General features: G+C 36.9%; 5 protein-coding genes, 2 non-coding genes and 1 pseudogene across 16 annotated transcripts; 5 read left to right on the plus strand and 3 right to left on the minus strand.

Moving 5' to 3' along the window:
* Positions 1 to 283: 283 nt before the first annotated feature.
* On the minus strand, positions 284 to 102,964 carry LMBRD1 (LMBR1 domain containing 1). The gene is made up of 16 exons (XM_045843262.1): positions 102,771 to 102,964; positions 96,212 to 96,388; positions 88,326 to 88,386; positions 68,953 to 69,050; positions 65,858 to 65,925; positions 59,632 to 59,720; positions 56,271 to 56,344; positions 44,681 to 44,806; positions 36,479 to 36,631; positions 28,499 to 28,563; positions 28,057 to 28,159; positions 27,418 to 27,522; positions 25,556 to 25,705; positions 21,671 to 21,749; positions 978 to 1,069; positions 284 to 842 (listed from the first exon to the last, which is right to left on the minus strand). The coding sequence occupies exons 1-16, from the start codon at positions 102,843 to 102,845 to the stop codon at positions 726 to 728; spliced, it is 1,632 nt and encodes a 543-aa protein (XP_045699218.1). The 5' UTR covers positions 102,846 to 102,964; the 3' UTR covers positions 284 to 725.
* Positions 102,965 to 155,483: 52,519 nt separating this feature from the next.
* Positions 155,484 to 155,650, minus strand: LOC123822287. Its single transcript, XR_006786259.1, has one exon. It is a non-coding gene; the product is annotated as a U1 spliceosomal RNA (small nuclear RNA).
* Positions 155,651 to 178,036: 22,386 nt separating this feature from the next.
* On the plus strand, positions 178,037 to 508,613 carry COL19A1 (collagen type XIX alpha 1 chain). The gene is made up of 51 exons (XM_045843183.1): positions 178,037 to 178,105; positions 194,494 to 194,620; positions 205,728 to 205,802; positions 207,625 to 207,724; positions 232,881 to 233,004; positions 234,225 to 234,500; positions 238,348 to 238,428; positions 242,155 to 242,280; positions 243,490 to 243,552; positions 276,855 to 276,899; positions 278,658 to 278,702; positions 323,159 to 323,212; positions 333,759 to 333,812; positions 335,421 to 335,456; positions 366,766 to 366,819; positions 401,092 to 401,145; positions 424,131 to 424,184; positions 433,561 to 433,605; positions 439,120 to 439,182; positions 444,314 to 444,349; positions 445,378 to 445,413; positions 445,506 to 445,559; positions 446,211 to 446,264; positions 447,615 to 447,668; positions 448,357 to 448,446; positions 449,277 to 449,321; positions 449,430 to 449,507; positions 451,763 to 451,798; positions 451,904 to 451,948; positions 452,045 to 452,098; positions 453,394 to 453,435; positions 457,318 to 457,422; positions 457,508 to 457,561; positions 457,817 to 457,870; positions 463,327 to 463,380; positions 464,769 to 464,822; positions 466,943 to 466,987; positions 468,999 to 469,049; positions 469,135 to 469,179; positions 469,636 to 469,662; positions 473,713 to 473,766; positions 477,371 to 477,415; positions 480,501 to 480,545; positions 480,638 to 480,700; positions 485,364 to 485,399; positions 485,534 to 485,578; positions 487,952 to 488,122; positions 489,823 to 489,889; positions 500,855 to 500,983; positions 507,887 to 507,964; positions 508,142 to 508,613. Exons 2-51 carry the CDS (start codon positions 194,530 to 194,532, stop codon positions 508,267 to 508,269), a joined length of 3,414 nt encoding a protein of 1,137 aa, XP_045699139.1. The 5' UTR covers positions 178,037 to 178,105; positions 194,494 to 194,529; the 3' UTR covers positions 508,270 to 508,613.
* On the plus strand, positions 214,394 to 215,797 carry LOC123821401 (annotated as a pseudogene).
* On the plus strand, positions 302,606 to 302,731 carry LOC123822330. The gene has a single exon (XR_006786298.1). It is a non-coding gene; the product is annotated as a small nucleolar RNA SNORA77 (small nucleolar RNA).
* An 8,090-nt stretch (positions 508,614 to 516,703) lies between the features above and the next one.
* On the minus strand, positions 516,704 to 699,982 carry COL9A1 (collagen type IX alpha 1 chain). The gene is made up of 39 exons (XM_045842871.1): positions 699,922 to 699,982; positions 699,466 to 699,601; positions 604,426 to 604,502; positions 603,161 to 603,238; positions 602,891 to 603,023; positions 596,708 to 597,104; positions 584,785 to 584,868; positions 583,978 to 583,998; positions 582,492 to 582,566; positions 582,096 to 582,131; positions 581,909 to 581,971; positions 575,541 to 575,594; positions 575,244 to 575,279; positions 573,345 to 573,368; positions 572,937 to 572,990; positions 571,606 to 571,659; positions 570,471 to 570,503; positions 569,688 to 569,744; positions 568,243 to 568,296; positions 564,193 to 564,246; positions 561,652 to 561,705; positions 558,228 to 558,281; positions 556,833 to 556,886; positions 556,634 to 556,687; positions 556,445 to 556,498; positions 555,949 to 556,002; positions 554,871 to 554,915; positions 553,768 to 553,821; positions 553,611 to 553,664; positions 545,704 to 545,757; positions 545,035 to 545,106; positions 544,480 to 544,515; positions 543,572 to 543,616; positions 542,184 to 542,216; positions 538,951 to 539,097; positions 538,670 to 538,724; positions 536,845 to 537,033; positions 527,928 to 528,005; positions 516,704 to 517,765 (listed from the first exon to the last, which is right to left on the minus strand). The coding sequence occupies exons 1-39, from the start codon at positions 699,980 to 699,982 to the stop codon at positions 517,581 to 517,583; spliced, it is 2,952 nt and encodes a 983-aa protein (XP_045698827.1). The 3' UTR covers positions 516,704 to 517,580.
* FAM135A (family with sequence similarity 135 member A) lies at positions 699,922 to 791,517 on the plus strand. 9 transcript variants are annotated; one of them, XM_045843041.1, is made up of 23 exons: positions 699,922 to 700,181; positions 707,177 to 707,266; positions 708,425 to 708,540; positions 713,244 to 713,323; positions 738,436 to 738,575; positions 738,681 to 738,751; positions 740,185 to 740,358; positions 745,500 to 745,626; positions 746,317 to 746,470; positions 750,373 to 750,450; positions 753,838 to 753,887; positions 756,373 to 756,528; positions 763,926 to 763,999; positions 765,303 to 765,457; positions 765,679 to 766,260; positions 767,194 to 768,028; positions 769,451 to 769,611; positions 771,871 to 771,962; positions 772,476 to 772,573; positions 774,723 to 774,874; positions 776,649 to 776,759; positions 786,679 to 786,792; positions 790,091 to 791,517. In XM_045843041.1, the coding sequence occupies exons 3-23, from the start codon at positions 708,464 to 708,466 to the stop codon at positions 790,294 to 790,296; spliced, it is 3,687 nt and encodes a 1,228-aa protein (XP_045698997.1). In that variant the 5' UTR covers positions 699,922 to 700,181; positions 707,177 to 707,266; positions 708,425 to 708,463; the 3' UTR covers positions 790,297 to 791,517. The 9 variants fall into 9 exon arrangements, with proteins under 9 accessions (XP_045698997.1, XP_045698989.1, XP_045698990.1 ...); XM_045843033.1 differs by having other exon boundaries at positions 765,679 to 768,028; XM_045843039.1 differs by lacking the exon at positions 765,679 to 766,260 and having other exon boundaries at positions 699,958 to 700,181; positions 766,261 to 768,028.
* A 5,280-nt stretch (positions 791,518 to 796,797) lies between these two features.
* Positions 796,798 to 816,108, plus strand: SDHAF4 (succinate dehydrogenase complex assembly factor 4). 2 transcript variants are annotated; one of them, XM_045843387.1, is made up of 3 exons: positions 796,798 to 796,932; positions 815,384 to 815,536; positions 815,683 to 816,108. In XM_045843387.1, the coding sequence occupies exons 1-3, from the start codon at positions 796,869 to 796,871 to the stop codon at positions 815,790 to 815,792; spliced, it is 327 nt and encodes a 108-aa protein (XP_045699343.1). In that variant the 5' UTR covers positions 796,798 to 796,868; the 3' UTR covers positions 815,793 to 816,108. The 2 variants fall into 2 exon arrangements, with proteins under 2 accessions (XP_045699343.1, XP_045699345.1); XM_045843389.1 differs by lacking the exon at positions 796,798 to 796,932 and adding an exon at positions 796,941 to 797,094.
* Positions 816,109 to 844,209: the final 28,101 nt, after the last annotated feature.

Consider the following 844,209-nt stretch of genomic DNA (forward strand, 5'->3'; position numbering starts at 1 on the left):
TTTTTTTTTTTTAGGATTAATTATTCCTGACAATACTCCCATTTATGCTGGGATACAAATTTTGAGGTTAGTTACCTATAACAATGTATATGCCTTATATATTGTAGAGGTAGTAAGAAAATATCTAATTGGTTAATAGCTTTATTGTTATTGATTAATAACAATAAAAATATTACACATCTTGGAATGTCATGGTCTTACAGAACCAAATAGCTAGAAATCTGTTCATAAAATCTATTTGAATGACACTAGTGTTTTAATGTGGAAAATAGAAAACAAGATGAATAGGAGAGAAACATTTATTTATCAGCTATACTGTGAATATTATTTTTAGACAATCAGATATAGACACTTTAAAATTCCACATTACTCAGAGATCCAAAGGCACAGACACAAGTGATTTATTGTTTTTAAAAAGTGACAAAAGGGAATATTAATTCTGAGAGATTTTTAATCAATTTAACACTATTATATACTAGAGAAAAAAAATTCCATAAACATTCCCTCACAAAGCTGGTAGTTTTATATTTACATAGTGCTTTACAGCAATTTTAAATGTTTATCTATAATACAATGTTACTTCAGAAAACATAAAAAATATAGTTTTTTAATAGTCATGCTCCCATTTTTGATGAAAGCTATTCAGTTCATCCTAATGTAGTTTAACACTTTAAAAATGCATGAGATATTACAGTCAGCTTTATAAATCTGCAAGACAGAGGCTGTCAGGCGGAACAGACAGAGGGCTCATCATCACTTATGTCCGAATCATCTTCATCAACTCCTTCAATCACTGATTTCTTCCCTTTACAACAGGATACAATTAATCCGATCAAGAAGACCTGTAAATTTAAATAAACTATACGTTATTTCCCAAATGTAAAGTCATTCAGAGAATACTGAATTTAAAATCCAATGGCATTACTATGCTACGAACAAGTTAAGGGTCAGATAATGCCTGGGATACCCATACTTACCCCAAGAAAGGCCCAGTTACCAAAATAGTAGGCAGCACTAAAGAACCAGAACTTGTGGAGGAATAGGTAGGTCCGGGTAACAGTACACTGATCTATAAAAGCAAATAAAAAACTATTGTGAAATAATTTCTCTTTTGAAAGGAACTATTAATACTATATCTGAAAAGTTATTAAAACTAATAACCAAGGTCAAACAGTCAGTAAATATTAGAGATGACACTGAAATCGAGGTCTATCTCCAAAGCCCCTTCTTTCAATCCCCTATTATAGTTTGAATTACCGACTAATACAGCATATTTTTAAAAACAGATGCCACCAATGTAATCCTGGCTCTTATGTATAAAAAAATTATATTGGTAGTTCAATTTATTTAAAATAGAAACAGCATTTTAACCAGGAGTGTCAGACATGTTCTAAAACAAAACAGGTAAAGTTTTCCTAATGAACATTAAAAGAAAAAGACTATCAGATGTGGTAGTAGTAAGCTGCACTTTCCCAATTTTTAGAGCAGCTCAAACCTGAAAAATTCTTTGAGCTTTTCTTTTTTCTCCTAAAAAAATACAAAAATTATTACATACTGAACTTTAAGTAACATTGTAGCTTGAATTAAAAATAAATCATATACTTTTGTCTCCCCCCCAAAAAAATGTACCTCTTAAAGGAAAAGTGGCAGACTGGTTATTTTGATATTCGTGTCAGATGCCATACTGGTTTTACCCGAAGACTTTGTTTCTACCAGGTTACAAAATCCTCTATGTGTCTTGACATATATCGAGCAAATGATGTCTAAGAAAATACTTGTTTATTAAAACCATTCATAAAGGTCTGGGTGGCACAATATAATGTAACTGACTTGAAATTATATATGCTGCATTGAATATAGGATTCCAACCTCACAAATTTCAAAGGGCCTTTATTAATTACAGAAGAAAATCCTTGCCCTGGCTGGTGTGGCTCAGTGGCCTGAGTGGTTCAGTGGCTTGTGAACCAAAGTCCTGGGTTCAATTCCTGGTCAGGGCATGTGCATGGGTTATAGGCTAGGTCCCCCACTGGGGATGTGGGAGAGGCAACTGATCTATGTTTCTCTCACATATCATTGATGTTTCTCTCCCTCTTTCTCTCTCCCTTCCCCCCTCTCTAAAAATAAATGAAATCTTTTTTTAAAAAGGAAAAAAAAGAGAAAATCCTTATCTTACAAAGTAATTTCTTTTCAGTCTATTAATTACAGAGGAGATTATGATTTCTGCATATTTTTATCCAAAATGCACAGTGGTAAAAAATTTTACATGCAATTAGGAGACCAACATCATATGCTATTGCTAAGAAAATACACTGTTGATTTCTAATTTTATAAACTCTCTTCTTAGTTTCAATAAATAAATACTATTTTCTCTTAAAATGTCAAATTGAAGGGAATTTTGTAGTCCAGTTCACTACACAAAGGATCTAATACACTTTATTTTTTGGCTGTCACATGGTTTTCTGAAAAGTAACATTTAGATTATATTCTCTCAAAATATAAGACCAGCTATGTAAAGCTTTAGATATTATGGAAATATTTAGATACTCTAAATCTTACCTATTCTAACTCCTTCCACTTTACTTCAATATTTACTTCTATTGCTCAATACTAAACTGTACAAAGCAGTTTAATAGAGAAGCAACTTCTTTTCATATGCAAGGACCATGGATCTAAAGCTAACCTATTGATACTTCAAGGGCCTCCTTCATATTCTTTGCTCTCTTTCTCAACAGAAAAATCTAGAATGAATATTCAGGCTCCCTAAGAAAAAACAAAAAGGCTTGATGTAGCAGTGGCTGAACAAATGTTTCCCTCCTCTCCTACAGTGAACAGCACCCAAGATTACACTGGGAGTTCAGTCAAGCAGCAGAGACTCCCAGACAGGACACTCGTTACTCATTTATCCTGCTCTCACTGCATGTTATTCTCACCTCCATTACAGATCTTTCTTCATAGCAATATGCCACTTCAAATAAGCACTTTTTCAATTAGATAAGCCTGTGTATTCCAAAGAACCTATCAGAGTGCCTGACACTCAATTATTATTGAAGCAAACCAAATTTCTAAAGAACAAACTGACAGTGACCAGAGGGGGTGGGTGGGGGAGAGCAGGGGATAATGGGGGAAAGAAGGGGAGGGGTCAGGTCAAAGAACATGTATAAAGGACTCATGGACAAGGACAACGGGGAAGGGTGAGAGGACTGAACGTGGCAGGTGGGCGTGGGTAAGGCAGGGGAGAATAATGGGGAAATAATGGGGACAACTGTAACTGAACAATAAAAAAATTCAAAAAGTTAAAATGAAAAAGAAATAAAAAGGGGTATTTTATTTAAAAATTATATTACTAAATAATATATTTTCCAATTCTTTTGACTAAAATCTGACAAGATTCCATGGGTGTCAAAATAAGACATTTGCATGTGTTTCAAAAATGAAAGTATAATCCTGGCTGGCATAGCTCAGCGGATTGAGTGCGGGCTTCGAACCAAAGTATAGCAGGTTCGATTCCCAGCCAGGGCACATGCCTGGGTTGCAGGCCATGGCCCCCAGCAACTGCACATTGATGTCTGTCTGTCTGTCTGTCTCTCTGTCTCTGTCTCTCTCTCTCTCTCTCTCTCTCTCTCTCTCTTTCCCCTCTCTCTTTCTGTCTCCCTTCCCTTTCTAAAAATAAATAAATAAATAAATAAATAAATAAAATGAAAGTATAAGATGTCCAGCATAGTGAAGTCTTTGACGAGCTCAGACTGTGACAGACTTGGTGTCAAATACCATTTGGCCACTTCTCTGGCCTGTGAGTGGGCACCAGAGTTTCTTACAGGGTCATTCTAAAGAACAAACGAGGTACAGGTGTCCTTTGGTAAACACAGAGGATTGGTTTCAAGACCCCTGCAGATACCAAAATCTGAGATGCTCAAGTCCCTTATATAAAATGACACAGTATTGCATATAACCTGCATTTGCATGTAGGCTACAGCAGGGTACACCTACACCTCACTTCAATCACATGGATTCTGCACAGTGCTCACCACATGGCAAATTCAGGTTTTGATTTCAGAACTTTCAATGGTATTTTTTTGAAAATATTTTTGATCTACAGATAGTTGAATCCATGAATATGAAAACACAAATAAAGCCAACTATATATCAAAACCCTCATGCAAAGTGACAGTTAAGATTAATTTTCTTCTTTATTTCTTTCAGGGTATAACTAACCCATGTTAAAGAACACAATTCTCAAGAGATCCTCAAATGTTAGCAAGAAGAACAACTAATCTGAAGATTTTAAAAGTGCACATCCAAGAACAGTATGAAAAATAATTACTTAGGCATTAGTATGATGACTATTTTGTACATGTTCATTATTTTTCTTTCTTTAAAATCAAAACAGATACAAATGAATTTATTGAAATTCAAATGTGTATAATTTAGTAACAGATAACCTGCTAAATAGTTATATACCTTTAAATAAAAATAACCAATGTGAATGTTTCAAAAATGAAGACAGACTGTGGCTTATAAAAAAATGCCCATTTACAATTATTTAAAAATCAAGAACAGTATCTCCCATTGTTTAGGCATGACATGAGCTCCACTATACAAGTATAAACTTGTTTGAAAAAAATCACTCACCCTTCTAAACACTGTTAACACTATAAACTTTAAAAGTAAAATTTTTATTACTCATTTTCATACTTAAAGATATTTGGGAAGTCAGAGCTTGACTAAATTCAAAATTTCAGGGCCAGATCAGGGATTACAAGTAAAGATGGAGCTGGCAGAGCAAGTAAATGTAAGTGATTTTTCCCAGAGGTCTAATAAGCCACTCAGTGACATTTTAAATTGCCTCAGACCCACTGATTCTTTTTCCACCACTCACACATACACACTCACACAAACCAAGTATTTTTTCTATCCCATTGTTTTTCTATCACATGTCCACCATTTTAACATAGATTTAATACAAGCCTTCTAAAATAAAAAGGTAAAATCATTGTTAGTGTTCTGCTTTACTGTTGAAAAAAATGACACTAGACCATAAATCCACACACCCAGTATGTATCAGTTTTTTACAGTTATCTTTATATGTACATATGTTTACATTTAGTGTCATGGCCATTGAAGAATTTTGGTTAATAAGTCCCACACATATATTTTATACTCTGGCAAAGATTCCACAGTGAAAAATGGAGGGGAGCTTCCTTCCTTACCATCTGCCATCTTCCAGCTGCTTACCTGAATCACATATATCTAGGAGGTGTTTCTACAGTTATCTACAAAAAGTTAAGTGAGTATTTTGAACTTTGACCTTCAAAATAAATTTAAGTTGCTGGATGTTTCATCTAGGGACTGTGTTCTAAAATCAGAAGTGCTCAGGAGACTTCTGACTGTTGCTCCACAAAACACATAAAAGTTCCAATTAAACTAAAGAGTACAGTTAACAATAGAAAAACTAAAAATAGGAGCTCAGATGAAAAATTTCTCTTCTAGTCACAAGATGGCCATACAAAATAAAAATAAAAAATTTAAAAGCCTAGAAAATGCATTGCGAGAACACGAATAAAATCAGACTTTTGAATCATGCTACTACTACACTTCCTCCATATCTTCTCACTTATCATCAAACTAGATATGTAACCAAGTGCAAATAAACCATTACTTTCAGGTAATAGCAGCATTTATAAATATACCTAATGAATGTTATATTACATAGTTCATTTTTCCTTTTAGACTACTAGTATGTCATTGTTGATGTATTCTGATTGCTACTAAGACAGCTTTAGTTATTAATTATGATAAATGCACCTTCTATTTTAAATATATTTGTTAAAAACAGCATTTTGTGGTGATTTAAGCTACAATTAAGTCATCATCATGTTATATCTTCACTTGAAATCAACTTAGAATTACACTCTATATCTGTGCTTTATTTATAAAATCAATCCTTATATTATATATGCATATACAGAGAGGCACTTGAGAAAACTCATGTGCAAATACATTTTAAAGCAAGTATTTTGTTTGACGAGTGACAAACTGGCAGGAGGCACTGGACTATTTAGAATGTCACTTCATTTCTCATGCTTGTCCATGATTATGCAAACTTTGGTTTCTGATCAGGGTCTTACTGCTATCGAATATTTATATTTAACCGTATACTGGCTAAAGAATTTGGATGATATTGTGACATGATTAGAAATTATTTATCAAATAATTTAAGAAAGGGAATTACATGAGTGGAATGTAGCTTGACAGTGAGAACTAAGTGTAAGAGGTTCACCAAATCAGAAGACACTCCAAATGAAAACACGAGCTGTCACAATAGAGAGGAAAGTTGGATCTAAGAGGTGTTTGGAAATGAAACCCTAATTAATCATAGGTTTTACTGTCAAATGAGTTTATAGCCTATGAAATATACATACATACAAAGATTTGAGAAACTAGCAATATACATCCAAATAAAAAAAGGGAGGGCAAATAAAAATTAAAATACATAATAAAATCAAAGTTATATATTTACCTTAACATTTAACAAATGGCATACAGCTAAATCAATGTTTTGCTAAAGCTTACTGCAGAAGCTGGGTAAAAAGAAAAGACTGTTGAACATCAAAAACCATAGAAATTCTAAAAGAAATAGTTTTATTATATAGGTAAAAATGAAAAATGTGTCTTTTATTTTACAGAAAAAACTAAATGGATTTTTTGGCCACCCAATATAAATATAAAAGTTGTATCAGGTCAATAAAAATAGCACTTGCCAGATTTTTTTGCACTAAAGAATGAGTTTTACAGTGATTATTTTTAAGAGCTAGCATAGTTTGTGTTTGGCTCTGAAAGTTAAATTTAAAGTGTTTCTAAAGTGCTGAAATATGTATTGCTTCTTTAAGAAAAAATACTCCTAGTTACATCTGTATTATAATTGGCCATCTAAAACTTAGAGAAGGGAGTTACAGAGGCAGGCACTAGCACCTCACCTATAGAAACAACCTCGAACTGTATCAGTGAACTCGAAATTAATGAGATTTATTATTTACTAGTCTAATTGCCCTAGGCCAGTCAAATATCAAACAATTATTTTCCGTTTATCTTTTTTTTTAATAAAATAACAGTAGTTTAAGGGGTTTGGTAGAGAATATTAAAATTAGAAACAGAAAACTGACATTTCATTCTTGAGTCTGCCACTTATGTACCATGAGATTCTGGGTGAGTCATTAACTTCTAAGTATTGAAGTCTTTGTAAGTGACATTGACATAGTATCTGCTTGTGGTAGATAGTGACAGGATAGACTGACCTTCTGAGAATTAAATTTAGAAAGAAATCTACATGTGATTAAAAAAATGAAAGGTAGATGTTTTTAAGAGTTAGTAACCTTAAGTAAGAACCTATAAATATGAGTAAGTGGCTGAGAAGTTTCACAAAATTACCTAGGGTGGCTTTGGAAAATCCAGAAAACTTGAAAACTTATACCTAATTAACTTCACTCTATTGTCTTAGTTGAACTTTTTGCAAAACAATCAAAATGTCAGCTAGCAAAGAACTTCAACACCAAGTAACTTTCTAGATCTCAAGGAAAAGCAGGAAAAATGGTGCTCTGATCAATACTCAGTTTTCTGGTCTGAATGGCAGCAGTGGACACAACACATCAGGCTGTTGCAGCTGGTGGTTCCAGCCAGTATCAGTGAGGCCCTTTTTCTGACTACGTCCCACCTAGAACCTATGGGACAATAAATTTGGCTTTCCATACGTATACTTTGATGACCGCTGCTTCACAACAGTTAAACTAACAGCACTGTGTAGAGTGGATTAGAGTGGAGCGCTAGTTGAAAGGTACAGCAATTCATGTGAGATGTAATTCAGATGAGACGTGTGGGTTGTTGTGGAAACAGACTCTGCATCCCTTAGACACTGCTGAGGTGTGGAGAAAGAGTGAATGAAGGTAACTGTGCTTTGAAGAATAGTGCAAGAAACAGTGAAGTCAGTAAGTATACTCCAAAGTCATTTTGTGCTGTCTTCCCCAAGAACTATGCATTTTAAACACTTTCATACGCACATTACCAAAATAAGGCAAGGCTCTGTATATTACTTTCATAAGATTGGGCTCATTTAGGGCTACCCCTAGATAGCTAACAGGCTAACATCTTTATTTTGCTTTAGTCCTTGACCATGAGGTAATGTCCTAACGCTACAAACCACATATTACAACTATGTACATGCTTTCAGCTAGAACAGAAACCTAATGAAAAAGTGTGCAATGACCAAAAATGGGACTGAGAAATTATTAGGTTATTTTACTAGTTCTCAATTTATGAAGGAATACCAAGAACAAAACAAGAACAGACTCAAAATTTTTAAAAAATAGAAAAGAAAGTATAACCTTATTAGCTGCAAATAGATTTTAAGGACAATTATTCTAGATAATATCAAAAGTAGAATGTAAAATATTAAGCAACATTTTCTAATTAAGACTCTAAAAAACACAGCATCTAAACTCTAAAAAACCAGGGCATCACCCTTGATCTCTCTCACGTCCTACCCTAAACTCCTCAGCATATCATACCAGCTCTACCTTCAAAATACACCCAGAATCTGATCACTGCTTGCCACTTTCACCACTACCATAAGCTCTCCCTGGATACTGCAAAAGCCTCTTGTCAACTTACTTTTGTCCTTGATTTACTATGATCTGTCTCAGGGGTTGGCAAGCTAAAACCCAAATGGGTAAATTTAGCCTAGCACTTGTTTTTCTAGGTTTTACTGGAACACAGCCACAGCCATCCATAATGTACTGTCTACAGCAGCTTTTGTGTTGCAATGACAAAGGGGAAATAAGGATATCAAAAATTATCACAATTCTAACAAAGCTGATTTATCCTCATCTTATAAACTAATCTAACTATCTTTAACTTTCCCATGTCCACCCCCAAATTTGCGGACTATAAAACAAAAGACCACACAGTACTTTTTAAAGGCTACTGCCCCATGTTCTTGAGTTTGAGGGGAAGAATGATGTACATTTTCTGAACTGGACCTTCTTGTTACAAAATTCTAGAAAGTTAAAATTATTAGCTTCACTTAATACAAGGTAGGAGGTATTAAATTAATAATCCACATTTAAACCTGTCTTTTAAACAAACGCAGAGTCAAGGACTGTTTTTATTTCAAATTACCTTTATGGACCATCTACTTGGGCACATAGGCACCACAGGAGATACAAACAAATACTGTATCACAAAGCACCGATGTACTTTTTAATCTCAATGCTTCAGGTTTAGTTTCTAATGAAACCCATTGACCACCTTCATTTTTAGCTTGTTAAAATTCGCTTTCATTAATATGAAGATTTCAGATAGTTGTTAGGGGTAGGGTTGGGGGGCTGAGTGGGGCAGTGGAGGGACTGAACAAAAAAGAAAAAAAAAACTCATGGACACGGACAATGGTGTGGTGATTGCCAGGGGAGGGGGAGAGGTGGCAGGAAGTAAAGGAGGGTATAGGGAGGATAACTGGTGACGGGCAGAGACTTGAGGGGGTGGTGAACACACAACAGTGTACAGTTGGTGTGTTGTGGAATTGTGCACCTGAGACCTGTATAATTTTGCTAACCAGTGTCACCCAGTAAATTCAATAAAAAGGGAAAAAATTAAAAAATAAAAATGTGTAACCGGAAAAAAAGAACATTTTATTTATAACTGTATAAATGAAAAATCAAATGTCAGCTATTATAGTAACTCCTTTAATAACACTGGTTTTAAATAGAAGTCTCTCCTACAAAACACATTTTTTCAACTTTTTTTTTTTTTTTACTTAGAGGTCAAAGCATGGGTTGGAGAGTAAAAAATTAACCTGAATGCATTGTTAGTGACAGTGTTAAGTGCTGGAGTAGTATTGCTTATTTACTTAGATTTCTAAATAAAATTTCCTTGAAACCTCAGAAGTTCAAGTAGAAATATTCCATATTCTAAGAAAAAGATGGTATCAAGAATTAAGAATTTAGTTTTTTCAAAGTCTCAGTAACTATCTGCCAATCCTACTTTCAACAAACTATAAGGAAAAAAGTCCTCTCTAAAATCAGTATCTGCCCTGGCTGGTGTGGCTCAGTGGACTGAGAACCAGCCTATGAACCAAAAGGTGGCAGGTTTGATTCACAGCCAATTGATGTATCTCTTGCACACTGCTGGTCTTCTCTCTCTTTCTCCCTTCTTTCCCCCTCTCTCTAAGAAGTAAATAAATAAAATCTTTTAAAAAATCAGTATCTATGTGGCAGATGAATGCCACTATCTTGTCTCATTGCTTTTAACCATAAAAAGGCCTAACAATGTTTTTTAACTATAAAAACTATTAACAATGAAAGAAATACAGTAAATATTTACTTATCTTTACTTGAAATTTCATTTTCCTGAGGTACAGCTAGACTTTTAGATGATTTATGCCACAAAAGCATAAAAAAGAATTAATAAATACATTCTTCCACCTCCTATATATGACATATATATTTTTTTATGTTAAAGCATATAAAGCTATATCCTTACATATATTGTATGTGGCATAATTTCAAGTATCCTCATCTATGGGTAATACATTCTTCCACCTCCTATATATGACATATAAATATTTTTATGTTAAAACATATAAAGCTATATCCTTACATATATTGTATGTGGCATAATTTCAAGTATCCTCATCTATGGGTAAACATCCAGTTGTTTCTTTTTGTTTGCTATTTCTGATCTGACCATGATGAGTCTTGGAAACTGGTTAGCTTTTAGAAAAACCAAGAAAGTATGAATACGATTTCAAGGTTTCCATCTAAGGAAATGTTTAAGACAGGGAAAAGGAACAGAACTTCTTCCACCCCCTGATATGAGGATAAATGGAAGAGGAAAGGAAAGTCCAATCTTGGTTTTGAGGGGTTGACAGGACATGCACTTCCACACAGCTAAACTAGTTGGCAGTTAGAAAATAAGACAGACATTTAAGATTCTGATACTTGATTAAAATATTGAATCCCCTCTTATTCGGCAGCACAGTTAGGCTTCTTCACTGTCAACTGTCAATTCTGCAAACCACCACTAGCAATCCTCACTGTTCTGGTGTAGCTAAGCTTATTTAGACGGCAATGAGGGAGTATAAGAAAGGGAAAGACAGGGAATAATTATAAGGCTTATAAGGTTGGAGTGGGCTGCGCCACTTTAATCAATATCTTACAAGGTGGGGAACTGGTTAGAATTGAACTAAATTTACAAGTTTTGGATTGATGGACACAATGTAATGAGATATCTTGAAACAAGTCTTACTGAGCAAGTAATCTTGATAAATAAACTATTTTTTTTTTTATTTCCTGGAGTAAGCAGATAAATGACTTTTGCTTGTTCTCAGTATTATTTAACCTATGGGCTGGGAAGTGAGTCTGTGTCCAGAACTGGTCAACATTAGCGACATCATTTTGGTGTCAGTTCCCCACCTTTTGTGGGATTAAAGCCCTTTAAAATTTACTGTTCGGTACTGGGGAATAGTTTAAGACTTTAGACAGTCTATTAGAAATTTTAAAATATGCTACTTGTCCATATGGAATGGACAACATGGTGGAGTTAACAGAGTAAATCTGGAAAATGACCAGAAAGAAGAAATCTAGGTTGCTGACACTACCACAAGAAACTACTTAGATCACAAAATTCACCTGTTTCAGCTCATAGTTTTCAAAGCAAAAGGTTCACATACAATAGAAAAAATGATCTATTGAAAAATACAGGTGAAGAATTTATATAAAAATCTTAAATTGTTTAAGAAAGATGGAGTATATCACCAAATACAGAACACCATTTTGCATTTAAATTGGTGGGTTATTTATTTTACAATATTTTTTAAATTCTTCAGTAAATTTTAAAATAGTATATGCCTTTAGAAAAGAGGTTTAATTGCTGAAATTTTTAATGTTCTTTGTGGATCTAAACTGTTCTGTATTCCTCAGAATGTAATGTGCCAAGTGTATGGTTCAGTGGAAACACAATTCTTGATTTGACTTAAACTTTTGTTAATCTCTTGTGCCCCAGGCCCTTGAAGTCTGCCCTGCTCATAGTCTGAGCTCCTTCCAGAACAACCCCTTCTGGCTGACCTCAGGGAAAAACATTCACTGATTATCTCACCCTGTAACTAACTGGTTCTTTCTGGCCTTGTTTTCTTCCTGGAGAAGAAAAGCCCCTTTCTGTCTCACCTTTGAAACGTTTGAAGATGTCATAGTCAGAGAGTTCTCCCTATTGCAATAGTCCCCCTTTTCCTATTGTAATAATATCTTTGAATAGTCTCTCCATTTTCATTTGCCAAACCGCAGCTCTTGAAATAGTTGATCATTCTTCCTTGCGCTTACAGGAAACTACATTAATCTATTTTTCCTCCTATCTCACTGGTTGTTCCTTCTTACTTCCCCTTTGCTAGTTGCTCTTCTTTTTAACCTCTTAACAATGAACAGTCACAGAACTTATTCTTGTACCTCTTCTTCACTTAAACTTATCTTGCTAATTTCTCACCTAATCTCACAGCTTTACTCCCCCATCTTCCCCTGACCAAGCCAGCATAAACTTCTCTGACCTCCACATCCAACCCAACTGCCGATATAAGATGTCCACCTGATATTTAATGAATGACTCAATCAAAAATATCCAAACCTAAACTCTGTTCTCCCTCAATGCATGAGTTAGGGAAAAAGATATGTAGAATTAAGAAAACATTCACTTTGCAAAAAGACTAAAGAGAACTTAGCCCAATAGCAAGTTTCTGAATGCACTTTAAAATGATCTCATACTAAAAATTACATTTATATGCAACTTAAAGTAATATCTATGTACTTTTAGTTTACAAGCCACTTAACATGTGGCATTCTTAAAATCTATTTAGAAAGCATGGTAAAAATCCCAGACAAAAACTACATGAAGATAAGGAATTTCCCTCATTGTTAAATCTTTTCACTTAATTCTCTACTACTACAGCCCATATTACCCTACTAAAACTTCGTCCTTCAGATATGTCCTCCCATTGTGTGGGTTGTCTTTTTATTTTGTTGATGTTTTCCTTTGCTGTGCAAAAAGATTTTAGTTTGATGTAGTCCCATTTGTTTATATTTTCTTTTGTTTCCCTTGCCTGGGGAGATATACCCCATAAAATATTGTTATAAGCAATGTCCAAGATTTTGCTGCTTATGTTTCCTTGTAGGATTTTTATGGCTTGGGGTCTAACATTTAAGTCTTTGATCCATTTTGAATTTATTATTGTGTGTGGTATAAGAAGGTGGTCTAGTTTTATTTTTTGCACATATATCTGTCCAATTTTTCCAATACCATTTATTGAATAAACTATCTTTAGCCCATTGTATGTGCTTGCTACCTCTATTGAATATTAATTGGCAATACATCTGATAAGACATTAATATCCTAAGTTTATAAAAATTTACAAAACAACACCAAAAAAAAAAAAAACAAACAACCCAATTAAAACTTGGGCAAAAGACCTGAATAGACACTTCTCCAAAGAGGACATACAGATGGCCAACAGACACTAATCATCAGAGAAATGCAAATTAAAACCACAATGAGTTATCACCTCACACCTGTCAGATTGGCTATCATCAATAAATCAATAAACAATAAGTGCTGGCAAGGAGAAAGAGAAACCGTTTTGCACTGTTGGTGGGAATGTGGATTGATGAAGGCACTGTGGAAGCAGTATGGAGATACCCCCCAAAATTAAAAATAGATCTGCCTTTTGACCCAGCAATCCCACTTCTGGGAATGTATTTGAACAAACCCAAAACACTAATTTGAAAGAACATAAGCACCCCAATGTTCATTGCAGCATTATTTACAATCACCAAGATCTAGAGGCAGCCCAAATGTCCATCAGTAGATGAGTGGATAAAACAGCTATGATACATTTACACAATGGAATACTGCTTGACTGTAAAAAAAGAAAATTTTATCCTTTGTGACAGTATGAATGGACCTGGAGAACATTATGCTAAGTGAAATCAGCCAGTCAGAGAAAGACAAATACCATATGATTTCACTCATATGTGGAATCTAATGAATAAACTGAACTAATGAGCAAAATAGAGACTCATAGATAGAGAGCAGGATGACAGCTGAGGGGTGAGGGGAGGTTAAGGATGGAAAGGATGAGCCAAAAGGAAAAAGGACTCATGGACAAGAACAATAGTGCGGTGATTGTCAGGGGAGGAGGGGAGTATAAGGGGACAAATGGTAATGGAGAAAAATACAATAAAATACAATTTTTTTAAAAAAGCTTCATTCTTAAAAGTTTAAGATTTGCTAGTTGCTAAATCTGTCCTTGAAGCTCTGATACTCCTGACCTTTGGACACACACGCTCTTGGACACTATAATGTTATAGCATTCTGGTTTCTCTCTTGCTTCCTAGACTCTCATGTTTCTCCAATAACCTTGTAGCTTCTAGTTTGCCTTTATATTATCAGTGAATTTCATTCCTTCATAGTTTGAAATGATTACTTCCTTTATATTAAAAAAGCGGTAATGCCATTTTATTTTTAAAATTTAAAGGACAGATGATGCAAACAAAACACTAAAATGTTAAATGTAGAAAAAAAGACACTCAGAATTAGGACACTTGCATTAAAGTCATCTCATACTATCTGTGAACTTTTAATTTCTGTGTTAGGATCTTAGTTTCTGCATCTGACAAAAGGGGGATTAACTATTCAGATGACCTTCTACAGGTTCTGTTTTCTTATTTTCACATTCTAGTTTATATTTTTAAAACTGTTTATAAATTACGTGTCTCTTTATGGCCTTTATTCCCATTTTTATAATTCTTATACAGAAAATGAAAGGGAAAAACATTCTCTATCTCTGACATAATATCTTAGATCAATGTTTTCAGAAGAATAGGTTCTAGAGGTTCTGTGGAAACAGGTCAACCTGTTTACTGCTGTCAAAGGTAAAACAGCTTGGCAAACAAGTTTTATTTATAGAGGAATGTATTTTGAATCATTCACAGGCTTGTTTATTCCAGAACTTAGTGTTCAACCATTTTCCAAGACACTGATGTGCATTTTACTTTATTAATTTTTCCTTAACATTAGTTATTTAAAATAATTATCACTTTTCCCCTTTGTACTTCCTATATATGATTATCTTGCACTAGCATTTTAGTTTTCAATCTGCTTAAATAATTCATGTACTTTAGCTTAACACATCAGTTTTTATTCAAGCATCATCTACTAACTTGAGTCATCTTAAAAAAACATTTGTCCTTGTAAAATTAGATCCTAAAGTTAAAATCTAAAGTTATATATCATTTGATTATTCTAAGTCTATCTATACATATGAACAAATATACTTCATCAGAATAACCTCCCCAAAATTAAGTTTGATATATACATATCATTTCATTCCCACTTTAATATACAAATAAGAAAACAAAAGTTTCTTATTAGGGTGATAACTGTTAAGTTATACAAATGTCTGGTCACCATGTTGTATGCCTAAAACTAATATAAATGGTAAGTCAATTATAACTGATAAATTCTAAAAATAAAAGCAATACAAGTTTACTTCAAGAAGAGTTAAAAGAAACAGAACAGGAGAAGACTTTGGATTCATGAATTTTAAAAAATGATCATTCAAAACATATTACCTTGCTTTGTCCCTCACTGTACTCCCCAAATATGTAATGCTCCCGCCACAGTTGGCTGTTACAATAACTTGCCAAATATATACATGTCTGTATGCCTGGTTAATGAAGGTTTTTTTCAGCTTAGAATATCCTCAGTGTTTTCAGTTTGTTTACTTAGATTTATTTTATGCTTCTGGGCTCAGTTAAAATGTTCTGGGCAGAATAAATCATTATCCCCTTTTTATTTCCTACAGTATTTCACTTATAATTTCAACACAGCTTGCTATTTACTTTTCCTGCTATTACCATTATTTATTTTCAGATCCAAATCCATTAAGCTGCATGCTTTCGGAAGGCAGGGGCTGTAAGTGTTGACACTTACACTTTCTCTGACACTTTCCCTCCAAAAATCCACCCCAGTACTTACAATGGCTGTTATGTTTCCCCATTAGGGAACAATGATCTTCCATCTTCCTATTTTGACTCAAATAATTATGCCTATTTATGTTACTTTTAATAACTCTGTTTTTTAAACTATTTTATTCCCATTAACACAGCAGATTAAGTAGCAATTAGAGAATATAAAACTAGAAATGCAAAGATCCTTTTGCTATAATGGCACATAAAATTTAAAATAATTTCTAATTTCCCCAGTTGACTCACTTTTTACATATATACTATGCATTACCTGTTAAAAGTAAATTAAGTATTCTCATTTTAAGAGAACTTTGTAAAGACAGTACAATAGGCATTCTTTATAAATTTGCTAAATTGTTCTATTCTTTAAGATGTTATTTTAAATACAAAGAACCTCAACTATTTTTAGGTGAATAATCCTCTTTTGAATGATAAACATTATACACTGAAAACTAGGGTTTCAGTAATCTTTTCCATATGTTTAATAAATGCCAGACAACACCAAGTATTTATATAAACATAATATTACTTAAAAATGTACTTAAAATTGATCAATATATGTAGTATTAGAAATCATGCTTTAATAGTTTTCAGAAATAATTTTAAGTATACCACTTAAACTATAAGTGAATTATAAGTAAATTATAATTTTTGTTTCTAAATCTAAAACTATTCTCCAAAATTATGTTATTTACAACAGACACACAACAAAGATGCCATCCAGTGCCACAGGTACTTATATTTATAGCGTCATCTACTCAAATCAAATGTTCCCACCAAAGTGTCACAAACAATAGTGTTGATTTTTATTCTCTGCATGCTGAGATTTTCTAGTTCATGTTTAAATAAATATTGTCACACGAGTCCATCACCACACATTCCACTCCATCTCCACCCATATATCAAATCTTGTACTTTAATTTGCTTCTTCATTTCTCTCCATCATTATTTTTATTTAAAGTATTCTCTTTAAAAATAATCTACCCTGCCACTCCAAATTCAATGATCATATTTCTATCATTCTCTTCCAACTATGCACAGGTAAAACTAAATCTGCAGATAAGACTGATAACAGAAAAAAGTTGAAAAATATAAATCAAATCCACAAACCTAAAGGGTATGTTTTTGTACTGCAAAGTAATATTTCAAAGGATAAGTCAACTGAAATGATTAAGTATTAAACAGTTCAAAGGAGGTCATTTTAAGCACTGTAAATTAGATTAGACTGAAAAAGAAAAATGCTGAGTGTGATTCATAAAAAAGTTATTGTCAAGTATCACTGGACTAAAGCTTATTGATCCGTAATACAAATTCACTCACCTAAAGGCATTTTTAAAGCCCATTTTACGTTAGGTGCAACATAATTCTGAAATCCTGATTTTTTGTTGTTGTTAAAGTTTCACTACTACTGCAAGAACTTAAACAGAATCTATTTTAGATCTTCAGGATCACTGTCCTCTTCAAAAATTACAAATCAACTCAACAGGAATTTTTTCATTCTACTTGCACTCAGTAAAAATGACAGCCCAAACATTTTAACGATGAACCCTATTTGTGAGGTACATGTATGCACATTTAAAAAAAAAAAAAAGTAAAAAATCAGGGACTAAAATCATTAAAAAGCAGAACTGGAAAGTCAAGTATATTTATACTAGAAATACTTTACTATTATTTCTTCAGGCAAAAAGAGGCATCCCTACCATATCTGTTTTTCCATATCTTGTCCTTTTCTCCCAGTTTCAGCCTTTGGACTCTGTGGTTGGTCACTTTATTCCCTACCTCTCACCTTGTCCTTTGCTTTCCATCCTACTTCAATCTTAAGTCACCTTCCTCAGACAACCTACGCACTGATGGAATATAATCATACAGATCTGCTCAACAAAAATATAAATTAATAATTTCATCTCTGTCCCTTGATATATTTATCTAGCTCTACTTTAGCTTCCTTTGGTCAGATCCCTCTTCCATTCACCTTCACAGTCTATCCAAAACTTTTGCTACTTTTTTCAATTTTTGTGCCCTCTACCCCTTCAGTTTTCAGCAGATGACATAAGCTTAACATTTCACAGAAAACTGAGGCAATCATACAGAAATGCCAACTTCTTGCCCACCCTCACTGAGTTCATTTCATTGCTTCCTTCCTTGCAATCTTGAAAAAGCATTCTTTTTTTCAAGTGTATTTTACTGCTCATGCTGTAACAGTTGTCCCAATTTTTTCTCTTTATTCCCCTCTGCCCTGTACCCCTGCTTCCACCAGCATTTCCCCACCTTAGTTTATGTCCATGGGTTATACATCTAAGTTCTTCGGTTCTCCATTTCTCATACTATTCTAAACCTCCCCCTATCTATTTTGTATCTACCAATTATGCTTCTTATTCTCTGTATCTTTTCTCCTATTCTCCCCCTATCCACCTCTCCACTGATAACCCTCCATGTGATCTCCATTTCTGTGATTCTGTTGCTGTTCTAGTTGTTTGCTTAGTTTGTTTTTGATTTTGATTTTGTTTTTTAGGTGTAGTTGTTGATAGCTGTGTTTGCTGCCATTTTGCTGTTCATATTTTTGATCATCTTCTTTTTCTTAGATAAGTCCCTTTAACATTTTATATAATAAGGGCTTGGTGATGATGAACTCTGCTAGCTTTACCTTGTCTAGAAGCACTTAATCTGCCCTTCCACTGTAAATGATAGCTTTGCTGAATAATCTAGGATGTAGCTCCTTGCCTTTAATGACTTTGAATACTTCTTTCCAGCCCCTTCTTGCCTGTAAGGTTTCTTTTGAGAAATCATATGATAGTCTTATGGGCACTCCTTTGTAGGTAACTGTCTCCTTCCTCTTGCTGCTTTTAAGATCCTCTCCTTATCTTTAATCTTGGCTGATGTCATTATGATGAGCCTTGGTGTGCTTCCTCTTGGATCCAACTTCTTTGAGACTCTCTGAGCATCCTGGACCTGCATGTCTAGTTCCTTTGCCAGACTGGGGAAGTTTTCCTTTATTATTTGTTCAAATAAGTTTTCAATTTTTTGCTCTTTCTCTTCTCCTTCTGGCACCCCTATGCTTTGGATATTGGAATGTTTAAAGTTGTCCCAGAGGTTCCTCAGCCTCTTCTCATTTTTTTGAATGCTTGTTTCTTCATTCTGTTCTGGTTAAATGTTTATTTCTTCCTTCTGTTCCAAATCCTTGATTTGAGTCCCAGTTTCATTCCCTTCACTGTTGTTTCCCTGTATGCTTTTCTTTATTTCACTTTGTAAAGCCTTAATTTCTTCCTTTATTTTGTGACCATACTCGATCATTCCTGTGAGCATCCGGATTACCAGTGTTTTGAACTCTGCATCTAATAGGTTGTCTATCACCTCGTCACTTAGTTCTTTTTCTGTAGTTTTGGTTTGCCCTTTCATTTGGGCCATATTTCTTTGTCTTGGTGCACCAGTCTGGATGAATGTTTCCTCTTTAACTCCTTCATTGCCAGATTTCCATACAGTTTGATTTCCTGGCAGTTCTGGTTGTTTTTTGTTTTTAAATTGGTTGTTATCCTTCTTTTGGTTGTGTAAAGAAGTGAAATGTATCTACCTACGCCTCCATCTTGGCCTTAACACCTCAGTCTGTGTTGATTTTCTTAATTATCATCTCCTCAAAAAATGAATTATATTGGCCCATCATTCATTCATCCTTTGATATATTTATGTGACTACTCCCACTCCATTAGTTTTATCCTGCCATCCCTAAGTCTCTCGTAATCTTAAAAAAAAAAAAGGCCTTCTATAGTTTCCATCCAATCCCTCTCAATCTCTAGAAAGAATTTCTATGAAGACTAATGTAAATAAACTCAGTCACTACTTTATATTCCTTTTTATTCAGTGCAATTAGTTTTTATCTCCATCATTAACATTTTTCGCACTTTTCTCTGTACCTTCTTTACCTGTTTTGCCCTTAGATTTTCCTCAGACTTCGAATCTTCATGCTCTTCTCACTATCTACCCTCAGAATTCCTTATATACACATCCAACTGCCTATATAAAATCTCCACCTGAATGTTCCCTATGGATCTCAAGTCACCTAATTATTTCTTACACTTTTCTCTGATCTTAGTATGAATTTTTATCTCAGCTTAGGGATACCAAAATTTATCAAACTATTCAGTAACAAGAGGGCCATTCTAGAACCTCCTATATCCCCTGTCACTACTCTAAGCAGTAAGAAATTACTTAAATTAACCCCATAAATTTCTTTCTTCACTTCACACCCTCATAACCACTGTTTACTTCAGGCTCTCAACATCTCTTTTGGGTTATTATAAATAACTGTCCCTGCAAATACCTCCCAGTTGATTTTTATGTTCTGGTCTCAATTCCTCAAATCCATTCTCTACATAACTGTTATAATTAAGTTACTGAAAATAAATCAAATCAGAACATCTACTTTATTATTTAAAACTATTGGCTCTTAAGTTACTTTCCAAGATCTTTTGCAATCTGACACCTAACTATGCAATCTCATTTCCTCCCTCTCTCCAACCCCCTACCCCCATAATGTAAAAAATGAAACAATATTGTCTTAAATTCTCTTAGATATATACCCATAGAGCTTAAGATCATTTGATCTGTGCATTTTGTTCCTCCACCTACAAGTCTTCTCTTGTTGCACATACCCGGTCAATTCTTTAACCCTGAAAGAATACAGGGGTTAAGAATAAAGATACAGCTCTGGTATCTCTTTTCCGAAGCCTTCTTTCTGACTACCATTCCACAGTGCTCTCCCTTCCAGGCAGAGTTCATTCTTTCTTCTTCTGGGCTATCCCTAAATTCTGTACCTATTCCTGTTACTCCATCATATTCTACAGTTGACCCTGCTAAAAAAAAAAAACTCAGAATTTATCTTTTTCATACTGACACCCATGAATGATTTATGAAGAAATATACTATATTTGACATATTACTTGACCCTGAAATAAAAGCATTTGAAAGGAGAGTAGGAGAAAACTTTGCAAATTTTGAAAGAATAAATACAGAATCTGTAATCAGGACAAAATATTATAATACTGAAAGAAAAAAATCACCTTAACATACAACATATTAGAGAAAAAAGTGATTCTCTAAAAACACACAGTTTAAGAGCACAGGATCACAGAGGTTTTTTCCAGAGTACACATGAGATACTTAGCAGAGTGTGTGGAGCACAATTATACATTTTTAAAACTTATTGTTGTTATTGCTAACATTATTAACTCAAGTAACTAGACTTAGATGAATTAAAAGTTGTTCTAGGTCACAGATCTTTGATCTTCGTCCTAAAAACTGTAGATTCTACCAAAACTTTTGAGTTTCTCAAGGAAAAAACCAATTAATTTAACAGTGACTTCTTGTACTAGTGAATGTGATAAGTAGTAACTACCTTCATTACTTCATAAGTAACTAATTTATAATGGCCTTTTCCCTAATTAAAATTATTATGTCACCAAGAAATTCTATTGAAGACACTTATCAATTTCTTTTTGCTAAGAGTTCCTTTGTCACATGTTAAAACAAATGCATCAAATGATTAATGGCAAAATGCAAGGCAATTCTTTTCTTACAGAGTAGTAATTTCTAAAACAGTTGGTAAGAGTTGCTTTATTTACCTTCAGGGGCATCTGCATCACATCTCTTTGGCACAGAAAGGGTTGAATTACCTTTATGGTCATTGTAAGTTATATTGGTCTGAAATATGAAAATATGGTTAAAATGTAATTATATTAAAATTATATTTTGATTCAAAAGTAATAACATTAACTTTATACTCTGTTTTCTATTAACTTACATCTAATATCCTAAAAGGTAAGTTTTAAGATAAGTTTAATGTGAGGACTTTTTTGCAACAGTCTTTAGGTCCTATGTTAAACAACAGAGCTTCTTCCCAGAGAAAGGGCCTATTTATTTTTCCACAGTGTAACAAGAAAAGAATATCTTTGTTTTATGCAAAAGCATGATCTTCATTTACAGAAAACTGTTTAAAAAGCATGCCCCAGAAAACTAGGTGCAGGGGATGAAGCAGGAAGAGAGTAAAAAGATCTAAGAAGGAAGATGGATTCAGGTGATCTAGCACTGTGGTTCCTGAGCGCAGGTCATTCCTATATCTCCATCATGATTGTTCTACCCACATTGTTACCTAACGTTTTTCAATCAACTTACTTTTCAATACTTAGCAATATTATGGGTGGTATTAATTGAAGATTTGATGTGCTAGTTAGATGTTTTTTCTTCCTAATTACATTTCAATACTTAGCAATATTATGGGTGGTATTAATTGAAGATTTGATATGCTAGTTACATGTTTTTTCTTCCTAATTACATGTCAAAGTAAAAAAGAATGGAGGAAGCAGCACAGGTTGAGTCAGATGTGGTCAAAATATTTTAAATTGTCAAAAACCCCAAACTAGCTACCCAATTACAACTAGGAATCTCAGCTGGTATCTGAAAGATCAGTATCAAGAAATCAGAGGTAAGAGAATACCCATCATGTTAAAAGAAAGCCCAGTTACCCACAAATGACATGTTTATAAAGCATCTCCTGTGAGATTAATGGTACTTATGAACATACATATTTTGCTCACCAAAACTTTTGGGGAACCACATTAATAAAATTCTTAAAATGTTATTTTAAAGGAAATGTTATAAGTTTTAATAAAGTGCTGAGATAATGCTTAGTAGCTTGGCACGATGGGATCTATTTAAAAATTATTTTAATAAAATTCAGTATGTTAGTTTTAAAAAGAATTGGTATGAAACAAATATAAGTATGTTCAAAAGTGGAATGAAAAAACAGCTTTGCCAAAATTAAATTTAATCTGATAAGCTAATATCTTATGCCAGCCTCCACAAATTAAAAACTGCTTTTAAATATCAGTATCTTTAAAATATCAAAATAGTGACGACTTCTGGTTAGGATGTCAGCATAGATAAGCATGGTTCACTTCCTACATAACCACATCAAAAAGACAACTAAAATATGGAACCACCATCACTCAGAACCATCAGAAATCATGTGAATGGAAGTCCAACAACAACAGAAGTAAAGAAACCACATCCATCCAGACTGGTAGGCGGGATGGAGATGCAGAATGGGCTGGTCCCACATCACAGGTGGTGGAAAGTATTTGGGAGGGATATTCGGAAGCGAGGAACCTTAGCCCCACACCAGGCCCCCTAGCCCAGGGTTCCAAGGCAGGAAGATAAGCCCCCACAGCTTCTGGCTGCAAAAAATCAGAAGGGATTGAGTTGGTAGAAGAAAGTACTAGAGTCCCAAACAGTTCCCCTTAGAGAACACACACACAGATTTATTCAGACTCAATCCCTCTGAGCTCTAGCAGCAGGGTAGCAGCTTGAAAGGCACCAGTGGTGTGCGTACAGGGAGGAAGTGAAGTGTCTGACATCAAGGTGAGAGCTGGGGGACAGCTTTCTCCCAGACAGAAGGTAGGCAGAGGGCAATGTTCCTTTTCTGAACACTCTCCCACAAAGCTATGGAGCCATAAGCTAGTGCAATTATCTGAGACTCCATCAACCTCGCTAACACTGTTTGCTCCACCTTAGAGATACTCAGAGACTTCCTCCTATCCAACTTACGGGGTCCATGCAAGCTACTTTTACATATGAATGGCTGGTCTTGGCTCATGGTTCACAACTTCCCAAATCCTCTCAAACAATTAAGAGCCGGCCTCAGTAAGCCCCCAGACCCCCTGCTTCTTGCTAAGTGGCCCCAGGCCTGGCACTAGCAGCAACCAGCCTAGGTTCACAGCTTGGCTTCACCTGGGAATCTCCAAGCCCAGCACAAGTAGCATCCATTTCAAACTGCTTTATAGGTGAGGCAGCGTGGTCTGAGAAAAACACAGGTGGTGGCTGACATTCGCCTCTATGACCTGGGAAACCCCAGAGCTTGAGCACGCAGTGGACAGCTACAGACCACACCAAAACACCTCTACCCTTCATCTGAACAGCTGATCCTCCACAGAGGACAGAGATTGATGTTCAGTGGTCACACCAGTCCTTGCAGCTGACTGGCCTAGGTAAATGCCTCCCATTGACCTGCCAATGGCAATGAAGACTCACTTACAGGAGGAAAGTGTACTCAGTCCAAACAGAAGGTGCACCTCAAGTACCCAGCTTGGGTGATAGAGGAGGCTGTGCCACTGGACCCCACAGGACACCTACTACATAAGCTATGCTACCAAGACAGGGAGTCATAGCAACTCTACCCAATACATACATACAAACACAGGGAGGCTGCCAAAAGGAAGAGACAAAGAAACATGGCCCAAATGAAAGAACAGATCAAAACTCCAGGAAAAGAACTAAACAAAATGGAGATAAGCAATCTATCAGTTGCAGAGTTCAAAACACCAGTTATAAGGATACCCAAGGAACTTAGTGAGGACCTCAACAGCATAAAAAAGATCTGAGTCAGAAAGGAAATCCAGGAAGTACAGAGAGTCACAAACAGGATGCAAAGAGGCCCACTCCAAGACACACCATAATTAAAATGCTAAAGGTTAAAGATAAAGACAGAACCTTGCCCTGGCTGGTATAGCTCAGAGGATTGAGCGCAGGCCTGCAAATCAAAGGGTTGCCAGTTTGATTCCTATTCAGGGCACATGCCTAGGTTGCAGGCCTTGTCCCCATGTAACCAGTATTACAGTAACACTAGTTATAGTGTTATAACTAGTGTGAGGCAACCACACATTGATGTTTCTCTCCTTTCTCCTTCCTTTCCCCTCTCTCTAAAAATAAATAAATAAAATCTTTAAAAAAAGAGATAGAGACAGAATCTTAAAAGTGGCAACAAAAAAGCAATTACCTACAGGGGACTTCACATAAGAATGTCCGCTGATTTCTCTAAAGAAACTTTGCAGGCTATTGGCAAGCAATATTCAAAGTCTTGAAAAGTGGGGACCTACAACCAAGATTGCTCTCCCTAGCAAAACTATCATTTAGAATCAAAGGACAGATAAAGAGCTTCGCAGAACAAGAAAAAGACTAATGGAGTTCATCATCACCAAACCATTATTACATGAAATATTAATGGGTCTTATCTAAGAAAAAGAAGATCAAAACTATGAACATAAAATGGCAATAAATACATATCTACTAACAACTGCATCTAAAAAACAAACTAAGCAAACAAGAAACATAGAGAGAGAGTCATGAATATGGAATGTTTTGACGGTTGCCAGATGGAAGTGGAGTGTGGGGGAATGGTGAAAAGCTAAGGGGATTAAGAAGTACAAATAAGTAGTTACAGAATAGCCATGGGGATGTAAAGCAGTCTAGGAAATGGAGTAGCCAAAGAACTTATGTATGACCCGTGGACATGAACAATGGTATGCATATTGCCTGAGGGAGTGGGGTGGTGCTGGGTGCAGGCGGGCAAAAGGAGAAAAACTGAGACAACTATTATAGTATAATCAATAAAATACAATTTAAAATTTAAAAGTACAATATAAAAATAATGAATTTTTAAGTTTTGCACTTACCTCTGTTAAGTAATTTTGGCTTCCATACATAACATACTGGGGAGCAAGACTATAAATCATGTAACTAGTGTGGAGGACAATAAGCAGAAGTATCATACAGAGAAATAAGAGTGCCTGGGGTCTGGTTCTACCTCTTCTGATTTTATATAGCTGGAAAGAAAGAAGACGGTAACAGCATGTCAGCAACATGTTTTCCTAGTAAGGCACACAGTCCTGCTCACGTGTGGGTAGTCAACAGAGTTCAATCAACCATGCCTTTCTTTGATTCAAAATAAACACTGAGAATTCTTAATCATTCCAAATAATTGTAAAAATAATAAAGACAATTTTCTCCATGTAAAGCATTTAGGTTTAAGTATGTTTATTTTATAACCATGGCAAAGCATCTATATCCAAAGGAACCTATAAATGATTTCTTAAAAACACAGAACCTAGAGAATATATCAGTATTTACATGGTCTGTTTCCAGACAAACATTCTAAATTTATTATGCAATAGCATCTATTAGAAGTTTATAGAGCTAAGGAGAATTTTGAACTACCTCTAACTCTATCTAAAGATTAGAAGAATTAGTTTAAACTATAAGTATTATTAATATATTTGTAATCTTATGTAATATTACTGTACAAGAACAGACATGTCACATGTTTATATATACTCATATCTATAAAATGCTCATAATGTTCCCATACTGCCATAAAATCTAGTTATGATAATCTGACTAAATATTTTCCTATGTACCTGTATTAGAGCAAAACTAAAGCATACAGTAACAAATACAAGGAACTGGGTAGCTTGCTTCATTTCAATGGCAGAGCATACTTTAACTTTAGCAACTAAGATATCACCTACCTGTTTTATGACTAGATTGCAGTACTATATAGAGTAACAGAATTCTAATTCTGGATGGGTTGATGATATGATCACCTAAAATTTTACATTTCCCAGCTTCCCTTGCACCTAGCAGTGGATAGCAGTGATAAAATATTAAATATCAAAAGAAAAGTTGAAATCCACTGGGGATTTCTCAGTAAGTCTTGCTTTATATATGTGTAACCCTTCCTCCCATCTACCTTTTCCTTTTGTAACATGGCCAGGATAAGTGAAGCTGCAGCTGCCAAATTACAGTAATAAGGGAGAAGCCACGAGGATTACAGAGATACTACTGGGCTTGACATTTTTGAGCTAATAAAACAATGTTAGATTTTTTTCTATAGCAAGAAGTCATTCATTAGTTCAAGCCACTATTTAAATGGTTTTTCTTTCACTCACAGCCAGAAGTAGTCTCCATTTGATACAGCTTCATTTTAAAATTTTTAATTTATCTCAAAATAAGCATAAGAAAATAACCCTTTCTCTAAACCATATAGTGATCTTTAACTCTTAGTAGGAAGGACCATCTTTCAAGCTAAAGTGTATCCATTTGTGCTTCACTATGTTTCCATGCAGCCAAGCCCTAAGAAAAATAATATAAATTCTAGACCAGAGTTTCTCAACCTTGGCACTACTGATATTATGGGCTGGATAAGACCTTATTGTCAGATGCCTCCCTGTGCACTGCAGGACATTTATCAGAAACCCTGGCCTCTTACCCACTAGGTGCCAATAGCACCCCCTAGCATTAGCAAGTGAAAATGTCTCCAAATATGGGCAAACATATCCAGGCAGGCAAAATCACTCCTGTTTAATACCAATGCTCTAGACAAAAGCACTTTTATGTCAGCATACAGTGAAAAAGCTAATTTACCATCACTTTTAGTATCAAGATATTTATAACTTCTATATTATAATTCCAAGATAATTTTCAACAATAAAATTATATATGAAATGATGAAAATAGCAATACTGTAATATATACTTACTCTAATCCAAAAGAACCATATGCCAATATTCCTAATCCCCGCCATTGAAGTAAAAATAAAGTACATAATAATAATTGTTATAAGAATATAATCAAGAGGAAAAACCTGGAAAAAAATAAAATTAAATTCAATACACAAACAGGGCTCTAGAAGTCATATAAAATTAACTAAAACTTCATTATTCATTGTTGGCAAATGTTTAATATATCAACCCTGATTCAGATCAGGCTACTATAAAAATACAAAAAAAGGATCCCCCCAAAATGATTACTAAACTATTTCCCAATTGTTTACTCCCATTATCCTAGAAAAATCCTGTAACAAATAAAGCTAAAAATTACATTTAAATATGCAGTAAAAAACTTCATCAAAAATTTAAACCAGGAAATTCTTAGAAAAGCTCACCTTAAGGTTTATATTGTATCGAGTTAAATTACATATAATTTAAGAGTTCAACTAAATATCTACATAGTAAGCCTTAAAGCAACATATCAATGTGGCAGTTACATATAAGTAAAAAGCCAAATCAGCAGAGGGCACAAGCATATATTGCCAGGTATTAATAGGTTTTTCAACATAATAATTTGAAAGTGTGTGAGAATGTTTGCTAGAGCACAAAATGACTTTTTTTTTACTTACTGTTTGTAGTAAAGGCAAAAGCATGTTCAGCGGATTACTCAGATTAGCTCCAAAAATTACAAAACCAGAATCAATTCCAGCCGAATGAAGAGCTTTATCCAAACTAAATAGAAAAAAAATTATAGAGGGATTTTATATATTATATGACCACACTTTCAATTAGTTTATAACTTAAGCATGCAAATTCAACTGAATCAAAGAAAACCTCAAATAACAAATTAAACATCACTTAAGTATCTTACAGATATTGTTCAATAAAGAATAAAGAAATACTATCTACTATTGAAACTTTTCAGTCATTCTTTGAGTTAATGCTGTAGAACACTTCAAGTAAAATAGCTCCTTAAGATGAATAGACTACACTAATGGAATTCAGCAAGGAAAATGTGTAATATCATAGGATTTATGTAAGTGCTTTACAAAATATGTCTAAAGTACTTACTTTGACAGGAAGAGAGAAATTACAAACAGCAATGCAACTAAGATGAAAAATATTCCCCAAATGATCTAAAAGAAAACATTAAAATATAGTTCTAAAAGTTGATATTAAAAGCATGAAATCATTATGTTCAATACAAATTGCTAGTATATGACCATGACATAACTAAAATGATCTAAGATACATTTAATTTAGTATATAATCTTAGGCATTTGTCATCTAAATTTTCATTATGAGATTCTTTGAGAACATACACAAAAACAGACAAAGCATTCTGAAGTCTTCATTTGTAAATAACCAAATGAGACACTTTGCTAGGTCAAATAAAAGGGTTACATTCAGTTATATTCATATGTAAGTTTCAAAATTAACTGAAAAGACTAATACGACTATATTAAGCCCTGGCTGGTGTGGCTCAGTGGATTGAGTGCCGGCCTGTGAACCACAGGGTCGCCAGTTCGATTCCCATTCTAGGGAACATGACTGGGTTGCAGGCCAGGTACCCAGTGTGGGGAGAGGGCACGAGAGGCAACCACACACTGTTGCTTCTCTCCCTCTCTTCTGCCCTTCTCCTCTCTAAAAATAATAAACAAAAAAAAATTTTTAAGACTATATTTAGACTAATATACATATACAAAAAAAAACCCCCAAGAAACTCATCAGGTTATATTAACTTGTTAAAATATGGAATTTGGAATATTTTCCCACAGTATATACACCTATATATGCCATATACATAATACATATTATATATACACCTATCTATACCATATATACTGTAAATGCTAATTAAATATATAAAATTATATCACAGCTCAGAAAAGACTATATAACTGATAATATTCCTGAAATAGAGTACTAGCATCACTAAAGATACTGTCATGTAAAACCATGTTTCTGTGGAGAAATGTGTTAAGTATTGTAATTGGTGAAACACATTTCCTTTTACTATATAAACTTCATATACTAGTGATATAGAAAACAGTCAAACTAATTATTAGAACTAGGTCCCTAAGAAATAAAATTTCATAATAAAAAAGTGGGTAAAAATCTGTTCCTGTAAACCCTACCCATTCTCCCCTGAAATTTCCTCTTCTCTCCCCTCTGGTCACTGTCAGTGTGTCCTCTATTTCAGTGACTTTGATTATACTTTGCTTGTTTCTTTGTTTTGTTGTTTAGGTTCCTGTTAAAGGTGAGATTATATGGTATTTGTCTTTCACTGCCTGGCTTATTTCACTTAGCATAATGCTTTCCAGCTCCATCCAAGCTGTTGCAAAGGGCAGGAGCTCCTTCTTTCTTTCTGCTGCATAGAATTCCATTGTGTAAATGTACCATAGTTTTTTGATCCATTCATTTACTGATGGGTATTTAGGTTGCTTCCAGCACCTAGCTATTGTAAATTGTGCTGCTATGAACATGGGAGTGCAAAGGTTCTTTATATTGGTGTTTAGAAGTGGGGAGGGTTGGGTGGGTGGGCTAGAATGGGAGTAAAAGGGAGAAAACTGTACTTGAACAAAGATTAAAAGAAAAACAAAAGAAAAAAGAAAAAAAGGACAAGAGTTGTTGGTGAAGATCAAGAAAAGGGAATCTTTGTACACTGTTGGTGGGAATGTAAAATGGTGCAGCCGCTGTGGAAAATAATATGAAAGTTCCTCAAAAAAATTAAAAGTATAGCTACCATATGAAAAAAAATGGGTAAAAATCTATGTTACTAATAACCAAGGCTCTTTTTTTCTTGACATGTTCCCAAGTTCCAGGGACAACTAAGCTAATTAGTCCACAAACCCAAGGCCATGATTACTAAGAAAATACGGGTGCTAGGTAAGCCTTATTCAGGCATGAGTTATACTGCTGTTGGTCATAAGTTCAATGTTGATGAATCAACCATATTATCTTAAATAAGTTGTTCTTCAACACAAACACACAAAAAACCTAACCCCAAAACCTTACCCCTAAAGGGTTAGGTATTGATCAGCCACTGATATCCAAGTTCCAGTGTCATCACTGGTATTTAACTAGATACTGATAAATAAAGATAGCAAAGGGAACTAGACAATGAACTTAATAAAATGGGAAGCAGGAGCCTGCTTGCTTAGCCAGGAATCTATAGCTTCACACCACAGGGGATCACAGCTTTGCTCTACCGAAGGAATTAACACTCCTTCCTTCCTATCCCTCCAATCCCAGATTGATGGTGGGCACAAGGGAAGGTGCTGGACCACACAGGCCTGTCAGTCTAATTAGAGGGTGGACCTATTAAAACCTGCAAAAGTTTGGAAAGTTGATTGGCCATTTTAAGAAAGCACCTGATCTGCCCTAAACCCAAGCTCCTAGTTATATTCCCAGAGGACTATTGCAACAAAGAATCAATCAATCAATCTCTCAATATCTCTCTCTCTTTCTCTCTCCCCACCGACCTGATGATGCACTAGCCTGTTTGTTTCTGCACTCTCTTGCCTGGAACCACACAACTATGTGGGTCTAATAGCTACCAGACCCATAGCAGGTGGTGTGGACTCATAAAGGACTAAGTGCTTGCTCTCTCTTTCTCTCTCTCTTTCTCTCTCTCTCTTTCAGGAACCTGCACTCACACAGTATACTCACCTGTTCTCTCCATGGCCATGTGGCTCTAGCAAACACGTGGCCCATGGCCATCCAACTCCACTTGTAGGCTCCAAGAGGGAGCCTGAAATGGACTGCAGCTGGAAACACATGCTAAGCTAGCCAGAAAAATAACCATCATACTCAATGAGAAAAAACTATAAGCATTTCCATTAAGATCAGGAAAAAGACAGGGATGTCCGCTTTTGCCTCTCTTGTCCAACACAGTACTCAAAGTCTTAGCCACAGCAATTAGACAATAAGTAATAAAAGGTATCTAAATTGGAAAGGAAGAAGTGAAACTGTCATTATGTGCAGATGACCTGATACTATACATAGAAAATAACAAAGATTTCACCAAGAAACTAATAGAACCGATAAATGACTTCAGTAAAGTAGCAGGATGCAAATTAATATCCAGAAATCAGTTGCATTTTTATATGCCAATAATGAACTAAAATTGAAATAAAGAAAAGAATCCCATTCACAATTGCTACAAAAAGAATAAAATACCTAGAAATAAACCTGATGCAGACTCTGACCAGCAGGGTCCATGTGTTGTGAATGTGACAAACAAATTCACACAGACTGCAGAAGTCCTGTGGAGAAAAAGGGACAGCATGGCCACTCTCTGAGTGAGAGAGAGCCCTGAACCCCCCTGGACAGGCTTTTATTGCTTTTCTGGGTACATTACATTGAGGATGGTCCTCATTTACTATGCACAGGTTAGCTTTAGGTGATTACCTTTTACAGATAACAAAGGAGATGATGTTGCTAAATACTTCAAAGAAAAGGATGTCTGCAAACACAAGGGGAAAAGTGGTTGAACTGGCTACACTCCATCCTTGGGAGATTTAGTGCAGACTTTAGGAAGTTACTTTAAAGATATGCAATAAACATTTGCTGCCTCAATTCAGGGTGAGGGAGTTTTAGCAAAAAGCAAGCCTCAAAGCAGCCTAGGTACAATGCAGGCCTGATTCCCCACAGGAAAACCGATCCATGGGCTCAGTTCCTGTGTGACGACTGGCTCCTGCCCGTTTTCTGAATCAGGGGCTGGGCTACATTTGTCATTGCCACGCAGACTGGTTTCCTATATAAACCTAACCAAGGATGTTAAAGACCTGTACTTGGAAACCTGTAAGACACTGAAGAAAGAAACTGAAGAAGATACAAATAAGTGGAAGCACATATCACGTTCATGGATAGGAAGAATTAATATCATTAAAATGTCCAATCTACAGATTCAACACAATTCCTATCGAGATACCAATGATGTATTTCACAGAACTAGAACAAATATTTCAGAAATTTACATGGAACCACAAAAGGTACCACATAGCAATAGCGATCTTGAGAAAGAAGACCGAAGTTGGAGGAATCATACTACCTAATCACACTATATTATAAGGCCATAGTAATCAAAACAGCATAATACTGATATAAAAAGACCCATAGATCAACAGAACAGAATATAGAGTCCAGAAATAAATGCATAACTTTGTAGTCAATTAATATTTGACAGAGGAAGCAAGCATATACGATAAATGGTGTTGAGAGAATTGGGCAGATGCATGCAGAAAAATGAAACTAGACCGTTTCTATGCTACACACAAGAATAAATTCAAAACGGATTAAAGACTTAAATGTTAGACCTAAAATAATAAAAATCCTAGAAGAAAACATGGCTGTATAATCTGACATTGCTCATAGCAATGTATCTCACTAATTGATTAGTGAATTACCATTTCACACCTGTCAGAATGGCTACCATCAATAAATCAACAAACAATAAATGCTGGCAAGGACATGGACAAAGGGGAACCCTTTTGCACTGTTGTGAATGCAGTCACTGTGGAAAGCACTATGGACATATCTCAAAAAATTAAAAATAGATCTGCCTTTGGACCCAGTAATCCCACTTCTGAGAATATATCCGAAGGAACCCAAAACACTAATTTGAAAGAATATAAGCACCCCTATGTTCATTGTAGTGTTATTTGCAATTGCCAAGATCTGGAAGCAGCCCAAGTGTCCACCAGCAGATAAGTGGATAAAACAACTATGGGATACTGACCCAATGGAATACTACTCAGCCATAAAAAAAAAAAACCAGAAAGAAAATTGTACCCTTTGTGACTGTACAGATAGATCTGGAGAAAATCATGCTAAGTGAAATAAGCCAGTCAGAGAAAGACAAATACCACATGATTTCACTCATATGTAGAATCTAATTAACAAACTGAACTAACAAGGAAAATGGGGACAGACTCATAGATAGCAGGATGACAGCTAGTGGGAGGGGTGGGTGAGGGAGTGGAGGGATTGAGCAAAAAGGAAAAAGGACTCATGCAAATGGACAACAGTGAGGTCATTGCTAGGGGAAGGGCGGTATACAGGGACTAAATGGTCATGGAAAAACATATAATGAAGATTAAATGTAAAAAAACAGAAAAAAGAAATACTTATAAATTTATCAAAATACTGTATTTGCAAGTCCACTTCACTTAACACTACAAGTGACTGCTGAGAGTAATTTAAGATAACATAAATAAGTGCAAAGATACGTTCATAGACCTGAAGATTCAATATTAAAATAAAAGGGTGAAGGGTGTACAGGAACAATTATAAAGGACATATGGACAACAACAAGAGAGGTGGAAATGGGAGAGGGAGGTGGGGAGGGCTGGAGTGGTGGGGAGGGGTGGGAGGGAAAGGCAGACAACTGCACTTGAACAATAAAAATAAGTAAATAAAATAAATAAATAAAATATCAATTCTCCCCAAGTTTACCTATCGATTCAAAGTAATCCCAATAAAAATTTCCATGAGTGCTTTGTGAAATTATGAGCTGACTCTAAAATTTATATAGAAATGCAAAGTTTCCAGCATAGCTAAAACAATTTTGAAAAAGGAAAATAAAACTGAAGAACTTACAAAACTGATTTCATGACTCCTTTGAAATCTCCAGTAATCAAGTTTTAATATAAGGATATACAGATCAACAAAACTGAAGACAAAGTCCAAAATTAGACCCTCACATATATATATATGATCAATTGATTTGACAAAATTGCCAAAGAAATTATATTGGCAAAGGATAGTCTTCAGAAAAAAAGTTGTCTGATACCACATGAAAAATAAAATAAGCCTTTACCCTTAGGTCATACCATCCAGTAAAATTAACTTAAAATGAACTACAAATCTAAACAGAAGATCTAAAAGTACAAAATTTCTAGAAGAAAACAGAGAAGAAAATGTTTGCTATAAAAGCTTTAAAAACATCTCTTTGACTGACAGTGTTAAGAAAACATAAAACCAAGTCATAAAGTGGGAAACAATATATATTTGTCTCCTACTCTGTATGAATATATATATTCAAAATACATATATTTGACAAAGTACTCGATCCAGATACATAAACAATTCTTGCAACCCATTCATAAAGTAAATTCCTAATTTTCAAAATGGCCAAAGAAGCATTTCAGAGAAGATATAGAAATAGCCAATAAGAATAGAAGATGATATTCAATATCAATAGTCATCAAGAAATGCAAATTACAACTATAATGAGATACTGTTACACACCCATTAGGAAAACTATTACAAATAATTACAATATAAAAGTTGATAAGGATGCAAAGAAAGTAGAAATCTTATATTGTTGTGGGCATGCAAAATGGTACAACCACTTTGGAAAATACTTTGGCAATCTCTTATAAACTTACACATATATTAAACATTAGACCTAGCCATTCTACTCCTAAGTATTTACCCAAGAAAAATATGAATGAAATGAAAACATTCTCTACACAAATATTTATGCACAAATGTTCACACTGGTATTATTCATAATAGTCTCAAACTGGAAACAAGTCAAATCCACTAACAGGTAAGTGGATAAACAAATTGTGACACAGACACGCACTGGAATGATACTCAGCAATAAAACCAGAATGAACAACTTCAAAAAAATGCAACAAAATGGATGAATTTCAAAACCACTGAACTGAGCCAAAGAAGCCAGACAAAGACTATACACTACCCAATAAGTTTTAAAAAGGTTATAATTCTATAATTCTATTTATACAAAATTATAGAATACATAAAACTAAAGTATAATGACAGAAGTGCATTAGTGGTTTTCTGCAGTCTGAGCTCAAGGAAGCGGGGGAGACAAAGTAACTTTCTGGGATATTGTGGATATTCTATACATACATACCTATATTTGGTAAAATCAATCTGCACACTTAATAAAGTTCATTTAAAAATCCATCTAAGCATATAATCAGTGAAATGAAGCAGAGAATGTTTAAAACAAGGTAGTTAATGTTATAGACTGGTTATAAATATTTATAAGAAGCTACAAACAATTTAGAATTAAGATAAGGTTGGGGAAGGTTTCTCATACCTTTGGTACTATGATGACAAATCACTTTGGGAAAAGAATTTAGCTAAGTTTTTTAAAAATTTATTCTAACAGAAGGTTAAAATATGATACATAGAACTGGTCATGGTATATTTTTGAAAAACTTCAAAAGAGGAGCTTTTTGGGGGGAACAGTCACTGCATTTCCTCGTTTCCTTTCTAATTATAAGAGGAAGACAATGCACCATAAAACTCAACCTGACTAATCTTTAATAGGGTTCTATAACACACTTTTTAAAAAAATTAGCCAAAGCCCATTTATTAGCTTCATTTTGCTTAACTTTACTCAAACCAGTCTATTCACTGCGCTTTCTGATCACAACTGCCATTGTAATTATTACGGTATAAGCAATTCTGGTGTTTGAAATGCCAGATACAGAGTGGGCACAGACAAAAGTTTATGGCCAGCAGCTCTAGTTACTTTTTAGACTCAGGGTCATATTATGATAAGCTCAATTCAATTGAGATACTTATGTTTAGAAACCACAGTCCCAAGAATTCAAGGCTAACAAATGATAGCTCCCCCACCCCCCCAAAAGGTAATAGTATTCCATCTCAAACAATACCTTTTACATAGCTTTAGCCACATATCATCTAACAGTAAAGCAGATTCTATTACATTTCTGTTAGGGCTCCTAAGTTTTATTATGAACCCCAGATCTCCTACTTACAGAAAAGTATGACTTGCAAAATATGCCAGCAGCATACTATATTACTTATCTACATTTTGATTTAAATCTCCTAACAACTCTGTCGCTATAACACTTGCATTACACATGAGTAAATGAAGTTCAGAATCATGTCAGAGCTGTGATTCAAAACTGGATTATCTGACTCCAAAATCCACATTCTTAAGTACCATGCTGTAACACCTCAAAAGGAGAACTCAACCTCTGTGAGATGTACTATATAAACTTGGAAGAAGAGTTACAGCATAATTTTTAAAACTCCATTTACCTTCAGGGGCCGCAGAGCACCACAAAATTTTGTCCACCAGCTGTTTTCAATGAATTCTAAGTGCCGCCCTCTCTTCCTAAGTGTTCGTAACCTTTCTTCAAGTTGTCTTAAGGTGCGTTTATCCCTTGCTGGCAAAGGTCGACCATCTTTGCTCTGCAAACAACAGAACAAAAATTAAAATTTTTACTATTAAAGTATAATAAAGTAGCCCATCACATTTAGCAGATCAAGCAATGAAAATTTTTTTATGTAACTCCTTGGGAACATTTAAAAATTGAAAATAATTGACAAATTTTTAAAAGGTTTTACTATTTTAATTCAAATTACAACTTTTTTTACTTTTTCTTTACTGCTATTCAAGTACAGTTGTCTCCATTTTGCCCCCACCACTCCCCACCAGCCCAGTCATCCCCACTTCCCACCCTTGATCCTACCCGCCTTTGGCTTTGTCCATGTGTCCTTTATAGATGTTCCCCAAAACCCTTCCCCATTTTCCCCCCATTACCCCTCCCACCTTCCCTCTGGTTACTGTCAGTTTGTTCTTAATGTCAGTGTCTCTGGAGAGCATCATACTACATAAAATAAGCCAGGTGGTGAAAGACAAATAACATATGATCTCACCTATAAGTGGACCTAATCAACAAAACAAGCAAGCAAGCAAAATATAACCAGAGACACTGAAATTAGTAACTGACAATTTTGAAGTGACAATACACATATCTGAACCAAGATCAGCATCAAAATGTGGGTGTATGTACATTTAATACTAAACTTCCTTTTGATCACTGTTTTCCAAATGTGTGATATAAAGTTATGTGGAAAGAGAGAAATACTTTTAAAAACATCTTTTTTTATGGGATATTTCATGTAGTGCATTCAATTACTCTTGCTTGCCTCCAAATTTTTCTATCCCTTAACACATGTGGCCCCACTCCTTCTCTTTCTTTGGTCAAGTGACTGTGTTGTAGTGTACCTAAACCAATGCTTCTCAGCCCCCTACTCAAATACCAGCAGAGACATGTAATACTTGTATGTGGTATGCAGAGGTTTTTACAATTGCTAAAAATTAGCACTTCCTTGTTCTCCAAGTACATTTGCAAATGAGTCATATTTTCTTTGGTCAACCTAAGCTAATTCCCATCTATTTCTCTGTGATACTTATTGTAAACATGAGCCTACCTTCCTCATAGTGTCTCACAAATAACACTTTCCACTAACTACCCTGCCCCTAAGTCTCCTTCAACTGGATACAACAATAAACAACAATAATAAGGCAACTGCCATATATAAAAAAGGTGAAATGTAAATTTGTTTGTTTTACTGGAAGGAACAAAAAATATTTATATCAGATTGCATTTGCAAAATGTAAAGAGATTAGATATGAGAATATTAATATCCTTATTAAGGTTAAATAGGTTCTCAGCAGATACATAACATATTGCTATCCAGCATATCCTAATGCAGCCTTCAACTAAAATCATAGATATAGTGAAGACAATACCTGAACATCCTTTAATAAAGAGGTTGACACAGTTATAATGATCTCCTGACACTGTGGCACTGCCATGCTCTTCTGGAACTGGCCATCCTCTTCCATATCTTACCTTACTGCTTTACAAGCTTTATCATGCATATCAATCACCTGACAAATTTGTTAAACACAGATTTCTAAACCTCATCCCGAAGAAAATATGATTTAGTAAGTCTCGGGTAGGGCCTAAATTTGCATTTCTACCAAATTTCCAGGAGATGCAGCTGCTACTGGTCCAGAGACCATACTTTGCACATACTAGACTATATTTAATCTTTACTCCTTTAAGTCAAGGGCATTAAGTATTATCAAATTGTATCCCCCAAAAAGGAACCTTTCAGAAAGGTAGTTTCTGAAGGACAGAGGGATAAAATAAAAACTTCCTTTTAGAAGACAGATCCAGGTAATAATACTTCAGTGGTATGGTATGAAAAGGGCTCAGTACTTTAGATCTCAACCATAATCTCCATTCTATTATCAAAAAAACACCACCAATAAGGTACTATTATTTCACTGCTGGCTTTCAATATGTCAGGAAGAAAAATTAGTAAACTGATTTAAAGGTCCAATATAAACCAACTCAAGTCATTTGCCTACTTAATGAATGCTTCAGTGGAGTGAAGGATGGATGCCCAGTTTGCTTTGGCAACTGACCAAAACAAATACAAGAACAATTTTGGTCGGAGAAACAAACACTAATACAGAAACCCAGCAGTTAACCAACTATCTAATTTGAAAAGAAAAAAAAAGTGGTTGTAAAGTATATAAATACATACCATTTGTTTAAAAAATAGTAAAGATTCCCTTTAATACTATCTCCAATTACCACTCTCCTTCCCTGTGGTTATCACTGTAAAGCACACTGATTAGTATCCTTCTAAACATTTTCTATGTATTTATATGCATGCATATATGAAATACACTTATAGTTCTGTTGTGAACAACAGCTAACAGCCCTGGCTGGTGTGGCTCAGTGGATTGAGTGCTGGCCTGCGAACCAAGGGGCTGCCCATTTGATTTCCAGTCAGGGCACATGCCTGGGTTGTGGGCCAGGCCCCCAGTGGGGGGCACATGAGAGGCAACCACACATTTGATGTTTCTCTCCCTCTTTCTCCCACCTCTTTCTTCTCTCTAAAATTAAATTAATAAAACCTTCAAAAAATAGCTAACATTTCTTGAGCATAATTCTTGTGCCTAAAACTGATCTGTTACATTTATTCTCCTTGAATTTTCAGAATATAAGTTTGGGGTGGATAAAAGTACTATAAAGATTAGATCAGAAAAATAAGGTTCACAGATATATACATAAGCTGCTGAGCCAAAACTTGAACTAAGATATCCTGATTTTATAAGACATATTCTTCAAGCTATATATAAATCTACCTCATTCCTTTTCATCACTGCATAGTATGTTATTATTAAAAGGTATGTGTTAGTGTGGATAAGCAATGTCACAACATTCAAGTTTTTTAAAAGCTTAACATTTTATATTCTCACAGTATACCATTCCCAAATTCTCATTAACACCTGACAAAGGTATACATTTAAGATTTCCAAAGGATAAAGTAAATGTACTGAGTTATTCTGTTTATCACATCTCTGATTACAAGGATGACCAGCATCCTGATTTTAGCACAGAAAGTCCCATGTTCTGGAAAACTGCTCAGGTCCTAATATCATATTGAATAAAAGTGGCAATAAAAAGCTTTCTGTTTTTCACCATTGAGTATGATGTTAGTTGTGGGTTTGTCATATATGGCCTTTATTATGTTGAGGTACTTTCCTTCTATATCCATTTTATTGAGGTTTTTATCACAAATGGATGTTGAATCTTATCAAATGCTTTCTCTGCATCTATGGAAACAAAATTTTATTTCTCACTTTGTTAATGTGGTATATTACACTGACTGACTTGCAGATGTTGAGCTATCCTTGCATCTCTAAAATAAATCCCTCTTGATCATGGTGTGTGATCTTTTTAATATATTGCTGTATTTGGTTTGCTAGTATTTTGCTGAGGATTTCTGCATCAATATTCAGCAGAGATACTGGCCGATAATTTTAATTTTTTGTGTTGTGCTTGTCTGGTTTTGGTGCAGGATAATATTGGTCTCATAAAATGAGTTAGGAAGTGTATCCTCCTCTTCGATCTTTAGGAAGACTGAGTAAAACAGTTATTAAATCTTTGAATGTTTGGTTGAATTCACCAATGAAGCTATCTAACCCTGAACTTTTTTTTTGAGAGGGAGAGGCAATTTTTGAATACTGTTTTGATCTCCTTACTAATGATCGGTCTATTCAGAATTTCTGTATTTTAATGACTCAGTCTAGGAAAGTTGTACATTTCTAAGAATTTATCCATTTCTTCTCGGCTGTCCAATTTAATGCTATATAGCCTTTCAAAGTATTATCCTATGGTCATTTGTATTTCTGTGGTATACATCTTAACTTCTCTTTCATTTCTGAGTTTATTTAGAATCTTCTTTTTTTCTTAGTGAGTCTATTTAGAGGTTTGTCAATTTTGTGCATCTTCTTAAAAAACCAGCTCTTAATTTCATTGTTTTTTTAAGCCTTTTTAAAATTTGTTTTCTATTGGGTTTATTGGGGTGACATTAATTAATAAAGTTATAAGGGTTTCAGGTATACAATTCTACAATACATTATCTGTATATTGTATTTGTTCACCACCCCAAGTCAAGTCTTCTTCTATCACCATTTATAACTCCCTATATCCTCTTCTACCTCCTCCTTTACGCCATTTCCTCTGGCAATCACCATACTGTTGTCTGTGTCCATGACTATTTGCTTGTTTTTTTCTTTGCTTTGCTTTTCTGCTCTTATTTTTATAATTTCCTTTCTTCTACTTGCTTTGGGCTTCATTTGTTCCCCTTTTTGTAGTTCCTTAAGGTCTAAAGTTTGAGATTTTTCTTATTTCTTGAGGTAGTGCCATTTGCTATAAACTCCCCTTTCAGTTCTGTTTTTGCTGCATCCCCAAGGTTTTGGTATGTCATGTTTTTGTATGTCTCCATGTATTTTTATTTCTTATTTGATCCAATAATGCTTAATCTCCATATATCTGTGATTTTTATAGCTTTCTTCTTGTAGCTGATTTAGAGTTTCATATTGTAGTGGTCCAAAAAGATAACTGAAACTTGTTTTATGTTCCAACATATACCCTTGAGAGTGTTCCATCTGAAGTTAAGAAGAATGTGTATTCTGTTGCTTTTGGATGGAATGTCCTGTACATATCTAATAAGTTCCTATGATCTATTGTGTCATTTAAGGCCTGTATTTCCTTGTTAACTTTTTGTCTATATGATCAATTCATTAGTGTAAGCAGGATGTTAAAGTCTTCTACTATTATCGTGTGGCTGTCAATTTCTCCATTTAGGTCCATTAATAATTGTTTTCTATATTTTGGTGCTCCTAAGTCAGGAGCAATATTAATGAATATTAGGTCTTCTTGAAGATTTGTCCTGCTGACTATTGCATACTGTCCATCTGTGTCTCTTGGTACCTTTTTTGGCTTTAAGTCTACTTTGTCTGAATAAGTATAGCAACACATGCTTTCTTTTGGATAGCATTTGCTTTAAGTATCGTCTTCTACTTCTTTGCTTTGAGTCTGTTTGTCTTTGGACCTGAGATGTGTCTCCTGATGGCAGCAAATAGGTAGGTCTTTTTCTGTAATCCACTCAGCTACTCCGTCACTTTTGATCGGTGAGATCAATCTGTTTACATTTACGGTAATTAGTGATATATAAGGACTTACTACTAATATATTATCTTTTGTTTTCTGATTGCTCTATATCTCCATTGTTACCTTTTATTTGTTTCTCTATTTTAGCTTAGTGGTTTTCTATAATGCTTTTCTCTGCCTCTTTTTTTATGTTTTGTCTTGTGATCTAGATTTTTGTTTTGTGGTTACCTTGAAATATATATAAAACATCACACAGATAAAATAGTCCTTTTTATTCTGATAACATCTTATCTTCACTTATCTACACAAATTCCATCCTTTTCCTCCTTCCCGTAAGTTTCTGTTGTCATAAATTCTTCTTTTTTGTTGTGTCTGTTACTAAATTGAAGTAGCTATAATTACTTTTAATGCTTTTCCCCCTTTTTAATCTTTATGCTGTAACTGTTTAAAACCCTACTCTGTAAGAGTTGCAATTTCCTGATTCTGTGTTTACTGCCTTACTCAAAGATTTGCGTATTTTTCACTCTTTCATTTCCAGCAGAAGAGTTCCTTTATATATTTCTTGGAAGGCAGGTTGTATGGTGGCAAACTCCCTCATTTTTCATTTGTCTGGAAAAGCCTCCATTTCTCCTTCATATCTGAAGGAGAGCTTTGCTGGATAGATTATTCTTGGCAGGCAACTTTTATCTTTCAATATTTTGAATATGGCATTCTACTCTCTCCTGGCCTATAGTATTTCTGCTGAGATATGTGATGATAGCCTAATTAATTTCCTTTGTAGGTTATTGTCTTATTCTCCTGGCTGCCTTTAGAATTTTTTTTTTTTAAATCATTGACTTCTGGCAGTTTTAGTATAATGGTGTCTTAAAGAAGTTTTCTTTCCATTGAGATAATCAGGTATTCTATTAGCTTCTTGTACTTGTTTAAGTTCAAGTCCAGATCCTTCCCCAGGTCTGGGAATTTCTCACCTATTTTTTTCTTTAAATTGGCTCTTTGTCCCCTTCTCCCTCTCTTTTCCTTCTGGGATACCATTATCTTTATGTTGCCCTTTCTAATGGAGTTGGATAGTGCTTGGAGACTTCCTATGTATTTATTTGTTTATTTATTTATTTTATTCCCTCTCCTCTTTCACTTGAATATTTTTTTATTTCTATCTTATAGCTAGTTAATTCTCTCTTCCATATTTTCTGCTCTATTTCCAATGCTTTCTAATGCATTATTCATCTCATTTATTCAGTTCTTCAGCTCCAGAATTTGTTCAGTTCTTTTTTTGTTAAAGTACTTCTGTTCATTAATTGTACTCCTGAGCTCACTAATCTGCCTGACTTTTCACTGATTTTCTTCATGACAGCTATTTTGTATTCTCAATCATTTAGATAACAATCTTCTGTGACTTTCACTTTGGTTTCTGAAGAATTGTCATTTTCTTTTTGTGGTACCAGGTCATCATGATTATTCATGGTGCTTGATAGATTGTTCCCCTGCCAGTGCAGGTGAGCTTCATTTACTTTAACAATTCCACAGATAGGTTATTTAGAGGCCTTTCTTTTGTTTTCTGGTAGGTAGCTATACAGAACAAAGTTCTAATTTCCCTTACCTGAGCTGGCTATAGTTATATCCAAGAGCCAGCAATTTCCACCTTCTACTATATATGCCAGAGGTGTTGCAGGTGCACTCAACACTGCTGCTTGTGCCTCTGGGGTGACTGGTACCTTGATGCTGTCACTATCACTGCAATCATGGGTTTTGCTTATAATCATGAGCATCACCAATGGAATCACCAAGATGGCATGTGACCATGATGTTCCAGTCTGGGTGTTGGGTACTGCCACCATGGTGAGGGGATAAGGTGGAGCAGGAGAGCCAGGGTTGCAAGCCCTACCACACTGCTGCCCAGTTCCCCATGGCTGCTGGCATCACTGTGGCGAGGAGGCTGAAGTCCTGTGCATTGCAGCCACTGCTGCTATCACACTCTCTGGTGGTTCCAGCACTGCCATAGCAGGGTAAGAGAGCCAAAGCCACACGTGCTAACGCAGCTTCTGCCTTTCTTTTCCTTCTCAGGGTCTGTGGTATGGGGCGAGAGCTGCGGGCTTAGCTGCCATGGCTAGGGAACCAAGGTCATAAGCACAATTCCTGCCATTTTCCTGGTTCCAACTTCCCTATGCATTCAATCCACCCACTTTCAGATGTACCGATGTGTGGATCTCTTAGGCACCCAATGTGTTGAGAAAAGGAATTTTTGTTGAGTTTTAGATGTCCCACTAGTTATGGCTTGGAGGGAAGAGGCAAAGCAAGCATTTCACTTTACCATGATACTGATAACACAATTTTCCTTTTTATGTGATCTTATTGTTTGGTTTCTGTATCAGGATTATGCTATTTAGTAGAATTATTTAGAATACTTTCCATTTTCCTTATGTTCTATAAAGACTTATCTGTTATTTCAAGGTGATAAAGGAAAAAACTTTTATTGTATATTTAGACACACATTTAATTGGCCATATATAATCCTATTTTGGTCAGTTATAATTTTTATCTTACTATTTTTATATTTTTATTGTATTTTTTCCATTACCATTTATTCCCTTTATACTCTTTCCCACCTCTACTCACACCCCTCTCCCTGCAAATATAATCTTTAGCTTATTCAACTAGTACATAAAACTTTAACTGACAATAAAATCTGATGTTACACATGAAATCAGCATGCTTGAGAATTAGCAAAGTTTTGGTCTAATGTAAGCAGAACTTTTGCTTTTTAGTTGTTAGAACACAGAAATTCTCAAACTGACAGTATCTTACATTTTATAGAAGACAAATTTTTAAAAATATGGGCATGGTCTTGAAGTGTATGTTGCAAAACAATTCAAACAATGTCAAAAATACGTGTTCCCCAATGTCTAAGTCACATTAGAAAGCAGATCAAAGATAAGGAAATCTTATACCTTCCTATTATAATAAAATACCAACTCACTTTTGATTTAATTGTTTGAATGTGTTGTTCCACTTCTTCAATGTCTTCAGTGTTTTCTAAACGTTCATAAGCAGCACTTCTAGTGCCTTTTATCAGATTTAAAGGTAATGCCGACATGCCATAGGCCTAAAAAAAATTAAAATATTATTTAGTAATATTTAATAATATTTAGTAATATTATTTTAAATATACTATACACAATTTTCACATTAAAATGTCATTAAAGTAATTAGAGAAACAGTAAGCAATTGTAAAGGGGTACAGTCACTGAAGAACACAGTATATGGGAGCGAGTCATGATTATATGGCTTCATCAATGCTCCTGTCTATTTCCCACTTACAGAGCTATAGCTGTAATACTAACAATTCTTGGGACAGGTACATTTATTCCTCAAAGGGCAAGTTGCACAGTTAATGTACATGTAATACTTTATCAAAGAGATCAATTATAAGTTCAGGCTAATCAGAGGTAAAAACAGTGTGAATTAGTAAAAACAATTCACAAAATTATTTTCTATGGGAAAAAGCAATGTTCTCCAAGCATATATAGTAAATCCGTAGTAAAATGTAAGGATTTTAATAAAAATGTTATTTCATTAGCATACCAATTATCTGTATACACAGCTGTATATATAACCTATTTAAGAGTTCTAAATATTTATAATCAATCTTTTTGCTAAATATTTTAAATATTCCTACAAGTAATTTTTACTATTATTCAGCACAAAGAACAAACATATTTATATTACCCAAATCTGTATTAGCCATTCCCAAATGATGAGTTTTTTATTGGACCAATTAAAAACAATGGCAATTGCCACGTGACCATTATTTAAATCATTATTGACCTTAAATCTCTGTAAGCAAAATTGACAACTATTGCCTACTGTTGCAGTGACAGGGTCTGGAGCAGATACAACATTATGTATTGAAATATCTTTCATTTCCTCTGGAGCACACAGCCAAACTACTTTAGCCAGTCTCCCTTGCTTGTTATTCTGTGTTGGATGGATTTGGGTCTCAAAATATACCAACCTGCGTACTCAATACTATTTCCTTAAATATCTGTTACTCTAGGCAATATTCACAATGTGGTCTTTACCTTTTTAATCTTTTATATTTGTTAGTTTTTATTAAAACCTTTTTCAGTTATACTTAACATGTAATATTATATTAGTTTCAGATATACAACATAGTAATTTGCATAGACATTTATGTAACTTACAAAGTGATCACTTCAGTAAGCTATACTCATCTGACACTATGCATAGTTATTACATTACTGATTATACTCCCCATGCTGTACCTTACATCCCTGTGACTGTTTTTATAGCTGGTAATTTATATATCTTAATCCCTCTCCCTTTTTACCAATCTCATCTGGCAATGATCAGTCTATACTCTGTATCTATGAGCTTGTTCTCTGTTTTGTTTGTTTATATTATTTTCTATATTCCACATGATAGTGAAATCATATGGTACTTGTCTTTCACTAACTTATTTCACTTGGCATAATACTCCCTAGATATATCAATGTTGTCTCAAATGGCAAATTTCATTTTTTATGGCTGAGTAATGTTCTGTTCTATATAAGTACCACATCTTGATGGACACTTACTGTATCCATACTTGCTTATTGAAAATAATGCTACTATCAACAGGAGTGCAAATGTCTTTTCAAATTAATGTTTTGGATTCTTTGGATAAACACCAAAAATTGGGATTGCTGGGTCCTATGATAATTCTATTTTTAATTTTTTGAGGAAAACCCCACACTGTTTCCATGGTGGCTGCATTCCCACCCAAAGTGCATGAAGATTCCCTTTTCTCTACAACCTCCCAGCACTTGTGTGCTGATTTATTGATGACAGCCATTCTGGCAGGTGTCAGGTGATACAACATCGTACTTTTAATTTGCATTTATTCCCTGAAGATCAGTGATGTTGAACATTTTTTCATATATCTATTGGCCATTTCTATGTTCTCTTTGGAGAAATGTCTATAGGAATGTGTGTGTGTGTGTGTGTGTGTGTGTGTGTGTGTGTGTGTGTGTGTGTGTGTGTTTTACATTGTAGGAGTTCTTTAAATATGTTAGATATTGACCCCTAATCAGATGCATCATTAGCAAATATCTCCTTCCATTCAGTATGTTGCCTTTTTGTTTTCTTATTGTTTCCTTCACTGTGCAAAAACTCTTTAGTTTGATGTAGTCCCAATTCTTTATTTTTTCTTTTTTTTCTCATGTCTGAGGAGCAAAGTAGCCATTAGTTAGAGCCCACTGTCAAATACAAGATCATCTAAATTCTGTTTCCATTTCTGTTTTTCTATTTCCAATTCTGTTTCCATTTTCTATACTGGTTTCCAAAGTGATCTGTCTCCAACACCCAAATCAGATTATGCCATTCCTTTAAATAACATCCTTTATAATTCCCCAGGACTAATAAGGGTAGTCTTCAGAGTGTGCTGAGCAGGTGTCTTTAGGGCCACTACAGAAGAGAGGAAGGCAAGCAGTGTGTGACACAGGGACCTGCTGCTCCTTTTCCAGAGCAAATCTACTTTGTTCATCTACATTTTTACATAACAGAATTTCATCTAAGATTGTTTGGAAAGCTATTTAGCATTGTTTTTCAGTGAAAGGTAAAATTACTGGTCTTGTGAATAGACCAATTATCTAATCCTGGCATACAAACCCCTACCTACCAACTGTATGTCATACTTCTGCAACTGTTTGCTGTTCTTAAAACACACCTATTTTATACAACTTCAGGCTTTATCCAGCATCCACATTTTAGTATTGTACATGCAGTGCCCTCATCTAAAATGCCTATCTTCTCAGCTTACTTCATTAGCAAATTTCAATGCCCTTCAGGCTCAGCTTAATTACACCACATCTGGAAGCCTTCCTTGACTTGTGTATGTGCCTTACTTATAAATCGATTACAATATACAACATTGTATATCAACATTATTGGTCCAGGTAATTGTTTTATCACTAGATCTACCAAACTTGGCCAATCAGAATCACTTGGAAAGATCTTTAAAATACAGATTCCTCAGCCACACTAGTAACAACTGCAGTAGACAATTTGGTATGTAAGTACTAGGTCTCAATTCTTTTTTCTCCTACCTTTATTCCAAGAACAAATATTTATTAAATTAAAAATAATTTCTCTGAGAAGATAATATTTAATCAAAACTCATTAAAAAGGATTTCTTTATTCATATGAACCTATTTCCTTACATGAAATTTATATATCAGAAAGCTGAACAGGAGACTTCCAGCCAAGATGGAGACGTAGGTAAATACACTTTACCTCCTTGCACAACCAAGGACAACCTGTTGTCTTTGAAGGACAACAACAAATTTAAAAACAAAAAATAACCAAAACTGCCAGAAAATAGAACTGGGTGGAAGTCGGAACCAAGCAGTTAAAGAAACATTCATTCAGACCAGTAGGAGGGATAGAGATGAGCAGCTGGGGTGAAGAGGATGAATGGCAAGGCAGCAGCTAGAGGACCAGTCAAGCAAGGTGGCAGTTGGCAGACTGGGTGGTCCCACGTTTGCATGAGGATATACCAGGAGGAATAAGTGGGGAGCAAGACAGTCCGCACAACCCAGGGTTCCAGTTCAGGAAAAGAAAGCCTCAAAACACCTAGCTATAAAAACCTGTGGGGGTTGCAGTGGGAAAAACTCTCAGCTTCACCGAGTTTGTTGGAGAGACCCACGGGGTCCTAGAACGTACACAAACCCACTTACCCAGGAACCCAATTTGCTTGATTATAGCGGCAGAAGTGACTGAAAGCCTGAAAGCCAGCTGCAAGTTGAAGAAGTGGCATTGTTCCCTCTTGGACCCCTCCCCCATATAACAGCACCACCATGCAGTGATGTGGGTTGCCCAGCCTGGCAAATACCTAAGGCTCCACCCCTTACTATGTACCAGATGAGCCATGACAAAAAAATATGGCCCAAATGAAATAACAGATAAAAGCTCCAAAAATTGAACTAAGTGATCAAGAGATAGCCAACCTATCAGATGCAGAATTCAAAACACTGGTAATCAGGATGCTCACAGAAATGGTTGAGTACGGTCACAAAATAGAGGAAAAAGTGAAGGCTATGAAAAGTGAAATAAAGAAACCACTTTATTTTTGTTCAGGGAACCAACAGTGAAGGGAAGGAAACCAGGACTCAAATCAATGATTTGGACCAGAAGGAAGAAATAAACATTCAACCAGAACAGAATGAAGAAACAAGAATTTTAAAAAATGAGGAGAGGCTTAGGAACCTCCAGGACATCTTTAAGCATTCTAACATCTCAATCATAGGGGTGCTAGAAGGAGAAAAGGAAGAGCAAGAACTTGAAAACTTATTTGGAAACATAATGAGGAGAACTTCCTCAATCTGGCAAAGGAAATACACTTCCAGGAAGTCCAGGAAGCTCAGACAGTCCCAAAGAAGTGGGACCCAAGGAAGCAAACACCAAGGCACATCATCATTACATTATCAAAGATTGAAGAGAAGAAAATCTTAAAAGCAGCAAGAGAAAAGGAGACAGTTGTCTGCAAAGGAGTTCCCATATGACTATCAGCTGATTTCTCAGAAGAAACCTTTACAGGCAAGAAAGGGCTAGAAAGAAGTATTCAAAGTCATGAAAGGCAAGGACGAATATCCAAGATTACTCTATCCAGCAAAGCTATCATTTAGAATGGAAGGGCAGATAAAGTGTTTCCCAGATAAGGTAAAGTTAAAGGAGTTCATCATCACCCAGTGCTTATTACATGAAATGTTAAAGGGACTTATCTAAGAAAAAGAAGAAGATCAAAACTATGAACAGTAAAATGACAATAAACTCACAACTATCAACAACTGAACCTAAAAAAAAACAGCCAACAACAACTAAGCAAAGAACTAGAACAGGAACAGAATCACAGAAATGGATACCATATAGAGGGTTATCAGCAGAGAGGGGGAGGGTGGCAGATGGGGGAAAAGGTACAGGGAATAAGAAGCATAATTGGCAGGTAAAAAATAGGGGGAAGTTAAGAATAGTACAGGAGATGGAGAAGCCAAATAACTTATATGTACAACCCATGAACAGGAACTAAGGGGGACATGGATGCTGGTGGGAGAGGGAGTGCACAGCAGAGAGGAATAAAAGGGAGAAAAAATGGGACAACTGTAATAGTATAATCAATAAAATCTATTTTTTAAAAAGAAAGCCGAACTGAATTCCTAAACAGCCCAATGTTAATAGCTCAAAATTAACTCAAAGACTTAATTTTACTTTTTTAAAGATTTTATTTATTTATTTTTAGAGAGGGGAAAAGGGGGAGAGAAAGAGAGAGAGACACACACATCAATGTGTGCTTGTCTCTTATGTGCCCCCTACGGGGGACCTGGCCTGCAAGCCAGGCATGTGCCAGGCTGGGAATTAAACTGGTGACCCTTTGGTTCATAGGCTGGCACTCAATCCACTGAACCACACCAGCCAGGGCTCAATGTAAAATATTTCAGAAAAGAAAAATATGTCCTTGATAATTAATACCTTCGGGTAACATGGGATCAGAATTCAGCACCTTTTTGTAAATTTTTAATTGTCTCAAGAGAGCAAGTGAAAGAAAGTAGACATTGTTTTGGTTCCCTAGCTTTTAGCTTGTTTTTGGATTTAATGTTTAAGTTTCAATAATTATCAGGAAACTTAACTATAATATTTAGATTACAATAAGCTTGATATAGCATATTATACAAAACATTTCATCTTCATTGATACAACTTCAAGATCTTGAAACAACAACCTTTTAAATTTAACCACAGAATTCTTTGGGAAAAAAATGTATGAAAATATCCTATTCAGAAAAAAACTTTTATTGCTTACTACTGCCCTCTAGTGAATTACTAGAAAATCAACAAGGCTGAAGAGATGATACTACTTAAAATGCTTTTAAGTTGCCCATAGTTGCCTTCATTTTGTTTTAACTTCCAAATATAAATCACCACCTGTATTTTAAAACCCAAGATATTTTGAAAGCATATATATATATAAACTACAAATATTTATAATACCTTCTTACACTGTCAAGTTTAAAACAGCACCTTTTCCCTACATATCTCTCCTCTAGAATGATGGTTTCCACCTATGTGCCTTGGATTATTGCAAAGAAGGAACACCAGGAAATGTCTTTAAACCAAATGTCTTATATGTCCTTATAACACCTATGATTCAAGTACATGTATGCCAATGACTAATGAAACAATTCATTTAACATGTACTCAATAAGATTTCCCTCACACATATTTACTGATTCTAAGACATGTATTTTCTCACATTTAACATCAGTGAAATTTGAATGCATCTTATAATCACTGGCTGGGCAGAAGTCATGACATAGTTGTTATTACCTGCACATTTACAAATTTCATCAGCTGGTTATAAAATAGTTACTTCTTTGGTTGAATTACATTCTTTTCTGGTAAAAGTACTGCCACTTAAAAAGATTTTTAAGATATTACTAGGGTTTGACATTGAAACAAAATGTTAATGTGTTGAGGAAAAATGAACAAAAGAGCAAATAATTAAGCAAATATTCACTGAACAATGAGTATAATTCTATGTTTTCTCACAAAGCAACAGTCAAGAATTTTATGAGCTTAAGAAAGGAAGGTACAGAAAATAGAAGCCATTTTGCTACTTAGGTAAATGCAAAAAGATAGCTTTTCACATTGCGAAATAAGAAACAACTACAAAACAACAATGAAAAAGCTTAAATTTATACAATGGATATGTTAGCAGCTTCAAAGAAAATCTCAGACACAAGAGCAGAGCTCACAAGAAAAGCTGTGTCATCACTTCTCTGGATAGCATAAAAGATAATCTTGTATAATAAATACATGAATAACTAATTCAAAAAAGTGATTCAGAAGCTTCACATTCTAGATGTCAAGATTTAGGAATACATTTCCAATATATTTCACTTATATTTTCCTTGTTTTATATGCAGAAGAGTGAAGTATTCATATAAGTCTAAAAACTCACTAAATATAAAACAAAAATTATAAATTAAAAAAAAGCATGGGCAGGGATCTTTTCTTTATAGTGATACATAAAACATAGATGCATCTTACAACCAGTATCACAGACTCAGTGAAACACAGTATCACCTGGAAGGCTGAGAAATTTGACTTTTAAAAGGGATTAGCGTCTTTAAAGATTACTGAGAACCACTGTTGTCTTTATTTCTATTTTTGAATCCTTAATGTATCACTTTTTCTTTAATCCACTAATTTACAGTTTATGTAAAATATATATAAACCTATACACACCAATAAAATTCATAAATATCCCAAACTACAGGTTCCTTTTTTTACTGATAAGTGTATGTAATAAAAAGTTCAGTAGTCACTGCTTCTATAAGTACCTCCTTTGGTCCACATATTGCATCTTTTCATAAAAATATCATTATTCAACATTTCTCCACCTGACTGCACCAAAAAATTTAAGTATCTACATAAATATCTGTACCTAACAGGGTTTTTTTAATTTAAAAAGTAGAAGATTCTCCTTCAATTTAAACTGAAAATAATAGGAGGGCTAATATGTTTGACATCATTGTTCTTTTAAAATTGTGTGGCCAATTATTTGGCTATTCCTTAAGACATGGTTCAGTGGATATAATCTTGGTAAAATTTAAATAATCAACTAGTTTATAAACTAAACAATACTTATCTAAGAAATTGATATTCAACTGGCATACAATACAAAAACATTTCTAGTTTCAATACTAATAGTTACAGATTCTATAACAGACATGATTTTACCTTTAATAATTAATTCTTTGTACTTAGGGTCAAAATATGTTAAATATTAACTTCCCACTTTGGGTCCCTTTATTAAAATGAATCCTCATCTACTTCCCATGAATATGTACCCTGTTCCATGATCCACCATGAAAAGTTCAATTCTCAAGCTTTCATTGTATATAACAAGTTAGGAAATAATAATTAGAACTATTAACCACTTATCTATCTATAATAAAACCATTTACCTATAAACAGTTGATTTTCAACTAGTTTTAAATAAAGTTTACATATTTTTAGCCAATTTTTACAGATGAAGGAGCTGGGGTTCAGATATTAGATTTTACATCAAGACACTCAGGACTAGGGTGCTCAGCTATACACGCCATGTTGCCCCCCTTAAACAGAGTCTCCTCTAGCCTACCCTTCTTCCTCTCTACACATGGGCCAGACTATGGGTTGGTAACAAAACATTCCTCCACTGAGTTCTGGGCATATCTTGCAGTGTTCTTTAAACAATGTTGATCTGTCTTTCCACACATACCCAAGTAACTACCATCCAACTGTGCATGCCTCTTTGACTTATCTTTTCCTAATAAACAGTTTCACTGATCTAGATACAACTGCTGTTAGCATCTGGTTTACTTTATCTGCAAGAGGAAAGAGGTGGGAACTTAACTTTGAACCATAGGGAAAGTGAATGAATATTCAACAATTTGAGCTCCTAGTGACTACTAAATGGACAACAGATTCCAAGACTTGGTGAACTGTTTAATTAAATCTTTACAACCTTATTAAATATTATTCTCATTGTAGCAATGAGTAAATTTAGATGGTAAAGTAGTTCAAAGGACCCATGGACTTAAGAGAGATCGACACTTAAATTTAAGCCTCTCCACTAAAAAGGATGTAATTTTATTCCTTATTAAATATATAACTCCTAGGTAGTTTGATCTTGATATGCTGTTACACTGGCCCCTCTCCCTTGGTTTTAGGTCGTAAGTGGCACCTCCCTACCTGGTTATCCCGTCCCCATCATAAGATTTTCTGATTGCTTTATCAATGTCCTTCAGCCCAGCCCTCTGCATTCTAGAAAAGTAAAGCTCTTCTAGGGATACCTTGACTAAGTATAATTATTTGGTTCAATTGATTATTTAAATGATAATTTTCACAGTTTCAATTAATATAAATTATGGTATTACTTTGAAATATACATATCTTTACAATGATAGTGTTCCTACAAGAAGATCTCTTCCAAAGATTTTTAATAATTTCACATTTTTCTCAATCCCACTTATCACCCACAGCTTATTTATTTAGAGCCACCAGAGTAATACTGTTAAAATGTTAGTCAGAGCCTATTGTTTTCCTATTGAACACCTTCCAATGGTTTCTAATCCCAGTCAAGATAAAATTCAAAATCCTATAAGGCTCTACATAACATGGCCTCTGGTTATTTCTCATCTAAACTTCAGTCATTCTTCCCCTTGGTAACTGAGCTCCAGCACATGGGCTCTGCCTCCTTGCTATTATCTGAATACAGCACACAAGAGCTCACCTCAGGATCCTGCACTCACTCTTCCCTCATAGCTAGCTCTTTCATTTTACTCAGCTATCTGTTCAAATGGTGGAAAAACCACTCCTGATCTTTACAGCAGAATCAGCCTCCACTATTGCCTATCCCCTAATGCTGCCTTATTTTTCTTCCTAGCATCTACCACTTCACTATAGGGAAGCAATTCTCCATGGGTCTCTTTTTTCTGCACATCTTACAAGTCAGACACTAACTGCCCATTTTTTTTTCCTGTAATATCTTTTCAAGGATGTTTGTACTGCAAATAGCCTTGAAAGACAAAGATAACATCTTCCTCAGGAGCAAAGAGCACGGGTGTTTACTGTCTATTATAAAAGATTCAGCATCCCTAAACTCAAAGTTCCTTTCTTCTGTGATTGAGAATCACATAAAGTGATTCTCAAATTTTAACTAAAAAAGCTTCATTTGGTGTTCTTCACATTGCCCCCTGGGAAAAGGGACAACATGAAGAAAATGCTTATCTTATGGCTCCTGCTGCTGTGATAAGTAATGCAAAGTTCTTTGTTTCTTACATCTTAGGCCAGCATCAATGAACCTGTAGCAGGCTACAAGTAGGGTAAAAACTCAGACCCTTCATACTTCTTGATATTGACCTTCCATATTGGTTTCCTCTTTTCCATTCTTTTTCCTCCTAATGTTTTATCAACTGCTATATATTCATTTCTCCTTTAGTTTTCAAAGCACTTTTACAAACAGTATCATCTGCCCTTCAAAATCCCTGAGAAGCATTTTCTATCCCCATTTAATAGGGAAGACACTGACCTAATAGGTTAAAAGACAAACCCCAAGTTCATCATAACAAATCTGTCACAGAATAGTAATTACAGTCCAGGTCTAACTTTTGATTTGTTATTAGCTGTTGATTGCTTCTTAAAAGACAAATAACTCAGGTGCTATACACATATTCTGTGACACAGGAGGGTAATTACCCAGATAACAGGTGGCAAATTCCTTGTATAATAATACATGGAAAAAAATAAAATTGACAATGAGTAACAAAACTGAGTGCCCAACTAAGCACCAGAAATATATTAAAATGCATGTATTTTAGATTTCATTATAAATTATGACACATGATTATGTAAAAAAAAACTAGATTCTATTATACTAGTAGCCCATTTCTTTTATGTGTAAAGGAAGATATATTAAAATAATATCAAAAAGGAGCCCTGACTGGTGTGGCTCAGTGGATTGAGCATAGGCCTACACACCAAAAGGTCACCAGTTCGATTCCTGGTCAGGGCACATGCCCGGGTTGTGAGCTAGGTCCCCTGTTGTGGATGTGAAAGAGGCAACTGATAGATATTTCTCTCCCTCTCTTTCTCTCTCCTTTCCCCTCTCTCTAAAAAAATAAAAATAAATAAAATATTTTTAAAAATATCAAAGAGGTTTTTATTAAAACCAGTATTTTCCATCTTTGCAAGAATCAAGAACATTCTAAACATAAAATCTATTATTCTGAAAAGACTCCAGATAATTTAAAGCTTCCTGCACAACTCTCTTTGGGAGCTAGGTAATGAAGCATTTATTACTGGCTTTTTCTCTATAATTTGAGCCAAAAATCTCAAAGAACAGTCTATATGCAAGTTTATCAGGCTATATAATTCTTACCTCTCCATTTCTAGGAAGATTGAAAAGAAATCAGTCTCCGAGAGTGTAAGATTGGATTCCAGAGAAATATCAAGCTATGTAAAATATCTGATTTTAAAAGCCTTATAACCCCCAAGTAGGATAAATCTACTGAACCAGTAACAGATAATGATCTACAGTTCAGAGTTCTAATATGCTTATAAACCACCGAATCTATTAGTGCATAGTATATAACCTTCAAGGTTCATGAGTTATAACATTTGTTTCTCAATATTAAATCTCACAAATACAGATAAAATGATTGTGACTTAGTAGGTAAAAATTAACCCTCTTCTTAAGTAAATGAGAAAAATAAAGAAGGAAGCACTAAAATATTAAAGAAAGAAACAGGAATTAAATTCAATACACAGTGGGGAAAAAGTAGGTTTACAGTTGTTTGTATGGAAAGTATAAAAATAAACAAATAACAATACAAGAATAAACTTCGTCTTATATACTGTCAACTATAAGCCTACTTTTGCCCCACTCTGTATATGACTAAGGTAAAAATAATTGCTTCATAAAGTGATTCTCAAATTTTAACTAAAAAATCACCATAATATAATACTTACTGTGTAAGTTATAGCTGCCAACATTCCAATCAAGGTCAGAGAACTAATGGAAAATGACAAGGCAGCTAAACCATCTGCAAAGGAAAAAAAAAAAAACACTTAAAAAAGTAGACATATACTCTTCAAATGTTTATATGTAACAAATCAGTATAAAAATGTTCAAAAGGTTACACATTTTGAAACAATAAACCCAGGCCCTGGCTGGTGTAGCTCAGTGGATTGAGCGCAGGCCTGTGAAACAAAGTATCATAGATCTGATTCCCAGTCAGGGCATGTGCCTGGGTTGCAGGCCATATTCCCAGTACGGGGTGTGCTAGAGGCAACGACACATTGATGTTTCACTCCTGCTCTTTCTTCCTCCGTTCCCCATCTCTCTAAAATAAATAAATAAAGTCTTTGAAAAAAAAAGAAATAATAAACCCAATATGTAGTCCTTCATCCTTGAACTGGTAAAAGGGAGAAAAGTATTTTTAAAGGGCTCTTCACAAACTGATTTATGAAAGATCTTTCAGACTAAGATTTTCTTTCCTTCACCTCTTAAAATTAAAGAGGAATATTACTCATTTTTGAGCCTAAAGTGAAATTAGCAAAATATTAGGTACTCAAAAGGTAGCAAAAAAATTTCAATTTTCTGGTCTCTTTCAATGGCAGACCATGAGAAATAACATTACAGAGGAAAGCCACTGACCCTGACCCCTCAATCTCGATCCTCCTAGTTTCTTTATTACGAATTGTCATATAAGTGTTTAATATATAGCTTAAAACTAAAATCTTAAAACGTTTATTTCACTTTTTAACTTGAAAGGAGATAACCTACCCACCTGGCAGGAAAAAACAAACAAACAAACAAACAAACAAACAAATAAACAGAAACTAGAAAAACAACACCAAAACAGAAAAACTATGTTAACAAGTTAGATTTCAGAAATCAAAAGCCAATGAATGAAGAGCAGGGGTGATACTTTCCAACAAATATACCAAATTATGCAATAAAATACTATGCAAATTTGAATGTTCTTAAATGGGAGTAATACTAATTTTTTGAACTGATCTAGTTAAAATGTAGGCTCTGTGGAACTAAATAAAAATCTGCCTACCCTAGTGAATCAATATGAACCATTTCATAAATAATACTATAAAATTAGAATAATCTACCTTCTTAAAACCCACATTTCAATTTGTATATAACATTTACAGAGAGCATATTAACACATTCACAAATGATGTGAGGCAAATTTTTAAGCCTTAATTTTTTTAAAACTATACATATTACATTTTATCAAATCAAAGACATTGATGCTATTATTTTCTTGATCCTACTAGGAATATGAACAGAAGGGATTCATGTGACTATGAGAGGTCTGGCATTTGGCTGATAGGAATTTTAAGATATTTACCATCACATATAAAATACATCCCCAAATGAAGGATATAAAAATGTGAAAAAAATGCATGTTAGACTTGATAAAATGGAGTTTTGTGATATCATATTCAGCCAATTTAAAGTTAATGTCACTAATAGTGGTAAGCAAAATATACTCTAGGATATGGTGTTAAGGTTTAATATTAAAAAATAATGTTAAGACTAAAGAGAATGATATTACAGAAATTATAATAATGTTACCTATATAATCAGTGACTCAAGTTATACTGATACTCAAAAACTAGGATAACTTATAGAAAAATATTTAGGGCAGAAGAGTAGAATAACTATTCAAGAGACCTGAAAGAGTTAACTTCAAGAAAAGAAGCAATTTCTCAGCAATAGGATCAGGTGCATAAATCCTGACAATTCGGGATTACTAGATGCCAGGCCTGTTATCCTTATTCTTGCTGGTATCAGCAAGATATTAATGGACCACAATTTACAAGATGAAATCTTAAGTGGAAAGCAAGACTATTAAGAAGTTGTACAACAAGGACTCCAAGACTTAATTTAGTCATTGTTTAATACTGTATCTACATAAAGAAAGAAATGCTGATTGAAGGATGTATGGTGCCTATAAGAAATAAAAAAGCAACAAAAATTCTCAGCTTGTTTAGAAAACAAATATTCTAGTTTTCTTTAAAAATAAGTTATGTTCAAATGCACATAAAATTCTGAGTAATAAGTACACACTCTTATTTGATATCAGTTTCTAATGCCAACTGTATTTTTCAATGGGTGAACAACTTCCTTAACCTAACCTCCCGAACCTATTTGGCTGTCCTCTAAAACCTCAGGTCATGTTGATTAAGTAAAGAAATCTTCAGCAGGCTGACCAGAGGGGAGAAGGGTGGGGATAACGAGGAAAAGGGTGAAGGGTTTACAAGGACAAGTATAAAGGACACATGGACCATAACATGGTGGGGTAGAAACAGGGGAGGGAGGTGGAGAGGACTGGAGTGATGGGGGGGAGGAAGAAAACTGTACTCGAACCATTTAAAAAAAAAAAGAAGAAACCTTCTAGAAAAGCAATTGCAAAATGTTTTGATGAGGTAAATCAATAAAATATTAATTCACAGGAAATTTCTGCCACTTATAAACAATTAATCATGATCAAATAGCAATATAGGGCTCTTCCACAGGGTTTATAAATATTTTAAAAAAACAATTATCTAGCACATTTCTTTAAAATATTCTTCTAACCCTGGCTGGTGTGGCTCAGTGGATTGAGCTTTGACCTGCATGCAAACCAGAAGGTCGCAAAGGTCACCAGTTCCACTCCTAGTCAGGGCACATGCCTGGGTGGTAGGCCAGGTCCCCAGTTGGGGGTGAGCAAGAGGGAACCAACTGATGTATCTCTCACACTTCGATGTTTCTCTCCCTCTCTTTCTCCCCTCCCCTATCTCTCAGAATAAATAAAGTATTTTTCCACATTATCCAAAACGAATTACAAACTGCAAAGTAATTATATCTTCACTGTTAAAATATTTTGAAGATATTTTATCAACAAAGTAAAATGAAGAAGTCAAGAGATTAGTTACGTAAGAGCTACATGACTAAAAGTGAATCCTAACAACATAAACTTCCTAATTTGTCTAGAGTACTTTTGACTACAAATTGAAAAAATTTTCTATTTTTATATATTTTTAAGAATTTATTTATTTTGTAGAGAGAGGAGAAAGGAGGGAGAAAGAAGGAGAGAAACATCAATCAGTTGCCTGTCACATGCCCCCAACTGGGGACCCACCACCCAGGCATGTGCCCTGACCATGAATCGAACCAGTGATCTTTTTGGTATGCAGGCCAGAGCTCAATCCACTAAATCACACCAGCCTGGGCTGAAAAATTCTTAACAAAGCAAAAATAGGCTACTCAAAAAGTCCCAAGGGTTGTAAAGTATGAATTATTATGGATTTCTTTTTAAAGAATACTTACGACTGCTTCCAAGTTCTTCAAACAAGAACTTCACTTTTTCCCACTCTGTGGAATTTTTGTTATTGGGAACATTCAATGGAACAAAAGCACTACAAAGGAAAAAATAGCTCTGTTTAATAGTTTTTAAAAAGATAAAAGATCAAATAAAAAGACATAGTCTGAAACTCAATTTTTAGTAATTTTGTTAAACAAACTTTCCCCCCAAAGGTATTAGCAAACCAAATCTGTACCACATAAAGAGGGTGTGAAAAGTTTCTTACCTATGTGTTTACTGTATCACAAATTTGTTTGAATAGTTTTATTACTGAATTCAGTATAGTATCCTTTGTAATACTATTTAATTTATTTTCCACACTCAAAAATATCCTGAGAAGGAGCCATAGACTAAAGGTGGTCAAAAAGCTCCTTGGCATTAAAAAGATCTCTGTATTAAATCAGGAAAACAGAATATAAATATATGTAATGAGTTCAATATATTTATATGCACAGAAAAGAATAGAAAGGAAATATATCAAAATAAACAGTAAATATCTCATTGTGAGATTAGGGATGATTTTTACTTTCTTCTTAGTATTTTTCTGTGTCTTGCAAGATTCTACCTAGTACACAAAATGAAAGTAGTTTCTATTTATTTTTCAATCCACCAGTGAAGGGGGACCATCGTAATAAAACAGATAGCTGGCTTCCTAGGATTGCTGTAGGAGCTTAGACTGGGCAAAAATGGAAGGGAAGGACAGAGGAAGATACTATTTTCTAGCTCAGAAACTAGAAGACAGTCAAGACATTAAGGTAAAGGGCTGAGTATCCCTTAGATTGTAAATGTAGACAGTCAAAAAGGAACATAAGAAGTAACTCTAATGCTACCTTTCTTCAACCTAATTTTAATTGTAAGCAAAGCAGTAAGGTCTATCCTCTTCTGTAAAGAGGAAATAATGAATTAAGTTCAACAATACCTTAATGGTTAAGGATTCTCACTATAATAAAATTTGTGTGGTAGAAAGGTATAGATATTTTCTTAATCATAGTCCTTCTTGAAAAAATGAATAGAGTATCTCAGCTTTCAAAAACACACGTTAGATCAAGATAAGAATTGGAGGCTTATAAAACTATAAATTGCTTTTATACTCCTGAAAATAGTAGAACTGAAAACTACTTAGTAAAAATATTTTACACCCAATCTGACTCAGTGAATAACCTTAATACAGATTATTTCTTCAGGAAGAGACAAAGGAAAGCCTAATAAATTTCAGTAGATATGAAAGTATAATAATTCAAGTATAATAGGATTTTCACCTCCTACACTCAGTCACCAAATCATATTTATCTTCCAAATAGCTTACCTGTCTCTTCCTCTCTGCTCTTTGCAACTACTTGAGTTGAGACCCTCATCACTCACTTGAACTAGTACAATGATTACCAAACTGATTAGGTAATGGTTACCTAAATGGTCTTCCTGTCTACCATTTATATTTCACTTCTCCAACTCAGCTCCCAAATGACCCTTTCAATGAATCATTCTTCATAGTGTCGTAACTCTTAAAACAAATTCATATGTATTTACTTTCATGATTCACACTTGAAAATACATACACATCTTCGTTGTCCTTCAACTGCCAAGCAGGATAAAAGTCAAAATTTCTTAAACATTACTATGTCATAGTCTGTCATTTGTCCACACAAATGCTTTAATTCTGCACATATTCAGCCTCTGTTACTGTATGTTATGGATTTAACTGGGTCCCTTACTAGCAGAATGCATATGCTGAAGCCCTAACCTCCAGATGGTAGTATCTGGATATAAGGCCTTTAAGGAGGAAAAGTTAAATGAGGTCATAGGGTAGGACCTCAGTCTAATGGAACTGGTGCTCTTATAAAAGAAGGAGATACCAGATGGCACTTCCTCTCCCCAAGTGGCAGCACAGAGAAAAGGTCATCTGAGGACACACTGAGAAGGTGGCTGTCCACCAGCCAGAAACCCAACTTGCCAGCACCTCTATCATGGACTTCTATCTAGTCTCTAGAACTGTGAGAAAATAAATGTCTGTTGTTTATGCCAGTTTAAGCGGACTAATACACTATACATGCTATTCATCTTTTTTCTTCTAGTCTGCTAACTCCCACTCCTTTTTTAATCCAAATATTACTTCCACTTAGGTCTTCCCTGATTCTGCAAGGCAGAATTCCTACTGCAAGAGTAGAAACTTACTACTCCACCATAAACACCTGGTATCTATCTCTTATTAGAGCACTTAAATATTGCAACTCAAGTTATGTGCGTCTCTACCCACCATGAACATGAAGGCCAGAGACCACAACCCTAAGACCTTGCCCAACACCCAATACACAAGTGCTCTAAAAATGTTAGCTGCACTAGTTAATTAAACCTAGAACACATTTGTGCCATTAAATTACCTTCTGTTTTAGCAAAACTATATCATTTAACAAAAACTAGGAATATGTCATCTTCAAGAAAATTACAGGAAATTTAGTCAATCACTTAACCTAAATGTTTACCTCTTTCAAATATTTACATATGTTAATGGGAAGAACACTATCCTGGATAACCAAAACACTATAATCTTCTATTCACAAACTTCAGACTGTGAAATAAATACAGGAATACACATATCCTCCCCCTGTGTCAGTGACGGAGCTGATGCCTCCACCTCAAATACCATTGAGAAAATAGAAGTCAATCAGAGAAGAATGCTCATTTGTACACAAAACCTATGACCTACCTGCACCTTTTTTCATTTTTATCCCTCTTATAACAATAGAGGAAATATCCTCCAACCTGAATCAAAGCCTTGCACCTACAAGGGTGCTTTGGATGCCATTCCTTCTGGCCTGTTACATACTGATAACCAACATTCTCACTTCAACTGCAAAAGGATCCTGGTAATGAGAAAGCCAGGAGGAGATACAGGGAGTAACATCTGGCAATCATTGTCCTATTTCTCATACTTTACAAAACATAAAACTTAGTGTAGATAGATATTGCTATTGGAAGAGCATAGACTAAAATTTGAGTTTCCTAATGCCTGGATCTGGAGACATACTCAGTATCTCTTCCTGAATGCCTATAAAACTTACCATGAACCAAACTAGGCTTTTGATATTCTCCACCAAACCTACTCCTCCTTCAGATTTGCCTATCTCAGGTGATGATGGCTTCGCCCTTCCTACATACTAAAGAATTTGGCCTAGCCTAAAAAGAGGCCTGAATTTTGCCTGTGGTTCTGAGAGTTAAACTGCACCATACCTGATAAGGAGTGTCTTCCTGTAGGGCACAGGCAGGTCACACCCAATCTTAGGTACTGGGACACAAAAACCAACCACGTGATTTAGGGTGGGAAGATTAGATCAAGTGGCATCAGCTGACCAGGAGGCTAAGATAACCATGCAGACAATCAATAAATCAGACATGCCTGCATAACAGCATCCTAATAAAAATTCTGAGCACCAAGGCTTGTGTGAGCTTCCCTGGTTGGCACTAGTAGGTGCATATTGTCACAGGTCGATGCCAGAAAGGTGGCATGTGCTAAGAATAAAAAAAGCTTTATATTTGGAATCCTCCCAGACTGTGTCCTATGCATTTCTTCTTTTAGTTGATTTTACCCAATATCCTTTTTATCTGTAACAAATAGTAACCATGAGTTTAATTGCCTCCAGTGAGTTCTCTGAATCCTTCTAGAGGATTATCAAACCTGAGGGTGGTTTTACAAACACCTCAAAATTGCAGTTGTTTATCAAAAGTAAGAAAAGTGTTCCTCAGTGTCCCAGGTTCGATTCCCAGCCAGGATATATGCTTGGGTTGCAGGCCATAACCCCCAGCAACTGCACATTGATGTTTCTCTCTCTATCTCTCTCCCTTCTCTCTCTAAAAATAAATAAATAAAATCTTAAAAAAAAAAAGTGTTCCTCAAACTTTGTAGTTTGGCTAGATCCATATACATTCCCAATTCCTCTTTCTCTCAGGCCTATCAGAAAATCTTGCCATCTCTCTCTCCAAATTACAGGCACAAACAAATTACTACTGCAACCATCATGGCTTGCCTAGGTTATCACAATAGCTTTCTAACAGATCTCCTGTTTCTACCCTTACCCCATAAAGACAAAATCTCAAAACACTACCCAGAGATCCTTTTAAAAGGTCAGATCATGTCACTCAATTACAAAAACCCCTCCAATAGCTTCCCAGCTCCTTCAGAAAAAATGTCAAAAGTCTTTACAACAGCCTCCAATGCCCTACTAAATTTGGCAGCTCTAGTAACCTCTGACCGTACCTTCAGCTACTCCATCATTCCACTCCAGCTACACTAGTTTCCTCACTTTGTTTTGAACATACCAGACACTGTCCTGCCTAAAAGCGTGTACCTTACTCTTTTCTCTGATTAGAATGCTCTTTCCCACACATATGTTCATGGTTCCCTCCCTTCCTTCAAGTGTCTTCTCAAATACCACCCTCTCAGCATTGTCTTCACTACAATTTCATACCCCAACACTATTTTTTGTTTATTTTCTTTCTCTGCCCCGCTAACTCTGTCCTGAAAGTATGTTCCATGGGAGGAGTTGTCTTTTCTGTTAACTGCTGTTTCACCAGCACCTTTTACAGTGTCTGAAACATAATAGGTACACAATAAATATACGGAAAATAAGTGAATGTTACAGTGCTCAAAATGTCTAGTCAAACTTTTGCTCCTTGTTATTAGTGTATTTGCAAGGAACCAAAAGGTGCTGTCTTCACTTTTAATATATTGTTTCTAAATAAATAAATATCATCTACAGAATCAGTTCAAACTTACTAGGATTGTGCAAAATGTAAATTTTGTAAATGAGAACTGAAGGGGATTTCCCATTAAAAAAAAGACCAGCAAATTTCAGAATAAACTTCAGTATTCCTTTTGTTTCAGACAGACATTCTGGTCATTGTAAAGATGTATGGTTTTATTAATGGTTTTTAGTCATGCTCTAAATCAGGAATCGGCAAACTACTGACTGTCTGTGTTTGCAAATAAAGCTTTATTGGAACTCAAGTCATGTCATTTTGTTTATTTATTGCCTGCAACTACTTTAGAGCTATGAGAGGAGAGTTGAGCAGTCGAGTAGCCACAGATAGCACATCAACCTCTAACCTAAAATACCTACTATCTACCCTTAAAGAAAAATTTGCTAATCTCTGTTCTAGATAATTTAGGTTTACAGACAAGCGATCTCCACATAACAAAACAAATGAACATAACTAGATTTAGTTTTCTTTAAAAGGCCAAAAATGACTTTTAAAAATATATTCGATAGCTAAAATAAGTGGCAAAACCACTAAAAAGTGTCCTTTCAAAAAGTACTTTTTCATGACACATGCAGACAGGCAAAGAACTGGAAATATGCCTTGAGTACAAGACACCAGCATTCTAAGAATTCCTAGAACTACAAAAAGTTACTGCCCAGTTTTATTCCCATCATGGATTGTATTCAATAAGTGAACATTTTCTTTTACTGAAACTTCTAAGACGAAATATTAAACAGAAACTTTAAAAAACTTATTAGCACCTCATGAATTTCCTAACATAAAAAAGAATCAAGACTTATTTTAAAAAGAATAAATGTCTTATATTAAAAAAGACATGTTTTCCAAAGAGAAAATTTTAAATGTACTAAAAATGTGCAAAACTTTATTAACATTAGAATGAAGTAAAGGAAAAAGAACTAAGGAAAAAACTCATTGAAAGGTTAATTCAACAATTTAAAAACTGATATGTCAAATCTAAAAAGATGCACAGACAAGCATTTTCATCAAAGTATTGTTTATAAAAATGGGACAATTGCAAGCATCATAAATGTGCAAGTAATCACCACTAAAAGATCAAATAAATTGTTATATCCTAAGGAAATGCAACACAGAAAAAACTGACAGATCTACATTATTCTGAAAAGATGCCTACCATATTTCAACAAGTAATTATCAAAAATTATATAAAATATAATCACATTTGTGTAAAATTACAACATGGAGGGTATATGTATGGGTGAGGGGCACTTGCATATACCTTGACACACAGAAAATGTCTAGATAAAACAATATGAGTAAAAAGGTTATTGTAGTTACTGCTTGGCAGTGCCATAAAAGGTGCTGTGTTCACTTTTTTACATTGTTATATTGTTTTTTTTCTTTTTTTTATTAAAATAATGCTATTTTTATGCTCAGGGGGAAAAAATCGACACTTACCCAATTAAAAGGAGGAGTGCACAAATCACAGCAAACCCCAATGTATATTTAAGTGCTGTCTTAATTTGCTAGATGGCAAGGGGAGAAAAGTACACCATTTAGTAAGATCTTTAACATATAATAGCATTGCTACAACATAACAGTATTTTCACATCAAGTGTATACTTATATTCCCTCTGTAAAGTTTCCCTTGTTAAAAAAATCTTAAATTTTAAAGAAAAATAATGCATATGCCACATCTTAAGTATCTTTGCAAACTACATTGGACTTAAAATCTTTTCAATGGGTAGACTTGTGAAAAGCAGTACACTTATAGCATAATTAATTCTCCAATAGACAGCTTTGTTAAAATTACTAGAATATTTAATAAAATATTCCCCCAAACAGGATGCAATCAGAATCCATAATATCCTCACCCTGTTTGGGAGAATAATATACATGTATGTATACATTATATTTAAAATGTGATCTATATATTTATTTAAATAAAGTATATTTTAAAACACAGAAATATATAAAACATATTATCATAGTGGGACTGTTCTAAAAACTTTACATATGTTAACTCATTTCATTCTCACAATAGCCCTGAAATAGATGTTCTCATCCCAAACTTAACTTAGAGAAGTTGAGGCCCAGAGAGGTTAAATAATTTGCTGTAAGTCACATTATCTGGTAAGTGATTAAACAAGAACCTGAAACCAAGAACTCATATCTTTAAAATCTGTGTTTTACTTTGTGCCCACAATGTAATGCAAATATAAAGAAAAACACAAGCTGAACATTCTAAATATGGAAGAAAAGTAATCTCAAAGAAGTTGTTAAATCAGTTACAAAAAACTATTTGTTTCTCAGCCTACTGAAGTCTCTAAAAATGACCTTTTAAAAGTTAAATTCATACCCTGGGTGGTGTGGCTCAATGGATTAAGCACCAGCCTACAAACAAAGAGTCACTGGTTAGATTCCCAGTCAGGGCACAAGCCTTGATGGCAGGCTGGGTCCACATTTGGGGGTGTGTGAGAGGTAACCACACATTGATGTTTCTCTCCTTCTCCTTCTCCCTCCCTTCCCCTCTCTCTAAAAATAAATAAAATCTTTAAAAAATTTTCTTTAAAAAAAAGTTAAATTCATAATTCATGTGATAAATTCTTGTTTGCAGAGGAGTTAAGATAGTCTTTAGGGAAAAAAATCATAAAGTAAAGGTAAGGAGGATCTTAAGATCAACTAAAGAGCTGGAGAAGATGCACTTTAGAAAAGTGAATTGAGAGAGTTTATATCTCATGAAGTTTAAACATTAAATGTGTATTCAGTAACTTCACATTACATGCACTGGGTTTTCAAATACAGAATTGAATGGTTATCTGCAAATAATAATTTTGACTTTCTTTATAAATATTTAAACATGTTATTTTTTTTCCTCAAACAAATTATGCTGATTACCACTCTGGGGATCATTTAAAATATTGTTGATGTACTTGCTCCTGATCTCAATGCAAATGCTTTAAGGTTTTAATAAACATGATTAAGCCTAATACTGTCCTTTGAGTCAATATATTTGTTTTTATACTTAAATACAAAACACAAACATGGCATAAGGCAAATTCCTCTAACTCAATAAAAAGACAAAACACATTTTATTCTTTTTATGCTGCTATTCTCCCTTAAATTGGAAAACAATGTTCAATTTTGGCAAATACCTTTCCACATACAATTTATTCTTTGATCTATTAAGTTACTATACATTAATAGATGTGCTTCTCAGCTGGTGCGGCTCAGTGGGTTGAGTGCCAGTCTACAAAACAAAGGGTTGCCAGTTCGATTCCCAGTTGGAGCACATGCCTGGGTTGAGGGCCAGGTCCCCAATAGGGGGCATGAGAGAGGCAACCACACATTGATGTTTCTCTCCCTCTCTTTTTCCCTCCCTTCCCCTCTCTAAAAATCAATAAATCAAATCTTAAAAAAAAAGAAAAATTAAACTTTAAAAAAATTATATAAATGTGCTAGTTCTAAACCACCCATGCAAACTAGAGATAGGTCCAACTAAGATATACTTTATTGATGTATTTTTAAAATACCCTTGCATTTGATTTGCTAATATTCAGTTAAGATGTTTATACCAATACTTGGTGATATTGGTCTGAAGTTTTGAACATGCAAATGTGCTATATTTATCAGGTTTTTGTTATCAGTGTTTTCCTGGATGAGTGAGAACAATCTGCAAGTGCTCCTTTATACCCTAGAAAAGGCAGCAGCGAACTCCATCTTGTGGGTCACATGTAGCCCACCTCCTATTTTACTGGATCACATCATGTTCATTAAGTACCATCTCTGGCCACTTTCACACTACAACAGCAGAGCTGTGTAATTGAGACAGATAATATATGGCCCTCAAAGACTGAAATACTACCTCACCTTTAACAGAAAAGTTTGCTGACCCCTGCTCTAGAACTGCTCCAAAACAATAATCACAAGTCACATGCATCTGTTAAGCACTCAAAATATGGCTAATTCAGCTGGCATGTGCTATAAGTGTAAAATACACTCTAAACTTAAAATAGTGTGAAAAAGAAATTTAATGTCTCATTAATAATATGTTTTGACTCTAAGTAAAATGATAATACTTAGAACGTATGACATTAAACAGAATGCATCATTAAAATAATTTCATGTTCCTGAGTACTTATTTTAATGTGGCTACTAGAACATTTAAAATTTCACATGTGGCTCAAAATATACTTCTATTATATTAGCCTTGACTGGTGTGGCTCGGTAGGTTGGGTGTCATCCTACAAATCAAAACATTGCTGTTTTGATTCCTAGTCAGAGCACATGCCTGGTTTTCGGGCCAGGTCCCCAGTTGAGGGCATGCAAGAGGCAAGAGATAGATGTTTCTTTCCCACGTCAATGTTTCTTTCTCCTGCTCCTCCCTTTCTCTGAAAATAAAATTTTAAAATATATGCGTGCGCATGTGTGTGTGTATATATATTTCTACTAGATAACATTGCTCTAGAATAAATGCAGTCACATTGATTTTTAAAAAAGGAGGAATAATCATTCCCTCCTCTAAAATGAGCACTCTAAATAATGATACTTACAGTACATTTACCAGTATCATCATCATCCTTTTCTTCATAATAGAAGTAGACAAAAGGGATCCAGAGGAACACACAGAATAATATAACAGAATATAAGGCTGTGGAAAGAAATAATAAACTGAGTTCAACTAAATACATATGAACTTAAAAACTATTTATATTTATATCTATACCTGTATCTATATCATATATTCACATAGCAAATTCACTCCCCCATCTGACCCCTATACACCTAACTCTATGTGTACATGTAATATTCAAAATACCCTTTTCTGACCACTGTCCCAAGAAATCAGTAACACTATTAGATAACAAAGCATAATTCAAGTAAACTATGGAGCAGTTTTTAACAATAATCATCACAATAATTCTGCCAATAATACTTGTGGCAGCTAACATCTGAGCTCTTACAATGTACTCAACAATACAGTGTTAAGTACTTCTTGTGAATCATCTCATTCAAATGAACTTAAACTTTCATATTCCTTCCAACTTAAAATCAAGTACAGCTGACACAACTGTTACAGTTGCCAGTCACTCAAGTTAAAGAAACAACTATAATTATACTGTTGTTTTAATAAAAGTAATTTCCCTAATCTAAATTTCAAATATGCAATGTTATGAAACTTATCTTACACAAGATAAGTTTATCTTACAAACCAAGATAGAGAAAAGTAAGTACAATAGAACAGTAAAATTAGATTCAAAGTTAACTAATATGGATTTACTATTTATCTCTTTTAAAGTGATGTTGAATTTGAGATACTTTCAACCAGCAGCAAATCAAAATATTTCTTTTAATTCATATGGAACTTAAAATTCGAACAGCCAAAGATAGACTATAATTAATAGCATAAACAACTTTTTGAGACTTAACAAACCTACCCAAGAAACCTGTTTTTCAAATCTTCTGTGTACTTAAATGTATCTGCTATACATAAGTTCATGGAAAACACAGCAACAATGTAATTATGTAAACCAAACACAGGGTGACAATCATTAAACTCCTTTGTAAAAGAAAGCATCTGTTACTAATGTATAATGAAACCTCAATTATTTATTCTCGTGAAAGGAATAACTGTATCAGTTATAGAATTTTTAAATATAATCTTAGTACTTACTAACACTGTACCTCATTTATCTGGAGGCCAGTTATAAAACAGCTCTCACTAAATCTAACATAGCTCAAAAACACAGAATGAACAAAGCCCTAAATAACCAACAGAAAGGTCAGAATTCATTTATACTAAGCAATCAGAAAATGACTGCCAGCATACTGAATTTTGCCACTACAGGTATTTAGTGAAATTTGTGCAATCTTTTAATGTTTTGAGAAACTAACATACAGTAAGGCATTAAGGGTAATGAATACTGTTGTTTCTACTATAGATCAGGGAGTAGTTAGTACTAACATTTCCATTACATATCTAAGACCCAATGGAAATAAACACATTCAAAAAAGTAAACAAAATAACTATTCTAAAAGCTTTAAAAAATTAAACATAAAAGAGACAGGACTATAAACTACCCTAAATGTCATACCACTATTATAACTAAAATAAACAAATAATTGGTTTATTTTAATATAAACCCTGAATTAGCATAACAGAGTTTGTGGGCTGATAACCACACGCCAGAAACTTTGATAAACAGATGCACTAAGGTTTGGGTTCAAGGTCAGTATGTCACTTGTCTCTACTACGTGGTGGATTTGGCATTTAGCTAGCCAAAGAGCCTAATGACTATTTTATAAACATTCCTATTATCCCTGAAATTATGTGACAAATGATCTTATAACTGTGTAAGTTACCATTGTATTTAATTAGCATAACAAGATATAAAATTCCTGTATGCAATAAAATACAAATAATTATTTTTAAAATGGGCAAAAGACAGATACTTCATTAGAGACGATAAACAAAATGGCCAAAAAGCATACTTTAGAAGGCGTTCATCATTGTTCACCATCAGGAAGATACAAACTAAACTTATAATGAGATAGCACAGACCCCAAGAATAACTAAAATTAACCTTATAATACCAGGAGTTAACAAAAATGTAGAAATGATATTCCCATACTTTGCTGTAGAGAGTACAAAATGGCACAACATTCTAGGAAACTGTTTAGTAGTTTCTTAGCAAGTTGAACATGTAATTACCATATGACCCAACAATTTTAATCCTCTAGTATTGAAGCGAAACAACATGTGCAGAGTATTTCTGCACAGAGAAGCTGCCTGAGCTGCAGATTCCAAGGCTTTTATTGGGCACTTGTAATACAGACACATCTGCCTGGTTGACAATCTATGATGACCAAAACTACAGATCTTGCCAAGAGGCAAAGCAAGTATTCACCATAAATCATGTTTTGCACAATCTAAACAACCTGGTACAGCATAGTTCACATTCAGTTGTACAAAACTACCTTATCAGTTAGAAACATAAGGAACAGCTCAAGGACTAGGTTCCCAGGAGTTAAGCAAGGGTTGTCTACACAAGCAGGCCTTCCTGAGGATATACAAAAGTAACACGTCCACTAGAATGTTCATAGCAGTATTATTCAGTGACAAAAGCTGGAAATGATCCAAATGTCCATCAACAGGTGAACTGATAAGCAGACTGACTGTTATTTTAATAACTATTACATAACAATAAAAAAGAAGTTATACATACATAAGACAAAGATGAATCTTATAGATCTTATACTGAATAAAACACCCTTAAACACCACAGTACGTTTTCTATTATTGAACTTAATGAAATTCTAAAACTGGCAAAACTAACCGATCATGACACAAGTCAAAAAAGTGGCTGGTGGGGGCAACAGCTGTCTGTAAAGAGCCATGAGCATGTACAGCAAGCATGTACATGCAATGCTTGTACAGCAATGCTCCCGTATGTGCTGGTAGAAATAGTCAGAAAAAGACAGTTTCTAGAAATCAGCATGTGGAAGAAGTGGGGAACACACTATGCTGAGTGACTCTCAGCAGTCTGGGATTCAGAGTAAGAGTAGAACAACTGCTCTAAATCTTTGCTTCCCTGACCACATTCTAAGCTATCTTCCAGATATCTGACTGTTCTTCCTCGGTGTCCTTTGTAAAGATTTCTGCCTTTAACCCACAAATGGTATACTATAAAGACAAAATTAAGTTAACATTTGTGTCTGTTTCACATCAGTTGGGCTTATATATCTGTAAATGGAAAAAGTGCTGCTACCACTTCCAAGAAACAGAGAAAATGTTTCAAGTTCTACTTCAAACTAATAGCTATTTTCAAGGGAAAATTATTCCTAACTCCAGGATATGAGTGATGACACATTCACATCCTCACATCTTTATAAAGTGTGCTTACTTTTAAATGTTTTTGTTAAAAGTCTACTAGTAAATAAAAGATAAAGAGACTATTTGGTTTAATTGTTTCACTGACATCAAAGTAATATGTTAAGAAAAAATTTTAAACCCTCATGACCACAGACATTGGCAAAAATTACACTCATGGGGGCATCTGAGATCTGGCTCCCAGAATATGTGGTTAGTTTGGTTTAAATAAGCCCCTTAAAAAATCCTCTAAAAATTAGACTCACAAAACAAGTTCTTTTTCAAAACAACTTATCGCCCTGGCTGGTGTGGTGGACAGAGTGCCTGCCTATGAACCGAAAGTTTGCTGGTCTGATTCCCAGTTAGGAGCACATGCCTGGGTTGTAGGCCAGATCCCCTACATGTGAGAGAGGGCCTGTGAGAGGCAACCAACAGTTGTGTCTCTCACACCACTCTTTCTCCCTCCCTTTCCTGCTCTCTAAAATTAAATAAAATCTTAAAAAAAACTTATCAAAAAACTTACATAAACAAGTGAACAGAGAACCATGGAAAAAAGAACATGGACAAAAACTGTAGCAAACAGTGTAACATAATATTATGATTTTTTAAATGTACACAAATCAAACAATCTAGCTTTTAAAAACTGTTTATAATTCACATGAAAACTAACTTGGATAAATTAAGCTTTAAACCTTTATACATTCTGTATTCCTCCCAACTACCAATGGAAACAGAAACAAAGAATAACTTCGTCAGACTTTTGTTCAAGATGGTAGCATAGGTAAACAAACTTCGCCTCCTCACACAACTACACAAAAATTACCACTAAAATATAGAACAACCATCACTCAGGACCGTCAGAAACCGAGCTGAATGAAAGACTGATGACTATGGAATTAAAGAAACCACATCCATCCAGACTGGTAGGAGGGACAGAGATGCAGAATGGGCTGGTCCCATGTCCACATGTAGTGAATAAAAATTCAGGAGAGGCATTTGGGGTTGAAGAGTCCCAGCCCCACACCAGGCCCTCAGCCCAGGGTCCCAGTGCCAGGAAGATATGTCCCCACAACTTCTGTCTGTAAAAACCAGTAGGGATTGAGTCAGCAGAAGAAAGTTCTAGAATCCCAAGCAGTTCCCCTTAAAGAACCCACATACAGACTTAGACTCAATCCATCTGAGCTCCTGCACCAGGGTAGCAACTTGAAAGGCACTAATGGCATACAGAGAGGAACTGAAGTATCTGGCATCAAGGCAGAGCTGGGGGGCAGCTTTCTCCCAGACAGAAAGGCAGGGATAGGCCAATGTCCCTTTTCTAAACCCTCCCCCAGAGAGCCACAGAGCCACAGTGCCACAGGCTACTGCCATATCTGAGATTCCATCAACCTTACTAACACAGTTTGCTCCTCCCTGGAGATACTCAGAGACTTCCTCCCACCCAACTTATGGGCCCACCAAAGCTGCTTTTATATATGAATGGCTGGTCTTGGTTCATGGTTCACAACTTCCTAAATCCTGTCAAACAAGCAACAGCCAGCCTCAGTGAGCCTACAGCCCTTCTACCTCTTGCTAAGTGGCCCCAGGCCTGGCACAAGCAGCAGCCAGCCCAGATTTACAGATTGGCTTTTCCTGGGAATCTTCAAGCCCAGCACAAGTAGCAGCCTTCTCAGATTGCTTTATACCTCAGGCAGGGTAATCCTGGGAAAACACAGGTGGAGGCTGACCTTGCCCTGTACCTCCCAAGAACCCCAGGACCTAACACAACCAGTGGACAGTTACAGAATGCTGGAGCACCACCACCCTGCACACCAACAGCTGATCTTCCATGGAGGGCAGAGGATGGTGGTCAATGGTCACAGCCAGTCCTTCCAGCTGACTGGCCTGGGTTAATTCCTCCCATTGACCAGCCAACAGCAACAAGGCTCAACTACAAAAGGATGGTGTCCTCAACCCATATGGAGTAAGCACCTCCCAGCTTGGGTGATAGAGAAGGCTGTGCCACTGGACGCTATAGGACACCTACTATGTTAGGCCACACTATCAAGACACAGAGTCATAGCAGCTCTACCCAACACATAGAAACAAACACAGGGAGGCTGCCAAAATGAGGAGACAAAGAAATATGGCAAATGAAAGAACAGATCAAATGAAAGAAAAAGATTAAACAAAATGGAGATAAGCAAGCTATCAGATGCAGAGTTCAAAACACTGGATGTAAGGATACTCAAGGAACTTGGTGAGGACCTCAACAGCATAAAAATAATCCAGTCAGAAACTAAGGATACTCTAATTGAAATAAAGAGCAATTTACAGGAAACAACAGTACACTGGATGCAGCTGAGACTCAAATCAATGATTTGGAACATAAGGAAGCAAAAAACAACCAATCAGAACAACAAGAAGAAAAAAGAATCCAAAAAAGTGAACATATGGTAAGGAGTCTTTGGGACAACTTCAAGCATTCCAACATTCACATCATAGGGGTACCAGAAGGAGAAGAGAAGGAACAAGAAATTGGATATATATTTTGAAAAAAATAACTTAAGAAAGCTTCCTTAATTTGGTGAAGGAAATAGACACTCTAGTCCATGAAGCACAGAGAGCCCCAAACAAGATGGATGCAAAGAGGCCCACTCCAAGACACATCATAATTAAAATGCCAAAGGTTAAAGATAAAGAGAGAATCTTAATAGCAGCAAGAGAAAAACAGTTAGTTACCTCCAGGGGAGTTCCCATAAGAATGTCAGCTGATTTCTCTAAAGAAATTTTGCAGGATGAAGGGACTGGCAAGAAATATTCAAGGTCATGAAAAGCAGGGAACTACAGGCAAGATTGCTCTACCCTGCAAAGCTATTATTTAGAATCGAAGGGCAGATATAGAACTTTACAGACGAGAAAAAAAACCAAAGGAGTTCAACATCACCAAACTATTATTATATGAAATGTTAAAGGGAATATTTTTAAAAAGATGATTAATACTATGAAAAATAAAATGAAAATAAATGCATATCTGTCAACAACTGAATCTAAAAAACAAACTAAGCAAACAATAATAACAGAGAGAAAAGCACTGATACAGGGAGCATTCTGATGTTTGCCAGATGGGAGAGGGGTGTACAGGAATGCGTGAACAGGTGAGGGGATTAAGAAATACAAATAGGTAGTTACAGAATAGCCATGGGGATATAAATTGCAATATAGAAAATGGAGTATCCAAATAACCTATACATATGACCTATGGACATGAACAATGGAGTGGGGACTGCTGGAGGGAGTGTGGATTGCTGGGTGAAGGGGGGTAAAGAAAGAAAAATTGGGAAAACTGTAATAGCATAATCAATAAATTATAAATTTTAAAAAAGAATAAGTCAATATTTATGATAGTATAATTAACTCTTAAAAGGCTTTTTGTTTTAGAGGGTCAGAGTATAAAGATATTTTGGGAACTGTAAAAGCCTTCTAAAATTATCCCATTTACTCAGCTGAAGAAATCTGGGTCAAGACTTCTAAAGTGCATATCCAATACCCATTTTCCTTTACTTGGCATTCCCCTTTTTGTCCTCCCCCCTCCTCTTGCTTCCTGACTGAAATGGATACATTATAAACTCGAACCTTTTTGGATTCTGTAGTGACCTTAAGGTGGAAATCACGTACTAAGGATAAAAAGCAGAGGCAGAATTAGGACCCTCATGATGCCAAGCGGCTGCCATACCAGCCCTGGACAGCCTATCTCTAGACTTATTTTGAGTGAGACTAAAAAACCACTATACTATTTAAGCCATGAATTGCCAATTTGTTTATAGCAGTCAGGTATATTTCCTGAAACACCCAAACATCCACTCCCGAGCTATCCTGAGCCCGTGGCGGTGCTGCCTGGGAGTAGTAAGTGTAATTAGATCTCAATTAACTTTTGCTAATGAACAGGGTAATCATGAGGTACAAAGAATCCCCTGGTTTCAACATATATTTCTCCTTGTCTCTACTATGTAGTATAGCAGCAACTCTACTTCCCTTAATAATCAGCATAAATCATTCCAGTCAATGTGGTAACTAGTACTGCCTATTCAGTCAATGGAAAAAAAGGAGGCAGAAATGGTCAGGTAGAAATACCTCCTCATTCATCCTTGCTGGAAGTACTCTCACAAAGCTATGAATTCTAAGCCAGCAGACTTCAGTAGCATGATAAGAAGCAAACGATTTGTGAGTAGTTTACTAGGAATAATATTACAAACTGCCAGGCTCACTTAGTTATCAGTAATATGCATAGATTATGAGAGGAAGAGAAGCATAAAGTGGTCACTGATCCACAGTATTCTCTAAAATATAGAAAGAGCACTTCTCAATTCATTGTATGAAGCTAGTAGACCCTTGACAGTCAAATCTGACAAGAGTAAGATAAAGGAAAATTAAGGAACAGTCTCACCTATGAATTCATATTTTAAAAAATCCAAAGCAAGACAGCAGTAAATCAAATCCAGCAAAATGTTTAAATACAAACCCATGCCCAAGGTGTGGCTTAGTTAGTTGGGCTTTGTCCTGAAAGGAAAAGGTCACCAGTTTGATTCCCAGTCAGAGCACATGCCTAGGTTTCAGGTTCAGTCCCCACTTGAGGTGTGTATGAGAGGCAGTCAATGAGGTGAGCCGTTTCTCTCTCACAATGTTTCTCTCCCTTTCTCCCTCCATTCCCCTCTCTTTAAAAACAAATAAATAACCAACCCACAATATCAATGACCAATCTGTGTATCCTAGGAATGCAAACTTTAAGAACTATCTATCCATGTAATACATCAGTTGAAAAAATAAACAAACAAACAAAACCTCACATAATTATCTCCCCTGATAAAATATATTGAACTCAACAAATATCTACTGAGTATGTTTAAGATATCATTCTAGGGGTCATGAATATGTAAGAATTGTTCACATATTCTGACTGCAAACCCTTTTTTTCTCTTTTAAAGCATTATTGAGATATAATTTATGTGATATACAAATTACCCACTTAAAGTATACAATGACATTGTTTTCAAAATTTTCAGAGTTGTATAACCATCAGCACAATCTAATTTTAGAACATTTTAGCCACTCTTCCTCTAAGTCCACTGGGCATCCTTATAACCAATGTTTTGAACTCTACTCTAGTAGATTGCTTGTCTCCATTTTGTTTAGTTCTTTTTCTGGGGTTTTGTTGTCTTTTCACTTGGGCCACGTTTCTTTTCCCCCTCATTTTGGCAGGCTCCCCATGTTTGTTCCTATGTATTAGGTAGAGCTGCTATGACACCCTGGCTTGGTAGAGTGGCCTAATGTAGCAGGTGTCCTGTAGGATCCAGTGGCACAGCCTCCTCTATCACCCAAGCTGGGAGGTGCTGATACTTAGTATCCAAGCTGGATACTCTAATTGCACCCACTGTGTGGGTCATGTACACTGTCCTCTTGTAGGTGAGGCTCGATTGCTGTTGGCAGGTGAATGGGAGGAATTTACCCAGGCCAGTCAGCTGTAAGGACTGGCTGTGACCAATGACCACCAACCTCTGACCACCATGGAGGATCAGCTGTGCAGGGGCCCATTCTATAGAGCAGTGCTTTCTTCAATAAGGATCTGGTGCCCACTGAGTTTTCCTCTTGAGTGTTGTCACTTGTTGAAAAGGTTCCCTGTGGTGCTCCAACACAGTCTATAGCTGTCCACTGGTTGTGTAGGTTTTGGGGCCTTTCGGGAGGTATAGGCCAAGGTCAGCCACCATCTGTGTTCTGTCTGGGGCCACACAGCATAAGATACAAAGCAGTCTGCAGTTGGCTGCTACTTGTGCTGGTCTTGGAAGTACCCAATCCACTGAGCCACAACAGCCAAGACTCCTTCCAGATGTTTATGTGCCAGACATGGGTGTGGAACCAGTCTGTTCCATATCTCTGCCCCTCCTATTATTCTCAAAGTGGTTTCTTTTTTAATTCTGTAGTTAGTTTCTTCTTTAATTCTGTAGTTGTAGGACTTTCATTCAGCTCGATTTCTGGCAGTTCTGAATAATGACTGTTTTGTAGTTTAGTTGTAATTTTGATGTGGTTGTACAACGAGGTGAGCTGTTTACCTATGCTGCCATCTTGACCAGAAGTCTCTAATATTCAATTTTTTAATTGTGTCTTTAAGAGACAATAATTTTAATTTTGATAAAGTAGAACTTATCAAGTTTTCTATTATCAATAATGCTTTTGATGTCGTATCTAATAACTCTTTTTCTGTGTCAGCATCAAGAAGGTATGTCTTTCAATTTCTTCTGCAAGTTTTATATTTTTATAGTTTAGATCTATAACTGATTTCTGAGTAAATTTTTTGTTTGATGTGAGGTAAGACTCAGTGTTGTTTTCATTATTGCTGCTGCAGCATGTGGTTATCCAACTTATTCACAATTTCTGATTAAAATGAACTGAATTAAATTGAATTGCCACAGCTGCTGAAAAATCAACTGACCATTAATGTAAGGATCTATTTTTGGTCTCTTAATTCTATGGCTCTTTATACCTATGTCCATTTATGATATTAGTGTGTTGTTTACTGTGTTGTATACTAAGTTTAAAATGCCAATTCTGTAATTTTCTAATGTTTTTTTTTTCAAAAATGCTTTTGGCTACTCTAGGTCCTTTGTATTTCTACATAAATTTTAGGATCTACCTGTGAATTTCTTAAAAATAAATAAATAGAAGACTGTGGGTCAATTTGATGGAAAATTGCTATAATTGCCATTTTTACATTATTATGTTTTCTAATCCATTAATATGAAATAAATCTTTACTTATTTAGATCTTCTTTAACTTTTATCAATAATGCTTTTTAGTTTTCAGGCTATAAGTCTTTTTCACTTCTTCTGTTAAATATAATCTCAGGTATTTTTTTTACTGTTCACACTCTGTGAATGGAACTGTTTTATTCATTGTATTTGAACTGTCAGTTTCTAATTTTCATACTGATCTTGCATCCTGTGTCCCTGCTAAATTTACTTATTGGTTCTTGTCTTTACATAATTCCTTGAGATTTTCTAACTATCAGATCTCATGTCAGCTGAGAAAATAAGAATCTTAACTTCCCCTCCAGTTTGCACACTTTTATTTTTTTTATTTTTAAGTATGTTTTATTGATTATGCTATTACAGTTGTCTTATTTTTCCCCTTTATTCCCCACTGCTCTGCACCCGCCTTCACACCCACATTCTTCCCCCCTTAGTTCATACCCATGGATAATACATATAAGTTCTTTGGCTTCTCCATTTCTTATAATATTCTTAACCTCCCCTTGTCTATTTTGTACCTACCATTTATGCTTCTTATTCCCTGTAACTTTTCCTCCATTCTCCCCCATCCCCGTACCTGCTGACTACCCATTTCTCTGTTTCTATGAAGCAATCTTCATTTCTGTGATTCTGCTCATGTTCTAGTTGTTTGCTTAGTTTGCTTTTGTTTTTTAGGTACAGTTGTTGATAGTTGTGAGTTTGTTGTCATTTTACTATTCATAGTTTTGATTGTCTTTCTTCTTAAATAAGTCCCTTTAACATTTCATATAATAAGGGCTTGGTGATTATGAACTCCTTTAACTTGACCTTATCTGGAAAGCACTTTATCTGCCCTTCCATCCTAAATGATTGCTTTGCTGGATAGAGCAATCTTGGATGTAGGTCCTTGTCTTTCACGACTTGGAATACTTCTTTCCAGCCCCTTCTTGCCTGAAAGGTTTCTTTTGAGAAATCAGGTGATAGTCATATGGGAACTCCTTTGTAGGCAACTGTCTCTTCTCTTGCTGCTTTTAAGATTGTCTCCTTATTTTTAATCTTGGGTAATGTAATGATGATGTGCTTTGGTGTTTCTTCATGGATCCAACTTGTTTGGGACTCTCTGAGTGTCCTAGACTTCCATGTCTAGTTCCTTTGCCAGATTGGGGAAGTTTTTCTGTATTAGTTGTTCAAATAAGTTTTTAATTTCTTGCTCTTCCTCTTCTCCTTCTGGTACCCCTATGAGTCAGATGTTAGAGTGCTTCAAGTTGTCCTGGAGGTTCCTAAGCCTCTCCTCATTTTTTTGAACTCTTGTTTCTTCATTCTGTTCCAGTTGAATGTTCATTTCTTCCTTCTGCTCCAAATCATTGATTTGAGTACCAGTTTTCTTCCTTGCACTGTTGGTTCCCTGTGCATTTCCCTTCATTTCACTTTGCATAGACTTCACTTTTTCCTCCATTTTGCGACCATATTCAACCATTTCTGTGAGCATCCTGATTACCAGTGTTTTGAACTCTGCATCTGATAGGTTGGTTATCTCCTCACCACTTAGTTCTCTTTTTGGAGTTTTGATCTGTTCTTTCACTAGGGGTATATATTTTTTTGTCTTGGCACACTTGTTATATTGTAAGGAGCAGAGCCTTAGATATTCCCCAGGAACCATCAACCCACCAACCCTGTGACACTGTCTGTGAGGGAAGTGTCAGAAAGGGAACAATGCTGCTTGCTCAGCCTTCAGCCAGCTTTCAATCACTTACCCCACTACCCACAAGCAAACTGGGCCCTTCTGGTGCTGATTCCCAGGTGTGAGGGTTTGTGTATGTTCTATGACCCTGTGGGTCTCTCCAGTAAACCCACCTTTGAGGATCGGATTCCTCCCACCACTGCAAGGTTTTTACCACCAGAGATTTTGAGGCTCTATTTCCCTGCCCTATAGTGCTGGAACACTGGGTTGCATAGTCTGTCTGACTCCCCAGTTGTTCTTATCAGTTATCCATGCACAAATGTGGCACCACTCTGTCTACCATCTGCCACCTCATATACCCAGTTATCCAGCCACCACCTTGCTTTATGTCCTCTCTGGCCCGGCTTCCCTTCTCCACCTCCCCTACCAGTCTGAATGAATGTTTCTTCTTTAACTTCTTGGTTGTTGGACTTTCACACAGTTCGATATTCTGATAGTTTTGGTTATTTTTTGTTTTTAAATTTGTTGCTGTCCTTCTTTTGGTTGTGCAAGGAGGCACAGTGTATCTACCTATATCTCCATCTTCCAATCCCTGAATGCCTTTATTTTTGGATTTACTGCACTATGTAAACCCCATTATGATCTTGAACACATTAGTGAAAAGACATTCTTGCTTTGTTCCTAATCTTAGAGAAGAAGTATTCTCTTTTACCACCAAACATGTTAGCAGTAGTTTATTCATAAATGAATGATCTTTCTCAGATAAAGGAAGTTTCCTCCTGTGACTAGACAATTGAGGGTTCTCTCAGTACTGGATCCTGAATTTTGCAAAAATAGATCATTTTTCATATCTATTGAGACAATCATGTGGTTTTTGTCTCTTATTCTATTAATATGGTATGTTACATGAGTGAATTTTTGGATAGTAAACCAACCTTGCATTCTGAAGACAAATCCCACTTTGTCATGGTATATAACATATAATGCTAAATTTAGTTTCCTAAAATTTTGTTAAGGATTTTGTATCTATGTTCATGAGGGTTATTTGCCCATAGTCTCCTTTTCTTGTGATATCTTTGCCTGATATTGGTGTGAGAGTAATAATAGCCTCCAGAATGAGTTGGGAAATGTGCCCTCATCCATTTGTACAGAATATGCATGTGTAAAGAGTTTATAAAGTATCAGTATAATTTGTTTAAATATATAATAGATTTCAACAGTGAAGAAATCTGAGTATGGAGTTTTCTTTGTGAGAAGATTTTAAATAGCTAATTAACTTTTTTTACTTGCTACAGGGCTATTTCTTCATGAGTCAGTTTTGGTAATTTACATCTTTCTAGGAATCTGTCTACTTCATTAAACTGTTTGATTTGTTGGTATAAAGTTCTTTGTAAAATTCCTTTATAATGCTTTTAATTTCTATAAAGTTGGTAGTAATGCCCCTTCTTTGATTCCTGATTTTATTAATTGGCATCTTCCCTCTCTCCTTCCTGGCTCCCCTTCTCCCTTTCCCTTCTCCCCACCCCTCTTTCCCCTCTCCTCTCTCTCTCTCCTCCCTCCTTCCCTTCTCTCTCTCTTCTCTTTTCCCTCCTCTTTGCCTCTTCTCCTCCCTTCCCCCCAATTCTTCTCCCTTTCTATCAAGCTAAAGTATTTACCAATTTTATTATTTTTCAAAGACCCTACTTTTCACTTAATTGACTTTTTCTATTGCTTTTGTTTATTTCATTGATATCTGCTCTAACCATTATTTTCTTTCTTCTGCTTGCTTAGAGTTCAGCTTCTTTTCTTTTTCTAGTTTCCTAATGTATAAGTTTACAAACTTGAGGCTTCTTTTCTAATAGAGAAATTTAAAGCTGTAAATTATCCTCTAAGCACTGCTTAACTGCATCTCATAAATTCTGAGGTACTGAATTCTAATTTTTCATCAGTTCAAAACATAGCCAAGTTGGGGAGGAGGGGTTTGAGGCAGGCATGGCAAGGAGAGAGGTAACAGACCTAGTCTAAAATACTACAGACTACCACTGTCCTCACCAGTTTTCAAGTATAAACACTTCTCAGATTGTTATATACCGCTGGTTGATTTGCAAACACTAAGCTGTTCTTTTATCAATTTTGTCATACTTTGGGGGAGAGGATCTACCAACCTTCTTCCTTGGCCAAGTATAAAATCACACCCCCAGATCATTCCATCTTAACAACACAGAAGTAGTACTCATAAGAAGAGACATGAGAGAACTTGCTTTCTCTCTTTCTGTTCTTTGCCACGTAAGGACAGAACAGGAAGGCAGCCATCTGCACACCAGGAAACAGGTCCCCAACAGATACTGGATACCCTTGATCTTAGACTCCCCAGCCTCCAAAACTAAAAGAAACTAAGACAATAGGGAGAAGTGGTCAGATTCAGGATAAACTTTGAAAATCAAACACAAGAAAATGTCCTGCCACATTTGATACAAAATGTGAATTAATAAAGACTCATGATGACTCCCAAGGTTTTTGGCCTGAGCAACTCCATCCTTCTAGTTGCTGTTCACTAAAACAAGTAACCGTACACAGTGTAACAGATTGAAGGTCAGCTGTTTTAGAAATGTTAGATATGTTAGATTTGAAATGTCTTTTACTTCTTGGTAGAAGTTGTCACTGACAACTGGGCACAGCAGTATGATATTCAAGAGAGGTCTGCACAAAGATTTGAATCTGGGAGTTTGGCATATAGATAGTACTTAGAATCAAGCAACAACATAATATCACCAAGGAATTAACTGAGATATCTCTATCTCTGATAGCTCCAAGGGTTGGATCCTGGGTCATACAGACATGAAAGAGGTCAGGAAGAAGAGAAGAACCAGCAAAGGCACTCAAAAAGCACAACCAGGAATGTAATAAAGAAAATCAAGGCCATCTATCTCTCTCTCCTGGAGTGTTAAGGAAGGTTTATGATATTCATCTGACAAATTAGTAGTTTGTTTAGAGATAGAATGTACAACACACACTAGTTCCAAGTTCAAGAAAGCACTTGTTTCCTTAATAGTTCCTCTTGGAAAGAGATTCTTGGGCCACTAAATCTCAAGGAGTCATTATCCAGAGAATCTCTTGAGCAAATCTAAGCAGAACCACTTAGAAAACTCTCCCTGTGGTTAAGAACATTCTTTTAAAAAGGGAGGAGGGGACCCTGGCTAGTGTGGCTCAGTGGACTAAAAAGGGAAGATGGGTGCAAAAGTTACTAAGATGATCACTCGGTAAATTATATAATGTTTAGGTATATACCTGAAACTAATATGTCAACTGTAACTGAAAAATAAAAAATGATTTATAAAAAAAGGGGGGAGGGCATAGAGAAAGTAGGATAGGACACAACTGTTAGCTCATCAAAAAGAACTTTACAGATCTTAATCAAAAAATAAGTCCCAAAATGGTACCAATCTATCTTGTCTATGAAACATATTAAAGATATTTCCAAGACAATAAAGGCTCAAAAAGATGTAAAGTTAATGGGATGCCTTCAATATTTGAATTTTCCCATATCATTGCACTGAAAAGATCTTTTTCTTTTACTCTTAGCTGATTTGAATTAAACAACAGCAGACAGCACCTATTTTGCACTATCCACACATCTCACATCTCACATGCTCAATACACTATGAAGTAGGTACTACTCTGTTGCTATTTCACAGAAGAAATCACAGAGAAATTAAATGACTTCAAGGTCCCATAGCAGTCTTCTCAAATTAAAGGGACTGTAAACCTTAAATTCAATAAAGACTTCTGGTACAGTTTTTGAGCAATTAACCAATAGGGAGTGGGGAGAAACTTAGGTGCTGAAAAAGTCTGGAATAGAAATAAATATGCATACACTTTGACACATAGTAATCTGGGACTGTTTGAATAAGTGCACCCATACAATGGAAATCAATGCAACAGACTTTTTTACTATACAAGATCCTCATAGCAGCAGTATTTGAAATAACCAAAAAGTAAACAACCTAACTGATCATCAATATTTGAGTGGATAAACAAACTCTGCTACTATTACAATGGACTATTATACAGCAGTGAGAGTCAACACAGCACTTTTACCTGCAACAATCCCAACGATTCTGATATAATGCTGAGTGCTATTTAAGCCAAACAGAAAACAATACATATTACATAATTCAACTTATATCTACTCAAGAAAACAGTAGTCCTAGAATTGGTGCCAAGAGCAGAAAACATGGCTAGGAGGTAGTGAAAGGCCAACTACAAAAGAGCTAAACACAATAGCCTTGAATAATTCCTGCTGGTGGTTTGGGCCCTCCTTATTTCTATAATCCCTGCATTCAAGCAAAATCAAAACAGAAGTTAGAAAAAATATTAGGTAAAAGAAAAATTCACTTAACAATTTAAAAAAAGTAGATAGTGAAAGAATTAAAACTAAAAATTTTAAGGTTTAAGAAAACATTAAAATAAAGTAAACATTTGTAATAAACTACAATAAATAAAAGGTAAGAATCTAAAGGTTAAAATAATTTTGAAACAAAAATAGAACTCAGATAAAATGTTAAACACATACATAGAAGAAAACACATTGCATAAGAGGCTCACACATAAGGTCAAAACAGAACCAAGAGGCCCTGGCTGGGTGGCTGGAGCATTGGTGGGAGCATTGCCTTATACACCAAAAGGCTGAGGGTTCAATCTTGGGTTGGGACACATACAGGAGGCAACCGATCAACATTTCTTTCTCACACTGATGTTTCTTTTTCTCTCACTTCCCCCTCACTCTCTCTAAGCACATCCTTGAGTGAGAACAAAAAAGTCAGAGAAACGCAGTTCTTTAAAAGATAATATCAGAGAAATTTGAAGACATAGATAAAAAATAAATATAAATATTCAAAAAGAAAAAAGGAATGAGTCCTTAGTGTTTCTGTGGTAGGCAAAACATCCTTAAACGAGGGAGTCTCCTTCTGAGAACAGGGTCCCCATGAGTATAGGACAAAGGTACAGAAACAAAAGACTTTACCCTCTCTTCCAACACAAACTTAGGAAACTATCTCCTTCAGAGGCACCTTCAGTAAAGTGAGGATTGTTAGCCAATCAACATCTGGGGAGTATCTAGTTGGTAGAAGCAGCTGTTTGCGTGATTTTTGCAAACTTTCCAGAAAAAAATCATCCAAGTCCATTAATGTAACAGAAGTTTCTCAAAAATATAGTTTCCACACCTTAGAATTAACAGAGATCCTTTCAGGTTATCACAACATGAAAATTATTTTCATAATAATAACATGTTTGCCTTTTCACTAGCAGCTGTTGTATTCTTTGCCACCAAGCACTCACCATTGGGAAGCACTTTTATTCAGAAGTCTCTTTAAGGCAATAGTAATTCTATTAGATGTCCACCCCTGAATACACAACTTTTCAATATTCTGTGTGAAGGGGAGTACACATAAAGTATACTTGTGAGAAGCACTTGTGTTGTTTCAGTGTGAGTTACACTAGTCACATTTTCCCAAAGAATACCATTTTTACTTGAAAAAAGAACTGACAGACATGCAACGGTTGTCCAGATTTGAAGGCAAGACTTGAAGGCAAGACTCGAAGGTAGACTTGTTAGGCAAACTTTCTAACAAATGAATAAAGTGATCCTGTCACTTCAAAGAAATTAGAGTATTTTTTTTGCCAGTGATAACACCTGAGCTTTCAAGAGAAAATTAGAATGTTTGAAAAACTTGAATCCACCACTTTGAGCTTTACATCTTTCAAATATAGAAACACTTCTTTAAACAACAAAAAAAAGAACAGTGGGGATATTAACAAAATGCAAGAGTAAATCAGAATCTCTCTGGATGTAGCATTAGTACTATTTAAAATGCCCCTAAATAATTTTTGAAATTGCCCTGGGGTTTAGTGCCACTAAGCATTCCTGTAGGTAACACCCCCATAGGTAACATCCCGTAGGTAAAAACTATTTATTAAAACACAATTCATTTAATGACAAGCAGCTCCAGCTTAGGAAATAATATCCACTTTAGACCATGCCACCCACTAATAAGGTGATCTTCTGGGGGGAGAGGGTTATAGGGGACTAAATAGTAATGGAAAAAATATACAATAAAATTAAAAAACAATAAGGTAATCTTTAATATCTCAAAATATCATTGAATTAAACCTGCCTTTGATCCCACGGTCATCAAGAAATCTTCTATTCATAATGTGGCTTTTCATGCAAGTTTCTTCTCTAGATCAGCGTCTCAACTATCCTATTCCAAGGTACTTCGATTTCCCACTACAACTCTCATTCTGCAGAGAATCAAACCCATATCCCTAAGTCATCTACTGTTTATAATGACTAACCTAGCTCCCATGCATTTAAAATGATACTAGGGACACAATATCCTTTAGGAGGATTGAAGAAAACACTCACTAAAATCATTTCCTTTAGGCTTAATTCTCTCCATGAAACCAACAGAAAAGGCTGCATGAATTAAAGGCTGCAGTTTACAAGTCTTTGTAAACTTGGTTATAATAGATCAATCCAGTAGCCTCTAGGTTCAATAAGATATGCTTTATGAACCTGGACTACACCAAGATAAAAGTTGGCTTATCTTGTCACGAGCATAAGAATACTTTAATGTCACATAGGAGGCAGCTCTGTCCCCAAAAATTGTTTCTGAAGATGCAATTTATATCCTTCCAAAAGATCTGTACTGAAAAGGTAACATTTCATTTAAAATAGCACCATTTCAAAAGTGTTAACATAATAGGTCAAATTTAAGTTTTATAATATGTATTTATTGTATTCAACAGAAATATAAATTCTTTATTAAAATAACATAAAAACATTTCCAAAATCTATATCAAAAGGAAAGAATTTCATGGGTTCTATAGATTTTACATCAAGAAAAAAAGGTAAAGGTTATAGCCAAAGCAGCTAAATTAAAACCCAATAAAACTTTTAAAAAATTATCCCATCAGTAGAAACTTCTGCAGTCATTTTTTAAGTTTCCAATTTAGTATTCTACTAAAATCTTATTCAACATCTTGATTTAGTGCTTAAAAAATAAAACAAGCATCCCTTTCCTAACTCATCATTTAAACATTTTTATAAAAATTCAAGTCTTATGTTTATTCAAAGAAAACATTTTAGAAACACTTAAATGGTTATTATAAAGCTTTAATAATGCAACATTGAGGAACAAAGAGGGAGGAAGTGAGGGAGAGCAGTACAAATCCACAATAATCCCCTGGATTAAATTTGCTAAATACAGAACAATAAAGTTGATGCTACGAACTCCTCAGAGAGAATACTTTCTAGTGCCAATATTTTTAAAAATTGCTAGGAATCTGAGAACCTTTAAATCGAGAGTACAGGTGGGAAACTCGTAATGGTAACAAAGGAAGAGATCTGAGATTTAAAGTAATTTGACCGAACTTCCACAATGAAGTGCTACAAATGACCCTGAATAAAGCAAAGTAGGTAAAGGAAGTTTCAGGATTATGAGAATGAATGCTACATTACGTATTCCTGGTGTTGAAGGGTAATCTCTATTGGAATATCAAAATTAAAAGTTTATATGTAGCTTTATTCTACATTTTAGTTAGAAGACCAGATAGGAAGTGAAACTGAAAGATACTTACTATAGTAGCCATATAATACAGTGTCCTCAATCTGTCTGCTGACATTAGCATTAGCCCAGTCCTAGGACAAAAAGTAAACAACAGAAATATTAACAAAGCACACATTTTTTCACAATTATAATTAAGTTTTAATATAACTCAGTATCACTTATATAAATGTATCAACTCAAACAGGTATGGTCTGTGTCTTCAAGAAGTAACACTCTAAGATAAGATAACATAGTTCTAGGGAAACAAATATAAACAGGAAGCACCTAACTCAGACTGAAGATCAGGGATGGCATCCCAAAATAACCCCAAACTGAGACCTGAAGGAAGAGAGGTCATTCTCAGGAACAAAGAAAACAAAACACTAGGAAGGAGGGAAGAAAGAAGAGAACATACAAGGAGAGTTTGAAGAAAACTGCAAAAAGGTAAACACGGATTCACCAGAGTTTTTGAAAAGGTAAGAAAGCAGGAAGAGTGAAAGAGGAGGGGATGGACACAGGTTTAAAGGACAAGTGAATCATGCTAAGCACTTTGGGTTTTCTCCTAAAGGTATGGGAAAATTGTGATGAATTTTTATGCAGAGTGACAAACATGATTTGTATTTTAGAAAGACAATATTTGAGCATAATACATATTTTTTAAAAATACCTAAAAGAATAGTCAATCTAAGCTTCTTTAAATTCATTCCATACAAATGTTTTTTAAATTAGTAATCTAAATTTAGTAGTTTAACTTAGAAAATTCATTCAAATTAATCTTTTCAAATAAAAAATCTGTACATTAATGAATCTGGATTGAGGTATGCAAGTCCTCTCATTGAATATCCTAAATTTTATGCATATAAAAAATTAAACCTGGAGAGTTTAAGTGACTGGTCATTGCTATTAAGTAGCAAGGCTCAAATTAGTACATGCAGCTCAGTTTTTTTCTTTATACTTTAAGAGGTGAAGTCAGTATCAACAAACATCCCCCTACAAGGACTCTTAAGGAAGGGTATCCATATTTAATTCTCCTAAAATAATTTAGGTTTCTTCTTTTCTTCTTCTTTTTTTTTTTTTTTTTGCTTTTTAACCTATGAATACTTCAACAAAGAACATCTGTGGATTTCTTACTGATAAACACCTAAAAAACCAAAAATGTAGAAAATCCAAATTTAGCACCACAAATGCAAAACCTTGACATACAATGCACAATAAAAATAGTACCTTTCCAATAGCAATTAACTGTAAAACAACTGCCTGGAGGAAAATGGTAAAATGTATTACTGTACAGTCATGAACATGGGATATCACATAAACATTGAAAACAATAAAATCTATAGAAAATGGTGTAGATGGACAGCCATGATGTTAGTGTGAGTGGGAGGAAACAAAAAGTTGCAACCAATAGTTTTAACACATGCAGTATTTGTCTAAAAAACGTACTGCAAGAAACACCCATATATGGAAAAATGGAAAGAAAGTGTAGGTAGTGCTTGCCACATTGGAATGGAAAAGTACTGGAGAGAATTCTATCCAATGATTGGAAATTTTTTCATCCATGATTCAAGTATCTAAATGAATATGTACATAAACAAAGCTTCAGCTCCTAACAGCTGTGTTTCTTTAGTGACTGTTTATATATCAAAAGAGATTTAAAGAGATTTCTGAAACTTGACGATTTTTTGAAACAAGATAATTACATCCCTATGCAAACTCCCTAGCAATTTCCAAGACAACTCCATGAGGTGTTAATGTACCCATTGAGAATCTGTTAAAAGTTAAATTTTGAAATTGAACAAGACCCTAACATCAGAAAAAAAATTAAATGTAGAGAGATTGAGTGTAATTTAAAGCCAAAGATTCATTCAAATTTAGTGTCTTTTACCCTGCAATGCTCTTTTGTTTATAAAAATCTTGTGCCAATAAGAGAATATTACTGTTACTATTTTAAAGCTAAAAATATGTGTAAAGTACACAACATCACTCAAGAACTTTTAGTGTATTTGACTTTTATACACTGTCTTGCCTCCAAGGTATCTGATGTACTGTCAAAAGAGCTTAGTTTATGAAACCTTCCTCCTTCTACATTTTGAGAACCACTATGCCCTTGATACTTTTATAAACTACTGCCTCCCAGAGTAGAGACCAAAAAGAACTTCAGAGTTGTTTAAGACCCAAAGGAATGTAGACAATTAAGAATTCATACTAAATAGAGATTAAAGAACATTCCAAAAGAAAGAAAAAGGGTATAAATTCCACAGAAAAAAAAATGATATAATGGGTCACATATATAAAATTCCCTTTCCCATTCTTCAGGTGATGTTCTGAAACACTCAGCTCAACTCAAAACTATTGTACATTTGACTCTCCTCAATTTTACCTGATAACCTCACCTCAGAAGTATTCTCACTCAGCCGTGATTTTGTCTGTCCCCCACGGAGCATCTGGCAAGGCTTGGAGACATGGGGTTGTGGGAGGTCAGTATGCTACTGGCATGTAGTGGATAGAAGCAAGAATCTGCTAAACACTTGGAACGCACAGAATAGTCCCCCACAACAAAGAATTAACCAGCACAAAATGTCAATGGTTAAAAACCACTGACTTAGAGATATCTAAAATAATATGACGTCAAAAGAAAAAAGCTTAGTCAACTTACTACCAAACCTAAAGTCTAGAATTCACCTGTACTCAAATGTTAGCTTTTCCTTCTGCTGGGTGCCCATACTATTTATAGCCAGTCCTTTCACTGTGAGACACCTTTGCCTTCTCAAGGACACTGCACCTGCAGTAATAACCTCTCTCTGCTCTCAAAAATTTCTCCAACTCTATTGAATACTTAAGTACACAAATTCTAGTAATTTCCATTAAACAACAAAGAGATCCACACTCAACTACCACAAATAAAAACACTTACTGACCCAACTCTCCACTCCACTAGGAGACAAAACTCATCAAAAAATTATCAGCATTCCCTATCACTAACTTCCTCACTCCCTGTCCACATTTAACCCACTCCAACCTGACCACCCCACTGCCTCACTGAAATTGCTCTTCCTGCTCTTTCGTTACCACTGACCAAAGCCAACAGTCACTTTTCTACCTCTCTTGCTTCACTTCTCAACACCATTGGAAAAAACTATCATTCTCTCATCATTCGAAAAAGCTATCAGGAGGGAAACACAACCTCCTCCTGACTGTCATATGCCTCCCTCCTCTGTTTATCTTCCTAATTATTAGACTACAGCCTTTCCCCTGCAGCTGGCCTGTACATAATGAGCACTCTGATCCATGGTCCAATACCTTCTCTGAGTGCTCAGTCTCCTCAGTTACTAGTCAGTCCATAGCTCTAAAGAACATCCATATGCTGATGACTTCCAAATACTTCTCTCCAACCCTAAAGTCTCCCTGAAGCTTCAACTCCCAACCTGACACCTCCACTTGAATGTATGTAACAGGAATTTTGAAGGTAACTTACCCAAAATACAACTCTTTTAATACATTCCTCAGTGGTCCATGTGTATATATAGGCTATTATTCCTCCTGGTTTCCCTATTTATTTTATTTTACTTTTTTATTTTTATTTTTTTAATCTTCACTCAAGGATATGTTTATTGATTTTAGGGAGAGAGGAAGGAGAAGAGAGAAAGAAATGCTGATGTTAGAGAGAAACATTGATTGGTTGCCTCCTGAATGTGCTCTGACCAAGGCTCAAAACTGCAACTTTAGTATGTGCCCTAACCGGAGATTGAACCTACAGGATAGGTGTGTGCCCTGACTGGGAACCGAACCCACTGCCTTTTGGTGTATGGGGTGATGCTCCAACCAACTGAGCCACCCAGCTAGGGCCTTATTTCTTTAAAGAGTACCAAAACCTAGGCATCAGTGCTTCAATTTTGTTTTTCCTTCACCCTCCATATCAAATCCATCAACAAATCCAAGCAGTTCTATCTCCAAAATATATACCAATTTTAATCATTTTTCTCTACTAGCACCACTGAAATCCAATTCACCTTCATCTTTTTTTTTCCTTCATTAATTTCACATTGCAGTTAGAAGAAAACCTAAATTCATTACGTGACTTAAAAATCATAAATACTCTGGTCCCCACCTTCCCATTGATCTCAGCTAGTACCAAAGCACAACCCCGAACATCACACTTTAGTCAAATAGGCCAAACACATCCCTGCCAAAAAGGTTCTATATCTGTTGATACCTTCTCCCTAAAGGCACTCACTCTAGCTCTTCACCTGCCTGGCTTCTCCTCATTTACATCTCCAGGAACCTCAGCAGTCTGGCCTACCTCAGCAATTTGGCCTTTGATCCTATCCAAATTACCCACAACTAATTATATTCTCGCATCAATCTACTATATTTCCTCATTGAATTTAGCACTATGTGGTTAGTTTGTTTTGCTGTTTGCTCTTGGTCTGATTTTATAGATAGTAAGCTCCATGAGAGCAGCAGCCTCATTTGTTTTCATTGTTATTCTCCAATATTCACATTTATCAGGTACATATTACATACTTAATAAATATTAAGTGAATGAATGTATTTAGATGCAATGAAAAGTAAAAAGTGCTCAGGATACAACTACCACCATTTGAGAGGAGGACTGAAGCACTAGGAAAGGGTGCAATCCAGATATTTACTAACAACAGGTCATGAAGAGATTAATCATTCGGGCAAGAGAGTAAGAAACGAACATTTTAGCTATAAAAACATTAAATGTTTTGATGCCATATTTTAACTACCAATTTTAATTTTACACACTGTATAAAATAAAATAAAGAATATTTGCCCTGACCAGTGTGTCTCAGTTCGCTGGGCATCATCTCACAAAGCAAAAGGTCACTGCTTCAATTCCCAGTCATGTTCAGTTCTGTTGGGGCACATGTGACAGGCCACCAATTGATGTTTCTCTACCTCTCTTTCTCTCTCCCTTCCCCTCTCTCTAAAAACAAATACATAAAATCTCTTTAAAAAAAATACAATAAAGAATATTTGTTCACATTACTGTCAATTTCTGATTTTTTGGTTAGTATACTTTGTGTATATCTAAAGTTATACACAAAGTTATCCAAAGTTATTGGCCAACTATGCAAGACACTGTAATACATACTTTAGAAGACTAGAGACTTCTAGTTTTTAAAGTTGGTTCTTTTCCATGAAGTTAATTACTTCACACACACACACACACACACACACACAGAAAAACTAGAAACAAAAAAATTATTTGGCTAAAATTATTCATAGTGCCATGTGTTGAAAAAAGTCAAAGGAAACAACTCAAACATTATTACAACACAGTCCTGCCAAAAGGAGGAGAGACAGCTAGAAAGGTAAGTACCTAACATAACAGAAAATACTGTGAACTGCCTACAGACAGAAAATCCTGGGCACCTTCTCTGTTCCTCGGCCAAATGTTAGCTATCACTGACATCTGGCTTTTCAAAATAATTATCCTTTATAAGCAAGTCCATAAACAGTTTGGAGGCTTCAATATTTGAGGTGGAAATGGAGAAAGAGAATACATACATCCATTTAGGGATAAAGACATGCACATTGTAAAAATTAGAATACAACATGATGCACCATGAAAAACAATGTCACGTACATTTACCCTAACTAGTAAGGGACAGATACATTAAAGCCATTATGGCATACTTTTACTCTAAACTTACAATTGTGGCATCAAAACTGAAGGACTAGCTCTCAAATACTTGCACTTGTCTTTCACTAAGCAACTCACATGAATTCATCAATAACCTTTCAGAGAAATACATTCTATAGTATATCAAGAAAAAGTTACTGAAAAGTCTTTTCAGTTCTACCTCTGAGAGTTAGCATAGGCCAGCTTCAAATGAAAACTTGTGAATTTCACTAACACCCCACTCCAAAAAAAAAAAAGGATGTTTTAAAATATCAAAAAGAAAGGTATTAAAGTATTGGGGTAAAAGGCATACATTATCTAAGCTCTCAGCTGGCTAAAAACAAACTAAATAGTAAATGACAACTAGTAAATGAAAAGTAGAAAAAAGAGAACATACAATTGCTGAATAAATAATCCCTTAATAATTAAAATGTTTTTATAAATGGAGAAAAAAACATTAACATGGAATTTTTCCCTTTTAAGTATTGCTGCCACATTTCTCTCTCTCTTTTTTTTATCCTCACCACAGGACATTTTTTCATTGCTTTTAGAGAGAGAGAAAAGGAGAGAGGAAGGGAAAAAAAGAAACACTGATGAGAGACGGAAGCATCGATTGGTTGCCTCTCATACCCCTGCCTAGACTGCAGATCTCAGGCATGCACCCTGACTAGGAACCAAACCCACAACCCTTCAGTTATGGGAGGCTCCAACCAACTGAGCCACACTAGCCAGGGCATTAGTGCCACATTTAGACTTAAAAAATATAAAATACCTGGCTGGTGTAGTTCAAGGGATTAAGTGCAGGCTGCAAACCAAAAGGTCACCAGTTTGATTCCCAGTTAGGGCACATGCCTGGGTTGCAGGCCAGGTCCCCCATGGGGGCCAAGTAAGAGGCAACCACACATTGATGTTTCTCTCCCTCCCTTCCCCTCTCTCTAAAAATAAATAAATAAAATCTTAAAAAAAAATTAAAAACTATATAAAATAAGAACTTTGACTACAGTTATGCATTTTCTTATCTTAGGGGACATTTAATAAAACAAGTGCTTTAAGTTTTTATAGGTAATACTTTTGCTTCTTTAAGGGACAATACTAAGGGACAAGGGACAATACTAAGCTGTAGATACAGATAAGGATCCTAGTGAGCAAAGAGCTCTGGAGCCAGACTGCAGAGCTTCAAATCCTAGCTGCAACACTTATAAGCTGTAGATAGGTAATTTCACCTCTCCAAACCTTGGTTTCTTGCCCATAAAAACATGGATAATACTATTTACCTCACAGGGTTGCTTGGGAGAGTAAAGGCAGTTAATATATGTAAACCATTTAGAACAGGATCTGACACACAGTAAATTACTCAACAGATATTTCTTTGTACAGTATTAGGTACATACTAAGTGCTCAATTAAATACTTGCCAAATGAAGACCTACAGAAAATAACTGTAATTTTCACAAAAATCAGAATATGTATAAACATAACCACAAAACAGTTTCAAATTATTTAAGCCCAGTTGGCTGAATTCAGGAACTTATTTTGGATCCATGCTTTACTGAGATAATTGAAATAATATTTCATTCAAATATTTAAGTACCTACATGTGTGTTAGACACTGGACATACAACAATAAATAAATCACAGTCCCACCTCATAGAATCTTATACTAATAAGAAACTTAAAGTAATTTACATAACTAAAAGGGGAACTAAGAAATCTTCCAGTCCAAAACTCTTCATTTAAAAAATGAGAACCCCCTCTGCCAAAAAAGGAGAACTTACAGTACAGAAAAGTTAATTGATTTGGCCAAAGACACATGCCAGACAGTCAAGAGCCAAGACTAAAACTCAGGCTTTGGCATTCACAGCCTAGAGGTCTTTTCAGTATACCATACTGACTCAAAGTATTCAATATGAAGTAAGGATTACAATGCTGATATGCCACTAACAAAAGCCCTTCAAATTATTAATTTAGTGCATTAATGCAAACCAAGTCAAATAAACTTCAAGCTATGAGAGGCACCGAAATAAAACCTCTTACAATTAATAAATTTTCAGGTTAACAAAAGGCATTCTTCACATTTGAAGGTTCTCAAATTCTTAGTTCTACGGCACTCGATAGTCTAATCTTCCATTTCAGTTGTCATATTCACAGCCCCACGCTGCATCTCCATTCTCATTTATTCCGAGACAGCCAGAAAGCACAATGTGCACTGTACTGCTATATGTAAACACTTCACTGCCAAGGATGTGAAAGGAATAAAATTGGAGTTACCTTAAATGTACCATTTTGATTTTTCATGTACGACACCAAAAATATATCCACTGGTAGAAGTGCTGATGTGATAAGTGCAATTGCCAGAGAAAAAATTGCTGTTATGGTGGAGACAACTTCACTTTCCCGATGACTTTGGTATTTACGAACATAGATCCAGCAGAATGCCAAAATAGCCTGAAACAGAACAAAAAGAAATGCTTTGTTATTGCCCTATGTATTCTCTAAAGCTGATTTTGAAAGTTGAGAGTTTGAAAGTTCCCAATGGGAGACTTTACATCAAATAAAGTCTCTTTGAGATGTGTGAAAAAGGTCCACCAGCCCTTATAAAATAAGATTGATAATTATCAAAGCCTACCTCATGAATGCAGAACCACCCCACTTATGTGCACACACACACACACAAACAAGTAAAAGTTAACAGTAACAGTACTCAGTTACTTATATCTTCACAGAACACAGTGCAACAATTAATGGTTTTACACAATGTCATAGTTATAACTAGCTTTGAATACTTTGTCCCTATAGAGCTCTCCAATCTCAAGGAGACATAACTAGATCTTCTGTCAAACTGAAGCATCATTGAATATAACTTGAATTGAAATTAACTTCTGTCCCATTATGACAGTTCAAGAGTCCCATTCAGCTGAAGACTAATTGCCAATAATCACTATGCAACTGAAACATTATAATTCAAACTTTAAAGGGCATTACATACAAAAAAAAAGTGCTCACTGAAAATAGATACATGTGCAATGCAAGGACCTTTCCGGTGTGGGGGAAAAAAACACTCAGAGAGGTGCTCTTAATAGTTACCAATGCCTTTCTACTAATTAACAGAGTATAGGAGGACTTCAGTCTCCCGATTCTCTAACTTCAGGTAACATCAGAATCACCTGGAATACTGACTAAAAGCACAGACTGCTGGGCTCTACCCTCAGATTTTCAGATTCAAGAGGTCTGAAGTAGAGCCAGAAAATCTACTTGTGTGACAACCTCCCAGGTGAGGCTGCTGCTCATCCAGGGATGACATTTTGAGAACCTCTACTCTACTTGGCAATAGGGGATTGCAGATAGATACTGATTCAGTGATTCTCAACCCTGGTTGTGTGATAGAATCACCTGGGCACTTTTTAAATACCTTTATGCTCTTGCCCCAGAACAATTCAATTAGAACGTGAGGATCCTCCAGGTTCTAAATGCTCGAGGATTCCAATCTGAGCCAAACTTGAAAACCACTCTTAAGAAAGTCTGTAAGAACTCTGGAACAAAGTCATTATTTTATCCTTTCACTCCTTTCAACAGATTCAACTCTTACTTCCTTTCTGAGTATCCCAGTTATCCCACCTAACTAGTTTCACAGCTTCCAAATTCTCCTACCCCGGGTCAAGATACAATACTTCCATCAAGGGAAAAATCCCCTTTGCTGCATTAGAGTTGACCCCTCTCTTCAATCTCCATCTCTTGACAAGCACTATCTGTTACCTGTTCCTATCACTTCTGCTTTTTCTACAATATCATAATGCACTATATAGTATGTCATCTTTTGAGTCTGGATTCTCTCACTAAGCATTATGCATGCAATTCCTAATATATTACATTATGCATGTAATTCTTAATATAAGTAATAAAATATTACTAACATTTCAGCTGGAGTCAGAACAGCAGAAAAAAATAAAGTGAGAAGGGAGACTTTAGAACCTGGATATTGGAAGGGAAAAAAATACCTAGGTTCAACTTGTGTTTTAACTATTTACTAATTTTTTAGGAGGGATTATTTTTTGTAAAATGTTATACATTAATATTTTAATGGTTTATTTTTAAACACATTCACACATGTCTAAAACATTTCTCAAGTTGTTTTGATTTTGTTTGTTTTTGAGTCATAGAAGCTAGGCCCCATCTTTCTATCCTTAGCAGCACCTAACACAAAATATTCAATAAAGTTTTGGTTGGTTTTCAAGCAGATCCATACTTTTACAAAATTTGAAGTGATAGTTATTACTGCAGAGGCCATAGTTTGTCAAAACCAGCTACATTTCAATTGAAAGAGAAACCCAGACGAAATGCTGAATATAGAAACCCAGAAGTTCCAGAACATTTTCCTCTCAGGATCCATTTACAATTTTAAAATTGGGAACCCCAAAGAGCTTTTTGTTTATGCAGGGCAGACCTCTCAGGAGTTACTATATTATAAAATAAACCAAAATAAAGCTAAAATAAACCATCTATAAAATAGGAATAAGAATACTTTCACAGCACGTTAAAAGAATTAAATGAGGTGTAAAGATTTTAGCACAGTTCCTGGCCATTGTAACTGGTTAACAAACAGCAACAATTACTTATTAAGTGTCACATAAAATAATGTCTTAGAGCAATTCATAAAAGAAGCTAACATATAATTTGCTAACAATTATAAGGAAAGGTTTAGAGCAGTCCCCAGTTCCTCCTAAGACATTCTGATTTAGATGGTCTGGGCTTTAGGATTTTTTAAAACTCCTAACGTGTTTTTAAAGAGTTTAAATGAGTAGTCAAGGTTGAAACCACTGGGGCAGAGGTGGGAATGAGAATATGTGTTTGTTACACTAACAAGCACACATCCTGCCTGGGATCTTGTTAAACTGCAGATTCGGATACAGTAGGACTGGGGTCTTATGTTTTATTTCTAACAAGTTCCCAAGTGATGCCCTCACTTTTGAATAACAAGAGTAAACCTGCTTTACAGAAATGGAGACTGTCTTGTATCATAATGTAAAATGTAATCTGAAAGGTGATCTAAGCCAAATTATTGAGGATCTTGGGGAGACAAGGTAGAGGGTTTAGATTTGACACAGCAAACACAGATAGATTATCAGCTTGGAGGAACCAGATCTAATAACTCCTTGTGTGGCTGAAGAAACTGAAGTCCATTCTGCTTGCCCAAGATTGCAAAGGTCATCAATCCAAGTGTTCTGATTCTTTAGTAGATGACTGGCAGCAGTTCTTGAGGTGTTAAGTTCCTAGACCCCTGGCAATTCCAAAACCCTGAGAATTTGCAATTTAAAAATAATTCTCCTAACAACACTAAAATGTCATTTGCTTTTTGTGCTATGTGGATATTTGCACTCATGGTGCATAAGCCATGGTGGATAAAACCATGAGTTCCTTGCAGAGTGCTAAGGAACTCTGCAAATTGATCATGAGTTCAGATAATGGCACCAAACTGTGCCAGTAGTTAAATTCTTCACCATCACACACTCACAGAAGAAAAACAAAGGCAACTAAATTTAAGACTATGCAAAACGAAGCAATAAAAACTAACTTTAAACTTCAACCCTTAAGTCTTTTTAATATTCTGTGGGGGGAAATGTGAAGTATGTATTTAAGTTCTGCTGTGAACCAAGGTGTAATTAATGGCTGTCTCCAGGAAAGGTGGGTACCTCAATACTAAAGAGCTGGAAGCCAAGCTTAGCACTCTGCAAGGAACATCATTTTTACTTGAAAACACAACTGACTAACTATGGTTATTCAAACATGGATATTTGGCAGATTTTGTGGAAATGAAGAAAGGGAACCTATCGCTTCAAGAAAAACAACTGACTGTCTTTATTGACAATGATAAAATTCAAGCTTTCGAATGAAAATTAGAATTTTGGAAAACTTATGACCAAAACTGAACTTGACTGTTTCTCAATACTTATTTCTGGGACTTCTTCTGACAATATTAATGAATGTGGAGTTTTGATATTATTGGATTGGCCAAAAGGTCCACTTAGTCTTTTCCATAAAAATAAAACACATTTTTCATTTTCAACAATAGCTTTACCGATTTGGATATTTTGAGTATGTCTGCTATCTCCCACTATTGGCTTCTAGTGGGCAGAGGCCAGGGGTGCTGCTAAACATCTTCCAATGCATAAGAGAGCCCCAAAACAAAGAATTATTTGGCCAAAATGTCAATAGTACCAAGAAATTTTGCAAACCACTTTTGACCCATTCAATGAGTCACACTACCTTCTCCATACACTGCACAGATCTTTTTTTGCATTTCAGTTGCATTTTTACCTTTCTTGAAATAATAAAGCATAATGAGCCAAAATTGTTGCGTATTTTCTTCCATCTTCAATATTAAAATGGCTACACAAAAATTCACCAATTTTTCTAAGTTTTTTAAATGTACACTGATATGACAACTGTCATAATATAATCTAACAAAATTGTTTTGAATTAAGTTAAAGACAATTAAGCACTACTAGAGCCATCATACAGGAAAAAAAGACTTTTTGGCCAACCAAATGTATAATGAAATATATCCATATTGGAACATTTGCATAACTTAATGAACCAGTGTTTTCTAAGTGACCAAATGCATCACGTTATAAAACCATGCACGATGAAAAAACCCATTCAATGTACAACATGGACCAATGGATCTTAATGAAACAAAATGAAAAGATCATCGATAGGATTTCAGATTCCATAATGCACCTAACTTTAAAAAGCTTCCATCGTTGAGTTTTGGTGTCGTATTAAAGAACAACATTCATAATTATCTAAAAAATACTCTTCTGCTTCCAACTACATTTCACTAAAACTGAATTTTCTTCATACAATTCAACTAAAATAACATATCTCAAAAGACTGAATGCAAAAGCAGACATGAAAATCCAGCTCCCAGAGACGGACTCAGATGAACAGCTAGCAATAGAGGGTGCAATTAAGGGGTGGAGGGATTGAGGAAAAAGGACTCACAGACATGGACAACAGTGTAGTGATTGCTGGGGGGAGGGGGGTTATAAGGGGACTAAATAGTAATGGGAAAACATATAATGAAGATTAAAAAATAAAACAAACAAGAATCCAGCTCTCTTCCAATAAGCCAAGAACTAAAGAGACCTACAGAAAATTAAACAATGGCCCCTATTACTAATTTTTTTCTACTTCCACATCTAGTTTAAAACTCAATTCGTGTCTCATTTTATTTTGTTTCTGCTGTAAAAATCACTAACTTAAATACCTTCGCATCTTCATCTATCCAAAGTGTACCTCAACTGCACTTTCTTCCAATATTGTTCTCTATTACTTGAAGTCCTATTTTATAAAATCATACTTTGATTTTCAGTACTTAAAGTACCTATTTCGAGAATTTTTGTTTTCCTATCTTCAGGTCCTCATAAAGATCACATTTTGTTTGTTTGCATCCTCCTATAACTTACCTCACAGCTGCTACATGTGAAATGTTTATTAACTGATAACTGCCAAGATATTCCCACTAGAATTTAATACTGGTTACATGCTTGGTTTTCTTCTTAAACAACTGAATATAGTGGTGTGGAAAAGCTAGTGAACTCTCCAAGTATAGGACTGGATGGGTTTTGGAGATCACAGCCGAGCTTTAAGGTTTCCATTTTGTCCACCAAAAGGAGTAAAGCATGTTCCGGTGTAAAGGCAGTATTATTTTCTGTAAAAGCAAATAGCGAGAGAAGCCTTAAGTTTTCACTTTTTTAATTTTTTTGATAGAGTTTCTGGTAGAGTTGCAGCATTTACTAGCAAAACATATTACACAGGTTGTAGACACTGTGTGGCATCTAAGAAGTAAAATTAAACAAGTCAATTTCCTGAAATGAAGTTCAAGATTTTTTTGGTTTTTTTTTTTATTTGTTTCATAAAGAGAAGTGTTTAAAACACTTTGGGACAGAAAGCGACAATAGGAACGAGTGAAGACAATGAGTAAACAGTGGGAATGAGGAAGGGTAGAAAGACAATTGAACTCCCAAATAAAATGGCCCTAGGGCTTTAATAATACAAGTAGAAAAGTAAACACTAGGTCATCTGGGCCATTAGGGTCTACGTTTTGCTCTTGGGATAAGCAGGAATAAGGTGGCTGGGAAAGAATGCAACTGAGGTCAGACAGGGGATAGTACACTGATACGGGCAGTAACAGAGGGCTACAGCTTGCCCCACACACTTCTACACCTATCAATAAACTGGAAATGAATGTGAAACCTAAAAGTCAGAAGGAACAACTCACATCACCAAGGCAGAAGCACGCAATGGGCTGAGAAAGTTGGAGACTGAATAACCCCAAGAGCAAAGAGAAGCTGAGAGGCCCCGTTCTGAGTTAAAAACGCTAACGCCCACAGGACTGGCAAAGATCAGGCACTGCTGCCCCACGAGCTTGTGCTCCCATCGTACACAGTTGCACAGGCCACTACACCCTTCTCGACCCCAAGGGTCTTCTCAATCCCCAAACTACACCTGCCGCCAGACCCAAGTCGAGGACGAGGGCAAGAGTTTCGAGAACGGAAACCTGCAATATTAGACATCATCAGGAAAAAGACAGCACAAGCTGCCGCAAATCAGTGCCGTGTTCCCTAGCCTCCAGCGCGGGCCCAGTCCCAAGCGCCCAGAGCCGCCCCCCTCCCAATGTACACACACACACACACACACACACAGTCTAAGCTAAAAGCGGGGCGGGGCGAGGAGGGTCTACCGCTCCAGGAGAGGCCAGCAGCAGGGCCGACCCCTCCCCCTCTCCGACCATTCTGAACACTGGGAAAACTCCAAGCGCCTCCCATACCAGTAATAAGAGGCCGAAAATGCACCAGCCGGTCACCAGCTCCGCCGAAGCCGCGCCAGCAGCGTCCGCCGCCATCTTCACTTCCGGCCCTGAAGCGGCCAGCCAAGGGGGTGGGGAAAGGGGAGGGGGAAAGGGAAAAGAGTGAGATGAACGCGGCGCCCGCACACCCTAAAGGTTAAAGGGACGGAGTGGGTGGAGCAAGTGGTTGCCAAGGAGACCCAGCCCAAGAGCGTCCCCTGGCGATTGGCTGGACTGGAGGCAAAGCAGCGAGGACCGCTCTGGGGCGGTGCGCGCCGGGGACGCTATGACGTCACCGCGCTGGCAGCTTTCGAAGTGATGCGATCCTCTAAGTGAGGATGTGTCTCAAAGCAACGCGCAACCTTTTGAAATACTATTTGATTCGGCCTAAGGCGATGGGCTGGAAAAGCCAGGAAACGGCACAAGGGTTGGACCAGATGTAGCTGGAGATCCAACTTTAGGTGTTTCCACTTCCTAGCAAAAGGAAGTTTGTTTCTAGTTGTCCAGGGCAGAATGGTATGATTAGCAGAACTCCTCACCAGGTTACAGGAATAGCTGACTCTGAAGAAAAAAATTATCATACCGACAACCCAATTGACTTTCTATTTTACTGGCATTGTCGCCTGGCCTGAAAAACTGCTTTGCTGGACGCTAAATTATCATGTGATGTTTTGGCCTTTCTAGAGCAATACATGTCTGTGAATTTCCATGGTGACTTCATACCCCAAAGGTATTTGAATTTGTAAACATATAATAAATTGCAGGTTCTTGTGCAATCAAAACAAATACATACTGTCATAGGTCCATAATGAAGCAGAAGGAAATAGTTCCTGGGATGGCACTCCTGAGTGGGTCCACTAGCGTGTGGATACATATTTAACCACTGAATTGAACAAACATAACTGTAATCAAAACACAACTTCATAAGTGAATCCCACCATCTCTTTACAATTTATTATGTGTTGATTAGTTATCCCCTACCTAGGATATATGTCAGGCTGGAATCCTGTAGTAGGGAAAGAGTGAAGCTGTCTCCCTGCTAGGACAAAATGAGGAGGAAAGAAAAAAATAGAGAAGACAGCTTTAACATGAATTGGTACCATCATACACTGGATCTGCAAATGTTTCAACCTGATTCTTCTGTGGAATATTCACTTCTCTGGAGACCTCCCTCCTGTAGTTGCCTTGAAGTGAAAGCAACTTCTCCTTAAAGTTGTCTTACCATTGTTTCACCAGCTGCAGAACATACTGTGGTACTTACTTCTGCCTCTTACCTCTCCCTAAAGTCTCCTGACCCTCTCCTGACCCTAGAGGCCCTCTTGGCTTGGAGAAGAAGTCTAACTTTAGGCCAGTTTTCCCCTGTTCCCCCACATGACCTAAATTCCTTCTATCATATATGATCATACATATAACCTTGCACCAACAACCTTGAGAGCACAGGCCAATCTCAGTGTTGCTGCATTCTCCAAGTTCTACCATCAAAGCAATCTGCCCTTCTTTAATATCCCTGAGGGAGTCAGCCTGCCCTTCACGGCTGGACATTGTTCTCTCGGCATGAGCTGGGCAGGAGCCCTCTGTACCTCTCAGTTGCAAGGACTGTATTTCAGATTCTTCAAGCAGTTCCTTTGAGGCCTCATGTCCTAAGGTTAGGGGTTAGATGGTAACATCCCACCCTAATCTCACCCCCTAAACACACATCACTCCTTGGGGTTAGAAGTAGGGGTCCACAGACCAGCAATAATTACCTGAAAGAAATCTCCAGTTTTTCTTCTACTCCAACCCATTTGTTGATATTTTATTTGGCTGAAGTGTCCAAGAGTTGTAGAATGAATTCCTCTGACATTCATTTTTAATTTTGCACATACAGAGAATTCATGATCGGGGGTGAAAGAAAGAATTAAAGATCATAATCTTTTACACATTTTGAATTTTATGTAAAATTGGAGCTTTTACCATGACTAAACTGAACCTTTTTAATATCTGATGTACTCTTTATTTAATTAAGACCATTGAATAAAGTGGGTTCATCCTTTTGCTGACTCTGAACACCTAAGCATTGGGGTAACATTGGGCAGTTGCTTGATTACCTGTTGAAATGCCTTACAAACCTGTGTTGCTGATGAAAGTCTAGTTACAAGGAAAGTAGGACTTCAAATCAGGAAAATTAAAAGAGAAAGTGAGGCAACTGGGCAAATACAGATGTGCATATCAATCATTTTTTCATTCTTCTACCTAGTCAGGGTGTATTATTCATTTATACAAAAAAAACAGCAAGGACTGAATAAATTCTCCTGAATGATATTCTTAAGTCTAAGAAGCTTCCGATTACTGAACAAAGTTACTTAAAAATAATAATAATCTTTATTGGTTATTTATGATGATAAAAGAAATAACATGCCTATTTATAAAATTTCCAAATATGAATAATTTAGACACCAAAATGGTCCTAATAAATTGACACAATTCTCCTTACCCTAAGAGCCTCAGGAGCCTCAAGGTTTTGGTGTGCACATTATAACGTATCCCATGAAGATGTAGAAAACCAATAAATAGTCCTTTCTTGCTCTACTGATGCTATAGACTGAATATTTGCATGTGCCCCCAACCATCAACAGCTTCATATATTAAATCCCAAAGCCTAAGGTGATGGTGCTTGAAGGTAGGATCTTTGGGAGATGCTTAGGTCATAAGGGTGGAACCCTCATGAGGGGTAGTGCCCTTATAGAAAAGACCCCGAAGAGCTCCCTAACCCTTTATCCTATGTGAATCTACAGTGAGAAGACAGCCAGCTACAAACCAAGAAGAGAGCCCTAATCAGACACCTAATCTGTCAACACCTTGATTTTGGACTCCATACCCTCCAGAACTTTGAGAAATAAATTTCTGTTGTTTATAAGCCAACCAGTTTTTGATATTTTTGTTGTAGCAGGCCAAACAGATTAAGACACCTGGAGTTACTATAGCCCCCCACTCAACAACTCATAGGAAGTTACCAAGATTTCTGTGGACTCTGTTCCATTTTAAGTTCAAAGAAGTTACCATGTATAGCCCATCACTCCCAAGAGCTTTAATAAGGAGACATTGCAGAAAATCTATCAAAACATAGATCCTTTGACTTTATTGAGATGGCCAGAAGCATTTGGAGGAAAGCAATGTTTGTAAGGGAGCAACTATCCTCCCCTCATTCCTCTGTGCCTCACATTTCAATAGTCCTCCCTAAGCCTATTGGGAAGAGCATATGCCGGAGAATCTCCCATAAGGTTAGAGGGTGTGACCTGAATTTTGGGAGAGGTTCAGCATTTTGCCATTTGTGGCTGAGGATGGTGGACTCAACAGAGGTACCTGGTGCTGAGTCTGCGTAAAGACCTGTTCTGATGAGCATCTTGGTACAGAAAGGGTATGGATTAACTCCTCCCCATCTTCCTCTTCTAGCCTATTAAATTCACCCTGAAAAACTTTGGTGGACTGCCCCTGAGAACCACCCTATCCAGGAGTTTGTGTTCTCATGGAGGGCTAAGGAGAAATCCAACAGCATCTACTGGAGGCAGCCTTCCTAAGAGTTTTCTTAGCCCAGACCAGGAACACATAGACATCAACGACCTACAGAAAGGTCACCTTGCCACCCAAATCAGAAAAAGATAAAACAAACAAACAAAAAAAAACACTACATGAACACAGATACCAAAATTCTCAACAGAGTTCAAGAATCAAGGACAGTCACTTCTCTTACCTCTAACCGCAGTTGCACTTAGGAGGTTACCCTCCATGAGCTTGGGGATGGGAATGGGGGAAGGAGGGGCAGCATTGAGAAGCATGAAGCCTGAGAATGCTTTCTCATTTCTCCATGCGAGGTGCTGTTGGAAAACCAAAGGTAGGGTTATGATGAAAGAACATATACTTGGAGGTAAATTTTTTAAAAATATTCTTGCATAAGAATTAGTAGGAATATCAAAAGGAAAATTGAAAGTTTTAATTAGTTAAGGGGAAAGAGCAGGCTGGAAGAAAAATTTCTGTCAATGGGACACAGAGGAGGTAAAGAGAATAAGTAAAGGAAATAGGACATAGAGGCCTAACTAGGGCTAGAAGGGAGGATGAGTCAGATAACACATAAGGGTCAGGACCTAGTGGAGGGGTCAGCAATCTAGAAGAACCCCATAGAAATGACTTCAGAACCTGGTTGCAGAAAACAGAGTTGAACTAACCACATAAAGGGAATTGGACTAGTTGATATGGCTTACATCCTGAAATTACATTTAGACCATAGGAAAGTATAGTTATACATTCAGATTAACTGTGTATATTACCAGTGGATATTAAACCAGTGGATATTAAATCAGATTAACCAGTGGATATTAAAATGTTATTTTTAAAAATAACCAATTTTTATACATAATTTTTCTTATTTTTTATCTGTTGAAATTTTAAAATATTAGACTGTCCATCCAAATGAAACACTTGAAAAACCTCAAAATTTTTCTTTCTGTCATTTTGTCTGTGCTTTTATTGCTAACGGATAATCCTCCTTTTGATTGACAAATTCTTTCTTTAGTTATTTTAATTCCTTCAGTCGGGTTACAGTTAAGCCTTGCTGACCTAAAATCCTAGTAACTTTGCACATGTCTATCCTGATCCATTATGAGTTGATTTAGAATTTAGCTCTCTGTTGTGCTCCCTGTATCACCTACACTTAATCTTCTGTCAAAAGGATTTAACAGTGATCCAGGATAAAAATTACTGTGGGCCAGCAGAGGTTTGAGCATGCTTTTTCCTCCTAATACTACATGATCTCCTTTCCCCCCAATCTTTCCACTGTATCCAACTGAACTGGTCATCACAGCTCTAAGAAGCTTCTTCTTTTCTTTGTGAAAGAACCTAAAATGTGTTTGTAAGGTAATTGGCACATATGGTTCAGAGGCGTATTTGGTTTTGCTAGAACATTTGCTCATTTGTATATAACTCGGTGGGGAGCCTGAGGGTTTTGTACAAGAGCCAATCCATGAACAATTAAATGTTTATGGTCTACATTTTTTGTTTGAAATCAAAATAGCTTTTGGGGGCCCCAATGTATAAGGTATATTTTAAAATGTAGTTTATCTATTTCACTGTATAGAAAATTGTGTGTTTTTGATTTGTGGGCACAGTGGCAACTTTCCAATTTCTCATCCTAAAATTAGATTGCATACAGTATCTTAATGTGAATTATGAAATTCACATTTCCATATTTCTACAATTATACACTTATAATGGATACTGTTCATATACTTTTCCTAATGGAACAACATTTCCACATGAACTGGTGATACATATTAGTTTTCTTAAGATTTTTCTTCTGGCTATGAAACAAATGATTTAGTCATAGTCTAGACATGTTAAAAATCTGTTAAGGCTTTTGGGTGTTTTTCATTGTGTCAATTTCTAAACTTGGTGTTTATGCACTTTTAAAGTATAAAAATTAAATTTGTTTATACAACTCAAACATAAAGTAATGTCAAATTCAGTTTATGATGCAAATAGAAATTACAATAAACACTTATTTTGAATGTATGATATTGAGAAATGATCCATAGCATGCTCAATAATTTTAACAAAGGATGTATTTTTTAAATTTGTAGCCTATGTTGTCTTTTTTTGTAACAATAGGGTTCCTTTCCTGACTTTAACATTTATTCTTTCTACTTCCCCCGCCCCCTGCAACATTTATTCTTTCTCATAGTGGTGTGCCATTTGCCTCATTTCTGGGCAGTTTCTCAGCTTATATTTGAAATCGAAGTACAGCTTTTAGTGTTCAATTCCCACATATTAATGAGTTCTTGGTCATAAGTTTGTAAAAACATTCGTCTCACTAGAATTTATGGGGATGAAGTAGCTCAGACATAGATAGCCAGACCTATAGCACAATGTGAAAAATTAAAAATTGATCTAAGCTTTTAAGCAAGTTATAGGCTAAAAAATCCTTGTTTTCATCTATTGCCAAATCTATACTGTGAATTTTTGTGTCATTTTTTGATGATATAAAGTAAGGAATTTTGAACATATCAAATTTCAATTTTTAATATTTTAATTAAAAATATGAAATCTAGTCACTGAGGTTTGGAAACAATTCCAGGACACTGTTACCTTGGGCTAGGTTTTTTTTTTTCTTTTTTTGAATATTTATGAGTTTATTTGAGTCAAACTGAAGACATATGCCAAGGAGCTAGATCGCAAATGCTCCCGGACTAGGTTTCAAAGGATGAAAAAGAGCTTATCAAGCACACTAGGATAAAAGTGAGCAAACATCACTCCATCACAGAAGCAGTATATATAAAGTCATACAGCATGAGATACTGTTACCGGTAGATACTGTTGGGAGTGCCCAGGAGTCTCTGCCCATTGGCCAAGGTGATGACAAGGGTAGGTTCTTACACTGAGCAAGCTAAAGGATAGCAGGATAATTGGATAGAGGAAAAAGTCACCCTCCTGCTTCCCAGTATCAGATTGGGGCTGGGAACAGGAAAAGGCAGGCACATGCACCATAGAAGTCAAAATGGCAGAGGGGGAAGTGCAGGACCAGAGAAGCCTGTCAGTCTAGCCTGGAGAAAGAAGGAATTGGTTGGGAGGTGGGCCCACCCAAAGCGCAGAAAAGTTTGGAAAGTTGATTGGTAATTTTGAGAAAGAATCTGACCTGTTCCACACCCAAGCTAATACAATGAAATCCCAGGGGAATAAAGAAATTCTCTCTCTGGTGCACTCGCCACATGGTTTAGCAGCCATGTGGCCCACAGGCTCCAGGAGGGAACATCTCTCTTACGCTCTCTTGCCTACTTGGTGATGTGCTAGCCCATGCTGTCATGCGCTCTCTTGCCCATGAGCATGAGACCAAGTGGCCCTGGCAGATGCATGGCCCGTGGTTATGTGGGCTCCACACACAGGCTCCAGGAGGAAGCCTGAGATGGACAGCAGCCAAGAACAAGCTAAGTACTAGGATGGGGACTACAGCTGCTAAGTAGCTACCTATAGGTTCCAAGAAAAATTGTACTTTAAATTGTTACAGAAACTCTGGACACTGGCTTTTATCTTGGTCATGCTGAGGATGGTTGGACTTTTTTCATGACTGAAAGAGCAGGATTCTGGCATTCTTCCATATTGTGCAGCACCTGAATAAAACTTTTTGTAGAGTAAATGGAGGCATTCTGGCTTCCTCACCCAGTTGTCTGGGTAACTAAGGGAAGCAGTTTTCCCATAAATTTAAATGGGCCTGATAAGCAGCATCCTCATAGCCTTGAGACTGGGTCCGATAAACTGTTCCCACAACATGAAGTGGTCTGGCATGTGCAGAATCATGCTGTTATATAATTTTCTGGCTGGAAGTCAGCTTTGTTTGCCTCCAGTACTTAAGGCAGTATGGGCTTCTTACTAGAGACATGCAGTTTCCAGCGTGTGTGGCTCACCCACCCATAAATAAAGGCATGTCAAGTATCCCCATGGCTCCGTGTTATTTTCTTCCGTCTCCCTGAATCTTGAGTGGACCAGCCAGGCTGAAACACACCTTTTCTTTTGTTCTAGCAACTGCCTCAGGGGTATGGCTTTTGTGGCAGCAGGCAGCAGAACCTCCTTTTTTTTTTGGTTCAGTTACAATACTATGTTCAGTATTGATTAAGTAGAGTGTGAGTGGGAGGAATTAGCCAATTAAGAGACTAGGTCATGAGTGGGTATATATCCCCATTACTGGGGCTTACATATAAGCCCCAGTAAGAAACTTGGACTTCATCCCGTAGGTGATGAGAACCAGTGAAATGTTCAAAGTAGGGGAGAGATATAAGACTTGCACTTAATAGTGGTTGGAAATGAGGTAAACTTGAAACAGGGATTATTTAAGGCAAAAGGCTGTTGCTCCAGTCAAAGCAAGGGATGACAAAAGTGAAACTGAGGCTATCAATATGAAAGAAGAAGATAAATTTATGAGCTATTAGTAAAGATTAATTTTCAAGACATGGTGTCTAAGTGTGGAAGGGAGATAGGCAAGTCTGAAATCCACACAGCAAACCAGCCAAAGAGCAGGCTGGCACTCAGGCAGGAGCTGACACTGACAGTCCACGGGAAGATTTTCTTTTTTCTCAATTCTGTTCTCAAGGCCTTTCAACTGATAGTATCAGACTTATCCAGATTACCTAAAATAACCTCCTTTACTTAATCAACTGATCCCAGATCCCAGATGTTAATCACATCTGCAAAATACCTTCACAGAAAACCTAGTTAGTGCTTGATTGAATAGTTAAGTACTCTAGCACAGCTATCTGATACATAAAAATGATGGTTACAGATTCTTTTTAGGATTCTGAATTAAGAGTTGTGGAGAGTGATACAGTTACTAATTCAGATAGGAAATACTTGAGGAAGAACAATCGAAATGAGGAATGACAGAGAAATCTATAGTATTTTGGATTCTAAGATGCATTTTTTTTTACATTTTAATATCTATGAAGTTAGGATGCATCTTATAATTGATGAGATCTTACCATTATAATTGGCATTTTTTTCTTAGTAGCTTTTAAAATGATGGTGTACCTTATCATCAACGATACCTTATACTAAAAAAACAGGTAGTAGGTTTGATTTGGTATTTTGAATTTGAGTGCTGAGAGACATTGGTAGCTCTAGTTTATAGAAGATATGTAGGAGACAATGAAACTCAGCTAAGAGGCTTTCCATGAAGAGAGGGCTTTGAGTCATCTATACTCAAGTAAAAGAGCAATGGAAATGGAGGAAGTCCCTCGAGAAAGCAGGTAGCATGAAAATATTCAGCTGAACAGAAACCTACAGAACACCAAACTTTAAAGGAGAATCAAATAAAAGGAAGACTCAGAAAAAAGAGAAAAGAAAATATCATAGAAGCAGAGGGAGGAGATAATTTTAAAAAGAAGTGAGTGATTATGCATGTTAAAAATAAGGAGACCAGTAAGTACCCACTGAGTATGGTAATATGCATGTCAGTAATGACTTCAGGAACAATTTCAGTGAGTGGGAAGGAAGAAGACAAGTGCATTGAATTAGGTAATAAAAGAGAATTAGGATGGCAGAGGATATAAATATGAACAGATTTTTAAGGAAGTTGACTAAATAGGGACAGAACAATGAATAAAACCAAATGGAGGAAATGAGGGCAGAGGTGGGTTTGTTAGATATGACTCACATCTGAACTTATTTCTAAGATAAATAGTAAAGTCACGGACCAGTTAACACATGAATCTAAGTTTGGTTATTAGATCTTTTTACTGGCAACCTGAACTTTGAAGAAATGAGATAATCAGGTTCAAGAGATAAGGTGAGTCAATCAGCCAGCATTCTGGAAGAAAAGAGAGATTACACCCAAAAGGGGCAATTCCAGAGAGTTAAAGGAATGGACTATTTATAAAGGTGTGAGTATGTTCAAGGGAAATGAATCCTAGGTTTGGCAACAACAGGAGGTCACAATGACAAGAAGTTCCTGGAATCTGGAAAGACCTATAAGCTTAGGAAAGAGCTACTTATCAACCATTGTCAAACCACAGTCCCCATGGAGAGAGCCATGGGAATAAACACACTGGCCTCTCTCCTTCCACCCTCTGTCTCCTCCAGTGCCTTCTTTTGGATAAACTTAACAGGAGGGCAAGGGAGTCTATTTGATGCAAAGTGTAATAATCAGCCTCCTAAGTTGCACAGCAGGGTGAAAAAGGGTGGAAAATGTATCTGGAGGATCAGATGAAAGATATTCAGCAGCAGAAAAAAGATTCATTAAAATGGGAGTAAGGTTTGGGACAATGGTACCCCTGGTGAAAAGAGAGGGCATTTCCCACAGTTTCTATTGTTCTTTCTAGTAGTGGTGGCAAAAAAATACTATTCTAACTTTTGCCTAGTTAATAAGAAACTGATATTTCTAAATAAGAAAAAGCCCAATATCCTTTTCTTAATTATATTCCATTGCTCATTTTATATTGTATATGATGAAAACAATCATAAATATTTGTGGTTTTAAAACAGATTCTAGTTCTCTGCAGAATAACTACACTACTCACATAATGTTTCATCTTTGTATCAGATTACAGCTTTCCATTAAGAGGATGCTTCTTCTTTCAAAATTTTAAATAAACCAATATTTTAACAAATAATTTTCAGTTAGATTTAACCCTGAAAAATAAAGTACACTGTTAAAACTTTCTATATGTCTTATAGATCAAGTGACTTGTGTATGGTGGATTACATATCTTTCTCACTTTTTAGCATCAATTGTAGATAATCTTTAAGTAACAGACAACTTGAGGATTGTATCAAGTAAAAAGTCAATGCTATTTCTACAAATATGGGACCTTAAGAAAAAGAACTTAGAATCAATAAATAAAAAATTCTGATTTTTAAAATTACTATTATCCATACATAAACATGTATTCACATTCACACTTTCTGGATTGATAGCTCACTCGCATTCTAAGAAGCCCTTTTATGTATTAAAGTGGAAGGTAACTTTGGTAATAAATTTGGTAGAAAATTTATCAAATTTTCTATCAAATGGAGAGAAAGTTTCTCAAAAAAGTTTCTTTTTATAACTTTTAACAAAGAAAAATACATGCTTTTTATTTTCTAAGCCATTATACCAATTAATATCTAGAACATTCTTAATTTTGAAGGGAATATGGACTTTTGTAGAAAATAAGAAATTTTCCTATTTCTGACGTCTCAATTCATTTTTTCTCAGGTTGGATTTGTTTTCTGATAAACATACACAAATTCAAGTTTTCACAGTATTTTTTTAAAAACTGTTCAGTCTTCACCTTATCTACCCAGGTCAACTACCCATTCACTATTATCTAATTATCCTGTACCCTATATTATTTGGGGGCTACTTGTAACCCAGTCTCAGACTCACATTCAAAGAAACTAGTTGGGTATACAAATATAATAGAAGCAAGGGAAATCTTTACTCAGTTTCTAGAGAAATCACCAAAGGATAATTAAACTTCTTCAGACTCCTCTTTAGACCTTACTCTCATTGTCTCTCACACGCCTGCAGGGGCAGATTTACAATGATGCTAATGAAGCCTAAATTTAAATGACCCACTTACACAAGCATTTCTTATGGTCCCTGAAAGAGGTCCTAGCACTGTGTTCATACAATCTTACAATTTTTGTAAAACTTTTGAAAGTAATGTATTTTAACTTTGATCATTTGATGACAATATCTCTTTCCAGTTAGCCTATCTCTCCATCATACTTCTCCTCACATCAGTGTGTTGGGGAGGGGAAATCTGTCTCTACCCTTCAATGTTCTCTGGTCTGGCTCACCAAAACTGTCAGGGAGGAAAAATTATCTTCTAACCTTCAAGTTCTTCTGCCTGTACTAATAAAGACATTAACAAGAGACAGATTAGCAGGAGAAAAACAAATTAAAGTTTAAATAACTTTTATAGCTCCTACATGCATGGGAGAGATCCAGAAACCCTGAGAAACTCACCACAATGGTGGAAGCCGTCACCTAAAATACCACCTTCAGCTACAGACAAAAGTCATTATGAAAGGTTAACAAGCACAGTAAACAAGGGTAAGATTGTTGTGCAGATTTAAATTCAGATCTTTTCCATTGGTAGTAAAAACAGGCTTTGTACACTAAAAGAGACACCCTTACAGATGGACATCTCCCTTACCAATGTAAATGTTCTTTACAAAGGGTAACTTCTACTTCTTCCAGGGCAGTCTGTTGTTTCTTAAAATTAGCCTAAAATAATATCCCAAAGAGGTCTTCTTAAAAACTTTTTCTGTTTTTTATCCTCAATGAAGGGTATTTTTTTCTTTACTTTTAGAGAAGGAGGAAGAGAGAGATAGAAACATCGATGTGAGAGAGAAGCATCAATTGGTTGCTTTACGTAAGCTCCCAGACAGGGTCAGTGCCTGGACTGGGGATCATATGTGAAAGGACAAAGCCAGTGCCATTGGCTATTGAGGCACCATTTGCTGAGCAGGCCTATCACCTTGTTAAACATGACTGCCATTTTACTCTTCTGAGCTTATGTCTCCAGAACTGGAAATTACTGGAAAGCAAGAAGAGAGCTAACAGATCCCTAAAACCACAGGCAGGAGATAACATTGGAATAAACTGCAGCACCTGTGACAGCGCTCCAATAACCCAAAGGCCACACAACAGTAACATCCGTTTTAATCCAATTATAACTCAATAAAAGCTCAAAGCCCCACCCCTCAATGCTGGTATCTCTCTCTACACCGTGCCCCTCTCCTTTCTTGAATAGTGAATAAACCCTTTACTCTCTACATTTTCTTACTTTATGAATTCTTTCACAGCCCACATCACCAACCACCCTAACAGTATGCATTTGAACTGGGGGTCACATGCGCTGCACGCAGACCAGGGGTCAAACCCACAAACCTAAGAATGTGTCTGACAGGAATCAAACCTGCAAACTTTTGTTACAGGATGATGCTTCAATCGATGCTCTGAGGCTCACTGGCCATGGCCCAATCTTCTGGGGGATAGCAAGCTCTACTCCACTTCAAGTATCTTCTGAGTCTCCACAAGCATTCTGAGGATCCAGCTCTGGGTAAGGAGGGTTAGTGTTCTATTTATTTTGGGGTTAGTGGAATAGATTTATGTGGCTCATAGTCACACTCATGCATAGTTAACTTATTGCTAGGCACCTAGGTGTAGGAATGAATTCCAGAAATACTTTTATTGCCCACTACTTTTATTACTGTATGAAAAGTTTTGTTCTTTTCTTGATTCCTGGCACAAAGCCACTAAGACCCTTATCATTTCCTGAGTATTAGGAGTGTCTTTTGTTATTCATAATGACCCCTTTTGATAACACCTAAGTTAAAGTTAATGCTGTAACTTAGGGCGGGGCCCCTAGAGAGCCTCACTTAAAAACAAAACAAAACAAAACAAAACAAAACAAAAAACCCCAGTAATTTAGAGTGTTGGGAATTTCAACCCTACTCACTGACCTCAAGAAGGTGGAGTGGGGGGTGATCTGGAGCTTAAGTTTTATAAAACTTTTGAACAAGATTTTAGGAGCTTCCAGGTTGGTGAGCACTTGGAGATGATGGAAAAGTGGTGGGCCCAGAGAGGGCATGAAAGTTTCATGAACCTCCCCGATACCATATGCTATGCTCCTCTTCCATTTGGCTGTTCCTGAGTCGTGTCTCTTATAATAAACAGGTAAACATAAATCAGGTGGCTTGAGGTGTTCTGTGAGCCATTCCAGCAAATTACCAAGGGACTTGTAGGAAACCCAGATTTAGAGCCAGTCTCTGAGAAGTATGGTGACCCAGTACTCGAGATTGGTGTTTCAAGGGAGGAAAACACTTTCCTCTTCCCTGAAGGTTCTTTGGTCTGGCATGATAATCTGTCAGTGTAAGAAATGTCCAAGCCCGTAGGGGATTTTAATAGGACTTTATTTGTGCCAAAACTGACAAAAATGGCCCAGAAGTGTTGGTAACAGAGAAAAGCACCAGGTGTTAGACTGGTAGAGTCAGACCAGACCTTGGTTCAGCAACCTTGGTACCTAGTTTTGGCTAAGAAAGAATTTAGAGTAAAGGCAAAAGCTATAAGAGAAAAAGTTTATTTAGAAAGTCACAGAGGTAGAAGAAGTGAGCTGTAGAAGAAATGGGCTCAGGAAACAAGTAACAGAGGCAAAAGAAGGGCCATTGGAGCTTAGGAGAAAGATGCAGGGAAGATACACCTGGTGAAAGAGGGCGGAAAAAGGCTCTGCTGTGCTCCATACAGACAGCCTCACATGGGTCCTCCATCCTGAGGGGTTTTAAGTGAAGATTTTAGGATAAGTCCCAGGGGAGGGTCTCAACAAAATATTCATCAACTTCCCAAATAAACAAAATATTCATCAACTTCCCAAATATATTCTTTCAGGGTCATGGTCTCCACTGATTGGTTAGCACCAGGGCAAGGATTCATTAGTCAATCAATTCAGCTGGTTCTGAGGTCAGCTGTGACATCACTTGTCTGGTTTTGCTGCTATACTGGGCCTAGAGCTGCAGCACAACCAAGGCCTAGACATCTTTGTAGATGTCTTTGATGTGGGTCAGAACCTCATTGTCTGGGAGCTTAATGCTTAAGGGCTGTTCTCCAGCCCCCTTCTTTGCTTCCTCTCTAAGAGGATATAACCCTCATGACTAGTAATGTTCCAGGGAAGGAAAGGTCAAGGGAGAGTCTGAAAGGCCTGACCAGTGAAACAAAAGGTCAGGGGTCTAAACTTCATGACAAGTGATATGCTAGGGGAGGAAAGGTTACCCTGGGCTTAAGGTCCTTGTTTTCCCTGTTTTACCTGTTGCTAGGCATCAGGGGCTTTCCACCCTGGTGACCTTTTGTATCTGGCTTATCATCCTTGCTCTGCTCATTTCTGCCTAACTGCCTACCATAGAAGCAAGATCTCAAATGCTCCAGAGAGCAACAGTTTTGCAGTTTCTCTTACGCATTTGGAATTTAGGAGGAAACTAAGGATAATTACATGAAGGTGGAACAAAGCAAGGCTGGAAATGGATTACAGGATAGTTAACAAGATTATATGCCTTCTTGAGGGTGGTTAACTTTATTTCAAAGATTTTTTTAACTTAAATACACAAAAACAATGGACAGGGCCTGCTTGACTAAAACTTTTTACTAAAAAAGTTAAATGCTGGGGTGTCACTACTCACTATGACCTGCCCAACTAGGAATTATGATCAGGTTACCCTGTGAGGTTATTTGTCATGGAATCCCCTTTTTGGTCCACAAATGAAGTAGACAGATTAACAAAAGAATGTGACCTAATTTAATTATACATGGTAGGACAAATGTAGGTTTATAGTTGTTCATATGGAAAATAATACCAGAATATTATATAATAGCTAATAAGTAAGAATATAAGAATGAATCATGAACCGTGTTTCGTGTACTCACAACTGTAAATCTACTTTGCTCCTCCCTGGATACATATGTAGGGAAAGCCCACACTTAATACATGAGAGTCAGAAGCCCCACATACAAGAGAGGTTCATAGACAAAAAGGGAACACGAGGTTCCCTATATGATCTTCTGAGCTAAGTATCGATCAACTTGGGGCTTCAGGGGAGAGGAAGGTCATTGCAGGACAATAAGAAGAGCAGATGTTCAGCAATTAGAAGTTTTCCCTGCCCTATAGATAGGTCAAAAAAAGTTACCTCTGATAAGTTCTTCATATGGGCAAGGCCTCAGTTCAAATTCTCTAATTAGTTCAAAGGATGGGAGAGTAGAAGCTTCTCTTGAGCCCACAGGGTCTCTTTTTCCTTTAGCTCAAAACAGTCTGCATGCTGCAGAGGTATCTTGGTTTGACTCATTCTGAACCCCTACAGTACCTGACGTGAAGGCAATCTTGTAGGACTAAGCCTGTGGGATCTGACACTAACTCCAGCTAGTGTCGGAAGGGAATTGAGTTGTTGGACACTTAGTTGTCAGAAGAACTGAAAAACTGATTGTTGGTGTGAGTGAATACCCCCAACTTAATGAGCGCTGTTGATGCAAGGAACAGCCTTATTTGAGCCAAAATGACTTTGTCCTGGAAGTAAGGTCTCAACTACTCTGGCAAATGTCAGTTTTGATATTCTTTTTATACCTTTGGAATTAAAGAGGAAACATAAGGAAAATTACATGAAGATGGGAAAAAACAGGAAGGGGAAATGTCTATGATTAGATTGCCAGATAGCTAATAAGAGAATGTGCTACCTTAAAGATGGTTCTGCCTCTGAGAGGTCTAGAAAAGAAGATTGCTGCTGGCTTTCCAAAGGTGTGTTAACCTAGATACACAAGAACAATAGACAGGGCTTTCTCAAGGCAAAGAGACACCCTACATAGCCCTGGGGCAGTCTGACTACCATGACCTGCCCAGTTAGGAATGTATGATGAAATCACTGTGTGAGGTTAATGTACTTTTCTCCACTGAACTTGTCATATTTACTACACACACCCCTTTTCGTTCACAGTAACATAATGCAAAAAACCAACATCGGTTCTGTACTATGGTAGCGGGAAAAAATGTCATAGCACCCAACATGAGAATTTGTGGGTGGTTGAGGAGAAGCAAGTTTTAAAAGTATGGAGCCAGAATCAAGTTTGGACACACTTTTGGGGGTAGTTTTAATGTCTGTGGTATTTGTCACTAGCTAAAATTTTTCTTTTCCCTTTTTCTCATTCTAAATGAAAACTTAGGTTTAAGTTTAACTTTGTATTCATAATTTGGTATTCTTCTTATTAAAGAAGGCCCCCTCCTTCAAAGTTAAAAGTTTCAGTCTCTTGGATCTGCTTTGCAGCTGAGAAAAAATTTCTTACCTGTCTTTCTCTTCCTTCTCTCTCTCTCTCTGCTTTTCAGAAAACTTTGCAGATTGACAGGCTGGCTTTTCCTGTTAAGCACCAGCCCCTCCTTAATAGTGCCCCTCTCTTACCTTTCCCATTTCCTTCTTTATTTTCAGGTACACTGCTCCCACCTCACAAAATTCCTGCTAAGTCAGTGTCTTTGGTTATATTTTGTTTATTTGTTTTGTTGTTTAGGTTCCTGTTAAAGGTGAAATCATATGGTATTTATCTTCACTGAAATAGAGAACAGTCTGGCAGTGACCAGAGGGGAGAGGGGAAGGAATTTCAGGGGAAAAGGGGAAGGATTTATAGAAAGAAGTATAAAGAACACATGGACAAAAACAAGGGGGACAGGTGGAAATGGGAGGGAGGTGGGGAGGACTTGGGGGAGAGTGGGCTGAGATGGGAGTAAAAGATAGAAAACTGTACTTGAACCACAATAAAATTTAAAAAAAAAGAAAAAAAATTCCTGCTAAGTATCTGAATTTGAGTCCCTCTGCTCCTGCTTTTGGTTGCTCTTCTCTTGAGAAGTATATTTTTGCTTTGGAATTAAATGTGAATAAAATTCTCCATCTTTTACACTATTATCCAGTGTTTCCTCAAACTTGAATAATGTATGGATGTATCTGTTTCTCTTTTTTTAATTTTATTTATTTATTTTCAGAGAGAGGGGAAGGAAAAGAAAATGAGAGGGAGAGAAACATCGTTGTGTGAGAGAAAAACAGTTGCCTCTCAACCAGGGACCCTGTAACCAGGGACCCCACCCACAACCTCGGCATGTGCCCTGACAGGGAATCAAACCAGCAACCTTTTGGTTCACAGGCCAATGCTCAATCTACTGACCCATGCCAGCCAAGGCATGAATCTTTTTCAAAGAAGGAAAACATCTTGGGGAAATCTAATGTCAACCTAAGTTATTTTCATGATGCTATTTGAAGAAGTAAAAATATAAAACTGTATAAATGACCCTGGTTGGGGAGCTCAGTTAGAGTATCATCCTGATGTGCCGAGGTTGTAAATTCAATCCCTGGTCAGGGGACTTACAAGAATCAACCAATGAATGCATAAATAAGTGGAACAACAAATACATATTTCTATGTCTCTCACTCTCTCTCCCTCCTTCTCTCTCTCTAAAATCAAATAAAAATAAAAATAGAAATAAAACTATCTATAAATATCTTGAACTTATAGACCTTATATCACATTAAAACAAATAAAAAATAAATTTCAAGTAAAATTTTTAAAAAGATAAAATCTATGTTAATAACATTATTGTACTATGAGGCATGATGGTGTTTTGCTGAAACAAAATCATCCAGTTCTGAGCTTAATGGTAAAGAGATGGCAGGCTTATGGCTGGTTGTGTAATTAATCTATTTTTGGATTTTTGATTTCAATAACACAAATCTAGAAAATGTCTGTCCCTGTAAGTGTGGTAGAAAATGGTATTAATAATGTCAAGTCTTTGTTTGCTAGTTAAGTTTAATCAGACTTTATGCTTACCTAAATCTCTGCTAGTAAGTAATCCTTTTGTGCCTACTTTAGTAGAGTCACTTGATAATTGTATGCATTTTCTTTTCCACTTGCAAATAATATGAATATCAGCACTATTGAAGTGTGCATCAAATGGTTTTATAATCCGATTCTAACTGAAATTGGCAATAAAACAGTTTATCATTGCATACTTCTGCTAATGAAGTATTACAAAGTGGAATGTGCACAGATAAGATTCTTTACATTATTTGTTCACACTGTGAATATAATAACAATTAATAAGAGGTTATTGTATCTGGTAAACCTGAATTGTCATATATCATGGAATCACTAGATTCTATCATCACATTTTTTTATCCTGACCAATAAACTACTTTCATACATTCAGTCTGATGTGTTATCTGGTCTTCACTGGGTGCAGACAGGACAGGAAATATAAAGTGCAAGATGGTATCCACTCATCAGGTGCTTCAAATTATTCAGATGATCCAATATTTGTAGAGATTAATTTTGTCAGATTTTTGTGAAATAAAAACACAATGAAAAAAATGGCTTAGAAAACTCTCAATCAATAATCATTATTTTACTTTATTAATAAAATAATTATAAAAACACTTATAAATTGACTACTCTTTGGCCAGTTGGTGACACTGAAGAAAAAGTGGGCAGCTGGTCTGCAGATCAGACAGAAGGAAATAAGGGGGGCAGGCTGAATAACATTGCCCAACGGTAATAATTGAGATAAACAGAAACGTAAATTCAGGAAGCTTTGAATGAAGAAAAAAAGAGAGTTTGCCAGTTAACAAATAGTAGGAGGAGAAAGGTACAGAGAGACTGTGGTCATCATCACCTGGTAATGAGAGTTACAAGGCAGAAGCAGTGAATTAGCAAAAAAACAGGAGAAGGGAGAAAGAAACAAGCTATGACTTAGAAAAGAAGTAAACGAAAATTTAATCAGCAGTGGCAGGATGGTAAATTAAGATAAAACAATTTCCGTAGTGAAGGAATTAATGATGGTATTGACTGGATCCTGAAAGACTTTCTATATTCCTGAAGTCCACAAAGCTCAGCGCTACCAATTCTTCCTGTAGGTTCTGATTTGGGGGCATTTACTGGATTCCCAGGAGGCCTGGGCACATGATCAAGATTTCTCCTTTTCTAATTTCCACTTGGAGCCTTTTAATAAACTCCATATGACACAAGACATTCTGAGGGAACTTCTGTCTTTGCAACAACAAACAGGGTCTGATTAACACAACCTTTTTATAATTGCACAACACTGTTCTCATTAGCTAGCATATGTTCTTACTATGCCATATTAAAATGGTCTATTTACTTATTGATTTCTTCCTCTTGAGTCTCTAAGCCTGGGGCTATGCTTGTCATCTATATCCTCAGGGTCGATGCATAGGAAGTTATCCAGAGATTCTTACCAAATGAGTGAATGAAACAGCCACTCTAAAAAACTGCAAACACTCACACTAGTCTTTGATCACCTCTGTGTATTGTACATTTCATTTGTTTAAAATATGGTTCCTGGTCTGGCAGAAACATTAGACATACACACATAAACAAACATACTTTAATAAGAGAGTTGCTGATGCTTTTGGCAACTTCGGAAAGTCAAGACGGAAAATCACTCTCAAGCAGATATTGGTCCATGAAGAATCACTGAGAATCTCCTTTACTTACATAGCATTAGGAACAGTAGACTTGCCAATGATGGGAACAAGAAAGGTGTAATAGAACCTTTTCATTTGATCAGTGCTGTTCTGGTCTAGAGGTCCTGACATGCATAAATTGAGTACTGGGGAGGAGAATCCAAGGCTTTCTGAAAGGAAAGGAAATTGATCCCCAAACCCTCTTGTCTGAGACATGACTGGGAAAATCAGCTGTGTAGACCACCACAGTGGTTTCCATTAAGTCTCAGGGTTCAAGAAAAAGCAAGGAACCTTTCAAATAAAATCATCTTGGGAAAATTTGGTCTCTAAAATATTACCCAAGTTGGTACCCAAGCTTTATTTGAAAATTCATGCTCACTAGGCCTGAAAGGGACCTCCTGACTCTGTTGTTAGCCTTCAGAGAATAAGGGCTGATCAAGGGAAAGTTCATTAAAAAGGTGGGCCACATAGGAGCACCACTGTATATAGCTGTGACCCAGCAAGAGCATTTCTGAGGCAACGAACGAGACCCTAGAACTAAAGCAGACCAGCCTCCAAAGGCAACCCTGCATGGCAGGAACAAGCAATGGAGTTGTGTCTGGTGGAAGCTCTCCGAGCCCAGCCTCTATGGTTAGAAGTAATAATGAACCTAATGAACCTCTCAGAACGAATCTGCCCCTGGGGTTACTGGATGATTGGTATGCTGTGTAGATGCGGAATGCCTGAACAGGGTGGGATTAAACTTCTTGCTAATAGATACATTGGAGATTTAAGAATTCATTTTAACAATAAAAAAACATAATATTATACCCCTATTTTGTAGAGCAGTATATTTAGATATATGTCTTTGTAGACTTTTTGCTTATTTATGAAAATAGTTGGTGTTTTCTTTTCCACATAGTCTCTTCTGCTTTTACTCTTTTCTTTCTGAAGAAATTTGTAAAAGGGACTAAACTCTCTTGCTTGTGATATGCTACCCAGCTTGTTACTCCCACATTTCCTGGGCCCAGGCCAGAGCCTGGCTGCCCATTTTCCACTGCACCCTCCTCCTGTCTCATGCCCATCTGCTCCAGCTTGCCTCTTCTAGGGGTACCCCAGCTGCCACCTTTTTATTCTCTGAGCCATATGCTATCTTCCAGGCACACTTGGCCTGACTTCCCTGCTTTATCCAGTGGCCGTAAAAGGACTGGTTAGAAGTCTCCATCCAAAATTACTACCTTTTATTCAGAGCTATGTCCATCTATTCCATTATTAATCCACCTCTGACCATGACACAAGCAATGCTTGCCTTCAAACATGTCTGAAGGTTAGGGCTCCACATCCTATACCCAGGTTTTCCTTAACAATACATCATAGATGTATTAATATTACAAGTTCTCTTCTGTAAACAAACCCATTTTCCTAAATGAAAAACATTTAACTGCTTTATGACAGCAGGGTCTTTTTACTCTTTATTCTTCATTATTGATATTATTGTTACCACATACTTCAGATATTGATTTCATTCATTTTGGTGATGGCTAGTTTCATGTTAATGCTGTACTCTGGATTGGCTGCAAATTTACAGGACCCAGGGGTGAAAAAACGAGGGACTAAAAGCAGGAAGAAAGAGCTACTTAAGTTACTAAAATATATAGCTTTTTTTGTTTCTTTCACTTGCCTCCTTTGTTCATACATAGGCTCTCTTTCCCCACGGAACTTCACTTACAAAATTTGAAAATAGTTTTTGAATTTAAATTCAAAGAAGTGAAATATAATTATAAAGAATTTTAAGACAATAACAGTAGAGAATTAAACCAAGCATGGGGTCCTTCTGAATATGGGCCTCATGTGATCATATTCCCATAAGCTGACCCTGACTACACCGTTTAGTGGCACCTATCCTTTTATTCTTCTGCTTTGCAGAAGTATTCATTTCCCAAACATTTACAAGTCTCTTTATATCAAACAGACTGATAGATAAAATATGTTGTCATGTGGAATGCTGTCCATCTAGATAACGAAGTAGGTAGCTCCATGAATGACTTCTCTGGGCCAGAAACGTTTGGGGATCATTCTCCTATATGCTATAGTCTGAAGGTTTGTGTCACCCTAAAATGCACATGTTGGGATCCTAATACACAAGGTAACATGTTGGGAATCACCCTGACTGGTATCAGAAGCTGTAACCCCCACCAAGGCTAAGGCTGAGGGAACGACCTTGGACCGTAAGCCACCAAGGTGACGAAAGCTTATCTCCCTGGCAGGAGTGCTGCTTCTGCTCCTTTTACATCACCCTGCCCGGCCCCCAATGCTTGGTCGGTTAGCCAATGACGGGTAAGATTCCCCAAAGGGGGGAACGACCAAGACAGGCACAATCACATGGGAGGTCCCCAAGGAAGGACTTTGGGGGCTACAGCAAAAGGGGGTGATAGACCCTCGCCCCTCAGGTTTGACATAGCCTGAGTCCTCATTGTCTGTGAGAAAATCTCCTAATCTCTTGGCTGCCTTACTTCCCTTGCTCCACCTAAGCCTGAAACAATGACGGAGGGTGGTGCAGCCCTGTGCTGGAAAGGGCAGGTTTCCCAGGTGATAAGGCCTAAGAAAGAACATGTAAAATCCTGTGAAACCTGCTTTGTTTAGAATGCTCTCAATGAAATGATAAGGGGCCACACAAGAAGTAAGTTTGTTTCTCAAAGTTTTACAGCCCTTTAGCTATCTGACCCTGACTCAAAATAGGCCCTCAGAGTTCTTTGTTATCTATTGTTTGATCCTTACTTCCTGGCAATGATTAATGAGCTTTACCTGAATTCCTGTGCAAACAAACCCAATTAAAGGCTCCTGGCCCTTCTCCTTTGAGAGATCAACTACCTTTCCTCCCCAAGCAGATCATGCCTTGGTAGACTTATTCTCATCCGTGGCAGTGGGGGCGGGGGGGGGGGGGGCTGTAGCCAGACCCTGCCCCACAGCAACAGTGTTAGGAGGTGAAGCCTTTCATGATTAGAAGGTGATCAGGTCATGATGGTGGAGCCCTCAGGGATGGGATAAGTCATTTTTTAAAAGAGACCGACTCCACACCCCTCTTCCCCCAAAAGATCTCCCAGAGACTCCAGCCCATTTCACCATGCGAGGGAACACCAAGGAATCTTCAGTGTAGAAGGGGACCCTCACCCACCCATGCTAGAACCCTGATATTGGACATCCAGACTCCAGAGCTTTGCAGTTCTGAAACAAATTATTTATTATTCATAAGCCACACCATCTGTGTTAATTTGTTATTGCAGCCCAAATGGACCAAGATGATGGCTCATCTTCACATCTCAGTGGTGGCTCCAGGAACAAAGAGCAAAAATGGTACAAGATTTCTCCCCTGTTACAGCAGCTACTAGCTCTCCATCACTTTCATGGGCAGTATTTCAACCACACATCTTACCTATTTTGCTGATTGTCTATCTACACAAGTGGCATGCAAACACAGGCACTATATGCATTCTATGTATATGCATGGTTGTACACGAAGAAAGCACCTCCACTTACAGGTCTACTTTTCCCCCAACCATGTATAGCCAGTCTTGGGTAAAAATTTGAATGTAATACACCAGAAAGAACACCAGCTGTAGAAACAAATAACATACAACCCACTCAGAATGGGCCCTTGCATAACAAACTAAAACCTCCTGAGGCTCAGTTTCCCATTTGTAATCTTGTATTGGGCTGACTAGTTAGACTGGAGTTATATCTCCTAGAATCCTCTAACCTTTATGGTTCCAGGTTAATGTCATCCACAAAAGATACTTTGCATACGATTTGGAAGGCATAAGTGAAATAGCAGCTATATTTGTTATACTCTGAAGTGCAGTGCAGGGCACTGCACCAAGCACTGTGGCATGAGGTGGCAATCTCCTTGAGAGTGTCCATGACCTTCTAGACACATACTGTTGGTATTCTATCTGGAGCATCTCAAGACTGCATATTGAATCTGAACTCATCATTTTTTCTCAGAAATCTACTCTTTGATTCTTGATTAGTTAGTGGTATTATTACTCACTTATTCACAAATAAGTAAATAACTATGGTAAATAACTTTGTATATGTTGTTATATGTTTGCAGAAGTTAACTAATCTTCACAATTAATTTAAAAATAGGACTTCCAGGGTCAAAAAATAAGTCCATATGCATTTTTCCTTAAATAATAATAAATTCCCCTCCAGAGGAAGTATACAATTTTTTACTCCTACCAGCAATAAATGAGAACTTCATTAAAACAATGAATAGTCGAGCTTCTGAATGTTTGCCAACTTGATAAATAAGAAATACTATAGTTTTTATTAACATTTGTTTTTTTTTGCATTTTTTATTGTTGTTTAAGTACAGTTGTCTCCATTTTCCTTTGCCCCGTCCACCCTCATCTCCTACCCTCAATCCTTTTGGCTTTGATATGACTGAGGTTGGGCCTTCCTTTCATGTTTAGAGCCATTTAATTTTTTTTCTGAGATCTCTTTGGCTTTTCTTTTGTTTGATAACTATTTTCTGTTGGGTTTGTTTGTTTGTTTCCCAATGTTATATGTCAATTGAGATATAATTGACATTTAACATTGTATTAGTGTCAAGGTACAACAGAATGATTTCATATGTCTATGTATTGTAAAATGATAACTGCAAAATTCAATGAACAACCATTGATTTTTAAGAGCTCTTTATTTATTTATGAAATTAACCAAACTGTAATATAGGTGTAATTATTTTCTCTCAGACTGTTATTCGTCTCTCAGACTGTTAAATAAATAAATAATTTTATTTATTGTGCTTTTTTTGCCAAGTATTTGAAATTTACAAAATTTTACGTATTTGAATCAATCAGTCCTTTTTTTAAAAGTCAGAATTAGGCTTTCTCCACACCCTGGTTATGAAATAATTAACCCATGTTTTCCTATAGCATTTGTATGGTTTTTTTGTGTTTTTTTTTTGTATTTAAATCTAAGATCTTTTTGTAGTTATTCTGGTGTAAGGTATGAAATATAAGTCTAATTTTATCAGTTGTTCCAGTATCATTTATTAAAATGATGATTGTTGTCTTTATGATTTGAGATGCCACCTTTTATTCTACCATTTTGTTGCATAGGTCTATCTCATTATATTAGAATCACACTGATTTTGTGGTATATTTTATTTATTTATTTATTCATTTATTCATTTATTCATTTATTTATTTAAATCCTTACCTGAGGATACATCTATTGATTCCATAGAAAGAGGAAAGGTGAGAGAGAGAGAGAGAAACATCAATGAGAGAGAAACACCTATTGACACCTATTGGTAGCCTCCCATGTGCACACTGACTTGGGGACTGAACCCACAACCTAGACATATACCTTGACTAGAATGGAACTGTGACTTTATGGTTTACAACATGACACTCCAACCACCTGAGTGTCACTGGTCAGCACTGTGGCATATTTTAATAACACATAATAGTAGTTTCTGTGTGTTAAGGGTTGAACTGTATCTCCCCAAAATTCATATATTAAAGTCCTAATCCCCAGGACCTCAGCATCTGATCTTGTTTAGAGATAGAGTCTTTATAGAGGTAACGAGCTAAAATGAAATCATCAGTGTAGATCCTTATCTAATATGACTGGTGTCTTTACAGAAACAGGAAATTTAGCCATGGAGGCACACATAGAGGGAAGACAATGTGAAGAGACAGAGGTATAGGACAGCCATCTAAAAACCAAGGTGCGAGGACTGGAACAAATTTTTCCCTCACAGCCCTCAGATAGAACCAACCCTGGAGACATCTTAATTTTAGACTTTTAGCCTCCAGAACTGTGAGGCTATAAATTTCTATTGTTTAAGCCAACTCAACTTGTGGTACTTTGTTATGGCAGTTTTAGCAAATTAATACAGCATTTACCTCCTTTTGCAGAATTATTCTAGATATTCTTACATGTTTCATTTTCTATATAAATTTTAAAGTTGATGACTTGAAAGTAACTTCAGAAAATAAAGTTTGTTGGTAATTACATAGATACATATTGCTATGTGTTCAAATTTCAAATCAACTATTTTACAAATGTTTAAAGTTTTTTTCATAGGGTTTTACATATTTCTTTTTTAATTTACTTCTAAATATTTATTATAATATATGTAATACAGTTAATAATATATTAATATATAGTATAAAAAGTAATTCCAACATATTTACTAAAAATAAACTTTATGAAGATAAATGTTCAACTCTAAACAAGATATTAAATATTATTTATACATACTTAAAAATAGAACTTAAAATTATAAAAAATTCTCAGAATCACAGTGATATAAATAGTATCTACAATATTCAATCTAAGAAATTGTTATAAAATGCAGGCAAAAAAAGTCAATAAGAATACAGAAGTTTGAAAGAATGTAATCAGCACACTTGACCTAATGGGACATAATAATCAACAAACAAAAAATACATGTCTTTCTAAATTCATAGGAAACATTCACCAAATTATCTCTTCTAAGAACTTCTACTTTTCTATTCATGTCAAGAATGCTCAGCTTTAATTCAATGAAAATACTTATAACTGCTACTGTAAAAGTTTTGCTTGATAGTTCCAATGTTTGGATCATCATGGAGTTTCCATTTGTTGATTGTCTTTTCCCTTGAAAATTTATCATATTTTTTGTATGTCAAATAATTTTGCATTATATCCTGGACATTTTAAACATTGTATTATGAAACTCTGAATCCTGTTAAAATCTTCTGGATAATGATAAGTTTTTGTTTTGTTTTCACAGGCAATCAAAGTTCTGACTCATCTTCTGCAACTGTGCCTGTTCAATATTAAAGGTTTTTGCTGTGCTTTTTGTGTCTGCTGTATGTCTGAACCAATCAAAGCTTAGTCTGGGACATGGATAGTGGTTCAACTCATAATTTGTTTCTCAAAGCCTTTGCTACTCTTCCTTGGATGTGTCTTATACATTCTCAGTTTGAGAGTGAGCCTGTAAATTCTGCCTGTTTGACTCTACTCTGGAATTTATCCCATATTCTCAGCTCCCAGAGATCCCTGCTCCCTCCTGTCAAAAAATTTGGATTCACTCAGAGTTTTGGTACCCCATGCTGTTATATAATAGTGTGTGACTAGAGTACACTCTGAGTGAAGTTTCAGGAGATTAAAAAGAGAAAAAATAACTGGTGTTTCTAACTCTCTTCTTTGTACAACAGGTGCCTTTTTGCCCTTCTAATTACTCTATCCATAATTCTCAGGGTTTTAGGAGCCTGCCATTACCACAGGAATATCACTCTACAGTGATATTAAGTTCATTATTGTAGATTCCACAGTAATGGCAATTCATTTCTGCAGATAGTGCTTGTTGTTCTCAGGAGGGGTACAGGGGAAAAAAGAAAAAAAAGAAGCAAGGAAGAGAAAGAAAGAAAACCAGGAGGCTGAACATCACTATTGTAGATATTCTTCATATCTTGACTTTCATCTCTGATCTGCTTCCAATTATTCACTTTTTGGAGTCCTCGGTAGTTTCTTTTTGTATTTTGTTTAATGTCTCTGATTTTAATCAGTGAGAGACATAAACGCAGTGGGCTTCTCCATCCTGGCTAGCACTGGAAATCTGGCGTGGGATTTGAAGCGGTGCTTCCCTGCCACTCTGTGGGGCAGAACTGCCACACTCCCAAGGACACTCTGGAAAACACAACCTGGAGCTGTTTGGAGCTGATGGGAGGTGGTAGATTAAATGAATCCCCAAGAGCCAGGGCCTTGACTGTTGACAGATAAAACCAAATCATCCTAAATGCTTATTTTTTCCCTGTTTGGTGGCTTATCAGACAGTAGGTTCTGCAGGCCAAAGTTAGTACAACTGAAAGGTTGATACCAGCCACTGGGGTCTAAATGTTGCCCTTCTCAATGAAGGTCATTGCTTAGACAGGAGATTCCACTGCTACATAGTCATACAGATGTCTCTGAGCCTCTATAAACCTGTACAACTTTGAGGAGAAGAGCCTCATCTGAACTATTAGGCCCAGAGCAACAAATGATGCCTGGCCTAAGCCACAGGATAATGATTGTTCAGTGGTTTGTGTGCTCTCCACTACTTCTTTGTCTGTAAGTTTTCCCCTAATAAACCCCATTTTATATCTGTATACGTGGCATAGGTGGTGTGTGTTTGTGACTCCTTTGCATAAACCGAACTGAAAAAATAGCAGTCTTTTCATCTTCTTTGATGAGCCCACATACTTCCTATTTCTAATATTATTTCTAAGACTTAATAAATTAAACTTCATAGTGCTATCAAGCTCCTTCTGAAGTCTAACCATCATTCTTTCTGCTACAACTAATTTAATTAATTCTTTTTGGATTTACCACAGTGGAAATTACTCATTATTAGAGAGTATATCTGCATATATCTGCATATACCCAGAAACAGTCAAATATTTTGACAACCTCCTAAACCACAGGCTAAATTTCAGACACATTTCTTAAAATGCGTAAATATAAAACATAGTCTCTCTTGGCATTTTTGCATTTCAGAACTCAATGTAATTATCGTATATATATTGATTTATTTTGAATACTGTTGACACTTGAAAAACAGGATTGAAGTGCACAGGTCTACTAATATGCAGATTTTTTAAAAAATAAATATCTGTGTAAAGGTACCACAGCATTTTTATCTACTCATCTGCTGCTTCCAAATCTTTGTTATTGTAAATACCACTGCCATGAACATAGAGGTGCATATATTTTTTGAATCAGTGTTCCAAGCTTCTTTGAATATATTCCCAGAAGTGGAATTGCTGGGTCATAAGGCAGTTCCATTTTTAATTTTTTGAGGTATTTCCATACTGCTTTCTACAGTGGCTGCACCAGCCTGCATTCCACCAACAGTAGATGATGGTTCCCCACATCCTCACCAACACTTGTTATTTCTTCATTTATTGATGACAGCCATTCTGTCATGGTGGTTTTAATTCGAGTTTCTCTGATGATTAGTGACATTGAGCATCTTTTCACATGTCTATTGGCTATCTGTATGTCCTCTTTGAAGATGTGTCTATTTAGGCCCTTTGCCCATTTTTTAAATTGAATTGTTTGTTTTTTTGGTGTTGAGTTGTTTGAGTTCTTTATAAATTTTGGATATTAACCCCTTAACAGCTGTATCATTAGCCAATATATTCTCTCATTTAGTGGTTTTCTTTTCATTGTGTCAATGGTTTCCTTTGCTATGCAAAAAATTTTTAGTCTGATGTAGTTCCATTTGTTTAATTTTTCTTTGTTTCCCTTGCCCAAGGAGACATACCAGAAAAAAAATATTGCTATGATAAATGTTTGAGGTTTTACTGCCTATGTTTTCTCCTAAAATTTTTAATGAGTATAACATTAAGTTTTTAATCCATTTTAAGTTTATTCTTGGGTATGGTGTAAGAAGGTGGTCTAATTTCACTTTTTTGCAAGTACTGTCCAATTTTCCCAATACCATTTATTGAATAGACTATCTTTACCTGATTGTATGTTCTTGCCTTTTTGTCAACTATTAATTGACTATAACAATATGGGTTTATTTCTTGGTGCTCTATTCTGTTCCGTTGATTTATATGTCTGTTTTTATGCCAGTATCATGCTATTTTAATTACCATGGGCTTATAGTATAGTTTGATATCAGGTAGTGTGATTCCTCCAAATTTGTTCTTCTTTCTCAAGATTGTTGTAGTTATTTGGGATCTTTCATGGTTTCATATAAATTTTTGAAATATTTTTTCTAGTTCTTTGAAATATACCATTGATATCTTGATAGGAATTGCATTGAATTTATAGGTTGCTTTGGGTAGTATGGATATTTTAATGAAACTAATTCTTTGTATCCATGAACATGATATATGCTTCCATTTATTTGTATCTTCTTCAATTTCTTTGTTCAGAATCTTATAATTTTCCAGAACAGATGTTTTACATCTTGGTTAAATTTATTCCAAGATTTGTTTATGCAATTGTGAATGGGATTGTTTTCTTAGTTCCCCTTTCTGATAGTTCATTATTAATATATACAAATGAAACTGATTTCTGAATATTTATCTTGTATCTTGCTACTTTACTGAATTTATTTATCAGTTTCAGTAGGGTTTTTTTGTCGAATCTTTAGAGTCCTCTATATACAATATCATGCCATCAGCAAACAATGACAGTTTAACTTCTCCCTTTTCAATTTGGATGCCTTCTATTTCTTCTTCTTGTCTGCTGTGGCTAGGACTCCCAGTATGATGTGGAATAAGAATGGTGAAAGTGGACACCCCTGTCTTGTTCCTGATCTTAGGGGAAGCACTTGTAGTTTTTGCCCACTGAATATGATGTGGGCTGTGAGTTTGTCATATATGGCCTCTACTATGTCCATTCTATTTTGCTGATAGTTTTTATCCTAAATAGGTGTTGGATTTTATCAAATGCTTTTTCTGTATCTATTGGTATGGCCATGTGATTTTTATCCTTCATTTTGTTTATGTGGTATATCATGTTTACTGATTTATAGGTGTTGTACCAACCTTGCATCTCCAGAATAAAGCCCACCTAATCATGGTGTAGGATCTATTTCATATATTGAATGATCCAGTTTGTTAATATTTTGTTAAAGATTTTAACATGTATGTTCATCAGGAATATTGGCTTATAATTTTCTTTCTTTGTGGTGCTTTTATCTGTGGTGCCTTAATTAGGATAATGCTGGTCTTGTAAAATGAGCTTTGGAGTCCTCCCTCCTCTTAGTTTTTTTAGAATAGTTTGAGAAGGATAGGTATTATTTTATTTTTTGTTGTTGTTTTGTTTTGTATTTTGGAAGTTCAGTAAAATTCAGCTGTGAAGCCATCTGGTCTAGGATTTGTTTGTTAGGAGTTTTTTGATTACTGCTTCAGTTTCATTAGTTGTAATTGGTCTATTCAGACAATGGAATACTACTCAGGGGTAAAAAAAGAAGGATATACTACATTTTTCAATGAATGGCATGGATGGACCTGGAAAGTATTATGCTAAGTAAAATAAGCCAGTCAGAGAAGGCCAAATACCATATGATTTCACTTATATGTAGAATCTAATGAACAAAATAAGCAAACAACATAGAAATAGACTCATAGATACAGAAAACAGACAGAGAGCTATTAGAGGGGAGGCATCTTGGGGGGCTGCACGAAAAAATATGAAGGGATTAAGCAAAAAAAAATCCTGGTAGACACAGACAATAGTATGGTGATTACCAGAGGGAAAGGGTAGTGAGGGGAAGTAGAAGAGTATAAAGGGGGCATAAATGGTGATGGAAGGAGACTTGACTTTGGGTGGTGAGCACATAATACACTATACAGATGACGTATTAGAGAATTTACACCTCAAACCTATATAATTTTGTTAACCAATGTCACTCCAATGAATTTGATACAAATTTTAAAAAATAAGTACCTGTATTGTTTTCGACCTTTCATTGGGAGGAGTTCGTAGATGCAGAGGACAAACTATATGCTCTGATATGCCATTTTATACAAAGGACTTGAGCATCTTCAGCTTTTAGAATCCATAGGGAGTCCTGAAACCAATCTCCCAGGGAACAACTTACATTTTGGGGGGGATCAAAAGTTATATGTAAATTTTTGACTCTGTGGAGTCAATGCCCGTAATCTGTTTCCCACCCATGTTCAAGGGTCAACTATGAAGCTTTTTTAAAAAATAAGATTGCATTGGAGTTTATTTATTATGCATATTGAGAAACCACTAATATCATAAACACACTGAACTATCAAAACACTTTTGAAGGGATTAACCAAAGAATATACATGCATAACCCACAGACAACAGTGTGGTGATGGCCAGTGGGAAGGGGTAGCAAGGGTTGGGGAGTGGGAAGGTGGGCAAAGAGAGGGAAAATGAGGACTCCTGTGATAATTTAAATAATAGAAATAAAGGTAAAATATCACCTTTTCTAATGGAATATTGATTTCCATGTCTCACATTTTATATTCTTTTTTGTTAATATAACAATGAATGTCATTAACACTGTAGTATTTAATTAATAAATATGAAATAAATTTTTAAAGGAAATCTCATATTTATTCTTAATATAAATCAAGTGCATATGCTTAAATTGTTATAGTCAAGGTAGGAAAACCAGGTTGCAAAAGCACAGTAAAAGTTGAAATATCTGTTTACCTCCTTTAAGTCAATTTAATTAATCAGTTATTCATTGACTACCACCCATGTTGCAAGCATGTTGCAAAGCAAAGCAAGCCATAGATAAGAAGAGATATAATTTGTATTCTTAAGGTCCTTATAGTGTAAAGGTGAAAAGACAAAGTATACAAATAAGAACATTGGGCAGATTGTGATAAGCACTAAAAGAAACATAAATATAAGAATCACAATTTAGAAGATAAACCTTACTTTAGGGATTATTTAGTTCACAACCATCTTTTTAATCATGAAGAAATTGTGACTTAGAGAAGTTGAGGAACTTGACTTTTGGTCTCCTCTTTCTTACTGACCAACTCTCTACTTGATGATCTTATCAAGAGAGTCATTTATTTATTGGGGACACCTACAATGACCCTGTCATGTGATATGTACTTCCCAAATAATGGGTTGGATTTGAGTAAGTACACATTGGAAGGAAGAGGGCATTCTAGAAAAGAGGAGGGAGCATGAACAAGTGAAAGGAGGCAAGAAAGCGGAGGACATGTTCGACAATCAGCAAATAGTCAATTTCATCTGAATTTTGGACAATGTTCCTAAAACTTTAAAGTGTATGTGAAGGTTTTTAAACCTGAAAATGGCAAGGCTAGAGATTTTGCTTCACTAGGTAGACTGGGTTCCAGACTTACACATTTTAATGAGTGATTCAGAGACCACCCTCACTTGTCTCTGGTATGAACGGTGGGAGCCAAAATCAGAAGCAGGAAAGTAACATGATTAGTCCTACACTTTAGGTAGAGAAGCAAGGTTTATTTTCCTTTTTATTTCTGAGACTTGAGAGTGGGAGAGTAGGTACTAATTTCTGGCAATGTTAGGTTGAATGCTCTCTCAACCTGCCCAGGCAATTCAAATTGGAGATTAAGAAAGAGGTAAGGGTTAAAAAGGAGAGTTGGAACTCAATTTCAGAGGAGAGGGTAGGCGACATGACTTTAGACAAGATTATCAAAGCAGAAGGTTGGTCAGTAGGAAAAAGGAGACCAAAAGACAGTTCCTCGGGGGCAGGCCCACTTTTTAAGAGATAGGGAAGAAATTAGTAACAAATGAGTAAATGGCAAAATAGTCATGGGGGCAAACAGAGAAGTGGAAACCTAAAAGAATAGCTGCACATTTAAAGCTGTGTTCATTCGGGAAGCCCAGTGTTGCAGAAAGTACAGATCAACGTGACTCACAGAGATCTGTAAACCTTCATGGCTTCATGAGGCCCCTCAGCAGGCACAAGCCTAGGACTTACACCTAAAATTAGCTAAATCTTTTACTGCACCATAGGTTCTCCAGTTCCACTCCAATTCGGGCTCCCACCCAACATTCCCTGATAGACAGGTAGGCTCTTAACAGAAAGACAAGCGGGAAATTTTTGGAGTTCCATTCAATATTTGTGACTTTTACTTGTCTGCAGGAACTATATCATTAACCACTAAGTTTCAGAATGCCCCATGCACCAAAGATTCTGCATTGCAAGTGTGCTACTCAAGATGAATGTCCACACATCAAAGCAAAAGAAGCAATCGGGTCACAAAAACCATCCACAGAAATAGCGAAAGCATCATTAAAGTTCATTCTTATCAGAACCTGTAAAAAGAGAAAGCAGATGTCCTCCAGGTGGTCCTGTTTTCAGAGGAGAAATTTCAGGATGTTGGAAAAAGTGTTATCTATTATAACACATCTAACAAAGAGAACACAGAGTGCCATGAAATGCAGGCCAAGGCAAGATAAAAATCTCAATTCCATTTAATACTCCCCCTATCAAAGTACACACACACACGCACACACACACACACACACACACACACACACACACTTTTAAATTCATTGCATTAACTGCCTCTTAGACCTCTCGGCTAAAGATATATTTCTATAAAAATTAAATAATATCCTTAATAATCAAGGACATTTATAGTCAGAAAAAAAATAGATTTCAATTTCATATCCAATGTGTAACATCTGTCCAAACAATTTACACTGTTAATACCTATAATAGCACTCAATTAACATTTCATTACCACCCTGACGGGGTGGTTCAGTGGGTTCAGCATCATCCCACAAACCAACAACTTCCTGGTTTGATTCCCGGCCAGGTGCCTGCCTGTGTTGTGGGCTACCATGTGTGAGAGGCAACCGATTGGCATTTCTCCCGCACATCGTTTCTCTCCTTCTCTTACTCCCTCTCTTCTCCTCTCTCTAAAAATAAACAAATAAGATAAGAAAACAATTTTCATTATCTTTTCTATGGGACTATTAAGAAAGGTTTGAATCAAATGTTCTGACTCAATTTAAAGTACACTACACATTTGGTTTTTGCTTTACTACCACCACACTAGAAACCCTATTTTTATAAAAAGGAAAGGATATTATTTGACACATCTTATCTAAAGGACTCCATTCATCTAGTATTTACTACATTATTTTACAAAAGTTGACAATTTCTCTATTTAAAAAAAAGATCTTATTTATTTATTTTCAGAGAATGGGAGAGAGAAAGAGAAGGTGAGAAACATCAATGTGTGGTCGCTTCTTGTGCACCCCCAACCGGGGACCTGGCTCACAACCCAGGCATGTGCCCTGACTGGGAATCAAACCGGTGCCCCTTTGCTTAGCAAGCTGGTGTTCAATCCACTGAGCAACACCAGCCAGGGCTCTACTTAATGATCCAAATGAATTTTTTCCAGGAAACAAGGTCTACCTCTGTTTGTTTTTTCTCAAAATTTATTTAAATGTTTTTTTCTTATTAAGACTTTTTTGGGGAGCAATTTTAGGTTCATGGCAAAATTGAGGGGAAGGTTACAGAGATTTTCTGTATATTCCCTGTTCCCATTCATAAATATTTTATCCCATTATCATCCTTCATCAGAGTGGGTACATTTGTTGCAATTAATTAACTTATGTTGACACATCATTATCACCCACAGTCCATAGTTTACATTAAGGTTCCCTCTCGGTATTATACATTCTGTGTGTTTGGGCAAATGTGTAACGACATGTACCTGTCATCATACCATACACAGTGTTGCTAAAAGTTCTTTGTGCTCCACCTATTTATCCTCCCCCCACTCCAACTCCTGATCTTTTTATTGTTTCCATAGTTTTGCCTTTGGAAGAATATCAGATAGTTGGAATCATACAGTGTGTAGCATTTTTAGATTGGCTTCTTTAACCCAACAATAGGCATTTAAGATTCTTCCATGCTTTTTTATGGTTTGAAAGCTCATTTCTTCTTTAGGATGGGATAATAGTCCATTGTCTATATGTACCATAGTTTATTTATTCACATTCTGAAAAACATCTTGGTTGCTTCCAAGTTTTGACAAATATGAATCAAGCTAGTTCTTGTGTGGACAAAAGTTTTCAGCTCTTTTGAGTAAATACCAAGAAGCACCATTCCTCGATAATATGGTAAGAGTATATTTAGTTTTGTAAGAAACTGCCAAAATGTCTTCCAAAGTGGCTGTACCATTTTGTATTCCCACCAGGAATGAATGAGAGTTCCAGTTGCTTTATATCCTTCTCAGCATTCTGTGTTGTCAGTGCTTTGGGGTTTAGCCATTCTAATAGTTATATAGTGGTATCTCATGGTTGTTTTAGTTAGCATTTCCCTGATGCATGTAATATAAAGCATATTTTTACATGTCTATTTGAAATTTGTATATCTTCTTTGGTGAGGTATCTGTTAAGGACTTTGGCCTATTAAATTTTTTTAAATTAGTTTTAAGAGTTCTTTGTATATTTTGGATAATAGCCCTTTATCAGGTGTATCTTTTAAAATATTTTCTCTCAATCTGTGGCTTGTCTTTTCATTCTCCTGATACCTCTATTTTTAATCTACCTTTTAATTTATCTCCTTTTCAGTGGGGCTACATTTGCTCATCCTTGCTCTTCTGCAGCACTCCCGCTTCTTCTGACTGCTAAAATATGATGACAACGTCTTCAAGATTTATTTCTGAGGTAGATTTTCAGTTTTTGTCTTATTTTGCTTTCTTCAATCACTTGATGCCATATTATTTTTAAAATCAATATCAAGGAGAGTCAGTTTTTACAGTTGAGGCAAGGAATTCCATTATTGAAGCATTTGGAACTAACCTTGTTTCTGATTTCACTGCCTTTACTGTCCTGAGGCTGCGGAGCTATCAGCTAGCTGTGGTAATGAAATCCTGTCTTCCAGACTCAGCTTCTCGTAGGTCTGGATTATCAGGCTGGGTTCCCACCTTATATCTATATGTCAATCCTTAGTTATCTTAGGTCCCTTATTATCAATTTGAGACATCAGCTTGAACCCAAGTCAGTGGATGAGGCTTCACTGACTCAGTTGATTCTCTAAGTCCTCCTTCCCTAGTAAATATCAAAGGGTGGAAATTTTGCTAACTTCTGAATTAGACAACTAACTAGATTCCCTTGCTATTTACCTTACATTTGAAATTAAATCATCTGTTGTCAATGCTTGCTTGAATCTTGCTTAAGACTACTTTGAACCCGCTTTGAACCCTTGCTCCTCTTATTGGGGCTAAACTTTGCAGCCAGGTCGGCCTCCTCCTGTCTTCAAATCATATGTACTTGTTTGAGCTTTCTCCTCACTCCTTATTCCTAACTTATCTATCCCACACTGCATTTCCTTTTTTTTCTTTTTTGTTTTTTTTTTGTACCACTCTGCATTTTCAAAGACTGAAACCTGTCTTAATACCTTAACTTAATGCCTAACTGACGACAAAATAGTCAAACCTGGATTCTCTAATGTCTTGTTCTTGAACAACTCGGTTTTCAACCAAGTTGTCCATGGAAAATAGGTCTCAGTTGTCTAACAAAACATAGGCCAACAACCCTTTCATGTTGATAGTTGTATGGTCAGTCACACGTCTCTTAGTCAATGAGCAAAGGAGATTCGGTTTTCCAACAAATTGCTTCTCAAACAGTTTTCCGGAATAAATTAAGTTTGAGAACCACAGTTCCACTGAATACCTATCTGGACCTGGATAATTGAACACATTTAAAGGTTAGATGTTTTCTTATTTCCTCACCTATGTTGGATTTAATTATTATTTAACGATGTTTGATTTTTTCCAGTATAAGGAAAAGTAATGCAAAATTCAAGTTGAATATTCTGTGGAAAGAGTTGACTTCAGTCAATATTAGTGCTCTATCAGGCACTTATTCCACTGTGAATTTTCCTGAAGGAAATCTATGTACAGGGAGCTAAGTCGGCCAAATGAATAAAACTGCTCCAAAATGTTGAGCAGAGCTATATTTGGCTATCTGCTTTGACCTCCTCATTCTCATTTGTATAAACTTTATGGTGTTATTAGAAATAGCCGTCTCTTCCCATAGTCCTTTAATTCTCCAGGCCCCTCAAGCTGCTCTGGGGGATTGGCCACTTAATTCCCCCAAACCTTATCTTCAATGGGTATTTCATCTCAAGTAACTGAGTAAGTAATTTGATGCTGTGAGACCCTAAACTTCTGTCACTTAAACTGGATTTTCACTGTTCTCAGTTCCAACCAGGCCCTCCTTTCCCATAATGAATTATGGTCTGCAACCATGCCTCTTCGTTTGCTCTATAATTTAGCAAATAAAACTAACTTCACTTGATTTAAGCAGAAAGTGGTTTTATTACACAGATACTGGGTAATTCACTCAATTTCTTCAAGGCTATAAAACAAAGAATAGTGATTAAATCACAGCACAGAAATAGTCTTGTAAAAATGCTACTGCCACCCGCATTATGCACTTAGCTGGGAAAGAGAGTATCTCATATTTTCAGCTTTCATAGTTGGAAAACTGTTCAGCCTCATGTGGTGGAAATTCCCCAAACATGGAAAAGGAATTCATATTTTGGACAGCCAAAAAGAATAAAAATGTTGACCACACTATCTTTAGTTACTGAGGCAGCTAGAAGAAGCTACAATTGGTTTACATTCTTTAATAGTGTACATTAGATCATATATTAATTTGAATAATTTATCTTATCCAATGATGAACAGAACACTTCATCTGTTGTATAAATTTATAACAGAACAAAATGAGAATATTTGGACTTTAATTAGTCCTAAAATAGAAGGAGTCAAAAATATTATAAAGACAATAAGGAAATTTTACAAATCTTTTTGTCGCAATTACATAAGCCCAAATTCTGGAACCCCTGAAACATGATTTCCATGAAAACTGACAATATGATATGAACTTGAGGGTTGGCACCTGAATAAAGGTGATAATTTAAGAAGTGGTTGGTCAGGAGGCATGGAACCAATTCATCATGGTATGGTAGATGCCAAGGAAACATAAAACAAAGAAGAATTAAATTTCACTTGATAGATTTGGCTTTTTCCATTAACCACAGTATTTTGGGTTTACTTTTCATGTTCCATGGAATTAATTTTCATGGAACATGGTTGCAAATATAACTATAATAGAAAAAGTGTTTGATTAAATACTACAGCTCTGTGTTATGCTGCCAATTCTAGGTAACGGAAAGAAATGGAAACCAATGGGAAACTGATACCGCAACCATGGGGCTGTCATATTTCTCAAGGTATGTGAGATGGCATATCTCATCCCTCTATGCCAACATTCTACCCATTTTATGAACCATAAGTTGCTGCACAGCCTGGGCAGCACATCTCTTATAGCTCTGGACTTTAGCCAAATCTGCCTTGTCTTCATTTCTTCCTCTTCCCACTGTCTGCTCACCCTCTGATGACACAACTAATTGACATTATTACTAACAGAAAGAATTGCTGTGCCAATAAAAATTTAGGATTAGAGAAAAACTCCTTTCAGCAATAACCAGGGACATGTTCCAACCTACAAAATACAAAGCAAGCCCTAGAGAGTAGACAGTGTGGCTCAGTTGGCTGGAGTGCTGTCCAGTAAATTGAAAGTTTTCAGGTTTGATTTCCAGACAGGACACATACCTGAGTTGCAGGTTCGGTCCCCAGGCCTGTAGAAGCAATCAGTGGAGTTTCTCACATTGATGTTTCTTTCTCTGCCCCCTTCCCTTTCTCTCTCTCTCTCAAATCAATAAGCATGCCCTAGGGTGAGGATAAAAAAAATTTTTTTAAGTACAAAGCAAAAACAAGTTCCCAGATCATAACACTTGTTTTAGGCATCTTCTCTTCAGATGTAATAAGCGTATTCATCACAGATCCTAAGAGAAATAACTTTAGGTAATTGATCCAAGTTCCATGTGTCTGTGCATTTGGTTCTCTATTGATGCAGCTCCTACTGTCCCATTGCCAATTGCTACAGTTAGTCCATAAAGATTCCAATTTATTTTCTAAATCCCTTGTAGAAGACTTATTTCTTTAATTTTTGTATTTCTATTGATTTTAACAAATACACTCTTGGAACACTCATTACACAGATGTACTACAGTTATTTTTTAATTTTCTACTTATGTGAGTAAAAACTTAAAATATTAATCTTTAAGCAACGATATAGTCAAAGACAGTTTGTGAATATACAAAAACATAAAATGAATGCAATTCTATTTGAGAAAAGAGTATTTACAAATCAAATTGTATTTTCAAAAGTAACTAACATATTGGATAATTTTTTACAAAATAAGATAAGATACATGTTTGTAAATTGGTAAACATGTAGTTTTAGTCCTTGCCATTTCAAGTATTTGCTTTGAGTACCATGGCTAATTTGAAAATAAAAACATAATTATATCAGTCAATTTCATTCTAATTTAATTTACAAACTTGATCATATCACTTTCTTTCTCTTACTAAAACTGAGAGGTTTGTCTAATCTAGAAAGCCAGGCAAGACTATTTTCCTCTTATCTGTCCTCCTGAAGTTGCTTACTGATTGATTTTTTTTTTACCCAAAATGGACTTAATAATACTTGCTTTGAATTAGAATCCTAAACAATATTTGGGATAAAATTGGAAACTTGATTTCCATGAAAACTGACAACATGATATGAACTTGAGGGTTGGCACCTGAATAAAGGTGATAATTTAAGAAATGGTTGGTCAGGAGGCATGGAACCAATTCATCCTGGTATGGTAGACACCAAGGCAGTAATGGGTGGTTTATTTTGCTTCTCTTATCGGGTTCAGTTTTATCTGACTACATTTCAGCTTTGGAGAAGCTTCAAAGCTGAACAATAGAACTTCACTTCTCCCAATATCCACTGAACCCTGGCTTCAGGTAGTTAAATATTTTTTTGAATTAGCAAACAAACATTTTTAACTACAGTAACAAAAAATTACACCCAAGAAGTTTAATTAATTATAGATAGAATAACTGAAGAATAAAAAGAAAAAAGGTTAAATCGATCACACACATAAAGCATATTGTTATGTCAGAAACATCCTCTTTTCTGTCTAAATTAGTGATTTATTAAATAGTGTTTTGAGATACCATATGTTATATAAATTCAAAGTATTATGATTTTGAAGCATTGGTGACTTGTCATAATTTTTTCCATGTGAAAATTTTTAGACATTTTTGTCAGACTACAGGTGATTATCTTTATTATAGCTAATGAATATTTTTAAAAGATATGTAGAAATATAACATGAATATCATAGTGAGTTGCCAGCACAAAAGGCATTTACTTAATACATGTTAACTAAATCAATCTTTATTCTCTTTGAAAAAAAACACTTCTTATAAAAACTTCATTCCATTTCTTTTAATTATTTCTAACTAGTTATATATGCACAATAAACCCAGCTGGAGGGATATTTAAGTTGACCGAAAGGGGTAGTATTTATTATTAGCTGAAAGATCTAATGTAATCTCTAAGCCAAGGAGAGGCGAAGACAGCAAGCACATTCTCTGATTTAAAATGATTTCAGAGAACGGTAACTTAATTTGTCATGCAAGATTAAAATGTACTTTTGAAATTAAGTGAATGTTAGGTGAAGTCTAGCTCTTTTTATAAAATACTGATTTTATTAAAGATTTGATTGTTTCTAAAATACATTTGACTTCATTACACACCAAGATTACACCTATTATAAATGCATGCGGCTGGTCCATGAGCTCTGGGAAAAGAAGTCATAATGGGAGCTGGGAGCTCCAACACTGCCTTAAATATGCATACATCTTTGATATTATGATCTGCTTTATGTTCATATTTGCCTATGGATTATTTATTTTTCATAAGAAACTCTAACATATCGAATGAACAGCAGCTGCTGAAAAGCATGCCTATTTTTCTGTGGGAATAAGAAATCAATGGCTGTAACTTAGAATTTTAATAATTAAAATTCTGAAAACACTAAGAAGTGTGTTTCTCTGTCCCCACCCCTCACAGATTTTATCTCGGATACCTTAGGGAATCAGAAGACCCTGTTGCAGTTCTAGTGGCCAAAACTAGATGGTGCTCTGTAGTCGTTGGTGCATCAGGTCCGTTCCCAGAGGTTTTGTGTAGTTGGAATGAAGGGCTTAATTAAAGCTGTATTTCATGATTCAATTAAGGATGAGTTTCATATTTGACCTTTCTCCTTTTAGTTTTTTTCTTTTCTTCTTCCATAGACTTTTTAAATAGGGATCAGGAGGCATACTTTTTTCCTTTATTGCCTTAGTTAGTCCTTGCCCTTATTCAATACCTGCAAGATTATCAGACTATGTTATACAGTGAAATTAAATCTTAAAGTAATATTTAAGGGGACTATGTGGTGTTACACAGCTACTCAGATGCTTTACTAGAGGTAACATTCTAGTCCTGCCCACCTTACCTAACAAGATGAGAAAGTATAGGTAGGCAGACTAAATTAACCTATGAGAAGGAGTTTGAAGAGTCAGAAATGAATCCTGGTAGTTGCTGTTCCTTGCATCATCATAGTAGTTTTGGCTCCCTTCCCTGATTAATCAATCTCATTGCCCTCTGTCTCCATTCTGAAGATCTGTTGATAGAAGAGCAAAAGGAAAAATCAGGAGGAAAAGTACTAGAAAAAGCTCACAGATAAGCATATTCCATGTGCCAGGCACTGATTTAAGCACTTGACACAAATTTACTTTTCTTTTTTGAAGTAATCAAAGTAGGTGTAAATGAGCGATCTCTCTTTTACATATAAGGAATCTAACACAGGTGAATAACTCCCCAAGGTCAGTAAGTGGCAATTTAAGGATTTGGCCACAACTCTATCTAGTTCTATAAACAATAGGGTTTTCTACAACTGTGATTAAGGCATTCAGAAAAACTAGTCATTGTCTCTCTCCTAGTGTCTGTCTACAGTGAGCTTGTCATATCATCTAGGTTTATACTGTACAATGCAAAATTATATGTATTATTTCATTTAATATATGCAATAGCCAACTCTGTTCCACAATGTATAGAAAGTGAAATTTCCAAGTTCATATCATTAGTCAGTGGAAACGCCAGGTAAGAATTTAAGTCCCTTGATAATAAATTTCTCTTTTAAGACAAAATTTAAGCACAGAAAAATAGTTAATTCTTATACACTTGCTGTTTATTTCTTATAATTGATACAAAGTATCTTGTTTCATAATTTTCTAGTCAATGAGTGATCAATAAGATGTGTTATGTCAATAATTTCTTAGGAATGCAAATAAAACTCAATTAAATTTTAACAACTGTCTACAATTCTGTTTATTTTATATATATATAAAATATGGTATGATATATATATACCATAAAGAATATAAGCAAATGGAAGACATGATTTCTTCTTTTGTGTTTTTAATAAATGACCGGGTAAGACATGTGTAAAGATTTATTCATTACACATTTATTTACTGATGACTATGTGCAAAATAAGCAGAGGCACTGCAGGGGATCAAAGGGTGACTGAGTCAGAGCTCCTGGCTGAAAGGACTGCAGAACAGGGACCTGCTCCAGCACTGCTGTACCCAGTCATGGATGCATTTGTCTGCACACAGTGCTAGGGAAATCACATGTATAAAAAATGCCGTTGGCCTCAGGAGAAGACTTTCACTTCCTGTCTGGTTTATAAGAAAACTGTATTTGCATAGGGACTCTTGAAATTGCCCCTTTACCATAGGTAAGACTGTGTTCCTTTCCTCCTCAACCTTTCACCCTCTTCTACATTGTTGGGAACTGCCCTGACTGGTATCAGAGGCTGAAACCCCCGCCTAAGCTAAAGCTAAGGGAACACCCTTGGAACCGTGAGCCAGCAAGGAGACAAAAGCTTATCTTCCTGGCAGGAATGCTGCTTCTGCTGCTTTATTCATGACTGAACCCCAAAAAGCTTGGTTGGTTAGCCAAAGATGGGTAAGATTCCCCACGGGGGGGAACGACCTAAGACAGGCACGATCACTTTGGGAGGCCCCCCCCAAAAGAAGGACTTGGGGGGCTGCAGCAAAAGGGGGTGATGGACCCTCGCTCCTCGGCTCTGACAAAGTCTGAGTTCTCAGCGTCTGGGAGAAAACTTCCTTGTCTCTCGGTTGCCTTAGTTCCCTTGCTCCACCTAAGCCTGAAACAATGACAGGGTGGTGCAGCTCGGTACTGAGAAGTGCGGATTCCCCAGGGTGATCAGGCCTAAGAAAGAATATGTAAATTACTGTGAAACCTTCTTTGTTTAGAATGCTCTCAGTTGAATGAGAAGGGTCTTAGGAGGAAGTTATTTTGTTCCTCAGTCTTACAGCTCTTTGACCCCCCAACTCAATAGACCAGCAGAGTTCTTTGTTTTCTATAGTTCCTTACTTCCCCCTAATGAGTACTGTACTTTACCTGAATTATTATGCAAAATGATCCCAATAAAAGCAGGTATGGACGGTAAATCAGCGCGCTCCCCACTGGGGGGGTGGCCATTCCGTCCCTACTTCCCCACAGAAACTAGTCTGTCTCTGTGCATGTGTCGTTTTTTCTCGCGTGTTTATCGTCGAGCCATCCACAGCATTCCGTGGTCACTGCTGGCCGGTGACCCACGCGCAACACTACATGGTTTTCCACAAATGTCATGTATTTGGAGACTAGACGAAACATTTGTCTTTCCCTGCCTGATTTATTTTACTTAGCATAATACCCTCTGTATCCATCATGTTGTTGCAAATCGAATATTTTATTCTTTTTTATTACAGTGTATTATGTGGAATCTAAAAACAGACCAAACAAAACAAAAACAGACTCAAAGAAACAGCAACCAAAAGGATGCTTTTACCAGAGGAGGTGGCAGGGGGGATAGGTAAAAAGGGGAAAAGAAATATAGTCAATAATATTTGTGATGAGTTTATAGATGATTCCTGACAGATAACTCCTAGAATTCATGGGGTGATCATGTTATAATGTATAAAAATATTGAATCCTATATTGGACACCTGAAACTAATATAGCTAATATAAGATTGTATACCAACTATACATTTAAAAAGTGTCATCAGCCCTGGCTAGTGTGGCTCAATGGATTGAGCACCAGACTGTGAACCAAAGAGTCACTGGTTCAGTTCCCCATCAGGGCACATGTCTGGGTTTCAGACCAGGTTCCCAGTAGGGGATGTGCAAGAGGCAACCACGGATTGATGTTTTTCTCCCTCTATTCCCATCTCTCTCTAAAAAAAAAATCAAATAAATCTTTAAAAATAAGTAAGTAAAAAATTAAAAAGTCATCAAAATGTAATCTAGTGTTGATTATGTTGCATAGCCAAAAGTTATTAGTTTCTGTACTGACTTTTGAATACTCTTCACTTTCTGAATCAAGATAATTCAGAACCTTAGTAGCAGACCTCTATGTGACCTCAGTTATGCCCAGTGACACCTTCTCTGATGGTTAATTATTAGAATGGCCAACCTCTCTTTCCACTATCTGAACTGGTCCCACTAAAATTAATTTTACAGTTGACATTTTGTAGTACTTCGCTAGCTTTTCACAACATTTGACTACAGTATTATCACATAACTGGGAATGATGCTCATACTGAAATGAAAAGCTGTTGTCAATGTGTAACTTTTGTCAGAGGTGTAACTTTTAATATTTTCATTTTCCATGGTAGGTGCAGCTTTGTGGGCCTGATAGATTAGGATCAGTTTTACACTCACTCATTGCCAGACCAATCTGAAATGTATCATGCTCCCAGAGCCAGAGTCAGTGAGCATGGAGTCTAGGCAGGTTAGCATCAGATATTTGTACCTTTGCTTTCCGACTCCAAAACTTCTCAACCACCGTGGGCAATTTTTAGTCCTTATAGATTACAAGGACCATACATATTTTAGGGCCATGACATATTTTATGTCATTAAACCTTTGTAATTTCTTTTAACCTCTGAAGTCTCCCTGAGGAAACCAAAGATCAGAAAAGTGAAGGGTTTTCCCCAAGGCACATAGCTAGTAAATCCTATGGAACTGAGATTCAAAATTAGATCTAACTCTAAATTGAATACAAATAGCTCATATTTATTTAACATCATTATGTACCAGGCATAGCTCTAAGTACTTTACATGTATTAACTAACTTAAACCTCACAACTCTTTGAGGGAGGTATTATTTTTGTCTTCATTTTACAGACACGTACACTGTGGCACAAAGAGGGTAAGTGACTCCTCAAACTCCTGAAGCTACTAAGTGGCCAACCTGGCTGCAAGCTTGGGCTGAACTCTCCTTTGTTGACTTTCTCTGCAAAGGATACAATGGGTTGGATAACCACTTTAGCATCTCACAGAGGCATTAGGATTTAATAAGATAAAATGTATCACAGCTCTTTGTAATTCGTGAGCAATCAAATTTGACCAGAATGGCAGAGGAGAAGTTGGGGTCAGAAATGAAATGCACATGTATTGTACTGGTGAGGCACATTCCAGCCAGGTAATGACAAGAGTAGAATCAGAATATGTGCCCATGGCAGCTTTTTCTTGACTTACCACCTTTCTCATCAAAATTTCCTCTAGATAGTTAAGGAATCAAGATCAGGAAGTTAAGTGCAGGAAATACAAATAATTATAGATCATGGGTCCAGTGCCTTGTAATTATTCATCTACTCTAATTCTGCTCCTTTGTTTTTAGATGATCACTTTCTCATCAAGACTGGCTTTACAAGTTGCCACTTGGAAATTCAAGAGGTTTTTAGTGAAACAAACAAAATTTCCACTCAGATTCCATAAATCTTAAAATTTCACCAAGAGATTCATTTTTCTCGTTATGTTAGATGTTTTTGGCATCATCTCCACTCGTGTGTTACAGTAACTGTGACAAGACTTTCACATCAAATATTTTAAGATGTCAAATTTGTTCTGATTAATTCCCATTTCGAATTTCTAGATTGGTACCACTGTGGAAAACTCATTTATTTTTGCCTCGGGTAAACAACTTATGCCCATTTACAACTCAAAGCTGCCTGTGGAATTGGTTGATTATCCAGCGAATCTGATCAATATAAACAACCAAAGTATATACTAAAGGCAGAAATAACTTTTAAAAATTAAACTTTTATTGCTCATTTATCTAGGTTATTGTGTCTCTTCAGCACTTAACTTTCTCTATGGAAGAGTTTAAGGGCTCTTAATAGATGACCTCAGAAAAGCATCCGTTTTCCTCATTGTATTCCTGGAATACTGCTAAGCTATGCTTTGTCTATATATAACCTGCCTACACAGATGTGACTTAGCTGCTGTGCTTTATGAACATAGTGCCTCTCAGCAGAGCCCACCAAGTCTCAGTCTAGGGAGACTCAATCTTATTCCACATTCACATCTGACTGCTTTTTCTTCTACTCTCTGCAGCTATTTGCTCTTAAATGCTTAGGATTTGGGTTCAAATGGTTTTTCCCACAGGAAATCTATATTTTGCTAATGTGTATTAATAAGGAATATCAGTTACTGAGACACTGAACACAGAGCATGCTCATATGGTGTATTTTCACTATAAAAAGTATCCTCCAAATGCATAGATAGTTTAGCAAAGTGGGTACAAGGAGGGAAAAGAAAAAGACCTTTAGAAATCTCAAAACAAGGAAAGTATAAATCATAGTAGATTTTCTTTGTAATCCCAGCATTATACCTACACAATAAAGATTTACGGTACTTGTAATTTTATTTTAGGCATTGCTAGTTCCGTTCTTAGCTGTATGAAGGTGTTATCATTTTTTTTTTCACTCTCACAAGACTATACAGTTTAGTATCTTCTAGCCGGTGAATTCCACTTTGTATTTTAAAAAGCAGGAAAGATTTTTAAAATTGGTTCATTTTATTTACCTTTAGGGGGTTTTAAAATCATGGTCATTTAATATTTATTTATTTTTCTTTATGGATTTATTTTTCTTTAATGAGATTTGTTTATTTCTTTGCCATGCAGAGTTTTTAGTTGGTGTTTTTGGTGTCATATCCAAAAAAAAATCATTGCCAAGACCAATGTCATAAAGCTTCATTCCTGTTTTCTTCTAGGAATTTTATGGTATCAGGTCTTATGTTTAAGTATTTTAATCCATTTTGAGTTAATTTTTGTGAGTGGTGTCAGATACAGGTCCAATTTTATTTTTCTGCGTGTGGTTACCCAGTTTTTCTGCCACCATTTGTTGAAGAGATTATCCTTTCCTCACTGAGTGTCCTTGGCTCCCTGGTCTAACATTAGTTGATCATATGATGGGGTTTATTTCTAGGCTCCTTGCTCTGTTCCCTTGCTCTATGTGTCTATTTTTATGCAATCATCAGACTTTTTTTATTACAATAGTTTTGTAATATAGTTTAAAATCAGGAAGTGTAATGTCTCTGGCTTTGTTTTTTCTCAAGATTGCTTTGGCTATTCAGGGTCATGGTTCCATATAAATTTTAAAATATTTTTATTTCTGTGAAAATGCCATTGTAATTTTTGTAGGAATTGCATTGACTCTATAGATAGATGGCTTTGGGTATATGGACATTTTAAATATATTAATTTTTCCAATTCATTAACATGGGGTATCTTTCTATTTGTGTCTTCAATTTCTTTCATCAAAGTCTTGTAGTTTTCAGTGTACCCATCTTTTATTTCCTTGGTTAAATTTCCTCTTACTCATTTTATTGTTTTTGATGCTATTCTGAAGTTCCCTTTATTTCTTTTCAGATATTTCACTGTTAATGTAGACAAACAAAATCGATTTCTGTATGTTGATTTTATATCCTGCAACATTATTGAATTCATTCATTAGTTTTAACAGTTTTTTTTACTTGCACATGACCTTTATTATTTCTTATCTGTCATAATCATTGTGATGGTACTTGTCTTTCCTTTCATACAGCCTATCTTTATGCAATTATTGCTATATGAATGCACATGTATTTTACAGGTGAAGAAATTGGGCCCAGAGGGATTAAGTAATAAATGTAAGTCATATAGCTAGTAAGTGGCAGATGTGGGATATGAAATCAAGTCAGTCCCGCTCTAGAGTTTGTCCGTATAGAATGTGCTTTATTACCTTTCAATATTCAAATGGATAACAATGATTTAAATAGCCTTTTAGATATCTAGCAGCACACATTTAGCTATTGAAATAGTCAATTTTGAAAAATGTTTTTCAGATTAATGGTTAGGTCATCTAACCATTGCAATATCTAATATGTAAAAAATGTTGTGGTTATAATCAGTTGCCAAAAGAATAAAGCATGACATTTCTTGTAAGGCCTGACCTTTAGCAATTTCCAGAGTCATCTGCACTGCTCCCTACACTTTGGTTGACATCAATTTGCTTACTAGCCCCTAAAATGACTGTGCACTTTGCTACTCCTCAGCCTTTGTTTATGCTGTAGTTTCAAGTCAGCTTAAAGTATTCTCTTCTGCTACCCAATGGAAGAATTGTTTCTTTATTCAGGACTCACAGTGTGCTAGTTAAAATGCATATCTTTCTGTTGTGAACCAAAAAGCCCTTGTTAGGTTTGTCTATTCCTTTGGAATCTAAATCTAAGTTCCCCGAGGAAAAAGTCAACCTTCATTCATCTCTGTATTCCCTTTGTGCCTGGTTCAGAACTGAGTAAATGCAATCTGAATGTGTATCACTGAAAGATATGGACAAAAAATTATCTGCCTATGGTCACTCAGCTATTTTGGTTTGAAGCTAAGACTCTCAACACCAGGCCTTGCAAATTCCCATCAGATCTAAGATCTTTCCACAAGATCATTTTGGTGATACTTGTGCTCTAAAACTTTCTACAGTGTTGCCACCTATTTTTACTAGCATATGAATTCTTTCCCATTTCTTTTCTGTGTTTGTATCTATTTTTTAAAGTATTTTATTTATTTACTTTTTGGAGAGAGGGGAGAGGAGGGACAAAGAAAGGGAGAGAAACAACAATGTGTGTGAGAGATACATCAATTGGTTGCCTCTCCCACACCCTGACTGGAGACTGGATCTGGCCAGGGCAACACAGGCCTGTGCCCTGACTGGGAATCAAACCGGCAGCTCTTTGGTTTGCAGGCTAGTGCTCAATCCACTGAACCACACCATCCAGGGCTATATCTATTTTTATCATGTAAGCAGGCTGTCATATCCAATCTGTTGTTAACATGTGGAAATTCTTCAGCTAATACTCTCAACTTCTTTAGTGAATTACATACATTTTAACCTGCTATTTACAGAATGACTTCCCCTCCAATCTCAGTTTTTTAATATGTCCAAAGCATCATAATTCTTATATACTCTTGATTTTGAGATCATGTGCTTTAAACTTCTCCATATACCTTAAAAGTTCATGTTTATCTTTGTCTTCTGTCTCACTCTTTTCTCAGTCAGTAGTTCTACTAACAGCATATCCTATTATGTTTTTTCCATTCTATTTAAGGACCAATGCTTAGAGGCATTGCCAAATTGTCATCTACTAATTAGTCCAAAACATTTCACTTCCTCTTACTGCTTTCATACATAAAAAGAAATATGACAAAAAAAATGGGCTAAGTAAGCTATTTCCAACAGGAATATCTGCTTAGATTTTTAGAGTTGAACCTAAAAAATGTTTTTTCACATTCTTTATCAGAGTCAATTTTTTCCTATATCTTTTTCTCTTCATTATACATATATTGTATGCCTTTCAATCTTGAAAGAAAATAAGCAATGATGTCTTAATTCTCTTGGTTAAATTTCTTCTCAGATTTAAAAAAAATCCTTTCTCTTATTTTTAATCATTTCTATATTTTTATCTGTGAGTAGCAGATGTGTGTAGGCTTAGTTATGCTAAAGCAAAGATTAGGTACCAAAATGTAATCATTCACCCTATGTTGACATGCTTACTTTAGGAAAGTAGATGATGATTATGTGCAAGGTTCATGTGTTAATAATTATCTACATTTAAATTTACGAAGTTTATATTACAAATAAAGGTATAGATTCAGCATGTATCAAACTTGTATAATTGAAATTAGCAATAAAAATTGAAAAGGAAACATGAAGTTAAAAAAGTTATAAAATAGGTGAGAAAAAAGTTAAAGTGCAGCATTTTTTTAGCCATTTACTTAATAAGCAGGTGTTGAATCTATTTTATCTGCAATCATGGTTGGGGGGATGGGCAGAAAAGGTGAAGGGATTAAGAAGTACAAATTGGTTGTTAAAGAATAGTCATGGGGATGTAAAGTACAGCATAGGGAATATAGTCAATAATAGTGTAATAACTACATATGGTATCAGATGGGTGAGAGATTTATCAGGATGATCATTTACTAAGTTACATAGTATCTGATCACTAGGGTATACAACTGAAACTAATATAATAATGTATGTCAATTGTAATTGAAAATAAAAAAATTAAAAGCATGTATATATATATATATATATCTGTATATCTATACATAGCTATATCTATATCTATATCTACATGATATAAAAACCTGAATGAAACCTTTCTTACCAGGCCTTACAAACATATTAAATTTATTATTGGCATCACATAGATGTGAAAAAATATATTATAGAGGATATTAATGGATTTTAAACAGAATAGAAAAGAGATGTTAAATTCAGGGAGTTTTATTTTCATATAGCTATAAAACATTACACTAGGGTATATGTTTTAGGATTGCTTGCCCTGGAGGTATCTGGCTATAGCCCTCTCAAGGATCTATAGAACTGTAGGGCTGTAAAACCTCGGATATTATCTGTCCAATGTCATCATTTTACAGTTTAGAGGACTGAGGTCCAGAGAGCTTAGGTGGCTTATCCAGTGTTGGTGACAGAGTTAAGAGTGAAAAGCTGGACTCTTTATTTTTTGGTCACCTTCCATGAAACTATTAATTCCTTTAAAATATTCAAATAGACCTGAGAATACAGAATTTTGAGAATGCAAAATAAATAAATTATGGTTTGCCCTGAAGGTGGTTTGTGTACAGCAAACTAACAAGGAATTGATAACATTACCGAAGTAATGTTCGGTAACATTCTAAATAAATGTTCTCTTATAATTTGAAAAGAATGTTGCAGAACAGTGTTTAACAGCTCCCCCCAAAAAGAAACCATAAAAATAAAAATGTATATTTTTATTATATTTTCTAAATATCTTTTTTCTTTTAAAGGAGGCTTAAATTTGAAATTTAATAGCACTAATTTTGCTGCTCCTGTAGAGTATAACTACTTGTAAGTCAGGAAGGGTTGTTTATATCAATTATTCACAACAAGAAAGTTCCAACTCTGACAGCCAATTTTTACTGAAGAAAGATATGAGGCTATTGTTTATCATACACTGCTGACTGAATTACATGAAATAAAAGGAAAACAGTATGTTGCTTTCTTGATGAATACAGACACTCATTATTTAGTACAAGTACATATATCATACTATTTCAAGTAATACATATAAAAGGCTGAATTTCAAACTCTATTTTTACAATGTTAGCTAGCTTTTTCATATTAAAATTCTGATGATAGTATACTCAGCCTCTATTTTATTAAAAGTTTTCTTTTGCTACTTTTAAAATATAAATAGTAATAAGGAGCTATGAAAACTATTTTTGTTCCTGACAAGATTACTCAGAATTGTTATGCACAAAGCAGACTTTGAAACAGGTCTAGCATGTTAATTTTCAAAACAGAGCGTACATGGTTTGATACATAATAACATAGTACAATTACATAGTGAAATGTGTTGAGGCTGCCAAAAGAATGTTGATACAATTAGACTATCTTCCCCTCCCCCCAAAAAAACCCCAAAGGTAGAAAACATGGTATATTTTAAAGATAATTATTTTGGAGATATCCAGAACCCTAACATTTTTCTTTCTTTTTAATTTAATTTATTTTGTTTTATTTTTGTATTGTTGTTCAAGTACAGTTGTCTCCATTTTCCCACCACCACTCCCCCACCCCTGCACCTTCCACTTTGAATCCTTCTTCCCTTTGGCTTTGTCCATGGGTCCTTTATACATGTTCCTTGACAACCTTCCCCTTTCCCCCATTATTTCCCTCCTCTCTATCCTTTGGTTACTGTCAGTTTGTTTTTTATTTCAGCGTCTCTGGTTATATTTTGCTTGCCTGTTTGTTTCGTTGATTACGTTCCACTTAGAGGTGAGATCATATGGTATTTGTCTTTCACCTCCTGGCTTATTTCACTTAACATATTGCTCTCCAGTTCCATCCATGCTGTTCTGACAGGTAGGAGCTCCTTTTTTGTTTTTGTTGGGTAGTATTCCACTGTGTAAATGTACCACAGTTTTTTTGATCCACTTATTTACTGATGGGCACTTAGGTTGCTTCTAGCATTGGGCTATTATAAACTGTGCTGCTATGAACATTGGGGCGCATAGGTTCTTTTGAGTTGGTGTTTCAGGATTCTTAGGGTATAATTCCAGCAGTGGAATTGCTGGATCAAAAGGCTGTTCTATTTTTAGTTTTTTGAGAAATTGCACACTATTTTCCACAGTGGCTGAACCAGTCTGCATTCCCATCAACAATATACTAGGGTTCCCTTTTCTCAACAATATACATCCTTGCCAGCACTTATTGTTTGTTGATTTGTTTATGATGGCCATTCTGACCGGTGTGAAGTGGTATCTCGTTGTCGTTTTAATTTGCATCTCTCTGATGGCTAGTGATGCTGAGCATCTTTTCATATGTCTCTGGGCCCTCTGTGTGTCCTCCTTGGAAAAGTGTTTGTTCAGGTCCTTTGCCCATTTTTTCCCTAGGGAAGAGTGCGAACACCGTCCCCCACTATCACAAATTATGCAGTCAAGTTTCCCACATTTGGGTAAATTGCAGGGGTCAGCACATCCAGAGTACAATGGATAAGCCTCACCCTGGGAAAACCACCTTCTTTGTGATCATGGTATCTCCCCTGCCAGGTAAGTATCCTTTGCCCATTTTTTAATTGGATTGTTTATCTTCCTGGAGTGGAGTCATGTGAGTTCTTTATATATTTTGGGGATCAAACCCTTGTCCGAGATGTCATTGGCAAATATATTTTCCCATATAGTTGGTTCCCTTTTCATTTTGCTGATGTTTTTTTCTTTTTTAAGTATATTTTATTGATTATGCCATTACAGTTGCTTATTTTTTTCTCCCTTTTATCCTTCCTCTGCTCTGTATCACTCACCCTCCAGCATCCCCTGCCCCTTAGTTCATGTCCATGGATCATACCTGTAAGTTGTTTGGCTTCTCTGTTTCCTGTACTATTCTAAACTTCCTCCTATTTTGTACCTACCACTTATGCTTCTTATTCCCTGTACCTTCCCCCCTCCACTCCTCCCTTCCCCACTGATAACCCTCCATGTGATCTCCATTGCTGTGATTCTGTTCCTGTTCTAGTTGTTTGCTTAGTTTTTGTTTTTTTTAGGTTGATAGTTATGAGTTTGTTGTCATTTTACTGTTCCTAGTTTTTTATCTTCTTTTTCTTAGATAAGTCCCTTTAACATTTCATATAGTGAGGGCTTGGTGATGAAGAACTCCTTTAATTTGACCTTATCTGGGAAGCACTTCATCTGCCCTTCCATTCTAAATGATAGCTTTGCTGGATAGAGTGATCTTGGATGTAGGTCCTTGCCTTTCATGACTTTGAATAATTCTTTCCAGCCCCTTCTTGCCTGCAAGATTTCTTTTGAGAAATCAGCTGATAGTCATATGGGAACTCCTTTGTAGGCAACTGTCTCCTTTCCTTTTGCTGCTTTTAAGATTTTCTCTTTATCTTTAATCTTGGATAACTTAATTATGATGTGCCTTGGTGTGTTCCTCTTTGGGTCCAACTTCTTTGGGACTCTCTGGGGTTCCTTGACTTCCTGGAAGCCTATTTCCTTCACCAGATTGGGGAAGTTTTCCTCCATTATTCAAATAAATTTTCAATTTTTTGCTCTTCTTCTTCTCTTTTTGGCACCCCTATGATTTGGATGTTGGAGCACTTAAAGTTGCCCCAAAAGTTCCTGAGCCTCTCCTCAATCAATTCCTTGAGCATCCTGATTACCAGTGTTTTGAGCTCTGCATTATATAGGTAGTCCATCTCTTCATCATTTAATTTTTTTCTGGATTTTCAATCTGTTCTTTCATTTGGGCCATATTTCTTTGTTTCGGTGCACCTGTTATGTTGTAACGGGGAGGAGCCTTAGGTATTCTTCAGAGCAGGGCAACCCTCTTTGCTGTGTTGTGGTGCTTTCTGTGGGGGAGGGGTCAGAGAGGGAACAATACCATTCACTTGCTCTGCTCCAGCCCCACTTTCCAACGAACTCTCCTGTGAGACTGGGAGTTTCTCCCGCCATCACAACCCCCACAGCATTTTACAGCTAGAGGTTTTGAGTCTTGAGTTTCCTGTTTAGCCAGCCTTGCCTCACTTGCATGATCTGCCCCCTGCCTTGCTACATGTCCTCTCTGCTCAGCTGCCCATCTTTGCCCCTTCTACCAGTCTCAATGAATGTTTCTTTAACTACTTGGTTGTCGCAGTTTCATGCCATTTGATTTTCTGGCACTTCTGGTTGTTTATTGTTTTTAAATTGGTTGTCATCCTTCTTTTGGTTCTGAAAGGAAGCAAAATGTTTCTACCTACTCCTCCCTCTTGGCCAGAACTCTGCTGATGTTTTCTTTTGCTGTGCAGAAGCTTTTTATTTTGAGGAAGTCCCATTTGTTTATTCTTTCCTTTGTGGCCCTTGCACTAAGGGACATATCAGTGAAAATATTGCTGCATGGAATATCTGAGATTTTCCTGCCTATGCTCTCCTCTAGGACTTTCATGGTGTCATGACTTACGTTTAAGTCTTTTATCCATCTTGAGTTTATTTTTGTGTATGGTGTAAAAGTTTCATGTTTTTGCATGTAGCTGTCCAGATCTCCCAACAACATTTGTTGAAGAGGCTATTTTTACTCCATTTTATGTTTCTGCCCCCTTTGTTGAATATTAATTAACCCTAGAGACATGGGTTTATTTGGGGGCTCTCTATTTTGTTCCATTGATCTATGTATCTGTTCTTATGCCAGTACCGGACTATTTTAATTACAGTGGTCTTGTAATATAGTTTGATGTCAGGTATTATGATCTCTCCTACTTTGTTCTTCTTTATCAAAATTGTTGAGGCTATTTGGGGTCATTTATGGTAGAACTCTGACACTTTTCTGGCAGTTATATCTATAATCTAGATGCACTACATGTCTTTATGATTATATTATTGAAAATGAAATCTTTACTTTTGCAGAATTTATAAAAACCCTCATCTAGTAAAAGACAATTTTTATAATGGCTAAAGGCTGTACCAGTTACTACAAGTTATTAACTCAGCTTATAATCTTCTAGGAATATATAAAAATGCTCTAAAATAAAATTTTAATCATTTGTAAAGAAATAATTACTAAAGGCTTTCAAGTCATCCATCAGCCTGCCATTATATATTTTATTTTATTTTTAACTTATTTTAGAGAGAGAGGATAAAGGAGAGAGGAAGAGACGGACAGAAACATTATTGTGAGAGAGAAACACTGATCAGTTGCCTCTCATACATCCCTGGCTGGGGACTGAACCCCCAATGCAGGCATATATGCCATCCCGGGAATGAAACCTGCGACCTTTTGCTTTGCAGGATGAAACTCAACCAATCAACTCACACTGACCAGAGCCTGACATCATATATTTTAAATGTAATTTACATTTTCCACCATATTTAAAATATTGTAGTTGATTATTCTTGCTAATGTTGGAATTTCCATCCTTAGACTTGCATTTATATTTGAAGTAGCAAAAAATTATTGTTTTTTGGCAATCGAGATGGTTGGCAGAGGTTAATATGTAATACTTGGTCAAATTGTTACTGCTTGCTTTTTTGTTTGTTTTTTTATTTGTTATATATACACAATCTGCAAGGCACTAATTTTTTTACCTTATTACTTTTTTAATTGTTGTTGAAGTACAATTTTCTACCTTATTACAATTAATATTTCTTGAGAGAGAATAAAGAGAAACTTCACTTTTTAAATGGATCAATGACAAACAAAATATTTCCTCATAAATCTGAACTTAGTCCTCTAGAAAGAATTTAAATGAGCTATAAGAAAAGCATAAACTTTAGGCAATGGTGTGCTATAAAGTAGAAACATTACAGTCTATATTATTCAGCAGTTTTTTGTTTACAAGTCATATAAATTTAAGGTCAAGTTGACTAAAATAAAATAGGAAATTCATTAACTAACATGGAGAACTCAAGAGTTAGGTCCTGCTTCAGGGACTGCTAAATTCAGATGCTCAGTAGAGTTCTCTTTCAGTTCTCAGCTCTAATTTTCTTTGTGCTTGTTGAATATTTCATGTGAATCATCTTAGGTGGCCTTTGGAAACTCTAGATTTACTCCTAACTATTCTCAATAGTTCCAATAAAATCACAACACTAAGTATCATTGGGTGACGAATCTTGCACATATCCTTGAAGCAGAGGAGGTGAAATGTGCTCATGGAGGAAGGACAGATCACATGCCCACTCCTGGATCAGAAAGCTATCATCAGCTCCAGCCAACCTGCATGGACTGAAAGTGGGAAAGCTGGTTCCTGAAAGGAGAACCAGATGATACTACCAGAGGAAAGATGCTGAACAGGAAAACAACAACAACAACAACAAATATCTACTTTATTCTCAAATGCAGATTATAGTAGTCTAATTATTGCAAGATAACTTCTACTGACTCAATATCTTTTCCACATAAAATACTTGATTTTAGTTTTAAATGACTAGCATTAAGAATGTAGACTTATCTTGATTTTTATGGTACCAGAATGGAAAGATAGAGTATTTGGAAGCAAGCTTACAAGGAACCATCTTTTGCCTCAGATCTACGTGAAGGAAAGCAGGGTTTTAATTACCCTCATTCATTATTTTAAAGCGTATTTTGTTCTATTATTCTAGTATTTCTATAGCACCCCTTTTATTACTTTGTCATTGCATATAAGTATAATACATTTTTAAGCTAAATTTCTGTTTTTCTTTTTTACATTATTGGTAAGCTGGGTTTTTTCTGCCAAAATGAAGTTCACATTATAGTTCCAGACAAAGAGACAGAGGAGGGAAGGTGTCTTCTTTGAAAGGAAGAAGTCATGCAATGGGAAGCCCGCCCCCTTTGTCCAGGGGGTTATGCAGGGAGTCAAAGGCAAGACAGGGATCTTCAGTAACAGGTTGGAGAGACATAGTCAGCTGGAAGAAGCCAATGGATCCTGACTAAGCTGAGATGGGATAGACAAGGGATTTATTAGCATCAGACACTAGCAGCAGGTGCAAATCAGTGATTCATCCAGTATGAATAATATGACAGTACTGGTTGTTTATAGCCAGTGTTGATATTCATAGATGCCCATGCTGTCTGGTTTTAAAAAAATTTTTACTATCACAACCAATAAATGACAACCAAATTTCAGCTGTTGGTTAATCAGTGCAAATCCAAAGATGAGCATGAGGCCAGCGTGCCCTCTCTTCCCTAGTGCCATGATGTGATTTACATTTTTCTCCCACACATCAAATGCCATCTTAAAGAGAAATAGAGGAAGGAGAATGAGAATGAGATAATATCGCAGGCTTACTTTAGAATTTTGCAAATAATCTGCACCAGTAATTGGATGGACTTGTATTTGAGACAGATTGGGCTACATTAAGTGTTTATTTCAGCCCTACTTCCTAGTGAGTCATGAAGAATTAGATCAGGTATAGAAAAATGAAGAAGCCTCATAACATGCACATCCAGCTTGTGGTGTATGTAACTTTGCAAGCCTGATACATATATAAATGAATTAGTTTTGAATGTAAATACATACTATTGCCACTAGCTAGGGGTCAGTTAATTTACCCATAGACATTTGCCTGGGATCTCTCTGTGATGTTAAAACATAAAATATAAGTAAGTATCATAATATAAAAATAATGTAACAAAAATATAAAATAAGAGTGGCCTTGAACCCTATAAGCACAACTATGACACAACTGGAGAACAACATTTTAACAATGAAAAGGAACACTAAAAATCACCTTTAGATCATTATCTAAAATAAGAAAAAGATGGAAATCTACTAGCTATAAGAGGGGTTAGTTGCCTTTTCTTCTAGGTAAATTTAGTAAAGATTATACTTTTTTTATAACTAGATTATCTAGTAATGGAAATAGTAGTACAGACTAAAGAAGAAAATAGGAAAAACTTTCAGCAAATATTGTATAACAAGTACAGATAATATCGTATTTGATAGTATAGTAATGCAATTGATATTAAATATCAATATCCAATATTGATAGATAATACTTAGGTCAAAAAACCCATGAAGATACATACTTACATAGAAAGGATATATACAGAAAATTTACAAAGGAGAAAAAACAAAAAGAAAACATGTGGAAGTGATTATTTTCAGTAATTAAAGATAAACCACATAAATGATTTATATACATAAAAAAAGACCCTTTCTCACTACTGAAATAGCGATAATGTAAACTTTTTAGTAATTTAGCAGTGTGTACCAAGTCATAAGAAGATAGAAATATGGGGACTGTAACTTAAGAAAGCAACCTCAAATATGGAAAATTCTAGATTCACAAATGTATTCATCATGATTTTTAGCAGTAAAAAAGAAGAGACCACCTAAACATTCCAAAGTAGGAGAATGAGTAACTACTCCTAATTATTGGCATATTATTCAGGCACTATAAATACAAGTTATTAGAACCAGGAAAAAATGGTTTTTCATACTTAAAGAAAAAAGAAGTGATTTTAAGATTTTTTAATGTCATTATTTATAATAAATATACATTAAAAATAGGATTATATCAGAATAGTGAAAGTATCAGGTATCATTTTTCTCTTTTCCAACTACTCATAAGGTACTTAGACATTTTTATTAGTGGCTAAAATAAAGAAAGCAAGTACAGTTCTGGGTGTGGAAATCCCCGGCTTCTCTTCTGGCCATGACATTAACTGTTAGTGACTGTGGGAACTGAAATGAATATTTTAGGGTGCTAGTTTTCTTTACTACAGGTATCAGTCTATGCAATCCATTCATTCAAGTCTTTCAAACTCTAAAATTATTTTATCTATGGTTTATAAATGAGGACCACAAGAGGGAGTTACTTTTGAGTTTATTTCAGAATACTGTTGCAAAGATGATACAGAAATGGAGCATAACTCTGTGGTGGGTGAGTTTATAAACAAGAACATAAATAATGCATTTTAACAAGTTCATTACATGCTTAAAATATTTTGTGAATTATGGAAAAGTTATAGTCAAAAGTAAGGGCCATTAAATAAAAGCAAAGGATTAAATAATACTCAACAACAATTTTAACAATATATCTTTTGTGCAAAGCATTGTGTAGTAAACATACAGAGAATCAAATTTGAAAGATAAAATTTAAAACAGAAAAGTTACGTTAAATACAAAGCAAAGTTCAGTCATTTTTTAAAATTAGAATAATTTTTGTGTGTTCTATTTAAAATGTTTGCTTATCATCAGGTAATGAATATATTTTGCTACATTATCTTTGAAAAGTTTATTTTTATGTCTACATTTAGATATATAATCCAGTTGGGAATGAAGTTTTTAAAAAGAATATGTTGTCATGTAGGATTTACCTCCTCACCATTTACTGAAAACATGTTTTGATTCGCTCCTTTTTCCAACGCCCCGCATGCCACTTTTGACATAAATCATACATATGTGGGTTTGTCTCTAGAGCCTCTGTTCTGGTCTACTTGCCTACCTTTATACTCATGCCACACAATCTTAATTACTGTAGTTTTATAATAAATCAATATTTAGAAGTGTAAGTCCAGCTTTCATTGTCTTCTTCATGATTACTTTGGTTCTTTGCATTTCTTTATATAATACATTTTGGAATCTGCTCATTGATTGATATACACTGAAAAAATAACCTTTGAGATTTTGATTGGGATAGCATAAAAATGGATTAATTTGTGAGAAACTGGTATCTTTACAAGCAAATTTATCAAGTCATACATGTATATCCACCATTTATTTAGGAACTTAAGATGACCTCTATACTTTTTATTTTTCTCTGTATAGAAGTTGTATGCTTTATCAAAATTATTCCTTTGTATTATATGTTTTTGTTGCTTTTGTAAATGTTTTTTTAAAGGAAAATTTAATTACATAATTATATGTTGCTAATATGGAAATACAAATAATGTTTATATAGTGATTGAATATTGCTGCATTCACTTATTAATTCTAGCATTCACTTAAAATTCTTTTGAATTTTATTCTAAAATTATTTTATTCTAAATTCTAAAATTTAGAATTTGGAATTTTATTCTAAAATTCTTTATTCTAAAATTCTTTTGAATTTTCTACTATTCCATTATCTATGAAAAATCAGAATTCTGTTTGTCTCTATCATTTATTCTTTTCTTGCCTCCTTTAGATTAATAAAGTATTTCTAAATTTTATTTCCTTTATGTTATTCCATTTATTAGATATTATTTTGCTATTCTTATATTGGATATCCTAAAGATTGCAACATGAATACTTAACCTATTAGGATCTCAAAAATTTAGTCATATTTTTACCTCTCAAACAATTCAAAAAACTTTCAATACTTTATTTATCCTTTCCTCCTTTTGATATGTATTTTTTTAACTCCAAAATACATTACATTTGATTTTTCAGTCAAAATCTATTTAGTTTTATCTACTTGTTTATATTTTTTATTTGTTTCCTTCTTTCCTGAGTTTTTATGCTGTTATCTAGGGTAATTTTCATTTTTGTCTGAAAAAACTTCCTTTAGTATTTTATGTTAGAATGTGTCGATGATGAAATCTCATTTTTGTTATTTAGATATGCTTTTATTTTCTCTTCAGTTTAAAAGATAATTTTGGGGGTTGGAATTTTAGATTGGCAGTTATTTTATTTTAAATACTTTTAAGGTTTTATTCCACTGCATCTGTCATGCATTATTTCTCTTAAGAAGTAAGGTACAAATCTTATATAGATCTTTTGAAATTGTCTTTTACCCCTCATGCTTTTTATTTTCTTCAGCTTTAGTATGGTGTTTATATATGTGGGGGTTTTTTGCATTTATCCTGTTTGGTTTTATGGCATTTCTTGAATCTCTATGTCTCTCATTAGTTTTGGAAAGAATATTGTCCATTATCTCTTTCAACATACTGCTGACCTAATCTCTATATCCTCTCCTTTACAGACTCTAGTTGTATATATGTTAGATACTTTGCTTTGTCCAGATGATTTTCTTGCTGTATTCTATTTGTTGGTCTTTATACATCTGTGGTTATTACTACTAACTTTTCTTTCAGTTTCACCAATCTTCTCTTCTACCGTACTGTGTCTACCGTACTGTACCGTACTGTTAAACTCATTTATTGAATTAACTTGAATTATTATGATGGGGTTTTCTTTACTTTTAGAATTTCCACTTTATTATTTTTCAATTATTATGATGGGGTTTTCTTTACTTTTAGAATTTCCACTTTATTATTTTTTCATATAGTTACGTTTGTTAAAAATTCTCCATTTTTTTCATCTAATATTTTGGACATGTTATCCTTAATTATTTTAAAGTGTATGTTGGTTAACTCCAATATCTGACCTCAATCCCACCTCTGACTCTAATGAGTGTTGGACAATATAAATTTCTATGTCACTGTTTCTCATCTACCAGATAAAGAGATCTGTTATTGTGATAAACAAAACTACTTTGTTTACGCTACTTGAAGCATCACCTTACAATATTGAGCTAAGCTTAGCCACAGACTTTTATTTAAAAGTAAGGGGTTTATATAGAATTATCTCTAGGTTCTTTTCTAATTCTACAAGATTAAGTCTATAGCTATTTTGGAATATCTTCAATGTTTGGCTCTGTGCTAGATACGGAGGGGATATTTTATCTAAATTTAGTATTCAAGGCAGTACTATTTAGACTGAAAGCTCATTGGCAATTTTCTATCTTTTTCACTGCTCTCTCTGTCCCCGAGTACAGTTCTAGGTGTAGGGCATGTGCTCAATAAGTACTGGCTGAATAAATAAATGAGTGATTTAGTTAATTGTATTAGAAACACAGATAAGTGATAGAATTTACAGTCTTTCTTTTGAAGGATTAATTTTAAAAGGTGACTGGCTGAACATAAAAAACTTAAAGAATAGGGAGGAGTTAAGAAATGATAATTATGCTTTATTAAGCAGTTACATAGTAGATACTTTTCTGAATGTTCCATCTATATTATATCAAGTAGTACTTACAGTTTCTCTGTGAAGTAAACATTTGGAGGGAGGTTAGGTTTTCTACCTGAAAGTGGTGAAGGTAGAATTCAAACTCAGGTCTATTCAGACCCCAAAGCTTTTAACTATTACTATACATTGCCTAAGGTTTTAATCATAAGACCAGAAAGAAAAGTCTTTTCATGGACAATTAAAAATCAATAAACCTATATATACATAAATATAGGTAGTAGATTCAGGTATAGAGTAATGTATGTAAAAGAGAGAAATATTTTTTGCTTTTGGAGTTTTTATGTTTTATCTTCTCCGGTGCTTTTTCCTTAACTCTGTAAGAAAATATCCAATATCTTCCTCACTAATCCATAACCCACCTGCCAATGAGTAGAGAATTTTTTTTAAAAACTTATACAATTTGAGATAGTTTCTTTACATGCTAAAAATAGATTTAGTTTCTTCACATGCTAGAAATAGATTTTTTGAAATATTGGCATACACATAACATATACATAGTTACATATGTATGCAGGAGAGAGAGAATATGTTTTCTCTCCACACAGCAGATTGGGCAGAAAAATCAAGTTCACTTGTCTAGTTACTAAGCATACAATAACTTCCAGAATTGGAAAAAATGTTCTTGGCTTTATTTTTTCACAAAAATCTCTTTGAATGATACTCCAGTGAGGGGCTGTTATATCGTTTGCCAAAAGATAAATTAAAAAAAATTCTTGGAAAGTGAAGTTATTTTAGAAATCTTATTTTATACACATAGCCTCAAGACGACACATTTTCATCACAAGGATGAGAAATAAGAAGCCCAGAAAAAGTTTAATAGAATAAATAGACTAAAATAGAATGGAGCCATTTCTTCTAAAATGCCCAATATTCTTCAAACAAACACCCCTTTTTCTTGCTGGTGCATCTTCAATAGCAGACTCCCCTGCAGCGGTCAGAGGCCGCCCCGTCTCCCAGGCCCCATCTCTCACTTCTCTCCCCTTGTTTGCCCCACTTCAGCCTCGCCGTCTTTCGTGGTGTTCACTGAATGCATGGATGCTTGAATACATTCCTCACTCAGGACTTCTGCACTAACTTTTCCTTCTGCCTGAAATGTGCTTCCCCCCCATGTCTCTCTATTTCATTCCCTTTCATTTTTCAGGTTTCTGTTCAAACGTTACCTTTCCCTTGAAGCCTCTGATCACTCCTTGTAAATGAGTAACCCGTGCCCTGCCTTACCCTCAGCATCTACCCTAGCAGTGTTTCCTTCTTTCCTTTATTTTCTTCTATTGCATGTGCCTCCTTCTGATATAGTATGTAATTATTTGTTTATTTCTGCAGTTACTATCCATCTCTTCCTTTGGGATACAAGCTTCCTGGGGGAAGAAAATTTATTTTGTTCACTTTTGTATCTCAATGACTACAGCAGAGCTTGCGACATGGTAGCACTCATTAAATATTTGTTGAATAAATGAATTTGGATAGGAAGCATTTTCAGGAGGTGTTTTGTCTTCTAAGCCATTAAAAGGTAATTATTCATAAAAATTAAATTTAATCTTCTAGTTGGAACATAGCAATGGCATGTTAAAAACTGCTATGCGTTCCTCTCTCCTAGAGAAATTCTTGTACATATCTGCAACTGGTTAAATTTCTATTGGTATCTCCATAAAAATGGAAATATTTGTAGCTACCTTCATCTCAATTAATTTTTCCATCATGATTCATGTATTTTAAGAGAAATGAAATCTTCTCTGTCTTGTTAATGGTTGTTCCCCTCCCCCCCAAAAAGTGAAAGGAACCAAATAAATACTTCTTAAATACGTGTATCTATATACACATATATTATGTATATATTCTTCTGTGCATAATGTGGTATGTCATTAGAACCTCTTTATTATTTGATGAAGAAAGATAGTTTCTCTTGTATCTTCAATAGATCCAAATGCTTCAACCTTGTAAATTACCAAGGTATTAACCAAAGTCAGCTACAACTTATAAATGCTCCTTTTTTATAAGAAGTCAATTTGGGCATGTGTTCTCCTCAGTATTCCATAGCATTTGATCTCTTTTGCTCATGCCATCCAGTTTTTTTTTATAGCACACAACCTATCTTCATGAGGGCTCCTTAAGCCCAACAATCCACTCAGCATGCTCTGAAGAACACGCACACACGCACAAACATTCACTAAAGTTCATTGTTTTGACATAACATGGGATTGAGGTTTTTATTTTCTTCACAAAAAGATATTTGTGATACTAATTAAGTCACTTACATGGATGGCAATATAACCCATAAAGAAACTGGACAATAGTATTAGGAACTATATTACCTTAAATACGCAACAGATGTTCAAACAGGAGACTCACTTTTACTTAGAGCACAAGTCACACTCTGGCAAAAGGCACTTAGAGAAACACGGTAGCTCCTGCAAGCATCCAGAGAGTTGTTTTAGACTGTGAGATGCATAGCACGGTAGCACAGGCACGGGGGAGTCTTAGGCCTTGTAGAGAAGGTGGCAAATTAACAATACTTGTATGAAAGTTTGCTATACAGCAGCAATGATCAAGGGCTTTCTTTTTTAAAAAAATTAATTAATGGATTTTTTGGGGCGGGGGGAGAGGAAGGTGAGAGAAAGAGAGAGAGACATCAGTTTGTTGTTTCACTTATATATGCATTCATTGGTTGATTCTTATATGTGCCCTGACTGGGGATGGAACCCACAACCTTGGCATAGACAACACTCTAACCAACTGAGCTACCTGGCCAGGGCCAGATCAGGGGCTTCCATTGCTCCATGATTACTTAGAGTCTAAAGTGATTCCTGAAAGAATTCTAAATATAAAGGTAACTACACTAGGCCCTTCCCTCTGTTGATATTTTTTTGGTTTATTGTGTGCTTTAAACCTAGGAAGATCATACTGAGCATCTCTAACACTGTGTTATTAAAATATTTATAGAGCCTCCTTTCACCCTTGAAAGTGCACCCATTTGTATATAAATTGTCAGATTACTTTGTTTATTTATTTACTCCCTTCTGTATACAATCAAATGAGAAGTTTCTTTGTCTCAGAGGCAGCAGCCATTCCAGATGGTTCTCTTTGCAGACCACATCCTTGGGAAGACATTCATATGAAAGACACAAGAAAGGCCTAAGAATTACTTCTGATCATTTAAAGAATACATCCTGCTGTTTGTAAATAATTTCAAAATTATGGTTCTGTGTGTATGTATATGATTTTGAAATATGAATATTTTTTACTTTAAATTCAGCCTTGTTTATATGAACACTAGTAGGACCCTAATATTTATTAATTAATTTTTAATTTTTTTATCCTCACCCAAGGACATATTTTTTTCATTGCTTTAGGGAGAGAGGAGGGGAGAAAAGAAGGGAGACAGAAACAATGAAGAGAGGAGCATCAATTGGTTGCTTCCTTTACAGCCCGGACCCAGGGTCTTGCAGGGGGTTGGGGGTGGGGTAGCACACACCTGCTCGCTAACTAGGGATCAAACCAAACTAGGTATGTGCCCTAGCAAGGAAGTGAACCTAAAACAACCTTTCAGGATGACACTCCAACCAAATGAGCCACACCAGCCAGGTGGACCCTAATATTTCAAAAATTACATAAATACCAGCTATATAAAAGGGTTATTATCTTCTTCTCTTTTCCCAGAGTAAATCCACAGCCTCCAAAACATTGAACGATTAATAAATAAAGGAAGAAATGTGCCCTGGCTGGCATAGCTCAGTGGATTGAGCGTGGGCTGCGAACCAAAGTGTCACAGGTTCGATTCCCAGCCAGGGTACATGCCTGGGTTGCAGGCCATAACCCCCAGCAACCGCACATTGACCTCTCTCTCTCTCCCTCCCCCCTTTCCTCTCTAAAAATAAATAAATAAAATCTTTTTTAAAAAAAGCCCTTTCCTTTAAAATAAATAAATAAATAAATAAATAAATAAATAAATAAATAAAGGAGGAAATGTTAGGAAATTGAGTCCTACTATTTTTTTTCCAGTAATTGCAACATAACCTCGTAGGGGTCCCTGTGGTTCACACAGAGCCAGAAGCCTAGAATGACTGAAGATGGTGTAATGAGTAGTGACACAGGCCTCAGCCACTCAACTTCCCTGCTTTGTCAGGGAATTGTGTGGTCTTTATATAACTTAGAAAAAAACAGGTTCAAGATTTATATCACTAGATTATTAAAAATAGTATTTTGTCATCTTATGCAAGGAGCTTAAGCCTAAAACAAACGTAAACATTAGATCAACATAGAATTTTTAGGCTTGATTTATTTCACCAAGTCCATAAAACACTCTAAAATATTGTGTTTAGTTATTCCTTTTCTTTCTGTATATCTGTAAGTGTCTCTGTGTTCATAATTATAATTATGATTCATGAAAAGCAAAGAAGTCCCTTACTTAAGTCCTTTCTCTGGAATTTTCTTCATCTTTCCCCACTGTCTCCTTCTCTCCTTTCCTCAGTTTATCCAAGGTGGCTGGACAGGAGTTATCCAGGACTATAGCAACTTCAGTTCAAGTCCAAGGACCCAAAAGAGCTGTTAATATCGTACCTCCTGTGGGAAAAACCTGGTTTCCTTTGCAGAATTTGTTGCTTCAGTCTGTTTAATCTTGGAGAAGCTCAAGTGATTCTAGGTCACCCCTTGAATCCCCTGTCCCTCTCACTTGCACAATGTGGTAGGGAATCCCTTGGGAGGGCCATACTCTTCCTTGGCACTCTGACACAAATTGCAAAATAGGAGCTTGTCTATCATTTATGTAGGAAGTTCTCCCTTTTCTCTAAAGATGAGCATTTGATGAGCACAAATCAACTTTTTAATTTAATTGATTAAAGTAAGCATAGAAACATGATTGGTCCAAAGGATTTTTAAGGTTTCTCACATACCTGAAATAGAGGCTTGTTCTGTGCCTCTGTTCCCCTTGGCTCCTACCTATAGCCCTTAAGTAGTCTTGTCAAATCCATCTCTAACATGTGTCTGGAATTTATTTACGCATTTCCTTTTACATTGGAGCCACCATCATCTCTGGCCTGGACACAGCAGCCTCAAAACTGGTCTCTGTATTTCTACTCTTGCTTTGCTACCACCTCATTTTCCATAGGAAAGCCAGAACAATCTTTGTAAAACAATAATCAGTTCATATTCCCCTGCTCAAAACCCTCCAATACTTTCCTGTTTTTATAGTATAAAATCTAAACTCTTTATGAGGATCTGAAAGACCCTGCAAGATCTAGACATGGGCAACATCATCTCTTACCACGTCCTCTTTTGTTCACCCCTTTCCAGGCATGAAGGACTTTCTCTGTTTATCACATGGGCGCAGCTCTGCCAGCCCGGAGCCTCTGCACTAACTGCTCTCTTCCTCTGATCTCTGCAGAGCAGACTCCTTCTTGGCACTCAGGTCGCAGCTCTAGTTTCACCACCTTAGAGAGCCTTCTATGGCTGTCCCACCTAAGGCTGTTCCTTGCACCCTCCCCCAGTAACCTTTTACCACCTCACCTCCACATTATTATATGTAGAGAAAACAGTTTTAAAAAATTGCTAAATTCCCAAAGGCCAAGTACAAACAGTGAAAAGTTCTGGTACCTTTGCTTCCCTGGCCCCTCATGGTTGAAGAAGGCTCAACTGGCTTGATAATCTTTGTCACCAGCAAAGCCATGAGCACCACAAAAGGAAGAGGGTTCTTTTGGAAGAGAGAAAATTGAAAAACTGTCAGAGTCCTCTTCACCCTATTGAGGTGCTGCAATTATGTCCTCTGAGATCTGGTGGGACTTTCTACAGACTCAGGACAAGACTCACTTCTCCCCTTGAGATTTCTGAGAGCAGGAAGCTTGCTGGATTCCTCTGCACTAGCAGGGTATTGTTTCAGCACAGTCCAGGGTTTCTATGAAGGAGAGGACAGGCACATACACATCTTAGTTCTCTCCACCCTTGGGAGAGAGAGAAGTGAAGGATTTCTTCAGTTTCTGTGGTCCCAGGTGAGAGTGGCTGGAATTACCTGAGGGACAGGACTTGTAGAGCTGCACAGGCAGTTTCTTAGTGGTAGTTCTAGATGCAACTGGTATCCAGAAGAGGATATGGGGCATACCATTGGTGGGGGCTGAATGAAGACACCTTTGTGCATCTGCCTAGCCATGGAAAATTATTGGTGGCCCTAATACTTCACCTTCTTATGTCTGTGCTCTTTGCAATGCTTTTGCAGCTTGTCCCATCATGGGATGGAACTTTACCCCTGATCTGGCCTTGTGACTTGTTTTGGCCAATAGAGTGTGGTAGAAGTGACTGTGTACCTGTTCTGAGCCTAAGCTCAAGAGGCCTTGCATACTTCTATTCTGTCTTCAATCCCTGTGATCTCTCGGTTCAGGCTAGCCTGTTGGAGGATGAGTTACCATGTGGAGGAGACATGATCTGTGGCAACTGAGCCACCTTATTACCTGCCAATCTTTTTTTGACCTGCCAGCTGATGCGAACACATGAGAGAACCCAGCTGACCCAGCCTATACCAGATGAACTTCAATGAGCAGGTTCGTGAGTAGCAATACATGGTTTTGTTTTTAGCTACTGAGGTTTGGGATAGGATATTATGCAGCAATAGCTAATGATACTTGGAGTAAGGAAACTGAACACTGCCTGAGAATACCATCTATGTCACTTACTCTGAGATTATTTTAATAGAAACCACCATAATTTGACTGACCTTGATGGAGAAAAGAGATTCTTCCTCCACTTCAGATGGCACCAGCCTCCTGATGTCACCAGCATCCCCAGGGCTCGAGCCAAAACTGAGCGATGGCACCACAGCGGAACCAGCTGAGCAGTGACCATAGCTAGCGTTAGGATTAGCATGAGAGTATGTGCCTGGCAACTAGTGCAAGCAAGTCTTCAGATAAAAGATAGTGGATTTTAAAATGGGTATCAAAATACTGAAAGCCATGATGGTTTTTTTTAATAAAAAATAAAGCACTGCTCTATACCAAAGAAGAAAAATAATATTTTGTAGTTTTTGGTTAACACCTGAAGTGCTTAAAAATAAGTACAGATTTATGAGCTATCATCATTTCCTTCACTAGCTATGTTTTATGACTTCTCATAATTACTTAAAAGGGGTTTTATAAACATAGAAGTTTACATTTAAGATGGGTAAAAAAGGGTTTATGGTAAAATAATTTGACAGCAAGAATGTCCTTGACTATCAGAAAATTGGTAAATCTGTCACATCTGAGAGAGAACAGAGTCTGGTCAGATTTATCTCACCTTGCCTTAGCTGAACAGTCAACTAAGTAAAGCACTTTACCTCATTTGCTAGCCTGGATTTTCTTTTTTTGAAGTCAGTACAGGCTAATGCATGTTGCAGTCAAACACTTGAATAATAAAATAATTTTTAGTTCAACTAATTTAGTTCATGATTTTTTCTTAATTAAAATTGATTCCTGTCTTAGAGACAGGTTCATCTCATATTTTTCTTTTTCACATATTTTTATCTTCTAAGGGTAATTATGCTCATTGCCACCTGTCTTTGGGGCTTGTGCTTTGCCTTGAGCACACACTTGGGCAGTCTATTAGGTGATGCAGGGTCGCAAACAGGTGCTTGCGGGGTGTTTGTTGAAAATGTGATTGTAGACGAGGTTCCAGAGCACAGTGACTGACAGCCTGGACTATGCAAGGAGGCAGACTCGGGAGAAAATCCTGGCTCTGCCAGGGTTTGCTTCAGAACCTTAGTGCTAAATAGGACAATAGAATTGTTGAAGGATTTTAAAAAGATAAAATATATAAAACACTGTACATAGTACATGGTGATTTTTAAAAATTATCCCATGAGAATCTTACAGAATAAGCTAAGAAATAAGCTAAGAAATCTTAGAATAAGCTAAGTAAGTTCTAACTTGAAGATAAATGCTCCAAAAAGAGGTTAAAGTGAAAAAATACATAATTTTATAAACATAATATACTAACCATTTATAATTTACCAATATTGAATTACACTTGTATTTTTCTTTTATGTTGGATTGGTTATTTAAAAGCATTTAGGAATTAGAACAAAGTTTAATTAGGTCATTTTTCCATGTTCTAATAATAGATTAAATAAAGTTGTGTTCTAGTTTTCAATAAAGAATATTGACCTTACGTTTGGAAAAGGAGAAGAGTACCTATGGGTGAGGGCATTTTCAAATAATAACAGTCTGTGTTGACATGTTGCTGTTCTCAGAGTCTTCTGTAGGTGAAAACAAGTTGTTCTGTGAATATTTTAGCAGCATAGAAATTCCTTTAGATATAATCCCAAAATGAAAAGACCATTTTCCCATACAAACTCTGAGATTTGGTCTATGCTTTGTCATGAGAAAATTGTGTGTCCTCAAGTACTTAACCTTTACAGGCCTCACATCAACCAATATTTAAAGATTATACTATGAAAAATTAATTTATTGTATTAGGTGCTTTGGGTGTTATTAAAAGCGAGAAGACACAATTCTAGTCCTGAAGGAGTTTACAGTCAAATCAGAGAGACAAATACCGAATGTATGTAAATCAGGTAGACTGTCCTTTAAAAAGTATAAATCGTGCTCTGCTTTTAAGAGGTGTGGGAGCGTTTGTTTGGTGGGAGGTGGCCACGGGAGAAATCCTTTTATAGATAACACCTAAAATAAGCCGTGAATGATTGGCAGAATTTTAATAGCCACTCCATGGTTCAAAAGAAGGCAGCGACATGAATGCGAGTGTGGAGAAAACATGGGACATGTTTATTCTGTGGTGACAAGGAGTTAATCTGATGTGGCATGATGATATACACTTAAGGTAAGTGAAGAGAATAAATTAAAGTTACACTGTTTGAGGCCTTGAATTCCAGAGAAAGGATTTAATTCAGTAGGAAATAAGATACTTCACGTTCCTTATCTGAATGAGGAAGTGGGCTGGTTCGCTGTTAATCGATTTGAACAGATAGTTAAAGTAGAAACAGTAAGCTCACCATTTAACAAATAAATATTTAGCTACATAGCCCTTCATGTATAGTTCTATGATATTTGTAAGTATATTTATGTGACTGACAAAAAAGTCTGTATTTTGTTCGCTGAAATTTTCTGACCCTGAGATTTCCACATGTGAACATAGTTTCCCCTCTCCTTTGAACTCTCAGTATTTTATATCTGATTTGCTTATTGCAGTTTGTATTTTCATTTCGTATTATCATTATATACATACACATATCTCCTTCTTTTTACCAAATGTTAATTCCAGGAGGTGGGGCCCATGTCCAACCTATCTTTATATACTCTACAGTGCTGTGCTTAAGAGGCATTCAACAATATGTGGTGAATGAGTGAACAGTCTATTATCTGCTTCCCTGTGAAATCTCTAAACTAAGGTGAATGTTTTAAGTTACATACTAATTTTTACCTAGAAGATTGCTCTGGAAATGATTGAAAAGAGTACTTGAAAGGCAGATTTCCTAGCTCTCTTAACACTGTTGCTTCATGAATTTGTCAGAGATACATGAAACTCCACACTTCTTCCTGTTGGTTATATTTTTATTCCAACAGTAGTACATGTTTGCTGAAGAAACATCATATATTACAGATAAGCAAGAGGAAGAAACCAAAATTTCCCATAATCTTAGCTCAGAAATAACAGTTACTATTTCAGGAGTTTATGAAGCTGATTCTATATGCATTTTTTTAAAAGCTTTTAATACACATAGCTAATTTAGAAAGACCGAAGATCCATTTAGAGATGCTGAGAATGCTCCTCATATATACCAATCACTAATATTAATCCTCGCACAATGGGCAGGAGAAAAATTGTTCCTTTATAAATGTGCTTTCCTTTGAACACTGATTAAGTTGAAGTTTTTCATATGTTTATTGTGTTTCCCTTGTGAATTGCCTCTTCACATTTTTGCTTGTTTTTCTATTGGGGTATTTCTCTTTCTTATTTTTAAAAATGATTTTTGAGAACTGGCTGTGCATTAATAAACATTTTCCCCAGTCAGGCCTTCTACACATCTCCTCTCAGAGGCACTGATCCCTCAGAGGGGGTCTAACAAACTGAGTGAAAGTCCCCTCTGGGACCAAGAGGTGATCCTGGGATCACCTCTTCCTCTCATTTCTGAGCTGAGTCAATGTCACAAGCTAGAATGTCTTCCAAGAATGGAAGCAAACATAACCGCCAGTGAAATATTATTTTCGCTATGAAGAGAATTATTTTCAGAAACCATGGTAAAAATAGCATTTAAATTTTAAAAACACCCCAAGTTACCTTTAATGATGACTAAAAATTTACAACTTATATGACAACATTGTGTTTACTCTCCAGAATATCATACGTAGTACTAGCTAGCCTAAAAAGAATAGAATGGGACATGCATGTTAGTGATGACAAGTCAGGTTTGGTAATTGCAGTTAACAGTAACGCCTGTTCATCCACTGCTGATGCAGTGAAGTACGTCCATGGGATATGTATGGAAGTCATGTATGGCTGTGCTGCATAAATTCTGTAAAGAATGAACACTTTTATGGTTTGGTAACTAAGAAATTAGCTGGGGGCAATGCTGAAATTCTTTCTTCTTGGAAAATGGAATCCATGAATGAGGAGAAAAGTGAAATAAATTACAAAATGGAAAAAAAAAAGCTACATGGCTGGGGATTACATAAGTACAAAAAAAGAAGAAAATGAGAAAAAAGGAAAGAGTTATAAAACAAAAGAATGAGAAATGAGGTTTAGAAAAATACATTCTTTAAATTTATTATTGGGTCATTATCAAAATCTGGTACAAGATCATAAGTCATTTCAATTATGTAAGTGGGGCATTACAAATATGGAACAGCTTTTTTAAATGCATTAAGTGAAATTTATCCCTCATTTACCTTACTGGCATAAATATAGTTAAGCATGTCTTTCATAGGTTATAAATGCTGAAAGCAGTTTGTTTTTGAAATTAAAAAAATATCTTTAAGTACATGCATGCATGAGAAGCCTCTCAAGCTGTTCACTAGGGTTCAAAGTCCTGTCAGATTCTTTCTCCCATTATTTTCAGATGTTTGTTCACCAGCGATAGCTTCCAAAGCCAGTGGAAAGACTGGTCACTTACAATTTTATTTGGGTTAAATAAAAGGCTCTTGGTTACAGACTCCATCTACTTGAAGTCCCTTTAAAATTCAGTGGAAAGGCTGCATAAAGGACCATAACCTTGGGGTATAATAGTTTGTGGTCATGAAACCAGCCCAGATTAGAACGCTTTCCTAAAAGAAAAATGCAGGAATACTTACTGATCTGGGGATGTTGGTGTATCTAGGAACAAAGTAAGCAACAGATAATAATTATTTTAAATTTTATTTATTCATTTCTCACTTTCTTCCAAAATCTTTGGTCCATGTTGTGAGTAGGAAGTCACAACTTAGGATACAAATAAAAATACAACAATGTTTGGCTAATTCAAAAACATCTTAAAGATTATAAAATTATTAAAATGTTCATGAAAATAATGCCTCAAATGTAAAGTTGGTTTACCTGCATTAAAACACAAACTAGAGACAAAATTTTGGACTTCCGGTGAGGTATTTACCTTACTTTAAATAGTACCAATTAAATGTGAATAAGGTGAATTTTGTAGGCTATTACAGAAATAAAGCCTGGATGCTCTTATTTCAATTTACTAACAATTAAAAGGTGAGGTACAATAGCTTAGACAGAAAAAAAATAAAGAGTGATAATACTTTTTAAAAAATTAGCAAAATGACCCGCAAAAGCACGCTGGAAGTTTGTGGATCGTGTTTTCGAATAGCCATTTGAGCAGCGTGACTCATGTGCTATCCTCCCTCCTTGGCCTCTTTCCACTGTCAACCAAAAATTAGTGACGAAAATCACATGAGAGGGAAACACATCAGGAGGTTTCAATTCCTGACATATAAACACGGCTTGCATCACTATGGATGCAAAGCTCTAAAACTACAGGTGTTTTGACAATGATGTAAGATAGGATTAAAGACCATGAGTGATTCTTTTAACAGTTTCATTTCAAGGAAGTGGAAGGTAGTTATCTCCTAAAAATTCTAATTTTTTGTGAGCCCGATTTTATTTCCTGATACCGGAGCCCTGGCATGTGAAGCGTATTTCTATGTTTTAACGTAACTTTTAAACCTAATGATTTTCACCATTATGGATCAATAATATAATTTATCCTATTTCCCCAACCGTGGCTATACTGAACTTAAAAATACTAAATCAATTAATCTGTTTTCTAATGACTGGGTTACATTTTGAAATTCTATATTGGTTTTATTTTCTTTCAAACATGTATATGTGTGTATGTATATACACACATACAATATATATACACCCACATATACTCTATGTATATACACATATGTATATACCTACCAATATACATATGTACTTGCTATATATGTGTGCATATATTTATTGAATACACTCTGTACATATATAAACCCCACACAGAAATTTATAGAAAAATGTAACCTTCACATGTTTAAAGCAATCCCAAAGAGTTCAAAACCCAGGATTTGAAACACCAAGCCACAGAAAGATATGATATTTAAAATCACAAAATCGTTTTGTGCACTGAGACAAACCAAGCCACACAAACCTGTACACAGGCGCATGACTGGAAGGCAGGCAGGCTCTCTTCATTAACTTTATATAAACTCCTGACATAAAAGTGAAAAATGAAGCATAAATGCTATCCTTTTTTAGCTCAACTGTTAAAAAGCCAATTATCTACCTGTGAATGTATGCCACATAGAATACTTTGAAGACATTTCGTAATCAGAAGTGAGAAACCCTGAGCACCTGGCATCCGACCATCATTCTATCTGTTGAAACTGCTAATAAAACATAAACCTGAAGGGCATTATTCCCAGCTCAAAGACGACATTGCTGTAATTAAAGAAAACCTGTGCATGAGTTGGTGGAGTCCTGTCTTGCGGAGTCCTCCGTTCTCGCCGAGTGGGAGGGTCACACTGGGAGAGACTAATAAGGGCAGAGATGCGTCCCCCTTCCCCACTCACAGGGAGCTTATTCGGGCCACTCCTCGGCGGTGCGGCAGCCGTGCTCGGACTCCACTGCGCCTCTGAGGGGGTCAAACACACGTTCAAGGTAAGCTGCGCAGCTTTGCGACCGGTCCTTTCACTCCATCTCTCGCACACATGCCGATTCTATGCCATCTGCTCATGTTTCTGGTCATTAGTGTGCATCTGCTTTTCAAGAAAATGTAAAAACTGTGCTACACATGTACATATATTTTGGTGAATAAATAATACACACCTGCAAATTACGCATTCGCATAGGTAGCTTTGTAATGGGACCAAAAACGTCTGGCACGATGTGGCCACTTTAATATGCTACATATAATGTAGTTCATATTCATACGTTCACATAATGCAGGCTATATATTTTATACTTTTGTTCTAGGTGGTTTTTCTGGCTCTGTGTGTTTTGTAAAGCGGAACTATGAACACTGCTGATGCGGGTGAAAACAGACATCATAACACAGAATAAAAATATCCATGGTGTCAGTTGCACAAAACAAAATGAAAATAAATATTCATGCCATTAGATATTAATTTTTAGTTTATGTCTAGAGATGTTACCCCGGGAAGCGAGGAGACAGATTCCGGTGCCTCGCTCTCCGGTCACTGTTACTTATTCGACCTGCGGGTATTTCTCCCGAGTGCCACTTCGCAGGGGGCGCGAGCTCGGGATGCCAGGATCCGGCCGCCCCCGGCCCCATCTGGTCCCGGCTCGTTCCGGTGCGTCCGGTCCTGAAACTAATTACCCTGTAGCACTCGCAGCGCGTCTGGACCGAGCACTGCCGCCATCCCAGCCGTCCCTGCAGACGCCACCACCGCTGCCGCTGCTGCGGGAATGTCCCGGTCCGGTGCTCCAAACACAGCCCCGCCGTCTTCGCGTGAGATCCCGCTGCTACCGCCGTCAGTGCGCCGGCGCCGCCGGGGCCGCGAGGAGGCAGGCGGAGCTGCGCAGCCCGGTTAGGTCGCTGCAGGGTCCCGGAGAAGTTTGTTGGCCCGGAGCCAAGCGTGCCACCGCCACCTCGCACGCTAGCTCCTCTGAGCAGGCGGGCGTGTAAGCAAAACCTGCCCCACAAAGGTTACTGGGGGCGGGAGGAAGCAGGGAGTCGGTGGGCAGGTGAGCTGGTGCACAGGCCAGGTTACGGAGCCTCAGAGAGACACCGATTTGTAAGAGGGTGGCTTGTAAGAGGGTGGCGAGGCTTTCAGAGCACAGAGCCAGCCTCCGGGGTCGGTGGGCTGGGAATCAAAAAGAGGAGAACCCAGAATTCGGAAAATGCGTAGAGTTTTAATTCAATCATAGAGGAATTGCAGCAGTGAGTGACCTTGAACCACAGTTGAAGTTGGGAAATGGGAGGGTAAAGGAAGTAATTGTGCTGCCTCCTTCTACCCCCCAGTTCCAAGACGCCTTGGTCCCACCTGCTTGGAGGACAAATCTGAGGAGAAATAAGATGGGAGGATGGTCGAGACGCTCAGCCGAAATTTATATTTGCCTGATAATGGAGGGCAGGAAATAAATAAAACCACTCCAACCCCCCTCCCCCGCCCCAACCACCACCCCCAAAAACAGAGACAGAGCGGCAATGGTGCTTCTCATTGTGTTCAAATCAAGCACTACAAGTTTCTCTGCTCAAATGCGTGGTCTTTCAGCATCCCCTGGCTGGTGCATGGAGAGAAAACTGTAGGACCCTCTCTAAGTAGAGATCTTTGATAGGTGCCTGTAAAGGAGGAGCTGAGATGCTCCAGTGTTCAGATGGTGCCAAAAGCACTCAAACACCTCTTTCTGAGAAGGGCTGGAAGGATATTTTGGGCTAGGAATATCTGTTAGAGTGGAAAAAAGGAAGGGTGATCCCTAGGGGTGGAATAATTTATTCTCTCCCCAGTGTATAAAAAATGGGGGAAGTAACTGGTAGGTGCTTCCAAGACATTTTGTCCAGGCTGATTTCTCAAACTGTTAAGAGATCTAAGTGGAGTTTCCAGTGAAAGGTGGGTGAAGGTGGGCAGTAGAGGAGGGAATTGAGCCTGAACCTGATATGAGACAGAGCAAAAAGGTGAAAGAAAATCAAATGGGATTATTATCACAGTTTGGACACTCTCTGTGAATCTGAATCTGAATCATCATACAAGGAAACCACCTAAAACAGATGGGAGCCCATGATATTCTCCAGAAATGGAAAATTTCCATCTACTTTCTTTTTCTAGTTTAATCTCTCCTGCTGCAATTTTAGTTTGTTCCCCCCACCCCCCAGCAGACAGCAATGCCCAGTGAGCACACAGAATGGATGGTTTTAGAAGCCAGAGAAGATATGGAAGTAGAAACTATAGTTGTATTGCTAATTGGTGTCATAAATACAAATTCAGGTGAAGAATGGGGAGAAAAACAGGAATAAAAACTAGCAGGGCTAGAGAGATGCTAATATATAACCTGAAGAGGATGCTGGAAAAAATAGAAAGAATGGGACTGGAGATGGATTATTTAAGGCAGACCTTGTTGAGGACATATCTTAAAGAGACAGAGAATAACAAGGCTTAACAGAAGAGAGCAAGAGGGAGGACATTCCAGCCAGAAGGAATGGCATGTGTGAAGGCTTAGAGGTGGGAGTGAGTCGTCATGTGTCTGGTAAGACAGAGAATCCAAGCTGGGGTGAAACCTGAGATGAAGAGAGCAGATAGCACCTGCCAAGGAGAGATTGGAAAGGAGAGGCTAAGAGGCAAGGGGCTCTTTAGGTTATTTTATAGGCATGTAGCAAAATAATCAGGCAGGGAAATGGCTTATTGGATTTTGAAATTGATAGAAAGATGGTGAATGCAAGAATGGAACCATGCATAATGTCTATGATCTCTATGAAAAATCAGAAATACTCATTAGATTATAAGATTATTAGACCAAAAAGCTAATAGAGCACTTCAAATGAAACAATTAGGAAAGGTTAATAAATTGGGAAAAACTGTACATATATATTAATTTAAAATTTAAAGTGGCACTGGATCATTGACATAAATATATCTGTGAAAACTGAGCTAAAGAATTGAAATCCCACCCGCCCCCCCCCCAAAATGTAGGTCAGTCATGATGGTTGAAATTGAGAGTTTCATATAGTTGATGGAGACAATTATAGTTCAAAGAAGCAAGTTAATAAAACAAATTGTTGAGGATAGAAAAAATAATTAAGCATGCTCAAGGAGAACCTGAAGTTAGAGATTCCTTGGGAAGTAGGCACTAGTTTTGAAGTAACAAGAGAGATAACATGGAACTTGGATAAAGAGTGATATAGTTGATCACTTTTAGAGGAGCAGAAACATTAAGAATCAGGGAATATGTTTTCTGTGAAGAAGAGACCAACTTTGATAATATTTTTTTGTCCCACAAAATAACTGAAATTATGTTCATTGAGCCTCCTCTTAGTAATGTTTTCTATATTTGTGTCTGCTTTTTCACTGCACCCATATCTTTCTATGAATGTTAAGTCCCTTTTTGGATATATAACTAAACAGTTCCAAACTTTCATTTGTTTAATTTTAGACCAAATGTATTGCCTTAGATTATATTGGTCTTACAAATTGATCAAATGAGTATCTACTAAATGCCAAGTTTAAACAAAATCCAATGGATAAGTTACATTTTTTTTCTCCAAGATAATCAATAATTATAAGAGACAGAATGCACACAACTTGTTATGATGCAATATAGACCATGCTGAAACAGGGTAGGGCACCAAGCTCTGCTGCATCTCAAGGCAGTGAGCAACAAACTTTATCTGTGATGGTTCTCACAGATTTCATAGGGGCTATGGCATTTGAACTGCATGTAGAAGGCAGAGTAAAATGTTCACCGGATGAAAAGATAGTTAAAGGGACATTCCAGCAGCCAAAACAGCATGTGCAGAAGCCTGACACGTTTTGGGAATTGTGAATAATTTGATAGAGTACAGTTCGTATGGAAGGAGGTAGCAGGGCCTGAGAGCGGACTGATAAGTTGAGACCCCACTGTCAAAGAACCTTGAATGCCCTTCTGAGGAGTGAGCAATGAAAAGCTACCAGGTGACCTGGGTAAAGCAGAACACTAAAGTGATTAGATCTTTGGTTTAGAAATGTAATTCTTGAGCAGTAGGAGATGGAATTAAGGGAAACAAGACAGGAAGACAGGAGTCTACTTAGCCTGTTGCACTTTCCAGATTAAAAATGATAGGGGCATGAACTAAGTATTAGTGAGGATGAGAAAATTGGTTTGGATTCCAAAGACATTTAAAAAGTAGATTTGATAAATTTTTTAAATTATATTTTATTGATATAATCTTTCCCCTTTTGTCCCCTTCCACACAGTGCCCCCATTTCCTCAGGCAATCCCCACACCATTGTTCATGTCCATGGGTCATGCGTATAAGTTCTTTGGCTACTCCATTTCTTATACTGTACTTTACATCCCCATGGCTATTCTGTAACTACCAATTTATCCCTTCACCTGTTCACCCATTCCCCCACAATCCCCTCCTTTGATTTTTGCATTGGTTTGGCAACAATCAAAACGCACTCCTTATCCATGATTCTGTCTCTATTCTTCTTGTTTGCTAAATTTGTTTTTTAGGTTAAATTGTAAATAGGTATGTATTTATTGCCATTTTATTGTTCATAGTTTTGATCTTTTTCTTAGATAAGATCTGTTAACATTTCATATAATAATGGTTTGTTGATGATGAACTCCTTTAGTTTTTTTCTCTTCTTTTTTCTTTTTTCTTTTTTCTCTTCTCTCTTCTCTGCCCTTTGATTATAAATGATATCTTTGCTGCATAGAGCAATCTTGACTATAGGTCCCCACTTTTCAAGAGTTTGAACATTTCTTGCCAATTCCTTCTAGGGTGCAAAATTTCTTTTGAGATATCAACCGACAGTCTTATGGGAACTCCCCTGTAGGTAACTGACTTGTTTTCTCTTGCTGCTTTTAAGATTCTCTCTTTATCTTTAACCTTTGGCATTTTAATTATGGTGTGTCTTAGTTTGTACCTGTTTGCATCCATCTTGTTTGGGAATCTGTGCTTCCTGGACTTGCATGTGTAGTTTCTTACCATATTAGGGAAATTTTCTTTCATTATTTTTTCAAATAGATTTTCAACTTCTTACTCTTTCTCTTCTGTTTCTTCCACCCCTAGAGACTGCTTATACTATCCTCATTTTTTTTTTTTGGATTCTTTTTTCTTCTTGTTTTTATGATTGGTTGTTTTTTGCTTTCTTATGTTCCAAATCATTGATTTGATTCTTGGCTTCATCCACTGTATTGTTGTTTCCCTGTAAATTGTTCTTTATTTCAATTAGTGTATTCTTTGTTTCTGACTGGATCTTTTTTATGCTTTTGAGGTCCTCACCAAGTTCCTTGAGCATCCTTACAACCAGTGTTTTGAACTCTGCATCTAACAGATTGCTTATATCCATTTTGTTTAGTTCTTTTTCCGGAGTTTTGATCTGTTTTTTCATTTGGGTCATGTTTTTTGTCTCCTCATTCTGGCCACCTCCCTGTGTTTGTTTCTAGGTATCAGGTAGAGCTACTATGACTCCATGTCTTGGTAGTTAGGCTTAAATGTAGTAGACGTCCTATTGGGTCCAGTGGCTCAGTCTTCCCTATCAGGGCACTCAAGGTATGTCATTTGTGTGGGCTGAGCATACCCTCCTCTTGTAGTTGAGGCTTGGTTTCTGTTGTCAGATCAATGGGAGGGATTGACTCAGGCCAGTCTGCTTCAAGGACTGACTGTGACCACTGACCACCAACCTCCACCCTCCATGGAGGATCAGTTGTGCAGGGGCAGGGTGGTGGTGCTCTGACATGGTCTATAGCTACACACTGGGTGTTCAGGCTTTGGGATTTCTTAGACGGTGCAGGTCAAGGTGAGCCCCCATCTGTGTTCTGCCTGGGGCCACCCTGCATGAGTTATGAAGCAATCGGAGATGGCTGATACTTGTGCTGGGCTTGGAGATTCCCGGGCAAACCCAGGCTGTGAATCTATACTGTCTACAACTACTGCTGGACCTGGCACCACTTAGCTGTTGCTTGTTTGATAGGATTTAGGAAGTTTTAAGCATAAGCCAAGACCAGCTGTTCATATTGAAAGGTCACAGTTAACTGGATGGGTTGACCTGTAAGCTGGGTGGGATAGAGTCTAAGGAGATAACCATGGTGGAGCAAACAGTGTTGGCCAGGTTGATGGAGTCTCAGATATGGTACCCACTTGCCAGCTCTGTGGCTCTGGCCTTGGAAAGGGCTCAGAAAAGGTACAATGGCCTCTGCCTGCCTTTCTGTCTTGGAGAAAGCTATCTCCCAGCTCTCGCCTTGATGTCAGACACTTCAGTTCCTCCCTGGAGGCCACTGGTGCCCTTCAAGCTGCTACCCCAGTGCTGGAGCTCAGAGGGAGTGAGTCTGAGTAAGTCTGTGTGTGGGTTCTTTAAAGGGAACTGCTTGGGATGACTCCAGAAATTTCTTCCACTGACTCAATCCCTGCTGGATTTTACAACCAGAAGTAATGTGGATTCAACTTCCTGGCATAGGATCCCTGGACTGGGGGGCCGGGTTTGGGGCTGGGACTCCTCACTCCTGAGATATCCCTCCAGAATTTTCATCCATCACACTTGGATGTAGGACCAACATGTTCTGCATCCCTGCCCTCCTACCAGTCTGGGTGGATGTGGTTTCTTTAATTCCATAGATGTCAGAGTTCCATTCAACTTGATTTCTGATGGCTCTCAATGATGGTTATTTTATATTTTAGTTGTAATTTTGATGCGTGATTTGATAAATTTTGATAGAAACTTGATATGGAGGGTAATGAATGGGTTGAAGATGATTTTGGAATTTCTAATATAGACCCTTAAGTTAGATAATGCCTGTAATTAAGCTATGAGGTCAAAAGTTATCTGTAGAATATAAAGAAGGCAGAAACCTTGTCTAAGCTTGTCTAAACCTTGTCTAAGACTTCACAAACCAACTTCAGTTTCATTACTACAGTCATTGAAAAAAATCATAAAATAATGCTACATCTAGTCCTAAACTCAGGATATTTTCCTATTATTGGCTTGGAGTTTTAATTCTGTAGTTATGACGTTGCAGTTGGTTTTCTCCAATAGTCTATAACTCTAGTATAGCTTTACAAAAGATAGTTCCTAAGGATTGGTAAAAGAACAGAAGTAATACACCTGTTGTTTTTGCTTGTTTACAAGATGTGTCACTTTATTAACAGTATGGCCAGATTTTCTTGGTGTTATGTATAGGCATACTGGAATGTAGTGAAGATGGTTTGATTTAAAAATTGATCTTCTACCCAGCCACATCGCATTTCTCTTTATAATCAATGCTCTGAAAACATGGGTTATTTCTGTCATTTAACAAATCAAGCCCACTTTTTTGAGAGTCAAAATTTTGTGTTGCTCATTTAACCATCTGTGTAAAGCAAGGCAGTATTCCCTTTCCATTTTTCCTCTCTTTTTCTTCTTTGTCTTTTTATGTTGTTTCTTTTTTGGTATTAGGTCTAATGCTCTGATCCTTTGTGTAATACCAAATTTCAAATATGCAGAATAAGCATTATTAAATGTTAGGTGGCACAGCGGTACAATTATTCATGCTCCTGGGCAGGTTTGGTTTGTTTTATTTTCAGATGGCTCCCAACCATCTCACCTGGCGAGCCCAGCATTCCATCATTCTATCTGCTTATTCTGCTTTTCTTTGCTTTCTAGCTTTTGTCTCTCAAAGATAATGTATGTGTATGTTTGTTTTTGGTGTTCCTGACCAAAGTGACACCAGGAATTTCCCCTAATTTTCTCACTGCTGGATCCCTAATGACTACTGTATCCCCAGTGGCACATAGTAGGAATCTAATTCTATCAATGGAATGAAAAACTAAGGTTTACCAATATCCCTTTCTGTCATTTTTGTGCTCTCTGTACACAAGCATAGATTAATAAGGGATTTTTAAAAACCTATGTCTTAATTCAAATATTGTTAGTTTTTATAGTTGCCTTATAGGATTTCAAGAGCTAGATTAAGGAAGTTTAAGGGATAGTGACTTTTTAAAATAATACCTTTAATTTAACCAGTGTCTGAAACTATTCTCTTTGGCAAAAGATGGTGAGAATTATGGGTTGGAGCAAGAGACAGGTGAGAGCCAGGTCTTTAGGCAGTTATTATTTCTTTGTTAACAGAGAAACAAGAAATTAGTTAGAGGCAGGGTTGTCTGGATGATTTTGTTTTATTTATTTATTTTTTGGTCTGGATGATTTTAGAGGTTCATAGGCTCTGGCAGTGTTGTCTACTCAAAACTGGCATTACTGAGTGAACTAACAATTATGACTTTCCTACTTGTAGCACTTGGAAGGAGCTCTTTGGGGTCTGGCTTGTATCCTTATAGAGATAGCTAATAATTTAAAGGGAAGTGTGTAGAATGTGATAGGTCTGTTCCACATCCTGATAGTAAACATGGTGTAACAGCAAAGGCTTTTCAGTCAAGCAGAACTGGACTTGAATCCCAGACTCTGGGATTTTTCTCTATAAGCTTTAATGTTTCCTATGTATAGAATAGGGACCTGATACCTGTCTGCAGTGCTACCCCTAGGCCCAGGCAAGAGGGTCCCTGCTTCCTTGGGCCCTCCTTTTTAGAAGATCCTGATACGTCCTTCTCTGGATGTGTACCTCCTCTCAGGGTAAGGAGTCCAGAGAGGTAAGGGAACCTGCCCACCCAAAGAACAAGCTTCTGGAACAGGCTCTGGCTATTCAAGATCCTGAGTGAATGACCTTTAGTCCTCTTGCAAGATCTGGAAGAACCCTTCCTTGGGGCCATCTTCCCAGGGGCAGACCAAACCACTAGGTGTGAACACCCCTAGACCCAAGGGGGTAATCAAGGAGTAGCTGTTTGCAGGTGTTGTGAACAGAGCTTAGAACCATATGTATGGTTGAGGCTTCTCATAGTGCATATGGATCCAGCAATGAGAATGGTCCAGGCTGAAGGCCAGTGTATCACTTACAGTCTGCTCTGTTCTGTTCTAAACTTGACTTTGGCTTTCAGATCTTTGTCAAGATATATTTGCCAAGATTAAAGGAAAAAAACCCTTTATATTTCTTACAAGTTTTTTGAAAGATTTTATTGATTCATTTTTAGAGAGAGGGGAAGGAAGGGAGAAACATCAATGTGTGGTTGTCTCTTGAGGACCCCCCACTGGGGGACCTGGCCCAGGCATGTGCCCTGACTGGGAATTGAACCAGCAACCCTTTGGTTCACAGGCCAGCACCCAATCCACTGAGCCACACCAGCCAGGGCTATTTCTTATAAGTTTTAATAGATTTATTTTTAACTTTTGAATATTTAGATGTAGGGCATGTGGATCTCTTGCCCTATACTCTGCTAATATGAGGGTCAGACATCTCTGCTTCTCATTTATTATGAGTATTAAAATAAAACACCATATATAAAAGAAATTCTTCTGTAGAAAATGACAGTAGGTATGACCAACATTCTTTATATCCTTCTTAAAATGTATCATGAGCCATCTTTGTACAGGTTTGGAAAAAATGTGATTTGAGGGCCTTAAGAGAGCTCAGCCTCCACATATATTATCCTAAGGTTCTACATTACTCACTCCATTGGGAAAACATTAAAGGTCTGTGTTAAAGTTTAAATCTTACCTGGGAAGAACAATACATTAAACTATGATAACATTGGTTTAGATTCATTTATAACATTATCTTGACAATCACTTTGTTGGGATCTGAGGGACAGGATAGAAAATAGGCAAGTTTTAATGAGGAAGGAGACTGTGGACAAAGCCCAGAACTGAGAAATCCAAGGAGGGCACCAGAGGTAGGCCCACAGCAGTGGGGAGTAGCCTGAGAACGCCAGGTGTCTGGGGAGAGTGACAAGGATCTGCAGGAGAGGTCCAGGAAGACCACAAGGAAAGTGTCATCCTTGGCAATTTTGCTGGGGTCACCCCTGCCAACAGCCTGCAGCAGAGATTAAAGATCTGGAAAAGCTGTTTTGCTTTTCTTTCTAATGTATACAGGATTAATTTTGAGAATTTGATAAAAGGTTTTTCAAATATTCCTAGCTGAGTGGAATGTGTCTCTATTTAATCAAGTTTGGAACCAAGAACATCCAATAGTAAACACATTTAGAAATGTACAAAAAGATATTCATTATAATAACCTTTGAAATATTAGATTTTGAAATGCCTTAAGAACTATAAAGTAAAGAATAAATTATTGTCACTATAGATGCAAAGAAAAGTTTAGTTCACTGTATTTCAAGACTTGAAAATTGGCAGTTTTTTACATTTTAAAATTCAGCTAATGATTATTAAAATTTTATTTTTAATTACAGTTTACATTCAATATTATTTTCTATTGTTTCAGTTCTACAGCTTAGTGGCAGGCAATCATATACTTCACAAAGTGTACCCAGGATATTTCAAGTATCTACCTGGCACTGTACATAGATAGTTATTATAATATTCTTTACTGTATTCTTTATGCTGCATTTTATATCCCCTGGACTATTTTGTAACTACCAATTTGTAGTTCTTAATCCCTTCACCTTGTTTTTGCAAATTTTTATTGAGTCCCTGCTTTTCCAGGCACTATGCCAAGTGATCAGGATACAGAGAGAGAACACACAAAGTCCTTGCCCTTAAGGAGCATGGGGTTGAGTAAGGGCAGTAAATATATCTACACATACAAAATATTCTGAGCTAGAGAATAATGGGGCCAGGTCATAGTCAGGTAAGGGCTTTCCACATAGTAACATTTAAACTCAAAGCCGTAGGAAGAGTGGGACCCAATGTGTTCCTAGATGAGGAAATAGCATGTGCAAAAGTTCCGAGGTTGGGAAGAGCTAGGGAATTTGAGGAATAGGACATTAGTGAAGAGAAATGTACTAAGTGAGACTGGAGAGGTAGTTAGGGGCCAGATTATTCATGGCTTCTAGGACATAGACAGGCTTTTAGGTTGCATAAAGTATATGCAAGTATACTTGGGATCTGAGGGACAGGTATAACAGGAAGTATAATGGGAAGTTTTGAAGTATAGCGGGAAACCATGAAAGGGTTTAAAGTAGGAAATGACATGATCCAACTTTGATTTTAAGAAAAGCTCTCTAGCCTTGGTCAGTGTGTTCAGTTGGTTGGCCAGTAGGTTCAGTTGGTGTATGGAGCGTCGTCCCATACACCAAAAGTTTGGGGGAGGGGTTTTGATTCCCAGTCAGGGCACATACCTAGTCTGAGGTTCAGTCTCCAGTTGGACATGTATGGGAGGAAATGAATCAATGTTTCTCTCTCACACCAATGTTTTTCATTCTCTCTTTCTCTCTCTAAAATTAATAAACACTTTTTTAAAGAAAAGAAAAGCTCTCTAGGGCTATATATAGAGTGAATTTGGTCAGAAGCAGATAACGGATGAGGGAAATTAGTTAAGGAAACTGCTGAGAAGTCTAGATAAGGACAGTCTGACCTAGGATGGTGGCAAAGGACTGGAGAGCAATGAATGGATTTGCAGTGTGTTCAGGGTAACATTGATATGACCTGTTGATAGTTTGGATGTGGGAGATGGTGGTACAAAAGACAGAAGATCAAGTGAATGCTTAGGTTTCTCGTTTGAGCATTTTGTTGGGTGCTAATTATTGAGACTGAGAAGGGCATGAGAGGAACAAGTTGTGACTGAGAATCAAGCATTTAATTTGTACAGTTATAGATGCCTGCATGACATCTAAGAGAGATTATTGAGTAGGCAGGTGGATGCATAGTTTAAAGTTCAGAGAAGAGGACTGGGCTGGAGATGTAAAGTTTAGATTCATCATCTGACAGATACTATTTAAAGCCCAGAGAATGGTGAGATCACCTAGGGAGACATTATAAAGAGATAGCAGAGGAGGGCCCAAGATTCCAGTGGTAAGAAATCAGGTAGGAAAGAAAAAATATCTGAGAAGGGAATCTAGAAGGAAATCTCAGGGAGTATGAGGCTGGAGAGGCCAATGAGAATGAGCATTTCAAGGAGGAGGGAGTGGCCAGCTGTTGGAAGTACTACCCACAGTTGAATTAGATGGGGAGAGAAAAAGATTCTTCGTTCAAGAGCTTGCTGACCTTGGCCTGATATATTTCAGTGGATTTGTGGAATAGCAATTCTTTAGTAACTATAACATTTAGTCAACTAACCATAACATCTTATTCTTCAAACCTATATGAGGTTGAAACTAAGCAAAGAAGATATTCATTCTCTCAGTGGCTGAAGGAAATAGTTGGGAGACCTCAAGATTGAATTCTTACACTCACAGCTATATAGCTTTCTGGTTCTTTGTTCCTGAAACAGGGGTCAAAGCTTCAGTGAACAAATTTTTAGGAGGCCTTGGCACTTCCTCATTGTCCAAATATCAATATTAATGTCAGGTTAAGGAGAGAAATGCAACTAAATTTTTACTAATTATTATTTATAAATATAGAGTGAACAATTATAATAGCAGATGTTCTTTTTTTGAACACATACCGTGTTCAAGGCCCCCTACCGTACTCTTTCCAGGTGTTAAATAATTTGTTGCCAGTATTACTCCTTGTTTTCACAGGAATAAATGAAGGCTGAGTGAAAATACATAGGTATCAGAGCTCAGACACGAAACCATGGTTTTAACTACTATATTATACTATGCTGCTAATTTATCAACTAATAAAACTCACTTTGGTTAAAAATGCAAATGATGAAGGATGTCTCTGAAAGTTAGATCAATATTTGTGAGTTTATTTCTTTGAAATAGAATTAATTGCTTTAGTAGTCACCAACTGGCTTGAAGTAATAGCTAGGAGACGTTTGCAAAGTCATACAAGGATTAGGACTATATCTAGATGAGAGATTTCAAAAAGAAATAAGGCATAAAACCAGCTGTTTGATATTTAGAACCACACATATGGTTTTAATATTAAAATTGCTGCTTCTAGCTGTTCACCCAGAAATACCTAAAATCTTGAATTAATTTTAAAATGCTGATTTTAGGGTGTTTGGTACATGTAGAATACCAAAGATGGTGACTTCAGTTGTCTTCTGAAGTGGGACTATTGATGACATTTAGGCACTGGTATGATGGCTGCTTTTATATTTAACTCTAGAATAAACTTTGAATGGTGGAAAATGTATAATATATTATTTGCATACTTAGAACTCAGAATAGCTATTCTAATAATACTGCATTTGTCAAGTGCACTGAGGGAGCCATGATATTTTTACTTGCAATTCACTTCAATTCTAGTTATTTTACCACAAAATAACTACCATTTTACCAATAACTACCATAACTACCAATTTTACCATAAAAATTAATTTAAGTAATGTTAAATTTTTTCATTTAAAGGATTCTCTTTACTAAATATATTATTGTAATATCTACAAAGGAGTAGTATGCATTCAGAAAGACAAACAGTTTGAGGAGGTAATATGTTAATGTTAAATATGATGTCAGTGGCAGGCTCAGATATGGTGGACATTACATATACCCATTTTACTCTTTAAATAGGAGGAAAATTACTTTTTATGTGTGCAGTAAATACTCCACTAGCAGTGATTATTCAATCCAGTAACAAAATAGTTAAGCATATAGAAAATGTAATGATATTAATTAAGCCAAAATATGTAAAACTATTATTCAGAAGAGAAAATAATAGTAAATAATAAAGTTATATTTTAGCCCTGGCTGGTGTGGCTCGGTGGATTGAGCACCAGCCTGGAACCAAAGGGCTGACAGTTTGGTCCCCGGTCAGGGTACATGCCTGGGTTGTGGACCAGGTCCTCAGTAGGGGGCGCACAAGAGGCAGGCACACATTGATGTTTCTCTCTTTCTCCCTTTCCTTCTGTCTAAAAATAAATAAATAAAATTTTTTAAAAACTTATATTTTAAAATATAAATAATCGTATATGACACCTAACAGACAATAAAAGAAAAAATAGATAATTTAGACTACATAAAAATAAAAAAATGTGCAGCAAAGGACACAATCAACAGAGTGAAAAGGCAACCTATACATGGAGGAAAATATTTGCAAGTCATATGTTTGATAAGGGGGTAATAACCAGAATATATAAAGAACTCCTAGCCCTGGCTGGCGTAGCTCAGTGGATTGAGTGCGGGCTGGGAACCAAAGTGTCCCAGGTTGGATTCCCAGCCAGGGTACATGCCTGGGTTGCAGGCCATAACCCCCAGCAACCTCACATTGATGTTTCTCTCTCTCTCTCTATCCCCCTCTCTTCCCTCTCTAAAAATAAATAAATAAAATCTTAAAAAAAAAAAAGAACTCCTATGACAACTAAAACCAAATTTAAAAATGGGCAAGATTTAAGTAGACATTTCTCCAAAGAAATATGGCTAATAAACAGGTGAAGGTACTCAACATCACTAATCCACAGGGAAATGAAAGTTAAAATCACAATGAAATAACCATCTCACACCCATCAGGAGGGCTGCTATTTTTTAAAAAATGAAAAATATGATGTAGAGAAATTGGAACTGTTTTGCATCATTGCTGGGAATGTAAAATGGTTCAGCTTCTATGGAAAACACTATGGTGGTTCCTCAGAAAATTAAAAATATAATTAAAATATGATCCAGCAATTTCATTTCTGGGTATGATCCAGAAATTTCATTTCAAAAGAATTGAAAACAGGGACTTGAACAGACATTTGTATGGTCATGTTAATAGCAGCATTATTCACAATAGCCAAAAGGTGGAAGCAACCCAAGTATCTATCAAAGGGTGAATGGATAAACAATATATGGTATAAACATACAGTGTAATGTTATTCAGTCTTAAGAAGGAATAAAATTCTGACACATGCTACAACATAGACAAACCTTGAGCACATGATGAAACAAAGTCACAAGAGGACAAATACTGTGTGTGTATAATGTCCAGAAAAGTCCAGCCATTGTTAATATAATGAGAACAGTTTGTGCAACATCAATGTAACCTGGTAGCCAAGGAGAGTGGATTGGAATGCACATACATGAACGATGATGACTTCACTCTACTAGTCAGTGGGGGTGGTAGATGCCATTGAGTGAGCATGTGTGCTGTGTGGCCATCACATTCAAAATGACTGAGTGAGTAGAGCATCAAATGTGCATAAAATTTTGTGTTAAGCTTGAACGTTCCTACATAGAAACTATTTAGATGATTCAGAAGGCAGCAGCTATGGGCCACTGGTGATTGGTAGCTTCATCATGGAATGCACCCACTCATGCATCATGTCTTATACAGAGGTTTTTTTTTTTTGTAAAACATCAAATCACCCAGGTGACTCAGCCCCTCTACAGCCCAAATTTGGCACCTTGTGTCTTTTGGCTTTTCCAAAAACTTAAATCATCTTTGGAAGGGAAGAGATTTCAGACTCTGAGATCCAGGAAAACATGATGGGGTGGCAGATGACGATTGGGAGAGCTGTGTGATGTCCCAAGTTGTCTACTTTGAAGATAACTGAGGCATCATTGTCCTATATACAATGTTTTGTTATATCTTGTATTTTCTTCAATAAATGTCCCTGTTTTTCATATTACATGGCTGGATACTTTCTCCTAGTAAAATACACCTAACAAAGTTAACTATTATATATTTCATTGGCATTAAATACTTTCACATGGTTGTTGCCAGAATTGCCACCATCCATAACTCTTCATTTTGCAAAATTGAAACTCCAACTCCCCATTTCCCCCTTGCCCTGCCCCTGGCAACCACAAATCTATTGTCTGTCTCTACAAATTTGACTATTCTGGGAACCTCTTATAAGTGAAATCATAACATGTATTCATATATATGTGTGTGTATAGATATATGTGTGTGTGTATATACCCACACACACAAATTATTATAATTGGTGTGGCTTTTAAAAATTTTAAAGAAGTGAAAATTTAAGTTATAAGAGACTGTATGGACATTGATAATTAGGAACTAATCTGAAAATACATTCAGAGTTCTTTCATCCATATTAAAGTATACATGTAATTGGATATAATCAATATTCAATTATAGTCAATATAGTCAATAGTCAGCCCTCTGTACATGAAGGTTTTATATCCAGATTCAATCAATTTTGGATTAAAAACATTCAGAAAAAATAATCCCTGAAATTTCCAAAAAGCAAAACTTAAATTTGCCACTTAATGAGCACTATGTTGAATCCACTCAAACCAAGTGATATGTAGGCATACCCTGCTGTAGCCTTTATGCAAATATAGACTATATAAAAATACTATGCCATTTTATATTAGGGACTTGAGCACCAAAAAATTTTAGTATCCTTGTGGGGTCCTGGAATCAATCCCCTGTTGATACCAAGGGGCAATTGTACATAATTATACACAGTGTAAAAATCTATTATGTTCTCTTTGGTGAGGAGGATTTTCTGGGTATATAATGAAAGGAATTATATAATGAGCTCAATTCAAATACTTGATTTTGTTGCAGATCTGCGGTCACTTGTTTGCATGGTTTCAAGGCACAATGAGTCACGCTGGCTCTTGGAAATGCTGGCTCTGGGTGGCGATGCTCCTGCTTCCTGCTTCCACTTCCGTGACAGTCAGGGACAAGCCAGGTATCCAGGCTACCTCTTTTTCTAGTTACCAAATGTTATTTATAGTCTTTAATTTACTTTTTAAAAATATGAAAATAAATCTTGTTGAAGTTGAAGAGGCCATAGATTAATTTTATTAAGACAAAATAAATAATAATTCATTGTTTCCCTCACTGACTTTCCTGTTAAACATTGAGAGTTTCTAAAATCACCTCATTTTTATGCATATGTTATATTAGTCTAAATGTCCTTTCCTTTCTCTCATTGGTATTTATAAATATAAATATATGTGTTCATCTCTGCGTGTGTTTATTTCTCCTTTTCCCCTTTAAGTTGTAAATTATTTAAATTATAAGTACAGAAACCCTTCACCAATTAGGATTAACTGGAGACGTATCTAATATTAATTAGGAAAAAGTGAAAAACAGAATAGAAGGTGTAAAAGGAATGTCATTTAATTATAATCAGTTTCGTGATGCCTCAGATGAGGTGAACAAAATATTTGAACTAAATAGATAATATTTATTTGCAATTGTTAGATTATCAATCTCATAAATATTTCCAAAGGGCTTGAAGGAAATTTGAAATATTTGCTTCCACCTCTACCTTTTATATGTGATTATGTGGCTAATTTGGAACTTTTCTTGAACACCGAGCATATGTAAGTTATTGATCTGATCTAGATGTACCTCATAATTGAAAAGTTGCCTTTTAATTTAAAGCTATGTACATTAAAGAAGCCTTTTAATAATCAAAAAGAAACATCAACTCCCCTATGCAAACAATCCCATATAATGTATTTTGATGACGATTACATGTGGTGATGTATTTTGAATCCAAGTCTCATTGTGTTTGTTCTTTTAAATATATTGCTTAATAATTTTTGCTAAACAGGTACAAATATACTGTAGTAGACTTGTGAGTTTGAAGCAAATATAAAATAAAAATAATCTCTTATAAAGCTGTAATAAATTTTAGTCTCTGGGAATATTATGCAAGTCTTTATGTTTTTTTTTTTACTAATTGACAGGAGGTACATTTTCTAAAATAATTCATATGAAAGTTTGTATATTCTACCACTGTACAAATGACAACGTGTGAGTCTCATATTTTTTGGGGGGGAAACTTTCATCAGTAAGAAAAAATCAGTAGTGACTCATGGGAGAAAGAAGTACATTGAGCAGGAGAGTTTATTCTGATAATGGTGCTGCTCTTCTGTATTTCTTTATGTCTCTTCCTTTTAAAAGATTTACTAGTTAATGCAAACTGTAACTTAATCCGAGGGCAGAGGACTTTTTTGGTTAGAAAGGAAAATGAGTATTAATTAAGAAAGACACAGTTTTTTGGCACGTGCTGGTGCATAATAAATGTTTTTGATGATGGCAATGACTTGAAGTATCTACATAAATGGTTTTCCAATTTTAGAGTGAGCAAGTATCATTGAGGGCATTGATTTGCAAGCCCCACTCTCAGAGACTCCCATCGTGCAGGAAGCCTGCGGTAGAGTCAGTAACTACACCTTTAACAAGCTCCCCAGGAAAATCTAGTGCAGCATGTCTGAGGAAACACTTAGAAACACCCACCTTTGACATAATTGACTTTTTTTCTCATTTGGTTTTTCTGCATCTTATGCTACCAGGTCCCTTTTATTTTGTTATTTTTATTTTTGCCTTTAGTGATTTTTTGTTTTTTGTGGTAAGAACACTTAACGTGTGGTCTACCCTCTAAACAGATTTCTAAGTGTATAACACAGGACTGTTGACTCTAGGCACAGTGTAGTTCAGCAGATCTGTGGAATTGAATCATCTTGCATAACTGCAGCTTCCCCAGCTTGGGATTCCCCTGAATGTTTTGCTTTTGCAGCTTTGGTATCTCAATGCTTCAGTCAGGCTGTATTGTATGTAGAACTACCAAAATGTAGATATGCTGGTCCGTGAATTTACCAAGCTAATCCTTGTGAGTAATTTTAATAAGGGTATGAATTCAAAATTAATCTGAACCCTAACAAGATTCACATAACATAAAGTACTAAAGGAAATTAAAAACAAAATGAAGAGTTGGTTTTTATCATGCCACTTGGTATAAGGTGCTTATGAAGTAAAGCATATTCCACATGCCATGGAAATTACTGAACTTCAGGTATCATTTGCACTCGTTAAAATGTCAGCACAGTACTGTCATAAGATGACCCGCTGGGCATGGACTGACGAGGCCACTCTTCTTGTGTCTTGTGTAGCTGATTCACAGGGCAGGTTCCCGTTTTAGTTTCCTCATGTGCAGACCTGTGCGTGTGGTCACTAACCATTTACCGGAGGGAAGTGATTACATCTAAAAATAAAATATAACCAATCTGAGGGAGAGGTTGGGTTTCAACTCTGGAGTCTGTGAAGTTGTCAACAGTCTACTATTAAACCTAAATATATGAAGGACACATTGAGTCATTTAATTGCTTTGCTTTATGGTATATTTAACAATTACCATACTTGGAATATTGTCCCAGTCGAGACAGAATCCAAGGGTAACAGGGTGAGATTCAATAACAACTTGAATTTTAATGTCAGGAGGCTGTTAAGAATTTATTTAATATTTTTTATCAATTGTACTACTATGTGGGGGTTATGAGATAAGGCATATTTGCATATTTTCATGCTGCAGATGAAGTTCTGTTTGAATGTGGAAGTTTCAACTTAGTTGTCAGAAGAGGGTAGGGAAGAGAATTGTATTAAAAGTTACATAGCATGTAGACTATCTCAAAACTTACCTTGAGTTTCTTCTTACTTTTAGAAGAAAGTTACTTAAAAACTTTCTTCTATGATAAAAACTTATGTATCAAATAATTCGAAGTTCCTCTTTTTTTTAAGACAAAATATAGAATTATCATCAAAAGTAATAAAAACCATAATAAGGAAAAGCAGCAAAAACCCCCATGATTAATAAAAAGAGATATACAGTTCTGTCCAGCATGGCTCAGTTGGTCTGAGCACTGTCCTGTAGCCAAAGGGTTGCGGGGTTGGGCCTGGTCCAGATGCATGTGATCCCGGGTCTGGGAGTATACCAGAGGCAACTGACCAATGTTTCTCTCTGACCCTTCCTCTCTATCTCTAAAATGCAATGAAAAATGTCCTCGGGTGAGGACAAATAAATAAATAAATTTAAAAGACATATGGTAGAATCCATTTAAATCATAATTTTTCTTTTACTTTTGGTAAAAGAAAAAGTTACCAAACTTTTCTAGACACTTCAAGTTAAGTGTCTAGATTGAATTGATTATAAACTTAGGCCCCAAACTATATACCTAAACCCTTTTAAACTAATTTTATATTAATTATAAGAAAAACCATTATTCTGAAATTTGGCTTTTACTAATTAGCAAACATTGCATTCTGACATTCAGAGGAGAAAGTATGCTGTCATATAGGGAACACTGTTTTATGTTTTCAAGAATTCCTCATGTTTAGTATGGTACCGTGAAAGCATGGTGCTACTGACCAATGTACTCTGTGACTTCTAAGTGGTGGAAAGCTTCCCAATTGTTTAATAAAGATATTGTTCCTGTCGCATTGGAGGAATAGCTTTAGATACAAAATAAGTAGTGAAGGTTCTGTGATCTTTTGTGATCGGTTAAAATATTTTTGTCCCCCTCCCCCTCTTTTTTCTTGTTTGGTCACTTTTCCATATTATTTTTGTTATATTTTGGTCCAATGTCCCTATTTTTGTTGACCAACGATTTTCTCCCAACCTAGTGTGCTCTGCAGCCCTTTATGAGACTTAATGTCAGAGTACGAAGTGAACAGGGGCCCTGAGGGCAACTAGCAAAAATAAAATGGAAAGGCCTGCTTCCCCCTCTGTCCGATAGGAATTCGGTTTTAGCCTTTTTTATTTTAAATGCAAATCCCCAAAGAGCTCTTATTTGTCATCCAATTATGAAAGAAAACAAACCACATCTATATCTGTGGTGAATTGCTACTCTTCATCTTCCCATCCTGAGGCAAACAAATGCCGTGCCATGAGTTTTGCCACTAAAGGTAAACAATTTTCCTTAATCCTTTTAATAGTTCCTTAATACTGTTAGGAGAAAAGACTGATAAATAGAGGAGCATCTATAAAACTACACAGATTTTAGTTTCACTGGTAACTAAATTAGCGTAAATAATATACTAATTCCATAGTATATTATTTATATTCCTGAGGATGTGAAGAAATGGGAAAAACAAAACAGGAAGAATGGACACGAGAGGAGAAATGTTGCAATTTCTCTGAAGATAGCACTTCCCTCTTCTCCTCTTAGGTCCCTGTGGCTTTCAGTGTGATTTATATGTTAATCGCTCCCAAATTTTCTTCACAGCCTGGACCTCTCTTCTGATTCCATATGTGTATCTCTAACTGCCTGTTCAATAACTTCATTTGAAATTTTTAATGACACCTCAAACTTAACATTTCTAACTCCCCCTCTGTCTCACCACAGATTAATTTACTCCTAGCTAAATCTGTTCTTCTAGTGGGATTCCATTCAGTAAACTAAACTTTTACCTAACTAAGCAAGCCAATTCTCCCTCTTCCCTACAGTCAATCCATTATAACATCCTATTGATTCTTGTGTCTCAATTCCTTCCCATTTCAATCTTCACTGTCACCTTCTTGATACGTACTCCCATCATTTCTGGCCTCACAGAGTCTGAGCACGCAAGTAAGGTTGCAATATAAAATACAAGACACCCAGTTAAATCTGAAGGTCAGGTGATAATAATTTTTTTTAGCACAAGGATGTTCCAAGTATTGTGTAGGATATACTTACACTAAAAATATTTTTGTTATTTACTTGATCTTTAAATTTAATTAGGTGTCCTGTATTTGTATTTGCTATATCTAGGAATCCTACATGAGGTGAGGGGAGGAGGTTGTTTTACCATATAGAGTGGTCAGGGAAAGCTGCCCTCATGTGTGTGGGACATGGAAGCAGACACATGAAGGCAGTGAGAGAGCAAGGCATGTGAATGCCTGGGAAGCCTCATGCCCCAGGGCCCTGAGGCAGGAGTGTGCTCAGCTTGTGAGAGAAAAATGCCAGGAGACTAGAATCAGGTAAGTGAGGAGGAGGAGCTGAGGGGGTCTGTGCTTTGTGTGTTGTCAAATCTGATTTGTAAGCCTGCAAGGCTAAAGGCTACATACACCTTGGACTCTGGAAAATTTGTCAAAGCAAGACATACTGCCCTGTGATACCTCTTGAGAGATGGTCATGCTTGCCTTCCAGGGCTGTTACCAGATATGTTGAATGGGTAGGTTTCGGAATTAATATCTTTCAGTAACGAATCTTCCCTAAAGACCTTTCAACAAGTCTTCTCCCAGTTATTTGAATGCTGCTACTCTGTATTATTCATAATATATAAATACTTATGTACAAACGTGTAGAAATACTTACAGTTTAGCAAAATTAAAAGATAAATTATATCTCCTCTAGACAAATTATATATTTTATTGCCTTGCAGTCAGTAAAGTGGCATGTGAATAGCTTAAGTAATACCAAGAACCCTTAACAAACTACAAAGAATGTAATGGAACATGTTTACATCTATTTTTAATGATGCCTCTAGTTTAATTTTCCTCTTTATAATGATCCCCACAACATCCCTGGCTTTTCCTAAGGCCAGAGGCCTCTGTGTCCACAGGGAGCGACTGGTCAATGTTCAGTATCAGCAACACTCACAGATCTTTTATGTATTAAATCAATTGAAAAAAATGAAAAATTAAAGAATGGATTTTAACTGGTCTGGGCTTTCTAGCTTTCTGAGAGGCAAAAAAGAGGAATTCAACATGCCTCCAGTAAATACTCTATTAAAGTGAAAACCTAGTTGAGTGGGTATAAAAAATACCAGAACAATAATAAGAAAAATATGTTGCAAAGATATGTGATCTAATCTCAGTTTATAATGCTTAGCAATACAATAGAAGGCTAGCCAGTAGGTGAGAACATAGTAGAAGGATTTAGAGATTAAGGGGAAAGTGATTTTTTTTTTTAAAGCACATGTTTCAAACTGAGATTAGGGGGAAAAAAGCATTTCTTCTCAAGAATGAGGAGAGTTTTATAGGTACTCTATCATTCTGTTTAGAATTTGGCTTTGATGTGCACTGTTCCACACAGAGAAAAAAAAGTTGGACTATAGGAAACTTTAGTTTTTCTTTTTATTTTTTATTAATTACATTTTTTAGTTGTTGTTCAAGTACAGTTATCTCCACTTTCCCCCCACCGCTATCCCCTTTCCACCCCAAGGGTGGGAAATGGGAATAGCCATCCCCATTTCCCACCCTTGATCCTACCCTCCTTGGCTTTGTCCATGAGTCCTTTATACATGTTCCTGAACTTGGCCTCTGCGTGGGTGACTGTGTGATGTGGGGGAAAGTCACATAACGTTTCTAATGATTTGTTCTTAGGTCCTCAGGATTCCGATTTTTGGAGGGAGAAAATGGTAAAAATCTTTTTAAAAATTTACCTATATTTATGGGTAATTAAATACAATCTACGTAATCTACCCAAATCTGATTCAGCTGCCTTCCTTTGTGTTTCCTCTGCCCCCTTTCATATCTTTTGACTCTACAGACTTCCCAGGGTCTTCAAGCACAGGGAGGAAGAAAGTGGGTCTGACAACTACTGACAACATTTTAGCATGAATTTATTAAAAACATTTGCATTTTCTTTTAAAAGATCTGTTGAATAAGGGTCCCTAAGTAATACATCTTTTTTTGTGGTGAAATTTTAGAAATGACTTTTGAAACAGTCCAGAGAGCCTTTGAAATGGCACAATGGCATTGATTCTCCTGTCTACCTGACAGGATGTTTGGACAGTGGTCTCATCGGTGGTTCTTTGAGGCACATGCACATTTACTGGAAAAGTGTGCTTTATTTCATATTAAAATGCATGTGTCAATATTAACACTTTCAACTTGTGATAGCCACTTCTACTACCTTGCCACTTTTATGAAATGGATCCCTAAAACTTATGCATTCAGATTAATACGCCTTTAATCTTACCGCCAAATATTTAACATTTAGTTATCATTTATTTTGTGTAGCATTGTACAATAAACCACATTCTAAAGGTATAAAGCTGTGTTTGGTTTTTATAAACTAATGATTTCAGTGGAGAAATACTCTCATAAGTATTGATAGAGATGTTGAATTTCATTCATTTCAAAGTGACAGGTTTATTACTTTGACATCATATATTCATTAAGTCTCTGAAAGAATTTAAATAAGACATATGCTGTTTCCAACTTGGCAACAGGCCAGTTTACTTTCCCTTCATTATCAAAAGGTCATAGTAGGTAGTCCATTTTTACTGTCTTGAGATTTGTTTTGCCAATCATCTATTGGGGCTTCCCTTGTTGTGAAGAATTTAAAGTTAATCTTATTTTATAGTCACATATTCGCTATAAAAATTTGGTCTGCATTTTTGTTTTTGTTTTGTTTTGCAAGAATCTCTTTCAGTTTAAAGTATTTTTCTCACAGACATGCTGTTTTCCTCATTTTGTTGAGGTATTACATACACCGAGATAAACAAGTCTCTCATGTAGACTACAATGAATTTTTATACATGTGTTTACACATCTCTGTAACTGCCAGTCAGGTAAAATTATAGAACATTTACAGAACCCAAAATTTGGCCCCCACTTGATGCCCCACTAAGGTACCAGTACACTGACATTGATTAGTTGTTTAATCTCTTGAACTTCATAAAAAGAGAATTTTGTAGTAAGTGGTCTTTTTTTGGACTGGCATTTCTTCTATTTAATGTTCTATCTTTGAGATTTATTCAGGTTGTTACATGTATCAGTAGTTCATTCTTTTTTATTGCTATGCAGTTTTTCATTGTATATATTCAAATTTATTTATTTTTTCTCTTGTCAGTGAACACTTGGGTTGTTCCCAGTTTTAGGCTATTATGAGTAATGCTGCAATGAATATTCTCTTTTAAAAGGGCCATTTACACCCATGTTTTTACTTATTTCTCTTGGGTCATTGAGTTTCTAGATCATAGGGTTCAGGTATATTTAGCTTTAATAAATGCTGCCAAACAGTTTTCTAAAGTGGTTGTACTATTTCCACTCCCACAAGCGATGCAGGAGAGTTCTCTTTGTTCTGCCCCTTCCTCAACACTTAGTGCTGTCTGGTCTTTAAGTTTTAGCTATTTAGTTGTATCTCAGTGTGGTTTTGCTTTGCATTTCCCTGACTACTAACGATGCTGAGCTCCCTCTAATATGCTTGTTGACAATTTGGATAGTCTGTTTTGTGAAGTGCTTAAGTGTTTTCTTTTTTGTTGTTGTTGCACATTTTCAAAATAGGGTTTCAGTCTTTTTCTTACCAATCAGTGAGGATTCTTTGTATATTCTGGATATACTTTATTGGATGTTGCAAGAGTATGATTCCTAGTTGTGGCTTGCCATTTTGCTCTTTTAATATTGTCTTTTGATTAATAAAGATTTTAATTTTAATGAAGTCCAGTTTATCAGTCTTTTATAATTGGTGCTTTCTGTGTCCCTTTTAAGAAATCTTTGCTACCCCAAGTTCATGAAGATTTTATGTTTTCCTTAATCCTTTATTGTTTTACCTTTCAAATTTAGGTCTAAGATCATGTCTAATCAATTTCTGTGCATGGCATGAGGTAAAGGTCAATGTTCAGTGTTTTTCTTTTTTTTTAAGATTTTATTTATTTTTAGAGAGAGGGGAAGGGAAGGAGAAAGAGAAGGAAAGAAACATCAGTGTGTGGTTGCCTCTCACATGCCTCCTACTGGGGACTTGGCCTGCAACCCAAGCTTGTTCTCTGAGTGGGAATCGAACCAGTGACCCTGTGGTTCACAGTCCGGCAGTCAATCCACTGAGTCACACCAGCCAGAGCAATTCAGTGTTTTTTCATATGGAGATCCAATTGAGCCAGAACCATTTATTGAAAAGATAATCCTTTTCCCATTGTATATTACTGGACTTTTTATGGCAAATAAATGTTGCATGGGTCTGTTTTTAGACTCTTTGTTTCATTGGTCTGTTTATCTATACGGGCACCAACAAACACAATATTATAAAAATTCCTGATATCTGACTGTGTAAGTTTTCTAGCTTATTTTTCTTGGATTTTGCCTTAGCTACTTTACTTTTTTAGTAGTTCTGTATAAATTTGAGAATCAGCTTCTCAGTTCACACACATGCACACACACCCACACCCTGTTGGGATTTTATTTGGTATTGCATTGAATATGGAAATAAGTTGACAATTGACATCTTAATACTGAATCTTCCAATCTAAATACTTGGTTAATCTCTTCAATTGTTTAGGGATTTAATGTCTCTCAACAACATTTTCTAGTTTTTGGTGCAGAGATCTTGATGAGATACTTGGTTTTTGTAAAAACTACTATAAATTCAGATTAAAAAACTGGTAATGTTTACAAAATGTCCAATTATACTATTGTATAGGACCTGTAGTTATGTTTAGATCTCTGAAGTAGGAATTTCCAATGTAGCTAAGTAATCTCCAAAATTATTCTGTGCTATAATTTTATTTATGTGTATTGAAGCTTCTGAGTAAGTGGTAGCACTATTTAGAATCTAATTTATTCTTTTGATTAAATACATTAAGATGATGCCCTGTCAGTGCCCCTGAACTCTGTGAGGCATTTGTTAAAGAAAGGGCTCAGGAGCTCTACAGTTGAACTGGTGAGTTAGGCATTTCCACATTCCACAGAGCAGGAGATCAAGTTTGTTTTAAGCGGTTTTATCTCCCTTCTGTATTAAAAACTTCTGGGTCATTAAACTCAAACATGAATTTTAGCTGTGAAGAATTAAGGTTAGGATTGCATGATGCCAAAATACTTACTAAATTTAGTTTAAGAAGATCTCTCTAATTGTACAGTTACCTTGGCATATTCTTAAAATTGGCTGCAATTTTGTCTGAATTATGAATTGACTATTACTTTCCCAGAGTTTAGCCTGACTTAGATTTAAATATAACCAGATAATAAAAAGTAAGTGTGTGCATGTACATTACTATATGAGTGTGTTGTGGTAGTATTGAATATGTAAATTTGCTTTCAATGGAGACAAACTATATCTTTTATTTCTTTGAATATAATTAAATGTATTTAATGTCTCAGCAACATTTTAGATTTAGACTTAGCAAAATTAAAGATTTCAATTTTAATGAAGTCCAATTTATCAATCTTTGCATTAGCTCTTAATTATAATACTTTCTTCATCTTTTTCTCATTTTTTTCACTATAGGCCACTTTCGTATATGAGAGGTCTTCACTTTTTAATTTTATTTTAACAACATCTATCTATGTTGCTGCCTTAGTTTAGGAATACCTTGTTGGTATTAGGTGGTGCCTTCAACATCGTTTATGTCACGCAGTTAGGAGGGTGGGAAATTCAAGATTCAGGGTGCTAGGGTGACAAAGTTCTGATGAGGGCACTTTTCCTGGTTCTCAACATGGCAGAGAGGGAGAAAGAGCTCCTGTCTGTCCATTCCCTTATAAATAAGGACACCAGTCCCATTATGGGGCCCTCACCCCTGTGACCTCGTCCAAAACTAATTACCCCCTAAGGCACCACCTCCAAATACCATCACATTATGCATTAAATCTTCAACATATGAATTTTGGAGGCAATTTAATCAGTTCATATCAGTTACCTTCTACTTTAAAGTTTAACGTCACCTGATACCAAAATCTGGATTAAAGTTATGTTGAAATATAGTAGTGGTTCACTTGTTTTAATATTGGAATATGCTTTGAATATGAGAATTTAATGATGATAAAGCTAACTAATTTTCTAATGTCAAGTATATAGCAACAATTGGAATGTTATAACAATAATAGTAAATAGTAATAATAGCTAACACTAACAAGAATTTACTGTATACCAGGTACTGTTCTGAGCACTTCACATGCATAAATAACTATATGTAATCTTTGCAAACACACTATTAGGTAGGTAATTTTCTTATCCTCATTTTACAGAATTTTAATAAAATTATTTAAGTTATTTCAATTTTTAAGTTTCTAATTATATTGTTTGCTTCAAATTTATTTGAAAAAATTGATAGGAAATGTAATGAAGTCCTCAATACTTTATTTTAAATAGAAAAACAATGTGCTATCCTGAGGACAGAGGGACATCAGTTTAGACAAGACAATAGAGATGAACTGGAAGTTTCAGGTAAGCATTATAATCCTTTACAAAGGAGCACTATATGTAAAATTATCACCAAACATGTAATATATTATGGGTAATTCCTTGACATTGTAATTTAAGATGATGACATCAATATAAAAGATTAAAAGCAAAGAATATGGATGATGTAGAAAATATGCTGAAAACAGAGTTTTTTGTTGTTTGAAGACCAACAACTCAACCTCTTGTAGAAAAAAATGTTATTTAAAATTATCAAAGTTTTATACATTGTAGGAATTTTGTAAAAAGAAAATTTATGAGAAAGACCTCACTACATTTCCCCACATCAATATATATATAGATGTATATATATATGTATATGTATATATGTATATATATGTATATATATGTATGGTGTATATGTATATATATTGATATATATATATATTGATATATAAATATTTAAATTATTTATTTATTTTTAGAGAGGGAAGGGAGGGAGAAGGAGAGAGAGAGATAGAGAGAGAGAGAGAGAAACATCAATGTGTGCGGTTGCTGGGGGCCATGGCCTGAAACCTAGGCATGTGCCCTGACTGGGAATCGAACCTGCGATGCCTGGTTCACAGCTCGAGCTCAATCCACTGAGCTACGCCAGCCAGGGCTATTTTTCTAAAGCATGATTTTTTTAAAGGCTGCTTAGATTTCAGTTGAATGGCAGTGATATTTTTTACTTAATGAAATTTTTGTCTTTAGTTACCAGAGCTGCTACAATGAAGTACTCTGATTATTTCCTTAGGATAATTCCCTAGGTCAAAGCAAATTAATATATAAGTCTTTTGAACATACGTTATCCTTCTACATCCTAAGAGGAGACAAATGAAATAGAGAAATCCTGCTGATCTAAAACAGTAGAACTTTAGTTGAAATAAATCAGTGCATAGATATGGACAACAAAAATTATTATTTTTTTTTTGAGTGAACAAATGTTTTATTGGCATGTTCATTGTTGTAAACAGCAACTGGCATGAAAGAGTTTTACCAAAGCCTTTTTATTGATTTTTATAAATCAGATGGCATTTTCAAAATTTATGTATCATTGTGTTCCCTGGATAATTGTATTTAGCAAAGCAAAAACTTGCTGACTCTAATACACTTTGCAATGAAATCATGTTGATTGTATCAGCCTGTGCTATGACCTGACTTACTATCAAGTTTATTCGACACAATGGTAAAAAGCTTCCCCAAAGTTAAACTATGTGAAAATACAAATCAACTCCAAAAATTGAAGTGGGACTTACAGGTATTCTATAAGATTCATACTTGAAGCATGTTTTCAAAAGTAATTACAAAAATACATAAAATTGAAGCCACTGAACAGAAAATCCTCATTAACAAGGGTGAATACAATCGTACGGAACTCAGCACTGAGGAATACATTTACATAGACTGCTGTACTTCTCAGTGTACAAAATGTACATCATGAATGATATGTGAAAAGAACAACATGGGAAATAGCTGAACTGAAATTAAGATAACGCAGTAGGATCAATTTTATTTATGTGCTGAAGGAAGGAGTGAAACACATTCTCTACATCTATAACTTGAGTACTATTGTAATTACAATATTCAGCAATTTGAGCTGCCATCAGCTGGGAGTGGTCTAAGGGAAACATTTTGATGTTCCAAAATAATGTTCTTTATACTTCACAAAAAAATGAAACAAAAAACCCCACAACCTCACAATTCTTTATTGGGGTACTGCTGGTTCTAAGAATGTTTCTCTTGAAAAAATCTTATTTAAATTTAATATCTTTGTGAGTTTACTAAATTTAATAAAATTGGTGGATTAAATTGTCACGTTTTACAGGGTTTGATCTAGGAGAGAGCTTTTCTTTGCGACGTGCATTTTGTGAAGGTGATAGAACCTGTTTCAGACTGGGAAGTGCACTTCTTATTAGAGATACTGTGTAAGTAAAATAATTTTTCTTTTTATTGTAATACCACATTAGCTATTTTCTAAGGAGAGTACAAATAATTTGTTAAAAAATAAAACATCTCAGTGCTGTCATACTCACTTGAATGGTGTGGTAAATGTGGTAAATTAAAAATATAAATTTGTTGTTTTCAATAATCTTTGCAATCTGGTCTTGTTCTGTGGTGCAAACAACATTTACATGTACAGACAGAGGCATAGTCTTTAGAAAATAGTAATTTTATTTTTTGGAGAAATATTTTTATTTAACATAGACATGACCAAAATTAGATTTTAAAATATAAATTTTAAAACACAGGTACAGGTGAGATCATATGGTATTTGTCTTTCACTGCCTGGCTTATTTTGCTTAGCATAATGCTGTCCAGCTCCATCCATGCTGTTGCAAAGCGTAAGAGCTCCTTCATTCTCTCTGCTGCATAGAATTCCATTGTGTAAATTTACCACAGTTTTTTGATCCATTCATTTACTGATGGGCGTCTAGGTTGCTTCCAGCACATAGCTATTGTAAATTGTGCTGCTATGAACATTGGGGTGCATAGGTTCTTTTTGGATTGTTGTTTCAGGGTTCTAAGGATATAGTCCCAGCAGTGGAATTGCAGGGTCAAAAGGCAGATCCATTTGTAGTTTTCTGAGGAAGTTCCATACTGCTTTCCATAGTGGTTGTACCAGTCTGCAGTCCCACCAACAGTGCACTAGGGTCCCCTTTTCTCCACAACCTCTCTAACACTTGTTGTTTGTTGCTTTGTTTATGATGGCCATTCTGACTGGTGTGAAGTGGTATCTTATTGTGGTTTTAATTTGCATCTCTCTGATGGCTAGCGATATTAACAGGAACCTAAAGAACAAAACTAAGAAACAAGCAAAATATAGTCAAAGACACTGAAATAGAGGACAGGCTGACAGTGACCAGAGGGGAGAGGGGAGGGAATTTCATGGGAGAATGGGAAGGGTTTACAGGAACAAATATAAAGGACACATGGACAAAAACTGGGGGCAGGTGGAAATGGGAGGGAGGTGGGGAGGGATGGGTGGGTGGGCTGGAATGGGAGTAAAGGACAGAAAGCTGTACTTGAACGATGATTAAAATAAAATAAAAAAAATAGGTACAATGTAGACTTAGAGACAAAAAACTTATATTTGTTATACTGATTTCTACATGCTTTATGCATGCAGATAAGTTTCATGATAAATTAAAATAAAAGAACATAGCCCTTAGGCATTCATTCTATATATTGTATAGAGTAAATAGTAAAGAAAAACTCTTTTTCAGTTTTATTTTGATCTTGATATTCATTTTATTTCAAAATGGTTTTACCAAAAATTTCCTTTGTTATCTTTATTATTATTTTTCTGTTGATAAATCTTGGATTTATAAAAAGACTCATTTGCCATTGAAATACTGACAATTGGTTCCAGCTATTCAAGGTAATAATTACTCATGTGGTTGGCTATATGTAACTGAGGGCGGATAAATAGTTACTCAGAAAGCTTAAGTCACCGGGCAGGCAAATATAGCATATATGGTCATGATATTTACAGCCTTTTGGGTCCAAGATGAACATTTTAGTGTATGAATACACCGCAATGAAAAAACATCAAAATTCTGTTTGGTTTAAAATGCAGCACAGCTGTTCTTGTGTGAAAGCTTATATGAACATTTCACTTCCTAGTGGATAGCTTAATATTTAAGTTACCAGAGGGGGTTGTTGAAGATCTCAGTATTTAAATTCTCAAAGGGAAATAGCATTAGTCATCTCATTGCCTATCCTCACATGCTCCATGTAGATCGTATTTCGAACTTACTTTTTCCTTGAGAAAGTTTCTTTTAGATCTTCTGTTTTGTGATACTTTCAATACTTTTAGTTTAATGATATGGTTCCTTACAAGTAAACTGCTTATTAATTGGTAAAAAAGAAGAGTGTAAAGGAAGAGAGTAATTTGATATTGGGAATATAATGGGTGACTGTCACATGGGGAACTTCAGCAAATGTAACCACAGACTTGTGCTGTTTCGTGGCGGGGGGGTGGGGGATGATTTTAGGTGGCTTCACGTGTAGGCATTAAACCCTCAGGACAAGACAGTTTCATGAGTCGGTATTCAGATGCAGTAAAATCAATATGTATCTCATATAGATAGATAGATAGATAGATTGATGATAGATAGATTCTGTCCAGAAGGTATCCAGCCATGTAATATGAAAAAGAGACATTTATTGAAGAAGATACAAGAAACATTGTATGCAAGACAATAATGCCTCAGTCCCCTTCAAAATAGGCACCTTGGGACCTCCCAATTGCAGTCTGTTACGCCATCATATTTTTCTGAATCTCATCGACGGTCTGAGATCTCTTCCCTTTCAAAAGTGATTTTAGTTTTGGGAAAAGCCAGAAATCACAGGGTGCCAAATCTGGGCTATAGCGGGGATGAGTCACCTGGGTGATTGGATGTTTTGCCAAAAGACTCTGCATGAGACGTGGTTCATGAGCAAATACGTTGTTGTGATGAAGCTGCCCATCACCAGTTGCCCATGGCTGTGGACTTCTGAATCATCTTAACAATTTCTGCAGAGGAATGTATAAACTCAGTGCAAAATTTGATGCAGATTCATTGCTCTACTAGCTCAGTCATTTTTAATACAACAGCCACACAGTACACATGCTCACTCAGTGGTGTCTACCACCCCCACTGACTAGTACAGTGAAGTCATCATTGCTCATGCATGCACATTCCAGTCCACTTTCCTTGGCTGTCAGGTTACATTGATATTGCACAAACCATTTTCATTATATTAACAATGATTGGACTTTTTCTGGACAGACCTTGTATATTAGTTTAGATGTTTCTTAACTATTAGTAGATAAATTTAGTAAATTAATTTACGAAAGTCAAATTCTTTTCCAAAAATTGAGGTTCTCTTTCCCACTGCGTTCTTGATGATTTAAACCCTGTAATTCTGGCTTGAGAATTAAAGGATTAAAGGATTAGAGTGAAAACCTTCTAAAATTCATCAGGCCTGTGCATAGGAAGACTTAGCTAATTTTAAGCATTATATTGGAAAACTTGGTGCCACATTTAGACAATGATATTCTCCTTTGAATAGGTGTGATAATAAATATTAGGTATAACATGACATTTACTTCCTGACTCCTGGCTCTGAATCACTGTGTTCCCCGGGTGATCAGTGTAAGTGAACTCTCTGACTCTGCACATTGGAACCCTGGTGCTTCCACTACAGGAAACTGGAGGGTATCTGGTTAAGCTGACTAACAAGTGTCAAGTAGTTTGTCACGTTTCCACTTAATTTCACTCATTGAGTCAAGTTTACTAGGATGCTTCTCTTACATGATGCCATTTTGATTTTTCTTTTCTTTTTTCAATTTTATTTGTTTATTTTCAGAGAGAGGGGAAAGGGGAGAGGAAGAGAGGGAGAGAAACATCGTTACCTTTCACATGCCCCAACTCAGGTCCTGGCCCACAACCCAGGCATGTACCCTGACAGGGAATCAAACTGGTAACCTTTTAGTTAGCAGGCCGGTGCTCACTCCATTGAGCCACATCAGCCAGGACACTATTTTGATTTTTCAATGAGACTGGAGTAAAGTTGCAGCTATTTATATATTTGTAAATAAGCTGCTTTGAAGAATTAGCATGGGAAGAGGCAGGTGCTATCTTGTATGAAAAATAGGGATTCTTTCTGTGTCTGAGCTTGTTTTTATTGTTCTGACATCTTCCAGGTGAATAGAGAGATCTAGTAAGTGTGTTGGTCAGATACCTACCTATTGGATAACACTTAGTACCTTAAGCCTGGCTTAATGTGCGGATCCCAAAGGCGCTCTTGCAAGGGCCTTCCAAATAAATGTTATCGTACACTTCAAAGTGACACGGGCTTCAGAGTGGCTGAAGGGCTTTATATGCTTGGCTTTATTTTAAATTCACGTCTATTTTTTCAGTATTCCTTGGAATAGCAAATGATATATATTAGGGCACTTTAAAGATTCTGCATGGCATGTTACCTAGTTTTCTAGCATTATCTTTTAAGGAAAGAGTTACTTGGCTTCCGTATCTACAAGTATCCCTTGTTATGTGAAAGAAATAATTCATTATTTCTATACATATTGAGAGAGAGTTATATCATAGGTTATCATATTCTGATTATCTTTAAATTGTGTTTTAGCAATTATCAGGGAAAAATGGTGAAGTTTCCAGAAAAAAATATACATAAAATGTGTATACTATGAAGCACATTGTTTTCTTAGTATATATAGTGCTTACAGTTCATTAGATGCTTCTATAGAAATGTGTGAATTTCTGATTTATTATTGAAATCAAGGATGGTAAAGAGCCTTATCTCTCAGGTTCTATGATTTATACCCAGTGGCTAACTGGAGTACAGTGCTGAGAAAGATTCTCAGCCCATTTTGTGTTCAGCAGATGAGAGTGCTGTGACCCATTAGCAAAAAGAGGGGAGAAGGGAATGCTCATATGCGTGTCAAGTCTATAGCATCTCTGATTTAGGATGATTCCTGTGATCTGGTGCTTTTGCAGCTGAAACGGTTCCTCAGAATGGGGAAAATGAGGCTAGATGTGAAAAAATAATCAATCTGCTACAAATAAATCTCCAGTGAAGAGGAAAGTTTCTCTTTGTCTTCCATTAAATTGGAGGTTGCTTTCTGGAAGCAGGAACTATTTAATTTCACAGCTTTACATGGGGAAAAAAGAGCTGGTAAAAGATAGCCTCATTTGCACTTTAAATTTTTTATAAACATAATAATCCTCAGCAATTAGGAAACCCTAAATTATGTATTTGGAAGATGTGTAGTGTTTTGAGGGAATTATTCAAGTTTTCTGGACCTTAACAATTCCCTTGGAAGCTCCCACACGTGGGGAAAACCGTTACGTGTACTGAAGTCTGACCGGTGCCTCGCCTTTGCTGCTGTTGGATGACCCACCCCAAGGGCATGTCTTTTCCACATGGACCTTTACATTACCTCCATATTTTTGTTATTATAAATAACACTTCAGCATACAGGAAAGTTGTTTCTCTGTGTGTGTAGGATTATTTCCATAAGATTTATTTTTTCAAGGTGAAATTTCTAGTTCACTTTTAGAGCTATTGATATGTGCTTCTAAGTATGTTGTATTATTGCTTTATCCATCTATTCTGCATATTACCCAATACCTTCATCAGCATTAGACATAAAATTTTATAATTTTATTAAGTTTTAAAAATTTATTAAGTTTTTAAAAGTAAAAAATTACCAATTGCAAGTAAAATCTGTAGCTTATTATGTACATATTAGGGGTTCCTGAAATGTTTCTCTTCTGCTGAAGGGTGAGTAAGAGATAGCTTTCTGTAAGTCACTGAAATAATGCAGTCTAGAATAAAGCTCACCTTTTTATTCAACAATCATTTATTGAACATCACTATGGACTGGGCACTTTACTGGGCACTGGGGTTACACTGGTAAAAGAATGTGTGTCTGGTCTTGCCTTTCTGGACCCTGCTGGAGAGATACACAGTTCAAGGAAAACCTATACTTTTCTTTTCCCTGGCTAAACAAAAAACCAGAAAGCATTGCTTTCTATCATTCAGGCATGGGCTACAGGACTCAATCCCACCCCTTCTCTCATAAAGGCTAAACTTTCATTAGCATCACACACAGGCTGATTTTTAAATTTCATTTTTTCCTCTTAAGGGTCAATTTTCTAACCAATGTTTCATGTCTCTTTTTATCTTGATGAGTCTGGGTAAAGTTTTGTCTGTCTTATCTTTTCAAAGAACCAGCTCTTGGATTCATTGATCTTTTGTATCATATTTTTAGACTCTATTTTGTTTATTTCTGCTCTGATCTTTATTATTTCCTTCTTTCTACTGACTTTGGGCTTTGTTTGTTATTCTTTTTCAAGTTCCTTTAAGTGTAAAGCTAGATTGTTTATTTGAGCTTTTTCTTATTTTTTGAGATCGGTCTGTAATGCTATGAATTTCCCTCTTAGGATTGCTTTCCCAGTACCCTACAGATTTTGGATTCTTGTGTTCTCATTTTCATTTATTTCAAGGTATCTTTTGATTTCTTCCTTGACCCTATTGTTGACCCATTCATCATTTAATAACATGCTATTTAGCCTCCATATCTGCATGTTTTCAGTGTACTTGTGAATGATTTCTAGTTTCATAGCATTATGGTCAGAGAAGATGCTTGGTGTGATTTCAGTCTTCTTAGATTTATTGAGACTTGTTTTGTGTCCTAACATGGGATCTATCCTGGAAAATATTCCATGTGCACTTGAAAACTATGTATATTTTGCTGCTTTGGCCGAAGATATCAGTTAAATTCATTTGGTCTAGTGTATCATTTATGGCCACTCTCCTTATTGATTTTCTGCCTAGAAGATCTCTCTGTTGAAGTAAATGGTATGTTAAAGCCCCTGAATATGTCTGTATTTCTGTCAGTCTCTCTCTTTATGTCCATGAAGAGTTGCTTTACATAGCAGACACCATTTCTGCTGTTTCTCAGTTGCACCAGCCTCGAAGTCTTGCTTATGTTCCACTTGTTTATGGCCTATAGGCTACTGTAGCACTGGGGTGTCAGTTATTCATGACCAGAATACTTCAGTTCTTCTCTGCCAGGATATATAATTGATTGGTGTTCAATATAATCCAAGAAAATGGAAACTGGACAGCCAGAGGAAACCTTCCCCAACACTGAAACCAGTGGAGAATTTGGTAAATGCCCTGCAGAAGACATGGAAGAGGAACAAACTTTTAAAAGATCTAGAAACACTGATGACATGGTTGAATTCCGCATTCTGCTTCAGAGCAAGAATGCTGGGGCAGTGATTGGAAAAGGAGGCCAGAACATTAAGGCTCTGTGTACAGACTACAGTGCCAGTGTTTCAGTCCCAGACAACAGTGGTCCCGAGCACATTTTGAGTATCAGTGCTGATTTTGAAACAATTGGAGAAATTCCGAAGGATATCATGCCTACCTTGGAGAGGGCCTGTGGTTGCCATCACCCACTGCAACCAGCCAGCTCCCACTCGAATGTGATGCTGTGGAATGCTTAAATTACCAGCACTATAACGGAAATGATTTTGACTGCGAATTGAGACTGTTGATTCATCAGGGTCTGGCAGGAGGAATTATTGGGGTCAAAGGGGCTAAAATCAAAGAACTTAGAGAGAACACTCAGACAACAATCAAGCTTTTCCAGGACTGCTGTCCTTATTCCACAGACAGAGTTGTGCTTATTGAAAGAAACCCTGATAGGGTTGTAGAGTGCATAAAGATCATCCTTCATCTCATATCAGAGTCTCCCATCAAAGGACGTGCACAGCCTTACAAACCCAATTTTCATGATGAAACCGATGATTATGGTGGCTTTACGATGATGTTTGATGACCACCATGGATGTCCTATGGGATTTCCCATGCAGAGAAGAGGTGGTTTTGACAGAATGTCTCCTGGTCAGGGTGGGCATTTGATGCCTCCATCTAGAAGAGATTATGGTGATATAAGCCCTTGGCAAGGAGCAATAAGCTCCTTGTCGAGGTGGCTGGGGTGAGAGCAGAGTGCAGAATCTTCCTCTTCCTCCACCACCTAGAGGAGGAGAGTTAATGGCCTATGACAGAGAGGAAGACCTGGAGACCATTATGATGGCATGGTTGGTTTCAGGGCTGATGAAACTTGGGACTCCAATAGATACATGGAGCCCTTCAGAATAGCAGATGGCTTAGGAATCACAGGGTGGCTCCAGATATAATTATATCTATGCAGGGGGTCATGGCTCATATGGTGATTTTAGTGGACCTATTATTACTACATAAGTAACTATTTCCAAAGATTTGGCTGGATCTATTATTGGCAAAGGTGGTCAGAGGATTAAACAAGTTTGTCATGAGTCAGGAGCTCCGATCAAAATTGATGAGCCTTTAGAAGGGTGTGAAGATCAGATCATTACCATTACAGGAACACAGGACCAGGTACAGAATGCACAGTATTTGCTGCAGAATGGTGTGAAGCAGTGTTCTGGAAAGTTTTGCTAAGACTGGTGAAGAACTGAAGGAGTACTGAATCTTTTTTTTAATCTGCTTCTGTTTAAAAAGCCAGCATTCCTCTGCTTCTTAGGTGTTCTGCATTTGAGGTGCAGTGAAATCTTTGTTGTTCGCCAGATGTAACATTTTAGTTCCTTACAAACAGGGTGGGGGGAGGGTGTGCAAAAACTCACATTGAAATTTTGAAACAGCAGCAGAGTGAGTGAATTTTAATTTTTGTTCATTGTTGGTGGTTAAAAAGGAAAATTGCTTTGTGGTCACCAGAACATTTGGGCGGGGGATGCGGTGGGACAGGGAGGAAAAGTAGCAGTAGTCCATATTTCCCTGGCATCTATTCAGAGCAGTGTGCAGAATGTACTGCTCTTTTGTTAAGAAATGTTTTATGATTTTTAAAATAAATTTAGTGAACCTAAAAAAAAAACATTGCTTTACCTATGTAGGTGCTCTTGTGTTGGAGGTGTAAATGTTTACTAGGATTATATCCTTTTGTTGGATTGTCCCTTTATCATTATGTAGTGACCTTCTATGTCTCTTACTATAGCCTTAGTTTTAAAGTCTTTTGTTGGAAATGATTACTGCTACTCCAGCTTTTCTTCCCTTTTCACTTGTATGAAATATCTTTTTCCATCATTACTTTTAGCCTGTGTGTATCTTTTGATCTGAGGTGGGTCTCTTGGAGGCAGCATATATATGGGTCTTGTTTTCTTATCCATTCAGCTACCCTATGTCTTTTGGTTGGAGCCTTTAAGGCATTTACATTTAAGGAGATTATTGATGGATATGTATGTAGTGCCATTTTATTGTTAGACTGATTTCCTCTTTTTTTTTCTTTCTCTTTTTCTTTTTAAAGCAAGCCCTTTAACATTTTTTGCAGTACTGGCTTGGTGTTAACAAACTCGTTTAGCTTTTTCTTGTCTGGGAAGCTTTTATTTCTCCTTCAATTTTAAATAATAGATTTGCTGGGGAAAGTACCCTGGGTTATAGGTCCTTGCTGTTCTTCATCTTGAATTTTTCATGTCGGTCTTTTCTGGGATGAAATGTTTCTGATGAGTACTCAGACAACAATCTAATTGGTGCTCCCTTGTAGGTAATTATCTGCTTTTCTTTTGAGGCGTTTAGGATTCTCTCCATGTCTTTAAGCCTTGTCATTTTAGTTATGATATGTCTTAGCATAGGCTTCTTTGTGTCCAACTTGTTTGGGACCCTCTGAGCTTCCTGGACTTGTGTGTCTCTTTTGTTCACCAGATTAAGGAAGGTTTGGGTCATTATTTCTTCAATAGATTCTCGATCCCTTGCTCACTCTCTTGTCCTCCTGGTATTCCCATGATGCACATGTTGTTCTGCTTCATGTTGTTCATAATGTTCCTTAAGCCCTCCTCATTTTTTAAAATTCGTTTTTCTTTTTGATGCTGTACCTGAGTGATTTTATCTACCTTGTCTTCCAAATCAAGGACTCAACCCTCTGCTTCATCTCACCTACAGTTTATCCCTTCCAGTGAATTATTTAGTTCAGATAATGCACTCTTTGTTTCTGACTGGTTCTTCTATGGTTTCTATGCCTTTTTTCATGCTTTTGAGTATCCTTACAATAATTACTCTAAGCTCTCCACCTGACAAATTGCTTGTCTCCATTTCATCTAGTTCTTCTTCAGGAGAATCCTCTTGTTCTTTCATTTGGGGTCTGTTACTTTGTCTTCCCATTTTGGTTGCTTCTTTGTATTTTCTGCTTTAGTTGTTAAGCTAATTAGCCATTAAACTGATCAGCTGTTAAACGTATCAAGCTGTACTCAGACACCTGGCTTAAGTTCTACAGGGTGGGGCAGAGTAATTCCTGTGGGTAGGGCTCTTGCTTCCCCTCATTTTGATGCCACATGGAGAGAAGTGCTCTGCTTGAGAAAGATACTGCTGCACTATGGGCAATGGCTCATCACAGGGAACCTGGCAGTTGTTCCTTCAGTTCTCTCCCCAGAGCTACCAACCCCAGACTCTCCTCAAGCATCTGTAGTCTGTTCTGCCCCCCCTTTGCTGGATCCCAGAGAAAGTGGCTGCAAATGAAATTTTGTGTGTTGGGCCTTTAAGAGACTCTCTGCATCTCCAACTATCTCTCCCTGGCAGACAGAACCCCTGCTGCTTTTCAGAGCTGGATGCTGTCTGGGTTCCTTTCCAGCTTTGTTGCCAAAGGCTGGGAAACGTAGCTTGGGGTTTAACCCCACACTTCTCAGAGGAACCCCAAGCTCCTGAAATATTCCTCCGGATCTTCAGCGGCCACCTGTGGGAGCTCAGCCAGCCCTCTTGCGTCTCCTCCACATTGTCTACCAGTCATGTTTTGGGGAAGTGGTTTCTTCTTTCTGTCCATGGTTATCAGGCTTCTCTCCAGCTAGTGTTCAGTTGTTTATCCAGGATGCTTTCTCTACAGTTTAGTCATAGTTCCAGATTGGTCCTGGGAGGAAATTAGTGTAGCTTCCATTTACTCTTCCACCATCTGGGATCCAAATTGACTTTAACAATTCCACTCACCAAGGCTCTGTCTATGTAAGTTGAAAGCAATCACAAGTTCAGTAAAAATTTTAAATAATATGGATACATGACATAGTAGTGCCTTGTAGAATTAACATCTGATTGGTGAATAGGAAATTGAATTGACCAGACGTTTTGTATCCAAGTTATTCCTTTTACTTAAACCATCTCAACTTCTGCTCTCTACCACAGAATTTCTCTGCTTCAGCTGTCCTCTCATAGGTGACCTTCCTGTTTTCAAAGGTTAACCACTTCACTTGTGCTTTTAATCTACTTCTGATTTACCCATGGTCTCCTTTGCTCTCCTGTTTTCAATGCCTCTTTCCACAGTATCCCAGCTCTAGTCTGCAGATATATACTTAACCCTTCCCTATTCTAAAAGCGTTTTCCCTTGACAGTCCCTTTTACTCCCAAACTTCCCAAAGGAATAATGTTACCTACCACTTTTACTTCCTCACACACACATCCCTTAACTTACTCATACCTAACTTCTTGAACACTGGAAGTTTCTCTTTCGAAGTTGCTATTGACCTCTGTCCTGTCTCCAAGGAAATGACCTAAGTGCTTTTGTGTACCCATTTCTCTCTGTCATATTCTGTCCATCGTGTCTGCCAATTGGAGTCCTACATATCCTAGAAAGTTTAGTACAAATCCTACCTTCTAAACACAACATTCGCTGATGTCCTCAGGCAAATTTCTTTCTTTTTTTGTGGACCAATACACTTTTAAAATGTAATACTGATCTCATTCTGGCTCAGATCATCTAAATATCTAATTAGGTCATAGATTCAAATATTATATTGACACCAGTGCCTAAATTGTTTTGCTTCCTCCTCTCTACCTATACAAATGTAGAATTCAGCTCCCTCCTAAGGGCTGCTCTTATTACTCCTGGGAGCCCCAAGAATGTTGCAAATGTGCTTATGTTCACAATCAAATATGCTTCTGTTCTTGGTTTCTAGTCTCCTTGTCAATGCATGTCACCCATGCCTTTGCTGTGAGGCCCCTCTACAGAAATGCTGCTCTATGCGACCCAGACAATTTACTTAAGCTGCCTGTCCTCACGCTCAGGTGCCAGAGTTGCCCATGGCTTATGTCTAAGTGGGTATGTGTGTATACTTTGGAGAGTGGCAGCATGGATTCAGTGACTCTCTAACTATCCCCTGGACCCTGGGGCAGTACTGCTTCGGGACAGAGCTTGATAGTGTAGTTAACAAATACAATTCAATCAACTCCCACCATTCCTTCCTCTGTGGGGCTCAGAAGCTCATAGACATGGATATTAGGCAATCCTCTCTATTATTTTCTCATTGCCTATTTCTCTTCTAATTTAACTGTTATAAGGATATAACATCTCCTTTGCTTACAAGAGCTATTTTGAAAAAGATATTTTATAGTGTACTGTCACTATCATTTTGAAGTTTAGCTTTGATACCAGTGAAAGAAGAACTTCTAACTAAGTGTGTCATTCAATTCTCAAATTATGTTGAGTACTCACTATGTGTGAGGCACTCAGGATTTAAGGATGAATAAAGACATGGTCCCTGCCAACAAGTAATTTCTGTGCGGGAGTACAAGTATGTCAACAATTAGCTATTATGGAATGTAGCAGCAATCTTTAGATAGTATGTATGATAGACTCTGGAAGAACAGATGAAGCCCATTCTGAAGGAATCAGGGAAAGCATCATAGTTCATGTGAAAAGTAGAGTCTTGAAGGATAAGTACAAATGTGCCAGATGAGCTAGGGGGCCAGTGTGTGGTAGTTAGAGGGAGCATCATGGTGGTTTTAAAGGTCAAGTTAATTTGAAGAATGGTAAGAATCCCAGGTGATCAGTGAACACAGGTAAGGAGAGTGTCTGGAAGGTGGAGGAAGCTGTAGGGCAGGGTGAGGTGCTTTTCTGAAAAGTCCTTATGTGCCAGGCTAAGGGGTTTGAACTTTATTCATATAGAAAAGTAAAATAAAATATGAAAAAATTTCTATAATCTGACAAGAAACCAGGTGTATCAAGGATACCTTACTAAAGTTGTTTTTAAAAAAGTAAAGGTGTGGAAGCCCTGGCTGGCGTATCTCAGTGGATTGAGCGCGGGCTGCGAACCAAAGTGTCGCAGTTTCGATTCCCAGCCAGGGTACATGCCTGGGTTGAAGGCCATAACCCCCAGCAACCATACATTGATGTTTCTCTCTCTCTCTCTCTCTCTCTTCCCCTCCTCCCTTCCCTCTCTAAAAATAAATAAATAAAATCTTTAAAAAACTAAAGGTGTGGGAGCAATAGCATTATATTCTAGAAAAAAGGCTGAGAACATACTTTTGGGAAAATCACAGCTTTCAATTCAGTTAAGTTGTACTCTCAGGCTGACCCTGAAGCAGTAGCCAAGCCCCCAGAGTCAGGAAGGACATTTCAGAGTTCACAGAACCTCTTAGGGGTGGGGTTGGGTTTGTCTCAGTAGTTACTATAATTACTGGGTAGAGGACACCTGAAAAAACTAGTGTTCGAGGTCTTTCTGATGAGCACCTTCTCTAGTCCACCCTCGGTTTGTATTATCTGAATGTCATCTAGTAGGCAAGGCTTGTTTTCAATAGGAAATCATATACAATGTCACAATGAACAAGTGCTAATCATAACAAGCACAAGATCGTGAGTCATCCAAGCTTTGTTTTCCCATTAACAACCCATTTGTCTGTATCCCCACAGCAAACACAAAAAGGCTAAGATTTCAGAGTCTCTGTGGCTGTGGAACTCAAACATCATCACCCAGCTTGCAGGGAAGGCATTTCAGACAAGCCCTCCAGGCCCTGCTAGCCAAATTGCTTGTAACGTGACAGGTGATGGTGGATGTCAGCTGGGAAAGAAATGACTTACTATAAACTCCAAACATCTCTCACTTCACTCTCAGGAAATGTAACTTGTATCTTATTTCTCCTCCTGGAAGATATTCAGCAAGTCAGAGGCCCCATTGATACGTGTAAATACGGAAGTTCTTTATAAACCCTGCCTCACACTTATTTAGAATAGAAGAATTAGCTTGGAAGCCAGTTCTTGATATTTAAAAATAGATTTTTCCCATTTAACCATTTCATTTTAAAAGCAAAAATAAATAAATAAAGGTTAGGCTTGCTAAATATGATCTGGAAAACTCAGTTTGGTCTACCAATATAACACTTTCAAAAAAAAGGGCTTTGCTTCAAGGCTTGTGCTATGAGCTAGCTGAAGAATTACCCCTGGAACCATTATAATTAGTAGGTAAACTATTTTTAAACAATTGACTCTCTAAATGTGTATCACACTCAATTCTTGGAACACCATTTACAAAACAAAATTTTTCTAGAATAATTGTGTCCTCTTGCTTTTCAGTTTATGAGCACAAATTGTCAAAGTTTGTTAATCTTTTTAAAATTTTTTTACACATTTCACTCATTGCAACACATTCCTTACTATTTAGCTAGAATGAAAAAATTATTTAAAAGAATAAAAAAGTATTTAAAAGAACAAAAAAGAGCAATTGACAGTCATGGGCTTTTCGTGTTATTATTCTTTAGTTTCATTTTATCCTTTTTTTTCCTGTACATGAGACAGATATGTTACTTGCCACATTACAATCTGTGCCTCTTTTAGAAATATGGAACAAATGCATCGAATTGAACTTGCTGTTTAATGAAATTACCAATTATTTAATATACTAAGAAATAAAGAAATTTATGATCTTCAAAATGGTCTTTATTTTTCTTGACAGCAAACCATTAAGGCCTAGTTATGGAGAATAAATGAGATCTACTCCTTGATTTCAACTCTCCATAAAACAATGTTTTAATAAATACTTGCATGTACTTTAAAAGGGTGAATGATTTTTTAACTTTTATGATTTTCCCTGGCTGTGCTATGCTTGCAGCACTCCCCATCTGGAAGGCAGTGTGAGAAAGCGGTTTATCCCCTAGGGCAGTCCTTATTGGTTTCTCATTAACAGGGACAGCCAGGGAGACCCATTATTTGTTCACTTGACATCCTTCTGTCCCGGAGAGACCAGACACTTCACCTTCATTAAGTTAACTTCGTGTATAGCTGTGTTAGGCATTGATTTTACACCTCAGGGGATGAGTGTAATGGAAGCTACACTGGTCCCTATACCAGGAAAATATTAATGTAGGGTCAGTGCTAATGGTTCTCCTTCCCATAATCATTTGAAATAGTCACATTTGTGATCATGATTTCCACATTTTAAGGAGTTACTTGTTTTTTTAGTTAGGTTACCATTCTATTGATGTTCTTCCTGATATATTGCTTCTCACCAGGAAGATGAACCCAGAGGCAATTTTTATCAGAATATTTCAACTTTTCTTCACGTGACATAGTTATTGGCATATTTACTGTGTTCATAATTCTCACTGCTTCCTGAAAACTGCGCTTAGTTTTTTAAAAATGCTTGGTGAAAAATCCTAATTTTCCTAAGAAATTATCTCTAAGGAATATATAGAAAATATTCTCAATTGTTTATCATCTACCTCCTGTGGCATGCATATCTTTCCTAAAACCTAACAGAGATATCCTTATTTTAAAGGTAATACTGTGTGGTTTGCGATACTTCCTGATCTGTGCTCAAAATATCATTAGGGGAAGGAACTGTAATAATTACTCCTCAGGGCTACTGGCCACCCAGGCTATGCAAATTTCGTGATGAGTACTTTGCTCAGAGCTCAAAATGTGATTTATTGTTGTTATTAATATTACAGTATGGTTGTAAACATTTTAATTATTTATCCATTTCTTGTATTGATAATTTTATATTTATTTACCTCCCCCTACCTCATCCAGCACTCAGAAGAAATTTATTTTTCTCCCTTGTAGTCCCAAACATTACTTTTAAGTCAGGTTGGTAACAGTGAGGGAAATTTTATTCCTAACACAGTGGATGCAAGCAACCTGATATACCAGAAAAAAATGACCTTGGAATTTAGAGTTCTGAGTGCAGGTCCCATCCTGACCTCTGTCTGGCAAAGTGATGGTGGGATAGGTTTTTTACTTCTGTGGCTTTAATTTCTCTTATATCAAGTGAGGTGGCCGATCTAAATCATTATTAAGGGTCCTTTCAGCCTTACGAGTGTAGAAATACAGGAAACTATTATGTGTGCTGTCATAATTGAAACATTTCCAAGGACAGGAAGACTCCTGCTGAAGCATGCTTTCAGTGAAATCTTCCTGGGTCAGGCGTTCCACTTTTCTAAAGCCTATAGAAATTTTCACTTTTCAAAAGTAAGAATACTGGTTGTGTTTGTTCCCGCACTTGTTTTGTATCTCAGCTTTTTTATTAAACTGCTGTAGAATCACATAGCGCTTGGTTTTCCCTTCTGTTGTTTTCCTGCTGAATGTGATATAACACAATCTCATGAGGCTTTAACTTTAAAGCATTATGCAAGTTAATATATTTTATACTGAATACAAATGTTTGGTACCTGCTATGACTGCTCATAGACATCATTATGGGTTACCCATGAGTGGAACACATTTTTATGAGTACTTCTTATATGACAGGTATTAGTCTAGATGCTTGGTTTAGGGCAACAAGTGTGGCAGAATCCCTGTTCTCATGGAAATCACATTCTAGTTGCTGGAGACAAGCAATACAGCATAAACCAGTACATTTTTAAAAATGTTGGGTAGTTTTGAGCCTATGAAGAAAATAAAACAAGGTGTTAGGTGGTGACTGAGGTGAGGACAACTATAGACCTTTTAAAGGAAGTGACATTAGAGCTGAGACCTGAGTAGTGAGGAGAAGCCATCTAAGTGAAGACTTCTGGGAACTGCTGTCCCAGGAGAGGAAACAGGAAATATAAAGGCCTAAGACCTCAGTGAGCGTGGTGTGTTCAAGGAACCAAATTCAGGTCATTGTAACTGAAGTGTGGGTGCTGCACCAAGACTGAAATAGGAGATGATGTGTCAGAGGAAGGCAGGAGTCAGAGCACATTAGGCTTTATGAGCCATGATCAAGGATGAGCATTTTATTATAGGACCCATGGGGACACTGTAGGAAAGTTAAGTAAGGGAGGGACCTTGTACACTCTACATTTTAAGAGCTCATTCTAGCTGCTGTGTGCAGACCAGACTTTAAGGGGGGGAAAATGATCAAGACACTGTAACAGGGGTCCCAGGAATGGTGGCACCTTGGATTAGGGAGTGATAGTAGAGCCGAAGAGAAGTGGGCAGAATCAGGGTCTATGCCGGTGGGCAAACAATAAGACCGGCCAGTGGATTGTGTGGTGTGGGGAATAATAACAGAAAGGTAAAAATCAAGAATGACTTCTGAGTATTTGGTTGGAGCACTTAGGTGAATGGCCATATCTTTTATTAAGATGTGGAATCCTCATAAAGGGATGTGTCTGGTAGGAAACAGTAAGTTCGATTTCAGTTGTTTAGAGATACCTTTATTATCCAAGTAGAGATGCTAAGCAGGGACTTAGATATATGAGTCCACAGCAGAGGTGAGGAAGATATTCAAGGTTTATCTTGGTCATATCTCTCCTTTGGCATTACCTCCTTTTTGTGGGAACTTTCCTCCCATAATTCCAGTGGCTTAAGGTGACACTTTTGCTACCCAGAGTTCATAACAGTGGCATCTCATCTTGGTTGGGTTAACTCAGGGTCGTTCCTGTTCTGGATTTATTCCTTTCTCCCTGTACATTCCCCATTTAACTTTCTTCCTTTATGACAATCCATGTAGATACCAGTTCTGTGCTTTCTAAGGTGAGAATTAATTATTAGACAATTTGTTAGTAACATGTGACTGGTTTCTAGGAACTATTTTAATGCTAGGTAACACAGCTCTTATTTTATAAACACAGGCATTTTCCAGAGAGGAAGAAAGCTCTAATAGTAGAGAATTAGATATGTGGCTTGTCAGTGAAAGTACTTCATAGTTAGGAACAATGTTGGTATCTCTAAGTTCATAATCACATATGCAAAAGATAGTGGATGTTGAGTCCTATTTAATAACAATTACACATACACAGAGTGTATGCTTCCTCCATATCATGCCAAGATCTTTCTTGTATTGGGTTGGCTAAAAAGTCCATTGTATTTTTTTCCATATGATGGCTCTAGTAGTCTTATTTATCTTTAATCTCATTCAAAACAATTTTGTTAGATTGTATTGTGACAGCTATCATATCAGCATATAATTTTAAAAAACTTATAAAAATTGGTGAATTTTTGTATAGCCATTTTAATATTGAAGAAAGAAGATATACACCACATTCAGCATATTATGCTTTGTTATTTCAAGAAAGGTAAAAATGCAACTGAAATGCAAAAACAGATTTGTGCAGTGTATGGAGAAGGTGCTGTGATTGATCAAACGTGTCACAAGTGGTTTGTGAAGTTTCTTGGTACCATTGACATTTTGGCCAAATAAGTATTTGCTGTGGGGCTGTCTTACACGTTGGAAGATGTTTAGCAGCACCACTGGCTTCTACCTACTAGAAGCCAATAGCAGGAGGTACCCAACATACTCAAAATATCCAAATCAATGAAGTTATTGGTGAAAATGAAAAGTGTGTGTTTTATGGAAAAATGTAATGGACTAGGACTAATCCTCTCAGGGGTACTGTAAAGAGGATTCCACAAGGGTTTGGTTTTGTTTTGTTTTGTTTTGTTTTGTTTTGTTTTGTTTTTTGGCACCTCTGGATAATTTGGACTGACTTTAGTTTGGCTCTCTAAGAGTTTATTTAGTCCCATTATAAAATTAATTTTAGATTAAACATTTTATTAATTTGGTATACATCTGCTCTAACATGTCCATTAATACTTAGGTGACTTTGATTAATGTTAAGAAAAATAGACAAAAGGAAAAAGAAGTTAATTACATAAACTTTGAGCTCTTTAAAAATAGATTAATATTAATTTACATGTATTAATTTTTCATTTACAGTGTATAAAATACAGGGAAAGTAGAAAAAATTCCATTGAGAATTTCTACATAAATATATATATGAATGAGTTTGGCAAGTACAGATCAACAATATTTTTGTTAATGGGAGTATCACTGAATAAGCAATGGATAGAATTTCTTATAGGAAATTACACTCCATTCAAAAATATTCAAGCATGGATATCTTAGACATAGCAAGCTGTCATTATATCTCTCTGGTAACAGACCAGTAATCCAGTATGGCCTTTTTTATAATAGAAACTTTGGCAAGACCCAGAGAAACTTTCTGTGTCACATTAAATGTTTGTGCTTGTGTGGTACAAACAAGAAACACAGTCTGTAAGAGCAGATATGTTTTGTAACATACTAGTTTTAGAATACAGAAATTTTTCTTCAAAAATTAGTCTTGGCAAACAAAATCATTTTTGGTCTTGAAAACAGATTATGATTTTCTAAAAGGGAAATATAGTAACCATAAAATTTTTATCCATTATAAATTTAGGCTAAGAAAATTAATTTTTCTTTAAACATTACTGTATTTATTTCAACATATTATTTTGAGACTATATTATATATTAACATTATTAATATTAATATGTTGCTTTATTTTTTGTCATAGAAGGAAGCTTTCATTGATATATTTGCATTTTTTAAATGAGATTTTAAATTATTGAAAAACAAATCTATTTAGTTTTATTTACATAATACTAAAGAATCATATCAAAACTATGTTGTCATTGTTTTTATTTGTTGGATCAGTGTTTCATTTAACATAGTTATAAAGTGCCCTGTTGGCATTGCACTTAGGTTTTGTGGTTGATGCAAAGATAGATTTAAGGCTGTTCTTGTCTTCCAAGAATTTGCAATCTCATGATGAGATGTGACAGGTGCCTTCACATATGTATACACACGTGCACACACACATATTTACATATACACACACATATATATTTACATATATAGTTATACACACACACACACACACACACACACACACACACACACACGAGTGTATGTGAAGAGTGCCCTTAAGGGAACTAATCCCATCATCAGGACCCCACCCTTGTGACCTCATGTGAACGAAACTATTTCCCAAAGGCCTCACCTCCCCATACTATATATTGGAGGTTGGGCTTCAACATAAGAATTTTGGAGAGACACAGGTCAGTCTACTAGAACTAATATCAGACAAAATAGGCTTTAAGAAAAAGTTTTTAGATGAGACAAGGAAAGCCATTTTGATAAAGATGAGAGTGTCAATCCATAAAGACTGTATAACAGTTATAAACATTTATGCACCCAACAACAAAGCCCCAAAATTTGTGAAGCAAAAACTGACAGAATTTAAGGGAGAAATAGATAATTCAGCAATGATAGTTGGAGACTTCAATACTCCATACTCAAAATTGAAAGAACATTAGACAGAAACTCAGTGAGGAAATAGATGACTTGAACATATATGTAAACCAGTTATATCTAAGAGACTATAGAACATTTCACTCAACAGCATCAGAGTACACATTGTTCTTAAGTGTACATAAACATTCTCTAGGATGGGACATGTGTTAAGTCTTAAAGCAAGTCTCAATAAATTTAAGAGGACTGCAACAATCTTGCTGTTAATACGGTTTTAAAACAGTCCCATTTCTAACACTAAGTTTTCCATTCACACCTTGAAATCTAATTTTGGCCTTGAACTATCTTCCCTACTCTCTTCAAATTTATATCACTTCCTTAGATTTTCTGTGGATGAGTTCCCTCTCCCAACCAATTTTAAGAAACAATTAGGGTAAGAACCTTCCTTTTTCCATCTTTGTAAGCCTCACAGTGCTATACATGGTGGGCATTGAGCAAACATTTTTGTAGTTCCCATCTTACCAACTACCAGTCTTTTGTTTTTGTTTGGTTTGCACAATGTTGGTCTGGACAGTGTTTATGAAAAATATGAATTAATTTCCAAAATTAAAACCCTGAACTTTTTAAATAAAAATGTGGGTATTTGGCAAGTCTTGGAAAATGGCATGATCTGGCAAAATGCACCCCACATTCCCACATGGTCACAGTTGGTTGGAGCTAAATCAAAGTTGGTCCCTGTAGGTGGATGTGGGGGGCGCTTAACCCACAGAGCCCCCCATCCGCTGAGGATGAGAATAAGTCTACCAAAACATGACCTGCTTGGGAAGGAAAGGTAGCCAATCTCTCAAAGGAGAAGGGTCTGGAGCCTTTTCCTCAAGGGGCTTTTATTGAATTTAATTTGCACAGGAATATAGGGTGTATATGTAAAGCCCATCAATCATTGTCAGGCAGTAATGATCAAACAATAGATAACTTTCAAAGAACTATGAGGGCTTATTTTGAGTCAGGATCAGATAGCTAGAGGGCCATAAAACTTTGGGGGGGGGGGAAACAAACTCATTTCATTTGCTTGGACCCTTATCATTTAAATTGAGGGTATTAGCAAAGCAGGTTTCACAGGATTTTATGCATTCTTTCTTAGGCCAGATCGCCCTCGGGAACCTGCCCTTTCCAACACAGGGTTGTACCCACCTCCCACAGTGTTTCAAGTTTAAGTAAGGCAGGGGAAGTAAGGGAGCCAAGAGATTAGGAGGCTTCTTGCAGACAGAATGAGAACTCAGGCTATGTCAAAGCTGAGGGGTGAGGGTCCATCATCCCCTTTTTCTGTAGCCCCCCAAGTCTTTTCCTGAGGGCCCCTTCATGACCATGCGTGTCTTAGGTCATCCCTCCCTTGAGGAATCTTACCTGTCATTGGCTAACCAGTTATCTGCCCGGGGCCAACCAGGGTGAAGTAAAGGGGGGCACAGACAGCACCCCTACAAGGCAGGTAAGCTGTGTCTCCTTAATGGCTTATGGTCCTGAGGTCTTTTTACTCAGCCTTAGCCACGAGGGGTTACAGTTTCTGAAAACAGGCAGGGCGATTCCCAACTGATGGACTAGGCTCTCAGTTTTTCTCAGCCAGCTCATGTGTTCTCTGCATGAGGACAAGTGACAGTGAATGTTATTAACTCATTTGCTGTATTTGTTTTTCCTATAGAATATTTAAGAGGAAAATGAGAATTGCTTGTACGCACATTTCTATACAAGCTGGAAAACTAAAGCTAGACTGAGAGGACCATGCTTTTTATTGTTTCAGTTTGTTTTTATGTTGTTGATACCTGAATTCAGTTCATTAATTGATTCCTTTACTATTTATTGAGTACCTACCTTGGGTAGCCACTGTTTTATATGCTGGGAACAAAGTTACCTAAGTATTAATGGGCATGTGAGAACAGATGTATACCAAATTAACAAAATGGTTAATCTAAAAATCAATTTTTAAATGGGACTAGATAAACTCTTAAGGAGCCAAACTAAAGTCATTCCAAATTATCTAAAGTTGCCAAAAAAAAAAAAGGTGCTACCTGTGGAATCCTCTTTACAGTACCCCTGAGAGGGCTAGTCCTTGTCTGTTGTATTTTTTTCTGTAAAAGACACATTTTTCATTTTCACCAGTAACTTTATTGATTTGGATATTTTGAGTGTGTCAGGTATTTCCTGCTATTGGCTTCTAGGTCTGCAGAAGCTGGTGAGTGAGGATGTGTGTGGGGGGTGTGGTAAATATGAGGCCCCCAGGTTAGTTCTCTTTCCTCATCCAATTAGATAGACAAGAGGTGAGAGGATTATTCTTGAGAGAACTGGAGCCCGTGAGATTCTAGGCTGGGACTAACAAGGACAGCAAGTGCAGGAAACAGGCATGGCACCAAAAACAGAGGAACGAATTAAAATCCTATACTGAACTGTGAGACCCCCTGTCCTACACACATCCCCTGCTTCCTGAATGTCTTCAGCCATGAATCCTCTTTACCTGTGGAGAAGAGGTAAATAGAAGGATTCTATTCTATTCTAAAGCAGGAAATACCAGGACTCTATGGAGAAATAATCTTCCTACATTCACATTTGAGGGACTCTCAATGAAGTCCACCAGTTGATCATGCTTTGCAGTGAAGCTAGTTCATTGATACTCTGTGCCAGTTTGCATAAACTTTGCAAAGCTTCACTCTTTCAGTCTTAAATATATGTGAACTACAATGAATCATGGAGAGGCCAAACTATTAAAACTAATAGGCAAAACTAACCTGCATGAAATGGAGACATTCAAGGATGCAGAAAAACAAAACAAAACAAAACAAAACAAAACAAAACAAATGGGACTACAAATGGCCCTGTCAGTCTAGCTTTATTATTTTTTATCTTGGATAGAAATATTCATATAAGAAATGTTCACTTCCTCTTAAGTCTTTTATAGGAAAAACAAAAAAGTTTTTGCATAGCAAAGGAAACTATAAACAAACTGAAAAAAAAACAGCCCACTGAATGGGAGAATGTATTTGCTGATACATATGAAAAGGGGTTAATATCCAAAATTTACAAAGAACTTATAAAACTCAACAACAAAGAAACAAAAAATCCAATTAAAATATAAATAAAGAACCTGAATAGACACTTCTCCAAAGAGGACATACCGATGGCTAATAGACATATGAAAAGATCCTCAATGTCACTAATCATCAGATAAATGCAAATTAAAAACACAATGAGATATCACTTTACACCTGTCAGAATGGTTGTCATCAATAAATCAACAAACAACCAGTGCTGGTGAGGATGTGGGGAAAGAAGAGCCCTTGTGCACTGATGGGGGGAATGCAGACTGGTACAGATACTGTGGAAAGAAGTATGGAGTTACCTCAGAAAATTAATAATGGAACTGCCTATGAACCAGAGATTCCATTTCTGGGAATTTATCTGAAGATGCTCTAAACATCAATTCAAAGGAATATATGCCCCCTGTGTTCATTGCAGTGTTATTTGCAATAGCCAGAATTTGGAAGCAGCCCAACCAAGTGCCCATTAGTAGATGAGTGGATAAAATAGCTATGGTACATTAACACAATGAAATACTACTTGGTCATAAAAAAGAAGAAAATTTTACCCTTTGCAATAGCACAGATGGACCTGGTGAACATTATGCTAAATACAAAAAGCCAGTCAGAGAAAGACAAATACCATATGATTCCACTCATATATGGAATCTAATGAACAAACTGAACTAATAAGCAAAATAGAGACAGACTCATAGACAGCAGGATGACAGTTCTGGGGGTGGGGAGTAGAGAGATTGAGCAAAAAAGAAAAATAAAGAGAAAGAACGCATAGACATGAACAACAGTGTGGTGGTTGCAGTGGGAGGAGGGTGGGTGGAGGCATAAGAGGGTAAAGGGGAATAAATGATGATGGGAAAAATAAAATAAAATAAAATAAAATCAACAATAGATGATATAAAAAACAAAGAATGAAAAGCCCACCAAATTGATAATGTCAGAGATTTAAAATATATTTATTCAGGATGGTTCTAAAAAAGAACAAAAGAGAATTTTATAAATAAAAATATGACAAAATTGATGTTGAATTGAGAAATATCCAAGAAAGTAGACTGAATAAGGAGATGGAAAAATATAAGAGAAAGAGTAAGGACACTAGGTCATAAATATAGAAGTTAAATAATTGTCTGAAAGAGGAGCTCCAGAAAGAGGGGATAAGAGAAAATGATATGGAGAAAATAATTTAAAAATCTTACATATTTTTTTTTAGTAATGCACAGCCCATATTGAAAGATGTGCTCAATAGAATGACTGGGAAAAAAGGCCCAGGAAATTTTAGAACACTTTAGATAAAGATTTTATCCTCAAAGCATAAAGGTGGGATAAAGGAGGCAGGAATCAGAAGCAAGGTGGAGACTTGTTCGTACTTTAGGTGGTGGTGGTTGGCAGATCTGTTCTGTGGGTGGAGGTTTCCTTTTTAAAAGGAGTTTTGATGAAACTCACTTATTAAAAGTTTCCACTTGGAAGTTTATGCTTGGCGTCGCCTCTCATCTATACTTTGTTCCACCTTTCAAAATCACAGGTGGCCCAAACGGCAAATGGCAGGCACCAAAGTCTGGTTGTGTTGTTTGTTTTTTTAATGAACAGCATTTCTTAAACAAGCACAGTGATGTCATTATAAAATTTAGTTCAATGTGGTGACTTTTCAGAAAAGATAAAGTTTAGAAGCTTGCTTTTATTTTGATGCAATGGAAAACAAATGGTTTGCTAATCAATTTCTCCATCCTGTAATAACGTAGATGCAATAATGTTGGTTGCCTCTCTTTTTAATGTGTCGGCTAGGAAGAAGAATAAAACTAGAGCATACATACACACGTGGGTATTTATTCCTTTGTAAATCTGTACTGTTTGCTGAAATGCAGAGAGTTATGCTGTTATCCTCTGTTGGAACACTGGTTGAGTGAGGCCATGTCATAACATAATACTGCAGCCTACTTGCTTGCTTTTATATATCCCAGGCTTTAACCACATTAGACCAGAAGATATAAAAAATGGGAAAGCACAAAAATTAAAATTACATAGGCAATGTAGGCATGATGCTTCCATACATCTGCTAGTGGATTACTATAAAAATGCATAATGAATCATAAATTTATGGAGAAAAAGACTGAGATATTATGTTACATAAAACTTTATAACTAGATTTTCTTTCCTTGCCTTCTTCAGTTTTCCCACAATACTTGTGTTTTTCTCCCACAGTAAGATATTTCCCAAAGGCCTTCCTGAGGAGTATGCCATAGCAGCCATGTTTCGTGTACGAAGAAACACCAAAAAGGAACGCTGGTTTCTGTGGCAAGTCTTAAACCAGCAGAATATGCCACAGGTGAGGAACCACAGAGTCGTGCTTAGGCTAGATGTATCTTAGAACTATGTGTACAAATTTGGGAGCACCCAAATAGTCTGTCTTTTAGAGGAATTGTCAACAGGGAAATTCAAGTATTCTCATTGTTAGGATGATCTTGCTGAAATCTGTAATAGGGAAGTCTGATAGGTGAGATAATATTAGTTTTCTTTTTTACTTCTAGATTCATATTTTGTGTAAAGTCACTCAAACTGCTCTTCCTTTACAACTGCTTCACTGACACTAAGTCCACTTCATGGATACTTGTGTTATCTGCGATTATTTCTGATGTTGTATGTTTCTTATTTTTAAAAGCTGTTCATTGTTGTCATCTGAAGTTCCTTAGTGAACTAACAGATATTGATTTTGATCCCCTCAATAAAAATTTATTGAATACATACTATATGCTGGTTAGTGACAGATTTATAAAGCATAATTCCTGTTCTCAGGAGCACAAGGCCTAAGGGGATGTCATCTAGGAAAACAACATACTAGAGCATAATCACAATGTGACAAGTGCAGTAGTAAGCTTGGAGCTGGGTGGGGAGTGGGAGGATGGGGAGAGCAAGGATCTAGGAATATTTGTCAAAGAGATGGTATTTGGGCAGAAAGGAGAGAGGGAGGGTACTCTGGTGAGGGGAGATGAACCTTACTTATTGGCACCATCCATTTGCGAGTACTTCTGTATACATTCATTGGAATGTTTTTCATTTCACTGATATTTTAATGTGTTAATACAGTCACAATTTTAGGATGGAAAGATGAACCAAACTGAAAGAGTGGGTCCTCTATGCAAATGCATTTTCTCTGCACCTTGCAAATCACCTAAAGTTAAAGAACTTGATCTCAATTTTCAAGCTAAGAGAAATGATCATATTCTTCTTCTTATACAATTAATAGCACTTAATTTTTTAATTACTCATACAGAAATATACACACATACACATGCATGCACATATATACTCTTAGATGATACTCTGAGGAGTATCTTACATTCACCAGAATACCACATACTGAAACCATTTTGTAGCTGGATATTTGCTGTTCTTCTACGTTAACCAACCTGGAGGACACAGATGTGATCTAAAACATTTCACTAAGTACTTTAATTGTAGTAATATGCATGCTGAATTTTGATTTGTGTGCTTCACTAATTTCAAACATTGATTTTAGAATTTTTAAAGCCAATTTGCATTTTGCAGGTTTCTATAGTAGTTGATGGTGGAAAGAAGGTGGTGGAATTTATGTTCCGTGCTGCTCAGGGAGAAGTGATGAACTACATTTTTAAAAATCGAGAACTCCGTTCTTTGTTCGATCGTCAGTGGCATAAACTGGGCATCGTTATACAACCCCGGGGCATTTCCCTATACATGGATTGCAACTTAATTGCAAGCCAGCACACTGATGAAAAGGATGCTGTGGACTGGCAAGGAAGGACTGTGATCACTGCACGAGCTTCTGACGGCAAGCCTGTGGATGTGAGTTGTGACATTGGTTGTGAAAAAGAACTAGTCAGATTTCTAAGTTAAAACAAAATGTCTTATTTAGAACTTCCTTTAATGACTATGTAATACATAGCCTTCTGCACACATTTTCCATCAGGTGTGCAAAAGTTAGCTATGTATTTCCACTTGTATTTTCACATATATTATCATCTATGTATTTTTACCCTTTTTTTTCCAGTCTGTGAATTTAAAAGAATTAGGCCATGCCTTTAAACATAAAGTTATTAAAATTAAATTATAGTAAAAGAGAAAATGTAGTAGAAAAAGGAAGTTTGATATTTAGGCACTAGAAAAAGATGAAACTTGGAATGGTTCCAGATGTTTTTATTCAAGAACAATAGGCTATTTATTCAGCCTCAGAATAGCAACTGCTTTGTACTGCAGACTACTTTTCATGAGCTTATAATGCTTTTTCAGGGTTCTAATGGACTAAAACATAGGCACTAATTGTATCAGTAGGTCATTTGGGTAAGAACAGTTGGTTAATAAAACCTTTTCAGATGAAAAGTTCCTTTAAAAATTAATTTGACATTCAGATGATAAAGATTTATAATTGATTTCCCTAGAGAAGAAGGTCCATAATCTTAAAAAGTGACGTATATCTAACGTTTATGACTGCACATTTTCTTGAAGGTAGAGTCATGGAAAATCATAGAATGATATAAAAATAGTCTGAATTCAGGTCGCCAGTAGGAATTGGCATTGCCCTTAAGCCAAGCACTTAACAGTTTAGTTTTTATTTCAGAAGTATAATTCTATACTGATATATATTTGGCCAGCTAATTTACACACACACACATTTTTCAATAAAATATTATTTTTAAACTGTCTTCTTAGAGACAGTGAACACATCAGTGAGAATGCCATGACTCGGGTTCAGTGATGATCAAAAAAATAAGCCAGAGCAGAAGCCAGTCCTAGAGACAGGACATCATGGCATCATGGAGAGCAAGCTAGCTTGGGGATCAGACAGATGTGGTTGTAAATCCTACCTCATCTACTTAACTGCTATGATCTGCTAATTTACTTGTTAGCTGTTAATATGTCTGAGTCTCAGTATCCTCCATTATAAAAGTGTTGATGGAATTACTTGTTATCTTAATGAATACATGCTGTAGTGCCTGGTATGTAGTCAGTTCTCCATAAATTTATTTCTTTATTCAGAGCCAGACATGGCATTCAACCCCAGCATAAGAAAGTAGGAAAAGGAAAATATACCTTCTATTCTGGCTCTTTGTTGAAGAGGAATGAAGGATTAAAGTCGATGTCAATAAATGGTGGCTGCCAATAAAAACAGTGTCAGTTGCACTAACAATAGTTCCAGATACACCTTTCAGAAAGATCTCTCCAAAGGCAAGGGAGGAAGTAGAAGCAAGTGACTGGATCAACAGAGATTTGACTCTCAGCAGCAGGTGAAGCATAAGGTAGATTGAAAGTCAGCTTCAGGGAATTCTACCAATAGTGTCAGGAAATGGCAGTAGTGCTACCTGCATGTGCTAGAGTTTGGGACTGGAATCTGGTGTTTATAGGACTAGTAAGAGCAAAGTGGGCTCTGGTTCCAGAGAAACAAGAAGAATCTAAGTGCACACTGAAATAAATTCATAATCTTTGGGGAGAAACAGCAACGGGAGAGGAACAAGTTATTCCAAGTGTAGAGTCTAGGCTCAGAGCTCACCCTCTGAAGGTTGAATGTCTGTCCTGTGTTTTAAACTCTCACCCAAAGGAAGAATTAAACCAGAACCTGAGGCTGAAGAATATCAGGTGTGTCCTTTTAAAAACACATGATGTAAACATTATAGTGCTATAGTAGTTTTATAGTTTAATATGGAATTAATTCATCTGAGAATAAAATTAAAGGCATATCAATGATGCAGCTTTTTTAGAAATAGTAATGGTTTAAATAGAATTAAATAAAATACATCATTTTTAAAATTTTTTAAAGATTCTTGATCCTACTAAAACTTTAAGTGGACTAATTTTGTATTATGTCCTTACAAGTTCTGTGATTCATAAGATCTTTGTAATATGAAAATGTTTTATTTATTCAGAATTTATGTTACTAAAAAATTCTAATGATTGGTTTTTACTTTAGATGTACTACCTACATGCTTCTATGAGAAAGAAATAGGTGATAAAACTGATAGAAAGTTTTTTTTAACAAACAAATTGTGTGTGACAGAGGTCAGTAAAAGACTTAGTTCTAAACATTCTCATTCTAAAACACTGTGTCAATGAATGACCAAAGTAATTAATGAATAACAGCATAATTAAACTAGGCTAATTGTAGTTTCAGTGTCATGGGTACTTGATTAGGTTCTAATCTGTCAAAAATTGATCAACTATCTCCAGTTAAGTAAAATAATTCATTTGAAGGGCTTAGCACAGTGCATGGTACATAATAGAATTTCACTATTTATTGACTATTTTGATGATGATGATAAATAAGATTTAGTTAAGAAGAAAATTAATTGTTATTTTCCTTCTTTATTCAACATAATAGGTATGTTACTGCCTGGTATTTCATAGACTGTGTAAGACAGTGTATTTAAAGTTTATAAATAAAAATTAATTTCAATAACCTTGCAAAAAGTTATAGAAAAGAAATTAAGTTTTATTTCATCTCAGAATTCTGCACTGGCTGCAAATCTTAGGCAGCTCATGAATTCACAAGACGTCCGAAGTTCTTAATGCTTTCTGTGAGATGAATTGATATTATTCATCTTAATGTAGAATAATTAGTTAGGCCTTTCTTTTCTTTCTTTCTTTTTTTTGGTGTTGGAGCAGGGATTTAAAACTAACTGCAGATATCAGCATCCTATTATCACAGGATTGTTACAATATTATAGTTGAGACATTCTGTAGAAAGTATTTATTGACCTGAAAGTAATGTATAATCTAGCTCTATTATTTTGGGAGACAGAGAAAGGGGTGGAGAGAGAAAGAGAGAGAAGAGTAAGGCAGGAAAGAGGAGGAGTGGAGGGATGAGGTTGTTCCTGACCTATTTTATGTGTGTAATAATGATATGATTAATTATTAATTAAATTTAAAAATTTTTAAATCACAAAGTAACTGAAAATAGCATATTTAAGCATCTAACATATTGAAATTTTATTAATAATCTGTACTATTTACTTGCTTTTATGTGATTGTTTGATCTTGCATTTAAAAGCATCCTCAAACTACTTTAATTTCATGTGCAAATGCCAAAAAAAAATGAATCTGCTGAGCAAATAGGAAAGTCAATTATTTTTGTAAAGATTGCCAGCCCTGCTCAAGACTATGCCAATATAATATAAAATCCATAGGTATTAGTCAGAATCCATGAAAAAAAGATAAAGACTGAATACCTTTTTTCCTTATTGGGAAGTGACCATCTTTTTTCATTTCTTAAGTAAGTCTGGAACTACACATAAAGCCTTTTCCATTGTGTTCTCAGACCTTTGACCTTACTTTGTTTTCCATGATTTTTTGCTTTGATATAGTTCTCATTTTGTGGGTTTATACTTTATTGTGATGAATAGCAATACCTCTGTTTAATTAAATACTTTTTTAAATGTTCAAAACAATTAGCCAAGGTGTGGAATTGCTTTCATTCTTTGATTTCCATTATATACAGATTCATCTCAGTAACCTGAGTCTATTTTTCAAATGGTACATAAAATTGTGATCCTAAATTAATAAAATCATTAAAAATACCTACCAGTATTTTATTTAATTTAGCTTCTTTTTTCTTACCAGGTAAATCACTGTAGTTCTTAAGTGCCTAAATGTGATTTTCTTAAAAAACTAATGATATATCTTATTACTAATTTTTTAATAGATTGAACTTCACCAACTTAAAATCTACTGTAATTCAAACTTCATAGCTAAAGAATCTTGTTGCGAAATATCAAATACTAAGGTAAGTTCATTTTCATGGTATGTGAAGAATGTAGAATGCCAGTTGTCTAGTCTAGAGTCCAAGTGTGGGGCAGCACTGAATATCTTCTGGCAATGACAGGTGAATAATTTTTTCCAAGTAAGAGACCTGTCTGAGAACTTTCCCATAGTTTCTGTTAACAATTTTAATCCCAGTGTTTCATCCTGAATTTTGGAAATGATATATCCTTACTTTGGATTCACCATAAGTAAAAGAGAATTTATGCCTTGCTCTCTAAACTATGCTTTAACAGCAGCATAATTCTCCAGTTACAAGGGTTTTAAATTTGTGATCATACCTTATTCTCACTCATTTCTCTCTGCTAGCATATCTCCCCTCCTGGGTAGTTTACCTCTTGGTGTGATAGATTTTTCATGTGCATCTTCCTTATTGCCATGGTCCACCTTTGCCTCACTCCTAGATTGCTGCATTAGTGTCTCAACTGCCTTCCCTGTCTCTAGCCCTTTTGCTTTCCGGCATAAGAAGAATAAGACTCTAAATCACTGCTTTCTATATTCATTTACTTTTTTCCACTAAACATTTATTATTGAAAAACATTGATCTTTTAGACATAGTGTTAAGGAACAAGGCTAGCAGACATGAATAAGGCACATTCCCTGCACTCTGTTCATCTTTCTCAAAGCCTTTGGTCATTCATTGTTGAAAACAAAATATAAATTCAGTTTTTTAGCCTCTCATTTTCAACATTCCCAAACTAATGGTACAACTATTACTTTCTTGTACCAATCTTCCATTCCAAAGGAAATTCTGAATTCAATAATTTCTACATCTCTCATTGTGATGGTCATTGTGCCATCTTATATTATTAGATATAATTGTAATTTATTCAATTGCATTTTAAACTCATCAAAGGGAGTTATACTTTCATACTATTTTTTAAAAAATTACTAGTGCTCTGTTTTAGGAGATATTCAAAACATTGTTTCATGCCTTGCTGACTTACAACTATGAAGGAGAGAGATGGGACAAAAAGGTGTTTGAGAGGGACAGATTCTGGGAAGTCTTAAAGGACATGTGAAAAGTAGAAGGTGAAAATATTTTTCTTTGTATCTCGAAACTTTCAGAAGTTCTACACTTACTATAAAAATTATGTGAAAATTTTTAGCAGTAGCTTAGTAATGTAAAAATATTTTTAACCTCCATTACTCGCTATGGGTAGTAAAATAATAATGTGACCAGCTGATTCAAAGCATAGCTAAGTCTTTCAAACTTTTTTGTTTTGCTTGTGTAACTTGGTTTTATGAAGCCTATTTCCAAGTCAGTTTATGGCTCTTATTCCAAGTAAAATAAAGGCAGCCAACTGTCTTTCTATAAATATCTAAAAAGATAATTTAGAATGCCAATCTACAGACTTGAAATACCTAGACTTCCTTGAGTCACACATTTAAATCTTGAAGATGATAATTCTCCAAAAGTTTTTTTTTTTCAATAATCATGCTTTTGTGATATAGGAGCTCTTAAAATAGTAATTTTCTGTGATTGAAAGTTAACATAATGATGTTATGATATATCCAACTAATATATTCTTGTCTAATAGTTACAACTCTTTGTTATCACGTAGTGGACATTTTCAACTCAAATTATGAGAAAACTGTTTAGGGAATTATAGGTGATGGATTTGATAGAGTGGCTTGATTATTAAAAGCAGTTGCATGACTTAACAAATTATGAAAAAAATTAATCATGTTTTAAAAAGACTAGGAGTTAGTTTTAAAGAGTAGAAAATAAGGCAGGAATTCATCTCTATGGAAACAATAACAAAAGACTGCTTATTTTTCTGCTAGCAATTATTTGGAGGGACAGCACCATTCTGTAAATGATTAACAGAAAATATAACATGTTGCATTTACAAATATGAGTGTATAGTTTGGAAGATTAATAATTATAAAAAGTCAGTAAAGTACATCTGCTATAATTCTGACATTAACTGCTGTTCTGGGTCTTTTGTTTTTAGTGTGCTAAATTCAGGAAATTTTAATGTGCTTGCTTAGAAATCTAATTTTGTCCTGGAATTTCAAATCAGACTTTTTTATTATTAATATTTTATAGCATATTTCAAAGGTGAAATTGATTCAAGATAATCTATAAACATATTTCTTTGGTTCTATTAATTTGATTTTCTGTTTCTGAAGCAGTCAGGTTTCATAAACTGCAGACATAGAATGAAGAACAAATATGAACAGAAGGAGGAAATCAGGAACATTTGCTGAAAATAAGTGAGAAATGTGATTAAAATTTTGAGGGCCAGTTAATTAAATATGTGTCAAATCAAAATCAGAGGTTTTACAAAGGAAGGAGTCCTTACTTGTACATTTTCTATTTCTTTTAAGCACTTTTTGGAGAGTGTGGACAGTTTTATAATAATTTATAGTCATTTAAGTTCCCAATTTAATATAGTGAATCAGTTACCCAGAGGAAAATTGTGAACTCTAACTGGATCTGATTGGGAACCTTTGAGGCAGAAACTGGCTGGAAAATTATATCAGATCATATGTGATAAATGGACTCTTTGAGTGATAATCATGTTTTATTCTAACGTGATTTTTAGACTTGTGAACTTGGAAACTTATTAAGATAACTAAATAGCTAATCATTAAATCTGGAAAGAGTCAATGTGATAGAACAAGTGGGGAGACAGGAAACGAGTCATAGTATTTCTGGGTGCTATTTTTCTTAGTTTTTATTCTTATAAGCAATAAAGTACTGTCCAGTTTTCAAAATAATTCAGTTTTGTTTTAAAAGTTATACACGTTTAGTATAAAAAACTTGGAGAATAAAGCAAAATTCAAGAAGAAACTAATATCAACCGTGATCTTATCAGAATAAAAAAAACATTGACAGTCTTACAATTTTATATCCTAACAATCTTTTTCCATGCATATTTAGTTTTTAGTATACAAAGCCACGTGTGAACTCCTTCCCCTAAACTTCAAATTCAGAGTTACAAACTGTGGTGAGGAGGAGCCTGGTAGAGGATGTTGAGAGGAAAGGGTGTGTTTATCTTCTTTAGACTCTCTTCTGGATTGATTTTTTTGAGACAAAAAAGTCCATTGCTTTGCAACCAAATTTGTCTTTATGTTGTCTCACATGTACTGAACCCACTGGATAAGTATAAAATTCACCACTTGTTTGTTACTGTGGATACTATTTTTATAACTTTAAAGGAAAATAGACTGGATTAAGATATACTTTAATTAAATATATAGCATCTTACAGTGTAAAAAGAATTTATTTTCTACTTTTACATGCTTTAACAATCATCTTGTTGAGTAAACTGTGTTTTAAAAGTTTGAATTACATTATTTTATTTTAAATTCTGTTCTCAAAACACATATACAGATGTTATTTGTATAAATTATTTTATTATGACAATGCAATTATTGTAAATGTTTGTTATTACTGTATTTGTCATAAAGTCACCTATAATAGCTTTGAAATGTCTCACCAAAACCAACATTTGAATGCATTTCTAGTGTGTTGTCAGTGTGATAAAACACATGGGAAGCTAGTGCTAGTGAAAAAGCAAAGGCATTATGAACTTTCACATACCAGTGTCAACTTTTGGTTAATTGGAAGGTAGTTCTAACAAGTAACCCCAGTCATTCCTACTTTGGTGGGAGCCAGTGTCTGGAATATCAGAATGCTTGGAATTCGGCCCATTTCCTAAAGCCTGTTTTTGGATTTTAGTGCCCAGAGCATGATGGCATTGGAAGTACTACATCATTATCAATACCCGCTCACACCAGTAGATTGTCTGCGTATCTGCCAGCAAAGCAGGAACTTAAAAACCAGTGCCAGTGCATTCCAAACAAGGTATGCTAGTATTAATCTATGCCCATTGAAAAGCCACCCCACACAGTGAGCCAGGATCCTTAAAAGTGGCCCTCTTGCACAGAATGTGTCTTGTCCTTTAGTGCTAGTTGAATCAAATGCCTAAACCACTCAGTCATGGGGGTGGATTAGGGAAGGGGGTTGGGAATAGGATTTCCTAGGTTTTTATCTGGATATTTCTGAGCCCATCAAATGCTAGTTGAATCAAATGCCTAAGCCACTCAGTCATGGGGGTGGATTAGGGAAGGGGGTTGGGAATAGGATTTCCTAGGTTTTTATCTGGATAGTTCTGAGCCCATCTGACCTTCTTTTCAGTGTGTGAATTGGAATGAATAGGAAGGTGAAGGGAGGAACAACCTCTACAACAGACAGGTGCTGAGCAGTTAACATATGACAAGAATATGCTCAAATGAGGGCATTCACAGTTGAAGAAAAACAGTGCCTGTTCTTCAACACTTATACAAAGCCACTACATAGTATTTCTTTGTTATGTGGAGACTGTATTTATCCAGTATCCCCACTTATGGCTATCCCTTGTGCCGTAAGTTGTATGGGAAGTACTCAAAGAATTTGTTTCACTTGCACCAGTATGGTGCCTGTGTCAGGAAGGCTGGGTTTATGGACCTACCTTAACTGCTGTTGTGGATGTTAGTGGCAGTCACAAGGCCTGAGCTAAAAGTAAGCTGAGTGATCTCTTGATGGCTTTCCTCTAAGCCCATAGCTGAGGGAAAAAAAGAGGAAAGGAAAAGTTGTCCTGGTACCTAGAGCAGGAAGTCCCCTAGCACTGTGACTTAATGCATGCCTTAAGCCTTAACACGTCTTGTTACTACTCCAGTCTTGGCTAGAGGAGTGGGGTTAGGGGTTGGGTGAAGTTTAGAGGAATCTTATATACATTTTCTCTAGTGACTAATGCTGTGTACTAAGCTCCACTGAAAAGCAAGTACAAGGTGCAGGGCCACCTAGAGGAGCAGCATGTGTCCCAGTCCATGAAAGGTCTCATGGAGCAGACGATGAGGGAGAGTAGTAAGCCTCATGAACAAGGCAAGAAGGACATGCTAGCGGAGGGGCCAGCATTAGCTCAGAGGGAAGCAAAGCTTTATCTTACTACTGTCAGCATAATATTTATAAACTACTTGTCTTTAGCTCAGTGAGACAGAATGTTTGGTAACACATGAATTCATTTTTGCTCAGGGAGAAGCAGGACCACCTGGAGCACCAGGCTCACTTGGTCAGAAAGGGGATAAAGGAGAACCGGTAAGACACCACCGAACACTGTTGGGATAGAAGTGGATTAAGTAAAAAATGACTTAAAAAGATGTCCATCTCATTTTTCTATGTCCCATACAAATGCATATTTTTGTTAAAGGCTATCAAGGGCTGTATTTAAATTTTGATCACTAATAACAGGAAGACTGCATCAGCATTCAAGGATGCTTTTGAGTTACTATTAGAAAGATGGACTAAAATTTTAGAAATTCTGGAAACTCAAATCTTTGTACCTATAAACAGTAAGCAAACTTGTGAAGCAAGGAAGTGTAGTTCTTTTTTTGAAATACTTAAATTTTTGCTTTTCCTATCTGCTGATGGATCCCCACTGAGTAGTCCTTCTTAATTTAATAAATTTATACTGCCTTCACGTATTTTTCTCACCTCTCCCAATCCCTGGCAACTACCAATCTGGACACTTGGGTAGTGAATGGACATGTGGGTTGTTTTCCTATCTTGGCTATTTTAAAAAAATGCAGCAATGAATATGAGGGTGCACATATCTTTTTGAGGTAGTGTTTTTATTTTCTTTGGATAAATACCCAGAAGTGATATTGCTGGATCATAAATAGTTCTATTTTTAATTATATGAGGAACTTCCATACTGTTTTTCATAGTTGCTGCACCAAATTACATTTCCACCAACAGCACAGGGTTTCCTTTACTCCACATCCTCACCAACACTTGTTACTGCCTGTCTCTTTCATAATAGCCATTCTAACAGGTGTGAGGCATTTATATCATTGTGATTGTAATTTGCATTTGTCTGATTATTAATGATATTGAAAATCTTTTTATGTACCTATTGACCACCTGTAGATCTTTTATGTCCCTCAGATATTCTGCCTATTTTTTAATCCAACTTTGTTTATTACTATTGAATTAAATGCAGGTTTGGGATATTAGCCTCTTATCAGATGTATTATTTACAGATAGTTTCTTCCATTCAGAAGATTGCCTTTTCATTTTGTTGATGGTTTCCATTGCTCTGCAGAAGCTTTTTAGTTTAATGTAGTTTAATAATGCAGTAGGGTTTTGATAGGGATTGTATTGAATCTGTAGATTACTTTGATTAGCATGGACTTTTAACAATATTGATTATTTCAATCCATGAGCATTGATTATCTTATCATTTATTTGTATCTTCAATTTCCTTCACTAATGTCTAACTTATTCCTAAGTATTTTATTCTTTTTGTGCAATTATAAATTGGATTATTTTCTTTATTTCTCATTCTGGTAGTTTATTTTTAGTGTATAGAAAAACAACAGATTTTGTGTATTGATTTTGTATACTGCGACTTTATTGAATTGGTTTATTAGTTTTAAAAGTTTCTTGATGGAGTCTTTAGGGCTTTCTGTATATAATATCCTGCTGTCTGCAAATAGTAATAGTTTTACTTCTTCCTTTCCCATTTGGATACCTTTTATTTCTTTTTCTTTCATAAACACTCTTGCTAGGACTTTCAATACTGTGTTGAAAATGGCAAGAGTGAACATTTTTGTCTGATTCCTGATCTTATAAGAAAGGCTTTCAGCTTTTTACTCTTGAGTTTGATATTAGTGGTGGGCTTGTGATATGTGGCCTTTATTATGTTGAGCTATGTTCTGTCTATACTAACTTTATTGAGAGTTTTTATCCTAAATGGATGTTGAATTTTGTCACTTTTCTGGAATCTATTGAGATGATCATGTGGTTTTTATGCTTCATTGTATTAATTAGAATATCACATGGAGTGATATGTGGTTGTTGAACCATCCTTGCGTCCCTGAAATAAATCCTACTTGATCATGATCTGTGATCCTTTTAATGTATTATTAAATTTGGTTTACCAATATTTTGTTGAGGATGTTTGCATTTGTGTTTATCAATATTGGTCTGTAATTTACTTTTACTGTGGTCTTCTTGTCTGGTTTTGGTATCAGTGTAAAGTTGGTCTCATAAAATAAGTTTGGGAAACTTTTCTCCCTTTGTTTCTGGAAGAGTTTGAGAAGGACTGGTATTATCTTCTTTGAGTGTCAGGTAGAATTCACCAGTGAAGCCATCTGGTCCTACGCTTTCATATGTTGGGAAATTCTTAACTACTGATTTAATCACCTTTGCTAGTAATCAGTCTGTTCAGATTTTCTATTTTATCATGATTCAGTACTGGTAGATTGTATATTTCTAGGAATTTATCCATTTCTTCTAGATTGTCCAATTTGTATAATTCTTCATAGTAATCTCTTACAATTCTTTATGTTTCTGTGGTATCAGTTGTAACATCTCTTTCATTTCTGATTTTATTTGAGTCCTCTCTCTTTTTCTTGGTGAGTCTAGCTGAATACTTGTCAGTTTTGTTTATCTTTTTAGAGAACTAGCTCTTAGTTTCCTTGATATTCCCCATTGCCTTTTAGTCTCTATTTCATTTATTCCTGCTCTGATCTTTGCTGTTTCCTTTCTTCTACTAACTTTGGACTTTCTTTGTTCTCCTTTTTCTAGTATTTTTTTTGGGGGGGTATAAAGTTAGATTATTTATTTGAGACTTCTCTTGTTTCCTGAGGTAGGCTATGGACTTCCTTCTTAGAACTGCTTTTGCTGCATCACACAAAGTTTGGTATGTTGTATTTTCATTTTTATTTGTCTCAAGGTTTTTTTTTTTTAATTTTTCCTTTGACCCATTGGCTGTTCAGTATTATGTTGTTTAATATCCCCGTATTTGTGAATTTTCCAGTTTTTTATGTAATTAATTTCTAGGCTCATACCACTATGGTTGGAAAAGATGCTTGATATGACTTCAGTCTTCTTAAATGTATTAAGACTTGTTTTGTGGCCTAATATATACTCTGTACTGGCAAATGTGCTCTTGAGAAGAATGTGTATTCTGTTGCTTTAATTTTTTTCTTTTTATGTATTTATTTTTTATTGTATTTTTTCCATTACCATTTAGTCCCCTTATATCCCCTCCCCCCCTGCAATCACCACACTGTTGTCCATGTCCATGAGTCCTTTTTCCTTTATCCTGTTGCTTTAGATTGAATGTCCTGATTAGGGTGTATGATCCTTTCAGTGTATTGTTAAATTTAGTTTGCTACTGTTTGATTAAGGATTTTTTATCTACATTCATCAGGGATATTGGCCCATAATTTTATTTTCTTGTTGCTTATTTTTCTTGCTTTCTAATGAATTCCCCACTGAAGATCCTTCCTTATCTCCCTACCCTTTATTGAAACAGCTTATCTGTGTTGAACACCTTCTCTGTGTAAGAGATATTGCTGGGTGTTATAGGGAACTGAAAGCATAGGACTCATTCTCTGTTTTCAAGGATTTTATATCTGGAAGGGGATGGAGGGACATTAGTAGGCCTGGTTGTTAGGTATAGGAGAGTTGCAGATGTCCTGAGAGAACAGTGTATGGAGACTGGGGAGAGTGGTATGGAGGAGGGAGAGAATAAGCTGGACCTCTAAGGATGTGATTCTAGGCAATATCCATGCTTAGGGATTTCCTTTTTCTTCTTCTCACTCCTCTCAGAACTTAACTGTTCTGTTTCCTAATTTTTAGTGTCATGTCTTTTGTTAGATAATGATATAAATTAATTTGTGCTGAAGTCAGGAGCTGGTTACAGTATTTTGCTGTGTATAACGTACACATTTTTGCCCAAAAATTTGAGGGAAAAATATGGATGCGTATTATACATGGGTAGTACCTGAAATACCTTGTACCTGTTTTTGTGTTTTGTAATTATTTGTTAAGCAAAATTCCTTGTACTATAGTGTGTTCAAAAATAAATGCTAAAATTCCTTTTGCTTTCAATATCATTATATAAAAATTTAAAATACAAGGGGAGGACCCCCCAAAGTGGAATCTATTTATAAAAAAATTGTATATTTATTTTTACATGTTTAACTTCAGTTACCTTCAGTGTACTCCCCATTTGATGCAATATACCTATTGAGATGTTTTTCCACTACTCAAAACAGTTTTTGGATGCATCAATTTTGATGCCTTTTAATGCTTCTACAATTTTTTGTTTCACCTCTTCTGCATTGGCAAAATACTTTCCCTTTGAGGACTTTTTTCATCAGGGAAACAAAAAAATAGCCACTAGGGGCAAGACTGGGTGAATAGGGAGGGTGGGGCAGGGGGTAATGCTGTTTTGGTTAAAAACTGCTGAATACTTGGTGTGGTGTGGGGAGGTGCAATCACAAATCACTCATCATGAAATGGGCACGTGTGTTAAAAGGGTCTCCCCCCCAGAAATTCACTGAAGCTGAATGCAGCCTCTCACAACAATGCCAGCTAGTACACTAATAGAGATGGGTTCCTAGAACACTCACCTAGTGAGGGAAGCCTGTACTATAAGGGGCCCACCCTCCAGAAGATAATTCCAGTTTGGGGGGCCCACCCTTGTAATTAAACAGTATCTAGTTCTAAGGGCTACTTCAGTCAAACTGAACATATAGATGATAATAGAAATTACTAGTATTCACTGAGTTCTTACCACATGCCAGACAATGGGAAGAGTATTTTAGATATGTTTTCTTTTTTATCCTTACAACTTCTAATACTAGGTAAACATCTTATTATTATTTAACTAAAGGAAAAATTGAGGTTCAGGGAGGTTAAATTATTGCCCAAGACCACATGGTAAATGGTGAAGCGGGGATCTGAATCCAGGCCTGTTGACTCCAGTGTCATTCAGACAGTATGTACTGTATGCATTTTCAAGTTTGCTCTATATTTTAAAAGTCCTTTTGCTTAGTTATGTATTCTTTGATCATAGTACTTCTACTTGCAATATCTTATTTTACCTTCATAATCTCATAAAATGTCAACCTAATATTTTTATCCTCATTTTTCAACTGAGAGAATCCTATATAAGTAAAATGACGTGCCTAAGGTAACAGAATTAAGAGAACCCATAGAATAGAAAGATCTTAGCTTAAATGCCAACTCTCCTCAGGTTAGCAGAGGGAACTTGGCCGAACCACCCAGTTGCTCCAGGCTTCATTTCCCTCATTTGTAAAGGAGGGTGTATCATCTGCCAGTTCTATCTGCAGCATAATGTTGACACAAAAGTGCTTTGATAAGGCTTCATCGTTGGTCATTGTGATGTGATACACATTAACATTTCTTAACTTACTTTCCTATTCTTTGACTTAAACAATTCATCAACTTAAGATTTTGGGCATAGGAAGAAATTTCACATGTCAGTTTTAGAAGTAAAATACTTTTGAGATATCTCTGTCCATTTTAAAAAAACATTTCTGCATCAGAAGTATGGTCCTGATTATTAACAAAAGTATTAAGTAAATATTAAGAAAATCATTAAATCACCTTTAAATTTTTTAAAAGATTGAAAAGAACTGAGTCATTCTTTTTTATTTTAATTATATTTTATTAATTATGCTATTACAGTTGTCCCAATTTTCCCCCCTTTGCTCCCCTGAACCCAGCACCCCTACTCCCTCAGGCAATCCCCACACCTTGTTCATGACCCTGGGTTGTGTGTATAAGTTCCTTGGCTACTCCATTTTTTATACTGTATTTTATATCCCCATGGCTATTCTGTAACTACCTATTTGTATTTCTTAATGCCCTCACCTGGTCACCCATTTCCCCACACCCCCTTCCATCTGGCAACCACCAAAATGCTCTCTGTATCTCTAATTCTGCCTCTGTTCTTCTTGTTTGCTTAGTTTGTTTTTTAGATTCCTTTGTTGATAGATACGTACTTTTTACCATTTTATTGTTCATAGTTTTGATCTTTTTCTTAAATAAGCCTCTTTAACACTTCATGTAATAATTGTTTGGTGATGATGAACTCTAGTTTTTTCTTGTCCAGGAAGCTCTTTAATTGCCCTTTAATTCTAAATTATATCTTTGCTGGGTAGAGAAATCTTGGCTGTAGGTCCCTGCTTTTTATAACTGAATATTTCTTGCCAATCCCTTCTAGCCTGCAAAGTTTCTTTAGAGAAATCAGCTGATAGTCTTATGAGACCTCCCCTGTATACAATTACCTTCTTTTTTTTTTGCCTCTTTTAAGATTCTCTCTTTATCTTTAACCTTTGGCATTTTAATTATGATATATTTTGGAGTGGGCCTCTTTGCATCCATCTTGTTTGGGACTCTGTGGTTCCTGAACTTGCATGTCTATTTCCTTTACCAAATAGGGAAGCTTTCTTTCATTATTCTTTCAAATAGATTTCCAATTTCTTGCTCCTTCTTTTCTCTTCCTGGCACCCCTATGATGCCAATGTTGGAGTCCTTGAAGTTGTCCCAGAGGGTGCTTATACTATCCTCATTTTTTTAATACTTTTTTTCTTTTTGTTGTTCTGATTGATTGTTTTCTGCTTCCTTATGTTCCAAATCATTGATCTGAATCTTGGCTTCATCTATCTACTGTTGTTTCACTGTAAAGTGTTCTTCATTTCAATTAGTATATTCTGACTAATTACATATCAATTAGTATATTTCTTCATTTCTGACTGGGTCTTGTTTATGCTGTTGAGGTCCTCAATAAGTTCCTTGAGCATCCTTATAACCAGTGTTTTGAACTCTGCATCTGATAGATTGCTTATCTCTATTTCTTTTAGCTCTTTTTCTGGAATTTTGATCTGTTCTTTCATGTGGGCCATATTTCTTTGTCTCTTCATTTTGACAGTCCCTGTGTTTTTATCCATGTATTAGGTAGAGCTGATTTGACTCTATGTCTTAGTAATGTGGCCTAGTATAGTTGGTGTCCTGTAGGGTCCAGTGGCACAGCCTCCCCTATAACCCAGGCTGGGTACTTGAGGTATATCCTTTGTGTAGGCTGAATACACCCTCCTCTTATAGTTGAGCTTTGATTGCTGTTGGCAGGTCAATGGGAGGGATTTACCCAGGCCAGTCAGCTGAAAGGCCTAGCTGTCCTTTCACTGACGACCACCCTCTGCCCTCTGTGGAGGATCAGCTGTGCAGGGGCAGGGTGGTGATCCTCTGATGTGGTCTATAGCTGCCCACTGGGTGTTCAGGCTTTGGGGTTTCCTGGGCAGTACAGGGCAATGTCAGCCCCCACCTGTGTTTTCCCAGGGCAACCCTACCTGAGCTATAAGGCAATCTGAGATCACTGCTACTTATGCTGGGCTTATAGATCCTTGGTGAAGCCAGGCTTTGAATCTGAGCAGTCTGATGCCATTGCCAGGCTGGGGGCTCACTGAGGTCAGTTGTTTCTTGTTTGATAGGATGTAGGAAGTTGTGAAGCATGAGGTAAGACCAGCCATTCATACAAAAATGCAGCTTGGGTGGGCCCCATAAGTTGGGTGGAACAGAGTCTCAAGGGATCTCCAGTGTTAGGTTGATGGAGTCTCAGTTATGGTATCAGCTTGCCGGCTTTGTTGGGGGGAAGGTTCAGAAAAGGGACAAATGGACTCTGTTCACCTTGACGGCAGACACTTCAGTTTCTCCCTGTATACCACTGATGCCTTTTAAGCTGCTACCCTGCTACTAGAGCTCAGAGGGAGTGAGTCTGAGTAGGTGAGTCTGTGTGTGGGTTTTTAAGAGGAACCGCTTGGAGCTTCAGAATTTTCTTCCACCAACTCAACCCTATTGGTTTTGCAGCCAAAAGTTGTGGGGACTATCTTCCTGGCACTGGATCCCTGGGTTGGGGGGCCTGGTTTGGGGCTGGGACTCACTGCTCCTGAGATGTCCCTCCCAAATTTTTATCTGCCACACATGGGTGTGGGACTTGCCTGTTTCCTCTCTTCACTCCTCCTACCAGTCTGAATGGATGTGGTTTATTTAATTCCATAGTTGTCAGACTTCCATTCAGCTTGATTTCTAATGATTTTGAGTGATGGTTGTTCTATATTTTAGTTGTAATTTTGATGTGGTTGTAGGAGGAGGCAAACCATGTATACCTTTGCTGCCATCTTGACTGGCAGTCTCCTGAGTCATTCTTATTAGAGTATATATCTTTTAAAAGATTCATCCTTCCCTCTATACTCTTTTTTTTATTGTTGTTCAAGTACAGTTGTACCCATTCCCCCCACCACTCCTTACTGTTTAATCATAAGATATCTCTTACTTTAACATCTAGATAATTTTCTCTTATTCATTCATTCATCAACAACTATTTTTTAAAATATTTTTAAAATTTATTTTATTTTTAAAGAGAGGGGAAGGGAGGGAGAAAGAGAGGGAAACGAATATCAATGTGTGGTTGCCTCTCACATGGCCCCCACTGGGGACCTAGCCCACAACTCAGGCATGTGCCCTAACTGGGAATTGAACCAGTGACCCTTTGGTCCACAGACCATGCTCAATCCACTGAGCTACACTAGCTGAGGCACAACTATTTTCTGAATTCCTACTATTATAATCAAAAGTATGCTAAGTTCTGGAGCTATACCAGTAATAAAGCACTGAACTTATTCTCACTGAGTTTATAATCTATTGATGATTTGTTCTAGGAGCCTTCCCTCCCTCTGTAGGGATGAAAGTGAGTAGGAAACAAATATCTAGGAAGGAGGGAACCAGTAAAAATGAAAATTATTAGCAAATATATTGTATGCCAAATCTATAAAATATACAAAAATGTATCATAGAGTTACATGACTTCCCATTTGTGATACATCTTTTAAAAAAATTATTGATTGATTTGAGAGAGATAGCATGCAGGAGGGAGAGGGAGAGGGAGAGAGACCCTGATTTGTTGTTCCACTTGTTTATGCATTCGTTAGTTGATTCTTGTATGTGCCCTGACTGGCGATCGAACCCACAACCTTGGCCAATTGGGATGACACTCTTACCAACTTAGCTATTGGGCCAGGGCCCCATTTGTGATATTTCTTTAAAATATTAACATTTGTTTTAACTTCCAGACTACACAAAACTTACAATGGCAAGACATTTTAGTAGCAAAGCAAAAACAGCTGGGAAAGCCCTGGCCACTGTGGCTCTGTCGTTTGGAGCATCACCCTAAATGCACCCCAAAAGGTCATCACAGGGTTGAATCCTGGTCAGGGCACACACCTAGGTTGCAGTTGCAATCCCCAGTTTGGTTACATATGGAGGCAACTGATTGATATTCCTCCCTCTCACATCGATGTTTCTCTCTCTGTGTTCTTCTCTCTCTTCCTTCCTCTTTTCCTAAAAGCAATGAAAAAATGTTCTCGAGTGAGGATTAAAAAAAATAGCTGGGGAAAAATAAATTGGTAATCTTCAAAACAAAAACAAATAATTAATCAGCATACCTAATTTATTTTTTAATACAAACACCAGCATTTGATTAAACCAGCATAACTCTTGCTGTAGAAATATGGCTTCAGATGACCATGGCCATGAACGTGTTCAGCTTTCCTGGCACTGTAATAAACTTGGATATATTGTTTCATTTTAAGGTATTGATGATGAGTCTGTTTCTGTTTCTATTGTTCTATATGATTCTTCAACTTAAATGTGCAATAAATAAAGACAGCATTACTCTGTGTTTAAGTCTCATATATAATTTTTGTTATTGGAGTAGCCACACAAAATAATGCCCAAATAGCTTGAAATCAAAAGCCATTTTGCTCTAAGGCATACTGAATAGTTAATTTTGTGAAATGTCCAGTGTTGCTAAGGGAAGCAGATGTTGTTCTTAGTGTTTTCCATGTCTGTAAGATTAAGAAAGGATATTTTAAAGGCGATAGGACAGTGTATCAGAAGGAGTATTAGTTTGGAGCCTGAAACATTTGGGTTTGAATCCTGTTCACCAATTACTTGCTTTGAAAATGATCCTTAAGAATTCATTGTCAATGGTTGATTGTGAAGGAGTAGCATAAAATATATAAAAAGCATTAGTGTTAGCAATTGGCACATAATAGATACTCAACATATATGTTTCCTCTGTTTTCCTATCTACAGTGTAACTGTTCACAGGTTGAAAGACAGGTGGAGATAATCCTTTTAGGTTGAATGTAGTTTGTTACGTGACTTGACCAAAAACCACAAAATATTCATTTGTGAGATAATGCCTTAGAATTTTAATTGACTGAATGTTTTTGCATATAAAAAATCTTGCTATACGCTACTTGTACTAAATATTAATAACTTATTGATAGTTAATTTCTTCAAAAGATCACTCAATGATTTCAAGGCTTCATTCAAATCTGTCTTTTATTCCTAATATTATTCCACCAGGCTTCCTAGACATAGTGTACTATACTGGTTTTTTAAGAGATTCTTTGCATTGTTATGCTTAGATAATATTGATTAGGAGCTATCCAGAGGCAATTATAACTTACTTTTTCTCATTAACTATAAGATATATAAGTAATCTTGTGCATTTTATTTTTGGTGCAATGAGATAAAATGAGAAAAGTCTTGAGAATACAATTTCAAAATCTCTTTCCAAATTGCATATTACTCATTATGAAGGTTTTAAATTCTGAGAATCCTTTCTGTAATCTCTTGAAGCTTTATAAAGAGCAGTTTTACTTTTACTTATGCCTATACACTATGAGGTAAATGGCTAATCTGCATAATCACGTAAGTCCTGTCCCACCTGAATCAAAACCCACCAATGTCTTTTTCTATCTCCCTCAAGATAAACACTGAAGCTCCAACCACAGGCTACAAGGCTTCACATAATGTATAGAGCTCTCTCTATCCCATGCCTCATACCCTGTATTGTCTCTCATTTCGTTCACTCTGCTCCAAGGTGTTTGCACCAGTTTATATACACCTGGAGTGTTCTGCTACATACACAGGTGGTGCTCTTCACATCATTCAGGCTCTTGCTCAGGAATCAGTTTAAATCCTCTTCTGACACTTCTGGATAAAAATCAGTTTAAAATCCTGTTCTGACATCTCTATCTGAAAAACATCCCTTCTTTCTGCCTCTACTTCTTTCTTTCTTTAGCACTTTTATTGTTACCTGACATGTTATCATTATGTATCTTTATTCCCCCGCTAGCATGAGTTCTGTGAGCACCATACATAGAACAGCACATAATAGTAGCTAAAAATATGTTGAATGAATGAATGAACACTGTACCTCAAGAAAGTCTAAATCATCAACTCAGCTGTTTCTAGAACCTATAAAGTCAATGCCCCAATTGCCCAGGGGGATCCTGCCAAGCAGGACAAAGAGTTAATCTTCGAAGAAAGAGCTAGAGAAATCATAAGAACTGTTACATTGTTCACTATTGTTCCATTACACTTTTTTCTTTAAAAAATGCTCTTTTCACATAGTGACCTAACTAGTTTTAGTTTGATATTGCCAACTAGTTAATGAAGAATCAGAAATATATGGGCAGAAGCCACAAGTTTGGGCATGACTTAATGTTTATCTTTATTTGCCTATGGTCTCATCCCCACTGTGATGCTTCATTAATCTAATTTACTGCTTTTTTGAAATTTTTCTTAAAGATGATGACCCTCTTTTATGGGGTAAGATGGCTTGAAATTCAACCACATTTGAACACCTAGATATTATCAATATTCTATATCAAGGCACTTAATCAAATCATTCTAGCCATGCCCTCTGTCCAAGACTAAACTCTGGATGACTATTTGAACTAATAATGAATACTTCTCGGATTCACTATTATAATTTTCTGAATCTTTTAATTCCCCTTTCTTAGCAAGTATAGTTGGCAACCTAATTACTTAGTAAGTACATTACTTTCTCAGTTCTCTAAGACCATTGCTAATACCCTCACCCAATTTAGAGATGCAGTTCTTTCAGATATTTATAAAATAGCAGCTCAACTCAACATTCCTGAACCTAAGGGGGAGGGTAATCTGAGCTCTATTTGGGGAATAATTTTCTAGTTCATTTTGGAATTATCTTTTCCAGTCACATACCCAGTTCATTTCCCAAAAAGTATAGGATTTTGAAATGATTGCTTTGCTAATACACTTTAAGAGAATTAAAGTAATTAAAAATTTATTAAGTTTACTTACTTGACTCTATAGTCAAAAACTTTCTACTGCCCCACCTTCTAATCTCACTACGTGAAAGTTTCCATTTTGAATAGTCTAATGTGTTAGCCCAGAGATGATTAGTGATCCCTGTATTTTCTTTCCAGTGCAACACTACTCATATGCCCATTCTGTAGCCACACCACACCAGTAAAAATAGTTGAATGAAAATAGACTCATAGATGGAGAGCAGGATGACAGCTGTGGTGGGGGGAAGCTAGGGGGTAGAGTGATTGAGCAAAAAGGAAAAAGGACTCACGGACATAGACAACGGTGTGGTGATTGCTGGGGGGTGGGGTTTAGGGGACTAAATGGTAATGAAAAAAATACGATAAAGGTTAAATTGAAAAAAAGAAGAAATCGTTTACAGTTTTTTAAAGAATTAGTGTCTTACCTTAGTAATAACTTTACAGAAGTAGGATTTAATATTATGTGTTTGAGTTTTTGTCCAATAAAGAATATTTCTTCATCCTTTCTATTCCAGTATTGAATATATTGGATTAATTTACAGGTTTGGTTTTTTTTTATCAGTTTTACCCAATCTGATATAATTTTATGTACTCAAGTTCCTTCATAGGAACTTGAAGATGACATTTACTTGTGTGCCTTAAGTCTGAAGTTAACATACAATATCATTGTCACAATGTCATTTTATACTCATAAAATTCTCAAATATTTCTTAATTTCTACCAAGCAATAGTGGTAGTTAGAGAAACTCATTCACAAAGTTTATATTGTTTTCCACTATTTCAAGGATAAACTTATTAGACTGAATTTGCGATAGAATCATCAAGGCAGATATAAGGCAACTCACCAGCTTCATAGACACAGATTTTTCCAGTTCAGGTGAAAGAGCAGGAAAGCTGAGAATTGAATAACCCAGCATTGGGGTTTTTCCTGAAGGATGCAATGGAAGGCCAGGCACACTAAATGAAACAACTATGAATGCCTTAGATTCTGAAATTTCATGACTCACTTGAATTGGAAGCATCAACTATTAGATGAGGGGACAGAAATAGAATAATTTCTTACCTTTGATAAATATAAAAGAGATGACAAAACTAAATTGCATATATCTGTCTGAAGATTGTTTAATTTTAGTTTTGCTGAACACTTTGATATTCATTAATTATTAATTTTTAATTATTAATTATCACAAGTACAGTTTAATGATTTATGGACAATATAAAGAAGAAACTTAGGGCACAGACTTTGCTGCAAGCAAAAGCAACTCATCTATGAAATGGTAGATTCTCATCAGTAACATTAGCAATTAGTACACCTTTGAAAACAACCTCCTAATGAGCATTTCTGTATTTTACGGTGCAGTTAGTATTAAAGGTGAATTCGGTGCTCCTGGAATTCCTGGGGAAAAGATGTGTCGATTTGCTATTTGATTAAACTTTGTGGTTGTCTTATACAGCTGTACCAGATAGGAAGGGTAAATACAGGGTCCAGCTGAAGTAAGGCCTGTTTGAGTGTGGTTGGTAGGGTAATAATATGTGTGTAATAATTTATAGTTTTAAGTTGAGCATTTCACCTAAAATGTCATATGGTGTGCTTGAGTGTGATATTGTTATGGTACAGAATCACATGCTTATTATTTTGTAATAAAAAAGGCACATTGTTTGTTTATGTAGAACGAGTCTGACAGTTCAGGGCTCAGCACACCATGGGCCTACAACAGGGCTGCCACAAACTGCTCTATGACTTTGTAAATAAAGTTTTACTAGAACCCAACCACCCTCATTTGTTTGCATATTGTCTTAAGTCTGCTTTTGTGCTGCACACAAGCATTAGGTAGTTGTGGCAGAGATCATATGGCCCGCAAAGTCTAAAATATTTACTGCCTGGCCTATTGCAGAAGAAAACTTGTTGACCCCTGCTCTAAAGCATTGGCTATTATTCTCAGAGCACCAGGGCTTCTTAATTTCACTATTTCATGTATGGTGTAGTCTCCTTTAATACATATTTTACTGCAGACATAAATTAAATAAACAGTCAAATTAATATAGTACCACATGAGATATTACAAATAAAAATACAAAAATATATGTTAATCCATGCTATAAATATAGTCTTTATCTCATAAAATGGTTGATTTTCACCTTGTCTTCTCTAAAACTATGAAGATAATTCTAAGTATTTAATTTACTCATAAGAGGTCAGTGTTGCATTCAACATCTTAGTTCAGTTTTTGTAGAAACTTTAAAAATTGTTAATTTGTAAATTAAACTTCATTTACCTTGTCTTAGTTATGTGTGTGTGTGTGTGTAAACTTAAATTGCTGAACTATTAAAGTTTCACAAGTCGATGCTAACACGATTCTTTCCTTCACTAAAATAAGGTTAGTGTAAGTTTCCATAGCTATTCTAGCTGCACTAATTATGAAGTTAGCCCATTGTGTCTCATTATCTAGAAGGCCTTGACCCTTGTGGGTATTAATGTAAAGCTGTCACAGGAGTAACTGAAGCTGAATTGGTAGGAGGTTCAGAAGTTATCCTTCAGATGTTTTTGAGTCCTTCTTAAATGTACCTCTGATATCTGACTGCTTCACTGATGTTCCCTTTTTTTTTAGAAATTACTCAATCCAATATGCAAATATTTTACTCTTGCGGTGGTATAAATGTTAGACTCAGTAAAATCCCACAAACTTTGTTGAACAATGATACCTTGATGCAAGTTAATATTTATTTGGCCTCTACCCTCTTGCTTAAGCTTGCTAGGAACATTAATTGAAGATTCTTCATTGTAAGTTAAAGTTTCTTCAAATGCATGTTTAAAACAGTCTAATTCCTTCAACATAACTTTTCCCCTGAAGAGATTGCCCCAATCCAAATTTGTTTTATACAATATACAATTATTCCACCAATTTCTTCCTAAAATATATTGTAGCAATATATGTAATCTGATTGTTTAGATTTTAGCTTATTGGGCTTTTCAAAATTACTTTGAATATGGGAATTGTTTTTAAAGCTAAATACAGAATCACTGGAGTACCTGGTCTGTAAAATATATTATTGGACTTCTGTACTTCTTTTTGTAAAGTAAGACTTATACAAGTTTATACACTGAATTATGGGAAAACAGGATATACTTCCCCTAAAATACTTTGAAACAAAATTTACTAAGATTAGTATAAAATACCATAAATTTCAATGCTCCAAGGTGACCTCTCTTGGTTCCTATTTGGGAAAACCAGGTATAAACTGCTAGTGATTGGCTGGGAAGAGGCTTTCAACTCCTAAAAGGTGCTATCATCAGACTGGATTCAGTATGGGAACTAGATGAAGTAATCAACAGGCTCAACTCCATGAAAAGTTGATCAAATCAGTCTCAATCAAAGGCCATCTTTGAGAGTAAGAAAGTAACAGCCTATAAAGCTAAGGAATTCTCTATAAAAAAAGTTTCTTAGAAAAGAAAGGGCATTTGGGGAAGGGTGAAGGAACTGGAAGTAAGACATGATGTTGCAGAGATAAACACTACTCAAAATTTGAGATTTTGCTTCTCTTTCCAGAAGCCCAAGTTTGTAGAAAGAGTTTTGTGTAATGATTCATCCTATACTCTACTTAAAACTTCATTGAATATAAAGAAATATACCTGGTACTCATAAACTAGTTGGACCTAGTAATAATGGAAATTGAAGTTTCAGCCCTTGGGACCCATTTCATCAAAATGATCATGGAGTGAGTCTCACAAAATCAGTGAGCTTCAGTATCTATGTGAAGATTTTCTCCAAGGAACTTACAAGTTGATGTGAAAAGAAAAGCTGTACCTATGGCATTCTAAAAATCAACACAAATTATCCTGGTGAACACTCTCGCATGTTTCCTCAAGCAGTTTTCTTTCTTTTTTTTCAAGCAGTTTTTATTTGGGTCTAATTTACTTGAGTTGTTCTTTGGCCTCACAGACCATTAGAGAATTCATGCAGCTTCCTGCAGTGATAAACATGGCTTCAGACTACACTGGGCTCTGGGATCCTTCCCAAATTCTGCAGAAATACCAAGTCTTTGACTATACCCTCTCCTAAGGTATAGTCACTGCTAGTGCCAGGTCTGCTTCTCACTTGTCGCTTCATTTAGCTCTTAAAGAGACATAACACTCACAAGTGAAGAAATATTACCTTGAGTGTTTTTTTTACTTCCGTAATTCCCAGGTTACTGTTTATTTAAAATAGCTCTAATAAATATATACAAAATAAAAATAATAAAACAGCTACTATCTGAGGGCATGGTTAATAAGTTATAAATGTATTAAATTTTTAAGTTTTAAAAGTTTTAAAACTTGAAGTTTTAAAATTTCAAAAATTTTAAATTAAAGTTGTAAAGATGAGCACTTATGTTTGGGGTAAAATACTTCCATTGTTTTAGGATGAAAATGACTTGGTTGATTTTTCTAAATAAGTTTCCTTTTTAAAAAATATTTTATTTACTTATTTTTAGAGAGAGTGGGAGGGAGGGAAAAAGAGAAGGAGAGAAACATTTATGTGCGAGAGAAATATCAATTGGTTGTCTCTCACACCTCCCACAACCGGGACTGGGACCACAGCCCAGGCATGTGTCCTGACCAGGAATCAAACCAGCGGCCTTTTGATTTGCAGGATGATGCCGATCCAATGGAGCCATGCTGGTCAGGGCTGATTTTTCCAAGTTTCCAAAGAAAATTCATAAGTTCTTAAGGTTTTATGTTCAAAACTGTATCTCCCACATTTGGCTTAACGCATTTCACACGCCTCTCCCGGTATACTCATACAGCATCCCTGAGCTTTAACACTGATTCTGCTTTTCAGCATTTGTAATTCTTGGGGTTCTTTTCCTTAGAATTAACAGTGCTTAAGAGTTTTATTAAAACATAAAATGAAAAAAAGATGAATTGTCTCCCTTGGCAAGAACTTATGCAAAATGCCATTGAACATATACATCAGGTATAATATTCTTGAAGTGAAGTCCTTTATTTTTTAAGGCTTAATATTTAAAGTAGAAAACTGATTTATAATAATGGAGTGAAGCATATTCTAGCAGTGATCTCTATATAAATTCCATTAGTCTAAAATAAACCTACACTTTGAAGTTTGGCTAGGTGATAGCAGTCATTTATTTTTTAAGTCAAGACCCTAACAAAGTATTAGTTTAGTGAAGGAGCATTTTTCTTCTAAAGCCTGGGAAGAAAATAGTTCACTAACCAACAGTACATTAGGAAATCAATTTATGGAATATGGAGTCACAGCATTTATGAAGAACTATAGCATTTAATTATGTTATTCCATAATTATAATACTCATCACCTCATACAGATTTGCACTAGGCTTTCTAATCTGGTATATATATACAGTCTTACTGCCAAAACACCTCTGAAAAAATACGTATCCCTTTACATTTATTCAGCACAGCTAGGATTTGGTAAATTTTCTGTTTTGGGTTCATATAAGAAAGCCTATTTTATATAGCAAGTGTTATTAGTTATTAATCACTGGTGCTTTCTGGTACACTTGGTTGGATAGAGGCCACTGTCAGTCAAATTTAGTAAATTGAATGGTCCTCTTTCCAAGACAAGTGATTGGCAGTGTATAAGATCACACACATGCACTTACACAGACATATATGCACACGCATGCACACATATGCACACACACTCATAGCTTACACCCTCATGGTAAGCAGTGGGAAAATGAGATGAAGATTTGGGCCCTTGGAGCAAATCCTGCCCACTGTGTTACCTCCACATGTGACACTCAGAATATGCTTGCATTCATCACCTGACCAGTTCAAACAAAAAATTACTCTGTTCTCTATTTCACTTATATATATTATATATCAGATATGTTTTTCAAGAAGGGGGACTTTTTTTAAAAAACAAGAGTAATTTTTCTCCAGTAATCTTTATCCTAATAATATATTAAAAAATTGAACATAGAACCAAATTTATGCTAAAAACAATTTTCTGTCTACAGAATTACCTAGAGTTTGTCCTAAAATGTTTATTTTAAGGAGAAAATAAATTTCACTAAATTAATATTGCTCCTCATGAAGGAGGTATGCAGTAGTGATAACCATACCATTGTACCATTCAAATATTGAATAGTTTTGAAAACCATTGAAATATTGAATATTGAAGTTTGACTGCTTGGGTTTGCCTCCCACCTCAAAGCCTTACCCTGTGTAATTTAGGGCATGTCTCATGGTTTCTTCTAACTTTTATAAATGTGAATTATATTGTACCTACTTCTAACTTCATCTTAAAGATCAAATGAGATTATTCTTGAAAGAGCCAGCTCAGTGCCTGGTATATAAATATTTGGAGAAAAATAGATAATTTTTAAAAAACAGTTTGATGATTCTGGTATTCTAAACTTTAGCTTACTATGAAACTAAATTAAAACTCATTTAAGGGAATTTATTCAAAATATATTTAGTGGAAAATGTTACAATAAAAGTGACATATCTTAGATGATTTTGACCTCTCAATACCTACTAGGTGTTAGCAAGCCAATAAATTTTTACTTAACTGAAGTATGTGTAAGAGTATAAACTTTTACAAAAATAATAACAGTTGCCATTTATTTACACAATAATTATTATGTGCTAAACACTGTCAAGAGACTCCTTTGCATTATTTCATTCATTCCTCACAGTATCGTTATTAGGTAAGATTTATTATCACCCTTTCACAGATTAAGAAACCCAGATCTGGAGAAAAGAAAAACTTCCCCCAAATCTGCTATCTAAGCAATAGTGAAGTCAGGATTTGCATTTCTATCCATGTGAATCTATAGTTTTAACATATTTACCATATTACTTGAGGGTAGCTCCTCAAGTATCCAAAATTCCTTTGCACCAGCAATTCTGAATTAGGTCTTAAGTGGGTTCGCCTACAGAGGGAGCTGTACAAAGGATTCTTACACTCAGCTCCAGGAAGGCTGTGTCCCTTCTCTTAAAATCTATAGACCTCTTGACCACTCTGTAAAGTACATGATGTGTTAACCACTTTGCTGTATATCTAATACAGAATAATATTCAATGTAAACTTTAATTGCAGAAATTGTTTAAAGATTTTAAAAAGAGAGAAGAAAAGTTTTGGACCCCTTTAAAGTCTATCTAACCTAAGGGATTCTGACTCTCTCACCCTCAAAAAAATTGTGTCTACCTAATAAAAATTATCACCATGTGTTTTTCACACAATAAAAAGATTTTGTCTAGATTTACCTTTCAAAATAAATATTATATAAACAACATGGTTTAATTTTGTTTGGTTTCCAAATTCAAAATTATATTTGAAATATGCTTTAAACTTCCCACAGCTACCTGACTCTCTGGAGATCCTTATTTGCCCTGCACACCCACCTCCAAGCAGGTCAGTCGGAGCCACACTCTTAACCTTTCCTCAACACCTAACCTAGAAAATCCTCTATGTTCTGCACCAAATACGCCATTTGTAAATTGTGTATTCATTTGATAAAATATATATGAATTGATTTGATCAAAAACAAAAGTGTTTAACTTAGTACCATGGATTTCTTTTGAAAAATCAAACTTCCAGAGATAAAAAGCCATATGCATTAAATGCACTTAAGAAGTATATTGATAATATGATGAGAGAGTTGTCAAGTGCTTGTCTTAAAAATAGGCTAACTGTCCTCATTAGGAGGTGCTTTGTATTATGGGTCTTTTCACTGTACACGGCAAAGCCCTCTGTCTCTGCAGGAGGATGAGACCAAACTGGGCAGACCCATTGTTCCCTGTCTTTGTATATCTTTTCTGTTGGAAAGTGAAATGGCTGCGATCTTTGAATCTTGATTTTCCCTTAAGAAGATATTTTATGGGAAGACTGCAGCTTCCGGAAATGAAGGCAGACACATTGCAGTTTATGAAAGTACAACAAGGCCCATAGCTGCTGTGAATTATAATAAATTCCATGACAGCATTAATGCCTTAAAGATCAGAAATTTATAGGTGTTTATTGAAAAAACTAGAGAATTTTTTAAAGTTATTTGCCTTTCTTTCTCTTATTATCTCATTTCACCCAATTTTCCATTGAAATTCAGAAATAAAATTAATTTCAGAATCCTTTCCAAGTTAAAATACCTATTTGTATATGACAATTTATTCTAGGAATCAACACTAAATGATCAGGGCCCTGGTAGTTCAGATAGTTCAGTTGGTTGGATGGTTGTCTGGATACTCCAAGGGTTCTAGGACCGATCCCTGGTCAGGACACAAACAAGAGTCAACCAATGAATGTGTAAATAAGTGAAATAATAAATTGAGGTTTTTCTTTCTCTCCCTTCCTCTCTCTAAAAGTCAATAAATTGAATAAAAAACTAAAGGAGGAGGGGAAAATAGACAACCTTACTATTCTAAAAATGAGATTTTTTTTTCCTATGAAAATGTCAGGGTTAAAAAGCAAGTATGAGCTCTATGTTAGAGAAAATGCCTGCTAAACAGAGAATTATCTGTATATTTCTGTATTTCATAAAATTCTGATATGAATGAAGGTGTGGGCAACTTAACAAAGGATTGAATTTATTATACCAATGTTCATAGAAAAAAAATAGCCACAAGAAAACAGTTTGGTCAGCAGTCATGTTGGCTTCACTTACTAAAGTTACAAGAATGATAACCTGAATTATGAGTGAAAAATTACTGCCTTTATAAGGAGTAAGTCTCATTTAATTGTCTTATCTGTAGGTAGTATATTGATACAATATAGCACTAAAATAAGCAGAAACATGAGAGGGACAGGGGTAATAGAAGGACAGGAAAAAGAAAAAGAAATTTGCTCACTCTGCAGTTAATTTTTTTTCTTAATGGTTTCTTATTCCCTTCTAATGCCTTCCACTCACACCCCAAGTAGAGCAGTTGGCAGGGAACACAACAGATGGATGACAGGCTCAACACATGCCGAGGCTCTGGCACCCAGGCGCTTGACTTTTATTTGCTAAGCAGTTAGCCAGATTTCAAGAGCCGAGCCTGCTAATGTTCCTATTTGGTGTAATGCACCTCGAGAATCTAGCACATAAATATTAAAATATTTCCATAAAAAAGATCACACACTCTCTGTTTCTCTGGATAGTTTAGTAGCTAATTACTTTATTCTTGGTGTACATTGCTGAGACACAATGAATCTGAAGATAACTGGTATTTTATAAAGACTCTTGCAGTGTCAAGTAAGGGACCACCAGACAAGTGTAAGGTGCTGAATGAAACTGTTAGGGAGAAGGTTTGGGAGGATGATCACAGAAAATTCACTGTGTTTTCACAGATTTCTAGATTCAAAGGTCAAGAAAAATTGCACCTTTTTCATGAAGTCTTCCTGGCCACCAGGCAGGTTTAACAGCCCCTTGGCTCTGCTTGCATTTACATTATCAGTACAGTTTGTGTCTTTGTCCCCAGGATGAGCTCCCAAAGAACAAGGACTTGCTACCTCTCTCACCCCTGGAACTCCAGCTCCTGGACCAGCGTATAGCTCCTGATTGGTTCTGGACAAATGTTTGTTGAGTTGTTCAGAATTGAAGTAGACTTAGCCCCAGGCCAGTAGAGGAAAGAAACAGAGGGTGATTGTTAGGAAAGGGTGCTGAGGAGTGTATTGGGAAAGGCCCAAATGGCAGCAATGCTTCAATGTAAGTCTTCTGTACTTTCTGCAAAAGCATACTTCAGGGAGATAGGAGGACAGGAGACTCTTACCTACCCAACAAAACTTATATACGTTGCTTCCTAGAATGAAATATAATAGAAGTGTGTGGAGCTACAAAATATATTTACCATTTTCTCTGGGAGGAACTATGCTCTCTCTTCTCTCTCAAGCTAAATGTTGAGGTTATCTTGCTCTTTCTTTTTTTTCCAAACTAGGTTTGAACATCTCCTGACTTTCTTACAACAATGCTAAGGAATGCTCTTTCTCTCTATCTTCACAATCATTTACATCAGGGCTAAAGCAATGACTTTAGTGCATGTAAGCTCCAGTAGAAGTAATTGATACGAAGTAGAGAAGTAGGACTATAAATTACTCATCACGAGGACTACTTTGGACAGGAAATAGTTTGCAGTTACTGGTATCTCACTTTCCTCAATTAGGAACTTACCAATGACACTGTCCTCTTTATATCTTAAATCATCTTGCAGTTGTTAGAATACTTGATTCAGATGTCAATTTCTATACTTTAGCTATTTCAGTAGATGACTCACGTTAAATGTCTTCTATTTCCCTAGTACTTTTGTGAAGTTTCAAGTTTACTTAAAAACTGTCTTACGGCTAGTCAGTTTCACAACAAAGTGAAAAGCCTGAACACTTGTTCTTGACATAGTCACTTTTAAGAAAATCATCACAATTTACATATAAGCCGAGGTATTGTAATAAATTCTGCAACATTGGCCAAGGCTCAGTTCCCTAACTTTGCTATGTATGAAAATTGTTTACCCCTCTAAACTATTTCACAGTTATTTGTTTTTTGTTTGTTATTGAAATAACTTAGTGTAATTTTCATTCAATTGATTTGGTAAAGAGTTGTAAAATATTTGACTTTGAAAGGAAAATTTAATGGTTGTACTTGACAATAAGGTTAATATTACATTAGCAAGTTAGCACTAAAAAAGCAAGTTGTGCCCTGGATGTGTGATTCAGTTGGTTGGCGTGTGGTCCCATAAACAGAAAGGTTATGGGTTCGATTCCTGGTCAAGGCATATACCTAGGTTGAGGGTTTGATCCTCCATCAAAGCACATGCTTTGATTTCAGGTTTGGTCCCCAGCTGGGGCACGTGTAAGAGGCAACCAATTGATGTTTCTCTTTCACATCTGTGTTTCTGTCTCTCTCTCTCCTTCCATTCCCCTCTCTAAAATCAATAATCATGCCTTCAGGTGAGGATTAAAAAAAAAAGCAAGCTGTATTAATAGAGGCAGTATAGTATCCAGAACAAGGTGTATATGGTATATGTGTGTGTGTATATGTGTATGTGTGTAACAGTCCTGCTCTCTATTCTGTCTGTGTGAGACCATTTCTAGAGTGATGTGCTGAACTCACAGTCCACACTTTAAAAGAGTTATTGGCTAACCAATGTGTGCCCAGAGAACAGTGACCATAATATGAAATGACTCCGAACTATCATTTGAAAAATAACTGGTTTCCTGAACTTAAGGCTTGACAGGGACACAAAGGGATGTCATGTGTAAGACCCATAAGATGTTTCTTCCTATGTGAAATAAGATCAATGGACAGAAATTTGGTGAAGGTTAATTGGGGATCAGAAAACACATTTCAGTATTCTCACCTATAATTTGTTTTGTTTTGTTTTGTTTTGCTTTGTTTTCTACCATGCAAATTAAACAGCAAAAGTGCCTGACTTTAATAAACTTTTAGTAGAGTCAGTATCTCAACAGATTCTTTGGTGGAGCTGGTGATATAAATGTAGGAATTTAGACTTATTCCTATAATTAAGAATATCCATCCTGCTTATGCCTAGCTGTGTGTGCACTCACATATACTTGTGTACACACACATGATATACTGTAAGGTCAGAAGATTTTATGACAAATGTTGATTCAACAGCTACTTACTGACTCCCCGTATTTACATGACTATGATTGAGACATGGATTAACCATACATTACTTTGGTGGGCTGGCTTCTCCTTCTTTGAAATGACCCATAAGAACCTGTAATAATAGAGTCTCATTCATTTTATGATTAGGAATATTTTAAGTTTGTCTTATCCTGAACATTAAATGTGATAACATATCCCCATGTGTTAGTGGCATTAAGGACCCAAGAAATACAAAGAATTCAAAAAGTTTGAAGTTTAAAACCATATGCAGTATATATTTTTTTAACTCAAAAATATATTTCTTGGAAAGAAGTACCAGAAAATAGAAGAAAACATACTCCTTCTTAAAATAAAAGGACCCAGATTAGATATCCAAAAAAAAGAATATATTTTATTTCTTAAAATATTTGAGTGCCAACAGTTTAAGAACCATATAAAAATCCAATTTCCAAAAATTACATCCTGAATAAAGCAGGCCTGTAGTCAGAAACATAGAGGTCAAGTTGATGGTACACAAAATCAAAATCATTATTATTTTTAGCTACCTTTTTTATTGGTTTTCATGCTAGAATTATGGCATTCCAATCTAAGTGTTTCTTTCAGTGACTTCACTCAACATTCAAGTAAATTTTCTCCTAATAAATTAGTGGGGAAATATTGAGAAGTTTCTAAGTGTACACTAAATCCACACAGAAGATTATGTTCCTGGAAAACATGCTTTAAGTGAAATAATAGGTCAAATTATATTTTAAATATGAAAATAGGATCTCAGACTTTTTAATCTAAGGCTGAATGCCTATTTAAAGGAAAACACAGACAACATAGTATATAACTTTCTATTTTCTTGGCTTAGTTCTAGTTATTAGCAAATTTTTGTTTACTTGCTTAATGTACCTTTCTTTGCTTGGCCTCATTGGTACTAGATTTGCAAATGATAGCCCTGGGGAGTATGATTCCTTATCAAGTACCCTTTGGACATCACGTATTTCCTGCATAATAAGAAAAGACATTGACTCCAATGTCAAATGAATCAGGAAAATTAATAATTTATCTTTTATGCCTAGCTGTGTTTACTTCAGGGAAATGTGCAATGATAACAAGCAGGTAAAAATGAAATACTTCAATCAGTTTTTCAGAGGGCCACCAGCAGACCGTAAATTACACCTAAGTTTTTTCCAAAATTGTCTCAAAGAGGCTACTTTGTCCTTTTTTTGTTATTGTTGGTATTAATTCCAGGTGCATAGCACTCAAAGAGGTTACTTTGCATTCTAGAAGGGTGCTGTGATTGCTTTGTGAAGGTGAAGACATGCTGTATATGAGAGTAATAACATGGCAATAATTCTATTAGCAGCAGTGTTAGATTTTGCCCTGCTTTGTGTTACCCATGTTGATTCATTTGCCCATCTGTAGTGCAAATTTGTAACAGGAAAGTTACACAGACCCTTTGATGAAAATCCCATAATAGAAAGCCTCGCCCTGGCTGGCGTAGCTCAGTGGATTGAGCTCAGGCTGCGAACCAAAGCATCGCAGGTTCGATTCCCAGTCAGGGCACATGCCTGGGTTGCAGGCCACGGCCCCCAGCAACCACACATGGATCTTTCTCTCTTTCTCTCTTTCTCCCTCCCTTCCCTCTCTAAAAATAAAAAAATAAAATCTTTTAAAAAAAAAGAAAGAAAGAAAGCCTCAGTAACAAGTTTTGAAAGTTATGGTAGCTATGGGAAACATTGATCATAATTTTCTTTCAATAATGGGCTAAAAAACATTGATTGGAAGCCAAAGAAAAAACTGATTTCTTTCTTGTGCTGAGACTGGGAGGAAGAAGGGAAAACAAGTGTACAGAAAAAGCAACTAATGTCTGCCAATCCAGTAAATTTTGACAGGCATTTATTTTGTAGATAGAATTCAATTTGACCCCAAACTGCATGAGGCATCAGTTAGAAACTGCACTTCAGAGTGAATTTAAAGAGGGGCTTATTCTGTTGACATAAATTAGGTTTTAGATAAAGTCCCGACAGAAACATCATCACCCATTTTCTGTTAAACAAAATTTTGTTCTTAAAGTCTGTTCTCTAGTTTTTATACTACTTAATAAATCTCTCTTTTTTGAGATAGAAACAAAAAATGTGCTAACCTGTGCCTAAGGGACTAGAAAAACGGATTTTAAATAATTATAAATTTCTAGTAGGATATCTCTGATAACTTCAAGAAAATCAGTAAGGAGAAAATAATACTAAAGTTGCTGAATAACAAAGTTGTAAACTTTAAACTTCAAATGTTTCAATAATATTCAAAATCTTCCACATGTTGATGTGACATGTGAAGCCAACCCACTTCCCATGAGAGAAAAGGGCCCAAAGTGTCAATCGGCTTATCTTGGAGTTTAGAGTTAGGTTTACAAAGCAAATTTCTAATTGAGAAAGAGCAGAAGCCAAATAACACTGGCCATAGGAAAACATATTTTAATTGAAATTTAAAAAAACGTGTCCATTAAAGCAAGAACCATTCTTAATAGCATAACTTTAGGGGATTTTGATAACCAGTTAACAGTTTGGGTGTAACCCTAACCTGACATATGACTAATATGTTATTTTTAAGAACTGCACATTTTATAAAGATCTCTGAATTTCCAGTTGTAAATCAAGAGGACACAGATTTGGAATAAGACTAATGTATATTTTTAAGTCCTGACTCTGCCCATTCTAGCTTTGTGATTCTGGGTACATTCTTAATGCTGCTGAACCTTAGTTTTCTCATCTATAAAATAAAAATAATAGACCTTGCAGATTTTTTTAAACCACAGGAAGGAATGTGTTTAAAGTATTTACCACAGTGCCTAGCACCTAATAGGTGCTAAAAAACATTCCTTGTTGTTTAAAATACGTACACTGTCTCAGTGCAGCAGATGGGTAGGAAAGCCACAGATTTCTTTGCCATCACCAATTCTTTTCTTAGTATCTCCCAGAAACCAGGGGAAATCCCTTCTCATGAAATACAACAAAGAAATCACCTTGTCACAGCATACCAGAGGGAGACTTGATAAGATTAACTAAAAAGTGTTATATATTCTGTCCCAGGCCAATTGCAGGTCTAAAATCTTACCTCATCACTTACTTCCCCACATCCCTCAGTAAGTTTACTTTGGGATCTTTAATAGGATTTCTCTTTTAGTTTGCTCACCAAGTTCAATGTCTTCTTAACCCCAGAACACCTTAGAATGTTCCTGGGTCTATAGCAGTCATTTTCAAAATGTGGTTGATGAACCAGTGGCATCACTTGTTAAAAAATGTAAATTCCTGGCTGGTACAGCTCAGTGGGTTGAGCACAAGACTGTGAACCAAAGAGTTGCTGGGTCAATTCCCCATCAGGGCACATGCCCAGGTTGCAGGCCATGTCCCCTGTGGGTGGCACTCGACAGGCAACCACACATTGATGTGTCTCTCCCTCTCTTTCTCCCTCTCTAAAAATAAATGAATAAAATCTTTTTAAAAAAGTAAATTCTCCAAAAAATGCAAATTCTCAGGCCTCGACCTAGACACACTAAATTAGAAAGTCTGGGGGTGAGGCTCAGCAATCTGTTCATTCTTTAATTAATTAATTTATTTTTTAATCTTTATTGTATTTTTTTCTTTTTGTTCAAGTACAGTTGTCTTCATTTCCCCCCCACCACTCCATTACCATTTTGTCTCCTGATACCCTCCTTCCCAGGAATCACCACATTGATGTCCATGTCCATGACTCCTTTTTCATTTTTGCTCCATCCTTCCACCCCCTAACCTCCTGCCCCACTAGCTGTCATCCTGCTCTCCATCTGAGTCTGTCCCCGTTTTCCTTGTTAGCTCAGTTTGTTTCTTAGATTCCACATATGAGTGAAATCATATGGTATTTGTCTTTCTCTTACTGGCTTATTTCAATTAGCATAATATTCTCCAGGTACATACATATTGTAGCAAAGGGTAAAATTTTCTTATTTTTTATGGTTGAATAGTATTTCATTGTGTAAATGTCCCATAGTTGTTTTATCCACTAATCTGTTGACAGACACTTAGGCTACTTCCATATCTTGGCTATTGTAAATAATGCTGCAATGAACATAGGGGTGCTTATGTTCTTTCAAATTAGTGCTTTGGCTTCCTTTGGATATACTCCCAAAAGTGGGACCTGAATAACCAACTGAACACGAGCTGGAGAAAAGCCATTATAACCAAGGACACACAGAAGAAACAACTTTACCACAAGACTGGTAGGGAGTGCAGAAGAGGTGCAAGAGGGCTGGCTGGGCTCCCATGGGTATTCTCAAGGGATATTTGAGCAGTTGGGGGGTTCCCCTGAGAAGTGTGGGGTTTAAACCCCAAGCTGGGATCCCCAGCCTTTAGCACTAGAGCAGGAAAGAAACCCATATAATACCCAGCTGTGAGAAGCAGTAGGGGTTCTGTCTGCCAGGGAGAGACACCTAGAGACTAGGAGAGCCTCTTAAAGTGTCAACATACAAAATTTCCTTTGCAGCCACTTTCCCTGAGCTCTGAAAGAGGGAGGGTGGGGTGGACTAGAGATACTTGAGGAGAGTCTGCAATTTGTGGCTCTGGGGAGAGACCTGAAGGAACATTCACCGGGATCCCTACGCTGAGTCATTCCCCATACTGCAGAAGACGTCTTTCAGGCTGAGCACTCCTCTCCACGTGGCATCAGCCTGAGGGGAAGCAATAGCCCTGCCAGCAGGAATTACTCTGCCCCACCCTGTAGAACTTAAGCAATTGGGCTGCTGATTACAACTTGATTAGTTTAACAACTGATCCATTTAGCAACTGATTACTTTAATGCCTAAGGCAGAAAATACAAAGAAGCAGCCAAAATGGTAAGACAAAGAAACAGATCCCAAATGAAAGAACAGAGAATTCTCTAGAAGAACTAGATGAAATGGAGGCAAGCAATTTATCAGATAGAGAGTTTAAAGTAATGATTATCAGGATACTTGACAGCATGAAAAAAGATATAGAAACCATAAAAAAGGACCAGTCAGAAACAAAGAATTCGATATCTGTAATAAATAATGCACTGAAAGGAATAAACAGTAGGTTAGATGAAGCTGAGGATGGAATCAATGATTTGGAAGACAAGGTAGAAAAAAAAAACCTAGGCAGAGCAGCAAAAAGGAAAAAGAATTTTTTTAAAAATGAGGAGAGCTTAAGCAATCTGTTTCAGCATGGCCTCCAGGTGATTTTGTTGAAGGATCAAGTTTGAGTACCACTAGTTGAGATATTAACATGGACATTTCCTAATAGAATCAATGGTGGCAGTTTCAGCAATATGGCAGCGAAGCAAAGGCTCCAGCCTGTTGAGGCACACTGCCAGCTGCCTTGGAATACAAGGCCACTCATCAAGGAAGGAAGTCACCTGTGCCTCTGCACAGAGAAGCACCACTTCCCTCCCCCCAGCCTCACTAGTGCCTCTTCCTGATGCACTAGTCTTAAGATGAGCACAACTGCAGAGATCTGAGAGTCAAACCCAGGTACTCTTGCTATTGCCCAAACATAAGTTTGTGATCTGTTCCCCTACACACCATCTATTCATCTTGAGCCTGGCAAAGCACCTCACACTTACACGGGGCTTATTCCCATTCAGCACTGAGTGGAAGAGACAAATTTAGGTGCTCTCAGTAATCACTAGTCACCCACTCTCCCAGGTGAAGCTGTCTCGCACAGCCCCATAAGCATGGCTGATCAGATAGCTGCACTGCAACTTTCCCAAGTCTGCAGGAAAGAGGCCAGAGCTAAGAACCCTGACTATAATTAACAACCCAAAGGATGCATCCCCAGTACCCTCATCTCCCCATAGAAAATGATCCTTGTCAAGGCTGTGGATCTTCACCCAAAATCCAATGGACTCAATGTCATTAACCCCACAAACCTTCCTGCCTCAGTTCTAAATCCCTAAGAGCCTTCTCTCGTCTCACTTACTGCTGCCCATTCCAGCTATCACTACCTAATGTTTCACCTTATACTCCAATCAGAAGAAACTCATAGTCCATGTTTGAAATTAGCCTCCAGGCAACTCAGGAGACCACAAGTTTGACTGGTCTAAGACATGACAGAATGTTGGAAAGATTCTGTAATCAGAGTTTTTATCAGGAGATTTGAGAACTAAAAATATTGAATTGGCAATATTGCTGACAGTGAAGGTAGACACAATCTAGTCCTTGCCTCCTTCATTTCCCACCAAGACTCAGTCTTACCCCTCTTTCTCCTCAGGTTTTTCTTAGCTCCATAAGCCACAAGTAGCCTTCTAATTAATTAATTATGGGAATGCAAATAGATTTCTCTCGCTCATAAAGAGCCTGATGAATATCTCATCATCAGAATCCACTCAGCTTCCAATTCCACCTCAAAGCCCCTCTAAGGTCTCTTCATTTGTACACCACTTACCATCTTTCACCTAATTCAGCACATATGTGTCCAGAAAGTATCTAGCCATTCTCTGTGAAAAATAGAAACATTTATTGTAGAAGATACAAAATACAAGAAACATTGTACATAGGACAATGATGACACCTCAGTCCCCTTCAAAGAAGGCACCTTGGAACCTCACACAGTTCTCCCAACATCTCTTCTGCTGTTCAAAACACTGCAAAATCCTTTGTTGGAATGTCCAACAGCTGCCCCAATGTATTTTCCTGAATCTCAAAAATGGTCTGAAATCTATTCCCCTCAAAGGTGATTTCAGTTTTGGGAAAAAGCCTGAAGTTGCAGGGCACCAAATCTGGGCTGTAGGAGAGCTGATTCACCTGGGTGCTTTGATGTCTTGCCAAAAAACTCTGCATAAGACATGATGCATGAGCAGGTGCATTGTTGTGATGAAGCTGCCCATCACCAGTTGCCCATAACTGAGGCTGTTTTGTCATATTACATCTCTCAACCAATGAAGAACATTGAGGTAGTACTCCCTATTAATTGTTTGACCTGGAGGGGCATACTTGTGATGGACAACACCTTCCCAATAAAAAAACACAGTTAACATGGTCTTGATCTTGCTGCAACTTTGCCACAGATACTTCAGGCATGGAGAACCAGGTGACTTCCAATGGGATGACTGAGCCTTCATTTCCAGGTCATAGCCATAGCCAAGGGTGTCAAACTCATTTTTACCGGGGGCTGCCTCACAGTTGCCTTCAAAGAGTCAAATGTAACCTCAACTCCTTAACAGTTAAGGAGTAGTTACATTTATACAGTCCCAAAATTATTTCAGCCCTTTGAAGGCAACCGCGAGGCTAATGTGGCCTCCAGTGAAAATGAGTTTGACACCCCTACCGTAGACCCATGATGCATCTCTAGTTATGACCTTCTTGAGGACATCTGGTTCATTGGTAGCAGTTTCAATCAAGTTATTAGCAACTGCAGCACGATGTTGCTTCTGCTCTGGTAGCAGAATCCTCGGAATGAATTTTGTCAACAACACATTTCATGCCAAGCTCCTGCATCAAAATCTCAGACACAGTAGTTTTTGGAACCCTCAGATCAGCTTCTAGTCCTCTCACTGTCAGTCGCCGATCTTTGTTGTTTGCAGCCCATACACATTCAACATTCTCAGGTGTTCTGCTTGTTGCAGGCCTTCCAGAATGTGGATAGCTTTTAACAGATTCTCGACCACCTTTGAAGCTTTTATTTGTGCCACACTTTTATTTGTGCTGCACTCACTGCATCTTCCCTGAAAGCTTTCTGAATCATCTAAATAGTTTCTGTGGAGGAATGTTCACGGTTAATGCAAAATCTGATGCAGGTTCATTGCTCTACTCAGCCATTTTGAATGTGATGGTCACACAGCACACATTTTCACTCAATGGCATCTACCATCCCCACTGACTAGTACACTGAAGTCATCATTGTTCACGCATGCACAGTCCAGTCCACTCTCCTTGGCTACCAGGCTACATCAATGTCATGCAAACTGTTATTATATTAACAATGGCTGGGCTTTTTCCGGACAGACCTCATACACCAGAGGTGGCAATTTAGGTGCCAGTACTCAGCGCATGTGGTACATAGGAGTGGGCTGTGAGCACAGAAAAAGAGGAGATACTGTCACTACTTTTTTTTTCCAAAAATTATTTTTGGAAGTATATACTATATCAGTGTCTGTTACTGGGTTACATGCCATATCTTATTATCATGTGTAGCTTGTAATATGATACAAGACATTATATTAGACCAACATACAAAAATAATTCTGCTCTTTATGGGCAAGTGGACATATTTCTGTGATGAGTAACAGATGCTTAATTTCCATAGAATGTTCCCTGGTGTCAGATGCTCAATATGTACTTGTACTGTTCTGTGATCATATGAAATTGGAAGTTCCTAATACATTTGTGTGATGACTGTGGCCTAGAAATTAACAAAAGAAATCGATACAAATATATTTGTTACATAGATAAGTACATTATATTATATTGGTGTTTCAATAGTTAATTACATTAGCAACCAAGTTTTGCCTTTAGTGTTTAATATATACTGTGATGATAGTAGTTATACTATAGAACACTTATATAATTTAATCTGATCTAAAAAAGCCTCAGCCTTTAAAATAAATGTGTGTATGTTATGTAGCAGAACACCTCTGGTGAAAATGATTTAAATTTTCCAAAAATGAATTAATGAAAGAATAAAAATTTCTTTAGATTTAGACAGTATATAGTATTGCTCTATTTTACTTCATATATTCAAATAGGAATTCTAAGAAATGATATCAAACTTTATTCTGGGTGATGCTTAAAAAGCTGTTGTCTTACAAATTAGAAATGTTTTCTAGAAATAAGACAGGTCAGTGAAATTGTTACTTTGTTTTGAGCTGTCTAAACCCAGAAACACAAGACCCAAAGTCAATGCCTATAAACAGCTAAATCCCTAAGATCTATTGAGAATATCTCATTCTAGCTGGTGTACTATTTACAATCCAGACTCATCAAAAAGGTGAGCCATGAATTCTAGTAATGGAAACTGATAGGCATCTGCTAGAAACCTTCTTACCCAGGACAGGAACAAGATGAATGGGAGGAACTAAAAATTCTCCCAAGTAATTGCTTCAAGTAAAATGCCATTGACCATGTCTTCAAAATTGATTTAAAGGCATTCAACAGATAAAAGCAAGAAAGTTAACATGCTCATATATAGATATATGTATGTATGTTATATATATATATATATATATATATGCATGTTTATATATCTATTGGATAGATAGATGATAGATAGGTAGGTAGATAGATAGATAGATAGAGCTTTTAGACAAGAGATCACTTGGAAGCCAGTAAATCTTTCCCCTGAGAGAGTGTAGGGTGGCAGTTAGGTGCACAGAGCTAAAGTGTGTGAGTTTGAATTTCAGTGCTATCTCCCATTGATTTTGTAATCATCTGTAATAAGATGGTTGTAATAGTAGTATTTACCTCATTCGTTTGTTGTAAGCACAGTGTCTAGCCCAAAGAAAGCCCTTGTCAGACTTTAATATTATGTTTAAAAGGCTAAAAGAGAGAAAATGAAATAAGGGATGCTAAGTAGCATGTAGGAAAACATGGGCTATAGATGCAGAAACCTCAACTCAAATCTCAAGTGATGCCACCAGTTGGGCAACCTTTAGCGTGTTACTGAACCTCTCAGAGACTCCATTTCTTAAAGTGGAAGTACTAATCCTGGACTTGTGAGATCAGCGATAGATGGAAAGCCCCTGTATCAGAATCAGGTTACCTTTCCCTGAAACCTTAGAGCTAGTTATTAAAGACTGCAAAAAATTCTTTATTCATTTGTTTTTTATAGCTAATAACATTTATGCTGTGTATTTTCTTTAGGGTGAAAATGGTTTACATGGAGCTCCAGGCTTACCTGGTCAAAAGGTAAAAGAGATTTTGAGTGTTTCATATAAGTTAAGAATTTTAACATCTTAGAAATTGAATTCATATATACTATAGTAAAATTCAGAGAATGTATTTGATGAAACTGAATTCCCTGACTCAGAAATCCACTAACCAGTCTTTCCAAAGACAACCCACTAACGGATCTTTCCAAGGAGAACCCATGGAAACAACCCCTTCTCAAAGAAGCCAGCCACACTAGGAGAGACTTTGTCATAGAGTATAAGCAGCACACTTCTCTGGATACCCCGACAGTGATGCTTTCCAGGGGCCATGGGAATGTGTACAGCTGCTCTAGAAATGTTTTCACTGTTGTTTGACATTGTCTAAAGTGAAGCATGGAACCGTTTTTACAGCCTTTGACTGTGTTTCATTATTTCTCATTTATCTTCCTTTTTGTATATCCCAGGTTGAGCTGAACATAATAGTTATAATGACCAAATATTAAATGCTATGAAGATTCAGTCTCTTCAAAACTATCTCTTGTTCAGAATGATAAGTTCATAATAAGTTAGGATTTTTACATTGCTGAGCCTCCTTTTTACTGTGCCTTATATCTTACTCTTAACCAAGGTAAACTTCACTTTTATCCCTCTACTGTCTATAAGGGCTGCTTTGTGCTCCTGAGAAGGAGTATATTGTGTGTGATCCGCATTCCTGGAAACACAGAGGCTGGTCTATTCCAGTTTCTTGGAGGGATGGAGAGCCACTTCAAGTGGGGCCAGCTGTCATACCACCCCAATAATCCTGGCACAGGGGAGAGCATTATTGATGCAATAGCAGATGCCTATCAAAGCCAAACATAGCTTTTCTGTGCTCTGGAGAAGTTTTACAGGCCTTAGCAACAGAAGATACTATTGCATCTAGGTTTTTCTCTATGCCTAAAAAATTACTGTTAAAAAGATATACACTTATAGTTTTTCAAAAATCTTCCACTATTTGGCTTGATAAAAAATGATAAGATTGAGCTGGCAGCAACAAAATTGCAAGCTTCTGAATTTCTTCACAGCAGTTCTAGACAAAACCCATTGATGCAGCATGTGCTGCCTCTGCAAGTCAAGTTACAAGCCAAGGGACATACAGATTTATCTGCTGGGAAATAGTTTTGGACTTTCCAGCAGCTGTTTGCGGTGGCTGCATCATGCTGTCATTGTGGCTGATGTACTGGGGTGTTTAGCAGTTTCGATATCAGCTTGAATTAACAAAACAAGTTAAAGTCTATATTTTAGGGAAAATGGTAGAAAAAAGATAGGCCATGCATTCAGTGGCAAATATACCCAAACACTACCCCATTTTCTTTCCCGATACATTTTTTGAGGGTAGATGAAGCAGAAATAATTATCTAATCTTGTATGTGTACGTAAACACAAATATATACATTTGATTATTTGAAAAGACACTATATATATATATGTGTTAAAAAGCTGACATCCTTTTTAACATGAATTTTAATTATATTAAGTGTTATTTTATTGAAGCATTACCTAAAAAATACTAGAGATAAGAAACCCTTCATCCTTTCTTTTGGTGCACTCAGGAAATGTTTGCTGGGTGCTTCTTCAGTATTTAGGAATATTTAAATTTTGCGGAACTCAGTATTGGTTTAGAATTTACATATTAGAAATGGTCCCTATAATTGTTGATTTTTTCAATGTTAGAAATTTTATAATAGTTATTATAATAATTATGTGTTAAAAGCAGTGTTCCTATTATTGTACACATTATATTTCTCTTCTATAGGGAGAGCAAGGTGTCAAAGGCAGCAAAGGAGAAATTGGTGAAAAGGTAAATGTTTCTCTTTACATGCATATTTGTAAAAATAAGTTGTGTTCTTGAAAATATTTTCAAGCAGAATATCTAACTTGTTTGTGTGTTCATATAAGCAATTGAATAATTTTATAGAGTTGATTTAAAGTATTTGTTTCAATTAAGATAGACTTGATATATTGATGTTTGCCAGAAATATTTTGAAACAAGTTTGGATAGTCATTATATCTAGATATTTCTATTTAAATACATTCTATATAAATAATTCAAACATTTATTAAACATTATATTTTTGTGTTATAACAAAACACAAAAACATAAAATTGTGCTATAACAAAACACAAAATTTTGTGTTATTAATGCACCAAGTGTCCAATTCTTTAAATAAATGCTTTAAGTATATATCTGACTTATTAGTGGAATTTTCCCTCAGGAAATAAATGAGAAAAAGCTAGCTATAATGTAGTCCCACAGAAAAGAGATGGAGTACTCAAAATAGTTTGAAAGATTTTAATGTAAGGATGGTTTAAATGGTGTGGGCAAGGTATGGGAAAAAACCCACTAGGATTGTGCAGTGTCTTAGATTGAGTTGCAATAGACTCCTTAAACTCCACATGGTCACTGGTTACCAGTCTCAGAGTCAAAGAAAACCATGTGGAGAGGGCCAGATAAAAGCTGAATAAAACAGTTAACCCAATAATCAAGCAATCTTCTTTAAATTCAAGTATGCAGCTTTCTCCTGAAAGTACACAAATTAGGAAGTGCCTTAGTTATCTAAAATTTCCCTTCAGAAAAACATTTGAATCCCTCTGCATTTCATAAGCCTACTTTTATTTTTAAATAGAACAAAAACAGAACCATTTCTTTGTTTCATAAAATGTCATGTAATTGGACTGCCAGAGAAGGGCTAGAAAAGGGAATAGATAATCTCAAATATTAAATTGCTTAAATTTCGTTTTCTTGGTGATCAATTATTTGCCTCTTTAATAAGTGTTTATAGACAGAATGAACATCCACTATAACTATAAGACAAATTGCACATGGTGTTAAGTTACTGGATAATTTTCCTCACAGAACTGTGAGGGAGAGAAAAAGATAGCCATATAATGATCATGAAATTGAGCATAATTAAGTGATGACTGTTCTTAAAAGTGAGCCTGTCTTCTAAAGAATCCTTTGAGTATTTTTGCTTTAGAATAAGTCATTTCAAGGCCATGCTTTCAACTAAATGCTTTATTTACACATATTTCTATTTTATTTCATGGGATTTTACCTGTAGGAATAGGTGAGAATAAGCAAGGAAAAGAGATATATTATCTGTAATTTAAAGTCATCATCTCACTAAAATCTTAGTGGTTATTTGGATATTTTTTTACATAGAACTTAGTAATAAACTGGTTCTCACCGTCTCTGAGGTATAGGAAAACATTCAATATATGTGACTTCAAAGATTTTCCTTCTAACTTTTTTGTATCAATGAACTATTGTCTTCAAATAGTCAATTTCACCATAAGGTGAAAATATAGAGAATGATTGAGATATCAGGAAGAAATAAAGCATCAAATAGAAAAGATAATACCTTGAATTAGAATTAAAACTGAAATGGTTTATAGTGAGATGAGTGGAAGATTCACACAATAACCCTTATTGTAAAAGAATATATTGTTTTGTTTATTATTTACTATAGATCATATATACATATATTTCAGTGTTGCATGTTATCTATTCTGATTTTAACAACATGTATTTTTCATAAGATAAATAATTGGGTTTTTTTTGTTTCTAGATTAGTTAAATAAGTATGTAAAGCACTCACTTTTGTGTGACATCAGCATGAGTGCTGCTTACAACATAATTTCTTTTCTGAACAAAGACAATCTAATCTGAATTTTTATTTTTGTAGAAAACTGAGTATGTAATTACTATAAGGCCTACCTTTCTTCTTTAATTACCTTATGTGGCCTTTACTGTTTTTAAAATTTGACTGTTTTGCAGATTCATAGGCACAGAAATCAGACTGATGCCAGAGGGAAAGGGTGTGGGGACTGGGTGAAAGAGGTGAGGGGATTGAGAAGTACCAGTGAGAAGTTATGAAATAGTCATGGGGATGTAAAGTACAGCATAGGGAACATAGTCAATAATATTGTAGTAACTGTGTACAATGCCAGGTGGGTACTTGAAGTAGTGGGTGTATCATTTTGTAAAGTATATGAATGTCTACCCCCTATGCTGTACACCTGAAACTAATACAAAATAATATTGATTGTAAACTGTAATTGAAACAAAAATTGACGGTTTTGAATGACAAAATTCACTAGTTGCAAAATAAAATAATTCAGGAAGTTTTTCCGAGATGTCACATCTACCAAAGGCTTGTGGCTACTGATCCACAAAGAATTATATTAACTGTCAAAGATAAAATACCATGTGATGATTTCAGGTGTTGTTTCTGTAATCTAGTATAAGCCAAATAGAGAAATCTGCTGCTTTTCATTATGGCTAGAAAACTAGCCTTCAAGCCAATTTAACACTGAAGTCAGAGTAAGTGGTGCTTCAGTGTGTTGAACATGCTGCCCTTCATCCAGAGGAGAATGCGTTGAACTTGAACGAGTATAGAGGACCTCAGTTGAAAGTATATTCCTTGGTCAGTTGTAACTTATAACAGGAGAGAAGCTTATATAGTACCCAAGCAAATACATTTCAGCCAAGTCAGGTCTCAAGTAAAAAATATTTAAAGGGGTGGCTCATTCTCTCAATTTAGATGTATAGGAATGATCCCACTCCACTGCCTCATTGCTGGCTAGAAAGGTCAGGTGAGCACCACTCATGCAGCCTTCATGAGGCAGGGGGAATGAGGTCTATATTCTGGCTTCTCTGCTTCTGTAGGAGTGACTTTAAACATCCCTTCATGGAGGGATTTTCCTTGGGTTACTTCAGTGTCATTATAGGTGTTGTGTGGGCAGCTACTACCAGTGAACAAAATGGAGCCTATTCTTGAGGTGACAGGTGTGTCCATGAGATCAGCCTTGCTAGCTGTGATGTAGTCAAAGCCTTGTTATAGGGCCAAAATGTACATGCCTGAGCTAAGTTCCGAACATCCCACTGGAAAAGGGCCACTTAGCCAGGCTTCATGGAAATGGTCATCGTTCTTGAACCCTGAGTCTACACACTCCAGGTATTTACGAAAATAGGACTGTTACTTAGTTACATTTATGAAAAGAAGCAGATAAAAAGCAGAAGTAAATATCTACTTTGTCTGCATTCAATATTTTTAAGTAATTACTTCAAATCATGTAATTTAGTTTGCTTTTAAAACTGTCATTCTTTTATGTTGTCATTCAAGCCCTGACTAACTTAAAATTTAAACACTAATTTCTTCACTGTTTAATGCAATCCCACTGAATTTTATTGTTAAATATTATTTGATCATGAGAAAGAAACCAGTGAAGACTGCTCCGCATGCCACGCTTTCCCTGACACGGACGTTGACAAGGCACATGTAGCAGTAGCAAACCCTCACAACAGGATAACAGGACATGGATTCAGTGCCGCTCTTCTTCAATAATCACTTGAGCAGAAACCAAAATGAATGATTAAGATGTAAAATAGGTAAGAGCATTTTCCAGTAAGCATTTTCATTCCTCCAATCACATCTTCAAAAACAACCATCAAAGGCAGAAAGTTACACACCACACATAAAGTCAACAGTAAGTTACTTTATGTTTTAAATATTAAAAATGTATCAGCACATGTGACACAACCAATATTAAAAGTTGAGACTATTTTTATATGCTACCACAAATAAATAATTTTGCCTGCCAGTAAACAACTATCATAAGACTACAGTCAATCCAACTATTATTACTAATTATTTATTACTAGCAACAATGATTTTGGCTTCAAATAAAGTAAGACCTTTTTCACCGGAAAATATTTTTACTTATTCATATAGGTCAATTTTTCATTCAGTTGACTGAATGAACATAGAACTTGAACTGAGGATCTGAAAGGATAACTGATATTTTGGCCATTTAAAATTTGTTAGGGAATTAGACAAAGCCCAAGTGAGTAATTCTATATAATATGTGTAAAGCATTCTTCAGAATATTCTGGGAGCAGCATCTAGGTCATTCTGCAAGGCGTGCACATTTCTAGTTCATAAAACACCACTCAAAAAAAAGCTGAGACTTGACATTTCAGGTGTGGCTTTGATTGTGACCTGTCATAGAGTAATTGGGTTCATATGTTCCTGTATCCCACGTTCCAGTCCGCCTCTGTCAGACAGCTGTGTGCGTCTGGACACTTTTCTTGCTTTCTCTATCTTAGCCTCTTGTTCCATAAAATAAACATAATTCCTATCTCATGGGATCACTGTAAGAGTTAGATAATACCTCATAAATAAAAGTGCTTATAAGTGTTAATATCCCCAATGGCCAAAATATGAAAAAGTAAATATTGATATTATAAGGAACATAGATTTTATATAATTGTCTAATTTTTTTATTTGCCTAATTTTACTTCCTAATTTTCTTTCTAAATAAGTAAACAAAATACAAGAGGACCTATTAATTAGCTACTGGTAACAAGTAACCCAAAAATATAGTGGCTATAAACAACATTCATTTACCTAGCTGAAATTCTGTAGATTAGTAATTCAGACTGGACTTAATTCAGTGATTCTGTAGTCTTAGCTGATCTTACTCAGTTTGCTTATATATCTCTTCTCACCTGGCAGGTTAGCTGAGAGTGGCTGGTCTAGGTTGGTTTCTGATAGATAACATGTCTATTCTTCCTCCAACAGTTAGTCTAGTCTTGTTCTCAAGATAAAGAAAAGCAGAAACATGTAAGACAAGCAGAAACATGTAAGACAAGCAGAAGTGTGTAAGGCCTCTTGAACAATCCCCACCCCAACTCTGAACTAGCATCCTCTCATCTCTGCCACATCCAGTTGGCCAGAACAAGTCCCAAGCCCAGCCCAGATCTAAGGGGTAGGAAAATAGATGCCACCTCTTGATGATATATGCAGTAGAGTGACATTGCAAGGAGTGTGGATACATAAAGGGGTGAAAATGAGGCCACTTTTGTAATAAAATGAACACAAATAAGATATTTTTTGACATTTTTTATATTTTGCTACAACAAACTCTACTTCAGCATAAAAAGGTTGAATAGATTTAACTGTTAGAACATGTATTCTTACTTCCCCCATCACTTGCAGTATAATCCTTAAACTTATGTTTAGATAATAGGACTTGGAGACTGTGCCAAAGATATTTTTCTATTTGAAATGGTAGAAGTGCTTTGTGTGTAATAGCAAAATGTTACAGAAAAATGAAATTATTTTTTAAATATTTTATTTATTTATTTTTAGAAAGAGGGGAAGGGAGAGAGAAAGAAAGGGAGAGAAACATCAGTGTGTAGTTGTTTCTCCCATGTCCCCTACTGGGGACCTGGCTTGCAACCCAGGCATGTGCCCTGACTGGGAATTGAACCAGGGACCCTGTGCTTCACAGTCTGGCATTCAATCTACTGAGCCACACCAGTCCAGGGAGAAAAATGAAATTCTTAATTGGAATGGGAATAGAGAAATATATCAAATAATCCAAGAAATGATTTAGTACTTTTACTTAGTCTCATGTGTGTATTAATTCTAGCTAAAATATAACTGAGACTATGACTGGGAAAAAGCAGGTAGTCATAGTGGAGAGGTATTTTTAGAATTCACTGTTAAAACTTTCTTGACAATTGTGCCTTGTATTCTAAACTAATGAAACAATGTTAAATACTATTATAAATATAGCACTTTTCCATCATCACTGTTGACACATCCCTGACTTGCTGTGAAATCTTGGTTTACCTCCTAGAATTCCACTGAACAGCATGTTATGCAATTGTTTCATTTAACCTGATAACATGTAAAACTGCTACAACTTTCAGGAAGGACTTATGTGTTTGATTTGACAGCTGACTTGAAAAATGATGAGAACAGATGGAGTAGAATAACTATGATTTCAAAAATTGCAGAAATTTATCTGTAGCCAAAGCCAATTGGTATGGAAATAACCATGCCAACTTTTAATTAGCCATAGTAGCGAGCAATTGGGAAGTGTAATAGTAATTTGATAGCCAAGCAAGAGGCTTAACATTAGTCACTACTGATTGTGTGTCATTTTTTCTTCACTATGATCCTAGTGAATAACTCTAGATTTATGTGAAATATGCTTACCCCTCTATTGCTGCATCTTCAATAGTGGTTATAGAAAAAGTGAAGTATCAAAAAAAAAAAAGAAGAGACATGAAACAGAGGAGAATAATCATCAAGAGCTATATTATTTCATGAGTATTAAATTGTCTTTTAAAGTATTATTTTTAATAATTGAATAATACATCATTGTATGGATATGTTATATTTTATTTGACCATTCCACTTGTGGAAAATTTAAGTCTTGCCTATTTTTTGCTTGTTTTAGCAATAACTTAATATTTAATGTACTTGAAATGTGATGCAGAATTACCATATGTAGGCGAGCATCTTTGAACACATCTTTTTTTCCTTCGTTTAAATTAGACTTAAGGAACTAGAATTATTGGGTTGATAGTTATGGAAATTTTAAAGATTCTTGTTACATACATCTCATTTTCCCACTGTGAATACAGAGAATCTAATTGACTCACTTCTGATCCAATGGCTGGTGTCTGGAAAGCCCTGCTGCAGCTCAGCTGATTTGCGGACAATGCATAGGATTTTTAAGAGGGGTGTGGGGTGAGAAAAAGTAATAGGCAGCCATAGGAGTGTGAGTACTGCTGATATATGGAAAAGCTTTTGATTTTTTAAATCTTTATTTAGTGTCTGGCCCGTTTACCCACAATTTTCTTGTCAGCTCTACTTGCCAAAAGTGATACACATGATAGGAAAAACACATAATGATCCTGGCTTCTTCATTCCAATTGTTTTAATTTTCTTCATGTTTCATGTCTTGCTATAAATTGGTGAAAGCTGCAGAATAAAAAAAGGTAAATGTAGGGTGACTCTTTAGGAGGCCTCTGCAGTAGTCAAGCAAGAGTTGATTTTAGCTTGCCGTTTCGATGCAGATATAAAGAAGTGGACAGATTTGAGATATAATTTGGAGATAGTATCAACTGATTAGGGTGATTTAGACATGAGAGAGAAGGTGGTGATAGAGATTATCATCACATTTCCGGCCATTGTGCATTGGAAGAGGAACAAATTTGTATGGGTGTTTATACCACAGATTTTAGAGGCTCTTAAGGCATTTCATTAGACCTGAGTTGCAATTCAGAAAAAACTCTGTACTACAGTTACATTGCCGGGGCAGACAGTACCTAGCCATGGGAGTGAATCAGATTGCAGAAGGAGACAGGCTGGAAGTAGAAGAAAGCCTGTGACTGTCAGTGGGGAAACTTAAACATTCAGAAGTTGAGTAGGGGAAGAAGAAGAGTATGGAAAAGAGGCCTCTAGAGGAGCACAGGGAAAATAAGTAGAATGTGTTGCCAAATAGAAGAAAGTATTTAAGAAAGTGTTTAAATATTCAAAATATTACATAAAAGTCAAATAAAGTAATAATATCAGTTGTCCCTGTGGGTGACTTTTGCAAAGGTAATTTCATAGAATAATGAAGGTAGATGCCAAGTAGGAGCTTCTTGAAGGGTAAATTACAAGTGAGAGCATTCTGAAAACCCTCTCAAAAGCTGGCTGTGAAGGGGGAAACAACAACAGAACACAAGCTAGAAAAGATATGAATTATTGAAGAAAACCTTAATACACCAGTATCCAAAGCAGTCACAAGGTCCTTGATAGGGAATTCTTCTTCTTCTTTTTTTTTTTTTTTACTGTTGTCCCCATTTTTCTCCCCCATTGCTCTCTCCTGCCCTGTCCAACCCCCACTCTCAAAGACAATCCCCTCCTTGTCCCTGGACAAGGGGAGTCCTTTGTCCTTGTCCGTGGGTCCTTTGTACATGTTCCCCTTCTCTTCCCTGCTATCCCCTACCCTCTCCCCTCTGATCCCTATAAGTTTGTTCTTTATTTCTATGTCTCTGGTTCTATTTTGCTCATTAGTTTATTTTGTTCTTTAGATTCCTCTTACAGGTAATATCATATGATATTTGTCTTTCACTGCCTGGCTTATTTCACTTAGCATAGTACTCTCCAGTTCCATCTATGCTGTCATGGGGAATTATTCTTGACCAAGAAAATATTTTTAATCAAAAGAAAAGTATAGACTAAGCTCACTTACAGAGTTACAAATGTCTTAAGACTTCCTGAGGAATGTCATACTGAAGTCAATCATAGTATCATACTAAAGAATTCTAGTTAAATCAATAATATGACAAAGGTGTCACCATTAATATTATTGAACAATATTCTGAAATTTCTGTCCAACATCAGTTTTACTTCCAAATTATAGTTTAAATCTATCCATTTCTCTCCATCTCCTCTAGTTATGACTAAGTTGTAATTATTCTTTAGTCATCTCTTGACTACTCTCCCTGTTTTCAGTCTTACTCTTCTCTCATTCATTCTCCAAATTACAGGGAGCTGAATCTTTATAAAACTAATTATGAGGCTCTTGTGTTTGAAATAATTAGTTGTTTCCCATTAAATTAAAATCCAAAATCCTGCCTGGTGTGACCTATGCTTGCCTCTCTGAACTCATCTTCCCCACACTCCCCTTTTCTCCTTCTCTGCTACAGCCACACCAGCCAGCTTTCTGTCAGTTCTTTGAAGTCACCAAGCTCTCTTCTGCCTCAAGACTGTCCACTGGTGTCCCTACTGCTTGGAATACTTTTCACTGTATTTGGACAACTTCTGTCCAATTATCACACCTTAATAGTCATTATCTCAGGGAAAGCCTCCTTGATGAGGTCAAAGTCAATCTTTTTTTTATTTTTTTGCTTTTATTTTTTATTGTACTTCTTGCATTACCATTTATTCCCTTTACACCCTCTTCTGTACCACAATCACCACACTGTTGTCCATGTCCATGAGGCCTTTTTGCTTTTTATTCAATCCCTCTACCTGCCTACCCTGCTCCATAGTTGTCATCTTGCTCTCTATGAATCTGTCTCTGTTTTGCTTCTTAGTTCAGTTTGTTCATTAGATTCCACATATGAGTGAATTCATATGGTATTTGTCTTCCACTAACTGGCTTATTTCACTTAGCATAACGTTCTCCAGGTACATCCTTGCTGTCACAAAGGGTAACATTTTCTTCTCTTTTACAGCCAAGTAATATTCCATTGTGTAATGTCCCATAGTTTTTATCCACTCATCTACTGATGGATACTTGGGCTGCTTCCATATTTTGGCAACTATAAATAATGCTGCAATAAACATAGGGTGCTTATGTTCTTTTGAATTAGTGTTTTGGGTTCCTTTGTATATATGTATTCCTAGAAGTGGGATTGCTAGGTCAATAAGCGGATCAATATTTAGTTTTCTGAGGAAACTCCATACTGTTTTCCACCGTGGCTGCAGCAATCTGCATTCGCACCAAGAATGCAGAAGGGTTTCCCTTTTTACACACCTTTACCAGCAATTGTAGGTTGTTGTTTTATTGAGGATAGCCGTTCTGACTGGTGTGAGGTGATAATCTCAGTGTGGTTTTAATTTGCACAGCAAAGGAAACTGTCAACAGAATAAAAAGGCAACCCACAGAATGGGAGAACATATCTGCAGATACATCTGAAAAGGGGTTAATATCCAATATTTATAAAGAACTTATAAAACTCAACACCAAAAAATAAAGAAACCAAACAATCCGATTAAAAAATAGGGAAAGGACTTGAATAGACACTTCTCCATAGAGGACATGCAGATGGCCAATAGACATATGAAAAGATACTCAACATCAGTGATCATCAGAGAAATTTGTCATGATGCCTTCAACACTACACTTCATCCTTGTAGCACTTACACAATTCATACTTATAAATTCACTGCCACAAGGTTTTCTTTTTTCTGCTTTCCCCAGTTAAAATAGAAGCTTCATGAAACAGCAACCATATATGTCTTTTTACACCTTTTTCTCCAGCCCCAGAACCATGCCTGGCACATTGAAGAATTCAATTAATTAATCACATACTGGAGGAAAATAGTGCAGACAATATGAAGTAGTGGATTTTTTTTTTTGCCTCCTAAAGTGTTTGATTTGTCTTCAACCCTACTTTTTCAGATTCCTGCTGTTGAATTAATGAGGTAGAGTTATAGGTCAAGATGAGTTTTTTATGTATGGCCCTTGGAATTATGTTTTACAAATTATAATACATAAAGCATTAATATATTTAGTAATATACTGGAATGTTCAGAAAATAAAGCAGTTAACATATTTCTATGTGTTCTTATTTGTGAAACACATTGCCAAACAGTATTATTTAGTTCTTTATTCAGTAAAATAAAATAATGCAGTTCTTTAAAACCAGATATTATGGTATCTTTTTAATTTAGCAGTAGTGCTAAAGGTTGTCTACTGATTCTTGTGTCATGATTTTTAGTTGCAGTTACAGTGGAATTTTGGAATTACTGACTATAGTGACCTTAGGTTGGTTTTGTTACGGAAATTTATTCGGAAGCTATTTTATGTAATCTCAGAACAAAGAAATATGGAAATTTGGGGGCACATAATAAGAGATTAGTAGAAGGGCATGATCCTCATTTATATAATGATTGAGACAACTTGACTTTTGAATAGTTTCTCATTAATCAGTGCTGAGTATTCTAAAAGGGTGGTTGAAATTTGCTTCAATTTTGCTTTTATTTTGAATTTTATCCCAATTATCCTGTTTCTTCACTACAGGCTCTGGCACTATCTCAGGTTTCTCCTCTTATGTCTTAATCCCAGGGTCTCTCTGTGCTGTAGACACAACTTCCTCCATGCTCCCCACCTCCCCTTTCTTCAGCTTCTTCTTCATCTTCCCACTGTTTCTTTTTCACCTGTTTTGCCTTCATCCCACTCAAGGCTGATTCCATTTTCAGGTTGCATTCTTTCCATTTTCATTTCAGGAAGCTCTGAGAAAGGAAGAGAAATGTTCATATAAATAAATGAATTCATGAACAGGTCACTCTAGAGTTTTGTTTTGTTTTTTTTGTATTGAAAAACAAGGAAAAGATCTAGTATGCAACTTCCCCTTAACATCTGAGCATTCCTGAATGAGACTGCATTTTATTTATTTTTTCCATCACCATTTATCCCCCATATCCTCTACCACCTCTCCCCAACCCCCATCCCCCACAATCACCACACTGTTGTCCATGTCCATGAAAATTAAGAGTAAGGTAAAGGCAACTCCATATTTGGTAACTGTGATTTTAATGTATAAACATATGTCATTTGTAATTTTTTTATAAGAGGACTTTAAAATTAATCTAGCAGTTGCTTCTGCTTACCATAATCATCAAACATTCATCATTGCTGTTTTCACTAAGTCCTAGTTAATAAATATACTTTATATTAACTGAAACTCTTTGTTGGAGGTGCATTCCAGATGGTAGGAAGGTAATTATTTCAATGTCACCAAATATTAGATGACAGGTGCATTTTTATTTAGAAGCCACTGGCATGTGAACTTCTTTCACATTCAATGTAAAAGCAATTCACTGTATAGTAATTGCTGAACAAGTGTGTCCCACCAGACTTAAATAGCAGAATTCCACTGCACAGAAAAACAGAGGTGTTGGTGCAGCTGCTGTCCTAAGTGGTGGTTGTGCAATGACTGTGTGACAACTTATCGTCTAGGCTTATGACCATCTATTGCTTCATAGTTTAATATCTTACAGAAAGTATGCTTGGTTATTATTTTTCTTTGCTAATCTTCACAATCCCCTTTAAGCCTTATAAGTAATTCCCCCTTCAGCTATCTGTTCCAATAGCAGTCAAGGATGAATGAGACAGGATACAGAAAGCAATTCACATTTGGTTTGCCTTTCCTACATTTTTCCTTGCTGTTTGTCATGTTCTGTCAATAATCATACTTTAGATCAAAAATAAAGACAATATGAAAAAAAATTAATACTTTGGGAAAACATTTTGTGGAATGTTATTTTAAGTACCTGCACTTGTCCAGCCCTGGGAAGGAGTGTGGCAATGCAGATGGCTTCACCCACTGGCTCTATTCCAGGGGCTCTCTGATAGTGATCCTTCCTCCACTTAAGGTTTACTTCTGTATACAGATGATGATTCATGGAGTTGATGTCCTGGTAAAAATCGAGGGCTGAGTCATGCAATAGCACCCAGTAGACTCAGGTCAAACCAAGTGTTCTTCCTTAGGTTAGAGGGAATTTAGGAGGTTAGCTGCTTTGACCCTCTTGTTATTCAGCTTTTTAAAATTATATTTTATTGATTATGCTGTTATAGTTGTCCCAGTTTTTCTCCCTTTGCCCACCCCACCCAGTACCTCCCACACCCTCAGGAAATCCCCACCCCTTTGTTCATGTCCATAGGTCATACATATAGTTCCTTGACTACTCCATTTCCTGTACTGTACTTTACATACCCTGAGCTGTTCTGTGACTATCAATTTGTGCTTCCTAATCCCCTCACCTCTCCACTTATTTCCCCACACCCTTCTCCCATCTGGCAATCATCAAAACACTCTCCTTATCCATGATTCTGTCTCTACTCTTTTTGTGTGCTTAGTTTGCTGTTTAGATTCAATTGTTATAGATATGTGTTTATTGCCATTTTTATTATTCATAGTTTCGATATTCTTTTTCTTAAAATATGTCCCTTTAACATTTCATGTAACATTTTGTTGATGATGAACTCCTTTTGTTTTTTTCTTTTCTGGGAAGCTCTTTATCTGCCCTTTGATTCTAAATGACAGCTCTGATAGGTAAAGCAGTCTTGGCTGTAGGTCTTTGCTTTTCATGACTTTGAATATTTCCTGTCAGTCCCTTCTAGCCTGCAAAGTTTCTTTTGAGAAATCAACTGACAGTCTTATGGGAACTCCCCTGTAGGTAACTAACTTTTCTCTTGCTGCTTTTAAGATTCTCTCTTTATCTTTAACCTCTGACATTTTAAGTATGGTGTGTTTTAGTGTGCACCTGTTTGCATCCATCTTGTTTGGACTCTCTGTACTTCCTGAACTTGCATGTCTGTTTCCTTCACCAGATTAGGAAAGTTTTCTTTCATTATTTTTTCAAATAGATTTCCAATTTCTTGCTCTTTCTCTTCTCCTTCTGGCACCCCTAGGATGCAAATGTTGGTATACTTTAAGTTGTCCAAGAGGCTTCTTATGCTATTCTCATTTTTCAGATTCTTTTTTCTTCTTGTTGTCTTATTGGTCATTTTTTGTTTCGTTATTTCTATATCATTGCTTTGATTATTGGCTTCGTGCATTCTTCTGTTGATTCCCTGTAAATTATTCCTATTTCCACTAGTAGGGTGGTCCCCAACCTTTTGGCACAAAGGAGTGTTTTCATGGAAGTAAATTTTCCAAGGATGGTGTGGGGTGACAGGAGGCAGAACTCAGATGGTAATTAATACAAGTGAAGCTTTGCTCACTCACCCTCTGCTAATCTCCTGCTGTGTGGCCCAGTTCCTAACACAGGCCACAGACTGGTACCGGTCCATGGCCTGGTTGTTGGGAACCCCTACATTAGTATATCCTTTATTTATGCCTGGGTCTTTTTTATGCTATTGCATTACTCACTAAGTTCTTTGAGCATCCTTATAACCAGTATTTTGAATGGTGCATCTGATAAATTCCTCATTTCCACTTTGTTTAGTTTATTTGATAGGTGGCCATCCAGGCTCTGTCTGCTCATTAAGGCTGGCAGACAATTCTAAGTTATTTTAAGCCAAAATCTATTCCTTGTTATTTTGACCAGTTTGTCTCAGTTCTAATCATTTGGGAGAATGCATTCTGAGATTATCCCTTCTTCCAACTGGCTAATAACCTTTTGGAGAGTCGAAGATGGTATCTTTTTCTAAACCATGTTAGTACTTCAAGTTTTTCCATTGTGCTTCATGGATCCTGGTCCATAGATTCCTCATATTCCTCACAGCCTTAATCTTGTGATATTGTAGCTCATCAGTGTCCTGTTAGTGTGATATTTATACATAGATATAGAGTTCTTCTAGGGTGTTTTGAGCAAGGGATAATGCACACAGTGTAACTGAGTGCAGGAACTTGGATTTAGTAGAACTGAGTCCTAATCCTGGCTTCACTTCCAGCTGATTGCAAGGCTTCCCCTGGAAACGGAGAGAACGAGGCTAGATTACCTCTAGAATCACTAATGTTTAGAGCTAGAATGACTCAAAATATAAAGGGCATATACTACTGTCAGATAGTTGTTTTCTTGAAATAAAATGTAAGCATTTACATTTATATATGCCAACTTTCATTTTGGGATTTTAGCTTCATGTTTCTACTTGTCAACTTTTAACTCTTTATTCTGACAGCTATTATGATATTCACTTTTCTCAGCCTTGTAACAGCCATGAATTTTGTATAGATAAATTCTGGGACTTTGAATAACCAGTATAAATATTAAATAAGACAAAGCCTGGAGCATAACTGTATGGCAACTAAAAATGAATGAAGTCAAAATGAGTATCTTTATTTAACTACTTACTCACCTCACTGCAATTTTGCACATTTATCTGATATGTCTTAAGAAATTTTATTATATGTCTTATTGAAGTAAATAAAACAATCTCATAGCACTTGAATAATTTTTATTTTTGACATGATATACCCTCTTGATAATCATATTATTTACTAATAGGTTAAAATCAATTAGTTTAATAATTAATTCTAGAATTTTGCCAGGGATCAATACCCAGCTTACACATTGCTCATGTTTATTTTTTAAATGAGGAAACATTATTGAATCTTAGCTTTTCCATCTCCAAGATCTCAGAACTTTATGTCAGTGACTCATTTCCATTAGCTCTTAGTATGTGTCCTTAATGTAATCTGCCGTTTCCTCTCTTAATGTCTGTCTTGGTCTCAGAGGTGGTTATTGAGAATTGGTAGATTAAAAAAATGTCTTTACTTTATTTTCAAATCAGTTTGATGCCAACCATAACCCAATATGATAATGAAATATTTTTCAAAACCCATGGCTGGTTTCAGAACACATTTTTTTGTTAAGTCATCCATTTATTTGATCATTTCCTACCTAGTGTACACCAGGTCCTATGTTCAGCACTAGGTCCTATGTTCAGCACCAGGTCCTATGTTCAGCACTAGGGTAACAGAGATGAAAGAGGCAGGACATTCTTTAAAGAGCACGCATGAAGTATCTGATGGTTGGTAAACAATGAGAAGGAAGAGGAGGGAGTGCTAACTCCACCTGGCACAGAGGAGCTTTTCAGTGAATATTCATTAGTGTATCTTAAAGCATAAATAGGCATTGTCCAGACCAAGGAAGAAGCAAATGGAACAATTCATTCAAAGGCACAGAAAGGGATAAAACACAGGATGTATAGGGAACCAGATGGGGTGTATTATGTAACAAAATAAAAAGCAGTGACCTCCAAAGGAAAAAAAGAACTTTAAAAGCCTGACTGAAGCACAGCTTCAGGTAGAGAGCTCAACCAGGAGGATTGCCATGAAATAACATGAAGAGATTCCCTCTGAGAGTTCAGTTGCTGGCATATTTAGCTCACTCTCCCAGGTAAGGACATCACCTGACCTCCAAGCAAGCAATCATTATCGTAAACTTTGTTATCTCTGGAAGAATCTTCCTACTAGAAGGCCCATGTGAAGTCTCCAGACAAAAGATTAGAGAGGCTCATGTCCCTTTAAAATACTCATGCTGGCTTAAATGAGACTTTAGGTAAGCTTTTTGCTTGGCATTTCCCAGGAATTTCTGAAGCTCTCTATTTTCTTTATTCTTGCCATTTATAGAATCTGAAAGTGTTCATGTAAGGGAGAGTAAATGGATTTGGCTTCTAGCCTAGGCTGATTCTGCCAGTTAAGATTCTAAAGCAACTTAAGGTATTTTATCCTTTCTGTGACTGAAGAAAAGAAAGAGCATGAAATGGAGCCAAAGTTTTAGCATTTGATCATAAAGTATAAGTGGTGAATTCCTGGCTTTGCCTACTAATAAATAGTCATGTCTACCAAAGAACCCCAAATTTTACTGACCTTAAATTTCAATAATTAACTAACCAGATGTCCAGTATTTTCTTATGATCTCCCTCCTCAAATTGTTACAAGAATTCTCAGGGATTTTATATATGTTACCTCTATAAGTATGTGAGTTGACATAAAGCCTTTCTACTGTCATTTCCTCTTTTGGTTCTTGAGAAGGAACAGAGAAATTTCAGGTATAATTTGAGTTGGCATCTACAAATTTTGCTATATCTTATTCATTTAAGCTGATTGCTTGTCATATCTGAACGTACACATGTGTATATATATACACATGAGAGAGAGAGATAATTATTCATCCTATAGATAATTATTTTGAATATTCATGGGATATTTAGAAAAACTCATGCTTCCTAGGAAAAAATTAAGTTCACAAAGCAGACATTTTGCAAGATGTATTCCTAGATATAAACAATAATAAAGAAACCAAGAAATGGACATTCCAGCAAAGATGGAGGCATAGGTAGATATGCTTTGCTTTCTCACACAACCAAAACAGGGACAACAACCAATTTCAAAACCAAAAAACAACCAGAACTGCCAGAAAGTTCAACTGTATAGAAGTCCAACCAAGAACTTAAAAAAGAAACATTCATCCAGACTGGTAGGAGGGGAAAAGATGGGTAGCCAAGGAGGAAAGGATGCAGGCAAGGTAGCAGCTGGCAGACTTGGAGGTCCCACATTCATATGCAGATAAACTGGAAGGAACAAGAAGGGAGCAAGACAGACTACACAACCCAGGATTCCACCAAGGGGAAATAAAACCTCAAAATCTCTGGCTGTAAAAACCTGTAAGGATTGTGGTGGCTGGAGAAAATCCCAGTCTCACAGGAGAGTCCATAGGAGGAACCCAGAGGGTCCTAGAATGTACACAAACTCAGCCACCCAGGAATCAGCACCAGAAGGGCCCAATTCACTTGTGGGAAGTTGGAGAAGTGACTGAAAGTGGGGTGAGAGCCAAACAAGCAGCCGTGTTCCCTCTCTGACCCTTCCACCAAAATGCAGCTAAGTGGGTTGCCCTGCCCTGGCAAATACTTAATTAAGGCTTCACCCCTTACAATGTAACAGATGTACCAAGACAAAGAAATATGGCCCAAATGAAAGAACAGATCAAAACTCCAGAAAAAGAACTAATCAACCAGGAGATAGTCAACCTATCAGATGCAGAGTTCAAAACACTGGTAACCAGGATGCTCACAGAAATGATTGAGCATAGTCACAAAATAAAGGAATAAGTGAATACTAAGCAAAGGCAAATAAAGAAAAATATACAGGGAACCAACAGTGAAGGGAAGGAAACTGGGACTCAAATAAATGATTTGGAACATAAGGAAGAAATCAACATTCAACCAGAACAGAATAAAGAAACAAGAATTTAAAAACATGAGGAGACACTTAGGAACCTTCGGGACAACTTTAAATGTTCCAACATCATATCATAGGGGTGCCAGAAGGAGAAGAGGAACAGCAAGAAATTGAAAACTTATTTGAAAAAATAATGAAGAAAAACTTCCCTAATCTGTTAAAGGAAATAGACTTCCAGGAAGAACAGGAAACTTGGGGAGTTCCAAAGAAGTTTGACCTAAGGAGGGACACAGTGAGACACATCATAATTAAATTACCCAAGAATAAAGATAAAGAGAGAATCTTAAAAGCAACAAGAGAAAATCAGACAATTAACCGATAAAGGAGTTCCCATAAGACTGTCAGCTGATTTCTTAAAATCTGACATAGAAAAACAAATATTCTAAAAAGGGTAGGGAGCTAGTTTAAAGATTAAATGAGCAAAATTAAGCAAGGTATTAAAATTGAAATCACAAGTGCTTCACAAGAAAATTAAATAATTTATGTGCACTGGAAAGAAGAGATTAATCTTATTCCTCTTTACTTTAGTCTGACTGTGTAGATAGAAAGCCTAAGAGACTATGGTAGGAAAAAATTTTAATTGGCAAAAGAATTTGGCTAAGAGATATATTGAAAAAACAGAAGATTTTCATACCTTAGCTATAAACAATTAGAAATATAAATAGGAAATATTCTATTAAAAGTAGCAAAAGCAATAAGAAATCTGGGAAAATTTGAATGAGAAAAGAACATATCTACAAAGAAAATCAAAAGATACAAAATAAGATTAAGTGAAGTAGATACCATTTTTAAAGTTACAATATAAAAGTTCATTAATTCAGAATTAATATGTAAATTTAATACAATACAAATAGGAATTATGACATGTTATATAATTTGTTTTGAAGTGGGATAAAATTGTTTAAAGTTTATATGGACAAATAAATACCTGAAAATAGTCAAAATTTTAAGAAAGAACAAGAGTAAGGTTGGATATGCTTTACTACACACCATATCATTCTATAAAGTCACCATAAGAACATAAATATTATATCATGTAATATAAAGGTGGGTAAAATGACAATGAGAATCTAGAAATTGATCCTAGAATTTATAAGAATTTAATAAGTGTTTACATTTCTGTTCAAAGGAAAGGATGACTTATTCCATAGATGTGCTGGCTGCACTGCCCATATCCATATGAAAAATATCTTACATTTTATAAAATAAATGAATTCAAAATGGATGAAGGATTTATGTAAAAGCCAAAATAAAATATATATTTTGTGTTAGTATAAGCTAGGGGCAATGGTATACCTGGCCAAAATTTTAAACTCAGGGACAATAAGGGGAAGATGTATTATACATATAAAATTAAACATTTTAATGGTAAAGGACCATAACAAAATTTTTTTACAAAATGCTAGTTCTAGTAAAGTTATTATACAATTAACAGGCAATCAGTTAACATTTCTACTTTTCAAAGAGTTTTTTAAATTGATGAGAAAATATGAAAATTTTAATTTTTAAAGCAAATAAAATATATGAATAGGTTTGCTACAGAGCAAACCCCAAAATATTAGCCATTATATAAAAGGCTCAGATTCACTAGTAGTCAGTGACATGTAATTTAAAGCAATTATGAGCTCTGACTTCACACACATCACCCTGGCACCTGTTGCTGGATGTGACTTAAGGACAAAGGCATTCCCATACATTGCTTGTGGGACGTGGAGAGCTGCAGCCTCTTTTGCAAAGCAATTTGGCAACATGTATCTTAAGAAATTAATGGTAATCCCTTTCCTTAGCAAACTCCTTGAGACTCTGATTTATACAAAGTATACCACGTGCATTTAATGGTGTATATTACAGCATGGTTTATAGTGACAGAAAACTGGAAACAGTAAATACTCATTAATAAGAAAACACTTAAATAAATTGTGGTACTTCTATATTATAGAGTGTTATGGAACTATTGAAGAGAATCACTTAGGACTCTATCGGGTAATCCAAATTGATTTATAGAAAGTAATGTTGAGGGAGAAAATTAAAATGCAGAACAATGTATATAATGTAACCAACTTTTTAAAGCAAACAGAGGACAAAATTCATGGTGTGTGTATGTGTGTGCATGTGTGTGTGTATTCAGTTATGATTATATGAGTTTGGAGAAAAAAAATTGGAAGGATATATACCAAGTTCATAACAGAAAACTGGCATCCAGTGAAGGGATTATATAAGAAAGTAAGGAAAGAAGAGTATGTTTTATTGTTATTGTCATAATTTATACTTTATATTTTAAAATACTTTATATCTAAGAAATATTTTACATTTATAAATTTTATATTTAACATATAAATGGTTTATGTTTATAAATTTTATAGTCATAAAACACATAAATATATTAACTTGTTTTATTATACATACTTATAGATATATATATTATGTATATCCTTGAGTATATATCAAGTATTTCACAAAAACACTTTCATATCTGTACTAAAATATGTTTATGTAATTGCATTTAGGAATTTATGTAAAATTATGTTTGTATTTTATGTAATTATTTAATTTTAAAAAACAAGTACAAGAAAAATAGGTTGAAGGTAGGAGAACCAGCTGGCTAAACTGCCACATGGTATATGAATGAAATTGAACTAGGATCATGACAACAATAAGGGCAGGATCAGGCAGAAACAGGAGTAATTTAATAAGAATAAAAATGGCCCTGGCTGGCGTAGCTCAGTGGATTGAGCTTGGGGTACGAACCAAAGCATCACAGGTTTGATTCCCAGTCAGGGCATATGCCTGGGTTGCAGGCCACGGCCCCTATCAACTTCACATTGATGTTTCTCTCTCTCTTTCTCCCTCCCTTCTCTCTCTAAAAATAAATAAATAAAATCTTTTTAAAAATCTTTGAAAAAAAGAATAAAAATGAAAATATAAAAATAGAAGAGAGGAGGGATGGATGAAAGGTCCTTTATTCTGTTTCATTGATTTATTTGTCTACATTTGAACCAATACATTTTGTAAATTACTGATTTTTATAGTATGTATGGTACTGAAAGTACTAATTGTGAAAGTCCTTCCACTTTGCTCATTGAAATTATCTTGGATACTCTAGGACCTTGGTATTTCCATGTTGATTTTAAGGTCAAGATGTCAATTTCCACACTCACACATATACAATCTGCTGAGATTTTGAATGAGTTTTCATTCAACCAAAGATCATTTGGGAGGATTTATCTTTTGATAATACACAGTCATTCAATATTTAGTGTACCGATTTACTTAGGCTTTCCTTACTGTTTCTTAGTTATATAATTTTCAGTGTAGAGTTTTTAAATAATTTGTTATATTTATTCCTAAGTATTTTATATTTTAGTGCTATTTTAACTAAACTTTAGATTTTAACTTTCCATTTTTGCTGCTAGAATATTAAAATATATTTTTTGCTTATTGACCTTGTATCCAGCAACCTTGCTCTATTAATCAATCAATTCTAAGTATGTAGATCATCATGTTATATATGAATAAACAGTTCTAATTCTTCCATTCTTGTTCTTATTCACTGGATTTTTTTTTTTGCCATATTGCACTAGCTAAGGCTTTTGGTACAATATTGAATAGAAATGGTTATAGTGGGCATCCTTGTCTTCTTCATACAATCAGAAGAAAATAGTTCAATATTTCATAATTAACTGTGCTGTAGATTTTTGTAGAAATACTTTGAGAAAAAGGATATCAAAAAAAATAGTTCTGAGTTTTCCCTTGAATACCTACCTATTCAGATATTGAATTTTTAAATGCTTTTTCTGCAACTAGTGAAATAAGAGTATGATTTTGTTCTTGTTCATGATGCATTATCCCTTTTTTTTATATTGACAGATCCAATTTGCTAATACCTTTTTTTTTAGGAGTTTTGCATCTCTGTTTATGAAAAACCTAAGCAATTCTTTTCTTGTAATTTCCTTGTCAGATTTTGGTATCAGAGTTATGCTGGGATTATAAAATGGAAGCTGTGATCTTTCCTGTTCTCCAAAGGAGTATGTGTAATATTTATATCATTTCTTCTTTAAATGTTTTTAACTCACCAGAAAAGCCAAGAGGATCTGGAGGTTTCTTTGTGAACCTTTTCAAATTATGGGTTTAATTAGTTTGTTTTATTGTTTTCTTTTGTGTTTCTCCTCAAAATTTGGAAAAGTTTTGTTCCTGTGGTCATTTATATTCATAAAGTAAAGTAGGCTTCTTATTTCTGCACTCAGCATCTGTTGCTCACCTTCTCTGGGATGGCGGAATTAGCACATTTCCACTCCTTGCCTCTTGCAATTGTCTGGCTTTAATGAATTACATTAATTTTTCTTAGTTTTTACCTTGGTTTTATTGACATGCGACCTTTGTTACTTAATTTATTGGTTTAAAGATGGTCTTTAAATACCTCATCACAAATGATAAAGGAATTATTACATTCATATTGCCACTCTTTTTTCTCTTCTAATTTTTGTCAGGTATATAATTTCAACACTTTTCATATTATAGTATTTACATTTAGTTCTAACTTCAATACCCAATTTTTCTTTTTCATTTAGTCTTACAGTTACGTGGAATCTGTCTTCAGTCCTTTGCCTACAGTCTCTGTATTATTCTTTTGTTTGACTGATGCTTGTCTTCTAATTTTCTTCTTAAAAAGTTCATGAAAACTATATATACAGAGTATGTGGAGAGCCCCTAAATTTTTTTCCTTTATACTTTAATAATAATTTTGTTGGTTATAATTCTTGGAACAGTATTTTTTTCTTGAGGACATTTTAGGCATTGGCCTACTAATATTGAGTATTGAATGTTACTGTAGAAGTACCTGCATTCAGCCTAAAACCTTTTTCATAGGAGACTGATAATTTTCTTCACTTTTAGTGTAGAATCTAGTGAACAAAATAAACTAATGAACAAAATAGAAACAGCAGCATAGATATGTGGAACAGACTGAGAGCTGTTAGAGGGGAGGGGGAAGGGGAGACTGGATGAAAGAAGATGAAGGGATTAGCCAGAGAACATTTATGCATAACCCATGGACATGAACAACAGTAGATTCATGTCCAGTTCATGGACATGAGCACCCCAGAATGACTGAGGTGGTGGCAGAGCTGGGTAGAGGTGGGCAAAGGGAGAAGAATTTGGGACAGCTGTAATAGCATAAATAATAAAATACAATAAAAAGATGGAATTAATGCATCTTGATTATTTTGATTAAATAATCAAAAGTGTTATGCATATTAATTTTACTGAGTTAATTTTAAGGGCTTCATTTAAGAGCTGGTAGCATTTGAGAACAATATCTTTAGATTTAATTTGGGTAAGTACAGGTTTCTCTACTTGTAGTTTGGGTCAACACATAAAGTGTACCTCAAAATATGTTTTTTAGAGGAGAGATTACTTCCTTGGGCATTAGAAGACTTGAAAATGAATTGCTCGCTACTGAAGTTTTGATAGTACTAGGTTAAAATTATTTAACCTGAGTTTTCTAGTGTAGGAAGGTTTTGGAATCTTCAGCCTAATGATTTTCTTATTTAAGTTAGCAAATTTGGACTTTATACTGGAAGAGACTCTCAGTGAGTTAATGGAGAGCGACTAATGCCAAACAGAGAGGCATTATAATCATTTTCTATTCTTTCCTCTGAATAGAAACACCTACTCTGCCAACCAGAGGTCCATGGTCCAGCGATGCTTTCAGCACCATTAGAAAGGGAGACAAAGGATGGGGGAAGACTCAGAGACTTTGCACTTAGGTCTGTTGGAGACAGAGCTTAATCAGAAAAGCTAGCACCACTTGAAAACGAGTATAGTGAGTAGGAAGTAGAGACATAGATCCTGGAACCTAAATTCCCTTAACCATTACTGAGCATCTTCAAAAGTTCTTTAAACATTTATTTTTTTTGTCCAGAATATTGTAAAAATTTCCCTTATTTCAAAAACTTCATTCAAAATAGTCTCTCCTGGGTGTCTTTGAAAGTTTAGACCATTTAAAAATGCATATTATTAATTTTACTGTGTTAATAGTCATTATGGTTCAGTAGTGTGTATAATATATATCAGGGGACATCTTACAAAGCATATTATCATAAAATGCATATTTAAAGGATTTTTACCTACATAAATTGAATTTAATAGATTATAACACCTCTGATGGGTCCATTAGGGTCTTTGGAAAATACAGTTCAGAGCCTTGTTAAAACATATATTCTCTTTATCATATTCTACTTAGAGAGTTGGCTGTAGTAACCTAGACCTTCAATGTTGTTGTGTTGCTTAGTTAAGAAAAATGAAAATTTAAAAGTAATTTTTTTCCAGTAAGCTAGTCTACTAAGCCACGAAGAAAGCAAATTTTACAATTGATTATAGTGTTTTCCATTTCAAGTAATATACATAGAAAAGTTTTCGTTAAAAATAATATCTGTCATGCTGACCCACTATGCACCCAGATGCAGTCGCAGGAGGATGCTTTTTTCATCTGCCACAGAAACATTCCAGGGTACTGTGACTACCTTGACCTGTCAAGGGTAATGCAGCTGTTCAGGGACATGGAAAAATAAGTAATGATTATAATAATAATATCTGTCAGTAAATGTGTTTAATGACACAGATTGCTATGTATAAAAAATCCTCCTTTTACATGTCAGAAAAGTGAGGGCATGTGTTTTGGTATAAGCTGAGGTTATTAATTGTTACTCATCAGTGGGGTGTACTTTAATGAAAAGCATCAAGTATAAATTATATGCAGTGTTCTCCATAATGTCGTCTATAGACCACTTATATCAGAATCTCCTGGGTGCTCAAACATGCCTGCTCCTCCCATGTCCCTGAATCTACTGGAAAAAAGGTCTAGGCATGTGCTGTGAAATTTGCATTTTAATGAGCTCCATTAGAGATTCTTTCACAACAGCTGAAATTTGAAACAAGTGGTTATTTTAACCTACAAACCCAACCACATAAGGTTGCCAACACCTGGAGTCCTATCCAGGCTGAATTCTGCCTCCTGTGTGCACTCAGACTGCAGAGCATATGCCGTAACTCCTTACACATTCTGCAAGGAATACTTTGAAACCAGTCCTGATCAATGCTACGCACTTTGGATTTACAGAAGTCAGTCACTGGATGCCAAGCCACTCAGCTCTAAGTTTGTAGTTGCTGTTGGGAACTGTGTGAGTAGAGATTTGAGCACAATTTTTCATCAGGAATCCTCTTCCCTGCTAGGACTTTTGGTGTCTTTTTAAAAATCATTTGGTGGTTCAAAATCAAGAGGCCTCACCCCACCGGTGTCCACTCAAGGCCTCTGGATATTCAGTGATTATAACTGACTCTCGACTAACCGACACAAAACACAACAAAACAAAAACCTTCTGTCATGTCACTTTATTCCATAATCTTCCTCAAAAATGGAATTATAAAAAATGGTATTTTATTATTAACTAATAGCCCTATCTCTAAATTTTCCCCATTTTCTCTCACTTTAGAAGTACAAACAATAGCACCTTTGCATTTGTCTTGACCCAAATACAAGGCTACACTGAAGGAAAAGTCTTCCTTTGCTACTGAAAAGCATCAATTCTGGTGGTTGAAATAAATTTCAAACAAATCTCACACTGCTGGCTTAAAGTTCTTGAAAGAATTGCCTGGTTACTGGTCTCACAAAGAGCAAAGTGGTTATAACACATAGAACTATCTAGTGCTTATGAGCTCATGAAGTTTTCTGTAAGTTAGAGACATGAGCACCAGCATTCACATCATAGCTCTTGCATTCCCTGGCTTCTAAGATTTGGACCTAACAAAAGGCCTCCCAACCGTGTTTAACTGCCCTGTGGTGTTGGTTCTTGATTGTTGATAAGGATTCCCAGCTGTGCTTACTTAGGAGCTCTCTAAAATTCTTCCTTCTCTGATAAAGAACCCCTAGTGAATTGAGTTGTAGATATCATAAAAGTGCCCTAAAAAATCCAGTCAAATAGTGGGCTTTCTCAACCCAAGGTTGCAATAAATGGAAAATGTGGGAAGTTTGAAATTAAGTATGAACATTGAGTTTTGACATGGGAGGAATAAACTGAGTAAGTAAAAAAGATAATTATTTGAACCCTTAAAGCTTTAAACTAAATATTCTGACTCATCATATGGGTTCTGGAAAAGACTCCAAAATGGTTTGCTACTTGCCTTGCTGTAAGAAACAGATCTTTTAGTTTTTAAAGAAATGTTAAATTCAAATTAGAAATTATTTTAATGTGTATATGGGCAGCATTTTTAGTTTTCTTTCCCCATTCCTATGGTTTCATTCTCAACTAACTACACCTTTATTTATCAGTGGTTCATTATGTGAGAGGCAGGTAAAAACTTATGTCATTTTCTCTACTTCTCATATTGGCTAAATTTGGCTAACAATTCAACAGTGAATCACAACACTATCACTATTGAGTAATAAAGGCCAGGCAATAAAGATGCCTCAGTCTAAAACAGAATTGCTTGTCTGATTATCTGAAAGGGGTTTTTAGTCCTCCAGTACAAGCTAGCTTTTGAGATTTGGCCTTTTCCTATTAGTTGGTTCCCAGATAAGATAGTAAGAAAACAAACCATCCTCATTACTAATAAATAAATGTCATACTGGGATCATTTAGGAGATCAAAACACTGCTTAAAAATTATTTCTAGTACCTCTTATAACTCTTCATGAGTCAGACAAGAGAGTTTATTGAGTTTTGTGCTAGCAGAATAGAAAATAATAGAAAACAATATTCATGTATTAAAAGTCTCATAATGCTGTTGGAGACTCAAACCAAACTACCTTCCCTTTTTCCTTCAGTAGTCTCAACTTGTCTTCCGAGTTCAACCATCACCCCTCAGCAGGGTAAGTCCCAAACCTATATCCTACACCTGAGTTCTCTCCTAGCTTGGATCTACTTTACCCTATTACCTACTAGACCTATCTTTCTTGATGTCTTTGTTTATTTCATTATGTTCAGTATGTTCAAAACAACATCCTTCCTCTTTTCTTTCACATCTGCTTCACTGATAACACCACCACCCTCCCAAACTTGTCATTTTTGTTAACTCTTATTTGTCTCTGTCTTTTCCTTCTGTAGCAACTCATAGTTGCCCTTTTTATTCATCCCCATGCCGTTACCCTAAATGCCAGCCTTCCTTGCTTCTGCCTAAACTGTTGGAGTAGCTTCCTAACCAAATTCCTACTTCTAATCTCGACCCTCCCAATAATTTCTCCTATAGGTTAAGCTCCATTAATCTCCAAAAAGCATAGTGTCCATCTTCCACTCAAAGAGTCAGTGCCTCCAAAATGGTTACGAGAGGCTGTCCCGACACTGCTAACTTGCCCTTCACGGTCTTTCACGATCTGGTCTTGTCTGACTTTCTAACTTCATTTCACACCATTTCTCTTGTTCAGAATCCTGTGCTTTACTCAAACCAAGTAACTTGCTGGTACTTATATTTGTGCCTTTACTTTTACCTTTCCCTTGTTCTGGAACAGGCTTCCCTTATTTCTTGTGATCTAATTTCTGCCTAAAACATGAGAACTTGCCTAATAATTAAGTACAGAATTAAATATAGACTGAATTGGAGAGCCCAAGCCATAGAATAGAACTGCCTGGGTCCAAACCTTGGCTCTGCCACTTATTAGCTATGTCAAGACACTTGTCCTTTCTAGATCTCCATTTTCTCATCTAGAAAAAAAATGGGTTAAAGCTCTGAGAAGAGTGTCTCATACATACAAGATCTTCTATTAATGCTAGAAATCAATTCTGAATGAATAACTTTTGTCTTCATTTCTACAGCTTTGCCCTTTAAGCACATTCTTATTTAGGTATTAATAAGTTTAATTATGAATATGTATAAAACATATCTCTTGATTTATGGGCATGAAAAATATACTTCACTTATATTTATGTAAAATAAAGAACTTGTACTCAAGCATATTAAAGCAGTTATTAAAGACATTGCAAACAAACACAAAAGTATGTAGAATAGGATGACGAATCCCTATGTGTACATCAACTGGCTTTAACTCATGGCCAGTCTTGTTTCATCTCGATCCCCTCCTTTAAGATTTTGAGGCAATCCCTGATAGTAGATGCTTCATCTATAAAGAGTCCAATATGTATCTCTAAATAATAGGAACTTTTTCTTACATAACCTCTATACCATTATCACACATACTTTTTAACAGTAATTTCTAAATGTCATTAAATAGTGAGTGTTCAGATTTCCAATAGTATAATAAAGCCATAAAATTTTTAAGTAATTTCCTTTCATTGGGATCCAAATAAAGGCTCACACATTCCAGTTGGTTCCTGTGCTTTTAAGAGACTACTAGTCTGCAGTATCCCAATCTATTTCTTAGTTGTTTTGTTGTTTGTTTATATTATATTATTTGTTAAGGAAGCAGGTTTGTTTGTCTTGAAGAATTTCCCAGTCTGGATTTAATTACATCTCCATTATGCAATTTAATATGTCTCATCTCTGTGTTTACTTTAAATGAGTAGTTAGATTTGGGTATGATTTTTTTTCAGCAAAACTGCTTCATAAGACATATGGCATTCCTCTCTCATAAGTGACCTAATGTAGGAAAATCTCTTTTTGTGATGATAGCAGCCATTGGTCATCCATATTTACACTCATTAACTCACTTAGGGTTGCAAAGTGGTGATATTTTAATTTTATCATTTCTTCTACATTATTAGCTGGGGGAGCTTTCCCTCATCTACTCTCTGATTGCCCAGTGATATGGTTCACAAAGGAAATTTCTGCTAAGTACTTGATTCTTTCCATTGATATACTATTTTTCAAAATAATAACTTCTCTAGTACCCTCCAGGGGTTACCAATTATGTTTTATTTCATTGGCTTGTTTTTTAGTATTATAAACCTATTTTAATCCATTGTAATTTTCCTTATTGATCCTCAAATGGTCTCATTCTTAGTCAGTAGGAACCTCTTCCAGTTCACTTCTGAATCCCTATGACATGAACCAGGCATCTTTAACAGCTTCCCCTCCGTAAGGATAACATGTTCCAGGTTCCTGCACACTATTTAAGTCCTAATTATATTTCAAAGCCTAACTCAGTGTTCATGCCCAACAGGAAGTCTTCCTGACCACAGATGCCCTCAGTATATATCTCACCACTGAACCCCTGTGGCTCTCAAAGTTGTGGTATCCTTTGTCAATAATCAGAGGCTGGTCTTCTGCAAACAGCAACGTTGAGGCCTCTTATCTCCAGTGCCTGGCACAGGGAATTACATACAGTTGTTATGTGACCATTTTTTTCTGAGTGTTTAACACTGCCTTAGCTAAGTAGACTCAAAATTATATAACCCTTTCAGAAATTTAATAGGAATAATTTTACTTATTACGGGGTTTCAGATTCTAAACTGGATAGTGAGTAAACACGTAGTTTAAGATATTTTCTGGTCATGCATGTATAATTGGATTGGTGTTCCTCAGTCAAGATTCATTGAGTAAAATTAAGACACAAACTTTATAATAACAATATTAACAAAAGTTATAAAAACAAAAATAGTACAGAAACCATCTATATATCCTTTACCTCAAGTAACAGATGATCTGTTTCTCTCTATCTCATAGTACTAATATATAACTACATATGCTTATAAATGAACAAATACATATTATTTTTCCATGTAATTTGAGAATAAGTGTCTTAATTCATGGCCTTTTATCTCTAAATACTTCATTGTGTATTTCCTATGAATAGGGATATTCTCTTATGTAACCACAGTACAATGATCACTTTTGTAAGTTTACATTAATTCATTACATGTTTTGATTTTAACAAAAATAAGGAATACTTATAGACAATTTATAAACACCTTTCTCAGGCAGCAGCTCAAAATAATACCAGGAGATAGATGATATTAAACTAGATCAAGTTTATCGATATGGAAACTGAAGCTCTGAAAGGTTGTGATTTTACATGTGTGAAATTCTTTGCTCTTTACATCTTTCAGACTCTAATTAAGTGAGACCTTGTAGAAAATTTGTGGATTTAATGCCAGAACAAACAAAAAAGAAAACTCTCTAGTCCATGCATCTTTGTCAAACCAAACACGAGTTACAGACAGCCATAGGAGTGGTGAGTCATTGGATCTGGTTGTGATTTGCTTGTGATGAGTATGGAGAGTTTCCTTCTAGATTTGTCATTTTCCCTGGATTCCCAGGCAGCAGCTATGACAGAAGGAATTGTCTCTGATGAGTGTAAAGTTTCATCTCCTTCCCTCATCAGCAAAGGAAATGAAATGGAGAATTTGGAAAAGGACCTGAAATATTATTGCACATATTGCTATAATGTGGAATTTTTTACACTAGTGCACAGATCAATTCATTCTAGATATGTCATGGGTTCCAAATCAGCAGGAGGGACTCATTAAAGATGCCATTATTTTACTCAAAATTCTCCCTGATGATGTTTTATTCAGGAAATATTCTCCCTAATGTGTGCCTCTGCCTATGTGCACATTAGGAGAGGCAGACCAGACGCATGATTCTGAAGAATGGGCCCACACCCTGCTCATGCTGAAGTCACCTGCTCAGACACCACCTTAGGCCTGGCCTCCCTAAATACGCACTCTCTTGTTGTATCACATTTCTCAGGATTTATTCCTGCAGTATTGCCTCTCTCTTTTTAAAAATCAAATTCATTCTCTCTCTCCTTCCCCCTCTTCCTTCTTCTCCTCATCCCCCACCCCTCACCTAATCTGAAAATACCTTGGGTCTTACCATTTGTCATTCTTAATATAGTGACTACAATTTTAAGCTAAGTGGGAAGGGTGGGCTGTGGCATACCATCTTGCCAACTTGGTACATTGGGACCACTTCTATGAACGCATTAGTTTACTGCCATGTAGTAGTATCTGTAGAAGTCATAGCGACATTTTTTGGAATGTCTTCTTTGTCCTTGAACTACAAAAGCAGTTTCTCAGAAACTTGGACATTCTGCGACTATGTTAGCAAACATGAATGACTATGGCGTACTAGCAGATTTCTCAAAGGTCTAGCTTTTAAAAAGAAAGTCTTAAACCCTAGACTGCATACAAATGCCAGTTGGGTGGCTTTCCCTGCCACACCAACTATCCAAGTTAACTGGATAGCCAAGACTAGGAAAATGAACAATAAAGGACTGGAGCTTATGTAGAACCAAGTTTAACCAGAATTATGCCGTGAGTTAATTAACAAATCAAAACAATGATAGCTTTTTCTATTTGTAACTCCAAAATCCATATAAATTCTTTAATTATACTATCATTTTATTGTTTAAAATTACTCAAATTAATGGACTGTCAACTAGATTATGGAAATGGCTCATGAGGTATCCATGAGAATGTTTCGTCAAAGAGGATTTTTTCTTTATATACAAAATATGAACCAAAATAAATTTATAATTTATTTACTATATTAGTTATTAAAGGAAATTGACATAAGCTGGTTTTAAAGAAGTTATTTTGTTAGATTACATTCTTTCTCCCCCTTGGAGAGATATCTTTTTTTTTATTTTAATAAATCATTTATTTTATTTTATTTTAATCATTGTTCAAATACAGTTTTCTCCTTTTTACTCCCAGTCCAGCCCCCCTCCGACCCCTCCCCACTTCCCTCCCATTACCACCCTCCCCCTAGTTTTTGACCATGTGTCCTTTAACTTTGTTCCTGTGAACCCTTCCCAATGTCCCCTGAAATTCCCTCTACTCTCCCCTGTGGTCACTGTCAGCCTGTCCTCTATTTCAGTGTCTTTGGTTATATTTTGTTTGTTTCTTTGTTTTGTTGTTTAGGTTCCTGTTAAAGGTGAGATCATATAGTATTTGTCTTTCACTGCCTGGCTTGTTTCGCTTAGCATAATGTTTTCCAGCTCCATCCACGCTGTTGCAAAGGGTAGGAACTCCTTCTTTCTTTCTGCTGCATAGAATTCCATTGTGTAAATGTACCATAGTTTTTTGATCCATTCACTTACTGATGGGCATCTTGGTTGCTTCCAGCATCTAGCTATTGTAAATTGTGCTGCTATGAACATTGGGATGCACAGGTTCTTTTGGATTGGTGTTTTAGTGTTCTTAGGATAGAGTCTCAGCAGTGGAATTGCAGGGACAAAAGGCAGATCCATTTTTCGTTTTCTGAGGAAGTTCCATACTGCTTTCCATAGTGGTTGTACCAGTCTGCAGTCCCACCAACAGTGCACTAGGGACCCCTTTTCTCCACAACCTCTCCAACACTTGTTGTTTGTTGCTTTGTTTATGATGGCCATTCTGACTGGTGTGAAGTGGTATCTCATTGTGGTTTTAATTTGCATCTCTCTGATAGCTAGCGATATTGAACATCGTTTCATGTGTCTTTGTTAGGTTTATGTCACAAAAGCAACTTTATGTTGGAAAGTACTTTATTAGGTGAGTAATCTTGGCTCTAATCCATTTAGATAAAAGAATTTCAGCCTGTGACATGACAAATAAGTTTATCAAGACAAAGTCTTTTTGAGGTTTGAAAATGCAGGGGCATTGGTCTTTGAACACAAAATTGTCTCTGCCTTTATTTCTATTAATCCTGTGTGTATGAAGTCATCCTTTTAAAAGAATTTGCATGAATTTAATTTATAATATAGTACCATACATATAATTTTTATTCATTTCAGCATTATAACAATACTCTTTAGATAAGTTGAAGCTATTTGCTTTTATAAGTTAAAAATTCAAAAGGCCAATAATGGAAAAGACTGTGTAGGTGCACACAGCATAGAGACAGACATAGTGTTTGACTCAGTCCTCCTGTTTCCAAGCACCAGACTCAGTTCAGTAGATCATAGTTAAAACTGTAAGCTCTGGCTTGGCGGTTTTTGAAAATCTACCATGTTTCTCAGTATATATTTAGCTGCCAGAGATATAATCAGTTAGTCACTTTATTATCATCATCTGTAAAAGAAAAAAGCAGTAAAGTATTATCTATTATAGCTATATTAAGATGGTAAATTGCAGATATCTTTATGTTGGAAAGTACTTTATTTAGAAAAGTTCTATTTTATAAGTTCTTTGGCTAAGTAATCTATATAACCTAACCTAATCTAACCTAATGGGTTAGTTGTATACTATATGTTTTTTTTAAATTTACAACATTTAGGCAAAGGTGCTTCCCTACAACGATATTTCTTAACGTACTGATTTTTAAGTGAATGATAAACCATATATTTTAATAGTTTAAATTACTGAAAAAACTAATTATATTGTAAGTTTGTTTAAATCATTATACCTTAATAATTCACCAAAGACATGGGATTTGTTTCTTACTTGTATTTTATACTGAGTAGTTTGACTTCTATTCGAATAGACCAGAGAATAATATAAATTACATAGTCCTCATATTAAATTTATTTAAAGTTCGTATTGGTCTCATAAAACAATGTAAAATATATTCATATTTCATATAAAATACGTATGTAATCTAATAGGATAAAAGGATGACTGGGAAACCATGTACATATGCAGGGGAAATCTGAATAAGCCCAACAAAAAGAAAAAAGGAAGACTTGGGAAAGAGTTGCAACATCAAATGAATTTTCCAACCCACTCACAGATTGATCAGAGAAGGGTGGAAGCTTTATAGACTTAAGGTGCTAGAACAGAAATTTTGTCTAAATCCTTGGATGATGAATAAACTATTTGGACACAAGAGTGATTCCAAGGGAACCAGTTTATTTAATGGGAGTCCCAGGAAGAGGGGAGGGAGAAAAACAAGACAGAAATGAGAGCCAAAATCTTCCAAAGTTTGTTGAAAAATATTAGTATATAGATCCAAGAAACTTAATAGTCCAAAGCAGGATAAACACAAAGCAAACCTCATCTAGACATATCCTAGTCAAAGTGCTGATAAACCAAAGACAAACAGTAAATCTTGAAAGCACCAAGAGGAAAACACCACACACATGAAATCACAATAAGAATAATGGTAATGTCTCTTTGGAAACAGTGTACACCAGAAAGCAGTAAAAATGACATATTCAAAAAGAAATTGTCAACCAAAAATTCTATATCCAGTGAAAATTTCTTTCAAAGATGAAGGCAAAATAAATAAGATTTATTTTTTTGCTAGCAGGCATGACTTATAAGAGTTGCTAAAGAATTCTTTCAGAATGAAAATAAATGTACCACATGGTAACTTAAATGCACAGGAGGGAATGAATGGTACTGTGAGTTATAAATGTATGGGTCAATGTAAAAGATTCTGTGTGTGTATTCATGTGTGTATATAAATGTATACATTTGTATTTTTTTCTTTAATTTCTTTAAAAGCATATTTTAAAGAAAAACTACAACACTATACTGTTAGGTTTATAACAGATGAACAATAGTAATACAGAGAAAAGGGGAGGAAATGAAGCTCAATTATAGTAAATTTACCATAGTTTACTAAAATAAAATCAGCAAAGATACATATTATAAGTGCTAGGGCAAACACCTTATTAAACACTCATAAAAGGTAAATACTCATAAGAGAAAACTAAAATGGCAAGATAAAGATATTTTTTGAATAAAATGAAGGCAATAAAGAAAGAACAAAGGAATGAAAAGGATGTGAGACATATAGAAATTAAATAACAAAATAGAAACCATTGCCTAACCCAATGTCACAAAGGATTCTTCTAAATATGTTCTAGAAATGTTATACTTTTGGATTTTGCATTTGAGCTTTAAATGCATTTGAGTTCATTTTCATGTAGGGTGAGATTTATGGACTAAAGTTCATAATTTTTTTTGTCACATGGATATCTACCATACTACAATTATATTAAATGTGATCTAAAAGTCATATGGGTGGTTTACTTACTCTTAGAAGAAATTTGGGTACTAAAGACCCCATACCTGGCAGCTGGACACCTGCTCTGCCAGTCTCCCACTGAGTGCTTTGGATACTTAACTTAGACGTTCATGGCTCTTTCTTCATCAGTGGAACAACATCTGCATTAATGCAATATCAGAAGGAGAGGAGAGCAAGCAAGGTATCAAGAATCTATTTGAAGAAATAAGTACCAAAAGCTTCCCTAATCTGGTGCAGGAAAAAGACACACAAGTCCAGGAAGCTTAGACAGTCCAAACAAGTTGGACCCAAAGAGTCCTACACTGAGACACATCGTAATTAAAATGGCAAGGCTTAAAGATAAGGAGAAAATCCTAAATGCCTCAAGAGAAAAGCAGATAGTTGCCTACAAGGGATCACCAATTAGACTCTCATCTGATTACTCATCAGAACATTTCAGTCCAGAAGGGAGTGGTGTGAAATATTCAAGGTAATGAAAAGGAAGGACCTACAACCAAGGCTACTTTATCCAGCAGGCCTATCATTTAAAATTGCAGGAGAAATAAGGAACTACATAGCAATGGTTTATTGGATATATATCCCCAAGCAAGTGAAACAAAAGAAAAAATAAATAAATGGGACTACATCAAACTAAAAAATTTTTACACAGCAAAGGAAGTCATCAACAAAATAAAAAGACAACCCACAGAATAGGAGAACATATTTGCCGATACATCTGAGAAGGGGTTAGTGACCAAAATTTATAAAGAACTTAACACTGAAGAAATCAAACAACCTAATTTAAAAATGGACAAAGAACCTGAATAGACACTTCTCCAAAGAGGACATACAAGTGGCCAGTAGATATGTGAAATGCTGCTCAATAAATATCACTAATCATCAGAAAAATGTGAATTAAAACCACAATGAGATATTATTTCACACCTCTCAGAATGCCTATCATCAATAAATCAACAAACAAGTGCTGGTGAGGATGTGGAGAAAGGGAGAACCCTTCTGTGCTGTTGGTGGGAATGCAGATGCGTGCAGCCACTGTGGAAAGCAGTATGGAGATGCCTCAATAAATTAAAAATGGATCTGCCTTTTGACCCAACAATTCCACGTCTGGGAACATATCTGTAGGAACCCAAAACACTAATTCGAAAGAACATAAGCACCCCTATGTTCACTGACGTGTTATTTACAGTCAGCAAGGTATGGAAACAGCCCAAGTGTCCATCAGTAGATGAGTGGAATAAACAACTATGTGACATTTACATAATGGAATACTAATCAGCTATAAAAAAGAGAACACTATGCTAAGTGAAATAAGCCAGTCAGAGAAAGACAAATGCCATATGATTTCACTCATATGTGGAATCAAATAAATAAACTGAACTAAGAAGGAAAATGGAGACAGACTCATAGATGGAGAGCAGGATGACAGCTAGTTGGGGGGACAAGGTTAGGGGGTGGAAGGATTGAGCAAAATGGAAAAAGGACTCATGGACATGAACAACAGCGTGGTGATTCCTGGGGGTAGGGATCATAAAGATTAGATTAAAAAATTAAATCAATTTTGATTAAAAAGATTAACAGTAATAAGTATAATAAAATAAAACAATTATAATAATATACTCTAATAAAAATTATGTGAATAAGAAAAAATAAAATTGAATTAAGGGGACATTGCATTAAATTTCAATTCAAGGGGAATTTATGATTATATATATATTTCATTTATTCTTATATTTATGTGTTTATTCATATTATATTTCCCTGGATTACCATAATGGCCCCCAGAGCTGGAGGGGCAGAGAATACTTTCTGAGGTTTATACCAGAGTGAAATTCTATTCTAGAAATCTTGGCTTCCAAGGCTGTGGGCCCATCAAGTCAAAAGAAATTTCAGGGACAATGGAAATATGCTTCTTTAATCATATTTTCAAGATCTATTCTATTAATTTATATATCCATTTAGTAATCATGAATTGAGGAACTATTATAATTCAGGTTATGTGCATAAAACCAGTGAGTAAGGAGCATGCAGACCCAGCCCTCAGGCAGTTTATATTCTGGCATCACCCCTTTGAAGCCAGGGATGTGTGCAGAACTGTCTGTGAGAGAGAGGCAGGGAGTAAGGCCTTGGCCTGCCTGAGGTAAGGTGAGCTATATTCTAAAAGGCTAGGTTAAACCTCATCAGCTTGTTGCAGCTCTTCATCTTTTTGCATGGGAGATGTGATTAAAGTTCTTGGGAGATAGAGTTTTAAGACCAGCAAAATTGTTTAATCTCTGATGAAACCAAACAGGTAGAGAAAGAATCAAAAGAGACAAAAATCAAAGGAGGTTGTATTAATTTAGATGATGCATTAGTGAATTTGATAGCCATTTAAATGGACCTGTGTATTAAGAATTCTAAAAATCATCCCCTAGCCCCCAGTGAAGAAAACACTGTCGTGGAGTTGCTTTCCAAAGTCTGGAGTCATGGGTGGAGCAGCTGGATAGGAACTGCACGTGGGGTCAGCAGGGTTTTTTGAAGAGACCGCTGGGCTGGGAGTCTTGTCTCTGACTCAGTTTCCCTGCTATGAAAATGGGAATAGTAGGCATCTTTAACAATTTCCTCCTTCCTCTCTTATAAAAATAATAAAATAAAATAAAATAAAATAAAATAAAATAATTATATGGAAATAAAAGTGACCTGGTATAACCAAAACAATTTGGAAAAAAACTAAAGGACTAATACTATCTGATTTTAACATTTACCATACAGGTAAATAAACTAATGAAGAAAGTACAGTGTTAGTGTAAAGACAGACAAACAGAAGACCAATGAAAAAGAATAGAGTTCAGATCACTCCACAGATATATGGACAACTTACTTTCAACAGAAGTACAAAAACAATTCAGCTGATAATGGATATTTCAACAACACTATTGGAACGATTAAATATTAATTTTTTAATTAAAAATTTTATTTATATCTACCACTTTATTCACTACATATATATTTACTCATTTATTTATAAATCACTAAATTTATTTATGAATAAATTCTTAGATATGACACTAAAAAGATAATAAAAAAAGTTGATATGTAAGAGTTTATCAAAATTTAAAAATCCTTTTTTTTGAAAGACTCTGTTAAGAGAATGAAAAACAAACCACATTGGCAGAAAATCTTTGCAACTTACATAAATTATAAAGGGCTTTTATCAAAATATATAAATAACTCTAGACAAACAATACAATTTTTTAAATGAATAAATGATTTGAATACTTTCCATAAACACATGAAAAATTACTCAACATTAGTCATTAAGGAAGTATAAAAAACAAAAAAAATTAAACCATGAAAATGTTGGTTTTGTGGGCATACACATATATCAAAACTTACCAATTTATTCCTTTTATACATGTGCAGTTTATTGTATGTCAATTATGCCTCAATAAAAAAGTTAAACATTTTCAAGTTTAAAATACCATTACAAAAATAAAAAGCCAAACTACATTCTGGGAGCAAATATTTGCAAATTACATATCTGATAAATAATATGTAATGAATTTTTACAACTCAGTAATAAGATACACAAATTATGGGAGGCCTGGGTGGGTGAGCTGGAATGGGAGTAAATGAGAAAATTGTACTTGAACAACAATTAAAATAAAAATTTTTAAAAAGATACACAAATTAAAAATGAGCAAAAGATTTGAATGGATACTTCATCAGAAAAAAATATGTGAATGGCTAGTAAGCACATGAAAGAATTATTAATTTTTAAGAAAATGCAAATTTAAACTGCAGTGAGATGTCACTGTGCACCCACCCACTAGAGTGGCTGTATTAAAAAAAACACAGACTGACAATACCATCTGTTGGTGAGGCTTAGTAGAAATTTGAAACTCTTATACACCAATAATACTAATGTAAAATGATATAGGCACTTTGGAAATAGGTTTAGAAGGTTCCTAAAAAGTTCAACATTCACTTATTATATGATCTGACAATTATACTCCAGGTATTTATTTACCCTAGAGAAATAAAATACATGCCCATGGAAATATGTGTATGTCATTGTCCATAGCAGTGTTATTTAGAATAGTTAAATATGGGTTGGTGAATGAATAAACAAACTGTAGTCTATCCATATAAAAAGTACTACACAGAAATTAGAAATGAGCTACTTATCTATGAAACAGTATGGGTCAACTTCAAAGCCATAATGCTGCATCAAAGAAGCTGGACCAGAATAGGCTGCATGTAGTATAATTCTGTTTACATAAAATTCCTAGAAAAAAAGCAAAAGTATAGAGACAAAAAGTGTACCAGTGGTTGTCTGGGCTGTAGATATGAGGAGCAACCACCTACAAATCAGCACAACAGAACTTTCTGGGTGATGGAATGTTTTAATCATGAATGGTGGTGATGGTTGCACTATTATGTAAATTTACTCAAACTCAAAGAACTGTACATGTAAAACATATCAATATTATGGTACATTATACCTTAATTATACCTTAAAAATTGTTAGAAATAAAAAAGATGTCTAGGTTGGAAGTAGGAATTTGAGAGTCATTAGCATTTAGATGGTCCCTAATTGTAAATGTGGAGAAGGTAATTAGGGGAAGTCCAATGAAAGGGAAAACATAAGAACCTGAGACAGATCCCTATGGGCAAGCCACATTTAGAGGACCCAGCATAAAAAAAGGATGAGAAAATGTGGCTATAGAAATAAAATGAAAAACAAATAGTATAGTGTCTCAGCAAGCACATATTGCTTGGAGGGTGCTGGTCAAAACAAACAAACAAACAAACAAACAGACAAACAAACAAACAAAAAAGGTATCAAATTTACAGATGGCTCAAAGAAGAAAAAAACAAGATGTCTAATGGTTTTCACCTTGATATGAGCAGATTAGAGGAGCAGGGTAGGTACCGGCCACTCTACAGTGGACTTCAAAGTGAGTGAGAGGTAACCGAATGTAGGCAAGAAATATGGGGAGTCCAGTTCAATAAGTTTATCTGAAAATGGAAGGAGGAAGATGGAGCAGAAACTGACAGGAGATGTAAATAAGAATTTTATTTCAATAAAATATTCAACAGTGCGTTTCACTGCAGTTGGCAAGAAGTGACTAGGAGGAAGGATGTTGAAGATTTAGGAAAAAAGGGCATAAATTTAAACATAAATTGCTTGAGAAGAAAGAAGAGGGGATTGAAAGCATAGGTTGAGGGATAAGCATTAAACAGAGAATTAAACAATTCTTCCACACATAAGAATAGAGGAAGTGATGGTGTGGTGTGAATGAATTCATAGATTTCAAGGAATTAAGGGAAGTCTTGTTGGATAGTTTCTGTTTTCTCTGTAGGAAGCATGGTTATCTGAGAGTAAGAGCAGAAATCCAAATACTAAGGATTTGAAGGGATGTGTCTTGCAGATCTTAGCAGGCTAGGAGACCGACGCTTTAACTCACCAACTCCTGTCACCTTTGGGTGGAAGACTGTTTCCAGGACCTTACGCACATCGTACCCCTCCCCCTGCTGCCCTTCCTTCCAGGATGCCTTTCCAGGGAGAAACAAATAAATACTCCAGCTTCAGAAAATTCCCAGAGGCATACATATGTCCTCTGAACTGTTCTTTTATCCTCAGTAAATGGAAATGAGATCACCCATGTGTGATTACTGCTAGAATTAAAGAGAGTCCTTACTATGTAAAGCACATGGCATAGAGCCTGGCATGGAGAAAGGCACATACAGTAGAAGCTAGTAGGTTGTTGCTAGTATCTAGTAAAGCATTAGTAAGAATAATAGCTACTTGCATTGTGGATAATAATGGATTAATTCAAACTCTGTAAAAAGGTTTCACTACTTACCTGAATGTAATAGTTTGAATACCAAAGCATTGTGGTTTTGTTTGGAAGGACATTAACTTTTCATGCTGTTTTGAAATTAGTTTCAACTAAGAATAGGCATTGAAAAAACCTCAGATGTAACCTAATTCCTATTTATCCTCTTTCCTTTTGTTGGGATTGTATTTAAGTTTCTGTCAGTCTAGAATGATGTATTATATTTTCAAAGAAACCTCCAGAGATGTTCTATTGGTTTTGGTTTTTAATCTTTTCTGCTTTTGAACTTATCTAAACACTGAAAAGTGATCTAAATGCATCTAATCTCTAACAACCTCTGATATCAAATAAATTTTCTTTAATTATAGCTTAAATCTGTAATGCTGTGTTTTTATTCATTTTCTTCTCAATGGAGGAAAAAGGGAACAGCTTGTTGCTATTGTCAACTTTCTTTTGTTTAGGATTCATTTAGTATGCGGTGCTTGAGTACCTTTTTCTTTGTCCAGATGTAAAACTCCCACGGCTTTTTTCCAAAGAATAGAATTTACAATTGAGATGCTTTAGAGCTCACCCAACCCCAATATATAACTTGATGAATTAATACACATTAAAATATTGTCATCTTCCATTTCTTATTTATCCCTTGTAGTAAATTACCTAATGTATTTTTTTGCTGTTACCAATTGACATGTTATTCTTTTCTTATGAATGATAAAAATTCTGCATGTTAACCAGTAAGCCACCATATACTTTTCTCCTTTTTGTCATTTGCCTTTTAGTTTATAGTATTTATTGTTACCTTATAAGTATATCATTAATATTTTGTCAAAAATGTAACTTGTTTCTATAATGAATTTCTTCTCTTGGTTCTATGCTTAGAGAAATCTGGCTTACCATGAGCTCTGAGCTATGTTATCTTGTATTTTCTTCTTTTTTTTTATTGTTGTTCAAGGACAATTGTCTCCATTTTCCCCCATCTCTCCTCCTCACACCAGCCATCCACACCTCCCACCCTCGATCCCACCCCACTTTGGCTTTGTCCATGGGTCCTTTATATATGTCCCTTGATGACCCTTTCCCTTCTTTCCCTGTTATCTCCCTTCCCCCTTCCCTCTGGTTACTGTCAGTTTGTTCCTAATTTCAAAGTCTCTGGTTATATTTTGCTTGCTTGTTTTTTTTGTTGTTGATTAGGTTCCACTTATATGTGAGATCATATGGTATTTGTCTTTCACCACCTGGCTTATTTCACTTAGCATAATGCTCTCCAGTTCCATCCATGCTGTCGTGAAGGGTAGGACCTTCTGCTTCTTTAATATACTTATTTTTAAGTAGGTTCTCTATCCCATCCAGAATTAACTTAAATACAAGATTACACATTTATCTTAATACAGTTCATGTTGTTTATTATAGCGTATTATTTCAGTCTGTTGTAACATTTCATACTATGAATCTGTTACATATATCTTCATAATACATAATATATTAGTGATTCTCAACTGCAGTCAATTTCACCCTCTATGGGAAATTTGGCAATGACTGGAGACGTTTTTATTTTTCAGGATTGAGAGTTGGAGGGGTGTGGGAGAGGCTGGCTATTCACCCCTAGTGAATAGAGGCCAGGGAAAATGCTAAACATTCTACAATAAATAGGAGAGTTCTCAACAAAGAATTGTTGTCAATAATGCCAGGATTAAGAGAATTTGATTGATGAGAGAGATTGAGAGCGACCAATCCATTGGACACCGTTCCTCTGCCATTTACACTCTCACCAATAGTAACATAACCTGGCCTGTAATTTTTTTCCACTCTGAGGGACATTGCTTCCTTCTTTGCAGAAATCCAGATATATTATATTTTTCTTTTCCCTGGGATGTTTCTAATAATAAATGAGCTTAATAGTTTTAGATCACAGACCCTGGAGCCATACTGCCTGGGTTGAATCAGGGCCCTGCCCTCCTTGTAAATTGTGTGACCCTGAGCAGTTATTTAACCTCTCTGTCTTCAGTTCTCCGATCTGTAAAATTAGGGTAATGATCGTTACCTTTATCCTAAATTGTCATAGAATTGCAAGATGTTTAATGCAGTGCTTGACACATAGTAAACATTGTAGATGGGTTTGGTAACAATGATTAACAATAAAATAAGTGACTTTTTTTATATGACCCTTATTTGATCATATGACATAAACTTATTGTTTATATTAAAAATTATACTTTTTAAAATTCACTGCAGATTTTACCAGGGATCAAATTGAAGCAGTGTGTTTCTTCCTTTAGCCTTCTGCTACATCTCTCATCCTCTGGCCATGCGGCATAAACCCCATCAGAATTTCAAACCTGTTATATTATTATTTAACTTTTATTACCACTGTCAGGGGTTTATGCTTATAGTTTTTCTTGTAGGCACATATCTCTTAAATATATACAGTTGCTTATTTTTTCCATCTATGGGAACCATTAATTTTTAATAAAGACTATTTATTTTTAGTTATATTCTGAAAGTTAATGGTGATATCCATGAAATTATGTTTTCTTGTGTCAAAAATTTCAATTCAGTCTATTAGTTTGTGCTGAATACACTTCATCTCACTATCTAGACACTGTGTTGTTTCTGATCCCATTACTAGGTAGATTTTTTCTTCTGTGTATTCCCGAGCCTCTTAATTCTTACTTTGCTTTCTGTCAAAAATAACATCTTCTAGATCAGCATTGTCCAATGGAATTTTCTCTGATGATGGAAATGTTTTCCTCTAAACATACTGTTGAGCATTTAAATGTGTGGCTAGGACAACTGAGGACTGATTCTAAATTGCAGTTACTCTTAATTTAAGTTAAGGTAGCCACATGCGTCTAGTGGCTACCACATCTAGTGCATCTAGCTCAGCCCTAGATTATCTCTTTCATCCCAGCTTCACTCTGACTCGGACCAGTTTCACTGAATGTACTTTTTTCACCATATATATGATACCTGTTATTTCATATATATGAATATATATAATACATATGAATATATATTTCACATGTTCCAGCAGGCATTTTGTTTCAATCCTGTGTTTTCACACAGTAGTAATGCACAGTCCCAGATAATTGGGCCTGCGCATGGGCATTTCTGCTTGTTCAGTAAATAATGTATTAACTCTTAAAATCAGGTCCTTGCTTTTTTTTATTTCTTTGCAAAGAAAAATGTGTTTATTTTAGAAAAGATATGAATGAAGAAGAACAACAGAACATATGATGAAGAGAATAGAAACCACCCCAGTGACACGAAGCAGAGATTACTACTACTATTCTCCCCTCCCCTTTTTACACACACACATTCACCCACATGCACACACTCATATTGTGATATGACAGACTGAGACTTCACTGAGTTCTTTCTATATAATAACGTATTATACAGATAACACATGTTTATGATTTTTAAAAATGAAAAATGTTGAAGAGTATACTGAAGGGAAAAAATTACCCATAATCATAGAAGGCATAGATCTACCACTTATATTGTTTGGGTTGTTTTCTTCCAATATTATTTCTAAGACCACAGTAGGTAGATAAGTAAACAGACATTAAAAAATTAATCATGCTATAGATATGCAATATGCAGGGCTTACCAATAAAAGAAAATAGCTTTCAGATGGTAATATATGTCACTATAGGTGTGTGTCATCAGCAATGGTATTACTGGCCATTTGAAAAATTTGTAACTTTAAAGTTATAAAAATAGATACTGGTTAACATTCACTGAATTTGTAAATCCAATAATTGTATCTTACTTTTTACATCATGAGAATTTTCCTATAGTTTAAAATAATATTCATAAACATGGTTTTAATGGCTGATCATGTTCCTTTGTATCAATATACCATATTTTTAAAAATTATTGGACATTTAAGATATTTATTACTACTCTTTATTACTACTATAAATATCACTTCAGCTGTATGTCTTGGTGCCTCAGCCTTTCTATCTCTGATTATTTTCTTATGATACATTCTTAGAACTGAAATCACAGAGCCAAATGAAATGAACAAGTTTAAGACCTTTGATATATATTATCAAATTGCCCTCCAGAAACTTCCTTGTCTCTTATAAAAGCAAACAAATAATCCTTGTTTATTTATACTCTAATCATTTTTATGCAGCTTTTCTTTGAACCTTTAAACCTCTCTTTGATTTTAGAACTCAGAATTGTTTTTTTTAATAAATGTTTCTTTCAAGGGATTAACAAAGTAATCACAGTTATAAATACCCAAACAGTGTAACTCTTTTTTTTTTCTTAGTAAAGGTTCTTATGTGTAATATTTTCCATTGTTTAAATTGTTTCTTTCTAGGGTGAACAAGGAGAAAAAGGAGACCCAGGTCTGGCTGGTGTTGACGGACAAGATGTAAGCCTTACTCTCTTTTTTCTAAGGGTCTTTACATTTTGCCACTGACGTACGCTGGCTGTCTAATGCTACTAAGACTGAACCATAAAAATTAAGGCAGTTTTCCACATGGTTCTGTAGAGGCACAGTGTCTTCAATTTCACTGCAGATAGTTCCTTGACTATATACACAGTTGACCCTTGAATAATGTGGGGCTTAGGGGTGCCAAGCCCTGCACAGTCAAAAGTTTGCATATAAGTTTTGACTCCCCAACAAACTTAGTTGCTTCCAGGGCCCACAGCAGCCCCCCTCCTGCCTCACCCCTGTGAATATTGAAATCCCCGAATGCTCAAGTACTGGGTATAAAGTGGCACAGATCAGTGCACACTGCTGGCCCCCACATCCGCAGACTGCCAACCACAGATCAGAAGCAGTACAGGTGTTTACTGAAAGCAATCTGTGCCTGAATGGACCCATGCAGTCCAAACTCATGTTGTTCAAGTGTCAACTGGATTTTATGCTTGCTACCCTTAACAGGCCTTTCTCCCTTGTTGCTTCTGGCTTGCATTTTTTCTAGTCTTCCTTTGTCTGTCTTCTCTCTTCCTTCTCCTGTGGCCTGTGTTCTTACCCAGGGTTCACTTTTCATCCCACCCCAACTCTCTGTCTACTGAGGGGTCTTTATAGGTAGGATCAGAGTGATGAACAGCAAAGGAAGAAAGGAAGGGAAATGGGAACCTCTTTCCTTTTCCTCTCCCCTTTAAAGTCATTTTTATATACCAGAGAATGAGGACTAGCACTAATGGCTTATAGGACAGGAGCCTCTGCATCTTCTCTACCTCCTTACCATACATCAGGATACGAAACACCACAGCTGTGGTCCCATACCACAGGTTCCATAAATGGAACCTGTGATCCACCTCCCCACCCCTGTCACGGGGGGCACCTGGTACAGTGGTACAAGGTCTGGAGTGGAAAGCCAGAGCCCAGTTTGTGTTCCAGTTCTGTCACCAGCTGAGAAAAATCACTTCTCAGAGTTTGTGAAGTGACAAACTATGAATAGATTCTAAAGTATGTATAACTGTGCTTTTCTGCAAAGAGATTATTAAGACTACAAATTTGAAAAGCATGATAAAATTGAAAGGATTCACTCAAGTTTCTGGAGTTCCTGCTGCATGTGAGTCACTGTGAGGAAAATAAAACAGAAGTACAGCTGGAGCCCATGTATGGAAGGCACTGCATGTGGGGATGTTTGTCCTTCCTCCTCGGAGCAGAGGGAGATGTGGTCCGAGCTGTGTTCAATGAAGATCTGTTTTACAGGGTGTCTGTAAACCAGAGAATCGGGGCCTTTGCCTGTGTATTTTGTTTCTATCATATTCTTCATGAAAGCAAAGAACTTTTCTTGAAATCTCTAGTATTTAGTAAATGTTTAGAATGAGTAAGTTCTCAATAATTGTTTGCTTGTTTCATTTTAAAAAACTGAGAGATTATTACAATAGTCTAAAATATAAGTAATTAAAGCCTGAATTAGGATAATAGAGAGAGAAGGGAAGGCACAAATGGTGATATAGCATAGGTAAAATACTCATATGTACAATTTGGTACTTGATTGAAGAGAAAACTCAAATGTAGCCCAAGGGTTTGACCATTCATTACGGAAAGGATATTATCATGTAGGAAATATAGGAGTGTTGAAAAAAATTAACTATATTGTTGCAAAAGATAACCAAGCTACCTGTATGTGGGTTCTCTGAGACAGAGGAGCAAAACGAATGTTTTTTAGAAGTTTATTAAGATAATGTTAGAATTGAAGTAGAGAAAAGATTTTCACAAAGACTAGAATAAAACTGGAAGGAGACTTGAGGGGTTGGAACCTGGAATATAGTCACATTAACTTAGAGGTTTGGAAATAATTTCGAGATATCTGAAAGTAAGGTGACCTGGAGTTTTAGAACCATCCATTGATACACAAATGTATTTCAGCGCCCGTTACCTGCCCAGACGCTCTGGCAGCTATTGCATGGTCCCAAATCTGAAGAGACCAGCTTGCAGAGAGAGCCCACACCCTGGTGAGCACTGGGGCCTTTCCTCTTTGAGGAGGGTCTTGGGAATGTCCTTCCCATGCCCCCAGTCCCAGGGTGTTATTTCTTTGGCGTCATCATTATTTAATGTAGCTCATTAGGTACATCATAAAGCATAATAAGGCACATAACTAACTTATCTCACTGGGTTACTTAATTAATATGTAGACATTGTTTTTCTTTCCTTAATTTGCCAAAGATATTTAGGAGTTATGACTAAGGAAAAGTAAGAAAAGTAATGGAAGCTCTCCTCTTTCCCCTTTACTATCTGTCACTGAGAGTGAAAACCAAGCGTTCTGTTATTATATCATTGGTGGTTGTGGTTTCTTGTGCTGTAGTCCCTCATTTGTTTTCATGAGGTATTTGAAATTTGAAGCTGACCTCAGCTTTATGGCCTAACTAGCCTATTCAGACTCAAAATAAAGCTTGGGAATTATGCAACTTTCTTTTGGGGAATGGAAAAATTGACATTTAACCCTACATGTTTAACTGAAAAGTCCCTTTACTTTCCCACTAAATCATGTCACACTTGTTATTGTCTATTTTTCAGTGTTAAAATAAACTGACTACAAACTAAAATCATTCAGCATTTATGACAGTTTACTGTACATTTCAATAAGTGCAGGTCTACATTCTCAGTGAATGAAGGGGGCTGTAATACCTGTTGAAGTTTGAATTGAAGTCAAGCCATGATGGATATTGTAACTTCCGAAATATTTTGTTAACTGCATAGTGGATCAGCTCAATGGGACAGCTCACTCCCCCTGCTTTCCAAGTCAGAGAAAATTGGAAGAATTTAATATTCCTACTAAATGTACAAAAAGCCTTTTTATAGTTTTTATTATTTCATATTACATGTATCTTAATGTGAGTGTATCTTTGAATGATTTCTTCTATGCTAAAATGTGCAAGCTCACTTCAGAAAGTGTAAACCATATATAAAAGGGAGGATGCAGTGCTTCAGTCCTTCTCAATGGGACACTGTTGGTGCTTTGGGTGGGACATTTCTCTGCCATGCGGCCTGTGTTACAAGAGCAGAATATTTAGCATCCTTGAGGCTCACCAACTAAATGCCAGTAGCAGATCTTAGTCATTAGGATTAAAAAAGCGCTCTGATATCTTTCTAAGTTCATCCTTCTGTGTGTGTGTGTAATTGTGTATTGACCTCCAGGGTATTGGAGTATCAGGGTAAAATTGGGCTAAACACATACAGTTTAAATAATGCATACTAAATATATAGTTTAAATAATGCATGCCAAACATACTGAAACGGTCAAAATTTTGAGTTGCTAGAATTTAGTCTTCAAAATACTACATACAACTTTACAGACATTCTAGTTTATAATTAAATATTTTGATTGTGACCTACTGTGGGATACATTCAACAATGGTGTCTTAGAACAGACATGAGAGGGAGTCTTACAAAGGTCGCGTGAGATGTGACCTTTGAAGCCAAACTACCTGGGCTCAGGGCCCCAGCTGGGCCACTGCCAAGCTGTCATACTACTTGATACATTACTTATGTTTTCGGTGACTCAGTTTCTTCATTTGCACAGTGGAATTTTGATATTAATAGCACATAACTCAGGCTTTTATTACAGGACATATCATATATGAGGCATGTGGAACAGTGCCTCTCATACTGTAAGAGCTACATAAACTTTTGCTATTTTAAGAAATTGTGTTAAATAAAACACATCTCTAATAGAAATAGCTTTTCATTTATTTGTTTTTGTGAGGTTATATAATCTTAGAAAAGTAGATTTCAATCATTGAGTTTAGTCTCTTCCTCTGCATCTTTACAAACATCTCTCAGAATTACAGCATCTGATGTTCCTAAAATAATAATGTTAATCTCCTTATGCCAGTGCAATCTGTAATACTGAATACAAAAATGTTGAAACCACGAAGCTACTGTGTCAGCTGGAACAGTTCATACCATTGCTAGGGAATAAGGTGCAGTCAGTGGAAGATGGGTAAAGAATTAATGGATGGGTTAAATTTTTCAACAAATAACATTATTTTATATCATCTTAGATTTTTAAAGACGCTACACCTCATGAGTAGGTGTTCCAATAAAAATTAATTTCATAGCCTACCCACTTTTATAAATGTGGTTATAATGCTGTCCTTAAGCTTTCCTCTTGCCTTTGGATGAGGTGCTGACTCTGCATAACATACAGAAACAACTAGTGTGCTTTTGAGACTCTTTATATACATAAATTTTATTGAGAATCTTGAAAATAGATGCCACTCTTATTCAGTATTGAACTCTGAGTCTGTTCCATTTGATTCCTTATGCTTCATGGTGAGTGCTGTGTCTTTTTCTTCCTGGTACTCAATAACCATTGATAGTAGCACCAGTGTGACGTAAGGAGAAAAGCTGCACCTGAGAAAAGCATTACTGATCTGTTTCCCAGAGCCTATTATGATGCCATGGCCTTAAAAACATCATGCCTTGTCACAGGAGGCATGATTTACATGGGCACACTTCACTGGCTGCAAAAGTAAGAGCTTGACCAGTGCAATACTTCTCAATTGCATTTTATCCTTCTGAGTCAAAGCACAGTGGTTACATACCCATCAAAGTCAGTACAAAACTGAACAGAAAAAACAACTAATCATCCATTCAACTTGGACTTGAAAAGTAAAAGCAGCATTTATTAAGTACCTGCCATGTGCTAGCTGTCTTAACAACATATGATTCTCAGAACAACCATTCAAGACAACTGTTATTTATATGTATGTTATAGGGAAGCTTAAATAATTTACTCAAGATCATGCATAAAATGCAACTCCTTTCCTAGCTCTTCTCAACTGCCCCTCCTGTACACTCAGGCATCTCTTGGAACTCCTCCCCCCACACCTGCTGTATACTTCTATAATGGCACCCAGCGTTCACATCAACTTGTAATTAATTGTTTACTTTATTCCCCCTGTCCCCCTTCCTGACCATAGTTGGTTGAACTAGGGATAGTTCACTGAATCAATGGTCAGTAAGTTCCTTCCCAGAAGCTGTAGATAGGATTAGTGGGTTAGACAAGGTTAATCTGTAAGTCAGGTTAGTTTGTTTCCTTCTATTTTTAAACATGATGTTTTCATATTCATATGTTTATAGGGTTTAGTCTTGCATGTTTACAGATTTTTGATAATATTTGTTGAGTAAATGGATATTTGGTGTCTTGCTCAGTCATCTCTTTCTTTGTGGATAGTGGAACACCAGTAAGAAGAGAGAAAACCTCTTTTTAATGAATTTCTCAGCTCAGTAAATTGCACAACCTCCTGGGGCTAGTTATGTAAGCCAAGTGCAAATCAGCCTTGATGCCTCCTTTTCCCTGTCCCCACTTCCAGTGTATCTGCAAGTCCTGCCTCCCAGTACCTGCCAATTCTGACCACTTCTCTCCATCTCTACCACCCCCACCCTGTCTCAGCCATCCTGCTCTCTTGCCTGGAAAACTGTGATAGCCCCTTTTCTGCTTCCACTCTTGCTGCCTTTAATCTTTTTTCATATTGTAGCCAAAGTGATTTATTTTTGAAACACAGTCAAATCAGGTCATTTCCTTGCTTAAAACTATAAGTGGCTTCCCATTGTACTTAGAACAAAACCATCTTTCTTACAATGGCCTGCAATGCTTTATGTGCCATGACCCCTGGCTAACCTTGACTTTATCTCCTGCTCCTTACCTGCTTGCTCATGACACTCCTTTCAACTAGGGAGCTTTTGTGCTAGCTGTTCTCTCTATGCACAATGCTTTCCCCAGGATCACTGTATGGCTGGGTGTTCTGAAACAGAAAAATGTCGCCTCCATGCAGTCTGTTTCTGACCACCCCAAATGAAGTAGAAGTTCCCTCTTTCTCCACATTTATCACATTCATCCTGTTAACCTGGTTGTTGTCAGTCACCCTTCTCTTAAAACTAAGTTCCATAAGGGCAGGGATCTTGATTTTGTTAAGGAAAAAATTATTAAAATGGTAAGGAACACATTTTATTCACAACTGTTGCAGTAGGGTTATTGCAATATGGAAGAGAGATTGAAGTCAACCAGAACAAGTGGGATTTATAGCCAACCCACAGAGTGATAGGTCAGTAAATGGAAAATTACTAAGAACAGACATCAAGGGTAGGAGAATTCTTGCTAAACTGACTTACCAGGTTTCTTATTAAAGGCACACCAAGGACATCAAAGCTGGGCGATGAGGAGCCTATTCAGATATCAAGGGTTGGGGACAGGATGGGGACCAAGGTTGAGGCCTGGTCAAGAACAGAGCTCAGAGGAACCTGACTGAAGTTTGGTCAAGGGGAGAGTCTTTGTGAACTTCTTGTTCTATTTTGTAACCCTATATGATACTTTCTAATAGTAATACAGTATGTTGTGTATTAGATAGTATTACCTATATAATATTATTATTTTTTAAGAATTTTACCATGTTTTATATACCCTGTAAGATTAAGTAAGTGGGGGCAGGGTGAGGGTTCTGACAATCATATAGAACTTTTGATGGTTAAACATCCCTTTCAAACCCCAACCAGATTCCATGCAGAAGATTCCTGACATACATTTTGTTCTTTATTTCTTTAGTAACCAGCACTACTATTCTGTTAACCGAGGTCCATTCTTCTCCTCCCCAAGCCTGGCAGTGGAATAGACTACAGTGCTCAACTCTCCCCTTGCTGTTCTTTTTTTAAGTATTTTTTTAAAGTTTTTTTTAAGTATATTTTATTAATTATGCTATTACAGTTTTCCCAATTTTTCCCCTTTATTCCCCCTCCACCCTGCATCCCCCAACCCTCCAGCATTCCCCCACCCTTAGTTCATGTCCATGGGTTGTACATATAAGTTCCTTGAATTCTCTGTTTCCTATACCATTTTGACCTCTCCCCATCTACTTTATGCCTACCAATTATGCTTCTTCTTCCCTGTACCTATTTCCCCTTATTCCTCCCCTCCCACTCCCCACTGAAAACCCTCCATGCGATGTCCATTTCCCTGATTCTGTTCCTGTTCTAGTTGTTTGCTTAGTTTTTGTTTTCATTGTTTTTCTTTTTTTTTCTTTAGGCTCATTTGTTGATAGTTGTGAGTTTGTTGTTATTTTACTGTTCATAGTTTTTTATCTTCTTCAATTTCTTAGAAAAGTGCCTTTAACATTTCATATAATAAGGGCTTGGTGATAATGAACTCCTTTAACTTGGCCTTATCTGGGAAGCACTTTTCCTGCCCTTCCATTCTAAATGATAGCTTTGCTGCATAGAGTAATCCTGGATGTAGGTCCTTGCCTGTCATGACTTCAAATACTTCTTTCCAGGCTCTTTTTGCCTGTAAGATTTCTTCTGAGAAATCAGCTGATAGTCTTATGGGCACTCCTTTGTAGGTAACTTTCTCCTTTCCTTTTGCTGCTTTTAGGATTCTCCCTTTATCTTTAATCTTGGGTAACTTAATGATGATGTGCCTTGGTGTATTCCTCTTTGGGTCCAACTTCTTTAGACTCTCTGGGCTTCCTGGACTTCCTGGAAGTCTATTTCCTTCACCAGACTAGAGAAGTCTTCCTTCATTATTAGTTCAAATAAGTTTTCAATTTCTTGCTGTTGTTCTTCTCCTTCTGGCACCCCTATAATTTGGATATTGGAACATTTAAAGTTGTCCCAGAGGTTCCTAGGCTTCTCTTCATTTTTTTGAATTCTTGTTTCTTCATTCTGTTCCAGTTGAATGTTTATTTCTTCTTTTTGTTCCAAATCATTGATTTGAGTCCTGGTTTCTTTCCTGTCACTGTTGGTTCCCTGAATATTTTGCTTTATTTCACTTTGGGTATCTTTCATTTGTTCTTTCATTTTTTGACCAAGCTCCATCAGTTCTGTGAGCATTTTGATTACCAGGACTTTAAACTCTCCAGATAGGTTGGCTATCTCCTCATCGCTTAGCTCTCTTTCTGGAGTTTTACTCTGTTCTTTCATTCGAGCCCTATTTCTTTGTCTCAACACACCTGTTAAGTTGTAATGCAGTGGGGGCTTAGGTGTTCACCAGAGCAGGGCAACCCTCCTTGCTGCACTGCAGTGCTGCCTGTGGGGCAGTGGGGGGAACCTGAAAAGAGGGAACAACATAGCTTACCTGCTCAGCTCTAGCCCCACTTTCCAATGAACTCTCATGTGAGACTGGGAATTTCTCTCACCAGCAACTGCTGTAGTCCACAGTCAGCTGAGTCTCAGTTTCCTGTTCAGCCAATCCCACCCTCATGGTCCAGTCTGCCACCTTGCCACAGGTTCTCTCCATCTACCTGTCATACTGGCCTGGTTGGTCTGGTTGACTGTTTCTTTAATTCCTTGGTTGTCATAGTTCCATACAGTTTGATTTTCTGGCACTTCTGGTTGTTTATTGATTTTAGATTGGTTGTTATCCTCCTTTTGGTTGTGCAAGGAAGTGAAGGGTTTCTACCTACACCTCCGTCTTGACCAGAACCTATATAATATTATTTTTAAATATGATAGTACAAATTCAAGACACATGTAAATATATAACATTTCTAGTGGTCACATTAGAAGTAAGAAGCAGCATTAATATGTTTTAATAGCATATTTTATTTAATCCTATATCCAAAATGTTACCATTTCAATATATAATCAACAGAAAAAATATTAATGAGTAATTTACATTCTTTTATTTGTACCAAATATCAAAAAACCGATAGCATTTCATACTCACAGCACATCTCAATTCAGATTAGTCACATTTCAAGGACTTCAAAGCTACACGTCTCCTGTACTGGACAGCAGAAGTCTGAAGGCTAGGAAGCGACGACACACTGGATACAATAAATGTTTATCAACTAAATGGATGAATGAATGAGTGAATTAAGAATAAAGTCTATTCACAGACCTGGCAGTTTTGTTTCTTCAAGTGTTCAGAATACATAGGTGCCAAGTTTTACTCCAGAGGCTTGTATAAATACAGTATATGCTACTTGATTTGGGATGGAATGCATAATTCAAATAAGGAGAGAATATCACATCTCAAATATGATTTCATTTTTCACTCATCCGTATTCTATAAATACTCCAAGGTAATGACAGAACTATGCATTTCATCCACAAAGTTGTTTATGCAACTACAAAAATTTTTGCCACTTAGATGCTGTTTTCATGCATTAATGCTTTTTATTAAAGTGTAAGATTACAATTTTCACATATTCTGTGCAACAAGATTTTAAGTATTCAGTTTTCTTTGTCCCTTTAAATTTGTCATTGGCTTTTATATTGAGTTGGCTATGCACGAAGGCATTTGGCATTGTTTATTTACTATAAAATGTCAGAGCAGTGGTAGTTGGGCCCTTCAGGTAGGAGCAGTGAGGCTTTACTGTGCATTCTGTGGCTTCAGAATACTTCTTTTTTCATTATTGTTCTTCCCTCATGCAATGTGTTACAAGGAAAGATACTTTTACCTATTTACCAAAGGGTCAGGATGTGTCGGTCTAACTCTTTCTATTTACATTGTAAGCACATTTGGCTGTGGAACTGATCTCCTCCAGTGAAATCTGTTGTGGTATTCTTCTTATTTTGTTTTAATTAGTTAATTTAGTTATTTATTTTTAGAGAGTGGGGAAGGGAGGGAGAAAGAGAGGAAGAGAAGCATCGATGTGTCAGAGATATATCAATCGTATGCCTCTGACACACTCCCATTTGGGGACCCAGCCCACAACCCAGGCATATGTCCTGAGTGGGAATCAAACAAGTGACCTTCAGGTTCACAGGCTGGCACTCAGTCCACTGAGCCATTGTAGCCAGGGCTGTTTTTGTATTCTGAAACCTTTCAGTTCTGAGTCAGATCCACCAGATACCCACTAAAACACCCAAAAGTCTAGAAGACACATGAATATATTCATCTGATATGCTATGTCATATATTTCACTTGATAGCTCTATAGATCTAGTTTTAAAAAAAGAGATAGGAATTAGAGAACTAGAACATACTTTAAAACAGATAAGAAATTACATTTTAGCTCCAACTTTGTGATAGCAAAAGAATACACCTTTTATTTCATTCCCTCCCACAGTTAGATTTCTTGATAGAGACAGAAAAATGTTTTTGATTTAAATCTTGGATTTTTGGGGGCAAGCTTTAGAAAAGCCAAATCAATGCTAAATCAGAGGTATTTTCAACATCCACAAATTTAATCCAAAGTGGATACTTAAAAGCTCATATAGGCCTAGATGATGTTCTCCCAGATGGTGAATTAATGTAATTTTAGCAGGAAGCAAAGTTGCACAAATATGCAGTATTGAGGACTCACACTGATTTAATGTATCTGTACCCACCACAGCGCAGATGTTGCTTGTCATTTTACTGCCAGTTGTCTCTATTTTTCTCTGTGCTACACACTGAAGAATGAGATTTCAGAGTTCAGTAAATTATGATTTATTTTGTGACTAATGACTTGTTAGAAATTAAAGCGCTCTGTGCACTGTGTATAGAAATCACATTGGTTTTATTTTTTGTGCAGGGTTTGAAAGGTGACTTGGGTCCCCGTGGTCCACCTGGCCCAAAAGGAGAAAAGGTATCCTATTCACCAAGAAACATGCCAATCTTTCCTTAAGAACACCCTAAGAACCTGTGCAGCAACTTTTCACTGGTACTGTTAACTGCCAAAAGTTAATTTTGTTAAAATTAACCAAAGGCTGTTATGTTAAAAGCATCTGAACAAGAAAAGCCTTTTTGGTTCATTTAATTAGTTTGAAGAGACTAAATGCACAATTGCTAGTCAACATTAGTTTGTGTTTATAAGATTTCCCTTTTCTATCCCTTGCTTAACAGCATTAGGTATTCCATCACCAAATTAGCAACTGTGTCCTGTGTCAGGGCAGTTTGCCAGTAGCACTCAGCTGCTACTTTAATGGTGAAGCAGGTGGCCTTTGGGGAAAAGGAGACTAATTTTGTGTCTCAGTCTTAGTCTAAATGCTCCATTTCCTGCCACCTTTTCTTGTATGACATTTTATAATGGCATATTGGCAATTCACCTTGAAAAGAGAATTAAGAAATAGTAAAGCAAGAGTCGTTTGGCTCAAGGTCATTGGGTGATCTCAATCTGATGAGAATTACATGTGTGGGTGTTCTGCACTATGTTTTGTTCTCCACAACTAGCGCATTTAGAAATGCATGTCTATCTTCAATATTTACCCCTGTATTAAAGCTGATCTTGTAAATCTGTCGTTGGTGAGTGATTTAAGTGATTTAAGTTACATCAGTGTTTCTTAACAATGATTGGCTACTTCTTTTCAGTGTTTCTCCAAATAGTGATTACATAATGCTAAGTCTTAACTTTTCAAGTGACTACATTAGAGGAGAAAAGAGAAAGGAATGGAGATACTCTCAACATGAGCATACAAGGTCCCAGTGCCCCATGTCACAGAGCATATGGTCACCACAGTGCCCACTTCAACAAGGATCCTAGCAGTGATGCTTGGTTTTAATGACTAAATTCTTCTGAATTACATGGGGGTGCTGGTGCAATAAGGCATATAGGTAATATATTTATAAATCAGAAAATAGTAAGATTTTAGATGAACTATGCTCTAAAGATTTTGAATAGTTTATCAAAACATCCATCTGGTAATTTGTATTCACATACATCAGCAAAGAAATTTTAGTATTTAAAAATACAAAATTTAGGCAAATCCTCTTTCCATTGATGGCAAGTGCAATGCAAATTCAGCAGAGCATTCGAAGAGGCAACGAGACCACTTCTTGCAGCTGGGAAGCATGAAGTGGGGACATCCACTTACTATTTCTGCTGATCCTCATACTAACTTTGTCAGAAAAATTATTTGTCGCTGTGACACTTCCCAGCTGCTCCATTGGCAAGTAATCGTATTCAAAGAGATAGTCTTTCTAATTTTGGATCAGTAGACAAAAGAATAGAAATTAGATTATTTTAGCTTTTCAAAGCAAACTCTACAAAAAAGCATGGGGGTGCACAAGGTGATATTTATATCATGAGAGCTAAAAGCACATGATATACTTTTCATTGTGCAGAGAATTTTATCAAGATAACCTTCTGTTCTTCAGGATATATCTAGATACTTCTTCTGTCCATTCAGAAAAGTTATAAATATCATGTGTAAAGAGAGACTATTGGTAATTGCAACTTTTCTCTGATATGTTTTAGGGAGATGCAGGACCTCCAGGAGCCCCAGCCTTAACCGTAAGTGTTCTCGAGACCAAAATTCCAGATTGAGATATGTTATCCTATTTACTGTTTACACTGTGTCAGAACTAAACCAGAACTTAAGCTATGGGGTGTTTTGAGGCTTGATAATGACCTCAGGGTGGATCTAGCCAAACCTGCAAATATTGAAGGTAAGGCATAACCTGAGGATACATAGGTAGTTACCAGAGAAGTCTGGAAGCAGTACCTGTCCTGAGGAATTTTCTCTACCTTCCATATGATACATAATTTTGACCCTTGTTTGATTATATATACTTAACATTTAAAGTTAAAGTTAATGGAAGCAGAGACAGTCCTCTTTAATCTAAAAACTGTAAAAGAACAAAAAAACCCCATAATCATCAAGTGCTAAAGACAGCTACCTATTTAAATGGATGGTTACATTCCTCCAAGCCTGTCCAAGGCTATTGTTTTCTTCCAGATGATTTGCTCCTAAGCTTTGCAAATGATAAAATGGTGCTTTTTAATAACAGATTTATGAGAAAAACGTATAATGAGCACATAATGGGATTATTCTTATTTAAATAGTTCATCATTTATTAAGCATTTAATCATAAATGTGTAATGCTTTTATGTTTAGATACAATTTACTGTTATAGATTTTGTTCATAGGCCATTAAGGATTCTCATTTAACTTAAAGATTTGGTTTAAGAATGACTCTAGCCTAATAAAAAAGAAGTAAGTTTTTAAAATAAGGTCATTTGTAGCCTGAGGTCTCTGAGATTTAATGTTGGTATTACCTAATGACATAAATTATACATTGAAATCATCAGTTTTCAGAGACCTGTCCTGATTCTAGAAGGTCTTTAAAGAAGTCTTCTAACACTGGACAGGGCCTTTCCCAACAGTGCAGCACCAGAATCTCAAAGACTGCATGGCTTGGACAATGTTTACATGTATCTTCATGTTTAAAATATGTCCTTCTGAGCAATACCTCAGTAATGTCTTACACAACTCATCTTTACCATGCTTAATTAAAGGACATAGATTTATTGATAAATGGAAATTATAAAGAACCGAACAGATGACTTACTTAGGAATAACCAAATTCAATTGCAATGGAATTCTGTGCTTGAAGATTTGTTTTCAAGATGAAAACAAAAACTCATTATTTAGAGGAGGTTTTAACTGCATGCTATTTAATTTTTATACTATGTGGAGTTTATTTTTAAAATTATTTGGCAATGGTTTGGGGTTAAACCTGCTCATTTTACTTAAGTCACACACTTGTTTTTCTTCAACTAAGTTACATGCTCAACCACTTCATTTAGTTATCTGATTTCCTAGTTGCTTTCAACTTGTGTTTGAAGATGAAAATGCAAAATATGTGTATCATTTCACCTGATATACAATGTTGGCCCTGCAGCCGGAAAATTGTATCAGATTGTATCTGTTTTATGGATTTTTCACGACAGCTGAGTCCTCTTGCCAAGTAGCACCCTATACATGTCTGCACTTTTCAGCTGACAGATACTGAGGCAGTACAAGCTGGTTTTTATTCTTCTCTAAAGCTATATCAAGGCAAAAAAAAACAAACCCAACAATGAAATGAAATGTTTCATTTCACAAGGTAAAATATTAATGTTATTTGGGTATGATTATATACTTGTCCATTATTTTATTAATGTAGATAATCAGCTGTTAACTGTGAAATAGGGATGAACTTAAAATCAAATTACCACACATTAAATATATAACTGACCTTATAAATGCAGATTGATACATTTTAATGAAGTTATTGATACCAGTCTTCAAGGAAGCCAAAAGAACTGACCTGACTATATTTGAAATCAATGAGACACCAATATATAGGAGTCAATAAACTTAGAGTTCATCCACAGTGGTTCTCAAAGCTGGCTGCACACTGAACTCCAATGGAGAGCTTTAAAACGTACCAACGTGTGTCTCCACACCCAGAAATTATACTTCAGTAGACATGATGTGGAACCAGTATATTTAAAAAGCTCTCCAGGTACTTCCAAATATGCAGCTGGATTGAAAGGCACTGTTTATGGGCACTCTAATGGAACAGCTTCTTTCCTACTTGGAAAACACCTTTAGCTTTTTGAAGAAGTCTGGCTTTCATCTCAAATTCAACTTAATGTACGGTAATAAAGAAATATCTTTCCATTAGGGAGGTATTGTAGTAAAACTAAATTAAGATTGAAGCTGACATGGTTAAATGGAGGAGATTAGGGCTAGGAAGGTACCTTTAATTATACCCTTAACCTAGCCATTCAAGGACTCCTGTGGGCTCAGGTGCCTTAATGCATCTCAAAATTTAGTGCGCATAGAAACCTTCAGGGGCCTTGTTCAAACGCATATTTTATTCTGTAAGTCTGAGGTGGGAGCCTGAGAGTCTACATTTGTAGCTCGAGGATGCAGATGCTAGTGGTCCTCAGGCCACACTTTGAGTCACAGGGGCTGAGCATCCAGCCCCAGTTGTGCTGTAGACTCTCCACTTCATTCCACAGATCAGTGCTTCTCCACCTGTACCGCACATTAGAATCACTTGAGGGTTTCAAAATCTCCAATCCCCAGGCTGAACCCTATGCTAGAAAGTCAGAATCTCTGGTCGTTTTAAATTTTTCCCAAACACTTCCAATGTGCAGCCAAGTATGAGAACTAATGCTCTGAAAGTGTGTCAAATACTCCTCTCCATAGCTTCTTCTTTCAGAGTCTGAGCAAACATTTTAAAATCCCAGCCCAATTACTTTCAGAAGCACTTCCAGGAAATGCAGACTCTCTATTAATACCTATGATTTGGTTCCTGATTACTTGATTATAGAGGATGACCTTCCATCTCCACGTTTACAGCTCACTGGGAGTCCATCATTAGTCAGGTCCTGAGCAGGACATGGCTGGCAAGTCCAGAGCATAGAGTTCTAGAGACTAAGTCTACAGACCTGTACTGCCCTGAATAAAGAAGGGAAGAAAGTTGAATATTTTTTTACCTCTAAAACATACATACTATATTTATTTTACTTTTATTTGTATTTTGCTTAATAAGAAATTGAAAGAAGTAGTAATCAAACACTCTGAAATGTTGAGTTTACTGATGCAGAGCAATCTATTTGATACAGAACATCTTTATGAAGGATTGTGTTTATCGCTGATATGTTCATGTCCCTGTGAATTACCATGCTTTGGCTATTATTTTAAATTAAAAAAAATCATGTAACACCATTTCATTTCAAAAATCCTATATCTAAAACTATCCATGTATTTTAATTAAATGTTACTTTGCTTTTTATTTATACTTCTTATAACTGACTGTATATAATTGGGTCATAGTGGAGAAGATGGATAAAAGAGTAAGAGAAGTCAAGTGTAGAAGGAATAAGAAAAGGTGAGAAAATGGTATATAAAATAGATCAGAGGCCTAGAAATAGTTTTATTAATTGAATTCAACTGCAAAAGCTCTTAATCTTTATTTCACCTTTTCCTTTCCTGTCATCTTGCAGTTTTCTTACTGCCAGTGACCACTACAACCTTTCACTCTCCAAAAATACAGGAAACCTCTTACTGAGAAAACCAACCAAAATGGTGCTGTAGTTTGCAAATGCAGTGGGCACTAAACTCCCTTATTATTTGAAGAAATAAGATCCCTTTTAAAATTCCACAACGGAATCCATTTGATAGCATTTCAATATGGAATGAACTCCAATGTGACTGCTTAAAAAAAAAAACAGCTAAAAGGAAGAAGGAGGAGGAGGAAGATGGGAGAGGAAGAAAGGGAGGGAGGGAGGGAGGGAGGGATGGAGGGAGGGAGGGAGGAAAGGGGGAGGGAGGGAGGTGGGGAGGAAGGGAGACAATCACTTTACTATCTAGAAACAAGAAGACAAGAGATTCAGGTAAAAGGCTGAGTATCTTGCTAGGCATATTTTCAACAAACACAGCTGGTTGAAAATTTTAAAAATCAGATCACTTTGATGTATTTGCAGACTTTTCACTAATAAGTTTAGTTCTAAATTAACTATTGCTTAAACATAGTAAGCTCTTATAATTTCTTTCAATAAGTATAGAATTAATTTTCTGAAGAAGTGATATTTTTAAAACGGATTTAAACTAACCAATTGGTCTTCACCCTTTTTTATATATCAAACTAATAACTGTTTTTTAAAACCAACACAACTTGTTATATCCTAAGTAATAATGATAATAATAATAAAATAATAAATGGAAAACATCTATTGAGTGCTTACTATGTGTTATCTAAACCATTCTTTAAACAACCTTGTAAGATAGAAAGTGATTATTACCACATTGCAGGTGAGGGAATTGAGGACTAGAAAATCTGCATGCCTTGCCAAGAGCTCCAGAGATGATGGTGACAACCTAGTATTCTGATACCTGTTTGACTCTAAAACTTAAGCTTGTGTTTTGAGATATGCATGTAATTTTATTTAAAGAAGTATTCTTCTTCCTATTTCATTTCATTTTTTGAGCTTTATTGAGATATAATTGACATATAACATTGTATAAGTTTAAGATTTACTATGTAGTGAGTTTACACATGTATAGATTGCAAAATTATTACCACAATAATGTTAGTTAACAGCTGTGGGAAGCAGCTGGGAAAATAGCAGCCAGAACTCCCAGAGGGCAGCAAACAACATGGATCCCACTAACCATTTTGCAGATTCCATCTAGAAGGTCACTCAGAAGCTACTGGGGATGTTTCACCTGCAGATCCTCCCCCATGTGGTCCACAGGCATCCCTAAAGCTGTCTGTGCCTCATGCATACACTCCTACCTTTACCCCTGTATGCACCACAGGGCAGTGAGAGAGAGGATTTGCAGAAAAACAAACTTAAAGTTTATGTAGAACCACAAAAGACTCTAAATAGCTAAAGCAATTCTGAGAAAAAACAAAGCTGGAAGCATTATACTTCCTGATTCCTGTATTACAAAGCTATATTAATCAAACCAATATGATATTGTCATAAAAATATAACATAGACCACTGGAGCAGAATTGGGAGCCCAGAAATAAACCTATGCATATACAGCCAACTAATATTTGACAAGGGAGTCAAGAATACTCCCTGGAGAAAGAGAACAGATAGTATCTCAGTAAATGTCTTTGGATAGTGGCATGCCAAAGAATGAATTGGCCTCTCTTATACCATTCACAGAAATTATCTCCAAATGGATTAAAGGATTAAATGTAAGAGCTGCTAACTGAAAACTCCCAGAAGAAAACATAGGGAAAATCTACTTAACATTGGTCTTGGCAATGATTTTTTTGACTATGATACCATGAGCACAAGCAACAAAAGCTAAACTAAGTAGACTCTATTAAACTGGTAAGTTTCTGCACAATGAAAGAAGCAAGCAACAAAATGAAAAGGCAAATTATGAAATGGAAAAATATTTGTAAACCACATATCTGATAAGTGGTTATATCAAAAATATTTAAGGAGCTCATACAACTCAATAGCCAAAAAGCATAAATAATTACATAGACAATTTTTTTCCCAAAAAATGACCTCTAAAATGCCAACAGCTACATGAAAAGGTTCTCAACATCACTGCTTATCAGGGAAATGCAAATCAAAACCACAACGAGATATTACCTCACACCTTTTAGAATGCCTATCATCAAAAATGCAAGAGAAAACATGTTGGTGAGGACATGGAGTAAAAGGGAACCCTTGTGCACAGTTGATGGAAATATAAATTTGTGCAGCCACCATGAAAAACAGTATAGAAGTTACTCAAAAAGTAAAAAATACAACTACCATATGATTTAGCAATCCCACTTCTGAGGACATATCTAAAAGAAATGCAGTCAGTGTCTCAAAGAGATAATCCTCATTTCCCTGTTCATTCCAGCATTATTCACAATAGATAGTCAGGACATTGAAACAACATAAGTGACCATTGACAGATGAATGGAAAAACAATATGTTTCTATGTTTATATATATCTCTATAATCACATCATATATGTATATATCATATATATATATTCAGCCATAAGAAAAGGAAATCTTGCCATTTGCAATAGCATGTTTATACTAAGGGCATTACACTAAATGAAATAAGTCAGGAAGCCAATACTAAAGTGTTCTCACCTACATGCAGAACTAAGAAAAAGCCAGTTTTATAGAAACAGAGAATGGTGGAGAGTAAGGGAAATAGGAAGCTATTGTTCAAGGGTACAAACTTCTAGTTACAAGATGAATAAGTTCAGGGATCTAATGTACAGCATGGTGACATGGTTAACAACACTGTATCATATATTTGAAAGTTTCTCACAGACTAGATCTTAAATGATATCACTACACACACAAACAGGTATTTATGTGAGGTGATGGAGATGTTAACTAACCTCATTATGGGAATCGTTTCACCATACATACATGTATAAAATCATCAATTTGTATACCTTAAATCTTACACAATATTATATGTCAATTTTATACCAATAAAGCTGGGGAAAAAGTGAGTTACTAATGAACTTAAAATGTTCTTCTGTTGATATTCATAATTTACAGAGAAGATTTACAAAGTCATGCGCTGCTGATGGGGATGTGTTCTGAGAAATGGATCATTTGGCAATTTCATCATTGTGTGAACCTCACTGAGTGCACTTACACAAACCTAGGCGGAGTAGCCTACTACACACCTAGGCTACATGGTGTAGTGCGTTACTCCTAGGCTACAACCTACATGTCATGTTCCTGTGTAAAACAACACAAGATTAAATCAAGCACAAAAGAAAATGATGCAATTAAGAGGCGAAGTATGAGATATATAGGGCTGCTGCCTGCATAACAAGGCATGCTGTTTTACAGCAAACTTTTTTTAAAGTAGAGAGACTACACTCTAAAATAACCATAAAAATATGATATAGTAAATACAGAAACCAGTGACATAGTCATTTATTGTCATTATCAAGTATTATGTACTGTACATAGTTGTATGTGCCACACTTTATACAACTGACAGTGCAGTGGGTTTGTTTACACCAGCATCAGCACAAACAGATGAGTAAGGTGTTGCACTACATTACGATGGCTATGATGTCACTAGGCAACAGGAAATTTTGTAGTTATATTATACCCCAATGGGACTACTGTTGTATATGTGGTTCATCATTGACCAAAACATCACTATGTGGCACAGGACTGTATTTATGTGAGCTAAAGCAAACAATGAATAAAGGTAACTTATAATAACATCCAAATTTGTTTGAGTAAAATACAGGGTATGTAAGATTATAATGCAAATTTATGTTAAAGATATATTCTGATAAATTATCCTGAAATTATGAAGACTTTAACATATGGAATTTCCTCAAAAAAAAAAACTAAAAATGGAACTGCCTTTTGACCCAGCAATTCTGCTCCTGGGAATATACCCTAAAAATCCTGAAACATCAGTTCAAAAGAACTGATGCACCCCTATGTTCATAGCAGCATTATTTACAATAGCCAATTGCTAGAAACAGCCTAAGTGCCCATCAGGAGATGAGCAGATCAAAAAACTGGTACTTTTGCACACTGGAATACTAGCAGCAGAAAGAAAAAAGGAACTTCTATCTTTTACAACAGAATGAATGAAACTGGAAAATATTATGCTAAGTGAAATGAGCCAGGCAGTGATAGACAAATACCATATGACCTCACTTAGAAGAGGAATCTAATGAACAAAATAAACGAATGAGCAAAATAGAAGCAGAGGCATAGAAACATGGAACAGACTTACAGTGACCAAGGGGGTGGGGGAAGGGGGATAATGGTGGAGAAAAAGGGAAAGGACTAGTCAGAGAGCATGAATGAATGACCCGTAGATGTGGACAACAGTGCAGGGATTGACTGTGGGAGTGAAATGTGGGATGGGCAGAGGAGGGCAAAGGGGGAAAAAGGGGATAATTGGAATAGAAAAACAATTAAAAAATCTAAAAAAAGGCAAATATTTTATGGTTTATTTGTATTTTTGATTTATAGCATTTTATATTAGCTTTTTTCCTTACATTTAAATATAGCTATAAATTCTTGTATTTAAATATGCAGCTATACTAAGTACAAATTCTTTGTCATTTGTCATTTAAAGTTTAATGTAAATGTAGTGTGTCTTTACATATAACTTCTTAAATTCGTGTGTATGTTTTATATCCTTACCATTACTCTCTATAACCAGCTTCTCCTCAAATAAATAGACTGCTATTTTTATAGTAAAGTTTTGCTAAAATCCCTAACTGAAGCTTCAGAAGCAAGGAATTATTAAAATGAGTCAATTGGTTAACGCTCCCTTCCCTCTTTTCTCTCTTGGTTTTTGCATGTCAAGTCAGAAAAGACAGGTGGAGGAAGGTGGAACAGTGCGCCTTCACATAATTTGTCCACTAATTTTAGTTCCCAGGGAAACTGCTACATTGCTCTGGCCGTGTCTCTTAGGGGAGTTATTAAATACTCATCCAGATGGCACCAAATGTTTACACAGAAGCCAAAGGTTTAGTCAGTCAACAGCAGAAGTGTCTTAGACATGCTTACTAAATGAGACTTTAAATGCCAGTTCCTTGGGGCCCAGATAAATCCAGCTTAAGTGAAAATTAGGCACAGAGAGGAAGGACAGATTTCACCCTATGAAAACTACCTAAATACCATAAGTAACTCAGAGAAAATTTCAGCTGCTTATTTATAAATCAAATGACACACAAATAACAAGACAGCCGTAATGTACAAGAGATCATATAGTGTTCATATAAGGGAAGCCTTGAAATACACTTTTTTTTTAAACAGAAGTGTAATTATAATGTTTTTTTTTAAAGATTTTATTCATCCATTTTTAGGGAAGGAAGGGAGGGGGGAGAGAGAGAGAGAGAGAGAGAGAGAGAGAGAAACATCAATGTGCGGTTGCTGGGGGTTATGGCCTGCAACCCAGGAATGTACCCTGGTTGGAAATCGAACCTGGGACACTTTAGTTCCCAGCCCGTGCTCAATCCACTGAGCTATGCCAGCCAGGGCAAAATACACTTTTTCTAAATGAGTACATACAAGATACAGAAATGGTCAGTTCAGTAGATGATATGGTGCCTTTCTTCTCTTCCTCCATCCTTTTATCCTACCCAGTTACTTTAAATTCTAACTATGTGCCAGATACTATGCTAGGTGCTCAGGACACAAACAGTTGTCATTGCCTTCTCGGAACTTACTTGGTTGAAGAAGAGCAACCAGTTGGTTAAAACTGATCATTTTTAAACTCATCATTTGCAATTAGTATATAAATGGCCTACAAGTATTTGTACAACTGTAGTTATGCTGGCTCTACACAAAAACATTTTATTTCTGAGAAAATAACTTACACTAGAATTCTTATGCTGTAATTTAGTTATTTACTTTAAATGCATTTAACTCACAGACTCAACTACTAAATAATTATTTTTTACTAAAATTTCTAAGGAACCATAACTATCTCTTGTTTTTAAGATTTTATTTATTTATTTATTAGAGAGGGGAACAGAAGGAGAAAGAGAGAGAGTAACATCAATGTGTAGTTGCTTCTCATGTGGCCCCCACTGGGGACCTGGCCTGCAACCCAGGAATGTGCCCTGACTGGAAATCGAACCTGCAATGCTTTGGTTCGCAGCCCACGCTCAATCCACTGAGCTGTGCCAGCCAGGGCTATAACTATCTCTTTTTAAGTGAATGAAATATCCAAGTTCTTGTTAAATACACATGAAGCATAACTTCTCTTTCTGTTCTGACTAGGGTAAATCTACATTCTATAGTATATTTGTACTATATATATTTATGTGTATGTATGGAACTATTTTATATGTATATAGTCCATAATATATGGCCTATAGCTTAGTAATTAACAAGCACTTCAATTTAAGATTATTTTAAATTTCTAATATTAAAATCTGAGTTATTAAATGGTCTATGAATTGCCTAAATTTGAATAAATACTGTTAGTTTTAAAAAGTTTCATAATTCACATTTAATTCATTAACTTTCTGAAACCAGTGACCCAGCTCAATATGGGGATGTTTAGGGTATGAGTGGGCCAGTAGGAGGACAGCAGTTGAAATTTTCCAAAAAATGACTCCTTTTTTAAAATTTGTGGGCAAAAGACATGTAAATGAATTTGTTGATTACAGTAGAAGGAGTTTCTGTATTATAAAGCTATTTTTATTGACTCTGTGTGGAAATATAGTGCAGTTGATGCTTAAGGCCCTAGAAAGATTTATGTTTAGCCTGAGAGAAGATTTATGTTTTGGAAAACCTACCATCAGCTCACTTGACAGTGAGGTGATTTATATATCTTTCATTAGATGAATGATTTGAGAATAGCTCCTTCTGTGCTTCTGTTTACAGTGTGCTCCTGTTTCAAAAGACATTTTGAATTGTTTTCAGCAGAGTTCTAAATTGTGCATTTTGAAACTTAACAGTAAAATTTTCTATCCTAAAAGTGTTCTGCATGGGCATTTGGGACTTTTATGAAAGAGCTATTTTATTTCATGTTGAGAGACTCAGCAACCCAGAAAAATACATTAACATGTACCTCACGTGCCATTAGAAAATTAGACTTTAAAAAATAATATGCATAAAATGTATACTTAAGTCATAAATCTATACAGAAATTACTTTAATTCAATTCCATTTTACTTAAGCATTAAAAAATTTTGGTAGAAACCTCACATTGATGTAAAAATGGGATTTAAAAATGATTGCTCTCTAAAAGGATCAGATTTATACTCATTCCACTTAACTATTCAACTGGTTTCAACAAACCAAAGATGTGTGCAGCACAGCCTAGGAGCTGTGCAGACTCTGGGTTCTGACTGCTTGGGTTTGAACCTTATCTCACTTGACCTTTCTGTGTCCTGGTTTCATCATCTATGAAATGGGATCATAACATTTCCTATTGCATAGTGTTGTGGTGATGATTAAATCTGATTTGTGTATGTTCAGTTTTTGAGCAATTACTGGCCCCTAGTAAGTACCATTTAACTTTTAGCTGGTGTCCTTATTGTTATTATGCTTAATACTCCATGGAAAAGATATCAAAGAAACAGACCTAGAAATTTTTATGAAGTAATCACTGGGAAAATTTCGAAGGGAGTTTTATATAATTGCAGTGTCTCTATGGGTAGAATTGCTTCATCTGAAGTAACTATTAAAAGTAAACTAAATTGAAGTATTTTGTCTTTACCTGTAGTGTAACTGCCAGAAGGACAGCAACCTTGTCTGTCATGTGTACGGCTACTCCTCCAGGGATTAAAAGTAGTTGGTGCAGTTTGGGTGCTCAATAAATTTCTTTTTCACAAATAGGGGAAACAATTATTTTTCACTGAATAACATATTATTACAGTAAAATATCACCAAATCCTTCAGTGAAAATACCTACAGGAAAATATGGGTACTGACTGGCACATCATAATAAAGAGCAGGTTCCATCCTTTCTGGCCACCAAAGCTAGTTAATTTAGGGCAGGTTGTCACCTTCTCCCACCTGGGAAATTTTCAGCAATAACAATCTCGATGTCGCTTACTCCCTCTGATTTCTTTTTAATCAGTTTGAGAGTGATGATGTTGGTGGGCAACTGGAATTATCCCCTTAATTGAAGAATCCTTCCTTTTGTTCAATATGCTGCAGACATAAACATGAGCTTTATATATTTTAATCCATTATTAAAATCATCTTTTGAGAGATTGTTGAAGAAACAATGGCTGTAATAAGTCCAGAATCAACCCTGAAATATGTAACTATTTTTATTTCTATTTATTTATTCATCTTGGGCATGTCACCTACTAATATTTAGGGGTCAGAGCAAAGGTTTTAAAGGTTATTTCCAACTCTAAAATTCTGTTATTTACTTTGTTATATTTCCTAAAGAATTTTAATTCATTTAACTACCTATGACCTGGTATATATCCTTTTTTAAAATTTTATTTAAATTGTTGTTGCAGTACAATTTTCTGTCTTTTACTCCCATCCCAACCCACCCACCCAACCGTCCCCTCCTCCCTACCATTTCCACCCACCCCTAGTTTTTATCCATGTGTCCTTATTCTCGTTCCTGTAAACTCTTCCCCTTTTCCCCTGAAATTCCCCTGAAATTCCCTCTCCTCTCCCCTCTGAACTCTGTCAGTCTGTTCTTTATTTCAGTGTCTTTGGTTATATTTTGCTTGTTTCTTTGTTTTGTTGTTTAGGTTCCTGTTGAAGGTGAGATCATATGGTATTTGTCTTTCACTGCCTAGCTTATTTTGCTTAAAATAATGCTTTCCAGCTCCATCCAAGCTGTTGCAAAGGGTAGGAGCTCCTTCTGTCTTTCTGCTGCATAGAATTCCATTGTGTAAATGTACCATAGATTTTTGATCCATTCATTTACTGATGGGAATCTAGGTCGGTTCCAACACTTGGCTATTGTAAATTGTGCTGCTATGAACATTGGGGTGCATAGGTTCTTTTGGATTGATGTTTCAGGGTTCTTAGGATATAATCCTAGCAGTGGAATTGCTGGGTCAAAAGGCAGATCCATTTTTAGTTTTCTGAGAAAATTCCATACTGCTTTCCATAGTGGTTGTACCAGTCTGCAATCCCACCAACAGTGTAATAGGGTCCCCTTTTCACCACAACCTCTCCAACACTTGCTGTTTGTTGCTTTGTTTATGATGGCCATTCTGACTGGTGTAAAGTGGTATCTCATTGTGGTTAGTATATATCCTTTAGTAATATTTTCTTTTTTATTTTTCCAATACAGTCTACTTTCAATATTACTTTGTATTAGTTCAGATGCGTAGAATAATAGTTAGACAATCATATACTTTACAAAGTGTTCCCCCTGATATTTTCAGTACCCACCCGGCACCATACATAGGTGTTACAGTATTATTGACTATATTCCCTATGCTGTACTTTATATCCCTGTGATTATTTTGTCACTACAAATTTGTACTTCTTAGTAATATTTTTCTTTAAATTCTGTTTATTTTATCACATTATTTTAAAAGGTTAGAGATTAAATGTAAAGAATAGTTTGATTAAACCAGATATATTACCAACCTAGGGAAAGGTTTGATTTACCAGTGTCGAGAGCTATGAAAGGTGTGCAATTTTACCCTACTAGCCCCTTAGTCTGCCGCAGTTTGATGGTGGACCTGAGCAAGAAGCAACATTTCTCATGGCAGAGGAAGTGGGAGTTTCCTGTTTACACTGGCTGCCAGGCTGCCAGGCCTCAGGAGAAGTCCAGATAGGTAAATTTGCCCTTTGTTTTCTTGTAGAAATAGCCTTAAAGAGATAGTCCAGAACAAAAGGGCAATTAGTACTTCCCTCACAGGCCATGCAGAAACAGGAAAGACACTGGAAAGAACCATTGTCTCCCAGCGATATTCATCCCTCTTCTCTAGGTTACCGCCTTGGCTTCTGGTACATTTTCCTGGGAGTATGCTATTGCATCATCCATTCTGACTAACCTTACAGAGGCTGGAAGCAAAACTGCAGTTTGTCTCATGTGGCAGTTAATGAGGGCTACCATTAACAGGACTCCACGCAAGTAGATGAGGCCAACCTATAGTACTGATCCCAACAGTTTTCCCAGGATCTCAGACTTGACCCGCTAAACGAATCCTGTAAATTATCCGAGTGTACCTGAAAAAATCCGATGCTTTTCTTCTTAAGTTTCTGAGTTGATCTTTCCCCTTGACTTGAGGCATCAATCCAGGCTCATCAATAAGAATATAGACATTCTTTAAAACTTACAGAGACCCATTCCCTCCCCCACTTTAGCCAAATGGGCTACCATAAGCATCCTGAGTGAGCAATCCACTAAACCAAGAGGCCATTATCATTTTAATCTAGGACCTTGTCAGTCAAGTCAACAAGAGCATCTGGGTGACTGAGCCAGAATTCAGTTTAAACCCTCTAAGTCCCCCTTTGGCTAGGCAGCTACCTGAAGGGTAAAGAGATAGTTCAGAACATAGAGCAGTTACATGCTCACAGACAAGTAGAAATGCAAAAAAAAAAAATTGATGAAGAATTGTCTCCAAAAACCAGCTTTTATGCATTGTATTCCTTTTATTATGTATATGATTCTAAAGATTTATTTGGAAGAATAAGGAGTATGAGAATAGGCCAAAAAATTGTAAATAAGAAAAAAATGGAAAGCTTGGCTAATTTTATCAGATATTTGAATATTATGAAGCTAAAGTAATTAAAAAACAGGTCTAAGATTAGATATATAGCCCTGTGTAACATAGGGAGCCAGAGGTAATACAGGTGTGTGAGTGGTTTTTCAAGTTACTGGAAATGCGATGAGAAACAAGCACTCCCATATTGAGAGTGGGAGAATAAATTTTAGTAACCTTTTTGAATGGCAATTGGCGAGAGCTATTACATTTTCAAATATACAAATACTTTGGTCCAGCAGTTTTGCCTTTAGGAATTTGTTCCAAATATTTCTTTAGTGACACATTTTGTCTAATTCACAAGACTGTGATGATAAATCAAACTTCTTGGTTCAATTTCATCAAGAATTATATTTGTACATTGTATGTTGCAGCTCCTTTCCTCCTTTCTCTCCTTTCTTTTTTAAATTTATTATTTTTAGTTTTATTTTTTATTGTATTTTTCCATTACCATTTAGTCCCCTTATACCATCCCCCTCAATCACCACTCTGTTATCCATGTCCATGAATCCTTTGTCCTTTTTGTTCAATCCTTCCACCTTAACCCTCCACCCAACCCCTTAGCTGTCATCCTGTTCTCTATCTGTGAGTGTCTATTTTGCTCATTAGTTCAGTTTGTTCATTAGATTCCACATATGAGTGAGACTGTATGATATTTATCTTTTTCTGACTGGCTTATTTGACTTAACATAGTGTTCTCCAGGTCTATTCATAGTGTCTTTTTCATGGCTGAGCAGTATTCCATTGTGTAAATGTCCCATAGTTGTTTTATCCCCTCATCTACTGATGGACACTTGGGCTGCTTCCCAATATGAGAGATATTCCTAGCAAATGATTGTTCTTTTATTTACCACACAACTGCTAAATGTGCTCCTGCCTCAGTCAGCTTCCTACCTACTCTAATCTTCAGATGACTTTCTGGAGCTTTGCTTTTCTTACTTTCCTTCAGTCTATGCTTTTGATTTTTTATTCCATTTCTTATAGAATGACACCCTGTTTCACAACCACTTCTTAGTTTCCTAATATATTCTGGGAAGTTTAATACCTTTATGTATCAAAAATGTAAAGGATGATCCTGGGTCTTGAATCTGGTAAGACTGACCTGAAACTCCATTCATGGACTATAATGACGCATATCCACATAAATATTATGCTCCAAATATTCCTTTGAAAATGGAAGTAGAATATACTAGAAGTAGGATAGAGTTTTGGGGTCAGACATACTTGAGTTTAGTGTTCAAGTCCCATACTTATTTGCTGTGTCATTTTTAGGGAGTTTTTCTCATCTGTGAAAGGGAACTTTCTATTTTTCAGAGTTGTTAGAATTAAATAAAATGGCTCATGTGAAATGACTGGTGGAATCCCTCACAGTAGCAGGTACTCAGTGCCAATTCTCTGTCCTCTTACTAGTTTGTTAAGTGTGAGTGTATGGAGGTTGTCAAAGGATTTATTGAAATGATGATGAAATGTTCCACTAGAGCTTCTATCTTTCGGTTCTGTGCAAATATGAGTCTTTTTTAAAGCTTTTTATTTATTTTTATTTTTGTTCAAGTACAGTTGTCTCCATTTCCCCCCCACCACTCCCCCAACCCCAGCCATCCCTACCTCCCATCCTTGATCCTACCCACCTTTGGTTTTGTCCATGTGTCCTTTATACTTGTTCCTGAAAACCCTCCCCCTTTCCCCCATTATCCCCTCCCACCTCCCCTCTAGTTATGGTCAGTTTGTCCTTAATTTCAAACCAAATATGAGTCTTTTTATATGTTGTTTGCATTGTCTTTTTACTCAGCACTGTTTGCTTCTTATGGCTGTATATTCGTACATTGATTCTCAAATTATTTTGGTTTGTTCACCTGGTACACTAGTTATTCTTTTTCAGAATCTTGTAGATAACTTTTTGATTCCTCTATTTTACTGAAATATTAAGAAAACATTAATTGCAATTTACTTTCAGGCCAGCTTTCTAGTGTGTGACGGGTAGCTTGACAGTTAAGTGCTTTGTTCCTCGCTTTGGTGAATCAGCTCTGCTTATTTGGAAAACACATCATGTTGCCAACCCAGCAGGTTGAAAAGAGATATGGGAACAACATCCTAGGGGGTCTCGATGACACATCACAACTAATCTCATTAATGCCACTGGCACTTAATTGAAGTTACACTGACACAAGCCTTAAGTCAGCAGTCCCCAAACTTTTAGGCACAAGGGACCAGTTTCATGGAAGACAATTTTTCCACACACTGGCTGGGGTGATGATTTGGGGATGATTCAGGTGCATTACATTTATTGTGCACTTTATTTCTATTATTATTATTATTATATTGTAATATACAGAGTCCAGCAGAAGTAAGGCTTGCTTGAGTGTGGTTGGGAGGGTACATAAATATCTTGCACGAGATGGGCAGCGATTTGAACATTTCACCTAAAATGTCATATGGGGTGCTTGAGTGTGATACTGTTATGTTACAGAATTACATGTTTACAATCTTGTAATAAAAGATTTTGTAATAAAGAAGGAGCATTATTCTGACTGGTGTGGCTCAGTAGATTGAGTGTCAGCCTGTGAACCAAAGGGTTGCTGGTTCTATTCCCAGTCAGAGAACATTTCTGGGTTGCAGGCCAGGTCCCCAGTAGGGGGCATGTGAGAGGCAATCATACATTGATCTTTCTCTCCTTCTCTTTCTCCCTCCCTTCCTCTCTAAAAGTAAATAAGTAAAATTTTTATTTTAAAAAAAGTGTTATTTGTGCTGGACCCTGTATAATGAAATAATTACACAACTCACCATAATGCAGACTCAGTGGGAGTCCTGAGCTTGTTTTCCTGAAATTATATGATCCATTGGGGGTGATGGGAGACAGTGACACACAAAGTTTGTTGCTTATGTCTAATCTACTCTGTAATCTTGTTTTGGTTACTGCCACTGCAGAAAACTCTGCTTCACAAAGACAGGATACTGGAAATGGAAGCAGGCTTTTCAGTGGTTTTGTGGCAATCTCAGGATATTCTGCCTTGACTTTAATCCAGAACATATGGAGATTTGCAATTGTCTCAGACATACCTATAAGGTTACCATCATTTGCGATCTCAAGCAGTTGTCTCTAGCACGGACAAAGTCGACTCACCTGGCTCATTCACAAATGGGTTACAGGTCCATTCCTTCCCAGGTTGGGGATCTTCTGTGGCTGGGGAGTAATGCTCAAACTCTTCTGAAAGCTGAGATAGGAGATCATACACCAGCTGGGAGAAAGAAGGCCCTGGCTCGGCCTCTTTCAAAATCTCTGCTAATGTTTGAAATATGTCAAAAATCCCATTGTTCACTTGTCACCTGCATGATTCGGTTTGGCTTTGAATGCAGCCACTTACCTGCCGACTTAAACACAGTTGTTGTTCTTTCCTTAGATGACAGATTGAGTTCGTCAAGCAGGTTGAATATATCACACAAGTAAGCAAGTTTTATGACCCATTCTGTGTCACTGAAATGTGCTGCCAGTGGTGACAGTGTTTTTCTAAAAGAAATCTCTAGAGTGGCTGTCATAACTCAGAAACTCTGGCCAGTGATCTCCCTTTGGAAAGCCATCTCACTTCTGTGTATAAGAGAAGATATGTGTGCTCTGCGTCCACTCCTCACAGAGCTGCACAGCAGATATGAGTTAAGTGCATGTGCTTTGATGTGATTAATAATTTTAATTACATCCTGCAAAACGTTAAGTTCAGGTGACATTTTTCAGCTACCCAGCATTTCTCTATGGGTGACACAGTGTGTAGACTCACATGCAGAAGTGACCTCTTTGCCCTGAGTAGTGAAACCAGAAAGCTGTCCAGTCACGGCAGCCACACCATCCATGCATATACTGACACAAAATGACCGATTCAGTTTTCTTTATACGTAATCATTCAAAGACTTGAATTGTTCTGTAGCTGTGGTGTTGGTTGGAAACAAAAATGCACATAACCTATCCTCATGTACATCCTCCTGAAAAATATATTGCACAAAAACAAACACTGCTGCTTCATTGTCAACATCAGTAGATTCATCAACGTCAGTAGACTCGTCAACCTGGATGGCGTACCATGGTGACTCATTAATCCTCTCTGACAATTGTGCCTCAGTATCCTATGCTATTTCATCAATTCATGTAGTTATGGTGCCAGCCAAAAGAGGAATACATGCCGCCTTTTGAACTTCAGCCTCTCCTAAAAATTCACGACAAATGTCCTTAGCAGTAGGCAGGATCAACTCTTCACCAATAGTAAAGGGCTTCTTAGCTTTAGCAATGTGGTAAGCCACTAGGAATGATGCTCTCACTGCAGACACAACTGATGAAGTGGTGACCTTTGATAATTGCTACTGTTCCTTCTGTTCATGTTTTTTTCTTTTGAAAACTCCAAAGGCTTGTCTTTTAATGCAGAGTGCTTGGTCACCACATGGTGAAGCAGTTTTGAAGGTTTCATGGCTTTGTTGAATTGCCAGTCACTACATATTATAAAAAGTGGGCTTAGAGAATGTGAACCACCTGTTACAATGAAACTGTAATTTAAGTAGGACTTGGTATTTTCTTTAAATGCAGCTTTCTTTTTGTTGGCAATCTTAGAGTCTTCTGCTATCTCATCATTGGGTCTTTCCTCATTTCCAAAGAAGCTCTCCGAAGACTTTTATTTTTTATTCATTTTGGCTAGGGTTCTCATGTGGGCTTACCAAAACTGTGACTGAGACAAGTGTGCTGTGTGGCAAAGAGGTACAGACAGACGTGGGAAATAAAATAATGGGCAGCCCATGTGTGGACTAAAATAAATGTTGGGTTCTGACTTAAAGCCTGCAACCAGATGCACATATACAATTGAAGTACATCAACTCACTTGCCGCTATAAAGCCTGCCTCCAAATTCAGCTTACTTGTCACCTGCCACTCACTGATAGGTTTTTGATATGAGTCTGCAAGCAATTGATTTATTTTGTTCTCTGTGCAGTCCAACTTCTCTACTAATGATAATCTGTGTTTGCTGCCACTACCCAGCACTAGCATCACTGCCTCAGTTCCACCTCAGACCACAGGCATTAGATTTTCATAAGGAGTGTGAACATAGATCCCTCACATGCTCAGTTCACAGTAGGGTTGGTGCTCCTATGAGAATCTAATGCTGCCACTGATGTGACAGGAGGCAGAGCCCGGGGGTAATGCAAGCAATGGGGAGCAGTTGTAAATACAGATGAAGCTTTCCTTGCTTTCATGCCACTCACCTCCTGCTGTGCAGCCCTTCTTAACAGGCCACAGATCAGTACCAGTCCATGGCCTGGGGGTTGGGGACCTCTGCCTTAAGTTATTCAGTCTATTAAGTAGATGTGATTATGGAGGGTAAATGTTTACTCCATTTCTAAAAGGTTGTATTTTTAAAAAATATTTTTATATAAACTGATTTGTCCATTGACCTGCAATATACATTACACAAAAATGGACTTATCCCCCAAATGTATTGAACTATGTCTTAGAATCCCAACATTTTTAAGGATTAGTCTTTTTGTCAATATAAACACTGATAGGACACATTTTCACTTAACATCCACAAACAGCTGATAAATAGACAATATAACTACTTATTAGTTTGTATACAAATTATCAAAATGCATTGTATAGTTAAGTCCTAATTCATTGGGAGTTTTCACTGGTTTTATAATTAATAATTAACTATTCAATATTTAAGTGCCATGCTTGCATTTTTTCAAATATTCTGTAGAATTAACAAGGCTTATTCAATTTGAAAAAGCCATCTCCTTGGTTCTGCCACCAATAAGTACAAAGTGATTATAAAAACATATTTTACATGGTAATAATAGCCATTGTATTAACCAAATTAGTGGCAAATTATTATAATTTGAGAACAGCTTCTGTTAACAGTAATAGCAATTTATCTGCCACATACTTCAGTATAATTTACCAGGTATAAAGATTACAGCAATTTCATGCTATTACAAATGCTAATTTTGAATATGCATGTAATAAGTGAACTATAAGAATTGGTTTATTTGTCTTAATGTTATTAGTGTTTCAAATAAAATTTTATTACTTTTAAAAATTAATACATTCACATGGTTAAAAACAAACAGTACTGGAAATATCATAATAATATATATCATATTTCAATAAATGGATTAGGGACAATTGTGTGGCATTTGGAAAACACAAAGTTGGATCATTTTATCACTCTTATACCAATAAAAATATAAGATGGAATTGAAATTGAAATTTAAAAATTAAGCAGCTAAACCAGAGAAGTCCTATGGAAAATACATAAATTTGAAAGAATAATTAATAGAGAGTAGCTTTTTAAATATAAAAAAAAACAAAATAAAAATGAAACTAGTAAATTCAACCATATGAACAAATAACTTCTGTATGGGAGAAAAACATTATAAAGTCACATGGCTAACTAGGTAAAAATATTTCCAACTTACAACAAAGGGGTACATTTCCCACTATATAGAAGAGTTTTACAGATTAATTTTTAAAAAGACCAATGACCCAGTTAAAAAAAAAAGATTGTGTCAGGAGATCGAACAGAATTTATAGAAAAGAAAGAATGAGATGGCTCATAAACATATACAAAATCCACTCTTATTAGGAAAAATGTAAACTACAGTGCCTCTGAGATACTACTTCTTACTTACAAGATTGTGATGGTCTCCATTCTTTTGGATATATACCAGAAGATTTTGGATCATATATTAGTTCTATTTTTTTTCACTAGTCTCCATACCATTTTCCATAGCAGTTGTCCCATTCTACATTCCCACCAACAGCATACATGGCTCTCACTTTTCTACATTCTTGCCAACACATCGTTTTTTAATAGTAGTCATTCTAACAGTGTGAAGTGATATTTTGTTGTGGTTTTGACTAGCATTTCATTAATGATTAGTGATGCTGAGCATCTTTTCATATGCCTGTGACAAAATAGCCAAGATATGGAAACAACTTAAATATTCATTGACATATGCATAGATTTTAAAAATGTGGTGTGTATGTACAATGAAATATTATTCAGCCTTTTAAAAAAAGGAAGCCCTATCCTATGCAATAACATGAATGGGCCCAGAGGACATTAGCTAAAGTGAAACAAGCCAGCAACAGAAGGACAAATGATGTATGATTCCACCTGCATGAGATATCTAAAATAGTAAAACTCATAGAGAAAAAGGGTGGAATAGTTTCCAAGAGCTGGGGGCAGGAGGAGAAATTAGGGAGCTGATATTCAATGGTATGAACTGTCAGTTCTACAAGATTAATAAATTCTAGAAATGTGCTATACATCATTGTGCCTATAGTTACCAATACTCTGTTGTTCATTTAGAAATATATTGAGAGGGTAGACTACATGCTAAATATGCTTACCATAATACATTGGCACAGGTCAAAAAGTTTGACAGTACTGTACATGGGAAAATGTGTAGAAACACACTCATACATTCTGAGAGAAGTATGTCTGGATACAGTCACTCTGATGAGCAATATGATGCTGTCTATCTAAATTTCAAATTTGCATTGAACCAGAAAATATAGCTATAGATAGTCTTGCTCATTTGCGAAATCTTGCACACACAGGGCTACTTATTTTAGCATATTTCAAAATAGTAAAATAATGGAAACAATCTAGGTGCCCAGCCACAAGTGAATTAGTAATAGAGTTATAGTATTATTTTTTATTAAAAATATGTAAAATGTTCGAATTTTTATAACTATGTAAATATTGGCACTTGCAGAGCCAAGCAGTGTACTTTTCCTTTCCTGAACATTTTTTTTTTTGGTGTTTCCAATTGTCTTCCTGTTTTCCCTGTAATTATTTTCTATATTTTTCAAATTCTCTCATTGAGTCTTTTGTTTGGGGGGAGTTCTATTCAGACCTATAATTCCATCCTTGGCTAGTAGCTCTCTGTGCCAGCTACAAAAGTCTCATTCTGTGACTCCCTTTGTTTTGTCTGGGTTGATTCCAATGTTTCTCCTTTTCATTGTCATCTCCTTTCTTGGTTTTATTCTTTCATTTACGTATACACATCTTCAAGCAAATTATTAAGAAAATATGAAAAGAAGAGTAAATTTTCTGAGGTTTTTATGTGTTTAAAAATGTTTCTATTCTACTTTCACACATGATTGGTACTTTGTCTTGGGGTAGAATTCTAGACAGAAAATTATTTTCATCAGAATTACAAAGGTTTTGTTTTATTGCCTTTAGCATCAGTGTTGCAACTGAGAAATGTAATTATAAATCCTTGGTACTCTGGTCTTCCAAAAAAGAGGAAAAGAAAAAACACTGGTGTCTGACTAATAAATTCACCATTCTTCTCCTGAAACCCTGTATTCAATGAAACAGAAAGGAAAGACATTTTTTACATTTTCTTTCTGGTTTGGTTGAAGTGCCCTTACATCTGCTCCTTTCTCTGTGCCCAGTGATTCATGGTTAAACTTTATGATCCATGAGAATGCCTCTTGATATGTGGGGATGAATACACTCATTTTAATAAAGCCTGGCTTCCAGGTTACTATCTTGTGTGAACCAACAATCCTTTCTTGGATATCAAAAGTTGAACATTGACTTTTCCATTGTCTATACACTTACAGTATTAAGATCTGAATCTTCCTGAGGAAAATGGATGCCTCCAGCACAAAGGAGAAAGGCCAGCAGAAAGAAGTTAAAAGGAGAAGAGTACTTTAATATATGTTTTTAATATCTTTAAAATTTCTTTATTACTGTAGGGAGCATTTTACCCTGTTCAAAGTTTGGTTTTCACCAGTGTACTCAATTGCAACTTACTTAGCTTGATACTATATAAACCATCTCCATAGTTACCTGTATTAAATACGTAGGTCTTTCGTGTGGTGTGGGAGTATCTCTTATTGATTTATGTTTTAACCCAGAAATTACTAGATTATTTCCTTCAGTCTAGTCATTTGTGTTGCATAACCCAAATGCAAAAAATTATTGATGATATTCAATTTGGACTTACATTCCTATCATGCTGTCCATTCCTCAGAAAACATCAGAATACATTTAAAAGCAACCTCTGTGTAGAGTATTCCCTCTTTGTGCAATGGAACCATGTCTCCATGTGGCCACTGACCTATGGAAAATCCCATCTAAAAATACAGACTGTTATTTGATCAGACTAATCATTAAAACTGAATCAATCATATTCTCCCTCATAAATCATTAAGACATGATACAAATAGATTTAACAGACCATGACCTATCATTTTCTTTACTTGTCAACAGAACCTTGAGTTACCAGAAATCAAACCACTTCGTTTATTAGGTTAGGGCCAAAATAAAGCAAATCTACATAGTGTTTCACGGGCGAGAATAATTATAAATATAAAAATGGCCAAAATATGAAATTACTCATGATGAATAAATGAAAATAAATCTAGAATAATTACCACATATGAAACTACATTATTTTAAAGGACATAAACATTTAAGTAACTTGATCAGTCCTATTTCTTGTTAATAAATTATTTGATTAGATTATTTAATCTCTTCAGTTCACATTGTTTTGTTTTGTTTTTTTCCAAAAACTACTTAATCCTCTTCACTGTGGGATAAATTAAAGAATTCAGGTTGTATTTCTTCCTCTAATGAAGGACAAACTCTTCCACAGAAGTATAAGAATTAAAAATAACTTGAAATATTTAGATATTAAGTGGGATTTGTTGATGAATAATGTAAGCTTCTAAATTGGAATTTCTTTAGCTATGACAATTAATGTTCTCACTACAGCAGAAGTATCAGGAGAAGTGTAAAGAATCAGAATCTTAGCAGTCATTCATCCATTTAACACTTACTAAATACAATCCATTATGCTAGATAATATGAAAAGTGGGAAGGAGCCAAGATTATATACAATTTACGAAGTGGAATGTCTCAAATAAGGGCAGAATTCATTGTTAGAGGAAAGTTTGTGGGAAGTACAGATGTCTTATGCTACAGCATTCCAAATTTATAGACTATATATTCTACTATTGAATTTATAATACTTTTAGTTCTATTGGTTGAGCCGGTAGTGACTCAAAACATATTTCAAAATCTATATAACAAAAAGAAATGTGATTTCTGAGTTCAGAAAACATAGGAAAAGATTATTGTTAAAATTTATCCCTGTAACAAAATAGGATCATAATTCATCATGTCTCACATCTAAAAATGCCACCAGGGCTTTCAAATGATAATTAAGTTTGGAAGGCACCACAAACGACCTCTATTTTTTAAGTTGTTGAAGGTGGGATCAAGTTGTCCATCCAGTTATAGAACCCGTTTACTGTGCATGATAGTGAAACATTCCTGTCTACACCAATATCTCATAGAGTATTCTTTCTAGACACATCTTATTCATCTCTCGTCAGTGTTAATGGGTAGGTTTGTAGAGCTGGGTTTTCTTTTCTTTTCTTTTTCTTTTTTTTGGTATGTGGAAGAGATTCTATTGTTCTGTATTTCAAAGACATTTATTTACTAGTGTTTACTGACAAGTTCTTATGATAAAATGATAGGCTTTTGAGATATAATATAGTATTTCTTTCCCCAAATACTTCCATGCCCTAAAGAAAATTCTGTGTAATGTCATTACAATTATGTGAAATAACATAAAACTGGTCACTTTAATTTATGAACACAGACAGTCTTAAATGCCACTTCTCAGAACTAATGAAAATCTCTTCTCATTACTGGACTACATGTCTATTATATTTTTACTTATTTGCTTTTTGTCATTTGTTCTGATGTCTCCAACTTATAAAATTGTTCCCATTGTTCTCATATTAACACATGAATTTTTTTATAAAAACAGATAAACTCTATTTTTAATTTTAATTTTATTTACTCTATTTGAATCACAGAAAATGCCCTAGTGGTATTTTAAGAATTTACTCAGTTTTTGCTTAAACTTATGTTTCCTCTATGAAGCATATTCTAAAGGAATAATCACAACACTTAAAATACACTTACTTACATAACATTTTTGTAGAAGTCAGTTTTAGGTGTCATATGATCCTCAACATTCCTGGCAAGGGAGTACAAGTATTACATTAAAATGAAACTACTTTTTTTTTTACTTCAGCTCCTTTCTTTGATCAAAAAGTTATGAACAAATCTTGCCTCTTTTTACAAGTGAATATGTGTTCAAATGCAATTAATCTACTCTATTAACTCTACTAAACATCTGCTGTGTTAAACACTTCAAAATTATGTTCTAAACCAGTTAATTGTAAGTAATTTCCCAGTTAAATATTTACATGAGCTTCCATGATGATAAGCTCCAGCCTGTCTGAAATAATCACCAGATTGTCCAGAGAGAACTATGTGAAATGTAACACAGTATAATAGCTATCCACTGGAACTTAAAATGGTTTAGCTGGATTGGACTGTTTTTGCATATTTTTATCCTAGCCAAACGAGGTAATAGCCTCATGAATTCCTTTATGGGTCAACATTTTTGTTGTCCAGAATTCCACTTAAAAAAAATGCCTGATAGACATATGCAGATGTTTGCATTGTAACTATTCTAAATACGTTCTCAAGTTTCTCTTTCTGAAAAAATAAACCTTTACATTTGTAGAATTTTAGGAATAACTCAATTTACAGTTATTTTCATAGCATCGTAAATAAATGGAAAAAGTAGGGAAAATGGACAGGCAATATTCTTTGGCAAATTTAATAAAAAAATAATGCACAGATTATGCAATATGCCATATGCACTTAAGGGAGGGAGTTACTTAAGGTATCATTTTCTTATTAAAAAATGATATGAATCTGTTAAATCTCAAGCAGTGGTCAAAGATTTAAATAAACCCCATAATCCCATAATAGAGATGATGTCATAGGTGGTAAATGATAATTCTTAAATGAACTCTAAAGCAGTTTTACTCTTAGTTATCATAGAATGGAATAATCACTTTATATGAGAAATGAAGACAAGATTGAAAGCTCCACAATGTGGTATTAAGTCCAAGTCCAAGTTTTGAAATGAATATGAGCATACAATGTCTGCCCAGAAACTACCCATCCATGTACTATGTAAAATATTATTGAAGAAGATATAAGATACAAGAAACATGGTATATAGGACAAAGATGTCTCAGTCCCCTTCAAAGTAGGCACCTTGGGACCTCACACAGTTCTTCTGGCATCTTTCCCACTGTTCAAAACACTCTGCAAAATCCTTTGTTGGAATCATCATCAGCTACCCCATCATATTTTCCTGAATCTCATGGACTGTCTGAAATATCTTCCATCTTCCCTTTCAAAGGTGATTTTAGTTTTGGGAAAAACCAGGAGTCACAGGGCACCAATTCTGGGCTGTAGGGGAGCTGAGTCATCTGGGTGATTTGGTGTTTCACCAAAAATTTCTTCATGAGACATGTTGAGTGAGTGGGCATGTTTTCATGATGAAGCTGTCAATCACCAGTTGCACATAGCTGTGGTCCTTTTTGTCAATCGCATCTCTCAACCAACAAACAAGTTTGAGGTAGAACTCCTTATTAATTGTTTGACCTGGAGGGGGATACTTCTGATGGACAATACCTTCCCAATCAAAAACACAGTTAACATGGTCTTGATCTTGCTGAGACTTTGCCACCTGCCTTCTTCGGGCTTGGAGAACCAGGTAACTCTCATTGGGATGACTGGGCCTTCCCTTCTGCATCATTGTCATGGACCTATGATTCATCTGCAGTTATGACCTTCTTGTGGAAATCTGTTTCATTGGTAGCAGTTTGAATCAAGTCATTAGCAACTGCAGCACAGTATTGCTTCTGTTCTGGTAGCAGAAGCTACAGAATGAATTTTGCCACAACACATTTTATGCCAAGACCCTGCATCAAAATCTTGGACACAGTAGATTTTGGAACCCCCAGATCAGCTTCTAGTTCTCATACTCTCAGTCACAGATCTGTGTTGGTTGCAGCCCATACACGTTCAACATTCTCAGGTGTTCTGCTTGTTGCAGGCCTTCCAGAATGTGGATCACCTTTTACAGATTCTTGACCATCTTTGAAGCATTTTTGCCACACTTTTATTTGTGTCACAATCATTACATCATCCCTGAAAGCCTCCTAAATTATTTGAATAGTTTCCATGGAGGAATGTTCAAGCTTAACACAAAACTTGGTGCAGATTTGTTGCTCTACTCACTCAGTCATTTTGAATTTGATGGCCACACAGTACACATGCTCACTCAATACCATGTACTGCTCCCACTGACTAGTACAGTGAAGTTGTCATTGTTCGCATGCACACATTCCAGTCCACTCTCCTTGGCTGCCAGGTTACATCGATGCCATGCAAACCATTCTCATTATATTAACTATAGATGGACTTTTTCTGGACAAAGCTCATCATATATGCAGCAGAAACCTGTTTCCTACCACCACCACCCACTATTACTCTATCTCAGCATTTTCTCTTATGTTCAATTGACCATTTATTGAGTCCCTTCTATAAGTGTAGTAGAAAGTAGAAAATAAATCTTCTATCCTCTAGAACTCATAGTTATTAAGAGAATAAGTAAAATACACATGTAATGGCATTTACAAGACCAGAATAAGAATGAATTAAGGGAGGGGCTCTGAGACAAATGCTGAGCTCTACCCAAGTTTAATTTAAGTAAACTACAGCTTCATTGTATCCATAATTTTTCTAGAAAGGGATAAATCCATTCTTAGACTTTACTAAATGAAAATAGTGAGCTAGATAATAAAGAATAGTCACCAAATTTTAATTTTTTGTGAAGAATGTGATTTTTCAACAGTAAGTTGACCTGTGTTTTACTAATGACAACATCAATATCATTTTCTTTGTAAATTTCAAATATTTTATAAAGACAGCTCAAAAATATGGCTAAGATTAAAAATTGGTCCTCCTGGCTGGCATAGCTCAGTGGATTGAGCTCGGGCTGCAAACCAAAGCATTGCAGGTTCGATTCCCAGTCAGGGCACATGCCTGGGTTGCAGGCCACGGCCCCCAGCAACCACACATTGATGTTTCTCTCTCTCTCTTTCTCCCTCCCTTCCCTCTCTAAAAATAAGTAAATAAAATCTTTTTTAAAAAGACTGGTAATAATAGAAATATTTGGGAATTTTTTTTTTAAATTGGTCCTAAATAATTTAAGTAGTAAATAATCCATTGGAGATTAAAAATAATGTCAGTTTTTTCATCAAATTCCTAAATGGGTCCTAGACTTAACATAGGTAAAGGTGGAAGGAGGATCTGGAATCATTAGGATCCAAGAGGTACAAAAGTGGGTTATGCATGGGAGCATACCTTATTTTACTACTTGGACTTTGCTCACAAAACATTCTCATAAATATGCTTTTAATCCATTGAATACATTTTAAATCAATTTTAATATTTTTGCATTATGTAGGCTTTTGTTATGTAACTTCTCCAAAAAGTTAAGAAGTGGAATTTTTATTACTCATATATGTGACTCAGAATTAATTGTGCTCCCTTGATGAATGTTTGGTGTGTGCGTGTTTTAATAGCTCATGTTTAAAAACACTGAAAAAGCTGTCAGCATTTGGATGGATGTCAAAAATGTTATATGTAAGTTTGATTATTCATGAAATGATAATAGTTTCCTAAGGGTAAGAGGGAGCATTTAATCTAGAGCCAAGATTGTGTCAGTCTTGTAAATAATGACGCAGCTCCCTGTAATTACATTATAATTAATACTTGGTATGTTTAGTTTTCAACATTTGTTTTCTTACACACATTAGGAATTCACCAGTCTTAAATTGGCCTAGTTAGCTAAGTTTCCTTGGTTATGTAACATTATAGCAACAAACAAAACTGATCACTTTTTTCATTAGGTTTTTATTCCTGCCTAAATTAGTAAACCATACACTCGCTATGTCTCTATAACATTAAATTTTTCCAAAAGTAGATAAAAGTAATTAAAATAATAAATACCTATACTTTATTAGTGTTTGTGGAGAAGTCAGAGAGATTTTGGTGGACACTGAGGATTGGTGAACTGTGCAGAATTTTTTTGTACTAATGCTTTTAGAAAATTAGTTTCAATAATTTATACTAAATCCTGACAATTTTAGTCAAATGAAAACTACCTTAATGAAAAATTAAATGTTTTTCTATTCAAAATAAAATTAGATATTAAAAGTATGCATGTTACACCATTATGAAAATTTAGGGGTTTTTTAAATATTTTATTTATTTATTTATTTTTTAGAGAGGGAAGGGAGGGGGAGAGAGAGAGAGAGAAACATTAATGTGCGGTTGCTGGGGGTCATGGCCTGCAACCCAGGCATTGTACCCTGACTGGGAATCGAACCTGCGACACTTTGGGAAAATTTAGTTTTGATTTAAAAAAAAGAAAACTGAATATATGCATGATAAGTAATTATGGGTCAGCACAAGCACATCTAATATTTCAGTTTAAAGGTAGCCATGACTTTTAAAGAAAAAGGTCATGGTATAACAATGAATCCTAACTATTTTAAATGGGGTAGTGAAAGAATGTTACTTCTGAAATGAATGTGATTTCAGATTTGTTTGAATATGCATTACTAGACTTCTCATTGATTCCAAGCCATTTAAGTCGTTTAAATTATGGTCAGTCACTCATAAATATTTGCAAAATCCTTTGAAAATTACTGCCTTTACTAGAAAACCTTTAGTAGAGTTAATTGGTTTCCTTACATGATTATTTTTACTCAGACATTAATAGACATGTGGCATGATGAATAAGACACAAATTCTACCTGTTATCCTTAGAGCCTTGTGAGAAAAACAAATCATTACATGGATAATCATTTAAATGAACTTGTGATAGGTCATTTAAAAGACAAGTATAAGGCATTACAAGACTGTGGAAAGTCGGAGAAGGTCAGGCTGGGTTTTCTTAAGATGAGTTTGGCTGTGATGTAGAGAATGGTAGGGTCTGTGTCTAGTGTCATCAGGAAACTCTTAGAGATAAGCAAGCAATATGCAATAATGGGAGCATTAGGACTAGATGTAGATGGATCCAAATATATTTTGGAGATACGTTGAAAGGTCTCTGGTCACTGGGTGTGAGAAAGAAATATGAGACAGGAAAGTAGGAAGGATGAGTTCTAGATTCCTGGCATGAGCACCAGGAGGATCTGGTGTGGATTTACTGAGTTGAGCAATGCTGGCAGAGGATCTAGTTTTGGAGAGGATGCTAAATTCACTCTTTGACATGCTAAATTTCTAATGCTCGTGAGATAGAAGAGTGGGTATGGTCACGCAAGCGGTGGATATGTGGTCTTCAGCTCAGATAATAAAGTGGGATTATACATTTTAGAATTACTGGTTTAGAGAATTCAAAGCCCACTGGCAAGAGAATATAAACTGAGAATAAAAAGAGCCTAAATCTCCCACATTTACAGGTTGAATAGGGAAGGAGGAAGACCAGGAGAGACAGAAAAAGCTGTCAGAAAGGTAACTGCTTAGCAATAACTGCTGAAGATTTTATAAAACCAGCAATAGTGTCATGGTGAATGGGAATTCTTGTGTAATGGTAACTATCTGTAAGAATCAGGAGACTTGACTTCCAGATTAACAACACTGGAGACTTCCCATCCCTTTTTTAATGATCTGATCAAATGATTATTTTCCCTACCACTTTATGAGAAAGTATTAAACAATGTCTATGATACCAAAAGTTAAATGTGAATAGACATACATTGAAGCCAATGTCACAACGTGTTTTCTTAGCAGATCCTTACAGAGCTGCTCTCAACCAAAATGTAGTTGTATTTATAGAATTTAAATATAGAAAGAGGCATTGTGTTTTTTGCTTGCAAACATTGCTACTATTTAGTTATGGTAGTTTGGTGTAATGTGATTGGTTCGGATCACATGGGAGTCCTCACTGGGGGTGAACATTGGGCCTCACCCCTGGTTTGGAGTCACCTTTTTTCCTCTTCTGGAGTATACTATATAGATAAACCAGTTGAAGATGGGTAATTCATCATTATTAATAGATTACATAGTTTAACCTTGGAAGAGCTCAAATCACTTTAAAAGTTTTGTTCAAACAGCAAAGTAGGTATTAATTTTCACAACATTCCTTGGGAGGCAGGTGTACACGAAACAGTCCATTAACATGTGCTTGCTCTTTCCTCACAGGGTTCCCTGGGGATTCAAGGCCCCCAAGGTCCACCGGGAAAAGAGGGTCAGAGGGTAAGTAAACTTGGAACAACTGGCAGGCATTACTAACTCAGGGCTTACTTATTTCTGACACTAACAGAAATAAAACCAAAATATAGCAAGCAGAGAAGCATAAGGAGAGTATCAGCTATCTGAAGGCTGAAATTTGAGATTTGAGATTTGGACAGAGACAATCCAGAAAATTCTATATATTTTCAAGATTGGCAGCACAAATGTAGAGATACAGTTTGAGTAAAATGACTTAACCGTAATTTGATCTAAAGTATATTTTCTCATATTTTAGGGTACTGAGTTAAGCTGTTATTTTTTTTTTAACAGTTGATGAGTATCATTGATCTGAACAAATGAATTCCAGCTTGTTTGTGAATTCTGTAAAGATTGTGGATATTAACTACATTCTTTAGCCAAATTAAATTATTAACATTAGTGATTCTTTGTAACTTCATATCATTACTATCTACTGCCTTTGAGATAAACTATGTAGAAAGTGAGTAAGTTGTACTTGCAGTTGGGAGAGCAACAATCCCTTTTGTCTCTGGTCCAGGGAATCTCATTAAACCCCTGCAGTGATAAGGTCCACTTCACTTGAACGTCAACTTCACTTGAACGTTTTTAGCAATGGGGTACCCTATTCTTGTGGCTTATTGTTACTATTACTATTTCCAGATCATTTTTTTATTTTGATTATTGTTCAAGTACAGTTTTCTGCCTTTTACTCCCATCCCAGCCTCAAATCATTTTTACATCTCAAAATATTTTATGTGTGCTTTCTCATATGAGTATTTTTCAACTTCTGTAACCTTACAGGTGAGGATTCTGTGACTCATAATGTTTAGATAACTTGTCTAAAGTGAAAGAGCTAATTAAAAGTAGAACCAGGACTTGAATTTGGGGCTTCCTACTCTTGATCCTATGTTCTTTTCCTTTGTTCCAGGATATTAACCCAAATCTGGCTTTTAGTCATTTTTCTTTATTATTCCTAGTCTGCTCTCTGGCAAATAAGTCTGTTGCCTCAAATGTATTAAAGTCCTTCACATATTTGAGGACCAGTGGTGTATTTTACCAAGGCTTACCTCTTACTGGATTAATAAAATTTCAATTCTCTTAATTCTTTTATCATATGAATTCCCAACCCACTAATATTCTGGTAGTCTTTCCTAGAAAACACCCATGGACCTTTGGGGCTGTCAGGAATGGGACTGATCATATGTGGTCTTACTGAGCATATGGTAAAATGTGACAAGTTTGCCCTGCACCATAGATACTATACATCCATTGCAGCCTAAGACTGAGCCAAGGTTTCTGTGTATGGTATTGTCCCATTTTCTTTTTCTTTTCTTTCCTTTTTTTTTTTTTTTTTGTAAACTAACTCCTTCCACTAGAGCAGCTCTGGTTTTATTGTTGTTTTTTTGTTGTGTATATGTGTGTGTGTGTGTTACAATTAATATTTGATTTGGAAAAAATGGACCAAGTGATATACAAGTCTTTTTAATTTTTAAAGTTCTATGTCCATTTTTTATCCCCAGTGATTAGTTTGCTGAACACAAAAGGAGTTAATAAGTGTGATGGCTAGGAAAATAAAAATTTTGTGAATAGTGATTAACATTTTATGGGCTATCTACAATGTGTTAAGTGCTTCATAATTATTATTTCATTTATTCCTCACAATAGCCCTATGAGGTACATTCTACTATAATCTTCATAGAAAAACTGAAATTTCTAAGCTATTTGGACAGGATACATGGCTAGTGGGTAGAACTATGCTATTTTGAAATTACGTACAAAGTATTCATACTTGGGTTCCAGTATCTCACACATGTGTATGATTGTGGTTTCCCCTTTAGTTCTCTAGCCTCTCTTCATTCAAGAGTCCAATAATCTACCTGAATCGAAGTTTTAAATAGTCTTACTTTAAAAAGTTAAAAATTACTTGTTAGACTTGTGCTTTGAAACTGTCTTAAGCATTTAACCCATTAAGGGCAGAGAACTAGATGAAATGACCTTAGGAAGTGAATTTCTAAGCTTCTTATTCTGTTTTCTCCTATTCTCACAATGATGCATCTAGGCCATGTTTCTGAATTACTTGTTGTCTCCTCATCCAGGGAATATTTTCCTACTAGTAACTACCCCTCCCTGGAAACTGAGTGAAAACTTGGACTCTCTAGGTCATATCCAAGGCATATAAGGAACCCATGCAACTCAGTAGCAAAGAAATCAATAACCCCATTTAAAAATGGGCAAAGGACCTGAATAGACATTTCTCAAAGGAAGGCATACAAATGGCTGACAGGGATATGAAAAGGTGCTCAGCATGGCTAATCATCAGGGAAATGGAAATCAAAACTACAATGAGATATCACACCTATTAGAATGGCTATTATCAAAAAGACAAAATATAGCACTTTCTACAGATAGTATAGGGATATCTATACTCCCACATTCATCACAACATTACTCACAATAGCCAAGGCATGGAAACAACCTAAATGTCTACTGACAAATGAATAAAGAAAGAAAAACATGCACATATGTATTTCCATGCGCATACAATGGAATATTACTCAGCCTTAAAAAAGAAGGAAATTCTGCCATTTGTGACAACATGGATGAAGCTGGAAGACATTGTGCTAAGTGAAATAAACCAGATACAGAAAGACAAATACTGGGTGTTCTCATATATGGAATCTAAAAATGTCTAATTAATACAAACAGAGAGTAGAAGGGTTGTTACTAGGGACTGAAGGAGGGAAATATGGAGACATTGGTAAGGGGTACAAAGTTTTAGCTATCCAAGATAAGTAAGTTATGGAGATCTAATGTACAGCATAGGTTAAAAATATTGTATTAAATACTTGGAATTTACCAAAATGGTAGACCTTAAGTGTTTTCACCACACATGAAAAAGGAAACTATGTGAAATGATGGATGGGTTAAATTAGCTTGACTGTGGTATCTCACAATGTATAAGTATATATCTACCATCAAAATATCCACTTTAAATATGTACAATTTTTAATTGTCAAATATAACTCAATAAAGCAGAAAATAATAATAAACAGGTTTTCAGTTATAACTCCCCAAAAAACAACGTATACTCCCTAGGTGGTTTGAGATGGCAGACCTGTGTGTGTGTGTGTGTATCTGAACATTTAACCTGAGATCTACCCTTTTAACCAATATTTAAGGGTACACTGCCCTTGCACTTTTGACTCATACTGACATGTGGTCAATTCAATGCTTCTTCTTTTTTGCTTTAATGAAAACTTCTGCCAAGTCAGATCTTCACCCATCCTGTTGTTCAGTTGCCTTTTTGGATCACAGAGTAGGAACAATCTGTGTCATTGTTAAATTTCATCTTTTGTATTTTAGTCCATAATATCATTCTATTGGTTGGACTTTTGGGGGCGTTTTCCAGTGAAACAGCTCCCAGCATTACATACCTCAAATTTTGATAAGCCTCTCCTCTAAGTATTCATTGAAATCATTAATAAATCCCAACTAGAACAGAGCCTGACAAGTCTATGTAACACTGCAAAGGCTGCCATCTTGTCTGCCATTGATGTTCTGTGGCATGATAATCAAATTATGAACAAATACATTTGAATTCTACCTCCTTGCCACCCACATTTCTTAATTTGGCCTATAAGATAATTATGAGAGTCTTTATCAGACTACCTGAAATTTAAAAAATTCAAATGTGGCTTTTTTAAAAACATTTTTTATTTCTTTTAAGATTTTATTTATTTATTTTTAGAGAGGTGGAAGGGAGGGAGAAATATCAATGTATGGTTGCCTCTCATGTGCCCACTACTGGGGACCCGGCCCACAACCCAGGCATGTGCCCTGACTGGGAATCAAACTGATGACCCTTTGGTTCACAGCCCAGCACTCAGTCCACTGAACCACACCAGCCAGGAACAAATGAAGTTTTTTAAAAATAATAATGCTTCGAATTGAAATGGTACCCTAGCAAAGCTAGGCCATTTCACAAGGCCAGTTAAAAAAAAAATTAAACTTATGCATTATTCATGATAATTGTGGAGGGATGTATTCAAATTGTGAAGTTCAACCACTATTTTACAGAAATTTACTCCATTTATAAATAGGTAGAGTCCAGATAATTTTATATTACTTTTATTTTCTCTTTTATGAAGAGTGTGACACAGTGTTAGAAACTAAAGAATAGAATATTAAAGATGCTGTTAGATAGATGTGGTTTGTCATTATTAGTTTTTTTTACAATTGTCATATTTATCAACAAAAGGTAGCTAGTGTAGATATTATTGACATTACCCACATTTCCAAATCATTATTTCCAAATATGCTCAGTGATTTATCCTACTTTACAAGCTACCATATTTTTCAGACTACAAGACCCACTCCCCCCCACCAAATTTGGGAGAAAAGTGGGGGGTGTCTCTTATAGTAATAATGTAGCTTACCTGGCTCACTAGTGGTGGGGGCGGGGAGGGATGGAGGTACACCAAGGTCAGAGGTTATTAAATATCTTGCCACATTTTTTGCTTCAAAAAATTTTTTTATCATCCTCCTGTAAAACCTAGGTACGTCTTATGGTTCAGTGCATCTTATAGTCCTAAAAATACAGTACTTGAAAGAGAAGCAAATTAATTTAAGAAATGAGTGTTCTTATATATTTACATTTAGATCCATATTAGTGCCACTACTTCTTCCCTATGCAAGAGTTAGGTAGAACTTGGCTCTTTTAGACATATAAATGTAATTGTGTGTATGTACAAACACTCACACATACATACACACATTCTTAAAGATAAGGCCAGGAACTTTTTCATTGAAGTTTGCATTAGAAAACAACACAAAAATCTATATTTAAAATTATTTTTATTGATCTATTGTCAAGAAACTTTTATGTTTTGATTACAGCTGTTTGACCAGGAAGGAATTGACTATTATTAAGTTTATTGTAATGAAATATAAAATGTGTGACAAGTCTAATATACTTCATTTCTAGGCATGATTTTTTAAGGAAAGCAGAGCATTTAATTTTAGACAAATTATTGATGTGTTAGTTTTCCTCAGTGGTTAAGTAGATAGTATCTTCTACTCTACCTCAATTGTGAGGTAACAATACCTCACAATTATGGTGAGTTTCAAATATGGGTATGGACATAAATATACTTTCAAAAATATCAAACATCATACTTGTTACTATTATTACTAATATTTTATTAAGGCATGAGAAGTCTGATTAATAAATTTTTATTCTCTTTACCCTTTGTGTAAAGAGAATTTTCTATAAGCACGATAAAAATATTATTTTCTTACAAGCAACACACCACAATGATGCAGACACTGGCCCGCAGTGCCCGTGTCATTATGGATGAAAGGAGACATTCACATGGACTACCGAGTCCAGTAGAGGAAAAGGGACAACATGGCTTTTCTCTCAAGGGGAGCAAAAGTCTTGGCCCTTCCCATGATAGGCTTTTATTGGGTTTCTCCACACATTACATGATCGTCCTCATTTACTATGCACAGGTTTGCTTTAGGTGGCTACCTTTTATAGAAAACAAAGGAGATGATGCTGCTAATCACATCACAGAAAAGGGATATTTGCAAATGAAAAGGCTAAAGTGGTTGAACTGGTTACACTCATCCTTGGAAGGTTTAGCATGGATTGTGGGAAGTTACTTTGCAATAAATGTCCTCAATTTAGGGTGAGGAAGTTTTTTGGCAAGAGCAAGACTCAAAGTGGCCTAGGCACATTGCAGGCCTGATTCCCCATGGGAGAACCTATCTGTGGGAATGGGTCCTATGCATTTCCGAGTGGGAGCTGGGCCCATGCCATGCAAAACGGTCTCCTACACCACAATTCTTGTCTGAGAATTTTATTAGTTGTTTTTATTCTTTTCATTGTCTTTTAAGCTGCTAAAGCTTAGATTATAAAGTGTTCATTAACAAAATATAGTAGTAGTAAGCTTCTTGCAATTAAAAACTGCTCTTAACTTCAACAACATTTGGTGGCGGTATATGTCTGAGATTTGCAGGCATTTTTTTAACATCCTGATATTCTGTTTTGAATCTTTTATATGCTATTAAATTTTTTTTTACTTTGTTATCTTTTTGAAGTCCTACAAGTAAAACACTTGGCTGGCCCATTTTTGTGTCTCACATCCTTTATAGATTAACAAAATATTTTAAAATTCAACTAATATTGAATATTGACCCTAAGCCACAGAGGAGAATTGCTGGAGAGCAATAGAGAAAAACACCACGGGCCATCAGCTACCTGGAGCCCAGGAGGATGTCCACTCTGTGATGAGGACAGAGGGCCCAGAAGGGACCAGGACATCACAGGGCCAAGAAATCACTAGAAGAGAGTTTCAAGGTGTAAGGAGGATTCAGAAGGATTTAAATGTGAAACAAAGTCGGGGAAGAGGTGATGGATAAGGAGAGAGGCGGTTGGAATTGGTGCCAGCTGAGAGAGGTTTTAGTTGGATAAGCGTTGGAAACGTAAAGTATAAGGAAAGGTATGAGAGAATCAGTGGGTGGACGTCGAGGAAGGAGAGGCAGCAGTGGGCAATCTGGTGGAGGGATGAGGCCGGGAACTTGATGGAAGCCCAGAGGAGTATCTTAGTGAAAAGTGGAGTACTCCAGGCAGCTGTAGTTCATGAGGACACCTCAAAGGAGCTAGCGCTTATAAACATTCCCTCTAAGATACAGATTCCTCTAGGGTTCTCTAATAGTCCTAATAGAACTCCCAAAATATAAAAAAAAATATTATTATTTTAACATAACCTTGGATTTTTCCTTTATACTTACATGAAGTACATGTCTGAATAATCTCAGGGTTGGTATAAATCTACCATGGTTTTTTTTCTTTTTTAAGAAATCTCTCTAGGTCTCTGAAAAAAAGGAAAAAAGAAAACATTTATTGGTGAATCAGCTATAATTACTTCCCCAAACAGAAACTTGTTTGGTTAGACCAAAATGACACCTCACTCTTGCATTCTGTTGCTGGATCCTAAACAGAACTGTTATGCTTTAAATTCCTTCAACTGTGCTCTCAGTTCAGCTTCCACACTTGTGCCTTTTTTTTTCTCTGTAGACAACAGCCATTCTCCGCCCCACCCCGCTTTTTTTCTTGCATCTCTAGGCATCTAACTCTCCTTCCAACATTTTTGTGTGTGCAGATTTTACTTTCCTTTGAAGTGTTTGCTCCAAGCCAGCTCTGAACCCTGTGTCTGGGGTCAGGATTCCTTGCATTCTAAACAGCACAGAGAACCTGAACACACTTAGCCCTCACCCTGATCTGGCTGTGTCTCTTTACTTCAGTCCAGGCTTGTTGGCAAAGGAACTGGGTCATATCTCCTCAACAAGTTAGTAATCTGACGGTCAGTCCTGCAAAATATGGGAGGGCAGGGCGGACAGTATGTCTGCTGGCTTCTTAGGGTACGAGCAACATGGGGTATAAAATGGAGGTTGCCACCTACGCTCTAGGGCCAGACAGTCTGAATTTAAGTCCCAGCTTTACCACCATTAGCTGTGTGGCCTTGGGCAAGTTCCTCAGCCTCTCTGTGCCTCAGTTTCCTCATTTAGAAAATGGAGATTCTGATAATCTCTACCCCACAGAGTTGTTATGAAGAGCATGCTATGTAGGAGTTAGTGATTGTCCTGATTTGCATCCCAGACTGATGATCTGAAGCTGTTTGAAGAAGGGAAGGAAGTATATAACCACAGAGTATTAGGACTGATTAAAGAGAATGTCTTAATTAGCCAAGAAAAATTATTTAAGGTAAAATGGCTGTTTTCACTACCACTCCATTGAACCCATTTTATTTAACTTTCACCTGAATTCTTACTTAACCTGTATGTCCATGCCCAGATTCTCACAGCCCAGAAGCTTTATGAGGCCTGGTATTGGTCCAGCTTCTTAATAGAATTAAGAATCTAAAAGCTTTTGTAAATGTGGAGTAGATTATGTTCTTTCCTTAAAGGAACCGAGATGAGGACTCGTGTCTTCATTGTGGAGTAGCTGTGCCCTTGATGCTTGTTTTGAGCATAAATTGTGTTGATTGTGGATACATTCAAGGTATTCATGGAAAAACACTGTGTTCTTCTTTTGGCTTATTTGTTTCTGAACTGATTTATATGATTTGCATAAGAAGACACAAGTAACATAATGTTCTAATAATTCCTGAGTTATATCAATCTCATTAGGAAAAAGGACATCAAAAGCACTGCTTCCGTTTTCACCTACTATGATAATGTGAGAGGACTCATCTAAGCAAACTTTTCCTTAAGCCCATTGGTTTTTACGAGACTTGATATATTTTTCAATGAAATTATATCCTGCTAGCCTCACTGTATTTAGTGAAATCTTCATAGAACACAGCAAGCCAGTAGATCAGGTCAGACCTGCCTCCCATATGTTAAAAAAAATATTTCTTCTCACTTTAGGATAGCTTATTAGGACAGTGCTAACCTCCCAGCTATAAAATGACCTCAGAGGTTCAATGAAGCAAGTTCAGGGCCTGGTAGAACCACTAACAATTGTCTGTATTGAAATTAAACTATGTTACATGGGTCTGAATTTTGGGGAGGAGACTTATGAAGGAAAGAATGAATAGCGATGAACTTTCAGCTCAGGAAGTAATTTTGTTAGTTGTACCTTAAGATTAGAAGGAAATAGAGTATTTTCTTCTTATCTTTATGTATTAAAACTGACACTGACCTGTAAAATGTACAGTGAGCATATTCAAAATTCTGTTCACTCACTAAAGCTATGACTAGTGTCCTTGTATCAAGAATTTGTACTGTTAACAGGAAAATTATTTTAAATAATGGTTTTAACTCTGGTCCTAGGTAAAACATAAATGTAAGGGGAAAGGCCTCTTTTTTGCTTGGATCCATATATAGATGTGCAAATATACATATTTAAAATAGCATTTTAGAGGTTCTGCATCCTACAATGAGCAGTTCATGTTTATTGCACCCATTTTAAACTTCTACCTTCCTTCCTGTGAAATTTCCTGAGGATGTCTCCTTGAGGATGCTTCAAGAGTATACAAGAGATATCAACTTTGAGCGTATCTGACATTTTTAATGGATCGCTGGGAAATTGTGTACTGTGTTCAGGTCCCAAGAGCTATTCAGCTTTTACCCAGCACCTTACTAGAATTTACAGAACTAATGAGATTCAGAAGATAAAAATGATCCAATCTACATTTATCCCTGTGTTTCTCTTTGCAGAGCTTCAAAACCTACTTTGGGGAACCTTCACTATCATTTTAGTGCCTTGTACTGCTGGCTTTGCCTTGCTCTCTTTAGCAACTCGTCGTTTAGGATTATCCAGTTATCCCTGGTTTAGATATGAGACTATTAAAATTAACACTTGTAAAAGGGCAATACTATATAATTGAGAAAACTCTTATTGAGTTAAATTAGCCATCTAGGGAGAAACATATACAGGGAGAAAAATAGTATAAATTCTACCGTATATTAAATTACATAATGGTTTATTTTGCATTTATATTTTCTTTGTATGAAGTACTACCTCTACTTGGAATGTTAGGCATTCAAACATTACAAGTATCTGTAACATTGTATATCACATGTACAGATTATGTACATTTGTAATCTGACTTTATTTAGTTCTTTTTTATGTACCTTGGGCGCTATATTTTGTATGTGTGTATAAATATAAAGGCTTCTATATGCTGCCATTGTTTTATTCCCTATTTCAGTGATTAAGTGATAAATCAGTATAGACTTTAAGAATTGCATAACAGTCTTCTTCCCTTTGTCATATGACACATTTCTCAAAGCAAAAATATATCATTTACAAATTAACTTCCTGTGCTAGTCCTAAGTGATAAGGTCCCAAATAGCATGTGATTTATTATTAAACATGTGGCTTCCCCATCAACTGTTTCATATATTTAGGTTTAATTTCATACTTGTGAGATTTCTTAATAGCATTTCAGAGTTCTTGTCAGATGCCCCCAAGACTTAGAATCAGAATTTCAGAAGACATTGAAAAGATTTCAAGGAATGATAGTGGTTCGCTTTATCTAAAAATTTGTACTTCACAGTTTTCTCCCAGTGCCCTGCACCCAGATACCCCTGCTCGTTCCAGTTCAGTGTTCCCAGCGCTACATCAAATACAGCTTCTAAAATAATGGAGTACAGAGGGAAGAAGAGAAAGCAGCTAATACATGTTAATGTCAAACAAATGTTCGCAAGGGAGTAGTTGTGTAGCAAGGACAAGAATCCTCCACTTTGCCTCACACTCTGTGGCAGGTGGGAAAGACAAGTCAAAGGAACAAGATGTTGGGATACAACTTCCTGCTCAGTCTAATTAGAGTCAGGTGAAAAAGAGACACAGTAGGAGATGCAGCCCAGACTTTGTGAGAATAGGCCATCCCTTAGGTGAAGCTAAATATCACAGCTAGTTAATGACCGTGTGCCCGTGGTGCACCGTGGTAAACTTCACTCTAATTAGTGCATCTCTGCAGTGCACTTGAGATGGAAGAGACAAGGGCCCTGGGAAGGAGGTAACAAATACATGTATAACTGGTAACCGATGTTTTTTGTTTCAGTAATACATATATAGGTTGTTAAACCACAAGGAGCTAGGGTTCTCATTCATTTAAATGAAGAGTCAAGCGACACTATTTGTGTAACAGAATAACTTTATAAACTCTATCTGTTATTTGGGTTAAGGAGGAAATGTTGCATGTTTCTCAAATAGGACGTGGGCACTGCCTGGCTTATGTGTATGAATAGAACCAAGAGTTGGTCTCTGCTGTGGGAGCAGCACCCCATCTCTTGGCAAGTCCTTCGAACTGAAGGTGCCTAGGCCCTGAGGCTTGGAGAGCCTGGGAGCTGCGTCAGAGAGAAGGGCCTGAGAGGAAGACCCATATCAGGGATATCAAATTCTTTACAGTTTTGAGCTGAAAGGGAACTGTCACACCACTCCTGTCTGCCAAATAAGGAAACTGAGGTCCAGAAACATTCAGCCATTCTCCAAGGCGGCAGGGCTACATCTGTCTTTAATTATTCTATGTAAGGAGGAGTACCCACTGTCTGTTTTGTGGTCCCATACTAAAATCTAGATTTGTATGTCTTTAAAATGGAAAATAGAAGAATTTAACCAAAGCTCTTTTATTTTTCTAGTTAAGGCCACACATTACTAAGGAACAAATGCACATAGGGACCACTGGCCCTTTTGGGTCCCCACATTTTGTAAAGAGTGCACATTCTGTCCCCTTGCCCTGCTTATCCTGCACCAACAGCTGGGAACCATGGCCTGGTCAGGGAGGATCAAGGGTGGGAGGCGGAGCTGCTCTTTATCAGCTGTAGGATTGGATTAATGTGTGACATCAGGCAAGTCACTCAAGATTCTCACCTAAATTTATCTGTTTCATCACAATTTAGCCCTTGAGGTATATAGTGGGATTAAGCCACAAGCATTTAGGAAGCAATCTAGTGACAGGTGTGCTAATAAAGAGTCTTATAAATATAAACTACTTAGTTACAGAAACATTGTAAGAGAATGGAAAAGCAGAAGACACTTTTCACCACAGTAGCAATATGCTAATGCTCCTGCATCAGTGTTTTTATTCAGTACATCACACTAAACACATTAGTAGCTGTTTGGTACATTTACTTTTGAAAATGTCGAGTACAAAGTTATTCATCCATTTGGGAGACAGTGAATGTGCATGTGGGTGGCTGCCAAAACCAATAATCATACATTATTAATCAATTTAGGAAATATTACCATACAAGTTTTCAAAAATGCAAAACATTTGGAACATGAAACATTTTTATGGCCTAATGACTTTGAAACCCAGCAAATTATGTTCATAATAAATAAGACCTTAACTTTGTAAAACTCCATAGTATTTTGAGTTACTTTAGGTGATAGCACAGAATTCTCAAAGCATGTTTAATTTGATAGCAGTTTAGTTTTTCAATGTGTTATATTTCAGTTCTCAGGGGAGAGTAGAGCTATTGAAAACACATGTAATCTATTTTGCAAAGTAAAATTGAGTTCCTGTTTTGTGTGAGGTACCATGTAAGTGGCTTAGGTTGGGTTTTCCTAAAACCATAACCTAGGATGGAAGTCCTGCGTGTGTGATTTTCAGAAGAAACCTGAAAAAAAAGTGAGGAAAGCAAAAACAGGAAGAAGAATAATACAGGCAATAACATGATTTCTGAAGTTTAGTCTTAGCCTGATCCCACTAGGCAATCGGGAGCATCACAGATGTTGTCCTACCTTGGGGGCAGGGGCTAGGCTTTAATACTCAACACCACACAGGGTCGGGATACAGGCCGTGCCTTCCCAGGTATCTCCAGCTCCTGTAGCCTAAGGCAGCCTCTGGAGAGGGGTGCAGGCAGAAGTCATTAGCAACCGATACTGGTGGTGGTTGGATACCAACCAAGCCTGGTACCCCTAGCATCTGTACCAGAGGTGGAATAAAACACCACCCTTAATATTACCAAACGAACATTCACAATGGCTTTTAGGAAGAAATGAAGACATAATGAAAGCTTCGATAATTTTAACTTCACCGTGAGAGGGTGTGTGTGTATGTGTGTTTTATTTTGGAGGAGATGACAGAACTCTTCTTTCAGTTCAATAAATAAGTAATAAGAGGCTAATCTCAGGTCACATTTATAAAAACAAAGTGAAGTGATCAGATGGGACAGACATCAAGGGGAAAGAATGAACAGAGAGACAAGGCAATGGACTTATATATCAAAGTTCTTACCGACATATCAAATCTGAACTGACAATTGTGCCTTTAACCAAAGTAGAAAACTCTGGAGGACAACATTCTTTTGGACAAGATGACTCAGTTCAGAACCTAAAACATTAGATATGCTGAAAGGACCTTCAAATGGAAATGTGCCAGCCCTTTAAAATCTGTGTTGAGATCGTACGGAAAAGGACAGAGTTTACTAGTAGGAAGTCATCAACCTATGGTGATAATTGAAACCACCAGAATGGTAGGGTGGCCAAGGGAGAGACTATAGAAAGAAAATCACTGAGGGCAGAACCTTGGAGTTAGTAGGTTGGGAGGTGAAAGAGAATGTTAAAAGTATGGAGAAATAAACGCTTTGAAAGGGGGGAGATGGTGAACTGATAGGAAATGCTTCAGAGGCATCAGGAAGATGGGTTTGAGGCAAAGCCATTGGTGATCTTGAATGAAGGTGGTTTCTAAGGGTGGCTGTTCTGGGTGGAGGTGGATGTGACATTTCACAGGTTGGGTCTTGGGAGTTGTAGTAAGTATTGTGAAAGGCAGAGGATGAGGGACTATTCTTTTCAGAGCTGGGATGTAAAGAGAGGTGGTGTAAGATCTCTTTGGAGAGCTCAAGAAGATTTGTTTTTTTGTAATTGAGTGTGTTTGTAAACTGAGGCAAGGAAGCCAATTACTAAGGAGAAACTGAAGTTGCAAGCAAGAGAAAATAATAATCCGGAAGTACCAGAGAGGATAGAAAAGGCACACATGTAAGTATGGATCAGCACCTCCGCCTTGAGGACTGTGGGAAGAGAGGAGGGGTGTTGGCACTCACCTGGAGCAAAGTAGGAATCAAGGCACTATGCATATTCATCTTGTCGACAGAAACATATCTATTTTATATATCTAATTTAATAAAGTTCTTGCCGTTTGTAAGAAGCATTGGTCTCAAAGTTGTTCATAGTTATCAGATCGCTACTACCTTCCTCCTTCATGAATAGCAAGCCCTATTTAGTCAAGCAAAAGCAGAGAGGATTACAGACATAGAGGAAGCCAGATTTAAAAATGGGGGAGAGGGGTGGAGCATTTGGAGAAAAAAAAGGTCTATTACTGCAATTTCAGAGTTTCGCTAGAATCTTGAAGCAACTGGTGGAAATGTAGGCATCTCTTTTCACCCTGTCTGTGCCTTTCTTCTCTTGTAAATTACCAGTAGTATCTTAGAAGAACAATTCTGTTATCAGCTATTTGTCTGAGTTCATTTATTTTCTTTTATAAATCAGTTTTGCTAGAATACTGTTCTAACTTCTTGGAAAACTTAGTTTTATTGGGATAATCTAAATAATGTCAGAGTAAAATATTACCAAATTTAAATTGTTCTTATCTTTATTGCTTTTGGCAATTTTCACTTTTTTATATCTCTGTTCACATTCTGTAAACTGTCATTTATTTTATCTCAAATGATGTAAAATTTCTGAAGCATGCTAATTAAGTATAACTCCTAAGCTAGGAAATGTCAAGAGACTAGTTTAACAGATAAGTGGTCCTGCCTGTGTATTTTAAATAAATCCTTGTGATTATAGTTATAAAATTTGTATAGTATACTGCTAACTTACTATGGGCTTAAAATATTTTTCAGTGGGAATTGATTAAAATAAATATGGTGTATTTCTTTGCATGGTTACCATAGAGATAAAAACCTTTTAAAATGGGGTGGCAAGGAATTACTACTTCAAAAGAATTTATGCTTCTAATTTAATGTTTAAAATGGTGCACTATTCCCTTTCTTTTTTATTTTGTCAAAATTGCATGACTTGAGTGTGTCTAATATACTTTTATTAGATAATTTCCAGGATAAGAAAAACTGAAGCAAAAATTAAATAGGTGAATTCCCCACAGCATTTAGTGTTATGAAGCTTTCATTTCTAATCTTTTATTCTTAAGAGTTGCAACAGTCTTAATTATCTCCCTCATGTTCCACCTCTATACTCCTTCTTTATATCTTGCTATTCAATTTCAAATCTAATTACCTGTAATGGTTTTTCTTAAAAACAAACAATTCATTGCCTCCCTTTTTTCTGCCACATCATTTCCAACAATTAGACATTTTCTAGTGATAACACAGCTCTCCAGATGAACAAGTTTATGAAATTTTCTCAGATTTTATTATTGTTCATGTTCAGATTTTATAAGTCTTGTAGACATCCCTTGAAAAATCAAAGCAAGACACTTTTGGATAATATTCTATGACTTCAATTGTTTTACCTAGTTTGATTCTGTTACAAAAATGTCAGCAGCATCACTTTCCAGAGACATTGACATGAGCTAAACCAGCCCTAAAACAGGTGATTAATCAAGTGGGGAAAAGTCAGCTAATGAAACAAGGCTGTTGTGAATGATGTGCCCACACCATCCCTGGGAGAACTATGTGATGGAGAAAAAGGAAAGGGTGACAAGATAAAAAAAAAATAGACCCTGCCTGACCTGCATTATCCTTACAATTACCCTTGTGTTTGTTTACTTTAAAAGCATAGTCTACTGTCTACCTAGTTAAAGGATTTGAAGGAAGGAGAAAAATTGAGAGGAATGTCCCCATGAAAGAGATGGGAATTAGTAAACCATGGGCGCTGTGCAGTACAATACTACCCAAGTGTGGTGATCCCAGTGTTACCAAGCCATAAAAAGTACAGAAAGTTAAAATACATGTTTAGAAGCTTTTAAAATAATTTAATATTGCCATGTTATCTAAGCATGTGCTTATTGGACCCATCCAGTAGGACAGACTATAAGTGAGTCACTGTGTTGTTGAACTCACATGGGGGGTCGCAGGGTGCTAGCCTCCCACAAGTCCTGAACAGTGGGGCCACGTCACAACACATGGCATTCTGAGATTGGCTTGTCAACTGTCGTGCATAAAAATCTAAGGAAATGTAATCATGTATTTTTATAAAGTATTATTTTAATTTTATCAGGTTAGGGAAGTAAAATTTGTAGTATTGATTGATTGATTGGCTGATATTTAACCTTAACTAACTGTTGGCAAAACAAGCTTCACGGGATTTTTTTTTTTACTGTATTTTCAGCACAAATAAACTAATGATGGTCATGGAAGTGTTTCCAAAGTAATGAAGAGCACAAGAATTGATACTAGCTTTACTGGGAAGTGTGGTCATTCATATAATGAGTTCAGTTCATTGACAGAGAAGCTTTAAATCATAGCATGTTATTTGTAGAGATAAATAGCTAATGGAGTGAGTGATGAAACCATCAAAATGTAAGCAACCTTTACATATAAAAACATAAATAACTTCAAAACCAGAAGAATTTTGAAATAAAGAACATTGCCTTTAAAAGCCAATTGAAGCAAATATTCATTACTTCATATTTAGACATTAGTGCTTTGGAGATGTCTTCTAAAATAGTACTGAGACAAAAATAAAGATACCATTGTTGCGGCATTAGTAAAAGATGACATCAAAGATATTTGTTTGTAAATATTGAGTGAATATGTGGCAAAGATTTCAGTGCTTGACAAATTAAAAAATAGCTAATACCAATTCAAAGAACAAAGAAAACCAGCAAAATATTTTTACTGCATTTTGACAATGCACAGGTAGCAAATTTTTTGGTGTACTTGAAATTGTAGATGATTGTGATACAAGGAAGAATTTTTTCCTTCAGCTTCTTTGGCAACAAAGATAACTAGCTCTGAGCTATAGAAAAATATCAAGGATTACATTGTCAACAACTATGGTTTGGAGTTCAATTTTTTATAGTAGTATGTTCTGATGGGACAGCTGCAGTGATAGGGAACATTCTGCAGAAGTTACCCTGATTAATGAGCTTAATCAGGCCATCACAGTAAACCAGCACATCGCTTCTTTCATCAAGAAAGTCTTGCTGCAAAATCTAACCAGAGACATTGAAATAAAGAACAAATTGACAATAACCAGAGGGGAGGGGAGAGAGGGATAATGGGGGGAAGAGAAGGGAGGGGGGAGAAACTCTTGCTGCAGATGAGCACTAGACATAGTGTGGTGGCCACACTGTAAGATATATAACTGTCAAATCATCATATGGCACACATAAAGTTAACACACTGATTACCAACTATACTTAAAAGAAAAAAATTTTAAAGTCTTGCTAACAAAGAAATATCAGCTGAATGAAACAATAGGCTTAATGATATGGTAAAAAATGTGAATTGGTAAAGATTAATGTGTTAAATTCAAGATTTTTGAAATTTTGAGATTATATGGAAAATGGGGTCAAAGCAGCTATTGTTACATACTGAAGTATGATGGTCATCAAGGAAAAAATTTGGAAATATGGAATCAATTTGTTTCTGCAAGTTAAGAAAGCAGTGGCTCAGCATCACTAATCAACAGAGACATACAAATTAAAATCACAATGAGATATCACCTCACATCTTTTAAAATGGCTCTTATCAAAAAGACAAGAGGTGATAATTGTTGGCAAGTATTCTGAGAAAAGAAAACTCTTGTGCACTATTCGTGAAAATGTATTGATCATATTGAATGTATTGAACAATATAGAGGTTCCTCAAAACTTTAAAAAGAGAACTATCATATGATCCAGCATTTCCACTTCTGGATTCATATCCTGAGGAAATGAAAACAGGCTCTCAGAAAGATGCCTGCACCTTCATCTTCACTGCAGCGTTGTTCACAACAGCCAAGCTATGGAAATGATCTAGTATCCCTCAGCAGATGAGTGGATAAAGAAGATGTGATATATAATATAATATGATTATATACTGTAAGTTAAAATTATATAATGAAGCCATGAAAAACCATGAAATCCTCTGTTTGGCACAACATGGGTGAGCCTTGAGGCCATTATGCTAAAGTGAAACCAGTCAGACAAAGAAAGACATTGCCAAATGAAATCATTCGAGGGGAATCTAAGAAAATGGAACATAGAGAAAGAGATTAGAATGGTGGTTTCCAGGGTCTTCGGGGTGGAGGAAATGGGGGGAAAGAAATTTCTTCTCACTTAAAAAAAAAGAAGAGTAATTTGGACTTTGACAAACTTGCTTGTTTGCCTGACATACTCAGTATTGCAAGGAATAGCAACACTTCTGTGCACAGAAGGAATGCAATCTGTCTTTCATTGGCAGAGAAAAAAAGACCTGTAGAGAAAAAAACTGAAGTTTCTATAGACTGATATGATATATCCCCATAGGTTTACAACAGTTGTCAAAGAAATAAGTGATAAAATTGAAATTATCTACGTCAATGAAAATTATCACTAAATATTTTTATTTTGATAAAACTTTATTTCCTAGCAAAAGAAGATTCATATATATAGCAATTTCATAATAAGCATGCCATATTCATATTTTTCACTGAAAAAATAATTTATTTTTTCTTAATATTTTTATTTATTTTTCCATTTTTTAAATTTTATTGTTGTTCAAGTACAGTTTTTGGTTTCCCCCCCACCCCTCCCCTCTACCCCAGCCCTTCCCACCTCCCTCCCCTGATTCCACTCCCCCTTGGTTTTGTCCACGTGTCCTTTATATATGTTCCTGAAAACCCTTCACACTTTTTCCCCCATTATCCCCTCCTACCTCCCCTCTGGTTACTGTCAGATTGTTCTTAATTTAAATGTCTCTGGTTATATTTTGCTTGTTTGTTTGTTTTGTTGTTTAGGTTCCTGTTAAAGGTGAGATCATATGGTATTTGTCGTTCACTTCCTGGCTTATTTCACTTAGCATAATGCTCCCCAGATCCATCCATGCTGTAGCAAAGGGTAGGAGCTCCTTCTTTCTTTCTGCTGTGTAGTATTGCATCATGTAAATGTACCATAGTTTTTTGATCCATTAATTTGCTGATGGGCGCTTAAGTTTAGATTGAACATTTATGGGGTAGATTGCTGGAACTGGCTACTAATGCAAGATTGAAGATGAATTTTGAAAACACAGCATCACTCCCTCTACTTTTTATAGAAGTTATAAAGTATATTCTTCTGAGTTTGCTAAAGCCAGTTTGGAATCTTTTATTCCCTTCAGCATACCTCCATTAAACTGCTTTCTGCACTGAGTGCCACCGCAGCAAACAATGAGCACTGCAGCCAAAAGCCATGCCCTGCCAGCGGCATGTCCACCCAACACAGGCCGAATGTGCTCGCAAGCAAGCTGCAAGCTCGTTTTTTCACTCTGAATCTTTACTGACATATTAGTATGTATTTTTTCACAGTATTTATAGGCACTGAGAATGGAGGAGCACTGTTTCACTCAGAATTTTTGTTTCATTAGAACTACAAAATGACAAAAATTTCTGCGCAGAACAGTGAATCTTTATTATCAGCATACATGTGCATGTTCAGCAATGTGCACACTTTTGTCATGTTTTCTTTTTCCCTCTGTTATGTTTGATTATGTTTATTAAAGTATAATTTTGTGTCTGTTGAATTCAGTAAAAGTGCAGTCCACAGTGGACTAGAAATTTAAAAAGCCAGCCCTTCACCATGGACTTAGGGAGTCATGAATTTAGTGAACTGCATGGACTATAGGCTAAAACTGTAACAACAAAAACTTCATCACTGGCATAAAAACTCCTCTTATTTAAGTATTACTAATTAAGCATTTAAAAAATGGTTTAACTTTGTAATGAGAGAAGTATGCACTCAGCTATGTCCACTCTAGAACGAACTGTGAAAATGAGCTCTCAGCTATGGTACCAGGGTTTGGAAAACAGGCAGCCATATTCTGTGTCAAAGAAGGGTAACTTGTTTTACTGTCAGATCTACTTTAATTCTGGCTCCTTAAATTAGTTCTCCTGGAATCAACGTACAGGTCAAGATAACCTATAGGGTTAAAAGTGACTTTGTAAATGGAATCTCTGAAAAAGTATTCTAAGCAGAAAAAGCCCTTACCTCTCTTTTCAGTTTTGTCTGTGGGAAGAAGATAAAATGGAAGTTAGTAGGTAAAGTGTGAACAATAGTCTGACTTGCCTTTTTAAGATGTGAGGATCTATTTTACACAAAGGATTTAGCAGCCTAGAGCCCAGAGAAAAGGGCAATTATGTGTTGAATTTAGGTGTAGAAATAGGCAAACAAGAAACAGCTGAAGGCATCCAGGTAACTGTGATGGTAACTAACTTTACGGCTGAGTTTAGGCTCATGCTGCTTGGCTTTCTTTAGGTAAAGTGAACATGCCTAGTGTTGGCTTGGCTAGAACTGACTGATCACAAAAATGTACAATTTTGGACCATCTCATCAGTTGTGGATGCTATATTATAGTGATATGTTAATATATGCAACATTATAGCAGTAAAAGAATAGGTATGGTAATTCTATATTGTCCTGGCAACTTACAACATCCCTCTCTGTTAAAGATTATTATCTTCAATTTCAGATTTGGACACTGAGGCTTAAAGAATTTAAAGTGATTTGTTCAGGATCACAGAACAAGAAACTGGTCATCAGGTTCTAACCCAAGTCTATTGCCAAGTTCTGGTTCTGCAGTAGCCATGTTTTTCAAACCATGTGTCATGATCTATCAGCTTGTCAGAATTCAACTGATCACAATTAGACTTTAAAAAACATACAATAGAATATACAAAGTTGTTTAACGTGGAGAGACTGTGAAAATGGGGCATCAGAGACCATACCTGATACTGGTACAGATGTTTCTCTGCCTATTTGTTTCTACCCAGCCCTCATCTGTCCCCAGCTGCCTGATTCATTTCCCCACTAACCCCTTCAACTTGCTTTTTCTCCCCTGACCTGCAAGTTTGTAATGAGCACTAGCCAGTGAGTAGAGATGCTGCTCCTCCTGTTGTAGGGTGGCCTTGGTGGTGGGAGCCAGAGCAGCCCACACACCTGGCCAATGGAAGGACGACCACTCATCGTTGGATGGGCTGGTGCCTTGTATGGAGATCTGGTTCCCTGAACTTCTTAGTAATAAAATGTTAACCTCTGCATCACTTGAGTGACACACACCTCAAAGGCCACGGGTTCTGGAGTCATGCAAACTCCTGGGTGAGCCAGGCCTCTGCGACCCAGGGAACACTACCAGCCTTCCTAAACCTCTGCTTCTCCAGTTACACAGCAGAAATGATGCTAACGATGCCTGTCCCAAAGTGAGGATTACAAAAGTATGTATGTAAAGTTCCCAGTACAGGTCCTATCACACAGCATATGCTCAATAACTGCTCATTATGATATCATGCTTACAATATTAATTTCCAAGTTCTTGAGCACAGTTCAGTTTGCTAGCACGAAAACTATGGGAAAGATTTGGTGCTTCTTTTAGAGTCCCAGAAATTTTTGTGGATTTGTCACTTAGCACAGTTGACCTGAAGAAGTGCAACCAGCCAACAGGTGTTTAGGGGCTGAAGTCCAGCCTGTGCCCCACACACCAACTGTGTGCCCTAGTGCAGGGCTACAGTCGCCAGGAGGAAGGGTGTCTTTTTCTCATTATATAGAAGCACCTTCTCAGCTAACTGATGTTCCCATCCCCTGGGTCATCCCAGTCAGTTAGCACTATCCTCTGAAAGCTTGGAAGTGTCATTCAGTGAACTTTCCCATTTAATAAAGTACTAAATTCCCTCACCTCCCAACATATTTGTACTTCTAATGATATTCTAGAACAGTTTTGAGAGATTCTTCTCTTTCTCATTGTAGAGATGCTTGTAAAATCCAGCAGCACATCAGGAGTAAACTATTTATAACATAGGCTGACAAGTACTTTTTGAAATGTTTTATGGACTGCAAATGTTTCATGAGGATTCATTCTTTCTCCTTCCATTCCTTGATGTTATGAAATATGACAGAGGCTTTTTTAAGGTCACCATATATCTAGCTTATTGTAAACAGATACTCTGTTTCAAAGCTCTGAGAAACTGATACTTTGGATCTGGAGACCCAGATTTAATTTCAGCTGGCTCAGTTTACACATTAAATGACATTAAAAAACATTTGCCATTATTGTCCTGTTAAAGAGACCACTAATGTTTTATGTAATTGGAAGTCCCTTATGATCTTCAGTTAGGTGTTTTAAAATTTATCTGAATATAAAAGATGAAATACTGGAAGTGAGTTGTGCTATTGTAACACTTATCATATGTTAACAATTGAATTGACATTTTACAGCATAAAGTTTCTCTGGCAGAGAAAATAAAATGGTGCTGTTTCTGAATTGCTTGGATTGTTAGGTCTTTTCTTGGGTAAGAGACTTCAGGAACCCTAGATGCCAATATAGAAAACCTGAAAAAACAATTGAGAGTTTGCCTTATAATCTGATAAATAAACTTTCATGTCTCATACTTCTATATTTTGCTACTTTGTTTCCTGCAAGGTCTTTCACTTCAATTAGGCCAGCCAGAATTAATGTTTGACCAAATATCGGGGCTTTCTGGCCCGCCAAGTTGACACATAAAGTAAACCATCACAAGGCGCTACACAGATAATCAATTCCTGATTATCTGCACCAATGTAAGGAAATGTTGCCATAAGCAATCTCAGTCCAATAACCTAAAATGAGTCCATCGAGCCACTATATTAAGTGATGAGCTTACAGTTTTACCTCCCTGTCTATTATGTACATAGGCAAGTACTTAGAATAGCCTCTATTATATGAACTTTTTAAGACAAAACTTGCAGTTGCTTCCCATCAAATGAAAATAATAAAACTCAGAGCCCTCACTAAATCTACAAGGCCCTTGTAGATCCAAGCAATCCAAGAAATCCAGAAACAGAACCATTTTTTTCTCAAACTGTACACCTGGCCTGCCTACTACTCACCCACTGGCTTGCTCCTCTTTAGAGACCTGTGTTTCCTGCTGTTCCTTGAACAAGCCATACTCAGGACTTTGTTCCTGGTGTTCTCTCTGGCGGATGCTCTTTCTCAGACTTTGCATGACCTGCATGACCCCTGGTTCAGGTGTCTGCCCCTGATATCTTTTTTCTCACACTGTACACCTCTCTATGTAACTCTATGCTCTTTCTCTACTTTATTTTTCATGATTCTTATTGCTATCCAATAGTTAGGAGATATGCAATGAGAGGTAATGATCAAAGGTGATATAGCCAAGTTGGAGTCAAATCCCAACTCTGCTACTTATGAGTCATGTGACCTCAGGCAAGTTGCTCTGTCGCTAGGTCTCCCCCTCCATAAAACAGATACTGCAAAGATGTTGTGAGGACTTAATGAGTAAATAGTTGTAAATTCCTTAGAATGGTGTCTGGCAGAGAGTAAGGACCATGCATTACCTATTACTATCATTATGCCCATTGGAATATAAGGTGTGCAGGGACAAGGTTTGAGGTATTTCCAGAGCATGGAGCAGGGTCTGGCCATAGGAGAGATTCAATAGATGTTTGTTGTATGATTTAACGAGTGAATCTGGACATGTGCCAACTGAGAGTAGGAAAAATTTTCTACAAAGACACGGTGAAAAGGTGGAGGCAAACAAATGGAGAGTTTAAAATTTGTAATGGAAATTTTGTTGTAGCTGATAAAGCTGAGTTGGTTAGGTTCTATGGATGCATTTATGTGTTTGTATGCATGCAAGCATGTATGAGTGCACTACCTATAGCAGGATGCAGAGGACAAGACTTAACAGATTTTTGCCTGTAGGATAGTTTTCTACAAGGGATGGAAAAGTCAAAGGAGAACATAAAAAGAATTCAGCAAATGACCCACTGATGGGCCTGGGAGAACCAACTGGGGCACCAGCTTTCCAAGAAACCCTGACCTTATGCTGGGAAATGGTGGGAGCTGAAGGAGAAAGAGATTGCGGGAAGACAGATTGATGATGAAGCTTCAGAATTTCTTTTACCCAGTGACAGTTTTAAGTGATATTGGAAGTTAAGTCTAAGGAAATGAAAAATATTCAAATCAAGAAAAAATATAACCAGTAATTATATAATGGCATGTCCCCAAGTGTTCAGTGTTTGAAGGTCATTAATACATTTTCCCAGCACTTATATCAATCATGCAAGATCAAGGAGCAGCAGACTGGGAAATGCCTTCTGAACATATTTGATTGAAAGGGTGGTAATATGTCTCAGAGGAGAAGAAGGCCAAAAAGCACACATACATCTATGTCAGTGCAGAATCATCCAATGAGAGCTGCCCCTATTTGAGGGAACTTTTCAGGATATAGTGCCCTATCTTGTTGCTGAGGGGGTACAGACAGCTTCCTCTGCCAACATTTTCCTTCTATCCAATGCCCCCACAGCCCCCTCCAACTCCCAAAGGGAAGGTTGAAGAGAGTTATTGAAAGGTAGAACGTGTTCAGTTTGGGAAGGAATTTAACACTCACTATCAGTCCCTGGAACTCCAGAGCTTACCTATAACCAAATGCACAAGTCTACTCAACAGCTGTTGTGCAAACTGGCCGTACTCTTCTACCTTGAAGGAAAGATCCAGGACTCAGCCATCTGAATGCATTTCCCTTAGCACAATATGTAAGACACAGACAGTAAATTCTTGCTGAATAAATTTACTCATATTTTTAAAAAACTTCTATTGAGTTTATTGTGGTGCCATTGGTTAATAAAATTATTTAGGTTTCAGGTATACAATTCTATAATTATCTATATATTGTGTGTTCACCACCCCAAGTCAAATCGCCTTTCATCACCATTTATGCCCTCTTTACCCTCTTCTACCTCCCCCGACCCCCTTTCCTTCTGGTAATCACGATACTGTTGTCTGTGAGGAGTTTTTTTCTTTGCTTTGCTTAATCTGTTTACCTTTTTCACTCAGCCTCCCACCTGCCTTCCCCTGTGACAGTTGTCAGTCTGTTCTCTGTATTTATGAGTCTGTTTCTATTTTATTAATTTGTTCATTAGATTTATCTTTTGGACAGTATTCAATTCTGAAATTTGTACTTAAAAATCCAAATGCAATTTAACCCATTAAATTCAAATCAATGAATTGAGAATTATGCACTGAAAATTCTTCTGTTTCAAAACTGGGTGACCTTTACAGTTTCATCTTACGGATCCTCTGGAATTCTTCTCATTTACCAAGCAGTTACTGAATAGCTGCAAAATGTATTCCTGTGAATTTATTTGGTGCTAGTCAATTTGATCTTTCATATTGAAAATGAAATTCTAAAATTCCACCCCTTGAGGATACATTTCATCTTTTAAAGTAGGCAACTCAGAAATGCTGAAAATACGATACCCTTTATAGCTTTAATTGAAATCAAAATGTAAAATGTCATTAATGATTTCTTCATTCCAATACTGAGTAAGGCTGAGTGTATTCCTGCTTCACTGGCCCAGATTCTGACCTGTCTGCAGTTTGCTGAGGAAGCTTACCACGTTGCTCTCCTTTTCACATTCCTGTTAAACAACACACTATCAGTTTATCTGCATTATTTATTCCTCAGCATATTGATTTTATCTACTCTAAGTCTAAAAATATAAAAATGCCCTTAATAAAAATGAAAGAGAAAACTGCATTCAGGAGGCATCTGAAAGTGCTTGGCGAAGGGGCCGTCTGGTGGCACAGTTCTCAGACAACGGAGGCAGTGTGTAAAGTCCCGCTCCCCTTCGCCAGCCGGGGAGCGTGCCTGCTGTCAACTTCCAAATATGGAGGGAAGGACACTTCACAGTGCACTTCCAGCACCCACCCTCTTACTGTGGCACAAAAGATATTAAAATATATCACAGCATGCTCAGGAAGTTGTACAGCCACACCCTACCCCTGCCCCACCCATGGTACCGAGACTAATCAAGTGCCTTGGCAGAGATTGTCTATGGCAGGCCTGGAAAGCAAAGCCAGAAATCAGGACTGAGAGAGGTGATGGTTTGGCAAGGCACACAGGAGTCCAGACAAATCTAAATGGAAGGCTGTGGTTAGTGTGTTGGCAGGCCTACGGTAGCCAGAGTAGGTTCTGAGGTGAGGACAATCAGGAATCAGATGAGCATGTGAAGACTAGCAAGACCCAGATTCCAAAGGACAAAGTGAAAAGCAAGTGGGACATTGAAGAATCTGACTTGGTTGTGAGAAAACAAGAGAGCTTCAGCAATTACAGCAGCAAAATAGCCCACATTATGAATGATCAAGATACTCACCAAGGACACCTTCATCCTGAGGATTATGGGTTTTAGGATCAGATACACTTGGGTTTAGTTTATGGCTCCACCAATTAAGAGATGAGTGACCTGGAGCTAGATGTTTAAATTGTCTTTCTCTGTAAAATGGGAGTGATACTGACTACCCACAGTAATTTTGAAAGGATTGAATGAAATGTAAGTTAGTGTTTACTATACCATGGTAAGCAAGTGATGAATGGTAACCATTTCAATATTCTTTAATCATAGACCTTTCTTATAACCCTAGTATAACATGGACCATTCAGGGCACAAGAGAAAAGCTGATTATTGGGTACATCCAGTCAGAAGAGGTTGAGGTCAGACCTTGACTACACTTATTTTCATGACCAAATTGAAATCAACATGACAACTTAATGGAACTCCTAAACAGGGACTGTACACATTACCAATCACAGACCAGACCACTTAACCCAGTCTCATGTTCTGACGAAGTGTTATCATTTATTCAGTTGTAGCTGATGGGGGCTTAGATAATGAGGTCATAACTTCTAACTTGTGTTGAAAAGCCACACGAGTCCATCCAAGCAAAAGAAAGGGACAGAGAGGGGGAAACTGTGGAATGATTTAGAAATTTTGAGACCCCCACCTAAATGAGGGAGTCAGTATTGAGAATAGTATCACAGGGTGATTCATTTTTCCTTAGCTCTAAACCTGTTTCAGATCGTTCGTTCATGCTGAATTATGTCTTCTTCCTATGTCCTTGCAAGAGCCACTTGTCTGATCCCTGAAATAATGAAACCTTTATAACTTGTGTTGTTGCTGTCATAGATGTATTTTTAAATATCTGTTAAGAATAAAATGTACTTTGGATATTATTCATTGCTCACATAAGTATTACATTCCCATCTTTTTCACATATCACTGATTTCAAAATGTGGTAACTTTTTACAACATCTGTCATAAATCTTACTTCCGTTCACAATATATAAAAAGAAAACGAAACTTCCCAGATAGTCTGTAATGTTTTCCTGTGTAATTAACACCTCATTCACAGTTGTTGGGTGCCAGTCAAGGCCCTGTCTCCTCTTCCTTGACATTTCCTTGATACCTTGTTCAAACTGGGCTGATGCCTGAGAGTGTGCTAAACACACACATGGAAACAGAGAAATACTTGAGCGGAGCCAACTGTATTAGCAAGACCTGGCGATTTAGAGAGACTGCTTATACACGTCTCCTCTGTGGGCTTGGGGTCTGCATACCACCCTTTATTTAATCCAATTACTGCTGTAACCTTGTCTTTATCATCCTCATCCTCATCCTCCCTGACAACAAAAACCATCTGTCCAGTAAGCACCAGTAGTCCATTATTTGCATTCTTCCCTTCTTAATGCTCCTGGAGGGCCAGATGTCTATAAATGAAGTGGCTAATTTAAGATACACATGGTCTCATACTGCAAGTCATCCTGGGAGCCTCAAGTTATTTTTACTGCTGCAAATTTGTAGATGTCACTTATTTAAAAAGCCTCGGCTTGTTTGTTTTTGACTCCTGACAGTATGGCTCTCTCTGGCTCTGTGCACAGTAAATGTAGATGAGTAAAATCATTAGTTAATTCAAACAAAAGCATTTCATTGTGGTAACTTTCTGGTTTCATTTTTAAAAATTTTATTCAAGTATCACATATATTCAGAAAAATATATGTATCATAAGGATACAGTCTGATGATTTTTCACAAATTCAACATACCCATGACAGCAGGACACCATTCAAACACCAGAATATCACTGTCACCACCCTCAAACACCCACATCATGCTCTCCTTTGGTCACCCCCACTGCTACAGCAGCAACCTCTTACAACAGAATAGATTAGTCTTGCTGGTTTTAATTCTGTATGTAAATTGATCAACATTATGTTTTCAAGGTTCGTCAATACTGTTGTAGGTACTTACATTCCATTCACTTTTATTGCTATATACTATTCCATTGTATAGATAACACATAATTTATTTTTTATATTTCTGCTCTCAGTGGGCATCTTGATTGATATTTTAGATGAAAAAATTCCACATGCATAGTTAAGAGTTGGTTACATTTTCTTGACTTATTCACAGTGCATATTTTAGAAAGTTTTTGATACATTACCAAATATGTTTTCATTTGAAAAAAATGGAGAATTGTATAGAGGATGATAGAATGGCAGGGAGGAAAGGAACTAATATTCATTATTTCCACCATGTATCAGACATTGCAGGAGGAGTGCTTTTTTAAAACAATTATAGTTAAAAAAATACCTTAACCATTTTCAAGAGTACAGTTCAGTAGTGTTACATTGTTGTGAAACAGATCTCCAAAACTTTTTCAGCTTATAAAACTAAAACATAAAATTCCCCCCTGACCAGTGTGGCTCAGTTGGTTGGGCATCATCCTGCAGAGGGAAAGGTCACTGGCTTGATTCCTGGTCAGGGCACATGCCTGAGTTACGGGTTCAGTCCCCAGTTGGGGTGCTTACAAGACAACTGATGGATGTTTCTCTCCCTCTCTTTCTCCCTCCCTTCCCCTCTCTCTAAAAATAAATAAATAAAATCTTTTAAAAAATTATCTTTTACTCCCTACCACCAGCCTCTGGTAACCACCATTCTACCAAGTCCCTTATATAAGTGGAATCAAAAAGTATTTTTCTTTTAGTGCTGTATTTCATTGTGATTCTTTCAGTTAACATTATGTCATCAAGGTTCATCCATGTTGTAGCATGTAACAGTATTTCCTTTTTAAGGCTGAATAATATTCCATTGTATGTATAGACCATGTTTCATTTTTACATTTGCCTGTTAATGTACATTTGGATGCTTCCACCTCTTGGGTACTCTGAATAGTGCTGTTATGAGCATGGGTGTGTAAATATCTCTTCAAGGCCCTGCTTTTCATTATTTTGGAGATATACCCAGAATAATTCAACTTTTAATTTTTAAGAACTAGTATAGAGTTTTCCATAGCAATTGCACCATTTTACAATCTCACCAACATTTCACAAGCATTCCAGTTTTCTACATCCTTGCCAATACTTATTTTTTGGTTTTTAAAAGTAGCCATCCTAACAGATGTGTGTGATAGCAATTTTATATATGATCTCTCTTTTTAATCCTTAACAAACCTGTAGCAGAGTAAAAGTACCAGTTTTACAGCAATGAAACCTTGACCCTAAAATTTTCTGTAAAAGTCGGATTTCATTCCTGGTGCTTCTGAACTTGACAATGGGCTCTTTATTCTCAAAGTGCCATATAATCACAAAACCAGTTGAGCTCTTCAGGTCTGACCTACAAGATTTACAAGGTATTAGGGGCTCTGCACAATTGGCTGACTTTAAATATGAAATAAGAGCTTGAGATTTAGAGCAGGGGTTCTCAAAGTGTGGTCTTCGGGCTAGCAGCATCAGCATTACTGGGAAATCGTTAGAAATGCAAATTCTCAGGTCTTGCTCCAGACCTACTGAATCAGAAACTCAGGAAATAAGGACAGCAATCTGTCTTAACTAGCCCTCCTGACGATGCTGGTACATGATCAGATTTGAGCACCACTGAGCTTAAAGCATTCGACAAATATCTAAATAACCTTTACATTGTTACCAAACAGGAAACTAACATGCTGAGCACCAGGTTTCTAGGGCAACCTGGTATAGTAAATCTGTGTTTTGTACTTTATATTCCAGTTTGTAGGAAAGGGTTGGATTAACCCAACTGTAATTACGCTGGAACAGTAATTCAGCCATTTGGAGATTCAGCCAGATTCCAAATTGCTTATGAACAAATGGCGACTTGGGAACAAAAACCCTCACCAGGAAGGCCACACGGAGCTCAGCTTTTGTCTGTTATCTGCCAGGATTTCCATCCCCGCCCACAGCCAGCTCTACTTTTTGTCCCATGTTACAATGGGTCTGGAGTTATACCTGTACTGACCGGACTGAAATAAAGGAGACAGAAGTGGATACAAACATGCAGTAACCATTCCTCCCATCAGGAGCATCTCCAGGGTACTCCCTGGCACTACCATCAGCAGCCCCAGCCTCAGCCCCTGGCCCCAGGTGTCCTCATCGAATTCCTCAGAGCCCTGTTAGAAAAGGACCGAGAGTCACAGATTACACTCTCCTGAGAAAAATGGAGGAGTCTGATTTAGCCCTGGGATGAGAGCTATAGTTTTTGTCTTGGCATAATTATTAATAATAAAATCCTCCCCAAATTATCCTGGCTTCAGTCACAAAATTTACCTTCTCAAAAATCTGCTGTTAATCCTTAAGTAGGCTTTTGCCTTTCCCTGATGATTTTAAGTGAAAAGAGAGAAGATCCTTTGGAGGAATAGGAAACTATGAGACTGTATTCAGTGCAGCTGGTAGCCTTGAATCAGGGGAAGAAGACAAAGGAGTTAATTCCCAGGGTCCTTGGAGAGAGGGATGATGTTTGAGAGTGGGCTGGAACTATCATACTGATAGAAATTGTGACTCCCAATACTTCCCTTACATTCTGGAGTTTCCACCGTTTTTCATCCACTCAACCTTCTGCTCTATTCTGTCAGGGTCCGTTCTACAGGTCAGTGAGACTGACTGCAGGTAAACCTCACTCCTAAAATTATTTGGTAGAATGGCTAAGAAAATGGTGACTGTGTTGCTTGGTAAAGCACATCTTTAAAAAAATTACTCAAACCTGCTCTAGGTGTTACTAGAAACTCAAGACCAGAAGCCACATTTAAACTGAAATTATTAGTTAGCTAAAGTTACCTATTCACAATATGTTCCAATAATTTAACAACCTCAAAAATATCTGTCTGCATGTACACTCTTGGCAAGGATGTATAAGCCCAGTGAGCACTCCCCCTGCACTCTTTCAGCACACACTGCAATGCACTCTTACAATGGCAAGGCTGACCTAAACAATCAAGCAAATCAGCGGTGATATGCAAGAATTTGGATGTTTGCCCACACCACACTGAATCATGGATGTTTTTCACTCCTCATCTTAAGATGTGCCAATGCCATGTTACAACATCTGACACTCGGTTTGTCTTAAACATTAACTCTGTGATAAAAGTCTATCAATAGTCAGCCTCATTTTCCCCACTTTCCACTCAAATCAATGAACATGTCACCTTCAAAGAAATCAGAAAGCACGCAAACGTTGATCCTCTGATTTTTAACTGACCTCAAACTAAAAGAAAAAAATCACCTACTTGAATGCTATTGATTTTGTTCCTTTGTCCTCTTGGGAATTAGATTACAGTGCTTCCACTTTCTAAGTAAACTTTTTATCATTGATTAATCCTCAGGGGCTAATTGACTTACGTTTACTAAAAGACCCAATATATTGATTTTCAGAATGTGTAGACTACGAGACTAGAAAATGGTGTACGTGTAACATTTTTGGTTACAGAATATTAAATTTTATGCTTATTCCAGTTTTACAATCTCCCAAAGAAAATCCGTGGTTCAGATGTTTAAAGCAGGAAGTAGATGAAAACACCACTAATTGTAGCTTTAATAAAATATGTTAAAATTTGTAGATGTTAGCTCGGATAATTTATTAAATGGCTGCTGTTTTTATCAGTCCTTGGTGGGATGTACTTAACTTGCCTCCAGCCACAAAGGGAGCATTTCCCACCCAGTTGCACTGTGGTATGTGATTACTCACCTCCCAAGCTTACTCCACCGGCTCCACTGGCATTGGACTTGCTATCCCACTCCCAGCCCAGATGAAAACCAGAGATCAAATTTTGCCTAACACTTTCAGAGCAAGAAAATTAGTGAATGAAATAGGCCTTTTCATGTTTGTTTATAATTCTCCCAAAAAAGGCCTTAAAAGATCAATGCAATACTTTTACTTCTTCAATAGAAGCAGTATGTACTACCAGTGTACTACCAATGTGTTACCAATATGGTAATAAAAAAGTTATTATCAACAATGAAATAGAGTGGCCAGATGTAGAAAACATGCTCATAAGTGCTTCTCATTCAAAATGTGTGCTTTCAATACCCACGCTTATTTCCTTCTGTTACAAAGGAGAAAAATTTAGAAAAAAAATTATAATAAATAACTGCTCTTTAAAAAATGGTATCATGTACACAGTTACTTAGAGATGTCTGCATGATCTTATTTTTCTAAAACTTTCCTTTGGAATTTAGCTGGTTGTAAACTTGGGAGAGTTAACATTCAGTTACAATAATAACATTTAATATGCAAGTATATATTTAAGTTCACTTATAAAACAGCTTAATCATCCAAATGGAAGAAAAGAGTTAGTTAATGTGCTTTATACAGCATATATAATTATGATATAGTTTAGGGAAGTATTTTTCAAACTTAAGTGAGCATAAGAATTACCTGTAGTAGTTTTAAAAATGCAGATGCATAACCCCCTTCCCCAGAGATTCTAAACCAACAAGAGTAGAATGGAGTCAGGAATATGCATTTTTAACATCCAATCTCACCCTTGGGTAACTCCTACAGATTAGAATTCAGACCACTCTGTGAGAAACACCAATTTAAGATGAGAAATAGATGTATTATTGTATCTGAAACAACAGAATCATCAGATAAAATGCCAATCTCAGACCATCTTTCAAATATTTTATATTACTTTATTGGAGTATCAAGGACTGCTAATAACATTTAAGATATTCATTCCAGGCACTGTTTTGCTAATTGTGGTTGTTAAGATTTTGCCCATAACTTTTATTTTTATTTTATTTTTTCATTACCATTTATCCCCCTTCCCCACTGCCTGACATAATCACCACACCATTGTCCATGTCCATGAGTCCTTTTTCCTTTTTGCTCAATCCCTCCACTCCCTAACCTCTCCCTCCAACTGTCAGCCTGCCCTCTATCTATGAGTCTGCCTTGATTTTGCTTGTTAGTTCAGTTTGTTCATTAGATTCCACATATGAGTTAAATCACATGGTTTTTGTTTTTTTCTGACTGACTTATTTCACTTAACATAATATTCTCCAGGTCCATCCATGCTGTTGCAAAGGGTAAAATTTTCTTCTTTTTTACAGCCAAGTAGTATTCCACTGTGTAATGTCCCATAGTTGTTTTATTCGCTTACCTATCGATGGACACTTGGGCTGCTTCCATACCTTGGTGATTGTAAATAATGCTGCGATGAACACAGGGATGCTTATGTTCTTTCAAATTAGTGTTTTAGATTCATTTGGATATACTACCAGAAGTGGGATCACTTAGTCAAAAATCATCTATTTTTAATTTTTTGAGGTGTCTCCATACTGCTTTCCACAGGGGCTACACTAATCTGCACTCCCATCAACAATGCAAAGGGTTCCCCTTTCTCCACATTCTCGTCAGCACTTGTTGTTTATATACATAGCAAAACCACTGCCAGCATCATATGCAATGGGCAAAAACTACAAGTGTTCCCCTTAAGATTGGAGACAAGACAGGGACGTCCTTTCTCCTCTCTTATTCAACATAGTACTAGAAGTCCTAGCATGGCAATCAGACAAGAAGAAGAAATAAAGACATCCAAATTGGAAAGGAAGAAGTAAAACCCTCTTTATTTACAGGTGACATGATACTGTACATAGAGAACCCCATAGATTCCACCAAGAAACTACTAGATCTGATAAATGAATTCAGCAAAGTAGCAGGATACAAAATTAATATTCATAAATCAGTTTCATTTTTATATGCCAATAATGAACTATCAGAAAGAGAAATTAAGGAAAGAATCCCATTCATGATTACTTCAAAAAGAATAAAATACCTAGGAATCAATCTAACCAAGGATATAAAAGACCTATACTTGGAAAAATGTAAGACACTGAAGAAAAAATTGAAGAAGAGAAAAATAAGTGGAAGCACATACCTTTTTCTGGATAGGAAGAATTAACATGATTAAAATGTCCATAGTACCCAAAGCAATCTATAGATTCAACACAATTCCTATCAAGATCTCAATGACACATTTCACAGAACTAGAACAAATGTTTCAAAAATTTATATGAAACCACAAAAGGCCCTGCATAGCAACAGTGATCCTGAGAAAAAAAAGAGCAAAGTTGTAGAAATCATGCTACTTAATATTAAACTATACTATAAAGTTATACTAATCAAAACAGCATGGTACTGGCATAAAAACAGCTGCATAGATCAATGGAATAGAATAAAGAGCCCAGAAATAAACCCAAGCCTTCATAGTCAATTAATATTCAGCAGAGGAAGCAAACACATGTAATGGGCTCAAGACAGATTATTCAATAAATGGAGTTGAGAAAATTGGGCAGATACACACAGAAAAATGAAACTAGATCACCTTCTTACACCACACATGAGAATAAATTCAAATGGGCCCATAACTCTTAGACTTCATTTTTGTTTAAAAGTCATGTGGACTTGGAATTGTTTTTTCACTTTTAGTTAATGTTTACTGTTTTTAACATTGCCATTTCATATTGCCTCATCTTAAAATAAAGTAGGATCACATCATTTATTTTCTGTTTCTCTTTGATTTCAAGGGAAGACGAGGAAAAACAGGTCCTCCAGGAAAACCAGGACCCCCAGGACCACCTGTGAGTAAAAGATGATTGATTTTGTGGAGAATCTTTTATTTCTTGGTTTATCTAAGGGCTACTGTACTCTCTTGTAAAAATAATTTCCATCTCTCTACTGTTTAAGATGGTTTTACTGCCTATACCTCCCACCACCACAAAAACCAAGAGATAAGGGAGGTTGGTCTCTGTCCACACACCTCACCCACATCTTCGTTATTGCCTGCATGAGTTCCCTAAGCCAAGACTCCAAATAAATGAATCCTGTTCTGAACCCACCTGACTCCATCTCAATTTCTTAATAGCCAGGCAGGTAATGAATGAGTTAGATATCTGGGGAACTATGCCCACTTTTCTTGATAGAATTTCAAAGAATGTTGTTGCTAAAGAGAGCTATAGATATCTTCTAGACAATTAGCTGTTCTTTTCCCTTGCCCAAAGCTTCTAGAAAAAGTATTCCATTTCTTGTGGTTCTGCTGACTCTTTAACCCTAGTGGGTCTGGTTTTTGTCCAAGCTACCCCACTGACACTGCACTCTCTCTAGTCACCAATGATCTCTGAGGTGTGAGATTCCCAGGGCTCTTCTCAGGCTTCATCTTATTTCAGTGCTGTCCAGGAATTTACACTGTGGCCTGCTGTCTCCTTGAAACTCTCTTCTCTTAGTTTAGTGACATTGATTGTTTTTTTCTTCCTACCTCTGGGACCATCCTTTTTTGGCTCCTTCATTACAATATTCCCTCTTCCCCTCTCTATGTGTTGCCTTGCTTAAAGATTCCCAGTCTTCTATTTCAACACAGACATTCCTACTGAGGTCCAGACTTGTACAGCTCACTGCCTGTTCAGCATCTCCTCTTGGAGGTCTCCTATGTATAACAAACGGAGCATCCCCAGACTAAACTCTAATAACATTCTAGAATTTTTTTCTCTTCCTCATCCTCCACATTCATACAGCTCCTAAATTATGTCAATTCTACATCCCAGTAGCTCATGAAACTATCTCCTCCTCTCTTTCCTCATCGTGTTGAGGCCCTTGTCAATTCATATCTGTATTGTTGTAGACATTTCAGAGCTTGTCTGTTGCCTCTGCTTCCTGTAAGTGGAGTAATATTGCTAAATCATAACTCTGATCATGCAACTCTTTGGCTTAAAACTGTTTAATAACTCTCTTTCTATCAAGAAGGATTCCACATTTTCTATATGCCATTCTTGACCCTTCCCGGTTGGCCCTATACCTATCTTTGCCTCTCCTTCTCTGTGCCCTTCCTTCTTTTGCAATATGCAGTATAATCTTCCTTCACTATCTCAAAAATACCATGCTTAGCAAATGTTCTCCCAGAGGCCTAGATAAGCATCCCTCTTCCTTCATGACTCAGCTCACACATCGGTTCTCCTACATAGCCTTTGTAAGGGCTCACAGTATGTGTGGTGTCATCTTCCACGATCCTATATTATACCCCCTATGGAGAGAGCACATTGTTTTGTAACTGTTATTTTCCTTATCTGTCTGCCCACTGTCCTGTGAATTTTTTAAAACCTCTATTTTATAACCATTGCCTAGCACAGTTTCTGGCATGTAGCATGTGGTTATTAATTATTTAATGAATGAGTAAACAAATGAATATATATTGTGGATGAGAAAATGAAGACCAAAAAATAAGGAATTTTTTAAAAAGAACTGAACCCCACCAGAGGACCCCAGACATAGAACCTTAAGAATCTAATAGGGTGTGGTCACGTGCCAAAAATGGTTGCTGTCCTGTCATGGATTTCCTTTCATCCACTTTAGCCATGCAAGGAATTGTTCTTTCAGCAACGTACTGGTGTCAATTGATAGTGATTGATTATAAAAACAAGTGGATGTCGGGGGGAAGAGGCATACACTGGCATCCTGGAATCCAGTGTTTAAAGGAATCGGCTTTGTTGGTTTCTATTTCAAGGTTTCTGGCAAAAGAGAGAACACATTGTAGGATTTTCAATAATTGTCTTCTGTTACAAAAAAAGAAAAGCTCGTGAATGCTACCAGGCAAGATTAGACCTTCCTGTAGTTTTCTAAATGTACGATGCTGCATTCAAGACAGGATCATTGTTGTCTCAAAGGGGGAATTTGAAAGATGAAGGCCTTCATGCCAAGCTTGCCAAATGTCTAGGAGAGAAAAGGATTACACCACATCCTGGAATGAATTCTCAGCTATAGATCAAGTGAGTTGACTGGAGAATTTAGAAGATTAAGAAATATACAACCCTATGAAAGTATTTATAATATTCAGTTTCATAGGTTTCAGTTTATTGCCAGAATGTTTGGAGAGAGAGGCATTTATTTTATCTCCAGTATTAGATTTAGAATTTAAACTCAGCCATGGGTCTCATACACAGTGGTCATTAAATCCTGAGTCCAAAGTATTAAAAAGAAAAATGGTTTGTTATCTTCTGTAATAGAATAAGATAACAATTTGTTAGACTACAAGAAATAAGGGAAAAAATCTAAGCAAAAAAGAAAAGGTTTTTATTATAGGTCAGCTTTTATTTAAAAGAAAAAGTATGAGACAATACCATCAGCTCATTTTCTGCTTCAGAATTATAGTTTATAGAAACCTCTTGTCTTTTTTTATTCTGGAATAACTCCTCTACTTGACTAAAAGATCTTTTCTTTAATGCAAGTATTATAAAAGCTTTATCTTGGGGTACAGTTTACATCAGCTTTTGAATTTTTCTGAAGCGGGTTGCATGTTTGGTTGAACTGGTGATGTGCATACTAACGTGAAACCCCTGTGCAGCACCTACACGTAGTTACAAGAATTAGCTAAGGGTAGCGTTGGGAAGGAAGGTCAAATAACCAGCTCTCCACCTTTTTCTGTGCTACCTTCATGTTTAATTTTTCTAAGCATAGTGTACTTTAGCAAGAGGTCTGTTGTTTCCCAAATGTTAGAAATGAACAGAGTTCTTTGAAATTAGTCCTTTCAAGATCATATTAACTAATATTTTAGGAAAATGAGCTCATACAAACAATCAGACTGTTCTAATTCTCATTGTTTAACAGTTTCACAAACATTTAAGGCCTGCTATGTACCTAACACTCTGTTAGGAGCTGGGCTTGCTAAAATGAACAAGATATTGTCCTTGTCCTCTAGGGATTCAAGTTCAGTTCACAGAAATATGAACAGAGGATGACAATTTAGAAAAGATATTGGTTGGGCAGGGGGTTCCTTCAAGAACTGAAAATTGAAGCATAAAGGTTGAGCCTTAAAAAAAAGAAAGAATTCCTGCCAGTTACTACAACATGGATGAACCTGGAAGACATTATAATTAGCGAAATAATTCAGTCACAGAAGGACAAAGACAGCATGAATCCACTTTTATAAGATTTCTAAAATAGTCAAACTCATAGAAGCAGGGAATACAATAGTGGTTGTCAGAGGCTGGGGAAGGGAGAAATGGAGAGTTGTTATTCAATGGGTATAAAGTGTCACTTCTGTAAGATTAATAAATTTTAGAGTTCTACTGTACAACATAGTGCCAGTCATTAACCATGTAATACTTATATACTTCAGAGTTTGTTAAGAGGATAGATCTCATGTTAGGTGTTCTTACCACTGAAACAAACAAACAGAAAAACTAAGAGTAACAAGTAAACTCTGGGAGGTATTGATATGTCAGCTTAACTATGGTGATGGTATCATGGGTGTTTGCATTTGTCCAAACTCATCAAACTGGACATACTAAATATATACAGCTGCTTGTTTATCAATTATACCTCAATAAAGCTATTTTTTAAAAGTTGAGAAGGTTTTTCCAGTGAAGTAAATAGAGGGGAAGAAGAATACAAGCTCAGAACTGCTGGCCCAAGAAAACAGCCTGAACAAAAGTTGAACAAGTGCTGAGTTTCTGGGAATGGGTGACAGGCAGACAGCTCAGACAGTTCTGGGACACAGAACTAAGTCAAGTGCAGGTTGGCTCCTGGCAAGCCTCATGGCAAGTCATGCAGCAGCATAAACTCTGAAGACTTCTAAGTGGAGGGTCCCACAGCCAGATTTCACTGACAAGCCACTGTAGTGGCACAACGGAGATGGATTGTTGAGAGAATAAGCATGATTTATTGCACCTATCATAGTATTTCCTATTTTCAATGTATCAACAGATTTTTTTCTCTGTTAAGATGTCTCGTGGAGCTGTTTATACTCTTTTTTACAATTTATATGTAGCTTAAGAGACAATTCCCTTTACTTATGAATATTTTTAAGTCAAAATATTATATTTCACTTGCTTGTCTTTTTCAACATTGGACCCTGTGTGAGGCTCATTGGACATGAGCCTGACTTGATAGCAGGAAGGAACATAATAAGAGAAAGAGGGGAAGGTCGGTCAGAGCGAAAGTACTTCTCATTGAGATAGAGAGATGGTATATGACTCACCCTAGTGGCTTGCATGTGAGATTCCAAAAGCACATGTTAGAATGTCATAATTTGAAATAGCAAAATATATTAATTTTATCTCTTTTATCAAATAGCAATCAAATAATATGTAATATACCACAAATGAGTGAATAGTATATAATTTTAGAAGATGTGTTTGAGCAATTAGCCTTTAGAAAAGTTGGGGAGGGGGCGGACTTTGATCTGATCAGTCCAAGTGTCTGAAAAGAACCAAGAAGAACGGAAGTTATCTTCCCGGGAGGCTTGGATCCTTGGGTAACAGCATGCTTCCCTCCACTTCAACAAATCTTCTTCCCTGTGGGGCTTTAGAGATGTTTCCTAAATCAAAGACAGTGTTGTTACTTAGGGAGTGTCAAGGAAAATTTCCAAAAATGGAACTAAAAGAAATCTCTAACGGCCTGAAACAACTCACATAATTAAAACATTTTAACCAATTTTTCTACTTTTGATTCTTTGTTCAGAAGCCACATTGGTATTTCCTCTCCTTTTAAAGAAATATTTGTACCAAAAAGATAAGTTGCTTACAAAGAATAATTTCCTACAACTTTCCATTTAGCATGCATATATATATGCATGTGTCTGTGTGTCTGTGTGTGTGTGTGTATACACATGTATATATACACACACACAACCTCATTCTCCCTGACAGAGCATATTTCCTAAGGAAAAAAATTTTAATATGAAATATTTGCTAAAGGTAGATCTAGTGAACTAATGTTATTAAATTGTCTTGATGAATTGCTGTTTTATCAAAGTCATACATATCACTGCATTTTACTTCCCCATCTCTTCACATTTAATAGCAATTTTCTCTCTCTCTCTGGGGAAGACTCAGTTGAAATTCATACACACATAATCTTCTTATAATAAAATTATTCTTTTTTAAGATTTTATTTATTTTATTTTTAGAGAGAGGGGAAGGGAAGAAGAAAAAGAGGGAGAGAAACATCAGTGTGTGGTTGCCTCTGGCATACCCCATACTGGGGACCTGGCCCACAACCCAGGCATGTGCCCTGACTGGGAATCTAACTGGTGACCTTTTGGTTCACAGGCCGATGCTCAGTTCACTGAGCCACACCAACCAGGGCTAATAAAATTATTCTTAATCAGAATGCTTATAATTAAAGAGCAGCTAAACTGGCTAACAGAGGCAGCCACAACACTTTATGATGAATGTATTTTTTATAAAGCATTGGTCCAATTTTCTGTTAACAAACAGAGCTAATCTTACCTATAAAAGGAAAAAGCTTCTGTATGCCCCAAATAACTTCTGCCATCTTGTTTTAAGTGAATATTCTTCAGTGGAGGGAAGCCATTCAGTAGAGATGTCTTGGATTGCAATGCCAGCAAATACATTAAGATTATTATTGAGAGCAGTCTTTCAGAGAGGAAGCAGAAGAACATTGAGCATCTTCCTGGGGAAGGAAATAGCACTAACTTCTGAGGAAGTAGGTTTAAAAGAAAGGAATGGACCGGGAGAGCTTATTATATAGTTCTAGCTCTACTTAAGGTACTCACTTGTCAATGCCTTATGTAATCTTCACAACTATGATGAGAAGTAGAAATTATCCTCACTTTAAAATAGGCTAATGTATGTTTAGAAACATCTAGTAGCATGCCCATGATCACACAAGTGTAAGTAGGGGGAGCTGGAATTAAAACCCAGGAACTGATCCCTAAAGCCACCTGTATTCTACTAGATCACAGGTATAAAAGACAAGCTTCTAGTTCACAACTGGAGTAGATTGGCCTTACTTTAAACACCATACACAGAACACGGTTTGATCTTTCCTTGGTAAGTGACAGCACCGAAGTGCCTGAGGACAGTGGGACAGTGGAAGAAGACAGTGAGGGACCCAATCCTTCTCCTCCCTTGTGTGTCCTTGGGCAGTTCACTTGGCATTTCCATATCTCAGTTTCCTTTTCTATAAATTTGAAATTACAGTACCTGCCACATCTAATTTGCATAGTTGCTGGGAGAATTGAATGCCATGTGTGTGAAAGAACTTTCTTAAATGCAAGGTTCTATTTAAATATACTTAAATCCATTACTATCTTTCTGAACGGCCATTCACTCATATGGTATTGTAGATAGAAGAGATTGTCTTGAATCTGTAACTGAACCAACACATATTTCTTCTCCAGATTTCTCAAAATTCAATTAAAAAATTGAATGTCTTTCAATGAATTGCTAAAATGAAAGATTGCATACTCTGCATATGGAATACTTATTCCACAAATGTAAATCTATTCATGAAGAGATAGATAAAAGTTACTCACAATGAGGCAATGATAACAGCTGGGTCTAAGTATTCAGTGATGTCTTTTCTGCTCAGATTTACAGTGTCTTCCTTGCTTGTGGGGCTAGTTTATCCATGATCAGAGCTGCTGCCTTTTATTAGTTGTGATCTTCTCTTAAGCCTCAAATACTGCCCCTGACATGCTAATAAAATTTTTCACTTTTTTTTTAAAACCTTACATTTATCTGAGTAGCATAGGCAATGGAAAATAGTGGCCTCATGTTATGATAATGAGACTTGGAAAGTCTCAATACTTGAAAATGGCCCTAGTTTATTTCAAAATATTCTGATTTTTCATTGCTTCAGAAAAGAGAGGAAAGCAGCTGGAGATGCGGCAGACCAAGAGGGAAGGCAGGAGACTTGAACTAATGAGCCATCAAAGGAAGTATGTGTTAGCCCACTCATCTGACATTAACTTTACTTCTCATTCCTCATCACTGTAGAAAGTGTTTATTAAAAACCACATTAATTTTAAAATGTGTTATTATTTCTTTCTGTTCCGGGCAGGGCTCTTAATTTCCTACCTTTTTTTTTCTGACATTGTTTTTGTGCATTGTTTCATTACTTCAGTATGGGAATTGAGCATTGGGCTCAAATGTGTCACATTTCAGTGCATAGCAATTTATGTTGAAAACAGAAATTTAAGAAATTTGTAATGTGGGGCAGCAGCTCCCTCTACTGTTTTTACTGGAAAAGCTCTATGCAAGGAATGACACTTCACAACCCTTTGGAGGATGTCCAAGGTATGGAAATTTTTCAGTGTTTGAAGCTTAATTGTAAATCTATATGATTTTCAAAATATATTTTTAGGGTTTTGTTGTATTTTCTGCTTATCTTATATTTTAAATACAAATGCTGTTTCATCTACAGTCATTTTCAATGTCAACATGTTACTCTCTTGAAGTGAAAACCCTTAGCTCATGGATCTCTAAATTGCCCATCTACTGTAAAATGCTCATAACACTCTAGTGTTCATTTTGTGGGAGCTGACTCCAATGAAATTTATGCTTCTTTTCTAAAACAACAATATGATTTAAAACATATATATCTTGTAATTTCTGTTTTGGTTTTAACTTCAGTGTAGAAGAACACTGCACAGCATACAGTTAAAAGAATAAATTTAGTTGTGGTCAGTGTAGCTCAATTGGTTGGAGTGTTGTCCCCAAACCAAAAGGTTACAGGTTCTATTCCCAGTCAGGGCACATACCTAGGTTGCTGGTTCAATCCCCATTCTGGACACAGGCACATGTGGGAAGCAACCAATTGATGTTTCTCTCTCTTCCTCCCTTCCTCTCTCTCTAAAAACAATGAAAAAATGACCTTGGGTGAAAATAACTAACTAAATAAATATTTAAAAAGAATAAATTTAGGGTGTGAAATTGAATTTATTTATTAAACACATATTTGCTGATATCTACTGTGTGAATCACTATTGTAAACATTGAGTATACGGTGGTTTAAAAAACAACATAGGAACTCTCAAACTACAGACAAGGCCTCTACCTTCAGCAGCTTACACTCCATTGTGTGGGAGGGGAAACAATGGTTATTAAGCAATTCAATAGGCAAACAAAACAATTTCAGTTTAGCGTGAGGTGCTACAGGGGAATAGACTGGGTAATGTGAGAATGATTTGGAAGAGTTGCTATTCTAGATAAAGTGGTCCAGGTGCACCTCTGAGCATCTTCCTGATGACATTACTTTAGAAGGAGCTAGCCATGTGAGAGCCAGAACAGGAACCTTCCTACCAGAAAGATCAGGGCATGCAAAGGGCCTGGGGTAGGAAAGAATTGAATGTATTTAACAAACATAAAGGAGCTAGAAGAATAGTGCCAGGAGAGGTTTTGGAACTGAATGGCTTTTATCATGTAGGGCCTTGTGAGAGAAGGATTAGGTGTGAGGACAGGGGTGGGGGGAGGATGATGATAAGTGGCAAGGAAAATAATCAAATCTGTCACATTTCCCTTTGTAAATTTTAGTAGAGTTAGTATGTGTGCTTCTTGTTAAATCCTCACCCAAGGATATGTTCACTGGTTCCAAAAAGAGAGGAAAGATATCAGAGAGAGAGAGAGAGAGACAAAAGGAGCATCAATGTGAGAGAGAAATATCAATTAGTTGCTTCCTGTACATGCCCTGACAGGGAGTCAAATCCCCAACCTTTTTGGTGCATTATTGGTCAGTGTTCCAACCAACTGAACCACCCAGCCGGGGCAATGTGCTTTTATCAGAGATGGTTAGATTTTTATATCAATGAGATGAAATTATTATTTCTACTGATAATTCCAAAGGCAACATCTTTTTAACACATTATTTTTCATCTTCCACATGTCATCCACATAATTCAGCAGTCCAAAATGTTTGGGGGTACAGTGGAATTATGTGGAATTATGTGGAATAGACTAGTTTGCTGGGAGAAAACAAGAAAACTGACAGAGCTTGCACAGGAGCCCATTTAATTTCAGTCTCGTCTGAGTCCAGTGGCTATCACATTTTTCATTAAAGATGGAGACTAATCATGTATAAGTCCATCTGTTTTGTCCACCTTTCTGATAAGCTAGGGTTTGGATTAGGGGAACAATCATAGCAGGGAATGTGTGTGCCCTCGAGTGTTGAACGAATGCCTCACGGCACCCGTGCCCCTGACCCAACCCTGTCCCCAGATTACGTGTCTTCCATCCCAACTTGATTTATCACGTACCAAGAACTCAAGGTGCAAAGTTGTTTTCAGCACACAGCAAGGCCCACCTCCAAAATAAGTCTGTACCCCCAAACATTTTGGACTGCTGAATTATGTGGATGACAAAAAAGAAATCTGATTAAAACATTCAATTTCTTGTTAAAATACCCTGGATGCATTTTGAGGCTTATGATGTCTCAGTGGAAATCTAATTCATATTCTTCCCTTGTGGAAGCCTTGAACTGATTGCAGTTTTGTCATATTTCTCAGTTTTCCTTTCAGCAAATAATCTTAGTCTCTTGGGTCTATTAAATGTCCAAAGGCCATGCACTGTAATGATGATATCTTTAGAGAAAATGAACCTGACCATTTATTTGAGTCAATGGTAATAGTAATTTCATTTCTTAATAAAAATAAGATGACCTCTTTAGATATAAAAATAAAGATACATAAGACCTATAAAATGGAGACACGGCCAGTTAATCATTTTATTGCCACTTGTCCCCCACTAGGGTCATTGTCCCAGACAAAACAGCTGTTGCCACCATTGCTAAAATTCCAGTGTCACCTTGTGTTGCTACAGAATACGGATACATACAAGTGAAGCAGCTGAGGATATCAGGTTGAGAATTTGAAAATTCACTTGGGTTCAATTCCCTAATTACTCTCTCTCTCTCTCTCTCTCTTATGATAGCAGCAGGGAGGCATTTAGTAGCCACTTTCTGACTTCCTGAATTTTTGCTAATTATAACTAGACTCTGGAGGAAAAGGATTTTATCTTATAGCCACTGCCTACTTTTTTTCATCTTGGATTATGTTATTGAAACCAACTATTATTATGTCTGAACTGACATGTATTATGTATAGCACTGATGAGACAGAGTATTTGAAATCCTTGATATGGTTGCCAGACTTATTAGTTGGGCCAGTGCATGGACTAAGCACTATTTCTCTATGGTGAGTAAACATTAAGGTTTTAATAAATCTGATTGACCTTTGAGAAGATATTCAGAAAGGGAGATTTATTTCCCAAATAATCATATAGTTGTATTTGATGATAGAGTTTCCAAAAGTACAGTTCCATACAGTATCGAATGTTGCCATCGTATAGCTCTGGGAGGTAGGCAAGAACTGACTATCTCCATTTTAACAATGAGAAAACTGAGCTTTACAAAGTAAGGAACTTCGCTAAATCCATAAATCAGCTTTTCTGCACAACTATAAATGTGGTAGGAAACTATTTTGATCAAAGGAAATACTAAAAGAAATTATGGGACTAGAGAAGCAACAAGTTTTCAGCATTAGCTGGGGGACCTACAACCTGGATGGAAATTTGGTAGAAAATAAGACTTGAAGGGGCTTTTGCTATATCTGTATTTTTTGTTGAAAAGTAAAAAGATCTGAAGCAAATATGGCAGATTGTTAGAGTATGACAACATTGGATTGTGGATTCATGGGTATTTATTGTATAATTTTATATACTTTTCAGCATGCTTGAAATATTCTAAATTTATTTTAAGAAATAAAAAACTTATCTTACAGGGTTAGCAAAGGTTAATATCACTAATTACTTCTTCACTGGCCTAGAATATCAGTATCTTCTCCTTTGCCTGAATTCTTTTGTGGAATGGGTCTAGTTGTTTTAAAAATGAAATCATCAAACCCTGGCTGGATGGCTCAGTTGGTTGGAGCATCATTCCATACACCAAAAGTTTGTGGGTTCAATCCTTGGTTGGAGTACATATGGGAGGCAGCCAATTGATCTCTCTCTCTCTCTCTCTCATCAATAAACATATCCTCAAGTGAGTATTTTTTTTTAAATGTAATCATCCAGTATTTCTTTCCAGAAGTCCCCTGAGTACACACCCTTTACAACCATGGTGTTCACTTGAGTCAAGAATTGTCGTTTGCAGATTTATTATCAGTACAACTGACAGGTCAGAGAGAAACCTTGATGTAACATATTCCAGTTGAAAATGGAGACTACAGCCACCTCAAAATAAAACCTACACATTGTTCATTTTGCTTTTCCTCTGAGCTATTCAGAGTGTCCCCAACTATTCACATTTTTCCCCTGCTCTTGGCTTCAGTGCAGCTTGGCAGCGTACAAGCCATTGCCATCAGCCTGGATATCTTAAGTCCCAGCAGTTTGCCTTGAAGACTGAATTTTCCATGCCAGGAAGTCTGTTCATTTGACCACCAGTTTCAAAGAGAGAGAATGTTATCACTTAACGACAGTAAAGGGGAACTCACAGCATTGACAGGTGCAGCTGTGTGAGCCGACTTCCCCCAGGTTTGGGTGGCATGTTGAGAGACTCCCAAGGTCAGACAAGGGGGTGGAGGCACCCCTGTTCCCCAGGTACAGGTTTTGTGGGTAGTGAGCTTTGGGGGACAACTGGATACAAATAATTTCTTTCACACCTCTCCATCCTTACTAGTTTCCCTGCTCCTGTGGCTTTTATCAGCTTGTGCTGGGTCAGTGATGTCGCTTCTGGGGGATGGCAAGGCACTCTCAAAATTCCTTCTGTTCCTCATGTTGCAGGTGCCCAACAAATATTTTCCCTTTTTCAGGACATACTGGAGAGAGATGAGTGTGAAACATTTCATGGTTGGACAAGCAGGATGGCAGCATTAAGGAGGAATCATTTTTTTTTCTAACCATCGTGCCATGGAAATCATTCAAAAATATCCTACTCTGTCAAGAGTGCAATGGCTTTATACCAATTTGATTGATTTGTTTCATGAGATCAGGGGAAGTAAACACCTTTAAAAGAACCCCTCTCCCCCAACCCAGAAAATAAAATGTTAAAAATTTATGAGCTTCATAGCATAATTTAGAAAATCTGCTTTTGTGAAATGGGTTAATTATACACATTGAAAGCATTCACTGTCACAGCCTCATCCTCCCACTCCTGTTCCAAAATGACAAGTAAAACCAGGGACTGTGCAATTCTGGAAAACAATCAGGCCGCATATTGAGTATTTTGCCTATTCATACAACCATAAACTGCCTATGCTTGAGTTCCCTCAATTACACAGCTCAGTATTCAGGCCAGAAAAGACAGACCCAGCTCAAGTGAGCACTTCCTGGAATACACAGGGGAATAGTTTGAAAGATGTCCAAAGTGGCAGATGTGAAAAATTCTCATTCAAGATTCAGAAGCTGCCTTTGTTGCCATTCCTCACCTATTAATCGCATTGCTTCTGAACTCCTGAACCAAGGATGCTGGCAATATCTTAGACTGAGACACTTAGGAGCTATCGATCTTTCAAAGTGTGGTGCAGGTAGATGCCACAGTCAGGGGAAAATGGGCTGAGACAAGAGAAGATCATGGATCACAGTGCTGCTCAGGACTTCCGGAGATTAACCAAGAATGAGTGTGTGGCTGCTGGCTTCTTACAAAGCTGCTATTACTTTTTTTTAGAGGAAGTCCCCAAAAGATGTCCTTGACGAATGCCTAAACCAGTGTATTGCTGTATCACTTAAATCCTTCAGATTCAGAATTCTAATGCATACATCTCTCCTCCACAACAAATACAACAGTTCCATTGTAGTCTTATTTGAAGGGTATTTCTTACTCTCTAAGTGTGACAACTTTCCCACAATGGTTCTTCATTGCAATTTCATGCTCACAGGAATTTCAACCTATCAGAATCATCCCCTAGCAATATTGCTCTCTTGGTTAGCTAGTCTTTTGTCAACATATAACAACTTTTATTTTTCTTCTATCATCTCATAAATGCTCTGAATTTTACCTTTTATTTGGTGTCATTGAACTTCAAAAGTTATTTAAGATGCTGATTAAGATTGCCAACTTCTTTCCTTTTCCCTCTCAGAAAGCTCTTTCCACCGTCCATCTCTCTTTTTCTTGCCCTCTTCCCCTGCTGGTCACTTTCTCTTGATCTTGTCTTGTCACCTAAATCTTTGAAAATGTGTATCTACCTCGTGCCCCAGAGCTCTCTTTGCTTGCCCCTTATTGATTTTGTATCTTGTTAAGGGATTCTGTTGCATATCCTGCTTGATTTTTTTAAAGCAGCTTTAAGATGACTGATATTTTGCCCTGGCTGGCGTGACTCAGTGGGTGAGTGTTGGTCTGCAAACCGAAGGGTCATCAGTTCAATTCCCAGTCAAGGCACGTGCCTGGGAATTCCCAGCCCAGGTCTTTCTGCACTGGGTTCCCCCGTGGTGGGTGCTCGATAGGCAACCACACCTTGATGTTTCCCTCCCTTTTTCCCTCCCATCCCCTCTCTCTGGAAATAAATAAATAAAATCTAAAAAAAAGACTGATATTTTATTTCCCTGTCTGTCAACCCAGTCATTGTAAAGCAGATAATGGAAAGAGTTAAAAGTTCGAAGCTATGGGGCCAGCCTGACTTGGGTTGAAACCTAGCTCTTGTCTGCTAGTTGTATGACCTTGAATAAGACGATGAACCTTTTGTTACATGTAAACTAATGATAATGCCTCCCTCGTTGGTTTCATTTATTGTTATTTATTAATATTTTATCATTATCACATTGTATAACTCTGCCATCTGCTCATTATTTTTGTAAGTGTTGATACTTTCCCCAGTTCTATCTTTATTGTCCTCATGTAACTTTTCTTCTACCTGCTTGACTACCCTCTTTTCTATTTTCTTCCTTTTGTAAAAAAAGATTTTATTTATTTATTTTTAAAGAGAGGAGAAGAGAGGGTGAAAGACAGAGAAAGAAACATTGATCCTAAAGGGAGATATCAATCAGTTGCCTCTCACATGCACCCTGATTAGGGGCTAAACCCACAACCCAGACATATGCCTGGACAGGAAATTGAACTCACAACCTTTTGCCTTGCAGGATGACACTCAACCAACTGAGCCACACTGGTCAGGGCCCCTCCTTTCTATTTTCTTCTGTTCAAGACTTTATAGAGAAACTTCATCCATCTAACAATGTTGACCTAAATATATTCATTGACATATTTGTCATCCAGAAAAACTTATTAGATTCTATTTTCAATGTGAAAAAAACAAACACTTGAAAACATCTATTTAAGGATGAGGGCATTTCCTATTTCATGATTATGTCTTTGTATATTGGCCAAATGAATGAAATATGCCCTTAGCTTGAAACATGAGTTTTTCCTGAGCTTATTTCTGAGTTCCAACTTCTCACAATCAAAGTTTACCTCAATCAATACTTGATTCAGAAGTAGTAGCTCCATTTCTCAGACCCTTACACCAGAAAGGGAGAGCTCTGGGCCTGACAGTGGTATTGGCAAGAAGCTGTCTTCTGGATCTCCACCCTTGGTTTTCTGTAACCCTTTCCTCCCTTGGTGCTATCTTCCTCTGTCTCTACTCCCAGGACCATCCCTCTTCTCTTCTGTCCCATCCAGCTTGCTCTCAGGAAATACTTAGCAAATGATCATAGGACGGTATTGGAATGGAACAGCTCTTAGACTTGGTTCTACCATTTGCTTATTGCATGCCTGTGGGGAGGGATCGCTCATTTTTTTTTCTATGTCAGATGGAGAATATAATAATATCCACTTCACTTAGTTATTAAGAACATCAAATAAGATAATCTGTTTAGCATGCCCATTGCTTTGCCATGCAAGAAAATATAAGGGAAGTCCCATTTAGAATTATCCTGAACTATATAAATATGAAGCATTAGTTTTACATCCCACAGGAACATTTGCATTTCAGCTGGTGATAAAACCCAATGCCAAATAAATCAACATACCTTTATGGAGTTTTCTGCATAAATGAGGAAATAGGTGAGATACTTTGAGGAATAAGGGCTCCTTCCCAAAAACTTTAAATCTCACCTAATCCATGTGTGGTAGATAGAAGCTCTGTACTGCATTCCCACTGGAATCCCAAAAGCAGGGCTTTAGGTCCCTATATTGAAATGTAAACATAATATAAATGTCAATGAACTTTCTCCTAGCCTAAGAAATCATATTTTGCATTTGGAACGTTTTCAGCAATTTTAGGGGCCGGGGAAAAGTAGTCTTGGCATCTGCTTGGTCACACACAAAAAAGTTGTAGCTGAAGCATTCTTAGAAAAATAACTCATTATAAAATTATTATCATTTAACTTCCATAATAAAGTCCCAAGAGACACTGAAAATTTCAAGCAGATATTTAACATAAATAAAAGGATCTGTGTTTAAAAGAAAAATGAGTTGATTTCCTAAATATTTTCTATCTAAAGAGTCTTATTGATTTTTTCTCTCTGAGTTAGAATACAACTTTTTACATTGTAATTCTGGTCAAAAATCCATTCATAAGCTCCTTTCTACTTAACTGGAGCTTGCTGCAGCTTAGTTTTCAATTATTTAGCCAGATTCTTAGATTAATCTGAATCTGCGGACCCTGTCTGCTGTGACTGTAGAAGCAGCAAGGCCTCTGCTCTGTTTGCTGCCATTTCTAACTAAAAACAAAACCAACAAGCAAGAAATTGGCTTTCCTTTCAGAGATTTTCTTATAAAAATAATGAATCTACTAAATTCAACAAACATTTGAGGGGAGGGGAGAGCTACTATGTACCACATCCTGTGTTATGATAAGATAAAAAAATTGAAACTCCTTGTCTTCAAGGAATTTCCATTCCAACTGGGAAAACAGACATATTCATAAGCCACTATAATCAGTGTAAATATGCCTCACCAAGTTACATGTAGTGTTATAGATGGAAATTTATATGAGAGAAAATCTTTCTGACATTAACTTTTTCAGGATTACTGTATATTGAAAGGTGCTTCATCTTTCCATTCCAATGAATGAATTTAGGGTTCATAATGGTATTTTATTTTATTTTTTTAGTACCAAGAAGAAAGAAATTACTGATCTCTGCCTTTTTTTCTTTAGCTATTAAAAAATTGGAAACATTTCTCTTTTTTTTAAGTTTTATTTTAATCATTGTTCAAGTACAGTTTTCTCCCATTTACTCTTGTTCCAGCTCACCCACTCAACCCTCCCTACTTCCCTCCCATTACCACCCTCCCCCTAGCTTTCGTCCATGTGTCCTTTAAATTTGTTCCTGTAAACCCTTCCCATTCTCCCCTGGTATTCCCTCTTCTCTCCCCTCTGGTCACTGTCAGACTATCCCCTATTTCAGTGACTTTGGTTATATTTTGCTTGTTTCTTTGTTTTGTTGTTTAGGTTCCTGTTAAAGGTGAGATCATATGGTATTTGTCTTTCACTGCCTGACTTGTTTCACTTAGCATAATGCTTCCCAGCTTCATCCATGCTGTTGCAAAGGGTAGGAGCTCCTTCTTTCTTTCTGCTGCATAGAATTCCATTGTGTAAATATACCATAGTTTTTTGATCCATTCATTTACTGATGGGCATCTAGGTTGCTTCCAGTACCTAGCTATTGTAAATTGTGCTGCTATGAACATCGGGGTGCAAAGGTTCTTTTGTATTGGTGTTTTAGTGCTCTTAGGATATAGACCCAGCAGTGGAATTGCAGGGTCAAAAGGCAGATCCATTTTTAGTTTTCTGAGGAAGTTCCATACTGCTTTCCATAGTGGTTGTACCAGTCTGCAGTCCCACCAACAGTGCACTAGGGTCCCCTTTTCTCCACAACCTCTCCAACACTTGTTGTTTGTTGCTTTGTTTATGATGGCCATTCTGACTGGTGTGAAGTGGTATCTCATTGTGGTTTTAATTTGCATCTCTCTGATAGCTGGTGATATTGAACATTGTTTCATGTGTCTTTGGATCTTCTATATGTCCTCCTTGGAGAAGTGTCTATTCAAGTCCTTTGCCCATTTTTTAATTGGGTTGCTTGTCTTCTTAGAGTGGAGCCGTGTAAGTTCTTTATATATTTTGGAGATTAAACCCTTGTCTGAGGTATCATTGGCAAATATGTTTTCCCATACAATTGGTTCTCTTTTTATTTTGATACTGTTTTCTTTAGCTGTGCAAAAGCTTTTTATTTTGATGAGGTCCCATTTGTTTATTCTTTCCTTTATGTCCCTTGCTCTAGGAGACATGTCAGTAAAAAAGTTTCTACATGAAATATCTGAGATTTTCCTACCTACGTTCTCTTCTAGGACTTTAATGGTGTCACAGTTTATATTTAAGTCTTTTATCCACCTTGAATTTATTTTTGTATAAGGTGTAAGTTGGTGCTCGAGTTCCATTTTTTTGCACATAGCTGTCCAGTTCTCCCAACACCATTTGTTGAAGAGGCTATTTTTATTCCATTTTATGTTGCAGCTTCCTTTGTCAAATATTAATTGACCATAGAGACTTGGGTTTATTTCTGGGCTCTCTGTTCTGTTCCATTGGTCCATGTGCCTGTTTTTATGCCAGTACCAGACTGTTTTGATTACAGTGGCCTTGTAGTATAATTTAGTGTCAGGTATTGTGATCCCTCCTACTTTACTCTTCTTTCTCAGTATTGCAGCAGCTATTCGGGGTCATTTATGGTTCCATATAAATTTTTGAAGTGTTTGTTCTATGTCTGTGAAATAAGCCATTGGTACTTTAATAGGTATTGCATTGAATGTGTAAATTGCTTTTGGTAGTATGGACATTTTGATGATATTAATTCTTCCAATCCATGAACACGGTATATGGGAAAACATTTCTTGAAAATTAGCCCAGCCTTGGCTGGGTGGCTTAGTTGGTTGGAGCATCATCCCATACACCAAAGGGTTGGGGTTTCAGTTCCCAGTCAGGGGGCATATATGGGAGGCAACCAATCAATCAATCAGTGTTTCCTCTCACATCAATCTCTCTTCCTCTTGATCTCTCTCTCTCACCCCCCCCCCCAATTCTCTCTCTCGAAAAGCAATAAACATGTTTTTAAAGAAAAGAAAATTAGCGGAAATTACTTTCCAATAACAAACTTTCTTTTCATTCTTATAGCAAAGCTTTTTTTAAAAGCATGTTTTGAAGAGAGTTGATTAGTGCAACTTTCTTCACAGAGGCTTTTGGAATTTCAAAAATTGTTACTGAAGTTAATTGGAAACCCGCAGGGCCAGAAGACAGTTACCAGTATGTGTAACCTGAAAATAAGTATTTTTTAATCCTGAAAGGCATTCTTAATAAGAGAGTGAAAGCTATGGTGCCCAGAGAGAAGTGGCACCCAGATGCCTCGAGCAGGCTCGTCAGCATTATGAAGAACTAAAGGATACATCTTGGGAAAGGGAAAAAGGAAAATACTTCAGGAGGGAGGATCAGAGAGGGAGTGGAGTAGCTGGCTGAGTAGCCATGGAAACCTTGATTCAGAATATCTAGGGTGTGCTAAAGCTGAATCAAAAGACCCGAACCTTGACTTTCACAGAATGTTTACAGCAAAGACCAGGGAAGGGAAAAAAGGCAAAAGTCAACTTTTTCTAGCTAAGTGTGCTACATCAACTGGCTGAAAATGAAATGTAGCCAAGACCAGGCCTGAGGAAGTATGGTTTTCAACTGAGAACTCTTTGCATCTTTTAAACAGGAGATCTGTAGCCCAAACTGAAGTCTACTAAAGGGATGATAATGAAAACAACCCCTCATTTTCACACTGCCCATGTGATGATGCTGGTGGCAGAATCATATTTCTCTGTTTTCCACATTTATCAAGCAAGATTTTAGCAAGAAGAAAAACTTCTTAAACTGTCACTGAGCATTTACACTCCCAAACTGAATGTAGCTTTAATTCACTTCCTCACACTAGATACGGTTCTTTGCAGTAAGAAACAATATCAGGGTCTCTACCTATACCAGGTTTATACACCTCTCAGGTAATTACACCAGAGTACAATTCTGAACTGGTATGTCTCGCTGGAGTTCATGAGCATTTTAAAGCTGATGTCTAACTGTGCTCCCATCATATTAACCCAGATGTTCTGTGTCTCCCAACCCAATATAAACAGAGTGAAACAGAACTGCATAAAAGATAGACACCATATAGCAATGATTTCTGTATACCTGTGCTGCAGGTCACCAACATATGCAAGATTTGGGACATTTTTCCTATCTATAAACCTTCTATTGTTTTTCTAGTAGAGGTCCTGAGAGCATTAGCCAAGGCCACTGTGCCCTCCATAACTGACCTTGCTTCTCCACCCAGCTGTGGGTCATCTATGCATTGTTTTGACAAGTCCTTATCATTGCAAAGCCCAGAGAAAGTGAGCTCTCAGGTGCCCTGGTGCATCTACTAAAACTGCGTGATGCCAGGAGACATGTCACCTAATACAAGTCTTTAACTTTTCCTTCCTAGAGTTGACTGATACTCTATAAGACTGGCAGCTCTTGCTAAACTAGGAAACAAATGACTCCTTGGATCTTCTCTAACTATGCATTTGTACCAGAATAGAAAAATTAAAAATAGCATATCTCTTGGGGATGTGGTTAACAGGACAGCCACCAATTCTGAGACTCCAGGGTCTGTATTGTTTTTCTAACTGTAAATAAAGTTGCTGTTGGCATTTACGTGCATAGTGTCTCTCTACGGTCACTATCTCCACATTGATTGAGGTAGTTTATTTCAGACCATGTGAGAACAACCCAGTGAGCCATGGCTCTCCTGGCTGTAGTCAGTCACAGGTAGAAAGCCAGAGGACTCTGTACTGGTATCTTCCTTCAGTCACTGCAGGGTTTCGACAGCCTCTGGGAGAATGTGTAAAGCACTGCCTGCAGAGTAGACAGTTAGCTATGAATCTCTATTACATTAAACTTGAAACGTGTGATGCCCCAAGTGTCCCAATGACTAAAAGAACAAGGAAGAAAATGTCATCATAATTGCTCATCAGCTGATTAAGTAGTAGAGCCTAAAATTTCAGATTGACCCCATTTGGAGCACTACTCTGTGGATATGACATTTTATGACGAGAACAGAACATATGAAAATGCGGCAATAACTTTTAAAGGGCTTATTAATCTTATCCAAACTTTTCTTTTGGCCAGTGGTGCTGGTCAGGGAGCTATGCTCTTGCTATTGTTTTGAGGGGAGCTGCACTGAGCCTTCTACCTACCCAGATGGCAAGCTCAACGGCAACATCAGGATTCCGGATGAGGACTATAGTCTGCGTTTGTGGAATGCACTCTCATGCAACAGGCAGATGACCAGTCTGTAATAGGTCAGACGCAGTTCTCACCCAATTTTTTAATAAATAAGCACCACCCTAAGATGGTCACTATTCTGATCCATGCTGTTACCTGCTCTGTGCCATGCAACCCCTATCGCACCATTTGCTGTTCTGCTTCTTCCTTCTCCCTCCCTTCCAGGGCCTCCTTGAAGGCTCCTGCTTCTTGTACCTTTGACCACCTGCTCTCCCAACCTCTGCAAACAAAGATAGGATGCATTTTTAGTACATTTGTGAATTGAGAGGAGGTTTGGGGAATATTCAGGCATAACCTTTCTATCATGTCTTGAGAGGTTATATGATGATAGATGGGAGATGCAAGGGACAGGCAGAGGGACCTCTTGGCAGCCATCCAGGAGGACTACATCTAAAGGCAAAGTGCTTATCTCCTGCCCTCCTGCAGCAAGCACAGTGCTGGCTCATAAGAAGTGCTAAGTATAAGTTTTGTTGATTTTTTTTCAATTTTAGTTTGGGGAGTAGAACCTGGAAGAGTGATTGCCTAGTATTCTCAAGGGCATGGTCAGCATGATAAAAAAAATACTGCAAAAATTAGCTTAAGCTGAGAGTCTGCTTTTAGGTTAAGATGGTAGAGTAAATGAGAACTGAGTTTGGGCCCAGGCTGCCTACATTAAATATTAGCCCTGCCACCTACCAGTGCTGTGACCTTGAGCCAGTGAACAATTCTAAATCTCATTTTTTGTATTGTTGAATTGGAGATAATGATGCTACATACCTCATGGTGTCATTGTGGGGATTAAATGAATTAATCCATATAAAACCCTTGGTATAGTACCTGGCATACAATCAGCACTGTATGTTTGCTATTATTTGATTGATTCTTCTGCTCTATTTGAGATACTGTATTATTCATTGTTCTGTCATATTTGGATCCCTAGTTGTAAGACTCTTTATAGCTAGAATGAAGTGTGTATAAAGCTACATTTACCCACCACATCACTATTTTTATCTAATCAGCATTATTAACACATACTCACCATCCACCAAACAACTACAGTGTGCATGTCCCTAAGCTACCTGTTAATGACACATGTGGTATCTCAAGTTTCTTGCCTCATTATATAATTGAAGATGGATCAATGTCTGTGGAATCTCATGTCTCATAAGTTTCAAGAATGAGTTTTTAACTCACATCTTCTTGGCTAGAAACTTTGTACGACAACCTCCAGCTCAGTAATTGCTTTCCTCATTATTTTATCGAGGTGACCTAGGGTACTTTACACAAAGCTGGCTGGTAGAAAGAAAAAAAAATGTGAACAATATATAATGCGATGAGAGTTCTTTTCTGACATTAGCTCTGTTTTTACTTCAGTGAGGTAACAGCATCATTTGTCTTTCCAATCACAGGTGGCTCCATTACTCAGAAGGCCTATTATTTCCTTAAGAGTTCCACTGGCCTGCTTGCAGACATCCATCCCCACACTGCTGTGTCCTCCGCACTTACTGGCACAGCGCAAAGGTTTCCTATTAGAAGAGATCTTCAGCTACAAGCCGTTCATAAGAAACACCTGTCATAAATGTTCAACATTAATTTTTTCAGTATATCTGAGGTGTTACCTAGATCAGTGAGTGTAGCTGGCAGTGGTTCCTTAAAATTCTTCTCCCCTTTTTTAAAGCTTTCATTACCTGTTAAAAAATAATCTGTGTACAACAGTAATGTTTGATTTACTCAGTCATGATCTTTCTTTGTCTTATCTTCCAAGGTAAAATGTAAAGAATTTTGCCTCTATAGTATTTTCTCCTCGGTGCTTTTGAGATGTAGATGAAATATGAAATATATATTTTTAAGTAGCCGACTCTCTCTTGGCTTGAACTACTTTATTTAACATAGTGCTAAGCATTGTATTTCATAGGGCCCTCCTCACTAAATGTAATCTCCGAAAAACTCACAAAACTCTTTTCTTTCATTCTCCCTGGAAATTTTAGAGAGAAACGCCTTTACCTCTTTCCTGGCTCCCCAAAGCTCAGCATAGTGCTTAGCAAATATTTCCATGTAAACTTAAAAATTTGAGTATATAATTTAAGCCTGAGGTCTTAGAGATGACATCTTTTTCTGGCCTGAAAGTCATTTGCAACCCATCTTCATCCCATTAATTCAGAAGAGGAAAGCATTAGAAAACATATTTTACCATATTTTCTAAGTTAATAATATGTGCTACACATTTTTGCAATACATTGATCAAAACCCTGTGAGAAGTGTCAAAAATAAACTGAAGCTAAAACCTCCTCCCCCAAGGAGTTTTATGGCTACAATTCCTTCTAATAAAGATTATGCTGATGGCTAACCTTCTGGTAAAATGTTACATGTTCCCGTTAAGGAGCTCTCTGGATTCATGCAGGACTCCTAGAAGTACCTTTAGGAACCTGATGAGTTAATGCCCCAGCAATTCTCTATTACTTGGAGTATTTGACTAAACAGACTATTTTTCTTGTAAAATTTCAAGAGTTCTTAGATATATTATTTAAATTCACATTGTGTGGTAAATGTTTAGGTTTTTGTCTGTTCCTAACACAGGGACCTCCTGGAACACAAGGGACACAGCCGGCTCTTGGTGGATCTTATAACAAGGTACAGCCTTTTCCACATGTTATGTACACAGAGATTTTATGTGATCATATATTTTTTAAAAATTCATTCCTAACTGCTCAGAGTTTGAAAACTGATCATATATTCTTAACATCTTTCTATACTGAAAATGTTTCCAAAAAAAAGTATTTTGCTCAGTGTCTTTTTTCAAAACCAGGATATTATCTTTATAAATAAAAAAATACTTCAAATTTGTGAAATTTTATGTAAAAAATTGATGCAAAGATCATATTTCACCACTGATAATATCATATATCTAATTTCTCTGAGACCAGAAAGGGATTATTTGCCTCCTTGAAGCTCTGGGTAACATAATGGAACATAGAATTCTTATGAAAATCAACAGGTGCTACACTAAAACCTCAAGCAAATATTTATATCTCATAGGTCAAAACCTGGGGGTCCCCAACCTTTCAGAGAGGGGCCACTTTTAACCTCCCCAAGGTTTTTAAATTCCAGTTAGGGTGGATGGAATTCTGACATGGAAGGAGCTGAGTAGCAAAGGCAAGGCAATCGTGCTTCCTGTTCTCCCAGGAAGCACAACACAGGGCAAAGAAGGGGCATCAGCAGTGAAGTGAGACTGGGTACCTACGTGAGACCATTCATTGGCCCACCATTCAATAATAAATATCTGGCACCTGATCACTGGTGTGAGGCATTCTGTCCACTGGTTGACACATACACATAGTAGCTTATCGTTTATACGATGCTGCTGAGGAATTGTGCCACTGCACAGAAATGCATTCAGAGACTCTCCTCTATGTGTTTGCTTTGCCTTCCTATAAATTCCTGACTACTGTTACTCCTTTTTGTCTAGAAAATCCGAAAAGACACTATGTGCCAGCAGAGGGCTTAAAGATAGCATGTGCTCAGGAAAGTGTTTATAAAATAAGCTAATTCATTTTTTTAAATCCTGATTCTTTTTCATCAGATTAACTTCAACATGAACGACTGGATCATTTGTGGTTGATGAGTTTAAAGTCAAGGGTGTGGAAAGTTTGTTATACTTCCTACGTAATCCTACCTTAAACTTCCTCATTTACTTAGATTTTCCAGGGAGAATTATATTAGGAATGATTGGGGTATAATTAAACATTTTCTGAATAGGTAGGTCTATACTAGCTTTTTCAAAATAGTAGGACTTGGCACAAAGTACATGAAGTACTTGAAAAAAGTACATGAAGCATGTCTAATCAATAAAAATACAATACTTTTCTCTAATGACATCTATTACAAGACAGGATTTATCATAAATGCTTCAAAGTAATGAGAAGGAGTTGGCTTTGATGTCACAGTGTCAGCTAGAAAAACTTAAAGAGCACACTATATTACTTTTGCCCTTGGTACAAAATTTACCAAGTTGCGACTCAGCTACTTAAATATTTGCTATCCCTTGCAAAACTTTTAAAGCTCGGATCTTTACAGGTCTCCTAACACTGCTTGTATGTATAGTTTATCTTGCCAATGAGTCAGTTTTCCCTTAAATGAAGATATATGAAGCATTTATGTTTTAGTCTACAGTTAGGAATGTAAATTTTTAAACTTTAAAGTTATATTTCAAAAAAAATGGGGGCTGAGCAGAGCAGGTGAGGGGAGAGCCTTGCTAACAACAGACCAGTACTTTGAACTTAGCTCATTGAGTCACTTAGAACTCCGGCTGTTCTTGTTGCTATTACAGGATAGAGGCTTTCAGGTATTTTGTCCACATGTGCTCAAAATGTGGCTGTCCAGCTGGAGCATGACTTGATAAAAAAGAAAGACCATAGCTTTTCTTTCCCAAATGATGCATTATAAGCACTTAGCATTTAAGAAAGCTGTAACCCCATCTGGGACTTAATGCAATGTAATTTCCCAAACACTTTGCCGTGTTTCCTTCTGCAAATAGAGCTGTTACACTGAGGTCCCTGGGAATGGATAGAGGAGGTGAGGTCCAGTGTTCCAGTACCTACACTGACCAATGTTTCTGTATGGTAACCACCCTGTCCTCGCCCTCAGCTTCACAAAGGAAAGGGCCAAATGGGCCATGATGAGCAAGATGAATGTTTCCATTTGGCAGTGTCCCCCATTGCAGAACTATTTTTGGATAGTGAGGTTGTTTCATTTTTGCAATTCATTGCATGCCCAATGGTCTGGCTGTACCAAATGAGCGCAGGGCAGGGGGTGGGGGTCAGCGTGAAACTTTCCCGGAGATTAAATAATGGACCATGTATTGAGATATAAAAAGTGACATTTCAAGGTTAAAATAATCTTCCCTTTCAAATTGGCATTGATTTATGTAATGTCTGCACTAGAGTCCCAGACAACAGCTCCTTAGCCTGAAGCAGCTGAAGCCAAGACCCAGGGCAGGATGAGCAGCAGACAAGTCAGACGTACCCCTCCCCTTCCAAACTGAAAGAGCCCAGGGTTCATTCCCGGGCCGGGAATCCTCAAAGGCAAAGAAACTGCCCTTTGGCCCCTGCACAAGAGTTGATTTTTTTCCCTGCAGTTTTCCTTATGTCATCAGAGAGAGAAGGTCAGGCCTAAAAAAAAAACGCTCTCCCATTGCAACACAAATCAAAAAGCAAATAGGGGAAAAAAAGAAGCAAAGAATAGAGAGAGAGAGACTAAGTTGGGCAAGATTACCAGAGTGTGTTTATATGTGTTTTGCATGCCCACTTGAGAATGCAAAGAACAAAAGGTAGAAGATTTCCCTCTCCATCACAAAAGTAATTTTCAAAACAGCTGCTCCCATTCTGCAAGATTGTTTGCAAAGAAGCTGCAATACTGAGCATATTCTTCCCCTTAAGGAAAATCTGCTCACTAACCAGCACACTGCTCTTCATTGTCTCCAGCACTGGGGATTTTAATAAAAATTTGATAGGCTCTGTCAACTGCCAAAGCCATCAGATCCTGAGCCCGTACAACATTGCAGATAGGGGAAGATGGTATCTGTGGAGGCCAAGGACTTGCATATTTTACATTTGATAGTGTTTTTAAAGATCCACATTGAAAATGCATAGTTGTGTTCTTACATCATCACACTTGGTGAAATTTGCAGAGAATCAGTCTCAACTGTTGGAGATGGCTGCTGTGCCTCCCAGCAACCAATTTTAGTGTTCACTTCTCCAAATTATTGATCCAAAAATTGTTAGTAAAATCATCTACTCTCCTTCCAAGTATCAAATAATAGCTCCATTTTAATATTCAAAAACTAGAAAGGACAGAAAATCTTTCTCCAGAATCAAATATTCAAGATCCTTCCAAGCTGTGAGTTAAACCCAATGACAGCACAGGAAGTGAAAGCTTCCTTGGAGACACCAGAAGCCACCCTCTGGGCCTAGAATATTGAGAAATAAAGTTAAAGTCCTAACTTTCTGTCTTGCCCTACATTCCAGGATCCACTAGCTTTGGGAAACATCAGGAATTTAGGTGCAGGCGTATCTTAGTTTTGAATGCTAGCTTTGTTGAGAAGGACCCTGAAAGTCCCCTGGGTTTCCCCCTCCCCTCTGTGGTCCACCACACTTGGAGCTGGTGAAGTGTTTGCATGTAAGTACCTGAGAGGCTAGACTTAGAGCCAGCTTTAGGCCTTATTTTCAAGAGACCCCAGCCCTCTTAGGCCACATGCTATACTTTAACTTGCTAGGGCTACTGTAAGAAAATATCACAAACTGAGTGGCTTAGACATCAGAAATCTATTGTCTCACATTTCTGGAGGCAGAAAGTGCGAGGTGAAGGTGTCTGTACATAGCACTTCCCCTGAAGGGGTGAAGAGGGATGGGCTCCTGCCCTCCCTCCTGGCTCGTGGCAGCATATCTCCCACCTCCATGTGGCATTCTCCCTGTGTGCATGTCTCTGGTTCAGAATTTGTTCTTCTAAGGACACAGTCGTATTGAATTAGGGGGTCAACCCTACTGTAGTACGGTTTCATCTTAATTAATTCGTATGCAAAGAATTTATTTCTAAATAAGGTCACAATGTGAAGTACTAGTTGTTAAGACTTCAACATATGAATCGTGGGGAAGGACACAATTCAATCCAAAATAGATAATCTGTTTTTTTTTAACATTATGTTCCCTTATGCTTAGGATTTTACAGCAAGTCCTCCAAAAGCTAAACTGGACGATTTTTAAATACCCCATGCCCTAGGAGAGGGTTCATGTCCTAGTCTTTTTTATAATATGCAGCCACAGGGAATTGCTGATACTTGACTCCTCAGGGCCTATAAAAACAGCCATCTCTTGTGGTTGAACCTATGCACGTCCAGGTATAGTACCTTCTTCACAGAGAATACCCTCTCTGGAGCAATTGGAATAGCTTGAGAGTCTTCCCACTTGCCTGAGTATCTGTTTCAAAGTTCCATTCATCATTACCCACAAGAAAACAAAGGACATGTTCTGACATCCCAGAATTCTTCACATGGGCAGGCCAGTTAGCACTCCCCATACCACAACCCTTACCACTTCACCAGGGACTTTTAAATAAACACATTCAAAACTGTACAAATATTATATTTATTCATAAGGGTTATAAAAACATTTAAACAGCATGGCACCAGGGTCCAAAAATGACCTAGTAAAATTAGAATAGCATCAGAGACAGAACTGTAGGTTCCAGAAATAAAAGGACTATGTCTTATTATTTCTGTAGAGCCAAGTAAATTGTCTGGTACAATTAGCTTGGAAAAGTAGGGAGGAGAACCTCACATGTCAATGAATAAATGCTACTGAAGTTAAAGTGTGAATCTACCTTGAGTATTGTTTGCCCAAGAATGGAAAACATTTGTAGAGGCCATGTGGATCCTTGATTAGATAGATTTCCTGGCTTAACTATTGAGTGAAACAGGCATGTGATGCTCTTTAGACAGTGAATGGCCTTATTGTCTTTCTGGGTGTGAAAGCCACCAGAAAAAATCAAAATTTTAGAATAATAGAGCACATGGATAAAACAATATGACTTAGTCCTGAAGAGATATTTCTTCATTCCAAGCACAGCATCCCTGACACACTCCAGGTTGTTGGGGAAGAGGATCTAAATAAGGTGCTAATTGTGATATGATCTCATCAGAGCACTTTGGTTCTTCTTCTCTGCAAGCCAAGAACATGAGGCCACCCAATCCAAATATCATCTCTGGACAACTCATACCATGTTCCAGCTTCCCCAGCGATGTCCTGGCATAAGCACAGCCAGGGAGAGACACTGATGGGTTGGCACACAGATTAGCACCATCTTTAGAAGGCTAGTATTTTCAGAAAATTCCTAAAATGTATGTTCTTGTGTAGGTTGCATCCAAGCAACCTAATATTTTGTAAGTGCTGATCCTTTATGTATGCATGTGAGTATCATTCAGAGTTTTATACCACATTTTCCTTATGATAATTTATAGCTCAGGTTTGAGGATACAATTTTTATTTTCAATTTAGACATCTCAGATCAAAATTAAGTAGGAAGAAAGAGAGAATATCTGTCATAAGACCAATACTAACAGCAATCGTAAACTACATATACTTAACTGGAGTAGCATGGAAGGCCATTGAACATGTTAAACCATAGCAACACTGATGAGTGGGTACCTTTCTGAATTTCTGTTGTTTAAACATTTATGTACTTTTAATTTATTCTGCCAACACATGTATTTTTAATTGAAAACTTCCTTGGAAAACATGTAAATTAGAATTATTTGTTTATTCAACAAATATTTATTGAATGATTCCTATGTGTTAGGTACTGCCCTAGGCATGGGGTGAGAATTCAAGTCCAGATCATCCTGGAGCTTACATTCTAGTGTAAGAGGTGCAAAGTGTTTTAAACAAACACAAAAATAAAAATGCCAGTAAGTATTATGAAGGGAAAATACAATGTCCAGGGAGAAACTATTGAAAGGAAAACCTGTCTCATAGGAGGCTCCCATGAATGGCGTTTTATAAGAGCTGAGGCCTGAGGGATGAGTGACTGCTAGCCACAATGAGGTGAAGACAGAGTGGTGACCTGGAGGGTGAGATGGGGAAGACTTTGGTTCATCTGAGGAGTGGGGAGAAGACCATTGGAGCTGAAACTCCTGAGGGAGAAGAGGGCCAAGATGATGCTGGCCAAGATGATGAAGGGGGAAATGAATTCAGGTCATCCAGGGTTTCGATGGCTTTGTTATGGTTTAGAAGGAATGAAATTAGAATATCTTTTAAAGATATTGCTCTGACCTTACTTAGAAAGTATGTGTGTTTGTGGGGAGCAAGAGTAGAATATAGAGGACCAATGAGAGAGCTACTGCAGTAGCTCTGGCAAGGCACAGTGATGGCCTTCCCAGAGTGAAGGAAGGTAGCATGGGGAATAGAGATTTGGAGACAGAGGTGATCAGACTGATGACTGTACTGGAGGAAGGAGGACAGTGTTAAGAAGGATACCCAGACTGAAGAAGGAAGTGTTTTATGGACAGGAGAGGATATATTCAGATTTTCTTTCTTTCCTTGTTTTTTAATTTTACTTTAATGATATTTTCTTGATTATGCTATTACAGTTGTCCTGATTTTTCCCCCTTTCCTCCCCTCCACCCAGCAGCCCCACTCCCTCAGGCCATCCCCACGCCATTGTTCACGTCCATGGGTCATGTGTATAAGTTCTTTGGCTGTACTTTAGACTGTATAAGTTCTTTGGCAGTACTAGACTGTACTTTACAATCTATGGCTATTCTGTAACTACCTATTTGTACTTCTTAATCCCCTAACCTCTTCACCCATTCTTCTCCAACCCCTACCATCTGGCAACCATCAAAACATTCTCCATATCCATAATTCTGTCTCTGTTCTTCTTGTTTGGTTAGTTGTTCTTTAGGTTCAATTGTTGATAGATATGTATTTTTTGCTATTTTATTGTTCATAGTTTTGATCTTCTTTTTCTTTAATAAGTTCCTGTAACATTACATATAGTAATGGTTTGGTGATGACGAACTCCTTTATTTTTTTTTCTTATCTGGGAAGCTCTTTATCTGCCCTTTGACTCTAAATGATATCTTTGGTGGGTAGAGCAATCTTGGATATAGGCCCCTGCATTTCATGATTTTGAATATTTCTTGCCAATCCCTTCTATCCTATAGTTTCTTTTGAGAAATCAGCTGACAGTCTTAGGGGTATTCCCCTGTAGGTAACTACCTACTTTTCTCTTGCTGCTTTTAAGATTCTCTCTTTATCTTCAATTTTTGGCATTTTAATTATTGTGTGTCTTAGAGTGGGCCTCTTTGCATCCACCTTGTTTTGAATTCTCTGTCCCAAACACATGGGCTTCTTGGACTTGCATTTCTATTTCCTTCACCAAATTAAGGAAGTTTTCTTTATTATTCTTTCAAATAGATTTCCAGTTTCTTGCTCGTTCTCTTCTCCTCTGGCACTGCCGTGATGTGAATGTTGGACCTCTTGAAGTTGTCCCACAGGCTGCTTATACTATCCTCATTTTGAGGGGATTCATTTTTCTTTTTGTTCTGATTGGTTGTTTTTTACTTCCTTATGTTCCAAATCATTGATTTGATTCTTGGCTTCATTCACTCTCCTATTGTTTCCCTGTAAATTGTTCTTTATTTCAATTAATTTATTTTTTTCTGAATGGATCTTTTTTATGCTGCTGAGATCCTCACTAAGTCTCTTGAGCATCCTTATAACCAGTGTTTTGAACTCTGCATCTGATAGATTGCTTATCTCCATTTTGTTTAGCTCTTTTTCTAGAGTTTTAATCTGTTCTTTCATTTGGGCCCTGTTTCTTTGTCTCCTCATTTTGGCAGCCTCCCTGTGTTTGCTTCTATGTATTAGGTAGAGCTGCTTTGAATCCATGTCTTGTTCATGTGGCCTAATATAGTAAGTATCCTGTAAGGTCCAGTGGCACAGCCTCCCCTGTCACCTGATCTGGGTACTCAAGGTTTACCCTTCATGTGGTCTGAGTACCCCCCTCTTGTAGTTGAGCTTTGGTTGCTGCTGGCAGATCAATGGAAAAGATTCACCCAGGCCAGTCAGCTGCAAGGATTGTCTGTGATCACCAATCACAAATCTCTGCCTTCCATGGAGGATTAGCTATGCAGGGGCAGTGTGGTGGTGCTCCCATGTGGTCTGTAGCTGTCCACTGGATATTCAGGTGTTGGAGTTTCCCAGGTGGTGCAGGCCAAAGTCAGCCTCCACCTGTGCTTTGCCAGGGGCCACTCTGCCTGAGCTATAAAGCAATCCAAGATATCTGCTACTTATGCTGGGCTTGAAGATTCCCAGGTGAAGTCAAGCTGTGAATCTAGGCAGCTGCAGCTAGTGCCAGGGCTGGAGCTCACTGAGGCCAGCTGTTGCTTATTTGATAAGATTTAGGAACTTGTGAAGCATGAGCCAAGACCAGCCGTTCATATGGAAAAGTAGCTTGAGTGGGCATGAGGAAGAATCTTTGGAGATCTCCAAGGTGGGCCAAACAATATTCGGAGGTTGATGAAGTCTCAGATATGGCACTGGCTTATCCTTATTTTTTTTTCCCAATTGTAAATTGAAATTACCACTCATTTTAGCAAGTCAAACTGCAGACTTACACCAGGAAGAAGTTAATCATTCTTGCACTTATGGACTAACAATTGTTAATAGTATAAAATAATCTTCTTTCTTTCTCGAGTGTATATGTGTGTATTTGTTGTGTTTTAAAATTCAGCTTTGAACTTGCTGAATGTGAATTTCTTTTTGAATTTACAAATGAATATATCAAATAGAAAATTATATATATGAGTCAAAACTCAGAAAGGAGATGTATTCTGGTTTATAAATTTGTCTGTTTTTGTGTGGTAGTTGACACTTAAGCTGTGGGGGTAGATCAGAAGGCCTGGGAGGAAATGCTGAGTCACAAAAAAGGAGAGCCTACACAGAGCCCTGGGGAAGTTCAACCTCTACCAATCAGGTGGGGGGAGAGGAAGACAGGTCAGAGAGATAGGAAGAAACTAGGAGGGTGAGGTATCACACTAGTCAAGAGAGTGGCAAGTGCAGCCATGAGGTCCATGAATAGAATGTCCATTATACTGAGCAGCACAATACCTCAATAGCATTAGAGTCATACCCATGGGATGGTTGGGGACCATGTGAGGTTTCCAGGCATGAATTTGGAGTAGAGACAATTTTTTTTCTGTGGAGTTGTGATATTTTTCCAGAATCATCTCTTAGGGGAAAACCACAGGGAAGATAGATAGGGTACCCAAAGTTGGAATTTTCCAGGAATATTTAATGGAAGGTGAGAAAGGCAAAAGTGATTAAAATGTTATCCGTAGAACACTGTTACAGTACTATTATTTATTTCTGTTTTTAAAATACAGATTGAATGTATTAAAAATAAATGAATATTTTGGGGGGATTTATTTCGTTGTTGTTTTATGTTTACCTAGGGAAACCTTGGTGAACATGGAGCTGGTGGCCCAAAAGGAGAGAAGGTAATCGGATTTTCAAACTGAATAAAAACCAAGTGATTTTAGACCAAGTGACACATTCATCTATGAGAGGAGGTGCTGCTGCCCCGTGAGGTGCTGTCCATGGGCCGTCTGTCCAGCACAGCCTCCTTACCTCCTGACCAGGCAGCAGGGTTAAAATCTGCCCTTCAGTGAAGACTACTGAGTTGCAGTTGGTACAAAGAAGGGAACACTGTAAGGGGAATTAGCTGTAACACGGTAAATTAAATTAGGACACAGTCTCAGTTTATAATTGGACACTTCCTGCATCCATATAGGTGGCAAAAACAATCTGAAGACCCCTTTGACAAAATACCCCAGGCTCAGGCACACTACTTTTGTGTCTTCTTAAGTGTCCAAACAACCTGTCATCATGGGAGCATTTTTTTTGGTGGGGTTTTATAACATACATTTATGGTTTAACCAAATAATTGCTTCAAAACAGTTTTAAAATTAAAATGCTAATGAATTTCCAATGCATTCTCATTATGATTTGCAAGTTTAATATATTAGCTGTGAAGATGACAGATTCACTTGCCCACACAGAAAGATGTTTCACTCCCATTGGATTCTGAAATTGTGATGACCTTTGATTCAGTGTCAATGTGCCATTGTCAGGAAAAAACAATACACATTCTGTCTACAGACAGAAATGAGTAGGTTTGAAAATACTCTGAGGGAATGTGGCCTGTGAGTGCTAACTTCATTCATTCACCCAGTAAAAATTCTCTTGATTGAGGGCAGAGTATTTTGACATGAACCCAAGAAAATATGACTTCTGTGCCTTATAAATCAATGCAACCAATCTACTCAAAAGATCATACATCCATCACCAAAAAATACTCCTGAAAGATAGCCTCAACAGAAAGTCAGGTCTTCTACAGACTGATCATTGAAAATGAATTTTTCAGCAAAAAATAAATAATAAAACAATGACATTCTTTAAAAGGCAGCCAAAAATATTAATTATACAGCAATAATGTCATGTGTGTGTCTTAGATTATACTGGTAGTACATTAGCACTATTTCCTGTAACCAGATAGCTTACAGAACCCCTACACCACCATACAGAACACATTACATTACATTCTAAGCAGTTACTACTGGACACCTGCAACCTCGAGGGAAGAAAAAGCAAAATAAAGCCACAGAGCTTGTCACACAGGACAGCTGGGAAAAGAAGGGAGATGTGGTACTTTTAAAGTATTTAAATGATGATTCATTTCTTGAAACAAAACAGCTGGCTTCTCTTTTGCTATGTTCATTAGGAAACATATGTTACTTAGAAATTCTTAAGACCTCAATGATGAGAAATTTGATTCTCTGAAACAGGTGTATTTCAAACTCTAAGGACCTTCTCTATTGCTCAGAATCTTTTCTAATTGCTTCAGAATCTCAAGTGGAATTAGAAAAGCCAGGGGCATATCTCCCTCCTCCTGCTACCCAAAGAAATAACCTCAAAGAATCTGGAAGGAGCTTGATGTAGTACCTAATATAAGTGTACATATGAGATGATTTTTAAGAATTCTAATTAATAGGAGAAAGACTCTGCCAATAAATAATACATAAAATAAACTAAAAAAGGTTAAGCATAGCACTTTCTGGAAGAATGAAATCACCACTACCTTATACATATCCCATTCTGAATCAATACATTGTTTTTTAAACAGTCTCTTACCTTACTAGAGAGGGTTCACATTTGTTGTTGCTGTAGTTTTTAAGATTTCATTTATTTATTTTTAGAGAGAGGGGGAGGGAGAGAGAAATAGAGGGAGGAAAGCATCAATGTGCAAGGGAAACATCAACCAGTTGCTTCTCGCAAGCCCCCAACATGGAACCTGGCCTGCAACCCAAGCATGTGCCCTGACCAGAAATCTAGCCAGCAACCTTTCAGTTTGTGGGACAATGCCCAGCCCACAGAGGGCAATACACTGGTTTTTTAAAAATTATAGTCTTGTTTAAGGGCCACCATAGTGAGAATTTAAAGCTTCTTCAATCTACTCTCACAAATTTATTTGTCCATGTGGTGTACCCCAGTTGTTCTGAACCCTGGCTTCACCTTGGAATCACACAGAGGGTTTTTAGGAACTACTATTGTTCAAGCTCCATCCCTAGAGACTCTTATTTGGGCAAATTCTGGTTGATCTGGGGAGGAGTCCATATCACTATCATTTGAAAGTGCTGCCGATGATTCTAACAGGCAGCCAGGGTTGAGAACCATCAAGTGGTAGAAAGAGCATGGTCTTTGGGAGCAAAAGTTGATTGTGCCATTAATAGTCATGTCTTCTTGGGAAAAATCACTTTATCTGAGTATCAGTTTCCTCATTTGTAAAATGGGCATAATCGTATGTACACGGTGTTGATGGCAGGATTAAAATTAAATGAGATGATATGAATTTACCTAAAAGCACAACACCTGACACATATTCAGCCACCACTACAGATTGTCCTTCCTGTTTACTCCAAACCTACTTTCTTCTCACGAGACTTCATGTATTTCTTTTTGGTGTTAATAGTAGTTACCATCCTTAACATCTGGTCTTGCTCATCTTTTCATCTCTCACCATTATTCTGAAAGTGAAAGGACTCAATTTACCTATGTTATAGAATAAAAGATTTAACCAGAAGTACAATTTCAGCACATAAATGACTTATCGCTTCTCAACATGCTGACATGCAAAACAGAATCACAAAACCAGCGTACCATTTGATACCCAACATTACAATGACACTCCAGAACAGATACAAGCAACAGAGGAATTTACTTGCAAATCACTCCTGGTTTAGGAGCCACAGCCTGTATTAAGAGCACTAAGATACAGGGAGAAACAGTAAGGAAACTAGTAGCCATTAGTGGTAAATGGCAATGGAGATCATGGCATTCATGTGACCAGTCCACCAGTATTGAACTGATGGTCAGTGCTCTGCTGCTTGTCTGACACTGACTGACTAAACGTGGTGAAGGAATGATGAATTTGTCAGTTGGTTGAAAACTGATTCTTTATAGAGACAGTGGAATAAGGTGAATAGAATATTTAAGGGCTCCTGAGAAATTAGCAGGGTTCTTTGGAGGTTGACTATTAGAGAGAAAAGATAAAGCCACAAAAGCACCAAGTTTTTAAAATGCATCAGAAGTGTCAAATTAAGGGACAGCCTGTCCTGAAGGAAAGTAAATTCATCACTTGTCTTTCAACTCATATACACAGTGATAAATCACTGAACATCTATTTTAAATATGAAAAATGACTCAACATGTGTTTAAGATTCAGGTATGAAATGCTTTTGTTTCTAGAATTTTATATGAGGGAGTTGGTTCCCACCATTTCTTCTAAACCCAACCAAACCAATACACCACTCAGAGAGGTGGACCAAAGCATTTGTTGGGTCCTTCATCTACATTCCAATGGAGACCTATTTACTTTAGCTCAATGAATATGAGCTGTGAATGTAATTACTTTTCCAACATGTATATCCCCATCCCCTTTGGGATTTGGCAGGTGTGATTTTTATAGTCATTTCTAGACCCCTTCCCTGAAATCTACTTTTATTTTTTGCAGATAAGTCTAACTACTAGGCATATGTTTCCTTCACACCCGTGCACCTACCAGATAGGTGCAGGAAGGTCATGCTGTACACTCTAATGCTCATACAAGGCCACCTGTTTATTTCCTCTTTAAGCTGACAGCAACTGATCCCTTAACTATATCTACCAATTTCTTCCTGTTTTTGCTTTGGATAGCATTTATTATCTCTAAGGGGGAAAATGCCTTCTCCTATAGTAAGTATAAGATGGATGGTATACTATATCTTTAGATACTAGAAGGAAAAATAATCATTAATAAAGTCATTAGTCATCAATTAATAATCATTAATGTTATTAATAAATATTAATAACATTTTGTAAATTTACAAAATACGCTCCACAAATCGAGAAAACTCCTAAATAAATACATGGTCCTGCCTATCCATTACACATGACAGGCTCCTTCTTCCTATAATCTGAAATCAAAAACCACTGATTTGGATAGAAATGCAGAAGTAAGCCAAAATTTTTAGTACTGTAATAAGTTTGTACCTGAAGTACTTTGAGTAGACTATCTGAGTAAGACTGTTCAAGGCTTCAAAATAAACAGATAAACACACCCACACAAGGGGACAGTTACAGAGATGTTCACTGAAGCCTTGTTTATGATAGAGAAGGTGTAGTGACAACCAGAGGCCCCTCAGTGGGGATTGGATAAGCCCTGGTACATTGACATTGTAATGCTATAATTATACAACATTATAAAATTCAATACTTACAATGAATGAACCAGATCTATATGTATCAACAGAAATGGGTATTAAAAAACAATGTTGAATAAACAAGTCACAGAATGTTTTATACAAGGTAAATTGACTTTTGGAATTTGTTTTTTTGTATTTTCTTTTCAATATTTAGAATAATATATTGTTTATGATTTCACATATGCAGTAAAGGTGCTAAAATATGGACTAAAGAGATGAGTACCAAATTAAGAGAGTGGCTCCATTTGGAACAAGAATGAGAGAGAGAAATATAGGAGATTTCTTCTTTGATTATTTAATTTTTAAAGTTTTGGGTGGTCATACATGGAGGTTTGACATAATTCACCTTTTATGTTTTCTGTGCTTTTAATAAAAAAAATACAAGACAGGTGAGAAAAATATATATGTTCTCAGAAACATCATTTTGCAAAAATACTCTTAGGTTGGGAGGAAATTGTATAACGTCTGACAGCTGTGTTTATGTGATATACGATGATGCAATGTTAAAGGATTTTGGTAGACACTAAAAAGTAGCACAATGCTGAGACTCCTCTGAAGTCTGATCAGTGATATATTTCCTTTCCACAAGTATTATTTCTAAAATTGCATTTTTTCGAAGTGCTTGTTATCTATCGCACACAAACCCCTCATCAGGGTCTGAGGCGTCTCACACGTCTCCCCATGGCTGCCGTCACCACGTTGGCACGAGTGCCTTCTCCATCCACAGCCAGGCACTGACGCAGCGGTGTGAATGCTGGGAACAGCTGAGAGACTCGTTTTCCTTCATGTGTCTCTCCACTCCTCCACCTCCCCCCACCTAAAAAAGGAAAGAAGTTTCTGAAATAAAATGAGCCTGAATTATTGTGTCAGTTAAACAATCTGATCTCTTTAAGATCATAAAAATAATCTTTTGGGTACAGCAGAGCAAAATTATAACTTTTCTCTCCTAGATGTTCTTTCCTTGAAAAATAATTAACTTTTATTTCAGATTAACTTTAAATATAATGAATATTACAGATTTCTAAAAGACCTAAAGGCATTGTGAAGTGCTGACAAACACATTACTATGCAAATAGCCTACCTGGATTCAGGGCTCGTCTCTTGGAGAATAACATAAATTCCAGGAGCACAAGCAATTACTCTGACTCTGACAGTTACAGCAGTACGCATGTGACCTCACGCAGAAATCTCTCTTCTGCTTTTTCTTGAAAGGGTGAAACTGGACAACCAGGATTTCCAGGGCCTGTTGGCCCAAAAGGTCAAAAAGGAGAATCTGTAAGTATGTTACCTTTTAGGACAAAGAAATAATATCCAAAAGATAGAGTTAAAAATGGTTTTCACTGGCATTTTGTTCTTCTTCAATAGGCAAACCCTGTGGCCTTGTCTTCCTCCCTCACTAAACTGTTGTTTCCTTCTAGGCTGTGAATTCTTCACTATGCCATAAGTTCTGTATCTTACATTTGTATTCCAAGTTCTTATTTGCCTAATTAAATTTCATATGCAGTATTTTTAAACTGTTTTGGAGGAACTTGATTTTAACCATTCCCCACTTTTTTGGTCATATAATTCATAGATAATAAAGAATATTAAAGCACTAGTCCTGATAATGAAGAGGCGGGAGGAAAGAATTTCATGCTGGGCCAGAGGGCTGGAAGAGAGAAGAGGAACAATGGAAAGGATTGAGAGGGACAGCATGATAAATTTTCAAGGTCCTAATTTGCTGAATGTATTTTAGATCATAGGACTAGGGAAGTGTGGATAATTCAATCACTTACACTGCAGTCTTTGGTGGAACTAGTAACAGTTTGATAAAAATGAACCTGTGAGTCATACCTCCCATCCCGGCCGGTGGAATTTAATGATTGGTAGAATTTATTTCTGTGGGAAAACTTGTACCTGTATACAGTTCGTGGCATAAGAAGCTCAATTATCATAGAGGTGGTTCATCATCATCTCTTTCTCCCAGCTTTATTGCTTTTGCCAATAGTATCTGAATCCACTCAGAATCCCCAGCATGACTTCGGTCTCTGACCCCAATTGGACTCATGGGCTGCAGTTAATAAAATAAAATCTTTAAAGAGCATTAAGATGTTAGAAAATACCAGAAGCATTTTGATTTTGGAGGCATTGCTAGTCAAGGGAATTGAAGAACATATGGTGAAAAGCTGGGCTGTTTGCACAAACTCTGAGTGGGACTGGACAGCGGGAATTGTTAGGTAACAAAATAGGCTTGAAGACATTTAATTCCCTAAATCCAGTCAGCCTAGACAGCCCCCGGCACTCCCTTTTACCACAATGACCCATCCTCTCCTCACTCCCCTACCACCATCACCAATGTCTAAAAAATGAAAAAAAATGGAAAAAAATGAAAGAAAAAATATTTTTCCTGATCTGCTTCACTTTTCTGTACCTTGGTCCCCCTGCATGGCAGAGAACGATAAAACAGATATCTGAGCAAGTGTGAGGTACTAGATTCGTAGGCACTAAGTCTTATACCTGTAGTAACTTAATTCATGAAAAAGATTAGGTAGACTATTATCACTCTTATTGCTCTGATGAGGAAACCGAAGCACAGAGAGGTTAAGTAACTTGCCCAAGTTTACACAGCCAGGAACTGTTAGAGCCGTGACTCACCCTTAGGCTGACTGTAGAACCCAGGGTTTAAAACTCATTCAGCTGCCCTGCCAAAACTAAACATTATAGCTAAAATGAATAATGAAATCAGTATATTTAAAAAGTGGGGCTAATGTATGCCTCCCCTCAATTAGAAACATATCTACTTGCCCCAACAACTGCTCTGAGTGCACTTTCTGAAGTTGTTTTCCTTTGTTGGTTTTTATATGATCGAAGTGGCTTCTCAAGCCACTTTTCAATATTACTGAGCCCAGTTTTTTTAAAAAAATTTACTTCTTTTGGTGATGGCAGTAGCGGGGGCAGCCTACAATATCCTTTATATTCAAATAGGGCCACCTACAGATATTATACGAATCCTAGTTACAAAAATAACTATTTTTAATGCTACTAAAAGCAAACAAGAACAACCTATAGCAGTCTTCAAATGAATCAGCAAGAATCAGACTTAACAAGTGTTTCACCTTTGTTTAAAAAAAAACTAATACTTGTTCAAAATCACTTTTACCTCTTTCCTTGCCAGGACAAACAAGGGATATTGATTTTGCAGGGATAATGAATGAAGAGGTTCTAAAATGCCTGCATGCCAATCAGGAACAATTATTAAAAGTATTTAACATTACAGAGCCAAACATTCAGCATTGTAAATTAGGCATCATTGTCAGTGACAGCACATTTTCGGGCATCTTTACAATGAGTGCCCTTACCCGTACGCCCTAAGTTTTACCCACAGGGGCCATGCTTGCCCTCAGCAGCCAGGCCAGGCCACTACACTCTGCAGGAGTAACAGTCTTTAGCAGGGCTCCCCAACTGGGTGATTCTGAGAATGTCTGGGAAACTCACATGCTCCACAAATTCAGTCTGGTGGCTGCTGCCCCTTCCATCTGCCAACTCACCACTGATGTTCCACACCTGGCACTGCTTACCAACCCCTACCTGCTTCTCTAGATCTGCACCATCTCCCGTCCAAATTGGAACACTGACAATAATTCCCACATGATGCATAGCAGTCCAGGCAGAAAAGAGAAACTTCCAGTGGGTTAGCTAGAAAAGTACTTCTCAGTTGTGCACTTGAATCACCTGGGGATCCTCCTGGAATGCTGGTTCTAATTCAGGAGGCCTGGGGTGGGGCCTGCGAAGGTGCCTTTCTCACAAGCTCCCAAGTGGTGCCCCTGCTGTTGGCCCGCGGATCATATTCTGAGGAGCAAGGACTGGTGGATGTCACAGCTCATCACAGGTTCCCTCTGGCTCTCCCTCTACCACCAACATTTGGGGGCAGTCCACCTACCCTGTGGAGATGACCTTTAGCCCCATCTGTCTTACTCAGGTGAACAAGCTTCTTTTCTTTTAACTCTTTTCCTTGTCACTTAACTTCTTCATCCCTGAATAGTCCCAACTCCCTTATACATCTTTGCTTGCCTGTCTCCCTGCCCCCCATGCATAAAAGAGCACCCTTTTTTACATTATTATGCATACAAGTTTAGTTCTTTGTGGTCTCAACCTGGCTATTCCAGAACAGTATCTAAACTTGACTTTGTGTAATAACCAGAAAGCTTAAACAATTAATCCAAAAACTTCCACCCAATTGAATTCTGAACCACCTGTTCTGGGTGGAAGGTTGTCCCCCATACTGGACATTTGGATTTGGCTAATCTAAAACATATGAGCTAAAATACATGTAAAAGATTATCTAGTTGAATCCCATGATTCTGTAGACAAGTTCTAAAAGGTAAGTGGCTTGATCTAGATAATAGCCATTGGAGGGAGAACAGAACATCAAGTCTCTAGACAAACAGGTTACTATTTTTTATTTTGTTTTGTTTTAACCATTTACTTTAGTCAATGTAGCTTGATGGTGGCTTTAATGAGCAATGACATAAGCAATGTGATATTAGCAGAAACAAGCTATTATATAAGCATTGTGGCCCATTGCTTATATCTAATTAATATCATTTCGTATCTTAAAAATCAAGTAGATTTTGAAGAATTAAAGCTGAAAGGTAAGAATATAAATAAAGCCTTGATGTAATATGTTGAAATGAACCAATAATAAGAGATTTAATGATGTTGGCTAGATATGGGGCACATTAGAGTAGGGGAGGTTACTCTAAGCAACAAATTACCCCAGAAATTTCTGTGGCTTCACCCCAGAAAGGTTATCTCTTGCTCATGCTGCATGTCCAGTAGGTTCTGTTGGGAGGGCTGGGTGTTCTCCATGCTACACTAGTTACAGGCTGATCACCACCATGTAGCTAAGCCATGTGGGATACACAACCTTCATAGTCAGCACTGTGGGAAAAGTGGGCCTGGAGGACCGTGAATGGGCTTTCTCTGCCTTAGCCCATGAGTAGCACATGTCACTTCTGTTCACATTTCATTGCCAAAACTACCTGCAAGGCCCCATGTAACTGCAAGGGAGCCAGGAAATAGGGAACAGAAGGTGAGCCCATAGTCCCTAGTTCATAGGGCATGAGGTGAAAACACCAGAGGTTCATTAGTAACCACTTATTTCTCAATAGTGACTTGTTTAAGAAAACTGCAATCCCTGAAAGAACTTCTAAGAGTAGTCTGATGGTTCTCACAGTTTTCTCACAAAAGAAACATTTTTAAATGGTTTTTAAATTTGTAGTTTTCACCCTATTGTCAATTCATCTCATTCAAATAATAAGTAAATCAAATAACAAATCAAATCAAACAGACCAAGCTACCAAAGCCTGGGCTTAAATCCTAAATGACCTCTTACTGCCTATGTGACCTTGGAGAAATTACCTAACTTCTCTGTGACTCAGTTTCCTCATCTGTAAATGAGTATACTTTTAGTACCTACTCCATTGACACCTGAAGATAAACTATGTTAATATATATAATATGATTGGAATAGTGTTTGATACATTATAAAACTTTAACAAATTCTATTTTTGTAATGTCTATTATTTTAATATCTGCATAACTTTAAATTCTCTAATTACTGCCCTGGCTGATGTGAGCATCAGTTGGTTGGAGCATCTTCCTGTAGACAAAGTGTCACAGGTTTCATTCCCAATGAAGGGCACATACTAGAAGGCAACTGATCATGTTTCTCTCTCACATAGATGTTTCTCTCTCTCTCAATCCCTTCCTCCCTCTCTGAAAGCGGTGAAAAAAATGACCTCAGGTGAGGATTAAAAAATGCATAAATTCTCTAATTTACTAAATTTTTATTGGGTACCAACAGTGTACACTAGAAATGTTATGATAGTCAAGATGAATTATATCTGTACATCTGCAGGGTTTATAGGCAGGATAAATAGGAAACATAAAGTGAGCGAATGCTATTTTAAGGGAAATAACTTACAGAACCTTTCTGAGTGTCTTTCCTCATGCTTGAAATGAGACAATCTCTTCCCCATAGCACTGATATAAGAGTAAAGGAGATCATGTCCATGCAACTTCAGGAACAGAAGCTAGTAAGAGAAAGGGGTGTGTGTGTGTAATCACCTTCTATGGGAACCATGCAAAAGGAAACTTTGGCCTTGGGCAGCATTTCAACTTGTCAGCCACTCAGGATCTCAAAATAGTATTAAAATGATTAACTTATTGTTCATTGTGGGACTATGAAAGTTTTTTTTGTTTAACTAATTCTCATCGTGCCTCTTTAAGCCGCACGGGCTGGGTCACTGCAGAGGCCTATCGGCAGCGGTGGTCTGGGCTGGCCTGCCTGCTTCCTCTCTCAGTTCTGGAGCGTTGATTTCCAGAGGTGTTTACAGCTGATTCTGTTTTCTACCCATTTTCCTAGGGGGAACCTTTCACAAAAGGTGAAAAGGGAGATAAAGTAAGTAGATGTTTTATCACTGTCTTGGGTTTTCTGCTTTATTGATTTCTTTCTCTCTGTTGTCTGTATGTTTAGTTTGGAGTCAAATAGATTTGATAAAATAAGGTCCCTGAGAATTTTACTTTTTCTTTTGTGTATTTTGACTCTTTTGTTTTAATAAATGAGAAATTTTAAACTTTGTTAAGTTTTAGCATGCGATGACACTTTAACATTCAGTATGTGTAGTGTATATTTTTTAAACCATTACTATTTTTTATTGTAAATGAGTGTTTTGAAATATAACCACTTAGGATATCTAAACTACAAAGTTAAAATCCAAGATATAGTATTTTTCAAAAACTCTGTTAATGGGCCCTGGCTGGCGTAGCTCAGTGGATTGAGCACGGGCTGGGAACCAAAGTGTCCCAGGTTCGATTCCCAGCCAGGGTACATTCCTGGGTTGCAGGCCATAACCCCCAGCAACCGGACATTGATGTTTCTCTCTCTCTCTCTCTCTCCCCCTCCCTTCCCCCTCTAAAAATAAATAAATAAAATCTTTAAAAAAAAAAACTCTGTTAATGATACAAATTAGATTTATCAAACACGATAATTTTATTAAAAGGATCAGTAATAAGTAATAGAAAATAATAAAAGCAAGCTCAGTATAGCCAATATCATTGTCTTTTGTATAACCTTTAATTTTGTTTTATTTTTTAAAGTATATATACTTGATAGTAGAATCACCACAACACAGCAACTTAACTTCTACTGTATCTCCTCATCAGAATTTTTAATTCTCTGAGATACAAGATTAGCCAGTGACAAATTTTAACAATGTCAGCTAAGTATAGAATGCAATGATTGCTATGGAATATTATTTATTAGCAATAAATATTTTAAATCATGTTTTAAAATGAACCCTCCTTGACTCCATAATTCCCCCCTTTATTGTATGTTAATTAGTGGAAATGCAAATGAATTCATTATTAGAGATGCTCATCTCCATCTGAATTTAAGCATTACATCTGTAGTGATTATTTTATTTACAGGGAGAACCTGGGATGATAGGATCACAGGGAATAAAGGTAATCTGACATTCTTCAACTGTATCTTCAACCTCACAATAATGTGAAAATTAAAGTAACCAGTTGCCTTTCCTTCCCACCCATATGTTTAGGGTGAACCTGGAGATCCTGGTCCCCCTGGATTAATAGGAAACCCAGGACTAAAGGTATATAAGAAATAACTGAAATAAATGAGGAAATAATTTGCAGTTGTAGCCATTTCTGTGTGCACTGATGCCACTCATTTTCTTCACAAATGTTCTCAGAGGCTTTATCATGTTTCCATGGTGATAGGCTCCCATTTGCTGCATTTATTACATACATAGTAACTGTGCCTTTTGGTTCACAATAGGAGTTTTAAACCCTTTTTCAGAATGTATAATAGCATCCCTAGAAGTATCAAGAGTAAATGATGTGAGCTAAATCTGTGACCCTGAACTATATTGTTAGAGTAAACAGGATTCAGGGTTCAATTACTACACCAAAATTGTGCCCCTCTGAGATGCTCGAGTTCCCCATCTGGGATTCTGGGGAAGTATCCCAAGAAGACCTGCTGTTGGGAGGTGCAGGAGAGATTCAATGTGATGTGCTCCCACCAGGTAAGGCAAGCTGTCCAGGCCTCACCTGCTGACAAGAACAGACCCACTTATATGAGAACATCTTGAAACTATCTTTGTAAGCACCAAGCACATTTCTGTATTATACAGAGGAGGTAGGGTGGTGGAAAGCTGATCTTTCTACAGTACAAATCACAGCATGCTTTACATAAATGCAGTTATAATTTCTTAGCCACATTAAAATACATACTTCTATTTTAGGGTCAGCAAGGACCTGCAGGCTCTATGGGACCCAGAGGACCCCCAGGAGATATTGTATGTATAGTAGATACAATTGTATTTGATATTGGAAAATTAAGTTGAGACTGAGACATGTTTTAAAGCAGGTCAACATCTGTTCACATGACTGAGTTGTACTGCATTTTCTGAAGACATAGGTCATCACCTCTACCACTGAAATTGATCACATCTAGTGTCAGGGGCTTTGGAGAAGGCTGGAACCTTCACATATTCATGTGAGGTCCTTTTGGATACCAGTAGACTAATAAGTTGGTCTTTGGGACACAAGTTAACTAAACTATCATTTGGACGTGCTTGTCAGTGGCATGCCAATAATAAAGGAGGTGGAAAACATTGAAAGAAATAATGAAAACCAAAAAAGAAAGCAAGCATTTCCATTATGCATGGATTTTGGTTTAATTCTCCATAAAAAAAAAAACTTCCAAAACTTTTATTGTTGTTTTCTTGAGAGAGCCTCCAAAAAGAACAAGTCTTTTGGCTGAAAATATTTCTATAATGCAATTGGAGAAAGGTCCTCAGGTTTCATTGAAATCTAGCTTTAGTGGACTCATATTCTCTCTCTCATCTATGTGTCTCACACACACACACATCTCCCTAGCCTTCTGACACTTTGGGAACTAACACACACCATCAGTCCTGACTTGAGTAAAACAGGGAAAATGCTTGACCATATCTTTTTGGAAACTGATTCCTGTTTGGCCACAATTCCAGTGCCCTCTAGACAAGTATCCAATTTCTCCTTTTGCCATCATCTTGGAGACAGCCCCCTGACCTCTCGCTCTATTCTCTATGCTCCAGAGGTCTCTCTTTAGGCTCACTTTGTTCTGCTTGGTACTTTGAACATTCAGTTCATAGAGCTAAGCTTTCTGTTGCTCCCCCAAGCCACTTAATGGAGAATCCCAGGGGTACCTAGTCAAGAGATCTTATGCAAAGTGAGGAAATGCTGGTGACACAGATGGAGCCACATGATGCCCATGAAGTTAGGTGCAGTGTAGTGGCTAGAGCTTAAAAAGGGGACAAAATCAAAAGGGAAAGAGCCCCTGTTGCTAGAATAGTGTAAAAGCATATTTTCCTGTTTACCATTGTCTTTCTAAACCATCATCATCCCACCCCTTCTTGGCATACAATGGATGGGCCTTTGGTTCAATTTTCCCTTATTTTCTTTCTCATTCCATCTGGTTGCTTCCCTTGAAACAACAAGCTACATATTTTCACTAAAGTTTTTCCCTAACAGACCAAAAGCAACCTATCTCCACATACTTTATATGTTAAATTCTGTTCTCCTGACAAAGACTCACAGACAGAACTGTTATTATCATAGAAGATGTTCTAATTGCTCTTTCCCTTTAATTCTGAATTGTCTAGGGATTGCCAGGAGAACACGGTATCCCAGGAAAACAAGGCATTAAAGGAGAAAAGGTATAGCTTCCACATTACTCATTTTATACTCATTTATATCCAGGAGTTAGGTAGAGGAAGAAACAGAGGAGGGCATAGGAGGGGTGAAAGAGCAGGACTAGGCTGCCAGGACTGTGCAGGGCAGAGACAGTCACAAAAACCATGGTGTGGATGATGCCACCTAATGTCGGGCATTTGTGGCAGCCCTGGCTCTGGCATAAAAACACAAGAGGACAAAATGAACTAACTTAGAGATGAAGATCTCAGGACTCAGAAGGTCTATTTCAGGCTCCAATGCTGACACTGGTATAGACCTAAGAAGTCTTCATCTTTCTGGACCTGTTTCTTAATGTCTCTGTGGGAATAGTATATTAATGTTAAACCATTACTGGGGAGTAACTTAAAGAAAACATAAAGGTCAGCTAAAGAACTTTTTGAATAAATGCCTTTATTGTGCATCAGTTTATGCACATGAATATGTCATGATACCATTAAAGTTATTGTTAACATAACTTACTGCAAAATCTAAATGCATTTAAGATAACTCCAATGGTGCTTGGCCCGAATGAGGTACTTAGTAAATATTGTTGAATGAGAGAATAAAGTTTGACTGGCTATAATGGCATCTTAAAACAATGGAAACTACTACCTCCGCACTCCCCAGCCTGAATTTGAGCAGTGAAGTAAGAATCTTACCGTGTTTCCTCAGGGAGAGCCAGGTGGGATTATAGGCCCTCCTGGGCTTCCAGGTCTAAAAGGGGAGACTGGTCCTCCAGGGAAGAGCCTGCCAGGAGAACCAGTAAGTACCAGCCCTTTTATTAATCTTTCCCTTGACAGATTGTTAATTATCAGTTGTATGTTCCCAGTTTCAGATTACAAGAATAGGAACATGTTTACATCTGCAGAAAAAATAAATATCCATCTTATTTTTCAGTGATATTTCCCGATCTCTGTAAATTTGGTACAAGCAAAGAGGCCTCTCTTCTGAAGCAAATGCCCATACATGCACCATTCTACAGCCAATTTTGGAAGATTCATAGGCTCCCTCTGCCGAAGGCATAGATTCTTTAGGTATCTACAGAGCCTAGTAAAGAACACTGGTTTTAAACCATAAACCTCCCTAGGACACTATGTTAAAACAGAAGAAATACCTTAAATTTCCTTTCAAGGGCCTCTGCAGGCCTGGCCATAGGTGGTCATTTGAAGACAATGTCCTTGTGGTCCAGGCTGTTTCCAGGACACAGAGAACTCATTAGATAGAAATATCTAAATAACCAATACACCTATTCTATATGCATTGTCTCATCTCCTTTGACCTTGTATATCAATTAATAATAAATAGTTCTCAGTGTCAGATTCCTTATTTTTTTTACCATTGTATTACAGTTGTCCCAATTTTCCCCATTGCTCTCAGATGCCTTATTTTAAAGATGAAAACATATTTTAATGCAACTATACAAAACCCATAACCTAATAAAATTTGTATTCCTTGTTTGCTATTCTCTTATAGAAAAAAGGTTTATTAAGGAAAGATGAAGAGCAATAAGACACTTTTGAATTATGATTTCTAAAATGTTTTTAACCTTTTTAGAAAAAAGAAATATACTCATGTCTTTTTTTTTTTTTGAGGGATTAGATGGAAATCCTGGAGCTCCTGGTCCACGTGGGCCAAAGGTATAAAAATATCATAGATAATTTTTAAAGAATTAATAATTAATAAAATATAGCAAGAAAAGTCACATGCCTCTAGCCTTGCACCAACAGAAGCGTGTCACTTTACAGGGTGAAAGGGGGCTGCCAGGCGTCCATGGTTCCCCAGGCGACACAGGCCCTCCAGGGGTAGGAATTCCTGGCCGAATGGTAAGTGAAATTCAGTTGAGCTTTTGAAACCCTGTTGATTCCAAATCATGAAATAAAATCTAGTGACAAAGTTGAAAACGAGAAAAGCATAAACTGGTCTGAGAAGGAAATACCAGTACACACGAGGCAGAGGGAGAGAATGAGACAGCGCTGAGGTTGCATCACTGGGCGCAGAGGCACTCATGGCGCACTGACTCCCGGACCAATCACACAGATCCTGGTTCTGGGACAGAAGCAGTGATACAACCTCATATTTCTCCATATTCGGTGTATGTAAAAAGTGCCAGTGAGTGTTTGTGAGATTATAAGAATATCTAATATTAGATTATTATAAACTACTATATGTTTTTTAACTAAAATAAAGTAAAAGTTAAAATTTAAAGTGAATAGAGTATGTGTGAATGGGATAGCAAAAGTCTCTAAGTATTATCATAAAGAAGAGAGAGTAGACATTGTTTTAACAGTTAAGGCAAAGAATAGACAGGTTTTTTTGACATGATTTAGCTATAAGGACAGGGCCTGCTAATGGTGACCACTGTGTATACCTTCTTATTCACTAAATAGTAATAAGTGAAAAGCTTTTTATTTGCTATTAAAAACATAAAGATTCTGGAACAAAAACAATAGAAATATATATTTATTTTAATGACATTAATTTTTGGGAAATTGGTTTTGTAATGAAGTTATCATGAGAGCTAAAAGAAAGTGTAAATAGTGAATGGCTGTGGTGTTTGTGACTGGCATTTGATTTACCAGAGCAAGAATATAAAAAACCATTGGAGATTTGAGATTAAACCAAATTTTAGAAAGTTGATTGGAAAATTATTAAGTGAGTGGAACAAATTGAAGCAAAAAATAAAAAATAATAACAGTATAAATAGAAGGGGAGTAAAAGTAGCTTTGACAATAACAGTGATATGAATATTTATTTTTAAAAATAAGAAAGGAAATGTTAGTAAATAGTTAATGAAACCAGCTGCAGAGAAACCAGCTCTTTACTTAGGTTGTCAGTGCCTCCTCAGTGCCATGGTTATACAGATCTGTCCAAAAAGTATCCAGACATGTGATATGAAAACTAGAAACCTTTATTGAAGAAGATACAAAATACAAGAAACATTGTTCGTAGGACAATGATGCCTCAGTCCCCTTCAAAGCAGGCACCCTAGGACCTCACACAGTCTCCTAATCGCCATCAGCTACCCTATTGTATGTTCCTGAATCGCATGAACAGTCTGAAATCTCTTCTCTTTCAAAGGTGATTTTAGTTTTGGGAAAAGACAGAAGTCGCAGGTGCCAGATCTGGGCTGTAAGGGGACTGAGTCACCTGGGTGATTTGATGTTTTGTAAAAAAACTGTGCATGAGACGTGATGCATGAGTGGGCCCGTTGTCATGATGAAGCTGCCAATCACCAGTTGTCCATAGCTGTGACCTCCTGAATTATCCAAATAGTTTCTGCAAAGGAATGTTCAAGCTTAACTCAAAATTTGATGGAGATTTGCTGCTCTACTAGCTCAGTCCTTTTGAATGCAATAACCACACAGTGCACGTGCTCACTCAATGGCATCTACCGCTCCCACTGACTAGTACAGTGAAGTCATCATTGTTCACACATGTGCATTCCAGTTCACGCTCCTTGGGTGCCAGGTTACATCGATGTCATGCAAGCCATTCTCGTTGTATTAACGATGGTTGGACTTTTTCCAGACAGACCTCGTGTACTAGGGTTAGACCTATCATTATTAGGGTCACTGATAATCACCCAGCCTCATTCTGGTTACACCAGACTCCCACTTGCTGAAGTAGAAACAAACAACTGATTAATGTTTTACTTCATACTCCTGTCACTGAACATTGGTTCTAGAAATTTCTTCAAACAGAAATGTCACAAAGTGGAAAGCAGAAGGGGAAGGAAACCCTGATCTGGTTACCCTGTGGGCAGTCTGTTTCTGAATAGGGAGAATCTGGATGCACTGTCTGTGCATCTGTGGAGGCACAGGCACAGATGATGGTGTAGAGAGAGACACCTAGGTGCCTGAGCAAGATCATGTTGATGTTTCCAGCAACAGGCATCTAATTAGGTGTTTACCTGTCACCCTGAAGTCTTGGCTGACTTTCCAGAGAGTTTTCAGAACGTGCACGGTGGCAAGCCCTGTTGGTCCACTAAATAAATTGAAATACTTAGCCCTTTAGTCCACTTGGGTAATTTATGGAAATTGCTGGCAGAATTCTAATCATTGGATCTCATTCTACTTAGGGCCCCCAAGGACCAACTGGAGTGCCAGGTATTCAGGTAAGCTACTTAATCAAGTTATTTGGCACAGCATTTCCAGCTTACTACTTGGGGGAAATGACTGAAAGACTGTTCTCATAAGTAACCATTTCCACCCTTCTCCAGGGTCCTCAAGGTCTCCCTGGATTGCCAGGAACTCCAGGGAATCATGTAAGGACAGTCTTGGCCCACTCTGCCCGCCACACTTGTTTTAACCTGCTCCTGTGCTGCTGTGCTGAAATTTGAGCATAATGTTTCCATTTTCAGGGAGCTCCAGGGAAGGATGGAAAGCCAGGTCTTCCAGGCCCCCCAGGTGACCCGGTATGTTGACAGACGGCCTGATTTATGGACCCTTAATACACCCAGAAACCAAACAGCCTACCAAGCAAGTTTTGCTGTCCAAACTAATTAGAATGCTCAGTGACTGCTTGGCGATTTTGTTTGTCCCCATTATTTTGTAGAAGGGGGAAAAATTCAAGCTGTGTCAGCACTTTTGTTTGTGTGATGAATACTTATTTCCTAAGGGTATAATTCAGCTGTACAATTTTGCCCCAGGCTGAGCCTTAGCATATAATGTCTCAATCCCATGGAAAATTGAGTTAAAATATATAGCCACAATTTCTATTCTTTCTAATGCTGGTGACTAAATGAATTTCATTTCTCTAAATAGAAGTTTGCAGGTAAGTTACTTGCAGTATGGTACAGATCCATTGATTCTGAGGTTTTAAAATGATTAAATGATTAAATTACAAAAAGTGGCTTGAATGAGCTCTTACAAAATGAATTTAGGTACTAAATGTGTGTTCCAAAGGTTTTTTTAGGTTAAACCTTTCTTTGAGTGACAGTGAAATCCCTTTAGATAGCTTCAAAATCAGCAGCTATAATCTGAGAGGCCTTATGGTACATGACATTGTATTAAGAGTTTTATATAATAAAATCCAAATCCGGCCTCTCCTTTCTAAGCTTCACAAATCCTTCTACTTCCCACACTGGTTGGGCCTGATGTGCCTTTATAAACTACATGCAGAGGCATATTTCGGCCATAATTGAACTCCACCCTCCAGTGAATCATCGTGCGCCATCTGGGAATCGAGTAAAGTGTTACTTGGGTTTGCAGTGTCTCTTTGAAAGGGCAATTTAAGACATGAGGCCAGAACACTGCCTGAATTCCCTCAGTGTCTGTCTTGTCCATCACTTCAGCCATATATAGGCTCTTCTGAACTTTAGTGAGAAAGAACTTTAAGGCAAACTCATCCAGTAATTTTCATATTTCTCAACAACCTAATAATTTGCCTGGCAGAGGAGTGGGTTTTTTTAAATAAATTATTTACCTTTATGCATTATTTAAAACTAATGATAAATTGCTCTCAGCCTTTTGGCTGAGAGCAAGTGTAAAACCAATAATATGTTAGGATTGGCATAAAGGTTGCTTGCCACAGTCATGAAAATATAAAATAGAGATGCAGAATCAAAGCAATAATATGCATGCATTTGGGATTCCTAGTAGAGGAATAATGACTCTTTCTCAAAAATGTCTACATTGCATTGTATGTTTGTATTGTCTTGGGTGCCTGTGCATGTACAAATACACATATTTGTTTCTTTCTCCACCACAGATTGCACTTCCTCTTTTGGGAGACATTGGTGTTTTGCTCAAGGTACTTTGTTGCTATGTAAGAAATTACATGTTAATTTCCAGGAAAAATCAGAAAGGAAATCTATATCAGAAATTGAGCTAATTGCTTAGCCTACACTGAAATTCAATTTTTAAATGGCAGAACATATGTAAGACATGTTACATATAAAAAGAAATACATATCTCTATGTACCCTGCACCCTTTACACTAATTCCTCTACTCTCTTCATGGGCCACATCTCATTTTGGGTGTAGATGGGTGGGGGAGGGGAGAGAGGGTGATTCTGAGCTGAGCTAAGGGAAGAATGGTGTCACTGACACTCACTGAATGGAGTAACTCATCTCTCCTCTCTTACTGGGCGTTTACTCACCCCAGCTCACCACTGAGAAACCCTGTCCTTCTCCCCATCTCTGGCCTGTCCAGACCGAGGATGAAAACCAGTGCTGCTCAATAAACAGCCAGCTTGCAAGGCTGAGATTTGATGGCATGGGATTTTACAAAATGAACTCTAAAACTCCAAAGCCACCAACTGCCCTAACACCTGTTACTCTATTAAATAAAAAATATGTCTATCTATAGCTATTTCCAACTCATAGGGAATAAATCTTGCTACCATTTTTTCTCTAATACTTCCCCATGTGAAACAGGTAGAGGAAGAACAATAATGAGACACCCGTGATACTGTGTATTTGTGTGTTTCTTTGTGGTATGCTAAGACTGAGAGAATCCAGAGGAAAATATGTCTCTTTACCTTGTATTCAGACCTTACGTGTATTATCTGTCTGTGTATGAATGGAGAGTGCATACGTGTACACACACAAATACATATGCATACACTTAAGCTACATGTGTGTATATGTGATTCATTTTATATTCCTAGCACCTGCCTGGTGTTTTGCACAATGACTAGTAGGCAATAATAGTAGGCAGGCAGGAATATTTGTTAAATCCGAAAGACTCAGGGATTCTAGTATATGTATTTGTTAGGTGATTAAAGTTTTGAGAATAGATATATAAATGTACATATGAATATCAATATATAAAAAATATAAAAGTTTTTAATACCTTCAAAAACCAATGTTTTCTTATAAGTCACAAAAGAGTATTTACGGGAGTTTTGGGGCGACCTTATATTTAGTGAGCTACAGTCGCATGCCAGGCAATGTGCTGTTTTACTCGTGGCCTCTCACTCAACCACACAACTACCCTGTGGGTTTAGGCTGCAGTAGTGTCCCCGTTTGCAGAGGAGAGACTGGAGTTCCAAACAGTTAGTTAAGTGACTTACTCCAGGTCACACAGCTAGTATGTGTCACATTAACACAGAATTATGGGTCTTCGGACATTGTCTTAGGTTCTTTTTAAGAGCAGTAATGTTGTAAATAGCAGAATTGTAAGTCTTATATCATTATAAAATACTGGTCTTTGAGGATCAAAAATCTCTACACTTAAGCAGAAATGAACATCCTGATAGAATATGGGGTGGCTCACAGAATAGACAAAAAGACTGTGAATAGGCTCTGACAGGAAAAGGGACCAGGACTCTATGGGTCTCAGAAGTGGATCATTTCATCAGGGCAGCTCCCCTGTAATAAGTGTTCTGTGCCATTGTGCCAATCCTAGCATCTCAGCCACGCTTCTGAGACCCACAAGAGCAGGTTGGCGGGGAGAGGTGGGCAGGACATCTTGACTGGTAGTCCTAACAAACTGTATTCAATAGAACAGGGAAACATGTAGTTCCCCAAGGCAAAATCTACTACAGGAATTTACATTGGCTATTGGATCCATTAGGCCAACTTAATAATGCCATTTTAAATCCTGATCCTGTTACCCAACAGATTAACTCTCCTTGTCTATCTTGAGTCTTTAGCAAACTTGATCATCCTGCTTTCTGTTTTCAAAAATATCTTTGATTGAAATACTGAAAAAAACATGAAATAACTCCAGGCCCAAATGGTGCCTGTCAAAGACTGCCCTGCAGGTTCATTGTGTTCCTTCCCTCTTTGAATGAGATTGTATGTCAGCTAACAACTGGTGCACCCTTATTCTCTTCATAAAAGTCTTAAGATATTTTTTCAAGAAACTTAATGAAAACTAGTTTCCTGGAATTTACCATTATGGTAACCCTAAACAAAAAAAAAAAAGAAAAAATGAGGTCAGTTTGAAATAACTCTTAGAAAATTCTGTTGCCTCATAATAATTACCATCTCTTATATTTTATTAAAATAATCAATTGAATAATCCATTCTAAAATGTTATTGTATATTGATATGCCAAGGTTTTACTCTGTATCAAAATACCACAATTATATGTATGTCTACAGATATAATAATTCATTTTCTTCATCATTTTTTAAGTATGAAAACCTTTTTGGTTCTCATAAGTCCTCAGACCTCTTTTTTATCATAGTTTTCAGATATGAGGGGTCATCTACAATTATGTATGTATTTTTAACTCCTCTACCAACATATTAATTCTATGGAAAGATCCTGGTGTTAAAATTAGTTTGGGAAACATTGAACACTTGAGCTCCCTTTTCAATCACCATGTCCCAGCTCTAAGGAGGACCACCCCAATGAACACTCTTTAGCCCAGCACTTTTTTTTAGATAAATTACTTTACATCTTTTCAATAATATACAAAATTAGTCTTCCAAGAAGCATATATTTTGAAATCAGATTTATGCTGCTATTTACTAGGTCAAAAATATTGAACTTGAGCCCTGGCTGGTGTGGCTCAGTGGATTGAGTGCCAGCCTGCAAACCAAAGGGTCACTGGTTGGATTCCCAGTCCGGGCACATGCCTGGGTTGCAGGCCAAGTCTCCAGTAGGGGGTGCACAAGAGGCAACTACACACTGATGTTTCTCTCCCTGTCTTTCTCCCTCCCTTCCCCTCTCTGAAAATAAATAAGTAAAATCTTTAAAAAATATTGAAGTGGAATAGTCATAGGCAATTTTTTTTTTGCTAACTTCAACAATAGCAATCTTTAATTCCCTTTTCACGTTTCAACATTCTTCCCTTTGGTGAAAAGGATGAAAGAGTAGAGGCTTATATTGTCCTACCTTCTGTCAACTGTTAAAAGTAAACTTTGTCCCCATTCAATGGTCCCTATTCTGTGTCTTTCCTGATCATATTTTTATTTAACAGTTTATTTAAAAATAAACCTTTCTAAGGCTTTCCACAGACACTTTTTCTTTAACTGTGTGATAAGAAGTTTATCTTGTGAGCTCAGACACTTAAATTCAAGCCTTTCCAGATCAGCTAAAGGTTACAGAGAAGGCAATGGAAAGGTAATTCCACTTAGATTTCCTATCTGTACTTGCATTTGACACAGAAGCCAAGTCTAAGTCACTCAAGTAATTATTTCTCACATGAGTGCTTCCACTGACAAATAAAATGTTGGTAAACTGTGTGTATGGTTCTCCAACTAATTTTGCCCTCAGAAGGAAAAATCCTTTCTTCACAGCTTTCTCTTTCTCTTTTAAGGATTTATGCTATTGGTTGCATAACTCTGTTATGTTGATAGTTATTCCAAACTTTAATACCACCTCTCCTTTTGAACATGCTGCTAAGAAATTGAAACTCAGCCTGTGTTCTCGACTTACATGTCTTTTCCTTATTTATTTAGAATTTTCTTTTTAAATATCATTGTAGACATGTTTTCTTAAATTGAAGCTCACCAGTATCATAAACAGATATTACTTACTAGGTTCCTAAGTAACTTTTACCTCACAAGAAGTAGTCTTTTCAAATTGGATAAATTTAGTTTCAGAAAGTAGAAACATAGCAATTACTGTCTTACTTCTCTCTGAAAAATGTTCAGAGAGAACTTCAAGTTTGATCAGACCTCACTTTTATAGATGACTTTGATGGATCTCTCAGTCACCTTATCTTTAAACTCATCAGAACTTTTGTGGCAACTGCCAAACCAGTGTCCCTGGCCTAAAAAGCAACAAAGGAGAAGATGGAGGTGCTGGTGAGCCTGGAAAGTACGATTCTCTGGCCCGGAAGGTAAGAAGGCAAGAGGAATGTTGATCGGCCCGTAGGTGACACACAGTACCTTCTCTCAGATCTGTCACTCTCCTGTCCTCTCTAGGGTGACACAGGGCCACGGGGCCCTCCAGGAATCCCAGGCAGAGAGGGACCAAAGGTAAGGAAGTCTCTTCTTCACTCTCCCTTATGTGACCTCCAATTCAGTGTGAAAAAAGGAAACCCATTTTAGTATACACTACTTTTTGCAAAAATATTTTGAAAAATTGATATAGAGCTACTTATAGATGTCATTTATTTGTTCCCTAATTCTGCCCAAATTACATGGCCCAAGTGTCTTGAGAAGAGATATTGTCATTGTTTCAAAAGATGACAAAATGATTGAGTACACTAGCTGAATCTACTGTTTCTTTAGGGAAGCAAAGGAGAACAAGGCTACCCTGGGATACCTGGGGGAAAAGGCGACGAGGTAAGAGACTGTTTTCTGATAAAATAGTCTTATCAATTCTCTTTATGTAACTCAACAAAAGAAAGGTGTCACTTTTCCTAGAGCTCATGTTTAATGCCAACACAAATAAAAACAATGACTTAGGTAGGTATTTGCAAATGTTAGCATGTTTTAAATAATAATATGTTTAGGTTTACTATCAGTGGTCCAGTTTTTAAGACAAGGAAATTGAAGCACAAGTTAATATATCAGTTACTATGTTTGTATTCTCATGTAGCAGATGATAATTCCAGCTCTCTCAAAATAAATATAAGGGGTTGGAGAAGGGGAGATTCACTGACAAATACTCTAAGGTTGCTGGTAGAATTGAAAGAATAGCTAACAACCAGCCCTAGAGATAAGAATAGCCCCCATCGCCCTGGGTGGTGTGGCTCAGTGGATTGAGTGCCAGCCTGCAAACCAAAATGTCGCCAGTTCGGGTCCCCCTCAGGGCACATGCCTGGGTTGTGGGCCAGGTCCCCAGTAGGGGCATGAGAGGCAACCACACATTGATGTTTCTCTCCCTCTCTTTCTCCCTTCCTTCCCTTCTTAAAAAATAAATGAATAAAATCTTTTAAAATACTTTTGAAAGATCTTTAAAAAAAAAGAATAGCCCCCAAATTCAGCAGGACTTCCCTGGGACTCTGTTATAACATGACTCAACTTCAATGACTTTGGTTTGTCATGGTCTCCGCTCAACTTTCAAACTCTTGGAAGAAAAGATCTGATTTGACTAGCTTAAATCAGCTGCCTACCCACAGACTAAAGTTCAAAGTCAAATGTGTTTCTGAGGTGATGGTATAATTTCTGCCTCCAAGCCATGGTGATGCTTGGGATATCATTCTTTTCCTGCATAACTCACAGTGACTCAGAAAAACCAATTAGGATGATGAATTGTTGTTAGTTAAACAGTTCTGAAACTAATAATTCTTAATGAAAGGAAGTAAGCCATCTGACATATATTAACCTTGATGTTAGTGTAGAAAATCATAATGATATGAAGTAGATCTAGTTTTTGAGTTGGAGTTATATTTGACATTATAAATTATTATCGGGTGTTGTTTTTCATTAATATTGATTGTGTTCCAGAAAACTGGGGATTGGCTCTTGAATTTTTCTGAGTTAAAAATTAAAGAACAAAGAAAATAGTATTTATTTTCATTCATAAATAAAACTGTAAAGGCATTTTATTTTCAAAATAAGTAAGAGTTATTGAGCTTTGGCTTCTTCACGCTCCATACAAAGTCACACTGAAGTGCAAGCACAGTGTCTGATTCTAACAGTCTAACAGTGGTTAGCTGCCTGGATCCAAGAGGCAGGCTTTAGAGGCAATTGAGAAGGTAATAACAAAAAGACCAGGAAACCATCGTAATTCAGGCTTTTCATAAATGACTCAAATTAAATTTATTAAAAGTTAATTTTTATTGATTTATGGGTTACTTCATCTTCTTGGTGAACTGAAATCGATTGTTATTATTCCTCTACTATCTTAGTGTGTTCTTTCTTGAGTACACCTTATGGATTCTTTAACACAGAGTATGCAAAATTTTTCATAAGACTCTCATTACGTAGGGAATCCCAGCAAGCCGAGAAGGAGATTCTCTTTACTTGTTTCTTCACAAATTATATGAATAAACCTGAAGTAACACCCTGGCTCCGCTGGACCACTTGGGGTGTAATGTGGCAAAGCAACACTTGCCTCTCCGACAGATGGGAAATACCATCTTGCCTTCTATTTAGACTCATATACTACCTGAAATTATAATTTGTTGACTAAAGAAAATGAAACCAATCAAGACTGTACACATTTCTAACTGGCTAATACACTATACTATTTTAACATGTACACAATAACTATTCCTACCAAATCTCCAATACCTATTGTACTCAAGGTAGAAGAGATAAAGGGGGATAGATACCCCGTCTCTTTGAGGACCTCTAATTATTGCACCTTCAATTTAATCCACCTGGAAACTGAGAAAGAGGCGTTGCCTCTCTGTTTATTGCTCTTAGAAAGTGACGCTATCCTCCGTCTGTGCAGATGTCGTTTCACAGCTCGAGGTGGCAACTAGTAAGCAGCTAACAGAACACACCTCTTACAGAGTACATTCCTGCTGGGAATGCAGGCCTGAGCTCCAGTATTTCAGGATAATAATTTAAAAGTGCGACATGAAAATACTGTCAACCATAACTTACCACAATAAATAAATAAATATTCTTGGTAGCAACTGAGCAAGCACTTGCAAAACCAAAATATCAGAGCAGGGAAAGAATTTAGTGGTCCCTGAATATCTATGCAATAAATTTTAATTTGTATTTTAGTTTGGCATTATATGCTAAATTGACTGTCCTGCTCCTTACTATGCATTTCTCTTCTTTAATGACCATCTTGTCCTCTAAAATTATCTTATTGCCCTTTAGGCCTCCCTAGTAACTTTTACCCCAACTACAAAATTTCAGCTTGTTCAGAAAAAGATTGCTGAGAATGATTTTTTTAAATTTATGGACTGAGCTTTATTTTAAAGTTTAATGTGGTCATCAAAGGTTAGTGAATCCCAAGTTTATAAATTCAACTACCTAACGACCTACTTAGCATCTCTACACTGATTCAGTGTCGAAACTAAAAAGAAAAGGAAGGAATGCATATGTATGCAGGTGCATTTTGTACATGAACATATAGAGAGAATTTTATGAAGATGTGGGTATTTTGAGGCAAGGCAGTTTGTGGTATAGCATTTATAATCTCCAGATATTGAGAAGTGCCATTACCAAAGGAAATTTGTTTTCCTTCTGCTTGTACACCTACAAACAAGTGAATGGCCAGGGAGTGGAGAGCGCCAATACACTGTGCTAATGAACATCATTCACACATGTCCATGCTGTGTGTCATGCACTCACACACAGCATTGCCCAGTGCAGATGACATCATCGTGGAGAAAGAGTATGTCCACATTCTTTCTTTATTGGTGTATTCCTGCCACCATTCCTCACCCCCCACCTCCTCCCACCCCTCTCCCCCACAGCATTCCCTGCACAGTTGTTTTCTAATGACGGCAGAAGTGTGATTTCAAAGTGTGAGATAGACCAATGGATTTGTTTTAACAAAATAAAAATACTGCATTAATTTTCATGGCTTCACCTTTATTCAGCTCCTAATCAACTCTGTGTGGCTGGAAGCTATTTTGAGATATGAGTCTACAGTGTTTTTGTCTCTGAATTTCCCCTCTTGTTTAACCTCCAGTTCAAGCATGGAGCTGTGATCATTGCCTCAAAGGAGGTATGCAGCAGAAGGGAAAGAAGAATTAGCCCACAAGTCCCCTTGGTTTTGCATTCCCAAAGTGTAAGCCCACAGGAAAACGTAAAAGAGAAGTTAAAAGGAAGGGAGATCCTTGGCTGGTGTGGTTCAGTGGATTGAGTGTCCACCTGTAGTCTCAGGTTCAATTTCCAGTCAGGGCATGCGCCTGGCTTGAGGACCAGGTCCCCATTTGGGGCCATGCAAGAAGCACCCGATCCATGTTTCTCTCTCTCTCTTTGTCCCTCCCTAACTGTCTCTCTAAAAATATAAATAAACTCCCTAATCTTCTCTCTAAAAAATAAATAAAATCTTTGAAACAAATTTTTTAAAAGGAGAATAAAATTTCCAGGCACAAACAACACGTCTCATTCTTTGACATGAACATACCTGAGATTTTACCCAAGACTCTTATTACACGAGAAATATCAGCATCTTCAAGGAGATTCTTTTCAGTGTTTATTCACATCATCTCACATGAAAATACCTGAAGTAACATCTGATCCCATTCGGCATTAGATAGACAGGCCTGTCAGAGCTTGGTCTTTGAACCCATTTATGCAAAGAGCCTTGATCTTATAGAATATTGGTCCTATAGAAATTTCATAAATAAAGATGCAGTGATTTAATCAATGTCACCTCACCTAATATTTATAATGTGTATAAAAATATGTATTGCATTACAGTAAACGGTAAAGAAATTTTATTACAACAATGAATGGTTTGGCAATATAAAAAGATCAGTCAGTAAAGACAATTAAATCCTGAAAGAGTGAAACCATTTAATCTACAACTTTCTGCATCATGTGGTTATCTAAAATAACAAAAGGGTACTTTTAAAAGTATATTTCCCTAATTTTAGAAGTCATCTAAGTTGATTATAGGAAATTTGGGAAATACACAGAAGCACTAAAAAAAAAAAAAAGGAAGCTATTTCTGTTTTCACACTCCAGGAAGAACTGTTGGCAATAGCAATATCATAGTCCACAACTCCTCCACAATTCCAAAACTCAGAAGCCTCTGAAAACCCTAGAAATTTTTCCAAGTTTGCAGCAAATTCATTTGGCAGCAAAACCTGACTTGAACTCACACAGAGATGGGCTATTTATCCCCCTCGGTGAGAATACCATAAGTTTTGCTACGGAAGTGTTTGTGTGTTTATTAGAGGGTGCTGCCTTGGACACAACTGGAAGTGCTACGTAGTATGCATTATGAGCACTGTGTTACTTTTGTTTTTTAAAGAATCTGAAAATTTAGAACAATGAAACACATCTGACACTAAAGTTTCTAGATAAGGCATGGTAAACCTCTATTTACTGTTCTCATCTTTTATTAAGTGCATTTATAATTTGGACCCTATCCTATGTAGCATTTTATTTCTCCATGTAGCAACTTTTATTTTTCCATGTTATCCAATACTTTACCTAAATGTGATTTTAATAGTTGCCAAAGTTTTATGTTATGGATCATATGTAACTTATTTAACTAATATGCTGTTCTTGACATACTTGGTAAAGGGAAGAAATTAATTACCCAAGTAACCAGTTAATCTTGCCAATCCTTCCTTGATTATATAAATGTATCACCACCTTAAAGCCTATCCAGTATAATTAGCATTATTCCACAAATCCAAGTAGGTAAGGAAGGGGATACCATTCATTTATATGCTTAAGCTATTAAAGGTTTCCAAATTTAAATTCACCAATGAGCCAAATTCCTTCTTATAATGAACTGGCCAGCTAAACTAAATATTGTATCATAAAACACATTCTATGTTTCCACTAGCAGAATGAAGCATTAGTGTAGTCAAGTATTTCTTCGATGGCATCCTGCCAGTCTGAAAGTTGTATTGCATGCTCTAATGTGCTGGGCTTTCAGTGATGCTATTGTTGATGGGTGGCTCTGTGAGTCAGAAATGCCCCAGGAATCACCAAACACATTAAATTATGTTGGTTACAGATTCCATATTACTGCATTTAAGCTCACCATCCTTACTCTCTGAAAACGGGTATTTGTAATATGGCTTATATCGTGTTTTTTGATGAGCCAACATAGATGTTTAATTTTCAATAGTCAAAATATTTTATTAACTATGACTTATTTTCAATAATGTAGTAGATTTTATAGTGGAAACTATCTCTTCTAGGGTCTTCAAGGAATTCCAGGCCTTCCAGGTGATCCAGGCCCAATGGGACCCCCTGTAAGTATTTGCTAAAACTGTTCTGCACAGAGTTCACACCTGCTGGAATGATGGACGGTGAACTACTGTTCCTCATTGCCTTTTGCTCTCTGTGCTTCTGTGTAGAGTATATAGCTGTTGCCTAGAAAAGTGGCAACCCCATCTCAGATTTTCATTTAGTATTACTTAAGTTTTCTCAAGACTGTGGAGATTTCTCATCAGAATTCTGCCAGACGAGAAATCAGTCTGTGGTTAAGCTAGTCTATTTAAATAGAAGTTGTGTATAAAAGAATGTTCTTTTTTTAGTTGTAATTTTTTAGCATCTACCTTTGGAAGAGATGTTTATATCATCACATCCTTACATTCTTAAGCACCATAAACTAAGACTTTATTTTCTATAGGGAAAAGTAATGGGTCAAGGATCATCAGATTCCATTTATTTTTATTCTTTTTTACGGATTAAAACACCCTCTACTTTACTCAGCACCTTTCTTCACTGCCCTTCAGACATGGCATCGTGGTCATACTGTTTTCCTAAAACAGAATCTCTTTTCCTTTCCACCTGTTAAATCCAGTCTCTCACAAAGTAAAGCTCAAGCCTAGTGTTGCCAGTTAAAATGCAGGACATGTGGTTAAATTTGAATTTCACATGAACAATTTTCTTAGAATGTTTGTCCCAATTATTGTATTTTTATCTGCTAAATATAGCAAATCTACTCAAGTCTTAACTTCTCCAACTCTTCCCTTCTGAGAGTCCCTGTGCAAATGGTGTTTACCACACAAGCAGGAATGTAGTCACATTCCTTAAGTGGTTTGAACCATAGATTTGCCATAATTAAAATGTTATCATTTATGTTTTGACCACAGTTATCCACAGCAAACCTGGCTTCAAATTATAGACTAAAATTAAAAGTTAAGAGAAAGAGTTGTGAAAGGAACCATGAAAATTATACCTAACTCTATTCTCACAAAAATAATTAGAATTAAATTTTATTTTCCATGGTAAAATGCAGATCGCATGACTCAGTATGCACACTGTTAAGTCTGCGCATCTTGAAGTATGTAAAATGTTGATCGCTACCAAAATTATAGCTCATTTAGGGAGGCATAATGTTATGTAAATTGCCATTTAAACAGCAAGGCTAAATTCTTAAATGTATCAAAAGGTTCCAATTAAGGTCATTAAATGTGGTTGGCCAAGGTGAAGAGCAACCACAAATACAAATTTTACCCTTGCAACAGCTTATCAGCAGGATACAGCTGCTGTATCAGCCTGCAGAAATGCAAGCTTGTAGGACTGATTTAATTAGAACTAAATGACCTTCAAAATGTATCACTTTTAGACTAACTTTCAATACCCTTTGTCCACTTAGTTGTTTTTGTAACAAACTGAGTTTTGTGTTTTACAGGGCTTATTGGGAAGAACTGGACATCCTGGTCCCTCGGGAGCAAAGGGTGACAAGGTACAGAGGAAAGGCCTCAGCATTTGAATTGGGGCCTGGGGTCAGGGCAGGGTGACCACTTACACAGAGATCAGTCTCGTCCAGCAAAGCTTGAGAGTAGAATGATGTCAGGGAATAACTATTCTTATGGTGGGCATAGGTCCAAAAATAGGTCTGAACGAATGCAGGAGATATGTTCTAGAGAAAAGGATGAATAGGGCACTTGTGCTATACAGCAGAAGTCCAAGCTGGACCTAGCGTCCTGGGCATGCAGCTTTGTGGAAGGATGGTACGGGGAAGCCCCCTGAAGAGGTGGGTAAGGTGGTCTGTATCGGGAGTTGCAGCCACAGGTGCCCAAGCTTCAGAGGTTGGGCTGATCATCAGGACCAGGATTCCAATAAATGCAGGGCTTTTAATAAATGCAGACAGATCTGGAAGTTCTGTCATTTGAGGGAAATGGACTGAGGAACCAGGACAACTTGTTTCCCTGGGTTAACTGATCGCACAAATAGATTGTGGTGGTCAGAAAAAGGAGCAGCAATACAGGAGACAGACAGGAAGACCACAGGGCTGCATAAGCTTACCCGATTAGGATCTAAACTGACCCCACAGTATGAATGCAAACAGAGCCAGCAAATGAGTGAAATAGGACTAGCTCTTCAGATTAGGAAAGAATCAAAAGTACATGAAGCACACAAGTGGCTTCTACCCTGAAATGACCAAAATGGGGCAAAATGGCATGAAGAAACAAAGGAATCCCAAGGAATTTGAAAGGACACAATGTGCTTATTCTAGATAGTCTCAGCGCACATTTGTCTGACAGTATTCGAGGAGCTTGCCCAGCCCCACCGGCTTTGTTCTCTATGGGAATTATTTAGTCAGAGAGTTGCCTTTTGAAGTTGATGGGAATTCCACGCTGAGATGAGCTTTGGGGCATAATCAAAAATGAAAATATGACTTTTACTTGTGCCAGAAAAAGTCTTTTCAATAGGCACATATTTTTCCTTGTTTGTCGTCCTCTCCTCATTCATGAGAACTATGACATAATTCTCTGAAGGACACTGCCAGCAGTCAGCAGAGTGCCGCTCTCCTTAGAGAGACAGCCACCATCAAAGCAGTTTTCGAAAGACACAATACATGCATTGTTGCCCATTCTCAGTCAGGTACATCACAAGGTCGACTTGACAGTTTATTTTTATTAATAAATACACAAACAAAAAGTTTTTAAGATAGTTTCTTTTAAAAATGGGGAGACTGGAATGAAATCCTTCCTTAAATTTATGGAAATGGACCAAAATCCCTCAAAATTCTTGGGCATGGTAAGTAGGAATTTTACTCTCTCTGAATTCTTTTTTAATTAACCACTTCTTGCCATTGCTCCTCATGTTCAGAGACTTAAAGGATTCTAAAGGAAAAGTTACAGGAATAAGTTAATAAGGGCACCAAGGGGACTGCAGTACCTCTGCTTATCAGGGACCAATAAGCATTCTGTGTTTTGTAAAAATAAAAGTGAAATCCATTTTTCAAGTTTCAACTTGAATTCATTTTTCACAGATTCCATTTTCAGTCTGCTGCTTCTGTAAGCAGAATGTCTGAAGCTCTTGAAGTGCATAGAACATTTTCCTTAAACAGTGTTGAAACACGGCTTCCTCTCTTCAGTGGGACAGGCCTGCCTTGGTTATGAAGTCTAGTATTAACCTCAGAAGTGAAAGAAATTTCTCTTCCTGCAGACACAAAACAGGCTGTGATTTTCTACTTTGGTCAAATTATGCATATGATCCCTCTGGTTCCCAAAAGGTGAAGCTGTGGAGGTGAGGCTAAAGTGAGGGGCTGACCCAAAGAGCCACATCTCAGAGCCTGACCCCTGGGTGTCCGGCTCTGTCTTAAAATAGGCTTCACCCCTGGGGCACCCATAGCAAGAATTTGAATGGGGGAAAAGGCATTTACCTTTTCTCTGGTCTGGAGCTGTATTTCCCCAGATGAAAGAGAAAGGCCAAGCTGAGCAAGATTTTGCAAGGCCTGAGCAAAATGACAACCCATATTGATTTCAGAGTACAGCTCTCCGACAAAGTAAAACCGGTTCATAAACCTGGGGTAGAAATGTCTAAATCATTGATTTATGGTCTAAATATCCCTTGCAGGGCAATGAGGGGCCTCCTGGGAGACCTGGACCACCCGGACCGCCTGTGAGTTGTTTCAGATTTAAAACTTACATTCATGTGTGTCTACTTAAGACATCTATATCTCAGAGGTCAGACTACATTTAGATGTGCTCAAGGATAAAAAGCCACCTGAGTTTTGTGTATAAATATACATGTTAGTATTTTTCCTGATTTTTCAGGAAAAGGCTTTGGGGAGACCTGGTTTTTCCCTTTAGCTCCGCTCCAGTGTGAAATGCTCAAATTGGCATCCTGCAGGCCTCCTGACTGTAAACTCAGGAGACCTGGGTATGTGTCCAGATGCTCCACTTCCTGCTTGGGGGGCCCTGGGAAAGTCATTAAACCTCAGTGAGCCTCAGTCGCAGAAAATAGATGGGCTTTAAAAAAAGATCCCTTCCAGCAATGTGAGTTGGTGCAAAATTTGGTGTTGTGCTGTATGTATTCATTACTGTCCATGATGTCTGAGACGCAAGGAAATTCTATTTATATAGCACCTAGTGAATAAAATGTACAAGAGCCATCGTTGTTTTTATGCTCTTGATTGAGACAGATGTGCACTTTGTCAGGAAGACTGTGGGAAGAAGAGGTACCTCTCTCTGTAGCAAGTCTGCCCTCATGTGGGGCCACGCTCAAATCGCAGCTGAACTTTGGGCCAGGCCAAAGGTTCTTTTCCACACTACAATACAGGAACAGTTTAAGGAGCTGCACTCAGTGGAGAAGGGGCAGGATTCCTCTGTGACTTTATGAAGGCCACAAAGATATGTTAACACTTTTGTGCAAATGCAGGCTTTGCACACATAAATAAAGCAATTTACCCTCAGTTTTCCTAAACCTGGTCTTCATTTTGTTTACTTACCTTCTCTCCAACAAGGAAACAGGGCAGAAAGCATTTGGGGCTCAAAATCTAAAATGCATTCCCTCCCCAGTGGCATGAACAGCAAAAATATAACCTGAACTCATGAAAGATACCTGTACTTTGCAACGTGCTTACGAAATCTTCCTCTTCCCTCTGAATTCTCCAAAACTTCTTATTTTTTGAGACAGATTAATGTTGCCTTTTGGGGGCAAACCTCTACTCATTTTGGGGGGGATCTCAAACAAAATTACCCTTTGTCTTTCTGAACTTAGCAAATTAACATGTAGTAGACGTTCAGCAGTTGTCAAATGAATGTGTGAAATAATAAAATGCTAAAGGAATGAAGTGTGTTTCTTCCATCACCAGTGTTTTGAAGACGTGTGAGTCATGCTCACTGTGCACCACTAACCATGATTGTCCTCACACAGTGAAGTGATGGTTTCTTCACCTCTGCACCTGAAATGTGGACGTCACAAATCTACATTTGTAACTTATTGATTGTTTAAAACTTTCTTTAAAAATGATAAAAGATCCTAAAATTTTCATAGCCAAAATGTGTGAGTTTTAAAGATCTCAAATTAGTTCTTTTTAAGTGGTAGTCACTCTGGGACTCTCCATTCTCTGGCCAATTTTATCAGGAAGTTCTTGTTCCCCGTTGTTCTAAAGAATATGTTTTTGTGGCAATGTCCACACAAGGTTGTGAGTAACATCATCTCCCCCATTTAACCTTAATTTTCTATTTAGTATGAAAAGACTGGAAAAAAATTACTTTTCAGCAGCCAAATTGTTCCCTGTTCACATCTTCATCAGCAGCACTGCGTTATAGCCTGCAGGTCAGCAGGCTGTAAACAGTTAGCATAAATTGGCAATTCAGAAACTGAATTTTAATGCACAAATAATATTTTCCTCTGAATGCATTAGTGTCTCATCTGTCGACCCTGAACATTAATCACACCCCTGCTGCCCATGTCTTTGTGCTCCAACTGTAGTCCACACTCCTCCTCATTCTCTCCTCTGTGTTTGCTTTTGAAAAGCCAAAAATAGAAATGTTGTATTCTTTTACTTATAGTGTTAAACTCACTTTCTAAAATAGAATAGGGAAAATATCTTTTTGTGAAAAGATATAAGGTAGAGACGCCATTAACTTAAAGGAATAATTCTGTATCTCATTTCTTTCCTAAGGGTATCCCATTCACTGAAGGAAATGGAATGAGCAGTTTATATAAAATCCAGGTATCTACTTTTATAATCATATGAAGTAATTTTTCAGTTAGTATTAATATAATTCTTGCCCTCTTTTTCTTTTTATTTTTTGAAGGGCGGTATGAGTGTTCCCAGTTATCCAGGGCCCCCCGGCCCTCCTGTGAGTATTACCAAGCTGAATAACCACAATTAAAAGAAAACAAACAAAACTCCAAAGTTCACACACACACAAAATATATAGAACCAAAATTTTATGCTGGAAGAAATAATGAAAACAATGATAATAAAATTGAGATGATGTACACAGCCAAAATAATGAAAAATAGCATTACACATAGCTGTGTCACTTTTTGCTTGAAAAATCTAAGAACTAATAAGATACAATACAGAAGAAAAAAAGAAAGAAAACCTAAGAACGAAATCAGTTCCCAAGCAATCACTGCCATGGCAGTTCCTTCAGGTTATGTTTCTTCAACTTATTCTTCAAATCTAAATAGCAAAACAAAACTTGCAAATATTTTTATGTGTATTAAAGCAAATTGGGCAGAAATGCTTCATGTTCTGTCATTTTGCTTCAGTCATTATTTTTAAAATGACTTGCCTTTTTTTCTTGTAGGGCCCAAAAGGTGATCCTGGACCAGTGGTATGTATATTCACGTGTTTTCTGTCATCTAGAAAATAGGTCTTTATTAAAGCATGGGAAAAGAGCTCCAGGCAGAGATGCCCTGCCTTCTTAGGTGTTCATCAGTTAACACGTTGGAGGTAGCAGGCCGGCCACTGAAGAAACACCAGCAGTGTCCTCTTCTGTGGCAGATACTGGACAGCAGTATCCATCTCTACTGCGGATGCTCATCGAAACACGAAAAAAACATACACAGAGACAACTAGGTCCTGTGGGGAAATAGGGACAGAATGGCCACTCTCTCTAGTGGAGAGCGTCCTGTCTCCATTCCCAAGCAGATTTTTATTGAGAATACAGACTTAGTTTGTGGATTCACAGTCTGGCAGAAAAGATCAAAAGAAGCAGGTGACTTACAAAGGTGCAGACAGAACCCCCGCTGTGATTCTGGGCAGAGCTTGGAGTTTTAACATATGGCTCAAAGGGCTAGTTTTGTTCCTGCTTGTGCCTTCATATTCTAATTTAATAACATCCTCTAGCAAACAGATCTCACAGGATCTTGCATATTCTATGTCCCAGGCCTGATTACCCTGGGGGTCCACCATTTCTGGTCTGGGCTGCACCGCCCCTATTATTTCCACAGGCCTGAGTCAGCAGAGGAGACAAAGGCAGCCAGGAGACTTGGATTGCTCACTTCTCAGAACAAGGACTCAGGCTTTGACAAAGAGGGGGCAGAGGTTGATGTCCATCACCCCTTCATTTCCACAGCTCCAAGTCTCTTCCCAGAAGCCTCCACATGATCATGCCTGTCTTAGATGATTCCCTCTGTGGGGAATCTTACCCGTCATTGGCTAACTGATGAAGCTAGGAGGTTTCGGCACAGAATAAGCAATATTCATGCCAGGGAAATAAGTTTTGTCTCCTTAGTGGCTCCTGGTCCAGAGGTCTCTCACTCAGCCTAAGTTACAGGGGGTTACAGCTTCCTGAGACCAGGCAGGGCGGTCCCCAACACTCTTCATTTGTAAGATGCATCTGCTCTGATGTGGTCACTGCTCTTGACGTTTGTCTTTCATCAGTGTGTTTTAAAGTCACCCTGTGATGGAGGAAGGCACATATAAAGCTCCTGAAAGATGGGACACTTTCTTCTAATAGAATGCTTTTGATGATTGGTTTTATGTTAAGTAGACTGTGGAAGAGAAACACTTACTGGAAAGAAATCCCTTAACATATCTGCCATCTCCACGACCAAAACAGGGGAGGCTATTTATGTGCTTTGAACGTTAGACAGTTATCCTGTGGATGTGGCAAGCTGCCACGACCCACTCATCAGGAGTCCTGCGTCGGGAGGTTAGTGCCACCCCCTGAGAGCTCAGGTCCTCCGCTGCCACTGCCGGAAGGCTGATAACTGTTCTCAAGCATCCTTCCCAGCTGTGGGGCTTCCCTGTGAAAGTTCTGCCAAATTCAATTAGATCCCCCTTATTCCTTGGTGCTTTTCCTTGCTGTGCCCTTTTTAAGCATATGTCCATCTTTTACGTTTCATTTGTATGTCCTTTAGCTTCAGGGTCTATACCTGAAACTCAGATGTACCTGAAACTGAACAAATAAACTTTCGAGCCACTTTACACTGTCATGTGAAAATACTTAAGGCTCTTTCTTCACAGTATAGTTTGGTAAAACTAGATGAATAAATTTTAAATGAACAAAAGAACTAACCATAAAAAGTAATATTTTCACATCTAAAAGTATTTTCAAAGCAGATGAATTAAAGAGCTTACTTTTCTCGTGGGGCACTATATATCAACAGCCAATTCATTTTGCCCTGAAACCATGATTTAGACCAGTTAGCAGCATTTCTCAAACCCCAAATATGTCATAGAAAAGCTTCCTTTGTTTTGCTACTCATTCTGCCCTTGCTTTACCTGTAACTTTTTCATTCATTCACCAACTATATCTTCATTCTAATATCAGTTGCTTTCATCTTGTTGATAAACATCTCCTCCTGGTGTTTCCTTCTCATCTTCACGCACACAGAGCATGCCCTCTGAACCATCAAGGAACACCTAGGCTTCTCACTAGCCTTTCTAGAACATTCAAGTTTTATCATTAACAACTACAATAATAAAAACTTTTTTTTTTATTATTTTCAGAAACAGGTGAAGGGAGGGAGGGAGACAGAGAGGAAAGGAAACATTGATATGTGGTTGCCACTTGCACACCAGCTATTGGGGACCTGGTCCACAACCCAGGCATGTGCCCTGACCAGTAATGGAACCAGCGACCTTTCAGTTCTCAGGCTGGCACTACATCTGCTGAGCCACACCAGCCAGGGCCAATGTTCCTTGCTTTTAAAGATGTGAATTAAGTGGGTGAAGCACAAAAAAATTGAGTGTTGGATCATGAAGTTAAATCCTGTGTAAACCTTCCAGTTATTTTTAGATAAAACTTGGAAAGTACTCTTTTGGACTCTGTGTCAGCACTACCATGCAACATCATTTCCCTTGGGGTGCCCAGTATGGAGAAATAATATCTTATGCCAGAGAAATAAGGTAGGAATGGCAGGATTTTAGGTCACAGAGCAGATAATGGGAAGTCAGGTTAAAGTGGGTGGAGGTAGATTTACTCTAGGAGTATCCCCAAGATGACACTAGATCACCTCTGTCTCTGGTCTGCTCCATAAACCTTTTTAGATGAAAATTATCGTTAATTGAATTAATTATCTGCTGAGGTGCTACATTTCATTTCTTTGATATACAGTTCATATGTGGCCTTCAATTAAATATTTAATTATTAGCTATTTTCAAACAAATAGTTATTGATTGCCTACGCACCTTCCTGTGTCCAGAGGATTGTTGGGAATGTAAACAAAGACAACCAAAGAGCTTATTTCCTCTGTCAATAACCCAAGGACTCTTTTACAGAGGTTTATGCAGGATAGAATTTGAATATCTTTTTTCTGATTGGCAGGTTACATATTAATGGACATTTAAAAAGATTTCTGAAGCAAAAAATTATGAATGAGTCTGTTTCTGTTTTGATGGTTGCCAGAGGAGAGTAGGGTCAGAGACTGGGTGAAAAAGGTGAAAGGATTGAGAAGAACAGATTGGTAGTTACAAGATGGTCACGGGGATGTAAAGTCCAGCATATGAAATATAGTCAATAATACTGTAATAACTGTGCATGGTGCCAGGTGGGCCCTTGAATTATCATGGTGATCACTCAGTAAATCATATAATTGTCTAGCCACTATGCTGTACACCTGAAACTAATATAAAATAATATTGAATGTCAACTATAATGGAAAAATACTTTTTAATTGAAAAAAGAAAGAAAAAAATCAAGTCATATGCTACCCACTTACCTTTCTTGATTTAAAACTTTGAATGTTTATTTGCCCAGAGTTAGCACTTCCTTCACTCTGACCTTTCTAAATGTGCTCCTTGAGGACTTACAGTCCCTAGTCAGCCTGAGGCCATACCGTGGCATATGTAAGACACTTTTAATGGAAGTGCTCACCCATCTCCTCTCAGTGACACATCAGCTAGATCAATAACTTTTAAAATCACTGGAGATGCCAATCTGGGGTCATCCTCTGAGGCATTGCCAGGCCTGTCCAGCTGCAGAGAAGACTGGAAGATGATAAACTTGGCTCTGAGGGCTCCATTTTCATCTACTCTGAAAGAATGTAGTCTCATCTTCTGTTAATCTGGCAGCCCCAGATACCCCACAGACTGGCAAGCATCATTAAGACACAGCCTTTCTTTCCAATTCTTACTGCAATTAGAGTTATCACTGACTAGAGGGATTCATTCTGATTAGATTCTTAATCAGAATAAAAACAATTAATCAAAAAACAGACTCATAGTTCTCCAGGGAATAGCTTTATTCACAAACTCTTTTCAAACACCAAATGCAAGAATACAAATTCTTGAAAACAGAGCATACAATTTACTTCCTAGATTGCCAATCAATGTTTGAGGAATTTGTTTTTAGGCAAAATATATCTTTGCTTTTGAAACCAATGCCTAAAATCCTTTTGATCATTGCTCCTGAGTTTCTCATGTTTGTGTTTAACAGGGAGAACCTGGGGCAATGGGTTTGCCAGGACTAGAGGGATTTCCAGGTATAAAGGTAAGTACAGGGGTTAGAAATGTGTCACTGATTCAATGTTCAAACATGTTTACTGCACACCAAGAACTGTTTTAGGTTTGGGAATATATGAGGAACAGAACAGACAAAACTCTGTCTTCAGGGAATGTGTATTTCAAGAAGAGGATACAGAAACCAAACAAACACACACAGACAACTGAATACTACTGTGGGTGAGTGCTAACGGGAAGAAAAAGTAGAGCAGGTTAAAGTGGACAAGGGGTGCTGAAGGGGAGCTTGGTAATTTTTAAATAGGGTGATCTGGGAAGGCAAGAGCTGATCAAAGACTTGAAAGACATGAGGGGGAGCTAGCCAAGTCTTCCTCAAGTCTGCAGGAGGAATATTCCAGACAAGATAAGTAAGTTCTGGAGATCTGGTGTATAATATGGTGGCAATAGGTAACAATATTATATGTATGCTTGAAATTTGCTAAGTGTTCTCATCACATATACATACATACAGTGGTGGCTATGTGAGGTGATGGAGATGTTAATTAGCTTGATTGTGGTGATCATTGCACAATATAAACATATCTCAAATCATGAAGTTGTACTTGTTAAATATGTACATCTTTTTTAAAAGGAGGCAGGAGGTCTAAATGACCTGAGCATTCCTGCTCCATCCAAGGACACCAAGGGAGTGAGTGAGGGGAGCGTGGTGGGTAAGATCACTGAAGGAATGACTGGAGGCTTCTTGAAAAGGGAGGAAGATCAAGGGCTGAGCCCTGAGCCCCCAACATTAAGAGATCAAGAAGAAAAGGAGGAACTGGCAAGGGATACTAAGATGAAGTGGCCAGGGAGGTAGAAGGATAACTTGGTATCCTGAAAACCAAGTACAGATAATGTGTCACAGAGAAGGGAGTGATTGCCTTCCTCAAATATTGCCCATAGGTCAAGAGTGATGGGGATGGGGTCAAGTAGGATGGATGGTCAAGTAGTGACCACTGCATTTAGCAATGTAGAGGCCATGTAACACCAGAGTAATTATTATTAATTCACTATATTGGTAGGAGCATCTGTTGGCCTTGAATGAGAGAATGAGAAAAGAAAAGAATTAGGGACAGTAAATAAAGTATAAACAATGAATGCTCAAGGAGTCATGCTGCAAAGAAAAGCAAAAAGTACTCCAGTGGCCACTGAAGGAAGTAGGCAAAATTTTATTAAAAGGATTTTAAGACCATAGAAATACCAGAATGTTTTGTATGCTAAAGAGATGATCCAATAGAAAGTGGAGGAGGGTGGGGAATGATATAGGAGGAAAGGAAAGAACTTCTAAAATATCCCTAAATAGCTAAAAGGGATGGAGTTTGGCTTCAGAGAGGAGTCTGGATAGTTCATCTGTGGAAACAGGTAGGAAAAGAGAAGCATGGGGGTACAGATGCTGATATGGGGAAAGATGAGTTGGTTGGAGTCTATAGAAGTTTTTTCCTGGTTGCTTAAATCCTCCGAGATGGAGGAAGCAAGGCCATCATGCGATAGTGAAGTAGGGAGAAGAGGTGGAAATTTAAGGAGAAGCTCTTCTAGGAGGGGGAAGAGTCCAGGGATCACAGACTGTGATGGCTGGGCGATCCTAGGGGCCCCTTGAAGATTCATGGTCATGAACTGAAGTGAGACAGATCAGCAAAATTGTGCTTTTCCAACCATGTATACACTCAGACAAAGAATAAGAGGGAGTTGTGTTTAAACAAGGCTCCAGTTTTGATAGATGGGTACTGGAAACAACAATAGCTCAAAAGAGTTAGCAGTATACACAGGAGAATGATTATAACAGGTGACCATGGAATTTAAATAAGGGAGATTAGTAAGGGAGAGAAGCCATCCAGCAAGTGAAGAATAATGCAGAATTTGTACCATGAATGGATTAGAGATCTTGGTGGCATCAAAAGTTTTGGGGTTCAGGTACTCAAAGGAATAGATTATAATGATAGGAGATGGTGGTCCAAGATTGGAATGCATAAAATTGAGGTTATGAGGGGATGCAGTTACAGTTCTTGACACGGCCTCAGGTATAATTCTGGAGATAAGAAAGAGGCCAGATCGTTAGAGGAGAGTAGTTCAAAGAAATTTAAGACCTGATTGTTGGAAGGACCATCCTGTCAGAGAGTTCTCTTAATGTTCATCTTTATCAGATATGTAAATGTTTCCATTGAGTGAAAAGTTCTAGCATATTCATTATAAGGGTGAAAATCCCATAATTTCAAAAAGCACACAGTGAAACTAACAAGAATTACCTGTTTCCATTGTCCACTTTTCTATTAGTTCTTTTTCTATTTGACTCTATCTATGCTTTATATATTAAAGGTATTACTTCCATTTTATATGTTGGAGTTTTTATCCTAGTTCATCTTTGTCTTTCATTTTTATGTTTAATCCTATTGTATATGTAAATAAAACTTTTATGTAGTCAAATATAAAACTATTTTTCTTTATGAAATCTTGTTTTGCCTTTATGCCCTAATGACTTTTATTCTTATGCTCAACCAAAGATACATAGTCACTTATATTTTCATCTATTTATTTTATACTTCACATTATTCTATTTTCACATAATCCACATGAAATTTATATAGAGTATAAGAAGAAGAATCAAACTTCAAAAATCATTCTGTTATTAACACTCTTTGTTGAATAATACATCCCTTTCTTTAACTAAAGTCTTGCTATACATCTTGGTCTGTTTTTTAGTTTTCTGTTCTTTTTCACTGGTATGCTGCTTAATTTTTCACCAACATTTCATTATTTCAATTGTTACAGTTTTTTTATGTTTAAACACTGGTATTTGTTAATCTTATTCTTCTTTTAAGTTTTTTAAATTTTTATCCCTTCATTTATTTATTACCCTGAATGAGCTGTAATATTATTTGATCAAGCTGCAATTTTATAAGAATTGCATTAAATTTATAAATTACTTTGGGTAGCAATGACAACTTTACTACATTGTCTCACCCTCCAAGAACAAAACATATCTCTTCATTTAATCAGCTCTTCTTTAATGTCCCTGAAGAAAGTCATGCAGTTTTTAATGCAGGTTCTGCTCAATAAAAATTGCCATTTTATCATCCCATATATAATTGATAAAATTTTCAGCATTGTCAGCTTTATCTGAAATACCACATTGCCTTTGGAAAAACTGTTGAGTCACTCTGCTGTTCAGAACAATTCAAGGGATCTTCTGATTGGCCTAATGAGAACTACAAAAGTCCTTGTTCTAAATATCTTTATTCTAACCCTACATCCAATGACACAAGCCTAGGAAAAGCTTTTAAGTAGACTTCAGTATGCTCACTCTCTTAAGTATTAGTAATGAATTACTTTTGAGTGTGTGGAATAGAAATATTGACTAATTTTAGCTGTAAGTATACAGAGTCCTCTTAAGAATAGGTGACAGAAATGATAACATGAATGCTTTTTTTCATTAAGATTATTTGCTTCCATCGACCCTCTAGCATCACATCAGCTGATATTGATAATACTTATCAATTCCAGAGAAAAGCTTAACCAAACTCAAATGATTATTTGAGCACTCATTTTATAGGTAAAGATTTTATAGATATCATCATAAGTACCATTTTTTTTTATCCCAACAGGGAGATCGAGGCCCAGCAGGTCCCCCAGGAGTAGCCGGCATGTTGGTGAGTCCAAATGATCTCACGTGATTTTCTCGGGTGAGCAGCTGTGTCTCCAGAGCGAACCTGTGGGTCCAGGCGGGCTGGGGAGCACATGGTGGCTCCTATGACACCAGGGTCCTGAAACCTCTAGTTTAAAAAAGAAAACCATCTGTTCCTCTCCCACCTCAAGAATGGTCCTTCATTTTCGTCTTTTTCTTATTTTTGTCTTTGTTTTTTTTTCTTCCCAATTCTCTAAGGGGTGTGAGGGAGCCCAGTTACCTGTGATGGTACATTAATAGACAAGCACAGCTTTGAGAAGTCTTTTTTGTTTCTCTGCTTTTGCCATATGTCAAGGTTTCTTGGTCCTCAAATGGTAAAGCTCTCATCCTCGGGCATGCACTTCAAGTTCTTTGTATCAAATGGCAGTCTGCCTGAGTTTTTCCTCAGCCCGGTGTTATTAGCAGAGCTTTATTGCTGCTAATGTTTCCTCATAAACTAGCCCTTCAATAATATTAATCATTTTTGTTGCTCTCTGATGTCAGATGTTTTAATCTCCTCAAGGTCTTTTCAAATGAATAGAAAGTGCTCCAGGAAAGGTTGAAATAGTTTCTCAGAGCCCTAGGGATCATTCTGCTCTTCATTCATGATGCTCTAATTAAAATTTTGTGGTCATGCTTTATGAAAGCCCATTTATCCTCTTGCTAGGTGCCCCCGCCAGGTAGATGCAGGGTAGGAAAGTCAATGGAAACCAGGTGCTTGAACTCATATGAGAAAGATGAAATGGGCCCATCCATCACCCCCACCACTACCCAACACCACCCAGAGCCCCCTGCCACCAGCTACTGTGCTACCCACCACCACCTACCTCCATGCCATCCCTGAAAAGACCAGTAGCCACTCTACTTCACTGTTTAGCTGCTAAATCTAATAACAAAAATTAAAACCTCTCCACAGTCCATAGAAGACCATTCATTACAGAGGATGACATCTTATTTAGCTGTTCTACATCAAGTTAAAATATTAGTATGATTGAAAAGTAACATGGAAATATTTTCTTTAGCAAGCACTACAAAATATTTTATATAAGAAAATATTCTTCTTAAAAGTTGACACAGCTTATCGCATTCCTTCCCCTCTCCCCTCACTACCATTCCTAACGATGTAATTGCCCGAGTCTCCTGACAACCCACACCCCTTATGTTCATTCAAACCTGCTTTTGTTCCCACACAGTATAATGGGCTTAATTCCCCACTGTCTTCACCTGGGAGTGACTACAAATCACTTGTACCTATTACCCTAAATTAAATCTCTCTTCAGAGAAAGCTCATTGGCAACCATTGAAGGTATTTAAAAGATGAGTGACAGACTCCGAAAGCAATCCAAATGAAGAATTTCAAAGATATTTTTTAAGGCTGCAGCATGATTGAAATTAGGGGTGAAATGCAGTTTTTTATCTCATAATTAAAAGAATAAACTGACAAATACAAAAATCATAAAGGGGTAAAAATTTTTGCACATGCAAATAAACAGTGCTGTAATTAGATACACAGCAGTTTTTTATAACTGGACCTGACAGTGGCTTGGGAAATAAAATAGTTAAAATATTCTGGAAATAATCGTGGTGGTCACACAACAGTGTGAATATACTTAATACCACTGAATTTTACACTTAAAATGTTTAAAGTGGTAGATTTTATGTTATGCACATCTTAACCACAGTAAGAAAAAACAATTTTAAGGTGATTGCTCTGGTTGAGACCCACCTTGTCAGACACATCGTGGTCACTCTGCTGAGCACCGACCAAGGGAACCCAATCCTGCTCTTCTAGAATAGACCAGTTCTAGAATATTCTAGACTCTTTCTAGAATATTCAGGCCTGTGCAGGCATTCCTCCAGGCCTCCTTCCCCCCTTCCTCCCAGGATGGCATAGGGGTGAGTGCACAGGGGAAGGGTCTGTACCTGTTGGCAGTGGGCGGGGCCTCTGGCCAGCATGCACCCCTCACCACACCTGGGCTCCCTGAGACCTCCGCTGGCACCAGGTGATCTTTGGGATGGCTGCTGTCTGCTGTCTATGAGCCTCATCCTTTTGTCTCAGATCTCAAGACCCGAGCACTCTGCATCCCTGAGTCCCATGCCCAGACCCTTTTGGACACTGGCCTTCTCAGCTCTCACATCCCCAGCTCAGGCCCACAGGAACCTCGGGAGCTCCCGCTCGCCCACACCAGCTGTGGGAAGCCAGGAATGTCCTCTCAGCCTGGCGTTTGCCTGCTTCACCGCTCAGCCATGCCTTCACCTGTGAGGGGGGCCCCCCCGCCAAAATTCTAAACAGCAAATAGGGGAAAGCCCTCCCTTATTGGATTCCCTCACAACCTACACCTACCTACCACCAGACTCGGTTTGTCTTTCCCAACCACGTTAGGTCTGAGAGACAGGACCTTCTCAAAGGCAACATTCTTATGCCTTGTCTGGAGGGAACTCTTACACATTCCCTCTTCCAGACTCTGCTGGACCATTTTCCTCACGCATCTAGGCCTGTGCTCTCTCCACCCCAGGACCTTCCCAAGTCAGCACCTCAGGACACATCTGTCAATGTGTATTGGAGCAAGTCAGTCCTGTCCTCTCCCTTTCAACAAAACACAGCTTTTCAAATCGAACAAGCTCTTTGTCAGGCTATCGTGCTATAAACTTTGAAACCCTCTTGTAAAACTGTTACTTACAGTTTTACAAGAAACATTTCTTTGACCCTCTGTGCACCACTACCACCTAAAGTAAAGAACTGCCAGTCAGTTAGGCACCAGAGGGATTTCCAGAAGTGGAGATGCATCTGTTTAATGTTTTTTTTAAAATATATCCTTCCTTCATACCTGTCCGACATACACACACATGCGCTTTCAGAGAACTGTACTCCAGCCTGTGCCTAAGAGCCTGCAGAGTTGAGTTTGGGGTCGCTGGGACTCTGTCCCATTAGGAATGCCATTTTGGTAGAGAGAGCCATAGCCGGGCAGCACAGTAAACTCATGGGGGTGGTGGGGGTAGGGGTGTGGTTAAGCAGGGGGCATCATTCAGTAATTTGGCTCCTAATATTTGTCCTTGATTTGATCCCCCAGGGGAAACCTGGAACCCCGGGGCCTCCAGGAGTTCCAGGGGAGCCGGTGAGTTGGTCACTTAACAGCTGTCTTTGTGTCACACTGCATACTCTCTTAAAGCTCTTCAGGGCAATTAATGTTTGTGGGCATGTCCGCAGGGTGAGAGAGGACCCGTCGGAGATATCGGTTTCCCTGGACCAGAAGGACCCTCAGGAAAGCCAGTAAGAACTTCTGTGGTTTGAAATTTGCCATTTTGAGAACTGTTCTAAGCATTGTCTCTTCACCTATCTCCTCCGAAAATCTGAGATTTAAATAAGTAGTTTCTAAGGAAGTAAGTGAAGGTTTACGAATGGATTTGGGGATGTAGTTCTCACTGCATGTTCTGGCTCTCTATGAGGTATCTTTATGTCTTACGCAAGAAAGAGAAAGGTGAGATTTTTTTCATTTCAAGTATCAGGAAATTAGACCCATTGTTTCTTAACTCTAGTGTTCTCAGTGGAGTTAAAAAATAAAATAGCCCATCACATCCTAAAATGTAAAGAAAATGAAAATTCACAGATATAACACCTTTGTGTTAAGCTAAAGACTAAAGTAGAAGCTAGTTTCTCAGGTTCCCTTCTTTATATATGTGCCTTGTTCTTACACTTTCATAAATCATTACTGCCAAATATATCATCCCCTTGTGTCCTAAAGAGCTCTTGGCTACTGATATATAGTATCACTGTGACATTGTAACCACCACTCCTACTAATTCAATTCAACATACATTCCTCTAGTCCCTGCTGTTTGCTAAGGAGGTTCTGGCCCTAAGGGGATATAAACATGAATGAGACCTATCCCAGGCTTGGGATTTTTTTTCATAGAAGGTCACTGCTGCCTTGGCTTCTTTATTTGCTGTGGTGTGTGTGGGAAGGGGGTGCTGTTAGGAGAGGAGGATGCTGAATGTAAATAGGCAGCGCGGAGTTCAGGCGACTGGCTCAGTATCTTTGTGACACCTTCATGTCAGTGCGCTCCCTGACTACCATCTCTCCCCAGAGGAGGCCACGTGAAGAAAAAGGAAGCATCTGCAATCTAGCGTTGGGAAGATCTGGGTTTTAGTTATGACTCAAAGGGTATTGTGAGTCACTTAAGTAACATGACGTGGGGTAAGCATTTCCAGGGCCTGCCCATGGGAGGTGCTCACTAAACATCAGTTTCGTTCCCTGCCCCCTTTACCTTCCCTTACCCACTCCCTGTTGCCAACCCCTGGGAGCCATCTCAGAAATGCTGACCTCTGGGTTCCCTGGGGATTACACTAAAAGCAATTTGTTCATTCAGCAAGTATTTCTTAAGCACCTGCTACATACTAAGCATTGCACTAGGTGTTAGCAATCCATGGAGTTTACATTCTAGGACAGAGGCACAGACAAATAGCAGAGAAGTACACACACAGTGAAAAGATCTAAGCAGAATGAAATAACAGAGTAGCATTCAATAGGGTGGTCAGCAAAAGCATGCCACTTGAGCAAACCCTGCACAAAGTGAGAGCTCAAGCCACAGGGAGGTTGGTGGCGGGGGTGAGAGGACATTGTTTCAAGAAAAAGAAATGGCTAGTAGAACATTGTGTATTTCAAGAACAGCAAAAGGCTCGGAGTTCAGAATGAACTAAGGTAAAGAAAGGTGGGAAAGATAATGAGGGAGAAGTAGGCAGTGACCAGGCCACAAGGAACTTCTAAATCTTTTTTTAAATAAAGATTTTATTTATTTGTTTCTAGAGAGAGGGGAAGAGAGAAAGAGAGAGAAACATCAATGTGTGGTTGCCTCTCATGAGCCCCCTACTGGGAACCTGGCTTACAACCCAGGCATGTGCCCTGATTGGGAATTGAACCAGCAACCCTTTGGTTAGCAGGCTGGCACTCAGTCCATTGAGCCACATCAGCCAGGATGGAACTTCTAAATCTTGAACGGAGTTTGGATTTCACTTGAAGCATGATGGAAAGTCACTGAAGTGCTTGCAAAGGGGAAGGAAGATGATCGAACTACCTTGTAAAAGATCGTTGTGACTGGTGTATGGAGAGCAGACTGCAGGGAGCAGGGTGAAAGCAGAGGAACTGCCAGGGGGCCCGTGAGAGAGAACGGCAGCAAGAACAGGGAGGTCATGAGGGGTAGGAGTATCTGGGATTGAAGAGAAGGCCAAGCAGACTTGCTGATGGACCAGATGTGGAGTGTGATGGAGAGACAATCAAAGCTGTGGTTTGGGGCGTGAGCAGTGATGTCAGAGTGGCGTGTTTGGTGTGACGGGAAAGACTGAACATGAGTAGTTTGTGGAAGAAAGACCAAGACGGGAAATGTCAAGTCAGCATGGACGTAAGCATTTGGAATTAATCCATTGGAGAGACTAATCTGGGTGTTTAAACCTGAGCCTGGATGAGACGGAGTCTCTGTGGTAAGGAAGGAAAGAGGACCCTTCCACTGTTAGGAAGAGGATCTAGCAGAAAAACTAAGAAAGCTCAGTCAATGAGATATGAAGAAAACCAGGTGAATGAGGGGTCCTGGATGTCACAGGAACTAAGTGTTTTAAAAGAAAGGAGTGATAAGCACTGTCTGGCATAGCTCAGTGGATTGAGCACGGGCTGAGAACCAAAGTGTCGCAGGTTCAATTCCCAGTCAGGGTACATGCCTGGGTTGCCGGCCATGACCCCCAGCAACCGCACTTTGATGTTTCTCTCTGTCTCTCTCTCTATCTCTCTCTCTCTCTATCTCCCTCCCTTCCCTCTCTAAAAATAAATAAATAAAATCTTTTAAAAAAACTTAGGCAAATTCTATTTTTAAAAAAAATAAAAGAAAAAATAAAAGAAAGGAGTGATAAACACGCAGATAAGTGACAATGAGCTGATCATTCTCCCCTGGATTTTGCAATGTGGAGCTCATGGTGGGGGAGATTGCATCAAGTTAGTATCGTCATAAAGGTGACCCAGCCGAGGGGAAATTCTGATGGTATAAGGCAGTACAGATAACTCTGGGTAAGGGGAGAAGACCGGTATTCCGCTCACAATGGAGAATGGTCTGAGCAAGAAATGGGGCAGTTCCTCCCTCCTTAACAGGAGGCAGAAGTCAAAACATAAATTCAAGTAGCTGGTGGATCTGGTGGAAGGAAGGAAGGGGAGGTGGTTCTCTCCCATCTATATCCTCAGTGAAGGAAGAATTGAGCTCACCAGCTGAACATGAGGAGTGGGGTGATGATGCTGGACTTCAGAAGAGCTAGGAAAATATGTGGAAGAGTGCTGTGGAGAGAAGGGAAGGGAGGCCAATGAAGAAATGCAGAAGGGTGGCCTGGGAACACGGAGAGCTTCTTGCCGTGTGCTGTCCTGCATTTAGATTGGACCAAGTGGGCAAGGATGCGTGGTTTTCTTCAACCACAGTTCCCTGCTCAGATGCAGACATGCAGTAAGTAGCCAGGGAGTTGGTTATACTGGGTTCTTCCAGATAGGTGAGGTGAGGGGACAGAGAAGCAAGTACAGTGCACATAGGTCATTTAAAAATCTCTGAAAACACCTCCCGCAAGAGAGCTAGTTAATAACACCTTCATATACTAAAGAGGATACACATGACTCTCTTGGGTGAATTATGAGACCAAACAAAAAAAAGGGCTATAAGGCTATAAGGGGTATTTCCTTTGTTAGATTTTTACCAAAACCATGAATTACATTTTTACACTAGATTTATCTTCTTTTATTCAAGTGACACGCTTGTTTCTTACCTCCTCTCCTTAATCAGCTTTATCTTTGCTGCCTGTGTCTCTGGGTGTCATAAATTCTTTGAACCATACACTTCAGGTAACACGTTCTTAGTTAAAGTACTCTAGATAATTCCCAGGACCTTTCCAAGGGGTTGGGGACTCAGGCTGGGCTCTCAGCTGTGACAGGTTTCAGTGTAATTTACAGCAGTGGAAACATGCGGTCATCTGCAGTTCCTCACAGAACCCGTTCCCCAGTGCACAATAAAAGTCTCCTCAGCTTTTCAAAGGAGCATGTCCATGCAATTGCCTGCTGGCTAAGAAATCACTTTCCTCACCTTGATCTCCTTCTTCAAATCGAATCTGAAAAACACATCTGCTGTCAGACTCTAGGTATTTGATTTGACCCCCAAGAGGTTTTCCTTCTCACATCTCCCAGCCGATAGTTCTCCCCAACTTATAAATCTCCGACAAGGACTGGTCTTTACCACCTCCAGAGCTGCCTTATAAAGTTTGGGAAACTTCCAGTTTACTAATAAAAAGCCACTTCTTAATACTCTCAAAAACCATGATTACAGAGTCCTTGCTTTCATATTTTCCGGCTGAAAAATAACAATCATTCTCGGGTTGACAGTTTATTTCATATTAAGACCATGCTCTGACCATGTTATGAAATTTCCCCAGCAGCAAGTGAGAGCATTTACTGGGAATGATTCTTTGTGCTGGAAAAAACTGTCAGTCAGAAGCAGTAAATGCCGTGACCCAGCCACCAAGCACTAGGGGCATCTTCTTATTCCTCAGAATGTATCTCACAGAATAAGCCATGAAAATCACCCTGTTGCCTGTTTACGGTGAGCTAGGCATTTTCTGTTATTTCACAAAGTCTTTAGTTTTAAGGCCATTATTTTATCTTCACTTTATAAGTATAGAAGCTGATGCTATTAAAGTAAATTGTCTGAAGTAAATGGAACTTTTAAATGACAGAGTCAGAATTTAAATTCAAGGCCATCTGGTTGTATCGATTTTGTTTTCCATGTCACCACTCTGCACCACCAAAACCTCTGTGGAAATATGATTAAGTCCTTGCAACTTTACCCTTTTGTTGTCTGTTACTCTAACCATGTCTGTTATCACCCAATTAGAAATATTAATCTTTTTTGTCCTTACAGGGAATAAATGGAAAAGATGGATTGCCAGGTGCTCAGGTATGGAAAACACCATTTAAAATAAATGTTCTAATGCAAAATTGCAGAATTCCTGACAGAAAAAAACCTGGTGGAGCAGATTGAGGAAAACTCTTGGCAAGCAGTGATTTTTCACATTGATGTCTATTTTGCAGGGCATCGTGGGTAAGCCTGGAGACAGAGGCCCCAAAGGAGAACGTGTATGTATATACTGTTTTGATCATTGTTTAAGAGCATCTGCTACAACTGTCCCATCCTTCAAGTTCACAGTTATGTATGTAGAACTCCTAAAAATCTCTCAGGATGAAAAGGTTAGAGTGATCCTAGGATGAAAACCTCTCAGGACGAAAAAGCAGTATGATCCTAGATCTCTGCTAGACATAAACTAGGACAATTAAAGGTCCCAGAAGCAGACCACATGGCAGATATATGACTGGCTTTTTTATACGTAGCTAAGTCTAGTTTGCTACTTTGCTTTGGAAAGTTTTGTCATCCTCCTGTCTCAGACACATGTCCCTACTGTGACTATCACCGTGTTCTTTTTACCTAGACTAGGGGTTCAGCATTGTGATATTGAAGGCAGTCATTCTTTGCTGTAGGTGCCTGTCCCATGCATCGTAGGATATTTAGCAGCATCTCTGGTCTCTGTCCACTAGATGGGGTAGCCTCACCCTCCCTCTAGTTGGGATGACCACAGAGGTCTCTAGACATCACCAAATTCCTCCTGGGGAGCACAGTTGCCTTAGTTGAGGCCCCCTGACCTAGGGGAATACTGAATGGAGTGAGTGGGTACTGTGAAGATGGACAGAAAGGGAAAGGGCAACTGAATGTACAAAGTCACTACTGATGCCACTTACATTGTATGCCTTCATTTTAATTGTTTTGGTTGTTAATATCATTATTCCAACTTCCCACTATGTTGTTGAATGAGCCTGAACATTCTCTCATAGAGCTGGAGGCATTCCACTGCCACAGGTTTCTCAAGCATTCTTCCGTCCTGGAGCTCTAGGAAGGGCTGCTAGTGTGTGTGTGTGTGTGTGTGTGTGTCTGTGTGTGTGTGTCTGTGTGTGTGTGTATTGGTGTCTAGTGTCCTAGTCTTTACTTACTATTGCATAAATAATCCATAATGACTGAAGGAAACATGGAAATAGAGATATTATAAATACAAAAATAATTCTACCTTGCCCCCTACACAGAGACAGGCACTATTGACATGTTGGCCCTATTTCCATCTCTCTCTCTCTCTGGCATACACACATACTTAATATAGCAATACAAGTGAATATATACTTTTTCCAAAAGTGGACTCAAAATTTTTTTGTAAATGACTTTTTTTGCCTAATAACATATACTGACTATCTTTCCATGCAAGTAAATATATATCTACAGCTACCTTTTAGTGACTATATGTCATTATACTGCTTAATACACCTTATTTCACCCATCCAGTCCCCCTTTGGGGAGTATTTAGGTTTTTTTCCAATTTTTTATTATAAACATCGCTATGATGAACATCCTTGTGCCTAAATTATAAAATGATTTTAATATGTTAAAGATTATGTCTATTTGGCACATGATCAAGGTATTGATCAACTATGCTAGTGTTTCTTTTATCTCTTTTTTTGTGTTACCAATCTCAGATACTTCTCCAAATGGGAGCTGAGTTGATATACTTGTATGCAGATACATTTTTATAACTGAGATAGTACCATTGAAATTAGTTCTACCTCTATTTTCTTGTTTCTGTACCTCTTTATTCCATGATCAAATAGATCTCTATAATTGTTCATTTGTTTTCATTATGTTTTAATCAAGAGAAATAGTTGGACTTTTGCAGAGAAGCCACAAATAAAAGAATACTAGTGAGCTGTAGGGCCACTTCAGTGCACCATTCCATCGTATCCTGTGTGGCCATCACCCCATGGAGTTGTGGAACTGAGTGTCTGAAAACGGAAACACCTGCCATCTTCTGTCTCTCTCGTCCCTGTGACTCTCTTTCTCACACACATACACACAAACACACACACTCACAGAAAACACGAACACAGAAGCCAACTCACAGAATCTGATAAAGACCCAGCACACAAGGGCAAGCAGGAAAAAGAAAAGCACACAATTTGGGAGGCATTTTGAGTGCCCTGAAGTCCTTCTGAGTGGAAAACCTCAGCGACAAAATCCTCTTGACTGTCTTCCTTTATTATTGCCAAGGAGACCAGGCTTGAAGTGACAACTGCTATTACTGACTTTCAAAAGTGTCATTATTCTTGACTAGAAACTGGGCACAACCAGCATGGTTGCTAACTTTCTACTGAGTGCCTTCACCGTGCCAGGCATTGTTCTGAGCACTTTACATGAGTTTGCTCATTTATTTCTCAGCACCACCCTGCTTAGTGGGCACTATTAATATCCTCCCTTTGTGGGAGAGAAAGCTTGGCCACAGAGAATTTAATTCACTTATCCAAGGTCTTACAGCTAATAAGTGCCAATATTAATCCAGATCCTTTGCTCTTAACCACAACTCTTGTAGTTATAGAAGAGATCATCCTTTATAATTATTTTTTTTTCTTTCACAGGGTGATCAGGGAATCCCAGGAGACAGAGGCCCACAAGGTGAACAGGGAAAGCCAGGCCTTCCGGGCATGAAGGGAGACATCGGTCCTGTGGGGCCACCAGGAATCAAGGGCTCCATGGGATCCCCTGGGCACCAAGGCCCCCCGGGCCAGCCAGGCATCCCCGGCATTCCAGTAAGTGGCACACACAGCTCCATGAGCTCCTGGCTCACACTGACTACATGTCCCTTTTCCCACGAAAGCAAGAATTCTTTTAAAATCAATAAAATGAACCAACCCAACCTCATCTCTACGAGGGTACAGTAGCTGTCATTTCTTTTAGGTTATATACCAGCCGCTCTGCTAAGCACTTACTGTGCATTACCTCACTGGGTCCTCACAACTAACCCAGAGGGACAGGAGTGGCTCCCAGGCCACTTTCACAAATGCAGAACTGAGAGTCAACTTGTTCAAGGTCACAGTTAATCCATGGATCACACCTATGTTCCACTGACTCCGAAGCCATGCTCCTAACTACTATCTCTAATGTCTCCTTACACTACACAGAAAATAATACTATGTCTGTTTCATAGTAAAACTCCATTTTGTTGACTGTCAGGACAACAGATCTGCTCTGAGTAGTGCTCTGAAGCAGAGACCAGTTGGACCAGGAGTGTTTGGGTACAGAAGTCCATGTCTTCATTAGTATCCTCAGGAGGCACAGTGGATGGCCATTGCACAGAGGAACCTAATCTGAAACTGTCCACGTCAGGAGGAAAGGAGAGTCGTGGAGGAAGGTCAGGGAGTGAAGGACAGGCTGCCCTCAGGTGATCAGTCATTACCAGATACAGGGTCAAACTGAGCATTCCCACAACTTGCCTACTTCTTCATTTTTACCCATGCTCCCTAAGCTCTCCCTGAATAAAGCCTGTAGAATGACCTCTCCACGCTGTGTCAATAATTGGTATTAAATGCATTAATTCAAGTTCATTTGTCCCATACACAGTGAAAATAAAATGTTGAAAGAGGGTATTCTTGGAACTATGTGTCCTAACAGAAATCATTACTTTCTGCACCCATCTCATTGTCTTTAATGCCACACCCCTGAATAATAACCACCAAATACAAAGAGTAATAAAATACTTAGAAATTCTAACCATCATGAAAAATGATAGTTCCCTTTTAAAATATCAAGGTCTGTAGTAAAACATTACTATTATAAATATTTAGATTCTTTGGCAGAGTCATGTAAGTTTATTTGTCAAGAAGTTAAAAGCTCAACTGACATCATATACCTACTTGATTTTCTCTTAAAAAATTGTTTAATATAAATATGCCTGTGGAGTGCAAATTACAGAATAAACTTTACCATGAAGTGGGTGATATTTAGTAAGCTTTATCCCATGCATAAAAGATTTTAAAGAATAATCCAGCATACTTAGAGTTCTCTTTCAGGTTGTCTTCCTTGAAGATCCGTGACATCAGTTAGATCATGGCTTTACCAGTGTCCAGGGATGGGTTAGAAGTCAAACCGTGCCTGGGACATTGACATCATGACCACACTGTTCAAATCCTGTAACTTCAGAAAATGAAGTAATATGAAATGTCTTTCCTAATTAGATGAAGCAGTGTCTCTCCATTTAATAGGAAATATGTTCACATCACTGGTTATGATTTCAGCCCACAGCTTTTAAAGCAATTATGCACTTCAACTTCTTCCTAGCATTTGATCAAAACAAAAGATTTTTATTGCTTAATATAGTGAGTTGCCAAAAGCATTTTGCTTGATAAATATGTCTCTACAGAAGGTTCAAGTATGCATTCCAACCCAATATTTCTATTCTCTATTCATTTGTGCTATGCTCTATTAACAGACCTTTGTTTTCCTCCTTCAGGCTGATGCAGTTTCATTCGAAGAAATAAAGAACTATATTAATCAAGAGGTTCTAAGGATTTTTGAAGGTTAGATTTTCTTAATAAACATTTGTGAATCTTTTACCAATTCTCATCCACTGAAAAATCCCTTCAGCGACATTCTCAAAAGATCATCATTTAACAACTTTAAAGTTGGCAACCCGTTTTCCGATGGGACAGCTCTATTTGATAGAAAAAATTTCCTTATGCTACGTTAAAGTTGCCTCCCTTTAACTTCCTGCCACCATTCTTCCTCTCCTAAACCGCACAGGTGTGGTATCTGCCTCCAGTCACATGACAGCCATTCAAGTATTTTTCAGTATCCATGGTCTTCCTCCTCAGTTTTCTCCACTGTGGAGTAAGTGTATCCAGCTCCTCCACAATCATCGCCCTTCAGAAACACTAAATTTTTAAATGACCCTCATTCACCCAGGAGTATTTTGACCAGGAAAGAGTATAGTGTCTTTCGATCTAGACCAGGGTCAGTCAGCGAACTTTGGCCTACCAGCCAAACACACCTGCCCCCCGTTCTAGTACGGCCCATGTGAGAAGGGATTTTACTTTGGGGGTAGGGGTACATGGTATGGTACATTTTAAATGTTTTCTTAAAATGAAAATAATATTTCATAACATGTGAAAAATTCAAATTTGTGTCCATAAATAAAGTTTTATTGGAGCACAGTCACACTCATTCCTGTATGCATTTTCTCTGGCTGCTTTCATGTGAGGGCAGCAGAGTTGAATGGTTGTGACAGGCGTGGTGTAGCCTGCAAAGTCTTAAATATTTACTGACTTTTGCAGGGAAAGTGTTCTGATCCCTGATACAGACACCTCAGCAATACAGCCTAAGATAACATTTCTTTTTTTTTTAACAGCATCCATATCACACTGTTGATTCATTTTAAATTTTTAGTTAACTAACAACCTTGGATTTTCCTTTACAAACTTTTTAAAAATAGGAGTTTCTTATTATGTACTGTTTTCATATTTAAGATCTAAGTGTGTGATTTTATGTTACTTCTTATTAAATCAAATGGTCCATGTTGATACATTGTTCCAACCTGAACATATGTCTTGGAATGTTGTCTCATAGGGCAGGTTGGCTGGTCCCCATAATTTTGTGTCATCTCTAAATTTTATAAGCATGCCATCATTCTAATTATTCATAGAAATTTTAAATTAAAAAAAAAGTCCAGGATTAGAACTTTCTAAATGTCATTGCGTTCCTGCTGCCCATTTGTAAATCATCTGTTAATCTTTTGTTTTTCTGAACTCTGAACCCATACAGTGGTGCTGAAATCCACTCTATTTCTCTATCTATCCACAGATAACACATGATTTTGTCAGATGACTTGCTAAAGTCAAGATCACTCCCCTCTACTATGAACTTAATAAAGTAGGAGTTATTTGTCTTTAGAAACTAAATCCACACTGGCCTTCATACCTCCTGCTTCTCTTGCAGAGTATCTTTCCTTTGCTAAACTAAAAATACATTATTAAATTTGCAAGGAATAAGATGACAAAATACCCCAAGTCCATCTTCAGTCTTCCTACTGCAAACATGGAGTTGGCTACTCTTCAAGAACCTCTGATTATTATAAGCAGTAATTAGCATGAGACCAAAGTCTCAGAGCTTGAGAGCACGTTATCTTATTTCTCTTGAATACTAGAGATAGAGCAGAGTAACACAGGGACTTTTAGCCACTTCAGTGACAAAATAGAAAAAGGAGTATTTTCTTAAGAGGTCATGAATTCATGCTGTTGATCTCAATTTACCTTGACCTCTACAAAGTATCTGCACCTTGCTCTGATGTGATAGTTTATTGATACGACAGTCCATTCTTTATTTTTCAGCTACCAGTTTTCTCTTTCTAATTTTAATGTTGCCTCTAAATTTTAAAATCTCCTTTTCTTCTTTCTTTTTTTCCCTTTTTGACTTTTAAGTCAAGCATCTTGGATTAGACTCCAAACTTTGCTGTTCAAACATTCCTCCTCAACGAGCATTTCTCAAGCGTGACTGCCTGACAAAAAATAAGACATAGAATTTCTCTGGAGGAACACTAAAGACTAGAGAGGCATAGGCAGGACTCAGTGAAAAATGAAACTCTAAGTGCCCATGTTCAAACTTCATTAAGGATACAAAACAGCAACAGCAGAACGCTGTACCGAGCAGAGGGCCCTTCTGAGCAGGGGGCCTGCGTGAGTCTCAAGGAGCCTGCGTGAGCCTGTCCCTGAGGCCAGCCCCAGGCGCAGGGTGTCTGGGATCTCTTCAGGGAAGAGGGGAATGCCAGCAAATACACGCTTTGGGGTTGCAATCTAAAATTTTCCTTTCATTCCTAATTTCCATGGGTTCTCATTCAGTTGTCTGTTACCTCAAGCAGGTTTAATATTGAATTTCTATTTTGTAGAAAACTTTAGATAAAAAAAATATTAAATAGTTCAGCAGTTAATGAGTCCAACTTTTTTAAAGGCTAGTTAAGAATGTCAAAAAATATAACCAAGCACTGTCAGAAAAATATTTTATGTTGAGATGTGAGAGGTGTTCATTTTCAATCCCGTGGATGAAGGCATGGCCCCCGGTAGCGGAGGAGACATGGCTGCTTCCGCTGGGGAAAGGCTCCCAGGCTGCCCACTCCCAGCCGCTCTCTGCCGACTCCCACGAAGGACTGTCAGCCTCCAAGGAGGAGGTCAGCAGAATCTGACTGCTCTTAGCTGACCTGGGGCAGCCTCCCCCAGCTGGCAATTTCCTGATAGCTCTACCTCTAAGCCTTCCAGCTCCCCCTCTGCATTCCAGCCCCTCCTTCCTCACCGGGAGTCCTCCCTGGCCTCTGAAACCTGTGGGGTACAGTCTTCCTCAGGTCCCCTCTGGCTTCCCCCCATCTCTCCCACCACCTTTCTCAGCCTCTTCCAGCCTAGCGAGGTCCAGTCTCCCTCAGAAGCCCCAGGTGTCTTAGTCTTAGGACAATATGCTAAAGTGGCCCACAGGGAATTTTTTTCCTGAGACATCTAGACTCTGAGACTCCACATGCGATAACTTCTCTCCTTTTATCTCTGTTGGCACTAGCCCCACAAAATTCTCATCTCCCAAACAAAATTGTACCTGAAACCCAAATTTAGATATTTAGCACTTCAGTTAATTTGTCTCGAGATTATTCCAATTCAGTCCATCTACTTTTCCACTTAGAAGTCACTGTTTCCATGGCTTCTGAGCACTACTTACAAAAATAGAAAAAGTCTGTTTTCACAAATTACAGAGCTCCAATGTCACTGTTCTCATTTTCAGAAAACTTTCTCTATAAAAGCAGAGATTGTCCTGGCAGATTTGACTCAGTGGATTGACTGCTGGCCTTAGAACCAAAAGGTCATCAGTTCAATTCCCAGTCAGGGCACATGCCTGGGTTGAAGGCCAGGTCCCCAGTAGGGGGTGCTCAAAAGGCAACCACACACTGATGTTGCTCTCCCTCTCTTTCCCCCTCCCTCCCCCCTCTCTAGGAATAAACAAATAAAATCCTTTTAAAAAAGCAAAGATTAATTTTCACATATTAAAACACTTACAGTTTTGTGCTACAGTTAAGCCACATCCTTCTGCCTCTTTTCTTCCTAGCAATTTCACAAGAGAGCTGGGTCAATGGCAGCTAATGCTTATCTCTGCCCCACTCACATCTATAGCCTCAGGAGTGATCCTCTCTACTCATCAAGTCAGGGACTATCAAGGGGCTCAAGAAAGTTTTTAGGGTATCCTCCTCCCCCATTTTATCATCCCAGGTGTGAAACCCTTGACCAGGATCCAAAATGTGGGCTCACGTCATGAAGCTTTCCAACACCCTTTGAGAACTCCCGGGTGGTGCCACTCATACAGCACCCCCACACCCCCACAGTGGGCCATTCTCCAGGTCACCTAGCCCTCCTTCCGCATCCCGGTGCTGCGTCCTGAACCCAGCCGTGGTGGAGGAAGGTGTTTTTCCAGCAACCCCAAGTCTGGGTTTCTGGTGGATCACAGTGCACAAACATGCACCCAACTGAAAACTAAACTCCCGATTTTATTGGCTAACAGGTCAGATCCCTTTGTAAGCAAGGTGGCCACACAAAGCAGGACAGATGCTGTGTGTCTGTTTCTTTTTGCAGTATTATGAGGACTTTGCAACTGCCATTGATTTTTGCTTCCCACATAAAATTAGGATCTTTCCACATCCAAGAAGCTTAATTCTTGCTATGATAACATCCTATTATACTTGGAGATTTAAGTCATCACACAAGAAGAATTTACAACCCTATATAACAGCAATTTTCAACCACTTTGCCACAAGAATTTTTAAAACATGCAATACCTAACTATTTAGTCAAGGACACTGACTCTTTTTCCCTTAGACTGCCAAATAAGAAAATGACAGCAGCCAACATGACAATAACTGTCAGGTGTGAATGAATTAAAATTATAACTATTTTTTGTCAGATCAGCAAAAAATATACTATTTTTTGGTGTGCCGCAGAATTTTACTAATTAGTTTCTGTGTGCCATGTGCCATGTGCCATATGCCATGAGATGAAAAAGGGTGAAAATCCCTGCGGTACAGGATTGTGGACACGCAGCTGGCTCTTTTGATTCTTGAGACAAATTTGGAACCAACGAGGCCACGCCTGCCCCTGTGGGAGAGCAGGAAGGTGAGAGCTCAGTGCCCCTGGACAGTGTTTCTGTCTCCAGATCCCCAGGGTCCAAGAAAACACTTCTACCTGTTTTCTCTGTTTTTATGCATATATGTGAGTATGTATTCTCCTGTGCTTCTGTTCCAAGGTTGCAACATGTTCCCTTGCATTTCTACAAATAAGATATTCATCTACATATGTGGCTATAAACATACATCATCTGATAGATACACATAATTGGATCTATAAATATAGAACTCTTTAAAAATATTTTTAATAGCATAGTCCATATTTTGTCCCATTTGCTTCTTTCTGTTTCTTTGTTTGAGTCTATCATTCAGCTTATAGTATTTCCTTGGTTGTCCACCCCTACATAAGGGTGGGCCCTAACAAACTGAAAGTTGTGAGTGAATGGTGAGGCTTGTCAATCACGAGCTTCTCTAGGGCAGTCTAGCTGGGCTTTTTCATTGTGGGATCCTCGGACTCCAGTGTCTTTTAGTCTTAGCTCCTTTTCTGGTCAGATTCCCCAAAGGAAACACTTTCCTTCCTCCTGGCTACCAGCCTTTGGGGAGCAAAGTAGGAGAACAGGGCTGGGGCTTCAGCACTGAACATATAAATGATCATTTATTCTCCTTGTTTTCAGAAGGGGAGCCTGCATCTCAGTGGAGCCTGTGGTGCCCAGTGCAGAGACAGTCTGTGTAGCCTTTTCAGAATATGAGCCTTCATTCAGTCTTTCACTCGGCTTGGGGAGAGCAACTACCCAGCTGTATGGAGCAGAGACAGGGATTTCTAAGGCTAGTCCTTAAACAGGCTTTCAACCAGTTCCCTTATTTCAGTTTCCATCCATTACCCCCATTTCCAGATGTATCTTGCACTGCTAATTCCTAAGATTTTTACGAGCTTATGGTTTGACAGCTGTCTGGCTCTCAGCTTCCAAAATTTTATGTTGTCTCCTTTCATAGTCTCTCTGTTCCTGTGGTGTTATGCCTTTCAAAATATCTTAACTTGTTTTTCAGGGATTTAGGAGAGAGTCAGAGCAGGCACACGTGTCAGTCCATCGTCTGTGCCCACAGTGACATTTCAAAGCAACATGTTTCCAAGGTGGCAGAGAACTGGGCCAGAGTTCAATGTAGCCATATCAATCTTTGGGGCATGATGAACCACCAAGTGAATACAAATTCATTAAACAATGCTGTTGAATTAACAGTTAAAATGAAATTATACTATAATTATTAAGATATAAAAGGAAATCATCCTCCTGGTATTTTTGCCCCTTCAGAGAGAACTCTATGTAGCTTTGGTTTCCACATTTAAGAGATGTATGGGAAAGCCCTGAAATAGGGGAACCAAAAAGTGATTTAGAAAAAAAAGGCCACAAAGCCTATGAGTAAAAGTTGCTTAACCTGAAGGCTAAGAGGTAACAATATTTTTAAATATATGACTGATTTCCCAAGAGAAATACCTGTTAACTATTTTCTGTTTCCATTATGGGCTAACAGAAGAAAAAGTTGAAGCTGTACCAAGAACATGGGCAATTAAACATCTGAATAGGCATTAGGCAAAAAAGATGAATTTCTCTCTTTGAAAATATTTACAAACTCTACCTGTGAAATAGAAGGTAAACGTGGTCCAGATGACATCTGAGTGTCCGTTCTCCATATAGGTGATTCCTTACTGCTTAATACCCATGTCTGCATCAGGGTACTGAGCCCATTCTCCAGGGCAGGCAAGCCACAAGTCTCACAGGTCACAGTGACTGTCGTGGGTTTGCCCTGACAGGTGAATGTGTAGGTTTGGTTTATGCCATCTGCTGTCTGCATTCTTCAATTTCCTGCCTCATTAGAAACATAGCCAATAACAGTTTAATTGATGCAGGATCCATGAAAACAGAGGAAAAGCAATTATAAAATACAGGTCTTTACAATTTATTTAGAGACTCAGAAACATTATTAAGTTATATTAAGTTATAGAGAATTAGAGTAGGATTCAGAAGTAATTACTTTTATGCCCAATAACTATTACTGAACATATCTTAATGCTAGATTATTTATAGCTAGAAGTAATTATTTTTAATTTTTTTCTGTTGTATTAAAAATATTTAAAAAATACCCCAAGCAAATTACCTGTAAACTTAATTCATGTATGAAAGAGGAAAAATTAGTACTATGAATACTTGCATTTAGACATTGAGGTATTCAAAGAGATATGTCTTAAGAAAAATTGTACTGAAATATGTTTTTAAAATTGAAAACAACAAATAGTTTGCAAACTTTCAAGTTATAATCATTGAATTTCATATTTGTTTATAAAACACCCAGTTTACAATTTAATATCATGAAGATATAACTACATTCAATATAATGATTTGCAAAATTATAACTATATATTAATTACAGATGTATTTTGTCTGTTGTTAATGAAAACAAATGTTTTCATTAATGTTCATTAACATCAACCAAATACATCCCAGGCATGCGCAGTCAGGTAGTAAAAAAAAGCTTTACTGAAAGGCCAGTGATTTCTTCAGATTCTCATTGATCTCCCATCACTGTCAAACAATCTGCAGTAAGAGATCCTGGTCCTGGAGCCTCATAATGTTTTTATCCTGCTTGCTTCGTGATTTGAGAATGTGAGCATAGGGTCAAGATTCTTTTAATAATTTCAGCAAATATTCCACATTTGTCGGGGCTTTTCTCTCCATAACTCTATTTGAACAATTTTTTTGTTCTACTTTCTTAAACAGTGTATGGACCTCCACTTTTTAGGACATTTTTTTAATTGAAAACCCATTAAAAACTAGGTTTTTCTCAGGAGTAATTTGCTCTTTATTAAAAAAATTATAAAAACACATTTTTAAAGCAAATGTGCCTTTACAGTCTAACCAAATGAACTAAAGTGAATGAAAAAAACTGGAGAAAATTGAAGTAACTCTTTACAAGGTCTGTATGGTTTGGCCTTTGTTTTTTCTAACTGGTAGCTATAGTTTCTAGAATGTTTCTGTCATTTGGCCCTTACATGGAAATAAACACTGATTTAATCAGTAAGCATTTTCTGGAGGATTTTTCTGCATCAACCTATGCTGAATTTTTCACATTAAAGATTCATCTCTTATTACACACTAGTTGTAGCTTTGAAAAATTGTATAGAAGTTAGTTTTACAAATAAAATCATTTGAGTTTGCTTTTGAAAAAAATGTGAAAAGGAAAAAAAATAATGTGGTTAATTTTGTTTGTGAGGGCAAGGATATTGCCTTCCTCCAGTCTCCTATTTTAAAGATATTCTCCTATTTTACTTATTTATTTTTAGAGAGAGGAAAGGAGGGAGAAAGACAAGGAGAGAAACATCAATGTGTGGTTGCCTCTACTGGGGACCTCTCGGCCCCACCAGGAGTCGAACCAACAATGCATCAGCTCTCAAGCTGGTATCCAATCCACTGAGCCACACCAGCCAGGGACCAGTCTCCTATTTTAAATCTTGTTATGTATGATTAGATTTGTTAAATGAGATATACAAAATATAAGCAAACCAACCACGTTTACATAAAGACTCCAAACGACAGAGTGTATTTTTAATGGACTCTGGATGAATTCGCGTTAATGATTTTACCAAATTAATTCCATATATTAGTAAAATGCTGGATATGCTTTTGAGATAAAATTTAACTGAACAAAGACCTATATAGGATTAATTACCAAGAATTCTGTAACAATCCTGGGGTGATTCTTTAAAAAATAATTCTGAGAAGGAATGTCTTATAATCATACTGTGTAACCAATTTCTAATCATAAAATGAATCTTACCATAATAATTATAGAATAAAGGACTTATTCTTATAATAGTTCTCATTGAAATGATAATCTCTTTCAAGGGTTCTCTGTGATTCCTGAATAAGAGCACTTGACACAGAGGGTATACAGTACAAAGCCTTGCTTATGGAGAATATTTATGTATTTAATAATATGTTTTGTATAGGAACTTATTTTAGAGTGAAAATTCTTGTTTAATTTTCATGTGCACATTTTCTTTGAACTTTCTCATTTTTTTAAAGAACATAATAGAAACATGTTTATTGACATGGAAAGATAATCAAAATACTATTGTTTTAAAAAGAAAATATTTTTATTTTAAAACATCCAAGTTCATGTCACTAGTAGAATTAAGTCAATTATATTTCATTGTGCTTTTTGGTAGTTTCTACATTTTCTACAATGTATATATGCCAGACACACCTGGGGCTGCTAAAACTCTTACTGCAGACAGCTGCCGCTGTGGCCCCAGTGCTGTGCTCACCCACCAGTGTTCTGATTACTCACTCAGCTTCCAGGAACTGTATCATGTGCACCCTTCATCATGGGCAGCAGCATCCTGTGCTCAGAAACAAAAATGCTGTGAATTAGAACTATCAATTTGAGCTTTCTCATTTTTTAATCCTTTCAATTTCATGAGTTATTAATACACCAATGTTCTATAGTGTATGCTCACCTTAATCCAAAAGCATGGTTGATTTGTTACTGAGTCTCTAAGTATTAATAGTTGCATGCCACATACGCCACCTCTAAAGATACTCTTGTGGCCTAACAGCTTAGTTCATCTATGGAAGCACTTTTAAACAGTTTCCTCATCCCTCCCTGGGTTGTTTCTTTAGGGCCCAGATGAACAGTGTTAGGCCCCTGGCAGTTTAATAGATGAAGAAAATGACAAATAACAATGATATGTTCCTTGAGAAGGCACCATTGCTTATTTAGGAAGTATTCAATTCATAAAGGTTATATCACTCAATACCTTCAAAAGAATTTTTTGACATTTGGAAATGTTTTGGACAACATGTCCACTTCCCATAACTTGCATGCTTTGAGTTTCCATGTTTTCTTCAGGTTCACAGAAATGTATGGGAGCTTATTGTTGTTTGCACTGTGTCTACAATTGGAATTTGGTGAGAGCATGCTCATCCTCACTAATGCTGAATTTTTTTTCTTTTGGTCAAATTAGACATCCTTCCTACTAAAACCTTGGCTAAATAATGGGACTGACTGGGAATTAAAGCAGAAAAAATAATAATATTGAGGATGTCTAAGACATTTTCTTCAAAAAGCAAAAAATAGCTATTGACAAAGTACAGTATTTTCCCAGTGCAGAAATTAGAACAGTGAAATCATAGTGATATGCAACCAATGATCATCTTTTCAATAAATATACCTCTTTATTGCTAATGCAGTTTCATTCAAGGATATAAAGGGTCAAGAATTGTATGTGTTATCTATTGCTGCTTAAGAAAGTACCTCAAAACTTTAGTGGCTTAAAAAAACAATATTTATTATCTCACATTTTCTGTGGGTCAGGGACTTGAAGTTTGCTTAGCTGTGTGGTTCTGGCTCGGGGTCTATAATGAAGTCAGTCAGGACGGCAGCCAGAGCTGAGGTCATCGAAAGGCTCAGCTGGGGCTGGAAAATCTGCTTTCAAGTTTGCTTGTGTGGCTGTTTGCAGGTGGCTTCAGTTTGTCCCCATGTGGGTCTCTCCACAGGACTTCTTGAGTGTCCTCAGTACACTGCAAGAGAAGCAGTCTAAGAGAGAGCAGCCAGGAAGCCACAGTACTTGTGTGACTTAGTTTCCCTGGTGCACACTGTCAATTCTGCTCTTTTCTGTTTATTAGAAATGAAAAGTAAGTTCCAGGCCACCATCAGGAATGGAAGACTTAGGCTCCCCTGAATTCCATTTAAGGGAATGTCAAAGAATTTCTGAACATATTTTAAGTCACATACATTCACAAGATTATTGGAAAGTGGCTTAAAATTTATTTAAAACTATTTTTAAATAGCAACCTAAATTCTCTCCACAAGCCATTGCCAGACGTGAGTTAGATTCTAGGTTATCATTCTGTCCACTGGATCATCTGCATCTCTGAAGCACTGGAACCTGTATGGTCCTGTGATCAGCACAGCTAGCCTGCATCCACAGGGTGCAGCACAAATAATGCCCCGTTTATATTATGAAATCTTTCATTACAAAATCATAAGCATATAATCTGTGACATAACAGTATCACACTCAAGCACACCCTATGACATTTTAGGTGAAATGTTCAGATTAAAACTATAAATTATTACACTCATATTATTACCCTGCCAATCACACTCAAGCAGGCCTTACTTCTGCCGGACCCTGTATATTCAAACAGTTTTGTGCGATCTACTTTATTTGACCAATCAAAAAACTTCTCTCAGTAATCAGACCAGTTGATAAATATGAAGTGCTTAAAATGAAAGCCAAATGAGTTTTTTTGGTTGAATTTTATGTAAAAAAATATTTGAAAATGTTTGACATGAAAATATCTTCATCACATAATATATCCTTTTCCCTTTCATGAATGAAGAGAGGATGGCTGTGTTCCTCTCCCAGCTCCAGCTGCCGGCTGCAATGTTAGCTGCCCAAACTCAGGGGAGGCCTGGTCCTCCCGGAAAGGATGGGTTACCTGGGCCGCCAGGGGACCCTGGGCCCCAAGGTAAGTCTTCAAGTGTAACATCTGTTTATCAGTTCTTTAATGCTCCATATTTATAACATGCTAATCACAGTTAAGAATATATATTACATATATAATGACAATATAGAATACTTGTTAATATTTGACATCCCACAGATTTTAAAACTGAATGATAATTATCTGATAATCTAAGTATATTTTAATAATAATGTTTGTTGTGATAATAACAGCAATCACAGACACTTATATACCATTACCTGGGAATCTCAAACTTGTTTTTGCTGCCCTGTGGCTGTACACAGATAACAAGAGTCATCATCTTAGTGTCTTAAAGAAACTGAGGAAAAAGTCTTAAGCTACTCTAAGTAGTAATTTGGAGACAAATATATTTTTGAGAAAATTTAGAATCATTTTCCCTGTAACAGACCTTGTGGATAATAACTTTTGAATTTTAAAGAATTTCTCATAGAGTTTATAAAATTGTTAAAGCAAGACCTTACTTAAATTGGCAAATAATTGATAGACAAGATCTTGAATGTAGCTTCACTAGATTAATCTAGCAAGGCCATTTTCTAGAACTCTGTTAGCAATCACCAAAGGGACCAAATTGCCCGTGGTTGAGAAGAGTCACAACTCCAACAAGGAGAAAGTAAACTCAGTGTGCACATACTGTGAAAGATACGACCAGGGAGCTGCTTGCCATGTGCTAGCACAGAATGAGCTCAATAGCCCTCCTTGAAATAATCGAGAGCTTATATAAAGGAGAAAAGAGAAAGTTAATAACAAAATTACATAGGATACAGTCCAAAATACCATATGTGCAGAGAATTATCTTTCACTAGTTCCCCTTCCTCCCTGCAGCTTCTCTGTACCACCAAGCCTGTTTTCTTTTAGAAGTGCCCCAGGTGATTGGCATGCCCTCTCTCGTCTGGAAAGAGCAACAATTGTCCCCAATTCCAGGGTCTGTTAGGCTCCTAACTTACAATAGAGAGTGACGAGACTTCTGGTTTCGTCAGCACAGTGTAAAATGGCAGCAGTAAAATCACTCTAGTTTACCTGCATAGTATATCCTGTTTTTCCCTCAGGTCATAGGGAGGTTTGGTGGCTAAAGTTAGCGTCAGGTATAGCCTCTGTGTGTGAACCGTTGTGTAGAGGGTGGTGAATTATTATCCTTCACTAGTGGGGTCTGTTCTGAAGTCAGAGTTTATGAGACTGGAGTGAAGAGCTTGAAAGCCGATCTGAAGACGTCCGATGCCTCAGAAGCTGTGAAGAATAAGGGCTGTTAACACCCGTAGGAGAAAACCCGTGGACAGATGCTTCAAACAGTGGCGGCCTACGAGGACAAAGACAACGGAAAGATAGGATCTGGAGGAAACCCATTCTGGAACTGGGGTCCCCTGTCCACAGGAACACCTGTCTCCAGGCTGCCTTCCCATGTAGGAGAGGCCTGTCTGGAGAGGAATGCTCAGTCAGAGGCAACACCAAGCCCACGGTATCACCGAAGCTTTTGAAAACCAAACTGCTATTCACCACTTGATTTACCTTCCCCTTCATGAAGGATTTCTATAGGTTTTACCTGCTGTTCTGCTGAGGAGCTCCCAGAGCCTATTTCCACTCCTGATAAGGATTTTGGATGCAGTTCTTGAATTTGAAAGACTTCCCCAAATGATTTTCAACTTTTTCAAAACCAAGGTTTAGTAAACTTGACAAAATTTTTGTCTGATCTGAGGGTTTCTGACAACAGACTTGTCTTGACTATAATTCAGCTCAGTGGCTCCTCAGTGTTTGCATGGTATCTCCTTTTCAATATTTATTAAATGCCAAAAATTCAGCAGAAAAACAAAGCTTGCAAAATACGGGGATTTGTCTTTTAAGAAATATTTGCCTGCCACCATGCTGTACTGATAACCTTCTCTAAAGCCACAGAGAAATCTGACTGTAAAAAGGAAACCAAGGGGCTGGTTTTCGGTGCCTCCTCGGAAGTCCACAAGGAGCTGACGCCTTGTTCTCTGAGAGGCAGATAGATGTGAAGTGCTCAGACGATGAAATTATGCACACAACTTCAAAGCTTTGCTCTGCTTGATGTCAAAGTTTTCTCAAAAAGAAAAGAAAAAATGTGTACGAACCTGTTACCCCAGTGACTGTGCAAACCTCAGATGCTGCTGGCCGAATTAGTCCTCTTCATGGTTGAGTTGGAGAAAAAGCTGATGTGAGACATGCAGCCCAGAAAGGGAAGCACTGAGCAACTGTGTGTTCTGTTCACTCATGAATTCTGTTCGATGGTGACTCTCTGAAATTTCTAAAAGAATTCTTTTTTCCCATATTTTTCACAAAAGAAATCCATTTTCATTTGAAATAAAGTGGTTGGGTTTGAAATATGTACTATAGAATGAGTCCTTTATTATATTTCTATGTTCAGGGAAGGACAAGTTTTAAGGGATCTGTCTCCTTCCTTTCCTGTGGCTGTTTTGAAAAGCAGGAGACATGTAAAAAGCAAGGAGAAGAATCCATGCAAGAATACTGGAAGCACACAACCCAGCTTGGAACAGAGTCACTGCTCCTACCAAGGCTGTGATCATGAAAAGTGGTGGGCTCTCCCTGAGTGCCCTGCTCTTGCAGAGAAAATAGTGAATCGTTCTGATTCTCAAAGAGGGTGATCATTGGCATCTTTCTAAAATTCAAAAGCATTTCCAGATAGTTTTACATTTTAACCATCCCATGGGTTTCTGATAATTGCCTTCCCACTGCACCCTGAGAGCACTTTCCTTGGTGTGGTTCCCCCTCAGGTGTGCAGTGTGGGGCCTGATGGCTTGGGCTGCCTGGGAGAACAAGGGTGTACCACACCCTTAAGGTCAAAGAAGCCTCCATCCAGCTGCAATTTGATCCAATGTATGAGCAAGAGAGGCTCATTTTCCTAACAGACCTTAGCCTCTTGAATGAGTTTTATGAGAAAAAACTTCACAAGGGGAGATCCAAGAAAACCTGGAATTATCTTCTGGAGGGTGGGCCCTACACTTCCTAGCAGGCTTCCTTTGCTAGGAAAGGGTTCTGAGAACCCATCTGTATTAGTGTACCAGCTGGCAGGCCTTGTGAGAGGCTGCGTTCAGGTTCAGTGAATTTTTTTTGGAAGACTTTCAATTTGTTTGCCCATCTCATGATGGGTGATTTACGAGCACACCTGCCCACACCACGCTGAGTGCTCAGTGGTATTTTACCAAAAACCTCATGACCCCCATGCACCACCCTCCCTATTCACCCAATCTTGCCCCAAGTGACTCTTTCTTGTTTCCCTGATGAAAAAAGTTCTCAAAAGGAAATGTTTTGTTGATGTGGAAGAGGCGAAACAAAACATAGCAGAAACGCTAAAAAGCATCAAAATCGACAAGTTCAAAAACAGTTTTGAGCAGTGGAAAAAATGCTTCAATAGGCATATTACATCAAATGGAGAAAACTTTGAAGGTGACTGAAGTTTAAACATGTAAAAATAAATACACAACTTTTTATAAATAAATTCCAGATTTTTAGGTCCCCCCTCATATTTGAACTTTTCCCAAAATGCAGTTGGTTCTTTGCCTCTGTGAAAACCGAGAATAGATGCCACACTGGAACCTCTGTCCATTCAAAACAAAACAAAACAACAACAACAAAAAAAGCCCACACTGTGGGTTTTAGCCTATGACCTTAAGCACTTACTGAGATAGCTTGAGAGTCAACTTTACAAACTTTCTGTAACAGTGAAACCTAGGTTGGATTATCAGACACACCTCAGGTACTAAATGTTATTTTACTACATAAAAGGTTAAATCATGCATTTGAAAGGGTATTTTCAAAACAGCCCTAAGAACAAACATTTTTCCTTGTTTCCATATGTTAGGTGAAACTCCCTTACATGAAAGAAACCCTGGGAATGTGTGAATGTGGAGTCAGGAGAAAACAGAGCCATCAGCTGTGAAAAGACACTATTCAGAAGGACTGTTCTTACTTTTGAACTTTCAAAGTTTAGCTGTTACTGGTCTGTAACGGAGGAGAGTTGCTGCTGTTTGTAAAACAGTGGCCCATAACGTAGCTCATGTGACTGATAAAGATTTGACCGCTCACACTTGTTAGCAGCAGGGGCTCAGGGAATGGGAGGCCTGTGCATGTCGGAATGACTGGAGGGCACTATGGCCCATGAGTAGGGGAGAGACCGGGGAGGCTGAACGACTTACAGGGCTGGACACAGGCCTCCGCGTGATGAATCATCCCTCCAAAAATGCCAGTAACGTTCCTTCCTGATCCCGTTTGTCCAGTATATACAAATAGATGCACAGATTTACAACTGGAAGAATGTCCCTGGAGTCAAAATGGAAATCTCCCTACTGAAAATAAATAAAATCTACTACCTGAAAAACTACAGCAAGCCCCGAATTTCTTCACTGACTAGTTCCACTAGATGCTTTTAGATCAGGACACAGCTGCTGTCTGAGTCCCGCTCTCTCACATACGCTGCAGTGACATCAGACTGTCACCCTGCATACTTCTAGACCAGGAAAATACTTGTTCATTTGCAGAGAGACCAGCCTTTTAGGCTTTTCCAAATTTCAAGTGAGGCCTCCCCTAACTGGGTGAAAAGCTTAATTCTAGAAAGTAGGAAAGCTGTCATTGACTTTATTAGTATTCCAATCTGAAGTCTCACTGTGAAGCAATTATAAGATAAGACCCTAAGACTTTATGGCAGACTTCATAAATAATCAGTCTGGGACCCTGTGCAATTCAACAGCTTTATCTAATAATATTAAGCTGCTATTAACCTAATGAGCTGAGAAATTTGTATAAATAAATAATTACATTTTGACAGGAGAAATGTAAATGTGACCCCATTATACAAATATATAAATTATTGTTTCTTATTTTGTAATATGTTTACTTAAATCTATGTGGAATATATATTTTGCCTTAATTAAAATGTGAGAATTAAATTAAAAACACAGGTTTTAGCAGATATATTCTTCATTTGGAATTGTGTTACTATCTTGTGAATCCTCTTATTAATCAAGAGTTCATATATCTCTACTTGTTTTTCTTTCACCCTCACTTTTTAGCCTATGACCTTAGGCACTTACTGAGATAGCTTGAGAGTCAACTTTACAATCTTTCTGTAAGAGTGAAACCTAGGTTGGATTGTCAGACAAACCTCAGGCACTAAATGTCATTTTAGGACAGAAAAGGTTAAATCATGCATTTGCAAGGGTGTTTTCAAAATAGCCCTAAGTACAAACATTTTTTCTGGCTGTTTCCATATGTTAGGTGAAACTCCCTTACTTAAAAGAATCCTAAAATATTTTAAAGTTGAATACAGATCAATGTAGGGGCCTGGGCCACATGTTCAAGCCACTGCTCTCTCCAGGGTCTAGGATTGTGCTGAACAACTGTAACACAGTTTTCAGACATAAACGGGTGAAGATTTTCCATCACATATATTTCTAATATGCACCTCAAAAATACATCCTGAGAGTATATCCTTCTTTCCACTATTTTCTCATTTATGATCAGCTCACACCTCCAAAGGCAAGAAATAATGATGTGGTGATTACACTGGTAATATGATTTGGATAATAATATATAATACATATATATATATATATATATATATATTACCCCCATGACCTGGATGGTCATGTCAAGACTCATAACCCCCAAAGTGATATGCATTTTCGAACAATAATGGGAAATAATCGGTCCTATCTACTGTTCATTAAACTTTCTCCATGTTCAGTTGTAATAACACCTTTATGGACAGACACAACCAAGTTAGGGTCCATGTTTCCTACTGAGGCACCATCCTGTTATTAGCCTTTCTGTGCGTCTACATGATTCTGCACAGCTGCACTGTTCGTTCAGGACCAGGAGAAATGGGAAATTAAAACTCTATTTACTATCACTGTGAAACTCTTATAGCCACAGGACATTTTCTTCCAAGTCTGACATGGATGCCATTATGTAAAACACAGATTTAAAAAGAAAATGTTTTATGCATTCTTAAGGCAAGGATAAGAGCTCCCAGAGGCACAAATAGGTCTAACTTTTCTACCTGAGGGGACAACAAGCATATTGAGTAATAAGAATGATTTTATCTTACAATATACAGAGATCTTAGACCTAATGTATTTTGCCTAATGTATCTTAAATTGATGAAGTGAGTTCAGAAGGATCCCTCCATCTTCTCTTGCTTTCTAGAACTGGTGAAGTTCCTCATCCTTTGCATACAAACTTCCATGTCAAAACAGACAGTTGCTGTTTTAACTTTATTAGACAGGATATAATTTGTGATAGACAGTAACTTGAACAAAGTCCTGATTTTGTCCTCTCCTGACTCTTAGATGGATGGATTCAAACATATTAATACTCTGTCATTTATTAAAATTAATTTTTGTACCTTTTATTCCCCTGAATTCTTAGACTAAGGTCCAGCCTCTTGTTGTCACATTATTTTGTCCTTGCAGACAGAACTCTCTCAATATACTTACATTTAGCCCCTACCTACCCTCCAGCAATACTTCCTGTGAAGATAGCTCATACACCTTGTCATAGCCATTTGAAAGATTCGAATGATTGATTGGAGTTGCTTAAGTAGCATTTTCAGTGCCCAAAATCTCACTATCAAACATTTGACTAGTTGCACTTTTTATACTAGTTGCATATTTCTAAGATCCTCATTGCCTATTGCATCTAATCTGTTTGATATGCAAGTTTAATATGTGGTTAATGTAAAACAGACAACTAAAATAGAATATTAACTATATATTAAGTGAATGAATTATAGTAATATCCTAGAATGAGTTATAGAAATATCCTATCCTATCCACGAAATATTCTTATTGGTGCTGTGTTGCCATAGAATTCTCTTACTCTTTGTGTCTCTCTTTTTATACTTCTCACCCTTAGGCTACCGAGGACAGAAAGGAGAAAGAGGAGAACCTGGAATTGGGCTTCCAGGTAGCCCGGGTCTTCCTGGGACATCAGGTAATAGTGATATTTATCTTCAAAACACAAGCAAGCTTCTAAAATCAGGAACCATGCCTTTTCCCCTACAGTCCTTATATGTCGCTACAGGAGAAGTTGAATAATCCATGTTGGTTGGAGTGAGGGAGAAAGAGCCATATGTGATCTGCATTCTGACTGGGGCTTTTATTTCATTAGCTCCAGGTTTGCCAGGTTCACCAGGTGCCCCAGGCCCCCAGGGACCCCCAGGACCGAGTGGAAGATGTAACCCAGAAGATTGCCTCTATCCTGTATCTCATGCCCGTCAGCGGACAGGTGGGAAATAAACACACCTGAGGAAGGCTTGATTTTTGGTGATATCTCCATGCTGTTGGAGCTATCTTAATACTGTCAGACCCTCCTGATATGTGGGTGGTTTTTATTTTCGGTGTAGGCAGACATTAAAAGCAACAATTTGAATCCTATTCTTACAGTAATTGCGATATCAGAATTTTGAACTTTTTCCCAAATTCATTCCATATGTCTTGCTTCACCATTACTGATTTTTATTCAGGGTTTTCTATGAAATACATAAGTAAATCTTACCATTAGTTTTTCTTCAAGAGAAAATTGCATCTTATGATTTAGTAGACTGATAGCGAGGTACACTTTGTACTCTCATCAACCAGTATTCGGCCTTTGAATTTTAGAATTCAGAATTGGTTTCTGAATTTTAAACTTTTAGACTTGCCATGATGTTTTCTTGGTGTTTAAATTTACTATCATTGCTAAAAATTTCATCAACATTTTTGATATAGTGCATCATTTCTGCTTAATGTTTTTTGACTACTTTTTTAGCTTAAAAATTCTTATACCATCCTACATCCATCCTACTTATGCAAAGAAATAGATAGGCAATAAGAGTTTCATGTTATAATATACTTTGGAAAAAAAACAGAGGCTGTTTCATCGGGGAGTCCCAAAACCCACCATAGCCAACTATTGAAGTGATTTTGTTAATTCTGTATAATGAGCCTAATTCAAAGCAGTCGCTACCAGCATGAACATGCACTGCATGAAAAGGGAGGAACAGAGTCCAGTTGTATGAGTTCCACAAGAAAAGCTTAACACTGTGGTCCCTCCACTGAGTTCCTCTGCTGAGAAACAGGAAGGTGTTTTCCCTAAGAGGTCTTTGGTGGTGAAGACACCATGCTGTCTGTGGTACTACCAAGGTCTTTGGGCCCTGTATCCATCATCCTTCTGACTCATCACTCTCGGACTAAGGCAGGAACCAGCCATCAGAACAAAGGATGAGATCTGTAGTGACTCAAATAGAAAGCCCTGTTCCTAGAAGATGAATGTGTGGTGTGGACAGATGCATATGGACGAGGTGGAGCCCAGAGACTTGTACAGAGAAGTGTGTTTCTCCAGAAGCTGCAGCAAGAGGTACAGGGCAATGAGGAAAAGCCATGGGACTGAATATGCCATTGGCACTCAGACCAAAGAGTCAGCACCCACATCAGGGGAAACAACCAGGGCTGTGAAAGACCACGTCTTCTGCCAGGGATCGAAAATGCAGTAATCACTAACCAAATCACTAGATGGTATTTGTATTGCTTGACTGTTCATTATTTTAAGAAACTGTGGGTTGAAAACAAATTATTTTCTAGAACATTGGGCATGAAGATGTTAATTGAAATCTACGTAATGGGTCCCTGAGAGCATGCCATCACCAACAGCCCTCCTCACAGAAACGAGGAAGTCACACCTCTTCAAGGAACAGTGCAGATTCCAATTTGGCCAAAGCAGGCTAGGATGATTGCTTTTATCTGTTCATTGAAAAATGAGTTTAGAAAGGCAAAGCCACTGAAATTGGAAAAGCTGTGAATAGAATTGTGTAGGGAGTGTGCCTCAATTAAGACAGGCTTGGTTCAAATGCACCCATGAGTTGAACTGGTTTTCACTATAAATGAAAGAGCTGCTGGTCAGGTACTGTCTCCATGGCTGTGCATACATGCAACCCTGTGGTCATTTCATACTGAATTATGTTGTATATTTTAATTCCAAGTTTATTTTATTTTTCAAGGTAATTTTATTTATTTCAAGTGTTTTTTAACTGAAACTTAATTCTATTCTTCCTTTTCTTTCTTGTGCAATACCTACAATGGTGCTGTATTTTAAATTTACACAATTGGAATATACATATGCATTTTTTTAGTAAAATGACAAATTATCCCCCAAAATGTAAAGAGATCTAAATCTGGTGCTATGTGTATATCTTGAGCTTTTAATTTGTTGAACTTCAATGTGTTGAGTTTTCTGAATGCTTATAGCTCATCTGCCACTCATTAGTTTACTTGAATTTGTCATAAAGCTAAACATTTTATGTTTTCAAAGATTAGCTTTTCATATTAATAGGTTTTTTATCCTTATGGCTCTCTGCTAATCCAGAAGTATTTATTTTAGCATTTTAATGTTTCCACAAACTTTTTTGCTGTTGGTGATCAATGTATTTTCCTTTGTTTTCTTTGAGTTGACCCTCTCATCTACATCAAAAGACTCAATTCATTTTCTTGTTTTATAACCTCTGTTTATTTTAATTCCATAGAATATATCATACATCCTTTCTTACAAATTGTTTTTTCTAAATTCCATTAATTCTGGGCTGTCTATTGCTGTTTCAAGAATTTAGATTTATTCAGGTGACTTAAGCGTATGGGGAGGGGAGAGACTGTAATGGTACATGGTGTGTATTATAAAGCTCTCACAATGACTCAAGCTCATTTTTTATAGCTAACACATGACTGAATATACCTTTGGCAAAACCGTAGACAAGGGCTGTGTCCGCATGGGATGGCCTTCCTCACCCCACCGTGACTGTGTTGGTGGCCTTCCAACACTTCTTCCTGCATCGTCTCTGCACACATTACACAAGGCCGGGTCCAGCTAATAGAAACACCCAATTAAGTTGGGATTTAGCATTGGCCTATTTTTTTTTTAATAAAAAGAACATGAATAATTAAGGCACCAAAGTAGGGTAGGAAATTCTCTCCTAAATATCTTAGTGGTTGCCAACTCACTTGTCTTATCTTATTCCATTCCAAAACATTCGTTTACTTTCACACAGATGTCAGTAATGTCCACAGCAGGGAAGAAGAACTATCAAATTTCCTGATTTATCTCTTTTTTGGACTCCAGACAACATAAGTGTTTAAATATGGAATAATTATAGGCCATGATGACAATAATTAAAACTGTGTTTGCCCTATGTAACTGTTTTTGAATTCCAGTCAAACATTTTATACCAAGATAAATTAACACTTCAAATAGAAGAAATCTTTCTATGCACAGAACAAGGTATGACATCAACTAATATTTATGGCCTTTGTAATCTAAAGAAGAAAGGAAGAATCATTCAAGAGTTTGTTCACTGTTCTTTCCTGCTGAAGACATAAACTTTTTTCTTAATCATGACAGAAACACAGCCAGTCTTAACCTTTGAAATTTTTCATATTGTGATCAAAGGAATTTAGTTAATGGTTTTAATCCCATATGCTTATTTCTATATTTCATGACATTGTTGAAACTTTAAGATTTTAGTCACTTATATTATGGAGCTTAAGTAATTATCTTAATATATGTTCTCTGTGAAAGTTGTCATTTGATGTTTGGGTTATAAAATAATTTTTTTAAGGGTATGCTTTTGAAGTTAAATAAGATTTAGCCTTTCTGCAGTGTCTCTCACCTGCTGAGAACCTGTAATATACCTCCTTTTGTCCACAAGATGGTGTTTAAAAGAATTTGTATCAGAACTGAACAGTCTTGCAGAAATACAAGGGTAGAAACCGTTCCGTGGACAACACTAAATCAGACCTTTGCCTTTGCACTTTTTTTACTTTTGTAAATAATTTCTTGTTAATTTATATTTGTTAATTTGTTTTGTTAATTTATATTTTTTCTCATTTTAAGTATTTCTTTGAAGCAGACAAAAATAACCTTTGTTAGCTAGCTCTTTCAACTTTATTTCTTCAGTGGGTTTTTATACCTAGTTAACTTGCAGATTTACTATTTGTAACTTTGGTTTGTACACTACCCTCGAATTTAAGTGATTAACATGAAAACACCTAAGAAATCATCCTACCTTTTATATGGGATAGATATATACTCTCTTTTGACAGACAAGTAAAAAGCATTTACCTTAATGCAAGAAGTTGACCATTTATAAAATTACACAATGTCTAAATCTTCATATTGTTCAAGGTACTTAAAATTTTACAACTAGATGTGTATAATATATATTTTTCTAGAACTATATCACAATTTACAAAAGATAAGGAATGCCATTTTTCAAAATACCACTTTAATTTTCCTAACATTGGCAGTAATATCCTGAGAATTTCCAGGTTAACTTATATGCATAAGCCTTTCAATGAATTCTGATGATGCTTTTGCAGACTCGTTCACTGCTCTTGTTCTTGAATTATTTTTCACATTTGTTCATGTCCGTCTTCCTAAGACACAGTGTTTCTCCTCATTGTTCCTCCTCAATGTTCTTTCTAACACTCCAGTGTTGAGGAATGAGCCCCCCTTTTATATGCTTCCTCTCAGAGATTTCACAGACTTCTAAGAGGAGTAGATGCAGAATTGAATTTGTATCCTTTATGCCTAGGAACTTCAAAGTGACTTAGCCCTTTGAATTGTATTCATTTATTAGTTGGCTGCTAAAGGTAGATTAATTACATTAAACGTGTTAACGACTAGAAGTCTCAGGAAACAAGACAAATGAACGTATCCACTTTCATTGTATGGTGTACCCACACTTTTTTCTTGACAAAATCAGGCCAGAGTGACTGGTCACTTTAGTCAAATTGAATAAAGGGCAAAGTGAACACAGAGGAAACTCATTCAAAGAAACAGACCCAGAACAGGAAAAATTTATCTCAAAGATAAGGCAGGCTTGTAGATCCAAAGCCAAGTCTAAGAAAATCTAAATAGGAAAAAATTCAGGTTCAGGTCCAAGAGTGAGTGTTATATGGTAAAACTCGAGGAATTACTTCATGAATTTGTCAAAAGTGAGTACTACCAGCAAGGTAGGAGATTTCACCAAACTTAGGAGGTAGTTCAATGAGGTGTTTGTTTTTCAGAGGGTGTGTGTTGCTTGACCATAAGCTTATGGATGTAAAGATGGTAATTACAACTTTTTATTTTGCTGTATTATTTAAGGTATATTTTAGGGATAAGTATTTTTCAGTATATTAATGTATTTAAGTTCAGGTTGTTGTATGGCATATTTTATAACTGTGTTAAAAATAACATTTTCCCATTTTGTTCTCTCTCTTACCTCATCAAACTAAGATTTGATTCAACACGCTCATGTTAAGTGGAATGGCACTAGTTTTATTCTGTCTTACATGGAAATAATGTTTTGAGGCCTTGATTCCTATATATTCATGATGTATAATGAGCTTGTTGCTTATCTCAGCAATAAAAAATTTGACTCTAAATCAAGGAATTCTGAGGTACAGTCATTAACACCATGGCTACTCTTTGCCAGCCCTTGTGGCCACAGCGCCACACTGCAGGGGCGTTGTCAGGCCTCCATGACAGGACTGCTCCCAAAGCACTCACATACCACGTGGGAGCCACGCAGATGCCATGAAACCTGTGAATCCGTCTATTGCAGGGTGCTTGGTTACACCATGCGGGTAATTATACTTTTGTTTGTCACTTGGGACAAAGTGAAGTTCATGCTAATCAGATTTATAACTCATCTCCATGGCAGCTCCTAGAAAGTCTGATCTAATGACTCTGAATGAGAACTATAAGCAGAAGCAAAAGTCAGGGAACAGGCTGTCCTTTTCGACTTTGTCCCACAAAGTGATCTCACTAAAATCATTCGGGCTCATCGGGGTAGAGGGGACTGCACGAGATAAGAAATATCACAACTAATCTTAAATATAAGCTCTTCATCATTAGTCATGAGACAATAGGCAATAAGAAGTTAAATACACAGCATGTTTCCTTAACAGAAATTAATCACATCAAAACATGCCAGTGGGTTTATATGTTTACTTATAATTTACTTACACAGTTCTTAACTATTCTCATCTTCAGTTCCCCTTAGATGTCACAAATCAGCCAGGTGTTCTCTGAGGAATATTCTTGAGTCTTCTCACACACATTTTCAACTTGGAGGGTGAAGACAAATCCAAGTGAACCTCAGAAAGTACGTTCCTTTCTCGGAGCCAGTTTCCCTCATTTGTTCTCTCTAGTTATTCTTAGAAAACTTGGTTCAAGAGCAAAATGTGAAGACACGTTAAGAGGAAAGTTAACATGGATTGCTATTTATTAAGACTATTGATAATATTGTTAAGACTAAAAATAAAGCAGTCAGCATCCACTTTCTGACAATCTAGCAAGTATGGTACACCTCCTCTCTTTAATCATTTAAAGAACATTTGAGCATGTGTATTTGCAGTGACACATTAGTGTAGCTACCAATTTTTATTTAATGTTTCCTGAGCCACATGGACTTCATACCGCCACGTCCGAGGCCACAAGATCACTAAAACGGATTTAGTGAATGACTGAAAAGAATTTATTTCACTCTATGAAATGGAGGGACTTGATCTATATTTATTGGACACAAATATCCTCTTTAAAAATATACATTTAAAATCACTTACATCCATTTCCCATTTGTAAACATCAAAATTAACTAGTTCACTGGTGCTATTTTTCTTATTGTTGCTTTTTCTTTCAAGGGCTACCAGGAAATGTCTGAAAGCAGTTTGATATTTGGTATGATTTCTTGTATGTCTCATGATCTTTCCCCTATATTCGTTTATTTTGAGGTCATTATACAGCAGAGACACCATAATAGCCAAAACTTAAATAAAACCATCAGAGGTAATCTTCTGAAGTAGGGATTTACATTAAGCTTATTCCCAGTTGCAAATAAATCAGATTTAACTAACGATGTTTAAGAACAGCACTATTTGTTTAGTCAACTGGAAATACAAAGTGTCTGTAAATAATCAAGTTGGTCACACCCCCAACCAGACTACTCACTCATACCCGTCTACTGGTCTGCTGGACAGGACTCAGCCATCCCAGACCTCGCCTGGAGTGCCTGTGCTCCTTCGGACCGGGGAGTGATTTCCACAGTTCTCAACCAAACCATCAGGCCTCTGGGATGAAGAGCATATTGTCATGCTGCAGAAACCCTGCCTGGAAATAAATCAGGAGTTGCTCACCCCTGAATAACATTCCAGTTTCAAACCAACTTAATTATTTACACACTCTTCTCTCTGCAAGGGCTGGAGGCAGCACTTCATCCAACTTTTAAAAAATATCTGAGAGGTGTTGGAGATTTCTATTTTGCTGGTGAAAGATATTTGGTCTAATTCAATATTTATCAACTCTCATAGAGAGGCTTTCTTTGCTAGACACTTTTCTTTGCAATTTCTGAGTCAAGTATTCACTGCTTCGTAAATGACTTCACTTAACTGGGTTTAAAATGGATTGCTCCCACCCCTTGGGATGTGCTGGTTGTGTGTAATCTTTGTAAGTGTGGGCAGTTGTTTCTAGTATTGATCGTGGCATCTGCAGAGCTCATCGGACAGCCCTTTGTATAGCAAGCTTGCAAAACATTTGAATGGACTGTTCTTTGAAATTTTATTATTTTTAATTTCCTTATAACACTGTATTACATAACTGAGAAACAGCGTTGTTTGGTCATCTAGTTTTTCTGTTATTGTGTTTAATTATGTCACTCCAGTTAAAAATAAAACCATCTTAGTAAAGAGACAAGGCTATTTGTTTGCATTTATTTGATATATGTCACAGTACCCAAAAAGGTTTGCCATTTCTATAAAGATCGCTTTAAGTAGATCACGCAGGTACCTCTATTCCCAGAAACTACTCCACACGAAGCAGAACGTCCTTCTCTGTGTGGAACCAGCACTGATCCATGGAGCCGCGTCAGAATCTCTCTCCTCAAGCACAGTCCATGCTAGAAGTACAGAACTAGATGCTGGAAGCAGTTGGAAAGAATTACATAAAGACTGATTTGGCCCAACAAGGCTAAATTTTTAAATGTGTAGAATGTACATAATAAGGAAAAAAATGGTATCAAAAACCCTGTTAGGGCTCACTCCCCCTTGACATGAGAGAACAGAGTTCCATAAACTAACTGAAGCCCTTGCCTGCTTGGTGCTCTCTGCTGTGCCCTGGGACACGTCACTCATATGCACTGTGACATAGGAGGAATGCATTAAGTCTGATCGATAATTTATATGGATGCTGGTAAAACAGCAAGCCAATGCAATTATGTAAATAGTAGTAAAGTGCTTGAGTGGTCGGGCAATACGTAGCTTATTGATGAGAATACAGTGCTTTAGCTGAGCTGCCTTTATAAAATGTATGAGAAAAATGGTGAAACGTAATCATTTGGCAGCAGCGAAGTTCTCAGTGTGAGGGAGCTGACAAAACACTGAAGTGAAAGCAGCGGTTTCTACCCTGGATGCTGAGCAAGGCTGGATTTAGGGGGTCCGTCAAGACTCTGAAGTAGTGTGCAAACATGCCTGTGCATGTGCCTTTGTGCGTCTCTCCAGGGTTTGGGCCCAGAGCTTTCATCAGAATTTTAAAAAGGCCTGTGAAGCTCCCTGCCCCGCCCCCATACACACACATACACAGAATTTCTGTCACTGGGTTGTACCTTCAGGGGGACAGTAAAGGCTTTTTAATTTCTCTGTAGAAAAAAAGGCACTAGTACAAACATATACCTAGAGAAACACCATAAGTTACAATTTGTAATGTATCTAAATAAGTTCAGTGACTTCTTTTTATTGAACATGATTATTTACAAGAAAACATGCAAGAGATTAAGAAACCATATTTATTTTTTCTTGGGCACAACCAGAGATGTTACCTCAACCTTTAAAATAAATAATCTCATCAATAAATCTTATGCATGGTAGGATGAAATGAAAAAAGTAAAATTTCTTTTTAAAAAAGCAGAAAGTAAAATCCCCCCTTTACTTTCACATAGAAGAGCTCAAACTGTTCATAGGTTTGGGATACAGTACAATTCAACAAAGATTCAGGCTGACCGTGAAAACCAGCATGCACTATGAAATCATCCCATGTGGCCCAGCACTCTCTTGCCACTCTGGAGGGAGCACATTGCTGGGGACTTTAAGCACCAATTCTACGGACTGCGGTGGGGTTTCTTCATAACTAGTCTGTGATCCTCTGCATAGCCTAATGGTAATCTGAGAACATCTAAATAAAAATGAAAATAACTACTGCAACTGAGGTAAACCAAACAGTTGTTTTTGTTTATTGGCACAGTGGCCCACCATATATCACATATGTATAGCACACTGAAGTTCAAGATCCTGGGAACAGGATTATAAATTTATTTAAAGGGAGGTTTTGTTTGTTTGTACTGATAACTCTGCTGTTTCCCCTCTGAGGGAAAGGAGAGAGGATTTATGGAATAGGACCATTGTTCTATCAGATCATCAAGCAAGACTCCTGTAATAATGTTGAAGGTAACACACTGCCATCACTTGCCCCAGCTTCGGTGGTGTTTCTCTTCCCAGCTCCTTTGCCAGGGACAGTGTTTGCTGACAGCCACACAGCACTATGCCTTTCACTGAACTGGCCCTTTGCTGAAGGCCCGCTGCCCAGCCTGCACGGTGCAGGAGGCTGGCTCGCAGAAACCAGGGAGACCAGGAGGGCCCGGGGGGCCAGGCACACCAGGAATTCCTGCCACCCCAGGAGGTCCTCGTTCGCCATCCCTGCCGTTCCTCCCGTAGCTGGCAGGGCCCGGATCGCCTGAAACACACACAAAATCCCAGTGTGAAGAGAACACTCCAGGCTGCAAATGGCAGAAGACACCAGACCCTACAGCCCCACAGTGTGTACACAGGAGCTTCGGGAAATGGTGGGTGATGATGATGACGATGAAGAAGATGATAACATTCCTTCATTGAACTTGGTTTTCTTAGAAATTATAAGTCGAAGACTTCAGTATCTAATCCACATCTCCACCTGGAGAGGCGTGCTGTCTGACATGGTAGCCTCTAGCCACCTAGGTCCGCTGAGCACTGAAGTGTGGCTAAGTCAAAATGGATAAAGTACAGGCGAGGCATGCAACTCGCCTAGACTATGAAGACTTAGTGTGAAAAAATGTAAAATATTCCATTAATAATTTTTGCACTTATTATATAATAATGTATTTTGAACACCATGGGTTAGATAAACTATACTATTAAAATTAATTCCACCTGATTCTTTTGACTTTCTTAAAGTGGCTGCTTGAAGATTTATTTTTTCATAACCCCAACACTGTTTTCTTTAATTTTATTGAATTTATTGGGGTGACATTGGTTAATAAAATTATATGGGTTTCAAGTGTATAATTCTGTAATACATTGTGACGGATACCGGGCCAGCAGTATCCATCTCTGTTGCGGATGCTGTCGAAACATGAGAAAAACATACACATAGACAACCAAGTCCTGTGGGGAAATAGGTACAAAACAGGCACTCTCTTTAGTGGAGAGCGCCCTGTTCTTCCCCCCCCCCCGCCAGCAGACTTTTATTGGGTTCGTTTACACAGGAATTCAGGTAAAGCTAATTACTCATTGCCAGGAAGTAGGGATCGAATAATAGATAACAAAGAACTCTGAGGGTCTATTTTGAGTCAGGGTCAGATAGCTAAAGAGCTGTAAAACTCTGAGGAACAAACTTACTTCTTGCTTGGACCCTTATCATTTACTTGAGAGCATTCTAAACAAAGCAGGTTTCACAGGATTTTACATATTCTTTCTTAGGCCTGATCACCCGGGGAACCCACCCTTTTCAGCACAGAGCTGCACCACCCTCTGTCATTGTGTCAGGCTTAGGTGGAGCAAGGGAAGTAAGGCAGCCAAGAGATTAGGAGATTTTCCCACTGACAATGAGGACTCAGACTTTGTCAAAGCCGAGGAGCAGGGTTCCATCACCCACTTTTGCTGTAGCCCCCAAAGTCCTTCCTTGGGGGCCTCCCATGTGATCATGCCTGTCTTAGGTAGTTCCCCCCTTGGGGAATCTTACCCATCATTGGCTAACCAACCAAGCATTAGGAGCCAGTTATGGATGAAGTAAAAGGAGCAGAAGCAGCACTCCTGCCAGGGAGATAAGCTTTTGTCTCCTTGCTGGCTTAAGGTTCAAGGTCATTCCCTCAGCCTTAGCCTTGGCGGGGGGTTACAGCTTCTGATACCAGGCAGGGCAGTTCCCAACAATACATGATCTGTATACTGCGCTGTTGACCACCCAAAGTCAAGTCTCCTTCCATCACCATACACTTGTTCCATGTCACTCTTCACAATCCCCCACCCCCTTCCCTCTGGTAACCTCCATACTCCTGTCTGTGTCTGTGAGTGTGTTTGTTTGCTTGTCTTATTTGTTCCTTCCAGCTTTATATCCCACATAATTTTTCCATCTGACTTACTACAAATGTTAAAAACAACACACACATGCAACTGGCATTTATGGCTCCCATTACATGTCTTTCCAGCAGCACTCCCATAGCAGTGTCCCTGGTTCCCAACAGGTGATCGATATCCAAATAAGAACGTTCAGTGGTTAGGAGAGACTTTGGAGACAGAGCCCTTTGGAAGGTTCTAAGTCTAGCTCTGCCAATTATGGATAGGGTGATGTTAACAGGTCACTAATTCCTCACTTTGTGATGGGATAATGCCTTCCTTATAATTAAATCTATGCCTGAAAGCATCTGATAAATGGGGATTTTATGAGGATATTATTGATTAATATCTTTAGAAAACTGCACAATACACCCTACAAAGATCCATGACACTGTTATCAGGGGCCTACACCAACAGGAACTGCTGCTCCTGGGTGTCTCAGTTCCTCCAGGGTGCTTCCTCCTTTTCTCAAGTTCACAGGTGTTTGGTTCCCCCAGTGAGGCACTCATAACAAGGAGGGATTTCTCTGAACATTCACCCCATCTCCCCAGCAGTGTTTTCATGCCATCATTGCAAAGGTGGCAGTAAGAAACCAGTGTAAAACAACCTGTATCCATGATGATCACATAGTTTGACAGAGACCCTCCTCCCACCTCAGCCATAGAATTTGGCCACTCAGCCAAAAAGGCTAAAGTCAAATGTACATGTCAATGACTCATTCTCTTAGGTTGACTTTCCTTCTTTCTCAAGGGTGTTGAATTTTCCTTTTCTATTTTAGTGATCATATTACATACATCTCTTGTTGGTCTTATTATAGTGGTCTGGTCTTATTATGTGATCTTATTACACATATTACACATACCTCACATACTTTTAGAAGGAAAGTAGGTTAGAGAGCCTGACTTACCTATGACACCCCTTCTCCCTGGAGGCTTACAAAGTAGATCCATATAAAGCAATGTTATAGGACAAAATGTTAATAAGTTTTATGAGAATAATTATCTTTGACAATGTCCATCTCAAGGCGGTAAGTAAGCAGAGATGTAAATAATTTCCCCTCATTTATTTCATAAGCTTTCATTTGACTATATTAGGTTGTGATGAAATCAGTGATTATATGTTTTCTGCTAAAGACCAGGCCCCTGAGAAAGTTCCTCTCTCATCCAGAGCACCTGTAAGCAAAGCCTTAGCAGAACTGTTCCTTTGACAGAGCTTGTTCAGATCTCCTCGTGCTGGGCGCACCTAGAGGTGATTTTTTTAAGGTTTAAGATATAGGCCAGGCATAAATGCATATAAAGGTGGTCTTCATACACCTTATCGGTAGCAATACCGGGTCTACCTTAATATCAATCATGATTAGGAGGAGAAAATGCCCCAAGGAAAGGTTGCAAACAAAATGATCACAGGGGTAAGGCTAGTATGTAGGTTGGGAGGGGCCAGAGGCAGCCTGTGAGCCAACTCCTGTATCTGTAAATAGTCTAAATGGAACACGGCCAAGGCCGCTAGTTTGCACACTGCTTATCACTGCTTTTACACAACAAGGGCAGAGAGGAGTAGGTACAACAAAAAGCACATGGCCTTAAAGCCAAAAAGAGTGATCCTTTACAAAAAAGTTTGCTGACTCCAAGTGTCATAAAGAAATGGCCCTGTGTTAAGAAAGTCACCACTGTCTTTACTGGAAGAAAGCCAACAGTACAAGTATAATGACAGTTGGAATGGATGATGAGATTCCACCTCAGCTTTGGGAGGCAGCGGCAGGACCAAGGACCATGGTGGACAGGGGTGCAGATGCCGGTGAGGCTCTGCTCCAGCTAACAGCTGCCAGGAGGGAGCATGGACAGGTACGCCAGAACCTCTGATAACGTTCAAAAGAAGCCGGGAAACTGAGTTTTTTTTAAAAATCTCTCAATTTATAATGTAAGCAACTAACTCAAGGTTTTATTTAACATTTGCAGAGCCAGCCTCCTGCCTAAAACCTTCAATGTAAGGAAATTAACTCTCTAATACATTAACTATTAAAAAGCAGGAGGAAAGCTTTCATGTTTAGCTCCCCAGTTCAACACATTCTGGGAGGATTTTGTTTTTGTTTTTCACATTTCAGATTCCTGTTCAACTTTTGAAGAAGGAAGTGACAAAATCATCCTGTTTAGCCTTGCTTTATCTTCTAAAAGGTTCATCTAGCCCAATTCTCCCTCTGGCAAAGACAGCAATTTACCCCTTAGAACTTAGGGTGATGTCTCACCATCATCACCATCACCATCATCATTATCATCATCATCATCACCTGCACATAAAACACTCTCCCTGAACCCTTCACCATGCACTGTGCTCATTATTGACCCATTTCCTCCTGTGCAACCTGAGAGTGAGGAGGGTTAAACCATCGCCCATACTCTCCTACAGCTAGAAAGTGTTGGGGTTAGCAACAAGGGCCCTTAGCCACTCACCTAACCTGTGTTTTCATGACTCTTAATTGCTAACTCCGCTGAGGTGTGTGTGTTGTGTCTGTGTGTGTGGTGATTTTTGTTTAATTCATTGAGCCTGAAAGTGGAAAGAGGCACAATAGCCCAGAGTTGGTATTAATTCTTCTAGACCTCTACTTATCATAACTAAGGGCATTTTTCCGAGATTTTGCCCTGGAGAAATGACTGAGGTTGCGGGGCGGAGAAACAGCCTTCACATAACAGATTGTCAGTTTCTGGTGAGCCCTGACACTGGGCATTTACTCAAAAAGATGCTCTAAAGTCACTGTGTGAGAATCTATCTTGGGAGCAAAACAATGTCACAGTCCAAGTCATTCAAGAAATCCAGCAGCTGCAAGACAACTATCTATAAATTACTTTTCAAATCTGAAGGAGAAAGTGCAAATCTGTCCTCATTCTGCTTTGCCTGCCTGATGTGTGTGTTATCTACAGCAATTGAGTGATGACTACACAATGTTCTGAAATTTCAAGGACCTACAGGGTCTGGCACAAATAATGCCCCTTTTTTATTGCACAATCATAAGCATGTAATTCTGTAACATAACAACATCACACTCAAGCACACCATATGACATTTTAGGTGAAATGTTTGAATTAAAACTGTAAATTATTATAACCATATTATTACCCTTCCAACCACACTCAAGCAGACGTTACTTCTGCCAGACCTTGTATAAAAATGGGCAAAACATTTCACGATTTTTAACTGAATGTCTATGTCATTATCTGTGCAAACACCAGAGGGCAGTCATGTTACATCGGTGGAGGCCAAACCCCACAGGAACATTCTGAAGGATCTAATACAAGGTACAGAATGAAAGGGACTGTTAGAAGATTGAAAAAAAAAAAACTGAATATAATTTTAAGTATTAAGTAAGGTATTCGATATTAACCCACTGGTAATGTAAAATTTTTGTACGTGCCAGGAACTTTCCTATATTTTTCACCTTATGCTACGCTTCGTTCTGTGGTGTTGGACAAAGCACATATGTTTAAGAAAATGGTGTAAAGTGGTTTGTTTACATAAGATCCCCACAACCAAATAAAATAGCTGTGGCAATGAAAATAGGATAAATACTGCCAAACTTACAGCTAAACTGAGTGTGCTCTTTGTTTTCTCCCCACTCAGTAGTCACAATCAAGCTCACCTGCACGCAGACTGTGCACGAGCACCCTGAACAGCCCATTCTTCTGGTCGGCCAGCACAAAGCCAGCTCCACCTCCACGTCCAAGAACGGAAAAGCATCTCAGCTCCCAAGTCACAGCCCTGGTGGCCACATGTGTACATGGTCCCTCATTTAACTCCTTTCCCTCATGAGTCTGAATGTCCACAAAGGAGGTCAAGACCCATTATTAAATACTTCTCTTTGAAATCCTCAGAGTGCCAGGGAACTCATCACAAAGTTCGGCGGCATTTAGAGAGTTACTTTTCATGAGATGACCCAGTCAGGTAGTACCACTAAATGCCTCTGGTAAGAAACCGAAGGGGGCCCAGGGGTTAGGGAAGCTCTAAGGTCCCAGGTTCTCTAATGTGATGCACACTGCTCTGTGAAAGACGCACAAAGGGAATCAAGACTCTAAGTGGTTAGGGGACAGCCAGACCGTCATTTTGTCTACTCAGTGCACCTGGATGCAGAAAACATAAATATTTGCCTCTCTCAGTTATTACCTGAGAGAATTTTGTCAGGACAGGTGACCTTTGTAAGACTCTATCTATTTCCTCAAATATAAAAAGAGAAACAACAGTAATAATAACAGCTAAATTTGCAGAATGCTTGCCATATGCCAGGCACTGTTGTAAGTGCTTTATATGTATTAACATATACATAGATCCTCCTAAATAACTCTCTAGGGTATATGCAGTTATGATTCCCATTCTGCAGAGGAGAAACTGAAGCACTAAGAGGAAGAGTAGCTAAAAATAACATAGGGAGCAATGCATATGCCCCAGCAGGCTAGTTCCAGAGCCCAGACTTGCTCCAGAGCCCGGACTACTTATATCTCTGCCCCAACTACTACTGACTGTGAAAAGAAACAAACTAGATGGTGTATCTGTACTTTTAACCACAGCACTACAGCCAAAATTAGCGCCAGTATAATAATGACCTAGGGTCCATGTTAGGCAATGTAGCATTACAGCCCCAAAGGGCCTTGTAACACTTAACCCTGAACAAGGTCACAGATATAAAGGGGAGAAGAGAACCAAAACTGTCCAGAAAGAATAAAGGAATTCTAATAACTGTTGGGAACCGCCCTGACTGGTATCAGAAGCTGAAACCCCTGCCTAGGCTAAGGCTAAGGGAACGCCCTTGGAACCGTAAGCCAGCAAGGAGACAAAAGCTTATCTCCCTGGCAGGAGTGCTATTTCTGCTGCTTCATTCATAACTGAACCCGAAAGCTTGGTCGGTTAGCCAATGACAGGTAAGATTCCCCAAGGGGGGAATGACCTAAGACAGGCACGATCATGTGGGAGGCCCCCCAAAAGAAGGACTTTGGGGGCTGCAGCAAAAGGGGGTGATGGACCCTCGCTCCTCGGCTTTGACATAGCCTGAGTTCTCAACGTCTGGGAGAAAATCTCCTTATCTCTTAGTTGCCTTAGTTCCCGTGCTCCACCTAAGCCTGAAACAGTGACAGGGTGGTGCAGCTCTGTGCTGAAAAGGGCAGATTCCCCAGGTGATCAGGCCTAAGAAAGAATATGTAAATTACTGTGAAGCCTGCTTTGTTTAGAATGCTCTCAGTTGCATGAGAGGGGTCCAAGGAGGAAATTAGTTTGTTCCTCAAAGTCTTACAGCTCTTTGACTCAAAATAGACCAGCAGAGTTCCTTGTTTTCTGTGGTTCCTTACTTCCCCCTAATGAGTACTGTACTTTACTTGAATTATTATGCAAAATGAGCCCAATAAAAGCAGGTTTGGACCGTAAATCGGCGCTCCCCACTAGAGGGGGTGGCCATTTCGTCCCTACTTCTCCACAGAAACTAGTTTGTCTCTGTGCATGTTTTTTCTCGCGTGTTTTCGTTGAGCCATCCGCAGCGTTCTGTGATCACTGCTGGCCGGTGACCCACGCATCAAATAACTGATAGATAGTGAAGGTCTTGGTTACATTTTTTTCAAATATACCACATATGTTAGCACAAAGAAGAATGACCAGATGATCTTTATTCAGTTCAGGAGGATTTGCGTACCAAATCCAACAGATGAGACAACAGAGGAGGTTGTAGTATACCTTGTTCTGCAGGCTCTTTCTTTAAGGTAAGATACATTTTTACCTAGAAGTTTCCAGAGAGCTCCTACATAAATACTGAAGGTTCCCTGGGTCCTAAAGTCCTATTACAATTATGTTTGTGACAGAGCAAAAGTCACATTCCTAATCACATTCCAAACTCCACCAGGAAAACTTAAAATGGCCCCAGCCTTTCGGTCAGTTAATCAGTGAGATGATTTACTGCCAGTCAGCACTTCGCATTTGTGATTTGGAGTTGAAGAAGATTTTCGGGGAGGGCAGGTCTGAGCTGTTAGGGGTGGAGCTGGCTGAGAGAAGAGTAGCTGATTGCTGCCGATCAAGAGCAAGAGGCTACGGGGGCTTAACTAGGGTCCAGCTGTGGCCCCGCTCTCCTTCATCTACCTCCGAAAGCAAACATGGACTTGTTATTTATATTAACGGTAATAATAACCAACATTTCTTGCGCACTTATCATGGCCAGAAACTATCCTAATCACTTTACATGGATGCATTCATCATAATTATGCTACCACAAATACACTAGCTTATAAATGGAGAAAATGGGCCACAGAGCAATTATGTAACTTGCCCAGTGTCATGCAATTAGTGAGTGACAGAGTCAAAATTTGAATCCAGGGTGTCTGAGGTGTGGAGCCCACACTCAGCATTCTAGCTCTAGAGGAGAAATGACACAGAACGCCCTTGTTCAGGACCTTGCTGGATTTGGAAAATCCATAGCTGTGCATATTTACGCACAGACAAGAGAATGTCAGCTGACCTAAAATCCCAAGCCCCGGGCCTGCACCTCAGCGACATGATAAATATAGCCCCTTTGTGCCTGTGTGCTTTTGAAAGTTAGCTTTAATTTTTAAAAAATGTCAAATATCCTTTCCATGAAAATGTAACAGAAGCACTGGAGAAAAAAAAAGGACCAGATTTCAGAGTGGTACCTGGAAGGGAGGGGCAAGGACTGGCAAAGGCAGAAAGGAAGAGGACGGGTCTTGGGAGCCCTGAAAAGGGGAGCCCATAACATTGTTTTTAACAAATCAAATTTAAGTATTAAATCCAAGACCAGTTGTAACAAATTTATTGTTTTTCATAAAGGAGACATGATGACAACCAGGTAGAGCTGCCACCGACAAGCTTGTACTGCCTTACCATTTTGCCCATGCATGGATGTTTCATTTATCAAAATGCAAATCTGCCAATTTTGGCAGAGCAATGGCCCCAGAGCACTTGAAAACCAGACTCAGGGACTCCTAGTGGGCTACTGCAGGTGGGGAATCATGCGCCCCCTGGTGGTAGCCTGAGACACTGCACATACAGAACTAGCTTTCCTCAAACTTCCCATTTGTAAAATGTTGTTTATCAAGAGAATTTTTGAAAGAGTCACCAGAAACAATAACATATTTTTGTTAAAGGAAAATCTTAACAAGGACTAAGTGATTTGTCAACAAAATGGGAGGTGAAACTTTAAGGTTATCTTGTATATTCAATATATAGATAATTAAGTAAATTGTAATGATGGCATTTTATCAGCTTTAAAACCTCCTGTTGCTGCCATTGATAAAGGAAAAAAGCACTCAGTAAGTTCTATTTCCTTTCTCTTTTTGTAAACATCTATCAGTGATTCTTCTCCTGGCCCATTTAGTGTCAACCAGATTCTTTCCTTTTCCAATCACAAAAAAAATGTATCAATTTGGGAAAACCTCTTAACAGACCCACCATCTTAGGAAGGCAGTGTTGGAGCTATCTCCAAATGTGTTCATATTTTTTAAATGTATTTTAATGAGAAAGCAATCCCCAGGAGCAATGAAATGTATAATTAGAAAGCAATGATGTTTGGGGCTGTAATTATAGCCATGATTGACTATGTAAGCCTGTGGCAGAATTAAAAAGCCATCATTACTTTTTCTAAATTTCCCTAAAACAAGTTTTTCAAATCCATTGTGGGAGCATGTGCCACCCTTTTCCTGCACAGCTCCATTTGCCTGGACTCTCCTCAGCCCCAGAGGTTTGGGAGCCTTCCTGAGCAGCGATAAGAGAAGTTTGCAGTAAGACAGCACGTCATTCGTGCTCTTAAACCACCTGGCTTTAGATCCTGCTGTGCTCCTTCTCTGGCTGCACTTGTAGGTCACTTTCCCAAGGGGTGAATGTGTTGCAGCCTGGTCTCCGGGGGACAGAGTAACAAGTGTGTAAAGAGAGAGCAGATGCCCCGTGAGAGAACCTAGACTCTCACACACAGGCTACTGTGTTGCCTCAGTTCACACAGCAGTGACGTGTGGTTTGTACGTGGATTTTTGTGGCCATGACTAGGAATGTTCAGGTTTATTTATTTCTTTTTTTGGATATGGGTTTTTGGAGGGTCAGGATGCTTGAAACAGGAGCTTATAAAATAAAATTTCAGTTACCCTCTGTGCAAAATGAATAGTTAGCAAACATGGATGATTTTATCTAAGGCTCTGACTTTTTAGTTAAAATGTTTTAACATACAGGAAACTATCAACTGGCCTTGAAGTGGAGAGGACCCCATTCATTCAGAATTTCATAATGAGCGTGTGTGGCTAGACCAACAATTTTTTAAAGCATCTATTTAAATAATTAGCATTTCAAGCCCTGACATGTTTTTTCATAAAGAATACAGATATGATTTAGAAAACATTTAACTCTTCATTAAAGTTGGTCTGGAAAGTTGATACAAAGCATTCTTGAGTATCACATGATATGCTTAAGTGATTAAAGAGCAAGTGTTTTAAATACGGTCCACCTCAGCTGCCTGTTTGCTGCTAATGGCTCAGCCTCATCCTGCCACACAGCAGTCTTACCTGGGAGACCTGTAGTTCCAGGCAAGCCCTTGGGACCTCTTCCTGGAGGGCCACGCTCCCCCTTTTCTCCCAAGTCACCTGCATTTGATTAGAGAAAGGTTATTTTTCTACATATCTATAAAACTAAAGTTCTGTACTTCTGAACTTTAAGCAAAGCCCAAATTCTGAAAGCAAAGGGTCATAAAATTGCTACAAACTAGATTGTGGCAAGGCAAAAATCAGGTTAATTATAATAACAGATCTAAGGGAGAAAATCAAATAACCATATTCATAGATGCTGAAAAGACATTTGAAAGAATGAACACATTCCTGATACAATAGGCAGTAAGATAAGATCAATGGCTACCTCCTTCGCTTGGAAAACGTACTCTCTCAACCCAAAAGCTAGCATGATGCTTGATGGGAAACACAATAAGCAGTTTTACTACAGTCACTATAAAGATGTCCACTTTATTGTTATTATTTATCATTTGGTTTGGGGAATTAAAACCATCCATTTTCAAGTGATAGGAGTATTTGTCTTAAACCCTAAAAATCAATTCAAAATATACTATAAAAAATAAAATAGGTAAGTCAGTAAAATAGCAAGATACAAAATTAATATATGGAAATCAATACATATACAAAACAATATGTACAAACACAGTCATATATACAAACAACAACCAGTAATGAGTAATAAAAACAATACCACTTATAATAGCAATTAAAATAGTAAATCCCAGGAATAAGTTTAATCAGAAATATGCAAATCCAAAATGAAAAAAAAACTAAACATTTCTGAAAGTTACAAAAAGACTGGGAAAATGTCGTCATACAGAATGACATCATCATAAAAAGGTGTCAGTTCTTCCTTAGCTTACTTTTCATCATGATCCCAGTAAAAATATAGATTCTGTTTTAACCAGAGGTGATTCTGAAGCTTGTGCAGAAACACAAAGTCCTGGCTGGCAGTTCAGCTGGGTGGAGCGTTGCCCAGATACTCCAAGATGCAGGTTCTGTCCCTCATGGGGGACCACATGTTATGTAACCAATGAATGCATAATAAGTAGAACAACAAATCAATGTTTCTTTCTCTCTCTCTCTCCCTTCCCTTCTCTCTAAAATTAATACATAAAAAAAAGAAAAAGACATAAACCAGAAGAGCCATAAGAACTCCAAAAAGAAAAGCAACTGGAAGGGAATTAAACCTACCAAATATTAAACCACCAAACATTGTGGGACTGGTACATGAGTAGACAGACCAATGAAAGAGAATAGAAAGTCTAAATACCTATTCCAAATACATATATGAATTTGGTTTGTAACAAAGATGGCATCTTAAAGTGGAAAAGAAGTTGAATAATTCAATAAATAGTATTGTAAAAATGGGTAGCCTACTTGAAACAAAAAATATTGGATCTATTCCTCATATCACAATCTAGGATAAATTGCAAATGTATCAAATATTTTAAGTGTAATTTAAGAAGCAGAAGAAAACAAGGGAGAATTGTTTCAAAGCCTCAGATTAAAGTTGGCCTTTCCATTATGACATGAAGTTGTAACTCTTATCATGAAGAGTTCCTGAAATCAATACAAAAAGGCCAACCACACAATAAAAAATAAGCAGAATACATGAGCAAGGAAGTCAGTGAAAGAAAATAAAAAATGGCTCTTAACTCTATAAAAAAATTCCCTGACTTCACTCTCATAACAGAATTAATGTAAACTCAGAATAACAAGGATGCTATTTTAACCCATATGCCTATATGATCAGCAAAAATTCCAAAGTTTAATTAAACATATGCTAGCAAATCTGTGGAAAAATATACTATTACACATTGCTGATAAGAGTATAAATCAATGGAGTCTCTTAGAGGGTAATTTGACAATAACTATCAAAATTACAAATGGAAGTACCATTTTACCCAGTAATTCTACTTCTAGAAATTCATTCTAGAGATATAGAGCTTGTGTTGATATTTGTACAAAAATGAAGCACATGCAGTGGTGTTCCCTGGAGCCTACTGAAGGAGCAGAAGATTGAAAACAAGTGAAATGTCTATCAAAGGGTTAAATACATCACGGTACTTCTACAGATGCTGATTGTGATCAGAATATAATGCCGCTATAAAGAAGAATCAGGGAGCTCTTTGAAATGATCTCCAAGACATTGTTCAGTGAAAAACACAAGGTCCAGATCACTTACTACAGGACGATATGATTTGTTTTTTAAAGAATCTAGGAAAAATATGCTATATTCATTGATCCTTGCATATCATCATTCTTAAGGATGTGTAAGAAATTAGCAATAATGATGACCTAATAGTAAGAAAAAAGGAAACTTAGCAAATGGGAGACATGGGTGGCAGAGAAATTCTTTACTGAATATCTTTTTATACAGTTTAAAATTCTTGAATAATGTAAATTTAGTATTACCAAAAATAAATTAATGAATTTCCCAAATGTAAAGTGTGCTGTTAGAAGTGTCTACATTTCACTATGGACTCATTATTTACAGGGAATATGCTGTCAGTTGCAGCCAACCATGTGCATTTGCAGGACAGTTGATTAAATTTAGGGCATCAGCAGTCACTGAACAGAGGTGCACTAATTATCCTGCCCCTGCAGAGACCAAACCCAGAAACCTGGCCTCATTAACAAAGTGCTCCAATACCTTCGTTAACTGGTCCTGAATGACTTCTACTGCTCCCAGTGCGACGCATTATTCTATCTCATTAATATAGTATTATGTTTTTTCTACACTTTTAGAAAATGCAATGGTATTTTGTAAAGAATTCCATACATAATCATTTTTCCCAAACATCTGTATCAGCCCAACCTCATTCAATAGTGAGTTGTTGTTATAATTTAAGAAGCAAAGGCACGCACACAGCAAAAATAGGTAAGATATATGTACAATCTTTGATACAGTAGTCAAATAGTTCTCATACTCTGATTTTAACTGTGAATGTTCTTATGTGAATATTTTTACAGTGAATCAATTATGTTTCAAAACAAATCAAATTTATATAAATACTGGGTAGGGTATTTATAGAGCTCAGGATGAACTCACATTCACATAGGCTAGTTTTTTTCACACTCATCATCAATATAGCCATATTGTATTAGGAAGATATGACAACTGGCATTTTTAAGACTAACAGCTGAAGTGCTCTTGTTAACTTAGCAATTTAAATGTCATATCACTGTAATTCTGGAGGCTGGCAACGAGAAGAGAATCTTTAAATGTGCCACATTTTTTATACATATGAGATGAAGATTATAAATTAAAATGCAACTTTCACACAGATAGTGAAAGTTAAACACATTCCAGTGTGAAACCATGACAACTTTAAAATGTTGCTTGCTAGGGAGAAGACTGCTATCCTAGTTGTGATGCTGTATTTTGGTTATCAGTCATAGGAAAACACATGTTAGCTGAGTCCAAGGCAGCCACACTGCAGACTGCTGCTCCACAGCCTGGCTCTGTCTGTCGCCAGGGCCACTCTGCTTCTGCAAACCCTGATAATGCCTTATTTTGAGATGTTTGAAAAGTGGCTCAAGGAACTAAACGCCACCTTTGTTAGCCTGCTGTGTCAGAAAATACATATAAAAAGCTTATAAAATCAGCTTAGATCAGGTATGAAGGAAAGTATGCAGTTTTTAATAAATGAGCCCTAATTGGGGCCTCTTGTAAGCCTGGCACAATTTCAAAGCTTCTGGAGGCTGGACAAAATCAAATATGGAGAGAGAGCTCAGTGTTCATCTTAAAGAGAACTGGAAAGACAAACTATAGGAGTTCTGGCCAAGATGGAGGTGTAGGTAGATACGTTTCACCTCCTCACAGAACCAAAATACGGAAACAACCAATTAAAAAAAAACAAAAACAAAAAACAGAACTGCCAGAATACTGAACTGTTTGGAAGTCTGACAACCAAGTAAAGAAGAAACACTCATCCAGACTGGTCAGAGGGGCAGAGGCAGACATCAGGGCTGGAGAGGACTCGCTGTAAGGCCTCGGCTTGAGGACCAGGCAGTCCCACATTCACATGCAGATAAACTGGGAAGAACAACTGAGGAGTGAAACAGGCTGTGCAACTCAGGGTTCAAGCGCCAGCAAAATAAAACCTCAGAACCACTGGGTGTAAAAACTGGTAGGAGTTGTGACTCCTACCAGTCACATTGGCAGGGAGAAACTGCCAATCTCTCCAAAGCAGAGTGAGAGCTGAACAAACAGCATTGTTCCCTTTCTGACCCCTCCCCCACATACAGCACCACAATGCAGCAGCGCAGTGGGTTGCCCTGCCCTGGCGAATACCTAAGGCTCTGCCCCCTACAATGTAACAGGTATGCTGAAGTGCAAAGAAATATGGCCAAAATTAAAGAACAGATCAAAACTCCAGAAAAAGAACTAAGCAATGAAGAGATAGCCAACCTATCAGATGTAGAGTTCAAAACACTGGTAATCAGGATGCTCACCATGCTTAATCAGAAACGACTATGGTAGCAAAAAAAATAAATAAATAAAAAGGAAGAAGTAAAGGCTATACAAAGTGGCATAAAGAAAAATATACAGGGAACCAACAGTGAAGGGATGGAAACCAGGACTCAAATCAAAGTTTTGGAACAGAAGGAAGAAATAAACATTCAATCACAACAGCAAGAAGAAAAAAGAATTCAGAAAAATGAAGAGAGGATTAGGAACCTCTGGGACAACTTTAAATGTTCCAACATGTGAATCATAGGGGTGCCAGAAGGAGAAGAGGAGCACCAAGAAATTGAAAACTTATTTGAACAAATAATGAAAGAAAACTTCACCAATCTGGCAAAGGAAATAGACATGCAAGTCCAGGAAGCTCAAGAATTCCAAACAAGTTGTACCCAAAGAGGAACACACCAAGACACATCATAATTAAATTGCCAAAGATTAAAGATAAGGAGAGAATCTTAAAAGCAGCAAGAGAAAAGAGAGTTACCTGCAAAGGAGTTCTCATAAGCTACCAGCTCACTTCTCAAAAGAAATCTTGCAGGCTAGAAGGGGCTAGAAAGAAGTATTCAAATTCATGAAAAGCAAGGACCTACATCCAAGATCACTCTATCCAGCAAAGCTATCATTTAGAATGGAAAGGCAGATGAAGAGCTTCCCAGATAAGGTCAAATTAAAGGAGTTCATCATCACCAAGCCCTGACTATATAAAATGTTAAAGGGATTTATCCAAGAAAAAGAAGATCAAAAACTATGAACAATAAAATGACAACAAGCTCACAACTATCAACAACTGAACCTAAAAAAAAAAAAAAAAACACAAACTAAGCAAACAACTAGAACAGGAACAGACTCACAGAATTGGAGAGATCGCATGGAGGGTTACCAGTGGAGAGGAGGAGGGGGAAAAATGGGGGAAAAGATACAGAGAATAAGAAGCATAAACGGTAGGTACAAAATAGACAAGGAGGTTAAGAATAGTATAGGAAGTGAGGAAGCCAAAGAACTTACATGTATGAGCTATGGACATGAACTAAGGTGGGGCAGCAGAATGCTGGAGGGAATGGGGGTACCGGATAGATGGGAGTAAAAGGAAGAAAAAAGAATGGGACAGCTATAATAGCATGATCAATAAAATATATTTAAAAAGGAGAACTGTAGAAAAATTTTCTCTGAGAAAACCACATAGACCCTTCTCCTGCTTTCAGCTACAGGAACTGATGCCACAGGAGCATTCTCATGACAAACAAAGGGGCCAAAACTGAATAAATTCTCATCAGTCCGTGGTTGCTATTTATTTCACTTATTTGCAAGTTATAATTGACGGTCCCTCTTCTTATGAGCAGCTTAGTATTTTAAAAAGTGTTAGCCACAGTTACAACCATACTTTCTCAAGCCTTCCCTTACATATTGGCATGTCTGTCTGACTTACACTGAAATACCTGAAAAACTATGCAGGTTTACCCATAAGGACCTAAAGTAAATCCATACCGTAAACATTTAAAAATGGTATTTACAACACGAAAGACTGACTTAATATTAAGAAAAGTAAACATAGACCAAATTGACGCCTCTCTTGCAGCTGTTGAGTAGACACATAAAATGTGCAAAGTGCATTGGCCATGGCCCTACCATGTTTGTATAATATTGTATAAAACATGTAGATGGAAAACAAAAACATAACATATGTAAACACATGACTTAACCTTTGAGTCTGATTTGAGGCCTATTCCTACTAGCTACTACTGAAAATGTCCCACTGTGTTTTCCAGAGTAATTTTTAAGGAGGAGAACAGGAATTTAATTAAAACACAGCCTAACTGTTGAAAGCTTTAATAAAACTTATTCCTTTGTTATTTATGTGACAATTTCTCTTGAAAAAGAATCTCACAGTGCTCCAACCACCCCTTCTTCAGTAGCCATGGGGAAAGGCAACAGGGGACTTTGAAATGCATCACCTCTCCAGTGGGCTACACATTCGTGTCTCAGATGGTGGAGTGCTTATCGCAGGGAAAATTTGATCTGTAACCTTTGGATAGTAAAAGACTTTCTGTTTTCTATTAAACACTATTGTTAATGTATGTAGTGGGACAAGAAAGGTCAAGTCCAGGTACCTAGAATCAAACATCTCCAAATGCGTGATAGCACGGATTGACAAAGAAAATCTGCTTACTTCTTTTCTGCACATACCCCAAATTTTAAGAAATAAAATGAGAAACGATGCTGCTTTAAAGAAATCCCATGACAAGAAACAGATAAAGGGAGCTGGGGAGAGAGCGTCTGTTTAAAAAAAAAGAAAAGAAAAGGACTATATCACTTATGGATCATAGACTATGCCGTAAATAAGGAAGAAAAATTAGGGGGAAATCCCTTATATAATCGAGCCATGCTGACGAATAGACTCAGCAGTGGAGACATTTTCCAGGTCCCAAACAGAAATACACCTTTCTTCCCTTCAAAATTAGGTTCATTTGCTAGGGCCAAGCCAGCCCACCCCAGCCACAATTCAGAAGTTCCCAGGAACTTTCGCCCACATTTCATCTTTGTTTCCAGTGTTTCTCCACCCTGCTTGCACATTAAAATCACCTGAGGTGTATTTTTAAATCCTGATGCCCAGACCAATTAAATCAGAATCTCTGGGAACGTGGCCCAGACGTGAGTCGTTCTTCAAGCTTCTCAGGTGTTTCCCACGTGCAGCCCAGACTGAGAGACGCAGCTTCAGGCAGGCTCTCCAACCTACCAAGTCAACAGACATCTTCACTTCTTAAAGGAATAAGATGAGACTTCAGGAGAGTTCTGTCACTAATGAACACAGGTAAGCTCTACCCAAATATGGAGACTTCCTTTTAGCCAAGACAATAGGGCTATGATTTCTATGGTCCCTACAAGGTGTCCCATTTCAACAGGAAAATGGATCACATGCATTTAGCTGCATTGGAATCGGGTGGCGGTGTGTTAGAACACAGACTGCTGCTCCCCACACCGCTGCCCGAGATTCCTATTGGTGGGTCTGGGGTGGGGCGGGGAGTCTGCTTTCCTATCAAGGTCCCTGGTGGTGCTGGTGCTCCAGTGGCCACTCGTTCAGATGCATGGCTCTGAAGCGAACTCCCGCTGGCTAAGGAGACATCCTGGGCTCTGGCGCAACAGGGCCAGCCAAATCAACAATCACCAAGGTAGTGGGGTTTCTTAGAGATGGTTTACAGAGTGAATGGGAACTAACCTTAGAAAAACCATCTACGGCATGAGTACCTAAATTAACAGCTGGAAGCAGGACAAAGGTGGCTGTCTATGTGATTTTCTCAGAGGAAATTTTTCTCCAGTTCTCTTTAAGATGAACTCTGAGCTCTCTCTCTGTATTTGATTTTGTCCAGCCTACGAAAGCTTTGAAATTGTGCCAGACTTACAGAGGCCCCAATTAGGGCTCATTTATCAACATGTACATGCCCAAAAAATGTAATTAAAGAAACTATTCCAGCGGAGGGTATAGTTAACCAAATGCATCAGCAATGCATTTACAGATCCAGAAAGGCAGCTCGCTTGCCCTCTGACCATTCTCACCATAATGATTAATCCTAATTGGAACAGCACCATGTTAAAAATGAAAGTCCTTCTCTTGTTTTTGATGCCACGCCTTTCTGAAGTTCCCCAGAGAGCTGTCAGTCACTCATCATCATACAGAAAGTCCTCACTATATTCAGTCGTCTCTGTATATTATTCAGGGCACACATGCCCCAGGCTGATGTACTTACGTCACTCAACTAGCAAATGCCATCTGAGGCAACCAGTCCTTCTACTAAATACCTACTTAATACCTAACGCACAGCCCTATTTTTCTGAAAAATGCTGGATATAAGGGCTTAATGTGTTTGCAGTGAAAGAGGAAGAAACCAACGCTCTTACACTCTCTCACGTGTTAAAAAAGGAATAAGGTTAGGTTGCACTTCAGAGCTGAAAAGAAAATCCATCAAAACCAAATGTCCAACATCACTTTTTAGAAGGAGGAAAAGGCAGCTTCCACTCACAATGTAATTTTTCTTATCTCTTGCTAACAAATCTTGTTAGTTTAAATAACAGATGCAAATATTCTAAGGCTGGTTGTCAACTTAGAAGACCTCTACAATAATTTCAGGTTCTGGAAAAAATTACCCATGGAATAAACCTTCACTGGGTCTTATAAAGTTGATTTTGAACTATGAATGAGGCACAGTATATAATTTAAAAAGATCAGTGCCAAAAGTCAGAGGACCTTAATGCCAGCATTTAGTCTACTGTCGTCATATAGCGAGGTCAAGAGAATCCCACGTAAATTCTCTAATCTTTACCATGTCCAGTGCAAAGGAGAATAATACATTTTATCTCACAGAGTATCTGGAGCTTAGTCAGACATGTGAATACATCTGAGAAAGGACAGTGTGTGTCCCTTGGTTCCACCTGGGCACAAAGGCTTACCTTTAGGCCCCCTCAAACCGAGAGCACCAGGGGGACCTTTAATGCCTGGGAGTCCACGAAGTCCCATCTGGCCTGGGAAGCCATTCTCTCCAGGGGGCCCTGGGGCACCAGGGGGTCCAGGCCTCCCAGGGAGGCCAGAAGCTCCTGAGTCTGGACGCTTGAGGCTAGCAGCCATCTCTGCAAGATGCTCTAAAAGATAATAAACAAAACAGCCCAGAAACATCAGAAACGTGGAAATGATACAAATGAAAACAGAGGTATTATGAGTGCCTTTTAAAAAATGTGTCACCAGAACTTCAAACTTGTGGTGAGAAATGAATAAAGTCCCATCATTTTTCCACAGACCAGAAAGCCTCACTGGGGCTGTTTGGTTCGGGTCTCCTGAGATAGATCTGGTGCTGCCGCTGTTTTGAGGCCAGGGTAGAGGGGCGTGGATAAAAACCTTCAGCTGCAGGGCTGTGGGGTGAGGGGTGTGCTACAGAAAGGAGTGTGTCACCTGAATCCTGACCTGTTCTCTCAGAACCCAGGATGGGAAGAAAATGAGTTTCTTAATGTAGGTAGAAGTGGATGTCCAGAGGCTTGTTAAAAGCCAAGTACATTGTGCAGGATTATTATTGAAACACTATTTGAGACCTAGCCTCGCATTTTTAGTTTGATGATACTAAGTAACTTGACATATTCCGAGAATTCATGACCTCCTTTTCAGAAGTCTTTTCATGCTTGGAATAGACAATAAACATTAAAAATAGCCTTGGGAATGGTCACAGTCTGTCTTAAAAATGAATAACTGTGTGGGCTTTTTCAGGAATCATTAAATAGATTAACAATCATCCACTAAGACGATGTAGAACAAGGCAACTTTCCCATTAAAATCCTCTAAGGAAAATATTCTAATGTAAAATATTTTAAAGCTTTAGGGTGTGATGGAGAATTTGAATTGAAAACACATTTCTAAACAACATTTTTAAATTGTTCCAATGTGACTATTCTAAGTTTGCCTTACATAAGTACGAGTTAGCATAAAATCACAATTTTCTAGATATGTGATGCTTAAAATTGAAATATCCTTTCAAGACAAAATGTCTGCAATGAAAAAACGTAGTATTCAAATATAGAGGTGACAGTTTCATTCTGGAAAACTCTACAAGTCTACGAGACAAATTAGACTGTCTCATGAGCATACAAAGAGAGTATTTATTTCTTCCAGAAGTGGTTCCAACCAGAATAAAATACTTATTTGTTAGAAGGTCCAGGGGTTACAGGGTCTCCTCAGTCATAGGAGGATTTGCACATCCCCATTTTCAGTGTGGTTTCAGAACTAGACCGATTTGGAAACAGCTTTGACAAACAGCAATCGCTGCAACTACAGATCAATTTAGATCAAGGTTAACAAATGTGAACATGTATCGCCATTTTGGTAAAATACTAGTTATTGATTTTTTATGAAGGCAGTTTGGTACATGAGTAGCCATAATGTCCTTACGCTTCTTATGAGTCTGTCGATTACTTCTCACATAGTCTACGGAGATACGGAGAAGGCCTCGACCAGTGCTGGGTGCTCACTGAGTGGCGGGGCGTTGAAGAAGGGAAAGACACTTGGGAATTGTTTCAAAGGAAAACAAAGTGTGTGTGTACTTGCTTGTCAATGAACCCCCTTGGCAAAAAAATAAAGCTAATCCAAAAAGTGATATCTTTCTTTTTCTTTGAGGCTATAAACTATTGTGATGGTGGTAAGCTGCATAAAACATAATTGACATTAGCATTATTCAAAATCTCCCTCCTTTAAAGCATACAGAAAAAAAAATCAAGCCACTACATTATTTACCTTGCATGACTCTCATGCAAACCTGCTTAATGTGCTGATCTGTTGGTGCTCTCCCCTGGGGCAGAAGAGAAAGAAAGAAGTTTATACAGGGAGCCATAAACAGCACACAGTTAAACAGTAAGCTAACAGACTTGGCAGGGAACAAGGTGGCTGGGTTTACAACAGGACCACTTGCCCACACTGCCCAGGAGCTGATGTATGGTCTAGTGAGGCTTCCCCCACCCCTTGTGCTGTGCAACGGAGTCTCCACAGAGCAACCACAGGGCCTGCCCTCCACTCACCGGAGGGCCCTGGATACCAGGCAGGCCAGTGGCACCCTGTTCTCCCTGCACGCCTCGGGGTCCAGGCGGTCCTTTCGGGCCTTCCACTCCAGGGAGCCCCCGACCTCCTTCAGGCCCCCTCAAGCCAGGCTCCCCGAGGTTACCCACCTACAACAAAATGGCACACTATGAAACCAGGGCTAAACACAAGTAATGTGGCTGCTTAATATCGATATAATATTAACACACAAACTTTGATGTTTACTACATCCTATTTGTTCAGAGGTTACAAATCCTCCACATAAGGACAGAAAATGCCACATCTCATTAGTCTCTTAGAATTCCAGTTCAAATAAACTTTTAAAGAATCTTTATTTTTTGTATAGTTATTATTTCAAAATGTTAGCTGAAATAATACATTTTTAAAACCACATCCTTCATACTTTAAGCCACTTCCTAAGAGAAAGTTAGCTTTTAGTAGGCTTGTCAACTTTTTATAGTCACAAGAAAGCCACAAAGTTCTTACAAGACTGTTCCTTTGTATATCACTGAAACAGAAAGCATAAAATAAAAATATTTCCAAGAACATAAGGCATTCAGCTCTTATCACATTCTTTGGAGAATGAGAAGATGCCAGATCTATCCAGGAATCATAAAATACTAACATGAACTATATCAGTATATTTAAAACACCACCACATCCAAAGTGTTGCACTTAAAATCAATGTATTTGAAATACTGAAACAAAAACAATAAGTCCATAAGTTATCTAAGTATTGAAAAGGTTAAAAATCCAAATATTAAAGAAGTTTAGGAATAAACCAACTGCTTCCTTAGCACGAAAGCATATACACATTAGATGGGTTTTTTTTTTCTGAAAGCAGACTAAAAGCATTTCAAAGAGGCCTCAAGTACAGTAATTGCTTTGAAAACGAGACTAAACTAATTCGCTTTGTGTTGAACTACCTGTGGTTGAGTTCCTGGCACAGTCGTCACAATGCACCGTTGTTTACAGCTGAGAATGAGAAGATCAAAGAGCACGTGGCATCCAGGGGACGCCAGCGTTCCAGCTACGAATGTTCCTAAAGCGATTTAACCCTGCTTCCTTTCCACGTGCAACATGTCTCTAGAAAGAGCTCATTCCCATCAAACATTCCAATGTTTTAAACTGAAGGGAAGAAGTTGATGAGGCAATGCTTTCACTAGACACATCTAAAGAAAGTTCAGCAAGTGTGCTTTTTTTAGTCTCTCTTTATACAAAAAAAAATGATATTCATCTAAGTCAAACTGTCAAAATTGTTCCTATGAAGAAATTATGGCTTGAAAGACTCCCTGCAAGACAGTGCCAGCAGGGAGAGCTCACAAAGGACAGGCAGTGGAAGGCTGGGGAACTGTCAGGCACCTGGAGGGCAGGACTGTGACAGCTTCTAAGCAACCCAGAGAAGAAGCCAAAGGGAATGCAGAAATGCACTCAGGAGCTGGCGGAAAACAGGGGAGACCAAATCAGAGTGTGTCATCTTGCCACAATGCTGCACTATTGCTAGAACAAGGGACAAGAAATTTTTGATGAAGAGATCTAAGGCCAACATGGCCAGGACATCGTCAGTGCCCTGGGTCTCTGGGGGAAAATTCCTCAGTTGAGGACAAGTACACTAGAGCAGAAACAGACTTCACCGGCTATCAAGTTTGTCTTTGCTGACATCACTGGGGACAGCAAAAGGCCTCCTGTTAGTAACTGTTGCCCCTGATTCTGAGACAATACACTTCAATTTCATCAGTATTATCTGGGTCATGTCGGAGAAGACAAGACTAGAAAGGGAAGTCATGGATCAAGAGCCAATTCCTAGTATTATATCCACATTTAAATGAAGTGACCACTGCATTGTTCACTGGCTTTCTTCTTTATAGCTTCAATGCTTAACCATTGAACAACAGTAATTATTGCTAGACCATGAAACAGCATCTCTACTACCAAATTCTATCAAGGTTTACTGTACATGTTTCTCAATCCTAAACCATTTCTGTCAAAGATTCTTAGGCATAAAGATGTTATTTGAAGCCTGAGACTGTCCCACAGTGTTTAGAGGCAGTATGTAAACAGGGAAGTAAATACAACGTAATAATTTCCACCTGGGTGGTGTGTGAAGCACCCAGAGCTGGGCAGTGTGGCCAAGCCTGCATGAGTCCTCTTGGAGAAAGTGGGGCTGAAGATGGGGAATGCTTAAGAAGGAAGTGTCTGTTTTAAAGAGAGAAACAGAATACCCCAGGCCAGGTGAACAGCATAAGGCACTAGACATCACACCACGTAAAAAAGAACTGCAAACAGTGAAATTCCAGACCTGCGGGAGATGAAGTTGGCAAGGCAGAGAATACTTTGTTGAAAGCTGTGTATACCCTGCTTAGAATCCGGTTTTTCTCCATAAAATGCTATTCTTGAAGGATTTTAAGCAAAGAAAGGATAGATGGTGTCTGATCGCTCTATCTAGATTCCCGGGGCTGCCAGGAGGGTAATGAGCTGGACAGGCAGAGACAGGAGTCGGGAGGTTCCAGGAACAGGAGGGACTTGGAGACTAACTGGCAGCTGCTGGTTAGTGACATTTCAGATTGAAATCTGAGCTTAACTTTTTTCCTCCTTATACTAAATTTCTTACTGTATTAGATGTGCATTCCTTTCAAACTGCAAATCGTTCCAGGTTTACTACTAAATGGTTCTATAATTCTAAATTCATCTAATATCTAAGGACATCAGTTTAGTCTCTGTAAAATGATGAATTAAACAAGATAATCATTTTCTAGCTCTAATAATTCTCTATTATATCTTCTTATGCATTATGCCTCTATCTTGCTTCCCCAAATAGAACACAGAAGAGATTAAGAAAATTACTGAAATATTTTCCAACAAATTGTACAACTACAAACAATACCCAATACACTCTCACTATGAAACAAAACTTAGTTCTTTAAAAATGGCCCATTTGTAAACAAAATTACTGTAATATACTCACTGAGCCACTTATAATAAGAAAAAAACTTCCTTCAGAATGGTTACTTCAATAGGCAGACCCATTTACACTGTTGGTTTTTTCTTTAGATTAATCCATTACTTAAAGGATAAATTCAGACATTCATTTCCTTGAAGGTAAGCTCATTAAGAATTGAATTTTATAGAAGAATTTCATAAAGCAGTGCATTACACTTTCTATAACATTATTGATATTTTTATATTTTATAACATTACTGCTCATTATACTTACAGTTCCCTTTGCTCCAGGTAATCCTATATCTCCCTAAATCAATAAAACAAAATTATATTAGAACAATGTATTCACATATGACAGTTTCCTAAAAACATGTAACAGGTTATTATGCTGCTGAAATTTATAGATAACCATGAACAGAGATGAACCCTGACACCACAGAAAACCTTTAAACTCAAAATTTGTATTCTAGTTCCAGTTTTGTGAGTTACATTCGTAACCCTGTGTGACCTAACAGCCTTGGCTAACTTATTTGTTAAATAACAGAGTTGAATCAGAGCTGTCCAAGGCTCTACCCATATCTAAAATGCTAAGTGTTGAGAATTAAAATCTCAAAAGACATTCAACTAGCATTCTGTTACAAAATATAATACACATTTAAACCTGGTTACTTTATTTTTCAAATTCTAACAGTATTTTAAAACTTATCCAAAAAGTCTGTCAAGCTAAATATGCATGCTTTTGTGCTAAAAAAAAAAAAAAGAGAAAACTTAAAAATCTTCCACCACTAATTCTAGATTTGAATTCCTCTCAGGTTTTAGCACATCAGTTCATCTCCACTATGAGACAGGATGATTAAAAACATCCTCTTCATCCTTAAAATGAACAATTTTAACAAAAAAACTGAAATAATTATTTTTGGAATTTCATGAACAGTTATGAAGCTTTGCCTAATTCAGATGTTACATTTATATTAACTCTCAATCCTGAAAATCTGAATAAAAACAACATTACCAGAATTTTTGCCTGCATTATAAGCTCGCTGAAACCAATTTAGGAGAAATTTATCACCCCAACCCCACAGGAACAAACATAAGTTTCCACACTAGGTCATGCTAGGTTGTGTCCAAACCGTAATGATGAACCAAGAGATCTAGCAGTCCTGGCAGGAAAGACAACTTGTTCTTATAGTCTTCCTGGAGGCTGAGCCACAGAGGGAGATCAAGGTAACATCTTCAGAGGCTTTTAGACTAGAGAGAATGCCCACCACCACACGTGTGAGCCACAGCTTTCTAACTATAAGAAAACTTGAATTTTGTTTCCATGATAGGCACTATTCACAGGCTTTCTATAGGCATGTAAGAATCACCCTGAATATCTAGATGTAAAGCTGCAAGAGAATTCACCATGTCTAAAGGAATATTTTGTTCTCCAAAAGTTTAAGGCTAGGTTTACCAACTTTGGGGCGTTTCCCCTCCACTTTACTTGATCTTGGCTATTATCTCGGAGAGTCATTTGTTACCTTATATAAGAAACATCTTAACTTTTAAAGAAGGCAAAAAAAAAAAGATAACAGAGTCTGAGAGAAGAAAAAAATCGATGTTCTAATACAGTTTGAAATCAGTAAGTCTTCATCATTAACCAGAAAAAAAAATATGTCTTACAAGTTCACCCCTTTCTCCTGCTTCACCTTCTTCACCAGGTGGACCCTAAAAAGTAAGAGGAAGAGCCACATAGTAAAATTCTGAGTCCCTTGGCTCAGTTTTAACCAGTCAACATTGATGAACACTCATACACAGCTTCTAGGATCATGCAGGAACACAACACACGCTTAGTGGCTTTCCAGTTGAGTGGTCAGTGGCTGGGCCAAATCAGAAAATGGCCTCCGCAGGCACATACTGAAAATGCTGGGGGGAGCTCTGTGTCAAGTACGATTGTCCAACCCCTACACTGTGCATCTGAAACTAATACAAAGTAATTCCCAATGTAACCTGTCATTGGAAAATAAAATCATAAAAAATCCATATGTAAAAAACAAAAAGAAAAAAGAAAATGGCCTAGAGAAAAGCCAGGTGGTGAGGCTGAGTGTCTGCTAAAGTTGAGGGTTACTGACAGTCTTCAACAATCTTACAATTATGTCATCTTTGAAAAAAGACTCTCACAGTATATACAGCAACCCAGAGAAAGGACTGCTTCTAATTCATATGCATAGTTTATTTACTAATTCCTTGATACAGAAAAACTTAAAACATGACATAGCTATGGAAAGTTTCATCAGCGTAAACCAATTAATTCGGTGAAGAAGAGAGGCAGGGCCACTTTTTTCAAAGGAAGGACACTTTTTTCAATGGGTAGTTTTGGAGGCAGAGCCATCCATCATTACAACTTATTTAAATAGTTAATAAGGCTACATACCAAACTAAACTCTAGGTTTCACTCACTGTGAAACATTTTGAGAATAATTACTACCCTCTGTTTTAATTACACCCATAAACCAGCTGGTGCCCCCTGCTGGTGAAGCACATTCATGCACATTAAATGCTGCATTTTGTACTACTCAAACAGGACCTACCTGTTCACCCTTTGGACCAGGTTCACCAACTACACCCTGTAATAAGTAAAATATAATACTTTTCAATGTCTTAAGATTTTTATCTAATTTCAAATGAACCAATCCCCTTTACTGGACTGGTAGGCAACCACAACTATGAATATTGTCAAAGGAGAGAACGTCTCCCTCTCCTCACCACCTAACAAGATTCCGTTAAGACCTGGAGAAATGAGCAATTGTCCTACCCAGGGTGCTGGAGAGCTTGAAGTACTCTGTGATCACATTTATGTAAAATGTGACTAGTAAGAATGTAAATTTAGGACTAAGTAGAAATTATGGTTACAAATGAAATTTTTACTTTCTCAGTTTTTCCTCCTGATAAACTACTATATTAATAATTTTTTTCTTCTTAATCTCAGCTTTCAGTAATTTCCAATATCTTTCTTGATAGCTCTCTCTGATAAATTCTAGAAAAATTAGCATTTTCTAAAAGCAAGGCCAAAAGCAAGACTGATTTCCAACATACTAAAAAAACCCTCCCAAATAAGGGGCTTTCTGGAGGGCTGGATATCTTACCCTGTCACCTTTCATTCCAGGAAGTCCAGGGGGGCCCGGCAAGCCTGGGAGGCCAGGGCTCCCCGGGGAACCCTGGAAAGCAAACACAAGTCCCCAGAATCACTGTTGCTGCAACACTGAAAGCACACAGACCTTATGTGTGCTGACTCCCACCTAAAATAAATGTGCTGTGGCTGTTTTAACCCGTTTCGTCAAAGGTGCCTCTCCCACACTCTCAGGAGGAGACAGCCCTGCTTCCCCGCCCTCTCTGCCCCACCTCTGATCCCCCAGTTTGCAGGCCTTCCCAACAGTGGGCTCTTTGAGTCTAGCCCCTGCAATCGCATGCCTCTTGCTGTGTAAACAAGCACAGCTGGAGAAGTAAAAGGCAGCATTCAGCACAGTTCTTCTCCAATTCCAAGAACAACTAGAGGCCAAATGTAGCAATTCATGTCTCTCCTGGCTTCAAAATGTATGCTACAAACCACACATGAAAATACATTCTGAGGGTATTTTAGATATAGTTTGAAATTATGCATTTACTTTTTCACATATTCACATAACAATAAAGATCAAGAAGGAATGATTAAATTACCCTTTGCAAATTGTTTTTCTCTCCTTGCTTATTTTTTTTTAATGTATTGTGTTTTGTATGAAGCAAAGAAACTGCTGGAGACTGGAAACATTACTTACCAGTTTGCCTAGTGGGCCTGGGGGTCCCACTGGTCCTATTTCTCCTCTACTGCCCTGGAAAAACACAAACAGGTGTCTGCCGGATAGTTTGCCAACATTCCAATGCTTAATTATTATGCAAATAAAAGAATATATTACCAAGGTTTTTGTTTAAGTAGATTTTCGACATCTTCAACTAAAGACAGACACCTTTATGTAAAAAGCCTACAGACTCCCTACTGTTCATCCTTCAGCAAATGTTCCAAATGCTATTCATTGTGATCACAGACTGTCAGATAGAAATGACTGATGCATCTGCATGAAGTGCAATCAGTAATTTTCAGCATCCAAGTCACCGTCTAACTCATGGTTACTTTACGTACATGCTTTAGGCCCTCATTTAGACTAAGTGTTCTTGAAGTGTAGGTACGTTACTTTTGAATTCCACACAATGCCGAAAACTCAAGAGTAAAGTTTTCCAGTGAATAATATGTTTTAAAGCAATATCTGGCAAATGATCTTGGACCTCAAAAGAGTGAAAAAGAGACAAAGACAGATAAGTTTGCCTTTACATTATTGTTGCAACTTTGAAAAGACATAGATTGTGGAAATTTATAAAGTTTCTGAAATAAAAAATTCTTTTGTTCTACTCATTCTTATCTTAAACATGTCTTAAAAGATTAAACAGACTTTGGAACATACAATTCATAATGAAGATACACCAAAAGAAGCACTGTAATTTCATTTTCTGAGCCAATTTCAATTTTTATTTGAAACTTTAAGAACTGTGAGAAGAGGAGACACATGAACTCTTCAATTTCTTTCCCTGACAACTTCACACAGTGTTATGCGGTCTGATAAAAGTTTTATTTCTAACATATGTTCAACTAAGCTGAACCCTGAGGTTATTGAGTAAACAATCACATTTCCTGGAGAGTGTTATAAAAATGAAAGTAGCCTTGTGTTTGTTTTCTTAAATGACACAACAACTTCATATGAATGTTTAATATTTATAAATGCTTCTGATAAGATTATCTTGATCTGACTCCTATGCTATTCACTCATCTCTAAGTTGAACACTCTGTCAAGATCCACAAACCTACTGAATTTTCAATTTCTCTAAAGCACTAAGAAATATTTGCCAAATTACAGGTCTCTAGCTATGAGGTATAATTTTCATATGACTGATATAGGTGATTTAAATGTAATGCTCTTAAATACTTTTTAAAAATTTTATATAAGCAACCTGTCTAGTATCTGAGTTTAGATAATACATTGGTCCTTAACCCTGTGAGCAGCTTAGAAGCCAGAGACAGTGCCTATGAGGACAGACACGGGCAAGATTTAAGTCTAAATGAAGACCAGCCACTGTGATAAATTATTCTGTTCATCTATAAATATCAAGATTGGGTTCCATCCCACTAACATGGCACAGCACTCCAAAGCTCAAGACAAATTTTCTTCAGTATATCTGCTCTTTTGGCATTTTCAAATAATTTCTGAACTGAGTCATGATTGAGATCCTGAATGTCTTCGGGTTAACAAGACTTTAATTCACAGAACAATTAATAGTCATCAGTGGGGAAAATAATCATATCAGAAGGGGAAAACTCAGTCCTTGACACAACCTCGAGTATTCACTTCTAAATAAATGAACCATTATGCTATCTTATCCAAAATAGAGATGATTAATATAGTACTTTTTTCTCTTCCACATGAAAGAGCTAAATTAAAATAAGGGATTATATAAACTTTCATTTATTTTTGGAGAGATTAATTATTTTTCCAGTCAAAGACAAGGATTTTCTCGCTGCAATCTTATTTCTCTTCTTTCACGCACTCTTATTATTCAGGTCAAAAGTATTGTTCAACCACCAGCAGGCCCATGGTGACACACAGGAATGGCTCAGAGCCTTGGTGTAGAGAGCCTACTCTGCTAGACGTGTGCACCACAACAGACGAACACATGCAGGACTGTGGGAAGAATCCGAGAAGTTATGAGCATTTACTCCTCTGTGCCCGCATAAATAGACAGCATGTGGCCCCTCGTATTTATTTCACTTCCATCCTATAAATCTTCAGCCATTCTAAACTTAAGTATTTCTATACAAATCTTCTCACAGTGAAAAAAAAAGGTAACATTTATTTTTACAACAATGACCAGCTACACCCAAAGTGTTAGGGCAAGATTTTTTGATGGTCATTCTTAAGATTCCTATGTATTCCAAAAATATGCATTATCTTTTTCTAAGTTCTGGAATTTCACCTGTGACTAAGGTGAACATGAGTAATTAAGATACAAATAGTAATCTTTAAGAAGGTAGATTAAACAAAATACACTCTGCAAGAGCAATTAACCCTACCCTGGTAACCACAGGTGTGCTAAATAAATGATTAAGTCTCTGATGTTTCAACAGCTGTGATGATGACCATATTCTCAGTGATGGGTGAGGGAGGTGGGTAGAAGAGTGGTTATTCAGCCCATGGATAATATCTACAAACCCCAATACAGTAAGACTTAGGACATTTAATAAGAGAATGGGAAAGAACCAGAAAAAAAAGGCAAAATCCTACATTAAGAATGTAAGGACCATAACAAAAGGCTCTAATTTTTGCTTGGATGCTCTGTGCCACCACACATATCTCTGACAGGTTCAGACACATCAGCTGATTCATTCCTATTTAAGAAGCCACTCAAGGCTTTGAAAGTGATGCAGACCCTCTACCCATGATCCCCAACCCTGGCTGTGCATCAGAATCCTGCGAATCTTTTCGAAATAAATTTCCCTGGGAGTCTTCCACCACCCCATCTTCCCACTCCCCCTCCATACTCTACCCTTCTCCCCCAGATTCTGATTCTGAAGGTTTGGGGTAGGACTTAGGAATCTGTTCGGGCTGATGCTGTGTTTGTGTGTCTTCACCAGCTTTACTTAGGCTTTTGTTAAATGCTCACTACAAAAGTTCTATGAATACTAAAATTTAAATTTGCTAAATATGTGTCATACTATTTGATTTTGCAAACTAACATCAAATAAAAACCATCCTGCAGAGCCTTGACATGAGCCATTACAGCATTAGTGGGTAGAGGTGAGGCTGAGGACACCAAACCACACTGCCAGGTTGGAAGTCTGGCTCTGCTGGGCATCCACCAACTCTGGCTAAATTAACTCAAATTAACCTTTCTGGGGCTACTTTCACTCAAATTAACCTCTGTACCTGGCTTTCCTCATCCAAAAAGCGGGGGTTAAAAACACTTCCTATCTCATAGAGTATTAGAAAGAACTGAATAGATGCACAAAGCACTTGAAACAGTGCAGCCCACAGTGAGCATTTAGAACTGTTATTATTTTTATCCAAGGTTTTATTCAAGGGCTAAAGAAATCAGTTGAAAATTTTTTTGGTTATGTTTTTACTAGAATGTTTAATTACATGTTTCTTTGCCTTTCAACTCTCCCACATCTCTTTAAAAGCACAAATTGTGCTTGAAAAAATGTCTCTAGTCTTCATTTCTCAAGTTCCTGTCAAGACTGTTGATTTCCAAGAAGGCACCCTCTTTATAAACAGGTACAGCATGTCCTCCTTCAACATCATCAATCAGTTCTGCGACTTTAAGTAAAACGATGTATAACAAAACCAAATTTACCATAGGCTAATTGATATAGATGAGAGTGAAGTTCCTGTGGCATCTCATCAATGTTATAAGGACACGACATTGAGTAAAATGATGTTATCTGAGGACCCACTCGCTATACTGGGAGCTACTTTGTAATATTCATCTCAATAAATCAGACAAATAATTCTATTTGGAAGTTTTCCTTTGAAAACAGAACTATTAGACTTTTAAAATATCACAGAAAAAATTTTTATTATACTTGTGTTATCACAATTATTTTACCAAAAAAATAGATTTTAGTCCATTGTGTACTAGACTGTGTTGGTGATTGTATCTGCCCGATTACTCAACATGCTAACTAGCTGAAGAATAAACATTCTCCTTAGTACCCTGCCAATTTTAGATGGGAACTATAAATCACTACACTTAGTCTGTATTACATACTAAGTGCCTCTTTTTGGCAAAAAGGATGCTGATTAACCCAGAAGATCGATTATAATTTCTATCAATTGTTGCTTTTACAAACCCATTTTTATAATATTAACATTGGAAGATCATATTAGCTCTACTACAATAATTTTTTAGGTTTGCCACAAAGACATTTTTAAAATCTATTCAATCTCACCAAATCATGTAGTTCCTATTTCGCTCTAGTGTAGGTTTTAATATTCTCTCACACGCAGAGGTAGATAAAAATCTATCCAAGCTGCTCTACAAATCACTGACAGGGGTGACATTACAGGGCCTGGGTGGGTAGGGAGACAGCTTAGATCACTCATCAACACACCATAGGGAACCCTCTGTGCTTGAGGCTGTTAGGATGGGGGTGGGGACCTCAAGGGAAATGAGACAGGTTTCTGCACCCCAGGAGTGTAAAATTTTCAGAAAACTGGAGGTAGATCAGCATCACACTCATTCCAGTCAGAGTCATGAAAGCAGAGCAAAGCCAACCCACCCAGGAAAAGCCCTTGCAAGTTCTGAGAGGCCTGGAAGCAAAAATGGGCCAAGAACCAATGGTAGGACCAAATGAGAGGCCCTGACCACTTGCCCGCTCAGGAGTTACCCAGATGGTCCAAGTGGTAAAGGTATGTGCTCACAGGAAATCACTGGAGATGCCAAAAAATCTTTGATATTTTTTGCTGTCGTATTGGCAAAAGTTGATGGAACAATGATGGGGAAAGGAGAATGGCACTTAATTTCAAATACATGTTCTAATTAGCTCTGGTCCATTAGTAGAACACATTAGAAATAAGTGTTCAATCCTTCCACTCAAATTTTCAATTTGAGATTTGCAAGGAAAACTGATCAGATTTGTGAGGACTGGTTGAAAATGTGTCAATTTATCTATGAAACTGAGTTTAATGATGTAAAATGAAAGAACAAATGTATCTTTTAGTAAGGAGATCTGGTGTAGAAACTCTGCCTCCAGAACTATAATATTTATAACCTCTCATGACAATTTCCTGAAAAATTTATAGTAGGTGAGAAGCCAGTTATTACCAATATAAGCAGCACAGCAAGATTTAGTACACCTCCAATTCAGTTCTCTTCAAATAGTATTTATTGAGCACTACTTTATGGCAGACCCTGAGTGGAGCTATAAGAAATAAAAGGTGGGTCAGCTGTGTCCCTGTCTCCCTGGAGTTTCCACAGCCTGAGGCAAAAAGGGGGCAAGGGGCTCAGAATAAGAAGGGATCACTGCTCTCTGGGGAATAGGGCATAATCAGAGATAATTTCATAGCTGAATTAACATTTCAATTACATCTAAAAAGGCAATGGGAAGTTGAGTCAGAGAAATGGAGAAGCAAGCCGTGTAAATGCAGGGTATAACAGAAGAAACCAGGCTGGCTGAGGAAGTGCAAGACAGTATTTGGGAATTAGCATAGAGTCCGCTTGACTTGAGCACAGCATCTGAGCAAGGCAGATAAAGGAGGCAAAACTCAGTCATAAGCAGGCAGTTTGGGACATTGCCCTTTCTGTCATTGTTAGCGGAGATCCATTACAGATTTTTAAATGAAGAAGCAAAGTGATGATGGACTCTGTGCTTCGAGAAGCCCGGCACAGCTGTGTGGGCAGACTTGGAGCGCAACTCTCCTCCAGGCCTTCGGAATTGTGCTTGACATTTTTGTTTGCTCCATGACTGCGGGGGCCTTACTGGAATTCCACAGTGGGGATCATAGATGCAAGGCACACTGCAGTGGGCAAGAGTTCTGGAGAACAAAGAACTGCTTCAGCCATAATACCAAGGAGATACTGGTAGTTGAAGGAAAGGCTGGAGCTGAGAAGGCAGGGCAGGAGATGACACAGTAATCCCAGCAGCAGTGAATGATCTGAGCCAGGATGGTAACGGTGGGCTTAGAAAAGAAGAGTCAAATATGAAAGACTTTAGAAAAGGAGGCAACACAAACAAAAGGTCCTACTGGAGATAGGAAAAGTGAAGGTAGAGGCCCATAGCTTTGGGCCTCACTGACAGGAATAATTTGGACTCTTCCAGAAACACAAAAATCAAAACCTTAACCAGCCGCCAAACCTTGCCCAGGTATAATTTCTTCTGATCTGCCTCTTCTCACACTAGAATGTTACACACACACACACACACACACACACACACACACGTGCACCACAACATGCACCACATCATCTCCTGCAGCTCTGCCTCTAGTTTGCTACTTTCTACGTCTCATGGCACTGTACTGGGGGTGATGGGTCAAGCCCTCTCTACCTGTTCCATTTTTTTGTGTTCAGTGCATGGTCCTGGCATGCAGCAGGTGCTCCTCTATACCTTTCTCTGCTCTATTAAGTGAATACTAGACATAACAGTCAATGTTCCCAAAGCTCCAATGCCCCTAAAGCAGTCATACAGCATGTTCATCACTTCAGAAGTGTGACCTGGCTATAACTTCATTGTTTTGACGTTCTAAATAGTCTAAAGAGAACTATTTTAATTTGATATTTACAGGTTTCAAGCAAGAGAGAAGGAAAGAATACATGAGGACTGAGAGCAAAGAGCACAATGAGGAGCAGGAGCCAGTTTCTTTGGCTGCAGAGGAACTTCTGGAGACCACCTGGCAGATGTCAGTTGACAAGCATCTGTGAGAAGTGAAAACACTTGCACGTCACACAGCACCTGGACTATTTCACTTTCCTGAAACATGAAATTCCTAAGTCAACATGCTCAGGAAAGGCTTTAAAAGAAGTAACAATGATGGAAAATGTTTCTGCTTTCTCAGTTATAATTCTTTTTCTTGTCCATCAGACTTTCCAAAAAACAAAGAATTTAGAAAGCCAGAGAGCATTTTTTCAAGTTAAGTTTAAGTGCATATTGTTTAAGTTCCTAATCAGTTTCTTTGTGAGGGTTAAACCATCTAGTGAGAAAATATACATTAATATATTTGCTGCAAAGTAGATACTTACAAACTCACACTAAAAGAAGTTTGGCAGTGTCTCTAGGATTAAAGCTACCACATAACCCAGCAATTCTACTCTGGGTTATATACTCAAGAGAAATGAAAATAAATGTCTAAACAAAAACTCGCAGAAAAATGTTCACAGCAGCATTGTTCATACTGGCCAAAAAGTGGAAACAACCCAAATGTCCATGAATGGATGAATGGATGAATAAAATGCAGTATATCCATACCATTGAATATTATTCAACAACAAAAATAAGTACTGATACATGATACAACATAGATGAGCTTAAAAACATTAGGCTAAATGAGAGAAGCCAATCACTTAAAAATGCACATATTGTATAATTTCATTTATACAGAAATTCCATTGGAATTTCCATTTCAATGGAATTCCATTCCATTTATCCCAATTTCCAGAATAGGTAGATCTGCAGAGATGGCAACTAGATTAGTGGTTGCCCAGGGCTGAGGGGGTCGGGGAGAAAGTGAATGACCACAAGTAAGCACAGTTTCTTTTTTGGGTGATGAAAATGTCTTAAGATATACTGTGACAATGGATGCACAATTCTGTAAATATACTAAAAATCAATTAATTATGTGGGTGAATTATATAGTATATATAATTATCTCTCCATAAAGTTGTTTTTTATTACACTAAAATATTTCCTTCAACATGGGATGAGAGCAGAAAGGGTCATCATGCTTTTTTAAAACAGTTCATTTTTTTTCCCACTTTCTGAAAAACAAGCATATTATATATCTACATAGATTTCCCATTTTATTGGCTACCCAGGCTAGCACATGCTCCATCAGAAGGCCTTCATGGATGAATAAATGAAGGGAGCGCCCAGCAAAGCCCTGAGAAGACACTCTGGGAAGGTCCTAAGGCAAGGAATACTCACAGGAAGCCCCCGGGGCCCTCGGGGTCCCACCTCTCCTGGCGGTCCCTGTTGACCCTGTTATGGGGAAGGTAGGTAGAGAAAAAGTTAACATTCCCTAATCCTTTGCTTAGTGATTACAACAAGTTATAATATGTGGAAAGAATTTATGGCATCTTACCGGTTTGCCTGAATTCCCCAATTGGCCAGGTTTCCCTGGGGCACCGGTGGTACCCTAAAGGTAAAAGGCAGCATGATTCAGATGATAATTACGCATAATTGGCAATCTGTCTTACCCAGTCTGGGTATATCTTAGCATTAATTTCTTGACTTCACATTGAGAATTGGGAGAATGTACAATCTCTTTCTTGATAGGTACATCACAGTTCCTTAAATTCAGGATGTTTTGTTATTCCCAAAAGTATAGGAAAGGTGTCAAAAATGTCAAAAATGAAAATCAGATGTCAAAAAATAAATAAATAAAATAAAAGGCCTTTAGCCTGACAAGAATATGAGAGGATTTTTTTCTTTACTATATTAATTATATGTCTTTTCTTTACCATTTTCACTTCCAATATACTTCTTTAAGCCCTTTACCTGACATTGACACTATTAAAGCTATAAAAACTATGTCAACATGAGGAAATAAGAGGGTGTGCTGTGGAGAAAACCCTCCCAGCAAGCTCCAGGGAAAGCACAGGCATGGGGATGCCAACTCCACCACCAGTCTCTCCCCGTCCACTTAGTAAGGCGCATCTCTGCTCAAGACACTGCGGGCCACTATGAATGGAGGACTGTAGGTATGTAATCTAATAGCGTCCAATTTCTACATTATTCACATTTTATCTACTTTAATTTTTTCTTTCGCCTCTTGTTTTTAATTGCTAGAATATAAGCACTAGTTGACCAGTATGTGAACAAGATGACTAATATCTTTCAAGTTTAAGTTAAATTATATTAACAATATTCACTAGTATAATTTCTATGGCTTAAGAATATCTTCCTTATTTTACGGGGTTAAAAGCAATGAAACTGTCTCCGATTTATCCTGGCAAAAGATGACTCTTTCAAGGAGGAAATCTAATCAGCAACACTGTCAAAATATTCTTTCTGTAGCTGGGAAAGAGATTAGCATTTGAAGACTTAAAGCCTTTTTGATTTCTCCTTAAGGTCAAATAGAAAATAAAAAGGCAGGTTGCAAATATTAAAAATGATAAATAAATATATTAACAAAATAATAAAGAAATTAATAAAAGTATCAATTTAAAAGTCTCTCTTTTTTACCTTTTCACCAGCAACACCCTTTGCACCAGGAATTCCAGGCACACCCTAAAAGAATGCACACAGGATACTGGTTTAATTACCGTATGTGAGAATCTGTGAGGTGCCAGGCCCACCACACACTGCCCAGGGGCTGAGGGGATCACAACCACCTCCAAGACTTAATGTAAGGGACCCTGCCTCTCTGGCTCTGAACAGTCAGTTACAGAACACCACACAGTTTGAAGGCAGGACTTGACTGCATCTGGCTTATTAAGTCTGAACACCAGTACAGCAAAGTCTACCTCCAAACTAGTTACTTTTCAAGCATGAACTTCCAAATTACAGTCCAGTGCTACTTTCAGGTCAATGAGCACTCTCATCAGTGTGATTTCATGTTCAGAATAATGAAAAAAGACCTATTGAAAAACTTAAGCTTAAGTTAAAAAAAGAATGGCAGGAGAATGCTGGGTCTAACTAAGATTCGGCACTATTGGGGGTTCTAATATTCTCCAACTGATTATTTTTGAAGTGTCAGATAATAAATTGGAGGCCAGCCCTCAATATTACCAAGCATTCCTTATTAACTTGAAACATTTACCTTCAAAGAACCAAAAATACATGCAGTATAATCCACATGAACTTCTGGCCACACTAATACAGGAAAACACCAATTTGAGTCATTTGAAATAGCACATAATCAAAAAATGATATCTTATGTCTCACATTATCCCTGAGCATACTCTCCACCCTCTTACCATTCAATCCTGCTAATAGGAACTTTAGAACTGGTTAAAAGTAGGAGAAAGTATATGACCCTGGCCCACAGCTCAGGGTTAGAAAAAAATATAAGGAAGACTGAGTGAACTAAAGAGAGAGGGATGCAAAATACAAAATCAAAGTTTAGTATATTATTAGAAAAATAACCAGCTACTCAGAGAAAAAGTACAAAAATGTAAATGTAAAAAAATATAAATTAAAGCATTGTTTCTTCCCCAAGAACTTTCAAATTATTTAATGTTTCTCCTCAAAATTCATATTTATGTATATAAATCAACATATGTATACAAACCAAAAAACATTTAAAGAATTAAGTACTTACAGGTAACCCCTGCAATCCTGCATCACCAGGAGGCCCAGGTTTCCCTGGTTCACCCTGAAAAAAAAAAAAGAAACATTTTTATCACATCTTTGATCCTGTATGAACTGTTGTATTTCCTTTTTTAAAAAAGAAAGGACACAGAGTTTCCAAGTAAAAGGATTGTCCCTACAGCTGACCTTACATGCACTTTTATAATGTGACCTAGTTAAGGGTGGGGTTGGGGATGGAATTGGACTTAGGACTTAAATTCAAACAAAATACACAATTTCCTTCAGCCTACTTTTATCGATGGGACAATTTTATTGAGTTCCTGAAACCAAGCAACCAAGCATACTATTCTAATAAGCATTTTACATTGACAATTAAAAAAGTAAAAGGAGGAAAAAAGCCAAAACCAGCTCATAAATCTCACATTAATGTAGTAATGGAAACGCTATGCTCAGTTGGCCAGGGCAGATATGGCTCTATTCACTCCTGGGCTAAATCACACAGCTACCTTTGTTCCAGGCATTCCAGGTATCCCCTCACGGCCATCGACACCTGGCAAGCCCTAAAGACACACAAAGAAACACACTGTCTCTTGGAAAGAGTCACATTCTTCTTCCCTTCATTATTTTCTACAGTTTTATTACGAGTTAATAATCATTTTGAAAAATGTGCTTGATGACTGCTGATCAAGACATACCGTGTCTCCTTTGGACCCAGGGAGGCCCGGGATTCCTCGGGAACCTTGAGGCCCCTGCGGGGCAGAGAGAGCAACAGAAAAGACATACTCAATTACCATAATACTTAGGATGTGTCAGAGGTAAGTGTGATCAGCGGGTGACACTGAAAAGCCTGACGCCCACACCAGTGTAAGGAGACAAACACTAGTTTGAACTCACTCTGTCTCCTTTGGGACCTGCTTCTCCTGGAGGCCCGCGCTGTCCTTGATCACCCTGTGTGAAAACGAAATGTTGTTACTATAAGCAAAAGTTATTTGTGGATCGACTTTTAAAATTATAAAATACCATCCACATTACCTTACTATTGTTCTTTTATCCCAATGGTTCTATCCTATCACGGATGCATAACTCAAGGAATCTTTCTATAAAAATTATGTCTTAAAGGATGACTTTCCATAGGGATCATGTCTTTTATTTTCATTTTAAGCATATATGCATCTGCGCTCTCTGGATGTATAGGTATAACAAAATTAAGGTCCATACTGCAAGTAACCTTGGCATTTGTAACTATGTGTACATAGTTCAGTTTGCATAAGGTAATCATCTACCCCCCCATTGACTATCATGGTGCGTTGAGGTTTAGATTAGTTGCCAACTTTTTCTCCATATTATTTAATTCCCTAGTTAATAATAATGGTTTCTGTTAAAATTATCAAGTTAATGGTGATATATGGTATAGGTGGCAACAGGTGAGAGGATGTATCTTCCTAAAATGTAGCTTTTGTTGAGTTAATTGCTCTAAAACCTCAAATGGCCTCCTATTGCTACTGGGCCAGTTCCTATTGCTGAGATTGGCATTTAATGCTCCACAATGTGGTTCTGCCTTATCTATTCAATTTCATCTCCTCAACAGAAACTTTCCTTGCAGGGAGCAGCAGCCTCTGTGACAGCAGCCCCATCCACCAACGATGCTTCCTCTCATGCATACTCTGCTGTGTTCCAGGCCAGCCTTCCTCTGAAGGTCCTCTTGCTGGACCACACTACCAAGCTTCAGGGCTTGACCTTATAATGTGCGGTTTACTTACATTCTGTCTTCCCCACTGAACCACGGGACCTTGGAAATTCTATTTTACTTATATCTCTTCTAATTTCTATGTGGTAGAGGTTATTATTAATAAATGGCTTTTTAAATTTACCTCCAGAAAAGGTGTGAGGCAGCCTACAATAATGACATATGTATCTATGACAGTTGAAATGTGGCATAATGAGGTCAGAAATCATAGAACTACCCAAGGACTCAACACAAGATAGTTACTGTAATTCTAAGCATCCTTACAACCAAAACAAAAGAAAAACAGCAAACATAAAAACTTCACAACTTGACTTCACCTGTGAGAAAAGCAAAACCTATCCCAACCCAAAAAAGAGATGCTCATCTTAATTTAAAATATTTTAATAAATATAAAAACTATTGCCCACTTTTCCACTTTAATTATTCACATGTAAAAGACACTTGCACATGTACATACATATAGTAAAAATAATCTATCACTGATCATTGCTAAAAAATACGAAGAAGTTATCACTGGGCCTTGTAAAAGGAAAACTACTCACAGGTGCACCAGGAATACCTCGAGGCCCAGGTTCTCCATCGAAGCCCCGAGCACCCTGCAAAGAACAAGACATAGAACTGAAAATGAGATCAGTCATGTATGTTAAAAAGCACAACAGTCTTTCTAAATAACTTTAATAACCCAATAAAAGGAGGTTTTGTAAATATGATATATTCTCTATTCATCAGTGAACCCAAGAAGTAGTTAACATGACACCTGAAATATGAAAACTCTGGCTTACATCTTCTCATCCCACAAAAGTGCTTGCACCAAAACTTTGATGGTACTCTGGATATTTCAAAAAACAATTTTTTATCCTCACCTGAGAACATTTTTCTTTGCTATTACAGAGAGAGGAAAGTGAAGAGAGAGAGAGGCAAAGAGGGAGAGAGAGAAACATCAATGGGGTGCCTTCTTGTACACACCCATACTGGGGATAGAACCCACATATGGTATGTGCCCTGGCCCAGAATGGAGTCCACAGCCTTTCTGTCTAAGGGACAATGCTCCAACCAGCTGAGACACACCAGCTGGGGCGGGCACTCTGGATATTTTAAGTTAACACTGCATCCATTCTTGATTGTTGATATGAACTGAGAACACTGACACCTGTTTAGAGAACTTGGCAAATCTATTGGAAGAGGTTTCGTAGTCACCTTCCAGGACTCTCAGGATTCCTGTGTGAATTCATTAATGATGAAGACTGAGAAGCCACCCAAAAAATAGTTGCCGTGAACTCTGCTGTGGCTGGAGCTGTGGGAGGGATTTCTAGGACTCGGATTTCCACCAAAAAAAGAATCAGATTTAGAATTAGAAATCCAGACATGTGATTTGGAAGAATGAAATGTAATAAGGATTTAAGCATCCCCTCTCCCATCCTGGACAGAGAGAGGTAAGGTGAGGTTTGCATAAGGTAATTGACCCAATCTCTACAACAGATTCACCCAACCAAGCGATGAGTGGCTTAAAAACTACAAGGATTTATAAATCTATTATCTTGAAATCATCTCTGACTTGGTTATATATTATACATATAATCTCCTCATTTCCATTACAAAAATCAAAATGTAATTTTAAAAACAAAAATACAGTGTTTTTTAGTGTTCTCTACATATGCTGCATAACAAAATGCAATCCCCTCCTTTGAATCTTTTTTTCTTTCACTACTAAGTGAATGAGAAGCTGAAAGGCAACTGATGAACAGGTCACCTCCTAATGAACAGGGTTGAGGTAGAGAAATGATAAAATAAATGGAAAACAGTTAAAAGAGTATTGAATAGATGTCAGGCCAAGAAGATCAGGTGGACAGCATCTGTAGTAAGAATTAAAAATTAGAAAACCTTTGATAGAAGATTCAGACATAGGTGGAATCAAAGAAAGAACACAACAGAGAAAGCACCACAAAGCCTTGAAATTCTTTGATCCCTAAAAACTAGAACAGAACAGAAGGCATTCTACATTCACCAGGGAAGAGGAGGTTTGGAAGACCTGAAAAAGACCTTAAATTCACCATCCATCCTGTGTTGTGAGAGCGATGCTCAGCCTTTGCATTATAGAAATGGCTTTGATGCACTTTCTCTCTTATTGCTGTTCAGCAAGAGCTAAAACCCAAACTGCTGTTACTAGGTAACCATTCCATGGGTCTAAGTTCAGAAGAAGAGCTTTTTTTTAAATTTAATTGGAAGTGATTTGACAGAAATCAGAGGAAACGAGAAATTTTTAAAAATACCAAGTAGAATAATACCTCAAATAAAAAGCATATCAAGATCAGTAATTGCTTTCACATAAGTAAGGAATCACATATATTAGGAATGATTTAAATCCTGAAGGGAAAAAAGCAAAGGCTTGGGTATCAGAAACTTTGAAATAAATGGGATTTATTATTTAATAACAGAAAAGATACTCACAAAATGTTACTTAAGGTAACATAAATATAAAAATAGAAAATACATTTTTTAAAGTACAGTGTTTTTAGAAAAGAGGAAATGGAAGAGCAAAGCAGGCAGAATGAGAATACCTAACTGAGACAAAGAGGCTGAAAAAAGAGGAAATTACAGAAATTATTCACAAAATCATTCTTTCAATATATAAAAATATGCATCTCTTTAAGATAATATTTAATTTAATTTATCAAGTACCTACAATGTGAAAATCATTCTTTTTAGTTGATAATGAAAGGCTGTATGCTTCTGTGTGGAACGGCACAAACCAGCCGTTACCATAGACATGCTACAGAAAGAGTGAGAGGTAGTGGTGGGCAAAAACGCTTGTTTTCCCTGCTGGAAACTACAAATTGGGCTTCCCAACATACTTTCTAAGCAATAGTAACCCTTTTCTTGCAGTCTGGTAAAGAAGCTAGACACATACCAACACAGATGCATGCTCACACGCAGAGCAAGGAAAACACTTCATGAACACTCAGGTTTCCGTTGTTTTTGCTTATGATATTCACTCACCCAAACATTCCCCAGCCTCTACCCCTGCCAACAGCAGCACCTCATCCTCCCAGGCCTGACATCCTTCCAAGGCCAGCTCTTTCGTGAGTCCTCTCAGCTCTCCTATCAAGGTTAGCTACTCTTTCATCACTTCCTCATACCACTGGCCCTCAAGTGGATTTCTCTCATGTTTGCATTGTAATCAACTATGTGCTTCCTCCGGATAAATAACAAACTTGCAGAAGTCCTTATTCCTCTGAATCTCCCCCAGCATCTTACCGAATACCTGGCTATGGAAATGTTAGGAGAATCTGACCTCTGAGACCAGACTAAGAACAGGTCGATGAACTCCAGCCACAAGGGTATGATCCCTGTTAAGAGCAGAGCTCAGCAGTCAGCTTCGCAGGACAGCCACCGTGGCCCTAGTGTCCTGGCAGGTACCCTGCCTTCTCTCACCTCTCCCTTTCCTTTCCCCGCCTTTGCCTTGCTCTCCAGGTACTGCATCAGTGCTATCAGTGTTAACTATTAATAACGATAAAAAGGGAAAATACAGGCTCTAGCAGAATTAACACCTGCTTAGTGTGGTTGGTAGGGTAATAATATGGGTGTAAAAATTTATAGTTTTAATTTGAACATTTCACCTAAAATGTCTTAGGGTATGCTTGAGTGTGATATTGTTATGTTACAGAATTACATGCTTAGGATTTTGTAATAAAAGATTTTGTAATAAAAAGGGTTATTTGTGTCAGACCCTGCATAACAGCCCTGTTTATTACTATTTACCTATTTTTTTGTACACGACAAGTGTTGTGCATACTACTCATTTCTGTCAGCTGTGTTTATAACAGAAATGTGAGGCCCTAACTAAACATCTACAAAGCACCAAATAGAAATAAAAAGTGCTGTTGCTGAAGATAAGAAGATATCTTTAAATAGCCCAAAATTTAAACATTTATATACTTTGATATTATATCATCATCATCATCTTACTTTTTCTCCCTTGTCTCCAGTTATGCCAGTGATACCTCTCAATCCTTGAGTTCCCTGGAAATATACAAGAGAAAATGGAGTTATTGCAGTTGAAGCACATAGTCGTTTATCTCATCACAAAAACTGATCCGGAAGAGGGATATTATCAGAACATAAGGTAACATTAACAAATAGTGACATTGTACAGATGACCTTCTCTAGTTTAGAAAGAAAAATCCAAGGAGAATTCTTCTTATGGCAAATCCTTTTTTAAAATTCTGAAAGTTTACACAAACCTGGAATTGGAACAATTACTGATGACAAAAATAAATATCACTAGCAGAAGAGAATTATGATAATGAGTATGACTTAGCTCTTAACTCAGAATTCACTGCCATCGCTACCCCCTTCATGATTTGTAAATTAGTTACACGTAACATGGCTATGATCTTAGGCCTTAAAATAATTTTTCCTGACCAGTGGATGCCATTAAACACAATTAGGTTCTGAAAATAACCCACAAATGCTTATGACCTATAAATGGAGCTGAAGTCTCCATTAACCACATTGTAGTCACTATTCATTACACTGTTTCTATGATAAATGCATGCTGAATTCCAGTTTGGTCCAAGCCCATCTCGCCCAATCTCAGGCACAGGAGTGAGTGATCCTGAAAATGAGGGTGTGGAGTAGCACTTCTAGTGCCCCTTTCAGTACTGAAATGTTACCAGCCTTGATTTCTGACCCCACAGCAGCAGGGCTCCAAAAATCTGTAAAGCACCCACGACCTCCCTTGGGAGCAGCAGTGGGTGGATGTTCCATTAGGAAAGCAGGGTAGTTACTTCTGAACAACTCGCTAACTGTCCACTACAACTGGCTTCAGATAAAGTAACTCTAGGCCAGTTATTTCCCTTGGGCTCTCACTTGGGGAAAATGGGGCAAGTCCACGGCCAACTCTGCATCCAGGTCAGTCACAAATTCTGTGTAGATAGATCAGTTGGCTTGAACTGCAAATATGCAGGATGATCCAGTTTAGGTTATAAACTTAGGATATAACATGAAGAAGGGCACATAAAAACTGCTCTTCTTGAAGGTAATTCTAAGAAGAATTCCAAAAATATTTGAGTCACAGCGATGACATAAAAATGTCATGTATCATCTCTCAAAGCAACTACTTCAGAGGGCAGAACTTGTTTATAAATGTTCCGAAAGCATTTTTTTAATCTGTGCATTACTTTATAGATGCATATTTAAAAAGTGAAAACGTGAATTTCACAGAAACATTTTGACATATCCACTCCCAAACACCAGAAAGTGGGCAAGCACTGATGACATCCCCCAACAGAGCAGCTGAGCCATGCAGCACCCAACAGAGATCCTTAATCCACAAACACCTCTGTAAATAATGCTGCTTGCAAATCCTGTTGGTGGGATCTTTGGGGATGGCTTTTGAAATAACTCTTTAAGTCCCTACCAAATTTTCATCAGTTCAAAAAAAGCATATGTCTCTCAAACTATCTATCTGTATTTCCCACTGGCAAAATGAAGGCTATTGCTAATTGTTTCCTATCAAAGGCTCAAGGAAGGCAAGCTTCCGGAACAAACACCTTGGACTCCTCAGATTCAATTAAAATTCTCACATGGCTTAAAAGCAGAGTCCATTTCTTACAGACTCCGTGACTCATTTCCTTTAGCTTGATTTCCCACCAGCGCTGGTGAGCACTCATCTGCACAGCTCCCTGAACCCTTCGTAAAAGGCCGGTTGTGCAGGCACAGCAGAGCAAGGGAATGAAGGGTGGCCTTGTGTGTGTCATCTCTTTAGTTTCTGAGAAAAGGACCCAACCCTGTGTTTTACAGTCCACACCTTGGCCAGCTACGAGGTTCAACAAATATCCTGGGATTATTATTTCCATAATTGTTATTACTCATGTGACAAAAAGTGTAACTCTTCTACTTTCATATATGAAAGTAATGTAAATTCTGATTTAACATTTTACAATGAAGTATGCTGATACCCACAGTTACCTCGCTGTGCATATTATTGCAACAATCTGCCCAAGCACGAGGGACCAACTTTTTATTAAAAGACATGATTATGAGCAATTAAGAATGTTCTAATTATAATGATCCCATGCTGGCATAAGCTACATTAAATCCAGTAGGTGATATACCTGCTGAATGTTCAGGATACACAGAATTTTTTCATTAGATCATGCATTGTAATTGTACCATAGAGCATAGAAAATATCTATCATCCTCTTGTGTTCAATATTTCATTCACTCAGCCTAGCCCTGAAATCTAGTAAATGAATGTATGTAACTATAGATAGATTTTTTTTTATACAGTGCTTGAGTGTACAAAACAGTGCTTGAATGTGCAAATGAATTCTTTCCCATTTTGAAAAAACAATGATCTCCTAAGGCTGGCTTAGATGAAAAAATAGAGGATATCATGTTAACATAATACTATTAATCCAAATGCTAAATTGAAAAATATTTCAAATGTCATAAAAAAAGAATATTTGCATATATCCTAGCTAAATATTTTTTTAAATACTTTACTGGAGGTCCTTGAGCTCCAACTTCTCCTGGCTCTCCCTGGTCACCTTCTTCACCCTAAAAAGCAGCAAGAGAGGCACACCTAATGTTATTCTAGCAAATGAACATAGAAATAGGCTTGGTCTAAATCAGCACATTTTAAATTTACTTAGCATCTCCTGAATTACTTTACTATACCTTAACAAATTATTTTACATGAGTAATCCATATTCATTGTAAAACATTCAGAAAATAGAAGTATACAAATAAAGTCACTCAAATTTCACCTTTCAACAATAAATACCAGTAACATTTTAGACGTTTTTCTAAAGAAAAGGGGGCAGGAGGAAAAGAGAGGGAGGAGGGAGAGAAAGAGACAAAGGCAGAGAGAGAGCAGCATGCATGCATTCCTGTTTCAAGTGTGTGTGCTGGGGAAAACAAGGTCATTAGAAAAACAAGGTCATATGAGGCAACCTTTTCCATAAACTATGATACTATTTAATCATGATTTTTGTTTTTAACTTTTCTTATCATTTTGGTATCACATACAAATTTTTTAATGTATTTAAACCAGTCTTTCTTTTCATAGCTTATACCTTTGATGTCAGTCATAAAAAAGCTTTCTCAACCCCTCAAAATATAAATATTTCATTCATATTTTTCTCCTAGTAATTTTATAAGAGAAATCTCTAATTATCAGTAATTTACTTTGATGTAAAATATAAGGAATAAGTCGATCTATCTTTTTTCCAGGTAATTGCTCACTTGCTCTCATATCACTTATTGAATAGTACATTCTCTCCACACAGATTGGATAAATCATCTTTAATACATACCAAGTTGTTAAATATACTTGTTTTTAGACTTTCTATTCTGCTCTACTGATCTGTTTTATGATGTTGCCAATACTACAACATTTTAATTATTGAAATTTTATAATACACCTTAATCTCAGGTAAAGCAAATGACTTTACCTTTATTTTTCATTTTTAGTCACTCTTATTTTTTCAGTTTTCCTAAATGTTTACTCTTCCAGATGAACTTTAGAAGTTGTTAGACAGATCTTCACAAAAATACTACTTGCTTTATATTAGGACTACATTAAATTAATAGATTAATATGTAGAGAATTGGAATCTGGAACTCAGTTTATCTTCCTATTTAGTCAAATCTTTTCCTTTCCTTTAATAAAGTTTTGTTCTTCATATTAGTCTTAAATATTTCTTAAGGTTTTTCTAAGGTACTTTGACTACTCGATAGCTATTGTCAGTGGAATCTTCTTCCATTATGTCTTCTAATTATCATTTTTACTTTTTGATATTAATTTTATAAACTTTCACACACTTACAAATGTTAATGTGTTTCAAAAGAAAATGCAACTGCTGTTTCTTATAGGAAGATGATTTTATTGACCTTGAAAAATAGTTATTTTCTCTCTGACAAGGGTTTTACTTTATATAACAGATATATTACCCTACATTAATTTGGTAATGGATATCTTAAATTATGAAATTAATCATGAGAAAAATTCTTTATATTTATATTATGTGAATAATATTAGACATAAATCCATATCTATTATCTTTTATTTCATGTTTCAATTTACAATGTTTTTGCTCCACAGACTATACCCTATATTTAGAGATTTTTCACACATACACACAAGAGGAAATACAGAAAATTTAACAAAAGTACTAACATAGAAAATTTGGACACATAATCCAAAGAAGTAGGTTATGCCTAAATCACTTATACTTGATTTTTGAATGAATTATGAGTCTTACATAGTAGTTTTAGTCTCATTATATTCAGATTATATTCCATAAGAACATATGGTTGACAATGGGGAGATGCGGTCCCAATGGGAAAGCCAGGGAGTTAGATAGTTCATGAAGTGGAAATCAACAGATGGGTCTAATTAAATGCTACTTTTATTTCCCTAACTACAAAAGCAGCAATTGATACGTCCATCACAAGTTTTCTTTAGCAGGGTTTGGGGTATTTTCCCATCGATTGTTGGTAAATCTCAAAGTAATGTAGTTGATTTAAATACTTCACCAGCAGATCAATAGAACACAACTAATTGATAACCATAAAGTTAAATGACAAATTTAGAAGTAGAAATTTAGTACTATTTTATTGAAAGATTTTTGACTACTCATTCCTATACATATAAACGATTTTAAAAATCTTTTAAAACTAATTTGTTAAGTAAATTTAAAGAGAATCATGAATCTGAATGCAAACTTCAGGCCCTTCTTCCCTTAATTCTTCATTATTCTGCTCTCAGGTTATAGTTCCATGCATCTATCAACCCTTCGAGGTTTATTCTTCAATGAGCAATTGTCATCCTATTTATATGTCAGTTTCCAAAGATACCACTGAAAGTTGTAAGTGACACAACATGGGTAAGAGTTTTCAACAATTTCCAATTAAAATTTTGACCAATTACTTCACACAACAAAACTATTTGCAGTTTCCTCATTGAAGACCAAACCAAATTTGGGAGTCCAGATAACTAATTTGTATAGGTATCAAAAGAACTGGTTTCATTCATGGGCAGAGTGGAGAGGTACTCTGATGGATATCCATCACCAAATCCCATGGGATGGGGGATCAGAATTTCCCCAGAGAAATGGGGTCACCAAGAGAAGAAGAAAAGGATGAATATCATAAAAAAATAATAGCAGTAAAAAAAAAACAACAGAAGAAGTATACATCTACTTTAAGAAGTAGAAGTATACATCTACTTTACTACAAATATTAACTTAATATCTTTTGGAGCAATTTAATATTCTTACACATCTATTTTTTGTGATTAGATAATATTCTATTAGATGAATATGTCCTACTTAATTTAGCCAGTCTCCTGTGTTTGGACATATTTTTTCACTTCTGTGCCCCTAGCACTTAGAATGAACAGCAGGCACTTAATAAATATTTGTTGAACTTTTTAAATTATGAATTTTAGGATTCAATGAAGAAGTTGGCATGCAGAAAATTTTCCAGAGTACTCATTTTTTTTCTATTTTCTCCAATAGGCATTAAGAACCCAGCTATTATAGTTCAGATAAATAAAATACCTTAATGTTTCAAAGCCTAAGGAGTAAAAAAATCAAAAATAAGTGTCCAAACTGTAATAAGGTACAGAAAATTGGCTCATTTATCCTGATTACCTGAGGTTGTTCAACAGACTGTTTTTTGCTAAGAAGTTCAAGGATATTAATGCCTGAAGATATTAATAAATTGTCTCTCTAGCTCTTAACATTCAAAGAAAAAGATTAACCTTCTGCTGCTATTCAGTAAAAATATAGAAGAACATAGACAACAAAGCCTAGAGGACCAGCATTAATAATAAGTTTGACTTTGGGAATATTATAAAACTAACAGGGATAAAAATTCTATGATACAGGAAGTCAAATTCATAAACACTTACAAGATTTGCACTAGTAGATGAAAAACAGGCAAATAAGCCACACTGCTTTCAATTTCAGCCTTGGTTTCTGCAGGGCGGCCAGCCCCAGTGCAAGTTGTGCTACAAATTCCCTGTTTTTATCCAGATGATAAAATAACTCCTATTTCTAACTTTCAGATTAATCAAAATCTGAGTTATAGTAAAATAAGGTCAAAAAACAGACAAATAAATTATTGCAGAACTTAAGATGAGAAGTTGTCAGCCAACTACTAAGTTATCTGACAGTCTCAGAAACACTTGTCAGAAAATTTTACACTTGTTCTAAAATTTTGTTTAATGTAGTGCAAAAACAAGCTGAATAACATTTGATGATCAAAAACATCAAGTAAAAAAAACTGTATGATTGATGTGAAAAGGAAAGCAAGGGGTAGCAATACAGGAAAGAATGAAAAGTATGGTGCTTCCATTGTTTTTTTAATTGAACATTAGCCTGGTATGCTTAGCCAGACCATTTATTGATGCATCTACTGAGAACTTGCCAATTATCATTGGAAAAGCATGGGTAAAATATCATGCTTTATCACTCCTTATAATTCCTTACAATGAAATGGTCACTACCTCCTACTTCCAACCTACCCACTAAATACTCATTTTCCTTACCTTGTGACCTTGTCGTCCAGGTTCACCAATTTCTCCTTTAGCCCCTTTATGACCCTAACAAATAAATAAATAGATAAATAAATAAATAGATAAATAAATATTGTATTTGCTTTGGCACAGAAACTGGTCAGAGGCTCATAAAGTAATCTTGCTTCCCCAAATCTGTGTCAATATGGTGCTAAGAAGAAGGTTGTATGACTACTTTAAAAGACCTTAATAATGCTATATGTATTATATGAGTGCTACATGTGGTAAATATCAGTTTTAGTTAAAGAAAAAACAGTGTAGAATAACAAAAGCTCCATTACCTGATTTGGCAACATGATTCATTGACTATAGGTCCCTAGGTCCCTCCATCCCAAACCTCTCACAGTTGGGGTAAGGGCATCAAGTTTTTCCCAGTAACTTACTTTCTAAGGTGACAACCCTGACCTAACTTAGCTGGTGTCCCCTCTGAAACCCTTCTCCCTCCTCTATATCCATCACCTTCCTGGAGGTGAGAATGGCTGATATAAGAAGTAGACTTCCCTGGATGCGTAATTTCCTGCCTCTTCTTATACACAATTTTCAGTGCAAAGGGAAATCTCTGAAAAACTCAGGGAACACTGCATAGCATGAGAAAAGGTCCCTATCTCTTCTTGTCAGGACACCTGTTCTAAGCATCTATGTGCTTTAAGCAGTTGCGTGAGGCAAATATGAAATGAACATTCCAACATTAAGTCTATCAGAGCTTGCACTCTCAGAGCCATTCTTCTTCTAAGAGTGCAAGTCTTTGTGAACAGTAAGACACTGAGCCAGGCAGTTGTGGGGATCCACCGAAACTACATTTGGAGAAAACCGTAATTGGAAAACCAGTGCCTTGGGCATTTTAGATCATAGCAGAACTCTATGGATCTCACATTTTTCAAAATCACTTCAGACTCATAGACCAGAGACAGAAAGCCATTTAACCCTAGCATTTGGTATTTATTTTTTTTAATGGACAATTTGAAGTAATTATAATGTCAGAGTGAGAGAAAAATGCTTTTGGAATGTCCCTTTTCTTGCCTATTTCTCAAAGGTTTTCCATGTCTTTTCACTAAAATAGTTTCAAATATGTAATATGCACAATTCCCCCCACTCTCCTCTGAAGGCAAACTTCTGGACCTTAATTTGGTATTTTGAAGTCTCTCAATCCAATACGTTTTATCCGTATTTCTTCCCTGCACTACAAAAACACTGTATCATCAAGCATCTGTGTCTCAGTTGGAAGACCTGTTGGGGCACCAGCAGGAATTTCTAGGACTGAGTAAGGACCACAGACTAAGCCACAGAATAAGCAAACACAGACTTGCCTGAGCCGTCAAGTGGGGTCTCTGCACCAGGAAGGCCAGTGCTTAAAAGAAAAACTCTATTTTTCTATGGGTAAAATTCTTGAAAATAAAATACTGAAATTATTCTCTTACCCTCATGCCAGGTATGCCAGGGTATCCTGAACGACCTGGTGGACAGGCATTGGGACACTGCCAGGGAGACAGAAAGAAAGTAAACTAGAGCCTCCACTTTATGACAACCTGGTGTTTGTTCTTTTGTTTTGTTTTGTTTTTAGGTACCCCAGCTACAGAACCTCAATGCAGTTATATTCATTAAATAACTTGGAACAACCCTTTCCTTTTTTATTATTTCATTTTTACTCAGAAAAGTACAAAGAATATAACAAACTCTTTCCTCATGTATCTACCATCCAAATTTAATAAATGTTAATATGCTGCCATACTTATTTCAGATTTAGTTTTTAAAAAAATATTTCCAGATAACCCATTATACCATGACCTGATCATTTTCCCCTCCCCCTCCCACTAGGCTAGCTCTACCCTGAAGTTCACACCCACTCATCGAACCAGCCAAAGCTGCATTTAGTGCAGTTCACCAACATCTTTGCATAGTTGCCTATAAGTAAAACAAGTCTCAAAGAAAGGTATTTGACTTGTATCTTTCAAAGTTGGAGTGCTCTAGTGAAAAAATGCCTTAGTCATAAAGTAAAAAGAATATAGAAAAACAAAGACATTTTTATAACATTTTATTACAAGCCACCAGTCCACTTAGTGCTAGGAACTGCTCTGATATCTGAGCAAAGTAAAACACAGAAATGCAACACATTTCAGTGAGATCATTTTAAAGAGAATTCATCTGAAGATTACATGGTCTTTGACTTAAAACTGTATTTTATTCAAAGGAAAACATCTTACCAATGGATCTCCATCTTGAAAGCCAATCGTTCCCTAAAGTAAGAAAATATTAAAGTTAAGAATATACTTAAATATTTAATCCAAACCTACTAATAAAAGTTCATTGGACAAAATATACTAAATATATTTGTTCTATAAAATATAAGGAACAAAGAACATATAATATGCTAATATTCTAAAAACTTGGCTCATGGAAATATTTCTTTTGGGGAACCCCACATTTCAGTAGATTATCTCTTTTCAGGAGATTATTTCCTTTCAGAAAGGGAGGTGAAATGAGATACAGAATATAAAATATGGGGAACTTGGAATCATAAATTAAAAAATATGGATTAGCTCCTACTTAAACTTCTATTTTTTTTTAAGATTTCATTTTTTTATTTTTGGAAAGAAGGGAAAGGAGAGAGAAAGAGAGGAAGAGAAATATCAATGTGTGGTTGCCTCTCATGCACCCCCTACTGGGGAACTGGCCCACAACCCCTGCATGTGCCCAGACTAGGAATTGAACTGGCAACACTTTACTTCGCAGGGCAGCACCCAATCCACTGAGCCACATCAGCCAGGGCTAGATTTCTATTTTTTTAATCGCCTACTGTTTAAATCCTTTGTAAATACTAGTTCTTTTGAAAGTGTTCCTTTCATATGTCCAGGTTTTGAGCATTTGAGAATCACAAACATCAAAGGATTTCAAATATAATGAGTAAGTGTGAAAACCATCTTTTTAAAAAAGATTTTTTACATTTATTTTAGAGAGAAGAGAAACGAGAGAGGAAGAGAGGGAGAGAAACATCAATGTACAAGAGAAACATCAATTGACTGCCTCTCTCAAATGCTCCCAACCCAGGACACAGCCCGCCCTGACTGGGAATTGAACCAGTGACCTTTCGGGATCACAGGCTGGCACTCAACTCACTGAGCCACACCAGCCAGAGCTGAAAACCACCTTCTAAATTATTGTGATTTCTCTACTTCTCTGGCCTAAAAAGAACCATGATCTGAATGGGTGAAAAAAGTTGATAGCTGTTTTGGAATTTTTGGCCAATGACTCAATTACCAGATGCTTTCATTTTTGGTTCTTAGGTTTCTTTAATCCCAACTCTCAGAGGCAGAAAAATTCAAGCTGCAAATAACTTACACTGGGTCCTGGGGGTCCAGGGGGGCCAGGTGGTCCTCTTTTCCCAGGGTCACCCTGAATTATTTGAAAATTGTGACACAGCGGTTTTATATATATATATGTCAAAACACAGTGCATAAAACTGGTGAGGCATGAGAGAATGATATTACCAGAAACCCCCACAAAGCTCAGCCATGCATAGACCTGTCACGAAAACCAATGGGTGGCCCATAATCCAATCAGCTCCACAAAACCAGAAGAATAAAGGATCTAGTCTCACCAAAGTAATAAAACAAGGCAGAAGAACACTTGGGGGGAAAAAGCAAAGCTGATTCCCTATAGAAGGATCACTTTCTCTTCCGTGAAAACTAACTGGGAAAAGTACATATTTTTCTAGCTGATTTGCAGAGGAACTAAACAGACAATGCTGCTACAGCCATCCATCTAATGGCAGCAAAAGAAAGCTGCACCCAGCCTGAAGCAGTGAAGTGGAAGGTTAATTTCTGCAGTGCCAGACTCTCCCTGGTGTTGGTCCACAAGCTATCACTTGGTCTATCACTGCCTTCTCTTGCGATTGAAACAGAAGATCAAAGATGGCTAAATTCAAACAAGCCACACAGTGAAAATGGATTTCAGTTAGTCTTAATATCCAGAGATTACTCCTGGCATGTTTTCCTTCTTAACATTCTACTATGAGAAGTCAAAAGCAGCTTAGATTTAATTTAACTTTATAATCATCTCATATTTATGTAATTGTTCAGTAGGTAAATTTGTCGAACAATGAGCAAGAAAGGTATATAGTATGTGGCTCCTACTCTCAAAGAATTTACAATAATCTATCCCTCACACAACATCAGTACTTCAACACTTTTGAAATATTTATTGAATACTAACATCAAGCACTTACAACCAGAAATTTCTTCTATGAAGTTCAACTCTTTATTGCCTAAAGCTAATTCTGTTAATTTGATTGGCTCTAATGTAAATACACACGGTAATGATTTTAGCCTATTCACTGTTCATTTCATGCCGAGAATCTAAGACAAGAACACTGGACTGCAGTCCTGGAGGATCTGTAATGAAGTGACACATCCTGACTTGATCACTACTAATTCTGGAAGTTGGGAAGAAAATTTTAGCTGAACACTTTGGGAAAAAAATTAAAATCACTATATGAAAACAAGGTAGCACTGTTACCTTTGGTCCCCATCAATATTGTGAACTGCAATGAAATTCATCTGGCCATTTTTCAGATGGGCAGGGAATAACACACAGTTAGGGTAATTTGCCTTCCTTAGTAACATCATCTTTTAAATCAGCAAATGTCTATCAAAAGTCGCTGTAGTACTCACAATCGGTCCAACACGGCCGAGCTCTCCAGGAAGACCTGCTCCCCCAGGAGGACCCTGAAGTAAACAAAGTAAAGGGACATGGTGATTCATGAAGGTTTTTACAGTTTTTCACAAATGGTGTTCAGTGTGGTAAACAACTGACTTAGAATTCTGTATCTGTACCAGCTTTGGTTTCCAGGGAGACAGTAACCCATCTCACCAAATTTTAATTACTTAAAATAGGACAGAAATTTCTTAAGTTAATAAAATATTTTGTTTAGCATAATAGGAGGGCAGCCACCTAAGCTGGTGTATGTGGGACACTACAAACACCATTAGGTAGAATATTAGCTGGAGAGTAAGGCTGAGATCTAAGAAAAAGGCCATTTGTATAGACTATGGAAGAATAAACCAAGAGATGATACTCACAGGGGGTCCAGGAATACCACGGCCCTAAGAGATTAGAATAAAAATTACTATCATATGTGATCTATATTTAGTATACTTACAGACACAGGCCTAACCCAGGCCTAGTTAAAAAATAAACTACAAACTCTATCACCAAATAAATATGTGATGCTCACTCTAAGGAAAGCAATGGGTAAAGAAAAACAAGCGTGGCCCTGCTTCTAAAAGAAGCAGAAGCTTGTGCCAGCTCCTCAAACATTCCTCTAATGTCAAACCTAACCAGTAATATTTTTCCCAAACTTTTCTTTTTAAAGAAAATCAAAGTAATGAAGTCATCCATGTTTGCCCTCAGGAGAATTCACCATCACTCACAAAGAGACACATCACAACCTGTCAGTTTAAAGAGTTTTTCATTTGCCATGTTTTACAAGAAACCTACCTTAAAAGCAATATAGTGTAATGTTTTATAATTTATAACATGATGTCTGGATGTTCCCCCAGACAAATATTCAGCACAGGGAGGTAGGGGATAAATGGGGCCCAAACACACACTCTGTGACAGGTAGGACTCTACTTCCAGACACTGAATCCAGTAGAAATTAAACATAAAATTGTGTCCCTCCTGAAATGATCTATGATGGCATCCTAATTTCATATGATGAATTTGATTTTAAAACTAATATTCCATCTCCCTCTCCTTTACACTTTCCATCTCTTCAGCAACACCAAACTGTGTATAATTAAGCATTAAAACCACATTATCCTCCAGGTCTCAAGTCTTAGCGTAAGTTTTGGTTATATATGCCTGTTGAACTAATAAACTGAACCTCAGATGCCTTATTTTCTCTCTTTGCTTTCCAGGCTCACTTTTATCCCCTTGGCATTCCTCATTACTCTTTTTGCTTCCACACTGGCTGGAACAGCTTTTATTCGCAGCTGTCTCTGATACCACAGTCACATTAGCTTTTGTTCCAGACTGTCTTTTCTTAAAAATTTATATATGAAACATCCAGTGGAATCCATGTACACCTTCTGATAATGACATTATTTCTAATTATTTAGGCAGCCAAAATAAGAAATAATTTCACTTGAGCAGTATGTTTAATGATAAGGGGAGCTTTTTAAGGGCATTCTTTGAAAAATCACTCCTACTTGGACACTTTAATATGTGGATCAATTTGGGAAATGTATTATGCTTGAAAATACCAAAGTAATCAATAAGTTATTTCATATCAGAGACTTAGATAATTGATAAATTTCACTAAATGTTTTAAAGGCATCACTATAAGATGTTGACCTCTGAGTTGAAAAATATGGGAGAAAGGTCAGCAAGCTATTCACTTCTGAAAATAGGCTTCAATGGAAAAGTTGTCACTTGCTGAAATATGGCAAAGAAAACAGTGTAAATAAAAAACAAGGAGGAAAAATACAGATTCATGACAAAAACAAAACAAGAGGAATGAAGAGCCAAATAGAAAGGAAAAGCAGGTCTTATAAATAAGACCTATTGTCTTATTTATAAATAGAAATAATACAAATTTGACAGACTGTGCAGCATAGGAAAAGATTAACCAGGGAATCAAGCAGATGATAACAGCTGATGGCTGGTACTTCATTAAAGATAAAACCAGTTGTGAAGTGGTGTGGCCTAAGCATTGAATACTTGGATTTGCTATAGTTATGCAAAAAATGCTATCAGTGGGGGTGGAGGGGAGTTTTCTCTTGGGAAATACAAAGCGCAAACAGGCAAATGTATTTTACAGCATACATTCAACTTTCTCTAAAATTTTTCTACTCATCTCAGGTAATTCATAAACTCCTTTGTGAGGTATATTATGCAGAAAACTGCTTTTAAAAGTTTCACAATGGTAGAATTTTACCTAAAGATAGGAGAGATTCTGTCATTTCACACTCACTTACTGGAAATCCACGGGATCCTGGCACCCCCGGTTCTCCCTAAAAATAAAAATAGCTCATTGTCCTCAGCTCTTTGTAGCATAAATATGTAAATATGCAAACTGCATAAATATTAAAATCATTAAAACACTCCATCTGAGTGTTTTTAATTTAATTCAATTCAGTGAAAACACAATTTTAGTTGAATGGTGTACTTGAACTACTTCACAACTAATCTGTTAGTTGATCTGCAATCATTACAATAAAATTTACTTCAGCATTTAATTAACACCAGCAATTAATACCAGATGGCTGACTTACTTTTTGTCCTCTTGGTCCAACAGAGCCAGGGGATCCATCAGGCCCTGTTAATCCCTAACAAAGCAAGATGACATTAGAAGTACTATAGCATCTTTAGGCAACCTTTAAGTGGATAATTTCATTTTACTTATTAATTATGTACAGGATGATTACCTAGGTATGATGCAAATATTTATAAAGAAATAACTTTCTACGTTCTTACTCAAAGGTAATGTTTAACATGACATCTGTTAGTTATTTTCTATTGATAAATTTTATTATATTCCTAACTTCCTGTTAACTGCATTGTTTATCACAAGGTTCAATAGTTTAGTATTTTTAAGCCATTCAGAGAAAGACAAATACCACATGATCTCACTTATATGTGGAATCTAATGAACAAAATAAACTGATGAACAAAATAGGACCAGAGGCATGGATACATGGAACAGACTGACAAATCTCAGAGGGGAGGAGGTGGAGAGGACTAGAAGAGATTAGCCAAAGAACAGGCATCATGTCAGACCACAGTGTGGTGAAGGTGAAGGTAGGGGGTGTGGGTTGGGGGGGGTATAATATCAGGAACATCTGTAATAATATCAACAATAAAAATAATAATAATTGAATATTTTTTGCCATTGCTTTGAAAAATGCAATATAATAATTTCAGCATTCTGAGAGCTAAATCTGGTGGAAACACAGGTCTTGGCTGAGCAACTTACCCATGTTTATGTGCCTCCTTCATGCATAAAATAAAAGTACTACATGTCTCTATAACTCTTTAACAAAGTCTTGAGAGGTTAATAAAATGTTTCTTCAATAGGAATTAAAAATAGCCCTTGCAGTCACCTAAATAGAGCCCTCTAGCCATCTCCTGGCAATGATAATTGCTTATTTAAGAACATCTACTTCGAATGTTGAAACATTTGAGAGCGTGCATGTTTCTACATTATCTTCCTCAATAAAAACAGCTCCAATTAAGTATATGCTTTCACGTGTGCCACTCCATAACAGAATTTAAGCCAGTTACTATGAAGCACATTTATAACTATCACATTTTTATTAAAGCATATCTTTAAAACATTCTCATTTTTCTTACCAATACTTATTTTGTCATCATTCTCAATATAAAATAGATATTAAAGTATGATAACACTGTATATACTTAATTTCCATATTTGGTAAAGATGCATTTTTTATAGTTTTAATTTTTTACTTATTCTTTGACACTTCTACACGTTGTCATTTATAATGTAATCTTGAAATTATACCTTGCTAAAGATAAATATGTATATGTGTATCTGTACATGTACATACATACACATATATGCATGATTACATTAATATAAAACCTATCTATTATCAAGATTTTGAAAAAGACTTAAATGATATTAATAGGGGAAAGGGTTCCTTGAAATTATAAAAGCCATCTTAAAATGGATCACCAAAATCCATATTAATGACATAGTCTGCCTAATTATCAATAAAATGGTTTCATTTAATTTATGTAGAAAACTAGTTCACTGTCCACAGTTTTTACATTTCTCTACATCAGTTAATTTCCCTCACAAAGTGGATCAAAAGAAGTAGAAGAAATGAGTTGAAAAAGTCAATTACTGCAAATGTGCCAAAGAAGAAAATCATTAAACACACACAAAAGAATTTTTGACAGACTGTCCCTGATTTTCAATCACTTTAGTCTAATTATAACCCTATAATTTGGGATCAAGCCCCAGCATCGTAGCTGCTGAGTACCTATGGTAATGGAGCATTGGCTTCTGCATTTCAGCAAACAAACCGCTGGTCCAGGAGCACGCCCTGGAAGCATGAGTGGTGCATAGATTTTCTAAAATGCAGGGCACATTCAATTAATGGAACCAGTAATTCCTGCTTTATGTACATGTCCTCCAATACTAATCTGATCAGTTTCCATACACACAGACCACTAACCATCTTCAGCCTGTAACTTGAATAGCTGACAAGATTAGAGGATAGTAGCTTCTATATAAGGTAGAATTTCAGCTGTACAATAATAAAGCAGAACCAAGTAAATGGTTGGATAGCCTGGAGGCTGCTTCCAGATCACTCCTTATTTAGTAAATTCCATAGGACATGATAAAATGTTTATCTTTAGGAAGTTCTTTGAATTAAACTGAAAATACAGTCTGGTGTCAGATGTCACAGTGAACTCTGTTATGAAATAGCTATGTACAAAAGTAAAAAATGTCATGATGACAAGGGCTTCATGTTATTCAATCCCAGCACTTTGTCCCTGCATCTAATACATAGTCAATGCATGACTACCAAGTAAATTTAATTTAGGCCAGCCTGTTAGGTGGAGGAATATCACTCTTGTCCTTCCACATTGTCTTTATTTTTGGTTCAAATCCCTGCTCTGCCACTTATTATCTGTGCAACCATTTGTAAGTTACTTAATTGTAGAATGCCTCAGTTTCCTAATCTGTAAGATAGGTATGATAATAATATCTACCTCAAGTGGCAATTTTGAAGATTAAATGGGACATTATACACGAAGTGCTTGCAACAGCCCCTGGCAGAGTGGGCCCTAAGTATTAGCCACTCTTATTGTCATCATTATTGTATGGTCAGCACTGTTCTCAATGCTGTGGAGAGTGCACATGAAGTATAAGACCTGCTTCCTTCCCTCTGAGAGCTTACAACCTCATCCAGAAGGGTTCTGCAAATAAACAAAAAATCTAGATATCACCCACAGGCACTGTACTTCACAGACCCCTCACATTCCTTCAGTGCCTTACTATTTTCACTTACATTTACCTTTCAGAACAATTTCTTAATAACTCACTATGCTAATCATAAAACTTCTGCCAATGATAACAGTTGTATACATTCAGAGTATGTTCTAACCTCTTCCTGGAAAAAAATAGCATGGTATAGCTATAATTCCTTTAACTCCAGTTCTTCTTCCTCCTATCTTAGATGGATGCTGTAAGAATAAATGAAATACTATTTTATAGAGCTCCCTGAGCATGTCACAGCAAATAGTGCCTGTAAGAATGTCTCTATTAATATTATTGATGATAATAACACAGTTGTCCATTTGGTGCAAGGCGATAACCAAGTTCCGACTTCTCTAATTTTACATAACTATAAGGAAAAAGAACTTAAAGGCTTAGCTTTAAGCCTTTTTAAGCCTTTCTTAGGAAAGAAACAATTATATATATTTTCCCCACATTTACATGCGCACTTTTAATTGCAATAATTCTTATTTACCAAACAAATAAAAGAGGAAAATATTACCAGTGGCAGAAAGAATTGCTATATATGAATGTATGAAGATAAGCGCTATGTAGGATGACACTGAAGTTGACTGTGTGGCAGGGAACACTAGCCCTCAGTCTAATTCCCACTAGCATTCCAATGACACAGGTCTGGAGACTCCAGGCAAAATTCTACAAGCAGAGCTGCAACGACTCGCCTCTCTTTCCTGTCAAAAATCCACTTAACTTAGGATAATTACCTTTAAACCATGTTCCTTTTAGATTCCTTCAAACACCATCTGATAATGTTAACCATTATTAACATTAACAACAACAACAAAAAAAAACAGCTTTGCAACAAACCAAAGAACAGATGACAGATGGGAGGTTTAAGGTCTTACAACCATGCAGACTCAGGTTCACCTATCAGGAAAAGATTGCTGAAGCTTTCCTATTTCCCTATGTCCAGGGACAGCAAACAAACAGCAAACTCTGATCTAGTTACTGACACCTCCTTTTTCTCAATGTCTAGTCTTAATTAAGAGTAAAAGATTTGTTTAAAATATAAAATGAGCCAAAGTGTGGAGTAAGAAAGGTTTTTGGCTAAGAACCTTATAAATCCCATGTGGCTCCATTTCAAAATTTGGTGAATATGAACCATAGAAATATTTATAAATAATTACAAAGTGTCAATTATAAATTATTTTTTACTCATTGAATTATCCATATTATTTTTCCTGATTAGTAATTCAGATACTAAAAATTCACTATTACTCTTTTTCTTCCTATTTTCTCTGATTATACATCTATTTCAGAACCTTATTTGAATTTGAATAAGGCAAAACTATCTGGAAAGCAAGTAAGTCTGAAAATCAAGAAATCTGGTTTCTTTCACTGTCTTCGCTATTAAATGACTCTGGGTCCCTGAGGAAACGACTGTCCTCATAATTATTCAGTTTCCTTATCTATGGAGAATAATATTAGCCAAACCTGCTTTCTGGGTCATTGTAAGGTTAAAGGAAATAATGTTTGTGAGGGTGTTGGAGAAAAAAGTTCTATACAAATGTAAATTAGTATAGTTAATTTTTTTGCTTAGTTCTAGGAAATGCCTAAAATACCTGCACATACATGGATTTCTTACTTCTTTCTCTCCTTTCTTTCCCTCTTTCTCTTACCTTCATTGTCAGTCCCAGGAGACTGATTCAATGCCCTCATCAGTTTCTCCCTGAGAACCTTCCAGTGTCAAAGTTTTATAGGAGGCCTTACTCTTACATTTTTAACTTTGGGAATCTGGTCTGTTCTGCACTATAGTACTGCAATCATAGACAAAGAAAAAATACTTGTAACTGTTATCTGCATTATACTTCTAAAGATTTTGACTCATTTTCACTTGATTATCCCAAATTCTGTTTAAGTGGGGAAATTATAAAGCAATACCAATTATTATCTTCATGACCTATGGTAAAAGGTAAGAATTTTTTGAGCACACTACATAAGACCATAAAATACTAAGGCACAAATAAATCTAGCCCTCTGTCTGAAATTATTTCAACACAACAGATAGCAAGAAAAGATACCTGGTGCTTCAACCACCACAAAAATTAATAATAATAATAATAATAATAATAATTCAATTACAAAATTTCTTTTCACACACACAAAAAAATCAGATTCAAGTTCCAAAGGACTGCAGAAATACACTCAAACTTTTGGGGGCTATTTGTTTATTTAGTGGCCTTGTATTTATCAGATGTTTTATTATGTGACTATTTCAAGTCATTCAGAGTATTTTTGAGAAGAGCTTGATAGCCAAGCTATATAATTTCAGTTTGCATCACACAATTATCAGTTTGACACTCAGTTTGTGTTATCCAGCTAGTAGTCCTTGAGGGCCTCATGCACTGTCAGTTTTCATGCACAGAAAATTCAAACTAGATATTTTGAAATGTGAAACAAAGTCTAACTCCTAAAGCATAAATACCATATATAAACATCCTCATTATGATAACCTTCATACAGAAAGCACATCTTAATAACTGTTGAACTCTAGTTATTTTCCTTTACTCAAAATGAAGGATCTGTCTCAAACATTAGTCCAAAATTCTTGGAAATTACATTCATAGGTTTTCAGATGCTTTCTTTGAGTTTCAAAAGTCTTTAGTTTGGGGAGACAACAGAGGGTGGATGGTAACTGGAAGGATAACTTGGATCACCACTGTTTGCTCTCTAGAAACAGATGCCATCCATATCTTACTTCACTTTGTGTCTCAACCACAAAGTCAAGGACAGGCCTGTACTGGGAACTCAGTGGGTATTAGCTGAGTGTCTAGAGACAAGAGAAGCTGAGAGCACTAAAGTCATTTTATTCTGAAGAAACATTATTTAGTGTTAGGTTTACCATACAACTTAGTCTGAGCTTCCTGCAAGAAGGGGCAGGGGGAGGTACCAAGATGGATAAATTGGGGAAAGGCTACTGGTTCCCAATCTTCAAGCAACTCTAGCCAGCTTATTTTTGTCAGTGAAGCCAAAAAAAAAATGGGAAGAGAGAAAACTAGTTTTGAATTTCCTATTCCATGCATACTGACCATTTCTCTGCCCCTGCCCCACCCCCAGACATTTCCACTCACTTCAGGCCCTTGCTCACACACCTCTTTCTCCCTTCTCTGCCTCTTTCCCTGCCTGAGGATCTTTTTCTGAATTAATCTAGAGGATGGCAATAAAAGGACAAGAGTGAAGACAGCTTGCTGCCAAGCCCAGGAGACCAGTAGGAGTCCATCTCCACCAACCCTCCCCCCAACCCCCGAACCCTCTAAGCCCCAAAGTGGGGTTGAGAGTCCACAGGGTCAGCAGAGAGTAGACTGTTTGAAGCAGGAACCTGGTACCCATTGCCGTTTTGTGAAAGGAGGAAATGCCAGCGCTGCCTGCAGTCCCCAGAGAGCCCCGAGGAATGAGGTATCTACACCCTCGCTGGCCCCTTTGCAAAAAACTGCCACCTGCATGCCAACCAGGCAATTTCAGGGCACCAGCAAATTCAGAGCCACAGCACTGCATTAGCTGGATCTACCACCCTCCAGCCCGCTCCAGAACATCTGTCTCTACGTCTCTTCTTTCCTCCTTCTCTCACCCCCGCGCGCGCACACGCCTACTCACGTCAGCGCCCGGTGTGCCAGGCTTGCCAGGAGCTCCTGGCTTTCCTGGTTCTCCAGGAGGACCCTGAGTAGGGGGAGGGAGAGGCAGGGAGAGAAAATGGTACAAAGTTGAGACTCTTTGGACAACATGTGTTTTTAAACCACGTCTAAAGGAAGAAAGCGCAGTGCAAACGCACTTATCAACTTACCGGGGGGCCCGGGGGACCCTTTGGACCTCTGTCACCCTAGAGGAGTAGGAGAGAAGGCAAGAGCAGTCAGTTGAGGTGCTAGGGACGCCGCCGGGAGAATCCCATGCATGATCACCACACAGGTGAGGATGGGGACAGAGCAAATGAGGGAGGTTCAGGACCAACCGATGGGGACAACGGAACAGTCTACCTCCTCTCTCTGAAAATCCCTGGTCTTCTAAGATCCAACCCCCAACTGTCACCGATGGCCAATCCCGCTTTTGCATGGTGGGGGGTGGGCAACTTGCCCTCTCAAAAAAAAAAAAAAAGGCAAAACAAAAAAACCTCTGAGCCCCTGGAGAAAGGGTAGGAAAGGGCCAGGATTAAAGAACAGTAGGGTTGGAGATGGAAACTTACGTCGATGCCATCGATGCCCGGAACTCCAGGGGGGCCCGGGGGCCCCGGGGGACCCTGCTCGCCTGGGGGACCTCTCTGACAAAAAAAAAACAGCACACACGGGTTAGTGAAGCACATTGGGCAACCAGGAAAAACTGGGCACGATGTCTTGAGGCCCCCAACTCTGCCTGCAAAGACACCTCCCTGGGGAGGTAGGGTTTTTGAAATCCAATATAATAAGTAGCACACTTCCAAGACAGCACAGGTTGCTTCTGCTCTGCTGCAGTCTGAATGAGTCCAAACAGTGGGGTTAGAGCAGCATCTAGGCCCCCAATGCCCGAAAGGGGGTCCTGAAGAAGCAGGGGCCTGACGCCTTTTTTAAAAGGGATTCAATAATGACAATGGTTCTCATTGGATACCTCGATTGAATCAGTAATTGCAAGTCAGTGTTTTGGCTAAAATGCAACAGCAAAGAATGGAGGTGCTCCATAGCAGATCGATTACAGTATCGTTTTGTAAATCTCTCTCTGTCCAGTAGAAATCTGAGGTGAATACTCTTGAGGAAAAGATTGGGGAGGAGTAGCGCAGAAGAGTCTTGAAACCCAGTGAGCCTCTGGCCTCATTTCAGATTTACCTGCAGTGACACTCCCTTGCATGAGGTCTTTACACCTTGCTTCAAAACTACATCAAGTTTCACACTGACCCTAAACAGTGACCCAGTTTATCGCTTGCAAACAGCTAAGCATTCACGGTGCTGGTGGCCTCTGAAATAGTGTGAGCATGATGCTTATGGAATGTGTGTTGTGGGGGGGAGGATTTTTCTCCCCCTCTAAATTTAAAAAAAGAAAAAAGCTTCTTTCATCAAGGAAAACTTTGTTTTTCTAAACTCCTCTGACCAGACAGGTTACAATGGGGTCTTTGTATGTGAAACCTCAAACCTCTGCTGTGCTCACCCGCGCGCCCCCCCCCCTTCCCCTGTACTCTCCCGCACAGGAGGGAGGCAACGCGGAGCCTTTGGGAAGTTGCTGAAATTTTGAAGGGAGCCAAGGCTGGCCAGTGTCAATCCCCAGCCGCGGGCACCACTAGCAGGACGCACGGTTTTATGCTGCCACCGAAGGCTGGAGGAGCGGGAGCGGAAGCTTTAGGGCCTGTACCCTGAAATCCAGCTTTCTCCAGCCTCCTTTGTGATAAGGAGAGGGGGAAGGGAGGTAAGATGAATCCACGCCAAAATTAAACCCTGGTCGCCAGACACCGAAGGCCTTCAGCGTCTGAGTCTGCAGCATTAGGTCCCAAGTGGGAGCAGGTGTCCTTTCCCGGACTGATGGGTCATATGGGGTCCCCGACTCCCCAGGTACTCGCTGCAGGTGCTGCGGACTGGTTGCAGGTAGTGAGCCGCCTCGGAGCCCTGGGGATGCTCCAAGCCTTCCCCACTGGTCCCACGACGGCTGCACCCCACCTTTCCCTATGTGCACTGGAAAAATGCAGGCATCTGTCGCCCCCAGCGTACCTTGTTGGGAAGCTGGCTGGGCTAGTGAAGAAAAAGGTAGGGAGAAATTGAGATCCCCCTCCCCAAACTCTCCCACAACTTACTTGAGCCGCGCACAAGCAGAGTCCTGACAGCAGCAATCGCAGCCCTAGGAGCCTGTGAGTCCCCGATGTCCAGGCCATGGCCCCGCCCTCTCAGGAGTCCCTGAGACCGACTCTGCCTCCCGCCGCCCCGCTAGGCTTCTGGAACTGCCACCACGCGCATCAAGTGGTACTTCTTCCGCACAAAAAGTGCCCCCGGGATCAGTGGTTGCAAAGGTGCCCCCGTGGGGAACCGTACTTCCTCCTGTTTTTGAATGGCCCTGGAGAAGGTCCTGGGGATTGGAGGAAAGCTAGCGGGCTGGCAGGACGGATAAAATGACAACAATCCCCCTTAACCCTTTCGCCGCTCTGCACGGGCGAGGCCAGAAAGTGAGGCTCTGCCTCCGCCCACACGTCCCTTAGCTGCCTCCGGCTGTCCTCGGAGCCTCCTTAGGTGACCAGTGCACCACAGCCCGCGGCGAGCAGACGGACAGCGTTCTTGGAAAGATGTTTGGAAAAGAGTAAGCCACCAAAGGTAGAACAGACACCTTTAGCGGGGTACGGGGGCGGGGGCGGGGGGCAGGGGCGTTGCTGAATCTTACTTTACAGGTTTTGGGTGGGACCTGTGCTTAATATCTATCTGATCCGAACAGCAAAGCTCAGACCCTTGGAGAAATAGAGTGGGAGGCAGAATGGAGAGGAGTCAGCTGTGTGGAAGTGGCCTTTGCCGGTGGTCAAGGGGACTCACCGTTATCCTTGGTGGCAGCTCATGGCAAGTTTCTCTGCTCGGTCGAAGTGGGTCACAATGGATCAGCATCCATTGAAGTTCAAACTGGAGAAAGACAGCAGACACTCAGTTCAGGTTCTTTTGGAGAACAGAAACAGGTCATTTAAGGGAGAGAGAAGTTGGTATAAGTGTGGTCCAATTGCTAAGTGACTAGAAATGAACTTGAACTGGTTGATCTCATTGGACCAGGACTTTCACTGTTCTGTGAATATAAATTTCCATTGGAAATGGGTGGGAAGCCCTTCCCAAGTTTCTCTGATCATTGGATGCAGATGTGGTTTGCTCTGCATTACTCCAGCATATCCTAGGCAGGAAACAGATCACGGGCACTGATTTTCTATTTCTCTCCTCATCACAACCCCAAGAGGTAGATTCTGTTCAAATGAGGCTAGGGAGAACAAGAAACTGTCCTCATCTCAAGTCAGTAAGTGTCCGAGTCTGAATGGGAAGCCAGGCCTACTAAACTCCACAGAGAATATATGTGCTAAGAGGTCACATGCAAGAATGTTAAGGACAGGCAACCGAGGAGGTGGCCACATCCAGGAATAATATAAAGGAAAGAAACTCTGGTACTGGAAGAAATATGCATGCTAGAGAAGACATTCTCCATGGAGTGGCCACAGCTTAAAATGGAAGGACGGACCAGAAATGGTGGGAATGAGAGGGAAATCAAGGACTCATGGGGGGGGGAGGAACAAGATGATAAAAATATTTAAATTTTGTATAATTTTATTAATTTGCTGCAGAGATATAAAAATTTTAAATACTTGAAATCCAAATGTGCCCTGACAGCTTCTTATATTTTAGCAGGTACTAAGGGAGAAAGAAGAGGGGAACAAAAAAAGAAACAAGACAAAGGAAGAGTGGCCAGATCTGAATCTGAAAGTCTCAGGAGATGAGGTTAAAAAAGCAGATGGCAGATGCACCCCACAGGCAGCCTGCCCCTGTGTGTCTTGATGGCTCCTCTTAAACTGAGGGAGTTCCTTGCTAGACATTTTAAGTTAGATCCATATTTCCTGGTCAGTTGATTCTTTAGGCATTATGTGAGTGTCTTTAAGTATCCAGGTCCCAAATCTAAATATTATCTCCTCCTTTTTTCCTCCACTTGTGAATTACACTCTATCCCACCTGCCAAATGGACTCTAGATCTGCTGGATCTAGAATTATGGGAACATCCAGAGTTGAAGTTCCAGTAAATACTGGATGGACAATCAAAATGGAGACAATGAAGAACAAAGTCATTCCCTTCTATCCACAATAAAGGGAAAGTAAAATGAAACAAAGTTTTCTATTTTATAAAAGGTGAAAATAGGCATTAAGCTTTCACATTCCTGCATTGGTGCCTCTTCTCACATGATTCTAACTGTGCTAGAGATCTCCTCTTTTTCCATTATTCTTTCTCCATTCTTCTCAACCTTACCATGCCTTTTCTCCAGAAAATGTGGACATCTGGAAGGATAAGTTAAGTGGGATGTAAAGAAAGTGAGCAGCTAAGTAAAAAAAGAAATTTATTTGTGAACTGTATGAAAATTATCTGTGTCTTCCTTGCGTGAGTTATTTAACAATATTACACTGACATCCCTCAAAAGAATTGCTTTCCAAACCACACAATGCCTTGCAGGTAAGGGAATTACTTTAATCAGACACCTTTTATTGGAGTACTTTTGTTTGTTTCTCTCAAGCAGAGAGAGAGATTATTCAGGTTTGTCCTAAATTGCAGTGGAAATTTTGAAAGGAAGATAAAAGAAAGAATGGAACAACCTTTTCCTCAGTGAATACTAAATACCTGGCAGTGCCTCAAACAACTCTTTGAAGCAGATCACACATGGTAAAGTGGAGTAGAGAGGTTAAATCATTGCCACAGGTCACACAGCTAGTTAGTAAAAGGCAGAGATAGCATTCCAAATGCCCTTGACTCTAAAATACGAGCTTTCTCTACTACCCAACTCACTCCACCACCACAAACTAACACAGAATGAGTTATAATTTTGTAAGAAGGTAACCAAGACATATGGTGGTTGAATATTTGTACTGAAAATGAGTGGAAATGGGGAACTGTCTAGGAATTAAAACCATGTAAGCTAGTTTCCAACATCTGCTAGAAAACTTCAGAACTAGACTAAGAAACTTCCATATGAATTTAAACCTTTGCCTTTGTTTCCCAGAAGCAAAATTTCTGGTGTTTCTCCAAACTGATAGTTATGTCTATATGCAGTTATATATTGATGTATATAATAAAATATCATGTAGGAAATACAATTATTATTTTTCCATGACCAGGTAAAAATACTACCAGAATAAGAAAAGATATCTTCCCACTGCGTAACTCTCAAAATAAGAGAGGTCATGTATAATTTTATTCACTGAGTCCTTTGTGAATTGGTAAGTCAAACTAGGAATGGATTCTGTGTGTGTGTAATATTTTAATTCTCAAAATATAATTTATATCTAAATCACCTTGAGAAACTTTAATTATTTTATTGCAAATGCAAAGTGATTCATTAAGCTGTTTTCTCAAAAATGTAATTCTCTCTGGATAAATTGGCACACCTGTTCAAATATGTGAGATTCAATTGTGGCACAGAATAATGGGGGAATGAAATGTAATTCATTTGTGAATACAGGCTGGGTTGTTCAGAGTCTGACATAGATCAGAAGCTTCTGAACACATCTGTGCATCCACATAAACACCACCTACGTACTAATAATCATCTACACAACCACCATTTTTTATCATGCAATATGAATTCCAATTTGCATGTTAATTATTTTGCAGGAAGATTGGCAGCATTCCTTGGTAAAAGTCACTTCCATTGTACATCTAAAATGTTAATTTCCACACGTTTCTCATTTTCATACCTGGAATCATTTATCTCTTTGAGTGCACACTGACAAAACATGTATGACAAATATTTTCATTTAGTCCTTCAGGAAACATCTTTTAAGCCCAGTATACCCCGGGCACAAAGGAAACAATCTGGGGAAACCAGGGATATTCTCCCCACAGGAGTTTACAGTTTTTAAGATGGAGAAAAATCCAAGCAAAGAAAAAAAGTTTAAAAAAATCTGTTCAACACAACATCAAATGTCCTAACACAGTCCATCCTTCTCAACATGAAATACTTCACCATCGTCTCAGGGAGACCTGATTTGCCTGAGTGTGAAGTGCCTCACATATGCCCTGCTTGGCATTATCCACTTGTTGTCTTTAGGAAACTAAGGTGTAATTCCAGCCCCTAAGCTAAAGTAGTGTCCAGCTGAAAACTCATTAAAACAAGTAATTTTGGCCCCAACTCTCTACTCTTTTAATAATACTAGTGGTTTCTACCTATTCTGCTAGGGTGTTGAGAAAAACTAGGAAGGTATTGAAGCCCTTCATAAGAACTAAACAAAAACTAATATCAGAACACTATCTTTTTTTCCTGAGAGAAAATTCTATTGACAAACCGTGTAACTTGGCTTAATTTTAATGAGAACAACAAAAGTCTTGATATTTTGCAAATTGAATTTTGATTAAATTTCATAACTACAAAATACCTAAAAACTACCTCTTTAAAGATTATTTTTTAAAACTGGAGAGATGTTTCATTAAGCCTCTATTTACTCAATAACAACATTTATTCAAAGAAATATGTGAATTCTTACATCTCATCCTTCTATTCAGTTTATGACAAAATGTTGGTTTCTACCATCCTAAGGGACGTCCTCCCAGTGAAACTTCCTGGTTGCTGAGCAAGAGGCTCTCAGCTGCCTTAAAATAAGAACTTTCCCCAACTCTATGTAGACTAGGCCCTGCAGTTCCAGACACAGCATTAGGAATTGTAGCTAAATACGAGCAGGTGACAATCATCTGAATTATACCAAAGGCAGAGGCAGAATGATGGAAGGAAAGAGAACAATGGACTTGAAGGTAGCAGACCTGATGAGTAGTAATTGATTTATTTTTCATTCAGCATATCTTTATATGACACACTCATGTGCTTTGATGTCAATACTATGGAAGACAAAAGTATCTAATCTATAGGGCAGTATCTAAGCCAAAAAATGCTTTTGACAATAAATAGTATTGTAATTGACTTGTGATATGTAAGGTCACCAACAAGGGGATAATATAACATGTCATATGTGAGTAAGGCCCTGAAGTAATTGAGATTTTCATAAGCAGAGACAAGGAGGGTAACAGAGTTCTGACACAGGAGGAGGGGACAATAATAGGACACAAGGGTAGAAAATGGAGTGGAGAAGAGACCAGATTCACTGGCACAAAGACTAGACATATTTTTCCCCTTGAATTCTAAGCTAAGAAATTTTAATATTACTTTGTAACTGATTATTAGATGGCTATCAATATTTGTCTACAACAGAGAAAGGAGTAGGGAAAAGTGGCCTAATTTAAAAGGACGTTGAAGGAGATTCATGTGGTAATAAGGGCCTGATCCTTTCAGGCAGAAGGAGGCTACTGTAGCAGAGCCTCAAGAAGTGTTATCCTCTGAACTTTGGTAAGGCGTCCTGCCCACTTAAAAATAAAAGAACCCTCCCCTCATGTCACATCCTTCCTCAGCTGCCACGCTGTTTTTGGCTCCCGTTCCTATAAAACACGGAGTTGTCTATATCCATTGACTCCAATTCCTTTCCCTTCCATTTGCCCTTGAACTTGGCTTTTCCTCCCAATACTCCAATGGGTCTTTTCTCAAGTTCACCATCACTAGTTTCTAAATCCAAGGGTCAGAACTCAGTCCTCATCTTATTGGATCCATCTACAGCAGTTGAGTGGGTTGACCATTCCATCCTCCTTGAAATACTATTTCCCTTGACATTCGAGGTACCACAACCTGCTCATTCTTTCCTATATCGCAGGCTGCCTTTCTTAGTCTCTTTGGCTGAATTTTCCTCATTTCAGCAACCTCTCAATGTTGGTTGGTTTAGGGTTCACTTCTAGGACTTCACTATCACATTCATGGCTTAGAAATTTCATCTTGTCACATAGCTTGAGATACTTTATGCAGGTTGACAACTCCCAGAGTTCTATTCCCAGTTGGACCTGTCTCTCAAGATCCAGAAGAACATATCAAACAGCCTGCTCAGTATCTTCACTTAGATGTCTAAAATAATGATCAACTTAGATATTCCAAACTAACTCCTAATGTTCTTACTGATACCGGCTGCTGCCACAGTTTTTCCCATCTCAGTCAATGAAAACTCTGTATTTGTAATTTAGCTATGCCAAAATTATTGGTGTCGTCCTTGATTCTGCTTTCTCTCTTACACTGAAAATCCTGTTTTCTCTACCCTCAAAATATATCAGCATCTGACCACTGTGCACCACGTCCGCCACCAGCACCCTCTTCCAAATCAAGACCACCATTGTCTGAATTTCTGCAGTAGCCTCTTCAGGACTCCTTTTAGGTTTCCCCTAAATGTTCTGTACTTCTCTCCCCCTACTGTATATTGGCAAACAACAACCAAAAAAGATACTTTTTAAAAATACAAACTTGTTGATTATCCAAAACCATCCTAAAGCTTCTCATGTTACACAGCAGGAGATCCAAAATGCTAACACAATGTTCCCATCCTTACTCTATCATGTGACCTCATTGCCTACGTCTCTCAGTCTCATTCCAGCCACAGTGGTCTGCATGCTGTCCACAAACACAGCAAACAACACCCACACCAGTCTCTTTTCACTCCATTTTCTATCTTTCTGGAATCTTCCTTTCCCAGACATCCACATGCTAATTCCCTGAACTCTTTCAGGTATCTGCTAATTTTTTTTTTCTCAATGAGGTCTTCTCTCCAGGCACAACAATTTCCTGCTTCATTTTTCTCCATAGCGTTTCTGACTACCTGGCATGCTATACATTGACTCATTTATTCATTTGTGTCCTTCTCCTCTCCCCAGAATGAATGTGAGCTTCATTAGAGCTTTAACTTCCATCTATAACTTCTGTTTGAATGCACACTGACAAAACATGTCTGACAAATATTTTCATTTAGTCCTTCAGGAAACATCTCTTAAGCCCCAAAATAAGCCAGCCACAAAGGAAAGATTCTAGGAAAGCCAGGGATATTCTCCTCCGCACAGGGAGTTTATAGTTTGTAAGACTGAGAAAAATCCAAGCAAAAAAACCTATTCAACAGAACATAAAATATTTAATAAATAGTTGTGTAATATTAATAAATGAATGCATAGAGGTGGATAAGAGGTATAGTGAAGAAAGAATTAATATTATTTTTCTTCTGTTTGATTACAAGTTGAAGGGCAGCCCCCTCCCCTTGCCTGGGCTTCAGTTTCTGTTCAGAAGCTGTAGTTTCTTCACCTATAAACAGAGAGGTTTGGACTGGACACACTCAGTCTCCTCCAGCTTTGAGAGGCCGTGATTCTAGTGACACCATGTTGTAACCAGAACCGCTAACCATACAGAAATGGACATGAAGAGAAGGAAAGCTGTCACTGAGTTAGTCTCTTGCCTTACAGCCTCCCAGTCCACATAACAAAGATTTCTGTATGCCCTTAGCCCACACACATTTTAATAGAAATAGAAAAACTAATAGCACTGATTCCTTAAAACTGCAACACTATGGGCACAGCTGAGGCCAATAAAAATTTTACAGTTTTCAATTTTCCCATTAAAAGCAAGTTTGGCCATCTTTTTTATTTTATTCCAGTTATCTGTAGCCCCTTCCCCATCATGGCTTCCCCTGTGTTGGCATCTTTTTTTTCTGTGTGTTCTCCTTTCATTGCCACCTAGTGGAAAAGTCGGCTAATGTTAGCACGGTCTACAATGCAGCATGTTCGGTTTTATCTCCAAAAAAGTTGTTTTGATAGTCAGCATTCAAAAATATTCCAATCAAGTCATACCAAAGTGTTTTAAAAGTTGTTTCCTATGAATATGTTCAGATAACATTACCATTTCTTTCTTATTTCTCACTTCCAAGTGAAAGAGTACTTGTTAAAATTGTACTTGCCAAAAACAATTTCATAAACCAACTTAATAGTTTAGATATGTGCATAGTAGATATTATACATTTATTAAATCACTAAAAACATAACTTTCCTATAATACTTCTTAAATACCAGAAATAATATTAATCACAACCTCATAATGATTCTTCCATATCTATGACACATTGTTTTTACATTTGGAGAGTTGATATGGTTTAAATCTATGGAGTAAAGAAAAGGACAGAAAGCTCTTCCATCAACAGTTTTTCTGATTCTTTCTATTTACTCTCATATTTTCTCTGAATTTAACAAAAATAACATACAATGACACATTTCAAATATACTTTGGTTTTTTAGATTTCATTTCCTTATTCTGAGAGAGAAGGATGGAAAGGAGAGAAACATCAATGTAGGAAGAGAAACATGGATGTGCAATAGAAACATCGATCAGCTGTCTCTTGTCTGCCCCCTACTGGGGCCCTGGCCTGCAACCCAGGTATGTGCCCTGACTGGGAATCAAACTGGCTACCCTTTGGTTCATAGGCCGATGCTCAATCCACTGAGCCATACCAACCAGGGTTAAAATATACTTTTGAAAGCATTTTATCTGTCTGATTAATCATATTCCACATTATTTTGTTTGGACTATACATAAGGAAAAAGAAAAGGGTTTGAATGATATATTTGCAAAGCCACATAAACTTTTATCCTCCCTCAAACAAGCCCCTATGCACATCCCTCAAAAGGGAAAAAGGCCAACTTTGTTTTCTAATAGAGCTGTACAAAATAACTCTCCTAGGCAATCATGCTGACAGCAAGCAATAAAGAACCTGTCATAACATAACATGTTTTTATGATATGCTGCCAGGAAACTGAGCTTTGCAGTGGGATAAATGGCACCATCCTAAAATATGAATACAAAGGAGGATAGCAAATATGGGATTTATTGCTTTAAAATCAAACTAACAATGTATGGCAGCAGTACATTGGGAAAAAATGTAAAATGCTCTGAGGCCACTAAATAAGCATGAGTGATGAGAATGTTTGAGTTGTAGATCACGTGAGCAGCTATATTGCAAGCCTTACAAAAACCTCCTGAAATTGGTTTCCTTTTCCAATTTAGGAAGTGAAAGAGACAAAAGATGGAATAGAAAGGGGGAAATCTCAAACAAGGATGATGTAAATGAGTCTTTTGGCATTGATGCTCCATCAAATGTTGTTTTCACTACCTTTTTTAAAAAGTAAAAAAGTAAGTAGTTTCTATGACTACCTCTTGACATCTGTAAATACCTTTAAAAGGGATGTTTGCTTTTGATTTACTTACTAAACAAAAGCAACTGTTGATTCTCCAATTGGAAGAATAAAAATTGAAAAGTATAGTATTCCTTGTTGTTTTCACGCTATTGGCACATTTCATTTTCATTTAAAATTCCTCACATAGTAACCTTGAACATTTGCTGCCTCCAAACTGAGAGACAGCAAATGTGCAAGGGTCCCCTGACAGTCCCCAGGCACTTCTTCTACCTCACAGAACATGTGGACACCACTACGCATCACTCTCTCAAGTCTTCCAAGGGACATGTAGTCACTTAGTCTTCAGTCGTTGTTAACAATTTCAGTTTCAGCCAAATTGGTGAGATCATAAGACATGAAATAAGAACAGAGCATAGGGACAACTTGTGGACACTTGGGCTTTCTCTAGGCATTTGTATGGGTATTTGACTATTCTTAGTCTAGAAATGTGGGGGAGGGCAGTGTGGGGTAATAAAGTTTAAAAGGGGAGAGTTATTAAACATGCAATTCCCAAATGAGAGTCCCTTTGCCTAGAATACTGGACCTTGTCTTCTCCTGGAGAACTCTTATCCATTCCCAGGGTTCCTCTTCGACATCACCTCCTTCAGAAACCATCCTTCAATTCCACTGTCACCCCTAGCCCCTGCTCTGATCTGAGAGGGGAGCTTTTCCATGTGCCTCCACTCACTGTTATGGGCCTTAATGTGTTACTGTTGCTTATCACCTCAACCCCTCACCCTCTGTAGACTTAAGAATATGAGAGCTGTGGTTAATTTATACCCAGTATAAACTATGTATACCCAGTATATAAGCTACATTAGGGCATTTCCTAAGTAAATAAACAAGAAGGATTAATGTCTGAGGACATGTTTCATACTGTGCAACCTTCTTAAAAAAACACACAAATTGTTTATCTTGCAAAGTAAATTCTGAAAATTCTATAAAAATCAAAAATGTAAAAACAATGAGATGTTTTATAAGGAAAGTTACACATTTTAATATTTTTATCAAGGGAAAGTTAGTTGGCATAACAGAAAATAAGGTACATTAGAAGTTGTATAGCTAACACTGCTTCTTACAAGCCACGAAATCTGCTTGAGATTACTTCCTCAGCTGGGAAATGGGGATGATCCTATCTATGCTGGTTAACATAAAACTATTGCAAGGATCAAATAAGCTAGTGGGAATGAAAGAACTTTGAAAGCATTACATTGGTAAGTTAAGGATATTAAACTGTTTTTTTAAAGCATAAATGGGCTTTTTTTTACACAGAGTTTTCTACTTTTTCTGACATAGGGTGAAAGTTGAGGAATATATTTTGGTGACAAGTTTGAGTTTGACATTGTAAACTGTCAGTCCTTGGATGTAAGTAAAAATGTTTTGGCTTATGTCCTTGATCTATCTGAGTTATTATCACTACCATCACCACCACCATATCATTGAATATAGAATTTTTAAATATCCTTAATATACCAAGTCTCTTGTGTTCCCCTGTGAAGGGTCAGAATTCAGTATAAAAGAAAAAAGTTGCTCAGGCTGTTTTCAAGTACTTTCAACACTGGCTACACTGCACTGACTGAAAAACTCCTTGATGGACCTGCAGCAAAATGTAACAGCAGCTTCCAGGTTCTTTGCTGCAGCACTGCACTTGAAAGAATAAAGTAGAAGACAACTGGTCTTAACTGGTCTCTACTGTGATGTGAGATCAGACTTGTCAGAAAACCTGAAATCAGCCCTAACACCACTGGCTAGACTGTAATATAACAAAGTAATATTGGGACTTTGCTGCTCTGGTAATCAGACAATTTAATAGTAGGCTAGCATCACAGATTCAGCTTACAATGACTTATAATGTTGTTCAAGGCCCATGAATCAATAAATCAATTCTAGAAGTACTTGACTGATAAACATCACAGTGAGGGGGTATTCTTAGGTCATTTTTCCCTCATCCATGGGTCAAAATCACACAGATATTGCAGAAGTTCAGTGATATCTGAAAACCACTCCAGCGCCATTGCAAAGATTTTACTGCAAAAAATTCAAGATGGCACAAGAGTGATCCCATTGGCTTTCTGACCCAGCCACTTGAGGTGTGATAACTCATTAGTTGAAGATATACTTTCTCAAGTACCTACAAGCCAGAGCAGTGATGTGGCAGTTACAAATTGTTTCCTGTATATCACAGAATATAGAAATTTCACACTGTCCTTCACACTAATCATAATTCTTCCCTTGGAAGAAGTAATTTGAACTATTCAATTACTGAGATGCCAGATAACCTTTTTTTTACCCCTTTGGAGAAGGGCACAGAACCAATTCAAAATCATTGTATCATTCCTACTACACTCTACAATATAAGTTTGGTGACTAGAATTTAACAGCCCTGCGAGAGAGACAGAGAAAGGGCAGGGGAGAGAGGGAGATTGGCATTGATATTTATTGAGCTGCAAATTCTTTAGTTCCCCCCAAAAGAACACTTGTCTTCTAAGACATGTTTTTAAAATTCCTGTCATAATACTATAAAATATTTTTTTAAACAATTGTTCATTGCCCTGACCAGCGTGGCTCAGTTGGTTGAGCATCATCCCACAAATCGAAAGGTCACTGGTTCAACTCCCAGTCAGAGCACGTGCCTGAGGTTGCAGCCTGGTCCCCAGTTAGGGTGCATGCAAGACACAACCAATGATGTTTCTCTCATACAGATATTTCTCTCCCTCTCTCCCTTCCCCCTTCCTCTATCTCTATAAACAAACAAAACCTGTTTTAAAAAAGAATTGTTCATTGAAACTCAATACAATTATGTGTTATTATATTATTCCTTACCTTTATGTCCATGGATCTCAATAGTAAAATCGTAAACAGAGCTTTAAAATCCTTTACTTTTATGATACTCCAGACAAGACCTACTTCTAAATAAACAAGTATTTTACCTTCTATACAATTTTCATTCTTGCTTATCAGACATCATACGGCTTCCTAACCTTATCTTCCACACTCTGCAGTTAATATCCCTCATCTCCCTCACACACACACACACACACACACACACACACACACTCTCTCTCTCACATTTTCACAAATGCATTTCATCCAAAGCAGCCAGTCTTCAGAACTTTGTATGTGGCCTACTTATTCTCTGCTTCTTTCTCCCTGAATGCTCTTTCCCTCAGCTAGAATGCACTTTCTCCTCTTCTTTTGTCAATTCGAATCCTTCCATTTTAAAGTCCATTGCTTCCAAGAAGCATGGAATTCTTGACTAACTGAACCCACCATTCATGTTAACCTTATTTTGAATCTTCTCATTAATTATTTATGTACAATATGTACCACACCAGTATCAGTTCCTTTGAGTCCCATCAGAAGGATTCCGGGTGCTGCAGGAAGACATGCAGCAACTTCCAAGTAGATGTTAAGCTCCTAAGACCAGGAGCCATCTCTGTGTAACTTCCTCTGATTCCCCATTCTGTCTGCTATGTGCCGTACTCAAAATAGGCACTGAGGGCTTTTTGAATAAGAAACTGAGTGAATAAAAAAGATGAATGACTATTCGTTGTTGAAGACATTCAGATGATTATGAAAGATCTCTGAGGCATTAATTTTAGCAATCTGGTATTGATTTAATCTATCATAGTGTGATTTTATACTTACTGGTACAGAAACTTGAGGATTATCTGCAAGTTTTCCCAGCACAGCAAAGCCATCAACATTGATTTGGCCTCTTGGCTGTATAGGTAAGGATTCAATCCTGTTGCAGTCAACAAAAAGGGTAGCAGTGCTCCTTTCCACACCAATCATGATCTTATGCCACTGGGAGTCGAACAAGGAGGGCAAATTTGAAAAGACTGCAGATTGGAGACTTCCATCCAGTCCCTTGTATGAAAATGCAACAGATTTTGTTTGGCCATTAATCTTCACGCCAACTTCCTCCTTCCCCGAGGAATCCTGAATCTGCCAAATGCTCCAGTGCTTTTCAAGTGTGCTTCCAGTCATCCGAAAAGTGGTTAAAAAGGAATATTCTTCAGGCAGTCCACTGGGATATAAATGCCTGAGTAAAATTTTAAAACAATAAATATAAATCTTGTTTCCTGTACTCGTGCATATTACCATATTCTCTCATGCTGTTTTAGATTCTAGATCTACAGAAAAGTTACAGTGTGAAAAACTATGTACTACTTTGTTCTTTCATGGCTATTCATAAAGACCTTCACAGAAGCTCAATTATTCATGTACATTAATGCTCCATCTTAAACTACACATTAAAAAGAGCCTTCCCTCAAAGCGAAGGAGAGCTCCTAATGCCACACAGTCCCAACAATATTACTATTTATGCTGCCTAAAGAGCTACTGTTCAGCAATTTCATTTCAGCCAAGAAACACATTCCAAAGTTCTTGGCATCATTTCTCCTACAAATGAAAGAAGAAATCATTTGGAATCCAAATCAGCTCTGCCGGCTTATGAGACCACTTAAGTGAAGCAGCTTTTAAATTTTTTATTGTAATATAACATAGATTATTTGTTATTTCTATCATTTCTTGGGCATTCCCCTCCACAATTATCCTAGACCCATACAAACATTTTGAAAATCAGTAACTTGAGAAAAATCAGTTCTTTGAAATCAGTAACTTTGAAAATCAGTTCTTTCACACTGATTTTTCTTTTCCAGGGAGTTCAAAGTGTGATGTTAAATTAGCAGCTGTTGTTTGTCACCAGATGTGTGACAAGGGAAAGGTGACCAGTCCTTAATTCTCTACTCCAACCAAGTTGTCCCTCCCTTCAAAACCGAGTCTGAATCACTGCTACCTCATTGCTTTAAATAGCAGCTTGAGACCATCAGTGCTCCTGAGACATCTCCAGGCTGTGGCAACTATGATCTGAAGCTGCAACAACTACCTGGACCTGCTTTTGTGAAAACAAACTGCTAGTGCCCGAGGACAAAAATTAACAACAACAAAGTCAGAAGATATTAAATGTAAACTTCACCTTTCAAGGGCTTGAAGTTTTATTTTTCTCCCTTCCTCCTTCTAAGTATAGAAAAATTCTTAACGAAGAAAGTAATGCTAGGAAAAGTAGATACCAATTAATTGTTCTTGCTGAATAATAAAATTTGACATTTCTGAGAGCAGATATGTACCAGGACCCAAAGTCCCAGTTAACTTTTCTTCAAGTCAAAGTCCTGTTACATAGTCCCCTTCTTGTAAAGAGTAAAGAAGAGAAAGGCAAGTATGAATATCTAAGTGAATGCTTATTTAATTTGTTCAAACCAAAGTGAATAACATATAAATTTCTTGAATGTATATTATGTGTTGTTTCCAGTTACATTAAAATATATTGTTGGGGCCAAGAATTTCTAAACCAAAAATTCTTCATTTCTGAGAATATTTAGCAATAAGGGAAATCTCTCAACTTGCTAAAATTCTATCTTTACTCTGACTTTAACTACAAGACTTTGTCATCCCTTATTATAATAGCATAAACAAATATATAACTCTTTAGTGCAAATACTTTTGAAAGCCTTCAAAAATATGTCAATTATATCAACAAATTTTATTGTTTTATTAGTTTTATAAAAATAATTAAAATGTGAAGCTTTTCCTCTGGGTGTTTTTTTATCATCCCAGTACTTCTTTTGGCTATTATTTCCTGTAGTGACTGGTTTATATTTATAATATTGGGTTAATTCCTTTGTCAGTACACATTCTTAAATGCTTACTGGTGATGTGTACCAGACTTATTTCAAAGCTTTCAGTTTACTAAACATTTTTTATGTCTGTCAAGTGTACAGGAGGTTTTAACAAGTATAATTTAAAAGATTCAGTTTGAAGCTAAGGAAGAAAAATGTATACAAGAACTATTTCCCCAGAAAAAGAAATCTACCACACCTATTTTGATATTTATTTTTAATATTTATTCTGTTTGTCATATTTCCTTTGGACTTGAAATTTTCCAGAAGATATGTATTCCACAATAACTTCCAGGGAAGAAACTAAGATTCATTAATTACAACATAATATATTGCTACTGTAAAATTATAAAACCTTATAGAAGTTTTTACATTTTATTTAACTAACCTCCTTCTGGAGCTTGGGGATAACTTTTAAACATTTTATTCTATGGAGAAATTTGACAAGTATCCATTTAAATCATATTCTTTTCACCTAATAATATGGATTTTACCAGATGCTTAAATAATTTATTTTTCTTTGTTTTTTAAATTTTTATTTATTTATTTTTAGAGAAAAGGGAAGGGAAGGAGAAAGAGAAGGAGAGAAATATCAGTGTGTACTTGCCTCTCATGTGCCCCCTACTGGGGACCTGGCCCATAACCCAGGCATGGGCCCTGACTGGGAATTGAATCGACAACCCTTTGGTTTGCAGGCCAGCATTCAACCCACTGAGCCACACCAGCCAAGGCTTATTTTTCTTTTTTGTCCAAGATAGTTACTCTTGAGGTGTAAGGTTTTTATAGAAGGGAGCTAAATTGTAATGTTTTGTCCTCTTCTCTTCCTTAAAGCAATTTCCTTGTAGATTTTTTAAAAATCTATGTTACCTATCTATTTGTTTACACATGTACTGAGCAAAGCTGAGTAGAATTTCAGTCCCTAGGAAAAAAGTGAACATATTTGATTTGACTTTAGAAGTTACAGTAACTTGCTTAAGTGACCCTTTTGCAAAGACATCATGAGGCTAACTGAGGGCGTGCTCCCAACTTGTGCCTCATCCAATCTTTCCTGCTAACTGAGCAAAAAGATTATGTTGGAAGTAGCATAAGACATACATAATGTCCCAATTTACATCTGACTTGATTATGTAATGGCAAAGACTTTTTAAAAATAGGGTCATGGTTGAGGTTGTTAGAAGAAATTTCATTTGTGGACATATTATTAAACCAAGGATATTCATCTGTCTTTTTCCATATCCACTAAGATAATATATACATTTTCTGTGTGTGCTTGTGTGTATATATACAGATATAGTCAAGATTATCATATTATCAACATTTTAAACTAGGATGATATAGTATGTCAACATGACAAAGGGAGAAAATTTCCTACAGTTCAAATTAATAAAATATTTATGGATTTGTACATGCCTAAGGCCATTTGAAACTCCTCACATATCTGATTTATAGAACAGTCAGTTGCATTGTCTTTTTTGAACACCTGAGATTCTGTTCTTGCAAATATGCTATGCACTTCAATAAGTAAACTTGACAGCATACATAATTTAAAAGAAACTGGATCTATAAATGATTTACTTCATTGTTACAATCTGCACAGAGTATCTTAAAAGGAGAGCCATACGGGTTTGAATAAATGATAAGAAGTCTTTAGACCTCGAAACATGTGTTTATGACCTTAACCCAAAGAAAAGGATTGTATTTGTTAAAGCAAATAAACATAACATGTTTGTATGAGTTGAGAATGTGAAACTATAATGCCTAGAATAAAGAATACAAACAGCAAAAAAAATATGTCTCATAATCTTTCAAAAAATACTGAGAAGAAAAGTAAGGATAATTTGTAACTCTATCACATTAGTTCCAGATACCACTCTCTCCTCTCCTTTCCGCCAGGATCTGGCTAACAAATTCCTTTTTTGTTCACTCAGAACCTATATTCTCCAGCATAGAAATACCCTTTACACCAAGGCAGGCTACTCCCTGCCTGATCTGAGAACAATTCCAGGCCCTGTCTGTCTTGCTCCCTGGTTTTCAAATAAGTACAATGTGGAGGGTAACTTCAGAAGAAAGACTTCACTAAGGAAAAAAACTTTTGTCTATATACACTCTCCCCCTACAGTCTTCTCCCCTACTTACAGCAAACTAACACCACTGTGTACCAGGCTCTATTCAACCCCTCTCCATTGGTTAACACTCACTTCTCATGGAAACTCTTGACACTGAGGGAACTGAAACATTATTCATTTAGGTAACTTGCCCAAGAATGGATTTTATTGCCTATTTGGAACTGCATTTCTCTCAGAACTTTGGCTCCCCTCTTTCTCTGTGTATTTCTTTCTCCTATTTCCTTCTTCTATTTCTTCTTTTTTTTCCATCTTTTAATATGCCTTGCCAGTAAAATAAGAATTTTTACTGTTTGTGGGAAGCAGAGAGTCAAGAAGATAGAGAACATGGGACATTGGCTGCAGCCCATTTAAAAGTATTTAGGGATAACTCTAGGCACTTAGAGAGGAGCAACAAAAAAGATAAGGAGGAGATAGGGGTCTGTGTGACCTTCAGTCTCTGAATTTAAAGTCAATGACACTCCACACATTGTACCTTAAACTGTAGAAGAGAAAATTAAGCCAGCATTGGTGGTCTTGTGTGATGTTTATTTTATTAAAGAAAGAAAAAATTAAAGTTTTTAAAGTTTATTTAAGAACACAATTAACACTTCTGTGCATGAAAAAATATATAAGCAAAACAAGTTAATAGCTGTCATGATGCCTTTAGCACTTCCAAATGTGAATGGTTTTCCAGGGTCAGTATCAAATAGTGGGTAGAAGCACAGCCTCTGATGCCCTTCTGCCCGCGTTTCAATCCTCCCAGCACCTCTCTACCTTGTGAACCTAAGCAAGTAACTTAACCTTTTTCACTTCAGTTTCTACCTCCATAACATAAGGATAATAATGTCTGCACTACAGGATTTAATGTTAATTGGGAAATTTGTTAAAAGAATGTATAGAGTGGCCCTGGCTTGTGTGGCTCAGTGCAGACCTGTGAACCATTGGGTAGCCGGCTCGATTCCCAGTCAGGGCACATGCCTGGGTTGCAGCTCAGGTCCCCAGTAGGGGGTGAGTGAGAGACAACCACACATTGATGTTTCTCTCCCTCTCTTTCTCCCTCCCTTCCCCTCTCTAAAAATAAATAAATAAAATCTTTTTAGAAAAGAATTTATAGAGTGCAATATTATTGTTTTATAAGATACAGTATGCTCAAAGCATAATTTCAATCTGCAATCTGGCATTATATCAGACTATTCTAATTTGACCAAATTTTTATTACTATGAACATTTAGAGTCTCTATAACATTCTTTACTATACTAATTAATCATTATTAACATTTCCACCTTAATTTCAATCAAAGCCCTAATTTTCTCATTCATCTACCAAAGGAATATTAACCCTTTTTTTTCAGTGCCCTAAGATATAATCATAATAGTCACATATAAGGTATCAGGTGACAACACTGCAAGCCCTAAAGCTCATTTATAACAATGGCGGGACTCAACACTTACACATACACAAAAGCATCTCAGTAATAATGATTTAAAGAATAGGAGTTCCAGAGAAAAACATAAATGAAGTGGAGGGTTTTCATGATTATTATCACTACCATTGTCTCTGTTATCTTTGTTTTGGTTTTGCTTTTGTTTGGTTCCTGCCAGGAGCCAAGCACTGGATGTGTAGTTGCCTTTCAGCACCAGGACGCTTGAACAGCACCACTATGAGTGCTCTGGCCACTCTGTGGTTCCTAGTGAAATTTATGCTTAACCTCTGGCACTTTTCACAGAGGGTCCTTTCAGTCAAAACCAGACAAATTATAGGAAAACAGAGAGCGGAGTAATAAGAACATGTCCTGAATCAATCTATAATAGTCTCAGTGATTTTTCTCTCCTTGGAATGGGAAGTAAATTACATACCGAAAACATGGAGAGCATTCACATATTCAGGCAGTGAGGATAGATAGGTAAATAAATCCCTTCATCTTTAAATAAAGCCATGATTCAAGAGCCATTGAGCATCAGAAGACTCTCTAACATTGGATAGCTTTTCATTTTTTTAAATGCATTCAAGGCATATAATTAGATTTAAAAATTTTTTATACTACCTGGTTGGAATCCTGAAGTCTACATTATTTCCCAATTTGTAAGCCACTTGCAATGCAGTTGATCCCACTACCCTTTGGATAGCTCTCCTGGATGCTGCTTTATCTACCTGGAACTGAGAAATCAAGTCAAACCCTAGAAAAAGGGAACACAAAGTAAAATGTCCACATTAAGATTGGTTTTACTCCTTTCCACAACCTACCCAAATAAAAGAATGTACCAGATAAGTTTATAGAAAGCATGCATTTTCAATACAATACACTGCTACTCGCCTGGTAAATCATCTTGGCCAATTCTGACTTTTGGACAGAGTTCATTTCCACCATTAGAAATTGAATTGACAGGAAACCCTGCAAAAGAGATCACGTCATCCTACCTCATCTGTTATAGGGATTGTGGGGGGATATTTCAATAATAATAAGAGCTGAGAAATTTTGTAAAGCACTATATTATACCATACCAAAATATCTTGCTTATAAGTGATGTATTTGGCTTTAACTCTATGACTCTATGATTATAATTCATTCATTTCAACTCATCCTGGAAGGGAGGCAAGGCACAAAGGTGCTTTAGTAATTTGTGCTGGGAAATGTTCCTTTTGGGGAAATTAGGAACTTGTTCCTTTTGGAGCTCAAGCTGTACAACATGCTGAATAGCACCATGTCAGGAGCCTCTTTGGAAAATTTTTGGTGGTTTGGGCTAGAAAATATTCCTTTAACACCATAAATTTTAGAATTCCTAAGAGAATCCAGAGCCAGCCTCGAGCCAGTTTAATGAGACTGCTGGAGAGGGGCATTCTTAGGAATCTTTGTCAAATAGAGGAGACATTTGCTGGGGTCTCAGATTCACTAATCCTAAATAAAATATAGAGAACACATTGAATTTCATAAGTTCATTTTAAGAGATTAAATAATGGTCCCAACTAGACTATTGCTAGTATCCTAAAATGGGGAAGAGTAATGAGAAGAACATGGAAAGGATTAAATGCTCAATTTGGTGAGGAATTCGAGAATGAAACTGGTTGCTCCTTACACAAGTGGAAGGTTGTAAGGAACAGTGTTTTTTCATCACCACAGAAAGCCTCTTGTAACTAAACAACCTGTGCCCTGCTGAGATTCACCTGATGGCAGAGACTTCCTAGACCAGAAAAAGCGTTTTACAGCTACAAAGCTTTAGCTCAGCCATCCCAGGATATCAAACAACGCCCCCACCCTCTACTCCAGATTAATGGCTTCTATCCATCCATCTGTCCTTCCAACATTAGCAATCACAATTGGAACCAGGTAGGAGGCACTGTGCTAGGCACACAAGCACACAGACTGGCTTTCCTGCTGACAGTGATCGCAACCGGGACTTCTTTTTTATACCCAGCATTGACTACAGAAAACCAGCCATTGAGTAGTGGGGGCCAGAGCAGCATTGAAGAGAGGGTAGGAAGGACCGTGACTGCTTCAATCAGTCCTCACTCAGCCACAGCCCTGCTTGATGCCTTCTAGGAGCAAGTGATATTTCAAAATCTAGAAACTGTGGCCCTTACTTGGGCGACGCTTGACGACAGTCGCAGATGTCCACGGTTCCAGAAAACTGCATACAGACAAGAGAACTGCAATTATCCTGAAAGAGAGAGAATAAAAATTATTCCAAGAGTCCCTCCACATGGGGACTACTTTAGTATCTTTAAACATGGTAAAAACCAAATTAATGTAGGTGATCAAATCTCAGTATAGTTTTTTTCTTAATTTTGACTTTGAAATCTTATTGAGAGATTTAATGAATTCTCACATGTTTAGCTTATTATTAAGTTGTTGCTTCTACCTCACTGTCTCCATTTCTGCCTATCCCACTATCTCTCTACCTTAGTTTTTCAGACCCTCCATTTCAGTGATTGTCTCTCCCTCTTTCTCTGTCTCTCTCTGCTATCTTGAGTGCTTGGGTTTTTTATTTTGTCTCCCTTTCTCATCTGTCTCTGTCTCTGACTGTCCCTGTCTCTCTCCTCTTCACCTCACCTCCTTTCATCTTGTCACCACTTCAAAAACACAGACCCTCTGTTCAGGGCCCCCGAACGTCTCCCTGTCACTCTTTCCAGTGCCAAGGTCTTACCAGAAGGTCTTCATTTTCCCAGCAGGTTTTCTCTTGTTGCCAATAGTCCCAGAGAAGAGAGGGTTGTAGGGGAGTCAGTGCTCCCCCAGGACCCTGTCACTGTCAGCCCAGGACTGATGAGTTCTGGACCCAGCCCTGGTTCCTCCTGCCCCTGTGAGGGCTAAAAGCAAAGAGAGTGAACCAGAGGCTTCTGGTGACACTTTAAGCCTAAGCAGAAGGAAGGGGTGGGGAAAGCTGGCCCTGTAGGCCCAGACCTAGACAGGGGTGTGTCCTAAAAACTAACAAGGTCCCACTGAAGGAGGAATGAGCAAGGTAAAGTTTGCTGAGAAAAAAAAAATCAGGATGTGGAGAAATTCACTAGAAACACCCAGGCGAGCTGCTGCAGGAATACAGTGAAAGCTTTTAGAGCTGCTGTACTAACACAGTGAACCTTTTAGAGGACTGTGGTGAAGAGGGGCTCGCAGGAGGGCAGAGATGTGGGAACTCCTGGGATGCTTGGTGCCCATCCCACCTGGCTTTGAATCCCCATTTGCTCTGGAGTTCACTACTTCTACACCCTTGGGCAAGTTAGCCAATCTGTCTATCACACCTTCGTCTTAACTGAAAACGAGTTGAAAGTAGTTACCTAAAACAATGGTATTGAGAATTAAGAAAGATAGCAAAGCAGAGAATCTAATGCTTGCCTCAGGAGAACAATCATTATTTCATCATAGCTAACACTTCTCTACGTGCCCCTCTGTTGAAAATGCCTGAAGCCTGATGACATTTCATTCTCACCACATTATAAGGTAAAACTAAAATGTCTCCTATTCTATAGATGAGAAAACCAGGGCACAGAAAATGAAATAACATGTAACTTGTCCAAAGGCACACAGCTAATTACTCAATTCACATTAGCTCCCTCTTCTTCGTGGCTGGAAATTTTGATAAATGTAATATCAAGACCCCTCATTCTTATTTCTTCTTAAACTATAATTACCAAAGCTGAGCAGAATATCTTTGGAAATAAGCAGTATATTATCCTCTATAAACAGGTTGAGAGCAAGTTGCAAGGAGCACAGACCTTCACACATACCCATTCCCTTTCCAGAACCAGAGAGAGAGAGAGAGAGAGAGAGAGAGAGAGAGAGAGACCCCACCCCCACCCAGTCAGGACAGCCTGCTTCTGGCTCCATCTTAGGGCACATGAATGTCCTGTCCCCAAATGGAGGCATTTAGGGTCAGAATCCAATGATCTTAATACATTATGGTATCTAGTGTAAAGTAGTTTTGCTTCTTTTAAATTTAATTTTTAAATAAATTTTATTTTATTTTATTGCAGAATAAATAGTTTACTTCTATCTTTTCTATTTCTTTTATTTTTTATATATTTTTAAAGATTTTATTTATTTATTTTTAGATAGAGGGGAAGTGAAGGAGAAAGAGATGGAGAGAAACATCAGTGTGTGGTTGTCTCTCCACACCCCTTAATGGGGACCTGGCCTACAACCCAAGCATGTGCCCTGACTGGGAATCGAACCGTCAATTCTTTGGTTCACAGGCCTGTGCTCAATCCACTGAGCTATACCAGGCAGGTCTTTGTTTCTTTTTAAAACACTTATTTCTTCTTCTGCCTCCCTCAGCCCACTGGAAAGTTTGCCCTGGTAAGTGTGAACTAGGCACATTTGAACAGCCATACCATTTGTTCACCATTCCTTGACTAGTCATGAATGACCTGTTAGTGTCCTGTCTCCACCTGCCATAGGGACATCACGTCATTTGGGGTTTTCTACAAGGCTCTGTCATTCTCCTTCTATCTATCAAAATTATGATTTCCTAGGGCAGCCATTTTGGCTGAACACAGAATTACGTACAGTAAGAGCCTAGCTTATTCTTGTAAGTTGACCAGGGCTTATTTAAATGGAGCAGTTTATTAACCCAAAAATACTGAACCTTTAATGGTAGGACTTCAGAGGAGAAATTGTGCAGCTGGGTCCTTCCTGAAATCCTCAGACCACACAAGATAAGCCAGCCCTATGCCCACAGGAAAAGGGGCATTTTCCAAAAGGACCCTCTCTACTGAAGTTCTTTATTTACAATGCAGATCCTCTAATATTATTTAATCTGGAAAAAAGAAGAGAGGCAGATTTCTCTGTATAATTAAGTGTTTGAGAAAGCCTTTTGCTAAGCGTTGTAGAGATCTCACCTCGGGTTTTGCCCCCTCCCACTTTAAAGAATTCTCTATAGCTGGAAGCTGAGGGCAAATGAGGGGGTCTTTTTAATAAAAGGTAAAATAATAGAGAATAAAATAGGCTTGCCAAAGAATGGTTGGCTTCTTTCCAGCTTGTGAGTTTATTGAAGATGGTGAAGAGCAAACAACAGCAATATTAATATAGAAAGTAAATCCAGAGAAAACAAGATATTTTTAGCTCCCCCCACACACATATATAAATTTTATTTATATATGCATTTAAGGACAAATTTTTCTCTTCCTTCCACCTACATTTCTTCCTTCCACCTACATTTTCTGTGAATTATATTTTCTAACATGACATTAGCATCTCACAGAGAATAGTACAAACCCCGCACTATCCCAGTCTGGACCATGTTGTACCCTAAAATCACAGGGTACAACACTTTTAATTATTAGCTTTTTAATTATTAACACTTTACCTAACAGTTCTCTTCTTGAAAAACCATGTGGAAATGAAATCTGGTCGCTCATATTAGATTGGAAATGCACTAAGACAGCTTGATATTTAAAATGATTTGTATTGTAAATGGAAGTGTATTTTATACCAAATAATTATGCTTTCACCCCTCTGTACTCCTTTCCCTCCACCACACACGGCTCTTCATAATACACACACACTAATTTTTCCCTTTCTAGAAATCTAGAATTTTATTTACTTACAGTTTAAATCAGGGATCATCATCACAAATAATCATTGTTCTTGATCATCAACTTCCTTTGATTTCTTTACTGAATCATTCCATAAGTATTTTTGAACCAAACACTTAGCATTCAACAAGCACTTATTGAATGATATAAGTACCAAGGAAGTTCGAGGAGCTGAGGAGAGAAAAAGCATGAGTAAACACAGTCTTGCCCTGAAGAAGCTCATGGCCCCGTGGGGAAATCCAATATGAAAATGACCGCAACACAGTGAGTGAAAAACCCTATAGCCTCATTGAGAAAAAGTATGAACTCTGTCCAAGGACACTGGGAAATTTTTCATGGAGAAGGTAAATCCTAAAAGATGACTAGAAGCCTACAGAGAAAACAAGTGGATACAGTGCATTTGAGGCAGCAGAAACAGCAGGTACCATGACAAAAAGATAGAAGAGACTATCTCAGGAACCATGAGTTTAGTTTAGGAACTCTTTCATTTGGCAAATATTGAGAGCATTCTTAATTATTAATATTGGTAAATTATTGGTGACTCCTGCACCGCAAGCCCTGAACAGAGTCAGCACAGAGATGGGGCAGAGAAAGGCCAGGCCCCACCCCATGAAACTCACAGGCTGGTGGTGAGACAGACACTGAGTACAATGACAAGAATAAACAAGATAATTTCAATTGTAACTTATTTTTAAAAATACAAAAAGAAGGGGGCAATGTTTGACAGAAAAGGGCAGGGGTAGAAGTAGAGGCTGAGGGATGGAGGGGTTAGGCAAGGGTCCTCTGAGATGGTAAATTGTGACTCAGGTCGGGGACTCAAGAGTTGGAAAATCTTAGTTTAAGGTAAATAGTTATAAGCCTAGTAAGTAATAAATATGTTAAAGCTTTTGTTTCAGAAACTACAGATAAGGCCTGTCCTGGCTCCTGGGAGAGACAGCCAACCTCCTGGGGCACTGCTAAAGATCACCGCCTGGGGACATGTGAAGGCATCCGGTCCATTGTGTTCTAGGGAGAGACAGAGGACCACCCTTCCCCGGGAACAGCTAACTGCCACGGACAAGAATGCTGCAGTTTCTTTCACCTAATCCTCCCTGAATTTCCAAACCCCTCACTGCACCTTCTTTATTACCTGGTACAAAAACGTTGGCCTGGAAAGAAAATATAAGATGGGTTCTTTAGGGTGTGAGCCCACCATCTTCTCACTTCACTGGGCATCTGAATAAGGTTCCCATAAAGATTCAATGAGACATGTGACAGGCGGCACGAGCTCCAGTGTCTTTTCCAGTTTCAAGACTAGATGAGAATGAAGTGGTAGCACTGACAGAGTAAACGGGAAGTGGAGCAAGTGAGGGGCAAGTAGGAGTACCTGCTTTTGACTTTGAGCAACTGAGTAGAATGTGGTATTTTCTGAAATAACAAGGCAAAGGAGCATGCGAAGTAAATGAAAAGGGGCTCTTGAACACCTTCAGAGGAGTTTGGACTTTATTCTGTTACAGAAACTGGGACAAGAGTGTGAGGACAACAATTACTTCTTTAGATGTGTCTTCAGAAAGATGGTTCTGATATTGCTTGAGGGATGGGCTGAATAAACTTAACCAATGTGTATGCATACACACAATTGAAACAAGTTTCAGAAGACAATACTTACCCAGATAAATGGTGCACTCTAGTTTCTGTTTTATTCTATTTCATTTTTCAGTGTTGATGACCAACTCAATAAATTGATTTTACTACCAGCTAATGGTACTGATCCTATGATTTTAAAAACACTGAATTAGAATATAATAGGCACTAGAAAGGCCAAGAGATATCTTCTCTCTCATTTCCTGGTATTGGCACAACAATTGGGATGGCCCATAAAACTCATAGAATAATGAGACCAGTTCCTGAACTTTAATAGACTATATTATTTTGAAAGTATTCTTTTGAACTTGCCATAAACTTATAACATTAATTAATGATGCTATGACTACCATACCTACTTATTTTATAGATTAAAACAGGTACTTTAAAAACTAGCTTCCTAATAGTATCTAGTTTTAAGCTTTCTTCTGACTAGCTTGCTTTTAAAAATAAAAGACTCAAAATGCCTGGTGGCACGTAACAGTTGTGTGAGGATGCTGCAAATTAGCCACAGCTAGAGCCTGAAATTTATCATAGAAATCTCTGGCTGAGAAGCTGATTAACAATCAAGAGAGTTGCTAAAACTGGAACTCCCACTGTTTCACATTGGGTTCAGTTCTACTGTAAAGAAATTTCACCACAATCAAAGCTCTATTTTAGTCTGCTTATTTGGGTTCTGTGTTTGTAATTGTAGCCTAATCACACATAGCAAGCAAACAGAGCCCCATGATGATAGCCATTTCTCTCCAAATTCACTCACAAACAAATGTGTCCTCACCATGGACTATTAACACCATAGTATTTAACACAAACCACACCCCCACCCCAAGCTTTTCAGCATATTTCTTGTGCTTTCTCTAGAATATGAGCATTTCCATTTTTCCCCAGGGAAGAGAGAAATCAATTCCCCTCCATGGCACACATGCTTCTGGAAGCTGTTGCTACATTTGCTGCTTTGTGGACCTTCAGTAGTTTGTAGCAGCTGGTGCCTGACAGCCTAAGCTTCTTTGGCTTCTTCCAATAAACCTCACATGCTTCTGGTCCATCAGCATGTTTCTCTGCATGATGGAGAGCCTTCCTTTCCAACAGGGCTTTCCAAAGCTGCATTAAAATCACCTGAATGCTTTGTTAAAAACTTGTCACTGGCTCCACCCCAGGAGCCACTTGATTTGGGAAATTGGAATGGGCCTGAGAATCTCCACTTCTAACAGCTCCCTGGCGCTGCTGGCCTGCTGGTCCTGTGAGAATGGTGGCTCCCAGTACTCCTGTTTTCAGCTCCCTTCAGCTCCCTCCCCTTTGTTACTGATACTGACTTGCAGACTGTGTTTAATAAGTATTTGCTGAATCAATTTTTACTATATTTATTGGAGTAACATTGGTTAATAACATTATATAAATTTCAGTTGTACGACTTTGTTATATGATATTTCTATACTCTCTTGTGTGACCACCAGAAGTCTGGTCTCTGTCCTTCCCCACATACTCGGCTCCCTTTGCCCTCTCTGTCCTCCCGCTACCTTCCTACTCTGGTGACCACCACACTCTCATCTCTGTCTGTGAATTTGTTTGGTTTGCTCATTTGTTGCTTTTTGTTGAAAACTTTAGAATAATTATCAGTTGCATCCATAAGAACTGCTGGGAACTTTGTGCTCATTAAAAACTGTACTCATTTTTTTATGGAACATGTATTAAGAAATTTACTTGACAAAAAACCAAGGCTTTCCTTCTGCACTATTATCATTTATTAACCAAATATAAAGTGTTTTCCTGAATTTCATGTTACCCTTTGTCAGTAAAACAGAAAGATATCCTTGATTCTGTAATCACTCTTTCTCTTTTTTGAAAGAACCCTTAAATAAATGTTGTTTTATGTTGCATACTATGAAATCCTACGTGCATTCACTAGCTTTCACACTGTGTGAAATGTTTTGTCTGCACTAGGTGGCAGTGCAACCCTGATGTTTGAAACATAAGCAAAGAAATCAGATTAGAATTTGATTTCCAGTCTTTAGGTAGGTAGCTTTGATTTTAAGGCAAATATCCCATATATATATATATATATATATATATATATATATATATATATATATATATATATATATATGAGAGAGAGAGAGAGAGAGAGAGAGAGAGAGAGAGAGAGAGAAATATTTATATGGAAATTTCTATGTACATGGAATTTTTAGGGATACTTGAAATGCAGGAATGGGCTCTAGAGCCAGACTGCTTAAGTTCAAATCTCAGCACCACCACTTTTTAGATGGGAGAACCTGCAGAGATAATAAACCTCCCTTGACTCAGTTTTCTCACCTGTAAATATGAGTAATAAAAGCACCTGTGTTGCCCCAGCTGGTGTGGCTCAATGGATTGAGCATTGGCCTGTGAACCAAAAGGTTGCTGGTTTGATTCCTGGTCAGGGTACATGCCAGGGTTATGGGCCAGGTCCCCAGCTTGGGACATGTGAGAGGCAACCAATCAATGCTTTTTTTTCACACATTGATGTTTCTCTCACTCTCATTTGCCCTCCATTCCCCTTTTTAAAAAATAAATCAATAAATAAAATATTTTTTAAAAAATACTCATGCTATATAGGTATATATTATGAAAATTAAATTAGAGCTTAAAATGGTGCCTGGAACTCAGTAAATTTTAGCTAAAATTGTCCTTATTATAACTCTGTCTCCTCTACTTAATTATCCCACTCAGCCCTACTCTGCTCCAGTAAATGGTTGTTAATTTAGACCTTCTTAGTAAAAAAGAATGTGGTGGTGCTAGAAGCCCAAACCTCTTTGACAATATATAACTACTAGAAAAACTCACTTATAGATATCAAAGTCAGTCAATTAAAAGCCACCTCCTCCCTTTAATACTCAGATCTTTAATTGTTTGCTACACTTTTTTAATAATTATTGTTCAAGTACAATTGTCTCCATTTCCCCCACCACTCCTTCCCACCCCAGCCATCCCTACCTCCCACTCTCAATCCTACCTATCTATGGCTTTGTCCATGTGTCCTTTATACATGTTCCTTGATGACCTTTCCTCCTCCCCCCACCCCCTATTATCCCCTCCTACTTCCCCTCTGATTTCTGTCAGTTTGTTCTTAATTTCAATGTCACTGGTTATATTTTGCTTGCTTGTTAGTTTTGTTGATTAGGTTACACTTAGAGGTGAGAACATATGGTATTTGTCTTTCACTGTCCAGTTTATTTCACTTAGCATATAATGCTCTCTGGTTACGTCCAAACTGTTGGAAAGAGTAGGACCTCCTTCTTTCTCTCTGCTGTGTAGTATTCCATCGTGCAAATACACCAGTTTTTTGATCCACTCATTTACTGATGGGCACTTAAGTTGTTTCCAGCACTTGCGTATTGTAAATTGTGCTGCTATGAACACTGGGGTGCATAGGTTCTTTTGAATTGGTGGTTTAGAATTCTTAGGGTACAGTTCCATCAATGGAATTTCCAGGTCAAAAGGCAGTTCCGTTTTTAGTTTTCTGAGGCAATTCCATACTGTTTTCCACAGTGGCTATACCACTCTGCACTCCCACCAACAGTGCTATATAGGTCCCTTTTTTCCACAACCTGGTCAGCACTTGTTTGTTGATTTGTTTATGATAGCCATTCTGATTGGTATGAAGTGGTATCTTACTGTGGTTTTAATTTGCATCTCTCTGATGGCTAGTGATACTGAGCATCCTTTCATATGTCTCTGGGCCCTCTTTATGTCCCCATTGGAAAAGTGTCTGTTTCTTACACTTTTGATTCTTCCACTACAAAACTGCCCTTCACCAACCCTCTAAGTTCACCTCAGCATCAATGAGACTTTTTCTGTCATAATATGCTGTGGTTTTTCAGAATGCTTATCATTGTAATCTCTTCTGTACCTCACAACAAGCCAGCAAGATAGTTGTGACCATTTTGTTTGTCTAGTGGAGACACTTAGGTGAAAAAGAAAGAGAACTGTGTAAGTCCATGGTAACTTGTTGACCAAAAAAGTTTCCCCAATCTATTATTGACTAAACCTTGAACTAATACAAAGAAAAGATAACTCCACTAATCACTGTAGAAACAGTGAAACACCTGTTTGCTAAGATAGATAAATATATATAATCATTTTCTTCATTTTAGAGTAATATGTGAAGTTATAGAAAGGAATAAAGTATGGACATAGAAAAAAGAAAAAAGATCACTCAGTGAGATGACTCACCATTAACCTCTTAGACTTTTCTTGTAGTCCTTTTTCTATGCACAAGTTGTGCTCATACTCTACATAGTTTTACAACCCCTATAAATGCACATCACTTAAAGTACTTCCACATTTTCCTTTCACAATATGTAAGGGTAATCATATAGCACATACAAAGTGGATACCAAATCCCAGGTGTAAGAACTTTGCCTTGAAGTCAAGATGACAGATTTTAATTATAACTACTGTAACCTCGAAAGAGAAAATAACTCTAGAGAAACGTTTGAGCAACTGGGGGAGATGCCAGCAGCTCCTGGTTTTTGAAAGACAGCCTTTTTCTCACTCAAAGCCGTGTGGGACTGTAAACTCACACTGACCGACTAACCACAAAGCAGCAGAGAGGCATGAGACATTCCAGAGGCACCAAAGGGCAACCGCAGGGGAGGGCTGCCTCCTGCCATTCCTGCATTTCAAATATCCCTGAAACCACGATGAATGCCAGCAATAGCAATAGCAACTGACATGTGGGCAGGTGATAAAGAGCCTTTGTTCTTAAAGGCTGAACTTGGAGGCCTACAAACTGAAAGGGCTCTCGCATTAGCACAGTCAGTGGCTCCAGGCGGTAGCTGGTCCAGGGTGGACCAGCAGAGAAGGAAGTGTGGACAGGAAGTACTGGGATGGTGGCAGAGGCTCAGGATCAGACTGCTGCTGTTATCCCAGTCTGTCCTGGCCAAGGGCTTCAACCAGGCCTTTCAGGACTTTTTCTAGAAGTACAATATAAGGAAGAAATGGGAGAAGGGCTATCTCTACTATGCCAGGAAGTGTGCTTCACACTTAAAATAAATAAATAAAAGTTATCCCTTTTAATCTACACAATTCATTGTTACTGCCATTTTAGAGATGCAGTAAAGCAAGGCTTAAGATGTCAGATCACTTGCTAAGGGAATCTCAGAAGACAGGCCAAAGCTAAATGAGTTTGACACCATGGCCAGTGTTCTCCCTATAATGTGTTGTTTCTGAGTGTACACACACACACACACACACACACACTGCTCAGAGTGCTTAAGCACACTCTCCATTTCACTGTGAGCCTAATCCTCCAGTGCTTTCTTTTTTTTCATAAGCCACCAAGCTAAAGAAGTCCTGTAGGAGTTGATTAGTTTTGCCCATTGTACTGGTCACCAACTTGGCACCCTCATTGAGCAAGCTGTGTCCAAAGATTCACCTTAGCGTTGCTTTTCATGGTTAAAGGCAGTAGCAAAGGTCGTTTCTATATCTTCCTGTGGTTCTATGGTTAATAAAATTTGTTTCAGATTCTAAATTCTCACCAGTTATGGACAACAATTATTCATTTTCTTTCTCCTACTTCCTTTATTACCTACTGAAGTTATTATTTTGTATATTCTTTGGAAGTCAAATGTTCTACCAACACTGTATTTAAAGTGCAGTGCTAGGTACTAAGAAAATTTTTGGAGCCAAACAATGCCTTAATCTCCCTCAAGGAAGACACACACACCAAAACTGAGAAACACACTTTGGCCTAAAAGGAATCCCTAAAGAAAATAAGTAGAACCATAAACAAATTGTTCTAGAGATAGAAAACCAAAAGCAATTGATACTATCCAGAGGATTCAAAAGTATTTCATAGAGAAAGTAACATTTTAAGTTGACCTTCAGGAATGAATCATATTTTACAGGCGGAGAGGGCAGAAAGGGTTACAAGGCAGTTGAGATAATGAGGACAAATGTTATAATGTATGGAATTTATTCATTATGTTAAAGGCATGAATTAACTTTTTGAAAATATTATTTGTATGTCATTTTTAACTCAGGGGTTGAGAAAATTAATATCATTAAAGTACATTTAGTAAATAAACAATGGGTGCAGCAATGTTTACGATTATATTAGGCTGCCTATCACATTAATATTTTGTCACTGAAAAATAAATCAGCAATCTATTTGCTATAGTGGTAAATGTAAATAAGAGTTTCAGTTATTGAGGGGCAAGTTCTAGGAGAACCTTTCTGCTGTCTGCAAAGGATTCTCAGTTTGGAGATTCCATCAAGATGTAAGAAATACCAGGTGTCCCTGATACCAACAGCAAGCGCAAAAGAGTCAAGATGTCTTCACTAGCACATAACAAGTTATTTGCTACCACTTAAATTACAATTTAGCTTTTGTAATAATACTAGGAGCAGGCTACTAAGCTTACCTAAAGTCAGGAGCTAGGAAGGATCAATGACATAAACTGTTAGCAATGCTTTCATTTCCTTGGGAGAAAGCTGGTCAGTAAATAAAGATAATGTTGCTCTAAAAAATAAAGATCCAAGGGAATTCTGGTTACATACTAAGTGATAGCTTCAGAATGTAAGAATAAAGCCACAAAGCCAAGAATGGGAGATGTGTTATGTGCAGAAAAAAAATTGAAATTGAAGTTGCTCTGAACAGTGAAATGAGCTCTCAAGTGAAGCTCAAAAGGGAGACAGGGAGAAATGCAGTGTGGAGCTACAGCAACTCAAATGGAAATCAGCATGCCCGTGGTGTATTTCCTAAGACCTATTCAGTCAAGTAGAACAAAATAGTAAAGAAGCCATAAAAGTCTAAATGACCTAGAATTATTGGCCTCGCCAAGCATAACCGGCTACACAGCGGTGGTTTCAGAAGTAGATGTAGAGAATTGTAGCCCCACAAGGCTTTCATCACTGTAGATGTTCTTTTAAGCTTTGTTATCCGACGGGACAGAGTGGAAAGCCAGGATGTATAAAATGTTATTATAAGAATTGCAGGAGTAACCAGTAGAAATCTGTCTCTTGGTACAATACTGGGAAATGTCATTTGGCTGCATATTTGTACCATAATAAAGTTGTCCATAAATATACACTATAAACACAGAAGGCAAGAAATAAACAACTTCGATGTTATATCCAGAGGATAAATGAGAGGCCCTTGGTGTAGTATTGTGAGCAGTTATTTAAAAAGAAAAAAAAAACACCAAGTTAGTAGACCTTCATTGGGTTATAAATAATCATAAAAAGACTTATTTAAGAAATTGAAAGATTATAAAAAAGCCTCAGGGTTTTGCCATGTTGCTGCAGAGCCCACCAAATTCATTCCTATTGCTCTATGTCCAGTTACACTGATGACAAATTCGACTGTAATTGTATAGTTGTAATTTATGTGTTTCCTTTAAAAACAAATGCTTTCTGCCAAAACTCAGTGCTGCTATTTTCTCAAATGAGGAATAGTGAAACCAATTTAAATACAGGACTTTTCTCTTCTTGTACTCTATCTTCATGAACTATATCATTCCTCTTCTGTTTATCATCCTAGATGCCTTCTCGTGGCATACTTCTAAGCCCTTCTCAGCCCCACCTCTTCCACAAAGCTCCCCCTGTACCTCCAGCCAGCTTCTCCATTCTGATCACTCCTAGGAAAAGCTACTTATATGAAATGATGTTACATTTAGTTTCATAGATGGTAGAGTATAGGGGAGAAAGCAGGGGCATCTCAGATCAGAAAACTTGGCCTTCAGACCATCCTTGTTCCACCAGTGTGTGCCCTTCACTTACCAGTTTTGTAACAGCCCTGAGCCTGCTCCCTTTCCCGCCTGATGGGGACTTTCCTTAGAGGGTCACGGTGAGACCCAAGGACCTAATCCACGTGGGAAAACTTTGTAGCACATAAAGTACTCTACAAAGGTAATCATTATTTCAGAAATATTTAGAGAGTACCTATTACATGCAGGACACAGTTTTAAACACTGCATTGTAATCACAACGAAAGAAGGCAAATACTTAACTCTCAAAGACTTTATAAAGGGAGTAACCAAAGAACGTGTATGAATGACCCAAGGACATAGACAACGGTGTGGGGATTGCCTGGGACAGGGGGTGGGCTGGGTAGAGAAGGGCAAAGGGGACAAAAGTGGAAACAACTATAATAGCATAAATAATAAAATATAATTAAAATACAGTTGAAAAGTGAAGACATATACTGTAGCGCTTAAAACACTGGGCAGTAAATAGTAAGTCCCTTAAGCAATACCCAGGACTACAACTCAGCTTGACAAACATCCATAAAACAGGCTTTTGAGACAAAAGGTAAACATGGGGGGTCACTGTCACCTGTCCAGCAGGAAGGACAGACACACAACAACAATGTCAATACAAGGCAGATGGTGTAAACACAGAAAAGAAAGTGCTTACTGAGAAAGATTCAGGTCTGTGTCGATAGACACACAGAAAGACTTAGGCCCAGATGCTCAAGGAAGAAGTTTGATAGGAGATGTCAGAGCTTAGAATCTATTTTCAAAGACTGGGTTTATATTTCAAAAAAAAAAGAAAAGAAAAGGTGAAAAGGACCAAATCTGGTTTTGGATTAACCAGCGCCATAAGGCAGATGGATGGTGGGAGGAAGTGGAGGTGAGCGTGGAGATTCAGCTGAGCTGGGTAGGCAAGCACCCTAGAAGGAGCTGGATGGTAAGGTCAGCAACCTCTGCAAGGCTTCAACAGCACTAATCACAATGAGGAGAGAATGTGTCCACAGAGGCCAGGGAGCCAAGGAATGGGAAAATCTCAGAGAGCAGTTAGAGGAAGGCAGGATTGAGCAAAAGATTTTTTTCTTTGTTTATTTGTTTTAAAATAACAATTGTATGGTGTTTACTCCATGCTATTGTTCTAAGCATTTTACCTACCTTAACTCGTTTTCATCGCACAGCAGTCATGAGTGGCAGGTCACTCCCACTGCAGTGACAAGGAACCGAGATGGGGAGAGCTGACCTTGTGTGTGGGCTGAGGAAAAGCAGCCAGAGCTGAGAGAGGAATTGAAGGAAGATGCTCTCGGAACTCAGTGGAGGAAGAGCTCAGGAATTAGGGGTGATAATCATTTCTCTTTCTCCTGTTTTCTTTAAGTCCTAACTTCTCTGCAATAGGCGTTATCAGCTTTATAGTCAGAAAGCTAAATAATTTAAAAACAGGCAATCACTTCAGTGATTTATATTATCTTTAAATTATTCTTTAATTCTTCTATATGAAAATAAACTCTACTACAAGAGAATTATCTCCTAGCTCCTGTTTGTTTTACAGGGAACAAAATTAAACCAAACCAAACCAAGGCTCTTGATAATATTACCCCAATTTAATTTTCTGTATACTAACTACCCTATATTACAGTCCTTAAGTACTTTTAGGGTCTGCTTTTAATTATTTTTCCATGTATCACTAGGCTGAGAAAAGACCAAAATTCAAAACTGAAGTACATTTTCTACTAAACATGCATCACTTTTGCATCATTGTGAAGTCAAAAATCCTAAGTTGAACCTTGCTTGTTAAGTAGGAAAACTTCTGTATTTCTTAAAGCCTGACTCCCACCCCACCCTCCCAACTTCTGCCCTCATCCCCAGTGATTTTAAAATGTAGCCACGTTGAGAATCACTGGTATAGAGCCAGTCCAAACACTAAAAACTTTAGGGATGTTTGAATGTATATGCATCCTCTTCGAATTTTGAAATACATTCTAAATCTAGTTTCTTTTTTTAAAACGTTATTTTTATAGTTGACACTATTACAGATGTCCCCATTTTCCCTCTCTTTGCCCATCTTTACTAAGCCCCTGCCCCCCTTCCCTTTGGCCATCACTACATTGTTGTCCATGTCTATGGGTTATGCATATATGTTTTTTAGTTAATCTCTTCCCCTTCTTTCACCCAGTCCCCCCTCCACCCTCCCCTTTGACAGCTGTCAGCCTGTTCCATGTATCCATGCCTCTGTTTCTATTTTGTTCATCAGTTTATATTATTCATCAGACTCCACATATAATTGAGATTGTATGAGATTTGTCCTTCTCTGACTGTCCTATTTCATTTGGCATGATAATCTCCAGGTCCATGCATGCTGTCACAAAAGGTACAATTTCCTTCTTTTTTAAATTAAGATAAAGATTGTATCTAAGTTTAAAATAAAGTCAAATCTATTCACCCAATTACCTCTTCTTTTCCTACAAACATGCACACAAATATTAAACTAAAACAGCACTCCAAGGGATGCTCCAGGGATTAACCAAGCAATCTAATTTAGTTATCTTCATACCATCACTAAACTTGCTAATGAGGCAGCAAAGTCATTTGGGAGGGAAAATTATCTTTACATGCTAATAAAATTCTGAGCCAAGAAAACAAAGAAGCATGGACTGTTGAAAGTAATTAGGACAAGACTTAGAACTGTTAAAAAAAAATCACCTAGTCAAAGCAATTGTATAACTCTGGTCTTGAACACCAGGATATATCGGAAGCTTTGGAATACGGAAAGCCATTCCTTGCCTCAATTCCTAGTTTGCAAGTATGTAAATTGATCAATGTTCAAGTGGTTCAAATATGTATGCTCATATTTAAAACAACAAAAACTTTCACCCTTCTGTTACCAGTAAAAACTGAAGAATCACACCCCAATGTAGAGGGCATAAACTAAGGTGAATCGTGCTTCAATATTTTAATAATGAGCTAGCTACAGCAATGGTCTCTACCCAGCTGCTTGGCCTTGTTTGCAGTTACCTGTCATTCCTGGTTGGTTTTATTTTCAAGTTAGGCAACTAGATTGCGACTCTTTCCTCAAGGTTCGAGAACTTTTTTTCCTGCAATATACAATGTGCAGTGAGGTATGATTCTCATGACACTCAGTTATCTGTCTTATAAAACCTCTAGGCTTAAGTTCATGTCACACACACGCGCGCACACACACACACCATCTTTGCAGAGAATTCACATTTCATCCTCAAAAATACATAAACAAAATAGCTGGGGTGACTGACTCATCCCAACTCATCTTACTTTGCCCAAGGCTATCCCAGTTTTAGCTTTGGAAGTTTGGTATCCTGAAACCACCCTCCCACTTCAGGCCCAGGCAATTGAGATGGTTGGTTACCCCCAAAATAACCAGAATCAGAATCCAGTCTGGAGGGCATTTTATGCTATCAGAGCCATCTTTCAGGCCAGATGTTCTTTACTGGTAATAGCGATGGTGTGCACCAAAGAGGGTGCCACCAGCCACTGTGTGAGAAGCACCACTGCTCTCCACATGTGTTATCCGGAATCCTCACAATGTTTGTGGAAGATGATTGTCATTGTCCCCATATTATAATGTAAGGAAATTGAGGCTCTGATAAATTAAGTCACTTGCCCAGGCCTCATTCCTCTGTCTTACTTCAAAGTTGTGCTCAGTCTATTTCATTCTCTGGCTCTTGCATTCTGAATTCTATCACATAATAAATTTTAAGAAGACCTATATAGAGAAGATTTTATAAGAGCTAAAGCAAAATCAAATAATGAAATATAGAGGAAGAATTAAAATAAACAAATACTGAAATCTATATGAATTCAATCAAATATAGGGCATAAATAAGATAATCAGCAGCTAATTGATGGGTTACAAATTGTCCAAAGTCAAATGCATAAGATTCTTTATAACATCCTTTCAAGTATTCAAATAAAATACTATGGCCTTAGGGAAAAAATCCTATTCATGTGTATGAAATACTTTGTTCCTAATTATTTGTCCTCAGAGTGAATAATCATGCCTAATATAAATATGATTTGTTGCTTAAGTTTTTGTATTTTGATTTATTTTTTATTTCCTTTGCTTAGAAAGGAAAATAAAATCATAAAGATGCTATTTGAGAACTGTCTTAAAAGGGCAAGAAAAAATGGATTTATAATTTAAATCTTAATTATGAGGATTTGTTCTCAGCATATACACAAATCTAAGTTAAATCAGCACATATTTTTGGACCAACATAATTTCAAGGATATTCCTAAAGCAATTCTTGTCGGTTGTTTCCTACTTGACATTCTTGTATACAGTATTCCTAATTTCTCCCACATGTCAATCCTGTTATCTGTTCCCTTACACGAAAACTTTGGGACAGTACATACCAAAGGGGATTTCCTTCTATTGGCTACATAAAGAGAAAAGGAATTGATTTCTATCAGCATTCATGAGAGCGACTCTTGACAATGTGTGACAACTAAGGGCAGAGTCCATTGTGAATCTCTCAAAAGTCCAGCAAAGAGGTAGATGTTTTGGTGCTGGCCTTTAATTGATTTTTTTAATGTGTGTTCTTATATCACACCATCTTAAGGTTGTTCAACTTCAAAAAATTTTTCAATACTATAAAATGTGGTCAGACCACCAGATTTACAAGCAGCTGAACCAGCAACAAGCCCTCTGATTGTCAAGGTCTCAATTATTTCCAAAGTCTCTAATACTGTGGTTTACTATACACTGCTGATATCTGGGAAAGTTTAATAAAATGTCTTTAAGGTATCATTTCCTTCCATCTTTTAGATATCTTTAGATATCAGAGAAATTCAGGATTTAGTACACTTCAGAGTTTTCTAGGAAGATCTTTTACTGAAGAACACCTGGATAACCTTTATGTAGGCATGGGAGATCACTAAAATATTAATCTCTGTCAAAAATGGACTCAAGTATTCCTTGGAGGCTTTTACAATACCAACTGGCCATGATATATTGTAATAGATGTAATTTAGCCACTCTGGATTAGATATTCTCTAAGAGAGGTGCAGTAGTCCCTGGCAGCAAGGATAACTTCCTTTGAACTTCATATATAAATTAAATGGACTCGGCTATGGACCGATTTTTTTTGCCTCTACCCCAAATTCCTATGCTAAAATCCTAATCCTCAATAGAATGATATTAAGAGGTGGGGGCTTTAGGAGGTGACTAAATCACAAGTGTGGGACCTTTGTGGACGGGATTAGAGCACTTAGAAAATAGACTCAGAGAGCTCTCTTGCCTCTTCTCCCAGGTGAGGACACATGGAGAAAATGATCAGCTATGAACCAGGAATTGGGTTTTCACCAGACACCAGATCTGCTGGTGCCTTGATGTTGCACTTCCCAGCATCCAGAGCTGTAACAGATTTCTGTCGTCTGTAAGTCACCCTGTCCATAGTAATCTGTTATAGCAACCCCAACTGACTAAGAGAGGCTTTCACAGCATCTTAAGCTCATATTCCTGAGCAGGAAGACACAGACAGGCCTGGGAACTCTTCAACCAGCTGATGAGGAACATAAGAGAATCAAGAATGAGAGAGAAAGGTTTACTTCCTTTTACTTTGAATTAGATACTATATGGATTTAGTATAATCTAATAATATTGCTAGATTTTTAAAATTCTCATAACTGCTACATCTGCACTGCCAGAGGAAAAATGGAAAAGAATATGAAATAAAAGTAAACCAAATTTTATAATTGTAATAAACTATAAGCTCCTAAAAATCTTAGCGGTTGTACAGTTTTTTTTTAATTTGGCTAATAAATATGCAAATGTATTCCTTCTTGGGTTATATTCTGCTTCTTTACCAATGGGGAAAAAATAAACATGTAAGTGTCACTTAAGCACTCAAGAAGAACAGATGGACATTCTGAATAGTGATACAAATTAAGTCATAAGAGCCTCTAAAATAATTAATGCTTTTGCACAAAAACTCAATTCAAAGGGTTAAAAACTCAGCACTGTTTCTAAATTCAAATTCAATCCAAGTCATATGTAATTATAAATTATAGGTCATGTTTCCTGTTTACCTGTGCTCTGCTCTTTTCTACAGCAATTGTTATACATTAGCGAGACAAGATTGAGCACAAATGGACAAGTTAATTGACAAGGCCATTAGAATTCCCAAATTTCTGCAGTGTAAATGAAATTGCAAATTAAAACAACTAATTTGTGTATTTTTTAAAAGGTCACATTGTTACACAGGAAATTGAATGTGACAAGAACAGAAATAACTCTCAACCTGGTTGTTGAGTGGAGAAGTTGGCTTTTACAGTATCCATTTTGTAGTAGCTTTTACACAAATATTCCCCCCCTGCCAAAAAAAAAAAAAGAAACACAGACATTGTGTGAAGTTTTAATGGCATGAAGTAGGAGAAGGGATGATCTGGAAGAAACCTGGATGCAGTGTTTTGGAATTCTCACCAATAGCAAAAGAAGTCAAAACCAGGTTGAAAGCTTCTCAAAAGCATCTTGTATGTGCTAGCAGCAAGCTGTGAGTTATATTTATTTTTTTGGTACTCCTCTGCAAGAGTACCAAACAGGGAAAAATAATTTTCAATATAATGCCTCTTTCTTGTTATTTAGAGAGTTTATTTTATAATTAAAATTCTATTGTTTCTCAGTTCTCACAAATATATCTTCTCCACATCCTGAACATTAGTTGTGTCATAACTATCTCCTAGAAGGGGCTCCTCAAACAGTGGCACACCCAGGTAAACCAAATAACATGTAGTGAATGGCAGTTCAGAGCATCCAAATCTAAGGAAGACTAGAAACCCAGTTCAAAGTAGGTGTCAATGCCCATATGAGATAGTAGAGGTCACTGATGATAGAAAGTAAGCAATCTAAACAAAACAGCAAATAAGGTTAAAACTAGGCACTATTACTGTGCTGGCCAGGTGGTTCAGTTGGTTGGAGCACCATTCTTACAACAAAAGGTTGCAGGCTCGATTCCTGGTTGGGATGCATACAGGAGCCAATCCATCAATGTTTCTCTCTCTCTCTCTCTCTCTCCACCCCCCTCTCTCTTCTGTCTCTCTCTAAAATCAATAAACACATCCTTGGGTGAGCATTAAAAAAAAACTAGGCATTATTACTAAATATGAAATCCAATGCAAACCGATACATTATGTGTGACTAAAGATCATATTTCTCTACCCATTATGCTACAGACCTTGGGAAATGGCAGAGAGAGATGCCAAAAACCTAACCAAAGGGGTCAAGAGCTATACTCACCCGAAAACTTCCCCTGCAGTGAGAACACAAGGAAGCTGAAGTCCAGTGTTGGTTGGTGCCTTAGGCAATAATAGTATGTTTTAAATTGCTTCAGGGCTCAACTGAGAAAGATGAAGATCATTTCCAAACCATACTGACTATTGAGAACTGTGAAGGATCTGAAATTTACCATAATTGCAAGCTAACCAGATAGGCTAGCATTCATAGATGCTGGCAAAAGACATGAAATTCCTGGGTAAGGGACAAAGGACGGTTTATTATTCTTAGTTGTAAACAGATTATCAGCATTTGTGCCTGTTCTTTGAGCCCTAATTCCTGCAGGGTGATATGAAGAAGGCCAGGTGATCCCTGTATACACAGCGCTACCCACTGCAGCAGTGCTTAGGAAACCCGAATCTTTTATAACAGGCAGTAAGCCTGTCAGGCTTTGCCCTTGATGGAGACATATTTATTATACTAGTGAGTAAATAAATTTGACCTTTCTTCAGAGAGAGATGCTATCTGTATCCTCCAAGGATGTCCACTATACAAAAGTCCTTGAAAAGAAAATCTGGAATAAACACAATTATTGTCTCTGCTTATGAGATGTCCAGAAACTTTTAAAAGACCCATGGGGAATTATTTCTCAACACTATCCAGGTACTAAAACTTCATGCTGAGATATAGCTCACAGTTCTTTCTTTAAAGATTTCCAAGCTCAGGCTGCAAACCAGTGTCACAGGTTCGATTCCCAGTCAGGGTACATGCCTGGGTTGCAGGCCATGACCCCCAGCAACTGCACATTGATGTTTCTCTCTCTCTCTATCTCCCTCCCTTCCCTCTCTAAAAATAAATAAATAAAGTCTTTTAAAAAAATATTTCCAATTGCTGTTTAGGGTGGCATAGCACTATCTTCCTCTGAAACTTCATATTCACCACCTAGCATTATTCCTTGCAAAATGACACAGCACAAGTGTGATCTTTGCCCTCCTGACAGTTCCAGATACTACAGTTCAATCTGGGAGGACTTGAAAGAGTCAGACTCGGGTCATCTTCCTACCAGCTCTATAAATCTAATTCCAAACCTCATACCATTTATATCCATCCTACTCCTACTCTAATTACTTGAAAATTACACAATGCCATAGTATGTTGTCTCCCACAGGTGCACCATTAATTATAACTAACTGCTCAGTAAGGGGAGACTATGTGTTGGACAGTCAAGGTGGAGTATAACTATACTTTTCCATGTCTTTGATATCAAATTGGCAATTTCGCAAACATATTATTTCTTTTTCCTTTTGATCTCCAGTGGTTTCTCCATATTGAATCTAATACTTTCCTCAGTCTTGTTTTTGCTCTGATACCTGAACTGCTCACTCCCAGCCTTAGATCTTGGATCCACCTTTGACTCACATGCCTAGCTCATGTCCCCTTGCCAGGGGACAAGTAACCCACCAGTAACCAGTCCTGGCACTCTAGTTCTGCTCTGATAGGGAAGCTTCTCCTCTCAGAGAGTACATATTGGCTATAAAATTAGCTATTTCTAGGGCTGGGTAAGACAACCTACGGGTGACTGGATAATTGGGTTTGGCCTGTTCTAGCTTTTTTTTTCTTTTAATGAGTTTTCTAGGGAGGGAAAGGACTCATCCTGTGCATACACAATTTTACTTAATGCTGTTTGGTATCGTCTTTCAGTCTGTAAACCCAATGTGTTGCCAGAGAAACAGGTCTCCATCTGAAATGCATTCAAACAGTTCTGAAGTTATCATTCAGAACACCTTTATAAATTGGAATGAATCCAACAGGTACCCAGACTGTTAGCATTTAGGCAGTAATCTACATTGTCTTATTTTATTTAATCATTTTAAAATGAAGAAATAAAAAGAGAAGAGCCCTACTTAGAAATATATGAAAATAGAAAGATATTTAAAGTAAGAACATTTCTTCTCAATCATTTTATTTTTGAAACAGCATTAAAATAGAGCAAAGTACACTATTCAGAAAAGACATGTCTGTTTCATATGTCTAAACAGAATACAATGTGAAGGAAGTGACTAAACACAGAATGCACTGAAGGGGAAGTGGTTCACTTTAATAGCATTATTTTCCTTAGCAAAAAAAACCCTGTAAATTTATTTATTGGAATCATTCCAATTTTTAGAGTAAATTTTTAATACTTTCTTGCACCTCTGTCTCCTGGAAAATATTTCAAACACTTACTATTACCAAATGGAGCTGTTAGGAGTTAAGGAGACCATGAAAAGGGAGTCACAGATCCAAAATACAGATCCAAAATTTCCAGAATTTAAGGACAAAGATTAGAAATTTTCCTCCCATGGACTTTATGATAAAAAGAATAAAAATAAAATCGGATGAGTTATTAGTAAAATTAATCCACCCCAAATGATGATTAGTTCAGTGTTGGCAATAAAAGCTAAAGCATGTCCCCAATTTCCTCCACATGTCCACACTAAAATCCCATCAACAGAGCAGTACTACAGACTCTACAGAGAAGCCCTGTCCAAATGCCAATTTCTTCAGGAAGGAAGTGTGCCATAATCTGTGCTGCCCAATATGGTAGCCACTGTCCATATATGGCTACTGAGCACTGGCATGTAGCCAGTGCAACTAAACAGCTAAACTTCCTAAATGTCAGTTAATTTAAATTTTAATTGTGGCCACCATAATGGACAGCACACCTTTGTAACTTAACACTCATGGTTAATACTTAATCTTCAGAGTTGGAATCAAACTGAGAAGGTTCAAACTCTGGCTTCACAACCTATTCTCTGCTACTCTTCTTTCCCTTGTTGTTGGGTTAATGTGAAGATACATTGCATTACACTGAATGTTATATAATCTTAGAAATTATCATTATACCCTAGTTCCATAATTTACCCGACTTATGGTCAAGTTACCTAACCTCATGGAACCTGAACAATTTCATCTGCAAAATAGGGTTAATAATACTACTGCATGGGGTTATTCTAAGGATTAAATGAAATAATGCATTAAATTTCTGAGCACATGCCCATCACATGGAAGTACTCTATATATACATGTTAGGTGTTATTATTAAAGTATTAGTAATTACTTTAACAAGATACCATATTTTGCTGTGTATAACATGCACTTTTTGCCCACATTTTTAAAGGAAACTAAAGATGTGCATTATACATGGGTGGTACTAATTCTATATCTATACAAATGTTTTTAATTCTTTTATTTATGCTTAAGCATTAAAAATGTAACTCTAGAAAACAATAATGATATCTGTATGTTGAAAAATAAATGCTAAAATTAATTTATAATTCAAAATACGAGTATCTAAATGTAAATAAATAAATAATTAAATGTAAAAATTAAAATGAAAGATTGTTTTCCCTAAAAGCTTGGGCCAAATATGTGGGTATGCATTTGGCATGGCAAAATACAGCACATTTTTGTAATTTGTAGGAAATGCTAAACAAAAACGGCATGAGTATAATGGTTTATACTGGGTAAGCCAATAATATTGAACCAAATCAAATTGTTCATCACTAAAACTTAAGACTTTAAACCCAGAGTGATCCACCAAGATTCAAAACAAAAAACTGACTGTGTATTCACCTTGTTTTCCTTAGTGTGGTGTCGCCCTTTCCGTATTCAGTACCTGGTAGCACAGGAAAGTTAAAGCAAATATATCACCCACAGGACTGCAGGAAGTCCTGTTTCAAATTATTTCAAGATGTGCAGAACCTGTAATGACATATGAACATCCAAAACAACATATTTATAGCCACAACTTTACACATCTCAAAAGATTTCTTAATGTGATATTCAAATAAACCAGTAACTCCCACACACAGTATAACTCCTTCTCTATTTAGATCTCAAACACAGTATAGTACCAAATGATAAAGCATCTAAAATTTAAAAGTTTAGAGAAATTTTGAACATGTTAGAGAAATGTTTCTTCAAATGTTACAGAAGTGCAGGCAGTCTGGAAAATCAGAATAGGAATGTTGCTAGTTGTGGTTTGAAACAGTTGTATTTATAAATGGACCTGGTGTACTCTTCTCATCATTTTTCTGGCATCTCAACATCAGACAAGGAAAGTTCTTGTTCGTCCAGCAATGTCTCCTTGGTAAAATCTAAATAGATCAGGGCAAGAAACAAAAAGCTTTTCCTTCCATGAGAAATTAAAAACTCTGAGCCCCTTCTGTATTTTAAAGTACTTCCAGCATACTGTTGCCTGAAAGCAAATGAGTAGCAGAACCCTTGTTCCCAGATGTGTGCTCACAAATCCTGAAGAGACAACAAGCCTTCAGATTTCCTGAAACATTTTGGACTTTGTTGATCATATGAAAAACATGTGTTTGCAAAATTGCCAATTCAATATCAAAGACATGGCCAAGTATATTATATTCCGCCATGCCTGTCCAACCAGCAGCCCCCACCCCTTATTGAACAGTTAGTTATAATTAATGGTACACCTGTGGGAGATAACATGATATGGCATTGTGTAATTTTCAAGTAATTAGAGTAGGAGTAGGACAGATATAAATGGTATGAGGTTTGGAATTAGATTTATAGAGCTGGTAGGAAGATGACGAGAGTCTGACTTTTTCAAGTTCCAGACTGAATTACAGTATCTGGAACTGTCTGTCAGGAGGGTAAAGATCACACTTGTGCTGTGTCATTTTGCAAGAAATAATGCTTCAATTGATCTGAAATCTCAACCAACACCAGTATCTGATGACAAATGTTTTGATAGTGACATTTAAACACATTATTGTGTTAACATGCATAATGCAGATGGTGACTGAGTCCTCCCCACTCCCTGAATTCTACCTGAAATTGCCTTGGTCTGTACAAGTCTTTACTAGGACTTTGCTGAATTTCAAGGAATTATATTCTCAAGGCCTTCTGTACATCTTTGAATGTGTCTACTTCAATAAGTGTCAATTTAGACAGAAAAACACTTCATCAGTGTCCACCAAAAACAAAAAGGCCCACTCACAGAGAACATTCATGTGATTAGAAGGACTGACTGAAGGTTTTAGTGGCAGGGGTGGGGGTTGGGTGGATGAGAAAGGGTCATTTCTCACATCATTCCACAAATAACTTTAAAAATGTGTCATTACCTCCTTGTTCTCTCAAATCATCTCTGGCTTCTGCCACCAGGTGACTCGGGCTGTGAGCCCAAGGTGACTGGGGGACATTAACCGGAGAGGCCCCAGCCACAGACTGGGAAGCAGATGGCAAGAAGCGCCAGGTAAGACTTTTTGACAACAAAGTTCTAAACAGTGATTATGAGTTTTCAATCTCTGAAGCCTTAAATTCCTTCTCCTCAGAGTAAAACTGGACTTTGGGCCCAGACTATGGCACAGGATAGGAAATGCTGGTATGCCAACCTGTGGGAATGATAATAAAAACAAAATTAAATGGTCATAAATTTAGGTAAGCAAAAAGACAAACTCATACCTTTTCTCCTGCCCCATTGCACACAGCCCCAGGTGATTATGTCCATGAAGAAGAGTCACTTCCACATAAGACTAAATGGTACTCTGGGACAGAGTTCAATTCCAAGGTTTAAGTACCAGCATAAAGAGGTATTAAGTACTACATCTTTAAGAAAGATATAAATGAGAAAAACAATAAACAAACACACAACTTGACTACTTAACCATGGTCTTTATGTCACCACTGGGGAAAAAAGAGGAACAAAAACAAGAAGAAAGAAAGAGAAAGAAATCTCTCAGTCATTACCAGGGCCTAAGTCAAAATTCCTGATAATCAGAATAAAATTTTAATTTAAGATTTAGCTTCCATATTAAACATGTTGTATGAACTATTAGATACTGACTTATTTCAAGTTCTAAATTTCTTTTATTTCCCACTATGTAAAGGATTTGGAAAGAATCCCATTTAGAAAGCAAGCCATTAGGGCTAATAAAGAAATATTAACAGACTAAAGTCTCTGTATATACTTGTAACCTTGATTTAAGTGCTAAGCTAAATATGGTATCTCATCATCTATCTATATTCCTAAGTTAATACCACAGAAAAGCAAACTGAAATGAATGAGGTTCTTTGATTAATTTTCTAGTGCAAGACAGTTTAAACATCACACTGGCAAAATAATTTAAATTGCAGCAGATGGAAATGGCAGAGTCCTTAAATAGATTCCTGCGCACTCTTCCAGGATTTAGAAGTCTCTTTGTTAAGAGCCATAGCCTATCTTCATATGATTTACTTGTGAATATCTGCTACTGCTATTCAGCTGCCAGGTTAGAGGGAGTGTGACTCATGTGATCCAGATAAATAATTCTGCTGTAGGAAAAAAATATACAGTTACCATACTGTTACTCTGAGAAGTGATAGAAACTATGGTGCCTCTGTTCCAATGAGTACTCCAAGTAAAGTGTTTCAGGGAATTTGGTGTTACTGGTTTATGATCCACCCTGACTCCCTTACTCATGAGAATGTCTGCTATATGAAACAATCGTGCCAGCATTCTTACCTCAGAACTAAATTAAAAACAGTTCACATAAAACAGCATAGTTGGATGTTGGTCCATGAAGTTGCCATATCTCTCTACTCTCACACACTGTCAAACTCATGAGCAGACTTGTTCATGATGACTAAAAATAAAGGGAATTTTTTTTTCTTCTTGGGCTTCCTTGCTGCCTACTTTACCTTCCTGTTCAAACCAGAAAGGCTTTTCTGGGTTTGTCAGGCTGCTGAGAAGTTGCTCAGTATTCTCAGCCACCAACCTATGTAATTACTCTGATACCCGAGGGCCCTAAGACACCAAATGTTTTCCAATTTCCTTTGGCTCCCTGGAGCTATTTTCTCTTCAGAGCCCATCTCTCCTCTCTCGTTCCTATCCATGACTTGAAAGATCTGTGGAGTTTATATTCTGTGGCAGATAAAAAAATAGCCGGCCAATGATTATCATTTGCTAAGCCACAGAACCTGTGAATGCTTTGTTACATAGCAAAACAGACTGAAAATATGATGAAGATTGTTGATCCTAAAATAGGGAGGTTATCTTGCATTATGAAGGTGTGCTCAGTCTAGTCACTTGAGCACCTAAAAGTAGAGAAATTTCTCTGGCTGGATTCAGTCAGAAGGATGTAAAAGAAGACAAGAGAGGCAGAGGAAAGATGAGGCAGAAGGAGAAGTCAGATTCAAAACTTGAGAAGGGTTTGACCCACCATCACTGGTTTTGAAGGGATCCTCTTGTCAGAAAGACAGGTTATAGAGAAAAAGAGCACGCGTGCCTGTAAAATCTTTGCTAACACCTTAGAGAGTTCCAAAGTTCAGAATATTAGTTGCATGGGGGCTATTTGAAGGTGTAATTCATAAATATGACTTTCAGCCATATTGGCATAAGCCATAGAGATAAGGCTACCTATGATCTGTGTACAAGGAGAAAACATACATGGGAGACCCACTAAGTTCTTGAGAATATTATGACAGCAGAAACACTGCCAGCTAGAACTGAAAGAGGCAGAGAGAGTACAAGACAAAAAGTGGGTGTCAGATCCCCACAATTCTAACTGCAGAAAATAGGCTGATCAAACTAGTTGGTGCAAATCCATGCTACTTTTCATAAAAAAAGAAGTGTGACCCTGAGAAAGGAAACAAGAACCCAGAGCAGGTAACTCAGAACCACAGAGGATTTATTACCCCCAAACTCTGAAATCTGATGGAGTTTACACGACTGGACTTCAAAATTATTTGGCACCAGTGACTCCTTTCATCCATTTTCTCCATCTAAATCAGAAGGTCCAGAACTATTACCCAATGCCTGTCACAAATGCACGTGTTTGGTGCAAATAGCTTGTTTCTTTAGTTTCACAGGCCTGGAGAAGGAGAGGGGTTGTGCTTCAAGGAGATTTATACCCAGAGTTTCACGCATACCCAATTTAGATAAATTAGGTAATCAGATGTGGGATTTAGAAGTGATAAAATTATGACGAGACTTTGAATTTAAGTCGATGTTGTAATGGGATGAGATCTTTGGGGACCTTGGGATGAGATGAAGATATTTTGTTAGGCAGGATGGACCGTGGAAAGCAGAATAATGAGCTCCCAAAGATTTCCATACCCTAATTCCCAGAACAATCTTACTTTGTATGGCAAAATGTCAATGTGATTGTGTTTATGGACATTAAAATAATGATATTATTCTGGAGTATTCAGCTGGGCCCAATACATTATTAAGCAAGATGCATAAAAGTGGGAGAGGAAAACGAAAGAGTTCATCAGAGAGTTCAGCAGAAAAGACAGGAAAGATGAGGCAAAAAGAAAAATAAAAGAGATAAGTATGGGAAGGACTGAATCTACTATTGCTGGCTTTTAAGAAAAAGAAAAAAAGGCCACCAGCCAGGGAATGCAGGCAGTCTCTAGAAACAGAATGATCCTTAGCCAACAATCAGCAAGGAAGTGAACTCAGTGCTATGTCTACATGGAACTGAATTCTGCCAACAACCTGACTGAAACTGGAAGTGGATTTTTCCTCAGAGCCTCCACGCTGACTGAAACCTTAATTTTAATCTTGTGGCCCCCATAGCAAAGAAACCAGTGAAGCCTACCAGACTTCTGACCCTATACAATTATAAAATAATAAATGTGTTATTTTTAGCTACTGAGTTTGTGATAATTTGCTGGTAGCATATGCAACTAACACATACAGACTTACACAGTTAGATTTAAATTATTACAGGAATTTGATCCTCTCTTTTTCTAATAGTATGGTAATACTGCCTCCATACCTTTATATAACTTATAATAAAAAATTTTTTTAAATGACTTTGTCTTTCACAGAACTAATTTCAAAATTTTATTTTGTACCTTGTCTGAAATTTTGAGTGGTCCCTATTATTTTGCTACTGCATATTAAAAGAATCAGCTTATAGATTCAGCATCTAAAGTATACCTCTCCAAAAGAAGCCAAAGCACAAGATTATAGTACTCTTATGAATTTCTCCCTTGAGTCGTAAGTGGTGAGTTTGAGTTGCAGAAAATCAAAGTGATGAGCTGAGAAAGAGCTTGTGGCTAAATCAAGAGGCATGAATTCTAGTCCTAACTCTGATACCAAGTAGCAAGACAGCCTCCTGGAAATCACTTTACCTCTCTGAATTTTATTTTCTTACTCTCGAATAAACAGAGTGGGAACTCAGGAAGGCCTCCCTAATGAAGTATTGCTAGGTTGAATCTGATGGACTAATAGGCATTAATGAGGTCATCAGGGTGGGGTGGATGCTGGGAGAAGAACAGCTCAGAGGCTTAGCATGTTCTGTTCTATATGCCACATGCTACATTACTTTCCCAATGAACTCATTGAGAGAGGAAAAAAAAAGAAGCCAAAATGGTCTAGTCTATAAATGAACTTAGAAGAATTCCCACCTCTCATTAGCAGTGTTACCTATGAGGAAGGTTATATGGAAAGGGTAAGGCCTTAGAGGATCTTGTGGAGTAGTGTTTAAGCCATGAACTTTATGGTCAACCCTCCTAATCTGAATACTTGCTCTACCCACTTACTTGCTGTGTCTTCTCTAGATCCCTGTTTCCTCATCTATAAAATGTATACATGTCTGCAAGTATTGCTTAGGGCAGATCAAGGCACATAATACACATCACATGAATTAGCAAAGACTACACAAATGTTTGTCAATATTATTGCTATGGACTGACTTGTATCCATCCTAAATTTATATATGGAGCCCTAACCTCAAATGTGATAATATTTAAAGATGAGGTCTTTGAGAGGTAATTGGGCTTAAATGGAGCCATCACTGTGGCAGCCTCTCCATGGGACTTGTGTCCTTACAAGAAAAGACACCAAAGAGCTTGCTCTCTCTGCCCACCATGTGAGCACACAGTGAGGTCAGCCATCTACAACCCAGGAAGAAAGCTCCCATCACAACCTGGCCTTGCTGTCCCCAGAAACTCAGACTCCCAGCCTCCAGAGCTATGAGAAAAGAAGTTTAAGTTGTTTAAGCACCCTGGTTTGTAGTATGTTATTGTTATAGCAGCCTGAACATACTAATAAAGTTATTAAGGGAGAATTTTAGTTTTTTGCTCTGTAACTGCTATTTTATTTAACTTTTGTATGAGAACATATTAATGTATCCTTTGACAATTTAAAATAAAGTGAAATGAAAGGGGAGAAAAGATATATAATTCATTTCTAGTGATACCTTTTTTATCTCCTAAATTACAGAACTGGACAAACTGCAGGTTGAATGAGCCATCAGTGAAAGGCACCAATGGACAATTTCATCAATGCTCATTCTCAATTTGTAAGATGTCTCATCTATCCACTTGTCTACTTTAAAGTAATGCAATTAACAAGAACTGCAGTAGGAATATCTTTTAAAACAATATCCCAGGGAGTACTAAAATGTGGCTTTTCAGATGACACATATATATATGTGTATATGTGAGTACATATATATATATATATACACACACACACACACACACACACACACACACACACACACATATATATATATATCAATTACTTTAAAAGATGACCTTATGAAAAAGAAGGGATCATAAAATTCACAAATTTCAGAGCTTGGAAATCACCTGTGGAACTGCTAATATAATATTAAAGAAAATATTTTAAAAGAAATTATAAATTTCCAAATTAAAGATCTCTTTAAGAAATGTTAGCCCTGGCTGGCATAGCTCAGTGGATTGAGTGCGAGCTGTGAACCAAAGAGTCTCAGGTTCGATTCCCAGTCAGGGTACATGCCTGGATTGCAGGCCATGACCCCCAGCAATCGCACATTGATGTTTCTCTCTCTCTATCTCCCTCCATTCCCTCTCTAAAAATACATAAATAAAATCTTTTTTAAAAAAAGAAAGAAAGAAATGTCAACCATATGCCTGATCTCAAAATATAATTTAAAATGTAATTACTCCTGTCTTGGAGCTTACAATTTAATGGGTGAGACGTATAGTAATTGATCAAACAAATTAGTGTATGACTACAAACAATAATTTATATTTCATTTTGTCTGTACCCTCTAAGCAATGTGTCCACAGTTATAGTTCTTTTTAGCTATTGCTATTAATTTTACTTGCATAGACTGCAAATCAACCTTTCCATTTACTCTATGTACCTAAAGAGGCACACACAATGGAGAAATTTCTATGTAAGGCACAAAGCACTGGTGTGAAAACCAGCTGAGTCCCACCTCTGCCACTGATCAAATGAACTTGCAGAATTTTTTAGACTCTACAAAATTAAATAGATGTCCATATGTGCAATTGATGTCCTGGTGGGACCCTTCCAATTTTAAAGTCAAGTGACAAATATCTTTTCAATCCCAACATTATTTTAGATCCCAGCAACTTTCTATATTGTAACAAATAAATGCTTTGTCTTCCAGGAGAGAGAGGGACTTGAAATTATTCATGGGCAAAGAATTGATACAAATAAGTAATAAGTAAGAAAAATTATAAAAACAATAGGCTTGGCTTTAAGATATGATAGAATATTCAGTACAATCAGCAATATACAGATTTCATTCCATGACCAGAAGGATGGTTGAACTGTGTGATTTTGAAATCTTTTCCTCTAGAGGTCTTTAAAAACAAAGCAGGTTGTGTTTGGACAGCTTAAGAAAGAAGAAGGTTGAGATAACATATAAGGCATGTTGAACCCTCTGAATATTGTCTGAGTCATTTGCTTCATACCTAAAGCACTTTTTCTATAACAGAAGAGCTCTTTTTAATTATCTATGGGCATACATTATTAATCAAATTCTATCTTTAAATTATAATTCACGCTAAAGTCCCTAGAAGTTAAAAACGTGTATGAGAATTTATTAGACTTTGAACACTCCACTCAGGAGGTCATTGTGAGGACATTAAAGAGCATTTACTTTGTTGAGAAGTGATGTACTTTATGATTAGGGCTGATTCACACTCACTGCGGTACTCCAGAGGAATTAACACATTAATCTAATTACGAGCGTTTCACAGCACTCTTGGCAGAAAGGCATTCACCAAACTTCAATTATTTTTAGAAGATCTATCCTTGAATGTAATTTAAAATGTGATTAAATTTCCCTTTTGTTATCTAAGCTGAAGTAAAATCATTGTTTAAGCTTATTCAAAGACAAAAATGACTATTAGTTTTTTGTTTCAAGTAGCTTATACTTAACAATAAAATGTTGCATAGTTTTATTTATATCTAATTTTGGTAGTCTCTAAACTAAACACAGGTTTTATACTGGACAGTCTTAAACCCAACAAGGTGCAAAAATTAAACAACTCTATTTTTTTCCAATCACTGCTTTCAAATATGCTTTATCAGGTCTCCTTTCCTGACTCCTAACATAATCTTGGGCAGATTCCATAACTTTCTAGTCAGTTTGAACACTTAAGAATCCAGTCCAGTCTAGGCTAGTGTAAAGTTGCAAATCTTATATTTAATTTAGTATTCATAACTTACACAGAGTGTACCCAGGTTCAGCCTGAAGGCCATGAGTGTGCCCAGGTGCAGCCTGAAGGACATGGAGTGGAAATCAGGCTGTGATCTGCCCTTTTACTCCTTCAAAAAGGTAAGAAACATGATATTGAAGAAATGGGAAAAGGGAGGAGACTGTTATTGCTAGTAAAAAAAATCCATGTGTTTCTCAACATTTCCCATCTTTCATGCACCAAGGTTGGATAATATGATGATTTCTTACCAATGGAACACAAGAGGAAGTAAGGTGTCTCTTCTGGTCTGGGCAGTTAAAATCAAGTGTATCATCTACATGTGTTCTTTCTCCCTTGGCTATGTGGCTGAATTAAAGGACTCATCTCTAACAGGGCAGTGCTGAGCTGGATGTAGCCTGGGCCTCTGGGTTGCCACTGGGGGAGACACAGCCTGCACAGCCTGTATCAGACTGTGATGTGAAGGGATACACATCTCTGTTTTGCTCAGCCTCTGAGAGTTCAGCATTTACTTGTTATCGTAGCATAACCTACCATGCATCTTAATGCGTTCAAAAATATAGTGGGAGGTAAGGCAAAAAAGTAGGCTACACGAGATCTGACCAAAGAAAGAAAGGAGAAAGAGAAGATGGTTACGTAAAATGACAGTAAGCCCATCTGGGCCCATCTGAGCCCATTTGAGTTGGTTTGCACACAGGTAAGGAGGCTATGAAGAAACTGGCAAGGTAAAGAAAGGGCATAATAGATGGGTCCATTTTCATGAAGAGAAATGGGAGACTAAGATTAAAGACACAAAGAGATAAATCTCAGAGTGTTTGCTCATAGACAAGAGCAAAGGAAAGCAAAATGGAAGAAAAAGCAAAGAAATGAAAAGGGAAATGATTAAAAGTCATAGAAAACTTAGTAATAGCAACATGGATCACCTTTGCCCATATTCTGATAGAGGTATAATCAAAGGAATTTCCAAATGACTGAGTTTGTATCATATTAATCTTTTCTCACATACTTAAACTTATTTAGCCTTATCCCCACAGACCACATTTAATACCTAGTCTTAATTTGTGCTAAGGCTGATTATCTTCTAAATCGTACATGCTTTCAGTGCATCTCTAGGCAGAGTTACTCATGGTCTGTGCACACAACCAATATCATAAATTAGAATTGGCAACTGCTGAGGTATGAGAGACTTTACCAACCTGAACTCAGTAGAAGTACAACAGCATTATGCACAGATTTTACAGGAATGTATTTGTTTGGATTGAGCACCAGACAAAAAAGATCTATTTCATTTTTTAAATGGTTGGGAAAATGTCATTTACAGAAGAAAAGTGTTTCTGCTTTATATTAAAGACACAGGAAGAAAGGAAAGATGGTGGGAGAGAGGGAAAGGTGTCAGTTTTAAAATGTTGATGAATTGTAAGCTACGCCTCTCTCCTATTTCTGCTTTTTTCCCACTAAATTTCTAAACCAATAATGACCAGGTCATTGGAAAATTGGGCATGTAAACTTACTGTTCCCAACAAATGAGTCAATATATTTGGAAACATCAACGTATTTTACGTGTGCCAGTATCCCTCTTTTTAAAAATTGATGATTATTGTATCAATTGTCTCATCAATAGTTCAGAGTTTAACTTCTTTAAGGATCTTTTTTCAAGAGAACAGAACAATTATTGTTTGGTTCCTGCATAAATTGATAATAAGCCACTCTATTCCAATATCTCTTATATCTGCCCATTTTTTTAAATTCACACTGCATCATACTGTATCTCAGCCCCTGAACACCTCCTTTAAGCATTATCATGTCACATCTAGACTTCAAAACTTCCAGTGCTTCTCAATTGTGTGTAATGGGTTATTTACCTGGCATTCATGGTTGGGCTTCAAGGTAATTTTTGAAAGCACTGAAATTCTGTGCAAATTTTTATATGTTGTACATTATTTTTTGGTGAAAATATTCAGTGTTTTTTATATCCTTCTTGAGGTCCTGAAAAGTGTTGAGAATCACCAATCTGTAGGGCAAAATCCAAACTCAGTGACCAACTTTCAGGAAGTAAGATCAAGACTGCTTTTCACTAGTGGCCTCCAAGTAGGATCTTCTGTTAGATTAGCTCTCTGCACCCTATTCTTTCATGTATTCATTCATTTAATAAACAGCCATTGGATACTTCTATGTCCCACACATAATTATAAGCATTGAGGACATATAGGCGAAAGAACAGTTTCTTTCCTAAAGAAATTCCAAGCTCTTCTCAGAAGTCTGTTCTCAGGCAGGTAAGGAGTTAGGCCTGTGGCTGGGCTGAATATTTCAGGAACTGGAATAGGGCATGGGAGTTGAGTAAGAGAAATGGCCAGTGGGGGTCAGGAACAAAAGAGAATGAAAGTACTATCAAAGGGATCCTCTTACACATCAAGTCCAAAGGGGAGTGGTGGGCAGAGAAGTGAAAATCAAGCAGTAGCAGAATTCAAAGTTCGGCCAAGCCAAATGGAGCAAATGAACACATTAGGGTAAACAGGAGATGGAGCCAGCGGAGAGACTCTGGAGTCCCCACACATACAGCCAGACTCCTCACTATGCAGCCTCCAGCCGTGCCAGGGAGGGCGCTGCCAGAACTCTGAGAAACAGGGTATTAAAATGTGCTCAGAGAGTCCTGAAATGCTTTATAGTGATGGTCACCCAAGCTGACCATTCAGAGAGGAGCAGGATTTTATCATGTGGACAGAGGAGAGGCCAGGATATTTCCTGAAAGGGAACATTAAATAAAAGAGCCCAGAGAAACTTGACACAGCATGTTTGGGGAACAAAAAGATGGTTTAGTACAAATAGAGGACTGCAGTATATTACTTAGAGATGGTAAAAATACAGATACTTGACATTTAAAATAAAATTAGGTCTGTAATTCAGAAGATCAGAGCAGAAATAATTAGATTATGCCCCTTTATTTTACAGACAAAAAACTTCTGGTTTGGGGAGGATATTTGTCTCACCCAAGCTAATGAACAGCAGAGGGAACACTGCTTTTCTGGCCTGCTCATCTGAGCTTTGCATCGTGTTGCTCCTCTGCCACACAGTCAGCTCCATGACCCGACCCAAACCATTTGGCCTCATACTGGAGCTAGGGCATTCAGGGAGGGAGAGAGAGGGAATCCATGACTACAAATTCAGAGGGTAGGTGGGAAAATGGTCACCTATCACTGCGGTGTTTTATAACACTGAGCAGCTTTGGAAATTCTAAAGAGAAAAAAGTAGAGGAGACATGAAAAGGGTGAGATAATCCTGTCACTTCTGCCTGCACCAGAATTAGGACCTAACTATGTGCCTGGTGCCTAGTCTGTGGTGTCCTGGCAAATGTCCAACACCCAGTATTCAGGGTAGGGTGGGAGGAGGCTCGTTTGTTGGGCTTTCCTATTTCTGTGCTGTAAATATTCCCTTCATGGCCAATTTCCAACTACCAGTATGATATCATTGAGATGCTGACAACTGGCTCTCAGAACTCAGTACAAACTCGTTCAAACACACCCCTGCTGTTAGTCCTCCATAAGCACCTAATGAATCCATCAACAAACAACCAACCAGCACCCATGGGGCCTTCAACCTCCTTCTGGCTTCAGGCAGTGGTTGAGCCAGGGCTGCCCATTTGTGTCAGGCAAAATGAAATCATTCATGTATCTCCTAAGCTATTGTGCCTTCCTAGCACAACAGCACTAGCCTGCTCCTCCCTGCCTTGGCTTACTACCTTGAACTTGACCTTGGTATGTTGCCCATTACACTTACAGAAACAAGTATGACAAAAGCATTGGTCAGAACCAATGGAGAGATTCCTTTTGGGTACTCAAATTGTCCAGCCTTGCCTCTGAAATTATGTTAGATCATGCAGATGGAAAGTTCAGTAGCAGCAACACAGAAATCAATGTCAAGTGTGACACCTAGAGACAGTACTGAGTAATAAGAGGAACCTCTAAGAAAGGCTGGTGACATTCACAAGTAACTGATAGGCAGACAGAGGTTCATTCACCACTATTAATATCACTATTGTAATTGTACCTTAAAATAGCTAAGTGTGAATAATAGACTCTGGATAAAGTACTACAGTCTGGTGTCTCTCTTAGGACCTGAGCCATTCATTGCCCAGGCATGCAAAGGAGAGTATTTGAAGAAAAGGCATTCTAGAGCTAGAGAATTGTACTGGTATTTCCTCCACAGGCCTTATTCACCTAGTCAGGCTAGCTGGCACTTCTATTACAATAAGTGGGAGGCTTTCTGGCTCTCCTTCCAGCTTCTCCCTTGCATTTCTCATCTCGTAAATTGACTTTAATACAACCAAGTCACCCTGGCAGCTCTCTGCTGCCTCCTTCTGTCATCAAGTGATGGTAATGACTCTAGGGGCCTCATCCCTTGGACAGGAACCCAAAGTCACCAGGAATCTTCGGCTCAAAATCATTTATATTCTGTTCTTTCCTTCTGAATTGTGCATACTTCTGTGGACTGTTGACAACTCTTCCTGCTTTGTACTCAGTTTGACTTCAAAGACCACTGTCTCTTCTGGACTGTTTCCTAACTTCCCTGTTGACACTTGTTGAGCCCTTTTCTAAATTTCCTCTCCTTTTTTTATCAATAAGGGACATCTTCAGAGAGACAATCTGCTGCTTTTCCCATAAGGACATCTGCTTATTTTCTCATATATTCACTCCTAAGGAAAAAATCATCCCCTCACAAATTTTCAAATAGCCTCAATGAAAGTTAATAGGTTTCCATTAAAAGACTTTACATTTCATTTTTTTCCCTACACTTCTGCATTATTCACTTTTTTCCTTTTTCAAAGTCTTTATGCAGATTTCTGGGCTGGAGTTAATAATTGTCTGGCCCTGGCATTCAAATGATGAGAGTATGAGATCCAGGTCTTTCAGGATCAAATTGTATAATCTTTCTGAAAAAATTAAAATATCACTTTCCATGTCTATGATTAGCAAATGTCAGCTCGAAAATTATCAAAACTGAAAAAATGATGGTTAATCACACCACCAAAGTAATCAAATACATACACAAACCAAGACAATACAGAAAGTAGAAGTATTGCCTCTGCATGAGCACTGGCAGCAGGTTTGCTGTGGCAGCCCCCTGTCCTACTTTATGTACTCATGAGTGAGCCAACAAAAATGATGGTGGTCTTACCTCCCAGAATGCTGCTGGACCCAGAAATATTGTGGCCAGATTGGTGGCTTGTTTAAGTTCCCTTCCAGTCTTAAAATTCTAGCTGTCCATAATTTTAGGACTGGGAAAAATATTAGTCACATTAGAACATGACAGCACTTACTACATTTAGACAAAAAGAGAATGCACTCACTCTGCTGCTTTCACTAGCCGCTGCATCCCCTCCCCTGTGTGCCCCTCTGAAAAGTGAACGACTGTATAATTTATGAACACACACACATGCTAATTATCCTATTTTCTAAAGAGATGGAAAGATTCATAGTCTGCCAGTGTCAGTTCCAAACTGGATGATCTATTGAGGATTAAGTTCTAAGCTTATTCTCTGTAAATTCATCCATAATAATAAGATTTTGACTCATTTGAATATAAATGTGATAGTTGAGTATCTGAAAACAGGATTCATCAAAATTCCTACCCAGGTTATTACTGAATATGTTGCCTGCATGTCTGACATGACTTCTCTAAAAATAAATTAACACATTCAGAAGTGAGCTAAAATGAATCCACAGTGTAAACTAACCACCTCATTTCTATTTTAAATAATTGTACTTTATTTTACTTTTTAAACTAACCACAGGCATTTTCTACTTTAATAAAGAAGCATTTTTCTATCATTGAATAAAATTAGCTGATCCAAAGCAAATTTTATGCCACCAATTTTATAAAAGTAGATCACTCTGAAGTAAGATAACTTATTGTGAAAATTTAATATACTTATTATAAAACAGCTTTAAAATAGCTTTGGTATAATATTGCCAGTAGGTAAAACCATTACCAACCCTGGAGTACACATATGCTAAGGAATAAGACATCCTATTCTTTACTAACAAATATAACAAAGATAATTTTATCCACCAAATAAATCATTCATGATGTAAAGATCTATCACTATGCATATGTGGAAAAATATATTCAATTAATTAAGCTTAATTTAAAATAGGAAATATAACATTTAATATATGTATATATCAGAACTTAAGATTGAACATAGGTAGTATTATTGACAAAAATTAATGAGTTTTTCAGTTATCTTCTGTTTACACTGAAACCAGAAATGATTTTGTAAAATCCAGTCTGCCTCAGTAATAAGTGGTTAGAAACTAGTAATAATTTAGTGTGTCTTAAATTCCTAGGTTTTATATTTCAGGCAATCAACATCAAAAAAAAAGAGACTCATAAAGTCATAAAATTTTATGTAGACACGTTGTTCAATGCTTTGAATTAAAGAGCCACCATAAAGATTAGTCATTAATTTGCTGATGGTCCTTCACATTTCTTGGGTATCTACCAACATTTGCACATTTGTGTGTAAAACCTGTATTCATTACTGCCACTAGATGGCAGAGACTTGGAGACTCAGTCTTGGCATAAAAGTATATAGTTATCAACAAAACAAAGCATAAATACAAAATCCTATTAAAATTGTAGGTCTAGAGAAAAAAAATTATAATACTTTGGGTCACAACAGAAAATAAGAATTAATAAGACTTATACCAAATTTATGTTTTTCATATGAAAATTTAAGCTACTGGAATTTTGTAATGTGGCACACATAGGAATAAGGAAGAAAATTGGTAGTGAAAGACAAAAATGCATCCCATGATATTTGTCTGTGTTTCACTATGATAAATATTACAACAGAAAAGCAATAAGGGAGAACCATAGGGATTAAAACCCGTGGTTTTCCCCACCACCCACTTTGGAATAACATAGATAAATATTATCTATGCAACTAGTAGAAACATACACTTACAGATTAATAAATTAGTTTAATTTTAAGTGAAATGAGTTGGTGACATATTTAGTAATTTAAATGCCTTTAAATGTAGCTCCTTATTTATAAATCCCAATGGTAATTTTTACTCCAAACATTTTTTAATGCCTTTATTGAGATAAAATTCACATACTATACAGTTCAACTACTGAAAGTATGCAATTCAATATTTTCTTTTTTTTTAAGATTTTATTTATTTATTTTTAGAGAGGGAAGGGAGGGAGATAGAGAGAGAGAGAGAAACATCAATGTGCGGTTGCTGGGGGTTATGGCCTGCAACCCAGGCATGTGTACCCTGGCTGGGAATTGAACCTGGGACACTTTAGTTCCCAGCCCGCACTCAATCCACTGAGCTACACCATCCAGGTGTAGCTCATTTTCCAGTATAGTCACAAAGTTATACATACCACCACCACCACAATCTAATTTTAGGACAAATTGTCTATTAAAATAAACCTTGTGCCCATTGGTTGTCAGCACCCACCCCTGTACCGCTCCCCTTCACAAGCACTGCTCTACTTTGTGTTTCTGTGGATTTGCCTATTCTGGGCATTTCATGCAAATGGAACCACACAATATGTGGTCTGTTGAGACTGGCTTCACACATGTTGTAGCATGTATCAGAACTTCATTACTTTTTTTTTAAAAATTAAACTTTTTATTTTATTTAAGGTAATTGTAGATCTCTCCACAGTTATAAGACAAAGAGAGCCCATGTGCCCTATACTCAGTTTCCCCAATGATAAATTTATTCCTTTTAGTAGCTAAAAATATATAATGTTTCATATAGCCCATTGGTATTATTATATACCATTCATATGTACCTCATTTTCTGGATCTCTTCAGCTTATGAATTTGTTTCTACCTTTTGGCTATTATGAATAATGTTACTTGGCATACTTAGAATAACATACATTGACATATAAGAATCTATTTGAATCTCTGTTTAAAAATTGTGGGATATATGTCTAGCAGTATAATTGCTGAGTAGTGTAATTCTCTGTTTAATATTTTGAGGAACTGCCAAACTGTTATCCACAATGGTAGCCCCATTCACAATCCCACTAGCAATATGCAAGTGTTTCAAGTGCTATTTTCTGGAGGCTGTTTGTTTGTTTGTTGTTTAAAGCCATTCTAGCATGTGTGGATTTCATTTGCATTTTTCCAGTGCCTAATGATGTTAAGTATCTTTTCATGTGGTTATGGCCATTTGCATATTTTCCTTAGGAAAATGTAAATTCAAATTCTTTGCCCATTTGTAATTAAATTATTTGTCTTTTTATTATTGAGTTCTATGAAGTCTTTTAAATTTTTTTATTTTTTTAAATTATTTTATTGTTGTTCAATTACAGTTGTCTGTATTTTCTCCACACCCCTCCTCCCAACCACCTCCAAACCCACCTCCCTCCCTTGCTTCCACCCTTCCCCTTGCTTTTGTCCATGTGTCCTTTATAGTAGTTCCTGAAAACCCTCCCTCTTTATCCCCTCCCACCTCCCCTCTGGTTACTGTTAGTTTGTTCTTAATTTCAATGTCTCTGGTTATATTTTGCTTGCTTTTTTCTTTTGTTGATTAGGTTCCAGTTAAAGGTGAGATCATATGGTATTTGTCTTTCACTGCCTGGCTTAACTTATTTCACTTAGCATAATGCTCTCCATTTCCATCCATGCTGTCAAAAAGGGTAGTCTTTGTACATTTTCGATATACTCATAAGTTCTTTCCTGGTATATGACTTGCAAATGTTTTTTCCATAATGGTTATCTTTCCAATTTCTTAATGACATCCTTTGTAGCACACAAGTTTTTTTTAATGTAGTTTAATTTTCTATTTTTCTTTTGTTACTTTTGCTCTTTGGGTCATATCTAAGAACAATGGTCTAATTCAAGGTCACAAAGATGTACTCCTTTGATTTCTTCTAAGATAGTTGTAGGTCTTATATTAGATTCATGATCCATTTCTTTTCTTTTTTTGCCCCTATTCTTTTATTTAATTTTTATTTATTTTACATCACCATTTAGTCCTCTCACAATCCCCATCCCCCAGCATCACCACACTGTTGTCCATGTCCATGAGTCCTTTTTCCTTTTTGCTCAATCCCTCCATCCTCTAACCTCCCCCTGCTTAGCTGCCATCCTATTCTATCTGTGAGTCTGCCTGTATTTTGCTTGCTAGTTCCATTTGTTCATTAGATTCCACATATGAGTGAAATCATATGGTATTTCTCTTTCTCTGCCTGGCTTGTTTCATTTAGCATAAAGTTCTCCATCCATACTCTTGCTAAGGGTAACATTTTCTTCTTTTTTATGGCCAAGTAGAATTCCATTGTTTAAATGTCCCATAGTTGTTTTATCCACTCATCTATTGATGTACACTGGTCTGCTTCCATATCATGGCAATTATAAATAATGCTGCAATGAATATAGGGTAGTTGTGTTCTTTTCAATTAGTGTTTTGGGTTCCTTTGGATATATTGCCATAAGTGGGGTCACTGGGTCAAAAGTGAGAATTTTTTTACTCTTTTGAGATATCTCCATGCAGCTTTACACAGTAGCTGTACCAGTCTGTGTTCCCACTTGCAATGCAAAATAGTTCCCCTTTCTCCACATCCTCACCCATACTTGTTGTTTATTGATTTATTGATGATCACCATTCTGACAGGTGTGAAATGGTACCTCATTTCAGTTTTAATTTGCATTTCTCTGATGATTAGTGATGCTGAGCATTTTTTGTAAGTATCAGCCGTTGTGGACACTGGCCCGCAGTGTCCACAGTGTTATGGATGGGATACGAGACAAATTCACAGGGACTACCAAGTCCTGTGGAGGAAAAGGGACTGCACAGATACTCTCTCAAGAGGAGAGTGCCCTGATCCTTGCCTTGACAGGTTTTTATTGGCTTTTAATTTGCATAGGAATACAGGTAAAGTTCATCAATCATTGTCAGGCAGTAAGGATCAAACAATAGATAGCATACAAAGAACTACAAGAGGTTATTCTGAGTCAGGGTCTGTTAGCTAAAGGGCTACAAAACTTTGGGAAACAAACTCATTTCCTGCTCGGACCTTTATCATTTAAATGAGAACATTCTTAGCAAATCGGGTTTCACAGGAGTTTATATATTCTTTCTTAGGCCTGATCACCTGGGGAATCTGCCCTTTCCAGCACAGGGCTCTGCCACCCTCTGTCATTGTTTCAGGCTTAAGTCAGGCAGGTAAGGCAGCCAAGAGATTAGGAGACTTCTTGCAGACAGTATGAGGACTCAGGCTTTGTCAAAGCTGAGGGGCGAGGGTCCGTCACCCCCTTTTACTATAGCCCCCCAAGTCCTTCCCTGGGGCCTCCACAATGATCATGCCTATCTTAGATTGTTCCTCCCTTGGGGAATCTTACATATCATTGGCTAATCAATCAAGCATTGGGGGCCAGTTATGGATGAAGTAAAAGAAGCAGAAGCGGCACTCCTGCCAGGGAGATAAGCTTTGTCTACTTAGTGGCTTCTGATCCGAAGGTCGTTCACTCAGTCTTAGCCTTGGGGGGGTTACAGCTTCTGAAACCAGGCAGGGTGGTTCCCAACATCAGCCATCTGTATGTTTCTTTGGAGAGGGGTCTATTCAGGTCCTTTGCCCATTTTTTTTTTTTACTAAATGATAACAATACTGTGACCTTCTGCATCATTGCTGTATTTAATGTTTTTTTCTCTCTGCATAACTTTGTAATTTTATTTATTTTTTATTGTTGTTCAAGTACAGTTGTCTCTGAACAGACACTTTGTCCATTTTTTAATTGTTTTTTTTTTCGGTGTTAAGTTTTGTAAGTTCTTTATAAATGTTGGGTATTAACTATTTTTTTAAGATTTTATTTACTTTATTTTTTAGAGAGGGGAAGAGAGAGGGAAACAGAGGGAGAGAAACATCAGTGTGTGGTTGCCTCTCATGTACCCCCCATTGGGGACCTGGCCAGCAACCCAGGTATGTGCCCTAGACTGGGAATTGAACCAGTGACCCTTTCATTTGCAGGCCAGCACTCAACCACTGAGCCACACCAGCCAGGGCTGGATATTAACTGTTTATCAGACATATCAGTGAATATGTTCTCCCATTCTGTGGGTTGTCTTTTTATTTTGTTGATGATTTCCTTTGTTGTGCAAAAACTTTTTAGTTTGATACAGTCCCATTTGTTTGTTTGTTTCTTTTGTTTCTCTTACCTAGAGAGATATATCCAACAAAAATTTCTACAAACAATGTCTAATATTTTGCTGCCTGTTTTCTTCCAGGATTTTTATTTTTTCAGGTATAGCACTTAAGTCTTTGGTTCATTTTGAATTTATTGTTGTGTGTTGTAAGGAAGTGGTCTAGTTTCATTTTCCTGCACAAGAGTGTCCAATTTTACCAACACCATCTACTGAATAAACTATCTGTAGCCCATTGTATGTGCTTGCTTTCTCTGTTGAATATTAATTGACTATAAGTAGTGGGCTTATTTCTGGGCTCTTTATTCTGTTCCATTAATCTATGTGTCTGCTTTTATGCCAGTACAATGCTGTTTTGATATCTATGGCCTTGTAGTATAGTTTGGTATTAGGTAGCTTGATTCCTCCAATTTGTTCTTCTTTTTCAAGATTGCTGTTGCTATGTGGGGCCTTTGTGGTTCCATATAATTTTTTTAAAATATGTGTTCTAGTTGTGTGAAAGTATGTCATTGGAATCTTGATAGGAATTATATTGAATCTATAAATTGCTTTGTGTAGTAAGGACATTTTAATGATGTTAATTCTTCCTGTCCATGGACAAGGTATGTGCTTCCACTTATTTGTATCTTCTTCAGTTTCTTTCTTTCTTTTCATAACTTTTATTTATTTTTAAATATATTTTATTGATTATGCTATTACAGTTGTCCAATTTTTTCCTCCCCTTTATTCCCCTCTTCCCTGTACCCTCTCTCCCACCATCATTCCCCCATCTTAGTTCATGTCCATGGGTTGTACATGTAAGCTCTTTGGCTTCTCCATTTCCCATCTATTCTTAAACTCCCCTTGTCTATTTTGTACCTACCATTCATGTTTCTTATTCCCTGTACCTTTTCCCTCATTTCACCCCTCCCCATCCATGCTTTAACCCTCCATGTGATCTCCATTTCTGTGATTCTCTTCCTGTTCTAATTGTTTGCTTCATTTGTTTTTGTTTTTGTTTTAGGTTCAGTTGTCAGTAGTTGTGAGTTTGTTGTCACTTTACTGTTCATATTTTTGGTCATCTTCTTTTTCTTAGTAAGTCCCTTTAACCTTTCATAAAATAAGGGCTTGGTGATGATGAACTCCTTTAACTTGACCTTATCTGAGAAGCATTTTATCTGCCCTTCCATTCTAAATGACAACTTTGCTGGATAGGGTTATCTTGGATGTAGGTCCTTGCCTTTCATGACTTGGAATACCTTTTTCCAGCCCCTTCTTGCCTGTGAGGTTTCTTTTGAGAAATCAGCTAATAGTCTTATGGGAACTCCTTTGTAGGTAACTCTTTCCTTTCCTCTTGCTGCTTTTAAGACTCTCTCCTTATCTTTCATCTTGGGTAACTTAAATATAATGTGCCTGGGTGTGTGCTCCCTTGGGTCCAAATTTTTGGGACTCTGAGCTTCCTGGACTTCCTGGAAGTCTATTCCTTTTGTCAGATTAGGGAAGTTCTCCTTAATTATGTTTTCAAATAAGTTTTCAATTTCTTCGTCTCTCTATTCCTCTTCTGTCAACCCTATGATTTGGATATTGGAATGTTTAAATTTGTCCTGGAGGTTCCTAAGCCTCTCCTTATTTTTCTGAATTCTTTTTTCTTCATTCTGTTCTGGTTGAATGTTTCTTTCTTCCCTCTGCTCCAAGCTGTTAATTTGAGTCCAGTTCCCTTCCCTTTGCTATTGGTTCCTTTTTTTTTCTCCCTTTGCTGTTAGTGCACATTTTTCTTTATTTCATTTTTCATAGCCTTAACTTTTTCTTCTATTTTGTGACCATTCTCAACCATTTCTGTGAGCATCCTGATTACCAGTGTTTTGAACTCTGCATCTAATAGGTTGGCCATCTCTTCATCATTTAGTTGTATTTTTTGAAGCTTTGATCTGTCCTTTCACTTAGGCCATATTTTTTTGTCTTGGTGCACCTGTTATGTAGTAACAGGCAGAGCCTTAGGTATTCACCAGGGTGAGGCAACTCAGGTTGCTGTGTTGTGGTGCTGTATGTAAAGGAGGGGTTCCAGAGGAAACTATACCTACCACTTGCCCAGCTCTCTACCAGCTTTCAGTCACTGCCTTTGCTACTCACAAGCAAATTGGGCCCTTCTGGTGCTGTTTCCCAGGTGGGTGGTTTTGTGTACCTTCTAGGACCCTGTGGGTCTCTCCAATGAACTCTCCTGTGAGTCTGGGAGAGTCTCCTGCCTCCTCAACCCCCACAGGTTTTTTCAGTCAGAGGTTTTGTGGCTTTATTTCCCCACATTGGAACCCTGGGTTGCACAGTCTGTCTCACTCTCCAGTTGTTTTTCCTGGTTTATCCACATGCAAATGTGGAATGGCCTGCCAGCACAACCAATCAGTCATTAAACAATCTGTTATTAAATTAATCACATTAAAATCAACAGCCCAGCTTAATCACCACAGGGTGAGGTAGATAACTCCTGGGGGCAGGATCTTGCTTCCCCTCAGGCTGATGCCACTTGGAGAGGATTGCTGTGCCTGAGAAAGATGGCTTCTACAGCATCGGGAATGACTCAGCACAAGGATCCTCGTGGCTCTTCCTTCAGTTCTCTCCCCAGGGTCAGCAACCCTAGACTCTCCTCAAGTGTCTCCGGTCCACTCTGGCCTCCCTCTGTTGGAGTCCAGGGTAAATGGCTGCAAATGAAATTTTGTGCATTAGCCTTTTAAGAGGCTCTCTGAGTCTCCAACCATCTCTCCCTGGCAGACAGGAACACTTTTCACAGCTGGATGTTATCTGGATTCTTTTCTGTCTCTGATGTTGTAGTCTAGGGAGCTCAGCTCGGGGCTTATACCCCAGACATCTCAGGGGAACCCCATAGCCACTGAAATATCCTTCCAGAATTTCAGCTGCTGCCCATAAGAGGCCAGCCAGCCCTCTCGTGTCTCCACACTCCCTATCAGTCACACTGTGGTAAAGTGGTTTCTTCCGTCCATCCATGTTGTAAGGATTCCCTCTAGCTAATATGCAGTTGGTTATTCAGCATGATTTCTCTGTAATTTAGTTGCAATTCCAGATTGGTCCTAGGAGGAGGTTAGTATAGCTTCCACTTACTCCTTCACCATCTTGGATCTTGATGATCCATTTTGAATGAACTTTTATATGTGTGAAGTAGGAGTCCAACATCATTCTTTTGCATGTGTATGTCCAGTTGCCCTGGCACCATTTGTTTAAAAGACCATTATTGCCCTATTGTTGAATTGTCTTGGTTCAAGTAATATTATATTTTATATAATTTGCATGTGTTTGAAAGTAAAACTAAGGAGTATTGCTCCAGATGCTTTAGTGATACTCAAGCAGACAAAGGCTATTTATTTGCATATTTCAAATGAGATTGTGATTTCAGTGTGGCACTATACCTAGCTTCAACAGACACCCAAATTTTTTTGATAAATTAGTGAATAAACAAACAACCCTACCTGATTATTTGTTGTTTTCAGTTTGTATATCTCTGCCTTCCTTTTTACCTTTACTTTACTTATGAATCATTCTTAAATTTTATAAGACATGATACTATAAAGTATACTCAATTCTTATCTACATCTATTTATTTTACTCTTAATAAAAATCACTATAAAGAATCTTATTTAGAAGACTGCCTATACTGAAACAGTATCTGACCAAATAGTCAAGTTGGTTGCATGCATTTTTTTTTATTTCTCATGGGTCTGTTCCTCAAACTTGACCCCAATTGCTAATAGCAACTGTAGAAGACACACAAAATTCCTCATAAACTTACTTAATAAAAGTGATGTTCAGTGTAATGAGAACCACTACCACCCACACTGAGTATTGTACCAAGCATTTTACATGTGTTAACCCACTGGCCTAAAGTGGGAAAGCTAGTAAACTACTAACCTCGGATTTAAACACAGATCTGTCTGACTCTAAGAACAATTTCTTCACTTCTTTCCTTTAATTTTTATATTTTTACTGCTGATTCTTTATTGTGTCCTCAGTAGAGAATAGTGATTTATAAAATTTTCTAATGAACACTGAATATATGAATATATGTGTCTATAGACATAAAGACAGAATTTAGATTCATAAATATAACACAAAGGAGGTCCAAGGACAAATAAGACTGACTATTTAAAAATGTGTGCCCTATACCCAGTATTTTAATATGGATATACATAAATCTGTAGGAAGCATAACAGAATGTGAAACATGACAACATCCATTCACTTGTTCTTCCTTTTATTCTTTCATTCAGCAAATATTTAGATAGTGGTGTTTATGTACTGGACATTATCTTAGACACTGAAAATGTATCAGTAAATAATACAAAATTCTGACACTAATGGACCTGCCTTGTAGTAGATAGATACAAATAAGAAATGCAGATCCCTAAAAATAAAATCAGCTCCTTTTTGATGGAAAAGTAAAGGCTGTGAAGAAAATTCAAAAGGATGATGAAATAAAGAGTTGTGAGTGAAAGGGCTACTTTGGCCCAGAGAGTCAGAAAAGATCTGTATGTGAAGATGATATTTGCACTTATACAAAAACAAGATGAGAAGGGTCAAACTACATCAAAGTCTTGGGGAAGAGAGTTCCATGCAAAGGGAACAAAGAAAGCAAGGGAAGACACACAGAGATGAGAATAAGCTTAGCTGTTGGAGGAAGAGGTAGCTGGCTGCAAGGGTACAAGGGATGGGACACAGTAGATGGGAATGAGGGTGACAGGAGGCGAAGTCTGGGAAATAAGCTGAGATGGGATTACAAGGCTCTTGTCAGCCATGATAAAAAGTTTAAGTATTAGTTGAATATTAGTGAGTAGACATTAGAGGATTTTAAGAAAAAAATAACAATGGCCAATGGACATGGTAGAAATAGTCAGAATCAGGATATATTTTACAATAGAGTCAGAAGTACTTGCTGAAGTACCAGATATTACAGGTAACAGAAAGAAAGGTTAAATTCATGAAATAAGGTCTTAAATTATAAAATAAAATTTATGCTTCTATTTTTGTAAAATAGAAGAAAAAACATAAATTTTCTAATAGGATTGAAATTAAAATAAAGAAATTGGTTTTCTCTTTCCTCCTCGGGTGAATTTTACCATCACCCATCAGATTGTACATTCCAACAATTTTAATCGCACCATGCCTCTGCTGGTAATGATACATAGTTTATTGTACCAATGCACTATGTACAGAATATTGTTCCAAGATAAAAGTGAAGAATCAACAAAGGGCTTTTCATTTAAATAGTTGTTGGTACTCCTAAGCGGCAGCCTGCTCTGCGCCATCCACAGCCTCTGTCTCTCCATACCACCTTTACCTAAAACCCCACCCGAGGAACCAGTCCAGATAGCCTTGTTTGTGGTATGTAATTTCATTCCCTACCCCAAGACACACATTGGACCAAGATTGCCATGGCTGGCTAGTTTATTGGCAAATCATAGGAATGGTAGAACAAAGAAAAAGAGAGCCTACTTATGTTAGGTTCTTGAACTGAGAAGTTGTGGTGAAAGAACTTGAGTCCATACCACAGCAAAACCAATCCAAGTACATGCTACAGTTATAGGGGAACAGAAACTGCAAGCAACAGGCCAGGGTTGGGGGGAGCAGAGGCAAGGTCAGTATAAAGACAGGAGAAAGTGGCAGACCCAACATGAGAAATAAAGGAGTGTGCAGACTCAGAAGTCAAGGATCTAATGATCTGGATGGGTATCTTGCAACAAGAATTTCTGGCTGATACAATCTGCTGCTCCCTATAAAATATGACGCCATTTACAAATACTGGGCCTTAACTGTATTGGGAGCAAATCTACTATAAGTCATGGCTGTATGATGGCAGTGGATGGATATTGTTGACCGACGGAGCTCTTTTTCATGAAGTAATGATTCTGTCTCAGAGTATGAGTTTTTCAAGATAGCTTCCAGTTGCCAAATCCGTAAAACCCTCTGTGACTCTAGAAAAGGGAAGAAGGTTAAAAATTACAACTGATATTCCATGCCACTCGACACTTTCATTACAGCCAGGCAGCAAACTAAGACTGAAAAACCACAAGAAAAGGCTTTTTTTCCTGGAAAATTTTATTTAATGCAGCCCTAATTTGCTAGCTGAGATTAAAATATGCTTGGCGATAAGATACGGTGCTGAACGTTACAAGTGTATTATCACATTGTGCTATATCATGTGGCCAAAATAAAAAGAAAATGCCAAGGGCTATCACTAGAAATGTGTGGGAACCTGATAAAGAAAAGGAAGTCTGGAATGTGACAAAGTCCACAAATAAATTTAACCAAGTGTAACAAAACTTGAATTATAAACATCCTGGGCAACAACAACATAGAAACAAGGACAATACAATACATTTTTAACTGCATATTCCCACACACACACTACATTCCTAAGTAGGTATATCCTGAGCATACATGTATATCCTGTACATATATGTATATAAACCCACAAAGAAAGGGCAGCAATAAAACACCCCAACTGATAACAGCAGTGATTGCCTCTGGAGAAGCCATCCGGGAACCGGAGTGGTCACAGGGCACTTGAGCTTTAGCTATAATGTTTGAATTTTTTTTACAAGAGTATATTCAAGAATTCATAATTAAACATACTTTTAAATTATTTCAGGAAAATATGAAGAAAGTCTTGAAAATGGAAGAAGAAAAACCATCATAAAAACCTGTGCTAATGTGGAAATAGTCACAGAGGACAGGGGTATATGGTGCCCAGTTTGTCAGCCTGTGAATCTATGGAAACCATGGCTAAAGGCCTACAAACTCATGCTACCAAATTCTGACACAAAATTTGTTTAATCCCCTACAGTCAGTTATTTCATTATAGTGGGAACGGATAAGATCTAAGTATTGCTAAATGGGCAAGCTGCATTAATTAGAGAATTGCAGAATTCACTAGAGTTTTAGCTCTCAGCAAAAAATGAACTGTTCTGAGCTCTTTATCACCTGACCTTAATAAAATCTGAAAAGAGATCTCTATCAGAAAGTTGAGAAGAGATTAGCTGAAGTGCTAGAGCTAGTGAGGCACCCTCACTTCCAACACTTAACATCAGAGGTTCTTCTATTGTAATAGGTTAGCAGTGGACAAACAGGACACAGTGAAAGACAGGTGATCTTGTCTAAGAATTGCTGTTAAGAGCACAACCTAAAATTCAAATATCAAATAATTATCCATTTTTTTCTTTTTTTTTTTAGATTTTATTTATTTATTTTTAGAGAGAGGGGACGGGAAGGAGAAAGAAGGGGAGAGAAACATCAATGTGTGTTTGCCTCTCGACTGTCCCCCACTGGGGACCTGGCCTGCAACCCAGGCATGTGCCCTGACTGAGAATCGAATTGCAACCCTTTGGTTCTCAGGCCCATGCTTAATCCACTGAGCTACACCATTTTTTCATTTCTTAATCACCCCTTTTAAACTACTGTGACTTATTCAACACATAACTGAAATTTTTAACATACAACTAAATTTCTCCCCAACCATCTATCAGATTACTAGCCACAATTTCAAAACATTACTTTTTTAAAAAGAACAAATAAGAAAAAAAGTGAGACACTTATTTACTTGTGTACCATATATCTCCAACCTTTCTAAAAACATGATCTAACCTAAAAATGTTCTAGAAACACAAGTTAAAGTCATATTTATTTCCATTTACCTTACATACATCCTACCTATCTAACTGAAGTGCAGAAGAAAAATCTGACAGATTGTGATTTTCATGTGAATATAAAAGGTCCTTCTGAAAAAAATACATGAGTCTACAGCCTTACCACCCTGAACATGCCCGATCTCATCTGAAAAAAATACGTGAAATGTAAGTGAAATCTTCAGAATGTCTGGGAGAAGTAATATAAAAGGAAATCCCCCTTGAAATTCTTCTTTTTTGTTTTTGAGGAGGAAAACTCAAATGAATAATTAAAAATTTGAAAAGCACCCCCTTTTTTCAAAGTGCTTTTGTGTATAATACTAAATCACTGTTAACAGGGTGATGGGCTTTGCACTGATTTCCCGTGAATAACTACAGCTTTACAAACATAAATTCATTCTTTTAGACAGTACCTCATGCGCCCAAAACATGCATTTGTACAATGACCAGAGACGGCCTAGGAGTGGTGCTGCAGCATTCAAAGCAAGTTGGCCAACTGGACTATGTGAGAATTGAACCCATGACTAAGACATCTGCTAGGCTATAATCAAAAGTTAATAACTGCTCAGATAAAAGCATTCTTTAAGAATAATGATGAGATGAACAGTATTTCAGAAAATAAAAGTATATTATTGAAGACATGTTTAAAAATATATAGTATAAAATATATTCCTCCTTTTAAATCATATCCAAAATACTTTGTTTTTGCTTTCAAACCTCAAATAGCTTTTAATTAAAAGCTGTGAATGTAGTTTTTAAACATAAAATTTTGTTTATGTATATTTTAAGAGTCTATTCTTTCAAAAAGTGATCTGTATTAAAATCCGTTTAGAAGACTCTCAGTTGAGACTTCATTGCAATGGGAACTATAATAAGCTATTGGTGAGAAAAGATTGGGAAAGCTATGGTGGGAGCAATTTAATAATTAATAAACTAGTAAACCAATAAATTTTACAGAAAATTAAAAGAACCACAGGGTTCAACACAAACTACGAGCAATATTCAGCTGCATAAACAATGGCTCTCTATCAGTAGATCCCATCTGAGTGCAGGAGCAAGAAAAACCAAGAATGAGAAACTGTGATGTTAATTTTATGTACTAACTGGCCTCAGCCCTGGCACCCAGATATCTGGTTTTGTGCCAGTCTGGATATTTCTGTGAAGTTTTTTTTAGATGCTATTAACATTTAAACCAGTAGACTTAGAGTTAAGCAGACTATCTCCAATAGTGGATAGTGGATAGGCCTCATCCAATCAGTTGAAGGTCTTAAGAGAGAAGAGATTTAGGTTCCCCAGAGGAAGAGGTAATTCTGCCTGCAGTTTGCCTTTGGATACAAGATGCAACATCAGCTCTTACCTGAGTAGCCAACCTGCTGCCCTACATTTCAGATTTGGAGTTGTCAGCCCCCACAATCACAGGAGCATGTTCCTTCATATCTCCAGATGGATGGATGGATAGATACATATAGACCTTTTATATACATACACATCCTATTGGTTCTGTTTCTCTGAAGAACTCTGACTAATACAAGAAGTGAAAAGAAACACTTTCTCTCTTGCTTTAGTACCTATTTTTTCCTCCTAAAAAAAGACATAAAGAGAAATATCATATTTTGCCATGTATAATGCACACTTTTTTTGCACAAATTTTGCACAAATTTATAATGCACAAATTTTTGAGGGAAAAATAAGGATGTGCTTTATACATGGGTATAATGATTACTTACCATGTAAAAAAAAAAACATGGGTGGGCATTATACACTGCAATGATTACTTTTACATACCTGTGTCTCCCTCCATGAAAGGAGTGAAGGCAAAAACTTCACTTATTCTACAGATGCTTATGGAGCACCTACTACATGGCAGACCCTGCATTATCCCAGGTCTCATGGGGATATAGCTGAGAACAAAAGAGACAAAACCTCAGACCTCAGGCAGTTTATCATCTAGTGGCAGGATGCAGATAATAGATAAACAAATATACAGTAAATTAAATGCCTTAAGTGCTGTGAAGAAAAATAAAGCAAGAAGGGGAGATAAAGAAGACTGTTGGGAACCGCCCTGACTGGTATCAGAAGCTGAAACCCCCGCCTAGCTAAGGCTAAGGGAACGCCCTTGGAACCATAAGCCAGCAAGGAGACAAAAGCTTATCTTCCTGGCAGGAATGCTGCTTCTGCTGCTTTATTCATGACTGAACACCAAACAGCTTGGTCGGTTAGCCAAAGACGGGTAAGATTCCCCAAGGGGGGAACGACCTAAGATAGGCACGATCACTTTGGGAGGCCCCCCAAAAGAAGGACTTGGGGGGCTGCAGCAAAATGGGGTGATGGACCCTCGCTCCTTGGCTTTGACATAGCCTGAGTTCTCAGCATCTGGGAAAAAAACCTCCTTGTCTCTCAGTTGCCTTAGTTCCCTTGCTCCACCTAAGCCTGAAACAATGACAGGGTGGTGCAGCTCGGTACTGAGAAGTGCAGATTCCCCGGGGTGATCAGGCCTAAGAAAGAACGTGTAAATTACTGTGAAAACTTCTTTGTTTAGAATGCTCTCAGTTGAATAAGAAGGGTCTTAGGAGGAAGTTATTTTGTTCCTCAGTCTTACAGCTCTTTGACCCCCAACTCAATAGACCAGCAGAGTTCTTTGTTTTCTATGGTTCCTTACTTCCCCCTAATGAGTACTGTACTTTACCTGAATTATTATGCAGAATGAGCCCAATAAAAGCAGGTATGGACTGTAAATTGGTGCTCTCCCCACTAGGGGGGGGTGGCCATTTCGTTCCTACTTCCCCACAGAAACTAGTTTGTCTCTGTGCATGTGTGTTTTTTCTCACGTGTTTATTGTCGAGCCATCCACAGCGTTCCGTGGTCACTGCTGGCCAGTGACCCACACGCAACAGAAGACAGTTGCTTTTTAAATTTAGTAAGGAGGGAAGGCAAAGAGAATATCAAGGGAAGAGAGCACCAGGCCGAGGAAACAGCAAGTACAAAGGCCCAAGGTGAGGATGTGTCCAGTGTATTCATAGAACAGCAAGGAGGCCAGTGTGCTGGAGTAGAGTTATCCAGGGAGATGATAAAAGGAGACAAAACCTTTCTCTGAGTGAGGTGGAAAGCCACTAGAAGGTTTTGAGCAACGGTGACATGAGCAGACATGATTTTTGAACAATTACAAGCATCTCTTATTTTATTGTGCTTCATAAAAAAAGCAGATACTGCAGTTATTGTGCTTTGCAGATACTGCATTTTTTTTTACAAACTGAATGTTTGTGGCAACCCTGGGTCGAGCAAGTCTATTGGTGCCATTTTCCCAACAACATTTGCTCACTTTGTGTCTCTGTCACATTTTGGTAATTCTCACAATATTTCAAATGTTCTCATTATTATATTTGTTATGGTGATCTGTGATCAGTACTCTTGGATGTTACCATTGTAGTTGTTTCAGAGTGCCATGAACCATGCCTGTATTAAAGTGGTGACTTAATCAATAAATGTTTGTATTCTGACTGCCCCACCAACCTGTCATTCCCCTTCCTCTCTCCACTTCCTGGGGCCTCCCTATTCCCTGAGACACAACAATATTGAAATTAGGCCTATTAATAACCTTACAATGGCCTCTAAGTATTCAAGTGAAAAGTAGAGTCGCACATCTCACACTTTAAATCAAAAGCTAGAAATGATTAAGCTTAGTGAGAAAGGCCTGTGGAAAACTAAGATAAGGTGGAAAGCTAGGCCTCCTGCACCAAGCCAATTGTAACTCTACAAAGGAAATGTTCTTGAGGAAAATTAGAAGTGCTCCTCCAGTGAATACACAAGTGATAAGAAGGTAAAATAGCCTTATTGTTGATATGGAGAAAGTTTTATTGGTCTGGATAGGAGATCAAACCAGCTATAAAAGTTCCTTAAGCCAAGCCTAATCCAGAGTAAGGCCCTAATTCTATTCAATTCTATGAAGGCTGAGAGAGCTGAGGAAGCTGTTGGAGAAAACATTTGAAGTTAGCAGACGGTGGTTCATGAGGTTTAAGGAAAGAAGCTATCTCCATAACACATCAATGCAAGGTGAAACAGCAAGTGCTGATGTGGGGGCTGCAGCAAGTCATCCAGAAGATCCAGCTAAGATAATTAATGAGGGTGGCTACTGTACACAACAGGTTTTCAATGTAGATGGAACAACCTTATGTTGGAATAAGATGTCATTTAGGACTTTAATAGCTAAAGAGGAGAAGTCGGTGCCTGGCTTCAAAGCTTCAAAAAACAGGCTGACTCTTGTTAAAGGCTAATGCAGCTGGTGACTTGAAGTTGAAGCCAATGCTCCTTTGCCATTCCAAAAATCCTGGGGCTTTTAAGAATGATGCCAAATCTACCCTACCAGTGCTCTGTCAGGGGAAAAACAAAGCCTGGATGACAGCACATCTGTTTACAACCTGGTTGACTGAATATTTGAAGCCCAGTGTTGAGACCTACTGCTCAGAAATTTAGAAGATTCCTTTCAAAATATCACTGCCCACTGACAATGCCCCTGGCCACCCAAGAGCTATTATGGAGATGTATAGTGAGATTGATGTATTCATGCCTGCTTACACAACATTCACTCTGCAGCCCATACACCAAGGAGTAATCCTGACTTTCAACTTATTATTTAAGAAATATATTCCATAAGGCTATAGCTACTATAAATAGTGATCCTCTAATGGATCTGGGAAAAGTAAGTTGAAAACCTTCTGGAAAGGATTCATCATTCTAAATACCACTAGGAATGTTCATGATTCACAGGAAGAGGTCAAAATATTAACATCAACAGGAGTTTGGAAGAAGCTGATTCCAGCCCTCATGGATGACTTTTGAGGGGTTTAAGTCTTCAGTGGAGAAAGTGACCACAGATGTGGTGGAAATAGCAAGAAAACTAGAATTACTGGAGCCTGAATGACTGAATAGCTACAAACTCATGATAACACTTTAATAGATGAGGAGCTGCTTCTTATGGGTGAGCAAAGAGAAGAGGAAGCCATCTTCATTACATAAAAGTGCAAGGTGAAGCAGCAAGTCCTGGTGTAGCTGGAATCTACTTCTGGAAAAGATGCTGTGAAGGTTGTTGAAATAACAACAAAGGATTTAGAATATTACATAAACAGGTAATAAAGCAGCAACTGTATTTGAGAGGATTAACTCCAATCTTGAAAAGACTTCTGTAGGTAAATGCTATTAAACAGCATTGAATTCTGTGGAGATTGTGAAAGTAAGAGTCGATTGATATGGCAAATCTCACTGCTGTCCTAGTTTAAGGAATTGCTGCAGCCACCCTAGCCTTCATTAATTGCCACTCTGATCAATCAGCAGCCATCATCATCAAGGCAAGACCCTCTACCAGCAAAAAGGTTATAACTCACTGAGGACTCGAATAATGGTTAGCATTTTTTGAGCAATATAATAGAATTTTTAAATTAATGTATATAAATTGTTTTTTAGACATAATGCTATTACATACTTGATAGACTACAATGTAGCATAAACATAACTTTTACATGCTTTGGGAAACCTAAAAAACTTGTTACTTACTTTACTGCGATATTTACTATATTGAATTGGTCTGCAATCAAACCTGTAATATCTCTGAGGTATGCCTGTACTCTGGCTCCTATCTGGAGAATATAGGAGGGCAAGAGTGGGCTATGGGAGAACTTTAAGATGCTATACCTCAGGCAAGAAAGGATGATGACTATAGTGTTAGGTGGTAGATGTATAATTTTATTAATGCATAGGCAGCAGAATTCTTAATTGGAGCTGCTACTCTTTGGAAGTACCATGGTCCGAAGGCTACAGTGATTATACTATAGAGGAATGGCAAAAGCTTATGCATGAACCACAGTAAGCATTCTCAAAAGTTCCTGAGGGGGACAGACAGGATCTATCAGAGATTTTGCAATCATGATGACTACATTTATAATCACAGCTTTAAAATCCTGAGACATTCAAGTTTCATGGCTATAGATAAAGGATGTGGGACCAAAAAGAACATAGTGTCCTCTAAAGTCTAAGAAAAGGGGGAAATGGCTTTTCTAGTCTGTCTCTAACATTGACCCAGAGTGGCAAAATTTCTGCTATGTTTTCACATTCAGTATGTGTGGCACAGATATCCTTATAACATCAATAGATGCATCAGGCTGTCTGACTTTGCAACAGCCAATAGGATCACTTACCTTAGCCTTCTTGCACTGATTTCATGCTCAACTAGGAAACTGACTCTAATGTAGCTTCTTATGGAGATTTTCCTATAAGAAGCAAGTTCCACACTAGTAATCATGAACTTTAAAAATTGCTCAATAGTTATGCTTTTTATTGCAAATTAGTAAATTGGTTAAAAGTTATATTTGTGTGAATTCCATGTAGTCTAACTGATGTGAATCAATCCTCTTGAATCTGAACACTCAAAAAATTTCAGGTTTCTGTGTTGCTAAACTGGGGAGCAGGCTCCAAATCCATGGCCATGACAGGTCCAGCATCAGTAACAGACCAGTCTCTGAGGTGATTTGGGCTGGACTTTGATTAGAGAATAAGAGTTTTCTAGGTGAAGAATTCAGGAGACAAACTGAGAACAAAATATGAAAACCACAGAGACAGAAAATGGAGTGTTTTGTTTACAGAGCTGTTTAATGTAAATGAAGCAGAAACTGAGCATTTGAGCAATGTTGGGAGATACGTTTAGAAAAGTTGTTTGTGGTTATTTCATCCCCTGATGCCATAATGAAAAATCTGGACTCTATCTTAAGCCCAGTGAGAATGGGAGCTATTTGTACACAGAAGAGGAATATAGATTTGCTTTAGACAGGTATCTCTGGCAATGGTGTGGAGCATGGACTAGGGTGCAGAGAGACTGGGTTAACTGGGGCAAGTTAGGAAGAGTCGCAGTGGGAAACTGCATGAACCTGAACAAAGGCAGGGGCCATGGCAGGGAGGATGGAGAAAGAACAAAACAACACAAACAAACCATATATGAATATTAATGGAAAAGCATGGATAGATTTAGCTTACCAAATAATTGGAGAGCAAGGTCATTAACTGAGATTGGGAACGGACATGAAGAAGCAGGTTTCAGAGTGCAATATATTGAGCTCTGTTTTAAACACACTGATTTTGAAATATGTACACTTCACTGAAGTAGAGATATCTAGAAAGCAGTGGGAACACAATTCTATAGTTCAGGAGAGCAATATGGGCATAAGCTGTAACTTGGGGATTTGCTACAGAGGACAAGCATAATTATAGGATTTGATAAGTTAGAATTTGGCAGTAGTGTGGGTAGTTCAGGGAATAAAGTGACAAAGAGATTAAGAATGAAATTCTGGGGACCCACAATATATGAGACATTGATAAAGAAAGAGGAACCATTAAAGATTTTGATAAATAATAAAAAATATACACAGTCAAATAAATTTAATGTTATAAAAGCCAATGGAAATGAATATATTAGAATCTAGAGACAAGTCAGCATTACCAAATGCTCCAGAGTAGGCTAAGAGAGTGAAAGCTGAAAAGAGGCCACTCCACTTAGTGGTCAAATCACTGGCAGTCTTTGCCAGAATCATTGCAGTTGGGGGAGGGAGGAACAAAATAAGGTTGCAAAGACAGCATTTGAGTATAATTCTTTCAAAAAGTTCGACAGTTAAGACAAGAAATAAAGTGGCAACTATGAAGGAAGCAGGATCCAAAGAAGCACCCCAAACTAAGACTTTGTATCTATTTCTTCTTCCTTACTCTCTCAATCTAATAAGCAAACATGTCTGGTCAACATTTCATTCCAATTCTGTTCAAGACTGACTCTTCCTCTCTTTTTCCCAGTTGCCTGTCAAGACTTCTTTGATTTCTTGTCAAGACCTGTTTTCAATCCTCCCAACTACTCCCTCTGCTTCTGCTTGCTCTTCTCCCCAAGCCATACTCCACCCTCCTGCAGATTCATCTTCTAGAATATCAGTTACCCCATGTGAGTCTCCACTCTAAAAACTTCAACCAGAGAACAAATCTTGAAGTTCTCATTTAAAAAATGTAATTATGTGTGATGATGGATATTAACTAGACTTATGGTAGTGATTATTTCACAGTATATTCAAATATCAAATCATTATGTTGTACACCTGAAAAGAGTATAACGTTAAATGTCAATTATATCTCAATTTTTAAAAATAAATAAAAAATAATACCTTAGTGCTTACCTTTGCACTAAGTAAAAAGAAAACTTCAACAGTTCCTCACTCTCTCTTAACTCTCCTCAGCCTGACAGTGGACCTCCCTGTATAAGCTATGAGCATCTCCTGACCTGCTTCAGCCAAGGTGGACTTCCCACTGTTCTTAAATCCCAAGTCATCGATCATGCTCTTCCTTCTCACTGATACACCATCCTCCTTGTCTCAGGTAATCAACCCCACCTCTCCTTCAAGGCCAAATTAATTTACATGTCTTCTATGAGAAAGAAGGAGGAAGGAAGAGGGAAAGTAAGTACTAAACAATTTTGTCTCTTTTACCTTTATGATGGGCTAGAAAGAAGGGAAGGGGAGAAAGAAAAGGGAAATGGTTAAGTAAATAAATAACAATGTCTTCATTAATGTAGAGATCACTGACCATACAATTTTGGAGTGTTATTCCTGTCCATGTATTTATATACTTTTGATATTAAAGTTTTCTGTTCACTCCAAATAGTAATGTCTTGTTTTTACAGTAGCATAGCAACCCCTCTGTTAAAGGTTCATATGGTCTACTGAATATATGAAAAATTGCTATGTGACAGGTTTTGGCATTCAAGTACTAGAGAGAAATACTGGGGGAGCTTTTCAAAATTACACACATTCCTGGAGATTCTGTTATCACCTCTCTCAGGGGCTAAACTGCCCAGCTGAGAATCCCTGGTTTGTGTCTTCTCACCAATGAGTGTACCACTTGCCCCAGGTATGGGTTTGAGACATACTGCTGACTATGTTGGGTGGGAAAAGGTAGAATTTCCAGGTTAGTTATTCCCAGTGAAAAGGAAGATACAAAAATGAGAGCAATTCATTGGGTGACTCCAACTCCTCAGAATATAAATAGCCCAGGAAAGTATTAAATAGTATAAGGAGATTTCCACCCTAAATAGTCACAAAAGAATTTGAAAAATATGGAAGGAATGCCATATCAAAGTAAAAATAAATCATCCAACAGACTGTCTTCAATCTGTTGAGTGATATATTTATCATCTTTTACAATTAAGTAAGCTGACTTTTAAAGTTGTTTTGAGCATCTAAATGACTACTTAGTTTTCCTAATAAGACTACAAAGCACTCCATATGTTATTCATTGTCAGTCACATTGGCACCACTGTGTCCTTACACAGACAATACTGCTTTTTCCTGCTATACTGTATTAATAGTTCTTAATAATATGATATAATTCCACTGGAGCAGTAATTTTTAATGCAGTATGAATACCAAATAGTCCCAAGCTGTTCTGATAACTAATACCTTAGACCTGTGTTATTGTTGTTAACTCATAGCGATGACAGCCAGTATTTATTTAGCACCTTAAATTGTAATGGCTTTGTATTTATCTTTGTTAACAAAAGCAAACAGTAATCTTTGAAATAAGTAGGCACCTAGCTCTGATGAAAAATGCTAAGGTAACAAAAGTTCAAATTCTAACCCAGAATTTGAAAATCAGAAAAGACATGGGACAGACATCTCTTGCTTTATTGGCTTTTACTCTTAGGGAGCATCAGAATCACTTAGAGAGTTGTGAAACATACGGATGCCCAAATTGAAGGGGCTTTAGGAGGTCTAAAAGTCTGCATTTAAAATTAGAACTCAGGATGGTCTTTGAATTCTACTTTGAAAATTATTGACCAAACCCCACCCCCCAATTACACTGGATGAAACTGAGCCCCATAGAGGTTAAATGACTTACCCAAGGCCAGAGAGCTGGATAATGACAACCTCATGTAGAACTGATTAGTTCTGTGCTCTTCCCACCTTTATGCCCTACCTATTTCAGCTGCCCTCCTGCTGGATTCCTGCAAGAGGGTGGTCACCCCTCTAGCACTCCCGTGAAGGCAAGTTCCCACAGTATTCTGTAGGTGCCTTAGACCAGAAAGAAGTGACCACTGTGTGAATAGCAGAAAACAACCCTGTTACCTTAAAGTGAGTACAAACAATGCAAGCACCAATGGAACATTAAGGCAAAATGCCAAGAGCTTGATAAGGTAGACAAAGGTGGCTATGATATTGCAAGTTTATTCATTTACTCTCTTAATGTCACTAAGATTACAAAAATAGCAATAATAATAACAAGATTTGTGCTGCTGATAACTAAATCTCAGAAAGGCTACACCCAGAATTTACTTTATCTTTCTGAATTTCAATTTCTAATCTTAAAACAGTATGCTAAACCTACATACTATGCAGAATTATTTTGAGTATAGCAGTATTATATGAATAGTGTGTCATGCAGTCCTAGCACATGGTAAATAAATGTTATATATATATTTTAAATGTAATCGTTGGTGGAAGAACCAGAGAGATTATAATTACATATATATCAAAGTAGAATTATTGGTACCTCCCAACACTAAAGTGCTATAGAAGTTACAAAACATGGTGTAGAGGATATAAGAAAGATTAAAAAGTTTTATGAGAACATCTATATAAAATAGTAAGGATGGCACTAATAGAACATAATATTGAGCAGTAAGACAGTAACATAAACATTAAGGTTCCATGTGCAAAGATTAATAACAGGCACAATTAAACTATGTTGCTTGGGAATACATAGTTGGGAAGCCAAACTAGAAAGCAAAACAAGGAATTAACAAAAACATTAAGATAGTTGTTCCCTCTTGTGTACCGAGGGGGTTGCTATGAGGAAAGGCACATGGGGAACTTCGGCGTGCTGGCCAATTTCTATTTCTTGACCTGGGTGGTGGTTATATTGGTATTGCCTTTAAAATACTTAAGTCTATTTTTATTTTGTATTTTTCTGTGTGTGTATATTTCAAAATCAAATTTTAAAAAGTTTTTAAAAGATAAATTTTCAGATAAAGCCCAAAGGAGGCACTAGACATTCGTGTTGTAGATGTTTGGATTCTCTCTCCACGTGCACTACTAGGATAATAGAGTTCTACTGTGCAGCAGGTTTATGTAAATATTTATCTGTGTACTGGCCAGAGGACTCACACCTGGAGGTATTGTGATGTTTAATTGCATTTGATCAGAGGTTGCCAGGATCCATTCAACACTAAATATATATAGCCATTCTAATTCCATATGACTTACTAGTTCAGCACTGATTATATTCAAAATCCTCATAGTCTTAAAAATAGCCAAGTTTGCTTGTTCCAGCCGTGTTTGCATCCATAGTTTCTATGGTTCCAAGCCATATACAAAGAAATAATATATGTCCTAAAAGGGAAGATGAGTCATTTTCTGAGTTTTACAGTGGCAAAGTTTGTCATGTTGCCACTTTGAAAATATCCCTGCATTTATTTTGCTTTAGGTGTGCTTTGCCACAGACTAAATTAAAACTTTAACCAAGACATTAGAAGACAAAACTATAGTCAGTAGTCAGTAGCTGTAGTATATAATTCCATTGTTTTAATTAACTAGCACTATTTTGACATCTATATAAGACTGCTTCCATGTGTATTATGTCATTTGTTTTAAGTTATAGAATAATTAGAAACTTAAAATTTTAAAAAAGTTGATATCAGAGTTGGTAACAACTCCTTCCATTGAATTCTTAAAATGCTCTTAACTTCTTGTTATTACCAGAAGACAGAAAATGGACCAAACTTATTAATATGCTACTTCCAATCAATTAATTAGATTTACTTTAATAAAATATATCATGCAAACAAAAGAGTAAAATGTATACATGCAATTTAAATAATAATAAAATAAACACTCATGTGCATACAACACAACTTAGGAAAAAGAACATAACCAAGATTTTTGTTCCCTTTTTGCCTCTTAAAAGGCAACCATTACCCTGAATTTCACAAATCTCACACCATGTTTTTCTTTGCAGTTTTACCACATGTATGCAGTACATATAACTATGCATATTGTCTAGTCTTACATGTTTTAAGAATTATATAAGTGATATTATATAATAGTATTCTTCAATAAACTTCTTATTTCTTATTATATTTTTTATTTACTACATTGATAAATGTATGTGTACTTAATTCATTTTCAATGTATATTCAATTGTATGAATATATACCATAAACTACCCATTCTTATATTTGTACAGAAGGGACTTGGGTTGTTTCCATTTTGAGAGTTTTTATTATTATTTAAATAATTGTGCTATAAACATTCTTCAACATGTCTCTTGGTGTCCTTGTGCTAACATTCTTAGGAGTGACTACCTAGGTGTGGAATTCTTAAATCATAGGTATGCATAGCTTTAACTTTAGAAGATAATGTCAAATTGTTTTTCCAAAGTGTTGTACACGTTAACATTCTTGAATACCTAAATTTACTTTTCATTCCCACTCACACAGTTACAAATAATGCAACAATATTAACTTTCTCTGTTGATTGTTTTGATTACAAGTATCAGAAGCAAACTCCATAAAGATAAAGTAATTGGTTCACATAAGCAAACTTATGTAGCCATGGGGCAGGCCTTGGGGGTGATTCAAAGCAAAAGTTTGAATCTCATTAGAACTTTTTCTCTAGTGTTCATTTCTGCCTCTCAGTGAATGCTGGTCTCTCTCTCAGAACAGTTTCTCCATCCAGGAAGGGGCACTGTTGTCTGTAGTTCCAGATTCATTTCCTTCCAGTTTTTTCTCAGCTCCAGATTGAAAACCCCAACAAGAGCTCTGATTAGACCAATGTGTGTACATAGGCATCCCTTAGATTAATAATCATGATGATTAACAGGTGAGGCACTCTGATGAGGTCACATGACCACTTATGTGGCCAGAGAATCAGGAGCTTTGTTGCCAGAGAAAATAATGAGCAGGTAACAAATATTCATTAGCATATGCAAAACCGGTAAAGAATTGTAACTAATTGTGGCTTGTGGATTGTGGCTAAATAAAATATATCTCTTAGTTAAAACATACACATATAATATAAAGGAAAACATTCAGGAACCACAGGACCAAAGGGATATCACATCTGACAACCTTGACTCTTCCACCAATATAAGGTCAAGTAAGGCACACCTCTCTTTCCAAGTACCTACACGTGACCTGTGGAGGAGTTACATGCAAGAGATGTGGGAATGAAAGGTCCCTAAGGGCTTGAGCATATCTTCCATGAGACTAAACTTTATCTGAAAAGACTGTTTAGATTATAACATTAGAGTAAATTTTAAATGGCATAGGTTTAAAATGTAAATATTTTTCTACTAATCAGAAGCTGGAAGCTTCCAAAAAGACCAGATTTGTTATAGACAGAAATGAATAAATTACATATGGTCAGCATAACTGAGCTGTGGTGTAACACTATACAGCTTTTAAATTCCTGATTCGTTCTTTTGGCTTAAGCATTGCTGACACAACCTCTTTTCAGCCCCTCCTGGCTGCAGTCCTCCACATTTCTCCTTGTTCCTCTCTCTGCCTCTGCTTCGGTGTTATGGAACCCTACCACTGGAGAAATTGAACCAAAGCTCACCGAACCAAAAGTCATGTGGAGTCAGCATCCTTGCCACCTGGAAACTCAAAAACCAGGTATATTTGATATTCCCTCCACACTTACTATTTCCACGTACATCAGCCTGACTTCCATCTGCCAATGCCTTGACTTTTTTGTCCAGTGGTTGTCTCTAGCCACCCAGTGGCTATTCAGTCTGTACACACTCCAGGCTGGAATGCCAATGAATTAATGCCTTTTGGGAGTAGCCCTCAACCAATGGCTCTCTGGGAGATAGAAGATAAATATTCACTTTTACCTTCGGTGTAGAATAACCTAAGACATATGTATCTGTTGTTAAGTCAGCTCCAACTCCTGGAAACTCTATGAATGAATGACATACACAATGTCCTGTCCTTAACAGCTCTGCTCAACTCCTGTACATTTATGACTTTTTTTATAGAGTTAATCCATCTCATATGTGTTCTTCTACTTTTCTTGCTGCCTTCTATTTTTCCCAGCATTATAGTCTTTTCTAAAGAACCCTGCCTTTTTATGAAATGCCCAAAGTAGGACAGCTTCAGTTTTGCCTCCAGTAATGTTTCTGGTGGTCCAAGGTATCCACTGAGCTCTCCTCCAACACCAGATTTCAAACTTATCTACTTTTTTCCTCTTAGTTTTAGTCACTGTCCAACTTTTTTGTAATTGGGAATATGAGGGTGTGGATGATCTTCACCTTGGTCTCAAATAACACGTTTTTGCTCCTGATGATTTTTTCAGGTTCTCCCAGTGCTCCCCTTCTGAGTCAGCCTTCTCTTGATTTCTTGGCTACAATTGCCATTTGATGGATAACTGAACCAAAGGAAGAATAATGTTTAATAATTTTGATGTCTTCATTGTCTGTCTTAAGTTGTGTATTTTCTTCTGTGGTCATGATTTTTGTCTTCTTAACATTCACATGCAGTCCTGTGTAACACTTTCTTCTCTCACTTTCATCAGAAATCATGTCAAATCATTGCTACTTTCTGCCAATAAGATAGTGTCATCGGCATATCTTAAATTATTGATATTTCTTCCACCAATTTTCATGTAAAATTAGGACACACATTTTCTAAATCTCTTCTCCCTCCCCCTCTTCTTTCCCTCCTCTTTGATATCAGAAAACAGGCAACATTTTCTTTGACTTTTCATATACCCCTTAATTATATAATCAGAATGCAAGCTGCCTGCTTCTAGGTTATCACTATCATTTGTTGAAGGGGTACTCTTCCTATACTACATGAAAATCTATGTGCTAGGTCATCATGCTATGTGCTTCTTCAGTACATTAAAGGGGAAAAAATTAAGAAATTTATAAAATTACCTCTCAAACTTTGTTGTATACCCTTATTTTTTAATTTCAGAAGCTATGATTTTTCTTCATATTTTATTCTTTCTAAAAACATTCATTTTGGTAATGGAAACATAGATACTGAAGGAAAACACAGAGGAAAGAATAAAAGTTAAATAAAGAACACAGAATTTCAGGACCTTTTCTAGGGAAAAAAAAAGGTCAATTTTAAACAAATAGTTTTCCCAAGATTCAAAGAGACTAAAAAGCAAGTTGGTCTTCCAAAAATACTGAGCCTGATAGACTAACAAGAAAGAGATTTAAAAAAAGAGATGAAAAGAAAACAGGAGATGAAAAGTGAGTCTGGAGCTCAGAAATGAGTAAATGAAACTATTGCATAGGTGAGCTTCTCATTAGAATCAACAAAAGGTAAAGTAGATATGGATAAAAATATAATCAGAGACAAACAGGACAGGCTTCAGAAAATAACAAAAAGTGGAAAAGAATAAAGAAATAAAATTATAAAGAGATGGTAAATATGAATAACATACAAATAATCAATGTTCTGGAAGCAAATACATGGAATGGGTGAAAAGTCCAATATATAATTCAGTAAATGTTCCTGCAATAAAAATTCAAAACCATAGATTAAAAAGACATGGCTTATCCAATACCCCAGAAAACTAGACTAAGATTAATTAAGATGTAGCCTAGATAGTGGATTTTGGGCAGGAAGTTACACCAATAAGAAATAAGGAAGCGCATGAACAAAGTAAGCCCAAATGAGAAAGAATAGAAGGAAATGAATTTAAGAGATTCTGGTCTGTTGGAAGGTGGTATTGTATCATTATGAAAAGGCCAGCTCTGTGGTTAAACTACCTGGGTTTAGAGATCAGCTCTACTCTTCACTATGCTGGAAGCTGGGCAAATTATTTTGTCTCTCTGTGCCAAGTTTTGTTACCTTCAAAATAAAGATATAATAGCCACCCACATAATACTGGAGATAAAATAAGATGATACATGCAATCCTCTTAGAAAAACACCTGGCCCATCTTAAGCACTATTAATTACCATTAAAATAATCAAAACTTAGTAATTCTCTAAGGGTGAAAGAGTCAGAGAGAGGAAAGAGACAAAAGTGATTTCTAGGTTTCAAAATTTGAAAACTTCAGTGCTATTCATTAACTAGGAGAACACAGCAGAGAAGATTGTAAAAATATTCCAGTTGCAAAAGATTCATTTTGAACATTTAAAGATTGCAGTATCTTTGGGCAGATAAGTAGAGATGCCTGTGGGCACCTAGAGCTTAGGAGAGCAATCAGGCTGGAGGCAGACGCAGGGCCTTTCATGTGAGCTTGAAGCCATGGATGTGGATAAAATCACCTTAGTGGTGTACACATGAGAGAAGAAAAGGGGTGAGGACTGAACCTGCGGATCATCCTCACTTGTGAGCTGAGAGGAGGAAAAGGTCTGTAATGAGGGACCAGTAAAAGATAAAGAAGGGTAGAATAAATGATGGAGGAAAGACACAAGGACTTCGGAGAGCCTGTGATCATGTGCACAGATAAATGGGCTAGCCTTCATCAAAAGGATGATATTCCTTCTACTGACAGAGAAAAAAACTGTAAGGATATGCATGGATGCAGATAAGTTTGTAGATGGTAGTAAAACTGAAAGAAGTTCCCATCTGGTGTTTTGCTTTCGTTTATGAAGTAAGACAAGACCATCTGTGGCCAAATATGGGCAGTTGGTGCAATAGTGTTAGGACTAGTTAATGATAGGAGGGTAGCCAGAAGTGTTCCTTCTAAACAAAAACAAAAAAAACACATGAGGACCCTGCAGACATTGAATGAAAAAAGATGAACTATAGTATTACAAGCAAAAAAAAACCCTTTTTTTTTGCAGAATTTTCCCCCAGGAACTTTCCCAGTGTCCTGAATATAAGAACAAGATGGTTAGATGGAGTCAGGATGGAGAATTTGAGATAAAGGGTAGTGTGTAAAATTTATAGCATGGCCACTTTCACAATAAAACAAAGTAGAAATAATTAAATTTAGTCCATCTCTGGCAGTGCAGTATTGGCTTATGATAGGGAATACCCATAGCATGTCTCATGTCCTTATTTGTCTACTGAAAAGATTTTAATCAAGTAATAAAATCTTTCATAACACACAATGGAAAGTACTTCCTAGAATTTTTTAAAACTAATGAGGAGGAAGCTTGAATATGCTTGTTAACATGTAAGCTAGATATTGGGAAAGAAAAGATTATTGTTTTAATTCCAGCTACTCTAAAAGATTATAACTGGTTATGTAACCAGCTATATAAAGTACAAGGCTTAGTCACAGAAACATCAGTCTCATATCTGAGTATTCGTAGTTAGTATGAAAGTCTGCAGGACTTTTTTATCCTCTATTTGAATGGTTTAAAACTCTCATAGAGTGCACTACCAGCATGACAGACATCTTAGAATTAATTAGCTTGAATAGTTCATATAGAAAAATGCATTTTTGTTCAGTTTTAGTATTCAGTACTTTGCTGTAAATTGTTTTGAGTATAAATAGACAACCTCTTAATGATCATTTCAAAGATAAAATGTACTTAATATGCATACCTCAAACATTATTCACAAAGCAACATTATGTCATAGGAGTAATAGTAAAACTCCCTAAAATATAGAATCACTACTTTCCCTCTTCCCAAGGAGTCAGTTGTAAATATAAAAAACATGTTAAAATAGGTCAGTGAAGGATGGAGGGACAGGACAATTTATTGAAGGATAATGAATCAAACTGAGGCAAACAAGAAAAGTAAAGAAGAGTAGTGATGAGGAAAGAATATAAGAATAATAAGGTGCATTTTATAAACAAAATTTGTAAGAAAAATTCTTCAGAATAAACAAACTCTAAACAATAAGTCTATGAAGAGCTGCCCTTGAACTTTAATTTCTCATGAGTGTCCACTAACTTTGGAATGGTAGTACAAATGATAATTAAGAGGCTTCCCACTAATAAATAAGAAGCATATGATAAGACAACAGAGGTGTTCTGTGTCTAAAAAAAGAAAAGGAAAATACAGGTCATGAAATGAGATAGACTGAAAATAATAAACTAGTTAAAATTGATAGGGAAAGAACCTTATCCTTTAACACCTTTCATCATGGTGTGGAATTGTTTGTGTGTATATCATTATTTCCAGTATCCTCTTCCTATGATCATCCAGGTCAGTTGTGAGTAAAAATGATTTTCAGAATTAGGTTCTTAGTAGATATCGTATCACAGAAACCAATGGCTATCTAGCAACTATCCACACATGGCACCTCTACTCATAATCACAAGAAAAACTTGCTCTGATTTCACTAAAGTGAAATGTGAAATATGCCCTTTTTATTCTATAATAACCCATTCATATTTACTAGTTAGATTTTTCTAATAACCAACACTTTCATTTTTCTGAAATCTATACTATTATTCCTTTGTCAGTTCTTCACTATTATTACTTGACTTTAAGACAGTAGCCGTTTAAAAAGAACATAGGTTAAAATATTTGAAGAGGAGATATTAGGAATCTATTAATACATTTGAAAAACTGGTGTGTGGTTGACTCTTAGTGGCTTTCATTATCTTACTTGATGCCTAGTAAACTAAACTAGGTGCCTAAAACTCCCTTTCTACTTATTCTCAACCTCAATTATATATACTATTTTAATAAATTAATTAGCTTCTATTGTTCTAGCTTCTTAGATTTTTCCACATCACAATTCTCCAGTTTCCAGTGTGTTATTTCCTGTTATGAAATTATTCAAAGTAGTTTGTTTTTTATTGTTGTTTTTCAAAGAGAGGCAGGCTGATCAATGGTGCTTAGGGGTATTTAACAATGCTAGTTCCTTCCTGTATACGCATTCATACACACACACCCAAAGACACACCCACACACACAAACTGGTCCTAGGTAAGAAGTTGCCAAATCTTTGAAGTCTTCGAACTACCCTTTCTGGCTCTTTTCTCCTCCTTTTGGAAGCACCTCCTCCCCTTCAGTTATCCTGAATTCTCCCCTCTTCCGTACAAAGAGCCTGTTATCAGTCACAGCTCCTCATGTTCCTGAGTTACAGTGGCCTACTTCTGCAGAAACCCAGACACTGGAGAGCAAAGTAAAGAAAAGAGGCAGACTTGCCCCTCCACTGGTGGCCTCAATCTTTCTGGCACACCAGTGCTTTTTCCTCTTACAAGTTACATCCTGTCTGTAGACAGACTGGCCCAACAAGAAGGTTGTACTTGCTGAAGTGAAACCTGCCCAAAAATGTGTACGTTGGATCAGAAGGACTTGGGGAAAAGGGAGGAATTGAAATAAGGAAAGTGGATTCTCAAGAAAGTTAAAATCCAGCCTCTGTACACTCAATCAAGTAAATTCCATGCTGTGATTTTTATACTGATATTTTGCTTTAGAACAGTAATATTAGCACTTTCTAGAAAGAAAATCTTCAGTAAAACATCATTAAGTGAGAAATAAATGATTAAATGTTATTGACAAAAATTATTTTGAGGTTATTTCATATATTTAAGTTTAATGAAGTTCTAAATATATAGAATCATTCCCTGTACTTATTAAGTAAACATGAAATAGGTGAATGGGTAGAGCTGAAAAAGAGGCAATCAAATATTTTAGATTGTCCATTCCTTATATGCACTTGGTTTTACAGATGAGAGCGTTTGTCACCCTGATTCAGAATGCAATGTCTTGTAGTGATACTTGTGGAATCATTTTTTTTCCCCAGCCTGTGGAGTAATTTATTGTGGAGGAGCTGAAAAGGTGCTCTTTTTAGTTATTATTTCAAAGCATCATTTATTTTCTCAAGGAAAGAACTAGAAAGAGTAGTTTCAAATTTAAAATATCAACGTTAGTAATTAAGCATTCAAAAAGGAGTTAACTACATGGAGTTACCAGTGATATTTAAAAATTCAAGTTCTGGCCATGGGTACTTTTGGGGGGCAAAATCATAGCAAGTATACCAAAGTGAACTAATATTCTTCATTCCAAAATGTTTCCCAAAATATTGTCTCAGCCATATGGCAAAAATTTGATACAGATGTCTATATTTGCTATCATATTTAGTTATTGTTAATAGTAAAGTCAACAGAGAGATAGACTTTAGACACTAATACCTTAAAAATATGAACTTGCATGAAACTATACAGAGATATCTTCTCACAGTGGTCTTTCTCTTTAAAAAAATAAAACAAAAAGAAAAGATCAGAGATGAAAGGGAGAAACATATATTGAATGACACTTATATGCCAACCAGACACTGGGCTGGATGCTTTACATACCTTAGGACATTTAACAATATAGTTAGATAGGAACTATTCTAAACTTGTGGAGGTATTTAGTTTTTTGTTTTCTAACTTTTGACTCATGTGTTCATAATCCAAAGATTGTTTGTTCTGTCCTATGTTTCTCTTGTTCAAGAATTTCTCTCATGTATAAGTCTTATTTCTTGAATCATCATCTGCCCCAGGCTTGATGTGGTACAGTCTCTGAAAGACTGGTTTCATACTTCAACTCACCTTTCAAAATATGCAGGCCACTCATTCTGTGTCCCAGGCGCCTAATGAGTCACGTTCCTCTTCCCAGTCAACTTTATCTTGCTGGGTGGATATAGAGTCATTAAGCCGAAATATGCCCTTTGTCAATAGACTTGAGGGTTGGGTTTAGTTATTAACTTGATGGGCCTCCACCCAGCAAACTATTCCAGAGACAATTTGTTGAGTCAGATATTTTTATAATCATATTTCAGCAAACTACTAATCTGCCCCAAGCACTGCTGCTGAATGCTGAATGTCCTGGAGCATCTGTCAGCACATCCCTATTTCTATATAAGCCACTGTGGCTAACAGACAATAAGATGCCTTGTCAACAGATGCATTTTTTGTTCTTTCAAACTACATTGCCTTGTTATAAAAGGTCAATAAATATTTGTTCATTTCAACTTTGATGAGTCTGTGAGTTGTTATCATAAAGTACTGAGCAGCATCCTAACCTAGAGAGTGTGGAAGTGGGAAATCGGAAGTGAGAGTCTATGACGATTATATGGAACTGAAAACTCAAGAGTTCCTCCTCCACCTGGAAGAAAAACAGCCCTGGAAGGATATGCCATCTCTCCACTAAGAGAAACACTCAACTCTCTGCTATGTTCTCTGTATAGCAGCTTGTAGTGTGACAATACCAAGTGACACAACTTCTGTGACACCTCTCCCTCCATTCAGGAAACTTGGAAGGAAGTGGGAGGGGGAAGATTTGAAGAGACACAACAAGTTAGGCACTTCCCCTTTTTCATAGGAGCAAATAAAATAAGTTCCCATCTATCTACTTAGGAGCTGAGGACACTCAATTTATAAATTACCCTGAACAGAATTTAATTTCCTAAATGAAAGGACATAAAAAAAATTGTATCTTCTTTAGGAAAAAAATTCCCCTGAAAACAAAAGTTAATTTTTATTTAAACCTTTCCACACAGTCGATGCTGAGCCAAACACCTTACACACTTTTGCTCACAACTCCATAAAATTCCATTATTTCACCATTTTACAGGCACAGAAGCTTAGGAAAGTAACTTGCCCAGAGTTCCACATCTGAGCCAAAATTTAAACCAAAGTTTCATTTGTTTGTTTCTTTTCTGTTTATCTTTAAGAGCCAGAACTATTGACAAGTATATGCCAATATAGCAACTAATTAAATAAAACTAATGTGACTAGCATGTAATTAGCTAGTCACATTAGTTTTAGTTTGTGTTTTATATAACTTGTTTTAATATAAAAATTTTATCATTAAAAAATCACAAGGCAATGAAATTTCAAAGTAAACGTTCTACAACAATGAGAAATAACTCTATTTAATAACTCAAAGTATGCCTAAAATTCCTAATATAGGCAACAGTAAAATTTGGTTTCAAAAGCAGTGATCTCACTGGAAGCCACAAAAGAAAAGAAGACAAAGCATTCAGATTTGACAAAAATGAATCGAAAGGGTTCAGGTGTTCTTTATACTTCTATTATATTTATATATGTTTGAAATATTTTATAAAAAATGTATTTATAAAAGGACAAATAATTACCCATGCAGAACTTCTGGCCATTATCTTTACCTTGATTATGCCCTAGGTAACCATACGCTCTGACAGTGTTTGAACTCACAGGCATAACCAAAAATAATAATAAATATATGTGAGGTAATCAGCCTATCATGAGTAACTGGGAGGTAGGAATATAAAAAGGTCAGATGATTTTTATAATAAATTCTTTTTAAATCTCAGCTGATATAACTAAAAAAATCTTTCAAACTTATTTTACAAATTTAGTACAAACCTAATACCAATAGCTGACAAATGCAAGAACAAGAAAGAGAGGGTTTACGGGAGGAAGAGGGCAAGAAAAAAGCAAAGGATATTAAATGCAATATTATTTATAAATACATATGGAGAAAATGTTGAATAAAATTCTGCCAAATCAAATTCAAAAGTATGTTAAAAATCAACCCCACCTAGGAAATTTTAATCTCCTGAAATGAAAGAAATATCTGATATAGGTGGCTAGACAGAAAAAACATGGCATATATAGGTCAAAGGAGAAAATTAAAATAGATATCAAAAGGTACCTAATAAATTTAACATAAATTCTTGAATTTTTAAACACTCACAGTAAACAAGGAGTAAGTGGCTATTTTTCAAACCTGATTTTAAAAATATTACCTAGTGTGTTAGTTAAAGGAGCACTAGTTGCTGTAAGAGGGAAACCCTGAAATCTCTGTAGTTTAATAAAATACATTTACTTTATTTTTGTGATGTCCAACTACTGCCAGTGTCAAGATGGTGTGGAGAGGGTGATTTTAGAAGGGCAATGTGTGATGTATTGTCCAATGATCATTAAGTGATTCAGGCTGATAAAGATGGCACCTCTGCCATCTTTAATACATGGTCTCTAAGACTGCCCTGAGACTGACATCTAACCAGAAAGCAGGGAGCAAGAAAAGATCATACACAGGAAATTTTTGATATGAGTTGAGTCAGGAAATGGCATCCATCACTTCCACTAACATCCCAATAATTAGGACTTAGTCACATGGTTGCTTTTGATTGCAAAGAAGGATGGAAATATAATCTGTCTGTACCAAGAGAAGAAAGAAATGTATTTGCCAGCCTAGCTGAGTCTATCCTCATGGTTATCATATAGTCTTTCAATCTTCTTCCCACACAGAGCTACTTACCCTCTTTCTAAGGCAGACAATCCAAAATCTCATTTAGTCACTATATCCAACCCAGAATCAAGGATCTCCAGGCGATGGTCTTTCTCAATCTGGTAATGATGTGACCTAATGGTCCAGCAACCTATGAACTACAATGATTAATACCTGCCTATCTCCCTCCCCTAATCATACATACATGACACCACATAAAAGGAGTGATAGTTCTCATTTTTACATAACTTCATTTTGTCTCTTATCCTCATGGTATTATTTTAGTACTTTGGAAATACTCTTGTCTAAATAACAACCTTGATCTCTACTGGATAACAAGTAATGCAGTAGTTCTCACCTCTGTAATAGCTGACTTAAACTAACTTAGTTAAACATTCCTCCTGGTCCTATTTGATTTGCTCCAGGCACCCTTTTATGCTTCTTCTGCCAATATAATTCTCATCCCATATGCAGACTTTATAAGCTTTGCTAAGAAAATTGCACTTGACCCTAAATAGCTGCCAAAGAATTTTACTCATAAGCATGATAACATAATACAATTTGCATTTTAGAAAAATTATACAGCAGCATGGAGGATAGTTTGGAGGGGCATACACTGGAAGCAGAAGACATTTAGAGTAGGCTAGAAAAAGAGAAAGAAAAAAGAATACGGGCTAATTTTTAGGGGTCTGGTTACTATCAGGGCAATTAAATGACTGTTCAAGGGCCTTGAACATAGTTCAGGAATATCAAAGTTTTCATTTGTCATCTGGAGACAGAGTGAAGATACAGGAGATGAGCTAAATAATGTTATCTTCATTTAAATTTAAAAATCATCCAACAGTGAATTTTATGTTCTCTGCCTGCATGCAATAAAGACAGACTATTAATTTGTTTACAAAGAATTCATTTACTGGTTTCAAGCAGGACTAATTTTATTACTTTATTTTTGTACTGTCTAGTAAGTCTAAAAATAATAGATTAACTTTTTAAGCATTAAAAAGGTAAGTTCTGCCCTGGCTGGCATAGGTCAGTGGATTGAGTACGGGCTGGGAACCAAAGTGTCCCAGGTTCGATTCCCAGCCAGGGTACATTCCTGGGTTGCAGGCCATAACCCCCAGCAACTGCACACTGATGTTTCTCTGTCTCTCTGTCTCTCTCTCTCTCTCTCTCTCTCTCTCTCTCTCTCTCTCTCCCCCTCCTACCCTCCCTCCCTTCCCTCTCTAAAAATAAATAAAATCTTTTAAAAAAAAAAAGGTGAGTTCTATTCAAATTTTTTTCTGAAAGGCCCAGAATTTTAAATATTATCTTAACATGCATTTTTAATCATTGCTTTATTAAATGAGATCTAAAGTATTCTTAATCATTATTTCATTAAATGAAAATAAAGTATGTAAAAGCATAAACATGACACAAAACATTTATTGAAGTCTTTATAAAGCACTATGCCAGACAGAAATAAGAATAAGACATGTTACCTATCTAAAAGGAACTTTTATACTAACATACATGAGGTTTGTCCAGAAAAATTCCAGCCATTGTTAATATAATGAGAACTGTTTGTGCAACATAGATGTAACCTGGCAGCCATGGAGAGTAGACTGGAATGTGCCTGTGTGAACAATGACGACTTCACTGTACTAGTCAGTGGGAGGTGATAAATGCCACTGAGTGAGCATTTTTTACTTTGTGGCCATTGCATTCAAAATGGCTAAGTAAGTAGACTAACGAATCCACATCAAATTTTCCATTAAGCTTGAACATTCCTCCACAGAAACTATTTGGATGATTCAGAAAGCCACAGCTATGGGCCACTGGTGATTGGCAGCTTTAACACCACAACACACCTGCTCATCCATCACATATCATACAGAGTTTTTTGGTGAAACATCAACTCATTCAGGTGACTCAGCCCCACTATAGCCCAGATTTGGTGCTCTGAGATTTCTGGCTTTTCCCAAAACTAAAATCACCTTTGAAAGGGAAGAGATTTCAGACAATCATTGAGATTCAGGAAAATATGACAGGCAGCTGATGGCAATTGGCAGAACCATGTGAGGTCCCAAGGTGCCTACTTTGAAGGGGACTGAGGTGTCATTGTCCCATGTACAGTGTTTCTTGTATCTTGTATCTTCTTTAATAAATGCCTCTGTTTTTCAAAGTACATGTCTGAATACCTTCTGGACAGACTTCATATACCACAAAAACTCAGTGTAAAATGAATATCTTTCTATTCTATGTCAGTACATATGGAGCATTTCTGAGTACCCCACAAATTCAATCACTATAGACAAAAAAAATTCAGATTACAAACTGAGAACCTGTAAATAATTGAACAGACCAAACTAAGCACCAAACATGCCCTACTTATCCTCCTCCTGTTCAATGAAATATTCTGAGAAAACATCAAAAGCATAATGAAAGAAATGAAAACAAGTTGCATAGAACTGACAAGATTACAGACAGGAGAATCACAGGCTAATAGGGCCTATGACATTAGCATTCTGCTCACAATACAGATGAAACTGAGGGTACAGGTGGTTACATGGCTGGTTCAGATTAACACAGTTAGTGACAGCAATAGAGTTTGAATCCAGTCTTCTGGATTATTAATTCATTAATAGTGATTTCATTTTATCACATCAACAGGTACAATAGGCCTCCCTAGAAAAAGCTAAATAGTAAATATTATCTACATTTAGATGTTGTCCAGCTCAAACTTTTTCTGCTTTATGAAAATATCTTTGAAAGGACTTTCAGAAAGAACATCTTCAACTTGTAATCCCTTCTGCTTTCCTATGTTGATGGTATGGCAAAGACAATCTAAAGTAAAAAACCTCTAGGAAAGTGGAAAACCCCTATTTTAATATTAAGAGATTAGAAAACCCCATGATATTTAAGTCCTTGTCTTAGTCTGTTTGGGCTGCTATAACAAAATACCATAAACTGGGTGGCTTAAACAACATAAGTTTATTTCTCATTATTCTAGAGGCTGGAAGTCCAAGATCAAGGCACTGGCAGATTCAATGTCTGATGAGAACTCGTTTTCTGGGTCACAGAGTCATCTTTTCATTGTGTCCTTACATACTAGAAGAGGCAAGGGAACTTTCTTGGGCTGTTTTTGTATGGGTACTAATGCTTTTCATGAGGGTAGAGTCTGCATGGCCTAATCGCTTCCTCCTCCTAATAACATCACCTTGGCAGTTAAGTTTCAACATATGAGTTAGGGGTGTGGGAGGGGACAATCATTTAACCACGGCAGCCCTGTACTATTGAATCAAGAAAGGATGGAAGGAATCTCAAGAAGAGGTAAGAAAGTGAACAAAATTGCAAGACTGAAATATGTCCAGTTTAGCTAGACAAAGCCTAAGTTGGAAAGATAGGTAGGTGTTATATTGTGAAGGGTTTAAAAAAAAATCTAATGAACATCTACTCAGGCTAGAATGAAGTAACAAGGACTGGATTTACTACTCCCTTGCCAAGTCACAACTTCCTGTACAAAGCAACTAAATAAATATATATGAAATAATGATTTTTCAAGAAAAAGAATATCAAGCTAGAGGGGCAATAATTCCTGAGACATTGGAAACAAATGAGACAAGCCCCACAATTGTTCTAATTTATTGCATGGAGAGGGTATTCAGAGTGCAGATCAGGGAGAGGACCTGAGGTAAACCCTGGTGAATTCCTTGAGTGAAGAGTTGGAGCTAAGAATCAGGAGAGGCCATGGTAGGTAACACTCACAGGGTAGAGTACAGGAGAGGTAAGAACTGCATAGAGAATTCCAGACTTCTTCAGAGAGTCCCTCACCTCACAGATCTTCACCTCAGTAGTGAACAGTTCATATGTGTGAAAATACTACTTGAAGCTGGGGAAAGAAATGCTAAAAATGGATTAGAGTAAGCAATCCCCAGAGCTCATACAGGGCTGGGAATGATGTCTATTCCTTTCAGATGGAGTGTAAAACATCACAATTCACAAAATATCACAGAGTACTCAAAGTGCTGTGCCTCAGACTGGGGAAAATTTAATCCTAAATTCTACTCTTATTCCACTTGTCAAAACATAAAAGCAAGACCTGAAAGAATCATACTGTTTTCAAGTCACTTAGTTGCTCCCCAAGACAAGATCAAGAATATGTATAGGGACACAAAATATTCAAAACCTAAAGTAAAATTTACAATATTGGCAATCAAATAAATAGTTATCAGGCATTCTAATAAGCAGAAAAATGAAACACATCATGAGAAAATTCAGTCCATGGAAATTAACCTGGAAATGATACATATGACAAGATACAGGTTAGTATACAGGATATTAAAAGAGTTATAAGCATATTTATATACTCAAAAACTAAGGAAATATTGAACATGTTAAATAGAGATATACGCAATATATTAAAAGACCAGTTACAACATTCTAGAACAGGAGTTAGCAAACTTTTTCTAGAAAGGATTAGATAGTAGATGTTTCAGGCTTGTATAGGCCATGTACCATTTCCATCATATATGCTTTAAAAAAAAACCTTTAAAAATATGAAAACTATTTCTAGTTCATGGATTGTACAAAAAACTCATAAAGAACAGATGGCACAAATAAAAAATAAGCAACATAATGATAGATTTAAATCCAACTATGTCAATAATTACACTAAATGCAAATGGTCTAAACACCCCAATAAAAGACGGATTGTCAGTTTGTATAAAAAAGCAATACATATCTATATGATACTTTCAAGAAACCCACTTTAAACCTGAGACATGGAAATAAAGAACAAAAAGGCAGCGGGTAGGAGGTAACGGGAGAAACAAGGGGAAGTGTCAAGTCAAGGAACATGTATAAAGGACCCATGAACATAGACGACAAGGTGGGAATAGACTATGGGAGTCAGGGTTGGGCAGGGTAGGGGAGAGCAATGGGAAAAATTGGGACAACTGTAACTGAACAACAATTTAAAAAGTCTCATTTTTTTAAATGTAAAAGAAACCCATTTTAAATAAAGACAAAAATAAATTAAAAGTAAAATGGTAAGAAATTATATACCAGCCCTGGCTGGCGTAGCTCAGTGGATTGAGCGCGGGCTGGGAACCAAAGCATTGCAGGTTTGATTCCCAGCCAGGGTACATGCCTGGGTTGCAGTCCATGGCCCCCAGCAACCACACGTAATGTTTCTCTCTCTCTCTCTCTTTCTGCCTCCCTTCCCTCTCTAAAAATAAATAAATAAAATCTTTAAAAAAAAAGAAATAATATACCATGTTAACATGAATTTAAAGAAAGTTGGAATAGTTATATTAATGAGACAAAAGCAGATTTCAGAGTGAAAAAAATACCATCAGCGACAATGGAGGACCATTTAATAATGAAAAAGGGTATAAATTTATGTAGAAAACCCTAATTCCAAATATATATGTACTTAATAAAAGCACTGCAAATTACATGAAGCAAAAGCTGATAAAACCACAGGCAGAAATAGCAAACCCACAATTATAACCAGAAATTTCAACACACGATTCTTGATAATTTATAAAAACAGTAGCCTGAAAACCAGTAAGGATATAGAATATTTGAACAATATACTATCAATCAAATTGACAAAAATGGCTTTCTAGAATACTTCACCCAATAATAGCAGAATACATATTCTTTTCAAGTGCACATGGTATTTATAAAAATAGTCCATAATCGGGGCTAGTTAAAAAGTGTCAATAAGTTTAAAAGGACTCATGTCATACGAAATATATTTTCTAACCACAATAAAATAAAATTACAAATCAATAAGAGAAAAACCTTTAAAATATCCTCACATTACCCTGACTGGTGTGGCTCAGTGGGTTAAGTGCCATTCCACAATTGAAAGATTGCTGGTTGGATTCTCGGTCAGGGCACATGCCTACATGAGCATGTATGTGCAACAACATAGATGAATCTAAAATGACTGTGCTGAGTGAAAGTATTTAAACAGAAAGTATGTATTAGATGATTCTACTTAAATAGCTCCTATAAAATCAATCTAAGCTATAATGAAACAAATCAGTCCAGTGCTTGCCTAGATTTAGGCACAGATAGGGAAGGGAGGAAGACAGGGATTACAAGGAGGCACTGAGGAGATTTTTTATGGTTATGAATACGTTCAAGATTTTGACTAAGGTGATGATTTTACAAACATCAATGTATCAGACTGTACATGTTAAATAAGTATAGTTTATGTTCATTGTATCTCAATAAACTATTTTAAAAATTAATGAAGTTTTACTTAAAGCATTATAAAACTTTCATTTGCAAATTTTCATCTTGACCATATATACTTACATGCTCATTTTAAACTAAGATAAAAATTAGTAGAGATATTTTCAAAGGAGTAACTTGATAAAATCTTCCATCATACCCTAATTCTTACATTCTTTATGGTGATGGAGTAAAAAAAAAAAGAAAAGCAACTGCCAAAAATATTTTTCTTGAACTGGTAAAAGCAGGTGCATGGGCATGTACTCTCTTCAAGGAGTACCTACAAACAGAATCACCCAGAAGCCATTTACTCACCTCCAGATCACTTTAAAATGCATTTTTTTTTGCTGACTAAAGAAAAACAGTGGTTTAAGTAGCTTCTAAAGACATAATGGAAGTAATAAATGAAATTCATATTTCCTAATACATACAAAGATGGTTTTCTTTTTCTGTACCAAAGATAAATTTAACAACACTGATACATAATTCAAAGAAAACTAAGTACAAATAAATTTGGTAATTGACCATGAAAAAATTTAAACTTAATAATTATAATATCAAAAAATGACTTTATTGTAGTTTTTATTCCTTTCTACTACTTTCCCATCAATATTCCCAATGCAGAAACTAAAGAAGAGTTTTTCTGCTGAAGAATTTAAAACATAAGGTTAATTTTGCATTCCCTATGGTGGTCTGCAAATTGATGTAGGAGTTTAGAGTTATATGTCTTGTTTATTAAGAGGAACCTAGCACTAATTATGGATGCCTTTTATTATAAGTTCAATTGATCTATTAATCTATCATTACTTTTCATTGCTTCTGCCAATGACAGAAATAATCAGAAATATGTACCTTCTTTTGTAAAAGATCTTTGTAATAATTTCACAACATCCTGATGAAGCAGCTTCTTATCATAATACCCATATTATAGATCAGGAAGCTACAAAAGAAAGTTATGCAAATGTATAGGGTCACAGATACAGAAAGATATTTTGAATTTTTGATTATGTGCTTAGTTCACAAAGTTACCAATATGGCTGTGTGTTTCTGGGCTTAAATAACTGGGGAGGGTCATTAACAGAAACTGGAAGGTTGGGAGGGATATGAAGATGTGTGTGATGGAGAAAAGACAGCAAGGTGAGTTCCATTTGGGATACATTGAGCAAGAGGAGTCAACAGGTAAACTAAGTGACAAGGTGTCAGATGTTATGTGACTGGAATTGGCTTAAAGATCAGGACTCAAGAATGTGTGACCTTTTAGAAGAGTGAGATAATTGCCCTAACATGTTTGCTATCACAGATCAAATGGTAAGTAGTATAAATATCACTTTTAAAAAAACGACCATGGTAACCTTCAAATTTATAAGGAAGGGAATCACTCAGAAATCATTTCATTACTGTCATTTGATAGTAGATAATTATCCTTCACTGGAATAATTTAGTGGGACAGTGGTGGGAAGAACATCTTCTGTCTGACAGATTCTCTCTGAATGACTCAGGCAGACGTTCTGTCTTTGGGAAATCCAGATAATCTGAGTTGCAACCACGAAGTCACAGCTTTACTTCCCCTTTCACACTATATAGAAAAAACTTGTTTGTAGTTGAATCAATTATGTAGCTATCAGGTGTTTTTTTCTATAATATGACTATTAAAGATCAGGGTATATGCATTTTACATAATTTAAATACTTTTTTCTTTAATACATTCACTAGATTCATACTCAGAAGAATAAACAATAAAAGATTAAAGTCTTCCTCCCCTCTACTCACCAAGAGCCCCTGCCTCCAAGTTTCCCTCTCACAAGAAACCAACATTATCAGTTAAAATTTTTAAAAAAGGAAGAAAGCTTTTTTTTTTTCTTGAGGGTTTGTTATTACATTACAAGGAAGAAAAACTTGGTAATTGAGTTATACAGGGTGGTTCCTCCAGGTAGGCATGGCTACTGTCATAAAATAATGTCACAACATTAAGTTATGGAGTAAGACATTAGCCCTTATGGTTTGTAGTTGTTACTAACCTATGAAGGAAGTCCTATAATGAAACTTTGTTTTGCTCCATTGCATTTTTATTGTTAAGATTATATAACTTTTGGGGGGAAAAAGTACCCTTAAGTATTGAAGGCACTCACCCAAGTGTCTGCAAATGTTTAATTAGATCTATACTTTGCACAGAAACAAGAATGACTGCCCCAGAAAAGGGGTTAGTATTTTATTAATATTATAATACTTAATTTATTAGACAATACTCCAAATCTTACCAATTCTTACCAAGAATTCCTTTGTACAAGGAATTCAGAATTCCTTGTACAAATATCAAAAAGAATCATATTTCTGGGAAAAGTTGTGGGATAATTTTAACTCTATCTTATTTTTAATTTAAAGTTTTAAAGTTGATGGTGACCTTCTTAAAGCAACTGGAATATTTTTTAAAATAATAAATCTCAGGAAGGAAAAAGCAAGCTTATTTGATTAGTAAATTAATGTCTACAGACAGACAAGTATAGACATTTTCCTCAAGGCTGTTTCTAAATTTATAATATTTATCTCTTCTAGTTGTCAATCTTTGGCTGACTCAATATTGAGCAACTGTGTAGGTGAGAAATAACCTGATCTTCAGTTTAAAAGAATACTCCAATTGAAGGGGTTCCTACAAAACCCTGTAGTAAAGATTCAAAAATATTGTATGGCAAAGTTAAATTATGTAAACCAATTGCAGGACAGAAGGTATTCCTGAGCTTGCATTCTTTGAACACTCATGACTTGGATAGAAAATGACACACATAAGACTTAATGTACATAATTAGTGGCATAAAGGCTGACTCAAAACCTGGCAAGATAAATGGGAAGTAAATAGGGATCAAAACATTTCTAGAGGACCTTAAATACTATGTAATTTCATTCTCTCATTATGAGAAAATTGAGACTTAGAGAAGTTAAGAGACTCTCATTTTTACATAGTATACTGCAGAATATAGAACTTGAACCCAGGTAATCTGACAACTACATTAATGCATTTTGCACTGTAATAAATTTTCCTGTCAGGAGATATAATATTTTTTCTAATTTCTTTAAGATTATTTTATGTTTCTCTACTGATGAATAATTCCCAGGAATTCTTGTCTGAGTCTGTAGGTTAGTTAAGTGCTCCTCTTCTGGGATCCAAACAACTTCTACCCAACCCAATTTTAACTCTTTAGCACAATTTATTGACATTTGATGTGACTGTCTTACCCAACTGTATTGTAAACTCCCTGACAGTTGGAATGGACTCTTAGTCCTCATCGTACCCTATGCTTGGCACATACTGAATAGGTAATCAAAAATACTTGTTCAACTGATCTTCCCTTGAAATCTTCCAAAGGCTCTCCATGCTCTGACCTTTGCCTACTTCTCTAGCCTCATACCCTCAAATTATGGCATCAAATTTCTCTTAATTTTAGTTCTGTGTAAAGATAATTTTCTAATAGTATGGTTTCCTTCAAGTAACCTCTTTCCTCTTTTATCATGCTCCTTCCCCCTCCCCCCTCATAGCCTACTTCATTAACTCTCCAGAATCATTTTCTCCTGGAATTATTTCCTGACTCAGGATTTTTCCCAACCTCAACTTGATTAATGCTCCTCCTATCCAGTAGTCACCTGCGGACATTTCACTACACCACACCATCACATCATAAGGTAATTATGCAAACAGTCCACCCACATTGTTTTATTTGTAGTAGTATCCACAGATGATTTTAACGTGTGATTTGAATACAAAGAACAGGTAACAAGGGAGTAACTTTGGCACAGGGTGTATTTTAGGGAAGGCATAGATGCATAAGTGCAAATAAATGAATATTTAGTATATTTTCATGAGACAGAACTCAAAGTATAGAAAAAGCTTTCAGTGTTGAGGGTACAATTCAAATCACAAAACAAATAACAAAGGCCTTGATGAGAAAGAGTAGTAAAATGGGATTTAGCTATTAATAAAAAGACAAAGATTAGGAACAGAGAAAGGAAGATGTAGACTAGTAAGCATATGAAACAGGCCACTTACAATTATGTTACAAATACACACTAAGATAAAAAAAACAGAGCTTAAATGATATTCTATACCTACCCCCTATCAAATGGTCTAGAAAGCAAGGCATCACAATTATTCACAAATTAGTACACAAACTTTTTCTTTCAAATTCATTTCTATTGTGCTAAAATACATATAACATAAAATGTGACATTTATCCATTTTACAGTACAAAATCAAGAAGAATCAGGGAATTGAGTAGACAGATTACACCTACTGAAATTAAAGCAGTAATCAAAAACTCCCAACAAACAAAAGCCCTAGACTGGATGGCTTCAGAGGTGAATGTTACCAAACATTCTGGAAACAACTAACACCTCTTCTCAAACTATTTCCAAAAATTCAAAGGAAGGAAGATTCCCAAGCTTATTTTATGAGGCCTGCATTATCCTAATTCCAAAGCCACATAAAGACACTACAAAAAAATTATAGGCCCATATCCATGGTAAGCATAGACATTAAAATCCTCCACAAAATACTAGGAAACCAAATAGAGCAATGCATCAAAAATATCATACACCATGATCCAGAGGGATTTATTCTGGGAGCACAAGGTTAGTAAAATTTTTGTAAATCAATAAATGAGATATACCACATAAACAAAATGAAGGATAAAAATCACATGATCATACCAATAGATGCAGAAAAATTATTTGATATAATCATCACCCTCTTATGATAAAAACTGTCAGTGAAGTGGGAATAGAGGAAACATACCTCAACATAATAAAGGCTGTATATAACAAACCCACTGCCAGCATCATATTCAATGGGCAACTACAAACTCTGTAAGATTAGGAACAAGACAGGAATGTCTGCTTTCACCTCTCTTAACTCAACATCGTACTGGAAGTCCTGGCCACAGCAACCAGACAGGAAGGAATAAAGGCGTCCAAGTTGAGAATGGAGAAGTAAAACTGTCTTTATTTCCAGATGACATGATACTGTTTATAGAGAACCCTAAGGATTCCACCAAGAAACTACCAGAACTGTTAAGTGAATTCAATAAAATAGCAGGATACAAAATTAATATCCAGAAATCAGCTGCATTTTTATATGCCAATAATGAACTATCAGAGAGGGAAATTAAGAAAATCTCATTTACAATTGCTTCAAAAATAAAATACCTAGGAATAAACCTAACCAAGGATGTAAAAGACCTGTACCCAGAAAATTATAAGACACTGAAAAAAGAAATTGAGGGAGATACAAATAAGTGGAAGCACATACCAGGTTCAGGAAAAAAAAGAATTAACATCATTAAAATGTCCACAATATCCAAAGCAATCTACAGAGTCAACAAAATTTCTCTCAAGATACCAATAATGTATTTCACAGAACTAGACCAAATATTTCAAAAATTTATATGGAACCACAATAGGCCCAGCATAGCAACAGCAATCCTGATAAAGAAGAACAAAGTTGGAGGAATCACCTGTTACATAGGAGGTCATGCCACCTATGATCAAACTATACTATAAGGTGCCATAGTAATCAAAACAGCATGATACTGGCATTAAACAGACACATAGATCAGGGGAACAGAATAGAGAATAGAATGAGTTCTTTATGTATTTTGGAGATCAAACCCTTGTCTGAGGTATTGTTGGCAAATATGTTCTCCCCTACAATCAGTTCATTTTTCATTTTGATGATGTTTTCTTTTGCTGTGCAGATTTTGAGTTTGATGTAGTCACATTTGTTTATTTTATCCTTTACTTCTCTTGCCCCAGGACATATATCGGTAAAAATATTGCTACATGGGATATCTGTGATTTCCCTGTTTATGTTTTCTTCTAGGACTTTTATGGTGTCAACTTATGTTTAAATATTCTATCCATTTCCAGCTTATTCTGGTGTATGGTATAAGTTAATGGTCTAGTTTCATTTTTGTTGCATGTAGCTATCCAGATCCCCCAACACTATTTACTGAAGAGGCTATCTTTATTCCATTGTATGCTCATACCTCCTTTGTCAAATATTAATTTACCATTGATATTTGGATTTATTTCTTGGTTCTCTATTTCATTCCATTGATCTATATGTCTGTTCTTATGCCAGTATAAGACTGTTTTGATTACAGTGGCCTTGTAGTATAGTTTGATATCTAGTATTGTGATCCCTCCTACTATGTTCTTCTTTCTCAAGATTGCTGAGGCTATGTGGGGTCTTTTTCTCATTCCATACAAATTTTTGAAATATTTATTCTAGATCTCTGAAATATGACATTGGTATTTTAATAGGAATTGAGTTGAATCTGTAGATTGCTTTGGGTAGTATGAACATTGTAATGATGTTATGTCTCCCATCCCATGAACATGGTATATGCTTCCATTTATTTGTGTCTTCCTTAATTTCTTTCCGCAGTGTTCTATAGTTTTCTGAGTACAGGTCTTTTACCTCCTCGCTTAAATTTATTCCTAGGTACTCTGAATACTTTAAATATACTCCAAATATGTGTGTATAAAAGATTCTAACAAGTCTCATGCTCAGGATCTTTTATTCAGCTGGGGAGCTAATATCTAATTTGGTTAAATATATAACCAATGTGTACTGTGATTAAAGCATTTAAGAACACAAGAGATAACACATGATTGCATACAATTGCCAGGAAACTAAAATTAATTTTAAGTGCAATATGCATAATTCATAGGATAAATATCATGGTTGCTAAAAGTCCTGTGTCCTTCAATAACTGATACATAATACTTTAATTCAAAGGGAGGAAAATAGGGAAGTTAGTCACATTTATTGAATACTTACTCTCTTCAGGTTTTCTACAGATATTTTTTTACCCTTGATCTCATTTCCCCTGCACAACTATGTAAATTAAATGCTATTAAGTCCATTTTAGAAATAAGGAAATGGAAGCAAGATGTAGTCATTTACCTGCAGAGGGAGGACTATAAGTGGTGAAGCTGGACTCAAATCCAAGTCTATCTGTCTCAAATCCTTCTCTTAAACAGACCATACTGCTCCTTGAAAATTTTTGGTGAGCCATAGAAGAAGGTACTAAGTGTATAATTATGAAAATAGTGAAAGGGTTAGTAGGTTAGACATGAATATAGATGTTGCCTGATCAGTATTTATTGAGGTGCTCTTCTAAACAAAGAGTTCATCCTATTTCTTTTTCTACAGTCCCTGCAGGATTTTGATGCCATTTTTAAAAGTAGGGAACTCTGAGATAATTTGCAGATGCAAAGATGTGCCCATTCATGGACTTCATAACAAGTCACCTTTATACACCTCACATCTGTCTATTTGCAGTGTGCTCCTATAAGTGACTGAAAAATGAGTATTTCCATTTGTTTGGATTCATCCTTTAGTGTGCTTTCCCTTGGAAGTTGTGTTTTCTTAGCATGTATAGTGCTTTTTACTCAATGGTCGCTCAATAAATATTTGATGTTGGCTGTGTAGGTGGCAATGATTGTTCCTGAGTTGCTTTCTTTCAAGTCAAGACCATTGGGCTTTTTCCAATCAAACAGAACACAAACATGTCCTGTGAAATACTAGAGAAAACTCTGCAGTCATCAAAAAGCCACTTATTTTGAAATGCCAAACATTTTCTTTACAGTACTTTAGGCTCTGTTTAGGGTGACTTGCCCAGAGTAATTTAGTGGTTTAACTATCTTCTATTACATTATAATATTCAATACTACTATGGCATATTGAAAAAGATAATTGCCTGTTTCTTTTTTTAAGCTTGGTTTTTCCTTGCAGTTTTACATTGTCTTATCTTTGAGTCTGTACTTACTTACTGAATGAGATCATTATCCTAAGAAAATGTTCTATTCTATTGGTATTATTTCTTAAGTAACTATTAATATCATTTTTATAAATGGATATGATTAACTTATAGACTGGCAGCTTTTGTTAAAATTCTTTCCCTTTTCTCCTTCCTGAGCTTATCCTATGTCTGACTATAATTTGTAAACATCTGTCTAGAAGTGATGAAATGACCCCAATTGAGCCCCAATCAGCTCAGCAACAGAGATGGTCATGCTTAGGAACCGAGCATCACAGATGTAAGGTAAAAATTAACAAAATGAAGTGTTGCAGAGGAAGAACCTCACAGGCTAATCACTCTGCAGATTCCCTTCACACAAAGCTGAGACTTTAAGACAGAAGTGTTAAAGGAAAAGAATTACTAGAATAATAACTTATATATATGACTTATTTATTTTTTAAGATTTTATTTATTTATTTTTAGAGAGGGAAGAGAGGGAAAAAGAGAGAGAGAGAGAAACATCAATGTGTGATTGCTTGGGGGCCATGAACTACAACCCAGGCATGTGCCCTGACTGGGAATCGAACCTGCGATGCTTTGGTTCGCAGCCCGTGCTCAATCCACTGAGCTATGCCAGCCAGGGCAATAACTTATATATATGATTTAAACACTCAATGTACTGAAAGTAGGGAGCTTTCTTCAAGAATTAGTTTGAAAATATAATATGCCAAGGGAAATATCCCCTAAGTGTCCTCAAGTCTGCTTGTTCCCTTTCTTCCTCCATAAAAGGGTAGGATTTGACCCAACATATTACGTCACCCTTTGTACTTCTGCATACATTCTTTCATCCAGAGGTTTCAGAGTGTTTTTATAAATCTAAATTAACAAGTCTCATCATCACTTCTCTCCACAGAGATGGTTCATTTAAGTAACAGAGATATTTACCTAAATGGCCTACTCAAGGTCATCTGAGAGGTCCTTTGTGTAATCTGGATATGGATGTTCAAAGTGTAAAACTACCATGCAGCCTCATTGCAGGTCTAAAATCACTGAATTCTTTGGCAAGTACCACTGGAGGGACAAATTATCATCTTTCATCTTTATAGCAAGGCTCCCATCAATTGACCTTTCCCTAGGCTCACCAAGCATGCAAATACCTGGAAACCCAGACTTCAGTCTTCCTCTTTCTTATCTTACCTGCCCCAAAAGCTGAGTGAGGAAAGACATGATTTTTTTCAAGATACTTTATGAATTACTTTAATTAAATAAATAGTTGGTCATATTTTCTTTTGTCTCCCCAAACTCTTCTACTAATCCAGTGAACAAATATTTATTAATATTTCTTTTGTTGCCACTCACTGTGCTAGACACAGGAATAACTACAGCCATGCTCCTCCATTCAAGGGAAGGACAGACAGTAACAAGAATAAGGTACACTGTGGTCAGTGCTAGGAAGACAAACGTGATGGGTTGGGTGAGGTGAGTAGGAATAGATGGATGAGGGAATCTCTCCCTAAATAAGTGATATTTGAACTGAGACCTGGAACAAGAGAGTAAGTCAGATTTTTCATTTGTATTTTCCCTCCTTCTTCTCCTCCTCCCCTCCTCCTTCCCCTCCTTCTTCTTCTTGCATCTTATAGATTTTCATTTCCGATAAAGTAAAATAATCAATCTTTAACATCCTACATAAAAACTTTTGGGGGATCCTTTTTATTTATTTTCCAGAGTAAAACTATAAAAGTGAGAGAAACCACTGTAGTTTATCCCCCTGCCATGATTGGTTCATTTCTTGCTCTGACCTCATAAGGCACCATTGTGATGAAATCATAAACCACTCCTACATTAGCCCCTGGCTGGGCTGAGGTCTTTGTCTAACCCAGGAAAATGATTTACAGCAACTGTTACTAAACACAGCAAGTGGGGTCCTGCTGCCCGCTGCCACCCTCTACCAGGAATTTCAAACTCATTTTCACCGGGGGGCCACATCAGCCTTATGGTTGCCTTCAAAGGGCAGAATGTAATTTTAGGACTGTATAAACTTCTCCTTAACAGTAAATCTAGAGTTGCCTCAAGGCAGAAACAAGGTGCCAAGCCGAATTTGGCCAGTGAGCCTTGTGTTTGCCACTTGTGCTCTAGGCAAAATTCCAGAGGCAAAGATTTGGTGATAAAGGAAAGGAGTCTTTATTTAATAGCTTTACAATTTTGGGATAACAGCTTTCCCCAAGCATTAGTCACTTAAGCCCATCAATTAAGGCTAAACTTTTTTAACACCTGCGTTCTCCTATTATTCCCCATGTTAGTTTTTCTAAAGGGTTAGTTTATAAACTAAACAAAAGATACAAAAGATACACAATTTTGGAAGAATGGCAGGCTTCCGGCCTCATAACTTGTCCCCTCTAGAACACCAAAAGAAGGGTTATTCTGCCAGGCCAGCCCAATCCTGTGGTGCACCTGGAGTTCCTTCCCATCCAAAATACCATCCTTTGGGAAAGGCAGGAAGCTGCAGCAGGATCATCCAGGCATCCTTGAGGAAGAAGGCCTGAGAGTCCTTCTATCTCAAATCTTCTCACCCGTATTTCCATGTGCTCTGGAGGCATTCAGCTTCCCAGCCAATCCCATCCTAGACTGTTTACCATTGCCTTGGGTAACATCCTCCTAAGGCCCCTTCCTTCTCTTCCCCAGTGATCTGATCAGATCTCTCTGTATCAGTGATTTGTTGGATTTGGTCAAGTTTGTGTGTCTTCTCATTTTTTTTCATTTTGTTTCCAGCTTGTTTCTTTAAAAATTTTTTATTTGTACTTTTTATTTTGTTTTGTTTTTGTTTTTATTTTGAAGTCATCATGTCTAATGATTTTGCAGCCATCTCTGCCCATGAGGAGTCCCATATTGTTACAGAACAGGGCCAAGGGGGGGTGTACAATATACTATTACTGAAAGGACCCCCCTACTAGGTTCACTATGCCTGTCACCAGAGGAAAGATGTTTCTCAATGCCAGAGATTTGTGAAAAGGAAAGGAAATATTTATTTAAAGCTATATAGTCTTAGAGTAGTGACCTAATGTCTTCATTAAAATATTAAAATCCTCTAGGATACCCACAAATACACACAGCCCTTCCTTTTCCCTCTGCCTAATCTGAGTATTGTATCTTAGGAAAAGAAGTCAAAGTCCCTGATTCAGGCCCTCAGGACCATCAGCTGTGTTGCTGCCAGGATCTCGAGCTAATCCAAAGCCATGTGGCACCTTCTCATGGCCCACCAGCAAGTCCTTTCACCCCTTTTCTTCCAGGCAAAGTCTCTCCTGCTTCCTAAGCCACGTGTCAAAAGGGAGCATCCCAAATCCATGTGGTCCTCACTCTGGCCAAAGCTGCGGGAGTCCTCACTCTGCCAAAGCCACGTGGTTCTCCCTTCACATGAGTACCAAGTCTGGGTTTAAATCCCCACACCAGTCTTTCTCTGCACCCCCATTTCCACCTCCTCTTACAATCAGTTACACCTGCCAGTATTCCTGTATTGTTCCAGGTTTACTGGGCTGCCATGGTAAGTGTGGGCAGGTATGGCCCCAAGGCATGGAGCCAATCTTTTCCAAGCTCTCATGCAGGCCCTGTAACCAGGGGGAGCTGCCCCCCAGTTATGTCTTGGGGGGAAGTCATTTCCATCCCATGGCTCAGCTAAATAGCATGGCCACAGCTATTTAACATATCTATGCAACCAGTTAAAGGTTATAGATATGTTAAATGACCATGCCAGAAGTTTGCTGCAAAGCCATTGCTGTACAAAATAGCTCTGCACGTTCCTGCTCCATGTGTCCCTTCCCCCAACTCATACCTGTGGGGAGGAGGGGAGAGGGCATCCTATATATATTTCTAATATTTCCTGGACATCTTCAGTTCTGGACCCCATTCCAAATCCCTATTTGGGTCCCACCTCTTGGCTGCACCCTGTTACGATATTGGCGATTATGTACTGCTGAACAGCATTGGCAAGGGATCCTTTTGCCAAGGTAATGTTGGCCTGGCACATTTTCATTAGCAAAGAGGTTGCTATGCAAATCATGAATAGATGGGACTCCTCTAAAGTTTACAAGAAGTTCATTGTCTTAAGGGTTTAAATCACTCCATCACCCAATTATTTGAAGTGATTGCCACCCAGGACCAATATTTTCTCTTCATGGAACACATGAGTGGAGGGCGTTTATGTGACTATCTCAAGAAGTATGGCCAAAGGACCAAAGAGGAGGCCCAACCAATGTTTTGGCAACTGATATCTGTGGTGCAGCACTACTGCCAGAGGGGAATTGCCAACCATGACCTGAAGCCAAAGAACATCCTTCTAGATGGTGAGCTAAATATCATACTAACAGACTTTGGATTCAGTGAAGTTTTCAGACCATAAACTTAACACCTTCTGTGGCACTATCTCCTACAAGGACCTGGAGTTCTTGCAGATCCAGCCCTATGATGGTCCAAAGGTTGATGTTTGGGGCCTTGGGATAATTCTCTACAGAATGGTAACAGGAAAATTTCCATTTGTCAGGGAGAACTTGGGGAACTGCAGCAGTATATATTGAATGAGCAGGTCCATGTACCATACTTTGTCTTTAGAATGTCAAAAATTGTTACAAAAATTAATGACCGTTCACCCCAGCCAAAGAACAACCCTGGGAGATATAATGAAAGATCCATGGTCAAAACTGGCCAGGAGGACGAACTGAAGCTGTACAGCAAGCTGCCCTGGGGTGACATTGACTCCCTCTCCCCACCCTCAGTAATAAAAGTAATGAAGAATCTTGGATTTAAGCAGCACAAGATACAGGAGTTAGTAACAGGAAGAAAATATAACAATATATGGGCACATATCTGATCTTGCACACAACAAAAAATAAGATGAAAGTCCACACCATCAGGGTAAGGTCCTGCCCCTCTGCTGACCCCAAGAGCAGTCTTTCTACAACCCAAGAGGTTCATGCATCAAGACAGAAAACTGATGTCTGCCATTCCCCCAGCCAACATGGAAGCAAAGATGACCATTCCCCCAGCCAGTGTGGAAATAAGGATGACTGGTCCCCAAACCAGCCTGAAGTCAAGGACCACCACTCCCCTACCAGGCTCAGAGTATAGGACTGCCACCACTAGCTCAGCTCTCCAGCATGGCCCTGGGGGCTCCCCAACCACCTCCACCAGCACCAGCAGCAGCAGCAGCAGCAGCAGCAGTCCCAAAGAGAACCACCAATGAAAACTGCCTCCAACCTGCACAGCCTGATGGTGGGTCCCCAGGCTCTTCCTCTGGCCACAGCAAGGACCAGCAGGAGGTGGCTAGGAGTGTCTTCAGATTGTTCTTAAAATGCTTATGCTGTAGGTCATCCACTAACAAGTAGCATCACAAAAGGACAAGAGTCAAGCCAATATAATTTTTTAAATTGTGGACGGCCAAGACAGGGCCACAGTGAAAGATGCTGGAAAGATCAATTTGCCCTCCCTGAATTTTTATTATTCTTTTTTGAAGATTTTTTAAAATTTATTTTTAGAGGAGAAGGGAGGGAGAAAAAGAGGGTGAGAATCGTGGATTGGTTGCTTCTTGTACATACTTGAACCAGGACTGAAACCACAACCCAGGCACGTGCCCTTACTAGAAATCAAACTAGCGACCTTTCACTTTGAGGGTCGACACCCAACCAACTGAGCCACTCCAGTCAGGGCACACTCCCTTAATTTTAAATGCAGTACTTGAAAGGGCTGAGCTATGTGGTGCAGATGAGCCAGAGGCAAAACCTAAACAGCTGCAGGTGAGAGCAGTGCCAGAAATACATGCTGTGTGTGCAGGTTCAGCAGACAAGGGAAGTGTGCAAACTGCCAGTGTTCTCTGTACAAGATTCACATCAAGAGGGTATCTGGCATCTCTATGACCTTCAAAAGCATCTTACTCCAAAACACCTGCTAAGCCTGAAGGTTAGCTTGGAGGACTGCTGCGAGACCTCTGGGGTCAGGAAGAGGCCGCCCTCTCCGCGTTATCTACCCCTCAGACCCCACTCTAAAACTTCAGCGACTGGACTGTTTTTCCTGGGGATCTTCTCCTCTTCCCCACTCTTCTTTGCTCCCATGTTTGTGGGATTCTTATTGAAGTATTTGATTCTCCCAAATTTTGTAATAAACTTGATGCCATTAGGTACAGTTATATTGCTGTACAACCATCACCACTATCCAACCCAACTCACTTTTAACACAGACGCTGCAGCCGCAATTTCCATCTTTTCATTAGTTTTGCTTTAGTAACATAATGAGCTTTATGAACTTCAAAACGTTATGATGTATTTCAATCAGAAACTGGGAAGTAAGTCACTGAAGAATTAGCCTTCACAGGCTATCCACATCTTATGCTTCTGTTCGCAGAATTCAAGGGGCAATGATTCAGGTCATCGTCCCATTCCCGCCCTCCTGAGTGTCAGTAACTGACTATAGCAGCATCCACATCTCTCCCAATATATGCAACAAAATAGTCCCCAAAGACAGCTGTCTAGAGCCAGCTTGGATTTCCGGCAACTTTCTTTCCTACTGCACGAAGTGAGTAGCGCAGGGACCAGGGTCTTTATCCCGGGCTACAGGAGTAAGTGAAGAGGAGGGAAGAATAATGAACAACGTGAGAAACACAGCTGAAGTGTCAGTACTCCTTCTTGCCCTCCTTTGGTTCCCTATTGTGCAGGTTAAACCACTAACCCTTTACACTTCTCCCCTTAAATCTGCTGTCTTGGCTGTTTGTGGGGCTCGCGCTTTTTATTGACGCAAACTTCCATTCTCGCGGGAACTTGGGAGCAGGCGCTGCATAGGACCGACAAATTTCTTGAAAATCTCTATTGGCTCTGGGGCTAGAACTGCGGCAGAGGGGCTTAAAAGGAGGGGGAGGGGCGGGGCTCGAGGCTTGTAAGGGGCGGGGCGTAGGCTCCAAGAGGGGAGGGAACAGGCAGGAGGGGGTGGTGAGATAAGGCAGGGGGCGGGGCTGCGTGGCTGCGACCTGTTGATCGCAGGTAGCGCGGAGCGGCCCCGGCTCCCTCAGGACTGGGGCGACTGCGCATGCTCGCGGGCCTCGCAGGGCCAGTAGCCGAGCGGCGGTGACGAACAGGCTCTTCTGCTGCGGTGGTTAAGGTTGCCGCGATGGCGAAGTGAGGGGGCCCGAGGCGGGATGGTGCTTCCCTGGATAGGGCCGTCTTCTTGCAGTAGGACAAGGAGCTCCTCAGTCCGACAGGCGGTGGAGAAGGCCGAGCCGGGCGAGAGGTAAGCCCCTCACTGTCCTCTCCGTCTCCCTTGTCTCCTTACACCCACGACCCCTCCCTCTGTTCCTCTTTCCCACGGGCCGGGCAGGAAGCGGCCTCCTTCTCGTCGTCCCTCTCGTCCGCTCCCGCACGTCACCCGGCTGCTCCCGGTCGGAGCCCGGTCCGGGGCCCGCTGAAGGTCGGTGGGGACGGCTGTGCAGAGTGCGCTCTGTGGGGCGAGGGGCCGCGGTGCGCCGCTCGCCGGGCTTTGCCTGCCTCCCCTGTACTGAGGCGCGTCCCTTGGCCCGCTTTTCGTGAACCTCACTTCGGCTGTTTCGTAGACTTCGCCTGCCCTTCGCCCTCTGCTCCATCCTCACTCCTCTGTCTTTCCTTACCTTCCTTTCTTGGTTCTGCTCTTTGACCCCCGCCTCCCACGTGCTTTTTCGAGGTCAGTCCTTGGGTCCTTCGGTGTGAGGGAGGCAGTGTATCCTTCTGCTCTCCCCTTGATGCCTTCTCTCTTGCTGTGCATCCGTAGCCTGGCTCTTCTTACTCGACGTTCATTACCCTCACCGGTCAGGTTTTTCACTCTGTTGCCTTTATAATTTCCCCCTTGGCTGGTTTTTACTCTCATATACCTCCTTTCAGTACTTCATCTTCGTTATCTTTTGTTAGTTCGTGATTGTGTTCCTTGCTTTAGCATCGCTCGAGTTGATTGTGTGCCCTGCTGGACACCTTCGGAGGCCCTCATTCCCTAAATCCTTAGCTCTCTTTTGGTACCCAGCTTCATACCTTTCCGTCTAATGGTCCCTGTCCTTCCGTCTTTTTCCATCCTGATCCCATTTCTAGTCTTGATTATTTTTTACTTTCTAAACTGTTTTTATTTTCTGTTTGCATAAAGCAAGCCTCTTAACTTCAACCCGTGTATAACTTTTTATTAAATCTCTGAACAGTTCTGGTCTCTTCTGCTTTCTACCTAAAGCTAGATAACCACTCAATATTTTTAGTTCCTCTTCTAGTTTAATAAAATCTCTTCATTCTGACTGGAAATATCACCAAAAGACTGACAGTAGCGATAAATTTTTACATTTACTGATTGAACCTTTAGTTTTTACGAATTACGTTTGCCTGACACTCGAGGAGAAATGAGCACAGACTTGATGAAAGTATAAAGGATTATGATTCGTAAAAGCTGACCTACAAACATAAATTTTGAAAATTTTATTGTCCTCCAGGAAATACAGTTGTCCAAAAACCAATCTTAAATGAAATTTAACAAATAATTTATAAAATTAGGTTTTAGTTTTTATACCTTTGCTATTGCAGTCAATTACATCATTTTCCTAATGATCTCTGTTCCCTTTAGTAAGTGGGTGCAATTTCTACAAAGTTAAGAACAGAATTGGTGAGCTTGCTGAGGGAGAACTATATGAGAACACGTATTAAATTTTTTAATTGGGCAAAATAACTTTCTAAACAGCTTTGGAAATTTATTTCCCCATCTCCTTGTAAGATTTGGCATACATAAAACTTGTCTCTATGTAAACCATGGTATACTATCTTATTTTGAAGGCATCTGCCGAAGCAGTTACTTTCAGGTAAGTTTGCCTTAATTCTGGAGTTGAAGAGCAACTAATTTATATATTTCTTTCTGGAATCTCAAAGCAGTGCACAAACAGTAAATTCTTCCTTATGTTGCCTATATCAGATAGGAATTAAATTTTTTGGTTTGTTGTCCAAAGGGAAACATCAAGGCAAAAAAATGTAGTTTCTTATTCCAGGTGATAGTAGAGGTAAAAGTAGAAGGAGATAGAGTTTAGAATCTGTTGTCATTAAACCATCCCTCTTTTGAAAGAACCAGCAGTTATTGTGTGTGGTACAAGGTAATGAACTCCTCAGTTTTTAAGGCTTTTTACAAATGATTTTTCCAATGCAAATAGAGATAACTGCTGTTTCTGAAGGAAGCTTTCCTGCCTTTCAAAGGCAAGTGTTTTTATTTTTAGGTAGCTATTCACTAGAAAACTAAATGCTTCCAAATTCTTGTTGGCATTTTTTAGTAGTTGATTCTGTGCTCTTAGATATTAAAATAAGGACTCATAGTTAATAGCAGGTACAGGACTGGGTGTCAGAAGATCTAAACTCTTATGATTAAGACTCATTACATTAGTTTGAGAAGCCACTTAACCTCTATGGTTTGGTGTTTCTACCTGTAATATGTGGGTGAAAATAATGGCTACCCAGTAAACTTTGAGTAGCAGTGTAAGCCTTAATCATTTAAAAATGCTTAGGGCCACCACAGACAAAAATTGCTATGTAGCACTTGGTTTTTATCTCTTTTAGACTATATAATAAGAGTGTAATCGAATGCTTAAATCTCAAATCACTGGGATTTATATTTTTAGATTTCAGATTTCTGTGAAAAGCCTAGTAGAATAATGTGAACTATGGACTATCTTGGATTAATGTTAATATACAGTGAGCAGATGCTACAGCATTCAGTATATACAGCTATGCCCTTTGTTTGCCAGTATTGGACACTGAGAATGTAAGAGTTATACATCTGGTTAACTACAAAGTTTCTTATGTCTTACATTTTAGCTTTGTTTACTATAGATAAAGACCCTTGAGAATGGGGATTTTGTAGTAGATATGAAAGGTAAGGATTTCCTTTGCTTTGACTCTAGGTATTGAGGAAAAACTTAAAAGTGAGTTTTGCAATATGCACCTGTATGTTTAAAGAAATGGATGGAGATGGAGAAGCTGAGTGGTGATAAAAAGAAAGACTTCTGAATGGACCCAGTGGTTTTTTCAGAAAAGTTACGAAGCACAGCTGTAAGATCTAGATTTTTCAGGAGGAATAGAGTGAAACTACTCAACAGTGGGTTTTACCATTTTATTTTTCAAGATTTCTATTTTTAACATTGGTTACCGATGATGTAATACAAATTAATCTCTTTTTTCTTAATGGAAATATAAAGGTATCAGGCATATACCATTAAGAGATGTCTCCTGCTTAAATAATCCCTTATGTAGTTCTTGTTTTGGTGAAGTTTTTTTTGCGAACTATCAACCAAGGGAGCATTCTGAGAAAATTATAGCATGTTTCCTCACATGGGATTAGCTTTCTTCAACCATCTATAACATAGAAGGTAGTTCTAAATTATGTTATTACATAGATGTGTGTTATTGAAAGTATTATGTTAAGTTTTATGAAATGTCCTTTTGCTACAGTTCTTAATATATTCTAAACTAGAAGTATTCCCTTACTGAAACCCCCTTGAAGTTGCCTTGTAGGATGCAGCTGCTTCATTCATGATTGTTTTGGGAGCAGAAGTATCTCTGACATCTGCTCTTTGATGTTTCCAAGTTGCTGGTAACTTACTGTCTTCAACTGGAAATACATACTGCTAATTGTAAATATCTAAGCAGCAAAGTGAGGGCTTATTGGCAGTCAAATTTAAGACCTTGGAATCCTTTGCCATTACTTTCGTCTTTTGGAATTGAAAAACCCGTGTTTTAAAACCACCCTCATTCTTACTCAGATCCACTTTAAGACTGAAAATTAGTTACTTAGGCAGTTAAGATGAGACTGTAGGCTGTCACCAGTCCTGTTCTGTAAATTGATAACTATGTTATGTCAAAGTATGATAATTATATAATATACTTGCCAAAGGCCCCAATTTGGTAAAGGGATTCTGAAATAGTCCCTCAAACAGGAGGAGCTAGAGAAATGTCAGTAAGAAATGAAATCAGAAAAAATTGTTTGAATTAGAGAGTTGAAATATTCACTACTTGTTTGAGGGTGAGGGGTTATTTGTGTTTTTTTGTAGAATTTTTTTGTTTGTTTGTTTGTTTGGTTTTCCCCAAAATCTTAATTGTAGGCCAACTCTTTCTCTTTAAAGTCCTATGGCCTATAAATGAAAATATTTTCAAGCCATACAATTGAAACTTACAATAGCGTGTTTAGTTGAGTTGCATTGTTTGAATAGACATTTCCTTGAATGAAAGCATATTAAAAAATTGAGATGAAATAAAACATGTCAGCAGTTTATTAAGCACCAAGTGCCATGCTGAGTGCTTTATATAATTGTGTGTGTGTGTGAATATATGTATGCATATATATATATATCATCTTTTTAAGCCTTACCTTTTGACCTAGCAATTATAAATATTATTTCTTTATGATAAAATTTAGGATTAGAGAGTCTGAATTAGAATCTAGGTCTGTCTGATACCAAAGTTAATTATAGACTAAAGAAAGCCTAGGTAGTTAAGAACACATTATTTCCTAGAATATTTTCCAGAGACAGGATTGTGATTCTTTTTGTTCTCATTCTGAGCCTTTTTTTTGTTGAAGTAACTAATAAGATGGAATATTTTAAACAATGCTAGACAGATTCCTGAACTAGGTAGTAAATGACCACTATGGTTCTTTCTCAATTTCTCTTCCTGTTAAAAGAAATAATTAGCCTGGACCAGTGTGGCTCAGTTGGGCATCATCCTGCAAAGCGAAAGGTTGCTGGTTGGATTCCTGGTCAGAGCACATGCCTGGACTGTGGGTTCATCCTGGGTTAGGGTACATATGAGAGGCAACAGATTGACAGTTCTCTCACACATCGGTGTTTCTCTTGATCTTTTTCTCCCTCCCCTCCCCTCTCACTAAAAATAAATAAATAAAACCTTTAGAAAAAGGGAATTTTTAGTTTTCGGTGCTTCGGGCTATCCTGGGTTTTTTTTTGAGGTATCCAAGTATAATAACAACATAGTATATTCGAACACATTCTGTATTGTGTTATTGGCGAGTTTGTTTTATGGCATAGATGTGTTCTTGAAAAATTTATATGAACTGCTTATGATAAATTAAAATTAAATCCTGTTTTCCATATAATGTAAGAAGTAGCTTTCATTAAGTGCCCCATAATGAGCAATAAAAGTTCGTTTTGTTTCTTTACTTCATTCTCATGTACTAAGTCAGCCATGGAGATGCTCTTAGAAATTTCTAACATTTTTTTCTACATTATATGTAAAAAATATTTTTCCTGTGGAGTTATTTTATTAACACAGTTATTCAAGATTAAGTATTCTATTTTGAGAGTGCTTGCTTCTTACCCTAAATGTCAGTTTTGAGTTTAGTAATGATATGTTTTTCTTTTATTAGACAACAACTGTTAAAACCCAAATTTTAAAGAAATTAGAACAATGCATTAAAATTTCAGGTATGGTGTTTGTGGGTGTAGGATGTGTGGGATTTGAAGATTTCATAATTAGGGAATAATGTTAATTAAATGGAAAATAGACTATAGTAATTTATCCAATGCAACTTTTTAAAATTGTTACATTCTGATTTCAGTTTTTGTTTAATTACGGGTATATTCATCTTATGGTTTGATGGTAATTTAATCTATTTCCTATAACAACTTAGGTATAGGCTTTAGAAATACGCAAGTTTAAAGATAAATTGAGAAGTTTTATATATTTGAGGGTTTTGTCCTTTATCATTATTTCCAAACTGTGACTTTGGATAAATTATGTAGACATCTTGGTCCTTAGTTTGCTTACCTGTAAAATGGAGTAATAATAGCTCTATCAGACTTTTAAGAGAATAAAATAAAATAGTTTAAGCTACTGGTTAAGACTAGGTGCTCCAAAAAGTTATGAGTGCCTGTATTTGGTTTCTATTTGATCTATATTTGGTATCAAGAGGGAAAACATAACTTTTTAAAGGTCGTCTGTCAAGCTGTTCTCGTCTTTTCCTTTGAAGATCTCCCTTTTTCCCTCTCCCAAAGAGAAGAATGTAGTATTCTATTCTCTTCTTAAATATTTCTGTAATTTCTGCAGTACAGAATATGACTGGTCCTCAGTTCATTTGGATTACTAAGGAGTGAGAGCAAAAGTTTCTAGACCAGTGATTTTCTTTACATGTCCTTTCCATTGTAATGATTCTGATAAACTCATCTTCACTATGAATCACTTTTAAAAATGAAATGTCACTGATGAAAGTGTGCTGTGCATGTGAATAATTGTGAAGGCAAAAAGAAGGTTAAAGCCATGTGATGGTGGTGATCTTCAGAGTCAGACAAGTAACAGGTGGCTTAGCCATTTTAGAGCAGGCTATAATCCAGTGACTTAGCATGTTTAACCTCTGAAAGAGGGAGTTTACAAAACTAGGCAGAGTGTCAGGGCCTCTGTCAATGAAAAAGGAAACTGAATCAAGAAATACAGCCATAGCTCAGGTATTTAGACTGAACCAACCAACGCAGATTTAATCAACTTAGGTGGCCAGAATTACACTAGATAGCAGGGTTAGAGATGCAAGACTAATCCACATGCCACTGGCTGACTGCTCTCAGTTTATAGCTGTATGTAACTTACTCTTTTTGATGTGATTGTTAAGGCTGAAAATAACAGTTATGGAAGGTGGTAAAATCTACGTCTTTATGATGGAGAGAAGAAAAAATCTATGAAAAAGTGAATGTGGTCTTTAACATTTTTAGTACCTAAAATAATTATACCAAGGGCAAAGAATTTTTTTTGATTAAGCAATAAATATTTGGAGTGTGGAAAAAATTATGGCATATCCAGTTGACCTTTTTTGTCAGAATATTTTAAGTAACTCATAACGTATGTTTACACACAGATACATTTCATTTAGAAATTATTTAGTCTATACAGAGAGTTATTTAAAAATTGTGAGTTCTATATTTTAAAACTTAATAGGTTTATGATGTTTTGGGTATTTATGAAGATTTTTTTCTGAACCACAGAACTAAGAAAGTAGTCTTCTGTTTATTATTGTGCTTTAAAGTGGATCCTTAATGAAGATATAATAGTTAATATTGATGTCAGTGAAACTTAATGAAAACAAAATCTCTAAAACTTATTCCTAAGCCTTACAGAGCTTATAGATTTTTTAGATATTAGATATATTGAGAATATTAAGTAATTTAGTATAGATTTCCTTAAAGTGCACCTTTTAATGTTTACTATTTTGTTTGAGGTGTTATTTTTTCTTTCTCCTAGGAGGAACAATATATTTTTAACAAGAATCAGTAACTGGAAATCCAGTATTTGTTATTTAATAATGTTAACAGGAAGTTTTGATCAGCAGAGGTAAGAATATGACATTTCTTTTACAATTAATTCATAGTAGATTAGATCATTTATTAAATTTCTATGAACTATTTCGAGAATTGTAAAGGGTCTAAGATTTTATCCCACTTGCAAGCTAACAATTTAGCCTGCCATGCGTGCCATGGATATGGTCAGAAGATATAAGACTTCTGGATCAAAGAGAAGGATAGTTTATATTCGCAGCTATAGTTCTAGATTGAGTACCAGGCTACACTTGCATGTGAATACGTTGTGTTTTAAAAAAGGAACCCTGAGCTAATGGTACCTGAATCTTTTTTTGAAATAATAAAAGGATGGAAACCACTGAAATACCCCGTAATATGAGATTGTTTAAATTATAACATTCACAGTATAATAGTTAACTATTAAAAGTATTATAAAACTACATTTATTGACAGAGGGTATTCATCAAAAAAATTAATTGAAATAAATGGGTTATTAAATGTACATGTGGTTTGATCTCATTTTATAGAATTTGTATGGATGTACAACATATGAAGAATATATACCAAAGTATATATTTCAGTGGATAGAATTGTGAATGTTTTCTTTTTTGCTTGTCTGTATTATTTTAACCCTTTTGAAGGTGAATACTTTAGGCTTTTACAATGAGGGGTGTGTTTTTTTTGAAATTTAAAAGATGAATCATCATTTAAGAACTTTACATAATGGAGAAAAACGTTCATGAATATAAATGGAGATTAAAGAATGTTACTTCATTTTTTGACTCTGGAGTTGGTTTTATGTACATTGTAGAGCTAGAAGAGAATAATTAGGTAGCTTACTTTGTTCTTAAGTTACTATTTTATCTATGATAAAGTCAACAGTTTCTTTTAGCAATTTAGTATATTATTTATTATGTCATGAAGGGAAATCTTAGAAAAAGTATTCTAACAGGACATATCTTAAATTATAGAGTTTTCCTATTTAGTAAATATATTCATAGTAAGTATGTTTAGTAAATGTAGTTTCTGGTGCTATTTTATTGGGTTACTCTAAGTTAGGTACACTGACCTAATTTGCCTCATTTTTTTTTCTGCCTGTATTTAATACTCAAACATGTTTAATATTAGTGTTTTTGTAGTTGGAATTTTTGTTGTTGAAGTTCTCATAATTTTTCCCCCTTCTTTAACCAAGGTGCTGTTACTAGATTTGTCTTCCAAGTATAAATTAAAAATGACTGAAGTTCAAGCAATGGTAGAATTCTCCGTGGAGCTAAACAAGTTCTACAATGTGGATTTATTTCAGAGAGGGTGTGTATTTTAATATGAAAACTATATATTTTACATATGATAATATGTAGTTTTCATTTATATTTAATTACATGTTTTTGTTCTAGCATATATAAGGAAAACAATGTTAATTAAAGTAATTTTCTCAGATAAATTTGTTTTTAAATATGTGTTTGAGATGTATGTACATGGATATAATTATAATGGTGGATATATTTAACATGTGTTTCTAAATTTATACTGATCATTGAGAGAACTTTAATTAAAATGTGTAAGATCTTGTTTCTCCTTTGTGAAAGTTTATAGTGTTTGGGGAAAATAAAATATATACACAAAACACCTAAAAAGAAACACAAAAAGATGAATATTCAGGAAGTGTATGTAGGAAATGCTGTAGGAATCGGAAGAGAAAAATACCTTTCTAGGTTATGTTAGGGAGTACATTATGAAGCATATGATCAAAGTATGGATAATACTTGGATACGCAAAATAAAGTGAAAGACCCTTTTAAAACTGGAGAGAGCAGTATGAATCAAGTCTTAGAATTAGGAATGAACATGTTATTTTAAAGAATATTTAGGAGATTGGATATTCTGTAGAATTGCTGAAGAAAAAATAGTAAAGGAGAGGGTAGGTGTTAATGTCTGGAAAAGAACTGACTCTAGGAATTAGGGCAGCCATTCATGGTTTCCAAGTAAGGATGAAATAATCACTATTATTATAATAAGCATTTACTAACTTGACGAAGATTGTGGTATAGTAGATTGATGGTTGTGTATAAGAAGTAGAAGCATAGGGAACAGTTTAGAGGTGCTTGCAGTAACTCAGCATATGTACCTGAAGGTCTGTACTAAGAATGGTAGTAATGCAGCTATGACTAACAGAAGTAGAGTAAGATAAATCTTCTGTGGTTTTTTTGTTTGTTTGTTTCTGCTTGGCTTGGCTTTGCCATCTTCTTGAGAATATAAAAACAATGTACTATGCTCTGCTCCACATGGTGTTTCATCCCTCAGCAGGACAGCCTAGGCTTGCTCTCATGGCAGAGGCAGGAGTCCAAGAGAGAGAACAAGAGGATGCCAAGGCCATTTGAATTGGACTACTTGTTACTTCCACTGCATTCTGTTGGCGAAGCAAGTTACAAGGCCAGACGAGGCATCTGGGCTAGTGTTTCTTTGGCCAAAAACACTTAAACTTTATGGGGTGTATGTATTTTATATAATCCATTCCATGAAATCTGTACACACAATTGGTTTTTGAGGCATGACTACTCTCTGGATGTAATCACTACTATTTGGGGATCAGAAGTCTGTGGGATCATGCCCTTAAAGTTTCTAAAAACACTTTTTGTCAAACAGAATATGTACTTAGACACTGCCATAATTCCTTTATAGATCTTAAGAAAGGAATTTACACCCACACCTGTGATTTGATCTTTGTTCATGGCTGCATTTTATTTTGAAAATCTTTAGGAAAATGAGATTTAAAAAATTTTATATTCCAACCCAGCAAGTCCCAGTCTCTATATTCCCTCTAGATTCTGCTTGTAAAATGACCAGTTGTTTCTTTAGCTTATCTCTTTCTTGCAAAATCTTACTATACTTAGCAAAGATCAACCAGTAGACATTTTTAGCATTCTGCCTGGAAATTAGCTTGTTTATGTACAAAAGTTTCCTAGGTACATTGTCTGAATTCTTCTAAGTTATTGCTGACAGCATGTATGCATAAGTTTCATCACTACATAACATGGGTTACCATTTTTTTTTTCATTATTTTTCTTGCCTCTGTAACTGTTCCTTTGGTCTTCAAGTCAATGCTACATATTTTAAGTTTTTGTTAGGTACCAATTTCTGCATTAGTTATTTATTGCCACAATAATGCAGCAAACAGAAAACACAAAATCTCAGTGGTATCACTACAATAAACATTTACTTTTGTTCACAAGTCTGTAGATCAGCTGACTGTTTCTGCTGATTGGGATGGCTTGACTAATCTTTATTGCGCTCACTCATGAATTCACAGTGAACTGATAGGTTTACTGGGTGCTAGCTGATGCAAAATGGCCCCACCTTGGTAGGCTCAGCTATGTTTTATGACCTCTTATATTCTTGCTTATTCTCATGGAGGAGGCAGGTTACCAAAAAGAAAGAAACTGTATAGGAAGACCTTTAAAGACTTGGGCTTTGAACTAGCACACTGTCATCTCTGCCACATTGTATTGCCCCACATAAGACATAAAGCCAACTTAGATTAAAGGGGTGGGGAACTACACTCCACTTTCTAATGGGAGTCACATTTGCAGGAGGTGTAGATACAGACAGAGATGGGAAAGAAAAATGGAAACATTTAAAAGTCAACCTATCACACACTTTAATTATTTGGTTGTTAAATTAATTTCTGCAAAGCATTTTGAGAAATAAGTAGTAGGATTTAATGACTGATTCCATGTGGAAGATGTTGCTGAGAGAGAAAAAATCATGATAATATGTATGAAGATGTATGGATTTGCATGTGTAGAATTAGTGTGAAAAAGCTCAGCAATGGAAAAAAGTGCTGATGAATCAAATATGGCAAAAATTTTTTAATTGTTGAAAATAGGTAGTGGGTATATCAGTTCATTGCTCTACTTTTTTGCAAATTTGGAATTTGTAATATGAGATTTAAAAGATAATGCTGAAGTTTTAAATCACATTGACTTGGACAATATTAGAAATACTGAGGTAAGTGATAAAGCTGAAGAGGATGACTGCTGTGGTACTCAAGATTAGTTCATTTTGATTTGTTGAATTTGAAGTAAGATATCTTTTAAAGAATAAAAACATAATTGAGTAAATTTAAAGATATAGTTGGCTTTATTGAGCAATTTATGAATGGGCAGCATCCCATCTAGCAAATAGAGAGGAGCTGCAGAAGCTGTAAAATATGGAAAACATTTTTAGGCAGAAACTGGGTGGGACAAGAAAGTTATTAGAAAAGAAAAGAAAGTATAGTTTCGAAAGTATTGTTTCAAGCAAGGTTGCCTTGTCTTAGGGGAAAGAAGGGATCTTATCACTCATATTGCCTTAGCTTCCTTTGGTGGATGTCGAGGGCCTGCTTGACAGATTACTTCGTTGGTAGGGACCAGAAAATTCCAGACTGACCAATTAAGATAACATTCCTGTAGAAGGTTGAAACTGCAGTTAAGTGAGGTATTAAGTCTAGGTTCTTTGTGATGGCTTTAGGATAAGTAACTTGATTTTGGGCCTTTGGTTTTATTTTTAATACAGCCTAGTGGAGATAGTTTATAAATGGAGATTTGGAATGGATGTAAGGAGTAAGTGAATTATTGTTCCCTTTTATTATCAACCAATAATACATAAATATAGCATGTATAATTCCTGCTTTTATTAATTTGTTGTTATTCTGCAGTTTGGTTTCCCTATCCATTGAGGACAGTTGAAGAATATTATGTTACTGAACTTTCAAAAATCTAACGACTAGAAGCTTACTGTTTTTAGATATATGGCTTGACTTGTTTATTTATAAGAATAAGGATATAATTTACTTTTTCAATTTTTAAAAAAATTTTAATTGAATTTATAGAGCTGACATTGGTTAATAAAATTACACAAGTTTCAGGTATACCATTCTGCATCATCTGTATATTATATTGTGTGTTTACCACCTTAAGTCAAGTCTCCTTCCATCACATTTATTCCCCTTTTACCTTCTTCTGCTGCCCCTCACCCCCCTTCTCTCTGGAAGTCACCATACTGTTTGTGCACATGAGTTGTTCTTTGGGATGTAATTTACTATTTTTTTCTATTCTGACTTCCTTACTGCTTCTGCCATTTAAGCCAGTTAACTTAGATCTTGTATTTGGCTGTTATTTTAAATAACTGTCATACATACATTACCTAAATTTATATTTATATTAGAAAATAATATCTTTACTAATTGATTTTCTGATATATCAAATGATTGCTTGGGATATACTAAGATGGGAAACTTAAACTTTCAAGAAATTTCTGTGCAGTAGTTTACTGTGATATTTTAAAAATAACATCAGTAAACATCTTACAGAATAGCATTAGAAATATAGCCCAATAAGGATTAAAGGGAAACAGAATGTGAGAAAATGTTTCTTGTGCATGTTTCCTGATGGTTCTTTTCCTGCTCTTGTAAATATTTTCATTGTAATTTGCCACCTTGTTGTTAAATGATAGAGAACTGATTAAGCAATGCCTACCTAAACTTCATGCAGACAAAGAAGAGAAAGAACATGTTACATCTGAGTAGGTTTGTTTTTTGAGTGGGCAGGTTTTTATAGTATGAAATCAGTTTTTAAAAACCATTTATAATTATTTTTTCAAAATTATGCTTAAGAATAATTTATCTTTATTATCTTAAAAGAAAAAAATAAGTTAAGCAGAGAAACTCTTACATGCCTTATTACTTTCTCTGGTTGCTATGTGCGACATTCATTTAAAGTAAGAAATACCATACACATTCTGTTTTTCCTACTTATCTTTAAACATACTGGTTTCCCTTTGGATTTCATCCTGTGCTAATATTTGATCTGTAACTGTCATACATTGTTTTAAATATTATGGGAATAGTAAATATTATGGGAGACTGATATTAGCAGACCAACTTTATTATTTTTATATATATAGATATGTGAACTTGGGGCATTGCATATTTTGAATATATTTTTTGAAATGGCTTTTTTGCCTCCTCTACTTTAGCTTGTACCAGATTCGTGCATCTATGAAAATTCCACCAAGAGTTCCCCACAGAGTAGAAGCTCATTTGTTTCATGGAACAGGTAAGCCAGGGAATATTGTGTAATAATTTTTCATAATTTTATTTTTTTAATTACAAATATAAGACACCAAAGAACATCTTAGTAATACTTTTTATAAGAAATATATTTAAGGCCTTGGAAAACAGGGTTGCTTATTTTAGTTTCCCTGTCTTCCTCTTACTTTCTTCTTATGAGCAAATGAAAAAAAAAAGTGAAATTTCCAGGAAAACAAACATAAGTAGGAGTGGTATGAATTTTATCATGTCGGATATAATTTTCAAAATACACAGTGAATGTGGATGCATAATTTGACATGATTATCAGAGGTATTTTATGATAAAGTTTAGTAGTACACATTTCAAGAATATTTTTTAACTGTGTATGTGTGTATGTGTGTGTACAGTGTGTCGTTAACTACTCTAATTAGAAAGCAAAGAGCCAGAAGGCATAATCTGGGAATTTGAAGTGTTTAGCATTATGTTTTTAGCATACTATGGATACAAAAATGCTGGTTAACATTAAATTTTTGTTTTTTACATCGTTACTCAATTCTGGAAGCAGCATATGTCCAAAACTACCCTACCCAAGTTTTATAGTTGGATAAGGCTGAACAACAAACTGCCCTATCACTAAAAACCTGGTGGAATTGTAAAAGATTCTTAACTTCTTCAAGCTCAATATTTCATATGTAAAATAGAATAAACCCCAGAAATTTTATGGGATGTAATGAAGTATAAATCATTTACTATATACAAAGAACATAGCTTTTAGTTTGTAGCAACCAGTAAATGTAAGTAGAAATATTATTATCATCATTGCTGTTTCACTATGTTATTTCACTAGTCGACAGATATTTCACACATTATTGTATAAAATGGAGAGTTTACTCTATATTCCTGAATACTATCAAAATGCTCAGGGGGCCTATTTATTGCTCATGATCAAAAATAAACATTCTTTTTTTACAAAAACAAAAAACATTTCTTCTTAGCCTGGTGTACATGTTAAAATATATATTTATTATCAATAGGTCTTTTTTAAGTTTACATTGTAGGAAATGCAAAGGTTAAAACAACTAGTATTGCAAGACAGATCTGATACTCTCTTTTTTAACCTCCTTAATCTAGTAAACTAAGTATCTTGCTCTGTTGTATCTCCTAAAGTTGCCAGTTGAATAAACTAAGACTATTTTTTTGAATGACCTTTATATTTATTTTTTTCAGCTTTATTGAGGAAGAATTGACAAATAAAATTATATGTATTTCATGTGTACCATGTGATTTGATATACATTGTAAAATAATTACCACAGTGAAGATAATTAGCACATCCATCATCTTGCATAGTTAAATTTTTGTGCATGTGTGGTAAGAATGCTTAAGATTTACTTTTAGCAAACTTCAAATATACAGTCCTTTATTATTTAGGATAGTCACCATACTACACATGAGATTATCACAAACTTAAAACTGAAAGTTTGTACCCTTTGATCTACATCTCCCCATTTCTCCCCAGGGCCCCAGCCCCTGGCAGCCACCAGTCTACTGTCTGTTTCAATAAAATTGACTTTGTTGTTGTGTTTTGTTTCCACATGTAAGTTGTTCCATACAGTATTTATCTTTCCCTGTCTGACTTACTTCACTTAGCAGAATGCTCTCAAGGTTCATCCATACTGTACAAATGTCAGGATTTCCATTCTTTTCATGACTGAATAATATTCCATCATGTATATATACACCACATTTTTGAAACCAGAAAAGTCAGCATTTGTGCTGCCTTTCACTACCAGAACCAGTAAGTAGAGACAGGGATTGAATCTTCATGGGTACTTTATTCAGATGTCCAGTGGTCTGAGAAGACAGGGGGTTATATACCCTAAAAGAATGTCTTACATTTCATTTCAGGCCAGCCTCTTTTAAAAGTAGGAAAAAGTATAGATAAGGGGTTTGGGATTCAGGGGAAAAAGTGTAGATAAGTGATTTGGAACTTAGGAAAAAGGTTAATCAGATGAAAGTTGCTGTAGGCAATTTCCCTAGCATCCTTTCATCTGTTGACTGGTGATTCTTTATCTGTGTCCTCGGTGATTCTTTGTTTCCTGGGCTGCAGATGTCTCTGTGGAACCAAATGGCTCAGATACCATCTTGATTGCTTGCAGTCCCCCATGGGGCACAGAGGTAGAATTGCTAGTGGTCCCCTGGAATTAGGGTAGGTCATATCTTCAGTTCCTGAAACAATCACTTTTTACATGCATTTGTTACTAAGCTTATTAACTATTACCTGAAACTGTTTCCAAATCTGAGTTCCCCCATCATTTTCTTTATTCATTCACTGCAGATACTAGGTTATTTTCATATCTTGGCTATTATGAATAATGCAATGAACATGAGAGTACAGACTTCTCATTGGAATACTGATTTTATTTTTTTCAAATGTATACCCAGGAGTGGGATTGCTGAATCATATCTTAGTTATACTTTTAATTTTTTGAGGAACTTCTGTGCTCTTTCCATTGTGGCTACACCAAATGCAGTCCCACCAACAATGCATAAGGCTTCCCTTTCTCCAAATCCTCACCAACACTAGTTACTGCTTGACTTGTTGATTCTTACAGGTGTGAGGTGATATCTCTTTGTGGTTTTGATTTATATTTCCTGATGAATAGTAATGCTGAGTATCTTTTTGATATACCTGTTGGCCATTTGCCTGTCTTCTTTGCAAACATGACTATTTTCTCTGCCCATTTTTAAATCAGATTGTTTGGGGTTTGTTTTTGTTGTTGTTTTGTTTTTGTTTTTGGCTTTTGAGTTGTGTTTTGTAATATATTTTGGCTATTGATTGATCCCTTATCAGAGTGATGATTTGCAAATATTTTCTCCCATGAGGCTGGTTGCCTTTTAATTTTTTGATGTTATCCTTTGCTGTGTAGAAGTTTTTTAGTTTGGCGTAGTCCTATTTCATTAGTTTTGCCTTTGCTTTTGGTGTCCAATCCAAATGATCATTGCCAAGATCAGTGTCAAGGAGCTTTTCACACTGCGTTTTCTTCTAAGTTTTTGGTATCAACTCTTAAGTTTGAGTCTTAATTCATTTTGAGTTAATTTTTGTGAGTGGTATAAGATAGGGGCCAGTTTTAGTCTTTTGCATAAGGATATTCTTTTTTCCCAGTACCCATTATGTGTTGCTGGTGCTTTGTCAAAGATTAGTCATCCATATGTCTGTGGGTTTATTTCTGGACTCTTATTTTGCTGTATTGGTTTATGTGCCTGTTTTTATGCCAGTACCATACTGTTTTGATTACTATAATCTTGAAATAAGAAAGTGTAATGCCTCCAGCTTTGATCATATTTTTCTTAAGATTACTCTGGTTATTTAGGATCATTTGTGGTCTTATGAATTTTAGGGTAGTTTTTTCTATTTCCTTGAAAAATGCCATTGAGATTTTGATAGAGATTATATTGAATCCATAGGTCACTTAGAGTAGTATAGACATTTTAACAATATTAATTCTTCCAATCCAAAAACGTGGGATACTTTTCCAACTACTTTGGTCTTATTCAATTTCTTCTTTTTAAATATATTTTATTGATTATACTATTACAATTGTCCCATTACCCCCCTTCATTCCCCTCCACTCTGCACACCCTCTCCCACCCACTTTTCCCCCCTTTAGTTCATGTCCATGTGTCATAAGTTCTTTAGCTTCTACATTTCCCATACTATTCTTGCCCTCCCCCTCTCTATTTTCTACCTACCATCTGTGCTACTTATTCTCTAGGACTTCTATTACAATGTTGCATAAAAGTGGCAAGATTGGGTATTCTTGTTCCTGACTTTAGAGGAACACTTTCAACTTTTCACTGTCGAGCATGATGGTACCTATGAGCCTGTCATATATGGCCTTTATTATGTTGAAGTATATTTCTTCTATACCTAATTTATTGAGTTTTTAACATCAGAGTATGTTGAATTTCTTCAAATGCTTTTTCTGCATCTATTGATGATTATGTGATTTTTATCCTTCATTTTATTTGTGTGGTATATCATATCTATTGATTTGCATATTGCAAACCATCCTTGCATCCCACAGATAAATCCTACTTTATCACAATATATGATCCTTTTAATGTATTCTTGCATTTGGTATAGTAGTATTTTGTTGAATTTTTGCTTCTGTGTTCATCAGGGATATTGGAATGTAATTTTCTTTTCTTAGTGTCTTTGTCTGGCTTTCATATCAAGATAATTCTGGCCCTGTAAAATGAATTTAGAACTGTTTTGGTTTTTTTCTTTTTCAGTCAGCTTTTTGGAAGAGTTTGAGAAGGATTAATATTAATTTTTCTTTAAGTGTTTGATAGCTTTCACTAGTGAAGCCATCTGTTTCTGGACTTACTCAATGAAAGATTTTTGATTACTGATTTAATCGTCTTACTCATTGGTCTATTTAGATTTTCTGTTTCTTCATGATTGAGTCACATGTTAGGTTGGGTTGTTTGAGACTTTTCTAGGTCGTTCGTATGGCAGAAATGTTACATGTAAATATTTACAAAGCAATGTTATTTTGACATTATAACAGAGTATTTCAGAAATATCCAAATAAAGTACCTTTTTAAAGTGCTTTTTGTGAGCACTGTGATTTGGGTTTCTATTAATTATAAGTCCAGATGGAGTCATTGTTGTTACCACTTCAGTTTCTAGTATCTGATATTATTGACTGTTTTATTGACTGTGAAATGTCAATGATCTGATAGTTTACTAGTGTATAAAAAGGAAGTTTCTTTTAAAAACAAGTTGCTTATAACAGACACTGTCTTTAAAGGAGAAGCCTAGCTTTGAAAACAGTGAACTTCCATAATATATCATTTTAGCCAATACGTGAAAACATAATGTATACATGTGTTATACTATCATCCCAGAAAAATTTACAGAGTTTGCATATTTTTAATTAAATTATAGCAACTGGGATTTTCTCTGTACTTTTTATTACATACCTTATATTTCTTTTCTTTTTTGAAGTATAGTTGATATAAGTTTCTGGTATATAACATTGATTCAATATTTATGTACATTATGCAATGATCACCAAGATAAGTCTACTTACATTTTATTACCATGCAGAGTTATCACTGACTATATTCCCTTTGCTGTACATTATATCTCCATGATTTATTTATTTTATAATTGGAAGTTTGTACCTCTTAATCCCCTATACCTCTTTTACCTATTTTCCCTAACAGCCTCCCATCTGGTAGCCATCAGTTTATTCTCTGTATATGTGAGTCTGTTTCTGTTTTGTTTGTTGTTTTATTTTGTTTTAGATTCCACATATAAGCATACCCTATATTTCTTCTAACTTTGATTTGTGATTTCATCTCAATACTTTTTCTTTCCAGCACTGTTTTACCACAATTCCTATACCTTGTGTGTGTTTCTGGAAAATTTTTAGAAAGAGGAGAAAAAAATAATGATTTTGCCTACGAGTTTTGCAGTAGGGCAGGTTAGATGGGGTGAGAATTAGATGATTTTGTAGCTTACCTCAACACATCTAAATTATTTCTAGCATGAGATTATGCTAACAGTGAGAGGTTTGGGTTAGAAAATAGCTGTCATCTGCAATAACATCAGTCAAGAAAGACAATGAGTATTTATAAGGCTGTTGAAAATTGATGAATAGTAATGCATGTAGAGACTTCATTGCTAATTCCAAGTCCCAGTTTGAAATTTTAGAAGACTGTGTATAATTTCAACACAAAATTCAAATAACAAATCTCCATGTCTAATAGTGATAGTATTTTTTAAAAGAAACATATATCTTTTATTTGCTTTTGAATATCCATCTATCCCTTTGTTCTGAAAAAATTAACTTTTATGCAAATAATACAAGGAAATAGTTAAAAGATCTATTAGTCCACAAAGATTTGTAGTGAAAACCATAGCTCATTCTCACTTGATCTTAGCCAAAAGGCTGAGAAGTGATAGATATAGCTCATTCTCTAGATTCATTCACTTTTTACTGTTTCTCCAGTACTAATTGTACTCTTTATAACATTTTTACTTTCTGTTAGGCTAAATGACAATTTATCTTATTTACAGTATTTACTCTCTTCCTCTCTCCTACTTATAAAAAGAGATACCATAATTCCCATATCTTTGACCGTTATTCTAGCTTCAAATAATATATTTAGAGCTTTATACCCTATTTCAGCAAATATGACAGGCCCCTCATTTTATACAATAAGGAGATAATGCAGTCTTGCCTTTTTATTTGAATTTTCTCTTTTTTCTCCAGCTTCTAACCTATTAGATATATTTTGTTTTGTATTATCAAGATTGCTAACATTCATATTCTGTTTCATAGTTAAATCTTATGTGCTTTGTGAGTTGGTTACAAATGTTGAAAACAAATCAAACATTTGCATTTTTACAGTAATATAAGAGGGAAAGAGTTTATAAAATTGAAATGACTATCTTAAATAAAGAAAAAGGATCTTAAGTTTCTGGAAAGATAAGGCAAATCTACTTACCATTTTGGTACTGATATGAATCACCTATGAAAGAGATTGTAATGCAGAAGCTCCAAAGCAGGGAGCTGCTTAAGTGCTCGTGATTTTCCAAAAAGACCACCTGGAAGACTTGCAGATGTGTAGATGTCATTTATTACTCACATGACAGGAGAGTGCACACAGGACAATACGTATTTCTTCTGGCCATGGGCCCTCTGGCCAGTACTCATCATGGTTGGTGGGAGAGCCATACCCAGCATTACCTCTACTGAGATAGATATATCTTAGGTATTTTAGAAGTTGTAGATTCAAAGATGAGGCTCATATGGAGTTGCAAGATGGTGGCAGGGTAGGTGGAAGCTATACAACCTCCTCCCAGGACCAAACTGGAATTACAGCTAAATTATAGAAAAATCATCCTGAATAACCATGTGAACACTAGCTGGAGAGAAGCCTTATAACCAAGGATTTCCAGAAGAAACCACAGTGAGACTGGTAGGAAGTAAAGAGGTGTGAGAGGGCTGGCTGGGCTTTCACGGGTGACATCTAAAATTCTGGAGGGATATATCAGTGGATGGGTGTGTTTCCCCTGAGAAGTGTGGGGTCTAAACCCCAAGGTGGGTTCCTCAGCCTAGAGCACCAGAACCAGGAAAGGACCAAATAACTACTGGCTGTGAAAAGCAACAGGGTTTCTGTCTATCAGGGAGAGACAGCTGGAGATTCAAAGAGGTTCTAAGAAGGGTCAACACACAAAATTTCATTTATAGCCACTTAGCCTGGGCTGTGGCAGTGGGAAGACAGAGCAGACTAGAGAAACATGAGGAGAGTCTGCGGTTGATGGCTCTGGAGAGAGCTGAAGGGTCAACTGATAGGATCTCTGTGACGAATCACTCCCCATACTGCAGAAACCATCTTTCTCAGGCAAAAACACTCCCCCTATGTGGCATTAGGCTGAAGGGAAACAACAGCCCCAGTCTGTGGAGCTTAAGCTGAGCTACTGAGGAATACAGCTGGAGGCTATTTAAGTGATTAAGCCTAACAGAAAGCCTGCTGGCCAGGATGGATCTCTGGGTAACACCCACATCCTGGGAATACCAGAAAGAGTAGAGAGTAATCAAGGGATCAAGAACCTGTTTGAAGAAATAATGGCCAAAGACTTCTTTAACTTGGTGAAGGAAAAAGACACACAATTCCAGAAAGCACAGAAAATCCAAACAAGATGGACCCACAGAGGCCCATTATAATTAAAATGTCAAGTCTTAAAGACAAGGAGAGAATCTTAAAAGCTGCAAGAGAAAAGCAGTTAGATATCTACAAGGGATGCCCCATAAAATTGTCATCTGATGTCTCAAAAGAAAGATTACAGACCAGAAGGGAGTAGTTTTCAAGTTGATGAAAAGCAAGGAACTACCATCAAAGCTATTTTACCCAGCAAGGCTATCATTTAGAATTGAAGGAGAAATAAAGAGCTTCCCAGACAAGAAGAGCTAAAGGAGTTCGTTAACACCAAACCAGTATTGCAACAAATGTTAAAAGGCTTGCTTTAAAAAGAAGGAGCATGAGGAGGGGGAGGAAGAGGAAGATGAGAACAAGAGAACAGGAGAACACAGTTAAAAAATAAAATGGCAATAAAATATAAAGTGGCAATAAATACATATCTCTCAATAACCCCTTTAAATATAGATGGCTTAAATGCTCAAATCAAACAACATAGAGTAGCTGAATGAATAAGAAAAGGAACCATGTATATGCTGTCTCTAAGAGACCCACCTCAGATAGAAGGATACACAAAGACTGAAAGTAAAGGGATGGAAAAAGATATTTCATGCAAATGGAAAAGGATAAAAAGCTGGGGTAACAATATTTTTATCCAACAAAACAGACTTTATACCAGGACTATAGTTAGAGACAAAGAAGGACATTAGATAGTGGTAAAGGAAGCAGTCCAATAAGAGGATATAACCCTAGTAAACGTTTATAGTACCATAGGAGCATCTAAATATGTAAAGCAAATCTTGATGGACATAAAGGGTGAGATTAACAGAAATTCAGTAATACTAGGGGATTTTACCACCCCATTGATTTCAGTGGATAGCTCTTCCAGACAAAATCTACAAGGAGACAGTGGCCTTAAACCACACACTAGATCAAATATACTTATTTGATATCTTCAGAACATTTTACCCCAAACAGCAGAATATATATACTTTTCAAGTGCTCATGGAACATTTTTGAGGATAGACCACATGTTAGGACACAAAACAAGTCTCAGTAAATTTAAGAAGATTGAAATCATATGAAGCATTTCCTCTGACCACAATGCTAGAAATCAGTCACAAGAAGAACACTGAAAAACATGCAAAGACATGGAAGCTAAATAACATGTTACTAAACAATGAGTGGGTCATCAGTGAGATCAAGGAAGAAATCAAAAGATACCTTGAAACAAATGAAGATGAGCTGGTTTGGAAAAGATAAGCAAGATTGACAACCTTTAACTAAACTCATGAAGAACAAAATAAACCAAATAAATCAGAAATGAAAGAGGAGAAATAACAAGTGGCACGCCCCCCAAAATACAAAGAATTTAAAAAGGAAAGAAAATACTATGAATGACTCTATGCCAACAGAGTGGACAACCTGGATGCAATGGGTAAATTTCTAGAAACATACAGTCTTCCAAAACAAAATCAGGAAAAATCAGAGAACCTACATAGGCAGATTACACCTAGTGAAGTTGAAGCAGTAATCAAAAATTGCTAACAAACAACAGTCATTGACTTGATAGCTTCACAGCTGAATTTTACCAGATAATCTGAGAAGAATGAACACCTCTTTTCAAACATTTTCAAAAAATTCATAGAATGGAAGACTCCCAAGCTCATTTTACAAAGCTAGCATTATCCTAATTCAAAAACAAGATAAAGACACTACAAAAAAATAGGCCAATATCTATGGTAAACATAGATGCTAAAACTCTGAACAAAATAGTAACAGACCAAGTACAGTAATGCATCAAAAAGATCATTCACCACGATTCAGTGGGATTCATTTCAGTAATGCAAGGTTATTATAATATTTGCAAATCAATAAATGTGATTATACCACATAAACAAAATGAAGGATGAAAAAATCACATGATCATATCGATATATGCTGAAAAAGGACTTGATAAATTCCAGCACCCACTTATGATAAAAACTCTCAGCAAAATGGGAACAGAAGGACCATACTTCTACATACTAAAGCCTATATATGACAGACCCACTGCCAGCATCTCACTCAACGGGCAAAAACTACAAGCTCCTTAAGATTGGGAACAAGATAGGAATGTCAGCTTTCACTTCTCTTACTCTACATAGTACTGGAAGTCTTAGCCATAGCAATCAGACAAGAAGAAGAAATAAAAGACATCCAAATTGGAAAGGAAGAAGTGAAACTGTTTTTATTTCCAGATGACATGATACTGTATATAGAGAACCCTAACGACTCCACCAAGAAACTACCAGAACTGATAATTCAGTAAAATAGCAGGATACAAAATTAATACCCAGAAATCAGTTGCATTTTATATACTAGTAATGAACTATCAGAAAGGGAAATTTTAAAAATTCCATTCACAATAGCTTCAAAAAAATAAAATACTTAGGAATAAACTTAACCAGGGATTAAAAGACCTGTACTTGGAGAATTATAAGACTGAAAAAAGAAATTGAAGGAGATACAAATAAGTGGAAGCACATACCAGGTTCAGGGAAGGGGAAAATTAAAAATTAACATACTAAAATGTTCATATTATCCTAAGCTATGCATTAGATTCAACACAATTTCTATGAAAATACCAATGATTTGTTTTACAGAACTAGATCAAATATTTCAAAAAATTATATGGAACCAAAAAAGTCTGCATAGCAACAGCAATCTTGATAAAGAATAAAGTTGGAGGAATCATTCTACCTATTAACAAGCTATACTATAAGGCTATAGTAATCAAAACAGCATGATCCTGGCATTAAAACAGACACACCGATCAATGGAACAGAATAGAGAGCCCAGAAATAAACCCACACCTTTACAGTCAATTAATATTCAACAGAGGAAGCAAGCACATACAATAAGCTAAAGATAGTTTATTCAATAAATGGTGTTGGGAAAGTTGGACAGAAATGAGCAGAAAAATGAAAGTAGACCACCTTCTTATAATACACATAAGAATATGTTTTAAATGGTTTAAAAACATGAATGTTAGAATTGAAACCATAAAAATCCTAGATGAAAATGTCAGTAGTAAAATCTTGGACATTATTCCTAGAAATATTTGATCTGATATATTTCCTCAGGTAAGGGAAACAAAAGAAAAAAATGGGACTACATCAAGCTAAAAAATTTTTTCACATCAAAGGAAATCATCAACAAAATAAAGACAACCCACTGAATATGAGACCATATTTGACAATGTTATCTAATAGGAGGTTAATATCCAAAATTTATAAAGAACTTATAAAACTCAATACTAAAAAAACAATCCAAATCAAAAATGGGCAAAGAACCTGAAGAGACATTTCTCCAAAGAAGACATACATACAGCCAATAGACATATTTATTTAAAGATTCTCAGTGTCACTAATCATCAGAGAAATGCAAATTAAAACCACAGTGAGATATCACCTCACACTTGTCAGAATGGCTGTCATCACTTTAAAAAAAAAAGTTTTGGCAAGGATGTGGAGAAGAGGTAACCTCTTGCACTGTTGGTGAGAATGCAGATTGTTGAAGCCACTGTGGAAGGCAGTTTAGAAATACCTCAAAACACTAAAATGGAATCATCTTTTGACCAAGCAGTTCCATTTCTGTGAATTTAGCTGTAGAAACTCAAAGCACTAATCTGAAATAACATAAGTACCCCTATGCTTGTTGCAGAGTTATTTGCAGTCGCCAAGATATGGAAACAACCCAAGTGTGCATCAGTAGATGAGTCAATAAAATAACTGTGGGACATTTTACACAATGGAATACTACTCAGCTGTAAAGAGGATTTTACCCTGAGCCACACCATGGATTGACCTGGAGAACATTATGCTCACTTAGCCAGTCAGAGAAAGGGAAATACATTATTTCATTCATATATGGAATCTAATGAACAAACTGAACTAACAAGCAAAAGAAAAACACAGATAACAGGCTGATAGCAATGGGGGGAGGGGGTGGTAACGGAATGGAGTGATTGAGCCAAAAGGAAAAAGTATTCATGGACAACTGTGTGGTGATTGCAGGGGGAAAATGGAAGTGGAATAAATGGTAATGGAAAAAATATAACTAAAAAAAGATGAAAGGAAATGACAATAACACTTGTAGATTACATTTAACTTCCTTCTCCTTTCCTTGGTCCTTATCAGCATTTTTATTTTAGTAATATTCTTTATTAAATGGCATTTCTAAGCTCTTTTTAGAAAAAAAGCCTAGTATAAATAAATTCAATAAACTAAATTTAAAAGTACAACATAGTGATTCTGCAGTCATCACCTCTGTGTAGTTCCAATGCACTGAACTTTACTTTTTATATAAAATAGTGAATTTTATGTTCTAAAATTTGTATCTCACTTTAAAAAGTACGGCCCATGGGGGAAGGGGGCAGGGAGATGTGGCTCTGTTGTATATAATAAAATAGTAACTTCAAATCAGGATACCATCTTCCTTTTATGTTGCTTTAGAAAACTCACTTAACATTTGTGAGCTTCGGTTTCTTATCTATGAAATGTGTTACCTGCTTTACAAGGTTGTCATGTGTGAAATAAGTAAAAGTTCTCATCAAACTGTAAAGGGCTGTATATATATAAAGTGTTATTATTTGGCTTGTAGTGATATAAGAAAGAATTGGAAGCAAATTTTGGCTTGTTTAGTATGGTTTGTGATCTATTTAATTTCAATGATGTAGCATAATGATTAAGCACATAGGATAATATTTCATGTTATTAAGTAAATTTAAAAATGTTTAAATAGTTAAAACCTTCCTGGTATAAGAAGCATGAACAAAGATGACTAAGAGAAAACTGAAGGGAAGGAGAGACCTCCAAAGACCCCTGAATTTATAACTTATCAAGGAAATCTAGATACCTAGGATTGCACTTATAAAACTGGCTTAACCAAGTGCTGGAAGCAGCTAAGTGTCCATCAGTAAATAGGTGGATCAAAAAACAGTAGTATATTTACACAATGGATTACTATGCAGTAAAATGAAAGAATGAACTCCTACCTTTCACAACAGCTTGGATGGAACTGGAGAGTATTATGCTAAGTGAAATAAGCCAGGCAGTGAAAGACAAATACTATGTGATCTCACCTATAATAGGAAACTAATGAACAAAACAAATGAGCAAAATAGAACCAGAGGCATGGAAACAAGAAAGACTGACAGGGATCAGAGGGGAGGGATGAGGAGAATAAGCGGGGGAAAGAAGGGGAAGGATCTAGTCAAGGAACAGGTATAAATGACTCATGAGCATGGACAACAGGGTGGGGATTGGCTGTGGGAGTAGCGGGGTGGGCAGGGAAAGGGAGAGCAGGAGGGGAAAATTAGGACAACTGTAATAGAACAACAATAAAATAAATGGCTTAATCTTTAGAAAGTGTTTGAATTTGGACATAACTAGTTGCAGGTCTTGTTCTGAAAGTAGCTGAATATTCCATACTCAGTAGCTATTTGTAAATGTGAGGATAAACATATTGCTTTGATACATTTATATAAGATGATTGCCTTTGTAATGATATTTATCACATTACATAATTTTGGTAAAATGTTGTTGACCATACTCATTACACTGTGCATTAGATTTCTATGGCTTATGTACTACTACTTGATGCAGGATTGTACGTTTAAACATCACCAGTCTTTTTTTTTTAAGATTTTATTTATTTATTTTTAGAAAGAGGGGAAGGGAGGGAGAAAGAGAGGGAGAGAAACATCAATGTATGGTTGCCTCTCCCACACCCCTTACTGAGGACCTGGCTGGCAACCCAGGTATGTGCCCAGACTGGGAATTGAACCAGTGACTCTGGTTCGCAGGTCTGCGCTCAACCCAGTAAGTCACACCAGCCAGGGCTAAGCGACATCAATCTTATATCTGCACTCCCAACCCCTGGTAACCCCCATTTTACTCTGATTTTTATGAGTTTGACTTCTTTAGATTCTAAATACAAGTGGTATCATATAGTATTTTTCTTTCTCTGACTTATCTCACTTAGCATAATGTATTCAGAGTCTATCCATGTTGTTACAAGTGGCAGGATATCCTCCTTTCACATGACTGAGTAATATTCCATTAAAATACATATCACATATTTTTTATACATTCATTTGTTGAGGGGCTTTTGGGTTGTTTTCCTCTCATCTATTGTGAATAATGCTGCAATAGACATGAGTGCATATGTCTATTCAAAATCCTGTTTTAATTTTCTTTGGGTATATCCAAAAGTGTAACTGCTGGATTTATATGGTAGATCTATTTTTAACTTTTTGAGAAACCTCCATACTGTTTTTCATACTGGTTGGACCAATGTGCATTCCCACCAACTGTGTATAAGGGTTCCCTTTTCACCACATCATCATCAGTACATCATCTGTTGTCCTTTATCTTATTGATGATACTCATTCTAACAGGTATGAGGTGATAGCTCATGGTTTTGATTTGTATTTCCCTGACAATTACTGTTGAGCGTCTTTTTGTGTGCCTATTGACCATTTTAATGTCTTCTTTGGAAAACTATCTATTTTGTTCTGATAAAAGACTATTTGTGAGGCATAAGTCGGATATTTCACAGATATTCAAATAATAACATGAGTAAAGTCTTATTACTAAAAAAATTATTCTTCTTAGAAGCTTCACAATTTAGATAGGCATTTGGACTAATGAGAAATTAACCATTGTTGAACAAAATAGAAATTTCGAATTATTTGTATTTGATGTGGGTTTCTCTGGATGAAATTCTTTGTATGTATATGTATTTCATTCTTCGTTCTACCTACCACTACCCAGTGCTTGTATACAGGTGATAACAGTTAAAAAATTAGTATTAAAAAAGTAAGGTTGGAAATAAAGCCTATTTATCAAAATAAGAAAAGATCAGTCCAGTTGCTTTGCCTTGTTAGTGGTTAATTGGCTACTTATGATAAAGTGGCAAATATTTTAAAGTTCTCCTACAAGGGTGTCAAACTCATTTTCACCAGGGGCCATGCCAGCCTCACAGTTGCTTTCAAAGGGCTGAATGTAATTTTAGGAGTGTATAAATGTAACTGCTCCTTAACAGTTAAGTTAGAGCTCGGGGCTGCCACCTAGCAGAAACAAGGTGCTGGGCTGGATAGAACAAGGTGGAGGGCAGGATTCGGCCCTCGGGCATTGTGTTTGCCACCTGTGTCATAGAACCATCTCTTTCTCCCTTTTTAGCTGTCTCCTTAAGCTTTGCACATCAACCAACTTTTCAAGGCCTTTCTTTGAGCACCTTGGGAATATAATAGTTCTGCTGAATTGTTAAGATTTTTCATGATTTGACCCTGTACTACATGTCTAATTTTATTTCTGTCCATTCTCCCTGTGGACTCTATGGAACCACTCTGGTTTCTCACATTTGATGGGTTCTAAATTACCTCATTATTTGTACACATTCTCCCTTATTCGTTATCTCTCCTTGTTAAAATAGGGATAACTCCCATAGGTAGTTAGAACTTTCCTGTCCCATGTTTTTATAACACTTTCTAATTTTTTTTCCTTAAAAATGGAATTTTAATGCAATCGAGCCACAAGAATCATTAAATCAGAATGCTCTTTTAGGATGAGAAAGTTTAAAGAAATATATAACTATAGACAATTCATATTATGTCACTAATCCATTACTAGTTACCAGTAACTGAATAATCTTCACTGTGAGTAGAAAACTTACCATATAGTTAGATCTTTCAATAAACTTTACATAGATAATGAAAGCAGAGTTTATTTGGCATTACAAGTCTTCATTTTGCTTTCCCTGGGGTCAACAACTTCCTTCTGTCACAGACATTGGTTGTTTATTTACCTAGTTTAAAAGATAATGATCATTACATTGCCTTTTGCTTTGTCCTCCTGAAATAGGGAGTTAAGAGATTAGCACACTGTACTGCTAATATTTGCTTGTGTGTTTCTATTCAAACTAGATTGGGAACTTTGAAAAGGACAGTGTTGTTATTTGTGTTCGTATCTCCTAGCTCCTAGTATTTTAGAGGCTTAATAGATTGAATGAATGCTCACTTGTTCACAAAATAAATAAGATAACAATGCTAGCTGTTTAACCAGATAAAATGCTGAAAGATACTGATAGGAAGAAAATATAAATTATAACTAAATTATAAATTTGTATGCCTATATTACAAGTTACTAAAGGTATAGGTCTTGATGTTAGCTAGGGTTAGCAGATAACTGAGATGCAAAGTAAAAATAGAGTCATTTCAATAAGAAAATAGGATACTAGGAAGTTAGATGAAAGTTCATTTATTCAATAAACAATTGCTGAATGTCTATTATGTATAAGACATAGTGCTCACTCCTAAATTAAAGCAATGAAAAAGTTATATGTGGTTTCTAAACTCAGAGATTATCATCTAGTAAATATGTAAAAGCAGAGAGGGTTTCAGACCCAAGACAGTAAGTATACACATTTGTTTCAGCCTTTTTGTTTCCAATACTCTTTAGTAATAGCAGTATAAAAACACACAAAAAATGAATAACTGAAAAATATTTCAATAAATTTTTGAAGAACAGAAAAAGAAAGTTGGAGCTAAACTACCTGCGGGAACCCTTTTCCCAAGAATTTTAGGCAGGTACAGCAGATAAAGAGAAGCAAGAGGTGGGCCTGAAAACAGAGATAAAGTAAAGGTTTGTAATTGAGTCCACTGTGGTATAGTTAGTTGGGCACTCAGGTCCAAATGTAGAATGTCAGGAAAATTAGTTTACTTTAGAACAAAAACCTCAGGGCTTTTCTCTAAATATATTAGCATGGGGTATTAATACTCCAGAGTAAAGCATTCATTCTTTCTCTCTCATTTTTTTTGTGGTAAAAACATGTAACATGAAATCTATCTACATTTTTAACAAATGTTTAAGGCTACATTATCTTTACATAGTGTTGTTAACTGTACAGAAGGTCACTAGAATTTTTTTCACCTTGGGTGACTGAAACTCTATACCATTTGAATAGCAACTTCTCATTTCCTCCTTCTCCCAGACCCTAGCAACCACCATTCTACTTTTTGCTTCAATGAGTTTGACTATTTTAGGTAAACCTACGTAAGTAGAATCATACTGTATTTGCTTGGCCTATTTCATGTAGAATAAGCCCTCGCAAGTTCATTCATGTTATGTTGTAGGACAGGATTTCCTTCTCTTTTAAGACTGAAAATATTCCATCATGTACCTCATTTTCTGTATCAGTTCATCCATTGATGGACATTTAGGTTGTTTCCACCTCTTGGCTACTGTAAAAATGCTGCAGTAAACACAGCAGTGCGCATATACGTCTTTGAGATCCTATTTCAATTCTTTTGGGTAAATACCCAAAGTGGGATTGCTGTATCATAAGGAGTTCTAGTTTTAGTTTTTTGAGGAAGCTCTGTATTATTTTCCATAGCTATATCATTTTACATTTGTGTCAACAGTATACACAGTTCCAGTTTCTCTACAAGTCTGTCTGACCATGTTCACAATACTATGAAGTACAATAAGAAATATGTAAGACATGGACCTTGCCTTCATGAAATTGCTGTTTCTTCTTCCTGAAATGTTCTTTCTTTCCATCTTTATTTGATTACTACTTTTTTATGGTATTTCAACTCAAGTGTTATATTGTCAACAAAGGCTTTCCTGTCTCCACAGACTGGGTAGAGTTATATTATAAGATGCTATAGCACTCTGCCCTTCTCTGTAACACTTAGTGCATATGTAATTTACAGAATTACATGGGGTCCAGGAAAGTAAGGTTTGTTTGGTTTGGTCTGGTCTACTTAGCTTAAAATAATGCATGGCACAGAGTAACTGTACAATAGATATTTAAAAAATTTTTGAGTCTCATACATTTTTTGAAGATCATATACAACATTATTAAGTGATAAAATGAACATGCAGACACCTAACCCTTCATTTAAGAACTAGAACATTACTAGTACTGTAAAAAGCCTCTTATAAATGTCTCCTGACTTTTGTGTTCACTATTTTGTTTTCTTTATAATTTTATCACCTATGACTATATCCCAAAGGAATATCTGGTTGAGTTTGGAAATACGAATATCAAGCAAAAACCCCATTGTGTAAGAAAGCTTATACTATCACTATTAAAAGACTACAATGAACCAAGTTCTCTGGGTTAGTCTATGCTGCTGTATACTTGGAAGGTTTCCTCTCCCACCCCTTTGGGGAAGTTAGTGGACAAGGTCAAGAGCAAATTGTGTGAAATACAGAGCTTATCACATTCAGGACTTCAGGCAAGGTTGTAAGGTGGCTATCCAACATGTGAAGTAGGCTGGTTTGAATTTAAACTTACCATTTAACTTCCTTCAACTCTCAAGAGTAGGTCAAAGCAGAACACTTCTGTAAAGTGCTAAGACTGCCCTCATAAAATCTAGGAAAATAGGGCCCAAACTTCATCAGTATACCCTCAAACAAATCAAAAAAGAATCTGACTAAGCTTTTAATCTCACCTCAGGTTTAAAAAAATGGTACCATGGCAGCAAAGATCTTTTAGATGACAGACGTCAGCATATCTGTTACAGCACTCTACATCAATCTTCATTAGTCACCTTCTGTATCTAAGGCAGAGGATCTCTTTGGAATCTTCCTTTACCATCATCCTAGGGCTTCCTTTTGCCTCTCGAATGCATTAGATCTCGTTTCCTAACACTTTTCTTCTTTCTTGGTTTAGTCTTTCATTTTGGTAGATCCTGTTTTCCAATATCTTGTTGAAAACAAGTGGCAGAGGAGACAAACATTTTGAAATCTCTAGTATTTAAAAATGTCTTTATTCTAGTGGGCTCTGTGGTGCAATGGATAGCGCATTGGACTTCTAAAAATGTCTTTATTCTGTTCTCATTTGAAAGTTTAGCAAAGTATAGAATTCTAGATTGGAACTGTTTTTTCCCTTCAGAATTTTGAAAAGATAGTGTTCTATTGTCTTTTGGTTTGCAGGATTGTTTTTGAGACTACATTGTAAAGCCATTCTGATTGTGACTCCTTTATATGAGACCCTTTCCCCTTTCAAGAATGTTGTGTAATCTATCTTTATTTCTAGAGTTCTGATGGCTCATAGTGATGTGCCAAACATCTCTGAATATTCATTAGGCCCTTTTAATCTGGAAACATGTCCTTCACTTCTGGGAAATTTTCTTATCAATAATTTTCTCCCATCTGTTTTCTCTGGTGGATCATCTTCACTGATCTTCTTAATTTTTAAGCTTTTTCTTTCCTTTTTTCTATTTCTGTCTTTTTGCTCTATGTACTGGGCTATTTCTTCAACTTTAGCTGGGTTGTTTTTTTTTTTTTTTCAGCTTTTTGCTTTTCTCTTTCACTCTCCCTTTTTTCCCTCTCTTTTGCCTATCTCTCTTTCCTTTTCCTTCTCCTCCCTTCTTTCGTCTCTTCTCTTTTCCTTGTTTTCCTTGTTGGCAAGGAAAAGAGAAGAGATGAAAAAGAGATGCTTTTTCCTCCTTATTTTGGCCTCTAACTTACATGTTAGAAGCCTACTTCAGTTGTCTGCTTGTCCTCAGTTATCTGTACATAACTGAAAGGAGAGCTTATTGGAAATTCTAAGAGCATACATGGGACTTCTCTCTTTGAGCTCCCATTAGGATATTGGTGAGCTGTTTGCTAAGAGATCTTTGAAGTCAGTATCTATAGACATAATAGATCTATTATTGACTTACTGGATTGGTCAGATTCCCATGTCAAGAATTGTGAAGAATCTGAGATTTTACCTTATGTATTGTTGAAAATAATTCCCCATGGTTTCCTTTATTTCTGTACATCTTGTGAGCAGAAACACTGAAAGTCTGCTGTTCCAGGTTTTTAAAGAATGTTTCTATAACAAGGAGCTTTGAAAGCTCTAGATAGTGTCCCTGGAACAGAAGGTAGATTTGTTTACTGTCCAATATAATAAAGGTAATATGTCTCTCCAGTTCAAAGTTAGATAGGTTTTCTTATAGCCTTTTTTAAAGCATTGATGTTTTCTAAGCTTAAAGTTCTTTGATTGTAATTAAAAAACAAACAAACAAACAAACCGCACTGCATGCATGGCATCCATCTGGGTCTGCTTCCATGCCACCCCCATGGGACATGAGACAGTGAAGACAAAGGGAACTGATATGAGCATTAAGCCCCTGCTGCTTGCTGTGCCATAAGTAATAAAGCCCTTTGTCTCTGACCCATGAGTCCCATGTCATCTTCCAGTATTCATGCAACTGTGGTAGGCCAGCTTGCTGGCAGGTAGGGTTAAATCTTAGACTCCTTATGGTTCTTGAAATTCCAGAGAAGATTCTTGTCTATTTCCTTCCTGGAGAGTAACACTTTAACTGTCAACCTTTTGGGGGCCCAGTAGAGGAAGAGTTTATGAGTCTCTGCATCCAGTGTTCAATATGCCTATACTCTCAGTTTTCCTGGTGAGTTCCAGTTCAGAGGATCTCTATTTTATCTTCTTCAGGGAATAAATCTTCAGATTTATACTAGGGTGAAAGAAACGCAGCAACCTAAAATGTTATGTAGGAGGGGAGAGTACATAGGTCTTTGCTGATAGGTTGCCTTCTTAATTAAGCATTGCTTGACTTTTTATTTAAAATTGCTACCTTTCTTCTTTCCTCTATTTTTTTCATAGTACTAATTTTTTTAATTTATTTTCATTCTCTTTTGCCCCTCCCATTGGGTTGTAAGCTCCATGAGGTCAGAGATTTTTATCTCTTTTATTTTACTTTTTATCTCCAGTGCTTAGAAAGTTCCAGGCTTCTAATAGGTATTCAATAAATATTTGTTGATTGGATAAATGAAGGAATAACTGGGAGGAATTTGCACATTTTTTGCCCATTGCTCCAGGTTTGAGAATAAAATTAAACAGAAGTTTGTTACCTCTAAGTCATTGGTACATTTTTTTAAGCTTTAAGTATTGATGTTAATTGAGAATGTAGGTAACTTTCACAGACATTTAATTATTGTCATTCCAAAGAAATTTAGAGTAATTTGTTTTATATAGTTTCTTACACTGTGCTGGAATCCCTTTTAGGGCATTTCTAATAGCAGTGTTCTTTTTTCCTGTTCGAGCATTTCTAGCACCCTAACTCAATAAATCTTGGATATATTTTGTTGGTAGAGGCAATGGAGTTTGCTGAAGAATTGCATGTGGAACATGGAAGAAAGAAAAATTAATAAAGATCACAGGGTTAGTAAGTGTCAGAACTTAAACCCAGCCACTGGCTTCATAATCTTTTCTTAACTGCTATACTGTTCTTTTTGCCCCTCCCCCCTCAAAAAAAAAGACTATAAAGGGGTGGTCCATGAGGTAGGAGTAAAACCAAAAAAATGAGATGTTCAGAAAGCCAAATTAAAAAGTGTTTCAAGAATGAGGAAATATGTAATTGTGTCAGATGCTGATTATAAGTCAACTAAGATGGGGTCTGAAAATTCACCCGTTGCATTTATCAAAGCAGAAGTTGTTAGTGATCTTGATAAGAGCAGTTACATGAGTCAAAGTCCAGTTAAAGTGTGAATTAATTCTTGTTACATAAAGATTTACACACAATCTTAGTTTAAAACAACAAACTGTTATCTCACAGTTTCTTTGGGTCTGGAATCTAGAAGTTGTTTAGCTACTAGCTTTGGGTTCTAGATCTATTAAAAGGCTACAGTTATTCTTATGCAAATCATACCTTTAATTCTGCTGTATTTAAACAGATCATCCATGGGACTTTGTGGGAGGTCTTTACAAGGATGTGAATATTAGGAGGTGAGAATCATTGGGGACCCTCCTGGAGACTGGCTATCACAAAATACACCAGAGAAAGAAAGGGAGATGAATTAGAGACATTAAATACCAAAGGATCTTCTGAGGAGTTTGCCAGAAATGGGAACAGAGAAATAAGGAATTTGTCCAGGCATATCTGCAAGTTGATAAGCATCAATAAGGAATAAAGAAGCTCCAGGCTCTTGAAGAAGAGGCAACAGCCCCCCATTTGAGAGGGTAGCATTGGAACAGCATCCTTGGGGAAGAGCATCAGGGAAACTCACTTTGAAGCAGTGGATTCAAACTTCACATTATCTGGGTAATTTAAAAAGTCTACTTTTCATTGAAGAAAATTTCTTCCCCTTTTTAGCTCTTCTCTGATATATACACTTGAGTTTCTGGTCTGTTTGGTTTCCCTTATCTCACACACACACACACACACACACACACACACACACACACACACACACCCCCTTGGTACTTGTAGCTTGTAATGAGTTTCGAAACCAACAAGTATCAAATGATAAAGTATTTTCTCTTGTGGGGTGGTGTCGAGACTCATATAAGTTCTAGCAAGTGCAATGAGTCCTGAGCAAGTGCCAAGTGCTGAAACATTTTTTTCTTGTCAAAATGCGAAGAGGACAGGGTTTGACAAGTTCTGAAGCCAACAAACACCGAGGTATGACTGTGTGTGTGTGTGTGTGTGTGTGTGTGTGTGTGTGTATTTATTATATATATATGTGTAAATCTCTCGAACTTAGAGAAAAGTTATAGGTATGGGACAAAGAACTTTTTTCCTGAATCATTTAAGAGCAACCATTTAAAGGTAATTTGATACCATGATGTTTCATTATCCTCAAATATTTCAGTTTGTATTTCCTACAAACAAGAATATTCTCTTACATAGCCCAGTAAAATCATCAAAGCCAGTAAATTAACTGATGCATTATTGACATCTTATCTTCAGACCCATTCAGGTTTTTCTAGTTGTGCCAACAAAATCCTTTCATAGCAAAAGGATACAGTATAGAATCATGCATTGTAATTACCCATTATCTCTAGTCTCCTTTGTTCTGGAACAGTTCCTCAGTCTTTCCTTGACTCTCATGACCCTGGCACTTTTGAAGACTATAATCCTGTTAATTTGTAGAATGTTCTTTAGTTTGCATTGGTCTGAGATTTCCTCATGTTTAGATTCAGGCTATGTGCCTATGGCAGGAATATCTCAGAAATTATGCCATATTATATTCTCTCAGGCTTTACTGTGAAGTTACTTCTTTTCTCTTTGTAATTAATAAGTATCCTGTTACTTACCAAACTCCTCATTTCTTCATTCACTTATTTATATCATTATGGACTTCTGGATTTCTGTATTATTTAATGCATATTTACACATTACTGTCATAATTTATTTGGATCTCAGTTCATCCCAGCTATGACTAATGGAGTTTCTTCAGAGCTAGCTTTTATGTGTTTTTGATACTTTCCTTTATTGTTTTAAGCACTTCCTTCTTTCTGGTATGAAAAGATGGCCCAAACTTTTCTTGTCCTGTCTGTATCCCAGCTCTGGAGTCAGTCATTTCTCCAAAACCTTTGATTCTTTTTAGTGAATAATAATATCCAAAACCAATATTTGGGGCTGTGCTGTTCCCAGGCCCTTTAAGTGGACAGAGCTAGTGAGTACATGTATAGACATAGCATATATTTCTACATGCATATACAAATTTACATCTGTCTTTATCTAAATATATAGTGAAAACCATGAGTTCACATCAGTATTTCTAATTTTAATTTAGTACTATAGGATTCATTCTGTATTTGTACCTTCTTTCCATATACATACATTCTTTCCACATATATACATCTTTCCTTGGATAAGGAAACTGACTTTCATTACCCTAAATATATTGTATTTAATCAACCCCTTATGTGCTAGTTCCATGCACTTTTCCCTGCCCCTCAGGGGCTACTTGAGCTTCAGCACCTCATGCCAGGTTACTCTCTTATGTGGACACCCTACTTACCTTACTTGGGTTCAATTAGATATGTCAAGCTGTCCACATTCACCCTCTCCACCATATGGAAGTTTTTATCATCTCTTTTGGACTCCTACACACTGCATCATGATGCCCTTCTGAAAGGAAACCCTCCTTACCTAATTTGAGCTCAAATCCCCCAGCTTTAGGTGCCCTCCCATGCAGAGATGCCCTCCTCATCTTGCTTGGACTCCCAGTCTGACTCTAAGTCACCCCTCTACCTTGATTGCTCTCCTCACCCTGCTCAGGTTCTGACACTTCACTCCAGGCTGCACTTCTCACCAGGGACAGGCTCAGACATCAGGCCACCACCCCATATGAACCAGACTACCCTCCTATTCTATTTGGGGTCTCATATCCCATTCTGGGCTTTCTGCCCCACAGAGATATGCCTTTATCTCTGTTTTATCTCTGACTTCTAACATCTCCAGTTTCTTTGACTGTTTATCATGTCACGTTATTTCTGGAGGATACAGAAATAAGAAGGTGGTCTGTTGGAATGACCCAACACGGACAACTCAGAGGGCACACCAAACTTGATAGGTTAGGGACATGATCTTCCAAGGGACTGCGCTCACTTTAGACATCAGCTGCAAGTTCAGGGGTCCAAAAACTGCCTTCACTTCTGACTAGCTGGCTATAAATTTAGGGTTCCTATTACCCCTGCCAGTTTGATAATTCACTAGAATAAGTCACATAACTCAGGCACTCTACTTATCTGGCAGTTTTGTTATATAGCAAAACGGTAAACTTGGAGCCAACCTGAAAAAAGAAATGCATAGGGCAAGATCTGGGAGGATCACAGATTTGTGAGGCTCTGTTATTCTACCTCCATGGAGTCAGGATGCATTACCCTCCCAGAAAATTGATATGTGACAAAATATAAGGTATTGCCCACCAGGGAAGCTCAGCCAAGCTTCAATGTCCAGAGTTTTTGTTTGTGTTTTGATAAATAAGCATGATTTATTGCATCATCATACACATGGCTTAATTTCCAGCCCCCTTCCCTTCCCTGGAGGTTGAGTTTACATCTTGTGGCACAAAGCCCCAGCTCTGTATCACACGGTTCATCTTATTGGTATGGCCAACTCCCATCCTGAGTCTCCTTAGCATAACCTATCTCGGGGCCCATATTGAATAACAGAAATACTCCTGTCACTGGGAAATTCCTAGTGTTTAGAGATCACCTTTTGGGAATCAGGAACAACAGCCAGCCAGATTCTTTATTCCAGGTGTTTACAGGTTATTTACTTCCCAGCAACCAAGACAAAGGCCAGCCAAATTATTTACTATGCAAGCTATGGTAAACTAAATTACTTTCTTCTGTAATATCCATTTTTTACTTTAAAATATCTCTTTTGAGATTTCCTTCTTACCTTCTCAGGTTAAGATAAGCTGTACAACTTAATAATGATTATAATGTATTTATCCATTTTTATCATAGGAATGAATAAATTTTCAGGAATGTTCTAATGCTACTATATAAAATGATATTGGCATTGGAATAATATAATCAAACTTAAAGTGTTTTAAAATAAAAGTTTTAATTTACTTGTAGTATATTTTGCCCTTTATCTGTCAATTATATATCTTATTTGTTTTAGGTATGACTTTAGCCTTTCCAACTTCAGTTCATGATTCTTTGATATGCAGTAAAACATTTCAAATTCTGTATAAAAATGAGGAAGTTGTTTTAAACAATGTCATGATCTTCAAAGTTAAAATGTTGTTGGATGAAAAAAAGGTAAATATCTCTTTGTATATATTTAGATAAATATTTTTCTAAAGCCTTAAGGCATATTTCTGACTTTCTATAAATATTTTTAAATACCTCATAATTTCTCTTTAGATTGAAGAAACACTTGAGGAAATGGGTTTTCTATTGTCCTTGGACCTATACTTTACAGATGGAGATTATTCGTAAGTAGGCTAATTAAGTAAATAATGTAGTTATTCATGACTATTATCTGTTGATATTACATTCCTCATTTACTTCTTAGAATTCAGCCTTTCACCACCCCCTTGTGTTTTTGTTGTTGTTTGAGTTGCTGAGGTGAACAACTACCTCTGTCTTCTGAGGGAGTCTCATGGGAATGGTTAGACCTACTCTTTTGTGCCTATGCTGATTCCACAAACTCCAGGTACTGAAATCAGACAAGTTGAAGAAATATAAAACAATTTCCTGAGCTGTAGAAATTGTTCTGTTAATATAATAGCACTGTCATGAGGCATTTTACATAACTGAGCTCTCTTCCACTTTATCACTGGCTAATATTTCTACTGGCATGAGTGATGCCTTCACTAGATGGTACTTTTTTAATTGATATTCAGAGGATTATCAGGACTGATGACTCTTACACGTAGCAGTTGTTTCCAGTTTCCTCTTGAGGAAATTTTAGAACTGACTGTCTGAACTTGCCCACACATCTGGACTTACAGTCATAGATTTTAGGGAGAAACTATGTTCGTATTAAGAATCAGAAATCCATTTAACAATTTTTGAAGGTTTTTAATTTATTTCAAATGTACTTGTAGAAATAATTCTTGAAAATTGTATCTAAATTAAGGCTGCATGTGGGATAACTGATTAAGCAGTCACATTACTGAAAGGTCTTCTTGAGATGTCCATTTTGCTGTCACAAAGGAATAAGAATTTTTTTACATAGTGGCTGCTGCTCCTCTATAATACTTACTTATTACAATTCCTTACAGTATTCTTTTTTAAACCAAGTCAAAACTCTTTAAGGTGAAGTAAGCTGAAATGAATAAGTAGTTTATTAGCTGTAGATAGTTATAATGTGCATATGTGTGGGTTAAAGTATATATGTGTGTGTATATGTTTTGGATATAATTTTCATGGAGGTGTTTTAGATATTTTGTATGTATACATCTAAGAACAGACTAAATATCTATAACAAAATATTTACCAGTGCTTAGCTTGTTTTTTTGAAGCATTTAATAACAAAATTTTCTATAGTAAAAATAATTTTAAATATCTTTTAGGATTTAGTTTAATCAGATTTTACCTATTTATACTACAATATTATAATAAACAATATTTCTATGGAAAAAATTTAGTATAAGATGAGATTAATTTCTAAAGGATTACAAAGAACTAATTTTAGTGGGATGTTAGTGAAAAAAACAATCCATATCATAGAGAAATCTATAGGTAGGATCTTGTTGGATTTTATATTGTTTAATGCAAATGTGATGCTTTAAAAATTATTCTCATTATCAGTTTTTAAAAAGTAATCATATAACTAAATGTTTGAGTAGATTAAATTGCTTTACAAGATATTGGTCCTTATGAAATAGTCTGTACTGATATGTAAATATGTTGCTTTTTATAGGACAGATGATCTGAATGCCTTGCAACTTATAAGTAGCCGAACACTGAAGCTGCATTTTAACCTCCATAAAGGCCTTCATCATCATGTTAATGTTATGTTTGATTATTTCCACCTTTCTGTTGTGTCTGTTACAGTCCATGCATCCTTGGTTGCACTACACCAGCCATTAATAAGGTAAATATAACCTATACCCTGGTCCTTATTAATGTAATATCTTTTATTTTTACAGTAAAAACGTATACTTTGATAAAGATAACAAATAGTAAGGAATTTCTGCATTCATAGTTATTTAATACTTTCATTTTATACTAAAAAATTAATAAAATTTGAGAGCATGGAAACATTAACTTGATAACTTTTTAACTACAGAAATATGGAGCAATCATTGTCAGATAAACTGACCCCCAAAAAATGCAGCTGGAAATAATCATAAAATATTGTTTAATTTAGTCTGTGTTTTTATGCAGTGCTGTGCTATAATTATTCATCCTACGGAAAAGTATATTCATTTTTTCTTAGTTTTTTTTTTTGTTTGTGTCTGGATTGACTAATTTTATCTTCTTAAATCTGTACTGTGCAGCAATTCTTGTTTTCTAAGTCATTAACCAATTTTATATGTCTTGACTAAATCTTTTAAAATTAGTTTATGTATATCATTTTAGCTTAAAGTACATAAAATTCGGGATCATAATAAATGCATTGGAGCAACTTCAGGCCATAAGCTTTGCCTTCTTGCACAACTGGAAGAAGAACAGCAATCAATTTAAAAACAAAAAAACAACCAGAGCTGCCAGAAAATTGAGTTGTGTAGAAGTCCAACAACCTAGGAGTCAAAGAAGAAACATTCATCCACACTTGTAGGAGGGGCGGAGAGGACACACAGGAAGGCCGGTGGACTGGGCAGCCCCATATTCATGTGCTGATAAGCTATGAGGAACAAGTGGGGAGTAAGACAGACTGCACAACCCAGGATTCCAGTCCAAGAAAATAAAGCCTCAGAATCTCTAGCTGTAAAATCTTGTGAGGACTGCAGCAGTGGAAGAAACTGCTAGTCTCTCAGGAGAGTCCATTGGAGGGGCCCATGGGGTTCGAGAATGTACACAAGCCCACCCACCCAGGAATCAGCTCCTTGAAGGGAGCAATTCACTTGTGGGAAGTGGGAGAAGTGACTGAAAGTGGGGCAAGAGCCGAGCAAATGACATTGTTTTTTCTCTGACCCCTCCATATATATAACCTCTGCCTATAAAAACCTGTGGCAGTTGCAGCAGTGAAAGAAACTACCAGTCTCAGGAGAGTCCATTTGAAGGACCCAGGGGGTCCTAGACCATATACAAACCCACCCACTTGGGGAATCATCATCAGCGCAACACCTGAAGGGTACCAATCAATTGCATGAGGTGGGAAAGTGATGGTAAAGCTGAACGAGACTGGAGCAAGCAGCACTGTTTCCTCTCTGACCCCTCCCACACATACGGCACCACAGCACAGTGAAGTGGGTTGCCCTGTCCTGGCCAATACCTAAGGCTCTGCCCCTTACAACATAACAGGTGCACCAAAATAAAGAAAAAATGGCCCAAATGAAAGAACATTTCAGAACTCCAGAAAAAAGACAACTAAGCAATGAAGAGATAGCCAACCTATCAGGTGCATAATTCAAAACACTGGTAATCACAGAACACTGATGCTCACAGAATTGGTTGAGTATGGACACAAAATAAACAAGTGAAATAAAGAAAAATATACAGGAAACCAACAGTAAAGGGAAGGAAACCAGGATTTACATCAACAATTTGGAACAGAAGAAAAAATTAAACATTCAACCTTAACAGCAAGAAGAAACAATTCAAAAAATGAGGAGAGGCTTAGGAACCTCTGGGACAATTTTAAGTACTTCAACATCAGAATCATAGGGGTGCCAGAAGGAGAAGAGGAAGAGCAAGAAATTTAAAACTTATTTGAAAACATAATGAAAGAAAACTTTCCCAATCTAGTAAAGGAAATGGACATACAAGTCCAGGAAGCTCAGAGAATCCCATACAAGAGGAACACACCAAGACATCAAAATAAATTGCCAAAGGTTAAAGATAAAGAAAGAATCTTAAAAGCAGCAAGAAAAAAGAAGAGAGATAGCTTCAAAGGAGTTCTCATAAGACTACCAGCTCATTTCTCAAAAGAAACCTTGCAGGCAAGAATGAGCTGAAAAGAAGTATTTAAAGTGATGAAAAGCAGGGACCTACATCCAAGATTACTCTCTCCAGCAAAGCTTTCATTTAGAATAGAAGGGCAGACAAAGTACTTCCCAGATATGGTGAAGTTCAAGGAGTTCATCATCAGCAAGCCCTTATATGAATTGTTAAAGGGACTTATCTAAGAAAAAGAAAATGATCAAAACCTAACAGCAAATTGACAAGAAACTCACAGCTATCAACAACTGAACCTAAAACAAAAGCAAAAGCAAACTAAGCAAACAACTAGAACAGGAACAGAATCATAGAAATGGAGGTTATATATGGGTTATCCACAGGGAGGGCATAGGGGGAGAATAGGGGAAAAGGTACAGGAATAAGAAGCCTAATTGGTAGGTATAAAAGAGACAGTGGGAGGTTAAGAATAGTATAGGAAGTGGAGAAGCCAAAGAACTTATATGTAAAACCCATGGACATGAACTAAGGGTCGGGGAGGAATGCTGGAGGGGATGGGGGTACCAGGAGAAGGGGGATAAAGGGGAGACAAAAAATAGGAAAACTGTAATAGCATAATCCATGAAATGTACTTTAAAAAGATACATTTGAATAATTACTTTTTCTTCCCTCTTCCCTGGGGAGATGGAATTTTCTTCATTAAGGTAAAAAAACAATTCAAGCTCTAGTTTTTACAATACAACAGCATCCTTATGGTATGGACAATATGTGGACACTTTTCAAATTAGTAACCTACATGAAAAAGACACCAAATTGATTTGATTTTTGAACTACTTTATAATTTCTAATACAAATCTGATTCCAACAACTGATATTAGGGATGATGCTTAAATGTTATGTTAAACTAATTTATCAGAAAACTAAGTAATAGTATAGAATTATCCTTAGAAATTTATAGAAGACCAACACAATTTAACATATGGCCCACAAGTAAGTGCCTCCTGTGGCATATTTTTACATGGCTTTAAAAACTGAGAACCTCTTCCATTGGGTTTTCACATGGTCTCTTTCAGAGCATGGAGCCAGGAAGAAATCTGATGACTTACTTTGCCTTATTCTCTAGTAAGATCTAGTTGTTTTGACATCTTTGTCTCACCTGTTAGGACTTTGACAGCTTGTTCTCAGTTACTGTAACTTCTATAAATAGAAGAATGTCCCTATTATATATTATTTTATGATAAATGTCTTTAAAAATTTTTAAATGTTTATTGAATAAATTAAAATATAATAACAATAACTGAATGTAACTTTTCTGACAAGAAAATGGTTTTTTTAAATATAACTTTCAAATAAGTACTATGTAATATTTTATATGAATTACATGTTTTAATGATATGTTTGTTTATAAAACACATTCCTGTATTTTTCTGAATCTTTTATTTTGTAATTTCAATAAGAATCAACCATTCCTTTTTCTTTACAGCACTTAATTTCACTTCTGAAAAATATGCAGTTCTTACGGGTTAGCTCAGATTATTGACGTTGCTTCCTCAGGCTCTGAATAAATAGAATAGTAATAGTCATATCACTAATCCTAGTAAGTTAAGTGTGTGCTTCCTCTTGTAATGCCGCAGTTTTGCCACAGACTGGTAGGAGAAAAAGGGACAGTTCATCTAGAGACTGTTTGCTGGAAGAAGACCTTTTTGGCTCAAAATAAGAAGCCAAGAGGATTAAGTGTGACTTTGGTTGGTGACTGGAAAAGAAAATACAGTGCCTGCAACATCTGAGGTTCTGTTCTTTGCTTAGCTGCCATGGACTGTGATATACCCTCTCTTGCTGCTAGAATTTTGCCCTGACAAAAGCAACATCTTTTCCTGCCTTTCTTGGCCTGTGAATGAGAGAGGTTGGAGAAGGGAAACAAGGAAAAAGTTAAGGGACAGCTTTTTCTAGTGCCAAGCTGGTAGAGGGGTCACGTTAAAGGTAACATTCCTCGTTATTTATGCACCAACCAGTTTTTCCTAAAATTTTATTAATAGGTAGATTTTTTTTTCATGACTCTCAATACTCCCACCCACTGAAAAGTTTTATTTTAATCATTTAAACACTTGTATAGTATTCAATTTTAAGACCTCCATAATAGGTAGATATTTTAATCCTTTAAACAAAATGAGATTTTTTAAATTTACAATATTATCTTTTTCTTTTAAAACAATTTCTGTGATCAACCCAACTACAGACATTTAAATCAATTATGTAAAGAAAATGGGGTTAGGATTTCTTTGTTAGCTTGTTTTTCACATAAGCTGTTATATTTGAATTCTTTTAAGTACAGCTTTATAACAATTCTGAAGCAAGTGGAATTTACCATTGACTTACAGCTCCCTCCTTTGCTGAGGATTTTGATTTTGCAGATGAAGGCTGCTCTCTGCTTATGGCAAAATTGATTTACTTTTCTGTCTTTTCCCATTTGCCAACTGCCAAACAGTCCAAGTGCTTTGGCCTACTTATAATTAGCTAGTACTTCATCTCAGATGCTGTGTATGGTTTTTAAACTTTCAAACAGAATAGGCTTCTTACTCTATAGAATTTATGGTTTATTAAATGTAGTGTTAATACAACAAAATATATATGTGATTGAGATGGTGCCTTGAAATACTTACAAAGAATATTTTAGTAGAGGCCATAGCCTTTTAGTGCAAAGGACGATAATATCTTTTTTTGAGAAATAGAGGCAGCAAATAGATTTAGTAATTTTTCTTCTGCTACATTTAAAATGGGAGCTCTTTACTTTTGTTACATAGAATCCTTGTTTGTGTTAACTTTTTAAAGTAGGTAGCTAGTCCTACAGATCAGTATTTCCAAATTAAAACTTGACCCTCATTTGTCGGTTAGCTGCTCTGTAATGCCACCCAGTTTTATCTTTATGATCCTTTGAAGCTCCGTGAAACCCAATCATAAAGTATCCTCAAGCATCTAGTCTTAGTTGTTTTTTTAATGCATACTTATTGTGTCATTTCATAATTCAAATACTTATTAAAGGAAAAATTACTTGGGAATACTTTATAAATAATAACTGTGTAAAACCCTTACTCTGTGCTCTATTTCATCTTTTGTAAACAGTTAACATTCAAGTAGACAATCTTGACTATAATAATATAATATTTATTTCTCCAGCTTTCCTCGCCCTGTGAAGACTACTTGGTTAAATAGAAATGCACCAGCACAAAACAGAGATTCTGTGATTCCTGCCCTTGAAAGTGTGGTCTTTGGTATTAACTACACAAAACAGTTATCACCAGACGTAAGAACTAATATGTTTATAAATCCTTTCTCCTTTCTTATTTCAAATGAAATATTTATTTAATGTTTTATCTGTGAATGTGACATTTCTTTTATTAATGTTTTGAGCTCAACAACTTACAGATCTAATTAAATAAGATCTTAACAAATTGGTTGGTTCCAGTTCATTTTGAAAACTTAACCAGATACTTCAAGATTTTACCATATTTAATGATTATGGTAATGATATGGTAAAAAAAGGCATGAAAGTCAGTGCCTTTTTAAATTTGCTACTGGCACCTATTGCTCTCTTAACAGAAATATTAGAATCATTCCAAAAGTGCCTATAAAAAGCAATTGCCAGAGCTGAGACCCAACTTGGAGTAGTATAAGTATAGCCATTACTCCTCTAAAAGGAGAAGGGACTCATGCTATAGAAGTACACAGTCTGTCCCTTAGTGAAATATAATTTGAACCTCAAAATTTTAAAAATCCCCTGTAACTGAAATTACTGGAGTTGCATTTCTTTGTTTAAATTACTTGCATTAACAGGAGCAATTCCCTAAAATACTGCTGAATTTCTTACATGTTTTAGAATAAATGTAATTAGTAAGTGATTAGGGTTTTTATTTTATTTCTCTAAGTTTCAAGTGTAATATTTTTAGATTTTTGTTACTAACACTCTGTATCCCAAATCTATTTCTTTGTTTAGGGTTGTAGCTTCATTATTGCAGACTCCTTCCTACATCATGCTTATCGTTTTCATTATACACTTTGTGCCACTTTGCTGCTAGCCTTCAAGGGATTGCACAGCTACTTCATCACAGTAACAGAAGAGATTCCCTCTTGTCAGAAACTAGAAATAGGTATGTTAAAAGTAGCCAGACTTATCCTATTCAAGTAATTCTCTTCATTCTCATATTGCTACTCGCTTTGACATAATTATTCTGCACTATGACTGTAATGGTTATGTGCTTCACTTTTACTTCTTTCTCAGTTCCATCTTTTTTAACCTTTGGTAATTTCTGCAATTAAAAATTTTTTATGATATTGAGAAATATTGAGAACTAACTTCTTGGTGCTAAGTTTGGAATGAGTCTTTTGATAGATTTTTTTTATAAAAGCATATGTCCATATACTACTATTCTTCAAACATAAACACAAAGCCTACTAGAAAGCAAATTATCTGTAAAATCATGGGAAGATAAATTAAATCCATGCTTCAAAATATTTAACTATCTAAGAAGAGTGTAGCTACTTGAGATTTTTATATATATTTGGTTTTAAGTGATCTCAGATCCTGTTTCTTTCATTTCACTTCAGAGATTAAGAACATTACTCAGTTTTAACATTTTGTAAATTAAATCATTAAAAAAGTTAAACTTTAGTTATAGTCCAACAGTAATACCTGCATATATGATACGGTAGATGATAAAAAAATCATATTGCCTTAATTTTGTATATCATTTATAGTTTGCAGAATTCTTTTATATATAATTTCACAAATAACAAATTATTGAGATTGGCAAAAATAAGTTATTTAAACTTTTAACCATAGTTTTTTATAAACTTTTATTTTAAAATATCAGGTAACAGCTCATCATAAAGCACATTAAACATCACTTCAGAATTATTTTTATTATTATATATTTGAATAAATCAGAGATTACTTTCTGAATTTTACTTAAATTAATCAGGGTTCTTTAATTCTTTGTTCCTCAAGAATGTCAGTTTTTTAACAATTTTGATGCACTCAAAAATAGTCACTGTTAACTAAAAAAAATTGTTAGGTTTCAGACTAATTAGCCTATTTTTATAATTACCTACTTTGGGATATAAAAATATTGTAAGGAAGTGTAATAATTTGTACCTTATTTAAATTCAGCTGTGAGAAAATCCTGGCTGTTGTGCCATTGCCTATCACCAACAACTTCAAAGGGTTTGATTAATAATAGTTAAGTTCACACTTTGACTTAACAAGAAACAGATATCAATTGACTTTTAGAATAATTGCAGCAAAATTCCCAATGTACACATGGATACATAACCAACAGTAAAGTGTATTTGTTCTTTTTTTGCTCATGTTCTTCCTAAAAACAAACACAGATGTGTGGAAGTCTTTTGATTTCTATCCTCTGACATTTTTTTCCTTGCTAATAATATTTTCATATACTTAAAATCCTTCTATTCCCCTTAGGAAAATCCTATAGGAAACTGCTACCTAAAATCTAAACTTTTGTAAATGTTCTTTTTTTTGTTTTGAATGAAAGAATTGTTTGTAGAATAGACCAGTTTAGGCTATCACCCTCAATTAATGGAAAAATTATAGTCCATATATTTTTGAATTTGGTTCTTTGAATGCAAACATATTTTCTTAGGAGACTTATATAGTAAATTTTGGTTAATTCAGATTTTATGAACAGACCACTAAGTTAGTAAACCATAATATTAATGAAGGACAGTACCATGTGCCTGAAAAAGTAGTATTATAAAAAGTAGTGGTGTGAAACTTGGAAGCTGTCTGTACTGATATTTCTATAAGAAAATTTGTTAAATAGTTTTGATGTAAAATGCTTTAGTAGAATTTATGGAGGCTTTAGCTTGTAGTGCTGAAGAGTGCAAATTTGGAGCCATTTCTGTCATTTACTAGCTTTGAGACTATATATGCAAAGTGGATTCCATTAGAAAGATAGGGAAATTAAAGAGAACCTGAGTGGTGCATGAGTCTGGCAGGAAAGGTGAGGACATCCAAAAGAGGGTATAAAGCAGCTCTAAGAGTAAGACTTCTTAATGGTGTAATTCCGTAATCATTAGGCTGCTCAGTCAGGGGTGTCCAACCTTTTGGTATCTCTGGGCCACAATGGAAGAAGAGTTGTCTTGGGACACATATTAAATACACTGCAACATGTAATCACAAAAAAACTCTCATAATGTTTTAAGTAAATTTATGATTTTGTGTTGGGCCACATTCATAGCCATCCTGGGCCACAGGTTGGACACCCATCAATGTGTCAGGTACTGAGCTAGGTCCTGTGGAAAGAACAGAGTCTCTGTCTTTCTCTCCTTCCCTTAGTAAGTAATGAGCTCAACATGGCAATGAATAAGAGAAACTCACCTGCAAGATGGGGTTTCTTGTGATTTTAATGTACAGAGTTATATGAGAGATGGGTGGGCCTCTGTAACCTGGATAAGGAAGATATCTATCAGCATTTAATGTTCAAGTAGATACATATTGCAAATGAAAAAATACATGAACCACATTTTAACTTAGAAAATATTTCTCTTTAAAAGGAAGTAATATTTAAAGAAAACGCAAATCTTTTTTCAGAGGCAAAGATTTATTTCAAATGGACAGAATTAGCATGTTATTGCTAATTTATTAATCTAACTTCAGTGTGATCATCTATTTATAAGGTTTTTAATTTTCCCTCAGGTAAAGATTGCTTATTTTTGTTACATATTACTTTGGGTTGCTGTATATAATGTAGAGAATTTCATAATATTTTAAAAGAACCCTTATATTTAATTCTAAGAGTTTGTTTACTAAATGAGTGTCAACTTTATTCCAAATTATTTGTTTAATATATTTTATCAAAAAGTAAAATTATAGCAAACCTAAACTTTAATAAGTAAATAATAGCAAATGAATGAAATTAGTAGTACCCTATTGATAGTATTTACTCAAAATACATTTGTTGAATGAATGAATGAATGAATGAAAGAATAAAAGAGCATAATACAGTTTTTATTGTTGCCTAAAAAGTACTTAGGCATCATTACATAGCTTATAGCAGTTTCCTAGGGATTTTTAAAATCAGGATTCATCTTCAATAAGTATTTATTGTAATACTTAGTGGTGTTCTTAAACTTTTCACTACTATTTATATTTTCTGTTTATTGTGATTCAATTTATTCTTGAATGCATCTTCTAGGAAAACATCTAAAAATAATGTTAACTATTCAAAATAAAACTACTACATATTGTTAGCTATTAATATTAATATTATTTTAATTCTAGCAAAATTAAATTATAGGTACTAGATAATACTTCCATAAAACACTGTTGACTGAACATTATAATTCACCAGTTTTAATAAGTGGACATAAAGTAATTCTTGATTAGAAGATGTATTTTATTTCCTTCTACTTTTAGCATTTCTTGAGTTTTCAAATGAGTATTTATTTAATAGTCCTAAACTCCACCATGCTTTGAAAAATGTATCTAAAATCTACTCCGCCTTTTAAAATATGCCTTAAATTCCTTTCTGCTTTTGCCTTTTTATTTTTCTTCTAGATGAATGATGTACATTTTTTATGGCATATCATAAAATATTGGTTTGGTACAAGAAACTCTTACTGAAAATGGGAGTCACAAGTTCTGGAATCTGAGCTTTGACAAGTGGTGTAACATTTCTGGGCCCCAGTATCTACACTTGTAAAAGCAAAGGTTTGACTTAGCTGATTTCTGAGATCCCTGCCAACTCTAAAATTCTGAGTCTAAGAAATTAAAACAAAAATATAGATTATGAAATTTTGAGTGGTTCATACATTTAAATAGAAAAGAGAACAAAGTAATATAGACTTGAATGTACATCATTTGTAATTCTAATAAGCTAATTAACTAACTCAAAGATTCTGCTTTAGTATTCTAATCTAACTACACTATCAAATCAATGCTAAGTCTATTAATAACAACTTGGAAAATTCTAGTAAATTTTGTTGTAAAAGGAGTATAGTAACTAGTGCTATGTGCAATCCTTATAACTAGCCAAGGCCAACATGCAGGTCCTTTATGAGCGCCTTCTAAGAAGAAAACAGCCACGAACCCAGAAAGACACCTGTCTAGGTATGTTTACAAACAAATAGGTTAAGTAAATAATCCCTTTTAATTAGTATGGAATTTTGTTTTAAATTAATTTCAAATTTTATAAATATGTATTTATATTTATATAATATGTTTCTTACTACCGTTATTTAAAAACTCTGAGAATTTGGTATGTAAATAAGTTTTAGTTAATTTCTTAATTTGTACACAATAATATTGAAGTTTTTATTTAAAATTTGAAATAGTAAATGCAAAGATTTCCTTTAGCTCTTTCTATATTCTTTTTGAGTTCCCAAAACAGCACTTTTTGGAAACCATGTTTATCGTGAGAATTAGATGGTTTAATGATACTGCCTTAAAATTGTTCAAAGTCAGTTTATCTTTGGGTAGGGCTTAATGATAATGAAATGTGGTTTAAAAACTGAAGTTAATATTACGTGTTACAGAAATAAAGAAGAGATCTTCAGTATGTGGTTTTGTTTTTTGTGTCATTTTGCATTTATTTTTTATTCTAAATTTAAAAAGGAAAGTAGTATCAAATCACCTCTATCCAAATATTTTGCATATCATAAAGGAAATGTTTTAATCACATAACTTTATTGATGTATTTCACTGTACATTTTAGACTTTTGTTCTTGAATAGCAATAGAACTTAATTTACCATCTTTTCATAAGTATATTGAAAGTTTTTAGTCTGCATCGAATAGACCATCACAATTACATTTTTAAAAAGTTATGAAAGGCTATAGAAATTAAAATAAAATCATAGTGTATCTTAGTTTTTAAGAGTATGAACAAAAGGAAATTAAGGAGCCAAAATCTTTTTTTAACATTTGTCAGATGGAAACTAGCTCAGAATATTTAAGTTGGGTCAGTTTTCACTAAAACTTAAGAGAGAAACTGATTTTCTTATCAGGAAGAAACAACAAAAGTTGATTTATTATAATCTTTATTTTGGAATATAATTATGTACTTTCCTATAAAGCAAATGTAAAATTAAAGAATTTGATTGTGGTCATTTGTGACATCTGTTACTGTTCTTTTTAGCAATAAAAATATACTTCTCCCCCAGTAAATTTATAAAAATCTAAAAAAGAATAAGTGGTTGCACTGAAAAATACATGTACTTCTCATTTAAACTATTGTACTGTTAGCCCATCAATTTACATGTGAGCACTCTAAATAATTTTATAGAATGCTGCTTTATGTAATAAGGCCTATATAAAGAAAGGCCCAGTTTTAGTTGGGTAGGAAAAGAATTGATTAAAAACTAAAGTGTAATGAATTAAATTATACTTTTATTAATATTTTTATTAAGGGATACTTCTGTTAAGACATCTTTCATTTTTAATAACTAGCATTATATTGGCATTTTCTGAGATATGTTATAAATATGGGTTGAATGAGTGAGTGGATAAATGGATGGATTTAGAAAATAAGATACATTTTACTCTTTGACATAGCAACTCCACTTTTGTTAACCTATTATCATTGAAATACGAATGCTAGTATATAAAGATAGATATATGTTTAAGTATGTTTACTACAATATTGTTCTTAGTATCAAAACACTGGAAAACAAAGATAAATGTCCATAATTTGGCAAAGATGGAATATAGAAGAAATTATGAGGCACTCACACCAAAGAATATTATGCAGGCCATTTTAAAAAAAGCTTTAGGCCTGTATACCAGATTTCCATAGAGTGCTGCTGAGAGAAAAAGGTAAATTGCAGAAAGTGTATAAAATACAATCTCATTTTTGTAAAGCAGTAACTGAAGAACTCATGTATACATATGTATATTTGAAAAATGTGGAAGTATATGTTCTAGACTATAATCTTGGATTAGCAGGAGGAGCTAAGGTTAATAATTTTATGTAAGAATGATCACATTTATACATTTCTATAAAGTTATAAAATTGTATAGGTATATGTTATATTAAGAAGAAAAATTAATTAAAATAGAATTTTAAACTCAAGTAACTGTACTAAATGATTTTTGAAATCATTTGAGCTCAAAGAGTTTAAGGTTAAGTTTTGCTTTTAAACATTCTTTAAGATGTCATTTATGTTGAAGTTACTCTTACTACCCATAATGCAAGTGTACCAATTTATGCCTATATTAATAGATTTTATATGTAAAAAGTAGAAAAATGTATCAAAACTCAATCACTGATTTATCTCACAATGAAATTATATATGAAATCTTAGATTTCTATAGTTGTCAGTGGGTTGATCAAATTTGTAATCTATTTCTTGGTACATTTTAGTAACTATAATTTTATTTATATAGTTTGTGAATTACAAAATACATGTTTTCTACTGGTTTTAGTTACCAATAGACTGTCTGTTGTTCACATCATAGTTTGGTTGCATTTACTACATAATTGTAACTGCTTATTTTACGAAATGTAAATGCTTATCATCCTTTTTATCAAGTAGTAACATTTATTCTGCCTTGAGATAGTGAGCTGATGAATGAACTCAGGGATGTCACAGAAAGTATTCTTGTCTTTGTGTTAGAATGATCAATTAAACTCTCTTTGAGCAATGCGACAATGGAATTTTGTGTGATCACAAGTATGCTGTTATAGTCCTTTAGGAGAACTCATTTTGTTTTGATTTATGATTAAAAATTAAGTATATCTAAATAAGGTATTTCAGACCATAGGGAATTTTTTTCCTGAAAAAAAAATCCCAAAAAACAACTAGTAATTCTTTTTATTATGTTAGTTTCTATATCCTATTGTAAATATTACCACTTTAATTGTAAGTTAATCTGTACATTCTCTGCATAGATGGTTGTAGCATATATTAAATAAATCAGAATTGAATGGAAAAAAATTGCCTCACTTTTAGACTTAAAGAAAACTGAATATTAAACTGAATTAGAAACTTTTTAATGAAAAGGATTTTGTCATTTATTTGTATTAAATAGCCTATACTCCAGGTACATTTTAAATACTTATTTGCTTATAAAAATTCATTTGACTTGGATTTTTTAGGAATACGTTTGTAAAAAGCAAAGCACATGTACATATAATACAAAATCCTAAGCTTTAGTGGAATTTACAACATGTGAAATGCGATAAAACATAACTTTATGTTTTGTCTTTCCTGTGATGCAGTTGTACAACTTACTTTAGGTATATAGTCAATATTTCCTTGACTGTGTTAGCCTTTTATGAGAATTGAAACACTAATAGAGCATATAATTTAATAATTAATACATTACCTACATGGTTAATGTGCATATGAAAATACATGATTGAAATTTAATTCATTAAATGTCTGGATATTTTTTAACTTTCTGGTTTTTAAAAGGCAATTTAATTTATACGATTTCAAGAATAATTTTCAAATCTAACATTCAAATACTCTCTTTAATTACTCTTTAATCCTTTCAGAGGAAATGGATGTAGAAGCTCGGCTTACTGAACTATGCGAAGAAGTTAAGGTACTTGGATTTTTAAAATTCACATTATCAGGTTATTTCAGTGGATTGTGTTTCCTATTCTAAAATTGTGTCTAATAAAACTTAATAATTAATTATCCTTCCTAAAGTGCAAAGATAAACTTTTTGATCATAGTAGAACCACAGCTTAGTTGATCAAAAGACATTTGATTTGAGCATGAAGTTAAATTATCTTTAAACTGTATAGTATTACCCTGGCCTGTGTGGCTTATTTGGTTGGGGCATCATCCCATAAACCAAAAGGTTGCAGATTCTATTCCTGGTCAGGGCACCTGCCTGGGTTGCAGGTTCGAAGCCAGTCAGGGCCCATGCGAGGGGCAACCAGTCAATGTTTCTCTCTCACATTGCTTTTTCCCCCCTACACCCTCCCTTCCTATCTCTCTAAAATCAATAAAAGCATGTCCTTTGTTGAGGATTAAAAAAAAATCTTGTTAGCTTAATTTTTAATACATTTAGAAATCATTCCCTGGGAGAAAACACATGTAGATTTACTGTATGTTGATAAATCAGTATTTATCATATGTTCACTCTGTTAGCTTCATTTCCAGAATTATGGAATTAGTTAACATTTTGTTTTTTAGTTTATCCATAAATTCTGAGGGCTTTTTTAAAAATCTGAAGCCTGTAATTCCTTATTCATTCATTTATTCACTTAGTAAATATTTATTGAGTGACTACTGTGTACCAGTAACCAAAGTCGCAAAAGTGAATAAAAGACCATCTCTTCATTTATTACTAATTTTGCTGAAATTTTGTCTAGTGTTTTCTTTGAATTAGGATAGATGAATGGAAACTTGGTTTGGGTGAGTGAAGAAAAGCTCATTGAATTGCTGACTTCAAAAAGAAGTAAAAAATAAACTGAAATTAAGAGTGTCATACATGATAAGCAACATTTAGGGGGGTTGGGAAGTTTGTTTATTTGCTTTAGAAAGGGAGAGTAGAGAAACAATTAGTGTAATTTGACACACATTGAATTTGAGCAATGTATTTTCATGTCCAAATATAGTCATCCAGTAGGTAACAGGTCTAGAGGTCAAGAGAGATATGATCCAGAGATATAAATTACCATCTATACCAATGGTAATTAAAACTATGGAAATGTCTTTCAACTGCCATCTGACTAGACTACCTCTACCTTCATTAGGACAGAAAAAATGAAATCAGCCTCTATATATATTTAACTGTAAATATCCTAGTATTACTAGTAATTGAAGACAAATTTTGCAGCAAGATATCTGCCTGAAAACTGGCCACTGCCTCAGCGAATTAAAGAAAAATCTGTTCTCATAATAAAAATCCTTGTCCAAAAGAGAAGCAGTCATTCTGATTTATAGTCTTTTGTTATTGTTTGTTCAGGAATCCTTATTTTATCATTCAAGAAAACCAACTGCCTTTTAAAAGATTCTGTATAATCTAGTTGCATAGTATAATCTAGCACTCTAACTTTTATCATCGGTTTAGGTGACTGTTTAATGTCTAATAGTGAAATAAGTTAATACCACTGCTAGAATACTCATAATAGCATATTATAATTGTTTACCCACCTTTCTCTCCTCACTAGACTATAAGCTTTTCATATTAATGTTTAAATCTGTAGAATGTTAAAAACTAGCATTGAAAATGTGCTCAGTAAACAGTGGATGAATGTTAGGAAGAGAAAGAAGTGTTTGAAAACTCTAAAAGAATTATCACAAGCCCTGGTTGGTGTGGCTCAGTTGGATGGAAGCATCATCCCATAACTGAAAGGTTATGGGTTCAGTTCCTGATCAGGACACATACCTGGGTTGCTGGTTCAGTCCTTAGTGTGAGCACATGTGAGAGGCAGCCAACCGATCCTTCTCTCTAACATCAATGTCTCTCTCTCCCTTCCTCATTTTCTAAAAAGCCAATGAAAAAAATGTCCTTGGGTGAAGATTAAAACAAAAAAATCAGACAAAATAGAACGTAGGAACATAGGAGTGACCAAAAAGCAGTACTGTAGAAAGTACCTGAGTCCTTTATGGGGAGCTAAAGGTCTTTTAAGTACTTGTTTACATTGCCTATTGGAGGGGAAAGAAAATCTTAAGATTTTAAGATTTTATTGTTTCTCGAAAATTTTATAACTTTCTGCATGATTTGTATGTTGTTTTTAAAATTCCCAGTATTTTCATGTTTGAAGTTGATCATGCTATATAGAACCCTGATTTGTAATTTGGACTTTGTTTGACAGTATTGCAGTTACAGAATCCCTCAGATTTTGAAATAATAGTTAAATTGTTGAAAATTGCTATAGAATATAGAATATTTCTATAGAATATCAAATAGAAAAAAGCCATTGGTCTTTTGTTCTCTTTCTACACACCCACACACATTTCTTTTTAAAACTAAAAATTTGCCTTTGTGTTGATATTCTCAAGAATGTATTATATTGAGATGTGTTATAGTAAGTCTCAAAGAGTAGTGAGAGATTTTTATCTTGTCATTTCAGAAAATAGAAAATCCTGATGAACTGGCAGAACTTATAAATATGAATCTTGCACAACTTTGCTCACTTCTAATGGCTTTATGGGGACAATTTCTGGAAGTTATAACACTACATGAAGAACTTAGACTATTATTAGCACAAGAAAACCATACTTTCAGGGTAAGTTAAGTGATGTTAAAACATTTTAATGAGAATTATCATTTATCTTCAGAAATTTCTTATGAGTGAAAAGCCTTATATATACCTCATGTTGATAAATCAGAAAAGAGACTATTATTATTGTATTATTATTATTTGATTCTCTTGAGGAATTGAAACATGAAACACACAAGAAGAGATGGGTAAGCAATGGCAGAAACAAACAGAGGTTATAGTTATAGGGAAAAGCCATGAGACAATAGAACCTGTGAATAAACCAATTATCTATCATAAAGTAGGGATGAAAGTAAAAAGGGTTAAAAGCAAAGTAGAGTCAGAGATAGAGAGGAACATGAGAATGGAATAATGGTCAGAAAAGGGAACAATAAATGCTTGCTTCTGAAACAGCAGCTACTAGAGTGATATTAGGATATTAATCTATTTTGTTATTTCCTAAATGGCAATGAACAGCACTCCAATATCAGAAGAACCAGCTGTTTGGATATAGAATCAGTTCCCCAGATGGCTTTACTGTATATCTTACAAAGATTCCACACAACCTGAGATAACCTGAGCATACCTTTATCTCTTGCTAACCACAAACCTTTCATATCCAGAATTATGTTTCTTTATTTCTACATAATATGAATTTCCTAGTTATCTTTTTGTATTGGTATCTACCTTACCTTCATTGTGATTAGGACCTAGTCTGTGTGCTTTCAGAACTTTAATATTCTTTGAGACTTGGTTTATTTATAGCCAGGATGTATATTCTTCAGGTTGCTAGGTTAAGTTTAAAATCATTTTGTTTATATTTTTCATATTTTTAATGAGTTATCAATGATCAAGAAGAAATGTGTTAAAATCTCCCAAAATGATTATGAGTTTTTTCTTATTTGCTGTTACCAGATAGTCAGTGGCAGAGACAGGGTTCAGACCCAGGCAGTATGGCTCAATAGTTTGTGTCCTTTATTTCACCTCTTGAAGTAGAGAAGAGAATGATATCAAGGATCAGAGGCAGTTTTATAGCATTATATTTTATGGAGCTCGGGTGTTCTGGGTAGAACAGGAACAAGAAGGTATATTCAGTAGTCAGAAAGTAGCTGGTAAATACAACTTTGAAAAAAAAAGAGAAAGAAAGGAGACCAAGACAAAAATTAGCATTGGGAACTAAAATGCCAAAGATAAACTATGAAATTTTACCTATGGCTTCCCTTTATCACCCCATTCCAGATACTAAAATAGGGCCTATTTAACTCCTAGAGGAATCAAGGAGAGGTAATTACGACTCACTGAGAAAGTGCCCTAATGTTACTTAACCAGGAATAATAAGCTTGCCCTGATCTGCCCTGCTGTGTATCACAAAACCTGTAGAAATGGTAGCATGTTTTGTCCTTTGCCTCCCATTTGTGTAATTCAGCAGGAATTTTGCTCACATGGAATATCTGTATTCCGAGAGTAGATTGCTAAGGCTACACAATCAAAGCAGTCTAAGCTTTGGGTCATTCATTGTTTATACAGAGACACACTTGGCTATAATAAAGTCTTCAGGCTGTCTGATAATGTATTTAGAAGCTGCAAGATTGCACTAAGTCACAGAAGTGAACCTATAACGTGGAATCTCTCTTTGTCGAGTTAAAAGCAAATAGTGAAGGAATTGAGTTGGTCTAAGAAGAGGAAATGTAAATCTTTTCTTGAAAAGAAAAATTTAATGAACTAACTCAATATTGGTTCAAGTATATTATTTCATAACAAGAATCAGAAATGGACAAATTCCTAGAAATAAAGTACAAACAATGAATCATGAAGAAATGAAAAATTTGAACACTCTCAAAGTCAATACAAGTTCAGCATTCCCCTCATACCAAAACCACAACAAGAAAACTACAGACCAATATCCCTCATCAATATTGGTACAGAAATTCTTAACACAGTATTAGCAAATCAAATCCAGCAAATTAGAAGGTACAGATTCCATGATTGCATATTATTTATCACTGGGATGCAAGGATGATTCAGCATCTGCAAATCAATAAATGTGACACATTGACACAACACATTAATCAAATGAAAAATAAAAATCATTTGCTCATCTCAATAGACGTAGAAGAAGTATTTGAAAAAAGTATAGTGTCTGGCACAAATAACACCCCTTTTTATTACAAAATCATAAGTGTAATTCTGTAGCATAGCAATATTACAGTAAGGCACAACATGACATTTTAGGTGAAATGTTGAAATTAAAACTAAATGATTACACCCAGATTATTACCCTATCAACCTTACTCAAGCTAGCATTACTTGTGCTGGACCCTGTATTTTTATGGGTTGTCTTTTTACTCTCTTCATAGTGTCCTTTGAGACATAGGACATGAGTTCAGGAAGAAAAGTTTTAAATTCTTTTTTTTTCCAGTAAAAGGGTCTTATAAATTAAGACAAATATATTCAACAGTTACTTTTGGTAAAGTTTTTAAGCAATGCAACATAATTCTTTCTAATTGAAAGAAGGTATTGTATTTATGGCTACTACTGAACACAGTTCTCTTGTAATCATTCATTTATTACATGTTTGGGAAAATCCACATGGCGAGGAGAAAAGGATTTTTAAATCTATATTTATTTAATGCATATATCTATTTTATAGTAGACTGTCATGTCTGATATCGGTATATATTTTATTTTTAAAAAATTTATAGTCCTCAGAGACTTAGCACAGAAACTTTTCATTCAAGAAATCTAAATTTTATGAACTCCTATACAAGCTTCCTGAATTATAATTGATAGTGTGTTTTGGAAACCAGGCATAAAATCTATTATCTACTTCTACTGTTTAACCAATTAACTGGTGAAAAAAAAAGAAGGAAAACATTTTGTGTCTTTAATCAGTATTGGCACATATAACTGTATAAGGTGAGTTTTCTTCCCCCTTGAAAATTATCTTTCTGCTAAAATCCTCAACAAAATATTAGTGACCCAAATCTAGTAGAACATTAAAAAGATCATATACCATGATCAAGTGGGATTTATTCTGGGGATTCAAGGTTCATACAATATTAATGAATATTAATTAATAACAAAATGAAGGCTAAAAATCACATGATATATCAATAGATGCAGAAAAGGTATTTTATAAAATAGTCACCACTGATATATTTGACATGGGGTTAATTTCCAAAATTTATAAAGAATTTACACAACTCAGCAACAACAAAACAAACAACTCAGAAACTAGGCAAAGGACCTGAATAGACACTTCTCCAAGGAGTACATACCAATGTCCAATAGACATATGAAAAGATGCTCATCTGTAATCAGACGAATGCATATGAAAACCACAATGAGATATCACTTCACACTTGTCAGAATGGTGGCAGGGATGTGGAGAAAAGGGAACCCTCTTGCATTGTTGGTGGGAATGCAGATTGTTGCAACCACTGTGGAAAGCAGTATGGAGTTACCTCAAAAAATTTAAAATGGAACTGCCTTATGACCCAGTGATTCCACTTTGGGGAATATATTCAAAGAAATCCAAAACACTAATTTGAAAGTATATGTGCACCCTGTGTTCACTGCAGCATTCTTTACAATATCCAAGATCTGAAAGCAGGCCAAGTGCCCATCTATAGATGAGTGGGTAAAAAGGCAGTGGTACATGTACACAGTGGACCTGGAGAACATTATACTAAGTGAAATATGGCAGTAAAAAATTATCTTGCAATAAAATATGATGAAGTTACTTCCTATTTAAGTTATTGAGAGCTCTCTCTAACAAAAAAGGGCAAAGGAAAATTGTCTTCAAGATAATAGGAAATAAAGGAAAAAATTAGGGTAATGTGAAATATGATGGCAAATGAAAGAATCAGTCCGCTTAAGTAAGTGACTTTGAAGAGCATACCAAAGCAAAATACTTAGGGAATGGAATCACTAAAGTTTTTATCACTGTTTGAAAATACTTAGAGAAGGTATGTTAGCTTGAATTCCTCATCAGTGATAGTGTTTTAGAAACTTTTAGGAATCACCTGACAAAATCAGTGAAAAAAGGTAGTCAAAGGTATGTACATACATTTAGTCATTATCCCTGGGAATTGGACTTTGCATTGGTGAAGTGTTGAATATCAGTGTAAACAAATTTTGTGAAGATTCTCTAAAAACCAAAATAATATGTAATGGGATCACAAATATGCTCTTGCCAAACTAATGAAAAAAGTTTAGTGTTACACTGTTGACTTGGGATAAAATCTCTGAAAGCATTATACAGGGATTAGAAAATGGCTGTATCTCAAAACTCTTAGACTAAGTGAAGATGATGTTCATAGTTGAACTTAATCTGGAGAAATAAAATCCTACAGAATTAGGATTATGTGATCTAGGAAACTTAACAATTCTTTTTTTTTTTTTTAAATACTCAATCGAGGATAAGCTTAGGGAGAGAAAGAACATGGTTTCAAGAGAAACAACAATGGGTTGCCTCCCACATGCACCCTAATGGGGGGTTGAACCTGCATCCCTTTGGTGTACAGGATGATGCTCCAACCAACTGAGCTACCTGGCCAGGGCAGCAATTCATTTTTGAACTTGATCAAAGTGAGATAGGCAAGTATACCATCTCCCATTGTCCGTGAAACATAGTAGATCTTAGAAACTATATAGTCAGGAGATGGGCAAGGACATGAGAGGAATAAAACATGGATGTTATTGTGCCAACCTACTAGGTTAGAATATATGTATTTATCTTCATGTAGTGAAGGTATATTTTTATTTTACTGAGGTAAAGTTTAAATCCACTAAAATGCACAAATTTAAAGTGTACAGTCAAATGAGTTTTGACAGTCTGTTCACCAATGTCACTAACACTCCAGTCAATATATAGGGCATTTCCATTACTTCAGAAAATTATCTGTGCTTCTTTTCTGTCAATTTCCACACCCCGTAAGCAATCTTTGTCCTGGTTTCTATCAATAATTAATTTTATCTATTTTTAAAGTCCATAAAAATAAACACAGTAATATACTATATATTCTTTCTGTGTCTAACTTGTTTCACTGAACATAATTTTTTTAGATTCCCCCATATTGTTAATCAGTGATTTTCTTCTCCCTGAGTAGTATTCTAGTGTATAATATACCAGAGTTCTTTTCTTTTTTCTCCTGTTGATAATTTGATTTGTTTTCAGTTTTGGCTATTATGAATAAAGATAATATAAACATTCTTCTACTGATCTTTTTTTGCAAACATGTTTTTATTTTGTTTCATTGATCTTTTATATATCTTTATGTCAGCTGTTGTCAACCTTTTCCATTTTGTGGCACACATAAACTAATTACTAAAAATCTATGGCACACCAAAGAATAGATTTTTTGTCGTCTGACAAAAAATAGGAATAATTTTGATTCATTCACATTGGATGGCTATTGTTGTGTTGGCATTGTCATTATGTTTATTTGACAGTCTAAGGGAGAAGAGGTCAGTGCCTCTGACTAAATATTCAGGAATTACATGTTTTAAAAAATTCTGTGGTACCCTGGCCGGAAATCACTGCTACATGTTAATAGCACACTAATTTGTCATAATATATATTACTCATATCTTAAGTTTGAATTTGTAAATTTAACGTTGTTTCCATGTATGTCTTTTGCCTCAAATTGAGGCATTGGATGGCAGGCATACTTTAATTATGCCCACACAATACAATTAATAGGTTTATTCATTACACAGTATGAAAATTGTGGCAGGAGAATTTAGAAAGAAAACTTTGCATGGGTGCATAGAGGAAAGGAAAGAGTTCCTGGTAAAAGGGATTCTTAATATGAAAGGAAAGAGATAAGCAGTTTGGAGCACAAGATTTGGAATTTCTGAAATTTTTATTTGAATCCCATGTTTATCACTTGCTAGGTATGTTATCTTTTGTCCAGGTACGTACTTAATCTCTTGGTGCCCATTTTCTCACTCATGATTTTTATATGGTTTAAATGAAAGAATGGAAATAAAGTGCTTATTTACCACAGAGCCTGGTAGGTAGAGTGCTGTCAAGAAATGAGTGGTTCTTGTAGGAATCAGGGAAAGCAGAGAAGAAGGAAAAGCAACTAGCCAGTTTTGCAGGGCTGGCTGCAATTGCACAAATCCAGATGACTTCGGGCTGTATTTGTTCATATTTCATAGCCCTCAAAGAAAACATCTCTAATAGATACACTGGCAGACAGGTATTTTTCATCTTTACCTTTGTGTTAGCAAAAAGAGGCAGTTGGACAACATTTGAAAGTAAAGACACATGTTGCATCTTTGTAGATGCCTCATACCTTCCTGTCCCTACCTCCCTCATTGTCTTGTTCTAAAGACCCAGTCTCACCAGCTTAGGGAAACAAGTTTAATAAGTCAGAAATTCAACTAGCCACATGTTGATAACCAGTAAAATATATCACCAATTTATTGTATATTAAAAACCAGAGAACCCTAAATTATATTTGTCTTTAGAAAAGAAAATTAGATATAATATAATTTTGAGATGTAAACTAGTATCTCCTTCCAGTACCATCTAAGCAAAACATTTTTCATCTCCTAACTATTGCATGATATTGCTCCAATAGCTGACAAATCCTTGTTTTGCATAATTAGAAATGAAAGGATCAAGATATAAACTTGATGAAATAAATATTTAATTAAATTCAACCAGTACTTATGAAGTACTTGCTTCTATAACATACCAAGATATGTATATTTTAGCAGGTAACAAAAATCATTAAAATATAGTTTCTACTCTAAGGAACATTACACATTGGGAAACAATTCACATAAGCAGTTATTTTAAGGAAAAAAGTTGTGAATGATATAATGGTAATTATAATAGCATATATATGTGTGTGTATATATATGCGCTTTCCAGATTAAAAACTGCTATCAAATAGTTTGTTTTTATCTCATTTATTCTTCAAAATAACCTCATATATAGAACAAGTATTAAGCAGAATTTGAAAATGAGTCATCCAAGGCTCAGGTAAAATGCCCCAAGTCGCAATACTAGTCAATCAGTGAGCCATTCCAGCTGGCATTTGCTTGAATACCTGGCACATAGCATGGTGGAAATGCTATCTGATTCTGTCATTTTTTTCTCCATGTGCTGGGCACTATTTATTTGTGAGACTGGGGATGTAGTGGTGAATAAGATAAATTGATCCTTGTCTTCAAGGAAAGTAAATGGTGGACCTGTAATGTAAACCTAATTTTCTCATTTTACATTGTTGTTTCATTTATTTCATGCAGCACCAAAATACAGTGCTTTAAAAACACTGAGGAGAGAGATTAATTCTCACAGGGGTGGTTATGGAAGGCCTAATGAAGGGTTTTCTTTCCCTATCATTTCATGGCTGATTGATTTTTTTAAATATACCATGTTATTCATATTCCCTTTTGGAATTTTTTAGGTACGCAGATTTTCTGAGGCATTCTTTTGTTTTGAACATCCAAGAGAAGCTATCATTGCATACCAGGAACTTCAGTGAGTAGCATAAATCCAAAATTAAAATGATTTTATTTCTTTTTACATTTGATATCTATTTCAAGATTTATCAGTGATAGTATATACAATACTCAAAATGAGGAAATTAGGAGAATTTCTTCAGATATACCTTGTGTAATCAAATTAGACTTAATCTTATGAATTACTTTTATGGAAGACCCATACCTTATATAAAGATGTGTATTGCACTATATCCCCTCCCCACATAATCAGATCTATAATACTGTAATGTTGGTAGTCCCATACAGCTCTAGCTGCAGTCTTCTATTTGGCCATCTTGTTGTATCTTTATTTCCACAGGTCAGAATCTCTTACGTTCATAACTGTATGCTAGGGATTTTCCTAAGTAGTAGGACTGGCACTGTGTTCGTCATATCTGCTACTGAGTATATTTCAATTGGTTTACTTTGGCTTTAAAGAGTACTTGAAGGACATTGTACTGAGTAAAAGAAGCTAGACCTAAAAGAGTAGATACCATATGATTCTATTTATATGAAGTTCGGGAATATGCAAAACTAAGGTGAAAAAACAACACTGGTTGTCTTATTGTTGACTTGGGCTGGGAGTTTGACAGGAAAAATATGAGAATGCTCTCTGGGTAGATGAGAATAACCTGTATTGGGTATTGTCAAATGGCTAAGATTTGACAGTATATTTCAATCATGTGAAGTTACCTAAAAAATTAACTATAAATAGTAATAGAGTATGAAGATAAGTAGTGGGTGGGGGTGTAGGTAAAACAAGGACACAATGTTAATTGTTGAAACTGAATGATTGGGTTTATTATAATACTCTGTTTACTATGATTTGTTTAAAATTTTCCATGAGAAAATGTTTTTTTAAAAAACTTGTTTTGTACTAGAAAGTTATACATCTTGTTTTAAACAGCTGTTAATTGTATTTATCAATATGTGTAAGTACAGCAATAGCAATGAAATGCATTTTTTTCACTACCATCAAAACATCAGTAGGCATTTGAGTTTTCTCCTGTATGCTATTCTCAACAAATTAGGAAGTTCAGACATTAAGCATAGGTAAGTCACTTTGAAATAACATTTAAAAGTCTAGGTGAATATAATAGAAATTAGATAATTTTTCAACAGACCATAATTTTCATTTTACCAGTTTTTTCCTCTGAACAATGAGCTCTTTCATAAGGAGGTTATATCTTGAGGAAGGGGCACAGGAATGGTGAGGGGAAGGAGAATGGGTATAGAATCTGTTAAGTGGAATTAGGTGTAATTTTTTAAAATTACAGTCTGATTTAAGAAATATTTTTCAGTGCTCAGAGTCACCTACAGATGTGCACCGCTATCAAAAATACTTCCTTCTGCAGTTCTCTTCCACCCCTACCTATTGAATGTAGTGAATTAGATGGAGATCTCAATTCATTACCTATAATCTTTGAAGATAGGTATTTAGATTCAGTTATTGAAGGTAAGTATAATCTAACTAAAATATATAAGCTTTTGTGTCATTTTTAGTATATTCTTCCTAATATACATAAAACCATTCCCCAATGTAGGTCTATTTCCTTTCCCCTCCAGTTTTATTTATTTTTGAGGATATTAGAAAGTTCTAGTCAGAAAAAGTAGTCTTAATCATGTGAGTTCTCACACCTTGTTTTAAACCTGAATCTTTTTTTCTTTGGATAAAAGACTTAGATGCACCCTGGATGGGAGTTCAGAATCTTCAGAGATCAGAGTCCACTAGAATGGATAAATATGACACTGAAGAAAGATCCATAACTGGACCTTCTAGCCCAGAGGTGAAAGTCAGACCTGCTGGTGCCTCCAATTTTTGCTATACAGAAGGTGAAAAGCAGCTAACAAAATCTCTAAAAGGAAAGAATGAAGAATCAAATAAATGCAAGGTTAAGGTCACTAAGCTCATGAAAACAATGAAACCTGAAAATACAAAAAAAATAATAAAACAGAACTCTAAGGATTCTGTGGTTTTAGTAGGCTACAAATGTTTGAAAAGTACAGCATCAAGTGATCTGTTTACATGCTTTGAAGGCAGTCCTTCACATAGTCAGAAGGAAGGTCTGGATCCCACAGTATGTGGATATAATTTTGACCTAAAGACCTACATCAGACAGACAAGTGAAAATGAAGCTAGCTATTTGCCAACAAATAGAACTGAACAAAAGTCTCCAGATATTGAAAACATGCAACCAGACCTTTTTGATCCTTTGAACTCTGGCCACCTAAATCTTTGTGCAAATTTGTCCATTTCAGGTAAACTTGATATCTCCCAGGACGATAATGAAATTACGCCAGTGGAATTCAATGTGGCAACCAGAAGTTCATCAGATGATTGTCATGATCATCAAGCAATTCCATCTTCAGGAGTTAGAACAATTAAAATAAATCCCTGCAATAAAGATTGTTTCAGTGGAGATAAAACTGTTAAAATAGAACCTTGGGCAGAGCTTCAGCAAGATGAAATACTTGTGGATAGTTTACAACTGCCTAACTCTGAGTACTTAGAATCTAACTGTAAATCTAAATCTAAAGACATAACGCTTGAAAAGGAGGCTTTGCAGGAAGCAAACTGTCATTCTGTTGGAGAATCATTAGCTAAGTTAAGAAGTAATCAGCCTGTTTCTTATACAAAAGAATATCATGTTGTAGTAAGTGGAGATACAATTAAGTTACCAGATATTAATGCTACATATGCCTCATCTAGATTTTCAGATTCAGGTGTTGAAAGTGAACCAAGTTCTTTTGCAACACATCCAAACCCTGATGTAGTGTTTGAAATTGTGCAAGGGCAGGGTCCTTACAATAATGAAAGATTATTTCCTCAGCTTTTGATGAAACCTGACTATAATATAAAATTTTCATTAGGAAGTCATTGTACTGAAAGTACAAGTGCTTTAAGTGAAATACAGTCATCTTTGACGTCCATAAACTCTCTACCTTCTGATGACGAATTGTCACCTGATGAAAATTCTAAGAAATCTGTTGTACCTGAATGCCATTTAAGTGATAGCAAAACTGTATTAAATCTAGGAACAATTGATTTGCCAAAATGTGATGCCAGTAAAAAGTCAAGTATTGTTTTACAACAGCAGAGTGTCATATTTTCAGGGCATTTGGACAATGAAACAATAGCAATAGATTTCTTAAATCCAAGCACTAAAGACCCTTTACAAATTGTTTTTTCAGATGAAGATACTTCCAGTGATGTGAACAGTAGTTGCAGCTCCAAACCTAACTTGGACACTGTGTGTAAAGACTCCCAAAGTCCGGATAAATCTAGTAACTCTGCAGGGACAGCAGTAACATTAAATTCAAATCTGGTTTGTTTAGATGCCCCTTGTGTTGTTTCAGATTCCATTTATACTAATACAGAAGTTAGTGAAGATAGAACTGTGAAAAGAAAAAATAGTGATGCATTAGATCTCAAACAAGTAAATTCAGAAGCCCCTACAGTTAAAAGTGAAGCTCATCTGGGTACAAGTGACCCTTTTTCAACCAGTCCTGATATGGTAAAACAAGGGCTTGTGGAAGATTATTTTGGCTCTCAAAGCAGTACGGATATTTCTGACACATGTGCTCTTAGCTGTGACAATTCAGTTAGCCCTCAGAAGGAAACTCCTGAAAAAGGAATTAGTAGTCTTCAGCAGGAACAGGGTAAAAAGGATGAGGAGGAAGAGCAGGATCAACAGATGGTTCAAAATGGGTATTATGAAGAAACAGATTATTCAGCTTTGGATGGAACAGTAAATGCTTACTACACAAACAGAGATGCACTAGAAGAAGAAAGACTTATAAAATCTGAAAAATTAAACAATGAATTTCTGAGGGATGGTATTAATATGCCTGCTGTCTGTACTTCTGGTTGTCTGTCCTTCCCATCTGCACCACAAGAGTCTCCTTGTAGTGTTAAGTATTCTAAAAGTAAATTTGATGCCATTACCAAGCAGCCAAGCAGCACTTCTTACAACTTCACTTCATCAGTTTCCTGGTATGAAAATTCACCAAAACCTCAAATACAAGCGTAAGTAATGGAGCACAAAAACACATACTACTAAATATATAGAGAGAAACATTTTTATATTACATTTTATATTTATGCTATAAATATATATATATAAATACATAAAATTATCTGGTTTCTGTAATACAAAAAGTACTTTGATTAATTAACTCATTATACAGTTTTAGTGAATTCATGCAGTTTGACAGACCTGTAGTTCCCTGTATGATTCTCCTGTTCTATAGGCTAGACGTTCCTGATATAAATTTTCCATTGGTAGTTTTATGTTAAAAGTATGGAATAATTGCAGTTAAAATCTTTTTTTGATTAGTACCTATTTGTCTGCATTAATTCCCAGACAAAAGTGAGGTTTTACAAGTGCATCCAGCAAATAAAAGCAATATTAGATAGTGAATAAGAGGTTAGAAGAAGCTTTTTAAACTTACCAGACCCAGATTGCCTCAGCTAAGTCAGTGGTTTCCAGAATTGAGATTTCATTAAAAAAAAAATGCAGAAGATTTTGACGATGACATAGGTTTACTAGCCTGGTATTTGTGTTCAAAATATTCTACTTCTTTGTTCTGGATAGAGTTATAATCCCTGAAGTCAGAGTTCTTGGCATGTCTTCAGTAGATTTTTAAAATTCCCAAATTATTCTGATTATACACATAATTGAAATCCATAGTGCCTAAAGCTAGTGAAACCAGATAGCTGATAACAGCCTATTAGAGAATTATAGTTCGTGAGTCATTAATGAAAAAAATTGTCCATATGTCTTCACCTAGTATATTCTGCTGTTTAGTGTTTATCAGTTTTTTTGAGTTTTACTTTTATCAGTCCAAATGATATAATGTTAAAAATAACTTTTGATGTTTGCAATCCCCAAGTTCATCAGTAACTCATTCCAGATGAATATATGTTATCAGTTATATATATCAATTAGAATGGTTCTGCCCCTTAATGCTATTTTTAGAGAAAAATACAAATAATCTACTAAATACTGTAACTACTATTCTCACTGTCTCACTTTGTAAACAGCTCTCTCCCTTATTTTAATGTAAGATTAAAAAGGAGTAAAGAGGATAGGATTTAATTACAGATGATGCATCAGATCATCATCTTTCCAATACTCCTTCCAGCTTTTCTGTGCATTTAATATAAAATTTTGTAAAAAGCATTAATTCCACTTCTCCTATTTTCTTAAATCAAGTTTAGAAGAATATTTTAAGTAATTTTAGATTTAAAATAGTAGTTGTATTTGATGAGAATATGTACTGAAAATAGTAAGGAAAATTACTCTGATTTCTGAGAGTAATTTAGATGATCCCACATATTTTGAGTATTTTAAAAACAAATAATTTCTGGGTTTCCTCTTTCTGCAATTCCATGAATTCAGCAGATTGCCTTTTTGGTTCTAAAAACTGAATGCAATATTTGCTTCAGCTTCCTTCAGGCAAAAGAAGAATTAAAGCAACTTAAACTCCCTGGATTCATGTACAGTGATGTTCCTCTCCTGGCATCCTCAGCCCCCTATTTTAGCATGGAAGAAGAAGATGGTTCTGAAGATGGAGTACATCTCATCGTCTGTGTACATGGTTTAGATGGTATGAAACATCGATTGATGTAACCCATAGCAATTACATTTTCTTTTCCTAATAGGTCTCATTTCATTTTATTTAATCTTTGGACTAAAAAAAGACTTTTAAATTGAATAAATTAATTGCATCTTAAATATATTCCAAAGCAGGAATTATGCTTAATTGTGCTACATATAATATTAGATTTCTTTTTAAGTACATTTTACGTAAAACTGACATCCATGCGCCAATATTTTATTTATTTTAACTTTGGATTTTTCTGTTTTCTCTCTTACTGTGTGTTTTGTTTTGTTTTAAAGATTTAGTTAATTAATTAATTAATTAATTTTGTTTATTTAGAGGGGAAAAGGGGGAGAGAAACAGCAGCGTGTGATTGTCTCTCACATGCCCCCAACTGGGGACCCCTGGCCCTCAACCCAGGCACCTGCCCGGAGTGGGAATTGAACCTGTGACCTGTGGTTCATAGGCCAGCACTCAGTCCACTGAGCCATATCAGTCAGTGCACTCTTACTGTGTTCTTTTCTTTCTAGCTGTTAGTTACTTCATGGCAATCATTTTGTCTCCCTTTGATAGTCTTCCTAGTTTCTGCTTAGTTTGATGCTTTAAATCCAAAGGTACCTCAGGGCTAGAAAAGTCAATACTTTAAAATTAAAATTAAAGGTTCACTAATTAATTAGGGGTTAAATTAACCTTCTAAATAACCTGACTTTGGTGCTATGGTGTTGTGATAGCTATTTTGATTACTCAACAGACTTTTTCTTGATTAGGAATTATATTAGAAGATGCCAGATATCTCTAGACTAGCAGAGTATTGCTATCATGTTATTCTGTAAGAACAAATTGACAAGATTTTATAGATTATAAAAATACTAAATAGGTCTGAAATAGTAAATTCTCATGAAATTGGAGATTTTCTCAAAAAAAAAAAAGACAGAACCCTCTCTCAAGAAATGAAATAGCTCTAATAGTAACCTCTTCCATCCTAGTAATGAAATTTTCAAAGAATTAGCCCCCAAAGAAAATGTCATGGTCCAATAGAATCTCTGGCAAATTCTTCTTTGCAATTTTGAAGACAATATTATCTCTGTGTTATATAAATTTATAGCAGAATAATAGAAAAAGATTATGGAATGTAGCTTATTTTGTTTCTTAAAGTTAACCTAACCTTGTTACCAAATCTGAAAAAAGACATCACACCCATAACCCCCCAAAAGAGTAGGTCAATACTGCTAATAAAATTGTAGCAGTATCACAGAAAAATAATTAATGAATTTTTAAAATATCCGAAAAAACCTCTAACAAATAGGCTTTAATTCCCAGAATGCAAATATAAATATATATAAAGAAATTTATTAATAAAACATACTATATCAGCAAATCAAGGAACTATTGATAAAATTGATTATCAATTCCCAATTAGGACAACTAAGCACCAAACTAGCCCTAGATCATTAATGTGATTGAACATTTACATTTCCAGCTAGTGAGAAACATACTCAGTAGTGAAACACTAGAGGTGTTCCTTTTAAAATCAGGAATGAAAGTTATCTCTGTCAGGGCATGAAATACCTAAAAGGTTATATATATATAATAGATCCACATAGATATATGAAGATTTTATATATATATATATATAGATCCACATAGATATATGAAGGGTAAAAATTCAGCAATTGAAAATGACATATTTATTCCTAAGTAAACCAAAGGAATTAGCTAAACTACTAATTTTTAAAGATAATTTTTATATTTATATATTGTCTACATTATAAAAGCTTTATATAATATCTGTAATAAGTATTTTCTATTTCTAGATATCTTTTAAGTTAGTTAAAATAAACTATCCTAGATTATTTAAATGGACTTTTATTTCCATTCATCCATACCAGTACCACCAAGTGAAAGCCAACAGATTAAGTCCAAACCTAAAATGCATTCAAGGTTTGTGATTATCTAGTTTAGAGTAGTGATGGTAATGAGTACTTCAGTCAGTCCTTCACAGTTACTATAGCCAGCAGTCACTAGTGGGTGCTGACAGAGCACTACACAGAGTAATACACTGTTAGGCAGGAAAGTGAAAAACATCGATGTGACCAGAACCTAAAGAAAAAACTGTTGAAAGGTATTGTCTGGCTAATGGAAATCAGCTTTGAAATAAAAATTGATGACTCTGTTTTGCAGTGCACTGTCTCTTCACAACTGGCATGATCATACCTTTTACTTTATCTTCTCTTTCAGACATTTTTAATTTTTTTTATTTTCTAGGTAATAGTGCAGATCTGCGATTAGTAAAAACTTATATTGAACTTGGACTGCCTGGGGGAAGAATTGATTTTCTTATGTCTGAGAGAAATCAGGTACAGTATCACAATATTTTTAGTGTAAGCAAATAATTTTATACTAGTTTCTACATAAGTACTTGCTTACTACAAAATGCCTGTTAGTAGTAGAAATAATTTTTTGAAATAATTTTTATAATTTCTGTAAAATTTAACATTAATGCATATCCCCAGTAAGTAAAAATATTTTACAGTTCTATTTATGAGCTCTTCACATACGCAGATTTTCTAGAATTTCACATTTCTATGCAAATGTTTTATTAATTAAATTATTATAAATAACGTTAAATTCTGATAGTGGGCTAAACAGTTGAGGAGCAAACAATTAACTAAAGTGTTATTTAAAATATTAAACCTTTTTTCTCCTAGAAATTCACTTTTTCTCATTTTGTTACAGTTAATACTGTATTCACCAAAAAAACTGGTCTTAACCATATTTTCAGTACCTACATTAAAAATAATGTTTATATTCAAGTTTTTATGTGATTATACATACACAGTATATGATATGTCTGTTTTGCTTTTGTTTAGAATGATACTTTTGCTGATTTTGATAGCATGACTGATCGCCTTCTGGATGAGATAATACAGTATATTCAGATATATAGTCTAACAGTCTCAAAAATAAGGTAACTTCTATAATATTCACTATTTTTATACCTCTATGAATTACAGAAAAATTAAACAGAATTTGTGATAGTTTTGTTGTCCTATTCTAAATATAGGAAACCACAACTCAAATTAACTTAAAGAGAAAAGAAAAAATTAAAAGATTTTAAGGAAAGACCCAATTTTATATGATTCTGTTTACATGAATTGTCCAAAATTAGCAAATTTATAGAGAAGGTTAGTGATTGCTTAGAGCTGGAGGAGATGGAAGAGAGGGAGGTGAGAGCTACAGGTGACATGGTTACTTTTTGAGGTGGTGAAATGTTATAAAATTTCTTGAAGTAATGGCACATCTCTGTGAATATACCAAAAACCATTGAATTGTACACTTTAAATGGCTGAATTATATGGTATGTGAATTATATCTTAGAAAAAACTGTTACCAAAAGAAAGGTTTTAGGGAGAGATATATATATATATATATATATATATATATATATATATATATATACACACACACACACACACACACACACATATAACATATATATACATACACACACACACACACGTAAAACAATAGAAATATTCTCAAAATTTTGTGACTCTACTTTGTGGGTTAGTTTTCCACAAGCAAGAGATGATGATCAAACCAGCATGTCTCATTATTTCATTAGATATTGTGGATATATATGGGAGAAAAAATAGTTGTTTCTTCTAGTCCATTAGGAATTAAATAAAAAGTCAAAACTAGTCTTCCTTCTTCAAAAAGATGAAACAGATTACCTTCATATTCCAACTAGGTTAGAGGAAGAAGCTGGCTCTGAATACTATAAACTTTTGTGGAGTTTGTTTCTAGTTTGAAGTATGCAGTAGAGACTAAGAAAAGAGATAAATGAATTTCTATTTGAAGTCTTTTTTACAAAAACACAAGCATTTCTGTTAAAATATGGGAAGAGATATAAGTATGTTTGGGGGAAGGAGAAATTATTTTCTTGTTCTAATGCTCTTTATGGATATTAAAATACTTTTTATTTACTAAATTTTCTACAGGGATCTTATTTTTTTATTCATTTATTTTATGATGAGAAAATAATATATTTTAATTTTTTCATTCATCCACAGAAGTCCCTCTTTCAGATTAGATTGTCAGTTATAATCACCCATTATCCAAGAGCCTGATCTGGTTGATTAAAAGACTATTAATTACCATCAGAGCTCTCACCCCACAGCTTTAGGAACATCAATTTGGGAGGGGAGTTTGTTCTGAACTTCTCACTAGTTATTTGTGTAACTCAGTGTTTAGACAGCTTTCATTGTTAATTGTCCCCAGGGATTCATATATTATCTGTTATAAAATAATGCTAAGGAAGCAGGCTCTTTTGATTTAAATATTCCTTAATAAAGGTGAAGTGCTTTAAAATGATTAGTTTTCTTTTTGGTATGATCTTAGACTTACAGTAGGAAAATATACATGTTTTCCTTGTGCCTTGACAGTACTTAGTCAGAGAACTTGCATACTGTTAAGTGTGGACCAGAGAATAAAAGAAACAGGTGTACAGTTTCTTATAAGTCATCCTTTATAGGTACAAATTCATTGTTTTTGTTTTAAATCATTATTTAACTAAGTAATTGTATGTATGCCCAAGGAGGCAAATTTATCATCTAGTCAACACATTCTTTTAAAATATGTATTTCTAAGCAATTACAGACTATAAAATTTTCTATATAATATCTTGTTTCCATAGAGAATGGGTGTCAAACTCATTTTCATCAGGGGCCACATCAGCCTTGCAGTTGTGTTCAAAGGGCCAAATGTGATTTTAGGACTGTATAAATATAACTACTCCTTAACAGTTAAGCGAGAGCTTGACACTGTTGCCAGGTAGAGAAACAAAGTGGAGGGCAGGATTCAGCCCAGGGGCCTTGTGTTTGCCACCTGTGCCATAGGGTAAGCATTTAAATTACATAATAGGAGCTTCCTACTATGTCCACATTTTTTCCTTCAAAATGTAAGTTATCTCATTTCAAAGTATCAAACCGTAATTTTAAAATGTATTAGAAATTTTTAAATTCTTAGTATTTCACATCTATGTATAGTGATATCACCTTGATATTTGTTTTCAAAACTAATGCTATGGGAGAAATGTCATTTTTTTTCTCTTAAAGCTTTATTGGACATTCGTTGGGCAATTTAATAATCCGTTCAGTGCTTACAAGGCCAAGGTTTAAATATTACCTCAACAAACTTCATACCTTTCTATCTCTTTCTGGACCTCACCTTGGTACACTCTACAATAGCAGTGCTCTTGTTAATACAGGTAAAAAAAGTTTTATTGTTCAGTATAAAAAATATGGCATGGGAAGAAAATTGAAGTCACATTTAATTTTTTTGCATTTATTTAGAACCAGTTTGTCACATACTTGGAATGTCATGAAACAAAAGATAAAGTTATTTTCTGTTTTGTCATACACATTAAAATAAGCTAAGCCATTTCAGAAAATGAATGTTATAGTGAAGTGATATTTGTAAAAAGTCATTAGAGCAGTTTTTTCATTACTGTAAATATTTTCAGTAAATATTTACCTTATAAATAGGCTATTCTGTTTTTGCATTAGTTGAGCAGATAACAAATACATATCAATATTTAATATATTGTAGCATTATAACATTTTATATAAAATGTTAACTCTGATTTTGGTTTGAGAACAAAGGAATGTTATGAGAAAATAAGTCCTAAAATTATTTAAAAATTTAAAATGAGAGTTAAGAACCCATTTGAATTAGAATAAATATTCACACTAATAATGATCTCATTCTATTTGCCTTTTTGTTTTGTTTTGTTTTCCCTTAGATTTTTTTTTTAATTTTTTTATAGTTTACTCAATCAATTCCCATTGAGGGGATAAATTAGATTTCACTCCGGTGTTTTTTTTTGTTTTTTTTTCTATTGAGCCTTAAAACTTATTTTTAAGCCCTGGCTGGCATAGCTCAATGGATTGAGCTCAGGCTGCGAACCAAAGTGTCGCAGCTTCGATTCCCAGTCCGGGTACGTACCTGGGTTGCGGGCCATGACCCCCAGCAACCGCACATTGATGTTTCTCTCTCTCTCTCTCTCTATCTCCCTCCCTTCCCTCTCTAAAAATAAATAAATAAAAATTAAAAACAAAACAACTTATTTTTATTTTCTCCTTCACTTTTTTTATTGACCAAAAAAACAAACCATTTCCCTTTGTATCTCATTTCATATGATGGTATTCAAAATATAACTAGTTCTAGATTTTCTATAGTTTGAAAAAGAGAACATGAGAAAAATGAAACCCATAAAAAATATAGAACCCAATATAAATAAGATGCAGTACTTTGAATTTCCTTTTTCACTAAATTTTCCCCCAGATAAGCTTACAATAATCTGATGTAATCAGTTAAAGGGTTTTTTTTCTTCTTCTCTCTTCTCTTCTGTAATAATGAAGCATCAAAAGTAAAAGTTACTATTCCACAATCTTGAAAACCAGTTCCAGAGTGATTAGGGTTACACATAAAGAGAGATATATTTACGTATGAGTAACTGATAATATAATGAAATACAATTAAATATAAAAGTTAAATTATATTTGGCAATTACTAGGAAACACTAACCAATTTCTTATTCTAAGAGTTGGTCCTTATACAGTTAGTCTACCATAACTTAACTGTAATTATATATAGTTTAAAGACTGAGTGCTTAGGCATTTAATTCTACTACTGTGTTTGGAGTGTCATCTCCCTCAGCTTCTTTGTAATTTGAACAAATATATCTAAAGGTACAAATTTCCTAGATTTGTTCTTCATAGACTATTATCTATTTTATTTCTTATTGAGAAGGAAATAGCAAGTCCTCTTTCAGCCATCATTAACCCATAGTTAACTTATATGTGTACATATATATTTATATTTGTTACCACAAAATGGAAATATTTTATAAATATATTGGCCAACAAAATGCTAATTTGCAGGGTGTCTTTTTGAAATAAAATATATATGAAAATTAATAACCTTGGCATATGTTAGCATATATTTCAAGTTATGCTCACATATTATTTATAACTCTCTAGGTCTGTGGTTTATGCAGAAATGGAAAAAGTCAGGTTCTCTTTTGCAGTTGACATGTCGAGATCATTCAGATCCTCGCCAAACTTTCTTATACAAGCTTAGTAATAAAGCAGGTAAGTATACAGTACTGTTTTCAAAACATTCACTTGCAAGTCTTTTTTAAAATAAACCTTTAGCAAATAAATTATCAATATGTCTTTATGATGATTAAAAAGCATTAATGACCATGATTTCTCAGTAATGAAATTACAAACTCACAATTAAAACCAAGCAATTGATAGTATGGTTTAATTTTTTCACATGACTGTATTTATCTTTTAAGAGCTGCACAGTTTTTTTGAAATTATCCTAAAATTTTTAGCATTCATAATTCATACCAGTTATGTTAGTCAGTATTTGAACTAGGCCTCTGCATATCTTAGTCCTCTTGTCCTTCTAGCTGCCCGTACCCCAGTCTTCAGTCTTTGTTGTAAACTGATACTGTTCTGATTTCCTATTCTAAGGCTATCAAGCATTTCTGGAAAATGTCAGTAACTAAACTATTAATAGTCCATTCTTCTTCACACTCTCAACTTTGATGAGTCTTGTTATTCATCTCTTATTAACCAATTATTAAATATATTCCCCATCTTGCAAATATTTTCTAAGTTTTTACAGTTTGAAGTTCCCAACTATTTCTTTGCCATTCTCACACTATAAATGACCTTAGCATATCTCCATGACTCATCCTCACCCTAATGTCTTCTTCCCAGAATACTATTTCCACTTTGAAATTTTCACTTGAGGGGAACAGACAGTCCTCATCTTTATCTTCTTCAAAGAATATTATCTTCTCTTCCTTGTGAAAGTGAAGGCATAACGGAAACCTGGATATTACCCTACACCACTCCCATCTCCTCACTCCTCTTTGTAGTGGCGAGTTTGGCAAACTTTTTCTCTAAAGTGCCAGACAGTATATATTTTGGCTTTGTGGGCCATAAGATCTCTGTTGCAATTACTCAGCAATACCATTATAGCACACAAATAGCCATAGACAATACATAAATTAATGAAAACACCCTCCTTCTTAAAATAACTTTTCTCCCTTCAATTCTGTAACATCAGCCTCTCCTGGTTTTCTTTCATCTTGGCTTTCTGCTTCCTACACAGGCTTTCTTTTCTTTCCTTTCCCCTTAAACTTAAGAGTTTTCTTTGTTCTCCAGTCTCAATCATCTGCTCTTCTCACTCTACATTCTTCTTTGATAACATCATTTCATATCCATCTTCACCATTGGTAACTCATAGATATGTATCTCTAAAAGCTCAGTCCTCTGTGCTGTGTTCGAAGACCTACATATCCAGCTGCCTATTGAATAGATGTGGTTATGTCTCATGGGTGCCTCAGATGTTTTCAGACACCTCTTCTTTCCACTCAGATTTAATTATCTGTATCCCACAAATACAGGAATGGCACCATCATCTACCCTGCCAGAAACTTAGAAGTTGTTCCAGACTCCTCTTTCACTCTACCCCGACATCTATGGAGTTATCAAGCCCTGAAACATTCAACTTTCTTAGTAGCTAATGGAGACTTCTCTTTCTTTTCTTTACCACCACTCTAGTTCATCCTTGATCACTTTTTACTTAGATTATTGCTATGGCCTCCAAATTGGTTACCATCACTCCTGCATGCCCCTTTCTCTCCCATCTCACTTCCTCATAAGATGAAATGATCTTCTAAAAATGAAATCAGACCATATTGCCCCTGTTTAAAAATCTTTCATGGCATCTTACATCTTTTAGGATATAACTTTTAATGTTTATAGTCTGTGGCTTGGTGTATCAGATCCTTTATAATCTGGTCTCTGTGACTTTTTTACTTGCTTCATATCCTATTCTTCTCACATACACATCCTTTGCTTTAGTTATACCACACATTTTATGCTTTTTTGCATTCATGCATGCTTTTGCCACCACTAGTCCTCATGATGTGTTTACCTGTCTTTTTAGAACTAATTATCTTTATCTTCTAAAGTTAAACTCAAGCACCACCTACTATCAAAAGTTTTCCTTGATGTCCTATCTGATTTAATATTCCTATGCTCTCAGAGTACCTAATATATACCTTTATATACCAAATCTTATATCTCCAGGACTGACTTCATGAATTTCATTCCTCATTTGTCTGGTAGACATCTCTACTTACATATCAAACTAAATATGTAAGCTGCCTCTTTTTTCATCCTTTTTAAAATGGTACTCTGTCCTCTAAATTAACTTGGTTTGAAACACTTCAGTGGCATCTTTGATTGATCCTACTTCTTTGTGATCCACATCCCAAAATTGGTAATATTATCTTTGCATTCATATTAACATTATATTATATATGAACCTTTTATCACATCCACTATAGTTTATCTCAATTGAGTCATTTTTATCTATCTTACCCTTCTTTTCTTAAATCTGATTTGTTGTGACAACCCTTTCCCACCCCCCATATACACACTTAATATTTACTATCGTTCTTCCTAGTAAGTGTTCAGTGTAAATCCATTGAACCAGTGAGTGATCTTTTAAACATTATTTTTGGTACCAAAAGCAGGTTAAATATTGCATGGTAAGCTGAAAATCAAACCCATATATTTGATGACTGATAGTTCCAAGTCTGAAATAACTTGACCTTATAAACTTAAGCCCTGGCCTTTTAAATCTTTTATCTTCATTTCTATCAACCATGTCTTCCATCCTGCTCTTCAAACATTCGATATGAACACTGGGCAGAGTTAGTAATTGAATATAGCTACTTCACTTCAGTCCTGTTTTATCCTTTTCAAGATTCTACCTTAGATGTTGTTATTAATATGATAAAGAAATCTGGAAATGGCTATTTCATGTATGGTCTGTTACTAGAATCAGTGAAAGAAAGGTTTTTTTGTAAGTCAGTTTTTATGATCTTGTTTGTAAAGGTACAAAGCAACAACTGCTACTTAGAGTGCACAGAAATATATACTTGATTAATAAAACTATAAGTTATTCCTACAAAATCAAATACAGTGTACAGGTTTCACATGAGAAAAACTTATGGACACTAACTAAAGCCATGTGTATAGCTGTGGAGTTTGTACCACTGCTCCTGATGGGTTAAGAAATACAGGAAAGACAAAACTGAATATAAATGTTCCCCAAGGTGTATTTATATTTCATTTGACAAAGTAAAACTTAATTAGCAGTAGTAATAAAGAGCAATAGTAGAAAATAAAAACATAAAAGAAAGAATAACTATAAAATTTTACTACAAAAATTCTGTAATCTGTGACATTCCTCATCCAGATTTTGTATTATTGTTTATAGTTATTAATAGATGTGAATAGGTCTTTTGCTCTTGAGTTATTTTTTTAAATAAATGTTTTCAAATGTTTCTTTTTATTTAAAGATTTTTATTTATTTTATTTTTAGAGAGAGCAGAAGGGAGGGAGAAAGAGAGAAAGAGAAACATCAAATGGTTGCCTCTCCCATGCCCCACAACCCAGGCATGTGCACTGACAGGGAATAGAACCATCAACCATTCGGTTTGCAAGCTGTCACTCAATTCACTGAGCCACACCAGCCAGGGCCACTTGAGTTATTTCTTAAGGAATAGTTAAAACTTTTGCTTACAAGTTTGTAATTTATTATTTGCCTTATAATGTGTGGCAAGACTCTCACCTCCCCTCTGATTGTACCAGCCTAACTTAACAAACAGTGAAACTTTGGAGGCATATGCAGATAGTATTTCTAGTTGAAATGACTAGGCTACTTAGTCTAAATAAGCTTCAGTTTCTAAAAAACTAAAAATAAAAAAGCCATCCCTGGCTGGTGTAGCTCAGTGGATTGAGCATGGGCCTACAAACCAAAGCGGCACTGGTTGATCCCAGTCAGGACACAGGCCTGTGTTGCAGGCCATGTCCCCAGTTGCAGGCCATGTCCCCAGGAGCAAGTCTATCTTGAGCTATGTCTCCCCTCACCCTTTTTTGTTATCTAGAACAGCAGACCCCAACCTTTTTGGCACCAGGGGCTAGTTTCATAGAAGATGATTTTTCCAGGGACGAGGGACAGAGTGGGTGTGGGGAATGGTTTGGGGATGATTCAAGCACATTACATTTATTGTGCTCTTTATTATTATTACATTGTAATATATAATGAAATAATTATACAGCACACCAACATGCTAGGGTTAGTATGTGAACTTACCAAAACTGTGTCTGAGACAAGTGTGCAGAGCGCAAAAGAGGCATAGACGGGAGTGGTAAATAAAATAATTGGCAGCCCACACACAGACTAAAATAAGTGTTGGAATCAGACTTAAAGCCTGCCATGAGATGCAATTGTACAATTTTAGTACATCAACTCTTTTGCCACTATAAAACCTGCTACCAGATGCAGCTTAATTATCACTTGCCCCTCACTGGTAGGGTTTTCATATGAGCCAGCAAAGCAATTGATTTATTGTGTTCTCTGTGTAGTCAAACTTCTCTGCTAATGATAATCGTGTTTGTAACCGCTGCCCAGCACTAGCATCACCACCTCAGCTCCACCTCAGATCACAGGCATTAGATTCTCATTAGGAGTGTGTAACCTAGATCCCTTGCATGCGCAGCTTAGGGTTCATGCTCCTATGAGAATCTAACACTGCCACTGATCTGACAGGAGGCAAAGCTCAGGCAGCAATTCGAGCAACAGGAAATGGCTATAAATACAGATGAAGCTTCCCTCCCTTGCTGGCCTGTTGCTCACCTCCTGCTGTGTGCAGACCAGTATCCTCTGGTCTAGAAAATTACTTTATTCACAATGTAGAAGTATATGGGGTCACATCAGAAACATAAATAGGAAAGCATAGAGCAATGTTTACTTAACCATTTTATGTAACTGATACACTATACAGGTGTTTTTAAGCAATCAAAAGCCCTAGTGATTTCTCCTTTATGTTTTCACTTTGTGGAAGGTACAAAGTCTTGGGTGCCCTAGTCCAGTTATTGCTTCTGTTTCCTCTGGATGACTGATTTCCTCTTCTTTAGGGAAAAGCTAAAATAACCTGTCTGGCCTTGGCGAAGTCAGTTGGTGGGATCCTCACCCTGTGCACAGAAAGGTTGCAGGTTCAATTCATGGTCAGAGCACACACCTAGGTTGCAGGTTCATTCTCGGTTGGGGTGCGTACAAGAAGGCAACTGATGATTTTTTCTCTCTCTTTCTCCCCCTTTCTTTCTCTCTACAATCAATGAATGTTTCCTCAGGCAAGAATTAAAACAATAATAATAAAATAAAACAACCTGTCTAAAGCAAAATTTAGTCCACTAACTTCTTTTGTTTTTTTTATTTAAGCAAGCCTCCCCTGTGGGTGTTTCTTTTGAAAAGTCTTTTCCTCTGCAACATATCATTAGTTAATAGCTTTCCTCAGTTGAAAACTATTCATTATTTTAAAATTAAGGAAACTTTTAAAAGCCTAAAATAAGTTATTTGATCTCTAAAACAATTGAGAAATTTTTTTATATAAAAATAATTTTAAGTGTGAATTCCCTTTTTTGTTTTGTGGACACAGTAGATCTGAAAGAGCTAAAGAAATACTCATTTTAAGAGGAAATTGTCTTTTTTGATTAAGGCATTACAATTACAAACATTTATTAAATTTTTATAGCAACTTTTGACCAAAAACCTATAGCATTCTATGAATTGCTGATAGACTATATAGTTCACATAGCATACTAGCATCTCAGGATTGTATACCAAGGGAAAGAAAGAAAAAGAAAGAACTAGAGCAATGTGGAAGGTAAAAAGTATATTATATATAGATTAGGTGACATCAGTAGTAAAGTAGTCAAGATTATATAGAAGGATCATGGGCACTTCCACATTCCATAATGAGGGCTCAAATATAGCCAAATAAGAAACTCTTCATGTCGAACTTCCAAAACATATCCTATTTTAAGATCTTCCAAAAAATATCTGCTTAGATTCTTTTTACCAGTGGTTGAATTTCTGCTGTGCTACTGTGGCACTAGATAATCTTTTCTTCCAGTAGACAGCACAGGTGTTTAATTATAGGTATCACTTGATTTGTAAATAACATTTGTATTTTGTTTCTGAAAATGGGGAAAATCAGCATCAGCTAACATTATTTTAGGAAGTAAATTCTTTCTAATAATAGTATTTAAAATAAATGAGTAAAAATAAGAATAGTTTAATATTGCTTAGAATATGTCCATTTTAAAAGAACAGAGTTTTCTCAGCACTATTCACATTCTGGGTTTGATAATTCCTTGTTGTCAGGGGTTTGTCCTGTGCATTGTAGGATATTTAGCAGCATCCCTGGCCTCTACCCACAAAATGCCAGTAGCACACTCACCACCCTTACAACCCCCAAACCACAGTTGTGAGAACAAAAATGTCTCCAAATTTGCTAAATGTCCCTTAGTGTGCAAAACCACCAGTGCTTTAGCCAGCTTTGAAAAGTAAAGCTAAAATGAACCGATAGAAATTGCTTTAAAACATTAAAATTTCAGGGGAAAAAAGTGAGTCACCAAAAGTATCAGGAAGACTATCAAAATAAAGATTTCAGACATTTTTATTAGCTGGACTTCCACACAGATGAATTACTTCCGTAATTCCCATTGAGACTCTGGGCCCACCATGTTTCACTTTGTGTTTCTACCCTCTCAGGCCAATACTGCTAGACAGGGAATTGAAACCAAAAGATTCAAAAAGAGTCAACAGACTATTTAACTAACTTGGCTCTTGGATCATATAAAAATCAAACTCTATGCAGAAATACAGTATTAGTATTAATTTATTGGAAAACTTATTAAAATTGATCGATTACTAAATATAAAATGCATTTTAAAGTACAGTACTATCTTAGAAATCACATTTCAAAATATGACAATATAGTATATTTATATCAGTAGTAGGGTCTTTGATTTTATTTTATTTCATTGTCATGGAATCTGAGAGCTAAAGGTAGTGTTTTGCATACTGATAAGAATGATATGTACAAAAGGGAAAATTGATGAAGCAAGAGAGGTATGAGACAACTAACTACAAGAGCCAAGGCCTTAAATAAACAGAAGGGGTTGGGACCTAGCATATAAGTTTGAGGGCTGGCCTGAGGTGGGAGCATGAATAGTTTATCAGAAGGAGCACGAGTGAAGGCAAAACATGAAAGTACAGGTATGGTGTAGATGGGTTTATGTTAAGATGGGAGTATGTGGAAGTTCTCTTCCTATTCTTCATTCTCAGTGAAATAGGAAGCAAGGTCGTTAGGGAAGAGTGAAGAGGGTATAGAAGATGCTGGCAGTTTGAGGAAAACTCATCATTTAGGAAAGTACAAAAGTGAATGTTGTTGAGCAAAGCTCTTAGTTAAAAGAGGCTAATTAGGCTGTTAATATGGCTAGTTTCATGTAGCTTGGGATAAAATTTCACTAACAGCATTATACTTAGATTCAAAAGAAGTGCCGTATTGAAAAAACTCAAAAGTGAAGATGATGTACAGTAGGACAGTTGTTTTCACATTTTTGCCTTATTTAACCCTTAAAAGAATTTTGAAAAATATATCCCCCTTGTATAATCTTAGGGACACCTAAAAACAGTTTCTATAATTTTAAATAGTTGCAAAGGATATAGTACCTGGCATATCAGGTAATATGTGTTTATTATAATTATCTTCATAAAAATATGTAGACTTAATTCATTCAATTAGAGTTACAGATTTAGCTCATTTAATGCAATTTATGGAAAATGTGTCCCATAAAATTTGATTGGTAAAGCCAATTCTTATTGTAAATCAGTCAGATCAAACTTAACTTTCTGTCAGAAAAAGTTAGATTTCACCCATGGTTTGCTTGGTTCCCAGAGACTTTTATATCCCAGGGCTATATATCATAATAAGATTTGAAATAGATTGGAGGAATGCCTTTTTTTTATACAGTGGGAGAAGGACAAGCCTTTTATAGAAAAGTATTCATATGGAAGTTGGACTCCAGAAATCAATTTTCTTAACGCTATACAAGGTCTGTCCAGAAAGCGTTCAGCCATTGTTAATATAATGAGAACATTTTGTGCGACATTCATGTAACCTGGCAGCCAAGGAAAGTGGATTGGAATGTGCATGCATGAACAATGATGAATTCACTGTACTAGTCAGTGGGGGAGGTAGACACCATTGAGTGAGCATGTGTACTGTGTGACCATCACATTCAAAATGGCTGAGGGAGTAGAGCCATGAATCTGCATCAAATTTTGTGTTAAGCTTGAACATTCCTACTGTGGAAACTATTTGGATGTTTTAGAAGGCCATAGCTATGGGCAACTGGTGATGGGCAACTTCATCACAATAATACTCCTGCTCATACATCGTGTGTCTTGCAGAGTTTTTTGGCGAAACATCAAATCACCCAGGTGACTTAGCCTCCCCACAGCCCAGATTTGGCACCCTGTGACTTCTGTCTTTCCTCAAAACTAAATCACCTTTGAAAGGGAAGAGATTTCAGACTGTTGATGAAATTCAGGATAATACAACAGGGCAGCTGATGGAGATCAGGAGAACTGTGTGAGGTCCCAGGGTGCCTGCTTTGAAGGAGCCTGAGGCATCATGGTCCTATGTACAGTGTTTCTTGTATCTTGTATCTTCTTCAGGAAATGTCTCTATTTTTCATATTACATGGCTAGAGAACTTCTGGGCAGACCTTATACATGCCTGTCCACACTGCAGAGAGTCTTAAATTACCCCTGGGGTAAATGTGTACCAATTTGAAAACCTCTGCTCTAAGGATACATAGATTATTTCCAAAGCAGGACTGATGCAGATGAAGACACTGCTATCAAATGAAACCAAAGTAGAATGAATTTGTCTCATGAAGTGTAAGAATGAAGGGGAAAAATTGATTTTTCCTAATATCTTTCTGAAATAGCATTTTAAATATGAATGTGTAATTGAATTTCTGTTGTAGACATTTGATTATATATATCCCTAGAATTTTATATACTCAAATTGCCTCAAAGTAGTATCTTCTCATTGGGAAAAAGGAAAGATAACCTTATATTTGGCATGAAGGGTATATGCTGGCTGTGTGAGAGTCTGCAGTCTTCTCATTATTAGGATCTTTAAGTTCCAAAGGAGAAAGGGAGCTTCTATAAAGCCTTCCTGCATTCTAGATGCACAGTTGTTTCCATAGTTAGTCTGTAAGACTAAATTTCAGTGGGCAAAAAATTTCAAAATTTTACTCTAGAAATTCCAGAAATAAAATTCCATGCACTATACACCCCCGCTGTAATCATATTGCCATTATTAATTTGCATCTTAGTAACCACATAAAATTTTTATTTTTTATTTACTAGCCTGAGACAAATAGTAAAACTAGACAGAACATTACCAGTACTAATGTGGTTAAAATGTGGTTTCAGTACTGAAGTTAATTAAAGTATTCTAAAATCACAAGCCTTAAATTCACCTAGTTTAATAAAACAAATAAAGGGACCTGACAAAAGGCTATGGATGGATTATGAAGCTCAGTATTACTGAGAAAGTCAAATCTTGTATCTTCTCGACATCATACTTAAATAAGGAAAAAAATATGAATAATATTAGGCAAGAGTCAAATGAAAATTTAAAGTAGTAAAAAAGTCAGCTTTAAATGAGTTCATATAGGCTATTTTATTTGTTTTTGAAGGAAGAATGTAATCTTCTATCTTGGGGAAATATTCCTTAATTATTGAGGAATATCATTTGGAAAGTAAGAATGTCATGAAATAATCTCATTTCTCCCCTACCCCCATACCACCACACACCACACACAATCCTTGCTTTCACTCAGGGCAAACACTCATTTCTCATATCAGCACATAAACTGAAGGAAGGGTGTGGATAATATATATAGGAATTTGGATAAGGAATTCATCATGTATTTTAAAAGAAGCCACAAACAGTGCTACTGAGGAAATATACTTTTTTGGTCACTTAATATAATTACTAAGTTCTAAATGTGATTAATTGTTGCATTATAATTCAGTATTTTCTTTTCACAGGGCTTCATTATTTCAAAAATGTTGTGCTAGTGGGATCTCTACAGGATCGCTACGTTCCTTATCACTCTGCCCGCATTGAAATGTGTAAAACAGCTTTAAAGGACAAACAGTCAGGTAACAAAGTAAATTAAAAGTATTTCAAAGAGTTGTATCTACACATGAGCTTTTTCCCAGATTTTTTTTGTAGTTTTTTTCTTCTTCCTCTCATCCTGTTTTCTTTTACTTCTTTTTTCACACACTGATATTAACAGCTATCCTTCCTTTCCTCCTGCCACATCAGATGTTTTTGCCAGTGAACCAGTAGTTGTTCTTATGAAATAGTTCTTTCATCTAATTACTAATGCGTCTCCATTTTGCTGCCTCAAAAGCTATTTGTACTTTTGATTTCCTCCAGATAGTAGGACTGGTGATTGTGCATGTTCATCTGTACCTCACTTTTAGTCAGATAGCAGCAAGGAGTTGAGTCACTTTACTGATAGTGACTGATGAAGAATTTACTTATTTATCTTATGCTATTTTTGAATAACAAAAAAAAATTTAAACCATAGCTATTTGGAGCCAGAAGGAAACTTGGGTTCTGTTTGCTCATTTTGTAACTGAGGGTCATAGATGCTAAGTGACTTATCCAAAGTCAGGTGGTTAATTATAGGCTTAGGATAAGAACCTGGATGTCTTACCTACCAATATTATCTCAGTTCCCCTTTTGGAATAAGGCTGATTTTAAGCTAATTCTTAACCCTTTGCTTTTACATTGTAACAGTGAACAGATCCTTTAGGCAGGGACTCTCTGTATTAGAATTGCCTAGCATGGTACTGGCACATAGTAAGTATTCATTTAACAAAGATTTTTTTAGCATTTTGTGATATCAGAATAATATTTGTTGTTGTTGTTGTTATTGTTTTTACCTCTGTTCTAGCAAGAGTCCACTTAGGGAAAAATTCAGAAGAAGTTAACCTTCAGACGGGTCACTAAAACTCGATAAATGTCCTTTATTTTAACAGTGGCATTCTATGTCACTAGGGTGTGGGAAAAATCTAATATACAGAGACTTAAGTTTCCTACGTAAAAATATTTTTTAAATAGCATGGAATCAGAAATCCAACTTGACTTTCAGTGAAAACTAAGAGAAGAGTTTTTTTAATGAATCTATGTGATATTAATCTTCTCTTAAATACCTCTCTCTTCTTTATCCAATTGTACTCCGTATACTATTACCTCATCATCATCCCTCAGGGCTACATCTCCTTCTCCTCTAAAATTTAATACCTTCCTCCCTAAAATTTACAGGTTCCTTGGCTATGTGTTAGAACTCATCTATGAGGGGGGACCAAAAAAAAGTGGAATTATCTTCTAGAGGGCAGGCCTCTTGTAGTACATACAGACTTCCACTGCTAGGTGAGTGTGTCTATGAATCCATCTGTATCAGTGTAACAGCTGGTAGTGTTGTGAGAGGCTGCATTTGGCTTAAAGACTCTTTCATAGCATTCGCCCATTTCATGATGGGTGATTTACGAGCACACCTGCCCACACTGCACAGAGTGTTGAGCAGTTTTTGACCAAAAAATGGCATGACCCCCATGCCCCACCCCCACCCACGATTCACCAAATCTCACCCCCAGTGACTTATTTTGTTTCCCCAAATGAAAAAGTCCTCAAAGGGAAATGTTTTGCCTATGTGGAAGAGGTAAAACAAAAAACAGCAGACGTACTAAAAGGCATCAAAAGTCAACAATTTCAATAACTGTTTTGAGCAGTGGGAAAAACATTTCAATAAGTGTATTGCATCAAATGGAGAATAGCCACCCACTTTGAAGGTGGCTAAAGTTTAAACATGTTAGAATAAACACACAATTTTATATAAATAAAATCTGGGTTTTTTTGGGTCCCCCCTCATGTCAGTAATATAGTAAAATGCATAAGCATTAAAAACTGCTCTATCCCTCATAGGTAGTTTGTGCTTTTATATGTGTGTGTATCTAACCTTGATCTTTTATGCTTAGCATAATCTCAATAAGTCCATTATAAGAATTAACCAAAGCCCTAGCTGGTGTGGCTTAGTGGTTGAGTGCCAGCCTGCGAATCAAAGGGTCCCCAGTTCAATTCCCAGTCTAGGGCATATGCCTGGGTTGTAGGTCAGGTCTCCAGTAGGGGGCACATGAAAGACAACCACACACATTGATGTTTTTCTCCTCTCCCTTTCTCCCTTCTCCTCTCTAAAAAAATAAGTAAATAAAATCTTCAAAAAAAAAAAAAAAGAATTAACCAAAAAGAGGGAGAAAGAAGCACAACTTGGAATTAAAAGCAGAACCAAGCATGAATAAACCTTCAGAGCAAAAAAAGGATTCTCTTTGATCTTTGAGCTAAACTCACATTGTTCTTCTGACTAGGGTTTTGCCATTCTTCTCAAAATACAGAGGTGGGCAATAGTAGGTTTACAGTTGTAAGTACACAAAACAGTTTATTCTTGCCTTATTACTTAATAATTATTGTATTATTATTATTATTAACCTACTTTCTCACCCTGTATTGTGGTAATATGTGGGAATATGTTGACTGCCATGGAAACTTGATGTATTGTGGACTAAAGTTTAAAAATTTGCCTTATCAAAATGTGTCAGCATGGCTACCTTTTCATAATGGTTTCACAAGTCATAAGTGACTTAATGTTGAAGAAAATCATTTGCTGTGTTATATTCAGTGCTTTGAATTAAAAATGTCAAATTGATGAGAATAATGTATAATAAATTTGTTGTTTTTACTTAGCTAGATAAAAAATGGAATCATATTTTCTCCAAAATGGTCTCAAAAATGTTAGCCAAAGAAAAATAAAACCTTTTAAAATAACTTTTTCTGCTTTTTTTTTTTAGTTGAATTTATTTATTGAGGTGACATTGGTTAACAAAACCATACAGGTTTCAAATGTACAATTTATTCAACAACATAATTTAACAAACAAATAGAAACAATATAGATAGATAGAACAGACAGCTGTCAAAAGGGATGGGTGCTGGGGGACTAGGTGAAAAAAGGTGAAAGGATTAAACATATGTATACGCACACACAGGGTTTGGCTGAAGTAACACCTGCTTGAGTGTGGTTGGTAAGGTAAATAATAAGGGTGTAATAATTTATAGTTTTATTTTGAACATTTCTCCTAAAATGTCATATGGTATGCTTGAGTATGATATTGTTGTATTACCAAATTACATGCTTATGATTTTGTAATGAAAGATTTTATAATAAAAAGGGGACGTTATGTGTGCTGGACCCTTACTATGACACAGACACGGACAACTTTTTCTACTTTAAATAAAAATAATGTAACTAAATTTTATAAATTATATAAAAGTTGGTGTAGAGTTTTTTCAGTTAATCATGTAAGCTAATTTTACTTTTTCTCTTCTTCCATAGGACAGATCTATTCAGAAATGATCCACAATTTGCTTCGCCCAGTTCTACGAAGCAAGGACTGTAATTTGGTTCGATATAATGTCATCAATGCATTGCCCAACACAGCTGATTCACTCATTGGGAGAGCTGCACATATAGCTGTTCTTGATTCAGAAATATTTTTAGAGAAATTCTTTCTGGTGGCTGCCCTCAAATATTTTCAATAGGATAAAAACATTGTTAAGAAACAATTACCTCATTCAACAATGATTCAAATAATGTATTATATTAAATTATAGATGCTGATAAGTTCTAAGAAATATTTATACCTTTTTATATGGAAAATGATTTATATCATCCATGTTTAGAGCTTTTTAAACATAACTTTACTTTTTAGGTAATGTGGCTGTGCAATATTTTTTTAATTTTATCTTTTTACTTTTCTATTACTTTTTCATATATTTTGCTACATAAGTATTTCAGTGAAACTTTAAGCCCATTGTATGTCTGATTGTTTATTATTGGCTTTCCACAATCTTATGTCAGACACATCATACTAGAGGCCATTATTGCTAGAATAGCATGGGACTTTGAATTTTTTAGTATTGGAATATATTTAGTTGATTATAAATTTTACTTTTAACATTTTACTATGTTTTAACTGGAAATAAAATTATGGCTGCTAAAATATATTTTTTGAAATCAACTCTTCAGCCCTGCCAAATGAGATAGTTCATATATGACAATGTTATAAAAATTTTCTATAAAAAATTATTAATGCAATTCAACATATGTCATGCCTACTAAAATATATTTTCTACTGGTGATTTCAACATTGTTTCTCACATTGAGTTTTACTACTGGAACTTTTCATGTTCATGTCAGAAGCATCTAGAGATTTTTGAATGTTTGAATGCCCTCTGCCTTGATTTAGTTGGAATTTTGTTAAATCTGGTAATGTTGCTTGAACTTTCTGACTACATTTCTTTAACTTTTTTTCATGAACTTCCTTATTTGTACATAGTAATTAAAGGTTGAAATTTATGAAATACTTTTATGAATTTAGATAATTTTTAAATATTGTTAAAATTTGTTGGACTAAACAGTAATGTAAGTAAAATAATTCATGTTAAAAATGGAACAAAAAATTAACTTTACATGTTTGGTGATACAGATGCATATGTTTTTAATACATGGAGATGTTAAGTCTTTTGACTTTACTAAAGGTGCTGAATAGCATTAAATTCTCTATTTTCCTTTACTGTTTTACTTGTGAAAATCATAATGCACTAAGGGTGAATAGGTCTATTTGCATTCACCGGTTGTGATTGGACACAAGGTTTTTGTAAGTATGTATTGTATAATTTATGCATGTTTAATTTTAGCATTGTGTTATTGCCTCTGGTGTTAATAAATGAACAAATGACTATCTAGAGGAACAGCTAAAATACTTGCTTATTTTCAGAACACTAGAGGTATGTTTTTATTTATAATTGGATAGACTATATTAATTATAGACCAGCATGATTGTATAACTTAAAGCCTTGTAAAGTATTTTTATAATTTACATCTTGCATATATTAGTTAAAAGGTATTTTGATGCTCACCATAAATCTTTACTTTTTTAAATACTTGAACATTTAATGAAAAGACTAAGCAATAATGTACCAAGTGCATTATAACTGGAAGATGTAAATATATGCATTATCCACCACATGTTTTTGCCACACACATTTTTTTATCTTCACATAACTTGACCTTGAATTTGAAATGTGCTTATTCTAAGTTTGCATAATCTCATTCAGGTTTATCAAAGGATTTATTCTTACTCATGATCATATAATTGAATTTAAGTATAAATTGCTCTTATGATTATAGTTGGTTGATTGGTAGTTGATTGTTTTTAATAGTTTTAAAAGCACATCCATGATCATGGTTTAAAATCTAACAAACTTTACTACTGGTTTACCAGGGAAACTAGCATATGCTATTCACTTCCAAATTCAGATTGCAGGGATGGGATGGGGAAATGATTATCTAAAACAATGTAAGTGTCTCTTAGATAATGAAGCATATGAAAGTATATACCAGTAAGGATCTTGGTTAAAAGCTAAAAAAATGATAAATTTAAGAAGAAAAATGATTCAGTGGAAGAATATTAGACAGCTCTCAGAATTGATGGAAAGTCTGGAGAACCAGCTTTGGAAAACAGTAGAAACCAAAGAAAGCTAGATGACAAAAATCATAGCCAAGTCCCAAACTCAGAAAGAGCTGGGAGTTTGTGTATATTTCTGTTGGTCTTGATGCCTCTGAAAACTGGATTCTGAACACATTGCTTATTTGCATCACTCGTGCCTGATTCAAAGTCTGGTGGGAATGTCCAAGTACCCGGCTTAGTCTTGTGCCATTGCTCAGACTGTCACATGAAAGACAGCAAGTATATCTGACTTCAGCTTCCACGGTAGCCCAGATGGGACCATTTCTCCTACCAAAATTTATAAAATAGGTTTGGTGACTAAGCACCAAATATAAAAACCTATCACAGGTATATCATAGTCTCTTTGTCTTTCCAACACCCATATATACCATTCTTCCCATATTTATGCATTTAAAATTCTTCCTCCTAACAATACTATTAGCCCTCTGCGATTTTCAACTCCAGGATCTCAGTGATGTCTATTTCTTTCTGGTTCTATAATCTTGTCTCAATAGTTTCCATCCCATAGATAAAATTATAACTTTACCCCCAGTATATATGATAGTGTAAGATAAGAAAGGAAATAAAAAATATAGCCCTGGCTGGCATAGCTGGGTGGATTGAGTGCGGGCTGCGAACCAGTGTCGCAGGTTTGATTCCCAGTCAGGGCACATGCCTGGGTTGCAGGCCACGGCCCCCAGCAACCGCACATTGATGTTTCTCTCTCTTTCTCCCTCCCTTCCCTCTCTAAAAACAAATAAATAAAATCTTTTTAAAAAGATAAGAAAGGAAATAAAAAATATTAAATATATAAACAGACATGAGTCAATGTGGAAGAAAATAGAGCAGTGTTTTACATAAAGCTTTCTGGGTGAGAATTACTTAAGTAACTCATTTAAAAATATAAACTCCAGGGTCCTGTTACAGACCAACTGAGTCCCCAGGATAGGATATGGGTAACAGCATGTTTTATGTCCCAGAGTTCTCTGATTTAAAAAGTAATTTTGTAAGTACAGTCCTTAATTCACCACTGGTTATTAGGCTGGGTGATTATGACGTCACTACTGCCATGTACTGTTTCCTTTGTTATCAACCAGCACCTTAGCTGATCAGATCTCTTTATCTGGTGGGTGACCCAAAAATTGGTAGCTTGGGTGGTTTTGCCTATAAGTGTTTTTCAACAGTGCTTAATTTTCATAATTCAACATGCTATTGGTAGGAGGTATTCAGGAGATGAGTGAGATTCCTGAGTTCTTGTTAGACTGCTCTCCTTAGTCCCTTCCCGCGCACCCCACAGTTACCAGGGCCAATCACTCCAACTAGCATCACCACCACTTTTCCTAATCTCTTACCCAGAGAAATGAGCTAAAAATGACCAGGTGGCAATCATACCCCTTTTACCTCACTCAGGATGCAAAAATTGGTATACCAACAGAATCTGGAATCATGGAGATGGGTGGCAAGATCAGTGAAGGGTCAGATTTTATCCTACCTGCTGGCTTGCTTGCCACAGTTTTCATGGTGCTGACGAGAGCTTCCTGGGTAAGAGACTGAAGACTTTATCGCCAAGTTTCAGCATATTTGCACCAGTTCCTGGAGCCCCAATACCCTCAGTGACTTAAGAGGTCTAGATGACACCTGTACACATGGTGGGTTGCACTAGAGGAGAAAAATGCAGGGCTAAGGGCCAAGCAGTTTTTGAGCGAGCAACAAAGAAGCCAGTATCTTTCCCCAGGGGAAGAAGCAGTCAAATGGTAGCAGTGATGTTGCTTTGACTTATTTAGATACCTATGACTAGCTACAGAAGTGGTCAGTGTCAGGAGACGTTAAGCCTTGCACTTGGCATACTCAGTGATAATATGCAGGGACACTCAGCACTCATGTCAGATTGTTTTCTCCCCACAGTGGAAAGCAAAATACATGGGCAGTGTGTCAGATGTAACAAGGTGTCAATCCCTCTGCTTCTCTGGGCCCTGTTATTCTGTCAATAAGAGATATAACTGAATACTGTTAACTCATTTGGAGCATATGACAAATCCTTTAGAAGAGCATCCCAAAATGTATTTTTTCACCAGCTTCCAAAAGTAAACCTTCAGTAGGACCATCCATTATTTTATAAGGCCATCTGCTTCTGGTCTGGTGGGATATGTGATAAGACTAGTTAATCCCACAGGCATCAGTACCCTGCTTTACACCTTTGATAGGAAAGTGAGTTCTTTGGTAAGAAGCAGTGTTGCATGGGATGCTGTATAGTGTGTATGGTGTACAAGGTATTCAATAACCACAGATGAAGTACATACAAGGAGCATAAGTCAGGGAAAGCAATCCAAACCCAGAATACTTGTCTATTACTATAGAACAAGTTGCTACTTTTTTCATTATAGTAGGATCCCATTGTAATCAAACCTGCTACCCAGGCTGTAAGTAATAGTACTATCCAATTAGTCTTGGCAGAGGAAAATTCTATGTTAAAAATATATGCATGTCTCCATCCCACCATGGGTACCTTGTTAGTGAGCAACTGAGCAAACAGGTGTGAGGAGAAGAAACTGATGTCTACAGAGTGGATCCTTTACAGCAGCCTCTCAAATGACCCTCAATAATCCTCACCTATCTGTGTATTTATCCCTTGCATAATCCCCTCCTTTTGAGAGTGATCTGGGTCTGATTTACTTCTTTTTTTTTTTTTTAAGAGTTTATCTTTTAGAGAGAGGGGAAAAGAGGAAGAGAAACATCAATCAGGTACCTCTTGCACACCCCTGCCAGGGGATCTGGCCTGCAACCCAGGCATGTGCCCTAACTGGAATTGAACTGGTGACCTTTTGGTTTGCAGGATGACACCCAACCCACTGAGCCATACAGGTCAGGGCTGGATCTGATTTCACTCTAATGATAGAATACAGCAATAGTGATGGATATTACTTCTGGGATTAGATTTCAAAGATGGTCTTCCATCTTGATCAGTCCTCCCCTTTCTCTTATTTGTTCATTCTGTGGAAAAACAGCTGCTGTGTTGTGAGATGACCTTTGAAGAAGCCCAGTAGAAAGGAACTGAGGGAAGCTTGTAGTTCAACTAAAAAATCCTGCCAATAATCATGTGAGTGAGCTTGGAAGTAGATCCTTCCCTAATCATGCCTCCATGAGACTGGAACCCCATAAAATAGCTTGACCATAACCTCATTTAAGACGTAGAACCAGAGGCACTCTGGCTCCTGGGTGCCTGATGCACAAAAACTGTGAGAGAATGTTATTTTAAGGCACAAAATTTTGGTATGTTAGGCAGCAATAGAGGAAACTTGTTCTGATTAAGAGCCCTTTAGCAATGAGAGCTTTTTTTTTTTTTTTTTAGTAGGACTCAAATATTATGCTCTCGGGCCATTTTGAGTGGTCCTATTCCACAGAAGTATTCCAAAGCCTTTATATTCCCAGTCCCTGACCATTTGAGTACACCAGTGCCCAGGAAATGATGTAGATCTTTATCTCAAGTCATATCTCCTTCCAGGCAAAGTGCACGAGATAAGGTGGAAGGATTTTTTTCTCACTGCTGCTCCTTTAGGGCCACTGTTAAATGGGGCTCTAAGTGCCAAAGCAGTCCCTTGATGGCTGGGTTAGTTTATTGAGCAAAACCATATGTCATCTAGCTTTGATTTTTTCCCTCCAACTGGTCACAAAGAACTCAACGTTAGGTGTAGATGTTAGCTAAGGGTTAAAAGCATGTATGTGAGCTACCTGCTAGTGAAAATTGGTTGGTTTTTTACTTTGGCCCTCTTCTGTATATACTACTTCCTCTTAGTAAAAGAACTTTTCTAGAAGGACCTGGTAACTCCTAGCTCATGATGACAAACTCATTGCACAGCCAACTGATGTCTCATGATCAAACATATATAACAAGGGCCCAATAGCCAGCCAAGACATTTTCTGAAATAAATTCTGAGGCCTCCATTGTAATTCTGTAAAGGCTTCCACAGGTTACATCAAGTCTCCTGATCTGCCACTTATGCTCCCAGCAAATTGAAGCCGTTGGAATTGAAGGGTCCAATCGGCAGAACGCTTCACAGCAGCCTGGACAAGATGGAAAGCATTGTCTTGCTCTGCACTTTACTCAAAACTCATCCTTCATAAGGTCATCTAGTCAATGGCTCAGAACTAACGAATAGGGAGTTCACCAAACAAGTAGAGATTTAAACAGTAAATAACTGGGAACTGAGGGGAAAGAAGCCTATTACACATACAAAAGAGTAAAAGATACTCTATCTTTTCTATAAGAGATCTTCCAACCTTTTGCCTCAGAGGAATAAACGAAATTATTGCTTCATCCACCTTCAGCCATAATTTGGGGATTTAATTAAGACGGGCTTCAGGGTAATTCGGGTCATTCATGACAAGACTGAGCAGCTTCTTGTTCTTTGCCTACAGCCTGGACTAAGAGCGCGATTCCTAGAGCGGGCTGGGGAGGCCCCACCCCTCCTACGGAGGCTCCGCCCCCCACGGAGGTCCCGCCCTCCGGGCGAGACGCAGGCCCCACCTCTCGAGAGCCCCTCCACTCCTGCAGTGCGGGCGGGACCACAGTGCAGGCTCCTTCCTGTTGCGGAACTAGGCGCTATGGCTGTATCCGGGCTCGCCGGGTTTCTGGGTCGAGCTCCGGCCACAGCTTGGAGAGCGGCAAGTAAGGCACTCGGCCCAGGAGTCAAGGTTGCGGGTTGGGTCCCGGCGCCACAAGAAAGACCTCGCGCGGAGAAAGCTGCATGTATCCCTGGGTATTAAGGGTGCATGGGGTCTCAGAGCTTCTCTTTGGTTCGGCTCGGCTACGGCGTCTTAGCTTCGACAGGTCCGGTACTCCCGGGACCTCAGGGGTGGAACTATAGCTCGAAGATCCCCACAGCCTTTCCAACCAGGATACCTGCTTCCTTCCGGGTCACTGCTCTTACCAGGAAGGGCAGCGAACGTTCCGGTTTGCGTATTTGGGAACTTGTAGAACGCACTACACTTTGATACTCATGGAAAAAAAAAAAACAAAGAAAAGGAAAAGTGGGCCCTTTGGGAATAGGAATCGTTCTTGTACTTATTTATTTACATGAAAAAGGAATTGTGTAGTTTACAGTATGAAAGAAATGGGAAAAATGCAGAAGTGGGCCAAAGGCAAGTAAGTATAATAAAAATTAGATGGCGCTAGGAATTGTTAAAGTATGGGTGTTTCTTAGTAAAAACCAATATTTTAATCCCTTTTTGGGGGAAAATATCAATATATTACAGGCTTAACCCACAGAGTATGCTAAGCATAGTTATAATTTAGGACATCTGGGAGAAGTTGTGTTGCGTACATGAAAACAGGATTATTGCTCATAGTAGTGAGCCCCAGATTTCTCTGCAGTTTATTTTCCTTTATGTGACAGTGGTGTCCAACCTTTTGGCATCTCAGCGCCACACTGGAAGAAGAGGAGTTGTCTTGGGCCACACATTAAATACATTGCGACAGGAAATCACAAAAATATCTCAATGTTTAAAGTAAATTTACGATTTTGTGGTGAGCCGCATTCAAAACCATATTGGGCTGCACACGGCACAAAGGCCGTAGGTTGGACACCCCTGAATTTTTCTTCTCAAACATATTATTTGTTAATTATAAAAAATTTAAATGGTCCAGAAATAAATAATATGGAAAGTGAAAGTCCCACATTATCCAAGCTCTAAGGTAGTAACTCTAAAATTTTGTTGTGTGTATATTCGACAACCCTTTTCACTTGTGCTAAAAACTTAAGAATGAAGTATTTGATACCAAAAAATTATACAACACAAGTGTAAGTTATGAAGCAAAGCTAACACTTAGAACCCATTCTTCAGTTTAAGAATATTTCCATTGCCAAGCAGCTAGCTCCCTGTGTGCTGCTTCCTGATTCAATTGTGTAACTTTGCATGTTGATCTTTATAGAAATGGTTCCATACAATTTGTATTTATTTTACTTCCTTTTTTCAACTAATGGTGTATTTTGAGATTCATCCACATTGATGTTTGAGGTTGATATTAGTTGTTCAAGTGTGAAAAACATATCTTCTTTTCTTCTCAGTGGACATTCAGGTAATTGTACAAACACCAGGTTTGGCTGCTACACATTTCTTATATGCCCTTGTGCAAGGAATGAAATTCCTGGAACATAGAGTATAGGGCTGTTCAATTTTATAATATGATGCCAGGTATAAAGCATTGTCTATTCTTTTTTTTTAAGATTTTATTTATTTTTAGAGAGGTAAAGGGAGGGGGAAAGAGACGGAGAGAAACATCATTGTGTGGTCACCTCTTTCGCAACCCTCACTGGGGACCTGGCCTGCACCCAGTCATGTGACCTGAATGGGAATCAAACCAGTGACCCTTTGGTTCTCAGGCTGGTGCTCAATCCACTGAGCCACACCAGTCAGGGCACATTGTCTATTCTTACTGGCTACTTCTACTAGCAGTATATGAGTTCCTGTTGCTTGAAATACTTGCCAACACTCAGTTTCATCAGAAAATTTAACTTTTGTGTGTCTGTAGGATATCGAAGTAGTATCTTACTGCAATTTTGCTTTCCTCTGGTTAGAGAAATTAAACATTTTTTTAAATATGACATTTTATCTTTTTTAAACATTTCTTGAATTACATACTTTCTCTTTTTTTTTAGATTTTATTTATTTATTTTTAGAGAGGGAAGGGAGGGAGACAGAGAGAGAGAGAGAGAGAGAAACATCAATGTGCGGTTGCTGGGGGTTATGGTCTGCAACCCAAGCATGTACCCTGGCTGGGAATCGAACCTGCGACACTTGAGTTCACAGCCCGCACTCAATCCACTGAGCTACGCCAGCCAGGATGAGAAATTAAACATCTTTTCAAAGATTTATTAGTTTTTTGTGAAATGTCTTTACTAATGGATTGTCTTATATTTTTACATATATTTGAATACTAATTTTTTAGCTATGTAAGTGGCAAATAGCTTGGTTTGTGGGTTATTTTTGTCACTCTTAGAGTGTTTTTTTAAAAACCACATAAGACAGTAGACAAAATATAAAAGAATGAATCTGCATGTATAATCACATACCTTCAAAAGTCTTGGTTCATAATTTTATGTTAATCTTGTCTTGATCCTTTTGTTTATCATCAGTGTCTTGTGATTATTTCTAATAGAGCCTTCTCTACCCTAAAGTCATAGAGAATTTTCTTCTAAAGGGTCTGTGGTTTTGCCTTTCATATTTAAACCTTTATTCTACCAAGAATTGATTTTTGTGGATGGTATGAGGCAGGAAACCAATTTCACTTTTTTTCTGTGACAGTAACTAAGTTCATGTATTGGACCTTTCCCTTACTGATGTAATGGCAGCTATCATAAATCAAGTGTACAGATACAGATATGGGTTTATTTTTTGGCTTTCTTTTCAGTTTCATTAGTCTGTCTATTCCTGTGCTGATACCACTTGCCTTTAATAACTGCACCTTTATAATTAATCTTGATACCTAATACGGTAAGTCCTCCCGTGTTGATTTTCAGAAGTGTCTTTGCTGTTCTTGGGTATCTGCTTTCCATATTAAATTCTTTCTAAAAATAAATAAATAAAGTTCCTGGTGGGATTTGATTAATACTGCTCAATATTTTTTCAGTTATTTTCTGATTGATGATTATGTATAGAGACACAATTGACTTATTTATTGATTTTGTATTCAGTAACCTACCCAAATTACTTTATTAATTTGCATAATTTGCAGATGGTAGACGTTATTAGGTAGACACTGATATTATTTGCAAATATCTAATTTTTCCTATTCCAATTTTATATTTTTCTTTTCTCTTGTTTTTCTGTCCTTGCTCAAATGGCCAGTACCATGTTGACTAAAATGAAGATAGCAGGCATACCTATCTCATTCATGATTTTAAAGGGAATGTGTTCATATTTAATTTTGAGAAATTTTACTTAAATTCATTTTTGAAATATGTGTGCCTTGTGTTTAGTGTGTGTTTGTGAGATAGATCATACATTAACTTTTTTCTTTTGTTTTTTGTTTATTTTCTTTTTTTTTTTTAGTTTGGGATCATTGAAAACATACTGGTCATTTCACATGTCAATTTGATTTCAAATTTGCTAGGGGTAAGAAAATTATCTCTTAACTCACTACATTTCTCTTATATTTGTGTTTACTTTTTCTTGTTTGTAATTTTTCAATTTGGTATATTTAGGGTGATTTTTCTTGATTAAGTTAACTAATGGTATATTTGTGTTGTTGTATTTTAAGTATATTTCATTGATTATGCTGTTACAGTAGTCCCAATTTTTTTCCCTTTGCCCCTCTCTGACCAGTACCCCTCTTCCCTCTAGTAACCCCTCCCACTTAATTCATGTCCATGGTTTGTGCATGTAAGTTTTTTGACTTCTCCCTTTCCTATACTACTTTTAACATCCCCCTGTCTATTTTGTTGCTACCAATTATGCTTCTTGACCCCTGTGCTATTTCCCGCTTTCTCCCCAATTCCCCTCCCAGCTGATAATCCTCCAAATGATTCCTATACCTATGATTCTGTTCTTGTTCTGGTTGTTTGCTTAGTATTTTTTTGTTTTTATTTTTTAGATTTAGTTGTTGATAGTTGTGAGTTTATTGTCATATTAATGTTCAAAGCTTTGATCTTTTTTAAATAAGTCCCTTTAACATATTATTTAATAATGGCTTGGTGATAATGAATTCTTTTAGCTTAACCATGTCTAGGAAGCACTTTATCCGCCCTTCCATTCTAAATGATAGCTTTGCTGGATGGAATAGTCTTGGTTATTGGTCCTTGCTTTTCATCACTTTGACTACTTCTTGTCAGCCCTTCTTGCCTGCAAAGTTTCTTTTGAGAAATCAGCCAACATTCTATGGGAACTCCTTTGTAAGTAACTCGCTGCTTTTCTCTTGATGCTTGTAAGGCCTATCTTTATCTTTACCACTTGGCATTTTGGTTATGATATGTCTTGGTGTGGTCCTCTTTGGGTCCAACTTGATTGGGAATCTCTGTGCTTCCTGGACTTGTATGTCTATTTCCTTCACCAAGTTAAGGAAGTTTTCTTTCATTATTTTTTCAAACAGATTTCCAATTTCTTGCTCTTTTTCTCCTCCTATGGCACCCCAATGATGCGAATGTTGGACCTCCTGAAGTTGTCCCCCAGGCTGCTTATATTACCTTCCTTTTTTTGGATACTTTTTTCTTCTTGTTGTTCTGATCGTTTTTTGTGCATGTGTGTTTTGGGGGTTTTTTGTGGGTTTTTTTTTTCTTCCTTATGTTCCAAATCATTGATTTGATTTTCAGCTTTAGCCACTCAACTGTTCCCTGTAAATTGTTCTTTATTTCAATTAGTGAATCCTTCATTTGGATTCTGATTGGCTCTTTTGTTATGCTACTGAGGTCCCTATTAAGTTCCTTGAGCATCCTTATAACCAGTGTTTTGAACTCTGGTAGGTTGTTTATCTCCATTTTGTTTAGTTCTTTTTCTGAAATTTTGACTGTTCTTTCATTTGGGCCATGTTGTTTGTTTCCTCGTTTTGGCAGCCTCCCTGTGTGTGTTTCTGTGTATTGACTCCATGGTCATGTGCCCTAAGGTAATAAGTGTTCTGTAGGGTCCAGTGGCACAACCTTCTCTATCACCCAGCCTGGGTATTTGAGGCATGCTCTTCATGTGGGCTAAGTACACCCTCCTCTTGTAGTTGAGCTTCAGTTGCTGTTGGCAGATCAATGGGGGGTTATTTACTCAGGCCAGTAAGCTGCAAGAATTGGCTGTAACCACATGTCACCAACCTCTGTCCTCCATGGAGGATCAACTGTGCAGGGGCAGGGGGCTGGTGCTCTGACATGGTCTATAGATGTCCACTGGGTACACTGGCCCTGGGGTTTCTCAGGTGGTGCAGGCCAAGGTCAGCCCCCACCTGTGTTTTGTCCAGGGCTGCCCTTCCTGAGCTATGAAGCAATCTGAGAAGGCTACTACTTGTGGTGCTGAGCTTGGAGATTCCCAGGTGAAGCTAAGCTGTGAATCTAGTCTGGCTGCTGTTAGTGCCCTGCCTGGAGCTCACTCAGGCCAGCTGTTGCTTGATTGATAGGATTTAGAAAGTTGTGAAACACGAGGCAAGGCCAGTCATTCACTCATATGGGAAAGCAGCTTGGGTGGGCCTGTAAGTTGGGTGGGGAGGAGTCTTTGGGATCTCCTAGGTGGATTAAACAGCATTAGCCAGGTTAATGGAATCTCAAATAGGGCACCAACCTGTCGGCTCCATGGCTTTGCAGGGGAAGGACTCAGAAAAGAGACAGTGGCCTCTGCTTGTCCTGATGCCAGACACTTCAGCCTCTTTCACTATGCCACTGGTGTCCTTAAAGCTGCTAGCCCAGTGCTGGAACCCAGAGGGAGGGAGGGAGTAGATGAGTGCCTGTGTGGGTTCTTTAAGAGAAATTGCTTGGGGCTCCAGAAGTTTCTTCCACCAACTCAATCCCCACTGGTTTTTGCAGCCAGAAGTTGTAGGGACTTATATTCCTGGCACTGGAACCCTGGGCCGGGGGACCTGGGGTAAAGCTGGGCCTTCTCCCTCCTGAAATATCCTTCCCGAGTTTTTATCTACTACACATGGGTGAGAGACTAGCCTGTTCCACACCTGCACCCTTCAAACATCTACTAGGATGGATGTGGTTTCTTTAATTCCGAAATTGTCAGACTTCCATTCAGCTCAATTTCTGATGGTTCTGAGTGTTGGTTGTTCTATATTTTAGTTGTAATTTTGATGTGGTTGTGTGAAGAGGTGAGCCATGTCTGCCTATGCTGCCATCTTGACCAGAAGCCTGTGTTACTGTATTTTTAATGAACAATTTATGTGGGTCCTTGTAAAACATACATTTTGTTTTATTATTTATATTACACTATTTCTCCTGGTTTTCATACATTGATTTTATATCATTTTTATTCAATTCATAATTGATATTTCTTGTTTAGAAATATGTCTTTAAATCTTTAAATGTAAGTCTTTAGCTATCATTAGCCAAACATTTGTTTGTCTTTTGCCAGAACCAGGAGTTTGGAGTTATTAGAATTCCATTGCATTTGTTATCTGTGTTTTGCAATTTGTGTTTTAGTTTTTCTCTTAATTTAGCAGCTTTTTCCCCCCTTAAATTCATTGGAGATTTGGGGGTTTTCTTTTACTATTAAACTAGCTTTTTCTTTCATTTTCATTAGAGAATGTGATTTTACTTTTCATAAACGTTGACATTTTCTGTTTGTCCTTACTCTTCAAAAGAATAATATATAGCTTTGTTTTCAAACTATATGGGTTTAAATTAATCTATTAGCTCAAACTTAGCATTATGATGATAGGGTTCTCATTTTATATATATATATATATATATATATATATATATATATATATATTCTGTCCTCACCTGAGCATATTTTTTTCATTGCTTTTAGAGAGAGAGGAAAGGAGAGAAGGAGAGGGAGATGGGGAGAGAGAGAGGTAGAGATAGAAAAACATCTGTTGGTTGCCTCCCTTTTGCTTCCTGACCAGGGATCAAACCTACAACCTAGGTATGTGCCCTGACTGGGAATGGAACCCACAACTTTTTAGCCTACAGGACAACACTCCAACCAGCTAAGCTACACTGGCCAGGGCTCTGTACTACATTTTTAATTATTTTGTCCAGTTTTCTGTTATCGCTTATATTTTACTCTATTTTCCCCCTTACAGTGTTTTCATTTTTATGTGATATTTTACAGTCAATATTCATGGTTATTATATTTTAGCACCCTTTTGTCTCATCCATTGTTTTTGCCTCTGCTGTCTTTTCTTTCCATGCATTCATCATATATTTGGCCAAACTTTTAAATTCAAAATCCACTTTGTGTTATATATGTACATAGTATTCTAAATACAGTGGTACCTCAGTACTCATTGTCAGTTTGTTCCAGAACTTGGGACAAGTGCCGAAATAATGAGTACCGAATGAAGCATTTTCTCTTTGTGGGGCAGTGTCATGACTCATACAAGTTGTAGCAGGTGTGACAAGTCCAGAGCAAGTGCTGAAACAGTTTTTCCTTGTCAAAATCCAATGACTACAGTGTTTGACAAGTTCTGAAACTGATGAGTACCGAGGTATGACTGTATTATTATTCTGCTTTTAAATTTAACTGGGTGCATTTATTCCTATGTACATTTATTTATATGAGCTTTATAATCTACTTGTGGTTTTAAAATTATGTTCATTCCCTTTTTATTGAACTTACTGGGGGGACTCTGGTTAACAAAATTACACAGGTTTCAGGTACACAGTTCTACACCATATCTGTACACTGTGTGTGTGTTCACCACCCCAAGTCAGGTCTCCCTCCATCACCATTTATCTACCCTATAGTCTCCTCCACCACCCCCAACTCCCTCCCCTGGCAGTCACCACATTGTCATTCCCGTCCATGAGTTCTTTCTCTTTTTTTTCTTTTTTACCCAATTCTTCCACTCCCCCGATCCAACCTCTGCCTCCACAGCTGTCAGCCTGCTCTCTATGAGCCTGTCTATATTCTACTTGTTAATTTTGTTCATTAGATTCCACATATGAGTGAAATCATGTGGTATTTTTCTTTCTCTTATTTCATTTGGCATAATGTTCTCCAGGTTCAACCATGCTATTGCAAAGGGTAAGATTTCCTTTTTTTATGGCTGAGTAGTATTCAATTGTGTAAGTATACCATACCTATTTAATCTGTTCATCTACTGATGGACACTTGGGCTGCTTCCAAATCTTGGCTTTTATAAGTGACACAGTGAATGTAGGGGTCCATATATTCTTTTGAAATAGTATTTTGGGTGTCTTTGGATCAGTTCTCAGAACAGGAATCGTTGGATCAAAAGGCAGTTGCATTTTTAATTTTTTGAGGTATCTTCATACTGTTTTCTACAATGGCCGGACCAGTCTGCATTCCCACTAGCAGGTCACTAGGGTTCCCTTTTCTCCATATCCTCACCAGCACTTGCTGTTTGTTGATTTGATGATAGCCATTCTGACAAGTGTGAGGTGGGATTTCATTGTGGTTTTCATTTGCATTTCTCTGATGATTAATGACTGAGCATTTTTTCTTATGTTTGTAGATCTGTATGTCCTCTTTAGAGAAGGGTCTTTTCAGGCCTTTGCCCATTTTTTAAAATTTCTTCTATGAATATGGCTTTACTGGGCTCTGCTTGGACTTGTGGAGGAGGGGAGGGGAGTTGGTGATCTCACTCTCCCCCTCCCCCACTTCCACCAATGTCTGTGGAAATCACTGTATTGTTTTAAGACTCCTGGCTACTTCTACCCAGCTTTGCTGTGTTGTGAAGGGAGATGCCTTTTCCTGGAGGGAAACTGCTGCTGCCCCTCATATGGTCCAGGCTACAATGTGAGGGCTGCTGCCTGATTCCTCTTCCACTACCAGGATGCTGGGCCTTGCAGTATGCACCAAGCTGGGTCTGCGGTCATTGTTCCTGTCCTTTCCCCCTGCCCTACTTGTTCCAAATTGCCTACCTTCAAATGTCCTGATGCATGGATCTTTCAGGCATTCTTTTTTGTTGAGTAGGGGAGTCCTTCACTGAGTTACAGTTGTTCAACCTGTTGTAAATTTTAGGGGATAAACCAGTGATTTTAAACCAGTGTGCCACAAGAGTTTTTAAAATATGTGGTACCTGACTCTTTATTCAGGGGTGCTGACCTCTTTTTCCTTAAATTGTCAAATATAAAAAAAAAGGACAACAGCCAACACAATGGCTGTCCAGTGTGAATAAATAAAAATTGTACCTATTTTTTGTCAGGTCAGCAAACGTATATTTTTTGGTGTGCCACAGAATTTTAGTAATTAGTTTACTTTGTGCCATGAGATGAAAAAGGTAAAAAAACTCTGGGATAAACAGTGGAGTCTTCTCACTTTGCCATGATGCTGATGTCACTCTCCCTTGTCTTCTCTTTGAGGGGAGATTTTTAATTACTGGTTTCCTTTCTGTAATGGTTATTGTAGTTATCAGGGTATCTTATCTCTTCTTAAGTCAGTTTTGAAAAATTAATTTTTCTAAAAAGTTTTTCATTTTCTATACTTACAATATGCAGACAAAGTTGCTGCATTTTTTTAAAATTTGTGCTCTCTATATAGTTATGTACTCTCTTTAGTTTATTTTGCCTTCTCTTGTTTTTTTTTATTAGTTTTCTCAAAAATTTAACAGTAGTTTTAATCTTTTTGTTTGCTTGTTTAGTCTTTTAAGAGAGCCAACTATTGCTTCTACTGACCCTCTCAGTTTTATTTTCTTCTCCAACTATAATTATTTTCTTTCCACTTTCTGTGGATCCATCTTAAAAAACAACAAAATAGAATGGTGCATCTCACATGTCTTGGTCAGTTTGGGCTATAATAACAAATTACCATAGACTGGATTACTTGAAAATGAAAACATCAAACATTTATTGCTCACAATTCTGGATGCTGGGAAGCCGAAGATCAAGGTGCCAGTACAACTAGTCCTTGGTGAGAGCCTGCTTCTTGGTTTGCAGATGGCTGTCTGCTCATTGGATCCTCATGTGGCGGAGAGTGGAAAGCCACAGCAGGCTCTTATTTCTCTTCTTGTAAGGGTACTAATTCCACCAATGAGGTCTCCACCCTTATGACCTAATTACCTCTCAAAGGCCCTACCTCCTAATACTATCATATTAGGGATTAGAATTTCAACATATGAATATGGGGGTTGGGAGGACACAAACCTTGAGTCCATAATGTTGGTCTTTTTGAAAAGAAAAAAGAAAAAAAAACAACGCAGGGTGCTTTTCATAGAGTGTCCATATGGCTGGATTATATGGTGGTGGTGTGTGTGTGTGTGTTTAGTCTAACAGTCTATGCCTTTTAACTAGAGAGTTCAGTCCATTTACAATTATAATTACTGATAGAATTTGCTTTACTTCTATCATTTTTTACACCTTCCATTTCTTGTACTTTGTTTGAATTACACATTCTCTTCTGTTTTTTTTTCCCTCTGCTGGTTACCTGAAATACCTTGTCCTTTACTGGTTACCTTTAAAATCTAAATGCATACTTAAGGAAGTCTAATGTTAATTATTCTTTACCCTCCTCCTCCTAAAAAGTACAAAGCTTAAAAAGTGCTTTATATTAATTCACCCTCTATCTTTACTGTTAGGCTATTTAGCGCACATGCACCAGTCCTTGTGTATATGTTGGGTTGGGACTGTGGTTTTCATAATCCCACAAATCAGTGTTATTATTACTGTTTTATACCATCAATGTATAAAGCTTTTATTTTCTGTTTATTCTTATCTTACACTTCTGAGATTGCTTTCTTTTTTAAAGTATATTTTATGATTATGCTATTATAATTTTCCTAATTTTTCTTCCCCTTTATCCCCCTTCTGCCCTGAACCCTACCACCTTAGTTCATGTCCATGGGTTATACATATAAGTTCTTTGGCTTCAGCATTTCCTGTACTGTTCTTAGCCTCTCCCTGTCTATTTTATGCCTACCAATTATGCTTCTTATTCCCTGTACCTTTCCTCCCCCCCATTTTCCCCTCCCCCACCCCACTGAAAACCCTCCATGTAATTTCCATTTCTCTGGTTCTGTTCTTGTTCTAGTTGTTTGCTTAGTTTTTGTTTTTGCTTTTTAGGTTCAGGTGTTTATAGTTAAGAGTTTGTTGTCATTTTACTGTTCATAGTTGATCTTCTATTTTGTAGATGAGTCCTTTTAATATTTTATATAATAATGGCTTGGTGATGATGAACTCCTTTAATTTTACCTTATCTAGGAAGCACTTTATCTGCAATTCCACCCTAAATGGTAGTTTTGCTGGATAGAGTAATCTTAGATGTAGGTCCTTGACTTTTATGATTTCAAATACTTCTTTCTAACCCCTTCTTGCCTGTAAAGTTTCTTTTGAGAAATCAGGTAATAGTTTTATGGGCACTCCTCTGTAGGTAACTCTCCTTTCCTCTTGCTGCTTTTAAGATTCTCTCTTTATCTTTAATCTCAGGTATCTTAATTATGATGTGCCTTGGTACATTCCTCCTTGGGTCCAATTTCTTTGGGACTCTCTGGGCTTCCTGGACTTTCTGGAAATCTATTTCCTTTGCCAGATTGGGGAATTTTTTCTTCCTTATTTGTTCAAATAAGTTTTCAATTTCTTGCTCTTCTCCTTCTGTCACCCCTATGATTCCGATGTTAGAGTGCTTAAAGTTGTCCCATAGGCTCCTAAGCCTCTCCTCATTTTTTTGAATTTGGTTTTTTATTCTCTTCCGGTTGGATTTTTCTTTTCTTCTTTTTCTTCCAAATAGTTGATTTGAGTACCGGTTTCCTTCCCTTCACTATTGGTTCCCTGTATATTTTGCTTTATTTCATTTTGGGTAGCCTCATTTCTTTGTTCATTTTGCAACCAAGCTCCACCATTTCTGTGAGCATCCTGATTACCAGTGTTTTGAACTCTGTATCCTAGGTTGTCTGTCTCCTTGTCACTTAGCTCTTTTCTGGGGTTTTGATCTGTTCTCTCAATTGGGCCATATTTCTTTTTCTTGACACACCTGTTATATAAGGGGGTGGAGCCTTAGGTATTCACCAGGGAGGGGCAACTCTCTAGGTTGCATTTGGCTCTGTGGGGGAGGAAACAATGCCACTCCTTTGCTCCGCTCTAGCCCCACTTTCCAACAGAGTCTCCTGTGAGACTGCGAGTTTCTCTGGCTGTCGCAACTCTTGCAGTATTTTACAGCTAGAGGTTTTGAGTCTTTAGTTTCCTGTTCAGCCAGCCCCACCTCACCCGCTGGTCTGCCACCTTGCCATGGGTCCTCTCTGTTCAGCTGGCTCTCGTCTCCTGTCTCCACCCCTCCTACCAGCCTGGGTGAATGTTTCTATAACTCCTTGGTTGTCAGAGTTCCATGCAGTTTAGTTTTCTGGCACTTCTGGTGGTTTATTGTTTTTAATTTGGTTGTTATTCTTCTGGTTGTGTGAGGAGGCAAAGCATTTCTACCTATACCTCCATCTTGGTTGGAAGTCCTTGAGATTGCTTTCTTAAAGTACATTATTTAGAAGTTCCTTTGGTGACAATTTTTTGTAATAAAGGTTTCATTGCTTTTTATATATGTTTTATTTTTAATCTGAAGATTTGGTTTATTTTCTTTCTCTTTTGTTCTTATTTATTTTTAGAGAAGGGGGAAGGGAGGGAGAAAGAGGAAGAGAAACATCAATGTGTGGTTACCTCTCACACACCCCTTACTTGGGACCTAGCCTGCAACCCAGGCATGTACCCTGACTGGGAATTGAACCAGTGACCCTTTGGTTTGCAGGCCAGCACTCAGTCCACTGAGCCACACCAGTCAGGTTCTTTTGTTCTGGATAGGTGGTTTAAATGGGTATATCATTTTCTTACAGCTCTATCTTCTGACTTCTGTTATCACTATTGTGAAGTCATCTAATTTTTGTTCCTTTATTAATAATCCATCTTTTATCAGGCTGCTTTTATAGAGCTTCCTTTGATATTGGGGTTATTCTTTTTACTTTGAGTGTAAATGTGGATTTTTTTGTTTTTGTTTCACATGCTGTTCTTTGTACTTTCTACACAACAAGATGCCTGTTTGTTGAACCTCTTCTGGTCTTTTCATTATCACCTTCTGGAACTATCATTGAACAAACATTTGTTAGACCTTCTTATTTTATTCTTCACATGATTTAACTTTTTTTTAAAGATTTTATTTATTTATTTTAGAGGGGAAGGATGTGAGAAAGAGAGGGAGAGAAACATCAATGTGTGGTTGCCCCTGCATGCCCCCTACCAGGGACCTGGCCTGCAACCCAGGCATGTTCCCGGACTGGGAATAGAACCAGCAACCCTTTGGTTCACAGGCCGGCATTCAATCCACTGAGCCACGCTAGCCAGGACTAACTTCTTTATTATTTTAATTTCTTTGTCTTTATACTTTTTCTGTATAATTTCTTGAGAACTTTATTGGAGATTACTAATTCTCTTTTCAGTAGTATCTATCCTGCTATTTAACCCTTTTACTGCACTTCAAATTTAAATCATTATATTTCTAAATTCTGTGTTTTTAAAAAGTCAGCCTAGTCATTTTTCTCAGTCCTGTACTTACTTCTCCTTTTTAGCACCTTTTTTTATTTCTTTTAACACATTAAGTATTTTACATTCTGGTTTTCGTATTTCAGTATGTAAAGTCTTCATTGTCTGGCCCTATTCTCTTGTTTGATGATTCTGCTAACTCTTGTTTGTGATGGCTGGTTACCTTGAATGTTTTCCTAGGATTCTGTGAGACTTGCATGAGAAATGTATTGAGAAAGTATTTCTTCTCAGATAATTTGCTCCTGTCTTTGCCACATGTGTGGGAGCACTTCAGCTGTAGACTCAGGTTTCCTTTGCAGTGAGGTGCTCCTCTTGGGGGTTTTCAGACCATGCGGATAGTGTGTAATTAAGCATAAACACCGGTGTGGTCAGCCAGTGCCCTCAAAATATCAAGAGGGGCTTTTTTTCTTACATCTCCACTCAGCACCAACATTAAGATGGGCATTTTTCCTTCAATAACTGTTTTCCTCCTTAACTGGAGGTTTTCTTTTAGCTCCTGGCTCTTTGGACCAGCAGCATGAGCATCACCTGGGAGCTCGTTAAAACACAACATTTCAGGTTCCACCCAGACCCACACAGAATCTACATTTTAACAGGATCCCCCTGGTTATGTGCACATTTAAAAATCTCGCAACTCACTTTCTTTTCTCAGAGCATGAGCCTCCTTGAGTCCTGGCCTCTAATATGTTTTGTTTTGCTCAGGCTCCCTGCTGTTCTAGAAGTTCTATACCCCAAGCTCTAGATCAGAAAAAGACACAGAATATCTAACAATTTAAGTGTGTGTTTCCCTCACTGGACTTCTTTTTTTATTATTGTTACTCACTTTCTTAAATGTTCTTCCTCTGATTTAGAAGTATTTTGTGTGTTTTCTTGACTTTTCAAAGTGTTTTAGAGCTCTACAGTTTTGGCATCTCTAATTTATCAAATTTCCAGAAACAGAAGTTCCGCAAAGTAGTTGTTTCTTTTTCTTTGTTTTTTAATGATGCTTAACTCTTTTTTGCTTTGCTTTTATGATTTCTTCTATTATCAGATCATCTATTAGTAATGTATATTTTTAACACAATTCTAAGTAGGCATTAAGTAAGACCAAATCCCCCCCTTGAAGAAGACAAAATGGACTTTATGATGGTGATTTTCTTCTCAAAAGATGGGTTTTGTTTTAAGCTCATCAGCTATTTCTCAGGTAGAGGAGGTCAGAGGTTTGCTGATGGCCAAAATGTAATACTAACATTAATATAGCTATTGTTGCTTAGTACCTACTATTTGAGAGGCAGAATCCATAGATGTGTGGCTCTTGAGCTCACCTTCTCCTTTCTGCTAATCCTTATCATCTGAGAGACCCTTCTTTCTCCTTATCTGCCCTTGAAGCTGCTTGCACGTGCCTCACTGTCACCATCCCAGCCAGGCTGCTGTGTATGGATTTGTTTCCAAAGATATAAAGCTTACAGGTGCCAAGGAGCACAGTGTGCCCTGTCTGGTACTCTGGTACTCTGCACAAATGAGAGGAGTTGTCTTTCATGTTCTGTCACACTGTTACCTGACTACAAAAATAGCTCTGTTTATGCTCCCAGAGTCTCAGGAGTCCCTTGAGAAAACTGCTTTTTCAGCTTTTCCTTCTAGGCCTTCTTTCTGTAAAGTTCCTTCAGAAGTGCCCAAAGCCAGACTGATGGACCAGCTTCTCAAACTTATACTTTGCTGCTCTTCTGTCTTCCCCCGGAATACACTCATGTTCCTGTTCTTTACCAAAAACCTCATGCATATTGACTTCTGTGTCCTACAATTAGACTCAAGATATTAACGCACTAAATGTGTGCACATATAGACATACACAGTGTGTCAATTCTCTGAACTACCCTTCAAAGTATGTAGAAATACCCCAGTTTACAAATGGGAAAGCAGATTCAATGAAATACAGTAACATTCTCAGGTTCACATTACTCGTAAGTAGTGCGGTTGGCATTGGAACCCATGTGTGACTCTTGTGCCCTTAGTCTGCAAGTGTTTTACTTTTCCATTGTGTTCAGGAGAGGGCCAAGCTGCTTTGACAGGTCATCCAGGGATGCACATTCTTTTCACTTTTTGCTCTGCCATTTTTGTAGGATGGTGCCAAGAGTCAGCCAATATGCACTAGTCAAGTTTTGCTAGTTACTTAAAAGCTGTGTATCTTCTGATTGATTGAACATATGTTCTGATGGGCAGTGTCTATAGCATATCATTGTTAAATATTTTAAGTATCACCCTGAATGGGTTTTGTCCTCTTCTGTGTAGCTGAAGCTGGGTCACTGTTATGTCCTCATCGCAACTCAAGGGAATGGCAAAAGAAATCCAGGGCAGTTAGCTTGTTGCAAATTGAGGCAATCTAAAATTTGCACACATGACTTTCAGTCTCATTCTAATGGTCACACTTGGACACATGGCTGCTTGCCCATAGGGGAGGCTAGAAAATGTGATCTAAATGTGTGGTCAGTTTAATAGCAAGGGGGATGAGTGGGGGTCCTAGAACTAAATGGGAGAAGGGAAAAGTGGCTGTTTGGGATATGCAGCAGTCTCTATCACCTCTATCTAATGTCACTTTTTCAGAAAATGATTTTGTTTATGGTGAACAGAATTACTGTAAAAATAAAGACAGTTGTGTATCTGCCTTGTCAGATTATTGAGAGGCTTAGATAAGGTGCCATCTTTTCAGTTGCTAGCACAGTGCCTGACGCATATAGGCATCTAACACATCTGTTACTTTTATTATAGTTAGTATATTTGCATCATTTAAGAGGTAACATTTTTAGCCTCAGCTTTTGTCTACCTTATAATTGGTAGCCAGGGATATATTTTGTTCTACTTTTTTGAATTTTGCATAAATGCGTAGGAATTTTCACAGATTTGGAACATACCCAAATTTATTTTTACACTGATTACTATTTCACACTTTCAATGAAGAGATTTTTTTTTAAAATTGCAATAACAACCAAACCTAAAACGAGGTGCTGACTTTATTGCATTGAGCCTGAGCCTCTGCTCAGTGGCTCTGATCGAGTGGCTACTTGTATCTATTAAATACTTGCTGGTTTTTAGGCCTCTGAGTTTTAATGTACAATAAAACAATTAGTAACCAAATGCAGAGATGACTTATTAGCCAAAGTGGATGTAAAGTCTGTCCACATTTAGAATCTAATATGTAATTGTTAAAATTCTCCTTTCTGTATATCTGTGTTGTTACTGAGCTGTGATGACTTAGCAATCTTTCTTGCTTGCTGTACTAATTAGTAATATACTTATTTTTTAAAAGATGTTATTTATTTTTTAGAGAGAGGGGAAGGGAGGGAGAAAGAGAGGGAGAGAAATATCAATGTGTGGTTGTCCCTCACATGCCCCCAACTAGGGACCTGGCCCGCAACCCAGGCATGTGCAGTAACTGGGAATCGAACCGCGACCCTTTAGTTCACAGGCCGGTGCTCAATCCACCGAGCTACACCAGCCAGGGGTAATATACTTATTGATGAATATTTAGATGTCAGGTGATTGGCAGAAGTTTTCGTTGTGGAGATTGTATGAACTTGTTAAATTGGGGTATAAGATCAAATTATGAAGAACCCTGTATTTCAGATAATGTGACTAATTGGTTTAAAAATTCTTTTTTTTTAATTCTATTATTTAGACTAAGAAAGTCCTTCAGTCTATAAACAATTGTGCATAGTTTATAATCACCAACATTTTGAATATATTTTCTAAAAAATCATCCACAATAAACTAAGATGAAATTATTATATGAAATATAGTGACATGATCAGAAACTCAGATTTGTATGTTTTTCATTTAATTTCCAAATAAAAACAAATGCTGCCTTATAAGACATTATTGCAGGTTTTTCTCTTTAGCCTTTTAGTATGTTTAACTACATATTCTTATGTGAGATAAGGAAAAGAAAATATGCCTTAGATAGTGAAGTGGAGTTGGAAGACAAAATAGTCTGTACTCCAAATAAATACATAAAATTTTTAATGGATGAGTGTATTTATTTTAATATGTACAGAAATTTTTCTTGGTTCACAGAATTTTTCTCAGCAAATTAGTATCATAAATATGAAGTATTTTGGGTGGGCTGGGATGGGGGAAAGGCAGAAAACTGTACTTGAACAACAATTAAAATAAAATTTTTTTTAAATGAAGTATTTTATATCAGTGAGCATTTGTATGGAAGGAAACTATATTAATTCTGAAGATCATTATCATGGCCTTATTAAAACATTAGTAAATAAATTAAAAATGCATTTGCCTGATAAAATTTTTTTTAAATTTTAGTCGGCAGGAATAGTGGACCATCATTAGGATTTACCTATAAGAATACTAAATACAGCCCTGGATGGTGTGGCTCAGTGAATTGAGTACTAACCTGGGAACCAAAAGGTCACAGTTCAATTCCTAATCAGGGCACATGCTTGCGTTGCAGGCCAGGTCCCTGGTTGGGGGTGCACAAGAGGCAACCACACATTGATTGTTTTCCCTCCCTTCCCCTCTGTCTAAAAATAAATAAATAAAATCTCTTCATTCCTCCCTTCCCCTCTGTCTAAAAACAAATAAAATCTTTAAACAAACAAACAAAAAACACTAAATACAGTCTCTTGTGACTTTTAGAGATTTAAATACTAAATATTGTCATTGAAAAATTCATACTAAATTATTCATAATCTGGGTTTCTGGCATTTTTGGCATGGCTTCAGACAGGAATCAGTATTTAATATATGTATGTACAATTTTGATAGTGGTTAACTAGAGTATTTCAAAACTCTTCTCTTCAAACCGATAACATTGGTTGCCTGCAAGGAAAGGAAATGGCTGTCTGGAAGATATATGGACAGAGGGAAGAAGTTTCACTCTATGTCCTTTTGTACTTTTTTGAACTTTGAAAGATATGAATGTATGCAATAAAAATAAATTAAATAAAGTTATTAAATTTTAAAAACAGAATCAATGACCAGCTCCTATTTTTCCACTACCCCACTCTACTAGGATCCCCCCTTCTGTGTCATTCTTTGAGGAAAACAAGTGCTTCTCAAGGAGGAAAATCTGAACCTACCAAACAACCCCTTAAGAAGCCAAAGTTACCAGAAGGTCGTTTTGATGCACCAGAAGATACCTATTTAGAAAAAGAACCACTAACAAGTAAGTACGGTAAAGCTGCTCACATTTCAAGGCTCTATGGTAACCCTCTTAGTACTCTCTAGCCTCCTGTGTACCTCTGTATCTTCAAAATGGACCATAATGCTTTTCCTGTCTCTACTGACTGCTTTGTCTACCTCTTTCTTTAGAGTTTCCAGATGATGTTAATCCTGTTACCAAAGAAAAAGGTGGACCCAGGGGCCCAGAACCTACCCGATATGGAGATTGGGAACGAAAAGGACGCTGTATTGATTTTTAAGCCACATATTCTTTAACTTCAGTATCTTTTTCTGAATACACACATCTTAACTTATTTCTGACTATTTTATTTCTGTATATCCTTTAATCTAATTTTTATAATGTGTTTAAAAGTATATGATGGATTTGGGAGAAAATATGCTGCTCTAAATGAGGAAAGGGAAAATACTTCTGCATTTGCACATTAATTTTAATGTAAAGGTATTGGGGTTATAAGTGACGATTAGAACTGTAAACTTCTTTCATCATGTTTTAGTATAAATTAATCAGTTGCTCATAAAATACAAATGTAAATAAAGCAACTTTTTAAAAATGTATTGCCTTGTGCTAGGTAAGATTGTCTTTTTAAATGCGAGTTAAGTAGTACACTATATTTCAGAAGACCACAGTAACAGAAACTCTTTAGCTTGGAGCCAGATTACTTGGGCACAAATCCTTGCTCTACTACTTACTAGCTATGTGACCTTGAGTGAGTTATTTAACTTCTCTGTGCTACAGTATCCTTAAGTGTAAGTTGGAGATAATACTAGTTCTACCTCACACTGCAGTTGAGAAGATTTAATGAATAAATACCTGTAAACTACTTAGCACAGGTATTTAGTACATAGCACATATCTCTTAGTAAGTGTTAGCTATTCTTAAATCACCATTGTATTTTTCCAAGTCTCTAGGCTTCTGGGCTAACAGGTTAAGAAATCAAAATTTGAAATACTTCAGTTGAAATTGTTTTATATAACTATAATATTTAAAAGCCATTCATTGGTTGGAAAATTAGTGATTATTTGTATAGGTGAACTGAGCTGAAATAGACAGTTTGTGAAACAAAATTCAGGTACTGAGGGCAAATATGAGGAAAGCAGAGCATAGAACGGACTGGCTTAGTCAGTTTTGTTTTGTTTTTAATTACTTTATTGTTGTTCAATTACAAGTGTATGCATTTCCCCCCCACTCTTTGCCCCCACCCGCTTAGTCAGTTTTGATAACTCAGTAGTTCCTACCTCTGTGGACTTCGGGTAACTAACTGGGTCAGGAAAGTCAAGTCCAGTTTACAGATGTGGAATGAAGGGAAGATGAGAGCTATTGCACCTCCTTTAAGGTATTTTTCACTCTCCTGTGGCCTCATTCAGCTAGAGAGATCGGGCCGTTAGCTCTCAGGCTACACTTAAATTTGGAAGAAAGGGTTTCCAAAGCCTACAGAAGACAGGATGCAGTGGCTGATAATTGTGTGATATGAATTATAAGTTTAATGAGAAGATTGGAGGGAGACTTGTTTAAGAAGATAAACTTTTTTTTAAAGATTTTATTTATTTATTTTTAGAGAGGGAAGGGAGGGGGAGGGAGAGAGAGAGAGAGAGAGAGAGAGAGAGAGAGAGAGAGAGAGAGAGAGAGAGAGAGAGAAACATCAATGTGCTGTTGCTGGGGGTTATGGCCCTCAACCCAGGCATGTACCCTGGCTGGGAATCAAACCTGTGACATTTTGGTTCGCATCCCACGCTCAATCCACTGAGCTATGCCAGCCAGGGCTGAAAATAAACTTTTTTAAAAGTGTATTTGCCCCAGAAACTAACTACTATGGTAATTTGCACGGTTCATTCCATCTTTATACAATTCTCTCTCTTAGTGAACATTTGTTCTCTAATCTCAGTTACTGGGTATGCTGCTAAGCAATAACCACATTCATATAAATTATGCTATAATTAACCTTCTATTAGCCCAAATTAGTTAAGGCTTTTACTGAGTTAACATTTCAGAAATACTGTGTTAAATTACATTGTATTGCCTAGTTTTGCTTGGATTTCACACTAATCATCATGACATGTGACAGAAAAGACAATTTATATACTTCAAAAACATAATAGATGTAACTGAAGTGTTGTATTAATATAATAGAATTCTTAATCTCTGTTAATAGTAAGATGATTCATGGCAGCATCAAATATATAAGTAAAATTTGGTGACGTGAAAACATTTATGGTTTCTGTGACCACCAAACATTAACAGAAAAGCCTGAAGACTTACAAAAGGCGATCTGGTAGCAATGGAAATGCATCCTTCAAATCCACAGCTATGGGAAGTAGAATTGGCTGAGAACCCCAGCTGCTGCCCCGTTGGATCCACTACTGTGTATTTGCTGAGGTCGTGCTTCCTTCTTGGTCTTTCTAGCTGATAAATGAATGAGTATGGAGGGACTACAATGAATGAACATGATGGCCAACACCCCTGATAAGTGACTTTGGTCCAAGGACTCCACATTCACCTCCCCAGAACGTTCTTGGGACTGTGCTGTTGTCTGAGACTCTTCCTACCCAACCCAGTCCTGCCCTCTGCCCTTCACAGGTGTTAAACTCTGCCTACTCCTTCCCTTTATAATTCACAAGGATTCCCAGTAAATCTTTTTCTCTTTTAATCCCATTTCAGCATTTGTTTCTTAGAAAAGCTCATACTAATTTGGGTAAGTTTAAAAGAACAATTTACAGATTTTTCAGAAGATGTGATAAAACAGAGCCGTTGTCATTCTAGCATAGAGCCTGGTTGGTTTGATTTACACATGGGAACAGTTCCAAAAGACAGCTGGAAAAAACCAAATGGAGTGCAAGTGCCTCTCCTTCACCCCAAACAAACCAAAGGAGACTTTCCAGGTTTGATGAGGCTATTATCACTTTCTGGGTTTTTAATACTAAAGACCTGGTATTTACCTTTTTAAATCTAAACTGACTCTGTAAGATACTTACTAATCAAGTTAAATATTTATATTGTGATTGGACTGACCAAGAAGAAGATACGGAGCAAGCAAAGTGATATAATTAAAATTCCTGAACATAATAAAGATTCCTCAAGCCAAGAAGAGCAGTTTTGGTGGGCACCCCTCTGCACAAACACTGGAACTAAAGCTGTCTCTGACTTCCCTAAGCTATGACTGGCTACTGTGAATGAAGTACAAATATTGTACAATTCATGAATAGGAGGATGTATGAATATTAAGAAATATTTATGACTAATAAGTATTCAGTATCAGTTCTGTGTCCTCTGGGTACTTTGTTTTAAGTTTTCCTCAAGATTTTTTTTTTTAGATTTTTATTTATTTTTAGAGAGACAGGGAGGGAGGAAGAGGGAGCCAGACATCAGTGTGTGGTTGCCTTTCTCATGCCCCACACTGGGGACCTGGTCCGCAAGGCAGGCAGGTGCCCTTCCTCAAGATCTTTCATTTGTAGAAATAGATGCCTCTTTCTGACATTCCTTTAGACTCTTGGCCTTGGTTCTAACGTGTGCTGCTTTTTGCATCTCCCTCTCCTTTTTCTTCTTTTGGGGGCAATGCCATATATTGTACCTAAACCAGCTTCTCTCTTACACTCACCCAAACCTCAGTGGAGAATTAAAAATAGAGCCTTCTCTATTTAGGGTTTTTAGATAAAGCTGATGGGATGTATGTCAGTGGCTATTAACATTTCCACCTTAGGGTCCTTTTATACTTAAATATATTAAAAATTTTTTTGAGGCCCCTAAATTGTTTAGGACACCAAAGAACTTCTGCTTATGTTATGTCTATTGATATTCACTGTATTATGAATGCAAACTGAGCAGTCTTTAAAATATTTAATTCATTTTAAAATAACCCAAATAGTAAATCATTACATACTAACATGAGATAACATTCTTTTGAAAAATAACTGAAATTTTCCAAAACAAAAAGCAATTAAGAAGAGTGCAGTGCTCTTTTAATGTCTAACTTAACAGAAGGCAGCAGTGTTCTCATATCACCTTCTGCATTCAATCTGTTGTGATAATATTTTGATCAATGTATAATCAAGAAAAGCTGGCTTCACACAGATATGTAGTTGAAAAGGGAGGATCTTGCAGACCACTTGAAAGGGTCTCAGAGATCCCAGGGTCCTTGAACCACACACTTCCAAGAATTGCTGAGCTAATTTAAGTAGGAGGGAAGGTACTAAATAGACTCTTGGGAAAGGCTAGCAGAACAGGCTGAGTCTCCAGGACCCAGTTTCAGACCCACACAAGAGCCCTGGCTGGAGAAGGAAGCTGCTGCCTGAAATCAGTGAACTGTACCTTTGCAGGCAGCAACCTGCAGCCATCACCACCAGCCCCAGAACCTGTTGACTGCTGCTGCTTGCAGGCAGAATGAAGTCTCAGTAGCTCCCTTTCCTGTCACCTAAATCACTTCTGCATCATTGTCATATGTTGATATATTTGATTGGTGGACCCTAAAGTCAGATGTCTGCATCCTAGTGGAGGCTGAGAATTATACTTCTACAGAATTCTCAAGACAGTGTTTAAAAGATTCTGGATAAACACAAGTATTATTTATTCACTACCATCATCTAGGAAAACTACTAGTTGAGAATCTTACTGGGGCACATGGAAATATAAATTATATAAATATAGAACTGTACAAATAAGGCTTAAATAATCCCTGAAACATATTAGACGTCTATTCCTGCTCACTTGAAGAATGTTTCCATAAAGATTGGGCATTTGAGCCTATATTTTTTCTTATAGTTTTATCAAATTTATTGGGGTGATATTGGTTCATAGGGCCATACAGGTTTCAGTTGTACAATTCTACAGTATATCATCTCTATATTACATTGCCCACTACCCAAAGTCAGATCATCTGTCACCATATAATTGACCTATAATTTATTTTTATGCTTTTCATATAGCCTTGGTTAATGAATATGAAGATTAGTTATATGAAAGTTGCTTAAAATTCTCTTAACATCCTATGTTCTTTAAGATATGGTTTAGGTATATTTAGCCTGTGTATTTCTAGCGTAGTCTTAGCAAGTGGAGTCCTGTCTGAAGCCTTGAAACTGCGAGAACTCCTGATTAGCTGTGGCTGGTAAAACGGAGTCATGGACAGATTTGGAAGGGCGTTGTTGACGCAGGTGTGAGGAGATCAAAATCAAATGAGCTTTCAAAAGCAACTTAGAACATTGGAAGCTGAAAACACCTACAAGGAAAAAACTAGGAAAATGTCTTTGCAGGATTGTTTTTAAGTAGCTCCTTCAGAAAAATCTGGGTTTATAAACTGAAAAGTTATAGACTGGGGAGTATAACCATTATCTTAAAAATTGTATATTCTTTAGCACAGGAGGTCACTATATTCAGACTATTTACACCTTTAAAGGTATATAAAATTTGAATTGATTTGCCAGAAGAGCTTCATATTTTGCCTCATTCCTAAGTCAAAGACTCAGGTAGGTCCCTTATTTTTGGAAAGGGTACACAAGCTTTTGTTTGGGTAGTTGTTCTCTCTTTTTCATGCTGCTGGTCAGAAATGTCAGGACTTCTGAGTGGATTGTCTCACATCAAATCTGACCCCTTGATTTTATGAGTCACAGCCCTCTACCATCATCCATGCCTACACAGCCAATGTTTCAATCTGGCAAAACAACCACATTTTTTTGTTTCATAGCTTCACATAGGTTAATGCTAACTAGAATGTCCCCTGCCCTTCTCTACCAACACATATTTCTTCTCTCTGCCTCCAACCCTTTTGTCAAATGAAGCTAGGTATAAATTATACAAATGAAGTACCCCCCTCTGCAAAAAAAATGTTTGACTCATGTCAGACCTTAGTACTTTCCCAGCTGATTGATTCTGACCTCTGATCGTGGCTATCATCACAGCATCTCCTCTACCCTCTTACAGGTGCACCACTGGTGCACAGATCACTACCCTTGTGCGTAGATGTACCATGGTGGTTGTAGTAATTAAGCCCTTATCCTCTATTCCAGTTTTCTGGGGAGTTTTTCTGTTCTGTAGGGGTTGGAATGCCAAGAACTATTTACATTAGTAAATAGTTCCAACCCTCCAGTGAGGGTTCTGAGTGCAAGTGAAGTTCTGCCAATGTTAGAGGCACTGGTTGAGGTTTGAAAGGGTCTGTGAGGCAGAGCATCATTCTGCTGCCAGCAGGATGCATGTTTGCATGGTTGGCTGGGACCGAGGTGGAAACTTGAATTTACCAGCAGCAGCACTCCAGCCCTGTAGGGTCAAAGAGGCATTGTGGTAGTGACATCCACCACTCCTGATTCCTGGGCTACTATTGTCTTAGTGTATTCTTGTACTGAACCGTTCCCAGTTGGAGGCTTCTCATTCCCAACATTCCTCATTTTGGCAGAGGTGACAGCCCCTCCCCACCCCCAAGAGGCCAGTTTGGTCATAGTTTTTCTTGAAGTTATTCCTGCAAGTTCACTGTAGAGCCTGCCCACCTATCCCTTTCAGAAATATTGCCAGCACTTAAATATCTTTCTATTTAAAATAACTAGAGAGGTCTCTGTGTTGTATAGTGAGCTCTGACTGTCAAGGTATTTATCTGTGAGTAGACAGACATGGCACATCCTGTTCCATTCCTAGACTCTACGCCCTGTATCTGGAACTACTTGACCTACCCACATGGTTATCCCTACCTCTGCTGATTCATAAGAGGTCCAGAAAGATAGAGAAACAGGAGTGGAAATTATTAAAGAATCAATACAAGACTGTTCAGTAAAATAAAAAAGGCCAGCCAGTACTAATTCCAAGTTATTATGAAATTGCAGATTATAAGTGCAGGATAAACAGCATATCAAAGATCTTGAACAGAAGAGAAAAATGTCACACAGAAACAAAGAAAGGGTACCAGGCTTTCCAACAGAACACAGGAGAATAATAGTAAAGCAATCTCATCCGTATTCTGAGGGTAAGTGATTTTTATTTGGAATTCAGGGCAGGCTATATAGTCTCACAATCAAGTGTGAGCACAGACTATATACCCAGTTAATCAAGTGTGAGAATGGAATAAATATAGTTTCATACAGCAAGAGCTAAGGGGGTAGTGGGGGAACAACTTCATTCCCAGGCACCTCCTCTTAGGAAACTACTGATGGATGTGCGTCTCCAGAAAGAGGGCATGAACAAAAAAGTAAGAAAGTGGAATCCAAGAAGGAAGAAATTCAACCCAGGAGTGCAGTAAAGGGAAGTTCTAAGATACAACTGAGCCACAGCCAGAGAACAGCCAGTCCAGACAAGAGTTAATAGTTGGGAGGGGTATGAGGGAGAAACGGGGGAAGGAGGGGAATGGAAATGCTCTACTAATGACTGTGATTGAGCATTAGAAAAATTGTAAACATTTGACAAATGGAGAATTTAGAAAATGTTACCAGGTACATAGAAAGTAATACAAATAAAATATGAGACAATTATTAAATTATTAACTCCATGTAAGAGAAAACTGTACAAGAAAGGACATGTTATTCAGAAGGTAACATTATTACATTCTTATAATAATTATTAAAACTTCTATTGACTTTTTAAAATTATAACTATATGGAGAGGAAGGCAGAGGATGGTGGTGATAGAGTTGAATCTACAACTACATATTAACAGGAAGTCAAGAAATAATTGCTGAAATTGATAAATTCACAGATAACGATACATACATATTATTTAGAAATATGGAGGTGAATACCAGAAGAATCAATGAGAAGAGCTGAAAGTAGTTGCTTCTAGGGGTAAATTGACTGGGCAGGGAATGTTGTTTTTCATTAGAAGTTCTAGTTCTTAAAATAAATATATTGTTATTTTTTAAATTTACATAGATTCATTGGGAACATTTAGAAAACAGTATAAAGAAAAAAATTATGAAACCTCTATAATCACTTAACCTTTGATGTATCCTCCTTCAATACTATTAGTATACATATGTTTTTATATAGCTGTTATCCTAACAATTTCTTAGCCAAAAATGATATTTCACTATTTAAATCTTCACTTTCTTAATCACAGATGTTGATAACACTTTTCCCTATGTTTATTAGTCCTTTGCATTTCTTCTATTAATTGCTTTATATTGTCTTTTGCTCGTTTTCTATTGCACATTGGTCTTTTTGTTATTAATTTGTATGAGGCTTTCTTTTTCAGTTGTGTTTGCTTATGCAGAAGTTTTCATTATATTTATGGAGTCAGTTATTTTTTTTTACTTTGTACTTGGCCTCTTTGACCTTAATCTGTTAATGTTACTTCAGCGAAAGGACATCAATAAATTAATGTCAGAGATGAAGCCTTAAGTTCTGTGTCCTTCCTGGTCTGGCTTTAGACACAGGCCCCACCCAGTCCATTCAGGCCTCACTATTCATGGTCTCTCAAACAGGCTTCTCAATACCTTCACACCTTGCTAGATATCCATGCCTTCTGCCTGAGGTGTTCTTTTCTTTATTATCTGCCTAGAAAAAAGCTATTGAGCTATACCTTACCTCCTTCACTATCACTGTGTAATTTCCACAGTCAACTATTATAGATGTACTAACCTGTTTAATAATTAATTTCAATTCTGTCTTTCCCATTATGTTGTGGACTTCCTTATTTATCTTTGTATTCCTGATATATTGTGTACCCCCAATTGCAGCACAGTGCTAGGTAATCAGTAAACTCAGTAACTGTTTGCTCAGTGTTGAATAATTCAGCAATGTGAAAGCAGATTTCCACAGTGGCCTCCGGAGTCCTGCACCCCATGTACCTGAGCTGTGTAAGTTCAGCATGGATGAAACCTGTGAATGTGATGAGATAGTCACTCCCTTGAGTAGATTACATTATATAAAAATGGTGATGGAATAGTCATTCTAGTGGTCATGTTACCTTTACAAGACTCCACTGCAGCCAACTGGAGGGAGATTCTTCTGCTGGCTTCAAAGAAGGTGCCATGTTATAAGGGTGTCATTGGCTAGGAACTGACATCAGCCTCTAGAAGCTGAGAGTGATCCCTGGCTGACAGGCAGCAGGAAATCAGGGACCTCAGTCCTACAACCTCAAGGATCTGAATTCTGTCAACTACCTGAATGAGGTTGGAAGAGATGCTGAGCCTCCAATAAGACCCCCACCAATACCTTGATTTCAGCCTGAGCAGAGGACCAGACTAATTGATACCCAGACTCCTCATTCAAGGAAACTGAATAATAAACTCATGTTATTTTAAGCCACTGTGTTTGTGGTAATTTCATATGCAGCAAGAGAAATCTCATACAGTTTTCAAGCTGCTATTGCTAGGGCATTGGCCTTGAACCTTCAAACAATGATTGGGCTGGTTTTAACACTTAGTAGTTTGGGTAAGTGGATCCTTGTTTTGGTTATTTGAATGCAAAGCTTCTCTGAAACTGGCTTTGCCAAACTCTTGTTATTGCCTCTCTCTAGAGAAATTAAGTTACTGGTCTTGGATTCCTTCCTACTGTGTTCTTTCTACATGTATCACTTCTGTTACTTTGCAGTGAATCTGTCTTCCTTTTGGAACCACATTATATGTGAGCTATCACCTACTATTTATTGTAATAACTTTTGTATTCTGCATTAAGCCTACTAGACTGAACTTCCTTCAACAGCCTACAGTCAAACCATTTTCACTGCCCAGAGGTAGATATGTTTTCTTCTGAGGCTGTCCCTTCTAATACCAGCTACTTGGCCTGGTATCCTGGAATTGGACCAGTTGGGTTCCTCAGGTGAAGTAATATAATCTTAAGTCATTCAAAGAATATTTAAATAGTGCTATTTGATTTAATTTAGAAAAAAATAATGAGAAGCCTTTTTAAAACTTTAAATTGCTGTTAAAGTGCAAATTCTTTTAGGAATTGATTTATTAAATAAAAATGCCTTATGTTTTAAACCACCCAAAATACTCTAAGATTTGTAATCTAAGATTTTTAATGTTGATAAGAGACAAGTAGCAAAAGGTTCCACTTGAGTTGCAGGAGCAGGTGAATTAAAAAGGTAGGTACTTTCTTCTAGAATTTTTACAGTTTTGGGTCTAACATTTAAGTCTTTAATCCATTTTGAATTTATTCTTGTATGTGGTGTAAGAAGATGGTCTAGTTTCATTTTTCTGCATGTATCCAATTATGGTATTACCATTTATTGAATAAACTGTCTTTAGCCCATTGTATGTGCTTGTTTCCTCTGTTAAATATTATTTGACTATAAAGGTATGGGTTTATTTCCAAGCTCTCTATTCTGTCTCATTGACCTAGGTTTCCATTTTTATGCCAGTAGCATGCTGTTTTGATTACTATGGCCTTATAGTATATTTTGATATTAGGTAGCGTGATTCCTCCAACTTTGTCCTTTCTCAGGATCACTATTGGTATGTATGTAGGGCCTTTTTTGGTTCCATATAAAGTTTTGAAAAAAACATAGGCAGCAAAGTCTCAGACATAGCTCATAGCAATATTTTACTAGATATACCTCCCCAGGCAAGGAAAAGAAAAATAAAAAAAATGGGACTACATCAAATTATAAGTTTTTGCACAGCAAAGGAAAACAACAAAATAAAAAGACAATCCGCAGAATGGGAGAACATATTTCACCAATACATGTAATAAGGTGTTAATATCCAAAATTTATAAAGAACTTACAAAACTCAATGGCCAAAATATAAACAACCCAATTTAAAAGTGGGCAAAGGACCTGAATAGACAGTTCTCCAAGGAAGACATACAGATGGCCAATCCATATGAAAAGATATTCAATGTCACTAATCATCAAAGAAATGGAAATTTAATGAGATGTCATCTCACATCTGTCAAAATGGCTATCATCAATAAATCAACAAACAACAACTGCTGGTGAGATTGTAGAGAAAGGGGAACCCTTTTGCACTATTGGTGAGAATGCAGACTGGTGCAGCCACTGTGTAAAGCAGTATGAAGATACCCCAAATAATTAAAAATGGATCTGCCTTTTCACCCAGCAATCCCACCTCTGAGAATATATCCGAAGGACCCCAAAACACTAATTCAAAAGAACATAAGTACCCCTATGTTTATTGCAGCATTATTTACAATCACCAAGATATGGAAGTAGCCCAAGTATCTATCAGTAGTTGAGTGGATAAAACAACTATGGGACATTTACACAGTGGAATACTACTTGGCCATAAAAAAAAGTTTTACCCTTTGTGACAGTATGGATGGACCTGGAGAACATTATGCTAAGTAAAATAAGCCAGTCAGAGAACAAATACCATATGGTTTCACTCATGTGTGGAATCTAAAGAATAGACAACTAACAAGCAAAATAGAGACAGACTCTAGAGAGCAGGATGACAGCTGGGGTGGGCATGGGTTGGGTTTAGAGATACCCACCTTTGAGCAAAAAGGAAAAAGGACTCATGGACATGGCCAACAGTGTGGTGAATGGGAGGGAGATGGGCGTATAAGGTGACTAAATGGTAATGGAAAAAATACAGTGAAAAATAAAACCCAAAGACACATTTTTAAAAAAATGTTTAGAAGGTAGGTAGTAGTTAAGGGTGATGAAGTTGGGGCAGATCAAACCAATGTGTTGCTTGAGAGAAGGCAGAAGGGCTGAGGAGGGTTGGGAAGTGTCAAGTTGGGAGGAATTTAACCCAGTAAGAAACTTGGTCTCAAAATGTCCAAGGCTCGTCCCAGTGGTAATACTGTTTTTACAAAGGCATAGCTGAGCCATCATAAGACCATTGCCCTCGTTTTCTGTAAATGAACCAAACAAGAATTCCAGGCTGTAGAATCTGACTTCACTAACTTTTCAGAATCACTAAATTCACTTAAACTACCCCTATGTTTTGCATTTAATTTTTATTAAGAAACCTAAAAAGAATTTACTAGATATTGGAATCCATCTGTAAGTACAGCAAATGCCAAAATAACAGAATAAAGACTTTTTGCCATGTTTACATGATTTCCAATATTTAGAATAATTAAAATGTAAAAGGTAAAAATGGTTTTAGAGAAGAATAATGCTGATGTTTTCAGACACAGTGCCAAAGCAGAGCTCCTCTCTGGCACAGAGCAGCCCCACGGAGCTCAGCACGGGCTGGGGGTGAGCAGCTGCTGGCATCCTGCCAAGCCCCTCCCTCCCACCAATCCCCACTGCAGGGAGTCAAGCAGGCCTCTCTCTCCGCTGGGGTCAGGGCTGGGAAGACCCTTAGGCAGGAAATGTCATAGCTATTTCCATAATTAAAATATATTTCCTGTTTTTTCCTTCAAAATGTGAGTAACTATAAATTTTCTAGAGCAAACTCAGAACCACTTTAAGACCTACATGTCATGATTTAATTTAAGCCCTTAGAAAACTTTTGTTTTCTCCAAACTTTTCCCACTACACCTTATAATATTCTTCACGTTAGAATCACTCCCAAATGGCTCTCTAGATGCATACTTGTCACAGTTTAAGGCATCAAGGTGCATATTAACATGTGCAACTCATTAAAAGGTGTTAATTACTTTTGATATATTCATTGCCACTTGGCATTAAGCAGTCTCCTGTGGAAAGCGATCAGACATATCGTCTTCATCATTGCTAATGCTTTTATTATGGAAATTTTCAAAATACACAAAGGTAGAAAGAGTAATACAATGTGTCCCAGTGTAATGTCACCTAAATTTAACAGTTATCAATATTTATCAACAGTTGTTAATTTTGTTTCACTTATCCCCTTACATTTTTCTCCCCTCTGAGATATTTTATGAACTAACTTTAGACTGGACATGTAACATTTTTACAGACAAGAGTTAAAGCAGTTTTCAGGGGCAGCTTGCCGAGTTGGGGGCTGACACTAGTGGGGAGTGTCAGCATGAAGGAGGCTGGGATCCTAACAGGTTAATAAATTTTAATGTATATTTTCTGAGGAAAAAAACTGGTACCGACTGAAAACCAAAAAGAAAAAAAAGACTTGTTCTCTTAAGGTTTTGTTTCATGTTAAGTATAGGAAGCTTATATTCATTTATTTTAGACTTAAAATAGGCATAATTCCATTGAGTTTACACACCCTGTTGCAAGCAGGATGGTAACCCACACATTGGTTCCCAGTTTCCAGCCTACTGTTAAAGACCAAGGACAAGGATTTCATGAATTTTAGGAAATACATTAAGTTCCATCTTTTATAATCAAGAAAATTATTATTATTAGCTGACTTCTCTTTGATTTATAGCTTATTTCCATTTCTTTTCCTTTAGAAAAGTGTTAGTTGAACTTTGCGGGATATTCTGTTCCTGAAATCTCTATTTCTAAATATGCAACTAAACAGTAGTTTAGACATTTCGTTTTCCTATCTTTAAATGTAAGCATAACCCAAGTGAAAACCTCCTTCTTTCAGTAGCGTGTTTGGGGAACGGGGATTTGTCACAGGACAGAGTGTGAGCCTGTCCTCACTGCAGAGGCATCCTCCTGGCCCTTGGTATCTCACAGCCCTGCCCCGTCCCGGGGGGTATGGTGAAGTTGCGGCCCCCTGCCTGGTGGAGGGGAGAAGAGAGGGCCGTGCTTCACTGGACCTCTGTGTCTCTTACAGCCCCTGTTGTTCACGGCAGGCTCCCACTGCTGGTGACTGAGACTGTGTTTGGGACAGCACAGAACAGGGAACACATGCACACTTAATGTGATAAGTAAGTTACTAAGAAAAAACTCCGCTGGGCTTTTTTCTTACATTATTGGTTTCCTTTCATTATTGTGGCCTTGCCAAGGAAGAATAATTTCTGTATCCCTTCCACCAATCCAGTAAATATTGTGTTTTTAAGGTCCAAGGTCTTTTCATCTCTCTTACTCTGTCAAACAAGTAACTAGGTATTGCGATTCATGTTCTTTGAGGAAGACTAAACAGAGGGAGGAGGGCCCAGGCTTTGGCTTAAAGAAGGAGGAGTGAGGCCTGTTTGTCCCCACCTCAAGCAGCACCCGTGATAGAAACACCTGAGGGGGATGGAGTTGCAGGTACCCAGAGATGAAATGCCACGTGCCACAGCCTTGAAGGTTGTACTCATTTTTTAGGGCTGCTGTTAAGAAGTATCACAAACCAGGTGGCTTAAAACAACAGGAATTTATTCCCTCACAGTTCTGGGGGCTAGAAATCTGAAATCACAGTGTCAGCAGAGATATGCTCTCTGAAACCTGCTGGGGAGAATCCCTTCTTGCCTCTTCCTGCTTCTGGTGGAATGCCAGCAATCCTGGGCATTCCTTGGTTTGTAGGCACCCAAGTCTAACCTCTGCCTTCACAGTCCCAAGGCATTTTAGTTGTGCATCTGTTTGCACCCTCTTATAAGGACACCTGTCATATTGTACTAGGTTGGCCAAAAAGTCCATATGGTTTTTTTTTTCCATAAAGTAAAAAACACATTTTTCTTTTTCACCAATAACTTTATTGATTTGGATATTTTGAGTATGTCGGCTATCCTCTGCTATTAGCTTCTAGAGGGTAGAGGCCAGGGGTGCTGCTAATCATCTTCCAGTGCATAAGACAGCCCCACCGGAAAGAATCATTTGGCTAAAATGTCAATGGTACCAAGAAACTTCACAAACCACTTTTGACACGTTTGATCAGTCATAGCACTTTCTCCATACACTGCACAATCTTTTTGTGTGTGTATCTCAGTTGCATTTTTACTTTTCTTGAAATAATAAAGAATAATATGCTAAAAATGTTGCATTATCTCCTTCCATCTTCAATCTTAAGATGACTGCACAAAAATTCACCAATTTTGATATGTTTTTTTAAATGCATGCTGATATGACAGCTGTCAATACAATCTACAAAATTATTTTGAATGAAGTTAAAGCAACTAAGCACTACTGGAGCCATTGTACAGAAAAAACTAAATGAACTTTTTGGCCAACTCAGTATTAGGTGCCCACTCTACTCCATATGTCTTCATCTTAACAAATTACATCTGTAATGACCCTCTCTCCAAATAAGGTCACATTCTGAGGTACCAGGGATTAGGACCTCAACATATCTTACGAGGGAGACACAATTTTGGGGGGAATACACAATTCAGCCCATACCAAGTCTTATATGGAGGATGCAGCCACTAGCCTTTGAATAGGCCAAGTGAGTCTCTTCCCAATTTTTTTATTCTGTGTAAGCACTGAGAGAGTGACACAACTTCAAGAGGGGAAGAAAGCCTCCTGCACTCCACCATCCTGAATGACAGGACCATGTGCATTTCCCTGGGAACGACAGGTTTGGTGATTCTGCACCTGAGTGCATGGGAGCACATTCCGATTGCACTCAGTATTGCCGTTTATAACAATCCCTGGGCCATCCCCACCTCCAGTCACTTCTCTCTGGCTGCTCTTCCTCTCCAGCTGCCTCATTCTTTCATTTACTTTCCACAGTTGTCAGTGTTCTACCTTTAGAACAGTTTCCTTTCCTTTTTTTTTTTTTTTGGCCATTTGAAAATTTATGGTATATATACACATAGGCAGAAATACTAAGGTCACTTCCTAGTCAAAAGTGCCTCCTGGTTGGCAAGCTTACTAATAAAACATTTTGCAGTTATTATTTTTCTTTAATGTCTCCTATATAAAATTTGTAGGAAAAACTGAACCATTTACCAAACCCTGTAAAATTCAGGGAAAGGGTGGAAAAACATGTTCCTCTCCTCAAAGAATCAGTCTCTAGGGGTTGAGAATATTGGAGGCTGGATTTTTTTCTTCTAGTTATATAAAAATTAAAGAAGTGCCCTATTTCTGCTCAAATTCATTTGAGATATCACTACTCTGACTTTTCCTTAGTTTTAAAATCTGTCTACAATTTTTAAACTCCATAAATAGCAACCTCCCACTCAGAGACAAAATGGAAACTTTGCTACAGTGCTCTGTAATCAAAGCTTCTTCCCATAGTCGCAGCAAGAGAAAGAAGAATCCAACAAATAAGGCATCAATGGGCAAACTATATTAATAAAATCATATAAATATTATGTAAAAACACTTTAGTTGGGTTTAGTAGTGCAACAAATTATTGATAAAATATTACTAAACCACTTATAAATACTTTTTAAAAATTCCTCTTTGAAACAAGGAGAAAGTGGGGCTGTAGGATGTTGCCTTAACTCTCCCTTAACAGGAAATCACTAAGGTAGTTTTAACAATCTGGATGCTGACCCATTTTACAGAGAAGTCAATTTATTTTTTAAAATATATATACATGTAATTTTTCTTCAGGGGTTTGTGTATTTGTGATTTAATGCCCGAATAGATCCATAGGAACAGCCTGAATACAGCCCAGGGAAGCTTATTGTGATTTGCGGACTCATTTACCTAAAGATTTATTAGCCATGACCTTTTAAAATGTAAAAGAGGAAAGGAGGGAAATGGGGATGAGAGGATGATGCCTGGATTCTGTTGCTTAAGAACTGAGAACAGAGCACCTGCAATCTGTAGTTGCAGAGTCACCCAAGATGACTCTATCCAGCAAAGCTTTCATTTAGAATGGAAGGGGAGAAAAAATGCTTCCCAGACAAGGTCAAGTTAAAGGAGTTCATCATCACCAAGCCCTTATTTTATGAAATGTTAAAGAGACTTAGAAAAAGAAGATGATCAAAAATACGAACAGTAAAATGACAACAGACTCACAACTATCAACAACCGAACCTAAAAAAACAAAAACAAAAACAAACTAAACAAACAACTACAACAGGAACAGAATCACAGAAATGGAGGGTTATCTGTGGGGGTGAGAAGGGGGAGAATGGGGGAAAAGGTACAGGGAATAAGATGCATAAATGGTAGGTACAAAATAGACAGGGGGAAGTTAAGAATAGTACAGGAAATAGAGAAGCCAAAGAACTTACCTGCACGACTCATGGACATGAACTAAGGTGGGGAATGATGGTGGGGTGCAGGGCAGAGGGGAATAAAGAGGAGAAAGAATGGGACGACTGTAATAGCATAATCAATAAAATGCATTAAAAAAACAACCTCCAGTGGAGCAGGTGCTGTCTCTTGAGTAAGGTGATCATGTGTTTGAGGAAGAATGTGGGATGCAGGTAAGTATTTATCTTAGAATCATGACTATTAGATTCTGACCATAGGTATTAGATCTTGAAGCACAATACTTAGAGATCTTCTAGTGTTCAGCAGAGTAAGCAGAGGTGCAGAGACCAGTAAGTGACCCAGCTGAAGATCACCCTGCTGCTTAGAAGCCCCCGGGCCAATACTTAGGTTTCTTGACTATTTCCAAGTCAGTGCTTTAACACTCCCCCTCTCACCTACCTCATTGCTTCTCCTGAAACTAAATTTAAAATGACATTAACTTAAAAATGTTTGAATTTGTTTATTGGAGTAGTATAAATATTACTGATGAAATATTTTCCTCAACAATTAGCCATTTCAAAGTATAACAATGTAGATGATATTGACAGTGAAGCAAATACCTTTTTAACATTTTTTATTTTTTATTGTTATTTTATTACAATTTTCCCAATTCTTCCCTTTGTCCCTCTCCTCCAATCCCACCCCACACTCTCCATACACACAGTCAATCCACACACGGTTGTCCATGTCCATGGGTCACTCATACATGTTCCTTGTCTAGTCCCTTCCCCTTTTTTCCACCATTATCCTCCTCCCTCTTCTTTTTAACTTTAGAAGAGAGTTGCTAGCCTCCATTCCAAAAGGTCTCAGCAAGTCTATTTGTTTTCTTAACTGTTTATAGAACTTAAAGGGGTGCAGTCAAAAACAGCATTCTCTGCCTACTTGGCTGACTCAATTTTCCTGGCCTCCAGGTTCTGTAAAACTATTAGTGCTTAGCTGCTTGGATTCATTTCCCCCACACCATCCGTTACCCTCTGAAAGGCGTTTGCAGGACATCATACTCTAAAAACAAGAAGTGCAAGCATTGACAGTCTGATAGCCTTGCTACACCAAGTTTGTCAGTTCTATAAAGTTTATCAGTTATTTCCTAGTTTTAAAAGGTCTTGAACATACTAAGTTACACATCAGTTCTAAAAGTATTTGTACTACCTTACATATTGGTTATTGCTTTTCACAAAACCATGCATTTCCTTTATTTAATTATCTACTCCCAAGCAAACAAACAAATGTACTCATTACATTTTTGTTAAGTCAAATCAAGCTGTTAACAGGGCGAAGAGTCAAGATGCAAAGTATTCATTGAAAATTATATAAAGCCACCCCTAAAAATATTAGTGCAAATTCATTTGTCATTCATATTCTTGAGAACAAATAACTGGTGAAAATTAATGATCAACTCTTCATTCACCACCTGTAATTTTTGTAGTGACTAAATAGTGCAAGCATTTCAACCCCTCACCTTCAGCTTCCCGGCACCCATACTAACTAAGGATGGAATTACTGGGAGCTGACTAGTGATCATGGGATGTAATAATACAGTGGATTTTCGGAATGGCACATTTATCAGCTTCCCCATGATGACTGATTTTCCTTGGAACTGGCCTCTCTCCCAGGACAAACATGCCATTTGTGGACAGACAGCACTTGGCCGTCTCGTCAACATCAAAGTGTTCACAATAAAGATGCACAAAACTTAACCCAGACTCACTCCCACTCAGGGCTCTTGGCCATTTCACTCAACGTCCTTGCAAACTTTGTCTCTAACCTCTGTCGTGGGGACACGGCCCCTGCACACAGGGTCCAGGCCCTGGAGCACGTTGCACCAACATAGTGGGAAACTCTGCACCTTCCTGTGGAGCGTGTGGCTGCTTCACCTCCTGTCCCAGAGGTGCCACCAGCTCTGGTCAAGTTGGGTCAGAAGTTAGAACCAGACACTGCCTATCTGTTATAAATTCCAAATACTATCAAGAGCAGAGGAGAATAATTAGCAAATTAAGTAATTTACATTTAGACATCTGTTTATGAAACTCCTTCAGCGGCTATTGAGAAGCAGCTGTACTAAATAAAGAATATGATCTATGCATGAATTCTCCATTTGATTCCTCCAAACCAGGAATTCAGATTCATTGAACTTTTTCAGGAGGTAAGATCTCTGATTAATGTGGAAGTCTTATTTAAGGGAATAAATAACCAGAATGGTATAAGATTTATTGGCACCAGGAATAAACCACAGAATTGCTGCTTTTCATCTTTGTATTTCACAGGTAAGGAATCTGAGGCTCAGAGCAGGTAACTGTAGAAAACACAAGATCACACAGGGAATCTCCCACCCTCCAATGTAAGACCACGGTGACACAACCAACCAAGCAGCCTCACTCAACTCAGTTCTGTTTCATCAGGGTGTCCATCACCAGGTTCAGAGAGGGGGTGAGTAGTTAGTTATCTACCAAGAAACTGGCTGACCCACATCTCAGGAGCTTTCAGAAATTGGACTGGGTGCTAGTCTATTGATTTTGTTCTGTACTTATGAAATAGCCCCTTTTAAATAAAAGATAGACATATTTGCTTACCAAACTGATATGTAGATTGACTTACTATTTCTGCACACAGTTTGGAAACTATGGTGACATTGGCCTTCATTACTCAAGTATGTTTGGGAGGATTCTCTCAAATTGGAACAGCAAATTATCAGTCCAAGCCAACACATTCATTAACTCCAAGCAGAATGAAATCTCAGTTTGTTAGGGTGAAAATATTAGCTCTAAAACATGATACACTAAAATTAAAAAATAAGAAGACTTCTACTTTTACTTTAAAAAATACATTTATTTAATTTTTTTATAAAAAGGGGAAAGGAGGGAAGAGGGGTGGGAGAGAAGCATAGATTCAAGAGAGGAACACTGCTTGGCTCTTGTATGTGCCCCGACTGTTGCTGTGCCCACAACTCAGGCTTGTGCCTGACCAGGGATCAAACCAGCACCCTTTTGCTTTGCAGGGTGATGCCCAAGCAACAGAGCCACACCAGTTAAGGCTCCTTTAACTTACATTTTTGTTTTTAGAATTACAAAAAAGGAATGTTTTTGATAATTTTTCTCTGCCAATAATGTCTATACATATGCACGTATAATACACATACTCAAGCCATGTAGGACAGATAAATACACATATACACATACATTAGTAGAAAAGTAATATTCTTTATACATATGTATATATGTACATATATATAAGATTTTATTTATTTATTTTTAGAGAGCGGAAAGGAGGGAGAAAGAGAGGGAGCGAAACATCAATGTGTGGTTGCTTTATGCACAGCCCCCTACAGGGGACCTGGCTCACAACCCAGGCTTGTGCCCTGACTGGAAATCTAAATGGCACCCTTTGATTTGCAGGCCAGCACTCAAACCACTGAGCCACACCAGCCAGGGCAAAAAGTAATGTTCTTAAAGCTGAGCAGGGAAGTACTCTTAGGCAACAGTACCACCTACTCCCATCCCACCCACATGTATTTACTGGATAGTCATATAGACCAGTACCTGCTGAACTGATAAATAATCCTTGGGTTGGGGGCCCAAGGTCCTTTTCAGATGCCAACAATCACAAACATATTTACCAGGATTGCTATTTGTTTGATATTACCACTGTCTCAAAAACTTAATTGGCCCCTTCCTCCTTCCTTTGGCTGGGATGGGGGCCCTCAGCTGATGTAGTCAGTGCTCAGCAGGGCTGGAGGCAGGGTAAAAGGAAGCTGGTCAAGTGTGGGGAACCAAGCCCCCAGGAAGGGGTCAAGAGTTAGGGTCCTGCATTGTGAGAATGATGCTTGGGCCTGTTCCTTGGCCTCGGGGGAGGTGACCTGACATTACCCCGGCCTTGTTGGTTATCGGATTGTTCCCAAGAGAAGGACAGGGAGGTGCCGGCGCCTTGGGGCGATGCGTCGTGTCCTTGGAGTTAATCTAAACCAGGATGTTCTGTACGTGACCTGAAGGGGTGTGTAAACTTTCTTGAACAAAGACTCTCTTCGTGTAGCAAGCATTCTATTTTTAGAACATCTCACTATATAATGACAGGAGTTTTCAATAAACTTGCCTTTTGCCACCAGAGCAACTGGTCGCTCTCTCTTTTCAGTCCGTCACTGCGCGTCTCGAACCCACTGCCTCGCTGGCCGCGGCAAGTGGCGCCCGAACAAGGGACCGGAACCAGAGGTCTTCGGGGGACCACCAGAGTCCTGAGATTGACGACAGCAGAGCCTGACAGGACCGCTGCTACAGGGGCCCAGTAAGTATACGAAACAAAAAGAAAAACGAAAGTAGCAGGGAGCAGACGAAGAGAGCTAATAAAAATGGGGGGTTTCACTTTCTACTGAGAGGGAACTTTTTGAGCAGGTATTATGTTCACTATTGAGGGGACGGGAATTTCCACGTCGAAAGGGCAAATCCATCACTTTGTAGATTTCATTCAGCAGATCTGCCCGTGGTTCCCGGAAGAAGGGACTATAAATATAGATACGTGGAAGAAAGTGGGGGAGCGCATCAAAGAGCATTATCAAGCTAATGGTCCCTGAGAAGACACCTGTAGATGCGTTCTCTCTTTGGTCTCTTGTTCGAGACTGCTTAAGGGGGGGGATTCTGAGCTTGCCAAGTGGGAGCGCAGCACGCGGGGACAGTCTCCGTGCTGCCTGCTCGGCGGAGAATCTATATTCCCCTCCACCTCCGCCGACCGCACCCCCCTAAAATGGGAACCGCGAAGTATGATCAGTCAGAAGTGAACTTATCGGAGAAATCGCGGGTTCCCGGTCCAGCAGAAGTTGATTGGGGGGACCTTGCTGAGCAGACAGCATCGTGTCGCCCCCCTCAGGAGGTGTTCCTCGCCTCGGCTGAGGATAAGAAGCCGGCCGGCGAGGCGGATCCAACCCTGAAAGAATTATTGTCTGTGCTTAAAGAATTAAGGGATGAGCGAGTTCAAGAGGGCGTGAAACCGTTAAGAAGTAAAGCGGGTGCGGGTCCGCGCAGTCCGCACGGAGGATTCAACCCGGCGGCGGGTCCCGGCCGTGCCCGGGCGGCCCGGCGGATCTTTCCCGCTTCCCCGTGCCTCCCGGTCCCTCCCCCCGCCCTTCCCCTCCCCCGCCACCCGGCGGGTGCGTGAGGGCCGGGCGGGCGGGGCCGGGGTGGGGGTCGCCGAGGGACCGCCCCGGCCGGCGACCGGCCGCCGCAGGGCGCATTTCCGCCGCGGCGGTGCGCTGCGACCGGCTCCCGGGACGGCTGGGAAGGCCGGGCGGGGAAGGTGGCTCGGGGGGCCCCGTCTCGTTCCCCCCCTCGCGGGGGGTCGGGCGGGGGCCCGCCCTCCCGAGTGTTACAGCCCCCCGGCAGCAGCGCTCGCCGCATCCCGGGGCCGAGGAAGCCGAGACCGTCGCCGCGCTCGGCCCTGGCAGTTAATTATCATTCCCACCTCGCTGACACCAACAGGCGTTCTCTACCAACAGAGTGTTTTGCAATGGCTCCATGGCTCTGCCACCCCGCGGAAAGCCCTTCTTTCCTACCCTACCCTGGTGGCGGAGCGCGTTCAGCAAGGCCGTAAATTATCTGTACAAGTCCTAGGCAGAGATCCTCCCACAATTATTATCCCCTATACTGCAGAGCAATATTCTTGGTTGATGAATTTTAATGACTCCTTTGCTCTTGCCTTTGAAGGGTTTGCAGGTGAAATAGCTCATCACCTCCCGCATGACAAGATTCTACAGTTCGCGCACGTTGCCTCTTTCATTTTTCCTAAGGTTGTCGTCAGTGACCCCATCGCAGGAGCCATTTCTCTCTTCACCGACGGCTCCTCTAATGGCAGAGCATCTTTAGTTACTCCTGATAAAACTTATGTATGGTCCACCTCCTTTTCATCTGCACAGGAAGTTGAGCTCTATGCAGTGTCCCGCGCGTTAGAGCTTTTTCAGCAGGCAATCAATCTTTACACTGACAGTCAATATATCGTTCGTGCCTTATCTGTCCTTGAAACAGTCCCTCTGATCCATACTCACAACCCTACTATTTTTCAATTATTCCTTACAATTCAATCCCTCCTTCAATCTCGTTCTTCCCCTTGTTTTGTCGGACATATTCGAGGTCACTCCCGACTCCCTGGTCCTCTTGCGCAAGGTAATCATTTTGCTGATCTTCATACACAAGTCTATCTGTCACAGGTACAGCAAGCTACAGATTCTCATGCCCTTCACCATCAGTCAGCCCGCTCGTTACGATATCAATTCCGCTTGACCAGGGATGCCGCACGACAGATTGTCAAGTCATGCTCTTCCTGTGCTCCCTTATCCCCTGTTCCTCATTTTGGCGTCAACCCTAGGGGCCTTCGCCCTAATGATCTCTGGCAGATGGATGTAACCCACCTTCCCTCCTTCGGAAAACTTCAATATTTGCATGTTACGATTGACACCTGTTCTCATTTTTTATGCGCTACAGCTCTTCCCGGCGAAAAATACCCGTAACGTTATTCTTCACCTCCTTTCCTGTTTTGCCATTTTAGGAACCCCTCGTGTACTGAAAACTGATAATGCTCCCGCCTATACCAGCCGTACTTTTCACAATTTTTGTCTCTCTTTTCGAATTATTCACAAAACCGGTATCCCTTATAATCCACAGGGCCAAGGACTTGTTGAACGTGCCCATCTTACTTTGAAACACCAGCTTACTAAACTAAAAAGGGGGGAGATGGTATGATCCTCGGTCCCCGAAATTACTGTTAGCCCATTCTCTTTTCGTTTTAAATTTCCTCACTCTAGATACCGAGGGGCGCTCTGCAGCTGACCGTCATTGGAGCCCACGTATGAGTCAATACCCACAAGTTTATTGGAGAGATCCCATTGACGGGTCACGCCATGGCCCAGACCCAGTATTAATATGGGGAAGAGGGTATGTGTGTGTTTTTCCTACAGACGCTGAGACTCCTCGTTGGCTGCCTGAACGCTGTGTTCGTCATGCCCAGGAGCAAAATTCGCAAGCTGACGAGAAGGATGGAGAAGATGTCGCTGACGACACAGCCTCGGATCAGGAGGCCGGAGAAGAAGCTGCGCCGGCTGGCGCTGTTACTTAGCCTTATCTGGCTCTTGAGGCTGTCGGTGAGCGCGGAGGTGTATTGGGCTTTCGTCCCGAACCCCCCTGTCATGCACCCAGTCACTTGGGAAGACAACGAGTTCATTCCAGTTTATGTCAACAACACCCAGGTACTGGGCACCCCTTCCGTCGGACACGTGATACCAGTGAGTGCGATGGTCAATTATTCAGGCATATCTACGACGCAGCCACTTTGCTTCTCCACCTCTCTGGCAAACTGTACTCTTATTCAGAGGTATGAGGACTGGGACAGTGACTTTAGTAATGGGACTCACTGGGGTGTTGATATGCTGTATTTGAAACGCAACAATACCTCCGCCACGATTGGCGTAGGGAACTCCCCCTGCCGACATTCCAACTTGCAGAAGTCGGACCCCATCGCCCAGCCAATGGGGACCGGCCTGGAGGATTTGCCATCTCAATCAAACAGTTTGCGACCAAGGGGGTTTGTGACTGGAGTGACTTTCGCAACGGCTCGTTGCGGCCTCAAAATCTTCTCTACGGAATTTGGACCAAAAACAATAGAACCTATCAGACTATGTTGTGGAAAGCTGTGGCCTCTCTTCAGTATATTACCATAGCAAAGAGAGCGGTCCAGTGGATGCACATAGGAGCTCAGGACGCCATCTCTTGGTCTGGAAATCAGAAGAATGTTTCTGTGATAGCTTGTGTACCCGACTCTTTCGCGTTCATTGCTGGAGACTTGCAGGTCTCTCATAATACTGTATATAACCTAACCTGTGATCAGTGCTATCTAACTAACTGCCTTAATTTATCTATGAATGTTAGTTCATTTGCTGTATTGAAACAACCTTCTTTTGCCTTTGTACCTGTTAACCTTTCCACCCCTTGGTATGAGGACCCTGGTTTTGCTATCATCCAAAAGGTTAATGACTTAATGTTGGCCCGCACAAAACGGTTCGTAGGAATGCTCATTGCAGGAATATCTGCCTTAATTGTCCTAAACAAGAAAGGGGGAGATGTGGGGGAACCAAGCCCCCCAGGAAGGGGGTCAAGAGTTAGGGTCCTGCATTGTGAGAATGATGCTTGGGCCTGTTCCTTGGCCTCGGGGAGGTGACCTGACATTACCCCGGCCTTGTTGGTTATCGGATTGTTCCCAAGAGAAGGACAGGGGAGGTGCCGGAGCCTTGGGGCGATGCGTCGTGTCCTTGGAGTTAATCTAAACCAGGATGTTCTGTACGTGACCTGAAGGGGTGTGTAAACTTTCTTGAACAAAGACTCTCTTCGTGTAGCAAGCATTCTATTTTTAGAACATCTCACTATATAATGACAGGAGTTTTCAATAAACTTGCCTTTTGCCACCAGAGCAACTGGTCGCTCTCTCTTTTCAGTCCGTCACTGCGCGTCTCGAACCCACTGCCTCGCTGGCCGCGGCAGTCAAGATAGTCTGAGCTCCCAAAAGAGCCAAGGCCAAAGATATCACTTGAATATTTGGTAGTCTGATTATATATGGCGAGATTGAGCAGATTAGTAAATATGTCAAGGATAACAAGGGTTAGGCTTCTTACTGTTAGAGAAAGGGCTGACCAATCTGGAACAGGAGAAGGCCAGAATAAATTTTGGAGTATTGAATTGGAATTGGAGGTGGAGGTATCAGTGTGAACATTTGGTTTTCCAGGTAGGTATTTGTGAACATGTTTGTGAATGTGTACACCTGCATATATCATTCAGCCTTTTCTGCTGACAGAGCCTAGAAGAAATGATACTCCTGTAGCGACAAGCACACTGAAGCCCAGATCTTGGTTTCACTGTACCATTCCCTATTCAAGGAACCAGAGCTCGAATAAATGGCTGTCAGACTGAGGCAAGGAAAGTACAAAATGAGCCTGGAATACCTAGTTTTGCCAGAAAGTAACTATGTGTTCAAAGAATGATAAGCAAAAGGACATAGGAACCAGTCTCAAAGATCTCCTACTGGCCAATCTGAAACATTTTCAGGATAAATAGTGACCCATGTTATTTTGTGGCAAAACATGTAGAAAAATATGCTACTGTGTCGGATAACTTGGAAAGCAGATGTTGTGCCTCTAGACTTTCAATTTCAGGGAAAGATATTAGTTAATATTTGGTGCACTTTACAAGTTACCATAAGACCGATGCGTTCATAAATACCTGGTTAGGTTATAAGCAGTAACAAAAAAGAGAGAGTCTAGAAATTCAGAACTTGTAACACTGAAAGAAATAATTGCTACTGAACTCCAAATAGTAAGTGATAAAAAAATAAGAAACATACTGAGTTTGTGTCAAGGATCAAACCAAGAATGTGGCTGTCAGACCCATGGCTTACACCTCTGAGGGGATGAGGTGGCATCAAATGAATTCTGCCAGTTGGAGAAAAGGGATCAGGAAAAACAGACTCAAGTGTGGCTCCGTAGAATTCCCCAGTGTTAACTCTTCACCACATCAGCCTGATCATGTTTGCTGTCTCTCTGCTCTCTCTGTAGGCATGCACATGCACATGTGGCCACACAGACATACTCACCATAATTACTTTCCTGTAACCTTTGAGACATTGCAGACATGGTGCCTGTTATCCCGAATACTTCAATGCTAATCTACAAAAACCCCAAAGCTAACACCATCCTAACTGATGAGAGTCTGAGTGCTTTTCCCCTAAGATCAGGAAAAAGGCAAAGTTGTCTGCACCTGCCCCTTCTATCCAACAGCACTCTGGGAGTTCTAGAGAGGGCGATCCACCAGGAAAAAGTGATGAAAGGGGTAACCAAATTAGAAAGTAAGACATAAAATTACCTCTTCTCACTGATAATATGATTGTGTACTTAGAAAATCCAAAGCAATCGACTAAAAAACAATGAGAACTATTGATAGTTAACAAGTTCGAGGTTGAAGGACACATGATCAGTGTACAAAAATTAATTGTATTTTATATATTAGCAATGAACAAACCAAAATGACATTAAGGAAACAATTTCACTTACAGTAGCATCAAAGAGAATATAATACTTATGAATAAATTTTTTAAAGGAAGTAAAAACTGTGCTCTGGAAACTACAAGACATTATTGATAGAAATTAAAGAACTAAATAAATGGAATGACATCCCTTGTTCATGCACTGGAAGACTTAATGTTGTTAAGGTGGCAGTACTCCCCAAATTGATCTGTACATTCAATACAAACTCTATCAAAATATCATCTGCCTCTTTTGAATAAATTGAAAGCTGACTATGCCAAATGTCGAAGGAAATGCAAGACACCCAGACTAGCCAAAACAATTAAAAATAAAACAAGACAAAGTTGGAGGATCCATACTTCCTGATTTTAAAACTTACTGAAAGCTATAGTATTCAGGAACATAGTAGTGGCATGAGGATAGACATGTAGACTGAAAGGATAGAATTGAGAGTCCAGAAATAAAGCCTCACATGGTCAATTGATTTTGTGACAAGGGTAGCAAGATGACTCAATGGAGAAAGAATAATCTTTTTAACAAATGGTGCTGGGACAACTGGATATCCACATGCAGAAGAATAAAGTTGTACCTGACCCTTATATCACATGTACAATATTAACTCAAAATTGATCATAGGCGTGAATGTAAGAGCTAAAATCATTAAATCCCAAAAGAAAGCAGAGGAGTACATCTTCCTGATCTGAGGGTAGGCAATGAATAGTTTCTTAGATATGACACCGAAACCCCATGCTACAAAAGAAAAAATAAACTGGACTAAATAAAAATTAAAGCTTTCATGTTTCAAAAAACAACATCATGAAAGTGAAAGACATCCCACAGAATAGGAGAAAATATTTGCAATTTGTACATCTTACAAGGGACTTATATTCAGAATACATAAAAAATACTTAACACTCAGAAATACAAATATGCAAAGGATCTAAATACACATTTATCCAAAGAATATGTAAATGACCAATGAACATATTCAAATAGGGTGAAAACATTCAAATAGGGTAGGAAGTTATATAGTATGCCTATATATGTATTAGAAGATATACCTCCTTACCTATCTAAATTTTCTCTCTATGTATTACCTTATCGATTAAAAAAGAGCTCATTTAAAAAGGTTTAAAAGATGAAAATCTCTTCCAGGCCCCAAGTTTTATTATATCATCATTCTGCATAACACTGTTCAATAGAGCATCTCCAAGAATCTATTATAAATGAATATTAGAAAATGGTTGTTTGTATGATTTGAGACTTACTGCTGAATATCTTGTAAACCATGTAGCTAATTTTGTCACCAGGGAACTGGATATCATTCAGTGTGCCATAGAATATGCCTGGCTATTTCTTTCCTAGATGAAGTGACTAGTCCTCAAAGGCCAGTTTCTTGAAAACAGTGAGAGAATTTCAGATGGATGCCCCTTTCCCTAATGTAGAGAAGGTGCCATGGCAGGGTAGAAATACATTGCCGTTTGTGTCAGCCTAATGTTTGAATCACAACTCACACTCCAATTCTGTATGACCTTGCACAAATCCCATTATCTCTTGATACCAAAGATTCTTCTTGTATAAGGGGGGAGTAACTTCTGCCTGGCCGGTCTCAGGAGGGGCTGTAGGGATGTGGTGAGATTATGGATATGGAGAAGCTAATCAAGTCAAAGGATTATTAAGAATTTCACTACTCATCACATGTAGGCAATGTTTTGAAAACATCCTAAAAAGGAGTAGCTAAATATTCAAGTGTCAGCTTTCTAAAGTT

This window comes from Phyllostomus hastatus, unplaced genomic scaffold, assembly GCF_019186645.2.
Source record: "Phyllostomus hastatus isolate PE091 unplaced genomic scaffold, TTU_PhHast_1.1 phas_contig_40, whole genome shotgun sequence".
In the NCBI taxonomy this organism is placed as follows: domain Eukaryota; kingdom Metazoa; phylum Chordata; class Mammalia; order Chiroptera; family Phyllostomidae; genus Phyllostomus; species Phyllostomus hastatus.

Excerpts from the sequence above, each read along its gene's own strand:
- LMBRD1 (XM_045843262.1), bottom strand. The coding sequence starts at position 102,845 with ATGGCGGCGGACGCTGCTGGCGCGGCTTCGGCGGAGCTGGTGACCGGC. Across the intron at positions 28,160-28,498 it reads ATTTCTCTCTTCCTGTCAAA|TTTGGATAAAGCTCTTCATT; the intron begins GTAAGTACTTTA and ends TTTTCTATTTAG. Across the intron at positions 25,706-27,417 it reads TATGGTTCTTTTGGATTAGA|CTATATAAAATCAGAAGAGG; the intron begins GTAAGTATATAT and ends CTTTCTTTCCAG.
- COL19A1 (XM_045843183.1), top strand. The coding sequence starts at position 194,530 with ATGAGTCACGCTGGCTCTTGGAAATGCTGGCTCTGGGTGGCGATGCTC. Across the intron at positions 233,005-234,224 it reads ACCAGCAGAATATGCCACAG|GTTTCTATAGTAGTTGATGG; the intron begins GTGAGGAACCAC and ends TGCATTTTGCAG. Across the intron at positions 469,180-469,635 it reads CAGGGCCCCCCGGCCCTCCT|GGCCCAAAAGGTGATCCTGG; the intron begins GTGAGTATTACC and ends TTTTTCTTGTAG.
- COL9A1 (XM_045842871.1), bottom strand. The coding sequence starts at position 699,982 with ATGCGCAGTCGCCCCAGTCCTGAGGGAGCCGGGGCCGCTCCGCGCTAC. Across the intron at positions 699,602-699,921 it reads GCGCTACCTGCGATCAACAG|GGAACCAAAGGAGGGCAAGA; the intron begins GTCGCAGCCACG and ends CCTGCACAATAG. Across the intron at positions 569,745-570,470 it reads TTCAAGATGGAGATCCATTG|TGTCCCAATGCCTGTCCACC; the intron begins GTAAGATGTTTT and ends TCTCCCTGGCAG.
- FAM135A (XM_045843033.1), top strand. The coding sequence starts at position 708,464 with ATGACTGAAGTTCAAGCAATGGTAGAATTCTCCGTGGAGCTAAACAAG. Across the intron at positions 768,029-769,450 it reads CCAAAACCTCAAATACAAGC|CTTCCTTCAGGCAAAAGAAG; the intron begins GTAAGTAATGGA and ends TATTTGCTTCAG. Across the intron at positions 786,793-790,090 it reads TTTAAAGGACAAACAGTCAG|GACAGATCTATTCAGAAATG; the intron begins GTAACAAAGTAA and ends CTTCTTCCATAG.
- SDHAF4 (XM_045843387.1), top strand. The coding sequence starts at position 796,869 with ATGGCTGTATCCGGGCTCGCCGGGTTTCTGGGTCGAGCTCCGGCCACA. Across the intron at positions 796,933-815,383 it reads CACAGCTTGGAGAGCGGCAA|GATCCCCCCTTCTGTGTCAT; the intron begins GTAAGGCACTCG and ends CCACTCTACTAG. Across the intron at positions 815,537-815,682 it reads AGAAAAAGAACCACTAACAA|AGTTTCCAGATGATGTTAAT; the intron begins GTAAGTACGGTA and ends CTCTTTCTTTAG.